The 1045329-nt window shown below is 40.0% G+C and overlaps 2 protein-coding genes, 1 long non-coding RNA gene, 1 other non-coding gene and 2 pseudogenes across 16 annotated transcripts; 2 read left to right on the forward strand and 4 right to left on the reverse strand.

Moving 5' to 3' along the window:
• Positions 1–2277: 2277 nt before the first annotated feature.
• Positions 2278–113382, reverse strand: LRGUK (leucine rich repeats and guanylate kinase domain containing). Of its 6 annotated transcripts, none has more exons than XM_038556462.1 (21): positions 113071–113382; positions 105100–105207; positions 102602–102683; positions 98908–99008; positions 95568–95649; positions 85867–85991; positions 81755–81898; positions 76315–76395; positions 74660–74746; positions 72965–73071; positions 68943–69062; positions 62117–62213; positions 58091–58204; positions 55530–55731; positions 54798–54893; positions 48370–48765; positions 35838–35977; positions 18801–18889; positions 16744–16866; positions 11762–11913; positions 2278–6653 (listed from the first exon to the last, which is right to left on the reverse strand). In XM_038556462.1, exons 1-21 carry the CDS (start codon positions 113365–113367, stop codon positions 6523–6525), a joined length of 2874 nt encoding a protein of 957 aa, XP_038412390.1. In that variant the 5' UTR covers positions 113368–113382; the 3' UTR covers positions 2278–6522. The 6 variants fall into 6 exon arrangements, with proteins under 6 accessions (XP_038412390.1, XP_038412389.1, XP_038412391.1 ...); XM_038556461.1 differs by having other exon boundaries at positions 48370–48768; XM_038556463.1 differs by lacking the exon at positions 105100–105207 and having other exon boundaries at positions 48370–48768.
• Positions 113383–124880: 11498 nt separating this feature from the next.
• LOC100687273 lies at positions 124881–139701 on the reverse strand (annotated as a pseudogene).
• Positions 139702–146376: 6675 nt separating this feature from the next.
• EXOC4 (exocyst complex component 4) lies at positions 146377–890488 on the reverse strand. Of its 8 annotated transcripts, none has more exons than XM_038556467.1 (18): positions 890371–890456; positions 867872–868061; positions 856739–856933; positions 838634–838818; positions 827642–827751; positions 811301–811544; positions 791998–792172; positions 693045–693190; positions 688087–688175; positions 559787–559883; positions 363766–363985; positions 299291–299427; positions 281766–281921; positions 256204–256382; positions 214125–214266; positions 203324–203502; positions 201268–201427; positions 146377–147918 (listed from the first exon to the last, which is right to left on the reverse strand). In XM_038556467.1, the coding sequence occupies exons 1-18, from the start codon at positions 890454–890456 to the stop codon at positions 147681–147683; spliced, it is 2928 nt and encodes a 975-aa protein (XP_038412395.1). In that variant the 3' UTR covers positions 146377–147680. The 8 variants fall into 8 exon arrangements, with proteins under 8 accessions (XP_038412395.1, XP_038412396.1, XP_038412397.1 ...); XM_038556468.1 differs by lacking the exon at positions 146377–147918 and adding an exon at positions 176847–177432 and having other exon boundaries at positions 890371–890488; XM_038556469.1 differs by lacking the exon at positions 146377–147918 and adding an exon at positions 197573–197689 and having other exon boundaries at positions 890371–890488.
• LOC119876968 lies at positions 201768–227464 on the forward strand. Its single transcript, XR_005369285.1, has 3 exons — positions 201768–201839; positions 205792–205825; positions 227139–227464. It is a non-coding gene; the product is annotated as an uncharacterized LOC119876968 (long non-coding RNA).
• TRNAQ-CUG lies at positions 377330–377402 on the reverse strand. The gene has a single exon. It is a non-coding gene; the product is annotated as a tRNA-Gln (tRNA).
• On the forward strand, positions 489023–489434 carry LOC102153093 (annotated as a pseudogene).
• Positions 890489–1045329: the final 154841 nt, after the last annotated feature.

Below are 1045329 nucleotides of genomic sequence, written 5' to 3' on the forward strand. Positions count from 1 at the left end.
TTTTGGGGGGCCCCTGGGTGGCTCAGTGGTTGAGCATCTGCCTTTGGCTCAGGGTGTGATCCCAGGGTCTTGGAATGGAGTCTGCACCAGGCTCCGCAGGGAGCCTGTTTCTCCCTCTGCCTATGTCTCCACCTTTTCTCTGTGTCTCTCATGAATAAATAATAAAATATTTTTAAATGTCATTTTTTATGTTATTATCTGGATGGAAATCCTGAAATAATCTATACATATATTGTTAGAATAAGTACCCATGATTTCTATATACCAGTCACTGAAAATATAATCAGAGAATATTCCATTTACAATAACCAAAAAAAAAGGTACCTAGGAATAAATCTCAATCTCACTAATGATACATATGTTCTTTATGGAGAAAATTATATGACTTACAAGAAATTAAAGAAAAACCCACACAAATGCAACATGTTTATGCAACTGAAATATCCAATATTATAAAGGAGCAAACCTCCTTAAGAGAATTTTAAAGAATATGGAAGTACACAACTTGTCCTATCATGTTTAAGTCTTACTACAAATATATAGTAAATAAAATAGTGAGTTAGATTAGAGGGCCCAGAAAGAAACATTTATGAAAATTTATGAAAGAAATGTATTTACAGATTAGAGAGAAAGAAAAAAAAAGGATGGAACAATTGGGGGAAAAAAATTCAATCCTACCTCATGTCGTACACAAAAATCCATTCCAGGGAAAGTATAGACCTAACTGGAAAAGCAAAATTAGAACACAAAAGAAATTTAGAAGAGTATCTAGGAGATTATATTTATGACTACAAGATGGGGGAAGGAATCCACAAGACGTATAAATAAAAGGCACCAACCATAAAAAAAAACACTGACAAATTTAGCCACATCAAAAACTTTAATTCATTCAAAGATATCATTTTTAAAAAGTGAAAAGACAAGACACAGCCTTGGAAAAGATCTGCAATACACATAGTTAACAAAGAATTAATAACCAGAATTCTGAAATAAATAAATAAATCCTACAAATTGATAAGAAAAATACAGTCATCCAAAATAAAACCAGGCAAAACATATGGATAGGCAATTCACAGAAGAGGAGCCATAAGTGGTCAGTAAACTTACAAAAAATGTTCAATGTTACTAATAATTGGAGAAATTCAAATTAAATACAAAAGTGAGTTTATATTAACAGCCATTGGATTAACAGTTAAAAAGATTATCAATTCCAATCCCCCAATGCAGGAAAATGGGAATGCTCTTAGATGCTGGTGAAGGCATAGTAGAGTAATTAATGTGGGAATATCTGGTAAAATTAAAAATTTGCATGCCGTAGCATAGCAATTCAACTCCTAGACAAGAATGCTTTTTGTTTTGTTTTGTTTTAATGTTTTCAGCTGCATCCTTTGTAATAGGATAAAAAAAAGCAAATTTGGCATGCATCAACAGGGAAGTGGATAAACTATGGTAATGGTACTACTGTGGGATATTATGGAACAATGAAAAAATTAAAATGAAAACAACATGATTTACATGGATGAATTCCGCACACATAAGATGGAGAACAAAGTTAATCTCTGTATATATACAGTATACCCTGAAGTTTAAAATCATGGTGAACAAAAACATACATTGTTTAGGATAGATACATATACATACAAAAGTCTTTATCAAGTTGAGGAAAGCCTCTTCTGTTCCTAGATTATTATCATGGGAAGGTGTTGGACTTTGTCAAATACTTTTTCTGCATCAATCGATGTGATGATCAATGTTTCTTGTTTGGCCTGCTGTTGGAGTGGATTACTTTGGCTGCTTTCAACTACTGAACCGAGCTTGAGTTCCTGGGATAAACCCCACTTGGTCAGGTTGTGTAATTCTTTTTATGTATTGCTGAATTTTATTTGTTAATATTTTGTCAAGGATTTTTGCATCTATTCATAAGTGATATTAGTTTGCAGTTTTCTTTCTTTTACTGGCTGTCTGACTTGGTATCAGTCAGGGTAATATTAGCTTCATAAAATAAGTTGGAAGCCTTCCTTTTCTTTCTCTTTTCTGGAAGAGACTCTATAGAACTGGTATGAATTCTTCTGTAAAATCCTGGTGGGATTCTTCAGTGAAAGCAATCTAGGCCTAGAGATTTCTTTTTCAAACTTCAATTATTATTTTGATTCAATTTAATTCTTCAATTTCTTTTAGATATTTATGGGGTTATTCAAATAATTTGTCCCATAGTGCATGAGCTGTGTTTTATTTTGAGGAATTGGTCCATTTCATGTAGGTTGTCAAATTTGTGTCTGTAGAGTTGTTTGTAGTATTCTCTTACTGCCTTTTGAGGTCTGAAAAGTCTGTGGTCTCATCCCATTTCACACCCAATATTGATAATTTATGTCTTCTCTTTTTTCTTTCTCAGTTTTTCAAGAGAGGGGTTGGCAATTTTACTGATCTTCAAAGAACCAGCTTTTGTGTTTTGTAAATTTTTCTCTATTGTTTTTGTTTTCATTTTCAATGATTTCTGCTCTTACCTTCATTATTTCCTCCTGCTTACTTTGGGTTTATTTTGCTCTTTTCCTAGATTCCTGAGGTAGGAGCTTCTTGATTTAAAAATCCTCTGCTTTTCTAATGTATGCATTTAGTGTTATACATTTCCCTTTCAGCACCAGCTTAGCTGCATCACACAAATTTTGATACGGTGTTTTCTCATTTTCATTTAGTTTGATGTATTTTTATATTTCCTTGAGAGTTTCTCATAGACCCATGGGTTATATAGGAGTGTGCCATTTGTTTCCAGATGTTTGTAATTTTTCTCTTATCTTCCTGTTATTCTAGTTTGATTCTGTTGTGGTCAGACGCTGCATGATTTCAATTCTTTAAATTTGTTGAGGTTTCTCTCATTGTTATATAATATACCTCTGTCTTTTGTCAAAAATTTTGCACTGAAGCCTACTTTATCTGATACTAATATCATCACTCTTACTTCCTTTTGATTAATCTTTGCATGATATATACAAAAACGTTTCTATCCTTTTACTTTCAACCACCCTATCTTGTTAAATTTCAAGTGAGTTTCTTATAGATAGTATCTAATTGGGTCAGGTTTTAAAATCTATTCTGCCAACCTCTGCCTTTAATTGGTGTGTTTAGACCATTTAGTCCAACGTTTTTGTTATATAAGGCCTTAAGGCTGCTTTTGTTTTTTTGTTTTGTTCTCTGTTCTCAATTTTCTTTTTCCTGCCTTCTCATGTGCCACTGAAATGTTTTTAAAATTCCATTTTTATTTATCTACCTATTTATTCAAATGCTTCTTGAATGTACCTCACAAAGTAGCTTTGTTAGTGGTGTTCTAGGTATTACATTATTCATGTGACTTATCACAGTCTACCACTGTTAACATTTTAACAGTTCAAGAGAAATGTAAGTTTACCTCACTCTAAGTCCCTTTACTCTTGCTTATAATATACTTTCCTTAATTATCCATACCTTCTACATATATTGAGAATCACATTAGATGTCATCATTTTTCCCCAACTGTCAAACCAAATTTAGAAAACTCAAGATGAGAAGGTACTTCTAGTGTATTTACCCATGTTTTTACTTTATTGTTCCTTTTTTCCTTCTTGTTTCCAAATTTCCTTCTTTTATCATTTTGATTCTGTTTTAAGAATTTTCTCTAGCCATTCCTTTAGGATATAGATCTGCTGGCAGCATGGTTTCTTCGTTTTCCTTTCACTTGAGAATGTCTTGATTTCTCCTTCATTCCTGAAGGGTATTTTCATTGAATACAGAATTCTAGAATAACAGGCTTTTTTTCTTTTAACACTAGAAAATGTTGATCTACTTCCATGGTTTCTGGTGGTACCATGATTTCTGATGAGAAATCCACTCTCATAATTATTTCCCTATAATTAAGATACATTCTCTCTCATTGCTTTAAGATATTTTTCTTTGTTTTTAGTTTTCAAAAGTTTGATTATGAAGTGTCTTGTTGCAAATTTATCTGTGTTCATCCTGTCTGGGTTTCATCATCTTCTTGAATTTGTAGATTTTTGGCTTTTGCTGAATTTTTGGTCATTATTTGTTTGAATACTTTTTCAGCCCCATACTCTTTTTTGCTCTCCTGGATTGCTAATGACATAAGCATTAGATCTTTTCATATAGTCCCACATGTTCCTGAAGCTGATTTTCTCTTTCAGTCTATTTTCTTTCTCTTGTTCAGACTGGGTAATTTTAATTACTCTATCTTCAAGTTCACCGACTTTCCCCTCCTCTGTCCTATTTTACTGCTGAGTCCATCCAATGAGCTACTGTCTTGTTCAGATATAAAATTTTCATTTTTTTCTTCTTTATGTCTTCCATTTACTTGCTAAGATTTTCTTTCTTTCTTTTTTTTTTTTTGGCTGAGATTGTCTGCCTTTTTCATTTTTTTTTCAGTCATGTTTATAATTGCTTCTTGAAGCAGTTACATGATAGCTATTTCAAAATCTGTCCAATCATTCCAATATCTGTTTCACCTTGGCATTGGCATATGTTATCTTTCTCATTAAATTTGAAGTTTTTCTGATTCTTGATGAGTTTTATTTTTCTTGTATTTTAACTATATCTTGGACATTTTGGATATTATGTTACGAGAATCTGGATCTTATTAAAATTTTCTGTTCCCCACATGGCCTCCACTGACACTGCAAGAAGATAGGTCAGTGGTGAAAGTCCTGGATCTCCACAAGACCTTCTCCAACACTACCCTGATGGGAAGGGAAAGGAGTGCCTCAGTACTATCGAGTAGGGAATGGAAGTCCAGGTCCCTACAAGCCTTCAATGATACTGTGTATGTAGGGGGCGGTTTCACTGATATTGGGTAGCGTTGCAGCTCCTGGCTCTCCACAAGAACTTCTCTGACACTATCCCAGAAGGGAGAACGACAGGAACCTCCTTATAGCCAGAAAAGCCTCTGTTGACAGGGTAGGGCCACAGTTTTATCCATAGTGTTTGACTAAAGTAGGCTGTTACTGTCTAAAAGTTTTCTGTCTTACAAAGCTATCCCTTTCCGAGTCCTTTAGCCAAAGAGAGCAGCTTTTTGCTGTAGCTTTTGTGGTCTCTAGCATTAATGTTTTGGGGTTGTAGTTTCTCTGGCCCCCAGTTCGGGATATTTGAGCCAAAAAAGATACCCAGGGAACTCATTGCTCTGCTGTTACTTGGGTCCCAAGGTCCCCAGCTAGCCTGCCTTCTTCCTTCCACCTCTCAATCTTCTTATGTTTGTTTTAGATACAATTTCTAGGATTTGACTGTACTTAGTGGAAGAAATAGGGAAAAGTGCATCTCCTCCATGTTGTCTGAAGTTGGAACTATTACTTGTATATCTTCTAGTGTTTCTGAAACGTTTCATAATAACTTCTTAAAAGATTAGATTATGCTAGTGAGTGTTAAAGTGTATTTCACTCCCTGCCTCTTCACTGCTTTAGAGAGGACTAACTCCCTTTTCTCGCTCAGCTTTGTCCTTTCCTTCAAGTGCCCCCTTCCATCCCTCCCACCAACCCCAAGAAAAGAACTTTAAGTAGCTTCTGTTGATAATAGGGCTGGGTGGCAGACAGAAGCCAACAGCAAATCATGTTACATTCAAATTTAAGCATGGGAAAAAGGGTTATTAAAGGGGGGTTTAATATTTTTAAAAGGGAAGTCATTAGAGGGTTTTGATATTTTAAATATTTAACAATTAGTACAGTTCTATATGAAGGCTCCTGTTCCCATGAATCATCATGCCCAGAAGATTCAGAGATGAGACCATCTACCAATCCAAAGAGATGTGTTGTTTCAATGTTTTTTTAAGAACCAGGATAGTCTTACTGGCCCATATCGGCCAAATACCAGCCTTATCTATAACTACCCAATGTTTTCTTCTGCCAACAATAGGTAGTGAAGCTATAAAGATGAAGAAAGTTGTTTAGAAATATTTCTAATGACAAGCAGTACATAATCAGAGTCAGGAAATGGTGAACTAAAAGAAATAGCTGATAATTCTTATTCCTTCATATCGCTCAACAAGTCAAGAACAATGAAAAAATACATTAATTCCCTTTGAGAGATGCAGTCAATATTCTGTTGGTCATGAGTTAAATGGAACTCTACAATCCTTTCATTATCAGAAGACCAAATATTTCAATCCCCTAGAGTACACACTAATGTTATAAATGGACACACTGGAATTTCCAAAGCAGAATCCCAGTTGGATATATCCAAAAATCACTATGCACACAGCAATGCAGAGATCTTGGGAGAGTTTGCCATCTGATATTTCAAGAGCAGGAAGCAGCTGGAAAAATCATTAAGAACTACAAAAAAAATTACATTTCTAAAAACTAAGAATAATTTGCATTTTAAAAAGACACTTCGAGAATCACAAAAGAAATTGAGAGAATTAAGGCATAGAGAATGTTCTTTTGTAGGTAGTTGATTGAGTGGAAAACAAGACCTAGGGCCAGATAAGACAAAGGGATTCACATGGTCAGAACAAGTTTTGTGTGTTAAGACCAAATGTCAACTACTGGTTTACTTGTGGCCCTGAGGGATCGGAGGGAGGGTGAGTTTGGTGTTGAAACCTGGGTGGCTGATGACCGAGATGGTGTGTCTTCTGTGTTGGACAGTCCCTTTGTCACATGGATGTGACAGTTTACATAGCTCTGTAAAACATTAAGAAGAAAAAGACAGTACATAGAGTTAACATCTTGGTACACAAGAGATTTGTTTACAAAGAAAATAATTGCAATGTTGTAAGCCAGAATATTGTTTAGAATTAATCTATAACAAACTAAAGGAAACAAAAGACAACCAAAGAAGAAAAATAGGGGAAGAGTTTCAGAATACATCAAGTGCAGGGTTGGATGAGCCTTAGGTTGTATAGACTTGCCCAATGATCAGAAGATTGCAAACCCAAGTAATTCCCATGCTACTTTTCTATTCTGTTTATATCTTCTGTACAATGCCTGGCACCATATTCCTTTACAATCATCCCTACCCACTAGATTTAGCGCACACACACACACACACACACACACACACACACGTACCCATATATATCCTAAAGTACTTCCTAGAAAAGCCTCATCCACTGTGTTCTAAGGTTGCTCTGTTTGCCAAGGATGAAGATACCAAGAATGGACCGTGGAGCTAGGCTCTATTGGGAACTGTGGGAAGCGTAATAAACTTGAAAGATAGAGACTAAAGATAAAGCACAGTGGCCACAGAGGAAGCTGAATTCTCCCTGGAGAGAAGCAGTGTAGTAGGGATTGAGAAAGTGAGGCAGAGGATTCTATAGAGAGTGAGAAAAATGGAGTGACCTATACCATAAGATTAAGCAGATTCCACCCATTGGGAAAACAAAAGCCATCCAAATCACTGAAGGGAAGATGGACCTTTCTAAGGTATATTCAGAACAAGAAAGGCACACTCCCTGAAATGATATTATGTTAACAAAAGGAGGGAGAGAGAGGGAGGGAGGGAGGGAGGAATAGAGAGAGAGAGAGAAAGAGAGAGAGAGAGAGAGAGAAGAAAAGGAAAAGTTTCTTCTTGTTTGCTGCTGCAGTTTCTTTTTTCTTCCCTTGACCATGGAGATGTTTTTTTAAATTGGAAGGGTAACAAAAACATTTTAAGACAAGTAAAGTCCTGAAGAAGAGAGAATATAGTAGAAGTAGGCTCCCCTAAATCAGTTAAAGTTTCCACGCCCAGGTTAAGTTGTATCCCAGGGTGCTGGAATCACTATAGCAGTGCTTTCACAGTTTGGTCTTGGAGAATTCATTGACAATAAGAGAAGTACTGGAGACAAATAATATTGCTATTTTTAACATGGGAACAAGGATTTACAAACCAGTACACTTGACTTAAATCTTAGCAAATTCAAGTTTGTGAAAGAAATATTTATAAAACACCATACTGAATGATAAATGTTAGAAGGGGTTTACAAAGAAAAATCATCGCAAATTAACTTAATTTCCTTTTACTTAGGCAGAGGTCAACAAATTTATAGCCCATAGGCCAAATCTGGTCTGCAATATGTTTCAGTAAATAAAATTATTGGAACCCAGGCTATGAACATTAATTTACATATTGTCTATTGTTGCTGTCATACCACAATGGGAGAGTTGGATCATTGCAAAAGGATCTGGCCCTTTACAGAAAACTTTCTGACCTCTGAGTTAGAAAACACCACTGATGTAGTTTTGTCTTGATTTCTGCAAAGCACGTATAAAGGTTTCTTACATGAAGACATTAGAGAGATGTGAGTAGGAATCACATCGGAAGTAGACTGTCCCTGGAAGTGAGTCTCCAAAGACATTACTCCTGGCCAAGTCCTGGATCCTATTGTTGACAGTGACTATGACAAAGGCAAAGCTAGCGGGCTTGCTGGTTTTATAGAAACTTATAAAATTGTCAATCTGGAAGACAGATCAACACCCAAAATGATCTCATTGAACTAGAAAGTGGGGCTGAAACCAAAATAATAAAAAGACAAAAATAAAAGTTGCAAGAATGAAAAAGTCAAGTGCATATATGTTAGATGACAGAAACCTGGTTTAGCTGTTCATGTGAAAAAGACTGGAGTGCTAGCCTGACCCAGAGCCAGTCGTGTGATGAATTGCTAAGAAAACCACCCCTGAGAGACACAGGTAAGGTGGTGGACTAGGGAGCTCCAGGCCCGTGTTCCCCTAGGAAACACTGAACAGGGAGTCCAACTGGAACAACTTCGTAGGAGTGCTGCAAGTCAGTGAAAGAGCTGTAGCAACCAAGCGAATGTCCAATCGAGAAAAAGCCCCATTAGGGATGCCTGGATGGCTCAGTTGGTTAGGTGTCTGCCTTGGACTCAGGTCATGACCCCAGGGTCCTGGGATTGAGCCCCACTTTGGGCTCCCTGCTCCAGGGGGAGCCTGCTGCTCCCTCTCCCTTGGCCTACTGCTCCTCCTGCTTGTGTTCTCTCTCTTTGTCTGTCAAATAAATAATCTTAAAAAAATAAAAATAAAAACAGTAGGAAATTTCAAGTTTTTTCCCCCCCACTCACCTTTGCCAACCAGAGACAGTTGAACAATGTTCTAACCTGCCTGGGGGCTGCCTGATTGGTCTCTGTGTCACCAAACTCAGATGGCCAGAGGTGGCACAGCTGGGATCCCCCACAGGTGACACTGCAGGAAGCAGGGGGCAGGGCTAGTGAAAATCCAGATCCATGCACACCCAAGGCAAGAAATTACTGATTGAAGAGTACAAAAGAATGTCTTCATAAGACCCCAAGAGACAGGTAGCTGGGGTAAGACTATTAGGGAAATGAAGATTTTATTTTATTTTTTATACATTTTATTTATTTATTCATGAGAGACACAGAGAGAAGGCAGAGACACAGGCAGAGGGAGAAGCAGACTCCATGCAGGAAGCCAGATGTGGGACTCGATCCGGGGACTCCAGGATCACGCTCCAGGCCAAAGGCAGATGCCCAACCCCTGAGCCACCCAGGCGACCCGGAAATGAAGATTTTAAAAAGCAGCTGTGTATTCTGGGGAACTGGAAAAAAGCAGACACACAGGTCCAGGAAAAGAACTGCCCAGAAAAGGACCAGAAAGACCTTAGGCCTTCACACAGGACTGATCCTGGGCTCAGGACAAGCCCTGCATCCAGTACGGTGTGCACACTTGGAGAGGGGGCTGCTTTTTCAAATGCACCATTTTCAACAAAACATCACGTGACACATAAAGAAACAGGAAAACATGGCCCATTCAAAGGAACAAAATAAATCTTCAGAAACCACCCCTGCAGAAAACTACTGTCATCTTCTGCTTATGTGGGTACAAACGTGTAGCCATAATATCTAGTAGGTATCTAGCGCTTGACTTCTTTCTTACACCATAGCCCATCCTGTTGGCTCTGTATTATTATACCATATTTTATGTTACAATATAAATATATATTACATATACAGATATGTTATAATATACATATATGTTATAGTAATATACAGTGATATTGCTGTATTATGATAGGACAGATATTATTCTCAAGGCTCAGACATTATCTGATTTGCCCAACACTATGTAGCCAGACACAGTAGAAATGGAGGTAGAACCAGGCCTTCTGATTTTTTTTTAAGATCTTATTTATTTATTTGACACAGAGAGAGAAAGAGAGAGAGAGCACAAGCAGTGGGAGCAGCAGGCAGAGGGAGAGGGAGAAGCAGACTCCCTACTGAGCAGGGAGCCTGATGTAGGGCTTGATCCCAGGACCCTGGGATCATGACTTGAGCCAAAGGCATACACTTAACCAACTGAGCCACCCAGGGGCCCCCAGGTCTTCTGATTTCTAATCCAGTGTTGTCTTCACTTCCCCTCTGGTCAGATTGTTTGGAACATAGTTTTTGCGTGGATCTGGATTTTTACTAGCCCTGCCCCCTGCTTCCTGCAGTGTCACCTGTGTGGGATCCCAGCTGTGCCACCTCTGGCCATCTGAGTTTGGTGACACAGAGACCAATCAGGCAGCCCGTAAGTATCTCATTTAAGGGCAGGGACAAGAGGCTAGAAAATAAGATGGGAAAGGTCTGGGAACACTATTCTATGGGTCAGCAGAACCACGATGGGCCTTGGTGACATATTTGGTCCAGGGCTCCTGGAGTTTTGCCCTCAGGCCCCAGAGTGGCAGGTCACAGTCTTTAAGGGGTTCCTAGAACACTTCCCACAACCTGTGAGATGACAATAAAGTGTCTCCTTCAGAATCGGGGATGACTTCCTGGGACTATGGTCTTAGGACTCTCATCCTTATGGTTTGTGTCTACCCTCACAAGTAAAATGCTTGAGAAGACCTTATCTCAGCCAGCTGTCCTAACCAAAGTGCAGCTGCACAGAGGGTCCTCCACCCTTGAGTTGGTTAGAAGCTGCCTGCTGTAGGAACCCTGCCTCTGGACATCCTTTTGTCCCAGGCAAACTAACAAGTCTTTATTCTCTTTCTGGCTCCTCTGGTCACCTGAGCAAGCAGGAGCTCCTCACGTCTCTTCGGGACCCAGGCAGACCTTTACCACCTCTCCAGGCTACAAATGGTGGCTCTCTACCAGCCTGCAGGTCCTACAGAATCCGCTAATTTACTCATTGCTCTCTCTGTTGCTCACAGAGCCCCACCTTCTATCCCAACACTGGTTACTTTCTCTCTCACCTCACCTCTACCCCTTCGGTCTCTTCAACATTGGTCAAGGTCTTTACTCGCTGTCATTTGTGAACACCAAATGCCCATCTTGTTGGTACTGGACACATGCATTCACATGTGTGTTGAGGACCAAGAGGCATGAAGGGGGTGAAGGGGGTGACGTGGGTAGGCTGGGCCAGATCCTTTAAATATAAACCCAACGGGATTCTGACAGAATCCAAGAGCAGAGTCCCAGAGCAGGAGACAGGCCAGCAATCTGAAACTTTCCAGATTCTCTTCACCATCACTGAATGGAGCCTAAGTCATCAAAGACCTCCTGCAGCAAGCACAGGCCCGTGATCCCAGAAGACCCCTGCGGGCCGACCGGCTGGGTGGGCTGAATAGTGGCCCATTCTAAGTGGCCTAAGTAAGTGGCCCTACACACATTCCCGACCTTTCTGAACCTTGTTTCTCATCTCTAAACACTTTTGGGAGACCAAAAAAGAACCCCACCTTACCTCAGAGGAGAGATTCTGACTGAAAGCGCTCATTTAATTCAAACAATCAGGAACCAGTGGGAAAGAGAATTATAATATTAATACTTTTATATGAGAACCGTATGTAAAATGATTCATACCTGTTAGGGTCTGCTCAGCCTCACTCTCACTCACTCCTGAGCCTGGGTGGGAATAAATACTGCCCTCCGGAGGCTGAAAAGACATTTCTTTTGACCATGGATAAGAATGAAATATTGTAGAAAAGCTCTTGACGATGCAGGGATCCTTGCCACTGAAAAATGAAAAGAGAATGATACCTTTGAGATGAAAAGCTACCAGGGGGCATCCAATCTACGCCTAGGACTTCTCGGGTCACCTTTACGGAGCCATGTTAGTGTCTGTGTACGTCTCTGTTGTATTTGCACCGGGCATATTAAAAGCTGTACATATTAGCATAAAGCTCTCCTCTAATCGACAAATCCTAACTGAACACCTCCTAAGAGCAAAGCGTCGTGATGGATGCCCGAGTATCTACCAAGGGGGCAAGGCACAGATACTAATTCCTGGGACTTTAGAATCAAGTGCAGTTTACATATTGCAGCTCCTGGCTATTTCAAAGACGGAGGTTATAAGAGTGAATTAAGGGGCCTGATCTGGGAATACCTAATGCTAGCTTTGCAGACTAGTGATCTTGTTCCCCTTTTTAGGATAAGGTTGGGGTGCGATTAGGGTGCCTGACATCCCTGTGTTTGGGCCAGTCCACTTCTGGCCACAGGTTACTCTGCTCTGGGGTTCACCTGTTCCTTGGCTTCCTCCCAGGGAGGCAGCTCCACAGATGGGAGGAGAGAGGCGCATCCTGCAGAGCACTGTGAAGTAATGGAGCTTTGTGGCTTTAGTTCACAGTGAGATTAAACATTATTTCTTAATTTTTAAGTTTATCCATGTGTTAATTGGCTTTTCTCCTGTTGTTTGTAAACTGCCTTTCCTCACTTATCTTTGGAGGATGTGTCTTTCTGTTTGCTGTATCAATTTGTGTGAATTCTTTATATATTGAGTGTTAACTCTTTTGTTATTTTTTAAATCGCTTGCTGTTTTTCCTTTTACATTTGTTTTGGACCTAGAGAAACTTAAAATGTTTATGTATGTAGTCAAAATGTACTCACCTTCCCCTTTATGATTCTTATTTCTCTGAAAACATGTTAACATTTCAAGCAACTTACTACAGCTGACCCTTGCATAATGTGAGGGTTAGGGGTGCTGACCCTCCCTGCAGTCCAAAATCCACATGTGACCTTTGACTTCACAAAAACTTAACTACTCACAGCTTATTGTTGACGGGAAACCTTACCGATAACATCAACAGTTGATTAATACATATCTTGTATGTTATATGTATTACCTACTGTATTCTTACTCTTACAATAAAGGAACATAGGGTAAAGGTTATTAACAAAATCATAAGGAAGAGAAAATATATTTATAGTACAGTAGTACACTGTATTATAAATAATCCATATATACATGAACCCGTGCAGTTCCAACCTGTGTCGTTCAAGGGTCAACTGTATATATGTACAATTAAAACTAAGTTATATTATATATAAGGGCTTAAAATAAAAAGCAGAAGTCCAAGCACTACCTCTCCCAACACCACTTTTACTCTCCTGAGAGCCAATCATTTTTAACCATGTCTGTTTTCAGATATTCTGACAATAATCTTATTTTGTAAATAATACATGACTGACTTGTATTGATTTATCAATTGTAAATTTATCTTCAGTAGATGTAGGTTTCTGCTATAATCAGAAAGGATTCAGCTCACTTAGTAACACACCCCCTGATTTCCTTCTCCTCCAAGAGCTCTTTTGCTATTTTCCATTCTTCCATCTGCTAGATCTACATCTTCATGGATCATATTTCCAACCTCCATTTCTTGTTTCATCAACAACAGATGATTATATTGACCTTCTATCTCTACCTCCTCAGCTTTGTCATTTGAGTTCTACTTTTCCCTGCCAATGTTGATTATAGTACGTTTTGTCATCATAGTTTTGTCTTTTCATGATTTAGCCACAGATTAATTTTAAGTGTTGAAAATTAACAGGTGATTATTTACTGCAGAGCCGCAACTATGCTTTCTTCTCTGTAGTTCCAATGTGATGACTACTATCTCAGCAAAGAAGGACATTCTAGGATCAAATGTCAAATTCAGGTTGACCTCCACTTGTTCATACTCCACATTTAACTTAAGTTCATATCTGACAGTAGCAAAGGCTGATGCAAATTGTGTCTATTCAGGATAAGGCTTGTCATTTAATGAGAGTGTCTCTGTCTACCAGGATGATATTATGACTGTAGCAGAGATGAAAAGGGTAGAAGTAAGTTTTAATGAGGTGTCCCCAGGAGTTCAAGGCCCTATTACCAGGAAACACAGTCCCATTAGCTATCTGGGCTTGTCCTTGACCCAGAAGGAAATGTAGTGGGTGATGTAGGCATACTGAGGGGACATGTCCAATGTGAGGACACTCCTGCGGTCTGTATTATGTTTGATTAGCAAGCAGGGGCTGCAGTGCTTGGGTAGTAGTCCGTGACTGGAATCCAAAATCAGCTCTCCTGGAAAGCTCCCACACTGGGCATGGACACCTGCCTTCTGCTCAACCTATCAACTATAGCTAGGGCTAGATGGCGCCAACATTCCCAGGCAGAGGTGGTCCAGGATGGAGCAATCTCTCTGCAGCTAGGGTTCTGCTCAGAAGTTTTGAGTACTCGGAAAAAAAAAAAAAAGAAGAAGTTTTGAGTACTTATAGGGGAGCCTGGGTGGCTCCACGGACTAAGCATCTGACTTTGGTTCAGGTAGTGATCCCAGGGTCCAGGGAGCCCCGTGTCAGGATCCCTGCTCAGTGGGGCATCTGCTTGTCCCTCTCCATCTCCCTCTGCTCCTCCTCTTGCTTGTGCTCTCTCTCTCTCTAAATGAATAAATAAAATCTTTGAAGAAAGGAAAAGAAAGAAAAATGTCACTGAATTTTTAATACATATGATATTAGTTTATTAGGGCTGGTGTAACAAAGTACTGTGAACTCAGTGACTGAAATTTAATGTCTCACAGCCCTAGAATCTAAAAGTCTGATATCAAGGTGTTGGTAGGGTGGGTTCCTTCTGAGACTGTGTTGGAGAATCTATTCTAGGCCTCTCCTCTAGCTTCTGGTGGTTAGCTGACAGTTTGGTATTCCTTGGCTTCTACATCACCCCAAGCCCTCTTCTGATGTGTGTGTGTGTCTGTGTTCAAATTTCCCCTTTTTAGCGCACACTAATCATATTGGCTTAGAGGTCTACCTTACTACCTTACTCCAATATGATCTTATATTAACTAATTACATCTGCAACAACCTTATTTCCAAATAAGGTCACACTCTGAGGGGATAGGACTCCAGCATGTGAATTTGGTGGGGGTAGGGTGGTAGGACACAACTCAACTCATAACACATGTTTTGGTCTCTTATTTTGGGAAAGAGTAGGTCTTCATTTAAAACGCACACCAAAAAAAGGGAGGGGGCATCACAAAGCAAAGTCTGTCTTTCAACAACTTCTTTTCCTATCAAAGAAAGTATTAAATGAAAATGCTTTGAAAGACAGATGTAAAGAAGTAGTGGAGTTGAAAGGCATATGTATATTACACCAGTGAATGGTCAGACTTGACGGTAGGTCTGACCCACCCTTTTCACCATGAGAAGAGATGATCTATGAGCCCAGTGCAGCGTGTTAAGCATTCCTTTTCTCTCCCTGTTATAGTCTGAATGTGTCCATCCCTCTTCCTTCAATTGATATTGAAGACTGCCAAACCCACACAACCCTTTCTATTTTTTTTTAAAGAAAGTATGTTTTTTTTTTGAATTTTTATTTATTTATGATAGTCACAGAGAGAGAGAGAGAGAGAGAGAGAGAGAGAGAGAGAGAGAGAGAGAGAGAGAGAGGCAGAGACACAGGCAGAGGGAGAAGCAGGCTCCATGCACCGGGAGCCCAACGTGGGATTCGATCCGGGGTCTCCAGGATCGCGCCCTGGGCCAAAGGCAGGCGCTAAACCACTGCACCACCCAGGGATCCCTACACAACCCTTCCTAAAGAATTCTCTACTTGGTTCTCTGTCACTGGTCAGGCCACAGATAATCAGATAAATAATGGGTGCTTGATATAGGTGCAACCAATCCATAGACCAGCCTATTTCCTTATGAGTATTCTGGCCACAAATCTCTATTCAAGAGTGCCGCCCCTACTGGATGGTGATTGACACAGCTATCCAGATGTTTTCTTGGGAAGTTTGGATTCAAGACCTATGAAAAGATGGTCAATTGCAGAAGTAGATACAGCTAAAGCAGAAACAGAATATAGTAGAATGCTGCAAAGGCCAAGCACTAAAATCAGTGGTGGAGTGTCAGCTGTGGTCTATATGAGGTCTTCAACTCAACACATACTCAGCTTTTGTTTTTGTTTTTGTTTTTGTTTTTCATACTCAGCTTTTGTAACACATGTTGAAATATTAAGCACAGGAAACCTGAAATGCCTTTTTTTATATATTAAACAATGGCTAGCAATCATTTAAAAACACAGCACTATACTAATCAGAGATGTTGACTGCAAATTACAAATACCAACTCTGGCTAATTTTAATATTTAAAAGCAAATTATTGAAAAGCTATTGACAGACTAACGGAAAACTGAAGAATCAGACCTAAAAACTGGTCAGGAATCCAGGTAAGCTAGGTGACAAGAACACAGCCAAGTCTCAATATGGGAAGAGATTGGTAGATCATCGCCGCTTGTATTCCACAATGGATTCTTGACCTTCCACTACCAGTGTCTTGAAAGACCTCTAACTGCCCCTGCATCTTTGTGTCACTCCCTCAAGATTCAAAAATCCCAGAGAGAAGCTTTTAATTGTATGAATTCAAGACATGTGCCCATGTCCTCCCTACAGGGCCAGGACCTACTCTCCTTTCAAATTCCATGGTAGAAGGTGGGGCCCTGCTTCCCAGTTTTAGGATTTTTCTGAAGCTTAGGAAGGAGTGTCATAACCTTAACTAATTAACAGAAAATAACTGATTTTATCCAATAAAACTCAACTCACCTCTTCTCAGAATATGGTCCAATGAGAGTTTTAAAATAATCTTCACTAAGCTCAAAACTTTTCTGTAGTTCTAAAGATGTAAAATAATGTAGACCATTGATAATAGGGGCTGGCACTGGACCCCTGAAATCAGAAAAAATCCGAGGAATGTTGTAATGATACCAAGCATATACACATGTAATACCTGACCGATAAATCACATAAATGCAAAAGCTAATAAAATCTATTCGGAATAATGTAATATATCCACTCAAACATTTGCTCCAGAGCTTGTCTTAAAACACTAGCATTATTACATTCTAATTTGTAGATTAAGTGAATTTGTATTGTTTCGAATCTTCCTTTTTTTTAAATTTTTTTTTTATTGGAGTTCAATTTGCCAAGTGTATGGCATAACACCCAGTGCTCATCCCACCAAGTGTCCCCCTCAGTGCCCGTCACCCAGTCGTATCTTCCTTATCCATTAAGTCACTAATATAGGCAAATTATCTTCTTACCGATTGGTATGTATTCTATTATAAACCCTAGTCCATTTGTTATGTGAGGTCCAGCAATGTATCAACGGCTATAAAAACTGAAATAGATATTTTCGAAGTTTGTATCTAATCCAGTGCTTTGAAATGATACCAGAATAAAATATTTCTAAAAATTCTAGTATTATACTCTCAACTGAATTCTAGTGTAAAATATTCTTTTTTAATCTCTACTAGCCTGTTTCCCCAGAGTGGTTTGGAAGAATCATTAACTGTTTTTAGAGAAAAAATCCTGTTGTTATTCACCTCAGACTTGCAAAGTAGCCCAATTGCATATAAATGCATGCAAATTCCAAGCATCTATGTGTCCTAGTATGACCCATTTGGAGCTTATATTTAAAACTGCTTCGTTTCTCTGTCCCCAGTGTTTTAATAAGCATGGCCCTGCTGCTGGTTGGAGGTCACACAGACCCCAGCTCTGCTGCTCTGGAAAACACTGCCTATCTCCTGGTCATTACCCTCCTGGTCCTTCAAAACTCCGTGTATACCACACAACCTATCTTTTGAATCAGACTATCCAAAGATAGCCTATCAATATAGAGAGAATTCATCACACTTTTTGGATGTGTAACAAATAGACAAAACTTGGTTTCATTTATATTGGTTGAAGATTTTCAAGAGACAGCTTAAAATTATACAAAATACAGAGAACTGAAATTGAAAAAAATTTTAAATGGCTTCTTTATTCTGCTTCCTTGAATCACTGCATGCTAAAAAGCTTTTTTAAAATGCTATAATTAAGGTCTTGTCATGTTCTTACTAACTTTCTGAAAACAAGGCCTTCATGTTATTCTCAAATTTTCTAAAATGGGACACAGGAAAGAGAATTCATAATATCAAAGCCTGTAACATAAATGAGAAAATGCAAACATTCTATAGCCATCCTGTGACCTAGTTATTTATTTTGAGTAAATATTAAGGCCTAACTGATATGTAATAATTAACAGTACAGTAATTATTGTAGCCACTAACATCATGAAACCTTTGCTATCTAGAAGGGACTAAGTAGAACTTTTCATATTAAGAACTGAGAATTCATAGATTAATAAAGATACAAGCATTCTCACCCTCATAGAATTTACAGTTTAATATGGAAAGGAGGTGTTAAACAAATGACTTCACAAATAATTAATTACTATTGTGTTTAGAGTCATGACAGCCAAGAGCAAGATATTCAACAGGATATAATTAACCTTCAGTCATGAACAGCCTTGGTGAAGGCTGATTTTTATATATATAAAGTATATATTCAAATTCCGCCAGAAATACTATTCTTTGTAGTCTTCAAAGAATGCCAAAAAAGCCATCAGTTTCTAATAGCTATGAACATATTACGTCTTTTTAAAATATATATAAATGAAAGGAAAATACAACTTCTAGAACTGGGTTTACTACTGAATCACTGGATCTACTTTAGTACAAAGGCCTGTTTACCTTGATGATTTAGGAATCATCTGATATCTTTGGATACTAGAGAATCGATCTAAAAATGCCCAGATCTAAATAAATGTGATAAATTGCTACCTTTGAAATAGGAGGGTATGGTGAGGAGGTATCTTTCCCATCAGGGCCTGCCGGGCTGTCTCATATTGTCTCTCCAGAGAATCTCTTTCCTAGGCAAGAAATATGATCAGAAAATTATACTGATATCAAAAATATGTCATGCGGTGAAAGTAGCTATAATCATTAACTTCTTACTAGAGATTGCCAAATATGTGGAAAGAAAAAGGGCCTAAAAAACCACTGGTATTGGTTTAGTGGAAAGAAAAAAAACTTGATAAATGAAATCTTTTTATGAAGGCCACAATTTAATATATCAACTTTATTTGACATCTAAATAATAATGTGGTGATTCCTTATTAATGTTTATATATTTTTTCTTTCCAATGGGATTATCTCTCAAGGATATATATTACTATCTCTTTAGTCTTCCCAGATCTTCACACGCAGACTACTTCGACTTCGCATTCGACTTCGCACGCAGTAGTCAACTGATTGACGATATCCAACAATGTTTCAGTATGACCCTGAAATATCTCCTACATTTCACCAGCACATCACCATCACTATATACTTAGTAAACATTTGATGGGGATACACAGACATAAAAGACACAATTGCTGCCTTCAAAAGGTTTATAATCTGGTGGCAAAAGGGACTTTAAAAAGATGGAGGAAAAAAACGAGATAGTACATGCTGTTTTATAAACAGTACAATGTGTGTCTATACACAGATTATATAATGGAGTGTGATCTGTTCAGTAACTATCCAAGTGCTGGATTTCCTCATTTTAAGCAAAGCTGACATATAAAATCCTTAATTTACAGAAAAGATAAATCAGCAAGTGCTTATTTGTCCTACATAATAGACTCATTTAAAACGGGATTTATAATAACAGTTATTTAAACAGCAATCTTTGCTTACGGTAACTGAATCTGAACTAAACTTGCTCTGACTTTAATGTCACCACCAGGCTCCTCTATAAGTTGATATTTGTTAAAATTACATAAGAGATGACAACAAATAGGTATGCCAGTGAAAGAATCCACGCCAAAGCTATGGTTGCAAGCCCACAATTTACAGCTAACCACTTGTTTTAGCCTTGGGGCTAGCATAGTTACAAGTGGTTCCATGTTTTGGGGGAGGTTTTCAAGAATCATTTTTTAAGGGTTAAGTTGATGTGCTTCTAAAAACATTTTTGTGTTACAGAAACTAATCTGCAGGAGTGGCTCTGCTCTGTGGTGATGCCAAGGTTGATGCAGTGAGCTCCTCTGGGAAACAAGTTGCATCCCCAAGACCAGAAGTCCCTTTGGTCACTCCTATGTTCCCCTGCACACAGCACAACACACTTGAGCACACAGTGGGAGTTCAATATATATCTTTAATGTACAACAGTATAAATCTGGGGAAGTAGTATAAAGTGTGAATAATGTCTACCATTCTTTATGATCTGGAATAGAATTTGCTGCACACAGTTGCTAGCTTTTGGGTCAAGCTAGGGTCAAGCTTTTGAAATTTTTAGACACCATGACACATGAGAGCTAACATGTAAACTCACCGAACACAGGCTCTCAGTTGTCTATTTGGTCACCAAGACCATTTAATTGTTTCCCTGACCATTAGCTGTGATTCTAAGTAGGATAAGGAGAAAATATCTGTCAGGCTGGAGGGATGGGGTCTGTCATGGGACAAGAAAGGAAGAAAGAAATTCTACTTAAATTTCACCATTTTAAACTATCTGTTTACATAACTCCATAAATACACCTAAATTTGTTCATATTACTACAAAAGTACTATATATTGATAAATTCTGCTGTCCTATCCACTCTCAGGTTAATTTGTCATTATTCTTCCTCAAATACCCTATCACAGTACATATATTTTCTATTGTGATTTTACTTTACACCATCTTAATTTTTTTTCCATATTGATCTTTCAATTATATCATGGCTGGGAAGATGAAAATAATAGTGGAATCATAGTCTGGATCTTTCAGAATTCCCACACAAAAATAATTAGAACAAGCAAAGAGCAAAAGAAAAAAACATATCAAAACACTTACAAGAAGACTAGGTGAAGAAATATCCCCTTCAAACTCCAAAATACAGGTGATAATAGTGACACCACCACATGGCACCAGTGTCTATTCAAGAGAAAGCCAAAGGGAGCAACAGAGGGCTAAAACACCTGTGAACAGGAGTACCTCAAAATGGTTAAAAAGTATTCACTGGTAAGAAAAGCAGCACAACTGGGCACCACAGCTGGAATACAGGGGGGCTTGTTCCCACCCTGACAGTGGCTTAGCATAAGGGGTCCCCCGTAAGTTCTAGAGGAACTGGGTCAACCGTGACTTCTTGAAACTGACACACTGTGGCTTTCTCCTGACATGGCCTCACTCTAAAGAAAAGATGATGGGAGTGAAATAAAAATCAACTAGGACAGAGGTCAATAGAGATGAAGAGAAAGTCTAGACCAAAGTGGTGGAGGGGAATCAGAGCCACGAAACCCCTAACAGAAAATTGCTGCATATTTTTACACAATTTGAAAGAATGATGCTTCCTTTTAGAAGTTTGATAAAACCAATTTCACATAAAAATGAGAAATTTCCTAGTAAAATCCCAGAGCTAATATTTTTAAAAAGAGAAAAAGGAGATTAACACCTCTACATACAATGAAAGTATGCTCATAAAACAGATAAAATTTGTAATCTACAATTTCAAAATTAACTAAAAGGCATTAAGGAAATTGAATAAAACATTAAGGAACAAATAAATTATTATATGTTATTTTATGTTATTAAGGGAGAGAGCACATGGGCTGGGTGAGGGGCAGAGGGAGAGGAAGAGAATCTTAAGCAGGCTCCACACCCAGCACAGAGCCCTATACAGGGTTCAATCTCATGATCCTGAGATCATGACCTGAGCTGTAATCAAGAGTCAGGTATTTAACCAACTGAGCCACTCAGGTGCCCTAATAAATTGAAATTTTAAAAACTCCTAAGTGAGGTGAAGGAACTCAGGAAAGAATTAGAAATATAAGGGAAAAAATAGTCACTTCAGAAATGAAAACTGAACCAGAAGGGATAGAAGAGTTAATAAAAACAACAACAAATAATGCCCAGAGGAAGAGAAAGTGAAGGAGGAAATTTTAACTCAAAAAGAAATAAAGAAAGAAGTAACAAGATTCAAGGGAAAATGACAAATATTTAAGAAAGACAAAGAAGATCCAACATGCAAATAGTAAAGAGTCCTTGATAAAGAAGCCCGAACAAACAGGACGAGTGGCAAAATCTACAATTTGAGCCTTGAGTATCCCTGTCACCAGCAGGCAAAAACTCAGGAAATGCTGCCCCCAGAGCCCTTCCTGTATCTAGCAGACAATGTGCCTAGACACCAAAACTACTAGACATTGGCCGGAAGCCTAATGATGAGTATGCAGGTACTTGAGAACTAAGACAAAATGAGAGTTAAAAGAGAGCAAGCAGAAGACCATGTGCTGAGAGTATAGCCATATAACACAACCACAAATAATCGGGTCTGAGGTGGGTGGAGAACATGCACAAACCAGATTTTTAACTGTCTTTGGTCTTTGTATGGGGCTCTAGTCATATTGGTATCACTATTCTGAGGCTTTTCTATATGTCTCAGAAAAGGATAAACATGTGAGAAATTTAGTGACATTATAGTTCTATCATCTCCCATGTCTCTCAGAATCATCAGGATGCTCAGTGTGAAGGAAAGATATGTAATAGAGAAGATGAGTAAAAATCCTCAAGTATTCAATCTAAATTGGAAATATTAACTTGAACTCATGAAATATTTTATCTATCTACAGAAAAGGCCTGAACAATGACTACCCCAATAGTGATGAGCACTCCTAGCAACCACATGCCCTTGTACTACCATCTCCCACTTAAAGAAAGCAGGGATTCTTGGAGAAAAGATGTGTTGCAGATCTGGGGCAGGTAATGCACAAAAGAACATGAAAGATCTTGTCCTAACAGAGAGCAAGATGGGAAGAGAGCAAATAGACATGGGTCATGATAAAGGACAGAGGAACCAACCTGAACAAGGTCTCCCTGGCCGACAGTAGGATAATTCTAGTTTCAATAAGGATACAAAGTGCAGTGGGTAGATACCATTCAATATGTACAATCAAGAACATAATGATCATAAATGATATTTAAAAATTAATTGGTCACCTTCAGAGAATAAGAGGAATCCATTATTTTGTAAAAAAAACACTTAGCTGATCCTTTTTTTTTTTTTTTTAAGATTTTATATATTTATTCATGAGAGACAGAGAGAGGGTGGGGCAGAGACACAGGCAGAGGGAGAAGCAGGCTCCATGCAGGCAGCCCAACGTGGGACTCGATCCTGGGTCTCCAGGATCAGGTCCTGGGCTGAAGGCAGAGCTAAACCACTGAGCCACCCGAGCTGCCCTAGACAGCTGATCCTATATGATCTGTGCCACTTGGTAACCAGGTGGTTCGAGGAGCATCTCTTTGTAGTATTATTCCAGCTAATAAATCTGGTGAATGCCATGCCCTGAAAAATGCATCTGAGCAGAAGCAAGCACTTTTCTTTTGGAGTCAAAATAGACACTGCTAATCAGTATGATCTTGGGCAAGCTCCCTAAGCCAAGCTTCCTCACAGTATTGAAAGGAAGTGGTGCTTAGTAGATATAGGGACCCACTATTTTGTCACCGCAGATCCACCTTTCCACTGGCCTTCACACATTCAGGTACTTCATGGGATTGGACTAATCTAATTTGCCACACACATAAATTTGCTAAATTGGCTTTGAATGAATCGGTCATTCAGCAATTGTTGTGGAGATTCAGCTTTCAGTAAACTGGCCTCCTCCAGGAGTGAGGGTATCCCCTAAGGAGATCAGAAGACCTGACTGAAGAAATAGATACCAGTGAAGTTCAAGTGAAGGTTCAAAATCAAGCTTCTGAGCACTGGGTGTTATTCTATGTGTTGGCAAATTGAACACCAATAAAAAATAAATTTATAATAAAAACAAAAAAAAAATCAAGCTTCTTCTGGAAGGCAAAAATCTAGTCACAGTTCCAGAGCAGGAAATCTTCACTAAGCTATCATAGCCTTCACGTATGCCTTCCAGGAGGCCAACCCTGCAAATGGGGGCTGCCATCAGTAAGGGAAACTAAATGGCTGACAAAACTTGTGAACTCCAAGTTCTGTAATCAATAGTATATGTGTCGTGTAAATAAAAACTTTCACTGGATAGTGTTTGCTATATATTTTTTGCAGTGGTAAGAAAAGAGCTCTGCATTTTTTTAACTCAAACCTTAAAAGAAAATTGCATTTAAGAAGTAAGGCTGATCAAAATTATATTTACAGTTCTCCAGGAATTTTTCAGAGATGCTCAAATTAATATGCTCTGGGAGTCACTCAGAAAAGTAAGTACATTTGAGAAGAAAGGAAGAGGAATGAATGAGAGGAAAGGAAGGGAAGAGAGGGAAGGATTTGGGGAAGGAAAGGGGAGGGAAGGGGAGCCTTCTGAGAGCAAAAGCTCCCCCAGGATTGCTAAACTAGCAATGACAGAATGAACTCATCTTCCAGAAAACTGTCACACAGACTATGGACACTACTTTCACACACGGCCATACTTACCTTAGCTCATTGTTTCTGTCTCCCCAGATTTACATCCAGGGGGATAGGTAGCTAAGTCTCAGCACTTCACAAGCTCTCACCCTAATGTGGTCTACTGGCATGGTCTGGATTCCTCACTCTCTTTCAATCCTTCATAATGATCAGTTGGACCTCTGTCTGGTTTTGGTTTCAGCATCACTCCTGGACTAAACCCTTATAGAATGCCTTTGATTTTTCAAGCTGCAGGAAATGCTACCAACCCCAGAGAGGTTGAGTAACTCATTGAGGTCTGTCCTGCCAATGAACAAATGGTACTTACCCCACTATACCAGGTATCCTCCTAAACCCCCAAAGGCCAACATACCTTGTGTCCTTTTCAACATTTACCACCTTCTTCCTGCTCCCGAGATAAGCACTCTCTTGACTTTTATGGTAACCACTTCTCTTCTATACTTTTTCATGTAAACATGGATCCCTAGGTACTATGGTTTAGTATTGCTGATTTTTAAATTATATATTAATAGAATCATATAATGTGCATTAAAGAGGCCACATGATGGGATGAGCACTGGGTGTTTTACACAGCTGATAAATTACTGAGAACTATATCTGAGGGCACCCAGGTGGCTCAGTGAGTTAAGCATCTGCCTTTGACTCGGGTCATGATCCAGAGGTCCTGGGATCAAGCCCCGCATCAGGCTCCCAGGTCAGTGGGGAGTCTGCTTCTCCCTGAGAGTCTGCCCCTCTCTCTGATCATGGTCTCTCTCAAATAAATAAAATCTTAAAAAAAAAAAAAGAACTACAGCTGAAACTAATGATGTACTATATGTTGGCTAATTGAATTTAAATTTTAAAATATTATATAATGTGTATTCTAGTTTATGTGCTGTTGAAGTGAGCACATATAATGTGTATTCTTTAGAGTCAAGAATATTTTAACAGGATGTTTGAGAGATACAACCATTGAGTGAAGTCTGTTCCTTTCCATTACTGTACTTCATTCATTCATTCACTACATGAATATTCAAAATTTTACTTGGCCAATCTACTGCTAGTGGACGCTTGAGTTTCTTGTTTAGGACTAATAATATATACAAGGCTACTACCAACAATATTGCACATATCTTTTGGTGCACATGGCTACATATTTCCATTGGAATCCCACTGCTGAGGCATAGGGTATATGTATGCTCGACTTTAGTGGATGATGCCCACCTATTTTCTAAAGTGTACAAACTGAACCTCCTACCAGTGGTCTTCTAAGAATTTCAACTATTCCACATCTTAACATCTCATAATTTGAGCTTCTAGTGTATAAATAGTAGTATTTCACTGTGGCTATAATTTCCATTTCCTGATAATGAGGTTGAGTATATCTCCACATGATTATTGGCCATCTAGATATTATCCTTTGTAAAAAGGTTCTTCCATAAGTTATTTTTTCCTGATATTATCCTTTGTAAAGAAGTTTTTCTGTTATTTTTCTAATAGTTTATAAAAGTTCTTTATATATTCTAAATAACAACATTTTTTTAGTTATATTTATTGCAGATATCACCCCCCTCTTTCTGGTTTGTTTTTTTTCCTCTTTAATACTGTTTTTTTTTAATTGACATAAATTGCTAATTTTAATGTTCCTCAATGTTTGAAACTTCTCCTTTGTAATTTGTGTTTTTTGTATTGTATTTAAGGAATCTGTACCTGCCTCAAAGTCATAAAAACCTTACATTATCTTCTAGAAGTATTACTGCTTTGTCTTTCACATTTATACAGATAATCCACCTTAAATTTTGTAATCGCACCTTGACATATATGTATAGTTAGAAACTATGCACAAGGAAAGGGTGGAATGTTTGAATAGGGGGTAAGACAGAAAGACTCATGAGCACATGGAGTTTGGGGTGAATTTGAGCAGAGAGGAAGAACATCATCTTCAACATCTGTGGGAAGGAGTTTCAGAGAAACAGAACCCCAAAAAGCCTAGACAATGGGAATTTCCACCTATTACTATTAAATGGTGTTTCTAAAAGTGAATATGAATATATTAAATCTACAGTGAAGACACCGAAAGAGCACAAAATGTTAACACTAAATGTTTGGGGGGATACAATTTAATACAGGTTTTTGACAGAGGAAGTTGCAATTACTTTCTTCAGCCCACTAAAAGTTCTCAAAAATACATGGAAATTTATGTCAGGGAAAGTAAAATGAGAAAAATAACATCTCCCAAGGGTTGCAGTGAAAGGTACATGAGATAAATTTACACGAAAGCCCTTTCCAAATTACAAATGTGTGTAAAGGCTATTTATGTTCTCTAGCATTAACAAGGTAACATCTCTCTACAGCTTCTGCTGCCGTGTTGCTCATTTTGCATTGTTAACAGCTACGCAAAAGGTTAAGAACCTAAAATCTAATAACTACTTAGAATTTAAAAATAGTGTTGAGTTCATCATCTTTGAAGGAAAATGAGGCATTAAAAATAACCTTAAGTGCATTCACCCCTTATATACAACAGCAGCAATTTAGTATTTTGCACATATTTCTGTCTAATGTAGCTGTTGTTTGTTGAGGGATTTGATCTGCTTCTCTATGAAACTATCGTCCCGTTGTATCTCCACTAGCACTGATGGGCAAAGATACCAGGACGTCAAGGCTGCACCGAGTTTGAGCATTGTTACTATCATGGATCAGGTACTGCTAACCCTCCCACCGGGGACACAGGCAATGGTCTACATCAGGCTATGGATGCCCTGGGCTGTGGGGCTGAACAGTTCCTCAGGGAGGTGACCACAGATAAGCGGTGACCCGGGTCAAAGTTCACGAGACTACTTTGATCACAAATGGTAATACCTGTGCCCCTTTCCCATCTACCACCAAGTTGGCTCCTTCTACTATCACATTGCCTTATCATACCCTTCCCTCTCTAGTTTCTCCAAAGTGTTTGTTAGTTTTATACTGAAATGTTGGTCATGAATTGTACACATTGTGCGTGTATGTGGTTTTTTTTTTCCCATCTGTTCCTCTCATCCCCTGTTCTCTTAACTTCTACCTGAATGCCCTTAACCAGACAAAAGCTGTCTTTTATTAAACCTGAAGTTTTTCTTTTTCTTTTTTTTTTTTAATATTTTATTTATTCATGGGAGACAGAGAGAGGCAGTGCCATCGGCAGAGGGAGAAGCAGGCTTCCAAGGGGAGCCTGATGCGGGCCTTGATCTCAGGATACCGGGATCATGACCTGAGCCAAAGGGAGAGGCTCAGTTGCCAAGCCACTCTGGTGCCCCAAGCCTGAAGTTTTTCTAATTTGAAGAAGATTTGTCATGTTTAAATAAATCACGAAACCCAACTAACTGGCAGAGCAGTGTGGCAAGTCAATGGTGTGTATTTCTCATTAGTGTTTGTGAGGCTGTGTGGCAGGACAGCAGAACTGGGATGCAAGGGGTTCTGGTTGTTAGGACACAGACTTCATGGTAAAGGAATAAATGTGGCTGAGGATTTGTTCTGGAGCTTACACTGTGGATATGCTATATCCTGGGGACATAAAGAAGAACCTATATTTGCAAGTCTAAGCCCCAACAAGCATAAGGCCATACTATCTAAGGACAGGATGACAAGTATAGAGAGAAAGGCGTAAATTGACCCAAAAAGATCTGGATTTTCCAGCATAGAAAGAAAGAGGCTGAGAGGCTCCTCATGGAGAAGGAGCCCCTTCAGGGTCAGTACTAGGCAAAGGTACTGGTAGCAGAGGATATGGAGAGTGCCAGCGCCCCCGGCTAAGAATGAAACTAGGTGAATGCACTAGTCTCTTAGACTAGGGACATCTCCATGGTAACCATGGTGGTCTGGAGGCCACGACCTCTTCCCCAATTTTCCAGGATGGTATAAAACTTGGGTTCTTGAACTTGATCCAAAAGATGGGAGTGATCCCAATTCCTTTTTTAAAAAATATATATTTTTTATTGGAGTTCGATATGCCAACATATACCATAACACCCAGTGCTCATCCCGCCAAGTGCCCCCCTCAGTGCCCATCACCCAGTCACCCCAATCCCCCCGGCTCACCTCCCTTTCCACTCCGCTTGTTCGTTTCCCAGGGTTAGGAGTCTCTCATGTTCCATCACCCTCAGTGATATTTCCACTCATCTTCTCTCCTTTCCCCTTTATTCCCTTTCACTATTTTTTATATTCCCCAGATGAATGAGTCCATATAATGTTTGTCCTTCTCCGATTGACTTACTTAACTCAGCATAATACCCTCCAGGTCCATCCACGTTGAAGCAAATGGTGGGTATTTGTCATTTCTAATGGCTGAGGAATATTCCATTGTATACATAGACCACATCTTCTTATCCATTCATCTTTTGATGGACACCGAGGCTCCTTCCACAGTTTGGCTATCGTGGACATTGCTGCTATGAACATTGGGGTGCAGGTGTCCCGGCGTTTCACTGCATCTGTATCTTTGGGGTAAATCCCCAGCAGTGCAATTGCTGGGTCGTAGGGCAGGTCTATTTTTAACTCTTTGAGGAACCTCCACACAGTTTTCCAGAGTGGCTGCACCAGTTCACATTCCCCCCAACAGTGCAAGAGGGTTCCCTTTTCTCCGCATCCTCTCCAACATTTGTTGTTTCCTGCCTTGTTAATTTTCCCCATTCTCACTGGTGTGAGGTGGTATCTCATTGTGGTTTTGATTTGTATTTCCCTGAGGGCCATTGATGCAGAGCATTTTCTCATGTGCATGTTGGCCATGTCTATGTCTTCCTCTGTGAGATTTCTGTTCATGTCTTTTGCCCATATCATTAGATTGTTTATTTGCTGTTGAGTTTAATAAATTCTTTATAGATCTTGGATACTAGCCCTTTATCTGACAGGTCATTTGCAGCTATCTTCTACCATCTGTAGGTTATCTTTTAGTTTTGTTGACTGTTTATTTTGCTGTGCAGAAGCTTTTAATCTTAAGTCCCAATAATTCGTTTTTGCTTTTGTTTCCCTCGCCTTCATAGATGTATCATGCAACAAGTTGCTGTGGCCAAGTTCAAAAAGGGTGTTGTCTGTGTTCTCCTCTAGGATTTTGATGGATTCTTGTCTCACATTTAGATCTTTCAGCCATTTTGAGTTTATCTTTGTGTATGCTGTAAGAGAGTGGTCGAGTTTCATTCTTCTGCATGTGGATGTCCAATTTTCCCAGCACCATTTATTGAAGAAACTGTCCTTCTTCCAGTGGATAGTCTTTCCTCCTTTGTCGAAGATTAGTTGACCATAGAGTTGAGGGCCCATTTCTGGATTCTCTATTCTGTTATATTGATCTATGTGTCTGTTTTTATGCCAGGACCACACTATCTTGATGATGAAAGCTTTGTAGTACAGCCTGAAATCCGGCATTGTGATGCCCCCGGCTCTGGTTTTCTTCTTCAATATTCCCCTGGCTATTTGGGGTCTTTTCTGATTCCACACAAATCTTAAGCTGATTTTTTCCAACTCTCTGAAGAAAGTCCATGGTATTTTGATAGGGATTGCATTAAATGTGTAAATTTCCCTGGGTAGCATTGACATTTTCACAATATTAATTCTTCCAATCCATGAGCATGGAATATTTTTCCATCTCTTTGTGTCTTCCTCAATTTCTTTCAGAAATGGTCTGTAGTTTTAAGGGTATAGATCCATTACCTCTTTGGTTAGGTTTAACTTATCCTTTTGGGTGCAATTGTAAATGGGATTGACTCCTTCATCTCTCTTTCTTCAGTTTCATTGTTAGTGTATAGAAATGCCACTGATTTCTGGGCATTGATTTTGTATCCTACCACACTGCCGAATTGCTGTATGGGTTCTAGCAATCCTGGGGTGGAGTCTTTTGGGTTTTCTATGTAGAGTATCATGTCATCGGCAAAGTGGGAGAGTTTGACTTCTTCTTTGCCAATTTGAATGCCTTTAATGTCTTTCTGTTGTCTGATTGCTGAGGCTAGGACTTCCAGTACTATGTTGAATAGCAGTGGGGAGAGTGGACATCCCTGTCTTGTTCCTGACCTTAGGGGAAAGGCTCCCAGTGTTTCCCCATTGAGAAGGATATTTGCTGTGGGTTTTTCATAGATGGCTTTTAAGGTGCTGAAGAATATTCCCTCTATCCCCACACTCTGAAGAGTTTTGACCAGGAATGGATGCTGTATTTTGTCAAATGCTTTCTCTGCATCTATTGAGAGCATCATATGGTTCTTGTTTTTCTCTTATTGATATGACCTATCACATTGATTGCTTTACGAGTGCTGAACCAGCCTTCCATCCCAGGGATAAATCCCACTTGGTCATGGTAAATAATCTTCCTAATGTATTGTTGGATCCTATTGGCTAGTATCTTGTTGAGAATTTTTGCATCTGTGTTCATCAGGGATATTGGTCTATAATTCTCCTTTTTGGTGGGGTCTTTGTCTGGTTTTGGAATTAAGGTGATGCTGGCCTCATAGAATGAGTTTGGAAGTATTCCATCCCTTTTTATCTTTTGGAACAGCTTTAGTAAAATAGATATTGTTTCTTCTTTAAACATTTAATAGAATTCTCCTGGGAAGCCATCTGGCCCTGGACTTTTTGTGTCTTGGGAGTTTTTGATGACTGCTTCAATTTCCTCCCTGGTTATTGGCCTGCTCAGGTTTTCTATTTCTCCTGTTCCAGTTTTGGTAGTTTGTGGCTTTCCAGGAATGCATCCATTTCTTCTAGATTGCCTAATTTATTAGTGTATAGCTGCTCATAATATGTTTTTAAAATCGTTTGTATTTCCTTGGTATTGGTGGTGATCTCTCCTTTTTCATTCATGATTTGATTAATTAGAGTCTTTTCTCCTTTGTTTTTAAAAAGGCTGGCTAATGGTTTATCTATCTTATTAATTCTTTCAAAGAACCAACTCCTGGTTTTGTTGATCTGTTCCACAGTTCTTCTGGTCTCTATTTCATCGAGTTCTGCTCGAATCTTTATTAACTCTCTTTTTCTGCTTGGAGTAGGTTTTATTTGCTCTTCTTTCTCCAGTTCCTTTAGGTACAAGGATAGCTTGTGTATTTGCGATTTTCCAATTTTTTGAGAGATGCTTGTATTGTGATGTATCTCCCTCTCAGGACTGCTTTTGCTGTATCCCAAAGATTTTGAACGGTTGGATCTTCATTCTCATTAGTTTCCATGAATCCTTTTAATTCTTCTCTAATTTCCTGGTTGACTCTTTCATCTTTTAGCAGGATGCTCTTGAACCTCCACGTGTTTGAATTCCTTCCAAATTTCTTCTTGTGATTGAGTTCAAGTTTCAAAGCATTATGGTCTGAGAATATGCAGGGGACGATTCCAATCATTTGGTCTCGGTTCAGACCTGATTTGTGACCCAGTATGTGGTCTATTCTGGAGAAAGTTCCATGTGCGCTTGAGAAGAATGTGTATTCAGTTGCAGTTTGGATGTAAAGTTCTGTAGATATCTGTGAAATCCATCTGGTCCAGTGTATCATTTAAAGCTCTTGTTCCTTTGGAGATATTGTGCTAAGAAGATGTGTCATTTGCAGAAAGTGCCATGTTGAAGTCTCCTACTATTAGTGTATTATTATCTAAGGATGTCTTTGGTTATTGATATATTTGGCAGTTCCCACATTAAGGGCATAAGTATTCATGATTGTTAGGTCCTCTTGTTGGATAGATCCTTTAAGTATGATATAGTGTCCCTCTACATCTCTTACTACAGTCTTTGGGATAAACTTTAATTTATCTTATAGGAGAATGGCTACCCCTGCTTTCTTTTGAGGACCATTTGAATGGTAAATGGTTCTCTAAACTTTCATTTTCAGGCTCTAGGTGTCCTTAGGTCTAAGATGAGTCTCTTGTAGACAGCAAATAGATGGGTCCTGCTTTTTTATCCAGTCTGAAACCCTGCATCTTTTGATGGAATCATTAAGCCCATTCACGTTCAGAGTTACTATTGAAAGATATGAATTTAGTGTCATCATGATACCTATTCAGTCCCTGTTTTTTGTGGATTATTTCTTTGGACTACCTCTTTCTTTTACAGAGTCCCCCTTAAAATTTATTGCAGAGCTGGTTTGGTGGTCACATATTCTTTCAGTTTCTGCCTATCTTGGAAGCTCTTTATCTCTCCTTCTTTTCTGAATGACAGCCTTGCTGGATAGAGTATTCTTGGCTGCATGTTCTTCTCATTTAGGACCCTGAATATATCCTGCCAGCCCTTTCTCTCCTGCCAGGTCTCTGTGGAGAGGTCTGCTGTTAATCTAATACTTCTCCCAATAAAGGTTAAGGATGTCTTGTCTCTTGATGCTTTAAGGATTTTATCTTTGGAATTTGCAAGTTTCACTATTAGATGTTGGGTGTTGAACGATTTTTATTAATTTTAGAGGGGGATCTATCTCCTGGATCTGAATGCCTGTTTCCCTTTCCAAATTAGGGAAATTCTCAGGTATGATTTGTTCAAATATGCTTTCTGGTCCTCTGTCCCTTTTGGCGCCCTCTGAACCACAATTAAACCTATATTTTTCCTTCTGAGGCTGTCATGTATTTCCCTTAACCTTTCATCATGGTCTTTTTTCTCTTTTTTCCTCAGCTTCCCTCCTTGACATCAACTTGTCTTTTATGTCACTCACTCTTTCTTCCACGTCATTAACCTTCATCGTTAGGACCTCTAGTTTGGATCGCATGTCATTTAATTGATTTTTATTTTCGACCTGATTAGATCTAAATTCTGCAGTCATGAAGTCTCTTGAATCCTTTATGCTTTTTTCCAGAGCCACCAGTAGCTTATAATTGTGCTTCTGTGTTGGCTTTCTGACATCAAATTGTAATCCAAATTCTGTAACTCTGTGACAGAGAGGACTGTTTCTAATTCTTTCTTTTGTGATGAGTTCTTCTTTCTAGTCATTTTGCTCAGTGCAGTAGGGCTAGAAACGAGTTGTACTGGAAAAAGGAAGAAAAAAAAAGAAGAAAAACAACAGCAACAACAACAACAAAAAAAACAAGGAGAGATATCCTCTGGTTCTATATACTGTAAATCCCTTGACTTCCCCTGGAACCGTCCAGCGCAGCTCAGCCAAGAACTTGCTCTTCCCCTCCCTTTCAGCTGGTCTTCTGGGGGAGAGGCCTGCTGTGCTGATTCTCAGGTCTGAGCACCTGGGGGAGCTGCCGGTCCCCTGCCTGGTGCACAGGTCAGTGGGAGCTGTTTATCCTGTGAGGCCCCTGTTCCCTGGCAGCCCCTCCCCTCCCAGGCACAGGGTGACACCAGGAGGAAGTACAACCCCACTGGCAGTGGCCAGCTCTCCAGCCCTGGAGTCAGCTCCCGCAGTAACCACGGAGCTCTCCGTCTGCAGGGCCTGGAGGCTCTGGGCGGGCCGCTGATCTGCTCAGCTCGGGGCAGGAGCGTCCTTGCTGTCCTGGGCCCTCCCAGCCTCTGCCTGTCCCGGGGGGCGGCCAGATCCTGGGCTGTGGCCCCCGGCGCCCTGGGCTCCTGGCCGCGGCTCCCAAAGGCAGCAGGTGCAGCCCTCTGCGCCTGGAGCTGCCGCCTGAGTTGCTCCCGAGGCCCCGCCAGGGAGCTCGGCTGGCGGTGTGTGGGGCACTCTCCCCCGGGGCGCACCTCCTCTATTAGTGACCCTAGGAACCTGGAGGCTTCCACTGCCCCTCCTGCGCTTCTGCCCAGTTTCCCTGTGAGCGCCTTTCCATCCGGGAAGAATCCGGAGCAGATTTTTAAAGTTCCTGCTTCTCTGGGGCTGGTCTTTCCTGTCCTGAGGCTCCTGCTGCCCACCTTTAGCCTGGCTCCTCGCGGGGCTCTTCATCCCTTGATTCTTTTTTATTTTTTCCACCTTTCTACTTGTTAGAAGCAAAAATCCTTCTCTCTGTAGCGTTCTAGCTGTTCTCTCTTTAAATCTCAGGTCGGATGCATAGGTTTTCAGGATTATATGAAAGTTATCTAGGTAAGTTGGTGGGGACAGGTGACTTGGGGACCCTACTCTTCCACCATCTTGCCCCGCCCCCATCCCAATTCCTAATGACTGACTTCCCATGGATCCTGGTGGATCCAAGTCCAGAATTAATTTATTTTGGATGAATCAATATGATGTTACCTGCACCTAAGTATTGTGGCACAAATTCATATTATTTACATGTTTAGGGTGCACCCACCCACTGCTCCTCTTAAGAAGCCCTAATCTGTACCTGTGCTCTTTGCCCTTCCACAGGTGACTGGACAAGCAGTCTCATGTGGACTCTGTAGAATGGCTTGAAAAGCCCAGCTGGGACAACTGGGTTCTCTGGGCCTCCCACAATATGAATGATGGAAAGAAGTGGTCAGGAATTGTAAGCATAGAGCCAAGAGGCCATGGAGAGCTGGGGCCAGCGTGAATGAGAGGGAGTTCAAGCTACAAGGGAGAGGAGCCGGCCTGAGTGGAGGAGGCTGGCCAGGAGGGAGGGTGCAACAGAACATTCTAGAAACAGGAGCAGAGATGACAGGCACTTTCTGCCTCTGGAAGGCAGAGAAACCCTAGCACCTTACTGGTTAATCCTAGAGCTGGTCCTGTGAGGTCTGTACTTCAGCCCTGTTCATGATGCACTGGGAACCCACTCGTTACATTTTTTTATTTGGAGCTACCTCTTACTCAGGCTGGCTTGAACGGGCATCTGTTCCTTGCCCCTTGAATACTGACATCCTATGACTTCCTCCAAGCAGACTGCAAAGTGAGGCCTGGATATACCACAACCTGAGACTTTTCATCTGAAGTAACCAGTCTGATTCTTTCCACCACAGCCTATATGACGTGACTAATGGCCCACAACAGCCTAGCCATAAGGAAACACAAACTACGAGCTGATCACTGAAAGGCAAGTCCCATCGAATCTGGAGCAACTGCAGTTGCCGTGAGTTAGGCCTTTTCACATTCCCAGATCATCCTATGAAACCATCACAAAGGGAAAATGAACACGCCCTAATCTGCATGCAGTGATGCATGCAGTCAGCACTGTAGTCAGCACTCATGCACATACGGTTTTTCTGATTTTTCTGAGCGGCCCAAGAACTGAATTGGGACAAAATTGTATGATTGGCTTAAATGCTGCAAAATCATTAAAAAGGGGCCTCTGAGTGAACTTGCTTTGAAGGCTCAGCGCAAGAACACTCAAAATTTTACCCCAACAAGAAAACAAGTTTTCTGTTGGAATACATATTTTATCACATTAATTCTATCAAAGAAGTGCTTTTCTATTCTTGCTAAATAAAAGGGCTGTCAGAGTTTTGACAAAGGGTAGGGAAAGGGACCCACAAAAGCTACACTGAATACTCTTTGTAGAACCCATGTCTATCCCTACAGGTATAGAAAGAGGCAAAAAATTTGTCTTCAGCTGATACCAGAGTTGAGTTTTGGCGAAAGTTAGTCTGAAAATACCAAATCCCCTTTTGGGCTGACCTACCCCTCCCACTCCTCCTTACCACTGGGGTTTTTTTGGCTGCAAGTTTGGCCCATAATTTCACAAAGTAGTTTCTGTCTGTAGACTCCAGCAAATCACACAAAGTCCAAGTGGTGAGCTTCCTAGAAGGCTCTTCAGATTTCAGCTGAGGTATCTTAATATCTGGTAGGGAAGAAACCAAAGTTTACAGGTAAAAGGCATGAAAAGGGGTAAGGAAAACTTTGTGAAGTGAGGGAAATGCTTTGTATCTGGACTGTCCCAAACACAGCAAAATGAATAAAGTGTGTGCATTTCAACTTGAGAGTAAGATAATTAAAATATGTCTTAGGAAACAAGGTAATAATTATTATTGATTATAGGAAAGTCAGGCCATAGCACCTAGTAGAAATGTTCTGGGAGTACACTTGGTGCTCATCAGTATAGCCTTAGAAAGGGAACCGAAGTAAACCTTGGCACACACAGTACATAACTGAAAAGCCACACTGATAATCAAATTCCATTTGATAAAACTCCCCTAAAAGGCTAGAAAGAAAATAAAATATGCAACGCAGAGAAGAAACTTAAAAAAATAATGGAAAGGATGATGAGGTCACTGTTTAACAGAATTTATTCATAAATAATGCTGAAAGTTTCCTTTAAAACATTAGACTGTCCAGAGACCTGGAATATAAAGAATAAAAGTTTCTATTACTGCTCACCCATAGGGAGCCCTGGTGTAAGTGCTTTTGGATATATAGGAGTGTCAACATTTTTAGGAATATTGTTTTAAAGATGCTAAATTTCAAAAATTTTTAAATGCTAAAATAAATTATTTCCACATGTCCCACCAATCAATATGGCTGACTGAGCAGACATGGTAAGTTCCCTCCACCCAAAGACAAGAAAACACTTGGTAATATAGGACAGAAATTTATTTTGCATCATACGTAGCAAAGCTGAGAAACTAAGAAAAGAAAAATTTCCAGGTGCTGGAAGTGAAGGTTCCAAGTCGGAAGAGTGGGAACTGATACCAAGAAGTCAGAGTGCTTCTGGGGCTGAGGCTTCCGTACGGAGAGAGGGCAGCGCCTGGGTTCTTGATGCAGAAGACCTGGGCTCCTTGATGAGGTGAGGAGCTGCGGGGGTGGGGGGGGGGGTCTGGAAATCTCAGCACTCAGACCCAGGACTGTGCCTGGACCACAGAGACAGGACGAGGGCAGAGACACTTGTGGGAAGTCAGGCCTCAGATGCTGTGTTGTGTGTTGGTATGGAACCTCAACTCCAACCCCGCCTGCCTGCAACACCCCACTGCATGGCAATCCTAGGCCAGTAAGGTAAGGAAAGTGCTGTTGTAGACAACTCAAAGTATTTAATCATGTTGGGAAGTCTAAAGCTCCACAACCCAGCACCTGCCTTGAGAGAAAGAAAGAGAATCAGAAGATGCAGCAAATGAGGGAATCCATATCCAAGGAATTCCAGGCAATAGTCCAAACTAAGGAACACTGAAGTAGCTACGGTTATAACAACAGTCCTAGTGATAACAAGGGATGATCTTGTGTGGAGACCTTCTCTGTTAAATCTTCCTGATGGAAAAGCCATTCGATCCATATTTGTTGAGTACCTCCTGTGAGTCAGCCAGTGAGCTGGACGTTGGGGACACAGCAGCAGATTAAAAAGTCCTGAGCTGTGGGAATTACATTCTAATGTTGGGGAGAGACAACACTCAGATGATGGCAAGTGGCAGTAAGTACAACGAAGCAACGGGAAGCCAGATAAGGGGACAGAGTGAGAGAGGGTGTGATGGTCAGAGAAGTCCTCTCTAAGGGGGTGACATCTGGACAGACATCTAAAACCACAAGAGAAGCATTTAAATATCTGGGACAAAGGCATTATTGTGCAGAAAGAGGGGCTTCATATAAGGACCCAGGAACATACCTAACATAACTGAATTACCTAAAGAATTGACATGGCTGATGCAAGGGGTGGAATGAGATGGAGAGGATAGATCCTGTGCTCATTTAAAAGAGAGAGAGAAACAGAACACCTGTCCTCTTGATGGGACTCTAAGAACCAAGAGCATTGGGAAAAAGACCAGATGAGAAAAGTTAAGATAAAACAGTAAAGAAATAGAAGCTATATTTATTGAGAGAATTTCCACAAAATTTCCAATATTATATATAAATACAAAAGCATACTCAAAGTACAGTATATGTGTCAGGGTTCCTTCTTCTACCTTTCTGAGATATAAGCAATCTTAGGTCTTATGTCATGGTGTGAACAATTCCAGTTCAATCTGATGATACAAGGGGACTATAATTCGAACAATTTAATGTCTTTATGATTTCTCAAAAATATGATATTTTGGGTAAAGATAATGTGTTTCCATTACTATTAAATTACCTTGCAATGCCACTACTTCAATGACTTGGACTCCTATAATGAGGATTTCATACAGTTCTTAAGACAGTTTCTAATGTCTTAATATATCAATAGACAAAGTATTTTGCTTCTCAATTAAAAATATATAATTATCATCGTTATAATACCCTGCAACAAAAGTTTCTTAATATAATCTTATTCAAAGTATCTAAATTAAAGTCAACCTTAAGGCAACATTAAAATATATGTATAAATCACAGTCCACAAAAACAACAAAGTTCTTCAGTATAAAGGGCTGGTTAAATTTATTTAAACACCTACCATGAAGCACAAATGAATTTAATTATGCATGACAGATTTTAAAATTATTTTATAGATTAGTATCATTATTAAATGCCAGAAAATATAAATGAATTACCTGGATCAAGTGGAAGTACATCTCAAATTAATTCTAAGTAGCTTAGACCTTTTTTTATTTAGACTCCTATCCCTTTGCAGTCAAGAGAGTTAAAATAATTCACATAAAACATTTTAAAAGCAGCAGCAGAGAATCCAACCTAAATAACAAATGCAGTAGGAGCCAGGTACCCAAGAATAAAACATTTTGAGTATATATTTAATATCATACCATCACACAGACTAAACGAGGCCTTTTCCTACATAAAGAGAGGAAACACAAAATGTTGATCTGACATTACTGGCACACAGCCACATGGCCATGTCAATAACTTGTAATAAAATTAGAATTTGGGAATCAGACTGAATATTTTGAGAAACAAAACCCCTACTTTAATAACCAATTTTTCTACATTAATAAGCCTATTTATATAGCAAAGCAACTAAGTCATTTTCCTGTTCAAAAATATGAGACTAAAAAAAAATGAGACTGAACACTTGTAAATATATACAGTTTTTGACATTTAAAGCCCTGGGGGAAAATGAAGAATTTGTCGCTCTTTGAAAAAAAACTAGAATTTGTCTCTTTTTCAAGACAATCAAAAATGTATGACTTGGAAACAGGTTTTAATTTTCAACAGAAGTTCTCAGATAACCGATGGTTTCAGAATCATTCATTTCCCCCACCCCCACTCAAATGGGGTTTAAAAAACAACACATGTTTATTCAGGTAACTGTTTTTGTTTTTTAACTGGCAAGAATAAGTTATCCCTCAATGATTAAATACATACGTAATATATAGGTACTTGTAAAATCACTATAAAGGAGTCTCAATACTGAAATTGTAACTATAAAAAAGGCCCAAACCAAATTAATGCACAACAATCTGTGATACACTGTTTATTTTTAATGAGATTTACATAATTTTAATGGAAAATTAAAGGAAAACTCAGTTAATTTGGAAGTATTATCACAAAACTAAAGGTTCTGAAAAAAGCTATATTTTTCTAGGGCAGAATTAAATCTCAAAAGTCTTATCTGTGCTTCCAAGGAAGGAATAAAAGCAAAAAACACACAATCGCATAGTATCCATAATTTTCCATAGTAAAATAAGCTTTTATATGTGGAAAGCTATCAAGTCCAAGGAAATAGAGTAATAATGTTCATATATATATATATATATATGATGAATACATTGATTAAACTGTTCAAGCAGTAAAGTGCTCTATTCTTGAGTTTCCAGTCAAAGAAATAATCAGCTACTTAGAGAACAGATTCTATTATGAGGACAAAGAATGTGAATGTGTATTCTCACACAGAATGAGGTACAAAAGAGAAATATTTCTTTCCATTGAACTTCACACTGAAATCTGCTTGGTACAGCTGAACAAACGGGCTCAATACTTGGGCCCTGTATTTAGAATGTCCTAATTAGAACATATATAAGAGGGGTGCCTGGCTGGCTCAGCCAGTGGAGGAGGCGACTCTAGATCTCAGGGTTGTGAGTTCCAGCCCAATGCTGGGTATAGAGCTTACTTACAAATAAAAACATAAACTTAAAAATAAAATCAAATAAAACATATACCACTAGAACCCTGAATCTCTGGGGTTTTTTTTAAGTGGATGAATTTATGACGAAGTAGTTAATTGATGCTTTGAAGGAGTTAAGACATAGGACAGGCAAATTTCAAAACTGGAACCTTGACACATAGGATCTGCATACATATAGCATTTGGGCAAGAGGAAGGAGGAGGAGGAGGAAATCGCAAAGAAACCTTCGGGAAGCCTGCATAGACAGGAAAACCTTCTTCTTTAAATATGTTTTATAATGAGGCTGGTGATGAGACTTCCACCCAACCCTAAACTCTCACCTCTGGCAAGCGTGAGGTGCTCCCTAAACACTTGTCCTTCAAGAACAGCCTTTTCAAAGATGTTATTTCATTGGTCAATTCCTCTAGGAAAGACTTTTTTTTGGGGGGGGGGGGGTGTCTTTCTTCACTTTCCTTTCCTTTGTGAAAACCGAGGGTCTTTAGATTAGGTAAGCTTGTAATGTCAGTCTTGGTCTTATCTCACCACAAAAGGAAAACAGAATGCCCACTATCTGGTAATTGAGTTCCCAGTTAAATCACTTGATAGTATTTATTATCTAACCAATCTGAAACATAGGATAGAAATGGTTTTATCAACAAGGAACTAAGAATACTAGATAGCATTTATTGAGCATGTACTATGTGCCAGGTGCCATGACAAGCCTTTTGTGTGTGGATCTGCAAGTAGAATTCATTATGACCCTAGAGCTGATGTTTCCCCAACTCACTTCTCCAAGCTGCGATGCTGCACGTGAATGCCCGCAAAACAATCTCTTGATCTCAGCAACATTTTGCTCAACTTCAATTTCTTTCCAATATTATTCTAATTCTGCCTAAGCTCCTTAATTTGACCAAGGTTGTTGAAGTTTTTAAAAGGATTGTCAGAGAAGACCATCCTGTTTGCCAAATATTTCTAATTTGAAGCGTTAAATCCCATTAATGATAAAATGCTATTTTTAAGATTTTTTTGCTTCCATGTTCAGACTAACACTCATATACACACTATGTGCTAGACACTGCCCTTCAATTTATTAACTCATTTACTTCTCACAATAATCTTGAGGTAGGAACTGTTATTGTTTCTACATGAGAACCCTGTAACTTGTCCAAGGTCACACAGCTAGACTACTAGTGCTGGAATTCCCAATGGTTATTTTGACCATTGGTGTTATTTTAAATAATTTCTAAGGTTACAAACTTAAAAAAAAAAAAAAAAAGGCCCCCAGCTTTTGCTAATCTTGCCCTCACTCTTGCCTGCAACTTGAAGATGAAAGATTTGGTGGTCTAACATTATTTATCGATCAATACAAAGAAACAGCTCGGCTCTTCTTATCCTCTTCTCTGAATGCCTGGTCAAGAAAGTGATTTCTAGAAGTAGGTCTTTCTAACTGAACTAAGTAATTAATTAAATTCATTTATGAACACATTGTCCTAGATACTATATAAATAGTGCAATTATCTAAAGTAGAATTTGGAGGATCTTTTACGTCAACAAGATGATTTCAGGGTTGTCATGGAGCAAAAGGAAAGGCAGTCAGCTAAGTACTTAGTGCTGAAAACACGACTGATCAAGATATTTTTTGAAGATTTTTTTTTTTTTTTTAGCTTTACATAAGAACTTATTTGTATGCATATGATTTGGACATATCTTCTCTGGAGCCCTTGAATTGACAGTGAGCGTAACTGCCAATACATTGCATCCTTGCTATTGTCCCAGAAAAGAATTCAGCATAAGTCATATCAACCCATCCCGTCTCATGTGAAGCAACTAGAGCAGGGAAGCATCTTGTCAATAGGCCTCTAGGAACAGCACCATACCAAAGCTCCAGAGAGCCCAGGCAGGGTTTTTCTTAAAGATTTATTTATTTATGATAGACATGGGGGGGGGGGTGGAGAGAGAGAGACAGACACAGGCAGAGACAGAAGCAGGCTCCATGCAGGGAGCACGACGCGGAACTCGATCCTGGGACTCCAGGATCACGCCCTGGGCCAAAGGCAGGCACTAAACTGCTGAGCCACCCAGGGATCCCCTCAGGTAGGGTTTTTCAAACTGCGGGTTGCAAACTAAATTGTGGAATCCATTTAGTAGGTTATGACCAGCATTTTTTAAAATAAGGATTAAGCAGAACAGAAAACATCAGGCTGTATCATCACTGCAGTGAGTTTGTTTCATACTTGTGTCTCCTGTGGGTGTCTGTGTGTAGGTCATGATTTTGTAAAATATATTTCTAGTTACAGGTTTGGGGTCTGAAAGCTTGGAAGCTACTGTTCTGAGTCCTAACTGGGTGTGATTTTCTAGTACTAAGCTCTATTTTCAATAAACTACAGTTCTGGATTCTTCATACCCAGCCAGGAGAGTCAGTTGTCACAAATGGAGGATAAAAGGAACCTTAAGTTTTATCCAGTCCAACTAATCACCCACCATATGGAGGCTTCCTGTAAGATTCCCTACACAGAGCCTCTAAGTTCTCAAGAAAGCCTGTTTGTTCCTCTGTACAGGACTTCTAACTTTTAGAAAGTTCCTCATTATGCCAAATTGAAATAGAACATAAGGTTGCTCTTTCACAACACAGATTTTCATATGTGTGAATGTGGTTCCACGTAACCTTTTCTGAATAAACACAGGTTCACTGTAGAAAATTTGGAAAATACTAAAAAGCATAAATGAGAAAATAAAAATGATCCATAATCCAACCACCCAGAACTAACAACTGAAATAATGGGCTATATACACCTCCTAAACCTACTTTCTCCCTAATTGTAACAAATATTTTCCTCTTCTCTATATTCTTCTACAAAATGATTATAATGGCAACATCACATCCTACATATAGCTATACCATAACTTTTTTTCCATAACTTATTATTATAATCCCATTGGGTGGCTGTATTATTTCCAGATTTTATTATAAAGGCATTAATAGGAACATCCTTCTAAATCAATCACTTCCTTGTGATAAGCCTTAGAGTTACTAAATTAAAGATGGGCAAAATTTAAAGGCTCTGACAGATACTGTCAAACTGTCCCCTCAAAACTTGTGCCAACTTACTTTCTCAATGGTGACACAGAAAGTGTGCTTACCCTTAACCTCACCAAAAATAGACATTAATCTACTTTCCATCTTTGCCAGTTTGGTACCCCCTAAATCTAATCTATTTTAATTTACAGAGGTAGTGAAAGGTTTTTTAACATCTATTTTGGCCATTTTTCTCTCCTCATTTGTGAATAACCTGACCATGTCCTTTGTCCAATTCTCTTTTGAGGCTTGAAAATAACTGATGTTGCTCCTTAAATATCTGAAGAAGGTTCTTATTTCTGTTTACTTCAAGACTAGGTGCCAGATTCCTTTAAAAAGCTAAAGGATCATATTAGCTAATGGACTAAAGTCTGAAATGTTTTTTGCTTTCCCATAAGATCACTTTGCTGAGGAATACAGCAAATGGAAGTCATATGAACTCTGTCAACATAGATGGAAAATGATAATTCTCATACAACTAAAAAGCACAAGTTTCCATTATATGAGAACATCATAATAGCAGTAAAATCCTCCCACCACAGAATGGTCAATGATCGTCACTACTCCCTTCTTTGGACTACAAACAAAATGCTGCCCAGCTGCACTGAACCCAGGACATTTTATGTCCTATCAAAACACAAACCTTATGCCATCATGAACCCCTGGGAAGGGAGCCAGGGCTTCAGCTAAGTAAGACAAAGGGAAATTTGGCTTTTCACTTCCGTTTAGAACCCTAATAAAAAAAAGCAACAGCAATGGCTTAAGGAGCCTCAGGACCCATTGCTCAAGGAGGAAACCCAAGTATTTTTTTTTTTTTTTGAAAGTTCTCACCTGCGGTCATTGTGCCTCTGAAATGCTCCATTCACAGAGGGGCAGTTATCCTTATTTTCTCCCTTTCCCATCTGTCCTTCCCCCTGCCCCCCCCACATCCAATCCAGATACCTCCTGAATCTGTCCATTCCTGCCACAGTGTCTCATTTCAGGCCCTTACCATCTTTTTAGGACTATTGCAACAGCTTCCCAGCCATCCTTCTGACCCCCTATATGGACTACCTTAAATTTATCCTCCATACCAACTCTAGACATGTATCTCTAAGATAAAAATTTAACTCTTCAACAGCTTTCCATTGTTAGAAAATCAAGTTTCGAAATTCATTATTAGCATAGCACAAGCTGCCCTTTGGATCTAGAGATACCTACAGCTCTCCTAACATTTGGATCCTTAGGGAAAAAATCCTGTGCCTGCTCTTACTGCCATGCTTAGGCCTACACTGTTCCCTCTTCTGCGAAACCTTCACTCTCTCCCGTCATTCTAATTTTGGGACCCTGAGAACTCGGCTGAAAGAGGACCTCCTCTTGGAAGCATTGGCTGATCCAATTCTGCCATCCCAGGCTGGATTTGGTGTCCTTCCTTGGTATCCTGATGATATTCCAGAAAAGTTACTAAGTGGGTTTGCCTATTTGACATTGAACCTAACCCTGTGTGCTATGGGGCTTCCAGCTGCTCCAATCACATGGTGGTGTAATGAACTCTCTTGTCTATCTCTCTCAGTAAAAGAGCTCCTTGAAGTGTACTCATCATCTTGCTATGTACATCTAACGACTAGCACAGTGTCTGGCATATAGGAGATGCTCGATCAATGCTGGTTGGATGACTGAACTCAACAGAAGTTATATATTTTAAAAAAAAAATCACCTTATCACTATGATCTTTGACAAACCAGATAATTCAAAGGGTAATTATTAGTATAACACAGGCTCTTCATTTTACAAAAGGATTGCATCTTGGATTTATAAAATGTCAATTTCCTGACCTTGAAATAATATTTGCCATACATTTAATTTTGTCAACACGTACCTTTTGTATATGGTAAGATCCATTTATATAGGCACTGAGTCCTCAAATTTTTGGTATTTTTTTAAATACAGGATGCCAAACACAGCTTCAGATGCTGCTTTTTACACAGCAAGCACTCAACAAATACCTGGTAACTTTTTAAGAGTCAAATCTTGGGTTGGCTGCTTTGCTCACAATTAGCTGCCTTCTGGGAATGTAGCCTCCATATACTTGAGGAGGCGGCCCAATGGTTAATGTGTATGTGACCCCATCTCTGGCCTGAGTAGATTAGTTTAAGAGTGAGCACCTTGACCTAATCAATACCTTTCCCTGAAATTTTTTTTTTTTTTTAACTTTAGGATTAAGGAACATGTAAATTAATCCCTTTCTGGTGGTGGGAGCTGCCAGATGTAAAACCAGATATAAAACTTGAGAGATATTAGTAGCCATATTTGCTGCCATGGGTAGAAACTTGTATATAATCCACCTAAATCAAAGAGAAAGAGCCATCATGGAGAAAGAAAAACAATGAGAGTCCAGTTGATGACAGAAAATACTGGAGATGATGAGTGTCTGCATTATGTTCAGTAACTGGTCTCCAATCTGAGGCTGTGCTGCAACTGTGCCCTCCCCAGAGTTTGGTGGTGTGAGATATTCCACTCCTTTCTTGTAGATTCCCGTAAACTGGCCCAGGTTAGACATCTGTCACTTGCCAGCAAGAGAATCCTGATGGTATGGATCTATAAAGGAAAACTGACTCCCCTGGACCCTTTCCCCAACAACTCTTTCAACTGATTCAACCAGGTGGTTTGGCATAACAAAGGCATGGGCATGAGGTTCCTATTCAGGGACGGAAGGAAGGTATTCATTTTGAAATACATTTCAAGCAAAAGTTGCAGGTAACATGTGCCGACGCAAATCTACAAATTGGAAGCATGCTTCAGTCACCGTGTCCTGTGTGCAAACAACTGGGTCCTCTGCCCACAAATGAACCGTGGGGCGGGAATCTTTATGGGGGTGACCAAGGCCCAGAAACTGCTAAGGCTTCCTTTTCTTAGGGTTCTCCTTCTGGCTCCCTCAATGCAAGTGGCATGCGAGAATTTTCTCATTTAGAAGTGAACCTTCCTAATGAGTTAAGCAAAAACGATGGCAACATGACATAGCTTCAGCCAGAGTTCGAATGCATACAAGTCTAGACACACAGGCTCCCTGCTGACACCAGTCTTTAAGGCCGTCTCTGGAGCTGGCCGCAGGGGCACTGCGTGTGGTGTAGCCCACTCTAGGGGCTGCTCCTCTAGGCCACAGCGCCAAGCCACGACAGAGGCACTGAGGTGCACAGGCTGGCTGCCTTCTAAGGATCCAATGGCTGGACAGGGCTGTTGTCCACCTGCCTAGGTTTTCTGGGGGGCAGAAGGGAAGCTGCTATATATATATAGACTCCTAGTGCCCTGGCCATAGCTTTCCTTGCCGTGACAGCGCTGCCTCCAATGGGGCACAGCCGTTAAAGACCCAGGGGCTCCAGGATGGCTTAAACCTTGGTGCTCTGACTGCCCCGAGCTCGCCGTCTTCCTTTCCAGTCGGCCTGCTCCTCAGCAGACACCTGAGTGTGGGGCGTGGTGACAGAGCTCTTGTCCTTTGCTGTTCCCCCATGTTTCCAGTCGTGTTTGTCTTTGGCAGGCTGCCTGGAAGCACTGTCCCTTCGGACAGAGCTCTCTGTGGTCTGGCGGGTCCCTCTGTGGGCTGGTGTCTGTCTGACAGGCGGCTGGGTGGAGGCCTGCTCTGGGGAATCCGAAGCAGTCTGCCCCTTCTGAAACCTTCCCCTTCTATGAGCCTCTTCTTTCCTGCTCGGATGCTCCCTGGGAGCAGAATCGTCTGGTTTTGACTCTGCAGAGGACACCTCACTCTGGAGAGGTCTCCTGGGCAGGCGCTGACCCTCCTGAGTTGGTTGGTCACCACTGAGGGTAGCTTTATCTTCCTGAGGCACTCCTCCAGAAGTCTCTCTCTTCAAGGGTGGTCCTGTTCGGGTCACGGCTACCTTCTGAACCAGGTCATCTGGGGGGAGGTTGGCACGGGCCTCTTTTCTGGAATAAGGTACCTTCTCCCGTTTCTCTACTTGTAATAGGGGATCCTCAGGCAATGGTTCGGCCTGGGGGAGTTCAAAGATTTCTGGCATTTGGACTTTTCTTCTCTGGCTCCCCTGAGGGCTCCGAGGCAGGCTGGGGTGAGGGTGGTCGGGTACCTTTGGGGAAGTCAGCTTCCTCTGGGATTCTGGCTGCGAGGCTGTCTGACGGCCTCTAGGCAGTGCCTTTTTCAGATGCCCTGGCCTTTCAGTGGTCTCTCTTTGAATAGGGAGTTTTTTTTCCCTAGCTCCTGTCTGCTGCGCTGGCTCCCAGTTTTGGGGTAAAGCCTGCACATCTGAAATCTTCTTGCTGGAGGAGTGGCCTGCTTTGGGCGCTTGCCTTTCCTTTGCGGGCCTTGAATAATGGTGAGCCCTGGGGTTCTGGGGCAGCTGCTGTTCTGAGAAGGGGGTGGGAATCTGTGGAAGCCTAACCACCTGAGCCTCCTCTTCCCAGGGCAGATCAGGGGCAGCCTGTGGTGTGTGCTCCTGGACAGGGGTGCTGATAAGAGGGAGTTTCACCTCCCTGACCTTTCCTTCCTGGACTTGTTGAGTGCTGTGGTCCAGATGGGGGCTCTGATTTTGTGGTGGTTTGGACTGGGGAGGGCTGATGGGAGGAAATTTACTGGAGTCTCCTTCCTGAGCTGGTGGAGGCCTGGGGGAGGGAATCATGGTTTGATCTGAGGCTGTTCCTAAAGCTTCCTCCCTGCTGGGTGAGAGGAGTTTGGGTGTGGGCCTCCGACTCTGGAGTGGAGCAAGGACCTGCGGCTGAGGCAACCTGGTGGGAGCCAGCCAGCTTCTGGGAAGCAAGGTCATTGGGTTGTCCCTGTGCTGGGTCTGTTTGAGGTCTGCTGAATCCTGAGGATGTGGCAATTCTGGGTAAGGAGTGCTAACCCGGACATATTCTGCTTTTGGGGTTCCCTCCGCTAGAGGCTGTTGAGAATCTTCTGGAGATGTTCCTGCTGTTTTGGCCCCATTCGGGTAGGAAGGGTCTCTTGGAGGCTCATAACGGGTACTGTTGGGTGGCAGAGCTACTGATTCAGTTTCCTTATCCTGGGTTCTCCGGAGGCTGGGGGAGGTTGGGCCAGACCCCTGTAGGGCTTCAGATGGCAGAGGGTCAGTGGAGGTTACCTTGGCCTCCCCTGATTCCTCATCTTGGTCCGGCTGAGGGCTGTGAGCTGGAGGTGGGTCAGGGTGCTGAGAAGGCTCTTGGGAAGGAGTGATGGAAGGCTGCCCTATCTTACCTGCTTTCGCCTCAGATGTCATGGACTCATTTTCAGGGACATTTGTCGTTAGTATTTCTGAAGAAAGATCTGATTGTTGAACATCCTCTTCCTTCTGGTTTGGGGATAAGTCCTGAGCCTGCTGGGAAACACCAAGTGCTGATGAGCTGGGCTGTGGAGGAGGCTCAGCACTGACATGGCTACTGGGAGAACATTCTTCTTGATGGGTTGCTCCCTGAGTCAGCTCTTGGTTCTGGAAGGGGGCTAGGTTCTGGTTTTCAGGGACCTGTGCTTGAATCTGCATTCCAGAGAGACGTTCTGTTATCTGGCCATCTGCTTGCAGTTTTGCCAAGCGCCTTGGGGATGGGACCAGGTGTGCTGGCACCCCGGAGGTGGTCTTCTTGCTAGAAGGAGCTCCTGCTTTAATATAGAAAGAAGTTAGCTAAAAACATCTTAACACACACTATGTAACTAAGGAACTGTAGAAATGACAAAAAAAAATACCTTTTCCTTTTCTGATGCACATAGGCCCTTGAAAAGAATAAAATTACACAGAGAGAAGAACTATAACCATCTCTTCCCCTTGGGGATCCTAGGTGTCTAGAATTCTCTTATTTCATAGAACTTAGAACAATTTTAGCCAACTGAAATCATGAGCTTTGGTAAATAAAAATAGATAGGCTTATTCACAGAACCAAAATTTTATGTCCAGGTCTGCGAGTGGCAAGAATTTTTAAGCAAATGAGATTTAAGATTTCCACAGCTTAGAAGTCAGTGCTGCTTTTGATGGTAGAAACTAGAGGGTATACATCTAAGCTAGGGCAAGTCCCATTTATTTCCTTGTTTAATAGCAGTCCCCTTCAAGAAACTGGAACCAGGAAGGTACAGGAAACTCAACAGGCAGTAAGTCAGTACTGAATGGAAGGAGGCAAAGAATGGATCCCACAGAAGCATGCAGTGCCATGGCTTAGAGGAGCCGCTCCTGAGGATCTGCCCTCCCAGCTGCTGCCCTACCCACCCCCAGGGCCAGTCTTTTCCCTCCAAGTCTACCTGGGTTTCAGCAATGGCTCTCAGAGGCCACTAGCACATTAATGTCGTGGGGCGGGGAAGGGGACGTTTCCTTCGATCACCATGGGAGCAAGTTCTCAGTGTGATTCTGGTCTCATGGACCAACCATGGACACAATCAGCTCAGCAGGCACTTGTTTATGACAGAAGCCCATATATATATTCTGGTGGCCCATATAACATCTTAACCCAGTCTTCAGGACATGGCTCTGAAATGCTGTGGTCAGAGAGGGCATAGCAGTGTGGAACAGCCTCGAAGAAAATAGTCTCAGCTCACTTTGAGGTGACCTGATGCTCAGAGACTGTTAGCTGAGTCAGACCTCTCAGATGACCCCAGGGTAGTCCAACCCCAGAAGCAAACCAGGCTCCTGACTACTGTCCCTTCTCCCTCACAAAGCAGGATGAGCACGGACTATTCTGCGTCTTCACTGAACCTCCTGGTCTGGGCCTCCAGTTGAACCAGATGTCTCTGGGGATGGTGTTGGGGAAAAGCAGAGATAAGGAAAAGCTGGCCTCTTGGTGAGGTTTCTGAGGGGATGGCTCTGCTTATCATTCCTATAGCCCTAGTTCATGACCGCTATAGATTAAATACGAATTTAGTCAAGCAACAAGTTTAAATTAAAATATAAGAACAGTAAAAATGAAAAATTAAAATTAAAAAAAAAAAAAAAAGAACAGTAAAAATGTCTAGAATAGGCCAATTCATAGAGACAGAAAGTGGATGAGTAGTTACTGGGGACTGAAGAGGAGTTACTGCCTAATGGGAATCGAGTTTCAGTGAGGCAGGGCTGATAACTTTTGGAAACAGGTAGTAGTGATGGTTACACAACATTGTGAATGTAGCGAATGCCATTACATTGTACACTTAAAATAGCTAAGATGGCTAATTCTGTGTGTGGTTTTTTTTAATCACAAAAAAGGGAATTTAAAAAACAGAAGGGCATAAGAACAGTGAGACCCAATCCTGAAGGCTCTTCCTAGTTGTTGAACCCCCTGGTTTCCTAGGATCAGACATACAAGGATGTTTTCCCCACTTTTACAATTCAACAATTCACATCATTTGGCAAATGATATACTGCCCTTTATTAGAGATAAAGGCACCGTTTGGGGACCAATAAATTGCTCAGTTTCCCTCCCCTCCACCCCCCGCCCCCGCCACCATTTGACTCATCACCATCATCATTTTCCTTTCCCATCAGTCAGAATTCTAAATAATGATTCACAAATATAATTTTGTTCTATGATCTCTATAGCAGGGACTCAGGGTGGTAGTTGGATCAGCTTTTTAAAAACTTATTGGGAGCACCAAATAAGTATTCCGGAAATAGGTTGTACACAGACACATGGAGGATAAAAACCATCCCTTACACGGAGTTGTGAATAGAGTGAGTTTTTTCTTATTTTACAAAAGCTGTATTGTTTACTCAGGGTTTTTTTGTTTTGTTTTGTTTTTTTAGTTTTCAGGCTTTAGAAATGAATATTATCTGCATTGCTATAGGGAAAAAATAAGATCATCTGTACCATGGTTGATAAACATTTTTAATTAATGGTACATCTTAGTACCTCAAGGTTTTATAATCACTCTGTAATTCAAGTTACTATTTTGTATGTGCATTTAACGTAAAGTCACTTAGTCTCTTCTCTGGTAAAGGTTCCCATTTCTGGGTCTAGGCTGATGGGGTTGCTACACTTATAACCTATAGATTTCAAGGTTACTTTGTTCTACTTTCATCATTAAGAGTAGAAATTAAAATTGCATTCTTAGTTACAAATTGGCAACATAAAATTACTAAAGATAAAGCTATGTATTATCACTTCAAATATCTAGGAATACTTTTCAGTTGGCATTGATACAGGATTCCTGCTTGCATTAAAACAATGCCACTGGCCACCAGATTTCTGTTTGTACTGGAGCCTACCTTATAGGCAGTCTAATTAACTGGGGGGAAAAAACCTCAGCAAATTCTAATTCCAGAATGGTCCATAATATTATATGTAGTTGGCTTTGCTTTTTAGAAATGGAAGTTCAAAGTGGTTTCTCTAATCAAATCAATGATTATTGGTAAAATTTAGGATACAAGACTAAGGCTTCCTAATTCCGGTCCAATTTTCTAATTGCTTACACTGCCTTTCATAGAATCTTATAAATTTTTAATTTCTTACCTTTGATAGTTCAGTTATATATTAAAAATATTCCACTATGCTAAAATTATTAATCTAGGGGTCCCATTTATATTTATGTAAGTAATGGAAGTCTTCACGTAAACAGATCAATACTTAAAATCAGAGTGGAAGCAAAAATATAAGAGCCAGCCAGGCCTGGTGCGGTGACCCCACTGGGGCTCTGGTCCCTTCTGGGGGAATCATGATGCTCATTTTGAGGTGACTATGGTTGGGCCCTGCTCTCCTGTGAACATCTGACCTGCCCTCCTTGGCGTATACTTTACAGCCCTGAAACTCCAAGAGGCCACTGGCTCTACTCTTAAGCCACCAGAGATCCTTTAAAAGCTTTATTAGTAAGGACTATGGTCATTAGAATTTTTAAATACTCACTTGAATAATGTCTGGCCTCCACAAAGCCACTTTAGGTGCAAGTTTATCCTTAAACGATCAACCAAAAACAGTAACGTCCTTCATGGATTAACACTATTTAAATAAAATGAGGTATTTGGCTTCTTAAGAAAACACATTATCTTCCAAAACACTAAACCTGCCAGGAAAATGGGGGTCTACTGAGGCCAGTGAATTGATGTATTAATTATAAACCCTCCCATCTACTTCTTAAAGCTGAGGCTCATATTAATCAATAACCAGATGGCCCCATTTCAGTTATTAAACATATCTGAGAGGGATAACATTTTAACAAATTCTATAATTCATACTTTCCACGAAATCAGACAGGCCTAACCTAATTGGTCCAAATAAATGAAGTTTTATTACACCCTTTAAAACAGGAGTCTCTTTTCCTATGCACACATTATCTGGTCTATTAACCCGCTAAATGGCAACTACACCCAATAGTCAGCATCCTGGTGGTTTCAGGATACAGAAGGCTGGAGCCCTGCTGGCTGTACAGGCTGAGTCCTGCTCAAGTGCTGCAGCTCAGAGGTGCCCTCGGTGCTATGGACTGACAAACATGCTTCTCCCCAAGACTCAGAACTGCTCAGGCTCAGGGGACTGGCTGTGCTCATCGAAATCCACAAGGGGCTGATTTAAAAGCCAGAACATCAACTTATTAATTTACAACGGGAGATGGGCCTGGCTCAGGGAGCAAGGCAGGGTGCTCTCACGTAGGAGACTGCCCCCAACGGGACAGGTCCACCCTGGGGACCAAATTAAAGATCAGAAGTTGCTGGGTTAGCGAAGTTGGAGAGCAAAGTGAGTCAGATTTCCTCAAGAGAAACTTCCATCTAGCTACCAAAGCCTTGTAGATACATGGTGCACCCTGCCGGGCACGGCTTTCTAAAGAGCTGATGCCTGATGCGGAGGATTGGAGCAGTGCTGGAGAAACACGTGGGCACGCTCCTAACTGAATGCCCTCCTTCGGTAGACCAGGCACGGTCCTCCACTCCTCTACGAATGCCTATTTTGTACACAGGGCACACTTTCCTCCAGGGACTCTCCAGCCAGCAAGTCACACCCTGGCCCCCTATCTCCTAGACAACATACAGAGGACAGCCTCGCTCTGTTATCTGTTGTTACAGGTTCACACTGACCTCCTTCCAGAATTCCAAGGGTACCTGACCTGAAAAAAAAAAAAATGTGTAAAATTGCAAAAGATTGGACTCTAGCAAAATCATGGCCTGGCCTGCTTCCACCTGGTGGAGATACAACCTGGCCAGCAAATTCCAATTCGGCCAAGTGTCACAAAGGCTAAAGCACAGGAGCACACAGCAAGCCAGGGTCTCACGTTAACATTTTACAATGTGTGATTCGTGAATGCAGTTCAGCCCACTGGGGAGGACCTTCTCTCTCTTTATCAGGGTGGTAAAAACGCACGTAACAAAGTTGCCCATCTTCACCACTTTAAAGTGTACCGTTCAGTAGTGTTACGTATATTCACACAGTTGTGCAACCAATCCCGTGAACTCTTTCCATCTTGTAATTGTGAAACTATAGTTGTGAAGCAACAGCACTCTGTCCCTCTGCTTCCCCAGCCCCTGGCAACCATTCCATTTTTCTGTCCTTATGGATTTGACTACTCGAGGTACCTCCTAAAAGTGGCATCAGACTATATTTGTGTTTTTGTGACCAGCTTATTTCACTGTGCAGAATGTTCTCAAGGGTCATCCACACTGTAGCCTGTGTTCAGAATCCCTTTCCTTTTTAGGACTGAAAAATATTCCATTGTATTTATAAAGCACATTTAGTTTATTCATTTGTCTGTCAATGAACATTTGGTAGCCTCTCAGCTACTGTGAACAATGCTGCACTCACTGGTGTGCAAGTTTCTGTGGAAGTCCCTGCTTTCAGTTCTTGTAGGTATATACTCTGATGAGGAATTGCTAGATCACACAATAATTCTATTTTTAATTTTGGGGGGAACCATTAGATTATTTTCCACCAGAGCTATACCATTTTGCCTTCCCAATTTCTCCACATCCTTGCCAATGCTTCTTTTCTCTTGTTTTTTTTTTTTTTTTTTTTTTTCATAGCAGCCATCTCCATGGGCATGCAGTGGATTAGAGAGAAACTTCAATCCATCTCAAAACATTCATGTACCAAATTTCTAAGTTAGGGTTTTAGAATTCCTAGGTTCCAAGGAGATGGCATAGACACTGCTCTATGGCCTGTGCTATTTGCTGCACATGCTCCATGAGGCATTAACTCTCCATTATTGGAGGGCATTGCCACCACTCCATCTAGCAAGACAGTCATTTGAAGCTCAGAACAGTGAAGCAGCTTGCCTAAGGGAGCAGGAGGGCCACAGCCAGGCTCACATCCTCTGACTGCACTCTTCTACTATAACCTCTAGTAGTACAACATTTTGAGGACAGTAGCAACGCAAAGGAGAAAAAAAGCCTATTGGGTTGAAACAACACTAATACCAACCACCCAGCAGAACACCACCTCAGCTCCCCATCAGAGCCAGACTTCTGGAAGGCTGAGTTCTGAACTGGAAGGCTGACCCTTATTTACCATAAACCTTCAAGGAGGTACTGGCCATGTGTCCCTGAAGGACAGTCCTCTAAGTTCCACTATGGCCACCACGACAAGGAGAGAGACAGATCCAGAGGGCTGATTTGCACAGCTTTTGTGGGAACAATCACGCCAGGAAGTAGAGGGGTTAGTGAGTTAGAACCAGTGTGAGGCTGGGGGATGAGTAACCCAGATAGCAATTCACAGATTTGGTTTCCTGACACGAAAGGAATGCGGTAGTACCTGCAGTTGGAGCCAAATTCTTCGATGTTTCCTCAGATAATCCAAGGTATTCTCTGATGAGTTGACTCAGCTTTTGGTAGGCAACTTCCAGATCATCTACAGTAGGTGAGAGAAGGTACTTTAAGGCAACAGAATCACATTAAAATATAGTCAATTTGCAACTATTGGTGGTAACGAGTTTTTAAGCCACATCTAATTTTGTGACTATTGTGGTAGGTAGGCAGAATTCTAAGACCCTAGTGACACTTCACCCTCATATCACTGCCTCCCTTCAGTGCTGGCAGAACCTGTGAATGTGAGGGGCTACTACTCCTATGATTATGTCAGGTTAAAGGGCAAAACGGATTTTTGAAATGTAATGAAGGTTACTCATCAGTTGAGTTTGGGCCAGTCAGAAGGAGGACCACCCAGGTGGGTCAACACTTAACCACATGAGCCCTATAAAGAGAGAGTTTTCTGGTAGCAGATGAGGAATGCAGAGACTTGGAGCACAAGGAGAATCTGATGTGCTGTCGGCGGCTTGAAGACAGAGGGGCCCCAGGAACAGGACCTGGGAGCCGTCTCAAGGATGGAGGGCAACCCCTGGCAGACAGCCAACAAAAGAAGCAGGAACCCCAGTTCTACAACCATAAGAAACTGCAGTCAGCCAACAGTTAAGAATGTACGTTAGACTAGATTTTTCCCCTAGTGACCTTATATTTCAAAAATAAAACTTTGCTGAAAGTTACTGACCTGCATTGATGATTGCATCAAAATATCCTGGAAATTTCTGATTGATTTTAATATAAAGGTCCACTCTGGAGACAGCAAATTCAATCTCTACACGACTGAATAATCCTTTTCTCCGCAAATATCCCTCATATTTTTCCTTGTCCGTGGGTACCACCAGGATATATCGAGGTTCAAAATAGGAACATTTCAAACTTCTTACACCCTATTTGTTTAAAGAAAAGATAATAGATTGGAAACAGATACAATTTAGAAATCATGTTGCAGACACCTGACAACACAGGTATAATAAGTAGTCTTGTATTAGAAGATTTATTTGTATAATAAGCTATTATTTCCCTCTAAATATCTCAAGGTTGGATCATTTCCCTTTGTCAAATATTGTTATTGGAAATAAAAGAACTACCTGGATGTCATCTAACTAATCACTCTAATAAACATGACAGTTAAAAAAGAAAATTGCTAAGGGTGCCTGGGCAGCTCAATCAGTTAGGTGTCTGACTCTTGATTTGGTTCAGGTTATGATCTCAGGGTCATGAGATTAAGCCCTGTGTTGAGCTTCAAGCTGGGCTTGGGGGGCCTGCTTGAGATTCTCTTATCTCCCTCTGCCCCTCCCCCAATTCATGCTCTATAAAAATAAGTAAATAAATAAAATTTTACAAAATTGCTAGATACAAACAGGTACACTCATTGTAGTGTTGCATCTTTAGTACTGCAAAGTAATCTTTTTTTTCCAGATTTCATTTTTAAGTAATCTCTAAACCCAACGTAGGGCTTGAATTCACAACTCCTAAGATCAGGAGTCTTACACTTTACAGACTGAGAGAGCCAGGTGCCCCGATGAAAAGTAATTTCAAGTCTGCATTTCAAAGAGCACCCTTGGAAGCTCCAGGAGATAAAGATATTACTACAGATAAAAGGTTCTCCCTGTTGCCCCTTTGTCATCTCCCCGGGACCCTTCCTATTCCTAAACCAGCAACCTGGTTGGGCTGGTTCCTACTATATCTCCCATCTTCTACCCAGAACAAGGGACACCCAAGCTCCTGCTGCCAGGAGCTCACAGGGTTGAGTGGGTGGTCTGTGGATCGGAAGGGCTGAGCCATGACCCGACCTCGTTTCTCCAGCTACTGTAGGCTAGAACAAAGCCTGCGAGCTCCCCAATCACCAGTTTCCTCATGGGTGAAATGCAAGAGCCCTTCCAAATGAACTCTAAAGTTCCTTCCACCTTGATTCCATCATCAGGAGTTTAACTCAATGGTTAAAATCTGTGTTTTAAACATTTGGGGTGCAGAGGGGAGAGGCTCTTTTAAAAAAAAATAATTTCTAAAAGTGCCAATGACTAGAGCCATTTGGAAAAATGCTTTCGCTTGAGAGAATCAGGGACATAAAACCTGGTTTATAGGTTGGAAACAAGTAGAAGAAAGTTCTCTGAGAGGAGAAAGGAAGCAGGAGCCAGCACTCAGAGAACCAGTGGACTGGAGAAAGGTAAGCATACGCAGCTGGAGAGTTTCTTGTCTGAGGAAGATAGTTTTGGGAAAAGGCCTCGGTTATTTTTGTTTGTTTTTTGCTTATTAGCATAGAAACACAGACAATCTCTTTGAATACGTAAAAGCAATCAATTGTGGAAAGATGAGAGCTGCAGGATTTTGAAGTTAGAAAAACTAAAGAACTGGAAGAAACATGACCAGTTTCATGGAAGGGAGGCAACACACCAATCCATGTGGTCAAAAAGGAATCACAGTCTCCTGCTCTGCCCAGTTAGAAAAGAAACGGGTTTTAAAGAAGTTTCAGAGTCGATAGTAAAGGAATATCAGACCAGCCCCAGATTTGGGTTTCTCTAAGTCTGATCCAACGGAATCGTTTTTCAAACTTCTGACTACAAAACTGTTAGACCGCGCAGCAAAACTACCTTAAAAAGACAATCCGTTGTCTTTAGAGATTTCATGTACTTAGTAAAGCTATGAATTTTTAAAATAAATAAGTGGGATGGTCATGGTTTTACTTTGGATCTGGACTTGAGAGTAACTTCTATATATTCTGATTACTGAAGACCACTGGGGAAGATAAGATATGGGGACAGAGAGGAAATCTCCTGAAATCGGCAAGTCTACACTGCTCAGAGCAGGAAAGGACTGCAGCCGGTGAGCCAAGCAGAGTCAATGACAGCACAGCCCCCTTGTCTCCCATGAAGAATCAGAGAACACCACCGACTGCACAGAGCTACCAGGCCAGCCCTGCAGAGAAGGATCTTTACCCGTGTCACTTTATAATAAACAGAGACCAGGCCCAAAAAGCAAAGGGATAATTTGGTGAGGAAATTAACTTAGAAAATAAGTCCTGAGTGGCATTTTTATTCACAGGATACACGCCATGCCTTGTGTCATGCATGAGTCTTGTCATTTAATTGTTCATGTCTGGCCTCCCCCATAGGAAGTATAAGCTCCCGCTGTGCCTGGCAGTGTGGTACCTGCACATCGTAGCCCCCTCCTCCACCCCAAATATAGATATACAGACTCATGTTCACACACATTAAAAATAAACCAATGGAATGGAAAAACACTTACTTCTATTTCCATGTGAATACAGCTTGCTAAACCATCTCTTGCGATACCTTCAATGGTGTCCCTATTTAACCCGTAGTTGTGACGACCATAAGTGAATGTTAGAATGAACTTCCCCTGTAATTTGAGAAGTACAGATTTTCATATCACAGCTGCCACAGTGAAATTTAATATAAAGTTATATGATGTCTTACTTTCACGTACGTGCCTCCATGAAACTTACATATGTGAGCAATTGCATAATAGGGTGGACAGTGGGGTTACGAGACTTACTATCAAAATACAGTAGAGAAATCTGTTCAGAATTCTCAGGTGGCAAAAAAAAAAAAAATTAGTTTTTAGAGATGCCCTAATTGGCTGACAAAACACGTGGGGAGAGTGAAGGTACTGAAGCTCGCGGTAGAATGGGTCATTCTGCTTACCCACCTGCTTCCTTGCCAACCCCACACCATAAACTGCATCACTGAGAAACATAACAGATAGCTCGCCCTTTACCTCAGCCACGTGGGCTATGCTGGCATAGCAGGTACCCCAGGAAAAAGCTCCCATTCCCAAAAGCCCTGCATTCCCAGATAAGCCAGGAGGCCATGAATTACACGGACATCCTAAAACGTTTCTATCCTGAGATAAGCCATGAAAAACAGACCCAATTCTGTTTTTTTCCCCCTTATGAAACAGAGCTTTTTATTGAAACTGTGCCAAATGTTTCTCAACAAAATTGGTGTGTTCCCTGTCGTCATTAGAGGTATAAATGCTGCCTTCAATCTACATTCTGGAAGCCCAGTTCCTCCCAAAGCTGTTTTCCCTTTCAAAATAGTCCAAGTAAAATTGTGCCTCTCAAACTGTCTAGGTGTTCTCTTTGGAGGTATTTGTTAAACCACTAGGTCTAGTCTAAATTGGAAAGCTGGGGATCCCTGGGTGACTCAGCGGTTTAGCGCCTGCCTTTGGCCCAGGGCGTGATCCTGGAGACCCGGGATCGAGTCCAACGTCGGGCTCCCGGCATGGAGCCTGCGCTTCCCTCTGCCTGTGTCTCTGCCTCCCTCTCTCTATGTCTATCATAAATAAAATCTTTAAAAAAAACTGGAAAGCTGATGACAAAAGGAGGAATAAAAAAATATGGAAGATCTTGGTGACTGCGGCCCCTCATGTACGGGATTTTAAAAGAAATGATGACCACTTGCAAGGCTGAATCCCACTGATTGAATCCCATCAAATGATGCCATCATCACTAAGGATAGTAGCAGTTGGGAGCCCTTTATACTACATGCGGCTCCTGGCTTCAGATGTCCTGGACACTTGCAGGTGGGGGACAGGCTATCTGTCAAGGTGGTATTGCAAGCCCGAGACACAGCATCTCTTGGGGGAGGGGGGTCTCTAGTGAATGTGTCTGCTATGAACGAGGAGGAAAATCCACACACCTCATAATCCAAAGAAGTTTATATTGTGTATTCTAAAAGTTAAAAGCCCAACAGTAAATATCCTTAATGTTTTATTCCCTCAATGTCATACCTTTTTTGTTCTTTGGAGCAAACACTAGGACATCTTTTCTTTTTACAGATATATTGCATCTAGATAGATACTGAATCTCCCATCAGGTATGTATTTATCTTGTTTACTGTGATTCATCCTGTTTTCGAAAGTTTTTTTTTTTTTTTAAAAAGGTAGGGAGGAGCAGAGGGAGAGGGAGAGAATCTTAAGAATCAACACAGGGTTCGATCTCACAATCAATCCTGAGATCATGACTTGAGCCAAAATCAAGAGTCCAATGCTTAACTGACTGAGCCACCCTCGCGCCCCTCATGTGCACTCCTAAATCACATTTCAGACATAGGAGTTTCTTGTGTGTACAAGGGCCTCCCTCTGTGGATCCCAAAAATATTTTCTGGAAGAATGCAGAGTTGGGAGGACTCTGGCAGTGTACTTTTATATATAAAACAGGCCCTGCTAAATTTTTTTAAAGAATTGAAATTAAGTGTTCCTCCATCTTCTGGCTGGTGATTCTCCTCTCATACCTTCCTGCTTGCAGATTTCTTAATAAACAGCAATAATCACATTTCTGAAGCCTCCAGATCTGTGATCTTATTTTGACAAGAGAGGAAGAATATCTGCAGAGAAATGACTGCATTTATGCCCTGAAAAAAGGTTCACGTATCAGTAAGCATGTGGTAGGTGACAATCCACGTGTTGGTGATGAAGGGATGGAGGAGTGCCTGGGTCTGACTGTCCCCCAGAGATGTCTGGGGCTGCGCCACGCCAAGGTTGTCTGTCAAGGGGTGAGGCAGGCTATCTGGGTGGGTGTTCTGGGGAGAGAGGCTGTGTGCACAGCAGGCTGAGTGCACTGGTGTGACTGGTGAAGCTGACAAGGTGTCCTGAGTTTGTAACCTCTAGGTTTGCCTCTTCATGAATCAGTCACAAGCTCAATCTAAAGAAAAGGAGCTCAGAAGCAAAATTCAAGTTGAAGAAAATGACATTATATTGAAGTAATATATGTTAACAGAAGCAGTAAAAAACGAGTACTGCTCAACCACATAAGGATTTTGTAGAAATAGAGAGAGTCAAACTGTAAAACCAAATATGGTATATAAGTACAGCTATTTTGTAGACTAGGAATTGAACCAACTTTGTTACGACCAGTATGATAAGGTATGGAACGTCAGGGGAGCATATGGGGTACTGAGAACAGATGAAATGAACCAAGAAAAAGAAGTCTAAGGCTCTAACAAGAGAAATTAACATGAATTTCAGGAACTAGCTGTCTTTCAAACCAAAGAGTCCTGAAGGAATCCTTCTTACTAATATCCAGATAACGCTTTCTATCTCTATTAAGGCTTTTAAAAATATAAAATCCCAAAGTACTCTTGACACACTATAGTGAGCTACCAAAATACAGCCCTAGGAGAGAAGATTATAAAGAATCTCCGAGATGTTCTTTTGAGAAGATTGGAGGGGAACAGCCTAGGGGTTACAGGACTTTCTCACTTGAGTTTTTCTGTGAATTCAAGAGAAAGCATGCACTATGTGTAAAGTTGGCCATTTGAAATTAAAGTCCTAGAAACTGCAGATCCCATGCTTAACTGTACCATAGTTTTGTGCACTGAAGTATAATGTGAGAGGTTAAGGCTGTCTATGTGTCCAAGACGGGCCAAGTGACTAGGACACACCATGATAAAAGGGTGCTTAGGGCCACAACAGTTAGAAAGCACCAGTGATAAGGCACCGGGGTGGCTCCATCAGTTAAGCAGCCAGCTCTTGGTTTCAGCTCAGGTCATGATCTCAGGGTCCTGGGATCGAGCCCTGCTTCAGGCTTGCGCTCAGCATACAGTCTGCTTGTCCCTTGCCCTCTGCTCCTCTCCCTGCTCCTTCTCTCTCATAAATAAATAAAATCCTACAAGAAGAAGAAAGAAGAAAGAAGAAGAAGAGGAAGAGGTAGAAGAAGAAGAAGAAAGAAGAAGAAGAAAGAAGAAGAAGAAGAAGAAGAAGAAGAAGAAGAAGAAGAAGAAGAAGAAGAAGAAGAAGAAGAAGAAGAAGAAGAAGAAGAAGAAGAAAGAAGAAGAAGAAAGAAGAAGAAGGAAGAGGAAGAAGGAGGAAGGAGGAAGAAGGAAGGAGGAAGAAGGAAGGAGGAAGAAGGAAGAGGAAGAAGAAGAAGAAGAAAGCATCATTAATAGCAAACAGGACAGAAAACTCCAACATTAAGGGATGCTCAATTCACAAGCTTCACACATCAGATCAAGTCTGATTAATAACAGCAGCAGGTGATAAACACAGACCATGAGAACTCTTCATAATGCTCTTACTTCTAGTTTTTTAAAGCGTCTACTCATTCAGCTTTATTGAAAATTTACAATATTCTTTCCAAGATCGTAAAATACCGCAGCCTGTCAACAAGGATGTATATATGGTTTATGAAAAAAACCAAGAACACTTCTCTCATAACAAACGGAAATATTTCTCTCTTTTTATCACTAGCTGCTAACATTGCTACCGGAGGACACGTATTTCTTGTGCAATACCAATAAAGAACGTTCTTACCATGTTTAGCATTTCATCAAAAACTTCCTGAGAGATAAAGTGATAATCGACTCGATCCCCTTCTCCAAAGTAAGGTGGTCTTGTGGTGTGACAGGCCCTGAAAACAGAGTAGATAACTGGGCTACTGCCAGCAGCTTGACATTCAAAACAGAAAAGTTTTTTGGTAGAAGTATGTTTTAAAAAGTCGAAATTGACCCACGAATCATGAATGGTGAAGCAACGTAGTTGTGAAAGCACTGTGGTTTTGAAGTGCTAGACTCCATCCAGCTGCTATACTCTAGGGATGATACAAATGCCGGACTATCCAGTCTTGACTCATTATGGTTGATCACCTCTGAACCACATCCTCTGCTGTCACGCACCACCACTTGGGTTCCTCACTCATGCAATCCTACCCGACAGTCTTGGTGTCCTCTCTGCTCTGCGGGCACTTCTCCACGGCCTTCCTCATCCCTCACCTGGCCAGCCCACCTGTCTCCAAGGACTCGTGGTAAGTGCCCTCTCCCCCACCTGCCCCTGCCCCAAAGCCTTTCTTGACACGCTATGGCTGGTCATGCTCCTCCTCTTTACATGTCCACACGTGGTGCCTGCCACCCCGATTGCATCCCAGTTCCTTGGGAGGCCTGGGAACGGAAGCCACAAATGGAGCTCTCAGCTCAACCAGAGAGGCCCGTGCTGATCACGGTCTGTGACGCATCCCCTCCCTGTCCCCGGACCCCCCACTTCCTCTCTGTCGCCAAAACTGCCTTCCTTTATCCACATATGTGCTTTTTCCCTGTCTTTCCCCAGCAGGATGTCTGACTCATGAGGGGAGGACTTGATCTTGTTCATCTTACTTGCTACTGCTTCCCCCACACCTGGCCCATAGCAGGCAGTCGCTAGTTATCTGTAACATGAACGAGTGAATGAAACTCGGGAGGTGGGTAACAGGCATGATGAACTCCATTTGGCAGAGAACAACCGAAATGGCTAGTCTAAGGCCACAGAGCAGGCCAGTGTGGGTCTCAGAGCTAGATAATGGGGTCCCCGACTAGCCCACACTCCTGATTTCATACCATTCTGCCTCCCTGGTGTTAAGTTCTGGGAATGCAAACTGATCTTTATATTATCCTGTGATTTTATTTTATTTTTAAAGATTTTATTTATTTGAGAGCGAGCACACGCAGAGGGAGAGGGAGAAGCAGGCTCCCCACTAAGCAGGGAGCCCGACGCAGGGCCCAACCCCAGGACTCTGGGATCATAACCCAAGCCGAAGGCAGATGCTTAACCGACTGACCCACTCAGGCGTCCCAGTATCATCCTCTGGTTTTAAAGGACATAGAGAAGAGCTAGATATTTGACATGTTGTTTCATTACTGTTTCCATTTTACAGATGATGAAATTGAGGCAACAACAATTAAGTAAGGTGACTAAGCAGCAAGGCCAGGATGACTCTGTGTCCATCCCTTTTACTATCATGCTAAAAGCATAAGTCACAACCTCAAAAGCCTCTTTGTTACCAAGTCAGAGTCCAGTTCTTACAATTTATACTGCTGTTCCCCTTCCGTTATGAACAAGAATTAACTAGACTAGTAAATTTTAAGGTCTTAACATTGTATTTAAATTATAGACCCAGGAAAGAGAGTATATCCTAAGAAAAGACTGTCAAAACACCGTGACATTTGTGTCATTGTGTGAATACACTGGCATTTCTACACACACCTTGGCAGGGCCCTGGGACCCTCTGTCTTCTGGTATCCCTGACAGTTGGGAGAGATAAATCAGTGACTTGGCACCCTGTGCTGTCCACCCTTATCATAGCCTTGAAGTGCTGTTTTGGATTTGCATTTTCCAACAAAGGAATTGAGCGGCAGGAATTTTTTCAGAATTTCTAAAAGGAAGACAAAGCAAAGAAATAATCGGAAGCTTCTAGGCAGGTAAATAAAGAGATGGCTTTACTGATGTGGAGAATGCGGATGACAGAGCCTGTATCCACTGCAGAACCTTCCATTAAGAAGGACCTACGATGACCTGTGGGTTTTTGAATCCTGTCATCCAATTTTCACATGTAGAAATATTCCCTGTGAAGCGTGCTGCCCCAGTGCGAACATCTTGAAAAGGAAATACTACCTAACAGAAGCAGTGTTTTACTCAACTTAGAGGGAAAAAATGGTGCCAAATTTTAGACAAAGACATTCGTTTGGGCCATCACCTTCAGTTTCCTTTTTCTCCCTGGTCTCAATACGATTCCATTTGTACTTCAGATTTCCATGAGTTTATTATTCACTAATTAATTTGCTAGTTAAGTCATGGTGAATTAGTTAAGTCAGGGTTTGCAGTGGGAGCCACGCCAAAAGAGCTTTAATGTCAGAGCACAACGCTGGTCCTGAGGAGAGGTCTAAAAGTGAGTTTAGACATTCGCAAGGCCTGCTCATGGGTCAGGGGTCATGGTTCTAAAGAACCAACCCTGTGGAGAAGAGGAGATGATCAGAGGCAAAGGAACCCACAAGGTCAGACCAAATCATGAAATGGAAAACTATCCGGGAAAACATAATAGGAAGAAAAGATGTCTGGGACGAGCTAGCCGTTGGATGAGTAGAAATTTCTTCCATTTGATTCAGAAGCATTTAGTTTTACAGTCTCAGCTCTGGACCAGGTTGCCTCAGGAAACAACAAACTTCTTGTTACTGCAGACATTTAGGCAGAGGTTTGGCTGCAAGAACATCTAAATTCAAGCACATGCTATCACACGGTACTGTGGGTATGTGAACTCTTCCAAGTTCAAAGGCTCTCCACAGAAGCTCGGATCTTCTAGGACATTCAGTAGGAAAATTAAATTGGTCCTAACCTTCAATGCAAATTATATGTCAACTAACTGCTAGGCATTTAAAAGAGATCGTCAACACCTAAGAATTCCAGCACTGGTCTTCCAGGAGGAAGGTGCCTGTTGTTCTCTCCGCCTAGAAGGTGCTCCTGCTTGAGTTCTGCATCCCACTTGCTGTCCACTTCTCCTCTCCTGGAGGCTCTTCACTTCCCTCCTCCTGACACCCATCAAACTAGCCTATTAGCCAGCGTTTACCTGCCTGCACCCCACCTCAGCTCTCAGAATGGGACCCACATCTGCTTGTTCTCCAGTTTACCGCTGGAACAGGACCCAGGACCGGTGCTCCATAAACACTGATTAGGTGAATAAATGAATCATTCTGCTGGCTTGTCACATCTGTATAAACAGACACTGGATTAGACTGTGTTAAGGTAGCTGGAGCTCATACCTCATTTAGCTAAACAGCTATGGTCTTTTACTTTACTACCATACCAAGAGTAAAGAGATTTGGTAGTCAACATCATGAAAAAAGTTATAAAAATAGGGACTGCTGTAAAATAGAGATGGAAGAAAGAAGAATAAAGTTTTTCTTTCATAACTATTCGGATCGCTTTCAAGGCCTCAAATCTGGAAGATGAACAGGTGTTCTGGCCCTGTTGTATGTTTCTCTCAGTATTCATTACTCTTCCGGGGAGCCACTGATTTGTGTGGTCATATTAAGGTTGGAAATAGATTTTGAAGGCAGTAAATTCATATCTCCATGTATGACTAATACAGGTAAAGAAAGAACCACCAACCTATTTCTAAAACCAAGAACAAAAAATCAAAATCTAAAACGAGAACAAAAATCTCTCAGCCATTCCAAGACCTGTCACACCACTGTGTCATGCTTTTAATGGATATACAACTCAGTGTGCGGGAATTTCATGGAATGTCTCAGTCGTGGGTCAATGTATTTAAAAAGGAAGACAGAGGGGCGCCTGGGTGGCTCAGTCAGTTAAGTGGTTAACCTTCAGCTCAGGTCATGATCCCAGGGTCCTGGGATCAAGTCCCACATCATGGTCCTTGCTCAGTGGAGAGTCTGCTTCATCCTCTCCCTCTGTACCTCTCCCAGCTCATTCTCAAATAAATAAATAAATAAATAAATAAATAAATGAATGAATGAATAAATAAATAAATAAATAAATAACATCTTTTAAAAAGTGTTTAAAAAGACAGAATACCAGAAGATGGAAAAGATTCAGGCAAATGGCAGAGAAAGTACCTTTGCAAATACTTGTGTGTTTCATGATGAAACTGTTTTCATGCCTTTTTCCCCATTTAATTTTAAAAAACAAAAAAAATTATGTTGGATAAAGAATTTTAAAAATCTAAATGAGAGCAATGACTTGCCTCTGAGGATGTGCTTTGGTTTTATCATTTGTTTTAATTAGAAAGTTGCTGTTGACAAAGTAGTACTATATTACTTCCTCCACGGATGGAATTACTAGCTACCTAATACCTTCTTTTTAATCCAATGCTATGACCTTTGATCCATGCCTTGATGGAATTTTTAGATGTGCCACTGAGCCAGCCCTGATCTTGGCCTTTGTGAGGATGCAGGTAATGCGGGACCAGGCTTCTGAGCCTATGAGGGAGGCGGGTGAGTGTGTACTTGGTAGCAAGGTAGTTAGGAGAATCTTTCCACACTCGCCAGTAATTCCATCCAGAGGAGAAAGATGGCAGCAGTAGTAGTAACATTGTAGGCATGAAGTTAGTTTTAAGATTTTGTTTTACTATCTTGTTCATGACATTAACTGAAGGTCTGAGGTCCCCACTAGATTATAAATTTCATGAAGGTTGGGCAGCCCAGGTGGCTCAGTGGTTTACCGCTGCCTTCAGCCCAGGGCCTGATCCTGGGGACCCAGGATCAAGTCCCACGTCGGGCTCCCTGCATGGAGCCTGCTTCTCCCTCTGCCTGTGTCTCTGCCTCTCTGCCTCTGCCGCTCTCTCTCTCTCTCATAAATAAATAAAATCTTAAAATAGGGATCCCTGGGTGGCGCAGCGGTTTGGCGCCTGCCTTTGGCCCAGGGCACGATCCTGGGGACCTGGGATGGAATCCCATGTCGGGCTCCCGGTGCATGGAGCCTGCTTCTCCCTCTGCCTATGTCTCTGCCTCTCTCTCTCACTGTGTGCCTATCATAAATCAAAAATAAATAAATAAATAAAATAAAAATTTAAAATCTTAAAATAAATAAAATAAATTTCATGAAGGCAAGGAATTATCAATCTTGTTCCCGCTATATCTTTGGGGCTTAGCACATGGGAGGAACTCAATAAATGTTTATTGAAAGAATTGGTAAATGAATGAATTCATCCATCTCTCCATATTTCCACCCGTGGCAGTTGGGGAAAACCACCTATGCTTCTTATCACAGTAATTTCCCAAGGAATGCTGCATACCATACCCTTTATTCATTCATCCTGTTCACTCACTCCATCTGTCACTTGGTTAACAGGTATTTCTCATGTAGGTATAAAGTGCCTGGTCATCTGCTGAACACTGAGAAGTGAACAGTGGGCAAAGCTGACATTGCTACATCCCTTCCTTGGGCTTACAGATGAATAGGGAAAATTAGTATTAAATAAACCAAGCACAAGCATGGTAGATAAACATTCTAATGGGGGGAAGACAGGATAATAAAATTGATAATTGGAAGGCCCACCCAGGTGAGAACAGAGAAGATGATTGGATCACAATCTTGGTGATGAGTTAATAAACACCTCCAAGAGCACATCTGACCCAGCATGCCTCCATAACATGTAGCACAAACACATACGAAGGACCTGGCTCCCAACCTTTACAAATTAATTGAAAGGAATTCTGATCACAGAGAGCCTTGGTTCCCGGCATTCTGGTTAGCTAAAAGGTTCCAGGTTCACATACTGACACAGTAGCCAGGACACACCTTTCTGCCCTATGTTGACCTTCCGTTCATTGTGTTTCACTTATCTTTTAAAACAGGTTCAGCACCCCTATACAGGTATAATGGCACTCTAGACTTTTTTTATTCCAATGCTAAGTTTTAATTTATTTTTGTTACTCCAGGGTACTTAAAATATATTAGGGAATAAATCATTCTATATAGTCGAATCCTAGAGTTGTTCAAATGAGAGATGTAATTTTAGATATCTAAATAAATGGACCTGTTTAAAAATAGTATTTACATTGTTTGAACACATATAGCTTAAGGGGAGGAAAGGCATTAGAAAATAATTTGCATTTATTTTTCTTGCTGTCCAAAATATCTTCATAGTCACCTCCTCCGGTCACCAACTAACATTAGTAATATAGAAATAATTGCTTTGCCATAGGTAAAAACTAAGAGGAAACCAGTGTAAAAGACCATAGTGGTGACTCTAAATATGACTCCCAGAAACCTTTAAGAAGTCTGTAAATCCAGCTGAAGATTTTTTTTTTGATTGGTCCCAATTTTTTTGATATTCTCCTCTATTTTAAACTGGACCATCAGCAAAACCTTTGCTCCAGAAAACTGGAATGTACTGAATGCTAACCCGAGGGAAAGGAAAGGAAAGGAATGGAAAAACATTTGCTGTCATTTCTTTCCTTTCTCCTGAAATACGTCTCAAAAGAGGATGCCCCGCATGGAGATGAGGAAGCAGAGCTGCAGTCAGTGTGAGTTCCAGCAAAGGTGAGAAGAGGCGGCCACAGGGACACTGAACAGCCCACCCCACATCACAGCACCCATCCATGCGGTCACATCCCATGTCCCAATGCCACCATGCTTCACGAAAAACACTTGGATTTTTCAAAACTTGGAGAGTGATTTCAGCTGTCAGTGAATTAAGGCAAACATTTGGAGGATGACAGCACAACAAAATGCAGTGTCTATCACAGTGCAATAAACAGCAGAGAAGCTGAAGAGCTTTCTCTGTACATTTCTGAGCTTGCTTAAAATTAAGAGCCAAAAGGAGCAATAGTGCCAACATTTTACAGACTTACTGGCCAACACACAAACTTACCCATATCTGAAGTATGTGCTAAACTGTCTGCAGAGGCGGTGAGCAAGTTCTCGTTTGCCACAGGCTTCAGGCCCAGCTAGCACCAACATGGGGTAAGGGGCATCCAGACGAGGAAGCGTGCTGGAACACAGAGCAGCCAGTGACGGGCCGGCTGTGGTCTCTCTCTCACACATATACACACACACACACACACACACAGGGCACCGGGTGTACATCATGGTCACACATAAGTCAGTGACGGAGCACCTGCTACATGCAGGTGTTGGAATCTGTGCAAGGGGAAGTAATGGGACAGCAGAAGAGCTGAGGGGTATGCACTGGAAAGCTAGTACATGAACAAAAATCTGTACATCAATATTCATAATAGCTGGATTTGTAATAGCCCCCAAATGGAACTGGCTCAGAAGTCTTTCAAGAGATGAATGGTTACACTAATGGTGGTATATCTGTACAAGGAATACTACTCAGCAATAAAAAGGAATGTGAACTACCGATATATCCAACAACTTGGATGAATCTCCAGGGAATAAGGCTAAGTCAAAAAAAAAAAAAAAAAGCCAATGATTCCATTTGTATAATATTCTTGAAATGACAACATTATAGAGACGGAGAACAGACCACTGGTTGCCAGCGTTTAGGGGAGTTGAAGAGGAAAGAGGTGGCTGTGGCTCTAAAGGGGAAGCGCAGGGATCCTTGTGACAAAATTCTTCTGTAGTGGTGCTTGTATGATCTACACATAATAAAATTGTATAGAACTTAAGTGCACACACGAGTACATGCAAAACTGGTGAAATCTGACCAGGTAGGTGGATTGTATCAATGTCAATTTCCTGGATTTGATATTCTATTATAATTAGGCAAGACATGGACCATCTAAAACTTCTCTGTATAATCTCTTACAACTGCATGTGAATCTATGATTATCTCAAAGTAAATTTTTTTAATGATTAAAAAAGAAAAAAAATTAAAAGTGACAAATACTGAATATAGGCAAAGGAGATCTTCCTGAAAAAGGAAACCAAAGCAAAGGAACAGAACAAATATTACACTGTAATTCAAGAATTTTCCTGAAATAAAAAAAATAGAACCATACGTTGAAAGAGTAAACAGCATACTTGAGCATATTAGCCCAGAATGACTAATATTAAGACACAGTCTAGTAAAATGACCAGACTCTAAAGAAAAAAAAAAAACTGTTCAGCTAGAAAAAGACTTATAAGGGAAAGAAAATTGTCTATCAGGTTTTGATAGATGTTTTGCACACCTCCCCCCCCAAAAAAAAGAGTAGCATCTTTTATATGATCAAGGAAAAAGTGTGAGCCATGGATTTTAAATATAGCAAAAGTGACTTTCAAGTATAAAGGACAGAGAATATTGTCAACGTGCAAGAAAGAGTTCAAGGGGTATCGATCCTCTAGCCCATTCTAAGGAGTCTACTGGAGACCAAGCTTCACACCCACTTAACTCAAGAGACATTAATATAAGGGCTATTGGTGAGCCACAAATATGCAGTTATCCATAGAACTATGACCAAATGACAGCAAAGGTGGAAGTACAGTGTGTGATGGATATACGTTCTGACAATAGAAATATGGTGCACTATTTTTAAAGTGGGTGATTGACACCTCCATAAAATACATACAATAGGCAGATTCACAGGGATAAAAAGTAGATGCGAGGTCTCTAGGGATTGGGAGTAGCAGGCAGTGGGCCGTTGCAGTTGGGGAAGGGGGGATGAAAAATTCTAGAAACAGGTGGTGGTGATGGTGGCACAACAGTGTGAATATAATTAACACCACTCAACTGTACACTCTGAAATGGTTAAAATGGCAAATTTTATGTTATACGTACACTTAACCACAATAAAAAATGGGGAGAGGTGATGGGAAGAACATAGGCAAAATATGATTTCACTGTTTTCAGGAATCATGTTGGTGGGGGTATTAGCACTGATACCATTGTGCTACAATACGGGATTTTAAAAAAATAATTATGGGATATTCTAAATTCATCTTCTTCTGTGTCTTCAATGTGGGAAGGAGGATACAGAAGTAATAGAAGGATTAGTAAAAGCTCCACTATCATCTTTAAATTGAACAGTAAATATCAATATGAATTCAGGAGATATTTTATCATCTATCTACAAATAGATGCAGATAGATCTATCTAGATATAGGCTAGATATAAGCATATTGAATAGATGTATATAGAGATAAATAGGATAGATGGAATAGGCCAATGGGTGGATAGAAGGGTGGGTGCGTGGATGGATGGATGACAGGAAGGAAATACATTCCTAGCTGTGTCTACTAAAAAGCCTAACAACAATGACCAACTAGGTAGCAATGATTCCCTCTAGCACATATTGTGACTAGGAGATACCTCTTCTCACTAAAACAAACCAGGGCTTCTAGGAGAAGTGGTTGATTCCAGAGTTTGGACAGGGCTTGTCCAAGATAAGCCTAGAGAACCTTGCCATACAAGAGAGCAAGAAAGCAATCAATGACTGCGGTACAATTTTAGTACTGTAGCCTCACCCAGTTGCGCCAGGGGAAGGGACAGTGACTCCCCAATTACGCAGCATAAAAGTCTCAAGGTCAAGAGTTAGGGTTTCCTACTGGCCCAGACCAGGAAGAACAATAGCAGGCCTGCCCCTGTCTCTGTGAATTTCTCCCAGGCACCTCTCCATTCTTTTTTTTTTTTTTAATTTTATTTTTATTATTTTTTATTTATGATAGGCACACAGTGAGAGAGAGAGAGAGGCAGAGACATAGGCAGAGGGAGAAGCAGGCTCCATGCACCGGGAGCCCGATGTGGGATTTGATCCCGGGTCTCCAGGATCACGCCCTGGGCCAAAGGCAGGCGCTAAACTGCTGCGCCACCCAGGGATCCCACCTCTCCATTCTGAAGCATCTGGAGCTCCTTGGCCATTTTGCTTTTGTCTACTCGATAGCTACACATGAAGAAATACGTGTTTTTCAGACAATGCTGTAAATTTCTTTGATACATATTTTTATATAAATGTACCCTAAAGTAAGAAACAACTAGCAATCTCATAAACTTGGAAAGAAATACGATGAGGACATAATGGCCTTCTTTTAAATCAAACGTGCTTTTCCAGATGTATGCAAATAAATGATAAATCATTTCACCTCAAGGGCTGCCATAAATATATAAAACTGTCAATGTCTGTATTATTAAATTACATGTAAAAAATCATGTCCTGGATGCAAAATAAAACATATACTCTCTATGGGAAACCAACCATGTGAAGTACAGAAGCAAATATCACATAAAGAAGAGGAGCCATTTATAACGAAGAGATTTTACAAGTATTTTTAAAATGCCTTTGGGTATTGATAGAATTTCTGCAATATACTTATAGCATAAATGGCCATCTGCTCCAACAGATTGTTTAAAAAGAAACAGAGAAACTATGGTAAATCTGTCCTTGAACTTTGAGGTGAGAGACTCTGTTCACGTACTCAACTAAGCTGGGTGACTCACAGGCTCAGTGCAATCAGCATAAAGACTATTTCATGTCTTCCTTGGGCTAGTTGGGCTTCCTTCCGTGGACTCTCTCATGATCTGCATTCGTGGATGCTCTTTGGCAGGGCTATCTAGCACTCACTCCTAGCTAAGGAAAAATTTACAGCGGACAGAAATCATCACAGTTCTCTGCTAATGAGGCAGAGGTCTGTGGTTCTGTCTTACAGCAGGAAAGTTGACCTATTTTTAAATGTTCTGTTTCACTGTCCTATGTCACAGGCTAGCTACCATTCAAGGGGCTGGATGAAAAAGGGAAGATGAATCCACTCACCTCAATGCCTGGGAAAACACCAGTGATGAACCCCAAGCTCAAGCATGTGATGATAATCGCTAAAAGTGAGATAGCCGAATAAAAACCCTTCCCCCAGAGAAGGCAAGAGAGGGGTGAGTCACAGAGCAGAGGCTAGGGAAGATGAGGAAGTTGTCCTGGGCCTGCCCTCCTGAGTTCTACCCTGGGGATCCCTCACGAATACCTGTCAAAGATCCTCTGTGGCTGCATCACACTGTTGACGACATGGGTCAGGTGATCCTGGGCTGCGACCACTTCTGGGGGAGGGTCGTATCTATTCACTGCTGCGACCTTTTCCAGAATTAGAAATACAAGAGGGAAAACATGGTTCATTTCTTAAGAGAAGGCAAGTCTTAGGTTTTCTGTCGTGAAACTTTCTGGACGTGCAACCAGGTCTGGAAAGTAATTTAACACACACTCACAGACCTTTTGTACTCAGTCTTCATGTCTACTCTAACTTTCCTAAAACCCAAATAATGATTATTATCTGAAAATATGAAAAAAATTATCTGAAAATGTGGAGCTGGAGTCTTTGGGTCCCCTACTTCTTTATGCTCCCTGGTTTGGGAGGAAAGAAGCAAAAACAAAACCTCTCAAGCCCAAGATTACTTATAATATAGTAAACATTCCCACTTTTGGTACAAGAGGAAGGGATAAAATACATAGTTCCAGATTCTGGGTCATTGATATGGAGGGATATGTTCCTCATCCCATCTCACCAGGAACTCTCCCAATGATATCAGATGCTATCCAAACCTCCTCCTTTTTCAGCAGAGTTTCCTGTGTTCAAAGAGAGGAGTCTTTCCCCCATCATGTACACTTCTCTATCCACATGTCCTTGTCACCCCTCTACATACGTTATCTTTGTGTATCACACCTTTACTCAATGTGGGATTTTTATTTTTTTAAGATTTTATTTATTTATTCATGAGAGACACAGAGTGAGAGGCAGAGACATAGGCAGAGGGAGAAGCAGGCTCCCTGCAAGTCCCTGCAGGACTCAATCCCAAGACCCGGGATCATGTCCTGAGCCGAAGGCAGATGCTCAACCATTGAGCCACCCAGGCGTCCCTAGTGCAGGCTTTTGAATTGCATTCCCTGTGCAAAATGCTAAAGATAAAGAGAAATAGAGAAATCTAGCAAGTGCCTCTGAGTTGGAGAGTAATAACCCTCTAGCATCTGCAACTATTTTTAACTGCAATTTCAGACAGGCATGTGTGAAATGGAATATCCGCCCCTCTACGTGCTTATCCCTATTTTCATGCTCATCTCAAATTTGCATTTAGTGTATGAAATCCCTCGTTAGTGGAGATTCCAGCTGTCACCAGTCACTAAACGCAAGAGAAAGCACCGCCAAAGGTACAGTGGCAGAGGGGAAGATGCTAGCACTTAAGGTCCAGTTACTCTGGAATGATGTGTCGGGGGGGGGGGGGGGGGGGCATGACTTTAAAGAGCACAATTAAGGATTTAAAATAGAGATAATTATTTGAGTGCCTTCTGATTATATGTACAGTGACATGATAATAAATGTCATTATTAAGTGAATATTTAGAGCAACACATAGAGAATCACACTCCCTCCAAAGATGACAGTCATCCAAGCTAAAAGACTGCCATCGTGCTGCTGCCTGCACACACGGAGTGCAGCTTCTGTCCCCGTGGCCGGTCTGTTCACTGCACAAGGGCAGTGCCTTTGCCACGTGGGTGCTGATGCTCGGCTTCTCAGGGGGTTAAACCACAGACTTAGTTAGGGAACACTCCCTAAACAAATAGTTCATTCACATATTGTCACGTGTGCCACTTATGGGGTACATTGGTCCTGCAGCAGAGCCTTTGAGCATATTAGTTCGCAAACACATGGAATAACACAATTTACATACCTTTTCTTCCACTTTGATTTTCTTCTGATCTAATTCTGTTAATCGTAGGAGCATAAAAATCACGAAGAACCAATATTCAGCTTTTTCCTATTTAAAATATCAAGAGGAATATTCAATTGCCTTCCTTTCCCACAGGAACAAGCACCAGCATGCCACTCTCACGGGCAGGTGTTTCGGCTTCTACCCTGTTCACTCACGGACACACCCTCAAGGTGTCTACAGCTTCACACTTACCAGTCCCCTTATATAAACTCAAATGCAGGCTGTGCCTTGTAGCTTCCAAAGCTCTTCAAACATGGGATCCTGTTAATCTCCTTGTGACATAAGCAGGACAGGTATGATTATCTCCATTTCTAAAGAGCAACTAAGCCTCAGAGTGGTGAAGCATTTCCCCTAAGATTCCACGGCCAGGGATTCAAATCCTATTTTCTAACTCCAACGAGTTTCATTATTGCAAATAATGAATATTATAACTACTCTGTCATTTGTTTGGTATTATTTTGTATTAGTTTGAATTAACTTGTACCGTTTTGAATATCTTACACTAATAAATAACATTCATTTATAGAACAAATTCTCATTACTCCCAACCATCTGCTATGTCAGGATTATCTGGCTTTTAGAAATATAATTAAAGTGTTGTATTAAGAAGCTACATCTTTAAGAGAAAGGTATTAGTGGGTGATGCATTTCATAGATAAGTGCACATGAAATGAAAATACAAAGGTATCTATTTTTGTCCTTCCATGTGCGAGTTGGGGTTGTTTATAATGCGTGTGAAAGGGTTTTTGTGGTGTTTATGCACATGCACAAGCTCTCAAACTGGGGATCGATGGCCATTTTGTAAGCCCTGCTCCTTTCTTTACCAGAGATGCCTTTAAGTTGCCTGCCACTGTTTTTATACCAAGGATTGGACTTATTTTTTAATCTGATTTCTCATTTTTGCTTTTTTTTTTTTTTTTTTTTTTGGCTTGCCCAGTCCTGTTCATCAAGGTACACACACAAAAGAGAGGTATTCAGGAGATATATTTAAATTCAAAGGTCTCTGGAAAGGTAAGTGAAGGGTATAGGTATAGGTAGCAAAGTGGAATGAAGGACAAATGGAAAAATAGGCAGAGACAGAGGCCAGAAGAAGGGTCTATCAACTGCGGGGAAAAGAGAGGCTTGAAAAATGGAGATTTTTGAACACCAGAGGTGAAAACTCCTTGGGAAATACAGTATTTTCTTTCTATAATCATTTTCCAACACCGCAATTTCACAACTAGATCCAGACAAATTACTTTAGATATCTGATCTTAGACTTTCTCTCCCCTATTACGAAACAGGAACCAGAGTCTGTCTACATTGCCAGCATCGTGCATTCTAGAAGGTAAAAGGCCATTCATTGCTCCAGCGTCAGCAGCTCTGCCGTGAGGTCTTTACCACCATCCAGGATGGGGCAGAGATGAGCACACCCTCCAGGGAACCCCAGGCTCCTCTCTCATTTGTGGCTCTGCACAGCTGCTACTTTGCCTAAACCTCCTAATTGTTTCCTCAGAGATGGAGAATGAAGGTAAACACAATTTATTCACATTCCTGATGCTCCTTATCCAAAGTACTTCCTGAACAAGAATTCCAAGGAGGTCCTCACCCCTCTCCCCACATAAATCTCTCACCTGAATTGGATTTCTTAGAAAATTGAGAACCCGAAGGAGAGGTAGATTTTCAATGTATTCTATTTCACCCAGCTCAGCAATCTGTTTAATCAAAGAAACAAAATATTGTCAATAAACTGTACAACAAAAAATATAAAACACTGTAAGAGGAGTGAGGATGGATCTTCTAACTTCAACTTATTTTAGAAGTTGCTGTGTTGAATATCTAGCCTCCTAAGGAGTATTCCCAATGCAGAACAAGGGAATTGCCACATGCTCCCTCACTAAATGTGAACACACATGGCCACATTTTCTTTTTTCCTCTCTGGCTAAAGAACAGTGAGCTGTTCCTCAGCCCAGCCATCCTTATTTTAAGGCAGAAGTAACTTTGTATGCAGAATCAGAGAAACAGTACAAAAAAATGCACCTGAGGACTCCCTGGTTCTCCTCCCCTCTAATCCTTCCTACCCCTGCTGCTCCCCAGTCTCCCTCCCCTACCCCAACGCTGCCTCAGCTGGCCTGGCTATCTGTGGCTGGTGAAGATTTCTTACTACATGTAGCTCTACTGTTTTTTCAATAGGAGACAATTATTTTAAGGAAAGATAAAAACAGAAATTATACAACACATTTCTTGATACGGGTATCCGACTTAACATTTTTGTTTAAACTCCCACTTATGTTTTATACTCTTCTCTGTGTAGGTTATGTTTCACAACTTTAAAAAGTGAGGGGACAAGAGGTTGCTTGGCAGCTCCTTAATTTGCCCAAGGATAGAGCTTGGGTTGCAGAATGAATTTCCCACTAAAGACAAACCGTTTTACTTAAATTTCCTGTCATTAGCATAACTACAATTTTATTTCAAATGTGGATATTGGACTTTCACAAAAAAAAATCAATAATCACTTTTTCACTATATTTCTCAAGTCATTCCTGTGTGCATTGTGAAAGCACTCCAAAGGCAGTCACTGACAACTCCTGAGTTATCCAAACACAAAGTACAGCTAAATTAAACTACTCCTAGAGCTAAATCAGAAGAACATATGCACTATGTTCAAGGGATGCCATTTTCAAAGACATAATATAAAAGGTAAACTCTGAGTCACCACATCAAACTGCATTAGTTCTATATGTTTATTAATAAGCATTAATCTACCTATAGCAATGCTGTTCTATCAGATACAGCACTTTTAACACAATGACTAGATCCATTTGAATGGCAATTTGGTCTTCCACAAGATAAAAGGATTCTTTAAAAAAAACATTACATCATCCAGGAAGATGCAAAAGTAAACTTGGTTCACACTTCTTGGTCAGAACTTTTGAACAACAGATCGATTTTCCTCTAGCACACAGCTCTTGTGCTTGGACTCAACACAAATGTGAGGAGGTGTATTTTCCTGAAGTGAGCATGTCTTACTGAGTCCTGGAGAGATCATTGTTTCTAAATTCCTAAAACTCCCATCATTATGTGATTAGAGTCATAGTACAGTTCCATAATAGGAACACTATGCCTTCAGGTGACATCTCTGGTAACTGACAATGGGAAGATGTTGAAATGTCGCAGATAACATGAATAGCATAATCGTGGGTGACAAAATCATGACTAAAATGTCAGCTGGGGTCATCTGGTCTTTTGAGAGTCAAATGAGAGGGATCCAACTCCCCCCCACCCTCCCAGTCCTTCCAGAGGTAGTAGAGGTTGTTAAGGGCAGAGCAAAGCAAGTATGGGGTAGCCCCGCTTCAACATCCCATGCCTGAATAATTAGCCGTGTTCAGCAGATACTGGCTGTCCTGCCTGTGCCCTCCTCCCCCTCAACCCCCCCAAAGACCTCACTCCACAGCAGACTCACCCTCATGTCTTCTTCTCAAATGCGAAGACCCAAGGTTGTGTGCATCACAGACCATTACAGTAGGTGTAGAGGTACAGCACCCCCAAATGGCTTAAAGTGAAACATGGCCAGAAAGGTTCTACTCTTTTTTTTAAGATTTTATTTATTTATTCATGAAAAACAGAGAGAGAGGCAGAGACACAGGTAGAGGGAGAAACAGGCTCCTCGCAGTAAAGCCCAATGCAGGACTTGATCCTAAGACCGGATCCCGCCCTGAGCCAAAGGCAGACGCTCAACTGCTGAGCCACCCAAGAGCCCCAAAAGGTTCGATTCTTAAAGGAACTTCAGCCGTCTGCCGCGGAGAATGTCACACCGGCACAGCTGATCCCCAGATTCCAGAGATGCCCCTCTTCCCAAACCTCCTCTGCCCTGTGGGTTACTCCTAACCCCTAGCAGCCTGTCTACTCCAAATCCCTGGGGAGAGCAGTTTAGCTGACTCTCATTTTGCCATTTCCTCCTAGGCTATGCTCTCCAAGCCCCAGCATCCATACCTAAAGCAGCCTGTGAAGGCTTTTTCTTTGACTAATTGATGGACTTTGATTTGTGAAATAATGATGCTAAAAGAAGTAAAACACCCTTCTCTAAGTAACTCTCCAATGAAAGTCTTGCTTCTGAAGAAAGGACTGAGGTTATAATAGAGTTACTATTTGGAGGATAAGTTTTAAATGCTCGAAATGACATCAACTCTAACAAGAACTATAAAGAGTGCTGGGCCCCCCCAAATCACCAGCTGATGGTCAACATTCGCAAAGGAACTTAAGAGAGATGTTGGAACAATCGTGTGAGGGTACAGACATGTGGCAGCAGCAAAAACCAAGTAAATAATACTGATGAAAGTGCTACTGATAAAACATCAAATTAATCGTAGGAGCAAACAGCTACATTATATTTCTGTTGCATAATAAATTTTCCATCCCTGACATGGTATTCTCAGGAGTACTGAAGAAATCCCTGAGGAAATCTTTGGAAGGCACAAAGAATATTTCAAAGTACTGTTGGTTACTCCCCAACCTGCCCAGTGGGAAGCCTGGGAATTATGTTATTGTTACGGACTCAGCTGTTCCCAAAGGATTCCCTACTCTGGGACACATGGCCACTTTTTCTTCAACAGAGTCTAACATTTGAAAATTATAAATCTTCTTTACTCACTGAATGATACCCCCTACCTTTCCCCCCACCCTTAAATGTTTTCAAATGTAACTTGCAATGTCTCTTGAAATGGAAGAGAACAATATATGTATTCACAAGGTCTTTCTAGAGCAGCGCTATCCAATATGGTAGTTACTAGCCACACATGGCTACCTAACACCTGGAGTATAACTAGGAGGACCTGAAATGTACATATATACAAGATATACACCACAAATGTCAAAAACTTAATATGGGAAAGAGGTTATAAAGCGCCTCCATCAATGATTTTAGTAGATTACATGTTGACATGATCATATTTTAGATGTATCGGGCTAAATTACTTCTGTTTCTTTTTACTTTTTTATTGTGGCTACTAGGAAATTTAAAATTGCATATGTGGCTGACATTTACAGCTTGCATTATATTTCTATCAGAAAGCACTCTTCTGGAACACTACGCTGTCTGCTTTTCTGAAGGAGGGGTCATTAGCATTTCTTTACTGTATTATCCTTCAGTGTTGAGAACACTGAGTCTAGAGGCAAACCATTCTATATTTGCATCCTGGCTGTGCTGTTTGCTAGATGCAGAACTCTGGGCATGTTACCTAACCTCTCTGTGCCCCAGTTTCTTCATCTGTAAAATATGACAATAATAGGGTATACCTACATGAATATTAAATGAGATGATAGATGTGAAGTGCTTAGAACAATGCCTGTGCACAAGTACTCAACAAATATCTCTAGATGGTCTTATGACTCTAATTATTACTATTATTACCATTAAGCATTATTCCTGTCCCTGAATTCTGAGATGCATTCACTTGGGATTCAATCTATGCATTCCATCTTTTCAACATTCCCTGGATATATATGAGAACCATTTTCAGGGAAATTTCATGAAAACAGTACAAAACAGGGATTGTACTGATGTCATAAGACATATGGCACAGTGAACAAAAGTTAAATGAACTTTAGAAGTTGACAAAATATACAAATCCAGTAAAAATAAAGATGAATGGTTTTGTCTGTGATTAAACATCTACTTTTCCCAGACCTCAAGATGGCCTTTGATTGACGTTTAGACTAAAGGTGACACAAGTTCATTGGAGAAAGAGTCATCAGACATGACTGACAAGTAACCATCACACCTGAACAGAGACACGTCTCCACAGCATCACATCTCACTCCAGCTAAGATCAAGGTCTCTTCCAGGGCCAAAGTTTGCATTTTCAAGAAGAAATAGTCAACTTCCTTATGAAGTCTTTTCAAAAAATGTGATAAAGTACTCAGTAAGAATAAAATTGTTTTGGGATCCCCGGGTGGCTCAGCGGTTTAGCGCCTGCCTTTAGCCCAGGGCACGATCCTGGAGTCCCGGGATTGAGTCCCACATCGGGTTCCCAGCACGGAGCCTGCTTCTCCCTCCTCCTGTGTCTCTGCCTCTCTCTCTCTCTCTCTCTCTCTCTCTCTCTCTATCATGAATAAATAAATAAATCTTGAAAAATTAAAAAAAAGAATAAAATTGTTTCATAGGCATTATTTCTTAAGTAGTCAGATATACCATGATTATGAGCACAAATGCCTCACTGAAAATAAAGTATAATTAAGAGTGAATGCCAACTTATATAATTTGTGAAACAAAGGGTATATTAATCCAGCCGTGGAAATCTGAGTCAGTCCAATTCCCAAGTCCTACAGATTAGGAACATACATTATTGTTACTGATAGAATATAGAAATTCACTCCCCATGCCTTTTCTCTTTAAATGACAGGCATGGGCAACGCCAGCCTGAGGCTTTTCCCATGTCTCTAATCTCTCTGCTCTGACATTTCAAGACATTCCCGATATCACCTGTCTACAAAAAATTTTAGATGAACACATCACTTCTGAAAGTCATGTCTGCTTGGTTGCAGTTTAAACCCGTAAAACAATTAATTAGGAATCACCAGATTTTCAAAAATTAAGAATGGTGTTTATTACAAGCAAATGAATGAAATACTCCTCCTTCAACTACTGCTTCAGGAGATCTTCTAGAATAACATTTGTAAAGTACATCAAGACTGTTATCAAAAGTTTGTCTGTGTTATTGCACCTGACTTCAGGATACAAAAATTTTTTTTGCCCCGTAGTGCCTTTCCTCCTGGAATTGTAAGTTGAACACAATGCCAGTATCTGTTTCCACTGTGAAGTGGACATTGTTACAGAGAACACACCAGAGCCTTTCTCACTGTTAACCAAATAATGCGTGAACATATGATCTGTGTTGAAATCCCTGTAGTTTTACCTGTCGATACTGTCTGTCCTGTTGGAGAATACATTCTGGATGTTTGAAAAGAAATAGAATAACATTTCTAAGCCAGTATTACAAGTGACAGCCCTTGAGAACCAATAATGGGTCCTCTCATGTAGACACTGAAACCAGGACAGATAAAGTGAGATATTACCTTATTATCCTCCAGGTTGATCACTTCCAGGAAGTCATGGTTCTCTAAGCCCTGGAGGCTACTGATCTGATTATGGGACAGATCCACGATCTGCAGGGCTTTTAGGTCCTCCAAACCTGTGATCTTCTCAATCTGGTTATTGCTCTAAAATAGGTAAAATACATCATGTCTTAAAAGCTTCTGGTAGGAAAAAGTGTAAGGCCAAGCTTTCATTCTGGATGCTGCCCAAATCTCCTAAAATCAGCAAGCCATTCTTGTGTCCCTGCTCCTACTCATTTCCACACTTAACCTCCGTAAACACTTACACATACGCCACAGAAAGAAATCCCAGTTTTAATGCTGGAAGATTCAGAATATAATATTTTCATATAAGTTAATGCAAGACAAATGTTCAAATAAGTAGGACAGACAAAAGCTAGGTAGTGTAAGCTTTTAACATTGTTTACCTAAAGCCTGATGATGGCATAACTCCATGTTTATCTTTAGAAACAAAATTTAATGCAACTCTTTCATCACCATCATGTTAAACCACTGGAATAGTATGATTCCCACATACCCTTGGTTTTCAGAAATATTCTAAACATAATCACTTCGTATCCTGAGGGCTGTGGTAGTCCAATTCATGGCTTGAGCAGGTCCCTCTTCTGGAACCTAGGACAGACCTACAACTTGCCTTAAGCAAAAGAATATGGCAGAAACGTGCCAGTTCCAAGTTTAAGAATTTAGAAGGCCTGGCAGCTTCTCCTCTTATGTCCTGGAGCCCAGAGCTACCATGTAAGGACTCTAGCTACTCTGTTGGGAGAGGATTTGTGAGAGATCATGTGAAGAAGAAGAGGTCACATGGAGAGGGGCCCTGACACTAGAAAGAGTGGAAAAATCCAGCCATTCAGCCTCCCCACTGAGTGCAGCCCCCAGCCAATCTGCGAGCCAAATGAGGCAAGAGCAGCAGAAGAACCATCCTGCTGAACCCAGCCCAGATTGCAGAACTGCTACCTAATAAAATGGTTAGCAAGTAAACTTTCTCCATGCCTCTACGCTTTGGGTGGCTTGTCATTAGACCATAGGTAACTAAACCAGGTTCCTCAATAATTCACACATAAGCATCTTCTCAGACAAGAAGCATAAAGCGAAGATCCAGAGATCCTCTTTCCCAACCCCCATGGACTCAAAACAACAAATTATAGTGGCAACAATGTTCTGCATTTTCTTGGGCATCTTCCAACATACAATTCCTTGGATTCCTTAGCCTTGAAGTGTAAGAGCATGCCACAGTAAAATTATACCTTTAGTTTAAGTTGGGAATCATAAATACAATTTTGAGGTTTTAATTAATGACATAAAATGCCCATCTTTAAACTTTTAATACTTTTAATAAGCCCATAACTGAAAAATTAAATTATAGCATTCTCTTCCATCTACAATATTTTTCCTGATATATGTTTCCTGGTACATTTTAATAGCAAGAGCTCATTTTCATCCTATCTTTCATAAGATTTCACTTCAATAATGAGCAAGATTTGTAGTCATTAGTTTAATTCTGTAGCACTTTAAAATACATTAATAGAATGTTGATAATCTACAAAGCTGGGTGATAATACATGGAGACTCGTTAAACTATTCCCTTTTTAAAAATATATGTTTGAACAACTCCATAATCAGAAGGGAAAAATACTCATAACCCCCATTTGCCTAAGTCAAATTTCCTACTATTCAGAGTTCAAAAAAGTTCTAGAAAGTGCAACAGAAAAGAAAAAACTAAAGTTAACATAATATCCATACTAATTTAACTTATTGAAATAAGATCTCAATATCCTATTTAAAATATGCCCACATATAAAATTTATATACAATACAGTTCTTCCCAAAGGACTTTGAAGTGCTAGAACTGTGGAAGGTAGACTATAATAAATCTTTACAGTGTCTCTGATGGCTTTCAAAGTGGTAGATGCATAAGAGTAGAGTGAGGCATAGAAACGTTTAATTAGCTAGCCTACGGTCATAAAGGAAAGCAGAATGGAGAAATATTCCAAATCGCAGAATTTGAGTTGAAAGTCATCTAGTCAAACCCTTTATCCAATGCTAAAAAAAGGATATATTACCCCTCAAAGTGGACATCCAGCTTCAGCATGAAGAGTTCTTTTTGCTTCTTTCTCCTTTTTGTAAAATCGTGATTAGCAGGGAAAAGGGGGCCTTTAGAGAGAAGCTACTTTCTTAAACATATGAAACGGGAAATACTCATCTCCCCAGTATGGAAAGGGAGAAATAAATGGATCTTACTAAAACAAAATGAATTGTAAAGGGTGGAATGCATTGTCCTTACTTGCTCAAAGAAGTGGTTGAGAGAACAGCTCATGAATGAGCCACATCCTCCCCCTCACATTTATTGTAAAAGCTGATGGTAGAGAATTAACTGATTTGTAGAACGAATTGTTCTTTTTTCTCTAAAACAAAAAATGTGAAATGAACTATTTGCAGTAGCAAAGCAGTTGGTTTTCTAATTCCACAAATTCAAACATAAAAGCATTAACTCTTGAAACAAATGTGTATCTTTTTACCTTATATGTTTCATTAACATTTGAAAAAGAAACTCTTACTATTCTAGAAAATTTTAAGGGAAATGAATGATGGCATGGTCTGATATTTTCTGATTCATCTTGGGTGATGGGGCAGGGACTGGGAACAATCCCCCTAATCTATTTGTAGAAAAAAAAAGTCTTTTATGCTTGTTCTAAAAGCCACCTGAGATGGAACTGCCAATATGGATAATTTGTTTAGTTATTGAAACAAACTCTTAGTATAAAAGTGCAATGTGTTCCTCTTAATCATGAGTTCAATTTTTCTCCCTACTAAGCACACCCCCATATCTCTTCCCACATACCATGCTCCACTTAAAGTTAATGGGAATGCCAATACAAAGAGAGATGTAAAGAGAAGGGTAAGGTCCTAACGAGGTATAAACTGAGTAGTACATACTGCCGATACTCCTTTAAATTACTGTAATTTTTAAAATATGACTTTTATACTTTTCAAATTTGCCAACCAACTTATCAAATTCATTTTCTTTTATGCCTTGTTAACCTGCCTCGGTGGGCAGAAAACATGAAACCTCAGGAAAACTATTAGACCTTTCCACACCTCCGGTCTGTCCTCAGTACTGGAAATAGTACTCTGCCCTCACCTAACTCGCTGTAAGGGCTGAAGTCTCTTGAAAAGGCACATCAAGTTCCAAGCTCAGGGAAAGAGAAATTAATACTAGCCAACCTTCAGCTATCTGCCATTACATAAGGTGGAAAGAGTATATTGTAAATGTCATAAATCTGCAGATAACCCAATGTGTCATTTCAAATTGCAGTTCAACACTCTCCTATGGGATAGTTCACATAAGAAATTAATAAGCTACCAGCCTCATGGCTTGAAATCCTCCCTGCCTACCTTGTGACAGATATAATAAGAAATAGCAAAGTCATCCACGGGTAAGATGTAGGAGAGAAGAAGAAAAGAAGAAGAATCCTGAATAATCTACAAACTGTATTATCAGCTCCCAAATCAGTGAGTTATACTGTTATTTCAAAAGCACTGTATATATCTTTGGAACTATTATAATTCTGCCGATTTTTTAATAAATTACCTGTATTTTTATTCATAGTCACAGAGCACATCATACAGCTTAAGAAGAGTCCTTTCTCTATGGGAAAAATTTTAATAATTTCAAGTTTCTGATTGGAATTGTCCCTTTATTCTCAGCATCAATTCTGGTTTTCTAGAATGGGAAACTAGCATATATGAATATAAAAGCGCTGTGAAAATTCAGTGCCCAGAGAACATCTTGTGGTTCGAGAATAAAGAGTTAACAGCAATAAATATTATCTTTTAAAAAATTGAATTTAGACGCCAAATTAGAAAATCATTTATTACTGCATGAAATATATTGATCCAACATACACACACACACACACACACACACACGGCTTGAGAGCAAACAAAATGTGAGATGGTAACTTTCATGAAGGAATCAGCACTCTTCATGAACTTGAAAAAAATCCTAATTACCATTTACTTGCTAAAACATTAACTAGTACTTTCTATCAAAAATAACTTTTGGTTAGACTCACCAGACAAAGAATTTTGATGGGTAGTATGCCTAAGCCGTTAATCGTCGTGATCCTGTTCTTGGCCAGACTCAGGTGTGTCAGGCCACTACACAGTTCTAGCCCACTGATCTCCTCTATTTCATTGTCTGTGCACCAGGACTATGTTTAAGGAAAATGTCATTAGAAACATTTTGAAGAAAAAAAAAAATCAGTATCAGACAATCATTAGAAAAATCAGACAACAGCATTAATAAAGCAGTAATACATGCCCAACACAGGATAAACACTAGATCTTGAAATGCAATTTTTCATTATAGAAGTTAATACTGGCACTGCTTAATATTTTTTTAAAGACACAGCTTTTGAGTATGCTCAGTGTCATTTGCATTGATGTGTGACTCATTTAATCAGTGAGGAAAAACATTTCAGGGTGCCTCGAAGCTGCCTCCTTGGCAGTATTTTTCCTTGGTTCCTTAACGATCTCCATGAGAAACTCATACATTTTCCCACAAGCAGGACTTCTGAATACAGGGTCACCGTGCAGGAAATGGCACCAAATTTTATCATTGTCATAACCAGGGGAACAGCTTGGGAGATGTCATCTGTGTCAAATGGGTGGTAGAGAACCAATACCCTGATAGAGGGAGGAATGGCCTGTTCTGTCTATATTGGCTTCTCTTCTCCCTTTAAAATAAATGAGACCTAAACTCTGTCTTCATTTCCTTGTGCTGAATTTCTAGTCATTTTAAATTTTAACTTCTGTGTTCCAACTTTATAGTCATCTAAAATTGCAGTTCCCAACATTACCAATTCCATTCCCCTCTCTCTGGTCTCCATTTCTTTGGCAAACTTCAGGGTTTAATATCATTTGCCCACCACAGTGCAGTTTCCCCTCCCAAGTAGATGAAGACACCACAGTTCTCTCGGGCCACTTGTAATCTTCAGGGCACCCAATCAAACAGCAAGGTTGACTTTTTTTTTTTTGCGGGGGGGGGGGGTGCGGTTCTAAAACACTAATTATTCCCTTCCTTTCGGTTCACTCTGCTGCCAATTTAATTCAGCTTTAGTATCAATGGGTACCTCTAACATCCATTTCTTCCTGCCTCAAATCATCTAACACACTGTAGTCAGGTTATTTTTTTCAAAATATTGATAGGACATCATGTTTCAATCAAAAAATTCTCACAGGACGAATTCCAAATTCTTCACTGACTTGAAGCAAAGCCTGTTTCTCTAGTTTCGTCTCCATTATAACCCAGTGAGAATTCCCCAATTCCTCCAGGTCAGTCTTCTCAGCAGTTCTGGAATGTACCCACAACTTGCTTACTTAGCAGTATATCATTTTTTCCTATTGTTTTCCTACCTTTCCTAAACCCTGCTCATTCTCCAGGACTTAATTTCAAATTCCACTTCTTTAACATACATTAAACCAACTTAAGTATTCTTTTTGAAAGATAACCTCATACTTTTATTTCTGTTGCTCTTCATCATGTAAGGATGTACAAATGATAGGCTGGGAGAACATATTTGCAACATACATGGTAGATGAAGGATTATTATCTAGAACACATAAAAAACAATTATCTAATTGAGAGAAAAGATAAAGGCAGAACTATCCAATAGAAAATGAGAAAAAAAAAATAGATGGAGAAAATTCCCCAAAGAGCAAATCCAAGTGGTTAATGAACATATGAAAGGACTCTGCTTCACCTATAATCAGGAGAATGCAAATCAAGACGCCACTCTTCATCTATCAGTTTAACATTGTGAAGGTTCTGAAGAAGAAATTGTTTCATATTACTGAGGCTTCATTATGTTGGAGTCACTTTGGAAGCAACTTGACAGTGCTGTGATTGTGAATTTGTCACAGCAACTTCATTTTTTTTTTAAGATTTTTTATTTATTTATTCATGAGAGACACACAAAGAGAGAGAGAGGCAGAGACGCAGGCAGAGGGAGAAGCAGGCTCCATGCAGGGAGCCCAATGTAGGACTCAATCCCAGGTCTCCAGGATCACGCCCTGGGCTGAAGGCGGCGCTAAATCGCTGAGCCACCCGGGCTGCCCAGCAACTTCAATTCTTTTTTTTTTTTTTTTTTAATTTATTTTTTATTGGTGTTCAATTTACTAACATACAGAATAACCCCCAGTGCCCGTCACCCATTCCACTCTGGACTGACCATTTCTTCCTCGAAGCCTTTTCTGGTCAACTTCCAACCCCCTACCTATCTCCTTCCATTAATCATAGAACCAAAGAACTTTTTTAAAGGGGAAAGGAAAGATCATCATGTATCACAAAAACATGTATTATGCCTCATAATTCTTTGTAGTTCTCCTAACTCTACTAATTACTCATTATGTGACTTCACTTCTCTCTGCTCAGATTTCTCATCGGTAAAGAAGTGAGAATAACAACAAGCTGCCATGAAAACCAAAGTTTGATTATAGAAAAAAAATCATCAGAATGAAGTTCACAAACCATAAAGTACCTCACAATTATAAGGCAAGTATCATTATAAGCACATTATAAGCACATGAGGGCAAGGAATCACATCTTCCACTTGTTGGCCAACAGCACAAAAATGGAAGATCAAAGGCCAGCATCTATTTCGAAAAGATGTAGGCCAGAGAAAGAGGTAAATTAGGAAACTAGAAGCAATGAGGGGGAAATATTGCCGAATGAAACAGAAATTCCTAATTTTTCTTCACTGGTTCCAGATTTGAACCTCGGGCTGAAGTATAGTTTCATTTGTCATCAAATATGCATTTTCAAATCTACTTTCATAAAGCTTTCTACCAGAATAGCTCTATAAAGAAACATCTATGCTCACAGACACCATCCTCTTTCTGCTTCTGTTTCCTTTGGCCTGTTTAAATAATCATTCTAGGATGAGAATGAAGACCAGATACTTGCAGATACGGATTGTAACAAAGGATGCGAAATGTGGGAAACAGAGATTAAACTCTCACACCACTACATCTGAAATAAAACGTCCTTAGAGTAGTGATATTTGGCAAGAAAAATTAGGGAAGGAAAACTTCACATGGCTCTCTGTCTCAATTTAGCAGAGGAAGCAATAGTCTTTAGGTCCTATGTCAGGGCAGTAGTGTCCTGGTAGTTCTGCTCCAAGCAAAATGAAGATACTCTACGGGGAAGAGTAAAATAAGTGCCTGTGAGGAGCAGAGTCAGGAAGCATTCCCATGGGAAGGAGGCAAGGGTCAGAAAATAAGATAGGAATCTTGAAACTATCAAGAAATAGTGGGAATTGAAAAGGAAAGTTTGTTTATTGTGTATACCATAATTTTTCAAGATATCAGAGGCTAACCCCAGTTCTCTTAGTACATCCAGCTTATTAATTAGCTTTGACTAATACAGCAAGTCCTGTTTTATGAAATTAGCACTGCAAGGGCCCAAAGAAGGAAGAACACAGATTCCTCACTGCAGTGGTAGTCCTGGCTTTTGCAGCTACCTCTGCTGTCACTCACAGCATTGGGGCAAAAGCCTGAGGAACTGACTGTGCACCTGTTGCGAAATAAGTTCATTTCAGAAAAATTGTCTATTTTCCAACTCTTCACTCCCCTTTAAATTTCAAGGAATTTCAACCACTATTAATTAATCAGGTTCTTGAATGAAGGGTACTCTCACAGTGGCCGAAATGTTTGTCCCTCTCCCCCGGCCCACCTCCATTCCCCCCCAGACACATCATCTGTGACCACCAGCAGTGATGATGGTCAATATGCAAGACTGGTCCATACAGAGCCCTGAGTTCGCAGCCCACTTTCAGTTATACCTTTGTCTCCCTAATCCCTCATTTTATTATTTCAAGAACCTGCACAATATGTTACTAGTCCTTCCTCTGAACATTCTTCTTTTGTATTCTTTCATATAGGTCTGGGGACATTCCAGTAAGAACAACTAGAATCCGATAAGTCACCAAGCCATTACAATGAATTAGTGTATTACTGGGTTAACCCTCTTAGGTATGTTTTGATTTTCAATGGCCACTAATCAGAAGAAAGAGACTCAAAGAACTCAAAATCATCATACTGCCTTCCAGTTCTAAAGTCTTTCATTTCTGTGAATAAATCTTTTAGAGTGGGATTTTAGATGCTCAGAAACTGAGTGAAGGAACCCAAAGGCACATAAGCATAACTTTACAGTGAGGGAAAAGCCCCACAATATATTTTTACATTTTGGTGATGCTGTCAGCTGTTTGCAGAGCTTGACATGAATTATTCACTAGTTCAGTATTCGGTCTTATTCATTTGTCTACAAACATAAAGTATGGTTTGGGTGTATAGAAAAACAGTTACTGAGAAATACACAGGAAATCCATCACCATTTTCTTAGTAGAGAGAACCCCAATGATAGCTTTAATCAAAACCAATCCTGAAAGATCTGTATCACCTTACCAGTGAAAAATGTTCTTCACTATAGTAGTGAATCTCTGAGAAATGAAACACACATACGCTTTAAATGGCTAGGTGATGAAAGGAGTAATTCCTCAGTGAATTGCAGCACGGGGAGAACAATGGAATTTAGAGGACTAATCTCAGTTCAACCACTGACCAAATGATCTTGGACAAGTCACTGAGCCTCGCTGAGTCTTAGGCTCTTCCTTCCATAAAAGAATAGTTATTAGTAGTCGATAATCTCTAAAGTCCAATCTGGATTTTAAAAGCCTCTGAATCACTTTTTAAAAACCCCATGATTTTATAATCATGAAACAAGTTCCAATGAGCAATCTGTCACTATTTATAGGTAAACAATACACAGCATCCCTTCTTAAGAAATACATTTACTTATCCTTGACAAAGTTCACCAGCTTGTGATTTAGGATGATTATCAGTTATCCATATATGGAATGACAAAATAGCATAAGATAAACCAAAAAGTTGATTATCTTACAGTAACCAATCCACGTCAAGGCACTGATATAATCTATAATCACAATGTCAAGCATTTTCAGGTGGATTGACTTATTTTTATTTTAAATAAGTGCCTTTGATATTAATAATTACAACTTTATTTAACTATATTTTAAATAAAAGTGCACTTGTTCCCCTCAAATAGAAAAGACATGTTACACCCACTAAAAGAGCTTGAACAAATATAAAAAGCATAAAAAAGGTAACAACCAAACTCCTAAAAAGGCCACACAGAACGACATCAGATCAGGAAAGCATGTCCTGCAAGGTACAACATGGCAGGTTGGCCAGCATAAAACAGAATCTTCAGGTACACACCTCACACCAGCAATATCATCATCACCTGGGAACTTGTTAAAAATGTGAACTCTCAGGTACCTCCCCAGACCTACTCCACCAGAAGTTCTGAGGGCGGAAGCCGCCAAGAGGGGTTTTAACAAAGCCCTGCAGGGGATTCTGACACAGCTCGAGTCTGAAGCTTGGTAAAGAACTGTTTTTAAAGAAATTAATAATTTTCAGATTTAGAACGTTTTCAATGAATGCAGGGACAGCATTTGCCCATACGTGGCCTGCTTGTATTTTTTTTTTTTTAATCTAATGAACACTCTTGAAATGACCCCCACCTCCAGCCCAAGCAGTAGAACATGAGCAGTAACTTACATCTACCTCTGCACGTCTCTCCTGTGCATCCCAATGCCTCTCTCTGGGAGATCACCACTATGGTGAATTGTCTACTTCCTCTACCCTTTTCCCTTTGGCTTTATACCAAAATTACATTTAATTTTATGAAGATGCATCCCTACTGCTGCATGGAGAGATCTTTCATCCATTTTCACCACTTATGCTATTATAGCATAATTTGTGCTTTCTCTTATCAATGAGCACATGGACTATTTCAATATTTTTACTACGACAAGCAGTGTTCCTATGAGCATTCTTATACAAGCCTCCAGATACACGTATGCTAAACTTCCCATATGAAGGAATGAAAGTGCTAGGGCCACAGGAAATTTGGATGTTCAACCTTGCAAGAGTATAAAGTTGCTCTCCAAAGTGGTTGAACTGATTTCATGCACGAAGGAAGAAAAAAGGAGATCCTCTTGACCTACATATTCTTCAACACTTGGCATTTTTAGATTTCTTGTATTTTGTCAATTGAATAGATATAATATAGGATCTCATGTGGTCTGGGGTGTTTCTCTGAATACAAATGAGGCTGACATCTAGTCATACGTACATTAGCCTTATCAGACTCATTTTCTATAAAACTCTTTTTATACATCTTCTCCCATCTTCCTGAGAACATGGGATATACTTCTCTTTAGTGAGGTCTTTAATGCTCTTTGATAAAGTTTTATTAGATTTCTCTCATAGGCCTTATTCATGATTAATAAGATTTTTATTGCTCTTATAAATGGGGTCTCTGTTTTAAGTGGTGCTAATTGCTTGTGATGTAGAAAAACGCAATAGATTTCTGTTTATTGAAGTCATATCCAACTACTTTGTTGAACTCTCAAAACTATTTCTAGTAGTTTATTGCAACTTATTTTTGATATCCTCTATGGACAATCATATTGTTTGCAAAAAATGACTTTTGTCGGGGGATCTCTGGGTGGCTCAGCGGTTTGGCGCCTGCCTTCAGCCCAGGGCATGATCTTGGAGTCCTGGGATCGAGTCCCGCATCAGGCTTCCTGTGTGGAGCCTGCTTCTCCCTCTGCCTCTCTGCCTCTCTATCTCTCATGAGTACATAAATAAAATCTTTTTTTTAAAAAAATGACTTTTATCTTCTCTTTCCATCTTCATTCTTTCAATTTTTTTTTTCTCTTGCTTTATAGTGCTAAAACTTCCAAAACAATGATGGATACAAGAGGCAATTGTAGAGATCTCAATCTTGTTCCCAATTTTAAAGAACGCTTAGAGCATGTCCCCAATTAGGATAAAGTCTGCTTCAAATATTTTTATAGACATTATCAAGTTGCAGAAATCCCCTATTACTAGCTTATTAATGTTATTATAAATTAGATTTTATTTTTATCTATTGAGTTTCTAGACCTACAGCTCATATATTTCTCTTAATCTGTTAACATAATGACATGGATTGGCTCCCTAATATTAAACTATCCTTACATTCATGAGGTAGGCAAACTTGGTCATGGGGTATTTTTTTTTAAACACTCTCAGATTCCATTTGCCAATATTTGTTTAGGATTTTTATACCTAGATCACGAGTGAAAGGAGTGTTATTTTCTCTTATTGTTCCTTGTCTGCTTTTCGATAGCAATGTAATCTTATTGGAATGGATAGTGAATATGCCTTCTACTCCTAATCTTTGAAAGAATTTGTTCATTACTGGAAGATCTGTTATTGGATATGGTGGGTTTTTTTTTTTTTATATGAGGATCTTAATTTAATTGACTTTAATTTATATGAACTGTTTTTATAATTACAGGACTACTCAGGGTTTCAATTTCCAAGTTAGCATTTTGGTGTATATTTCTCTAGGAATTTATCCATTTCATCTAAGTTTTCAAATGTACTGGCATAAAAAAAAGTTGTTTAAAAATTCTATTACAAAGCTTTGCAGTCTTTTCAAAAATCTAATCTAATAACATAATTATACACAATATGTATGACACGCTTGAACAGAACAAAAGAAGCATATTCAGTACTGTTTAAAAACCAGCCTACTATCTTCTCAAAATGGTAAGCTAAGAAGTTTATTTCATTAATAGTTTATGAAGGGTAGCTTGTTTGGGCAACTTTCATTTGCATTTTAAAAAACACGGGCGAGGAACAATGCCATGTTACATTTTAATTATGTGTCCATGTTCCCAATTTCAACTGGTTCTGATGTAATAATCATAGCTTTTTATACTTTGGAGATAAGATTGAGTTGCTACACCTAAAGTCAGGTTAAAAAAAACAACTACCACCACCACCTAATTCTTTTCTTCATGATATCTGACATTTACAGAGTCATAGCAGATCTTTACATGGGAAAATAAATTCACACAGAAATTAAGTCTTCCATAAAGAAATGCTCTAAACTGCACCCTCTGTTTTGAGTCCAAAATACTGTTGAGTGGTTGTCTCTGGCAGTTCCATGCTGCATATACAAGAATAGTTTTCAGGACCCCTGGGTGGCTCAAGTGGTTCAGCATCTGCCTTCAGCTCGGGTCATGATCCCAGGGTCCTGGGATCGAATCCTGCATCAGGCTCCACACAGGGAGCCTGCTTTTCCCTCTGCTTCTGCCTCTATCTCTGCCTCTGTGTCTCTCATGAATAAATAAAATCTTAAAGAAAAAAAAAAAGTTTTCTGGAAGACAGAGCCTAGACTGCCACTAGGGTACACTCCCTCCTTCAGGGTACACTCTGAAGATTAGATAGAGCTCTGGACACTCTCTCCCTTCTGGCTAGTAGTTTTGGGGGCAGCTGACTTCTTGGCCAGTGCCTCTCAAGCTTTAACCTGTACTCCTCTTTCATCACCTGGGGTCTTGTTAGAAATGCAGGTTTCCATTTCAAAGGTCTGAGGTAGTGTCCCAGAGCCGCGTTTCTAAGAAGTTCCAGGCAATGTTGATATTGATGCCATTAATCTTCCCTGTGGCCTGAGTGGATTTCTGAGCCAGGTGGCTTCTGGGCGGTCAGCCTCTACCTCCTTGCAAATTCAGTATGTAGGACTGTCAAGCATAAGTGAAAGTTCAGTGGACAAGTGTTGCTAATGAGAACTACTTTCAGTTTGCAGTCGAAACACGTTCATTTTGACCATTTTCTCATTAGCCTACATTTAGGAGAACTTGCTCGCTTCAAGGGCACCCTCTAAATGTGCACTAACTGTAAATTTTCACACACAGGTCCTAAAGAGCGTGGCACTAGGTTCTAAGTTTTCCATCATACGTGAAAAAAGGTTTTTTCCAATAAAATAGGTCTTCAAGAAAATATACCTTCTGTTCTCCCCACATCTCAGCCTCATTACAAAAGTGTTCTAACTGCTGCCCCGTCCCTGGAGTGAGGCACCCAAGAGCAATCAATGCATTCCCCACTATGCCCCGAAAAAAAAAAAAATCCTCAGGTGTGTAGAAAGATACTGAGAAAGAGAAGACGCTGCTCCCTCATCACCCAGAAAACATCAGTCTCTGGTGTAAAGAGAGTCAAGCTCATTAAAGTCACAGATCCCCAATTAACCCTTTCAGCTCTCGAAGCTGGAGTGTGCCTACTTCAAAGTAGAAGCTCTGTTTGCATGGGAGCCTGACTCATGCAATGGATATGTTCCTAAAGATGGTTGTTCATCATAAGTTGTTGGTTTTGCTTTTTTCAAAAAACAATGAAAATATATCTTAAAGACACCAAAGAAGCTTGCTCTTTAAAGCAAACTTACTGTAAGTTCTTTTGTAAAATTAAAAAAAAAATTACTTCTCTTTCTTTTGGTCATATCTGGATTTCCAGATACTGAATTTATATAAAATAGAACACAAGTTTACATAAATTTGAAGAAAACCGTCAATTAACACAGAACGTATCTGGTTCCGGAGTTAAAAAGAAGCCTATATTCATCAGAAGAATGACTGTCTAATGTAGCTTTTCAGGTGTAAGATACTCTTGGCAAGCTCTGACGTACAATCTTACTCCTTGATAAATAAAATATCTTTCTTCATTTTGTGAAGAGCAGTTCTTAATCATTCAAATGAGTCACATATCTCCAGTAAATTGCTTATCTGGTACCACTCCATATCATCCAAGCACACATTTATTAATGGGCCTATTATCCAAATTTCCCCTTTAATCATTCAAAGGATACTGTCCAAAATTAGTTTAGTGAGAGCCTGGTATGCCGACAAATCACGCATTTCAGAAATTTGATTGTAGGAAAAATCCACCTTCTGGTGAGAAAAAGAGAACAAGATGTCAAAGTTTATTTTTTGTTCACTTAACGACAGTAATTCATCGCACAAGGAGGTCTTTCTGGATGTGCGGTTAGAATTCATGACTGAAAATATGCCAAGGCTAACACAGCTATCCATATCTGTTTGATTTCTGCCTGGACCCTTGTGTGTTCAGTCTGAGGGGTACCAGGGAGGAGACTCCTGCCCTGCAGCTGCTGCGAACATCCCCACCACCTAGGCTTTCCATGCTGCCCCTCTCTCCATTTCCAGCAACCACTTCAGACCTTCTTCTCCTTCCTTCAGGATTTACCTCAATTCGGCTCTTACCACCACTTCTTTCATTTCCTCTCCTGCCCGGTAAGTGCATTCACCTAGTTTACGCGCCCGGTCTTTTCTCTGCCTTTTCTACTCTCTCTCAATATATTCTCCTGTGTCACCTTCCAAGTGCCAGAAAAATCTTTCCTATTCATCCCTCAAGCTACATCTCAACCACTTAACACCCTTTCTCAAGATGGGCTATATTAGGAAAGCATTTTCAGCAACATCAGTTGTTCCCATTCAAAAATAGGAGACGAAAGAAAACGTGAAATAACTTTGTTTAAATATTCACCCATGAGCAAAAGATGAACAAAAAGGATTTAAAAAAACTTTTTTTAAAAACTGCATTGATAACTCACCTAGGCACATGTAATAATTTTTTGGAAAACTATCAAATAATTATCTAATGAGCACTAGTCTAATTTTCTTGTGCCCTTTAAAAGAGTGATTTCACTCCCAGAAATGTACTGAGAATATTTTATCAATGTATTACATACTAAAAACTCTAAATACCAAATACTAAAAAACATGTTGGAAACTCAAGTGGCAAGAGAAGAAAACGGATTAAGGCGGTCACAATACAGCAACAGGACCACAATATCAGTAAAATACATGTGTGTGAACCCCATGAAGAGATAGTCAAGTGCAAACAAAATATCATGAGTATAAAAGGACCAAACAGTTGGAATACAAAATTTGATGCAGTATATAAACTGCAGCTGTGTCAAATGCAGACCACGGCTGAAACAAGAAGTCAGCTTAGCATGATGGAATAAAGTATTATATTTGCTTTTGTCTTCTACGTGATAATGATGGACTAGCAGTAAACATAATGATCTAGGTGTAACTATAATTGACACTTTTTCATCAACACTTCTCGTGCTTGCGCCTCTCGTGTCTGCTCCTGTCCAACTGTACCCTCCCCTGGGCACCTGTGATACCAGCTTTGTTGAGAGGCCCCAAAGTGTTCTGACCGAGCTCTGACTCCCCCCGAGGGTTCCACTGGCCCTGAAGTCTTGCAGGAAGTCCCATCCATCAAATGAACCTGCTGAACCTGCTGTACCTATTAAGAGCAAGAGTATTCTGGGAAATAGAATGTGTGAGAACAAGCCCCTGTGCTTTAGGAAATGTACACCTTCTGTGGCTGGTGGCACCAAGCTCAAAGAGGAGTGACCAGGAAGCAGAGCTTTTCAAGAGGGTGGGATGCCTGGTTTACTGGGAAGAGACACAGGCTCTGGGTGGCCGACTTTGGGTTCCATCTCAGCCCTGCTGCCTTTTTGCAAAGATGAAATACGTTATTTTCCCTTCCTGTACCCTGGAGTCCTCATGTGTGAAATGAGACCATCCCAGCTGCCTCCCAACTTTAATGGGAGGATGAAATAAGACAACACACTGAATACACAGGTAGCCTGGGTCACCACTCCCAGGCTCACGCAGAGCTCACACAAGCTTGGAACACATCAGCAGGGTGGTCTGGCACTTTGCAGGGACTTCTCTACAGTCCCCGATATATTTGCTCTTAACTTGCTGGCAGCTCAGAACCTTAAAGACAGGGCACCTGGTAAGTTTTTGTGCATTGGGGAAGTCTTCTTGGGGGAGCAGGACGGGAGGGTGAATGGAAGAAATTCCAAGGAAGTTTTTCCCAAGGAAGGGGTCACACAGTTGCCAGAACTCATTTCCCTGGGGCTCAGGACAAAGCAGAAGGGGATGGCAACTTGGGGAGAAATGAAACAGCTATGCAAATACAATTCCTGATAACCTGGAGACCAGGTGGCCCCACACACAGTACAAATAGGCACCTCATGTGGCTTATTTGGACAAAGGAATGTCACCTTGGCAATAACTATAATTTCAAAGAGGGTGAAAAAAAGCACTACTGATAAAAATGGGGTGAACAGAAGAAAAATTAGCATTTTGCTGGCAGTATGGCTGATGTCAGATTCTTGATTTCAAAGAAACTCTCATATATGTGCAAGCCCCAGTAGAATACTTGGGATCTAAGTTAATTTAGTTTGTAAATAAAACAAAATAGATAATCAAAAGCAATAAGTGACCTCCAATCCTAAAAATATTTAATAAAATACATTAGTCCACTAAAACACTAATCCCAAGCTCATAGCAATGTCTTCCAAATTTGTCAGCACATTAGAGCCACTTGGGGGTCTTTTAAAAATTCCATGCCCAGGCCTCACCTTGGACCACTGAATCAGACTCTCGGCAGTGAGATTCAGACATGAGTAGTTTTTAAAAGTCCCCAGGTGATTGCAATGTGCAGAAGAGACTGGGAACCACGAGCCTATAACCTCTCTGCTTCAGTGTGGCCCATGGACCACCAGTAGTGGCATCACCTGGGAGGCTGTTAGAAACCAGTCTCAGGCCTGACTTCAGACCTGCTGGGTCAGAATCCCTAGTTTCACAAGAACCCCAGGTGATCTGTATCCACATTAAATAAAGCATGAGACACAATCTAGAGCCAGCTGCCCCATCAACTACTGTTCAGAGTTTAATCCTGTGTTTCAGAGAAGCAAGATCTGAAATCATTGTTGGAAAAAGAAAAGGTTTATTTATCCAAATAAAAGGGCAAAATTTGAGTGCCCAAAGAAATCTTTACACATTTTCCAGGTATACAATTGTTGTACTATACAAAAAATATACAAATAATGACTAGTAGTTAGCTGTGGGAGAGAGACAGAAGTTAGTTCTTTAGCCTGAACACTATGTTTAGCAAAGCCTCCTACAAAGATTATCTGCAGATGGACCATCTCTCTTTTTCATAAATAAGTGATACCCAAACCCCTTTATATTTCATTCCAGACATTTATACTATTTACGCCTATATCTTAGGCTGCCCAAATTCTCAATCTGAGCGTTGTTCTGCTTGTTAACATACTTTGCAGGCCAGTTCACATGAGTAACAGATGTATTGATCAAGTCTACCTTGAGATTCTTGGGTGGCTTGAAATTGAAGAACGTCGTCAGCTTATTGTGCGAAGCATTAAGTTCTAGAAGGTAAGGCATATAACTCACACAAGACAAATCTGGAGGGAAGAGAAATACAAAATAAGGTAAGCCAACATCATCAAAATTAGACTAGGTCATTAGAAACAGCTTACGTTACATCAGGGCATTGTCTCAGTACACCAGTTGCAAGCACTTCTGAATTATTCGAAGCAAGTGAAATGAAAAAAAATGAGAATGCATGAAACACACTGAGTGTAGAAAAACTCCCCATAAGCTCCTAATCTGACCTTCTTCCCCAGGACCTCCCTTCTTCTCCCAACTCTTCAAGTGACTGGTGTTTCCTCCAGGTCCCAGCTCCCTCTCCCATGAGCTACCAGCTCGAATGCATCAGAAAGAACCAGCCTTGGAGGAAGGGACGAGAAACGAAAGCCATCGATGATGCCCTTGATAATTAGCCCTTGAGTGACTGAAGTTTGTTATAAATTAAACGTTGCCTCAGTTGCACTTGATCCTAAATCTCATTAATCATTTGAAGTGATTTAAATTATTGCTATTATTTTCCTTTGGCTCTGGGCTGGTTCCAAAGTATGGCTAAGTTTTGCACTTTACCCCAAGCAAATATTCTGAACCTGGAGTATGAAGTGAAAAGTGACGGGACTCTAATGACAGTATGGATAAAACAAAAAAATGGTGTAGTACTGTGTTGCCTTTCTCTGCCCCTTTACGGCAGAGGCATAGGGGCAGCAGGATCAATTAGACTCCGGGAGAATCACCGGAAGACGATTTACGGCCCTGTTTCTAGCAGGAACTCCTGCCTCCACCTGCAAACAGTAATAATAATAATAATAATAATCATACTGTCTCCCTCCCTTTCCATTCCAGGTCATGGAACCAGCTATTACGGCCCCCCAGAGGAAGGCTAGTGGGAGAAGGGAGCCACCACAGCCAAAGAACCAAGGGGACCACTTAAACCTGTCGCCAGGTAGCAGATGCACCCCAGCCTCGGAGAAGGGAGCCAGGCCAGCATCTGGGCTCCTGTCCTGGCACCATGAGCCACCCCCCTCAGCCCAGCTCCTGCCCCTACATCTTTCTTTCTCAAGATTACACCAAATTCTACATCATTTCTCTGGTCTAGATCACGCCCTTCTTTAGCTTGTCTTTATAGAATTGTTCTAGGACAGACAATACGCTGGGACAGGAACGCTTTGGTGGGAATTAATGAGCGAATCAAGGAAGACTGCCCAGAAAAGGAAACCTAAGGAGAAACTGTCATTACAGTCTTGCCTATTCATCCTTTCTGAGCTCAGCTCTATGTCTCTATCAGTCAGTCAACTCTATTAACATCCACTGACCCCCATACCTCCTCGGAGCTCACCTTTCTGTGGGCAGGTAAGTGCTGGACCATGGAGCTGTCTTGAAGCAGAAGCAGCTGCTAGCAGGGACATAGAGCTAAGGAAATGGCAAGTACAGCCCAACTTTGTAGATGACCAATCCTTTCAACTCACTGGGACAGCACAAAATGCATGGTCTAGGGTGCTGGGCTTCCACCTCCTGCAGGCCCTTGATCCCTACTTGGTGCAGTGACCTCCGTGTCCACCAGATGGCAGGAGCTCCTTGCGACTACAAGGGTGGTTCTCAAAGTGTGGTCCAGGATAGGGAACATCTGCTTCCCAGGGAAACTAATTAGAAATGCGAATTCTCTGGTCCCACCCCAGAGCTACAGAATCAGAACCTGAGAGTGGGGCAAGCCAGCTGTGTTTTCACAGGACCCCTAAGTGATTCCGATGCAAGTTGAAATCTGGTCAACATCAGAACATTAATGAAGTTGTTCTCATGAAAAGAAAAATAACTGTGCCTTACACCCAGTAGGTTCTCAAGCACTCAATGAGCTAAGAAAATGAGCCCTAAAAAGATTAAAGATGACAGATCTGAGGAAGAAAGCTCCATTCGCAACTGTGGAGTTCCAGCTCAAGTTAGCAGGGCGTGAAGCCACCACCTCTCTTTGCTCTTCTCCAGTACTAAGCATTGTTGCAGCCTCCCATCTCATTGCAATTCCTTTTCCCAGGAAGGAAACCAACTTGGGAGTGGTGAGGTGCAGGGCAGCTCCTGCCAGTAACACTACAACACTCTTTCTGATGACGGGATATTTGAGATTTGCTTTAAAATAACCCTGGTGTGTGGGTGGTGGTGCCGGGGTGACTCATTTGTTTAAGTGTCTGCCTTCAGCTTGAGTCATGATCCCAGGGAGCTCGGATTGAGCCCCCAGTCAGGCTCTCTGCTTAGCAAGGAGTCTACTTCTCCCTCTGCCTCTGTCACCTCCCACTCCTGCTAGTGCTCCCTCCCCCCACCTCTCTCTCTCTCTCTCTCTCAAATAAATAAATCTTTAAAATAACCCTGGAGGAGACAGAACATAAAGACTCCTAACTCTGGGAAATGAACTAGGGGTGATGGAAGGGGAGGAGGGCGGGGGGTGGGGGTGAATGGGTGACGGGCACTGAGGGGGGCACTTGACGGGATGAGCACTGGGTGGTATTCTGTATGTTGGTAAATTGAACACCAATAAAAAATAAATTTATTATTAAAAAAATAAAATAAAATAAAATAACCCTGGAGAAGGTGGCCAGGGAGTATAGGTGAAACCAGATGGGCTATGGGCTGATAAATATTGAACCTGAATCTTCATTACACTAGTTTCTCATGCATATGTTTGTTATTTTCCATTTTAAAAAAATGTATAAAACTAGAAAAAAATAACTCACAAACAGTAGCATTAGAGGAATAAACTATGTTGGAATATTTCTTGGTCACTGAGAAACAAACCTGGTTTTTAATTATTGCTCCTAGGAGGGGAAGAAATCAAAAACAAGCCAGAGAAAACCATCTCAGCAACATTTAACCATCATAAAAAAAAGACTAAAGAACCGAGTGGAAAGAGGATCAGATCAGCAAAGAAAGCAGGTTGGAAATAACAACTGCTGACTTACCTCCAAGTCTAAAGAAAAGAAATTGGACACCTTAACTTCAAATAAGATCAGAAAATTAGGAACAGGAACCAAGTTTCGAAGAAAATGTGACTAATTTCATTAAATGTGAGCAAGATGTCACAACAGATAAGCTGCAGAGAACTACAAATGGTGGAGTTCAAAGAATCACTACATGTATAGAGACAGTGAAAGAGAGGAAAAAACAAATGCGTGAATCCCTGGCGCTCAAGGAAGAAGCAGCCGGCCAGAATTAAAATGTAAACGCAAAATAAAGAATCCATTAAAGGAAAAAGTGGGGGCGGGGACAGGTCTAATTCATCTGTACTGAATAAACTAATAGCGGGAAAGACAGGGGGAATCATCAAATATTCAGGAAGAATTAAAGAAGTAATGAGCCATCTCTTACAAGGAAAAAACAAAGCAAACATTTCACGGGATACTCTTCATCACTGAGTACATTTTAACCATAGTGTAATGTTGCGTGTTTGCTGACCGGTATCTCTCCCTTTACTCATCACTTGTGGTGACATTTTTTTTTGTACATGCAAAATAGAGCATCAATATGTAAACGGATCTGCAATAGCACTTATATCAAGTTTTGTAGTATTAATATATTACATACTGCAAAGCTCAAATTTCAAAAGAACTGAATGATCCATCAATCTACTAGAATGAAAATTACATACCTTCAATTTTATTGACTGAAAGATCCAACTTCTGTAGGTGAACATATTCACAGAGAATGCTAATGTCAATTAAGTCACAATTCTGAGAAAATAAAAGGCAAAAAGATTTAATGTTGCTTTAACAGGTTAGTACTCAGCTGTCTCCGGACACCTACAAATAATAGTGGACAGAAAGAAATCCAGAATTTCTGGAGATGTAGTAAGGATAGTATAGTATACTTATAGTATACCATACTTACAATAAAAACATAGTAGTTATAGCAAAAGTATACTTACTTACAATAAAAGTTGAATAGTTAAGTGAGAGAATTAGATCTGAAGCCTACTACTAACAGGATCTCAAAGCAGACGACAAACCCATCTTAAAAGTGCATTTGTCTGAAGAAGAAAATTAGCTTGGAAAATTAGTAATATTAGCAAGAACAAATACAACATAAAAAGGCAAATTAAACCAGTGTCTTGTAGACCTTTAGAGCGGAGTTTTATTATTAAAGAGAAAAAAGAAAAACTCCACATAATAGCAGTGAGGCCAAAGCCTTTCTCTAATAGAAAAGGCAGATGCCTAGAATTTAAATGAAACGCTAAAGAGATCTCACCCGTCATCAGATCATTAATGACACTGTCACCTACACTTTCACACAGTCCTATTCAAAGCTCCTTCACAGTGATCTCATCTGATCAAATAAAACTGAGATGTGTAGGGCAGACTGTTCCCAATTTGGAGATGAGGAATATGAGGGACAGAGAAGGATGTAAATGATCTAAAATCACACAGCAAATTAGCAAGAGACAAGCAGATCCAAGTCTCCTGAATCCTTCTCCAAGATTCTTTCTATGAAATCTTGCCTCTAGAGAACTTTAGGATGCGTTGGAGGGGAATTTGGTCCCTTGGGACAGATTCTTATCACTGGTTTATGTTGCAATGTCAGAATCAGAAAAAGCCAGCCAAAGAAGTACCATGATAAGCAAGTTCTCAAATATAATGATAAAAATGTTTAATGAAGGCCACAAGAATAGCGTGATAAATATGAAAGAATATCTATCACATACAAGGCATTGTGCATGATGAGAAATACAACATAATGATGGGGGAGAGCTGTACTATGCCCTTAAGAAACTAATGATTTTGGTAGGAAAGAGGGTATGTACTTAAGTAATAAAAGGTAAAAAAAAATAACATGTAACATAAAAGAGTGAAAAAAAAAAATCACCAAACCAGGCAAACCCTAAGAAAGTCTATTCAGTAATACAGGTTATAAAGGCAAAGTAATTCAACATGTAAGAGCTCAAATGCAGGGAGGTCAGGGGCAAAGTAAGTTAAACGTCAGTACACCTAGCTGAAATAAGATTTAAAGGATTTTTTTTTTTTTTGGCAGATCAATTTAAGGCATAGCACTACATACGTAAGTAGAATATTGATTGAAGTGGACTTGTGTGGGGATGTACTAGATGCTGGAATTATCTACCATTCCAATGCCTAACATAGGGCAATGCACACAGGATGCTCCCGAAATTTACTGCTTAAATGGCTGAGTCAGCCATAAAATGTTAAAAAGTGACAATGGGAAAAGATTACAGCCTTAATAATGCTGTCCTCGAAGGATATGCCATGAAACCAGAACAGGTGAAAAGAGCTTAACATTTCTTGGATAGTTGACTAGTTCAAATCCAAGATGGAACAAGATTATGAGTTGTATATGCTTTGCTTCCTGTGAATTATATATAAACTTTAGTCAAATTACAGTACACAAGCAAAATTTCAGTGTGTTCTTACCTATGTATCTGCATTTACTGTGTGGATCTCCAAGGAATATTTAATACTTTACAATATAAGGAAGCAAAAAAGAGTTAAATTATTTTTCTCAGACTATAGAGAAACAAAAGGAAGAAAGAATCTGAAATACAATGAGTACTTTGCTCTTACAGCTCCTCTTAGGATAAAAGCAAAGCCAAGATTATGTGTTAGTATTGATATATTGAAAATTGATGAATAACAGCATGTTTTTTCTTTAATAATGGGTATCTTTTGGAAAGTGAACAACGGCCCAAAGCTACTTATTTCTTGACATACTTGGTGGAGGTGGAGGGGGAGGGGAGTCAATACCAATGTACTTTTTTCCCTTGGATTTAGATATTAACTTTAGTCCTGGCACTGATCAGAGAGAAAATTCTTAAAGAATTCTTAAAGACTCTGGGTTTCACAGAGTCAAATTCAACTTCTGGAAAGAAAGCATTGATTACTATAATATAGACTACTTAAGATGAAAGAAACAGACTGAAGGGAATGAAAACAAAGGAATTCGGAGGCTGATGACTGGCCTGTCCAGGTCTCTTTGATGCCTCGCATTATGTAAATAACTCTCATCACCAGTCTCCATCGAATGAAAGACTCTGAGATCTGGGGCCACCACAAAAGTAGGAATACCAGAAAAAATAGATATGGTCCAACCAGCATCAAGATGGAGCTAGTCAGCTCATGGTGATCTTGTCATACTCACTGATAAAACTAGATTGAGGTAGACCTGCTCAGTACCAGAGCCTGAGCGCCCCAACTGGTGAAGGGCATTGGCCACGACCTCCTCTCTCAGGACCCCATCAAATTCCTCCTGCAAAAAAAAAAAAAAGAAAAAGGAAAAACAACAGAGAGGTGGACAAAGGACTTCTATTAGAAGAAAAACAGTCCAGGGGTGCCTGGGTGGCTCAGTTGGTTAAGTGTTGACTCTTGATTTTGGCTACGGTCATGATCTCGGGATTGTGAGCTCAAGCCCCACATCAGGATCCACACTCAGCAGGGAGGGAGTCTCCTTGAGATTCTCTCTCCCTCTTTCTGCCCCTCCCTCTACTCATGCTCACATGCACATGCTCTCTCTCAAATAATTAAATAAATCTCTTTTAAAAAATAACAGTCTACCTCACAGCACTAACTTACATACTCGGGGGCTGAGCCCTTCAGAATTTTTCAGCCCTAAGGAAAATACTGTGTTGAGGACCCAAACATAGGACATATAATGAAATATCCATCAATTCAGTGTTTTTATTGCCACTGAATTTTCAGGTGGTCACTTGTATCAGCTATTCAAAGTGAAGCCAACACAATGGTAACGGAAGCATCACCATTAGTGGTGATAGCTACAGTGACTGAGTGCGTCTCTGTCCTAAGCACTGAGAGCTCTCAATGATCAACTCACTGAATCCTCCTGACAATCCTGAGGTAGGTACTGTCCGTTACATTTTACAGATGAAGAAACTAGGCTTACAGGGGTTAACTCTCCTGAAACCACATAGCCACTATATGACAGAGCCAGAATACAAACTTCAATCTGTCTGACTCTAGGGAAATTCTAACCACTCTTAGACTACAGGCCTCCACCCCAAAGGATGCTTATATCCAAATTAAGGCAATTCCTTTGCTACATGTGGTATTCTTGTGGGGGGGGGGGGTAGGAGGGGGGGCAGGTTCTCAGTTTGCTTTGTGTTGACTAATTCTACTGGATTCCTACAATTTACAAGATTTATTAAAAGGGCCATAGTCACTGCCATAAGGAGGTTGGCCCTTGGTCTGTAGGGCACCCTGAGCCAGGAATGAGTCAACATGCCCTTTCCCCAGAAATAACCAACAGAAGAGACAGCAGGTAGGTAGGTCGGTGTTATGTCTGCATTGCCTTTAACTCTAGAATGACCAACACATTACCAAAAACATCGGCTGAGGACACAAAATCCAGTAGTCCCAGCAGTCCCACCAATGTAACTAACCATGACTAACATGTGGACAATGATGGCAAAATATTCTTTCCAGTTCTTTATTAATTCAGGAGCTAACAATGCTGCTCAGGCTGCTGGTACTGAGGCTGTACGTATATAGGTTCATGCTACTAGAAAGAGTTTCTCTGTGCTATGCCTCCTGCCCCTGCCTCAGCCTCTCATCATTTCTACCAGCCCAGGGAAGCAAATCTCACTCATATGGAGATAGTCCACAGGCTGTGGGGCTGCACAGACCTGTTTTTTTTTCCCCACACACACACCTGGTTTGAACCCTAGATCTACCATTTTGAGTTAACGACTTTGGGGAAATAAAGTTTTCTCTGAGCCTCATATTCCTCATCTGTAAATAGGAAATATTCTTATTATTATCTTATTAATATTATCTTCTCTTAATGATCTAAGGAGAATGAAAACAAAAGGTATATTAAAGTTCTTAGTGCCTTGTCTAAAACTATAGCAAGCGTAAAGCCAATAAATGACAGTTGTTTCCACTAATTGATGAAGTTGGAAATTCCACACCTTAAGGTTTCATTCTTCCATACACGACAACCTATTTACAAATGGAGGAAAGACACTCACTTTATTTAAGTGCCAACTTCTTGTATAAGGCCTGGGAAGGATCAGAGGTGAGAATGTCTCCTTCCCTCCAAAACTTTCCATCTAAACCTCTGAAGTTCACTTCACCCACCCCCTCTATTTCCTGGATATGAGAAGATGTTGCACCCCTGACCAATAGTAGGTAAATGTCGGTGTTTCAGCATAGCCACTGATACAGAGACAGGCCACGCCAGTCAGCACTTTCCCAGATCCCCAAGGTAAGCCTCCCCATGATGACCCCCTCTCATCTCCGCTGAAGTTCTAGCCACTTATCAGTATCATGCTTTTCCCTTCTGATCTTCGGTCATTTTCAAACCTTTACAAGCCCTACTTGATCTTAGTGGCTTCAGAGCCTAAGGATGGCCAGTCAATTCCCCTACCACTCCCAGCCACATGAACATAGACACGTTTCTTTCTCAACTCCAGACACTTGAAGTTAATCTCTACTCAGCTTCAGCCCCTGGCTCCCATGGCCTTGCCCTGGACCGAGTCATCATGCTCAACTGTTCCACCTTAGAAACCTCAGAACCTAGTATTCTCTGTGATCCTACAACCTTTCCAACCACTGTCGACCTTATTCTGTGATGACAACAAAATCCCCAGTCTATTCATCCTTCCCTTTCTCAGAGTCTGTCTCCTCCCACTTCCTTCCCTACTTGGGATCCCCTGAGCCATTTTAATGTCTACTTCATCCCCTGACTCAAACGACCAACAGACACCCAAACCTGAATAGGGTTCACCAACAACCACTGCGCTGAGGCAGGGATTGTGTCATGCTAACCATTCATTTGGGATAAAAATCTTTATAGCATGCCAGGCACATGCCAGCCAGTATGTGAGGGCTCGGTGGACAGAATCATGAATAAGACATGGTACCTGTCCTTAAAAGATTTACAATTCAATCTGGGAGACAGACAAGTACACAAGCAATTTCAGTAGTTTGATAAATATTGTAAAACAAGTAGCAGGGTGCTTTGACTATAAGCAGGGCATCCATTTTATGCCAGTTCTAGAGGGGATTAGGAGGTTAGCAAAGGCTTGCTGGGGGGGGAAAGAAACCAAGCTGAAACCCAAGTAACTGCATTACTCTGGCAAAGGAGAAGGGCAGGAAAAGAGGACCAAGAAGCACACTGCAGGCAAAAGGGCAACGTGTACAAAATTCCAAAGGCAAAGGTGAGCATAGCCCACCGGGGAAAGCAGAGTTATAACTGCTGAAGCATAAAGTCAGAGAGGGGATCCGAAGCCTGGTGTGTGATTGGTGCTCAAACACGGCTGAAAGAGTTCAAACTGCTCCTGCCCTTGAGCTACTGATGGGCTGGGGGAGGCCCCACCACCACCCATGCTAGTACCTTTCCAGAGTCAACTCTGAACTGGGCCTGGTGGTATTCCAGGGCCTTGTTCTGTACTGCCTTTCAGTGCCCCCCTCTTGGCTACCACATCCTCATCGTCTCCTCCAGCCTCCAACTCCTTCATCCTCACTCTCAGCAGATGCTTTGCTCCTGCACTTCCGAGGCAAAGCAGAAGCCATCAGACATTCACCTTTCTCAGCCTTCTGCACCTGTCCGTCCTCATTGCCCTTCAATCGGGTCTCCGAGGCGGACTGCTTCTTTTCCACACTCAGGGCCCCTGCTCGGGGACCATCCCTCCTGCCCTCTTCGCCTGGGATTTCAACCAGTCCCTCCCCGCCGTCATCCTGCACCCTGCCAGTGCCCCAGCTGTGCGGGGCCATGGGTCTCTTCATTTCCTCAGTCCCACGTGTTCCTTTAGCTACAGCTAGTTGCCCTGGAGAACCAAGCTACTGCAGAGTTGCTTTTCCATCCTTTAGTGCCCCCTTGCTCACCTCCCATCCACTCTTCAGCCGCTTCAGTTAGGCTCCTGCCTTGCCACTTCACAAAACCGCACGGGCCAAGGTCTCCAATCACCCTCACACAGGCAAAGTGAATGAGCACTTTGTAGGCCCCTTCCCACTTAACCCACTGGCAGCACTACTCATTTCCACATTCTTTTTTAATAAATTTATTTTTTATTGGTGTTCAATTTACCAACATACAGAATAACACCCAGTGCTCATCCCGTCAAGTGCCCCCCTCAATGCCCGTCACCCATTCACCCCCACCCCCCACCCTCCTCCCCTTCCACCACCCCTAGTTCGTTTCCCAGAGTTAGGAGTCTTTATGTTCTGTCTCCCTTTCTGATATTTGCCACACATTTCTTCTCCCTTCCCTTATATTCCCTTTCACTATTATCTTTATTCCCCAAATGAATGAGAACATATGTTTGTTCTTCTCCGATTGACTTACTTCACTCAGCATAATACCCTCCTTTGAACTCAGCCACAGTAACTTCTTGCAAGATACATCCACGAAGGCAAAAGAAACAAAAGCAAAAATGAACTATTGGGACTTCATCAAGATAAGAAGCTTTTGCACAGCAAAGTATACGGTCAACAAAACTCAAAGACAACCTACAGGATGGGAGAAGATATTTGCAAATGACGCATCAGATAAAGGGCTAGTTTCCAAGATCTATAAAGAACTTATTAAACTCAACAGCAAAGAAACAAACAATCCAATCATGAAATGGGCAAAAGTCATTTCCACATTCTTGAGACGCCTCTTTGCCTTGGCTTCCCATCACACAGCCCTCCTTTCTTCGCCCTCCTCTTACCGTTCCTTTCCATTCTATGCTCACTCTCGTTCCTCTTCATCTGCTGTACCCCCTGGGTTCTTACCTTGGCCCCCCCTCTTCTCTTCCTGGATGATCCCAGGTCTCCTGCCCTGACTACCTTTAGCCCCCCCCAACCCCCCGCCCGATTTCCAGAGTCATGTGACTCCTGTATCTGACCCTTTCCTGAGCAGCCACATGTGTTTTCTATTGTGGTGAATGGCCTTAATATGCCCCTAAGCCATGCCACAGACCTAGCAGTCATCCCAGACTTCCAATGTTTAATTAGTAAGTGTCCCACCTTAAATATCTTAAATGTCTTTGTCTTTCTTTCCATTCCCACTTCCACTGCCTTAATCCAGACTCATCTCTCCTCCACAAACATTGCTAGATAGTCTTCTCATTGATCTGTCTCCAGCCTTACCATCCTCTAATCCAACTCCAGTTGGCCACCAAGGCAGTTTCCCACTGCTTAGAGACCCAAGTCCACAGTCTGTAAAACAGCGTAAAACCTTCCACAATCTGACCCCCACCTCAGCTGCTTTTTTTGCTCTCACCTATATGTCATCAGTAGGAACAGCTGCTGTATGCCTGCACACACACCCCCTCTCCACTCAGACAAGGGTCTGCTTCCCTTGAAATCTTCCATGATCCCTGCAATCCAGCTGTCATCTGCACACACCTGTGTGTATAATGCTTTAGATGCTGAACAGCTGTGGTTTACTCACATCCTCATCTGACCTTGAATGCAGGGAACATCTATAACCACAATGACGTACTCATCTTCTGCCATTACTATTATGCATTGCCTCTATAACTTTTAGGAACCTACTCTGTATCAGACACAATATCAAGAACTTTAAGACTTTCTTATCCAATTTGACGTTTATAACTATCCCACGAGTAGGCATTATAACCCAAATTAAGTTACTGGCAAAGTAGTTTCCTGCACCAGACACATGTCATTGGCCCAGACGCTTCTGCTGTATGTAGTCAGTGGTTCCTACATAGCAATCAGCCAATGAATGTTTGTCCAAAGTCAGCTACATTAATCAAGTCACTTAATGAGCTACTTAGCAGATAAAAAACATGTGTTATTACTGCTTGTATTAGTAAGAGTAAAAACAATATATTATGCTGTGTTTTATATACAGGTTCTCATCTAATTCTCACAACTCTCCTATGAGATAGGTATCATTAGAATTCTCAGATGAGACACAGAAGTGAAAGAACTTGTTCAAAATCTCAAAACTAAAGACAATACTAATGGAAGACCAGCTGTACTACCTTCCCTAAGTTTCTCAGGAGCTTCTGAAACTAATTACATTATAGGCACTCAATAACCACTGTTATGTTAACCATCATAGCATGAGAAGCCTTCACCAGGCTAGGAGATGGACAATAAATCTCTGGACATGAAAGTCTAAAACTTTCCTATTAAAAGTTTTCAGCTTATTCAGCATATTAAAACCACTTAGATACCACAAAAAGCTAAAATAGGATGTAAAAACACAAAATAAATATTTAGAATGTAAGTGGAAGAAAAAATAAACTTTTCCACACATAGCCTACAACCAGTTCAAGCCAACTCCCCCAATGGTTTGTTAATGGTTTACTGAAGACAGATTAATACCAACACTAATGAAGCCCATAGCCCAAGAGCATGTGTTAATTAGAATAATAAAGTAAACCGGTGCTTCATCTGTGAATTCCTTTGGGGCGGAAGCTGGTAGAAACCATACAAACATCTCAAAGTTGTAAAAACACTGCTATGGTTTTGTATTTGTCACTGTTAAGGGTAGCGAAGTAAACCAACAAACCACAAACAACATAATAATTTTCTATCGTCCACTTTAAGAAAAACGAATGTGTAAGTAGCCCACATAGAAGGAAGTAGAAAATAAAGTCAAGATAGGAGCTAAGGGTGGAAAAATGGGCCAGGGGTGCCTGGGTGGCTCAGTGGTTGAGCATCTGCCTTCCGCTCAGGGCTGATCCTCACATGGAGCCTGCTTCTCCCTCTGCCTATGTCTCTGCCTCTCTCTGGGTCTCTCATGAATAAATAAATAAATTTTTTTAAATGGGACAAATATTGAAAGTGGACAAAAGAAGAGAACCTAAGGGGAAAAAAGAGTGTAGGTGGTTAATGGGGTGAATACGAAGAAAGAGGACAAATGAGGGGACGGAGTTTGTGAAAGAGAAAAGGAATAAGAAAAACAAACAAAAAAAAGTTTGGCCTCAAAGAGAAGAGAGGACTAGGAAAATGCTCCGAGATGTAGAGCGGGGAAGCCAGAATATCACAGAAAGGGGGGTGGGAGGCGTACCAGAAACATTCTATTTCTCGGTATTCTATCTACTTGAGAAAAGAGTTGGCAGCACTTTATACTACGAAGGAAGAGGAAAGGGGACAGAAACCCTAAAGAAAAACTATATTGATTCGGAGTTTCCTGGCAGCCAAGTCAGAGGAAAACCTGACAGTTTAGTGAAAGGAAGCAAATCAATTTATGTTTTTGAAGAAAAGCAAACAATATATTAGAAGCCAAGGGAAGCAAGTGGTAAGTGGTGGAAAGGGACCAGAAAAAAAGCCTTCTCCAAACCAAAAAACAAACAGACCAGGCAGTGGTGTACAAAAGTAAGAGGCTCAAGATGAGTGTAGGAAAGAAGCAGAAGTGGGTGATGTTTAGAAGAGGTGCTGCAGAAAAGAGAATTTATACTTGATGTGAAGGCAAAGCCACACCTCAGGCAATACAGGTGGGGAAGTAAGAAACCTTCCCCTGCGCAAACAGCCCCACAGTGAGGGGCTGCAGGGGTGAGGCATCGCACACCCCGCGGAAGGAAGACCTTAGACTTGTTAGTCACTTGGTCAGCCTTCATCGGATTATCTCCGGAGAGTCATCGCCACCACCACCCCCAGGAAGGAGGAAGAAGGGGCCCGACGGGGGAGTACTTGGCAGTCGCGCAGAAGCACGGCTGTGGAAAGCCAAGGAGGACAAACGTTATATGGCCTCATTCACTTGGGGAATATAAAAAATAGTGAAAGGGAATAAAGGGGAAAGGAGAGAAGATGAGTGGGAAATATCAGAGAGGGAGACAGAACATAAAGACTCCTGACTCTGGGAAACGAACTAGGGTTGATGGAAGGGGAGGAGGGCGGGGGTGGGGGTGACTGGGTGACGGGCACTGGGGCGGCACTTGACGGGGTGAGCGCTGGGGGTTATGCTATATGTTGGCAAATCGAACTCCGATTAAAAAACAAAGAAAGAAAGAAAAAAAGCAAGCCAAGGCTCTGACTCCCCGTAGGAAGCGGTGGAAACTTTCAGAGGGACGCTCTGTAGCTGGACCGCCAGGCGCCAGGGTGCAGGGACCAACGAGGGGACTACGAGGGCCCGGCCCGAGGGCTGCGGCGGGGCGCGCGGGGGGCGAGCGCACGGGGCCGGGGCAAGGCACACCTCCAAATTCAGCATCTCGGACTCTGAGGACTCCTCGGACTCCGCCTCGCCCTCGCAGTCGTCCCCGTATTCCTCTCCGCCCGCGTCCGACTCCCGAGAGCGGTGAATGAGCTGCTGGAGCAGGTAGGAGGAGGCTTTGTGGAGAGTACCTTCCGGCCTCTGCCCCATGGGAAAGGAAGACCTGCAAGACTGACGCTCTTTTTCTGAGCGCAGCAGCGTGGACCGGCCTCCGGCTCGTGCGCGGCTCTGCAGAGAGGAAGGCCTCGGCCCCGGGGGATCGCTCCCGGCGGCCGCCATCTTGTTTGTCGCGGTTGCCTAGGAGACGCCGCAAGGGCTTGTGGGCCGCAGCCCCGCCCCGCCCGCGGCCCGGTGACTGTCCGCGGGGCCGCTGGCTCCGGACCTTTTCTTCCTCTCCGACCCTACTCGTCGGGCTGCCTCCCCGCGCCCCGTTTTAGTTGGTGGCATCGCTGCTCCCGCCGCGAGCCCCCCCGCGAGCCCCCCGCGAGCCCCCCGTCCCCTGCTGCCCTCGCGGGGGCGCCGCGGGCTGGGGCTGGCGAGGGTCGCGCGTCTCTGGTGCCGACACTTCAAAGCGGGGCGGGCGGGCGGCCGCGCCCTGTTAGGAGACCGCGTGGTGCCTAAGTGGAAGGGAGGGCACGGCCCCGTCCTTGTTATTTAATTGTGGACAATAAAGAGAGGCTACCGGACGGGGACACTTCCCCCCTGAAGTGATAAGCCATGTCCTTGGGGAGAAAAACAGGCCGTGGTCCGACAATCCAAACCGAGAAAAAACGATCGTGCAATTGACACTGCACCTGAGAGCCTCCGAAAAGCTATTAGCACCCCATAAGTAATTGTACTAGTCAAGTGACCTGCATTGGTAATTATGTTTATCTTGTTGCATAGGTTCTCTGTGCAGTTTCATAAAATACTCTTGCAAGATGACAAAGCATGATTTTACGCTGGGGTGATTTTATGTGACCCAAATCCCATAGCCTTGAGCTCCACAAAGTAGGCTATGGGAAAAGCAGAATGAAAGTTATAGCAACTATCACTGCCATAGTGACGACAATAGAGATCCCTGCAGGGAAGTCGCCCTCGTCCTCCTGCCCTTACAGGGCCTTTTCTCCATGCTTCAGTGATAGCAGTTGCAAATACGAAATGATCCTGTCAATGGCTGTCAGGGGAGAAGAAGAAAGAACCCTCATGGACACCATCCATTGACTATTATCTTTTTCAGGGCTTGAGGGACCGTTAAAACTGACATAAAGCTTTCAGCATTACCTTCCTTCATTATCTTGCTAGTCATAAATGTAAAGGCCACAATGAAAATACCTCTTTTTGCTTGGCTCATCTTGCTACTTGCTTATGTCTTTTTCCAGGAGGTAGAGACTCCTCCAAGGGGTTTTTCCTCATCGTCACCCCCAAAGGATCTGGCTCTCGCTAACTGACATAGGGAAGAAGGGGGCACAAAGTATAAAAATGGAAACCCGGTGTGGTTTTGGTTTCTTAAAATAATCAGTGTTTCTAGCAAAGCAGGTTTGCCAATGTCAATCTATTGAAGACAGTGTCTTAAGACAAAGTTAGGACCTGTCAGTAATTTTCAAAAAGTTAAAAGCATGATTCTCATATAAAAATGGAATAAAACACTGGAATAAAACAAAAATTAATAAAACATTAATCAACTCATTAATTAATGAGAGAACCAGTAAGATGTTAATGGGGTATTTATAGTCTAAAGAAAGGCATTGGGAAATAAGTTCACTCAGTTAAAGGAAAAAAAACTGGTTAAAACCCTACAGGACATTAAATGAACTATAGCCTCTAGAGTTATGTATTTCTTTTTTATTTTAAGATTTATTTATTTATTAGAAAGAGCACATGTGGCAGAGGTGGAGGGAAAGGGAGACAAGAATACTGCCTGCTGAGAGTGGAGCCAGACACAGGCTCAGTCTCACCACCCTGAGACCATGGCCTGAGCCGAAATCCAGTCTGATGCTTAACCGACCGAGCCATCCGGGTGCCACTGGACCTATGTATTTCTAAATGCTTTCTTTTCACCTTCACAATTGCCCTTTGTCTAACCCCATTTGACAGATGAGGTCACTGAGGCCTAGAGAAGTTAAATAACTGGCCCAAATTCAAAGGGTGATGCTGAAATCCAAACCCAGAGTGACCAGTTCCAGTCTGCCTTCAACTACTGTTTCTGCAGATGGAAAATGTGAGTCAAGATAAAGCTGTACACGAGGTCCCAGGAAAGAAAAACATTTATCAGTTCATATTAAGTATAAATAAGGGAATTCACTCAGAGAATGACCCTTTCATATTAGAATCATAGCATGTCAGAACTAGAAAGAACTTAAAAGCTTATCTTAGCGAATTTTCCCTTTTACAGGAGAAGAAACTGATGGTCCACCAGAGACAATCACTTCCCCCAGATCACCCAATTTGTTAGCGGCTGAGCAGGGATTAAGTTTCAGCCTCTCCCTGCTCAGTCTTTGCTCTTGCTACTTCACCAAAATATTATTTACCCTTACTCTTGACTTTTTGTGTGGAACAGGGGTCTCCCCCAATCTGGAGCCAGCATGCTAATGTAATTGACCATGGAAAGAAAATGGTTAAGCATCTCCCTTCAGCTCAGGTCATGATCTCCAGGTCTCTAGGATCCAGCCCTATATCCGGCTCCAGCTCAGTGGGGAGTCTGCCTCTCCCTTTGCCTCTTATCCTCTCCCTGCTTGTGCTTTGCTTCCCCAACCCCAATCTTAAATGCATAAATAGAAAATCTTTAAAAAAAAAAAAAAAAAAGGCAGGGACCAACCCTGTATTTCTCATAATTGGGGAGAGTACCTTCCTAGGAGTGTAGGATTCTCTGGGCAAAGCAAAGAATGTGTGCCTCCATCCCCTTCATGTACCTATATCCCAATTGTGTGCAAGGAAAAATAGTGGGACAGTGCTTCTTAGGTATGTTGAAACGGCAGCACCTTGAATTTGTGATATTTTTTAATGGAATATTTAAATTTTTACAAAATATGAAATGGGAGAACAGATAGGCCATAGAAGGCACCATAATAACAATGAAAACATAACCACTACTAGTGTTTATGGGTACTTACTAATGTGCCAGGCACCCTTATAAGTGATTTACATATATCAATTAATTTCATCCCTCTAAGCACCCTACAAAATAGAGATTAAAATTATCCTCATATTACAGGTGAGTAATATAGGCATAGAGAGGTTATAACCCACTAAACGTACTTTGTCACATAGTGGCAAAGCTGAGACTCTGAGAGAGCTTGGTTTCCCAGCCCACATCCTTGATCAAATCACTGTACTTCATGGGACGCCTGGCTGGCTCAGTGGGGAGAGCATGTGACTCTTGATCTCAGTGTTGGGAATTCAAGCCCCATGTTGGGTGTAGAGATTACTCAAAGAAATAAATTTTAAAAAGAAAACAAAACACTGTACTTCCACTCAACTACTTTAGTAAAAGTTCATGAGGAGGGATGGTACGGACTGGACTGATTTTTTATTCCCCTCCTCCCCTCAAGTTCATATGTTGAAATGTAATCCCCAGTGTTGATGGTATAAGGAGGTGGGACCTCTCAGAACTGATTAGGTCCTAAGGCTGGAGTTCTCAGGAATGGGATTACAAGAAGCCAGAGAGCTAGCTCCCTCTTTCTGCCGAGTGAGGATACAGGGGAGGGGGAGAGTTTGCGAGCTGGCAGGTCTTCACCAGAACCTGAACCTGGCGCCATGATCTTGTACTTCCAGCCGCCTCCAGAACTAGGAGAAGTAAATTTCTCTTGTCTGTAAATCACCTGGTTTACAGTACTCTGTTATAGCAGCCCAAACTAAGACAGTGGAGACCCTTAAAGTTGAGATAATTTAATGCATTAACATTGTACCTTTTTTGTTTTGTTAGCCCTTTCTATGAAGAAGAGATGATTCTTCATAAGGAAGTTCATTATCTAATAACAGGCTAGTGGGACTATAGACCTTAAGCAAATAATTATAAAATTAAACATTTAATTTCAATGGCCATAAAGGCTAAAGAGGGAAAATACAGGAGTCATGAGAACCTAACCTGGGGCCTTGACACAATATTGTGTGGAAGGATCCTTCACAATGTTAAGACAGACACTTTGAGCCTCACAATTAGGTTGGGGAAAAATAGTACAAAAATGAGGGACTTCATTTGTTATCTTTGCAGAAATGAACTACATCCAGATTATGGTGGTAGAAATTCATTGGGCTGGTAGGACCTGATAAAATCTAGGCAGGACTTGACTGAGTCAAATAATATGTGTTCCAAGTAGATATCAAAGGGGTTTGGGGGGGTGCCCCCCAAATAGGTACTCCCTATCAAATACTGCCATGGAGACCAAAAATAAAGACTACAGTCTAGGAGGAGGCGATCTCAAAAGCTCCCAGGCAGAGGCAGAAAAATCAAGCCAATGAAAAAATGTTTGAAAAGGAACTGCAAGCATCAGGTCATGAGTAAAATCTGAACAGAGGACCCAGGAAAGGATCATTTCTAGTTCTAATTCATATCTGAATTTCTAGTTCAGATAACCTTTGAAGACAGAACGGTGGATTTCATCAGGATGGTCACGATCACTTAAGATCAAAATGAGTAAAATGTTAAAATGATGACCAAAGGGACAGTATGCAATCTTTTGGAAGAAGCCATGAGGACTTGAGAATGTTATACTAGGACATTCAAAAGAAGATCAAAGAAGACCAAGAGGTTGGGACACCTGGGTGGCTCAGCCACTTGAGTGTTGAGCGTCTGCCCTTGGCTCAGGGTGTGATCCTGGGGTTCTGGGATCGAGTCCTACATCGGACTCCCTGTGGGGAGCCTGCTTCTCCCTCTGCTTATGTCTCTGCATCTCTCTCTGGGTCTCTCATGAATAAATAATTTTTTAAAAAAAGAGTGTCCAGGAGGAATTCAGAAAGAAATGTCAGGGGGAGTAGAAAGGAAAGAGGGTTTGAGGGACATCTCAATGGCAGTGAATAATCAAAGAGAAGGAAGAGCAAAGAAGACAGGTAATGAACTGTATGAGAAACCCCACCACAAGCCCTATACTTCAAAAATCACAATATTCTTCATGTAGTGAAGAACCAGCTTGAAAGAGTGGTGCTCTATGGAAGAGCAGGCTCTGGGGGAGAGCACAGGAAACAGCCAGGTAACCAATACCACTGATCTCACAACCCGTGTAAGAGGGGCCTGTCTCAGGCACTAAGTACAGGAAAGGTAACTCTTGATCTCTTTCGTCAAGGGATTTGCATGATAGTTGGGCAACAGGATAGAGAGATTTTAAAAAGGAATTAAAAGTACAGTCCCTGGAGCGTATTATGCTGAGTGAACTAAGTCAATCAGAAAAGGACAAACATAATATGGTCTCATTCATTTGGGGAATATAAAAATTAGTGAAACGGAATAAAGGCAACAGCTCTACCTGCCCATGAGTCCTGTCCCCATGCTTTAATAAAACCACCATTTTGCACCAAAAACAAACGAACAAACAAGGGAATAAAGGGAAAGGAGAGAAAATGAGTGAAAATATCAGTGAGGGTGACAGAACATGAGAGACACCTAACTCTGGGAAATGAACGAGGGGTAGTGAATGGGGAGGTGAGCAGGGGGTTGGGGTGACTGGATGATGGGCACTGAGGGGGGCATTTGGTGGGATGAGCACTGGGTGTTATGCTATATGTTGGCAAATGGAACTCCAATAAAAAATTTAAAAAACATAAACTTATGACAGTAAACAAACAAACAAACAAACAAAAGTACAGTCCCACCTGACAGATGTGGAGGTAATGTTTTGGGTCCTCAGGAAGGGACCCAGTTGGAGGCAGGTAAAGGTCACTCCTTCCCTTTGCCACTGTGGGCAGAGGCTCACTCCTCCCGGCCATCAAGCAGTCCAGTCCATGGGAGGTGTAGGTTGAGATAAACTCTGTGTCCCCAGAGAGGGCTGCTCAGAAGCGTCACCGATGACTTAGGAGGTGAAATGAGGCCTTCAAGGATGAAAGAGACACGGGAAGAGGAGAGTGGGGAGTCGAGCAATGGGAAGTAGCCTCAACTGAGGCAAGGAGGCTGGCCTGGATGTGTTTCAGGAAGAGGCTCTGAGAAGTAATGGATATGGAAATAAAACCTGCTCACCGAAAGTGGGGAGGAAGGGAGGGGGCCACCTTCCTTGAAGAAGAGGGTGTGCATGAAGGAGCCGGTGAAAGGCCCTCGTGTCAAAATATCTCAGAATCTAGGGGATGACAGTAAAGAAAAAGAGGAGAAGAGATGGGCCTCGTAGGAGAGGCTGACAGCCGGGAGGAGAAGGCAGGAGCCTAAAAGTCTTGGTTTCACACCCACATTCAAAGGCCATTACCCGCAGATGCTGCTTTCCCACAGAGTGACCACGGGCGCTGTTGGTCCTGCGTTCGGTCTGTTTTGGGCACTGTACACGATTAACGTCAGCGCCTTGGGGCCAAACTTCCTCCATTACCCGTCTCCACAGAGGGTCTCCCACTCTCCACCTCGCTTCCTTGCAAATGTGCCTTGCACCTAAGCTTTATAAAAAGTGCTTTATAAACATGTATTGACTACTCAAAAGCTTAGCTTTGTGGTGATTATACCGCAGGCCGCTGCTGCTTCATTCCTCCTGGGTGGAATGACATCTGCGCAGATGAGTGTTCAGAATTAAATTAGCAGGATGCCTGTCCCAGAAAAGAGTACCTGGACTCCAAGGCTGCCAAAGAAATCAAAAGACACAAACCAGAATTCCCGGATTCAAAGGATCTAATAAGGGAGTCCTTTAGAGTTAGACCTGGGATCTAACCCAGGCCAGACCTAATGCCTACCTCCCAAGGTTACAGGGAGAATTAAATTAGGGGAATGTGAAATTGAGGGCTTCCGTGTGGTAGATGGCAAATACAGCCTTGGATCCTTCTTGTTCCCCCTCACCCCTTGCAATGGGACCTTAGCCCCTCCCATTAAGAGGCAGAGCCTAATTCTCCACTCTGAGTCTGGGTTTGGCCAGGAGACTTGCTTTGGCCCACAGAACAGTAGCAAATGTGACAACAGCAGAGACCCAAAAGTGCTTGGGTGTTGGGCTATTTTTTCTTGCTGCTCCTAGGAACGCCGTAATCATCCTGGAAAGAAGCCAGGACCAGCCTGCGGGATGATGAGAGGTGGGTCTAGTTCCCTGGGGCTTTGGCCAGCTGCCTCCCATTCCCAGAGAGGTCAGTAAAGCCAGCCTAGCTCATCCAACACCAGTCAACCTGCCAACTAACTCAAGATTTCTGAGGAAACCCAGCAAAAACCAGGTGAGCACACACCAGACCAGAAGAACTGTTCAGTCAACCCAAAGAATCATGAGCTAAATAAATGGTTGTTTTAAGCCACTAAGATCTGGGATGGTCTGAAGGGCAGCACAAGTGAATTTCTACAAATAGTGCCTGGGTTGCTACAGTCCCACCGAACTGGTTAGTAACACATTGACGTTAGCATCTTTATCTTCTGACTTTCATTCAAGTGATTATTTTCATATTGGCCTTTGCCACTGTCAGTATTAGCTTCCACCATAAATCAATCTTTGCTGCTATCAAGGCCAAAAAAAATAAGCTCCAAACCTTTCCAATAATGCAGACATATTAGGGTTTTCCAAAGAAATAGAACCAATAGGAGATCTATATGAAATAAGAAATTGACTCACATGATTATGGAGGCTAGAAATCCCAAGATCTGAAGTTGGCAAGCTGGAGTCCTGAGGGAGCCAATGGTATAAATTTCAGGCCAAGAGGAGAGGAAGACAGATGTCTCAGCTCAACAGTCAGACAAGCAGAGTTCCCTCTTTCTCGGTCTTCTTATTCTATTCTTCAATTTTGATTGTAGGAGACCCCCCCCCCTTTATTAGGGAGGGCAGCTGGCTTTACTCGGTCTTCTATTGATTCAAATGTTAATCGTACTCAGAAACACTCACAAATAAATGCATCCACAATAACGTTTGACCAAATGTTTGGGCACCTCGTGGCCCGTCAGGTTGGCACATAAAATTAACCATCACAGGAGGTAACACTTATGAGTGGTTTTTAAGTAAGGGACAGAAACAAAGTCCTCTGGGATCTGTGAAAGGAAAAGAACAAATCTCCCACCTTTTCCCATCATTGTACCAGTGGCCCTGTCCTGCCAAGTGAGCTTCGTGGATGCCCTGAACATGATCCTCCATTTCGTGCACCACTGCCTGGTGGAGCATGCTTGAGTTCCTTAGGTCTGTGACGATGCAAGCCACTAAGAGTATTAAGAAGTCCAGGGCGTATGTAGAAATAATAGTAAGAATAATGATGATAAAAAATGAAAAAGCCACACTTACATGAGAAATACAAGTAGACAAGAGGTAGCTCTAGAATTCTATTCCTTTCAAATGAAACATTACATATTCCAAAATGGAGAAAGGATGATAAAGAGAGAAATCATACCTGGAGTCATGTCACAGGGCCTTTTCGGACCCATGGGACGCTGGCCACCTACATATCTGGAGAACAAAAATCAGTAACCATCAGAAGACTAGGACGGAATCCTGACCTTTGGCCTCTCTGCCCTTAGATACCCAGGTGAGCAAATCTGTGTTTGGATTATTTATCTGCTTTGTCAACAGTCTTGCAGATACAAAAAGCTCTGAATATGCATAAGTATTTTCATTATAAATAAATAGAGGCTTAGGGTATTTTCCAAAGTTCATTAATTATTGAGGTCCCCTCAAGCAGCTCTTGCTCTGTCATGTTATGATTTTTGTTCCTGACCAAATCAAGTTACTAAAGAGTCCATCTTGATTGTGAATTCATTCAGGAAGTGATTTATGGCTTTTATAAAATTCTTTGACATAAAAATAATGTTGGAAAAACTTGATTTTTTAACAATTTAGGTGCTGGGTTCTCCATACTACATTTTTTATTTTTAAAAAATGTGGCAAAGTACACATAAAATTCATCATTATAACCATTTATATGTGTATATACAGTTTAGTGACATTAGGTATATTCACAGTCACCACCATCCATCCTCAGAACTCTTTTTACCTTGCAAAACTGACTCTGTATCCATCAAACAATAACTCCCCATTTTCCCTTCACCCCAGCCCCTGGAAATTACCATTTTATCTTCTGTCTCTATGACTTTGACTGGTCCAAGTACTTCATATAAGTAGAATAATAGAATATATGACTTTTGGTGACCAGTTTATCTTAGTTAGCATAATGTCCTTGAAGTTTATCCATGTTGTAGCTTGTGTAAAATTTTTCTTAAGTCTGAATAACATTCCATGTACATGCCACATTGTGCTTATCCATTTATCTGTCAGTGGACTTTTGGGCTGCTTCCATCTTTTGGCTATTATGAATAATGCTGCTCTGAACATGGATGTGTGTAGACTCTGCTTTCATTTCTTTTGCATATACACTTAGAAGTGGAATTACTGGATCAGATGATAATTTTTTTTTTAATTTTTAAGGGTTTTATTTTATAGAGAGAGTGAAAGAGAGAAGGAACAAAGGGAGTGGCAGAGGGAGAGGGAGAAGCAGACTTCCTGCTGGGCAGGGAGCCCAACATGGGGCTCCATCCTGGGACTCCAGCATCATGACCTGAGCCAAAGGCAGGTGCTTAACCAATTGAGCCACCCAGGCACCCTTCTATTTTTAAATTTTTAATGAACTGCCATACTGTTTTCCATAGCAGCTGCATCATTTTACCTTCCTACTAACAGTGCACAAGGGCGCCAATTTCTCCACATCCTTACTAATTCTTGCTACTTTTGGGGTTTTGTTTGTTTTGCTTTGGTTTTGGAGAGTAGTCATCCCAATAGGTGTGAACTTGTATCTCCTTGTGGTTTGGGTTTGCATTTCTCTAATGATTAGTGATGTTGAGCATCTTTTCATGTGTTTATTGGCCACTTGTAGATCTTCTTTGAGCAATATCTATCAGTCCTTTCCCTATTTTTAAATCGAGTTGCTTGGGTTTTGTTGTTGAGTTGTAGAAGTTCTTTATATATTCTGGATACTAATCTTTCACCAGATATATGATCTGCAAATATTTTACTCATTCCATGGGTTGCATTTTCACTCTGTTGATTGTGTTCTTTGATGTTTTAAATTTTTATTTAGTCCAATTTATCTATTTGTACTTTTGTTGCCTATGCCTTTGGTACCACATCTGAGAAATGACTGTCATAGCAAATGTCTTGAAGTTTTTCTCCTATGTTTTCTTCTGACAGGTTTATAGCTTTTCCTCTTATGTTTAGGTCTTTGATCCATTTTGAGTTAACTTCTCTATATGGTGTAAGGCAAGGTCCAACTTTATTCTTTTGCTTATGGACATCCAGTTTCCTCAACATTATTTGTTGAAAATATACTACTACTTTTTTTTAACATTTAAAATTATCAAAAGAAACAAGGATTGTCTCTTTAGGCAGAGAGTATTACCACTGTACAAGATGGGACTAATTATAGGGCAGGCACTACCAACCACATGACCAATAATACTAATTTAATAATTTATAAGGCATAGGCACTGGGTAGTCTCCATTTTTCCCCTGCCCCCTCCGTTCCCTTCAAGTCTCCATAGCCCTGGAGGGGTTGATCCCTTCAGAGGACATCATCTGGCTTCCTTGCCTTGCCTTTTGTCTTTTAATTGGTTTTGGCCAATGGGGGGACAGGTGAGAGAATAGTCAGAGTTTCCTCTATACCCCCTCATGCCTCTGTAACTATTGCTCCTTGTCTGGAGGCCCCGTTTCATAACTTCAGGTCTTTTCAGGCTCTGGAATATTGTTTGCTTCTTTTGATCCTTCAATTCCTGCTTCAGCTAGGCCCTGGGTATCTCAACATCCTTTGGTGATTTCCTTAACTCCACTCACACCTCTGTAAAAAGTCTCTTTATTAATTCTCTTCAGAACCCTAACCAAGTGGACCTAATATTTCCTGCTGAGTCCCTCACTGATATGAATGATAAGTGAATATGAAGACAGAAGACAGCCTTTTTTTTTTTTTTGAGACCATGTATGTACACAGAGGGAAGGGGGCAGAAGGAGGAAAGTCTTAAGCAGAGCCTGAGCCTGCACTAGGTGCAGAGCCTGACCGGGGCTTGATCTCAAGATCCTAAGATCATGACCTGAGATGAAACCAATAGTCGGTCACTCAAACAACTGTGCCACCCAGGCACTCCAAAGATAGCCTTTCTTAAGTAACTAGTGAAGCTACTTAGTCTAGTGAGATATTCACCATGGTATTTACATCCTGTTTAGAAGTTGCAGGTTGAGGGAGGGGTGGGTTTTTTTGAGGAATTTTTCCTTTTTTTTTTTGGATGCCAAGGAATTAGGAAAGAAGGGAAGGGAGATTCTGAAGCTTTCTTTTTTGTTTTTAAAGCCAAGATTTCAGGGATCCCTGGGTGGCTCAGCGGTTTAGCACCTACTTTTGGACCAGGGCGTGATCCTGGAGTCCCAGGATCACGTCCCACATCAGGTTCCCTGCATGGAGCCTGCTTCTCTCTCTGCCTGTGTCCCGCCACCCCCCAGCCCCCGTGTGTCTCTCATGAATAAATAAATAAATCATAAATAAATAAATAAAGCCAAGATTTCAAAGGGAAAACAATTTTAAAAACTAACACCCCTGCCGAGTACTAAAGATAGCTATTATAAGCAGACTAGTAGGATTTTTATTTTATTTTATTTTATTTTATTTTATTTTATTTTATTTATTTTATTATTTTATTTTATTTATTTTAGTTAGAATCAGATGTTTATTTAAAAATCTGATCCACTAACTTAGCGTTTTCCACCAACTCAGGTTGTGGAAACCTTCACAGGGTTCACAATCTTTTGCTTAGGCAGCAGCCATTGCTGTCTTTTTAGACGCTTGCTTAGCCTTTTTTGCTTCCTTGGCAGCCCTGATGGCCTGTTCTCATTGCGCCTTCCTAACTTCAGGTTTCTGATTCCTCTTGGCCATTATATCGGCACGAGATGGCCCAGGGATGGCCCTCTGGACTTTGCACGGCGGGTTCTTTTCTTTTGAATTTCTTCCGACTGTCCCTTTCTGTGCTTTCTCTGTAGAGGACAGTCCAGTTTATCTGCCGAGGGTTCCTCTTGGAAAGGAAGGCCGACTCGCATTTTGTGTTAAGAAACTGGAAAAAAAAAAAAAGAAAGAAACTGGAAAACCTTCCTGTCCGTCCTGGCGTAGGGCCTGCCGTGTCCGGGGTAAATCTTGCACCCACTGAAACTGCACAGCTCGACCTTCGTGGCTGCGGCGGCCGGGAAGAAGGAAAGATGGTGAAGAGGACGGATTTTATACTACTAGCAAATTAGAGCAGCCAAAAGGGTTCCTCCAGTCTCCTCAAACCCAGTCAGATAAACGTTGTTTATGTACCACTCAGCCATGAAGATGCATTTACTATTTGGGCATAAGAGGTAAACCCAGGGCTGGATTACAGTAAACAGTAATTTCTATCAAAAGTTAATGAGAGAGCTGGCTTGAATCTGGAAGTACCCAAGTATCCTATTTCTTTTCATCTTGATCCTTTAGTCACATCTTAAAGGAATTACCTCCCGCCTCGGCTCATTTCTCTTCTATGCATTTGAACCTAACTAAAGGGCAAACTCAATCCACACCCAGACCTGCCTCGCTAATCTGTGTCTGGAAGGGACATCTGTCATGTAGCTGGACATGAATTGAATCATTCTGTAAACTACACCCAGAATGTTGTACCCTAGGGGTGAATCCTGGGAAACCTCCTGGCTACCCCCATTGCTGATTCAATCCATAAGAAAATGCTTCTGTGCTTATAAATATCCCCAACCACCTCCTGGCAGCAAGTTTCAGAATAGCAGGCTTATATTGCAGAAGGAAATAATCTAGTGCTCTACTTGTGGTGGGATATTGTGTAAACCCAACCTCTTCTGATGATGACAGTCATCATAATTCATAAGGTTACATGGCTAATTCCTAATCCTCTGCCATCTCAAAAATTACCCTTAACATTTAAAAGAAGTAAATGAATATGGATCACAGTTAAAAATATAGAGAGATCTTCTCCATGTCCAATTGGCTCATACTTATTCCCGGACTAGGAGGCCGGGACAGAGAGGTTCCGAATTTGATTCACATCTCCCCATTCAACCATTTCTCAAAGAAACTGCAAGTCTTCTTAGATAAATCCTAAACAATATTTTATATTTTCATTATGCTTGTTTTTAAAAATGAAAGTAAAAAGACAAAGTATTTTTCACCCTGGCAATAAACCTGCACAGGCAGAGAATTAGATGTCAGAATCTTTAGTGGCAGCCACATTATTTAGCTGATGAATTAATAGGAATTTGTGGAAGAGGAGGCAGGATTTAAAGTCGAAGCTGAATAACAATTAGGTCTTAGTGTCATTAAAATTCTACTTTCAGCTGCTACTAATTTTCTTTCTGACCACAAAAGACATTAGTTTTTCTGAGTAAGGAGGAAAAAGATCTATATTGTTTTACAACACTACCCACTGAAGAGGCTGCCATTTAAACCGGATAGACAGAAATAGATGAACAGAAGGGGGGAAGATTGGGGGAAAAAAGAATGCACTGGGGTGCATGTGAGGATCTTGAAGGCATGAACAAATTCAGTGGTAGGAAAACAGACAAGGAAATGTAAGAAGAAATAGCAGAGGCCAGCATCTGAATATCAGATGTCCATTATTTAGAGGAAGATCAGGTGTTTTGAAAGGGAAAGTTGGGGGTGTCACGCAAGACCAAAGACAAGTCAACGTAACTCCAAATGACAGTACAGTTTTTGGTTTTAAGACTTTAGCAAATTTTCATCATTGAGATACTAGTTGGTATTTGGAACTCACTTGGGGGGCAGTACTTAGATTCACAGCACTGATTATGTTTTACCACCCTCTCCCACCCCAAACAAATGTTAGTCTACTACCAGCATCACCAGGAGTACCCACCCACTTGATTCCTGGTTAGAAATAATTAATGTGGAACCTGAATGCATATCACCATGAAGCAGGTCCATTTGTGTATTGAGAGCTAAAGAGCACCAGCCTTTTACTTATATGGTAAACTATAGAATCTGAGCTGTGGACTGTTGAGACTATGATTCTGAGCCCAATCATTCAAAAATGGAATCATAAAAGGTGAGGAAACATTACAGCATGAGGAATATGTGGAAATCCAAAACAAGATTGCCAAACCTCAAGACTGGAAAGCAAATCTGATAAACACATAGCCTCTGGAGAAGAGCAGCACATTAAAAAAAAAAAAAAAAAAAAAAAAAAAAAAAAAAAAGCTGGTTTCTTAAATTTTGAGCTATTCTTACAGAGGAACAAGAATTCCATCTCAAGGAGCAGCAATTAAAAAGAGCTGCCAAGAGAGGTTGAGATAAGAAAGGAATGACACAGCAGGAAGATGGCAGCCCTTATAAACTGAAATGTGGGTCAGAGCCTCAGCCCTTCTTAGCCTTCCTAATGGTTCCTCCGAGGGCAGTTCTGTTAACTTCATAGCCATCCCTTAAAGATGAAAATGAACATCCCAATGACCTCATCACAGCACTAAAAGGGGTCACATTTTAGTTAGAAAATGGCAGTCTCTCTTTACAATTTACATACTAAACAGAAGCTTCTAGATTCCCGGAATTTCCCTTAGGGAGACAAAATAAATAAGGAAAGGCGCCTGTGATAACCCAGGGTCTAGTTGGAGAAGCTGAACTAAGTACAGATGATTCATAAAGATGGGTGGCTTTTGTAATACAATGTGAGAGATGCTAATGATGGAACAAGGACCAAGTGGTAAGGGAAGGCAGGAGGCTGTGGCTAACAGAGCCCATTAGGAACCCATCCTTTCTCCCCATCATGGACTAGGGTGCAAGTGCAATATCGAGTCCTAGTGAGGAGAGAAGGGGCATGCCAATGTTTTCTCTTTTGTTTGGATCCTTTAATTTGCTAGACTGGCTCTCGGTGCCTCCCATCCTCAATATTTATGAAAAAATACCTTATTGTACTTATTTTCTCAGAAGACTCTGTGGAATTGTAAAGCATTTCATAGGTTTCCCCTGAAAACAAATCTAGGATGTCAACTCCCCAGCAACTGAGTAAGCAGCTGGCCTACCCAGCATTGCTATCATTTCTAATACAGATGTAGAGATTTCATGAGAAAGGTACCTGGTAAATGGCAGGCACTATTCTAGGGTTTTTTTTTTTTTTAATACTTTCTTAATATTCACAACAGTAGGAACTATTATCCCATTTTGCAAACCAGAAGACAAGAGTTAGGGGGTTAGGTGACTTGACTTGCCTAAGAGTACATGAGCCAATAGGTAAGTAGCCCAGCAAAAAATATAAACCCAGGTCTTCTTGATGTGGGAAACAGGCAAAAGAATAATTAAATTTCCTTACAACTTGCAGCCCATTCATAAGCCCTTACAACAGGCAGAGTGACATCCCTCTTGGAACTCCCCTGCCTTGGTGTTAATACTTCGCTAAGGGCCAAAGGCAATTTTAGCCCAATCTGCAGGATCCTGTGAATCTACTTCAACATATAAAGATTCCTTTGGAAACTTCCTTTATCTCTACCCATCCCACCCCCTCCTAGATACAGGTTGGCAATCATCCCCCAAGCATATGTCCCACAATATACATCTGAAGGGTCTCATGACTGAGTTTTTACTTAACACTAATAAATGACCTTTTTCTAACAATAGCTAGTCCCCTGGAAACCTTGTTTCCAGAATACCTGGGAGATTTACACTATTCCTAGCCCCCTCCCAACTTGAAAGTATATAATGGGCCACTCCTCAAGACCCCAGTGAAGCTCTTTCTGCCCACAGGTCCTGCCCCGTGCTTCTAAAACACCACCTTTTTGACTAAAGACGTCTCAAGAATTCCTTTTTGGCCGTTGGCTCTGAACCCTCACGACTTTCCTACATCAAGCTGATCCCAGAGCCTATTTGCATTTTCTTTCTTTCTTTTTTTTTTTAAAGATTTTATTTATTTATTCATAGACACACAGAAAGAGAGAGAGGCAGAGACACAGGCAGAGGGAGAAGCAGGCTCCACGCAGGGAGCCGGATGTGGGACTCGATCCCGGGTCTCCAGGATCATGCCCCAGGCTGCAGGCGGCGCCAAACCGCTGCGCCACTGGGGCTGCCCCTATTTGCTCTTTCTACTGCATTCTGCGCATCCCACAGAAACCTGAAATATAGCCCAGTACGAAAGAAATCTCTTAGAAGAAAAAAGCTGAGGCTTCACTAGTTTAACAAGTAGAGTTAAAACACTGGGTCATGAAAATACTCAAGCTGGAGCACATCACTAACATCTTTAGACCTAACATCTACTACCCCCCAACCTCCACTCCATTCCTCCATCCTCACAGCCCTTGGACCTCCTCAGGAAGTCTACCTACAAGCAGACTGGTGCTCTTCCTGAGGCCTGGCCCCATCCGGAGAAGGCCTTGTTGATTGATTGCTTTCAATCAAGCAGAGTGCCCCATTCCTTGCGATTGGCATAGTGTGTTCGCAGGAAGCTCATCTGGCCAATGGTATGTCTCCACTGAAGGAGTTGCTGGGAGTGTGTTCCCACTTAGGAAAAAACCCCACAGTTTCAGAGGCAGAGATGGTCTCTTCTTGCATGGTTTGGGGACACTCCCACATAAGCCTCTTGGAACTGGGTCAGCATAAAATCGTCAGCCTTTGTAGTCAGTGGGATGGGGTCAGAGGGAGCCTGGTTTCTGAAAAATAGCTGCCTTCTGCCTAGCTCAGGGGCCATCTTGGGTCTTTCATCACTTGCCTTGGGAACCATTCTTGGATGTTTCCAATGGTTAACTGGTTATTTGAGTTAGTTTGCCTTTTTTGGGTAGAATCTGGAGCAGTTAATCACCTCATATTAATTGCTTTTGTAATTTATAGAGTCTTCTCTGTGAAATGCAGAGCAATTTCACAGAAACCATAGGAAACTTCTTTCCCCTCATTCCCTTATAAGATCAAACAGGTATCTGTCAACAAAGGGCAGTCTTCCCTGTCAGAGCTCTTTAATGTGATAATGAGATAATGCAGGTCTCTGATTTCTCCTGGGCTTCTCAAGGGTCTGCAGACTTGCACCCCCGCCTGCACCTCTTCTCCCACTTCATCGCCTCAGCAGCCACCTCCCACCTCTCTCTTAAATGCAAATGAATTTCTCCACACCCTCCCTGTTCTTTACACTCTTAACCCTTTCTACCTTATAACTGCATGCTTACAGGGCACCCCGGATCTTTATCCTTACATTCAGTTCAACAAATGCTTATGGAGTGCCTCTGGGAGCGAAGCGCTGTGATAAACCAAGCGCCAGAAAGACCTGAGTGAAGTCCCTGCTCTCAGTTAGTGGGGAGAGCCAAGGCTGAGGAAAGTAAGCACAAAGTACAAAGCGGCTCCCCTGTGTGACCGGCTGATGCAGAAAGGGCAGGTGGAACGGGGTGTAAGCAGACGCAGACGGGAGGGACCGGGCAAAAGAAGGCTGGTCAGCCTCTCCAGCCCCACATCCAGTTTGCAGATCAAGCTATGGGACTGATTACAGAGGAAAGATGCTTCCAGGGCATCTTCCACTTCAGCCTTTCTGTGATCTTTCTTGCTCTGCCCATTAACCCTTTCTGTGCATCTCTGCCTTTTCTCTCAAATGAGGAGCTCTCTTCAACTACTTTAAACGACATACTATTCTGATTACCATTACCTGCAGCTCCCCTTGTCCCTAAGTTGGCTATTTCCTGGGACCTTCTAAGGCTGAGCAGTGAGGCCGAGTCAGCTCCAAGATGTCAAGAAAGGCCTCGTTGTTCAGCCCGTGGGGACAAGAGTTCAGTAGGAGAGATGGCCAAGGCTTTCCAGGGTAGCAGGTAGCTGGCTTAACCTCCTTCTATGGATAATATTCCCTGCCCAGCTTCACTGCTGTGCTCAGAGGGACAGGATGAGGGGAGGTTGGTAGGGTGGGTTCAATGACCCACATGCCTTGATCAGGATGGGAGAGTCTTGGCACATCACACGGGCTGCATCTGGGCAACACGTTCACTGCTAAAGCCAAGGAAATCCACTAAGTACCACTATTTATAGGGTTGGCCTCTGTTCTTGTGTTGCTCAGAACTAAAGGGACATTAATACTGAAAATGAAGGCTTCTTACTGGTCGCACGTAACTAGCTGTTACTGGCAGCACATATGTGAGAGGGTACAGAGCTTCTTTTATCTCCAGTTTTCTCACTGAAGGCTAGGAGTAATGAACACACTGCCTGGGTTCCATGTGAGAATTTCACAGACTAATGTAGATGTAGCCCCTTACGCAGTATGCTGCATAGAGGCAGCCCTTCGTGGAGGTAGTTCTCATCCATCCCCACCATGTCCCTTTCCTAAACGTTTCCTTGAGATTCTACTTGGGCCTTAGTACAAAATAATATTTGGAAACTGAGTCCTGTGGCCAACCTTTAAACAACAGAAAGTGCCATATAATTTTGAAGATATTTCTAGCAAATTCATGGGCCTCAAATTTCCAAGTAAGGAAAAATCATCTCTTTTGAAAATGATGTTGGAACCCCTCAGCTGATGTGGATGACTAGCTTAGCAAGGGCGAAGTCCCCCAGGTTCAGGTCACAGTGCGACCCTGTGGCCACATGTGGCTGCAGAACCCTTGAAACGCGCCTGGTGTAAACTGAGATGTACTGAGAGCATAAACAGACGTTGGATTTTGAATCCTTCATACCACAAAATCCCTAAAATGCCTCAAAAAATTAGATACTAATTGTATGCTGACAAGGTAATATTTTGGACATCACGGGTTAAATATTTTATCAAAATAGATTTGATTACAATGAACTTCACCTGTTTCTTTTTACCTTTTTTTTAAAAAGATTTTATTTATTTATTCATGAGAGAGAGAGGCAGAGACACAGGCAGAGGGAGAAGCAGGCCCCATGCAGGGAGCTTAATATGGGACTCGATCCTGGGACCCCAGGATAACACCTTGGGCTGAAGGCAGGTGCCAAACCACTGAGCCAGCTGGGAATCCCTTTACTTTTTTTTTTTTTTTTTCATGTAGCTGTTAGCAGTTATGTAATTGGGGCTCACATTCTGTGTTTACTGGATGGTGATGAGGTAGTAAGTAGTTTTGGCGACAAGCCACCGTGTGAGGTCTTCATCACTTTTACTTGGCTGAATAAGTCTTGGTGATGAGATTGTAGGGGATATTGTGGTGAGGCCTAAGAAATGTATTTATTTATTGATTTATTGATTTATTTATTTTTGTTTATTTATTTTTTGCCACACATGACTTTATTTGAGAAGCCCCGGGCACAGCTCAGACACGCCAAGAACACAGAGGGGAAAGCAGAGCATCGGGGGCAGCTCCAGCGCACTCCCCGCCCCGTCCAAGTCCTTTAAGAGCGCGGAGAGCTGCAGCTCAGGCTCCATGGGCCCTGCCCCTGCTCCCTGCGCTGGAGAACAGGTTTGGGCCTGCCAAAGAGCCCCCTCCAGCTGGGCCCCTAGGCTAGTCACAGACATCTCGGCAGTGAGGGGGCGGGCCCCACTTGTACCTGGCTTAATAACTTCTCAAGCGTAGAAAGAGTTAAGCATGGTCAGTACTGTACTAGCTCTTCACTGCTGAACTTCACCACAGCTTGAAAAGGAAGTACTTTCTCTCATTCTGTTGCAAAAAGCATCCAAGGTCTTCTTTCCAGATGCTGCTGCTTTTGTCTGTCTCTCCCGATGCATCAATTAAGAACACTTTGATGACCAGAGCTTCCTCCGTCAGAGAGCTCAGTGCTCACCAGCTAATTAACTCTCCAAAGAAAGCTGAGCGCTTTGCTTTCTTGCTCCCTCGGTGTCTCCACTTCCATTTCCTGCGAAGCAGGGAGACCACTCTTCTGGGGCTGCAGGGCCTCGGGCTTGCCTTTGTGCTTTTGTTTTTCCAGGTGGGAGAGACTTTCCCTGACAGTATATTTATTTCATTACCTCATCCACCCACCCGGAGACATGACTTGGCTAAAAGCATTGTTCAAGCTGTTTTGCCACTAACCGTATCTTTTCTTGGTTAATAGTACTTAAAACAACAACAACACCCCCCCCCCCAAAAAAAAACCAAACAACCACATTCGAATAGATTAGAACCATCTTTTATTTTATTTTATTTTATTTTTATTTCTTTATTTGAGGGAGTGAGAGAAAGAGAACAAGTGGGAGGAGGGAGAGAAGGAGAGGGAGAAGTGGACTCCCTGCCGACTCAATCCCAGGACCCTGGGATCATGGAGCTGAAGGCAGATGCTTACCCAACTGAACCACCCAGGTGCCCTAGAACAACTTAACTGTATTGCCACACTGGCTTTTTCCTTTCCCCATTTCATTTCCTGGACACCAGAACTGCTTTTACAGTTGGCTTCAAATTTTCAGTTCCCACGTCAAGGTGAATGATTTCATATTTTCTCTCAAGTTCATTCTCTTCTAAGTTCAACTGCCTGCTGGACTTCTCTACTTAGGCACCCCACGGATGACCCTTGGAGTCGATGTGTACAAAGGAACTCCTCAACTCCCTCCACCTGGGCCTCCCCTCCTTACCACACCTGTCAGTGGCACCACGGTCTTCTCAGCCACCAGGCTCAAGACAGTGACAACATGCGTGTGTAGCTCACTTCCTCTCTCCGCCTTCAACTTCACTCACCAACATTTGTCAGGTCGGCCTACAGTTTTATCTCTTGTCTTCATCCCCTCCTTGTTCTGTTGCCAACTTCCTGGCTTCTTCCTCAGCTGCCTGCAGCAGCTCGATGGATCCAAGCACAGCTTCCCATAGACACTCTGACCGAGTCACTTCCCAGAATATAACCAGGTTCCCCTGTCCTACACACCGAAGTCAGATACCTCAAAACACTTCCAGTTAGAGTGGATGTAGGTGATCACAAAACAACCAAGAAGCAACCTCCCCCAGATTAAAAAAAAAAAAAAAATTCCCGCCATTCAGAGCTCTGTATTGTCTGTCCCCTAAATACCTTCCCATGTCTCCTCTTCAGACTCTTGGTTCCATCAAAACTGAACCACTGAATGCTCCTGAGATGTGAGCCCAGTTCTTAAGAAGCTGGCGCCCTTCCATTCGCCCAACCCTCTCTCTTCCCTTGCCTAAAAATATAGTCCTACAGATCCCTCTTAGTTTGCTAGGGCTGCCACAACAAAGCGCCACACACTGAGGGCTTTGAACATCAGTGTATCGCCTTACAGTCCTGGAGGCCAGTGAGAAACCAAGGTGTCGGCAGGACCGCGCTCCCCCTAAAGGCTCTAGGGAAGGATCTGCTTCAGGCCTCTCTGATAGCTACTAGTAGTTCCTTGGCTTGTGGCAGCATAATTCCAGTCTTCATATGGAATCTACGAGTGTGTGTGTGTGTGTGTGTGTGTGTCTAAATTTCCCTTTTTTATAAGGACATCATCCACACTGATTAGGGCTCACCCTACTCCCATCTGACTTTATCTGATCTAATCACATCTACAATGACCCTCTTTCCAAATAAGGTCACATTCTGTGGTAGGAGGGCTAGGACTTCAACAACTGAATTCTGAGGGAACACAGTTCAACCCATAGCACCATCCTTATAGCCAAGCATGAATGTCACCTCCTTCTGGAAACATCCCAGACCCAGTCTCCTTCTCCCCACCCTAACCATGATAAAGCCACTACCCCTCCTTTACCACCTCTGGCCTAAGCAAATCCTTCGAGCTTTTCTGTGTTTTATGACCCAAGCACCAGCTTTGCATCTGGTTTGGGCATTGAGTTGTCACCAGGCTGCTTTTTGAAAGGAACGTTGACCCCGCCTACAGCAACTCTAACTTGTACACCCATCCCTCATCTGGGAAGATGGGGGACGAAAAGCATAAATGCTTCAGTAGGCTCTCCTTGACCCCGGGAACCTGCTGTGTGGGATGAGGGGATGTCCCTGTGGCAATTCCGTGCCAGGACAGTTGCCCCCGGAACAGGTGCTGGAGTTCTGAAGACACCTCTGTGGACTCCTTCACCTCCAACTGCTCGAGGCTGTGCCTCCAATTGCTGCCACCGAAAGAAGTGAGGGTGCCTTAAGCCATCCCTACCCCTGCTCTCCCTTCCAGAGCAGTTAATCTGCTATTTAAGATGCACATCTCGATTTCTTGTCGCAGCCTGCTCAGCCACATTTGGAGGTTTTGATTAGGAGATAGCACCCTGTGTGTAAGAATTGGGTCAGGTCACACCATTTAATAAAGCTATCATGACTGATGGGAGCGTTACACACAAAAGGGAACAGGAGTCATTCAGCTGTACTCCTTGTGGCATGAAATCATGCAGCCTCCACTTGGGTAGGGACCTTTTTGATGTCACAGGGTGAGGGATTAAGTCATAATTATGTAGATCTAAATTACCTTCCAGCAAACCCACTGGCGGTTCTTCATTAACATCGCAGCAGGCTTTAATTCCAGCGTAAGACTGATCACCCTTCAGCTGCCCGACATCCAGCCTGCAGAATATGTTTGGCATTAAGCAGGGACTTTGGTGAAAAGAACATCAGGTGCCATTTCTCTACTTTGTCTCAGACTTGATTTTGATTAATAAGTGCCTGTCCTCCTTCCATGATGTTCCTTGGATGCGTACTTGCCGGTTCCACACGGGTGACTTCACTACTCAAAGCTCGAGGCACTGAAATCTGAGAGCCTCGTAGTGGTTAGGGACCTTGGATATCACTGATCACCTGACTTTTCACCAGAAGGCAGCACAACTCCAAGTCAGATTTCTTCCAACACCTTTTACCACTAAGGTGTCCCACGGATACAAACAGGAACTTTTTCCAGACCCACACTGGATTTAGAGACACGACATCTTAGTGTCTTTTCCAGAAGCATTGAGATAATGAGGAGGAGAGAGGCTTGGGAATAAAAGGAAGCTGCTAGGAACTTGGATGCTTCCAGCCACATCAGGTTGTGGAGGTAGATCCCTGGTCAACATGCAGGATGCCTTACAATTGGTGAGCTGGCTCGTCTTGGGTCTCCCAGAAACTTGTCTCAGTAAGGATGTGCCACAACCATCTCCTCCATCTTCCACTGGGGCAAACCAGGGGAGCTGCCTCCTAATGTCAGGTGAGATAAAATAGCCTTGCTTTAGGAGACTGCAAGACAGTTCCTGCAAGCAGCAGCGAGATCTACTTCTCTCCATTAAGGAGGGAGATAGGCTTTCTCATACTCATCTTCTGGGACTTTCCCCTCCCCATCTGTAGAAGGGAATGTTCTTCAGTTAAATCAGGAAACATTTAGCCTCTGACAAGAGCTAGAGAACATGACATAGAGAACATAGAGAACATGACAGGGTTGGGAGGGATAATCCACGCCAGTGATTCTCCAACCTAGAATTAGCTAGCAGGCTAGAAAAAAAAAAAAGGAAGATGCGGCCAGATCTCACAAGAGGGGTAGGTCTCACAAGACGTCAACATCTCCAGTGATGGGGAATGGGACTTTTTTTTTTTTTTCTTAAACTGCCACGAAGCTTAATTTTCATTCCAGCAACTCTCCTAATTCTTCTGTGTGGTTTCTGGCCTCTGTTATTTTTATCTTAGCTTGTTTATGGATGTGTCATAATTCTAGACTATTTCAACTTCTTTTTGGAAAACAGATGGTCATGGTAGTAGTGGGTGTCAAATATAAGTAAATTTGAGAACAGAGGTCATCTGAAATTATCTTGTACCCACTAGAGAAGGAAACCGCACTCATCATCTAGGATAAATGGCCAATTGATCTCCGGTTGAAAAATTTAAATGACAGCAGCGGACCACTTTAAAATGTGACTTATTCTACTCTAGGCTGCTCTCATTGTATAAAGTTCCTCCTCGCATTGAAGCAAAATTAGCTCCTGGTAACATTTTTGTATTGATCTGAATTCTTTCCTTTGATTATTTTAAAGGATTCTGCTTCCCAGCATTTATTAGTTACTATTGCCACATAACAAATTATCCCCAAACTTAACTGCTTAAGCAACAGACACAGATGGTGGGAGACACACAGTTTCTAAGGCTCAGAAATCCAAGGGCAAATTACCTGGATGATTCAGCTCCGGGGCTCTCATGAGGCTATGACCGAGATGTCAGTGGTGGAGCTACCGTCATCTGAAGGCTTGGCTCGAGCTGGAGGACTGGCTTCCCAGGTGACCCAACCACATGGTTGTTGGTGACACGTCTCAGTTCCTTGCCATATGGCTCTCTCCATAGGGCTGCTCAAGCATCCTCATGACAAAGCAGCTGGCTTCCCCCAGAGCACGTAATCCAAGAGAGCAAGGAGTAGCATCAATGTTTCGTACCTAATAGGGTGACCACCATCACTTCTGCCATAGGCTACTTGGTTGAATTCAGTTGCTAACTGCAGCCCAACTCAAGAGATGGAAAATTAAGCTCCACCTCTTTAAAACAAGTAATCTCTATTTGGTATTTCTCTATTTGGTGAAACAGTATTCTTATGCTTCCATTTAATTCTTTAGATAGGGCTTCCTTTAGTTCTTTAAACATATTTATAATAGCTGGTTGAAAGTCTGTATAACAGTTGGCCCAACATGGAGGCTTCCTCAGGGACAATTTGTATTGACTATTTCCTTTGCTGGGTATGGGCCATCTTTTCCTGTTTCTTTGTGTGTCTCATAATTTTTTTTGTTGAAAATTAGACATTAAAAAATGTTGAGATATGTTACATACCAAACATGATAATCACACTTTAAACCGTATAACACAATGGATTTTAGTATATTCACAAGGTTGTATGACCATCACCACTATCTGATCCCAGAACATTCTCATCACCCCAAAGAGGAATTCCACACTTATTGAAAACTGGCCATTTGAAATCATATAATGTGGCAGTTCTGTAAATCAGATACCTTTCTCCACCAGGATTATTGTTGCTGTTTTTGTTTTGTTTGTTTTAGAGAGAGAAAGAGAGAACACATGTGAGCCCAGGGGTTGGGGGAGAGAGAGGGAGAGAGAGACTCTTAAGCAGGCTCTGTGCCCGGTGCAGAACCCTACTCGGGCCCTCATTACCCTGAGATCATGACCTGAGCCGAAATCAAGAGTTAGACACTCAACTGACTGAGCCACCCAGGTGCCCCAATGTTGCTATTTTGTTATTGTTTGTTTAGTAATTTTCTTGGACAAATTGTGTTGATATGTGTTCCCTGTCATGTTGACCACTAGAGTCTGTATTCAGTTAACTTAATGGTTAGATAATGACTGAAGAGAAATTTCCATAAAAGCCTTGAACCAATTAGTTTCCAGCCTTTCCCAAGAGACGGTGTGTGTGTGTGTGTGTGTGTGTGTGTGTGTGTGTGCAGATGAGCTGGGGCACACTTCCAATGCTGCTGATGTATACAAGTTCCTGCTTGTTTAGGTTCTCAAAACCAGCCAGTGGTGAGAAGTTGCAACATTAGGTCCCTCTTACGCCTTTCCTGAGGGTGCTCACAGCCCTGCACAGGTGTGTGGCCTTCCAGATCCTGTGATAATGTTGGAGCTTTGCAGAGCCCCCTCTGAACACCTGATTTCTGAGATCTTCCTCTTAAATTTTTGGCCAGGCTCTTGTTGGCCCTAACTGGTATCCAACCTCAGGCAGTCACAATGCTAAACAATTGCTATGTACTGTTTTTGACAAATGCCCCAGGGATTAGGTTCCCTCACCCCTCCCCACCCGCAGTGAGCTCTGAAATGGGTCAAATAATGACAATGTCCTATGCATAGGGCTTTCCATGGAGCTGTAAGGCATGTAAAGTAGTGACAACTCTATGTGAAGGGGCTGTTTGATGGATTCCAAACCCAATCCACCCCTTCGATGGTTGATTCTCACAGCTGCCATGATTCTGAAGCTGCTGGTTTTCATGACTGCTGAGCCAGCATGAGGGGATAGTACAAGTAAAAAAATGCAACATTTGCTATTCTTATGGAGACTTAGCAGTTTTTCTAGAATAAGTGCTTCTTGGGTTGTGGGAAGCCTTTGGTTAATTTCCAGCATTTGGAAAAGTTGATTTTGACCATTTTTACAAGTAGTCTTATGCTTTACAAAAGAACAGATTTTCAGAAATTCTTACCCCACCACTGGAAGACTCCCAAGTCCACCTCTTGGAGGGAAGAGTACCAGGGAATTTGTGGACATATTTTAAAACACCACACAGCATCTGTAGAACTCAAATCCAGAGTCTTACCTGCCAACCTGGCACAGAGGGGCCATTAGCAGTTATGAGATGTGGCAGAAGAATTAAAGGATGGCAAAGCCTGTCTTTTCCATGAATATGTTTTTTTAAGAGCTGAACCAGATGCTTTCCCAGGGTAGCTTATCCTCTCTTTGACCTCTCAGAAAACCTGTTCCCTCTGTACCTACCTGCCAGCCTTGAAAGGTGGGGAGTTATCTACGTTCAAAGAAGCTTGCTGGAGGCTCTCCTGATATAAAGATAATCCAATGGCAGCCCAGGTATCAACCTGTGATAAGACAATCTGCCAGCCTTTTGGGACTTTCTCTTGGATCAGCTTTCCTGGTGACGTCACTCATCGTGACTTCTTGCCTGGATGGTACCCTACCAAATTGGCAGCTGAATTCTCACTTTTGGCAGTTTTTATGTAGTCCATGGTATCTTGATAAGCAATTTTACTACTGTCTTTTATGCTGTCTTTAACACTGGTAAGAGTCAAATCTCTCTGCTATTGGACAAATAAGGATGTACCCAGGGCTTCCATCGCAGTATTTTCGAATTGTAACTTAGGTCTGTGCACTTGGCTCATAAGTAACTGCCTTCTTCACAGTGGCCATGTGTACATGGTGTTCAGTGTAGTAACTATTCAGCAGGAACTCCACCCCATTGGCTGAGTCATATTTCTAGAAATGAACAGCTGAGAGACTAGGCTGTTTCTCCCTCTTTCACAGTGAAGGGCCTTCCCAGGAGAGCCAGGAGAGCAGTCCGCCAGAGCCAGACAGCCTTGGTTTCCATCACATCTTGGTATCAGGGTGACCTCACAGGGGTTCTCTTTTGCTTGTTATAATAAGCCTACTTTTCTGCGGAGAAAGAGGCTGAGAGATTTTCACGTTGCAATACACTTACAGGAAGCAACTGGCCCACATAGTAGAAGGACAGAAATAGAGTAACTAGAACATATGTCCTAGACCTTGCCCTCTTGGCGATTGTGAATTAAGAAGTGTGACAGATTAAAGATGGGTGAAAATTCTTTGATATTCCTCTTACTGAGAAATGGGTTCTATTACTGGCCTATTACCACTATCACCAGTGGTGCCTATTAAGATAAAAGACAGTAGTAAATTTAATAATTTAATAAGTAAGTAAGTAAATAAATAGGATGAAATTATTAGCATCAAAGTCCCTGGGGCACCTGGTTGAGCCTTAGGCTCAGGTCATGATCTCAGGGTCCTGGGAGCCAGTCCCTGCATCCAGCTCCCTGCTCAGCAGGGAGTCTCCTCTCTCTCTCTCTCTCCCTCTGAAACCTCCCCATCACTCATTCTCTCTCTCTTGCTCAAGTAAATAAACTCTTAAAAAAAAATAAAAAGTAAACTGAAAAAAAAAAAGGCCTTTGCTCCTTCTGCTCCCCTCTTGGTCAGCCTCTTTGTAGTGCCTATTAGGCAGGCAAGGTTTGGCTACAGGAACAAACAAGCCCTGAATTTCAATGGCTTACAACAAAAATTCGTGTCATTCTCACATCACACGTCCACATGGCACGTCAGCTGGTGTCCTTCTCCTGGGACCCAAGTACCCTGAAGGGCCACTGTCTGAGGCTGGAATGTTACTGGATGTTGTGGCGGGTGGGAGCTCTGGAGGGCTGCACGCAGTAATGGGATGTTTTGGGAAATGTCACACTTCTACCCACAACTCACTGGCCGCCTAATCACATCGTTCCACCCAAACACAAAGGAGGCAGGAAACATGATCCTGCTATATTCCTGGAGGAGGAGAGCATGAAGTCAGGTGTGTTGCCCTGTTCTTTCCATGTGCACACATCACGTCTTTGCAGGTGGGCCCCATCACTCTACTTGGTGGCTTCGCAGTGTGGGGCACATGGGGGCTTCCCAGATGCAGCGTCCCTGGGATTGGCGGTGAAGAGCTCTGGATCCTGGTCCCGCCTCAGTCACCAAGTGTCCCCACTCTCCCGTTGGAGCTTCTTGCTTGACCCTTCAGAAAAGTGAAATGGTGAGGACAAAACGCTCTCTGAAGTTTGATCCAGCTCTTAGGAATCCTCAACAGGTGTGTTACTGAGAGACTGATGCCATTTCCACCCCAAATTCGAATAAAAGGAGCATCCCCTCCCTCGGCCACCTTAACGGTAAGATTATCTGGGGACTGGCTCCTGAAGCCCAGGCTCCCTTTACCCCCCAGGTGTGTGGTTAATAAACATCCTGTTTCAGGGCAGAAGAGAAGAGGGGCTCCTGGGTGGCTCAGTGGTTGAGCATCTGCCTTTGGCTCAGGGTGAGATCCCGGGGTCCTGAGATTGAGTCCTGCACTGGACTCATTGTGGGAGCCCGCTTTTCCCTCTGTGTCTCTCTCTTGTGAATAAAATAAAATCTTTAAAAAAAGAAGAAGAAGAAAGGGAGTGGATGGGAGAGAGCATTCGGGACACTCTCTTAAGCAGGCTACTGACTTGAAAGGTCCAGGCCCTGCCCGTGGTGGGCAGGAAAACAGACTGTGGATCTGAAGCCAAGCGGGGAGAACCGTCCCACCTGCAGTGTTACCTCCAGTGCTGGGAGGGGGCAGGTTGTGGATTCCGTGCAGCTCGGACCCGCACGGCTCACTGTGGCCCCAGCCGGCAGGACCTTGGGTGGGGGTTACTGCGGGGTGTGCCTGCGGAGACTGGGCACAGGGGCCTGAAGGTGAGCACGCACACAGATGATGATCCTGCCTTCACCCCCATTCTCCTGATGTGCTCCCCCTGCAGGGGCACGCTGACACAACCCAAAGGAAGGGAAGCCTCATCCCTACCCTCCCTCCGGGAAACCGCAAAGTTACCGCAGTTAAGGCTTTTTTTTTTCAGTTAAGGTTTTTGCTGAGAGTGGTTAAGTGGGAGCTCAGAGCTAGATTTTATGTATTTATTTATAAGATGTTTTATTTATTTATTCATGAGACACACACAGAGAGAGGCAGAGACACAGGCAGAGAGAGAAGCAGGCTCCATGCAGGGAGCCCCATGCGGGACTCGATCCCAGGACCTGGGATCATGCCCTGAGCCAAAGGCAGACACTAAACTGTTGAGCCACTCAAGCACTAGATTTGATTTAGAGGGAAAAAAAGACATTTTTCTCACCTCAGATTCCTAGATCAGCTTACGAACTTATTTTAGGGATGCCCGCCCTATCTGACATCACTCTGCAGAGGCAGGAAGGGGCACTGCACACTCAAACCCCAGGCAGAAGGCCAATGGCTCTGTGAAGGCCTGGTCCCTAAAAGGCACGGGAGCTTCAGAGTTTGATGAGATGCACACAATACACTGGCAGGCAGTGAGTGTGAATCCGCTAACAGCTCAAAGGGAAGCCGACTCTGGAGGGCAACTGTCCTGGGCTGGGGACAGGCTCAACAAAAGGACAGGCTCCTGACCACTGCTGTCTGGTGGCTTCAGGCTTCCAAGCACAACAAAGCAGCATCCCGGGCCCCGCCCCGCAGATCCCAGGCCTTTCTGACACTGAGTCCCCACAAAGGGGCAGCCCACTTACGCCACATCCACAGAGCAGGTTTTCTAGATCTTGGGTTAACAGCTCCTCAAAGAAACAGATAAGATATTATTATTAGAATCTGAGTATTTATGATGCTTATGTAATATTATATGCCAGGCACTGAACACCTCTCTTACTTTATACAGCAACCCTGTGGGATAGGAGTTATGGTTATCATCATTATTATTAGCCCATTTCACAGATGAGGAAGCTGAAACTTAGGGCATTTAATAGCTTATACAACAGCAAACCACTGATATGTAAGGCTGGGGTGACATTCTGAGCCAAGGTACACAGAGGATTCTTTTTATTTTTTTAAGATTTTATTTAAATTCAAGTTAGTTAACAGATAGTGTATTATTGGTTCTAGGGGTAGAATTTAGTGATTCATCAGTTGCATATACACCCAGTGCTCCTCACACCAAGTGCCCTCCTTAATGCCCAGCTCCCAGTTACTCCATCCCCCCACTCAAGGCACAGAGGATTTAAAAACCTGAGCATTTAGTCCCCTGCCTCAGGGCTCCAGCCTTTGGTCCAGGTATGTATGGGTCATCTTCAGCCTCCAGCTGGCTGGGCCCAGCCCCTGGGCCGAGGGTTCTTGTGTCCAAGAATCTTGCAGGTATATCGGTGTATTGGCCACAGGGACCTGAGGAGCAGCAATGGACAGTGGGAAGGACAGTCTTAGATTCAGTCTGGGAATGGTTCCCTCTGGGGGCTGTAGGAGAGGATGTGGAATGTCACTTGGAGCTCTAATGAAACATGTGAGGGTCTCCCCTTTGCCCCAAGGAATGAGAAGAGGAGTGCCAAGCGCGCACTCTGGCATGGGCACTGTCTGCACCGTGTCTCACTGTGAGCCTTGGTTCCTTCTGCAAAGTAGGGATGATAAGAGTAACAGTCTCATAGGATTTTTTTTGAGGGTTAAATGGAATGATGTGGTAAAGCATTTAGCATAGCATCTGACACATATGAGGGGTTCAGTAAGTGATACCTAAAATAACATAATAGCAATCATAAAAATAATTGCAAAAAAAAAAAACAGGTGCTGTTTTCCCGATCGCTCAACAGTAAATAACCTTGTGAAAGAAAGCTTGGCCTGGTAGGTAAGTAAGTTTGGGATGGACAGATTGCCAGTTTTTCTCCACTGACACTATGTATTGCAAAGTCATCAGGCATCTGAGGCCACATTTCTAAAAGGGATTGAATATAACAGGAGCTGCGCTCACCTGACAGCTTCTAACCTCATTTTTTTTTCATTTGCAAGAAAAATATATATATATATTGCATGAAAATATATACAGAAGCTGTATATACATTTTAAAAAAACATAGGCAACCTTAACAGGTCACCGCATCCCCAGGCTCCCAGGGGTTCCTGCTCCAGGTGTGCCAATGTCCCGGCAATATTTTCAATTACACACCCAAGCCTTTGGCGGGGATCTTGGAGCAACCCCTCACACTGGGCACATTTCCTCAACCTCACACCTAGCCCCATTAGCAGAGTCTTCTCAAGTGTTCGCCTCTGCGTTCACTTTTAAAGCAATCTCCAGCTTGGTGGCAGTGGCTTGTGCATCTCATTACGCTCCTGATAATTAGCTGTATCTCATTACAGCCCAGCCCCCATTGGAGAAGGATCAGTTGTTTTCAGGTGGAAACCGGTGGTGGGCCTCTTACGGCACCTCTTCAAAATTCCAGGCCGGCTCTGCCTCCGCCAAATTAGGACAAGCCCTTCCAGCTGCATACACTTCATTACAGCGTCCATTTCAGAAAAAGACTCTGCTGCATTTCACATCTGGTCACATGCTTATTAATGATGTACTTCTTATAACAACTATGCCTAATTAGGACAGAGCCGAGACCTTTGCTGAGCCAAGTCTCTGTTTTCTTCTTGATACCTCATTACCCTCCTTCCAAATTACGCCCAATTTGTTTTCCATCCCTGCCCCATTAAGACAATTGCTCTCAGGTGTGTGTATTTCGGCACAAACCTCTGCTTTTTCAGGCACAATCTTGCTGATTGGGACACTCCTTGTTTTCACATGCTATCCTGCTCAGGGGACAGCTACTTTGCGGGCTTCTCACTATGTTTGCCTCCAGTGGAGTCAAGCCCAGCTACAGCTTTGTCCAGGCCTCTACTAACCTTTCTGTGCCCCGGTGCTAGGAGGCAGCCAACAGCTATGCTCTGGGGTAAGAATCCAGAACACGATGACCTCAGGACATTCATGGAACCTGTGAGGCTGGCATCCATGTGTTCCATCAACAAATAGTAAAGGGTCAATGAACTTCCAGGCTCTGGCTAGCCAAGAGGGGCACACAGTCCCGAGCTTCCAGAGGGCAAGGCTCAGAAGAAAGCAGCAGAGGGTCAGACTAAAGATGTCAGTCTTCAATCCTAGGAGATGTCTTGCTAAATGAAAGGGTGGTCTTGGTGGATTGAGTGGCAAATATAAACTCTGGGGAGGGCAAGATCAGAGTAGAAGTTGTGTCACCTGAGCCCTGTAACAGGCCATTACATCTCTTGACTGAATGAATGCAGTGACGCTAAGATCTTCATGGATAGGACTTGACTGGAAGATCATTGGGTTTGGTGGCCAATTCCACTTGGCTATATTTGAGAGTTTCACCCCAAGCTATTGGAAACATAAATTAATGATGGTCAGGCTGAGGAAATATTCAGGCAAGAATGAGGTTCTGGTCAGGGGCTGGGGCTTCTGTGAAGGAAGTTCCTCCATCTGCATCCATTCGACCATCCATTACTGAACAGGACACTGGTTGTCCCCGACCTGTTAAAAAATGAGTGATGTGCCATCCTACAGAGAAATCTATGCCTTGAATGTCTTGGAAAAAGAGGCACAGATCACTTTTTGTCTGTACAAAACTCACATTTTTCAATCCTCTCATTATTGTAGCCGAAGCTGGGATGCTACTTTTCTAAATGCTCCCCCGCAGCAGCCCATCTGCCACTTCTGCTGGTTCTCAGTGTTTTGGCATTCTCCTCACTCCAAACCCATGTCCCTTTCCACATCCAATAAAACCTGTCTTAAGCACTCACCAATTCCACCCCTGGTTCTTCTGGCATCCATGTGACCACCCCAGGGTTCTTTACCTGGCGTGGAAGGAAGGAGGAGGAAAGGTACAGGAGCTACGTTGAGAAGCCATGGCCACTAAGAGGAGGCCTCCAAACCAAAGGGGTCGGCTCTAAGTTCCCTCATCCCTCTTCTCCCACCCCCATTTCTTGGGTAGACAACTTTCCCATAATGTTGTTAGTTCCATGGTTCTCTCCTACATGGATTCAACTTCTTTCTGACCAGGCCTCTGAAGCGCACAGATTTACAGTATTCCTTCCAGAACTGTCTGGAAAACCATCTTCCAGCTGACTGCTGAACTCCCACTGTCGGTCCTGATTTCTAACTCAGCCGTGAGTGTACATCTGTTAGGGTTGTGGTTAGAGGCCAGTGGCCATAGTGTCTTCAAGGTAGATAAAGCGGTGCCCTCCCTCACTGTCTAGACTCTGCCCCTAGGCTTAGCAGTATTTGGCCCATATTAGGCCCTCAGGGAATGTTTATTGAATAAAGAATACAAGAAAAACAACACACAACATTTCAGCTTCTCAAAACATTCTTTAATTTTCTGCTTTTGCCACCAAGACCAGAGCTATACCAACAGGTGCACAATTTTGGACCATCACGATGTGAGGCATGGCCGTGTATGATCAAAGTCCTTCCTACTGTCCTCTCCATGTGTTTCCAAGGTGTGTCCCGGTCAGTGCATTGCTTTCTCCTGTGACATATCAACCATGGGTAGCAGGAGTGCTTGGAGACTTGGGGGCAGTGGCGGGGTCCAGCGTGCCAGGAGAGGTGAGCACCCAAACTACCCAGGAACACAGACTCAGCTGGTGGGTTGAGGTTGAATATCACGCTGTCCCACCTTCCATGCACTCAGCTGGGACCGGGGCTACTTTCTATGGTGAGAAAGACCCAGGGGCTGACACCCAGAGCAAGTAAGCATCTAAGAATCACTCACACCCAAACAATGTTTAACTGAGAATGAAAGCTCTCCACCTATTATTTTCTCTTGGAAAGTAGAGGCTAAAAAAAAAAAAAAAAAAAAAAAAAAATCAAGAAGAGGGTGGATTGCCTTTCATTCTTCCATTTCTGTGATTCAATGGCGCTTTGTTTTGATGCAGCGAAGTAAAGACGAAAAGGCAATACATCGACTATAACCTGTGTATAAGCTACTGCATACAAAACTCTCCCAGGGACTGAGATAAAAGCACTTTTCCCCCAAGCTCAGAAGACATCCTGTTTTGGTTAGGGAAACCTGTTGCAACCTACAGCCAGCTGAGAAGCCACTGATTTGACCTTGGCAAGAGACACAGAAAGCAATGCACATCCGCTCATCTCACCGAATTGTAAACTGACAGGGTCGAGAGAGTAAAAATCTCCTGTTTGCATAAGAGGACCCTACGAAGTGTTCTAGGAGGGGACTACAATTTAGGGAATGGTCTGCTTTCCAACGATTGCTGGGCAGTAGTAATTTGTGCATTCATTTTTTTCAGAGTCCAATCTGATACAACCTTCCTCCCATCCCACCCAGGGAACTCAACCCTTTGGAGCCAACTGCGCTCGAGCAGATGTTAAATCAAAACATTCTGTACTGCGGACTCCCTTTAGAGATTATATGAAAAGCCCAAATGAAAGAGACCCCCCCCAAAAAAAAATGAAAGAAAAGAAAAAAAGAGAAAATCCTCATGCTTTCTCTCCACTAAAGCATCAGGGTAGAGAAAAGCAAGTCTGCTCCAAATATACCAAATAACATGGCAGAGAAAGCAGGAGGTATGACTAAGTAAACAAACTTGGTGGCTCCCCCCCACCTCCCACCCCCACCCCCAGCAGTGCGCTTGATTAAACCGTGGTTATTTTCTTATCCTTGGTGGCTTGCTTGATGGCAGCCTGCTCGCAGATGATCTCCTTGAGCCGCTGCAGCCTCATGTTCTGGGTGGTCTGGTCTCCCACCCCGGTCTGACTGCGGTGCAGCAAGGTCAGGGCGTGGATGTATTCTAGCTCCGTGTACTTCACGCCCTGGTCCACCACCAGGTTCAGGAGCTCGTCGGCTGTGTTGTACAGCATCTCATAATACTGCCTGAGGAAGCAAGAGGGGACACTGTTCACCATCTCCACTGTCAGCCGTTTAGATGGTTTTAGGTGGAATGAATAACCTGGTGATAAATCCTTATTCAGTAAGCATCTATTGATCGCCAGACTTGTTCTGGGCCCTACAAATATAATGGGGAGCAAGACAAGAACCATCTCTATTTTCTTGGAGCTCACTGGAGCTTGCTTCATGAGAATAGGTCTAAATGGAGACTCAGGAGACCTCAAATCTTTCAGGATCTCAGTTTGAGATTTGCCCTAAGGTTACATTTACCTAGGAAGATCCAAAGAAAAAGAAGTAGGAACAGAGCCAAGAGGGAGGGAAATAATCATCTGGCAGGCACCGTGAAAGCTGTTTTTGTCTTATTCAGTCCCTCTTTGGTTCCACTTATTCATTGGAGGCTCTTTGAAATGTCTGGTTTTCTCCTCCAAAGGTGGGATAATAATAGTACCTATCTCCTAGGGTTATGGGAAGAATTAATTCATCCACATAAGCACTTGGAATAGGGCCTGACAAACATACATGCTCCATAAATATTAGCTGTTATTATCAGAAATAATAATAATGTAATGATAGTAATGGAAGTATACAATGATGAGCAAGACATGGCCTCTCTCCTCAAATAGCTCCGAGACAAGTTGGAAAGATAATGAAAAGTAGGGAAATAATGGTTGCATTTTTATTGACAAAGTTCATTTCCATGTATTGTGTCATGTAACCCTCACTATACCTAGGGAGCTATTATTCACTTTTTTCAGATAAGGAAACTGAAGCATAGCCAAGTTACAGGATTTGTCCAGTGTCCCAAAGAAATGAGGGGCTGTGGCAGGATATGCACCCAAGTTTCTGACTCTCGGTCCAATGCTCCTTCTTCATGGAAACAGACAAAAACATGTTCCAAGTGACATGAGGAAGGATAAATATTATAGATTTATAGCAGAGGAAGGAGAAATCCCACCATTCTGAGGGAAGGGTGTAGAATCAAGGAAGGCTTCGTATGGGGTATGATATTGTCAGGCAGGTCTTCCAGGCAGGGAATTCTAGATTAAGGGAAAAGAGAGGAGCAGAAGTGAGACTCCTTCTGGGAAGAGGAATCTGGTTAGCCTGGGCAGTGTGGCTGAACAGCAGAGTTGTGGGGAAAGGTAGCTGAAGCCAGAAGGTGGGCTGTTTGACATCAGGCTAGTTAAATTAATAAAGAACTTTGACTTCATCAAGTCAGTAGAGGACCTCTCTCCTTCACCTCCCAAGGTTCTTTTTTTTTTTTTTAATTTTCTTTTCTTTTTTTTTTTAATTTTTATTTATTTATGATAGTCACACACACAGAGAGAGAGAGAGAGGCAGAGACACAGGCAGAGAGAGAAGCAGGCTCCATGCACCGGGAGCCCGACGTGGGATTCGATCCCGGGTCTCCAGGATCGCGCCCTGGGCCAAAGGCAGGCGCCAAACCGCTGTGCCACCCAGGGATCCCACCTCCCAAGGTTCTATCGAGAGCACAAACACCATGCAAGTTGTGCTTCTGGAAGGTTAAGGTGACAGGTACATACAATGGTTTGGGAGGGGATAAGCTATAATGCTAGCAAAAAGTTGTGGACTTGAGATCCATTCGGCTGCAAGGCCATTGGCCTAGGTGGAGAGAAGAGAAGTACCAGTAAAAGAAACATGCATTACACTGAGTCTTCAGTGCAGAGAGATGGGGAAGGCAGGAGTCAAGAAAGGAGAATACAGCCACTTGCCCTTCTTGAAACCAACATTATGCCACCACTATCCCTTCACTGAGTCTACACTGAGGCTCAGACTTGCACATTTACTACAAATTACCCAAGAGGTAAAGTTCAGGGCAGGCTCTGGGCCCCACGATGTCATCACAGTTGGTTAGACAAAGAACAGAGAAGCCTTTCCAGACACAGTTTACTTCCTTCTCTCTTCTGGGCAGGAAAGGCAGCTTTGCCTCAGTGAAGGGAGGCAGACCAAGGCAAAAGGCCCAAAGCAACTCCAGAAATGAAGGGATCTTGCAGATCTATCAGGATCATTGGACTTGAGTCTTGAATTTGTTTCTTGTTCATCAGGAATATCTTGAAGAAAAGAATACCCTCTGGGAGAAGTAAGCTATCCTTATACTGAGGAATATATTCTGGGAGCTCATAATTTCAAGGATATTTTATATCAATTGTTGCTACAATGGGAATATGCTCAGGGAGGGTGTTGGTGTCTTTTCACATGGCTAGCTCCTTTTCCTGCTCTGCTAAATCTCCTTTTCTAATTAACATACCCTTTAAAAAAATACACTTTCACAAATATTTCCTAAATAGAGGCAGGAATAATAAGTGCTCATCTTCTGTGGGCAAGTTTATGAGTGACTGCAGGCAGCAAATGGCTCAATATTCTTGTGCAGAGGGTCCTCGTGGGGTTACTTTTCTGTAAATGAGTGTTCACTTTAACCTGGAACCACATGTTTAGAAATCACTGGTCAAGGTAACCTTGAATGTAGACAGAGGTACTTCTAATAGAAGAGGCAAATTAACTCCAACTTGCAGGCTTTTGGGAGGCCAGTATCAGATATGGTCAGGAACCTTGCTGAAGCTTCACATTCAGCTTAAAACCCATGAGAACTACCTATACTACACGATAAATCTGTTGTAACTTAAAAATACAATTTGCAAGAAAAACTTGATGATGTAGGGAAATGCATCATATTTATCCTATGGCTTCGCATGTCTCTTGACATACTGTGGCTTCCTGAGAACAGCCCCTGTTTTGAGAAATGAGGCCCTGCATCATCTAATTTGCGTTCCCTCTGATGCACAGGGGAGGGAGAGGGCTGCCGTTTGGGAAATGACCTAAGAACACATTTTAAAACTTGGTCAAGAAGAACACATGTTTGAATCTAGACTTCTCAAGTGGAATGATAGAGAGGTTGGGGCTTATGATTCTTTCAAACCTAGAAGGTACATGACGGCTGCGGTTCTTGACTGGTGGTTCTCCAACTAGAAAGTGCTTGGGGGGCTTATGAAAAGTGCAGATTCCTCAGGATTCACCTCAGCTATTGTGATTCCCAAAGGTCCAGAACCAGCTGGGACTCTGACCCAGAGTCTCTCTGGTGTGGGAAGAGTTACAGAACCATTCCCATCTCCTTGAGCCAAGGTCCTAAACACATTAGGGAGGGAGACAGAAGCAGTAAGTGGGTGGTGATGCTTTTCACTGAGATTAAACCAAAAGAATTGGGTTTCTTTGTATTATGCTATTGATATTTTCATCATTTATCTTAAGAAGTAACATTGAGCCCATTTAGCCACATGAAATTGGATTTCTTTTGAAAAATCTGATGAATTGTTTCCAGGGATACTGGCTGGTTTTCAACAGGGACCACTGTTCCATGCTGGGAGCAAACAAGAAAACAAAGATGCCTGGATTTCTAGTCCTAGATCCTCCAGTGTGATAAGTGATAAAGGGCGCACCTCTTAAGTCCTTAACGTTTCAATATCCTCTGTGCAATGAAGACCCTTATAAATCCCAGAATGACACTCTGAAGTGGACTCAGAGACGGAAAGAGTCCTCAAGAGCCTCGGATGAACAGTGTCCCAGAATTGCAAAGCTGAGTTATTAAACAAAATCGACAGGTAACTGATGGTGTATTTTCTGTAGTTAGGGGAAAAAATTACCCATAACCACAATGATATATTAGGTCATAAGGAAACATAAATATTTAAAGATGGAATGAAATTCATTCATCTTGCAGAATAGTACCCAGCAGCAAAGACTACTCTAAATCAGCCTAGCAACAGTTGTAACTAGAGGTAGAGAAAGGGTGCTACAAGGTGCCCCAAGGAGAAAATACGAAAATACCCCAAACTACAATTAGAATGGGCTTCTATGATAAACACAGACACGCTGAAATGAAATCATGTAACCCAATTGGAATAAATAATTTACCAGCACTTATTGAGGCTCCAGGAAAATGAAAGCTTGATCTTTATCATCAAGCATTACAATAGCAGCCATGGCTTCCAGGCATCACGTTTTGTATTAGATAGCATTTAGCTGCTGGGATGGGATCAGTGAACACACATTTGATTTAGGCCTTTTGTGGCTCATGACTTGTACAGCAAGCCCCTAACGTGCGGGGACCAATTGCCAGACGTGGACCAAATACCTATTCTGGAAACCAGAGTTCCAGAAGGTCGCCCTGATGGGTGGAGCATTCCACAAGGAGGTGGTTTCCTCCCGTGGTTTCTCTCTCTTTGCTGTGTACCTCTGGGCAGCAGTTCCCAAAGTGGCCTGCGTGGAGAGGGAGGCAGGTGGGGACAGAACAGTGGGGTGATGTCACACAGACTGGTCTCCCGCACCCAGTCCAGAATATGACAGCATCCATACTCTGTTCTGGTGTGAGATGGATTATTTTCTCATGCCTTCTTCATGCTTCCCTTTTCAATGGTCTGTTCTTCCCTTGCTTTTTTCCTTCTTACCTTTATTTTAATGGTACCAAACCACAACTCTTGGTCCCCATTGATTGTGTTGGCAAATATTTACCCAAGTGAGGTCATGTAGGGCATGTTGCTTAATTGGGCAGATCTTTTAAAAGTTTTTTTTTTTTCTTTTAAAAGTTTTAAAACGAAGTTTGTTATATCTTTCTCTGATTGGGAAATTAATATACATGTCATATAGACTATATGGACTAAACACAAAGATTAAGCAGAAAAGAAAGATTACTCCAATAATTCCATGATAAAGACAAACTGCATTTTCACATTTCCTTCTAGTTTTTGTTTTGCATATGTAATGTTCTACCAATTTCTCTATTACAGTTGAAATATTTAGGTTGACAGACTATTGAACACTTTGTTTTCAATTTTAAACATTTTTTTTTCCCCTGAGGATAGATTTCTTTTTTTTTTCTCTTTCTTTTTTTTATTTTTTTTATTTTTTTTATTTTTTTATTTATGATAGTCACAGAGAGAGAGAGAGAGAGGCAGAGACACAGGCAGAGGGAGAAGCAGGCTCCATGCACCGGGAGCCCGATGTGGGATTCGATCCCGGGTCTCCAGGATCGCGCCCTGGGCCAAAGGCAGGCGCCAAACCGCTGCGCCACCCACGGATCCCTGAGGATAGATTTCTAAAGCAGATTTAGTCAAAGTATAATGTTTAGGACTTTGGCAATGCTGCTATCTAAAAAAGCTGCATCAATTTATCTTCCTACCAACAACATATGACAGCACCTACCTCATGTTTTTTTTTAACATACATGAAGCTTAAACATTTTTTTACCTACTTATTGGTTTTTAATGTACATAGGTCTATACATACATATAAGTAAGTTGTTGATACTTTTGTATATTTTGAGTATGCATCTTATTTAAGAGCTCTTCAGAAATTTCCATAAGCAACAAACCAGGACCATCCTAGTCTCTCATCCCTGGTTCTACCTCCTACTCTGCCATACTCATCGTAAACGTTATCACTGCGTCTCTGAAAGCTATTGCAAATAGTTTCAGCTCTCTTCTCTGTAAATTGAGGAAAGAAAGCCCCAATAAAACCAGCTATTCCCACACAGCAACTGTCATTCTTGGACCCGCAGGCAGTCCAGAAAGTCTGGGGGTGGAGGTAGAAAGAAGGTGCTAACTGGGGGCTGTCCACAGTCCCTGGGGAAGGCTTTGCCATCTGCCTCCCTTTACAGAGTGGGGTCCACAGTCCTAAATCCCTGAACAAAAACTGTATTTTCCATGGCTACATAGCTATATCTCATGCTGGATGTTAGAATCTGTCTTGATTGAGATGCTATTAATAATAATGTCTAAATTTTAGGTACCCTGGCAATTCACCCCTTTGAAGTAGCTACTGTAATCATCCACACTGCACAGATGAGCAAGCTGAACTATCTGGCTAAGGCCTCAAAATCAAGGACTTTGAACCCTGTACTCACTCCAAAGCCACATAATACAGAATGGAGGCTGTAAAAAGCCAAAGTACTAATTGCAAAGAAAAATTGTGTAGCAAATTTTAGTCATGACTCAGGTAATATGGACAAAATAAAATTCACTAATTCAACTCTCTGCCTTCCATTTTAACGGCACAAGCCAGTATTTCGGCAACTCAAAATTCATTTACACACTTTGTAGTTATATTTGAACAACACTGGATTTAATCTCGGAATTCAGCACTCTAAAACAAATAATGAAGTCACGTTGTCAAGTCAGCATTCAAAAGTTACAGAAGAGTTTTGGCTTTTTCATTTTGTCACCTATTTCTCACTTTTTTTCCAAAAGTTGGCTGCCCTTCTGATGGATTATTCCTTGAGGAAGAGGGATAATTAAGTAATGTCATTGTGAAGCCTTTCTCGTCTAGTCCTTCCTGAGATAATGACAGTAATAACGTCAACAAGAGAATTAGGCTCTGAAGTGGACTTCTTAAATTTAAGTTTTGAAGGACGAAAATTTTACCTGAATATAACTTAGTATTGACAGTAGCCCTCCCCACATTCTTTTTAGCCAACAGTTGCAGCATTTTGAGAACTTTAAAAAAAAAAAAAAAACAACCCAGTAATAGATGGGTCACTAAACTGCTGGGTAAAACATTCAATTCCGGTTTTCTCTTTTCACTCAATAGCATACATGGTAATAAAAAGGGAAATGGAAAAAGAGAAAAGAAAGGAACTGAATAATCTATAAACTAGATAATCATCCCATAAATAATTAAGAGGTAGTTACAGGAGAAAGACTTAGAGAAGTAAATATTCAAGAGATCAAGTAAGCTCAGATTCTGGTTAAGTCTTTCACTCTCCACTAACCAGTTGTGTGACCTTGGGCAAAGGCTGTTGGTTCTTTGGACTTCTGCTCCTATACAGAAAACAAAGAGGTTAGAGCAGATGCAATTTAAGCATTTCTGAATTTTAAAACCTTTAGAGCATCCTCTGCTTGCTCCTTTAAAACTATGGGTTTCCATCAGAATTAGCTGCTGGTTTCTCCTGAACCCTGGTAGGTGAGATGCAGCCGTGATTGATTTGGAAATGTTCTGAACAAGTGTAAACTTAGCTCAGATGTGTACTTTCCAGACCAATAATAAAATGGATGGCAATCCTGTGTGTCAGAAGAATAAATTAGTTTATTAAAAAATATAACATAATCGCTCTCATTTATCTTCCCCTTCAAAGAGCTTAGAGTTCATTATATAGACATGATTGAAAATTCTAATTGGAAATAGTGAAAGTTATTTCCATTTCAGGAATGAGGAAACTCAGGGAGAGAAGAGCTAAATACTTTTCGGGGAGTTAGTGGCATAATCAGATTTATGTTCCACAGGGGTAGTTTTTAACATTCCTTGCAACAGATTGTGTGCAGGTTTTTGTTCTGAGCAGGGCATTCCAGAAGAGAAAGTATGGTCTTTAGAAAAGACAGTGTAGAAATTCCCTCAGTTGGTGGCAGTAGGAAATCATTCAAGAGGTAGTGAGAGCCTGAGATCCGCTGCGCAGGCTTGATGGGTCGTCTCCCTACATTTTCTCCATAGAGAGTGGCACACACACCACTGCCTTCATCAACAGCACTAGCTTAAACCCCAGGTACCTGTTGGCCTCGTTCTGATAATCAGCACACTACAGTAGTACAGGGGGGTGTCTCTCCCAAGGAGAGATTAAAAGCTAAAGTTGGCTGTGTTCGTCTTTCTCAGGTCTGTATCCTGATATTTTTGATGGCAGCTGCCAGAGCCTTGCTTTATTTCTCTCCAAAAAACACAACCACTCCAAACAAAGGGATTCCTCGGCGATCATCACTTTTGAGAGGATGACCCTCTCCCAGGCTCACTGAAGGCCCTGAAATGGGAAGAAAATTTCTTCCTGGCCCCTTAACTAGAAATTCTGCTCCCCACCTTCATAACACCTTCTAAATTTGTACTATCTGTGGCTGAAATTTCCTCCGCAACAACTTAAGGATTCATATGTCACTCCCTGCTCCATCAGATAATTTTTTAAATTAAGTTTTCTGCAGCAGAACTAGAGGAAGATCTGCATTTTAAATTTAGTACAATTAAAACTGTGTCTCTTTGGTCTGGCACTGCCTTCGGTCAAACCCCATTTGTATGAATAATTATTCAGTCCATTAAGAAGTCTGTTCAACTCCTTCTCCCATTTTGAAGGTTTTAATAAATATTGATCAGGCACATTTCTGTTTGCACTTGCCAAAGCAATTCTGATGGATTCATCTTCTGATGTTATCAAATAATGAAATATGAAAGAGTGAATAGAATTACCCTCTTGTTCTGTGATTTTTTATTTAGGTCCTTCATTTTACTTTCATAATTGTGTTTGTCTCATACTCCTGTAAATGCTCTTTTGATTATCAAAAGGTGAATCCAGGTTAAGGAGAGTTAGGCTGTGCTGAATATCACTTCAGAGAGTTTTTTTTTTCTTCAATGAAAAACAAAAGATTTATCGAATATCATAGGTTGAAGGAAGGAGATAGTATCATGTACTTTGGTGGTCTCAAAGCCACGTATTGTTTGCCAATTAGCACAAGGCCCTCACACTGTATATTATCTATATTTCCCAGATTAGCAATCTGGGAAAGGGCTGCTGTCATATGCAGAACAAAAATGAATCAGAGGCCCTATGGCTTTTTTAGTTTTATGCATTTATCACCTTTTCAATAAATAATGCAAAGGATTTCTTCAAAAGAAAAGGTAGTATCCTTATCGCTAGTACTTAGGAAGCTCTAATAACATCTTAAAAGTTAATACAGTAATGCCCCCTTATTCACAGTCTCGCTATCTGCGGTTTCAGTTACCCATGGTCAACCTTGGCCCAGGAGCAGATAACTCTCCTCTTGACATATCATTAATAGCAGCCTCATGCTACGTCACGTGCCTACATCGTTCACCCCACTTCATCTCATCACACAGGCATTTCATCATCTCACATCATCACAGGAAGGATGAGGACAAGATACCCTGAGAGAGACCACATAACTTTCATTACAGTGGCTTGTTATAATTGTTCTATTTATTGTCAGTTACTCTTATGGATCTCTTACTGGGCCTAATTTACAAATTAGGCTTTGCCTTAGGTATTATGTATAGGCGAAGGATAGTATATATTGGGTTGAGCACTACCCATGGTTTCAGGCATCCATGGTGGGGTCCTGGAAGTTATTCCTTGGACATAAGTGCATGTGTGTGTGTGTGGGGGGGTGTGTGTGTGCTACTATATAGCAGAGAAACATACAGAGGTATAGTCCTTGCCTTCAGGAAGCTTCTTTTATCTACTCTTTAAAAAATACAATCCAGAGCCAGATCAAAGGAATCTAAGACACTAGGTAAATACTCTGACATAAGGCAACTCTGGGTTTGCCAGCCAGCCTGCCCATTTTGCTCCTCTCTCTCGGTACGTGGGAAAGAAGAAAAGAGTTGGAGGGTGCTAGACAAGGGACAGAAGCCAAGGATTCTGCTCCAGTTAGTTATGAAATGGAGAAGTGAAGGAGGAACTGGTATTGGGTTTCCATATGGAGATCCTTCTCTAGCTCTAAGTGTTTGCGGGGAGAAAGGTCAGTGAGGACAGGCATGGACTACATGGCTTTGATGGAAGAAATTGCCATTAGAATATTAAGCCAGTGAAGCCCAGTAGCTGCCAGTTCATTCTGTTCTTTAGCCATTGACTCTGCCCCTAGTTAGCTACCTCACAGGTGCAGGGTGTTTAGACAAGGTCTGGGTGAGGCTGATGGAAAGCTTGCTGCAAGCCATTATCGCTGCCTGGAGTCTAGATGCAAGAACAGCTATTCAGCCAACAGTTGGCTAAATTACTCGAACCCTAATGATTTTTGGTCCTACTTAGGGATGTAGCACACTTCTCCATATTGCTTCAGGGGATTTCTCTACTCTGCTGAGACAAAACCAAAACAAAATAGCACCCCCCTCCCCATCTTTTAGGACCAAAGGGCCAGAAAAAAAAGGAGGGGGGGTTGGCAGAGGAACAAAAAAAATCAGCAGGTTATTTGAAAAGCATGAGCATATGCAAATCAGCAGGTCCCAATGGCAAATACTCCAGGGCATATTTACTAAACCCTCAGGTTATTTACAGAAGCGAGAAATCCTAAATAAACCAAAGCTACAAAATGGGCCACCTGAGATTCAAGGACATGTGACTCAGAACTGATGTCAATTAGAAAAATGATAGACTAAATCAGAAAGAACTAATGGAAATATGTACAATATCCAGCAGGGTTTAATTAAGAACCCAAATACTCTGACAAATGTGATGGATAGCTTTGGGTAGCAATGTGAGGTTGGTGGATGAAGAGACCACTGTGGCCGATCTATATTTGGATGTCAGTGAACCATTTTATACAGTGCCTCTAAAAAAATATAACCTGCAAAATGAATTTATTTTGAATGGCTACCCCTGATAGAACACAGGCTGAAAAACAAAGGGTAATGATAAAGGCAAATCAACAAATTCCGAGAGAAAGCATCTAGTGAATGCTGAGGACACGGCTTATAACTGATCTCACTTAATACCTTAATTAATGTGCAAGCACACATAGAGTGGCGCAAAGGGCAAACGTTGTGAAGTGGGGAAGGGCCGGGAACAGCAACAAAGAAAGAGAAATAATGTAAAGGACTCAGAGTTATGGGCAGAAAACAATGAAATGAGATACGTGTTGGAAAAACCCAAGTGGATTTCTCTGGAAGAAATTCTACCCTTCTGTATTTCATCGTAGCAAGAAACCTTAGATCGACACTGGTGAAAATGGTCCATGAGGGTGTGTACAGTGGGGTTGGGGTAGGGCAGGGGCTAAGGGCATGGAAGCAGAGAATGTTCTTACTACATGTAAAAAAATATATATATATTAGTTATAGGGCAAGGAGGTGATGGTAAATCCTCCTTTGCTGTGCCTCATAGTTCTATATTGCTTTACACCCTAAGCCAGTTGAAAGAAAATCAGAAAAGAGCATCAAATGTGATTAAAGGGACAGAAGGCTGGAGAAAAATAGAGGATTAAGAAGAAATTCAGTCCGGTGTTGGCTCCCATGTCAGCTTACCAATGAGTGAGGTTTTCTCTGACCACCTTCTAGAAAATGGTACCTGCCCCACTCATCAAAGCTTTGTTCTTTTAACTGAGCTTCACTTCTGTTTAGCGTTGATCTTCATCTAGACATAAATATATAGTAAAACTGTTTTCTGGGGACAGTTGTATCTTCATATTATACAGATCTTAAAAATGTATGTACACATAAAGTTAGAGACACCACATGTTATACTGGTTAAGATCACGGATTCAGGAGCCAGGGTTCGAATCCTAGTTCTGTCTCTCACTATTTGTATGCTCTTAGGTGATTTGCTAATCTCTCCGTGACTTACTTTCTTCATCTGAGAAAGGAAACAGTGATATGGAGTTGTACAAGGACCAAACAACGAAGAACAGCGGCTGTGATGGACTAAGTGTTGGTTAAGAATTTACTACATAAATGTCTGCCACCCCGTCTTGGAACACAGGGGCTGTGACAGGGTTGGATCTGTCTCACTCCTTGTTAGCCCCTGGCCTGAGAACAAGACATCTAGTGGGTGCAGAACCAATGAAAAGGAAGAATGAACGACAGAGCCAACAGTCTGTAACCTCCTTAAGTGATAGAGGACAGAGGGAAAAAGCAGTCTGTGAATCCCCAACACCGAGGGGGTATAACTATGAATAAAACAGGTGCTCCAGGTAAAAGGCAGAGGGGTCTTCCCCCCAGCTCTGGGAGGGAGGAGATGTGGAGCACCTCCCTGAGGGACAACAGGTTGCAAGTAAAAAAGGGGAGGCCAGAGGGGAGAGGCCCATTTCTGGTTAATGACAGGCCATCCTCCATCTTTTCTGTCATCCTCTGGTGCAATAATTAGGCACGAGCCCCACAACTTTTATCTGCCGCATGTGCCCTTGGACATTTCTTGGTCTCCCTGAACTTCAGGTTCTGCATTTATACACGGGGCAGATAATGTAACATTACAGGTGAAGGTGAGGATTACGTCAAATGACGTGGTAGGACACCTGCTGCGTGAAAATAGGTAGCTGTAATAGCTACCTGCCTGAATACCTACTACTTGCTCTGGACCGGCCCTGTCCAGGTTATGTCTTCAGACCTTCAGGATTGTACGAGGTACCATATTCGTCTCACTGAAATGGTTTTTTGCTAATCCGCTCCTTGTGCCTCAGAAGAAGGATTTCTTTTCTTTCTTTTTCTAAGATTAACCATATGCCTTTGATCCCAACGCCATTAGGACCTTGCTAGGATTCTGTTTTATTTTGAACTCCTGTCTCTAGTATCTACCCCCTTCCCTTCTTCATGTCTGTGTTCAAGCATCCTCATGTTTCTCCTATTTTGAAAAAACAAACACAACAACAACAACAAACCAACAAATCCAAACAACAAACCCCAAGGCTTTCATGTAATCCTCTGTCCACTCTCTCATCTTGTTTGTTTTTTTGTTTTTTTTTTTTTCTCCTTTTCACTGCTAAGTTTCTGGAACAAATCATTTGTATTCACTATCTCTCTTTTTAAAAACCTCCATTTTGTCTGAAACGACATTTTAAAAAGTCACCAATGACATCTTGGTCGGTAAACACAAAGGCTTTTACTTAGTCCTGTTTCCCTTGATTGTTTTCCATTCTGAACTCAATTCTCTTTGGACCAAGTTACTAGGTCCCTTTCCAGCTCCCTCAGACTCTTCCATTTCTTTCTTGGCTCCTCGTCTGTCTGCTACAGGCATTGCTCACAGGCAGGCCTTCTCTCTGCTTCCAAAAGTCTTATCTGTGCATGAGATGTTCTTTCTCAAGATCTGGTCTCTCGACAGGTCAAAGCTTCATTTTCATGGGTTTCCAGACATTTGTACTTGATGCCCTTATCAGGTGCCTAACTTCCAAAGTTTACAAAGCCTCAAAATATCCTTGTCACTTTTTTTTCCTTAAAGATTTCATTTACTTATTCATGAGAGATGCAGAGAGAGAGGCAGAGACACAGGCAGAGATAGAAGCAGGCTCCTCGCAGGGAGCCTGATACAGGACTCCATCCCAGGGCCCCAGGATCATGCCCTGAGCCAAAGGCAGATGCTCAATCACTGGGCCACCCAGGCATCCCTGTCCTTGTCACTTTTGACTCTTGTCTGATCATCACCAGGCCTGTCAGTGTAACATCTTTTATGTTCCCTGCTTATTTCCAAGTCTCATTACTGCAGATCTGAGTCTCTTCCCAATAGGTTATGACAACTAATCTCCTACTGGAATCTCTCATACCCACTCACTCCTCCCAGACTAATCTTTTCTGGTTCCAACCAGATCAGTTTACTATTCTGTATTTTAAGACAAACAAACAACCCCAAACAGAAAAACTTGCGTGTTCCCTGGTGTCAATAGGATCAAGTCTCCAAACTTGTAACACTGACATCCAAGGTGGCCCCTATTCCACCTTTTCTCCCATTTTCCCTCTGCATCAACTTTCTAGTTAAGCCAAGCTGAGCTAACCAATGTCCCTAGAAGATACTTTCTACTTTTTGGCACTGAACTTGTATCAGAACCTAAGTAACCCTCAGGATTGATGAAATCTCTATCCTGAACAACCTCTTCCTTCTTGGTTACTGCATGGGTCACCCACTCAATATATGACATTCAGACCAGTCTCTACTTTGGAAAGAGGTTATTAAGGTTCTTTACAAACTGGTGATACAATAATAATAATAAAAAAAAAACAAAACTAGGATCTAACAGGAGGATAGTACCTACCACATAGAGTGTTAGGAGGATTTATTGAGCTAATAATACCTGTGAAGGGCTTAAAACAGTGCCTGTACCTAATATACAGGCGTTTGTTAAATAAGCAAAATAAAAGGTAAAAAAAGCATATAGTGCGAAGTCTTTTTTCCACTCCTGTCTCCAGCCATCCACCCCGTTTGCTTTCCCAGAGACAATCACTGTTACTAGTTTCCTGGGCATCCTTCCAAATACATTTTAGACATACACACGCATAGTTTTGTGTGTGCATGTTCATGAGTGTGTGTGTGCACGCACGTGCACATATATTTCAAGAGAAATGGTGTTTACATGCTCTTCTGCACTTGGCTTTTCCCACTTAACGATATATCTTGGAGATGGTTCCACTTCAGTACCTATCGACCTGCCTCATTCTTCTTAATGGCTGCAGAGGATTCAATTGTTCGGATGTACTATAATATGTATTTACTATCTTCTCCCAGGATGCAGGCTTCCTGATGACAAAGACTATGTCTTAAGATTCTCTGTAGCTTCCTTAGTGCTTATATGGTGCCTTTCAAAACCATTCTTTTTATTTGCTCAACAAACATATAAGCATCAATTACGCATGAGGCAGTATATAATAGGATCTGGGCCTGCAGAAGGGAGTGAGACTGTGCTCCCTAGAGAGGACAGTAGCTGTGTGATTACAGCAGTGTGACAGTGGCTGTAGTAAAGGTACACACGAGCCTCCCTAAGGTCACAGATGGGGGGAGCTGTGCACTTCTTAGAGCAGCCGATGAAGACTGGAGGCGACAGTGGCGCTGAGGCAATGGAACGTGAGGGCTGGGCAGGAAAGTAGGAAGAACAGGGTACCCCACGATCATCTATTATTACCAGGATTTTAAAAATTTATTCACTTAAAAGAGTTATTTATTTGAGAGAGAGCACGTGTACACATGTGTAGGGCCAGGGGCTGAAGGAGAGAGCCCTGAAGCAGGCTCCCCGCTGACTGTGGAGTCCCATGTGGGGCTCGATCCCAGGACCCATGAGTTCTCTACTTGAGCTGAAACCAGGAGTCAGCTTAACCAACTGAGCCAGCCAGGTGCCCCTATTAGTAGGATTTAATAAAAAATGGCATTTTAATACTCCTCAAGTAGAAAGGTTAATTATTTCAGAACAAAAATTACTTTCTCTTTGATGAGAGATGCACAAACTCACTACAGTATCATTATTTTTCTCATTGTTCTAAAGATGAGGACAGTTTGCTTCCATTTTCACCCTGGGGGAACCAGCGCTGGGGCTGACTGGACGGCATCTGAAGACAGAGGGTTTGAGAAACAAGTCAGAGGAGATGACAACCAGGTTTTAGAAAGACCTCTCTGGCTGCAAGGCATAGGCTGGCCACTCTGAGAAGCAAGGGAGCCTTCCAACAGTTCGAATGAACCCAGCTTTTCCCTGGTCTGCTCAATTTCTCCTGGTCAGACCGTGTCAGTCTTCTGGGTGACCTTGCCACGTCCCCAAGCGTGTAGCTGGACAACATCAACCTCAAAGAGAGAAACGGATGCCAACACCTCAGCAGAAAAACACACGCTGCTGTCAGGTCTCATGCCTTCCCTTCAGGTCAACACTGGCATGGACCTACTATGACACACTCAGCTGGACTTGACGGAGAAGAGGCAGAGAGGGAAAGGCAGGTGGCAGCAGGAACAGGATGCCAGGAGGGACACCTTTCACCATAAGGTACCTGCTATCCCTATTCCTCTACCAGGCTGTTGGAAGACGAGGCAGGGAGGACTAAGATGTCTATCATCATATATAAAATTAGGAGTATGACCATCATCTTAATCTCCTGACAACCAGACACAATGGGCTTGATGACCTTAGCCTCGCAGAGAAAGACAGAATCTGAGAAAGAGGTCACAAGTCTTCAGGGACAGACACTGGATTCCAAGGCTGGTCGGTGGGAGTCTCTCCTGCAGCTCTGGGGGTTCTGGGAGCACTGGTACCTGAGGGCTTCATATTGCATGGTAAGATTTTACACCAGATTCTCCGTTTACAATCGGGGTGTGAGTCTGGGGAGGATGTCTGGAGGGAGAGGGGGTATAATAGTATATAATTAACCACAGGGAAATTCATTCTCAGAGTCTGTGGAGAAAATCTGGCATTGAGGGGCAGAAAGAGCAATTTTTTTAGACTGGCCCTTTCCATATAAAAAGACTAATGCGAAACTGTTCAACAATGCAGTTCCTCTAAGTCTATAAATAAAGAAAAGGGTGTTTGATGGGGAAAATATATATAGCATTTGCATTCTTTTTGCAGGAAGAAAAAAGTATCAGATTTGAAAAACCTCCCAGAAAGGGCATCTTAGGAGAGGAAGGTCTTTGAGTGTGGTTAATACCTCTATTTAAATGCTAATGCTAACCTATAGCTCCGGACCACACAAAAACTAAAGTTTTTCAAAGACAGTAAAGTGAATTTAAAATGAAAACTTAATTTCCTGAATAAAAGTTTTTTTACTTCCGCAGAGAAGCCAATAACGTGGAATTGCACAAGAGTAAGACCCTGCTGGTCAGGGTATAAGCCAGGTGGCAACAGGGCGCGCCAGGGTAGGGGCAGGGACAGAGGGGCTGCCTCTGTCACAAATTGGGTTTCCACTCGCTTGAAAGACTGCCCTTAGGAGTTCAGGGTTCACCACGATTGTCCCTGATGGAGGGCGCTGCCTTTCCCCTCTGCCCTGCACCTGCCCATGCGGAGGGAGTGCTGGTGTCTGCAAGGAGGGCTGGCGCCCCAGACAAGGAGGAAGCAGCACAAGGCCACGGGTGGAGGGTGGTCCATGGGGCCCAGCCAAGCCAGTGGGACACAGACTGCACAGCTCAGGGCTGCTGGGAGGTTCAGAGCTGCTTTATTTCCCATGGAACCAACAGTAAGGAAGGAACGCAGTGACCAAGGCCCAGAGGTGGCAGGCACACATCTGTTCTGCCCTCCGCCTTCGAGGCCACATGCTACGTGTGCACGCAGGGACAGCAGCCCGACTACTCAGACGAAGTACCTGGGGGTGGGGGTAATGACCAGGAAGGGGGTGCACAAGGAGGCTTCTGGGCCGATTCTAACGGTCTGCATTTTTATCTGGGTGACGGTCATATGGTTGTGGCCAGGCTGTACAGTTACGGCTTGTCGCTTACTGTCTTCATGTTACATCTCAATGAAAGCATAGTCCCTTCTTCCCCCAGCCAGCTAAAACACATAAAAGAGGAGAGCAGGTGATAAGCCAGGTGTTGGGGGGGAGGGTACCTGGGTACGTACTTTTAACTCAGCCTTGCATCCTAACACGATGACCGGTGCTGATTTTATGAACTCTGAAAACATTACATGAGCTAGAAGAAGCTAGGACCACATGTTATATGATTCTGTTTAAATGGTGTATCCAGATTAGGTAAATCCACTGAGACAGGAAGCAGATGAGTGGCTGCCAGGGCTGGGAGTCAGGAAACGAGGGCGAGGAGTGCTGCTAATGGATACACGGCTTCCTTTTGGGTGATGAAAATGCTCTCAAATCATCTAGTGATGACGGCTGCACAACCCTAGACTCCACAGAAAAAAACCCATGAACCGCACACTGTAAAAGGGTTAATGTTTATGGCATGTAAATTACATCTCCAGCTGTTATAAAAATGCTAATTTTATGAACTGCAACCGGGGCTTCTTTAACTATACAGACGATGTACACCCACAGCCAGTGGTGTTGTGAGGATCGACCCATTAATCAAGACATTTGCTGCAGTTCAATGTTCGCCCAGGACATTTGCAGAAAAGATTCTGTCAGCTGACAGATAGAGAAACATTTTCACCAGCTCTCATTTCCACCAAGCTCCCCTGAAATGTACTGAAGCCATTTCTCAGGGCTTCGTACTTTTTGCTGTGACCCCCCCCCCCCCCCAAACAACATCTTCACACTGAATATCTTTGAACTCCCTCTATTCGTGCATGCCACTCTCAAGAAAAATTTATGACAACTAATAATGAATAACGACTCCTAGAAAAATAGGTTAGAACTGGGAACAATTTTATGCACATGATTATGGACATAAGAGAACTATAACTGAGCTGAAGGTTCACAATTGATTATATTAATGCTTTATTAAGGGGAACAATTATTATTTACTTATTTAATGCTATGGGCCAGATGCTTTCTCAGTCTACTGGATTTCATCCTCATGGCCAGAGCTCACAAAGGCCTAAGGTCACCTGGCTGGTTCACAACAGCCTGACTGAATTCTGCCTGCATGATAATATACGACCTTGGCTTACCTCCCCCAGATCATTCCAGAAAACTCTGAAATGGGACATGAAGTAACAGTTTACACCCAGGAGCAAGACTGGGGAGACAGAAATGTTCATTCATAATGAAAGCCCCACTGAGGTCACATTTGTGACAGCCCTGTGTAAACTGTAAAGCGCTACGTGAATACCTGTATGTGGCAAAACATATTATCTAGTATTTTCGCTTGGATATTGGATGGGGAAAAACTTGAAGCTGAGGTGCAGACAACTCCTCACTGTGTGACTGCTGTGCTGACTTATGCTTAGTTAAAGCAGAATAGGAGACTTCTTGCAATGATCTGCTCTACACGGCTGCCCTTCAGGTCTGTATTCATGGTAATGAGTGACTTTTCAAGGTTGAGTTGAGGCGGCAGGAGAGAGGAAGGTGCAGGGCAGGATGGCCTGTGATCCCAGCGGGTACAGGTTTTGTAAGAAAAAAATATGCTGATCCTCAAAAGGGGGAAGTGGCAAGTTATTCAAAAGACAGCAAAAATAGTGCAGAAACCTGAACCCAGTGTTCCACAAATACTGATGGGGGCTGCAGGAAAGAGCGAAGGGCCGTATTCTACTCCTTTCACATCTGCTACGTTCAGAATCAGTGTCTCCTAACTCCAGTGCTTTCGAAAATGGAATGAACTTCCGCATGTGGCTCTGTCAGCAAGCAGGATGAGGCCAACGGGTTCTTCTCCTGTGGCCCCTGGAAAATGCTGCTCTGCGTGATACCAGGATCAGCAGAGGAAACTCAAAGAGAGAAAGATGGCCCAGGGGATGACCTGGGGTTACCCATGAGTCAGGAGAGTTCTGAGCAAGCCCACTCTGCCCAGACCTCAAGTTGCTGATCTAGTCAGTAGACCATGCTCCAGCACTATGAGGCCAGTGCTGCTCAGCAAGGTTATCCTAAATACTGTGCCTCAAATTAGCATTACTGCATCAACTGCAGACACTAAGCAGGAAAAAAGAATGGGGAAGAAACCAGTAAGCCTTGGGTCTGTCCCTTCTACAGTGAGACTGTTTGGGCCAGTTTCCTGCCTCCTCTCTCACTTCCTTCTCAACAGTCTGAATTTGGGGGCCTAAAGCACCTGGGTGGCTCAGTGGTTGAGCATCTGCCTTCATCTCAGGGCATGACTCCAGGGGTCCTGGGATCGAGTCCCGCATCAGCACACCCCCCTCCCCCGTGGGGGAGCCTGCTTCTCCCTCTGCTTATGTCTCTGCCGCTCTCTGTGTGTCTCTCATAAACAAATAAAATCTTTTAAAAAAATAAAAAAATAAATTTGGGGGCCCAGGGAAGAATACACCTGCGCCCCCAAACTTCCTACCTGTTATAGTTCAAAACCCAAGGATCCGACAGAATGAGGCCATGCTGGGAGATGTTACCTGCTACTTACAGGCCACAATGGAACTGCTATGCCTGGAGGACCCTGATGTACCCAACCAGGCAGGTGGTGGTGTCCCTCCCAATGCAGGCTTATACTTCTGCTTTACTGGGGAGCATTTCTAGTGTTTTTGAAGAGAAACATTTCAAGTGAGGTGGTGAAACAAACACTGGTTTGTGACCTAAATGTTTTTTGCAAATGTTTTCTCAGGCTAGGGGTGCGCGTGTTTACAAACCATTTGGGGAGCACACCTGAAGTGATGTTTCAGAAATAACTTGCTTGGGGGGGAAATCGCAATGCTATCAAGTGCAGCCAGGATGTCATCAAGAAAATGCCCTGTGTCCCTTTATATTCCATGTGACAGTGTAGACATGTGGTGACATCTCACGTGCATCTATTGCAGTTCTTGCCCTGTCACTCACTAGCTAACCAGTGATCGTGACCACAGCCCTTAATTCCACGGTACCTCAGTTTCCACATCTGGAAGCATACATGGGTTAGACCATCTGAACACCATCCCAGCCCATGAAGGAGACTGAAGTGATTATTTCCATTTTCCAAGAAAAGACACTGACGCTTTGGAGAGATGAGCCCTCATGTCAAATAGCTCATCAGTGGGAGAGCTTCCCATCCACAAAGCCCTAACTTTTCTATCACACCACACAGGCTCGTGACCATTTTTCTGGCTTCCTGGGTGCCTCTGTGCCAAACCATGGTGTACCTGGTCATAGATGGCCCACATTTGTTATTTGTCCTCTCACTTTCATTTCTTCCCCACCATGTATTTGTGTCACTCAGTCTGTGCTGGAGAAAAAAATGCTTTTGACAAGAGCATTGAGCGCCCTGGGAATGCAGTCGATGCAGCTTTATTTCAGCACGTATTCAGTTGAAAGTAATAGTGGCTCCATTGTAGTAAAAGAGCTTTATTGTGCTTTGTAATGAAGACACAAAGCACTTAGTTGAAATCACAGTCTTTTAAACTCATCTGCTTGATGCTCTACCATAGACATGCAGACACAAGGGAATTCAAAGGGAATTCTACAAAATGATTCCCTCAAAGTAGCCATAGCTCTGAGTGGGAACCTCGGCTTTGCCCAGGCACTACCTCTCGGGTCAGTTTCTCATCTTTTCTCTTTTCCTCACTATGTTTACGGCAGGCATTCTCTGATCCCTCTGGATGCTTATTCTACTTGTGAGGACTGACGGACTTCCCCCCAGAGCTCCATTACACATTACATGATCTCAATCAGGGTTTACAAATCTTGTCCTACCTACCTCTATGCCCGCGCGCGCACACACACACACACACACACACACATACACACACGTGCACACCAGCATACAAGGCTGCTCGCTCAGTGGGAGGAAAGGGAAATGAGGATTTTCAAGCCTTTAAATAAAGATTATAACTGTTGTTGGGCTGTACAAAGATACAGAGTAATTAAAAAGCTCTTCAAAGAATGGAGTAAGTACATTAAATCCAGTTAAATAATTTTTCAGAAACACTGCAAGATACACTTCTTGCTGTTTCATTCTCTTACAATGAACTGAAGGAAGAATATCTCATTCTCCAAATGGAACTTTATGGAGTTTCAGTAAGCCCCCTCAGCACTTATCTGAATCTTTAATTAGTTCTATAATATACTGATGATATCAAGCCTAATTAAATTTATATAGATAAGGCGCAATGAAATTCTAACCAAGTGAGCTGGAAAGCATATATTAAATAGTAAATTTAATGGTTCAAGCTGATAACTACAATTTTCTATCAAAAAATTAAATTCAATTTACATGTTGTATTCAAATTGATTTTGAGTGTGCAAATTATTGGAAAAATCTCTTGACTATATCAGTAAAATTGCTAATCCAGTCTGTTTAAATATCAGTTATTAATGTCTGCATTTGCAAATAAGCCACACACATTTGCATTTTTACTGCACATAGTAAAAAATTATCTAAACCTTATGCCATTTTATTAAGAATACTAAGTGATTTTTCTTTTAGCTTCATACATAAATTAAAGAGCCAAAGAAATGACTATTGGGTCTAAAGAAGAGAGAGTCAGCAATTCAATACGTAGCAAAGTAGAGATGATACATATATTTTGCTGACTAAAGCAGTTTATGTTACTCTTTGGGAACAGCAATTATGATGGGGAAACCCTTTCTTATTTAGAATCAACTGGAATGGAACCATACACAAGTATCTGATACCATAATCACAGAGAGAGGTGGACATACACACATTCGGTGGTGTTTGCCATCAGTTTTGGGAGAAGGGAAACACATGGTTGTGTTTATCAGAGAGAAAGGTACACACCAGATGATCACACTTCAGCCAAGAAATATGCTTGGGAAGCAATATTAAATATTCACTTGATTAGTCAAAGACAAGGCCCAACTATCATGCAAGACGATCAATAATAGTGCCATTCTTGGTTTTTAGGGGTGACTGGCTACCATTTAGAATCATCGGCATTAAATATGCATCTTTTTCTTTGCTGACATACAAGAACATTGAAGATGTTATGAATACTATTAATTGAGCTTCAGTGACCTCAGTATTAGCTGCATATTTGTAAAACTTTGTGCATTGATTACTTGGGACCAGCCATTATCTGCTTTCCCTAAAACATACCCTTATTACTCTTGAATTCCACTGGTTAGAAAGCCATCTTTGAAATGAACAAGTATTTTTTAAATATCTATTATATGTCATGTGCTTGCATTATGGAAGATACAAATATATGGCAATAAGTCAGAGAACAGAAAAATGAGCGTCAAGCAGAGTAGTCGAGCATTCTAGGAAAGGGGTGGTAGTGCGATGCATTTTGGAGAGTGGGAAGTTTAAGTAAGAACAGTCAGAACAAAGGCATGGAGTCACATGTAAGAAGCACTGTGAGATCAGTGGGAATAGAAGTTTCTGGAATAAACAATGAGAAGAAGCTGGCCAGTTCAGAAAGGACAGTTAATTGGATCATTTTTATCCAAGCGTATAGAGTTTGGGCTGGATAATCTACAAAAAAGTTGCTCTAAGGATTGAGCAACAAATTAATTTAAGAGAAACAGTATCACAAAGGATGGCTGATACTGGAAAGGTATAAATACCAGCTGAAGGATTGTTGCTTTATTCCAAATGTGGGAGGGCAGTGATGGTGGAAACAGTACGACATGAGAGGAACCTAGAACCTTCTGGAGGAAGGAAGAGTCAATAAGTCTTTGTGTTTAACTGGATACAAGTGGTTGACAAGACTGATGAATGAGGGTGTCAGAAACTTCTGTAACATAAAATCTACAGTTAAGAAACTAAGGTTCAGATTTGGCAGACCTTGAGTCTGTTTTATGGAGAACCAAACTCAGGGTGAATGAACCTGTTAGTCTGTTACTAATATTTGAAAACTTGGAGGAAGAGTTGCTTGGACTTGATAAAGATTATAAAAGGGAGTTGGGAGCCAGTGATTTTCCAGATTTCCCTCCTGAATGGAGAATGCTCTTAGGTTTAGAAGTGGAAACTTGTTTTATGAGAGAATAAGGTGGACTCTTTCCAAATGTAAACTTTTCTACAAAGTGAAAGCCTGTGTATTATGACATTGTCCTCCCCATTCCCCCACCCCCATGGCTGTTCGTTCTGTTGGGGAAGCCCGGCCCAACCAGTCTGAAGAGCTGGGGACTGGTGGTCAGTTCTGAACGGGGAACTAGAATGGAGGGCCGCAAAGAGGGAATCACTCAGGCCTGGCAAGATTATTATCATTTCGGCATCAGTGTGATTGCCTATTCTCATCGTTAGCTTTTGTGAATGTACCAAGGGCAAGAGGGCTAATACAGAGGGTCAAAGAAAAGAGACAGGGACCCTCACAGCACCTTTTGCAAATTGAGTAAAACCATGACTGCCTTGCCAGCAAAAAATGAAATCGACATAAACATAGATTTCGCATAAACAATTTTAGGGTTTATGGATCGACCGGACCCCCCTGAAGCTCCATTATGCACTCCGTGTTAGGAATACATGGTTTAGACTCTAAATATCACACACCGACACTGCCCACCCCCCAATATACATATAAGTATCTGTGTCTTTGTATAGAGAGACTCATCTTTTCTACATGAACACATACCACACTTACAGGTGTGTGCGTGCACATCTACCTACTAATAAAGCTGCACATAGCTCTCTTTCACCCACTTGTGATTCTGATTAGTCAGGATCTCTCTTCAGATCAGACAGAAAGCAGGAGAGTGGGGCAATTTAAGGTGGGCAGGTCTTTCCACGTTGCAGGCAGGAAATGAAAGAAGTAACCTCCGTATCACCAGAAGTAGGAACTCAGGTTCTGAGATTTACTGGTACAGACACACACACATGCATATCTGTACACAGGCCCTTTGAGCGCTTTGAGACTGCTGGGGTCAGCAGATGTTCACCTTCATTCCCAGGGCCCTCACCCAGAGCCAGTCAAATCTGAGGAGGGAGCTGGTTCAAACTTATAGCCCAGGGAGCTTCCAAGAGCCCCTCATTATTCCTGAAGCTAAGGTACAGAGATGGGAAGCGTCCCATGGTGTGCCTGCCCCATGTGGTCCAGACCTCCCACTACCACCTGAAAAGATGAGGATAGGGGGCCACGGAGGACAGCCATGGGGCATAAGGTAAGAAACAGGGGAAAAAGTCTAAGAGCGGTGTGAATATACTAAAAGGAAGAGATAGGGAGAACTAAGGAATCAGAAAGAAGTAGAAGAGGATAAAATAACATTTTGCAGGTGATTTCTCAAAAGAGATGAATTTACCCACCCAATTCAGCTCAGCCTTCTAAGATAATCTAGAAGACACATAAGACAAATGAGAGAGGCCAACAACTCCTAAACAGCTGACTACATGCAGTGGCTCTCAAAGAGCATAAATATAAGTATAGATGCCTAGAGTATCGACACAGCAGTTGGGAAAAATATTTTTATTCTGGCAACATGTTATATGCCCTGGAATTAATAAAGGCTTGAGTCTTTTTATGTGTTCCCTCGACCACCATGGGGGAGTCTCAGGCTTCTCCATCTGGGGCTGCATGTTGAAACCCGAAATCTGATGTGCAAAAGTGCAGCAATGCCCATCCGCCTGGTGCAGGTGCCTCTCAGCTGGATGAGTTCAGACAGGGCCCGGCTGCCAGCTAAGCCCATTCTTACACAATCAACACGCGATTCTTGAGCCTCTTGCCTCCCAGACCTTGCCTCAGAAAGATGTGATGTCTACCCCACTGCACGGTCCGCAGAGGGTGAAAGAGGCCGATACTGCACCAGATTTTGTTCCTGTGTTGACTTTTTAAAAAGGAAACAGTAGAAAAACAAGCTACTATATTGGTGCCCTGTGCTTCAGAGTGCTAGGCATTTGGAAAAGATCTCCCTACAGAGGGTTCAGAGTCAGGATGCTAAACAGTGAGATGCTGAGGACGACGATGCTATAACTGGAATACCGGCATGAAAAATATGTGCTTTTTCAAGAACTTCTGGGCCACAGTTGGGGGACTATAATAAGTCGGAAAAAGTCACGGGAAGTCTTTAGTTCGTCGTGTCATGGCATTCCGGAAGCTCAACGAACTGTTTGAACCTCAGAGCAACCGCTCTGAGGCCATTCAGAGAAGAAATGCAGGGAGGAAGCTGGCATGACGATGTCTCCACTCGGGACTAAGCCCATGAGGAGGAACGGGGACAACTCACTTCTGAATCGTGCCTAAAACACTCTTGGCAAAGGGTATGAAGCCATGGATGCTGCAGCCATGGGAAGACTTCTATCTCGCTGTCTTGGTGAAGGATGGGAAGGGTGCAAAGTCTAACACCGGGCCCTGGTCTTGATTGATGGGGGTTGGAACTAATTGAGATGATACATTTGAACTTCTCTGAGTCTGTCTTGCTAAGGAAATTCAATTATTATTGAATTAAAATCCTATAACATATTTTATCCATCATCTCATGCTTTTTGATTATCTGAGCCTGATTTCTTTTTATAGTTCAAAGTGTTTCAGTGAAGAAATGAAGTGACCGTGGTCTCCTTCTGTGAAGGATCCATTCTACTGAAATCCCCTTTCAATGGAGCTCCCTAGGATTCAGCTCAGGGCACTGTGGGGGCGGCTCTGCAGTCTTTGACTGAGAAAACTTGGTCAAAAGCATGGATATCTTCACCCTTTGGTCTTTACCCTTGCTGCTTTTCATCTCTCCTCTTGTCACTATATTCATGCTTCAAATGAGAATCAAATTCTTCTGCCTTGCCTAATTTGACTCACTTTTTCCATAACACTAGGTGACTATCAAACACATAAAACTCGGGGAACCAAGTGCTACATATCCCTCTTGCATGTTACTATAGGAAGAGTCAGCAATTACCCATCCTCCTTGTATTTATACTACTTGCAGTTTTGTTTAAGCCTTGAAACCACCCTACAGTGTAAGCAAACCACTTCCATTTTCAGAGCTAACTACAGCATTGCAAGGTCTGGAAACTACTGCAGGTTATGCAGCTTCTAGTAAGTGGTAGGGCTGGGATCGAAACCTGGGCTTTGCATTTTGTTTCCACTTTGCCAAGTTGCAAAACATGGAAGTTTTGAGAAGAGGCACAAGATCCTTCTCTCTCTATAGAATCTGTATGCTGTTGTAAAACTATAGATTACCTAAAGGCATGAAGGATCTTTTAGGACCTGTAAATTTTACAAAGCTATTTAATCAAAGAAAAACTCGACTTAGCAGCTCTGAGGATCTTGATTTGATACATAGGTCAGAAAGAAGGGATCTGTATTTCTAGATCTCAGGGGAGGATTACTGAACAAGGCTACCAGACAGTCACGGTGGTCTTTCTCCCTCTGAATTATGTCTGTAATTGAACTACAGAGACAACAACTTTTCCTTGGTGGGTCTACTGCTATGAAATCTTATCAAGTAAGAGAGAGATGAGGTACCAGTTGTCACGCCTAAGTCTTAGGTTCATGCTGGAATACAAGTTGCTATTTCCAGGGACTTTCCAACCAAGTGAAGTCAGCTGAAGAGCTGTTAAGGCAGCAGTCCATTTCTATTGCTAATCATTGGTTTAGAGGAGGGTGTGTGATATAGTTTGGGCCCCCCCCCCAAAAAAAAAAACATGAGAGGAGGTCTACAGCAATGTTTCCTTGAGACAAAACCAAAGCACAAGGAGAGAAACTGTCTTTTCCCGCTGGATGTTTTTGTGATGCTTGTCAGTGTAGGAAGCAGCCTGGGACCACTGAGGGGACTGTGGGGCATGAAGCCAATAGACTTTGAGGAAGGAACAGCAGAGAGCGGGCAAGATAAAATGCATATATACAATGGAGTATTATTCAGCCACAAAAAGGAATGAAGTCCCACCATTTGCAATGACATGGATGGAGCTAGAGAGGTTAATGCTAAGTGAAATATGTCAGCCAAAGATGAATACCATATGATTTCACTCACATGTGGAATTTAAGAAACAAAGCAAATGAACAAAGAGAAAAAAAAAGTTGGAGACAAACCAAGAAACAGACTCTTAGCTACAGAGAACAAATTGATGGTTCCCAGAGGGGTGGGGGATAGGGGGATGTGTGACATAGGTGATGGGGATTAAGGAGGGCATTAATCATGATGAGCACTGAGTCATGAAACGCTGCTCTCTATAATTTAAGTAATTAACTACCTAGACCACTATATTGACTTCCACTAATCTCTTGCTTGCCCTCGCTTTTTAAGAGGAAGCCATTAATGACCCCTCCTTTTTTTTTTTTTTAATGACCCTTTTGTAAACTTTTCTTACTCCCTCTCTGGTCCACAAGCCACCTTCTATTGGGCCCCTTTTCCTTCCACTGGCTTCCATTTTCTCTCTCAGCTACATTTTAGTTTTGCCTGGGCTGTCCTACAAACACAACTGGGTCCCTCCTGCTTTGCTGCATGACGAATGGTGAAAACAGCATTTACACCAGTGTGCATACCATGCTGCTCCACGCCAGACCTGGTACTGTGTGAGGAGTACATTTCCTTCAGTCATAAGCACTGAGCCTCCTCAAGAGCAGGCTTCTGGAAGTCTGCTTTGATTTCGGACCGTGAATCTCTTGTAGTTTCCCCTCCCCCTACAAATTTCAGATTGGTTTTTCTTTTTTTCTTGCATCCTTTAGATTTATCATAGCTTAAGGTTTTATTTTATTTATTTATTTATTTATTTATTTATTTATTTATTTAATTTTTAATTCTTATTCATACTATCCATCTTCTTGAGGCTTTCCCTTCCCAGAGCCCTTTTCCAGAGGGTATTGTATCCCATCACCACAAACTGGACTGGTTCTTCTCCATGCCAGCTTCAGGGCTGCCCTTTCACTGAGTGGGATCAGATGTTTTTTAGACATAATGTTTTCTAATTTTTTGGTTTATTTACTTGTTTTGCTTGAATACATCCTCAGTTCCCCAGGAAGAAGAGCATGAGAAGTAAACTTTCTGAATCCTTATAATTCTAAAAATGTCTTCATCTTGCCCTCAGTATGGCTGATACACCCCCTGGACATACGTTTCTAGGTTGAAATCGTACTTCCTCGGAGCTGGGAAGCAGGTATCACTTCATTACTTCCTAGTACTAAGTGCTATTGATCACAAGCCTGACGCCACTGACTTGTTTCTCTACCTCTCTCACTGAAGCTAAAAGCTAAAAGAACTTTACTTTGGGCATTCTGATAATTCACAAGGCTGTCTTTAGGTCAGGCTTTTTTTTTCATGCACTGCACTGGGCTCCCAGTAGACTCTTCTACTGTGAAGACATGTGCCCTTAGTTTTAGAAAAGTGTTTCTACCAATTTGGCAGTCCTTTCCCTTGCCTTTCATTTTCTCGTCTCTTTTCCTATGACTCCAATTAGTCGGATGCTAGCCCTTTAAAGACAGGTTGGCTTGTGTTCCTAAAAAGCCTCTCCTCTTGGTGGGAGTGAGTGTGAAGTAGGTAATGCTGAAAGTGCTAACAGGTAAGTTTGTTTCTCTTTAGGATTAGCAGGTGGGGTGCCAACTGTCAGGTGGGAAGCCTCTTTCTCTGATGACACTTGAAGTGGGTTTGTTCTGAAGCTGCAACAGCCATACCAGATGCCCCAGCTGTCCCTAAATATTTCTGAAGGTGGCTCTTTCAGGAAAAAAATTCCAGATGCTGGCATTTTGAAAGGCTAAATAAAACAGTGCTGTTATGACATTTTCACATTAATAAAATTGTCATTAACCCCTCTTTTCTGTTTCTCTTGGCATTCCGATTTTTGACTGTTGATTATAAACCTGCAACTTCTCCAAAGCACTCATTGCACATTCTAGCCAGAGGTTTTCCCCACCAGTTTATCCATTAACTGTATCCCATCTTCTTTCCAGCTTCCAGATGTCTGCTGGCTACTTTTGTTCCCCTCCTATTCTTTCTCAGCTATGGATTTATTTCTCTCTGGAAATACAGTTGTGAGGCCTGCCATCGCGAGTCCTATATATTATTTAAACCTCACAAGCTTTGAAAAATATTGGACATGATGCAAAATGTTTTAACATAACTTTTAACGCATGGCACGGAAATTTGGTGTATGGTCAGGGAGAGCATAGTATTGCTGATTGTGAGCACCTAAGCAGGCACAGGGCAAGGAGCAAGTGGACTAAGCTGTCCATTGTGCTTGGAGAAGTTTCAAATTATCATCAACTCCAGAGACGAGTAAAGAAGAGAGATGCTGGGCTCTAACTTGTTGACCCTTAAAGATGTAGGGCTCTTGGAGTCCCCAGGTCCAGTCTCATTGAGAGGCCCAGCTGCTTCTGCAGGTAGCAAGGTGACTATCACCCTCCCTTCACCAGCAAAGCCACCCAGCTCAGGGCTGGGCTGGTCCCAGCTGGTGTCATCGCTATGAGGGTGGTAATGAGCAGTGGCAGTAAAGGGTGTCAGATGGCTCAGAGCCTGGGGTGGTGAGCAGCTTCTGCACCTTGATGTGGCATGGAGAGGTGCCAATCAGTCCCATTAGCAGCAGGAAGACAGTGGCAGAGGCAACAGCTTGTTTGTGATGGTGATGACAGCAGCAATAGTGACGACAGGCTGGCAGCTGCCACCGATACCAGAGTGGCAGCCACTGGACAATGACAGCAGCTACAACTGCAGGAGAAAATGGTGATAGGCTTAGGGCAACACACATCTACCACGTTAATATAATATATTGAAAATCACTCAGAATACTGCTTTCTGAGTAACGTGGTTGTAAGAAAAGACCTCGTGCTCCTTAAAGACGCCTATGACAAGGTGGCCTCCTTCGAGCACCAAGGTCAGAGAACCTTCTAAAGAGACTTTGTCACCATCTCTGTATCACTGATTCTGCATTTCAGCTTGCAAGGGGGGTTCATTTGTTTCTAAAAAGGCTAGTATTTCTAGAAGGGCTGTACTTTTTGTTGTCATCAGGTGGCAATAACGAGTCATCATTTATAATCCCAGAAGGTGTGGATTACTGGGGAGATCAGACACTTAGAATTTTAAATCAGGACTTTGTAACTAAAATCACTGTCTACTTATTAAAACAAGCCAAACTGAGAAATTTGGGAGCAAGTGAAAACTCGGAAGAGGAAAAAAAAATCTTTCTTGCAAATACAAAACAATAGAATTCCTTACATTTCTTTAGCTATTCTTGACTTGATATATCTATAATGGAGTCTTAGATTCTTTCTCTTTCATTAGATGCATCTACTTTAACTTTGGGATTTTCTTGAGCAGCCTTCTGCAGCATGGCTCCTTTCCTGTAATAAGAAAGTCTTCCTCCAGCTGGGATGGAAGTGTTTGTCAGATTTCCAACTAGTAATACCCATCACTAGCCTCCCACGTGCAATTTTCTCTTTGTCTAGCTGGAAGTTCTGTCGTCCTAATTAGCTCCACAATCAACTCCTAATAATGATTTTTAAAAATCATCAGGAGCACTAAAAGTGTCCCCTTACGTCCAGAGGCAGTGTCTGTCCTCAACCACAGACAGTGATTCCCTTTTGGGGGCAGGAGAAGGAGAAGAGGGAAGGAGGGAGAGAGGGAGAATGAGAGAGGGGATAGAGGGCAGAGAGGGAGAGAGACAAGCTCCCTATCATTCTTTACCACTATTCTCAGTTTTAGGTCTTATTCGGTTTTTAAAAACAGCTTTATTGGGGTATAATTCACATACCATATAATTCACCTACTTCAAGTGTACAATTCAATGGCTTTTATCATCTTTATAGATAATGCGCAACCATCACCATAGCCGAATTTAGAACACTTTCATCACCTCAAAAAGAAACCCTGTACCTTTTGGCTACCACGCCCCCATCCCCCCTGCTTGCCACCCAGCCCTGGGCAACTACTAACCTACTTTCTGTTTCTATGGATTTCTCTATTCTGGACTTTTATATGAATGGAATTATATAGTATATGATCTTTTGTGACTGTCTTTTTCCACTGAGCATAATGTTTGCAAGATTCACTCATGCACTGCAATCTTTTTTAGCCAAATAATAATCCATTGTGTGGATATACCACATTTGTTTATCCCTTCATCCCGTGATGGACATATGGATTGCTTCCACCTTTTGGTTATTATCCATAATAATGCTATTTATGTACAGGTTTCTGCATGGACATGTTTTCATTTCTTTTGGGTATAGAACCAGGAGTGAATCTTATGAGGTTTTAATGTCCTTTCATATCTTAATCCTCTCCGTTTTGTTATCCCACTGTATTGTTCTCATTACTGAGCCCACCCTGCTACGTCATGTACAGGCACAAACTGGATCTTCATCTTTGAAGTTCCAGTAATGGTAGCTGTCAAGTATGTTCAGTAAATGTGATGTATGAATGGATGACCCCTTGCCAGTCTGTCATAACCACTTAGAGCAACCGATTTCTTTAGGAAATGCTTTAGATATTGAAATTGTTTAAATTATATGCTTTTGTGCTTAAATGTGGCTCTACTCATTAAGGAAATCAGTGTAAGAAGCTCCCAATGGTACATGGTTCCAAAGATGTGTAAGAGCCTAAAAAAAGGCTGTTTTAAAAGGTCCACCAAGGTGCTAATGTGAAATGGAAGCTTAATGGATACAAAGGAAATATCAAGCCACATATTTGGGATGAGACTGTTATTCCTGACATAAGAAAATATGTTCTTACCATTGGAGGATCATGCCTTGGTCTAGACAAGGAACACCCATTGGATGATCATGCCTTGGTCTAGACAAGGAACACCCATTGGATGATCATGCTTTGGTCTAGACAAAGATTACCCACTGGATGATCATGCCTTGGTCTAGACAGGTCTTCTGCTTCCTATGATCAAACTAAGAAAACCATCCAAGTAGGCGGCCTGTACTGGGGTTTGGCTTCCTCCTGCTCCCTCCTGATGGCTTAGAAAAACCACTTTGGGGTTTAGGAATCCTCTCATGTCTACTCACTATTTAGTATAGTATTTATATTTATGGCAAGGTAGCTGAGAATGTTCTCTCAAGGCAGATGGCAGGTGTCTAAATCTGAATAGATTCCTTTCAGGGAGGAAGTAAGAATCTGTTTTTTTGTGAGTGACCCCAACACTAAACTTTTGCTCCCTTCAAGCTGGTCACAGGTATACAGATTCTCCCTGTCTACCCAGCACTTTAAGGGTGTTTCTCTAAGTCATCGTCATGAACTTGGGCTCAGGAAAAGAACTCGTATGAACATTTTTCTGCGGGAAAATGTTAATCGGAAGCAGCAGATTAGTACCAGAGTTAGCACTCAACAAGGCAGTGTCAACATTCCGACTCCAATCCTGGGCAATTGCACTGTGTCTACTGGTACGAGAGTCCAGCCACCCACCACATTGGTGCTGCCCTAAGAAATCCCGGTTCTCCTACTAAGGATCTGACTTCCTGCGCCTTTGCAACAGGAGAAGTCTCCCCCTCCAGTCTCTCCCTCTCACATAATCACAGCTCTTATATTTTGTTTTGACTTAGAGTTTAGTAGAATTCAGATAGTAATTGTGTTATCATTTCTACTTTAATTTGCTTAAGAAAAAAAAGATTCAAATTGATGTGGGCAGAGCAGATATTTATAGCTAAAAGAGAACATGGCAATACCAATATCAAAAGCTAATAAAACTAATAGTCTTCCTATATTTACTTAATAAGGTTAGGAGTATGTGCAGATAGTGAACAGAAGGCATAATTATTATCACACAGTAATTTCTGTTTATAAAGAAGTGTCTAGCAGCAATATTCTTCTAGTCTTGGAGAAGGCAAACATGGAGGCCGGGGTTAACAAGACACCCCTAGAGTTGTGAAAGAAACTGGGGGGAGAGGTTTAAACCAGTCGAAGGAGATGATGTTCCTTTTCCTGAGATTGCCTGCCACTGCCCTAGGACAGCACTGTGTGTCGGGGAGGGGCGGGGCAGGGGTTTGGGGAGATGTGAACCCTGTGAAAGACGACATCAGCCTATGGGAGGTACTGAGTCTTGGGGAGGGGGAGGGGGAGTCCTGACCAAGGAGACGGAAAATCTGAGTTCTAGTCCTACCAGGATCATTCCTTGGCCAGTGACTCCAATCTCCCGAGCCAGTTTCCAGCCTGCTGAAGGGGACAAATGACACCATCTCAAAGTCCTAGATAATGAAGACTTTCAAGGTTTCTGCAAAGACTATATGATGTAAGTAATCTGAGAGCCAATGGAAAGACTCCTCTGAATCAAATTTTTAACTCAATTCTGCCTTCTGCTTTCTCCTTTTGCCAGTCTCAAGGAGACTATAGTAAGTTTTTGCTCTTTCTCTCCTCATACTGCCTCCCATCCCCACTCACTGGGTTTCAGGGAGGGCATGAGGAGGGAGCTGGCCTTGTTTTCTTTTCCTCCTCAGTGTGCCAGAGAGGGGTTCAACTAATTCACATTGGTGGAAACCTCCAGCTTCACAGGAGGATCATAAATACAGAAATGCAGATTACTATTATTTCTGATAATTCAGCACCTACTGTTAATCAAAGTGACAGAGGGCAAGTGAATATATATATTTTTAAGTCTTCTCTTGAGATTCCTAACTCTGGGAAATGAACAAGGGGTGGTGGAAAGGGAGGTGGGCAGGGGGTGGGGGTGACTGGGTGACGGGCACTGAGGGGGGCACTGGACGGGATGAGCACTGGGGGTTATGCTATATGTTGTCAAATTGAACTCCAATAAAAATAAATAAATAAATAAATAAATAAATAAATAAATAAATAAATATCTTCTCTTTTAACCCTTTGATTACAGTCACCTTGGAACTTTATTTTTGTAGGAGCCCCTCTAACCCTTGAGATATCCGTTCATCATATTCAGGGTTACAAAACAATTCTTCCTTGGATCCAACTAAATTGGAAACTACAAGCTACTGTAGTAACCGAGCTCATGATTTCTTAAAGGTACAGTTTAAGGAGGGCAGCTGCACCCAAAAATTAGACTTTGGGAAGTTCTCTCTCTTTAATTGCTTTTGGTTCTGGACAAAGTGACCTTTTCTCTGTCTGTAATATCCTTCTCCTCTAAATTTATCTCATCTCTTTCAAAGTACAGCTCAAAACTGCATTTTTTCTCTATTCCAATCCACTCTGAATAGTGTCCTACAGCACTTCCATCTAGCTCTTTCCATAAAATGATTTTTAAGTGTCTCTCTCCTTTTGGAACATAATAAACTTGGTACTTTACTGCCTCTGCCACTGATTTATTATATTTTATTCATTCAGCACACTGTTATTGGGTGTAGGTGTTACATTGCGTTTTTGTTTTTCCAGGCTCCATCCCACTTCTTTTGGTAACGGAAGCTTTCCTTTTTTCTGGAACACTTGCTATGAGGTCAGGACCCATCAACTCTTCACAACAGGTGAGGATACATGATGTGGACTGTTCAATCAGAACGCCCCTTCTCCCTGGCTATAGCAATTGGCTCAGAGATGGAGAGGGCCATCAGAGTCTCTCCATGAGATTTGCTGTATAAATTTTGGAAAGGAGGTTTCTTTCCCTAAGATTTCCTGCTACAAGTATGATGTTAGCTTGAGGCTACTATTTTTGCCACATGGGGAGATAAGCTATATAATAATAAAGCCAAGCAAGAGCTTGAGAAGAAAGAAAAAAAAGCAGGAGCTTGATTGGAAAGAAAAAAAAAAAAAAAAAGGCTGAGTCCTGTTCATATGGTTTGAATCCTTGGATAAAACTATGTCTCAAATCAGTCATCCCTTGGAATATCCCAGTGTCATGATTCAATAAATTCTCTTTTTTGGCATAAGGTCATTTGGATTTGGTTTCTGTTCCTTGCAACTGAAATAATCCTGACAAATACCTTGGATGCCTACTGTACCAGGCATGGAGCATCTAATCTGCAGCCTCAAGTTCAGATATAGTGGTAGCTAAATCCCAAAGATAACCCCTAATGAACCATGCTTCCATTATTCATGCCTTTATGTAGTCCTCTCCTACACTAAATGTGGGCTAGCCCAGTGACTTGCTTTAACTAACAGAATGTGGTAGAAATGATACTGTGCCAGTCCTGTGTCCAAGCCTTTAGAAAGGCCTGGCAGCTTCTACTTGCATGCATTTGGGAGCCCTAAGTCATCATGTACAATGTATGACTATCCTGATGGAGAAACCACATGCAAGAGTTGTGTGGAAGGTAGAATCTCTGAGACTAAAGGAAGAGAGAAAGAGAGGAACCTAGCCATCTGAACAACCCAGCTGAACCGAGGCTTCCAGCTGTCCCCACTGGTCACCTAAGACAAGACATCTTGGATGTTTCAGGTCCAGCTGCCATCATATTATGGCCACGTGAGACACCACCAGACAATCCAGCAGACTCGTATGGGTGAGCTCCAGTCAATCTGCTAAATCAATAGAACTAATGTCATGGTTGCTGTATTGGTACTAAATTTGGGGATGATTCATTAAACAGCAATAGATACTGGAAACATATGCACAGAACTGATAATTATGTTTTCACAGCTATGGGAGCCAAGCCTCAAGGCATGCAAACCAGGTGATTTTCCTTTCTCCTTAAAATATTAAAATTTCTTTTTTTTTTAATCTTTTTTTTTTTAAAAAGATTTTATTTATTTATTCATGACAGACACAGAGAGAGAGGCAGAGACACAGGCAGAGGGAGAAGCGGGCTCCATGCCGGGAGCCTGACATGGGACTCGATCCCGGGACTCCAGGATCAAGCCCTGGGCCAAAGGCAGGCGCCAAACCGCTGAGCCACCCAGGGATCCCAAAATATTAAAATTTCTTGATGGATATTTAGGTATACTATAGAATTAGCTGAGATAAAGAGATACGACATAACTTTATATAAAAACTTCAATATTGATAAGTAATAATCAAATTAAAGTTGAAATGAAAACTTTAATAGTAATGAGTAATAATGTAAAACCAAGCTTTGTTGAGGACGGAAAGAATTAAAGGCTAAAACTTACTCAATTCACTAGGTTTTACCATGTATGTATATAATAATCAAGGTTGTAAGTTGCAGAGAAGGACTTATTGAAGGGACACTGGGTAATTCATAGGGGAGCCAGGAGGACAGGAGAATCAGACTGGAGAAGTGAGCAGGAATAAACAAAGGCAGCAGTTGACATCATGACACCAGAATCACCCTAGAATCACTCTGCACAGACAGCCTCATGAAGACACCACCACTGCTGCTAAACACAGAACACCATGTTTTGCTCGCTGGCTATGCCATGGCCACTCTGTTGCCACTACCCCAGGTAACTGGAAGGTGCCACCGCTGCTGATGCCACCTCCTATGATTCTCCATTACCCCTGAACTCGGAGTCCCTAGCTCCTTGATTAATCTGGAGGAGGTGCATCTGATTGGCCTGCTATAGGCTGGGTCCCCATATAGGAAGTAAGCCCCGACATTGTGTTATTATGATGGTGGATGGGCTCTGTCTCCCTCCAAGGCCATGTTGTGGGGGAATTCTCTACACACCGAAGGAGATTTGGAAGCTAAGTGGTCAAACAATGACAAATGTCAATCATAAATCACTCCTTTTATTTTTCTTTTAAAATGACTAGGTTTGGGGTGCTTGAGTATGGCTTAGTCCGTTGGGCATCTGACTCTTGATTTCAGCTTGGGTCGTGAGATTGAGCCCTGAGTTGGGCTCTGTGCCTGCTTGGAATTCTCATGTCTCTCTCTCCCTGTGCTCCTCCCCTCCCACTTTTGCTCTCTCTCGCTAAATAAATAAGTAAAATATTTAAAATGACTGGGTTTTCTATTCATACAAAAACACCTATCTTCTTGCTTTCCCCTGCTTTCTGAATATTTAAAATTCACTAAAAAACCACAGTAGTATCTTAAACGCTCTTTAAGGGCAATTTCATTTCATTAGTCATTGTATTACCACCATATGTAGGTGTTCTGATACTTGGGGAATTAGGGTTTATGCTTGGCAGTGACCGCCCTCTCCCTGTGCTGTCTGGTCCAGCCTTCCTCCCTGACCTGGACACTCTCTAAGACCTCTGTGTAAAAGCTCCCAGGGGCCCTACACCCCTTCCTGCTTCGGTTGAGCCTAACAATAACTGTGATCATTCCTAGACAGGCATTAGATGCTGTGCCAAAATCTTTTCTGATAATCTTTTTGGCCTCCTTTTGTTTATTCCTGCAGACCTACAAAACATCTTTCAATTTCTTGCAGGGAAGATAAAAAATTGTTACCCCTCCTTGAAGCCCTTTTAACAAGGAACACCCTATCATCACCATTTAATAGAGTCTATAAAAATCACTGAGGCTGTGGTATATCTTCTTGAAATACTAATGCATTACATTGTCATGAGCTGTATAGAACAATAGCTAAAATGCAGATAGATCTGGCTTTGAATCATAGTTCTGTCAGTTGCTAGTTGTGTAGACCCTGGGTTACTTAATCTTTCAGACTCAATTTTCCCGTTTGTAGAATGAAAATGCTAATACCTAAGCACACTAGGTTATTATAAGGATTAAATAAGATAATGTGTGTACATCACATACGTAGAGTGCCTTGCACAAAGTATGTGCTCAATACATAGCGGTTATTGGTAATAATGTTAACAACAGTAGAATAAAAAAAAATTAAAGCTATTTATTGTTACTACCTTGTCTTACCTCTATGTGGAAAACTGAAACACTATGACAGAATTACAGCGGTATAAAAACTCCACTGTGCAGGATGGGAAGAAAATAAGGGGTTATAGTTGTAATCAGAGATTCTGACTTAAATTGAGATATCATATTGCCATCAGTTTTTAAAAGAAAGAGTAAACATAATGACATAATGCTAAAACTATACTAAATGCAGTAGTGTTGTTTGATGATGGATGGGATCTTCCAGTCTCAGGGGCAAACATCACGAACACCAATTATCACTGCAGTGAAAAAGCTCAGAAGTCCCCAGTTAGTATGATTTTCCATACAGAAGAATTATCTAATAGACAACCAATTAATAAATGAGATAAATAATAAGACACTCCACTCTTACTGCCCTTCTATTTGATTCTAAATATAAATGACAGATTGAAGAGAGAGATTAATATTGGAAAGGGAAAAACTTACTGTTCTAAGTAAGGGACAGCTTGATCCAGGAGATTAAGCAAGCCTTTGAAGTTAGGATTTATGACAGCTCACTGATCAGGAATGGACAAGACATTAGAACACAAAATCTTAATATTCATATTATAGGAGTTAAAAGGAAATATGAGCATGTATAGTTCACATTTTTAGGGGTGAGCCAGCTTTGGGGCTAACGGCAAGATACCTACCTGTAATAATATATCATGCTGGCTAGCATAGGGTCCTCACTACTCCATCTGCTTGGGTAAGGATCTCTTTTAAGATAGCTGTCAAAAGGATATTTCTCTCTTATTCTGCAGGTGAGCTAACAAAGGGGTCAGTATCATCCAAGCAGATCCATGCAGGTCCTAATGAAAAAAAAAAAAAAAAAAAAAAAAGGACCCCAGGAAAGGAGCTGCAGATTTGATTGGAAATTTTTCTTCCTTCCTTTCTTTCTTTTAATTTAAAAAAGGGAAAAGTGCTATTAGAGGCTCTTTGGCTTCGGGGCCCGTAATTTAAACATATGCTATTGGTGAGAAGAAACCTCAGAATGCCTGAGAGCACATTCTTTCCTTCTGCACCACAAACAGTAAATATTTAAGGCTCATTAGAGAAACTGGCAAATAGCTAATAGCCAATAGCTACAAAACTTAACTAAGGCAATCAGCTCCCTGGCAGACATATGCTTCCCTTGTTCAAATGTTAGTTATGTGTCATTATCATTTCAATACTTTCATCCCCGGAGAACTAGGAAACCAAGAAAAGAAAAAGGCAAAATTTCTGAAAACTGAAAAATAAAAATGCTCCTATGCTATATAATTAAAGTTAACAAAAGAAACAGACCCACTGCCACGTACATGGAGCAGAGAGAAGCTGAAACTTCAGATGACTGATTTATCACAGCAAGTAATTACTTTCTGTTTTTCACAAACATTTGAAACCTATTATTACTTTCACAGCAGCACACATCAACAGAAGACTGTCACCTAAGGGAGAAATGGGGGAACTGGGCTGTAATTAATTTCTGGCCGAACCTATCCACGAAGACTTTAATGTTGTCAATAAAGTGCTCCAGCCACTAAAAGCCCCCAACTTCTCCCCTCCCTCTTTGGTGGTCCTCAGCGCCCCCAAAATGTTCATCAGAATCTTTGTGGAAGAGAATGCTGCAAGGAGAAGGAGATGGGGTGCAACTGCCTGTGGCAGAGGGGAGGTCATGGCTCTACTCCTTCCCCTGACCCAGGTATTGAGAGAGAGAGAGAGAAAGATGGGTTGGTTGGTCACTCATGAGCTGGCCTCTCTTACCCCCCCAATTTGTTCTTGCTCCTCATTAGGCTCCATCTGCAATTGACCAAAATAGGAGGTGGGCAGTTCTTTGGCAGAATTTAAACATGTAGATGCCAGGCAGTGGAAATCATTACGGCAGCAACCGAAGCCTAGATCTTTAAAGGTTAGAACACAAAGATTAAGAGTGCCTCCAGGAAAAAGTGAAATGGCTGATCTGAATAAAACCTTTCCATCAACCGGAAAACCACAGCGCGGCAAAGGAGATGAAGAGCTACAGCAGATGTGACATTTATATTTTTGAGCACCTACATGTTTATTTTTTGAATTACCATTCAGAGCCTTATAGGACCTTTATAGGTCAGGCAAAAGCAGTAGCCAGCTTCTGTCTGTCTTACCCTCCAGGAGGTGTGGTGTGCAAATGCCACAACAGCAAGCTTGACTGGAAGAAACTGGCCTCTGCAACTCATGCCTTCATTCATTCATATACACAAATGCGTTCATTTGTCCGTTCAGTCACCAAATATTAAAAGTGCAGGTACTGTGTATCTCAGAAATCTTTATGGTACCTTTATGGAATTAGATTGAAGTTTATTTGTTACCTTTCAAAAACCTTCCTGTAATAGTCTTATCTGAGAGCTGGTAGTCAAGGTGGCGCTCTGGACCTCTGAGCCCCATCTCTAGCTCTACCTCGTGCAAACTCTGGGTGAGTCATATCTACAGTTGATCTTCTACTTGGAGCCTTATTTTTATTTTTTATTTATTTAGTTATTTATTTTTAAGATTTATTTACTTGATGTACCGAGAGAGAAAGAGAGCGCACAAGCAAGGAGAGCTGCAGGCAGAGGGAGAGGGGGAAAGAGACTCCCCGCCAAGCAGGGAGCCCAGGATCATGACCTAAGCCAAAGGCAGATGCTCAACTGGCTGAGCCACCCAGGTGTTTCCAGAGCCTTATTTTTAGACAAGGAAACTTCAGCTAAGAGAGCTGAAGGGACTTGCCCAAGTTTATACCATAATCATGGACTGAATCTGTTTATTGGCCACTTTCTAGATCAGTCAAGTACTGGTTAGTTCATCCCAAAACTTCCAAGAACACAGCTTGACCCTGCCTCAAAACAGTCCTCACTGTTGTTGTCACAGTCCTCATCGTTGTCATCATCATCATTATGGTGACTGCCCTGAGGGGTGATGTTAATGACTCCACTAAATCCAGAACAGGGCTTTCAGGCAGGTTTTACTTTCACTGCCTAGAGTGGGAGGAAGAAGGATTATGGGGACTAAAGGAGAATAAGGGGCTGAGAGAGAAACAGCCTAATGTGAGACTCAAAGGACATGAGGGTAGGCCAGTATTTCTCTAAGAGCGTCCAAGAACCATCTGCATCAGGCTCGTCTGGGCACTTGTTTGTTTTTTTCATTTTTAAAAAAGATTTTATTTATTCATGAGAGACACAGAGGGAGAGACAGAGACATAGGCAGAGGGAGAAGCAGGCTCCACGCAGGGAGCCCGACCTGGGATTCCATCCCAGGACCCCAGGATCAAACCCTGAGTCAAAGGCAGACGCCCAACCACTAAGCCACCCAAGTGTCTCCTGGGCACTTGTAAAGTAAGCTTAGATTCTTGCTCCCTACCTGCCCCCCACCCACCTTCTAGATCTGAATTTTTAGGGATGGAGTCAAAGAATTCCATTTTTTTAAAAAGTCCCATATCAAATTCTTATACCATCTAGCCTTTGAGAACCACTTGGTTACTGTGCTTGGTGTTTTAAGAATACACATGTATGTGCCTGGGATCAATGATAGAGTTTACCTGTGATATGATCATGTGCTAGTTCTAATTTATGGTATGGTTCTCAGAGAGTATTCTTTTTCTTTTTCTTTTTTTTTTTTTTTTTTTTTTAAGATTTACTTATTTGAGAGAGAGAGAAAGAGATTGCAAGCACATGTGTGGGGAGAGAGGGAAAGATCTCAAGAGGACTGCCCGCTGAGCAAGGAACATGATGGGATGTGGGGCTCCATCTCACGACCCGGAGATTGTGACCTGAGCTGAAATCAAGAGTCAGATGCTTAACAACCAACTGAGCCCCCCAGGCGCCCCACAAGAGAGTGTTTTTGAATGTCAAATGTTATTGCTCCAGGACAATTGCTTGGAAGAGGTACAGAAGACCAACAATGCAGGGTACTACCGAGTACCGGATGGCTGGGCAAAACCAGCCCTACCTCACACATTCCAGGGCAGGAGGGGTCTGCAGAGCCCTCTGCAGTGACACTGCTAATGAAAGCTAATTAAAAGTGCCAGAGATCAGAGCTTGATGGAAATCAAGTGGGAAAGACAACCAGAAAAAATAAAGGAAAAAAGAAAAAACATTTGAGAGCTAGGAGGCTAATTGTAAAAGGAGATAATATTTTAATTAAAGCAAACAGAGACCCAATATTTACCAAATGAGAACCCTGATTCCATATGGCTAAGAACATACATGGGCTTTGGTGTTGGACTGACCTAAGTTTGAATCCTAACTCTTATCATTATTATGTAAACTGAGAATTTGCTTAGCCTCTTTAAGCCTTAGTTTTTTCATCTAGAAAATGAGGTCATAATAGTTACATAGAGAGTTTCAGGGAGGATTTAGTGAACCAGCAGAGGTAAAGCACTTCTTATGGTTCATGTCATGTACTGAGTTTAATTATATAATAGTAATAATAATGGGTCTTAAAACAGCACTGCAAGAAAGTAATTTAGGCCTCTGGGTAGTTTACAGTAAAGGTGGTTGTTTTCTAGAAGCTATCCTTGTTTCATTGAAAATGGTGTGAAGTCTAAAGTCTGTAAGGCTAGGCACATGTTTACTTCTTGGTAACTGTTCCTATATTTAGCTAAGGATGCTCTCTGAAACGTATGTGTAAATTCATATGTATCAAACACTTTGAAACGCAAATCATATTCACAAACATCTTAGATTGCTGTTACAGAGCAGCAGAGGGGAAAAAAAAACCCACCCAGAAACCAAAAACAAAACACAATTACGGTAACTAGTCATAAGAATTGTCTAATGGGAAAGGTGCGGGGGAAGAAGTCTGGCCTTGGTATGGTTTGTATGGGGTCATAGCTTGGCTTTTATAGCTATAGCAAATGTGCCTGTTTCCTACATTTAAGCACCAAAATTAAACAGCATATCTTCATTTACAAAACAAGAAAGGTCAGCTTCCAGCTTCCAGTTATTCAGTAAGAATTCTAATAAAGTCAGTAAATGATCATTCTTGGGCTTGAGTCAAGAACAAGCTTCATATCTTTTCAGTACATGTCTTTTTAGCACAATCATTTCCTGGCAGAAAAATGGCCTCGTTGGGTGAATTAATTTAATTTCCTAACCATGACAACTACAAAGGTAGTGCAGGGTATATAAATAGCACAACTGGATGAGAGATTTTGGGCAAGTCACTTCAGATTTCCATTCCCTGGGATCTTTATTGGAAATAATACTGCCTGTCATCTATGCTAATCTCTGAATCATTCCAATTCCAGCACATGTGCTACAAAGGGAGGACTACAACTATCTGCTAATAATCTTGAGGAACCCTAAATTATATATAGACATTATATATGTACAGGGTATGGTGACATTAATTGAGCATAATCAAAAGAACTCTCACTTAAAACCTCGTACATAAGATATGACCAATCAAACATCAATACGGGCAGGCATTATTTTTGAGAGCTTTATAAATACTCATTTTGGGGGGTAGTCTCTGGGGGATAAAGAGTCCTCATTAAACAATTAATTAGAGATCAGTTAATTGCTAGAAGGTATGGAACCTACTATAAGTGTAATAAACACAAAAAAAGTAGATCAAGTAGAAAGAAGGATAGTCAGAAATAGTGTAGCAAAGTCAAATGAAGGTTTAATTTGGGAGATGTAATATTATTTAAATCTACTTATACAAATTTTAAAGAAAATTTTTTTAGGCAACAAGCCATACAAATTTTTGTTTTATTATTACATTTTATTAATGAGTATATTTCCTTCTCCCAGGGAGCAAAAGCTATTTATTCCATCATATTTCCCAATTTACTCTGGCCCCTAGGAAAGTCAGGGCTAGCTTTGTACCACTGTTAAATTCCAGAAATATAACAGAATTTTTAGGGGGCACTACTATTAAAAGATTTTTGGTAGCAGACCGATCTCTCCTATAAAATTAATCAAAAATCCCCACGATAAAAAATCTTGAGTCAAAAATCTGGAGTTTTACAGGTAGAGGTTTGAAAAGGGATAGGTTATCCCAGAATTGGAGAAGTGGATAAGACCAAGGACAGACTAAAGATGGGAAAAAACATTAGCAGAGAAAAGACCGTGAAAAATATATGCATATGTATCTGTTCAGAAACAGAATTGCTCTCTGGCAATCAAATAGCATTTTATCTAATAGGTAAGGGCATTTCATATTTTCAGCCAGGCCACCCCCAAAGCCTCCTTCAGAGGCAGTATCCACTGCTGATTCATGTGAATGATGGGGATTTAGGGAACCACAGATACGCATCCGTCTGGATGTCTGTGGGTGTTTCCAGTAGATGGCAGCATGTCATTGCTAATTCCTGTCAGCCTATACCCTGGTCAGTCCAAAGGGGAAAACCCACACCTTTGCTGCAGAAAACCAAAGAGCTGTTCCTTGTCCAAGAGGTTTGTGGGAAGAAGTCAGCCTCAACAGCGGCCTGGGAAGGAATTCAATATTCTCGGCCATGCCAGGGATCATTCTGGGCCTTAGACACAACACAAGGTCAAGGATAAAGCACGGGGTTGAATTGATACACGTTCAGTTTCTAGGCTGGCTTTGTCATTCACTCTGTCACCTAAATAGTTTGCCTCAGAGAGGAGTTGGAGAGGTTCAAATGGGAAGATGCTTTAATTTACTGGGAAGATCAATTTATGGGGAAAGGACCATTTCTGGGCAGGCAGCACGTTCATGGCCTGTCCTTTTCTGCTTTTGTGCTGCAACACCATCCCCTTCCTGTCCTCTTCAGAGGCTCCTTTTCCTTCTCATGTCCTAACACGTTGGTGTTCCCCAGGGCATGGTCCTCCGTTTACAGTGCTCATTTCCTCGGTGGTTTCACACCATAATCTGAGGCTGATGACTTCCCACATCTGTTTATTCAATACAGCTCCTTCCACCCCCAGCTTCTAGCTCAAGTGTCTAGTTGCATGTGAGACATCGTCATAGGCAGCCGACATTTGTCACGTCCACTGGTGACCTCCATCAAACCTCTCTCTCCCTCCTCCTGGAGGCTGATTTTTTTTTAAAAATACCTTATTGGCTTTATTCAATGATTTCTGCATTGGGCAACCGCCCATCTAGCAGATAGAAAGGTACTCCTAGGACCCACTTAGCTACCTATGTCAGAAGGTACCTTGATTCCTTTTTCTTTATTCTCATGGTTCCATCACTGTCTAAATCCTACCAATTTTAGCTTCCACCCACTTCTCAACTGTGTCCTCCATCTCCCTCCAGACCGACCTCGTTCAGGCCCTACTCTCTTGCCAATACCTTCCACTTGGTTTGCGGGGCCTGCAGTTTTATCGTCCTCCTCTCCACTTCCTCCCCTAGCGGCTCAAGGAATCTACTTAGAATACAGGCCTGACCGTCTCGCTCTTCCCCTGAATCCATTTACCCTACAGGATCGAGTCTGAACACCTTAACATCCCCCCCTCCCTGCCAAGAATTTATGGAATGCCTACTACAGGCCAGGTCCAGGGCTAGAGAAGTGAACAAGAGTCCTTGTCTTAGGCAGCTCACATTCTACTTTCCACAAACAGGTAAGGAGCGAACGAACAAGTAAATGGAGAATAGGTAAGATGGTGATATGCGCTAAGAAAAGAATGCATCGGGGTAAGTAAGGAAAACAGGGCGTCCAGGGGGGGAGAGGGAGACATGTTTTCAAACTTTCGAGAGGAGGCCTGTGAGGAGGGGGCAAGTGCGGTGAGCTCACCGGAGGCTAGCTCTGCTCTCCTCTTGCCTCATCCTCTACTACTTCCTTCCTCAAGCATCTGCTCCACTCGCCCTGAACTGCCTTTTCTGTTCAAAATGGCTCTCCCTTCCCCGCTGGATAACTCTGCTTAAGATTAATATCAAGCATCACCTCCTCCAAAAACTCTGCCTTGATCTTCTACCTCCCTGATAGATTGGGGAAACTCAAAAAGTTAGATATTTCCAACAACTCTCCCTCCTCCACCTCACCCAATCAATGTAAGCAGAAAACATGGGCTACTCATTTCCTGTGATGGGAAGCTTTAAGCTTTAAAGTTCAACCTCTTTTTTCTTTTAAGATTTTATTTATTCATGAAAGACAGAGATAGAGATAGAGATAGAGAGAGAGAGAGAGAGAGAGGCACAGGCAGCACAGGGAGAAGCAGGCTCCATGCAGGGAGCCCAATGCAGGACTCGATCCCGGAACTCCAGGATCACACCCTGGGCCAAAGGCAGGCACTAAACCGCTGAGCCACCCACGGATCCCTCAAACCTTTTTTTAAAACAAAACAAAAAAAAACAGCTTTATTGAGATACAATTCACTCACTGAAAGTGTACATTTTATACATCCTTTGTGTACTCATAGGGTTCTGCAACCATGAGCACCATCTATTTTCGGACATTTTCATTACTCCAAAGGAAACCCATGTTCCCATTTTCTCCCAACCCTCCAGCTCTAAGTAGCCACCACTCTATTGTCTGTCTCTCTATAACTTCTTTCATTTAATGCAATGTTCTCAAGGTTCATCCATTTGTTATTATGTATCAGTACTTTTCTTGTGATAGCTGGAAAATACCCATTGTGTGGGTTTATCACATTTTATCTAGTGCTTGATGGGTATCTGGGTTGCTTCCACTTTTTGGCCGTCACGACAATTTGCGTACAGATTGTTTTGTAGATGCATGTTTTCATTTCTCTTGAGTAACACCTAGAAGAGGCACTGTCGGGTCATATGGCAAGTCTATGGTAAGTTTTACGTTTTGAAGATCTGATGAATGTCTTCCAAAGCTGCTATGCCTTTTTACATTCCTACCAGCAATGTATGAGGATTCGAGTTTCTCCACATCCACTCCAATACTTGCTGGGGTTGGATTGTCTGTCTTTTTGATTGGTGGGTGTAAAGTGATTACCTCATTGTGGCTTTGACTTGCATTTCCCTAATAACATCTTTTCATGTGTATATCAAGCATCTTTTCATATGTGTATGAGCCTTCTCTATATCTTCTTTGGAGAAATGGCTACACAAATCCTTTGCATATTTTTTAGTAGTTTTTCCCAATAGTTTTAGACTTACAGAAGAATCGAGAAGATAACACAAAGATTTCCCATATAACTTACACCCAGTCTCCCTATTATTAACATCTTATATTAGTATATTTATCACAACTAATGAATCAATATTGATTCTTAACTGAAGTCCACAGTTGATTGACATTTTCTTAGTTTTTACATAATGTTCTTTTTCTGTTCCAGGATCCCATCCAGGACACTGCATTACATGTAGCTGTCATGCCTTCTTAATTAATTAATTAATTAATTAATTAATTAATTATTTGTAAGAGAGCATGAGCAGGGGGAGGGGCAGAGAGAGAGGAACAAGCAGACTCCCCAATGAGCAGGGAGCCTGATATTGGGCTCAATCCTAGGACCCAAAGGTCATGACCTGAGCTGAAGGCAGATGCTTAACCAACTGAGCCATTCAGGCATCCTGTCATGCCTTCTTAGTCTTCTTTTGGCTATAAACATTTTTCTCAGATTGCCCTTGTTTTTCATGACCTTGACAGTTTCAAGCAGTATTGGCCAGATATTTCTATGAATTCTGGATACAAGTCCCTTATCAGATATATGATATGCAAATATTTTCTCTCATTCTTTCAGTTGTCTCTTTATTTTCTTGATTCAATCTCTTATTGAGCTAAGCAAATACGGTGTGTTGTACTTCTCCATATAAATCTGTGTCCTGAGGAGGCATTTCAGGCAAGGTTGATTTCTTCTTTGGTTCAGATTCCAAATGGTTGCTTCTTTACCAGTGATTTTTCTGTTGGCTTCTGTGATGATGTTCCTCTGTATGTGTATTATACACAGGGGATATAGGGCTTCGCTGGTTAAGTAAGTTTATATAGAACAACTCCAAAGGTAAACGAGCGTTGTTGGAAGGGAGTCTAGGGCTGTAGAAGGGAGATGTGGGGCATGTAGGAGCAGAGACTGACCTCCATTAAAAATAAAACCACTCAGTGTCCTAAGAGAGATCACAGCTCCTCTTCATTGTGGGAAACATATAATGAATATATATGCTAGGAGGAGCAGGGCTTTCTTAGTGACTAATATTAAAGAGAAGTTTCTAATTTGGTCTTCTATACATCAGCCCAGAAATACTCTAATTGCATTTTTGTTTGCCATAAATGCATCAGAACCTACCACAGAAGTGAGGAGGGAGAAGCCTGTTCCCAGAGCTTGTTTCTGTAGTAGGCGTAGAGAAGCTTGAGTGCAAACCAAAGCATTTCACTCCTCTTATCAGGGCCCAATTCTCTGTCCTAAGCTAATTTAACCTACTGGCACCACTTGACACAGAAGAAGACACTCTCCTCTTAACACATTTTCTTCTGGGACACAGACCTCTCTCCTGCTATCTTCCTGTCCCTTCTCAGGTTCCCTGGCTGGTCTGTCTTAAGCACTCCAACGTCTCCATGGTGGACTGCCTACCCAAGGCCCAGTTCTTGGATGGCCTTTTTTCTCTGCTTGTGTTCTCAATACGATCTCATCTCTCATTCCATCTAACGGCTTTAAATCCCATCTATATGCTGATGATTCCCAAACCCCTATTTCCAGCCCAGACATCTTTCCCAAATTCAGATTTGTATATTCAGCTCTCCATGATTTCTATTCGGTTGTCTGATGTGCATTTTAAACTCAGTATTTCCAAAGCCAAACTCTTGATAGCCCCTTCCTAGCTGTCCTGTTCCCACCTCCCAAACTTAGCCTGTCTTTCCCGTTGTCTGGCTCATCTTCTGTTCAGTAAATCAAAACTCCATCCTTTGAATTGCTCAGAACAAAAACCGTGCAGCCACTGGCTGACTTCCAATCCCTCAGCAAATCTTGTCAGCTCAACTTTTAAACTATATCCTAATCTGACCACTTCTCATCTTCTGCACTGCCACCATCTTGGTTTGATTCACCACCATCTTTCACCCAGGTTATTGCAGTAGTTTCCTGACAGCTCCTTCTGCTTTTGCCCTTGTCTGCAACCTCCCCTCCCGAAATGTCTATTTACAACACAGCAGCCAGGAGGGTTTCTTTCACAGGGTAAGTTACATTATGGTGGTCTTCTGTTCCAAACCATCTGATAGCTTCCTACCTTACTCGAAGTGAAAGCCAATGTTATTGCAACAGTCTTCAAGATCTCAGCTTCTTAGAATAAACCTGTGACGCGATCTCTGACTTTTTCCTTTGCTCATTCACTTCAGCCATACATTCTGGCCTTTCTGCTATTCTTTAAATGCCAAGCATACTTCTCCCTTTGGTTCTTTCCTCCTACATGTCTTTTCCTCATATGCTCTTCCCCGAGATAATCACATGGCTTTGCTCCCAGTTTTCCTTTAGGTCTTTCCTCAAATGTTACACATCATTAAGGGCTTCTGTGACCACTCTAAAATTGTGGGTTACCTTTATTAGACCCTGGAATACTCTCTTCCCCCTTTCCATGCCTCATTTTTCACCATAGCATATATCATCATCTGAGATACTTTACATTTTGCTTATTTATTAGTCTTAATTGCCTGAATTACAATAATGTAAATTCAGTGCCCAGCCAGACTTCTCCTGTGACACAGTGCCTGGACTCCTGGGTTCTTTCAGAGACTCAGTTCTGGAGAAGTGCATGGCAGCTCAGGATAAGATGATTTCTGATGAAAGGAACTAAAAAGGCACACTCATAAATCCCTTCCATTTTCTAGTTAATCTGCAGTCATTTTTCCAGGACAAAGTATTGTCTTGAGTCTGAAAACGCACTCTGGGGTCAAAAGGGTTAAAACCACAGCAGAGATCATTATCATAGGGGACAGGGTTTCTCTGTAATTCTGGTGATTATACAGGTTCTGCTGATCCTTTGCTTACCCGGGATTTATCCTCCTACTGGAGAGAGAGTAAAGGTGTGTAGAAAAAGGGATGGACAGCAGTGCTACAAGTAGAAGAATCAACAGAAATGGAATCACTCCAGATTCCTCTTTATTACATAAAGGGTGTTTGAATTTTCCACTGGCCAGGGAGGCTCTGGAGGTGAAAAACCACAAGAGCCTTGCAACTTTTTAAGTAAGTTTTATGACACATGGCAACTAGTGATTAATTACTGTGTTTGAAGATAACATTCCTATAGAGATTTGCTGGAAATACAGATGCTGTCCATGCTTGATTAGACACTGCTTACGGAACGCTGAGGCTCGCTGCTGCAGTCTGTTATTTCTGGCTATTTTGGTATAGCTGTTATATTTATTTTACACAGCTTCAAATTCAGTGGAATTGATGGAACCCATTTCACGAAACCCGTCCCTACCAAAAACAGGAACAGAAAAAAAATAAGGCTATAAAGTGTGTCTATGTGTGTTTGTATGTAGGGGAGTAACAGCAAATGAGGGAGAAAGAGACAATGAATGGCAGGGATATATGGTTCCTTTCGTCAAGTGCTTTCTGCTCTAGAAGGATGCTGTTCTTTAGAGGCGTGTAAGAAAACTGACCCGTGTAAGCTAATTAAAGAACTTTTCAGGGCATTAAAGACAGACTAAACTTTGTCATTATCCAAGCCTTTCACCAACAGCAAAAGAAGCCTTGGTTGGATACCTATCCACTCCTCCAGTATACACGATGAGCACCTACTCTGACCCAGGCACTAAGTAAACAGACAGAAAGAGTTTTGGTCTCTTGGGACATACAAATCTAATAAGGAGAGGTCTTCTCAGGGGCATCTGGGTGGCGCAGTTGGTTAAGTACCTGACTCTCGGTTTCTGCTAAGGTCATGATCTCAGGGTTGTGAGATCGAGCCCCATGTCAGGCTGCCCACTCAGTGGGGAGCCTGCTTGGGATTCTCTCTCCCTCTGTCCTTCTGTGTCACATGCTCTCTCTCTCAAATAAATATATAAATCTTAAAAAAAAAAAAAAAAGGAGAGGTCTTCTGAACCAAGATTGGACGGATAGCATCATCCAATGCTACATATTTATGCTGCCTATATTTCCTTTCATAATCCATTAAGAGTAAAGAGCAATAGTTGTAGTACCTCTCCAAAGGGGTCACATTTCAGCCCATACCCACTTCCTTGGACATCATTCACAAATCCAACTATAAGAGGCACGGCTCAGTTGCCATTCAATTCCTGAAGAAACACTGCTGGCACACAGCCCGCTGATGCCAACCTCAAGACCGCCCAGTCAGTATTTCATTATTCAGATGCTGTTTTTTTTAGTACATGTTCAGGCCCCATACTGTCTGCCAAAAACCGTTAATTTACTTATTTCAGCTAAATAAAAAAAATCATTTAAAAAAGGATGATTGAATTTAAGAATTATATTCCTCAGAGAATTAGTAATGCTCTTCTGTATCCCTCGGGCCTCCATGTTCTTAACTTCCCCTTGTCAATGTTATTATGAATAGACTAATTCAATAATGAGATCATTCCCCATAAGAGCAACCAAATAAATGCAGTATTCAGTCACACCTGGTTTCCTTAATCTGTGCAAAGAAGGCCTTCTACCAAATTTAGCCTAAAGTAGGGAATTTAATGAACACACCCACCCATATACCCACACAAAGGAAGAACAAGACCGGGAAGAAGGACAGAGAAGCAGAGGAACAGGGTAGCCATGGAACAAATGGAGGGCTAGATTGGAGAAGAAAAGTTAAAAAAGGAAGATCTATGGTTATCTTCTTTCAAAACAAAGACCCTAGCATATAGATCTTGATAACTGTCAAAGTAATGCAATATTTCATCATTTCCTGAAATGTCTTAAAATGGTTTCAAATTTTCTGGAACTTCTTGAGGAATCAAAAAATCGAATGGAATGATATGAGAGTACAAATGTTGGGCAGGAGAATTCTAGACTATTGAAAACGAATGACTTCCTAGCCATTAAGGGGTTTACAAAATAATTCACCAAGGTACAAACAGGAATAAAGCACTAGGATACCATAATCATCATCGATCCTCTTCAAAACTGTTTTTGCTTTCCTCAAAGTACCAAAGGTCTGATGATTTAAGTAAAGTATAAATAGTGTTGAGACCACATGAAGAGAGGATAAAACAACCTCTCAAATTGGAAAAGTGTATTATAAAGAAGCATTAAAAATTGAGATCAGCAAACCCCGGACAGGGAAAGTAAGAGTGCTGTTTGAAAGAAGAGCCTTCAAGGACATGAAGGGTGAGCATGGTTCACGATGAGTAACCACTGTCCCCACAATGAAAACAAGAAGAGAAGAAGGGTTTCAAATGGGAAAGAGAAAAGAGATGAGGAAAAGACTCCTATAAACATACATTTTACACATGTTATTTATGAGGGAAAAAATCCTAATGTTTACAAGTGTGCAAATGATTAAATAATGGCTAATTTATATCGTGGAATATTTGTTCAGGTATCAAAAGTAATACAGTGGACCCTTGAACCACGTGGCAAGGTAGGGGTAGGGGTGATTCTCATGAATCATAAATCTGTGTATAACTTTTGACTCTCCCAAAACTTAACTACTAATAGCCTACTGTTGACCAGATAGATGCCTTACCAATAACATAGACCATTGATTTCTAAAGAATTTATTTATTTATTTGAGAGAGAGAGAGAGAGAGAGAAAGAGATGATATGAGAGATGAGAAAGAGAGAGAACATGAGTAGAGGCAGAGGAAGAAGCTGGCTCCCTGCTAAGCAGGGAGCCTGATGCGGGACTCGATTCCAGGACCCCGAGACCATGACTTGACCAGACAGAAGCTTGACCAACTGAGCCATCCAGGTGCCCCATGAACAGTGTTAACCCATATTTTGTATGTTATATGTATTATATACTGTATTCTCACAACAAAGTAAGCTAGAGGAAAGAAAATGTTATTAAGAAGATAAGGAAGAGAAAATACATTAATAGTAATGTACAAAAAAAATCTGCATATAAGTGGACCTGCACAGTTCAAACCCATGTTGTTCAAGGATCAACTGTACTTTCAAGACTATTAGTGGCTTTGGGAAAAATAATGTTTTCAAAGAATATTACTGATATGGGAAAATACAATTAAACAAATATAAAATTACATTAACATAGTTTCAATTTTGTACAAAGAGAAATTATATGCATGCATAGTATGATAATTCACCTGTATCCATGGCACAGGCACAGAGCCAGGAGAAATTGTACCGACTGTCACAGTCTCTAGATGAAAGGCTTATAAGTAACATTTATTTATTTATTTTTTTGTATTTTATGTTACATATCTTAGGCAATGAGCAAATATTGCTTTTATAAGAAAGTACTGAAGTTTTGTAGTAAGAGGAACTTAGGTTAGAGAACAGGAAAACCTCTGCCCCAGGGAGGTTAAACATCCAATAGAATTGTACAGAGGGACGCCTGGGTGGCTCAGTGGCTGAGCATCTGCCTTTGGCTCAGGTTGTGATCCCGGGGTGCTGGGATCAGGTCCCACATCGGGCTCTCTGCCTAGGTCTCTACCTCTCTCTCTGTGTCTCTTGTGAGTAAATAAAATCTTTAAAAAAATTTAAAATTCAAAAAATTAAAATAAAAATAATTGTATAAAATTACCTTCTTTAAGACTCAAGAACATCTCACTGGTTCATTTTTTTTTTAAACTAACTTTATAAGTACCAAGAATCTATTTTTCCAAGTAATTTTTTTTAAAGATTTTATTTATTTATTCATAGAGACACACACAAAGAGAGGGGCAGAGGCACAGGCAGAGGGAGAAGCAGGCTCCATGCAGGGAGCCCGACATGGGACTCGATCCAGGGTCCCTAGGATCAAACCCCGGGCTGCAGGCGGCGCTAAACCGCTGTGCCACCGGGGCTGCCCTTTCCAAGTAATTTTTATAGGCAATGGGATCTTGGCTTTGGTATGAGGGACTGAGCCCAATCTTTCCTCCTACCTTGCAAAGTCCAGGTCGGCCTCCCGCGACATGGTGATGTTGGTCAGATTCTGCTGAAGGACAAAGATGTTCCTACACATCTTCTTGATGCCGGACTCACTGATGCGCCTGAAGTACTGGGCACCATTAATGAGGATGCAGGAGATCAGGTGACCCAGGCCTGAAGGGCCAGCGCAGATCAGTGGGGGGAAAAGAGGAGACGGTTAGTACCACCTTGCATGAGCTTATACACCAATCTGGAAGAGTTTCTCTCTTCAAATTCTCCACAAACTTAAATGACCAAAGGATATCTATCCCTGAGGATTGTTGCACCACTGATCTTACAATAGTTTCAGAGTATACAATGTCCTAGTAGTCACAAATGGAGAGGCTCGATGCAACATAACCACTGCTCCAGCCCTGCCATATTATACCTCAAGCTACCAGGCCAAGGGCTTAGAAAATATGCCAGGTTGTTATAAACAACCAAAGATCATGGAAACTCTTCTTTTTTCTGTAAGGAGGTTCTGGAAGCAGAGAAGAACATGTGAAAATACAACGATCCATTTGGTTTTCCCTTCCTCCCACAAAATGTAAGTACATGTATATAATAAATTATAATAATAATAATTAAAAATAAAACCCAGTAGAAGTTGTCTGCTTTAAATGATCACTATGCACTAGCAACTTCAAATAATATCTGTGATAAAATACTCCTTTCCGCCACGCCAAGGAAGCCTGAGACTCTGTTACCCCCATTCCACACTCCTTGGCAAATTCTGTATTATGCCTTTGAATTTAGAAAGTAGTATCACAGATAAATACCTAGAGGTTTTTACACAGAAAGTCTTCAATGCATTATTTCCTCCCCTCTCTTCTAAGTCAGAGTGTTACACCCGTATTTCAAGAAGAGAATTGCTACTCATCAGAATGAGAGGTTAAGAAATGTCTGGGCAAATGAGAAGGTAAGTCTAGGAACTGTGAATGTTGATACTACAGGGCTTGGAAGAGCCACAGTCAAGAGCAAGGAGGCAACTGTAGTGAGCGAGGAGTGACTTCTCAGGGGGGCAACAGAGCTGCCAGCTCCAGAGGACTGCTTCCAGATTCTCAGTGCCATGGAGAGAATAGCTTACCTTTTAATCACGAATTCTTTTTGGCTGAAGTCTTTTAGGGATAGTTCCTTTCAGAATGCATCTTTATGGCATCATTTAGTGGGAAAATAGGATTTCTTATTTTTTTGGTCTGCATTTTGGGGGACATAACTGATTCTTAAAGCAAGCAATTGCCAAGCATTTCTTTCTTACCCCCAGGTTCTGTAATCTTTTGCACAAAGAAACTTCTTAATTGTTTTTAAATAACATTGGCTTAATTCTGAGAGACACCATAGGTACCTTTGGCACCCAGGCCTACATATAAACAAACCAGAAGAAGAAGGAAGGGAATATAGTTTGAAGTCCTTAAAGTCCTTCCCATGGGAGGAATTCGGCATGAAAAATGATTTGGCTGGCATCACATATTTCAAAATGTTGAAGCTGAATGCCATTACATGGAACTTGCTTTCATACTCTTCCTTGCCTGCCTGCCCCAAGGCATTTATGGATATAGACTTCCTAAAATCTCTGCTGATCAGAGGTTTCTGTTCTTTTCAGACAATAGCATGTTCTTTGAGAGAAAACTTTCATTTCTGCTGATAATTTTAGTCAATGAGAGCTTTTTTAGAATCTTCTCATTTTATGTGTGCTTCGTTTTCTTTTATGAGCTCCTCCTGAACTAACTCATGGTCCACTCTATGTATTTACACAACTCTCACGAGTGGTATGTCAGGGAGGCAGCCAGGCTGCCATCTGCCTTATGTTGGATTAAATCTTCCCAACCAGGAGCAGATGGCAGCCATATTGTTGTCTACCTAGCTATACAGAGAGAGACTAGATATTGCAGCTTTAATTCAAAAAGGAAAAACCAAACCAAACCCAAACCCAAACAACTACAAGTTTTGAACTTCAATAGTATAGAAAAAACAAAAAGACCTTCACCCTTCCTTCCTCCTCAAATCCTAGGGACAGAGGCAGGGTCTGACCTTCAAATATATATTGGAACTTGTGCTGCTGAAGGCTGGCACTCATGGCCTCTTCAATGGCACTGATGTCTTTGTTGAGCTTGACCACCAGAGGGTCATAATCCATACTTTCCACATTAGCAACGATGGCATAGTTCCCCTCCTTTGCAAGGGGGATGAGATAGTGGAAACAGTGAACCCTAAAAAAGGCAAAGATGGAGAGAGCAGTTAGCAATATATTTTCCTGATGAAAACAATAATTTTTTGGGACAGAATACTCAAATATTTAAGGCAGCAGTGGCCCTGTAAATATTTATGCACTCCTCTGCTTGTTCACTAGAAAGCCATCTAACGAGTAAGTGAGTGATCTGGAGCCAGTCAGTTTCTGTGATCCTCACTTGCTTATTAATCCAAACATTGGGCTGAGCAGTCAATGAGCTCTAAAACTCCTTTCAAAGACTGGGATTTATGCATAATGTGAAAAGCATTCTATCTTTTAAAAGATATTGCTGTAGCAAAACTGAGAGGCACAGGTCACAGAGCTCTAAAGAGTTGGCCTTGGAATGATACTACTTTGGTTTCAATTCCCAATTCCAACATTTACTAGCTGTGTGACTTCAGGCGCATCACTTCCTTTATGTCTTGGTTTCCTTATCTGTGCACCTGGGATGACAACAACACTTACCTCATAAGGTGCTCTGAGGAGCTACTGAGTACCAAGCATATGGCATAGGCCTGGCATAGAGCAAGTGCACTGGAAGTGTTGGCTATCATCACTCTTATTACAATTAGCCTGTTACTTAAGCAAAACACTAAAATAAATTTACTTATCTATTTAAGAATAAAATTGTGTTCGCACTTGGGAACGTGAGACATGATTTGTGCCCTAAAAGACTCCACAGCCTCCTGGGGCAGACCAAAACATCCCAACCAAATAGGGGCACTTGGGTGGCTCAGTAGTTGAGCATCTGCCTTTGGCTCAGGCTGTGATCCTGGGGTCCTGGGACTGAGTGCCACATCAGGCTCCCCACAGGGAGCCTGCTTCTCCCTCTTCCTATGTCTCTGCCTTTCTCCGTATCTCTCATGAATAAATTAATACAATCTTTAAAAAAGAAAACCCAACCAAACAGCAACAAAAAACAACCCAATACAAAAACCCCAAAGAAGGCCTCTTCTTTTCAGAAGTGTCTCAATCTGAAGCACATGTGTCAGTGTGCCATGGACATCTGCCATGGGGTGTCAGGAAGGGTTTGCAACAGGAGGTGATACCTAAGTAAACAAGATGATCTGAATGAGCTTGAGGAAGGAGGGCACTCCTATGTTGGCATGGCCTGAGTCATTCTTTTTTTTTTTTTTTTAAGATTTTATTTATTTATTCATGAGAGACACACAGAGAGGCAGGGAAGAGACACAGGCAGAGGGAGAGGCAGGCTCCATGCAGGGAGCCCGATGTGGGACTCGATCCCGTGTCTCCAGGATCACACCCCAGGCTGCAGGCGGCGCCAAGCCGCTGTGCCACTGGGGCTGCCCAGCCTGAGTCATTCTGACATGCACATTTCCTAGATTCTCTTTGGTAGTTATTGGTAACTGCCAAGAAGTCTGAGATGGGTAAGGACTGGCTACTCTGTGACTTTTGTGTTAAGCAGTAACAAAAGCAAGTTTCAGTCCAAATAATTCTACCTCACAGGCTTTTTTAAAAAAAAAAAAAAAGAAAAGAAAAGAAAAAGAAAAGAAAACAAAATCCTCCATCCATTGGCAGGCATAGTTCAGACTGTGCTCTAAGCCCAGTGAAGTCCGAATTATTGTTTTGGGTGCGCTGTTTGATCGTGCCATGGGAGGCTTACTAGAGGTAGACGTGAACACCTTCAGAGTGAAAACGCTGTTACCCTCATGGTCTGCATCAGGTGACAGGAAATGTTCCAGACAAATGACTGCAAAAGCTTTGGGCATTATTCCTAATGATGGAGCTTCAGGCTTGACTGTCATCTTTCCTTTTTTTAAGTAAGGTTTATTGAGAAATAATTTGTAAACAGTAAAACTCACCCTTTTCAGTGTCTAGTTCTATGAGCTTTGACAAATGCACACAGTTGTAACATCACAACTATAATCAAGTTACAGAACGATATCATCATGCCCAGAATTCCCTTGAGCCCCTCTGCCATCAAGCGCTACCCAGACCCTAAGGACCTGTCCACCACTGATCTCTTTACGCTCCCTAGAGTTTTGTCTTGTCCGGAGTGCCATATAAATGGAATCATATAGTATGTAGCTTTGGGAGTTCTGCTTCTTTCTCTCTGCTTAAAGCATTTGTGATTTGTTCATGTTGTGTTTGTTCCTTGTTACTGATGAGCACATTCCCACTGCAGGGAAATACTACAGTTTACCTAGTTACCAGTTGATATCTGGGGTGTTTCTCGTTTTGGGTGATTATAAATAAAGCTGCTTTGTGTACAGGTTTCTGTGTAAATATAAATTTTCATTTGTCATAGGTAAATGCTGGAAGTGAAACTGCTGGGTCATGTAGTAAGTATTATTTTAACTTTATAAGAAACAGCCAAATTGTTTTCCAAAGGAGCTATGCCATTTTCCTTTCCTACCAGCAATGATGCACCAGAGCTTATGGATTTTTTTTTAAAGGTTGTGTTTATTCATTTTTAGAGACAGAAAGAGCAAGGGGAGGGCAGAGGGGGAGGGAGAGGGACAAGCAGACTCCAAGCTGAGTGTGGAGCCCCACGCAGGGCTCGAGCTCATGATCCTGAGATCACGGAACCAAAGCCAAGAGTTAGATACTTAACTGACTGAGCCACACAGGTGCCCCAAAACTGTAAGACATTTTAAGCACACATTGTGATTTGATTTGATAGACATACATCTTGTTGAAGGATTCCCCCAATCTAGTTAATTAATATGTCTGTCACATATTTATCCTTAAAAAAAAAAAGAGAACATTTAAGTTCTACACTTTTAACATCTTAGCAAATTTCAATTATATGATATTGTGTTATCAACTAAAGTCACCATGTTTTACATTAGATTCTGAGGCCTTATTCAAATCTTATACTAAAAGTTTGTACTTTTACCAACCTCTGTTTCTCCAACCCCCAGCCACTACTTTTCTGCTCTATGTTTCTATGATTTTGACTTCTTTTTTTGATTCTGCATATAAGTGATATCATGCAGTATTTGTTTTTCTTTGTTAGAAATTTCACTTCAGCTAAAGCCTTTGGGTGTTTGTTGGGTTAAAAAAATTATTTTTACTTATTCTAACAGGTATGTAGTTGTATCTCACTGTGGTTTCAATTTTCATTTTCTTGATGACTACTGATGGTGGGCATATATTCATGTGCTTATCCACCATCCATATACTTTTGGGTTCATAATTCTTGCCCAATATCTTTTTTTTAAAGATTTTATTTATTCATGAGAGACACACTGAGAGAGGCAGAGACAGAGGCAGAGGGAGAAGCAGGCTCCCCTTAGGGAGCCCAATGCAGGACTCGATTCCAGGACCCCAGGATTATGCCCTGAGCTGAAGGCAGATGCTCAACCACTGAGCCACCCAGGTGCACCTTGCCCAATATTTTTTTGGTTGTTTGTTTTCTTCAGTTTTGAGAGTTCTTTATATATTCTGGATACAAGTCCCTTATTAGATATGCATTTTGGGAACATTTTCTCCCACTCCTTGGCTTGCCTTTTCATCTTAGCAATGTCTTTTAAAGAATGGTTTTTAATTTTGATGAACTTCATAATTTTTTTCTTTTATGGATGGTGTTTTTGGGTCATACATAAGTCATCTTGGCCCAAATAAACTCACAAAAATTTTTTGTCCTAAGTTTTCTCTTAGAAGTTTTATGGTTTTAGGTTATTTATTTATTTATTTATTTATTTATTTATTTATTTTTAAAGATTTATCTATTTATGATAGACAGAGAGAGAGAGGCAGAGACACAGGAGGAGGGAGAAGCAGGCCCATGCCGGGAGCCTGACGTGGGACTCGATCCCGGGACTCCAGGATCGTGCCCTGGACCAAAGGCAGACGCTAAACCGCTGAGCCACCCAGGGATCCCCAGGTTTTATATTTAGATCAATGATCCACTTTTAAAAATCTTTTAGAATTTAATTTATTTATTTGAGAGAGCGTCCACAAGCAGGTAGTGGGGAGAGGTAAAGGGAGAGGGAGAAGCAGACTCCTCCTGAGCAGAGAGCCCAACGTGAGCCTCAATTCAGTACCCTGAGATCATGATCAGAGTTGAAGGCAGATGCTTAACTGACTGAGCCACCCAGGTGCCCTGATCCATTTTGAGCTGTATTGTATAGGATGTGCTATATTCTTACAACTTGCTTATGCAGGGGAATCTTAAGATCTTGACTACCAGCTCATTTTCATTATGGGTGATCATCTAACAGCTGCATCAATTAATGACTAATTTCCTTTCTCCAAAAAAAATTCATACTGGCATTCCTGTGCTAATTGGCAAGGTGTATAGTGTTAATCCAGACACCAGTAACTGCGCTGGTTGCAGCCCCCTCTGAAATGTGACCTTTCTGATATTGTGAAAGCTGACCAATCCTGGAGTGGGATTCACGACTAGGGAGACTGATTGCTACTGCGGTTGAAATTTAAACTGAGTAGCTCTTAGCCGAAAATAAAATCAAGCCATCAGTGCTAAAGTATTTTTATAGTAAATTACAGATGACATAACTCCAGATAATGGGAAAACCATGTACAAAAGCATGAGGCCTTTGAATGGCATGAACGAAGGCCAGTTTTCGGGAACGACAAGGGGTTCCTTTTAGTACACACAGATCACATGTGAAGACGGAGGCACGAGGTGAGCTTGGGGAGATGGGTAGGGGCCAGGTGACTATCAGCTTTGGGGGCCATCTATGGACTGTGGACTTTATTTGAGAAGCCATAGGGAGCCTTAGGAGGATTTTAAGAGGTGAAATGATATAATCAGATATGAGCTCTGGCAAGATCACTTGAGCACAGTGTACAGGGTAGAATGATGGTGAAGAAGGGAAGCCGCTGACAGTACAGAGACGACTTTGGACATTCTCAGGAATTGGAGGTGAGAGCTTATGAGATCCTGAAGTGAGTGGTGCCAGAGAGAAATAAGACTGCTTGGAGGTACCCTCTTCCTCTCCCAAAATGGCAAGAGATGAAAAAGAAACTAAACTAGTCACTGGCAAATGTCAAATTCAAAAAGTGTTTTCTTTTCTTCGGGTTCTGGCATGTTGTTGCTGACCTTAACACGACTTTGGCATTAAGGATCTCTGCAAATATTGCTGATTACACAGCAGGATGGGTGATTTTCAGAAAGTGCATGCACACTTTGGATCCCAACAGTGGCAGGCGGCTGCTGTTGAGCCCACTTAGAGCCCTCCTGATGGTGAGAAAAATCAGCTGATAAAGGCGACATTCCTGGCATCTTGGGCTCAAATGGCAACTTAATTTTCCTCTCCTAAAGTTCAAATAGGAAGAAAAAAAAAAAAAAAAACCTCAACAATTTTTAATGGTCGCACCATGTCTTTCATCTTTTGGGGGTGTTGTTTGCCTTATGCTTCAAACTGCAGAAAGGGGTGCTTGTTGGTTAAATGTGACCTACAGTGACACAGGTAAAACGTCCAATGCTCTTTGGATTGGTCCTTCAACAGAGAACCTACTGGATTTGAGAACACTTTCTGGTTTGAACTTTAACGATGCTACAGAAAAATATGGGCTATGGATATAAAGATATTTTGGTGAATAAGACAAATTTTCGGCATTTGAAGTTGTTTGGACTTCTTGCCAGCATTTCCCACTATTTTTTTCCCCATTAATTTCTTTGTCTATTCTATCTGTTCTCTCCTATTCCAGTGGCTTCTGGGGTAAAAGTACCAGACACCGTACTAACCAGCCACTTCTTCATTGCAGCAGCTCCTGAATGACAGGGCCTAAGTCCTAATTCTCTTTTATGGCAGGATGGGAACAAAACAACTACTAGGAGATTATAGTGACAAGGAAGATGCTGGCCACGCAGCCTCCATACTTCTGAGATACATGTAGCAGATGACTGGGTGAAAACTGAGTCTCCAAATCAATTCATTTTCTTTTTTTTTTTTTTAATTCATTTTCTTTAAAGAACAACAGGTTTTGTTTGGACAAAAAGCGCTTACTTTGGGTTTCATTTCAAACCAGCTAATTCTCAAGAAGCATTCAAGTTTTTATCGGGCACCTATTATGTAGCAGGACTGATCCAGGGTCTGGGGCCATAAGAATAAAAGTGGTACACCTGATTCCTGCCTTCCAGGGGACAACAGTCTCTTCCACTGTAAACCACTGGGATAGCGAAGGTGCTTGGCACTCTCCTTATTTTAGCGTTACCATAGTACAATGTACTGACCTGCCAGTGAAATGCCTTACTCGTTTTATCGTATTATTAACTGTATAAACACACATGCACACAAACGCTTGTTACTGAGACAAGGAAAGAATGAAGTATGTCAATACTTATTACCTGAACCATCCATGGGGGTCTCTGCCTAGTTTTATCTACCATACTTTATTTAAAAAGAATTTTTAAGGTTTCCCATTGCTCTGTTTTTTAAAAAAATTATTTACATTCAATTAAAAAACATATACTGTATTATTGGTTTCAGAGGTAGAGGTTAGTGATTCATCATTTTTTAATAAATTTTTTATTTATTTATTCATGAGAGACACAGGCAGAGGGAGAAAGCAGGCTCCATACGGGGAGCCCGATGTGGGACTCGATCCCAGAACCCTGGGATCACACCCTGAACCGAAGGCAGATGCTCAACCGCTGAGCCACTCAGGCGTCCCTGATTCATCAGTCTTATATAACACCCAGTGCTCACTGTATCTCCACATACTTTAAAAGGAACAAAGACAATGAGCAGCATATTCATAAGAAAGCAACCTGAATGTTGAAACCATGTTATATGAGAAGGTGAGGGAATTTAATTTAGAAACAATAAACATGTTTAGTGCTTTTCGTAAAAGTCAAGGGAAGAAAATTCTGTGTCAGGGACTGTAAAACTCGGTGCTTTTTGTTATTCATTCTTACAATGACCTTTATCTGTTTTTAAATGATTGCTGAAAGAGATATAGCAATGGGTGTTATCGTACTGAATGGTTTCTTGTAAAGTTAATAAATAATGACCAAAGTGTGTGCAGCATTAAGAATAGTACTGTCATGACGTACAAATATTAAAAGGGCAGAATACAGGTTAAGGATCTAAAAGACTTACTCTGACGTGTTGAAAATCTCCCACTCGGAATGAACTACACTCCAAGAGGCTAATTCTGGATGTGGAACACATTATGTTCCCAACACAATCAATAGCATGAATTCTAGGAGTTGTGATAGTAATTAATTCTATGTTCCCTTGCTTTTCTGTGCAACCCAAGTAATGGAGGCATCAGAATGTTCCTGATTTTTGTTTTTGTTTCTGCCTATTGCATGTATCTATTCATAGAAATCACCTGATTTATTTTACTGTCAGCTTGTAAATAAATATAAAACAAATCTAAAAATTACTGTGAAACAAGTCAGAAAACATAGTGGAAGAGCCTTTCTTTTTGGACAGCTGCATGTGAGAAATATCAGAAATGATGCTGTGTAATAAAACACTTCAAATCTGCAATGCTGCTTCCCTGACTCCGCTCATAAAGTGCTCACAAGCAATTAAGAAGTAACTCACTGGACAAGATAATGAAGAATGAAAAAAGCACGCGGCATACAAAAGAAACGACACCCACAAAACATGATCAATTATGCTTTGCCTGAGCACACCTGAAAGACATCCAAGTTCTAACTGGAGTCCAGACACATGAACTAAAATCCTATTTACGTTTTTAAAACCTTAATCTAGTAAAGACTCCAAATGAAAGAACAAAATGCTACATGAACTTTAATAATGTCTCATGGTAATACAGATGTATTACTATACAGTTTCCGATCTAGAATTTTCTGATCCTCCAGTTGCAAACGTCTGTATCCGCCAGCTGTCTATTTGACGTTGTTACGTAGAGGTCTAGTAAGCATCTCACACTGAACATCTCCAAGATGGAAGTCTTGATGTCCACCACCATGCCCCCATTCCTCTCCTCCCTCAGACTTTCTCACCCCAGTTAACAGCCCTGGTACTGGTACCCACATAGTTACCCTGGCCCCAAAGCTGGTGTGGTTTGCCTTGGGTCCTTTCTTTCACTGCCACTGGCCCCTGCACCGAATCCAACTGATTGACACATCTCATCAGCTCTACCTTCGAAATATATCTCAAATCAACCCTTCTCACACCTCTACGTCTGCCACCCTGGTGCTCAGACCTGGTTTCAACAGTCACTATGCTTCCATTCATATTTCTTCCTACAATCCCTTTTCCAAACAAAAGCTAAAGTGCCCTTTAAAAAATGAAAAGTAAATGAATGAATGAATGAATGAATCTCTCTCCCTTGCTTAAAATCTTTCTATGTCTTCTCCAGGAACGTGGGTATTGGGGGGAGGGGAGGGGAGGGGAGGGGAGTGAGGGGGAGGGAGGGGAGGGGAGTGGAGGGGAGGGGAGGGGAGGGGAGGGAGGAGGGGAGGGGAGGGGAGGGGAGGGTAGGAGAGGGAGGGGAGGATCGGAGGGAGGAGTTTGGAGGAAGACGGGAGGGTGGTTGGGGGGAGGGAGGGAGGGAGGGAGTGGAGGGAGTAGGAAGGATGAGGGAGGTGTCGGTAGGAAGGAAGGCAGGATGACGGATGGAGGAAGGACGTAAGGCATGAAGGAGTACGGGAGTGAGTTGCTTTATGGTTCTTTCTTTCTTTCTTATTTCGTTTCTGTCTTTCTTTCTTCCTTCCTCCTTCCTTCCTTCCTTCCTTCCTTCCTTATCTTTCTTTTCTTTTCTTTCTTTATGTTCTTTCTTTCTTTCTTTCTTTCTTTCTTCTTTTCTTTCCTTCTTTCTTTTTCTTTCTTTCTTTTTCATGAAAGATACAGAGAGAAAGGCAGAGACGTAGGCAGAGGGAGTAGCAGGCTCCAGGCAGGGAGCCTGATATGGGACTCGATCCTGAGACCGCCGATCACGCCCTGAGCCAGGGGCAGGTGCTCAACCGCTGAGCCACCCAGGCATCCCTGAAATCTCAACTTTCCTTGGTCTGAGGGTCACTCTAATCGGCCAGGCTTCATGACCACACATGGCCAGGCCCTAGCCTGCCTCTTTATGTAACCTTCCACTCCTCTTCACGTCCTTATTCACAGGGCTAGAGTGACACTCCTCTCCATTCCTCAACCCTACCAAGCTCGATTGTCTTGGGACCGTGGGGCGTTGCCCTCTCTGTCAGAAATTCTTTGTACAGATGGTTCCTTCCTGTTACCGTGTCATATTTCCTTTGGCCATACTACTTGAAAGCCAAAAAAGCCAATACCCCTTCGTAGTCGACCCCAGCTACTCTCTCCAATGTCCAGAATGACAGGACTAACCACGTGTGGCTGTGAAGCACTTGAAATGTGACCAGTCTGAATTTCAATGTGCTGTAAGTGTAAAATATGCAGATTTGAAAGGCTTAGTACAGAAAAAAAATGCAGCTCATCAATAATTTTTACATGAGTTACATGCTGAAATGATAATATTTTGGATATACTGGGTTAGGAAAAATATAATTTATTATATTATCTACTTTTTCAAATGACTATTAGAAAATTTTAATTATGTGGTTTGAACATATAGCTCACTTTTATAGTTCTATTGGATAGCACTGCTTGATTTCATTATGCTATTTTATTTTGTTAGTTGTAGTTATGTGAAATTATCTTTTTTGTTCATTCATTGCCTGTTTCCCCTCCTTAGAATGTAGCTCCATAAGAGCAGGGCCCTTGAGTGATTTTTTCATTGCTGTATCCCAATTCCTAGAACACTGCCTAGAACAGAGAGGGCACTCAGTAAATGTCTATTGAATGAACAAATGATTGAAAACTTCCCAGTCTTTTCTTCCTACCATTTCCATAGATGTGATAAGAGAGGCCACCAAAGCATTAGCTTGTTCCACACTGCAGGGGAAAAAACAAGAGTCCAAGAATACAGAGTCTTTGAAACTATTGTCCTGAATTATTATTTAATGTAATTTCTTTTTGGGTTGTAAGTTCTTGAAGGAAGGGATCATAGCTCTTGCATCTGTATACTCCTTCACTAATCAGCAGAGTACATTAGTAAAAATATCAGTGACAATAAAATCACCATAATCATAAAGTTACCATATTTTGAGCATTTATTTTGTGGCAAGCATTGTACTAATTATTATTTCATTTACAAAGTCTGTAAGTTAGGAATTACTGTTTTACTTTTACAATAAGAAAACAAGGTTACTGGGGTGCCTGAGTGGCTCAGTCAGCTAAGCGTCTGCCTTTGGCTCAGGTTATGATCCCGGGCCCTGGGATTGAGTCCCATGTCGGGCTCTCTGCTTAGCGGGGAGCCTGCTCCTGCCACTCCCCTCTGCTTATGCTCTTTTTCTCTCTCTCAAATGAATAAATGAAATCTTAAAAAAAAAAAAAAAGAAAGCAGGATTAGTAAAGGTGATTAACTGACTTAAGATGGCTTAGTAGCTGGTAGAGACATTCAAATCCAGATCATTCTGATGTCACAGGCCAGGCAAACTCTGTATCACCATATTTCCGATACAGCACATGATTCCAAACTTTCATGGTGATTAACACTAAAAATCACAGTCAGTAAAAAAAAGGGCATCAATGATAAGTTATGGTGACACTTTCTAGGAAAAAGCAAGTGATATATGACCCATGATACATTTAAACTGCAGTCTTGTGCTTGGCTGTGTCATACCTGACTTCCAGATGTAGGACCAGCAAGCAGCGGTCAGCCATATCCTGGAAGGATTTGGCAAGTTCACTCAGAGTCTGCATGATCTGCTCTGACACTGGAGGAAGATCCATGTTCATATGGCTCTCTTGAGCAGGAGACAACACTGAAAGAAGGAGAAGAAAATATCAGTCACTGCACCAGATACCTATAGATCTGCTTGAAATGACATCTTACTCTGTTGCTCATCATGTTTTTGCCAATTTGGCTAATGCTGGTGTTGGCAGCATTAGATGTCCAAGACACAATAGACTATTTCTGTACTTGATTCAACACTGATTGCCTTCAATCAATGCATAGGTTAATAGAACAGCATCTCAGAGATGGAAAGTGGCCTTAGTAGTCATCTGGCCCAACCACGTGGTCTAGGCTTGTGTCACTTGTACAACTTCAAGTGGCTGCTATGCTTCTGGTTGCATATTCACACAAATGTTTGTGAAAGAGAACTTGATAATTTTTAAGGCAGCCTACTCCATCTCTGAAAGACGTGGCCATCTACATTTAGCCGTATCTGTTGCCATTAATTTCTAATCATTGGCTCTGATTCTAGCAACTTCACATTCATTCTCACATGTGTTAGCACTTCAGGTATTAAAGATACCATGTCTTTTGGCTTCCTTGAAGTCTTGCTTTTCCCAAGCTAGTTATCCCCGGTTTTTCAGCTATTCTTCATATAGTCAGAGTGAATTATTTTACAATTCTCATAATTTGCCAACAAAAATATTCCAATTGTTCTAGATCTCCCTTGAAATGTAGCTCTCAGGACCAAACATAATAAATAATACAGAGTAGGTGTGTCCTGTCTGGACAGAATTATCAGCTCCCTTGTTCTAGATGCTATGCTGCTTGCACAGAAGCCTGAAATCTTGGGGTGGGGTGGAGTAGGAAGTGTGCCATATTCTACTTTAACTCATAGAGAGATTATAGTCAGCTAAAAGCCCCAAAAGGTCTTTTTGGAAAATTTGATAAAACTACTTTCTGTATCTCCATCAAGTAATTGATAAAATATTTAAGGCACTTAGACTTCTTCAGGAAGATACTGAACAGCAAAAGTGTGAACTATATTTATGTCTAGGCCTCTGTTGCATATCCAGTTCCCCATAATTTCTCAAAGATCACCAACAATTAGTTTGGCAATTTCATTCAAAAGTTCTTTTGCTACTCTACAGTTTCCAAAACTGGCTTTGAATCCTGTCTTCACTACCTACTTACATGACCAAGAGTGAAATACTTAAATTATGTCTTAGTTTCTCACTGTAAAACAGAGTACTATTACCTACAACATGTGGTTTTGAGGAGCATTAAATGGGTTAATGTGGCTAAAACACACAGAAAAATAGCATATCAACCTCATTTAATATTAATACAAATAACAAGCAATTATTATTATTCTTTGGTGTGTGATTTGTCCAGGTTATGAGTTTTAAGCTTAATTATAGTGACAAGGTACTTAAAAGATAATTCCATCTTGAAATTCCATTATCAGTATTTTTTGCTTTTCCACCTGAGAATTCTTCTGTCAGAGGATGCAGTATCTTTTGGAGGGAGGGCACTTAGGGGATATGAGATCTGGAAAAGCATCACTAACTCGGGAGGAGGTCACCATACAGGGCAGAGAGTCACGTGTGGCTGTGGCAGGTTCTATAGCCACAGGCCTTTCAGAGCTGCATCTGTTTCTGGACTTTGCTAAGCCCAGAGAACAGCCCAGAAAGACAGTCCTAGCCTCATAAGGCCAAGTTTCTCCTCTGGAAAACCAGACTTTAATAAATTAAGATATTATGGCAAAGATTAAATGAAAACCAAACGAATTCGGGCCAAGGGAACTGATCCGTAAGAAAGAATAAAATGTAATGACGTAGATTTAAGATTACCACCAGCTTTGGCATTATTCAGGATGCTCAGTAACCTGCCCCTCTCTCTAAGGGTAACATTGCCCAAGTTGGACGACTGCAAGGCAAGATCACTGCCTTCATAATGTTTTCATTTGGCAGGCTGGATGAAAGCAACTTTTTTTTTTTTTTAAAGATTTTATTTATTTATTCATGAGAATACACAGAGAGGAGAGAGAGAGAGGGAGAGGCAGAGACACAGGCAGAGGGAGAAGCAAGCAGGCTCCACGCAGGGAGCCCGATGTGGGACCCCCGATCCTGGGACTCCAGGATCACGCCCTGGGCTGAAGGCGGAGCTAAACCAGAGCCACGGGGGCTGCCCGAAGGCAACTCTTAAGTACAACCATTCTAATACTTGAAAGCATGTTAGGGCTTTTGAGTCCCTGGACTCTGCTGTTGAATGACCCTAACTGGGGTTTGAGAGCTCTTTATGTGCCAATGATAAGGGGCAGAAATCAGAGCCCGAAGAGATCAGGCTCATGGCTTCAGGTCAAAAGTTATACTAATCTCCTAAACTCTATCAAAGACATTCTGGACAAATTCCACCATGAAAGTTAAAAAAAAAAAAATCCAAGCAGTTAATTAATGGAAGACAAACAGTCAAGGTAAAACTTGGAATGAGTGAGGCAAAAGTAGCTTAGAAAAGCAACACATTGTATATTTTGCTCGACTGCAATCTACCACAAAAACATTTTAGTAAAGCACTATGAAAAATCATGCCCAGAGTTCTACGGAGAAGCCGGCCTGTTAATTCCTAAGGGCTTATTGAGATTTACAAAGTTTTCTTAACAAGAAGGAGTATACTGAGCAAAAACATGGTAAGCATGGCAAACAAATACAACACAAAACAGTGAACTCTCTCCTAAATGTCAAATGAAAATCTACCAAAAAAGAACTGCTGACAGAATTGGCTTGGGATGCAGTGGAGGTAGGAGGTTACTGGACACACACATGCACACACACCCTGTTAGAGGCTCCGCGGTTGTATACTTCAGGGATTGCGCCTTCATATCCGCAAAGCCCACTTCCAATGGACTTTAAAAATAATTAGCACTTGATCATTTTATTAAGAGACACACTTCGAGTTATTTTGCTAATACTAGGGGATGGGTCACATCAGATCATTCATAATATCCTGTTGCTCTTAGAACCACTGCATAGGGATCCCTGGGTGGCGCAGTGGTTTGGCGCCTGCCTTTGGCCCAGGGCGCGATCCTGGAGACCCGGGATCGAATCCCACGTCGGGCTCCCGGTGCATGGAGCCTGCTTCTCCCTCTGCCTGTGTTCTCTGCCTCTCTCTCTCTCTCTCTCTCTCTGTGTGTGTGTGTGACTATCATAAAAACAAAACAAACAACAACAACAAAAAAACCACTGCATAAAAGCAGGTGTTTTTGAGACTCTAGTTGTGTCACTGTAACGGTGGCTTTCTGTACTGACTGGTCAGTGAGGATGCTGAAGCTTGCTCTCCAGGGCAGACACTGCTTGTTAGGTGAACCCACACTTACTTCCAATTCTTCCTTGCTCACTCTGGCACAGACTCCAGAAAGCTAAATGTTTGTATTTCCAGCCTTGCTTGTAGCTAGAGAACCCCACGTTTCACCATCTGCCCAGTGACCTTTTAAGTAGATTCTTCGGCAGCAACTTGATCTAACTCTGGCTAATTTGGCAACTCATCTTTTGACAGGGAAACGAAAGTATGCATTGTTGCCACTGAAATTTTCTGGATTTGAATCTTGAAAATGCCTTCAGTGCCCCTTGGCTATCCTTCGCTAGTGCTTCTCTAGCTCCTTTTCCTTTTCAGCTGTACTTCCTACTCTCTTGTCCCTCCTCTCTTAAGGACCTCAGATTCTCATTAAGGCTTCAAAGGACTTGTCAACACTTGCTTTCTCTGTGGTCTTGCCTTCTATTTACTCTCCCACACGCCATAATCCTTCTGCCTTCACGTCCTGATTACATCATTATTCTGATCATCACCCATGATATACTAACCGCCAAATCCATTGGGTGCATTACAGTAGTACTAATCTCAGAAAGGCTCTGTGCTATGTTCAACGTGACTGGCCATTTCCCTCTTAAAATTCTGTTTTCTTTCGGCTTAGATGGCAACTTACTCCTCTGGGTGTCCTTCTACCTCTCTGCCATTGTCTTCATCATTTCCTTCCCTGGATCCTCTTCCTTTAGCCCACCCCAAAGTGCCGGTGTTTCCAGGATTATTTCCTCTACCGGTTTCCCTTATTTGTCATTCTATATGCTCTCTCTGAGTGAGCTCATCCATTTTCATGGGTTTTGCTATTATCCGGGGACTTAGGACTCCTAAACTTCATTTGATCAACTGTGTGCAAGCTAGCCTTACCTGTACACCCCACAGGCATCTCCAATGCAGTGTGTTCACAACTAAACCCATTATCTATCTTCAGCATCTGTTCTTTATCCCGAATTCCCTGTGCGTCAGTGGTGTAGCAATCTAGGAATCTCAGCTGCAGACTTGAGAGTAATTTCTGAGCCTCTCCTCTCCCTCACTCTCCTCAGCAAAGACTAATTTCTGCCAATTTCATTTCCTAAATGCCTCCTAATATGTTTTATCTTTTCTGTATCCGCTGCGACTTTCTTGGTTTGGCCCTACTCTCTTCCATGAACTACTGCAAGAATAAGCCTCCTGTCTTGCCCCTACCTTAATTCAATCCTCCATACTTAGCTCATTAAATGAGTTAGAGAAGGAGAGTAATTTTTCTAGAACACAGATGAGACTTTGTTAATTTTTTGTAATAATAACATCAGTGTTTCCTGCTGCTTATATGCTGAAGTCCAAGGTCCTTACCAAGGCCTGATTGCTCCTTCGCAAAACCATGATTTTTGGTTTCTAACACTTCGGTTTTCTCTGTTTTTCACCATTTTCTCTTTCCTTTCTGACCTCGGCCCCTTGCCTTCCTGGCCCTTTAATCTGACACCTTTTTAAAGCAGGTTCCCTAAACATATCCTGCTCTTTCAGAATTCTATACCTTGGATGGTTCTTAATACTCTTTCTACACTGTTTATACTTTCTGATTCAGAAACCATTGTCTGATTCTCCAGCCAGGGTCATTGACTCCTCTGGGGTTTTCTGTTTTGTTTTGCTTTTCCACATAATTCTCAGTAGTTACCATATTCCATTGACATTATCTGTTTATCAGTATGTCTTCCTACAGAGCACAGATTATCTATATATCTATCTATATCTGTTGGAGGCATTACAGGAGCTCAATCAATTTTTTTTTTTTAATGAACAGAACAAATGATTTAATTGACCAACATGACAGGACAAATCATTCACATAGTAACAGATTGGTGAAAATCAGGGAAGAGAAGGCACAACTTGTCATCTAACAATTGTTAACTCTTTCCTCAGTTTCTTGAGCATATTCTGGGGACAGAGTGGAGATATGGAAGTAGTTCACGGTAGCTGGTTTCTTGGGCTATTCAGGTATCCTGCAGAAGTACAGTCTAAAAGGAATTCTGGTCAATCCCTACAGCCCAAGCACTTTCCTTATAAATTGTGTTGCCTTAAGAAGTCACTTTAATTTCATGAGTCCAGCTTGTGGCAGCCAAGCCTTGAGGGTCCTCTCTTTTTACTGACACAAAATCCCTGGCATATCAAATAACCAGTAACTTTCAAGGAAAGCCAACATACTGTCATGGAGAAGCAATCAGCCTAGGACATTAGGGTGTCTCAAGTGGTTCCACATCCTAATATTAACCAGACTGAAATGTGTTTAAGTCTTAAAATTAGTCAAAATTGGACTCATTCAGACCCAGAAGAGCATCTGTTTTCAAGGGTGCAGCTGCCACACTTTCAATGGTAACTTACTGTGACTTTTTTAATTGATTCATCTGAGGATGTCCTTGTGCATCTGCAATATTATCTAAAATTGTTACAATATCAGCTTAGACTGACTGGTATCAGCTGTCATCAACATGATGCATTGAGAAGAGGAAGCTGGTTATCATGGAAGAAAAAGAAAGGTTAACTCTGTGAATTCAAATTTCTTCGAAGATGGAAAGAAGACAATGAAGAAAGATCCCATGAGATTTTTCTCACTTGAAAATTTTAGAAAAAATTTTGGTACAACCATTGTTGCTGACTCTTCTTGCTATCTGTACAGAGAAATGACAGACACCACATGATGATGTCTGCTTGAACCTGGAATAAATTTATCTAATTTCCAATCTTCAGTTTTCCTATATAGAAAATTGTGGTAATAGCATCCTTCTAACTCCCAGAGCAGTGTGTTAGTAGGTTCTGTAAATAATTCTGAGATTCTTTGACGTTGTTACCTGGCTGACATTTTTAAAAAATAAAAATAGGAATGCTGACTAGGCCTATGACATTAATAACTCAAGGGGCTTGGAGAGTCAAAGGGGGGGTCTCCACCTAACTCTTCCCTCTCCTTACATGCCCGAGGGATGTGCTACTATCAAGCCCAACACTGAGGATTTAAGGGTGTCAAACACTCTAATGCTGCGGTTCCAAGTTGGAACTTTGACGCCAGCTAGCTCTGTCCTTGGTCTTCTCAATGTCTCTGTTCCGCCATCCCTACCTTTTATTAATGCCCTTGAATTTTTTGCAAACCTATACAAGCTAACCACCCCGGCCCCAGTACTTTGTACACAGTAGTCACTTTATAAGTGTCCATTAAAAAAATCACTTATCTGTTTATGAAACTGGTTTCTGGAAGCAGAGGTTATCTTCATATGCTCAAGGCTCTACTGTCTTTCTAGCATCAAATTTGATTTTTTTAAGAAGAATTTTATTTGATTGACAGAGGGAGAGAGAGAGAGCATGCTCGCACGTGCATGCACAAGTAGGCAGACTGGCAGGCAGAAGGAGAGGGAGAGGCAGACTCCCCTGCTGAATGGGGAGCCCAACGTGGGTCTTGATCCCAGGGCCCTGGGATCATTACCTGAGCCAAAGGCAGATGCTTAACTGACTGAGCCACCCAGGTTCCCCGAATTTGAATTTTCTTAAGACAGAGATGTCCTTTCCTTCTGATCTAAGTCAATTACTCCAAACTAATGTTTTATGGTGACTCTTTTTGATCATTCTTTCTTTTACCGGAGACATATTTTTTAACCCCTCACTATTCTCTGCCAGCAGTCCTACCTTTCGGCACTGTTAGCAAGTCATTTATTTTGTCACTCCTTCCCATCTGCCAAACAATCCTGAATCTAGTGAAGTTCTGTTGCTACATTTCTATATAAGGACTGGCCTCATACATGAAACATGCTTGGTAGGTTCTGTTCATTTTGCTTTCTATTTCAGAAGCAGTGGTTCTTCTGTCCTTAAATGTTACCTAGTTCTTTTCAGTCCAGATTTCCCTAGAAATTTTTGGTTTGAACTAGTAAAATCAATTGATTTTGAAAACCAGAATGCTGACTCAGATTGTTCTTTGACCTACAGAATTACAATGGCAAAGAATGCGGGCATATGGGGGACATTATTCAGATGAGACCTTGTACAGGCATAGGTATAGCCAGCTCTGGAAACAGAGCCTACTCTATGAGGTCTAACACCCAACCAGTGCATCCTTTTATAGCTGTTAGCCGTGTGGCAAGAATGCCAAGCCTTCTCACCGCTGCTTCTGGAAGGAAGCTAGCTCTCTTTTGTCTACTTTTACAGGAAGAAGGACAAATGGAAGAGATTTTTTTTTTTTTAATGGGGTGGTTAAAAATGGAAGAAATACATTACCAGGAAGGACAAAAGAAATTAAAAATGGAATAACTGGAGTACAAAGTGAACGTGTCTTATTTATGTTTGCTTTTTTAGGGCCTAATTACTAATTGATAATATATTTATGTCAAAAAAAAAAAAAAATGTTCCCAGTGGGTATAGGAGGCAAAGACCTACTTTCTTTTCTGTGCTGCCATTTGTTTCTGCACCGGAAGCCCGATGTGGGATTCGATCCCGGGTCTCCAGGATCGCGCCCTGGGCCAAAGGCAGGCGCCAAACCACTGCGCCACCCAGGGATCCCCTGCCATTTGTTTCTTAAATGAGCACGTGTTATACCTTTTCCCTTGTCAGTCATGGACTTATGGGCAACATAACTTTGAGTTCTTTGGAACATCTCCTTCTCACCTGTCTCTCTCCCCCCCCCCAAATGTCCTAAATGTCTAATGTGTCTTATAAGACACATTATCACCCTAGCTGCAGGTGGTAATGCTTTGGGAAGAAAAGTATGCTTGTCCCACTCACTGTCCAGCCCAATGACACAGATGTTCAATAACATTAAGAATGTGTTATTTATTATATGGCAATAAATAAATAAAGACCAAAGATTAAACTTTTATAAAGAACTCAGTTTTAAGGATGCTGCTTAAGAGTGATTTTCATTGCTGTGAACGCAGGCTCTTTCCTGCTGCTTCCCAGAGGAATAGAATTTATCCTCTCACTTTTTATTACCTTTAGAGCACAGTTCTTAACAACTGTCAGCCTCCTGTTCCTCAGATGTCTTCTCAGAGAGTTGTTGTGAGGACCAAATGGGGAGCATAGCCTCTCTCACAGTGCCTGCCACAAAGCTAGGGCCATCCTTTGAACTCCAGTAACACGAGGCCTCCTTCTTCCTTTTCCAGTCTTAGCACAGCTCACCTCATGCTGCAGAGAATCCCTGGTAGCTTGTGAGATCCGTGAGAACAAAAGCCATAACTTACTCTTCCAGGCATCTCTCCCAGCCTAGCTCTTCCTTACATTCAGAGGTAATGCCTGTTGCATTTAATCTGCAGGTTTGGGACAAATCACAGAATTTTGTGTCTTTTTCTTTTCATTTTATCACCACAGTGCCTTTAACCTAATGTCTTCCAAATAGCTTATTAGCTTGGAACATTATTCTGTTGCAGGGTAAGAAACTGAACGCCCAGAAAGGCAATGAGTGAAACGGAAGAATTATTCCAAATATTGACCCATACAGGGAAAACAAGGGAGATCCGTGTAAGGCTCATTGTCAAGGGCAAAACAAAAATAAGAACCAAGATAAAAAAAAAAAAAAAGGACAGTTGTTCCCTTAGGCTACCACAGGATAAGAGGCCAATTCTAAGCCAACAGGATAAACTACACACTGCAGTTTTGTCGAGGGAAGATCACATCCAGTTACTCACGAAATAGTGCTTGATGGTAACAAGCCTGAGCAAGCCCCAGGTCCTCCAAGGCTGTTAGCTGTAGATTTGACTTCCAGACAATGCAAACCAGCACAGACACCCTGGTTTTTACACCTTTTGAGTGACAGTCCAGACCTTAGTCCCCTTTGGTCCTGGGGGGAAGTATTAAGATTGATTTTTCCTTTATTCCAAATAATCCTCCCCGAGGCCTGGTAAAAACCTAATCATCTACTAAAAAGGCGTATGGTGTGGCCAATTCAGCTCCTGCCAGATATGAAAGAGAAATGGAGGAAAAGCTAATGAACAGCTCCTGTCCTTGTGCTGAAAGGCACTATTGTGGGACTCTATTAGATTTCCGTAGACTTTGTAAGCCTTTTGTGTTTCTGTAAAACCCTGCATCAAAAAGCATCTTAAGGTGTTAACAAATACTTAGCCAGATATTTTACGTGAATAAGCGACACAGATTTAAGTTTCAAGAGAATTTAAGAGGCGAAAATATTATGTGGCAAAGAGATGACATTTATTCATGTGTCAACAGGATCCCTCCAGCTTCAGCATTTGTAAATCTTCCAAAGAGCCTTTGGGATGGCTCGTTCACTGTGTAAATTAGAAACATTAGGTCTATTTACAAATGGTGAATCTGAACCAAACAGAAATAAAGCACCCTTCCCAACAGGACATACAAGTGCCCCACAAACAAACAAGTGGCCCACATGGAGGCAGAGCTGAAGGAGTTAACCTGCAAGACTTCTATGGAGTCTCTCTTGCGTGTGACTTTTGTTTCATGACTTTCCTCTCCGGGCAGCTGCATCATTCATAAATTTGGACTTGACCTGACCTAGAGTAGGCACAACTCTCACTTTTATCTCTATATCACTTAGAAAGGGAGGATCATCATACCTACCTCACAGGAGTCTGATGATTCAGTGAGAAATAACACAAAGGCTTAGAACTTGTTTAACACACAAGTTCTTACCACAAGGCATTCCAACAACTACTACTACTATTATGTATTCAATAATAATGTACTGAATGAATAAATAGCAAAACCCCAGGATCCCTCTCCTCAATCTACAGCTTTAAGTAAGTTTTGGAACAATGAGACTAGCTTTAGACAGTGAACGTGTTTTGCAGAACAAAACAGGTAGAATCCTAGAAGCACTGGCCACTCTGCTCCTACCGCTCTGATGACAAGACATAGATGGTGGACTTCTTCTCTGACCCTGCCACCAAGCACACAGACCATCACCAAGACCGGCTGTGTAGCTGGTGACGGCTCCCTCTGAAGCAGGTTAGAAATAAGAAATACAGAGAGAATCAACCTGCTTACACACAGCGCGGGATTTGCAGGTGTAAATCTTGCCAGGAGAAATTTGTACTTGGCGAGGACAAGTGTGGCCACTTCTCCAGCATGCAGTAAAGAGAACAGTTAACTCAGTACCTCCCTTTTCTTTCGCTCAGGTCAGATACTGCCTCTTCAGGCTAAATGGATGAGCTAGTGCCACACACATATGGACTAATGCCTTGTGAAGGTTAATAATATACAGCCGTACTTCTGTCTTTATACGTTAGTAACACATGAATGCTGTTCTCATACTCATTCTAGCTTTGCCATAAATCCCTAGAATAATTAACCATGCATCCAGAATCAACTGTTCTAAATATCAAAAGTTTCATAATCTGTTTTTATGTCATTTAAGGGTAAGCTAGGTAGAGAAGCAGTCATTTACCTACCAAGAGAAGCAGTCATTTACCTACCAAGTGATCGTATAATTGGAGGATACATATTACCTCACTTGAAATCTAAGTAACTTTCTTGCTCTAAGTGAAAGGACATGGGTGTTCTCACAGTAACTATGAATCCCATTTTTCTACTGTTATAGAACAACATTTCTCTTGGATTGAACAAGTGCAGGCTCAGAAAATGGTGGTTAAATTCTGATTTGACCACGTAATAACTGAATAACCTTGGGCAAAACTGCAAGGACCTTGAACTGGAGTGATAAGAGCTTTAGCCTCAGAGGGTCATTGTAGGCTCTGTATAGGGAACAACAAAAAGTGTCTAGAATAACACAAGGCACATAGTAAGTGCTCAGTAAATCTCAGTTACTATTGCTGGACCCTTGCTGGGAACCCCAGAAGACGAGAACTCCTACACTCATCTTCATACTCATTAAAACATCTTGCAACACCAGAGAGCTGTGGGCTTAGTTGTTCAGGCATCTAACAGATGGAAAGAAACCAATGTAGTAAGACATTTACATGTGTAAACTCCTGATGTTCTGCCCTTAAAATAAGGGATCACAGAAGGAAGAGAACATTACAGAATTCTGGCAATGTTCAAAGCAGGGGACGGAAATGGGAAAAGGAGGGACTCTAAGTGACAGGCTTAAATTTCACCTTCTCGGGACAGCCCGGGTGGCTCAGTGGTTTAGCACCGCCTTCAGCCCAGGGCATGATCCTGAAGCCCCAGGATCGAGTCCCATGTCCTGCTCCCTGCATGGAGCCTGCTTCTCTCTCTGCCTGTCTGTGTCTCTTATGAATAAATAAATAAAATATTAAAAAAAATAAATTTTACCTTCTCATCTACAAAGCTAGGAGAATGACAGTCTTCAGCTTTGTCAATTCAATAAAAGAGGTGGCATTTCTGGCAGGCACAAGGAAGTGGAGTTTGGTGGGAAAGCAAGGAATGGCACTCAGAAGCAGCTCGAGAGGAGATACAGTAGTGTTCCTCACATTATTTTGAGGGAAGGATGACGGGGATCTTCCTTTTCAAGGAAAGGATCTGTAGGGCGTGGCTCTGGAGCAAAGTGAACTCAGGTATTATCTTAGGAGTTCAGAGGATGGCCAACAAAGCTTGGATATTGTGTTTTTGAAAGATCAGGTCTCCGCCTTACTCACACAGGGCTTGGAAGGTCAAATCTGTATTCTGCATCAGCATTTCCATCAGGGTCACAGATGATTCCTCGACCCGGGACAAAGCCATGATAAGGAGGCGGGGAGAAGACACGCAGATGGGCGTGTATCCATGTGGTAGCAGGCAGCGACTGGGGAGCCGTACAGCCAGGTGGGCAGCGATCAGGGAGCCATACAGCCAGGCGGATAGTGATCGAGGAGTCGTACAGCCACGGGGGCAGCAATGATTGGGGATCTGTAGAGCCACAGGGGCAGTGATCGGGGATCTATTTGTACAGCCACACGGCCAGTGATCCATACAGCAAACGGGGCAGCAGTGATCGGGGAGCCTAGAGCCTTAACATATGACCTGGAATGGTCAAAACTGCTATTTTCACCAAAAGAGCCAGAAGCTGTTATAAATTATTTCAATAAGAACATAAAGACCCTGACAGTTCAGCTCTCCTATCGAGGCTTAAAGCAGATGAACCAGGCTCCTTTTGGAAAGATGTATTTTATATTTACTACCATGGGGAGAACTGTCGTTTCATTTTTCCTGGGGAATATGTTCCCCTCGATATTACCCTGGATCACATTTATTGTAGAAAATGAGATGAGGAAACACGTGTGCTCTGGTCCATTGTCAACTCGGCCTCAGCCCCAGCCCTTTCCTGGAAGCTTAGGAACTGTATTTTCCAACTCCTTGCCAACAGGGTTTTGGGTTTAGAACCTGCCAGCAAGAGGCATTCCCAAAAGATGTGGAAGGCAGAGAGGGGGACAGCGTGATCCTCCTCATGCAGTGGCAGAATGATGCTCAGACAGATGGCAAGTAAGAGAATTGCAGCTGCTTCCAGGGGAGCTCCCGGGACAGCTGCTTCTTACAGCTGTGGAAGAAAGTTCTGGTGTCTTCTATGTTCCCATTTCCGACAAGCCGGCAGCAACTCTCCTTGCTCTTTACTACCTTCCAACTGTTTCCTAAGCTTTTCAAGCCACTTTACAAACACCTATTTCCTTGTATTAAATCCCCTCTTGCTTGAAATACCTAAAATGGTTTCTGTTTTCCCAACAGAGTCCAGATGAAGAAACACAACCTTCTACTTACGAGATATTCCTGAGGGCATCTGGAGCCGGATGGAGTGCGAGGAAGAGTCCCTAAGAATCCCTCGGCTCCCCTTTCATGGAAGCTTGTACCCTCTAAGGCCGGGATGTTCAGAACTGGCTCAGTAGAGCCACGAGTCTCCCCATCTCCAGTCTCTCAGTTTCCCCCAGCTCCCTTAATCGGAAAAGCTCCACTTTTTTTGTTACCTATTAAAATTTGGCTGTAAAAATCTGCTGGAATGGTCATTCATAAACCATTGCCCTTGAAGAGGAAGGAATCTGGTCACAAGCAAACCATTTCCCATTGCACTCCAGCCTCCAGATACTAGCCAAAGTAGGGATAAAAGCCAAATGTCTAAATTACAGCATAGCTCCTAAAGACTGAGGATGAATGGCAAGAATGTCTATATAAATCTTTACTTGGAAACAAGTGACCAGCTTTCTCTTTATTTTAGCCACATGAATTCAAATATCTTTTTTTTTAATGTGTTTACTGAGTACTGACCAATTTGTAAATTGCTCTCATTTTGAGGAATACATGCCAAGACTCCCTAGCAAAGCAGATTCAACCTTTCCTTTGGACAATGTTTCACGGAACCAATGAACTGTCCAATTTTCCAGGAAAGCCTACTATGGGCTTCTCTGCTATTTCCCAACGAGATCCCAGGTTAAAGATATAGACTTTCACAAATCTGACTTCTTAGTGAGGTCATTCAATTTGGAACTGCTTTTAACAATTACATAAAAAGACTTTAGCTTAACACTGGATGTTTTTTTTTTTTTTTTGAGAGAGAGAGAGAGAGAGAGAGAGAGAGAGAGAAAGAGGGTGTGCATGCACATGTGTGTGCACATAGGGGAGGGGAGGGGGCAGAGGGAGATAGGGAGAATCTTAAGCAGGCTCCACATCCAGCATGGAGCCTGACTTGGGGCTCTATCTCACCACCCTGAGATTGTGACCTGAGCCCAAATCAAGAGTCCAATGCTTAACCAGTTGCGCCACCCAGGCATCCCAATACTGAATTTGTCTTCCAAATCAACTCCACGTGTGTGAGCACACTAAGCATGTAACAATCTCTGGGCTCCACGATTTGGATCACTGGCCCTTTCAAGTCATGAAATTTATAAGGAACCACCTAATAATCCCTTTGTTCTTAGGCTCAGCCATCACGACATTCAGTTTTAAAAAGCGGGTAACTCATCAATTTTCACATCTTTCTCTGCTGGACTAAATAGAATTTTCTTTTTAAAGATTTTATTTATTTATTTATGACAGACATAGAGAGAGAGGGAGAGGCAGAGACATAGGGAGAGGGTGAAGCAGGCTCCCCACGAGGAGCCTGATGCGTAACTCAATCCCAGGACCCTGGGATCACATTCTGTGCCCAAGGCAGGTGCGCAACCACTGAGTCACCAAGGTGCCCCAAATTTTATTTTCAGGGAAACAATTAAGATGACATTGGTAAATGTTGGTTTGATAAGACACAAGAGGTAAACTGAAAATACATTCACATTCATTTGGAAATTAAACATCCACATTGAGATTACAGCAAAACTTGGGTCTCCATCTACTAATTTTATGGATGTATGCATAGTGCCCCTGTTTCATCCACTATACATCCTGATCAGTGTCGTTGGGCACCAAGGACACTATTCTTTTCCTCTTATGAACCCACAGTGGCTCCTGCCTCTCCCCACATTCCTTTCTGGGTGCTAATAATCATGCTGGTGCTTGGGATCATGGCCAAACTTTCATCCAAAGTTTCTCTAGAAACTGAAGAATCTCTTCAGCTTTCACTGTTTTGAGAAAGGAATGTATGCTGTGATGTGGTGTTAAGTCATCTTTCACATGTTCTACATTTTCTCAAATTCAGCATATTTCCTGAATACCCTAAGATAATCTATTTGAATTCTACTTGAAAAAAGCCACAGGCCATCTGATGCTTTCCTCACACTTGTTTCTTACTATGACTTGTCTTCTATCCTTTCATCTGAAAAACACTCTCTAACTAAAACAGAAACAGAAGAAGAGTAGAGTGGTCCTTCCTTCTTTATCATTCTGCCAATTGTGAGCCCATTTACTTTTCTTTCTGTGTCTAAATATGGCTAAATTGTATTGTCTTCAGTATCTCTCACGACCATTGAGATTCTGGGCATTTGCTGCCCTGACACTTTACCTAAGGCTCACCTTACACTTTCTGTGCTGAGGATGCACTCATTCTTTCATTCTTGGGTCCTTCCACGTGTGCTCACAAGAGAGCTCTTTGGATGAGAGACCGCAGTGTGGTGATTACAAGTCCAGACTGGAAGCAAACTGGGTTAAGTTCAAATTCTGCCTCCACCACTGACTACTAAGTAGCTCTGTGTCCTTGGGTAAGTTATTTTACTCCTCTGTGCCTCAGTCTCCCAGTAAACAAAAATAGAGATAATCATGGCATCTAATTCATGGGGAGATTGCTAAGATGAAATGAGAGGGAGGGTGTGTATTTATTTAATAATATGCCTTAGCATAGAGTGTGTCTTATATTATTTCTTGTTGAAATTATTTAGCCTTTTATGGATGCATATTTTATGTTGTATCCTCTCCCCAAAATATGAACTATATTCTCTTTGATAGGTTCAACCATGGGATCGGATCACAGCAATAGTTTTTCTAAATGTCTCAAAATTTAACTTTCTGAAAATGATACATCCTGCCATGCCTGGTGTTTACTTTGCTGTGTAAACTCCAATATGATATGGTAACATTATCCAAAGGCCATTATGATTTTCGCTTTCCCCCTGAATTCTTCCCTTTGGTCAGAATTAAGTATAGAATATTGAGTCTCAGCATTTTTTTCCCCTCTTGGGAAGAAAAGTCATTCAAAAAACAACTCAAGAACTTAAATCTCATCCTATTTCAGCTGAATTAGACTTCTGGAAACTATCTGAAACCTCCTGTCACTGCCACCACCATGTCCGTTTAGTCATTATATCAAGAAAGCATCGGGATCCCTGGGTGGCGCAGCGGTTTGGTGCCTGTCTTTGGCCCAGGGCGCGATCCTGGAGACCCGGGATCGAATCCCACGTCGGGCTCCCGGCATGGAGCCTGCTTCTCCCTCTGCCTGTGTCTCTGCCCCTCTCTCTCTCTCTGTGTGACTATCATAAATAAATAAAAATTTATAAAAAAAAGAAAAAAAAAGAAAGCATCATTCAGGGCCTATATTTCACTGAGAGGTCGGTAGTGTGCTTTCATAATAGTATCAATTGCTTCTATTGAACTCACAATAAACATACAGGAATGGCAATAGAGTTTTAATTTCCTTCAGTGCTACAAACGTTCCGTTTTGCACGATTCCATCATTTTAGGTGAAAGCACTGTATATACAACAAAGATGTTGGTAAGTAATTGCAAAATCAGTAGTAAAGTCAATTCTCAACAAAACTTGTACAGGATCCTGTATTTTATTTAGTTTTTCAGGATCCCGTATTTTAATTTCAGTTATTGGCATCATACTCTTTCTACATTAAACCCTCACAAGAACTATTACTAAGTCGAGTTACTTTAGAGGCATTCAAGTGCTTACTGCCTAGGGTGGGCATTACCTCTGGATCCTTCTTGCTTATTTATCTTGTACTTATTATAACAGGTTTATAATTCCATATGCTAACCCATAAGCAGAATTCCTATTTCACTCCATCCCCCAACTTGGGACAAATGCAGAGTAGGAAATAAATGACATTCGAATGAGTCCATTTTGCTACTTCTAGACTAATATCTAAGGTTAGATTTGTATATTAGAGATCAAATACTACTAATTGCCTCTATATTGAAAGTAATTGCTATGAACCAGTCGATTGAGTCTATCTCCCAAGAAGGAAATTTTTACAATTCCGTTCAACTACACAATTTGGAGAGTTTCCTTTATTTGCCTGTATTTATGTTTGAGCTGTACTACACATCTGTGATGTGCAGGTACCGTTTCATTTTATTGAGTGTCACTTCAGCATATGGCTCTACTGGCAGAGCTAATTCTTTATCGCAGCACAGGGCTTGGCACAGTCACAGTCCACCAGGTGCCCAGACAAGGACTCTGGAAAGGCCTTGGATGTCTGTATCCTGTACTTCCTATATTGAACTAGCAATGACTGTCTACGGATCATTCTACCTTAATATCCCTGAATCCACCCCCACTCTCTCCACCTTGTGCAGCCCTCTATTATTCATCACCCACGTTAGTGTAGCAGGTTTCTAACTAATCTCTTTGCCTCAAGAATTATTCCTCTCCAATTTATCCTCTTATGATCTTGCTGAAGAAATCACTCCAAAACACTATTTGATCACGTTTCTCTTATGTCTAAAAATCTTTTGATAGTTTAGCCTTACCTTTCACGGAACATCTCCACTGGTCCTTGTCCATAACTCTAGCTTCATTGCTTGCTGCTCCCCAAAGTGAACCTTAGGTTCCAGCCCACTGAACACATGAATTACCCTGAACTCCCCTTCTTTTCTTCTTCTTCATAGGCTTTTCTTCTCCTCTCTCCTTCCCTTTTTGTTTTTTCATCCATAAAGTGCCCTTCTATCCTCTCTTTGCCTGGTGAATTACTATTCTTTCAGAGCCAGATCAGCTGCCCCCTTCTCCAGAAAGGCTTCTCTGATACTTGTATTCTCCTTAAAACATGCTTCCTGTATCCTCACTGTATGTTATGGTTCCTCCATAGTCACCCAATCACAAAAATATGGTGTAATTACTTTCAGGCCTAGCTTTTCCATGACCTATCAACATCCTGCAGGCAAAAGGTGGGTCTTGTTTACTCATGTCCCTAAGGCCTAGCATATAGCTGGTACTTGTGTCATCCATTAAGCCGAGTTGATCCACAAATATTTACTGAATAAGTATCTTCTCTGATGGTCCCCTGAGACAGCGCTTCACTGGTCTAGTTTAATTTCTCTTGGATAAATTCAACAGAACACATGATTTATGAATTCCTCTCTATGCCTATAACCAGGGTGGCTCTCCAGCTGATTGACCATGTGTCTTTTTGTCTCTTCAGTAGCGGATGTCTACTAGAGAAGGTGGATGGAGAGAGAAGCAGCTGGCCAAGCTGGAGAATAAAACAGGACAGTCAGAGGACAAAGGCAAAGACAGAGAGGATACCCAAATTGACTTTCCTCATACCACTTTCAGCATTTCCTTATCCTCTGCAACACAAAGAATCCATAACACAGGAAAGCACCCCCAAAATTCCTTAATACAGTGAAAATCTCTAGGTTTCTGCATTTGCAGTGTTCGTCTGAGTTGTTTTATTTAAACACAAAGACATGAAAATAATGCTCCCTCTGCACATCCTACCACAGTATGCTTTCCAAGATGCTTTGAACTTACTGAAGCAATTCTGGTATTCCAAAGTTTGTTAAAATGTCATATCTGTTTTTATTAGCTAAGGAAGTAACTTAAATGATGAGGAAGAGAAGGAAAGGACTTTCTAATCCAGGAACTAGGAAAGCATGCTCAAGAATCGCCAAAAACAGATTTTTAGGAAAAAACAAATAAATCGCCTCACATGAACAGCTGGTAAAAACTGCCATATGAGAAAGTAGAAATCACCATTAGAGTGGACAGATGAATCATCTACAGTGAAGAGAGCTGCAAGAAAATAAAACTCAGAATATGAGAAGGAAAAAGTCAGAGAAGTCAAGGAACATTTCCTCTCAGGTTAATGAAAAGTCATGTGGCTCCCAGGTCAATGTCCCGGCTCTGCCACTGGCCAAACCTAGATCATACTTCCATGCTTCAGTTTTTCCATCTGTAAAATGGGAATAAAGAAGCCAGCTTTATTATTATTATTATTTATTTCATAGATTATCTGTTTATTTATTTAGAGAAGTCTGGACCATGGCTGTGGGGATTAACACCTACAGTAGGAGTCCTAGATGTATCGTGCTAGAGGGTTTCTGCCGGGGACGCAACAGGAAGTGGGGAAGGGAAGTAAACACAAAATGGAAAGAATGACTTCTTGGGTAACTCTGGCATGCTCATTTTGGTCAAGAGAGGAGGGATTAAAAAAAAAAATGAGGAGGGATACCCGACGAAGCTCGGAAGGGCATGTCAACTCATCTGAGATGCACTGGGATAAGCAGGCCTGACTACATCTCCCCATCAGCTCAGTAAACACTGATGATGAAGAGACTGCAGACTGCCACTGGTGATAAAGAGCCAGCTAAACACTCTATTAGTTTTTCATTTCGTGAATTAATGTCCTTCATGGAGTGTGTACACTAACCAGTAATGAATTGGCTCCTTAGAATGCCTGGGGTACTCCTCTCTGCCTCTGGAAGAAGGCATAAATTTCACATGGAAATCAGCACTTTTAAGGGGGCAATAACTCCTTTAAAAGAAGTTTGTTTTCAATTAGTTTCTACACACACCCTGCTTTAAGAAAATCTGCCTCTTTTTAACCAATCTTCCATCCTTCCCCATAAAGATGAAAGAAAAAAGAGGCAAAAACAGTCTTCCATAAGATTTTATAGATAAATGGATCACTCTGATTTATCTAAGAGCCCACATAAAAGCCAGGAATATTTAAGAAAACCAACCACTCTGAAGCCCTATTAGTCTTCCATAACAATAAAGAAAAATCAATCTCCTACTAGTCAACTCTTGCACATTAAGCCTGATGATTAGGTTTCTTCCATTCACCAAAGCCCTGTGAACCTTATCTACCCCTGCAGAATTAGAAAGTCAGGCCCGGGCCTCTGAGACACATAATCGTATTTCATTTCCCTGGGTTGAAAACCACTATAGTTCACTAAGGACTAAGCAGTGAGGGCTGGAGGGTCTCTTTTCAGTCTTCGATCAGCCTCTCTGTGAGTTCGACTAGAAGGCACTTCTTTAAAAAAGACAGATCTGGGGAAGGCCCTTGGAACCCTCTGGTGGCGGGTGTGTGCTCTGTGGGTGACCATCCTGATCCGGTAAAGCCAATACTCCCACAACAAATCTGAGTAAAAGTCTGAGAGAAAAGTATAGTTGTTTCTTCAACTGAGCTGGCTTTCTTTTTAATATAAAAAGTTAATTTCAGGGAGATTGCACACTGACATAAACAACTAGATGAAGAGCCAGGAGGTCTGAGTTCCATGACGGGTTCTTCAGCTGATTTTCCAAAGAGGGCTTTGCATTTATTTTCTTCTCTGAGATTTATATATACTGCTTGTTTTCCTAGGAACTTCAAGTTCCTTGTCGTATATTACCTTATTACTAGTCTTACAGATTTTAATTAAAAAGATGTATTACATACATAATAAAAACCTCCTAAAATATATACTGCTAAACTCACATTCGTAACATTCATCCCTTGAAAGTCGAACCTACTGCTTTGTGCTTTTCTCTGTAATCTTCAATATTTCCTAGATAACTGTGTTCAAGCAGAAATCCCTGCATCGATTAGACCGGGCATCTGTATTCATGTCCTATATAGATAATGGCCCCAAATAACCTTGTATCTTCTTCTTTTTTTTTTTTTTAAGACTTTATTTATTAATTCACGAGAGACACAGAGGCAGAGTCACAGGCAGAGGGAGAAGCAGACTCCCTGAGGGGAGCCCGATGCGGGACTCGATCCCAGGACCCCGGGATCACTCCCTGAGCCAAAGGCAGACACTCAACCACTAAGTCACCCAGGCGTCCCCTACCTTGTATCTTCTGTTCATCAGTGAACTGACTTGCCTAATCCATTCCTCGCAGAGGGCAGTTTGAATGAGTAAAGTGACAGAATGAATGAAGGACACAAAACATTTCTGGCTTGGTGTCAATGTCATCCTCCTCCTTCCCTTCAGAGAGTTCTCATCTTTCTTTTTTGATGATGCTTTAGTATCATGGATTCCTCTCTAATAATTTAAGTATAAAACCAGTCTTTTCCTCAAATCCTTGACCGTAATCATCCCATAGTTTGGTGCCCAAAACGTTTATTATTCATCCTTTTTTTCTTCCCTTCACCCCACGCCTTACTTATCAGACAACCCTCCTGAGCTCTGGCATTTCTTTTGCCCCTGGACTGTCTCTAACCTGAAAAGAAGTTCCTAAAGGCTCAAAATTCCTGTGTTCTCCTATGGAACATATTTTGTAGTTTACTGTATCGCAACAGTGCTTAAGTGAGGCTGATGGTTTTTCTTGTGGCCCAATTAGCATTGACAAAACACTTAGACCATACTCTAAGATGTCCTCTCAAACTAAAAGGCATTCACAGAGTTGGTTTTTTAAAAAAAAATTTCTGAGCTTTTCAAAGTCCTGAGCCTTTTAAATATGGGAGTCAGTCCCTCACACACACACACACACACACAAACACACACACACACACACACACACAAATGGGAGCCCGTGCCAACCGTTCTGCGATAGCTGAGGCACAGTGAGCACAACTGCAGGGGGTGGCTAGCAGGGGCCACAGGCTGCTGTGTGTCTCCCCCCGGGAGCCCTCCTTGTTTTTCTAATGCCTGCCACCCTAAGCATCTCAAAACCATCCCTACATGGACAGCATGTGAAAACATATTGAAATCCTCCTCAGATCACAATACATCTGTTCTAAGAGACTGGATGAGAGATGCCAGGGGAACATTAACTCAGAATTTCCTAACTCAAGTGCAATTAAAATCTCAGCCACAGTGAAGAATTAATGTAGCCCTTTGCATTTTAAATACATATTTTAATTAAATGACACCCATCTGCAGAATATGAGACTGCATTTTTATTGAGGATTTCAAATGATATAATCTGTTCCTATGAAGCATAAATGGCTTGGTTCATGTTTCCAGAAACCTCAGAAGAATTATATAGATCTGGCATAAGCACATGTGGTGACACTCAATTTTGCTTAAATTTAAATCTGTTTAACTTGCATGATAAGTGTTGTTTGTGTGGTAAGATTCAGATTGTGTATAAAAGTGACAGAAAAATAAGCGCACAGCCTTTTAACGTCTTGGATCGTTTGTGTGGCACGTCTGTTCCAGGGACCACCGGAGTCAGGGACAGTGCAGCCCGGACCCTGGTTGGACCTGTGCAGCCACCCTGACAAGCTTTTAACTCATTTCGCCTAAAGAGAAGCTTCCTCTAAGGTGAAAGATGCTAATGGGCCTAAGGACTGGAAAACAGCTACCTGGGAGCCCCGCAATTCAGATGTGAGACAGAAATGATGCTGGGTCAGTGTCAACTTCTAGGAAGGCAAACTAGCTGTTTCATGAGTATTTCTACATTAAGTATGTTCTTTAAGAGAAAGTCCTTGAGAGGCCAGGATGGAAGCAGATTCTGGGTCTGTTGCGGCACCCCTCTGATGTGTGTCCCTGGAGTCAGGCATTTGGCTCTTAGTCTTCTGGTCCACAAACTGGTTGGTGTTGAGTCAACCAGTCAACCTGCCAGCTATTGCTGCAGGTGAGAGTCAGGGCTGGGACTCACACCGTCCTAGGCTCAGGTCCTGGCTTTGCCACTGACTACCTGCAGGAGTTTACAGAAGGTGCTCGATCTTTTGAACCTGACTTTTGTCAACTAGAAATTGAGTTCATGATGCTTATGGTATTAGCTTCCTAGTGCTGCACTGACAAAGTACTACAGATGCAGTAGTTTAAAACAATGCAAATTTACTATCTTCGAGTTTTGGAGATTAGAAGCCAGGCATGGGTCTCACAGGGTTAAAACTGAGGTGTCAGAGGCTGTGGGGTGAATTCATTTCCTGGTCAGTGCTAGCTCCTAGAGGCTGTCCACCTTCTGTGGCTTGTGGCCTCTTCTTCCATCTTTATGCCAGCAATGGAGGGGTGAGTCCTCTCACAGGGCCTCACTCTGACTGCTCGTCTCCTCTTCCACTTTTAAGGACCCTGTGTGACACTGGGCCCATCTGGATTATCCGGGATAATTTCCCTACGGCAAATTGAGTTGAGTAGCAAGTTTAATTCCCTTTTGCTGAACATACTTGTAGGTTCTAGGGATTGACACGTCAGCATCTTTTGGGGGCCACATCCTGCCTACCACACTTGCCCTCACAGCATTATAAGAATTAGAGATAATGTTCTAAAACTCCTTGTATAGTGTCATGTGTATAGTAAGTTCTCAGTAAATGGCAGTGTTCATTACTGGGCTGACTAGTGACTAAGGTCCTGTCAATCTTGGAATTTCTGTTATCTTTTCAGACAGTGAAATATTTTGCTAACAGCTTTATGCTTTGCTCATGAAGAAGTAGGTTCCACGTTCTGATCATACATCTATAAACATTTTTGTCTTTTAATGTCCAGAATATTATAACAGCATAGTATCTGACTTTCTAGTTAATCTGTTGGTAGAAATTTAAGGCAAGTTAAAACTTCTAGTGTGATTATTATACTCCTAGGGGGATTTGCCTCAAAAACTCTGTCTGATAGCTTGTGGAAATATCTTAAGACTGAATTGCTTATATCATTACTTATGGGGGTATAATGTCGTATCTTCAAATAATAAACACATTTGAATTATTTTACCAGTTTTTCTCATGTGTATGCTCATGCATGCACATATAATAAAAGGTTTACCATTTCATTATATCTAAGACTTAATAAATTATCACCATTGTACTATTTCATATGGAACTAGCTGAGAAATAGAATCCAGTTTCATCTACTCTGTATTAGGCATCCTGTTGGTTGTAGCTGATAGTTCTTAAGAAACCAGAAAACATCTTGATTGAGACAGTGTGTCCATAAGCAAGGCAAAATATAGGGAGGCCACCTGAGATCTAATTAAATATTAGATAGTATCTCATCCAAACACAAGCAAATAAGTTATTCTGGTATGATTTGGGTTTGGTGGTCCATACTAGCAATGAGGGCAGACACCAGTTACTCTTGTCATCAGTTTCACAGGAGAAACTGTGAAAGTCCAGATTCCAACTGACGTTTGGAAAGGCCATTTTTCTCTAATTCCTGGATCTCAAGAAGACTGGAACTTTGGGGACAAAGGGCTCTTCCTTGACTGGGTCTATCTCACGTTTTCATACAGGCCTACAAATTATTCATTACAATTGATCATAAACTTAAAAGTGAAGACTTTTAAGGGAGGACTTCTACTCCTGTAATCACTTTTTAGTTCACTTTTTATTTTTTTTTTTCTTTTTTTTTTTTTTTTTTTTTTTTTAGTTAGTTCACTTTTTAAAAGATTATTTACTTACTTGTTTAAGAGAGAGAGCGTGTACACAAGCTGGTGGAGGGGCAGAGGGAGGGAGAGGGAGAAGCAGACTCCCCACCGAGAAGGGAGTCTGATGCGGGCCTCGATCCCAGGGTCCTGGTATCATGACCTGAGCTGAGGGCAGACACTTAACTGACTGCCCCTAGTTTACTTTTTAATTGTAATCGAAGCTAGAGATGCCCATAAAGAGTAAATTTTATAAGCTTTTTCATGAGGCAACCACTTTCAACTCTTTTAGTTCATTTCCTCTTCTAGAGGAGGAGTTCTTACTCCTCTAGAGTTAAGAAACCTGTTCACTTTGCTGCTCCTTGATTTTCCACTTCTTGGTGTTCGTTGCCCTCCCACTAGCAAGATGAGGGCTTTGCTCCCTCCACATATGCACACCCCTCCCACGGCTTTCTTGCTATCATTGTGTTTTAACTTTGGCAAGATCCGTATGTCATGGTTACGTTATTCTAAGTGCCACTGACATCTAAGGCTGTGAAGTGTTCCCTAGTTTTCCCTCCTTGTGCCACAGGGTTGTTTCCTCTGGTGCTAATAATGGCCTTGTTACTTACTCGTTTGCTTAGTTTTTTATGTCCTCAGGGATCATTCAACCCTGAACACTTCCCTCATCAAACAATTTCTTCCCTCCACAAATCCAAACACACTGGGCGTTCTATCAACACCATCTTCCTGAGCAGACTCTCCTGAGACCCTCTGGATGTCTCTTCTCTGGGCCAGTTACTCCCTATGCCTGTGGCATACTGCCCTCCTCGGCATCTCCTGTCATTACCATTTTGGGCTTCTTTCTCCCTGTTACAATCTCCATTTCTTCTCACCACGCCTTCCTATTTTTATGTAAACTCTTAAAGTTTGGAAGATTCTGAAGAAGGCTGAATGGAAAATATGTTTTTTTTTTTTTTTGAGATCTTAGATATGCCTGAAATATTTTTGCTCTTCTCTCACAGTGAACTGACAGTTTGGTTAAGTATAGGATTCTGGGTTGGAAATGATTTTTCTTAGAGCCTAAAAGATATTTTTCTATTGTCTTCTGGCTTCCAGTGTTGCTTCTGAGGAGCTATTGCTTTTCTGCTTCTTCATTATTTTTTATAACTGTCCTTTTTTTTTCCTGTACAGTGTAGGGTTTTCTCGTTATTCTGAAGCTTCTGAAATTTTGTGATGACTGCTTTGGTAGGAGGAATCTAGCTTTGTTTTCATCCAATTTGAAAATCAATGAAGGTTTTTGTTTGTTTGTTTTTGCTTTTGTTTTGTTTTGTTTGCTTTAGGAGGTTTTCTTCATTTTTCTTTGATGTTTCTCTTTATTTCTCTCCTCTTTCTGTGGCCCTATTATTCAGTTGGACATAATGGACGTTCCTTCTGGTTAAGGACTGTAATTTTCACTTACTTTTATTTCATGAGTTCTTTTGTGTTCTCTGAATGTCCCTTTCATATAGAATACTACTTTTGTCATGGATGCAGTATCTTCTCTTCCTTCTTCTTCCAGGATACTAACTGTAGGGGTGTTTTCAAGTGCTTTTTTCCTTTGGACAATCCTTGTTTCCTCTAAGTTATGTAATCTGGTTTCCTCAAATGTCTACTGTAACTGGCTATCTGATCATATTTAAGTGGGACTGACCAGAGTTTTGTTAACTGTAGAGATGGAACTTGTAAACTGCAGCCATCATGGTAGGTGATCTTGTTGGTCTGCTTCATTGAGGAACTACAGATGTCAGGGTCTTTGGTTTCTTTTTTTTCTTGCACTGCTCAGATTCTTCAAAGACTTTCCAGTCTCTTGTTTGAAGTTATATACCTGGCTGCCAGCTATTGGGGAAAAAAGGTGTGTCTTAACAGTCAGTAATGTGAACTGTGCGTTAGCTGCCCTAATTTCAGATGGTAGCCTCACATTCAACTATGACTTATGTCCCTCAGTCCAAGGAATCTCTATTTTACCATTTTTGGAAAACAAACCTCCAACACTCTGTTATGATTTGATAGGAGCAGTTGCCACACCTATGTGAAATAGGGATGGGAGTCTGAGAGTGAATAATCTCACAAACAGCTTTCAACAAGTCATTCCCTCTTTCAGAGGTAGTTAGCTATACCAATTATTATTATTTTTTAAGGTAAGTTGTATAACTTTTTGGTGTACTCACTACTTGTTCAGAAATTAGCTTTCTTGAGTTTTCTGTTCTGTTGTCTTTGTTACTGTGGACTTAGACCTTTAAAATTCTCCTTTGCTTTGTTTCAGTGGGGTTAATGGAGGAAGTACAGATAATTGTGCATGTTCATCCATCACCTTTTTTAAAAATTATTTAAGGTTTATACTAAGTGACAGCTATTAACTTTATCATTATATTACCATGTAGTTGGATCTGGGATGTATTTTACTCTAAATGGCTTTCTTCCTCTTCCCCCAATCTATAGATCCATCACATTTGCTGAATATCCCTCCTAAATTCTATGCCAGTGTGTTCTCCGTGGCAAACTACATGCCTGGGTATATCAAAGCAATATTTTATGTAGGAAATAGGTAAGGCTTCAGGCATTGCAATTGATCAGTTATCCTTCCTAACTCAATGTCTTCAGAAGAAATTGTTAGAACAACATAAAAGATGGAGGTGGCAGTTTTTATTGATTCTTCACAGCTTCTAATTCCATGGACATAAACAATTCAGAGCTAAGTCTATGAGTTGAGTTCAACACCAATTTCCAGTTACTGGTATCAAGTTTAGAAGGTGCTCTGGTTAGAGTAGAAGGTGGAAAGCTGAGAATTCTGCTGGCTCAGGATCCCTCTAAACTGTCTGGAAACCACTGCTCTGTGGCAAAAATTGAGGAGCCTATATCAACAATTTATTAGTCTGTTGGGGTGGACCAAGAATAGTTTCTTGAGGAGGATTTTGACTTGGCCTATAGCTTTTCCTTTAGCCCAACTCCAGACAAGTTTTCTTTGTTGGCTTTTATAAATGTTTACTGGGTCTATACCACAATATTGCCCTAGTGAGAAAGCCTATTCTTGTTTATACTACAGCATTAACTACAGGCATATCACATTATTTTAGATGTACTCTCATGGTAAGTGAACATTAGAAATAAAAACTAGGGACCTATTGGGATTGTAAGGGTAGTCGGTAGAGAGGAAAGTTCTTAGACTGCTAACACAGGGGTTTGTCTTCTTGGGAGTCTTCCAGATAGAAATATATATTTTGCACTGGAATAATAGTATTAATGGAGGTTAAGGTCAATCTGCTTGTCCATTTATGCTAACTAAAACAATCCACATTTCTTGCAGCTTCTTCTATGTACCGGTATCATATTAGTTGGTACAAACAGGAAAGAGACCAAGTTCATACTTTCAAAATGCTTATAGTCTGGCTGGCAAGGCAGAGATAGAAATAGATAAATGGCACAATACAGTGTATAAAATGCTAGAAATAGTGGTATTACAGAGCTTGGACTTAATTTAGTCTGAAAGGGTCCAAAAAAGTTTGTTGGAAGTGTGATGCTTAAGCTGAATTTTAAAGGAGGCATGGGTGAAGGAGAATGGGAAAAAAGGTAGGAGAGTGAGTGTTAGGGTCAGAGGAGAGAGCTTGAATAAAGATAAGGGGCCAAGAAGTGGCATGACAGGAAAACTAAGAACAGTTCAGTGTCCATAAAATCAGAGCTAGAGATTTTGAAGAAACCATCTAGGTCATGTTAAGGATCTTGGACCTTGCCCATGGGATGATAAGAAGCCACTGCAGCAAGCTGTGTGGTCAGACTGGCATTTAGATAGATCACTCCTATATAGCAGTTGTATCATAGGAGGAGAAGAATGGAAGCAGGCCAACTGGTAGCAGGCTACTGAGATGATGCTGGTGAGCAACAATGAAGGTGTAAAGTAGAGCAATGACAGTGTAGGGATGAAGAAGAAATGACAGATGTCGAAATATTCAGGAAGTAAAAATCAGCAGATTTTCATAGCAACTATCAAAAATAGGCAATATTATTGTATCTGATTTAGAGATGATCAAGTTGAAAACTCAAAGAAATTAAAAATCATGTTGCATATTCCATAACCAGAAATAACAATGTTTCTATGGAGGAAATTTATTCAGAGTTTTAAAAAAGAGCTCCTGGATCGCAACACATTCATCAGTTGGTGAGTGAATGTTTGTGACAAAACAGGTACTGAAGGAAAGATAAAGGGAAGACAAGTCAAAGTTGAAGGTCAGAAGGAACATTTTCAGTAAAATCCACATATAGCAAGGGATAAAATAGGTATGTAATTAAATATATTTCTTTAAAGAAGGACATTAGAGGCTAAAAATACTGTGAAAATCCAAAGGTAATTGTACTGTTTAATCTTAGGAGAAGTTCTTTTTTTTTTTTAGGAGAAGTTCTTAATGGAGATAAATAGATGGCTGGAAGGGAACCTTCCTATGCTCTGTAAGATAATTGTTACTATCAGTGCTTGAAACGAGAGGAAGAAAGAATGGGAGTGAAAGTACCTGCAGATGTAAGAAAGGGGGCTGGGTCATTTGTAGACACAGATTTACCAGCTGGTTCAGCAAACAGAGATGTCGCAGATTTCAGGCTCTCCCTGCAAGCGCTTTGCTAATTTAATTTAATTTGATGAAATATTTACTGAGTACCCGCTATGCTCAAGGAGTTACGCCTGAACTGGTTCTATTATTGATACTGATAATTGTATTGGCCTTGTCAACATCTGTACCAGCATGAAGAACTCACTGGGTCCTGCGCAGCACACCCAGGTTGGCTGTGGTTTCTACCCAGTGCTTTGGTTTACAATCAGAGCCGATGTGGAGCATTGATGAGGGAAAGCAGGCTTAGTGCGGGCTGATTTGGCAGTGGTGGCTGGGTTGTTAACTAATTCACATAACTAATTCAGTGTGGAAAGTAGGAAATTAAGTGAATTGCAACATGGGTAATTGACCCCTAATGAATTCAAGCTAAATAGCTATTTTCACTACTCTTGTTTCTCTGTATATTACTAGGATGTATTTTTCAACCGTTTAGATGTTTCAAATGGCTCTGCTGAAGCTAATAGAAGCTCTGTGATAATGAAGACTTTTTGCTGTTTCATGGTGTATGTGAAACCTTAAGTGATCCTTGGTAAAAGCCTGGTATATAAAGAAATCAGAGAATAATCAATTAACCGAGTAGTGGATGCAGAAAATACCACATTAGCGTATTAGCACTTAAGAATCTTCATAAATCAAAAGACCAAAATGGCTTGAATGCCTCAGACTCTTGTAGACCAAGTCATACCTGGCTATCAGAATCTTACTGAAGACTAAAGGCTATAATTAATAAAAATTGAGTACTTTAAAGTATGGGAGATATTTCAAATTAATACATATATATTTATTTTTATTTACTTTTCTTTTTTATATTTATTTATTTTTAAAATTCCTCTCTTTATGGCATTAATGAAGTGTCAGTATCCTGTACATCTTCCTAGGGATATTCAGGCCTACTCAGATATTGAACAATTTATAGTATTTCTTTCCTTTCCTTTCTTCTTTTCTTTAGGGGGTGAGGGAGGGGTGTTGTAGGGAGGTGCGCGGTATGAGGGCGTTAGGGTGGGGTATAGCTTTATGTAGTGAGCTGGAGTTAGGGTATGCTTTGTTCTTTTTTTTGATTTGGTTTTTTCCTTCCTTCCTTCCTTCCTTCCTTCCTTCCTTCCTTCCTTCCTTCCTTCCTTCCTTCCTTTCTCTTTCTTTCTTTTTCTTTCTTTCAATATTTTATTTATTTATTCATGAGAGACACACAGAGAGGCAGAGACACAGGCAGAGGGAGAAGCAATCTCCATGCAGGGAGTACCTGATGTGGTACTCGATCCCGGGACACCTGAGATCACATCCTGTGCCAAAGGCAGGCACTCAACCACCGAGCCACCCATGTCCCCCTAGTTTTTCTGCTTTAAAAAAAATAGTTTATAAGACGTCTAACTGAAAAAAAAAATTCATATGAACAATCAACTCAATGAGGCATGTCATGAGTTAATCCCCAGTAAGAAAGAGAATGCAGGTGAACACAGATAGGAGCCCTTGATGCCAAAAGGGCTCTGGGTTTGAATGGTCTGTCATCTTTTGTTAGTTTTTACTGAAACCACCATGCAGCAGCTTCTTCATTTCTCTGTCTCCTGACACACTCAAGTACACGTTCACAGAGAAAGTCAATTAATGAGAGCTGAAGTTTAACCTAAGTTTCACTCACTGTGAGCCTGAATAAACACCCCCTTTTGCCCTATGCCTGAGTTCCATGGCCATGTGGCTTTTGGGAGGCTGTGAAATATAAGTGCTCCAAGTATCATTTCAAAATGCAATGCACCAAAGATCGCTTGACAGTGAAATTAAATTCAAGCAGAACGGCCCAGCTAACAACAGGTTGGACAGGAGAAGGGGAAACCAGCTGGACACAGACCTGGGCATTTGTCCTGGAGTACCGCCATGGGCAAGTGTTGGCAGCTGAATGAAAGAGTCAGAAAGAAAATACCCTCAGGATAACTAAGAAGCTCTGAAGATGAGAAGCAGCAGAAGGGGGGAAAAAAAAACCCCAAAAAACCAATAAACCCACCACTGATCCAGAGAGGACTGTTTGCTAGGCACCGTGTCCGGTGTTGTGCATCCATTAATTGACCTGATCCTATGAAAAATTCATAATACAGACAATGCCATGGATGATATTAAAAGTGCCTTGTCCAAGGTTAAGCTCATGCTTGTCTGTTGAGTTATGCTGGTGCTGAGGAACAGAAATGAGAAGATGTAGGTCTTGCCTCAATATTCCATAGGTAGGGCTGGGTCAAGAGAGAGAAAATCCGGGCACAGCGTTGAAGAGCAGCACCACTCCCATTTGTGGGTGGAGTTTCCGGCCACTGGTGGTGCGTGTGGCAGCCATCTGTCCGCCAATGACCCATGCTCTGCGTCCTGGAGCGAGGCAGAGACAGCAGCATATGCAACAGTCTTTTGTGGGGGCGTTTTTCTAGCACACTTCCAGGATTTCTGTGAAAAGCCCTAAGGCTGCTGGCTTGAGAAATGTGGTAATTGGACTGTGGTACCATTAAACAAATAACACGAAGGAGTTCTCCTCACACCCCCTCTTGTAGAAGCAGAAAAGACAAGTTCTGAACACTTCTCTCTCTGGGTAAAGTCTGAGCAAATATTTTTCTCCATGAAGCTGACCCCTAAAGGATGGCCTTCATAGTTCCTGTATGAAGAGAGATTCTGATGCTATTTCTGTTTTGATGCTTGCAAAAGTAATCCAAAATTCTTACCGAAATATTCATTTCGGTAAGAATTTCTCTCTGTACTTTATCAGTAGCCTGATAGCACTATTTGAAGACTGTACGGTGAAAAAAGTCTTGTCACAGCTCTTGAGTGAAATTCTACACTGCCCTAAAAATTGCACAAGAGGCTCTCTTGGAAGAGAGGTAGACCTACAGAGTTTCCTACAGAGTGACCTACAGGTCACTAGACCTACAGTTTCCAACAAAGGACAAGAACCTGCGACCCCTTTACTCTGACTCTTTGTTCAGCCTGCTTCACCTAAATCTCCCAGAGATTCCTCACTGTGAAGAGAATACACTTAATCTTCGTCAGAAAATAGCCCTCTTATAGGACAGGGTCCAAGAGAGACCCAGAGTAAAAGGTAGACACATCTAAGACTATGTGTTACAAATCAGTTGCAAAGCTTGGGAAAAGTATATGCTTTTTTAAAAAACAATTCACTAAGAACCACAAAGAACTGAATTTTTTCAGACTTAGAATGTTAAGATTCTCAATAATGAGCCATAAAGAGAAAGCGATATTGTTTGAATTTGTATTTCTCCCCCAGGTATTAGGCTAATGACTTTATCATTTTCCTTCCATGAAGTTTCTCTTATAAAGACAATCTTTATATACAGAGACCCACTTACTTACCCTATCACCACCTTTACTGAAATGAGAGGTGGAGGTTCTATAATATAATAATTCTGATAATACCTTGGCTTGTCTCCTAACAACATCAAGCTTCGTAATACCTCATCTTTGCCATACGCTGTGTGTTTTAGAAGAATGAGGCTCTGAAGAGATACAGAATACACACATACTGGAAAATAAAAAGCATAAAAAAGGAGGAAACCCTCAACTGTAATTAAAATGCAGTAGTCCTCCATGACATGTCCCAATGCTAGTTAATACAGACATTTCCAATAACTTTAATCTTTAAGTGGTGATTGTCCAAAAAAAAAAAAAAAGAAAGAAAGAAAGAAAGAAATCAAGTTTGCGTTTCTTAAAAGACAGAGGGAAGAAAATGACTTGTCATATCTGACTGGTTCAGAAATATAAAATCCAATTCTGAAGAAGTAGAGATAAGAAGAGTGCAGTGGAAGTGCCATCAGCTTAGCAAACACTAAATAATGAACAATGCGGAGACTGTCCAGCATGATAAAATACTCTATTAGAGGGACTGTTTTTAAATGAGTGATAATTGTGGCACATCCGCAGTGAAAGGTTATTGAATTTTTATCTGTAGCAAGAAGCTTTTGACAGACTTGCTGAAAAGTCACCTACAAATAGTACCTTCTTTAGATGAATTTGACCAAAGGGGTTTTCCAGCATGTGACATCTTTCTGACATTTACAGGATTTTTGCTTCCTTGAAGAATCTGATCAGATATTCTTGGTTTCTAGAAAGACACTTAGGTTTTTCATCAGCCTTAGAGACAAGTCCTCATTATTCTTCCTTTCATAAAAATTGGATTAAGTTGTTAGTTAAGGACTGTAGTCAAATCCACCCAGGATTCAATGACCAGAGCTCAAAGATGTTAGTATACAGAATTAACTGCTGTTGGTAAACAACACTGTGCCTTGGAGACCTACACCTAATATGTACCTATATCTCCCATGAAGGAGAAGATCTTTTACATTTTTATTGTATGATTTATAACACTAGATATAAATTTATAGTACTCAACTTAGGACAATAAAGTAAAAGAGAACCTTTGCCTAAGTATACGACTACAAAATTTGGTTCCAAAATAGATCCTTGTTGTAGACGGGAGCAGGGAGGGGGTATAGCTTTTAAGTTTCAGCTTCTTAAAAAGGGTGGAATGCCAAGATCACTTACCCTCATGCCGTTGTTGTTGTTATTATTATTATTATTATTATTATTATTATTATTATTTAAGTAGGCTCCAGACCCAGTGTGGAGCCCAATGTGGGTCTTGAACTCATGACCTTGAAATCAAGACCAGAGCTGAGATCAACAAGAGTCGAATGCTCAAACCACTGAGCCACCCAGGCACCCTGACCCCTGATCACTTGATGCCATTCATGCCAGGGACGCAACATCACATTCACCTTGCTGTAATTCGGCAGACAGCTGAAGACGAGCATTACCCTTGTGGGGAAACAGAGGCACACTGGTTTGGTGTTCTGAGGCATACCGGCAACAGGTGCTTGTGTTGTTTTGCTAGATAGTGCGGTCTGCATTCTGACAAACAGATTTTAGTCTAGATTTCGTCACTCTCCCGTTTGACCTTGAGTAAATGGTCAAATTTCTGTTTCCTGATCATGCTTTGTAAAACTGAGACAATAAAGACTGGCCTGACAACTACAGCTTGAGGCAGGGATAAGGGATTAAGAATTAATGATCACAAAGGACCTTGAAAGTATGAAATGCAATCTAAATGCTGAGTCCATTATCGTCACTATGACGCCCCTTTGGGACCACTGCATGCACACATGATTCACACGTAGTGCCCCACTGCTACGCTTTACTGGGGCTGGCAGCCTGGAAAGGGTGCTTATGCACTATTGATTAATAAGTAAGCCGTCTGTGGAAGCATATCCAGTTTACATTTAGAACATTTTTCTAAATTCAATCTCCACAGATGGTGATTTCTTCCATTAAATTTGGGCTAGCCTCCATCCCCTTCATTTTTTCCCTGTCAGGATTCGTCTCTCCCACCTGCTGCGCTTTGTGGCATACCTACAGTTGGGTTCAAGGGTGAAGAAATGAAAAGACACACTCTTTGGCTAGTGAAGAGTTCATTAAGTCATGGTTAGTGGGCTTATCTCAAATTTTAAAGCACCCAACTATCTCAGGGCTTCTCTAGATAAGAGCTGAGATTTAACAGTGCAATCAGCGCTGTCAGGCACAATCTCTCCCTCTCGATTTTCCTTATAAGAGGCTTTTGTATTTGGCAGCCAAATCAGTCCCCTTCGATTTTTGCTCAAGTCTTGCTGCCCTAATAGCCATACCTCCTCACCTCAGCTTGGTGTCAACTCAGGTAATCCTGCATTGGTATTATTCTCCTCAGTCTGACTCCTCAGCATGGCATGTTAGAGCCCTCTCTTGTTGTTGTTGTTTTAAAGATTTGATTTACTTATTCATGAGAGACAGAGAGCGAGAGAGGCAGAGACACAGGCAGAGGGAGACGCAGGTTCCATGCAGGGAGCCTGACGTGGGACTTGATCCCAGGTCTCTAGGATCACACCCTGGGCTAAAGGAGGCGCTAAACCGCTGAGCCACCCGGGCTGCCCCCTCTCTTGTTTTCCAACCTCTTCCAGCCTCCCCCATTTCCCAGAGATTTTCAATTTTATTTCTTCTTCTGGTTGCCATTTTTTGGTTTTGTTTGAAGATATAATTGTTCGGCTGGAAGCTCCCAGCCACCATCCTTAAGTATCCATGATATTACCATATTTTAATAAAATATTTCCCTTATGGATACAAATGTTGGCATTTTCAAAGGAACAGCCACATAATTCGTTATGGACAGACACTTAGAGCTCCCTAATTACACTGAAATGCCCATAGCACTAGCCTTCTGTCGCTTCACAATCAATAGTCACCTCTTTGCTGAGGGAGGTGGGGTACTGCTTTCTAATCAGTTCTCAGGACAGGACAATGAACCCTACAGATGACCAGCTGATTGACAAGAAGGGAATTGTTTTTGGTTCTGTCTTTACATAATAACTGAGTCCTCTTTTCATAGTTTTGAAGAACAAAAAGGGTATCTTTTTGAGATTCAACTTTGGCTTCTCAGATGGGCGCTTGTAGACAGAGGTGACTTTTACATTGCAGGTCTATTCTCAGAGACATTCCCATGACCTCTGAAACACTGGGGAACTCTGTGGGGGGAGAGCCAGGATTTACCAGAAATGATTCAGGAGCACAGATGTTGGAGTTTTAAAAGCAACCACAAGACTTGAGATCAAAGAGAAGCCTTGAAAGGGGCGGGGAGGAAGGTCAAGGCTCAGCACTGAGGGAGGGGAGCAATGAGTGAGAGCTCTAGTGAGAAAGTTGAAATTAGGAACCCCGGGAACCCCATACTGAGTCCCTATACCATGTAGCACCCACTGCTAAGAACTCCCAAGTTCATCATCCCATTTAATGGTTTTAGGAACCCAATGACTTTGTATCATTGTTTCTATTTAACAGGTAAAGAAACTTATTTCACTCAGGAAGGCTAAATCATTTCCCTATAGTGATTCAGTACCTTGCCTCACATGTCCCCAAGTGCACCTGACTTTAAAGTCATGTATGTGTGACATGCTTTCTTGCCCAGGACAAGTATGGGAAAGAGTCCATGAATTAAAAGAACATCACAGATAGTCAAGAAGAGGCAAAAATAGCCCCAGTTTAGGAGGGCACTCAATGAGAGGAAAGGGAAAAAACAGAGTAGATGTGTTTAAGAAGAGGACTGATCATTGTGTACCAGTATGTAAAATGCGCTAGAAGTAAAGCAATATGGGTCAGCCTGAAGCTGGGATGATAATCAGCAGTAATGGTGCATAGTGCATCAATGTGGAGAAAGAGCTAGAGGGTTCCAGATGGTCTTCCTTAGGAAATGAGAGAACCACCAGCATCTCCACTGTTAGTAACAACAGAGTTTCAAAAGAGTCCTAGGAATCAGGTGAATACCCTAAGCAAAGGGACTTTCCATGCAAATTCCTTCTTAAGATGAATTTCAATCAGTTTATAAATAATGCAGTACAATTAAGACAGAAAATGAACAAAATGGAATCATCATAGCATTATCATTTGGTGTTTTTTACTCCTACAAAACATATGATTAGTTGTGAAATTGGGTACAACATGGATACATACTTGGGCATTATTTTAAAAAGTGATAAAAGCTCATACAAATGTATGCAAAAATAGTGATAAATTTGAGAAATGTTCTATTACAACTATGATGAAATTCAAAAGGGACATGTGCAATAATTCTGTAAATTTAAGGAATAGAAATTCTGGTTTTACACTAGCAATGATGATCAGAAACAATCACAGGTTAAATGTTGGCATTAAAGTCCTCGCACCAAAAAAATATGATGACCCCTCCTGGGTGGCTTAATAGCAATATGGCATGAATGGCCCTACTAGCACTGTCAGTACTTAATCTTGGTCCTGGGCAAGAAAGTGATGTAGTGGAGAAAAAATTAAACTGGGAATTTGAAGGCTTGCTTCCATTCCAGTTCAGGCATCGACATACAGAATGACCATTATGAAGCTTTAATTTCCTCATGTGCAAAATAAATGAGTTGGACCAAACGATTTCTAAGATCCCTAGCACTAATCCCACTTTAAGAAAGAAGTATAATTTGTGCATGGATATTCATCACAGCATTATTCATAATAGCCAAGAGGTGGAAGCCACCCAAATATCCACTGATAGATGAATGGATTAAAAAAAAAGGTGGTATATACATACAATGCAATATTATTCAGCCATAAAAAAAGCAGGAAATTCTGTCACATGGGCCACACTACAACATGGATGAATCTTGAAGACATTACACTAAGTGAAATAAGCAAGTCACTAGTAGATAAATACTGTATGATTCCACATATATAAGGGGGTATCTAAGGCTAAACTGATAGAAACAGGAAGTAGAATGTGGTTACCCAGAACTGGGAAGGAGGGGGAAATGGAGAATGGTTCAATGGGTCTAGAGTTCCACTGTGCAAGATGAAAAAGTTCTAGAGATCTGCACAATAATATATTCAATACTGCTGCACTGTATACTTAAAAATGGTTAAGAAGGGGGCACCTGGGTGGCTCAGTTGGTTAAGCGTACGACTCTCGGTTTTGGCTCAAGTCACGACCTCTCTTTCTCTCTCTCTCTCACTCTCTCTCTTTCAAATACATACATACATACATACATACTTAAAAATGGTTACAATGGCATATTTAATATTACGTGGTTTTTTTTACAATAAAAAAAGTGGATAAAAAATTGTAAAACTAACACTGTGATTCCCAAACCAATTCTAGGAACCAAAATTATGACATCTACTCACCCTGGAGGTTAAAGGGCTATTTTAACCCTCTGGTTTCTCAGACTGGAAAAGACTAGGGTATGATGTTTTATTGCTTATCATCTGTGCACATGGGCTCAGCAAGAACTTCAGTCACGGGAACCACAAGCAGAGGCGGATAGCTTGGGTCAAAGGAACCTATAGAAGTGCCCCACTTTCACAAACAGCCAAGCTCACCATCCAAGAGAGTGTGCGTGGACCTGCTCTGGGCTCCAAATTCTGCCACATTTGGTTGCCCTTAATTCAGAGACTGAGACTGTCAGGCCAGAAGTCTTTACTATCTAGAGATGGGCAGGTAGGGGTTGTGGAAGTATTTCAGATACATCTAGTATTTTATGGAGAAAATATTCAACAGTTAATTTCTGAAGAACAGGACAGAAGAAAGGGGGGTAGACTGAAGGAAGGCATTTTAGGGGGGAAAAAAAAAAGAAAGAAAAAATGACCTCCCAGATAGTTAGGTTACTTAAAGAGCAGAATATGTAATTAAGGAAGTTTTAGAATCTCTAATCCTGGAGTGGTTTTTTGTTGTTATTTGTTTGTTTGTTTTTTTACAGAAACCAAGACAGAGAGGAGGCCCCCTGAGGACGCAATGTAGACAAAATAAGCCCTTGAGCCCCTCAGGTTCTCTGGAGTCTATTTTTAAAAGCCACACATCTCTAAAACAAAAGAATACAATATAAAGGAAAATCATTAATGTTCAAATTGAATACACTCCAACGATTTTTATGTAGGTCACACTTGCTGAGAATTTTCTTAACCATAACAGTTAATCTCAGAGTCTTTGTTTAGGATCCTTACACACAGCAGAGAGTACAAAGGACAGATGTTATCTGGAGTCTGTACTACAAGGCTGAAACTGTGATCAATGGGGGAAAACTGTGTATAAACCTAGACCCTGAATGCCCAATGCGAAACATGATCCTGTTCGACTTCTCTGTGCTGAAAACATGTCCTGAACCTCAAGGGATTCTAGAAGAGAGAGCAGGAGACAGAGTTGCAGGTGGGGAGAAAAGCAGAGTCAGAAAACAAGGCTTAAACAAAGAGAATCAGAGAAACCCATGAGAGACTGTTGAGCTGGGTCAATCCATGACTTTTCTGGAACTGTTTCTGGAGCTCTTGGCAAAAATGCTCTTTTTGTCTGGGATCAAATAATCCTGGGGTTGCTGGTGGTCAACGATGTTGCCATATAGAAAGTGCTTGCCTGGGATCCCTGGGTGGACGCAGCGGTTTGGCGCCTGCCTTTGGCCCAGGGCGCGATCCTGGAGACCTGAGATCGAATCCCGCGTCGCGCTCCCAGTGCATGGAGCCTGCTTCTCCCTCTGCCTGTGTCTCTGCCTCTCTTTCTCATTCTGTGTGACTATCATAAATAAATAAAAAATTAAAAAAAAAAAGAAAAAAAGAAAGTGCTTGCCTGAGATGGAAAGCAACAAAGAGAAACTACCAAGAGACAGAGGAAAGGAGAAAGAAGGGTGGGGTGGGGGGCAGAGAGAAAGAGAATGAGAGCGTGCAGGAGAGCATGCACAGGTGTGTGAGCATGTCTGTGACATGAGGCTATCTTGTCAACCTGGATCCGGCCACACCTGAAGTCTTTGATTTACTAGTTTTATGAGTCAATGCATTATTTTTCCTTCAATTAGTCTGTTTCTTTCAATGGAAAGAATCCTAAGAAGTAAGTATGAGGAAGATAAGAGTGGTGGGGGATACCAGGAGAAGGAACCAAGGAATGTTCTAGGACAAAAGTTAGAGCGGTGCCTTTGATGTAGTCAGAACCTATCTGAGGTGAGGAGAGCCTTTCAAGTGTGAAGAGACAGAGTGACATTTAAGCAAACACTAAAAGAGACAGAAAAATTATCTTTGAAGAAATGTCAGCTTTCACCTCTTGGACAAATGGACAACCACGTCCTGGCACTAAAATGCAGTACTCTCTTCTGTATGATGTGAGATGTTTCGGGTGGACAACAGTCCTGCTGTAGTATCTGGAGAGATACTCTACTATGAAAATAATTTTCTGAAAAATTCTTCCACTCCATCAACATCAATAGCTTCTTCATTATACCAAAGCCTGGTGTTCACCAAATAGTTAACAGAATATGGAGCCAGAAACCAACCTGAAATCTTCTTTTCTGGATTTCTTCCCATCGGGCTGAGTACCCACGACTGCTAGATAAAAGGCTGGCATTTTCTTCACGTTATCTAGCTTCTAGATTTGGAAACACTTTTGTTGAGGCAATCATTTGGTTCACTTTTCATAAAGAATAATAAAGACCTATCCCTTCTTCCCTTTCTAGAGTCACACTGAACATGGAGCAATCAAAGTAACCCATTATCAGAGAATTCCCTGCTTTGCTCAAATCATAAACATCAATGGGCATCTCTCCTGGGAATTCAAAGAACAGACGAGTGTGGGTGAGCCAGGCTTGTTGTTAGCAGAATAAACCAGGTTCGCTAAATGCTTTGTTTTAGCAAAGACAACATAAGTAGTGATTACAGCTCACTTGGGTTTTATAATGATCATCAAAATGCTGACAGTCACTTAAATCACTCACTGGGTGGAATAATCACCCTGAAAGGAACTGAGAGAGTACAGCTTGTATTATAAAATGGAAGTGAACACAGGCGACAAAGTATTAATGGGTGTGGTAGACGAGGTCTTTGTCAGAATAACAGATGATTAAAGACAAGAATTAGACATCACGTGAACTGGTAACTCTCAGTGACATGAACACAACAGGTAAATCGTGCAATTACAAAGTGGAGCATAACTTAGAGAACATCCTTCTCCTTTTGAAAACAGCCAATGCCAGGCTAGCTGTGTGAATCACTCAGGGGCTTGCTGTGAGGTTATGGACTATTTTGCCTTGCAAAAACCCTTTTAAGATGGACAGAGTAGAAATCTAGAATGCTGAGCCACTGGAAATAAGGATTGCTTATTAACACTGCTGGCCCACCAAACAAGAGGGCCTCTTCCAGACATCACTGGTAAACGGACTAAACTGACCCCTAGCAGCCCTACAATTGTCAAGGTCAAAGGAAACCAGGAAAGAAGTATGTGTTCCCTTTTCAGAACTCTTTGGCAATTAGCAAAAGGGAAATTAGCTCTGACTTTTATTTTTGGTGGAGCGGGGTGGGGCTGGGAGATAAACTGGATGGTTGAGCTTACCGCTTCTGACGGGTTGCCTGATGCAGGATAAGAAAGTCGAGGGCCTTTAAAGAATACCTCCTTTCGCAGATCTGCTCAGACCCAACCCTGTGCCCAAACTGTCCCATTCTTACAGATGCCGAGAATACATACGTGTCATTGTAGCCACAGGTAAAAAGTAATGTTAAATAATAAGCACGAAAATAAAAGTATAAATCAAAAGTAGTATTTCAAGATTTCTAGAATCAGAGCATATAATCTCGCTCATGCTTCCTCCATTCTCCCCACCCACCACTGAGCTCCAGGATAGCTAAGCTATATCACCAGCATGAGGCTCGTGAAGCAGTGGGTGTTCAAGGGAATCCGAGACTCCAGGAGCCCGTATTTCAGGGGACAATTTACCCCCGTGAGCTTCATCCACACCTCTTCCACCTTGAGGCTGGAAACCCTGCTTAACCATATCACGACTTTTCAGAAGACAATGACAATAAATAACTTACTCTGAGGTTCGCGATCCAAACAATGCTGGCCTTTTCCTTCTAATTATGGCCTAACAGCTAACTCTAATATTAAGTTTAAAGCTGATTTTGATTCTTTCATGTTACTGCTATTATTTTACTTTTTCTTGTTGTTTATTTATGCATTTGAATCTGTCAGCACCTTTATTCCTTCTTCCTATTGTTTTTTTTCTTTGCTTCTTTTTTTTATCTTTGCTTCTATTTTAATGACCTAACACATACTTCTGAACCAATGCTTTGAAATGTGCCCTAAAGTATTTATCTTATAGCTAGTGCATAAAGTGGCCATGCCCTAAGTTTGCAAATTATTTTTCTCAGAGTCATTGGTCCTCAATTGGAAAAAAGTTCCCTGGTTTTAATTCATATCCTAGCTCTTTCTTGCCTTGAATTCTGTAAGTCATCTTCAGCCATCCCTTTTCGGGAATCACTGTTTTTCTCATGGTCTCTATTTCCTGGATCCTTCGTTACTTCTATCATTCTCTTGTTAGACACTTTTCATTAGCTTTATAGTGGCTAAAATGTAAACATCAGCTGCGTACTCAGCTCTGAGACTCAGTTTATACCCTTGAGAAGTTGTAAGGAGGACAAAGGTAACGCTCTCTGTTCTTGAGACACAGTGGTGTGTTCTCACATGATTTACTGTTTTGAAGGTTTAACATGAAGCTGTGTGAACGTGAACCTTCTTTGGCCTTCCACACCCTACACAGGGAAGCTGAGATTACTTCTTATAGCAGAATCACAAAATATGAGAGGTGCTTCCCAAGTAGAATTCTTGCACAGATCTAGCACAGGATCTTCTGACAACCTGGATGTTTCCTCATATGGGACAGGTATATGCGCCCACCTTTCAAATGTGACTACTCAGTCTAGTTCCTCTGCTGTCCCCACAACCGCCGCCGTAACAGATACTTACTCTGAGATGTAGAAAGATTGGAGAAGGCTGACTTTGTCCGACCTGCTAGCCACTCCAGGCTTTCGTGCATGTTGGCCAATGCTTTGAGGTCACTGACATCACGGAGGATGTCTTGTGGAGGGATTAATTTGTCACCCAGGTTCCCGATAAGAACTTCTGACTCCTTGCCGAAGGCTGCCCTGAGAAACAAATCAGAAACATAATTCACATTCAGCATGGAAAAGAGAGGGGTGGGCAAAACTTTTTTTTAGGCACGTCTAGCACAGTGGTTGTTATTTGTCAGTGTTTCATAGCATGCCATCTTTCCTAGGTTTAATGTTGTGAGAAAGCTATCATTTACTTGCTTAAAATCACTTCAGTAGGAGAAAGATTGATCTTTTTTTTTTTTTTAAGATTTTATTTACTCATGAGAGAGAGAGAGAGAGAGAGAGAGGCAGAGACAGAAGCAGGCTCCCTGTAGGGAGCCCGATGTCGGACTCAATCCTGGGACTCCAGGATCATGCCCTGGGCCAGAGGCAGGCGCTCAATTGCTGAGCCACCCAGGTGTCCCAGAAAAAGATCGTTCTTAGAAGAATGGGGTTGCCCTGATGCTCATACCTTCAATAGGAACCAGCACAGGCCTCACCTAGACAGTGATGGTCCCTGGGGATGGCTTTGGTGCTTGCTCTCCTGTGGGCTTTTTCTTGCCTCTTCTGCTATGGACGTTGACCAATACAGCATAGGGCATTAAAAACATACATGATTTGAAGGTTATTATAATAAAACTACCAGGTTAATCAGCTAGAAAATGTTTTAAAATGTTCAAAAGCAAAGAAGGTCCAGCCTCTTTAAGAGAGATTAGAGTTGAGATGGATGACAGGCCTCATTCGCTCACTATTTACTGGTTGTAAAAGGGATCCAAAGCAAATAAACTCCAGGGCACCAAGGTATGTACTATTCGAAAAGAGAGACCAATTAAAAATCAGTGCTGGATCCTTTTACTGACTAGAAAAATACAGTCAGGTGGCCTTCACACAAAGCCCAGCATGTTCATAATGTTTCTGGGAGGGGGAGACTGAAAAGTTGAGTCCTGTGAGGTCACAGAAGGAGGGAGTCAGAAGGGCCCTTGGAGACAATCCGGTGCTGCTGCCACCGCCTGGATGCAGGAGTGGAGGCTCGGATGGGAATTCACTGTGTCCACGTGACATACAAGTGGCAGAGCCGGGGCTCTAATTTCCCCAGCACCCGTTCTTTCATGAAGACAGAGGGCTGAAATGACAGATGACGGAGGATGCTAGGGAGAGAAATCCTGTCTTTTATGGAAAGTTCCACGTAGGTGGGGAAGCAGAGCCGCCGCTGGTGAAGGTTGCAACAGGCACCTAGAGAGTTTTCTGTCAGTCCCAAGGCTTTCTAAAACCTCCAACACCTTAAGCAAGCCGAAGCAAAGGCTTTATTTAAGTAGAAGAAACCAAATTAAGTTTCAAGCCAGCCGGGATGAGAAACAGCTGACATGGAGCCAGAACGATGCTTAATTGACGCATCGGCAGGTAGTGCCCGGCGCTGTAGCAGACGCTCCACGTTCAGAGAAACAACTGCTGTGAATTAAAAGCTGGTTAAAGAATGTTTATGCTACCAGTAGTGACTCACCATTAGGCTTCTTACATCAACAGAGGGTTATATATATGTTTTTTAAAGTAAAAGTCGTAATTGATCGACTGAGTTGGATAAGCTGAGGTCACGGAGGCAATGGAAATCCAGGACGGGAACCAGGAGTGTGTACCCACTTTACTTAGGGGACTTGTAAAAGGTCTTGGGGTGGGACCCACGTGGTCTGCATCTCTAACTAGTTTCAGGCTATTGTCTGGGAAGCATGCTTTCTTTGAGTCCTAAGAGTTAGAGCACAGGCTTCAAAGTCACACAAACCTGGCACCGAATCCCGACTCTGCCGTCTACTGTTGTGATGTTGGGTTCACTTCTCTGAGCATCGTTAGCTAGGGGTGATGGTGCTGACCTCAGATGAAGTCATGCAGAAATAGGAGGGGGACTTTATAGACCTTTACTGGGAAAATTTCAGTAATTCCAAAAGTAGAGAGAAGGGTACAACGATCCCCCGCGGGGGAGTCTTCTTTCATCTATCCTGATCCACTTCCCAACCCCCTTGGAGGATTTTGAAACAATCATTCTGGTGATGTGAAGTGCATGACCCAGTGCATGGAACTTGGTGAAAGCTAACAGGCTGTAGCTATTACTGTTCTACGGTCTGTTGAGATGGCTGGTTTATTTGATGTCGACCCAGGGTAATGCTATGATGAATGAATTGAAATAGATGAGTCATCAGAAGTAAGTAAATTAGGGCTAGTTTTACAAATGGAACCTTGTAACATCACAGTAAATGTCACTGTGTCTGACTCCACTCTTCCCAGAATCTTCAAGAGGTCAATCACTGATACAAACCACTAGTCACCTGGCCAGTATCCATTACCCCATTGCCTTCTTAGAGGATGCTGGGATTATGGGGGTCATCAGTCCTGTGTTCAACCTCAAAACAAAAGCAAACAAAAAAACCCCACTCAGTTTCATAGCCCTTTTTGCAAATGTGGTGGTCAATGAGACATAAACTGAAATCAGCGGCTTTTTTTTTTTTTTAAGATTTTTATTTAATTTCACAGACAGGAGGGAGAGGAAGGGAAGAGGAGAGAGGGAGAGTGTGCGCTCACTCAAGAGCATGAGCATGAGGGGGAGGGAGGGGCAGAGGGAGGAAGGGAGCCCATCCCAGGACCCTGGGATCGTGACCTGAGTGGAAGGCCAACGCTTCACAGACTGAGCCACCCAGGCGCCCCAGTTAATGGGCTTCCAAGAAAGCTCCTTTAAGCAGTCTTAGCTGGCAGGGGCCTCTCTTGCCCTCTCCCTTTCTGGAATGCAGTCACAGAAGCTGCAGTAGTGCTTTCCAAACATCAAGTGACCTTGAGCATGAAAATAATGCTGAGAATAATTGAGCCAAAGAGAGGAGGACATGGGTGCATTAGGCCACCATGGAGCTGCAGTGCAGCCCCAGACAGTGCACTTCTGGGCTTTGTGTTACAGGAGGGATGATGAAACTCTATTTGTTTCACTGCTCCCAGCCCCTAAATGCAATTCCTAACTGACACGATTATCTAATTAGCATAAATGATGTCACCCTCAGAAACTTTCTCTGCATTCAGACATCCCTAAAAATCAAGTTACTGGGAAACACAAACAATGCGTCCTCCTCCCTGATCTGAGCCCAGCAGACAGAGTGTCTCCTCTGTGGCTGTCACTCAGGCAAGTTGTAAATATTTAGTTTTCTTAATCTGTCCTTATCTATCAACTCTCCCAGCCCCTTAATCATCTTTGATAGATATAACACAAAAAATGCTTCTGAGCTGGGTGGTTAAAAAGCAACAGGGGAGGCTAACGGCTTTGAAAAACAAGCTCGGAGGCATTTTTATGCATGTAGGTGTAACCCTGGGTGGGATGTGACAATCAAGACAAATGTATTTATGTAGGAGTCTAATCTGTTCGTGTGGGGATCTTTGGGCCTTGGGCATGTCTGCCGCGCGCTTCCAGCACTGGATGCCTATACCATTTCCCTTTGGCTCACTCACATTTGCTTAACCTCCTCCGACGGGAGAGCAACAGACTGAGAAAAATACAAACCACCTCATGTTGAATACATAGCAGACATCTCATTTGACAGGAATCCATAATCACCGCCTAACGACGCACAGAAACCATGATGCAGGGAATCGATGATTGACAGCTATAACCATTTCACACACAAAATCATTCCTTCGAGGATTTGTGTGTGTCAAAGAGTGTGGTGGATGGTTTTTATGTGGTACAGTAACCTTAAGGGGATGGCTTTTGCTGCTCAACTAGAGATCTTTTTCTAAACCCTTTAATTCCTTAAATAAATTATGGTATATCCATACTATGGAAAACTATGCAGTCATTAGAAATTATAGAGTAAAAACACTGGATATCGTAGAAAAATGTTTGCTAAATGGCTTATTGGTAGCCACGATCCCCTGCTGAGTAAAATAAGCTGTTCTCAAGCTGTACATACTGTGGATATTAAAAAAATTAAATGATTATATGTCTGTATGAACTAAAAAAGACTGGAGAGCTACGTACCAAAATGTTAACTGTGTAGTTGGGTCATACTTTGTGCTTCCCTGTGTTCTGCATATTTTCTCTAAATAGCATGTGGACCCTATAACTAAAAACAAAACTTGGAAACCCTACCACAAATGAGGGAACTTTTGAAGGGACACAATCAAGAATTTTAGCAGGGAGAGGCACCTGGGTGGCTCAGTGGTTGAACCTCTGGCCCAGGGAGTGATCCTGAGGTCCCGGGATCGAGTCTTGCATCAGGTTCCCTGCATGGAGCCTGCTTCTCCCTCTGCCTGTGTCTCTGCCTCTCTCTCTCTCTCTCTCTCTGTGTCTCATTAATAAATAAATAAAATCTTTAAAAAAACAAAAGAATTTTAGCAGGGAAAATTAGAGGACGTGGATATTATGGTGACTTAGCCAAACTGGGAGGCAGAGAGTGGCTGGCTGGCCTGAGAGCTGGTTTGGACAGAGGATGCAGGCTTCCTCAAGAGGCGTCTGAGGGTCCACTATGGAGGGTCCTGTTGCCAGGACGACTGCTACCCAGCTTCTGGACCAATACTGTTTCCTCTTTATAGATCTCAACTTTTACGAACTCTTCATCTTTGGCTGAGCCCACTAATGAAGGAAGACGTGACATGTGTTTGAGGGAAACAGGCAGCAGAACAATCACTGTCTTGAGAAGGTGGAGTAACAGAAATTCAGAAGTAACAGGCACTCGTTCATGGCCCACAGGGAACAGGAATCAGAGCTCAGAGCTTGTGCATTCTGGGGACGGAGCCCCTGTGAGGAGCCAGGCTCATCAGCAGTAGGCCGACATACTCACGTAGGTGCCTATGAAGCTACAGTAGTGTCAAACCTGTGAAGCTTCATTTTAGCACACAATTATAATCTTTAAAGAGCTTGATCTGACAGGAATTCATTTAAGAGATTTTTGTCAAGAGTGTAAAACCTGTTTAATTTAATTTTACCCCACAATTATAATCTTTAAGTAGGTCTATCTGACAAGAATTCATTTAAGAGAATTTTACCAAAGATGCTGAAAATTGTCTCCATTTGGTCTTTAAATAGTTCTGTTAGTGGCTGAAATTTTAGAAAGGCCCCTGCACCCCCCAAAAAGAATTCTGCATTTTCAGCAGACTGAATGCACTGATGAAAGAAACATCACAAATAGCTTCAAAATGATTGATCTGCAGATCTGGGCCTTATTTGGTCACGTGACACGGACACTCAGACTCACTGCTTGCTCTCCCTGCCAATTCCCCCACAACGCCCAGTCTTCCATCGTGGCTTCCTACTGCTGATCCCTGCTATGTGAGAATTGCCTACCAGCCCTGGGGGCAGAGCCTCTCCACTCTCTTTCGTCTCTGATCCAGGTCAAGCAAGGAAGAAGAGCAAGAACTGGCTCACAGAGCCAAACAGACTCAGACATCTTATCCAGGCTGTAGCAGCCACTTGAAGGATGGAACTGCTTTCCCTGCCTGAAACATGCCTACTAGCCCCACTGTTAGACATCCTCAAGGTCTTACTCATGCTCATGATATCCTACTCCACAATGTTTTTGGCCAAGAAACTTATTTTACTGCAAAAGAAGTATAAGGCAGGGCTGATGTTCCTGGAATTTCCTTCTTGTTGCATACCCCCCCCCCCCCCAAAGGAGCTGGCCTGACAGAGGTCAAAGGGCAGGATTCAGCTAGGGGTCAAAAGGAACAAAAGCAGGAAAGGTCCCTCCTCTCGTGATTAGAAACACTTATGGAAGGACGCCTGGGTGGCTCAGTGGTTGAGCATCTACCTTTGGCTCAGGGCATGACCCTGGGATTCTGAGATTGAGTCCTATATCAGGGTCCCTGCAGGGAGCCTTCTTCTCCCTCTGCCTAGGTCTCTGCATCTCTCTCTGGGTCTCTCATGAATAAATAAAATCTTTAAAAAAGAAAAGAAAAAAGAAAAGAAAAGAGAAGAGAAGAGAAGAGAAGAGGAAAAGAAAAGAAAAGAAAGAAGAAAAGAAAAGAAAAGAAAAGAAAAGAAAAGAAAAGAAAAGAAAAGAAAAGAAAAGAAAAGAAAAGAAAAGAAAAAGAAACACCGAGGTTCTCCTCTTGCTCTCTCCCCCAATTTTGGGGTAGGTGGGTTTTCAGGTATTCAGGAAGGACTGTTTTCCAGAAGACAGAACCACGACTGCGTTAAAACTGGTAGCAGAGACCGTCTTCTGGGCTCTCACCACTGAACCAACAGCAGAGGGAGCTTACTGTGACGCCAGTGGGGAAGTGTGTAGCTTCTGCACTGCAATGGCAGGCAGGCCGACGTCAGATTCCCTGGGACCCATCTTCGTGTTTCCGTGTCCATAGTGAAATTGAGGGAAAACCCAGGCCAACCTAATAAAGACAGGACTGCTAAGAAGTCAGCCCTTTCAGGAACAAAGGCTCATTAGTTCAAGACATACGGTGGGGGTGAGCTCTGATGAGCTGAGGTGTGGGCAGAGGGCAAGAGCACTGTGGGATGGGTGGGTACAGGAAGGAAGGAAGAAGTAGCACCTGCTGCCTGTGAGCGTATCTACTCGTATACCAATCAATGGTTTCTTTTTGTTTTCCACTTTCCCTACTACTTTTTATCTGTAGTAAAATATATGTAACATAAAACTGACCATTTTAGCCATTTTTAAATATACGGTTCCGTGACATTAAGTATATTCATGATATATGACCACCATCACTATCCTTTTCCAGAGCTTTTCCATCATCCCAAATGAAACTCTATGCCCATTAAACCAACTTTCCATTCTGTCTTTCCCCCTGCAAACTATTATTCTAGTTTGTGTTTAGGAATTTGCCTATTCTAGACATTTCAGTGAAGTGGAATCATACAATATGTGTCCTGCATCAGGCTCATTAGCATGTTTTCAAGGTTCACCCATGGTGTAATATCAGAGTCTCATTCCTTTTTTAAGGTGGAATTATATTTCAGTGTTATGTACATACCACATACTGTTTATCCATTAATTGGCTGATGGGCATTTAGGCTGTTTCTACCTTTCGGCTGTTGTCAATAATACTTCCACGCATGTAGGTAGGTGTACAAGTATCTACGTCTCTGTTTTCAATTCTTTTGGGTACAGAGAAGTGGAATTGCTGCGTAATATGGTAACTCTTTTGTTTAGCTTTCTAAGGAATTCCCAAACTGTTTTCCACTGTGACTATACCATTTTACATTCCTACCAGCAATGCACAGGGGTTCCATTTATTCTATATCTTTGCTAAAGTTTGGTATTTTCTGGTTTTAAAATTTTTAATTGATTTTTTAATAACAGCCACCCTAATGGGTTTGAGGTGATATCTACCTCATTATCTTATATGAGGAGCTTGTAGTGATCAACTTGCCAATTTTTGTTTTCTCCTTTTTTTTTTTTTTTTTTTAAAGGGAAGGAGAGAGAGGTGCGAGGAGAGGCAGGAGGAAAGGGAGAGAGATCTTAAGCAGTCTCAATACCTAGTGTGGAGCCCAATGTGGGGCTTGATTTCACAACCCTGAGATCACAACCTGAGCCAAAATCAAGAATTGGATGCTTAAACCAACTGAGCCACCCGAACTTTCCAATTTTATTCAGAGGTCACCAGATATGAGGCGCCACATCTGATTTGACCATGGAGGACACTGGAAATTTTAGGCTTGAGATGAATACCATGAGTGATGAGCAAAACTCTCCCTTACTGGGAAGAGGGGGAGGGAATGCCTTTATATGATGAATAGCACCTGGTATTAAGCAGAAGTAGGACGTTCTAAAATATAGGCATATGGGTGAGAATGGAATCAGAGTAACAAAAAGGATAAGATGCTAAAAGTCCTAGGCCTGGCTGCCCTAAGACCTATTCCTCATTTTTCCCTTGCTCTGATCTCTACCTAGGGGGGCAGGGAGGGAAGGGGAACTGACCCCTACAGGCTGTTTTCTAGGTTCCCAGTTGGGTACTAATGAAGGCAGGCCCTGGGTGGGGGACACTGAAAGGCAACGGGAAAGGAAAAGGCAGGGCATTTACCCCCTGCCCTCTCTGCCTTCCGGGTGATGTCTCTAGCAACAGATGCATCTCCTTCTTGGCTCCAGGACCTACCATGCTGTGTTCTAATAAATTCCTCTGTCCTTTGGCAGTCCAGCTAAAGGGAGGTAATGGCTTCTTGCTGTTGCTAATCTATGGGTTATCTTAATGTTTTTGTTTGATACATCTTCATTAAAATGTATAACCAATTCCCTGCATTAAATTCTCTCGGAGGTAAACAGCTGACGTCATTTCTATTTTCCACGTTAGCCTTGACTTACATGTTAGACCTAATGATGACATCTGGCCATATTCAATGCTGTTGGGGATTGAGTCAATTATTTGGCATGGGAATTAATTAGCTCTGCTGGATAGGCAGAGAAAGTGAGACATGTTAGGGTGACCTGTAGAGATCACTTAGCCAGTATCTGTCAGAGCCTAAACTGACGAAGGTTATAAAAAGGTCTGGTCACCTACCTAGATTCCTAATAATACTCACTGATTCTATCGAGATGTGACTATGACACATCCATTTATCATGTCTGCTTTTTACAACTGCTCAATCTTCAACCCTTTCAAAACTTAATTTGTCTGTGTCAAAAATAATGGGGGCAATACCATTCTGATGGGTCCTTTAATCAGGTTTTCAAAAACTGTTTTTCTAAAATGATCTTGGGTAAACCCTCATAAATAAGAATAAAATAGCCCAGTTATCTTGATTACAATATTATTTCTTTCTTCCTAGAAACTGCTAAAACTCATCACTAAGTCTATCCTTCACTGGTTTTCATGCATGTGCATTTCATCGCACACTCTTATGTGAATAGCTATTTTTCACGTTTAATAAGCAATTGGTCCTCTATAGAAATTTATCTCCATCAATAATCACAATCAAGGATATTTCATTTGCTTTCTTTGCCCACTGTCCCTCCACGATGCAAAACCTTGCAGTGCTCTGGCTTGGCTAGATGACACTGAACAGACTGCAATTCTGTGCAGAAACAGCCTGGAATGAGTCAGGGTGTTCCCTGCGATCAAGGTGAATATATAAAATATCAGCAACTTCTCTACTTCTGGGTCCTGCTTGGGGCTTAGAACAATATTAATTTATTGTTATTTTTTTCCTAGTTGCTATGAAATTGTAGTTACTGGGTTTCTACTCACAGATGACAGCCAGAAAAATTAATCGTGACCATCATGGGGGTGGCAGGTTTGACCACTGGCTCTTTCTCTTGCTTTATAAAATTGGCTTGCTTACTGCGACAGGTACAAAACACTGGACTCAAGGATTTATGATATTCTGGCACCAAGAGGGATGTTGGTATTTAGTCTTCACTCTGGCTATATATTAAAAGCTGAACTAGAAAAGCATAAACAAAATTCCCCATGCCAAACTCCATCTGCAAAAATTCTGATTTAATTGGTCATGGGTGGGGCTTAGGCATGGGCATTTTTAAAAATAATGGCTTTATCGGGATCTATTTCTTATGTCATAAAATTTACCCATTGAATATGAGCAGTTCAATAGTTTTCTGTATAATCACAGTTAAGTGATCATACAATTTAGAACATTTTCATTACCTCAAAAAATAAACCCTGTACCATTAGACTTCATCCTTATCCCCAACTCCGACCTCCAGCCCTAAGTAAGTGCTAATCTACTTTCTGCCTCTACAGATTTCTCTAATTTGGACATTCATCTATGATTCCTCCTCATATAAATGGAGTCACACGATATGTGATCTTTTGTGATAGGTTTCTTTTACTTAACATCCTTGCTTTCAAGGTTCATCCATGTTCAAGCCTATATTATTACCAAATACTGTTCCATTGTATGGATAACCACATTTTGTTTACCCATTCATCAGTTGATGAACATTGGTTTCCATTTCTAGGCTATTGTGAGTATCCCTGCTATGAGCTCTTACGTATAAATCTTTGTGTGGGTACGTGTTTTCATTTCTCTTGGGAATATATACCTACAAGTACAATTGGTGGGTGACAGGGTAACTATCCTTAACCTTTCAAGGAATTGCCATATTGTTTTCTAAAACTACTGGACCACTTTCCACTAGCATATATGGGTTTCAATTTCTCCACATCCTTGCCAACTCGTGCTATTATCTTTTTTAAAATTACAGTCATCTTAGTAGGCATGAAGAAGTATGTATCACCTTTTTTTTGAAGAGCATGTATGCATAGGCAGTAAGGGAAGGGCAGAGGGAGAGGAGAGAAAGAATCTTAAGTAGGTTCCATGCCCAGCATGGAGCCAGATGTGGGGCTTGATCTCACGACCCATGAAATCTGAGCCAAAATCAAGAGTCAGACACTTAACTGACTGAGCTACCCAGGTGCCCCAAAGAAATATGTATCTCCTTGTGGTTCTGATTTGCATTTCCTTGATGGCTAATGATATTGAGCACCTTTTCATGTGTTTATTGACCACTTTATGTCTTCTTTAGAGAAATGTCATTTCTGATCCTTTGTTCATTTTTTAATTGGGTTATTTGTCTTTTGGTTATTGAGTCATCCATTCTTTACCAGATATATGTTAGAGATCCATGCCATTACCCAGTCTGTGTCCTAGATCCACTAAAGCCACTAGAATGATTTCCTAGTGCACTAATATGCCACAACCCAGAGTTTGGAAAATATGGTGTTAAAGTCTGCCTGGCTCTGTGAATGTGTTCCTTGACTGGGCCTCCCAAAGACGGGGAACACTGATGAAGCATTTTACAGAAAATCTAAAGCACACAGAGGAAGATGTACTCAATTCTCACACTGTAGCAAAGGTGGGAACAGAGCCAGTTTCTGTTCTTAGTTTACTAATCAGGGCCACAGCCGCCACCGTCCCTCACAAGTTACAATAGCTTTAGGGTTTTACTTTGCCTGGGGATTCTATAGCTTTAGGGTTTCACTTTGCCTGGGGATTCTATAGCCTGAAGGCATAAGAAAACTGCTTCTTATCAAGGAATTAGGCTTTCTTGAGCAGTCCACTCAGGTAGTGCTAAACGGGGAGTGGGGGCGTGGGGGGGGGGGCATACACACACCTGTCAAATATCAGAGTAGAGTCCCTTAATAACAACAGGCACTTTCCTGCTTTTTAAATCCAAGTCTCATCACAGAAGTCCTTAAAAGTGGAAAATGTTCCCTGGCTGTGGTCAGGGAGAGAGATGTGATAATGGAAGGTCAGAGGGATGCTATGTTGCTACCTTTGAAGATGGAGGAAGGAGACCAAGAAATGAGGACAGGCTCTAAAAGCTGGAAAAGGTGGGGTGCCTGAGTGGCTCAGTGGTTCAGCATCTGCCTTTGGCTCAGGTCGTGATCCCAGAGTCCTGGGATCAAATCCTGTATTGGGCTCCCCATGGGGAGCCTGCTTCTCCATATGCCTGTGTCTCTACCTCTCTCTTTGTGTCTCTCATGAATAAATAAAATCTAAAAAGAAAAAAGGTTGGAAAAGGCCAGGAGGTGGATTTTCCCTTAAAACTTCCAGAAAGGAGCATGGCCCTGCCGACACCTTGATTGTAGCACATATAGACACATGTTAGGCTTATAACCTAGAGAACTGTAAGAAAATGAGTCTGTGTTGTTTTAAGATGCTAGGTCTATGGTAATCTGTTATGGCAGCAACAAAAAATGATTATATCTCTAATGATGTGTGTGGATAGGAGAATGCCCTTGATCTTGGGAGATACATGCTCACGTGTTTAAGAGTGAAAGGTCACAATGTCGGTGCCTACTTTTGATGGTTTGGCAAGAGACAAGTACGTGCATTTATTTGGTGGGAACAGAGTGGGTATGGCAAGATGTTAATGGCCAGGAAATCTAAGTCAAGGTAAACATGCATTCACTGGACTGTTATTTCAACTTTTTTGTGAATTTATCATTAAAAAAAAAAAGTTTAAGTTCAGGAAAAAAAGAAAAAAAAGAAGCGAGGAATAGATGGATAATTGTTGTGCTTTTCAAAATCACTGCCCAAAACCGTTCCTAGGACAGCAGTGTCCCAGGAATCACTTCCTCACTGGATCCCTCGACAGGGCTTCTTAAATTTCTTCCCAGAGCACTGACTTTCTGAGAAATAAGGTTTCGTACCAAGTAGAACATCACATGTATGATGAGACTTTAATGCACCAAATTAAAAACTTGAACAATATTCTGAAAGCAATCAGACATCTCACAACCTGTCTTTGCTATTCTCATTTTATACTTTTTAAATCCAGAAAGAGAAAATTCAGAATGACAGCCAGTTGTGTTCTGATATGTTTAATCCACACAGGCCTCAATGCATAATTTCTTCTGCCAGTCCATCTTTCTGTCCTTATATAAGAATTCTGGAATAGTTGACATAATGTATTCTTATGGGTGAGCACTGTTCACCCATAAGAAAAACTCTTGTGCTCACATAATTTCCCTCTTGAAGAAGAGGGTTTAGAGCCACCAAGGTGATGGCAGGGCAAAGGCATCCTTCTGCTGAAGGCAGTTTACCTCTGTGCAGGTTCCCTAAGAGATACACAAAAGGATCACCTTTTGCATCATGAAGCCCATGGAGGCTGGGATGGTCGCAAAACACGAGGGTTCAAATAGTGAGTCAACAATTAGAGGCCAAGATTCTAATCACAGGTCAATGTAAGTGACTGGGTGAGAAGTCCAAGTGCATGATGGGAGATTCACTATGGAAAAACACAACACAACACGACAAACCTCTGTTTCTATTTGATTGAGAACTGCATAAATCGTACGAGAAATGATTCTTTAAATTTTTTCTGTAATTATAGTTTTGTCATTTTTCTTTTCCAGCAGCATCTTCTTTTGTCTGTATTACTAACAATATAATCTATACATTGAACAGTTAGCTTTTTGATTTCTGGCTAATTTCCAATCACTAATGTAAAATTACAGCTCAGACTGTGAGTAAACAGATAAGTATTTTCACCCTGCTATGGACTGAAATGTATTCCCCAGTCCTGAAATTCATGGGGTGAGTCCCTAAACCCCAAAGTGATGGTATTTAGAGATGGGATCTTTGGGAGGTAATTAAGTTATGGAAGTGGAGCCCTCATGATGGCTTAATACCCTTATATGATTAGACATGAGAGAGATCTCTCTTTCTCTCTCTGACATGTGAGGATATAGCAAGAAAATGGGCCTTTGTAAGCCAGGAAGAGAGCTCTTATTAGGAACCAAATTGGCTGACACCTTGATCTTGGACTTCCTACCTTCTAGGACTGTGAGAAATAAATTTCTGTTGTCTAAGGTACCCAGTCTATGGTGTTTTATTATGGCAGCCTGAGCTGACTAATACATACCCTATATTCTAAGACTCCTTCTATTCTATTCTTTCTCTTCTATCACTCCATTACTGTATATTAAGTAGTAGGTGAGTACAGATATACATTCATGCAACAAGCATTTACTGAGCAACGCTTGTGTGAATCATGCTAGGTCTGGCATTCAATACCCAAATTCTAGATCAATGATATTAGACTCAAGTACTCTGGTCATTAACACTATGCCTTTGATATCAAGTGTCAAATCCTAATTTGACTAGGAACTGGATTTCAAAAGTCTTTCAGGCACTCTGTGCTTTTGGGGCAACGTTGTTCTGGAAAACAACAGTCATTGAAGACTAAATTTTCTTGTAAGATCAACTTAATAATTAAAGGTTGGGATCTGGGGACATAAAATAAATGATGAATGTTTGCAAAAAATATGCCATAAATGTAAAACATACTAAAACCAGAACTCTGGGGCAGCCCGGGTGGCTCAGTGGTTTAGCGCCGCCTTCAGCCCAGGGCCTTATCCTGGAGACCTGGGATCGAGTCCCACGTCGGGCTCCCTGCATGGAGCCTGCTTCTCCCTCTGCCTGTCTCTCTGCCTCTCTCTCCCTCTCTGTGTCTCTCATGAATAAATAAATAAAATCTTTAAAAAATAATAAAACCAGAACTCTGAGTAGTAGCTAAAAATAGTACAAAATGGACAGAATACACTAGGTATATTGATTACAAAAGGTCTCCAGCTACTCTAAAATGTAAATACACAACATAAATATACAACCCTACTGGACATGAAACATGACCTAATGTAATGTATACACACACACACTCCAGCCTATAAATTCTAGAAATAAAGATTGTCATTTACAGAGGAGGGACAGAGGTGCAGAGGAGCGAGGGAAGCTGGCTAAAGACACAGATTTAGGGGCAGGGTGAAGCAGAAGCCTAAAGCTCAGTCTCAGGGTTTGCTCTTCATTTTGTACCACCTTTTTGGAACCAAGTAGAGGAGTACACTGATGTACTAGTGGGCAAGGAGAGTGAAGAATTCCATGGATATTGATACTGGGTTGGGGCCCAGGGTGGCTCAGTCTGTTAAGCATCTGACTCTTGGTTTTGGCTCAGGTTGTGATCTCAGGGTCATGGGACAGAGCTCCGTGTTGGGTTCTAAGCTCAGCAGACAGTCTGCTTGAGATTCTTTCTTTCTCTTTCTCTCTCCTCCTGCCCCTCCTCTGCTCTCACACATGCCTGTGGTATCTCTCTCTCTCTCTCTCTCTCTCTCTCTCTCGAATAAACAAATCTTAAAAAAAAATAAATTGATACTAGGTTAAAACAAGCAAAAAGCTAATTGTGAACAGCACATTATTTTCAGGCTGATGGCACCTGCTCAGAGTTCTGATTTAAAATCCACATAGGGCAGCCTGGGTGGCTCAGTGGTTTAGCACCTGCCTTCAGCCCAAGGTGTGGTCCTGGAGTCCTGTGATCAAGTCACATGGGGCTCCCTGCATGGAGTCTGCTCTCCCTCTGCCTGTGTCTCTGCCTCTGTCTCTGTGTGTCTCTCTTGAATAAATAAATAAAATCTTAAAAGAAATATCCATATGGAATAAAATTGCACTAAAATGCTCTGATAGTGTGGAACATGCTTACTTTAGCCAAGCGACTCAAATAAGCCTGGCTACTAAGTTTTCTTTGTAGGATGTTGTCAAGCAACACTGGATATAAACAATAAGGGCCAAGCCTTTTCTGCATGTGCTAGGATTTCTGAGGTATGCAGGGTTTTTTTTTTTTTTTTGCCATAAGCCACTGTGAGTTATGCATTTATACAAATAGCAATAGTTTTCTATAAAGAACATTTATTAAGCTTCAATACAGGCTATCAAATGAAGGATTAAGCAACCAATAATTTGAACATATACTTTGGTTTTTCAACTACCAAGAATGATTGTAGATTTAAAAGTCAAAATTCATGTATCATTGAGCCTCCTCACCTGAGTGTTCCAGCTCATTGATCATTCTGGTTATTTATCAAATTATCATACAATTTCCTTCTGAATAATCTAAATCTACTCAGAGCAGAGACACTAAATAACTAATCTCAAAGGGGATCCTGGGTGGCTCAGTGTTTAGTGCCTGCTTTCAGCCCAGGGCGTGATCCTGGATGAGTCCCATGTCAGGCTCCCTGCAAGGAGCCTGCTTCTCCCTCTGCCAGTGTCTCTGCCTCTCTCTCTATGACTCTCATGAACAAAGAAATAAAATCTTTTAAACAAAAACCAACTAATCTCAAGCAAAGGCAATGACTCCCAAGCTAAGCAACTAAATGTCCTGTCTTCAAAGCAGCTTTCTTAGAAGAGAGAAGGGGAAGGAGCTGAGGAATGGATGGGATCCAGGGGTTATAGGAGGAAGACAAAGACAGAGATGGAGACTTCCGGGGAAAAGCGAGACTATACGGAGAAGAGTAAATGCTTTGTGTGAAAATGGCTTAAGATTTTTTTTTTCAGGGATAAAAAAATGTTAGAAAGACAGGGTATTTGTAGAGAAATAGTGAATTGGCAGTGAACAGTAACAGGGTTTGAGGATTTGGGGAATTTTTTTAGGCAAACAAAATTAAAACCTAAGTAAGACTTACTCATGGTTAAACAACTTCTAAGGCTAAGCAGTGATCCCCTGTCCCATCCCTACCCATCCTTAGTCTTGTACTCCTGAAAAAAGCACCTACAGCTTACAAAAACAAACGATTGCTGTTCCTAATTCTCCCAATGGTTACATCCACCTCTCTATAGAATCTGTGGAAATTGCTACTCATTGACGTTTTAATTTTAGACATTTTGATTGTGACCATCCTTGTTCCTTCTTCCCAATTATACCCAATTCCCCTTCCTAATGTAGTCATATTATTATTCTTAGTTTATCTACTGGTCTCCTATATTTTTATACATGTCTTTACCTGTAGCAGGACTCCCCACACTATACACTGCTTATTTAACTACCCTCTCCGCCCAGAGATTATGAGTTCCTAAGGCAGGAGGGCAGCAGGGAGGGGTGCAGAGCAGGAGAGTTTTGTGGGGGGAAATGCTGGAGGAGCTGATACCTGAGCTGTATGTTCCAAGCACATGAGAACAGGGGTACAGGAGGCAGGGGTGGGATGAGAAAAGGGTATTCCAGGCAGAGGAATAGGCATGGCAAACACACAGAGAGGAAGGAAAGAGTATGGCAGATGGAGAGCCTGAAAAATTCAACAGACACCGGTGAGAAGGTGAGCGCCTCTCCATCCCCTGGCAGGGACGTCAGCCTGCAGCAGGCAGCAGCCATCAGCAGGGACAGAGAGCAGCCCTGAGCAGGGACAGAGCTGGGAAAAGGCAACAGCAGGCACGGGCCTTTTCAGTTGTGGTTTTGGACTATCTCCTTGCTGGCTGGGTCTTAGGAACACATGTTCCCGCTCCTACCCATTCGAGGTACCAGGTATCCCTCCCACCACAATGTCATGGAACATCATTCTCAGCCTCTTTCTGAAGGGCTGGGTGGGACTAAGTTGGGGAGATTATTATCTTGTCTTTTATTAAGATTCCAAATGAGAGAAAGAGGAATGGTGTTAAATGAAGTAAAATCTAAACTAAAAAAGTTAGATAATCCCATGATCTGAAAATCTACAAAAAACACAATGTAGAAAATACTCTATTAGGGACTTTTTAATAATACTAATAAATAATTATAATCCTCAAGTAACTGTCTAAATAGATGAGCATTTATGCAATATATTGGGGAGATTTAAAGTTTTTTTCCATTTGCTGCTAATCTTATGCTAACAAGAGTGATATCATTTTAATATAATAACATAGTGCCTAATGCAATCGTCTTGAACATTAATTGATATGTTTTGTAGCTGAGTCTCCAGTCTCCTGTCTTTTTTGTTTAATTTTCATTTTTTAAAAATTTTTATTTATGATAGTCACAGAGAGAGAGAGAGAGGCAGAGACACAGGCAGAGGGAGAAGCAGGCTCCATGCACCGGGAGCCGGACGTGGGATTCGATCCCTGGGAAGGCGCCAAATCGCTGCGCCACCCAGGGATCCAGATTGAAGCCTGGTTCTCATCTAGTCTTGCCTGCCACTGCCCTACATCCATCTATGACCTTCATCTTGTTGCATTGATGGAAAAAAACATTTTAGCAAAGCATTTCTACTCTTGTACTTACTTAATATATTCATATTTTCTGATTCATCTTTCCTATTATATTTTTAAAGTCATATTAAGTCTGTAGAAATAGTGGGATATATGTCTCCATTCTAATGAACATTTTGTTCAAGCTAGTTGATTTTTCCTGGATTGAATCTTTTACTCATTCCTTCAAATTCATCTAAAGATTCTTCAATAGCTGTAGTTATTGGGAACCTTTTTTTTTTTTTTTTTTTTTTTTAAGTAGGCTCCACACCCAGTGCGGAGCCCAGTGACAGGCTTGAACTCAAGACCCTGAGATCAAGTCCTAAGCCGAGGTCAAGAGCCAGATACTTAATAACTGAGCCACCCAGGCCCCCCCCATTAATAGGAACCTTTTAATAGTTGTTGCTTATATTGTTTTGAGACTTTTTAAGTTTTTAAGTGGAATTTTTATGAAAATTATTTCTGCTGTACTTTATTCATACCATGTTTCATTTAAACATATTCCTAAGCCTACTCAATTTCTGCCTGTCTATTCTGAGCTGGTTGAAGAAACCAAATAGGTATAAAGACCTACCAAAGGCAAAACCAAAATAAAACAGACTAATTAATTGCTGTGCCGAGGACTAGAACCTGGGCCTCTGGGCTTCCAAAAGTTAAAAACTTCTACATGTGCAACTTTTAGAGAGGCCACTGAAGGCATTTTCTTCCAGTTAAGACACCGGCTCACCACTCTTTACATTTTATTCTTTTCATTTGAAGAGTGTGTGATTCTTCCTATTTTTAAATTCAGTTTCATTCATCCAACATTTACTGAGGATCTAAGATGTACTATTAGGGTTTCATAGAAGGAAGATGAATGTGCAAACCTTTCTGCTTTCATTCTCTTTTTTTCATTAACCATTTAACATAGAACTCATACCAAATAAAATCTCAGGAATGGCCTTGCTCTTTGAAAATAAGATTTTTGCTGTTCTTTAATCACACTGAGTTCCTAATTTCATAAGACAACAAAATGCAGCCTTAATAAACACAGCACTCACTTGATTCTCCAGATAAAATGAAAAGTTATCTTCTAAAAAACTCAGTAACTAAAAATAGCTAAAATATCCTTACTCTCTCTTCCCTATTCATGTCTGCATTACACTCCATCTGAAACCTACACAATTTCTTTTATATCATTTTTATATTTCCATCCTCTTTGTGTCATCTTTCTTTCTTCAACAGCGATTCTTTTTCTTTGATAGCCAAACATAAAACTCAGAGAATTCGTAACAATGTAATATAATGAATACTAATACTTTCAAGCTGAATTTAGAATTTATCACCTATATGATAAGTGATTAGAAAAGCAGCCAAGATTATAATGATCAATAAAAATGAAGGAATAACTCAAAAGTCCAAAACTGTAAATTTCTGATCTATTTTTAGGCTGGTGGATCCTGGTGGGGTAGTTCTTAGAGATAGACCACCTGGGGTCAAATTTTAGCTGTCACTTAGTAACTCTGTGAATCTGGGGAAATTACTTAATTTTGTCACCCCTCTGTTTTCTCATCTGCTGAATGGGAAAAATGCACCTGAAAACTCATAATGTTGCTGTACAGTGCCAGACACCGTCAGCTCTGATTGTTGTAACTGTTGTAATAGATTGTATGATTTTTTTATCATTCATCTTTCTGCCTGCTATACTTCGACTAATTTGAAGGCTTTATATATTCTTTGACTTCTATCACATGAAAACTCTGGTCCTGGTCTCACCAATCATATCCCTCTACTTGAGAATTTTCAAACCTGGCTCTAGAGAAAGGATTCCTATTTTTTGAAATCCTCGGTCACTGACTGAAATGGGGATCACAGATTTTTGGGGATGGTCTTTCGAATACAGATGGCCTTGCAACTCCTAGACAATCCCTCCCCACCCTGTTACTTGTCCCAACACCTTACCTCTTCTGTTAATTACATCTCCAGAAAGTGGGACTACTTTTATCAGTGGATATTCATTGATCTCAAAAGAATAAATATATACATATATATGACAGGTGCAAAGACAATGGGCTAGAGAGCCTGCTTTCAGCTTCTTGGGGAACCAAACGATATTTGCTATTTTCCCTTTTTCTATTAAAGCCCTGGCTTGACCTATTTTTTTTCCCCCTCTATTCAAAGTTAAGCTTGGAAACAACACATTTTATTTTTTGGTTAAAAAACAAGAATAGAAAAGGGCCTCATTTAGTAATGAAGGGAACATAACCTTTATTCAATGCAAAGGGCACTGGATTCTATATTCATCCCTGCGCCAATAGCCCTCTGAGCTTTAAAAACTAATTATAGTAGGGGAGTGTGATTTTTCAGCTCTTTGGCTCCTGCCATGCTCCATGGAACTCTAACGTGCTCAATAAAGGCTCTGTCAACTCTACCACCTTGGAATATCAATAAAGGGTGTTCTCTCCTACTCATCTTTGCTTTCAATGTCTAATCAGGATAGAGAATGTGAAAGATTAAGAGGAAAGAATCACAACCCAAACAAAACAGACTAAAAAAATTATTTTTCTATTCTTAAAGTAAATATAATTTGTTTTCTTTTTTGTTTTGTTTTCAATCTTTTTTTTTTTTTTTTTTACATTTTAAATTCAATTTGCCAACAATAATTTGTTTTCAAATTGTGTCTACATGCAGAGGCATGGATAAATCCCTTGGGCATAATGTTCAGCAAAATAAACCTAATTCTATGATTAATCATATAAGATTTGGGCACATTCAAATCTGATATATGGTGATAAAAGTCAGAATAGTGGTTACCTTGAGGGCAGGTGTCCAAGTGCTGGGGGGATTCTGTATTTTGATCTGGGAGGTGATTCCATGGGCATAATCATACATAACATTTGACAGAGTTATATACCTAAGGTTACACTTGCCCTCATGTATACTCTAATTCACCAAACATTTTTAAAAACATATAAAAAGTTGTTTTGCCTTCAAATTTAAGATAGAAGGTGATACTACTCAGTGAGCAAAGCAGGAATAAGAAAGGGCCCTCATCCACCTTTACTGTATCAGAAGCATGAGGTGGTACATGGACATGTAGCTCTTTGGATCAACATTCTCTTTTTTGGCATAGGGCTAGCAGCCCATCCTTTTGAGCTACTGGAGATACTAATAAAACTAACTGAAAATCTCTTTGCAAGCATAGAAGACAATTAAGGAGCTAAATAATAATAAACCGAGGAAACAGGAAGATTTACATTCATTTAACATAACCTGAAAAGTTGGAAAAAGTAATTAATCCTCTAGAAATTGGTTCTAATAAAACTATTCAGGTTACAGATATGATTTAGTGGACATACTTAAAGAGAAGGTGTGGAAATATGCTTATCCAGATCTCTTAAAAATCTGGCAGCAGGAAAACGTGATGGTAATACTAAGAATGAATGGAGTCCATGGCCTGACTTCTGTCCTAAGGTCAGTTTGATTATTTTTACTTGAGGCTACAATTAATCAATGTCTCAATCATTCTTTATCTCCCTTGATAGATAAAAATCCTGAGGCTACTCTCTGCTATTATTCCCATGGCAATGTGATCTAAATTTAGGGGAACTGTAGAGAATAGGGATAGGAAATAAATATATAAGAGTTTATAATTTATTTCAGATGCTAGGGAAAAATATATTCGGCACAAAAAAGGTTCTTGAGAAAAATATCTCTATGATTTTGGTATAAGTAAGGATTTCTAAAATATCTATCCATCTATCTCTAACAAAGAAGTTGCATCCTGATACATAAAGAATGCCTACAATTCAGTAGGGAAAAGACAGACAATGTAATTGAAAATTTGGCAACAGATATGACCAAATATATTATAAGACAGCATATTCAAGTGGTCAGTAAATATGTAAAAGTACATTAACAGGTGCTCAACTTCATTGGTCATGAGAGAAATGCATATTAAGCCACAGTGAGAGACCTCTACAAACCTACCAGGTGGCTAAAATTAAAAAAAAAAAAAAAAAAAAAAAAGGGAAATATTAAGTAGAGGTGAGATATTGAGCAACTGGAACTCTCATACACTACTATGGGTGTAAAATCTTACCACCACTTTGGAAAACTGTTTGGCAGGTATGTACCCAAACTGAACATATGCATATCCTATGACTCAGCAATTCTACTCATAGAATATAACCAATAGAAATATATACATATGGCTACCGGAATACATGCAGTACAATATGCACAGCAGCACTATTTGCAATAGTTCCATCCTAGAAGTTACCCAGGTTCCTATCAGCAGTAGAATAATATATATACATTCATTAATTCTACTGCTGATAGGAATACATATATATATACACACACACACACACATACACATACACACAATTAAAAAAAAAACTTGTGCATTCAAACAATGTAATACACTACATACTATAGAGTAATAAGGACCTATACCCAACAATATGGAAGAAGCTCACCAACATAAGACAAGTGAAACCAGTCATAAAAGAATACATAAGTGCATGACTCAATTTATATAAAATCCAAAAACAGATTCAATTAATCTATGTGTTTAGAAGTCAGATAAGGGTAACTTGGAGACGCAAGTAGTGACTAGCAGGAAGCACGAAAAGGCTCCTTGTTGCTATGCTTTGTTTCTTGATCTGGGTATAGGTTATACAATAACAAAAGCAGGGAAATTTACCAAGCTGTGCCTTTGATATGTGCTCATATATAATATAAATTCAATAAAAAATAAACTATAGGTAAAGTAAACAGAGAAATGGAAACTCTAAGAAGGAATCACAAGGAAATGCTGGATATCAAACACACCACAATGGAAATGAAGAGTACCTTTGATGGGCTTATCAATACACTGAGCATAACCAAGGAAAGAATCAGTGAGCTGGAAGAAATGTCAACAGAAACTTTCAAGATTGAAATCCAAAGAGAAAAAAGAATGAAAGGACAGGACAGAATGTCTAAGAACTGTGGAACAATTAAGAAAGGTATAATATGTGGACAGAGAAAAAGGAACAGAAAAAATATTTGAAGAAATAATGACTGTGGATTTCCCCAAACCACTGGCAGACATCAAATCACAGACATAGAAAGCTCAGAGAATGCCAAGCATGAAACACACACACACACACACACACACACACACACACGCGCACACACTCACCCCTAAGCATATGATATTCAAATGGCACAAAATCAAAAACAAAGAATAAAATCCTCAAAGAAGCCCGAGGTCAAAAAAATTACCTTATCTACTGAAGAACCAAGATAAAAGCTGCATTAGACTTCTCTTCAAAAACCATGGAAGCAGGAATAATGAAGTGAAATATTTACAGTGTTAAAAGAAAAAAAAAATCACCAACCTAGAATTTTGTACCCTGCAAAATTATTTTTCAAAAATGAAGGAGAAGTAAAGACTTTTTTTGTCAAACAAAAATTGAGGGAATCTGGGAGCTTCCCTCTACTTGCTAGGTGGGGTGCCACTCAAATTATGAATCACGTAATAAAACCAATTAAAAAAATTGGGGGAATTTGTCACTAGTGGACCTGGCTTACAGAAAATGTTAAAAGAAGTTCCTCAGGGCAAAGGAGTATTATTTAGTTCAGAAACTTTGATCTACACTAGGTAAGGAAGAGTATTAGAGAAGGAATAAATGAAGGAAAATAGAACTTATTTCTCTTATTCTTACTTGATCCATCAGATAACAATTTGTTCAAAAGAATAATAGCAACAATGTACACAATGATTATAGTCTGTGGATGAATGAAATAAAGAATGACAGCAATGTTATAAGGGATAGAAGGGAGGAATCAGGGATACTTTGTTATAAGGTACTTGCATTATCTGTTTTAGTAGTCAGGTGTTATTTGAAAGTAGACTTGAATTAGTTATAAATGTATATAGCAAACTAGAGAAACCACTAAAAAATGGTAAAAGTGTAATTTATATGCTAAGAGAGAGGAAAAAGTGGAATCACATAAAATAATTAAAATCAGAAAGTAGATGAAGGAAAAAGTGCAGGACGCTGGATTTCATTGAAATGTAAAACTTCTGTTTGACAGAAGAAGCTGTGAAGAGAATAACAAGATAAGGCACAGACTGGAAGAAAATCTTTGTAAAACACATATCAGATAAAGGACAGTATCCAAAACATACAAAGAACTCTTCAAACTCAACAATAAGGAAATACAACCCAATTTAAAAATGAGCCGTATCTCAACAAAAATATATATACAAATACCAAATAAGCATATGAAAAGATGTTCAAAATCATATGTCATTCGGGAAATACAAGTTAAAACAATGAATCGAAGACTCACATCTGCACAAAAACCTGTACATGAGTGATTATAGCTCCTTTGTTTATAATTGCCAAAACTTGGAAGCAGTCAAAATGTCCTTCAACTGCTAAAGGGACAAAGTATAGTACATCCATACAATGTAATATTACTCAGGGATTAAAAAAATAGGCCACAAAAAGACATGGAGGAATCTTAAATTCATATTGCTAAGCACAAGAGGCCAATCTGAAAAGACTACACTTGATTCCAACTCTATTATATTCTGGAAAAGGCAAAACTATGGAGATGGTAAAAAAAAAAAAAATCAGCAGTTGGCAGGGCTTGTGGAAAGGAAGGCAGGAATAGCATGAGGAATAGGACAGTGCAACTATGATTCTGAGTGATACTAATGGTAGATATACCCATTTTATATTTGTCAAGACCCATAAAATGTACAACACAAAGAGCAAACCCTAATGTAAATTACAGACTTTAGTTGATAATAATGTATCAGCATTAGCTCATGAATTGTAACACATGTACCATTTTACATTAATGTAAGATGTTAAAAACAGAGGAAATTGAAGGTGGTGGGGAAGGGTGTAGAAGGGAACACTATACCCTTTGCTCAATACTTTTTGTAAACTGAAACTGCTTCCCCCTCAAATGAAGTCTATTAATCTAAAAAGTGAACCCTCAATCTACTTAAATTACAGGTGTGAAGTTTTGGGTCTTGTGATTTTGAGAAGGTTTTAAATGGCTTATAACAAATTTTCATAATAAAAGGTTGATAAATGTGTGGCACTATTATTCATGTATGAATACAGTTAACTTAGCAATAAAAACCTGCTAATCTATAGTTGCAATCCACATTCTGAGAAAAAGATGAGCCCGCGGTTCTATGATGAATTAAAAGTAAAATATTAGCCATTACTTCCCTTTATTCCTTTTCTGGTCTTTGCTCTTTTAAAGTGCTTTTATTTTATTTTTACTATTTATTTATTCACTTGGATAGGCAAAAACAATAAGAATAAACCTAATTTTAATGTGACAAAGTAATACTTCAATTTTTTTTTCACTTTACATAGCTCTAAAGTGACAGAGGTGGAAATATTTCACTGTGGCAAGCCAGTCATGCGGCCACACCGTCAGGGTTAATAAATAATTTAAATTGCACAAAAGTAAATGTGGAGTGATAAAGCTGAGGCCTTACTTTTCTCAAAATAAAGAGGAAATAATTAGAGATAACATAATGTATATGAATAAACAAGAAGTTCATTTATATATGCAGAAAGTTCTATGAACTGAAGAGCATGCGAAGAACAATTTTAACATACTCTGTATGGGCAAGAACTTTACATCGTTAACTCACATCACCAAGGTATGGCACATAAGGTCAATACAGCTTTGATGAATAAATAAATGCATCAATGAGTAAATTACAAGCTTCCCCTTAGAGGGAAAAATGACCTACAAATTAAAAGATATTTTAACTTGATTCAACAATTCTCCAAATTTGATTCACATCAATCCCTTCTAAAATTTTGAGTACAAGGCATATTTACATAGGCAATGAGGTATGTTAGGACAGAAACAGACTTTACTAAGTTCAGTTCATTGCCACTTGATATTTAGAATTGCCCCAAACTTCAAGAAAGAATTAGCTAAACTGATGTTTTTGCTCCCAGTGCTTAATACAACATAGAAAATAAATCTTTTACCTTATGAAATCTTCTTCCTCTTCTCTCTTTGGCCTCAGCTGTTTGGGTTGAGCCATGTTAATCCAGTTTGGTAGAGATTTCAAGAGTCTGCTGATATCGTCATCTTTTGCCCAAGATGCACTGATGACAAGTTTCTCCTCTGACTGGACAATGCCCCTGAACACAATCAGTGGAAAAGAGACACTTGAGTACATTGCCTGGTATGCAGTTAGTACTTTTCATCTACCTTTGCTGTAGGAAAAAAAGAAGAAGAAGAAGAAGAAGAAGAAGAAAAAGATACCACAGCCATCTCTCTTATTAACATAGTCCATTATCTGAGTTGGAGTCATGACATCCATTAACAGGTCACATTACTGGGAAACCATCTCTAAATTTCATTTTTATTGTCTTCACTGTTGAGTAATGGGGAAAGGTAAGGATAATACTGATTTACTGCCCTTATCATAGTTAGTCCCTAAGTATAAATAAAAACATATGGTAAGTTTTGGGGGAGATCTTTCAAGACAGATGCTGAACAAATAAGAAGTGGGGTAACCACATAGAATTAAAGAATGTTATTAAGTCAGGATCCCTGGGTGGCTCAGTGGATGAGTGTCTGCCTTTGGCTCAGGGTGTGATCCTGGGGTCCTGGGATCCAGTCCCACATTAGGATCCCCACAGGGAGTCTGTTTCTCCCTCTGCCTATGTCTCTGCCTCTCTCTCTGGGTCTCTCATGAATAAATAAAATCTTAAAAAAAAAAAAAAAAAGAATGTTATTAAGTAACAACATAAATGGTATGGGAAAGGTGACCATGTGTTATAATAAAAGGTTGTTCTCTGACTTCTTGGTTTAAACCACCAATTAGTTCTACTTGAAGGTACTTTTTGAACTGTGGACACTCCTCTATTCAAAGTAAATCTGCCATCATAGAGGAACCTTTTGCCCCTGATGTCAGGCAGAAAAAGTCTTTGATTATTGCTCTCTCCAGAGGGCTTTGACTATCGACCTAGAGTGACAGGCTTCAAGTCCTTTAATAGAGCCCATAGGTTAGTTATTAACACTGCACTTACCAGAAAATCCTTGTAAATTCATCTTAAATGTTCAATTTCCACTTAATTAAAAAACTTCTTCTGTTCAACATTTGTCACTATAACTAATTTCAATGGTCTAAAGATCATCAGCAACTCGAGATAACAGGAATGACATTTATTTACAAAGGGAGTGCTAATTAGCTGGCTACCCCTCTGAAGTTGACCCAGACTCCAGGAGATTTCCCCCTCTCGCAGGCAGAAATTTATGTTGGTGTAAGAATCATAAGTGGGGGGACATTATGCACTTCTTAATATATAATATATGTATGGTGTGCGTGCATGATCAAGCCTCCTTAACCAACAGACAACTCAATGTTTGCCAACAAAAGAAGCTGGAAGCCTAAAAACTTTGCCTCAAGGCAATCTCACTCAAGGTAATAAGATTTCATGTTGTAGGGAGCAGTATTACTCTGGTTCTCTGAAAATAAGCTAGAATAACTAAAAGAACCACAGCTGGGGGCGCCTGGGTGGCTCAGTGGTTGAGCATCTGCCTTTGGCTCAGGTCATGATCCTGGGGTCCCAGGATCGAATCCCGCATCAGGCTCCCTGTGGCGCGCCTCCTCTCCCTCTGCCTGTGTCTGCCTCTCTCTCTCTGGGTGTCTCATGAATAAATAAAATCTTAAAGAAAAAAAAAAAAAAAAGAACCACAGCTGATTCCTAGAATTCTTCTACTCACTATAAGCAAAAGTTTTCTAACAGTAACTATGGTCAGCAATACAGAAATAGATCACAGGACCTTTCCTTTTACACGTTTGGCGGGGGTAGGGTTGCTGGGCACTGTCTCTCATTTATGACGCTGCGTGCCAGGATGGGCCCTCAATGTTCTTTGGTGTTCCTTTTACCTGTCTCTGGTCAGCTTCCCCTACCATTATTCCCTCAGTGCTATTTTTTTTAAGCCTTTGCCCTTTATCTCCTCATTGTTTATCCCCTACATTCTTCCTGACACAGAATCTGACACAGAAAGGAGGATTCTTAATGACATACTCTCAAACATTTCACCTCTATCCCCCACAGAAATATCTTCAAATCTGTTTCTTCCTCATTTACTTCCAGTTAATCCCTTTATCTAGGCTCTTGGGGATCCTCCCTACTGTCCCCCAAATCCCCTTTTCCTTTTCCCTATCTAGGATCTCTCTCAATATATTTCCCAACCCCCTATTCTTTTTTTTTTTTTTTAAAGAATGAATGAATCAGCCTCTTCCTTCATCTAGCATTTCTCAGTGAAGCTCCTCCCTACCTGTCACAGACACTGTCACTCCAATGAGTGGCCTTCACTCACTGATTGCTCTTCCTTATCTCTCACTCATTGTTTTCAATTTATGAATTCTCTTTCTCCAGGGTCTACTCTGGGATTTAACCCACCTAATACTTTTTGAAATGTTTTCAATTATTGTATTTTTCCTTTCCAGATTTTTCTCTTTAGTTTTTTTTAAGAAATCCACTGCCCTCCCTCCTCCAAAATGATCTGCCCTTGTATTAATGGATTCTATTCTTTATTTTTTTGAGTATTTTATTTTATTTTTTAAGATTTTATTTATTTATTCATGAGAGACACACAGAGAGAGGCAGTGACAGGCAGAGAGAGCAGGCTCCCTATGGAGAGCCCGAGGTGGGACTCAATCCCAGGATCCCGGGCTCATGACCTGAGCCAAAGGTAGACTCTTAACCACTAGGCCACAGGTGCCCTATTTTTGAGTATTTTAAAAAGCAGCAATTTTAAAGTTCTTACACATGGCTTTACATCTTTTGGTAGTTCTTTGGATGTCAAATGTCCTGTGAATTGCATTTTCCTTCTTTTCTCATGTGATCAGCTATTGGCCTGCAAGCTCCACCTCAGTGGGAATCTCACATTTGCTCTGAGTTTTAGAGATGTCACTATTAGGCGATTTGCATTTGCCTCTTCTGGATCCTACAGGTTTCACTAGTTCCAAGTAAGGTTTTAAGATCCCCCCCCCCTTTTTTTAACTTAAAACATTCTCTCCCAACATGGGAAGGGCAAATTGAGGTCCTTACTTGCACCTGTGTAATTCTGATTTCTTCTAGAGGCCACTTTTCTACTCTCCAAGTTGGGTGGCTCATTCTCAAGTCTAGAGTTTTCCTGGTTCCACCCACAGGAAAAATCCTTTGCATAATTTCTGCACAGATAAAACTCCCTGCCATGCAGGTGTTAAGATGCCAGCCACTACTTGGGTCTGAATTCAGCTATGATCTGAATGTCTGTGTCTGTTGAAAACTCACATGTTGGAACCCTACTACTGATGTTACAGTGTTAAGAAGTGAGGCCTTTAGGAAGAGACTAGGTCACAAGGGTAGAGCCCTCATGAGTGGGATTAGTGCCCTTATAAAGAAATCCCACAGAGCTCCCTAGCCTCTTTTACCATGTGATAAAGCAATGAGATGTCTCTGACCTAGAAGAGAGCCACACCTGACCCTTCTGGCCCACTAGTCTTGAACTTCCACCCTCCCAAACTGTGAGATATAAATTACTGTTTTTCAGAAGACATCCTATCTGTACCATTTTGTTACAGCAGCCCAAACAAAGACAACTGCTCTATGAAGTCCTGATACTTTTGTGGGCCACTCAACTTCAATATCTGCTTACTGCTATGGCTTTTAGATCCTCTTTTATTTGGGGCATATGGAGAATTGCTTTTCTTCCTTTCGAAATTGGCTACATATTTTAAAATTTTTTTGAAGTTTTAGATATATATATTTAAGACTTTGAGATAGAGAGCATGAGTGTGTTGGGGGGTGCGTGGGGGGGTGGAGCAGTGGGAGAAGGAGAAGACTTTCGGCCAAGCAGGGAGCTCAACGCCAGGCTGATCCCAGGACTCCAAGATCATGACCTGAGGCAAAGGCAGATGCTTAACCAACTGAGCCACCCAGGTGCCCTTAAAGTAATATATTTTTAACTGGACTTTATGTGTTAGGAGTAGGAAAAGAGTTTCCTAAATCAATCAACTCCACATTTTTTACTGAAGTCAAAATTCAGTCTTAAATAAATTGCAATCAGGGTTTTAGAAGCACCATTCCTGTGAAACTGCTCCACTGACCCATGGGTATTTGTTATTCTTCACACTCTTTGATTATTCTAAAGCACCTAATACTGTTGATTATTCCCTCTCTCAAATATTAGTTCTTGGGTTTCCACTTCACCATTTGTTTTTGGTTTTACTCCTGTTACCCTAACATCTTTCTTAGACAAACTGATGGCTCATTTCCTCTGTCCATTCTCTAATTATCCACCTTTCCCTCTCCCAGTAAACATCTAGCATTCCCATTTTGGTCAACAGTCCAACCATCCATCCTGTTACTCAAGTTAAGAACACAGAGTCATCCTATTAACCCACAGTCAACATCCTGTCAATTCCTCCTCCTCCAGTATTTTACAAATCTGTCATTTTCCTATTTAGGTCTACTGCCATTAACCTTTATTTAGACCCTCACTATTTTTTAACTTGGATTTCGCAGTAACTGGGCATCTTGCTTGGAACTTCTATACCATCAGTCCAATTTACCACCTTAGTTGGAAGAGTTATTTTCCTAAAACTGTTCAAATACAGTCATGTTGTTCTCCTTAGAAATCTATTGATTCCCAATTCTAAGACCAAGTCCAAACTTAGCAAGGTATGAATGAACATCCACGTTTTCAGCATCTCCCGCTATTGCTTTCCTCCTCTATGTTCACTATTCCCTGCCAAATCCCCACCTGTGTTGGCTAAACACCGTTTTATAATGAGTAATCTAGAGTTTTTTCAATGGCGGGGGAAAGCACTGTTTCTTTCTTCTCTGTATTATCTGTGCCTGGAAAGTCTTTTCCTCATCTTCCTTGTTTGATTCTATTGGTTAAGCTTTACTTTGATTCCTCCTTTGGGATAGCCGAGTCTTCTCTTCTGTGTCTCATTACCCTTATGTCAGAGATTTCCTTGATTATATGTTGGGGTTGTATATGGAGCTTTTAAAAAACTAGATGCTGAGTCCACACCCAAGACTAAGTAAATCAATCACTGAGGGTGGAAACCAGGCATCAGAATTCTCACAAGTTTCCTATGTGATTCCACTGTGCATTCCAAGGTAAGAACCACCACCTTACATACACCTCTGTGCCCCCTGGTCCTACTGCACTTCTTTACAAGTTGGGATCCCATATTGAACAGTGAGTTCTCTGAGGTACAGTGAATTTTTCTTTGGTTTTTGTGTCCCCAGTGTCTAGTACAATACCTGGTACTTGGAAAATATAGAGGAACTAAATTGGAGCTAAAAATAAGCTCTCTTCAGTTTTAGGAGTCTAGGTAACTTATTAAACTAAAACCATCTTAGTGGTTTAGTGGTTTTCTTTTACTTGTTTTCTATACTAAATGATTTAGGTGAACTATCAAGTTATTTGATATTTTAATCAACTTAGAGATCACTCTGCCAGACTCTCACATACCTCTCTGAATTCAATACAAATCAGAATCATGAATACAAGTGGGTTTCCCTCTAAAAAATTCAACATGAAAAGAGTTCTGATTCACAAAACAAATTATGGAGTGATTATTGACACAACTTCCCTCTTCTACGCCACTTGTTTCTTGGTGGCATGTTCTTACAAAGCCTCCTCAAAGTCTCAGGTTCTCTGTGAAGAATTTGTTAACTATGTCAGTCTACAATAATCTCTCCCTTTGGAGAGCAAATGAACAAAAACCCTCTTTTTGTAGTGATCACCTATACTTTGCAATTAGAATTTTGTCCTATACACACTGGGTTTGGTAAACTATCACCCCTGAGTCAAGTCTGCCCTGTCAGCTGAGTTGGTATGTCCTATATAAGCTATGAACATGGCTGACATTTTAAAATGCTTTTTTAAAAAAGTCAAAAGAAGAATATTTTGTGAGATGTGATAATTATATACAATTTAAATTTTAGTATCCGTATCTAGAAAGAACTCTGGCTGGGTGGTTCAGTTCCTTTTAGACCCTTTTAGACCCTTTCACTACAGGTGAAATTCTGCTCCAAAGAGTTACAACCTGACTTAGTTTTCCAGCATCTAAATCTTTGAGCCCATGAATGCTGCTCTAGGGTTCAGGAAATAGGTTGGATGTATAGATGTGAGATGGTATGGTACATTTGGGGAATCTAAAATTTTTCATTTTAGCACTAGGTGCGATGAAACAAAATAGCTTAGGGAAATACTACTTTAAAAGGCTCCACATTGTTCACTTACATATATTTTTTAACAACTGGCTTAATTCAATAATCAATATTTGGTTACTGGCTTCACAAATATTCACAGATCCTATTTTATTAAAAAACAGTGAACTAAGATACTACCCATACCCTGCCCTCAACAAATTATTAATTCACACTGGAATGAAGATCAATCCTAAATGCCATTCCAAGTATGCTAATTTCAAATACTGGCATTGATTAGCAATGTACAATTACCCTAAAGGGAATCTTTCATTCAAATGGCAAAGTTTCCGTCCTAACCAATTGCATTTATTAGTTTATCATTTTGTGATAAGCTAGATTGTGTGGGCTATAAAATTCTAGGACATATCCAAATAGCCTCAAAAAAAGAAGAGCTAAATTTCCAACAATTATTCCACAAGAGGAGCAGGGTTAATCACCACTACCAGAACCATAATCTACTAATTAATTCACAGCTCAATGGGCCACAGACAGAGCCATCTGTGTAACTATTTGTACCTGTTCCCACGAGGAAGAGAAAAATAGGTATACCTCTTGGAACAGGGTGATAAGGATGCCATGAGAAGGGCCTACCCTCTAGGACACAGTTGAGTGAATTTCATTCAGAAAACATCTGCTGGTGTTGACTGGCTCTGATGTGCATTGCTTCCTCTCTGGAGCAGTTGAGGATTGTAAGTGTGCCTCATCCCTGGACACAGCTGGGGTATGGAGTTTTTCATTAGGTAAATAACCAGGGGCAGGTGGGACTAATTGGATTCAACTGTTTGGTGACAGCCAGGGCATGATGTTTACCTTCCCAGGCTGAATCTTCCAGATACTTAAAAAACTAGGAGCCAAGCTAGACAGATGAATTCTGGACAAGGATGGTTCAAATTAAGCTGCTGTAGTGGATGTTGTACTATGAATGATTTGGACTTGCAGCAGGCCAAACTGTAGGGCAGTGTCCACTGACATGGGGATAATGACAATGGGAGAGTCGCAGAAGTAAGAGGTAATGCTACACCACTCACCGTAACAAATCAAACACAAAAACAAAACCCCAAAATCCTTTAAGATAAGATAGAGCAGTATAAGCAGGAAAAGAGCAGAGAAATACTAGGCTATTTTTGTATCACACTCAATGCTGGTCAGAGGGCCTCATGATGGTATGGATTTCTACTGAAGAATGACAACTTTAGAAACATCTGATTACTCTGGGCATGGCTCAAGGGAAACAATTTAAGAGGACCAGTGGGAAATGATTTGAAATTTGAGAGTTTATAGAAAGTAACTCTTGGACATAATTTAATAACCTTTAAATAGACAAGTTCTCATTTGAAGGGTTGTAACTGATACTTAAAACAAAACAAAACGAAACAAAAAAACCCAAGAAGAATTATATTGTAACGGAGGATCAGGAATTAATATGAAATTTGTCTTAGAAAAAAAAAAAGAAAAAAAAAAGAAATTTGTCTTAGCTGTCAATGTTTAGATTTTTATCATAAGCAAATTTAAGACTTTTATGGAAAGACAACAGACCAGGTTAACTGCCTGTTTCAACCCTAACTGCATGTCTTCTTACAACATTTAGAATAAACTCAAATTCTCTGGCCTTGAGATCCTTTGGTCAGTGGTCCTTAATTCTGATGCACATTCAAACATTGGGAAGCATTTTAAAAATTTATCAATTACACATTCTAAAGTGGGGCTCAGCATGGCTAACTTTAAGCTCTCATATGATTCTAATCTGTAGCCAGGAATAAGCCAAATGATCTGACTACTGCACCTGTCCAACCTTACTCAATATTCACTTCTCCCTTCTTCTTTCTCCCTCTCTTCCAGTTACACTACATAAAGCACTTAAGCTTTGAGCCTTTTGCCATCTTCATACTTCTCCCTCCTTTGCCTGGAATGCTCTTCCCTGTATCACCATGTGGTTCCTTCTCAACCTTCAGAATTCAGCTCAAACAACAGATCCTCTCTGAGTTCTTCCCTCTCCGCTTGCATCTTTCTTTCTTTTTTAAAAAATCACATCATCCTTATTTCTGAGAAATTTATTATTACTTGATTATATTCTGTGTTCTTCAGTAGAGTGTAAAATCCATGAAGGCAGGACCCTGCCTAGTTTATTCGCTTCTATGCTCTTAGATCTAGAATAATGCTGGCTTCAGAAGTGCTTCATAAATAACTGTGGAATAAATAAAGTAACGGGTCAATGAGCGATAGTAGTGAAGCACAAAGCACCAGGGAAATAACAGATGTTATACAGAAATGTTTCTTTTGCCATCTTATTAGTGAATGACATTATCAATGAATTAATTTAAAAATAAACAATAAACACCAGCAGCAGTAACCATCACCTGACAGCATTTACTATGGACTAGGCACTGTTCTCAACATTGTACACGTATTAACTCTTGCAATCCTGCTAATAATCCTGTGTGCTAGGCACGGTGATTCTTCCCATCTTATAGATGAGATACTAAGGCCTGCTTAGGATCAAGTGGCCTGAGGAGGACAGAGCCGGAAGTGAGCCTATACCAACTGCTCTGGAGTCTGTGCTCCTATTAGAATGTCTCTGAACCATTTGCAACATTTCTCAGGTTCCCTGTTTCCTCTTTAATTCCACTGCCTCTTCTCTGGGCTTTAGAGCTAGACACACCTGGCTTAGAGCGTACCTACAACCCGCCCTGTGCCCTGTGCCCTTATCCAGGTTCTGGATCTTTCTGAACCTCCATTTTCTTATTGGTGAGGTCACAGGAAGTCTTGTCTTCAGACTTCAAGATGGTCGTGGCTGACAGGATGAATTAATGACTGACAGTGCTTTGCACAGTGGCTGAGTGCTTTCCAGTCCAGGCTGTTAGTACTTTGTCACAAGCTACCGCAAGAGACTCTTATCTGATCGTGGTTGGCTAAGTTGCATGGGAGAAATGAAGACTGGCTGCTTGCTATGGAATCTGAGGGACACCTGGCTGCGTGGGCAGCATCTCCAAAGGCAGAGGGAAGTTACTCATTTGATCAGTAAACATGTGGCAAAGGTCTCTGTACACACATTGTGCTAAAAGTTGGATATAACTATGTGTGAGAAGACCTATGAATTTCCTCCTAGATTTTCAAAGTTTAGATCAGCAACACCCACAAGAATCACTTTTGGGACACTTTAAACTACTCTTGCCCAGGCCCAAATGCTCAGGGGGCCGATATGGGAAATCCAGTATGGATGCTTTGAAGTCTCCCCAAATAAGTCCAATGTGAATCCACAGTTGAAAAACAATGTCTTTAAGAGAGAAAGCCATGTAAACCACTAACTGATCAGATAGTTCGTACATATGAAAAAAAATTTAAATTGTGATATGATGGGATGACAGAATAGAGTTATGCAAAATAAATTACGGGAGCAAATAAAAGCTCTCATTCACTAAGTGCTCTCATGAACCAGACAATGTACATATTTTATAAGTGTTCTTTTGTATCTTGTCAATATTTAATAAAAATGAATGTATCAGTGCCATGTAAGCCAAGGGGGTAACAGATAGAACATAGTTCAAAAGGCAACCAGAAGCCAAGCTGGCATGGAGCTTACAGAGTTTCTGTGGCCTTTTTCTGATTTTTTTTTTTAAGATTTTATTTATTTATTTATTTATTTATTTATTTATTTATTTATTTGAGAGAGATCATGCACACATGAGTGGGGAGAGGGGTAGAGGGTGAGAGAACCTCAAGCAGACTCTGCACTGAGCACAGAGTCCGAAGGGGTGGGAGAGAGGGAGGACTCCGAGATCACGACCTGAGCTGAAACCAAGAGTTGGATGCTCAACCAAATGCACCATCAAGGTGTCCCTTCTTGGCTCTTCCGAGATTCAAAGTTAGTTTAGGGGCACCCGGGTAGCGCAGCTGGTTGACTGTCTGACTCTTGGTTTGACTCAGGTTGTGATCTCAGGGTCCTGGGATCCAGCCCTGTGTCAGGTTCCATACTGAATGGGGAGTCTGCTTAAGATTCTCTCTCTCCTGGGGATTCCCGGAGGTTTAGCACCTGCCTTTTCAGCCCAGGGCGTGATCCTGGAGACCTGGGATCGAGTCCCACATCAGGCTCCCTGCATGGAGCCTGCTTCTCCCTCCTCTTGTGTCTCTGCCTCTCTCTCTCTGTGTCTCTCATGAATAAATAAATAAAATCTTTAAAAAAAAAAAAACAAAAAAGATTCTCTCCCTCCTCCCTCTGCCTTTTCCGCCACTTGCTCTTTCTCAAATAAATAAATCTAAAAAAAAAAGTTAGTTTAGGTTTTAGGTTTTCCAACTTTTCCTCTTTAATTCCATTGCCTATTTGGGCTTTAGAGCCAGACAGACTTAGCTTCTGGCACATGCACTTTAGCTGGGTTATGAACTTGGCAAGGAAAGCTTGACCAGGCTCTCATTCCTGCAGGACCCTAGCCCCTGGCTACACAGGAAACCTTAGGGTTTCAAGACCCATCACAGGCCCTGGTCCCTTGTTTCTGCTATTTAACACAATGGGTCCAGGATCATGGAGAAGGTAGGTCATCCTTCCTACCAAAACCTATGATAGTATTACTTAATATAGGAAATTTTCAGAACTCCTTTTTCTGCCCATTCCTACCAATTTTGATTTCTCAGCCTCTCCCCAACACATCACATCCACCCATGCCCCGCCCCCCTCCCCCCCCTCCCCCATTGCTTGCTCATCCTGTTCAGTCCATTAGGAATTTCCTTATTCATTCAGCAAACATACTGAGGGCCAACGAGTTGCCCAGCCTGGGGCCAGACCTGGTTTCTGCCACCAGGGATTGCAAGTGTATCTCCACATCATTCTTTCTTCCTGCTTTGGCATGAGTTTTCAGTCCTCTGTAAACCCTGAGGGTGGTTATATTTTCTCTAATAAAAACATGCTTGTGTTTTCTATCAGTTGAGCCGCAAAGACTAGAAGATGTTTTATTTGTATTTTCCACCAGGCCCACCCAATGCAGAAAGGTCAATAATAATAATAATAATAATAATAATAATAATAATAAACTGATGCTGAATTGGAACAGGCAGAAACTTTTAAAAAAACTGATTTCCAATCTTTTAATAACTATTTGGGGGCACCTAAGCTGCTGGTAGTACCCCAGGACAAAGAGGGGGAGCAGGAGGCGAGAAGCACTCAGAGTGGAAGTAGCAGACTAATGGACCGAGTGTCTGATTGCTAATGCAGCGCCAGGGAGAATCCACAGCTGAGTTTTCCTCTGAGCCCCAAGGGGTGTGACTAATTAAGGAAAAGACTTCTAGTCCTCATTACCCTTTTAGGAAACCTCTCTTTATCCAAAGCATGTAACATGACATCATTGGACGGCACGGTCTTTCTCTCCAGCGTGAGGTGCTCACAGAAAGGGGAGATGTTGCTGACCTTCCCTCAGATCTCTCGACTCCCAGGGGATGCTCAGGGTCTCATGGTAAACTTAGAAAACAAGCCAGCTCTCAGCAGAGGGCATTGTGGGCTTGTGGATTCGATCACTGCAGTAAGAGATATCTGCTGAGAAAGAATCTGATCGCGATGTTTCCCTGCTCCCTTCCTCCTTCCCCAGTGTTATATCATTTTGGATCATTTGAATTGTATATGGCTTTCTATTTAAGTCAGTCATTTGCTGGCAGCAGAACTAGAACATTTCCTGTTTTTCCTCTCACTGTAATCAGGATTTGGCTGTCCAAATTAGGACTGCCCTAATTACTCCTCAGCAGGTGCCAATCCGGGGGAGGGCACTAAATGGGAAGAGAGGAAGTGAGGACGCTTTGCCATCTTCAGAGTCATACAATAAGAAAACACTTTCTCTCTGGCTGGAAAAACTGGATTAAGTAATAAGCAACAGGCACCATGGGGTTATATATGGATGGGTATGTGTGTGTGTGTGTGTGTGCGCGCACACATGCGCGGGAAGGAGAGTATGTGTTGTTTTATAGCAGCCATATAAACGATTTTCTATTTTTTCCCTTTCAAAACTTCACAGAATTACTTTCCCCATCCGTGAGATAATTCATCCCTGGCCTATAATTCAGCAACTGTGGTGGATCACTACAGATATTACTTTGTGTCTCAAATGAAATGATCTGATAATGGGCACCAGTCAGTGGACACCATTCCAGACAATTTGGCCAGGAGGGATACCACAGTGGTACAGACTCCTGGGGGAAGAACTCAGGATACTCTTGATGCCAAACCAAAAGCAACAGCCATGTTCCAAGGGAAAGTAATATAGTGGGAATACAGTTGTACTGTCTGGACCAAATGGCAAAACACGAAAGACAAAGAAATAATTCAGTCCCTAGAAGAAGGACAGCCCACAGCAAACAAAACTATCCAGGTTCCTGTCCAAAGCCTGTTACTCCACTTGTGGTGTTACACCCCGCTCCAACTCACTGGCCAAAACCAGAATTTTAGCCATTTGCCCCTCTCCTTCCTACGTCAAGCATCTTCCCTTTCTCTTAAATGATGCTCTTCAAATACAAACGTGCCATCTCTTCTTTTTAAAATGAACGAACTAGGGGTGGTAGAAGGGGAGGAGGGCGGGGGGTGGGAGTGAATGGGTGACGGGCACTGGGGGTTATTCTGTATGTTAGTAAATTGAACACCAATAAAAAATAAAATAAAATAAAAATAAATAAATAAAATGAGCTGTCAAATGACAAAACACCCTTCGTGTGACCTCAACTCTCCAGCTAGCACCACCTCATCTCTCTGTTCCCCTTGGCAGCAAAACTCTCTGTAGGGGTTTCACCTATACTTACAGGTCCCCCCACTCTCAGGTTCCTTCTTAAGCCCAGGCCCATCAGGGTTTTGCTCTTACTGGGCTGCAGAAGCCACTGCCGTCACTCCGTCACTGCTTGGTCCGTGTGCGGACCCAACACCGATCGCCCCTCCACCCCCTACTTGGTTTCAGGGACCCCACGCTCTACATTTGCCTCCTCCTTCACTAACTGCTGCTTCTCAGTGGCCTTTGCTGGTTTCTTCTCTTGCAAACTTCTTCAAGTCCCCAGTCTCTTCTCTGCCATGTTTACCCTTACCCCTGGGGGGGGGGGGGGGAGGTGTCATCTTGTCCATGGTTTTAAATACCATCTATATATAGTGTTTCTATGTCGATGGCCAGACCCCTCTCCATTGGGTGCCTGTTCCCTCTCTCCATGGGGATGCCTCAGAGACACCCCAAATTTAAATCCTTCATCTCAATTGTTGGCAGCTCCATCTCTTCATCATTCAAATAATAAAAAAAAAAATCCTAGGCATCATGGACACCTTTCTTTCTCTCCCACTCTCTAACTAATCAGGTAGGGAATTCTGCAGGCTGGCCCTTCCAAATATATCCAGAATTCACCAGTCCTCGCCATCTCTGCTGCTTACCACCCAGTATGAGCAGTGTTCATCTCCTACCCGGATTGCCACAACAGCCCTCACCTGTACTCCCTGCTTCCACCCTCATTCCCTTCCAGCTCACTCTCAATGCTGGTGTCTTACAATGCGAGTCACATCATGCTGCCCCTACGCACAATTCCTGCAGTGCCTCCCCATTTCCCTCAGAGTAGAGGTCAGCGTCCCTACAGTGGCGTACAAGGCCCCGCATGGTCTGGCCCTCTGTTCATTTTTGGGCATCCTCCCAACACCCTCTTTGCTTACTTTACCCCAACCACACTGGCCCCCCTGCTGAGGCTCCTGAAAAGTGTGATGCCGAGTCCTGACTTAGGGCCTTTGCCTTTTGCCAGGGCACTCTTTCCAGATATTTTAGCTCCCAAAATTTCTTTGAGTCTCTTCTCAAACCTCAACTTGAGTGGGCCCTCTGGAGCACCCTATTTAAAATGGCAGGCTCCTTCTCCTACACTCCAGTGTCTATTTGTCCTATTCCATTCCCCCTCTGCACTCCCTCACCCAGGACTCACTATTTTAAAATTCTTGGTATTTATGCATTCTATTTATTGTCTGTCTCCTCTCTTCCACCTTCAACAGAACATAAACCCCCATAAGAGCAGTATCTTAGGGATCCCTGGGTGGCACAGCGGTTTAGCGCCTGCCTTTGGCCCAGGGCGCGATCCTGGAGACCCGGGATTGAATCCCACGTCGGGCTCCTGGTGCATGGAGCCTGCTTCTCTCTCTGCCTGTGTCTCTGCCTCTCTCTCTCTCTCTCTGTGTGACTATCATAAATAAATAAAAATTTTTAAAAAAGAGCAGTATCTTATCTTTTGGTTCATTGCCGTATCTATAAACTCTTACGTAAATACTCAATAAATATTTGTTGAATGAATGAAATTCTAGAAAACAATATATTGTTTTAAGGATGGAGTAACCAACTGTGTCAACAGTTACTGCAATTGAATAATATTCTGACAGGTTTAATACTTTTAGGAAAGGACCTTGGGCACAGAAAGAATTCAAAGCAGAGAATCACAGAACCATTCATGATAATCTTAGAGGTATCCTGGCAAACAGTGAAAAATGAGAGCAAGGATGTTCATGGAAGAAAAGAAAGTCAATGCCAAAAATGGGGTGAGTTTGGAGCTCTAGGCAAAATTCTAGGACAGATTATTAAACATGGTTTGTGAACAATTAGGAAGTGGTCCTCACGGAGAGCCAGAAAGACCTCACGATGCACAAGTCACATGCCTTTGTTCCTATCCTAACTTGGGAGGAGCTCAGTGACTTGATGGAAGAAATGGTAAATTTGGCTCAAGGTCAAGAGTCTGGCTTTCAAAGGGTAATTGGTAAGTTGTCCGAGATAAGAGTTCTTACCAAAGGTTCAGCAGAGTCAGGAGCAGGGGATCTTGAAAATGGAAGGATACCTAGTACCGTGGAAATGAGAGGACATGTACCTGTACATGCTCGTCCTGGGGTGGCCTGAGGGAGGGGGAGTTGGCATTATAAAGATTAGGACTAGCAGGACACCAGCAAGAAATCTAACATGTCTCCTATGGGGGCAGATGATAAAATACAGGAGGTGCTATCATCAACAGTGGTGAGGGTGATCTTTGTCATCAGAATCGCAGATAATCATTTTGGGGAGAAGCTTACTATTGTGCTAAAAACAATTCTGAAAGACTAATATTTTCAAAATAACCCTATGACAGAAGATCTATTATTATCCCTTTTTGCAGATGAGAAAATTAAGGCACGAGAAGGTTGAGTAACTGTTCAAGGTCATAAAACCAATAGGTAGCAAAGGTAGGCTTCAGAGGTACTGCTCTTGAGGTACCTTCTGGATTCTCATTTAGAAAACCCCCACGAACTCCTCAAATACTCAGTAATATACACATGAGAGTCTCAAAGGAGGTCTTGAGAGGTATGGCCCCCCAAATTCTCAACATAGCCCTGTCCTGTTGAACATTTCTTTTCAAATGACATACATAAAGAAATGAAAAGATTGCTTATAAAATCAAGAATGACAAGGACTTTGGGGAAGAGCTAAGATTTTTCTGATGACAGAATGAGAATTCAAAAATATTTCAAAAGACTGAAATGATCAGCTAAAAATAACATTAATGGGTAAATGTGAGATCTGGAATTCAAGTTAAAAAAAATTCTCTACAAATAAGCATAGGAAAAGATAAGGCTAATTTCAACTGGTACTTCTTCGTATATCTCCTTACATCCCTACAGCCAACCAGTGGCCACGTCCTACATATTTGTCTCCTAGTGTCTCTGGGTCTGTCCCTTCCCCACTGGCCTCTCCTTCAATTCAGGAAATTGCTGCCTCTCCCCCACTGCCCCCTTTGTCTTTCGAGTCCATCTCACACAAAGCTCAGGTGTGGGCCTGGTACTCCCCATTCATGCACCCTCGGTGGGTTCCCACTACCTAATCTGACAAGGCCAAGTATCTCGAGCCTGGCATTCAAAATCCTCCATTTTGGCTCAGCCTTCCTTTCCCAAACCCAAACATCCATCATTTATTTTCTTTTCCTACCCCTCCCACCTTGACGCTGCTCTGGTTCCTTCCTTCAGCTCCTGTAGCCTGAATCCTGCCTCAGTCCTCACAAGGCCTACTTCCTACCCTTCACCGAGTCGCTCCTGTGCTTAAGTTGTTTCTCCCCCGCACAGCGTGTCTACGTGTCTTATCATATTTTCTTTCACAAGTTAACACTGTGGACATACATGTCTTTGTCTCTGATTTCCCTTTCTATCCTCTACCAAGAAGGCAAACTCATTGACAGTATCCTCTGTGACTGACTGACTTTTTATCCACACACACTCACAGTTGTCTTGGATCTGGGAAATGCTCAATAAATCCCCGACAAACGCACTCATAGAATATAACAAGCAGCACCGTGTCTAGCACTGGGTCCTACACAAGGAAAGTAATAGTTTTGCTGAACTACAAGGCCACTATGCTGGTGTTTCTACTGCGTCCCTGCAATGTCCTTCCTTCTGTCCGCCTCCCTACATCCCATCTGTTGTTATAACACCCAGCACACATCTCACCTGTGAATTCTGACTCCAGGCTCCCCTTCTGGTTTTCTCTCATCTTTCATTCCTTCTGCTCTTTTGTCCCATATCGTACAGTACATGTCCTGATGATGGACTGTGCTTTCCTACCTCTCCTTAATTACATACATTGCATAAAATTTAGTATTTTATCATATATTCTTTTCTTCCCTAATTGTATCAGGTCTTGTCAACCAGACCATAATTTGTTCCTATTATTAGCTTCTTACCAGGAGTGCTACAATCTTTTCCACAGCTCAGTGAGATTTCTGAGCCCAGAGAAAAGAAATTAGAGGGAAAACTAAAGGTTTTCAAGCTCATAACAATGGTTTTTCATTTCTGCTGATGCTGGAAACAGGTGTAGCTGTCCTGTCACGACAGTAGGAAGGTTATGGATTAATAAGCATCAGGATAAATACATTTTAAGAACTAAAAAGAAATCTTATTCTAGATTATTAAGGGATACGAAGAGTTTGAAAGTGGCTTACTTTAAAGATCTTTTAGGATTACAAGGTGGACTAATCATGATCTGGCATTTCCTCGAAGTAAGACAAATCTCACAATTTTAGATTTTCATGAAAATCAAGGCTGACACCTTGTCTATGCCACACAATAGCAGTCCTGAGGGGCTCTGTCCCTCGGTCCCTCACATTCCCTCCATAGGTTCACACCTATTACACACGTATTCAGGAGACTATTTAGGTGGCAGGTGCTCTCATCAGGCCCCTTGACTAAAGCAAAACTGGTCCTTTTCTAAAATGGTGGAAAAGGTAGGCTCTGAAAGCAGGATCGCCAAGCAGGGCAGCTGTCAGGTTCCCAACCCAAGCTGTACCTGCAGGCGGTGGTGCAGGTGTCCTTGTACTCCTGGAGCTTCACACACACCATGTTGAGGAACTGATCCGAATATGCACTCAGGTCATGCATCAAGTTCATGAGGTCTTGCACTGTCTTCTCCACAATGATCGTGCTCTGCAAGAGGACACAGAAATTCATGCGTTGTGTTTTTGTTTGTTTGTTTTAATTCAAGTCATGTGTAGGACAAGGAAGGACAACTGAAAGGACGCGATCATTTAAGATGTGAGCTTTCCTGGGAGGATGCAACACTTTCAAACATTGATTAAAAACAGCCAAGTAAGTATCTTACATAATGCTGGTCTTCCAAAGACCTGAGAAAGTACTCTCTGCAGAAGGACATGGGACAGGGATTTGCAGACTGGCTCCACAGAATTATCAGCATCCACAACATCGGGCTACAGCTTTTAAGGAAGATAATGTACATTCAGTTGGAGACTGCTTTATCGTCTCTGGGGCTCTACCTTGAGGTTAGGGACCTACAAAAGGCAGCACAAAGAAAAGGTACCCTGTGATCTGTTTTAAAAGTTTCAAAACTATCAACCTATTCTGAACAACAGCTAACATTTGTATTGAGCCTTACAGCTTGTGGAATGTTTTCACATACACAGCAGATGCTATCTTATTTGAGACTCACATTAATCATGGTAATCATGAACGCTTACTGTTTCTTGCAAGTGCCAAGTCCAGGGCTAGGCACTCTACATACTTCAGCTCATCTAATCCTCTCAGTGTGCCTACCAGGTGAATCCCCCAGTCACCCCCAGTTTAAAGATGAAGAAATGGGTTGAGGAGAGCAAGGGAGCCGAGTAAGGGCTGCAGGCTTCACTCTTTTAACTACAGCACTCTGCCTCGGAGCTAGCCCAGAGTTCCTCTGCCGGTAGGCCCCATCATTTTCTCCTTAGATCAGAGCAGTTCCTGTTGTTGCTGCCGCCACAGAAGCTCTGTCCACAGAGACTCAGACATATTTTAAAAACGGAATTAGAGAAACATCCTGGGGAAACAATAATAAGCCCATCTTGCAGCTAGAGACTGACAGTTCTGTGCAGCAGATCAGGGTTCTATCTATGGAGAGGCATACTCAATCAACTCTAAATCTTGGATTAAGAAAAGACTGAGTTGTTTAAACCATGAGTTCCTGTCTCTTTTAAAAGGAGCAGAATTACACTGGAGTAAATATTAATCACACGCCCAGCATCTTGGGAATCTTTGATCAATAACTGCTTTGTCGAAGATATATTTATTTACATAGAATTACATAAGCTGTGTAGACTTGTCCATAAAATTAAAAATTAAAAATATATTTTTTTCTACTCTGACAGTGACCTGGGGGGAAAAAAACCAAAGGCCTTTTATTCTGCTTAAATGCAGACTATGGGGGTACAGGATCTTGCTTAATTGTTTTTCTTCTAAAAAGAAAAACAGGGACACCTGGGTGGCTCAGCAGTTGACCGTCTGCCTTTGGCTCAGGTCATGATCCTGGGGTTCTGGGATTGAGTCCTGAATCAGGTTCCCTGCGAGGAGCCTGCTTCTCCCTCTGCCTGTGTCTCTGTGTCTCTTATGAATAAATAAATACAATCTTAAAAAAAGAAAAAGGATAAAAGTGTACAGCTTTTCTCAACACAATGGAGGATCAGGTGAGTCAGGAGTTCATGCATGGGTGCTTATTCAAGATGATCTGGCTGTGGAGGTTTTTATCTTCCTTCCTGTTCTCCCACCACCTGCCCTGTCCCAAAGTAAAATAATCAAACGGTGAAAAGGAAGGAACAGTTATACTCCATAAGGTAAACCTCACAGGAAACCAAATTACAGTCTCTATGGAATCCCAAGTTCAACCTCCTTTTCTGTATCGATTTTAAGAATAAAGCACTGCAGCTTCCCCTAATCCATAATCCCGCTCCTCTGTATTTGTGTGTGAGTGACAGGAATTGATTCTGCTCAGCTCCATGTCCCCACGCAGCTCGGAAGAATCTAAAATCCTCATCCTGATTCAGAACACAGGATATCCTGTAACATGCAGACGGCAATTAATACGGGAGAGTGGAGTTCAGCCACCGTAACAAAGCCCCCCTTAAAGTCTAAGACACTGTAGGGAAGAGGAGCACAGGGAGATTGCTTAGGTTTATGGAGAGAAAGGGCCTGGTTCTTTCTATTGATTAATTACCTCTAGGCAGGTTTGGGTAACCTCTTCCTTTCTTATGACTCCATGTAGTCTTCTAATAACCAAGGATAATTTGGTGGCTCCTCCACTGGCCTTCATCACTCTGGGATTCAATTGGTGTGCTGGTGCTTTGACACAGAGTCAAAGATGTCTAAAGGGTCTCGGGTGTGTTTGCTCTTCCTGGTTATATTATCAACTTCTCAAAAGCAAGACTGACATTCCTCATTTCCTTTGTCCATCCCCCAACCTTACCCTCCCCCACTGGTTTATGACATCTCAGGACCTTCAGGACAGTGCTCTGACTGAAAGAAACAATACTAATAATGTCAGCACACACAGATAAACCTCTCCGAATGCCACATATGTGAGGGATGCTAGACATGGGCATCTCTGCATTCTGCAATCTCGCTGGGTGGGTACAGTGTGGTCTGTATTTATTCCTGTGACAGTCGGAGAAGAAGGGGAAAATATAAGCACATGGGAACATTCCCCAGAGATAAAGGTTTTGGGGTAAATAGGAAGTACCTACAGGGAATGATTAGAATGCCATAGTTTAATTCTAATGATCGTGCTCAACAAAAAGCCTATGTGATGCTATATGATTACATACAATTTTCCAGCTATTTGGTTGGTTTACCTTGTCATGGAAGCACTCTGGATAATCAATCACTACATTCTCTTCAAGGAAAATGACACTGTAGTTTGCCAAATGATGGGTATTTTTACAGGGGAAAAAAGTTCTCATTTTTCAAGAATTTATTACAATTTCCAATTCAGTGGCTCTGACAGATAAATGTTAAAAATATCAAACTTCTAACAAGGTCAATTCTGTTTTTATTTATTTGATCTCTTTGGCATCTCAAATGATGTATTGACTTGTTATTAATTTTGGGATTTGCCAATGTTGAATATAATGACTTTATAATAAGTAAAACCCTGATTACATTCATTATAATTTCTACTAAACATATCACAAATGATTGATATTTGTTTAGAAACAACTCAATTCTCATTTCTTGCAACTTATTACCAGGTAATAAAGTCTGGGCATGACATGAAAAATGAGAAAAGGAAAAAAAATATCCCAAGATAGCAGATGTAATAAAAAAGCCATTGCTATGAAAAATAACTAAAGTTTCTTATACACCAGAGGACTAACATAGAAAGAGGGTGAATAAGGACCAGCTCTTGGGTTCTGCACTTTAAAAGAATTTAATGAATGAATGAAGATGATTGGACCTTTAAGACCTTGTCCATTGTATGCCAAAATGGGGCTCTGCAGCATGATACTAATACGAATGTTACAGAAAATTGACTCTAAGTTCAAGTAATTTGGAAAATGTGGAGTTAAAGAAAATTGAAGTGGCTTCTTCACTGGAGGATTTTGGAAACTTTTACTATGCTAATGTTGCCGCAAATCTTAGAGAGACAAATGTGGTTTCAATCTTCCCCTAATTATTTAAGTAAAGCAAACATTTTCCATAGCACAGCACAGATCTGTTCACATTTTCTAGAATGATGTTTCGGGTATATGGTTTAGAAATAAGTCTCCCCAGTTCTCTGGTCATACTGATGACCAGTGACATGCTTGAAGACTCATACAGAGTCCAGCTGAGAACGAGGTGAGAAACTGAGCCTCTTCCTCCTCAGTCCATGCTCCTTTCTACATGTCCAGCCTTTTAAGCTCTGGCCCCTGTCCGCCTCTCTAGCCTTCTCTCCAGCTCCACTGAGCATGCTATCCATGTGTTCCAACCACACTAAACTATGAATTATTCCTTGACTGCATCAAGCTACTTCCTGTCTCTGTGTCTTTGAGCTTCCTAATCTCTGCGCCTGGAATGCCCATCCTAGCACATGTCTGTCATCCTTAAAAAGTCAGCTCAAAGGCTACCTGCTCTGACTTAAATGCCCCTCCTCTGTCCTACTAGAACACCCCAGGCACAATTTAGCCCAAGCCCTAAATGCAGTGAGGCACCCACTGGTTCACTTGACTGTCTGCTAGACTATCGATTCCTTTGATCAGTGACATACCTTCATATCTCTACTAGCAAAGTATCTGGCATATTGTAGGTGTTCAACAAATGTTTATTCATGAAAATGCATAGCACATTCAGAACAGTGAAAAGATAGATTTATAGTAGAATTATGATGCAAAATAGTGATCCAAAAGCCTGACATGTGAGGAATCAGTCCACGGCCTCTTTATTACTATATAACTGTATCTTAACCCCCACAGTCCTAACAACTAAACATTAACTGTGAATAAAGATTTTTAATTTTTCTACAAAAACATTATGAATTTCATCTGACTGTATTATCTTCTGTAATGGTAACCCATTATACACACACAACCAAATGTGCTAATTTTAAAGTTTTAAGAAATACAAATAAATTCACAGTTCAGGAAAAACAAAAACAAAAAACTTCAGTTTGGAGAATGCAGTTTCTGTTATGTGTGTTCTTTTTGTCCCTGGTGCAGGGATGGTTCAGAGATGCCACAAAGAACCTAAGGTCCTTGAGAACTACTTTAGAAAGCATTTGAGAGAAAACAGTAAATTCACACGCACCCTCACACTACCACACACACACCAGCAATTGTGGAGGGAGGGGGCTTCACAAACATGAGATAATGCTTCTGTTTCTTGGGACATAATCCACCTCTAGGTCAGTAAAGCTCGTCATACCATATTGTCCTTCCAATTATTATCAGCTCCATGTTACAGCTCCCTGTAAACAATAATAGCTATAGTAATGACAGTAATGCTAGAAGCCAAAAGGAAGTCTGCTTTTCATTTTTTAATCTATATTTTGACTTGTATGATATTTTACATATTCTGAATGGGACTCTCCTTTTTTTTTTTTTAAAGATTTTATTTATTTATTCACGAGAGACACACAGAGAGAGAGGCAGAGACACAGGCAGAGAGAGAAGCAGGGTCCATGCAGGGAGTCCATTGTGGGACTGGATCCCACGACTCCAGTATCACATGCCAGGCCAAAGGCTGGAGCTCAATGGCTGAGCCACCCAGACGTCCCTGGGCCTATTCTTTAATAAGTTATCTGGTAAAAATCTATGCATCCAGGGAGCTGGTACCTGAGAAAATGCCATTCTACTCTCTTTGCCATCATCCGCTGCCTCAGCAGCAGCAGAAGGATCTGTTAGAAACTTGTCTTCTACAGAAATGAGTGCTTTTGTCCATCAAAAGACATGAACATAAGGACTCATGGCAGTTTTATTTATAATAGCAAAAAAAGGGGGGGACATTTGTCATGTGCATCAGTTGAAAAGGCAGATATTGTGTGGTATATTCACACAATGGAATGCTACAGAGCGATCAAAAAGGATGGGCCACAATTACCAGTGACAACATGGATGGACCTCACAGGCCACGCACTATGTAAAGCATTCAAACACAAAAGAGACAACTGCATGATTGTTATTACTGTAGTTCAAAAACAAGCAGAGATCGTCTCTGTTGGGAGAAGTCGGAATAGTGGCTGCCCTTGGAGGGGGTGGGTCCTGACTGAGAAGGTGAGAACCTTCCAGGTGTTGGAAGCATCTTGATTGGGCAGCTGTTCCATGAATAAACACATACATAAAAATTCTTCACCCTTACAATTCGAGCACTTAACATTTTATGAGTTTCATGGCAAAAAACATTTAAGGTGGTATCTGATTATGTCTCTCACCAACTTAAGGCTCTCGCATGCATGAGGCCTCACATTCTTCAGACAACCTGCAAGGCCCCTCATGACAGGGCTTTTGTCTACTCCTCAGTTTCATGGGCTACCATTTCCTCTTGTCTCTCTGAGATCCGGCTCCATGGGGCTTCTTCAGTTCTTCATTTCCATTTTAGAGACCGGCACTTGCCTGCAAAGTTCTGTCCCCTGTCTTCCTTTCTTAGAGTACTTTTCCTTCTCTTTCAGATCTCAGCTAAAACCACCTCTCTAAAAAAAAACAAAACAAAACAAAACAAAAAAAAAACAAAAACCAACCAACCAAACAAAAACCCAGAACTCTTCCCAACCCCCATTAGGTCTTCCTGTTAAAAAAAACCTAGAATATCTCTTCCCTGCCTCTTTAGTTCTATTTCTCTGGAGAACTGAGATGAATATACCTTTGCTAGGGTAGGAGGAGATCCTGACTGGGAGGGACATCCAGTTGGTGGTTACGTATGTGCATGTTAGATGTCAATTATAAATAATTCTGTCCAACCATTATACAAATGAATAGGTACCCCTTCAACAACCTGTCTCAGAGTACCATCTTTAAGTGCGTATTCTCTTACAGTGGTTTTCATTCACAGCTTATGTTTAAAATATGAAGATGTAGCAATGTTATTGGTGATACCCCAACAGACCACCAGATGATAACTGTTGGGAAGGATCAGAAGTTGTCTGGGGATAGGGCAAGGAATTTAACTAATTAAAGAGATACATATTTGTTAGTAAATATTTTCTGTTAGCCAAATATTGGGCTAACTGCAGGAAAAAAAAGCCATATAAGACAAGGTTCCCGAACTACAGAGATCTTAAATCTTAGTAGGAGGAGACCAAGGTGTTCACAAAGACAATAAAGTCTCAATATACAGATGCCCAGGTGCTATCCTGGGCATCTGTATATTGTACAGCAGAGGCAGAGAAAAGGAAAGTTAAGTGCACTGGGATGGGGGTTGGGGAGTGGTGGGAAAGAGGAAGTTATCATTGAATTGATTACTGAAAGATCAATAGTGACTTAGAGATTGACAAAAATGGGGGGAAAGTACTTCAGGTAGACAGAGCGGCATGAATGTGAAATAGTATGGGATTCAGGGAACTATAAGTGGTTCTTCATGGCTATGGTGAAGGGTGTGTGTGTGTGTGTGTGTGTGTGTGTGTAGATTGGGAAGGCTGTGACCAAAGTCAGAGCTAGGTCCTTGTATAACAAATATATACTTAGTACCTAAATATTTTGAATATTCCTCTTTTACTCTCTCCAGCAAGAGAATACAACAAATCAATCCTGTCTGATATCACCAATCATTAGATGATCCACTCCAAGTGTAGGAAGATAATTTCAAAGGTTCTACTCTTGGGAAAAGATAAACTTATATAACCAACAGGGAAATACATTCTGAAGCTCCTTTTGGTAAGCTGAAGAGAATTATTGTTTATAAATAATAAATAAATAATAAAAAATAAAAAATTTTTTTCTTTGTTTAGACAAAGAAAATAGGAAGTCAAATTTTGGGCAACCAGCAATACTCTCCCTCTTTATTTATTTATTTATTTTTAAAAAAGATTTATTATTTATTTATTCATGAGAGACACACACAAACAGAGAGAGAGAGAGAGAGGCAGAGACACAGGCAGAGGGAGAAGCAGGCTCCATGCAGGGAGCCTGATGTGGGACTTGATCCCGGGTCTCCAGGATCACATCCTGGGCTGAAGGCGGCGCTAAACCGTTGAGCCACCCGGACTCTCTCTCTTTAGAATTCATGTAAGTTATTATAAAATTTATCTGCCAGTTAATAACTTAGAAAGTGTATACAATGTAAACTTCTAATAATATTTTCTTAACATTTTGGCTAGAAGATCACTTATGGTTGAATAAAATCTGTGCCTAACATATCTTATAAGCACAGCTGGCTCTTTATGAAGTTTATTTAGGGGCTTGTGATTTCATATTCAAAACAAAACAATGTAGCAGGAAAGGGGAAAGAAATATGCAGAGGTTGAGCTTAATTAGACTGTGAGATCCCAGGGGGGCTATCTTTGTTTTCTTACATGCTTCAAATCAATATGACTATGCCCAGGTTATCGATTCCCCTTGATATGTAATGGAACTCAGGGAGTGGAAATATATCAACGAAGAGGTGAACATTGGCACCTATAAGAGATATCCTCAACTCCAGCTCCCCAACACACACATGTGCACACTTCACAAGCACCTTAAGGTTGCTATTCAGCTGAATACACAGTACTACACAAGACACAGAAGTAGAACAACACGAGAAGCTCTAGTATTTCTTTTGTGCTGAGCCATGCTCTTGATATAAAGCATGGTTTGTTTGTTTGTTTGTTTGTTTGTTTGTTTGTTTGTTTGTTTTCCAGGGGGAGCTGGTGATCTAGTTGGGATCATTTAGAATAAGAAATAAGTGATATAGGGGCACCTCGGTGGCTCAGTGGTTGAGCATCTGCCTTCGGCTCAGGGCATGATTCTGGGATCCTGGGATCGAGTCCTGCATTGGACTCCCTGCATGGAGCCTGCTTCTCCCTCTGCCTGTGTCTCTGCCTCTCTCTCTCTCTCTCTCTCTCTCTCTGTGAAGAATAAATGAATAAATAAATAAAATCTTTTTTTTTTTTTTTTTTTTTTTTTTTTTTTAAAGAAAGAAGTGATATTCCAGGAGAAGATGCCAGATGCCAGTTAAGTGCACTGACACTGTAGGGGCATAACAGTGAAAAGGTGGGATATGGAGGGTGAGTGAGGTTCAGGATACAGGAGGAGGAAGAAGCAAGGCATTTCAGACCAGGGAAAAGCTGGTCTTGTGTCGCAAACAGGACACAAGTGTGGCTGGAGGGGGAGATTCCTGTTGAGGAACGTGAGGGTCAAGGGTTGACTGGCCTGGGGAGCCCACCTGTGGAAGGCCTGAATGGCAGGCTGGGGTTTCCTCTTGTGGAGACAGAAGCAGGGCAGTGCATGAGGTGGGGTGGGGGGTGGGGCTTAGAATCCCAATATTTCTAGAGCTGAAAGCAACCCTTTTGTTATCTACAGTCCAATTCTCTGGCTTTACAAAAGAAAACCAAAACAAATATTAAAGGGCCTGTCAAAGGTATACAGCTAGCTTGCTTATGACACTTCAAAATTCAGAATCCAGGTCTCTGAATATCCTCTGGCCAAAGCTGATGATTAGACCATTGAATGGAGTAAATTATTGTAGTTGATGATTTTTATTGAAAAACATGAAAAATCAATGTGGAGAGAAAGTCAGAAAAAAACTCGTTTGTCACCATTTGAGGTGACTACTGAATCAAGCTCTTGTTTGAAAATTGATAAAGAGAAAGAATTATGCATTTACGGTCTTTCCAGTAGGAACGAGATCTATTTCAGGGTTACCAGACAGGAAAAAGCTCTACTTTAATGAAGAATGCCAACTGGGCAATATAGAGGAAATAACAAATAGAAAATCATTTTGTTGCCTTTAATAACACAATTGATTTGGGTAAGGATTATCAATTGGTATTAAAACAAATAGATGAAAGTTGACAGGGAAAATGATTCGTTTTGTAGTGGCAAAGATACACCACACAGATTACTTTCTGGTCACCCAAGGAGAACCATAACTGCGCTACAGAGGGACCAGATGGCCACAACTCTCATCTGGGGGTCAACCTTCATGTCGCTAACGTTAGGAAGCCAGCTCTCATAGGTCTGCGGATGCGATGGAATGTGATATCTAACATCATCTATCAAATCTTCTTACTAAAACCTTTAACCTCAATCTAATCACTCTTTTCTAACATCGAGGGAGAGGAAATAGGATGCTATCAGATGAATAAAGAAGATGGGATATTGTAGAGCACATGTGGCTGGGTCTGTTCAACACATTGGTGTTGGACAAAAAACAATCACTGTTCTAGATTAAAAGAGACTTAAGCCGCATCACAATTACAGCCCTAGATGGAATCCTACTTTGGACAAACTAGTTGTAAAGAACATTTTGGCAAAATGTAGGAAATTTCAAATTTCTAGATATTAGAAGATATTAAGAACTTCCTGCTCGTGCTCATACCCGTGATGACGTGACTGTGATAATGAAGAAAATAAAGTATTCTGGTGCAAAACAGCTTGAAGCCTTGCTTCGAACATAAGAAAACCAGATAAAACATGTGAAGCACTAGTTCTCAGATGCTACAGAAGGAAAGTCAATGAGGTGAGCCCCGCAAATGCTCCAGCTGGAGTTTCCATCCACAGTGCAAGAAACAGGGGACCCGCACAGAGCCTGGGAGTCGTTCTGAGTGGAGGAGACAGCACCTTGAGCTTTGGAAGGTGAAGGCAAGTAGGGCTTTGTGGGGTGAAATACTGCAGGGGAGGGAGCTGTACTGAAAGCAAGGGAGAGGGAAAGATCAAGATCTTTCTGGAGGTCTTTATAAGAGTCCCCTCAAATCTTTGGCTGAGCACTGATCTGTGCTTGTGGGACAGACATTACTAATGCTGGTGAAAGAACCAGACCTCACACGGCCAGGAATGGTTCCCATTAGCCAGGGTGGAAGAGCCACTTCATAGATAGGGCATCTGGTAGAATTCTCACAAATGTATGGCACCTCGGGTGGTGGGGTCAATTAGCCTCTGTCGAAAGGTTGCCCTGGACATGTCTGACAAAGCCTAGAAGCAAACCTCGAAGCGATCAATGTAATTCTATCACTAACATGTGCCTTAAAACAAAGTTCAAGAATGTTTAAAGCACCACAACAAAATCCAGCACCCAACAATGTAAAAAAAAAACAAACAAAATCACCATGTCCAGCATTCAACAAAAGGTTACCTGGCATGCAAGGACACGGAAAAATACAGAAGGAAAAGGAAAATCAGTTAAGAAAAAACATTCCCAGAAACGCTGCAGATAATAGAATTAATAGACAAGGAGGTTAGAACAACCATGATAAATATGCTCCTATGCTCAAAAACATAAAGCAAAACGTGAACGTGACAAGAGAAATGGAAGACATAGCAATAGAAACTATCCAAAATAAAACACAGAGAAAAAAACAACAGTGATGCAACAGAGCCCGTGAAATGTCCATGGGACGGTATCAAGCAACCTAATACAAGTAACTAAAGTTGCCAAAGGAGATGGAGGACGGAAAAAATATAATGGCTAAAACCTTTCCACTTTTGATGAAAATTATTTGCCCACAGATCCAAGCAGCTCAGCAAACCTCAAACAGAAGATGACAAGGACTATAGTAAGACACATTATCACAAATTGTTGAAAACCAGTGAGATTAATAGAAAAATTATAAAAATATCAAGAAAGAAGGAAATGAAGTCTGAAATGAAAAATGAAGAATTCAGGCCTTTTGGTTCCAATTTTAAGGTTCTCTTTAGCGCCCCTCACTCAGCCTGGCCCTGGGGATGCTGGTGTGAGATGGATATGGAGTAGACTGGATGAGACACGTGGGTATCACAGCACGGAGGCTGCCGGTAGTAGTGGAGGGTGGCTTGGCCAGTGGTGATAGGTGGAGAAGAGGATCCAAGAAAGAAAAGAAGAAGAGGGATGAAGACAAAAAAAGTGAGGAAAACAAAAGCCAAGAAAGAAGAGCTTCAAGGAAGAGGGGTAGTGTAAGGGCATCTGATCTTTATGAACAAACTGACTGCTCACAAAATCCCCCAGAGGTGACGGGAAATCCTCTAGTGTTAGACTGACTCCAGGTAACAGTGTGCCCTAGAGTTTCATTTCTCAGTTGTGTATTTCTAAATATTGTCTTTCTGCTTAAAGTTTAGGCCCATTCCATGCTCTACTGTCTAGTTATATACACACTTTAAAAAAAATCCTTCATTCTTTTCCTTAACCCAACCGATGCAAATTGTTTAAAAAAAAAAAAAAAAAAGGTAGGTAATTTATACAGAGAAAAAAAAATGATAACAAGAGGCAGCCTAAAAGTAAAAAGGTATGAAAAAGAACAAATATAGATGAATTTACAGGACACATCTATTCAAAGGTAACCAAATTTTAGCCCCTAGTTGACCTGATTGATGAAGGTAAAATACTCAAGGACCCTTGTTTCCTTTCTCTTATTTTGGATATGGCTGTAAATATAAATAGCATTTATATAATATAAATGTGACTGTGAGAACAAGCTACCTACCTGTCTATCCATCTGTCAATCTATCCAGTATTTACTGAACACCTACTAGGTGCCAAGGCACTACCACTATGCCACATTCTAGGAACACAGCAATTAAAAAGAAGTGTGCCATATACAGGTCTAAGAGCTTCATAGGCATTATCTCATTTGACTCCTTACAGATTCTATTCAACTATCTATAAGATGGGTATTATCACCCCCATTTTATAGTTGAAAAAACTGAAGTACTAAGAGATCGGAGCCATCCAAGGACATGCAACTAGAAGACTGTAGCTTCAGCCAGGAGGTGAACTCAGGCAGCCTGAACATTGGCTGCTCCCAGTAAAAGCAGAAACAGTGAGTGATGAATTAATTTTCTCAGGCAGTCTACACCAGCCAGGTGCAGCCTGGTCCAGGGGAATAAGGACAGACTATGGAAGAACGTCATCGTGACCTTCAGATGACAGTTTCCGGGATGCAGCTGGTGAAACCAGAACCAGATTTCTAGGAAGCTGCGAACGCAGCAGGTGGTGAGGGGACAGAGACACTGATTTGAGACATCTGTCAGTGAAGGGAAGGTGTGAAGTAACCCAGCAAGTAGACAGGAGAGTCAGGATGGGAAATGAAGACTGAACCCTCCTGCTGGTCATGAGGCTGCTCTGTATGACCAGCCTTCTGCAGACACAGGCCACTCCAAAGCCAGCTGTACAGCAAGAGACTCTTCAGTGACAGTTCTGAGGCAGCAAGGGCTCTAGGCTCTTATCTCTTCATAACTTGCCTGATACCTGGACTATGGAGCTAATATCACCATACAAGCTCAGGCCAATCAACCAAAGTTATCTTTCTGAAATTATGTTCCTGCATGATTTTCCATGCCCTGCTGACAACATCACCATAGCAATTTCTAACACCCTTCTTCCTGAGAACTCAGAGTGCTTTGCAAATATCTCAATCAATATCCCAACAGATTGCGAGAAAGTAGAGCAGTCATTATCATCCCTATTTTTTTTTTAGTAAGTCTAACACTTAAGGCAGCTTCAAGGAACAAGTATAACACTTAGAAAGATGTTTTTAAAGAACTCCAGAACATCAAGCTGCCACCAAAGGTGGTCTTAAGTGTTTGCATTTCTTTCTAGTTCTCAAAATCTCATTCCTCTCGGACTAGTTTCTGTCGTGTCACAAAGCATCTGTACTCACAGAAACCCTTCTCTTGATGTAGTAGTAGTATTCAAGAGGTTTATGTGATTATTTGGTCCTTTTGCAGATTTAGCCACTCCATTTAGTGCAGCAAACAGGCAAACCTGGAGATTAACAGAGCAGGACCTTTGCATTTCTTCTTTTTGCTGGTAAAGGCAAGGTCTTTGTAGCAGGAGGCTCAGTGACCCCCAGTGGGGCACATGATTCATTAGGGAAGAGTTCCAAATATATAAATCAACGTGTCAGAGGAGAAAGTCTGGCCGGACCCAGTGGGAGATGTATACCACACACAGTTGTCCCGCTCTGTGCTGGCTCACCTGTCTTTGGTGGCTCATTCCATATTACAATCAATTATGCTGTCAAGTTTCCCTGCACATTGTTTCAGCCTCAGTTACTCACGTACCTCAGAGGTGAGATCTGCAGCCCTCTTAGGAGAAGTATGAGCAGGGAGCTTGGCTTCCAGGAAAATAGAACATATGGAACTGTTTGGGGAAGACAGCATTCGAGCAAGCGTGCAAGCAGGCACCCACAAGGGACAATTTGTTCAAGGGTAGAGATACAACTCAGATATGCCTCACACTAGGAGAGACAATAAAATTTGTGAAGAACTATTGCATTTTTAAAAGTAGGTCTTGTTTCTGACAAAACTGGCTGTTGCAGACCCAGCATTACAACCCATTAACTAGGAATAAAGGTAACTGCTCCATATGATCTCTGCCTGCTGCACAAAACACTATGTGTCACGGGGCAAAAGTCAAATGACTAGTACCCAAGAGTCCTGGACTCTGAATATGGTTTTAACACTAACTTTGAGATATCGAACAAGTTATTCTCCCTTTTTTCACTTGCAAGGACTGTAATACTCTTTGTGAACCATGTGACATCTCCAGCCTGCCCATACACTTGGCCTTTACTTCATTTTCCAGTTTGGAGAGGAGTCATTTGCATTTATCCTTCCTAGATTTTCATTATCAAAACACATTTATTTATGAAGAGAGAGACCTACAAGAGATTAGAAATTACTACAATAGATCCTGATGAACTCAACTCAACAGCAGCCTGCCCAAGTTCATGTGAAAGGAACCATAACAGAACCACCCACATGAGAAAGGGGAACCCTCTTGCACTGTTGGTGGGAATGTGAACTGGTGCAGCCACTCTGGAAAACCGTGTGGAGGTTCCTCAAAGAGTTAAAAATAGACCTGCCCTACGACCCAGCCATTGTGCTGCCGAGGATTTACCCCAAAGATACACATGCAATGAAATGCCGGGACACCTGCACCCCGATGTTTATAGCAGCAATGTCCACAATAGCCAAACTGTGGAAGGAGCCTCGGTGTCCATGGAAAGATGAATGGATAAAGAAGATGTGGTTTATGTATACAATGGAATATTCCTCAGCCATTAGAAATGACAAATACCCACTATTTGCTTCGAAGTGGATGGAACTGGAGGGTATTATGCTGAGTGAAATAAGTCAATCGGAGAAGGACAAACATTATATGGTCTCATTCATTTGGGGAATATAAAAAATAGTGAAAGGGAATAAAGGGGAAAGGAGAAAAAATAAGTGGGAAATATCAGAAAGGGAGACAGAACATGGAAGACTCCTAACTCTGGGAAACGAACTAGGGGTGGTGGAAGGGGAGGTGGGCAGGGAGTGGGGGGGGGGGTGACTGGGTGACGGGCACTGAGGTGGGCACTTGATGGGATGAGCACTGGGTGTTATTCTATATGCTGACAAATCGAACACCAATAAAAAATAAACTTATATATAAAAAAAAAGAACCACCCACATGGTGCCCAGGGAAGCAGCTTTGCTCCTGAATCTGGTTAGTGGTTAAAAATCAGAATATTGAAGCTTTGATGTGTTTCCTTCTAAGACAAATCTTTTCACGCAACAAACACCCACGCCACTGGAAAGGATACAGCCAACACATGTAGAATAATTTCCAGACTTTAGGATTTCACCAACCAGGAAAAATAAATGAACCAACACAGATCCAACTTTGTATTTTGCCAAGTGATGATGCTTAAAATAAGACAAAACAAAAACAGATCACTTACAATACCACTGTTTTTATCAAAGTATGATGAGAGCATGGATATTTTAACAACAAGAAAATGGAAGAAAATATCAGAAGAAAAAGTCATCCTCAAGAAAGTCAACTGGGAAAGACACACACACACACACACACACACACACACACACGCTCCACTCCACTGACCTTAGTCTTCCCATTTTTTGTGCATCCCATGTTAGAATGGCTGGCTCAGGTTGGCCTGGACTGGGACTACTGTGCTGGAGAGGGGTTAGGTGTCACTAGCAGAGTACCTGCTTTCCAGATCACTATGCCTAATGAGACACAAGTGCCAAAGGACAATGTCCAATTGTTGTGATGGTGTTCAACCTTAGGGTGGGGGGGTGGGGGTGCAGGGTTTTGATTTTAAGTGAGAAGTCCTCATTCTACCAAACCGGGGCTTCCCATTTATTCTAGAGTCTCTTATTAGACCAGGAAGGAGGACATGAGACAGGCTCACATGTTTTTAAAAGCAGGAGAAATTGAGTACACAAAGATTCAGCTGTCACAATGTTATCTTTGGATTTTAAGTATAAATTTGTTTAAAACATAAAATTAATACAAAACTCTCAAGTATGAAATAGAATAATAAAATTGTTCAAAGTCTCTTCCTGTGGGTAACTTAGAAGGCACTTTAAGAGCAGGCAGATACAATTTGGAAAAGAAAACTCTAATGATTCATAAAATTACCACAGTTCCCATGTAACTGAAAACAATAGAGCCTACTGCAAACTAGAGACAGAGCATTCAATTCATTTTAATGGCTTCTCATTTTTTTTTCCTTCAAACTCTCTGCTCCTTTTATCACTATGATTTTTTTTTAAATGAAAAGTAGAATGTCCCCACTGCCCATTTTCTTCTCGTATTGTTTCCCCTTTGTTCTAAAAATGAGGGTAAAATTAAGTGCTTAGATCACTAGAGATTTCCAGATGGTCAGACAAATGAATCCTGAGGCTCCTGGGCTTGCGTTTTTCATAGACACGGATAGACATCCCTCACTCGGTCTCCATGGCTCTTGCTCAATACAAATCTGATTTAGCCGAAGTACCTTCAGTGTGTGACAACCACATTTCTGCCTAGAATAAGGATCCAAATTGGCTTAATTGCTTCAATCAAAATGGAATTTTCTCTGTATTTCTAAAGTATTCCTTTATTTTCCTGGTATATCTTATTTGCAATAAAATAGAAAAAGCTTCTGTTACATGTATTCGAATCTTCGCAGATTATTCCAGAATGTGACCATATTTCTTATATTATCTCCCTTCCTGCACTCGGTCTTCCTCTGGTTTATTTTGTTAACCCTTTCCCTGGTTGCCTAGAGCTACTGTTGCTGTGTCATCACCCCGAGGCCAGGCCTCCTATTCCTTATGTTCCTGCATTTCTTTTGCTCTTCTAGAAGGGAGCACTTCAACTCTCTACCACACAATAAGTCTGCAGGTCGGAGCTGGATAACAGCTAGAAGTGTAGATTTTATTAAGTAAGTATGCATATGTTGTCTACTGTCTGCCACACATTATTCCAGGTGCTTTCAAATTGTTAACTCATTTATTTATGAGGTAGATACAGTGATCTCTACTTGACAGATGATAAAACTGAGGCATGCAAAGCTCAATAACAAGCCTGAGGTAACACAGTATAGTGAATGGTGCAGTCTGAGGAGAAGCCAGTCGGTCTGGCTCCAGAGTCCTTGCTTTTAAGAAGAATAAGGAGAAGGAAAAAGGAGAAGGGAGAGGGGAAGGAGCAAACAGAGGGACAAAGAGAGAACTAATAACTGATTCACTGAGGATGAGAATGATGGAGGGAAGGGCAACCTAGGAGTAGCCATGGTTCTACTGTAAACATAGGGGTCTGGCGTTCATGAAGGCTCTGGGCAAAGAAACGTAAAGCAGGCATGGCCACACTGGACGAAGAGTTTTGTCACCTTGAAGATCAATGTGGCTGAAGATCATTAGTGACTATAATATTGGCAGCAGAAGAGGATACCATGACTGGCAATGTGTTGGGAAATGTCTCACCACTAACTCTCCAGGGAGATGAGGGAGTCCCGATTTCTAGTCTTCGCTGGTTTCCATGTGTGCACGCTCCCACCATGGCCAATTTCACTCCTAATGTGATGTCACTGAACTTAGAGCTGGAAGAGATGCCCAGGAGCACCCATGATAATACAGTATTTCTGGCATTACCTTGACAGATGCAAAAACCCACAAGCACCGATAACAGTAAAATGTGGTAAAATAATCAAGAAGTGACGAGCTTGTGTATTTATTCCCTTTGTTTTTAGTACTTTAGAACTTACTTTTTAATAATGGCTGTGCTTAATCCTGGCTCACAAAATTCTGAAAAATTTCCCAACCAGCTCTCCGTTGCCTGTATGAGCCACCAGCCACAAACCACTGAGTGTGACTAACTGAACACATCTACTTTCAGATAAATGGATGGACAGGGGTCTGAAGATTTGAACCTCATAGATTCACCACAATGAGGAGATAAATGCAGGAAGAGAGAGACAAACAAAAGTGACAACGCTTATAAAAAGCCAGAATATCCACTTTAATCTGATGAATGAAGAAAGAGGTCAAGCGTGAAAAAGGGAATTTGAGAAGGTCAGTTCAGAGAAGGCCCGAGTCTGTGTTCTCTAAGATGCTAGAGACCATGAGTGGCGAACCAAAGAACCGTGCAGAATCCTCCCACCCACCCTCCTGCTCCCAAAGTGAGGTCTTGCATCTTTGTTTTCTGCTCTATGCAGACTCTTTATTTCTGGATGTGGACAGAGTTCAAGCTGGAGCCAGAGGACATTTCGTGAATGGGTGAGCTTTAGGTGAACATTAATGATAAACTGTGCAAAAAGAACATAAGATCAGGAATTTAACAAATACTGTTTGTAGTACACACATCTAGATATGGCACAGAGAAAAATGTGCCAGGAAAGGTGTGAAACAGAGAAAAGAAAAGATCAACTATCACAGGGAACTGGCAATCTTTGGAGGAAGCCAGTTTATTTCATTCAGCAAGGTTTCCCCTGAGTCAAGTGCAGTCATATTCAGTGAATGTATTTTTCACTAAACGAATTTCCATTATATCTGTTCCATGAGGTAACTGTCTTTGAGATTCTTGTCACTTGAACATAAAGGGACACTGTGTGTCTATGACTGAAAACTATTTTTTATGGAAAACTTTCTTTTTCTTGGTTGCTCAAGATTCTAGCAGTATGTGAGAATTCGTGAGCTCAACGAAGTAATGCACATTGAAACTTAATGATCTCCAGCTCTTCATATAACCTTACGAGGTGCAGCGTGACACAGAATTCTTATGTGTACGGGACTTACCGAATACTTGTTGAATTCAAAGATTAGTGCAAGATTCATCTCATTACTCCAAACTGCCAAATACTGGGCTATTTTGCTAATTGACACCTTAACATATAATTATAACTGGCAACCCTACATAGCAAAGTACCTTAGGTCAAAAAATCAGCTAGCTTCCAGATCCCAAGTGGCAGAGAGCAGATTGAACTGGAACTTAGCTAATGTGGTAGTAGTTCTCACTTTTATAATTTCAAAGAGGAAACACAGCTGCAAGCCTCAGGATGGCTTTGGTAAAGCCAATACTAAGGCTAAGGTCCTTTGGGTTTTATCAAATACTGTGTTTCGGTTCCCCAGGTCCCCCCTTACTTGAGCGGTAAGGATTTCCTGCCATAAAATGCTGGTTGATGTAGTACAACTTGGATAAAGAAAAGTATAATGTCTAGTGAATAAGCTTTCTCATCTTTTTTTCCAGAACATTCACTAAGTGAATATTCTTGAGTATCTACCACAAGGCCAAGACTGTGCTAAGGAGATGTGAAAATAGAAGTGGGGGGCGGGGGGGCACCTAAGCTCCATCAAATACCTTCTGTTTGCCAGGGATTATGCTGAGCAGTGCCACACTTGTCATCACATAACTCATTTTATAGAGAAGATAAGGAGCTTCAGAAAGGCTAAAGTCCCTGTCCAAGATAACACGGTAGGTTGTGGGGTCTGGAGCTTCCCTCAGACTGATCCTGCTCCAAACCGGTGCTCTTTCCACTATTCCCTTTGGCAACTTAAATTCCCAAATTCTCAGGCTAGGCCTGGCGTTAGGAGCCTACAGTGTAGTTTCAGTCTTCTTGGAGAGGATATAAGAGATCTACACAAAGAAATCCAGCTTCCTACATGAGTTATATAGTGCTTTTCATCGTGGCCTGAGATGTTCTCAAAGGTTCTACAGACAAGCTACAATCTGAGTTGGGCCTTCAGGGAAGGTGGGTAGAAAAGATGGGCCTTAGTGGCATGAGGAGGTAAAAAAGAAAGGGGGCAAGTATTCCACACTCCTCCAGTTACCTGACAGGAGAGGCAGGGCAGGGCCTCCTGAGTAAAGACACAGGGAGCAGGGTGTGACTGATGTACCCAGGGGAGAATTCACTTCTGGGTAAGAAAAACAGATTTAGCAAACATGTCTATTCTCTCTTGCTCCTCAAATCTCTGAAGTGACAGTAAAAAGATTATTTTTGTCCAAGACATAAACCTCTAAGGAGTAAGAAGAACAGGAGGGGAGAAAATAGAAGTAATACAACTCTGGAAGCTAGAAAACCCACTGGATTGGCAAATGCCTCTAATAGACACAAGAAAGTGCAATCCTATGTCAGAAAGTGGAAAGATGAGAAGCAAACTAATCTCTTCTATGAATTCCCGACAGCCCTACGTACATCTAGATGCAGGGGCAAAAGGGAAAAAGCAGTTACTATAAGGATTAGTTGAAAGTCTACTTCGGAAATTGTCAGTTTCTCAGATCTTTCCCCCCAGTGGAAAGCAGCGTGGTCTCTCCTCTACCCTGGTAAAAATCTGAAGGTTATTCTCTGAAAGAGTAAAAGAGGATCTCTGGACTAGGAGACAGGATAAATAATTAAGAACGAGGGGAAAAAACAACGGAGAATTAAATGAATTTATGCATATCAGAGGCCAAGAACCCCAACCCTCTCTCCCATCCTCTTCCCATTTGGTTTCCTGGAGGCTGGTGGAGAGGCCTTCAATCTCCAGAGAGCAGACCAGAAAAGACTTCTCTGTGGACTCTGGTTCAAGAATGATCTAAAGGTACTGTCACTGGAGGTTTCCCAAACAAATGGCCCAATCTAATCTTAATGGTGCTATGACCCCAGCCCAAGCCAGGAAATGAGATCAGAAAAATAAATAAAAGCTAAAGAGCTCTTGCCCTTAATATCGGAGAAAGAAGATCTCTTAGAACCAAGCTCCATCTAGAATTATTACAAACGACAGTGTAAAGCATTGTAATTTACCTATAGGAGCAAATTCTTATTTTTTACCTTCTGTGTTCCTGGCAATTATTTGATTATCAAATTGATGAAATAACCTCAAATTCATGCTGGTTTAAATGAGAAGGCCATTAGCACACATGTTTTAAAGACCCCTTGGAATCATACAGTGAGACAACTCACGGAGTGCAGTGCCTGCATTATCATTGCCCTTTAATTAAGTTAATCAATACACATTTGCCCAGGGTTCTAGTGAGAGGACCTGGTCTCTTTCAAAATGCACACCTATCTCTGTGGCTTCTAAAAATTAGTCTTTGGGAGGTTTAAGTAAGTGATTAGAGTTTTCCACTATTACCCTACAGGTCATACCATGTATCACATTTAAGTGGATGTGGCAGGATAATTTTCAGAGACACTAAATTGTGGTCTCCCAACAGTAACTGCAGGGGGGCAGGTGGAAGAGGGGGAGATGACTCAAAGAGATTCTTCTCCTTCTCTGCTCCCAGTTGCAACAAAAGAACCAAATCTTTGGTTCCCTGGGAAAGGATTAAGAGCTTCCTTTTGCTTCAGGGAACTCCCCAAAAGAAAATCTACCAGCCAGGTCTCTGGAAAGAAGAAGCTGGACCCCCTGAGGGAGAAGGAGCAGGAGGTCTGCATGCTTCAAAAGGATTATGGCAGTGATGGTGAGGATAGCAACACCAAGCCTCTCCTGAGAGCTGACTACCGTGTTAGGAAGTGTACGTAGGAAAATGCCAATTAGAAATTTACACATTGATTTACTTAATCCTTGTGACAGTAATCTTCATGACAGCCCTGTGAAGAAGGGACTATTACTGCTATTTTGTTTCAGAGATAGAGAGGCAGAGATAGAGAGAGAAAGAGAGAGAACAGGAGCAAACATGAGAGGAGGGGCAAAAAGAGAATCCTAAGCAGATACCCCCCTCCCCTGATCCCTGCCCCACTGTGAGCTTGGAGCCCGACGTGGGGCTTGATCTCAGGACCCAGCAATCATGACCTGAGCTGAAATCAAGAGTCAGACATTTAACGACTGAACCACCCAGGTGCCCCTGTTATTGCCATTTTACATGCATAACAATCCTTCAACTATGCACTTTCATTTTTCAGACCAGGATTCCTCAAATAAAATCCTAATTCTTAAAAAAATAAAAAATAGAGGAGGAGGGGCAAGATTGCGGAAGAGTAGGGTCCCCAAGTCACCTGTTCCCACCAAATTACCTAGATAACCTTCAAATCATCCTGAAAACCTACGAATTCAGCCTGAGATTTAAAGAGAAAACAGCTGGAATGCTACAGTGAGAAGAGTTCGTGCTTCTATCTCGGTAGGAAGAGGGGGCAGGGGAAGAAAGAAAGAAACAAAAGGCCTCCAAGGGGGAGGGGCCCCGTGAGGAGCCGGGCTGAGGCCGGGGCGAGTGTCCCCAGGACAGGAGAGCCCCGTCCCGGAGGAGCAGGAGCTGCACCGACCTTCCCGGGCGGAAAGGGGCTCGCAGGGAGGTGGAGCAGGACCCAGGAGGGCGGGGATGCCCTTGGGCTCCCGGGGACACTAACAGACACCTGCGCCCCGGGAGAGTGCGCCGAGCTCCCTAAGGGCTGCAGCGCGCACTGCAGGACCCGGAGCAGCTCGGGGGGCTCGGGGGCGGCTCCGCGGAGGGGGCTGCGGGGCGGGAGCAGCTCGGGGGCTCGGGGGCGGCTCCGCGGAGGGGGCTGAGGGGCGGGAGCAGCTCGGGGGGCTCGGGGGCGGCTCCGCGGAGGGGGCTGCGGGGCGGGAGCAGAATCCAACAGCGCAGGCCGGGAGCACAGGGCGCCGGGACACAGCCCAGGATCCGGCCTCCCCTGGGACAGGCAGAGACCGGGAGGGCCCTGGACAGCAAGGACGCCCGGCCCCAGAGCCTCCAGGCCCTGCAGACCGAGAGCTCCGGAGTTACTGCAGGGGCTGACTCCAGGGCTCCAGAGCTGGCCCCCGCCACTGCGGTTGTTCCTCCTGGGGCCTCACAGGGTAAACAACCCCCACTGAGCCCTGCACCAGGCTGGGGGCAGAACAGCTCCCCCAAGTGCTAACACCTGAAAATCAGCACAACAGGCCCCTCCCCCAGAAGACCAGCTAGATGGACAAGTTCCAGGGGAAGTCAAGGGACTTAAAGTATACAGAATCAGAAGATACTCCCTTGTGTTTTTTTTGTTTGTTTTGTTTTGTTTTGCTTTTTGATTTGTTTCCTTCCCCCACTCTTTTTTTCCTTTCTTTTTCTTTCTTTTTCTTCTCTTTTTTCTTTTTTTTCTTCCTTTTTTCTTTTTTCTCTTTTCTTTCCTTCTTTCTCTCCTCTCTTTTTCTCCTTTTCCCAATACAACTTGCTTTTTGGCCACTCTGCACTAAGCAAAATGACTAGAAGGAAAACCTCACCTCAAAAGAAAGAATCAGAAACAGTCCTCTCTCCCACAGAGTTACAAAATCTGGATTACAATTCAATGTCAGAAAGCCAATTCAGAAGCACTATTATACAGCTACTGGTGGCTCTAGAAAAAAGCATAAAGGACTCAAGAGACTTCATGACTGCAGAATTTAGAGCTAATCAGGCAGAAATTAAAAATCAATTGAATGAGATGCAATCCAAACTAGAGGTCCTAACAACGAGGGTTAACGAGGTGGAAGAACCAGTGAATGACATAGAAGACAGGTTGATGGCAAAGAGGGAAACTGAGGAAAAAAGAGACAAACAATTAAAAGACCATGAAGATAGATTAAGGGAATAAATGACAGCCTGAGGAAGAAAAACCTGCATTTAATTGGGATTCCCGAGGGCGCCGAAAGGGACAGAGGGCCAGAATATGTATTTGAGCAAATCCTAGCTGAAACTTTCCTAATCTGGGAAGGGAAACAGGCATTCAGATCCAGGGAATAGAGAGATCCCTCCCTAAAATCAATAAAAACCGTTCAACACCTCGACATTTAATAGTTAAGCTTGCAAATTCCAAAGATAAAGAGAAGATCCTTAAAGCAGCAAGAGACAAGAAATCCCTGACTTTTATGGGAAGGAGTATGAGGGTAACAGCAGACCTCTCCACAGAGACCTGGCAGGCCAGAAAGGGCTGGCAGGATATATTCTGGGTCCTAAATGAGAAGAACATGCAACCAAGAATACTTTATCCAGTAAGGCTCTCATTTAAAATGGAAGGAGAGATAAAGAGCTTCCAAGACAGGCAGGAACTGAAAGAATATGTGACCTCCAAACCAGCTCTGCAAGAAATTTTAAGGGTGACTCTTAAAATTCCTCTTAAGAAGAAGTTCAGTGGAACAATCCACAAAAACAAGGACTGAATAGATATCATGGTGACACTAAACTCATATCTCTCAATAGTAACTCTGAACATGAACGGGCTTAATGACCCCATAAAAAGGCGCAGGGTTTCAGACTGGATAAAAAAGCAGGAACCCATCTATTTGCTGTCTACAAGAGACTCATTTTAGACAGAAGGACACCTACAGCCTGAAAATAAAAGGTTGAAGAACCATTTACCATTCTAATGGTCCTCAAAAGAAAGCAGGGGTAACCATCCTTATATCAGATAAACTAAAATTTACCCCGAAGACTGTAGTGAGAGATGAAGAGGGACACTATATCATACTTAAAGGATCTATCCAACAAGAGGACTTAATAATCCTCAATATATATGCCCCGAATGTGGGAGCTGCCAAATATATCAATCAATTAATAACCAAAGTGAAGAAATACTTAGATAATAATACACTTATACTTGGTGACTTCAATCTAGCTCTTTCTATACTCGATAGGTCTTCTAAGCACAACATCTCCAAAGAAACGAGAGCTTTAAATGATACACTGGACCAGATGGATTTCACAGATATCTACAGAACTTTACATCCAAATGCAACTGAATACACATTCTTCTCAAGCGCACATGGAACTTTCTCCAGAATAGACCACATACTGGGTCACAAATCGGGTCTGAACCGATACCAAAAGGTTGGGATCGTTCCCTGCATATTCTCAGACCATAATGCCTTGAAATTAGAACTAAATCACAACAAGAAGTTTGGAAGGACATCAAACACGTGGAGGTTAAGGACCATCCTGCTAAAAGATGAAAGGGTCAACCAGTAAATTAAGGAAGAATTAAAAAGATTCATGGAAATTAATGAGAATGAAGATACAACCGTTCAAAATCTTTGGGATGCAGCAAAAGCAGTCCTAAGGGGGAAATACATCGCAATACAAGCATCCATTCAAAAACTGGAAAGAACTCAAATACAAAAGCTAACCTTACACATAAAGGAGCTAGAGAAAAAACAGCAAATAGATCCTACACCCAAGAGAAGAAGGGAGTTAATAAAGATTCGAGCAGAACTCAACGAAATCGAGACCAGAAGAACTGTGGAACAGATCAACAAAACCAGGAGTTGGTTCTTTGAAAGAATTAATAAGATAGATAAACCATTAGCCAGCCTTATTAAAAAGGAGAGAGAGAAGACTCAAATTAATAAAATCATGAATGAGAAAGGAGAGATCACTACCAACACACCAAGGAAATACAAACGATTTTAAAAACATATTATGAACAGCTATACGCCAAAAATTAGGCAATCTAGAAGAAATGGACGCATTCCTGGAAAGCCACAAACTACCAAAACTGGAACTGGAAGAAAGAGAAAACCTGAACAGGCCAATAACCAGGGAGGAAATTGAAGCAGTCATCAAAAACCTCCCAAGACACAAGAGTCCAGGGCCAGATGGCTTCCCAGGGGAATTCTATCAAACGTTTAAAGAAGAAACCATACCTATTCTACTAAAGCTGTTTGGAAAGATAGAAAGAGATGGAGTACTTCCAAATTCGTTCTATGAGGCCAGCATCAACTTAATTCCAAAACCAGACAAAGACCCAACCAAAAAGGAGAATTACAGACCAATATCCCTGAAGAACATGGATGCAAAAATTCTCAACAAGATACTAGCCAATAGGATCCAACAGTACATTAAGAAAATTATTCACCACGACCAAGTAGGATTTATCCCCGGGACACAAGACTGGTTCAACACTCGTAAAACAATCAATGTGATTCATCATATCAACAAGAGATAGGATCCTCTCATTAGATGCAGAGAAAGCATTTGACAAAATACAGCATCCATTCCTGATCAAAACTCTTCAGAGTGTAGGGATAGAGGGAATATTCCTCAACATCTTAAAAGCCATCTACGAAAAGCCCACAGCAAATATCATTCTCAATGGGGAAGCACTGGGAGCCTTTCCCCTAAGATCAGGAACAAGACAGGGATGTCCACTCTCACCACTGCTATTCAACATAGTACTGGAAGTCCTAGCCTCAGCAATCAGACAACAAAAAGACATTAAAGGCATTCAAATTGGCAAAGAAGTCGTCAAACTCTCCCTCTTCGCCAATGACATGATACTCTACATAGAAAACCCAAAAGTCTCCACCCCAAGACTGCTAGAACTCATACAGCAATTTGGTAGCGTGGCAGGATACAAAATCAATGCCCAGAAATCAGTGGCATTTCTATACACTAATAATGAGACTGAAGAAAGAGAAATTAAGGAGTCAATCCCATTTACAATTGCACCCAAAAGCATAAGATACCTAGGAATAAACCTAACCAAAGAGGTAAAGTATCTATACCCTAAAAACTACAGAACACTTCTGAAAGAAATTGAGGAAGACACAAAGAGATGGAAAAATATTCCATGCTCATGGATTGGCAGAATTAATATTGTGAAAATGTCAATGTTACCAAGGGCAATGTACACGTTTAATGCAATCCCTATCAAAATACCATGGACTTTCTTCAGAGAGTTAGAACAAATTATTTTAAGATTTGTGTGGAATCAGAAAAGACCCCGAATAGCCAGGGGAATTTTAAAAAAGAAAACCATATCTGGGGGCATCACAATGACAGAGTTCAGGTTGTACTACAAAGCTGTGGTCATCAAGACAGTGTGGTACTGGCACAAAAACAGACACATCGATCAATGGAACAGAATAGAGAACCCAGAAGTGGACCCTCAACTTTATGGTCAACTAATATTCGATAAAGGAGGAAAGACTATCCATTGGAAGAAAGACAGTCTCTTCAATAAATGGTGCTGGGAAAATTGGACATCCACATGCAGAAGAATGAAACTGGACCACTCTCTTGCACCATACACAAAGATAAACTCAAAATGGATGAAATATCTAAATGTGAGACAAGATTCCATCAAAATCCTAGAGGAGAACACAGGCAACACCCTTTTTGAACTCGGCCACAGTAACTTCTTGCAAGATACATCCACGAAGGCAAAAGAAACAAAAGCAAAAATGAACTATTGGGACTTCATCAAGATAAGAAGCTTTTGCACAGCAAAGAATACAGTCAGCAAAACTAAAAGACAACCTACAGAATGGGAGAAGATATTTGCAAATGACATATCAGATAAAGGGCTAGTTTCCAAGATCTATAAAGAACTTCTTAAACTCAACACCAAAGAAACAAACAATCCAATCATGAAATGGGCAAAAGACATGAAGAGAAATCTCACAGAGGAAGACATAGACATGGCCAACAAGCACATGAGAAAATGCTCTGCATCACTTGCCATCAGGGAAATACGAATCAAAACCACAATGAGATACCACCTCACACCAGTGAGAATGGGGAAAATTAACAAGGCAGGAAACCACAAATGTTGGAGAGGATGCGGAGAAAAGGGAACCCTCTTACACTGTTGGTGGGAATGTGACCTGGTGCAGCCACTCTGGAAAACTGTGTGGAGGTTCCTCAAATAGTTAAAAATAGACCTGCCCTACGACCCAGCAATTGCACTGCTGGGGATTTACCCCAGGGATACAGATGCAATGAAACGCCGGGACACCTGCACCCCGATGTTTCTAGCAGCAATGTCCACAATAGCCAAACTGTGGAAGGAGCCTCGGTGTCTATCGAAAGATGAATGGATGAAGAAGATGTGGTCTATGTATACAATGGAATATTCCTCAGCCATTAGAAATGACAAATACCCACCATTTGCTTCAACGTGGATGGAACTGGAGGGTATTATGCTGAGTGAAGTAAGTCAATCGGAGAAGGACAAACATTATATGTTCTCATTCACTTGGGGAATATAAATAATAGTGAAAGGGAATATAAGGGAAGGGAGAAGAAATGTGTGGGAAATGTCAGAAAGGGAGACAGAACATAAAGACTCCTAACTCTGGGAAACGAACTAGCGGTGGTGGAAGGGGAGGAGGGTGGAGGGTGGGGGTGAATGGGTGACGGGCACTGGGGGGGGGGGGCACTTGACAGGATGAGCACTGGATGTTATTCTGTATGTTGGTAAATTGAACACCAATAAAAAACAAATTTATTAAAAAAATAAAATTAAAAATAAAAAAATAAAATAAAATATAAAAATAAATAAAAATAAATAAAATCCCAATCCTAATAGGTAGTTGACTTATTTCAAAACAATATTTAATAAAATTCCAGTACAACCAAACATGTTATATAATTTCTTACACTCTCATCTCTGGTGATTTTTCTAAAACATATTCAAATATGGAAAATCATAAAAGAAAGACACAAACATTCACCTAACCATAAATTCACTCAAAATAGTTCACATACTTAAATGTAAATTCAAAGCTATAAAAATCCTATTAAAAACACAGGGGAAAATCTACTTAAATTTTGGTTTGTGATTTAGATACATCAAAAGCTTAAATCCTGATAGAAATAAAAATGTGGAGTTCATGAGATTTTGCCACTTACAATAACACGGATGAACCTAAAGGTTATTATGCTAAATTAAGTCAGAGAAAGACAAATACCATAAGATTTCACTCATACATGGAATCTAAAAAGTAAAATACACAAAAAGCAGAAATAGACCCATAAACACAGACAACTGGTGGTTGCCACAGGGGAGAGAAGTTGGAAGATGGGCAAAATGGGTGAAGGGGAGGTAATATACAGGCTTGCAGTTATGGAATGGAGAAGTCATGGGGATAAAAGGCAAAGCATAGGGAATATGGTCAAGGATACCGTAATAGCACCATATGGTGACAGAGAAGAGCTACATTTGTGGGGAGCACAGCATGACGTGTAGACGTGTCAAATTACTGTGTTGTACACATGAAAGTAACGTAACCCTATGGCAACTATGCTCCAACTAAATGTTAGTGAGTAAATAAGTAAGTGCACACTTCCCTGTCTATTGGAGTGGAATCCATACATCTTACTGTAACATCATAACAACTCATTACAAATGAATGATTCACCATTATTAACAATAACCTTTCTGCTTAGCAACAAGCCATTGCCCTTAAAGGCTATCACGGCAGGTAGAGGAGTTTGCATCCCACTTAAATGGCTCCAAACCAGCATGTCATTTACTATTTTATAGTTTTTCTTTTTTATAGATCTTTTTTATTTGAGAAAGAGTCAGGAAAGAGAGAAAGAGAAAGAAAGAGAGGGAGAGAACATGAGCAGGGGAGGGGGAGAGGGAGAAGCAGACTTCCCCCTCAGCAAGGAGCCAGATGTAGGACTTGATCCCAGGACCCTGGGATCATGACCTGAGCCAAAGGCAGACGCTTAACCAACTAAGCCACCCAGGCATCCCTATACAGTTTTTCTTAGAGATTAGCAGCTATTAAACCTCAATGCTTTGAATAAAAAGTAGCAGTAGACTCTTACTGTTGTCAGTTTCTGCAGTTGCCAATTTGCTGCTTAAAATATTGTAAACAACAAAATCAGATACACTTTTCTAGAATAGGCTTTGTTAAGGGTCTGTGGGTAAAGCAATATGGACTCTGGGACCTAGGTTTATCAGGACCACTATTTATAAAACTCAGATGGTTTCAATTTTGCTTGAACTAATTAACTTTTGGCACTTATTTTCTAAATCATGTACTGAGAGGCAGTAAAATCAAAGGACACGTCTATCCTCTCCAACAACCAGGTATGCAAAAGCCAGGTTCATCTCACTATGAATATTTTGATGAAGGAGAGAGGATTCGTGATATAGATGTTTTTTCATATCCTTGTGTTAAAATTTAAATTTCTTGAAAGCAAAGCTCAGTCTTACTCATTTCTTTGTATCTCAGAGCACCTAGAATTGTGCCCTATATATAGTTACCTATCGATGACTATTTCTTGAAATAACCATTGCCTTATGAAAGAGGTGACAGTTGGAGCTAGTAATATTTAGATATTTGAAGATGGGTGGAAAGACATCTCAGTAGAGAAAAGTGAAGGAATAAGAACATAGAAAAATGCTCTCAGCATGTCAAGGGAACAGGGAATAGCTGAGCTTAGCTGAGGTGCCTGAATTATTTCTAGTAATACATAGAGAAAAAAACATGTGCATGAGGACACCACATATGGCTTGCATATAATGCATTTAGGTAGATGATGAGATCATATGGATGCAGAGGCTCTTTTAAAAGTTTAAAGTGCTTGGATATTAGTACTCTTTAAGACCTAAAAAAAATTTTTTTGAGAGAGAAAGAACGTGTGTGCGAAGAGTGGGGAGGGAAGTGGTGGGGAGAAGGAGAGAGAGAGAATCTTAAGCAGGCTCCATGCCCAGCAAGGAACCTGATGCAGGACTTGACCTCATGACCCTGAGATTATGATTTGAGCAGAAATCAAGAGTCTGATGCTCGATGGATTAGAGCCATCCAGGTGCGCCCCTCAGGACCTAAAGAATTTAAATTTCATGCCTAAAACTTGGAAATAAAGAGGAAAAAGAGAAACAACATCCATTAAGCACTTATGTGCCTTGGCTGTATTCTAGATACTTTACTATTTGATCTTCAGTTCACCAACATTTCTCTGAAATATTTTCCTTAGTATGAAACCAAATTATTACACATTAAGATATTTGCTCAAAGTCACACGGCTGCTTTATGGGGTGTGTGTGTTGGGGGTGGAGGTGGGGGTGGAGTTTTGCTCTTCATTTGTTTTGCACGATTTCCTCTTCCGTTTCACAAATGGCCAAGCACCTCCCCAGAGATCATGGTAAGTGGCACTTTTGAGGAATGAGGAATTGCTGGCTTCTTTCCTTTCTTCCTCAGAACATGCAGTTTGATGGTGTCTCCTGCTCTGTTAGCTCGACTGCAGTGTGCAGAAGCACTGTGGAGAATGAGGCTTGGCGAGGGGACGTGAGCTGGCCACCGTGAGCCAGTCTGCGTGACCAGCTGTTCCCCGGCGCGCGATGCTGAGGCCTATTTCTGACTCACACACTTTACAGCTTAGAGTTGGGCTCCTCTCAAGGACATATGGGTACTGGCCTGCAGGCTTTGGAATTTTTCAAAGGGGAAAACGTATCCACGGAGGGGCTGGCCTTCAGAATGGTATCTAAAAAAGCCAGCAGAGTAGGTTGGCCTACATGAAACCATCAATCTCTGACCTCTAAAAACGAGCCATTTTAGAACTTCATGGAAGCATTCAAGACCTGTCGTAAGGAATTTCTGGCCCACTTGTGGCTCTGCTTTCTAGATGATAACTACAAAATTTGGTGCAAATTTCCTGTATCTTTAAAAAGCTTTAGCATACAAGACAATGACAATGACACTCCAGCGCGCTCAGGGCAATATTCACCCTGGGCTTTATTTTATCTTCAGAATCTGGTACACTGGGCACACACAAAACCCCCTTGCTTTCTCAACTCTTAAAGCTCAGAGACAAACCTCATATGTTAGGTCATTTGTTCTGTCTCTAGAAGGATTTTGTGACTTCGCTTTCTCAAAAAAAGCAACCAAACTGTCCTAACTGATCAAGGATGACATGAAAGCAGCTCTCTGGTCCTTGTCTTCAATCTGATTTCCTTCCAACGCTAATGACTGTGAGCCACTACCCTGTGAAGAAACCCATTTAGGTTTCCTAACGCCAGCTGCAAGGAGGAAATTAGGGTAACGCAGTTTCAGCGTGGGCACCCGGATCCGAGAGCCACTCATCCATTAACCAAACAGCAGCACTTGCACACCCAGCGGGAATCAGGAGCTCCCTGCTGAGAAACAGAAATTAACTTTGCGAGGAGATAATTTGTCTTTAGATGGTTGTCATATTCCGAAAAGCTCTCTCAGGATGAGGTGGTGGGAAGAGAGGAAGAGAAGCTCCCGGACAATATTGCCAAATATAAAACAAAAGCTTCTTGGGGAGCCAGGTGGCCCTGAAGATTGATGTTCTGCTGCACTGCCTCTGGGACACGTGCGTGAAATGTAGCAGGAGCTGTGGGGCCACCGGCTTCCAATGGCTGCTTGGGAAAACAAAGACTGCACAAACAACAGTTGTAGACTTAGCTCAATCACAAAGGATCCATGGGACAGGTGGACTGAGGTATCTGGAAAGCCAGTTGGTGCCGATGGGTGGGGTTTGGAAGGTTTTGGGGAGAAGAGTCCAGTGGCCAGAGAGGGTACCAAAGAAGGCAGCACAGGGACCTGCTGGAGTGGAAGGCTGTCACGGAACAAGCAATTAGAACTTGAAATGCACCCTGGGACTGGGCAGCAAGCTGCAACAGGATGCCATTTGCTCTTCTGGACAGATGAAGCAGAAGAGATGCCTAAGAAGGTGACACCGTTTTGATTTTTCTGAAAATAGTTTAATACTACAGGGTCTGGATTAACTGCCATGGGGGCAGAAGCACAGGAAGACTCTGGGGTTTGTGAACCGAACAGAACACCATTTAATTTCAGAATCAACGTTTCCTGAGCACCTGCAAAATGCCAAATCAAGGAGTTTCCAAGATGTTTTCTGCAAGGCACTGGGAGTGTCTTCATCAGAGCCATCTGGCAAATAAAAGATGTCTGTTTGGTCTTAGGGGATTAGAAGGCAAGCATCCAGGTAGATCAAGTGATGGTATTCCTTTTAAAAATGTTCTACTTCTCATTGCATTTCTGGCTTTAGATTAAGAACCTACTGAGCAAGGAACTTGAATCAAGAGGCCTGCAAGGCAGGAGGAAAGCAGCATTGTGGGTTTTGTACAAGCTACCTGAACTGCCCTCCCAGTTCCAACTGATGATCATCTTTACAAATGAAAATGACACCTATGGGGTACTACAGTATAATAGGAATGGCAGATTAAAAAAAATCATGTATGTATTTATTCAACAGCCTAGTGTCAGATACTCCACTAGGAGATAGACATGCAGTGAGAATATACAGCCTTTCTATCCTCAAGTAACTCACTCACTTGTGGGTGACAGAGAAGAAAATAAGCAATCACTAAAGAGGTGGTGTCACACGTTAGTAAGTGGCAGTGCCAGCAATAAGGCCTGGGCAGTGTGTCCCAGGTGCTGAACCGACCCCAGTCATTACAGACCACACACACATTTTCCCACTTACAACAGCACAGAACCTGCATTCATAACGTATTCTTTTATGCATTACTTATATAAACCCCATACTGGCGCTGTAAGGGTCAAATTAGTATTACAGTTGATCCTTCCTTAAACAGCATGGGTTTCAATGGTGTGGATCCACTTACGTGAATTTTTAAGAATACAGTACCGTGCACCATAAATGTACTTTTCCTCTTCCATATGATTTTCTTAATATTTTCTTTTCTCTAGCTTCCTTATTGTAAGAATACATTATAAGATATATAGTACACATGAAATACGTTAATCAGCTGCTTATGTTACAGGTAAGCCTTCTGGTCAACACTGGTTATGTTTTGGGAGAGTCAAAATTTTATGTGGATTTGCTGCGCATCGGGTAGGTTAGTGCCCATAACCTCCAAGGGAAGTCGGCTTCCTGTGGAAGGCCATGCAGCTAGTGACTAGCAGGGCTTGGATCCATCCCCACGTCTAATTTCAAAGGCCTTGCTTTTTGTTGCTGTTAGGATTTCATTTATTTATTTCTTTGGGAGAGAGAGGGTGGGAACACACACAGGGGGAAGAACAGAGGAACAGGTACATGCAGACTCTGTGCTGAGTGTGGAGCACGAGGTGGGGCTCAATCTTATGACCCTGAGATCATGACCTGAGCCGAAATCAAGACTCAGATGCTTAACTGATGGAACTGAAATCAAGACTCAGATGCTTAACCCAGGGCCCCCAAAGGCCATGCTTTTTTAACTATTCAGGTTCAGCTTCTTAAAATCAATATTCACAAAGGGTTTCACATAAGAGCACTTTGCTCTTATGTGTTCCAGGCCATTTTATCTTCCAGACAAGGCTGTAAGGTAAATATCTCAGGTTACAGGTAAGGAAATTGAGGCTCAGTGATGTTAAGGGATAGTATCCATCTACATGGCTGAAAAGTGGTAAAGGTAAAGGTTTACAACAAAGTGCCATATTCTAAATCAAAGCTTGTTCCACAGGAGTGTACATGTATAATGATCGTCACCAATACTCTCGAGCATGGAGGAGAATGCAGGGTTAACTAGCTTGACTTGCAGATGAAACAGAAGCTGACTTGATGCCTACTTTCCTATCACTAGTTGTGTCTACCCTCTCCTCAAAGAAAAAGGTAGATGTTAATCATTCTATGTTGCGTACTACTATTACATCACCATTTGGGCACTTGACACAGAATTAATTTGGAGATCTGAAGGTTATAGGCTCAACTATGCCTCTCAAGGCCCTATATTCAAAGCCACCTATCTCCAAATGCAATTGTGCTGGTATCTTGAGAACAGAGATAAAGGAGCAATCCTGCCCGTCCGGCAAGTGGAAGACATATGGACAAGGGTGTTCTATCTTCTTTCACATCTTATTGTAAAGGAGAAATCTTTCTACTGTAGCACAGAACAACAATTGATAGTCACAGGTGAAACTAAGTTGGTGTTCTGCTTCAGATTACTCGATCATTCCAGGAAGGCTGGTGGTTTGAGAGGGGTTGACAAAGGAGTAGAAGATGGCAAAATTACTCTCTATGAATAATGCCTGGGCAAAGCTGTACTCGAGAAGCAATTGTCCAGTTCTTTTGGGGGCGAAAAATAGCTGATTTGTCAGTACTCTAGGAATAGGAGGGGAGACATCTATAATACCATGGTCAGCTGGAGGGGAGCACTGTTATCTACTTCCTGCAAATACGAAAGGCATGAAGCCATTAGTGACTCACAAGAAATAGGGGTCATATGGAGACACATGTCTCCAGCTGATGGTCTAGATCACAGGGCTCCTTCTTTCTTTAATTAATGCCAAAAGACAAGTTCTTTTTTTTTTTTTAATTGGTTTCTAGGGAGTAAAGGAAAGAGATAATGGGGAGGATTCTCCCCAAAAAAAGTGGCTGAGAGGGAGTATTTGTAGATAGAGATGGGGTGAGATTAAGAGACTCCAAAGTTTAAAGTGCTTCAGGGCCCCACACAGTCTCTCAATTTTGCTGATGGCTGCACTTGTGTTTTAAAAATAAAATATCTGCTGAGTGGATTAAAAGAGTGAATTGAATTCCCGAGGCTCCGATTACCTTTTCCTTTGCCAGTTTTTATCAGCAACGATCAGTAAGACTGTCAGACCTGATGTAAACTTCTTCCCTCTTGCCCCTTTCTAGCTTCAGAGCATATGAAGTACAGGATTAATTTTCTTTCTTTTTTGAACAGTTGAGCCCAGGAGGAGATGTGCTGGAAAAACACCCAGGAACCAGGATATCAATAAGAGAGGGCATGCACGTCTGAGAGGATGTTGTCTTCAGAGCCTTCGGGGCACTTCCCTCCCTCCATCTCCAGGGCTGCCCACAAGCCCCACGTCTCACAGCTCCACCCAGGCTCACCATGAGAAATAGGAAGCCAGACAGTCAGTGTCTGGAGAGGCAAGTGTAAAATGACACTGGTAGTCTGTCATCATCATGAGTCCTCTCCCCAGAGCCAAATGGGATGGACTGTTTCACACACTCCTCTCCCAGGAGCACTGCCTCTCTCCCATGAGACTGCTGCCTACAGCTCCGGGGGAGGGCTGTCTTCTGTAAGTGGCCCATCTTGTGGGTTCAATATTCTACCTCCAGAAGGCAAACGTAAATACACTGTACCCACCAGGGCTGTGAACTGCCAGGACCTGCTAATGAGCGCCCCTGTGCTCACAGATGGGCCAGGGAAAGCACACCCTGGAGGGGAGCTCTCTAGGGAGAGAAAGAGCAGAGCCTTGAGGAGGAAACTGTACATTTGGCTGTACAGACGCTCTTTGGCCAACATCGACCACAGGATTCTTTGGAGGTTAAACCCAACCTGAAGCAGGAAGGGTCTCTAGAACAGGATCTCTGTGCCCCCAGAGACAAATATGATCATGAGCACATGGTAAGGGCTCAATAAACACTTGGTAAACTGGAATAAATTGGTTCAAGATGTCTTGAGTGGCAGCATTTGGGAATGGTTTGCTGGGCCTCCAGGGTGTCTAAGTCTCATCCTAAGCAACTCAGATGTTAAGGCAAAGGAAGATTTTCTTTGCCCGTAAAACAGACGTGATGATTACCAAAACAACAGATGAGACCTCGCCAATAACAAGGTTAAGAAGGAGTGGATGGCAACAGAACCTGGCCAGCTCTAGGAAGCAAGTGCTCCTGCCAGTGACAAAGTGCATAGTTAGCTTTGTGTCACGCTAAAGAATGGCACTCTTTCCAAGAAGCCTGAACCCACCTTGACTGCCTAACACACAGCCGAACTGCGCTTAACCTCAGGCTAGAGTCGTTTCTTGGATTATGAACATTAGGAGCAAAAAGACAGTTAAATTGACTAAATCTAGCTTCTAGGAACTTGGCCCATTTCAGATCTCCTAGACCTACGAGGGATACTTCAGAGCCAAGATACCTGTCTTGTATTTATTTATTGTTATGTTTTTGTGCTTTTAACAAATTATTAACCCCTAGGTCACTATGGTAGGGCTCAATAAATATAAACACATTTTGTGTGAATTCGTGTGAAGCAAGGATGTTAAGTGATGGGAGATGTTGCTACTTCTTTCTCTTAGAGACAATGTTTTTATCAAAGATAACTCTGTGAGTTCTGCTTACTCTCTCATCTCCATCCTGACTGAAGTCAGGAAAATGCTGTGATTATTTTTTAATATGGGAGAGAATGCATTTTAGAAAGAATTAATTAAATTTCAGTCATCTTTTGGGTTATGAGCATTTAAAAAAGCAAATGTGATCTAAGAGCTACCCTGCATTCAGGTATGTTAAATTCTCTTTTCTGACAGAGTCATCTATATGCCTTCATTTATCTTGAGGGCTATCCTTACAGTGAAAATATGGGGTGGACGACAGCTCATGGACTCAGGTACTAGTAGCCAGTTGAAAGGGTTGTTTACTGGAGTCTTTAAACCTGAAGGGACATTCACAACAGACTACGGTATTCGGAAATAACCTGTAAAACAATTTCATTGACAATTCTGAATAAAGACATGTAAGTTTTATTACATTTTAAAAACCCGGAAAACTGAGACAACTGCTATTAGTACTGATAATAAAGTCAGGGTTTCATGTTATCCTGATAAGCAGGAAACCAAAGTTATGGAATTTAAGAGTGACGAATGTGTTCTTCTTCAATTCCAAACTACTGGCTTTGGTTAAGAGCATTTAAAAAAAAAAAAAAAAAGGCTGGGGAATTTTGTTTTATCAAAAATCAAAAGGATTTAGAATTTGATCAGGTTTAGAAAAATAACAGCAATAGCCAAAAATTCTGGTCTGAATTAACAGCAGTAGAATATCCTATCAAGTGTAGATCCCTTGTACCCTCAATGAAGATCAAATAAACTGGAATTATCCCTTAGAAGTTCTTTTCACCCTCTGCTTCTCTTGGTATGCTATGCTCCACATGCAGACCTTCTTCCCTGTGATACCACTACCCACAGACGCTCTCTCTTGGTTCCACTCTATCCTTCAAGAACAGTTCAAGCATCACCTCCTCAGAGTCCTTCTCTCATCACTAACCTAAAACAAGCCACTTGCTTTCTAAACACTTTCTGGCACAAAAGGCATTCCTGCTTCATAGCCTTCATAACATTTTTGACTACCTGAGATCATCTTCTTTATTTATTAATTTTCTGGTTTCTTTTTTTCTGCTGCTAGACCATAAGTTCCATGAAAACTCTGACCCTGCTTCATGTTGTTGGCCGTATTCCCACTGTCTAGGATGGTGCCCAAAGTATATTAGGGGCTCCACAAGTATTTGTTGAATGAAAAGTTAAACATTTGTGTTTGGCAGACCGCAGCTGACTGTAGTCAGTTTTAGGTATTTCATTTGGAGAAGGACAATATAAATTATCCAGAGGAGAGTAATTAGGATGAGAAACTTCCTCATATGAGGAAGAGATGAATAAACTGGTAATGTTCCATTTAAAGAAGAGAAGGAATAAAAAAAGAAAAAAGAAAGAAGAGAAGGTTACCGGGAAACATGATAATTACCTTGAAGACATGGAAGCAAACTTGTTTTGCTAATATTCCAGGTGGCAAAACTAGAAGTAATGGCTAAGGTACAAAGAAACAGATTTTGGGTTCAATCATAAGGAAGAACTTTGTTTAAGAAGGGAAAAAAAAAAAAAAAAGGGACAGGAGTCTAGCAGTAGAGTGGACTGCCTTGGGAGTGCCAAGTTTCCTGCTAAGGTAGGTATTCAGCAAAGGCTGGATAACCATCTGGTGGAGGTGATGCACAATGGATTCTGACAGGTGGGGGGAGTGGGGAGGTAACCTAGGTAGCCTTTAATTCAATTCTAAACATTACATGATTCTGTATATCTGTTCATATACGAGTGTGAGAGTTCTCAAACATCAGGTCCTTGAGATACAAAATCTGGGAACAAATTCATTGGGAAGCAGTGTATACTGTGTCCACTTCTGGAATGTGCTACTGCAAAAAATACGTGTTTAATGTTCAAGTAACTTTTTCCCAGACCCATTTTTACCTTCAAACTGGCTCTTACACAGTACCATTAACCTCCTACTGAGCTGGGTCCTGTGGAACGCACTTTGGGAAACATTAGCCTATACCACGGGAAGAATATTCTTTTTTCTTAAAATGTCTTAAGTGCAAAGATGCTATAATTTCTAATTCTGGCCAGTGACAAAGCTACAGGATGAAAGTATGGGACTTATGCAGGACCCAGAAAAAAATTGAACAATTTTTGCAATTTTACAAAGACAAGTAATCTGCATATTACAGGAATTGGCAGTGTTTTGTTGGTTTAGAAGAACACAAACAGATCAAAGAAATTGACATTCTATTGAAAAATAGTTCCTAAACATATTTATATTATGAGTTGTTTCTTTGAACACTATGCCCATGAGTAACTCACATATCCTTAGTTGCAAGATATTGAAAACATTAATATTTCATATGCTAAAGTGCTGAGAGATAAACATTCATAGAAAGTATATTGTCAAAGCTGACCAAAACCAAGAAAATAAAATGTAGTCTTTAGGGAAAGAAACTCTCATCTTTTGTTTCTTGGTGTATTAATTTGGAGAGAATGCAAAAGGCTGAAATGATTCAGGCGGTCACCAAATACTTGAATATCTCCTATGTGCTAGGCATTAGAGATACAAGAGTGAGTAAATCAATACATTGTGCATGCTTTCAGGAGGCTCATTATTTAGGAAAGGAGGCAAACAATTAAACTAACCATTATAATATATTGTAATAAGACTAGTGATGTGCTGGGGCTGGCCCCTATTAGCTCATAAGAGTGAACTGTTCCATTTTTAAGACTTGGTGAACCACTGGCATTATTAAGTGCACATATATTATTATTATTATCTGTGCTCTTGAAGTTATTTGAGTCTACTGTATCTGTATGGTGAGAATTCTATAGAATGCTGTGATACCACGCACCTCTTCTCAGCACTCAACACCATGTTGGTAGATTAAAATTGTCCGTGGTAGGAGTAGTTATACCACAGAGATTCCCAAACACTACAAACCAGCACTTCATTTATTGACCTCTTCCCTCTGCTGTTTATCCCCAGAGCACAGGTTGTTGAACATTTACCAGAATACCACTGGATTAAAAACTTTCAAGTCCCTAAGCTTCAGGTAAAAACGATGAGACATTCACTGAAAGGTTAAAACTACCAAACAAAAATTTTTTTAACAAATTAATTTTTTATTGGTGTTCAATTTAACAACATACAGAATAACACCCAGTGCTCATCCCGTCAAGTGTCCCCCTCAGTGCCCGTCACCCATTCACCCCCACCCCCCTGCCCTCCTCCCCTCCCACCACCCCTAGTTTGTTTCCCAGAGTTAGGAGTCTTTATGTTCTGTCTCCCTTTCTGATATTTCCCACACATTTCTTCTCCCTTCCCTTATATTCCCTTTCACTATTATTTATATTCCCCAAATGAATGAGAACATACACTGCCAAACAAAATTTTTGTACCCAGGTATTCTTGGCTTTTTAAAAGGCTCTCCCATATCAAAAATATATATTTACTTCTCCCTAAATATATTTTCATTCAAAAATATGGGCAGCCCGGGTGGTTCAGTGCTTTAGCGCCGCCTTCGGCCCAGGGCCTGATCCTGGAGACCCGGGACCAAGTCCCACATCGGGCTCCCCACATGGAGCCTGCTTCTCCCTGTGGAACACACATTCCCTATGTCTCTGACTCTCTCTCTCTCTCTGTGTCTCTCATGAATAAATAACATCTTAAAAAAAAAAGAAAAAACAAAAATATGTATTAAAAATATCATATGTAAGACATTAAGAGGTTAAGAAAATGCCATGTATGCTTTTTTTAAAAAAAAGATGTTATTTATTTATTCATGAGAGACCCAGAGAGAGAGGCAGAGACACAGGCAGAGGGAGAAGCAGGCTCCCTGCAGGATCCTGATGTGGGACTCGACTCCAGGACCCAGTGATCACAACCTAAGCCAAAGTCATATGCTCAGCCACTGAGCCACCCAGGTGCCCACCATGTATGCTTTTGAAGACAGTGATCAGACTAATTAGAAACTATGTTATACGGAATGCATCATTCTACATAAGTTACAATTATCTTCAAGGGCTGTCCCTTATGAAACATGTCTACAAGCCAGCCTCACCGGTGTTAAAAAATATGGAAACCAGGAACATTTCAGCATGATGTCCCTTGAGAATATCAAACCCTTCCTCTCAGGTTTAAAATTTTCACTTGAGAACATCTGGATGGAAATTAGACTCTCCATAATACTGATCCCACCAGTGACTGCCAGGCTTGCTGGAAAAGGTATCACACCACATGAGTATCATCTCCCTTCTCCTGCATCACTTTCCTGAAGCTGTGTACTCTGGCAAAAAGGGCCATTTCTGATTTCTTCTCTTTGCTATGTGATATGTTGTTAGGATTTCAAATTAGAATCATATGCGTATGAACCTTCCAGGAACAGCCTATCTCCCAGGCGTGGGGCTCTCTGAGTTCCAAGACACTCTGATATCGTTGTGGGAAATTAGAAGTGAATTCTGTTTACAGAGTACTTCATAGTAAGTCTTATTCACCTATATTCTCCTGTTTAACTTTCTATGGGAGGCATGACAAGTGCTATTGCTATAAATTTTATGAATAAATACATAAGTGATGAGACCCATTTAAGACCACATTGTGATGATATGGGTTTTAAAGTCCATGTGAAAATCCAGCGGTCTTATTACCACTATACCATTGGTAATACCACTATACAGTAAATATATTTTTTGATATTCCAGGTGTCAGTGGTCTCAACTATGGTCTGTGGACCAGATCTGCCTGCTACCTGTTTTTGTAAATAAAGTTTATTGGAAGAGTCGTGCGTGTTGATTTATGTACCTTCCCATTACAAAGGTGGAGCTGAATAGTTGCAAAAGAGATCATGTGACCTGCAAAGGCTAAAAATATTTACCATCTGGTCCTTTACAGGGGAAGTTTGCTGACCCCGCACCACAGTTGAGTGATCCTAAATTTCTATCACCAACAGCAGGGACTCTTTCAGTTTAATACAAGTGGAGCAATCTACAGATCCTGGGTACTGAGAAGGGGTTCACTAGGCCCCGACTACCCACATCAAACCACACCTCAGCTCAGGGTGGGCACGAGGCTGTGCTTATAAGGTATTTGACTAACGTTGGGTTGACAGCCTATGATTTCTCTTACCTGCATACTGAGGTTTATGAGAAGCTGCAGGAAACAAACTAAGCAGAAAACCAGAACTGAAGACTTTAAAGATGAAATGAAAGCCTAAGGTAATGAAGCAAGCAGCTGACAAAGCTGGAAATGGATTTTATGAAATTCCAGGCTCAGCTTGCTTCTCATACTGTCCTTCCTCCAATTTTCTTTCACCTTATCCCCTATTTCTTTGCTTGATTGAAGCCCAACTAAGGAGATATAAAATAAGTGTCATGTCTTACTATTTTTTGCTATAAATTCAAAATCTCCCCAGTGTGCGCATGCACATGTGTGTGCACATGTGTGCATGTGTGCATGCCTGCACAAGCCTGTGTGTACGTGGGAGGGAGTGAGGAGTTGAGAGGAGTCATCATAGAATTCATTGCAAAGTCTCTTGGTTTATTATGATGAACAAACACCTGCATTTTATGTTCTTTTAAATCCTCTAAGACTGACAAGTTTAGCCAGTCAACCAGAGACACTTCATTTCCCCCCGAAAAACAAGAGTGCGCCATCAGCACTCTGACACCACTGTGGCAGAGACCAGATTGTTGTGACTTGTGTTGATGACATGATTCTAAAATGAAGCTTTAATCTGTTAAAGTAAGGAGAGCCTCCTTTAACTCACTGCATGGCAACAAGAAGTGGAGCGTTTTGTTTCAACCTAGCTTCCAACTGGTATTGAGACAGATGTGACTCGCTAGGCGAGAGGGAAATGGCATGGCTGGGGCATGTGGTAGGAGTTGCATGCTAGAGAGCTGCCATACATGAAGTGCTTCTGTCAGGGAGAAAGCCCACCAAGCCCCACGAAAGGGTTTTTGGACTTTTTGGGAGAATCAGATTCCAGATGGTTCCGGAGAAGTCTAACCCCCAGAAGTCCCAGTCCGTACAGTGGGCAGAGGGCTCTGTTACTAACCCTGCTGTCTCCGCTAGTTGGCCACACTCAACACATTTCAACTGAATGGAACATTCCATCACCCCTCCTAAGATGGCCCAGGACACAAGATGTACCTGGATGCTGCAACTGCACTCCTGCACTAGGAAAAAAAACATAAAGCATGTGCCTACCTAGTCAGAGTGAGCCTCCATATCATCCTTCCAGATAGATAACAGTTTATTCATATACTCAATTTCATATAAAGAGAAAACATGTAGCATTATAAACCAAAGTTCCCATGATAAAGAGGCTTCTCATACATACCAATCTTAATTTCAACACCTAAGTTTTCACTTTCAGGTTTGAGTTAAAGAAAGGCCCTTTTATATAAAAAACAAAGCCAAAAAAATCCATACGAGAAAGATCAAAATCACAACCAAAGTAGAAAATTTAGTGTGGTTTTAATGTAAAACGCAGATATTTTCAAGAGGTAGTGTAGATCTTCTTTTTAGTCAGGAACAGCCTTATGAAGGAGATTTTCGGTTTGGTTATAAAAATGGGGTGGAATCTGAGGGAAAGGACAAAGCAATGTTGTTTCTTGTAGGGAAGCATGGCAGAGAGGTAAGGCCAAGGACAGGGAAAGAGGAGTGAGCAGGAAGGACCGCTTATGTCAAACTGGTAAGAATAAAATGTGTAGTGGAGTAGACACTCAGTGAAACTAACTTGGGTAAAAAAATAAAACAGGTAATGTATAGTCTGAGGTGATTGCTGGAATTAATGAGTGGGAAGGTGGGCAACTGAGCAATTTTCTTGATAGGATTATGGGGGAAGTGGTGGTGACTTATATTCAACTGAAGAAGTAGGTATGACTAATAACCTCTAGGTAGAGAAAGAATGAATCTGACAGGAGCAAGAGCTACAGAAGAAAAGGCCTCACCCGGTATGGATACACCATTCCTCGTCTCAACAAATGCCATCTTTCTAGTCGACAAATTAAAATTTTGGGTCCATCATAGATGCTGGCTTTTCCTACTCAACTGAAGCTGTAGTCATGGGATTCTATGGCCTGATCCCTTTCATGGCCACTCTTCCATTTCCCATCACCCATTTCAGTTTTCATCTTAAAAAAAAATCTCTTTTATTGTGAAATATAACCCATATATTTTACAGTAACATCTATATGAAAAGGTTTATGACAATGTACACTCGTGTTAGTCATGAAGCAAACGCCCAATGGAACCACCAACATGGTAAAGAAATACAACTCACTGTTATTCCAAGTACTCTTCGCCCTGGAGGAAGCCTTCCCTCTTCTCATCTGTGGTAACTTTTAAAAGAATCCTTTTTCTGCTCTTTGTGTATCATTTTACCACTTGGATATGTGTCCCTCAACTACCCAGTATAATTTTGCTTCTTATGAATGGAATCATATTTTACATATTCTTTTGTGTCCTGTTTTTGAATGTTATTTTGTTAGATTCATCCAGACCACGTACAATGTGCGGGTCATTCATTTCCACTGCTGTATGGAATCCCATCCTATGTACGCAGATGATGTTCCTTAATGTTCTATGCTATTTCATGCCTCTATACTGTGTTCATGTCTTTTCTTCTGAATATGCCTCACCCTTTTGGACTCAGCTGAAGTATCCATCCTTTGTTAAATCTTTCTTGAATGACCACTCCCCGCTCCTGAACTCCCAAAGTGCCAAGTACAAATGGGGACAGATCACGGCAGGCCTAACACCGGTTTGCTAATATGTCTGCCAATCTCTTGTCAACAATAACCTTGACAGCAGGCCTCAGGTCTTTTTCATCTCTGTAGCTCCGTGTCTTATACCATGCTGTGTTTTGAGTACACACAGTGTACATGCTGGCTAAATACATGCAAGGAGACTTAGATAACTTTCAGGTTTAATGCTTAAGCCCTCAAAGAAATAAAGTACATATGACCTATATAAACAGATTTAAAAGTGGAAACTGCCATGCTGGCCTGAGGTTCGGAAGTTTGGATTTCAATTTTCCCATATAGTACTTGTCGCTGTAAGATTTGGATACTGGCACAAGTGCTCCATGGCTGATACTCTAAAGCTTAATACTCTTAAATGCTGGCCCTGTTTGGTCTTTATTCTTTGTTGATTACTGACTCATATGCCCATTTCTCAGCTACCGGCAGAGGCAAATACTAAACAACCTTGCCAAGGAAAATAGGGTGAAAATGATTTTATTAAGAGTGTACATTCTTCACCGGAGCACAATCTTCAAAGCAATATGCTGCACTGTCATTATCTCATTACAGTAATTTCAACACTTGCTCCTGTTAACTTATTAAAAAACATTTTAAATCATTCTCTTCATTGCAGGCACAACAAACTATCTCATTACCCAAATATGGATCGGTGCCAAATGATATGGCAAGGGATGTGATAAAAGAAGTGCACACACACAGGAAAAGAGTCAGGGTTCGTAGAGAGACGTGCCTAGAACAATATATAACTGTAAACCACTGCTTGCCAAACAGGAAGTGGGTTTTCAAATTGTTGTCACATTATGCCACAACAGCACTAAAGCATGAAGCTTCTCACCTTCTTTCAAGTCCTCTAGAAAGAAATGATTATCTTGTTTTTTGGCCTAAGCATTTTTTTTTTTTTGCATACTATCTTGGTAGAGCAATTTTAACTTCTACCCAATTCATATATGTGCCTAACACTGTAGAACAATCTCTTGTAAACATTTGGATGAAAACCCTAAACTTTTTTTTAAGTTTAAAAAAATACATGTAGCATTTCAAAGACACTGCCTAAAGCAGGTCTTGGCAAACTATGGCCTGCAAGCCACATCCAGCTGCTGCATGTTTTTTTTGGTAAGTAAAGTTTAATTGGAACACTGCCATGCTCGTTCATTGACACATTGTCCATGGTTGTTTTTATAGTACAATGGCCCAACTGTTCAAACAGAGACCATATGGCTCGCATAGCCTCATGGAAATATTTGCTCTCTGGCCCTTTACAGAAAAAAGCCTCTTGGTCCATGGTGTACAGCCTTCTAGTCCAAGTATGGCTCACAGACCAGCAGCTTCAGCATTAGTTGAGGTCTGGTTTAAAAGGTAGAAACTCAAGACATCACCAGACTGACCGAATCAGAATATGCATTTTAAAAGGACCCTCTCTGGTGATTAACGTGAATTTTAAAATTTTAGAAGCACTGGTCTAAGGAACACAGTATAGATAAATAAAATGAAGATAAATAAAATGGTACAAAAGAGGAGGGCCTATCTAGACTGACAATATTTTATTACTGGACCAGAGAGGAGAGGATTGCTTGCAAAGATTTTCACAAAGATGAAGAGGGGGAAAAAAAGAGGGAGACTGAAAATTAGGGACAGCATTAAGATTGTATATGAAGGGGAGAGATTTCTAGCATCCATTTACACCTCTACAGAGGATGGGACATGCACAAACTGCTTTACCTCAGATGGCTAGAGGGTTTTTTCTGCTTTGTTAAAAGAACCATTAACTGGCGAAAGTAGGGCGAGGCTGGGTATCACTCTCCCCAGTGCAAAAACAAGTAAATAAGAAACAAATTTGCCAATTTCAACCAAGTCCATTTGGTTGTCATATTCATTTCCTTTTTAAATACTCCATTTTCCCTGTGTAACAGGAAAATTGTTTCTCCAATAAGGCAAATGGGTTATGATTTGCTCCCTGAAATAAACATGTTGTAAAACCCACTTTAAATCTCTATTTTATTATGTGTTATTTGTGTTCCATTTGTAACAGGCTATATGCTGTCATTTTGGGTTTGCTTTATCTGACAGTGTAAGGATTGGACAGAGACGAATACCATTTCCGCTCAGAGCTACAAAGCCTGATCTATCATTACGTTTATATATCATATCTTTACGTTTTCTAAGTTCCTGGGTTGGCAAGTTTCACTATCTCCAAACTAGGTACCCCTCAAAAGAAAAATAACAATATTTAAAGAAATACAAGAACCATTTTGTGACCTTCCTTCCAACCAACGGATGTCACAATTCAGCCTTGCAAAAAACACACATTAGAATCCAAATTCTCACTAGAAAAATGGCTTCAGGAGATGGAAAAGGGATGTCAGGCAGTAATTGGAGAGGAAAAGTTATTGCTCCTTTGATAACAACTTGCAGTTGCTTAGAGATTGCCACCTTCTGCTCCCAAACACACCCGGCTACAGGCAAGCTGGACTTCCCAGTAGAAATATATTAAAAAAAAATGTAATCCTTTGTTTAAGAACTTTCAGGCTGGACCATCTCTGATTTCAGAGGTGACAACCTGACTTCTGTCACAGGAAATTTATACTTTTGACCACCCTCCCACACTTCGAATTAGATCGGACAAACAGGGAAGGGGGCTGACACTTGATGGTCTTCTTTCAGAACATTAGGGACTATGACAGCTGGAAGGACCTCCTGAAGAGGACCAGGATCCTCTGTTTGGAGATGAGAAGCGCAGGCCTGGAGAGGCAAGTGCCCTGTCCAAAGCTGTGTCACAAGTGGGTAGGCAGATCACCAAGATATGTGATGCTGGAGGCCACTTTTTTTTTCTTTTAAATTTTGCGCTTAATGCTCAGTCCAGTGCCTGGTACACAGGAGGCATTCAGAACTTGTTTATTCAGCTGCATAGAGATGCCTAAATTCCAGCTCAAAGTCTCTTCCATTGTACCATGCTTGTTCATGTTTAACAATGGATTAATCTCTCTTTTATCTTCCAAAAGAATCAGAAGTCATATTTCAAATTATGCTTTTACACAGGTATAATTAAATCTTTAAAAGGTGGGATGGCAAAGAAATTAGAGGTTAGAGCATAGCAGACATTTTACAACCTGCAGATGCCAACAGCAGGCAGCCTACCCTACTCCGCCCCCCTTCCCCCACAGTATAACGGCAATTATATTCCAGGGTGAATAATATAATTATCTAAATGAAACCAGGAAGAGAGAGAAAAAAAAAGGATGCAACATAAATGGATTAGCTGCTCAAGGACTTATGGTTGGGGGAGGGAGGAGGATGGATCTAGGCTGACAATTTCATAAAGTAGCCATCAATTATTTAAATCACTGTGACTTTTCAGACAGTATTCTGGACAGCACGGGAAAAAACATTCTAAAATTTTGAAAACCATAAATTAGGAGAGAGATGCTTGTTATTTGGTTTTGGAGTGAAACGTGCTCTGCCTGTAAAGAAAGGAGCAAAATGTAAAAGCAAAGTCTCCCTCAACAGGAAGGGGGGCAAGATGTTACTTTTCTGGAAGTTCAGCAGAACAAAATAGTTTCCTTCTAGTACAAGCGGCAGTGCTGCTGAAATCCAATGTAAATAAGTCGCTCATCACAAGAGAGGAGCAGGTTTTAAACAATATGGCAGGTAGAACACAGAGAGAACCAGGTCAGCATAAGAGGGGCCCGGATTATACTACTGGAGGTGTCATTCATCAGATACGTCATGTTAGACAAGACACTTAACTCGCTAAGCTTGACTTCAGTCACAGAGCTGGATTAAAATTTTAGCTCTAGAATTTCTAGAGCTCTTTGGGAGCCTAGTCTTTCTGTGATAGAAAATACCAACATTTGCTGGGGAAAATGTCTACTATACTACGCACACTCTTTTTCTAAGCAGAGTGAGGACGTACACAGAATATTTGTCTCATGTATGAGAAGTCTGGTTACAACATTCCTTGTCTGGGAAGTTTTATGTCTATTATATAAGTAAAGCAGCATGTGCCTGTATGTTCAGGACCCAAAAGGAGTAAGGAGATAGAACTAAAATAAACCTAAAATGTGTGCCATTACTTGAAGCATTTGCATTTGCTAAGCTAGCTCTACACAACAATTGATTATTTCTAGCCAGGTACAAGGCCTGCAGTTGGGTTAGTACTCAGGAGGTCAATCTGGTCAGTAGTTTCATGAGCCAATTAGCTTGGTTTTCCCTAGATATAGTTAGTTGGGAAAAAGTAGAAATAGCTTTCGATCCACTCACTTATGATTTTCTCTGTAAAACTACTCCATAAAAAAGCAGACATTATAAATATATAACTAGTCACATAAATATTTAACTAATGCATTTTAGACAACTATATGAACTACAGCAAGATTTTTTAAAAATATAGTTACCCAGGGATTAATTAAAAATACTCACCAACTAAACTGTAACATTTTAAATTACAACTTAGCTCTGAATTCTTTTGTTTTTCACTTAAAGAAAAATCTTTAATTTTCTCTTATTTATGTTCCGTACATCAAAAAGTTTCTGATCACTGGCAGCTTACAAATTTCTTGTCATGCTGGGTGTTGGAGAAAGTCCTCTCTGCACTTAAAATTTGGTCCCTCTATCTATACTCCTTCCCTCTCTTTTAATTCCTCTGAAAACAAAGAGGACTTTGCTAACCAGATCAAGCCTCTGAGCTCATGCCATATTTTACTAATATCAGGTCATCCTGTACATTCAAGGATGTACATGGACCACCTCTTGTCCATTCCACCTCCCAGGCTGTAAAGACATTTTTCTTCTCAATCTGTCTACTTCACCACTGACTGGTGAATACAAATCAGGCTCCAATTGGCCCAAGTGATCCTGCCATCCAACATTCAAAGGGTGCAAAGCAGAAAACAAGAGGTCCCTTAACAGACCCCTGGCATCTCTTCCTGAATGTTTAACACAAAAGCTCTTCTTGAAAGATACAAGCTTAGTCCTTGATAAAGCAAGGATTCATTCCCATGTGGCTAGTTCCTTTGGGTTTAGCTCCTTCTATAAGAAATTCCTGGAGGAGGAACCCCAAATCCCAGAATAAATTTACTCATTGTTAGCACTGAATGACTTGGTAAAACAATTTTATTTCTTCTTTTGGCCTATGAATTCCAATTTTCTAGGGAGCGAAAAATCTCTAGTCTTTTTTTTCCCCTTCTAATAGGCAAGAGCTGTTTTTTCACCTTTACATGGATTCTTTCCTATTATTTGAGCTGGAAGATGACAAATGATAAGTTCTGAGGGTGTCTGTCACCAGTGAATTCCTAGGACTCTCTTAGCAGACAGAAAATGTTTGTACCACTGGACTCAAGGTCTTTACTGTGGCTGTAGCAGCAGGGCTTCAGAAAGCTGGTTTTATTGGGTGGGGTAGGGTGGGGGTGAGGGGTTGGAGGGAGTGTTTTTCCTGGAAAGGAATGTTAAGTATTCTTTAAAAAATAGAACCTAAGAGTAAGTTTTAAAATAGTACTTAAGAGTAAATTTAAGTATGTCTACTTTTGCCTTTTTCTTATATTCAAGGTTACTTATCATGCTCACACTTCCAATACAGCACTTATTACCCTGATGTATTTGTTTATTTATAAGTCTGTCCTCACCACTGTCATCACCCCATTCATCCTCACAACTTCTAGAAACAACTAAAAACAATATCCAACTAATTTGAAAACTTATGCTCACACCAAAACCTACAGGTGGATGTCTACAGCAGTTTCATCACCATCCTAAATGGAAGCAACCAAGATGTGAATGGATAAATAAACTAGTATATTCATTCCACATGCCACACCTATAATCCGTACCATGGAATACTGTTCAGAAAAAAAAAAAAAAAAAAAAAAAAGCTGTCAAACCATGAAAAGCCATGAATGAATTCTATGCACATTGCTGACTAAAGAATCCAGTCTGAGAAAAGCTAACTACTGCATGATTCCAATTATATGAATTCTGGAAAAGGCAAAACTGTAGTGACCATAAAAAGATTAGTGACTGCCAGAGATGTGGGGAAAGGTGAGATGGGTTGAAAAGACGAAGTACAGAGATTTTTTGGGGAAGGGAGAGGGGTGGTAAAAGCCATTTTGTATGATGCTATAATGGCAGATATATGACATTATATAGTTGTCGAAACCCATAAAACTTTAAGGCACGGAGAATCAATCTTAACATATGCAAATTAAAAAAAAATCATTTAGAAGGTTAAGAGATCCCAGGATGGAGCACAGCATGTGATGAAACCATCTAACTGTATTACAAGTACATAAAACAATTTTGAAAGGAGTAGGAGAAAAAGGTGCTGGCCCAAGCAATTTAGAAATTAGTACACAGAATTAAAGACCAAAGAAATTGTACAGAAGAACTATGCACTAGTTGATAAAGTGGCTTCCCACATGGGCAGGCATTAATAATTCTGATACTGCTATATACACAGTTGCAGGGCTAAACAGCCAAGCAAATAGTGGATAGTGGGAGCCAGGTTTTTCACTTTTGGAGAAGGAGGTTACAAATAAATAAAGGAAGAAGAGGAAGTTAGAATGACCCATATAGTAACTCATTAGAGTTGGGAGATATTAGTATGAAATTTTTAGCTTAATATGTAAATACACATAGGGGCGCCTGGGTGGCTCAGTAGGCTAAGCGTCCAACTCTTGGTTTTGGCTTAGGTTGTGAACTCTGAGTTGTGGGATCAAGCCCTGCTCTGCGCTCAGAGGGAAGTCAGCTTGAGATTCTTTCTCCCTCTCCCACTGCCCTTCCCCACTCCCCCTCTCTTTAAAGTAAATAAATAAATCCGTAGAAATATGGATGGGTAGGAGTACATACAAGGGTTAGTATAAATGCATATATTTCTTTTTTCTACCAATTTAGAGGACCTAGAAGTAATGACGCTCAAGTAGCAACAATCATACCAAGTCCCCAGATTTTGATTGCCAATACTATTCTCCACTAACAGGAACTGAGGCTCCTTGGGAAAATTGCTGCTTCTAGGACTGAGGTAGAAAATATACAGATGGACCTTGGAGTACCTTGTAGTGTCAGAAAACAAGGAATGCCAAAAAAAAAAAAAAAAAAAAAAGACAAAGACAGGGACACAGGTGCCAACTGAAAGAACTTTCAACGGCCAAAGCTGGAATAATCTGAGCAAGAAAAATAAAGTAGTATTGCATGATAAACCCGCTGTCTCCAACAAAAATCCATGAGTCCATACTGACACAAATAAGTGATCAAATAAATATAAAAATAAGAGAGAAGAGATAAATGCAGAAGTATTCCAAATAATTTATGCAAGTACTCTACCCTCAAGGAAGTGGAGCATAACTCCCTCCACCCTGAGTGTGTGGGCTGCACAGTGACTTCCCTCCAGAATAAACTATGGAAAGGAGGTAGAAAAAGTAACTTTCTAGTGGATAAACCTGACAACCACTGCCTCAGCCAGGTGCTCTGTGGTCTTCCTCCCCAAACATACCATCTCGTCAAATCATAGAAAAACCTTCAGACAACCCCGCATTGCTGGACTTTTTACAACACACTTACCCACTGTCAAGGCCATTAGAAAAAAGCTAAGTTTGGGAAATTGCTACAACCAAGAGGAACCTAAGAAGTTAAGATGGCTAAACGTAATGTGGTGTCCTGGACGGGATCCTGGAACAGAAGAAAGAATTCAGGTAAAAACCAAGGCAATCTGAGTAATTATGGACATTAATATGAATGTATCAATATTGGTCGCTTAAATGTAACAAATGCACTTAGGCTATTAGAAGATGCTAAAACAGAGGAAACAAGGTATAGAGTGTAGGACAACTCTTTGTACTAGCTCTGCAACTTTCTGTAAACCTCAAACCTTTTGAAATGAAAAGCTTATTAAAAAAAAAAAACACAAGTATTTAACACTACCTTCCTTGGCAAACAACACATGCTTGCTTCTACAGTGTGTCCCTACCAGTGTAAGCCAGAGGCCACCTTTTAACGTTAGTTTTTGGTGATTTCCATTTTGTTCATTCACCAAATGAACACCTACTATGTGTCAGAGATTCCTTTTGGCTAGAAAGCAAAACTCTCGAGAGGATGGAAGAAAAGGATACTTCTTGATTCTGAGAGGCAAGAAATGAATGGACAGGTCAGCCCTCTCTATACAAGCAGGCTGTTCATTTGGGTAAAAGCCTTGAGAGCCATGGGCAAACACAGCATGCAAGGTCACCGGAGCACTTCTGTGAGCACCTGATAGGCAGCCTTGACCTTGGAGTGACCACGGGGAGAACAAATTAAAACATGCTTTGGAGAATAAAAAGGGAGAAGCAATTAAGCTCCTGTGGCTGAAATGGGGCAAGGAGAAGTCGGACGTGTCCAACGAAGAGAGGTACAGAAAGCCTTTCATTTAAGTGCAGTGTCTGAATTTGACTTTGTAGCGATTTGCAAGTGAATATACTCAGGGTATCCTGGGCTCCAAAGATAGGACCATCCATCATGGGAATAGCTGTAACTATGGAGGGAAGAGATGCAGATAAAAATGAGGAAGAAAAAGAAAGGGAAACCAGAAGCCTAGATGGATTTTTTTTTCCTTCTCAAAAGACTATTTCCAATGTGCACAATCCAAAAAGGACATCATGAAACAGATAACCTGTTAATGAGCTAGCTGCATGTTGCCTTTTCCCCAAAAGTGGGACTTTAACTGACAGAGCTCCTGTGTGTCTAAAAAGCTAATAAACGAAAAATATACAGCTTAATTTTTAAACACATAGGAACACGCTGCAACCAAAGGCTGCTCCTGTGGACAGAGGCAATGAAGAACCCCATCCAGTCACAGTCTATGAGGGCTCCAAGAAAATCCTAAGTACAATGCTTGTCCCAGAAAGTCAGCCCGCTTGGCCAATTATGACGAGCAATCAAAAAGAATGGCTTCAAATGCTGAGCTGAGCAAAATGTGGGGGTAGCCAGGAGGTCACTACCCGAAGCTTTGGTCTGGAGAGCAACACTCACAGGAAACTCTCTGTCTTCCCTTCTGAGCTGGGCTCCAGGATCCCCACCTCGGATGGCCTCTCTGAGCCCATCTGAGAACTGCTGAAACCTACTCTCCCTTATAAGCTCATCCATCTGTCAGGCAAGATCCAATCTGACAAGAGCCAACGAGCCCCTTCACTAGAACCTTTCAGGACTGTACCTCTTCCTACTCTAAAAGTAAACTCTCCTGCTCAGAGTTGAAGGCCTCCTTACGAGTTTTATGCCCCCTGTTGCCCTGATTTCTCACTCCCCATTCATCCGTTCGCTCAAGCGGTCTCGCTTCACCATCTCACGGATGTGCCATTTGGGGCTCCCTTATGCCTACATTCTTGGTTTGGGTTACTTTCTCCTCTGCTGCCTCCATTTCTACATGGCCTGTGGTGCCCTGTTCAGGCTCTACAGCTTGTCTACAGTCTCTCAAATTCTCTGGCTCTCAGTGTTATCAACGCCCAGACTGCAAACCCTCTGGAGCACTGCGTTCAGCACTAGTTACCAGCTCTCCTCCACTGCTGCCAGGTCAGGAGGCAGGAGCAATTTGGGTTCCCTAACTAAGCTAGAAGCTCCTGTGAAATGGGATCCCCACGCTGCCTTTTCTAGCAGTGGCATCAGGCAGATGTTTAACCAAGATTTATCACTTAATGTTATCTGGAATTTCAACAGTAGAAATTACTCAACTGCATGTGCTCTATCACTCGTCATGGTCCATGTGTCAGATTTTTTTTTGCCAGCCCATCTTACAGTGTCCAAAGGAACATATAAATACCTGCAAGTTTATGGGTAGGACAGGATCCTTGAAAAGCCAAAGCAAGAAGAACGGCTTTATTTGAACAGTTACTCTTGAAGGGCCAATTAGCCTTCAGACTAAGATAACTCTGCTTTCTTCCTCCTCATTTTCTCCCTAGAACATCTTCAAGTCGGAGCTGCAACATCAGGCAGGGCAAAAATTACTTACGGTGAGAACCTCACCAATTCCCCAAGAGCAGCCGTTCCCCATTTACACTCGTCTGGCTCCTACCAGCAATCTGGCCAGATCAGCAATCCCACTGCTCCCAGGAATGATAACTCTCATCTGCTTGGGCTGTTGCGCCAGCCTTTTCTCTCTTGGTATCTTTTGATGGGATGTTCTTCCTCTCCTCTAGCATTTAAGGAAAAGAAATAAATCTGAAGATGCCTTTGTTAGCAAGTAAAGTCAAACATACATTGGGCAAAGGCAGCTCTCCGCGGATCTGAGCGACAGAGTGTTAATGTAGTTTGGTCCCTGTCAGCAGACCTGTCATAAGCCATTGCCTTCCCTTGGGCTCATCCACCAGGAGGGGGCTGAGGCAGGATCAAGGCAGACAGCAGCCCATCAATGTCGCAAATACCCCAAATGCACCTTGTTTCGTAGAGCAATCCAAGTGACATCTGAGAGGCCATTCCGTGGGCCTAGCCTGACTTCGAAAATACATTCAGAGTTACCGTTTAAAACCCAGGGCTTATCCCTATATTGATGTCACTCTAAAATGGCCTCGTGCTCAGAGAAGTTTCTTAGTACCAAGCAAAGCTGGTAAATAAGTGTCACTAACTATAATTACTTTCTCATTCAGCAGTCTCTTGTGACTTCTCCAACGGCACAGATAAAGCCTTCCAGCTTGTTTTTTTTTTTTTCACACTGACCTCATAACCCAGATACACGATATTCTTGAAAAGTTGCATCTAAATTAAAAGCTGTTCCAAACACACTATGAGGGATGATGGATTGTTGAAGAAAAACATTTGTAACTATAACTGACTTGAAAAAACAAACTTTGAAATCATTAATAATTCTTATGCCAAGCATAGGGCTGGTTGCAAAGATTTTCTACACACATACAAATAAAAATCTTCATTTTCAGCCCCTCTGGCCACGACATGTGTGTGTGCCTGTTCTCTCTATTTTCCCCTCTCTCCTTGCTTTGCAGAAAGCTATTCATAGAGGTCTAGTGAAGGAGGAGCTTTCTAAGATAGCCATCTCATTCACAGATAAGGCAATAAAGATATTTGTAAAAATTCAAGTTGACCATATGACATACCTGTTGTCTGCATATAAGAATCACCTCTTGTTTGCTCACTTCACTCTTTTCCATCAATAGTTATGAGGACAAATTGCCTTGTGGTAGCATATCAATAAAAGCAATACTTATAGATTAATCACAAGCATCGGCTGGTCCATTTCCTATTCCATGACACTATTGCAAGGAAGCCTTTAGGTATGGAGAACTGTTAGAATTTGAACAGAGAAATGACTTTCCCACTTAATTTACTTCTATGTTCAGATTTTTCTAAGGTATTAAAAACCTGTGAATGACACCATGGTAAAGTACTTAGGAATGACTGGGAATTCACTTCTGGGATGGGTGAAGAATTAAAATGACCAGGTTTTGTTATGCTATGAAATAAATGCGGCATAAAGTGTTAACTGTAGAATCTGGATGGTTGAGTATGTGGTTTGGTTTTTTTTTTTTCCCCCACCTTTTTAGGAATTTAAAATATTCATGGTAAACTGGAAAAACTATTGCCAGGTTCTTATAATTGGTTGTCTAACCATGTATAAAACACGCTGTTGATAAAAACTTGTGAGGCTTTTCTTCTCACAGGAAACATTTTTCATTCCTATAGGTTTTTTCTTAACATCATTCCCTTTCATGCTGACAGACTTTTCTGAATGCAATGATCAGTATGTGTGTAGACCAATAATGGTTAAGTTATGAAGCAACAACTCAATATGTAAAGCAGTTCCCAGAGCCCTGCCGAATACATGAGCCCATGTGGACTTCCCACCTTAGTATTATGAGGCGGCTTGAGCATCACTCCCATTTTATAGATGAGGGAAGGGAGGGGTGCCAGGGAAGAGAAGTGGCTTGGCTTGTTCAAGGTCACTGAGCTGACAAGGAGACTAGATCCACATTTTAGATGCTTTTCCCACATGCCATGATAAAATTTACATGAGTTATTTTCCCAAATGACTAAGAAGCATCACAACAAAAATTCCACAGAAATAGCATATATTAAACTAGTAATAGAATTGATACTACAAAAATAACACAAAGACAATCTGAAGATACAAATGAATATTGTAAGATCACTTAAGTCCCCATTAGTAATGAAAGCTTTAATTTGCTCAGCTCTCTCTCCGAAGTGAACAGGTGAATGTTGAAAGCCACAGAGACAACATAAACAACCAAAGACAAGAATAAAGGCATCTTTTACTCCATCTTCCTGCCTAAAGCCTGAAGTGGCTACTAACCAGTGCTTGGTTATTTGAGGCCCCCACTTGTCATAAAGGGACCAAATAATATTGCTAGTGAATAAACTGTTAAGAGTAAAATCTGAAGAAAATCAAAACTACAAACTGCGGTAAATTAGTTATTTCTTTCAGTCTAGACAGACACTGACAAATCAGATCAGACCCGAAGGCAGTTTGCGTCTAAGGCTTATTTTAGCACAGTGGGACCATTAGCACCACCCCTCAGAGTGTACAGGGGGGAAAATCAATTGATCAGCTCTCTTTTCAACTTAATGATTTTCATGATGACTTCCAGCAGACCTTAAATGGGACTAATCTATTTACACTAATAAAAGCTGAAGCTTTTCTGTACCAGAGAGTGGATGGCAACCGGGATGCAAATACTACTCAGAAGCAACATTCTTCATATTAACATAATTCAATATGATGAAGAAACTATGCTCTTACTTCTGGCTACACTTCCTTGGGAAACTAGCAAGAGGTTACTGGCAGTACCCTGGCTTTGGGCATCAGCAGAATTCTCTCTAGCGAATCATTATACTATAGGCAGCTGTGTCTACCATCCTTTGGTGAGACTCACTTGGAGCTCCAGCAATCACTCGGACGACCACCAACTTTCTTTTGGAACCTTATTGACACCAGAATCTGGACCATCCTGCTCCCTTGCCTGAATAGCAGTACCTCTACACTGCTTCCTATCAGGTTTTCAAGGAAAATGCAGCAAATTAAATACACTGCATTCTGTATAATTTGCTTCCAATGATCAGCTATAGTGGGTTGAACAGTGTCCCTCCCCCCAATTCTATACACAACCTCAGACTGTGATGTTACTTGAAAATAGGCTCTTTGCAGATGTAATTACAGTAAAGACGGAGGTGGGATCAGGCTGGATTAGGGTGGGCCGAAATCCGGTGGGACTTCTAAGATCCAGAAAAGGCCATATAGAGACACAGGGAAGAAGATCATAGCAAGGTACAGGCAGAGATCAGAGTTATGCTGCCAGGAGCCAAGAAATGCCAGGACCACCAGAAGCTGCAAGAGGCAAGGGAGGGTCCTCCTCTAGACCCTCCAGAGGAAATGTGGCCCCTGGCTTCCAGAACTGTGACCAAATATGTTTCTGTTGTTTAAAGCCACCAAGTTGTGGTCATTTGTTATGGTTGTCGCCCTAGGAAATGGAGACCCTCACCTTAATGATCATACACACTGCACGCTACTGCTGCTGCTGACAGACCCCAGGGAAAAGAGAAAGAGGTCAAATAGTATCACCACTTGTTGTCACACTAGGGTGGGGGGAGGCAGGGAAACAGAGGTTACTAGGTGGGGGCTGGAGCCCAAAGGACAGGAGCAGGTCAACACAAATTAGTCACAAGAGGAAATGCAGGGGTTCTGACATCAAGGCTGCTGGCAGGCATGAAGCATCAGCAGAAGTCCAAAGTCTGTAAAGGCAAGAGTGAAGGGGCAAGCGGGTGACACGTGCCCTAGCAGTCAATGCTCAAATCCACACACGCGTGACAGGGGAGGGAAGAAGATGCATTTTACAAACATTACTCCATCTAATCATTAGGAATAATTCCTGTGTTCCTGGGACACCTATTTTATTACTCTTGTTTTACAGGGGAGGAAAAATGGGTACAGAAAATTAACAGTTTGGTCTTGGCCACCAAGTTACCACTGAAATGGCTGTGATGTAAATCCATTGGTATCTAATTCCAAGGCTTATGTATCAAAGTTGGTTCAAAGTATCAAAAATACCTGTGTGCCATAAGCCTGACTGAATTACATAAAGTCTCAACTGTACTTTTCATACACTTCCTCTCAGGGCAATGACTGATTCGATGGAGTAGAAAGATCCAGACCAGTGGCACTAATTCTGGACGCATGCTGGGATCGCCGGAGCATCTTACAAAACACTGATGCCCAGGTCGCATTCCTGATCAACTGCATTGAACCTCTGGGATGGGATCCGGGCAGCTGCTGTTTTCAGAAAGCCCCTGGGTGGTTCTGATGGGTACCGCTGCTGAGAACCACTGGCGTATGCACACAGGTCAGAGTGGGCATGCAGCGGGCTGGGGGGGACGGCTGTGTTGTTAGCTGGCAGCTCTCGCTGCTTCACATCTCACAAGCATTCTGACAAATACCAGGGCAGTGACGCAAATGAAAAAGTGCTTTAAAATCTTTCAAGAATGCCTCCGTTGCTACTTGCACAGCTTATGCTTTTTTTCTTCAATGATGTGGGAATTCGAGCCTAAGCATGAAGAAAGCTGCCTCTTCCTCTCATCCCTGCATGAGCCAGAAAATGCAGGCTCATCCTGTGTTTGGAAAGAATTCTGTAAAATTCAGCAATGTGCTAGACTAGGAAGCAGCTTCTGCTGCCACTGCAAATATTGTTTTTACAATTTCTGGGCTCATATGAAACAAAGCTGGATAGGTTTTTGTTTTTTTTTTTTTTTAAGGTGACTACTCTTGTTCACTGCAATGCTAAGAGCCCACAGCGTTAGATCCCATTTACTAACCTCCAGCTGGGTATAGTGGTGGTGCACTATATTGCAATACTCTTAAAACTTTGATCTCTATCAAAATTACTGGAGTGGGGGGCGGGCAGGAGCTGTTTAGAACAAAGGATTCTTGTAGGAGCTTGCATTTCTCACCTGCTCGGGTGATGCTGACACTAACTTGCGGACCTTGCTTTGGGTTGCACTGGTACAAAGTAGTGCTTCACAAACTCTGAATGTGCATGGAGATCACACACTGATACAGCATAAATGCAGGTCCTGACTCAGAGGTCTGGTGTTCTCTTCCACAGGCCACTCTCCATGTACCAAGGATATAGCATAGTCCATTGGGGGTGGGGGAGAAAACTTCACTCGTCCCTCTGTTCACACGGCTGGATGCCCATTCAGCAGTTTGACAGGTAAAAGACAAAACCCTTGAGATTAGTCTCCTAACGCCTTTTTTTGGATGGAGAAACAAAAAAGAAGTGAATTAAATGACATCCTCCCAAAACCCAGTGGCTGTTTCCTCATGTCTGGGCATGGAAACTTTGTAGACTCCTATAGGTGTCTAAAGTACTGAAAGGCTATCCACGCAAACTGACTTTTTCCAAGCTCCATGTCCAGAATGCCAGATGCTCATTTCTCTCCTCCTAAGAGATTTCTTTAATTTGAATCAGCATGCTTTGCCTTGCAACAGGTGGAAGCCATTTTGAAAAAATAAAGAAAGAAAGAAGAAAACAGGGATTGCACCAGAGGAATCAGGCAATAAGGCCATGAGGTATGTTCAATCCTGCGTTCATGTAGATACAGCACCAAGGAGTGAGAACTGTAACATTTTAATTCAAGCATTATCAGCAATCTTAAACCTACAACCATGGATCCTGGATTGGGGGGGGCGGGGAACATGCACACATGTATCCATGTACTAAGGAAGCCATTATTAATTCATTCACTTTCAGTCATTTAGACATTCATCCATTTATTAAATATTAAGTATCTCCTCCATAGTAGACACTGTTCTAGGAGCTGAGGATTTAGGAGAGAACCCCCTGTGAAAAATATTCAAGCTATTCCATCTATTGGAAGTGTTTTGGGCACCAAGATGGGAGATGATTGGTTCTGTGTTCTACCTCTTTCTCTCTGAGGCAACATAAAGGAGTAAGAAATTTAGGGCAGTGTGTCCCTAACTATGGTGAGAGCCCAGCCCAGGCCTGTCCATCCCTCCTATGTGTTGTAGATTGATACTTTTATAAAATACAACAGAAATTGATTAATAAATAAATTTTTAAACCACAAAGATTTACAAAGCACAAATCCTTCTTTTTTGATTATTAGTTTCAATAGGCAATGTCAAATTCCTTTAAAAGGAGGGAGGGCGTCTAAACGCTTACTCTCAAATTCTGTACATCTCACAGCAGACTGGTAACAAATAGCTTGCAGACAGGCATACTCCTCAGGCTACATTTTGAGTAGAAGTCATTTAGACACTGGACTCCAGGGGTAGGTTGCCTGGGTTTGAATTATAGTTCCAGTACTTGCTAGCTATGTGACTGTGGGCAAGTTATTTAATTTCACTATTTCTCAGTTTCCTCCCTGTAATAGGAACGCCACCCTCATTAAGCTGTTGCCAATACATGTAAAACACAAATCAGCACATATAAAATAATCAGAATTGTGTCTGGCTCATATTAAATACTATTAAAAATGTTAGCTGCTATCATTACTACTACCTACTACTATGAATACAATTGATACTATAATTACTATCAATCCTATGCTATTGTTTTGGGCCAATACTCGCACAGTTGTTTCACCTATTAAGATGGTGTTTGTCATCTCCTCCTTCCAATGTACTTCCTTCCTTCCCTTCTATGAATTCTGTGTCTAGACAGTGAAATTATGGATTCAAAAACACGTTATCACCCATGGAAATGCCCCTTATAACAGATTGTCTCTACTGCCCGATGCCATTTCAGGGAGGTAAGGACAAAGCATTCTGGGGTTCTCTGCATCTGCACATCATCAAACAAATGAAAGCAGCACTGAGACAGTTGTCCTTCTACTCCCCCCTGGAGAATTCAGTTGTGCTGATGCTATGTGACACTGGGTGCTGCCTCAGGGCAAAGCTACAACCCTTTCTTCTCTGACCAAATGACAGTCCAGCAGAGGGAATGGTTTCAAAGGACATTTTTATACTTCAAGTAACTATTTAACCCACTTGCATCTTTTACACATATATGTATTTCTCTAAACTCCCTTCTTAGCAGTTGTTTTGGACCCTCAGCAAAAATTTTTGAGAATTATTTATTTTCTCTTCAGATTACTCACCTACAATTAGCCTAATAAAAATGTTAAGGTGATGAAAAGAAAGTGTTAGGGTGACATTAAAGAAACACTGAAACTTGACCATGAAAAATTATGTTTGAAAACAATTTATGATGATTATAAAGCCAGAGAATGTCTCAAGATGTGAAGGGAAAATAACCATCTCATTTATTTTTTTACATCTCATTATTCTGAGAATATTAAACAAATGTATTGATATGGTCTAAAATTTGCATTCTCAGAAAATAAAATTTTTATGAAGGAAGGGCAACAAAATAAATAAGAAAGCAGGTGTTTTTGGTTGTGACAACAAATTTGGAGATGAAAAAGTTGAAGGACCTTAGTTTAAAGATTTAGTCACATAGAATTCTATCTTGACTCAGATAAAGACAGAGCAGGTGAACTTGGAGTTCTCATCTAGCCTCAGAATGGAGTAATCAGTTTAAAAAACAAGCTGGTGATGAGGCTGGAAGAAATTTAATAAGACAGCAGTAGGCTGCCCCGAGATGTCATTTAGCTGGCAAGGTGTGGCCCTGACATGGCCCAGATTATAGTCAACTAGTTATGAGTTTTAATGTGTTTTGCTTCTCAAGCTGAAAATCATCATGTAAAATACACCAGCATCTTTAGTATGCAGATATGCTCTATAGTACACCGTTGCCTTTGTTTTCTTTGGAATTCACTAAGCATATTACACATATTCACTAAGCATATTAAAGTTGCTCTGTAATGCTAGCAGGGAGCATGACACAGCAGGGACATAAATACTGGAAGGTTTTCTGAATGAGAGGAAGTTAATTATATGGTCTGACAAAAGCTAGATACAAACAAGGTTTTGTCATTTTCTATTTCTCATCTTCCCACACCGACTCTGTGGTTATTTCAGACTCTCAAAACTTACCCACTGTGTCTACCCATCCATCCATCTATCCATTTGTTTAATAAATTATTTATCAAACTACCTTTTTGCTACCTGGTACTGCACTATGCTTTTGCAACTTACATTCTACTGGGAAAAGACAGAAAGCTAGAGAATTGATGAACTAATAAGTATGGTAATTGTGTTTAAGATGAAAATAGAACTAAAGAGTTAAAATAGTGACTAACTGGAGAGATTCCTTTGGGATCTTGAGAAAAAAGAGAATTCCATGCAGATGATTCAGATGAGGAAACATTAACAAAGAGGTGGAATTACAGAGGTATGGACAGTACTGAAAGAAGCAACAAGGGATGGGGAGGTGCCCAGGGACTAGTCATAGCAGAAAGCTGTCATCAAAGGGCAAGGGGCAGAAATGACATTACCAGAATCCAGTAGGAGCTGGGGCTAGGGAGCAGGTCTCACCTGGCAGGACTTCTGGCTCTAGAGGGATGCACCCAGAGCCAGGCCAACAATCCAAAGTGGAGAGGAAGGAGATAAGAAACAGCCCTAATCTCTCTTCTCTCACCTCTTCTAATTTGCTTCTAAGGCTTCCCATTGGCAGAACCAGATAGTAAATCACCTGGAAAGGGAGCTTTGATGATACAGTCCAGGGACTTCAGCTTCAGTGTTGGGACTAGACTGGGGGTTGGAGGGAGGGAAGAGTGTAGAACAATCAGAGAAGGGGATGTACTTAGGTAGGACAATCAGGAAAAGCTGCCCTGTGGAGGTGACATCTCAACAGGAACTCTGAGATAAAGTCCCAGCCATGCAAAGAGCCCGTGGAAGGGTAATTCATGGGAGGGACAAGTAAACCCATGGCTTGGCCATTCTCGCTTCCTTGCATCCCATACTCTATAGATCCTGCACAGGGAACAGATCTCACACAGGCCCAGACGATCCAAATGAATGCTTTCCCAGGTATGATGCTCTTATTATGCAAGCTCTGGGAGAAGCCTCTATTCTGGTCTCTCAATACCACAGAAGAGTATGCTCCTAAAAAAATATGCTCATGGATGCCTGGGTGGCACAGCAGTTGAGTGTCTGCCTTTAGCTCAGAGTGTGATCCCAGGTTCCTGGGATTGAGTCCCACATCAGGCTTCCCGCAGGGAGCCTGCTCTTCCCTCTGCCTGTGTCTCTACCTCTCTCTGTGTGTCTCTCATGAATAAATAAATCTTAAAAAAAAAAATAGAATGCTCATAACTAGAACACTTGCCTAAGAAAGTAGTCTAGCATTGGTATTAACTCTAATGCACAAAGAAGGAAAAACCAAGGAACACACATAAAAAGGCAGTAAGTGCAAGCCACTAAAGTAACTATAACTCCTTTCGGTTTACATAAGTTTTCTTCGAAGAGCTCAGGTCTTCCACACTTGAGATATCCTTATCTTGTGCAACTTATATAAAAATATGCTATTGTACCCATCATTTTCTCAAATGAAGAAATACTATAAAGATACAAAAACAGTGTAATAATAGTTAATGTACATATGTGTAATAATAGTTAATGTACATATATAATTTAAATTCATGCTAATGTTCCTTTGGTTTTATACTTACATCTAAGACATTGGCTAAAATGGATATAAAATAAATTTACCTCAAGCCTATAAATCCAAATAACTACTAACAAATTACTTAATTTCTGTTGCCTAGAAACCATTTCCTTATACAGTCAAAGTAAAATCTTTAATATTAACAAGACCTTGAATTAAATGATCTGACTTTTAAAGGCCAGTTTGCTGGTGGGTTCAAATTTGCTCACAGCTAGCGTACTTCTTTATGGTAAGTCTGCCGTAAAATGGCACAAGGGTTTCCTTGTTGGTAGTTGAGGTTTGGCACAGTAATCTTCTTCCCTGAAGTCCTTCCTACTCCTGGTACATACACCAGGGGAAAAGGAACTCCTTTCAGGACGAGTTCCAGGCAAATAACGAGGAGGTGCCTGCATGTTAATAGACTCACCATCTTCCCTATGCAAAGCCAATCACCTTTCCTTAAAGATCTGAAGGAATTTCCATTATCTCTACATTAGTTCTAAATTTCCCTAGTGCCGGTTTAATTTATTTCTCTTGTTTTGTCTCTGGTGAATATAGAAACAGATGGTAATTTTTCTTCTCTTCTTTTTCTAATTTGTGCTTCTTGCCAAGTCCATGAAAACTGCTGATAAAAATAATACAAAGTATATTATTACCTGCAGAAGAGGCCGCTGCACCCCCATCACCTTCATGGTGTCTGCATTAGCTAGGATCTTCAAGGGGTCAGATGTTTTGGTGACTCCTTCAATCTCCTTGTTGATTTCTGCCAAGACTTGATTGAGGAAGATGTTCTTGATGTACACAGTGAGAAAGTCTCGAAGAGGGCACTGTTTGGCTGGGCCAAGTCCCAGGGCATGCTCAATCTCCTGGATAAATCTGGAGGACAGCAGAAGAAAATGGTTGTCAAATACACCAGAAAAATAGTCCTGAAAATATCACAAAACACATATGGGTATTTCTAGGCTTTGGCCTCTTGTTCTATGAAGAGGTGAGGGGAAATTCGCAGCATTCTTAACAAGAACAGGTCATCACTTTATCATTTGTCTACTATTTGCTTTAATTTTTCTAAGTTATTTCACTAAATGAATAAAAATAGGACAAAATAGAAAATACCACTTCTACACTAAGGGGAAAAAAGGGAGACATCAAAAGATATTTGTATTAATTCAAGAAGGAAATAAGAATATAAGAAACAAAGGAAGGTATGATGAACAGAAAACAAATTATAATGCAAATTTAAAAGCACACCCACAAATACTGCATATTTCACTGAGGCCTTAATAATTGTAGTCAGAAATGTTTTTAAAAAAGGTAGATTTGCATTTCCCTGATGATTAGTGATGTCAAGTTATCTTTTCACATGGCTGTTGGTCATCTGTATGTTTTTGTAATGTTTATTCAGGTCCTCTGCCCATTTGATACGATTGTTTTTTTGGTGCTGGGTTGTTTAAGTTCTTTATATACTTTGGATACTGTCCCTGTATTGGATATGTCATTTGCAAACACCTTCTCCCATTCAGTAGGTTGTTTGTTGTTGTTTTCCTAATAGTTTCCTTTGTTCTGCAGAAGCTTCTTATTTTGATATACTCCCAATAGTTTATTTTTGCTTTTGTTCCCTTGCCGCAGGAAGCATATCTAGAAAAATGTTGCTACAGCTGATGTCAAAGAAATTACTGCCTGTGCTTTCTTTTAGGATTTTATGGTTTCAGGTCTCCTGTTTAGGTCTTTAATTCATTTTGAGTTTATTTTTGTGTATGGTGTTAGAAAATAGGCCAGTTTCATTCTTTTACATGAAACCACAATGAGATATCACCTCACACCTGTTAGAATGACTAAAATTAAGAAAAAAAGAAACAAATGTTGTCAAGGATGTGAGGAAAAATGAACACTTGTGCACTAGTGGTGGGAATGTAAATTGTACAGCTACTCTGGACAACAGTGTGCACTTTCCTCACAAAATTCAAAATAGAAATACCATATAATCAATCACCCCCCTCCCCCCTGGTATTTACCCAAGGAAAATGAAAACACTAACTCAGAAAGATATATGCACCCCTATGTTTACTGCAGCATTCTTATAATAGTCAAGACATGGAAGCAACCTAAGTGTCCATCAATAGATGAAAGGGTAAAGAAAATGTGGCACATAGATACAATGGAATTTCTATAACAGATTTTATTTACTTCTTGAAGACAGAGGCAGAATGAGCAGAGGGGGATAAGCAGAGGGAGAGGAAGAAGAAGGCTTCCTGCTGAGCAGGCTCGATCCCAGGACCCCAGGATCATGACCTGAGCTGAAGGCAGATGCTTAACTGACTGAACCACCCAGGTGCCCCTATATATACAATGGAGTATTACATAGCCATTATAGATGAATGAGATCGTGCCATAGGAGGCAACATGCATGGACCTAGAAAGTGAAATAAGTCAGACTGAGAAAGACAAATACCATATGATCCACTCATAAATGTAATCTAAAAAATATGAATGAATAAACAGCAGAATCAGAACTATAAATACAGAGGACAGACTGATGGTTGCTGCGAGGGGGACATTTGGGGGAGTAAGTAAGTGAAGGGGAGAGGCAAATACAGGCTTCCAGTGATGGAATGAGCAAGTCACATAAGGAATACAGTCAGTGATAGTGTAATAATGATGTAATGGAACAGGTGGCAGCTACACTTGTGGTGAGTGCCGTTATAATGTATAAACTTGTCAAATCACTAAGTTGTACACCTGAACCTAATGTAACATCATGTGTTGACTATATTCAAAATAAAAAGAAAAAGGGCAGGGGGAGAGAGAGAATAAATGATACTCTTTTAATTCATGATGACTGTACGTGGGGAGGGAAGGAATGGAAAGAGGAAGGGAGGTAGGGACAAAGGAGAACTTCAACCTTATTTGTCATGATCTGTTTCCTTTACTGAGAACACTTAAAGCATAGACAGCAGAATGTGAGTAACTTTCCACGCTCACAGGTGAGTATGTACATATTTGTTACGTTATTCTATGCACTTTTTTTTATTCTGGAAGTTCCTGCTTTGCATGGTTTGGATATGCACAAATTTAAGTCCCCCCAAAACAAGATTTAAGTTCCAGTTACTTGTATACTAACTGTGTCTAATGGCGTAAAATGAAAACTCTGCTGCTACCTCCTCAATCCAGAAATCCCTATGTAAATAACTGATGTTCACCATGCTCAATGGATCAATCATGTCACTTCTTTCCAAGTCTCTCAGTGGTTGATAATGGCCTATTTGTTATTCAGGTCATGTTCAGGCAGCAAAGTGTGTAGTTGTGTTGTCTTCTTGTCTCCTAGTGAAAAACCCATGAGGCATTTTATAAAAATGGATAATTAAAAGAGGGAATTGGCCAAAAAAAGGATAGAACTACAGCAAAAACAAACAGTGACAATACTCGGGGTGAAATTGAATGGAATGTAAGTGGATTTACAGAAGAAACAGCTGGGAATGTTGACACTGCCCCTGTTTCAGGGGCAAACACAACCTGAGGGAAGGTGAACTTATTCACCTCACCAAGCAAAGTCTTTGTGATGAAAGGGATGAAGGCATTGCAGAGGAAGTGAGGTGGCCCAAACTGCACACGTCTTGAAGATATTTCATGAAACTGAAAAGCAAAGAATAAAGTGCTGGCAGATTCAGACTTAACCCAAGTAAGACATTCCACCAACACCTAGAAAAGATGCTCAGTGTATCATAAAGTACACAATGAAAAGAAGGCGCAAGCACTGTTCAAACTACTTTAAGACTTTAACAAAACATTTCTTAATGTTTCTAATGTCAGAGAGTGCTAAACATGTATTGGTTTTCTTATTTTTTTCTTTTTTGGATACATTTATAACTGACAGCAAGGGAGTTTTTCATGTTTTGGCAAAAACTTGCTCAAGTCGAGAAACAACTGTGATTTTCCCCATTAATTAAGATTGCTTTGCATGGTGATTTTTTACAGCTCCACAATGCTATGCAAACAAGGACTGTGTTATATTTTAGATTTTCTTCGAAAAAAATGTAGAAGGGAAATCAAATCAAATCGAATCAAGTAAAGACAAAAACTGAATGATTAACTGGAAAGATATATTTGCAACTTCTATCACAGATGAGTTAGAAAAAAAACCAAACAATTTAGTAGAAAAAATGATCAAAGGACATGAAAAGAAAATCTACAGTAAAAGGAAAACAATGGCCATTAAGCATGAGAAAAAAAATCTTAATTTTGTTCATAATGAACACAATGAAAAGTAAACTACACTGAGATGCCTTTTTTTTTTTTTACATTCATGCATTGACCAAATTCCAAAAGTCTGAAAACATACTCTTTTGGCATAAGTGTGGGAAGAGGCATTCTCATGCATTTTTGATGGGAATGAAAAGCAGTACAACTCTTCTGAAGGGCAAGTTGGCATCATCATTCAAAATTACAAATGCATTTTCTTTTGACCCAGAAATCCCACTTGTGGGAAATACTTCTGACAGCTATAAGTAAATATGATTACATAGAGCAGTGCAGCATTGTTTTCACAGCAAAAGACAAAACAACTAAAAAAAATTCATCATTTACGGATGAATCAAATAAACAAATAAACGTGTATCTACACATTCGAATACTGTGCATAACCTCAACCCCACAATGTGGACGCTCTCAATACACTAACGTGTAAGGATCTCCAAGATAAATTGTTCAGTGAGAAATGCAAGCTGCAGATCAATATTTAGTAGTACTCATTACACTGACCTTTCTGTAAAAATTATATATCCTCATTTGTTTGTTTTCTTATAAAGACACCGTAGGAAGACTCACAAAATAACTAACCAAAGGAAGTACCTGTAGGAGGAAGGGATGGAGTGGGGTCTGGAAGTGAAGCGGAAATCAGACTCTTCCATTATAACTTTTAATAATCATTTGACTTTTTTAAAAGATCATATTGGCCTTATTTAAGAATTTATGAATCAGCATCCTAGCTAGCAAACAGAAAAGAGATCTTGTAACCATTGAATTTTTAAAGACTGAATGTATCAGCTACTCAAAATTAAATTAGAAAATATTAAAAAATTACCTACACATACGAAAGAATGTGTTTCATAAAATGCTTTTTAATTGGACCACATTTAAAGTTTGGTGCATAATGTTCTTTAAGTGTAGCTGTTTGACCTAATAAAGAGTTTCCTTTACTCAATAAATAAATATGATGGTTAATCTTGCGTATTACCAGCTTAACATTCCATTAACCTTTGGGTCTAGGGGGGTATGTGTGTATGCGTGTGTGCACGCGTGCACATGGCAGGGTAGAAGGAAGGGAGGGCTTATACATATAGGATTATCACAATGATAAAGTAAGCCAAAGAATGTAGGAAAGAAAACAGACAGTGAAAAGCCACGAGAAACACTAATGAGGCTTCTTTTTTTTTTTTAAGATTTATTTATTTATTTATGATAGAGAGAGAGAGAGAAAGAGAGAGAGAGAGAGAGAGAGAGAGAGAGGCAGAGACACAGGCAGAGGGAGAAGCAGGCTCCATGCAGGAAGCCTGATGCGGGACTCAATCCCGGGACTCCAGGATCACGCCCTGGGCTGAAGGCAGGTGCTCAACCGCTGAGCCACCCAGGCCTCCCGAAAACCACTGTTTTTAATTTGCTTATGAGTAACCACGCCAAAGACCTTTTCATTTCATAATTTTCTAATATTATGGGACTCAATCATCAGAATCCCTCCTTATGCTTTTCAATGGGACTTAGAAAAAAGAGTCTTCTGAGAAATACTTCCTACATTTTCAAAACCTTTATCATTTGTTAGAAACAAATTCTTACCAGTTAACCTGCTCCTAAACAGTGGCAGAAGGCTCTAAATTACCCACATTTTCTTCTTTCCTAGTTCTTTATTTGCCTTTGGGGTCCTCCAAATATGAAACAGCTCTGAGCAGCACTGATGGAGGGGCAGGGCTCCCATTGCTTTCAGCCGAATGATTTCTTTCCAACATGAATCTCTAAATCCCTACAGCAGGCACATCAGTCTAGAAGGACACATCCAGGTTGATGCTGTCATCTCTTCCTCAAGGGGACCCATTCAACATGTGTCCAAATCAGCTTCCAGGGTGGTACGGGCCCTCACCGTGCAGAAAGCATGAAACGTGTACAAGAGAATGAAAAAAGAAAAAACGCAGCTGTCTGATCAGTCCGTTTTTACTCTCATCAAACAGAGGAAGCAAATACATGAAATGGGCAAACTGCCCTTTCCTGGGCAGGAAGGACACAGGAGAGAAAGTCTCCTATGCAGCCAGAAGGGAAAGGAGACTCAGGGTCGCTGGCAAGAGGAGGGAACCAGAGGGGCCCCAACAGAACACTGAGAACAGGTTTCCCTGAGGCTGAATCCCCAACATACACTGCAGGGAACGTTATTTAACCTCTCTGGATCAAAGAAAATTGTTCTGCTGATTCAAGGAGGAACATGAAAGTTAAGCACCCAGTATAGAAGGTAGCGCCTAGTAACTGATGGTTAACTGGTCACTACTATTTTTGTGGCTACCATCAGTACATGGACCCTGATAAGATGGGCACAAGGAGGCAAGAGCAATATATTTTCTAATTTTTTTTTAACCTTGCCCCTTCACCTTCCCATGCCTGCCCATAATTGGCAATTTGGACCACAAAATAAATACTTTGACTATTTTAGGAACAGACTGATGTGGGAATGACCAAAGCCCCATGTGGCCAGAGGTCAAGTATAAATTGTTCCTCCTGTATCCTCAGAGCCTAGTGGTACTTACTCTATGGCTAGCACATAATAGGCTCTCAGAAGAAATTTGGTGAAGAGAGTACTGAATACAACAAGCATTTCCTTTAACTTCAACCTGGAGTTCCTGAAACGAAGGTGCAACCTCTGTGACAATGACTTCCTCCCAAGAATCTGGACTAGAAGTCCAAATAAAATATTAAAACAAGGAAGAAAAGTCTCCACCCCCCAGGTGTTAACAGTTGCCTCTTACTGAAGGAAGGTTCTCAAGTTCTTCACCACATTCCCAGCATTGTTTCTTTTACTTTCTACAATACAGTTATTGACACAACTTTACATTCTGCTCTTTTGCAGAGTATTATAAACTCATTCCATCACACTAATGAATACAACATTATTAAACCAAACATCTATTAGGGAATGTGAATGTGAACCCTCTGGTTTTATTATAGATAATCCTACAGTGAACATCTTCATTCTGCTTTTTTTTTTTTTTAAGATTTTATTTATTTTATCATGAGAGACACACAGAGAGAGAGGCAGGAGACACAGGCAGAGAGAGAAGCAGGCTCCATGCAGGAAGCTCCACGTGGGACTCGATCCTTGGACTCCAGGATCACGCCCTGGGCTGAAGGCAGGCGCTAAAGCACTGAGCTACCCAGGGATCCCCATTTTAGTTTTGTTGAATTACCACCACAAGTTATTGGGAGAAGCTCCTTATCATTTTTCATGGGCAACTCGACATTTTATTTTCCCCCAGATTCTCCACAATGTATTGCATGGCTCCTTTTACCTAGTAAGTACTTTAAAATTGGTCTGTTGAATGGGAGACAGGAGAGAGAGTCAAGGGTGTAGAGGCAAATCATCAAAAAGCTCAGTTTTTCCAACAATGCTCCTAATCAGTTCTATGGAAGTAAAAAAGCACTGAATTGTTAACAGCAAAAAGAATCTCATTAGGAAAGAAAACACTTCACTTCAAAGTTAAGATGGAACACAGATGGAACCCTGTCAAAAGGGTATTATCTAATCTGGTGAAGTGCTTTCACACTAGGGACTCCCATCCTGTAAATGATGAGAAGGCAAACACAAAGCCCAGGTACATCTATGTACATGGAAAGGAGGAGAAGGAGACTAAAAAAAAGGTAGCTACAGAATGCCACATGCAGAGCATCTAGTAATAGGATTTTGAGGAACCTTATTCAGATCAGCCTCCTAAACCGAAGGCTGTAAAGTAGGATAAATCAAAAAACAAATGCAAGTAGGCAACAGATTCTAATGGCACTTGAATGTCTTTAAGTACGGATCTCATTTCCAAAATTCTAATATTGCCACTTGTAAATATTTAAACAAAGTTTCAAAACACTGTCAACTAGGGGGCCTCCTGAAATATGGCCATAGGCAGTACCTATATTTTAAACTTGCTCTTTCTTATAGCAACTGTGTGCATACATGAGCACATACTACCTATACATGAAGTAGTATTCTCAAAATTTTTATCTTGGTTTGATTTCTGTCCAGGGAAATCATAAACTAATTAAAATCTCACTCAAGCTTCCCAAGCTCCATGGTTGATCCAGCCTCCCTGCCACAAATTGTTTCATTGCAAAGCTCCATTTCTTCCATTTTATCTCAGCCCGGAATTATGGCTGCTACCAGCTGGAAATACTGTTGAATATGGAAGGCCTATATTATATCTTAGAAGTTGCAATGGGAGTAATGATATTTATTCATTTGAATAAAAGTAGTTACTCAGAGTAAATATGTATTCCTAACATTCACGCTCTAATGAGTTTTTAAAGTTTTACGGCCAATATTATTAGCAATGGGACAAGCTGATATGTACCTCCTAATAAGATAGAGAATGGTACAGCATCACTTCTCTGATATTGTCAAAAACGTATAACTTAAACACAGTCATGAGGAAACATCATTTTTCCATAAAACCAAAACACAAAATCAGACATACAGATTTCAGAAAATTCATATTTGCCTGGCTTTTGGGGCACAAGAAATTCAGTCATGTTTCTCCCATGAACAGTATGTCAGCTTATTGCTAATCACAATATAATGTATACATTTATATATAAATAAATATAATACATAATACATTTATATATAATGTATACAGTTAATGTATACATTTGTGTATAATCTATATCATACAATATATTAATTCTTTTCACTTTGATATATGATCACATATGGTTTTGGTATTTTAGGCTGCATAATGCACATAAAATATTCGTCTGAAAGGCTGAAGATTTTTCTCATGATCCCATGTATTGGAACCAGCAGAAATATGTAGAGGGATTTATCCCTCTGACCATCTCAATCTCTCCGCATTATCATAATGTTCTACTAATGTACCTTCCAATATAAACGCTCTGCAGAGATGTACCATGCTTACCTTCACCAAGAAGCTCTGAATCTCTTTCACTACAAAATAGCTTTAAAGCCATTTAAAAAAAATCTGAACCATCTTCTTCATTTTAGTCCAAAGTTTCTATGTGAAAAGTTGCATGATATTTACAGGCCTGAAGAAGGTCTGCTTAGGTGATCAAGCATACTTAACCATGCTCACCGTGTGGTACTCTACTGTCACATTTAATATTTGCACATTTAATAATACCACATGACACAGATATTTATAAATGTGTACATTAAAAACTTAGCAATCAATAGTGATGCACGGTTCATGAGAGAGACATGGAATGAGATGCTTGTGCTTTTAAAAGCCAGGATTCTGAATCTGAATTTCTGAAATCTGTACCTTTGATTTTGTGCTTTGGTTTTCCAGCACAAATGCAAACAATAGCAGTAACAACAACCCTATAGCATGGATAACACAGGCATTTGAAAGACAACATAAAATTATGGTCCCCCCCCCCAATCCACAAAATAGAAATAATCTTCAGACACACAGAGAACGGAACATTGAACACAAATGCAGAACTTCCCTGCAGAAATATGGGCCCATGGAAAATGATGCCAAGGAGTAGTGATAACAGAGTCCTGCGTGCTGATGACACTTCTCCACACTGGCTTCTAAGAGAAATAGTAGATTTTTATGAGAGCACAGTATACTCAAAATCCCTGCCATGCTTGATTTGTATGCAAGATAGCAATCAATAACCCATAATAAAATCCATTCCTAGGCATGAGCCTATCCTTGTACAAAGAACTGTAACCAGTTAGGGATCCCTGGATGGCTCAGCGGTTTAGTGCCTGCCTTCGGCATGGTCCTGGAGTCCTGGGATCGAGTCCCACGTCAGGCTCCCTGCGTGGAGCCTGCTTCTCCCTCTGCCTGTGTCTCTGCATCTCTCTCTGTGTCTCTCATGAATAAGTAAATAAACCCTTTAAAAAAAAAAAAAACTGTAACCAGTTAGATGGAGTACTAAGGTAAATGGGCCTTCAGAATCAAACCCGAGTTGAAGCCACGCAAAAGGCCAGAAACTGCTCAGTAGGCACAGAGTCGGCCTGGCAAGCATGGCTCCTTTAAGACAGATTCCTCTAGGCATTCACTTATTCTCAGATGTGACATTTAAGGCATAGAGCAAACTAAAACAACTTGAGGAAAAGAAAGAAAGAGAGAGAGAAAGAAAAAGGAAGAAAGAATGAAAGAAAGAAAAAGGAAAGAAAGAAAGAAAGAAAGAAAGAAAGAAAGAAAGAAAGAAAGAAAAAGAGAAAGAAAGGGGAAGAAAGGGAGAAAGCAAAAAGCAAGCTCACAGGAATTGATTGGAGATACAGTCAACTTACTTGGATTATCTGACTCAAAAAAAGATCATTTAGAAATGATTTACAAGGGACTCACTCAGAAATAGCAGCAACAGACATATTTCAGACCATAAATCAGTGGAACATGAAAACTGAAGAAAAATCCATAAAGGTTAATGCACTTTGGAGTGCATTTGCCTCTTAATTCATAGGAGTAAGTCATCGGCACATCGGGAAGAGGCTCCCCCAACACTGTGTAATTGTTCATGCTGAGTGTAACTACTATCTGTGCCTTTTGTATATAAAGATTTTCTGGGTAAAAGTGCAAAATAAGCTCATCATTGCTGAGCCCAATCATGTCCTCAGCCCATACCCCTAGGAGACAATTTGCTGAACTAATGAAATAAAAAGGGATTTGGGTGCTCTTATTTGTAATGAGTAAAATTCATGCCTAGCACTAGAGGGAAAAAAAGAGGTAAAAATCATTAAGTAAAGGGAGAAAAGAATATTATCTACAAAATTTGAACTCTGCAAGCTTGTAAACAAATATAACTTAAAAAAAAATCTTACCACGAGTATACTGCAAGTGATTTGTACCTGCATTTAAGTGTTCCCTCCAGACTGAAAAGCACTTTAGGTAAAATGAAGTAAGCTTCTTTAAAATGACAGCTGTTTAAATTTTTTAAGCATATAATTTGAAAATTGAAGCAATCCAAACTCTAACCCTTAATATCAAGCAATCTTCTTTTTTAATGAAAAAAAAAAGGCAAATAAATAAATAAGGGCCACTGATTTAAAACTCCAAGGCAAAATGATAACCCTGCTTTTCCAATAGACCTGGAATTCTTTTTTTTTTTTTAATTCCTTCCACTTATTTATAGTTAAGAAACCTCTCTCTCTCTCTCTCTCTCTCTCTCTCTTTTTATTTTTTACAAAAGATAAGGCTGTTTGAAAAATTTTCAAGAAAAATAGCAACTTATTACAAAATGTCTACCATGTCATCTGGGAGCTTACATTGTAATGTTTAAACATTTTATATTTTAGGGGTTCTGCGTCAGTTTGGCCTTAGATATTCTAATGCAAGACACAGGGAGCTGGCCAATCTTCTACCTGTTGCTGTCAGGAGCAGCTCTATTAAGAATTGCTTACATCTGGGCAGCCCGGGTGGCTCAGCCCAGGGTGTGATCCTGAAGACCCGGGATCGAGTCCCACATCAGGTTCCCTGCATGGAGCCTGCTTCTCCCTCTGTGTCTCTGCCTCTCTCTCTCTGTGTCTCTCATGAATAAATAAATAAATTTTTTAAAAAATTCAGCTCTTACCATGTCCTGATTGAAGAGCTTTATATGGATTCTTTTATGTAATTCTCACAATAACTCGATGAGGTCTGCACTATTGCTGTCTGCATTTTATGTACAATGAAACCGAGCAAGTGAAAAAATATTATTAGTTGATAGTTACATTGTGCTTATAATATGCCCAAAATGTTTGAAGCAACCACCCCATGCTTTGCTTCACTTTTTCCTTAAAACACACCAAAGAATACTTTTATAAATGCTATTTGGAAGAAGAAATGAAGGCATAGAAAGATTAAGTACCTTTCCAAGGTACTTACAGCTACTAAGCAATGGAGCAAAGATTTGAACTTGGGTGGTTTGGCTAGACTTCACCACCACTCTAGACAGTGGACTCTTCTAACAGTGCTGCCTCCCAAATGTTCACCCTTAGGGGTAGGACTCGGAAGGGGGCTGGTAGGAGGAGGACAATCAACATTAGTCCATGTGAAAAGCCCTAGAGTTTGCTGACACAGTGGAAGCTTGCATGGAATGAGAGAACTTTCACATTGCTAAATACAAATATCTGGATATACATACCGGAGACTGCATTATTTCTCTCAGGATACAGTAAGTTTTATTTCCAGCCCTGACTTCTTCCCCTAAGACCCTGATCTGTATTTGTAATCTGTTAGCTATTTCAACTGGATGTCCTTTTGACAATTCAAATTATCTCAAAAATGGAAGTCTTCATAGCTGCCCTCCCACTATTATTACTTCATTTCTCTCCCTCTACGTTCTCTATTTTTGTACCATCCTTGTTCCAGTTACCAGGGCTCAAACACAATCATTTTTCACTTCTTCCTCTCTTATCTTCAGCCTTGCTGCTCATGAAAGTAGCTTCCAGACTTAGAGGCATTCTCTTCATGCGTCCTCTTAGTTCATGCATTTATTCATGGGTTCATTTCTTCATTCATTTAAGCAAGCACTTGTGGAGTGCCTACCTTATGCCATGTACTGGTCCAGGTTCTGGAGCATCCATGGTGAGAGAATCATGCCCCAGGGACTATCACTGACAGCTATGATAGGAATGGCGCCACTTCAACTCGCTTCGTGCCAGTGCCTGGACGGACATTCCCGTTTCCATTTGTTAACATCCAGCACCATAATCCAGGCTTTTATTAAATCAGATGACGTAGGGGTGCCTGAGTGACTCAGTGGTTGGGCATCTGCCTTTGGCTCAGGGTATGATCCTGGGGTCCTGGGGTTGAGTCCTGTATTGGGCTCCCTGTGAGGAGCCTGCTTCTATCTCTGCCTATGTCTCTGCCTCTCTCTGTGTGTCTCTCATGAATAAATACATAAAATCTTAAAACAAAAATCAGATGATGTAGATGGATGGACAGAACTTAATATAAGGTGATATCTTTTCCAGGCCTTCCTAAAACAATTTCCCAGTTGCCGTTTCTCCTAATTCTTATGTTACACCTATATAGTAGGGGGGTTTTACCCTTATTTTACAAATGGGGAAAGTGAAGCTCAAAATGGTCAACTAATTCAGACCCCAAGGCATTACCGAGCAAAGAATTGGCATAACAAAGTTTGGACCAGGTCTCCTGAATTCTAAAGCCTGAGCTTAAAAAAAAAAAAATTACTGGAATTGATTTTCTTAATCTTTTGTGAGAACAACAGTAGTATATGAGCATTGCAGATAATTATGGGGAAAAAAGAGAATAAGCAAAAACAAGAAAATAAAAAGTTCATATTTCCACCATTCAAAAAAAAAAAAAAGCAAACAAAACCATATAACAACTTTAGTCTCTTCCTCCTCCAATTTCTCTAATGTATAGTTGTTATATTAGTCTCACCAAGGCACAGATTAAGTAATTGCAGCTTCCTCAGGGCATCCTATGTGCTCTTGCCTCCAGGTCTTTGCACCTGCCAGTGCACCTGCTAGGATACTCCCCTCCAGACCCTTTCCCCAGCAGTCCCTGGTCCTTCAGCCACTAGCTTACATACAACTTCTTCCAGGAGGCCTTGTCCTGTGAGTCTAGGTGGAATGCTCTTTGCACTTTGCGCCCATAATACTGTGGAGTCCACAGAATATTCCTGTTGACGTGTCTGTATTCCCTGCTAGTTTCTAGACATCTTGAGGATAGGGAATGTGTCTTTTTTATTGTAGTCAGCGTTTGGTACCCAGCAGGTATCAAGAGATAAGTCTAGTATATTCTCACTGCTACTCACCAACAAATTTGGCTTTCTGTGTACTCCTTGCATTAAAAAAAAAAAAAAATCCCATGCCTTTTCTCATCATGTCTATATGGTCTACTTCTAGTGTATCCATTTTCCAAACTGTGGTATATAAGCTAGAGTAGAGGCTTGAGAAGCTCCCATTTTCACTACAGCCTTCCTTCAAGGGCCAATTCAAAGCTCGTTCACTCATAAAGTTTTCCTGAATCTCTTTATTTATTATTTTTGTAATAATAATTACGCCCAGTGTGGGGCTTGAACTCACAATCCTGAGATTCAGAGTCACATGCTCTACCAACTGAACCAACCAGGTCCTCCCCAGCCTCTGATCTCTTTCAGCTACTTTACCAATTTGAAATAGTTTACTTCATTCCATACCGCTAGTGCCTTTCTCCCTATTTATTTTCTCTCTCCTATTAGAATTAAGCTCCTTCAGAGTACAAATGTGCTTTAGGACATCTTTGAATCATACGTGAACCACTTAACACTGTCAAGTACTGTGGACACAGTTAATGTTTTAAGAAATGGTAATATTATGTTTCTATTACTACTTACTTAGGCTTGTCTTGAAAGGCTAATGCTTTTTTCCCCCCCACTAAGATTTTATTTATTTTGAGAGAGAGAGAGAGAGAGAGAGAGCACACGTGCACGTGAGAGCGCGAGCAAGTAGGGGGAGGGGCAGAGGGCAAGGAAGAGAGACATTCTCAAGCAAGACTCAACGCTGAGCCTGGAATCCAAAGCAGGGCTGGATTCCACGACTCTGACATCAAGACCTTAGCTGAAATCAAGAGTCTGATCCTTAACCAACTGAGCCACCCAGGTGTCCCTAAAGGCCAGTGCTTCTTAAAAGGATTACAGTGCATAGATTATTATAAGGTTATGTGTTGGGGAATAAATATGGCTGGCCAAAAAAAGGTGAAAAAAAAAACCCCAAAAGAATAGAGACAAAGTGAAAGAAAAAAAAAAAAGATTGTGAAGATAAATGATGTACACATCATGTTAAACTGTCATTTTTAAAGGCATTTTAAGGCAAACCGTTGGCAAATCAACACCTGCTCACAGTCCTGGTAACATGGAATTTAGTGTATCTGGCCTAATTTAGCGCATACTGCTTGGACATAAATGACCAAAGTCAGAGACTGAAATTTCATGTGTCAAAAACACAAAATGTGAGCCTGCTGGGATACAATTACACTCTAAGTTTGCTAGGAGAGACAGGCTGGCCACTTGGTTCTCTCCTTCACTGTTTCTGAAAAGGATGATTTCATTACATTTAATAAATGAATGCTTTGGAAAACTCAGTTTGAATTATCTCTAATGAGCCTATTTGGCAGCTAAGCTTGTTCCTGAACTTAGCTTATGATGATTTCTTATCCCACTCTTGTGTTTATTATCACTTGATTAACTGCCACCCTGAATGCAAAGTGCTCTAAGAAAATGTACCTGGAAAATAGAGAATGATCCCCTAGTCAACGATTTGGATATCCATGAGTTATAGACACCTCTTGTTCCCTAAGCTTTTTTACTTTTATCTGCTTTGTTCATGTATTTGATTATTTCAAATATGGTCTTCTCATTGGTTCCTTTCTCTGCATCCACACTTTCCCAGACCGGCATCTATAATGATCTTGCAACAGTATAGAAATTATTATCCATAATGGCTCAAAGTCTTCCTCAAATTTACCTCCTACAGAGATCTTTCCTATTTGGAAGAGGTCTTCTGCTTTCTGGAGTCTCCTCTTGGCCATCTATTGTCCTATCACACTCATGAGGGGGTTTCAACATCACACAATGGGTTGTTAACACTGATTGCTTTTAAGCCATCTCAGCTGACATTCTATTATGGTCCTACTTTCCTTTCTAGGGCCTCAGACTCATGTCCTTCTTTATAGTTAATTTCATAAATAGGTCCACTTACAAGATAGGATTTAAAGACTATAATTCCTACCACTCTGTTTCATTCAAGTTTTTATATCCTCTGCAAGGCTAAATCAGTATTAAAAATTCTGCTAACAGGGCAGCCTGGGTGGCTCAGCGGTTTAGCACCGCCTTCAGCCCAGGGCCTGATCCTGGAGACTCGGGATCACGTCCCACGTCGGGCTCCCTGCATGGAGTCTGCTTCTCCCTCTGCCTGTGTCTCTGCCTCTGTCTCTCATGAATAAATAAATAAAATCTTTAAAAAAAAAATTCTGCTAACAAATCCGAGCAGCAGAAAAGTATATAGATAATTACATTTGTACATGGAATAATACAGAAAAAAATAGTCTCCTGTCTAGCTGATTACCTGTAGGGAAATATCCATCAATCACACAGGCATTCAAATGATGAATACACAACAATTCCAAAGAAAAACTAGACCTTATTGAAGAATTTTGATTACAACATGACTGATATTCCTCTGGATTCTGTTGACGACAAATACCTAAAACACAAAGAAGACCAAACAAACAACTGTCCACCAGTCAGTGTCTGCAGTCCAGTTACTCTGCTCAGTGAGTTTACACTCTTGCTGACTGTTGCTACTAATTAATTATAGCTGAATATGCACAAGATAGGAAAAGCCTATGGAAGTACTTCAAACATAAAAAAAGAAAAATCCAATGCAATCCTGGTTTCACCTGAGAAGTGTTTCCTATTTTCAAAACAATGGGTAAAAAAAGGTAAGGAATATATGCTCCATCACAGCACACATCGGAAGTACATCTTAAGGAAAAAACACTATTTCAAAAAACTATTTGGTCTTGTAAAACCTACGAAAAAATGTCTCGCTCATCAGACTGATGGCTAGTTTTTTCTGACAGTTTATTTTCAATATGGTAGTATACATAAAATTGTCCATTTTTATGAGGTCAACAATGAAAAGTTATGGCCACAGGCATGAGAGCCACAGGCACAAGAGTTAGTTTTGTATTTAGCAACTATATATTCAGGTTGTTACTATGTACCTTCATACTTATTAATATCTTTAAATGTTTTTATATCATTTTCCCCATATGCATATTTTGTTTGATTACACCTCTTGCACAGGAGGTATTTGTTGATAAAATCCTTAAAAAAGTGTGTGTGTGGGGGGGGGATGACACTTGGGTGGCTCAGCGGTTGAGCATTTGCCTTTGGCTCAGGTTGTGATACTGGGGTCCCAGGACTGAGTCCAACATTGGGGTCCCCTTGAGGAGCCTGCTTCTCCCTCTGCCTATGTCTCTGCCTCTTTCTGTGTCTCTCATGAATAAATAAATAAAATCTAAAAAAAAAAAAAAAAGAAAGAAATTCAGAAGAAAGCAAAATAAATGGTCACAGATACAATGATCACAGAAAATTTCCCAATGTGCTCATTTCCAAAGATGGAAAGGCCTATTTTTCATAACTAAGTTTTAGATATTTTGGTTAAAAAACATCGGGAAAGTCCAATGCATATGACCGTGTTGGAAAAATGAGGAGGCAAAAATGCATGCATGAAAAACAGTGACATGACATCCCCTCCTTACTGGTGCATCTGCTTCTACAAGAAGGATCACAGGGTGTGTTAAGACATGACACCAATGTCACACAGGCCTAGGCAGCTGAGAGGGATCTGGAATTTTCTAAGACTCAAGCAGAACATTGGGCCAAGCACAAAATCCACCTCTTTTGCCTCTAGTTCGACATTCTACTCTTCAATGACAAAAGTGAAAGAATAATTAGACTATGTGGGTTTCTCTTTAACCTGGTTGGCCATTTCTTCTAACAGCACAATTACCCTGCTAATGAGATTACACTTGGTTTAACTAGAGGATTATTTCACAGCAAAACCCTGCTGACTCCTGTTCCCAGAGGCCCCATTTTCCTATAGATGCGCCCATCTAAATTCGTTTGTCTTCATGAAAGCCAGACGTAAAAGCTAGGCCTGCACAGTTGTGAAAACACAAGGGCTTTTGTTTATATTGAAAAAAAGCCTCATTTAGTTCATCTGAATCTCTCTAATACCCAGTGAAATATTTATTAATGAGTATCAGCACTGCAAACCAGAAAGTCTTATTTGCATTAATTTAAACCATAAATAGTTGAAGGTAGATTTCATTCCTGAAGTCATGGATTCAGGAAAAAAAAAAAACCTGAATTGTGGGTTGAATTAAAGGAGACCATTAGCAAAGTAAAATGTATGAGACATTGAGGGTGGTAGATATTTTTCCCACCCTTGGGCTACATGGATCATTTCTCAATATATAATTTATTACCCTGCTTCTAGTCACTTCAGTGGAGGTGACAGGATGGGGCAGTGATTTTTTTTTTCTAATTTCTGTCTGTTAGGGTTGTAGAGAATATATCTGTGCTAATCATCAGGTTGGACCAAAAATTAGTTGAGTACATCTGGGTATCCATTCATTCACTCACCCAACAAACCTTTAGTGTGCTAACTGTACGTCAGGCACCACTAGATGATAAGACTAAAAAACAGACAAAACATACTGCTTGCTCTTAAAGGGTACTTGGGCTAAAGTAATGCTGGATCCAAACCACAATCCACACTCTCTTAGTTAGTGGTCATGAAATAACATTAGAAAATTGCAATCAGCATCGAGAGACAGGGAGGTAGACAGGGACCGAATAGGATAGAACTATCAGATGTATTGCATATATTAGTGGCAAAGATTTATTTGTGTAATTGTTATATGTATGTATATGTATGTGTGTGTGTATATATACATGTATATATATGTCTGTGTGTATGTATGTATCTATTTGATTTTTAAAAAATATATACATGCAGAATGTGCTAGATCATGGTATCAAATATAATTTTTACTGAGAAAAGAATATGCAAGTGACGGATCCTAAAAGAAAAGAATTAAACTCTAGACAGGCTGACAGCACTAATGGGATAGACTGTTTGGTAATTTGTTTACAAACCTTATCCGGCGACATGACTTCAATTCTTTGAGGGTAGGATACTGGTCAGCTGTGTCAGTGTCTCCCCGCCACCCCATTCCTAGCATGGTACACTGGTGGAAGTGCAATGTAAGTCTCCTTGCATAAAGTGGGAAATTGAGGCAGCTTTGAAATTGGTCATAATGTAAACCAGCTACCTGAGGGCTATGTTTCACTGAGCACATGTGAGAAAAATATATATCCACTTCCTGCTGGCCAGTGTTTATGGTCCTTTTTTTTTTTTTTTTTTTTTATTTATTTATTTTTTATTGGTGTTCAATTTACTAACATACAGAATAACACCCAGTGCCCGTCACCCATTCACTCCCACCCCCCGCCCTCCTCCCCTTCTACCACCCCTAGTTCGTTTCCCAGAGTTAGCAGTCTTTACGTTCTGTTTATGGTCCTTTTATACTTTCATCTTCTCTATCCATGACAATTCGAGCTAACTTCACTTGTGCAAGCTCTAAGCAACGCAAATTCCAAGTCTCTACCTTTAAGAAGTATGGAGAAACTACAATGAATATTGCTGCTAAGACAAATCGTGCCTCTTATTGGCTGGGTATACGCTGGTGTAGGGGGAGGGAAGTAGGCCTGCTGATTATTCATAAAGAACGAATATAACACACTCAAGCAACAAGAGAACATCAGCATGAGGAGGCGCTAGTAAATAATGCCTAGCTCACAGCTAACAAGAAGAAAATCACTGCCAAATACAGTCCATGCTTCTCATCTCAGTGCTCCCTTTGGAAACAAGCACAGGAGTAAACAGCATGGTTAAGAAAGTGATAATGCATGAAAAGTCACCCTGGCCCCACATGCCAAGTCCTCCTCCTCTTCCCTCACTGTGTGACGGTATCTGGTGCATATCTGCCACGCAGGTCGTGGCTCTTGGCCAATTGTCAGGCAGCAATTCTTGTTTTCATCTGAAGAAAGATGGGCTTGATCAACTTTGACCACAAGGCCAAGCCATGCTATTTCCCAAGGTAATTTATGTAAGTTTCACTACTGGAAAGGAACAAAAGCCTATGATGCTCTTAGAATTTGTGTATCTTGCTCTCTGACTACTCATGCTTGCCACTTCATAGTGCTGTTATCAGGGAACAGAAGACACCTGCCTGTTAGGTCTCTACTCTGGGAAAGTTTAATCAGATGTCAATATTGTTCAGTTATTTGGGTCACCTTAAATCTGGAAAGCAAGGATCAGAGGATGTTGGTGAAATGTTTTCATGAACAAACTTGTTTTGAGTATTGTTCCAGGTCTGTCAGAACTTTGGAAACAAAAGATAGAAACCTGTACCATCAGCGGATTGAAAAATTCAGGGCAGGAATATTATTTCATACTATGATTACTACTTAATACTGTCTTATGAGGAAAATAAAAGGGATGTTATTAAAACAGATCAACACAACTTTTATTCTTGGAGTGGTGACTTTTTTGTTCATGGCATCAAAAAGACAATCAAAGGGATTCTTTCAGGTCTTGTGAGGCAGCAGGAAGAGTCCCCTCCTCTTGGGTCAATTCCCTAGGAGGAGGGGCTGTCATGAAAATGCAGAAGGAATGGTAATCACTGGAAACTGGGTCATGGAAGGATATATTTATGTTCAGATGTCCAAGCTATGTATCTAAATTCGATTTTAAGAGAACCCCAAAGGGACAAAAACAAAATAACAATGATCATAATGTGGCAAATTTGTCTTCAGAATGAGTCCCTTTCATATCCATTACTTAATTTAATGCCACCACCATCTTCCTAGTGCTGCACTGGGACTGTTACCTGGGGAGGTAATGTGTTTGTAAATTTAGAGAGGGCGGAAAGAATATAGGATGCATGGACGGATGATAAAGCACATTGCAAAAAGCTATAGCTAGCCAATTCACCAATCGATTTCTTGATACTTAATCTGTTCCTTTGGATGTGCATTATTCCCTTTAAATTACTTTAATGAGATCAAGAGAGGTGAAAAGTCAATAGAATCATCTCCAAATAATCCCATCTCTATGACTGGTCTAAACCCTCTTCTAGATTAATCTGTCTCTGGACTGGTCTTTTCCATTCCCACCTGTCACTTCACCACCAGATTCATCTACAGCAAACATCTCTTCTGGAGTGATAATTCCATTTCTCAAAAACCTACAATGGCTTCTAATTTCATCACATGAATCTAAAATTCCCTTTCCCATGATTTGGCCCCATTACTTTTCCATACCTCTGAAGGATGCTCATTTGGCTTCTTGTATCATAAGAATGCAAAATTATTCCTGCCCTGGACCATTCCGTTCGGTTTTTCCACTTTTTCAGAACATACCTCATTTCGGCGAAGTTTCAGAACGCCCATATTTTATATATGTATATATGAAATCAGTGATTCATGGGCTGAGAGAGAGAGGGCAACATAAATACAGCAAGGCATCCAGCCTGCCGTTCTACTTGACGAGAATGTGTCCCATGGTAAGCAGGCCAGGGAGAGAGATGCAGATCCAAGTCCCTCCATCAGACTCACCTCCTGGCTACCCTTTGTGGTGTCAGCATCTGGTTACTCTGAGTGGGACTATGTAACCCGGTACTTTAAAATATGTATTTAGTGCAATATAATGCCTATTATTCACAGGGCAAATACTTCTTTTAAAATATACCTAGGGAGGAAAACTTGAGGGAAAATGTAGCTGCACTGTATTCACCACAATGAGAGAAGGTGGCTCACTTCCCACTTGCTAAGTGATTTTCACAGGTAGTCCCAATGATACTCAGTTTTCACCTTAGGTACAGGAGTAGGTTCTAACACCCATACATGATCAGAACTCTATAATACAGCCTACTGAAATTCCACCTGTCTTTGAAAAGCTTGGCTTCCAGCCTCTTGTCCCTAGCCCACTTTAGCCTCCCTACCTTTCCTCGCTTTCATAGTCCACGGAACACAATTATGTGTTTCTACCTTCTCTTTCACTGTCCTCTGTTATTTCTCATGGTATCATTTCTGCCAACCAAATTTTCATTTCTCTGAGTACAGAGCCTGTGCCTTTTTTTCTTTTTAAGATTTTATTTACTTATTCATTAGAGACACAGACAGAGAGAGAGAGAGAGGAGAGAGAGAGAGAGAGGCAGAGACAGGCAGAGGGAAAAGCAGGACCCATGCAGGGAGCCAATGTGGGACTTGATCCCAGGTCTCCAGGATCAGGCCCTGGGCTGAAGGCGGCGCTAAACCACCAAGCCACCCGGGCTGCCCGAACCTGTGCTTTTATTATGATTTTTCTATTTCCCATGGTTCCTAGCACAATGGGCCACTCAAATTTTAAGAGCTCCTCAACGTGATCTTCTGGACAATGTGGCATATGGAAGAGGAGACACGGTCTCTCTCAGGTTAGAAAGTCCTGGGTTGGAATCTCCGGGATCTCAGATACTGAACTATAGGATTTTGCTGACCCCCAGGCCTGTAATCTCCAAAACAGGGCTAATACTTCCCTTCGAGGGTTACTGTAAGGTTGGCAGTGATGTTGGTCCTACACTAATGCCTTCTATTCACCTGATGTCTATAAGCCAAGTGCCAGGAATATGGTAGCACTCATTATGTGGTAGTGACACTCCTAACAAGCAATTCATTTGTTCACTTATTTGCAAATGGGCCAACCAAATAAATGACAGAGTGTCCGTATAATAATTGTTCTGTCACAGCCAAGTCTCTTTCAGTAGGAAATCCATTGGAAATTTTCACACCCCACTTTACAACAATGGAGGTCTGCAGAGCTCACCTGGAGCTTATTAGCAATATCTTAGGTCTGCGTATCATTCGGAATTTCCAACAGCCATTCAAACGCATTGTTGGACTTTCCCAACTGGCAAATAAGAAATGCTGGGGACCATTCTCAGGCAAAGGAACCTGGTGATGCTGACAGAAATACATCAATTGTGCCCTGGGTCTCTGGGTGTGCCAGTGCCCCGGCCTGGGCTGCTCTTGCTCCAGTCATGCAACTCATCCTATCCCTTCCACCAGGTCTCTGCACACATGTATGCGATCCCATCCATCTTCCGAAGATGTTTGAGGAGGCCCTGACAATGAAAATAGCTCTCCAATCATTATCTCCTTTCATTGCTTCTTCCTCTTTGTAGAACTTATAACCTAGCGCCATATTTACTAGCTTGTTTTCCACATTTAAGCCCATGAGGGCCAGGCCATAAGCTGGCTCACAGCTGTACACCTAGAACTCACAAAAGTGCCTAACATGTGGCAGGGGCTCTAGAGATACTTGTTGAATAAACGTGAACTTGGTGGATCCCTGTCAGCTTCTCTCTGTGGACTCCAAGGATTGGAAACTCCAGGAGGTTACAATCTTCACTGAACCAATTAGTAATAAATGGAAGTAATGTCTGTCTTTACAACTTTTACCCCATCGCCTTCATCCCAGGTCACATTTAACCCATTCAAGGCACCCCCTGACTTCCAGGGATGCCAAGCAGTGACACTGGAATTAGTGAAAGGAAAAAAAAAAAAGTGCTTATGCAACACAGCCTCAGACCTTGTCCCATTCCTTTGATGCCTCATTAAGACTATCATTTAATGATCGCACCTGAAAAATAAGAAACAGGTATGAGTCTAATGATATTACTTGGGTAGAATAGCTTAAATTATTTTTTGAATTATCACCAGTAGCACATTCTTGCCTGTTCAAATCCTGCAGCTCTCAATCTGGCCCCCTGTAAAAAGTAACATATGCTCATAATAAATCTTTAAAATGGCTCTATTAATAGAGTGGCTGCAGTGACAGTTTTATAAATGGGCCCCATCTTTATGCAAACTGTGTTTTATTAGATTGCATTATAATGATTTGTAATAAGAATACAGAGATGGATTCCGAGAGAAGTAACTCCAAACGTTCCTAAGCCGGTCAGGGGTTTCAGAGCCCATGAATTCTGTGTGGCAGACTGTGCATTCCGGGAACAACAGACATCATCAGATTAGTTTTTGCTACAGTTGTACGCTTCTCCGCCTGCTTTTTCCAATCAGATAATAACAGTCTAATAACTGGCTTTGTGTCTGTCAATCCAATTACTTCCTATTTGGGATGTGCTGACACTCCATTAAATCGGCAGACAGATGGCAGAGTCTTTCATTACCCTCCGACTGAATAATTAGCTTCCTGGGCACATAACTAAAGAAGGAGTCCATCTATAAAGTCAGGTGTCTTCCAAATAGAACCAAAGACACAGATCACTAAAAATAATCTTGTTAGCCTAATGTTATGTCAATGCCATGCTTGTAATAGGCAAAGCCATCTAGTTATCCTTCCGTCAACTCAGAAGCCTTTCCAGGCAGTCTTATTCAGGAGGAGTGGCCCTCGGGCTTCATTTGCACAGGTCCTCTCCCCCATAAATCTGATTGGTAGCTGCTCCAGGAAAAACACAATCTGGGAACCAAATCATGTCTCCTTGGGGAAGTGAAACTGTTCTTTCATCTGACCTGACCTCACTGAGAAATTAAAGGCACACAACACTCACAAAAATAAACTGCCTGTAGAGAAGGTTACATAGCATTTAACCAGAAACTTGTAAGACTAGAGGACTAGATGCCTACAATAAATTAAAACACAATCATAAGAATCTTAATGAAGTTATCTTACAACTGTACTGTTAAGGAAAGAGAATTTAAGAGACGGCACCATCGTGTCTTCCGTATTTCCTGCTCTATTTACCATGATGATGTGCCTTTAACAGGTGTTCCATTGACTCTCTGCGCATCAACTTGGAAATGCTTTTACAGAAGTTTTTAATATCATGATGCCAATTGTTAAAGGAAGAAACTGTGATATAGTTGGTGAAATCTGTGCCCCCAAGTGTAATGAGAGTTTACTTCTAAGAAACCACATGGGTGACAAGAGATCCTTTTCTATTTCTCTGCCCCACTTGAGCAGCTTTGTCATAAATGTCTCAACATCATGGCTCAACTGTAGTAAGAGATTTGGCATTTCATGCTTTCAATCAGCTAGAATCTCAGATGAAAAGGTTAATTAATATGGAGACAGCATGGAGCCACAAAACGAATATGGCCTGAGAAGGCAAAGACCTAGATTCCAACCTGGCTGCCCGTGGGCCTCAGTTTACTAACTAGATGGACTTCACAGATTGTTTGGTTACAGCCCTCACATTTCATGATTTACTATGGGGTGCTGGCATAAAAAACAAAATGAAACAAAACAAATGGGGCCCATTAACCATTGTTCTCTCTTTTCTAAGTGTCTTTGTTCCTTATTTATTGAGGGTACAAGTTATAATTCAACCCTAGTTATATGTGAACTTGGTTGTTTAAAACTTGATTCTTTTGACTGCACAGTCTCTTGATTCAACAATTAAAGCACTCGCAGGGAGTAGCTGCTTTGAAAACCAGAGTGATTAACTGGGAGATGCTCAGTCAATGGAGCCAGAGAATGCTGCTCCAGGTGAAGAACAAGTGATCAGTGGCAGTGGTCTGGGGCACATTCAGGCTTATTACCCACCGCCTGGACAGCTTCCAAGGAAACTGATATAATAATGAAGGGAACTCTTGGGCCAAAAGAATGGAAACTTGAATGACTCTCAGGTGCGATGAGAAGAGATGGGGTAGCCCAGTAACTGAAGTTCAAAATCGGAAAAACTTGATTTAATTTTGAGATTTTACAATCACTAAAAATTAAGGAAGAATTCCAAAGCAGAAGAGGTAGGCTCTATTACCAGGCTTGCTAAGGAGACCAGGCAGTAGCTGTGCCACTAGCACAGATGACAAGGTGCTAGGCTGCCAGTGGCTTTTTGACTTAAAATGGGAGGAAGACACACAGTCCATGACTTGTCTGGATGGCAAGATGAAAATACTGCTCTAATTACTGACGTCATCTGAACGTGCATGATGTTGGATTTCTACAGACTCATTATTCCAACAAAGAGCCCACACATTAGAGGCCCTCAAGAATAAGTCAAAGTCAATTACAGACACTGGAAAACAGAAAGAAAAAAAAAAAAAAACCACTCAGTAGCCAAGGGTGGGCCAGATAACGAGAAGAAACTGGTTTCCCATGCTCAAGGACCTCAAATCTAATTTCTCAACCAGTCTCCTGCTAGATCAGGAGAGCCAAGAGAGGCAACTATGTATAAAATGCAAAGGGGAGATTTTCACAGTAGTTAGGAGGGCTGAGCTGTACAAATCCTCTTGCAGTTGGGTGTTTGCAACTCCCCGTTCAAGAGTTATCTAACGTACCTGAGAAATCCAGGGATGATCACTCGAGTACTACTGCCTCTGTTAGAGTCTCTTTAAATCACTAGAATTAAAATAATCAATGAAGATGGTGAAAGGGGGGAGCAGGCTTCCCCCTCAAGCTCCTCTTTAAGGATTTCCAAGCCCCTCTTTCATGAAACACCTTCATTTGTCAATTGAACGTGTTGTGGTTGCTTTCCTAGTTATTGAAGTATTTTCACAGGTCAAGAAGATTAAGGGTGGGATAAGTTGGGGGGGGGGGAATGCCTCCAAAAAGGAAAATGAATGTCCACCTTCTCCTTTCTTACACTGGCACTGCTGATGCTCCAAAGTCAACAAGAACACACAAAATCCATTCACACCACCTGAAGTTGAGTTCCTTATGGTACCTCCTCTTGAAGAACTAAAAATGCATACTATTTGTAGACACTTTTTTTCAGGACATCAAAATTGTCTCAGTTTTTACAGTTCCATTTCCATTTCGGAATAAAAATGCATATTCTACAATAGCTCCATTTACGGCTTCATCATAGCACACTAATTTAGAATTTTGTTCCTGTGAACAATTTTCTTCTACAGCATTTTTTTATCATTTTCCATATTTTTAAAAAATGAAAATGCCTTAGTTGTAAATAATCACTTTCAATGGACAATGCGGAAAGTATCTTTTGGGGGGTTTTTAAACGACGAAATATTATGGGCTGTTTAATTCTGATCTGAGTGGAAGCAAATGTGAAAGTGCTCAAGAGAACATCCCAAACCATAAGAGAAACAAAAGGAACAGCAACGCAGTCCCTAAACCAGTGTCCTCATCCTGGGCTCCATGAATCACTCAATTCTATGCGTACACCTCCATGGGTCTGCGCATCCCAGGATTTCTCACGGTCCCCGGGTGTCATCGGATCCTCAAAGGTAGTGATACACCCTCCACCCCCACAAAATACCCTAAACCACACAAATTTCCCTAAATAACATCTGCACGTGAAAAAACAATGTGCACTTCAGTTTCTGTGCATCATACATAATAAAAGTAAGGAGGCAACTATAGAGGCTAAGTTTTATGTGGAGCCACAGATGTTTGATTTTTAAAGCTCAGAATAAAGCTCTTTATTTCACAAAGATTAAAAATATACAGAAACATGATCTGTTTTAGATAATAAAGTTTGTAGTAGGAACACCGAACCAATAGCTCTAGATCCTAATCCATATCCTGCCACTGCCCTGTTGCTCAGGCTGGAGCAAGCTAATTAACTTCTCTGGCCCCTAGTTCAGAACTGTTGAAAGCAGTTTACACATCTAGAACTTACTTTACTAATTTGCTCTCACTGAGATTTTGTTTTGAAATGTTTTTACTAACCCGACTACATTTCTTAAAGAATCAATTTCTCCTTTTAAAAATCAGTTCAAGTTTATGTAACTGCCAAGAGAACATCTAGTCATTTCTTCTTCCTATTTGTCCAACTAGCAAACCAATAAATATTAAGTCCCTAGCCATTTGTGAGGCTATATCCAGGGAGCCAAAAAGCATGACTGAATTAGGCAGACCCAGCCCGACAGTGGGTTCTATATCTTGACCTGATAGAACTCCAGCCAGAATACAAATAAACCTATTTGTAATTTTGTGACCAGATCATATGTGCATCCATACTCTCCAGTCTACCAAAAACTAATTGTGAAGCTTATCACCAACTTCACAAATTCTAGGAAGTGGGAATCCTGGACTATCAGCTGCTAAATGAGATCAGCTGTTATATTTCTTCTAGTTCGAAAACAGGATCTCACCTCTCCAAGTGGAGAAGACGGATCCACAGTTCAATACAAGTCCCTGATACCCAGCCCTAATAAAAATACTTCAATGATTACAACACTCCCACAACTCCCCAATCTACATAAATGTCTTCTTTCACTAAAACCTAATTATGTCTATAACTAAAGTAGATATTTATACTGATAATTCAATTTCTGTAATGTACCTCTTCCTCCATGCTTCAGAGAGTTGAGTTTAAATGCCTTTTTTGATTACTAATTATTTTCTAAGTGAGTTTAATGCTTGTGAAAGCTATTGGGACCATACGCCTGAGGATGAATGTTCTGTCTGACAAGCAGGTTCCACAAAGCCCTCAGTGGTGTACGACGTGAACCTCTACCCGCAAATCTCACTCTAGAAAGGCTTGTTCTGTGAAGCTGAAGAATGTTTCAGTTGTGAGATCTTCCCTTCTGCTACTGGCAAGTTGTAAATGTTAAAGAAAAGGATAACCTAGCTGCAGTAATAGCAGATGCATTATATGAAGAACGTGCCTAACCATTTATTTCAGGTGGAATGTGTGTTGCCACTTGTGAAATAAAAATTATGTGGAATAGGGCTAATATGTGAACTTGTGATGAAAGCGAATAGCTTCCGTGTATTTTCTACCAGTCATGTTTAAGTTCTTTTGCTTTGGTGCAATTTGAAGTTTTGCAGTTATCCCCCTCATAGTTCCAGGAAATTGAGTCATGGTTTTGAATCATTTGCCTCAGCCCACTCAGTGCTTAGCAACATGTAAGTGCCCCCAGTGGGGTGGGCAAAGACTCATTAGCAGCTTAAAGCTTTAGGACTATTAAGCAGTCGCAGGTAAAGACATCTCTCAGATTTTTCCAGTGAAAATCAATTCATCAAATTCCTTTCCTTGTCTACATTCTATTGCATGCTCTGCTGCTCCTAAAAAAGCTGGTCTCTCTTCCAGCTGGGGTGATTGCAGTTCACTCAGCAACCACTGATTCATTGACCATACTGTGGACTGTAAAGTAGGCTGACTGTCATTTCCACTGGGAAGATCAGGTTGTGTTGGTTATGTGCTCATTATTTACCAGGCTGGAGGCAGCTTCTTACTCCCTTAGGAGTTGCCTAACATCAGTGGCGTCAGGTTTGTTACATGAGAATCATATATTTCTTCTAATTATGTGGTCAAGGGGCTGGCGATCTTGCTCTCCAGGAAAAAAATGGCAAGTCCTTGGACATTTTACACTAGGTGATCAATACAATGGCTACACCTAAGAGGAAGAGTTAGGAACTAAATCAGTATAATATGGCTGGGATGGTTAAAATACACAACGAACACACAGTCATTCACTATGTTAAACAACAGTGTGTTCTTAGAGAATGAAATGTAAAGGACAAAGTCTTTTTCTGTCATCCCTCACCATCGACAACGCAGTAACATTTTGCCTTTGAAATAAAGAAGACTTAGACTGATTAGCAAACCTGCAATTGTTATAATGGTACCACAGTCTTATAAGCAGCCCAAATAACTAAGGTATGGAGTTTCACAATTTGACCAAAGCTATATATCTAGGTCAGCACTAGGCCTAGAACCTACGACTTACAAATTCCATTTTGATCTTATTTCCAGTACACTTCATTGTTTTATCATCAAATGGTAATCTTATATCGTTAGTGTAGTAGACTATAAAATTACATTAGAAAGCTTCCTGGAAGTTACCAATTGAATAAGTTAAGTGCGGCCAAAGGAAGTAAGTGCCAGTGTGTGTGTGTGGGGGGGTGGGGGAGGGTGGTGGTGAAGAGGCACAGAACTGAATAAAGGGGCAGCAAAATACAAGGTAGCACAAAATGGAGAGTTCCTGTATAGCCTTGAGTCAGAGGAAAATTCTTAAGTTTTCCAGAACTTTTCGGATACAGAATTTCCTTCCTTCCTTCCTTCCTCCCTTCTTATATTCTAGCTTCATTAAGATATGATTCACATACAATTCACCCATCGAAAGTGATTTTTAGTGCAGTCACTGAGTTGTGTAGCCATCACCATGATCCACTTTAGGACATTTTCATCACCCCTCAAAAGAAACTTTATACCCATTAGCAGTGACTCCATTTCCCCCACAACTCCATCCCACCTTTGACCCTAGGGCACCAATAATCTATTTGCTACTTCTACACATTTGTCAGTTCTGATCTTTTTCATATAGATGGAATCATATAATAGGTGGCCTTCGTGACTGGCTTCTTTCATTCAGTGTAACATGTTCAGGGTTCATCATGTTATGGCATGTACGTGTGCTTTGTCCCCTTTTATGGAAGAGTAACAAGTCACTGCATGGATTTACCACATTTTATTTATCCATTCATCAGCTGGCAGATGACCTTTCCTTTTGAAATGCTAAAATCCCTCCTCAGGTCTCTTCCTTAACTTACAATCCACTGCTATTACTACTTTTATTTTTCATTCACAATCACTGATAGAGTAGTGTTTTTTTTCCTCTGAGGAAACCAACATCATCCAAATATGAATGGAAAACCAGCTTAAAGATAACTGAAAGGTCATGGATTAGTAGGAATGATAATCACATTCATGTAAACCGTTAGTGAATACTAAAAGAAAGCAGCGTGGATCTTAGGAACCAGGTGATGTGTTACATAGGAAGACACAGGCTACAACAGCATCACCACAGTGTAGTGACTCAGCAGAGATGGTGGCTTTCCTTGTGCCTTCCTTGTGACTTCTCAGTACTTCACTAGAATAAGGCAATGCCACTGCCAGAGTTAACCACCTGCCAGTTCCATGTCTTACACATCTCTGAACCTCCCCAAAAGCCTAGAATAGCAGGTGGCTGAACTACAGTTAACACATACTTATTAAATAATCATATATTCCAGCTTCAGGGTTCCCTGTCCTCGCACTGGGATCTCACAGCAGACTTTGTAAGGGACCAGCAATTTGAGGTCATTGCTGAGTATGAATATATTTAATTTTTGGAATTGTACTTAAAATGAGTGAATTGGTTAATACTGAATAAACATCTTAACACAACTGCTAATCAGTTTACAGGAATTTGTTGAGGATCCACTGCGTGGAAGGCCCTGCTCTAGACACTGGTGACCTAACAGACAAAGCTGCTTAAAATGTGGCTTATGTTCTAGTTAGGGGAGACGGACATGAAACAGACATGTATCCAGCAGTGACAGATGCTATGAAGCAAAATAAGGGAGACTGGGAAATGGCAAGTGCAGAATGGTTGGTCTTCAGAAGGAAAAGAAAAAGCCAGGAAAAAGCCTCTGGAGAAGGTGACATTTGACCAAAGACCAGAATAAAGTCAAGAGTGATATGGATTTTTGGAGCAACAGTGTTCCAACATGGGGGAACAGCAACTGTGAAGTTCCTGAGGAAGAATAAAATTTTAGCATTCAAAAAACTTCCATGAAGCTAGTGTGGGTGAAGCAGGAGGGTGGGGAGAGCAATGAGAGACAACACCTGATAAATCACTAGGGGGCGGGGTGGGGAGCAGGTCATGAAAATTTTATATACCATGGTAAAGAATCTGAATTTACCCTGATTGTCATGATCTACTCTGTGTTTTAATGGAATCACTTGGACTGCCATGTGGACAACAGAGTAAATGACTAAAGCAGTAAGAGCTTCAGAGAAAAGTCTACATCAACAGTGCCAATGAGAGATTATGGTGGCCTGGGCCAGGGCGGGAGCAGTGTGGACGGTGCCAAGTAGTTAGATTCTCTATACAAGTCTGAAGGAGGCACACACAAGATTTGTCAAAGACCTATCATGTGCACGGTATAAAAAAAAGAGGTGGCAAGCATGACATGGAGAGTTTTGGTCTGAGCAAACAGATGCATTGACTGAGATGAACAAGACAACAGGAAGAACAGGTTTTAAAAGAAATCAAGAGTTTTCTTTTGGACAAATTTAGAGGAAGACGCTAATTAGACAGCTAAATGGAGAGATCAACTGAGCAGTTGGATAGATGAGTCTAGAGCTGAGAGGAGAGATTGGCAGTACAGATAAAAATTTTGAAAATATTAGTGCACAGTTGGTACTTCAAAGTCATAAGATCAGGAAGTGCATCTCCTAGAAAAGAAGAGGGGTCTAAAGATTGAATCCTAAATCTCTTAATTTAGAAATAGAAAAGACAAGGAGATGCCAGCAAAGGAGAAGCCACAGCAGCAGGGTGAATCAACCAAGAACTTAGTAATTCTAGTGTTCTGAATATATATGAACTTTATTCCCTTTCCTCTTGGCAATTCCCTAGAAAATATCGCGTAATGGTTAAGAAGATGAGCGTTAGGAAGGAGTATCTAGGTTATGTTCCTACTACCTGCCTGGAACAAGGTGTTAACCTCCATGAGCCTGTCGGTTTATCTATAAAACAATACCACTTTCATGTGGAGAGATTAAATGACACAACCCATAGAAAGTGCTGCTCAATGTGGTATATGACAGAAAATGCTCAATAAATGTTACTTATCATCACGGTTATTCAGGAATCCTTCCTCTTTTCTGTCTAAAGTACTTTCTGTCTATACTGGATCATTTAGGATTATTTACAACCCTGAAGTATAATAGTAACTACGTCCGTATTTGTATCTTATGTTATCAACTCGAGTGGAATTTCTTCTCTGTCTGCCTGATGTGTAGAAGGGGAAATTTAAATTTAACTTAATAGGTTGCATACTGTATGTTCCCTGAAGATGCAGAAGCCCAAGTGTTCTGAGAGCCAGGACAATGACTTTATCACTGCTGGAGCTCAGGCAGCCTTCTGTTGGATTTTTGGGAGGCAGGGAAAGGAAGTGGCAAACTGCTGAATAAAGGTCAGCAAAATATAAAATAACACAGAGTGTAGACCTTCTATGTGGTCTTAAGCCTTTTCTAGACCTAGGGTTCCAAACTTCTCAGGTACTAAATACACTTTGAAAACTTTCACTGCATTTCTAGAATGTGCTCATCTAGAAAGCTTTCTGATATCTTTTTGATGAACTAAAAGGAAGCCCCTGGGACCTTACCAACATGGACACTTTTTGGATGGCCTACCCAGTCTCCTCAGAAAGAATCCATAAAGAAAGAAGGGTTTTTTGGCTGCATGGCCCTGTCTTTGCACTACTTGGCCAAAGTGGGAGCCCTGGTCATGTAATAGGAGCATTACAGAATATTCACAGATTCTTCCTGCTGACGTTCCCAGAGCTGCCCTGGTTTCGTTCCTTCCAAAGGTCTGGATTCTTGAGACACTCTATTATCTTTCCAAATTTTCCTTTTGTGTGTATGTGTGTACTGGTTTCTTTTACTTACAGAAAACCCCAAACCAACCAACCAAAAAAAAACTTCTTCACTGATTTATCTAGCATATTGGACAGAATCTGAGCTTTGAAGCAGACTTTTTTTTTTTTTAAGTGTTTCTAAAATAAAACCAAGAACACAGAACACAGGCCTGTTTTTTTCCTCTGTCTCTTCCTCGGCCTCTTGGTTTGGTGCCTGGAGAAACTGGCATTCTCAGGTGCTGGGCATGGGAGGAGCCAGCTAGTTTTGAGAAAGTAAATACACGCCTAGGGAAGAAGGAAGGAAATAAATGGGGTAGCTTTTGCTCAAGTCACCTGGGTTCCTCCCTCTGCTACCATTCTACCCTACTATTACTCAGTAAACAAGAGACCAAAGTCCTCAACCATGATACAATGTCCTAAACCAGATACACAGGGGAAGGAATAAAATCTAGTGGGAAAATATCATTTCTGTAGAAGGGCCGAAGAAAACAGTTTATGAAAAAGCTAAGACTTGATCAAGTGCTGGCATTGTTTTTTGTATCTCACAACAGATCACCAGAAAAAAGTATGAGCTGGTTTTAAGTCACAACACTCTGACACCCAGTGCATAAATATTTTCCACACCCACAACCAATTCTCCGAAACTCTCATCACCAATGAGATGTCCAATGACTCGATTCAGTTCTGATACTAACTATCTGGAGGGTTAGCATGAGACACTACAAGTCAAAGACTGCGGCCCACAAGACTGCCTCCACTTCAAACACCAGCCATGAGCCCTGGGGCTCTCTGACATCTGACTGACTAGCTATAAATCAGGGTTCCCACAACTTCATCCTCAGGTTTGATCATCTGCTAGGATAAGCTCACAAAACTCAGGGAAAATAGTTAGCTTAAGATCACCAGCTTGTTATAAAGAAACAAAGAAACAGCCAAATGAAGGGTACATCGAGTGAGGGCCAGAAAGGTCCCAGGCACAGGAGCTTCTGTTCCAGTGGAGTCCAGGTAATCACTTTTCTGACAGGTGGATGCCTTCGCCAATCTGGAGAGGCTCTTGGATCCTGCTGTGCAGGGGGTTTTATGGAAGTCTCATTATGTAGGCATGACTGATTATATCACTGGCCATGGGTGATTGATTAAATTCATTTCCAGTGTCTCTCCCCTCCTAGGAGTCTGGGGGGTGGGGGGCCGGTAGTGAAAGTTCCAATCTCTACTCCTGCCTTGGTCTTTCTGGTGACCAGCCCCCACCCTGAAGCTACCCAGGGGTACCCAGTCACTAGTCATCTCATTAGTCACTCTATCACTCCACAGGTTCCAAGTGTTTTAGGAGCTGTGTGGCAGGAAACAGGGACAAAGGTCCAAATAAATATTTCCTATTGTACTGCAACAAGTAATAATACTTTAATTCTAAAAATTGTGTTCTTACCCAAGGAGGCACAGACATCACAGTCTTAAGGTATCACTTCCATAGTGGTGGTACTTTGGGGCTGGTCAATAAAGGTTCTTTCCATGGATCCCCTTTTGTTATAAGCAGCGAGATGGCAGACGGCTAACTAGGTCTGGAAATAGGGTAACTGGTGATTTAATTTAGAGAAGTTAGTTGCTCCTGTGGGAACTAAACTCATGGCATTGGGCTCAGTGAATCTGTGCTCCAATTAACAACGATACACTATTCCAGGGTCATGGAGTAGCTGCTAGCTGCCTGGGTTAGCACAGTGGTTCAGAGGAAAAACCAGCAGCTCAGCAGTTAACCGCATTTGGGAAAGAAAAAAAGAAACATTTAAAAAAAAATGCCTTCTTTTTTTAAAAGTTAGCCTGATTGCAGCTGTGATTCTTGAACAGCTTGTTCTGAACCACATGGCCTTACCAGCCTCCCAATCTTCCCACTATGTTCCATGCTCAACTGGCTTTCAACAGCTTTCCCGAAGCAACTCTTCAGCATACTAAACTTGGGATTCTTTAACACCAAGTAACACTTTTCTCTCTTTAATGGGATAATTTAGCCTTCTGACTTTCACAGCAGATGCATTTAAGACTTAGTGATGTCATTTAATTACAGACTCTGAAGAAATCTGAAAGCATCATTATAACTAGCCTGTGCTGTCAGCCCTCTGATGGAGCCCACCAGCAATGCCATGTACAAGAACAGATTCCAGGCAGGAAGAATGAAGAGAGAAAGGCACACAGGTCAAGGCCTGTGCTCCATCACCTGAATATTGATGTCCAACCTTCTCCATCTATCATCCACTTAAATGCAGATAAAACCCAGAAAGGCAAAGACCGAGGATCCAAATTAGCAGGCAAATGAATGATCAGGTCAATATACCTACAGAACAATCATTAAGGTGTATTTTCTCAGTTAGAGTGATCAAATTAAGATATCAAAGGTACATTTTTCTGTCCTCTTAATGGCCTGTTGAAGTCTTAACCACTGGAGTTCAATAGCTACTATGTGCCATTACAAGCACTTGCACATGACCTCTTTGCCTAGTCAGGGAAAGATGATGAAGATTAAGAGAAAAAAATATGGGTATAGGAGAGCTTACGTGTTAATCAAACAAGAAAGTGCTTTAAGGAAAAAGATTAAAAGGCATAATTTAAAATTTTATTGATTTGAATTATTAACATAATAATTATTAATATTACCATTGAAAATGGAAAGATAGATAAAATGAATGTTTTAAGCTGATGATTACTATTCTTTAAGAACCGAAGAATGGGGGTGTGAAGAATTTATCACATTTGTAAGTTGTGCCGAAAAAGCAATTCAAAACAATGAAAAAACAAATATGCATTTCATCTACTGTGTAAAAAATGTTCTCTTAGTACTCACTGCCATCAACTATGGGTCAGAACAATTAAATTGTATAGAAGAGTTTAGCAAAATGTGAAAGCATCCACAATCACAGATCTGTACTACCTCCTATTACTGAGAACATGTATTACTGGTACATCCTAAGCAAAAGAACTAAGTTATTTTTGTTTGTCAAAATCTGAACTTCCTCCCTTGCAAATAATTGACAGTTTTTAGAACTGCCTATAAGCAATGATCCCATCCACTAACTTTCCACACAGTTCAATGAATGCATACTTTATTAACCTACTTAAATGCAAGAGTTCAAGAGCACAAACATGGATGAGTAATTTGGTGTGGTGAATGAGATGAACATTCTGGCCTTCTGCCACTAGGAATCATATAAAATTCACTGTTCGTAAAAGCAGCTATGTCCCAGGGGACCTGCAAGTAGGATGGCAGCTGGGGCCACGGCTTGATATGATGTCACACATAGCAGTGCTTCACCTGCAAGCATCAAAGGCCACCTGGGTATATAATCATGATCCACTCTTCCAACAATCAACCATAGACAAGCCCTGGTCTCTAGATATTTCCAGCCAGAGCTGGTCTTGGTAGCCTATACAGCCATGGAGACCGAAGGATGCCATGAAAACATGGATTCTCTAAGTCCCCTACCGCTGGGAAGTAGTAAAGTTTTACAAGGGATACAATGGCTCATATCCATAGTAGAGGACATGAGTTTCAGAAGGTTCTTTACAAAGTCATTTATTGAATACTATGAACCACATGAATTACTATGTATACTTTATTACTAACCTTCATCATCCTCCCATGAGATACATGTCCCTATTTTAAAGATGAAGCACAGATGTATAGAACTTGTCCACTGTCACGAGGGAGATAAAAATGGCATAGCTGTGCTTCTAATTCTATGTATACCTTCACTTGAGTCTTTCCACTCTGTCACCTTGCCTTACAATGGCTTGAGCCAGTGACCAGGGAAGATCAACCAACATGTAGCCTTAAAAGCAGAAGTCATGTCTGTGGAGACTTACCTTTTTGCAGACTTACCTCTACAAAACACTGCCATTCTTTGACATCATGCCCCTTTCCCTACCTGCACAGTATGACTATGGTTATGTACCCGGGTAGTGGCAACATTTAATGTAAGGGTAGTCATTCCTGGTATTCATTTAACCAGATTTTATCCACAAAAGAAAGTGTTTCAAGAGACCCATTAAAAGTGTGATTTGCCCCAGACTTCACTTCTGGTATAGATGATGCCATGAAGATGGTTCCCACGTTAGGATCATTTTTCTGCCCTGATTCGAGACTTATCCTTTGACAGCTTTCAGCCTGCCTGATCTGAGTCTCATCTGTTCAAGTAGATTATTGCAAAAGAGACTCCTTGCCTAGTGAGATCAATATGCAGGGAGCATCAGATAATTTCTAATTGAATTTTGCATCACTTTGATTAATGTTAATGCCCTCAAGGCCCCAAGGATGGGTGCATTCTTGTGATTTGAAATAATCCAACAATTTTATAAAACCAAGAAGGGATATTTGCTTACTTGTAAGCCCAGAGGCCCAGGTATCTATCTAGTTTGTATCCCAGAATGATTTCATGTCCTCAGAGGTTACATTTATTTTAATAAACCTAGGTATGTATAAATATAACATTTTCTAATGCAGCATTTTGACAAATGAGTAGCAATGTCTGCACTGATGACCTTCTCTGAGCTAAGGAAGCTAACATGTTCTCAACAAAGGCTTAAAATACACTGAACATAAACAATATTGTAACCCTTGGCAGCTCCTTGATACTGACACAACTTGGTTGAATTCCTCCCCAAAGACAAATTAGTAGAAAGACTCATACACATTAGGATCACAAAGAAATGATTTTTTGAAAAAATGAGAAGCCATAAGGGAATGATTAAAATTAGAAGAAGTACATTCCGACATGACAAAAGTTTTTTTTGTGTGTTGTCACTCTTGCAGTGGCACGTCTGGAAGAATATTATTTGTGTTCTGTAGCTGGCTAAACTAAAAATAAGTTAGACTATTTCCCCAAAGGAATAATAGCTGTGAATCAGTCAAGAACACAATTGGGAGCTGAGGGCCTGGCCCCTACCTCTCCTCTGATCACAGTGAGTTAGTGTGGAGCCCTTATGGGAGAAGGTGCAAAAGGCCCAACACAAGGCACGTTCTCTGGAAACGTCTCAAGCTCTCCCACACACTTCACGTACAGGGATGGCTGGGCTTCAATTACCTGGGAAAACCTCATACATTGGTTTTTAGGATCAGTGGATCTTAGAATTAGAAAGGGTCTCTGTATTCACCGACATTCCACCTCTTGAATTTTGCAGATAAAGAAACAAACCCAGAAAGACTAAGTTAAGATGCTGAAGAAAACACAATTAGTAAGTGGCAGACCCAGGCATCAAAACTCAGGTCTACCAACTCCTAACCCACTGTTCTGTTATCATCACTGCTGTGTGGACAAATCATCTTTAGGCTTCAGAACCGACAGAAAGCCAGTTTATTTTTACAGTGAATCCAGGAACCCCCAAAAGTCTAGTTTAATCGAATTTGATGACCTCTGTAGGCTACCAACAAATGATCCAGATCACCTAAAACAGCCTTCTCCACAGCCTGTTTTGAATTTTACATTTAGAGAGGTTTTTTCTTTTTGTTTTTTCTTTTTCTTCTTTAGAGTTTCTATTTCCCCTAGGAAAACATTCTAGCTAACATTTGTCATTTGCTCTTGAACCAAACAAAGTGTTGGAAGGAACATAGGAAGAATATTCCATTTTCATCAGTGTTGCTAATGCACTGGCCAGCATCTCATTCTCCCAAAGATTAATAGAAAACCATGTGGAGTCACCATGAAGCAGGCCTATTATAACCAGAGCAACTTCTAGCAGATCAAGTCATCACTCTGCATTTTAGGGGGCAAATTTTAGTAATTCTTAGTTTCAAAAAACACCAACATGCTAACAGGGACTATGGCGGCCATAGAAGTTCTCCATTTAGATCTCCCTTTAAAAGCCCGTGCTGTGGGGAACTAAGGTGATTGCCAGTCTAGAGGCACCACACCTTTGAAACTCCTCAGCGGTCATTCGGGCCACACTTTGTGGGGTTGCTCTAGCCAACAACAGAACATGGCAGGCATACTTTAACTGGGCCACTGCGGTCCAGTATGGGATTCATTATAACACTCTGATGCTCCAAAATGAAAAAAAGACACTGTTCCTTGAGAATTATTCACAACAATTCTGGTAGATTCCTGGTAAATCTGGGACAGTTGCTAGGGCCAAGCAAGATGTTGTCTCTATTAACATAAAAGGGCAGTTTAAAAATATATATACATAGGAAAAAAACCTGTTTAATGACAAGCTCTTAAAACCAGTTTTTGAGCTCCCAAACCCATTACATCCCTGAGGCTGCTAAATCATTAATGCTTCCCTTTCCTACATTTACACAGTATAGGTTTTTTTTTTTTTTTTAGATTCTTAAAAAGCAATTATAGGAAGGAGAAATTATTTCAAATACGAAGAAAATGAAGAATTTGGGAGGGAAGGCTGTTAACTGTGAATGTTAAGGCAGTTAGGGTACTGCTTGATGACTAGAAATAAGAACATTGCTAGTTTGCTAGTACTGCTAGTAATTGCTAGTAAAAAAAGATCAGTGACCATTAGTTCTGTGCTAATATCGCTTGTCAGAAGAAAAGCTATACCTTCGGCACCCAATGCCTGGTCTTCCAACCTGCCAGGACACATTGCTCTGCTCCCCGGTAAATCATCAGATAAATCCTCTGACCTGGACATCAAGAAATAACTAACTGGGGATCCCTGGGTGGCACAGCGGTTTGGCGCCTGCCTTTGGCCCAGGGCGCGATCCTGGAGACCCTGGATCGAATCCCACATCGGGCTCCTGGTGCATGGAGTCTGCTTCTCCCTCTGCCTATGTCTCTGTCTCTGTCTCTCTCTCTCTCTCTCTCTCTCTGTGTGACTATCATAAATAAATAAAAAATTAAAAAAAAAAAAAAAAGAAATAACTAACTGAAATTTCTCCAATGATCCAAAGGCCTACTGAGTTCTGAAACATTTCAAGGAACATAGTTGCTAAGTTATTTGTTCCTTCTCTTTTCCCCCTCACTCTTTGCTTTATGTAGTATCATAAATCCATGCTTCCCATCTAGCAATACAGCAAAAATAAGAGTTAGTAGTACTGAGAAAGCCATTAAAAAAAAAAACCCTCATTTTTATAGACAGGGAAATAAAATGCACAGTATTTAAACCTCTTACTTATACAATGAAGATGGCAAGTAGATAGAATTTTACTTATTTAAAAGCAAACCTTGTGGCCTACCCAAACAAAATTATCTTTCTAATGCAACTTTGCAATGGAAATTTCAACTCCAAAGGTAATTTTGCCTCCAAGTACTTGCTGATATATGAATTACATTTACAAAGATGAATCAATAGAATTTGTTTGATAGCTTCATCATCCCCCTCCATCATATCAAATCTTCTAAGGCAGCAGGAAAGATCATAAGGATGTTTGAATTGCCTACTTGAAGATACAGAGGAGGCCAAATCCTATCATACCTATTACAGAATACAGCCTGACCATGAAAGCTTAATTAACACTGTAACAATTTACTTAAAAGTCTCTGACACAGCCCAAGTGAGGCGAAATCAGAAGGGAAATGCTGTTAGCATTTTAGAAGAATTAAACTGAAAGAAAAAAAAATGACACGGCAGGGGCCACATTACAAACTAATAAGGGATTTGATAAGGCAATTATTGCTTGGGCAATGTTTCTGCTATGTGATGGAATTAAGGGAACACAGCTCTGAAACTCTGGTTAGATTATAACTTTCCAAATGAATAATGGTGGGAAGACAGTAAGAGGTCCACAACCTTCTGACTTTCTCCAAACTCTAAAAATAGTGAAGTTGTAAATGAGATAATATCTCAGACCAAGTCCTTTTTAAAGTTAATAAGGGAATCGTGAGGAGCTTGTTTTACGTGTTTTTTTTTTCCCTCATTAATTACCCCTCTTAAGTCAGAAACAAGAGATAGAACAGGATAAAAGGCAGCTTGGGTTAGAACTCTTATTCTCCACACTTACTACCCTTTGTCTTAATCACAGTAGAGTACCTACAATTCTCATCAACGCCTACAACTCTCATCAGTCAAGAATACTTTTATAAGTCTTTCAGGGATACTTCTATTTCTTTTTAAATGAAGGATAACAAAGGGTAATGTTAGTAGATACCTAGGCTGCAAAAGTGTGGAAGAGGTGGAGTTCCAGGGAGAAGAGAAAATCACTTGGTTAAGGTATGGCACTACGACAACCTTTATGATGAACCAAGATAACAGAAGGTGTTACATATGACATGTACTAGTCACATGCTAGAGACTAAGAACTTCACATATATTAGCGTGCTTAATCCTTATAATAACCCTTTCAAGTAGGTACTGTTATTGTCATCCTCCTATACCAGATGAGGAAACTGAAGACAGGTTTAGTGACTTTCTCAAGATCATACAACTAAAAAATAACTAGACCAGCATGTGAACCTAGACAGGATGGTTTCCAAAGTGCACTCTCAACCACATGCCATCTCTCATCTACACTGCTCAAGTGCTTCTTACTGTAATTCCAAAGCAGGCCATCCCTGCTCAACAATACCACCTTGATCTTTAGAATGACATTTACTAAGAATGTAAAAGCATTTTTCAGCTCTAGAGTAGCAACTTCTCACATGACCCTCTATAGAAGGTATTTTTACTATATCCTGGGGTTCAAAAAGAGATCCTCAGGTTGTATGACTCAGACCTAAATATAGAATCCAGTAGTGAGGTTCTCTGATAATACCTTCTGCAGATATATCTGTGAAAGCAAAGTCAATTGACAAAAAACCCCAACTACGTATGTATTCTCAACAGAACAAGCAGAGGCCTAGAAGAAAGAACAAAGTGTGTGTGGTTTTTAATCTTAGGAGAAATTCTGATAAATACTAAGTTCAAAGAATTCTCCTTGATAGGGAACAAGAATCATTTAAAATCCTAGTAAAAACATTTGAAGTCTATAATTTTAGCAGACTAAATATAAAGAAATCAATAAGAAAATATAATTATAAAATAATGTCTCAAAATTAAATTAATTATCTTGGCCCTTAAGTGGTCCTATATTGACAATAAAATTAGAGCTTGTATTCTTTTTTGTTTTCAATATAGTTCCTTTCCAGAAGGCTAAAAGGGCCGTCTTGTTTTTTTTTTTTTTTTAAAGATTTTATTTGTTTATTCATGAGAGACAGAGAGAGAGAGGCAGAGACACAGGCAGAGGGAGAAGCAGGCTCCATGCAGGGAGCCCGACATGGGATTCAATCCTGGGACTCCAGGACCATGCCCTGGGCCAAACTGCTGAGCCATCCAGGGATCCCCCAAGGGCCATCTTGTTAAAGACAACTTTGTTTCATATTTTTATTTATTTTTTAAATATTTTATTTATTTATTCATGAGATACACAGAGAGAGAGAGGCAGAGACATAGGCAGAGGGAGAAGCAGGCTTCCTGTGGGGAATCTGATGTGGGACTCGATCCCAGGCCTGAGCCAAAGGCTGAAGCTCAACCATTGAGCCACCCAGGTGCCCCTGTTTTATATTTTTAGTAAGGTAGTGAACTAAACATAAGTACTCTGACATTAAAAGCAATTAAGAGGACATCAGTAAAGCAGGGAACAAGTTTGTGGCCTGTAACTTGCAATAAAGAAATAGAGAAAATCATACTTTAAGAACACCCATCTGAAGACCCAAAGCAATCGGTTTCTGAACTTAATCCAAATTATCTGCCATGTGAACAGGCTTCTTCTGGGCCAAATGTTATTGCTTGAACATTTGATAACTCTTAAAAAATATTTCAAGGATTTAAGAAGATACAAATCAAATGTGATTTATATTTGTCATAATTTATGCATGATCTTAAAAATTAGAGACCAGGATAAATGAGTCCTGTCCACATTCACAATGGAACTCAACTCCTCTTTCATATTTTCTAGCCCATTATTCGCAAAGAGGTCAATGAGCCTTCTCTGGCGGTCCCTTTTTTCCACATAAAGACATTGGGCTTGGGGTAGCACATGCCTACGTGTCTGCAACAAGAGACAAGATATTCAATGAATTCCTGAGAGATGAGGGAATAAATTCATATAGGACTAAAACTGGTACAAATCAAGTCAGTGCAGTTAGCATTGGAAAAGAAGAGTACCCTGTAAGAAGGATACTGCACCGTTGCAGTATCCTTTGCTCAAAATCTTTATTGAGCAATGATGTAAAGACATCACCATTCGCATTCCTTGCACTAGAGAGTGAAATTAGAAAACATACTGTAGAATCAGTAAACGGTCAGAGAACCAAAGAAACCAAAAGCTCAATTTCTTCAAGTGACTAATCTATTCCTTAAAATCATACTTGCAGTTTGAAATATCTACTTCTTGAGCTTTATAGCCTGGCCAGAATTAAATCTCTACTTTATTTCACCTTATTTCTTTAAGAGTGCTTTTTAAAAAATTTTGAGAGAAAGAGAGAGTGCACGTGTGTGCACACAAGTGCAGCAGAAGGGGCAGAGGGAGAGGCAGAGAATCTTATGCTGATTCCGTGCTGAGCAAAGAGCCCCATGTGGGGCTTAATCTCACGACCCTGGGATGATGACCTGAGCTGAAATCAAGGGTTGGACACTAAATTGACTGAGCTACCTAGGCATCCCAAGAGTGCTTTTTATCCACAGAATACCCATAAATGTCTTAAAAACAACTAAAGTCCATGGAGACTAGAAGCAAGGAGAAGATGTATTTCCTTCAAGGGAACTGATGATGTGGTTTTCTTCTAGCATTAAGTCTAATTTTATACTTCCTAGGAATCCTTTCTCTGAAGTGCCAGGAATGCCAAACTTGAGTTGCTCTTTTAGCAAAGACACTTCAACATCCCAAATGTCCACAGCAGTGACTTACCTGTACTGAGGGTCCTATACAAAAACTACTATCTCCCATGTCTACAGACTTAGGACACTCAACAGAAAAATAAATGAACAAGTTTGTGGAATGACAGGTGCCTCATAGGAGATATGGACAGGGAAAAAGATCTCATATTTTCTTGGCTGTTCTGATGCCTTAACTGTGTTATAGTCCTCCCTGCTGTATTAGATCCACAGAAAAGTATGGGGAGAATATGTCTCAGATAACATTAGTGTAGCTGTGCATATATTCATCCAGGTGCATCTGCTGAATGTTTCATAGAGAAAATTAGTCTTCCTGTCCAACTTTATTAAAGATGATAAACAAAGACAGGAGTGCCAGGACAGTGCTACAGTGTGTGCACAGATTAAGAAAGCCATGTGTGTGCAGATCACATTGTGGGTCTGTCTACTTGACTACATCACTGAATGGCCTGAGGTCATTTTGCCATGGTGTAGGCTAAGAAAGCCATGTGTGTGCAGATCACATTGTGGGTCTGTCTACTTGACTACATCACGAGTGGCTTGAGGTCATTTTGCCATGGTGTAGGCTAAGAATGATCAATGTATACTCTTCCAATTTACATGAAAGCTTCACACAAGGAGGTTGCAGAGAAAATTGATTTCTCTTCCTTTTCCCCCAAAGGTAGGCATATTGCAGATTAAAGAGACAAACTCTGGCACATGGCACTACATAGTAAAGGGTTGAGAAGAAAAATGGAATTCCTCACTTGGGACATGACAAACTAAGGGAAAGAACCATGTAAGAGATTGTCTACCTTGTTCAAAAATTGCCACAATTACAACTCTATGAAGAGTTAAATCCTCTTAAGACCTGCAGATCTGGAGCCCTGACATGAAGGCAATGAGCCACTTTATTCCATGTGTCTGAGTCACCATTGGAGGTGAAAGACTTCAGTTTGGTTAACTATATTTTCATCATTATGCATTATTTATTCAGTTAATGGGGGAGGGGCCAGTTGAGTGGAGTATTAGAATCTTCAGGGAAAAATTATTACAAACTTTGAATTGACATTGTGAGGCAGCCATAAGCCTCAGTCATTCTTGAAATTGGTCCCGGGAAGAGCTTCATACAGCCCATTTAACGCACCTAAAAACATCCAATTCAGTAAACCCAATGGAAATATGAACTCAGGACTAATGTCTGTAAGTTAAGGACCATATACTATAATATGCACAAATAGAGCAAGAAGTTAGGCTTGAACTAAGGGGATTTATAAAATTTCTTTTTTATAAGAAATCAAGTTTAAATGCCTTCAAGTTACTAGGCTTAATATCCATGGACAATGTGCCACTGACATCAGTAATGACCTGAGTTAAACAGCAAAGATAAAGAATAATAGTAATAAGCTCAACTGGAGCTAACATTCACTGAACGCTTACTATGTGCTTGCTGCACTCTGTCTAAGCTAACTGTATGTATGTATTTTCATTATCTTTGTCTTCTTTTTTCAATGTCTTTATTCGATGTCATTCAACTTCCTACTGGAACATCTTGAAACCTTTACAAACTTTAGGAGTCCACAGCTGGTAGGGAGGCTGTGTTCATTTAGAAAGCAAGTGAACCATTACAGTAACAATATGGAATGGACTAAGCATACGCTTTCTGCTCATGCCTGAGAATAAGTTAAGGTTATCAGTCTGGATCTTCAGGGATGCTGATGGCCTGCACTCCTGTACCCTTTCCAACTCTGCCCTGGGGCTGGTTAGCTCACTGGATAGAGAATCCTACAATGAAGTCCAGAATATGACTCAATCAGCTTTCTGATACCAGTTTATTTCGCACAAAGAATAAATCGCTCAGCATCACACATAGTAACCTTAATCCCAGCTACGTGTTTTGAAAATATATCTTTAATTGTAAGAGGGCGGGGCTTCATATAAACTTAGCCCTATTATTAGGATGATGGGTGAGGAGAGCTTAAAAATCACCACAACGGGGGAGCCCAGGTGGCTCAGCAGTTTAGCTCCACCTTCAGCCCAGGGCATGATCCTGGAGACCTGGGATCAAGTCCCACGACAGGTTCCCTGCATGGAGCCTGCTTCTCCATCTGCCTGTGTCTCTGCCTCTCTTTCTCTCTGTCTCTCAGGAGTAAATAAATAAAAATCTTAAAACAAAACAAAACACCACAACCACAACACAAAACAAATCTTAGACATGTTCCCTACTGGTAGTTCACAGCATACCTATGTTCACAGACACCAGCTATCTATGTGAGTCCATCCAGGTTGGAAGGGCTGAAGATGCTGTGGTGGTGGAGGTGGGGTGTGGGGGAGCAAATAGCAGGGGCAGTAGCTTTGTGTGTGTCTGAGTACAGAAGAGCAAGGAAAGCCAGTACCCCCAAGAATTTATCTGATTAGCTTGCTGCTGACATTTCCACTTTTTTTTTTAAATTTTTATTTATTTATGATAGTCACAGAGAGAGAGAGAGAGAGGCAGAGACACAGGCAGAGGGAGAAGCAGGCTCCATGCACCGGGAGCCCGACGTGGGACTTGATCCCGGGTCTCCAGGATCGCACCCTGGGCCAAAGGCAGGCGCCAAACCGCTGCGCCACCCAGGGATCCCACATTTCCACTTTCAAAATGTAAAAGTTAATTAGAACCCACAAGAAAGTATCCAGAGATTTTAGCTACTGTGGAAGGTTTGTATTTTGGGATATGATCTGCTCTGGTAAGTAGCATCTCCTAGGCAGTCAGCTAGGGAACTCAAAAAGCAAAAAACAAAGAAAATCTAGCGATCGTATCAAGGCTCCGCTCCAAACCTACTTATTGCATTAGATTTCCTGGGGGGGGTGGGGTTAGGGAGAGGGACTATATGCTGACAGGAGGATAGAAGTAGGACAGGAACAGGAATCTATACTTTTAAGAAAATCTCTAGCGAGTTTCCACTTTGCTATGCTTGGAAACCATCACCGTAGAGACATTATTATGAGGACTTGGGAGCTGAGAAAGATTGGATTTCTCCACATGACTTGCCATGGTTCTAAACAGGAAACAGAAGCTGAGTGGATCACCTGTTAAAGAGTTTAGTTTTCAACCAGAAAGCTCCAGTGAGCTTTCTTATGCCCTTCATTGAGTGTTGATGAGGGCTAGGTATGCACTGGGCAAAGATGCCATGTGATAAAAGCAAACAGAGGGCAGGGGTCCTGGGTGATGCAGTCGGTTGAGTGACCAACTCTTGGTTTCAGCTCACGTCAAGATCTCAGGTTCATGGGATCGAGCCTAGCATGGGGCTCCAGGCTGGGCGGGGACTCAATGATTCGGATTCTTTGTTTCCCTCTCCCTCTGCCCCTCCCATGCATGTTCTCTCCCTCTCCCTAAAATAAATAAATCTAAAAAAACAAAACAAAACCCAAGCAGAGGGCAACAGAAGACTGCCCAGAGTTCTACAGATGACTATGGAGTAGCTTCTCCATTTACACTCACTGCAACCCTACAAGGAAAGTATTATTTCTATGCCCATTTTACGGATGGGAAAACTCAAGGATGGAAAAGTCTTAATGATTTGCACAAAGCCACTCAGACAATAAAGTGGGAAGCAAGGATCTAGAGGGAAAGGAGGCAAAGCCCAAAGTCAGGACAAGGGGCTCTAGCTCAGCCTTAATCTAGCACTCTGGTCCTCAAATGTCTTTGCACATATCGGGCGCCTGGGTGGCTCAGTGGTTGAGCCTTTGCCTTCTGCTCAGGTCGTGATCCCAGGGTCCTGGGATCGAGTTCTGCATTGAGCTCCCCACAGGGAGCCTGCTTTTCCCTCTGCCTGTGTCTCTGCTTCATTCTTTCACATGAATAAAGAAATAAAATCTTCCAAAAAAAAGTCTTTGCACATAAAGGGATTGAATTAGACCACTCATAATTTTAATAATTTTAACAATTTATGATTGTAAGCTATCACAAGGAGGGTTTCTGCTTAGTTCCCTTCATGTTACACTTTACTGCCATGTGATAATGATGTTCACCAAAAGGGGGCATTGAAATTTTAGGTTAGATGCTACTGCAAGAGTTATCCAAATTTAAGGTTTGTATGTATGAGAATAAATAATTTTAATCAATGCACTGCAGTTTCTGCTTTAGGAAAAATTGTAGTGGGAGTAGAGTTGGGGGTTTGAGTTCAACAGCGTGAAGGATTGTGTTCAAATGCATAAGGTGCAATGGTAAGTGGCATCTTCCATGAGACCAGGTGTTAGAGGCTGCTGTGTAAGATGTTCCGAAATATTGCCAGGGCTGCAGTAACAACTCTGTCTGGGAAATGCATGCCCGGCATAGCTGGGATGCAGAGCACATACCAAGTAGGAAACATAAATGTGCAGAACGGCTGCATAATTGTTGAACTCGTGCCTCATATATTCATAGTTAATTTTGGCAAACGATTTCAGTTACGGGAAAGGGGAAGATGGGGAGGGGGTGACTTCTCCTGTCCTTCAACTTCCCAGAAATGTATTAGAAATGACAGCCTATGATTGCTGCAGACAGTATCTAATTAACTGTCATTATAAAACACATGTCAGAGCCTGGGGCCTATGAGGGATCTGATGTCTAATTTCTCTCCAGAATAATAAGAGTCTCCTTTGAAACAAGCTGGTGAATGAATTTTGTTGTCTTATTAATCAACTGATTTCAATCTGACCCCCTATTTCCCCTCCCATACCTTACTCTTTCCTGTCACAGCCCCCTCCCCTAACTACTTTGGGACTTGTATCTTAGACAAGTGATGGATTGAAAACAGCGTCCTGTCATCTTCTGCTGAGGCAATCTCAATAAAGAGCTACTGTAGAAATATGATATGGAAATGGGAGCTGTTTGTAAAACCTATTAACTCAATAATGAAACAATTATTCCTAAACAACCATGAAAATTACTTACAAGCCTTATTTTCTCTCATTTTGCCCTACCATGGATTGCAATTCTATTTCCATTCCTATTAATTAGAACAAAGAATTTAATCCTTTTCTCCTTCTATTATGCAAAAACAAGCATGGTTATTAGGGAGCTATCTAGTTTCCAATTAATTTTATTTAGCGATGAGTTGCAGAGACAGAATCATTACTGATGTCTCCTAACTAGGGAGTTAAGACGAAATGCGGCCTGAGTCAACACAGAAAGTAAGTAATTTCCCTCAGTTCCCTTTCCAATCACAGGATTACTCATCAGCTTCCCCCCAAACAGATCCATGACAGTTTGCAACTATGCAAGAAACATTTGCAAATGAGGCTGAACGAAGCAAGAAAAAGAGACTGTCAGTTGACTGAAGTTGTGTTAGGATGCTGCATATAATACATCCATGTAACTCCCACTCAGCCTCTCCAGGAGTGGTCTAATGCACATCCACGTAGGGTTTTCTGGGACTGGAGGCCACATTCTGTACTCGGTTAAGTCTGTGTTACTGATAATGACTAAAGCCATGTTTTTCAACCCAGGCATCATAACCAATACAGGATGTACTGACATACAATGGAATAGGACAGAACAGAAAATATCAGATATTACAACATACGGTATACTATATACAGGTATACTGTATGTTGTAATATCTGCTTCTATACGTCTCTACATACTTGCACACTGTGGGTCACAGCAACATTTCTGAAAATCCTTGGTCTAAGACGAAGGAATGGTCAACAAATATTCATTAAACACACATATGACCCCAAAGCAAACAGAATTAGCATACTGCTTGTCAGCTACTTAATGTACCTCACACTCTACCCATTAGACCTCCTGCCATCTTTCCTCTGTGAGAAGTAATAAGACAGTGTGAGAATGATCCTACTGCCAAAGGTCTAAAGAGAACCCTATGACTGACTGGTAAAGTCAGCTGCAACCTCTGCTGAAGAATTAGCTGAGATCTGGGATGCTGGTAAATGTTGAAAAAAGCTCCATTATGTGCATTATGGAAATGTAAAATAAGTCATAATATTTTATCTAAGTGATCAGGGCAGATAATTACATTCAATTTTTAGAATAGTATGATCTTGACTCCACAGTCAGAAGTAGTCATTAATTATGACATATTCAAGAGCCAATAAAATCCAGTAATCTGTGCATACATGAAATGATATTTACATCTGCCCATGAGAGTACTGATAAACAATTATCACATTGAAAATCACATTCTGGGTTTTCCTACATTAGCTCTGCTTGGAATACCTTGTCCAGTTTTATGCGGCCCAGGCTTTAGACAGTAAAACTGGCCCACAGGTTTAAGTAAGCTGATGGACTTTGTGAACTCGGTAGCCATACACAGGGTCAGCTCAGGACAAAACTGTTCATTTGTCTATACATTTATTTATGGATCCAGCTAGTATTTACCGAATGATAACTACATATCAGGCATAGTGCTATTACTGGGGAGATGTACATAAAAGCATGTTTTTCTTCCCCAAAACTGTACCATTTAGTAAGAGGAAAACACACGAGTGCATTAAACTAGAGATTGGGTGACAAATATATTTAGCATCCAGTGGGAAGGGAAGGAAGGAGAAACCAGTTCTCAGGAAAGGCTCATCAGGGGAGAGCAGATACTGAAGCTGGACAATGGCCGGAGGAGGAGAGGACATGAAACATTTGGGGATGAGACAGGGACAGATGCAAAGCAGAGCAAAATGAAAGAAGAACCTGCAGATGCAGGGCCAGATCTTCATGAAGAGTTCAGACTACAGACCCAGGAAGGGAGGAAGGGCTGTAGGTTAAGGTTAACAACGTAATTGGCCAGGTGTTTTACAAACACCACTCTGAGGAGAAAGGCGATACTCAAGAAGTCCATTTATAAGTTACTGACTCTAAATCACTCAATTTAGGGGTTTATCTCCTCAAAATTACACAATCTAGCTTTCTCAACACTTAATTATTTAATACCCTCATGCTGCTTCATCCTAAGCGCCTTAGCTTCCCACCTAGACTTCATTCTTTTAAAAGTGCCTTTTTAAAAGGAAAAAAAAGTGTGCCTCAAGATCTCCCCTCATTCCCTTTATGCTGGGGTAAAATATATTTGATTGGGGAATATTTATTTCCAACGTCCACTACACTTTTATATAATTGAAGCACTATATAAGATATCCATAAGTAAGATGCCTACTTTGTAGATGAAAGAAATTTAAATTTGGTGCATGGGTGGTATTTCTCATCCCTGACACCCAGCCTAAATGTCAACCACTCCAGGCAGTATACCCTCAATCTCTTGGCTTAGAAGCATTTCTATCCCTCTTTGAACTGCCACAGCATTTTATTTAAACTTCTTAATGTATGTGTTACAGCTCCTTTCATTCCCATGTCTCTTCTACAGTGTTATTAGATCCTCAAGGAAGCACTAACAGAGAATAGGCTTTTGAGGAAGGCAAATCTTAGTAGGAACTTCAATTCAGCCCTAGGTAGCTATGTAAACTTGGGTAAGTAACTTCTCTGAGCCTCAAATTCCTCACCTATAGAATATATGTAACTACCAACCACCTTTCAAGGTTGTTTGGAAGGTTAACTGAAGTACCTGGGACAGTGCTTGGTACACAGTTTGGGCTTAGAAATTGCTACTTTGGTCTCTTCTTCTCCTGACAAAGGATCACACATATCTTTATCTCTTAGAATTGCCTACAGAGAAGGGAAACACATCGAAGATATGCAACAGATAATTGATGGTTGAGTAGATAAATGAGTGAAAACAATAAATCCCCAGGAGCAGAGTTCAGTTCCAGTAGTAGACTCAAGGGAGAAAGACTTTTGGACATGGAAGTGTCCATGGAACCCCTCACATGAAGTCATGAAGACGACAGTCTCATGACTTTAAGGAAATCCTCCTGTTATTTATACAAAGAGTCAGTCATGTAATTTTGTAGATTTCTTGGGAGCAGTAAAATATGTTGCTGATTAGATGTAGAGTCACTCTGAATTATTACGGTACAACTGCCTCCTGGAGTTGATTTATGAATTCTAGGCATTTCATTGGTCCCACCCCAACTACCACTGTGGTTCTGAAAGCTGCCAAAAGCAACTTTTATACCTTTGGCTGAGACTTGGTTCTTTAGAGTCAGGCAGTTTCCCACAGGGGCCAGGCATGATGCTTTTATACATAAAAGGTGCTAATCATTTAGGATTTTCATCAGTAATTAATCAAAATAAGACCTCTTGTTTACAAGTTGCTAGAGAAGATACATTTGGGCTGTCTTCTTTAGCAATACAGACATGCCATAGGACAGAATTTTCTATTAGGATACAACAAAGAAAAATTTTAAAAGAACTGCTTCCCATAATACCTTCTAAATATAATGATATACTATTCCATAAAAGGCAGAGTAAAATATGTCAATGGAAAGAAGACAAGCATTATTTTTGAGATATGAAGTTACTGGGCTCCTGTGTTCTTCTACAGTTTGGAAGTTTCATTCAAGATCCTCCTCCTACCATCAAGCTTCCATGCCTCCCCTAAAAATACTAAAGTTGCAATTGATATATTTTATCACCAAATTGCTTGAATCATAGTTAAATTCTTAAAACATGTATAATTTTACAAAGAGAACTTTTAAAAATGAAAGTTCTTGGGGTGTCTGGGTGGCTCTGGTATCAGCTCAGGTTTTGATCTCAGGGTCATGAGTTCAAGTCCCAAACTAGGCTCCATGCTGGGCGCAGAGCCTACTTTACTTTAAAAAAAAAAAAAAAAAAAAGTTCTAACTGCGGCTTTACTTACAGATTATTTTTGCTTTTAGCCCTAGTCCTAGATTAGAATCCCCCTTAAAACTCATCCTGAATTCATTTCTTCAAATCAAATTCATGTGGAAGCTTATCAATGGCAGCAAAACTTATTTCATGGCAGCTTAAAATAAAAATCTGTTCAATTATTCTCAAGTTGTGCTGGAAAAACATTCCATGGCTATTCTTTAATTCATGCTGTTGGAGACAATGTCCAATAGGCTTTAGCTGGTAGGGTTCTCTCCTTTGTTTACGCAGGATAGAGCAGACTTACAGGCTACAGATATGCTGAGAATAGTTTAAATTGCCTTTAACATGTTACCCCAATCAGCCATTGCCTTTACAAATTATTTTGGAAAAAAGAGCTCTCTCTCTCTCTCTTGTCCACTCTGAGTCTTTTTTTTTTAGAGGAGTCTATACTAGTGGTGGGTACTACCTCAGCTACCTGAATGGCTCTCACAGAACATGCTTGCCTGAACATGACAGGCGACCTCTTGGTATGCTCTTCCTCTCTCGGTCTCTACATTATCTGATCCTAGCACCAGCATTCGCCCCCTCACGCGAGAGGGAAACACATGGACAAGAATGTTCCATTCCTTGTACACTTCCTTTTTTTTTTCTCCACTGACCGCTCCTTTTTGATCACTTCAGCTGTATTTTTTCCATCTAACCTGAAATGCCAGTCACCTACTTGTATTTTTTTTACTTCGTATGCCCACATTCAAGATTACTATGGTAGTAGCTTCAAGTCATCTTATACACCAATGATTAAAAATTCATGACCAGTGTTTCAGACACAAAAATTCAACTACATGCCGTGTATCACCACAAGCATGACATAGAGGAAGCTCTGGTTCAAAATGTACAGCTTGACCACTAGCCCCTTTCTCGATCCAAACCCTTGCTCTCCCCACTGTATTCCATATACTCTGGCTAATGGCATTCCTATTTGCTCAGTTTAAGTGTCATGGCCTCTGATATGATATTTTCTTTTCTGTGTTCCTGTAACTTGCTCTTTATTATTTTTCCATAGCACGTGTTACAATATTTTGAGATGATCCATTTACAGATCTGACTTCTTTACTGGTCCGTGGCTCCCTAAGAAAAGGGGCCTTGCCTTTGTCCTATTGTACACAGTTCAGTGCCTGGTAAATGGAAGTCACTCAAAAAGTGTTTGTTGGATTCAACTGAACATCTGCCATAAGTTCTGGCATCAAATTTTAGGGAATTCATTAGTGTTAACATGTAGCTAATAGACATTACCTTCCTGTGAGCCTAGTACAAATTTCCAATGGTAACAAGGAATCCTCAAAAAAACACTGCAGTATCTCCATTTTGCCAATTACAGTTCACTAGCCAACCTCAGTAGTAGTTTAAACTGGATGCTTTATATACGTCATTTGATTTTTCTTTGGTAGCCCTATAGGCAGACATACATGTCTGATAGCCCCATTCTATAATTAAAGATCCCATTTCTCAGGTAATTGGCAATTTAACTGAAAAGGCATGTTTTAAACCCATTTCTGTCTGGAGCCAAAGCTCTTGAGATGAGAAAAGAAAATTTCTGATGTGAATTAGGGAGAGTAAACGAAGAATAAATCTCCCCCAAATTTAAGTTGATATTTTAAAGAAAGAAATTAATTTTAAACTAAATGAAGGTTAAAGAGAAGAATCACGAACAGATGCAAGTATACATGCAAATGAAAGGGGACAGTTATATAAATAAAAGTTCCCAGCTCATCAAAGGGTTAAGTGGGAAAAATTTTTAAAAATATCTAGTGTCTTAGACGTGGCCAACATACACATGAGAAAATGCTCTGCATCACTTGCCATCATGGAAATACAAATCAAAACCACGATGAGATACCACCTCACACCAGTGAGAATGGGGAAAATTAACAAGGCAGGAAACCACAAATGTTGGAGAGGATGCGGAGAAAAGGGAACCCTCTTACACTGTTGGGGGGAATGTGAACTGGGGCAGCCACTCTGGAAAACTGTGTGGAGGTTCCTCAAAGAGTTAAAAATAGACCTGCCCTATGACCCAGCAATTGCACTGCTGGGGATTTACCCCAAAGATTCAGATGCAATGAAACGCCGGGACACCTGCACCCCGATGTTTCTAGCAGCAATGTCCACAATAGCCAAACTGTGGAAGGAGCCTCGGTGTCCATCGAAAGATGAATGGATAATGAAGATGTGGTTTATGTATACAATGGAATATTACTCAGCCATTAGAAACGACAAATACCCACCATTTGCTTCAACATGGATGGAACTGGAGGGTATTATGCTGAGTGAAGTAAGTCAATCGGAGAAGGACAAACATTATATGTTCTCATTCATTTGGGGAATATAAATAATAGTGAAAGGGAATATAAAGGAAGGGAGAAGAAATGTGTGGGAAATATCAGAAAGGGAGACAGAACATGAGAGACTCTTAACTCTGGGAAACCAACTAGGGGTGGTGGAAGGGGAGGAGGGCGGGGAGTGGGGTGAGTGGGTGACGGGCACTGAGGGGGACACTTGACGGGAATGAGCACTGGGTGTTATTCTGTATGTTGGTAAATTGAACACCAATAAAAAATTATTTTATTAAAAAAATATCTAGTGTCTGACAAAGAGTGGGAGGAAGGGGAAACCTACAGAGGAAGGGGGAAATGTTTGAAACAAAGAAGGTGAAAAGAAGGAAAGAAAAAAAACAACTCTGTTGGATCTTATTTTCACTCTAATGATAAGATCTGCAAGCTTGAGAAAACCTCTAAATATATTAGGTATCACGAGTGATTATAATCAAGTTATCTGGGCATTTGACATTAAACAAATGCTTCAGAGAAGATGTTAGAAGGTAAACTGCACTTTTTGGACCTTTAAGAATCACTGTCAAGTACTAATTCTCTCCCTCTCTCTTCTAGAATAGGTGATACAGAGTTTCAGAATGACAGAGAAGGTTTTCCTTAATAGGTAAAAATAATCCTTTGTGTGGATAGCATCAGTTGGTGGTTAGGTATAATGTTGACCATTAGATTCCATACTTCATGATTCCCAGGTATAGTTTGGAATGAAAATAACTGTTAAATTTTAGCCAGTCCAAATTTCATTGAGTTAGATAAATATTTTCCAACTACCATTCTAATAAAATGTCACTATTATTATTTTAGAAAGGATATTACATTGGAGTTTAATTTAAATAGCAAGTGAGTTGCTTTCCTTTAAAGAATTACACTGTTTCCTGTGTTAAGCAAATAATAATTAACACAAGTACATACAGTTATAATTAGCAGGGAATTTAATTAAACAAATATGCCAACATAACCAGATGCATGACAAAGTAATTGTAATATGCTTTGCCAATGTATTCTTTCCCACTTCACAGTTCTTACATAGTAATTATAAAGCTATCTCTCTTTTTTATAAGCGCAGAAGTTCTAAATACGAGCCTCCTAAAAGCAAGTAATAGAAAGCAAATAGGAGAAATCTTACTGAAAAGGAAGCATCGATAATGCAATTATTTCACTCACAACTCCTAGTAAAAGCCCAATTGAATTTGATTCTTTAACTCTGCCTGAAATTCATCAGATTTCATTCTACTTCAGTTTTATAGGGTTGCATCCCTAAGCTAGAGAGAATATATATATATAGTTTTCTTTTAAAGCCTGAATGCCACTTTGCATCCCAAAGGAGTCTCAAAGAGAATAGGGAAATAAATTACAAAAGGAAGAGGAACTATAATTCACAGGTAAAGCTTAAGTATATATACTTATTTAACACTGAGGAAATAATGATAGGTTAATCTGATAGTTTCCTTTTTTTTTTTTTTTCCCGATAGTTTCCTTATAGGAAAGATTATAATACAGAGGAAGGTGAATAATGCAATCAAAAGAAAAATTGTATTAGGTTATTTCTAGAAAAGCTCCAAGGACAAACTTTATTACAATGCTATACTATACAGAGCTTAAAATACATTCCTTATTTTTTATTTTTAAGTAATCTCTACACCCAACATGAGGCTCGAACTTCCAACCCTGAGATCAAGAGTTGCATGCTCCACCAACTGAGCCAGCCAGGTGCTCCAAAATACAGTCTCTTCTTCTATTTGTCCTATACTTACAAATAACATAATGCTTTTAGTGATTAAGAAAGAAATGACCTACTCATGGTTTAAAAAAAAAAAAAAAAGCACATCTACAGACATACATACAACTTCTAATTCCCGAGTCTACCATAGCTAGAAGTACGCCATTAACCTTGGGTTTTCAAAATGAGAATCAGCCATTTTTAAATCCTATCTGCACTGCAAAACTATTCAACTTTCAACTGTTTACCTAGCACAGGTTACATGTAAATCAGTGATAAATTCAATCAAAAGGCAGGTGGGTTTTGACTCTAGCTGCTAGAGATCATTTCCATTTAAATATTAAGACCTGAAAAAAATAAGTATTAAGATCTGAAATCAAAGGAAAAAACCAGTGATTCTGATTAGATACAACACCCAGTCAAATGAAAGTATGAACTCTCCTGAAGCAACATAGGATATGCTCATTATAGGAAACTAAAACAAAAGCTTATGTTCACAAATAATATAAAGATAGCAGACAACAGCCTAAAAGTTCCACCTACCTTTGTTAGGACTTCATAGGTTATCAAAAGTTTCCACACATTTTAGCTTATCTGATGGTCACAACTATAGATCTTTAGTGATTATCTGTATTTAAGTATGCAGGAATTGAGACCTGGAGAGGATAAATGTCCTACCCAAGACCACCTACCTAATAATGGTATAACCAGGATCAAAACCAGGTCTTTGAATTATGAATTTACTCTCTTTCCTACCACCTTGTAGATGTCACACAAAGAAGAAAGGTCTATATGCATGTATAATAAATCTCAACATTCTTCAGATTAGCAAAAGCTTGATCAATATTAAGCAACTCCTTAGCTAATAGAAAGTAACCTACCAAGCTACTCAATACACTTGAAACTTCTTTCATTATTTCAAATATTCCCCAAAAGAACACTGAATGTCAACTATACATATCTGAGATACAAAGTTACTTTCCTGACTGTGTCACAGGAAATCAGTCCTCTAAGACTAGGAAGCTTTTGAACTGAGAGCCTCAAATGAAACAAATTCCCGTGGCATGTCTGCCTCGGTAAAATGCCAAACTGCCAAACTCTTGGGCCAAATCTCCTTAGCCCAGAGCGTGTTGGAGCTCTCCGAAGAGGGGGGTCAATGGATTTGTCCCCAACTTAGAGACACCATGATGAAATAGCCAAGAATCTTCTTGCATCAGAAGAGAAAAGGGGGCTTCATATCTTCACTGCACAAATTAACTTCTTAAATCACCTCTTCTCTTTTTTAATGGCAGGAGTATTGGAGGATCAGAAGTATAATGCTTTCTTCAATTGTGACCTTCTGGAGAAGTCTTTGAGAAAGGATGCCAATCTTAGGTAAAAAACACCCTGACATCTACTTAACGTTTGAAAACTATGTAGAAAATGTGGGATGCAGAAAGATAAGCAGAAGTGAAAGTTGGGAGGTAAAAGAAAATAAACATTTATTAAGTTGAATCATCTGTTTGTTTGGCACTCTGCTCATTCATGTAGCCACAATCCCTCATTTAATCTTCACATGTAACCTATAAGGAAACCAGTGCGCTCATCGTTATACATAAGAGATGTGGGCAAAAGTCACAAGGTTAAGAAATCCTACTGAAGGTATGGGGTGCCTAGGTGGCTCAGTCAGTGAAGCACCTGACTGAGGCTCTGGTAGTGTTCCAGAGTCCTGGGATTAAGCTCTCCCCCACCCACATCGCATCCATCTCCCTGCTAGTGGGGAGCCTGCTTCTCCCTCTCCCTCTGCCTGCTGCTCCCCCCACCCTACTTGTGTCTGCTCTCTGTCAAGTCAATAAATAAAATCTTTTCTAAAAAAAAAAAAATCCTACTGATTTACAGTTATGTTTCTTAGTATTTTTACTTTTTTATGGCTACAAAAATCAAAAGAAAACTATGAAACTTTGAAGTCCTTCTGAGAGGTCCCATAGTTGGTAAATCCTGGGACTGTGAGGGTCACTAAAAGCAGAAATGTCTGCCATCAATCTGTCAAACTGATTTCAGAGAACTCTATTTCCTCCACAATCCTTTCCCCAAGATTTATTCCTAATAAAAGGATTCTAATTTCCCTCTCTTAAGTGTTTGGTGTTGCAATGGTGTTTTTTTTTCTTTATCGTTGTTATTTTGCTGAACACTCAGATAACTCTTCCTTTTTGGAATACATTAAAATGCAAGCTGCCCTGTATAAAAGCAACAGCAGCTGCTCCCATTTATTAAGCACTATTCTAAAACTTGTATGTTGACGCATTTAATCCTTCCAACAACCCCACGACGTCATCTTACAGATGAGCAAACGGGCAGCAAGAGGTTAAGGAATATGCCTACCGTCCCTAGTAAGTTAAGGGAGCCAGCAGTCTAATTCCCTCTCTTTTAGGATTCCAAAACTGTGCTCTCTACTCCTTAATTCATTTAATACACCAACCAACCTAAGTGAACATTTTGCTTGTTGCCAGGTCCTGTGCTGGGTAAAGGGATGCAGAGACGAAAGGCAAGGTATCGAGTCCTTAGGGCAGACACATAATAAGACAATGAACAAACCATACTCCAAACTTTCACGTGCTAGAGATGGATGACTTACAAAGAGACAACCATTTATACTTGGTGCTCAGTCCTGTTTTAAAATAAACCTAGTTACCACTCGTAAGTTTCTGTGTAGTCCCCAGACTAGCAGCACCAACTCCACCTGGAAACTTGTTAGACATGCAGGTGTCCATGGTTCTACGTGTCCTTTGGCTTGGAAGATAACCTGACTTTATAAATTGATGTCCAGAAAGCAATTTTTAAAAATGTCCTCCCACATTATAAAAGCAATACATGTTACTCACATAACAATGAAAAGTGGAAAAATGAAATGGAAATAACCATTGTCAATGTTCTGATGCATTTTCTTATTAGAGAAAACATAGTTAACATCACATTGTATATACCATCTGGATACTACTTCATTCCCTTCTTATATCCTAGACACTTTTCCATATCATTAAAAACACTTGGTAAATATCATTTTAGTTATTATATAACAGAACAGCATATGATGAAGCACAATACCATTCCCCTATTGCTAGTTTGTTTCTAATTTCCTGCTGTTAAAAACAAGCTGCCACTAACATATCTGTGCAAAAATATTTAGTCACATATAAGTGCACTACCTGGATATAAATATCTATAAGTGAAAACACTATTTAAATATTTCCATACTTAGCAGTTGTATTGTTAAATGATTCTTCTGGCAGAATGTAAGACTATTCATTGGTTTACCATTTGACAAAGGTAAGGAAATGGCTTAAAGTTCAGTTTTTTTTCCTAATAATGTTTAATATTCACCAGCCATTTATGACATTTTTTTGCACAGATAGGCTCTCATTTGTTGATTTTAAGCCTTATGAAGTTGCCCTTCTACAGGTAATGTTGAAAGTCTTCAATTTCATATTGTTCAAATCCAATAGGTTAACTTTCAGGATTTGAAATTTTATCACTTAAATTGAAAATCTTATCACTGTTAATGAGGGCACAGGACATATATACATGAAAACAAGAAAAAAAAATCTTCTCGATGATTTTGGTATCATCTTGGGTCCCTCTCAGAGCTCTGCCTCCTTCTACAACCGAGTATCCATTGGGATTATAAAATTTATAATTTATAAAATTTATAATACCACCTTAATGTCTTCCCTTAACAGCATGCTAGTTTCTAGAGTAAAAGGAAGGGGGGAGGGAGGGCTATCAAATCACTGGAAATCTGTCTGTCCCCTTCCAATCTCAGAATCTGGTGTTGTCCAGAACAAGTCTCCCTTCATCTTACCCTATCTATCTGATGCTACCTCATACATGCGCTCTTTCTTTCCTGTTCCAAAGATGTAGACAGAGAAGTCCAGGCATGAGAGAGATGAACTCAAGGAGACAGTGAAGAGGATTCACATCTCTTCATGTGCCTTTTGCTCATTGCTTTTTTTTTTTCTTTTGAGAGAGATAGAGAAGGGAAGCAGGGAGGGGCAGAGGGAGGAGAGAGAATCTTAAGCAGGCTCCAATTATCTTATATACCAAGTGTTCCCAATATGGGGCTCAGTCTCATAACCCTGAGATCATGACCTGAGCCGAAATCAAGAGTCGAATGCTTAACGGTTGGAGGCCTCTGGTGTCCCTTTTGCTCACTGCCTCTTGGTAAGCCACTTCAGTTAAGTTTCATGTGAGGAGAGAGAAGAAAAACTTAACAGGAACCTAAACTGTCCACTGGGGTCAGTCTCTTCATCAGAGGTAAAAATCACTGTGCTCAGGGAGAAGTGTCTGCTTCTTGATTAGTAGTGCTAGTACATTATAAAGGGAGGTAGTTAGAAGTGAACCAAGTCCTACAGAGAATACACTTAGCAGCTATTATCTCAATCAACAAAGTTGATATCACAAGAAAAAGAAGTCAAATACCAGTCAAGCAATAGGGTAGGGTGGGAAGAGCAGTCCTCTTCATCTTTTCGGCAATCTAGGGTCTAGCCCTCACTCTTTCACTGAGACTAGGTATGGTATGGGACTTTTGCTGAGTTGAGAGCCAATATGTATGTATCAGTTCACACTTCCATTAAAAAGCAAGTAAACAAAAAGATAGTTTAGAAGTACTCTAAAGTCTCTTTCCAGTCCTCAATTACCATGAAGACATTGACAATTGGATAATACTACAGCCAGCCTCTTTTTCTCTCAACTCTGGCAATAGTACATTTTGTCAAGGGAGTTTCATAGCAAATCTTTCAAAGTAGGCCCTTAAACACCCTTAAACTCTCATATATGCTAGAAAATACAAGAGGTTTTTTTTTTTTTATGAGTTTCATGAGTCTATTTCACATGCTTTAGAAGAAATAGTATTATCCAAGCTAATTAATTCATTTCATCTGTGTGGCTCTATGCACTTGTTGGGATTTTTCCAAAAATGCTCCTTGGGGTATCTTCTGCTTACATTGTTTTTTTCAAAATTTCAGAGGTAAACATCAACAGAAAATGCTAATCTTCCTTTAAGACTTCTTAATTAGGGGAGGCTGAAGCCCCAGTAGATTTATTGTTAATAAAACTAAAAGACAACCTACAGAATGGGAGACGATATTTGCAAATGACGTATCAGATAAAGGGCTAGTATCCAAGATCTATAAAGAACTTAGGAAACTCAACAGCAAAGAAACAAACAATCCAATCATGAAATGGGCAAAAAACATGAACAGAAATTTCACAGAGGAAGACATAGACATGGCCAACAAGCACATGAGAAAATGCTCCGCATCACAGGCCATCAAGGAAATACAAATTAAAACCACAATGAGATACCACCTCACACCACCAATGGGAAAATTAACAAGGCAGGAACAACAAATGTTGGAGAGGATGTGGAGAAAGGGGAACCCTCCTGCACTGTTGGTGGGAATGCGAACTGGTGCAGCCACTCTGGAAAACTGTGTGGAGGCTCCTCAAAGGGTTAAAAATAGAATCTGCCCTACTACCCAGCAATTGCACTGCTGGGTATTTACCCCAAAAATACAGATGCCATGAAATGGCAGGACACCTGCACCCCAATGTTTATAGCAGCAATGTCCATAATAGCAAATCATGAAGAAGCCTCGGTGTCCATCGAAAGATGAATGGATAAAGAAGATGTGGTCTATGTATACAATGGAATATTCCTCAGCCATTAGAAACAACAAATACCCACCATTTGCTTCGGCGTGGATGGAACTGAAGGGTATTCTGCTGAGTGAAGTAAGTCAATCGGAGAAGGACAAGCATTATATGGTCTCTCATTTGGGGAATATAAAAAATAGTGAAAGGGAATAAAGGGGAAAGGAGAAAAAATGAGTGGGAAAAATCAGAGGGAGACAGAACATAAGAGACAGCCAACACTGGGAAACGAACAAGGGGTGGTGGAAAGGGAATGGGCGGGGGGTTGGGGTGACTGGGTGACAGGCACTGAGGGGGCACTTGATGGGATGAGCACTGGGTGTTATGCTATATGTTGGCAAATTGAACTCCAATAAAAAAAAGTATATATAAAAAGATTTGTTGTTAATACTAAATTCTTAATTTATTGGTTTGGTTTTGCTCTCTCTCTGATCATTGATAGGCTAACACATGCAAATTTTGGTGTGGGGTTGTGAATTGGCTGTCTTGTTTTCACCATCAAATTGTAAAGGCAGGTAATTACAGGTCAAAAAATGATAATGGAAAATCCAAGAAATGACACATACATGTTTATTCTGTTATAATTCTCCTGTATCAACTATTGCTTGCAAATAAGGAGACCATTTCCAAGGCCATGTAAATATTTTTTTGTTACAGAGAACTTTCTGATGTCTAGAAAAAAGACTTCTTTTAAATTAGCCTAATAAGACATTAGACATGCTATGTTAATTCTAACTTCTTTCTTTCAGAGAGAAGATTCTGTGGTAGAGCAGAGATGATAGAGGAATGAAAGCCAGGAGACCTAGGTACCTGGCTTTGTTACCAGTCAAGGTCTTTCCTAAATGAGGCCTTGGGTGGCACAAGGTCCAACTGGCTGGGCGGAAGGGAAGGTCACTGGGAGAGCAAAGACAAAGCACAGGTGTGGGTATAACATCAGGTAGAGAGGCCAGGGGAGTGGAGACTCATCCTGGAAGACACTGGATTCTGAGATTCAAGGGGACAGGTTTCCAATGATTGGATAGCCCTCCCTCCGGTCTTCACCCTCACTCTAGGAACTGACATCCTGCTACGGGAAAATATTACAACAGTGTATGCCCTTCCTTATGCTATCTCGTCACTAAAGCAGTCTTTTGAAAAAATTTGTTAAGAGTATTACACATCCTTAAACATAGTTACCGTTCAAAAACACAACACCAAAATGCTACTCTCTTCACTAAAAAACACCAGCCAAGAAACAGCAAGGCTTCCTGAATGCCTCTGTTATAGCAATGTGACTCAATACCATTTGCTGTGCCCGTGGGGTCCCAAAGAGTCTCACTACATGGAACTGAACATCACAACAGGATGAGTAAAAACAGAGGTTATTTCCTGGTGATTTTTCCTCTAAGGGATTTGATTTGTCCTCCTGTTTCCATCTTTGGTCAGACTGGTGCTGACTTGGAGGCAATGATTAATTTTAACCTGTACTCTGCTTCTCATTTTTTCTCTATTTCTTGTGTCTTCTTTTCTTACGGTAGAAGCTACCTCTAGACCAAACTGGAAAGCAGGTGAAGTATACCACCACCCTCGCACTTTACTTTTCTTCTACGGGACTCCTTCTTGAACTCTGGCCACATACCCAACCCCCCACCCCAACATTCAAGGACTGCCACCCTTTCTTTCTCCTCACTCCTTTCTCTCCTTGTCCATCAGGACTCTGACTCAGCAAGGTGCTTCTCTCAGCGTTCTGGCATGGAGAAGAGAGGTCGATAACAAAGTGACTATAGGCCGTACATATCTGCTAACTTTATGTGTGGTACTATACAGTGGTGGTAACAGGAGAATAAAGACAATAGTGAATCTCCCTTTACATTTGAACTTTTTTCCAGTTACTTCACTGATGAGTTTATTTAATGTAAAGTCAGTGTCACTATTAATTATCAGTAATCTCTTGGACTTTGATAAATATTTTATCATGGTAATATAGCGAAGAATTAAAACAAGAAGATCTGAATTATTATCTTGCTTTTTAAAACATAATTCCCATTGTTTTTATGTCACTTCATCTGTCTCATTTTTCTATCTGGAAATTAGCAATAATATAGAATGCCAGGTAGTATGTTTCCTTTTGGAAAGGACTCTGAAGACGAAAAAAAAAAACAAAAACAAAAAACAAAAAGAGAAAGCCTGATGGCCAGGATATTCTCAATATTATTATTAACCTGTGTGTTCTTAATAACCATTAATCTGAGAATAATCTGTTTACCTTTTACAAGGTAAAACACACAATGCCACTTTAGATCCATGCCTGGGATATAGTAAATATGCACTGAAGCTTAGATATTATTTTATTACATCATCAATTTGTTATTACTAGTCATCATCATTGATTAGCTTCTCTCAGATCCATGAGAATTTTAAAAGATGATTGATTGCTCAGAGAAATAATAGCTTAATCTAATATTCCAAGAAAAAAAAAGAATCATGTGTTCATATAAATTTGGTAGGTACTGGGATAAATAAAAGTAAATGATTTTTTTTTCCTCTTATGGGACTTTTTAGAATCTTTACTATCTTAAGGAGTAATTACTAAAAAAGGGAATTAGTTGTAGTATTTTCCAATTTTATTCTTATTTACTTGTTGGAACTATTCCCCCTGGCTAGAACATTGCTTAATATTTTGCAAAATAGAATTCTACAAACCAATTCAGGACAAAGTGGCTTAACCTAGTCGATTTTAATGGTATAGTTTCAGGCACTGTTTTAAGCTGGAGGGAGAGAATCTTTGGCATAGGGATCGATCCCTGAATCTCACAGGATTTCACCATATTGAAACCACCTTGCCTATCCAGTTGCCCCTGGCCCTTCCCCATATTCTTCTCCAGCTTCCAGAAATGCCTCAGAAATTCAACATTTCTTCCTTAAGTACTTCAAACTGCCAAAGCATGTTAATTCTTGATTTTTCCTTAAGAACAACAGGATCTTTGTACTCTCTATAATCTAAATATTCAAAAGGTCCAATGAATTGCAGAAAAAATACTATATATTTTAGTTATCTTATTAAACTTCAAAGTAAGAATCCTTTGGGTAGCCAGGCAGGAATAACTAGTGCTACTTTATACATACACACACCTGACACACAGACACCCACACACACTTTCAATGTAACTGTATACCGTATTTCAGTTCTACTTATTAAAAATCTATTATACATACACAAAATAGGGGTGAAAAAGAAGCATATGTGTTCTTCTCCAATGATCTCACTGCATTTGTATATATTTCACTACGAAAACTCTCTTATCCTAAGTGTACCTGCTGGTCTGCATGTCTGTCTCCCCTAGACAGTAGGATATGCCTGTTGGGGACAGAATCCTGGTCTTTTCATCTGGCATGGTGCCTGAGAAATCACAGGCACCCAATAAATGTCCATTTAATTCAATGAATAAATTATGCATCGATTTAATTGTTTTATACTAGCTTCTTGACTGTCCTCCTGGGTCAGTCAGATGCATTTTAAAGATGTTTCCTAAATAGTCCATCAGTTGAGAATTTCCTGACTGAACAGAGAATAAAAGCATTCATAAAAGTAATCCTTCCTTAACCTCTCCAGATAAGAAAGCAGGAGCTGGATCCAGTAGACCTGAGGTCCAATCCCTGTTTCACAACTTATTTGCTGTGTCAACTCATGCAAGCTGTTTATATATATATTTTTAAGACTCTGTCTCCTTGTCCGTTTGAAAATGGGGATGATAATAGTACTATATTAGTCAGGGTTCTCTGGAGAAACAGAACCAATAGGATGTGATAACTCTGAGAAGAATCCATTATCTTGTTAGCGCAGTAAGAAGAAGTCACTCTTAGTGATGACTTCACAGTCTCTCAGGAAAAGAGCTGTCTGCCAATATTCTTCTCTCCTATCTCAGCTAGGGCATTTCCAAAGCTGAAGCATCCTCTTGATACTCCTTTACACATCTAAATCACAAAGCAAACAGCAGTTACATCTTAACAAATGAGATGCTTTGTATTTCTTTCTAAATTTTTTTTCCTCCTCTTTTCTTTAACTCAGCAGAAAAATCTTGAGCAATTTAACTAGAGCCATAAAATGTGACTTATGTTCAATGGCTTACATTCAACATTACATCATTTCCCCATTATAGTCACATTTTAAAGTATGAGCCACTACCTTCATATGTAGGAAGAGGGTCATGGGAGAAAGTGTTCTCATCTGTATAAAGGCAGGATATGGGTATCTGCTTATCCACTTACAAACAGAAAACAAAATCTCAACCAACCAATTGCACAGACAGGTTTAGCAATAACGTACAATGAAGCTAGGGAACATATTTAGTCCCTTAATACCTATTTTAAGAAGGATTTACTTATTATACATATATTATATACGTACATATATAGAGAGAGACAGTGTGTGTATGTGTGTGTGTGCGCGCACATGCACATGTGCACGCACAGGCTGAGGGGGCAGGGGCAGGGGAGAAAATCCCAAGTAGATTCCTTGCTGAGCATGGAGCCTGATGCAGGACTTGATCCCATGCCCTGACCCCAAAGTTTGTGACCTGAGTTGAAACCAAGAGTCAGCACTCAACTGACTGAGCCACCAGGAGCCCCTTAAATACATATTTTTAAAGCACAGCCAAACAATCGTGATTGTGCCCATTTCCCTCCTTTCCTCCTGGAAGCACGAGTCTAGCACTTCCATGGAGCTCCAAGAGTCATGATCTTTGACTACAGTCATTGACTGTTCTAAATCAAATAATCACACCCAAATACTTAAAGTTCATTAAACCTAACTTTACAGTGTGTGTGGTACATGCCTTTTTAGAATTTCTTCCCATTTTCTTCTTTCTTGGTTGCACAAATTAGAGAAAAAAGGAATATCATTTTTCCCACCTTTTCAAAAAGGAAATACTTTCTGAATCCTCTGTCATTTCCATAATCTTTCTTTCCAGTGCTTAGAGCAAAAGATTCTTGGTCCCCAGATGGTCTTGCGTGAAACATTTTTTGTGTTTGTGCATAGTGGTATTTTTAAGTGGAGAGGGTCCAAAGCTTTTGCCACATTCTCAATGGGGTGTAGGAGAAAAAAAAAAGGCAAAGAACTACCAATGCCATCAAGGTTTACTACATTAAAGCAGAGTCTCAGATTGGCTACACTGTAGAAGGACTTTAGAATCTTATAGATAATAAAGCTCAATACTTTCATTCTATAGGTGGAACAATGGAAGTTCAGAAAGGTCCAGTGAACTTGAAAAAACTTTTTTTTTCCAAAAAGTGACATTATCAACACAAAAACAAAGTGTTAGTGGAGGTTTCCTTAGCTATTTAAACATCCCCAGCCTTTCCCTTAATTTGTGACACAGGTACTTAAAGAACACAAACAAGAAGGGTGAGCAAGATCGTAATTTGGGGTGATTTATTGCCTGTAATGGGGTAATACTGTTTTTATAATGAAAATGATAATTATGGAAATTATATGGAAATATGAAAAAATATGATGTGTAAGAGGAAAAGCAGAATACAAATTAGTACATGTGGTATTGTATGAATATATATGCAGGAAGAAAATGACTGGAGGCTATGAACTAAAAAAGAGAGGCTGTTATGTTGTAACAGAATGATAGTTTTTTTCTTCATCCACTGATTTCACTGGCATCGACACTGTTTTCTCGATGATTTCATGGGGAAGGGAGGTGCCATGCAGACTCTGGAGAAATAAGCTTGGAGGACGAAGAGGCACCATAGGGAAGGGAAGGGAAGATACTTACAGCAAATGTTCCACCTTGAGTCTCGACATGAAGAAATTACAGACGGGGACATCTGAGGGAGGACCCAAGTTCAGCGCTTGTGGACACTCAGTTGTGAGGGGAAGAGAGAAGGCATAGACTGCGCCTGTTAGCACAGAACCTAACCCATCCTAAGCATTCAGCAAATGGAATTTAGTGTTGTTCTTACTATACTGTAACACCTTTAAAAAAATTCTACACCGGGGCAGCCCCGGTGGCGCAGTGGTTTAGCGCCGCCTACAGCCCGGAGTGTGATCCTGGAGACCGGGGATCGAGTCCCACGTCGGGCTCCCGGCATGGAGCCTGCTTCTCCCTCTGCCTGTGTCTCTGCCTCTCTCTCTCTCTGAATAAATAAATAAGTAAATAAAATATTAAAAAAAATTCTACACAAAAGGCTACTGATTGCTTCCTATGCCCCTCCAATGTTGTGAGGAACATTCTACAGCACCTAGTGGGCTGGTGGTAACAAAGCTGGAAATGGAGGATTTGTTAGCACCTGTTTTCTGGTGGTCTTTGGTCTGATTCTCAGCTGTGGAATTATATTTGAAGTAGGCTATGTTTCTTGAGGAAGGCGTATGGGAGAAATGCAGGGTTGGCCTTTCTGCCAAGATTTTCTTTTTCTATAGGAAAGTAATCATTATCAATAAACATTTACTAATCACCAACTAAAACACTCTGTTTATAAATCTCAGGGAGAATGTGAACTGTTCTTCTCTGTTATTCGCAAGGACATGAGTGAAGAGAACAAGAAATCAATTTGGTTTCTCTAAGCAGCTTTGGACCTGATCTTAGAAACAACATTTAGTAGTCCCTTTGAGGTCTAAGAAAGAGAGGAAAGTAGTCAAATTTAATATTTATTAACTTGTAATTCATTACTAATTAGGCATAGGATGTCTTATATTTATTGGCATTAAAGTAAAATTCAGTTGGATTTTAGAGTGTTACTATGTATCTTTCATAGTACATGGCCTCATGTAACCAATCAATACTGTACAGTCATGACGGTTGGACAATTTACAGCCGTGAAGAACTACAGTAGTTTGGAGTAGTATCACTCGATCCTCCTTCCTCTGACTGTTCCTTAAGTGAGAGTGTCCTCTAAGGTATCACCCTTACTGAATAAACTCCCTAGCCCATTTCAATTATCGTCATGGCTTCAACTACCACCCAAATACCATCAACCCCTTATATTTACCCCCGAACCACATGACCCACATGAGCTCCTGAGAGGTATTCCTAACCCATGCATTCCTCCTCGTCAGGACCAAATGCCCTAAGTTCAAACCTAAACTTACCATCTTTGCCCTGAAGCCTGCTCCTGCTCTCCCAGTCTCGATTTCAGAGGAAGGCCCTGTCACACACCCAGCTAACTGTCCAGGGCAGACCCAGAGGGGCTGTCCTGGCCTCCTGCCTCTCCTTCACCTCCAGCAGACTATCCAAGACCTGTCAATTCTGCTGACGAGACCCCTCCACTCCAGACTTATCAAACAATCTTAGTTCAAGACCTCATCATTTCTCAGCCCAAATGTCATAATAAACTGTTCTCACTGCCTCTGATTTTGCCCAGTTCAAATTATTCTCTACACCATTGACACACTCCTGTGGGAATTGGTGCCATGGGGATTTAGTGAGTTAGTGTATGTGAAGGGCATAGACACTATCTGGCACATTGTTGTTAGGAATGCTATCATTTCCTCCCCCTTCCTCCACCCTCTTGTTTACATTCCAGCCATCCTTTGACTTTAATTCCTTCAGTGGTTCCCAATTCAGAAAGTCTGAACTGACCAGCCCTCCATATAACGGGCCCCCAGGCTCCAGCCATAGCCGGTCTCTCCAGCCTCATGTTCATCACCCCTCCACGTACTCAGCACTCAAGGTTCAGAGTGACTCCTAGTTCTGCAAGCGTGTGAGCATCCTTCCAACATTATGATACTTGCATGTTCAGGTTCTCAGGTTAGGATGTGATTCCTTCCTGGTTCACCTGAAGAAATCTTTGCCATACTCTAAGATTTACCATGAATAATTGCTATGGTGTGAATGCTGTGGTGCCCCGCCCCCCATTCGTATATTGAAATCCCAGTCCCCAAAGGTGATGGTATTAGTAGGTGGGGCCTTTGGGGGGGGGGTGATCAGGTCATGAAAGTGAAGCTATCAAAAGTGGGCTTAGTGCTCTTGTGAAAAAGATCCCACAGAGTTCTTTCACCCCTCTCCCCCTTGGGGGCTGAGGATACAGCAAGAAGTCCACAACCCAGAAAAGAGCGCTCACCCACACATGCTGGCACCCTGATCTAGGGTCTCTGCCCTCCAGAACTGTGAGAAATCAATTTCTGCTTTTTATAAGCTGCCCAGTCTGATATTTTCTTATTGCAACTTGAATGGACTAAGAGAATATGTGCAGTGGTCATAGAGGCTTTCTGGACCTCCCATGTAGAGGCCCTTTAATTCCTCCCACGCATCTCTGCAGCACTAATGACATCTCACTGTACCCTTGAGACAGTAACATCTCATTTCTAGATCTTTTGGTCATTGTTTAGGTGGAATCTAAGATTATCCCTGAATGTTCATTAGTATGTTTCCTTACTTAAAAACATCAAGTATCTTCCATGTATCATATTCTTGGGTGTGCCGGTGATAAAACAGTATTCTCTAGCCTGTGCTTCAATGAGATCAGTTAAGATGGGAGATTTTTAAAAATAAATACGTCATACAATGAAGACTACAGAATTGGTCTTGGGAGAGAATAGTTATTTCAGCTTCTTGGTGTCCACATTTCTAACAGATGAAAGACTGCTATATTTATAAATTTAGTCTGAAAAGATTCAGAACACACAAATAAAGCACATTCTAAAGAGATGAAGCTCTTTGATCTATGAAAGAGAGGGTCAACACAGTGGAGGAAAACATCAAGAGTATTCCACAGGATAAAAGGAATGGTGTCGGGGTAGCAGGAGAGACCACATCACAGAGAAAGGAAGCAGGCTTCTCCTAGGCATGGTAACATGAACAAAGCAGGGCCAGATGCAGGCAGTGATGTGGGAGAGTGTCTGACAGAGCCAGCAGAGAGTTCAAAGGTTGAGACAAATTGGAAAACTCAGACTCTGGTGAAAGACTTGCAAAATTTGCTAAGGGCGGCAAAGCATGGTCTATTGTAGCTCATCTTCCATGATGATATCCCATTGACTTAACATTTATCTGTTGAGCAAAGCTGTCCATGACTCCTCTCATCTCCTTCTCCCTGCTAGAAACCAATCAAATGAAAGTTTGATGGCTACAGACGGAATGTCTCTGTCCCCCTAAAATTCATATATTAAAACCTAATTCCCAATGTGATGGTATTTGGAAGTGGGCTTTGGGGAGGTGATTAGGTCATAAGGGACAGCCCTTATGAATGGATTAGTGCTCTCATAAAAGAAGCCCCAGGAAGCTACCTTCTGTCATGTGAAGATTTAATAAGAAAGCCATCTATGAACCAGGAAGGAGGATCTCACCAGGCACTGAATCTGCTGATGCTTTGATCTTGGAATTCCCAGCCTCCAGAACTGTGAGAAATAAATGTCTGTTGTTTCAGCCATTTAATCTACAATATTTTGTTATAGCAGCCCAAGTGAACTAAAATAGCTTCTCCTTGTTTCTACCTACTAATGCTCCTATGGCATTCTGGACTCACTCTTCTTTGCTCTTAAACAGTGATCATACTTGTTACTACTTGTCTTAATGTCCACTTTTCTCACTATACTGCAGGCATCATAAGAGCACAGACCACCATGTCCATCCATCTTGAAGCCAGACTATTGGCACAGACCTGGACACAGAGTAAGAGCTCCACACATATTAAGAGCTCCACACATATTCTGAATGAAAGAATAAAAGGCATACACTAACAAATGAACAAATGAGAAAACAAACATCCCAGCAGGATGGGTGCCATTAGTCCCATTCTGTGATGAGAATATCCCCACTCTGCAAAGGTAGCTGACTGGACCAAACTCTCAGAGACAGTGAGCAGCAAAGCCAGTCATGAACCCAGAACTACTCAGACCCTACCACCCATGCTCTTTCCTCTTAATTCCATAGCTTCCCTTTGATCGTAATGCAAAAAAAGAGAAAACAGTGGGAAAAATGAAATGCCTAAGTATTGTAGAGATACAAGTGAGTTCCCAGGAAAAGGAAGACTAACTGGAAAAAGAGATTTTAGATGCTGGTCCTAAAGTAAAATAAATCAGACATCTATAATAGAGTAGCTCTTCCAAATGAAAGGAATGGTATCTAAGAGGGTAGTTTCAGGGGCTCCTGCAACAAACTAAAATAGAAAATTAGATGTATTTCACACTTATGTTTTAAGACAACATGCAAAAACCGGTATGACAAAAAGAGCTGTCCATGAAACTGTGGTTCTGAGGGAAACTAAGAACAAAGCCTAACAAGCACTCAAATCAAGATGCTGCTATATATGGAGTTTACTCACTTATGTTACCCACCTAACTTTTCCTTTCCTGCCTCAATTCAGCTCATGAAAACCAATTATACTTGAATGAAATGGAAACCAAGCAGTTTCTCAGAAGATGCAACACCCTCTTACATGCTGACAAATCAAATTTGGGGGAGGCAAGGCAGTAAGGAAATTTCAAACTATTTTAGGCAGTGTGTTTTCTTGGGTCTTTCCCTTACTAACCCTTCCCACCCCAGATATTTGACTAATTGGAACTCTAGATTTCAAGCTGAAGTCTTGAGCTATAATTTGTTACATCTGCTTTAAAATGTGACTGGAATCTCAAATGATTTAATTGTAACATTTGGGACTGGTGAACACTAGTGTAATTACAAATAACTACCAGAGAAATGCTAATAAATGTCATTTTGTTGGAAAAGGAGAAAGACAGGATCCAACTATATGCAAGCAATTAAAGGTGCTTTTGTGACCATCAAATACCCTGGCCTTCCAAATATTTGATGTTCTTCAATGAAACAAGAAACCCAAGAGATTTGGGGATCCCTGGATGGCTCAGCAGTTTAGTGCCTGCCTTCGACCCAGGGTGTGGTCCTGGAGTCCCAGGATCGAGTCCCACGTCAGGCTCTCTGCATGAAGCCTGCTTCTCCCTCTGCCTGTGTCTCTGCCTTTCTCCCTCTCTGTCTCTCATGAATAAATAAATAAAATCTTAAAAAAAAAAACAAAAAGAAACCCAAGAGATTCAATAAACTAAACCAGTCAGGAGATAAATTCCTTTCTCTGTGACGGTCCTCCTCCATGCTAATCCACATGTGTGGGTATAAAATACAAATGGCTTCTCCAAGGAGATTGATTCTTGCATTTCAAAGATCTTCGCATTTCCCAAAAATTGGTTTTCTTAAGTTTTTCCATTGAAAAGACCCAGTCCATAATTTCCTCACACATCAGCTACTCATCTCTCATGTCCCATACTCTTACTTTAAAACTGGGTTCTCCAGGTTTTTGTTTTTGTTTTTAACAACAGAAATTTATTTTTCCTTAGTTCTGGAGACTAGAAGATCCAAGATCAAGGTCCATCAGGGTGTATTCCTAGTGAGTCCATCAGGATGTATTCTTAGTGAGAGCTCTCTTCCTGGCTTGCAGATGGCTGCCTTCTCCCTGTGTCCTCACACACAGTAGAGAGATGGGGAGGTGGAGAAGCATAGAGAGAGAGAGGAAGAGAGAGTACTCTGCTCTCTCTTCCTTTTCTTTTTAAAGATTTATTTATTTATTCATGAGAGACACAGAGAGAGAGGGAGAGACACAGGCAGAGGGAGAAGCAGGCTCCCTGCAGGGAGCCCAACGTGTGACTCGATCTTGGGTCTCTAGGATCACACCCTGGGCTGAAGGCAGCGCTAAACCGCTGAGCCACCCGGGCTGCCCCTGGGTTCCCCAGTTTTTTCTGCTTTCTATATATATTCATTCCCAAAGAAACCAGTGATCTACCAATGGTGCTCTGAATCTCCATCCAGGGAAGCACATATAAAGCCAAAATGGCCTAAAACTTCCTGAGAAACTGGTGCTCAAAGGACACATTGAAAAAAGTGTTTTAAGCCAAAGATTCTTAAGATTTTGATTGACTGAGAGAGAGAGGGAAAGAGAGCATGAGCTCTGAGAGGGGCAGCGGGAGAGGGAGAGACAGAATCCTCAAGCAGACTCCCTTATGAGCATGGAGTCCAATGTGTGGCTTGATCCCAGGATACCAAGATCATGACTTGAGCCAAAATCAAGAGTTGGACACTTAACTGACTGAGCCACCCAGGAACCCCAAGCCAACGATTCTTAAATATATTGGCATCTAAATATACTTGAAATACAAATTTCCATTAACACTGATAATGATGGCTCACTATTAAGAGCATATAGAATCCATACTCTTATGGACAATGGGAGGCAGATGAAGCACAGAAACACAAGCCTATGTGATTGGAATCCCCATATAATTGTAATGTATACCTCCTTTCTCTGAAGATGAGTAGAAAAATCCCAGCTTTAGGCCTTGTAGAGCTTTCCTTCACTTCAGATATATTTCAGAGATCCCATTTTGGTCTCAGAGGCCTACCTGTTTGGTTCTGACGGCAACAAAATCCAGTGGCCGAGAAAAAGACAACTAACCTTTAGGAAGGCTAATAAAAGAGGGCAAAAGTATTCCACAAGTGGCTAGAATTCTTTGTCTTTTACTGAACCTCAAGGTGGTATAAAAAGGGGAGCAAATTAGTGAGGAAAAAGGATTACATTGATTTGATGTTAAAATACTAGTTCACCCTGGATCCTGCTCAGTGCTTAAACTAAGGAATTTGAGACATAATACTATCCCTTTGAAGTGTGATCAGATCAGAACTACTTATGGCATAGATTGAACAAAACTCAAAACAATTAATTCACATTTTTAGAATTCTTCAATCTTATTAATACATAAAGCCTTTGAATTTAGGCTCCCATCTATCAGGATCCAGAGACAGGGATAAAATTATAAAGTAGGTCATCTGGGGGAAATCTCTGTCCTTTTCATCACCCCTTCAGACTTTACTGAGGTCTATCAGCTAGGGCAGGGATTCCTAAACAAAAGAAGAGCATGACACTAGAGTCTTCTGATTTTAATTCCCAAGTAATGAAGATCCCTCAAATTACTACCACAATGAATCATCTTTACTGATTTATAAGGATATAAGTATTTCATATTGATGAGAAGAGAGATCATACCTAAAGTCAGCTGTCCTGGTCAGGTTGTCCTTTAGCTTTCCAGCAAAAGCTATTGGATCTTAATACCCTTGTGCAGAAAATGGCTAACAGAGCAAGCCCAAAGCTGCTATCTTAGGAAGGGCCTGCCAACAGAGCTGGCCATTGGTTAGCTCGTTTTAGGAAAGTGTTTTCACCTTTCTCTAAGTGATAAAGGTGGTTTACTAGGCCTGCATTGTTTGTACAGTAAACAATGTGGTTTATGCTCAACACTTGGCTTTCCTTCTTGGAGTCTGAAATTTTTGTATGTGTAAGGCAGAGGATGCCTATGTGACCAAATGCCCCATCTCTGACTTTGGGTGCTGAATCTCTCAGACATATTGCTACTTTTTTGTTGCGGGGAGAAGGGTGTGCTCTGTGTGACCTCTTCCATCCCTCATAGAAGGGAGAGAGCATAGGGAATGAATTCCTAGAGACCTCACCTGTGTTTTTTTTCTCTTATCAGCTAAATGTATACCTTAGTTACTATATCACTATAATAAATCTTAGCCATGGGTACAACTATGTGCTGAGTCCTTCTAGTGATCTCCAAACATAGGAGTGACCTGGGGGACCCCTCAATGAAACTATGAAATGACTTCCCAGCCTAGGCCTTTCCATTAGGAACTTCCCAATCAAGTGATTTCTCTCATCACAGGTGCTCATTCATTGGTAGGCTTCACATTCTGTCTCTTGAAGCTTGTCCTAGTTTATAAATAAAGTGTATTCATGAAGAAGAGTTACTGCAGACCTCTAGGATAGATCTGAGGTCTTCCTACAAAACTATGTAATTTTCAAACAAGTAAACTTCTGTAGAAAATATCCTCAGGTTGATTGACTAATCCAAAGTATTATTTTGGGCAGTAGACATCTAAGGCCAGGTAGAAAGAGTTCAAGAACTAATTAGTATAAAGTATTTTGTCTATTTCCTTGTTTTTAAAATATTTTGTATAAAGTAACCCCTATACCCAAGGGTGGGCCCTGAACTCAAGACCCTGAGATCAAGAGTGGCATGTTCTACGGACTGAGCTAGCCAGGTGCCCCCTAGTAAGAAGTATTTTGGAGTAACACAAAGCTTTGTAGTGACTCAACTCATACTACACCAGCAGTGCCCAGATTTGCAAATAATGGGGTTGGTTTAGCACAAAAAGAAGGTTTAAGGGAAATACCCCTAGGAAGAGAAAAGTTACTGGTCTCCTAGCCTCTGAGTATAGATTTCCCTTTCCCTTTCCCTTTCCCTTTCCCTTTCCCTTTCCCTTTCCCTCCCTTCTCTTCTCTTCTCTTCTCTTCTCTTCTCTTCTCTTCTCTTCTCTTTTCTTCTTTCTTTCTTTCTTTCTTTCTTTCTTCTTTCTTTCTTTCTTTCTTTCTTTCTTTCTTTCTTTCTTTCTTTCTTTCTTTCTTTCTTTCTTTCTTTCTAAGCATTTATTTATTTATTCATGAGAGACACACAGGGAGAGGCAGAGACACAGGAAGAGGGAGAAGCAGGCTCCACGCAGGGAGCCTGATGTGGGACTCAGTCCTGGGACCCCAGGATCACAACCTGAGCCGAAGGCAGACACTCAACCACTGAGCCACCCAGGTGTCCCTAGATTCTTCTTTTTCAATATGAGAACAGGAAGCAAAAAGTTAATGAGTGATTCTAAATCTAAAACACTAAAATTTCGGGCAGCCCGGGTGGCCCAGCGCCATCTTCGGTCCAGGGCCTGATCCTGGAGTCCTGGGATCGAGTCCCACGTTGAGCTCCCTGCATGGAGCCCGCTTCTCCCTCTGTCTGTGTCTCTGCCTCTCTCTCTCTGTGTCCTTCATGAATAAATAAATAAAATCTTTAAAAAAATTTTTTTTAAATAAATAAAAGACTAAAATTTCAATCAAAATATAGATGTTACAATTATGAGGTGATGGCTGATAGGCAAGAAAATAATAAATATTCTCCCTTGTTGCTGGTTTTTCTTGCTGAGTCATACAGATTTTATTTTAGACACTGCCTCAGAAGAGAAATAGTTATGTCGCATTGTGGATGGGGAGGAGTCAGAGAGGCTAACTTAGGCTGCATGATTAGTGAGGGAACAAATAGCTCAAATCACCTTTATTTTTGAGCAGAGCAATTTAATACACAAAGGTCGAAAGACATCATTACCATTTTACCAACAGACATTTTATTGTATATGAATTTCGAAACCAATTCACAAATTATTAAACATATTAAATATCTTGCCTTTCATCTTCAAACTATAGAAAATTTTACACTGACAATCAGAATAGACCAGGGGAAATTCTTTAAAGAAAAGCTGGATTAAATGATCTTTGAAAGAAATATGTAAGGAGGGCATAAGGAAAACATGAAGAATTTGCCACTGAAATTTGCAATTGAAACATGAGGCTTTTGCATTTTCCTGGGACAAACATCATCTCTTTTATATCAGTATATTATGCATGGTGGTCTTCCAGGGAAGGGAGGAAAAACAGCATCAAGATAAAGTGAAGCAAGTCAACAGATTACTACCATTTAGAAATGAGGAGGCTCTCTTTGCAACTTTTTATATCTCAGATTATCCTCAATCAATGTCCTGGTTTAGGATAAAAGTCAGCAGGAGTGGGACACCTGGGTGGCTCAGTGGTTGAGGGTCTGCCTTTGGCTGAGGTGGTGATCCTGGGATCAAGTCCTGCATTGGGCTCACCGCAAGGAGCCTGCGTCTCCCTTTGACTATGTCTCTGCCTCTCTGAGTCTCTCAGGAATAAATAAATAAAATCTTAAAAAAAAAAAAAAAAAAGCAGATGTTACTTACCATTTATTCTTTCTACTTGGTATATAGTCTTTATTCTGTATAGCTGTTTTTATTCTAGACTGGGCTACTTTCTATAGTAAATGCTCCGGGTGTTCATTCCAACGCATTCCAATATTATATAAACATAAAAAATAATAGGTCTTAATATACGGCAATAACAAGATTTCAGAAAACGGAAGCACTAGCAAGTTGGAATTGGCCTGACTTAAGGACTCAATGAAAAGAAGTCTCAGACCTTCTGAGTGACAAAATGCTATAGCATGATTCACTCCACACATCTAGTTTATGTCACCGCTAGCATGGATCTAAAGCTGTAGATGCTTTTCTAAGTGCCACTTGAAACAACATACCTTTTGCCTTGACATCCCTGAGTCCTAATTCCCCTGGTGTGGCTGTATTAGGGTAACCTTCTTCTGAACCTCAGACTCTCTCAACTTCTCTCCTTCTCTTCAGCCCTTGGCTTTGGCGCTCTCCAAAGTGCTTCAGTGAGCTTCTCTTTAGAAAAGAGAAAGTTCTGGGCTGACTTATAAGAACCATGACAGATGTGATGCTGTCAGTCTAGCAGTTGAATGAGGAATTGTGGGAAGGATGGGCTGCATCTCTGCAACTTTGAAATTTTTTAGCAACAGATGAAAAGGTTTCTGCATTCTGTTTGAATTCTTTCTGTATGAACCTGTGTGTGCAGTTACAGTCCTCTTTTGCTGAAATTTCTTTTTCAAAAATGAACACTGACTTATAGAGCTACCAGAGAACTTTATGAATCTCAACACTGAATGTAAGGCCTACACTTTTACTGTAAAGGAAAATATCTGGCACAGAAGCAAGGACCTCCCCTCACTACCACATGTGCAAGTAATGCAGTCTTAGGCAGAGATGCACATGGTTCAGTGGGGCAAAAATATTCTCGCCAGTGATCCTGACATTGAGAAAATGAACGCTGAATATACCACTGGAGGGATCCACGCCTAAATTAGTCTGGGTACAATATTTTGAATTTAAAAACTGGAATATTTCTTCATTTACAGTAAGTCTCTACAGTAATACTTAACTAGTAGAACAACTGAAGCTCTCTATGTAACTCGGAACTGGCAATTATCCTAACTATAAAAGAAGAGCTTTAGTATGTTTAAAACAAAACAGTGCAAAATCAACACATGTAGGATTTTTCTAGGTGGATTAAAAGCTAAAGAAAAAAACCCCAAAATAAATAAAGACTGTGAGTTGGGGGGGTGCCTGGGTGGCTTGGCAGTTGAGTGTTTGCCTTTGGCTCAGGGTGTGATCCTGGGGTCTCAAGATCGAGTCCCACATTGGGCTCCTCGCACGGAGCCTGCTTCTCCCTCAGCCTGTGTCTCTGCCTTTCTCTCTGTGTGTCTCTCATGAATAAATAAATGAAATCTTAAAAAAAAAATGACTGAGAGTTGGAACGGCCACTGCAAGAAAAACAAGGCAACATGTAATGTGAGAAACATTTTATTAGTATTTGCTACCTTACCATGGATTGTAGAGCAATGGGATACCTTTAGGAAGGCTGAGATAATGTTTTTTTTTTTAATTTTTTATTTATTTATGATAGTCACACAGAGAGAGGGAGAGAGAGAGAGGCAGAGACACAGGCAGAGGGAGAAGCAGGCTCCATGCACCGGGAGCCCGAAGTGGGATTCGATCCCGGGTCTCCAGGATCGCGCCCTGGGCCAAAGGCAGGCGCTAAACCGCTGCGCCACCCAGGGATCCCAGAGATAATGTTTTTAAAATAGCTTTTCCCAAACTATTATAACAGAAAATTCCTATTAGCATAATTGAAAAACATGGAACAGTAATAAATAAATACATTCATTCAACAAACATTTATTGAAGGGATACCCTGTGGTAGGTACTTGACACAAGATATACAATGGTTAAAAAAACCACCATAAAAAAAAAAAAAAAACCACCATGTGTTCTTTCTCAGAAAACTTCCATTCTAGAGGGAGAGACAATCAAAAATCCAGTAAACAGATCAATAAAACAACTGTGTACTGTGGTAAGTACCTCAAATTTACCACCCAAAAAAACCCCTAAAAACCAATAACTAAGAATTAATAGGAAGCAATGGTTCTAAAACAAACCACAGTGAGTAGTTTGATCTATTTATCACAGTCCTTTTAAGAATACTTAAGTGCTTGTTTTTATAGCTGTAATCCTATGTCATCTTATACATAGTATCTTTCATTTAAAGCTCTCTCCTGAACATTTTCTATGTTGTAATACATAACTAACGAATATCAGTGTAATAACAGTTTTCATTGTTAAATATGCTAACCCTAACAGCACTGTGTGTAAGACACTTGCTATGTCAGCTCATTTAATCTTCGCACCAAGCCTGTAAGATAGGTACTTCTATTATCCTCATTTTATAGATTATAAAAAAAAATCTATAAGTTTAAGGAAAAAGTTTAAGTAACTTATTGAAGATTAAGTAGTTAATTTAAAGCATTGCTAAGATTCAAACCAGGTGGTTGGACTTGCATTGAAGCTCTTGTCACAAAACTATTTTAATGGTTGCATAATATTTCATTACTCTTACCTGGTACTTGGTACACAAACTTTTTATAGGATAAAAATGAAAACAAAGACAAAACATATGGAGTGACATGGAAGCAACAAAAACATTTTTTTTTTTTTAAAGCAGAGAAGCAGGAAAAAAAAAAAGCTTCCTTTGCAATTTCTAAATAAAATGGGTTTAGGGAGAAGAGGAAAAATGAGCTTTCATAAATTATCCCCTTGGCAAATTTCTAAACATATCTAATCCAGAAGTGATTATGCATTTAGAATAACTTTTTTTAAGTAAAGGAACAAATGCTTATTATGTACTATTTTCACCATGAAAGCATCAGTTACAACCTTCCAAACATTTAGGATCATGGGCAATGAGCGGCGAAGAAATTGAACCACCAGATGTGTCCAGGCTTGGCTGTGTCTGCGATGTGCTGGCCTCAGCTGATCTAAAGGGTACATGGAATCTTCTGAGGGCCTTGACACAATCTCACAAAAAATGCCAGACTCAAATCACCAATCAGAAGTGGTTTTACTTGCTGGAAGTTCTACATATAGAAGGGATTCCCATGTGCAAGCCAAACCATTGGGGGAATAACAGAAAACCGTTTGTAACATTTAACAATAAAGAACCTAACTCTCATCTAAAACTCTAGTTCCATCTGTGCCTCTTCATCTCACTTCCCAATGCCTTTGGGTGTGTGTTTTATTCAGTACTTCCCAGCTCCACACCCTAGCATCACTATCATCAGTTAGATTTGAGTTCATGGAGTAAAGACCAGGCTACAAACATCTCCTATTCCCCTAGAAAGTCTTTTTATTAAGCTTCAAGTAAAGATTAAAATGAAATAAAAGAGTTAAGAGCTTGTGCTTTGAAATCAGACTGTCCTGGAATCAAATCTTAGTCCCATCAGTCATTTCTGTTCTACAAACTTGGAGGGTGGGGGCAGAGAGTTTACTATTTCCTGTATCTAGGTCATCTTCCATAATGCTTCATACATAGAAGGTGTTCAATAAACAACAGCTTCATATTATATTCCAACATATCTAAATTTTCTGTGTATATTTAACAAGATCTAATTCTTCTCTAATTTTTTTTCCCTCTAGGAAATATGTACCTGGCAGATGTTTAACAGCTACATATCAGCAGTGAATGAAATGATGTTGGTACATAATTTGGTTGTAAAGTTTATAAAGTGCTTGGAGCTGACAGAAATAGTGCAAACTAAGACTGTAAATGGACATAAAACATGAAATATCTCTCTCACCAACCTAGCTTTTCTCCCTAGATTTATCTCTCCCAAACTAGGGAGTCCTCTGTTGGTTTTTTCTTCCCTTCCCCTAAGAGGAAGACATACCAACCTCGTTTGTAGCAAGCAGCAACAGGATGACTGATTTATTTAGGACTCCAGCACCAGGGCACAGAAATGTCAAAGTGCCTCAAAACCAAAGACGAGGCTACGAGGCTAGTTCACTTATGGAGGCCCAACAGGTGGACAGTAATCCTTGTCAATTATGGCCACTAAGAACGAGGCTCAAAGTATGGTCCACACCGGCAGCCATGAAATTCTGAGTTATTTCATGGTTTATTGCAAGGATGACATCTAATTTCCAAAAAGATCCTGTGTCTGGGGAAAGATTCACCCTCTGTCTTCCTCTGGAGCTTTGGTACATGACATGTCACAGAGCTTTTGAGTGGGCTTCTGCTGGTGGTGCAAAAACAGGGCATAGACCAGGTACCAACAATGGCCCAGCTGCTAAGGGGGACACTGAAATCAATGCCTATTCTTCCCATGCCATCGTGCAAAGCCCCTTTGACTGCTCTAAAACAAACACAGCTTAATTTTATTTCCTGCCTGGCTTTGTATAATTTTGACATGTCCTCAGTCAAACACGACCCACTCCTTCAATCAGGCCTATTTTTCTGGAGATGAGAAAACAAGAGGAAGCTAAAGTAATTATTGAAAACTCATAAGCAGCAGCTTTAGCCTAATTACCTTGACTTTCCTTTTTAATTTTTCCATCGATTGTCTCTTGTTAATATACAAGTATTGACAGAGCTGGTGGAGCCTGGTGCTCCTCTGATAAGAACAGATGCTGTTGGGAAGCGCAGTGTAATTAGGAGACCCAATATTCTGCTCATCCTTTTCAGAAGCACACACGTACAGCACAGACTTTGGTTTGAGACCCTCTTAGGAATCACCAGCAGCATCACAAGGCAAGAATCTTTGTGAAAGGCCTTTGCTGTGTGCGATGCCTTTGCCACCAGGGGGCAGCTGGATAAAGAAAAACAACCTTTTTCTTTGTTTCCTCTTTTGATGTTAAAATATGTTTCTCCTATTTTCAGCACAGAATCTGTTAAAAGTCCCAGGTCAACCACTCCCGGGGGATGAGCAACCCAGGAAATCAAGGTGACATCTTTTTGAGCCACGTATTGCCTTTTAAATGTTGTTGTATTTAAAGTTTCAATTTGAAAGTAACTAAGCAATATTGGGTGAATGGCCCTGAATACTAATTCATCATTGACAAATGCTCTTAACAGTTCCTGATTCCTTTGTCAGGTAGAAAAGTGAAGTTTGCTTGCTGTAAAATATAAAACTCGTTTAAAAAAATAATTACTTCTAGGGGACTTTCAATTTTTCAATTTCTTATATATCTACATTTTCTAAACATTAATAATAGTTATAGGTTGAGAGTCTTAAATTGCTATCAAGGTGCACCTCACTGTAAGCAGACGCAATTTAGTAGTGTTCTGTGGAAATCAGTTTTCTAGGAGCCAAGAAAACCTTGGCAAACCTGGGTGTCATGCTGCCTTCTGTTTTATGTTATCTTTTAGAGCAACTCTAAGAGAAAATCAAGCAGGAGCAGTTACCAAGGCTAAACGTAATCACAAATACCTGAAAGTAGGAGTTCTCAAAGAATAAACTCTGGTTGCAAATCCTATTACATATTCCAGAAAGAAAGAAGCATTCTTAAGGACTGGCAATAGTCATAAAAAACGAGTTGGTGGTGCAAACCCCAAGAAGAACAGAGGATAGGATAGGAGAAGGAAGCCAATGGATATGAAGGGGAAAAAAATGAATGCAAGAATCATTAGGCAATAGAAGAGGTCAAAGACTAGTATTTAGCAGAAATGGTACACCGAGCGATGGAAGCAAAAGTAGCAGAAATAGTTTATTTTTTTTTTTTTTTTTAATTTTTATTTATTTATTTTTTATTTTTTTTATTTATTTATGATAGTCACAGAGAGAGAGAGAGAGAGAAGCAGAGACATAGGCAGAGGGAGAAGCAGGCTCCATGCACCGAGAGCCCGACGTGGGATTCGATCCCGGGTCTCCAGGATCGCGCCCTGGGCCAAAGGCAGGCGCTAAACCGCTGCGCCACCCAGGGATCCCCGCAGAAATAGTTTAGAACCTATATAATGTATTATAATGACAACAAAGGTAAATCAACTAAAAAGTCACAAGTCTGCAGGCTTTGGGGAGCAGCTGGTGAAAGGGCAAATGGATTTCTGTTAAAATAACTTTATCAGTCCCTGAGGGCATCATTGTAATCAGCTAGTAACAGACATAAATATATCATCAATCCAGATCAGCAAATGGCAAACAATTCATTGTAAGGTACAGAGAAATAGTCATACTATAATCTATACAAAAGGGCATAACTATACAAGTACATAATCTGTGTTTAAAAAGACAAAGATGGGAAGAGAGATAGAGACACCCGCTGAGAAGCAACTATAGGAGACAAAGGGAAAGGGAGTCAAAAAAGAAAAAGATAGGTTAATCTTCCAGAAATTGAACATCTTACCGACACCCTAGGGGTGACACAATGAGAAGACCTAAGGATCTGTTGTCATATAACATGGATTGAAATCCTAGCTCTGCTATTACTATGTATGTAACTGTTGCAACCTGGATTATTTCAGCTATAAATAATAGAAAACTGACTAAAGGTCATAAAAGATTTCACTGTAAGAAACAGAAACCACTGGAATTATTTTTAGCAAAAAGAGACTTAACGTGAGAGATTTGGTGTTTACCGTATCATATTAAAAGCTGATGGTGACGTAGTCTATGTATACAATGGAATATTACTCAGCCATCAGAAGAGACGAATACCCACCATTTGCTTCAGTGTGGATGGACCTGGAGGGTATTATGCTGAGTGAAATAAGTCAGTTGGAGAAGGACAATCATCCTATGATTTCACTCATATGGGGAATATAAGAAATAGTGAAAGGGACCATAAGGGAAAGGAGGGGAACTGAGTGGGAAAAATTAGAGAGGGAGACAAACCATGAGAGACTCCTAACTCTGGGAAACAAAGGGTTGTGGAATGGGAGGAGGGTGAGGGAATGGGGTCACTGGGTAATGGGCACTGAGGAGGGCACTTGATGGGATGAGCACTGGGTGTTATGCTATATGTTGGCGAATTGAATTTAAATTTAAAAAATGCAATAAATAAATAATTAATTTTTAAAAAGGAGAAAAGAAAAAGGAAATAAAAAGCTAATGGAGCTGGTCAGAGTTACGTTTCTAGGAATTATTCCAAAATAACACTAAAGAACTGACTTACCGGAGGAACCATGACACCTGTCGCTAACAGGAAAAGTGAGGGATTTGGCTACAATGACCTCTGGGTAGTCCTGAAACTAGTCAATGACTTTTAATATTGTTATAAAAATACCAACACTTCCATACTGGCTCCCAGAAAACAGCCTTCACCTTAGTTCCCCCTTACAAATATCACACAAATGAATCTTGTAGGAAGAACCTAATTTATTAGCTAAATTCTGCTGCAAGGGACACCAGGATATGTGGTCAGGGAAGGCAATGAGCTTCGGATGTTATCTGAGTGCCAAACCACGAGATTCACAAGTAGCTTAAACAACCATGATAGACAGTAGCATCCATGACAAGAAATCTAAAGGCAAGGCGGTTTCAGAACTGGTTAATTTAGTGACATTTCCATATCATCTAGGACTCAGGGTGTCTCCATTTTTCTCTTGTGTTATCATCAGAAGGTTGTCCATTTTTGTTTGCAAAACGGCTGCCACAGCACCAGGTAACTCAAGGACCTTTGACACTGTTGACAGAAACAAAAAGTCCTATTCCTTTGCATTATCTTTCAGTCAGAGAAAACCTTACCCCAAAAGCAGACCTTCTCCAGACCAGAATTTTATTATTTGTGGCCTAGATCATCCTTGGCAAAAGAAACAGCACTAGCATGACTAGTCTACACTAATCATGCTGTGCCCTATGGGCAGGAGAAAGGATCCTTCCCAGAGCACATTGCCATGGAGAGAGTGTCACTAGAATAAAACTACTATTTGACAGCTAGGAAGATGAGGAGGTGGGTACAGGGTGGTAGGAAATAAACAGACTAATAAGCAGGTTGCTTGAAACCCACTCTCAGTTCTTACTCAATTCTAACATGAGGATGGTAACATCTCCCTACTCAGCTAACAGGGGCATCATGCGTGGTAACCTATGCCTGTGATCTCACTGGACCATCATTCCTGGAAGATCATGTGAAGTGACATATAAAGACTTGGGCAAACAATGTGAGAGATGATCATTATTACTGTAAGGGGGAATGAGGAAGGAAACTTCAGTTCTCACAAAGTACCACCCTCTCTAAATAGTGTTAATTGAAAGGGCAAATAATTGTCTTAAGAGAAAGCAATTTGCTGAGATGTGTGTTTCTGAAGCGTTTTATATTGTCATTATGGACAAGAAGGCTAGAATCTATCCAAAGAAAGATGACAAATAATCCATGAAGCTTCCCAACACTTGGAATGTCTCCAGGGAACTTTTTTGTTGTTTGTAACAGACACTATCTTGAGCAGTGTCACTGCTGATGAAACAACTGCATTTATGATGCATGTTAATCACCACTCCAGCAGGGTTTACTATTAATGCACCTGCTAATACCCATGCAGGATCTTACATGTAAAATGTGCAGATAATTGCAAATTTCACAGCCCTGGGTTTTCAAAGCATCCTATGCTTACCTGTTGCTTTCATGGCATAAGCTAATGCATATCAATTCCTCCTGCCAAGTTCAAACTTTTTTTGTACACTCAGTGGAATTCCATTTCATATAGGTATGTGAAAGCAAGGATGACTGCCTATTAATATGCCTGTAGCATCTTTCTGCTTGCCAAAGTTAATTCACTGAATCAAATTACATTATAATACGAAATGTTATTATAGAATTGATCTCATAAATTGCTATTGAAACTGTTCAAAGGAATTTTCCCTAATATTCTCATTTATTTACTCTCAATTTCACCACATTAGAATCCTATACCTTCAAATACATTGAGCCATTATATAGGACTCTCAGCTCCACAGTAACATTAGTGATGCAATTATACAAAATGCCTATACTTGGAATTGTCATCCAGATATTATGAAAAGGTTGGGAAAAGCTTCAACTTGGAGAATAGTACCCTTTTAAAATGATAAAGAGTTATACAGAAGGCTAAGTTGTTATTAGGGTAGCTTTGTAATGTGTGCACTTGGCCAAGCTAAACTACATTTCCTTAACTTGTCTTTCTTGGGTGTTTCCAGTTACGATGGGCTACAAAAGACTTTCTTGCTTGGAGATTTGAAGGATGGAAGTGAACCAGTAACCGCTGTGTTCTACAGATTCAAGAGGTTAGGGTCTTAATATTGTTGCTGGTTCAACTCCTTGGCCTGGGTCTGCTCTATATTCCCCTGATCCTTCTGCAGCTTCTTAGACTCCTATACCAGGCATGTTTTAGCTCAGTGATGAGGGGGCCAACTCCTTCTGTAGGGCACTCATATCATCAGGATTGGAGACAGTGAGAAGTGATGCAAATTCCAGCCATTCTCATGGGTTCTAGCTCGTGCTTGCTCATCCTCACTTGCTATCCCTCCCTCAGGTCTATGTGAGCTGTGAAGAAGACATGTTTTTAGATTATATACGCACAAACCTTCACATGCTTCTGCTTTTCTTATTGAACACCAGATTTTTTAAGACTTATTTATTTATTTATTTATTTATTTATTTATTTGAGAGAGAGAGAGCATGGTGGTGGAGGGGTGCACAGAGGGAGAGAGAGAATCCCAAGCAGACCTCCTGCTGAGCACAGAGCACAGGGCTTGATCCTACGACTCCAAGATCATGATCTGAGCTGAAATGAAGAGTTGGACACTCAACTGACTGAGCCACCCAAGGAGCCCCTGAATACTAGTTTTTAATACCATAATTAATTTGTTGGAATATTATTCCATGGCATACTGCCCATAAAAATCTTTATTTCTTTTTAAGATTTTTATTTATGAGAGACAGAGACAGAGACAGATACAGAGAGAGAAGCAGGCTCCATGCAGCGAGCTGAATGTGGGACTCGATCCCCAGTATCCAGGATCATGCCCTGGGCTGAAGGCAGTGCTAAACCACTGACTCACCAGGCTGCCAAAAATCTTTATTTTTAAGAGAAAAGACTAAAAGGAAGTTTTTAAAGTTCCTACAGTCCAGTAATTGACAGATGTGTGAATCAAGAAATAGCCTCTTTAAAGAGGCAGAAGGATTCCTACACACTTAAGAGAGATTTCTATTTGAAAAGGTTCAAAACTAAGTTTTAGCATTAAAAGCTAAACTTCAATTATCTGCTAAATTCTGCTTTCAAAACTTATTCTCCAGTCATTTTAGAAAACTTTGCCATTGCTGTAGTTGAAATTTTGACTTTTCAAAACACACGTATTAGAGAAAATTATAAAATGAAAGTAACCAAGAGAATATTAAAAATGCAGATCTCTATATACAGGGATGGTAATCACTGCAACTATTGGGGAAAAGGTTAAGAACAGGAGTCTTCTAAAAATATTAATTATTTTTATGGTAAATACAGATGTATATAGTTCTGCAATAAAAGTACACTGAAAGCGGGGTGCCTGGGTGGCGCAGTTAGTCGAGCATCTGACTCTTGATTTCAACTCAGATCATGATTTCAGGGTGGTGAGACTGAACCCCATGATGGGTTCTACGCTCAGTCTGCTTGAGAATCTCTCCCCCTCTCTCTCTCCCTCCCTGACTCACACTCTTTCTCAGTTAAATAAATCTTAAAAAGAAAGAAAGAAAGAGAAAGAAAGAAAGAAAGAAAGAAAGAAAGAAAGAAAGAAAGAAAGAAAGAAAGAAAGAAAGAGTCAGTCCAGGGAAAATATGAGCTTGTTTTTATGAGTTTTAGATGTAACGTTTTACCTCAGTAACATACAGGGAAGACTGAATATCTCTCTTGTACTAATGAGGAAACTAAGATGAGACAGAAATAACTTTCCTAGGATTACCTAACAGGAAAGTGGTAGGACAAGCCATTGGACTCACTCTTGTATTCCTACTCTCATGCTCCAACTTTTAAAATTTATACAAGATGTTTAGAAACTGAAATACTGCTTATTATATTCAATTACCCAATATATAATGCCTCTGTCTTATCTCAGTGCCCCCACTCATATTTCCTAACCAAATAATCCAGGTATAAACCGGTTTTCTTAGATCGGAATGCAAGATACACCTGAGGTCACGTCTGTAACTTCTTCATGATGTTTCTAGATACTTCAGAATAATAGTCATGGTTTTTGTGAATCAATGGTTTATGGTATTTAAATGCCAACTGGTATAAGCCTCTTAATGCCATATACCTTATCTTTTATTCCCTAGCATTGTTTCAACTGTATACAATTCTTTACAAATGGAAAAAACTCAATAAAGTCCTATTAATTTTAATAGTCAATTGGCTTTTTAATCTGGCAACATGAAGCTGAAAACAGATACACAACCAGATTTTTTTCACTGAAAAGATCTACAAAAATGATATGTAGACTCATTCACCAAATGGCTTAACTCTACAACAAAGGGAGGGTCTATCCTGAAGCGTAAAGGCCATTTCAGAACAAATCTGAGAAAGTATTATAAACAAGGGAGCCTGAGTGGCTCAGTCAATTAATCATTCAACTCTTGGTCTCAGCTAAGGTCTTGATCTCAGGGTCATGAGCTCAAGCCCTGCACTGGGCTCCACACTGGGCATGAAGCCTATTCAAAAAAAAAGAAAAAAAAAGTATTTTAAACAATAGGTAGAAGATGTATAGAACTTGTTATTCAAGGAAGCAATGCAGATTAAAAATAATAAAGACTGTAAGAGAGCTCTGATAAATTAAAAGTACACATTAATTGTAAAAAAAAGATAAGGTAGGTTGATGTCATGAAGTTCAATGCTGTCCTTTCACAAAATGTCTTTTGCTGCCCTGTTAGAAGAAGAATAGTCCTACACTATGGTGGGTATTCTTAAAAGGCTGTAGAGGGAGGAATATTAGATTTCAGGCCATCACACATAATTTGCATTTATATTACACTTTATAGTTTAGATTGCACTTTCGGATCTCAGGCTTTGTTTCAGTCTCCATTTGGGCCAGCTAGCATCATTCTCTTCCACAGCAACTTTCAAAACAAGCAATCTATTTTATTTTTATTTAGTTTTTAAAGATTTTATTTATTTACAAGAGAGAGAGAGAGAGAAAAGACACAGGCAGAGGGAGAAGCAGGCTCCATGCAGGGAGCCCAATATGGGACTCAATTCCGGGCCTCCAGGATCACGCCCCACGCTGAAGGCGGCGCTAAACCGTTGAGCCACCCGGGCTGCCCTAAGCAATCTATTTTATTAGAAGTTCTACACATATAAAGGAAAACTAGAGCACATTTATTTTCAGTTACTGGGGAAGAATTAAGGAGTGGAAGTAACAACACAATTTGGAGTTGGAAGGGAGCTTACAGACATGCTAGTTGATATGGTAGCCCATCTGCAGCATCCTTGGACACAGCAGTAGCAATATCTTCACATCAGAAGAAGCTAATTGTTAAGACAGTTTCTAATGATCACTATTTGCAAAAAGACTTTATGTTAACTCACTATAACATACACCTGAGACTAATAGGATATTATATGTCAATAATACTTCAAAAAAAAAAAAGATAACTTCCTAATTAAAAAAAAAAAAGAATTTAAGTCAGGTTCTTTGAAAATGTTCTCAAAACACCAAAAATACATTTCCAAAATTATCTATGCAAACAGGTCATGATGACTGAAACAGCTCAGCTTTTGCAGACATGCAGAGTCTGCTAGTTAATCTCTAAAGAAGGCTTTGTGGCAGGAAGCTCAAATAGCAAGAAGTTATCAGTTTGTCATTCCATTATCCACACCTTCAAGTATAAAACTCATTCTGCTAAAAGAATTCTTGTCTTTTAAAATGTTGCACTAAGCGCTATGTTGCTTCCCGGCAATGCTAACCACAAAGGTAATGATGCTGTACATTTAATTTTTCCAGCCTTCGTGTGTCTGCCAGCATTATAAATGAGTCATTAACAGTCTCAAATAGATTGACATTGTTGTTTGCTACTGCTGAGAAATCTCATTTCTTTCAAGACAGCAGGAGACAATTTGGTTTTAATAATTGAGGGGCACCAGAAAGCATACAAAGTTAAAAGTTAAAAGAATCTGAAAGAATACTGGTCTAACTTTCTAGGATATTTATTTTGTCACTGAACTCAAAAGCAAAATGGTATATTTCATGAGAAGGTCCAGGAAGGGAAGACAGAGTAGCCCACAGGAAACATGAGAGTTGTCTAAGGAAAGAGTGAAAAACCTCATCTTTACCTTGCATACTGGAAGGAAAGCACAATTTATCAGACAGGTCCTAATGTCCCATGCATCACAATCAGCCACAAGCCGGCCTTCTAATGTACAAACACCCTTGTCTAATGATATCCAAGCAACCAGAAACCTGAAGCTACTTCGCTCCACATGGACTTTTGAAGTCCAGCTGCATGAGAAGGATCTACACAGCCTAGAACTTTTATGCCAAAAATTACTTTCTCAGGGATTCAGAAAGAAGACGAAAGAAGAAAAGAAGAAAGAAGAAGGAGGAGGAGGAGGGGGGGGGGAGGAGGGGGAGGGGGAGGGGGAGGAAGAGGAAGAAGAGGAGGTGGAGGAGGAGGAGGAGGAAAAAGCAGCAGCAGCAGCAGCTTCATAGAATAGAACATTTATACAAGAAAAGGAATGTCAGGGAAAAAAAGTTTAGAGGTGAGGGAACAGCTAATAGCCCACTTTAGCCGAAGCATAGATTCTTATGGAAGGGTAAGGGGGATAAATTAAAAATGCTGGCAGGGACCTACTGTCAGGTGCCTAGAATTTCATGATAATTGTATTCAATTCAAGTCAATAAGGACCCACAGAAGATTTGAAAGAGCAGAGAAAATAATGGAACTGTGATGAAAAATTAATGTAACAGCACTGTATAGGACACAGTAAAGACCACCAAGTGGCTAGTGGCTACTGTCATTGTTCACATGCAGCTAGAGGAAGATTAATGACTGTGGAAAGATTAGAATAGCAAGCTAAGGAGCAATTCCTAGAATGGAATCTAAAGGATTTAAATAATAACTAGTAGTGACAAACAGGAAGATAAAATTGAAGATAAATATGATGCTTATGGCACAGGCGGCTGAAAAAACAGAAGCTAGGAAAAAAAGAAAAAAGAAAAAGAAATTCCAGCAAGATAGTAAGTTCTTCTTTGGACATAAGGATCAATGGTATATGGAGGTAAAGATGTCCAGAAGGCAGTTTATTATGAGAATTCTGGATTTTGGTACAAGAGTACAGGGTGATATTACATAAATATAAAGATAAGGCAAAGACATAAGACCAGTAACCTAGATTATATCAACCAGAAAACCTACCTAAGTTAATAATTTGGGCAGAAGCAATATTTTAGAAACAGGAAGGAGGAAGTAGAGGCAAAACAGGACAGACAAAATGAGCAGTCAGAAAGGCAGGAGACAAATGGAGTGTCACTGTTCCAACCATGAATTTATGAGCTGAAAGAAAAGGTTTTCACCTATTTTGAAAGAACCAGTAAGTCAAGGAGGATACTTACTTTGGAGAAAACCTATTGGATTTAACAATTAGAAGGTTATTACGATCATCATTTGGAACAGTGGTCCTCAACCCCAATAGCGCATCGGAATCTTCTGGGAAGAATTTTTTAACTATCAATGGAGATACTTATCACTGACCAATTAAATCAGACTTTGTCCTAGTGGCACCCAGCCATATGTAGTTTTTGAAAGCTGCCAGATGACAGAATGCAGGCAGAGTTGAGAACCACTGTCATAGACAGAATGATGGAAGCAACACTATAAACAAAGAAGAAGGAAGAAGAGGAAGAAGGAGGAGGTTAGTGTTAGTGGGTGGTGGAGAAGAGGAACACAGTCTACTCCATGGATACATTTGGTATAAAAAAGAGGTCAGTATCTTGAGTAGATCTCTGGTCAGAAGGAGGTTTCCCAAAGGACAAGAAGAGAATGAGCATGTTTGTAGGTAGAAAGAAATGAGATTTAAAAAAAAAAAAAAAAAGAAAGAAATGAGATGTGGAGAAAGTAAGTATCTTCCAGGAATGAAGAGATGACTGAGGGTTAGAAGGGAGTAATGGAACAAGATTCTGGAAAATTTGGGAGAGGATACAATCAAAGGCACCAAAGAGGAGCTGAGCTTGATATGGTTGAAGAGGATTTGCTCTTTAGGAGAAGAACACAGGAAGAGAAACTTTTGAGGTAGAGTCTCACGGGGGTACACTAAGGGAATCCTCTTTAGATGATCTCACTAGGCAAATAAATAAATGAAGATTTGGGCTTGCAAGAAATGGAGAAGGACTTCACATCTGAAAAGGTAGACAATCTAGGATCCCATTTAACTGGGACAAGTAAATGATCTTGTGTAACTCATCAGACTTCTCAGGAGAAAAGACTGGAAAGATGACTACAGTAGCAAAGAGGACTCAGAGAAACTTTCAAATTGTCTGGTGGAGGTTTGTTTATAAATGATACGGCTGAAGATCAGAAGTCAGGTAACACCAGAAGGATCCACACAGCCTGGAGCTTTTGTGGCATAGGCCTTCCTTCCAAGGGATTCAGAAGAAATTACCAAGACTGCCTGAACCCATTTCAACTCATATCTGTGTTATGTCTGAAGAAAGGTAAGTTCTGATAGAAGTCTTAAGTTAGGAATGGTTTTAAAACTGTACTAAAATTTACTTTAAGCTTCAAGAAGTACTGACAATGAACTGTGAGTCATAATCTGCCAAGTCGCTACAATTTCACCAAGTTGCATGAAATCAATAGAGGAAAAATTAGGATGTCAAGAAATTCTTGGATTTATGGAAAATGTAACAGAAACTAGGAAAAAAAAAACTCTAAATAAAACTTTTCCAGTAAATGGAATGTAACAGAAACAATCAGAAATTGCTTTAAAGTTTCAACCTCATACCCATGTTGCAAAAAAAAAAAAAAAAAAAAGTGAATTATCATGAGTAAGTGAACTTTGAAGATTGCATTTACATTCTGCTGGGTCCTGTTTAAAAAAAAATGGAAAACCAATTTATGACCCATCACCATCTCCCTGCTTAATGTAATAATGACTGCACAGGCTTAAGAGGTTTAATTTTAAATTCTTTCTAGTACTTGGGATGTTCTCATCAATAAGTTTTTAAGTGTCACCAACTCTTACCCTGGGCTGCTAAGAGATGCTGTCCCAGGAATACTATGAAGCTCTCCTGTGGATAACAAACAACCTACCTGTACAAATTTGATCTGCCAAAGGCGCTATTGTCTAGTGCTCGGTAAATGGTTTGTATAAAAATCCATATATTGAGTTGAGCAAAAATGAAATAAAGTCTGAGCAGTGACAGAATATCAATTACAGAGTTGGTAAAATAGCCCCTTTAAAAAGTTGTTAACTTCGGCACTTTTGTAATTCTAAGAATTTTATTTAAATATCATATTACTCTGTCAAAAAACCACATTTTGAGAAATAGCACAAACTGGGTGAAGAGGAGAAAAAGTAATTCTTTTAGGTGATCCATCTTCTTGGGACTTCATTAAAAATAAGATTTGCATTTTAAATTGCATCTGCAAGACATGTTTGGAAGAGAGGTCAAACAACAATACTTCTCTTATTTATCTAAATAACAACAGCTTACGTCTCTGTTATCTGCATAGTATCCTGAAGAATTAGAAGTGAAGGGCAGTCTCAAAAGATCACTCCAACATATCTACAAAGATGTGGTGGGTTCCAAACACTGAAAAGGACTTCATCACAGACGTAAAAATTAAAGTCAAGGGGCACCTGATCTGGCTCAGTGGGAGAAGCATTAGACTCTTGATCTCAAGGTCATGAGTTCAAGCCCCACATGGGGTGTAGAGATTACTTAAATAAAACTTTAAAAAATTTTGAAATTTAGGAATAGTAATAACTAAAGAAGGACAGGTTTGTCAAACATAATGATAAAACTTCAGTGTGGGATGTTTAGATTTGGCAAGGAAAGGCAGTAAGAGGAAAAACAACCCAGATGCATGGCTTAGTAACATACAAATTAACATTTCAAATGAATTCTGATTTTCAAAATACGTTGGCATAAGTAACTCCTTGGTTCCTTACAACATCCCCATGAGCACTTTTAAAATACCCATTCTAGAGCTAAAGCGACTGAGGTGCAGGGAAATTAAGTAACTAGCCCAGAAGCAACCGTCTAGATTCAATGTTGGGGCCAGGATTCCAAGTAAGGTCTCATCATGACAAATGCCATGCTAGCCCACTGTACTGGTGAGTGAGTGAGTAAGTGACTGTTTTATTTGACTGCACAAATTACTATGTCTCTCTTCATCTTCTCTCTCTGCTGTTTTGCAAATTAAGTGGACCCAGCAGTGAGTATGATTTTCCCCCCATCTTTTCTCAGCAGTAAGCAGAGTGTCTTCAGTTAGCACCTACTACTTTACCAAGAGCCCAAGGATAAAGGGCATTCTTTGATCCATGTTCCACATAAAAGAAGTCAAAAGCAGTAAGAAGGGCAATGGGGTGTCATTGCGTAATGGATAGGATTTCATTTTGGGAAGAGGAACAAGTTCTGGAGACGGGTGATGGTTGCATAACACAGTGAATAGACTTAATATCCCGGAACTGTACACTTAAGAATGGTTAAAATGGCCAATCTGATGTAAGATGCATTTTATCACAATAATAGAAAGCAATACACTTTTTTTTTTTTTTTAAATCACACTAAAACTTCAAAATTTTGCTGCGAGAAAGACAAATTACCACAGGGTAAAATCTACTGTTTTTGATTATCTATGTTAAATACTCTGCTGTTCTATTTAAATGTGACCCATATTTTAAGTAAAATCTAAAGTAGAAAGAAAAAAACCTAAATCCCATTTTCCATTTGAACAACTAGATTCACTTTGTAATGATTATCAAGTGAGTCTTGTAAAGTCAAATGAAATCTAAGAGAGAAGAGTAGAATATTTAATCTTACTAAAAGCTTATGTCTCTTATAGCATTAAACGTGAAATGACTGAAGCTCCCCAAAATAGCATATATCTATTAATGTGAGTTAATCCATACAAAACAGAAAAAATAAAGCTCATAATTCTAAATTGTTTAATATTCAATACTGGTATTTTTCAACACTTTCTGAAAATGCTCTGGATTGTCAGCTCCATGAGCATAAAGACTTGTCTTATTCTTTGCTGTATGTTCAGAATTTAACAAAGAACAGAAGGAGGGGAGGGAAAGCAGAGAGGGGAGAAAAGGAAGACAAATGGCTTTATAAACACGTCCAAACAAGCATCCAGAAAACTTGGGATCTGCCAAATCTGAAATAGTTGGTAGTTGAACAAGCTGACTTGATTATATCAAAAAGCTATTTTCCTAGAGCCATGCTCAGTAGATATGGCAGCACCATTAATAATATTTTGCCAATCTATCATCTGTTTGAAAGGAATAATGGGAATTTAGAACATTTCAGTAAAGGTTCATCATAGGCAATTAATCCTACGACTCTATACTTGCAGATCCTGCTGACTAACCTCTAGGATTTCCCCTGTAAGGTCAGGTAGAAATTTCCCCTGTTGTCCAGGTAGAGAATATAATTTCAAATCCATTTAACAAAATTCCCATTATTGTCACTGATAATTATTGCCTTTTTTCCAATCATCTCATTTGTACTCCAAAGGTCAGAAAGAAGGTCAGTGAAAAGCTCAGCTGCCTTTGAAATCTATAGAGTGATTTCTTTCTTCCTTTTTTGTTTTTAAAATCTTCCTTGCTTTGTGGTTGTTAGAAATAGCAGCAGTAGTAGAATAACAGAAAATCAAAGCCATGCTATTACATGGGCAAAATATACGTCATTTATTTCTTTCTATTCCTTTTAGCTAAATCTAAGAAAAGCAATCACAGTTGCCAATGATTATTCATCTGAATGCTACAGTATTTAATTTCTAGAGGTCAATTACTTTCTGTCTTGCTCTGGGAGGTTTCCAGATTAAGATTTAATTAGTCTTATTCCTCTAACCAAGAGACTAAGCTATTTTAGACCTAGAAAAGGAAGTTTACTTAGTGTTCTGTGGTAAGGGGAGAATCTAGCTCCTGAATTCATGGGAGTGTTTAGAAAAGAAGAATAATAAATTTGATCTTAACTATTTCAATTCTTAAAAAAAATACTTTAAAAATATGACTATAAGCTTAGGAAAACTTATGAAATCTAATATTACATAAAAACGCTTAACTGAAAATAAGATAACATCAGGAAAGCTTGAGAAAAATCTTACATGCCCCAAGGACCCAAGAAGATCTCCTGCTGGTAAGCACTCTCTTCCAGTTATGCCAAATATTATTTTAATAGGAAGCACAGTGAGTCCTTTCCATTACCCTAGTGAACTGATAGTACTGCCTCCCTCTACTAAGTAAGGATTTATCTGGCATATCTTTTATGTATTTCTCCCTTCCCCCATTCCTGCAAATTGTAGTCTGCAAGATTTGTACTGTAGGCCAACATGAGTCCAAGTCCATTGATTGGTGATGAATAAGCGAGTAGTACTGCTATACAACTATTGTACAAACGCTAGTGCAATTATGGTCTTATCAAAAATATAAGATTTTTTTTAATGGCGTAAGTATATTTTTACTCAACAGAGATTAACCAAGTCAACTGTTGATCATTCCCACATTTCTTCTTGCAGTGTGCCCACATTTATATTTAGCAAATAAGGGATTTTGTGGGGTTTTTTGTATTTGTTGTCTTTAACTTTTCTGGAAACTAATTCTAAAGAAAAACAAAGGAAGAAAATTCATCTATCACCATTATCTCAGAATCTACAGGGTTTATGCAACAGAACCATGTTCTTGTCATCCATAAAGTAAAAGGACTATTTTGTGAAAGAAGGATCAGACTAATTCCTTAAAAACCCAAAGGCAAGAGCTAGAGTGGACAGGTAAAAGGCTGCAAGGGACAGAGCGTTTTTGCACCAGAAGAAGGTTTTCTGATGGGCAATTTCACTGAACAATGAAATGAGTTTCCTCAAAAGGTGGAGAGTTTTGTAAGGTCTAAATATTGGAATGGATAAAATTCAAGATATAAATAACTATAGAAAAGATCATACGTTGGATTGGAGGATGGTAGGATTAGAAAACCCTAAATGTGCTTAGTAAAATGATCCATACATGGGAGCCATTTTTCTCTTGTTGTTTGCTAACAAATAAGTGGGTTAAGAGCCCAAGAAGACTTTACGGAATAGAAAAAGTTTACATCATGTTATAGGGGAACATTATGTAGATTACAAATAGCTAGAAGGCAATGAGGTAGTAATTGTTACTTGTCTTAACAACAAGACAAATTACCAGCATAGACCACCATTTTCCAAAGGAAGGACAGAAAATCCAGCCTAAATCTGACAAGGGAAGGTACTCTTCGGTTGATTCAATATAGTCAAAAGGGTTTGAGACATTTTCTAACTCCCAATGTTATCTACAGTACTGAAATGAAAGGCTGTCTTCAGTAAATACTACGCGACAACATCAGTGGAAGTCTCGGTAAAAATTTCCCCAGTACACCCTGTCACAGAACCAGGGCTTTCAAGACAACTCTGTAGCAAATAGTTATTTTCAGGAAAGAACAGCTATGCTTCTTGCTACTGAAAATCCCCAAAGTCTCTAAGGAGAGGTCTGGCTCTCCATGTAACTCTCCCTTCCTCCACCTGATGCACCACCATAAATTTTTAATATGTTTTAAGGTCTAATGAAAAAGTTATAAATATTGACTTTAGCTGCAGCTCCTTCTCACCCAGAGATGCTCAGCTGATTAACAAGAAAAGTGGCATTTTGGGGCAAAGGAAGAATCGGGGAGTCATGTGCTTTTATCAAGTTAATAAACTGTCAAGTGGCAATTATTTAAAAGAACTTCAACAAAGATCATAAAATGAAAAAAAAGAAAGAAATTCACCTATAATTAACTTCAGGCATAAAAGTTAATGCTTAATCTTTCTAATGTAAATAATTTAAGAGGAGGTATGTGTGAGAGAAAGTGATAAACACTTTATGAGATAAAAACAACAATCTCTTTATGACTTTTCTTTGCACAAACTTGTTCAATAAATTATTTACATTGAAAAGATGCTGCTTTGATCTGACATACAGTAAATTCAAAAAATGCATACAATAAATATGACTATCTCAACTAATTGCCCCCAAACCTTTTTTTTTTTTTTTTTGTCCCCAAACCTTATTTGTCTTAATTTACAGGTAAAGAAAAGGAGCCTCCAGGGCTTTAAGTTACTTAGTGAAGTCACAAGCCAGTAATGGCAGAGCTGGCATTTAAAAACAGTAAAGACAGGTTTGTTTTATACCATCCTCCATGCTTATAATCACTCCACTCTAGGGCCATCCTCCTTCTTACAGGGAGTCCAAAATATCATGAGGGAATTAAAATGAACAACGGAATCAGATGTAGAGCTGGGGGGGCGGGGGGAGTTATAGAATCATGACAAGAATTTAAAAATGGGTGACAAGGAGAGATGGTGGGAGAGGGAAGTGAGGAAGTATTATCAGAGAAGAGAGCATCTGAATTGGCCCCTAATAGACTGTTAAGATATAAATAGGTAAGGATGGACAGAATGGCATTTCAAATATCAATGGATTGGGATCCCTGGGTGGCGCAGCGGTTTGGCGCCTGCCTTTGGCCCAGGGCGCGATCCTGGAGACCTGGGATCGAATCCCACGTCGGGCTCCCAGTGCATGGAGCCTGCTTCTCCCTCTGCCTATGTCTCTGCCTCTCTCTCTCTCTCTCTCTCTCTCTCTCTGACTATCATAAATAAATTAAAAAAAAAAAAAGAAATAAAATATCAATGGATTTGAAGAGGATGAGTGAATAAAAACATGTCAAATTGCCGGGCTTATTGGAGACTTGTGAAGACGTGCTGCGGTTGGGCTCATAGCCCTAAGACAATGTCAAGTCTTGGTCAAGGACCTGGACTTTATTTTGTAGGCAAAGGAGATTCATTAAAAGCTTCTGAACAGGGAATTTAGATGTTACGTCTCAACAGAAGTCCGAATAGAGTAGTGGGTGCCCAGTGATTCACTGACTCCACTATATACATACACATGCCCACTATGTTTCAGGAGCATTTGGTAAGTACTGATGAATGTCTCTGACACACTTCCATTTGGTTGCTATAACATCACTTTCCGGGTGGCTCTGGATCTTTCCTTACATTCTCCTTGGTTGTGTGGTTTCCTTACCCATTTTACCTCTACACACTAGAGGATGCCAGGGGTTAGCACTCAGACCTTTCCTCTTCCCCAGCAGACTCTCACTCTAGGAGATCTTATTCATCTCGTGGGTTTAATGCCATACATTTCAATGACTATCAACTGCATCTCTGTAACAGTCTAGACTTCTCTCAACTCTAGGTCCCCCCTGGATGCCAACTGGACAGATGAAACTTAACAAGGCCAAAATCAAACTGGGTCTCTCCTTCCAGGCTCTTATCAGGTCTTCTCCATCTTAGTAGCTGGCAACTCTATTTTACAAATGGAGAGGACAAGCCCCTGCAAGGCACTGCTTTAGTCTTCTCTTTCACATTCCATATGCAAGCTCCTGTCAACATGACCTTTAAAGCACCTCCTGGTCCAAGTCACAGACCCCCGTCATCCACATCAGAGGTCAAATCTGACCAACCAATAAAGAATTTTTGAAACACGACCATTTTATTTTATTTTTTTTAAGATTTTATTTATTTATTCATGAGAGAGACAGACAGACAGACAGACAGAGAGAGGCAGAGACACAGACAGAGGAGAAGCAGGCTCCATGCAGGAAGCCCGATGTGGGACTTGATCACGGGACCCCAGGATCACGCCCTGGGCCAAAGGCAAGTGCCAAACTGCTGAGCCACCCAGGGATCCCCAACATGACCATTTTAGTTCATCTACATATTGTCTGTCCTGCTTTCATGCTACAATGGCACTCTTGAGTAGTGGTAAGGAACACCATGTGACCTGTAAAGCCTAAACTTTTACTATCTGGCACATTACAAAAAAAAAAAAATGCTAACTCTCAGTTTGGATTATTACACTCAATTTCAAAGTCTTCTCCTTGCTTCTATCCCTCTACCTCCCTACATAACATTCCCCACAGAACGTAACATTCCCTACTATTTCTGTCCAATATGCTAGTCACTGGGCACATGCTGCTATTCAAATTATAATCCTATTAAATAAAAAAAAAATCAGTTCCTTAGGTGCATTAGCCCCAGTTCAAGTGTGCAGCAGCCACAAGTGGTCAGTGGCTACCTTACTGGACACTGCAGGTTTTAGAACATTTCCAACATCACATAAAGTTCTGTTGCTCAGCACTGCTTTAAAATCTACGATCATCTCCCTCCACTTCTTGAAAACTTCCATTAACTTTCTTTTTTATTCAACATCAGTGTCTTTGCTAAGGCCTATTATATGACCATCTCTTATCCCCAGTCCCCCATAAACTTCTCTGGCCTCATTGCCTTTCACCTCTCATTATTTGTTGTGTTCTAATCTTATGGGTCCTCCCACAGAGCCCTCAGAACAGTAAGCGAACACTCCAAATACTAAGGGTTTCAGGCACTGCACTTGCTATTCCTTCTACCTAAACATCTGTCTCCAGATATCTGTATGAATCATTTCCTTACTTCCTTTGGTCTCTGCTCAGATAACAACTTCATAGAGAACACTTTCCTCCCTGGCTCATCATTCACTTTACCTGTCTTCTTGGTACTTGTCACCAACTGAACTATTATTGCATCTATATTTTATTATTCACTAATAAAATAGATATGACATTCTTAATATTTGTGTTTTCCCACCAGAGTATAAGCTCCAAGAAGCAGGAATTTTGTCGGCTTTGTTCTCTGACATACCTCCAGAACTTTACATCAGGTACACAGTAGGACCTCAATAAATATTTGCTGAATGAATGAATAAGAATACCTTGCAGAAGAGGCTCCAGAAGGATTAAGATGGAGGAGGTTCTGTTTTAAAGTCTGCCTTGCTAACCTATCTTCCAGATGTGGGTTTAAAATTTTGTCTTTTACTCCTACCAAAGCCCAGTCTGACTGAGATCTTCCAGTTGACTTTGGAGTAACTGATACAGCAAAAGTTTCTCAACAGATCCAGTTGAGTCCTTTTGCGTCTCACCTTATTCAACAAGATAGGGTATAAGACTGGAAATCTCAGCTTGGAGAATCCAGCCCAAACCTATATTTACCAGCCCAAGGGCAAATTTGCATTGCCAGATCTGCCGGCCTGGGGTTATTCATTAATCTTGATAATGGGATTCTGGAGTCACATAATTTAGAGTGACATGACTAGCAATCACATGTAAGATTTTTTGTTTGAGGCACCTAGATGGCTCAGTTGGCTCTGCCTTCCACTCAGGTCATGATCCCAGGGTCCTGGATCGAGTCCCATGTTGGGCTTCCTGGTCAGCAGGGAATCTGCTTTTCCCTCTGCCCCTCCCTGACGCTTGTGCTCTCTCTCTCTCTTTTGCTCTCTCTAAAAAATAAATAAAACATATATTTTTTACAGATTTTTTGTTTTATATAACTCAGGGCTTCACTTTAAATTTTGAGAAGTCATTATGGAAAAAAGTTAAACTTCCTTAGTAACTCAGGATATTACTCATGATCAGGTCAAGAGGTATTGTCATACTGCTGCCCCAAGAGAGACAATATTTATCTCTGAAACAGTGCTCGGTTTCTCCACACCAAAGACTCCACTGAGGATTTAATGAAGGAAAAACAACGGAGGTAAAAGGGTTAACACAACAGCTCAAGGTTGGAGGAGGCTCCAGGAGGTCAGCTGGTGCCAGCTGCAGCCAGACAGACTTTCATACAGATCACCTGACCTCTCCTCTGCCCTTCTAAACACTTTTTATTTTTCCAAACCAGCTCCTAATGGGCAACAGAGGAATAGCACAAATATATGCACCCATCTGACAACTTTCATTTGGCAAATTTGTAATGTATGAATTCCAAAGCAGGTAAATAATTACTAATGTAAGTGGAGAAGTAACATTTAACTTATAAATAATACCCATAAAGAAAGGAATTTTTGTCCTCTGAGGTATACGAATAAGAGCAAATCCATGAGATGATCACTGACCTAGGAAAAGGTTAAGGGCAGCTTAAATAATAAATGCAGAAGTAGAATTCAGATTGACATAAATTTATTTTTCTTGCTATTGCAACCATATGGCAATAATCCAATCTGAGAAGCTAAATTTATGTGGTAAGGACATAACTCAAAGCTGGCTTGTTTAAAAATTCAACAATTTAGGGCAGTTTGGAGTAGTGATATTATACACCACTTTGCATTTTGAACGGCAGGGAAATTTTATATTGATTTTCATGGAGGATGCTTAAATGAACACTAGTAAAAATTAATGGATTATTCTCCCTTTCCCGATGACCTTTAAAATGCCCAGAATTCAAGCTGAAGTACCTAACAGTTATCACTCCTGCTTTACTGCACCACTTATATAATACCAAAGGCCTAAAGTTTCTATAATCTTTCCAAATTGGCTACTGATAGAGCCACGTAATTGCCCAAAGCAGAGTTTAACAATAGCCAGTTTGCCTTTCCTTGTGAAAAGGATACATTTCTTCTTTAACATTTCTCAGTCTGCGGAATCTGGATTTTTTTTTTCTACAGAAGAAAAAAATCTTTAAAGAAATCTTTAACTTTCAAAATCAAAGTGCCTTATCAATAGATTTCCAATGTTTCACTGCAATGAAACAATAGTTTTAAGATACATCCCAAATGTGTGGTATAGGTAAGGTCTGTTTAGCAAGAATTTTTTTTTCCGGAGAGAGAGAGAGAGAGAGGGAGGGAGGGAGAGAGAGAGAGAGAGAGAGAGAGAGAGAGAGAGAGACTGTGGGCTAGCATGAGTCAGGGGTCACGGTAGAGGGAGAGGGAGAGAGAGATTCTCAAGCAAGGCCCCAACTCACAACCCTGAGATCACGGCATGAGCCGAGATCACGAGTTGGATGCTTAACTGATGCAACCACCTAGGCAGCCTTGTTTAGCAAGAAATTTTAAAGTTACATTTTCTATCTTGAGGTCTGACCCCTTCTTGCTATCAGAAGGCAGGCATGCCAGTCCTTACATGCAGTTGCCAAGAGCCTCAGTGTCTAACTTTATCTTTGTACCCTCCTTCAAAATCAGGAAGTTCAAAGTCAGCTCTGTCAAGAGTTGTGATGGGTTTGAGTTTTGCCCTACTTGTAAGCTAACAAGTTAGTCTGCCACAGTTTTAAGAATGCTGGCAGGGAAAACAAAAACAAAAACAAAACAAAAAACCCAAACCAAAAAACAACCAGCCCTCTGGATCAGAGACAAACGACATTTTACCACGTGCAGCAACAGCAGCAGCCAGAGCACCATCATTTCCTTGCTCTGGTTCCTTGTGCCTACTTCCCACAGAGCCCCATGATGAGGGTCAGGTAATGAATGACAGAGTGGGTCCAGGACAAGAGGGGACTCCTGGGGTCAGGAAACCTAATCCTTTATTATGAGCGGTAAGCAAACCTGCCCAGTCTTTGCTCTCTATCACAAGACATCATTTTTATGATACTGAATGGCAAATAAACTTATCCTTGGTTCTAGAGAGACTTTTTCTTGGTTCAGCTGTTCGCGGAACAACCACCATTGAGAGGACTATCCACAACAAAAGTCCACCGTGTCCTGCTTTTCTGTTCACAAGACACAAAGAAACCCAAGAAAGCCATGGAAAATTGTCTCCCAACAAACGTCTTCTGACCATGTATGTAGCTGCCCAGGGGTTACATGTGAAACAGACACTTGACTCACTAGGAGGTCACGAAAAGACCTGGTGTTTCTGGTTGATTGCAAAGTCTAAAACTGCATCTTATACTCAGCATTGTGTTACATCTGCATTTTTATTTCCCTGAATCTTATAGTGACCTATGTCTACTGTGATAAAATCCAGTCTGTGACATGGTAACAATATTAGGAATAGGAACGATACCTCTTGACTGCCAAACATATATATATATATATAAATATGTATATATTTATATATATATATATATATTTTTTTTTTTTTTTTGCCACATCACACTGCCTCCATATGAAATGAGATTCTCTATATTATTAATGGTTCCAATTATCAGTTTTGACTCCTGGTTCTTTCCCTAAGGGTACTCTATGAACCCCAAATAGGTAACACTCAGAATGTATATGCTTGATGATGTTTCAAAGTAATTTTCTTTATAATAAGCTCCTAAGAGTATGGAAGATACTAAACTGCAAGGTGATGCCACACTGATAAATGGACAAAATGTGTTTTCCTTAATCTTAATGAAAAAAAAAAAAAAAAAAGGAAATGAAAAGCCACATTTTCTCATCTTCACCCAAAACCAAGGACAGTCCATTAATTTAGTAACAAAAAGAAGGTGGTCTTTGAATTTCAAGTTCTCCATTTCTCCCTTAATTGGATGTAGATAATAAATGTAATGACAAGTCTACCAGAGGCAAAAGGAATAGAGCAAAATGACATTGTAACATGAAACTTGGTTCCATGTTTACTATAGAAAAACTGAAGGGTCCTATTTAATACTAAGAAGTTCTATTTTAGCTCCAAGTTATTTCTCCCTGAAATTATCAGATAAATTTAAAACCCTGAGGAACACTCCTCTATTTTGGAGGTGGCTCATTTCAAATGGCAGTCAAGTCAATCTCAAATTATCTATCCCCTTGCTGGAATGTTAATTTTTCCACATCTCCAAGTGGTCTATGTTCTGCTTATCTACCATGGAAACATTACTGTTTGCTAAACACCACAGCTGGGCTGCCATAAGTATCAGCAAGTTAAAACAAAATATTGTGCTGTCCCTCTTAAAAGTTATGGGTTTTTTCTTCTCTACTTTAACTGAGCAACTGAGGAACTGAGGAACTGAGGAAGGACAAATCTACTACATTGTCAGAAATTTCTAGAAATTGTACAGCCTGAGATATCCAAGTAACTATTTCTTTTTGTTTTACATGAATAAGAAAATACCTTCAAAATCAGATTCTAAGGTTGACTGGTTTGCTTGTGAAAGTTGTGAAAATGAAACCTCACTTGAAATGAAGCTTTGAGGGGCACTCTCACACGCTACCACTTGATTTCACTGTAGGCTTCAATAGGCATACACTTCCCTTGCATTCTCCAATGAGAGAAACCTTACATTACTACCCCAGCAAGAGAAAGAAAGATTTCCTCCAATTCAGCCAATGAGAAGCCATCCATTCCTGGCCTCCTCCAGTGGACTCTTTGTCAGGGCAACCCCTTCCCACCTGTCCCCTTTCCTTTATGTAAGCTCCTCTCCTTTGTTCTCCAGACTTGTCTATGGCTGTCACAGTTTGCTTATCTCTAATTGTAATTCCTCTCCTATTCCTGAATAAACTGAGTTTGCTGGTAAATTAACTCACTTTAATTTTCAAGGTTCCCAAAAATGGTGTTTCCTTATTGGTGGTTGTGCCTTGAATTTTCACAGGCAACACTCATGAAATAAAAACCCTCAGATTTAATTATAATTCAGAAATATTTTTTATTATGTTTTAACTATTATTTAGTAGAAAATAGTGCTATACACATTTTTACAGATAAGGAAACTAAAGCTAAGGGATCTTAGCCTCTCCCAAGGCTGAGAACAGTCCTTTACCAGTAATGTACTCTCTTAAAATCCCTTGTTTAACCTTATTTCAGGGATAGATTCACTTAGTCAAGAAATACTGAAAGACTACTCTAGGCATTAAGCAAGGAACTAAGGATACACTGAGTAAAGAGGCACAATCTTTGCCCTGAGAGGCCACAGTCCAGTGGAGGTAATGGTGGGAGATACATCAGACAACCATATATAACCAAGTATAATCCAGTGGGGAAAAGGCCATTCATTTTGGATTGCTTCGGAACCCATCAACTCATTCATCCATCTATCATTTCTTGATTAGTCTCTATCATGCTAGGCAGGGTTGAAAAACAAAATGCTAAACAAGATATTTCAAACTTTTTAAAAACTCTGACTTCATTCATTCATTCATTCGAAATAGTGCATGCACAAGCAGGGGGTAGAGGGACAGACAGAGAGAGAGAGGGAGAGAGAGAGGGAGGAGCTCCCTGAAGTAGGCTCCATCTCATGACCCTGAGATCATGAACTGAGCCAAAATCAAGAGTCAGATGAATGCTTAGCCAATGGAGCCACTCAGGCTCATATTTTATTAAATATAAAAATGTTTATTTCTTGAAAAGGGATAGCACTATTTCTAAATTTCTGTCAATTCAATTTAATGAGAAATCACCAAAATCCACTTTAGAGAAATGCCATATACATACATATATGTAATATACATATAATATATATAATACATATATTATATATATAGTTTTACCTACCTTATTAGCCTACCTTATTAAAAATAATTTTTAACTGTTTTTACAATGCAGCCTCAAGCTGTGCATACAACGAAGAGTAACAGCAGATGGACAAAGGTCTGAAAGCATACTGCAGCTAAGATTATAACTAACTAGATGAGGGCTAATGGTAAACTGAATGGAAGTCAAAGTTCAAGCAACTCAAATCCACAGCTTCCTGGAAAATAAATTATTTTTAGCCTACAAGGTCTTCCTGCTTTCAGTTTCTTTACCTTTTAATATACCTGGAATGCCTACTACCACATTATTTTTCAGAAAAATTCCTCTATCTGTCATATTTTGCCAAGAAAATCTTCAATGGCTCCAAACTGACTGAAGGATGACTCTTTAGTCTTATATTAAGGGCCCACCACAAATCCAGTCCTATTTTCCCCAAAATGAGTCCTTACCCTGAACAAACTGGTCCACTCACTGTCCCTAGAACACACCTGCTCTCACACAAACATTCTCACTATTCCCTTTCCTGAAGAATCATTATCATTCCTTTATGGCTAATGTTCACTGAATATTTACTAGGTGTCGCCATCTGTTTTATTTAAATCCTCACTACAGGGCAGCCCAGGTGGCTCAGCGGTTTAGCGCCAACTTCAGCCCAGGGCATGATCTTGGAGACCCGGGATCGAGTCCCATGTTGGGCTCCCTGCATGGAGCCTGTTTCTCCCTCTGCCTGTGTCTCTGCCTCTCTCTCTCTCTCTCTCTCTCTCTCTCCCTCTGTCTCTCTCTGTCTCTGCCTCTCTCTCTCTGTGTGTCTCTCATGAATAAATTTTTAAAAATCTAAAAATAAATAAATAAATAAATAAATAATAATAAATGAAATCCTCACTACAATCCTACGAAGAATCAGTTATTATTATTCTAATTTCACATTTCAGAATACTGAGGCTTAGAGAGGTGTAAAGTCTACAGTCACAGAGCCAGTTAAGTGGGCAAGCAAGAATTTGAATTAAAGGTCTCTAATTCCAGGGCCCAAACTCTTGAACACTAGTGCAATAAGCAGGATTATCTGTTTATTGTTGTGAAGCCAGTCTTTGAGATCTGGATGGAATCGAATGGACAAAACCATCATCTATGGTGTCTTTTGGCATACACCTTATCCACTCTTTCAAGGTTGAGCTAAAAATCCCATTTTTTCTATGAAAAAGTTTCTGATTCTCCTTATTGAAGTGGGATCCTTGAGCCTCTAAACCATAGCATCTGAACAAAGCACATCTTTGATATATATCACCATTAGTTAAGGCATCTTGTCTACCAATATGCATGTAGATTCCATTGAAATTTTAATCTTCCCAAACGTGGGGGAGAAACCCTATATATTTAGCACCTTTAACAGACTGAGGGGCAACCCTGAACACACAGCATTTGATATATATTTGTTGGCTGTATGTGTATAAGAATGTATGCATATATTGTTCCTCAGAGGGCCACATTTCATCCACCATCACATATATATCAGCACCCAGTATATGCTAAGCCCTGTGTTGGGCCCTGGGTTTACAATAACACTGTTCTGATACAAGGAGCTCCTAACATAACAAAAAAATGGATTTATAAGTGGTATATTATAATAAAATCATACAGAACTACAGAAGGGAATGGGGAGAAGACCATGGAGAGCTTCCCAGATGGTGTGGGGAGAAGGGGGGGTTCCCATGGACAGAATACTCACAGTCTTCTTGGGCCTTGATGAATGAACCAGACTAAAAGAGAGAAAACTTCTACAACTGAATGAGAGAAATACAACAACTCTTTAGTTATTAAATGAATAGTGCTAATTTAAAAGGAGATGATTCCTATCACTTGTAAAATTATAAAGCTCACTTAATTTTCAGTTCTTTTACCAGTATCGACCTTGAGTTACACAGAAAGGGGCAATTTTACTGATTTCATTCTCTGGCATTAGCCACCTGAAAGGGTAAGAAAGAGTAGTGAACCTTTCAGAAATTCTAACAATTCATCTCGTCTGGGCCTCTTTTTCTTGTTTTTTTTTTCCACCTTTTTTCTTTTCTTCTTTTCTTTTCTTTCTTCCTTTCTTTCTTTTTTTTAACAGCCAAATCTAAATCTCTGGAAAGTATCAAATAGAATAATTTGCTATCAAGCCTAAAACAAGTCACCCAACTTAAAATGAACTAAAAAATAATTTATTGTTTCTTTATTTATATCTGAGTCTAAGGAACACAGAGGTTGTGTGAAATATTGGCAAATGAAGAAATCTACTTTTAAATAACATTTTCTAGAACTAATATTTTTTCAAAAACTAATTACACAGAAATATTCTAGGAGAAAGCTTCAATCAGGGATATTTTAATATTTTACAGCGGGAGATCAGATCTATATTAAAAATAATTTTAAGTCTTCCAGTCTAACAGGCAAGGCCAGATGTGCAAAACTGTATACTTCTACAGTGATCAGGGAGGATTTCTCTCACAGATCCTTCCAAAGATGTGCTCTCTTCTCTCAAAATTCTCTAAGACCACGTTTATAAATAGGTTGTGTTCACACAAGAGCTGCTCCCATGCACAGGTGTTCCAATTCTCTAACAAGCCCTTGCAACCACTTGTTCAATTCCTTCTTTCTGCCATATTGAGAGTAGAGTGCAGTGCCAAGTTTTTCATGGCTCTGTCTCCAGCACTTAGTAGTGCTCTGCCAACAGGAAGATTTCAATAACTATTTGCTGAATGAATGAATGAATGAATGAATGGAATGCTTGTAGAAAGGGATATTTAATAACTATCAATGTTAGGACAAACCTCTCAAGGTAGTATTCTAACACATAGTCTTTGAGAACTTACCATGTTTTTAAGAAAAAAAAATCTTGATTGGGATTTGGTATGCTTTCTATGTAACTCAAGGCAAAGCTAAATGCTTTAATGACTGTGCATCACCTAGAAATGGTGCTTCCAATTTCAACAGAAATAATATGGCTATTTGACATTAACTGTCCTATGAAGAAATATGCTTTCTAGACTAAGAGTTGCTATGAGAAGTTACCTGTCATGTGTCTGTACCACAAATACCCAATCTGCCCCAAATAAAATAATTAAAGGCTCTGGCACCCTAAGACCCTCCCTTTTGCATCCTGCCCCAATGACCCTAATAGTGAAAAGAAGACAGGCAAGCAAGCAATGTCTGGTAAAACAACACACAAGATGCAAAAGTAAGAAGAATCTTTGAATTCATCACAGTTAATTAGGTCAGAAAGTCCCTAAGAAGCAACATAGGAATTAAAAGAAAAATATAGAAGAGCAGGAATAGGTCAAAGAAAAGATTAAGTCCCCAAATGCACCTAAACTATGGGGGCCTTTATGTTTAAGTCTAACTTTTCCTTTTAATCCTTAACCTGGGATCTCTTTCATTTGTTGAATCTCAATCTTACCACTCCACTTACCCCACTCCCCCTCAATCACTGGAAAACATTAAAGATTTTCATGGCTACTTTAGGGTCAGCAGGGAAAGGAGTCACAGACCAGATCCATTTTTGTAATCTACACTCAGGTGAAGAAAGACCATTTCCAATTGGGTGCATTCAGGGGTGGCAGCAAGAAACAGGAGGACAATTTAGGCCCCTGAAGTCCCCAAACACCTGGCTTGGCATTCCAAAGCCAAGAATGCTCAGTGTGAAGTTATCCATAATTGCTATCCTCTGCCTTCTAGCTTTCCTCTATTTACACAACCTGGCAAGAAACTGTTGCTCTTTTGTGAATATTATGATGATTTTGAGAGAAGACAACACAAACATGGAGAAAACACATTAATGCAATCAGGTTTATACCAAAAAAACTGGAGATCCACAGACACAATCTACTCCATGACAAGGAAGAGAAAACCGAGGCCCAGACACGGGATGTCTTTCTCTATAACTCCTACAGTGACAGAGTAGAAGTTAACATCCAGTACTATTCTTTGTAGTCCAGTAGTATTTTTACATTCTGACAGCAAATATGATATGAATGGTAAAGAGAGTGAGAGTTCCATTCCAAAGATGAGGAACTCTAATCCTTAGACAAGTCACTTCACCACTAACTAGATCCTTCGTTTCCACTCTGTTAAGATGGCAATGGTGTTTGCTAACTTACAGGATGGTTTTCTAAAGTGATACCATATACATGAATGTACAATAGACTATGGAATACAACCATTCGAGGTGATCTATCCACCAGTATGCTTTCAGCAGCACCAGTAAGACAGTCTATTTTCTCATACAGTAAGTCCCAAAGGTGGCAAGGGCTGCAGGCACAGTAAAATCAAGGCTCTTGTTCCAGTTGTCTGTGATTCTCTTGGCTCTTCACTCCTCCACAGTCAGCTTGTCCTCAGGTTATCTTCCTTTAAACCTGCCAAGCACAGAAAACCTTTCCTCCAATTCTGGAATAAAAATCCTTTCAGTTTGATTGGGCCAGAAAATAATTTGGACTTCCACCTTCTTCTTTAGTAGCTGAGTTTCCTAAGAACACCTAAAGGAGCACAGCATTAGAAGTATTCAAGGGCTAGTATAACGGCCCTGACTATAGGCAAGCAGAGCCCAAGCCAGCAGAGTCTGTGTTCCTCAAATTGCAGGGGGTCTTATCAATATCCAGTTGAGTCTATTTTCCCTATAAACACCCTTGAATCACTGAATACCATGTGCTTCTTTGAGCCACTCAAAAGTGATCACGTGTATCTTATCTGTGGATTTCAGTTTGTGCCTCCTTCTTCAAAAATCCATGAAACTCTCTACTTTGAGTTTCACTAAATCCATTTCTCTCTCATTTCAGCCTGAACATTGCAATCCAGCTCTACAGGTAGCAAATTGAAATGTTTAGTGGCCCATTGCAGACAGATTGAATCTGAAAAGAATACGGCAATAAGAAAGAAGCAAGGCATCAATATCATATAGTAAAGCTCTTGCCAACGACAGTGATGATGTAGGTGAACGACTGAGCATTTGTTAAATTTCTCCCATTGTGAAAGCAACCTATTATTTTCCTGGTTGTGCAATGAAATGCCTCAATCACCGAAAGAACAAGTCAGTAAAAAATGACACAGCTTATTTTCTACCACTGTTGTTCTCTGGGTATGGCATGGCACCCACTGGATTCCACTTTACGAATAGTGTGCTTATTAATGTATCCCTGTCTGCTGTTCATTCTGTAAAATGTTTGATATGCTGGTGGTGATGCCTTTTCCTTTTTTCTTTCTTCTTCTTCTTTGCTTTTTGTTGTTGAGAAAATTAAGCCTGACATTGTTTAATTTTAAGGCTAACATGACACAGTTACCTGATTTAGGACTACTTATACAAAAGAAAATACAAAGCATGTGGCAATAGCATCAAAGCAAAACCAAGAAAAAAAAAAAAGAGAAATGAATAGCAGTTGCCTTCTTTGTCTGCACAGTAAAAATAGTTGAAGGTAAACAACAGGTCTGAGAGTAGCATTTCATATCTGCAAATACCGATTTATGTCCCAACTGGTTTCCATGTCCCCATTGTCTCAGCACTGAGAAATCCCTCATATACAACATGAGTCACAGCAGCTACACTGACTCAAGGCTGTGAACAAGAGGAAAGACACAGGTAGGCACCTGCAAGATCAGATGCAGAGGTGATGAGCCTATTCCCAAGGTCTATACCTACCTGAGATATGAGCCACCTATGTGTTTTCTGCTGCTCTTCTTCCCAAGCGCCAGGGACTGAATGCTATGTCCCCCTAAAACTCATGGTGACAACCCAATGTGATGTTGTTTAGAGGTTGGGACCTCAGGAAATTACTAGGTCTTGATGGTAGAGCCCTAGTGAATGAGTGCCATCATGAGTCATGAGAGAGATGATCTCTTTTGGCAATGTGAAGATACAGCAAGAGAGAGGGCACCTGCAAACAGGAAACAGGTCCTCACCAGCCACAGATCCGCTGGTGCCTTGATCTCAGACTTCTAGTCTCCAGAACTGTGAGAAGTAAATTGCTGTTATCTGCTACCCAGTCTATGGTATTTTCGTTACTGCGTCCTCAACTGACTAAAATACCACACACTGTATCCTCCGTGCCTCACTACTCCTCCATGCATTGTTTTATTAAATTCACAAGGTCTTCCATGGCTGATATAAATGTGTCAACATTCATAGGCAAAGTACTAGGAATCTAAAAGTAAATGTTCCTATTCACCTGCCATATGGTGCTAAGAAAACAATGGTGACCAATTTAAGTACAGCATGATAAGATGTTTGTATCAGTAAAAACAACAATCCTAGTAACAGTCCTTAATACAAAAAAAAAAAAAAAAAAAAACAGTCCTTAATACATGTAGCATTTACCATGGGCTAGGTACTGGCCTAAGTGCTTCACTCACAGATTCTATGAAGTGAGTTCTATTGCTATCCCCATTTTACAGATGAGAAAATAGAGAGACATAAGTCCCGCGCCCAAGGTTTCACAGCTAGGTAGACAGTGGCACCAAGGCCATGAGGCTATAAGAGCCACAGATTCTCCACCATGACACTAGGATTTCACATCTCTCTGCAAAGGGAACAGAAAATGAATGATGGTAGTGATGACTCCACCGCAGGAAATCTTAAAAACAATGCTAAGTTCACCTAGGCAATGAAGAGATGTCACCTCCCAGCAACTAGTCTGGGATTTGGCCAAACACATACTAAACATGATTATGGCCCCTTCCCTGGGGCCGGACAAAGTCAAAACCTTAGTGTGATAAGAAACAAGAGGATGATACCACTTGGCAGGTGCCAACTCTAACCTGCTAGGACAGAGCACAGCGACAAGCTGCTGCTGATCATCAGTTTGCAAGATGTTTCACTGTAGCTGATCAGGATGTGGGAAATTGTCTTGCCTCCTTTTTATCTATTTTTTTTCTCCCTTGATGTCACCTTCCGAATTCTGTCCCTTCACAAAATCTATGTGTTTCTCTGGCACCACCGCCAAAAGTCAACCTTGGCAGACAGTGCCTGATTATAATTGGTTGTCCTTTGCTATTACACAGACTACACTATTAAAGAGGCAATTGCTTATCAGAATCACATTCTGAAGATAAGCGCCCATTAAGAGTCTTCCTGTTGTTACTGAGGGGAAGTAGTCATTTGTGCTACCAATTCAGACTAAACATATCACATGTAATTTCCTTTGAAGACATAGCTAAGCCCTGTACTACAAAATAACTGCTTGGAAAAAAAGCAAGGGAGTGATGAGCAAACCTAAGGGCTCTAATATTACTAATGCTGACATTTGGCAAAGTATCCTCATAAAAAGGGTGAATTGGGAGATGGTATAGTAGTGGAACTATGGGGTAAACGGGTCAGACAGAACAAGGTTTAGTTACCATTCCTGATGCTTACTGGCTGTGTAATATTAGGCAACCTCCTGAGACTCAATTTCTTCATCTTTAAATTGGAAATATGATAATGGCAGAGGCTGTCGTCGGACTTTTGAAAGAGTATCAAACCCAGCATGATGCCTGCAATGAAATAGAAACTTCTCTCCCACCAGAATTTAAGCTTCTTTCTTGTCTTTGTTCTCTAGAAGTTAATAAATGCTCAATAAATATTCAATCAGTAAATGAATAAAAACACTGGTTGCCTTTTTCCATGAAACAGTGTCAATTAAAGTCAGGTCCTCTTTTTTCGTTATCTTTTATTAGGGCTCAAGTAAGCTACCTAATCCTTTCAGTCAATATGTCCCTACCTAGCCAACCAGAATATTTGTTCTTTGCCAAACTCAGTATCAACAACTCAATTATTTATTTATTTTTTAAATGATTTTATTTATTTATTCATGAGACACACACACACAGAGGGAGAGGCAGAGAAACAGGCAGAGGGAGAAGCAGGCTCCACACAGGGAGCCTGACGTGGGACTCGATCCCGTGTCTCCAGGATCATGCCCTGGGCTGAAGGCGGCACTAAACCGCTGAGCCACCCAGGGATTCCCTCAACAACTCAATTAGAGCTTGTGATGATACAAGCCTCAAAATCATCATTTGTTTTAGTTTCCAAGTCACTTACGAAGAACTCCTTTTCCTGTACTGACCATATATTCTACTTTTTTGTGTTCTTTTTCATGTGATTCTTATAAATCAGAAGATTCTGCTGCATTCTGACAGAAGAACTAAGGGGTCTCTAAGTCAGAAGCAGGATTTACCATGCCGACAGCTGGGTGGCCTTATCCCCAAACTTCTCTGAGTCTGAGGGTTTTCATTAGGTTCTATCTTGAGTATTTCAAAAAAGCACTTTATAAATAATATGAACTATAAAGCACCATGCAAATTTCAAGTATCATTTATATTATTCCATTATCTAAGTAATTATCCACTGTCCCTTAAGATAGCCAGAATTTCAGAATTTCAAAATGTCAAGTCCTTATACCTGCCAGAAATAAAAATGGTAACATTAGCTTTCAGGAATAAGCATTTCAGAGTTGAGGGGGAAAAAAATGAACAGATTTCTATAATGTACTTTAAAATAGAAGGCTGTTAATCAAATTAATTGGTATTTCACGGTCAACTTTATTTTGTTTCCTTTTAACAATGGAGTTTTTGGGGGGTCATTTTATTAACTAAACAGTGGTGTAAGTTATCATTTGATCAGTAAAAGCTTCAACGTAAATCCTTCAAAGCACCTGATAATTCATTATATGCTAAATGAGTCTCTTGGCTTCAATTTTATGTTGGTTTAAAAAAGAAACAGGTAGAAGGAGGCCAGTGAGTATGTACCCACAAAATAGTGTAAGAACACACTTGAGCTAGGAAAGCAGTGATGGACTTGGCGTTTGTGTCCCTGAGAATTCATAGGTTGAAGCTCTAACCTCCAGTGTACTGGTATTTGGAGGTGGGGATCCTTGGGTGGTAATTAGTTTAGATAAGGTCATGGAGGTGGAGTCTCCTGAGGGACTTAGGGCTCTTTTATGAAGAGAGACAGACATCAGTGCTTCCTCTCTCTACCCTTTGATGGCAAGAAGGTGGCCATCCGTAGGTGAAGAACAGGGAACTCACCAGAACCTGAGGAGACTGGCACCATGGTGACCTTGGACTGCCAGTCTCCACAAGGTGAGAAATAAATTAGCTGATGGGATGCCTGGGTGGCTCAGCGGTTAAAGCATCTGCCTTTGGCTCAGGTTGTGATCCTAGAGTTGCGGGATCCAGTCCCACATGGGGCTCCCTGCAGGGAGCCTGCTTCTCCCTCTGCCTGTGTCTCTACCTCTCCCTCTCTCTGTGTCTCTCATGAATAAATAAATAAAATTTTTAAGAAAGAGAGAGAGAGAGATAGAGAAAGGAAGGAAGGAAGGAAGGAAGGAAGGAAGGAAGGAAGGAAGGAAGGAAGGAAGGAAGAAAGAAAGAAAGAAAGAAAGAAAGAAAGAAAGAAAGAAAGAAAGAAAGAAAGAAAGAAAGAAAGAAAGAAAGAAAATTTGCTGCTTATGTAGCCCATTCTAGGGACTAGGACACGCCCTTCACATTCATATTAATCGGGCCTGAGCATCTGTAGTTGCAGAAACTTCCATTTGCAATCTCTTCAGAGAAGCAAACTACTCAAGTAAGGGCACCTCCCCTCAGAGCAGCTCTGGTCCCTGCCCCCCACAATAGGAATGTTAATGTAGGCTTCCCATCTCTGCAGGTCTCCAGAAGTGTGAAGCCTGCAGGCTTTTCTTTCCCCAATCAGAGAAGGAATCAGCAAGGACTGGAAATTTCTGTGGTCCTTATCCTATTCTGAATTTGAAAAAATGTTGTTTCTGTCAGCAAACAAGAAGAAATAATTCAGGCAACTCTCTTGGCATACAGTCTTTGTGTCCACGTATAATTAGAAAGCTGTCTTTTCTTTGCTTTTTTTTTCCCTCCCTACCGTGTGTGTGTGTGTGTGTGTGTGTGTGTGTGTGTGTGTGTAGCAGTGATTACTGGAGAAACTGTTGAATGATCTGATTTCATCCTAACGTCATTATTCTTGAAGTCACCAACCTCCTTGCTGCTCACACTGCATGTACACATTGATGACAACCCCGTGCTGTCCAATACAGTAGCCACAAGCCACAGGCAGTTGTTAGCACTTCCCAGGTGGCCAAACTGAGATGTGTTCTAAGTATAAAATACACATTGGGTTTCTAGTATTAAGTATAAAAATCAGAATGTAAAATATCTTACAATTTTTATATTAATTACAAGTTGGGAGTTGTGTAAAATTAATAAAAGGAAATCTCATTTAGAATGGAGGCCAGCAGGGGGTGCACTCATGCCCTAGCATTTATTACTCAGGGACCCAACAGGAAGAGAAGCACCTTGGGCAAAGAAATTTCTTAACTCTCTCAGCAGGAAGAAGACAGGCTTTCCTCTTCCCTAGGAACAACCTAGCCAATGAGAGACAATCACAACTCAGCCAACAAACAACTATACTTGGAACTCCCAGTTTACTTCAATAAGCTTTTTGTTTATAACAGCCTTACCGAAGCCCGTCTCCTACCCTATTTTCTCTACAAAAGAGTATACTTCTCCTTTTTTGTCTAGAATTGCCTATGGTTTGTCACAGCTTGCTTGTCCCTGACTGCAACTCTCTGCTATTCCCAAATACACCCATTTTTTGCTGGTAAAATAACTGGCAGTTTTATTTTTTAAGATGAACAAAATGGTATTTTGGATGTAGTGGATGAAATAAAATATACTATTAAATTTATTTCAAACTTAATCTTTTTTTATGTGACTCCTATGTCTTTGGGGGAGTGTTGATCTGTACACTCATTAGTCAATAAAAAGCTATGTCCAATGTTGACCTAGGAGCTTGTACATGTGTATAAATATAAATACAAACATACCCATGTGTGTGTCTATCACCACTGCAGTAAGCATTTGTTTTGTTTTTGCTTTTAAAGATTTTATTTATTTATTCATGAGAGACACAGAGAGAGAGGCAGAGACACAGGCAGAGGGAGAAGCAGGGTCCACGCAGGGAGCCCCACGTGGGACTGGATCCCGGATCTCCAGGATCACGCCCTGGGCTAAACCACTGAGGCACCAGGGCTGCCCTGCAGTAGGCATTTGTAACTGATAAAACTACATTTGTAAATTCTTTTTTTTTTTTTTAAGACTTTTTTTTTTAGGGGAGAGAGAGAGAGAGAGAGAGAGGCAGAGACACAGGCAGAGGGAGAAGCAGGCTCCATGCAGGAGGCCCAATTCAGGACTCGATCCCGGGTCTCCAGGATCAGGCCCTGGGTTGAAGGCAGCGCTAAACCGCTGAGCCACCAGGGCTGCCCCATTTGTAAATTCTATCTATCTATCTATCTATCTATCTATCTATCTATCTATCTATTTATTTATGATAGTCACAGAGAGAGAGAGAGAGGCAGAGACACAGGCAGAGGGAGAAGCAGGCTCCATGCACCGGGAGCCCAATGTGGGATTCGATCCCGGGTCTCCAGGATCACGCCCTGGGCCAAAGGCAGGCGCTAAACCGCTGCGCCACCCAGGGATCCCCCCATTTGTAAATTCTTAATAAAGCAGAAGGAAGGTACCATGCTGGAAATAGTTTAACTACATTTGTTCATCATAATAATTGAATTATATTAAGGCAAATGGAACTAATAAAAAGGTATACACATGTATAATTTTTCACACACACAAATCTGCATGCATACATACACATGGTGGTCATACAAATGATAATTCAAACTAGTTGGGAGGGAAGTCCATTCACACATTAGCAGAAAGGCCAGGTGAATACTACATGTTTATTTTTAAAAAAGCTTTCATCATTTCTAAAGTCCTATAAATGCAGCGGAGCTTCTAGCTAAGTGCTATCTAGTAGAAAATATAATACACAAATAAATCACATGTGTAATTGGCATAGCAAAGCCCTGGTGGAAACAAGTTCTTCAATGGTACCTAAAAATTTGATTGTTAGCTTTTGATCTGGTTTATCTTGTTTAATTGTGTTAATGTTCAAGTTCATTAAAAATTTTTAGGTAGTATGCTTTAACCTATCTCCAATTCAGATTATCCTGTCACAGACTGTGAATTATGCAATCCTATTATATTCTGCACTGATCTTTTTGAGGGTGTTTAAGAGCTATTCAAATAATGAAAGACTTCTAAAGTCTAGGGATACATTTTAATTACTCAGAAAAATTCAATTTGGAAAATTATGACTTTCTAGGTGTTTTTAACCCTTTCGTGGAATATCACATGCAGGTTTAGATGCTGTTTATTTTCATTGACATACATCTCCACATTTGTATTCTCAAATTGTCTTCTTATCTGGTCCTTTCTGTTTTTTTCCCTCCAACCAGGTAAGAATATGCTATAATTGCTCTTTTTAATAAATAGATGATAAGGTCAGCATCCCAATAAGAGTCTTTCCAAAATACTTGCCAACGGATGTTAAGATATGTGCCTCAGAGCTGCTGCCACTGTTAAAAATATTCTACTTCAGAAACTGCCTTTAAAAAATGAAACAGTGATATATCTTTGATTATTAAAGATTTTCTTGGACCATTTAACATCATTTAAACCTCAGTCTAATGAATGAAGAAGTAAACAAATTAGGTAATAATTTGATTTTACAAAAGTATATGTGTGTATATACATACACATAAAATACATTTAAGTATATATATAAATATAGAGTAATATATAAAGCAATTATACTTAATTTTTGGGTCCCTAAATTTGCTCTAAGGTAATTCCAAAGAAGATTTAAAAAAAAAAACCACTGTTCGGAAGAGAAGGAAAAATAAAGTAAGATAAAAACAGAGGGAGGCAAACCACAAGACTCTTAACTATAGGAAGCAAACTGAGGGCTGCTGGAGGGAAGGGGTGGGAGTGACAGGGTAACTGGGTGATGGGCATTAAAGAGGGCATTTGATGGAATGAGCACTGGGTATTATAGAAAACTAATGAATCACAAAATTCTACCCCTGAAACTAATACTACACTATGTGTTAACTAAATTGAATTTAAATTAAAAATAAAATAAAAACCCAAAACTCAAGCCCAAGGGGAGGGGGGACTATTTGGAGCACTGGTGGCATTTTTTATATCAAAAAAATTTAAAGCATTTTTACAGATAAATTCAACTAGATGATCAAATCTGTAATATTTACTGAAAGAAAAAAAATTAGTCCTTCTATGATAATTCTAATACATCAACTAAAAAATCAGTTGCAAAGACATGTTTACTTTTACTTTCTTCTACATTCCTAGCTTAGAATCATAGAACTATAGTCATAGTCAACTTCATTTTAAGTAAATGTAGAGAGAGCTATCCAAAGTCATCAAGCTAGAAAATGGTGGAGTCTCCCATCAGGTGTTAGGCTCCTACCATGCTAATCCCCCTTCCTTTTAAAATTAAAATAGGCCTGGTATTCTCATTCTCAAATTCACTGTGTTTATTTTGTATGGATGTTCTTTTCCAGACTACATTTAACCAAATTAAGCTACTTAGTCTCTTGAGGAAACTATAAAAACTCAATTGTCCCTTCCACCATCACGAATTCCACGTTGTGATGGCAGTAATACTCCCTTCTACTGATTATCCTGGACACTAATGGGTTCTTTCTGTTTACAACTAGTACTGTGGATTCTCTCTCTAAATCCAGTCTATTTGCTTTCAGAGGTGTCCTTCTGAAATTACAACTTCCTCTAACTACCCTCTTGTAATTAAACTTCAATTCATATGAAGCCTAGGATCTGAAATTGATCAAGTTAAATTCTCTGAAAACAGATCCTACTATGTTAGTACTTAACAGCAGAAAAGAATTCCGTTTCTTTCCCTTTATTAACTAACAAATAAATTATAACAGAAGACTGGTCCCTGCAATGTTCCTTGGACCCCGCTGGATAACTAAGTCTCCATATAAAAAACAATCACCAAGCCAACTGGACTTCAGGCAATAAAATATAAATTGAGTAATATAAGTGAATGGGTATTGTATTGTCCATTGTTATTTGTTACAACATTATCTGACATACACATCTTGACTAGGACCAATTAGTGAAACAATGGACTACAGCTCAAAATCGGGAATTCCAAGGTTGAGTATTTGACCATGTGTCTCCCCAGATATCCTCTTTATCAATGAATAAATGGAAACAATTTCCTGCACTTTTGGAATTTGTCAAAACTCATAGAGTGAATCAGAGAGACAAACGCAGGAAAAGAGTCCACAACCAATATCTTTATTTTGTTCACACACAAAGTCAAGATGACTTTGGTATAAAGAACTTGAATCAACATCATACAGAATTCATTTAGTACAGCTTCTCTAAATTGTATCTTTTTTTTTTTAAAAAAAAAAAAAGAAGTCTCCCTAAGAGAAGAGTAAATTTAAAAAGTGGGTTGACACCTAACTTTGGAAAATACTGCATGCTGTATCAATCTTTCTGGCACTCTGCACTTCAGCACATTACAGTTCAGAAAAATCCTGCAGTAAAAAGAAAAACCCTATTAAATTTTACTTAACCAAGGGTTTTATTTCCCCCCTCCCACCAAATGCTATCTTTTTCCCTTACTGGCCATAACTGCAGTTACATTTCCTGGGGCCCTAGTGCCTTGTGCAACAGAGTTTGGCAAATGCTGGTTTATTGAAAAGTATATAGGATTGAAAGACAAATGAACATAGTGTCAGACTAAATTTAGGGAACCTTCTATATGACGTTAGCAACCTTTTTAGCTACACTGGGCCTCAGTTTTCCTAAAAATAGAGTCATAGTATGTATCTCACAACTAGTAATGCAAAATCAATTGCTCTAGTACATTTTCCACTGCAACGGCAAAGAAAAAACTTTCTTTATTAAGCCAAAATCAAACATTTAGAGGATGTGCAACATTTTAGACTGTGCCAGAGCTCCTAGAGACCGTCCTATGAAGGAGCTCCCCTTAGTAGAGAAGACACACACTTGGATAAATCACTATAGGAAATAATTCAGCCTATTCATTGATTCAGCATAGAAATGGTCAGACAAATCAAATTCTACAGAGAAGACCTGAGGGATGATCATCACTTTGCCTGAGGGGCTAAGGTGAAGGGTGCCCCAAAGACACAGAAGAGTTTGAGTATGAAACTTTCCACAGGCTAAGTAAGTGTAATATATCCCTATGTAAATATAGTTCACAATAGCCTCTTTAAGGTGTGTGTGGTGTAATTTCACCCTTGCATACATTTATAAAAGGTGAATGTTGATACTAATTAGCAGTAACAATACTTTTCAAAAGGAAGCTCAAGGGGAATGACTGGATGGCTCAGTGGTTGAGCATCTGCCTTTGGCTCAGGTCATCATCCCAGGATCCTGGGACTGAGTCCCCATTAGGCCTCCCCACAGGGAGTCTGCTTCTCCCTCTGCCTGTGTCTCTGCCTCTCTGTTTCTTTCATAAGTAAATAAATAAAATCTTAAAAAAAAAAAAAGCAACTTCAAGGTTTGTTGCAAGGTTAGAAATTCTATAAGCGTGGCATCAAACGGGTAAAGCAATTGCCTGCTCTTAATGACCAATTTATTATCGAGACCCTATTTTTATTTTCCATTTTATAGACACACGACACCCACAAATAAATTAACCACCAGCCTCCAAACTTTAATGTCCTATGTGAAATCTAAATATATGGCCTCAAAAAACAGCAAGAGAGAAAAATAATAGTCAATGTACTTGAAGGAAATAAGAAAGCCAGACATGAGATCCTGGTACAGAGTAACATGCCTGCTAAACGTTAATAGCTATTTTCAGAAGCTTAAGAGATATATAATGTATAGTGCTAAAAAATACAGTTGTACAATATACTCATGCATCTTCCTTAAGATTAACAGTCTCAACTCAAAAAATGAAATCACTACTTAAAACTATACGCAATGAATTAAAAAAAAAAAAAAAGCCTAAGGCTTCTTTACATGGAAAGGCACTGATCCACAGAGTACAGGGAAAAAATAAAATCAAAGTTTTCTTTGTTCTTAAAACTGAACACATATGTGGTTATTAAGCACAGCACATTTTTAAAACAACGGGTTTCTATTTCTACAGTACACTGGGATAAATTAGGGGAAAAAATGTGGGCTCCTGAGTTACACAGCTGCAGGTTTTCGACCATACTGTAGCACTAACTAGATGTGTGACCTCATGTAAGATTTTATAACCTCCAATGTTTTATGGAAAAAGAAAATGAGAATGAATAATAGTATTTACCCCACAGAACTGTAAAAGTCAAATAAAACAATCTATGTTAAAGTGCCTTCTTCTTCTTTGAGCATTAAAATAAGCCATCATCTCCCTTTTTCACTTCTGGTTTGCTTTAAAAAAAAAAAAAAAAAAGATTTCATTTATTTATTTATTTGAGACAGCAAGCAAAAGAGCACCTTGCTCTAGCTTGAGGCAGGGAAGGAGCAGAAGGCCTGGGACAGACAGACCCTCCAATGAGCACAGAGCTGGATGCTGGAGGCAGTCTTGGGATCTGAGATCATGACCTCAGCTGAAAACGAGAGTCAGACTTTTAACTGCCTGTGCCACTGGTGCCCCTTGCCAGTTTGCTTCTCTGAAAGAGAACAAAGATAATGAAAAACAGAAGCAAAGACTATGACAAAAGATAAGTAAGAAGACTAACTACTCTAGGTAAAGACCATCTCTTTATCTATCATTCAGCCCTAAGGGAACATCAGAACTGCCCTGGGGGCTTTCAAACTCTAGCTTGCCAGGTCCCAGGCTTTAACCTATAGCGTGTGAATGACCAGGTATGGGACCCAGAAATATGGTCTGTTCTTAAGATTCCCTAGGTTCTGATTCTGATGCAGCCAATTCCAGACTAGTGCTTAGAATAAATTTCCTCAAGCAGTAAACACACAAAGTTGGTGCTTAATAAATCTTTATTAAATGAATACATTGTGTGTGACTGACCGAGCCATTTGTGGCATCCTTTATTATTTTTTTAAAGATTTTATTTATTTATTTATGAGAGAGAGAGAGAGAGAGAGAGAGAGAGAGAGAGAAAGAGGCAGAGACACAGGCAGAGGGAGAAGCAGGCTCCATGCAGGCAGCCCAACGCGGGATCCTGGGTCTCCAGGATCACATCCTGGGCCAAAGGCGGCGCTAAACCGCTGAGCTACCCGGGTTGCCCAAATACTATTGGGCCAGAGAGAGGCAAGGTTGGGTGTGAAAAAGACACAATTCTATTCCTTCTGGTTGCAAGAGAGAAGTGAAAATAATATTCAAACTCTTGAAATAAGCCATGCGTTTCTCACCTTCTGAGCATTTATGGTGGTTCTCAAAATAGAACGCAAATCAGGATCATCTGTAAGGATCTGCAAAAATGCAAACTGCTGGGCCTGACCTTTAGTGTTTCTGATCCCATAGGTCTGGGCAGGACAGAGTTTGCATTTCTAACAACCTCCTAGGGGATGAGATGATGGTGGTGCAGAGGTCACCCTGTGAAAACCCTTTACCTTTGCTTTATGGCCTTGAACAACCCTACACAATCTGGTCACACCCACTGAAACTTTCCTCAAAAATCATCTTTTCGCTAAAGCCTTCTCTGAGACCCTCTCTGTGCTTTCCTATCCTACTTCTCCCTTCTTCTAACACAACCCCCGTTCTATTTATTTATTTATTTATTTAGTTAGTTAGTTAGTTAGTTAGTTAGTTATTTTTAAGATTTCATTTATTTATTCATGAGAGACAGAGAGAGAGATGCAGAGACACAGGTAGAGGGAGAAGCAGGCTCCACGCAGGGAGCCCGATGTGGGACTTGACCCCAGGACTCCAGGACCCCGCCCTGGGCCAAAGGCAGGCACTAAACCACTGAGCCACCCAGGGATCCCCAACCTCCCCCTTTTAGTAACCCTTCGTTTTTAGGGGCTACCGACACTGAGTTGAGCATGGCTGTCTCTCTTTTTATCCTCAGTGTGTGGACACAGACAGCATGACACACATTTTTACTGATTTAAATGCATCTGACTGTCATGACAGCAAGCTCTGGCCTCTGATGCCTGGCTTTGAAGCACGACTCAATGACTTCCTCACCATGTAATGAGGGGCATGCTACTTAAAGTCTCTGAACCTCAATTTCCCCCTCCAAAACAACAAAGATATCAACAGGGCACATCACATGGGGTTGTTTTTGCAAAGTAAAACTTGTGCTTTGAAGGTGGTTAGCATGGGGTCCGACACGTGGCAAATGCTTAACACAAGATTAATTCGGTGGCAATGTTATTAAGAAATACTGATTTCTAAAAGAGGGATAAGTTGCTGCCGGAAAACTCTTGAAAAAAACAGATCTTTACAGCTTCCTTTTGCTCTTTCCGCATATCCCCCCAGGCCCTCTGTCTTCTCTGAACAGGGAGCAGCTCTCCCGCCAGGGCCCCTTGTCCCCTGAAATGTAGGCCTGTGCAAAGTTAGTCTCCACCCCCTTCTTGGTCAGGAGCACCTCTCAGCTGCTGAGCCCATCACTGTCTGCAGTAGTGCTAAAACCACCCGAGATGACAGATCAGAGCCTCAGCATCTTGGCAGCGCTTGATCTCACTTATTCCTACACACAATGTCCATCCCAGTGCCATTTCAAGGGACAGTGACACAGCAGCCAAGTTCACTGGGGCTGGGGTTGCCACGGTAAGGGTGGCTGGCTCTGGGGCTGGAATTGGGACTGTGTTTGGGAGCCTCATCATTGGTTAGGCTGGCAAAGCCTCTCAGAAGCAACTGTTCTCCTACTCCATTCTGGGCCTTGCCCACCTGAAGGCCAAGGGCCTCTTTTGTCTGATGGTGGCCTTTCTCTTCCTCTTCGCCTTGTGACAGAGCCATGTCCACTTTCCATAGGTCTTCCTCTCATGTCTCATCTGCCCTATAATCTCCCCAGGCAGCCCGGGGAAAGTGGTTGGCTCAGGGTTTGACAGAGGAAGACAAATAAATACTATGTTAGTAAGAAAACAAAAAAAGAGGATCTTTAATAAAGTTTTGCTGTGAGGGCAGCCCTGGTGGCGCAGCAGTTTAGCGCCTGCAGCCCGGGGTATGATCCTGGGGACCTGGGATCGAGTCCCACGTCGGGCTTCCTGCATGGAGCCTGCTTCTCCCTCTGCCCATGTCTCTGCCTCTCTCTCGCTCTCTCTGAATGAATAAATAAATAAATCTTTAAAAAAATTTAAAAAAATAAAGTTTTGCTGTGAAATGAATTTTAAAAAGTGATTTTTCTCTTCTTTAAGAAAACTGGAAGTAAAAGTCTTTATTACTTCATAGCTCTCAAGACTGGACTGGTGTGTGAGGACTTGGCCACAGGACTGCTCAGTCTCCCTTACCGTAGTGTGCTAGAGTCACGAGATGGGAACGGAGCTAGGTGAACAGTCAGGAAGGGAGCTCAACATGGTCAGGGAAGGATTTTCAGTATGGTCACAAACACTCACCTCATTATTAGAATTCTCTACCAAGATATAGCTGGAGGTGTGGGCTGTTTTACTTAGAGACCAAAAGGGAGTTTCAAAACTGGATTTCTTAACCATTTGACCTACAGCAATACATGTGGGGATGAGAAAGACTGGAATGCATATGGAAGAAACTATGAAGATGGATGGCAATAAAGAGCAATGTAACAAGAACAGTAATAAAAAGTATTATGACAAAAATATGTAAGCAAAGAGGGTTTTTCCACAATTTCAGACTGTACACAGAATATTGCAAATGCCCAACTGGTAAAGGAGATATCATTATTCAATTCCAGAAGAACTGGCATTCCTTGGTTTCCAAGTACTCAGAGTATAATATAAATGTCAAAACTTTCACCCAGGAAACAATGAACCATCTTCTGACGAAGAAAAATGGGCCTGGACCATGGGGCTATGTCTTCTGAAATGTTTAAAATGACAGACAATTTAAATTACGTTTGAAGGTTTTATTTTTCTAAGGCAGACACACGACATTTTTACTGATACTGAAAGATAATTTACTTGTTTAAAAAAATATATATTTAGGCCATATTCTTCTAGTTCCAGAGCTTCCCATACTGCTTATAGCACAGAATACTAATGACTAATAAAATTGGGCACCATTTCTTATCTGTCCCAAAGGAACAATAATCATCACTATACTGTCATTTCAAATGTAAAGTAAAATCACTAATCCACTGGGACTCAAAGTAGAAAGCTGCAAGGTATTGTTTTATTGCTGCCACTTTTTTCAAGACCTATTTTCATTTTGTGGAAGACTTCATTCTAGTTAATTAAAGGTTATGTTGATCAAAGGAAAAATGCATGTAGATATATACACACCATATATAATGCCTGTTCTATATATTTGTGTGCCTATGCAAAGAGTTCTATTTTCAGCTGGCTTCCCAAAAAGGCCAGCTCTTTCAGAGTTAATCATGCTAATAAAATTTACTACCTTCTTGGCTTTGGTGAAGATCCCTATAAAATTACACAATGACCTCAGGACATTTCTATTTGCATTATAGGGTGTCTGCATCATGATGCTGACTTTGAGTTCAATGGTATGTAAAGTGATGCTAAATAATACTACTATAGACCAACTATTTTAAGAGTGCTTCAAGGCAAATATATCCTCTAAGCCTACTTTAAAAATAAATTTTACATATGTCTGTACGCACACACAGTTTCCTAGATCCATACACTAGTATGTTAAGATTTAACATAAATACTTATGTTAAATAAATATCCTTATCCAATAGGTTTTTTTTTTTTCCTCTTTAAGGCACATTTCCTGGCAACTGATTAATAACCAGGTAAGCTAAAATAATGAACAAGTCCTTGAATTTATTTTAAGGCCAGACTGAAGAATTCAACTAGCCTGCAGAAAAGTAACTGGGTCATGAAGTATGGAGGACAAAGGAGCTAAGAGACACTAGAGAGGGGCAAATTCCATCATCCAAATTCAGACTCAAAATATATGCAACACGGATGTCTGGGTGGCTCAGTGGTTGAGCATCTGCCTTTGGCTCATGGCATGATCCTGGGTCAGGCAATCAAGTCCCGCATGGGGTTCCTTGTGGGGAGCCTGTTTCTCCCTCTGCCTATGTCTCTGCCTCTCTTTCTCTCTCTCTGTGTCTCTCATAAATAAAGAAATAAAATCTTAAAAAAAAATATATATATATATATTTATACACACACACATATATGAAGAAATAAAATATTTAAAAAAAAATACACACACACACACACACACACACACACACACACACACATATATATGAAACAATAAGGATGCTGGAGAAAGCCAAACATTAAACTTAGTACCAAATACTAAACTTAGTACCAATTCTTTGCCTACAGATTTATCAAAACTGTGCTAGCCCTGTCAAGTCTCAGTTTGTGCTAGCTGGTTAGACGGAAATCCTACTCTGCTGGTTGTACATAGCTGGGCATAAAGAGGAGACACAGTGACCTCCACTATCACTGAGTACAGCTACTCCACATATGGTCCCTGTGGATGAGGTCAGACTAGAGACCTTGTTCTACAGCATGATTCCATCCTACCCACTGGAGCTAAGTGGATCAAGGGTAGGTGTCTTACCCAATGACAGCCAATTCAAAGGCAGGCTAGAAGCCAAGATTATATTCTTACTCAGAAAAAGCTAAAAATTAAAATGAGGTGAAGAAAAAAGCAAATGAAACATTATGATGTATAAATCCAATTTTTAAAAGGACTCAAATTGTGAGAACAAAAAACTGTAAGGAGGGCAAAGCAGGCATGGAGGTTAGCTGAATCATTTACTAGAAGATGAATATTTGTGGGCCAGTTATCACTCACCACATTCTGTTTCCTCCTAACTCAGCTTTATATTGTGTACTACCAATTCTGCGATTCTCTTGCATTTTTTAAATAACTCCCAGCTACATCACACACATGCTGTAACGCTCGCAATAATCTAAATGAGTCTCTATTAGCAAAGGAAAGATCCAACTAAAAGACTGAGCAAAAGTTTTGCCAAGGGATTTGAAAATCAAGTTAAATCTCCAAGGAAGCTGTTATCTGTGTAACTCATTCTTCTCCATTTGACCAAACTGCCATTCGAAAGAATAAAAATGGCCGTAATGGCCTCACGACCACCATTCTTAACAATTTAATGATTGAAAATGACTTCACTTCCCATCTGTCTTTCTCTAGTCTTGCCCCACCCCATATGCATCCCATCTCATTCCCCTTCATACTTACTTATAAAGACTTCATTTATAGTTGACAAATCACAGTGATTGCCAGGTGTTTGAGAAATGAAAAACAGTCATCTTCATCAAAAGATGACAGATATGCATTAGAACAGAAGATTTTTAAGAATATAAGGATTTTTCAGTGGCATCACTGATGACATAGAAGTTCAAATTCCACTTTGTTCATTATCAAACAACATATGCCATTCATAAACAATCCCTAGACTTCAAACATAAGGGTCTATATCTCCTATTTTACTTCCTCCTCTCCATCCACTTCATCAATTCCCCCCTTGCCAAGGTTCAAAAATCTCCCAATCTGGTAGAACTGATTTCACGCCAGATCTGCTTTGATCTTTCTCCTATGTGTTTGACTATTCACTTAACCCCAAAAGGGGTAAATAGGATTCAATTAATCTCTATCCTCCAAATCTTTTCAGATTAAGTATGTATTTCCTTCAAGGAGAAGTCATACAGCTTCCTATTCATCCTATTCATTGAATCTTCCTATTCCTGTTCAAAATTATATTATGAAATACTCAAATGTTTAAGTACAAAGAATAACGAGCATTCATGCAGCAACTATCCAGTTAAAAAAATAAAACATTAGAGTTAAAGCCTTGAGTGCAGTCCTCTCCAATCACATTCTTTTTCTACTAGAGTGACTTTTAATGTTTATCATTCTGAACTAGGTCTTTATCTTTTATACATGTAAGGACTACTACAGGATACATAAAGACATATGTACAGTTTCTCTTATTTTTAAACTTTGTATGAATGCCATCATACTACATTTTTTTTCAAACATACTGTTTGGGAGATTGATTCATGTTGAGGTACACAGTTCCTATTCAATTATTTTTTACTGTTGGATAGTCTGGGTAGCTTTTCATTGTTGTAATGTATCACACTGTATTTATCAATCCTTCTGTTGATTAACAGAACATTTCCAGCTTCTAACTGTACTTAACAGTGCAAGTTGTACTTCATTGCTAATTCATCTATCTCTTTTCCTCTCTGCTTGCTTTTTGTATTAGCTTTGACTTTGGTCTTCTTTTTTTTTTAATTTTATTTATTTATTCATTCATTCATGAGAGAGAGAGAGAGAGAGAGAGAGAGAGAGGCAGAGGGAGAAGTAGGCTTCATGCAGGGAGCCCGACATGGGACTCGATCCAGGGTCTCCAGGATCATGCCCTGGGCCGAAGGTGGCGCTAAATCGCTGAGCCACCTGGGATGCCCTGACTTCAGTCTTCTATAGTTGTATTTTGCTGCATTACAATATGGGTCTCTTATCTTCCCTGCTTGGAATTCGTTATGCTTGTGGGATGCAAGGATTCATGACATTTATCAATTTTGGAAATTTCTCAATTTCTATGTCCTTAGATATTGTCTCTTCCCCCATTCTTTCCATTATCTTCTTTTGAAATTTCATTTATGTGTATGTGGTAACCTTTTGTGTTATCTCCAAAACTTATTGATAACTGCCATTCTGTGGGTTAAGAATTCTTTCTTTCTTATGTCAGAAAGAGAGAGCATGCATGAGCAGGAGGGGCAAAGAGAGGGAGATAGACTCTCAAGTAGACTCCTTGCTGAGCACAGAGCTAGGCCTGAGGCTCAATCTCATGACCCTGGGACCACGAACTCAGCCAAAACTAAGAGTTGGACATTTAACTGACTGTGCCAGGCTGGCATTCCTATGGGTCAAGAATTCTAATAGGGCAGAGTAGGGATGGACTGTTCCATAATGTCTGGGACCTCAGATGGGAACACAAAACAAGTAGGAGTGACCTGAAGATCTGGGACTGGACCCTCAGTCTGGTTCGGTATTTCTGAAAACATTGTAGCCTCGTAGTAATTGGATTTCTTTAATGTCACCTCAGGGTTCCCAGAACAATCAGCCCAGCAAAAAAGGTAGAAGCCGTATAGCCTTTTACGACTTAGCCTCAGAAATTACATAATGTTATTTATACCATATACTTGGATCAGTCACAAAACTGCCCGGTTTCAACCGCGTGGACTCTATCTCAAGATAGGAAGAGCATCAGAGAACTGGTGGTCCTTTGTCAAAGTGGCCCTGCAACCTACATATTTTAACTTCTCTTTCACACTTTCTATATTTTTTGTCTTTATGCAGTGTATTTTAATTATTTCTTCATATTTGTTTAGTAGTTTGCTAATTCTCCTGTGTCTAATCTGAAGTTTAAACCATGACCTAATTTTTAATGCAAAGATTAAAATTTTCACCCCTAGAAGTCTTTTTTTTTAATCAAGACTGCCTCAACATATTTTTGATAGCATCTCATTCTTTTACGTTTTTGATGCAAATTTCATTTTTTAAATGTTTGAAACATGCCCATTTCATAATCTGTAACTAGCAACCCCATTTCTCAAATTATTGGGAATGAACTCAACTGCGTTTTGTTTCTGCTTGACTCCAGCTCATGGTTACATATCCCCCTGTGCATTCTGTAATTTCAGGTTGTGAACTCATGTGTTAGGCAATTTTATCCATAGGAAGAACCAAGGCCTAAATTTATGGCATATTCTTCTAGAGAAGAATTGTTTGCTTTGCCAGGACAAATTTCCTTGTCATCTATCCTTGCTGATAAGTGCATTTGATTTCTATTCTACTCTTTTACTACAGTTAACAACCCTTCAAAAAGTCTATACTTCACAGGGTGGTTTTAATTCTAAAATCCCCCTCTTGTACAGGCCCAAGGTCCTGTCTCCAGTAGTGATGCAGCTGTTAAAACCCAAACCTCTTGGTTACTGAAACTGACAAATGCCCCTGAGCAGCTGCGGTATCAGTATCCACTTACTGCTCTGGTTTTTCGTTTTCTCTTTATTTTCATCCCCAGGAGACCTCTTACTAACAAGGTCAGCAATACATTTAAAAGGAAGTTTATTACATTACATCCAGCATTTCTAACTACTTTGTACTGGGAAAATTTCCAGGTTTTTTAGCTCTCAAACTTGCCAGAAATCCAAGGCCCTTCCTTTTATTTTTATGTGGCCATTTCTAATATTTCTTCTTCCCCATTTCCTTTAACCCAAGCCCCACAAATGTCTTATATCATGCAAAGTCATTTCTACTTCATCAAATGCAATCCTTAAAAAGTTGATGTGGTAATGTGGTATTTTTCCAATTACCAATTCTTAAAAGTTGAAATCAACTATTAATGTGGTAATTTTGTACTAAAATTCTTCGTTTTTCTAAGTATATCAAGTTTATAATAGTACAGTGAAACCATTACTTCTTCATCTTTTGAAAAGTTATGAGTGCAGTAAAACCCAAAGAATAAAGTTTTCTGTCATTTTAAGCACATTTTCAATTAATTAATTCTAATTTAGCAAATTATCATGAAGGATTAATGCTTTATCTTTCCTTTGTAAAACACTACATCGTAGTTTACTTGCAGTCTTGCAAAGTCAGAAGGATGATAGGACATCTAGAGGCATCTTTTCTGAACTATGACCAGTCTCACACAGGTTCATCATATGTGTGCTAAGTAGCATCTGTTAAAGATTGTTAAAGCAGAGGTGTTGCAACTAATTGGATTAACCACACTTGTTATATTGGCAGAATTATACATCTTTAAAATAACAAATGTGCTTTTGTGACTTTCTAAGCTGATCTAGGACAGCTTACTAAACACATATAAAGAAACCTGGGAGCACACTGTGATCATCAGCTTAACACGCCATGTTTTATTTAAAAAAAGGTGGGGGGCGGCCTGGGTGGCTCGGCGGTTTGGCACCGCCTTCGGCCCAGGGTGTGATCCTGGAGACCTGGGATCGAGTCCCACGTAGGGCTCCCTGCGTGGAGCCTGCTTCTCCCTCTGCCTGCGTCTCTGCCTCTCTCTCTGTCTCTGTGTCTCTCATAAATAAAGAAAATCTTAAAAAAAAAAAAGTGGGTTGAATTTCTGTTTTTCAGGTGTTTTATATCTTTATAATTTGGTTGTATAGATTTATAGGTAAAATATTCACCAGCTTTTCATATTTTGGTACTAATATATATTACCCTGATTTTCTTTTCTCATATGAGTGATGTGTCATAAAAGGGACAGCTATTTTAACAAAAGTCACAAAATTGCTTTTCTTGATTCAAGAATGCCTAAGATTCTCATGAGTGCCCCCAAAACTCGGCAAGAGAGACAGTGTGCTGTGCAGAGACCATAAAGCTGTACTAGAGGCAGGGCTTTCAAATGAGGATACTACTGGAAATTATTCTTACCTTAAACAATATTTAATGATCAGTGAAAGAATAATTATCACCATGTGGGTATGTTTGATTCAAAAGCTACAGATATTAGTTCTAATGGCTCAGATGAGCAAATTATAAGCTATTCAGTCTTGTATTGCCGGCCATTTGACAGTTTAATATATATGTTAGATACTGAGCCCTCAGAGATGAGCCAACTATGGGACCCAGGAAATTTAACAAAAATCCTCTACCCCTGGACAAGCAGAGCAGAACTAACTCCATTTTGTGCCACACCCGCCACCTCCTGTATGACCCCCACGGGACCTGCTTATTGCTTAAGGCGCTGCCCCACCCTCGTCAAGCCGCTGGGCACCCCCTTACCGGAAATCGGCTCATAACAATGTAACCCCGCCTTGTGCCCGCCAGAACTGCGCGCCAATTCCGACCAGAGTGATAGGCCAGTTCAAATGGTCACTATGGGGTAAATTGTGATTCAACTGGCCACCTGCGTGTGGCCCGACATGACTGTGCAACTTTCTATATGTGTTGCAATCCCATTGGCCACTGGCCCCTATAAAGCTGCTACGCCTCTTAGCCTCGGGGTCCAAGTCCCTGCTCCGCTGTGTCGGGTGCACTTGGACCCAAGCTCGAGCTTGTAAATAAACCCTCATGTGTTTGCATCGGTGTCGGCTCCTCGGTGGTTTCTCGGATTCGCGATCTTGGGCACAACACCAACAGTGCATATTGAAATCGGCACATTGTGAGTTAAATTAACAAGTCAGATGTAGAATAAGCTGCAAACTGGATACTGATCAATTATGCCCCAAGCAGAGCAATCAAGGAGTGCTATCTTTGAAAGTAAGCCTGTTGACCTGAAAGAATGAGAAACAACACTCACAGTGATTTTACTCCTTCTAATCTGTCTGCTAACACTAACAAAATGTGTCAGCTGGAATGAGCCATGTAATATCAACACACAGGGAAGGAGAAGCATGGCCCCACAAAGAAAGACCGGAGTAAAAGGAGAAGAGAGATGATATTCAAGAGTCACAGTGCTCGGAAAATCAAGGTGGAAGGGCAGTCTTTTAATCAGGTCCTCACACGAGGCCCCCCCTTTCCTAGAATGACAAAGTCTTTGAAAGATCAGGACACCAACTTGTTTAAGGAAAAGCATTTCATGGTGTCTGGCAGAGAAGGGAAATCCATACGTCCCTCTGCCACGTGTGGACCAACTCACGTTGGTCCTTCCAAAACACAGATTTGGTGCTGGAGAACAGAATATGCTCTGGGACCCAGCAGGTGTAGCTTTGAGTCATTCTGACCCAGAGCCTCAGCCCCTATGAGGTGGTAAAAGGGTCTGATGGTAAACACTACTTAGCATCTGGTACGGAACTAGCAGGCAATGAAATCATAATGCGTGCACAAGAAAGGTGGCCTATGAAATTGCTCAGGGTATGCTTCTCTTCCATAAAGTGGGGTGTTTTTTCAGTAAATGTTATGGTATGAACCTGCTATACGAATTCTCAGGAATGGGGCAAAATGGTTGGTTGGTGGTTTGTTACCATTTGGGCTTTACCTCTGTCTCAAGTTTCTCACCTTAAAAGGAGAGTAATAACCACAACTATCGCATAGGTTACAAGTTTTGAGTGTAAGGATTAAATAAACTAACGTATGTAAAGTGTTATAAAACTGTGCTAAATTCATAATGTTCCATAACTATTCTAGTAGCATGGCTGTTATCATGCTTAACAGGCTCACTGTCTTCCTGACTTCTGTATCATTTGTCCAATTTGCAGATATTTATGTTTTTCATGAGCTTTCATTTCAGCCATTTTGATATAACATTCTTCCTCCAGAGTAAATGAAAAGTATTTGTTCTATATTTTTAAATTTTTATTTCTTTAAGATTTATTTATTCACTTATTAGAGAAAGAGAGAGAGAGAGAAGAGGGACAGAGGGAGAAAAAATCTTAAGCAGACTCTGCACTGAGCATAGAACCTGAAGAAGGGCTCCATCTCAGGTCCCTGAGATCATAACCTGATCCAAAACCAAGAGTCGGACACTTAACCGACTGCACCACCCGGGAGCCCCACCGTGTGAATATTTTCAAATGAACATCAAATAAAGGGAAAGTGTTAAGAGCTGATCTGCTAAAAGGAAAAACAGCCCAATGAAAATGTGTAATGAATTTGTGCTAAAGTGGTAAGAGATATTAAGTCAAAATTTCATAGCAAAATTTCATTAATCAAATTTTTAATTACATAGATTATATAGATTCTCTTCACTAAACACAATGGATGTATTTTTTAATGGATGTATTTTGAATGAAGTTATACACCTGTATGATTCTTCACAAGTACTAAATATCTTTCTTTTATTTTTAACAATTTATCTTGAAGAAGTTGTACACTTACAGAAGAGTTGCAAGGAGAGTTCTGTATACCTTTCAACCCACTCTCCCTTATTTAACCATGGTGTCATTGGTAAAACTAAGTTAACATTGGTACAATACTCCACTACAGACTATATTCTGATTTCCCAAGTTTTTCCACTAATGTCCTTTCTCTGTTTCAGTATCTAATCCTTGATGCCACAATGAATTTAGATGTCATGTCTTAGTCTCCTTCAGTCTATGTCAGTCTTCTGACAATTCCTCAGTCTTTGTCTTTCATGACTTCAAAACTTCTCAAGAGTACTCACCAGTTATTTTGTTCCTTTGATGTTTTCTCAGGGCTTAGACTGTGGTTATGGATTTTTGGGGAGGAATACCACAGATGTGAAGTGCCTTTCTCATCTTATCACATCAGGGGATATATAACATCAATAGGTCTTATTACTGGTGATGTAAACTTTGATCACATGCAAGGTGGTGTCTATCAGGTTTCTCCACTGTAAAGTTACTCTTTTTGCCTTTCCAGAAGTTTGTCATAATGTCCAGCCCATACTCTAGGGCGGGGGAATCAGGTTTTGGAGGGAGAGGCATCAAGGCAGCTGTGGATTTATGTTAAAATCTCCAGGATAATTAATAAACACTTTGGGAGAGATACTTTGAAGTTTATACTAATATCCTGGTTCTGTAATTGAGATGTTTTCAAAAGCCATTTTTTACTTATACCATTTCCTTTGACCTACCTAAAAATCCTTTACTTAGTGAATAAATAAACTGAAAATGACGGACACAGCTCACTATAATTAAAGTCTAAAGCAGACTCCCAACTTCATGCTATAATCATAAATCCACATGGCAGTGCTAATTTTGATGCTCAAACCAGCACTGAACGATTTTACTGTCCAAACAGCAATGGGGCATAAATAGGCATGCATACTCATTAGGATTAACTCACCCTACTAAAGACAAAATTCGAGTAACAGAAAATAAGGAAGAGGGGTAAGCCAGGAGACAATCAAGTGTATGATGCTTGAGCTCCGTATGCACATCATTGCCACTCCCCCTCTAAACCAAGGGTATTATTTAATGATCTCAGAATGTCTATTTGGCTCTTTTCCCATAAAATAAACTGGACTCTGGACTACCTAATCATTTCTTTATTGATGTCTGAAACCCAATGGGAACTATAGTTTAGGCATAAGTCTAAAATACAGTTTAGGGGAATCCCTGGGTGGCTCAGTGGTTTAGCACCTGCCTTCGGCCCAGGGCGTAATCCTGGGGTCCCGGAATCGAGTCCCACATTGGGCTCCTTGCATGGAGCCTGTTTCTCCCTCTGCCTGTGTCTTTGCCTCTCTCTCTCTGTCTTTCATGAATAAATAAATAAAATCTTTAAAATATAAAATAATAAAATAAAATAAAATAAAATAGTTTGAGGGGTGCCTGGGTGGCTCAATTAACCATCTGCCTTCAGCTCAGGTCATGATCCCAGGGTCCTGGGATTGAGCCACATGTGGGTCTTTCTGCTCTGTGGTGAGCCTGCTTCTTCCTTTCCCTCTGCCTGCTGCACTGGTTACCTGTGTTCTCTCTCTAATAAATAAAATCTTAAAAATATATATATAGTTGAGATAAACCTAGTTTCTAACTTTAAATCATACTTCATTCTTTGTTAAAAATTTCAGTGATTATTTTTAGCTAATACCAGTTATATCTGAAAGTTCAAACATTGAAATTAAAAAAAAAAAAAGCCTAGATGGAGTATTTTGGGGATCCCTGGGTGGCGCAGCGGTTTGGCGCCTGCCTTTGGCCCAGGGCGCGACCCTGGAGACCCGGGATCGAATCCCACGTCGGGCTCCCGGTGCATGGAGCCTGCTTCTCCCTCTGCCTGTGTCTCTGCCTCTCTCTCTCTCTCTCTCTCTCTCTGTGTGTGTGTGTGACTATCATAAATAAATAAATAAAAATATTAAAAAAAAATAGATGGAGTATTTTGTATGCTTGCAGATAATACTTATAAAGCACTTCCACATACATTTCCTCGTACAATCCTTTGAAGACATTATCAGATAAACAGAAAAAAATGACCTTATTTCTATTTTACAGATGAGACTTCTAAGGTTTTAAGTAGTTTACCTATGATCAACTACCTAATAACTGGTAGGGTCAGGACTGGAAACTAGAAAATACACTATGCTGTATACCTATATTTGACCTAAACTGGTGGATATTTACTCTTTTTTATTTATATCTGAATTTGCCTGAGCATACTTGGGATATATCAGATCATTTCTTTCCAAAAAAATGCATTCTTGGATACTACATTGGAGCTACTGGCACTTTTTCAAATCACATTTTTTTCACAGCACAGAACATATGCTCATCTGATGAAAATATTAAAAATACAGAAAAAGTTAAAAACTAGAAAGGAAAAACTAAAACTCAGGGACAACTATGTTCATTATCTGTTATACTACCTCCCAGAGGTATCTGACACAGGATCACAGTATGTCTACAATTTCATATTGACTTGAAACACATACTTCTCTCTACTAACAGAAGCTCTCCAGGCACAAAATTTTAAACATACCATTAATAATAACAGCAAACAGCTCTATGATGTTTGATGCCAGTCACTATTCTAAGTACTTCACACATATGAATTCATTTAGTCTTCATCTTTGGACTATGAGGTGGGTACTATTATCTCTATTTTTCAGAGGAAGAAACTGACCTCACGGCCATATAATGGTACACCATCTGAAAATACCGTAATTTACTTAGCCTTCCCACTATTTCTTGATTATGAGACTGTTTACAATTTCTAAAGCTGTAATTGCCATGGGTAATGCTAAGTTCTAAGTCTACATGTATTTTTAACATAAATGTGTATTCATTTGGCTAAAACTGTGGATTAGGTAATGTAAGAGGTGAAACACAGTCTTTATTAGCCATTGTTGGAGTTAAGTAGTACCAAAAGGTGACAGAAAGCAAGGCTGACTTTCTATTTTCAAATGTCTTGAATGGTCTATAACACTGACTGCTAAGTCTCATGGCTAGGAACTCGGTGAATCATATTTTTGCCTGAGGAACAGTCATTATAGGTAACGTCACCTTCCCCCTTTGACCATAATACTTAGTGGTATGGCTTAGGTCAAGGATATTGTGACGGGGCAAAGGAAAAATACTCATGTATGGTCAGTCAATCAACAGCCAGCTGGATCAGAAAACATTACCTGGGTTAACAATTTTGGTCTGGCAGACCATACTGCCTTTCAATTTTAAAACAAAATAAAAACAGGATCCCTGGGTGGCGCAGCGGTTTGGCGCCTGCCTTTGGCCCAGGGCGCGATCCTGGAGACCCGGGATCGAATCCCACATCGGGCTCCCTGCATGGAGCCTGCTTCTCCCTCTGCCTATGTCTCTGCCTCTCTCTCTCTCTCTGTGACTATCATGAATAAATAAATAAAATCTTTAAAAAAAATAAAAAATAAAATAAATAAAACAAAATAAAAACATTCCAAAAGTCCTTCCAAAATGTTTCTCTAGACTGCAATGGGAAGACTGAGGTCCAAAACTGAATGTGAGTGGAGGCCCAGGGACTGGGAATACTTGCTTCCATACTACTTCACTGGAATTGTTTGTAAAATAAGTAGGTATCCTGTTTTGTTATAAATACAGACTTTTCTCACTACGAATATGGAGCAAAGGCTTCTTTTTAAATTAAAAAACAGGAGATCCCTGGGTGGCTCAACAGGTTTAGCACCTGCCTTTGGCTCAGGTCGTGATCCTGGAGTCCCAGCATCAAGTCCTGCATTGGACTCCCTGCATGGAGCCTGCTTCTCCTCTGCCTGTGTCTTTGCGTGTCTCTGCATGTCTGTGTGTGTCTCTGCGTGTGTGTGTGTGTCTTTCTCTCTGTGTGTCTTTCATGAATAAATAAATAAAATCTTTAAAAAAAAATTCTCCTTCGAAGCAAGCTTCCATCATTCAAAAAGGTATCTGAGGTGAAATGCCCTTCACCTGCTTTATTTACATGAGATACACAACAGAGACTTTATGCTCTCTACCATCTAATTTCTCTAAGCTACAGCCATTGATTCTTTGTAAGTTTATTTATTCAAAACAACAGCACAAACAATTCTTTTTTCTTGGGTCAGCAGCTTACTGAATTAACATCAATCATCAAAGGAGACGGGGCTGAAAGGAAGATGGAAGCCCATTTTCTCAGAGATTGATTCTTTTTAAGCCAAAACACACAGGCATAAGCAGGAGGCTATTTACCACCCAAGAGGTTCAACCTGAAAGTCACAGCCAAAAACGGAGTACTCACAGTACAGATCGGTTCCCTTGAAATCTTAAAGAAGTTGGGTTTTGTTTTATTTTGTTTTCCTCAACACTTAAATTTATTTTTTGATGGCCTAGAGAGTTTGATTACTTCACTATATAAAGCCCACCTGAATAGCTTAAAAAAAGGGGAGGGCAGATTCCAAAGGGGAGAGAAGTAGATCAATGTTGGTGTTTATTATAATGATTTTCTAATGGCTTTCTCTACTCTCTTTACTTACTTTGATGTATTTAAAGTGGGAAAAGTTCATCAAAGACCTCTGTGATTAGAGTCTTAAATGTATTTAAACAACTACTTTTGGCATGTTTGAAAGGTGATTTGCTTCATAGGTCCTAGCAAAATTATTCTTTGAAAACCCTGATCTGCTTCTTGCTCAGAATTCAGCTCAATTATTTTTCCTTGCAAGGTGGGGGTGGAGGGTTCTTGCCTGAAAATGAAGTCAGAAGGGTCAGTATTCCCGAGACTGCTCTAATAACTGCAAAAAGTAATTGGTTTATATCCATTATACATCCTGTCGTGTCAGGGTAATGTGTTTCCTTCCTATAGCTTTTCTGGAGATTTACGTAAGGTGAGGAATGCATTACACCCAGCATATATAAACTACTACACTCTAGTTCAGTAGAATGTGCTATATTCTTTATTTCAGATATTTTTAAATGTTCGCGATGTTGTTAAATCAACTTTAGGAGAAAATGTTAGATGTTCATTTTAGGGGACAAGTAAATAGAGGAAGACCAAAAAGAAAACAAAAACAACAACAACAACAAAAAAAAAAAACAACAGAAAAAAAAGTCCCATAACCCTGAGTTGGCTGGCAGGACGACAGGTGTTATTGCTTTTTTCTCTCAAATTGAGACAAAATTTATTTAAGACTTTGATATCAAAGCCATCAATCACCCTCTTGTCTGAGAAGGAAGCAAGAATATCCACTTGTTCCCAAGATGTAAAACAAAAATTTTTAGCCTCTAATTCACAGGGATTGCTGAGGAATAAAGGTTGTTCTTTAAAAGGAAGAAATAAATCATTAAATAAAATCAATAAAAACCATGAGACTTTCACCTTAAAAAAAACCACCCACTACTTAACAATGAGATATTGTGATCTGTTAACTATTCTAAACTTTCATTTCTATTTTCTTCCATACCTAGATCACATGCAAATTAGCAAACTAATGTTGTCTGCTGTATCTTACCACCTCTGGCCATTTCTGAGTAACCTTCTAGATCCAACATTCCACAGAATGTTGTGCACTGAGAAAATACAAAATCTAGGAGAAAAAAAAAAGGCCTATCATAAATAATGACTGGCCATGTCAACAATTATAAAGCATTATAGTTCATACAATGTTTCTACCATTCCATGAAGAGAAGATTGGATTCAAGCAAAACTGAGGAAAAAATAAAAACACAAAACAACTCCCCAAGGCCAGCTCTTGGGCACAATGCAACGGCTTCAGTGGGACCTCCTAACATATCAGGTGCAAAGTTCTGCTCTGAGTGGCTCTGTGATGGACATCCTCAGTGAGAACACAACTCAGAGCCTTCAGAGCACCGACAGAGGGATGATAATTGACCATTACCAGTTAGGAAATGGAGAAATTAAAGACAATACTATCAATAAAAATGCTTTGAAAGAAGGTAAGTTAAAAAGCATGATTTGGAATAAAGGTGGCAAAAGGTAAAATGAAAAAAAAAGGTCTTTGTAAAATTCTGAAAATAAAATTTCCTCAAATTTTTGAAATGGTGCATTCATGTTGATTTCTCTCCAAATGAACAATTTACGGAAGAGAAGCATCAGACTTACAGGATAACAGGTGAAAATACGTCCTGCTTTTCCAACTTTGGGGGTGTTGACGAAAACACTCCAAGGCAAGGGCCTAAATGATTAGAATATGATGAGCCTGAACTAAACAGAAGTCCTGAGACCAGTTTGAACAGATAAAGAATAACGAAAGAAATATAAAAATAAAATACCTAATTGAAAGAAGTGACTGCCTGAGAGCTACCAGGCAGGAAGAAAGAGCACAGCAGTCATTAGAGCTGGTGTGGTGACACAAATGTGGGAATTTAAATGGGGGAATAAAAGGAGGAGGACACCAGGTGTGTGATTAAATTTGTGACCTCCAAAAAAATAAATAAATAAAATAGTTTCAAAATAAACATAACCTTGAGAAATCAGTTACTTTAATAAAGGGGTCAGCATGAGGGAAACAGTTGGGAGCAAATTGCATTAAATTATTTCCCTTTGAGTGAACACACAGTGTAATAAGCTGTGAAGAGCGTAATTCTGTACTTACATTGTGTTTTGCAAGCAAAGTGGGAAATTGAGAATTACTGAACCTTGCTGAAGTTCTTATCCAAATGAGTGTTTCAATTAGTTAACTAAGATTTCCCTATGCTTTAGAACTGGAGTTAGTTTACAAAATAAAGCAGTGTATCTATGGTGCTGCAAAATGGCCCTGCAAATTTGTTATATGTGCGATTAAATCTAACCAAAGAAAGCTTCTAAAAAAAAAAAAACAAAAAACAAAAAAACAAAGAAAGCTTCTTGTATTTATAACACACAGCATTATTTAGATAAGATCTTTTATATATGTGTGTGTGTATATATATATATACTAAAATATATTTATATCATTTTCATACCATACAGTTCATCTTTTTTAAAAGGTTACTCTGAACCTGGAGAAAGTAGAACCTATTGAAAACAGTCAATGAAAGTTTAAGAGTACAATTACAGTGATGCCTCAATACTGCTGAACACATTACGGGACTTGAAATAAACATTCTAATCGACTAAGTGATGCAGGCTCTGTAAAACACACCTATGGACCAGTGAAGGAAACTTAAACAAAATGTCTAAAATATTTTAGTAATCAACAACAACAAACCAGAGCATTCTATTCTGTTGCTATTTAGCAGGGAAGGGAAGGATTTAAGAGAGACTGCTTTTCTGGGTTGCTTTGCAGTGGGAAAAAACAAAGGAGCTTTCATTTACCTTTTTAATTGTCAAGGTGTTGAAGACAGTTCTTTGCACATAGTGAACATTTTAAAAATTATCTGCTAAATTAGAGACTGAAGGAAGCTGGAATCCAGGAAGAAAGCAAAAGCCAAAGTTAAAAAAAAAAAAAAAAAACTAAACAGGAAAACAAACTTGAAAATACAAACCTAGAATTCCAGATTGAAGCTTTGGAATTTTATTATGGTTAACTCCAATGATGTTCATTGTTTTTGTTTGTTTTTAATGCCTGCAGTTCATTTAACAAATGAGAAATTCTGTTACATATCCCTTGTGGGGAGACCAGGATGGCTCTGACAAAGATGGAAGTGTCTAAATATGAAATCATGAATCAGATCAAGCACAGTAAATCACCTGGAGAGGGTCATTTGACCTGAGGATTTGGTAGAAGGTTTGTGCAATGGTAAAAACAAGGGGATTCGTCATTGGTTCCTAGAAACAGTAATATGTCTTAACCGTAACAAAGATGTCAACAAGAATATTTTCATTCTTTTTTCTAGAACTTAAAAATGAGAGACAAGAGAAACAGTGAGTTATCAAACCAGTTAGTTTCCCGCACAGGAAACAGGGAGGTTAAAGAAGGCAGAATAATATTCTACAAGGATCACACAGATTTCATCAGTATAAACGAGTATGTCAGAATAAGGGAGGCAAGAATGTGGAGGCTTGGAGATTGATCACCTCGTTCTCATTTTTTCTCCACACCCCACCCCCGTCTCAATCACACACACACACACACACTGTATTTGTGTATCCCCAAAATGATAACTGTATATGACTTTTTGAAAAGTTTTCTGTAATATATGTGATAAAGAACTTCCTACTGAAAATAAAGTCTTTTCACTAACGAAAATTATCAGGAAAATAGTTCAGGAGTATACATATTTGGCTCTTCCACAGAGTATCCTATTAATTAATATATTTACTTAATGAAACAGAGAAAAGAGTGCCCTGGGGGGAAAAAGGAGAGGGTGGTGGCTAATAAAATCCTTTACAGGAAATTTATGAATCCCAGAAAGCATAGTGCTCTCCTTTCTCCTTTACATAGTCAGAGCTCATCTTGAATATTACATTCACTCCTGGTTCCTACATATGAAAAGGACAATACAAGAGAAGAACCAAAGAAAAGCAATCAAACTACTCAGAAAACACTGTTGACGAACAAGGGTCACTTGGTCTGCACAAAAGGCAAATGTTACTAATTTACTCAATGGCTGTCATAAAGGGATTTATTTATTTTTTAAAATGTTTTATTTATTTATTTATTCATGAGAGAAACAGAAAGAGAGAGAGAGAGGCAAAGACACAGCCAGAGGCAGAAGCAGGCTCCATGCAGGGAACCTGACATGGGACTTGATCCTGGGACTCCAAGGATCACGCCTTGGGCTGAAGGCAGGCGCCAAACCGCTGAGCCACCCAGGGATCCCCTCATGAAGGGATTCAGTTCTACTTTACAGTGTTCTCCAAAATCAGCACACACAGTCTTTTACTCATTTAGAAAATAAAAAATAAAAACTTTTTAAAAAAATACTTATTTTTAAAGATTTATTTGTTTATTTATGATAGGCAGAGAGAGAGAGAGAGAGAGAGAGGCAGAGACACAGGAGGAGGAAGAAGTAGGCTCCATGCTGGGAGCCCAAAACGGGTCTCTATCCTGGGACTCCAGGATTGCGCCCTGGGCCAAAGGCAGGCGCTAAACCACTGAGCCACCCAGGGATCCCCAAGTGAACGTGTTCTAAATGTACCATGCTGTTCTAGATAAGGTGGCATATACAAAGGTAATCAGACAAGAATCCTGTTCTTATAGACTATGTAGTCTAGAAAGGAATTTAAGATATCAAGTTAGAGACTGAGTGCCACCTAGCATGTGGAACAGAGCATGGTCTCTAATGAGCACTCAGTAAACGTCTGTCTGAATGAGTGAATGACTGCAATGCTTCACCCCACTGATCCTGCAACTCTCTGCCTGCCTGAGTTACATCAGCTGATATGGCTGCCTCAAGCTGTTCATCAAAGCTGTGGGCTCAAAAAGTAGTCAACCTTCCCAAATAGAGATGAGCCTTTTTTTTTTTTTTTTTTAAGACACTTATTTGAGATAGAGAGTGAGACAGCACAACCAGGAGAGGCAAGAAGGGGGAATATCAAGCAGACTCCATACTGAGTGTGAGCCAGATGTAGGGCTCAATCCATGACCCTGGGATCACCACCGAAGTGGAAGCCAAGAGTCAGACGCTTACCCGACTGCACTACCAAGGTGCCCCGAGACAAGCTATTCTTTATTCATGATGCAAATATGGATAATACACAAGGCAGAAATGATCATCTGCCAGAGTAGAGACCCAAAAAGTGCTAAGTGAATTTAGAGTCTGAAGAAATTAAAAGTAAAAATTATAAGAAGATAGATTTCATCTCAGTCTAATAATTAAAGGCATCCAACCAAGAAACAAGTACTAAACTCCCAGCTCCCCAAATCAAAATTGTGCCTCTGAAGCCTCTCACCAGAGGATTACTTTACACTGTTCCTGACTCTATCATCTGGATATACAGTCTGGGGCTATTCAGGAATACAGGGCCATCAGGAATACAGTTTGCTCTAAACCATAGTCTGCAAAGTAGATGATTTGTCCACAGCAAAAGCAGATAACTAGTAAATTAGCCTTCAAAACCTTTCAGACTAAAGCCAACTCTTACCTGATCAAGAACCACAGCTTTACAAGCAGCCTATATAGAGTATTTCTGTAATATATTCCTTGGTTTATATGAATAAACTGGGTTTTTCTGAGGTGGTATCACATATTCCTAAATAGAATGATGAAGACAAAAAGTCCTCAGAGTTGGTCACTATTACATACACACATATACTGGCCTAGTTGTTACTAAATAAATCTTATCTACAGAAACATTGGGTTGTATGAACAGATCAATAGTTCTCTTGAGTATCATATGATAAACAATGAAATTATGACTTTAGCAAATGCCTTTGAGTGAAATGAGAAAATCCTTGGATACTTATTTTTTTTAAATGTTAAATTTATAGTTGATGCCTCCATTTGATGATGATTATGCTTATCATTTGCTGGTAGCAAAACACAATCACCAAATCATCATCTAGGACTCTATTACCATAAAAGTAAACCTCAGTATATCCTCCTATCATGTATCTATTTCTAAAAAACAAAAAACAAAAACAAAAAAATTCTCTTGATTTTAAAGACTGAAAGATAAAAATGCAATATAAAAGAAACACTAAGTATTTTGTGTTTATTGAGGTACATCAAACTCTACTTTGCAATGCCTAACTTCATTCAGCACTCTTCCTTTAAAGATGTGTGAGTGATTTGATTTCAAAGAAAAGCCCTAGCAATGCATCATGTGGCAAGGCCCAGGGAGAATCAAAATGGAGGCACAATGTAACTGGTAGTAAATGCCGCAAGCTAACAGTACAATGAGAGCCTTGATTGTATAAGCATTTTCATGAACTTGTAATTTAAAGCAGAACTATCACACTGGCAACCTATAAACCAAAACCAGAGTGCTGACATATGTGATAGGAGACCATGTTATTTAATTTTAAAAAATTAGATGACAATCAAATGCATGAGGATTTTACACAGTAATCAAAGGCATCTGACTTTTTGCTTGTTTTTCAAATTTAGACAATCTGGCACCACTGGGATTATCTTCTAAATGACAGTGATTAGCTAAACCTGACATAGGTTAGCCCCTCCAGTTTGGCTAAGTCTCCATTTATGCCAAAGTCACTCATTTAGGTTATCAGTCAAGCTCCTCCAGGCATGTACATTCATGATGTGACCTTTTACTTCAGGGAACAAATGTCTAATGAAAGAAAATAAAAGCAAAGATAATACAAAGATAACCTGAATAATCTCAATATAATCAAGTACACATACACAGAATTTTAAACATTCATGAAAGTTAATCTTTCTAAAAAAATTTTTAAAGATTTTATGTATTTACTCATGAGAGACACAGAGAGAGAGACAGAGAGAGGCAGAGACATAGGCAGAGAGAGAAGCAGGCTCCATGCAGGGAGCTCAATGTGAAACTTGATCCTGGGACTGGAGGATCACTCACTGGCCAAAGACAAACCCTCAACGGCTGAGCCACCCAGGTGTCCCTCTTTCTGGATTTCAATTATGAAACAGAATGGCCCTACTGACCAATGACCACAGTGAGATATTTCATCTATTCATTTCATTGTAGATATTTCATTTATGGACAGCTGACAGGTCATCTTGAAAAGCTCCAAAATGATAAACTGATAATGAAGGAACCTTGAAACAGTGTCTCCCTCTGCACACTCCCCACCTCCACCACTGAAAAATCCAAAGATTTTCCATGGGTGAAGACGGTAGAAAATACTAACCAAACATGTATTTACCACAAGAAATCAGGTGTTGTATAGTTTTAAGAACCCCTTACTTTGAATTGCTAATTCGGAGTTGATATAATCTTCCAAAATGTTGCTAATATGACTGAGTCTTTTCCTTCCCCCAGCCTCATTACATTCAGACACTGGTACTAAGCCTAATGTTAAGCATTGTAATTCTGCCTTTATTAGATTCAGGTATATAAATGGCATCCCAGTGAGCATGGTGAATTTTGATCATTATTTCTCCACTCAAGTTGTGTTCATCTTCCTGCTGAGAGGATGATCACGGAGTTTTACCACAAGCCCAAGGGACCCATTATTTATTATATTACATTTTATGGTGTGGAGTAAATAAATAGCATTAAAGTGCTAAATTCATTCACAGAGATGAACTGTATTCATAAACTGGAGAAATTCTTTAAATCAAGACTATATTGCTAATGGGCTCTTCATAAAAATGCAGAAAACATTCATTGTAATATGGCAGCAATAAAAGGAGGCAGCTGGGTTAACATGCAAAAATATTAGAAGGCCAACATTTTTGGCAAGGCACACAAATGGCATATAACCAAATCATGAGGTTAAACACATAAACCTCACTCACTAATCTGTCATTTTCATGTAAGTGGACTGTAAAATTCACACCTTAAATATAATTATTGTAACAGCAAAATTCAAAATAAACTAAGTGTATTAATGTGTGAAGAATTCAGCCACCCCAAGCCCTCTTAAGGTATGCCTTAATTAACTGTGCATTTTGTCTTAATCAGCTTGTCTTACATTAAAAGGCCATTCAGTCGGGAAGGTGTGTACATCTGTCTTTTGTATTATGTATAATCCACTCCCATTTCCATCTCTAATTTCTAGGGTCTCCCACAATTGTTTTTGGTATGGCTTTTGACTATAAAAGATTTGCCAGCCACCAATCCTAAGGGGTTTTCTTTGCCGATCCGTCATTTAAGGCCTACAATCCTGCATTTTTTCCTTGGCAGATATAAACTCAGTAGTGCTAGAGAATGACACAAATTCCTTGCGGCCCTTGGACTTCACTACAGAAAGTCACTGTGGGTCTCAAGCATCTGGCCCCATACTACCCTAGCATCTGTTCCTCCTTATAGTGTGCTGTGCCAACACTACCCACCTGACTATTTTTAACAATAGGAATGATAATGAATTTTCTGTGTCAATTACAACATTCACTGAGTATTTTAAGGTGGTACAATACAGAAATAAAGAAAAAGGAAAATGAGTATTAACAAAGTATCATGGTAATTATTTTAAATCACACTTAAGAGGATAAACATAGAAACTATAATCAACCTATAAAAGGGGGCAGGGAGAAAGGCATGCCTGTTGTGTCTTTGTTTTTGAGACTGCTCTCTCAGCTAATCAGTGATCATTAGAAGCACTGTATCACATACAGAATGCACGCTAAGGCAGAGCCAGGTGAACAGAAAGAATCAGAAGCCTGGGGGACAAGGAAGAAATTCCAAATGAAGGCATATGAGGGGACAGCAACACAAGACAACAATGTGTGCGGTTAGACTAAGTAACAATCTGAGTCCCCGGCACACATAAGAACAATGAATGGAACTTTTCAAAATTGGAATAAATGAAGAAGAGAACAAGGAAAAAAAATACAAAGGAGAATTGGCAAAAGAGACAAAGTTGACAGTCAACACAGAATCCAGAAGAACTAACAGGGAATCTGGCAAAAATGAAAAAAGAAAAAAAATTAGATCTAGGTATCACATTAACCAACTTAAAAAGCCATTACCAGTGTTTCAGCGACTTGGGGTAAAATTATTTGCTTCTTCCCAGCCATCCCGAGCAACTACTTCATTTGATCCTGTGGCTGTGCTAACAGGCCAAGTGCACAGCTTCCAATTTCCCTACCAGGGATTCCCTTTAAAAAGGAGTCCTTTAAGGAATCACCACCTGAAAGGCAGAGTAAGGAAGAGGGAAAGTCTAGGGCAGATAATCATTCTTTCACTTCACCTCTGAGATAAGAAATGCTGACGCTGTCTCCATACCAGCTTCTCCAAAATCATGTCCTGTGAGGACTAGTGAGGGCGTGTGTGATGGTGGTAGGTACTGGTGGATCGGGAGTAATAAGCACAGTTTGGGATTTCCAGAAGGTACTTCTGAAATTTCAGTGACATTAAACACAGGAGCAAGTTCCTGAAAATGAGTTTGTAAAAGCTGACTGGGTGATCCAGTCATTTGTTCCACATTCTTCATTTTCCAAATACTTATAAAGCAACAACCAGTTGCTAGGCTGGAGGGCAGCCATCTTTAAAGAGGTAAGTCCTTCAGTGATTCACTGTATAGCGAGGCTGATGGATAGCCTAGCAGCATCTGACAGTCTCTCCTGACATCTCTCCTAAAAACTCGCTCTATCCTTGGTTTCCTAAAAACTGCCTTCTCTTGGTCTTTTGCTTCCTCACTGTTCCTTTTTGAACATCTCTTGCCCAGAGCTCTGCATCCTCCTAACCTGCACATTGGATGTCCTGGGCCTCAGAAGGCTTTTCTTTACCTGTGCTCTCTCTCAAGTGGAGTTTATCCTGTTGTAGGGCCTTTCACAGCACTGGGATGTTGGTGACTTTCAAATTTATATCTATGGTCTTCCATGCTGACCAGTACAGTAGCTCTGAACACATGTGACAGTTTTAATTAAACTCATTAAAATTAAGAAAAATAAGAAATCAGTCCCTGAGTGCACTAGTCACATCTGAAGTGCTTAATAGCCACATGGCTATCATACTGGATAGTGAAGTTCTAAAACATGGAAAAGTTCCACTGGACAATGTTGCTTTAGTTCTCACTCCCAAACTATAGAGTCTTGCATTTAACTAGCTACTCAATGTATAAACTTGGCTAATCTAACAGGCATCTCAAATTTCCATTTCTAAAACCGGACTCAGCATCTTACTTTCTGACTAGCTCTTCCTGTAGTCTTCATCCTCTTTGGAAATCTCATCCTCATTCTTGTTACTCAGGCCAAAAACCTCTGAGATCTGCTTGACTCCTCTTTTACTCACACCTCTATTCAACCACTGGCCAGTCTTCCCAGTATACCCCGACTGTGACCCCCTCACCTCTGCTGTGGCCAACCTAGCTCAGGTCATCATTCCTAACCCAAATTATTGCAATGGCTTTCTCTACTCTCTGCTACTACTTTTGTCCCCCCTGTAATATATTCTTCATATGGCAGCCAAAGCAATCCTTAAAAAAGTTGTATCAGATTACGACATTCCTTTTACCAAAACTCTCCAATAGTTTCCCACCTCACTCAGGATAAAATCTCAAATGCTTACCTCCATCTAAAAGATAATGGGGGGATCCCTGGGTGGCGCAGCGGTTTGGCGCCTGCCTTTGGCCCAGGGCGCGATCCTGGAGACCCGGGATCGAATCCCACATCGGGCTCCCAGTGCATGGAGCCTGCTTCTCCCTCTGCCTATGTCTCTGCCTCTCTCTCTCTCTCTGTGACTATCATAAATAAATTAAAAATTAAAAAAATTAAAAATTAAAAAAAATAAAAGATAATGGGGATTAAGGAGTGTACTTGGGATGAACACTGGGTACTGTATGGAAGTGCTGAATCACTATGCTGTATACCTGAAACTAATATTACACTATATGTTAACTGGAAATTAAATAAAAACATAAAAACTCTTTCTGCTGCCTAGAATGCTTCTCTCCGAGGTAAATCATGGTTTGCTCCCTAATTTCATTCAAGTCTTTGCTTGAACACTTTCTCTGAGCACCCAATATAAAACAGCATCTTACCCAGTTCCTTCCTACCCTGCTTTTATTTTTTCTCATAGTATTTACCATATCTCAGGTATTTTATTGTCTGAATCCCCACTAGAAAATAAAATCCATAGAATATAAAATCTCCCATTAGAATATAAAATACTTTGGGTTTTTTTTTTCATTGCTTGACACATAATAGAAGCTAAATAAATATTTGCTAAATATAAATAAAAAATTGTATCATTGTGGTAAATGCCTAATAAAAGAATGTATAAGAATGTTCTCCAGATCCAGCAACTCAGTCAACCAGGTGGGATAATCCACAAATATAGAGACTCAGGTACCAATGAACATCAGGAGAGCTTCTCACTAATAATAACAAGTGACAGCTAGGGAGAAAGAGGCAGAATTTGGGAATCTAGGAAGGAAAGAAGCAAGTTCTGAGAGCTCCAACTCCTGACATAGAAGCAAGTCTTTCAGGCTGTCCCCATCACTGAGCAGCTCAACAAACATCTTCCAATCAAACTGGGCTGCTGTTTCTCTGTCTGCTTACTAGCAATATGCCAAAAGCACACAGTCAGAAATGAAATCAATTAAAATGAACCAGACATTCACTGGGCATGGGCCTTTCCCCTGTGTCATCTGAGTTGACACCAAGAAAACTACCAGCTAGTTATTATTTGCTCCATTTTACCAGTGAGGAAATAAGTTCAGAGGATTCAAGAACATGCTCAAGGTCACAAATCTGGCCAGGCTAGAATTTTAACCTAAGCATGACTCCAAAGACTCTGAAGCCGATGGTAACACAGTAAGCTATACAGGTATTGAGTACGGCATCCAACTTAGTGATGTAGACCCCGACCTTTGAATCGATTAAGACATCATGGCAAAACACCCACTCACGTGAGTTACTTGCGTCAATGCTCGTCACGGAAACCAACTGTGAATTTGTACTACCAAAAGCTGAGACAATGAATTTCCGGAAAATCTATCAAAATTTCATCAGAAACCTCAGTCTTAAAAATAAAATGACTTCCTAACTGTGCACTCCCCTCATCTCATAGCTACAAAACCAAATTAGGCAAAGGAAATAACTGTATGAAAATAAAATGTTTTGATATAAAAATATAAGAGAAACAAAAATCCTTTGGAGTCCTTTTAGATGTTCCTCAGAAACGAGGTTCTCTCTGAATAACCTTTGAGAAGCTTTAAGTGAACCAAAAAGCCTCTCTTCTCAGAATATTCTGAAGGGTTTTGTGTCAGTCTGTCTACCCTGCCCCTCTTTCCAACCATCCTCTCTTACTCTCAAACATACACAATTACATTTTACTGTACCTAGAAGGTTCAGGGTAAAGGAACATAGCAGCTTCTTGTACGATCAGGCTATTTAACAAACATGGTTCTTCACTGTGATGTATGAATATCTCCTAAAATCCAATTTTTCATAGAAAGCTTTCCCAGGATTTGTCACCGTAGCACAAATTCTGGATTCATCGGGCAAGCACTAGAGATTCCCTTCAATCAGACACCCCCACATGCATACAGATGCCCCAGCTTAGTCATGATGAGGTTAGCACTGGTTTTCTCTCCCCCCACTTCACAATGACTCTCCTGGCACTGATGCAAGAATCCAGCTCTGCACTCAGGCAGCCTCATTACCTACATGCCTGAGCTGGGAGGCCAGAGGTCTCCTCTTTTTTTACCACTGCTAGAAGCATCCTAGTCCATCTCCTTGCACCACTGCAGGTTCTGCAAGCACCAAAAACAATTTGTTTTGCTCATCTCTCCCTCCAGACATGGCCTCCTTGAGGAAGGGAGCATCTGTTTTGATATACTGATAGTGCCAACGAAGAAGAGAAAGATGAATGCCATCTTATCAAGAGAAAGGGAATTCACCCAATATGCTTCAGTAACTAGCAAGGAAAAGAAGATGGAGTAGGGTAAAAAGAGAGAGGCAAAAAGGGGAGAACAATTCGGTTGTGCCTACGGAGAAGGATCCCATATACTCCCCTCCACGCCCAGACCCTTGTTACCATGCTTTCCCTTCCCAGAACTACCATCTCATTCCAGCCACATCTTGCTTCTCACACCAGTGACCCCTGGAAACTCTGCCCCTCACCACCTACCTCTCTCAAGTAAGAAACCTCTGCTCTGGTCTTTGGTAATCACAAGTAGGGCATGTAGAGGGTAACATGCTTAGTCTCTAAACAAAGAAGACTGGACTGGATGATTTCTAAGGCCCTTTTTATTTACCACGTCCCAAATTGCATATGAGCTTCTGACCCTGCTGCCAGGTTTCAGGAGGAAGAGATGTGTTCCCAGAATCTCAAGCCAATTCTAAATCCATTCCCACGACGCATGCTCATACATTAGTTAAATTTGAGAAAGCTACAGTAAGATACTAGAGCTATGTTGTGGATAACACTGTTTGGCAGAGGTTTGCACTAAATGAGATTATTTCTCTGAGAAAATGCATTGAGTTCCAAACAACTAATAAATGAACCACACACATGCACTATAATCTATTCACAAGTATGAAACTATCCTGTTATGATGCTACTGGATACCCTGTTGCAGAAAAGCTTCAGAAAACAGGCAGTTTGGCAAATGACCGTGAACATGACTGAAAGATGCCCATGGACTATTATACAATGCATGTATACATTTTTATTTGACTTAAATGCATTTCTGGAACACATTCATGAGAAAAGCAAGGCCTTCTTATAACTTATTTTCCATTCATAAATTTAATGGCTTTTATTCCCCTGCCTAGATTTATTGCACTTTCTTTGACATAAAAAAAAAAAAAAAAAAAAAAAAAAAAAACACCACCACAACAACAACTTACCATTCAAAATATAACCTACACAGGGCTTCTGTAGTGCATCAGATTTTAACAGTGAATCATTATACTCATTTGTGGAGCATGGAGGAGGGAAACTCCCTGGTGCCTAAGACACAGGGTTATTTAGGTAAAAAACCCAAACATTATAATGGAATAGATAGCAGGTAAGCAAACACAAAGTAAACAAGGAATAGATATTTTGTGGGAAAAGGGCAAAAAGGATTTCTTCAGTTTATCTGATTATAAACTGCTACTATTTATATAGCAGTTTGTACTAAATACACTGGTTCTTAGAAGTTCCAAGTATTTGAGGTAGAAAGCTTCTAATCAGATATCATCTGAGACAAAGTATGGTGTCATGGAAGAGTCAGGAGACTTGGATTATCTTAGGCTCTGCTTCTACTTCTATTATCCTAGGTAAGTCACAAAGCTTATCTATACCTCTCAAGTTGAATATAGGGGCTAGACTAGGTGATTGCTCATCTTTTCATAGTCTCATTAATACAAATCTATAGGTTGAGCATAAGTTTGAGTGATGGGTTTCTCTTTCATAGGTTGCTACTCAGTTGTGGGGAAAAGCCAGCTTCAGATAATGATGAGATTAAATCCTTAATGGCTGTCCTGGCAAAGCTGGGTTGTCTGCCCATGATCATCATTTCTTCCAAGTGTGTTCTCAAGAACACTAACTCCAAAATCTACTTCTTGAATAACACGTTCATCGTTCAAGTAACCTTAAAAAAAGTTACATACACTATTTGCCTCTGGAAAGTCACAGTGAACCTTGTGTATCAGAGGCTCTGAGAAGTTCTGCAATAAACAGTTGCTTATTTTAATATCAGGCAAACAAAAAAATGTATGACAGTTTTTGTGGTACTAAAAAGAATTTACTAAAATAGAGTTTCTTGGGAATGAGAACTGTATCTTAATTCACCTCTGGCTATGGCCCCAAGCACAGTATCTGAGATATAACAGTATTCACATTTTTTGAATAACTGGGTGACTGAACCTGGAAAAGCCTAGAACCTGGAAGAAAGGCTGATGTTCTTCTAACAGCTCAGGAAGCTCAAGTGAACAGTAAAATGTATTAGGAAAATGCAAATGTAAAAGTAAAGCATACAATAACAAAACAATAGCTTTCCAAGATGCCAAAAGAGTAAATTCAAGCCAGTACCTTCCATGGAATATTTTCCTTGAGAAGCAAGGAGGAAAACTAGAAACAAAATATACTTTGTGGGGCTTATGAAAATATTATGTTCCACAGAAGCTCAATCAACATTAGCTGATGTTTCCCAGCAGTGTCCAAAACTTATTTATTTATCCACTCAGATTCTCAATGCCTCAATTTCCCTGCCTATAAAACAAACAAATATTTACTGTAAAATAAAAGAGCAATCCATACTCTCTGAGGAGCTGGGAGGCTTACTTTCTGTTACAAGAGCATTTGGAAAAAGGCAGATGATAGATGGAGTATCAATCATCATCATCATCACAACTGCTATTGCAGTGATGAGGTTAGAAAGGCAGCAGGCCAGAACACCTGGGTGGCTCAGTGGTTGAATGTCTGCCTTCAGTCAGGGGCATGATCCTGGAGACCCGGGATCGAGTCCCACATCAGGCTTCCCACATGGAGCCCGCTTCTCCCTCCCCCTGTGTCTGCCTCTCTCTCTCTCTCTCTCTCTCTGTCTCTCATGAATAAATAAATAAAATCTTAAAAAAAAAGAAACTTATATTTAAAAAAGAAGAAGAAGAAGAAAGGAAGAAAGAAAAGAAGAAAAGAAAGGCAGCAGGCCAACTCTCCCGGCTCCTGTGTTCTCTGTCACGGGAGATGTGTCCCTTTTATACCACCACACACTGCGCAGTTTCTTAGGGTATGGAAGAAAAGATGAGAATTGATTGCTAAAGCAATAAAAGTGAAGATAGCTAAGGTCCAGTGACCTGCATTAATAAAGATTTCCTCTTATAAACTATGGTAAATATTTCTGCCCACAAAGTATTTACAAATTAAATTATTTACTAGGAAGAGCCAAGATAGAATAGAATAGTTAAGAACAAAACAAAACACAATATGGTACAGGTCGGGGCTTTGAAGAGTTGGGAGAGGGAAAAAAAAAAATGTTTGATTAGCATCTTGGCTGTATACCACAGGTTCCTAATCCATCAGTTTGTAAATTACTTGAGCACAGGGGCTGTGGCAATCACTCTTACATCCCTCGTGACTGGAATAGTGTCTGGAATACATTACACAGTAAGGAGAGGTTGAAGGAATGGATGCAGGAACACTCATACCTCAGTGTTTCATCAAGTAATAATGAAAACATAACCGGCTACGTAAAGGCTGATGCTAATGGTTCAGTCATTTGTAAAAGGCTATAAAAGAAAATTTTAAATGTTTTTACCCTCACAGCATAAGCTTTAGAAATAGGAAAAGAGGGGAGAAAAACACCCCCCAGCATCTGTACACTCTACGTAATGTCCACCCGCTTAATGTATGACACAGCTATCAATCTGTACACCAGTCACTCCAATCCATTCTGGAGAAAAATCATTGCTTCCACCATAATACACTAAAACAAATTTATAAATGTTAATAAAATTTTTAAAAGGTCAGGTCACAACTTCCTGTAACACATGTTAGGGGGAACCTAAAACATCTCAGTATCAGGTCATTGGCAGGACAGCTATGACATTAAAGAATGGAGAAAATGGAATTTTTTCTCTTTTAAAATTAGTTAGCCAGCACATCCGTCTGTTTCCCCCTGGCTGTCTGGTATGCAGCAAGCACTGTAACAGGGGAAATTTATTGAAACAAACCATTAAATCAATATGGCAGAGCACTCCACTTTATAAGGGGCTATAAAAGTCATGCATGTGGGAAAGCTGAAGGAAACAAACTGACACTGAAAATAAGAACAAAAATATTTTTAAAAAAGTAAATTGACGCCTAGAATTTATAAATTTAATAGATCAGGGGGCAAAATCAGGGTCCTGAAATGTGCCTTATGATCCTTTCTTCCTAGGCTAAAATTAGAGCTAGCTCTCTTATTCAAGAAACTAGCATGAAAATGACAAACAAAAGTGAGGGTTCTGGCTGAATTATCAGAAATTACTTTGGAAGAAGGTAATAAAACTGGATTTACAGAAAAGAGTCATACCACGGTTTTATTTAGTAACAAATGGAGATGCTATTCTTTTGTAGATCATCCATGGAGATTCAGAGGGCAGGGAAATACATTGTCAAATAATCCTGCTGTAGAGTAAAATGTGTCCTGAATATCTGAGAAGCAAACGGTGAAAATACAGTACGTGTAGGTCATACTGACATTGTGATTAAAAATAATACACATACATATATGAAATATATATATAAGAGATACATTTATAATGTAAAACCTGGGGTTTCCAAGAGTTGGCCATACATACATATATAACCCAATTATAAATTTAAAGAATATACTAGCAAGATTGCTTTTGGAATACTTAGAAACCCCTTAGTCCTACAATTGAAAGGAGTCATAGGGATCCCTGGGTGGCGCAGCGGTTTGGCACCTGCCTTTGGCCCAGGGCGCGATCCTGGAGACCCGGGATCGAATCCCACATCAGGCTCCCAGTGCATGGAGCCTGCTTCTCCCTCTGCCTGTGTCTCTGCCTCTCTCTCTCTCTCTGTAACTATCATGAATAAATAAAAATTAAAAAAAAAATTTAAAAAAAAAAAAGAAAGGAGTCATAGAGATCAACTGGTCTAATCTCCACAATGGCATCATTAACTTAAATGTTTACAGTAGTTATAAAACATATTTATACATAGGTATTTGATCCTTGAAATAGTCACATGCAATACAAGAAGTTAACTGATTGACCCAAAACTACTCAGCTGACCATGTGAAAGTCAAAAGGGTTCAGAAGGATGTCTAAGGTCAACAAGCTCTTTGCTTAAATTCAGAATGGGAAAGGAATCCACAGAAAATAAAATCAATCACTATAATAAAGGCATAAGAGCCTATAAGTAAAAATAACAAGCAACTAAAAAAATCACTTTTACAACCTGCATGACAACGTATATGCCACAGAAAAGGAAACAAATGAACCACACCAGCTTGCTACTGAAGATAAAGAGCGCTGCATTTCTATTTAATACAGCAGAGTCCCCATCACTGTACAATGACAACAGCGTAAGCATCTTCTACAGTCAAAATGCATGTGCTTCCAAAAAGGAAAAAGGAAAAACAAAAATACCATAAAAACCACCTCGAGCCTGGCCTGCAGGCTGTTTCTTTGCATTTTTGTATGTGATTCGATTTTGGGTTTTTTTCATTACTATTATCAAAAAGAAGGAAAAATCCCCACCTTGCATGGCAGCAGAGCCTCCAGAGACCCATTTTGTCACAGGCCATTAGTGTTCATCATTACACAGCTTAATGCAGTTGTCTGTTCCCTTTAGTGAACTCTGCATAGATTTATCTTCAGCTAATGCAGCAGAGGCTAAGGGAAACTACAAAGGTCTCTGAGTTTGTTTGCCTTTATGGGATAGCATTTTGAAATTGTTCTGGGCCAAAGGACTCTACAGAGTTGGAGAAGGTAATATGTGCTTCTTCCCTCTACACTGGCTGTCTAACGGGCAATGTTTACTCACCGGAAAAAAGATCTGGGCACTCAGAGGCACCTCTGTTCAGAGGCAGAGTACTCTTCTCTTGGCACTGTTGCTCAGAAATCAAGAAAAAATTTGTATTCACACACACACACACACACACACACACACACACACACAAACACACGTATGTGCATACCCTGAACTCCGTAACTGTATTTGAGGCTCTGAAACTTTATTCATTCATTCAACAAACATGAATTGAGGGCTTACTCTGTTGAACACTGTTCTAAGTGACAGGGAAACAACAGGGAACCAAGCAGACAAAATCCCTACCCTGATGCAACTTGTGTTCTCAGTGGGGAATGTGGGAGAGTGGGGGAGACAGTCTAGAAAGACAGGTACAAGGTTAAGTAGGCAAATGGTGACAATGGAAATGCGGTGAGGGGCAGACAACTTACAATTCTAAATTGGACAGCCAATAAAATCCTTAAAAAGCAAAAACAAAAATGACTGGGTAACTCAGTGGTTGAGTGTCTGCCTTTGGCTCAGGTCATGATCGTGGGGTCCTGGGATTGAGTCCCACATTAGGTTCCCCACAGGAAGCCTGCTTCTCCCTCTGCCTATGTCTCTGCCTCTCTGTGTTTCTCATGAATAAGTAAATAAAATCTTTAAAATAGATAGATAGATAGATAGATAGATAGATAGATAGATAGATAGATAGATAGATAGACAGATAGGACAGCCATGGAAAGTCTCACTAGGACGGTACAGTTCGAGAACAGCCTTGAAGGTATTAAGGTAGTGACTCACAGGCTATCTGATGGGAGAACAGCAGCCTTGTTCAAAGGCTTGAGGAGAAGTTAAAGGAGAATAGCGTGGTTGGAGCAAAGTGATCTATGGAGAGGCCTGCAGACAACGCACTCCACAACACCCGGTAGGGGCAGATCATGCAGGGTCTTTGAAGCCACCGAAAAGAATTGTGGCTTGTCCTCTGCATGAATTGTTATCGCAGAATTCTGGACCCCCAAGTTTAGATGGCATAACTTATATTTAAACAGAATTGCTAGGGCTAAAAGGGAAGAGAACCTGACAGTCAGGAGCGGAATTCCAACAACCAGGCCAGAGGTGACAGTGGCACAGACAAGGATTTTAATTATGAAGGTGGTAGCAATGGTTATAGATTCTGGGGACTATTTTTGGAAAAGTCCAAAGGATGTGCTGAGAGATTATTTCTGGGGGGTGTGAGAAGAAGAGCAGGCTCCTAGGCTTTGGGTCTGAGTAATTGGCTCCTACTGCATTCTACTCAAAAGTGCCATTTCCTACCCAAGGGCAGTAGTTGGTGAACAGATGGTACAGAATACTGCGATCTTGTTTTGGGACATTTTAAATTGGAGACTCCTATGTGACATAGAAGCCGAAGTATGGGGCAGCCTGGGTGGCCCAGTGGTTTAGCGCCACCTTCAGTCCAGGGCGTGATCCTGGAGACCCGGGTTCGAGTCCCACATCAGGCTCCCTGCATGGAGCCTGCTTCTCCCTCTGCCTGTGTCTCTGCCTCTCTCTCTCTCTCTCTCTCTCTCTCTCTGTCATGAATAAATAAATAAAATCTTTAAAAAAAAAAAAAAGAAGAAGAAGAAGAAGAAGAAGCCGAAGTTTGAGGTAAGCCAAGAAACAGAGGCTTTCCGGCTGTCCAGGCTAGAGATGCGAATCTGGGAGTCACGGGCTCAAGATTGGTTTGAAAGTCCTAAGATTGGCTGAGATCACCAGGAAAGTGAGAGTGGCCGAGAACAGAACCCCGGGTGCTCCAGGCTGAGAGGTCAGGGAGGTGAGGGGGACACTCACGAGGAGGGAAGCGAGCAGAAGCTGGGAGGAAGAGGTGGACAGAAGCTGCACCCAATACTGTAGTTTTAATGGTGTGTCGAAAGAGCCAGTGACAAGAACAGGGATGCTCAGTGCTGACCAGCAGGAAGAGCAGAGACCAGGAGACAATGTACAGGAAGAGAAAATGGGGGTTCTATCTGTTCTCTGCCATTCCTTCCTTTGTTTCAACTTTTCCATTGAAGGAAAAACAAGAAGAAATTAGCCTTATCCCTTATGCATGCTGTATTTATGAAAACTGACCATGCCTGTAATATATTTGGAGATCTTAGTAAAAAGCACAGGGAATCTCTCTCCCACCAGAGCCCAGGAAGACCCCAATCACATCACCTGCTGCCATTGGCCTACTGCTGCTCTGACTGCATCTTTTCCAGGCAAGACCAAGACATTCTGACCTGCTGCTGCTGTTCTCAGTATGCAAGACGCTCTGCTTCTTCACCCCCTTTGTTTTCTATATGGGTTTACTGATATATTTTGAAGGCAAAAGAACTGGGACAGAAAGGGAGTGCCATATAGTTCTCATTTGTTAAACACTCTGCAGAAAACTCTTATCTTCAATTAAGTAGTGCTCTTGAACATGACATCCAAGGATCATGATTGAGTAAACAAGTCCAAAGCTGCAAAAATGAGCAACATATTAAGGTATGATTAAATACTGCACTCAAAATTGCTCTACTAGAAGCTCCCAGAGACACATAATCGCTCTAATAATTTCTCTTCTTGATTTTTCTGCAGCTTTTAATAATTCTCTCCTTCTATAAAGCCTCTTGCATCATTTCCATAACTGGCTTTACTTCTGTGTCCTCTGCTGTCTCATCACTTCCCTCGTCCTCTTTATAGGGAGTGTTCCAAGATTAAACTGACCTCGGCTTTCAACTCAATTCAAGGCTTAAAAATCCCCTCTATGCACAAACTACAGGGATTAAGAGCTTGGATTTAAACATCATCAAGATTTGCACTGAAACCTCACTGTAACAATTACTAGTTGTGTGACCTATGGCAAACCATAAAAATCTTTCCTGTGCCAGTTTCCTCATCTGTAAAATGTGGATATGCAAACTACCTGCTTTATGGTGCTCTGTGAAGGTTTAATGAACTAATCCACATAAGGCTCAACATCAAGACTGCCACATATTAAGCATGCAAAAAATGTTGAATATTATGATGATTCTCAAATATAAATTCCTAGCTCCAGCTTCTCTTTATTTCAAGTGCACTTTCTACTGCCTACTTAGAATTAGTCATTTGAATCCCTCAAACTCTCTGTGAACCAAAGACAAAATAATTTAGGATATGTAGATTAAAGAAAATCTACTGTTGTATCATTAGTAAGTTAATTACAGCAAATCATTCAATAAATGTTAGCCTAAAGAGAGCGATGAATAAAATGGCATTTCAGTATTGGAAACCTAACTTGAAATAAAGACAGTGTCTAGAAAGTATTTAGCCTATGCCTCCTACAATGCTGTTCTGTTGCATCTTCTTTGCTGCATCAGCTCAAGTTTCATTGTCACAATTTTTACTAATAAAATATGTTTATTTAATCAATCATCCTCTCCCAAGACTAAAGTTACAGGTCTAGAAAACATCTTAGGGAACTTTAGAATACCATGATTCTGAGGCATTTTCCTCTTAAAACAAAACAAAAACAAAAACACAACCTTCTACTGTTAATGTATGCTCAATAACAAATCATTTCCATTTAAATCTTTTTTCCTGGGGTTCCTGGGTGGGTCAGTCAAGTGGCCAACTCTTGATTTTGGCTCAGGTCAAGATCTCAGGGTCATGGAATCAAGGCCCGCATCAGGCTCTGCACTCAGCAGGGAGTCTGTTTGGGATTCTCTCTCTTCCTCTCCCTCTGCCCCTACCCACTTGTTCATTCTCTCTCTCTCAAATAAATAAATAAATAAATAAATAAATAAATAAAATCTTTTAAAAATATTTTATCTTATTATCCTAAGAGTCGTTAGGTAGTACTAAGAGAGGACACTGCACACCCACCCACAGTTGTCCTGTTGTCACCTGGGAAAAGCACTCCAAACTCCTGCTGGATACATAGCTCACTGCTTATTTTTAACAGGAGACTCTATTTGTTGTCACACCTAAATTGGCCAATAATCTTTTCTGAAATATAGATTCTCACTGCCATCAAACTTCTTTTATTTCACAAATATATAGCCCCTTATCATAAACACTTGATAAAATATAACCGCAGGGCCAGTAAAACGTGTATTTTACCGTTTCTGAATGCACTTCCTATATACTTTATAGCTATAGACTTTTTACTTTTGCCCAGGAGGGGATGGGATGTCACTAGAGCTCAGGGTTTACAGGTGGTCACTAAAATGCACAGAATACCTCCTATATTGCTCCATGACCACACACAGTAAGATGTATATATGGTTCATGGTGATTTTGTGTTTCTTTCCCTCCAATGGCAGTTTTGTTTTTTTATTTAGGTAGACTTGACAGGGATCCCTGGGTGGCGCAGCGGTTTGGCGCCTGCCTTTGGCCCAGGGCGCGATCCTGGAGACCCGGGATCGAATCCCACGTCGGGCTCCCGGTGCACGGAGCCTGCTTCTCCCTCTGCCTGTGTCTCTGAGCCTCTCTCTCTCTCTCTGTGACTATCATGAATAAATAGGTAGACTTGACATACAATATTGTATTAGTTTCAGATGTACAACATCGTGATTTCACAATTATACACATTTATGCAGTGCTCACCACAGTAAGTGCAGTCACCACCTGTCACCACACAAAGTTAGTATCATTGACTATATTCTCTATGCTATACTTTTCATCCCCATGACTTATTTTATAACCGGATGCTTGCAACTCTCAAAGTGGGAAATGCCAGCACCTTACTCTTAGAATACAGAGCTGTTCTGCTTGTGTGAGGCAAGAGGGGCTGGGGAGAGTATTCAAGTACAGTGTGCTTACCCTCATCACCCCTCTCTTTCAGCTATCCCAACTGCCTATCCCTTTCCCTGAAAATGCCCTGGCTGGTTTGAATGGTGTGCTGGCTGGCAAACTTAAAGACAGACAATAGGAGTTCAAATTTTAAATTCACCATATGGTACTGTGTTCAATGACCTTGAGCAAAGCATTTTCTTTCTTTCTTGATTCCTGATTTTTAAGTTAAGTGATAGTTCTGAAAATTAAGGCAAGACATGAAAAGCTGGTGGTATACAACAAGTACTAATAAATAGCAGTTCCCAAGCACAGCCCAGTGCATCTACCCTTTTCATTAAACCCTGCACTCCATTTTACTGAAGTGTTTGTTGGGTATCCCCATTTTACTGAAGTGTTTGTTGGGTATACCCCATGGAATTGGTAAGTGGCATTGGGTGTCTCCATGAAGTCATCAGAAAGAAAAAAGTTAAGAGAAGAATGGAGGGGGAGGAAAACACAAAATTGCACTCAAAGGTTTAATATTCTTCAGATTGGAGGCTTTTAAAAATTTGCAGGGTTGCACCAGGTACATTCAGTGGGGAACATATGTTTTTCCATGGCTTATAGAGATCAACATAAAACAAAACCAATAGGCATTCAAGTGCTCCCAGCCTGTTATCAAGAGGTCTTTCACATAATGCAGCAGAAATGCTACCTCAGGGGGACAGGCATCTTTACCAGTATTCTTTCTCCTCTTCCATTTATTCTTTTAAAAAATTACTGCAGTCAACACAGGCAAGCAGCTGTCTCTCTACATCTCAGCATTACCTAGCTCCCAGCAGTAGTTTTCACATACTCACCTCTGCTTGGAAAATACTCAATAAAGAAATGAGTGGAAACAAATTAGTCATTCTGCAGTCTATTGATTAAGCCCCATTAAATCAGGGTCACATTGGGTGCGCTTTGGGGGGAGAGAAGCAATCAAATTGAGGGCTGCAAAAAAAATTAATGAAAACACACTCAGAAGTTTCAGTCCTTTTTACCTTGTTATTAACATTCAGGCTGTGAGTCCTGAACATACGGCCCAAGGGCCCTAATGAACCCCTACGACCAGGAAAGGGGAAGTGTGTTATTAAGGAATTACACTGAAGGTTGGTGCTCGCTTCTGCTTCTTGAATTTTACTGAAATGCATGCTGGTAAAAGAAGACGCCTAGAGTGGAACGTGGTTCAGGCACATCCTACTTCTCTCTGGAAAAATCCATGTCCTTGAAGGGCTGCTAAAAAAGTAAATTGCTGTTTCTCCATCTGGAAGAAAGCGAGGAGGATTTTTCAGGAGGATTTTTCTGGATCCCAAGCCACAGAAAGCTTATGTAATAGCAAGAACAGGAATGTGGCCGCTGGCCTTTTCTGAAGCGTAGCACCACATGAGAAGTCAGTGAGACCACGTGATCCCAACAGGCTGCCATGTTTAGGAATCACCTGGAGAATTTGTTTAAAATGCTGATTCCATATGCTGTGCCCAGAGTTCTGAATCAGCAGGTCCAAAGTAAAGAGTAAGGATCCACATTTTTAAAAAGTTCCTTTGCTGATTTTGATACAGGTTGTTCTTGGAACACATTTTTACAAACACTGTAAAAGTGTAATATAGAACCAAAATAAGTAATAATTTTGACTGGTGGCGGGCAGGAGGGATAGGGGGAAGGACAAAGAGATTCAAGTAACAAAACCAGTCTTCTCTCCTTGGAAGCAGGCTAGATGACAAGCCCCTTTGAGCATCCTCAGTACAAATTCACTTTGGGAATAAATGAGTCAGTGTTCTTGAGTTGTATAAGAGTTACCATTAATTGAGTACCTATGTAATCCTCAATGATTCTATGAAATGGATACTACTACTATAGCCTCATGAGAAAATTAAAGAAACCAAGATGAAACAACCTGCCCAATGTAACACAATCAAAGAATTGTGGAGCTAAGTCTACCTTACACAATAGTCCTATCCACTATGGGTAGATAATGGCAAATGACTGGAAGGCATTTCTCCTAAGAGGAGACACCACAGCTACCTCTGTCCTGGAGAAACTAGCCCAAATAATGGCATTTTCTCCTATTTATCTTAACCACAAAAACCATTTCCCTGAATTCCAGATCTCTTTACCTGGACACAGGACAGATTAATTTTTACCCTGCTAGAGTTCTGTAAGACTCTTGAAATATACTGGGAGGGGAGAGGCCCATCAACACTTGGTTGTACTTTCAAGGAAGAGCAAGGGCTTAATGACCAAACAAGTTCATACCAACACAATCTGGTGCTGGTAATACAGAATCACTGACCTTGACAGTCAAGGTCTTAGACTCACATTAAGTATTCATGGATGTATGTTGGGACGGGGGGATCTCTCTGTCTCTCTCCCTTCTTCTCTTCCTCCCTATCCCTTACTGCCTTTGCGTATGACATATTCTCTGATAGGAAAGTTCCCCCTAATCTTGAGCATAACTCATCCTGCAGGTCTTAGTGGAGACATTGCTTATGTTATTATAAGGACATCAGTGACCCTTACAGGCTGTCTCTACTGTATTCTCTCACTCTTTGTGGCACTTAACTGCTTTCTTTGGGAATGCTAATCCAACTCCCACACCCCCACCCACCCTAGCCTCTAAACACACAAGGGCTGGGAGTGTTATTCATGTCTGTTTTACTCCCTATTGCCTTGTATAGGACCAAACACAAGTCTCCCTGTAGCAATAAGAAGTGGCTAAAAGCAATGACTTGATTTCTTTTGAAAGCACAGACCAATGCAAACCATTAAAAGAATAATAAAATAAGACCCACATCTCTTGGCTCCAAATTTTTCCATGTCACCTCAGTAACTGATTCAATTATCTTCCAAAACTGATTCCACAATCAACCAAGCAGGATCCACACTGATTTGTAAAATAGTATTGCAACTCTGGTTAGATGAGAAACTGAAAAAATACACCTTTCCAAAATAATATGCTCAGTAAATTGAAGATCATTTCTACTTAAACTACGATTTATAACTAAAAGTATAATAATTCTTTTTAGCGAAAGTATATTTTCAAATTTGGAACATCACTGAAATTTAATTCTGTCAAAGCAGTTGGGATAGATTAACAGAATTTCCAATGATGTTTAAGATCCATGCTAAAGATTATGTTCTTACTTAATAAAACTCTATTCTCAGTAACAAAATCCTAAGAACTTAATAGCTATAATGTTGGTCTCTTGGGGCATCTGGGTGGCTCAGATGGTTAAGCGCCTGCTTTTGACTTGGGTCATGATCTCCAGGTCCTGGGACTGAGCCCCACATTGGGCTCCCTGCTCAGTGGGGTGTCTGTTTCTCTCTTTCCCTCTGCCCTTCCCACCCTGTGTGCGTGCTCTCTCTCTTTCTCTTTCTCTCTCTCTCTCAAAGGAATAAGTAAAAAATCTTAAAAAAAAAATGGAGGGTCTCTTTTTGGTGGTGAATGTTAATTACGAACAAAAATAGACTAATATTGATTTTCTTGTACTGGACTTAAGTTAAAAAGTGAGAAGTTATCAGCAACAATCATCATGCAGGTGGCATGACTTTTTTCTTTTTGTTTTTATTTTTTAAATCATGCTTCAGTTCCCAAAGAAATACTATTTGATCTTACTACACTGAGATCACACACACACACACACACACACACACACACACACACACACAAAACCCCACAAATACTATCTGCCACTTCTGATGACCTCTCTGCCTGTCTTCTTATCTTCACAGGACATGTTAGATTAGATGAATGTGGATTTTTCCTAAGTGTCATTTATTCTTTGAAATGCTCTTCTGAATTCTTTTCACATCAAAACCCAAATCAGATATTCTTCTCTGCCCCCAGGAATTAATTCTTAGACCTGAATGTCAAAAATAAAATACAGGCAGGTGCGCCTAGGTGATTCAGTCGGTTGAGTGTCTGCCTTCGGCTCAGGTCATGATCCCGGGGCTCTGGGATAGAGCACCGCATCAGGCTCCCTGCTCAGTGGGGAGCCTACTTCCCGTGGCCCCCACCCACCCACTGCCTACAACTCACCCTGCTTGTGTTCCTTCTGTCAAATAAATAAAATCTTTAAAAAAAATACAGACAAATATCATACAAAATATTAAAAGAAGTCACTATAAACCTGTACTATATCATTGCACAGAACTGCAGTTGATGTTAATTTACTGGACCACATCCTATATCGAGAGTCAGGCTAGGCTCAATTCGTTCTAATCACTGCAACCCTTATTATTTGGGGGGTTGTTTCTGCTAAAGATGGAAACATTTTCATGCAAGTAGCTGCCTACCTCTTTATTCTGCTAGGGTTCACCACAGCACTCACTTGATTTGTTTAATGTAAATGTGTCTGTGATGGGTAATTTTATCTATATTCTGCTACAACTTCACTTACAGCATTATTCTAATTAATGGGTCATTCATCATTTTACTAGAGCTGTTTTATATCGGAGGAGGTTACTGTTACCTTCATAGTAGTTTCAGAATTTGAAAATCATTCTCACTTCTTCAGTCACATACTTTGGATATTGTTACAAGACAAAATTCATTTTCCATTTCTTCCTATCACTGGCAGAAGAGAAATGACAGTTTTGCCATTAAAGCTTATAATTTAGGGATCCCTGGGTGGCTCAGCAGTTTAGTGCCTGCCTTCAGCCCAGGGCATGATCTCAGAGACCTGGGATTGAGTCCTGTGTCAGGTACTCTGCATGGAGCCAGCTTCTCTCTGCCTGTGTCTCTGCCTCTCTCTCCCTGTGTCTCTCATAAATAAAATTTAAATTAAAAAAAAAGCTTAAAATTTAGCCCTTAAGAACTTATTAAGTGTAAGCAATCTTTCCCGAAGTCCCCCCATACTACAAACACTATGGTGGAGGCAATATATCCCGTTACTTTACTGTGAATGAGCCCTGAGAAATGGGAAAAAGAAAGACAGACTACTGCTTAGGCCAGGACTGAGGAAAGAGGGCAGGGACAGATATTACACACACACACACATGCCTCCCCCCAAATGCTAAGCCCCCAAATGCTAAGGCCTCTTCGATCGTCTAAAAATGGCAATCCATTTAACTATCAATTTTCAATTTCTATGACAACCTCTACAAACATCAATTATTGAGACGTTGCTGTTTCAAGTACAAGTTTAAGTAATCTATGTACATTGGCTCATCTTCTAACAATCCCAACAAAGTCCATGGTATTATTCTTATATTACAGATGAAGAAATTGAGACTTCTGGAAGTTCAGTGACTAAAATGGGAATGGAGTCTAGACTGGTTTGACTCCAACACCTGAATGTCGATTGCATTTCTTCAGGGCTAAACAACTTCTCTCAAAGCTCTCAGCAACCTAATGAACTTAAGACACTGCTTTAAATTCCTACTAAGGCATATTCTTTCATGCAGAATTGATTTTTATAAACCCTTATTCACATATGCATAGAATCAGTCCTGGAATGACATGGATGGCCCAGTGCACTAGCTGATTTCTTATTAAGGAAAAACTCCATATATTAGAAACCCTGTTTTATGAGTCCCAAAGGGGGAAAAATACATAAAATCTAGGAGGAAACTCATTTCTTCCCATGACTGCCTGTATCTTTCCTGACAAGGTTTCTTTGTTATAATTAGACTTCCTCATCTCCTATTCCTCCAGCCCCGGATTCTCTGCTGTCCTGGACACTCTCACACCATGCAATTATAAGAACAAAGTGCTATGGACAGAGAACACATCATTTTCACATATTTCTACTGTTTCCACTTCAATTTCTGCTGTGCAGTTCAGAAACAAAAGTTGTTTGAAAAGTGATAACGAGAATGCTCATAAAGTCAGGCTTCCTCTTTCTTATCTGTCCAGAGAGAAGAAAATGGAGTTTTACAGGGAAGAAAATGCAGGCTATACAGGGAAAAGTATTTGCTAAGCTTTGGAAGAGTTTACAAGAAGAGGATGTTTGCAGAGCTGAAGACCCAGAGAAAATAAAAAGATTAGAGAAGGTATTTACCCTGTTAACCTGCCAGAAAGTCAATGTTCTAAAAGGTAAACGTACTGCTACTGAAGGGGTTCAGAACAAGTCTTGTGCTCCAAAATGCACCATTTGGGCATGTGGACTATTTTGAGCTGAAGGCAGTCAACACCCAACAGATTCAAGAAAAACTTTTATCCCTCCCTTAATCTATTTAATTAAAAAAAAATTTAGATAGGAGGCTTTGACCAGAAACAGAGCTAATTACCAAAAGCTCACTTTTTACCTATCTATATAGCATGACAAACATCTAATTACCAAACATCTGCTCTTATCAACCTGTGAATCATCCCCTCCTTCCCCTTTGAAACTCCTAACCCCTTCCTGAGCTCAGAATGGCATATAAGCCTCAACTGCCCAGCTTTCCCTTGGGTCTCATATTCATGTAGGGTCCCATATGTATGTAATTCATATTTTTCTCCAGTAATAGGTCTTATGTTAATTTAATAGACCAGCTAAGTAGTCTGGAAGGGAAGAAGGAGATTTTTTTTCCTCTTCAATATCATGTGTGTGAGGAAAGGCAAAATAGTGCAAAATAGTACAGTACAGTTTTGTATACCCTTTAAAAAATTACTCTGAGATACTCTTTTATAAATAAAAAGGTGTCTTGATACAGTAAGTATTTTCAGCTGTAATCGGCAAACACATTGAGAACTATTTCACAATAGTAAAGTGCAAAGGTTTGCCTTGACCTTTAGGGGGGAAAAAAACTTCTGAAAGTGGAATTATGGTTTTGGATTCCAAGCCAAATCAATGTAACAGAAAACAATATCTATGTACAAATATAAAAATTATTAAGACTAATAATGTTCTCCTTCCCCTCTGAAGTTTCATTGGAATGCACCCTCAGGCCCATCAAAATCTACAGGAAAAAGCTATACATGGAAGCAAATATATAAGTTTAAGGTCTCAAAATCCTTGAAGGACACATTCTCACTTAGCGAGTGCTAATGTTGCTCTCTTCCTACAATTTTCCCTAATTAGAAAACAGTAAAGTATTGCCATTGCCATTGTTATTTGTAGTTTTGAATTCCTATAATTTCTGGTTCTAGAGATTTTTACTGTTTCTCTTCTTTTCTACCAGGAAAAGGCAGTGTTAACATTTATGTCCAAAAAGGGTCTACTTTAATAGTGTCTGGCCTATAAATTTTTAGAATATTGCTACAAAAGCATTAAAGCTATTTTCATTTTTATATCTCTATGTAAAAAAGGAGCATTGTGAACAAGAGTTTTGAGAATGGAAAAAAGTCAAAATTCCACAATAAAACAGTAAAAACAGCCAATTGTTTTGAGGCTGACAAAACAAGGTGGCCACACAAGGCCCTTGACCTTGGGGCTGCTATCCATCCTCAGCTGCCCTGCTGTATCCAATTCTCTCTTACTAGGTTGGTCTTTTCTGTGAACCTAGACTCATTCTTTCCCCCACTGTTCTTCTTTTTGGATCCATGTCACTCTTTTCTTTCTCCTTTACTTGGTTTCCTTTCGCCATTCACCACTCCTTCCTTTTGCTCCATTCTGTCTGTTAAAGTGGCTTAAATGGAACTGAAATGTTTTAAACATTTTTATGCTTAATAAATAAAGCACTAAAATCTCTATGTTAAATTAAATATCTTATATTTCTCTAAAAACAAAAAAGAAAAGAGAAGGAAAACTTTTTACCAGTATGTGGCCTTCAATTTATTTTTGGATAATTAAGAGGAAAAATGCTCTACCCCAACTCCTACTTACCTTCATTGAAAAGACTATACTTCTGGGGCAACTGGGTAGTTCAGCAGCTGAGCATCACCCTTTGGCTCAGGGCATGATCCTGGGTCTGGGGATTGAGTCCCACGTCAGGCTCCCTGTGAGGAGCCTGCTTCTCCCTCTGCCTGTTTCTTTGTCTCTCTGTGTGTCTCTCATGAATAAATAAATAAAATCTTAAAAAAAGAAAAGAAAGAAAAGAAAAGAAAAGAAAACGAAAAGAAAGAAAAGAAAAGAAAAGAAAGAAAAGAAAAGAAAAGAAAAGAAAAAAGAAAAGGAAAGGAAAGGAAAGGAAAGGACAAGGACAAGACAAGACAAGACAAGACAAGACAGGACTTCTAAGGCTATTTGTGATAGTAATCATAATTCACATTTTTTCACAGATCAATTTTTAAAAAATACATCCTTATATCATAAGTACTTCCATGTTGGTAGCTTTTCATCTATAGTGAGAATATTTACTGTAGGTATCACAGGAAAAATGGCAGTTATAAGCTATCAACATCATAGCCAAATTACCTGGAAAAGAAAACCAACCAGCTTTTCTGTTTATCTCTAAGCTAATAATGAGAATCAATCTACCTGCCTCCTAGAATTCTGGAGTTACACAGTGAGGCCCTTGTGTGCAATTCTGATATCAGAAAGAAGTCCTCAGAGTAAATATTTAAAATCATCCTATTCAATGAACAAGCAATCTGTATCTTCATATTATGGTTTAATGCTATGAGGCTAATTCATACCAGAAGTGATCCAAAGCCTATTTCTACGAGAGTCAACAATCCTTTTCTTATGATAATGCAATAATTTTTCAGACTAATGACTCATGATGTTTTTCTGAAAATGTTCAATTCAAAATAAATATAGAATCTGTAGTGCTAAAAGATTATAGGTGTGGTTTTTTTTTTCATTTTGTTTTGATTTTTAATTTTTGGAAGATGTATCATCCTTTTCCTCTAGATTTATTCAAGTTTGAATGAAAAGTTCCTGCTTCAGTTCAGAGCTTTGATCTTGGCTATGATGTCTTCCTTGGCCTAGACTCTAATGAGACTAAGTCTATGCATGCTGTCAATCTTCTACATCAAATGCTGGGAGTGAGGAGAAAGCAACTTTTTATTACAGAATTCTGAGGTCCCTCTTTGGGGAGAAAAAGGAAGAAATGTATAATACTTCTTTCAGTTTTTCTTCTTTCTCACAGGGGGAGAATACATACTTTGGACATATTCAAAGAACGTTTTACAGTTACAATAATATAATCAGTAAAGAAATTCCTTTCTCCCTTTTTTTCTTCCTTTAGGGACCTATAAGAAATGTCTACTACAGAAATGAAACTGATTAATCTCAATACTAAGAAATTTTTATTTATAAGCTAAGATGAACTTTTTTGTAATATAGGATAAAATAACCAGGAAAATAAGAATGTATCTGCTGGCTTTTCTCTCTCTTTGAATTTCTTCCCCTACAGTTATTTTACAGATTAGAGTTAATCCCCCCAAACAGCGAATATCCAGCAGGGTAGGTTACTGATTATATCTTACGATAAGAATACTACTCCCAATTTGGGCTTCAACACTTTGAGAAGAAGTGTCAGAATTCTTAGTATAAAGTCTTAACATATGGTTCATTTCCCTGTTCTAGGGCATAATTACTATAGTAAAGGACCTTGAAATGGCCACTCCATTAGTTTTAAGTGGTACTAATTAGGATTTATAATTTAGATTCTATGTAATACACAGAATCAAACACTGACTGTGTGAAGTTTTGGCTCTTCCTATAAGAAAACACCAATTTGAAAATTAAAAATAAGATTAGGTAGTCCTAAAGGGCACAATTTTCATTCTAGAAAGGAAATAAGCAACCTCAGGTTCCTGCCAGTGGGAGGAACAACTGGGTTTAAAGCCCCATTTCACAAATTAAATTCTGGCTGCATTTTTTAACACCAAGACTTTTTTTTTCCTTCACAGTGCCAAAAGTACATTCCAGAGCCAATGTTCTCAAGTGAAAACATACAGTATTTAGACAAGCAGTAATTCGCTAGTAATGTTTCCACATAATCATTTCACGCACGACTGCTAATCATGCCATGTGAGAGAAACCTCTAAACAAGGGGACGTATATATGGCCATAAAATTAAATTATCAAACTGATAAAGGAAAAATGGTCAAATAAAACACTGTTCTAAGCTCATTCAGAGTATTAATAAATTCTGTTTTGGACAGCTTTAGATATTTATGAAAGGGTACAAATCTAGAACATAACCTAGTCTTAGAAATATAAACACTTTTTTTCTCTTATTACTGAAATACATAACTAAGGAAGTGGTTCCCCAAGTAGTGATGTAATATTTAATAGGTCCCCATTCTGTCACTTATCATGACTTCCAAGGACTAAGCTCTTTAAGAATTTTTGAGATTCATTCCAACAGTGCTACCACCAGCCACACTCTCCCTCTTAGTACCTTCACAAGTTACTGATGGGCAGCAAGAGAGAGACCTCTGAACTACACCAGAGCTTCCAAGTGCATTCTCTTGCCTAGAAGCAAGGCACGACATTCAACTCAATTCCATTTTTCTCCTCTTGCTCAAAAGGAATGACAGAGACGGTAGTGATTGAAAGCATTAGTGGGTTTACACAGAGGAAAGCCAAGAGAAACACTTGGTACAGGCAGATCATGTCTTCCCTTCTTCAGAAACACAAATGAGCATGGAAGAAGTCAAAGTTATATATAATCTTTAGTGGTAAAAAAGTAGTAATGCTTCACACATGCAGGGTCTGGCAGAATATGGTACGGAGGCAGCTCATGAAAAGCTTAGCTATCAAATTAATTCCAGTTGGCTGGGATATAAACCCTGTCATATATATTGAGAACTAGATGAAACATAACTAACTGTAATGATAAAGAGCGATGAAAGTGCTGCTGGAAAAATAATCACAAAGCTTCAGGTTTGTTTAATGATTTTGTCAATATGTGGAAAAGAGGAATTCCATGGAACCAGAAGAAATCTCAGGGGGATTCTGCAAACATTAGGAAGAAATTATGCGGAGGGTTTGCAATGCTAGTACTTTAAAAAGGGAAGGGTGGATTTTCTTTTATAATAATAAGCTCAAAAAATGCTAACCTAAACTTCAAAGCTTAAAATGATTTTTCCTTCATGAGTTGTAGGCTGAGAGCACACTACAAAAAAAAGTCTACTAAAGATTCACTGTAATCCATGGTAGAGAAGAAATCATTTCTCTTTCTTCCTAATATTTAAGGTACTTGATGGAAACGCACAGGTATTAAGAGAAATGAGCTAAAAAAAAAACCAAACTGTAAACATGTCCATTGTTTTCCTTTTATAAATTGCTCCTGGCATGGTTTCCCTACAACATCAGTTTTTAACTGCTCCTCAAACAAAATATTTAATCAGCGGTCTCACATTGTTTTTACAAAGCATAACCACTAAAAGAACAAATAAGTGAATTTTAAAAATTAATGAAGCTTCTGAATCAAACTGCTAATCATTTACTCAGTCTACCCAAATAAATACATAGATATGTCCATTCTTCTTCACAAAAGATTAAGGTTTAACAAATGGCCCAGGTTCCGTTAGAATGGTTTTCCTTCTCCTTTTTGGGGCCTCTACTATATCATTCTGGTCTAAATAAAAGACAAGGAATATATCATATACAGGAAGATATGTGTTTAAGGCCAATTCATAAATGCCATAAAGACTAAACATTTGAAAACATTCTACTTACATTATCTCATTGAAAAAAAAGGACCCGCAATGGCAGAAGTCATTTGAGAAATAAAGTAAAACCACAAAATATAGTGAAATGCAGTTTTTCAGATGATAATGCCAAGAGAGGACGTTTATAAAGACATTCCTGCAGGTAACATCATTCTTAAAAGTTTTTGTTTTACATCACACCAAGACCCAAAGCTAATATAAGAATCACAGTGTTCTATTTTAGAAAGTCAAGAGCCATCTCTTTCTTGAAATGGAGACATTTCTTATCTGTGTAGAGAAATTTACCTTTAAATAAATTAAATTACATTTTGGATGTATTTTGAAAATTTACCTTGGGTAAATTTATATAATAAAAGTCCTTACGTTATACAAGTATGACTAAATTAACCAGTTAAATTCATAAAGTTTTCTTCTAAATCAGACCAACTATTTTTAGATAATTATCTTTTAGAAGTAAGACGAAGAGAAGAGAACAGTGATTATGGTTAGACCACCATGAGAAAGCACTTTGAGGTTTTCATCTTGACCTGGCCTGTGATGTCTCTGGGACCCAGAACTGGTCAGATTGTCTTTCATCTAAAATTTTTTAAAGAGAAAAATGATTTATTCTAATCCAGCAGAGGAATGATGTTTATGAACTGCTTTTGGAGTGTCCTACTGAAATGCTATTCCTGACTCCAACAGCCCCGTTAGAGAGACACCATGAAAGAGACCTGGAATTTGAGAAAGAACCTTGTATTTTCAGGGTTTGAATGGAAAGTAGAAGGTAAGAGTGAAGGCTCTGGAGTATTTCTGCCTGGGCTCGAATCCCAGCCCCTCCATTTACAATAGTGTGGTCTTAGTCAATCCACTTCAACTCTCTATGCCTCAGTGAGGTTCCTCAGCTATAGGATGGGGAAAATAATAATACCTCCCACATAAAGTTGCAGCGAAGACTGAATTAGATAGTGGATGCTAAGCATTAAAAAACATAACTGGGTATATTGCTAGTAGGGTTCAGAAATTTTAGTTTTATTATGATTTACTTGAGTTGACAGAGACTTTTACAACATATAAACAGACTGTAAAAGTGAGACTCAGAAGGTACACTTAATACAATTCTATCCTGCATTAGCCCAACATTCCTGGGATTCAGGATGTTGCAAAACTATTACTTCTGCTCGTGTATATAATCGAAAACACAAGAATTCAAGGTGTATGCTCATTACAGTTTCTCCGTACAAACAGGAAACAATATTAATGTTGTAGAAATTCACCACTTGCATGGCATCAAACTTGGGTACCAAATTGGATGTGAGCAATGCAGGCGCCATCTCTAGGACTGCCTCCGAAACCTAGCTCCTTAAGGCTCTGGTGATCATTTTCCTGGAGTTTGCTGCAATAATGAGTCTAGACAGCCTGGATCCATTAAAGATCATGCCTGCTGTCTTTATGCATTCCCTCCAGTAATTCAATCATGTCTATTTGGGAGAGACTCTGAGTTTTCTTAGGGACATTCAAATACCCAGTTTCTTGAGGTACGCTAATATTTAAATTAAGGAGGGGATTTCTGATTGCATTAGAAATGCATCCATCTTCCCCTTCTTGTCTTTGCAGAGGGCATGCCACAGGCTTTGTCACAACCAAATGCAAATTTCTCCTAGGCTGGAAGTGCAAATTTTATTTTGAAGAGCAACATGCTTCATGCTCTGTAGTTATTCATCATCCACCAAATAAAATAATATCTGAAATATGTGTAGCACACAAATGTTTTTTTCCCTCAACTCCCAGGAAAATACACATGTGGATGTATCCCAAGAGTGGGCTTTCTGTAGAAGCGCTAAAGCCAATGACAAAATTCCTCTAACATTTACATCTGTAATGATTTTTCTTCTAGAGAGAAGAGGAAATATGGGGAAATTAGATTTTTGACAGCCTTTGTGATGTTTAGAAAGGTAGAAACATGTTTGCAAACTTCAAACCTGAGCGACTTGTTTTAGCGCCTTTTCTGACAAGGCAACATTAAGCAAATGTCTCACAGAGGAGGTTCCTCTGGTGTGTGTGTCTGGGCTCAAGGAGGAGAGGAGAGGTAGGGTTTCATGTGCTGTCATGGGAAATTAACAGTCTACCTTAAGGTGGTTTACAGACTATCATTTTTAATCAGACACAGGCAGCCCATCTGCTAACATAAGCATTCAAGAGAGCAAAATAAGCCACTTTCTAGTAAGAATCACATCCACTTAAGCAACTGTACCATAAAACATATTTGGAGATTTATCTTCATCATTTATTGCTTTGGGATACCAAAAGTAATCCGGAGAAGGAAGACTATGTACAAATCTGTTTAGGCAGCAATGACCCTGAGGCACACGGGGAGCATAAAACCAGAACCATGTATTGTGTATGGTCACCAAACAACTGGGGATCTATCCTCATTATCACGGTTCTGATGGGGAGAACTGTAAGACACCGCTGTCCATGAAAAGTTTACAGTATTCTCCTGGACATTTATAAGAACTCTCCACAGGGGCACCTAGGTGGTTCAGTGGTTGAGTGTCTGCTTTTGGCTCAGATCGTGGTCCCGGGGTCCTGGGATCCAGTCCCACATCAGGCTCCCTATGTGGAGCCTGCTTCTCCCTCTGCCTGTGTCTCTGCCTCTCTCTGTGTCTCAAGAATAAATAAAATATTTTTTTCTAAAAAAAGTTTACAGTATTAATTTACTCACCTAACATTTACGGAGAACCTAGTGTATGCTAGACATCAGCAAAGTTCTGGCTATGCAAATCCAATCAAAAAATGATCACTAACATCTTATGAGGAAGAAACATGAGAATCGAGAATAGCCCTCTTTAAATCAGCAAGGGTACAGAGGAAAGGGGTAAGAGAAAGGGTACAGAGAAGGGGTAAGAGACATGTCTGACAGGTATCCCAAAAAGATGCTGCTGAGGGATGAGTAGTAGAAAGTCACTAGGTAAAGGAAAAGGAAAGGCCACCAGGTAGAGAGAAAACATAGGCAAAGGAAGACAGGTGGGACAGAGAATTAAGGTTTGCACAACTTCAAAGAGCTTAGGATGGCAAAAAGAGACTATAGGAAGTATGTAAGAAAATGAAGGAAATGAGTTTTAAAAGACAGTTCTCCTATCCTGTTTTTCTCACCCACTTACTGACCAGAAAGAATCTGAGGGCCTAGATGTGGGAAGAGCCACAAAATGAAGGTGACCTGGACCCCCTCATCACCTTGTAGTACATCCCATGAAGAACCTTGGGCAGGCTCTCTTCATGCCTGGGTTCCAATCCAACATTGTGTAGAATGCAAGGATTTAGAGTCAGAAGCCATAGGTGTATGTCCTGCCTCCAATACCATGTTGCCTCGAAGAAGGAACTGAATGTTTGAGCCTTCAAACTATTTTTCAGGGCTGTGATGCTGACGGAATAAGACAATGTACTTGGAAGTTGCTATTTTAATGTTAGCTAGTTAATGCTATTATATAATTGATGTAACTCAAGTAAATGCATAGTCATAGTAATAAAGTTATTATTTATGTTCTAGTAGATCATGGCTTTACATGCTGGCCTCTCCCTTTAGACCTTTATAATTATAAAATAAATATGGTGTCATTCCAATAAGTTCAGAAAATATAGGAAAGGATAACAAAGAAGATAATCCCACATTTATTTCTATGTAAATGCATACTCATAAACAAAGATATATATGTATATATTTTGATCAAAATGTGGTCACGCTATACTTCTGTTTTGCAACCAGCTCTTTACTCTTTAACGTATCTTTCTATGCTTTTTTTTTAAATTACTATTTATTCATGAGAGATGGGGGGAGGAGGGCAGAGACAGGCAGAGGGAGAAGCAGGCTCCCTGCAGGGAGCCCGACATGGGACTCAATTCCAGGACTCCAGGATCATGCCCTGGGTGGAAGGCAGGTGCTACACCGCAGAACCACCCAGAGATCCCTGTGTCCTTCTATATTAATAAAAATACACCGACTATACAATTTGCAGTGGCTGGACAATATTATATGCACAGAACATAATTTATGCAACCAATATCCCTAGACAGCCCAATAGATGAATATAGATCTTAGCTAAACATTCCCTGTGATCTGTTCTCTTCAGGTTTTTAATCCTTCTCTTCACCCCATTCTCCCACCCACATACCTCTGTTATCCTTTTGCTTTGTTTCTTCGCCAACAGTTGTATTTGATCTTGAGGATTTTCTGACAGTCCTCAATTCTGCATCATCTGACTCAATATCATGCTAAGTTTCACTTTGTTGTACAATTGTTCAGTGACTTAACCTATAAATTCTCATCTTCACTACAAAGGCCGTTAGCACATCTGGCTCACACCTTTCATCCAGGAATCCCATACTTGTCCTTCACAAATACTGTTTCCTCACACCCATCTCCAACTTCCAAGTAAATACCTTGAGTTTGAACATAATCCAATTTGCTTCTCATCCCTAATCTTCTACCTTCTTGCAAGTCATCACTATTAATTGTGGATGTTTTCTCCTAATAGGGACATTATTTTCCTATTATAAGATTTTCACTGAGGGTATATTTTTAAATTTTTATTTATATTTATATTATATATATTATATTACATATTATATATATATATATATATATATATATATATATATATATATATATATCTTTATTTAGAGCATGAGTGGAGGGAGGAACAGAGGGGGAGCAGACTCCCTGCTGAGCTCCATGTAGGGCTTGATTTCTTGGCCCCAAGATCATAACCTGAGCTGGAATCAAGAGTCAGTTGCCAAGGGGATCCCTGGGTGGCTCAGCTGTTTAGAGCCTGCCTTTGGCCCAGGGCACAATCCTGGAGACCCGGGATCAAGTCCCGCGCCGCACTCCCGGCATGGAGCCTGCTTATCCCTCTGCCTGTGTCTCTGTCTCTCTCTGCCTCTCTATCATAAATAAATAAGTAAATAAGTTAGTAAATAAATAAATCTTAAAAAAATAAAAAAAAATTTAAAAAAGAGTTAGTTGCCTAACCAACTGAGTCATTCTGGTGCCCGAAGCATTTGACATTCTTATCGACAATGCACAGGGCCCACCTTCTCCACATCCTCACCATTGCTTGTTATTTTCTTTTTTTTTTTTGGCCATCCTAACAGGTGTGAGGTGTTGTTTCATTGTGGCTTTCATTTACCTCTCCCTGTCCCATTTACCTATCCCTGATGCTGTTTTTTTTTTTTTTGAAATGTAATTTTTAGAAAATTCCAGTATAGCGACCATGCAGTGTTATATTAGTTTCAGGTGTACAAAAATATATATATATTATTTATTTGGGGGTGGGTAGTAGAGGGAGAGGGACAAGCAGACTCTGTGCTGAGAGTGGAGCCTGACATGGGACTTGATCTTAAAATCCCGGTATCTCGACCTGAGCTAAAATCAAGAGTCCAACATTCAACCGACTGAGCCACCCAGGTGCCCCTCTTTTCATGTGAGACATAATTACAAAGTAGAAATGATGAGAAGAGTGACTCTGGATGTGTAGGGGCAGGGGGAATAAAGGCTTCCTAGGTGGACTCCTGAACTTCTGTGGTCTGGATCACTGGAGAGCTCGTGGCATCATCTCTCAGGACAGGGCACAGAGGAGGTGAAGAGGCAGATGCAGAGCAGGACACCAGGATGCAGGTATGTGCAGAGGAGTAGACGCTGAGAATGGAAGATTTAGGCAATGAGACTATTAGTTCAGTTTTAAAACTGACCCTGCATCCTGGACCTTTTGAGAGAGTTCTAGTTTGGAGATAATATAAAGTTATAGCTGAAACTACTGAATGGGTAGAGATAATGGCAGAGTAAGCAGAAAACAGTCAAAGAAAGACTCTGACAAGGACTTGTATTGAGGGAGAAGGCAGAGAGAACAGAACCTTAACAGGCCTGAGAATTAATGGTCTCAAGGAAAACGAGAGGCCAGAGATGGTGATGACAGAGAAGGGAGGGGAAAGTCCAAATATAAAAGCATGATCAGCTGCCTAGAAGGCTGACGGAACTAGATAACCTAAGATGAAAAATACCCTTCATATTTGACAATTAGATCAGAGTTGACTGGTCAGTAGGATACAGAGTGAAGGGGAGGAGAGGGAAATGAAGAGCAAGAATATACCTCAGCAGATTAGTAGGAAGGAAAAGAGGAATTGAAGTGGTAGGTAGGGACGGAGGGGTGGAGGGCAAATATGCAAGTTTAAGAAAAGGGATTTTATAAAGGGCAGAGATTGAGCACATCTGTGGGTCCCAGGGAAAGAATCAACAGATCAGAAAAGACTGAAGATCCAGGAGAGACCAGATTGAACAAAAAAGAACAAGATCGCAGAGGGGATGGAGTGGAATAGGACTGATTAGAGGAGGAACAACCTCTGAAAACAAGAACACACAGAGAGATGTGCTTCTCCAACAAATGAGTTTCTGAAGGTACATGAGGGAAATTGAGGAAATTTAATACTGGTGGAAAAGTGGGATATTTTTGGTCATGGATTTTTTTTCTTTTTTCTCATATTGCCACAATATCTAATTAGGAACAAAAACTCCATAAAGACAAGGACAATGTGTGGCACATGGTAAGCACCTGAATATTTGTTTAAAAAAATGAATAAATGGATGAAAAATAACTAACAGAAAAACATGGCCAAATTGAAGAATTTTTCCTCAAAATTCAGAGGTTTTTTTTTTTGTTTTTTTTTTTGTTTTTTTTTTAAGTACACTCAACTCCTACTGACTGACTGTAGGAGTTGCATCTTGAAAAATCAACGTCAATCAAAAGCATGTAAAAAAAAGAAATTGTAATGAAGTAAGGCAGAAGGACTTCCAACTTTCAATGAAAGATGTTGGTTCTCTTTACCCTTCAGGGAAATCCTCATTTCAATTTTCTTGAAAGCTTCAAAATAAGAAAAAATTGGAGATTCACTCAGTTGCATTTCTGAGCACTGTTGCACCTTTATCAAACCTGCTCAGCATTTGTAATTTCATTTCAAAGAACGGATATAGTGGTCTCTTTTTATACAACTTTCTTTGCTTTTCTTATTTCCACTCCTATATATTTTTTTAAGATTTTATTTATTTATTCATGAGAGACACACAGAGAGAGGCAGAGACACAGGCAGAGGGAGGAGCAGGCTCCCCACGGGGTGCCCAGTGTGGGACTTGATCCCAGGACCCCAGCATTACAACCTGCGCCAGAGGCAGACACTCAACCACTGAGCCACCCAAGTGCACCTCCACTTCTATACTTAAAATTTTCTTTCACCATATTGCACATAAATTTTTGCAAAAAGCGAAAGTAAAATATGCAAACAAGATATTGATGGCTTTGCTGGTGCTAACACCCTGCTGGTCTGTGGCTGGCATGGCATTACTGCCAACAGGGGGTTGCAGTAACCACCAGAAAAGGTTGCAGTTATATATAGGAAAACCCAGAACACAAAGTGGCTATGACACATGTGACCACAGAGAATATAAATATTCCATAACCACGGCTGACATGAAGGCAGTGAATGAATATAATTTAACAACAGGTCGAAGATAGTATAAAGAGTTAAAAATACAAATGTTTTAATTTGCAAGGATGAAAATGCAAGATTCTAAAGACTTACTGAAAGAATAATGTCCATCAAGTTTATCTTGTGCTTTTAAAACTGGCCCACCCACTTACCTATAATACATCTGCTCATTTACTCAAAACATTTTTTCTCCCTTCTTATTATGGATCAGAACCACATGATTTACAACCAATACCTGCTAACTAAAATTACTAGTGCCTCCAATCTAGCCCATGACTACTCACTGCTTCTTGTGATACTCCCACATCCCACTGGTTCTTGGTTAATCCTTCATATCACACTTCTCCCTTCCTACTGGCTGAATTTGTTATTTCTAAACACTAGCCTACATATTAATGTTGGCCTAAGAAGGTTGATTTAAGTCGCCAGTTATCATTCTTTGAAAAGGATGGTTCTTAATTTCAGGGTACTATCTTTTTTCTTTGGGGTGGGGGGGGGAGGCGGGTAGACTCCACACCCAGAATGTAGCCCAGCTTGGGGCTGTAGCTCATGACCCTGAGATCAGGACCTGAGCTGAGATCAAAAGTTGGATGTTTAGCCAACTGAGCCATCCAGGTGCCCCAAGGTAGTTTTACTTTTCCTGGTGTTCTAATTCATTCTCTTTAACAAAACTGGCAACCTATGATAGTTGTCAATTATTTTTTCATTGATTTGAAAATCTCAAAGTCTAAGAAATACCAAGTTAATTAATTTTAGCTGCCCCAGCTTTTACTTCCAAGGCTGTAGGACATTCTATATTCATCATCTAGATAATCTGACTCTGGGCACCCTGGCTCACTGCCTGGCTGGACCACAGAAGAGCCCCCCAGGATCTCTTACTTGCCTGAGAGATTCCTTGGTCCCCCAAGATAGGAAATCAAAAGAGTTCTTAAAAAGTTGTTTTGAAGAAATTTAAATTATAAGCAGTATTTAAGATCCTAATGAGTTTTCATTTATTCTAAAATAATGATTGAATACTGTGTTCTTACAACAGCAGATTTCAGTGGTATATTGATACAAGGGATAATATAAAAGAACCAACTAGTGGTTGTTACTACCCGTGTAGGTGACTAGCACAGACATAATGTTTCCCAAAAGCCACCAGACACCAAAGAGGACATATTGTATGATTCCATTTATATGAAGTTCAAGCATAGGCAAAACCAATCTATGAACAATGACAGAAATTCTACTGATGGTACTTTCTCACCTATTCATGATGTGGTGGCTCACAGGATTAGGCTTTGGAGAGTGCACCTTGATTTTAAAAATAGTAACCACAAAATAATTACTGTTCTTCCACAACTGCAAAAAACTACTTGAGGACACTGAAAACTCCAGTACCTATTCCATTGCAAAATAGAAAGATCCAGCACTTCCAAGTTCAAAACCATCGGTCTTGCCAAAAACTGAAATTAAGGTCATTAAAAACCAGAACTTCTCTTCTGATATTTGCACTTGTATTCCTTGTATCTGGCTGTTCTTGCTTCTTTCGCTTGAATCAAAGACCTTTACTTTCTCATTTATGAAATAACAAAGCTTCAAGATAATATTGTTGCTTAGTAGTTTGAGGTTTCTTTTTGTTTGTTTTTAACTACAAAAAGAAGAAAAAAGGGATTTTTTTCCCCATGAAATGGAAAATATTTCACTTGTGATACTATGTATTTTAAAAACCATAGTAGGGGAGCACGTGGGTGGCTCAGTGGTTGAGCATCTGCCTTTGGCTCAGGGCGTGATTCCAGGGTCCTGGGATCGATACCGCATTGGGCTCTCCCTGCAGGGAGCCTGCTTCTCCCTTTGCCTATGTCTCTGCTTCTCTCTCTGCATCTCTCATGAATAAATTAAATCCTTTTAAAAATTAAATAAATAAATAACCATAGTAGGCAATATTAATGATTAAATGTTCAAATGACAATTACTAAAAAGTAAAAAAGATAAAAATGACCAAGAAGATCCCTTGGTGTGTATACAGAAGCCTTTCAAACAAAGTAAACAAAAAAAAAAAAAAAAAAAAGAAAAGAAAAGAAAAAACAAAGCAAAATAAAGCAGAAATAAGATAACAAATCAGTGTGTGTGTGTGTGTGTGTGTGTGTGTGTGTGTGAAAGGGAGTTTTCTGAGTGGCAAGCAAGGGGAACAGCAAAATAAATTTTCCAAATCATATAGAAAAACAATGTATAGCCAACACCTATAGGAACAGAAGTTATATTTAAGAGACCAGGTTCTTCCTGTAGGTATTCATACATTATTTTTGATACCAAATTACATTATCAATTTAGGTTTCAAAATCAGATGTAAATGGGCCTGTGGCTGGACATAAGCTATTTCAATGAATGCTGAATAGGCATATTTTGGCTATTGCAGTCCAAGACAAATACATGTTCAGAATACATAAAACACAGTACACAAATTATATAAATACTACCCACTGGAAAAAAAATCTTCTCTACTGTCTTTCATATATAAGCTAATGTTAATTAATAATTATACAATTTAACTCATAGGAAAAAACTGAACCCAAAACATCAGCAAATATTTAGGCCAAAATCAGTGGCAGACATGACTTTAGGTTTATTTGAAAATATAGTTTCAGTCCCAGATTAGCTCACAGCAGAGGAAAGCCAGCTTTCTTTTTGCCTTACACATCACTAAGAGTTAACTTATATTCACATGAACAATTACTGGCACAGGGAAAAAAATAAAAAAATACAAATAAAAAAATACAAATAAAAAAAAAAAGAGAGAGATAAAAAGGACTGAAGAGAGAAGGAACTCTCTAGTTAGTAAGGGTGGAGTTCCTCTAACAAGTGCTCTACATAAAGCCACAACAGAATTCCCCTCTTTCCCTGTGTTAGAAAAAAAGAAAGTCAAAGCTAAAAAGATGCAGAAGTCTATTAGAAGTCTTTGGCTTACCGGCTTACCCAATGACCACCATCAGCATTAAACTGAAGCATGAAAAAGTAACCCAAATGAGCAAGACTGGAAGAAACCCATTCATACCGAGCTCTGACGCTGCACAGTATATTAGAAATCACAGTATATTTAATCATAGATCTAAAGAGGGTAGACTCGACAACTCAGTGTGTAGTTAACTGCATTTCCAAGAAGGATGCTGCCTTCAAAAGGAAGCTTTCCCCCTTTGCCTAATTCATTAGAAAATTCTCGTTTCACAGAGTAGAATCTCTTTAACATTCAACCAACCAACTAGTTCTAATCCAGATTTGTGAAACAAGAAACAAAATTATTTTATCTTTTCAGTGATAGACATTTACATATTTGAAAAGAGGTGTCAAATATTGTTTTTCTTCTGTTTTTCACTGAACTTGCCACTTTTTTCTCATAGGTAACAGCCTGTCATTTCCTCCTAAGTGGACTGCCTATGCCTGCTTCTCTTAGTGTTGTCATTGAAACATGCTTGATATTTGGGTTGGAGCTTTGATCATCCCTCCAATGCAGTTGGTAACACAAAATTTCCAGTTAATCACAATCACTGTTCAGCCCTATACCATATATAACACAGTTTGAAAATACAAAAAAGAAAAGCTCTGAAAAATAAATTTTAATCTCTGAAAGTTAATTTGAGGATTAAAACCATTTAATATTTGTCACATACGTTCAAAAGCAGTTTCCCAGATGTGGGGTTTGAAATCTAAATGTGCCACTATGCAGTCCTTCACAGACCTTCACGGGTCAGACAGTCTGAAAACATCGCACTATTTTTCATAATTCTGAGGACAAGGGGGAAAAAAGGTATGTTTCATAAAAATGCAATAGGGTAGCCACATTTCCTCCCATGCATGAATAATGTATGATCCACAATGTTATTTGCTAGACTGTCTAATCACTAGCATCTTTCAAAATGCCTATATAAGCTTTAGCTCATTAAGAACAAACATGTATCTGTATAAAAATATCACATACCTGTGAACACTCAGAATAATATTCTGCCAAATATCAATACACACATCAAACTGACACGGGTATCCTACTTTTGAGCATTTCTCAAAAATAAAAATGTTGGGAAAAGAAATACAGAATAATTATTTCAGCTTGTGACACTCATGCTTACTCTAAATAATCAAGCTTAAATCTCTCTTTCAAAACATACCACACACACACACACATATATATATACACATATGTATGTATGTGTGTGTGTGTGTCTATATATATAAATATATGCATATATATATTTATATATATATAAAATCAAGGAATGATCCAGGGACTATTGCACACTTTCTAAATAAAAGTGGGAAAAAAAAAGTGGCAGAAATAAGAGGCTAAATAAAAAAGCTTTTAAAGCAAGGCTTCTTCTATTAGAAGCAGTTTTATTATTTTGAAAGGGGCTTCTATGATTCATGAAAGAGTGATAAAGCAAAAGTACTTCATACAACTATAAGCTTTCAATGTAGTAATAAGAGAAAGACAAGGTGAAAGGACAAAGTATCTAGGTTTCCCATAAATAACTGCTAAAAACAAAGTATGAAGCTAAGGTACAAGAGTAGTTCTTTAGGATCAATGCTGTAAGAAGAAAGGAAATAAAAAGTTCGCCTTTATATTTCTGTATTTCATCCTCTAACAAATACTTTTTAGTAACAACAGAAGTAAAAAGAAATCAAAATATAAACAAAAACCAAAATAAAATCCCCCACACCCACTATTATACCACTTCTAGGTATGAAAGACTGCCTATTTCAATATCATTACTAAAATGAATTTCCTTTATATTTTTATTGGTATCTGATGAAAAGAAAAAAAAAAACATTCATTTAAATCAGCAGACATTTGCTAAGCATCCTTCTAAGTGACTCATTAATTCTTTAAACAGATATTTGTTGTATGCACCATTCATATAGAAGGTACATTTGAACTGCTATCTTCCCTTCATTGTGGAAGTAATGTTAGAAAAGGAGGTGAGAAAAAAAAAAAGGAGGTGACCATGAAGGGCAGAAATCAAGGTGTTACAGAATGCAGATTTGGAGTTCTGAAGACCTAAAATGGTCTTACCAACTTCATTCACTTATGAGCAACAGTTAGTGCCAAAAAGTAGAAAAGATCTTATGTGCTAGGCCAGGTTTAGATTAATATGTACAAAATTCATAAGGAGTTTACTGAACGCCCTGAGTTATTTTCTGTAAGAAAAAGATGAGGTTTGTTGGCAAAGTTTATCACAAAAACCCCACAGGCCTTCTGCAAAGTGGCCCACCAAACCATACTACTTCTTTAGAAGGAAACAATCTAGATGTTCAACCACAACTGCTCTGTAGAAACTCTCAGCTATCCAGAACGTCACACGGAATAAATCCATAATGACATGTTGATAACCTTATGGCATAGTTAACACTTGATCTGTGTCTCTGTATAGTATTATCAAAGTGGACTACATGTTAAAGATTTCTTTTCCAAAAAAAAAAAAAAAAAAAAGATTTCTTTTCCATTTCAGGAGACACAAGTGTCAGGAGGGACAGAGATTTTCACTATACCAAACAGAGTTGTGCTAATGACTTCACCCTTGAAAACAGGGCTTCCCAAGTACCCCACATCCAGTAAGATGGTTTCTGAAAATGGCCTTTGCTGGTAGTCTTTCAGGCTCTCTCTAAGCCTTTAGAACCTTTGGAAGTTTAAGTTTCAGATCTAGTCCCAAAAGCTTCTTATAAATCCAAATATAATGCCCTCTTTGTCATCTGGGCAAAAAAAAAGAGAAGTTTCTCTACCTTGACTATCCTGAGTACAGAGCTTCTTGCTTATCTGCCCCATGGCGCGCTGAGCGCCAGCAACACACACCCTTCAAGTCCATCCCATCACTGATCCTGCAACATCTCATCTTCTTTTCCATATGCCATTCCCTCTGCCCAGGTCATTCGTCCCCAGATATTCACACAGCATCCTCCAGCACTTTGTTTTCCACTCTAACCAAGTATTATCTTCTCAGAAAGGTCTACCGACTGCACTGTAACTAAAATAATGGCCTTGCCTCCACCAGCAACTATGCAAATTCCTAACTTTTGTCCATTGTTCTTCCTAAAACTGTCACTACCTACTACTGTTGTCTGTGTGTACTGGTTGACTTTTTTACCGTCTGGTTTTTTTCCTCCAGACTAAATTCCCCAAGGGTAGATAAAGACTTAGATGGAGGGGAGTCGACACCAAGTAAGTGCTCAATAAATTTTATTAAATGGATGAGCAAATGGATTTTTATTACGCTTAATTATAACAATGAATTTGATATGCCTCTGATATACCAGTATTGTCAATGTGAGAAGTACAATAATTAATAAAACAAAAATATAAAATGCAAGTGTTAATCACAATTTGTCATTTACTTTGGACTATCATTTTTAGAAACATAACCTACTACATTCATGGCCTAATCAATTTTGGTGCCTTTCATTGTTTGAGGTTTGATTTTGACCACTTCCTAACCTCCTAACTTCAAGCCCTGCTTAACAATTACAGTGATTTCACAGCCAGGTCCTGACGACCCCTTAGCCAATTCCCTATACCGCTGCTAAATGGCAGATACTACATCTGACAAGATTAACTTTTAGAAGCTACTCTTCTCTGTAATCAGAGACAAACACAATTACATATTACGATTACTTCTAATTATTCTAAGCAGTTCTACTGCTGTTTGCCTTAAGAAAGGCACACAGCCAACTGCAGAAATTCTGACCATCACCATAGTCAAGTTGCCAATAAGTTTTATCTCCCTAACTAATCTAAATGCCAACCTACTCCTTACTGACCAATGAATATTTCATTTTCTGTTCTACTCTGAAAGCCTTTAATTGCTGTCTGATTTTAATGAAGTGCGGCTGATAATAAATAGTGAAAAATGCTCAAAGACCAGATATTCAATATTTGAGTTGTGTTCAACGGAGGAAGCATCAGTGTAACATTTTTGCAACTTTAAATACCATCATCATCTACTATGTCTCCAGCCTCTTACCTCCATCAAGTCATCCTGACTGCAAACATCTGTTCTTCAATTGTCTCATAAGAAATGTACTTCATATATACAAAGTGATCATTACCCTAAAGAGCCAAATGTCTTTTAAAAGCTAGTTGAAGCAAAATAAGCAAAAGAAACATACTGTCATTTGGACTTTTACATTTTAAAATATCAGGTCTTTGGAGTCCTTAAATATTACTAAAGCATTTCCCAGTCATACAATCACAAACTGGAAAGGCAGAAAGCAAAATCCAGACCTACCGATTCTATTATTTTATAGGTAGGGAAAACTAAGACACACAGGGATTTGGCCAATACCAAAAACTAAAATGTGGTCACCCATACCCACTCCCCCAGCCTACATTCAGTGGTCTCTCTCTATATATCATGAAATACACAAATCCACTTCCCATCTAAACAATGGCTGGCTCCAGTGCTAAAAGAATGAATAAATAGGGGATCCCTGGGTGGCGCAGCAGTTTAGCGCCTGCCTTTGGCCCAGGGCGCGATCCTGGAGACCCGGGATCGAATCCCACGTCGGGCTCCCGGTGCATGGAGCCTGCTTCTCCCTCTGCCTGTGTCTCTGCCTCTCTCTCTCTCACTGTGTGCCTATCATAAATAAATAAAAAATTTCAAAAAAATTAAAAAAAAAGAATGAATAAATAAATCACTTAATATATTAATTTCCCGAGTTTGTTCTAATTGCAAAATTTAATGTACATTTTCAGCAACAGCTAATTAAGGTTAAATGAGGTCATAAAAGTGGGACCGTAATCCAGTAAAGCTGGTGTCCCTATAAGAAGAGGAAGCAGCTCCATCAGGACACAGTGAGAAGACTTGCTTGGATTAAGATGTCTGTATTCCTGGCCTTCCTAGCTCTCAAGACTAGGGATTTTTGGGGATTTCTGGGTGGCTTAGTGGTTGAGCGTCTGCCTTTGACTCAGATCCCGGGGTCCTGGGATCAAGTCCCACATTGGGCTCCCTGTATGCAGCCTGCTTCTCCCTCTGCCTATATCTCTGCCTCTCTCTCTGTGTCTTTAATTAAAAAAAAAAAAAAAAAAGACTAGGAATTTTTGTTTCTCAGTGATGGGCTGCATGAAATCCCACTACTTCTCTTTGATGATTCTATGTTTGAAACCAAAAGCCTCCAGTTTTAAGATGGTTGAGTGCAACAGAGTCAAATACATAAACTTTGTTTTCTTTCTTTAAGATTATTTATTTATTTATTCATGAGAGACAGAGAGAGAGAGACGCAGAGACAAAAGCAAAGGAAGAAGCAGGCTCCATACAGGGAGCCGGACACGGGACTCGATCCCAGGACTCCAGGATCATGCCCTGGGCCGAAGGCAGGCGCTAAACTGCAGAGCCACCCAGGGATCCCCAATAAACTTTGTTTTCAATAGCAACACTCCCGACCAATTTGCCTTATTGGCCCAGAATGGATGCAATCACAAATGCACGGAATGAATGAATGAATGAATGAATGAATGAATAAATAAATAAATAAATGATTTAAAAAGCTTGAGAATGTCTTCGAAATACTTTAGTTATATGCTGAATTTAGATTTGTAAAGGAATAATTTTTGTTGCCACTCAGATTTTGCTATTTGAAGGAACTGCAGTAATAATCTAAGGAACCATATATTCTCTGTGGGGGGTCTTTTAGAGAATAAGTAATAGTGATAAATGAAAAAACAAAGGGAGAAATAAATTCTCCCACCCTCCCCGCAAAATCCCACAAATAGCAGCCACAAGGTAATTTCAGATTTCCAGAAATGGCTACATTACTCATTAATTACAACTAAAAACTGCTACTCTGTCAAACTGTGATTGATACCTCAACAAAATGCATTTTGTTGATAAAGTTTACCATGATTTAACCATTTAAAAATAATTTGTGTAAAAAAAGAAATCCAAATGCATGTCTCATCTAGACAAAAGAAAGTCTGTCATTCAAATATCACCATTCTCATATTTTGTTTCTCAAATTGAAGGCCTATAAAATAATTTATTAGATGACTCCATCCATTCCTCTTGACTGTTTCCAGAAAAAGCTAAAAGGCAGCAACTATGTCAGTGAGGGGGAGAACAAGTTACTAGGCCTATCTATTTTGGTGAAAGTATCAGAATCTACCTACATATAAGGAGAAACCTCTTCATTTCAATATGTTTTGTTCATTTAGAACCAGTGGTAGCAAAATTGATTAGATAAACTCTTACCATCAAGACCTTAAATTAAGGCTCTAGTTTTACACAACATCTTTTGAGGTTAAGCGTTAGAGCAAGCAAGATAATACTAGAGACTTCCTTTTTCTAAAACATCATTCTCTGAGACAATTTTTTGATTTCTTACCCAGAAAGAGAAAATAGTAAGGAAAAGCATTAAATAAACAAGTCAAGGGACCAGCAGAGTTAACAGGTAGCAAACAGACTAAGTCCATACACTTGTCTCTGACACCCTGTGAGATTTCTTACTGAAGAAACTGCAGTCCTTAGGAGAAAAGTATGAAAATAAACTTGCAAGGTTGCCAGATCTAGGACCTTGTACAATGATTTTATGGGAGGGCAGTAAAAATGATGGCTAAGAATAAATAAAACAACATAACAGGAATCTACTGTGCAGTGTTCTTGAACAGGGTGGTTCTGAGTTTTCAGGACGGCAAACTTTCATTCAGCTAAAAGAATGTACTGCCAATGAAATAGAAATGATGAAAAGAACATCTTTAATAAATGAAGTATACACAAGCCATCTGCAGCGTTTCAGGAAGACAGAAGAATCCAAGTACCACCAGACATAAAGGAAAAGTACTGAAGGGAAATAAATGCCCTACACGCTTGAAAAGGTTTCTACCTTCTAACGAAAAAGATCTCCATTCACTGAGTGAGATAGTGTAAGAAAACAATGACAGTGTTTAAATGGGTGATCAAAGCCAACTTGTGGTAAGCTCCTTCTGAACTAGAGTCTGGGGAATTAGGAGGGGGAACCGATGAGTCCTCGTGTCCGAAAAGAAGCACACGAGCAAGCGAAGTGCTAGGTGAAAGGCTATGTGATTGCTCACTACTGTCTGTGTGCAGGATGGCTCAGCCGTCCACCTACTAGGTGCAAAAGATCCCACTCAGCTCCATCCTCACCAGTCAGTGGTGAGGGCATCTGTTTTTGCTGCCTATGCAGCTACCAAGGGAGTACCTTTAGGCAAGGATTTGATGTCATTTTTTCATTTCCCCAGGACCTGGCATAGAATCAGAGTCCAGTAAATAATCAGTGAGTAAAACTGAACAGAGGAACCTGGATCTGAACCTAATTTGTTGCAATTTTCACTTAAAATTTCAAATCCTGTGCTTTACTTCCCCATCTTTCCATTCTTCCATGCTAACTCTCCCACTAGATTATACTATCTTCTACACAATAATATGCTAAGTCACCTTCACTTTGAGCTAGCACAGAAATAAAATGAGTGGCATACCAAAGGATGGAAAATATATGCACAGATACTGTATTTAAATAATCCCATAAAAATAAGAGTGATTATTTCTAAAGAAGAGTCCATACTAGACTTAGAGAAGTGAAAACATGCATCCTAAGTGTCCGATACCCATTTGTTGATCACAAATAAGTGAATGACTACAGGAGAAATGTGGAAATTTAAAGAGTAAAAATGAAATGCACTAGTATGATAACGCACACTGACTCTCCTCATTACCAAAACTTCCAAACTTTAGAAGAAATAATAAATCCGATAATCACCAAATGCTGAAGTGTAAAAATCAGAATAAGAAAAAAAAAACTATAATATCTTAATCATCTGAAACTCCATTAAGCCCATTATGGAGATTCAGCTGAGACTTCATAATGGGCTTGAGAAGCAAGGCTATAATTTGAGCCAAAGGCTAAAGTCTATATAATGATCACCTGCTTAGCAAGGAATTAACTTACCTTGCAGACCACATAATATTCTTATGATTTCCATGAAGAGTTACACAGTGAATGAATGTAAACCGTATCATGCAACAAAACTTTCACCTGTACTAATCAGTAATAACATTCTGAATGAAAGTAGAGACAAACCAAGTTGAGTAAAACTAATAGTATTATCAAGCCTTAAAACAACTCTCTTGTAAAGTAGGATAAATGCTAAAAAATAATTGTTAAGAACTGCAATATGGGCAGCCCCAGTGGCACAGCGGTTTGGCACTGCCTGCAGCCTGGGATGTGGTCCTGGGGACCTGATCCAGTCCCACGTCAGGCTCCCTGAGTGGAGCCTGCTTCTCCCTCTGCCTGTGTCTCTGCCTCTCTCTCTCTCTCTGTCTCTCATGAATAAATAAATAAAATCTTTAAAAAAAAAAAACTGCAATACATTGAACTCTATCCGTACTTAAGCAAATAATGCATTTTATTAACTGTAAATTAAGGATAGTTTATCTTCTTCCTCATTCTCCTAACTTCACATTTAGAAAAGGCAAAAAAAAAAGAAAAAAAAGTTTAAAGGGAAAAAATCTTTTTTTTTTTTTTTTAAGATTTATTTATTTATTCACGAGAGACAGAGACATAGGCAGAGGGAGAAACAGTCTCCATGCAGGGAGCCCAATGTGGGACTCGATCCCAGAACTCCAGGATCACGCCCTGGGCCAAGGCAGATGCTCCACTGCTGAGCCATCCAGGCATCACGGGAAAAAATCTCTTGTAAAGTGGTGACTGACATTACAGCCAAAAAAACATCCAAAGGTCTTCTTTGATGCTTTGGAACAAATGTAAGCATAAGGATTACATTTATCCATGCCATAGTGTAATTCAGCAGTAAATTATGGCGTTAAATCCAGGTTAGGAGATGCCTATAATGATTAAAGTATTTTCCCATTTTCCTAACAATTAGCAACTCTAAGCAGAAATCAATTTAATTGAAAATGAGAGTGAATACTAAACCAATTACCAAAGTCAGGTGTAATAAAGATGAGCACTGTTACTTAATCTAGAAATTCTAGATGTTGTAATTTATGCATTTATATAGAAAAACAACTGAATTTATAGAGGAATAATCCTAATTCTCTTAATTACATGATTCTTAAATTCCATGATATACTTCCTGCAAATGTTTGCTAAAACAGATTTTTCAAAAAATTAATAATTCTTTAAAAATCTCTTGTCATTGCATGAAAGGATTTTTTGTTGTTATTTAATTTACATATTTGTGTTTCTGCATTTAAAACTAATTGGGTGAAATGTTCCAATACAATTTTTAAAACTGGTTGCCTAAGTAAGAGATCTGAATTGAACTAGTTCTAATGGATTTTAATTTAGTAAGTCTTTGTTAATGAGAAGGTAGGATAATTCCCATATTAAACTGCCTATGTTTCAGAAAAAGCATATAAAATATTTATCTGGACAATTCAGGAGCACTTGCTTGACTGTTATTTCAAATGCCTCAAATATTATAGAAGTCATGTGAGAAAGTGTAATGTGATTATCTGAGGCACCTAACTTTTACTGAACCCAAGAGTTTCTGATTCATTGTATGAAAAAAAGCAAAAATATACACTGGTTTATTACAGAGAAAAACATACGATTAATATTATATTGGATATCTATGTTCAAAGAGTACCCTATTTTACTGGTGGTCAACAACACCATAAAATTCACCATCTTAATCTTTTTTAGGTATACAGCACAGTAATGTTAACTATACACACATGGTTGAGTAATCAGGTCTCTAGAAATTTTTCATCTTGCAAATCCAAAACTTCAGATCCACTGAATAATAATTCCCTTTTCCTCTCTTCCCCAAAAGTTCCTTTTTAAAAGTACTTAAGACTTAGAAGCTTTTAAAAAGGAAGTATCACAGATTTTTATTTAATAATCATCATTCCACAATAAACTGAGTGATATAAAAGATCTCATTCTAGTCAGCATTGAGTTGTCCTTTATATATAAAATCCTATATATGGCTGCTAGAATGTCTTTCAGTTTTAGAAGTCATATTGTTCAAAGACTTGCCAATCCTCAAAGGATATCTGAGTCATTAATATAAATTAGTGAGACAGATCATGGGTTAGCCATTTTTTCCTGAAAAGGGCCAAAGTGTAAATATTGCAGGCTTTGTAGGCCATATGGTTCCTCTTGCAAATATTCAACTCTGCAACACTGTAGCACAGAGCAGCTATAGATAACACATAAATAAATGAGCATGACAGTGTCAATAAAAATTTATTGAAAAAAAAAAGGAAGAAAAACACATGACAGACTGGATTTCTCCTATGGGCCATAAGTTGCTACTCCCTGAAATAAAGAAGGGAATAGAGAGACAATGACAAGAGAAGGAGAGGGGCAGAGACAGGGAATAGGAAACAAAGAAAATTAAAAGAAAGTATTTATGGAGCATTACTACAGAAAACAAATAGGTACTAAACAATATATTAAAAAACATGTTCCAAAAAAAATAAAAAAATAAAAATAAAAAAAATAAAATAAAAATAAAAAACATGTTCCATTTTCTAGGGCTTTACGATCCAAGTTTGTCTATAAAACAAATACTATCAACTCCACTGTTTTGTTTGTTTGTTTGCTTATGGCTTGTTTCATCGTTGACCTACTGGCATTCAGTACATTAGCATAAACAATGAAAATACTGACTTTCGTAAGTACATAGGATTTGACTTACCTTAGCAATGGATGGAATATGACAGTAATATTTCTGGCTCCAGGTTTGCAGACAAATTTGGTTCCTCCACCTTCAATTAAGTTGTCATCAGGACCGCCTTTCAGGAAAAAGAAGAAAATTTAGCTTACTAGGACTTTTACAAAAAAATAAATCAAGGCTATTGAAATGAATGTTATACTATCATAAGAAGGACCAACTTTGAAAACAGTTGTCTTCAAATCTATAAAATTATTTTGAAAGACTGCATCCAGTCTCTTCATTGCGTAAACTATAGAGCAGCATTTTCACTCTGGATTGAGAACATGGAAGCTCAGTAAAAACAAATGGAGTTTTTAAAGAAATATTGTAGGGTAAAACCTAGTTAAACGGTTAGATCTGCAATGACCAGTGTCTATCTTAGTACAGCACGTGAAACTTTCCCAAAGAGAAAGTACCACTCAAGGTTGTCCGGGGCTATAAAGGTTGGAGCAGAGATCCATATAAACCTAACTGATCACACTTCATCAAATCTGAGACCCCACAAATTTTAAGATATGCTACTATAACACTCAATGTTTTAAAAATTCTGCAAATGAAACTATACAATGCTTCTTTATTACTTAGAAGAGTTTTTTTCTCATTGAAAAGCTCCTTATGGTTGAAATACATATAAGTAGGTTATATAATTTCTAAGTAAATATTTAAGATTAAGGCTTTTAAAATAAATAGGTGTTTACCATAAATCTCTTGCATTTAATACAGAAATGTAAGAAAAATAAATTAAGGTGTTCTTACAACTACGTAATTTTCAGAATGCAGCTTTTCTTAATGACTCAGAGTTGCTAATACGCTTGTTTTATAAATGCTGTCACTAAGTGGGTTTCCTAAAGGAGTGAATCCAGTATTTTATTCCAGCTGCTAATACTAATTTTGCAAGGTTTAATGTTGATATGTACTTGATGTTATCAGAAGGTTTAAAGAGAAGGTCTATATCAGCTAAAACTCATACTCTTTCCTCAAACAGTCCTTAAGAGATCATCAATTGAAACATTGAAGGCTCACGGTATGAAGAATATCCGTTCAGTTTACACATACTGAGGCAAAAACAACTCATTCTGACTGTCTTCTGGTCTACAGCCACTATGATGCCATTGACCTAAGATATCATCCTAATTTCAGAGGGTCATGAAAAAATGTGTATCTTAGGATGTTGGGAGAAATGCTCCCCCTTCCACACACTACTCATGTTACCTACCAGTGAATGAAAATTTGTAATCCCCGCCTCCCTCTTTTATCCATTCTAGGGGAAGTGAAGTAACTCCCTTGGTGAAATTGAGAAGACAAAGCTGAGCATGCATGTCTCAGCAACCTCTTTATTGCACTTTAGAAACCAGAATGTCTGTAGGTGGTTAAGTGTTGTCTCACAAAGTTGAAAAATAAAGGTCTTGCTTCGTCAGAGAAGGATGAAGTGGTGAGCAAATGTTTCTAACTTTGATGTTCAGTTAGCAAACTCATTTGGTTCTCAAAGTAGACTACACCTTCCAGTCTAGCGTCTGTCAGTATAAAGGTTGGTATTTCATCTTCCATCTACCTTATGTTATTTCTTAATACTTTCCGAAATCTGATAAAAAGATAGATGCCATTTTGTAGGCTTCCCTTCAAAATCCTAAAAATCTACACTTAAAATTTCTTTTTTCTGGGATCCCTGGGTGGCGCAGCGGTTTAGCGCCTGCCTTTGGCCCAGGGCGCGATCCTGGAGACCCAGGATCGAATCCCACGTCGGGCTCCCGGTGCATGGAGCCTGCTTCTCCCTCTGCCTATGTCTCTGCCTCTCTCTCTCTCTCTCTCTCTCTCTGTGTGTGACTATCATAAATTTAAAAAAAAAATTTTTTTTTCTTTTTTTCTAAGTTAAATATTTTCTTTCTAATTAGAGTTCTTTGCATGATACCAAGCACAACTAAATCTCATTTGGGTTTATTATCTATCTTAATGGTCTCTGAGGTAACTTGGAGATTGACTGATAAAAACATGTAAAGCCTCAGAAATCCATACCCCTGGATCATCAAGACTTCCCAGAAGCATCAGAATGTAGGCAAGTCCCATTTGGATTAGTTGTTTCCACCAACTAATCACAGCACAGCTTTTCTTAAGGAAAACAGAAAATATAATGGTATGTACAGCTCCTGATTCAAAACCATGAGCTATTTTTTCTCATTTGAAAAAAGAAATCCATCTTGTTTTACTATATTTGCACCAGAGATATCAGTGTTCTGCTAAGGCAGTGATTTTGCAAAAGGAGAACATCAAGACTATCATAAACACTACTCCTTTGACAAAACCCTCCTCTAAAGGTCACATGGTATGGTTACAAACACAAAGAACAGAATAAATATATCTTATCAATACTTCTCAAAGATCATCAGATGAAGTCAGTATTGAATTATCCAAAAACGTGTATATGTGTAGCAAATAAACAGGTTATATTCTGCACTCCAGGCACAACATAAATAACTTCCCATGAAGTAAATCTACACAACAATATAATGCATTCATTTACTGAATATAACTGAATATATAAGCATTTCTTTTAAAGACAAATGTGAGTTAGACTACAATGATCTCCAATGATTTCTAAAAATTTTTAGGTTTTATGATCTTAGGTACTCAATACTTATATAGAGACCAGATTAACCTAGCTCCAGGAGAACTAGTACCCTCATGCAACACCAAATGCACTAAATGTGCATGCACTGCCATGTCCTGGTCCACACCAGGCTTTCATTTAGTGGCCTGTGCCCCCTCCTACCATTCCTTTAGGCACCAAATCCAGCCTTCAACTATCGGATGGCCCTCTCCCAATTGTCCACAATTCCATTAGCAATGACTTTACATAAAATAACCTATATAACCTTAACACAGGTCACCTGTATTGTCATTTGTTTTCTAATGCTTACATAACATTTTCCTGACTGGAATGGAACTTCCTGGAAAGTAGTTATAAAAGCATACATCTGCTGAATGAAGAAAGAGACCCACCTTACCAGAATGTTATTGGACTTAGATGAAAAAGTATGTGTGCAAATCCTTTGTAAACTGTCAAAAACCTAACATAAGCAAGCCTATGTCCCCAGAGTATTACAGGGAACAGGTGTGCTTAATAAACATTTGTTGATGACAATCAGAGAACACAGATGATAAAAGATATAATACCAAAAATAAGGCCCACAGGCCACTAGAAATGTCAGTGAGAGGAAGATTTGGCTGTGAAAATGAAGGATGATGGCTAGCATTCAGCTGTAAACTAAAGTAATAGTTGCAATTGTTCCCTGTTAGCTGCAGAAAGATCATTACTGCTTTACAGAATAGAGTTAACTAAATAAAAAGTAAACTTTGGGCAGGACTAACTCAACCCCCAGCCAAAATTCCACCTACAGGAACTTCATCTATGCTTCCAGGCCCACTGCAAACCCTATCTATCCTGCATTTGATGTGATTTCCTCTTTCCTACAAGCCCAAACCCAACCTACTAAATTACCAAAAACAACACCAACCCAGTAAAAACATTCTTGAAAATACACAGGTAAAGAACCAGAAGTAAAGACTGTGGCCCAAGATCATATGGTCTGAGTGTCTAATCCTCTGAGATGTAGTCTAGCATTTCAATATTCTGAGTGAGAAACAAAACTGGCCTCTCTTTGCATGCCTTCCCGTAATCAGGTAATCTGGAAGTTGCTGTCATCAACGTTCTAAGGGAACATATTCAATCCCGAGAAAAGCACAAAAGGGCCAGAGCACCTCCTTCCCCTTCATTCATTATGCTTACAGTCTAATCCCAGCTGTCAGAGGCCAGGGTAATAGGCACCAGAGAAAATGCTGAATGATGATGGATGGTTGCAAAGAAAAGGAAACTGACAGTAGTATTACAAGTAGAATATATCTTGTGCAGAAAGGAGAGGAAATGCTCTACTCATATTTCAGTTTCAAACAATGAGGACAATGGTATGACAGGCTCTTGCAGACAACTGGCAGGAGGCACCAAGGCCACCCAGTGACTGCTGGCATGACAGTGTCTTAGGGCTCGCAGTCAAGGCCTTTCTTTTAGAATTCATTTACACAGAAGTAATTAGCTCCTAGGCTTATTTATTCCTTGATTCTTCCCACCTGGAATTTGAAGTCATTTATAATGAATATAGTCATTTTAATAAAACAGAAAAAGAAAACCCCAGCCTAAGAAATGGAAACAAATGTCCTCACTGACAGGATTATGGTACAGTGGGAAAACTCACTAAGATCCGTGTCACATCCCAGATGTGCTACTTAATACTCTAAGCGCGACAGAATTATTTAAATTTTCTGAGCCTTAGCTTTCCATTTATAAAATACATATTGAAATTAACTGTTTCAAAGACTTGTGGTGATAACGCACTCCTGGGGATTCAGTATGGTTTTGACACCTAGTATATCTCAAATAAATGGTCTACTTTTCTCATTAGAATTACCAAGCAGTTATGGATCTAGTTGATCACATACACACATACACACAAAACATCCCTGGAACATAAACTAAAAAATAAAAGATCCAATTTTAAAAAATATTATTCTTCCTACTTTAGGCAGCACTGTATGAGTCAATAGCATTAAAAGGACCAATTAGAATTATGTCTGTCTTACTTGGGGAGGGCATTGTTAATGCAGTGAAAGATTAGAAAATTGCTGAGAACACTTACGGCATGACAGAATAAAATTTATCTTTCTCTGCTCTTAATTTTTCAGTTAAAAATAACCAATATTGGGATGTCTGGGTGGCTCAGCAGTTGAGCATCTATCTTTGGCTCAGGGCATGATCCTGGAATCCCGGGATTGAGTCCCACCTCAGGCTCCCTGCATGGAGTCTGCTTCTCCCTTTGCTTGTGTCTTTGCCTCTCCGTGTCTCTCATGAATAAATAAATAAAATCTTTAAAAAAAAACAATGTTGAACATATAGATACAAAGATTATGGACTATCTGTGCCAAGTGCTTAGAGGAAACCAGTGGAGTCTGATGGTCAATTGAGTTGAGCCATAGAAAGCAGCCTTATCCGACATGTTTAATATGGCCTGGATTTCAAGTTGGCCTTTTCCACACTGAAAAAGAACCACAGTGAAGAGGAGTTCTTTTTCTTTTTTACAGCAAATACTTTGCTTCATAAACTTTCAAAAGATTATGAAAATGCATTCTGATTGCAACAATATACGGGGTCTTTAATTGGCTCTAAGAGCCTGCTAAATGGTCTAAGAATTCCCTGAATTCATAGCAGTCCCTTAGTTCTTTTAGATTAAGTTCTTTGCCAAGTACCCATTCAAAAGCACAGACTAGGGGTGCCTGGGTGCCTCAGTCGTTTGGGTGTCTGCCTTTGGCTCAGGTCATGATCTGGAGTCCTGGGTCCTGGAATCAAGCCCCACATGGGGCTCCTTGCTCAGCATGGAGTCTGCTTCTCCCTCTCCCTCTGCCCCTCCCCACTGTGTTTTCTCTCTCTCTCTCTCTCTCTCTCTCTCTCTCACTCTCTTTCTCTCATACATATACACACACACACACACTCCCTCTCTCTCTCTCTCTCTCAAGTAAATAAATAAAATCTTAAAAAAAAATCAACAGACTCAAAAGCACAGAATATCATTAGGACTTCATGCTGTCACTGCTGCTGCTGCCACCAATGCCCAACTTGTGACTAGGGACTATCTATGATCTTGGGGTCTGGTACTAGATTAGGAAGAAAAGAGAAGTACAATACTTATTCTTACCCTTGAATAACTTACTATTACAGTCAAGTCAAGCAAATCAGTATTGCTGGTAACATTCTACTGCTCATGGTAAATTATTGTCAGACCTGAGAAGGAAATCTTGGCAATAAATACCTTGAAGGAAAGAATCATCTTTTGGACTCAATTTGAACCAAGTCTATAATTATTAACAACAGTACAATTTTGTTCAAGGATGGATCTCCTATGCTTAGAATGGTTTCTGGGACATGATAAGCAGTAAGTATTTATGGAATGAATATATGAATAAAAAAACAAACAAAAAAATTATAATGTCTCTTTTAGATCAAGTGAATTCTAAGTATGAACCACCTAGGAACAAACAGCAGTTGTGTTTTGCATAAAGTATGCTAAGTAAGTAATGCATGTTTCAGCAAAATGCTGAAAAATTATAATAAGATATTATTTGTAGAAAACAATCTCTCAAGTAGAAACAAATTAGTTATCCCCACCATTAGAGGAGTAAATGCCTTGTCTGTAATTCTCTGCTCAATTATATTTTGTTCCTGGGTAGCTCTAACGTTGTGCTGTGTAGATAATTAAAACAGGTGTCAAGTATTACACAGAGTATGCAGGAAGAAGGTCAAGAGCTGGAAAGGGGATTCACGCTTATTAAACATTCACCAGGAAACAGGTACTGTGCTGGACCCATAACATAAAATATCTCACTTAATCCTAGTAATAGCCTATAATATTATTACCCAACACAGAGATGAAGAAATGGAGGCTCATGGGGGTGAGGGAAGAAGTACAGAGTCTTGCTCAAAATCAAAATCACACATGGTAGGTTCAGTATTTAAACTATTTTTTCCCAACTATATGTACACTACAATGCACTTAATATCACTTCATGCTCTGAGAAACTCATGAGTTGAAAAAAATAATACACATGATGGGTGAGATAGGAAAATTCTGAAACAGGGAGCAGTAAACCCTGATTTTATGGTGGTTTGACACATAAAATGTATTTTCTATGGAATCTACACTAAATACAACTGTTGGGTTATCCAAATCAATGCACAAGAAGCCTTTTTGATCAAAAATGTGAGTGAAGCCTGACAAAAACATTTTGTAGATAAAACCTACATAAACAATGGTTTGGTAGATAAAACCATATAAACAATGATTCTAGGGGAGGGGGGAACGACACTTAATGGTCCAACTGAGGCCAGAAAGAACACTTTCCTCTCTAAATATAGTCCCAGCAGCAAGGACCAGAATGAACTTTACATTTCCCCATCTCTCCTGACTAGCTAGTACAGAGTATAATGACCCCTTCAACTCCAAACTACTGGTTAGGGTTCTTTGGAGACCCAGAAACAGGCAGGTAGGTAGACAAGAAAGGGTCCAGCCCTTCAGGGAGGAAACTTTGGGGAGTTTACCTGTATCCATACCCAAAATACTGATAGAAGCCATTTTTTTTTCTGCTTCCCCTTTTAAAAAAAAAATTCCATAGCTCTCCCTTGCTTTGTTTTTTTACTGTAACATCTGATGAAGGATTTCTTGATAATCCTTCCCTACTGTTGAGTGCACAGGTGAGGTGAAATTACTGCAATTTGTAGCAGCACCATATTATTATGGAATATTCTAGAGCAGAAATAAGAGTAGAGAAGAGAAACTCTGAGAGTTAGAGTTGAGGATTTACCAGCTGGTTATAGCAAAAGAACAAAGGGAAAAGGAGTCAAAGGTTCTGACAAAAAAGAAAGTCAGATGATTGACCACACATGGGTCAAGGCTTGGTAAGAAATAAATGAGACTTGGAAAAGACTAGATTGATGATAAGCAATGCAAGCTGACACATGGGGTTTTCTCTCAGATCAGAATCTTTATGGGGGAAGTCAGAGTGAGAGAAGATTGAAGAGGAATGGAGGTTGGTAGTTAGGGACAGGCTAAAATTGTATCTTTTCTCGCTTTCCTTGTGATCATCCCAGGAAGCCCTCCCCTGAGTTAAAAATGAAGTGGGCAGGAGCAGTAGGTTTGATGTTTGCTGGTAAGGAATCAGAGAGCAGCAAAGTTTGGAGGTGGGGTAAGAATGAGAAATGAAAGAAATAAAGGAAAGTCCAAGGACCTCAGCTCCTTTTGGCCTGTCTCTAGTGTCACTGGCAGGTATAAAACATAATGCACAGAAAGAGGTCTAAACTAGAGACTGCCTAATGATTGGTTATTATGAGACAAACAGTCCATGTTGTGAAGTATAAGGAGCAGTACAGCAGATGAATGTCCAAGATCTTATATCTGTTGGAATTTCAGTGTGAGCAGACTGCTAGGAAGCAAATCCCTCACCTGAGTTTTGCTTCAAGTAAGACCTTCTCTCCCAGATGTTTGGTTAAAGACCATGAAATAGGGATCCCTGGGTGGCGCAGCGGTATAGCGCCTGCCTTTGGCCCAGGGCGCGATCCTGGAGACCCGGGATCGAATCCCATGTCGGGCATGGAGCCTGCTTCTCCCTCTGCCTGTGTCTCTGCCTCTCTCTCTCTGTGTGACTATCATAAATAAATAAAAATTAAAAAAAAAATAAAGACCATGAAATAATTATTTTTTGGTCACATAACAGTGTTGTTTTTATCATGAAATAATTATTATAAAGAAGTAAAAGTTATGGGCAGCCCCGGTGGCTCAGCGGTTTAGCGCCTGCCTTTGGCCTGGGATGTGATCCTGGAGTTCCAGGATCGGGTCCCGCGTCCGGTTCCCTTCATGGAGCCTGCTTCTCCCTCTGGCTGTGTCTCTGCCTCTCTCTCTCTCTGTATCTCAAGAATAAATAAATAAAATCTTAAAAAAAAAAAAGAGAAATAAAAGTTACATTCTTTTGTTGTTCAAAAATTGAATACATTCTAGCTCCCAAATAACAAATGAATTTTATATTAATTCTTTGAGGGTGGTGTCTTGTATTACAAAACAAGAAAAAAAAACCTTAATTATCTTCTTTTTTTTTTTTAAAGATTTGTTTATTTATTTATGATAGACATAGAGAGAGAGAGAGAGAGAGAGAGAGAGAGGCAGAGACACAGGAGGAGGGAGAAGCAGGCTCCATGCAGGGAGCCCGACGTGGGACTCGATCCCGGGACCCCAGGATCCCGCCCTGGGCCAAAGGCAGGCGCTAAACCGCTGAGCCACCCAGGGATCCCCCCTTAATTATCTTCCTAACAATAAATTCAATGATGTTTTGCAAGATAGAGTGACGAGGAACCAAACAAACAAACAAAAAAGCCCAACAAATTTTAAGGTTAATAATAGCTCACTCTAAGCCATCAGTAAAACATGTTCACCTGGAGCTCTTCCATGAGCATAAGTCAAAGGCAGCTCTATTAGTAACAGTACTGACTGTTTCTCTAATGGAGTCTGAAATGGCATGCTCTACAAAGAGCACAATGTAAGATATGAACCAATTACCAAAGGATCCACAGTCACTGCATGCATATTTTTAAATGGTTGATCAATAAGGCATAAGGGAACTTTGACCATTTCTAAGAAGCATTCCTATCTTAGTGACATTATCCTCCAACTCACTTTAAGGCTACATAAGGAGACTGCACTGATTCTTTCTTCTTCCACTGTTTGACTGATTCCCTAGTTTTAATTATCTTGAATCTACTAAATAGATTTTAGTGGCTAGTCGGCTATATCTAGCTCAAGGGTTCTGGTGTGTGTAAGGTGGAGTCACCTCCCTTATCATGTGTGTGATTTCTTTCACTGAGCGCGTTCTCAAGCTCATAAATGTCATGGCATTTATCAGTACTTTATTTCTTTTTAAGGCTGATTAATATTATTAATATTCCAATGTATGTATACACCACAGTTATACATTGTATATGTATAACTCCAATGTATGTATATACACCACAGTTATACCAACTGATGCATGTTTGGGTATTTTCACTTTGGGCTATTATGAACAATGCTACTGCAAACACCCATGCATAAGTTCTGCATGGACATATGTTTCCAATTCTCTTCAATATATACGTAGAATTTGAATTGCTGGATCATATAGTAACTCTATGTTTAACATTTTGAGGACCTGGCAGGCTGTTTTCCAGTCTATTCTAATGTTTACTATTGTTATTATCTTTAATAAACTAATTATTTAGAAGAAAACTGGTAGCCGGGGGGTGCAGGGGGGTGTTAATGTGTGATGAGCAGCACACAGAGGAAGTATGAGTAGTCTGTTCTCCAAAAAAACCTTTCCCACCAGCCAGAGATCTCTCCCTGCCTCTTCTAGAGGTGGCCCTGTCTGTCTTGAAAGATCACCGAGGAAGCATTACTAGTGTAACAAGTGATGGCAGGACAGAAGCCTCTGGAAATTGGTACAACTGGGAAACGCTCTGTGCTATCTGTACTGTTTCAACTAAGTGTCTGTGCTGGTTCATCAACCATGATTAAAATGAGTATTCTCTCCTCACTCATGTTTCAGATTGCCGAAGATTTTACTGTTTGCTCAGTAGTTCTTGTGAAAATAAAGCCAAGAGTGATATGAAGGATTACAGAATGCAGTGACTTTCTCTAATCAGATGAGCCCATCTCAGTGCTGACCTAACATGTATGTTTGACTAGTCAGGAGTCTTCCGATGATGTCTTGCCGGCTGAGTGGTGGATTTAAGGTGCAGATAAGCATCAAGCTGAAAACAGACTGAGCCCATCAATCTTATTTTGGCTGTTAAATGGTCTATGATGGAGCCCAGGCCACTGGAAATGACGAATGCATACATGTACTGGTTCATATAGAAGAAATGGTGTCGTTAAATGCTGTCATTGTCTCCATCCTCAGAGATGTGCTTAAACCTAAGGATGCTAAATCTAAGGTAGAAAGAAATTATTTTGGAGGGCTTGTTGTGACAGGCAGAAAGTATAATAACCCCAAATGGCCATAAGAAATAAGACAGATAAAGGTCTCCTTAAAGACAAATTTTGAGTCAAAATACAAGTTGCAAAACACGGTAGCATTTAGCTTACTGACAAAGGTAATGAGTGCTGGCATCCAAACAGAAACAGCATTATTTCATCGCTTCATTGGAAGCATCTGGATGACTAAGGCACAGGTGGCTTTAAATAACTTTACCACCAAACCCATAGCCACTCTTCAGGTTTAATCAGCAACAGTCAACTTTCCAGCCACTCTAGGCGACAACTCTTGGAATATTCTCATAGAATTAAAATTGGGTCTTCCAAGCCAGCTAAGCATGAGCCATGACAGGATCAACACACAAAATCACAGCTGGCAGGGGATTTTTTTTTTCTGCTTCTATATAAATAGAGCATAACATAGGATTGTGCATACCCTATGTTCAGCAAAAAACTGAATTAAAAAATAGCATTTTAATCTATCCAGACAGTCCTTCCCTGAAGCTCTCCAATGTCCAATACATTGTTTCTTGACCCAAACCAAACCAAAAACGTAGTGAATTTTTCCAGTCTTATTTCCTCCACATTTATCTGGCATGCTTATACCTTGCACTTCTCAAATTTTTTTTTCTATTTCATCAGTCATGATTGTTAAAAAGCAAATAACCTTCAAAGTTAACATTATATATACTACTTAACCCTATGATTCCAGTTCTTGGCATTTCCCACCCATCCCCAATAAGAAACACAATCATGAGTGACCTTAAGATTCAGCAACAAGAATGTTTACCATAGAACAGTGTCTTAAACTTTTAAAAAGTCACTTAAAATGCAAAAGAACAGAGAATTGATTATAAAGCTAAACACATATCAACATATACGTGATACAAACATGTATGTAGGTATGCATGTATGATTGGAATATGATACAGCCATTAAAAATATATAGACATTGCAATATGGCAAGAAAAAGACTTAATAGGCAGGAGTCATTATGGCAAAGAGTTATTAATTAATATTATTAGATAAGCCAATAGTATGTGTCTCATAACTGCAATACGGAATGTCTTTGCTGATTTGATTCTTTTGTCTTCTACCCCTGCTGAAGTTTGTTCCTGATCCTTTCTTCTGTATGTGTCCTTTATCATATGTATCTGTGTATGTACTTGTGGGTATATGTACATTATATAAATTTATATTCCTTATAAATTTATCTGTAACAATTCTTGAAGACTGGTTTAAAGCAACATAGGTATCATCAGAAAACATTTGCAATAGCTTCTGCTAGAGAACACCTAAGAGAACTACCAACCTGGAACCCATTTTAAACTAAAATTTCCCTTTAAAAATTTCTCACATGAACCAGAGGATGTTTATTTCAGCAACAAACCTGGTTTTTCTAGGGATTTTTCCTGCCTTCAGCCTATGCCAAGGTGACCAATTTTCTTTCAGTCCCTTACAGGAGGTGGGAAGATTATGGGGAAAGGGACTGTATTTCTAGATGATCTATGTACTCTATATGGATTTGGGGGTAACTTTCTATTAGACTCCCAGGTTGTGTAGATTCTGGGCTTTGTTCCTATACTGCACCTTACAAGTTCATTTGAGTTTGGCAAGTATCTTCAAGGTAAAAACTGGCTTGGAAGTACATTCCTCCATATCCCTCTGCAGTCTTTTTTTTTTTTTTTTTCTTCCAGTAATTCTTTCTTTTCAGCTCATCATTGCAATTTAATACATTTTTAAGTATTTCAAAAAAAAAAAAAGTATTTCACCCAACACTTTAAATGTTTTCATGGGAAGATCAACAAAGATTCCAGTTCATACTGCTAAGAAAGAGAAGTCTCCACACAAAGTACTCTTTACGGAACAGTCTAAAAACGATTTCCCCTCTGAATTCAATTATTCCAGTGAAAGCATCTTTAGATTGTATTCAGATATCCCTAATACTGTTTATTGTTTGTTTTTAATCAATTCTCATACTTATCCTAAGATAATCATTAGAAATACAAAAAAATAAACAGAATAAAAATCACATAGCATTTGCCTTAAATGTTATCAGTTCACTTGATATAGCAAAATAAACGATCTACAATGTAAAATGTAATTTGATACAGATTATAATCAAATGTTAAGAAATGAAGTTTTCTTTCTAACTCTGATATCAAGTCATTTTGTTGCAACAGGAAAGTTGCTTAACCTCTCTGAGACTTCTACTCTATTCTTACCAATAATATAAAGAGCCAGATAGTGTATTCTTGAGAAGCCTTTCCATCTATGAACTTTTATTTCCTAGATCATAAGATGTCCTTTGGAATATATTCTACTCATTGGTTTTATTTACATTTTTTGATACTGTAGAACATAATATAGTAGCACTTTTATCAAGTAGAACTTTATGCCAATTATTATAATCATTGAGGTACCATATGCAATAATTCTAATGGGATTTTAAATGGGAATGAACTGTATTTTTGCTTTGGGATATTAGTTATGCTTCAGGAAAAAATAATTAGTATCATTTGGGGCTGACATTTTTACACCATCTAATTATGATTATCGATGCTCTCTTTCTTTTATGGGAAGCATCTCAGATCCTGCCTTGATTATCACAAGAATTCCCTAATGCTGAGAAGTAAAATGGGCAAAATTCATGGCATGCTTGCAATTTTAACCTAAAATGTTTCTGATTCACCCCAAACCAGGTATCAGAATTTTATACAAATCACTATAATCAATGGTTTTCAAAATAGCAATTCTGACAGAAATATATTTAATAGGAAAACACTTTAATTCAATCTAATAATTATCGAACCGAATCTAATAATTCGGCATCTTGGTGCTTTGAGTGGACTCATGATGATATAAGCCTAACAGACATAGTCCACGACCTCAAGAAGTTTGTTTTGATTGCAGTATAAAAAAGCACAAACCAGAAGTTAGAGACAAAGATATTATAAAATAGAGCAAAAGAATTAAAATACATCATTCCAAAAAGATAAAAGTACTACTCTTCAGTTTGAAAAACAACTTACATAAGCATAATACTACTCACAGAAGACATGTGAAGTTACAGTTGTTTGGCATGTGAAGTTACAGTTGTTTGGTAAAGAAAATAGGACATTGATCCTCTATCAAGTAGCCTGATTTTAATAATATAAGAAAACAGACTGACAAAAGTAACCTGTAATAAAGAATGCCTAATACAGGCATAATTGGTATTACTGATATCAGATCAATACTCCACTGGGCTGAGAAAAAACAGTGATTCAATCACATAACAAAGGATCTACTTATCAACATCTTCTAAATACATCATATAAAATTCTTGCTACAACTTTCTTCCTGGAAGAGTACATTTCTTTTGTATTTCTTCAAGGATCTGTGAACTTGCTTTTAAAGCATTGTTTTTCAAAAGACTAAAATATAAATAAGGCTTTTATTAAAATAAAATGCACAAAAGAATGACTTGCCAATTTAGCTGAAGAAGGACCAGAGAAAGGCAGAGGTTACTCACTAAAAGGCTCTGAAGATATAGACAGTGCAACTTAGACCTATAAAGTAATGGTCGATGGACACAGCCTCAGTGTAAACATTTTTTTAAATCTAAACAATCAATCACCACTCCAGCGATAGAGAACTAAGGGGGGACAGAACAAAAAGTCAAGAGGCAGGTTAAATTCAAATACATTCAACAAATATTCATTAGGTGCCAACCATGCACCTAATGCATAGGTTACTGCATGAGGTCGTGGCAGTAGTAAGAGCAACATCAACCTTTGATTGCTCATGTCTGCAACTCTAGACTCAACATCACTCTTCTCTTGTTCATGCCTCTTATCACATCCACCAGCAAATCCTATCAGTTCAACTTTCAAAACCCAGAGTCCAAGTATTTCTCAGGACCCTAACTGCAAACTACTTTCTAAGCCACCTCTCCTCATCATTTCTGGTCTAACTGGTCTCCTTGCCACCTTTCAGGGGATTCTCAAGATAGAAGACAGAGAAATCCTGCTAAAATACAAGTAAGAATGATCCAGTTACTCCTCTATCTAGAATGCTCTGCTTCTTACCTCATTTGGAGGAAAATCAAAGCTCCTTGCAATGACCTAGAACAGCCCATTCAATCCTATCCTATAAATTTCTGAGTTCATCTTCTACTTCTCCTTCCCTGTCTCACTCTGTCCAGTTACATGAGCTTGTGCGCTCTTCTGTGAACACACCATACATGCGCCTGTTTTGGAGGGCCTCTATTCCTCCTATTCCCTCCACTTGTCAATATTCTTTCCCCAGTCTATGTGGCTTCCTCCCTTATCTCCTTCAAGTTCTCACTCAACTTGCGTCCTTCCCCTGGCATGCCAAACAAGAGTACAATAAGATAGAAATAAAATCATTTAAATAATAAATTTAGTCAGTAGCAACTATATATTTCTATATACTGGCAACTCTAAGTCTATAAAAAACTAAGTTTCTGAAGTCTGGCCAGGATGATATAATTCTAAAGAAGACATTACACAGAGATTATGTACTGAAACAACATGCATACCCACAAAACACTGAAACCACATGTATATATAAATGAGCCAGCTTTTTGCTCCTACCACTGTATTCTGGGTGTCTTCCCAAGTCATTAAATATTCTGTAAGAATATAATTATTAAAGATTGCATAATACTGTAGCAACCCATCAAAGATTCACCATTCAACAATATTAGCAAGGCTGCTGCATGCCAGGCAGTAGGGGAAAAGTAGTCAAAAGGACACAACCCATGCCCATCCAGAGTGGACCACATTTTATTGAAATAAGATATGAAGCTATCACAGAAATACATAATGACAAACTGTCTTCTGTGTTTGGAGTTTGGAACAGACTGGCAGGAGAGACCATGATACCTCTGTAAATATTTAACAATAATCTCTATAGTATCTACTAGGGACTAATTTACTCCAAAGACAGAAAACTTCTCTGAGGGAATGATACTAACACAGAGCCTGAAGGATAAGAAGGAAGTGGTCTGTCAAGAGTAGAGGCAGGAATGTTCTAGGCAAATGGAAGAGCACGTGTGAAGATCCTGAGGTAGTAAAGAGCGAGGCACATTGGAGGCACCAAAAAAAGGTCAGCGTTGGAAGGCTAGTGAGGAAGAAGAGTCAACTGGCAGGGGGATTAGGCAAAGTCAGGTCACAAAGGGTCTGGGAGGTCATGCTGGGGGAAATAGACTTTTTTTTAATCCTAAATATAACAGGAAGCTTTTAAATATCTGGGGCAGGGGAGTGATAGGATTTAATGCAAATATATGAAGATCATGTTTTAAAGACCCAGAGTGATCTCTAACACAACACTTTCCTTCCTTTTTATGCCAACATAAAGTCTTGCTTCAAAATGCCTCATGTGTCTTCTCCAAAGCAGTCTCTGGACTGCCTCCTTCAATTCTCTTTGCCAAGCAGCTTACAGAGTCCACAGCTTCTAGGACCACTATCAACCAGGCTAAAAGGGTAGTGCAACCCCTGGCCACTATGCCCAAAGCCTATCCATATCACTCATTCCTAGGTCATTGACCAATCAATCTCCTTGGATAGTAACTAACCACTCCTAGCCCATCATCATCATTCATTCTGAATTTCCTTGCTCCTTCCTGATTCAGATCCTACTTGTCTCCAATCTCCAAAACCCCTCACTATTTATTATCCCCTGGCTTTCTGCCACGAACATCATTTGTCCACCTGCCTCTAAACTACTGGTTACTTCCTCTCGCATAGGCAGGAGAACTGAAAATCTAGACTGTCTAGTATCCCAAAGCAGCTTCCAGACCACTGTACCTCCAGCACTTGAATAATAATATATATATATTTTAAGTTCTGATGCTTTGGGGCCCATCCCATTGTGCTGTGTCATCCTATCTTTTGCTACCACTTACTAACTTTGGCACCTGATTCACACAATCCAGTATCTAGCATGATGACCTCAACATTCATGCTTATGGCCCAAACATAGAAGCCTCTAAGGGCTTTGACATTCTCATTACCAATGACCTCCTTCATTCTACCTTACCCCTGTGGTTAACACAGATATAAACTAACCAGTATACAGTCTCTAGCCATCAGTCTTCTAAGCATTTCAAACAGAGTTCCCTTAATCTAAAGCTAATATCTAAGAGTCCTAGAATACTTTTAAACTTATTACATGAATGAAAATTCAGCCCCACTCAAAAAACCAAAGGGAATTGATAGCATAGCACATATGAAACTCTGACATAAATTCAATATTATTTAATGAGGCATGACCATAAACTAGTAAAACTAATTCCTTACACCAAATTTGTTTTATCAAGATTTATTATTCTATTGTTTATGAGACTAAGTTCTAAATTTTTATTTTTGTAAAGATTTTATTTATTAAAAAAAGATTTTATTTATTCGTGAGAGAGACAGAGAGAGAGAGAGAGAGAGTGAGAGAGTGAGAGAGAGAGGCAGACACAGAGGAAGAAGCAGACTCCACGCAGGGAGACCGACATGGGACTCGATCCTGGGACTCCAGGATCACGCCCTGGGCTGAAGGCAGGTGCTAAACCGCTGAGCCACCCGGGCTGCCCAAAGTTCTAAATTTTAAAACTTAAAAAGAATGAAAAAATGTATTAAGAGGCTATTAAGATACATACCATATGTGTTTGAAAGACAGAGATCTGCTTAGCTCTAAAATCTGTTTAAGATGTTTATTACATATTCATATAACACAGTCAGTTGATTCAACCTAAAGAAAGGTATCTTTGTCCAATGACATCTCAATAAAAGCCTTATCTCTCCAGAAAGGAAATATTAAAGTCAAATCATTTCTTTATTGAAGATTCTACCTCCAAATAATTTTCTGATGAATAATCTTCAGAGATGCAGATAATACAGCAATGGTTCTTCACCTCTGGAGAGGTCACAAAAGCCTTCAGAACCTGATCTAAACTATGGATCTTCTCAGAAAAATGTACCTATGCATGAAGACAAAATTTTACAAATAATTCCAGGAGTATACAGACAGCCTTCAGATGGGCAACTCCAGGTTTAACAGAATTACTAGAGTTTCTAAAGTCAGAAAGATCTGGATTCAAAGTCCAACTCCACTGCTTCTGTGTCTCTCCCTGGCCAAGGCATTTAGAATTTTCCAACCTCTATTTACTTGTCCATAAAAAGAATACTACTCTTCTGTGCCCTAAAAAATTGTAAGCAAATGAAAGTATGTGTGTGAAAGTTTTCATAAATTTTTTGTGAAGCACAATATAAATGATTATTATAACATGGAAACGGCTGTGTTTTGTTAATCCCCACAAGAAAGAAGCTCTAACAGTCAAATCCTCAGAGGACAGTAGAGTCAAGTCATCGTTTCATTCTCAGGCATAAAAATCAACAGGGTGGAAGCAATGAGAAATGTTTAGGTTGGAGAGATAGGAGTGTGGGGAGGAATAGGATTATTGTCTTCAGATATGTAAAGTGCAACATTATAAAAAGGAGTTAAGTTGCATTTTGTGGTATTAGGATGAACAGGTTGGGACTTTCAAAAAGGCAGATTTGGCTTTATAAAAGGGCATATTTACCAGGGATTGGAAGAACATGAAAAAGCAACAACTATTTTAGGAGATCATTTCTTCCTTGTAAGTGAAAGTCTTTGTTTTTTCGTAAGACAAGATGGTTACCCATTTGTTGTGGTACCTTAGAAAAGGTTTAAAGCAATGACTGAAAAGAAGCAATCCCAACAGTGAGATTCTGGCATTTCACAAAAAATGTCCCAGGATTAAACCCATAAATATAATTAAGTCAAAGACCATCACCAAGGATTTTGCAACAGTCAACTTCCCTCAGGAATTCACTATTATATTCTGTCACAGTTATGTAGGATCATAAAAAAGGAATTAAACTTATAACGTCTAGTTATATCTAGTTATGTTACTCGTACAAGAATAAAAGGGAATACTATACACGTTGAAGAGCAAATGATCACAAAGCAACGTGAACACTGTCTTTTTTTTCTTTTTTTCTTTTTAAGGCTAAGAGTACAGAACAATAAAGCATCATTTGGCTCTCATTGTACAGGTAAAGTTTTTTTTTTAAGATTTTATTTATTTATTCATGAGAGACACAGAGAGAGAGAGGGAAAGAGAGGGAGAGACACAGGCAGAGGGAGAAGCAGGCTCCATGCAGGGAGCCCGAAGTGGGACTCAATTCCAGGTCTCCAGAATCAGGCCCTGGACTGAAGGTGGCGCTAAACCGCTGAGCCACCAGGGCTGCCCACAGGTAAAGTTTTCAATGGATTATATCCAGTGCTGTGCTGGTAAATATTTAATCACCAGTTTCGGGAGGGGAACAGAAAGCCCTGATTTCTGTGAGGTAACTACTCCCATCAAGGCCAATTTTAACCTACCAACATGGTATCACTGAACACAGAGTAGGCTGGAAAAGTTCAGGGTCGAGATTTCCAGCAAGCCACTGTGAGAAGTGTACAACTATCCTTATGATTCTTACCATATAATTTTACTGCGACCCTACTGCCTCCCCACAAAACAAAACAAAACAAAACAAAACAAAAGGTAAAATAACGATATCTCTTCTTTACATATAGGATTTTCCCATTTTGGTTATAACTATGTTTTATACATATAAATTTGTATTTATGTTTCAGTGTGAGAGCTGCAGTTTATAGGAAAATATTACCCCATTAATATTTCTCCTCAGCTGACTTCTATATACCCCCTGTGCTTATCACATGGAAGGAGAACAGAGTAATTGCTACAGTCCTATTATGAGTTAGTAATATCAGAAAATTTTTAGCTTCCAACTCATGGTAGGCACAGTACACGTGTAACTGGAATGTGCTAGATTCAAAAAAGCCAAAAATAATAATTTAGCATAGATATCCAAATCAAAATCTTGAATTGCAAGTTTAAGTTCAACTATAAGCTCAATTTAAGTACATAAAATAATATGAAGGGTTCCGTATTTTTATATTGGACTTCATATAACAATGAGGTAATCAAAGAAATTGTTAACCTAGGTATCTTTTAGGAATATAAGAGAAGATGTTCACTAGATTCATCCTCTTGATTTTTCCAAGAGAAAATAAATTTCCATTCCTGTTCTCCATTCATCCAAACGAAAAATAGTCCCAAATTCAGATTAAATTGTTCTATATTAAAGATCTAGGGCAGCCCCGGTGGCGCAGCGGTTTGGCGCCGCCTGCAGCCCGGGGTGTGATCCTGGAGACCCGGGATCGAGTCCCACATCGGGCTTCCTGCATGGAGCCTGCTTCTCCCTCTGCCTGTGTCTCTGCCTCTCTCTCGCTCTCTCTGAATGAATAAATAAATAAAACTTTTAAAAAATAAAAAAAATAAAAAATAAATAAAGATCTAGAATGTAGCTTAATACAAAATCCAAGGAAAATTCTGCTATAAAACTTTGGACGTCCTCAAGTTGAAGCATATTCTATTAACAATGATTTATTAAAAAAAAAATCAAAGAAAAATTTTCTTCCTCCACTTATAACTACAAAAAGTCAATAAAAGATTTAAAATTACTTAATGATATCAATTTTTGCTTGCTTTTTCTCCCCCACATCTTCACAGCCATGCCTGTTTTACTTCCCAAAATCTATTATTGTACCTGAGATGTATTCAGTTTTCTACAATGGTCCACCTTATATCTGTCTGTGAACAAGAAATGATCATATAGCATACATTCCAAGCTTAAAGCAGGCTCACAAGCGCTAATGCAAATTTGTCCATTATAATAATTTGCATTTCTACTGTTAAGTGCTTCTGATGAGAAGCCTATAAAGTGATTATAGTCTTCTGATCTTCTTAAAGCACAATAGAGAAGGAAATATTAGAGTGATCACAGAATGCTTGTGGTAATACAATTTCTGATCTCTTTCATGTACAACTCTACAGAGATCTTGAAGGCTCTTCTTGGCACACTATAATTATTTATTTACTCAATTTCTGAGCCTGATACCATGCTATGGATTTCAATATTGTCATGCAGATGATGCTTAGGTACAATGTCCTTCTAATGCTGCCTTATCTGTTTTTACTCCCAATATTATCTTGTCTAAGATCCAACACCATATGCATTGAAATAAGTTGTTCTTCAATGTTTCAAAACCTGATTTATTAGTTGTTCACATTCCATCTGCCTCTGAAAACTGCCATGTTTTACTTCCACTGGCTGCACAAAAGGTTGAGGCTCGATTTTCCTTCACTTTTTCATCTGATCAGCATATCTGATACGTGTGTTAAGTTCTCCGTTCAACTATATAAACCACTTAAAATTCATGTTTGTTTGTTTGTTTGTTTGTTTTTAAGATCAGGTCAGTACAGCAGGAACTTGACCAATGAATTTGTCATCTTCCATATTTACTAATGTTTCAGAAACCTGGCTTCAAAAACCTGTCCTTGCTATTGTAAAACGCAATGAGGCTGGGCTGAAACAAAGGCTTGCCCAAACTGGGAAAAACTATAATTAGCAAACATATATGGATGATCTACAGCTAGGAAAAAGACAAAACATTCCTAGGGTCTCAAAATAACTACAATAAGGAATAATAACAGATGGGATTATCTGAGGGGGTGAGACTTCTTAAGGAGAAGAGAAAATGGTCTGGAGGAGGCAAGGGAGACATCTATCACGTGTGTCTGTAGGAGGCAGAGAGAGCCACTATTTACAACAGCAGCAGGGGAAGCAGGCTCTTGAAGTGCTAATAGGTTTTAGTTCTAATTGCTCTTGGAACAAGGTTAAAGGAACATTCAATAAAGATGTTTGGGAGATAAGAGATCTATAATGATGAGGCAGGTAAATTCAGACAGAGGACCCGGTGGGAAATGGAGATGTAGCAGGCAGTATCGGGGACCAGGGGCCTCACAGTGTCGGCTAAGTGGGGAACTGTGGGTTCTGTATGGTAACTAATGTGGCTGAGATACAAGGCATGAGGATACAGAACAGACTGCAGATATGAGCCTGTAAGACTTATGGGGGAATGAGGGCCATGAAATTGCTTAAGAATATATGTAGTTCAAGAACCCTCATGCTCACTTTGGATGGTGACTTGGAAGCTACCCTCTTAAAATGGTCTTAATGAACAATGCTCACACTCATCCTTCCCACTGGACTTAGCATCAACTGACAAAACCAACCAACAGTTTCTCTCTCTCTGTTTAAAAAAAAAAAAAAAAAAAAAAAAAAAGATTTTATTTACTTATTTATGAGACACACACAGAGAGAGAGGCAGAGACACAGGCAGAGGGAGAAGCAGGCTCCATGCAGGGAGCCCAACGTGGGACTCGATCCCGGGTCTCCAGGATCAGGTCCTGGGCCGAAAGGCAGCACTAAACCGCTGAGCTACCTGGGCTGCCCAAATAGTTCCTCTCTTAAGACATTTTCTTCACTTAGCTTCCAGAACCCTATAACCTCTTGATTCTCCACCTTGCTCCCTAGTCAGTCCTTCTCCATTTTCTTATTGATTCCTCCTCACCTTCCTGACCTTTTATCATTAAGTATCCCCATGCTCAACACTCAAACCCTTTCTTTGTTCTAGACACAAGCCACAGGAGATTCTAGTTAAATATTATCTACCTATGAATGATGACTCAGGTTTACATCTCCAAGCTAGAGCTCTCTCCTGAACTCTAGACTTGGATGTCCAGCTGACTACTCAGTATTTCCACTGAAACTCCAATAGGCATGACTCTAATTTAATATGTTCAATAACACACTCTGTTCTACCTCCCATTCCCTACTTGCTCCTCCCATAGTCTTCCTTGTATCAGTAAAAAGAGACAAAGTACTGACTCTTATTACACTATGGATGAACCTAGAAAACATGATGCTAAGTAACTGAAACCAGACCCAAAAGGTCACAGATAAGTTCATTTATATGAAATGTCCAGAATAGGCAAATCAATAGACTGAAAATAGATTAGTGGTTGCCAGGGGCTGGGGAAGGAGGAATGAGAGTGGCTGTCAGACACAGATTTCTTTTGGGGGTGATAAAAATCTTCTGGAATTAGATAGGGGTGATTGTCATATAACTCCGTGAACACACTTAAAATCAATGAACTGTACACTATATGGTGAACATTGTGGTATGTGAATTTTATCCCAATCACATTTAAAATTAAAATAATAAAAGATCATAAAACTTTGTTTGCCCTTGTATCTCAAACATCTTTAACAACATCTGACAACAGTGGCTACCCAAAACCTATTTGCAGGGATCCCTGGGTGGTGCAGCGGTTTGGCGCCTGCCTTTGGCCCAGGGCGTGATCCTGGAGACCCGGGATCGAATCCCACATCGGGCTCCCGGTGCATGGAGCCTGCTTCTCCCTCTGCCTATGTCTCTGCCTCTCTCTCTCTCTCTCTGTGACTATCATAAATTAAAAAATAAATAAATAAATAAATAAATAAATAAAAAACCTATTTGCTGAACAACCGATAAATTAGCCTCCAAAGTTCATACATACATACACACATGCCTACTACTGTGTATATATTCTATGGTTCCCACTTCTTCATATATCATTACCTAATGACGGATGAAAGAGGAGGAGAGATAAGACCAAAAGTCCATTATTCTATCTTTTAATTAGCCCTAAAAATTAAAATAAATAGGAAAAAAAGCTGAATAAGAAGTACCAAGTGTGTTCAGAACTCTCTGTGGAGATAAGTCGAAGTATTTGCATAACACTGCACTTAAGCTATAAAACGAAATTTGTAATTTAAATTGTGGTAGAGCACAAAGGGTAAATTCTAAATAAACCCATAAATAGGTATTATAAAGCATTTCTGTACGGTACAGTGGCAGAAAATAAAAAGTCTAAGATACAGTGCCCTACCCTCAAGGAATTTATAACCTACATGAGTAGAAAATAAATACCCAAGACCTAAAATTTCCAAAAATTAAAAGATGAGTAAGTATGGGCTACACATAGTGACATCCTTCCCCCAAAAGTACATACAGAGTGGACGAGGGAAAAGAGTAACTATGTAAGAGGAATAACTGGACAAACCCGAGCTCAGCCAGATGATCAAGATTACTATCAACAGAAATAAATCATCTTGAGAACATGTGTCTTTGATATGAAGTGTTGTGAACTATATTTGCCCTCTGTGGTCTTCCTCTTCAAAAATACCTAACTCCAGGCTAATTATAAGAGACACTAACTACCAACTACAGAACATTCTACAAAATTCCTAAGTGGTACTCTTGAAATTTTTCAGGGTCATCATATAAATTCTAACTAAGAATATCCTAAGGAGATACCACTGCTAAATATAATAATGAAGTCTCCTGAATACAATCATAGAAAGGAAAAAGGTAAAACTAAGAAAATCGGGCGGGGGAGGGGAACCATAGCTAATAATAGCATATCACATTGATTCATTAATTTTAATAAGTCATACTGATATGAGACTGTAATAAGACAGGAAACTAGATCTGAACTAATGTGAAATCCTGCACTATCTTTGCAAATTTAGAAATCCAAATCTATTTTAAAATAAAAAATGTATTGGGACCCCTGGGTGCTTGCTTTCAGTCCAGGGAGTGATCCTGGAGTCCTGGATGAGTCCCACCTCGGGCTTCCTGCATGGAGCCTGCTTCTCTCTCTGCCTGTATCTCTGTCTCTCTGTGTCTCTCATGAACAAATAAATAAAATATTTTTTTAAGTATTAAGCCACCTGTTTATTTAAAAAAAAAAAATAGACCAGCAAGTAAAAGAATATGTATGTATGTATGATTTTAACTTGGTAGCACCTGAAAAAAAAATCTATCTAATATTCTTAATATTTTTAATCTGGCAGTTTTTCTTTCTATGTGGAAGAGAACTTTTCATTAACTGGGGTGGAGGTAGATATTCAACAACTGTTTTCGTTTAGATGACCCTAACTTCACAGTGTATCTTAAAACCTACAGAACCATAAACCTTTCACATACACACACACACTTTGTTTTCAACACCATAAAAAAGCAGCTGATTTTTCCCTCCTCATTGGCAGGCAAAGAAATCCCTCCTCAAAGCACAGGTTTCCCAAGTGTGTTGCTGCCTGGGGTGCTCATGCCAAGGCAAGAACACACACTATCAAGAAGAAAGGCCCAGCTGAAGCTGAAATATCCAGTTGCCTAGATTTCACCCTGCCTCACCATATTCCTCAGCCTGTTCATCCATAATCTCTTTTGGATGGATTTCTCTTCTTTCTCATCATGGTAGTGTTGCTTTGTCTGAAATCCATTCACAAATGAATTGGACGTTGAAATATTCCCATTCTACTTCTGCAGTCACATCAGAAACCCTAGACCCCATGTTAATTTTGTTACTGCTTTTAGTTCTCACATTTCAATGGAAAAATCACCCTTCCCTCGAGAACGCCACTGCAATTGGCAAGAAGTACAAGGGGCTGCCACACAACTCAATCGCCAATAACAAGCGGGGAAACTCAATCCTCAGCAGACATTAGTAATCATGGGAGAACAGCCAGTACTTTAATCACAATTCTTTCGAAAACAGCCAGGGATTTCGAAATGTTGTTATTCTAGGATATGACCCTAATACAGTGCTTAATCAAAGCCACTGCCAGTACAAGAATAACCTGCAGACTTTAATAAAAACCAATTTCATAAAAGTCAGTGTGTCAGCATCATGCTGGACCCAATTTAGGAAAAGTCTAAAAAGTTTACATACATACACATTCTATAGATAAAGTTGGATACCATACAGCCGTTCTCTATTCAGAAGCATGTGTTTATACAAACACATACACATGCACGCAACATTCACACAGATGCTGCCATTTAGACATGTGGTCACACAATTGTGGTCAACAAAAGTCCTAGAAAATGTGAACCTGTCTAACTGGTGACCAGCTGGGTGGGCAGGTGCAGGATCTGGATTGGATTGCTCCTGTATCCCAGAGAGGATCTGGAGGTTTTCTTCAAAATAGAAATTTGGGATGAAGTGTTTTTGGTGCCAAGCCTCTTCTAGCAATAGACACAAGTCCCAGATGTTCAGGAAGCCATGAAGCTTAACTCTGCCATCGGTTCTATGTTTGGACCATGTCCTGGCGAAATGGCAAAGGCCATGGTCATACCTTAAGATTAAGCAGCTGCCACAACTGTTCGTGTAGCTGAAGAAGGCACAGTCAAGCTGTTCCCTGTCCTCAAGTAGAAGGAAAGAAAAGCAGAAAACTGCTAGGCCAACATCTCTGCTATACTCTCATTTACAGAGCTTTTCTCTCCTAAATAGGAGAACTGAGGAAAGTGACAGGGGGCAGAGGGGCACGGAGACCGAGGCCATTTTAAAATGTTTTATATATTTATAAAGATGACTTCCATCAGGGAATATATATAATATGTAATGGTGGGATAAACAATTCAGAATGATTTACAGCCTATGAGAATTGAAGGGGATGAGTTCGCTCTTATTTCTTTAAAAATATATATGACCGTATATATGTGTGTACATATATACACATACATATATAGACACATACATACATAACTCCAAACATTTCAACAGACTGCTTTTTGGCCCCAAATATTTCCACCAGATCTTTCTGCTTATAAAAGAAATTCCTCTGAATATAAATAATGTGACTATAAATAAATAATAGTCATGAGTGAATATCCCAGTCCAATGACCCCAATAAACATCAAATAACTAAAAAGCCAATCAGTTTTTTTATCCTGTAAAACACCACCTCAATCACACAGAGGTCTACGCAAAGAAAAAGAGAGAGAAAAGAATATGCCAAATAAACTATTTCTTAATTGTTGTTTTAAAGTAGCATATAAACAAGTGAGACAGTGGGAAAGGGAGTCTGCATCTGTCACATTTCCATGCACTGCTGCCAGGACAATCTTTAAGAGATTATCCCCAGGATAGGTGAGTCACGGCAAACCTCCTTTCAAATGTCTATCGACAATATTTAATTGTGTGCTTTCCTGGCATAATTTGTATGCAGTTGATGCTTCTATAGAAGCTAATAAAGAGGCTATTTCTCAAATAGCCTATCTGACTAGACAAAGGTGTAAAATATTAAGAAAATAAGCCAACAATGCTTTAAGCTAGAACTCTTCACTGGTTAGAAACACAGATGCATATCTGTCCCACAATAGTCTGTAGGGGAACAAAGGGAGAAGATAGCAAAGTCGTAAAGTCTCGTATTTCTTCTGAATAAGACAATTTTGTTGTTTTTGATTCTAGAATTATGAGTTCTTTGAACATGAGAGAGATCCATATATATAAGTGAAAATGCTAAAATACTTTCTAAATGATTTTCTAATTGTCTGCCTTTTTGGAAACTGCACAACACTGATTCTCTCCATTAGTGCAAATATTAGGGGGTGCTCCACACCTAGCTAAGCTGGCAAGGGGGAAACTATGCAACCCTCCTTTCACTGAAGAAGAAAACAGGTCTACATCAATAATAACACCTTATGATAGATAATACAGCTACTGAACATCCAAATTGCTTTTGCAATTATACTCTCATCTGAGCCTCCCAGTACTGACGTAAATAAATAAGTGCTACTAAAACAACTGAGGAGGAAAAAAAATCAAGATATCAAAAGGTAAGCACCTAAGAGCTAGACAGTGGGTTAGTACTTCAAAACAAATGAAAATGTTAAGGCAATGCGAGGAGCATTCAAATATCTCAAAAGTCAAAGGATTTGTCTAGCGTCCCACTACTTGCTTTATAATTAACTTCCAGTGTGATATTTAGGGGAAATAATGCCAAGTTGGACATGAATCTGTACTTTGTAGAACAAGAATCTTACCACTTCCCTCCAACTATCTCATCATTGATACTATAATAAATGAAATGATAAAAGGCAGGCTTTGGACACAAAACATTCCAACAACTTCAAGAAAAAGACTTACTCTGTGCTCACCAATCTCAGAAACAACCAATGTTCAGGATGAGTTTGAGCAGATGTGGAAGTTAATGCCAGAAAGGCTAATTTGGTATCTGGCACCAAAGCCACAACAATATACCATATACAGTGAAGTACAGCACAAGAGGATTACACAGCATGGTCATCTTCTGTCAAACAGCCATTAGACAGCAAGTCTTACCTGAGGTAAGGGAAGGCTAAAGGGACCTGAGGTAAGGGAAGGCCAAAGGGGAGCATCAGAAAGGGGCAGGACAATGTCGAGGAACAAGACTGGAACAAGAAAAGAAAGAACATAGTAGAACAGAGGTGAAGAGAACAGAATATAGTAGCATCCAGCAAGAACAACTGACAGAAAGATAAAACACAGCTCTCTCTACTCATCATGGAATTTCTGCTTCCTCCAAAAGCAGGAAATGTTAGCAAACCTCTTCATTTGCACATGGGGTCATGTCCTCAATTGAGAGGTAAGGCTTTCCAACGATGCTGACCAATGGAAATATGTGAGACACATGTCATTTAGAATTTTCCAGTAGCCACATTAAAGAAGTAAAAGAAAACTGGTATATTAATTTCATTACTATTTTAACTTAACCCCTAAACATCCAAAATATTTAAATGCGTAAACACATTTAAAAATGGATGTAAAAAATAAAAAAATAAAAATAAAAATAAAATAAATAAATAAAAATGGATGTATCTTTTACCTTTTTTTATATTGCCTTTGAAATCCAGTTTGCATTTTATACTTAGAGCACAACTCAATCCAGATGTTAAATTTTCACCAAAAAAACCTGACCTGTATTAGGCTTCATAAAATTTCCAACTGGAAAAGTAGATTTCACACACTCACTCTGTTCCAGATAGAATTAAAAGTTTTCAGTAACTGAATTGGTCCAGTTTTTATTTAAATTAATTAAAATTAAATAAAATTTAAAATTTTGCTCTTCAGTTGCATTAGCCACATTTCAAGAGCTCAAGAGCCTTATGTAACTTATGCTACTATGCTGGACAGCACAACCATATACATTAAGTTCTATAGTCTCCAGAACATCAGGTATCATTTTGCCCGTATTGGCACAGCTTTCCAAAGGACAAATGGAGGTGAACAAAGCCCAAATACTAAATAATGGATCATCTGTTCACTAACAGCTTAGACTAGAAGGGTGTGGCAAAGACTTAGTTGTAGCCAATAATCGCTCTGCCATACTAATAGCTCTACTGATTTTTAATTGAGCATCTTGAAATTCAGACTATTTCCGGCCCTCTCTCATAGTAAGGTGTGGCTCTATGACAAAGTTTGGCCAATGGGAAATAAGCAGAAGTGTTGTGTTGTAGCTTCTTAGAATACCCTTAAAAAACAGCTAGAACAAGCCCTTTGTCCCTTTTCTATTTTGTCTCTTTTTCATTCAGTGTTTGCAATGGCCGCCATCTTGGACTATGGTTCTGCCATAGAATGAGTTGGAAATCATTCCAGGACCATGAATTGAAGGAACTCAATCATTCAAAGAGTCTGTGGAACAAGACCATCATACATACCTGTACTACCTAATTCTGACTTCTAAGTAAGGGAGGAAAATATCTACTTTGTAGAAAAACAACAATCTTGTAGAAGCCATTGTTACTTTAGGTCTTCACGACTTACAACAGAACCTAAGCCACATTGACAGAGTGGGTATTCTAGTGGACATCAATTCACTGAACTTGGTCTGTATGATGTGACTGGTTAAAAGGATTTTCCACATATGTTGAAGAAGATAAAACTGATAATCTGGCTGGCTCCAAATTCACATCCCCATCCCCTCCCCCTCAGTTTCTGCCTTTCAAAAGAATTCTGATTTTTTTTTCCTGGACAGCAGCACACTATATGGAAGGCTGACCCCAGTGCCCTTAAGGGTCTGGACTAGATTTAGACAAGGGTCTGTAATTCAGGCCAGTGAGATATGGCATCTTCTGAGAAAGGCCCTCTTGCTTTATACCGGAAATTCAAAGAAGAGGTGGGCCTTTGTTGCCTCCAGAATTCTTATGTGGATGTGACAGCCATGAAAGCTAAAGTTCTTGGGTGACTGGCACCATCTTGGTGCCAATGTGAAGATGAAGTCCACGCTTGGAAAAGGGAAACTCCATGAGAAGAGCAGAGAAACAAAGCAGGAGGCCCTCTGTACTACCCTACTGCAGCAGATTCTTTCTGAGCTGACTCGGAAGCCAATTTATTAAGGGGAAGAAGTGTCATGTCATTCTATTACTAATAGTCAAAGGCATATAAAATAACAATTTCTCCACAAAAAGCATCTCATTTTTTCCAAGCTCCAAAACAAGCAAAAAACATGAAATTATAAACAACAACAAAAAAAATACACCACTGAGTTAGGGGAACAAAGGTATCGATGATGAAGGATGGAATTTAATAGCAGGAAAATCTGATTTTAAATAGTTCTCCTATTCATTTTGCAGATATGAACAATAGAATGTATATTTTCCCTATCTTTAAAAAAAAAAGGTAAAAAAATAGAAAAAATACAACAAAGTTAATGTTATCTATTTTTGTCTTTTCTCCCAAACAAGGCAGCACATTAGGAAATTAAAAACAGACAGCCAGAAATCTCACAAAACTTTTCATATATCCATGGTACAATTTCTCTTTGCAATGTAAAATAAAAGAGCCAAAGAGCATTTCTGCTATTGCAGTTAAAGGACAAGAAAGAGATCCAGATTAGGTCAAGGATAAGAATGCCCAACATGGGATCCCTGGGTGGCGCAGCGGTTTAGCGCCTGCCTTTGGCCCAGGGCGCGATCCTGGAGACCCAGGATCGAATCCCACGTCAGGCTCCCGGTGCATGAAGCCTGCTTCTCCCTCTGCCTGTGTCTCTGCCTCTCTCTCTCACTGTGTGCCTATCATAAATAAATAAAATTAAAAAAAAAAAATAAATAAAAAAAAAAAAAAAAAAAAAAAAAAAGAATGCCCAACAAATGGAGTAGCTACACTGTGGGATAAGGAAAAGACACAGCCCAGGGGTATGGGGGGAAAATGGACAACACATGGAGAAAACTAGGGGGTGAGAGCAAAGCTGGGGCAAGGCAAAGGATGGAGTGGAAGAAGTGGCCAGGGCCACTTGGAAGCCAGCTGTCATTAGCTACGACAAAGACAGAAATGCCAGAATCTGGGTTTTGACTCCTTAGGAGCCACAGAAGACAGAGGTCTGATGGGAAGGAATATGGGCAATCCCCAAATGCAGGACTCTCCATCAATTCCTTAGAAAAAAATCCAAGAGTTGAGAAGTTTGGTGAGAAAACACAGGAAGTGGGAGATGCAGGAGGAATTAATTGTTGGTGTTAGGCATGCTTTAAGAGTAGAAAGACCAAAGTTCAAAAAACAAGGTTCAGGGGTACCTGGGAGGCTCAGTGGTTGAGTGTCTTCCTTTGGCTCAGGTCGTGATCCCGGGGTCCTGGGATCGAGTCTCACATTGGGGTCCCTGCGGGGAGACTGCTTCTCCCTCTGCCTGTGTCTCTGCCTCTCTCTGTTTGTCTCCCATGAATAAGTAAATAAAATCTTTAAAACAAAAAAAAAAAAGTTCAGGGCAGCCCTGGTGGCGCAGCAGTTTAGCATAGCCTGCAGCCCGGGGCGTGATCCTGGAGACCCTGGATCGAGTCCCATGTCAGGCTCTCTGCATGGAGCCTGCTTCTCCTTCTGCCTGTGTCTCTGCCTCTCATCCTTTCTCTGTGTCTCTATGAATAAATAAATAAAATCTTTAAAAAAAAAAAAAAAGTTCAGTATTTGCTAGAAGAAATAGAGAAATGTCTTCAAATGGAAAACTTTTCTCATTCTTTTCCTACACTATCACTTATAACCAGCTTTTATCTTCTTCCCCTTTAGATTTTTACCATCTGTCTCACTTATCTACAAAGCCTCACACACTTTTCCCCTTTTGGTCTAAGGAAAGCAGCCTTTAACCTGAATCAAACTGGTTCCCCTTTAAGGTTTCTGGCAACTGTTAGATTCTAAAATCCCTGTCTGAGTTTAGAAAGGGATAGTATTTCCTCCATGACACCAAGAATAGTCAATAGAAATACCTCTGGTTTGAGGATAGTCTCTTCATTACTATGCCCCAATTTTACTCATTGGGAGAATATTACTTATTTTTATCTAACATACCACTAGGCGTCACAGGATTTTTTTTTTGGAATGCATTTTAAAATATTATTAAGTTTTACTATGTCTTTATATAACCACATAAAATGTGCATTCTGATAGGAAATTAGAATGCATTTATTCTTGCTTTAATATTTAATAATTAATTTTAATATTTAGTAATTGGAAGGTTTCTTTTTGTTTGCTTAATAAATTATTTTGTATATTGTTTTTAAGATACATATTTTACTACATTTGCTCAAATATGCTTGCTCATCTATTATAGAAACACACTGTTACAAGCATTTTGGAAAAGTGAGGTGGAGGAGTTGTGACAACTGAATGTAACAACAACGACGACAAAGGACTATCCTTTAAAGCTAATCCTTCAATATGTGGAAAATACAGAACTGAAAAATCTAAAACCAGGAGGGATCTTCATAATTCAAGAGCTTCTATCCATAAAGATATACTATGATTATTGACTGTACAGATATGACAACTGGACTTCATCAGCTATTCTCAACCCAGAATCCCAAAGACAAACTGACTGCCACCCCCCGCTTTTTTTTCTGACTGCCCTTTTAAATTATATACACATTGCTAATTCGAGGAGCAAGAGGGCCTATGGCTTAAAGATTTCTAGCTGGATTATCTCCAGGTCTGAAGGTTATGCCTGCTAGGTAAGGATTAACAAAGTTAATTTCAGATAGTGAACTGGAGATAACAAGACTAATGAAGAAATGTCAGACTCTACAACCAGAGCAATAAAGCAGCATCCCCAATCTTGTCTAGACAAATCTCTCTTTGCCAGGATGTTATTCATTCTGTTTCACTTGTAAAAACAAAACAGCACCACAATATGTACCCAACCACAGATGTGGTGACTCTTCACGGTATTCTCTCCTCTGTTTCTTATCAAATGAAGCCTGAAAAGAATTAGTAACACCAAAATAGAAGAGTCTTCTGACTTTTTTGAAAATTTAAGCCCTTTGATTAATATCTATCAAAACTTAAGCCCTTTGAATCTATCAATTTGGTTGTGGATGGATCTTTTAAGGGCTCTCCAGCTAATCCCAGGTGTGACCATTCCCGTGTGCAATATAGTAGTCAAAAGGAATCCTTTCCAAAGGCTTCTAAGGTTGCAAGGAACTCAAATCCAGACTTTGCCATACTTTTGTCTGGCAAAGAATAATCACAGATTGGTGAATTTTAGAGTTCTGAATGGGAAAAATTACAAAAACTGGTCAGTCTCAACAGAGTCAAATTACATTCTCAGGAACGTGGCGCACAGCACTGGCCCACGTCTGCATATCTGTATCTACCTCGCTGCCACTGCATGAGGCAAAAACAAACCAATTCTCAAACCTACATTCCATTCAATCTCCCAAACCAAGTGTTACCTTTTGTAATCCAGTGAGCTGCCCATTCTATCCAGGAGGGTGCAAATCTAAAAGAAATCATTTCTGCAGACTAAGTGTTTAATAAGCCCCTTAGCAAATTCACATCAGCAACTGAGTTCCAGAATGTGTATTTTTTAACCAAATATATACAGTGTTAAAAAGAAGAAAAATAGGCAGTGTTGCTAGGAAATAAGATGATTCTATCTATCTATCTATCTATCTATCTATCTATCTATCTATCTATCTATCTCCCTCTCTATATATCTATATACAGAATGTATCCATTAATGATGTACCCATAAATTAAAATTGAATTACATCAAAACAGCTGAAAAGGGAGCAAAAAGTACTACACCTTCATTACTTTTTTTTTATTGGACATTTATATAAAATAGAAGATAGGGATCCCTGGGTGGCGCAGTGGTTTGGCGCCTGCCTTTGGCCCAGGGCGCGATCCTGGAGACTCGGGATCGAATCCCATGTCGGGCTCCCGCTGCATGGAGCCTGCTTCTCCCTCTGCCTGTGTCTCTGCCTCTCTCTCTCTCCATGTCTATCATAAATAAATAAATCTTTAAAAAAAAAAAAAAAAAGAAGATAATGGCAAAAAGTCAACCTTTGTTACTATTTTATTTAATGGCTAATAAATTATTATCCTCCCCAACAGACAACAATAAATACACCAAAAATACTAAAACAAATGGCAAATCATTTGCTTTTAGGATGTTATTTAATATTTTCAAAGGGTGAAGTGGGGAGGGCCACGTGAAGAAGGAAACAGAAAAGGAAATCATTCATTTTGTGTACATGGTATTTAATTTCTTTTCTGGATAGAGTGGAGGATCTGGGTCTCATGAATCTAAATGTTGCCACATGGCTCAGTTCCTAATAATTGGTCTATTACACTATAGTTGGATTTATTTGAACAATTAAATGACTTGTCCAAAACAGAAGGCATTCCTGCCTTCCAGTTAGATAAAATATACAAATACCCTGAGGGGTTGAATATGGGGCAGGAATATAAAGAAGTGTGTCTAACAATGGTAAAAATGTCAGGAAACAGAAAATGTCAAACCCCCAAGGGAAAAACAAACTCAAACTTTGGTTAGAGTTCAGGTACCACTTTTTTGTGTGATGAAATTATAGTCTACAGTCTCCCCTAAGGGAACAAAATGCTCGAACTAATCAAAGTGTAGTGTTTGCTGGGTTTTCTTTTTTCAAAGTTCAAAACAGAAGCAATAGCAACAACCTAGCTTTCATGTCATTCTTGGCAGGAAATTTACCTCTTCTCGGGATAACTTTTCTTTGGAAAAAAACGGAACCAGAAATAAGAGTTGCACATTCTGAGTTCCTCTCTCTGATTCCAATTTCCTGCCTGGTATGCTGGAAGCTCAAGCAATCCGGAGGACAAATTTAACGGTTAGTTACATATTCAAGCCATCGTGTGATTTTGCTGATGGGTTCAAACAATGATGTGTAAAACTTGGGCATCTTACTTGGTGATTTCTGTTCCATCTGAAAGGCAAATGTCTTTGTAAAAGACAAAAGGATCTGAATAAAATTGGCCGCGGGCTCCCCATCCTTCCAAGGCCAGTCAAATTCAGTTTGTGTGTGAGCACTGGAGTTGCACTTAGTTCTGAGCTTCGAGGCCCAGTTGTCACTATGAAATTCAAAGGCACCGCCATCTTCATTCAGTCTCCAAAGAACAATTAACAACTCCTACTGGAGGCAACTGGTCTGTATTCTTCTGGTTTTGAATTTGCAATCATCAATCATAAGTGCCTGGCCCCAATAAAAATTAGAAGAAACAAGTATTAGATACTTAACTTTCCTGGAATTCCACCAACCTCTTCTCAGCTATGAGGGCCTGGCCTTTTCTACTATTTCCAGTTATATTTTGATATTCTATCCATTCCTTGTCAGGATGATGTATTTCCACTGTGGCGTTAAGTGGGGTGAGGAAAACAAAAAGCTGATACAAATCATCCCTCAGCATGAGGAGCCCATAATGGAGCTAAGGTCAAAGCTGAACATACTCACATCTAGACAACAGCATGTCACGGACTAAGTACTAAGAGTTTGTCACGTGTGTTTCACAATTCCTAACGAAGAAAACTCAGAGAGGCGTTCTCCATCTACCCCATTTGAAAATGTCAACCTTACCTCATGCCTCCTTTCCTGCTATAATTTTCTTCCTTAGCCCTTATCATTATTACAACATTATTTAAGATTTTTTATCCTGCCTATCATCCTATCTCTTCTATGTTCCATGATGGCAGGGATTTTTGTCCATTTTGTTCAGTGCTACATTCCTGCTGCTCAGAGCACTGTCAGGGCAGCTATTCATTGAATGAATGAATGAATGAATGAATGAAATGAGTAGGACACCTCAAAGGGACAGGGACCAGAAATATTAACTACCATGGTTCAATTTCACTTTTCTCTAAATTAATTTATCTATCCATGAGCCTCTTTCACAAATAAGGGATCTGAAATTGAGTCAAGTTGTTCAAAGTGACACAGATAATAGGTAGCTGATGAGGATTTGCACAAAACTGTTTATACAGCACCACACTGCCTCCTATTCAAAGAGGAAATGAGACCTGAATCTTTCATTTGGATCTGTGAGGAAGAGTGAAGGTAATGGAAACGGCCTAAGAAAACACAGACATGAAAACTTGCAAAGATCAAATACAGCAGAATGGCAAACCTCTAACATTTATGTGGAGATTTATGTAAAGAAAAAGAAATTAGACGTAGACTCTGGAGGGCCTTGGTTGCCAGGACCTGTACTTTTACAAAGGAACACTTTCAAAGTTTTTTTTTTTTTCTTCTACAGTAGAAGTTTTCTTCGTCATTAGAGAGCTTCTATAGAATTCTTGTATATTAAGTCAATAAAAAGTCTGAGAGAAACTTCTGAAGAGGATAGGTTAATAGAAGATGACAACAGACTAAAACCAAAGGCCTAAAAATAATAGCACAAGTGGAAAAGATAAGAAATGACAGGTTTGAAACATCCTGTAAAAGAAAAATATGAAAGAAGTTGGTGACAAATTAGGGAAAGGTAATGGCCAGAGAGGACTTGAAGTTTTGGACTCTAAGTACATTGTGAATGCTGCTATCTTGAGAGAACAGGGAAATTTAAGAAGAATGGGGTATTTAAGGGGAGATGATGGCTATGACTGTAGGTCAATGTGCTCTACTCCATACCCCCACCCCGGCCCTTTACGTGGGAGGCCCTGAGATTCTGTTCTCCAATTCTCTGCTCCTCTGCTGCCTCCCTGAAAGACTGAAGGCACCATTATGGTATCAACTCCCACCTGAATGCTAATAAAACCCTGCTAAGAGCGCCCTGACCTCTCTCCCAAACTCCAGATTTCACCTGAATATCTCAGACATTTCAATTTCAACAATCCAAACGCCTCATCTCTACAACTTGGGCTTCTTCCACCAAAAATGGACCCTCTAACCACCCAAGTCCCCGTGCCAGTAGTCATCTCAACACTCCTTCCTGGCCTTCCTACCTTTTTCTTCCCCCACCCGATTAATCAGTCAGAGGGAGCGAAGGAGTTTCAATTTTACTTTACTTCTTCCTGCACTGCTTGAATCTCTACATAACTTAAAATCTATAAACAGAAAATAAGCAGTGTTGGTGGGGCTGTGGAGAAATTGGAACCCATGAGCACTACCAGTAGGAATGAAAAATGGAAAACAGTATGGCAATTCCATTAAAAACAAAACAAAACAAAACAAGAATTACCATATGATACAGTAATTCCACTTCTGGGTTTAAAAGGAAATCAAAGCAGGATCTCCAAGAGATAACTACATATCCATATTCATAGGAGCAGTATGTACAACATCCATATATTATTACTTATATAGCCAAAAGCAGAAGGCAACTCCAATGTCCATCAGATGAATGGATGAACAAAATACAGTATTGCACACAATGTAATATCATGAAGCCTTAAAAAAGAAGAAAGTTCTTTCTCTCCCTCTCAAAAAACAAGGCGTGGGGGAGCACCTGGGTGGCTCAATTGGAGAAGTGTCCGACTCTTGATTTGGGCTCATCAGGTCATAATCAGGGTTGTAAGATCGAGCCCCATGTCAGGCTTTGCAGTGGGTGTGGAGTCTGCTTAAGATTCTCTCACTCCCTCTCACTCCCTCTACCTCCACTCCTCCTCACCCCCCATCCTTCCCCCAAAGGAAGAGAGTTCTGATGCCTGCTACAACAGGAACAAACCCTGGGGGAATTATGTCAAGTGAAATATACCAGTCACAAAAAGACAAATGATTTCAGTTACAGGAGGTAACTAGACTAGTCAAATCATAGAGAAAGAAACTAGAGTGGTGATTGCCGGGGACGAGAGGCGGGGTAAATGGGGTGCTATTGTTTAATAGGTATGGCATTTCAGTTTGGGAGGATGAAAGATTTCTGGGGATGGATGGTGCTGAATGCTGCACATTGATTAAGGTGGTAAATCTTATGTGTGTGTTACCACAATTAAAAATAACCAAAAATTTAAAAGTCAATGAAGCAACTAAAAAACCCCTAACTAGGGCAGCCCCAGTGGCCCAGCGGTTTAGCACTGCCTTCAGCCCAGGGTGTGATCCTGGAGACCCGGGATCAAGTACCACACCGAGCTCCTTGCATGGAGCCTGCTTCTACCTCTGCCTGTGTCTCTGCCTCTCTCTCTCTCCTCTCTGTGTATTCTCATGAATGAATAAATAAATAAAATCTCAAAAAAAAAAAAAAAAAAAAAGAACCCCTAACTACCTAATAAAGGTAAACAGTGTTTTCAAACAAACCAACAAGTGTATGCGGGCAACAAAAGATAATCATACCACGTCTGTACCCATTTCTTATCAAAAGAAATGATGCACTGCAAGGATAAACAAATCGTTTACTTCTGTCAGATACTACATTTTCATTTCCAAGACAAAAAGCCAATAGATTATACTTTATGTTAAAGTATTCCTTCACTGCTCATCAACTGTAAATGAAACTCTTTATGGATGACTAGAGACCTAAAACACAAGTATCAGTATACCATTAATATTTTAATTAAACCATGAATATTCACAGGCATTTATTTCTTTAAAGAACAAGGTAAGATAACTGAATTATTCTAATATGCAAATTTCAGCCCTGACAAGACATCTTCCCTTCATCTACATTACAAAAACCAATGCATTTTGGGCCCATTCATTATTTACATAATCCCAGAGTTTTTCAGGTTAACAAGAGCTACTGAGCAACAGTAACATTTTCTCAGATAGGGGCAGAGAACTGTGGTGTTCCAAAGTCATTTTGCCCCAGCCATCAGAGAGAGTTGTATTTTATCTTCTCATGATTCCAAACTAATTTCAAAACCACCCCCAACACCTGTTCTTCTCTGCAAGCCCAAGAGAACTAGGAAAATGCAATGCTATTAGAGATTTGTTTCTCAAAAAAAAAAAAAAGAGAGAGAGAGAGATTTGTTTCTCTGCTTTTTCTTTTTTTTTTTTTTTTCTTTTTTTTTTCCTCTGCTTTTTCTTTCAATGTCCCGGGACACTCTACCTCTTAACACTGCAAAAAATTTTAAGAACTTTGATAGCTTTGCCAACTGTTTATAAAACTAATTGTGCATTCCTTCAATTTCCAATTATAAATAAATTTATGCAAGTTGACTGACAGTCCCCCAAAGTGAAGCAGCACTTTTTGATGCAATGGCACAAATAACCTATTGAGTCAAGAAGCTATGCACAATACGTCACTACATTAGATTATATTTTAAATCATGTTAGTACTGCAGGTGAGTCATGGTGGTAGGAGATATAAGAGTTAAAGATTCTATGAGAAATGCTAATTCTCATTGATTTTGAGATACAAAAATATATCCTAAGTTAAAGGCCTTGTAACTTGAAAACAAGAAGGCTGAAACTTTAATTGCTTAATAAACAGTCAGCAATCTGGGAACCACACTCAAGCTTCTGTAGCATCAAGTAAGGTAAAAAGATTCCTTTCCATGGACTAAGGATGGACAAGAGGCAAGTGTCCTCAGCAGGAACAAGGAGATGTAGGTTCTCTCTCTGGACTCTGTGACTTAATTTGTTGTGCAATCTCTGTTCAGACAACTGTTCTGGGGCCACAGTTATCCCTTCTATAAAACACACTATACATTTCCCAAGAGATTTTCTCACTTTATAATAATCATTGGAATCAAGGTGGGAGCAGTTATTTTAGGACGAATTATTACCAGGAAGAGAATGGAAAATGTCTACGATGGTGGTCCAGGAATTTATAAGGTGGCAGTTTCATAGCTCAAAATTTTTTCACGGAGAAAAAATACTATTAAATTGAAGGGGAAAGAAGACATGTGCAGGTTTGTTACTTCATCATATATTTGCTAGCTTCCTAAATGAAGTCTGACTATTGCAGTAATGTAAATATTTGAAGGCAAGTGGAGGTTACATATTTTGCTTTTCTAATCCAAAATATTATCCCAATTTTAACAAAGGTGCATCCCAGCTCCACCATTTGCATAATTCATTCTTTTTTATTATATGTATCTTTAAACTACATTGGAAAGGAGACTGCCAAGTCCAGCTCCTGTGCCTACAGGTAGGAACATCTTCTTCCACTTATCAAGAAATGAAAATATATATTCAAACTGAGCATATGCTCTTCTCTCTCCCTCATGCAGCACTCACATGCATACAATGAATAACAGAATTAGAAAAAAAAACCATACAAATTAATTTAAACTTAGCATCTTTTTATAAGCAGAGGAATAAATAACCATAATCACCATCACAGGAATTAGGTATTATAAGATTGGTATAAAATTCCAATGCTTTCACAAATGCTAAATTAATAATTATCAAAATCATGGATATTGGGAGCCCAGTGGTTCAGCGGTTTAGCGCTGCCTTCAGCCCAGTGTGTGATCCTGGAGACCTGGAATCAAGTCCCATGTCAGGTTCCTGCATGGAGCCTGCTTCTCCCTCTGCCTGTGTCTCTGTCTCTCTATCTCTCTGTGTCTCTCATGAATAAATAAATAAAATCTTTTAAAAAAATCGTGGATATTTTAAAGGTCATTCTATAATCTGTCATCACTGAAGTTAAACAGATAAATTAATTTCCCCTATATCTCAAGGACTTCTATCAAAACTTGCTGCATTATACAAGGGTTACAAGGGTGCAAAGGCCCCATGGTTATCTCTACAACAGCACACACTGTAGCCCAATACCTTGTCTCTGAGAGAAACAAATGGTACCTTGAGATCCCATTTCTCACTTCTGGATTATTTTTCTACTGAGACTGCATGAGATCACCTCTAGCATTATCTGGATGGTGACTGTTACCCTCTTAAGAAACCATCTTTATAGATCTGGGATTATTGGGGTCCCCTCCTTTGCTCATTTTGACTTTGCTGGCTGCTACTAAATTGGCCAATGTGAGAGAATGTTTTAAATAATTCAAGCTCAACTAACAGATGCCCCCTATAAATGGGTTAAATAAGTTTTTTAAACATTCATAGTAATATACTACATAATGGTAATTTGACTGTGACGGAGACTGTGGATTAAAATGAAAGAGACAAGCCAACCAATCACTTTTCTTAAGGTGTGATCTGCCAATTATCTCAACCAACACAGATCCTAATATTATCATTCTAGGCCATATGTGTAATTCTCAGGCAAAAAATAAATCTTTTAACAAGTCTGTAAGAGCTGTTGGCACCCATTCATGCCAGCCTGCACTAACATCTTGAGAATTTTGTCTATTCCAAAAAAATATATAATGAGAAGGGAGTGGAAGAGGTGGGAGAGAACCTACCATAAACGTGATTTAGTTATAGGTTCAAAAAAGATGTAAAGTGCCAAGCAATTCTTTTTAAATCTGCTGATAGATAATAACAAAAATGCTGGCAGTGCTCACCACTCGTGAGCTGAAGAAGTATGTGGAGGTCCAGAACACTTTCAATATTCACTGTGCCCATCTGTCAGCAACACAGTCACCGAACAGAACGAGCAATTACCAAAGCCCTTTTCAGATATAATCTGTCAACCACATCTAGTTCTCCTGCCAAAAGAAATCAGAACTGAGGAATGCAAAAACAGACTGGCCTTATGGGACCAAGAAGAGGTTCATTTAAGATGAACCTGGAGGTGAAGAAAGGAAACAGGAAAATTAGAGGACTGTTAAGAGCACTCACTAGAATATATTTGAATTGAACACTGGGCATCAAAGAAGCATGAAAGGAGAGAGGCACTGCTATGATAGAAGCCCATTTTGCTCTACTGCACTTACTATAACTTTAAATTCAAGAAATTGTCTACTCATTCCCAGAACTGGTTCTTTCCAGACAGTGAACATACTGGACTGACCCCTCTACAGCCATCTCCTTCCCAGACTCTACCACCAAAACAGAATTTTTAAACAGAGGAAACTGTTTCAATTCTTCAAAAATGTATTAAATCTTCTCAACATCTTTTTTTTTAATATTTATTTATTTATGATAGTCACACACACAGAGAGAGAGAGGCAGAGACACAGGCAGAGGGAGAAGCAGGCTCCATGCACCGGGAGCCCGATGTGGGATTCGATCCCGGGTCTCCAGGATCACGCCCTGGGCCAAAGGCAGGCGCTAAACCGCTGCGCCACCCAGGGAATCCCAAATCTTCTCAACATCTAAAGCAGTACTGCAGGTGCTATGGCTCTGCAATTTTCTTTTAAAGTGGGGAGAGCTCTTCCAAAGTTAATGCTGCACTACAACCAGCAGTTCCCCTACTTTGTGATCATGTCCAGAGCTTACACGAAACTAACGTGCCCTGAAGAGTACAGTGTACAGAAAGGATCAGAATTAAGAGAGAAAACATGAGGTGTATATAACTTGGTGTAAGGGGATTAAGACTTGAACACGGTGGTAGCAGTGAGATTAGGAGCTACAGGAGGTAAATCTAAAAGAGGAAATGACAAAATGTGAAAGGTCTAGGGGATGAAAGAAATGTGGTACCTCCAAAAGCACATGTGATGGATACATACTGACTTCCTTTAGGGGGGAGAATCATTTTTAGCTGAGAATTAAGCACATCTCTTTCAACAGATCTGCATAATCACATATAATTATTTAATTATTGGCGAGCATGTCACTGATAGAGATAATATAAGAGTATGCTTAGTTTCATGAATAGTATCTATTTCAAGAATAGTATCATCTGGGGATCCCTGGGTGGCTCAGCGGTTTAGCACCTGCTTTTGGCCCAAGGCGCGATCCTGGAGTCCCAGGATAGAGTCCCACGTCGGGCCTCCGGCTTGGAGCCTACTTCTCCCTCCTCCTGTGTCTCTGCCTCTGTCTCTCTCTCTCTCTCTGTGTGTCTGTCATAAATAAATAAATAAATCTTTTTAAAAAAAGAATAGTATCATCTTTAGTACAATATTCCTTCCAAAAGGTTGAAAGTTTGGCTCTAACAGATTTATCATCACTACTGAAGATAAAGGACAATAATTTAACTCTTAAGAGGTTCCAAATCTTCACCAAATAGCATCTCTGCAGGTGACATCTTTCCAGATGCATTTGGGTACAAAGGGCAGAGGCAAAGCTATAATGAAAAAAAGATGAAGAAAAGGAGAGCAGCCAGCATGAGATCAAAGTACAACAATATTAACAGGAGTGAGGATATTTACATTTCAGAGAAGCAATGGCTGTGCTGACCATGAACTTCATCTTTCATCCACGTGAAGAACACACACTGCAGGATAGAGGCAGTATCCAGGTGGCAGATCAGCGGCCCTTTAGAAAAACTGACTGATGGATGTACACACAGAGGCCTGACCTTAACTGTTCTTTAGAAAAAATGTCTACCATACTTGGTACTAAAATTGGGTCAATCAGCAAATATTTTTATTCAGTGTCTATTAAGTGAGAGATACAACAAGGTAATTTTAAAGATAACCACTCTCAAGAAGCTTACAATCTGGTATAAAAGCTTAGAATCTAGATTCATTCTAAGCCCTCCCTAAATACTTAAAGAAGTGTATATGTGTTGGTAACGGTAAATGATACATATTTATATAGATTTTACATACATGTATGTTATATGTATAACTATATATATGACTACATGGAATTATATATGTATACACACACACACACCTTGGTTCCACGCAAGAGCCAGAGCTCTCTACTCATTCCTGTCAGATGTTGATTATAAATTACAATGTAATTACCCAAACTATTAGTAAGAATCCAACTTAGTAGAAATCTTACCTACTAACCAACGATATTGAGATGGACTTAAAGAGCACAAAATGTTTTACATATACTAAATAATAACGGGAAATAATTATAACCAAAAGTACTTTGAATCTTTACAAGGCTGAAGAATCTCTCTGCACAGCAGAAATATCTTTGCTTTGTGCTTAACATAGAACATGCAACCCTTACAGCTTGCATTAAAATCCCAGGTTGGAAATTAAAAGCTCTAAGTCCATGAACTTCTGCAGGACTATATACTTTGGGGTGCATTACCACAAGCTTCCTAGGTCCTGGATTCCTCCCCAGTGTCGGAGTTGCCGCTTGGGACTCCATAGCTGGACCCAAGTAGAAGAGGAGAGGTGAAGACCTGCCAGAGGTTGAGGAGATTAAGGTACTATCTGTACTATCACTGAATCTGGTCCTTCCTCATTCTTAGAAGTGACTGATCTCTCTGGATTGGTGCCCAGAATACCTGGGCTCCTACTTGTCTACATGAATAACTCATTAATTCCTCTCCCTAGTTTTGTCACTCTGTAAAAATGGGGTTCCTTTCAGCTCTAATATTCTTTGTGAAGTGAGATGTATCATATGCATCACAGACTAACTAGTATTGGCTTTTTTTTTTTTAATTAATCAGAAACATCAAAGTCAACCTGTCAAGATCTGACTGTTCATGTATCATCACAGCTATATAGGACCACACTCTTTTGTTTGTTTGTTTGTTTGTTTTCAATTTTTTTTTTAAGATTTTATTTATTTATTCATAGAGACACAGACTGAGAGAGAGAGAGGCAGAGACACAGGCAGAGGGAGAAGCAGGCTCCATTCAGGGAGCCTGACGTGGGACTTGATCCCAGGTCTCCAGGATCACACCCCGGGCTGCAGGCGGCGCTAAACCGCTATGCCACAGGGGCTGCCCGACCACACTCTTTTGTTCCAGAATTGGTATAGTTTCAGATTATCTATCTATATATATATATAGTAAGTGCTTTATCATATGGTCATATCCTCAAATGTTATCTTAGAATCTGGCTAGAGCTTCCTGGTAAGTGGAAGATATCTAATTGAAAAATTCAAAAATAGATTCTTTCCCAGTTTCCTCCTTCCCTCCAGCACTCTGAGGCTTCTGTGCTGCTCCTGTTTCAGGCTACCCAAAGTCACTGATCCACAGTAGACCCCTCTGTCTTTTTACCTCAACATCTCCGTCACTACTTGCCCATCTTATAAATCAAGCTGCTCAATCCTATCATATCTTAAAAAAAAAAAGAAAAAAAAAAAAAGCAGCCTTCCTTTGTTCTCTCCTTTTTACACCAAAATTCTAGAAGTTGTTGTCCACAGTCACCATTCCCAGCTCCTCAGCTCCCATTCATTCCCTAAACAGATTTCTGCTCTCAGCAGTTACCTACAGAGCTCACCCCAAGAGCATCAGGAACATATTTCCAGCCCTTTCCTGCTAGAAAAAAACACAAATCAAAACAAAACAAAAAAAAAAAACACCCTAAAACCAGAAACAAAACAAAACAAAAAAAAGAACAAATTCCCCCATTTTCATAATGGGGAAATGAGTTTATTAAACTGTAAAGTTTCTAGTAGTTATGAGTAGGAGACTGAGTCATAAGCCTTAAGTCATTATAGATCACCTTCAAATACCAGTATTCTTAGATTACTAATCAGCAATCAAGATCCTGCTCTTCTAGAGAGACAACATTTAGAGATGTCCCAAAAGCTTCCAGAATCCCAGAATCCCAGGAGCTCTTCAAATCAGTAACCTATCTTCCCTAAAATTTATTATTTTATTTTGCTAATGTGATTTTGTTATAGCAGAAGGAATTCCTTTTATGTATCTTTTTGATTGTACTTCCTGTATTCTTCCATTACCTTTCAAATGCTAGAAATCTTTCATATACACAATCAAATTTTGCTTGTGTTGTTCAAAGTAAAATGATTATCCAAGCAATTGATTGTTCATTATTCTTGATTTATTGCTATTTTATAATGCGTAAGCTTTTTAAAGATTTTTCCTAAGCTTATTGATTTTTCAAGTTCCAGTTTTCTTTTCCAGGCAGGTTCACGTTTTAGACTGCTCAAGTATTCAGTACTATGATTCTGATGTACTATTTACACTGCTACAAATTTGGAGAAATTTAGACAGCATTCTAAACAAGAGTTTAACCTGGAATGATGCAGAAACAAAAGAAAATAGATTGGAATGTTGCGTTAAAGTACCTCCAAGCACAAACAAGTAAGACCGTTCAAATAACTGCCGGGTTTCTTTAACGTCTGCTGACACTTAAATTCTTCCTTTGTAAACAATACTGCCTTTTCCTTTCTTTTTTCTTTAAAGACTTTTTTTTTTATTCATTTATGAAAGACAGAGAGAGAGAGAGACAGGCAGAGGCACAGGCAGAGGGAGAAGAAGGCTCCATGCAGGAGCCTGATGCGGGACTCAATCCTGGGACTCCAGGATAACACCCTGGGCCAAAGGCAGGCGCTAAACCGCTGAGCCATCCAGGGATCCCCAATACTGCCTTTTCCATTGGATTCTCTCACCATCTTCCAGTTGATTTCCACCTGCTGACTCAGGAAAACATGAAATCTCTACATCTGCTTTCTCAGTGAATTCTAATTTTCATTAATCTTCCTTTTAGAGGATTCATTTTTATTAATAATTTCCACTCTCGGGGATCCCTGGGTGGCGCAGCGGTTTGGTGCCTGCCTTTGGCCCAGGGCGCCATCCTGGAGTCCCGGGATCGAGTCCCCCGTCAGGCTCCCGGCATGGAGCCTGCTTCTCCCTCTACCTGTGTCTCTGCCTCTCTCTCTATCATAAATAAATTTTTTAAAAATCTTTAAAAAAAAATAATTTCCACTCTCACTAGTTCCCTTCTGTCTGATGATATTTGGTCCACATGGGCCACCAAAGTGGCTTATTTAGGTCAACCACTCTGACTCACACTTGTCTGTCCTGTGAACTACTCTGTGACTGAGAGCCACACAAGCAATCATGGAATCATCACTTTAATATTATTCCTTGTTTATGGATTTAAGTTATATGTTTCACAAACCTATAAAGTTACATAAAGGCAGAGTTCTTAAGCAATTCTAAAGTCCAGTGGCAAAAAAGGAAAGACCACCCAGGATGCACAATAGGACAATGATTGGAAAGCATGGAAATACCAATACTTAAATTAGCATCTCTAGTCAGTTTCAAAATAAACTGTTGCTTACACCATTAGTTATCATAGTCTTATTTATTTTAAATGCCTATATAAAGGTGGCAAAACTTAATGCCTTAGCATAGTAAGTGTGTGTGTACCTATATACATATATACACATACATGTGAAATATAATCCACATATACTTTGGGGGGGGTTCTCCAGTATTGGGTCTTTTTCACTGTTTACTCTCTTAAAACATTGGGCTAATGCACATTTAACTGTAAAATTATGTATCTCTATTCTGCTTTAAAAACAATTCACTTTCATTTCCAATGGAAAATAACTACCTGCTGGTACCTGACACCAAATTTCATTTACTATTCTGTAAGTTATGCATTCCATCTTATATTCAAAACTTAGGCTGTTCTTTTTTGTTTTTTAATTTTTTTTCTGTCTCTGATCATTTCTGTCCTTTAGACTGTTCTAGCAGCTCTGCTGTCTACTTCATTCAGACTCTGCAGAGTGAATAAAAGTCTCTGCTTACTTTCAACTGTACCAAGTATTATACATTTCCCCACATGATTAAGCTTCTTTTCCTTTATCACCTCCCAATTTATTCTGCCACCTTTCTAGTTACCTGAGCTCTTTTTAATTAATATTTGGGCCTTAAAAAAAAAACCTTAATTATTATTAGTTCTTTCTCAAAGGAGTTCCAAAATCATAAAGTTGCTATGTTACTATTCTTATACTATTATCTTCTCCTCCATCTTGAAAACTGGCTCTCAAATTTGTTTCCCCAGTTCTTTTTTTTCCTAGCTACAAAATATATCACTAGGGATGGCAGGCTTATAACTGAGTATCATATCATCAGTTAATCTATTCATACCACACATTCAACATCCTCATAACTCAGACTGTAACTGTTGTAAATCAATCTTTCAATCAGCATCTTATAAAACAAAAATTTTTTTTAATTTTTTATTTATTTATGATAGTCACAGAGAGAGAGAGAGAGGCAGAGACACAGGCAGAGGGAGAAGCAGGCTCCATGCACCGGGAGCCTGACGTGGGATTCGATCCCGGGTCTCCAGGATCGTGCACCCTGGGCCAAAGGCAGGCGCTACACCACTGCGCCACCCAGGGATCCCTAAAACAAAATTTTTTAAGACATTAATTGGTTCGAAAATTATTATGGGTCTGCATATTTCTTTACTATGAGTCCTGTCCTGTCTCACATACAGAAAGAATCAACCACTCTTTTTGCATTCCCAAACACCTCTACCATTGTACTTATTATGCTTGTGTTATTATTTGTATAATTTGTTTTGGAAATCCACCCGTTTCTTTCTTTTAATTTTTTTAAAGATTTTATTTATTTATTCATGAGAGACAGAGAGAGACAGAGAGAGAAAGAGAGAGAGAGGCAGAGGCACAGGCAGAGGGAGAAGCAGGCTCCATGCTGGGAGCCTGACATGGGACTCGATCCCAGGTCTCCAGGATCACATCCTGGACCGAAGGCAACACTAAACCTCTGAGCCACCCAGGCTGCCCCATGGACCAAAGTTTCTTTTCTTTTCTTTTCTTTTTTTTATTTAAAAGATTTTATTTATTTTTTCATGAGAGAGAGGCAGAGACACAGGCAGAGGGAGAAGCAGGCTTCATGCAGGGAGCCCAATGCGGGACTCGATCCCAGGACTCCAGGATCATGCCCTGGGCCGAAGGCGGCACTAAACTGCTGAGCCACCCAGGCGTCCCATCCACCAAAGTTTCTTGCACATAAATGATACTCAATAAAAATCAGTTGAATCAGTGAGGTCACAAACAAAGCAAATCAAAGCAGAAGTCAAAAGATTTCCTCACACTTTATATTTGGATAATTTCCAAATGGACTAAAAATTTTAATGTAAGAAAATTAAAGTATAAAGGTAATGGAAGAAATAATGAGAAAATTCCTCATATTATAACCTCAGCCAGTGTAAGTCTTTTATAACTATGCCACAAGGAATCCATACAAGAAAAGCTTATTATACTTAAAGTAGAAATCAAACATTTCTGATAGCAAAAACTATGGTAAGGAAAGTCAAAAGATAAACAGGAAAAAAAAATGAAAATTCGTATCTCAAAGTGCTCAATTACCTGTTAAAGAATTCCTACAAACCAACAAAAAAGAGGAAAAAATGACCCAATTCAAAATTACTCAAAATAATATAAATAGGTCACCAAAAAGGAAATAAAGTTGTTAAGTATATAATAAAAGTTGAATCCCAAAAGAAAAACACAAATTCAAACTAAAACAAAACACTGGTTTTTGTTACACATCTGAATGGCAATGAGTCAACAGCCAGGTAATATAATGTGTTGATAAGAATGCAAAGAATCAGTTTTAAACATAGTTTGGTGAAAGTATAAACTGGCACTACCACTATAGTGGGCAGTATAGCAGTGTCATCAAAATCACAAATGTCTGTAGACTCTACCTCCAGGAATTTATCTTTCATATCTATTAATATACATGCCAGGGCAGCCCTGGTGGCTCAGCAGTTTAGCGCTACTGGTAGTAGACCCAGTACTGAGTTTAAATATGCATCTTTAATCAATGCATATTGATCATGCATCATGAATAAATTATATTTCCTGATTTTAAAAACCCACAAAGTTTAAATATGTATCTTTAATCAATGCATACTGATCATGCATCATGAATTAATGAATTAATGATGTTTCTTGGTTAAAAAAAACAAACAAACTTAATTTAGAGGATTTATTTACAATGGGTTAAGAATTTACTCACCAGAGAGAAAATTTGAGTTTTATTAAATCCTAATCCTACGGAAACACTTAATACACACTAAGCCTTTATGGGTATATACTCGTATCTACTATGTTCCCAACCACCTTAGAAGGTGGGTACCATTATTATTTCCACTATACAGATGAAAACACTGAGGCTTGGCTGAGTTAAATACCATCCAACTCTAAAACTCATGAAATAACCACTCTCTTACACTGCCTCTTGTGTGCCTCCAGTTTCTGGTTTCCAAGTTACAGAAAGACTACAGATAAAAGTACAGATGAGTTTCAAGTCTGGCCCTTGGCCCTCTCACTCCAAACCCAAAATATCATTCCTGGCATTAGAAGACTATAAATCTAAAATTCATGAAAATGTGGCTAAATTAAAATCATGTTTAAAAAAAAAAAAAAACGAAATCTATTACCTTCACACTTCGTTTAGGCCAATGCATTTACATACTTTCATGAGTCACAGTGAACTCATGTACTTTCAAAAAATTGTATTGCATACCTATAACCTCCCACTGAACTGTCCCTATTAGCCTGGTATCTCTGACATCCTTTGAACTTGCAGAGAACTTGATCTACAACTTGTGCTACAGTTATTTGAAAACAAAGGTTATCACAGTCCTTAGTTCCAAGTAGCTGCCAATACTGAGAGGTTCTCAAAGTGTGGCCCTGAAATGCCAGCACAAGCAGCTACTCAGAATGAACTGACAGGCAAATACCCAGGCCCACCCAAACTGGAGTTGCCAGGTTCAGCAAAAACAAAGCAAAAAGCAGGATGCCTGGTTAAGCTGAAATTTCAGATAAACAATGGACTTCTTTTATGGGGTAAATACAGTATCCCTCCTTGTCTAAGGTTTCATTTTGCCTAGTTTAGTCACCACAGTCAACTGTGGCCCAAAAATATTAAATGGAAAATTCCAAAAATAAACAATTCCTCTATTTTAAATTGTTCTGAGCAGCCTGATAAAACCTCACGTGATCCCGCTCCATCCAGCCCCAGATGTTAATCATCCCTTTGTCCAGCATATCTGTACTACATATGTTGCCAGCCTGTCAACCATGTATCATCAGTATGTATGCGCAGGAAAAAAACACCAGACCTAGGGTTCCATATTATCCACAGTCTCAGCCACCCAATGGGGTCTTAGATTAGGTGCGGGTAACAACCGTATGTTCCAAATTCTGCATGAGACATCATACTTTAGAAATTAGTTGCTTTTTATCTGCAAGTTAAATTTAACTATGTCACTCTACACCAGAATCAAAAGCCAGTCAAAAACCCTTAAGGTGCATCCCAGCAATCAGCTGTAACAGGTCCTTTAACAGGTCAAGGTTGTGTGATGCATGCTTAAAGTTTGAGAACCCCTGGCTTAGACTCAGCTCCCTCCCTCAGCCTCCCAGCCTTCTAACCTAGTCTGTGTTAAGTTAAATCCTCTGAGTAACACTGTAATAGCCAACATATGTATTGAACATTCTCTATGGAGACGCCTGAGTGGCTCAGTGATTGGGCAACTGCCTTCAGCTCAGGGTGTGATCCTGGGATCCGGGATAGAGTCTCACATCGGGCTCCTTGTGGGGAGCCTGCTTCTCCCTCTGCCTGTGTCTCTGCCTCTGTGTGTGTATGTCTCTCATGAATAAATTTTAAGAAAAGGAAAGAGAAAGGAAAGGAAAGGAAAGGAAAGGAAAGGAAAGGAAAGGAAAGGAAGAAGGAAAGGACAGGAAATGCCAAGTAACGGCAAGTAAATGAACTCACCACGCTCCCTTAACTTCACAGTCCGCTGACCGCACCCCCTTCCCTTCGCCTTCCCCCGCCCCCCCTCCCGCCCCGTCCCCCCCGCCTCCCCGCCCCTCCCGCACCTCCCACTCCCCCTCCCACCCGACCACGCACCCCCTCCCCACGCCCTGCACTACCCCTCAAGATCAAGACCCCCTCCCTTCCCCCAGAAAGAAAAAAGAAAAGAAAAAGAACACTCTCTATGTGCCAGGCACCTTTTGAAGTACTCTCCATGGATTTTCTCTATGAATCACATAAACAACTCTACCAAGGAAACAATTATTATTAACTATTATTATTTCATAGATAAAAAAAACTCAGAATAAAAAAGGTTAAGTCCAGGATCCAGCATGCTGGACTACCAACCTGCAAGGCATGCTCCATCCTTGGGATTAGCTTCCCTTTGACTCCTAATTAGCTATGATTCCCAATCCATTTTGCTATGGTAATGAATGGGCAGTCTTTACCAATGCCACTGAGATTCTAATTCAAACTAAAAAGGGGACCCAAAACCACTAATCACCAAGTTAGAGGTTTCTAATGCAATTGCCTGGTCACCAGCTTAGAACCCTGGGTTATCTATCTATAGTTGGAGGGGTAAAGCTTGAGTCTACCTTAAACTCCTTCAATGCTACAAATTCAGTCAGCTGGACATGGTCTTAGCTCGACCTGCAGTTCTAGAACAATCTGTAGCTATGCCTGAGATTAGGACATAATCAATTTATATTGGTTTCCTTTCTGTCCTCATATGTCAAAGGCCTTACATATTATAAACCTTTAAAAAAAATACTAAGCAACTAGTGAAAATCTTAGCCTGTATCCTACTGGTCAGTCACCTAAATTTCAGCATTTTGACTGGTCCTAATCTTCAAAATTGATCATTAGAAGTTGGTTTAGTAAGGCAAGCTAAAAGTATGACATAAAGTAACTAAACCATATAATTTAGCTTCTTAATTGGAGAAAGAGGGCAAAAAGGTAAGAACTTGATTTGATCTGCAACTGAGTAGGCAAAACATGAGAATTCATATCAAGCAAATCATCTTTCCATAAAGCTCAACATGACTCATACCCATGTCAACAAAAATAAATTCTCAAGACCTTCATATTTTTCTCTAGAGTAACTCCATTCTACAAAATCATGCCCAAGTGGGTAACTCAGCAAGAAAACTCAGATGGACAAAGTAGCTGGTGTCAGAGAGTGGTCTCAACGTGTAATGAATTCAATTCCTGGCAATTGTGCCTAAACAAATTGCTATCATCATCCAATTTTACATTCATGTTGAAAGTGCAGGCAAGTATATTTGAATCACTGTTTTACGGCCCTATTTTGCAAGCTTTTCACCTAGTATTGGGCTTGTCTCATTTGTTCCAACTCATGCAACTTAGTTTTACCAAATCCATTTCCATGAAAACATAGACAGGAACCATGTATCAGACACTTCCCACTCCAACCACACAGAACTGGGCTACAGCTGGTACAGATTCAATTCAACCAGTAACAGGTGTTTGGAGGAAATGCTCTAACAGAGAAGTGCACTTGTCTTTAGGTTCTTAAAAATAAATGGAGCATCTTCATTTTTCTATACAAGCGAACCCATCTGACCCAGGCAACAGGAGATAAGAGGAAATCAAGTGACCTATAACGACAGGGAAGTAATGGAGAAATAAAGCTGGAAACCTCCCAGCTAACAGCAGCTGCAGGGCAATGAAACTTCCATGCTTACAGATGTTCCTGAGAGAGCTAATTTGCCCAATTTTGATTAACTTTTTAAAAATGTACACTTCTTCAGACTTCAGAAAAAAGCCCATTTAATTCTGGAAACTTTAGTAACTAAGAAACATGGTGACCCTTTCTTCTAACACCTCAGTCCCTTTCAATTTTGCAGGCCAATAGAAATAGCCATTAAAAATGACCACTCATGGCAGTGTGTGACAACCCACCAGTACAAATCAAACAAATGATATTTAACACTCAACCTCCCAAAAGCTGATCACAAATAGTCCTCCTTGGCCATATATAGCCATCTGAATTGTTCTGTTTTGTTTTTTTTTCCTTTTTCAAGTGGCACTGAAATGACCAGAAAAACTTCATCTTCTTTTCATGACTTTGAGTCACCAGCCTATCCCTGCAGACCAGTACATTCCTGATGAGTCTTTCTATTATTAAAATTAATGAGTACTCTGTTTGGCCACAGGGAGGCTAGCAACAGAGAAATTTGATGACTAACTCAGGAATTAAAATTAAAAGCTCTTATTAAGAGGCACAAGGATTACGAAGGACATATTAAGATCCTTTTATTTTAGATTTCAGAAGTAACAAGGCCCCAGTATGATACATGAGCCCCATAATGCATTAGTTGTATCATTAGACACTACAATGATTCAGTGCCCTCAATCTTTCTTTCAATTTGTTGCCTTGGTACAAAACAAGAATATTTCAGCTCTGCTTATCTGAAACTAATTGCAATTTTCCAGCTCTTCACACACTTGTGAGAACAGCTATGGTTAGGCTAAAGCTAATATTTTTCCTAGGTAGGAAAGAACTCTATTTGTCAGGGGTATGCCATGACCACGGAAGCGGTAAGACCTAATAACAATGACAAGTCTGGAAGTGCCAGAGAATGAGATTTCAGAGAACCACAAGAACCAGAAACACAGGGCTGCAATTTCAGGAGGTGGAGGAACGTAGTAAAGCAGAACCCAAGAGTCAGAGAAGCACCAGGAGTCTAATGCAGAGGTCAGGCATGGCCTTGTGAAATCTGGCTCACTGTCTTTTCCTTTTTTTTTTAAGATTTTATTTATTTATTCATGAGAGACACAGAGAGGGAGAGAGAGAGAGAGGCAGAGACACAGGCAGAGGGAAAAGCAGGCTCCATGCAGGAAGCCTGATGCGGGATTCGATTCTCGGACTCCAGGATCAGGCCCTGGGCTGAAGGCAAGCGCTAAACCACTGAGCCACCCAGGGATCCCCTGTCTTTTCTATCATGGTAACAGAGACCAACCCCTGGGCCTGCATGGCCTGGACCAGGCAAGCAGAACTGAGAACAAGAGCACCCTTCCCAGAAGTTCAACTATTCTTTAACAGTAAAAAGCAAATGAACAAACCCAAACAGAGTCACCACTCCAACTAATGAGGAATGGCTAAGGCAATCCAGTCTTAATGAGTCAAAGAATGGCATTTAAAGCTGATGACAACCAAGTGTACATTATTTCTAGGGTTTCTAGGACTCTGTTCTGCATTGTACAGGTGGTAGCCAAGTAGAGAGAATGGCTTCTTAGAAACACTGGAGGGGGGAAAAATTGAGGACTTAATTAAGACGTATTGGGACATACCGGCTTAAGAAGATATAGAGGAACCTAATCACCTTTGGCACAGAACTGGATTTGTAACTGTTTAAAATATTTCCAGTGGTGATTTTTACCTTACGTGCAAAGACAGGTAGTATTGACTGGCTATCCACAACTGATCCAATCTCACTCACCATGATGAGACTAAAATGCCAAATATTGGCTTTGATCAACCTTATCTGCCAGAGTAGTGGTCAAGTGATCAGACATAAGCCAAGGTAGTCTGAAAAAGCTTTTCTTTTTCTGGCAACACGGGGATAAACTGACACATCCCATCCCTTACTCTCTTGTCTCAAACATGAATATAATGACTGCACTGGAGTAGCCATCTTATGACTACCACAGAAAAGCCAAAAGAACTATACAGACTAAGCTCTGACTCCACTGAGTCATTGAACCAACTGCCTATCTTCAGACTTTTTCAGTAAATAATAATAAACTCCTACTATCACTGGGTTTCCTGTTACTTACAATTGAATGCATTCCCAACCGATACAAGTACCATTTTGTTGTATCCTAAAATTCAACCCATCATGTACCTCAAAGTAATGTGTTATCTCTGAGTGGCAGGATTACAGGAAATTTTTTCTTCTTTTACTCACACGTGTTCTCTAAATTATTATTATTATTCCATAAAGTTTTATTTGGCTAAAGAGAAATCACAAATGAATACTCATTTGACACTAATATGGCCATTTAAGATAGTTTAACATAAAAGATACATCGAAAAAAATGGAAAGTTATATACCGTGATTCTAGAAGGTAAGCTCAGAGAAAGAAGCCCATTCTCAGCTTATAAATCTATAAATTCAATATATTCTCATCCCCCCCAAAAAATGTGTAACAGAACTTGACATGCTACTTGTAAAATTCATCTGGAAGAGCAAATACCAGCCAGTAATATTAAAAAAATAATTAGAAAGTACTTGTCCTACTAGTTTCTGAAGACAAGAGCATTGAACTGGGACAGAGGTAAATAGCTAAATTATAACTTCTAGAGAGCCCAGAACCATACCCATGTATGTAAGGTAGTAAGGTAGGTGGGCATCTAAGAAGTATTAGCCTTTTACTGGTCACTGCACTTTTATCCATGTGGTTCTGGTTGGGGCTGCCTATGTTCTTACATGACTTCATTTCTAGGACACAGTCAAGGGCAGATGACTCAAACTGAAAATTTTAGACCAAAGAGCAAGACTCAGTCTCTTTCTGGTAGATGAAAAGCTCAGGAGCCATTTATACAGAGATAGTCTATAGTAAGAAGAATGAAGCTAATATGGTACAGATAAGATGATGAGAAATGGAGACAAAGAGAAAGAGAATGAAAACTTGATGGTATCCGAGTCCCTGGACAAAGTTGTTATCTCAGGGAAGGTTTAAGAAATGCTAAAGACAGAGAAGCTGTAGAGGAAGAAAAAGACAAGATTAATGGCACAAAATCTTAAACTTTTGCATAATGATAGATACTACAAATAAGGTTTAAAAAAAAAGAGCAACAAACTGGGAGAAAATAATTTTTCCATATTTAACAATAAAGCATTTCCAGAAATCAGTAAGAAGTAGAGAAAATGGTCAAAGGATGAGAAATTTGACAATTTGGAAAGAAGAAAATAGAAATACATATGAAATGCAATCGAAAGTTGGGGGTAAGTGGTCGAACTGCTTGAAATCCGATAAGCAATTTACATAATTACTGTGTAGTATCATAGATTTCTCTTCATATGCCCTCCCGTCTTAAAATAGTAATGAGCACTAATGTGGTCAGTCTTATGGTATCCAAGGAGGCTTCTCTTAGAGGCCACCAGTTATTATTCTCCATCTGGGCAACTGAGAGCTTAATAGATGATTTGAAGAAGTATCAGCAGCGTTAACTCTGAAACATCTTAAATGATCAGGATTCCATTAAATGCAATTTACATCTTTTCTCTCTTTAGTGAATACTTCTATGTGTATGGAGACTTTCAGAAAAACAGAAAATATTAATTCCTCTAAAAAAACTGAAAAAGGAAGAGGAAAGAGATTTAAAGAATATGTATAAACATTTGTTTGTAGTTTCTGAAATTATTGTTCTAACATTAAAAGCAGGGAGGTGTTAGCTTAAATACATTTTTCCCATTAAAATAGTTAATGTCTACACATCCATCCAAAAATGCCTGAGGTATTTTATGAACTTAAAACAATTAGTCATATATTTAACTGAAGAAATTGATTATGAAGTTATAGCTAATAAATGAATATAAAATAAAATATGTAATAACTCTTAATTTCAAGTTATACCTGAACAAGCCACAATTTTAACACTGTTATTAGGTTTCCCTTTTACAAATTTCCTGGGAATCACATTTATAACAGATTCCAGGACAAAAATGTTTTTACTAAAAAAAGAAAGAAGAGAACCAAAATGTCTGCTAACATTTCCTTTCAGGAAGCGTCTCACTGTGGGTGTTTTAACAGGCATATTCTGGCTTTGATCAAGGAATAAAAAGCAGATGAATTAACAAACATATGACACAGGTCAGAAACAACGCATGAGGGGAAAGCAGTTATCATACTAATTCTCCATGCTTGTGCTCTTTTAAGTACAATGAAAAATGGACTGCTGGATTTGGGCAGTTAGTATCAGGAGAATTTTCTTTACTATTTAGAGCTCCGTAAGACTCATGCATGTTTTATGCACCACACACCTGTATCTCAACATCCCGACAGGTTCTAAGGGTATGAATCTAGTAACTATGTATTCAAAATTAAATTCTAATTTTTTCAAAGCTCATGAAAAATGAAGGCTTTGATTTTAAAACTAAATCATTAACACTAGGCTCATGAAATCCATTGGTCATTTATAGAATGCATGTGGCATGTATCAATTAACTGGTAGAGAATCAATATGCAACTTCAGATTTTTGTTTGTTTTCTTGAGAAGGAAGAGAGGAGGCCAGGTGGTATTTAAGAATATGATACCTACAACAGTCTAATAAGCAAAATGGGTTGAATAAAAGCTGTATTATTTATGTTGAAGGGATGGACATCTCCTGGTCAAATACCCCAGTTAACTGCTCTAGGTCAGCTGCTGCTTTCTGAAGAGCTCAATGACCAACATGATGCTGACATGAGAGGCACACAAGTCTCCAAAGAAAGCCCACCCTCTACCTAACAACGCAATTTCTCTCTCTGACTTAACTTCACTCACGCTCACTCACTGCTGAAACACAGGGGAGCAGAAAGGGTCAATGAAAAACCTGGGGAGGAAACCCAATTCAGTCTTTGGATATGGGAAAGGTGCCCTTGCTTGCTTGACTTCTCATTTCACTTCTGCTTCACTTCAGATTACCTGGAAACAAAGTCCTTAGCCCTCTGCTCTTTTTTTTTTTTTTTTTTTTTTTTTTAGCCCTCTGCTCTTGAATCCACCATTTCAGCATTTCATTCATCATTTCCACCAATTCCCACCAAAACCACTCCATTAGTGTCATTTTTTAAAGGATTTTATTTATTTATTCGAAAGAGAGAGAGAGAGCATGAGAGAAGAGAGGGAGAAGCAGACTCCCCACTGGGCAGGGAAGCCCCATGTGAGGTGGGGGGAGAAGGGGTGTGCTCAATCCCAGAACCCCAAGACCATGACCTGAGCCGAAGGCAGACTAGCTTAACCCATTGAGCTGCCCAGGTGCCCCTCCATTAATGTCTTCTTTTCCTCATATCCAAGAATTCCCAGAATTCTTTCCAAAGTGGTTAATTCTCTTAAGACTCCTTCTGTAGGTCTCAGGCATCTAGGCAGAAATGCTTATCTGAAACACCAAAATTCATCCCTATCCTGGAGCTTTTTATTTTTTTAAAAATCTGATGCAGTATATTCTATTAAATGTGAAGTGGGGAACCTGACTATTTTTTCTCTCTGGCCAGTGTGGGGGTCGTGAATCTGGCAGTGATGCAGGAACTGAAGATGGAGGGGAACACGAAGTTACTGGACACTAAAATCAAGCTCATCCTAACAAAATGAGGTGGGTAAAGTAGGGCAAGAAATCTCCTCTCAAAATATGAAGAATTAACTCTAGATTCCTATGGAAATTCTATTTAGGATAAGAATCAGCAACAGGAAACAGCCAGAAGGGACTATTTGTACTGAAATACAAGCCATTAACTTGATCCCAGCTAACAGCAAATGACTGCCGTGGCAACTGCTGGTTGCAGATAATTAGTTTAGAACCTATTTTAACATGAATATTTTATCATGCAGCACAAAAACTCGTTATGGAGAAGAATTAGAGAGCCAGGACGTCTGAAGGCTCTGGAGAGGTGATCTGTCAGCCCCCAATAAAGAGCCTTCTAGGAGAAAGCAGGTTTAGTGATTCAGCAAGACTGGATTTCATTAAAATTACGGCAATCCATTAGGAGCATATCTGGTGACACAGAGTACAGGCACCAGGCTACACCGCAACAATGTCACTATGGGCAGCAGTTTACAGGGAATCAGTGGAAAAATCACCCCAAGTGGTCACAATTTTCTTGGGGATGCACACATCCTGTTTCTGTCACAAACAACCTAACACGCCTGGTCAACTCTACTGTAAAAGCATAACTACCCTATGTGCTCATGTATAAAAGGTGAAACATTCAAAATTTTGTAAATTAAAAAAAAAAACTGCATTTTTGCCTGCTATGGAGAAGTGTCATGCTGTTATTGTCACTTTGAAAACAGTTGCGTATTGCGTGTATGTTATCACAGCTAGCAGCCATCAGTGACAGTCTAATGTGTGTTATCTATTTATTCTCAGAATTACCCTATGAGGTAGGTACCACCCTTGTCTTATTTTGTAGATGACCAAAACAGCTAAGCGATGCTAAAGGCAATTGTCTAAACTCATGCAGCTCAAGGAGCAAAGACAAAATTTAAGTGTAAATCCTGAGGTCTGATTCTGGAGTCTGGGTTCTTTCTACATGTATTTGAAGGAACCCGAGGGCTTCTGAATATAAACCTGGTTCATAGAAAAACAAAGTTACTGCCTTTAAATTTTATTTAAAAAATAAAATTAAAATAGGAGCGTTTAGGTTTTACTTTAAGAAAAAAAAAAAGCTACTATTGTAAAGAAATAAATGTACCTAAAAAAATTATTATAGGTTATCTTTGAGGATGAGACATGAAAAGTCTTACCTGGGAAAAGAGTTAATACATAGCTTATGTACTATATTCTCAACGACTACATACCCAGTGACCAGCAAAGAAAAAAGGTATTTTAATTATTGCTTCTTTTTCAATCTATCTAGATGCCTTATGCTCTACACAGAATAGCCAAATCTCCACAGCTCCCTAGCCTGATGGGGCACTCAGTAAATATCTGTTCACTGTTATTTAGATAAATAACTTGCCTAGGCCATTCTGTGTTATAGGAATTAATCCAGACCCCAGGGGCATTACAGGCTACATTCATTTTTCCAATAACTTCTAATCTACTGCTTTCCCAAATATTTTCCATCCATAGCAATGTCTTGGAGGTTTCTACATATTTTCTGACACACTGCTACACTGAAAGGGAACTAGAAGATGAAGAATCTTCTGCTTGTTAACCTATCTTTTTTTAATTGAAGTATAATTAACATACAGTGTTACATTACTTCCAGGTGTAAAATACAATGATTCCACAATTCTATACATTTTTCAGTGTTCATCAAGATAAGTGTACTCTTAATCCTCCTTTATTCACCCCTCTCCACCACCACATCCCCTCTGGCAACCACCAGTTTGTCCAGTTAATCCACCTTTTGATTCCACAAACATTTACTGCATGTAAGTTGGAAGGCACAGGGTGATTTTTTTTTTAAAGATTTTATTTCTTTATTCATGAGAGACACGGAGACAAAGAGAGAGAGAGAGAGAGAGAGAGGCAGAGACACAGGTAGAGGGAGAAGCAGGCTCCATGCAGGGAGCCTGACGTGGGACTCGATCCTGGGTCTCCAGGATCACACCCTGGGCTGAAGGCGGCGCTAAACCGCTAAGCCACTGGGGCTGCCCATGCACAGGGTGATTAACAGAAAAAAATTAGTAAGCTAGGATTCTTGCCCATAAGGATCTCACAGTCAAATTTGGAAGACAAATGTATAAATAAAAAAAATTGTAAGGGAATGTGATGGTTGTCAATACATGAGGAACTACTGAAACAGGAAAGAGAAGACATTAAAGTCTAAGAGGGCAGGCAGGGCTCTACTGATGAAAAGTGATACAAAGAATGCTAGCCTGTAGCATGACAGGCAGGCCTGGGACAGAGCAGGCTCATGTAGAGTAATGAAGAAAAAAATGACAATGGAGACCAAGCCTAAAACCTGAAATGCACTCTGAGAGTAATAAAATTACCATGGATCAGAATCCTAGAGAAAAGTCTATTTGGCTGTATTATGAAGCACAGAACAGACAGAGGGGCAGAGACACCACCCTGGCGCTGGAAGAAGGTTGAAGGACAGAAGCAATGAGCTTCTCACCCTAGATCAATTTATTTTGAAATATACCAAAATGATAATAATTCTATTTTCAGTGTAGCTAGCTTAGAAACTTAGAATTTAAACGTATTTCAAGGGCAACCCTGTCCAGACCCCTCTCACTTTTAAGAGCTTTCTCTGTTTCTCTGCTTAATAAACCTCCATTGCTTTGCTTATCTACCTACCTACCTACCTATCTACTTACATAAAATAAATATTTCAAGATTCTTTTTACTCAAGACTTATTAGCAATAAAGACTTTACTGAAAGCTAAAGTTTAAAGTTTGATTAACAGTAATATAGTCTATTATGTTTACAGCTTTCAGGAAAAGGCCTGGGTTGCATTCCTATAGATATTAACACTAACATGGGATAAAGCATGACTTAAGCTGATACTCAGATATATAAATTTATAAAACAGATAAACAAGTGTTCCAATACACAACTGAATTTTCACTTTCAAGACAGCTTACCTCTCAACACATTTGCCAAGGAATTTACATTCTAAGATTTAAAATTTGTATTATATATATTTAATAAAATATTTAAAGATCCACATAAAAATCTACTTATTAGGTAAAACAAAGCTTAAGCACCATAGAATAGACATGAGTGGGGGCAGAAGGTGGTGGTGGTGACATGCTACATTTGAGTTAAAAATCTACCAGAGGGAAAAAAAAAACAAAACAAACAAAACACCTACCAGAGGCAGCCTGGGTGGCTCAGTGGTTTAGCACTGCCTTCAGCCCAGGGCCTGATCTTGGAGACCTAGGATCGAGTCCCACATCGGGCTTCCTGCGTAGAGCCTGCTTCTCCCTCTGCCTGTGTCTCTGCCTGTGTCTCTGCCTCTCTCTCTCTCTCTGCCTCTCTCTCTCTCTGCCTCATTCTCTCTCTCTCTTTCTCTCTGTGTCTTTCATGAATAAATAAGTAAAATCTTTATATATATATAAAAAAAAAAATCTACCAGAGCTTTAAATTTCCCAGCAGCAAAACAAACCCTGCGATCACCTCTCACCACATTGGGAACATAGAAAATCAAACTGGGCCCTAATGACTTCCCCAGGCTGTCACTTCTTATTGCTGGTTCCCATGACCTACTCCATTTCTATAAAAGAAAATTTGAGTCTGGTAAAGTAAGGAAGATACTTAAGGGCAGAAAATCGTATTTGAGATGGACTTTGCAAGATAGATTGTATTCAGTGGATACAAATTAAGTTTGTTTTTTTTTTTTACAAATTAAGTTTAGAAGGGACAAAGGGAAAAAAAAAAAAAAAAAGAAGGGACAAAGGATTCTAGGGAGAACTCATAGCACATGTAAAGCCCCCAGAGGTGGCAAGGATTAAGAGCCAGAATAATAAACAGTTCAGGGAGTGGATTGAGAGGAAGAAGTTTAAGACATAATGAAGTCTTGAGAAGGAAAGCAACATATTTGGAATATTATTTGAACACTACTCAATATATTCCATAAAAAACAGAGATAAGGGGATCCCTGGGTGGCTCAGTGGTTTAGCACCTGCTAAGGGCATGGCCCAGGGCGTGGTCCTGGAGTCCCGGGATCAAGTCTCTCGGGCTCCCTGCATGGGGCCTGCTTCTCCCTCTGCCTGTGTTTCTGCCTCTCTCTCTCTCTCTCTCTCTGGGTCTTTCATGAATAAATAAATAAAATCTTAAAAAAAAAAAAACAGAGATAAGGAATTTCTTTAGAAGACAGATGTAATCCACATGTGAGGTAGCAAAAGGCCTGAATTAATTGGGGTAGTAGCAATGAGAAAAAAATAAATTAGACACACTGTGATTTAATAATATCTTTTAAATGTACATCATTTTTATAAAACATTTCATATCTATTATCATATTTGATTCTCATAATAATCCTGTAAAGTAGGGCATATAATACTGGCCCTACCTGAACAATGAAGAATCAGTGCCTGAGACCTGCCCAAAGCCACCAGCCCACTAGTAAATGGCAAGGGTAGTATCAAAGCTCAGTGCACATCAACTCAAGGATCCTTCAACTGTACAAAAATAGCAAACAGATCAGACATGAGGAAGGGTGGTTCTCTTCCTTCCTTTGCTATCTCAAACACATCTTGTTCAAAGATTTATTAATTTTTGAAAAAGGGAAATATGACATAATATGTGCCTTGATTTCATAAATGCTTAAATATGGAAAAATATGTTTTATTATCAAGAAAATATGGTGTTTAGCACTTTGCACCAGACACTGCCAGCTGCTATAAATACCATGGTGGATACATTTATGTGGTCTGAGTGGGCTGTGTTGATTAGATGCATACGATCGGTTCCATCACTAGTCCCAACTGGAGATATTCCTACCTCCAAGCCCATTCCTAGTCACTACTGAGTATCAGCAATAACTATTCAATTTGCCATATGCTCCTGGGGGTGGCTGTGATAGAAAAGAGTAATTCCTAGTGTATCTTGGCTTTTGAAATAACTTCAAATATCAATAATTATGCCTCAATTTCCCAAACACCTGGGTATCAATAAAATACACCCAGTTAAAAGTCTCAGATGTGTCCTAAACTATACAAAAGAAGTACCTTTTTTGTTTTTACATGACAACAGTAACACAGACATCTTCAATGATTTCTGCCCTATTAAAACACCTGCTTTGAAGAGAAGCTAAAACATTTCAGATGCAATGTAAAATAATGCCAGCTGACATATAAACCAATAACTCTGTCTGGAGCTTAGAGGAGCATTTTTATGAGGTCTGAAAACCAGGTTCAATGGAGTAATTTTTTTTTTTCTGAAATCAAAGATTCTTAATGATATAAAACAACTGCAATATCATGAAGTCAGAATGCAACTAGTTTTATTACTTTTTACATTCAATCAAAATGCCAAATGCCATTCACAATACCATTATTCCTGAACCGTGAAAACATGCTTAAATTCATTATTATGTTTAAAGATGTCTAAAATGATCCAACTCTATCTTCTCATAAAGACTCAATAAAATAAAAAAATTAATATCCCTCCCCACTCCACAAGTCAGAAATGGATACACTGCTTCCCCGCTGTTAATGAGATAATAGAAACACTACTGCTATAGCACTAATGCACTCCCTTAATGAATTATTCTTTTTTCTTGGTAATTATTATAATAATAATAACTCATCCCCAACTTCAGCATTTTAACACGAGCATATTATTTCCATCTCCATATTTAGTTTGCTTACCTCTTGGAAAAATTTAAATGAATGAAAATCAGCTAGATTACAGGTGGTAAGGACCCCAAAAGAAACACCATATGGAGATCCATATGCTTTGGCACTTTATCAGCATGTGACAAAATCCTGGACTATATCTTCAGAATAACTGACATCCTCTCTGTATCAATTCTCTGTACTGGTGCTCTAGAACATTCACATTTTCAACCTTATGCTAACATATCCTATGTCTAACTACTAAATACAGTAAATCAAAATGCACAGCAGTTACTTTCCTCCTTCCAAAAAAGTAAACAGAGCAATTTCAAAACAACTAAAATTACAAAAACAGTATCTCCCTATACTCTAGCCCAGAAAAAAAAAAAAAAAATCGCAAGATGAAACTTTCTTTCTGAAGAAAAACCTGGATTTAAAAAAAATCAAATGTCAAAGCAGTGAGTAGCTACAGCAGTGCAGTTTATGGCAGCTGTGTATCAGAAAGAAAGCATGCAGAATGGAAGCATCTCTAATAAGGGTCACACAGCAACTGGAACCATGCTTGGCATCACACTTTTCATTATAAGATCATCAGAAACCACCTATCTGAGGGGTAATTTATCAGTCATGGTTCAACCAGAGAAACAGTACCCCGTAGGAGATAATGGTGAAGAGACTAGACGGAAGTCATTGGAGGCTGCCTGGCAACTCTGAAACCCACGGGGCAGTCTCGCAAAGAAGGCCAGGTGCTACCTCTCAGGCTCGAACTGAAGTTGCTGTCCACAGACAGAATTTCTTCTTCAAACAAGTGGCATCTCTGCTTTTAAGGCCTTTGGCTGGTGTAATCAGGCCCACCCATAGTAGGGATCTCCCCACACTTCAAGTCAGCTGATTTGGACTTTAATCACAGCCCCAAAATAACCTTCATAGCATCAGTTAGATGAGTGTTTTATTGAATTAACTAAGAACTATAGCCTAATCAGGTTGGCACCTCAAAAAGACCATCACAGGTGATAATTCTGAAGCTAGCACCATTCTCTCATTTGTAGGGTTAAGGAGAGTGGACAACCTTCATGCAGTTCTATCTCAACTAAATTTGAATGCTTTCTGCTTTTTTAATCCATTAAAAATTGATCCTACAATATAAAAGGCCTTGTATTAATGATGCTGCTGGTACTAATAATGGGCGAGGCCATTACTGTTTAACAAAGCTGATGTCATTAAATACTAGAACTTTCTCAGAGATAGGGGTTTTACAGTCTTAATCAAGAAGCTCTGATTTTTTAAAAACCTTTATTATTTAAATTCACGCAGGAAAAATAACTATTATTGTAAATGACAACCAGAACTGTATAACAAAAGAAGTCTAAACAGAGTGTGGTTCTGAATACAGTACATTCTGCTATGGAAGGGTTGGGCTGTAGTAGATATCTTTCTCTAAAGAGTATACCCACTGTGTATCTGACATTCTGCTTGATACTGGCATCAGAGTAGTACACAAGGGAGATGTGGTACCTGCCCTCAAAGAGTTTATTTGGCCAATGGAACTCATTTACTACGTATCTTCTCTTCCCTACCAATGTAGGTTTAATACCTTAATGAAAGTGACCCTGAGTTTCATAACAAAAACCATGGCTTCCATTCAAATACAGAGCTTCTTACAACATACTCCACAAAAATTTTGATTTGTAAGAAAAAAATCAGTTGAGAAACAAAATTCATTGGTTTCTTACCTCTTATGGTTAATGTAAAGTACTAGGCATATATATACACATTTCAAATATAAACCTGTCAGGGAAGAGAAATGACAGAGAGAAACGGGTTTTAATAAACAATGTACGGTATGATAGTTTCAAAGTCCCACCAGTGGGCAGAAGAGGTTAGACTATTATGTAATGGAAATGGCAGAATGAAAATTGCGCTCCAGTATTCCACCTGCCAAAGCTTCTTGTGTTGTCCTAGGTTAAAATAAATGAATAAATAGAAGTAGAGTAATATTCTTGGACATGTTGTGCCCAAGATTGCGAATCCGAGAAACCACCAAGGAGCCGACACCGATGCAAACACATGAGGGTTTATTTACAAGCTCGAGTTTGGGTCCAAAAGTATACCCGACACAGTGGAGCAGGGGCTTGGACCCCGAGACTAAGAGGCTTAGCAACATTATAGGGGCCAGTGGCCAATGGGATACGCAGAAAGTTGCACAGTCATGCTGGTCCACTCGCAGGTGGCCGATTGAGTTGCATTTTACCCTAAAGTATCCATTTGAACTGGCCTATCACTGAGCTGGATTTCCGGTTAGGGTATGCCCTGGATTTGACTAGGGTGGGGCAGTGCCCTAAGCAATAAGCAGGTCAACCTATCACTGAGCCAATTTCCAATTAAGGTGTGCCCTGGTCCTGACTAGGGTGGGGCAGTGCCCTAAGCAGGTCGGCACAAGGCGGGTACAGCACAAAATGGAGTCAGTCCTGCTCTGCTTGGCCAGGGGTAGGGGATTTTTGTTAAATTTTCTAGGTCCCACAGACAGATTAAAGCACAACACAAAAGGAGACTCGTAAGTGACTAAATGTCAACACAGAAAATGTTCTTAGTATCAAACAAAGGTTCTGTTCTTTGCTCATCTTTGGTCAGTCTTTTTTACTTTTTGACAACATAGGTGAAAAATAGAGCAAAAGTCCTATCAAGTTCATGCATGAGACTGGGAAGACAATACACACAATTAGGATTCCAGGAGATCATGACAATCTAGAGCTATCAATGCATCCAAGCAATGATGAAAGAAAAATTTAAAAGAATAAAGATTAAGTTCTACATTAAAGCAGAAAAATCAGCCATGTAAGAATACAAAAGTATCTAGAAAAGGCAAAGTTAAAACAACAGGAAAGGTGCCAGAGGCTGGGGGTAAGGAAAGAGAATAACTATAAAGGGGCACAAGGGAACTTTTGGGGGTGAAGAAAATGTTCTAGCTATCAGCTGTGGTGATGGTTACATGACTGTATACATTTGTCAAAACTCATCAAACTCTGCACCTGAAAGAGTGAATTTCGCAAAAAATAAAAATTAAAAAAAAATTAAAAAAAAGAGTGAATTTCGCTTTATGTGAATGAAATCTCAATAAACTTGATCTTAAAATTAAAGTGGACAAATCTGCTTTAAAATGACACGAATAAAGAACCCTAAAAAGTCAGGATCAATCAATAAAGTGTGTTAGATTAATTAAGAGATGTACAGTTTCTAGAGCAAGAAAAGTAAATCAGCCAGTTCTCCTCCAGACAGGTCAAATCATGTCTGTAATGAGCATTCATTTTCTAAGAGTGATTTGAACCAAGTGAAATGATCAAGAATATCCATTGGAATGTCAAGAGTACTGGAAACCCAGAAATATAAACTAGAACCAAGGGTTTTCATCTGGAAAAGAAGAGGCTCGGTGGGAACATGCTGGCCCCCTCATGAATCTCCAGGGTGGTCATGGGAGACTGAGATGAGCCTGTTCTCTGAAGCTAGTTGGGGCCCAACTAGGACCAGTGTGCTTAAGCAAAGATGTAGACTGGAAAACCAACAGAAGTAATGCAGAGTAAATTCAACTATTAGGAGAATAGTCAAACTAGGCAGCTTTTTAAATCCTTTAGCATCAAAAACAGTTCTAGTGAGTCATGTAAAGAATGTGAACTGGGAAACTGTAGCAAATATGGAAAGACAAGAAAACTATTTGGATATAAAATCTAAATGTTTTCATGAACATAAGAACATGAAGGTATCAGAGAAAGGAAAGTTGAATCAAGTTACGATATTCAATAGGAAAGAACAAAGAACCTAATGGCCCTCTGATATCAAGGGCTGTTCTAGGTATTTCATACAGGTTTAATCCTCAGAATGAAGCACTGATGTGGGCACTGTTACAAAATCATCTTTAGAAAAGAGGACATAAAAAAAAAAAAAAAAGAGAGGACACTGAAGCTCAGAGAGGTCTGACAATTAGTTCAACTTCTAAAAACTGGGGGAGTTAGGATTCTTACTTGGATGTGACTCAAAAGCCCATACAGTGTCCACTGAACGCCAATGTGATTCCTAGTGGTAGGATTTAGTTATCTGGAAAATTACGTTTTGAGAGATACTTCATTCCTTAATGATACTAACAAATGAAGCATTACTATACTTTTTCTCCATAAAGCAAGAGTCTTGAACCTAACATGTTGGAGGGATAAAATATCTCCTTCAGGAGTATTTGGCTGAGAAAATGACAACCAAGCAAGAAAAAAAAATTGTTTAATCATTTTATCCCTTGCAAATTTTCAACCACCAAGCATATCCAAAGATCCCCCAGCTTTCAAAAAAACCAAACAAATGGAATTAGCAAAATAATCAGAACAAAAGGTGAAGACTTAACCTCCTACTCATTCAAGCCTTCTCTCTCTATTATTTGTAGATTTCCTTCCTTCTTTTTTCCTGGTCAGCAGGCTTCACAGAGATACAGCAACTGAGGCCTGGGGACCAGGAAAAAAGATGGAAGGAAATCTACAAAAGGAAGATAACAATGTTTTCTCCTCAGCCAATCAATCCAACACATCAATATCCTGTTGCTTTAGAAACAACACATAAAAGGTTACTACTTTAATTCCCTTGATTTGGTTAAACCTCAAATTTGACAAAATACCATCTAACAAACTTATTAGCATGGTCTTGGAGAACAAGAATAGAGAAAAGGGGAAAACATAACAGTGCTGAGGTTCTGAAATTTCATTTAAGATGCAGAAGAAAAAGGCATTAGACACTGTGAGGTGACCTAATTTAATTTGTTCTAGGAGTTGATAAAAATGGGTTCTGAAGTCCTTGATCCTGACTGACAAAGAAAAGACAATTTCAAAACAAAGATATCAGAACCACATGGAGAAGTAAGGTAAATCAGTTTCCTACTGGGAAAACAAATGAATGGCTGTAAGTTACTATAAAAGTCACTTTACCAGCAGGAATTGTACTAGATTTCAATTTAACTTGATCTTTAAATGATTAGAGGACTAGAAGGAAGACAGATAAAACATTAGTCCTCCACACGCTGAGATGATCAAGATTTAAAAATTTATTTTAGATCTGAAAAAAAAATCAAAGCACGATACCTGGTACAAATTCATCTTAAACATGTATTTTTCAGTCTATCTGAGTATAATTTTCAAGTTAGGTTGCAAGCAGAGTTGATGGAGAATCTTTTGTTCTCTTCAGGAAATATATGCTGAGATCTTAACACTTCCACTTTCCCAAAGCACCATTATTTGGTGCTAAAAGCTCAGCAAGAAATACATGTATATAATGATAATCAAAATGTAGCCCCTAGCCTTTACTATTTAACTTCGCTGAAAAAGGTGTAATTCAAAATTTTCTAAGTAATGCTATTTCTTGGAGAAATAAGATAAACTTAATTTCATTTCTAGGCTAACTAAAGACTGAGGGCCCATTTATCATTTTTAAAACCTAGCCAGCAGATAAGATGAGTTTCTGTCACTCACGGCACTGTCAAGATGACTCAATATGATTGCAAAGTCGATTTTTATGGCCATATTTGAACAAATAATAAATGTTCCCATGGAGGCTTCAGTTTGAAGATCTCTAAGAATTTGACTGATATGTAGGATAAACGACGAGCGCACTTCCACCAGGAGGTTCATTTTATAATCTCATAGTACTATTCTCTAAAGAAAATCTAGGAGGAGCCACTAAAATTATTAAAGCCTGTATAGAAATAAAGGTTAAAGGAACTGCGATTATTGTAGCTGAAGAAAAGACAGCATAAGGATAACCTAATAATAGTTATTAAATATATGAAAACTTATTGTCTGAAAGATGGGTCAAGCTGAGCAACTCAAGCAAAAACAGAATTAAAGAATCAGGTAAAATGAAGAAAGGAACTTATCCACGGTATAATCATTATATATATATATATATATATATATATATATATAAATTATATTTATTTATTCATGAGTGACACAGAGAGAGAGAGAGAGACAGAGACACAGGCAGAGGGAGAAGCAGGCTCCATGCAGGGAGCCTGATGTGGGATTCAATCCCGGGACTCCAGGATCTCACCCTGAGCTGAAGGCAGGTGCTAAACCACTGAGCCACCCAGGGATCCCCTAGATATATATTTTTTTAAATATTTATTTATCTAAGAGAGGGAGAATGCACACATACACAAATGGGGAAGGGACAGAGGGAGAGAACCTCACAGCAAGCTCTCACTGAGGGGGAGCCCCATATGGGACTCGATCTCACAACCCTGAGATCATGACCTGAGTTGAAACCAAGAGTCAGGGCAGCCCCAGTGGCTCAGCAATTTAGCCACACCTTCGGCCTGGGGCGTGATCCTGGAGGCCTGGGACCAAGTCCCACATCTTGCTCCCTTCATGGAGCCTGCTTCTCCCTCTGCATGTGTCTCTGCCTCTCTGTGTGTCTCTCACGGATAAATAAATAAAATCTTAAAAAAAAAAAAAAAAAAAAGAAAAGAACCAAGAGTCAGACATTAATGCACTAAGCCACCCACCCGGTGCCCCTAAATATTGAGAGTACAAAAATACTCCTCTGAAACTCAACACTAGGAAATATCAACTGAACAACATACTGAAACTCCTAAGAAATAATGAAATAAATATAAATAGTAAATTAAATAGAAACATACAAATCTGTCTTAGGGAAAAATCTTAGGCTATAAAGAGATTATATTGGGATACTCAATCTACATGCAAAAGGAGTTTGGGAGAGTTCTAAAAAACCTGATTGCCTTCTTAAATCATTACGGAAGGGAACTAAATATCAAAAACCACACTGCAAAGCCAACAAAGAGTTTAGGGACAAATCTAAAAAGGTAAAGTTTCCAAAAACGCACAATCTATTACACTTCTGATCTAATGAAAATGAGCAAAAAGGGATCCCTGGATGGCGCAGCGGTTTGGCACCTGCCTTTGGCCCGGGGTGTGATCCTGGAGACCCAGGATCGAATCCCACATCGGGCTCCCGGTGCATGGAGCCTGCTTCTCCTTCTGCCTGTGTCTCTGCCTCTCTCTCTCTCTCTCTCTCTCTGTGTGTGTGACTATGATAAATAAATAAAAATAAAAAAAATAAGAAATAAAATTTTAAAAATGAGCAAAAAATTATTTGACAACTGTGGTCATCTGATAGCTCTCAAGTTGACGTATCTCCAGTCTAAATACACTTATTAATATTTTTAATCTCTAATTTTAATTCTGAATCCATCAGTTCGAAAAGAACAACACACATTTTCCTTAATACAAAGAAAAATAAAACTGGTACTGATAGGAAAATATAAAGTTAATGCCATTCACTAAATCAGTTTGAAACCATTTCAAACCACCTTTGTGAATACCTTTCAGTAGGCATTCTCTCACTCTAGTCAAGAAGACAAAAGATAACAAGTGTAAGCAAGTATGTGGAAATGAGAGAACACTTGTAAACCACTGGTGGTAATGTAGATTAGTATAGATACTATATAAAACAATATAGAGGTTCCTCAAAAAATTAAAAATAGAATTGTCATATGATCCAAAAATTCCACTTCTAGGTATATATCTAAAGAAAATGAAAACAGGATATCCAAGAGATACCTGTATTCCCATGTTTATTATAGCATTATTCATAATAGCTGAAATATGGGAACACCTGTGTGTCCACCAATGGATGAATGGATAATGATGTGGTGTGTGTGTGTGTGTGTGTGTATAGTGTATATATAGTGTATATATAGTGTGTGTACACACACACACACAATGAAATGTTATTCAACCGGGAGAGTGAAGGCCATTCTGCCGTTTGTGACAACACAACTGGACAGTAAGGGCATTATGCTAAGTGAGATAGTCAGAAAAAACAAATACTATATAATATCATTTATATGTAGAATCTGAAAAGGCTGAACTTGTGATTAGAAATGATGGTCATCAAGGGCTGAGGAGATGGGAAAATTGGAACAAGGGTACAAACTTGCCCACCAGTAGATAACTCCTGGAGACCTTATGCACAGCATGGTGGTCACAATCAACAATACTGTATTATAGACTTCAGAGGTGATAAAAGACTAGATATTAGTTATTTTCACCACAATAAATGAAATTATAATTATGTGATAGCGGTATTAGCTAATACCATGATGGCAATCACATGACAATATATAAATATATCAAATCAACATGTTATATAGACTTTAAACTTACTGTTGTATGTTAACTATATTACAAAAAGGAAAAAAGTGGGCATTTTCTGAGTGACATATGATTTCAAAATAATTTTTAAAGTAAGTTTATAAAATGGAGTTATACTGTATACTTAAAAAAAAAAAGATAGGATCAAGAATCAAAAGTACACAACCACCAGAAGAGAGAATTAAGCCTCTGCCTTCATCACTGGTAAGGTAACTCCTCACATAATGCAAATATAGTGCCATGACAAAACTTCTTTTCCCTCATATTACTGTCTAGTTTGTTTATCACACTGCTCAAATATCCACCAAGTAAAGACCACAGAGAAGTCCACAGATAAGATTTTTCTTTAAAATACAAATATTCCTGTGTTGATGATTCACACCTAAAAGCACCATGCATTGTTATTCCCAAGTGTTAATGGCCAACATCCTTCAAAAGTATTCAGGGAGATGCCACCCAGAAGTGCCTAAGAATGGAGTAGGTAACATTCAAACACAGAAAATTAATCCAGGTGTCCTCTGGCATAGATTTTCAGAGATGGCATACCTAACATGTGCTTCCTGGGTAGTGTTCAAATTCTCAAATTGTTTGAAAGAAATGGGGAGGGTCATTTCCAATAAAAAAATAAAAGTAAATAAAGATGATGATTAGCCTAATTAAACTTAATTATTTCATAGAGACATAAAAAATTCACAAGATGGACCACGAATTTCTGTATTGTTACCTATCGCAATGTGAAATCTCTCATGGTCCTAATTGGTTTTTTTTTTTTGGTTTTTTTTTTAAGATTTATTTATTTATTTATGAGAAACACACACACAGTGAGAGGCAGAGACACAGGCAGAGAGAGAAGCAGGCTCCATGCAGGGAGCCTGACGTGGGACTGGATCCCCGGTCTCCAGGATCACACCCTAGGCTGCAGGGGGCACTAAACCGCTGCGCCACCAGGGCTGCCCTCATGGTCCTAATTGTATTAAAAATACAATTGTGGGCAGCCCGGGTGACTCAGCGGTTTAGCGCTGCCTTAAGCCCAGGGCATGATCCTGGAGACCCAGGATCGAGTCCCACATCAGGCTCCCTGCGTGGAGCTTGCTTCTCCCTCTGCCTGTGTCTCTACTTCTCTGTCTCTCTCTCTCTACTCTCTGTGTCTCTCATGAATAAATAAATAAAATCTTTAAAAAAAAATACAATTGTTAGTAGTGTCAGAAAAAGAAAAATAACCGCAATCAGTGCTTTGATTCATTACGTAAAAATACCCCACACATCAAGGGATTCCGAATTTCAAAACAAAATAGGTTTTTAAGAAGTTTTTTGATGGGAAGTGAACAGTGAATAACTCAAAGTATTTCTGCAAGAAAGCCCTTCTCTGCTTTACCGAAGGAAGCTATTAGCTGTGCAAGTGAAACTGGAAAAGTCTATCAGGTCAATACATTGTTCCATAACATACAAATTGATAACTGCTGGCAGGAATCCTTCAGAATAAGAGACCCACAGCTTTTGAAACAAGGAAGAAATGGCAATTCACCAGAAATACACACACACACACACACACACACACACACACACACACACACAATGAGCTATGCATTAGCAAATGAAAGCCACAGATTTGGAAATTATGTGTGTAAATTTGAAAGTAAATATAAAGGCAACTTAGCAATTTAGCAATTGGTTATAAAAATGAAGCCATGCATGGAAAGCTTATTAATGTTCTTTTAACAGTTTTCTGAGGTCATAGGAACTATGATGGGGGTAGTCAGTTGGGGTTATACTGGGTTTTAATATTCTTTCCATTCCTGGCACCAAGTAGCATATATTCCCAAGAAATTTCCATTAGGGGCTCACTGACAAATGGGGCAGAAACAGTATTCTTGGGCTGGAGTTTGAAGAAAAAGAAATCCAGCCGCAACATTTAGATGGTATGTGGTTTACCACAGATTACATAATGACAAAAAGTGGCCATCAGGAATAAAATTGCAGCTCCTGTAAGCAATTGCATTAGTAAGGCAGGTGGTACATAAGTGATAACAAGGAATGGCAACAGTTATAACAAAAAATGCCTCATATTTATCTAATGCCTTCCTTTGAAAGTACTCAAAAGTACCAACAGGAAATAGCTAACCATTCCTCCCAGGTTTTGGAGGTTGCTAGTGGTGATTTTTTTCACGTATCTGAATTACAGAATGCTTATCAAAGCATCATAAAGCAAGAAGGGATTCTGAGAGAGAATATCTACAGTGAACCCATTACCTTCTGGAGCAGATGTGCCCCTACAGCAGGCCTTACAATTTTCTGGGAGAAAAATCTACAAATTCTCAGATTGAGGGATTCCTAAATTTCATGGAGCAACGAACTTCTTCCAGAAGGACAACTAAAAATTCAGGAGATATCCTTGATGGAACTAGGGAAAGTTTTCATGCTTATGAAAACATATTATAATTTCCTCTCCTCTATTTGAAAACTGTGAAGTCGTCACAGAAAAAAAGAAAAAAAACTCCAAATTATTAAATCATTACAACCTACACAGATATTAGTTAGCTTTGAGAAGGAACCTATGCCTGAGACAAATGGCTTTTCTTGTTCCTGATTGACAGGTACTAAAAATAGCCTGTCTTCACTTACATCATCAAGAAATGAAGGCAACTGAGATCCAGAACTCTGTGAAGTCAGTCTTGCCAAAGAAAGCTGGTTCCTGAGTTCATAATTTGAGTTCATTTTAAAGTTCACACGTTGGCAATCATGCAAAATGGAAAAATACAGTCCAAGAGGTATAGTGAAGGACAAATGAGATACAGGAGAGAGAGCTATTTGCATCAGATTGTAGTTTACGACAATAAAGAAAAAAAAAATCATACTTAATCAAAGCATCACAGTGCTTGAAGTAGAACAGAAGGAAGAATGACACTCTCCCCATCTCTGGGCAGGGGTAGGATATGCTGCCACCATCTTCTGTCCCACCCTTTGTAATTCTAAGATGATGAAGTGTGTTTCAGTGTAAATCTAAAATTGTTCTTTCTAGATGTAACAGAGTGAAACGGAGTCTTATGCATAGCACAGGTACAAGGTACCAGGGTAAAAGATAAAGACAATTAAGTACACGTTTCTGAAATAGAGGACAACAGAGCAGTATCAGTTTTAAAATCTGCAGCATAAAGAAAAGTAAAAGAGGGACACCTGGATGGCTCAGTGGTTTAGTGTCTACCTTCAGCTCAGGGCATGATTCCAGGATCCAGGGATCGAGTTCCACATTGGGCTCCCCACAGGGATCCTGCTTCTCCCTCCACCTGTGTCTCTCATGAATAAATAAAATCTTAAAAAAAAAAAAAGAATAATAAAAGAAAGAAAGAAAGCCATAGACATGCAGCAATTACACCGAAACAGGTATGCCAATGTGACCCTTTCCTCATACACGCATTATATACCCCTAACGAGGTTTTATGCTCCTTGAGAGCATGGACATAATTTTAAATATATTTATTATAAATTCAATCCTAGAAGAAAAAGGAAAAGGACAACAGGTAAAAGATTTTAAAGAAGGAGAAGGAGAAGGAGATCTTTGTTAAGCTATGGATGAAAACTGTTTAACAGCAAATGAAGGTTACCAACCCTACTCCAGCTGAACATTCTGATAAAAATGGTGGTACTCCCATCAAGGATGGACCATCCATTCTGGAAAAGCAGCAACAGGAATTCTGAGAATTCACAGTCTGTGGTAAAAAAAAAAAATGCCCTGACTTTCCAGCTCATGTACCACAGTACAAAAGGAAGTGAATTTGGATTAGAAAAATCTCGATTTTAAATTTAAAAAAAAAAAAAAAAAAAAAAGGGATCCCTGGGTGGCGCAGCGGTTTGGCGCCTGCCTTTGGCCCAGGGCGCGATCCTGGAGACCCAGGATCGAATCCCACATCAGGCTCCCGGTGCATGGGGCCTGCTTCTCCCTCTGCCTATGTCTCTGCCTCTCTCTCTCTCTGACTATCATAAATTTAAAAAAAAAAAAAAAAAAGAAAAATCTCGATTTGAGGCTTAGGTCTGCCACTTACTAGTTACCCAAATTCTGCAACCAGTTATCTCTTTTATTAAAATAAAAATACTCTTACATAGCTCTCAATCACAATAAATAATGTGAAGAAAGCGGGGGGACTTGTAGTTGCTGCTACCCAAAAAAGGAAGCATTTATAAAAGAAAACAAAAGGGGGCAGCCCTGGTGGCTCAGTGGGTCTAGCGCCGCCTCCAGCCCAGGGCGTGATCCTGAAGACCCGAGATCGAGGCCCACATCAGGCTCCCTGCATGGAGCCTGCTTCTCCCTCTGCCTGTGTCTCTGCCTCTCTCTCTCTATATATATATGAATAAATAAATAAAATGTTTAAAAAAAAAAAGAAAAGAAAAGAAAATGAACTAAAAGTATGGGCTATTGTGATCAATACATAAAACTGTTTACAAGTGCATCTTCAATAGAGTTCATAATTACCCCTGACTACTGATACATCTTAAATGTGGACTATATTTCCACAGATGCTTTGATAGAAATAAACTGAAGAGTGCTATACCACCATTATTTTGGTGGAAGACAATCTTAAAATTCACATGTTGGACTACTTTCAGAGGAATGTGGAGAAAAATCCAACATGGTGTTCTGCTAGATTTGCCTGCTAAGTGTGCAGCCCATGACCATGGTAGCTGATTCACGCAGGAACAAAGAATTTGACTGATAGAGACTTTCTTCTTGGCCAAATGAATAAAATAGTGTATAGGTGATACTCCATTTCCATAGGTGGCATAGACTTAAAAAGATAAAGTGCGGTCCAATAAGTAAATAGGTGGCAACATAAATGGTATAAAAGAAAAGCATTTGATTTCCTGACGCTTTCAGGATATAGCACATTTCACATAAACCAACAAGGCAGCCACTGCTAATATTTGCCCTCATATATCCAGTCCCTCCTTCCCAGCATATGGATGACTGAAACACATCACTTTCCTGAGTGTTCCTTACAGCTAGTTCTGGCCAATGAAATATAAGAGGAATGTGGGCAGCTGCCAGAGAGAGGAGCACATGCCACTCTGCCCGTCTACTTGCTGCTGACTGCTATGTACATAATATGGCAACAGTTCAAGGATCCTTCTTGGACAAAGAGATCTTAGGAATGGAGCACACACGTGACAAAACATTAAGAAGAAAGAGACCCGGTCCCTGAGGACATCATGGATCAAGGCCACATAAAAGAACTTGACTACCAGACTTTAATGTGGGAAAATAACAAAATTCCATCTTGTTTCACCACCACTGAGTCTCTGTTGTTTACAACTACACCTACCCCACAGCCAAGTTCAAGATGTTTAATAGTAACTCTCGCAACCTGATCGGGAGAGTTTGAAAATGAATCGACAAGAGGAAAGAAACCACCTCAGATAAAACAGGCAACAGGGGAGACAACAGGTGTGACTGGGCAAAGTAGAATGAGGAAGATTGGACCCAGGAATATTTTTGCTGAAAAGTGAAGTCTGGTTAGAAACAACATTGATGAGACTATTTGTCTAATTGCTAATGACCACAGCATGGTCAAAGTAATCTTCCAAGTAGGTAAGTGTGATCTCTTAAGAATCACTAAAACTTTGGGGTTGTGAACAGAATGAGAAAGACAAAGTGAGTGGGAGAGATAGAAGGAGGGAAACCTAGTTAATCTAAGTAGCGAATACAGTAGCCATTTCTTTTTTCGTTGCCCTACTTAATCCTCATAGTAACCCAACGAATCCCTACTATTACAGATCAGGGTAATGTGGCTGGAAACTGCTCAGTAACTCAACCCATAAGGGGAGGAGCAAGAATCCTAATTCAGGGCTTTGTCTCAAAAGCCCATACTCTTCCCATTACAGGATGCTGCTGCCTCAAAGGAAAACTTCCCAGGCTCTAAATAGAAGCAAAGTAAAACATCCAGTCTGGCATAACAGACAAGAGTAATAAATGTGATAGCACTCTATTAATCTGAGCCATCAGAAAAGAAAGAGATAATGCGATAGTAAAAGAACTCTGGGAAGAAAATAAGTATGTTCATTCAGTTTAGAACAGCAGCATACTGTATGCTGGAAATACTTGACCAGGTACCCACTAGTCTTAGAAGAAAGGAAATGACAACAGGCTTCAAAGATATAATTCCAGGGCGAGAGTCGACAAAAGAATATAAAAATCAATAAGGCAAATGTTTTAATCAGATAAAAGAATTAATACTACCTTTTTTAAAAAAAAAGATTTTATTTACTTATTCCTGAGAGACACAGAGAGAGGCAGAGACCCAGGCAGAGGGAGAAGCAGGCCCCATGCAGGGAGCCCAATGTGGGACTCGATCCCGGGTCTCCAGGACCACATCCTGGGCCAAAGGCGGTGCTAAACTGCTGAACCACCCAGGGATCCCCCAGAATTGATACTACCTTAAAACCAGGCACAAAACTGGTTTCCATAAAATAGTACCAAAGTCCTGATCCCCATGCTGTCCTCATTAGTTTGAATGCAAATCCTATAATCCTCCCAGAAAATGTTGGTGTAGACTTTGGTAACATCCTTGCTTTCCCCAGTGTTCAGTTATCCTAAGTGAAGTTAGGATTCCCAATGGCTATGGTCATTCAGATATGACTATAAGCATCAAGGCAGGAGGAGTTTTTAAAAAACAGAAACCCCTGTCATCATTTTCTGGCATCATATTAACAAATCACAGAAGCAAGACAGCTGCTATGTGGTAAAAGGCAAAATCACCAGACCTGGAGTCAGAAAGACTTGTATGCAAGGCCCAGCTTTTATGTATGGATAGTGTGACTCTAGATGAGTCTCTTACCTACTCAGAACTTCATCAGCAAGATCAGAATGATACTCAGCTCCCCAAAATAAAAATGCCATATCAAAGGTCAGGTACACTAAGACACTGGGTTTTACAGTGAACACTCAAAGTACAGTATTTGAGTTTAACTGATGCACCAAAAAGTTGTTTGTGAAAAATAAAATGTACTTGTTTCATGCGCTTGAGCAGAGATATTACATAATATGACCTCATTTCATCTCCAGATAAGGACAACCACGTCTTTGTCACTATTGTGCCTCACTAGCCCGAGAACCCAAATGTGCGTTAACACATCTGCAGAAGCATCACTGAGAAATAAGCGACCACGTGGGGTAATGTCAGCTCTGAATGTGAAATCTATCCCATGTGCCCCATAGTCTTTCAGTTTCTGTGCCCAAAGATAGTGTATTTTCAATCAAGCAGTTCTTCACCTGGGTACAAGTGACTCAATGTGACCAAGGACGAAGATGCTGTTTATGTCTTGAAATCACAAGAAAAGCCATCTTCAAAATCTATCCTTTCCTTCCTTTGTTTGAGTCAACCAGACTGACTTTGAACACTCATGTTACACTATTCCATGTATGTGTACGTAAACATATATACATGTTAATGTAATTCAATAGTACTAGTTTAAACTGAAGAGAAAACATTTCTCAGCCCTTGATTAAGGCCTGCATTAAACCATCAGACCCCATCACAAGCCTTGCTGATGAGTAGCTATTTGGACACACACAGAGCTGTGATTTCCATCCACTTTACTAATCAGCAAGTTCAGATTTGCTGCTAATGTGACATTGATGAACAGGAATGATGCTAATGTGACAGTGATGAGCAGAAATGACAGCTCAGGGTTGATTAAAATTAGCTGAGGTTCTTCAGCCCAGGACCAAAATGGAAGGGCTCTGAAAACAACTACAGCCAAATAGGCATCTCTAAAAGAGAAAGGAAACACCAAAAACATGTGTTTACTGATTACACATAAATTTGAGCAAATATACACCACAATGTGACACCCTTTAAAATGCAGGTGATCATTATTCAAATCCTGCACTAAATCAAAAATGGCAAATAAACGTGAATACACAGAAGCCAAGTGCCAAGCAAAACGCAATGTCAAAAGGTAGAGGATATGATTTGATGATGAAAACACTGGGCATGCTGGAATCACAAAGCAAGTGCTTATCCAAGCTGAAATAAAATTCTCCGATCTACGATCATGTAGGAAAAGCGTTCTCATCTGCCATGTGGACGTCTTGCATTTGTCACTATGAGAGACTGGAGTTAGAGATATTACCCCCAGGCTTCAGTACTCTCACCTCACCCTTTTATCTCCTCTTTCCTCTCCATCTACTCCCACGCTATCGTGACCAAGTTGGTATATTAATACGTGGGGAAACAAAAGAATCACTGAATCAGGTTGGTTAAGAGTTGAAATGTACTCCTGCCAAAACAAAAGAAGCTAGTAACATAGGTCTCCATTTCTAACATAGTGTTCTTACTCTGTCCACCAACGTTTCTAGCAGCATAATCCAGTTTTGAAAAACCAAAAACCAGGGGCACCTGGGTGGCTCTGTGGTTGAGCATCTGCCTTTGGCTCAGGTTGTGATCCTGGGGTCCTGGATCGAGTTCCGCAACAGGCTCCCTACAGAGAGCCTGCTTCTCCCTCTGCCTATGTCTCTGCCTCTCTCGGTGTGTCTCTCATGAATAAATAAATAAATAACTTTCAAAAATTAAACAGAAACAAAATCTACACAGAAACGGCATAGTTGGCCATGCCATCAGCCATGCCACTGCCATAGCTTGTCAAGAAGCTGACCATACACAATACAGAGGGTACCGGCTACCTTCAGGACCAGGGAAAATAGAATATAGATGTGTTTGGTTTGTTTGTTGTTTTGTGTGTGTTTTTTTTTTCATAAGTAAAAGTCCATTCATACATGCTGCCACTGTTAAATTCTAAATAAAGTAACAGATTCTCATGTTGACAGTACTGAATTTAATTCTCAAAGACAGATTTACTCAAAACATCAGCTGTACCAGTGAATTATTTTAAAAGAGTTGGTATCCAAATGCTACAGTGTCCTGCCACAGGTTCTCATACTAGCACTGAATATCAGGATTTTAATATATTCATATACATGAGGTACTAGAAGAAGTAAGTACATTATGTGCCAAAAATATTGGTCATGGAATTCTAGCAAATTTTAATTCAGGTTCTATATAATGCCAATATTGCTATCAACTGAAATATTCTACTGGTAAACACTAAACAGAAATAGTTAAGTGGCCTTCTAAGAATCTAAAAATCTATAGATAGACCAGGCACATTTTACAAGCTTTACTGAAAGGAGGAAACAAAGGAGATCAAAGAATAAGATACACTGCTCAGAGCTTCTGTAATCAGATATTGAAAGTCAATCAACACAGGCAAATCTTCAATTACTGTATTCCCAGTGGCAATCATTGACAGGGCTGTTTCTGGGTCATACTCCATCCATGTAATTTTCACCCTGAAATCTCAGAAAACAGACTATTTTCAAAGAGAATCTCTTGTTCCGAACTCTAACATCTATAGTAAGCTAACTCTCTTTTTAGTAAATAATCTTTCCTCATGCATAATTGTCTAAATTATCCTTTATTAGAATTCCTTCGCAAAAGTAAATTTACTGAAATTATCTGAATTACCTTATTGCTTCTAAATAATTATAGGAGCCTCTAAACAAATTTATATGGGAGTAAATAATTCATTTTGTGTGTGTGTATGTGCTCAAGTTCAAAATCTAATAACATGGTTTCCAAACTTAAGAACAAATGCAGCCAATTTAGGACTTGGCCACACCAAACTTTTAGTCGCTTCTAAAAGAAAAAGGTAGTAGGGGATCCCTGGGTGGCTCAGCGGTTTAGCGCCTGCCTGCCTTTGGCCCAGTGTGCAGTCCTGGGGTCCCGGGATCGAGTTCTGCGTCGGGCTCCCGGCATGGAGCCTGCTTCTCCCTCTGCCTGTGTCTCTGCCTCTCTCTCTATCTATCGTGAATAAATAAATTTTAAAAAAAGAAAAAAAAAGGTAGCAAAAGCAGGGTTTCTTGTAGGTCAATGGTTGCTTTTAGCATTGCCCTTTGTGACATTAACTTACCACCACAGCACCACATATGAAAAGCACTCAGGTAAATAAATTACTTAAGTATCACCTCTTGGTTACTCTGCCCCTCTCTGATTACACAGAGGGAGGATGCAATTGATAATCATCTCCTAAGGGATTATTCACTTAAGCAATTTATTCTACTCTTCTCATTCTGAGCTCATCCCTTGCATCTGTCTAAAATACTTAATTTGGATCAGCCATATGCTGATGATGAACATGGTTAATGAGTCAAGTTCAGGCTAATGGAGAAAGAAAAAGTTCAATTTTTGGAAAGAAGTAGGCTCCCCAAAATTATAAACAGTGCATACTAGGTACCTGTAGTTCCACTAGGCCTCTATATTCAAAAACTGATTTCTAAAAACTATCCAATAGAAAATTAATTTTAAAAAAATCACATTATTTTTGGACAGATCCACTGCAAAGAAGCAGTACAACAGCATTCTCAACTGCACGAAGGATTTATGTTCCTAAGGACTACTAGAATGTTCACATAAAAATAATTTTTCATGTGTTTTTTTTTCTTATTGTGTTTGATAGACCTGCTCCCAAGCCTTCCCTGGGTCTCCATGGAGTGGCGGTGCCCCAGGCCCTGACTGTACATAGCCAAGTCTTTCTTGGTTTTATCACAGTGTTCCTTCTTCTCCCTCCAATTTTTCATTTACTTGTCAACATTTTACAAATGAATATAAATTCAGTTAATGAAGCAGGAGTTAGAAGCCAAGTGGACTACAGTCTAAGTCTAAAATGCTAAACATGAAATAGCTAATTATATCAAGACTATTTTAAAAAGCATGGATACTTTCCAACATGGATGGTTAGATTCCATACAACACTGAAGGCAGCTTCTGTGGGTCGGGAGTTAACCTAGGGAAGACCACATTCATTTATCTACAGTCAACAAAATAAAGATGCCTTCTCAAACAAGGAAAGTATCAGCTATACTTTAAAAGCTATGAATAATATTGGGTACTATACTACTAATTTTAATTACAATCTTTTCCTCACTAGAAATGTTACTTGTTCTTTTCCTACAGTGCTGTTTTGCTACAGAAAATATGTACATTAAGAAGTATGTGGATTTATACATATACCAAGAGATGTCTATTACTCCATCCATGTTTAATATTCAATCTGTACTAGGTCCTGCCTCCCCTGAATCTTGTCATGATGTCTCACAGAGCTTTAACCAGGGAAAAGAAGGGTTAGGGTAAGCCCCTCCACCATACTCAAGGTTATGCAATTAATATGCCAAAGCACCTGACATCATGTTCATTCTTCACATATGACTTAGAATGGAAAGTAAACTGACACATCCTTCACTTCCTTTTACCTTTGACAAAGCTGCCTAAGTACAAAACCCCTAGCCTTTCTCTGTCACCGTTTCTGACTTCTTTCAATTCTCAAAACCCCCAGCTCCTTCCATTTATACCCAGGCTAGAGTGACTTAGAATCAGGAGACCAACTTTCTTGGATTAATCAAAAGTATACAGAATAAATTTACCCATACTTTAACTCTTCTTTATGAAATTTGTTTGAGGAGCGATAAATGTACATCTGCTTTTTTTTTTTTTTTAAGAATCATTTATTTATTCATGAGAGACACAGAGAGAGAGAGAGAAAGGCAGAGGCACAGGCAGAAGGAGAAGCAGGCTCCATGCAGGGAGCCCGATGTGGGACTCGATCTCAGGACTCCAGGATCGTGCTCCAGGCCAAAGGCAGGTGCTAAACCACTGAGCCATCTAGGGATCCCATGTATCTCTATTTAAAAGATATTTTTATTTAGCTGATGGGAAAGGAAAAGGCCAGGTGTTCAAATAATTTAGGTCTTTTCTAGGCTACAGTATCACACCATTCTTGTGTTTTAACTGCCACTTCTTGGCAGTGTAGCATAGAGATTGAGTGTGAGCTCTGAAATCTGATAGCAGCTCTTGCCTGAACTTATTCTTGCAGGCTGTGTGAGCTTGGGCATATTACTCAACTCTGGATGCTATTTTCCACATGTATTCCTACACTTCCTAGAGAGTTAAATGAAATAATGCATATATGTGGTTAACACATTGTTCTCTCCCAATAAATGTTAGTGAGGAGATTGAAATGTTTCTCTCTCCAATTACAAAGGAGACTCCAGACTGCTATTCTTGATCATCCCCGCTTATTTCATTTGCAAAGACGGAGTAATTCGCCAAATTGAAAAATGATGACCTAAATTTGCCTCTGAAATCTCCAGATAAAAGTGGTATTTTAAACACGATTTCTCTAATTGTCTTTTTGTTCTGAATAATCATGCCTCATAAGCAATGATTGCCACATGAAAAATGAACATGGACATGTAACTCATCAAAAGGTAACACAATAGGGATTAGAATCTGAAAGACACAGGTTGGAATCCCTGCTCCACAATCTACTGTGTTATTTGTTCTTTCTGATGTTCAGTGCCCCATCTACTAAATGGGATAATACTTACACGCCGCAGATTTATTACCACCATCAAATGAATATGAGTGAAACACCTGGCATAAATAAGGACTCAAATATAAGCTCCTTTCCTCAGTAAACATGATAAACTTAAATTAAACCCCTTCCCCAGCAAAGTTGCTTCTTATTCCAGAAGCAAGGGAACAGAGATACCTGGAAGATAGGGATTGACTTGTGGAAATCTGTTCTTAATACTGTTCTAGTTATATAAACAAGTGATATGTACAAATTACACTGGGGCTTTACTTTTTGAAATAAAAAGCATACCATACACCATAAACATAATAAGAAGGAGAAGAGGATAACAGGGGAACAGCTGGTATAAACTGTGCACCTCATTCAAAGAGGCAATGGGGCCAATAGAGTTTTTCAATAAAAGCAAAGAGAACACTAGGTGGTAACGAAATAGATACTTCAGATCTTGGAAAGCAAAACATGTTCACTACTCTTTGGGATGCCAGGGGAGGCTTGGATAACATCTCCTGTCTTAATGAGCTATCCTCCATTCCCAGCTGTTCAGAACAATGACAGAGTTCAGTACAGCAGAGAATCCACATACAAAAACTCCTACAGCCAGAGGTGCAGGGCAAATGCTAAATCATACATCTGTTGGTGTTTGGATGTATAAATGAACAGAGATTTAAAACAAACAAAAAAGGGATCCCTGGGTGGCGCAGCGGTTTGGCGCCTGCCTTTGGCCCAGGGCACGATCCTGGAGACCCGGGATCGAATCCCATATCAGGCTCCCGGTGCATGGAGCCTGCTTCTCCCTCTGCCTGTGTGTCTCTCTCTCTCTCTCTCTCTCTCTGGGACTATCATGAGTAAATAAATAAAAATTAAAAAAAAAAAATTTTAAAACAAACAAAAACCTACCTTGCACATCCAGGATCTTTCATATCCAGACGAGATCGGGCACGTTCAGGGTGATATGGCCATAGGATCTTTCTTATCCAATAACTGTCAAACCTATGTATATTTTCTAATCCCTTTTCCTTTTGTTCAAACAAATGTTTTGGCTTTGAACACTTTTTTATAAAAATTAATCCTCTTCATTTTTTAGACTAGTTTTAGGTTTACAGAAAATTGAATAGTGCAGAGAGTACCCGTATGTGCTCTCATTCTGAGCACTTTTAGGGGTCCCCACTCATTTAAAATATTGAACAGTAAACAGAATTTGAATAAGCCAATAAATTCAGTGACCAAAGAAGAGAATTTTAAATCTGAGTCCCTATTTAGGTTTGCATAAACCAAATGACAGTAACAACAATCTGAATATGATACAATGATCAGCCACCAAAAAAAATCTCAACCAAACAAAAATGTGTAGCTGGTGGTTATCCAGGGTATCACTAAAGTCAAACTCAAACTCATAGTAACTGATGAAACATTAAAGTATGTTTGTAACAATCAGAATTCACACAGCCTATTAATGGCATTAAGCTCCATATCTGCTAAGACCAAAAGAAAACATTTCATAATGGATCAATCTCCAATCTAAAGAACTATGACTGTTCCTGAGATCAAGGCTCACAGCCCTGTGTTCATTAGACAGCCTCTTTTAACTATGGAATCGTGCCCTTTTGTTTTTAGTAAGATGAGGTAATCTAGTGGGTCATGAAGACACATTAAGCAAAAGATTAACAGGTAAGTCATCACTGCTGCTAGGAAATATTAATAATAATTAAGTGGATCATACAGTGCAGAGGTTCTCAAGGTGTGATACCTTACCTGTTAGAAATGCAAATTCTTATGTCCCAGTCCTGGCCTAAGAATGCATCAGAAATTGAGGGGGGAAAAGAAAGAAAGGAAAGAAAGAAAGGAAAGAAGAGAGAGAGGAAGAAAGAGAGGAAGAAAGAGAGGAAGAAAGAGAGGAAGAAAGAAAGAAAGAAAGAAAGAAAGAAAGAAAGAAAGAAAGAAAGAAAGAAAGAAAGAAAAGAAAGAAAAGAAAGAAAGAAAGAAAGAAAGAAAGAAAGAAGAAAGAAAGAAGAAAGAAAGAAATTAATTAATTAATTGAGGGGGGAGGGAGTGGTACCAGTCTGTATTTTAAGAAGCCCTGCAGATGATTCTGATGCAAATCAAGTTCAACAATGGTTGAACATATTCAGGGATGCCTGACCATGAAAAATAAGTGGAAATAACAGTAAATATGTCCCAAACCATTCTTTTTTTTTTTTTTTTTTTTTGCTAAAAATAGGAAAGAATTTTGATTATTTTTAGAACAATGCTGCATTTCATTTGGGGATTTTGAAAACTGTTTTGTAGGGTTTCCTACAGTGGTCTACTGAATAAAATACTTTTCAACTGTTGCTATTTTTCTCAACTGGGTGCAATTCACATTTCTCATTGCATCACAAAATGAACTGAACCCTTTTGTTTCATCCATATACAATTTTCCCCTTCTCTACAATTTGAAAGCAATTCTAACCTGGATTTTTGACTACATTTTTTTTTCTTTAGTTTTACAGTGACTCTCCAGCTTTCCCAAACTACACTCCACCACACTGCCTACATCTCATTCCTCTGCCTAAGTCTCAGGGTATAATACAACAGACACACCCAGGAATACCCTAGGTTCAGACAAATCAGGCAAAGGTCTCTGTAGCTCAAGCCCTTTACCAACATAAAAACAAACAAACAAAAAAAACCCACAACTACAGTATGACTTAAATACATAGACATTTATGAATATATATGTATATTTCAAACCAACTACAGATGCAAGAAAAATCCAACTAACAGAAGTGGTATCATGCGTAATGTCCCTATAATTTTGCTACCTTTTCTACTGTCACCTAAATCTATTTCCCACTAAGAATCTGCAGTGAAATTAGTTATATTCTATGTGCCAATCCTCTCTGATGTGCCAAAAGAAGTGAAATGATTTTGTGAATTGATTTGCAAAACTAGATAGTCATGACTTATTTGTTTGCTGCAGGAAGCTTTATCCTGGGAAAATTCTCTCCTGAGAAACAGAATACAGGATCAATGGGAAAACTTTTATAGAATCTTAAGATCATGTATTTAAAAAAAAAGAATTCTCCTCAAATCAATTTGGTCTTTCTTCTTAGACCATTGAATAACTGGTTTACTTCAAAGTCCTGATCCTATATCATATATTCCTAACCAGACATCAGCTTGGATAAAGGAGGAGTGGTCAACATTTATAAATGGGATTAACTTATTTTAGCAAATTGGAAAGAAAAGGCTTGGATATTTCTGTCAAACTGATTTATGCTTTGGTCTACACCATCCCAAAGAAAAAAGAATTTCTCAACAGCTTGGGTAACAATATTGTATTGGCCTCTCAAGTAAAGAAAGAGCCAATTATTGGGGAAAGGAAAATAATGCAACAAACATACGTCTCTCCTGGCAGAAGACACTAAAGACACTGAAGCCTTAGCAGCATTATAGGACTCATCTGCTAAGGTTTAAGAAAGTTGGTCCTTCAGGAACAAAGGCAAATAACTTTCTTTCTAACTCAGGAATATTAGCGTAGGAAAAACACTGATAGGAAAGCAGGAATCCCTTTAGGAAAAGGCTTCTTAATCTGGGATCCATGGATAGAATTCAAGGAGTACATGACCTGGGATGGGAAAAAATTTATCTTTATACTACTACTGCTAATGGAAATTGAGCATTCCCTTCCATTAAGATCACAGGCAACAACAATAGCATTAACATACCTGCAACTTTGTCACCAACAGAAATCAACAATATTTTCATGTCCTATTACAGTTGTTTCAAGTGTCTCAAAATTGTGCTCAGAACTGCTTTGAAAATATAGTATCATCAGACTTGCCACTAAATCTTGTTACTTATAACTGTATTTCAATATAGTTGGTTCCTTTTTTACACCTGTGTATTTTTAATCCATTTAACATTATTCTGAGAAGTCAACGTGTTCATGATTCAAAAACTGTTAAGAACCCTACTTTAGAAAGAAAGAAGTAGAATGGAGAAAAGGAAATACTCCCAAACAGTCCCAGAATCTAGCATAGACCTCATTGTAAAGCATTTTCTACAAAAAATATAAGCACATTGTTCTCTTCTGAAATCCACAAACATATCAAGAAGTAACACCAGCTTACTATTCTTACTTGGAAACTACAATAAAACCTTTAGAAGGTTCAGATGTCTTATTTGGTCTCAACAGGAATAATTTTCAGCCATCAGTTTGACCTTGGAAAGATTAACGGAACAACAGTGAGTATTCTGGGAAAAGGAAAAGGCAGCTCAGAGATAATTTAGTAAACACATCGTCAGGAGCCACATTTTCCTCAGTCCAAAATACTAACTAAGGTACCACTGAAAGGACACTATGAGGCACACCAAGAACCAACAGCCCTTGCAAGCATCAAAGCAGCAACTAGCAAATAACCTGTGGTGGATAATTCAAATGGCTAAATGTCACACTTACAAGATGGAATAGGTCAAGAGCTCTCTGTAAAGAAAAGATTTCAAATGCCCTGACAACAGAATACCTTTGTGAAATTCCAGACAGGAGATGGAAACAATAACAAACCAATATCTGTAATTATCAGAAAGGCTTTGATGGTTCAATCTCTGTACATAGTGGGTATTCCTGAAATAATTGTTTATAAGTCAGATACTTTCAATGTGCTAAGAAAGAATGCATTATTGAAAGGACTCTTACAGTAAGGTTTGAGTTGTCTGGATCATGCTTTGAAAAAACATGTCCATAAACTATGATCTCAACATTACACAGATGTACCCAAACTAATTAAATATATATAAATCCTCATGGAATTTAATACGTAGTGTCTGCTTCAACAGAGGTATCTACTACCTAACTAGTCATCTGACATTTATGCTATGAGACTCTAAACTTACACTTTTCTTTCAGGCATGATCTTTTTATATCCTAAGCTATCACAAAAGTGGATAGTCTCAAGCAATCAATACATGAGAAGCTGTGCCATCGTATAGTTATTAGCTGGAAATGTAACTAAGGGTAAATAACAATTACCACTATAATGCCACTCTAGATACATTCCTTTGTGGTATCAGGGAAAAGCAAACACAAAGTGGAGAGTAAAACACTAGTAGGCTATTTGATTTGATTCAGGAGGGAAATGTTGCAGTGCCCTTCAGATGGGACAGTTTCTGAAAAGAGTTCGAAACAAAACAGTTGGCCATGGCTTTCAGATGGCCGTGTCACAGACCCTTGGGCAGATAGGCTTCAATTTCATTCTCGTCGCCCCTACAATGAAACAATTTAAAATCATGTGTGTACAAGGATCTTACAAAGGGATATTTCTGAGACAGATTTCATGCATTTAAAATGCTCTGCAGCTGAAAAGAAACACTTTTTCCTTCTCTGAACAAAGAATTTTCTATTTTCCATAAAACTGTGCTATAAGCCATCTCAATTCTTTAAAACTCTGAACACACAATTATGATTCAGTTGAAAACAAAGATAGTGCCTCTATAATTGTGCCCAATGAGCCCAAAATATTAAACTTTTATTTTCAAGTATGGCTTTCATCACTCCCTTCTCTAATGTGGTATATATGATAATATATTATTTGTTATTCAGAAGAGGAAGAGTTCCATACAAAATGAGTGACTTCAATTGCCTTATAAATAAAACATGGATAAATGTCTTAGCAAAATAAATTAAAGGAGCATTTGTATTTGATCACTTCATCACATTACTGTCTTTATCTACAAGCAAAAGAAGCTGTTGTTGCCTATTTCCTGAAATTCATTACGTGTAAAGTCCATAATGGAGAAAAATTGCCACTAAGTTATGGCTGAAACTAAACAAATCATACATATTATGCACTTCAGAGACTCAAAACACATTAACGGCACAAAACTCAGAAAAGATAATGGTGGCCCACACCTGTAGTTTAGGAGTTTGCATGTTTGTTTTGGAAGGGCTTTTGCTAGCTTGGTGATTTTTAAAAATTAACACATTACTCAAGGTTGATATTAAACTCTATTGTCGCTTTTTAAAATTTACTAAAATGGATGAAGAGGACAAACATTAGTCTTGATGAAATATCTTTGCTGATTTTGATTTAATGAATCGAAGATAAACTACTTAAATCCATTTTTAAGGAAAGCTGAATCCATACCATTGTTTCCATATTCTTAAAGTTGCAAATACATATGAAACAAAGTATTTATTACTGTGGGGGTATAGTTCTAGGTTATCTTTCATTTTTCTCCCATTATTAATTAAAATGCATTGGGGTGGATACAAATTTCAAAACCTATAGAAATAAGGCAACATATTATTATTTAACAGAAAGTATTTTTAAACAGAGATGGCTAAAATTATTTTCAGTGAGAAAATCATGGAAGGAAAAAACCTTTTTTCTCACAGGTTATGGCAGAGTGATTTACAAACCTAAAATCTTAATTACAGCCATCATTTAAGATTAGGTAAAATGAAAATCATCCAATTTCTAAGGATTTCAACTTTTCAAGAAGTGTTTCCCATAGTGTAAACAACTCTAGAAGAATATTAAAGTAACGATGGTAAGGATATTCAACGCAGTAAAAGTTAAAACCTGATACATACAAATGTCACTCTGCAAATTTATAAACACTGTCGTTTCCACTAGCCAACATTAAATTGGCTCAGGTACCATCCAAATCATGTAATTTGAATATAAAACTCCAAAGGGTCAATATTCCACGTAACATCCTCTTATTTTTCTTTACATCCCCAACAGTAGTCATTCTGCATGGGAAGCTTACTTCTCATCATGCTGGCATTATCTGAAACACATACTTCATTGATTCTTAGGGCCAAGGGGCAAGAGGCATAAATGGAACTTAGAAACTTCCCTTTCTCATTGAGCTTGTTGTGGTGAGGCAAAGAGGGCATGTCACAGGAAAAGAGGAAGGTGAGAGAGAGAGAGAGAGAGAAGGAGAGAGAGAGAGAGAGAGAGAGAGAAAGGTAAAGAAAGGAGATGAGTGAAATAAGACCAGAGGCATGAAGGTAGGGTTTTAGGAACTAAAAGAGAGAAAAATTAGCAAGGGCAGCAAAAGACCATTTATATAAACTAATAACCTACAATATGACTCTAACAGCCATTCTATTTTTTTGTTGGAATATATATTTCATCTTTTCAAATATTTTACACCATAAGTCTATATTTATATAATAATTTGAGCATTTTTCTGCCCTTTACTCAAATCGGTATCATCAACTGAAATCCATTTGTAAGCATTTCACACCGCAGTAAAGCAAGGGTCTTAAATCTAATTCCATCATACTCAGACATTATGGAGTTTCTTCTATGGGCTAGATTTTGTGCTTGTCCCAAAAAAAATGCAAAAATGATACAGTACTCCCACTGAGACAGGCAGAAAAAGAATACTTTTTTAAAAAACCACTGGAGTCAGTACATTAAGGAGACATGCACAGGTTTTATGGTGCACCCAAAAGAAACTTCTAAAAAAAGGTGGTTTGCCAGAGGGAAGGGGACCCAGGGGACAGGTAAAATGGCTGAAGAGGAGTGGGAGATACAGGCTTCCAGGTATGGAATGAATAAGTCATGGGATAAAAGGTGCAGTCTAGGGAAAATAGTCAATGGTATTTAATAGTGTTGTATGGTGATAGATGGCAGCTACACTTGTGGGGAGCAAAGTGTAAATGCAGAGTTTTAAGTCACTATGTAGTATACTCAAATATGTTTGTCAACTATACTTCAATTTTTATTTATTTCTTTCAATGAATTTTTTTTATTGAAGTTCGATTTGCCAACATATACTTCAATTTTTATTTTATTTTAAACTTTGGTACTTTTAAAATGTTCCCCAGGTGATTCCTTTTTTTTTTTTTTTTTTAAGATTTTGTTTATTTATTCATGAGACACACAGAGAGAGAAAGAGACACAGGCAGAGGGAGAAGCAAGCTCCATGCAAGGAGCCCGATATGGGACTTGATCCCTGATCCCAGGATCAGGCCCTGAACCAAGGGCAGACACTCAACCGCTGAGCCACCCAGGCATCCCTATACTTCAATTTTTAAAAAAGAGGCTTGTATCTGCTAAGGACCTCAGTCTTTCTGCCATATTTGCTGCAATATGATTCAATTTATTTTTTACTTTTTAATTTTATGTTTTGATTATAAAGTTTTTATATTTTTTTAAAGATTTGTTTATTTATTTATTCATAGAGACACAGAGAGAGAGAGAGGCAGAGACACAGGCAGAGGGAGAAGCAGGCTCCATGCAGGAAGCCTGACACGGGACTCGATCCGGGGTCTCCAGGATCATGCCCTGGGCTGCAGGCGGAACTAAACTGCTGCGTCACCGGGGCTGCCCTGAAGTTTTTATATTTTTATGTAGCAATATTAAATTATCCTTTCCTTCAGTTTTTTAAAGTCTTTGCATATGCAAACACTTAATATTTACTTTTACTTTCTAATTTTTTATGTTTTGCTACTACTCTTCCAACCATCTGTAATCAGTTTTGTCTGATATTTCACAAATTAGATTTTTTCTAAATTATTCTAATACTGTTCAATGACCATATATCCATTCTATACTGGGTTATCATACACAGTAAGTTTTTATTTTTTTTAAAGATTTTATTTATTTATTCATGAGAGACACAGAGAGAGAGAGAAGCAGAGACACAGGCAGAGGGAGAAGCAGGCTCCATGCAGGGAGCCTGACACGGGACTCGATCCCAGGTCTCCAGGATCACGCCCTGGTCGGAGGAGCAAGTGCCAAACCGCTGAGCCAACCATGTGTCCCCACAGTAAGTTTTTAAAGAAAATAAGCAGTCTATTCATTCTCATGGTCTAGTGGTCTGTTTTCGATTAGAACTTCACCTTAAGGGCAGTCCAGGTGGCTCAGTGGTTTAGCACCGCCTTCAGCCCAGAGCGTGATCCTGGAGACCCGGGATCGAGCCCCATGTCAGACTCCCTGCATGGAGCCTGCTTCTCCCTCTGCCTGTGTCTCTGCCGCTCTCTCCTCTCTGTGTTTCTCATGAATAAATAAATAAATAAATCTTAAAAAAAAAAAAAAAAGAACTTCACCTTAAAACTGCTTCCTCATGCCGCAGATTGGCTAACATGACTTCCTATGCCTAACCTCTCTCAACTACCCACAATTCACATTTGGATATTACTCAGTTTGTAGTCAACTTCTTTTTTTTTTTTTTTTTTTTTTTTTTTTAATTTATTTATTTACGATAGTCACACTCAGAGAGAGAGAGAGAGGCAGAGACACAGGCAGAGAGAGAAGCAGGCTCCATGCACCGGGAGCCTGACGTGGGATTCGATCCCGGGTCTCCAGGATCGCGCCCTGGGCCAAAGGCAGGCGCTAAACCGCTGCGCCACCCAGGGATCCTGTAGTCAACTTCTATCCAACTTTTTTTGGTTGTTTATTTTCTATGAAGAAGTCTATATGGATTCCCCTCTGGCTTGGCTTTTCTGTCTTCTGATTATTTTTTCAAAAACTTCTCTCACAGTTCCAAAGGTAAACACAAGTCTGTTTTTATGTATTTATTTACATATTTGTACTATATAATTTTCAAAAATATTGTAACTATTTCTTATTAATTTAAATGTTTATGAGGGTATTAATATCTAATATTTCCTAAAATGTTGATGAAATACGCACTTACCCAGCCCCACGCCGGGTGTAGAGAGTACTTAAGAAATATGCACTTACCTACAATTTCTTTATTGTGAAGCATTTGGGTAGTTGTCACTATTTCACTGCTGTAGTGTGTAAATATATCTATATACACACATTGTATATATATACAATATATATACATAAATATATATATTTATATATGTATATAAAATATATATACATATATTTTAAAGATTTTTATTTATTTATTCGTGACACAGAGAGAGAGAGAAAGAGAGAGAGAGAGAGAGAGAGGCAGAGGGAGAAGCAGGCTTCTGTGCAGGGAGCCCGATGTGGGACTCGATCCCGGGTCTCCAGGATCACACCCTGGGCTGAAGGCGGTGCTAAACCACTGAGCCACCAAGGCTACCCTATATAAATTTTTTTAATAAAATAATGAAGCAGGAGAGCCAGGTCCTTGTCTCATGAAGTCGAAGAATGAATCTCATGGACAAAGGAGAGTGAAAAAAGTGATAGAAGTTTATTAAGCAAGGATACAGAAAAAGCTCTCAGGAGTGACAGGGGTCCTGACAGGGTTGCCAATGGGGGTTGTAGGGTTGGTTGTTTATTGAAAGTCAACCAGGGAACCTAAATCCTTTTAACATATTTATGATAACACCCCTGAGTAAGGACTAGTGTTAACATCTTTAATGGTCCATTTTCCCTTTTAGAGTCCCGTAATTCCCTGTTGGTCACAAGGAGCTGTATAATATGACTCTACCTCTGACACCTAGGACAGAATGGTCTGGTTTGTTTATCTCTGGTTTCCTTTCATCTCCACATTTTTGGGATTTTTGCGAGCCTAATTCCGTGGCCCCCTGTCTATCTCTTCTTACCTACCCTCCCTGTCCCTTACTCAATAATACATAACATAAAATTTGCCATTTAACAATTCTTTTTTATTTATTTAAAGTAGGCTCCACAGCCACCATAGAGCCTAACATGGGGCTTAAAACTAGGATCATGAGATCAAGACCTGAGCCTGTAGTTCATGAGCTCAAGAGTCGGAGACTTAAGCCACTGAGCCCCACAGTCAACCCTAACAATTTTTAAGTGTACAGTTTAGTGACATTAAAGTACATTCACACTTGTTATGCAACTGCTACCACCATCCACCTCCAGAACTTTGTCATCTCAATGTATGGAACTCCTGTAACTGTGTGAAGCTCTCATTTCGTCATTCTTATCAAATATCAATCTCTTTATGGTTATAGCGTATCTCGTATTCCTTAGTTCGTAAGAAGGATACGTATGTAAGGATATGTGACTAGATATATGCATTTGGGGTAGAAAGAACAGACCTACGTGGATATCTGTGCAAATTGTAGTTAGTGAATGACCCATGTCATAAATGGGCAGGTTCACACATTAGGAGAACAAAGGGTAAACAACTCACCTTGAAGATAATAACCTGAAGCAAAAATATCTTAAATGATTATTTTCTACTGTGAATGGTTCAAATTCTGTAAAAAAATAAACACATAGTTCGGCAATAAAACATAGTTCCCATATCTTCCAATCTTTCAACTTCCTGGTACATACATAAGCAAAATGAAGCTTGTGTCCACACAGAATCTTACACATGAATGTTTATGCCCTATTCATAGCCACCAAAAAGTGAAAATAACACCAATGTGGAAATAACCCCAAAAGTGAAAATAACCCAAATGTCCACCAACTAGTGAGTGGATAAATAAAATGGCTACATAATGGAATATTGTTCAGCAAGGTAAAGACACGAAGGAGCAATACTTGCTTTAATATGGATGAACCATGTGGATGAATAGAAGTAGGAAAAAAAGTCACAAAATGCGACATATTATATGATTCCATTTATATAAAATGTCCTGAAAAGAAAAATCTATAAAGAAGGAAAGTAGATTAGTAACTGCTGAGATCAGGGGAAAATGGGAGGAAATGAGGAATATTGTACAGGACTTCTCTTGGGGGTGATGAAAATGTCCTAATATAGATTGTGGTGATGGTTATACAACTCTGAATATCCTAAAAACCAATACACTATATAGATTAAATGGATGAATTGTATGGTTATGTGAATTTCAATAAAGCTAGATTTACTTTTTTAACTTTAAGTAAAAAAAAAAAAAAAAAAAGCAATAAACAACACTGCCCCAAATTTTCTAGTGTTCATACAATTGCAGAGATAGTCATATGACCCAAACCAGAGACTGTATTTCCAACAATGATGCATCAAATTCCTTCCAGTTTTCTAAGGGCACCTGGGTAGCTCAGTCAATTAAGTGTCTGACTCTTGGTTTTGGCTCAGGCCATGATCTCATGGTACAACAGACTCCACACTCAACAGAGAGTCTGCTTGGGATTCTCTCCCTCTGCCCCTCATGTGCATGGTCCCCACCTCCCTCTCAAATAAATAAATGTTTTTAAAATGTTCCTTCTAGTACTTTTAAAGCACTGCCATTGAGCCACAATACAATTCAAAGATGTAGTGATGAGAGATCAATTAACATCAAAGACACGTTTTCTATTCAGATTGATGAAATCACAGTTACTGACAACAGGGCTCTTCAAGGGCATGTTTTCATTACCTTTCACTACCATGTTTTCATTACCTTATAAATTGTAAGAAGACATGGTGTTGGCAAGTTCTTTAAGAAAGTGACTGTACTGGAACATTTGCTTTTGCTACAGTAAAAAACTGAGTTGATGACAAATAAATGTCATTGGAAACTTCAGTGTCCATGTTACTGGTGGATTGACCTTCAAGGTCATTAGATGGAAACATTTATATCCCACGTGAAGAAAGTACGCTCTGTAGTTCTTATAATACACTGTACTGTGCATCAATATTAACTAGTTGCAAAAAAAAAAATTAGTTCACTTCTTTATTACTCTCACAGTATAATAATTCAAATTAACAATAGTATAAAGTCATATCACCAAAAAATAAGCAACTAATAATCAAAGTCGACTACCTTGTAAAGACATGTACAATAAAACAATATGTTCTAAAAATTTTCTTTTGACATATTGTAAGAACAAGGGTTTAATACCTGGCTTATCAACCTGAACCTATGATAAATAATACGTAATAAACTGGTAGTGGCAACAAAAAGTTCAGACTATCCTTCTTCATCTAATGCATGAGAGAAAAATTTTCTTATATGCAGAGAATTTAGTGTAACAAACCAAATAGTGGATCAAAAATAATCCATATCTCCATAGAACCCCAATTTTCTCATTTAAGTGCCTAGTACCAAGCACCCTTAAGTCTAAGCTCTGAGAGTTTCACTGTTATTTAACCAAATCAAAAACTCTAACATATTTTTGGTTACACGCTTTTGTATTTTCATTATTCTCCTTTTAACGACTTTGATGCTTCTTGCTGCTTCTATGAACGGTCTCTAAATCTGGATTAGATAGCTTCTCATCAATAATTTACATACTGAAGATGTTATCTGACGCTGTACAGAGTACCTCTTTGTCAAATTTTCTGGAACATTCATTCCAGAGGTAGATTTATTAGAAATTACCCAGAGGAATTTCTATTTGTCATAAATATAGAGATGTTCCTAAGAGTTGAATATTAGAGCAAAATTAATCAAACTGAGTTGCTTAATAGTAACAAAATGTTATCACTATCATTAATACATGAAAATCACCCAGAACAATGTCTGGATAGAACACTCAAAAAATGTTAGGTATCACACTACATACATTAACAAGCATGATGTAGGGCCCTGAACCAGCCACAATTGTGCTAGAAAAATACCACTCAGTGGAACAACCAATTTTGTCCTCTGCCCAATTACCTTCCAGCAATTTGGACAGCAGACACAGCACACATACATTCAGCAATTTCCTGACTCTAGATAATAATAAAGAATTGAAAACAAAAAAGGCCTCTCAGGGGACAAGATGGATGTCAAAAATTTCATAAGCCTTACTACCCACCTCAGGTCTATTTACTTTTACTTTACACGGAGCAACACATTCTTATATCCAATTTCTATGTCTAAAAGACAGAATGAAAACAAGATTACTAGAAGAAAGCTAAAAGCACAAGAAAATGCCTGAAAATAAGGAAACAAAGACATAAGAAATAAATAAAAAGTAAAAAGTAGAACCCAGAGAGCAAAAAGGATGCTAGATGATCTGAATCATGGACAAATGGACCTAAACTTTAGTATAGTGTACTGTTTCAAGTTCATAACAATGACTCCCAAGTTATCAATGAAAAGTTGTATTCTGTTTAAAATATTCTTTTTAAGAGAATAAGGAATATGTAAAATATCTCTAAGTTTTTTTTTCAAAAAATGGGTAAACCTTTAAAAAATAAAAATAGGGCAGCCCGGGTGGCTCAGCAGTTTAGCACCGCCTTCAGTCCAGGGTGTGATCCTGGAGACCTGGGATCAAGTCCCATGTTGGGCTTCCTGCATGGAGTCTGCTTTTCCCTCTGCCTGTCTCTGCCGCTCGCTCTCTCTCTCTGTGTCTCTCGTGAATAAATAAATAAAATCTTTTAAAAAAATTTTTTAAAAATAACATCAGACATAGGGCTAAAATTTTCAGATACTTTATCTTCAATTCTAGGTGTTTCCCTAAATAAAATACATATTTGCACACTGCCATTTAGAACTATAAAATATAAAATATAAAAACTCTATGAACCAAAACATCACCACTTGTGCATTACCAGAGTATCATAACACAGTCACTACAGCTTCTGCTGTGATCTGTACCACTTTGTTCATAACGAACCTAACAAAGTATCATGACAATACTAATTAGTCATTTGCAAACCTGGGGGCCCCATTATCACCACCCACTGTGCATTATTGAAAATCACTGTAACGGTGTGATTTGTATTTAATGCACACTCTTAAAACACTTTTATTGCTTGTATGTCTCCAGCGTTTCGATTTCTCAGTAAACGATCTCTTAGAATATTTCATTTCATCCCCACAGAACTCCACAGAAGACTGTATCATCACCTTTTAGAGACAAGGAAATCACATTGTTCAGAGATGAACAGTTAGGTAATTTACCTTGGGTAACTAGACTCCAGGCATAGGAACTAAGGCTCAAAGCCAGGTGTGTCAGAGCCTTGGGGAGGAATGTTCACAGCAGCATTATTCCAAACAGACAAAAAACAAAAAACAAAAACAAAAAAACTATGAAAACCATCCAAATGACTGTCAAGCCAAATGAATAGAGAAGCAAAAGGTGGTACTTAGATATAATGGAATGCTTCTCATCAATAAAAAGTACTGATATATACAACACGAATGAACCTCACAATACAGATACAGCAGACCATGTAACTGTAGGATTCTATTTATATGAAATGTCCCAAAAGGCTAATGTATAAAGACAGAAAGTAGATCGGTGATGGTCTGAGGCTGGGGCGGGAACTCACTGTGAATGGCTCAAGGGATCACACTGGGCTGTCAAATTCGTGCTAAAACTGGATTGTAGTAATGTTCAAACAACTCGGGAAAATTCACTAAAAATCACTGAATTGTACCCTTAAAATGGGTGAAGTGTGTTATTTTAATGATGCCTCAATAGGGTGGTCAAAAGTAAAACAGATGTATTTGACTCCAAACCATGCTATTTCACAAGGAAAGAAAGAATAAAAGGTATAGGATGAAATGGATGAAGCCCTAAGTGTGGAATCATTTTTCTAAGGTTTATTTGGGGTTGGGAGGCAGTGGATAAGTGCAAGCAAGAAGGGCCCGGTGAGAGAAAAGCTCAAGTAGACTCCACAACAAGCAGGCAGCCCAATGCTAAGCTTGATCTCAGGACCCTGACATCACAACCTGAGTCACAAACAAGAGTTGGATGCTTAACCCATTGCGCCACCCAGGTGCCCCATGTGTCGGATAATTTTTAATGAAATTACAGGGGCAGTAATGAACATCTCAAAGATTTGGAAGATATGTCCTTCTTTAAAAAAAGAAAATATAATCTTCAATATTAACAATTTAAAGGTCTGCTTATAGGTAACAGAAACCATACACAAACTGCATTTAAGACAAAGGCTTATTTCTCTCTCCAATCTGCAAATACACAGGCCAGGGCTGGAATGCTGACTCCGCATTCATCAGGGACTGGGGCTCCTCCTTGCTCTACAACATTACTGTTTGGCTTCCAATCTGAAGACAGCCTCACAGCCACAGTTGGCTGTTGAAATGTCAGCCATCACACCCAAATTCCAGGCCAAGAGAAGGAGGACAAGAGAGCTATAAAAGGTCACCTTCCAGCTGAGTCAGGCCTTGAAAGAATTTTCTCAAAGCCCTATCTCCAGCCACTTCAGGTCACCTTTAACTGCTAAGGACACTGGAACATTTATTCACTTAAAGCTGGGAACAGGGCAGCCCCGGGTGGCTCAGCGGCTTAGCGCCGCCTTCAGCCCAGGGCGTGATCCTGGAGAACGGGGATCGAGTCCCATGTCAGGCTCTCTGCATGGAGCCTGCTTCTCTCTGCGTGTGTGTGTGTGTGTGTGTGTGTGTGTGTGTGTGTGTCTTTCATGAATAAATAAATAAAATATTTTTAAAAAAGCTGGGAACATCACCACCTAGATATAATCAGAGGTGAAATAAAAAAGAAAAGTGGCTCAGTGGTTGAGGCTGAGCATCTGCCTTTGGCTCAAATCGTGATCCTGGAGTCCTGGGATAGAGCGTTGCATTGGGCTCCCCGCAGGAAGCCTGCATCTCCCTCTACCTATGTTTCCGCTTCTCTTTCTGTGTCTCTCATGAATAAATTTTTAAAATCTTAAAAAAAAAAAATAAGTCTCAAGTTTCTATTGGGATACCAATTTGGAAACTAGTCCTTCATCCTTCTAACATCCTAAACATTCTTCTCTCCAGTCTGTAACTGATGCATAAAAAACAAATGAAGGAGACTTGAACGAACACACCCAATTACAGAGGCTGGCAATTGTTAATTTGTTACTATAGCTACAGGTTTTATGTCATTTTATAGGAATGTGTCTTTTCAAATTGCTCTAAGCCCAGGGGAAAAGGTATGAGGTTGATGATCTCTTAATGCACATGCATAATTCTATTAGGTTTGATCTCCAAGGGAAATAAGGTAATTCCTAAGTGCTATAGTGTAAAAGAGGCAACAGACACAGCTGGTCAGACACAACAGGACTATCCTGACCCAGCATCACCATTCTTCATTTTATTGCACCATTTAGAGCAGTGGTTCTCAAAGTGTGTTCCTGGATCAGCAGTATCAAGCATCATGTAAAAAACACATCAGAAATGCAAATTCTCAGACCCGACCCTAGACCTAGTAAGTCAGAAACTCAGGAAATGGAGTCCAGTCATCTATGTTTTCACAATACCCTCCAAGTATTCTCATGTGCTCTGAGGTTAGAAAACAATGTCTTGGGATATACATCATATTTCACATCTTCCACTGAAAAGGTTTTCAAGGACAAATAAGAAATGTCATTATACATTCAACTATGTGATTTACAGTCATAAATTAAAATAACTGTATATTTGTTAATTTTTTTATTTTTACAGGAGAGGACTTATAATGCCCTAATTTATAATTTATACCTCATCACTGACTGCTGGTAATGGAAAAAAAAAGTCAGCTAGTCATGCTAAAATTCTTCCAGCCATACTCAGCTATGGTCCTCAGTCAGGAAGTAATAATTTGTAGAGGTCTTGAGGAATAGAACACAAAAAGAATACCACACTTTCTATAGAAATACCACATGGTGGACCATGTATTGCTAGACAAGGTAACTATGCCCTGTATGCATGACAAATGCGCTTTATCTTGACAGCACATCTCAACAGACCGAGATGCTAATTTCTGGGTCTGCAGTGGTGCAACCGTCAGCAAGTTACTAAACCCCTGTTTCTCCTTCCTAAAAATTACAGCAGATACCTGTTCACAATCTATCCGGAAGAGATACTAAGATGATTATAGTATATAAAGCAGACTATTTTTAGAAGAAAAATTACAGTCAAGTTTCTACTTAGTAACTAAAGATTTAAAACATTAATTTAAAGATAATAAAATTTTGGAATTTTATGTTGATAGGAAAATTTTTAGACTGCTAAGTAAAACTAATTAACCATAGAAGCATAAATTAATTTCTAAGCTATCTACTCTGTTCCACTGATCTATGTGTCTGTTTCTGTGCCACTTCCGTACTATTTTGATACTACAGCTTGGTGGTACATCTTGAAATCTGGAATTGTAAAGCCTCCAGCTTTGTTGTTCTTTCTCAAGATTGCTTTGGCTATATCCAGGGATTTCTGTGATTGCATACAAATTTTACTATTATTTCTTCTAGCTCAGTGAAAAATGTTACTGGTATTTTGATAGGAATTGCATTGAATCTGTTGATTGCTTTGGGTAATATGGACATTTTAATAATATTAATTCTCCTAATCCATGAGCATGGGATTTCTTTGTGTCATCTTCAAATTCTTAATGTTTTGGGACACCTGGGTGGCTCAGTGGTTGAGTGTCTGCCTTCAGCTCAGGGCATAATCCTGGAGTCCTGGGATTGAGTCCCATTCCCTGCATGGAGCCTGCTTCTCCCTCTGCCTGTGTCTCTCTGCCTCTCTCTGTGTGTCTCTCATGAATAAATAAATAAAATCTTTAAAAAAAATTCTTAATGTTTTATAGCTTTCAAAATACAGGTCTTTTATCTCCTTGGTTAAGTTTACTCCTAGGTATTGTATTGTTTATAGTACAATTGTAAATGAAATTGTTTCTTAATTTTTCTTACTGCTACTTCATTACCAAAGAAGAAAAGAATATATAATGGGCAAAAGACCATTTCTTCAATGGAACCCACTGGACAGCTACATGCAAACAAATGAAAATAGACCTCTTCCTTACACCATACACAAAAATAAACTCAAAAAGAATTAAAGACCTAAATGCAAAACCTGAAATTATAAAACTCCTAGAAGAGAATATAGGCAGTAATTTCTTTGACATTGGCCAGAGCAACATTTTTCTAGAAATATCTCTTAAGGCAAGACAAATAAGAGCAAAAAATAAGCTACTAAGACTACATCTAAATAAAAAGCTGCCACACAATGAAGAAAACCACCAAAAAAAGGCAACCTATCAAATGGAAGGAAATATTTGTAAATGATATATCCAATAAGGAGTTAATATTCAAAATATTTAAAGAACTTATGCAACTCAACACCAAAAAAAGCAAGCAATCAGATTGAAAAATGGGCAGAGAACCTGAATAGACACGGTCCAAAAAACACATATAGATGGCCAATAAACACATGGAAGATGCTCAATATCACTCATCACCAGGGAAATGCAAATAAAAACCACAGTAAGATATTGCTTTTCACCTGCCAGAATGGCTAAAATTAAAAAGACAAGAAATATAACAAGTGGTAGTGAGGACATGGAGAAAAAGAAATCCTCGTACATTGCTAATGGGAATGAAAAATTGGTATAGCCATGATAGAAAACAATATGGAGGTTCCTCAAAAAATTAAAAATGCAAACAGACTACTAAGGAAGCTGACTTGCTCTTTGGACTAACTGAGGATATTAATTTTTCCCTAATTTTTAAGGTGAGAAACAAAATTTGTAAGAACTCTGAGAGGCTGGAGGATATTACCCAAGGAAAACTGCAATTTCTACTTAAGAAACTTTAAAATGTCTATCCATCCATCTGAAAGAAATCATACCAAAAACACTGCTAGTTTAATGGCTTTAAAATTACTTTTAGAAAAATATTATCCCACATCCCACTCAAATTAAATCTGATCAAAGGGTCAGACTGGGAAGGGGAAAAAAGTAATAATATATTTACATCAAGAACATATAAGAATATCTAAAAATCATTAAAAAGACCAACAAAAATACACAACCCCATAAAAAGTAGCAAAGGGGTAAATGATTAAATGGTTTTAGACTGTCATTCAATGAAAAAACTACAAAGGTCAAATAAATGCAAAAAAGATGCTAAACTGGCTAAATCAGGTATGCACTCAAAAAAATTTTTCTTTCTGAGAGAGAGAGAAAGAGCACACATGTGCACAAGTAGTATGGGGGAGGGACAGAGGGAAAGAGAAGAGAGAATCTTGAGGAGGCTCCATGCCCAGCACGGCAGGCACCCCACTTGGAGCTCCACCTCAGGACCCTGAGATCATGATGTGAGTCAAAATCAGTTGGACACTTTAACTGACTGAGTAACCCAGGCACCCCTCCGCTCGAAGTTCTTTAAAAAATGGATAATATCCAACAGTGTCAAGGATATAAAGAAATGGATGCTTTCACAGATTTTTGGAAAGAGTGTAAAACGGTAAAAAAATTTTGAAATGTAATTTGATAATCTAGTTAAATTCAAATTTTTGTATTCCAGTTTTGAACACGCTTATCCTCTTAACCAAGAATTCCTCTTCTAGACACTTATTTTAAGGGAGTATTCACAAATGTTCATGAAAATGTTCAGGGCAACATTTTTGAAAGAGCGACATTTGGAAAATGTGTGTATGTGAAATCATGTATAAGTGCATAGAACAGGAACTGGAAGGATGCACACCAGATTCCTTACAATGGATAGTCTGGGCAGAGGAACAAAAAAAGAGTGAGAAGTTGAAAAATTTTATTTAACTTTCAAAAAATTCATCAAACATGAACAATAATTTCATGTATAAAAGTAAAAAAAAATAGGATTATGCAGAACACTTGAAAGAAAAAATCCTATACATTTATATACTGACAGTGATCATAGTGTAACATGTAGAGTTGTCCAATCACTATGTTGTACACTTGTAACTATTGTAACATTGTGTGCCACCCTACTTCAATTAAAAAAAAAATTTTTATGTAAAGCCCATCATATCAAGCAGAACAATAAACTTCAGCCTCCCTGATTGAAGCTTCCAGAGGAGGACTAGGAATCTTGACTGGTCCATTTCTTTAACCTTTTTAGGGCTGTAAGAATTCTAGAGGATAAGTTCAGTTTTCAAACCACCAGATAATATGAACTCAGAAGATGCTTCCTAGTCCCACAGGAGAATATAATGTTTTTGATGCATTTAGTATCACTGAAATCCATCCAAATTTCAGTCACATACATGAGAGTACATCTGGATTTTAGACCACTGCCATGGAGTTTGACCTTCAACTTAATCAATCATACATCAATATTAAGAAATGTATCTTCCTAGCCATTTATATATTCTAGGACAAGCCGTCAGCCAACTCCCAAACATAATACAACTACCAAATAAGCCATCTGCTATGGAAAAAAAGAGTAATTTTGAAAATATTTCTTCAGCATGTCTTCCATTTTAAAGAAACTCTAGTTGAGGAAGACAATTTCAAAGTATCTGTACATTCACTGAACACACAAGAAAGGGATTGTTCATTCATCCTGTACTAAATGCCTCTTAGGGACAATGCACAATGAGAAAGCAGGAGATCTCAGCAGTGGTTAATGGCAATTACGTTGAACACAACCACAAAATCATAGTAATTTAAGACTCCCAGAGAGAAATGTGGTTAGTCATCCAAGCAACTACTCATTTATAACTTTTTTTAATGTTATTTAAGAGAAACCAGCTATATAACATCAAGATTTTGTCCTTATACCATCAAGCTTTTGTTATTATACTATCAAGCAATTAGAAAGAAATCTGAAAACATTCATGTGATTTGCAATACTACTTAATGCTTAAAGGAATCAGAGGAAGTCTGGAGTCCTCTCAAGAACCTGAGAGGTCTTGCAGTCACCTGGGCCTCAAAGAAGGTTTATATAAGAGATGGAGAGAAATTCTCGGTGTTTTATTTAAAAAATTTTCATGGCTCTAGTTCATTTCATGTCATCAGAACAAGTTATTTCCATTGGGGCAAGATGCCATTAGCTAGTCACACATTGTTTTTCACTGACCATTTTCATCAACCATTTCACTGGCCATTTTGCACAAAAGCTGCAGAAGTCCTACAATTCTAACTCAGGAACTTGTATGTAGTCAAGAGCAAATTATTACACCACTTAAAAAAATCTTGGTTGGTGATGTTTGCGAAAGATAGCTTTAATATTTTTAGATATGCTTTAGATATACTGGGCTCACAAAGGTATAGTTATCAAAAGCAAACATCTGATAATACTTCTTGGGAACTACTGAGGTTTTTAAAAAGCTGAAGGTAGAAGACTTTCACACTTAAACATCTTAACTTCCACTTGCCTGCCCTCTCCCTAACTCACTGAAGATACTCAAGTTTTGTGAGGATTGAGGTGGTCAACCAAGGCTTAGTCTTAAGCTTCTCTCGGCATTTATCTTGACTTTAAAAGCTCAATGATCCCAGGGTTTCTATCCACCACACAGATGATGCATGGATTTCAACTCCTGACCTGAATCTCTCCCAAGTCCGGGCTTGAGACTCCAAGGTGTCAACCTTTCATTCCACTGGTCTCTACTGATCATTGCTCATAAAAGTCAGATTTCTTAAATTACATTGATCAAGATCCTAAAAAGGGGGGGGGGGGGGCTCCTTTGTTCCTATACTATTTCATCTAGAATAAGACATCCTTATCAAATCAAGTATTTTAATGAGAAATGGGATTAAAGAATAGAAGGCTTCAGGCATTCAATAACAATGTAATTTTCCAAGTACAAAATTCAATAAGAATTAAATATTTACCTGTATACTTAATAGTTAAATATCTGTATCTACACAGAAAGATATAATCATATAAACACACGAGTCAACCACAATCAAAGATTGACTATGTTCTACTTAAAAGTAAAAGCTATCTTTTCCAAACATTGCCAGCAAAGATTTTTCAATCTTAGCCTATGCCCAAGTCCATCATCCACCATGATATAAACTGAGCACACAGCAAAGCAAACAAAGCAGAAATGTTGCCAGTAGAACAGCTGACACGCTTACCCCACCACTGGGAATTTCAGATTGGAATAAAGTTATTAACAATTGTGAGCCTCTTAAAGCAAATCAAGTTCCTTAATTAATTATTTGATGAATTGAACTATATATCAAACTGTAGTTTTTAAAAACCTAACATTAAAGGAAGGGGAAAAAAAAACCCTAGAATATGCTTGGTTTTTCCACTCCACTAAACAATAATCCTTGCTTTCCTTTAAAGATTCATATTTAATTAGAATGCTTCTGATTAATTTTCCCAGTTTTGATAAATTCAATTATTTCTGTCTTTGACACTGAAATAAATATTTGAATATAAGTATGTCCATGCTTACTACAAAAGGGTATCATTTCATGTGCTTTTGTTGGAGTGGTTTTATTGTTTTCTTCTATAAATAGTAATGCTTTCACAGTTAGGAACTGTATTTATATACATATTTGTGAATCTATGTTTACATGTAATAACAGTACTCTGCTATTATCACTATTGCTAATAATAGCAATATTACTATTATTGATATTATTTTCTATTTCGAAAACTAGGCACCTTCTTTCCCTTTCTGCAACAAACCTAAATACAATGCTGGAGTTAGACTCCTGAAGGCCGTCCATGCACCATCCTTGTGCCCGCCCCCCCCCCCCCATGCATTATGAATCCTTAATTCATCAGCTTCAGCTTCCTATGTTGTATATCTGAAAATGTAGAAACATTTTCCAACAAAGAAAACACCTATAAACATAACCCTATAAATGCTTTTAGCAGATATATTTTGGATACCCAACAAGCATATAATCGTCAACATCTAAAAACATGAAGGCTAGCATTTGAGGTTGATGGCTACCAATCTAACAGGATCAACTCTCCAGCCCCTGATTGGCAGTTTTTCCTCCTCCTTGCCCCAAGATGAAACTGCAGCCAATTTTCGTCCAGCCAGTGATAGAAACTTCACCAACAAAGGAAAGGAGATTAAGCAAAACTGACAAATAAAGCTAAGAATCCACAGTGGGACTGCAAGAATGATCAACGAGATCAATGACTCTTGTTCCTAAATCAGAGATACTTTCAAGACAAAAATGCAAAGACAGAAATCACTGATTATATAGAGTCACCATAGGTCTCTTCCATTCATGCTTAGCATAGTCCAAAAACTGCTTATAAATCTGTTCCTTAAAATAACTCCCAAGATTCCAACAAAAGTTCCTACCCTTTAGATAAATAGAGGAGATCCAGGCTGGCAGAGCATTAGAAAAGCCAGATTCACAATCCCACTGCCACTGTAGGCCTAGGTAGAGTCATCACCTGCATTCCATCTTAGTACTGGATGCAAACAATTTCCCTGCTGTCAATACACAGGCAGTCCATAAATGTCCATATTGGCAGCTTTAGAGGTGCAGAGCACCATTGTGAGTGCAAAATAACAGGGCAGTGAAGAGCATGCCCAGAGTACTAACAAGAGAACTCCAAAGTACTAACAAGGTCCCTTTACCTAAAAATCTTAGAATCTAATCGGTAAAGAAAAAAAAAAAGATAAAATCTCACCCTAGCGGAATGAGCCAACATGAAAGATACATGCTTCTCTCTTTCCCAATCCAAATTAGATGTCTAAATTAAAAAAAGAAGGGATGAAAAATATTTTCCAGAACAAATGAATTTTCATTATGTTGCATTTCCTTAGGGAGCACCAATTATGCTGATGCCAGAATACACTGCTTTAAAGGAGGTCTGGGGTTCATTGCTTCTTATCTCAGGCACCTAAGCTTGACAAAGGTCACTTATCATTAAGTGGTAATCTATGTCTTGAGATAACTTACTACCTAGATTATGTCCAATTGATTTAATATAATTAAAAACACCCCCCAATAAAGCAACAGAATAAATAGACTCCCAAAATAGCAAACCACCATTTAGGAAAAAAAAAAAAAGGTTCCTTTGCCAATGAAAGAAATGTTGGCTTCTCTCCAAAGCATATAAACACTTTAAATATTTGTTCGGCAATTGAATACATAAACAAAATTTATTGGAGAAAAATTGAATAATAAGTAATAATGCAGGAACAAAAAAAATCACCATGCTTCTAAAACATATTCCAAGCAAACATTTACAACAGATACTTTGCATAGCAAATAAGGCCACTAAAGAATCAGGCATTTCAGATTCTTGCATTTTCAGACTTCTTGTTTTCTCTTCTCTGAATTTCCTACTGCCTTAATGGCAATCTCAGAATTAAAATCAAAAGATAAATTTTCTTTTTTACATATAAATTTCACACTCCCCCACCCCCGGTTCTCTGTCAAGTGTCTGACCCTGGTTTGATAATCTCATTTCCTGAGAATCAAAAAGCTGGAAATTTAAGCTTCCTAGAGTGTTAATTGCAGCCCTGCTCCATTGCTAATCAAAAAATTGGATGTTTTGCATGAAAATGCTTCTCTAATTAATTCTCAGTCATAAATCGCCCTGGTTTTAATAACCCCTCCTTGATTGGATAGCCTTTGAAGAGACAGTGCAGCTAATCCGCTAAACTAGAAAAAACACACGCAGAGGAAATAATAAGTGGGCTTACAAGGTATGAACTAGATGATTGCATTAATACTGTCAAACTAAAAAAAGTGAGTCTCCTTTCTGGGCTTTTCATGCCTCACCCTGCACCCCAGTAAAATAAACCATGAAACTAGGAATCATGAACAAAGTCAACTGTCACAGAGGCCATGCATCAAAAGTCAAATCTTTTCACCCTCCTTCCATAAAACAGCTATTCCTATCATTTTTTTTTTTTAAAAAGGCTTCCCTTGGCATTTTTCCCCCTAAAAACTGGAGATCCAACAATGTCCACTTGTCACATTGTCTATTTTAATAAGACAGGGTTTCTGCTTCCCTCCTTCCCTCTGCTCTTGACTGACAATATATTATCATACATATCTCTAAGAGGTGCTGAACTGGATTTTCATTATCCAAAATGTCAAGATTCGTTTTTGTCATCACAGAACACAGCTGGTCTACACCAGCAGCCCTTTGATTAATTCAAATGGAACAAGTCACCTATACATAACTTCATTTTCCCCAGACTGGGTCTTGCATTCTGCAATTTTAATTTACAGCTTGTCAGTATGAGATACCATTTGCTGCCATGGTGGCACTCAAAGAAAAAAAGCAAGTCCTTAATTAGCAGCACTTTGCATTAATACTGTGATTACTAATAAGGCAACACTTGGGGATTTTTAGCTTCAGAGCAAGACTTATTTAGAATTTACTTACTACTGTTTAATAATATTGTACACACTTTCAGAAGATCCTAAAATAGGATCTGCAATTCCACTCCTAAGTATTCCCAAGAGAATTGAAAATTTATGTGCCATACCAAGACTTACTGGTATACGAATGTTTAGAGCAGCATTATTCACAATAACCAAAACCTGGAAATGACCCAAACATACATCAACAGCCGGAAGGATAAACAATGTGGTATATTATATTTGTACAGTAGTATATCCATACAACACAGTCCCAATGAACAATAAAAAAGGAACAGATTACTGATAGATGCAGTAATATGGGTAGATGTCAAACTCATTATTTCATTATTTCATCTCATTTCCTGAGAATCAAAGAAGCCACGTCACAAAACTGTATACTGCAGGAGTCTATTTATATAAAATTTAGAGATTGCAAGCTAAACTGTTGGGACAAATCATTTCAGTAGCTAACTAAGTCTGAGAATAGAGAAATCATCCAAAAAAGGGCAGAAGGAAACTCTCCTTCTGAACCTGGGTGATGAAAATGCTCAGTATCGTGACAGGTAAACACACCTATCAAAACCCAACAAACGTTCATTTCAAATGAATATGGCTTATTGTACATAAATTATCTCAATAAAAGAGGAAAAATGCACAAGCTATTTCAAATGCATGTTATTTTGCAAACCCTATATAATAAATTCTGCAATATCAATTGTTCAGCTCTATCATTTATCAGTTGTGGGCCTTTGGTCAAGTTACTTAACCTCTATGAGCCATAGTTTTCTTAGCCATAAAAAATTACAAAATAAGGCCTCCTTCACAAAATGATTACAAGAGTCAAGTGATAATTTATATGTACTCCAAAAAAAATGACATCTCAGTAACTTTCTTCTCTCAAATATTAGTTTCCCTCTACCGCCTTCCTAACTTTTTCCTTCCTTCTTCAAATATTGCTAGCATATTAGAAGAAGTTCTAAACTTAAAAAGACCTAACTTCTATCTAGTTCACCATTTGGTTAATGTGCAATATTGAACTTCTTTTCATTTGTAAAAAGTATTAATATTGATTGGGTGCTTACCAAAGATGCCAGACACTGTACAAGGAACTTGAGATGTAAGGTAAGCTCAACTGACACGATCCCTGCCAGCCTGGAATTTAGGATAAATATTGAACACCCATTTTGCACAAACAATAAGGAAATATTGAGTAATTATAAGCATGCCATGTGCTAGAAATCAGGGAGCTAACCTAATAGTCGGGCAGGGTGGGGAGGGATTTAAAAAAACAAAACAAAAAAAGTTTCCTCAAGGAAGTAATAGTTAAGAGAATAAAAGAAGACACTCCATGTAAAATTTTTTAGAATGCTGATTGACAAATGGTAAGTACTTAATAAGCATTATTTAAAAATCATACAAAGCAGAGAAGTACTTAAAGTTGACAACTAGTTATCAAGAAGAAAGAGAAGATGAGGTAAGCCAATTCCAGATAGAGAGAGCAGCACATAAGGAGGCCTGAATGAGCATGGCATGACCTGAGAAGCCCAATGTGACTGTGGTCCAAAAGGAGGCCACAAAGAGTCTATGTGCAAGTGGTGCCCAAATGAGGTACAACATTATTAGGCATATTAAGGACATGGCGCTTGGTACTAAGAGATATTTTTTTAAAAAAATCACTGACTACTTTTAAATCACTCTGGTTCCAGCATAATGAATAGTTTGGAAGGATTCAAGGTAGAGGCAGGACCAAAAGATGGTTAGAACCTGGGTGGAGGCAAGTCACCTTTAAAAAATAAATAGTGGGTGGGTTTGTAACAGCAGATGGGTTAGGAAGCAAGATCAGTAGGATTCTTGGAATAAATTAATTGGGTACAGCAAAGGAGGAAGACAAGGGTGGCTTCCAGGTTTAGCAACTGATAAGTCAATAATGCCATCTAATGAAATCAAATACACTGAAAGAAGAGCGAGTTCTGGCGTGGTGGAGAGAGTGGAGATTGTGTGTTTGATTTGGACATGTTCAGGGTCAGGTGCTCAAGAGACAACCCAGAGAGGTAAGAGAATCTGTACTGCTTTGCCTCAGAAAGCTATCATGATGGCAATGGTTTTGTATTGGTGTATATATAAGTTATTATAAATATTTTTAAACTGATATTTCCTACTGTAAAGTCTACAGAAATACAGAAAACTATTAGACCTTCATCCTTTCTCAAAGTCCATCTTGGCTTCCACATCAAAATCACAGAGAACTTGAAAGGAAGGAAGGAAGACTGACAGCTAGAATAAATTTGGTCTTCTCCTTGCTTAAAGTAAGAATTATTCTAGCAAGTTCTACCTGTTAGTTTGAGAGTCTCAGAGGGAAAATCATGGAGTATCAAGACTGGGTCATATATTAGTATGTTATTGACATGTAACAAGTTAACACCTTTAGCAGCTTAAAATGATACAAATTTACCTCACAATTTCTGTGTGTCAGACGTCCAGGCATGGGATCACTGCTTCCTAAGCCCAGGGTCTCACTAAAATCTAAAATCAAAGTGTCAACCAGGGCTGCAACCTTATCCCAAGCTCAAATTCCTCTTCCTAGCTCATTCAGGCTGTTGCCAGAATTCAGTTCCTTTGGTTGTAGGACTGAGGTCCTTGTTTCCTGGCTGGCTGTTGGACAGGAGTTCCTCTTGGCTTCCAGAAACCACCCTCAGGTACCTACCACATAGTACACTCTTCTCTCAAGAATTATTTCCTAGAGGCCAGCATCTGCTATTGCATCTTGTCCCTCTTAAGGACTCACATCTCTATGTCAGGCCCACCAAGGATAATCTCCCTTTTGAATAACTTAAAGACCATCATTAGGGACTTTAATCACATCTGGAAAATCCCATGACAGTTGCCATATAATGTAACCTAATCATGGCAGTGATACTCCATCATATTCACACACAGGAGGAGGAATTATAAAGGTTGTGGGTGATTGGGATCACTTTAGAGTTCTGCCTACCACCAGCAGGAATATCAGTAAAATACATATAATAAAGACATAATTCAAAATAGAAAGCCATTGACCAAAAAATAGCAAAGAGGAAAGAGAGGAGATACCTTTATATACCACCTCAAAAGTTCTAACAAATTAATAAGTGATTTCTTACAAGAAAGTCCACCTAAGAATTCTGGGTAATAATGCATATACACAATCAGACCTTCCTAGGAAGAACACAAACAATAAGGTCATTCCTCTATAAAAAGCTATACTATAAATCAGTGAATTAGGATATAGCCTGTAAACTAAATAATTGTATCCAGAAACTCCTGTCAGACTGAGGGGAGGAGAAAGGCAGCACAATTAGGGAAAGCTCAGAGATTCTTTTTAAAAATAAAAACAATAGGGATGCCTGGGTTGCTTAGTGGTTAAGCATCTGTCTTAGGCTCAGGTCATGATCCCGGGGTCCTTGGCTCAAGTCCCATAACAGGCTCCCACGGGGAGCCTGATTCTCCCTCTGCCTATGTCTCTGCCTCTCTCTGTGTGTCTCTCATGAATAAATAAAATCTTTTTTAAAAAATATGAAAACAATAGGGGCGTCTGGTGGTGCAGTTGGTTAAGCATCTGACTCTTGGTTTTGGCTTGGGTTGTGATCTCAGGGTTGTGAGATGGATCCCCACATTAGGGTCTGTGCTCAGTGCAGAGTCTACTTGAGATTCTCTCTACCTCTCAGCCTTTTTTTTTTTTTTTTAAATTTTTATTTATTTATGATAGTCACACACAGAGAGAGAAAAGAGAGAGAGAGAGGCAGAGGGAGAAGCAGGCCCCATGCACCGGGAGCCCGACGTGGGATTCGATCCCAGATATCCAGGATCGCGCCCTGGGCCAAAGGCAGGCGCCAAACCACTGCGCCACCCAGGGATCCCCCTCTCAGCCTTTTGTTTGTGTTCTGTCTCTTTCTCTCTCTCTCTAAGTTAAACAAATCTTAAAAAAACAAACAAAAAACCATAAGGTAGACTACACATCCACCAGAATGGCAAAAACTAAGAGGCTGATAAAATCACATTTTAATGAGAATGTAGAACTGAAATTCTCAAGCAATTTCTTATTAATTTCTATAATTGAAGAATGCCTATTAGTATCTTCTAAAGCTAAACATATAACTATCTCATGATCCAGCAATTCCACTCCTAGGTATATCCCTAAAAGAAATGAGTGTTTATGTACAAAATTGTTTGCAGCAGATTTGTCACAGCCTCAAAGTAGAAATGATTAATATCTATTAACAGGAGAATGAATAAACTGTCCCATGTCATACGACAAAATATATAGCAAGAAAAACAAACTGATATGTACAATAACATGAATGAATCTCATGGGCATCATGTTGAGCAAAAACAGTTAGATACACAAGATGTTATATGATTCTATTTATACAGATTTAAAGAATAGGCAAAACTAAGTGACAGTATTATGAATCAGAAGAGCGGTTACCTTGAGGAAGTGGTACTGACCAGGAAGTGGCAGGAGAAAGCCTTCGAGGGGCTAGTTACATGGGGGTGTGTGTAAATATATATATTCAAAAAAAATTAGCTCTATATTTAAGGTAAGTGAACTTTATATACTTTATCATAGGTATATCCTACTTCAAGAAAAGAGAAATAATAAAATAGAATAATAAAATTAGGTAGGAAAAAGGAAGAGCATAAAGGATTCAGTTCATAAGTAAAGACAATTTCTGTTTATATGTTATATATTCTAAACGTAATTGAGACAGCTACAAATTTCAAAGTGTCAACAAACAATTATGACTAAAATCTCAACAAATACCATCTAAAACTGAGCGAATTATTCTCCTTGGTCATTATATTTGCCCAAAAATGTCCTAGAAGTGAAGGTATAAAAAGAACCATACTATCACTTAGGTAACAAAGGATTTCAATTTCTCAGGAAATAAGTCCAAATTCTATATGTCTTGAGGAAACTATAACCATTGAGTTCATCAAAATAAACAGTTTAAAATAATCAGAGACAACCATGAATTTAGATGCTAAATAACTCTTATGGCACAAGATCTTCTCGAGAAATTTTTAAAAAATGATTCAGTAAGGAATTCAAGGGGTCAGGATCATGGATTCCCAGTAAGAGTCACAGAATCTAGAAAGAGGAGGTAATCATGGATGAGTGGTGTGTCCCATCAACAGCCTCGCTTTTATCCATCCACCTCCTGCAACCACGCTGTGGGGAACAATGTTCATAAACAATTCACCGCTCACCTTCCCAGCCAAGTCAAAAATGTCCCTTGCAGATTAGCTGCCCTCTTTTTTAACTAGTTTGTCACACACGTTTTATTGTTTTTAAGAATTTATGTTGTTTTCAAAAGATCATTTCCCTTTATGATACTAAACTCTGATCTCTGCTAGTTCTAGGATTCTTTAGGTTAAGAGTTGTTAGCCCTCAGACTCCAATCTTTAGGAAGAGACCAAGTGCTAAGAACCAAGAACCTAGAGCTTTGGACTAAGGGTTGCAGAAATCATTTAACTTCTCTCTATAACTGAGAAAACCAGTTAAGTGACTTGCACAAAATTACAAAGCAAGCTGTTAAGCAAGATGAATTGTAGCTTGATTTCAGTAATAAAAATACAGGTCCATCTAGAAATTAAAAATAAAGAATTCATATTCTTCAGAGAGTTTAAGATGAGCATTCAAATTAATAGATCAACCAAAGCCTAAAAAGGAGAAAGTGGTATTTGCAATTTAAGAGGAGGAGGAGGAGAAGAAGGAAGAGGAAAAGGAGGAGGAAGGAAGGAAGACAACCCTGATTCCAACACCAGACTTTGGAAAAGGAATGGTGATAGGTAATCAAACACTGCTGAATGCCTTAAATATGAGGGAGTCGATGATAGATGAGACTAGATGTGGTTACATTAGACTGGATAGATTTAAACAAAACTAAAAGAGAAATATGAAAATATATGTTAAAAAAAAAAAAAAGGCGGGATCTTCACTCCTAACACTCCATAAAAACTACCCTCTTCTTGCATTTCCTATCTTAACAAATAACATCATTACCTACCCAAGTCACCAGATTGGAAAACAGAATCGGCCAAAATGCTTATCTTTCTTCAAACTCCACACAGAAGGAGTCATCATGCCCACCGCATTCTTCCTTGAAATTGGCTTTTGGACCTACTCCCCTTCTCCACACTCTCTGCTGTTATCTCCTAAAAGACTGGCATGCTCTATAAGCTCTCACCTGAAATAACAATACAAGTTACCTTACTATACTCAATTCATCCTCCACAGGGCCCCCGGAATACTTTTTTTCTAGAATGCATATTTGATTATGTCACTCTTCTACTTTAAACCCTTGGTGGGCTCCTTATCACCCAGAGGATAAAAACTATTGCTTCTTGCTGTTATACCAGGTCCTCTTAGACCTGCTTGCCTGCCTCCCTTTTCCAAACCCCATCTCTCCCAACATTCTCTGCTTCAAGCCCTAAATACCTACTATCCCATGAAGCTCTCATACATGGGGGTGTTGTTTCCATCTTCTCCCTATTCTCAGGGAGTGCCCTTCCCCAGGGGAAGTCTGGTTAACTCTCCTTTCCAATTACAGTACAAAGATTCCTCCTTTGTACACCATCTATGACTCCCCCTGGCAACGTTCAGTGTTTTCTCTTTCATACTTCCTATGGTACTTATAGTATTCATTAAAACTGTATCTGTTTCCAAGTCTTGTCTTCCATGGCACCTAGAATTCTCCTATATGCAGATGTTCCAGAAGCAGGCCTAGAGTACAGGTAGTTTAGACATGTTGACTATACATTGTCACCTCTGATACATCAACTGATACAACAACCCTAAGAAATAGGCAAGGTAAGTGTTGGTAACTTCATGATACAGATGAGCCACCCAGGGCTCCGAAAGGTAACGTGACTTGCCTGGTAAAAGCAAGATGAGTAATAGATACTCCTTCCACTAAACCACCATGCTCCCCAAGCTACTCAGAGCACAAACAGCTGCACCAATATTCCACATATGAACATCACTAACCAACTGAACAGGGATATGTAAATTAGTTAACTGGTGCTGAAATCAGACGTTAATGTGCAAACAAACAGGGACTTATTTGAGCTAAGTGGGCATGAATATGCAAATGAACTGGCTGCAATTCAGTAGATGTCATCACAATTCTAGGAATGAACATCCTATATTATGACTATTACAATATTCATGTAGCATTCATACATACTATCATATATTACTGTAATATGGGCTTTTTGAGTTTAAAATTGTGGTGAAGCCAAAAGTAACTTGATGCATATTTTCATCCACACAATTACAAGCGGGAAATCAGATGTGAGCACACAGAACACTGCAATCTCCATATATAACCAAGCTGCCATTCTCAGTCCAAGATGAACAAGGTACTCTGGAATTAGGTTAGGCTGGTCCCTCATAATCCAGCCCCTGCCAAGATCTCCAGCCAAATCTACCTTGCACAGTCTAAGACACTACAATACTTGCATTTACAACAGTTGTTTTTCCTACAGAAGTTTTAATAAAGGGGCATAACTATAGCATTTGAAAACCCCTCAGAAAATCCAATACATGGTTATGCTCAGTTTTTACTCAGGTATAATATGACTTTAATTTCCTATCATCACCAATTCTATCAATTCTTATCACCTATCATCACCAGTTCTATCATTTCTTAACCTCTTAATTGTTATTACCAACAATGACCCAAGCCACTCTCAACAGCTTTGGTGTCCCTTCTATTATCTCTGGTTCCTGAAAGTAACAAATTATAATCAGTAAAGTCTGCACACAGAAACTGATTTCCTGGGGCACCCAGGTAGCTTAGTGGTAGATGGTCTGCCTTTGGCTCAGGCTCCTGTGATCAAGTCCCACATCGGGCTCCCTGCAAGGAGCCTGCTTCTCCCTCTGCCTAGGTCTCTGCCTCTCTCTCTGTTTCTCTCATGAATAAATAAATAAAATCTTTTTTAAAAAGAAGGAAGGGAGGGAAGGAGGGAGAAAGGAAGGAAGGAAAAGATTTCCTTAATAGAAAAAGTTAGGGGTGCCTGGGTGGCACAGTCAGTGTGCATCGGACTCTTGGCTTTGGCTCAGGTCATTATTTCAGGATCCTGGGATGGAGCCCAGTGTCAGGTTCCATGCTCAGTACAGTCTGCTTGAGACTCTCTCTCCTTTCCCTCTGCCCCTGCAATGCATTCCCTCTAAAATAAATACATCTTAAAAAAAAAAAAAAAAAAAAAAAAAAGCCTGTATCCTTCTAACTCATGTCATGAAACGAGAAAAGCCTACATGCGCACACTTCCATACATACATTCATCTCTGCCATGTCCACTGCCTGAAATGCCCACACCTTCTTTATCTGCAAAGCCTCTCTTCATCTTTTATGAGTAGCTAGAAACTTACTTAGGAAAGCATTCCTGCCATCCCAGCACTGTATACACACCTCAGTTACAGATCTACACAATTCCATCATACTGCGGGTCACAGTGCCGTGATCACATAGTTTGCATGTTGAATTCATCAGGATATAAGCAAGGCTGCAAGTAGCAGAGAACTAAAATACCACTGACTTAAACAAGACGGTTTATTCCTCCCTCATTGAGAAGTTTGGGATGGCACAGTGGCTCTAGTCATGAGAAGTCCGATGGCTGCACAGTATCCAACTCAAGCTGCTTTTATCTACCGCCTCATCCGCAAAGCCTGACAGCTCCCCACGTCATTCATGCTGTGTGTGAGAACACACTCACACATAACACTGGGCTGGGAGAAAAGGGACAGCCAGTTCCTTTCCTTTAAATATAAGACCTGAAGTTCTACACATGACTTTCACGCACATTTTACTGGCTCGAATTAAATGGTTGCTGCATGGAAAGCTGAGAAATGTTTGTATTTTGGATGGCCATGTGTCTGGCTAAAAATTAGGGGCTGTATTCACATGGAGGAGAGAGAACAAATGCCAGGGAACAAGTGCTGGTTTCTGGGACATGGTCATGGCCCCTTTCTGCTCTTTTGCTCTTCCAAGGCAAAATTTAGTTCTGTTCATTATTGTATCCTCAAGGCCCTGTCCAGGACAAGTAAATGTAATAAGTCTCTACACATTCAATAAATACACTGAAAGTCCTAGAAAACACAGGACACAAAGGAGAATAGCTGCTGACCTCACCAGACACTGGCTTCTGACGTGGTGGACAAGGCTGAGGGAGAAAAGGGGGCAGGGAAGTTGGCAGGGAGCACTTATACTCCTGAAGTATTTTAGGGTTGGTCTGAATTCAGAAGTAACTCACACCCATGTGACCTGGCAATGCTGGATCTGGCATTGCAATGGAATGGTGCAGGCCAAGAACTAATAAAAGACTTTCCTGCAGGAGCATTACATTACATATATGGCTAGGTCTCAGGAGACTTAAGAGGCCTTTTAAAAATTGTTATATTTGTACTTTTTATGAAATGTATAATATATGAATGTATAGGACATTTAGTACAGTTTTAAAACTACAACAGCATCTCCATCACTTAGCTTAAGCAATAGAACAGTATTATTCTTTGAAGCTCCATGTGCTTCTCTCTGATTATACCCTCTTCTATCCTTTCCCAAGCTGATCTCTTTCCTGAGTTTTATGTCCATGCTCCCTACCTTACCTTCTTCACATTTCATCACATTAAGATATATGCCTAATGATATTTCGATTCTGCTTTTGACCTTCATACAGATGGAATTCGACTATCTATAATCATCTATGATTGATTTTGAGAGCCAAGTTAATGTACAGTACAATTCATTCATTTTTGTTGCTATATAGTATTCTACTGCATGTCTATGCCACGATTTAGAAATCTATTCTCCTGTCTATGGCATTTGAGTTGTTTCCAGGTTTTTGTTATTCAAACAATTCTACTACGAACTCAAGCATCAATAGGTTTTGCCTTTCACATTTCAGTTCTCAATGCACCCAAAATTTATTTTCCTAAATGATACAAGTTTCAAATTCAACATCTTTTTTTTGTTTGTTTATGGTTAATCAATTGTCTGACCACCCATTATTGACTCGTCTGTCCCATTCCTACAAATCTATAATGTCATCTATCTCCTTATCAATTTTCCTCTGGATACAGCTCTGCTTCTGGGAGTCTTCAGTTTTATAATGGCGCCTCAGGTGATCCATAGACGAGAAGAGCAGATGGAGGGGGGTCTGGGCACATGGGGCTCTGAGTCCCAGACCCCACTTAATTAAACCATCTCCACCTCAGTCTGCTTTCTATACTCAACTCTGAAATAAAACATACAGAAAACAGGTTCTAGGACTAAAATAATAAGTCTGAAAAGTACTAGGTTATGAATTCCAAAGCACTTCCTACCATCAAAGTCTACTGTTTTATTTTCTAGGCCTCATACTATATGCACATGTATGTCAATTTTTTCTGAATTTTGATAACAGAGCACTTCACATAAGGTCATCTCTAACTATTAATGTTCCTAGGAGGACTCAATCTTCATTCTGAAAATGTAAAACTATCTTATGAATTCTGTTTTATTGGGACAATGATCAAGTTGCTCTTTGGCATTCTCATCTCATTACTTTCCCCACGACAGACTATAAATGTTCCTGGTTTTCTCTATTTTCTAAAATACCTCAAGTCAGAATTAATTGCACCATATAAACTACTAAAGTTGGCAATAATATAATTTCCTGCAGTCCTAAGGAAAAATCTAAGGAAATAAGCAAAGCTGTTATATTAATTTAAAAAATTAATGTAGGCCAAATGATAAAAAAAAAACATGACAGGAAACAACTTTAAAATTTTCCGATACATGTTACAAATTTGTTATTCCTTCATATTTTCTCTTTATATATAAAGAGAAATGCATATGTGTCACTTTTTAACCTCAAATATACACCTCACTTACCAGTATTCAGTCTTTTCCCATATCTATATGGATGAATGAATAAATGGGTAGCAAAAAGGTTTCTTAAAAATAAGGTTTTATGTCATCAACTAGTTCTGCATGATGACCAAGGATCATTTCTCAAGAGTGAGGTTCCCAGGCTCTACTAAGGCTTTGTGATGGCTGTTTTGCACTCTCAAGGTCCACTGTCCCATGACCTCCGGCCCCTCCACATGGCTCAGATATCAATGGTTTGTCCAATGGGTACAGAGGACTATCTATGAACTAGAATTCCTCAGAAAATAAACTCACATCATAAATTAAATCCAAAAGCAAAGAACTTTTTTTTTTAAGATTTTATTTATTAATTTGAGAGAGACAGACAGAGGGCATGAGAGTGAGCCAGAGCATGAGCAGCAAGGAGGGGCAGGAGAGGGAAAAGCAGACTCTGTGCTGAGCAGGGAGTCTGATGCAGGGCTTGATCCCAGGACCCAGTGATCATGACTTTAGCTGAAGGCAGATGGCTTAATTGACTAAGTCACCCAGGCATCCCTGGCATCCTTTAAGAAAGAACATTCTTAAAATAAATATCTACATTGCAAAGGTTATGGCAAAGAGGTGATACATTTGGTAATAATCTCAGCATAAGAATACTTCTATTTCCTAAATAATCTGAACTAATGCATTAGTCTATTCATGACCTGAGGAAAATATACCTATTACTACCTCTTAGGAACATATAAAGAAATTAGCATTTATAAAAATTCTATTATAATTTCATTATAAGACAAATCTTCCATATGAGGAAGTTAAGAACAGTCTTTTTAAAAAATCAAGAATATAAATATATAAAAGGAAAGGGAATCAATTTTTATACACTATTTTAGAACCTAAAACAGAAAAGATAACTACTAAAAGATCAAGGTTATTTTGAAATAATTATATGCAATTTTAAGAAGAAAAAATGTATTTTTTCACATCCCCTGCATATTGCTACATAGTTATTAGCAAAGTCATTACCCAAAATTTAAGACTACAAAGAATTTTCTAATCATATTTCAAGATATAAAGCTTTACAAGTGCTTCTTATATTTAAGGCTATGGAACGAACGTGTGGTATGAGTGTAAAATTGCTATATCTCACTCCAGCCAAAATATCCCTGAAAATGTGTGCATAAATGAAATCTTGCTTTAAATGCTCCATTATAGAATAGCTTGCTATTTGAGAGACTCCTATTATAAATCCTTTTGTAAAAAAGGAAAATCAACTCATGGCTAATGTATTTCAAATATCACTCTACCTTAAGGCGAGGTACTTCCAAACAGATTAATTACATACGATATTATTAAGTATTCACAACCCCCCAGTCACCAACAACCCATTAGAGAGAAAAACTCAGAAAATTCAGGTCAGGTCAGTATAGAAGCCCAGTTTTCCCTGATGCCAATACTCCCTTATTTACCATGTAAAGCAAATCCTCTTAGAGAAGTCAATTCTCAAGTGGTTGGAGCCTTAGAGAATATTTTAATGTCAGGGCTATAGAAATGCTACTCATTAGACTAATGGGAATAAAAATAGCACTCTAAAGGTAATATTATTGAGTACAAACAGAAGTACTAAGTAGCCCCAAGACAGAAAAGAAACTGTAATCAAAACTGACTACACATTTCTACTTGGATCAATGACAATTAATATACTCTACACATTCGTGAGTTTTATTAACCTAAAAACGAATGAAGATGACAAATCGCAGGACTCCTAACTCTGTTTATTAAACCTCCCACTAGGTTTTCTCAAATAAGTAGGACTCTACCTACAAATACGGAGACAAGGGGGAGAGAGGCCTCCTCTCCTCCATCCTATTCGTTTTTGAGTGTTTACTTCAAGCCAAGCATTGTCCCAGGCATTGGAATGCACTAATGAATGAGACTTGCATTTTGGAATTCAGAGGCAATTGTAGAATATCACCAAGTGAGAAAGACATGCAGAAATTAAGAATTAGGTGGGAAAAGAACACGTGATAAAGTATGATAGGATGGTGATGAGGAGTGGGCAGGATGCTGGAAGAGGTCAGGAAACAGTAATTCAGGAGACCTCTGTCTGGAAGTCATCTGCATGGAGGCACTAAGCCAAACTCAGTATGGGCTGAGACATCAGGGGACAGTCTCCAGAGTGAGCACAAGACCGGTCCCACAACCAACCCTGAGACCCTCCAATACGTGCAGGTAAAACGACACATGGCTGGCTGAAACATCAAGTAAGGTAAATACAGGGAAGCAAACACTCGATCTGCCAAGATGAGGGGTGGTGGGGAGGTCACTGGTGACCTTGAGAGCAGCCAACTCAGGGGAGCACTCAGGCTGGAGCAGCAGAGAAAACAAGAGATAAAGAAGTGGGTGCAGCTCTCCCAATTCCAGAGAGAAATTTAACTTAAATTTCTTTAAGCGCCATTTTAATTTAAATCAATTACTGCTATTCTAATTTTTCTGGAGTTTTAAAATTGAATTTTATAGTCTCAATATCCCCCTAAGGTAGTCAAAATTGCTAAAAGCTCCATTTTGCAAATGAGAAAACTGAGGCACAGTGGGATTGATTAACCTAAGAGCTTATTTTGGTCACGAGCAGCAGTTTTTGATTTTTTTTTTTAAATCCTCACGAGATAATATGTTCATCAGTTATCTTATTCTCCCGAAGAGTCTGAGAAGCTATATTCAAGCTAAATGTTCATTACTATGACTGTCTCTCTAATCTGTAACTTGGCTATCTAAGCAGCACAATGAAGTAGTGGCGAGAAACAGGAAGTCTCTGATTAATGGAGACACACAAGTTAGATTTCCACCTGTTATCTTGTACACTTTGAAACAACACTCCCACCTCTTCGGCCCAACTGCCAACAGCAGACAATATAATGAACCATCTGTACCAGAACAGAGCCAACTGAGATGGGTTGATGATACCAAAGAAATCACATTCCCCTTTGTGTTGTTGGGTTGAGTAACATTTTTTTTTTTTTTTTTAAAGATTTATTTATTTATCATAGACAGAGAGAGAGAGAGAGGCAGAGACACAGGAGGAGGGAGAAGCAGGCTCCATGCCGGGAGCCTGATGTGGGACTCGATCCCGGGACTCCAGGATCGCGCCCCGGGCCAAAGGCAGGCGCTAAACCGCTGGGCCACCCAGGGATCCCCCTGAGTAACATTTTTAATTGCATGATAAATTGAAAATGTTGGCAAAAACTTAACTTTTATAAAATTTAGGCTTTGTAATGTTAGTTTGATGGTCTTTCTGGTGGATGTTCTTTGCCGCAGAAGGAAATGTTGACCCTCTGAACCAAACCACTGGGAAGCAAAGCCTGCAGCTACGTGGTGATGAAAGAAGAGACAAAAATCTTCCGCAGGTCTCTTAGGATTTGACTGAACTTTTCAATTATACCTTTTCAAGGATAAACTCAAATGCAGATCTCACTGTGGTCCTTGGACAAGTAGGATTAATAGAATAACTGAAAAGGGCAGGCCTTTTCTTAATGGAAAATAGGTGTGATTTTCCCCTTTTCCTGCTGAAACGTTAAAGCATTCATCAGAGACACTTTTGCTCCTCAATGAAACACCACCAAACTTTTACAAAAACTCATCGGCTGAACTATTCTCTCACCATGCCTGTGATCTGTCAGCTCAGCTAAATTAAATTATATTTTAATGATTATTATGAACACAATATGTTTGCTGACCACTTTCTTCTCTGCAACCGGAGATAAATTCTCCTATTTTGCTGAACACTGGTAAGTAAAATATACTATTGCATATGGTTCCATATTTCAATTAACTTTCTGAAAAAATGAGAAAGTTCCTAGTTAGATTAGAGAGATTCTTCAATTACCCACCCTCATGGAATAAACTTCCTCTATAACGTAGCTGGATTTAAAAATGTTTTTCAATTATATACAGCAGTACTGTCCTAGGCCAGACAACTCAGTGGTAACATTTCTACTAAATGAAGCTACGTATGACTGCAGGACAAAAACAGATCTACACACAACATCTACTTCTCCCTAAACTTAAAAACTAATAGAACCAGTGAAGCTGATACTAGTTCTCAGTGGCCCCACCTCCCTTTGGGGCCCTTCTTAACTCTCCATCCCACGATGGACATCAGCTGTCCTCATTTGTTCTGTTGCTGAGTGAGCCAGTATTATTGAATATTTACCATACCAGGTACTGTGCTAAGGATAGGAAATAAAATTGTATTTCTCTCATGAACTTATAGTTTTGTGGCAGACTCAAACAAGTGAGCATTAATCCATAAAACAGTGTGAAAAGTGCTCAGAAAGGGAATGTTAAGGATATGGTAGGAGGACACAGTGGGGGTGGGGGTGGGGGGGTACATAATCTGAGAAGAAGGGGGGTGGTGGACAGTCATCAGAGTAAGTGACAACTAAACTGAAGTTGGAAAGTGGGAAAATTAGAGAGGGAGACAAACCATGAGAGACTCCTAACTCTGGGAAACCAAGGGTTGCAGAATGGGAGGTGGATGGGTGGATGGGGTAACTGGGTGATGGACACTGAGGACCCTTGATGGAATGAGCACTGGGTGTTATACTATATGTTGGCAAATTGAATAAAAAAAATTTTTAATAGTTAAAAAAAAAAAAAAGGAAAGCAGAGTAGGATTTAGCCAAAGAGAATGAGTATAAAAACTGAAGTGATGGGACCAGCAACAACAACAGGGCTGGAGGAAGAAGATACATTTCTGACATGGTCAGCACTTCTCTAAACACTGCCCATAGCTTAACTCAACATAGCTCCTGAGGTGGGTACTGTTATCTCTGTTCCCATTTCGGGGCAAGGAAACAGAGGCACAGAGGTTAGGAAACTAGTAAATGGGGAGAGCTAGGTTGTAAGTGTAGGCAATCTGAGCCCAGAACTCTCCCCTCTTCATTGCGTTTCCCCACTGCCTCGCCATCTGGTGGACCACTGGGGCGGGGGGGGGGGGGGGGGGGGGGGGGGGGGGAAGCCACCCTGCACAGCTGAGAACGCAGAGCACTCGCTATCCTCACTAACAAAAAAGAAGAAAAGAGTCTACCATCAGTCATCCGTCTTGGTTGACTAATTATGCTTGAATCTGAATGAATGACAGGTTGCACTGCTGTCCCATTAATTATGTCATCTACCTTTTCATCTCTAAGTGTCAAACACAAGGCTTCCTTGTGGGGATGTTGATACAAAGGGAGGCTGTGTGTGGGTAGGGACAGGGGGTATGCTGGAAGTCTCTGCTCTACACTCAACTTTGCTGGGAGCCGAAAACTGCTTTAAAAAATTAAGTTTATTAATGAATAAAAAGTGAAAGGATCTAAAACAGAAAGAAAAAAGAAAGGCTTGCTTTGTCCCCATGAAAGGAATTTCACATACTACAAAGTGGAGAGAAATGATTGGAGATAAATTTAAAGTTTCTTTAAGTCAACTCTGCAATTAAAATAAGGACACTGAGTACAGAAGGTGGCTCTGGCTCTAAACGCTCAGCGACAGTCCCTGTGTGGCAGTTTAGTCATGATCAGTCCTACAGGATCATGTGTTCTGTTACCATCATTTCCAGAAAAGCTTCTGGGTCTGGCCTCTCCTCCCGGGATGAATCTATCCGCTAGAGCCTGGGTCACATTCTGCCTTCACTCCCTGACTTATTTCTATCCTAACTACCCTTTGCACCCATGCACCTCAGGACTCCAAGATGCATACTTCATGTTTCCAACAATGCCGAGCAACACTATTATTAAATAAAATGTTGGCAGGCTAATTTCCTTTTCCTGACATCCTCAAACATATTTCTAGGCTTTTAGTTCTGGTGACTAACCATATACGTGAGCTGTGGAATTATTACTGTGGTATGGGCATGGGACAGCACAGTAGCACCTTTGGAAAAATGTATAGGCATTTAGATTAATAGTGAAGGCAGAGGTAGAAATGGCTAGGTGGTGGCCCTTAAATCCAGAAAAGCTGGTAACTTCATAATAATAGTTTGATGTAGAAACATGATGAATCTTAAAAACTAAATATTTAATTGTGTAGGCCATTCACTGTAAAATATTTCGAGTGCCTCTACTGCATCCCCAAACATGGAAGGGTTCCTTGGCATCCTTCATGCAGGAAGCCCATAGTTTTAAAATACTTTAAATCATCACTCCCTTCTCTCAACGGCTCGAGCATTTTCATGCATACCATCTACTTAGCTGTTAGCACTGACTTCCCGATACTATTACTGATACTCATGCCTTACTCTCATAGCTGGATCTTAAGGCTTTATCTTTTCTTTTCTTCTACTAACCTCCATCCCCTCCGGTGCCTAGGATGACAGACACTTAGCAGGACTTCATAAATCTTTCTTAATTGATTGCATTTACCATGATTAGCATCCTTCTTGTCACAGATGGAAATGTTATCGGATTTTTAATTTAATTAAATTCGCTTACAATTTATTTTCTCAAGTATTTGCTTCTACAGATTACAACTCTTTAGTAACCATGTGTGAATATCAAATATCCTGTATATCAAAGCCAGCTTGATTACAACATCCTACCTAGAGACATCGTTCCTCCTTTTAAATAATGACAGAGGCTGTATTTACCCTTTCCCCAATCCTAGGTACTCTTGCTATATTCCAGAAGGCATGGAAAGCAGTAACTAAGTCTAACAGTGACAGCCACAGAAAACGAGCATTCTCCTAGACTGTGACTGGACTCGTGTGCCATGATTAAGCACGAAGCGACTATCTTTTTACGTTGAGTTCTCTCTTGAATGGTAGCAGGTCTACAAATCCTGCGGTCATAGCAATGGTTATAGCTGCTTGGCAGCAGACATTGGTACGTAAGAGAAGAAACAGATTATCAAGTCTTTAAATCTTTGCTATGTTGAAAGAATCCTGTGAATGAAAGCCACAAATTCATAGGTGCCAAACACTTCAGATCTTCTTCCAGAAACTAATTTTTCCAGAGAAGTTCAATCACCTACCTTGAAGTTCTCCACTGCGACTGTAGAGCTCTCGTCTCTGCTCTCGCAAATAGGCACTCATGCTGATGGCATGGGAGGAGGATTCGAACCTGTAACGAAATACAGGGTAAACAAAGAGGCAGTAACCAAATAGGCAGTGTCCAGCCATGGATTCCAAAAAACTATTCTACTATAGTCTGTGTGGTGCAGCCCAGGGTTCCACGACCCAAACATTCTGGCTACTCTGTGACAGGGCCAAAGCAGGCTGCCACAGACCTTGGTTTATGAACAACATTCCTGGCTAACGCTCCTCCACAATGGCATTTGGATCATTTGCTCCTTCTTCATTTCAGCTGATATAACTCTCATCTGTCACACTTTCTTCTTTGCCAGGATTCCTATGCACACGCAATAAGGGATTCCCATAAAGTCATCCTAATTGTGCTACTACCCAGCTCACAAGGCACAAAAGACTGCCAGCTGCCTCCATGGAAATACTGGCTGCACAGAGCAGACATCTTGCTTCTCAAACTCCCTTGGTTAGAGAATCAGTACAAAAGGCATGCTAGCAATGCAAGCAAGGCCTCTGCAGTCTCTCCTTAAGAGTCCTCAGAACCAATAGAGTTTCTAAATGGTTTCTGATCTGCCCACCTACAACATGAAATACTCTCAAAACTATCAGGCGACAAAGTGTGTGTTCACACCACCCCAGGAATCACTTCAGAGGTCAGCAACATGGAGGAAAGGCACGTGACACAGAACAGGTTTCTAAAGGCAAAACAATGACTCAAGAATGAAAAAAACAAAAGAAAAAAATCAGTCTTAAGAGAAACTTAAGGGGCATTCAGCTTCTCTGAATGATGACCCCTGACTGTTTAAGGGGGAGAAAACAGGTAGATTGAAGACTGTGTCAAAAGTAAACCCTTTGACGCGTTAAGAAATTTCATTTCAGAGCTGTATTTTCAAAGACAGAGGAACAGGCTGACAGGAGGAATCCTCCAAAGAATGATTGCCACTAAGTGGTAAACAGCAACATCATGGAAGAGCAACAGTAATAATGGCATAGGTTTCTGGCAACAAAAAAGGAATGCCACCACTCTCTTAATTATGCCTTCTTTATCCATTCTTTGACAAGGAAGATGAATGTCTGTCCGAGGGAAACACTTGGGTTGCTTGATCCTCTCTCTGCACCCTGCCAAGAACTGAGAGAGCCCCCACAGCCAGGAGGAAGGCGAAGTGTGTAGTCCTTCAAAAGTGCCACCTGCCAGTCAAGTACAGGAAAGAAGCCGCTGACCTCCAAAAAGCATGCTGACAGCTATTGATCAGAAATGGCAAGGGAAAAAGAAATAAACTCTTGAGCAAAGAATAGAGAGGCACACATTAGACAATACGAGAGAACTTAAAACACACTTAATTAGCCTTGCTAGGGGCAATTAAGAAGAGTAATAAAGTCCTTCACGGATGTCATAAAAACAGATTATAGCTCACTCAAATCTTAATCCTTTATGACCTGATGTATTTTTGCTACTCAGGAACCCTCTGTATGTTTGCCACAACTCGTAGATTGCTATAATTTTATGGTAAAAGAGGCACTAGAGATGATACTGTCTCACCTCCTTATTTTATAGCCAAAGGACAGAGGCTCACTACAACAGGAGACCTGGCTCGCATGGTTCATTAACAGTAGAACCAAGACTAGAAGCAGGCAAATCTGTAAGAGTAGTCTAATTCTGTGTGGGTGGTGAGTTTTTATTACTATGCAATACTGACAAATGTTTAACAATTACTTAAGTTCATTTATTCAGTCCTAATCATTTATATGTTTTTCAATACCACAATTTCAGGACTGGCTAAATGTGTTAAAATGTCTATGTGGTCTGAGGCTGAAAGTTAAGGGTGATGGTTGAGAGCATGAAATCTCAACACCCTGAAACCTGCTTTCTGCGATACACCTAGATTTACAACAGTGAGTTGAGGTAGGAAGAGAGAGAGAGAAAGAGAAAGCATGCCACACAGCAAGCGGAAAGCAGAGGCCTAAGGATTAGGCAGCATCTGAGGCCATCCTAGTTGATCCCTTTCTTCCTTCCACTATCTTCCCTGTTTGCTGGCAGAGCCCTCATTCCATGGGGCATTCGGCTTCTCTGCTCCCTCTTCAAACAGCTGTGTGCTCAGGAAAAGTGGTTCCTCTCCAGCCCGAGACTACCAGCAGAGATGATCCCTGACTGTTTGAGACAATCACCGTGGTCTGCCAGGACTACTGGCAGGGACTACTTTAGGAATGGACGTTAAGACCCAATCCTAAAACCTGATGCAAACTTGCAGAGGGGCTCTGTCACTGACGGAAAAGATGAATAAATAGGTAACAATTATTAATTTTAGAAAGATCTGAAATGGAACAGCCACTTTGTAAGAGAGTGTGGCAGTGTCTCACAAAGCTAAACATAATCTTACCATAGGATCCAGGAATCATTCATTCTCTTAAGTATTTACCCAAATGAACAGAAACCTTACATTTACACAAACACCTGCACGTTTAGTGCAGCTTTATTCACAATGGCCAGAAATTGGAAGCAACCAAGATGTCTTTCAACGGCTGAATGGAAAAAACCAAGGTACATATACACAATGGAATATTATTTAGCAATACAAAGAGATGAGCTATCAAGCCACAAAAAGACATGAGGAATCTTAAATGCATATTGCTAAGTGAAAGAAGCTTGTCTGAAAAGAAGCTACATACTGTATGATTCCAACCATAAGACGTTCTAGAAAAGATAAACTATAGAGAGTGATTATCAGGAGTTCAGGGGGTAGAGAAAAGAGGGAAGAATAGGTGGAAAACAGGATGTTAGGGGCAGCAAAAATATTCTGTATGATAACGTGATAGGGCATATATGACATTGTGCATTTATCAAGACCCAAAGAATGTACCACACACGGAGTGAACCCTGAGGTAAACAATGGACTTTAGTTAATAATGATGTATCAGTATCAGTCCATCAGTTCTAACAAACGTACCACATGACAAGGAATACAAGATGTTAACATAAGTGGAAATTCTGAGGAAGAAGGACATAAGGGGACTCTGGCCTGTCTCCTTGATTTTTCTGTAAACTGAAAAGTGGCATAAAAAAATAGTCTATTAGGGACACCTGGGCGGCTCAGTGACCAAACATCTGCTTTCAGCTCAGGGTGTGATCCTAGGGTCCTGGGATCAAGTCCTACACCGGGCTCCCAACATGGAGCCTGCTTCTCCCTCTGCCTATATGTCTCCCTCTCTCTCTGTGTGTGTCTTTCATGAATAAATAAATAAATCTTCAAAAAAATAGTCTATTAATTTCAAGAAAACGAAAGTTGCAGGAAGAATCATACCCCTTCCTCAGCATCACCATTATCCTAGAGTGGGACCAAATGGCAGGGAAATGAAAGGGTTGGGTCCCTGAGGATCCCACACTGTTGAATTATGGACTCTTCCACGTTCCTCCTTCCCATGTGAGGTAAGAACCTTCCCCTGTGTGGTGTCCTGTGTTACCTGTAGACGAAAGCATCTTAACTAACAGTGCGTCTATCCTCTGCACAAAATGGTAAGACATAAGAAAGCATTCAATGCACAGAAGGCATTTTATTACAATGCAGGCACATTCACTCCCCTCTTCTTTACACCACAAGATGAATGCACTGCTGAAATTTTCCATAACGATTAAGAACTCTATGAATCTATGATAGAAACAAATCTCAAAGGTGAATCAATAAAAGACACTGGAGCTTCAACTATTCAAAAATAATGAATTCAAAATACAGAAATAATACTTCTGTAGTCCCTTTCTATGCTTAGATTTACAGGTACAACTTCTTAACCCGTTATTTCCCAACTCCTCAGAAGAACACACAGACCTGCCAAGATTGAAATCCTGCTTCTACCAATTCCTAGCTATGTGAATTTACCTAAACTGCTTAACCTCACTCATATCTCAAGTTTTTATGTGCAAAAAAAGGATTAAGAATAAAACCCCAACCCAGGGTATCCCTGGGTGGCTCAGCAGTTTGGCGCCTGCCTTTGGCCCAGGGCGCGATCCTGGAGACCCAGGATCGAATCCCACATCGGGCTCCCGGTGCATGGAGCCTGCTTCTCCCTCTGCCTGTGTCTCTGCCTCTCTCTCTCCCTCTCTGTGACTATCATAAATAAATAAAAATTAAAAAAAAAAAAAAACCCAACCCATAATATTGTAAAGAGTAAAAGAGATAATCCATGAAAATGGCATCATGTTTTCGCTAGTACTTAGCAAGGATTCGGTGTTAGCCACTACTCCTGCTGCCGAAATTTGACATAATCTGAATTAAATTATGTTTGGGATTATTTTGAGATACTCATTTCCCACAGTATCTTACTATGCTTTTACCACAGTAAGCACTCAAGTGGTAGCTATTGCTGTTGTTACAATTAATGTAAATAATATCAACTATTAGCTGTTACCAAATGACATACACTAAGAACATGGACTGGTGGCATCAACTAGGATAGTAATTAGAAAAAAAGAATTCCTGGACTGTTCCTGTATTAAACCAAATAAAATCCAATGCTACTTAGCTAAGGAGATTTGTGTAAACTTTAAAGTTATTTTTTGGCACTTCGTTTTTGTTTTTTTTTTTCCCAAAAGCTGACATATTTCATTTCATATAAAAGTCCCCAGAAACAACTGGCAAGATTCATTCCCTTCATTTTATATAAAATGCCACAAAATAAATTCCAAAAATTTTTATTAGAAATCCTAGATAGTCCACTAACCATATTCCAAAATAGCCATTTTCCCTTATAAAACAAATGTATATAAAATTTTAAAAATGTATTTACTTCCTATAAATTATTTCAAATTAGCTTTAACTGGGTGATGTACTGGCTGCCAATAAAATAGAAAGCCATCCTACTTGGATCAAACACTTCTTGACACCTGCTATCTTACCAGTGGGGAGATACTTACTTAAAAAGAGAATTTTTTGGCCTTTGAGGTTTCTTCTTGGCAAAAAAGGCTGCAAAATCTCGTCCAGTGCTGGCATAACTTAGTTGAGCTGATGGTTCAGAGGCCGTACGAGTATTTTTCATATCCAAGTACTCAGTCAACAGCATCTGTACAATCAGATAAGCAGTTTAATACACACATTTATGATGTGCTACTAAGAAAAGCAATTTAAAGTGATGAAACCTAATTTTAAAAACTCATCCTTGACATTCAGAAGTATATTAACCTCGCTATTTATATTTCTAGTTGCAGATCTGAGAAAAGATTCATTAGAGCCAGAAAGTCATCTATTTGCTATCTATACCTAAAACTGAGAGTAGGATGTGTTGGGCATTTGAATATGGGGATAATGGGGGACATTTTTAGTAACGGTCCGCTATGTGCCAGGTACTGTGCCAAGTGAGTTAATCAATATTTATAATCCTCGTAATTACAAAGGCCATAATATTTACTGAGGGCTTATTATGTTATAGGCAAGAGGCTAAATTAGATGTATTTATTTATTTAAAGCACAACATTTGATCAAGTGAATTCTCAGATTGCAGATAAGGAAGTGGCTTAAGGGTTGCAGAATGAACCCTGGGGACTCACTCTGGAGCCCATGTCATACCCCTCACTCTATAGCAAAGGGGATTAAGTAACTCTAACAAACTTGCTAAAGGAGGCGAAGAGGTGCTTACCTACACATAATTTCTAGGGCCACTACTCATCTTGATAGCTTCAAAGCAAGCTTTTTAAAATCACTACAGCCAATGGGTAATGCTTACAAAATCACCCCACTTTACAGTCTCAGAGGGTGGGGCTTGGTCTAGAATCAGTTGTTGTTTTTTTTTCCCTTAAGATTTATTTATTTTATTTATTTATTTATTTATTTATTTATTTATTTATTTATTTATCTATTCATTCATTCATTCATTCATTCATTTTATTTACTTAGGCAGAGAGACAAAGAGCAAGCATGGGAGCAGGGGTTGGGGCAGAGGGAGAGGGAGAGAATCTCAGGCAGACTCTCAGCTGAATGTGAAACCCAACGCAGGGCTTGATCTCATGACCCTGAGATCACGACCTAAGCCAAATCAAAAGTCAGATGCTTAACTGACTGAGCTACCCAGGTGCCCCCAGCTGTTGAATTTCTAAGACAACTGCTCTAAAAAGTTCCTACTGTTGTGAAAGAAAGTAGCAGATCTGCAAGAGAAATCACCATGGTTCCTAAGAATATCTAACATGGGATTAAAGTATATCAATTCATTTTTGTAATCACTTGCCACATTTAAATTTTTAAGATAACCAAGTGTTATAGCACATGTAAGCAAGCAATTCTACCCATGACTGAAATAAAAGCTTTGTAGAGACTCAGGTTCCAATAAGTATTCCTTCCTGTCCTCAAGGTATGTAATTCATTCATTCGCTAATTTATTCAATAAAGATTTGAGGACCATACTAAACGTTATCATCAGAAAGCATTTATGAAGCACTCTGTGAGCATGATGTTATCCCAATTAAAGACAATTATGTCTGTTATGAGCACCATATGCATTACTAAATATTTATCAAACATCAGACATCTTTGGGGATCCCTGGGTGGCGCAGCGGTTTGGCGCCTGCCTTTGGCCCAGGGCGCGATCCTGGAGACCCGGGATCAAATTCCACGTCAGGCTCCCGGTGCATGGAGCCTGCTTCTCCCTCTGCCTGTGTCTCGCCTCTCTCTCTCTCTCTCTCTCTCTCTCTCTCTCTGTGACTATCATAAATAAATAAAAATTAAAAAAAATCAGACATCTTTACAAAATGATCTTTTTTTAAAAAAAAAGATTTTATTTATTTATTCATGAGAGACAGAGAGAAAGAGAGAGAGAGAAAGAGGGAGGGAGGGAGGGAGAGAGAGAGAGAGAGAGAGAGAGAGAGGCAGAGACATAGGCAGATGGAGAAGCAGGCTCCATGCAGGGAGCCCGACATGGGACTTGATCCCATGTCTCCAGCATCACATCCTGGGCCGAAGGCAGCACTAAACTGCTGAGCCACCGGGGCTGCCCTTGAAAATGATCTTAACTCGATCCTCCAATCTATGAAAATAGAGTTACTACCTATATGTTAGAGATGAAGAAACAGAGATTTAGAGGCATTAAGAAACTAGCCTGTATGCATGGGATTAATGGGAAATCTCTGTATCTTCCTCCCTCAATTTTGCTGTGAAACTATGTGGTCTTATGAAAAAAAGAAGAAAAAAAGGTCTTATAATTACAGAACAAAAGATCAGGCCTGATGTAGAGGACTCCAGAGCCTGGCTCATTCCACAACAATCTACTCTTACTGAAAGCATAAAAACTGCCAACAAGAATGGCGATGGGAAGCAGTAAATAGACTTATTTAATTTTCTGTACAAAGGAGATTTCACTGGGAAACTATAAAACATGTTAACAGATCGGTCAGTTTTTTTATATGTTTACGAGGCTACTAGAATATTATGCAGCACAGTTATAAGGTAATATATTGACAAATACCATCTCTGTTAATAAATCATCCAAACTGCCCAAGAGTCAAGGAGAATATTAAATTGGGTCTTGACTTTAGTAACAATTCAACTGAAGGACTTGATGACTTTGTAGATTTGGCACTCAATTACTTGGCAGATCTGGCACTGATGCTAATAAGGTTTGTGGGAATTTGTGATCAAAAGAAGGCTACAAACCAGAACAGAATTTTAAATTGATATGACACAGCAAGACACCTGCAAAGGTACTTATTTCACTCAAGTGTTGGTTTTAACACCAATCACTATGCCAGAAATATACCAAAGCATGAAGATACACCAAACCAGTAATTCTTTTGAGGTACTTCTTGTCCTAGAACTCAACAGTTGGCCTTGTACAATAAAATACTGACTGACCAGGGCCTACCTGATGAGCATCCTTCAAACTCAGGAATTTTCAACATCATTGTTCTTTTTCTCCATGTCAGTAAAGTCCTCTTAAATATCACCACTCACTTTATGATCTATACCTTTTACTTTGTTATCTATTCTTATACACTGGCTTCTCCCCTTATTTCGACAAACACATACTATTTCTACCTTCTTTTTTTTTTTTTTTTTTTTAAGATTTCATTTATTTGTTCATGATAGACATAGAGAGAGAGAGGCAGAGACACAGGCGGAAGGAGAAGCAGGCTCCATGATGGGAGCCTGACACGGAACTCGATCCCGGGACTCCAGGATCACGCCCTGGGCCAAAGGCAGGTGCTGAACTGCTGAGCCACCCAAGGATCCCCTATTTCAACATTCTTAATTTTTTTTTTTATGTATTTATGATAGTCACAGAGAGAGAGGGGGGCGCAGAGACACAGGCAGAGGGAGAAGCAGGCTCCATGCACCGGGAGCCCGATGTGGGATTCGATCCCGGGTCTCCAGGATCGCGCCCTGGGCCAAAGGCAGGCGCCAAACCGCTGCGCCACCCAGGGATCCCTATTTCAACATTCTTAAACAAAATCTTGCTTTGGTCCTGATTCTCTATAATCTTTTCTTTCCCTTTTGTCCTTAGGTTCCAAACTCACAAAGCAGCCATCACACGTATTTCTGCTACCATGATATAGTTTAGTTCCAATCTCTCTCCCATGCTCCAGTCCCACCTATGTGACGGCACACTTGACATACTCAGACATTTCTCTGCTAAAAATCAACCCTAAACTCTAAGACCTAAATCCTTTTCCCATAAAATGGTTAATTCCTTCTGTCTTCTTTCTGTGCATAGTTTCTTATTCTCACTGGCCTCTAGGTTTAAAATTTCAGAACGGTTTTTGGGTACATTCTCTCACCTTTGTACCCAGGCTGGAGTAAGTGCCCTGGGGCATTTGGAATGCTTTCTCAACTCCCTAGTAGTTTGCCCCTCCGCATCCATCTGACAGCTATCAACTCAGTTCAACTCATGCAGTTTCTCTTATTGTCTGCCCCTCCTCTCTTCTCCTTCTGGGCCCTCCCATACACCACGCAAACAGAGTAGCTTTCCTAAAACACCGTTGTCAACATCATCTTAAGGCTAGTTATTTTGTCATCTACAGCGATCTGACCTCAGTATCTACTCCCAATCATAGCTTAGTCTCCTCAATATGAGCCCAGCACTCAATCAGAATCAACTACTTAACTCTCCCCTCAATATACACACATGCCTGGGCCCTCTCATTTTTGGAATGCCTAACTTAGACTACCCTCTTTCCTCGATACCCTTCCCAAAAACAGATTCAACGTCTTCTCTCCAATGACTCCTTGCCAGGACACTCTAGATCAGCTGTCCCCTTTCTGGGCTCCAACAGTACCCATTTGACACCTCATTCAATAAGTGTTCATCAAAAACTTTGTGATACTATGACTTATCATTTAAGAAAAAGACACCTGACTACCCCAACTTTTATAGTTTTTTATTTCCAGCACAGGGCCATGAAACATGCCAGAAAATCATACACACACACACACACACACACACACACACACACACAAACTGTTCAGAGTGAATTTTACAAAATGTAGTAAGAAACCTTGATGCATGTTTTTAATACACATTATTAGAAACAGTCTCCAAAACAGAATGGAGCCCTGTAAATAACTCAATACAAAAATCTACAAGTAAAATTAAAAAGGGATAGATATAAGGGCAGCTCGGGTGGCTCAGCAGTTTAGTGCCACCTTCGGCCCAGGGACTGATCCTGGAGACCCAGGATCGAGTCCCACATCAGGCTCCCTGCATGGAGCCTGCTTCTCCCTCTGCCTGTGTCTCTGCCTCTGTGTGTGTGTGTGTGTGTGTGTGTCTCATAAACAAATAAAATCGTCAAAAAAAAAAGGGATAGATATGATTTTAGCTACAGGCTTTGCCATGTTTGTTTCTTTCACTGATTTTACCTCTTTTCCCTAATATCATTTACCACCAGCTGGAAAATACTGTATTAAAACAGGTAAAGTTTTATTTTGATACCAAATTGGAAAAAAGTGCTTTTTAAATATCTCAAAGAATGAAAAAAGCTCCTTTTTCTAAGATGCTTTAAATTTATTTGAATTAGACTACATCTTCTACTACCAAATCTTGATACAAACATCAGACACTGTTATTAAAATACAACCATGTAATTTTTTGGCTATTCCACATCATTGTGGATAATGTACTGCATCTTCTAAATTGTACATAAACATCCTAAACCATTACCTTTGAGTTCAAATTTACATTTTTATTAAAGGAAATAAGCTACACAGGTTGTTTTTTGCTTGGGGAAAATCACCCCAAGACTGGAGTTCTGGATTGAAGAGACCTTACATATGATAGCAAACATATCCTGCCCATAGAAAATTTACAGAAGGTTATCCCATGTTCTTGCTGACTCTAAATTCCTTCGTATCTTTTTTCTTTTTAGGTACAGAGAATTGCTATTTCTTATTGATCAAGTATTCCAAAAATAAAAGTCAAAGTTGATGGGTATTTTTTTTAGTTGAACTTCAAAGGCACTAATTTGTAAAACCAAAGACAAGAATTATAAAAACATGGCTGCATAGCACCAGAACATCTATACACCCCAGTGGTACCAGAGGATCTTTATGTCCCAGTGATACTATGATCCACTATATATTTTGAGTACTTGGTATGTTGGATGGTTCTGTGGTAGAAGCCAAGAAATATAATGTTTAAGGAACATATAAATTGAGGTGGTCAGGCATCTCTTCTGCTATAATATTTGATTAGCAGTTGCTAAGATGTTAGTCAGAAAACTCACACAAAGCAGGGCCAAGATTTTGAAATTTAGAACCTGCCTAGAATTGGCAACATCATTCTGAATGAATCCCTCATTTACCATTCAACCCTCTTTATTTAAAATATTGCTGTGGCTGCTTATGTCATACACTCAGAGTTTCCTAAAAATATATATGGAATTTACCAGCTTACAGTGAACATATCTCCTGTCTTCAGCTTCTATATTAATCTAAGTAGAAATATCCAGATCCTTCTAGGTACTTAATATGGTGAATCCCTTTCAATAGCTTCCCAGCTTATAAAATCCTTATTTCATTTAAAAATTGTTCCCCAACTATGCAGTGGACTCTGGTAGCCATACCTATAACCCTAGAACTCCACCCTCTCGGTCAGAGCCTATACCACCACGGAGACGGCCAACCCCCAATTAGGCCATCAGGTACTCTTTCCCAGGATGCGTTAGTGGGATACAGTCTCTGCCGATCAATGGCGGTGAAGAGATGTAAGTTCTTTAGGGCAACCATCTTGTACCATGTGGATGAAAAACCAAAGAAAGCTAATCTGCAGAGAGAGAATTTTAAAAATGAACTAGATGACCAGATAGAAACAGGAGACCCACGGGAGAGAGATTTAAAGGTTGCAACGTAAGATTCCCATAATTTACAGGTCTCAAGTCCAGTTGCTAATAATCTCTTAAAATTTCGACTCTTTGGTTCCACAATATATCCTTTTGGCTTTTAATATATTTTCCTCATTTTTTTCTTATGATAGCTTAAATCGGTTTTTGTTTCTTCATCAAGATACCTATGGATAAATAAATATACACTAAATGCATCTAGTGACATTTATATCACAAATACTGTATTTTGCACAGCACTGATATCTCATGATCATAAGAGTAGCAGTTTATACAGATTTCAATCTGTACAACTAAGAAACAAAATTCTCCTCACTACTAACTTCAAATGTTCCATGACTTCACAGCAAGGCCATACTGTACTGTCCCATGTGATGAATCTGAAAATTAGATTGCTTATGACAGGAGCAATAGTAAGGTGAAAAAAAAAATCACTATGAGCTCCCAGCATGAATGAAGACTCTACTTCTCCTGAGCAATATCTTGAATGTGACTATATTAAATATCATAATTTTTAATTATTTACTTTTCAAATAGTAAATAATTAGAATAGAAATAGAAATAGAAATAGAAATAGAAATAATAGAAATAGAAATAGAAATAGAAAATCCAGGAGTTTTCATTCCAGGTACAGCTAAGTAGCTTCCATTGGATTAACCCTTATACTGATAATATTTATAAAAGCTAAAAATTCAGACTAAAAAAAAAATTTGAAGGCTATTGGAGAGAAACCAAATTAGGCAGAAACTGGTAGAGAAGATCCCTGAAAGAAGCAAAGCACACTATTTGAGGCCCTCTGGCTTCTTCCAAGAGGGAACTTCCTACTTTCCATGGAACAAGGGTAGAACCCAAGCAGAAATTATAGTCTTAGTGGATGGACGAGAAAAGGCTAGGTCCAGGGATACCAGAACATCCAAAATCTGAGAAGAGAAATCCAAAGAAGGGAGAGGAGCAAGATCAGTGTAATATGCCCTTCAAACTATTACCTTGATTCCAGAAAATATTAAAAGCAGAAAACGAAGTAATATTTTCAAGATTAAGATCATTTAAAATTACTAAAAACTACCAGATCTCCCCCATGTAAGTGCTAATGAATGAAATGTTCATGACAAAAAGAAAACAGAAAAAATTATTTTTTCAATGTAGCACTTTCATTTCCCCATTGTATAAGGACTAAAATATTCTGCAGTAAGGAAACTAAAAGAAAAAATAAACAGTCGTTTTGAAAATGGAATGGCTGCCTGCTTAATTATACTCATTATCAACGGCAACTGTGTAATTAAAACAGCTATTAGTATGATCTTGTGAATAGTTCTTTAGTATTTAAAGTAAAACAAACCAAAAAATTCAATGAGCACACATGTATTTTCTGGTCTTGTACCAAGTATCTGATTAGGAAAACCTAGATCATGTTTAGCTCCCCACCAACCCCAACAGATGTGTTCTTAACAAAAAAAAAAAAAAAAAAAAAAACCCAGTTAATAGCTTCCAAAAAAGTTTTCATTATTTAATTAAACATATTTATTTAAAACCTAAAATATGCAAAGTATTGTGCTGGATATAAAAACAAGACTCAAAAACAAATCCTTCCTTACCACCAAAAGGAATGAATTTTACTATACATGTAAGTACAAATTTTAAAGTGTTAAGATTTTTTTTTAAAGAATTAAAAGCCAAATCAATCAATCAATTCCTTCCCCTCAAATGCTTATCTAGTGATAGACACACATATGAATGACTACAATAGAAGGGAAAGTGGTAAGCATCAGGACTAAGAAGGCACTATGAGCACTTATCAAAGGACCAAACTAATCCTAACTGTAACAGTGAAACAAGGTTTCAAGATCGTGGGACATGTAAGACATAAATATAATCTTAAAATGTGTAAAAGGCTGAAAGCCACAAGAGAAGAAGGAACAGATGAAATTGAGAAATGGTGCTAGGGAAATTCAGAGTATCTTCAGTAAAGAGCAAATAGTCCAGGTAAGAGCAAAATGAAGACTGAGAGTAGACCTAGAAAGTTGGTAAATGGACAAACATCCTAGGACCTTTTAACATCAGGCTCACATATGATAGAAGCGAATACAAGACACAGACAGAAGGTTTTGAATTGTTAAGTAAAGTGGTGATACAGAAATTAATCTAGCAGCATATGAAATAAAAAATTAGAAGGGAGTGGGATTGGGGGCAAAATGAATGATTAAGAAAATAACACAGAAAGAGAAAATCCACCAAAATAGTTTTTAAAAAGAAAAAGAAAAGAAAAAAGCAAAAGCAAAAGCAAAAGCAAGAGAGGGGACCTTCGGTAGTGTAGTCAGTTAAGCATCTGACTCTTCCTTTCCGCTCAGGTCATGATCTCAGGGTACTTAGATCAAGCCCAAGTCTGCTGAAGTTTCTCTCTCCCTCTCCCTCTGCCTCTCCCTCTGCTTGCTCTCTCTTTCCAACAAATAGACCTTTAAAAAAAAAAAGAAAAAAGAGGCTACCTGAAGTAGTGCGACTGAGATTGTACAATTAAGAATACCTCTGAGAGTCAATGCAGAGGGGGAAAAATGAACAAAATTTAAGGGCAGCCCAGGTGGCTCAGCGGTTTGGCACCACCTTCGGCCCAGGGCGTGATCCTGGAGACCCGGAATCAAGTCCCACGTTGGGCTCCCTGCATGGAGCCTGCCCTCTGCCTGTGTCTCTGCGCCTCTCTCTTTCTCTCTTGCTCCGTCTCTCATGAATAAATAAATAAAATCTTTAAAAAAAGCTTTTAACCAGTTATTCGGCAAAGGAAAGAGGGGGAGAAATAAAGATTGCTCATCTGAGGAAGGAAAATCCTATGGTTCAATGAATAATAACTAGGAATTCAGGAAGAGTCTGTTTCATATAGACAATAAATTTGGTTTGAAATATACTCCCTTGTGAAGCATAGGATTATTCACATTCATGTGTACCCTCAAATGCATAATTATGAAAGGGGAAATAATGTTGATGAAATTTCTGTGATTTACACATTAATTAACTTGCATTAGGACTATTAAGTATATTTCTATATGGTCTCTGTAGGACACTTTGAAGGACATGTACCCTTGAATATTTGTAATGCAATTTTATTCCACAGTATTTTGTTGAGGTATAGTATCTGTACCATGAAATTCACCCATTGTAGTGGGGGTTTATTGACTTTTAAGTAAATGTATACAGTGTAATCAGCATCACAATCATTCTAGAACCTTCTGACACCTCAAATTCCCCTTATGATGTTAACTGCAGCCTTTACATTGAGCTTTTTGTCAGGTTGAGAAAGTTCCTTTCTAGGCCTTGTTGGCCAAAGGTTTTTGTTTTTTAATCATCATTGGGTGTCAAGTGCTTTCCTGTGTCTACTGGGATGATTAAGACGCTCTGACCCCTTACTCTATTAATAATTGTATATTACACTGATTTTTTAAATAAATTCCACTTAATCACGGTGCCTAGTACAGTTTTATGTTGACAGATCCAATATATTAGTATTTTCTTCTAGAATTTTGCATCTATGGTTCACGAGGGATACTGCTCCATACTCTCCTGTGAGACCTTTCCCTTTTTATCAGGCTAATACTAGCCTGATACTAGAATGATACTAGCTGATACTAGCCTCACAGAATGTGTTGGAAAATGTTCCTTCATATCTCTAGGTTCTAAATGAGTTTGCAGAGGATTGGTATTATTTCTTCTTTAAATGTTTGACAGCACATGGGTGTGGCTTTTGTATCTGCAGGAAACGTGTTTTTCCTTTAACTCCCACACCCCTTCACCCATTTGCCCAGCCCCCCAGCCCTGCTCCCTTTGACAACCATCACTTTGTTCTCACCAATGGATGTTTCTGTTTTTGGTTTTTAGGAAAATTTTTAATTACTAATTTGTTAGAGGACAATTCAGATTTCCTACTTCTTGAATCAGTTTTGGTATTTTGTGTCATTCTAAGATTTCTCCATTTCATTTAAGTTGTCTAAATTGTTGGCATAAAGTTGTTCATAATATTCCCATATAAATTTTTTAAATTTCTTCAAGGTGTGTGGTAATGCCTCTTCTTTCAGCCCTAATTTTGGTATCTTTTTAAATCTTGCTGTTTAATTCATCAGTCTAGCTAAAGATTTATCAGTTTTGATCTTTTCAAAGAATCCACTTTCAAGTTTCATTACTTTTTTTCAATTCTTCTTCTGATTTTTATTTCATTGATGTTCCTTTTAAACTTTATCATTTCCTACCTCTGCTTGCTTTGGGTTCTTTTTCTTTTTCTTTTTATTCTTTTTTGGCTCCTAGGGTGCAAAGTGACATGGTTGATTCTAGGTCTTTTTCCTTTCACCCCTGGTGTATTTGGAGGTTAACTTTTATTTCCAAATATTAGAGAAGATTCCAATTTTCCTCCTGTTGTTTAATGCTGTTGTGGCCAGAGAACATCTTACTTCATGATCCAATCTGTGGCCAAACACGTCACTGTGCAGTAATCTCTGTCCCTGTGGTGCGGAGCAGTTTACTTTATATGTCAGTTTCCTGTAAAACACTTAATCCTGTTGTTCACGTCTTATGCTGTCTGTCCAGCTGTTCTATTAGTTTCTGAAAAAAAGCACTAAAATCTCTGACTTTAAAAGCCACTGATTTTTCCACTTCTTTAAACTTTGTTGGTTCTTCCTCCTTATATTTTAGACCCTATATTATTTTGATGGTTATTTTTAACTCACTCATAGAAAACAGAAGACAAAAGAAACTATGCTGGGGTAGGACACGAATGTGGTCTCAACACCCCAAAGTACGTTTCTATCTCAATACATTCTCTGCCCACTTCATTCAAACATATTTTAAAGTTCATTCTACTTCTATCACTTTTTCCCAAACTTGACTACCAAGCTCAATGATGTTCTTAACACCATTACAAAGTGAAACTTCAGATTCTGGTTCAGCCTTACTCTGTATGAAGACAGGGATGTTTCATCACACTATGTTAATGACTACCTTTTATCATTATAGGGCCTTTCTCAGTCTCCTCAATTTCAAAGATGTTTCAATTCAACAGTCTTGCTCCTTTACCATCTCCATGATCAGTCTCCAACTCTAAACCCTCCACTCTGACCACAATACTGTATTTTCTCCCAACTAATACATACCGTTTTCTTCTTAGTTTAGGCTCAAATTTGGGAAAGACTGGTCTGCAAGTTAGAATAACCTCAAGAACTACTTTAAGATAAAGATTAATGTGCCCCACCTTAGAAATGCAAAACAAGAGGGTGATATGAAAATGCAGGAAATTTATGTTTGAAATTGGCTCTAGGGATGCCTTGGTGGCTCAGCAGTTGATTGTCTGCCTTTGGCTCAGGGCATGATCCCAGAGTCCAGGAATCAAGTCCCGCATCGGGCTTCCTGTGTGAAACCTGCTTCTGTCTCTCTGCCTCTCTCTCTCTCTGTATCTCGCATGAATAAATAAATAAAATCTTTAAAAAAAAAAAAAAAAACGAAAAGAAAAGAAATCGGCTCTACAACTCACTAGCTATAGGACCTTCACAGGTTACTTCATCTCACTAAGCCTTGTTTCCCTCATCTGTGAACTAATAACACAATCTACATCCTAGAATTAATGAGAATGAAAAAGAAAAAAACACATAAAATACTTAGCACATAACAGGCCGTAATTATCTCTGGGGATGAGGCTCAGAAGATGTGCTGTTGTCTTTTTTTTTTTAAGATTTTATTTATTTATTCATGAGATACACACGAGAGAGAGAGAAAAAGAGGGAGGCAGAGACACAGGCAGAGGGAGAAGCAGGCTCCATGCAGGGAGCCGGACGTGGGACTTGATCCTGAGACTCCAGGGCCACGCCCTGGGCCGAAGGCAGATGCCAAATCACTGAGCCATCCAGGGATTCCCCCTCTTGTCTTTTTTTTTTTTAATTAATTTATTTATTTATTTATGATAGTCACACAGAGAGAGAGAAAGAGAGGCAGAGACATAGGCAGAGGGAGAAGCAGGCTCCATGCATCGGAAGCCCGACGTGGGATTCGATCCTGGGTCTCCAGGATCACGCCCTGGGCCAAAGGCAGGCGCCAAAACACTGCGCCACCCAGGGATCCCCCCCTCTTGTCTTTTTAATGCATCCCAAGAGCCATGTAACTAAGACATTATCTCCCTCTGCCTTAGAACCTTGGTTTTCTCAACTGTAAAACAGAAGTAATAGTATCACCTGCCCCAAGGAACTATCATCAGGATTAAATGAGTTAATGCTATCAATCACTTAGAACATCACCTGGAGCACATCAAACACTTTATCTGCACTATTAAATAAAACAAAATTATCTCTACATCCTCATCATCTTCCCACTGCTATCTTCTCTTTTCTCCTCCCCCCGCTCTCTATAATAAAACCTCACTGGCTAAGTCTAGGTTTCTGCTAATATTCATTCTCTAAACTTATGGAACACTCTCTGTGATTTCAGTGAGTCCCACTACCAAGCTGTCCAATCCAACTGTTGGAATGCTGAATATCCTTGCTCTTGGTTCTTGTTCTCTTCCATTTTAGTTACTTCTACATTTCAGATGATTCTAATATCTCCCTCCACCAGCATACTTTCTCCCAAGTTCCAGAGATGCACTGCCATTGCTTGCAAGAGTGTCGGTCTGGTTTCCTCACCCTTTTTATAATTAGGAGATGAAAACAGCACAGCAGACATGAACAGATTGCCGAGGCATGGGGTCAGCAAACATCCTGACCAAAAACAGGCTTTATCACCACCATTCTTCAAAAAGCGGGTGGGAGGAAAGAAAGAAAAGCTCCTTTAGTTCCCTTCTTGGTTAATACCATTATCACTTTACTAATCTCCCAGCATCAAAACCTATACTCTGCTCTGACTCCTCTCAGGCTGGCTGCCCAAATCACCTGCCAAGTCCTACAGATTTTATACTATGCATCTCATGTCCATTTCCTCTTCTAAATATTTTCATCCCTACGCTCATCATTTTAAATCTGGTCCTCATTATCTTTTTCATCAAGTATTACAGTAGTCTCCCAAATGGTCATTCTGCCTCAAAGGCCTCATGACCATCTATCCTACAGCAAATGCAGAGCCCAATGCCATCATTCTTCTTCACAAACCCTTCAATAGCTTCCCCCTTGCCTGTAAAATAGATCCTATCAAGAAAGTGAATTTAAGTACAGCCTGATTTATTTTATTTATTATTTTTTACCTTGATGTATTTTAATGAACTACAGGTGCTCTATTCGGATATACTCAGAGAGGATGTCAACCCCAGATATAAGGAAGAAGAGGTAGGTAAACATCTCTGAAGTTTTATCTTCTCGTGGAGGAGTAATCTCCACTCTCTTCTTTCAAAGTTCCTTCTTCAGTGGTCTTTTAATGTCACTTACCCTTAGTCTTAAGATGACAGCTACCTGCCTCTATCTTCACTTTAGAGGTACGTGTGTGAAACATGCTGGTGGGTAGGACAGACCTTTCTGCCTGGAGGTCAATAACCCAGAGGCAAACTGACATTCAAATTGAGACTATCAGACAACCAGTGAGCTCATCTCCAAAATATACTGGCTCTTTTTCTGTTTTTCATATACTCACCATACTTGTTTTAAGATCAACACTGGACAATGATAATTTATATCCCACAGAGGGAAACATATGTGAAAACCATAAATGTTTCTGATGATCTAGCTCCTATTTTACCATTATATATGTATATGTGTGTGTGTGTGTGTGTATTCATATTGACACATATATTTAAATATTCTGAGAAAATAAACATGAGAGGGCATGCTGTATGGACCTGTCATAGGTCTCCTGGTAACCTTCTGAGAGGTTACCATCTATCTTGACTGTTAACTAGGATATCACTCTCATTAAAGCCCATGCAGCTGTCTGTATCACTCAAGGATTTTATCTTATAGCTATTTGCCTTCTCTCCTGCCTCCTAGTTCAGGCCATGCCTTTCCTTTGTATCTCTGTTAACATCTAGCAGAGTGTCTTGAAAAAGTAGGTACTCTCTAGTAGGTCACCTAAATTCAAAGTAAGATGCTCTAAAGGGCAGCTATATATTGATGTTTTACATTCGCAGATGAGCTCCTTGGAGTAGAACTACAGCACCCATGGTGAAACTTCAGGCTTTTTGAGGTACGTTAATTGACTCACATCACAGGAATACCATTTATTAAATTTCTGCTCCAATGAGATAAGTGCTACCCTAATGACCTGAAAGAGTTAAGCATCTTGGAAAAGACCCAAATTGCTCTCTGGAGATAGTTTATTCAATTAAGTGGCTCCGACTTAGAATTTTCAATTAGCAGTTCAGTTACTACAGGCTCCTTCATATTGGCTATCTGTAATCTGTGAACACTGACACACCTATAAGAAACAATGTCTCCTTATAGTTCATTCAAAATCAAATCTTTAGGAATAACAAGTGCAGATTCAGACTCCATTAACATTTATTTTTTGCCTACTGAGTGCGAGAAACTGTGCTAAGTACCTTCTCATGAGGATCTGAGGGGAATATTCTAAAGCGTGGGGTATAACGGGGCTTGGAGGAAATGAGTATACAAAGCACGAGGATATGAAGACAAATAAAACGGTTCCTTCTTTAAATAATCTACATAGATCTCAACTGAAGGCTTTCATCTAAGGCTTTCAGAATCTGGTTTCAGGCTATCTAATCACATCTTACACTCTTCTTATGAATCACGTATATGGTAAATTCAATAAGGTTCTCAATGTTGTGAATACGTGCATATTATCCTTATCTCGAATGATCTTCCCAAATGCCTAATGCTCACCTTCCTTCAAGAACCAGTTCAGCTTCTATCAAACACACAAAGCCTTCTCTGACCAATCTCTCTTACATCATCCTTTACATTGCTGCAGTATCCACAGATGGCTACTTGGACTTGGTAATCATATACTGCTGCTTACTGAACTTGTCCAGAATTTATCTCTTAAACTCCCAATGTGATTTGATGAGAAGGCACTTTGTCTAATATTCCCTTGTATTATCATAAATTCACATAACAATGAAATGCCTTGACTAAAACCCTCCATAGCCAAGGAACAACTTAATATCACTCATTTCTAGATTTTGTTAACTCCTGTATCTTTAAGATTCTGGGGCACCTGGGTAGCTCAGTGGTTGAGCGTCTGCCTTTGGCTCAGGTTGTGATCCTTGGGTCCTGGGACTGAGTCCTGCATCAGTGTCCACAGGGAACCTGCTTCTCCCTCTGCCTCTTTGTCTGTGTCTCTCATGAATAAATAAATAAAATATTAAAAAAAAAAAGATTTTGTCTCTGATAGAAGCAAAAATCTTCTATCCGAAGGTGATGAAATACATAGATATCCCTTTAGGCAAAACACTAACCTGATGACATGTACCTGTCAACAGCTTGGTTAAACAAAAAAATACTACCACTTTATCCGTTTTGTTTTGAGGAGGAAAAAAATTGCCACATCTGTAACAAAATCTGTAATTTTTATACATTATTTCTACTGAAAATGTTCTATGTTAATACAAAACATGGGATTAAATGACTTCATTTTTCTACTCTACTTGAGGTTAGCACCTAATCTGAAAGGTTAACCAAATTAATTACAATGCTGGTTTAAGCTTATCGTAAATATAAAAAGTCAAGGGTTCAAAAATAGAGACCTACTTTATTGATATTTATGGCATTAACTTTAATTCTTTTAGACTGAATTTCTTATTTAAGTTTACTTTTTCCCAAGGAGTTGTTCTATTTTCATCTTTTATTTGAAAGTAAAATACACTCATGAAAGTTTCAAACTATACAGAAACATGTAAAGATTCCAGTCTTCTTTAACAGTACTGTTATATGCAATATATTTCATTGATTTACCTTTGGTGATAGTTCATTTCATTATTTTCTCTTGTCTTTCCTCTCAATGATAACAAGCACAGTATTCTGCACAAACAAAAGACCTAAGAAATACATCGTGTCCATCCACAGAACCCAATTCTATCAGCAAGTGAAATAAAACTTGCCAGATTGGCAGCATATGGTCCAATAAGATCCTTTTGGCTCTCAATTAGTTAGCCCCTATTTTCCATATCACAGCACATCTCGATTTGTAAACTATACTACACCTGCGTGCTCCAACACATTTAACTCCTCTTTTCTGCCCCTAGGATCTAAGGGCCATGTCTGAACAGCTGATACCAAAGAGTTTAGAAGATGAGTTGCATACCACAATCATTTCTCTCTGTAAAATCTACATCTGTTCATTTTATCTCTCAGAAAGATGACCACACCCAGCAGAGGGATGCAATAAAATGCAGAGCAGTAGGATGGTTAACCTGACTCCTTACCACTTGGGAGTGAATGTTTGCAAATATGACTTGGGAACATCAGAGGGAGGGAGAAATTGAGCCTAACCTTCCTGGTTATGAAAACTGCCACAGCTCCACCTAACAATTTTTGGCCCTATTCTCACTGGGTAACGAGCTTATATCATAAAAGCAAGTCATCGAAAAGAAAAAGACAGCATGCTGTTTAAATACCAACCATGTTAACTCGGAAGCAATACAGTACAATTCATGTACCTCGTGTTCTCTGCTAATTGCTTAAGACATCCTGCCATGGAGGAGACAGCAACAGTAGCCAGGACCTAGTCTTCTTTAAATGCCAGCTCTTAATAACAAACTCCAAAAAGGTCTTAATTGCATTTACCAGGAGCTCATGAACTTTAAAAGTTGTTAATCAGATTTCCATGTAAATGGAATGACGATTAAAGGTTAAGTGTAGGTTTCTGAAATTTCAGAAGTTGAGAATATATTGCCCTTCATAGGGAAAAAAAACTATCAGCCTTGACAGGAACCAAACATCTTAATTAAACATGCAGAAGTACCATGCTTATTTTTATGTGAAGTTCTATTTTCAAATGTCAAAGTTAATCATGCACTCGACTAAAAATGTGCACTATTCACTCTGCCAGAGAAGAAATACCTTAGTATTCTTTTCTGAGACAACATCTGCAGGTCTCTAAAACTCCAAAAACTTCCCTCATGTCCCCTCAGACCTGATCCCTGCCTACACGAAACCCTGAGTTTCACAGTGAACTGCCTTCCACACAGAGATCTTAATTGCTCTCCATCTGAGGAGTAATCTAAAGCCACACGTTTTCAATCAAGTCAGCTTCATATTTATGTGGCTCAGGAGAAACACGAGATGCTTCCTCCATAAATTTGCTGCACCTGTGTCCCTGGAGGGACATGTTGACAAATGAACATGACATCTCCTCAAACTCCAAGAAAAATTTATGGTTCTTGGAAAGAATATATTTGATCAATTATAGTGTCATCACAGTTGAAAGCAAAACCATGTCTTTGGAGTGCACTTCACAAAATTTGTCAGGGCTTGTGTTCTGTGATAGGATAAATGACAGATCCCAAACCCTCGAGTCAGGTCTTCCTGCTCTAATACTCAATCTCAGATTCTCCAGCTCAAGAGGAGCTAGGCATAACCACCACTGAGTGTGATAATGACTAAGATGAAGAGCTGTGTCGTGCCCTCGACAAAATATCTGCAGGGCTCAAAACTGGAAAATATTTGTAGTGTAATATCTAGCTATCAAAAATAAATAATTATTCTTTAAGCTAGGTATCTACTTACGGAAGAAAAAAAAAAATCCCTTCTGCAGCCCTACTTTTTCTGCTTTTGTCCTTGATTATACTTCTAATTCTCCCTTCTTATATTCCTTCTAAAAGAGCAGATTTCAGTGTTTGCTCAATACGAGGTACCTACAGGACACTTTAATAGAAAAGCATGGGTTCTTAGCATTACTGCCAGAACTGTAGCTACAACTTCTGTGAGAATTATTTCTAGCAATTGTTGCTAGCATGATCAAATTTGGCCACAGAGCAAACACAAGCTCTTGTGTTTTAAAGAAATCTAGACGTGAAAAAGTAATACAATATCATCATTAGCTAATTTAAGGTGAAAAAAGAGGCAGGGAAGAATTTTTCAATGGTTCTTTTTGGAAAATGCTTCTGCTGAACTATGAGGTCCTCTGAAGGGCATGCGTGCCTCTCAAAGGCTGACACAACAATGGCATCTACCAATTTTAAGCTACAAGGGGGCTCCTTCTTCCTGAGGATAGAGTTTCAATTTTACATTTGATTCAAATCCACCAAGTGTCAGTAAGGCTTTTAATAAGCATTCCGATTGAGAAAATGATCCCACTCAGTATGGCAAGCTCTAAACTGCTGGAAGATAGATGTGCTGAGAAACCACACTTGCTTCTTACTAGTGGCCCTTTACAACCAAGAGCATATGGCAAGGCAGTGGATCAGGAGTTAGAAGATTATGAGACAGCATGTTCTTTCTGTGAGACAGACTTTCTCAATAGAAAAGTGTTTCATTCTCCTGTTTCCTCAAAGAAGCTTACTGGGTGAGTATGTGTATGTGTGTGCCATTTGTGTGTGTGTGTGTGTGTGTGTGTGCATATACAATCAATGCCAACTGAATAAATGGCTTTTATGCACATGAAACCCATAAGCTTGTCCTCACTAGAACCCTGTTCTCCTAAAGCACCCAAAAAGATAATCAGGACAGGGCTTTAATAAGGACAGAACACAAAATTCTTAGGAACTGGTCTTTAAAAACAACCTCTTATCAACCATTACCACCACAGTATCCACCACAGGGTTCTAATGAGATTGACCTACCCAATGTCTCACAAAAGTAAACACCCTCATTCCATTATCTGTGTCTTTATTCAGAGTTTTACTAATTTGAAAAACTGTCTCATTTCATTCTGCTACAAATTCAATCACCTCCCAAGAGCCAGCACAAGTGTCAGCTTTACATTATAGTTTCTATTCATTTATCAAGCATTTATTGAACACTAGACACTGTGTTAGGTCCTACACATACAGAGATGCAGGAGACCTTGTTCTCCCTAAAGGAGGTCTAAGGATTGCTCAATGGTCTTCCATTCCTTTGAACCACATCATTTAGTTTCTCTTCTAGCTGATACAAATAATGCTGCAAATAAAATTAACTTTTTTTTTTAAATTAACTTTTAAAACATTACAAACATCACAACAAAGGTGTACATTCAAAAGTAGCACTCATACAGATATTTTAGCTATGGACATGGCTCTTTATCTTGGTTCTCCAGATCCGCTGGCCTATTTCTATCATTTCCTTTACTGGTTTAAACAGTATTTATAAGTGCTTTCTGTATGGCAGGCATCAACCTAATACCTTAATTTGTCACTGAGATGCTATGTGGAATGACCCAGTTCTCCAAATCACATCGAGTGTCCTTTACCCTCAGCACTATGAAAATGGTGATGGCTGGAGCCCAATAGAAGGCCCTGAGAAGCTGGGAAGGCTACCCAGGCTAAATCTACCATCAGGTACAAGGTTATCTGCACCATTCTGAGCAGCTTGCAGAGCTCAATCCATCATGTCTCCTGACTTTTCTCATATGTGAGACATGGATTAGATAATCTAGAATCTAGTTTTCTCTTATCACCCAATCTATCAGAGTAGCCCCATCTGAAGTTTCTCTCCCTCCTCAAGGTGTTCATATGATCAAATCAATGTAAACTAAGACGGTGTGCTCCATAAAAGCCAACAGAGCTTATCATTCCTGATAGTGATGTACTTTCATGCAGAGACGATAACAATAATTAGTGCCCATTTTGTTAGCCTTGGTACAGCTATTCTTTCTTCTGGACCCACAATGCCACTACCTAAACATTTTCTAGCCACACATTGACCCCTCAGAATCTGGTGACCCATAGGAATACAGTGATTCTAGGATTCGGTTACAGTAACTTGCAAGCAGAAATTAGAATCTTAATGACAATGTATACACTGGGATACAGTTGCTTTCATTTCCTTTGCACTTACTTTCAACTGGAAAACATGTATTTACCTTTAAATAATAGCTTCCATGGATAAAGAATACACCTAGATTGAATGTAGAATGTAGCATAGCAACCAAAGACATTTCAGTTTAGTGCAACATGGAAGGAAACAGCTACCATAAATAATTTCTTGTATATTCTCAGAGAGTGAAGCTATTATAGTCAATAATCCTTAAATTAATAAGTAACATAGTTAAATAACAAAATTAATATTTTGTTATTTAAATACAAATTTATGATTTGGGACAAGATGGACAGGGGAATGTTACATGGAATTCTGGTTCTTTTGCTGCCTGAAACATTGCTAGGACCATAGATAGATCATTCCATTTTTAAGTCAAAACATCAGGAAGTTAAAAAAAATAGCAGGAAGTTAAAACCCATAAATCTACAGAATGCCAATTATGCATATTATATATATGTGGTTTTTAAAGTTGCAGTCAGCATTTTTCCATCCACATAATCACTAGCTGAGTCTTCTCCATCGATATGGTTTCATATATATATATCTACTCTGAAACAGCTTTCAAAGAAACCTAGACTTCTCATAATAAAAAGGTTATACAGGGCAGCCCAGGTGGCTCTGCGGTTTAGCGCCACCTTCAGCCCAGGGCCTGATCCTACAGACCCGGGATTGCGTCCCATGCCAGGCTCCCTGCATGGAGCCTGCTTCTCACTCTGCCACATGCGTCTCTGCCTCTCTCTCCCTGTGTCTCTCATGAATAAATTAATAAAATCTTAAAAAAAAAAAAAAGGTTCTACAGGTAACAACTTCAGAAAGTAAAGACTATCAGGGTGCCTGGGTGGCTCAGTCAGTTAAGCTTCTGCCTTCGGCTCAGGTCATGATCCTGAGGTGCTGGGATTGAGTTCCCCCAATTGGGCTCCCTGCTCAGTGGGGAATCTGCTTCTCCCTCTCCCTCTGTGTGCTCGCTCTCTCTCTCTCAAATAAATCTTTTTAAAAAATAGAAAATAAAGACTTAATTGTTTCTCGTGTGTCAGTTATGATACTTCAAAAAAAAATCAATGGACCCTAGATGATGGTATTCTTGAGCTTCGTCACAAATGGGTTGAAAGTTGACAAGATAATCGTTTTATTAAATAATCATCATATATTGCCACCTTAGAAATATCTTCCATTTCTAGTGGAGAAAAAGTTCTGTTTTGTGACCTCCAGCCTAACGATGAACCAAAGTAAATCCTCTTAAGGAATGAAAGTAGTGCTGGATAAATAGTTAAAATATAGTATAAAATATATATAAAATATAATACAAAACATAAAAGCGGAGTTATTCTAGTATGGCAAAAATTTCCTTCTAGAAATGAATTCAAGAAAACATCTCCTAATCTATTAGAAACTGAATATTGAGAATGTTTTTAGTCCAGTTATGTGTGAATAGGGGTAAAAATGTAATAGCACCTGTCTCTAGTTTTCTTTAAGATTGACATTTAAAAGCGGCCTGAACCACACAATTTAGAACTTAATCATATATTGTCTTGAAATGTCAGCACTGTAAAAAATAATATTAGTTTGATCTCTACTAGGAGGCAATCTAAGAACAAGCACCATCTTATACTTTTTTTTATATCCTGCATTATAGAGGTTGCTCAATTCCAATGACATGAATAAGGCACTTTTTATGTAAAAAGAGTATCAGCCTGCTTTCAAAATAAAGTTGTGCATTTAACATAGAACATGTAACTCTTAATCATGTGTGAGTTACACGTTACCAAGAAAACTTCCTAAAGCAAGGAATACCTTGTTTGCTAAAACAGATTAATTAACTGAGAGGATGCCTTTAGTAAAGAATACTCTCTTTAATACATGTTTAGACGTTTATTAACTTACATGTTTATATGATTAATTTCCCTTAGAAAAATCTTATTAAAATAAATACAACAGAAAAAAATTAAGAGATTCTCTGGATGCTTTATAAGTAGCTCAAAAGTTAATCACTAATTTTGGAGAAATGACTTTTTAATTAATGGAAAATGTGATGTTTGAAATTTTCAATACAGACTTTCAACTTTAAGAGTATTAAAAATCTGTATGGTATTACCTAAGAGATAATACCTCTGAGAAAAGGAAATGATTTCATTTGAGGATACCCTGACAGCAATAGAAAGCAAATACAATCTCCAACAGAAGTAAGCATTAGTGTTCCACGCTATCAATTATCACCAAGAATTTTCACTATGGAACTTTCAATTACATTCCACAGAATCTGGTCAACCGAAGTTATTATTATCTTATTATCACTGAGCCTTATTGTAGGAAGAACTATATTTCTGCTTTCATATAAAATGTTTCTAGAACTCTGCTGTATTATTTACAATTCACAGTGATTTTTATATTCTCACAGCCTACTACAGATTTTTCTTAGTGATTTATGTTAGGCTCTTTTAAAGCCTTGTTCCTATTTAGGGTTTACTCTCCTCCCAGAAAAGGTAACAAGCCATTCCATGTATGTGTGTCATGAAAAACTTAGACTGGCAGAGGGTGGACAAACATAGACTCTATATATTGGAAATGAGACTGATGAACAGCTGCGATGCCCTTATAAGATACTTTTCACATGGAAGAAAAATATATGTGAACTGCAGAATTCAACCAACCCCCAAAGACAGAATTTTAAAGGGACATATATTTCAAATGTCCATATATTGCTCATTTGCTCAGAGTAAACACAAAGGCGAGGAGTTCACACATGTAACAGTTTGCTGGCTATTCTGTCATTACTGCTAAGAACATGTTTCCACGGTGTACATTTGTTAAACTGTCAGCTGCTGTCAATAACCCATGATGGTGGAGAGTCAAAACCACGTAGTTAAAAATAACTTTCAGAAGAAGGAAAAAAAAAAACTATTGTCTACACCCACGAGCCCTAGCCATTTTGGACGTGTGAGACACGCAGAGAGCTGGAGGCTGGGTAAGGTACAGAGGTGGTGGCGGTTGCTATGGCTGTCAAGATGTCCCTTGATGCTACTGTACATTCTATGCCTGTGCTGTGGTTCTGTCCTGCCTCTTTGGTCACCCGTAAAGACACAACATTTACTGCTTCTTATCGCTGTAAATCGCCCTTTCTTTCTTCGAACCCAGGGTACATACTTCCTCACATTTTACCATATCTAAAATAGTTGTGACTCATCTAAAGATAATTATTGGGGGTCCTGGAATTGAGTTCCACATTGGGCTCCCCACAGGGAGCCTACTTCTCCCTCTGCCTATGTCTCTACCTCTCTCTCTGTGTCTCTCATGAATAAGTGAATAACATCTTCAAAATCAATCAATAATAAAAATAATTATCAACAGTTGCTTTATACAACAGATGTACGCATTTTATTTTTCCTTTTTCTTTCTAATCTTATATTTCTTAGTATCTTAGTATTAAGGACTCTGCTGTAAGGTCTATTTCTAATGGAAGCTGTATCTTCTTCCCTCCTCTCTGCTCCCCCCCACCCCCTTTTTTTTTTGTCTCCGGTTGTTCTTCAGGTAATTCTTTCATGGGGCACCCTGGGTTGGTCAACAAATCACTGGACTAATTATCAGAACCTCACCTCTTCTCAGTAGGAGAACGACTTAAAAGCAACACAGCAATGTGAATATAATTAACACTACAGAATTGTACACTTTACAATGGTTAAGATGGTACATTTTTTGCCATGTGTCTTTTTAACCATTACAATAAAAAAAAAAAAAAAAACAAAGCAAAAGCAAGGCACCAAGGTCTCTCTGGAATCATCCTGTTGTACAGTTAGGTCTTCTCAACTCAAAACCGTTGACCTCTTTTCATTGCATCATTTAGCTTTGGGCAAAGCACATCTACCCTTGTGACACACTGTTAACTGGCATCATGCTGGAGCCCCTACTGAAGAAACATCAGTATTGGGGGTCCGTTCCATCCCTAACATAGCAGTTCAAAGCCCTCAATAAAATCCTGTAATTCCTTCTGTCTCAAGGTTTTTAAATAAAATACATCTGGGGATGAGGGAGAGTATGCAAATCAGAAAAAAAATTTTTCAATACTATGAGTCTATCAAAAGAAGAAAGAAAAATACATCTGGTCAAGAATGCAAGAAAGAAAATTAATATGTAAAATGTTAGCAAATTACCTGAGTTAATAAACATTTCTATTAATCTGTGTTGAACACATATATTTATAGTCTCATTTGAAGGTAATGAAAATAAAATTACAAGACAATCTTGACCTAAGGTGCAAGTCAATATGAAACCTGTAAGTACAAATGAGAAACAAACATCAGATTTTCAAGTTAAAATGTTGAGTTGGTATCAGACTCTAGTACTCCACACAGTATCCCCTTTATGCCCACTAAAATCTCCAAAAGTGCAAAAGAAGACCAAAAGAAAAAAAAACAACTCATGATGCTAAAGCCCTGGCCCACACACAACAATTGCCAAATTTTTAAAAGAACTTGAACTAAACGCAAGGCTGATAGAATGGGGTTAAAACTTCTACCTTTTTGGTTTACACTTAATGGTTTAACTGCTGCAGGCTTAGAAATAAAGTTAGCCTGCTTGCCCGGAAGTAGGTACAGTACTCTCCAAAGCACACAAAATTGAGCAACATTAGCTATGACACAGATGCTGACTTGAGGCAGCTAGCCCTCCTGCCATCATCTCACACAAGCACTTCTTGTCTTACATACATTAGAAATAGCACTTCACCGGAAACAATTTGCTAGCAAGTAAGAGAGGCCTAGCATGGGGCTCTGCCAAATAAAATCCTCTATGTAAAAGACTATAGATGAGGAAAATGCATTTGTTTATTTTAATATGCCATTTCTTCTCTATGTAGCAGGGAGTCAAGCAGAAATGAAGGTTGAAGATGCCATCTCAAGGAAATAGATTTGCATCATATGAAAACCAGGAACTAAGCTGGCAGATGTACATATGACACTGATTTTAGCAGTGAAACCCAGAGAATAATTTCAATAGAACCCAAATGTTTCAGTAATAAGCTGAAAAGCAGTCTTCATATTCCAACAGTCAGCAAACACTGAGTCTAGGGAGGATTTTTCTCTCATTAGAGAATGAGTAAATGGGAAAAAGAAAAAGTGAGCAAAGAGGAATTTCAAGAAACTACAAACGAGAAAATTCAATAAATTCTGGCATCTTCGGTAGCATACAAGAAGAACACATGGCCTCTTGTAACAATAAAAGAAATCTGTGAAAACAGGCTGAAAGGAAAAGACCAGGATAAGATAAAAAAACAGACAAAGGAAAGATAAGAAGGATTGCAAGGAAAGTAGAAATGCTGCAATAAAAGAGAAACCTACATGAAGAACAACAGGTTAATCATTTATATTCCATAAAGTTAAGTCAGAGGTGCAAAAAACAAATTTGAGAAGTATTCCCAGATGTAGATGGAAATAACATGATTGAAAAGACTGAGAAGAGGGATCCCTGGGTGGCGCAGTGGTTTGGCGCCTGCCTTTGGCCCAGGGTGCGATCCTGGAGACCCGGGATCGAATCCCACTTCGGGCTCCCAGTGCATGGAGCCTGCTTCTCCCTCTGCCTGTGTCTCTGCCTCTCTCTCTCTATCTCTCTCTCTGTGTGACTACCATAAATAAATAAAAATTTAAAAAAAAAAAAAAAAAAGAAAAGACTAAGAAGAGATGATGGCTATCAAGGTTTCAGAACAAGGATTCAACTTAAGAATTTTAGACATAAGACTTTTAAAAAAAATTATGTTTTATATGTACACACACACACACACCATGAAGTATATTTTCTCACACTGGGGGAAAATATCATGTATAAAACAAAAGAATCTACCACATTTTCGGAGGTGGGGCGGGGGTAACAATGAAATGACCCTCATCCAGTTTGATCTCATTTGGGATATAATTGTAAAAAAAAAGGCAGAATAAAGAATTTCTAAAAAGAACAAAAATGAGAATAGCCTTATACTATATGATAGAAGACTATGGAACACTGTCTATAGATTTTTAAGAGAAAAGAGAGTACCAAAAAAATTGATATATGTATATATCTATATACATATCTATATATGTATCATATATATGTGTGTATGCCTCTGTGTGTGTGATATGTATATACATATATATATATGTATATATATATCACTTGAGAGACATCAGAGAATAAGGAACCAGTGTTCTTGGGAGTATATTGGTTTCTCGGGGCTCTGCTAATGAAGTACCATAAACAGCGTGGCTTAAAAACAACAGAAATTATTCTCACAGATCTGAAGAAATCAAGTATCAAAGTGCTGGCAAGACCATAGCTCTGAGTCACCTCCTAGTTTCTGGGGGTGACTTGTAGATACGTCACTTCAATCTCTGCCTCCAAGATCACATGGCATCCTCCCTTTTTTCTCTGTACCCAAATTTTCCTCTTAAAAGGATATTAATCTTCATATTAGGGCCCACTCTGATACAGTATAACTGCATTTTAACCAGATTACATCTGTGAAGATCTTATTTCCAAATAAGGTCACATTCACAGGTACCAGCAGCAGACTTGAAGCTATCTTTTTGGGGTACACAATTCTACCCACTGTATTGTGGAGGGAGGGGGGTTCAGGTACTCTAGGCTACTAAAAATGAGTAGAAATTAGGACTGAAAACAAGGAAGTCATGACACAAGGACTGGTGGGTTTTCCCAGGCTTAACGTTAATCACAGAACTGGACTGAATGTACTGAACCACACTGAGCATCGTGGGCACAGAACACTCCCCCAGTTTGTGCCTTCCCTCTTCTGCCCTTCACCTAGAATCACTTATTTTGACTCACATTCAAAATATTTCAATTAGACACTTGAAACAATAGCAGTTTTACTCTTTCTACCACTAATAATGGCTCAACTATGTTAAGCACATTTGGGACAATATTCCAGGAGAATTACTAAATAGAAAGCATATTGTTCTTTCTAAAAAAGAATTGCTACACAGAGCAATGTAAGTAATGGTCTTTTTTTTTTTTTTTTTTTACCTAGAAACTTGAGAAATAATTTCACATCTTTGAAACTCATACTGAATTACTTGAATCCTCAGATTTTTTTTTAATGAACTCTTCTCTCCCCTAGGTCCTATGACTACAACTGTATTATATACCCTTAAAAATAATTAGCATGTGAACTCAACTGTGCTTTTAAAAAATCAAAAGTAAATAAATATAAATGAAAGTTAAAAATTGTCCCTGGGATATAGAATTCTGGGTGATTTTTAAACTTTATACTTTATATACATTCTCTTTCTAAACATGTCTATAATGAACACACAACTACATCTATAAGCAGAGTAAAAGGACTTATTTATTTATTTATTTTAATAAATTTATTTTTTATTGGTGTTCAATTTACCAACATACAGAATAACACCCAGTGCTCATCCCGTCAAGTGCCCCCCTCAGTGCCCGTCACCCAGTCACCCCCACCCCCCGCCTTCCCCCCCCTCCACCACCCCTAGTTCGTTTCCCAGAGTTAGGAGTCTTTATGTTCTGTCTCCCTTTCTGACATTTCCCATACATTTCTTCTCCCTTCCCTTATATTCCCTTTCACTATTATTTATATTCCCCAAATGAATGAGAACATACAATGTTTGAAAAGGACTTATTTAAATAAGCACAAAGAATTTTACATTCCCAATATGATGACAATTTTATGATTTTTACTGAAACCAAAAGTTAGAGAAGGAAATTCACTAAAATGTAAACAACATTTATTTCTAGATGCTGGGAACATGGAAAAATTAACTTTTTCCGTATTTCCCAAATTTCCTGTAATGAGTATGTCTTATTCGTATAACAGGAAACAATAATATAAGAAGAAAGTGGGGGAGGAGACTTGCCTGGTGGACTCTGCAGGAAGAAGAGACTAAATCCACTTTCCTTTCCCATCTGTAAGATCTCTATACTCTGGTTGAGGGAAAGCAAGTACAAGTCTCTGATGGCCTAAAACAGTGTGTAATAGCAAGGAATCAATGTTGATATTTTCATGCCTCAATATGCTTTAGAAAATTATATATCATCTAGAACATAATAGTGTAGAGCCAAAATACATCTGAATATAAAAAATAATGAAATGCTTAGTTGACTTGGCCAGACTCAGTTAAAAATGGGAACAGAAGCTGCCAAAGCAAACCAAAAACTCTTTTTCTCCTGTAGTCCTGGACTCATGATTAAAAATCCAACATTAAATCTGCCAAAATGTTCCTGGGACTCCAGAAAGCTAAATAAATTTATGTAAACATAAAGGCATTCTCAGGAGGACAGGTGGAAAGCATCATAAACATGTAACTGTAGGAAATTATATGGGGCGCCTGAGTGGTGCAGTGGGCTAAGTGTCCAAGTCTTGATTTTGGCTCAGGTCCTGGTTTCATGAGTTGTGGGTAGGATGGAGCCCCATGTCGGGTTCTATGCTCAGCATGGAGTCTGCTTGAGTTTCTCTTTCCCTCTCCCTCTGCCACTCCCCCTCCACCAATTCTCTGCCTCTCAAATAAATAAATAGGAAGGAAGTTAGTTACATAGTAATACTATTGAGTCTGGGTTCTAGGGTGATTTCCATTGCCAGAACCTGAGGTTTACGCCTTCACAGTTCATCACTCTTTATACTCAAAACAGTCCCAAATCAAGAATATCATCACTGCTTATCTAGGAAAAAATAGGGGTGGTCCTTATTCCTCTCAGCTTCTACTGGGTTCAGAGATCTAGTGCATGGCTTCTGAAATCATCTGTGAGGATCGATCAGTTTTGATACTATTGTAAAACACAAACAGTATAACTTTAAAAACACTAAGATAAAAATCAAAGATCCCAGTTCATTTATATTGTTCAGACATAAAATCACTCTGCCCAACCACTAAGAGTTTCTAAATGCTTAATCTCATTTCTATACTTATTTTGTCAAGGATAAGGAACACAATGCTGTCAGTCTAGGACCATGGCTTGAGTAGCACTAGTCTGGTCAAGCGAGAACCAAGCAGGTATGCACTAGCTAACAGTGAACAAACTGGAGAGGAAGCCACCTGCATTTTACAGATAAACCTGAATTAAAGGCTGAGAGTAACCATTCAAAATACCACCAAAGCACTAGAGAGAATTTGACAGCATAAAAGAATAGCACAAATACAAAAGCGTATCTCCGATCCTAAAAACTGGACAAAGTCCCCTTTTAAAGAAGAAAACCGTGTTACTGAGGGGGTTTGGTTGCCATTTTATTGGGCTGAGGGCAGAAAAGGGTTGGTCCAGCTTTGCTATCTCCCGTACAGGCATAGAGAATGCTGATGCCAGAAAAAGAATGTGTGATGCATTCACACAACCAAAGAGGGAAAGCTGATACAGTGAGAGGAAGGGGCTGTGCCTGAGATTTTACTGGTAAAGAAGAGAGGCCTTCCTTACCAATGTCATTAGAAAGCCATTGCCTGGAGAGTGTAAAAATAGGTATCGCTGTCCAGGCCTCTAGGGCAAGGCCTGAGCACAGTGAGTTGGTTTCCGTCCCCACAACGCTTCTATGCAACCCAGGCTGAGAAGCACAGATGTAGCGGACAGAGCCCCAGCACTGGAATTAAACCCTTGGGTTCTGAGACGGCCCCTAACAGTTTTTGGCTGTGTTGCCCTGTACAGGTCCCCCTATAGTCCGGGGACTTACTCCGCACAATTGCAAGGGCAAGGGTACACATGACACTTTCCTACCTCATGGGGGTTTTGGGAGCTCGGATGTGTGTTAACTGTAAAGCACTCTACACGTGTTGCAGCAATCCTTTTGAAATACAATATTTACTAAGAGAGGGATTTCAGGGACTCTTAATCAATCTGAAGATCAGAAACCTATGACTGCATATGCACACTTGAGTAGATTCTATAATGAGTTTAAGAAAATTTCAAATTGTCAGAATGTAAGTTGGAAACTTTGAGAAATGCTGCCTTTTAGAATCAAGTGTATGGCAGGAGAAACCTGGGTATCAGTATACATGATTCAGAAATGTAAAAGAAAATATGTATATGTACACAGGAAATCATATCCATGTCCTCAAAGTTGTGCCTAGTTTTTAAAAGTTTCTTCTATTTAAAATAAGATGTTTATATGCACTTAATCTCTAGGCAAATAGACATGATTAAAAAATCTCCAAAACATGTGAGCTCAAGATTCCAGCCAGTCCTGTGACTTTAAAATACAATCTATCTGCTAAGACCTCTCAATCTATCAGCCCAGACCTCTCCTGTGAACACCCAGAGCATACAGCTCCATATCTAATGTCTGACAACTGCCACAACTTAATACGGCCAAATAAAGCCCCACTTCTCTTCCTTTCCCCGATCTTAATGTGGCTCTTTCACATCATTGAGGACTCAACTTAAATGTCATCTCCTCAATGAGGGCTTGCGACCACCCTGGCCTGAAGAGAACACCTCCAGAATAAATCATACCCTGCAATGTTTCATAAGAACTCATCAGGAAGAAAATTATCACATGGATGTATGAATTTACTATCTCCATCTCCAGGATTCTGTTATTCACTGCTGTAGCCCCAACAGGTAAAACTGTATCTGGTACAGAATCAGTCCTCAATAAATACTACTCTCCAACTAACCTTGTTTGTGTCCAAATAGAGGCATTTAGTCTCCAGGCACTTGCCACTTACTGCTTTGATCCTTTCTTTTTTGGTCCATTATGCTAAATCTCATCCAGAATTTCCCTTGTACCTTTGGAGGAAAAATTCCTTTGGTCATCAGCTTGACTATAATTTGGCTTTTCCCAAAGACAACACTCAGATTGAACCATTGGCCAACCACAGTCAATGAGTAAGATTACACTCCACTCTGATGCAGATCTGGTTCTCAGTCTCTTTTTGACCAGGACACCAGTACACTCAAGTGTCCTGGGAACAAGAGGATAGGAAGTGATCGGAATTCCCAGAACCACATAGTTTCTGAGGTCTATCATTTGTCCCGGGTCCTGGCAAAATGATCAAAATAAAAGAAATACTCCATCACAAGCATCCTGTATCCTCACAGCTGCAAATACTTCTTGTACAGTTCGACCTTTCTGTGCACAGAAGCTAACACCTCACTTAACTACCACCTTCCACTTCGAGGGGCCATTTCTTAGCTGACCTTTCTGGGCATGTAACTCAGAGAGACAAGGATGAAGCCCCAGGGCCCACAGTAGTATGCTTGGTTCTGGCCCCTCATTCCAGCCAGGAGGTGGGAGAACTCATACCACCCACCAACACCCCCAGGGAGCTAGCCAATAGACATGCAACTGAGTCTGCTGAGCAGCAGAGACAAACACTCATCCAGGGTATCTGCTGCATTCTGCACCTAGAACCATAGCAAGGGTCATTGAGAAGTTTTTTTTTTTTTAAAGATTTTAAAATTTATTTATTCATGAGAGACACACAGAGAGAGAGGCAGAGACACAGGCAGAGGGAGAAGCAGGCTCCATGCCGGGAGTCTGATGTGGGACTCGATCCCGGGACTCCAGGATCATGCCCTGGACCGAAGGCAGGTGCTAAACCGCTAAGCCACCCAGGGATCCCCGGAAAGTTTTTGATATTTGTGTTTACACCACCAAAATCAAGACAAGATTCATGTGCAACTATTATGCACTTCACAGACCAAATCCTTATCTACAGGCTTTTCTGATTCCATCCAAGCCTGACAAGTTACTCTCTGTTCAGGAAAGGAGAGTCGAGCCCACATTCAGCATGGGCCTCTCCCACTAGAATTCCCTGCAAGCTCATCCTTCTGTATCGACCACTACTTGCATTTCCTACACCATGTCTAGCCTGGACAAATGCATAAGCCCTAGAAGATTTTCTGAGGATGACAGCCTTGGCACCGCCCCCACAAAGAAATGAATGGCTTTCCCACAAAAAAAAAAAAAAAAAAAAAAAAAAAAAGAAATGAATGGCTTTCAAACTCCATGCCTCTTTCCACAGCAGCTATAGCTCTTTGCTCTACCACTTGCACAACGGCCCTCCCCTTATCCCTACAGACATGCACTTCCTATTTTAGATTACATCATTATTACACTCCTCTCTGATCAATGGTGCTCGCCCTTATTTTTCACTGGTCAACTTTATCCACCTTCACTACCAGCTTCCTATTGGACTGCCATCATGTCAAACTCGGATGGATTTAAAATCATTTATCTTCTCTTTATTACAAACAGTACCGCCATTCTTTTAGTTACACAAAGCTTGGTCAGCTTAGATTTATTCCTTTCCTCAATATCCAGCCAATCTTCAAGTCCCTCAAATTCCTGTATTTGTATTTACAGGAATGTAAATACTGAATGTATTTATTCCCACGCCCTCTATATTTCACTTCATTCACTAATCCTTCCTCATAAACCTCTCCTAGGTTCTCTCCTTTAGCTTTATAAATAGGTTCCAATCCCATCTTTCTAAAACTCCCCTGTGTCCCCCCACCATCATCACTAAACTGAGGAAATCCCTATTTCCATAGCATTTCAGCACTGTTCCAGCACTTAGCATAACATGTTGTCACAATTTATGTGACTGGCTGCCCACTAGTGAGGGCTCTTTAACACAGAGGTTGCAGGTTTTCAACTTCAAATCTCCACAGTATAACAAATTTCAATAAATGTTTACTAAGTGAATAAATTCTCCTTATAAATCCTCTCTAATAACTGTCTCTTTCTACTCTCATGGTCCTTACAAAAGGGTCTTTTTAATTGGCCTTGACTCTTTATCTCCTCCAGTTCATCATGAAAACTACAGCCAACACATCCTTCCTAAGACAGTAATTTCATAACATCAATTCCAGAGTTTAAAAAAAAAAAAATACCCAAGACACACACACAAAAACCAAGACAACAAAAAGTCTCCAAAGGTTCCTACTGCTTATGGCAGGCCTGGTCAGCAGGCGTTGATCCAAAAGTAATAGATCCAAAAGACCCATGTGGGCAGAATCTCTCACAGCTTTCTAACATGGCTCATAGGAGAAGAACTCAGCCAGCAGAGCTGCACTCACCTCCACTCTGCTCCAGGCTTCTCATCTCAGACATACCCATTAGTAAGCACCCTGTGTTTGCACACATGCACACACATATCCAAACATAGTCTCAGTGGTTTTAGTCAGAATTAGCCCCACTGTACCATTCACAAGCCCCATCCCTTACAGGATGGACTAGAGCTTTATAGGGAATGATAAGCATCTCTTTAAGATGTTAGAAATGCTTGGTCCATAAAACATAAAACTGAACTTCTTTCGCTGGGACTTCTAGGGCCAGCCCCAACCTACCTGGCCGAAGTTCTCACTCATGCATGTCTTAGATGTACAGCTTCTGTGTCAGCTCCTGCAATATGGTTCCTCCCCTGACACGCTGCTCATCCTCTCCTGTCTCTACCTTTTCTGGCACTGCTGCCCCTCTGTAGTACCACTTCCATCCTGAAGCGTTTTCCAACCACTCCATAATTTCTCCTTACCTTTAACTCCTCTGGTACTTGGAGTCCATATCACTGGTTTGGCACTTACCACTCTAAGCTGTTAAAGTTACAACTTTTGAAATCGAAGATCTTAACCAAAATCTCCCAGTAGTATAATAAATTATATATAAACATATATGTTTTATATATATATAAAACACCTCCAGTCAAACCATGAACACTGATGACCAAATGCAGCATAAGAAGTTAATCCTAGAGCCAAACGTGCCTGAAAGGAAGAGGGACTTGAATGGGCAGCCAGGAGTAGAGATAAAGGTGGGAAGAATAACAAAGTGAGAGCCTTCATAAAGGTACAGAGTTGATTCTGGTACTTTTCTCTGCATCCCTTAATATGTCACTCAGGAACAGTAAGACTTGGTAAAAGCATGACAAGAAAATAAGATAGCCCTTGTAGTTTCCAGGAACTACAATTACTTTTTTTTTTTAAGTTTAAAAGGTAGTTGGTGTTACCCATGCAAGAACTGGCTTGGGAATAGTTAAAGTGTGGTGCTTGGGGCGGGGGGTATAAGAGAGGGTTGCCAGCAAGTGATTATTCAATTGAATCACTAAATTTTTTTTAATGCTTTTAAATGAACAGATTTAATTATTAAGAAAAAAATAAATAAAGAGGTTGCAACTCATGAGAGCATTGTGCTAACCCAAGTTTGGTTTCTTTGAGCTGTCTGAACTGAGTGATAGATGCAAGTTTCCCACTGACTTACAGTCACTCTGATTATTTTATTATTAGAAATCTCTATATATTCCACAAATTGACAGTGAGGCAGATCCAGTGGAAACACAGAAGGGTCACCTGAGCTAGGACACTAACCGTCTCCCACTACATCTTTGTTTTTGTGTTACAAACTTTATGTCTCTTAACAAATTGCAATTCTTTTACAAGTGCCAGACCAGAGGTATACCTTCTTAGGTCCCAGATAATCATATGTCAGCATCATTACTGTCATAAACACATATGCACACACATATGCACATTTAGAAGTCAAAACAATTGAGGAATCCAACTCTCCTGAAACAATTATCCTTTTATGTTCCATAAGCTTGTCAAGAAAAATACTGAAGAACTGGCCCAGTGTTACATGTAAATAATAGGAAATCAAAAAAGTTTTCAGATGAGGAAGATACGAAGTAAACAATTCAATATACCATAAACATAAAAGGTCAGGGACAAAGTCACTTTTGCTCATGATGACAATTCTGAGGCCCAGCACAGTGCCTTGCAGATAGCGGGCATTTCATAAATTAATTTGCAAATGAATGTTCTGAGATGAAAATCTGGCTGTTGTATTTAAGGTAAAGGAAGCAGCTAAGAATCACCAGTAAGCCAGTGGATCACTTCATCAAAACCTCTTGGGTGCTTCCTAAAAATGCAGATATCTAGGCTCTTCACAGGCCAAATGTATTAGAATTTCTGGGCTTAGGATCCAAGAATCTCGATTTTCAACAAGCATTCCGTGGTGATTCTCCTGGCCATCAAAGCCTGAGACCCCAGGTGTATGAGAAAACAATGACCTGTACTAGAAGCAAGGGAAGGAAGGAACTTCACAGAAATCAAAATTTAGAGGTTTTTTTGTTTTTTGTTTTTTGTTTTTTGTTTTTAAATTCATGATGGGGGGGGGGGGGGGCAGAGAGAGAAGCAGGTTCCATGCTGGGAGCCTGACGCAGGACTCGATCCTGGGACTCCAGGACCGCGCCCTGGGCCAAAGGCAGGCACCAAACCGCTGAGCCACCCAGGGATCCCCTGAATCAAAATTTAAATCTAAAGAACACAGGGAATTATAGAAGATACAGAACCTGGGCTATGTGGGGGTGGGGTAGGGGTGGGAGGACACAAGGAAAAGTTGGTTATAAACTAATGCTAAGAGCCATTTAAATATAAATGTACAAACATTAAAGAATCAGCTTTGAGGAGCCCTGGGATGAAGGATTAATTCCATTAGTGTGCAAGAGGCCAGGAGTACCATAAGAGACATCATTAAGGATAATTAAATAATTAACACACATAGGACTAAAATTCCTCTTGGGGAAAATGATAATGAACAAGAAACACCTAACATAGTTTCACAAATGACTCTTCAAATATCCAAGAGACAAAGACAGATCTGAACTAAATATGGAGGAAAGTGTAAAGTATCTTGTTACAGTCAGCTAAAACTTATAAAAGAGAGTCAGAGGCAGCAAATTAATTCATGCTACTCAAATAAGTCACTCATGAGAAGATGAGCTTTTAAAATTACCAAGGGGAGGAAAGATGGAGAAAAGAAAAATGCTGCTAAAAATGGAGTGGGGGATGGAATTAATGAAGACTGAACCGGCCCAGAAACTGAACTAATTCCTTTTAATATGTCTTTGACAAGAAAAATGAAGAAGACATATTTGTATAATTAGAGAGAATGAAGATTTTGCAGAAATAGCGGCTGACAAAAAGCAGATGGGGAAACACTTGACAAAAACTGAACTCAGACCAATCAGCAGGCCTGGATGATGGGAGCTAAGCCTCCTAAGGGAATTCACTCACATCCTTGAGGAGTCATTTACAATCATTACAGAGATCACAGAAAGAAAAAAAAAGGGGGGGAAACAGAAGATTTGAAGGGAAAAAAATTAGACAACAAAATATCCTATGAATCTTAAAATGGTTACAAAGAAAGATTATGGAAAATGTTAGTGGTAAAAACCAGTGACACCTTCTCCCATGCAGACTGTGGGCTCCACAAGGCCAGAGACATTCTTCACTGTGTGACACTAGCACCAGGTTTACAGCAACCAGCAAATGATCACCAGGTGCATATAAAGGCAATAAGCTAGAAAGTGAATGGTACCAAACTTTTCCCTTTCTTCTAAGTAGAAAACTGCACCATAGAGGGGGTTATAGCCCGTTTTTTCCTCTCGTGTAGGAAATAATATAGTAGGAAAAGGTAGACTGCATGAACATCTGGTAGCCAATTAAATCATAAACCATAATCAGAATAAAACTATAAACACTCTAGGAATACAAATAGAGTAAATTTGAGAAACTATAAAATAAAAGCAAACGAAATACAATATACACTATAAATCTGAGCAAATATTCTCAGTACTTTCTTTATAAAGAAACCATCTAAAATATTTGGAGAATATACTAACCTTAAAGAGAAGTCAGAAGTAAACAGAAATTCTAAAATCTACATTTACTATGATCATTATAATTCAATGAATCATGAAAGTATCTCACACACACATTCCAACAACACCCAAGCAACATCAAACACCCAAATATTTTTTTGTCAATTAATTTATCCTCAATTCATAAACAGGAAAGACAGGCAAATTTATATAAAGGCATATGCTTTCAGGAGGTTGACACTAAGCTAATGGGGAAAGATCTCAAACAGTTGTGAACAGAAACAAAAAGACTAACTGCTACCTTCCCCACCAGCTAAATAAAAAAAAAAAAAAAAAAAGAGGGGAGACTCCATCTTTGGGCATCTCTATCTGTAGCACAGAATGCATTCCATGCCATATTAATAACTACACACTGATTAAGACAAATTGAAAGCCACTGAGCTTATATACAGAAAAGGTATACAACACTTTAGAAGGCTGTTTACATCCCAGGTCAGTCCTACTTTTCTGATCAGGTCCTATACGAACTTAGTAAAAAAGGATTAAGCTAATAGACTACTCCTCAAGATATGAGTGATGTTAGGCTTTTGTTTTTGACCACATTACCTTCTCTCAGAAAAAAGGAAATGAAGGGGAATAGGAAAGGGTATTGGCCCTGATTACTAAGAAAGGGAGTTTCATCACCAATGAGTCTTTATGCCAGATGAAGAACAAAGAAGAAAACAGATCCAAAAGTACTATCATTTATATGGATAACAACAGCTCTGGCCTACAGAGGATAAAGAGTCAAATCCAAGACCTCATTCAGAGGGCCAAGCTCCGGGTGTCTGGATGAGCAGGCACAGACATTCCAACTGAGAGAGGAAGTGGGAGAAAATGAAGGCCAGACTATTCTAGGTTTGACCCATGTACATCCAATTTGTTTGGATGCCAAGAAAAAAAAAAATCTTTCAAAAACAATCAAGCTAATGCAGAGCACTGATCTCTTGAAATGAGCGACAAGAATAAATTCTATCTCCTTAAACAAAGCAGAACAAAACACATGCCAAAAAAGTGCTGCTTAAGAAAATTCAAACACCCTTATTCTACCCTGAGAAATAAAAGATTGACAAGAACAAACTACGAGATTGTTTCTATACGTTCACTGTTGTGAATAATGCTGAAACCAAAGTGTCCATCAACAAATGAATGGACACAGCAAATATCATTCTCAATGGGGAAACACTGGGAGCCTTTCCCCTAAGATCAGAAACAAGACAGGGATGTCCACTCTCACCACAGCTATTCAACAGAGTACTAGAAGTCCCAGCCTCAGCAATCAGGCAACAAAAAGAAATAAAAGGCATTCAAATTGGCAAAGATGAAGTCAAACTCTCCCCCTTCGCAGATGACATGATACTCTACATAGAAAACCCAAAAGCCTCCACCCCAAGATTGCTAGAACTCATATAGCAATTTGGCAGCGTGGTAGGATACAAAATCAATGCCCAGAAGTCAATGGCATTTCTATACACTAACAATGAGGCTGAAGAAAGAGAAATTAAGGAGTCGATCCCATTTACAGTTGCACCCAAAAGCATAAGATACCTAGGAATAAACCTAACCAAAGAGGTAAAGGATCTATACCCTAAAAACTACAGAACACTTCTGAAAATTGAGGAAGACACAAAGAGATGGAAAAATATTCCATGCTCATGGATTGGCAGAATTAATATTGTGAAAATGTCAATGTTACCCAGGGCAATTTACACATTTCATGCAATCTCTATCAAAATACCATGGACTTTCTTCAGAGAGTTGGAACAAATTATCTTAAGATTTGTGTGGAATCAGAAAAGACCCCGAATAGCCAGGGGATTATTAAAAAAGAAAACCATATCTGGGGGCATCACAATGCCAGATTTCAGGTTGTACTACAAAGCTGTGGTCATCAAGACAGTGTGGTACTGGCACAAAAACAGACACATCGATCAATGGAACAGAATAGAGAACCCAGAAGTGGACCCTCAACTTTATGGTCAACTAATATTCGATAAAGGAGAAAAGACTATCCATTGGAAGAAAGACAGTCTCTTCAATAAATGGTGCTGGGAAAATTGGACATCCACATGCAGAAGAATGAAACTAGACCACTCTCTTGCACCATACACAAAGATAATATGTTCTCATTCATTATATGTTCTCATTCATTATATGTTCTCATTCATTATATGTTCTCATTCATTTGGGGAATATAAATAATAGTGAAAGGGAATATAAGGGAAGAGAGAAGAAATGTGTGGGAAATATCAGAAAGGGAGACAGAACGTAAAGACTCCTAACTCTGGGAAACGAACTGGGGGTGGTGGAAGGGGAGGAGGGCGGGGGGTGGGAGTGAATGGGTGACGGCACTGGGGGTTATTCTGTATGTTAGTAAATTGAACACCAATAAAAAATAAATTAAAAATATATATATACCAAAAAAAAAAAAAAAAGAAACTAGACCACTCTCTTTCACCATACACAAAGATAAACTCAAAATGGATGAAAGATCTAAATGTGAGACAAGATTCCATCAAAATCCTAGAGGAGATTACAAGCAACAGCCTTTTTGAACTCGACCACAGTAACTTCTTGCAAGATACATCCATGAAGGCAAGAGAAACAAAAGCAAAAGTGAACTATTGGGACTTCATCAAGATAAGAAGCTTTTGCACAGCAAAAGAAACAGTCAACAAAACCAAAAGCCAACCTACAGAATGGGAGAAGATATTTGTAAATGACCTATCAGATAAAGGGCTAGTATCCAAGATCTATAAAGAACTTATTAAACTCAACAGCAAAGAAACAAACAATTCAATCATGAAATGGGCAAAAGACATGAAGAGAAATCTCACACAGGAAGACATAGACATGGCCAACATGCACATGAGAAAATGCTCTGCATCACTTGCCATCAGGGAAATACTAATCAAAACCACAATGAGATACCACCTCACACTAGTGAGAATGGGGAAAATTAACAAGGCAGGAAACCACAAATGTTGGAGAGGATGCAGAGAAAAGGGAACCCTCTTACATTGTTGGTGGGAATGTGAACTGGTGCAGCCACTCTGGAAAACTGTGTGGAGGTTCCTCAAAGAGTTAAAAATAGACCTGCCCTACGACCCAGCAATGGCACTGTTGGGGATTTACCTCAAAGATACAGATGCAATGAAACGCCGGGACACCTGCACCCCGATGTTTCTAGCAGCAATGTCCACAATAGCCAAACTGTGGAAGGAGCCTCGGTGTCCATCGAAAGATGAATGGATAAAGAAGATGTGGTTTATGTATACAATGGAATATTCCTCAGCCATTAGAAACGACAAATACCCACCATTTGCTCAAAGTGGATGGAACTGGAGGGTATTATGCTGAGTGAAGTAAGTCAATCGGGGAAGGACAAACATTGTATGGTCTCATTCATTTGGGGAATATAAAAAATAGTGAAAGGGAATAAAAAGGGAAAGGGAAAAAATGAGTGGGAAATATCACAGAGGGAGACGGAACATGAGAGACTCCTAACTCTGGGAAACAAACAAGGGGTGGTGGAAAGGAAGGTAGGCGGGGGGTGGGGGTGGCTGGGTGGTGGGCACTGAGGGGAGCACTTGATGGGATGAGCACTGGGTGTTATGCTACATGTTGGCAAATTGAACTCCAATTAAAAAAATAATTAAAAAAATCAAATGGACAATAAAGACATGGGATGTGTAAATACACACACACACACACACACACACACACACACACACACACCACAGTAGAATAATATTCAGCCATAAGGAAAAGGAAATCCTGCCATTTGCAACACCTGAATGGACTCTGAGGGCATTATGTTAAGTAAATACATGGAATCTTATATGTGCTATCTTTAAAGAAAAAAAAACAGTCAAACTCATAAAAAGGTGTGTACAAAAGTGGTTGCAAAAGGCCAGAGGGGATGAAGGAAATAAGAAGAGGTTGATAAAAGGGACCGAACTTCTAGCCATAGACTAAGTCAAAAGATCTAATATTAAAAAATAAATAAATAATAGCAAAGGGGGGGGAAATCTAACCATGGACTTGACTCAAAGGAAAAAAAAAAAATTTAAGCGCTTCAGTGTCAAAGGAAGCAAGTTTATTTTTTCACTTAATTCATTCAACATAATCCAGGTAAGACAAGAAGCAATGGCAGAAACTTTTATTTATAGAGATACTTCTGGAAATTATCAAATTTCTAAAATTTTGGAAGCATTTTTTCCAAAAATGGATATGCACAGAACATCTAAAACTTGAGTGACAGAAACACAGATGCATGTGACTAGGAGAGAACATTCTACAATAAATGTGTTTTTAGTGTCATTTGATCACCATTGTTGGCACAGTAATCCCTAATTTATCTGGTAATGTGGACCACTCAGAACTTAACAGGAAAGAGAGACATCGCTATAGGCAAAATTTACTTATGTTACAAAATCCATGCTTAGGAGCTCAAACACTTGATGCCAGTGAGTGTTCTCTTGATTATGTATTCTACATGCAATTCTGGCGACCTTGGTTCCTGTCTTCCAGGCTTATGCCATGGTAGTTAGGCAGCTTAGAAGGCAAGAGGAGCTTGTCTGAAACAGACATAATAAATGTCTAGATAGGATTACCTACCACCACATGGCAAGGGAAGAAAAGATAGATGGCCTGAAAAGTAGACAAATGAGACAGAAAGAAATGTAAGTCTGGGGCTGGTTTGAAATGCAGGCAATACTATGCAGGCCCCTGGAGGTGACGGGGACCTCTGACATGCCACAACACACTCAATAAAGGGTACTGTGCAGAGTGCAAACAAAGCATCAGTAACCAGGCTCAAAATGATGTCCCTTCAAATCATCAAGATAAGTCTCAACGTGCTCAGGATTTTGTGACAGAGAGACGTGAAAGACTTCAGCACACGTAATCCCAAAATATGCCCTTTCGGCATATTTTGAGTTAAAGCCACTTGAAAAACAGCAAATACAAGAAAAACATTCTGACCTTCCTTCTTTTTATTAAGAGCAAGAGATGAAATTCCTATATAAAGGATGTCCTCTCTAGACCAGAAGGAAAGGAACATTCTTTTTTCTTTTTTAGATTTATTTATTTACTTATGAGAGAGAGAGAGAGAGAGAGAGAGCGTGGAGAGACACAGGAGGAGGGAGAAGCAGACTCCATGCCCGGAGCCTGACACAGGACTCGGTCCCGGGACTCCAGGATCTCGCCCTGGGCCAAAGGCAGGCGCTAAACCCCTGAGCCACCCAGGAATCCCCAGAAAGGAACATTCTTATCATCAAAGAGAAGCTGGGAGTGAAAGAACTGTATATAAATAGGTCTTAATACAATCATTCTCATTTACCTTTAGCCTCCTCACATAGCTCAGTCACCTGTTCACGGTTGCCTTTTTGTTCAACCTAATACAACAAAGCAAGTAGGTTTTGCCATGTCTTTGAGCCTTTCTTTATGAAGGAACCTGCGTCACATAAAACTTACATGAAATAAACTTATATGCCTTTCTCTTCTTAGTCATCTTTGCCAATTTTCAAACCCAACCAGCGACCGTAAGAAGGAAAACTTTTTCCACTCGTACAGATCTAATGAGAAATATAGTTTATCAACTTTTCTACTTAAAATTGTTAGGATACAACCTTTGATACTGAAAGGAATGAGGTTTTACTTTCTAAAATATTAAGCTGCATTGAAAATCAGATTTCTTGACAGTGTGAAAGAAATTAGACATTACCAATCTTCTTTCTAGAGAAAATATGATACAATAGTTAAGAGTTTACTTACAATAAAGCAATCAGTCTCCATCAGAACTAAGATTACCATTTAAGAAAAAAAGCAGTAAGAATAAAGCTTTAATTACAAAAACAAAGAGCCATATGGATTTGGCTATTATGACAGTACAATCCTGAGGTCTATGAAATGCAACTCATTTCAGTCCTGGCACTTATAAACCTTTAAAAATGGTTAAATAAGCTCAAAGTATCTTTGAAGCATCAATGGTGTACTGGGTTTCTGATGATTTCTGCCATGAATTAAAAGTTAATAGATGTTGCAGGCAGTTTTTCTGCATTCCTTAATCGGCAAACCCCCCAAACTCTAAGAAATAAAAGCAGCCGCCCCTACTATAGCTTTGCAGTCTCGAGGGACAGCAAAATGACATGGTGGGGGAGCTTTGAAGTTTGTTAATAATAGAAAGAGAAATATACCATGAATGCCAGAGGGGGGAGCTCAGAGCAAAGGGAAAAATCATGTTTATAATGGGCAAGAGAAATTCTGAAAACCTTCTGAGCTTTCACACAATATCCTTTTTTCTCTTTTTTCAGTGTTCTCTTTTGAACGATGGTTCCAATACCCTTTGAAATAAACAATCCCCCCCCCATCCCCTACCACCATTTTTTTCCTAGATTGAAGGAAAAATAAATAAAAGTACTGCCGACTGTAACCAGCTTAAACAATGGGCAGGTGTCTGAAACCTCTGCTTGGGAAGTCTCTGGCACACAGCCTCCCCTCCTCTAATCAGTTTTGTCTGCAAATGAACCTACACAGAAGGATTGGCATCTAATGATGCTGGAGGCGCAGTGAAGGAATTAGCCCAAGACAATCATTATTTTAAAGAGGTGTTTGGCTTCCTCCACATTCCTTTGTATGTTTACTTCTAAAGACAAAATGGAATTTTAATAGGCTCTTTCCATAATTAAAGAGACTATCTTTGTGTATTCACTGCCCTTTTCACCACTTAGGAAATGCAATGACTTTACCTAAGAAAGGCCATTATCTTCTCCTAGAAACAACTTCCAAGAACAGACTGGTTTGCAGAGATAGCCAAGGTCAACCAAGCACCCTTCTTCCAGCTCTGAATTCTTAGCACTCCTTTTAACTGGGCTCTCAATCCTGAACAATTCTGTCAGTGACCTGAGACACAAAATTGGCATTAAAATAGGTATAATCAAACAATAAAGTTTTTGATTCTATAGGGAAAGGTAAGGCTCCCAAATCTGTACATAAAGGAAATCTTTATTTAAAAAACAGTATCCAGGGATCCCTGGATGGCTCAGCGGTTTGGCACCTGCCTTCGGCCCACAGCATGATCCTGGAGTCTCAGGATTGAGTCCCACATGGGGCTCCCTGCATGGAGCCTGCTTCTCCCTCTGCCTGTGTCTCTGCCCCTCTCTGGGTCTCTCATGAATAAATAAGTAAAATCTTAGAAAAGAAAGAAAAAAAGAAAAGAAAAGAAAGAAAGAAAAGAAAAGAAAAGAAAAGAAAAGAAAAGAAAAGAAAGAAAAGAAAAGAAAAGAAAAGAAGAAAAGAAAAGAAAAGAAAAGAAAAGAAAAGAAAAGAAAAAGAAAAAGAAAAAGAAAAAGAAAAAAGAAAAGAAAAAAACAGTATCTCTTTGTATCTATTAGCTACTGCCACAATAATACTGAGGAATAAACCACATTAAAAACTCAATAATGTTCAACAATGAGCATTTTTTTTCTTGGACACATATATGCTGGTTATCCAAATGCACAAGCGCATTTCAAGCCTTTGCTAGTGGCATTATCTGCTAATGTCATTGGTCATGATAGGTGACCTGTCCGAGCCTAGTATCAATGGAAGGAGGAAGTACACTCTCACAGAGACACGGGTCAGGGGTTGGGGATGACTATTTGCTCAACAATCTACCACATCCTCAGATACAGGCTGCTAGAGTTTTTTGTTGTTGTTTATCCATGCCTGGCATCCTGCTGTTAATGGAATACAAAGGTCTCCTCACTACATCATCTTAGTGAAAGAGATCTAGCTTTATAACCATGCCATTTAGAAGAATACTAGAAAATAAGAACAGAGGGGGGAAAAACCTTTGGAATTGGATTATATTGTACTTCTGAGTATAAATGGACATAATTAGGCATTTTATGAGCACCTCAGTAATCTATTGCCTAATGAATTGTCTACCTTACATCAGCATCAACAATCTTTTATACAGTATTAGCTTTACATAGAAATAGCCTTTTTAGGCAGCAAACTTAAAAAGAACAGAGAGGATCAAAAAGATCACACCAAGGTTTCCAAGTTGGGTAATGCAACCAATAGTGATGGCATTGACAGAAATTGGAAAAGAGTGGAAAGCACTTAACGGACTTACAGAAATTACTAACAAATCTTTACAGTAAATAGCATTATAAGATAATTTTAAAAGGCTCTGATTATCCATATACAGTTTAAGAGTTACCTTGTCAATCACATAAACAGTTAAATCCTACTGGGAACAAAATGTGGGATGGAGGCAGATGTGTGTATGTGTTGAATGTACATATGTATGCACACATGCACAGATACATAACAAAACTTGATTAGGACAGGCCAATGAAACCCAGGTTCAGATTCCACTGACAATTTACTGAATGCCTACTATGCATCCCATACAGTATCCCACAAGAGCCACACTGTGAGGAATTACTATTATCTATGTTTTATAAATGAGTAAAGTGAGCCTTGAAGGTCTGTGATTTAAACAAGATTACTCAGGGCACCTGCATGGCTCAGTCAGTTCAGTGTCTGCCTTCAGTTTAGGTCATGATCCCAGGATCCAGGGATTGAACCTGAGCCCTGTGTCGGGCTCCCTGCTCAACAACAGGAAGTCTGCTTCTCTCTCTCCCTCTGCCGCTCCCCACACTCATGCTTTCTTTCTCTCATTCTCATTCTTTCTCAAACAAATAATCTTTAAATTTAAAAAAATGAAATAAACAAGGTTACTCAACAAGTTAGTCCCAGAGCCTGATAAAAATCTGGGACTAAATCTTCTAAATAAAAGCTTGCCTTCCCTCCTCTATCAACCCAGGCTAATCCCCCCAAATGCCTTTATTTCTTACCTTAGCCAAAAGGCAGATTCTTTTATATTTTTCCAATCTCAATTCCAAACATTACATGAATGAAGTAAACCAGAAACACAATTATTACCTTAACAGATGTATAACGCTCCCTAGGAGATGTCCTACAGATATCAACAAATACAACCAGAGTTCAGGAATCTGTTAAAGCTCTTACTCTAATACCGGATATCAATCAGCTGGTGATAAGTTACAAAAAAGAGGAAAATCTTGATACTTTCAAGCAACATCTTCATATTCTGCTTCCTGGAATAAGTTTTAACTGAAGTAATTGAACTGTTTCCTATAAAGCCTTATAAAATAGACTTTGTCAAAAGAAAGTGAAATATATACTCTTTATATTCAAAGGTTCTAGATTTCTACCTACAGTCTATAGTTTTTACACAGTGATTCTCAACTTCATTAAGGGTCCAGTCTATAAACCTATCCTTCATGGCACACAACTCCACTTAACATGCAAATGTGGTTCCAAGAACATTGCCTCAGATACAGGGTAATCTATGCTTACTTACACTATGCTACATTTAATTTATACATATATTACTCTGGAAGAGCAGAGTAAGGAGGAAAGACTGATAAAATGGATTCCTCCATCCACAAGGGTGATTAGGAAAGAAAGAATACTAGTAAATAGACAGAAAACCTCCATTAACTGGTCTCACTTTCAGATAATTAGTTGTGAATCTTTTAAGGCAAGTGACTCACAAGGGAGGGTACAAATTTATTGTCTTCTACAATCTAATAATCTTGGCAGCTATGAAAGTTATCTATTTATTGATGGGCAACTGTAATTTATCTTCCCTAGGTAAAATGCAGTTATTTAAATGTTTTTCTCCTTTCATGAATGCTGGCCTCAGCAGTAAACATGTAAATGACTTCACAAGAACAAAAACACTCATTAAATGTCAATAAAGCCCAAAGTAAAGCTATAAACTGTCAGAAAATGTTGTAAGAGGTCAGTGAGGTCAGAGTTGCACCACCAAGCTCAGGAGGAGTGAATTCAAGATAACTATGATGATAAGAGCCGGGCAGGGAAATCAGGACCAGGATTCCAGCAGTTGCTCTGCCATTAAGTCTCTGTGTAACCTTTAGAAAGTCACCTGATTTCTTTGGGCATAATTTTTGTTATTAAAAAAAGAGAGGAGCTGGATTATATTCATTTATTCAGAAACTTATTTATTTACTGAGCACCTACTATTTCATAGCACTGATCTAGGTGGGTCCATTAGAAACCCTTCAGCTCTAAAATCATATGACCATTCAAAGCTTCAGGTCATAATTCATTTGTATACATGAATTTCTGAAAGGCAGGAAACAAATGGTAAATTTTTAACAGTATGTCAGTTAAATTTCAAATAATATGCCCAATATTGTGGAAATATAAAATGGTGCAGCCAATTTGGCAGATTGGCAGTTCCTCAAAAAGTTACCACATGACCTCAAAATTCCATTCCTAGGTATACTCAAATTTTAAAGACATCTTCACACAAAAACTTACACATGAATGTTCACAGTATTCATAATAGCCAAAAGTGAAAATAATCCAGAGATCCATCAAGTTACCAATGTATAAAGCAAATGTCTGCATGAAGAAATATTATCAGATAATAAAAAGGAATGGTGTACTGGTACAATGTATAAAATGGATGAACCTTAAAGACATGATACTATGTAAAAGAAGCTAGTTAAAAGAGATTATATATTGTACAATTCCACTTACATGAAATGCTCCAAATAGGTTAATCCATAGAGAGAAAGTAAACAGATAGTTGCCAAAAGGCTGAGGAGGAGGAAGAATGGGAGGGAACTGCTAATGATGAGTTACTGCCAATGACCAGTTTCCTTTTTGGGGTGATGAACATGTTCTGGGATTAGATAGTGATGAGGGATATACAACCTTGTGAATATAATACAAAAAACTATTCAATGGAACACTTCAAAATGATGAATTTTATGGTATGTGGATTGTAGCTCAATTTTCTTAATCTTGAAAAATAAAACAATTACGGAAAATATTGGTCCCAATATGTAATAAAATCAAAGTGGTGTACTGAAATACAAAGTAGATGATTTGCTAGTGAAATATTTACAATATTAGATTGTAAAGATTAAGATTTCAAAGTAAGTTTTACAGTTGGCTCATTATTTTAGGTCCATGGCAAACACTGTTAAAGTCAATTAAAAGATATGAAAAGCCATGTTTCTATCAGTTCTCTCCCTAATATTCTAAGACTTCATTGTTCCAGTACGCTTGCACCTAAATCAATATACTCCCTATTTCTCCTTCCTCATTGTTCTTCTAACCCATATTATTAATTACTTCAATCCCTATTCTCAAATCATATCTCCCTGGTTAATACTTTCCCTGCCTCTCTAGCCTTTCTAAGCCATCAATATTTGTACCATCCCCCTTTAATCAGTTTTAACTTAGTAACAAATTAGTATTCTTAGATATATACATTCATGAGGTATTTTTTGATTAGTGCAAAAGAGCAAGAGATTAAACACAAGAGTGCAAAAAAGTGATGATACTCACTGTAAACAATTTTACCAAAATAAACCTTAAGTTAATATACATATTAACTCAAATATGATATAACCCAAATCAGAACTAAATATACACAAGAAACACCAGTAAATGCGGTGGAATAAACAAGTGGAGTAACAAAAAGATACACTGATAGAGAACGCAGCTAAAGAAACCTGGAAATTGTTAGAGAAGTCACAAGCCGTGATAATTAGATCCGCCTACTGACCTGTAAATTCCTGTAAATTCTACAGCAGCAAATTCCGAACATAAAGTTTGTACATACTTAGCCAAACCCATAGAAGCTCCAGGGATTTTTACAAGAACTCTATGAGGGCCTGCATAATAAACATAATAAAATAGGAGCACAAAGTGATCTCCATCTGTTCTGAGATTGTTGCTTCCTCCTGGTTATTCTACAGCATGTGCTCCAGTTTATGGCACATGTTTTTGACCGTCGAATGACAAATGGCATTTAGGCGTCAAGGATGAACAAAGTCAAGGGTGAAAGAAGCGTTTGTAATCCTCTGAGAAGCCCAAGAGGGAAAGAACTCCTTAGAGCTCATTCTGGTTGGGGCTGACCAGAAACTTACTCATGGTAGAGAAATTTACATTCTACTACACAACACTACAGACAGGATAGCTGTTTCTCACATCAGACCAACTGAGTAATATTGGAAAATTTTAAATCAGGACATTCTCTATGCTGAGGTTTAATAATCCGTAGACATATAAATCACTGTCAAGTATGATCCAGCAATTCTGAGAGCTGAATTTTAAGCTTCCATTAGGCTGGAGCACTTTTACCATGATCCTATCAGTCATAAGTTGAGAAGTTAAATAGCCTATTTCTCAAACTCTTGAAAGCATCACAGACTGAAAGCAAATAATTTGCAAACACAAGATAGTTATGTCTCTCATCCTTTTCTGTAATGAAAAAAAAATTGATTTTATCCTCAAAATCTACCAATTGATTTTTCTCCTCCCTTTAATCAGGATTATTAAAAAGTAGTATAATTGCAGTATGTAGGAATTTCCATCTGAAAGGGGGAACAGCAGAACTGTGGATCCCCAAGATGTGTGTATACTACCCTCACTCCCACACTCCAGAAACACAGTAAGAAAATTTCTGGCCATCAGCCTTCTGATTTTTAATCTCTACCATGGCAATCCATGGAAGGGGTATCAAAGGCAAGATGTTAATTTACAGAGCTCAGTGGTTCAACCTTTCCTATGCGACCCCCATGCTCTCTAGCACCCCAATGCACATGAAACCACTAGATGGCAAAATTAGGTTGGAGAGTAATAGATACAAACTAATCCAAGATACAAAATGCTGTTTTTCTTTTGGAGTTGATGTTAAAATTCCTCCTCTACCAAAAATTAAAGCAAAAGTCTATTCTGATTCTTCTTCCTGTTTTGTGAACAAATGATTAATGACAGAGCTTGGCATGCCTTAAGATAATAGTTTCCAAATTATGTCAGAGTTGTTGATGAAAACATACCAAGGGGTGAGCAAAATGTCTAAGATTTAGCATATAGAGAGCAAACAAAACGGTAACCTAGTGGAGGTGTATATCACCCTTTTTGAGAAGAGCATTCAGTGTATTAGCTTGGCCTGGAAAGTTGGACTGAAAAACAATTAATCCTTACCCTACCCAAAATGATGCCTAGCTTATGAAGCATCTCCTATATAATCCATGTTAATGACCCACACGAATTGATAATTTTGAAATAAAAGAACTCATCTAATCATTCCCAATGTACCTCAAAGAACATACACATTCAGAAAGATGGAAAGTGTTAGCAGGACGCAGAGGCTTCTTTAGAGTCATCTTTTCAAAATGAACCCAATCACTCATTAGCAGAAAAGGCAGAGATCCACACCATGGACCACACTGTCAACATAAACTGTTCAATTCCCTGTGTTGCCTTAAAAGAGGAAATATCTGAAGTTCACAAGGAAGTTGACATCAAAAGGTGTTCATGAAAACAATCAAGAGAAAATCAATCTGGGCTGAACTACTCAAATGATAATATTCAATAAGAGCTTCTGTATGACATAATGATACTGATGATGGCATTTGTTTAAGGCAAAAAAAAAAAAAAAAAAAAAAGCCCCACATGCAATTAACAATTCTTGGGCAGCCCCGGTGGCCCAGCGAGGGCTACTTTCAGCCCGGGGTGTGATCTTGGAGACCCGGGATCGAGTCCCACATCAGGCTCCCTGCATGGAGCCTGCTTCTCCCTCTGCCTGTGTCTCTGCTTCTCTCTCTGTGTATGTCATGAATAAATAAATAAAATCTTTAAAAAAAAAAAAAAAAAAACAATTCTTTCTTCACCATGTATACACAAATACTGTCTTTAGAGCTGCCCTTGGCAAAGCAAGGATAGCAAGACAAAGCAACAGTTTTCACAATTTCAATAAAGTATTTCTGAAACAAAGGCAAAGGAACCAAGTATTTATCATTTTCCACAGGAAAATTAGCAGAAAATTGAGTCATGTAAATAAACTCACCATAAACATCCAACAGATACTATTATTATCCCACACTTCATGAGCAACAGTTATTTGCATGTAATTAATTTGCTTATTTCTGGTGCCTCAGACAATATAATATGTTTATCAGCTTGGTTTCTCAACAATAAGTGTTTAACTCTTCCTTTTATATTTATAAGAAAATATTTATCTTGCTCTTTCCTTGACAGATTCAGAACCATCTGCAGGCATAACACAAAGAGCTGCTTCAGAGGCGATTGTAGACATAACCCCAACTGGGGCATGACGTCACCAACTTTAGGGTGAACAGAGAATTAGCTGAGGTTGAATTCGGCAGCAGCACCTCTTCTATCCAGGCAAGTGTGTTGACCAGCAATACAATCTGTACCAAAGGTATCGTTGCCAGAGACAGAGAAAACCTGTCATGGGTGGAGTGGAGGCTACCAAGCACTAAACCCAATTTCTAAGTCCCATGCCCCCTTGAAAGGGCAATCCCGTGCCAACATCCCCCCCGCCACTCCCCCCCACGGTCTCCTGCAGCTTTGGTGGCTGTGCAGCTCACTGTCTCAGAGCCCCGCTCTACAGATCTGTAACTGCAATTCAGGGAGCACACCCTCACCCCCAGAGAGCACCCGGACAATAGCTTGTCCCTCTCCTGAACTCTGGCCTTAGGAAAAGAGCATGGTTTCCTCCACCACAGTTGCTGTCACCATTGACTTAGTTTGTGGCTGTGAGGATTCCCCCAATCTTGTCTACCCACTGGCCAATCTAGACGAAGCTTTGTCTGCAGAGAATGTTGGTTAAAGATGAAAGTCATGGGTTAAAGATGAAAATGTCCCCCATATTGAGCCCTCTCACTTACCCTTCTTTTCTTGATATTTAGTTAGCTTCTGACAGAATAGAAGAAATAGTCAACTGATCACATGTTTTATGGATTTACCAAGCATATTCATAGCACTTAATCTCATATCAAATACACAATATCCTAAAAGACCAAAACTGATGCTATATATACATTTTTCTGGCATACTTTTGTATGAGTGATACTTGTAGAATACAGGGGTATGTGAATAAAATAACAAATATGCACTCATTTATTCAATAATTAGCGAGTGCTCCCTAAGTCCAAGAACACTGCCAAATACAGGGTACACAGCGACAAGGAGGTAATTACATGGTTCTCATTTTACATGAGCTTAAAATGTAACAGCGAAGAACCTGACAAACGTGTAACATACACACACACACACACACACACACACACACACGGTTCCTAAATGAGCAAAGTGATAAGAAGATGAGATAAAGAATGCTATGGGAAAACATGACCCTAAAGAAGGCAAGAAGAAAGGTGGGATATCTAAGCCTGAAACTCATGATGTACTGTATGTTGGCTAATTTAATTTAAATTAAAAAAAAAAAAGAATATCCAAGCCAGTATTAATTTTACTTTTGGTTTCACACCTCTGTATTATGAAGTCACCAGAACAATTCTAGAATCAATCTCTAGGATTTCTCACTTCAAAGAAAATTATTTAGCTCATCCTTAGGTTACTCCATTAATTCTATCACTTACCCTAATGGTATTTTCAAAATAAGACTAATTAGTTCCTTTCTTCTTTAAAAATAAATAAAAGCCTTTCCCACAATTTCTTTAGTAAGATAAAGCTTCACATACATCTGTAAAATTCTAACTACAGATGTTTTTCTATTATTAAAAATAATGAGTGATCCCTGGATGGCTCAGAGGTTAAGCATCTGCCTTCAGCCCAGGGCATGGTCCTGGAGTCCTGGGATCAAGTCTGACATCAGGCTCCCTGCATGGAGCCTGCTTCTCTCTCTGCCTGTGTCTCTGCCTCTCTCTCTCTCTCTCTCTCTCTCTCTCTCTCTGTCTCTCATGAATAAATAAATAAAATCTTTAAAAAGAAAAATTCTAAAAAGAATGAGATTCCTAGGATTTTTTTTTAATTTATTTATTTATGATAGTCACAGAGAGAGAGAGAGAGGCAGAGACACAGGCAGAGGGAGAAGCAGGTTCCATGCATCAGGAGAGCAAACAGCTTCCCTGAGCAAATTTTTTAAAAAGCATTTCAGATCAGAGCTTCTGTTTTGTCTCGTTTCCAGTTTTGCCTACATCACTGTAATTTCCTCCACCTATTTTGATCAAGAAAGGTTTATGGGGCCATTCCGCCTGGCCTGCTTGTAGTATTCAGAGGCAAGAGGCAAAAATGATAGGTTCAAAAGCATCAGTCGGGACCTTAGCACCAAGTCAGTGACAAAAGGGCTGCGGGGTCAGGGCAAAATTTTTAAATGGCTTTAAAAGTAATGCTATTGAGCAAAAGATAAAGATTACTTCATAGGAGCTGCACATAGTACTTACTTTTTTTCTTCTGCCTAATATTATAAGTGGTCATTTACATGTCCATCTCCTTTAGTAAATAAAAATTGCCTGAGGGCAAGGATATTTCTTGATTTCATATTTCTAAAATATCTTGAAAAAAAAATCAATGAGGAATATAATTGGCCTTTAGAAACAAATTATGTAGGAAAGAAAAAGAAGTGGTTAGGGGATTAAAAAGAAATTTTAAGTACCATACCCATTGGCCTTCACTTCAGCCCTCTAGTTGAAAGTAAAGAAAATTTAAAATAGCTTAAATAAAAAATGGAATTTATTATATGAGTTTAGAGGTCTATTATACAACTCAAAGGCAAAAATGTAGCCAGAATCAAGAAAAGCAAGCGGGAAATGGAAAATAGACAAGATCCCTCAGAGTGAGTCCTCTCTTTCCATTATTCTGATTCTTTCTGCAGGTCTAATTTCCCTCTACCCTCCATGACAAGCTTTCTCATTTACTCCACATAACAGAAGAGAGCTGAACTAAAGCTTCCTTGACTTCTAGTCTCCTCATATTAGATCAGCAAGGCCTGAACTGTCTCTTTTTTTAAGATTTTATTTATTTATTTATTTATTTATTTATTTATTTATTTATTTATTTATTTATGAGAGCAAGAGAGCACGCGCATGTGCATATATGCATGCATGCATGAGCAGGAGGAGAATTAGAGGGAGAGGGAGAGAGAGAATCTTAAGCTGTCTCCTCACCGAGCACAAAGTCCCATGTGGGGCTCAATCTCACAACCCTGAGATCATGAACCAAGTCAAAATCAAGAGTCGGATGCTCAACCAACTGAGCCATCCAAGCACCCCGTGAACTGTCATCTTTTGGTTTCAAATTCAAATTCCAAGATAGGGAATCTGTGTGGCCCTGTTTGGTTCAGTCTTCGATTCCTGCTCTGACAGACTATGGCCCAATAGGCACGATCAAGGCACAATCATGACTTTTAGGTGCCCGTTTCTATTGGAAGAGAGTAGCACTATGCATGCTACAACATGTACATGTAGTAGTAGTAGTAGTAGTATCAGGCATGTACAACAAAAGAAGTCCACTGCAACCATTATATAAGGCTTTACAGTTTGCCAACAACTTACACATTCATTAATTCACTCAATTCACACTACAGCCCTGTAAGAAAGGAATGCTAGCACTCACAAGAAAATAGGAGCTGAGGATACAGTCCAAGGACCTCCCCAGAGTTTCTCTGCAACCAGGACAGGGATGAAAATCCACACGCAGTACTTCCCACCAAATCCCACGACCAAATGGAACAGTGAAAGGGAAAAGAACACTTTATCAAAAAGTCAAAGTTAGGAACTCACAAACTGGGAGAAGCATCCAATAGCATCACAAAAGTAGAAAACACAACACTTAATGGAAGGTGGGCAGCGGGGTTGTTAGTGCGGACAATAGAAGAAGATGCAACAAATTCTCTGAGGTGAATAAGCCTTCACATACAAATTGAAACCACCTTGTTATTTTCTTGAAATCATTTCTCCCCTCTATCCTCTGCTCCTCCTTGTACCTCCCTTTAACTCTACCCAAACACCCTGCTACTTGAAATAACACTGATATTCAGAGGAGTTGGCTGTACTACATTCCTTGAATTCACTCATACCAGAAAGATCATATTGAACCACTTAATCACTTCTAAACACAGCCAACGATGACCTTTCCTAACAATGAAAATATCAGTTGTCCTTACAACTTACAATATTTTCCCATAAATGACCATTTCTTTTCTTTTTTAATTTAAATTCTAAAAGCTTATCATGTATGAGGGCTTTATCTAATCCTATATCCTACATAAGAGTTGCTATAAAGCAGCTGGCCAGTCAATTACAAGGGCCCCTCAGTCCCATCGTGTATTTACCAGTACCACCATGCTCAAATCACCTATAGCTGACAATATTCATAATAATCCAAAAAGTAGCTATAGGTAATGGTATACATAATGATCCTAAACAGGTTAAAAATATATATAGAATCCAGGGAGTGACACTACAGCAGATCCTCAGGAGGTAGGTCATGCCTTTAATAAAAGTTTTTACCAGAGATTTTGTTAGGGTCCCTTGAGGACTGCAGCCCCTACTCTCGTCCCAAGAGAATCAATATACTGACCAATTTTTTCTCATCAGCATACCCCCAACCTATGCACATTTCAGACATTCTTCTTAGTAATTCCTAACACATTGTTTTCTATGAACACTGTGACTTAAATTGCACAGTATCTTAGCAATATGACATGGAACCAACACACAACCTCAACAAGCCAAAGACCTACCTGGCCAACCTTATGACACAAGCTATTTTTCCTTTCCTTTCACATACAGATGAAGCAAGAGATACTACAGTAATCAATGCTAAATTTCTGGGCACTAATAGGCCATATCCAAAACAAGGGAGGAGGTGAGTTTGGAATCCTATAGGATCACAGCCTATAGCTTATCTATGTTAAGCAGTGAACCAAGAAAAAAAACCAATACATGAATTGTGTACTAATTAGTTGTCCCTTATCCTAGACTTGGTGACTTTGATAACACTTGCTTCATGAGATGAGTGAAACTGATAAAACTATGTTCTTTCTATGACTAAAAGGAAATAAAAGGGGGGGGGAGAAAAGTTAGAAAACAATTATTTAGAAATTGTTTCACAAACTAGGGGTGGTGGAAGGGGAGGTTGGTGGGGGGTGGGAGTGACTGGGTGACGGGCACTGAGGGGGGCACTTGATGGGATGAGCACTGGGTGTTATTCTATATGTTGGCAAATTGAACACCAATAAAAAAATTTTTTAAAAATGTTTCTCAGTAAGAACAGAAAAAACACTTAGTTATTAATTATATGGCTTTAGAGGCACCTAGGTGGCTCAGTCAGTTAATTGTCCGACTCTTGATTTTGGCTCAGGTCATGATCCCAGGGTTGTGAGATCAAGCCCCACACGGGGCATCACACTGGGTGTGGAACCTGCTTAAGATTCTTTCCCCCTCTACCTCTAACCATCATCCTCTACTGCCTCCATTAACAAAACAACAACAACAAAAAAACAATATGTTCTTAACTCAAAATCAGAACTTCATCTATCAATTGACGCCAGTAATAAGAAAACTGTGCAGGGAACACCTCAGTGGCTCAGCAGTTGAGCGCCTGCCTCTGGTCAGGGTGTGATCCTGGATTCCCGGGTTCAGGTTGCACATCGGGCTCCCTGCATGGAGCCTGCTTCTCCCTCTGCCTAGGTCTCTGCCTCTCTCTGTGTGTCTCTCATGAACAAATAAATAAAATCTTAAAAAAAAAAAAAGTGCAAAAACTGTAAGTGTATTAAAAAGTTCATGTTTCACATGCACAATCCCATTTAAAAAGTCTAAGTTTTTATTTCAGAGAAATTAATCAGTCATTCACTCTAAAATGAAATTTTCAATGAAGGTAAAACCACATGGAGTCCAAGGTACTGATGAGATGGAGTAGTTGAGAATCCCTGCAAGCAATGGCAGACAGGACTGATGAGATCATGTTGTTCATGTCAAGAGGGAAGAGGCGGCAAAAAGGAGGTAACTATGGCCCGGGTAGTCCCACTTGTCTTCGATCTTTGGCTCTTTGCTGTCTATAAATGATGTCCAATCTAGCTTGGACTCAACAGTCATTATATTTTTTCTGCTCTTAACTAGAAACTACATTTTCTTACTCCGTCAACCTTGTGATCATAAAACCTTTTAACACCCTAAGTGTTAAAAAGGTTTTTAGTTGACATGCAGTCAGACCTTCCATCTTCACATCCCAGCCCCTCTTTGAATCCTTCCCCTGCCCAGAGGGAGACTCCCTATCTCTGAAAACACTGTATTCCAATATTATAAAGCTCTAATATTGGTAAGTTCCTTCACTGAGCAGAAATATGTCTTACTTCCAGTTACTTAGCCTGAGTTCTGTCCTCTCATAAAGTAGAATTAAAAGAATTACTTACTCATATGGGAACTGTTCAAACATTTAAAAGAAAATTGCCATGTCTCTACCAAATCTTTCCTTTGCAGCCCTATGAATCCCTTTCTTTCTAATGCACATTCTGTGTGCCTTTCTACAATCCCAGTTTCCAAAGCATAAAAATCACATATTCACATAGACCTCATCATTCCCACTATCTAAATTCAAGTGAACTCTCAGTGTTGCCAGACAGTGCATTCAGTCATCTGCCTTTTACTTCTTCACTCATACAGAAATATCATCAATGCTCTTCATTCTCTGTAATAAACCTACACTGCCACCTCCAACACCGCAGGACCTTCTCCACACACAGGGCACTAGCCACATATCCCATCATCCTTCTCTACTCCAACACTGGCTTACCCTGCCTCCCTCCATTCCTCCTTTTTTTATTTATTTTTATTTTTTTTTATTTATGATAGTCACACAGAGAGAGAGAGAGGCAGACATAGGCAGGGAGGAGAAGCAGGCTCCATGCACCGGGAGCCCGACGTGGGACTCGATCCTGGGTCTCCAGGATCGCGCCCTGGGCCAAAGGCAGGCGCTAAACCGCTGCGCCACCCAGGGATCCCCCTCCATTCCTCCTTTACAAAATCTAGCCCTGCCATCCTTTCTGTGTCTTCTGGAATTGTTTTCCTCAATTATATCCTCTCAAATATCTGGGAAGGGAGGGGCTCTAAGGGAATACACCAACATTTACTGACTCTGAGTAGGGTATTTTGCACACACTTTGTACACACTGATATCATTCAATCGTTCCAACTTATTTTCAAATTTTTTTTAAAAACCTTATTCATTTATTCATGAGAGACACAGAGAGAGAGAGAGAGAGAGAGAGAGAGAGAGGCAGAGACACAGGCAGAGGGAGAAGCAGGCTCCATGCAAGGAGCCCAACGTGGGACTCGATACTGGGTCTCCAGGATCATGCCCTGAGCCGACGGCGGTACTAAATCGCTAAGCCACCCGGGCTGCCCAATCATTCCAACTTTTTGACGGCTTTCCCACAAGGTCTCTCCGTGCTGAATAAAGTTGTTCTTTTTAAAATTAAGATATATTATTTATCCACCTACTATATGCAAAGTACTGTGCTTGGCAGTGGAAAAGATGAATAAATCACCCATTACTCCTTCGTTCAAAGGATCTTACGAGCTGGAAAGTGAAATAGCCATATATGCAAATAATATAATGTTTTTAACAAGGGAAGAAGGAGAGAAGATATGAATAAAGAAGTAAGTCACTCTCGTGTTTCTAAATCTGAACACTGTTGCTGTGGTGCCACTTAGAAATTCCAAACTGCTCATGATGATGGTCAAGTACAATACCAAGTTCAATGAGCAAGGCTGTATCAACAGCTTTGATCCATCTTTCCTTTTAAGCTATTGCCCTATTTCCTTTCTTCAATTCACTGACCTTTTAAATGTGCATTACTCTGATTTTCTCACACACCATATACTGCTTGCCTCCAATTAAATCTGAACCTCATTTCTAAAAAATCACAACTCTATCCTTGGAGAATATTAATGAGCTGATTACTAAATTAAAAACTTTTGCTTTTTATTTAACAAGACCACATTCTCTCTCTCTCTCTCTCTGCAACACGTGACAATGATGACAACACTAACTTGTATTTGTACTAAGAAATGATTCAATTTGCACCTGTGAGCCAAAGTTATTTCTCACATCTCACCAAAATGGAAGCATGCACCAAAGCATTTCTGACATTTTTTTTCTTAATCCTCCTACAAAAAATTTTCTACTCTCACCACATCAACAATCTTTTTTTTTTTTTTTTTTAGGTAGCTGCCTCTCTCTCTCTCTCTCTCTCTCTCTCTCTCTCACAATTTCTCTCTATACACACACACGCACACACACATACAAGAATACAGATTTTTTATACGCATACACACACAAAAGTAGAAAACAACGTAAAAGACAATTATGTATCCACCACCATGATTTAACAAATGCTAGTATTTTGCCTTACCTATGTCATGCCTTTATTTTTTAAGAAGTAAAATGATACAAATACAGCTAAAGACCCACTCTCTCATCTCTTCCCATTTTAATACTTTAATCATACATATATGAGAAACAGTACATACTATTGTTCTATATGCTTTAAATACATATTTTTATTCATACACACACACAAACTTATGAAAAAATGACCAACGTCACTAGTCTTCAGGGAAACTCAAATCAAAACCACAATGAGATAACCACTTCACACCCACTATAATGTTTAAAATAAAAAAGATAGTCAAGGAAGAACTAAAACCACCATATGCTGCTGGTGATATTGTAAAAGGACACAGCTACTTTAGAAACAGTTGGGTGGTTCCAACATTGTTGGATTCTATATACATAGTTATCATATAATCCAGCAATTCCACTCTAATGTATACACCCAAGAAAAATGAAAACACATGTGCACACAAAAACTTGTACACAAATGTTCATTTTCACATTATGCAGAAAGTGGAAATAACCCAAATGTCTACCAATTGATGGATGAACAAATAAAACATGGTATATCCACACAATGGAAATTTATCTGGCAATAATAAATGAAGGACTTACACATGCTACATCATGTGTCAACACTGACAACATGATCTACCTGAAAGCAACCAGTCACAAAGGAACACATATGGTATAATTTCATTACAGAAAATGTCCAGAATAGCCAATATAGGAAGACAAAAAGTAGATTAATGGTTGCCCAGGGCTGAAGAGGTTGAGAGACTTGGGGATCGGGTACAGCAGCGAAGAGTTTCTTCTGGGAATAATGAAAATGTTCTAAAACTGACTGAGGTGATAGATGCACAACTTTCAATATTCTGAAATCCACTGAATTATATACTTTGAATAGGTGAACTGTGTGATATGTGAATTATATCTCAATAAAGCTGGATTTTTTCATACATATAATACATGGTACACATTATAACTATATTATATTACATATATCTTATTATATTACATATATATTACAAGCTCTTTTACAGCTTATTAACTCAGTACTATGTTTCTGAGATTCATCCATGTGGGTAACTATTTTAACTGCTCCAGCGCATGCGGGGGCGGGGTGGGGGGGACCACACTGCATTTATCAGCACCCCTACTTTTTTTTTTTTCTATTTGAAGTAGTGTAAGCAAGAACATCCTTGTTCATGTTCCTTTTATATGTGTGACAATTCTCTAGGCTAACACCTAAAACGAGAATGGCTGATTTGCAGAATGTGCACATCTTCAACTGCACCAGATATTTCCAGATTGCCTGCTAAAAATATTAGAGAATTCACTCCCATCAGTTATATGCAAGAGTTTCTGTTTCTTCTCATCCTTGCCAACACTTGGTGTTAGCAAGGTGATTAGGTTTTTGCCAATCAATAGGTGTAAAATGGAATCTCACTGGGGTTTTACTTTTCATTTCGCTGATGACTAGTGATGCTGAGCATCTTTCATCATAATTGGCCATTCAGTCTTCTTCCTCTGTGAAATGCCTCATCATATCCTTTGACTGTTTTCTACGGAGTAGTTTGTTTTTTTTCTTACTGATTTGTATGACTTCTTCTGAACTCCGGATACTTACCTTTAATCATTTAGAAAAGTTGCAAGTATGTGCTCCCAGTCTGTGATCTGCCTTTTCAATTTCTTTTTAATGCCTTTTGTTATATTGAAGATTTTTATGTTAATGTATTCCAAAATGTCAGTCTTTTCTTCTAGGACTTATAATTTTTATGTCTTAAGGAATTCTTCCCTATCACAATGTCATGGAAAATTTCATTGTGTGTTCTCTTATGAAAGTTTTGGAGTTTTGCTTTCCACACTTAGACCTATAACTCATTTGGAACTTAGTTTTTTGTGTGGTGTTAAGTGTAGATTTGATTTTATTTTTTTCAGATAGAGAGCTCTATGTCCATTTATTATTATTTATCAAATCTATCCTTACCCCACTGATCAATAATTCCTATATTACTTCAAACCTGTATTAGCTATTTTATAATCACCAAGATAATTAATTCAAGCTAGAATCAAAACTGGATGCATGAATTATCTGGTAAAACGTTAAGAAAGAAGGATAAACAAATGGTCTCTAAGTATCACTCTATAGGTTGCTTATTATAAAGGGGACCTGTTTCCTTACAATGAAAAGAGTTAGAGGAAATATTTTAATCGAGTGATCAAACCCAGCATCACCAATAACAGAACAAAGCAATATGTATTTCCTAACAGAATGGAAAGCACATAATACCTCCTATGTAGTATTAGTGTCAAACTTTGCCAAACTGAATCTAATAAGGAGGAACGAATTAGACAAATTCAGATGTAGGAGATCCTTACAAGACAACTGGTCTGGACTCTTCCAACTTATCAGAAACAAAAAAAGTGAAAGAAATTTAAGATTCCAGATTAAGAAAATTAAATAGGCAGGACAAACAAAAATATAACATAAAATCCTTACATAGATCCTAAGTTACTCTTAAAAGACTGAGTGTAAAAAGTATTTTTGAATAATAGGAAAAACAGGAATAGGGACTACATAGTAAATAATATGTATCAATATCATGTGTAATAACAGTACTGAATTTAGCCATCTAAAAGAATACTCTAATTGTAAGAAGATATGGGCTAAAACATTTAATCATTAATTATTAATAATAATTAATTATTAATGTTTATTATACTATTCCTTCAGTACATTTCAGAGTTTAAATTTTTCAAAAAGAAAAAGCTGGGGGTAAAAGTTATACTGCCTCTCATAACATCTATTTTGGCCTACTACTGCCTTTTGCAATTTTATCTTTTTTTTTTTTAAGATTTTATTTATTTATGAGAGACACACAGAGAGAGAGAAAGAGACAGTCAGAGAGACAGGCAGAGGAAGAAGCAGGCTCCATGCAGGGAGCCTGACGTGGGACTCGATCCCAGGTCTCGAAGGATCACGCCCTGGGCCGAAGGCAGGCGCCAAACCACTGAGCCACCCAGGCTGCCCCTGAAATTTTTTCTTTGACGACCACTGTCATTTTGATATTGACCTAAAATAAGTATCTTTTTCCCAATATAGCTTCCCTTTCTAACTTTCCAATTTCTTTTTTTTTAAGATTTTATTTATTTATTCATTAGAGAGAGAGAGAGAGAGAGAGAGAGGCAGAGACACAGGCAGAGGTAGAAGCAGGCTCCATGCAGGGAGCCCAATGCAGGACTCGATCCTGGGACTCCAGGATCATGCCCTGGGCCGAAGGCAGGTGCTAAACCACCAAGCCACCCAGGGATCCCTCTAACTTTCCAATTTCTATCAAGTTGCTTTGGTATCACCTTCTCTATTAGACTCAAAATTTTGTGCTCAACTTGTAGGGTAATACAAGGTTATTAATAAAAACTATAATAATTATTTATTGAGACCAATTTGCCTGAGATTAAAATTTAAAAATTCTTTTACCTAAATAGACCAGTAAGTAGAGAAATAAGGCATAACTCTGAAGAACTAACCTGATAAATCTATAACAGACAAGGTAAATCAAAGGAGGATTTCAAAGAATGCTGATCCAAAGACATTTCTTCATCACAGAGATTAAACACAGGCTTGTTCCAACACCAGACCTCTTAGAACAAGAAGCCAATCAACTGACAAGACATCTTGGGAGTCACAGAATAGAGCTGATAAGGTATCAGGATCTTCTATTAACCCACAGTTCTGGGATGTATCATCAATATGCAAAGCAAACTTCCAAACCTGCCAAAGGAAGTGCACCCAGCCATCTCTGCAGGCATCCAACCATCTGTGCATGTATCCAGCACTGTGCGGTATTCCTGGATCCTGTGAACCCTCAGGGCTGTAAGTTTGCCTTGACTTCGTGAGAATTTGACCACTGCTGGCCCAATGCAGAATCTTTCATCAACCTACTTCTAATGAGCATTTATTGAGTGCCCATTATATGCCATAAGCACTATTCCAGGTGCCAAGAAATCAAAGATGAAATCACCACAGGTGCTGGGCCCAGGGAGGTCACAATGAAAATGGCTATATAAACATGAAAGTCCCTCCACATGCTAAGTCGGAGGAATAAACGTATATACTATGCAGATCAGGCAGCTAATAATTCTTTTTAAGGGGCAGCCCCAGTGGCTCAGTGGTTTAGTGCTGCCTGCAGCCCAGGGTGTGATCCTGGAGACCCTGGATTGAGTCCCACGTCAGGCTCCCTGCATGAAGCCTGCTTCTCCCTCTGCCTGTGTCTCTGCCTCTCTCTCTCTCCTCTCTGTGTATTCTCATGAATAAATAAATAAATAAAATATATAAAAATAATAATAATTCTTTTTAAGGATCAGGTTATCTGAACAGGAACACAGAAGGCTGACTAGAAATTCACTAGGCAGACCACAGAGGCAAGGCACACAAGCAGGAGGAAATAGCATGTCCACAAGCAAAGAAGCCTGAAGAGCATGAAATTTTCTGGCCTTCCACATGCACTGCGGGAACACAAAGGTTAGGAGATGAGAGGAGAGCATCACATCATGATAGAGGAAAAATTCTTAGCTGCTACACTAAGAAGTGTGTAAAAAGGCAAAACTGAAAGGGTTTAAGCAAGAGACACAATGTGACAGTAGAGGTGCAGAAGGTGTGTGTGTGTGCACACACGTGTGGTCAGTAATGACACTGTGATTAATAAACGTATTTAAAGGAAACAGCACTTACTAAACAAACACTATGAACCTGACATTATCTCATTTAATCCCCTCAACAGCCTTTTTTTTTTTTTTTTTTTTTTTTTTTAGATTTTTATTTATTTATTCGTGAGAGACAGAGAGAGAGAGAGAGAGGCAGAGACACAGGCAGAGGGAGAAACAGGCTCCATGCAGGGAGCCTGATGTGGGATTCGATCCCGGGTCTCCAGGATCAGGCCCTGGGCTGAAGCAGTGCTAAACTGCTGAGCCACCCGGGTTGCCCCCCTCAACAGCCCTCTGATATACATATTAATTCCCTCATTTTTACAGACCAGAAATATAAGGCAAAAAGAGGCTAAGTATTTCCCAAGGCCACACAGCTGGTAGATGGCAAAGTGCCATTTCTCTCTCCTATTTCATTAGTACCTATGGACTCTTGCTTCATTCACTCTCTCATAATGATTATTCCAGACTCCCCTCTGCGTGATCCATATGGATGCCAGATTAAGCATCCTAATACACTGCTTTAGCATGTTACTTCTCTGCTCAAAAAAATCTCAATGGCCCCTTATTACCTATAGGTAAATATCTAAATTCCATAATTTAGTCTCTATCTTCCACAATCCCAAACTGGAGTCCTCAGAAAATAGCCTCTGAGACAGAGTTTAGCATGCAGGATGTTTATTTAAGAGTGTTTTTGGGATCAACACCCACAGCTTCTTTTCAGAAGAGAAGCAGGATGGAGAGAAATTTCAAGCCACAATAAAGACCCAACAAGAGCATCAGCTGACGCTATGGGGAGCATGGAGCTAGAATGGCCCATTGGAGCTGTGTGAGATGGCCTCACTTTCATGCTCCTTCATTGATCGACATGAATAAACCCAAGATTTGACACCTTGGGTAGTCTATAAAAGACTGACAGCCCAGAGTCCTGGCTACCAAAATCTCTGATCCAACAGACAATGTAAATATGGATGGTCTCCTATTTAAAATTCTTGGAAGATTCCACTGCCTTTCCAACAAAGTCTAAACTCCTTAAGCGTGGCCCACAACTACCCACGAGATTGATAAAAAGCCACTTGCAAGGCACCTAGGTGGCTCAGCCGGTTACACATCTGACTCTTGGTTTTGGCCCAGGTCATGGTCTCAGGGTTGTGGGAACCAACAACCAACCAACCAACCCCATGTCGGTTCTGGGCTCAGCATGGAGCTGGCTTGAGATTCTCTCCCTTTCCCTTTCCCCTTCTGCCCCTCTCCCCACTCACATGTGCACAGATGCACTCTCTCTAAAATAAATAAATAAAATTAAAAAAAAAACAAAAAACACTAGGTCATGCACAATATCCCAGAGCCAGCCAAGATGACTAAACTGAAATCAAGCAGCAATCTGACATCAAAGTTACTTCTAATGTCTAAGATCTCACCAATACAATGTCAATACAAGGGTATGGAAGGGGATTCAAGCTAGGGAGAACTGAAGAAAGACCATCTACAGCAACATTTTCTTAAGGGCAGTTTTACCATTTTACTAAGTCCCCATAAAACATGACTATTAAATGAACGAAGAATGCTTCCCTAATAACTCCTTTAGATTTAAGCACTGAACAAAATAACAAGGAATTTGGCTCTGAAATAACCAAATTACCAGTTTCAACATGACCTCCATCGAAGCCTATAAATCAGAAGAAAATTCAACGAGCTGTACAAAAGGAAAATCACTGGACTCAACAGAAGGAATCATTATAACACGAGCCTTCGGTAGATGGAGCTCTCCCCTCTGAATTGGTGCTGAGCCACATGGAGCAGGGAAATCTGAAGAGCTAGAAATACAGTCATTCAGAAAAAGGTTCTGAACATTTGCAGTGATTAAAATGCCAATCACCGTTCTCCTAAGAGCACTGGCATTAACCCTGGTATACCAGCCACATTTCAACTCTGAGTAATGTTATTATTAAACATGAACTGAGCACCAACAATGACTACAGCACCTGTAAGAAAGAGACTGAGCACTTGCCTAGTAGTTTGCCATCAACCAGTGTTTTGAGAAAGCCAGTAGGATGACTATAAACCACTCCTGGATTTTATTTTCTTGGTGAGAGGTGGGGGAAGGAGGGGGTGAGGAAATGAGCCTCAAAGTTTATCTCTTCCCTTAAATTTTAATATGATTCGATGGTTTATTTATGGGAAAATGTTCTTTATGATTGCTACTTCTTTCTCATGCTTGCTGCGGTCACATGAATTAGGCTTATGACTAGGCTCTGTTTCAATTAACTCAGGATATTTGATTCTACATGTTCACTTGGCATTAACACACAATTGTGAGGTTGCAGAACTGGGCTACCCTTAGATGCTAAAAAATTACATATCTGGATGTCATTACTACAAATAAAGATGAAAATACTAAATATCCATATATCTAATCCTCCAAATGCCCCACCACAACATGATACTTTTTATCAGCTCATTATGCCAGCCCACCAAATACTGCCCCAAAAAAAGCTGAATTCTGTATGAAACAGCCCAAGTGTCCATCAATAGATGAATGGATAAAGAACATGTGAGATACACACACACACACACACACACACACACACACACGGGACTATTATTCAGCCATAAAAAATGAATGAAATGTTCCCATTTGCAACAATATGTATGGATCTAGAGAGTATTATGCTAAGTGAAATAAGCCAGTTAGAGAAAGACAAATACTACATGATTTCAGTCATATGTGGAACTTAAGAAACAAAGGGAAAATAGACACACAAACCAAAAAACAGACTCTTAACTATAGTGAGAACAAACTGATGGTTACCAGAGGCAGGGTGGAGGGGAAGCATGGGTGAAATAGGTGAATGGGATTAAGAGTACACTTATCTTGAGGACCACTGGTAATACACAGAATTCTTGAATCACTATATTGTATACCTGAAATTAATACACCACCATATGTTAACTATACTGGATTTAAAATTGTTACAGACTTTCTTTTTAAAAAGCTGAATTCTGAAGTACTCAACAGGTATCAATCGGGAAATTCCATATACTCTAGAAATTCTTAACAAGGCTTAAAGTTAGACTGTCCACTCCAGAGCAGAACTAACCTTGACCCAGCGTTCAAGTAACAACTGCCAAAAAGCAATATAATCTTATAAACTAGTTCACTAAAGGACAGGTTATTATTAGTTCATGATCCACCTAAATTAGTGTCCTACGTCCTCTTTTCAAATACATTTAGAAGTAAACTACACTAGAGAGGAACAAAACACTTGAAATTCAACATCAAGGGGATAAAAATTGCTTTGTTATGATGATTCATCCCATGACTTTTAAAAAGACATGACTTTTAAAAAGACAGGTGAGAACATACATTCAAATAATTCAGTATAAATGACACTGCATGAGTTCCAAATAAACTATCATGTTCCACTTGACATTGGGACACAGCTTTCCCTGAGATGGCCTACTTTTGTGACCTTGAGGATAAGTCTCTCATAATCTGATCATAATTTGTACCTAGAGATGCCTTCCCTGGGCTATTTGATTTTGGGGTTTTTATTCAAACAACTTTCTTGAGAATGTCAATATGTATTTAGATGGAAAGTAAAGACCAAGAAATTATTCTACTTTTGTGATGCTGAGTCCTGAAAATATTAAATCTACAGATACAAAAATCTGTGATAAGATCTAGTTAGAATTCTGCAAGTGTAAGAATGTGCTAAATGTACTTGGCAGAGGTCAGGAAAAGCACAGAAAAAGGGAAATGTCTTTATAATACATAAATGACTAAGAATATTTTTATGTAATAAGAATCCTCTAGTTCTAATGACATTTCAGAGCCTACTAAGGACAATGCTATGGTAGGTAAAGAGATTCATTGAGAACCTAGGATCTATAGATGGTAGGAAGATGCTTGAACATCCTTCTATTTGGTTAATACTTCTATAATCAATTATCTAGGCCCTCTCCTTTGTAACCAAAAATGACTCTACAGATATAAGATAGGAGGCAATTTCACTGTTTTTCTTTTTTTTTTCTTTTACAAAAGTGGATGAGTTGACACAATCTTTGCCAAGCTCCTTTTGATATAAAAGATGAATATCTTTAAGATAGCTGACCCTAACAATCATTTTTATATATTTTATAATTTATAAAATATAGTCAAAAATAGAAAAGCAAATGACCCAAAGATCACTATTATCAGTAATTTCAGTCCTTTAAGATCATAGTTGCATTCTAAACTTTAGTAAGGTAAGAGATGGTGACACAATTTAAATGGTTTAGGTCTACTGACACTAATGTAGACTTCAAACCAACCTTAGTATCATCTTTTGAAGATTTTAAATGTATTTACTCAAACAGAATGTATGAAAAAAGACAGTAGACAAATGCCCACATGTGCACATTGTGAATGCATGCACAGCGACACACAGACAAGACATTCCTCAGTCTTAATGTTCTTTTGATTATCCTACACAAAACTAATTTCTCTAATAGAATGCTTTTTTTCTCAAATACAGTGCTTTCTTTTCTCCCACCTCTGCTATCCTGTAAGATAGATAAGTCCTGGTAAGGAGACTCTGAGCTACCTTGAAACACACGCCTGACACGTCATTATGATCCCTATGGGTTAACTGTGTGGTGCTCATGGACATAAGGCCATTTCAAAAGTACATTCACTGCGTATTGGCTCAGCAGGCTGGGCTGTCAGGAAGCAGGGAGGGAAAATGAAAATGCAGCAAGGCCCAGATAAAATATAATTTCATTTATTAGCCTAGAAAAGAGATTCCCTGCAAACCTACATGCCTAGTTCCTTATGTCTTTATTTGTTAAACAAAGCTAATAATTTGGAATATTCTCTTAAGAATATCATCCACATAAGCTAATTAATAATAATTGAAAATAAGAAAAATGCACAATTCTTTTAAAAGTTTAGCTGACTGCAGGTTTCCCTGCAAGTAAGGTCCAGTGATTTCTAGTTCATTCAACCTTCCTCCCTAGCCCAGTAAGCTGATTAACTAACCCAGAGCTACAAAGACCAAAGTACTTTCAACAGGCTAAATGTAACATTCTTCAGAATACCAGATCCCTGGGGTAATTAAAATATATAGAAAAGAAAGAAGGAATTAATTGAATGATCACAGGTTGCCATATGTCTGAATAAGACTAGTTGTTAGTATGTTCCACAGTAAGAAAAGTTGAGTAGGGGTCAGGACAAAGATAGAAGAAAGTCATGCACACTGCTTTGAGCTAGTGATCTCTGAAGGTAATAACAGAAATCCTCACAGAAACAAAAGCAAATCAACTCTTCTGGCCTTTTCTGGAAATATTTGGAACATCAACAAAGAAATTTAGCCACCAGTACATTCTGCTTCTCATAGCTGGTGATACTCCACATGATTGCTTTGAGAAGATCAGGGTGGAGGAGGGAAAGCACTGTGCTTGGCTGCAACGTGTAGCACAGACATTACACATGCATCTCTCCTCTCACTTAGGCAGTATGCAGGTTTTGTAAGAGGAATGAATTGGGAGAGTAAACCCAATACAGCCAAAATTCTAGTATTTTTAGACTATCAAAATGGTAGCTTTGTAGTAGGAAAACCAAAGTCAATGAAGTGGCAATAAAGCCTGATCATTCTGTTACTGTATTTTAACTAAACATGTATAAATCTGCTAGTTTATTGTATAATCCCTCATGAGCAAGGCACCGACTATGAGTAAAAATGATGATGATTTATCTATATACTAACCCACAGAGGGGTTTACCTGATTTTGATTACACTTTTTATGCAGTCATTCCAGATAGCTCCAGCAAGAGAAAAGTTTATACAAGATGGTCATAACACAGGCCACCTATGGTCTTATAAAGTGTTAAATATGAGAACATGCAAAAGCAAATGAGAAGAATCATGGATACCTGTTCAGTTATCTTCTCCTAGCCCCAGTCCCAGAATCCATGGCTAGTGTCAGTACTCTATGAAAATACATAGAAGTCATGTATGATGGACTGAAAAGAATGTAAGCAGCAATCTAATAACCCATTGGAATATAGAGACACTGGTGTCAGACTAATTAAGATTCAAATCTGAGCAATCACATCATGAGACACTGACAGAGCACTGCAAGGTAGGGGAAATAAGATTATCACCAAACTCAGGACAAAAGAAATCCTCAGAGTAGCAGCCAACTCCACCCCAACCACCATCATGACTAGCAGCATCTATGTAATCGCCACCCCCTCAATCCTCATGACCAACGCCACCACTTCCACTACCATCACCACCACTGTCATCACCTACATCAGCGTCACCAATACCATTTCTCTCACAACCTTCATCATCATCATCACCATTTTACTGGTTTGGGGGTCACATTTGGATTTAACTTCTAGTTGACTTCAAATAAATTATTTGATAATTTTTAGCCTTAGGTTTCTCCTCTGAGCAAATGAAAATAAGGAATGGTCTTGGTTTGGCATAATTATTGAGAGGACAAAAAAAAATAAATGAAACCAAGCAGACATTTGTAAATCTAGGTATTCAATACAGACCACTTTTAACCCAAATTCTATTCTCTGTGCTTGCTCTAGTTTCATTTTAAAAAGCATCTTTGCATCAACCAAGGAAAAATGCTCCATAGTTTGGTGATTTTGGCACTATCAACATTCTATTTAAAATGATCTAACTCTAGTAATTTGAAACAATCCTTTTCAGTTAGCTGGAGACTTCATCTTACAAACGTCTTGTTGCAGGCCGCTATTCTTTCATAGCTTAGTTTCTATATTTTATATTTTAATATAGTAGATATTCCTTTCCTTTAATATTAAGGCACAGTGATTTCAACCTTTATAGTCAATTGCAGACTTGATTACTTGAATTGTTTTTGTTGTTATGAATCTGTTAAAGAGAAAATCATTCTGGGGCCCCTGGGTGGCTCAGTTAAGCATCTCACTCCTAACTTCAGCTCAGGTCATGATCTCAGGGTTTGAGATCAAGCCCCACATCAGGTTCCATGCTCAGCGGGGAGTCTGCTTGAGATTCCCTCCCTCTCCCTCTGTCCCCTCCCCCTACCACCACCACACACACACAATCTTTCTCAAAAAAAAAAAAAAAAGAGAGGGAGAGAGAGAAAATCATTCTGATGCCTGTTAAAATGATAAGGAAGACTTCATCCAAGACTACTGCAATAGGGGAGAGAGAGAGCTCAACTCTACATCAGAGACAGCTGTGAATTTATAGATGACAAGCTGACTGAGGGAGACAGTAGACCAAAAAGTACTAGAAGGCAAACACCAAGAATAAGAGAATTCTTGCTAAACACAGGTCAAGGACTTAGATATCAAGGATGAGGATGAGGAATTTGGATCAGTTATCAAGAGTGATCAAAAGTGATCAAAAGTCAAGGGTTAGGAGATTCTCCCTAAACTGACAGGATTACTGTTAAAACTGAACCCAGTAAGAAGGAACGCAGAAGCCCAAGGCCAAGGCCTAGTCAAGAGGATGGCTAGAAGAACCTTACTGAAGTTTACTCATGGATAGGGTCTTTGTCAAATCCAAGAGTAATCAACCCCTAAATAAGGGCAAACAGTACCCATCCTATTAAGACCATGAGGTTCACTGCATATATATTCTGGGACATTTACACTATCAATAGTAGACCACTTCCTATCACTCTCTGTCCAAGTTCAGGGTTATAATACCACTTTTTATTCATTAAGCATAGTATATTTAATAAACCACACTTACATTCATTTTTATCAACTGATATTGGCAATAAAAATGACTATTGCCTAAATACTTCCTGTATAAAGCAGATATATCTATAAGAACTACATTTTACTTATATGCTAGCATCCCAAAAATATATTCTTTATCTAAAGTTCCTTCTAGCCATAAGAACTTCATGTTTTATATTTTATCAATATAGCAAAGAAATTACAAGAGGCGAACGCAGTCAAAAGAAATTTCAGGGCAGCCTGGGTGGCTCAGGGGTTTAGCGCCGCCTTCTGCCCAGGGCGTGATCCTGGGGTCCCGGGATCAAGTCCCACGTCGGGCTCCCTGAGTGGAGCCTGCTTCTCCCTCTGCCTGTGTCTCTGCCTCCCTCTCTCTCTCTCTGTCTCTCATGAATAAATGAATATTTTTTTTAAAAAAAGAAATTTCAAAAAATACTATCCTTTACATTTAAATTAAAAATACAATCTTAGAAAACCATTAACAGTGAAACTCTGATTGTAATGCTTTAAAGTAACAGAGATTCAACAGGTAATATAGTGGACACAAGTTTGGTTGTATTAATCCACAATGCTCAAGAATTGCTAAGCACCGGAACACACGCAGTAATTTTTTTTAAGTATTTTTCAAATCATGATCTTGAAAATTTTTTGAGGTTCTGTGAAGTATTCCACAGTAGCCCATGAAGAAGAGAATGGTTTAGAAAATAGTATGGCATTTGGAATCAGAGCCTATCCTGAATTTCAGTTTACTTTCTCCTGGGCTGCCATGTGACTTTGTGTAAATTATTCTCTTAGTTTCTTCATCTGTCATGTAGGAATAAAAGGAGATGAGGCACATGAAAGAGCTTTGCAAGCAGTAAATCACTATGTAAATACTAACTACACTGTAAATACCAAAGCAGAGTCACGCTTGAGATGTTTTTGTAAATTATGGACATATTTTATCTCTAAGATCATATATATCTTGTAGGCAACTCCAGCATCTTGCCCATAGTGGACTCAAATATTTGCTAAGCGTGGCAGATGGACAGGTAGATGGGTGGATAGAATTTCATTCTCTTGCTAGCCCTAAATTATAATCCCATTACCATTTTCTGGTGGTACATTTGCCCTGGAAAACAAACAAAAAGCACATTCGGAAAACAAGAAGTTATAATATCAATATTTGTTGGTAATGCTTACATTATTTGACCACAATCTGAATAAAGAAACCACACAAAAGGGAAAAATAACAAAATAACCTTATTTTTAAATAATTTCCACAACGTCTTTATCTCTACTTAAATATTTATTATTGGTCTTATGATGATTATTCCAGATCTTTTCCTTCCTCATTCATATTTAATATGGATCTTTACCTATATACCAATATAAAATCACAAATTTTGTCTTATTGAAGTTTGCTCTACATACATCATTAAAACTTTACTACTAAATCAATGTGGTATGATTTTAATATAAGGCTTCCATAGCCTCAAAAGTATTGTAAATTCTGCCTCAGGCAAAAGAGAGATAATACTTAACAACATTTTCTTCATTGAGTATCTTATTCAATAAATATGTCTACGTATCAGGCACTAAGAATACAGCTGTGAGTCTTTTTCACAAATGGTACAGGAGAACCTGGATATCCACATGCAAAAACATAAATTTGGACCCTTACCTAACATCATATATAAAAATAAAAATACATTAAATGTCTAAATATATGACCTAAATATGTAAAACCCTTAGAAGAAAACACAGGGCAAGAGTTTCATGCCACTGAATTTAGCAGTAATGTCCTGAGCATGACACCAAAAGCCAAAGGCAGCCAAAGAGTAGGTAGATAAATTGACTTCTTGAAAATTTTAAAATTATATGCATCAAAAGACAGTATCAACAGAGTAAAAAGTCAACCCACAGAACAGGAGAAAATATCTGCAAATCATGTATTGGTAACGGGTTTAAATCCTGAATATAAAGTACTAAAACTTAACAAAAAAAAAAACTACCTGATTCAAAAATGGGCAATGGACTTAATAGACATTTCTCTAAAGAAAATCTATAAATAGCCAAGAAGCACATAAGAAGATGCTCAACAACAACAACAACAACAACAACAACAAAAAGATGCTCAACATCACTAATCATTAGGGAAATGCAAATCAAAACTATAATGAGATACCATCTCATGGTCAGTAAAATGACTACTATAAAAAAAAAACAAATTCATTCATTCATTTGGGGAATATAAATAATAGTGAAAGGGAATAGAAGGGAAGGCAGAAGAAATGGGTAGGAAATATCAGAAAGGGAGACAGAACAATGAAGACTCGTAACTGGGAAATGAACTAGGGGTGGTGGAAGGGGAGGAGGGTGGGGGGTGGGGGTGAATGGGTGACGGGCACTGAGGGGGGTACTTGACGGGATGAGCACTGGGTGTTATTCTGGATGTTGGCAAATTGAACACCAATAAAAAATAAATTTATTATTAAAAAAACAAAAAGCAAACAAACAGTAACAACAAATAACAAGTGTTGGTAACGATGTGGAGCAATTGAAACCCTTGCACACTGTTTTTAAGAATGTACAGTGGCACAGCTGTTAACAAAAAATTGGAAATAAAATTATTGGGACGCCTAGGTGGCACAGCAGTTGGGCGCCTGCTTTCGGCTTGGGTCATGATCCCAGGGTCTGGGATCGAGTCTCGCATCGGGCTCCCTGCAAAGAGCCTGCTTCTCCCTCTGCCTATGTTTCTGCCTCTCTCTCTCAGTCTGTGTCTCTCATGAATAAATACATAAATCTTAAAAAATAAAATAAAATAAAAATAAGATAAAATAAAATAACCACATGATTCAACAATTCCACTCCTGGGTATTTACTCAGAAGAAATGAGAGCAGAGTGATGAAGAAATATTTGTGTACTTGAGTTCCTAACAGTATTATTCATAACAGCTAAAACACAGAAGTAACCCCAGTGTCCACTGACAAATCACAGACAACATGTGATGTATACACATGATGGAATATTATATAATATTTTAAGATGATAAATGTTAGGTGTATTTTACCACAATTTTAAAAATAGGGGGAAGGAGGAATACAGCTGTGCACAGGACCCAGTCACTGCCCTGAGAAAGTTCCCAGCTGAGCTGAGAACAGGAAATACAGGACACAAACTTCTAGGGCAGCAAAGTACAGTGGGCGTTAGGGAAATTCCACATGGAGGTGCCTAATCCTCCTTGGCGGTTCAGTAACTGACTTCCAGAAAACCTGACATCAAAGTTCAGAAAGAAGTGAATGATAAATGAGAGTTATCCAGGGAAGGAAAGGTGAGAAAAGGTATCTTAGACAAAGGGTACAATAAGTGTAAAAAAAAAGTTTGGAGGCAAGGAAGAATAGGACCACACCAAGGAACAACTGACCCTTGAACATGGTTTTGAATGTGTGGATTTTCTTTCCCCCAATAATCACAGGACAGTACTATAAATGTATTTTCCTTATGATTTTCTTAATATTTTCTTTTCTCTATCTTACTTTATTGGAAGAATACAGTATATATGTAACATACAAAATATGTATTAACTGGATGTTTAAAGCTGTCAGTAAGGCTTCTAGTCAACACTAGGCTATTAGTAGCAATATTCTGAGGGAATCTAAAGTTTTACACAGCCTTCAGACTACACGTCAACCCCTCTCACCCCCACATCATTCAAGAGTCACCTGTAAAGTGAGATGTAAAATTGCCAAGGCCAGACTCAAGAAAGGTCTTATAGGGATGTCTGGGTGGCTCAGCAGTTGAGCATCTGCCTTTGGCTCTGAGCATGATCCCGGGTCCAGGGATCAAGTCCCGCATCAGGCTCCCTGTGAGGGACCTGCTTCTCCTTCTGTCTGTGTCGATGCCTCTCTGTCTTTCTCATGAATAAATAAATAAAATCTTTAAAAGAAGAAAAAGAAAAGAAAAGGAAAGGCCTTATATGCCACGTCAAGTTTGGACGTAACCTTCAGAGTTTAAATATTAAGGAGGATTCATCATTTACAAAGATGATTGGCTGCAATGTGAAGAGTAATAAGAACTGGGTTAGAAGTTCAGTTAACAAGTAATACAATGACCTGGGAGGAGAGAAGGATGCCCTTAACTATAGAGCTGTAGCCTTGGGGTTGAGGGATGGGAATAAGAAGACTTTAGAGATGGAGAGGGTGGAACGGTTAGACTTTGGTACGTTATGGGGATGGTTTTGACTTGGAGCATCTGCAAGCGTGTAACATTCCAAAGTCACAAAGGTGGAAAACAGCTGGCTTAACACTCAGCATGGAGTTAAACAGAAAGGCAGGACCAATAAATAATGCTAGCGTCATTCTAGCAGCCAAACGTAGGCCAAATTCTCTTCTGCTAACGACGACAACCCACCAAGAAGTTCAGAACTTGCTTTCTGGGTCAAATGTGTTGCTCAGCCAGGAATTTTTCCACAAATAAGGTAGACTCATAGCAATTAGGGGGAAAGGCTACTAAAGGACAAGAGGAGAGATTATAGCACTTTAAATACCCCAAACATCTCCCAACCTCTCAAGGTGAGAAATGCTAACATTTCTCACCTATGGGTGTGTGTATGGGTGTGTGTGTGTGTGTGTGTGTGTGTGTGTGTGTTCTGGCCTACAATCAAGACACTTCTCCCCTTGTTCCAGTAAATATTAGTCTTGCTATTCCAAGTGTGGTCCAAGTGGTTTTGGCATCACCTGAGAGATTGCCGGAAATACAATCTAGCCCTGCCCACAACTACTGAATCAAAGTCTGCATGTTAAGAACAAGTGATTCATATTCGTGCTGAAGTTTGAGAAGCACTGAATCAGGGGACCAGTCCACAACTCACCTCCCTAAAACTCAAATGAACGTGCCAGCATTGCTGTCCCCATAGCTGTTTGAAGCGGTAACTCAACAACAGCCTTCAAATTCTGCAACATACACAGCATTACACACTGGTACTTACTGTCAATTAGCACAAATCAAAAAGTAAAGTACTTTAAGTATTTCCTGCATTCAGTACACCACAATGCTTAGGGGAAACTAATATAATTATGACTTGTTCTTATTTAAATACTTTCCAGAGAAAAAATTCATTTCCACTTATTTAGTAGAGCAATACATAACTCACATATCTATAAGTCATCCTGGATTTTCTGGTTTCCCAAGGGGCTTTGCAAAGACCTTAATTATAGACTAGTCGGGGAGAACTATTTCATTAGCTAATTTTCTGCGCCCACCTCCTTTTGTCAGGTGAAAATGTGTAACCACGGTGCTTAGTGAAGGCACAGTTAATGTGTTTTGGATAGTGATTTGCCTTAAAAGGGGTAATTAGTATTCTAGTTTGAAAATAAACACCACATCTATTAAAAGTACTGCATTCAGGAATAGATTAAAAAGTTGAAAAAGCTAAACTTATGTCAAAATTTGGACCAAAAAAAAAAAAAAAAGGCAAATGTCGTTGTATATGTTATTTAATACGTTTGGTTATTTTAAAAAATCTTCAATGGAAAGACTTGCTAATTTATCCTCTAATTATTAAGGAATGTAAAACTGTCCGTGTTACAAAAGACCAAATTTTAGGACAATTAAATTGTCCTAAAATCACTGGGACATTAATGGACTGAATATTACAGAAGACAGTTCCCTAAATTTAGATTAGTATTAATACGAAAGCCACTAAAAGAGGCTCAATCTTTTCAGAATGCCCAATAAAGAGACGTGTGCATGATAGCATCAAGGAACCGTACTGTAACAAGTGGGGACAGTAATCAGGGTTCTTAGGCACACCCAGAATAATATGAAAAATCATGGCAAGTCTTCCAGGTGGCAGAAAAAAACACTTAAAAGACATTTTTATAACTTCACTTCTTCCAGCACTTGTTTTTTAGTTTCAGAACCTGACGTCAACTACGACCCTATGGCTACATAGCTCCGAGGTCCTGCATCTTTTCACTTTCCCTGTCCTGTTGTCACCAGATGCATACGCTTCACTCCCTGCAGCTGTTCTTTCTTTTTCTCTATCACAATTTATTTTCCAAAGTACCCACTCATCTACCAATCTATATATGCCACCCGTCTCAATATTCATCCTTCCATTATCTAGTTTATTAACCTACCATGTACAAAACAGGAGAACAAGACTTCTCAGAAGGGTGATAGAAGGAAAGGAGGGCCCAAGACAAACTTTAGATAGTTGTTATGGCCAACAGCACTAAACTGGGACAAAATGGTCAAAAGTAATTCCTCAAAGAAATCTGACTTTGGTTGCTAAAATGATGGAATGAGAAAGAAAAAAATGATAAACCCTAAATTAGATTCAATGACCTGACATTAACACAATGCTGTAAAAAAGAAAAGCAAAAATTCCTAAGAAGAACATGGAGGAAAGAGCACTGTAACACACCATCATCAGTCACAGGGTGACTCCTGCATAACTGGTTATCTACAAATATTAGGAAGTCACTTATTAAATGGTTGCCCCCAAACTAACAAGTGCGCATCAAACCTGGTATAGAGATATGTCCACAGTAGGGGATTAATAAATATCTACCAGCTAACTACTCTCATCATCACCTGTTAACTGTTCAATTGGATTATATGCAAAATATGAAGAAAATCTTAAGTCTCTATTGTCTAGATCGAGGGTCTTCAAGTAGCTGGATTTACATATTTTAGGAGCCAGCCTAATCGAGGTCTCATCATCTCAAATCAGATTGACCACAGTGGCCTTCTAACCAGTTTTCCTGCCTCCAGTCTCTTCAGTTCTCTCCAGGCTACTTGGATGTCTTTATGCCACCAGCCTCTGCATCCACAGCCCCAGCTGACTTGAGTATAAACCAAAAGGTAAATAGAAGCACTGAGCACCATGCCTAAACATAGTATGCATTAAGTGTCAATTTACTATGAGACCTTAGTGGGCATTCAAAAGCCTCAAAACTCTGGCCTCTACATACTTCACAAATTTGAATGACGACTAGGCCTTTACAGGGCTTCTCTCCTCCAAAGTGGGACACTACCTATCACCATAACATGCCACATGCTAAACACCTCCATTTCTCCCTCCTGGGACTATATGCTGCTCCTACTCTCTTTTCACCTTCTCCTAACGCAATCCTACTCTTCTCGCGCAAGCTCTCTATCCACCACCAGGGGCACCCAGCTCTATTCTCAAGTCCACATGAAGCTCTCCTACAAAGGTCCCAACGTCACTCCTGTGAGGTCCAACGCTGCATTTTGCCTACAGCACCTGTGAGGTGTGCATCTCTTTCTGTGAATATGAGGTACTACTATAAACTGGTGAGATAAAATTTCTGAAATGCATAAAGACAACTTTTTCATAACTGAAACATCTCAGCATGAAATGCATTATGCCCATAATTCCAGCTATAGAGATTTATCTCTCGTCTGTAAGACAGAATCTTGTCTTCAAGTAAACTTAATGAACAAGTGAAGGGAGAGCTTCAGAGATCTTGCTAGTGTGTTATTTCTTGACCTGAGTGTCGATTTCTTGGGTATGTTTAGTTTGTTAAAATGTGTGAAAAATACACTCTTATGGTGTGTACACATTCTTGTCTGTATAAGCAAGGCAAGATAAACACACAGAAGAAACGTGGAGAAGGGGAGAGGAAGGGAAGAGAAAAACCTAAGATCCACAATCTTACAAAGGAAAACTTCATTCTCACGTATTAGCCTGGCAGCCATCATGGTAGTTCCAGGCACCTACTTACCTTTCAGAGTATTAAAAATGTTTCCCTTTAGAGGCTCAAACGCTATTAATCACTTTTACCCTTTTAACAAGGTATAGTTTGGCTGAAATAAAAATAATAACTATAAAATATCAACATTTCACAGGATAATACCAACATAATTTACAAAAATGCCAGGAGGAACAGCTAATTTACATGAATAAAGCACTCTGGAAGTGCAAATGGTATACAAATTCTAAACGATGATGATAATGATGGTTGAGTTATCAATATTTTAACCTTTATAAATGTAATTAAAAAATAAGCACTTAAATACCACTTTACATTCTCTAATCAGTTTAGAGGTACTAATTAAGCCACAGGTCATCCTCAGAAATATATGTAAATAATTCCATTTAGAGAAAATGGAAGCCAGGTCACCAACTTAGGCTCACATTGAAAGAACTAAAGATATCCAGTTCTCTTTGGTGTTCACAACTTCAACTGAGAATGTGAAACATACTGACATAAATCAAGGAGGACAAGAAAAACTCAATGCTCTTGTTCTGTTTTTGGCCTCTGCTGTAAACTTTGCTTAAAGAAATATACACTCGCTGGGGGATGTCTGGGAGAGAATTTAAGTAAAATGATGCCCCACCCTGCCATGGCTACACCAGAAGCTCAATACAACCAAACAAAGCAAATGAAGAGAGCAAGTGGGAAATACAGAAAAGAGTTTATAAGCGAGTGTACAAAGCCACTAAGGTCCTGGATTGAAAGGAACTGCTTTAACTAGGAAAATGCTGAATCAGTCCTATTTCATCACAGAGCCACGTATGCACCCTTCTCCTTATCCCTACATTGGAATCTACTGAAAATGGCATGCAAGTTTAAGTATGAACTCAAGTGAGGAGACATGAAAATATGAAATTAATCTTAACCTCCGAGGTTGTAGCCCATTATGGCCTCCTGTGATATTTAGGTCCCTCTGCTGGAAGATTCTCAAGATTCTGTGTAGTTCTGGCCAAGAGGGTCTGCCTAATAGTCTCTACACATTTTTTTTTCCGATGTCAACAAGCATATGAAGCTTAATATATGAGCAAGATATCATAAAAAAGGGGGAGCAAAGCCACAAAAGCTTATATAAATTTTAAAAAACCAACGGAGACAATACATCACAGTGGTTAAGTGTCTAACTGGAATTAGACAAAGCGGAGTGTGATTCTCGACCTCACCACTTAATAGTGGGGCAAGTCACCAGACTTCTATTTAAGAAGTTTGATTTGTCACCTAAAGCTACAAATAATGGCATTATCAATGTGGGGATTAAATGGAATAATGTGGGCAGCCCAGGTGGCTCAGCAGTTTGGCGCCGCCTTCAGCTCGGGGTGTGATCCTGGAGACCTGGGATCGAGTCCCACATCGGGCTCCCTGTGTGGAGCCTGCTTCTCCCTCTGACTATGTCTCTCTGCCTCTCTCTCTTTTTCTCATGAATAAATAATCTTTTTTAAAAAATAAAAAAATAAATGGAATAATGTATGTGAAGTATTAAGCACAGTGACATGTGGTAAATGCTCAGTAAATGTCAGCTGTAATTTTTAGATGTTTTAATTATTAATGGAGAGACCAGAGAGAACAAGAGAATGGTGTATCTGCATTAGGAGAATGGCAAATACAACTGCTCAGAGGTAACAGGAGGAATTATGAATACTGAAAGATAAATGGAGTAACAGAGGGCAGGCTTGACAATAATAGGAAAAGATAGCAAGATAAGAACCAAAATATTAATTCTTTACAAAATTATTGAGTGCCTGCTCTGAGATGTTATAGTATTAGTTTACAGATAAAAAAAAAAAAAAAGAAGTCATCCTCAATGCAAACAGATCAAGAGCTATTAATTCAGCTGCTGAGCCTGTAACTTTAGGTGACAGGTAGGGGGGGAAAAAAAAACAAATAACAGCAGAGAATATGTACAGGGTTAGATAAAATGGCAAACCTGGCTCTGTTTGTGATAGATCCTGGCTGGTTCAAAGGCCGTTATGAATCAAGGCTTGAGATGGATAAAGCCTTGATGGTTGTGACAAACAGCAAAGCTGCAAGTCAAAGAAATACTTTATTTTTTTAAGATTTCATTTATTTATTCATGAGGGACACAGTGAGAGAGAGGCAGAGACACAGGCAGAGGGAGAAGCAGGCTCCATGCAGGAAGCTCGACAAGGGACTCGATCCCAGGTCTCCAGGATCACACCCCGGGCTGAAGGCAGCGCTAAACCGCTGAGCCACCAGGGCTGCCCCTCAAAGAAATGTATTTGCAAATAGACTCCCAGATAAAATGCACATGAAAGTGAACTTCCGCATCTTGATTAGTTTGTATTTTTTTTGCCCTTGGAAAGATTGGTAACAAAGTTTCAGTCCTGCAACACTCATATCAATGGAAGCAAACTACAGCTCTTCCATTGAATAGGGATGATAACCTTGAAAAATAAATCACTCCACTATGCTAATTTTCCCAGTCTAAAGTGAAAGCCTTGCTGTAAAAGACATGGTATACTATCCAGGGAAGTCAGCCCTCCAAGGAATCAAGACTCCCCAGAGAAAGCATGTTGTTCAGTAAGAGATTAGGGTAACTCCATGAATATAAGAAAATAAAGGCAGAGATATGCTAGAACAGAGTTCTAAGTTTACACCCTGGGCTGCTCTCAGCACCCAACTTGTTATGGAACCTCCTGGGAGCCTCCTTAACATTAGTTGTGAAAAGTCACTATAGGGGCTCCTGGGTGACTCAGTCGATTAAGCATCCAACTCTGGATTCGATCCAGGGTCATTCAGATGAAGCCCCATAGGCTCATCACAGAGTCTACTTGTCCCTCTCCCTCTGCTCCTCCCCATCGCACATGTGTTCTTGCTCTCTCACTCTCTCTAAAATAAATATATAAGATCTTTGTGGGGGAAAAATTACTACAATAGTCACTTAAATCATTCTTTTTAGAATCTCCCTATTCAAAAGTGGTAAAGACGATAAATGTTGACATCAGACTAGGACTCAAAGCCTGGCTCTATTGCTTACCATCATGAGGACACAGTCCTCATGTGAGCATGGAAATAATACCTCCAAGCTCTCTGGAATGTTATGACAATTGAAAAAAAGAATACATTTAAGGCTTGGCCTGAGTCACAGTCATTAGCTTAAATGAGTATGAGAGCTGCAGTTTCTTTTTTTTTTTTTTTTAAGATTTTATTTATTTACTCATGAGAGACAGAGAGAAGAGAGAGAGAGAGAGAGAGAGAGAGAGAGAGGCAGAGACACAGGCAGAGGGAGAAGCAGGTTCCATGCAGGGAACCTGGGACTCCAGGATCACGCCCTGAGCCAAAGGCAGATGCTTTAACCACTGAGCCACCCAGGTGTCCTGAGTGCTGCAGTTTCTTAAAGAAACACCAGTATTTCCTTTTTACATCCTACTGTCTAATTCCATGGTTCTCCTGCACATCAGAATAACCAGGTGGGCTTGTTAAAACACAGATCACAAACCCCATCCTCCCAGAATTTCTCAGTGTGTCTGAGCCAGAGCTCTAGAATCTGTACTTCTAACTAGGTTGGCAAGTGATGCTGTTGATGCTGGTCTGGGGACCACACTGTAACCACTGGTCCATCTAACATCATTCCTAATGCCCCTGTCCACTGTGAGAACTTTTCATGCTAAAGACAAAGAAACTGACCTCTTCCAGAAGGAGTCAGAAAAGGCTAACATCAAAAAAAAAAAAAAAATTGTTGGCCATGTACCTATGCAATAATGAAATGACAGCATTGGCTGAGCTAACCAGCCCCTAAAGAGAAAGTTAGGGGTGCCCCCCATAATCCCTGGCACTCTTTTTTATAATATATTAGCCCAGGTTTATCCTGTACAAATACCAAGCAATTCATGTCTGGTTAAATCCCCACAGACATGCAGGCAGAATGCACAGATGGCTTTTTCCTTTCTAAATACTGTATGTATAATTTTTTTCTTTCCTTTCACTTGAGCAGTAAAACTCACTGCCTTCAGACTCTCATGGGGCCTAAATATGAATAATCTCAGTGCATTCAGAAGCACCACAGTTCTGGGGTCCTGTACACTTGCTCTTCCGATACCATGAACTGCTCATACCTGGCTGGAACCCAGCTGGTCATGAATGGAGATAGAGGAGATAGAAAAAAAACTCAAGAGCATTATAGATCTAGAAGATGAGGGTTCTCTCAAGCTCTTCTGGTTGCCTCCAGGTTTTGATTTTCCAGAAAAAAGCTCTACTCTCCAAGGTGTACACATTTGTACCCCTCTAGTCCTCTGATTAATGACCTCAGAAGATGAACAACTGCTCACACATACTAGAATGGAGCTTCTACGTAAGTAGAGGAAAATTAAAAGACTATTTTCTATTAAAAATTCAAACTTTCTTTGAACATTTTAAGTGCCCCTACTTTGCTTTAGGAATTTTACCTTTATCCTTCCACAAGTAAATGGATTTATCATCATCTCCAACTGCTACCAGGCTAAAAAAAAAAAAGCAAAAGTACTGCTATCTGACCAGCAACAATATAAAGACTTGGTGACCATGGCAAATTATACTAATTACCACAGACTAGCTGGACATCTTCAAATTGAGGCTCTCTGAAGTAATTTACTATGATAAACTGACTGAATTACAGCAATTTTAATTTCATATTCTTGTAGTCCCTTCCTCCCCCCCTTTCCCCGGTAACTTTGTCTTTAAAAAGGCCATTTTGAGGCACTTTGGGTAGGATCTTTTTTTATGCTAGATTTGTAGCATTCTCATGAAGCTTGAAATTAAAATTTCTTTTTCCTACCAATTTAGTCCCTTCCCACTTGGCAAACATCTTTTTTGATTCTTGCATCTCTAATGGAGCTGAAAATTAATACTTTTTTGCTTAATTCTCTATTTATGCAAAAGAATCATCAGTGATGTTTCAGTATGGTTCTTTCTGCATAGTAGGGACTTGTAATAAAAACCTTACATTTCTATAGCACCTCATCTCTGAGAAGACCATAGAACACTTCAAAAACTACTCAGAGGGAACATCTCCACACCACTCACTTACAGCTGCCCCTCAGGTGAAATGCATGCTCTGACTAAATGGCATTTACTCAGAAGAATTACATAATACAAGCCTAATGATTCTAAAAAAAAAACTTAACACTTAAAGAAGGTAATTACACACAAAAGTGTCACTGAAAGAAGTGAATGTGATTTACAGCAAGTGTAGTTCAATTATAGCAAGGTATGCAGGAAAACTTTAATAAGGATAAAAAATGGAAATAAAAAAATTAAAATGTAAAATCTTTCCCCCCAAAGAACTAAGGACAGTTTCGGATAGTCTCATTTTGACTTAACCTATTATCAAATTTGTCACCATTCTTCCAAATGTGTTGTCACACTCATACTAAAAATGAGTGAGCCCGGGTTAGCTAGGAACGATGCTTGTGATCATCTCCATTATTAACAGTTTTTCTTGCCAACATTATTCACGCCCCTTATCTGGAAGCCTGAGTTAATCTGCCTGGCCAAGAGAAAGCCTGGAAATGATTTAACTACCATCCAGTTTAAGAGAAAGGTGATGAAATGGTCTCCTGGGAACATATCAGATCTTCAGTTTTATGATTCCTCTGCTACATGATTTTTAAATCTACCAAGTTCATCCCATTTACAAGGCATTTAAAATTCAATCTTAAATCAATCAATATCTATTAGGTATCAACCACTCATTCATTCATTAAAGAAATATTAGGGACATACTGCACCTAAGAAGCTGTGCCAAATTCTGGGGGGGGGGGGGGGGGGGGGGGACAACGATTAATAAACAATGTCCCTTCTCTCCAAAGAGTTGAAAAGGAATTAAAAACTGCAAATGCAAAAGCACAGCAAGAAATTTAAAGACATATAAGAAATGGTCCTCCAGAGGACTTCTAACTGCCTGAGAAGGAAAGATGTGGATTCGATGGAGGAAAAAAAATAACTATGAGATATGGTAAATGAATAGTAAAAACAAGAAGTGCAATAAGCTCTGGAAAGGAAATCACAGGTAGCTTCATGAATAAGATAGAGCACAACAGAGCATGAATAAGATAGAGCAGATAGAGTACTCAGGCAGGGGGGCAAAGATGGTGGGAAAGATGTACAGTATAAAGGAAAATACTGGTGTGAGAAAGAACAGAGTCCAAATTCAAGGACAGAGACACTAATTTAATCAGAGTATTTCTATAGGAAAGGGGTAAAACTAAGTATGGAAGAGTAGGCTCATCCCAATTGTTGGAGGCATCTGAATGCCAAGCTAAGAAAATAATCTCATTCAGCAAACCAGATTTTTACAGGAAGGAGACCATTTGTAATGACCTAATATTTAGTTTGCACTTTCAATTTACTTCTTTGATTATGCAACTATGCTGTTCCAGACAAAGCCTGGTACATCCATCAACACCACAGCACGGGGAGTCAAGCTGTTCTTCACGAGTCCTTTCCCATGCAAGAACTTAAAATAATCACATTTCTACGGGACGCAGGAAGAATCTGTGGCCATCTAGCCTGCTAATATCCTTTTTCTTTGTGGTAAAATCCTAGGGGAACCGGTGGGAGCAGAGTTGAACTGGCATTGCTGCCTACCACTCTTCTATTCCCAAAGCACCCCAGTGAAGCCAGCTGACAACCCTAATAGATAATTAGTATCTGTGAAGAATACTGTGATACTATCACACCAGCCCACTCACCAAGTTTATCTGCCTTCAGTGAGGGATCCCAGTGACCCTACACCTGTGCTACATCCCAAACAGAGGAGTAGTTCCAAAAAGCCAGGTGAACCTCGGGGCAGTGAATCTCCAAGGTACCCTATGTCAAAGAGCGGAACATCTAAAATGCACCTGGGTACAGAAAAACAAGAGATGGTATTTCTAATCACAGTGGGTGAACAGATCATCAGCAAGGACCCAGGATCAGAGAAGAAATGAGGAAGCCTGCAGGGATATTCAGTCTATTTCCCTGGTGATACACATTCAATTCTGTCAGGATCAAATGCCCGAGGAAATCCAGCCCCATTTTCCTAGGGGACTATCCTGTAGCCCAATAGTTCTCCCCGTGGAAGGATTTCCTGACGTTCAGTTTACAGTTTGCGTTTCTTATTTCTTTCTGCCATGCTCACCTCCACTGTGGTGGAAAGTAAATAATCCCTTTATTTCTTATTTGAATCTTTAAAGACAGTGAAGTCTCACCTTCACCGTCCCCAAGTTTACCTTCTGCATTTCTATTTCCAATCAGAAGCACCTGAGCTACATGATCAGTTATTATTTTGTCATTCCTCTTCCCAGAATAGCAGGCACAGCCACCTTTACCACTCCTTTGATAAATGCACAAGTGACAATAAACAAGGACTTAATTTTGCTTTGCAGCTATGTGTGAAATAGCTTGAGTCACCCTGCAATGTGCTCTGTACTGAAGCTGCGCCAACTCCTGAGGACTCTAACTTTGCTGCGAGTGACTAACTTAAGAATGACGGTATCTCTTCAGGAGCATCCGATCCCCAAAAAAGGTTAATGTCTATTTGCTTCTGTGCTCATTCCTAAACGTGCCAGTTCTTCCAATCAGCATTGGAGCTTGCCTCCTCCCAAGTCCTCAGTCGCTACAGATGCTCGACCCATTTGTCGAGTGCCCGGGTGCAGGAGTGTCCAACATGGCATCGGGGATGCTGTCCCACCCAAGCCAGAGAAACGGGATGACGAGCCCCGGCTCACCAAAAATACTGCTGGCCTTTCTCATTGCCATATCACGTTGCTAACACATATCTAACATGCTGTCATTCATCACCCCCGTGAGACTGGCTACTTCGTGCTGAGCTCTCGTCACCTGCTGCACAGTGTTTGGTGGCAGCCCGTCTTCCTGAGACAGAATCACAATCAAAGTGGTGAACTGTGTTATGTACTGTTCACTTTGTATTGTTAAAAACCTTTGATACTTCTAGGTAGCTGAACCAAAAAGGTTCATACCCCTTACCAGCAGGACAGCTCTTTGGCAAAAGCAACGAATACTGCCAGGAAGCCCAGCACTACTTTAAAAAAAAAAAAAAAAAAAAAAAAAAGGAGCTTCGAAGCCTTTAAAAATTTGATATATAATCTTATTTGGGATTAAAAAATGTAAGTGATTTTTAAGGAAATTCCCCTGTGAAGGGCCCATTATCTTTTTCAGGGCCTCCCTGTCTTGCCAACAGAGATTTGACAGCAAATATTGACTCCATCCATCCCTCTAGAGCTAGGCAATGCATGCATAAAAGATAGATGGGTGAATATGATGCTCTTAAAGGGTTTAGAACAGACCTCTGAATAACGCATTTTCTTAAGAGACTTTAAGTTAGAAAGGACTTCTTTAGGGCAATATGTCATTGTTGTGCCTTCCCATCAACCACATTCCCTGGATTTCTGATGGATGGAAGACAGAAGACATGGGAGAGAATACAGAGAAACGCTTGGTGCCCAAACCTCACTACCCAGTCCTCGGTCATTGTCAGCAAGGCTGCCAAATACAGGCATCTCGAGGGAAAGAAATATCAAGTCACCTCAACTCCAAAGTCTTTCCCTTATAGCTGGCCAAAGATACTTGTGGCCCTGCTCACTCTGCTGCTTCACATCCCTCTAGGCTCACCTCTGGACCTGTGAACACAAGCCCTTACCCCCTCTCCAAGCTGTGTGTCCACTCCCGTGAGGGACTCGCCAGCTCCTGAGAGCCAGCCCCCCTGGCCTGAACAGCAGGCCGTCATCCTGTCACCCGCACGCAATGAAAACATATGTAAGCGAAAGGGAACGTGTGGCATCACTGAAAGAAATGCCAGTGTCTAGTGATCGTGTGATATGCCCCCTGTGGCAACTGCAGAATGCTAAGTAAGCCCATGAACTGCACACGCAACTCCTCACTTCACTTCTACATATGAGTTTCCGGGCTCATCTACTTTTCAGCTTTAGCTGTTATCCTCAGGCTGAGAGATGAGCCCTACACTTCTACTTCCTGCCCTCATATCTCCCCTGGCTTCCCGTACTCACTCTCTAGTTACCTAGAGTAACATAATTCCAAAGGGATACTCTGACAATACCTCACAGGTAACAGGCACAAAAGCACCATCTTCCCGATCCTAATCCCCAACCACCCAGGTCAGAGTCGACGTTAGAAGGTTTTGGAAAATTCACTCTTCCTTCAAAATCTCTCTAATCTCGGGACACCTGGGTGGCTCGGCGGTTAAGCACCTGACTTCAGCTCAGGGCGTGATCCTGGGATCAAGTCCCACATCGGGCTCCCTGCAAGGAGCCTGCTTCTCCCTCTGCCTATGTCTCTGCCTTTCTCTGTGTGTCTCTCATGAATAAATAAATAAAATATTTTTTAAAAACAAACAAACAAAATCTCTTTAATCTCTGTCCTCTTGCTTTTCAGCAGCCCTGCCCTCACCTGGCCTTTCCCTCCTACACTGATTAAGCCTGACTTCTAACCAGGATCTCTCTATCCATTTCCTTCTCCACCAACCCATTTTGTGCACTGCTTCCAGATAAATCAACCTAAAAATATTAATTTCACCATTTTATTTTTCTATCAGAAAAGCATAATCTCTACCACCAGCTAGGAAGTAATTATGCTTCCCCAAAATTAACCTAAATCTGATGAAGCTTCTAGACCCAAGTTACAAGACAATAAAAAATCACAAGTGATACCATGGAAAAGTTATCAACAGAAGCTAGAATGTGGAAAATTCTATAGGGCAATGATCTAGTTTCTTCAATAAATAAATTTCAAGGGGTAAAAATAAAAATGAGAGATTTAACTTATAGATGGAGTTTTAAGAAACTTACCAATCACACTGCAATATTTAACCTTATTTGGATTCTGATTCAAACAAACTACAAAGAATATAGAATTATAGCATTTGAGACAGCCGAAACATGAATAGTGACTGGATATTTTGGTTGTAAGAAAATTATGTTTTTAGGTATTGTTATTTTTTTTAAAGGAGTTTTTATCTTTCAGAATTCACATTCCAACATAGATGAAACAGAGTCATCTCTAGGAGTTTTCTGAAAATAATAAAAGACAGGGAAATGAGCAGTGGTAGAAATAAAATAATATTGGGGTGCCTGGTCAGCTCGGTCAGTTAAGCGTCTGACTCGATTTCAGCTCAGATTATGATCCTGGGGTTGTGAGATCCAGTTGCAGGTCAGGCTTGTGCTCAGCAGGGGGTCTGCTTGAGATTCTCGCTCTCCTTCTCCCTCTGCCTCTCCCCTCATCGTACTTGTCTGCTTTCAAATAAAGCTTTAAAAAATAATGTTAAAACAATATTACCATGAACTGATGAACTCCTGACATGGGTCAAATTAGATGATGGGGGTTCATTGCACATTTCTATGTATTTCTGAACATGGTTGAAATTTTCCACAATAACAAAACAAAAAACCAGAATAGCAGCTCACTGCCAAAATGAACAAGTCCAAACTGCCCAATCTCTTATTTAATCTCCCTGTCACCCAAAATTATTCAATCTAGCTTTGGTAACACTTTCCAAATAATCAACTAACCACCAAAACCTTTAATTCTCCCCAGGTCTCTAACATACTAGTTGCATTATGCATTCAACCCTAACCAAAATGAAATGGGCCAAGTCTCACCTTGACCATGAACTCCACTACCTGAACCCATTCTGACCTCCTCCTTCTCTGGTCTTCTCTAGCACTGGTGTTCACAAAGAAAATTTTCTCATGGGGTCATGAACTGCTCTGTAATTGTCCTTGATCAATGTTTCTGTCTTAACTCCCTGCAAGGTTATACTTTCTTAAATTCCTTCTAATGAATATGTTTAAAAATAAAGAAATATCTTTTTCCCCCTCAGTTAAAAAACAAAGTTTTTCCATTAACATAAATTTAGAAAATTCATACAAGTAAAAAATGGGAGGAGGGAGAGGCTACATAGAAAATCCCCATTTTTATTAAAGACAGGAATAAACATTCCAATAAAATTACTTCTGATCCAAAAAACAGTCTTGGATGAAATCATGTATTTGTCCAATTGTCAACTGTTCAAATCAAAAATAGGAATTACCTGCTAGCTGTCCTTGAGCTGCTAACTCTAAATAAAGTTGTCCAAAATCTGTGAATGGAGATCAGTGGCAGCACATTCATGCAGTTTTTCTTTTCCCTTTCAAGTGTGTGTGTGTGTACTAAAGCATTTTCCACCATCTTTATGGAGTTTCAGCATCTTATCATTTGCTACCTGTCATGGAATGCAGACATTCCTAAACAGGGGACAGTGACCTTTTGAATTTAAAATAAATTCACTTTTTGTAAACCTCTCTTACTCCTTAAGATTGTCTTTAACAGCTTTGGTTTTAATGTGACCAAACCTCTGACACTTGGTAATCCTGGCTTTCAACTTGGAGCATGCATTAGAATCAACTGGAATCCTACCGAAAACAGGCTCTCCAGAGGTGGGGTGCAAAGGGAATCACCACTTACTATACAGCCTCCTGGTCTCTAGCAAGGACCCCACCCTCGGCCCAGGTGTGCCACACCTTCACAAGCACACCGTCTTCATAGGGACCCTTACAGCATCAGTAGCAGCAGAAGCCTGATGGGCACATGACTTGTAATGCTCCATCCTCTAAAATCTCAGACAAAACCAGATAGAGAAATAAGCTTTGGGAGTAGTAGGCTGCCATTTCTACCACTGTTTCCTCCAGATCAAGATCTAATCTGACCCAGGCAGACTCTGCCTGGGTAAAAGGAATTTAAGGAGAGCAGATTTCCCCCCAGATCTACCTTATTTTGAAGTATTTGCTGCTGAGCTACTATTTTAGAGTTTGACCCAATGTACTAAGATGTCCATGACATTTGCCTCAGGTTTCCCTGGGCATTAGGCACCTTAACACTTGCCACATTTGTACCAGGAGCCAGAGTGATATCCTTGGCTACCCATCAGTTCTGGCTTTAAGCATTAGTAGTAGTGAACATGAAACAATACAGGGTAAGCCCTGATACTATGGAAACTGGCTCCAATTTAGAGTAAGATTTCTAATGTAACTGTCTAAAGTAAACTCAGTTTTGTTCATCAAGCAGCATACTACCCATTGACAAGATACAATAAAAATTCCAGGAGCAAGCACCTTTCTGGAGATGCAATGGCATGGCTGATGATGATTTTAATACGCCACCCACAATAGAGACTATCAAAAAGTTTTAAAGCCTGAGAAACGAAGAAAAACTTTCTGCAAGGATAATCTGACAAGTTATCTGGCTTGGAATATTGGGGGGAAAAAACTGGTTTTACTTCAAGATCTGGAATCCTCAGCTAACAAAATATCAAATGAAACCAAACCTAAGAACAACCTAGTTTCAGACCTGGATTCAAAATAGAAATTGCATTTGTCTCCTTGAAAAACTCCTCCAGGTCATGCATGGATCAGTACCAATAAGATTTGTGGATTTTCTTACCTAACAGCAAACTTCAAAGTTCTCTCAGCATGAGGTCAATTTTATCACTATTTAAATATTTATGTGGCAGTTAACAAAAGTAAAATGATTTTACATTATGCCTGTGTTGATCTCAAGAAAAAGAGATCAAGGCACTAAAAAGTGAAGTAACTTCTTCCAGGTGCCACTGTCAGTGGTAAACACTGTAATTAGAGCGCACTGCCTCCACCTATAGGACACAAACGCAACTACAGAGTGCACGAAGGGGTTAGCGTTTCAGCCAATAACAGCTAAAGGGGCAGTTTGTTTTGCAAGAAGATATGAAAGAGGAGATTATTTTTTTATTTTTTATTTTTTTAAGAATCCTAACACCTGTTCAAAATGATTCTCTTATTTCCTGTTGGGCAGAATTCCACAAGAAAGAGAATATTTTGTTTCTAGTGCACCTCAGTCTTATGCACTTTAAAATGTGCAGCCAACAGTATGACAGGCATGTCACCAAGTAGGTGACATTTTGGAAGGTGCTGCTGCTGCTCAGAAGGGCAAAAACATGTATTTCTATTATCACGGTTTCAAAAAGAGTGTAAAACTGAAAAAGGGAGTGCAGCGGTGTGTGGTCATGGGGCTGACACCAGGAAAAAACTCTGACACCCTGTTACTAGCATGACTGCAGCCTTGTCTCCTCACAAAGCTGTCTCCAGACACAAACACGCTGAGACAAACAAGCCTTTCAACTGCAGGACGGATTCTGTCTGCCAGGGAGAGCCCAGGTTCCAGTGGAGAGAAGCTGCTGAAGTCTTTAGAAGATCAAAAATTATTTTCTTTTCCAAGATTTAATAAACAAAAGAGCATTTCTGTTTTTCTTTTTTATTTATTTATTTTTGCATTTCAGTTTTTCAGCAAGAAACATCTTCCATTCAAAGAAACACTGAAATTCAAATTCTACATATGGAGATCCATTCACGTTGTACACCATCACCTCCACTCAAGCTGGCTCATGCTTAACTTCAGGCATCTCCTGTTCTTCTCCCTTATTTCATTCTCCAGAATGGATTTTAACCCACAGAGCAAGCCACCAACAAGTATGTGAAAACTAAACTGGCCTAAACATAAAACTCTACATGGAATTTAACCAAGGGTCTTTTTTTAAACCGTTCATGTCAGTTTAGGAAAAAAAGCACTCTCCCGTGTTACTACTCCTACCAAATCTCTAACAGTGAATTTAGTGGAGAAACATACATGCCTTGCAGACTCCTCCTCACTTCACCAGTGAGCTCTCCATCTTGGGTTCATCTTTATTTCCTAATACCTCGTATGCAGCTAGGGCCAACAACTTAATAGTAAACCGTAGTTAAAATATCTGTCACAATGGAAAGCAGATTCCTGAGTTGACTGCATGATGTCATAGATTTTCCAAGACTCCCAAAAGATTTACAAATCCTTCTCGCCTTTGTAATTGTTTACCATGCCCCATGAAAGCCTGTCTTGTTTATTTCACTATTAGACAATTACTCAATACCATCCACAGACTCTCCCTGCATTAGTCTCTAACCACTCTGCTCAGTCTTTTTCAGTGCCAGCACACCAATCCTACTTTATCTCATCATACCTCTGATCAAAATCCCCAGTAGTCCAATATTACTGAAAACAAAGGTCCCCAAACTTCAGCACGCATAGAAATCACCTGAAGCACCTGTTGAAACACAGACCATATGGATGTATCCCTAGAGTTTACAATTTGGTTAAGTATATGGGAGAGATAAAAATCCACACTTTTAATATGTTCTCAGGTAACACTGGCCCCAAGTGATGGTTTCTAATTTGAGGATCCTAAATGAATACAACAAAAGCACCTTAGGAACTAAAACCAAAACAAACAAAAAAAACCCTGAAACTACAGACAGAATCCAGTCCTTAACCACAGGGGTTCTCATTCAGGACGTCTAGAATGGCGCTAGGAATTAATCCCTGGGTAAAATCAAATGCATACCCAGCTTCAGAAACCATCAGTCTGAACATCGGTCACAAACGCCTTACATGGCATCAAAGGCTCTCCACGAGCTGTGACCAAACCTACCGAAGCCAAACCATCACTTCAACATGTTTCGGCACAATTATATGACACACTGTGCCAACTGTCTTCTTATATTTAGTGACATTAGTTTATCTGTGCACCTGCCACTGCGTACTCAGTTTACGGATGGGTATAGAGTCTAATATTACTTAGTAATCTGTGACGGAAAGAACTGTTTGAAGCAACTAGAAAATACAGAGAAATAAAAACAGTGTAAAAGGTGCAGAATACATCTCATTGTCTAGTAACAATTCAAACTATTTAGATGAACTTCTTATGCAAAAATGCTTCATTCTCAAATCTGTGGGTTAATAAAGATGAGTAGAATGGACAGTTAAGAAGCAATGAGAGATTAATTCACATCATGACTAAGGTCATTATTCCAACAACATGTCTCAGAAAACAAAAGAGGGGGGCAGCAAAGTAGGTAAGAGGAAGAGAAAAATGGACTCAAAGAAGCAAAGAACATGGTGAGACCTTGATCTCCAACCAACTAGACACAATAAATGAAATGAAAATGATATTTCTATATTATACACCTTACCTTGTATTATTAGGTCAGATTCAGTTTTATATTCTTTAACTGTCAAATAGCTTCCACCAATGATACATGAACACACTAACATCAAACAATAACAGTATTCCAAGCGCACAATTTGAGCACTATCAGTTTGCTGAGACCTGTAACACACAACTGAGACCTCTCTCCTGTCCTCAACACATCTTGGGGATGAAAGCAGTGGGAATAGCAAGCAACTGCTAATGGACACACAAAGTTTCTCTTTAGAGTGTTGAAAATATTCTAATATTACATCGTGGTGATGGTTGTACAACTCCATTAATTTACCAAAAAAACACTGAAATCTATACTTCAAAGGCACGAATCTTATGCCATGTAGATTATATCTCAAAAGAGCTGTTTAAACAACTCATATTGTAATATGAAGGGTAAGATCCCCAAATCACTTATTTGAAACCATACATGTGAAAGGTACAAGTCAGTTAACAATAAAGCCACAAACACACATTTTAAATCATGTTTACATGTCAGGATGTTCACGTCTCATCGAATTTAAAGTTCGTTAGTATATTATAAACATTTTCAATATGAGTTAGTGGGTTTTATTTTCAAAAGTGTGGGAACTGTATATGTTGGACAAATTTAAAGTAAGTAGAGCTAAGTAAGGCATATCTAACTTTGTTCATTATCATAATTAATTCTTCATTATAATATTATAAATATGATAATATTACAAATAGACTTAAAAGTTGTTTTCAACTTACAACATTAGTCTAAGTCGGTCAAATATCAGAGATCAGAAGAACTTGTAAAGTATTTAAGAACTTTGCAAAACTAGGTTTAGATATTCCATAAATACTTTCTAGGACTTGATATAGTCAATTATGAAATGCTGTTCAGTACTATAATACAAATAATTCCATATGTTAATACTTCATATTCTAATAGTGTCCAACATGTTTGCATAATACAAATTGCTAATATTTTATGGTATCTTTCTATTCATATATTTTTAGTCTATCTGTATCTATCTACCTACCTACCTAATTTACTTGAGACAGAGAGTATACAAGTAGGGACAGGGGGAAGGGTAGAGAGAGGGAGAGAATCTCAAGCAGGCTCCATGCCCAGTGGAGAGCCCAACATGGGGCTTGATCTAACAACCCTGAGATCATGCCTGAGCCAAAATCAAGAGTCTGACACTTAACCAACTGAGCCAACCAGGCACCCCAATCTGTATCTTAATATATAAAGAGCATCTCTGGCAGGAAACCACAAATGTTGGAGAGGATGTGGAGAAAAGGGAACCCTCTTACACTGTTGGTGGGAATGGGAACTGGTGCAGCCACTCTGGAAAACTGTGTGGAGGTTCCTCAAAGAGTTAAAAATAGACCTGCCCTACAACCAAGCAATTGCACTGTTGGGGATTTACCCCAAAGATTCAGATGCAATGAAACGCCTGGGCACCTGTACCCCGATGTTTCTAGCAGCAATGTCCACAATACCCAAACTGTGGAAGGAGCCTCGGTGTCCATCGAAAGATGAATGGATAAAGAAGATGTGGTTTATGTATACAATGGAATATTCCTCAGCCATTAGAAACGACAAATACCCACCATTTGCTTCAACATGGATGGAACTGGAGGGTATTATGTTGAGTGAAGTAAGTCAATCGGAGAAGGACAAACAGTGTATGTTCTCATTCATTTGGGGAATATAAATAATAGTGAAAGGGAATATAAGGGAAGGGAGAAGAAATGTGTGGGAAATATCAGAAAGGGAGACAGACCATAAAGACTGCTAACTCTGGGAAACGAACTAGGGGTGGTGGAAGGGGAGGAGGGCGGGGGGTGGGGGTGAGTGGGTGACGGGCACTGAGGGGGACACTTGATGGGATGAGCACTGGGTGTTATTCTGTATGTTGGTAAATTGAACACCAATAAAAATTAATTTATTTAAAAAAAAAAAAAAAAAGAGCATCTCTTAAACCCCAGTGACAAACTCAACAAGACAGGGGTATATTCTTCAAAATACCACTGAGAAGTTAGTGGACATTATAATTATTGGTTCCTTTTAAGCACTGTGTCTTTTTCCCTCTGGCTATCTTTAAGAAGTTTTTCTTCAGTTTTTCAGCAACCTGATGATGATGTGTCTATGTATTGGTTTTCTTTGTGTTAATGTTGCTTAGGATTTGTTGATCTTCTTGGACCTGTGGGTTTCTGTTTTTCAAAAAATTCAGAAACTTTTGGTTTTGATTTCTTCTGATAATTTTTTGCCCAAGTAACTCTCTCCCTTCTCTCCCATACCTGCAACGACAAAATGTTAAATTGCAGGATACTGCTGCATTATAGACAATATGGCTTTGTTCATTTTTCTTTGCAGTCAAGCTTTCTCCCTGTGCTTCATTTTGCATCGTTCTGATTGACTCATCTTCAAGTTCTCTGATCTTTTCTTCCATAGCAGGTAATCTGAAGCTAATGCCACCTGGTGAATTTTTCATTTCAGATACTAATTTTTATCAATTTTCTTAAATCTCAAAGTTGCAGTTTTCTGTTTTTTCACAAACATAACTGTATGCTTGACACTGTGGATGGTTCACTACTGAAAATGTGGATTATCTTACTTTAGAGTGAGTTTTGCTCTGGTAGGCAGCTTATGTACAGGCGGACCAGGCTGATGCTGTAGAGACCCGGTTATGCAAGATCTAGAGTAACCCCTACCCTACAGCCAGAAGAGTCCTCTTCCTACAACATAACCTATCTGAGGCCACATCTGAAAGTACAGGGTACTCAGCAAGTTCACCTTACTCTGGCCACTCCAACTGACTTCCAAGCATCTGGCAACATCTGGAACTGCTGTTCAACATAGTCAGTCCCACAGTGGCTGTTTTCTGCCAAGCCTTGCAGTGTATCTGCATAACTTTATATTTGACCAAAGGCTCCAAGGCATTCTTTTTCAGATTGATGAGGCACCTCCTCTGTGCAATTCCCTCTTCTCCACCTCCACCATCCTAACCCACAGATTCCAGCTGCCTCCATATCCTCAGACTCTCATCATCTCTGCTTCCACTGCTTAGGGAGCCTGCTGCTATTTGCCTAGATTTCATTTCCCTGTGCCATGGTGTGGCAGGTGTCTCCGAGGAGGAAGCTGGAATGAATGCACTCTCAGCTCTCAACTGAATGTGCTGACTGCCTGAATCTAAACGGTTTTAGATTGCTTACAACAGGAGGTAACTTCATCATGGCTAGAACCAAAAGTCCCTCATTCTATTTTTGAAATGGCTCAGGAATCCCTAGGTGGCTCAGCGGTTGAGTGCCTGCCTTTGGCCCAGGGCGTGATCCTGGAGTCCCATGATCAAGTCTCACATCAGGCTCCCTGCATGGAGCCTGCTTCTCCCTCTGCCTGTGTCTCTGCCTCTCTCTCTCTGTGTTTCTCACGAATAAATAAAATCTTTAAAAAAAGATGTTAAAAAAAAAAAAAAAGAAATGGCTTTAAAATCTATTATCTTACTTCATCCTTAAAACAAACATGGGACGTCTTGGTGGGAAAAGTACATATTTTCATGATATATCAAGATATAAAACATTAAAGAACCAGTTTTTACACAATAAGGATATTTTTATTCAAAATACAAATATTCATCAAGCACCTATTATGGACACACAGCAATAGACAAAGTGGTAAAAGGAACTCAGGGAATGTAGATGCAACCTACATTCTTTTCAATGAGTCATCAATAAAACACCTAGATTGCACCAAAAAAGAAAAAAAAAAAAAAAGCTTAATGAATAAGTAACCAAGAATCTACCATTCACTCCAATAGGAGCATACCTATACTCTTGAAAATGACTACAATTTACATTCATGATTTATTTTTTCCTACAAATACTATTTGCCATGCAAGTAATTTTATTCCTACACAGTTATATTTTTCAATTTCCTACATATACTTAATTTTTTTTCATATTAGTAGGTACTATCTAACCAAGTCACTTCTATTTAGCTGGGCCAAATTTGCTTCCACTAACTGTTAAGCATATTTCCAATCCTCATCTGGCCAAATCAAATATATTTTCCTAGCACATGGAGAGAAAATATAATAGAATTTCTAAATACCATCTCTGCAGCACCATACCAAACAGTAATATCATTTCTCTGATCTCCAACAAATCAAAGTGATAGATTTATACTTTACAGTTATTTTCATCTCTCAAAACAAGCTCTTGACCTGTCATTTACCCCAATATATGCAAGAGATGACTGTAGGAAAATGGTCATAAAACTAAGCTACATATGTTTATAAAATACTGTTTAAAAACATCTTAATATTGATTACCTTAATGTATTACCATTTCCAGTGAAGCCAAGTACATTATAACAGAAAGCCAAACACTGTACATCCTTGATTGCTACCTATTGAGAATCTCCTAATTTTAAAGCCTGCTAAAAAAAAGTTAAAGGGTCTTTTGAAGATGATAGAAGTTGATGACATCGGCAGCCTCACCTTTAAATAGCAACACTGCTTTCTCACTGTTTATGAGTAAGGGAACATTTTTGGTGGCAGTTTTTCATTCCAATCTGTTATTTCAAACTAAGATGGCACCTTCTGTAAAGGTACCTTACCTGCAGAACATCTTGGATCTTCACCCACACATCCGCCATATCATACAGCTTGACATCTTCCTGCTGAGTCAATGGAGCCACCACAGTGTCTTGCAGATACCCCAGGACCACAGAGTGTGCAGTGGCTACAGCGTTAAACTTGTCAAACAGCAACTCCAGCAGTTCTAGAAGTAACCTGATGAAAAATCAGATAACATTTACATCCATACATGCACACATGCGAAGAGGGCTTTACACTGGCCCTCACAGAAACCAGCAACTGCAGAAACAGCACATCAGATTTCCACAGACTGATTTCCAACAGTTTTATGATCGAAGCAACTTGTGAAATCTAAGTCTTAGTCTCCTCTACTATAAAAGATGATGTAAGAACTTAAAAACCAGTTGTAATGTCTCTAAATCATCAGTAGCTGCTCATGTTTCCTTTTTATCATATTTCATTGATCACCACACTACTACTTTGTATTCATATACAGTTTCTCTGAGAAATTCAGGCAGTTTTTCAGACAACAGTTCTGATGCTACACAGAACATGCTATTTCCCAGCAATAAATTGGGCACTTTGGTAAGGATACTAATCCTTTTAGTCATGAAGGCTGTGCCTACCATTCAGATGTATGGACTAAGTTGTGTGAAAAAAAAAATACACACCTGCCAAGCAATCAACTTTCACCACAGGGTGCTGCTCAGGCATCTGCATTATCTCATCTTTCATAGTGAGAGATGCTGGACACATATTATTACATCAATTTTATATACTCAAGGACACAAAATGAGGTTGCAAGGCAGCTGAGCCTAGAACAAAAGTTGATTTCCATGTTGGTGCATTTAGCCACGTATCTCTTGCTATAGTTCTAGAATGTAGATGTGTATTTAGAGATAGCTCGAAGCTTTATGTCAGGAATACCAAGTAATTCTTCTATCACTGAGCCTTACAGCTTCACTGATCACCTCAGCTTGAATCATTCTTTCCTCCCTTGAACTTGTATTTTATCCCACTTGTAATTATATGTGACTTAATAAGTGTGGGTCACAGGTATTTATATAGAGACATTTTACCTTCTTTCTTCATTATTAGTCTTTTGGTGTGGGAAACGGCTTTATACATCCATGTATACTTAGGAGCATTTAAAACTGTGATAAGCAAGTATTTCCTGAGTTTAATGTATACCATGAACAAGTCTGGAAAATTCTGGAATGTGACCTTTATTGTATATTGTGGGCTCTCAGTTCAGAGTTCCTAAGGAGACTTACAAACCAACCTGAAAAGTAGAAAAGGAAAGCAAAAGAGCTTGTCAGCAATGTCAATTAACAAAATTTTATTACCATAAATAAGAGGTTATAACTACAATTTCATCAAAATGTATAGCCTATTATCTATTCCTATGGCTACTTTATTACCCAATTACTATAATTAATGTGCCAGTATGGCAGCCAATAACTATCTTATGATAAAACCCTAATGTCTGTTTGACATTTTAATTTAGATGAGACAGAATCAATAAAAATTTATGTAGTACTCTCAGTTTAGAACACACATAATCCAGAAATTAAACATTGTATTTGTAAATAGGAGCCATTCTAACGTTTGGAATGATGGTTTTTGGTTTTTTTGTTTTTTGTTTTTTACTCTTTTAAAGGTCAAATCATATTTATACTCACATATACCTGAAATAATTCTTTCTCATCTGTGTTGCTGGAGGAATTCTCAAATATTAGCAAAAGGTACAAAGGAAGATGTGTCTAACCTAACAGCCAAAGTAGTTTATTTAGCATAGGGAAATGATCTGTATAAAACTGGTATCTGGCATCATACAGAGCAAATTCCTGATTAAGTGAAGGTCCTACTTTTCAAATAATGATTTAAGTATGTAAGCCTTACAGATCCCAAGTATCAGTCACAGTCACAGTGCATTTTTCAATGATAGAAAGCAAAATAAGAGTAGGAACATATATCAACTTTAAACACAAGTAAATTCATTTGGTGTTTGGTACTCAATAGGAAAATCTCATTTTCTGTCATGATGGCAATTACATTGCCAAATGTCCTTACTTGACAAAATTAAAAATAACCTTATGCTATTCCTAACAGTTCTTAAAACTGAGGTGCACTGCTCAGACATCCAGAAGCCTGAGGCGCACTGCAGTCCAACTTCCCTCAATGGCATGAAGTTCCAGGTACCGGTCTACAAACCAACAATGAAGCAGAAAACACTGGAAAAGTAGTGGCTGCTCTGAATGGAAGGGTGCTGCTGTCTGGTCACCTCCAGTGCCACCAAGCACCATGACTTTACACCTTGACTAGCACTCAAGCACAAGAGCAATTCAGCAACTCAGGACAGTGCTCTATTTATTAAGAGATGCAGCAGGGGACTGAGGTTTCAGATGAGATTTGTGGTATCTATTAATATCATGGAAACAGCAAATCGTTTGATAAAATGCTAACACAGTGCCAGTTTCTCTCAGTCCTGGTCGATCAAGGCCAAGGTAGACCTGTCGTAGTATGACCATCGTAGCCATAAGACAGGGAAGAAAGAAGGGAGGAGACAGGCCAGAAGGAGAGAGAGTCTACTTGCAGCTCTACCTGCATTTGAAATGTCAACCCATTTCAAAGAGAGGGACATTCGCTCCTGCTTTACACAGCACAAGCAGGGCAATATTAATAAAACCCACAGTTCTTATAGCACAATTAAAGAATTTTATGCCACAGTTAATACCAACAAGAAAGTGAAAAGACAACCCACAAAATGGGTGAAAATATTTGAAAATCATTGATCTGATGAAAGATTTGTATCTAGCTTATCTAAAGATTTCTTATAACTCATAATAAAAAAGATGAATAACCAAACTCTAAAATGGATAAAGGTTTTGATTATATTTCTCCAAAGAAGATATCTGAATATCTTTGCCAATAGGCAAATAAAAGACATCCAACCTCACTGACTATCAGAGAAATTCAAGTCAAAACCACAAGATACCATTTCAGCCCATTGGGATAGCTATATCCAAATAGGCAAGTGATAAAAAGTGTTGTTGAGGATGTAGAGAGAAAATGGAACTCTCAATACAGTACTGGTGGGAACGTAAAATGGTACAGCTGCTCTGGAAACCAGTCTGGCAGTTCCCCAAAACATGAAACATACAGTTCAGGAATTCCTAGGTATATCCACAAGAGAAATGAAAACATACACATGCATGGTGCATGGAAACCTGTACACAGATGCTCACAGCAGCATTATTCCTAGGAGTAAAATATTCTAATAGTAAAGTTGTAAAAATGGACATAATCCAAATGTCCATCAACTCATACTCATAAATGGACCAAAAAATATTGTATATTTTGTATAACACATTATTTTTTGGCTATCAAAAGGAATGAAGTGCTGGAACACATGACCACATGGGTGAATCTTGAAAATGTGCCAAGTAAGAAAGTCACAGAAGACTACATATTTTATGATCCTATTTATATAAAGTGCCCAGAATAGGCAAATTAGAGAGAAAGAAAATATATTCATAGCTACTTAGTGGTAGAACTGACTACTAATGCATATGGGGTTTATTTTGTTTGGGTGGAGGGACTAGACTGTTCTGGAACTGGACAGTGGTGGTTGCATAACCTGTGCATACACTAAAAGCCAGAGTTGGACACTTAGAATGGATGAACTGTGTTGTATGTGAATTATATCTCAATCTGCCTATTTTATTTTTTTAAAAAGGTTTTATTTATTTATTCATGAGAGACACAGAGAGAGGCAGAGACACAACACAGGCAGAGGGAGAAGAAGGCTCCATGCAGGGAGCCCAACATGGGACCCAATTCCGGAACCCCAGGATCACACCCTGGGCTGAAGGTGGCTAAACCGCTCAGCTAAACCACTGAGCCATGGGCTGCCCCAATCTGTCTATTTTAAAAAGAAACCCATCAGCTATGGCATTGAGTTAGGACAGCAGGGCCCAACATCTCCCCTGTGTGAAAAGAAACTATATAAAACGTGAAAAAGGAAACTGATGTCTCAAAAAGCAAAGTATTATGAAAGCAGATTCCTTTGGACTCTTACTACAGGAGGACATTAGCTTTTCTCTTTTGGTTTAATTGCTGTAAAGTTTGTTCTTCTCACTAACATAAGTAACCTGTAAGAAATCAAAAGATTCAAGTTATTTCCCAGCATCGATAATTCCTGAATTTTTTAATGAAAGAAATCTAGATTCTCCAAAGTATTAATTAATACCTACTCTAGAGTTCTCAGTGAACTGCTGGAAGAAGCACAGCAGAACATGGATCAGACCAGGGAGAGGGAAGAGAGTTCTACGCCCCCTCCCCCTTCTGGGTTTCTAGCTTAAGCAACTCTGAAGATGATGGTTATCTTTCCCAAGAGTGAGAGCATTCAAGTCAAGATAGAGATTTGGAAGGAGAGATGTTGGGTTTAGATCTGGTTATGTTCAAGGTGTTACGTATTTAAGCACTTGGATATGCAAATCTGGAGCTCAGGGGAGAGACCGACACTGGAAATTTTTTAAAGTGATAAATATTTGAGAGGATGAGATCACTTGGGGGTAATATGCAGTTAGTAAGGCAAGCAAGGTCCACGGCCAATACTTCCCAAAATAGTAGCATTGAAAAGATGGTTAGGAAGTAGCTAGGGAGGAAGGATGAAGCCAGGAAAGAAAATTGGGGAAGATAAAGGAGAAGAGGATATCCACTGTCAAGGCTACACTGAGGTCAGAGAAGGTAAAGACAGAGAATCATACAACTCACAGGTCCCATGACCTTGACAAGAGGATTGCAGAGGGGCGCTGGAAGCTGACCCCCACAGCAGTGGGATGAGGAGTGAATGGCTAATAAGGAAAAAGAAACCAAAGTCAAAACACATGCTCTGCAAACACCATTCCTCACCAGCATATGCAGTCCTTAAAAAAGAAAACGTAAAACGACTCTCTCCTGAAGCATCAAAGGATAAGAGAGATCGGGAATCACTCACAGAAATAGGACATAAATCCACACTAGTCTGGCCCAATTTAAAGCCACCAAAAGCAACTGAAACAGGATGAATATTCATAGCCACTCTCCAACTGCCCACACAGCTCTAGATGCAGGAAACAAGTGTTTGCCTTCAGCTGCAGACACGCTCGGGGTCACCCAAACACACAAAACCCCGCTAAAATTATCCCCCCGCTCCCACCACCCAGTTTAAATAAATAAAAGAAAGAAAATATCCCACTGTGGTTGGCTCAGTTGCTTACATCATTTCAGGCTCAAGGTCTTCACCACTGATCTAGAAGACAAGAGCAGCAGAATCGTGACAAGAAAAGGCTTCTCACACGAGGAAGCCTTAAGAACCTCAGAGACTAAAATTTCAACTATTGCCATTTCCACCCTTCGGGGAAAAAGCACACAGATTCTCTCACCCGCACCATAGAGGTTACTTCTATAGCCACAAAATATTATGTACTAACAGCAATACAACGTCAAAGTTGGCACAAAGGGAAGTACTAGCCCTGGGATAGCAAGACAGTCTAAATGGCATGGCCGTGATGCCAGCTCTCTGCTGCGTGCCCCCGGGGCCCCGAAGACATCACGAGGACGTTCCAGATCATAGGTTCCTCAAACACAAACTTCTGTCACAATGTCCTGATCACAGGTGGTGAGAATCACATGCAAAAATGGATGTAAAAGTATACAAGAAAAGCAAACCTGAAACAACAGTGAATTGTTTTCTGTACCTGTAAGAGTTACCATCTGAAAGGGTGTGTGGGAAAGTCACAGGAGATGCTCCAGATGTCTCCATGGCTCAGCCCCATCTGTCATTCTTACAGTTTGGTTAGTAAAGCCCCTCCGTTGGTCAGATACACCAGCATCATTTCTGGAAAACTCCCACTTTAATTTAGTTGGATTTGGGGTCTGTCACTGCTAACTGATGGAGGCCTAACTGACAGAGTAAGAGCCAATTCCTTCATTCCTCTGGGATTCTACACTCCCTCCAAAAAAAACCCAGAAGCTCACTGTGGCCCCTTTGAGTGGTGATAAGCATGCATGGCCTCCTGGGCCAGAAAGTAAGGACAGGGTGTGTGGTTTATGCTTCCTTGTAACCGCATGTCTCCCCCAACACAAGGCCCAATGCCTAGAATGGAGGAAACTGTCAAATTCTGTGTGTGCCTGAGTTCATAAGACAATGAATGAGCAATGCAGGGTGACTGCAATATTAGGAGAAGTCTAGGATCAGAGACACTGACCTGGGGTCCTCAGCACGAGGCTGGTGGCTCAAGCTGTCAGAATGAAGGAGAGGGCTCTAAAATGGTAGGGCTGACATAGGAGGAGGAAGAGGACATGGACTCCAACAAAGACCACTGCACCAAGAGCAGCCACACTGAGTACAAGCCAGGCCCTGTGTGAGGTGCTTTACTTGGATTATCTCATTTAAATCTTTGAGGAAGGTATGGCTTTTAACCCCATATCATAGACAAGGAAACTACAACTATAATGTAGATAAGGTTCAAACAAAGGCCCCAATTTTAAAGGATGTTCCCTTTAAGGGGTATTAGGAAAAAAGGAAGTCGTTTTTATAAAAAGAGGCTGGGAGGAGCCTGGGTGGCTCATGTGATTAAGCTTCTAACTCTTGGTTTCAGCTCAGGTGAAGATCTCAGGGTAGGGAGGTTGAGCTCTGTGCTTGGCAGGAAGCCTGCCTCAGAGTCTCCTTCTCCCTCTGCCCCTCCCCCTGCTCTCATGTGCTCCTCTTTCTCAAATAAATAAATAAATCTTTAGAAAAAAGGAAAAGTTAAAGGAAAAGAAAGGGAAAAGAAAAAGGTAGGTAGGTAGGAGGAAGGGAGACCAAAGACATATCAGTGTAGTCCAATGCCATGGAAACCAAGGCTGGAAATATTTTCAATAGAACTTTCTATACTGACTCTACCTTCACACTGTAAACGAGTTTTTACCCCTGGTATTCTACTAAAACAACTCTTGCAAAAGTCTCCAACAGTCATCTTCTTCCATCTAGAAGACACTCTTTGGCCCTTATTTAAATAAGTACAGGCACTTGTTTCTACTGACTACTCAATCCTCCTTGGAACACTGCCACTGGTCCCACTGGTCCACAACCCTAAACTCTTCAGCTTTCCTTCTACCTCTCTGGTGGCTCCTCAGGAACCTCTTCCTCAGCCCGTTCCTGGAATGCTGTGAATTCTCTTCCCAATCGTCATACTCTCTCTGGTGAGCTCACTCAGCAGTCTTCAACATTCCACCCACGAATGACTCCTACATGTATTCTCTGGCCGGACCACTCTCCTGAGCTCTGGACCTCAAACCTCACAGGACTTAAACAGAACTCATCCTATCACTCCCCAAACCTACTCCTCCATGGTCCCTACAGCAGTGAATGGTACCACTTGTCCCAGCAAATCACCTCCACCTCCCTTCCCTACTCAAGTCCAATCAATCAGTCACCATGTTCCTCTACTTCTACCTCTTTACTATCTTGCAGATGGACTGCTTCCCCCCATTGCCTGGTTACTCTGCTAATTCAGGCCATATCACCCACTAAAACAGCCCTCCACTGGTGTGCTTTCCTCCAGTCCTTGCCTCTACCTCTCTAGACCATATATTCATTAAGGGTAAGGAACTGTGTCCAACTTATCACTCTATTCCAGTATTTGTCATAATGTTCAGCATATGATGATAGCCAATAAATACTAGTTGACAGAATGAAAAAATGAGCCACCTGGGTAGCTCAATGGTTCAGCATCTGCCTTTGGCTCAGGTCATGATGCCAAGGTCCTGGGATCGAGTCCTGCATCAGGCTCCCCTTGAAGAGCCTGCCTCTCCCTCTGCCTATGTCTCTGCCTCTCTCTCTCATAAATAAATAAAATCTTTAAAAAAAAGAAAAAAAGAAAAGAAAAAGAAAAATTGAGCTCCAGCAGATGGGAGAGATATAAGCCTGGTTATTGATAATAAGGTGAAAAAATCTGTTATATATTATAATCTCCTGGTTTTAGAAGCCCATAATAAAAACATATTTCACAGATAACTATCCTCTCAAACACATAACCTTATCAACCTTAACATGAAAATCAAAAGTATAGTTCAAGCTGAAAGATACAAGCACTTAGAGCTAACTTTAATAATACTGTAGTAAAATCTACTTGGTGTGGAAAAAAGAAAAAAACAACCACGGAAAGGTCAAATTGAAGAATTTGTTCTTTAAACATACATCCAATTACCTAGCAAGTTTTGAAAACAGCCCTTGTATAAGTTAAATGTTACTTATTTTCCAGATCTTCTACTAACTTCCCACTTGCAGCTCCCCAATCTGTCTCATCTTCAAGAAACAGAAGAAGAAAATGTTGAGGAACAGGTACAAGGTTGGACAAGGAGTGTATATGGTATAAAGTTGTATCATCAAGCTGTGAAAAATGTTCAATATTTAAGGTGAGATATGACTATCTGAATCTAAATTTAACATCCAGGGAACCCTGAATTAGTCATTTGGCTGGAAAACCCAGGTTTGCAGCCAAGAAACTGCCTTAGTTGGTCACGAGGCAAAGACACACACACAAAGTAGAAAATCAGTTCCGTTTTACTACTTATCTGCTGAGACTTTAATATCAGGGTTCTCCATTTCTCCACTGACAGATAATGGCAAAAACCACAGACTATGCTCTAAGAGATAAGAAAACACTGAACTATGAGCTTGGGTCTTACATGAAAAATTAAAGGAAATCAATCATCAATTATTTCCTATCAAAGTGGTCTTAGCTTTACATGTCTCTACCTTACATACATGGTTTCATATTAAGCCTGGCTGAGCTAGTATTTTTCATTTCAAACAGGACAGAGATCCCATTTAATCTTCAGGGTTATCTAACACCTACTTTTCAAGGGGGCAGAGATAAGTTTTGCCACTTATTAATAACAATCTTCATGTAAAAAGAAGTTACTATTTGAGGAATGCTGACTAATTCTCCATCTGCATGATGAAAAGAACAGGAAAAAACTATTAGCAATGTAGAAAGAAACAGAGCAAAAATAAAAGCTCACTGAAACGGGCGCTGGGTAACTTTCTTTCTGTGTCACTTCCCAACTTGCCAAGTCAGCCTCTCATGCTCAGTTCCTGAATGCTGGGTAGATGACCCAGTGAGTTTTTAATTCTAATGGATGGCAAACTAGTGACTAAAATTAGAAAACAGACCCAGGCCTTCTTCCTTTTAAAGTATTTGAATATATTTTTTTTAAATATTTTATTTATTTATTCATGATAGTCACACAGAGAGAGAGAGAGGCAGAGACACAGGCAGAGGGAGAAGCAGGCTCCATGCAGGGAGCCTGATGTGGGATTCGATCCCGGGTCTCCAGGATCGCGCCCCGGGCCAAAGGCAGGCGCCAAACCGCTGCGCCACCCAGGGATCCCCCCTTTTAAAGTATTAGTATCATTCTTTCAAATGTCTTTCCCAGGATAACCTGGGAAGGTGCTGGGAATACTAGAAGCCACATGCAGAAGAGTGAAGCCGGATCACGATCTCACACCATAGACAAAAGTCAACTCTAAATGGGTAAAGGACTCGAATGTAGACCTGAAACCACAAAACTCTTAGAAGAAAACAGAGGTAAGATCCTCGATATCAGACTTGGCAATAATTTTTTGGAGTTGACACCAAAAGCAAAGGCAGCAAAAGCAAAACCAACAAGTGAGGCTGCATCAAATTAAAAAGCTTCAGCACAGCAAAGGAAACCATCAATAAAATGAGAAGCAACCCACAAAATGGAACAAAATGTTTGTAAATGACAGGGGTGCCCGGGTGGCTCAGTCAGTTAAGTATCTGACTTCAGCTCAGGTCCTGATCTTGGGGTCCTGGGATCAAGCCCCATGTCAGGATCCCCAGTCAGCGTCCCCCTCTCCCTTTGCCTCTACACCTTTCTACTCGCTCATGCACTTGGGCATTCTGTCTCAAACAAAATCTTAAAAAAATATATGTATTTGTAAATGATACATCTGATAAAGAGTTAATATGTAAAATATATAAAGAACTCACACAATTCAGGAATAACAAAAAGGCACATACACACAATCTAATTTAAAAACTAGGCAGAGAACTAAAGAAGACATTTTTCCAAAGAAGATATACAAATGGCCAAAAGGTACAGAAAATGGTGCTCAGCATCACTCATTATCAGGGAAATGGAAATCAAAACCAAAATGAGATACAACCTCACACCTGTTAGAGCGCCTATCACCAAATGACAAAAAACAAGTGTTGGCAAGGACATGGAGAGAAGGGAATCCTTGTGCTCTGGTTGGTTGGCAATGTTAACTGGTACAGCCCCTATGAAAAATAGTGGGGGGGGGGGGTCCCTCAATAAATTAAAAATGCAACTACCATATGATCTAGCAATCCCACATCTGGGTATATATTCCAAAATAAATGAAAAAGGACCTCAAAAAGATTCTGAGCTCTCATGTTCATTGCTCGTAAGAGCTAAAATAGGAAAACAAGTGCCCATCAGTGGAAGAATGGATAAAGAAAATGTGGTACATATGCACGTGTATATATACACATGTACACACACACACACACACACACACACACACACACACACGTATATCAACGTACCATGGAATACGATTTAGCCACAAGAAAGAGGGACATCTTGTCATTTGTGACAACACGGATGAAACCTAAGGGTATCAGGGTAGGTGAAATAAGTCAAGCAAATACTGTATGTTCTCACACACATGGAATCTAAAAAAGCCAAACTCAAAGAAACAGACTAGAATGGTGGTTGCCAGGGGCTGGAGGTGGAGAAAATGCAGAGCTGGTCAAACTAAACAAACTTTCAGTTATAAGACAAATAAGCCTGGGTAATGTTCAGCGTGATAATACCATATTATAGACTTGAAGGTAGCTAAGAGTAGATCTTAAGTTCTCACCACAACAAAAATTAATGGTAATTAATTGATGTGGTGCAGTTATTAGCTAATGCTACAGACAGTAATCATTTTGCAATATATGAGAGCATCCAATCAACATGTTCTACACCTTAAACTTGTGTAATGCTATATGTCAATTATACCTCACCAAAGCTAGGGGGGGAAATGCCTCTTCCCCATCTCAAAATAATATTTCATCATAGTGGAACATTAGAAAAATTATCCATAAATCCACTTCTCAGAGATAACTAAAGATGTTAGATATGTATTTTTAGTACAAGAATGTGTTGGGTCTCTAGGGAAACTGCTTAGGTATCTAAGTCATCAGTTTAATTCTCAGGTGAGCTAATTAAGATTTATTTACTCTGTGGCTGCTGATCACATTTCTTAACATGTCCAGCTATCTCTGAGAGGCCTGTCATTGATCACAATGTGGGGAGTCTAAGTAAAAGAATGGATATGTCAGTGCAAATACTGTCCTTCTCCAGTGGAAAAACAAAACCAGGCCCAGGCCCAGACCAGGAGTTAGGAGTGTCATTTTTACGTAAGACAGAAGGCAAAGATACATGATGGAAAGAGACTACTTCTACTCTTGATTCCACCACCACCAAGCGTTGTGAACTGTCAAATTATCTTGGCTTTCACATTTCCCTGAGTACATCTGGGGTTTATAATAATGCCCGTACCTGTGACGAGGCCAAAAGTGAGGCTCCCTCAGGTGAGGTACCAGATGACAAACTGCTTTGCAAAGCCTAAATGCTACAAAAGTAGAAAACTCTGTGATGTCTGTATTCACAAACATTGACATGCATGAGAATTACCTAAGGAATTGACTCCTGTAGGCCCTGCACCCAGAGATTCCAATTTAATCACCCCTCCATTTCTAACTTTCAAACGGCTGATCTTTAGACCCGGCTACTGTAAGTATGCAGATATTTTTTTAAAACTCACTTCCTCTTATTATAAAATTACCTTCTTAGCATCTTTTTCTTACTCATTCATTAAACTTCTTGGGCATTTACTATGTGCCCAACCCTCGATCAGGCTGCAAACACAAAGTTAAGCCCCCTTTTACATACTCACAGTCCAGTCTGATTAGAGAGTGTGATAATGGAATGGGAGAGGAGTTAGAAGAGCCTCTATGGTATGAAATACAGTCTAAGACACACATGACGATGCTTTAATCCCATCTAACACAACCCTAAACATCAGCAGGGGAAGCTTGTCATTTGACACAAGTTTGTTATTTGTGTGTTTGTACAATAAAACTAATGTCAGTTTGAATGTAGAATACTTTCTAGGTCTAACACCAAGATTTGCACAGAAAAAAAACACCTAAGATAGCTCCCACTATCTGCCAAATTGAGAAGGGAACCCGATGCAGCATGAAGGCTCACACTTGAATGTTATCAATAACCTATGAAACAGATTTTATCCGCCATTCCTTTAACTCGTATGATCTATGATCTCTAATTCAAACCTCCGATACCATGCAAAATAAAAGAATTCAAAAGCAGGTTTTGTTGTGTGAGTGCTGTGTTTTTAACTCTGACAAATATAAGTGAAGATTTATACACTGTATATTTAGACCTGTCCTGTTTAGCCAAACACCCTTTCTCTGAAGACTCTAACCTTAGAACAATACAGAATCAGAAAGACAGCTGTCCAATTTCACGTTTACAAGAGAGTAAAGAACATTACTAACATTACTACTTCACTGGATGTGTTATGAAGCTCTTGCCAATTAATTTATTGATTCTTACTAGGACATCCATAGATTTGGAACCTGTACTACCTTCCATGGTAATAAATTTTATGTTTTAGTTAACAACTGGTATATTAAATCCCACATGTGAAGAATCAACTCCTTTCATTTGTTCTAAAAATACTACAATAAAGCTGCAGGGGATATGTTCTAGTTGAAAGTAGTGGAATTTCTTCTGTATGTCGTTGGTTCATCCTATTCGTACCCTTCAGTATTTAACAGTTGAGTGTATTTAAAGCATGTTCTCACTGATATGTGTAATCAAAAGTAGAGATTTAATCAAATGATATCATAATCACTGAAGTTAAATTTACTTGCTTCCCACTTGCTTTGATTTGAATTAACTACTCATCTAAATTACATCAAGGCCCTCCCTGATTCCAAGCATGTCCAGGTGCTACATGCAGTGCTTGGGAATGGCTACAAGAAGCCACAAGGACAACTGCTTGACCTTGCTTCAAAGCTGCTCCTAAGTGACTTTTTGGTCAAATAAAACAACCAATCTCACAAAATCCTACATTTCAGAGACTTAGGAGAAGGAAAACTAATAGAAAAAGAAAAAAATGAAAGGAAATGCTACTTATTTGAAAAAGACACACATCCCTGAGTCCAGCCACAGGTCTTTAAAAAAAAAAAAAGGGAAGTGTTTCATTTATTTGTCTTTTCATAAACACTGCATTTGTACTACAAAACTAATCTTGGGGACTGAGCCTTTAGACTGACTCATAGAACCACTTTGTAAGAATGCCCTATTTTATCAATATGCCCTATTCCAAGTTCTGGACTCTGAGTTTTAAAAATATCCTTAAAGCTTATTTTTTTCAACTTTTATAGCAGTAATTCAATGATTTCTGCAAACCTACCAGCCTTCGCTGACTGACAAACCAGGAAAAAAAAAGTTTTATGAAATGAGACAAATACCAACCTTGAAAAAAAAATAACTATAAAGTAAATGATTCAGCATTAGAATGATTCAGCAAGCATTCAGCTAACACTGACAATAAACTATGAGGTAGATACATAGGAGGCAGAAATGAAAGGGGCATACAGCCCGCTGTAATACAGTTCAGTGCTACATCTGTTTAAAAGTGGTATGGCCACTCCTTGAGATTCTAGATATATCAAAGACATAAATATTAAAAATGAGACTATATAAATCCTTGAAAAAAGTTGAGAAATTTTATTTACAGTCTAAGAGTAGAAAAGACCTAAGTATGACACAAAACTCAGAAGCTATGAAAGAAAGCTTGATAAATATAGCTTCATAACAACAAAAACTATAATCAAAATATATGCCAGACATCATAAACAAAGTCTCCCATCCAAGTACTAACCAGGCCCAACCCTGCTTAGCTTCTGAAGATCAGACGAGATCGAGAGCAAAGTATTTAGGATAGTAGGATCATAGATCATAAACAAAGTCAAAAGAGAAAAAATGAGAGGAAATTATTAAATAAATCCCAAGGAATTAATTTTCTTAATAAAGAGTTCCTATAAAGCAATTTTAAAAACCCCAAATATACCAGGAAAGTAGATAGTTCACTGAAAAGGAAATAAACATTATTTGAACCCTGTATTATTGAAAATTTCGAATTTTAAAAAGGACAAGAATAGGATAATAAACCATACCTATTACCCTGCTTCAGTATAATTTATGGCTAATATTATTTTATCTATATCTCTACCCACTCTCAATCCAGATTATTTTGAAGTTATACCCAGGAATCATAACAAATTATGTTCTTACACAAAAGCTTAACCTTACTCATATTAACGAAAGAAAAAAATGCAAATCAAAACCACCATGGTAATACCATTCTCAGCTATTAGATTGGCAAAGATAAAAATGTTTGCTAATACAATCTGTTGGCAAGGGAACATAGAAGCCCTCAAACATTAGTGATGACATGAAAACTTGGTACTAGAAAAAGCACAATGGGCAATACTTATCAAAATCTTATCAAGCACAGAGGTCAGCACAAACTGTAAATGGTCTATTGAGAACCTAGAAGCTTTCCTCTTGCAGTTAGCTTGACTAACTGCATGGCAAGAAGTGCAACTGGTAGGTGTTATCAGATGAACAGAGATTGATAACAACTATTATAAAATGTAGCAGCTGCCTCACTTTATAAAAACACTAACACAGGAAACACATCAATGCTCACTTACCCAGGCCCAATCAAGTGTCAGTGATTGATTATATGCTCTCATGGCACACTTTGTTTTTCCTCTATAGTACTTAACACAATTTGTAGTAATATACATATTGAAAAGTTCTTTGATCAATGCCTGTCTTCCCCTCTAGACTTTAAACTCTATAAGGAGAGGAACTATGTCTTATTTGTGTTTCAGCCCAGTGTCTGGTCCATGGTAGATATTCAGTGTATGTGGAATCCATTCTTCCATTCAACAAATATTCACTAGCGGTCAGGTGGGCAGTATGCCACATTCTGGAGATAGGGTGCCAAGCAAGGCAAAATCATTCTCTCTCAGGGCTTCTGTTCTAGGAGCAGTTAGAGGATAACCAAACATACACAGACACAGATCATAGAAGGTAATCTAATGGTCATGATCCTGTTGGTCTCCAAACAGGTATATTTTTCCATACTGATACCCCCAACTGGCATTTAATTTTCAATGATTTCTTCTGTTTGAAATAACTTCAGTACTTTAATTCTTAAACAATGAATCTACTTTTCACCAGAACTTAGTAACAGTTACAAAATAAAGAAAGAAAAATTTACATTATCCAAACACAACTACATTTAACATCAAAGCATATTTCTCTCCTTTGTTTCCCACAAATCTTTAATATCCCAGTGAGCACAGAACATGTAATGTTCCCTGCTTCTTAGATCAGACATTTAATCTCCCTTCATTCCTAACAAAGATGAAGGAACATGGCAAAATGATCTCTTTCCAAAAGGAAAAGAGGTTTCCATAGCAGCCATGGCTTCATCGCATTCAATCTGGTCTGCCCTCTCCAAGACCTGCAGTTCTACCAAAGCAGAGTGGCTCTCTAGCACCTCCTCTTGCAATGATTTGCTACCTCCACATTTAAACAGGCCCATTTTCAAATAGATGGAAGAGGTGCCTCACACATGCCAATCACTATCTTTTCTCCCATTGCTCTCTCTTCCATATTTTTGACATTGCACCTTGAAAGGATTTTCTTTCTTTTGCCTCTTCCTCATGCTTTTCCTATTTGTTGATTATTACAGAACTTCTTCTTCCAGCTTCTTGGACACAAAAATGGTATGAAATGCTCATGAGCTAGATTTTGGGAAAGAATCAGTAATTAGGCAGCAGCAGATGAAGAAATTGGTAATGAGCTGCCCAGACTGCAGACCACATTAGCCATCTGAAATTGAAGACACTGCCTGTCTTTCTGAGGAAATTATGGGTAGCAGGAGGTTCTGGGAGATTAGCAAAGCACATGCTGCTCTAATGTTTATACCGAGTTGGCAACAATAATTGAATATTTTTAATAGTAAGCAGAGGTTTATAGACACTTCATAGATTATGAATGAACAGCAAGACTATCTCTCCTATAAATAGACAACTGATAGTTGGGAGAGAGGTGGGAGGAGATAAAAAAAAATAAGTGGGTCACCAAAGTGATTTTTAAAAACTGGCTACAGAAGTATTCTGGCTCTGCAGGAAGTGAAGTATGACAATTCACTAGCCTGGTTCCTTCTTTTCTAGCAAAATAGCACACCACATTAATTCTCTTTACATAAAGACAAATGAAACAGTCCTGCAATGCATCACAACCAGAATATATTTAATAAGATGATGCTGAACAATGAAACTTTTAAGGAAAGTTACAGTACTGGTATCTTGCCTCAGAGCAGTATTTATATGCTAATGATTTAGAAGAGGTTATTTCACTGGGGGGGTGAGGGAAAGAAGGTGCATTTGGGGTGGAAAAAAGAATTTATGGTTCTTTTTGCCTACACTCCAACTTTAAGAAAAACAGATTCTTGTACTTTATCATAAGATTCCATGAATGATAAATAATATAAAGTATTGTGACTTGACTTCTTTCTAAAATAAATGCCAGTAACATATCCCAGTACAGTTTGATGAACACAAAATACTATATAAGCTTCAAGGGATAATCTGACAATATCCCTTCTAAAATTTTCAGCCTCTAGAAGCAACAATGCCAATCACTCTTGAATGACACTTCCAAGGTCATTAATTTGTGAGTTTTAAAGCATTTTAAAGCTTTCAAGCACAGAGCCACCACAGCCTAGTTCAAAATTATCAGTCATTTGGAATCCCAGCTCAAGACTTTAATCTTTGATCTTCAAGAAGAGTGGTTCACTCTAAGTATTTGCTTTCTCTGGTCTATTTTATCTCATAATAGTCTGGGCCCAATTTTTCAGATTCATACATGTTATAAAATGGGATCATGCCATACACCTGAAACCAAGACAAACAGTTTGTTCACTTGCCAATATGCAACACATCCTGCCTACAAAAGCTCTACCTACCAACAACAACAAAAAGGCTTAAAGGAGGGTTTGGGGGGGAACCCTTCTACTAACTCATTCCTCATAGAGAAACATTTATTATTTCCTCGGGCACTATGCTGAATTTCTACTTCTACAGCTGTAATTTCCACTTGTGAATTGTGGAAGGGGCTTAGGGAATGGAAGAGGAAGGGGTCAAGATTCTATGAAAGACACATTGCTTTTAAGGGTACTGTAATGAGATTTGCAGAAAAGTTATTGATCCGTGCCCTTTCGTTTTATTTCCAATATACACTACAGTCATGTTATTTCCCTATGAAAGTTCAGTGTATTCATCTAGGGACTTGCAGCAACAGGGCAAATAGCAAGCCAGAATTTTGGAGTATTCATTAGTAAGGAGGCAAAAGGTCTTCACGGAAATGCAGGCACCAGGCAAAGAAAGAAGAAAAGCAAAGTTCAATTTAGAACCATTCCCCAGCCTCTCTAGATGACAATGTAAGTGATCAAAGAACATGGAAGTTCAAGAAGGAAGCAAAAATAAAAAAATAAAAAGTGTGTATTCATATATACTTATGCATGTAATCGTTCTTCCTGGCGCTACTTTACTAAATTCTAATCACATGACCTCATCTAGTGCAAGCAACCCTCTAAGACATGGGTTATCTTCTTCAGATTACAGCGCTGGCATTCAAAATCAGGTCTGCTTGACTCCAAAACATCAAAATACATTCTTTGAAATGGTCTATGGCAGGAGATGGGTGGAAGATGGTTTCTTCACCAACAGCATTTTTTTTAAGACTTATTTATTTGAGAGAGAGAGAGAGAGAGAGAGGAGGGGGAGAGGGAGAGAACCCTCAAGCAGAATCCCCAATGAGTGTGGTCTGATGTGGGGCTCAATCCTATGACCCATGAGATCATGACCTGAGTCTGATGCGGGGCTCGATCCCATGACCCATGAGATCATGACCTGAGTGGAAACCAAGAGCCACCCACGTGTTCCCATATCAATTGCATTTTTTAAAGAAGTTTTTAAGGGAATTTATTTTTGACGGGTTTTTTTTTTTTTGACGAGTTTTAAAGTATAATCAAAATCAATGTTATTTAGATATATCAAAATACAGAAAATGTAAATAGAACACATTAATTTTCCCAAAATATTTGAAGTCTGGGGAATTCTAAGCAAGCTATGATTTCTCCTTAAATTTATTATTTGCTCTTTAAAAAAATATTTCTTTAAGTCCTAAGTACAAACAGTAGAGTTTCCTTAACAACAGGTCCATGAGATTATTATCCCTTCTATATACTATCTGGCACCTCCCAGGAACTTACATTCTTGGAGCAACTGAGAAGACCTTCTCCACTTTGCCCTTTGTCCTCACACAAAGTTGTAGTTTCCAGTGGTTTCTCCCTACCTCACACTGTAACAAATTCCTGCCCTGGTATACATGGAGGGGGACAGAAGCAGAGAAGAGGAGCAGGGAACAGAATCTGTGTAGAGTATATCTTGGATTTTCTCCATGTTTGGAGACATGATCTCTCAGTGTATGAGTCAAGACAGAGTTAGGACTATAGAACAATTTTAGGTTCCCCTTATGAAACAAGAATTATGAAATCCAAATCCTATTAGCTATCTTAAATAGATAGAGGAACTCCTGAAACGACCTATCTTTTTGGTAAATATCACCACACATTAAAGAAGCAAGCACAGGACAGAGAAAGACTATATACTGCATTCAACTCCAAGGCCAGTCACTTTTTCTGTCACCTTGAACTAATTATTAGTTTCTGAGCCCCAGTTTCCTGGACTGTAAAATGTAGATACTAGATAAGTAGCTCATAAAGTTGTAGTGAGAATTAAATGAGATAATATATGCAAATGACTTGAGTACTGCTTAGTATTTAATATTCAATCAATACATTTTTCATTTTTTTCATTTGAGTATGAACAATACGCTTTAAAGCTTCTCAACTACATCAAAAACCAGCTGAATGATGCCTATTCAGCCATTTTCATCAATCTGAGTTTGTATCAGCTCTAGCAGCTCAAGTTGAAGAAATAACATCAACAAAAGTTGTTCACCTAACCCCTATCCTAAAAAATGTAGAGTTCTCAAAACAACACATCACATGCCAGTTACCTTGGCTGGTTCTCCACAGTGAGGCTCTCTCCCCTCTGATAGCCACTGTCTGCCACCTGGGTGGTAGACCTCTTCACAATCTGCTGCAACTCCTGCTCCAAGCGCTCTTTGATCGCCTTCACTGTCTCTGGAATCTTCTTCAGTTTGGCCAGTCCTTTGATGAGAATGCCCATAAAAAGGGTGCTATTCTCCTCTGGATCCAATTCCAAATCCTCCTTAATGTCCTGCAGGTTTATCTCCCTTGCTGTAAGAAAAAGAAAAAAGTTCCATTACAAGATTCAAAAACAGAACAAGTTGAATAAATGAGATCACAGCTTTGATTACGTCTTAAAGGAGCGAGAGATTTTTTAATTAAATTTTTAATTAAATTATATTCACATAGTAACAAAGAATCACAAAATAAGTTATATTCCGTGAATCATACCCATCAGTTATAATAAGAGGTGGAAGCCATTAAAAACAAGCAAATGTCCACAGAAAGTTTCCCACAGACTGCCACTTCTACAATGAGCCAGTCAGTTCATGACATTTATTAAGCATTTGCTGCTTATAAAATGCCATACTTGAGTGCTACAGAAGAATTCTAAAGAGCCTGACCACAGTCTCAAAACTCTTATTTGGTAGTTAGAAAAGAAAGTAACTTGATAAAAAGAGGTAAGTTAAATAAGGTAAATCAGTTAAAACAAATGACTAAAGATATAGAAAAATGAAGAATGATATGTGCAAGTGAGACAATACTCTGAGGGAAAGAGTAATGAAGAGTTTTCATAAATACAAAAGAACCACCTTCTATTTTTCTTTAAACATAGATCTACTATAATACTGTCTACAGAAAACAGGCCTTGCTAATTCATGTTAGTTTCCTGAGAAATAATTTTATGTGTCAAAAGTCTCTGCAGGGGATCCCTGGGTGGCGCAGTGGTTTGGCGCCTGCCTTTGGCCCAGGGCGCGATCCTGGAGACCCGGGATCGAATCCCACGTCGGGCTCCCGGTGCATGGAGCCTGCTTCTCCCTCTGCCTATGTCTCTGCCTCTCTCTCTCTCTCTCTGGGTGACTATCATAAATAAATAAAAATTTAAAAAAAAAAGTATCTGCAGATCTGTTAACTATAGCTTTCATCAAAACCACCTGGTTTGGAAATGAAAGAGGACAGCCTAGCACAGTGGTTCCCACCGCCCAGTGAGGAGCTGGGGAAAAGGAGGGATAGGGATCTGAGATCTCTGCTATCTATTGACCACCACATGCCTTCCCCTCAGACTAATGCACACACACAGAGATATGTACCCCAAAATACTCAAAATAATTCTCTCATTTTAAAAATGATTAAGAAAGAATAAAGCAAAAGTGAGTAAAAGCTGGAAAATGAATCCTACATAGTTAAAGCCTTCCCCATCTTCCCTCTTCTCTATTCTTCAAAATAACTGGCAGGTTTTTAAAATATGTGATATCCTGAAAGAGAATGCATACCATTCTACTTAGTAGACTCAAGCTCAGTGATACTATGAGTTCACTCCAGGGTTTTCAGCACCACTCCAATCTATTTATTAGGGAAGAATTAAAGTATCTCATGATGGAGTAAATCCTTGTAACCACTGCATAAAGTCTCCCAAACCCCTACTTCACATGATATGCAGGCCATTCTCCTCATACCCTTTTCTTTTTGTTCCCAACTCATAAAATGTACTTAAATCTGAGCCCAAAGAAGTTAAGGACATGCAGGACATAATTACTTCAATGAGCTCGATCTTCACTGAAAAAGTCCCCTACGTACTTATCCATGAGGCAGAAAACCATGTGGAGACACAGAAGCATATCAAGAATGACCAAATTCCTAGGATTTTCTTTGCAACACAGAGGACATTTGATGATGTGGTATTTAATTTAATACATTTTAATACTAATCAAGTGGGAGTAGAAGCAAGGTGGCTTAAGCCTCTGAAGATGACAATTCTGATGGCAAATAAAAAAAAAAAAGGTTTTGATATTTCCAAATGTGACATTCCAAGAATAGACATTTTAGTTACTGGTTTTGTTTTTATACATTAAGAACTAGATACTTCAGACCACAGAATTCCTGCATCCTGCAAAACCAATCCCAGCAGTGAGAAGAGAGAAATACTTAGCAGCCAAGGAGCCTCTAAATTCAGCATGTTAGAGAGGGAAAATGAAGCACAACTATAAGCAGAGCTTCAGGCAGGGAAAAAAGTAATAGAAATTTAGCTGAGAGAAAATCATCTTCACGAAAGAGCACATATGAATCACCAACAGACACAAACCAAGGGCCACCTGCATGTTGCAACCACCTGCTACAGGAGCTATTGGTGATGAAATAAATGTAGTTTAAATCAATGAGGCCCTAAGATGGTGTGGCATATAGCTACTTACATGTGTACTAATATGATAGATGAGCTATTAAAAAAAATAACAAGCAAAGTATGAGTAATAAAATGCCACAGCCCCAAATGGCACATTTGTTTAGAACCTTATCTTTCTGTTTGTCTCCTGAAATCACCTAGAGCATAAACACTGAACAGATCCAATATTAATTGATTTATATTATCTATTTCACTTACACCAGCTGAAAATTAAAAGGCAATTTAAAAGGATAATATGATCAACCACGAAGACTAGCCCAATAATCACAAAAACCCTATGAGGTCAGATAGAATTATTGGTGCTTTATGGAAAAAGTCTTGTACAAAAAGAATGCAGCTGCTATTCAAGGGTCTCACACCACAACTAGAACAAAACATACATACTTCCCAATGACGAAACACCAAATCCTTCCCTTGTATCTATAGTGATATAATATGTACTCACTGTGTAGGTTTTAGAACACTTTATAATTAGAAATACTGTACTCTCTTACCCAGTTCTCTCTGACCTTTTTTGCTCTGAAGAGGCTTATCAAGCAAGGATTTCTTGAACCTGGTTTTGAAGACCCTCACTGGCAGGACTGTGCTAAATATTGACTTTCTTGTTCTTATTCATTACTACTACTAAAATCCTACTGGCTCCAATTGTTCCTTATTATACGCATAGACAGACAGGGAAGGAAGCAGAGAGAGATGGATGTGTAGATATACATGCCTAAGTAGATATAAATCGTGTCTGTGGTTTCAGGCTAAGTATGGATTCATGAAGGTTTAACAAGACACTTTGGGACTCATGAAATGATTAACTAGATGGTATCTCCAGTCTTTTCAAGCTCCAAAATTCCATGATTCTACTACCTTAGAACAAACCTATACATCCTCTGGTTCCATGGCCTATAGGTAATTATGTGCACCTAGATTACAGATAGCCCATTTAAAAAAATGACAGATGAAGTGAATAATCCATTTAATCAGCTAAGTGTTCTATAAAAGAAAACTATTTGTTTCCCACTGAGTACAGGAAGCAACGGAGACTAGTCCATAACTGCTTTCTTTTCTTGGTACATCTGGTAAGAAAATATTAGTAACACATGCCATGGTTATATACATACCACAGGTCATCAAATTTGCACAAGAACCCTGGTGATACATTTTAACTTTGTACTGAATAAGCTTTACTATTTAACTTAACATTTATGCATGTTCATGAAATTTTAAGAGACAATGGTAGTGTTTCCCACAGAAACTCCTGGTAAACATCATGCTTTATACTATGCATGGAAACTAAAGTAGGTAAATATGATGTATATGATTTGGACCTATATATATGACTTCATTTACATGCTGTATTCAAGAACATTATGTCTATATAACAGGAGAACTGTGTCATGTTGAACAGAATCCAATATGGTAAGGAGACTTCAAAAAAATTACCAAACCTAATTAGCCCAATAAAGTATCAAGAGAATTACATATCCACAGTGCTGCCCCCAAAGATGGGAATCCGTCCTCAGAAGAGTGATGATACTGTCAAGTAGAAAATAAGAAGTTACCACTTAATAATTCTGTGTTTCTGGCCAAAATGGCACTGTAAATTCTCAAGATAACCCAATCTCAAAACACAGTTATACACAAAATATGAACTAAGAAGTTATAAAGAAATAGTCTGGTTCAAAATGGAGAGTAACACTTCTGTAGACTAGGAATAGAAAAAATAAGTGAGGCCAGAGTCTGTGTCCAACAACCTCTGTGTGGAGAAGCAGGCAAGCAAGGTCTGGCCCATGGGTGTTACAGAGAGGTCACCTGCACCACTGGCCAGATGAGCTGATAAAATCCTCGGTCAAGGGCTATGAGCACAGGACCAAATCAAGCTCTAGACCAACGAGGTAGGCTTCTGGCCCTATCAAAATCCTTATCTTCATGTCCCAGTGGAGATAATTGGTCAACTCTATATTTTAAATACCATTCGTTTCACCGATGAAAAATTACTTCTAACATCTTTTATTCTAATTAATGCACCCACTGGTACAGATGGAGACAGCAGCATCTGATGCACTGGTTGCCCCTGGAGTATAGAATCTTGATTAGGGTCTTTCAAATGTTAACTAACTACCCCTGAAGTGTGGATTCCTTGATTAGGGTACTTCAAAAATGTTAACTAAGCACCCTTAAGGTGCAGATTAAATTACTTTAAAGGAAACTACAGACAATATAACACCCCACTCCTGAAAGGAGGCTGCCAAAAGCTACTGCCAAATGCTACTTGGAGCTATCATTTACATGAAGCTAGGGGTTTTTTTCCTTCCTCAGCATAGTAACAGTTTCAACTCAGAGGTACAGATGAACCCCACATTGCAGTGAGATAGATTTGAAAGCACAATGAATATGCACTGGTCCTTCCATAAGAGAAAGTGGGTCATGGGGAAAATGATGGTATGTTTCAGGGGGAAGATGGAGTGCAAGGTAGACTAATACGATAAAAACAAACAAAACTGACACATGTTCAGTTTCCCTTGGGACAACACTTGACATAAGTTCTCTCTTTTGGAGCCAGAAGGATGCATCTTTAAAGGTCAAGGAGTAGCCACCAGCAGAGAAGTGGTTACTAAAAATTTTAAGAGGGATACAGAATAAGAGAAGACCCATGGAACCCATAAAGAAATCGACAGTTTATATCAATATTCAATAATATGTTAGGCCTTGTAAGTTCAATTGCTCAAAGAGACAGTACGATCCTATAAAAAGAGCAAGAGCTGAGCATCATACAACTTTAAATTTGATTATCAACTCTACTACATTCTCATTGTGTAAATCTCTCACAAGTCATTAAATCTTGCTGGACCTCAATTTTTCCATCTGTAAAATGGAAATAATATTATCTACACAACTGTGTATATTAAATGAGGTAATGTGACATCAAAGCCCAAAAACAAATACCCAAGAAAGTAAAAAAAAAAAAAAAAAAAAAAAAGTACTTTTAGGACTTCTAGCTTTAGGAACTCCTGGATTGCTGGAGACAATAGTAGTTGCTTAGGTGCCCATTTCTCCTTATTTCCTCCAAAACAACATAGAACAACCAGAAAAACAAACAAAACTCCTAGAAATCATACCCTCAGGATAGCCTGAAAGACAGAAATTGCCCAAAATTCACAACTGTAAGTAAAAATTAAAAGAACACCAAATACCAGCACACAATCTCTCAGGTTCCTGTCCCACCCCTACTCTGACACAAGGCTTTGTTACAAGCAATAACAGGCTATTGAAGAAACTATGAAAAGACATGGGGGTTGGTGACTGATCCAAAACTATCTCTAAAAAAGACTACGTCCGCCCTAAAGTTCAAAATACTCAAAAAGTATCCAAAAAAAGATGAGATCATGGACTATAGAGAAGAGAGTTTAAAATCAGACAAATTGCAGTATTTGAGACCTCCAGCTTCTATGGGAGAAATAAGACAAAAGAAAGAGAGAAAGACCCTTTAGCTATTGGATGGTGAAGGGAGAAAGAAGCATTAAGGGAAAATTCAGGATCCCACAAGAGTCAAAATTCTGAGAACAACCTTCTCTTACCATCAAATCAATTAGTACACTCAAGGATTAGGATTTTGCTATGCTGACAGAAGAGGGAGCCAATGAGTTAGGAATTCTATAAAATACCCCAAATCCATAAAAGAAAAAAAATGAACAAATTTGCATAAAGGTATACAGAAACATCCAACACACATTAACACAAGAAAACTCCCTGCAACCACCAAGAAGCACAAGGAAATTAGATGACAACACTCCAGATGGTAGCAATATATTCAAACAAGAATTTGGGGATACAAAAAGCCACATTAAGTCAGAAATCCTAAAGCTAAGAACAGACACAGACCAATAAAAGAAAGGTATAATAAGAAAATGGACTAAACTCAGGAGAGATATGGAAGAAAAAGGCTATTATTTCAGATAGGAAGAATAAATTATAAAGTGTCCAAGAGAAAACAGACTCAAATGAGTATCTCATTAAGGGTACTAAGGAAATTCAAGGAACCAACAGAGAATAAAAGGGATATAAAGAAAGAAATACAAAGACCGAAGAGAAAGTAGTAGAAATGAAAGACAGGCAAAGAAAAAAGTAACATATTAGAAGAAAAACAAATAACAGAACAGACTACTTAAAAATTATAAAGCAAAAAAAAAAATATATTGAATCTACAATATGAAAGAGCCCATTGGGCATCTGGGAAAATTAACCACAAAAAAAAAAAAAAAAAAAAATCCAGGGTATATATCCCACTAAAACTGTTAAATTCCTAAGTTAAAAAGTCCTCAAGGTCTACAGGATCACAACTTACAAGGGCAAACAATGCAAACTGGTGCTGCTACTCTGGAGAGCAGTATGGAGGTTCCTCGAAAATTTAAAAATAGAGGTAACCCATGACCCAGCAATTGCACTACTAGGTATTTATCCAAAGGATATAGAAATAGTGATTTGAAGAGGCACACACATCCAATGTTTATAGCAAAAATGCCCACAACTGCCAAACCATGGGAAAAGCCCAGATGTTCATCAGCAGATGAATGGATAAAAAAAACACAGGATATATATATATAGATATATATAGATATAAATAGATAGATGATATAAAATGGAATATTATTCAGCCATCAAAAAGAATGAATCTTGCCATTTGCAATGACATGAATAGAACTAGAGGGCATTATGCTAAGTGAAACAAGTCAGTTAGAAAAAGACAAATTCCCTATGATTTCACTCATACGTGGAATTTATGAAACCAAACAGATGAACATAGAAGAAACGAAGGAAAAATAAGATGAAATCAGAGAGAGAGAAACAAACCATAAGAGACTCTTAACTATAGGAAACAAACTGTAGGCTGTGAGAGGGGAAATGGGTGGTGAGTGGGCTAAAGGGGTGATGTGCATTAAGGAGGGCATTTGATGTAATGAGCACTGGGTGTTATATGAAATGAGACAATATTTTTTAAATGATAATGTAAACATTAAATACCAATGACTATGGGGCACATTTAAAGTGATGAGAAAAAAATCCTGAAATTGAACACTTTTATCCATAAAAATGAAAGAATTAAAATACATAACCTCAAATGTCTAGATCAGGAGAAAAAATAAACAAGAAAGCACAAAAAAGAAAATAAAGATAAAAGCAGAAAATGAGGTAGAGAACAGAAAAATTGCCCTAATCAATAATTAAAATACTGGTTATTTCTTAAAAATTAAAAACAGAAACAAAAAACAAAACAAAAAACAAAAAAAACCTAAGATAATAGCTAAACCACCAGCTACTGTGATCAAGAAAAGAGAGTTAGTGCAAATAAAAAGAAAAAAAGGGGAAATTGTAAAATCATTAGAAAATACTTCATAGATTTCTGTATAAATAAAATTGAAAAACTAAACAAAATCAATAATTTCCTAGGAAAACACAGATTATTAAAACTGATCCCAATAGAGATCCTAGAATGCTTAAAGAGAACAATTTATGGAAAAAAATAGAGAATATTAATAAAGAGGAAAAATATTTTAAAATATCAGATCCAAATGTTTTCACAGGGAAATTCCCTAACCTTCAAACATCAGAGAATCAGAGAATGTTCCATCAATTGTTCTAGAGCACTGAGAATGAAGACAAACTTCCCAACTCCTTTTATGAAGCAAATTATTATACTGAGGCCTTAATCTGATGTGACTTAGACTGTAGGCTAGTATCATTTATAAACATCGATGCAAAAATTCTAAGTAAAATATTAGCAAACAGAATTCACCACCACATTGAGAAAGTAACACACCATCATCAAGAGACATTTATTCTAGGGAGTGAAAAATCAGTTCAATATTGGGAAGTCTATTAACATAACACAGTAAGAGAATTAAAGATAAAATAGGAAAAAAGTGGATAAATGACAATTCACAAAAAAATTAAAATGGGCTTTAAAAATAAGGAAAATTGTTCAAACTGACTAATAAGAGAAATGCAAATTAAACAATATTGTGATACCATGTGATATGCTCTCAAATGGGCATAAATGAAAAAGTATACCACCACATTATTTGGGAAGGCTGTGGGGAAAACAAGCAGTCTCACATACTCATGGTACAATGCAAACTGTTACAGCTCTTCTAGAGAATTTGGCAATACCAAAAAAAAAAAATAATAATACATATGGCCTTCTCTTTTGATTGTGCTATCCCTCTTCTAGCTGCTTACCCTAAGGATACACCTTCAAAAACAATGAGAATACATATGCACAATGTTATTCATCACATCACTACTTATAAAGACAAAATACTATAAACCCATATACCCACACATGAGAGTGATTGAACTATGATAAATCAACATAATGGAGAACTATTCAAGCATTAAAAATAATAATAATAAAACAATCTATATAAACTGAAGTGGAGTGATTTCCAGGACAAGTGAAAACAGGAAAATATAAGAGAGTATCTAACGTAAAATTCCCCTTCGTGGAAAAGAGGTATAAAATAGACACACAGATACTTATTTTTTAAAAAGAAATGCAGGAAGAATAAACCAGAAACTAATGAAATTGATTAACTATATGGGGTGGGTGGAAAAGCAGAAAAATGATTAGCATCCACTTAACTCTCTTACACAGTAATAGAGAAAAGAAATGGCCTAATAAAAACCTGGCAAACAACAATTTACAAGAAACCCAAATGGCTCATATACATGGAAAAATTCTCTACACCACTAGAAACCTCAGAGATGCAAACTAAAATAACAAACTAAAAAAATACAAACACGAAGCCTGTCGGATTTGTGAAAATCCATTTGCAAAAATTAAAAGTCTAACAACGCCAAATTTAAGGGCAATAAATGGAGAAACAAAAGCTCATGCACAGTTGAGAGAAATCTACATTGGTACAATCACTTTTAAAAAGCTATCTGGCATGGGCATCTGGGTGGCTCAGTCAGTTCATCATCTGACTCTTGATTTTGGCTGAAGTTAGGGTTATGAGTCCCCAGTTGATGGATTCCACTTAAGATTCTCTACCCCTCCCCCAACTCTCTCGCTAAAAAAACAAATAAATAAAAAATAAGCAAAGATAGCTAGCTAGCTAGTTTGGCAAGTGAAGTTCAAAATGCCCATTCCTATACATACAGAACATACACGGTACCCCAAGAGTAAGGCTTCCTCACTTTGGGGCATCATGGCACATATGGAAAATAATAGTACTTATCCAGCACAACTAGGATAAATGGAGGTGGCTGCATGTTGCTAAGGAGAACTTGCCTAGAGATTTCAACTGGCCCAAGATCCAAATGGCTATACCAAAGGCTGAAGGGTTCAGTATCTCAGATTTATCTACAACCCATTCCCAAGAGATCAGTGGCAGGGAAACTGTCCTACAGAAGTATGTACAAAAATACTCACTGCTATAAGGTTCCTAATAATGAAAAATTGCAAACTTGTAACTTGTCTACCTATAGAATGGATAAATTGCGATTGCATAATAAAACACTATAAGTAGTTAAAACAAATAAACTAGAGCTACATTGTAACATAAGAAAATGCAGATTACAATGTTGAGTTTAAGGGTGGCTCAGCAGTTGAGCCTCTACTTCGGCTCAGGGCATGATCTCTGTCCTGGGGATTGAGTCCCACACTCGGCTCCCTGCGAGGAACCTGCTTCTCCCTCTGTGTCTCTGCCTCTCTCTCTGTGTCTCTCATGAATAAATAAATAAATCTTTAAAAATAAATAAATAAAAATAAAACCTAAGCAGTAGAATGATACATATGATATAATTAACTACTTATATTATATCATTAAAATCAAGTAAATATTGGGCAGCCCCGGTGGCTCAGCAGTTTAGTGCCGCCTTCGGCCCAGGGTGGGGTTCTGGAGACCCAGGATCGGGTCCCACATCAGGTTCCCTCTGTGGAGCCTGCTTCTCCCTCTGCCTGTGTCTCCGCCTCTCTCTCTATATATGTCTCTCATGTATAAATAAATAAAATCTTTGAAAAAAAAAATAAAAGATTTAAAATCATGTAAATATGTAAACTAGGCTACACAATTTATTTAAACTCTAAAATAATATACTTTATATATATAAACATACACATTATAACATTTACATACAAATACATATATGAATATATAAAGTATGTGATGTTTCTATATTTACAAATATACAACATATATATACACACACACAGTACAAGTATGAAAACATACTGGGGAAAGATAGGAACATTTTCAAAATAGTAGTGACCTTTAGGGTAAAAGAGAAAGGAAAGGAATTGAGGAAAATAATTAATACATGCATTGGGGGCTTCAATTATACCTGCAAATTTTTTTTTAAAGAATCTAAATCAGGGATCCCTGGGTGGCGCAGCGGTTTGGCGCCTGCCTTTGGCCTAGGGCGCGATCCTGGAGACCCGGGATCGATTCCCACGTCGGGCTCCCGGTGCATGAAGCCTGCTTCTCTCTGCCTGTGTCTCTGCCTCTCTTTCTCTCTCTGTGACTATCGTAAATAAATAAAAATTTAAAAAAATATTTAAAAAAAAAAAAAAAAAAAGAATCTAAATCAAAGGGCAGCCCAGGTGGCTCAGTGGTTTAGCACCGCCTTCAGTCCAGGGCCTGATCCTGGGGACCTGGGATCGAGTCCCATGTCAGGTTCCCTGCATGGAGCCTGCTTCTCCCTCTGCCTGTGTCTCTGCCTCTCTCTCTCTCTGTCTCTCATGAATATATAAAATCTTAAAAAAAAAAAAAAAAAAAGAGAGCCAAATATGGAAAAATATTAAGATTTATTAATTGGTAGTTAATACATGATGATGGCTACATTCACATCCAATGTGTGAATATAATATTCATAGTTAATAAATAGATGTATTTTAATTAACAAACTCTGGCCTTGCTTTATTTTTACATTTACAGGTATCTGAACTATTAATTCTATTTTGCCTCCTTTGTATATAGTCCTCAGCTCTACTTATGATTAATCATAGAAATCAACCAAGATATTTAATAGCAAATGAAGGATACTTTAGGAACAACTGATTTAAAATTCCAAGGGAGGTCCCAACCTCAGGACAGAAGTAACTTACAAGGCATCATATTGTTTTAGAGAACTTTCACTATTCTAGACATGTGAGTTACAAGAAGAAAAAATTCATCTCCTTTTACGTTAGGATTCATAGCTCTCACTCCATGTAGAGAGAATTTATATATCAAATCCTAAATTTTTTAGAAAAATACTAAGTCCCAGAACAAGACTTTATTAAAAGAAAATGTACATTAAAAAAGCAGCAAAAGAAAAAAATCATTTAATTTGTGCTCTCTTTAGGTTTTATTGCTTAACCTATGCTAGTACCAAAAAGAAAGGAAGTAAGAAGTCCAGTTTCATTATAGTTATAGTCACAGCAATCCCAGCAGGAGCATGCATAAAATGAATAAAGAAGCCACAAATGAAATGCCTGTGTACCCCAGGAGTAATTGCTCAGTCAAAATGTTCCAAAGGCAGTTTGCCAAATAAAAGGACACACTGGGAATCCAAAAGCTTAAACCAACATTTTACTACAATTATTGGCTTTTTTCCACACTTCTCCCATCCTTTTACCTAAGTTATAGTTGAATTACTACATCTAAATTAGATATTAGTTTCCTGTACATTACAAAATACTGTGACTGATGAGAAATAGGAGAAAGGCTTGCAAAATACATCTCTTACTTATTTAGAGTGAGAACAGCATGAGGCCAGCTTCCAACAATTACCATCTGGTGAACCTGGACCAATCACTCAACCTCTGTGGATGGAATATATATATAAAGTGAGTTTTAAAAATAATACCTGATTAACTAGAGTGTATAAGCAAGCTTTCATATATTTACTACACCAGTTGCTTATGCATACTTGTGCCTATTTTTAATATATTACATTTGCATATTTTTTGCTTATTAGCAGCTTCTTTTATTGATTTATAGGGGTTCTTTATATATTCTGGATGCTTAACCTCTGTTGGATAAATGCCAATCTTTCCATGTATATGGACTGACTCTTCTGTAAATTGTCCATCATTTGTACAGTTCTTTAAAATGGCATTTCTTCTCTTCACTAATGTTCAGGAAAGCTAATCATTTTTCTCTTAGTGGGTTTCTTGCTTCTGCCAATCTGTGCCTTGATTTTACATTTTGTAATTAATATTTTTAATTGGATGATGCATACACATCCACAGTTCTCTACTTTTATAACTTAAGTATTTAACAGACTGAAATATGATAGCTATAAAAATAATCATCATAATGACAACAGTACCTGCCATAACTACCTCATAGGACCACTGCCATCAGTTGAATGATGGAATATGTTTTGCAAACTATAACATGTAACTATATACTATAATAGAAACTATAATAGAAAATCTCACAGAAAAGTCACTCACAACTCTACCTGTAAAGATGTTTGAAAAATGACTCCTTTGCAAACAATCAAAATTCTTGTTTAATAATAATCTGAAAGTCCTCAGGAATCACCTCCAACCTTAATTTATGGCACCCCAATGACAGATCTGTTCTATCCAGGGATTCCCTATTGGAACCTCCTCTATAAAAATGTCAGTTCTAATGGATTACATCCTCCATCCTACTATTTCACAAGATGAGAGGGGAGTTTTAAAAGCCTATGTTAAATTCCCTTCTGAAAATGACTATTACATATAAGGCTGACTTGCAAGGCACATCACAAATACACTCTTAGGACTTACTGTCCATTAAGAATAAGAAAATATCTGCCCTTTATAGTGTATTTATTTCATCAGCCTCACACTTGTATGTGTACTTAGTAACATTTTATGCAGTTCTCTACATAATTTACATCTTCTTCATTTATACAAGCCCCTTTAATCACGTGACCCAGATTAACATAGTCCTTACAACTGGAACTGCAAGGATTTAAAAAGATTTCACATACAATTTCAAGAAGGTCAAAATTTTACATATTGGCTCCTCAAGATAAAGCAAGTCAGAAAATAACCAGTACAGAATGGGATATTCCAAAAGATATCCATGTTCTAATCCCCAGAATCTGTGAATAGGTCCCATGGCAATGGAGACTTCACAGATGTGATTAAGGTTAAAGACCTTGAGCTGGGCAAAGTGTCCTGAATTATCCAGGTGGAATCAATCTAATCACAGGAGTCCTTAAAAGAGGGAGGAGGCAGCAGAAGGGTGGGTCAGAGATGTGACACATTGTCCCCAGTTTTGAAGACAGAGGAAAAGGGCAACAAGTCTTGTGGCAGCTTCTAGGAGCTGGAAAAGGCAAGGAAACAGACTCTCCTGTAGAGCCTCCAGAAGGAACACAGCCATGCCAACACCTTGATTTAAGCCCAGTGAAACCCACACTGGACTTCTAACCTACGAATCTCTAAGATGATAAATTTATGTTGTCGTAATTTGTCGTGGCAACCAGAAAAACCTAATACTCAGAGCATATCTAGCTTTTTTGAAGGAAAACAAACTGGTTAGAAGAGCATATTCTGGGAGGACCCAGCTCCTTACTGGAAATCACAGCCCTACTGGCTTGCCAACTGTGTCAATTTAAACCAATTATTAACACCCCAGGCCCCGGTTTTCTCATCTGTTAGAATGGAGCTGTTAGAATAGTATCTACCTACAAAGATTGTTAAAGGACTGACCTCATTCATGCAAGGAACTTAAAATGTTGTTTTACATAGAGTAGGGCACTACACTCATCTTTAAGTACTCCTAGTACGCATTTCAATTGGTAATATCTCAACCACCTGCTCTTTTGTTCACCCACAGAAAAACCAGAAGATCAACAGTCTTAAACAGTCAAAGAAAGGAGCCTTTCTAAAGAGAAAGGTTTGTGGCATATGTACAAGCAGTCCCCATAATGGTCCCAGCTCTGCTGACCCACAATGCAGCTCTTCAGGAGTCATCCCACTAATGATGGAACAGACTGCTAGAGAGCAAGTCTCACCGTGAACTCCGCTAAGTGAGAAACGCTAACTACAGGGCCTGACAGAAAAGTGCCCATCAAAGCGTAGGCTGTCTTGTTAAAAATAATAGACGTAGCAAAATTAGTTTCTACTGAAATTTGCCATAATTAGCATTTTGTCAACTTACTTGGTACTTCAGTGCTTTTCATTTGCAGAATGCCTACCCTATCATTTCTTCATAACCAGTTCAAATTTTTATTTCATTTGGCCATCGACTTGGCAACATTTATTTAAATTGATATAACCAGACTAAGCAATGATGGTTCACACTATAAAAATACGAAGATATAACAACTGATAATTTTTCCTCAAGGAAGAGGTAAATTACAAATCAAAAGTGTAAATATATATGGGTTTCACAATTCCATTTTCTACAAAGCTTGAAGCAGTGCCAAAACTCAAAGAATAGCAACACTATGTCAGCAAGAGGGAGAAAACAAAACTTTCCAGCTCCAGGGAGAGGCTTGAGTACAAACCTTGTAAAGTGTCATAATAAATAAATGTAAGTATTCTGAGGGATTTAAAAAAAAAATCAGTAAGCAGACTAACAGTAAAATTATAAAACAACTTCTACACTTTTCCTACAGTAAAAGCAATAAATTTCAAGATTCCCAGCCTAAATAACCCTAAAACTTAATAAAATGATATTTTAAAAGGTAATTAAATACGCCCCAGCAACAACAATATACAGTTAGGCTCTCAAAAGAAACACTCTCAATTAGTTGCACAAAATGTATTGATTGACTCCAAAATGATTTTTCTACCTTTCTACCTTTTCATTATTTCAAGCTCTACAGGACTACAGAACTAGAAAGAACTATAAGAGCTAATTTATACCTGCAAAGCCAACAATAATCAACATTACTCATTCTTTAGAAGGTATTGAGGACTTTAGCTATGACATGAAAGCACCTGTGGGATATCTCACAAAAAAATCCCATCTCCTTCTCCTCAACCCAGAACTGCAACAGTTGAAGGTTCTTCGCAGAGGCCCAGAGACAATATGGGCCAAGCTCAGCTGAACCCTCCAACAGGGCAGGTCTGAGCCATTCCAGAAATCCGCTAAATCAAATCCCCTAAATTCAAAGCATATCCTCCTTCTCCAACTTTAAATACAGGCCAAAATGGCTCTTATTCAACAGAATAGTGTGTAGCCCAAGAAGAAACATGGCTAGTTTGTGGATATAACCTCAAAGTACATTATGCATGTGTGCACGCACCTAGTGCACCCATATGCATTCACATATTGATGTGGGCAAGGCACTGTAAGATAACAAGGTATCAGGATAAAAGACACAGGATACAGAACACACACACAGAAGCTCTCAAGGACCAGAAAGAAATGTAAGGAGCAGTAGCTGGGTGACAGCTGACAGAAATAACAGAGGTATAGGGAAAAAACAAAACAAAAGCAACTCCGTGCATAAAAAGCATTCAAATTCCACTACAGGGGATCCCTGGGTGGCTCAGTGGTTTAGCGCCTGCCTTTGGCCCAGAGCGCGATCCTGGAGTCCCGGGAGTCCCGGGATCGAGTCCACATCGGGCTCCCTGCATGGAGCCTGCTTCTCCCTCCTCCTGTGTCTCTGCCTCTCTCTCTCTATGTCTATAATAAATAAATAAATCAATCAATCAATCTTTAAACAAAACAAATTCCACTACCAAAAAAAATACAGTGCTAGTCAAATAAAGCATAAGGGCATCTGGATTCAGGAGACAGGCCAGATTCCGAGGCCAGTTTTCAAAGCTGATAATGCAACAGGCCCAACCAATCATCTCCTATCTTATTCTGAGGGTGGCAAAGAGCTCATCAGAGGCTCTAAGACACTAACCCAGGACCTCCTGGCCCTGATCCCCACCCTTCCCCCACCCCCCCACCCCGGGCCACCAGAGTTCCCCAGGTCTTTGCCTAGGAACTGCAGCATTATGAAAAGGTGAGTGGCTAAAGAATTAAACACTTACCACTTGAGCTTCCAGGAGTAGAATACTGAGAGGTATCAAGGAATTTTCGAGGAGTAGGAAGGTTTGTAACATCAATCAGAGGAACAGGAGAAGCATCTTTTATAAGGGAGCTGAAAGGGAAAGGGAGATGGTTGCTACTTTCTCTCTAAAACCAACTGAAGTCCCACTCCATACTCAACCCTTCTCATTTTCATTTTGTCACAAGCCCTCTGTACACTTTGACTTCTAGTGTCTGTCAAGTTATGTCCAGTAGTGATTGTTACAGAGAGGGGTATAAAGATGTATCCTAAGGGTTTCAAGTATTCAAGTTTTTGTCTTTTTATTGCAATGCTAGGTCTAAAAACGTCAGCATGATCATCTGGATAACTACCTTATCACCAAATTATGCTATGAAATTTCAACACCCTCCTTTGTTCCTATATTAAAATTAAATTTACAGCAAAAAAGATCAAATGTCACCATATCATGATAACTGAATGAAGGTTTAAGCAGTTAGGCCTTGTCTAAAACACTTCTGTTTTTCAAGCTGGAGTTTTTGATATATTTTCTGGGAGTTCGCTAAACTTAGTTTTCTTTAAGAGGTTCATAAATTTCATAAAGTTGAGAATCACAACAATAAAAGATGATTTAAGGAACTCAAAACAGGTTAATTCAGTACTTGATTACTCATTTCACCTTTCCCAAAAAGGCCTAGTACCTCATCTTAATGATTAACTTTAGCATCTCCAGAATAAACACATTAATTTTAAATGACAAGAAGACTATAAAAAACAATTAATTTTCACGTTAATTCGCATTTATAGCCATCTGCTAAGTGAAACAAGTAGGCAATTCCAAGGCAAGTAAAAACTGTGCTCTACTCTCAAGAAACTGAATCATCTACAGGGTACCTGGCTGGCTCAATGGGAAGAACATGTGACTCCTGATCCTGGGTCATGAGTTCGAGCCTCACTTTGGGTGTAGAGATGGCTAAAAAAATTAATAAACGAAAGAAAGAAAGAAAGAAAGAAAGAAAGAAAGAAAGAAAGAAAGAAAGAAAGAAAGAAAGAAAGAAGGAAGAGAGGAAGGAGAGGAAGAGAGGAAGGAAGGAAGGAGGAGGGAGGAGGAGGAGGAGGAAGGAAGAAAGAAAGAAGTTGAATCATCTAATCACATTGTATCTACAACAGAAAAGCTTCTCTAAGTGCCAAGGGTAGACAGGTCAAAGCAGTAGTTCTCACCTCTTTCCAGTCCCATCAAATCAGCAGCAGCAGTGGCGAACTACAGAAGTGATTCTCACAGTGGGTTGTAAAGGGAGAATGGGCAAAGTGGGGGGCACAGGGACAAGACTCCACCTTAAGGAATGATTTCTCCAAATGGGAAAGACACTCACCGTTCGAAAATCTGCACCCACACATCCCATGGTGATCTATCCCCATCTCCCTCCCATCACTCCTTTAGGATCCAAAGTGCTAGGTATGTGTGTATTTTTAATCTAATAAACGTATGCATGTTCTTTCAGAAAACTGATTAACAGACTTCATGTTAAAGAGCAAACATCATCATTTAAAGTTTTTTTTTTTTTTAATCAAGTGCTAATAATATCTGAGTTACTGACCCAGGCCTTGAGGTTAACAGATAGTTATCAAGTTTCCCATTCCCTCTTACTACAAGGAAGAAGGAATCATTATTCAGACAAGTCTTCAGGGCTCAGTGCTGAGGATTCAAGGACAACTACTATACGAGCAAAACCAAACTTAGCCCTATTTCCAACTGTTGGAATCACTCGTAGACTCATGGGAAACCTCAAGTATAAGATATAAAAGTAACAAAAGTAACACCTGGAATTTTTTTTTTAATTTTTTATTTATTTATGATAGTCATAGAGAGAGAGAGAGGCAGAAACACAGGCAGAGGGAGAAGCAGGCTCCATGCACCGGGAGCTCGATGTGGGACTCGATCCCGGGTCTCCAGGATCGCGCCCTGGGCCAAAGGCAGGCGCCAAACCGCTGCGCCACCCAGGGATCCCTAACACCTGGAATTAAACTGACATAGTTCTCATAAACCTTCTCCTCCAATATAAGACTGGTTAGTTCCTATTTACCTAAATCTTAAGAAACAGAGCCTTCAAATCCACTGATTCACCACAATAGTTTGTCTACTTATAAAATCAGTTAGATCATAGATTTATCTAGTCATCTTTTGCCTACTGACCACTGCTCTCATCTCCATTTTTCCCTCAACTACCTCACCTCATCCTCTGCCCTGCATTTTACTCAGAACTGCAAAACTAGGTTCACACACCTCTCTAGCCAGGATACACAAACTCAGAGACAGAGGATAACAACTGATGTTTATAGTGCTGCTACTCAGTATTAAGAAAAAGTTCATTTCAATTCTAAATGATAGGAAAAATATATAATACATTTCATAAATATTTCCATAACAAGAATGGAAAAGTTATTTTTAAAGAATTGGTAAATAAAGGTATCAATTAAAAGGAAAGTTCAAAAAAAATAAATAAAAATAAAAAAAATAAATAAAAAAAAATAAAAGGAAAGTTCAGGTGTATGGCTGCAATACTGCCTGCCATGCCTATAGATGAAGTAGTACAGTTAGTACATATTTGTGTGCAGTGATATGTGTATTTTTATGAATATAATACACACTTCTATAAACACAGATGTGCACAAGCTTCACTTTAGATTAAAACCTACAATTATTTTCTCAATTTTAACCTAAAAATATGTTTCAATTAAATACAGGGTGATAAATGTCTTGCCATTTTAACTTTGAAAAACATAACTTACTGATTTTATTATCAGAGCCAGAAGGGCCCTTAAACTCCATCAATAAACTTTTAGAAAGTCAATTTACTGCGAAACTATTTTCATAGACTCATCTCTCTAAAATTTTCCCCTGGGCTTCAATTTTCTCTTTTGTGAACACTAACCCAAAGGCAAGTAACTCTGGAAATTACTTTTGGTTTTTCTCTTATTCCTTTATGAAAGGACTTAGTCTCAAGAATTCAAGAGGAAGTGGGCACACCCACTCATTTAGTTACTACAGACATGAAGCTCAAGAGGAAGGTAGGCGCTATTACAGAAGACAATATTTAAAGAGTGTGCACCTCCATTTCTATTTCTGAAGAAATAAAGCTGAGCAACTAGGAGTACTTCCAAAGGATTCTGAGTGTCTCTGAGGAAGTATTTTTGAAAGCAAAAAATAAAATCAAAATTAGACTATTCTTCTCAAGTTCATAATTAATTTGAGTGCTCTGAACTGCTTTATTTTGAAAGACACACTGGTACAAGTTATTTTTCTCTTTAAACATATATGATTATGAATTTTTATTTTAAATCCATTTAGAGTCATTCACAGCTAAGTTGTAAAAGACAGCTGACGTACATAAAATCCTTTCCAGCATAAGATAGTGCCCCCAAATTACTAATTGCTTATTGTGATTAAATGTTTGCTATTTACTAACCACAGGGTGGCAGACAGGAAAACTATAAAGCAAATTATGCCAGAAACAATCCCTACGACCATAACCCTAAGGACTTCTTGGTCATTAACTATCCATCTAGTAAGGATCTACTTCTATGTGTTTGACTTCAACAGCCATGAAAAGTTTGGGTTTTGTCGGGGTTTTTTATGAAGGGTTAGAAGTACTAGCAGCTTATTAAACATTTACTTTTTAATTAGAACTCATTTCTGTTCCTTCACTTAATAATATGTCCAAAATTCACAGGGCAGCTCCCTTGGCCGATTTTATTGTCAAACTAAAACTTGACAGAAGTGAGTTGAACTTTAAGTTGTAAATCTAGTAATGAATAGATTCACCTCTATAACCCCAACAGCTGGCACAGTACCTGGCAAAGAGCAATTGTTCGTAAAAGTTTGCTAAATCAAACTGAGCTAAGAAATAGCTGTCAAAGATAATATGCCCTTAGTAAGAAAATTTAACTGAATAATGAAACAGGAATGGCTGGATAAGTAATTCTCTGTAGTTCTGAGATCAGCCTGAACATACAGAAAGAATAATGAATGATTCAGAGGGTATAAAAGTCAAAAACAGTCATGGTCTCAAATGACAGATCAAGAGCAAAGACATGTAATACGAAATAAAGTGAAACTAAAATCTAGGCAAAGAGGGAAAAAGAAGAGAAAAAGAACTGAAAGATAAAAAGAAAACTGACACGAAAAAACTTTAGAAGACAAAATAGGAATAAATAACATAATGGAGTCAAGCACGCTCTTTACATCCCCACAGACAAATATGGACTCCAAAATCTACAGGGCTGAAATTTTCTCCTCCATGAGCCAGAAAGCATCCAAGGAAACAAGGTCAAATCAAGGATAAACCCAGGATGCATGAAATAAAAGGATTAACTTAAAATAATTTTTATTGATTCTATCAGCCTATAAAGGCATTTTAAGTTTTTAAAAATATATATTAAGAAAATAAAAATAATCTAATATGTAGTGCCTTCCAACACATTTAACAGAAAAGAGTCTGTCTGCCCGTCCATCCCTGCCCCCTCTATACATACACATGCTCATACACACAAAATGAGCACACTTTCTTTTTCAACATTATTTGGATCATCCTCTATAGAATTTTAAATCCTAGGTATGTATGTATGTATGTATATATGTATGTATGTATTTGAGAGAGAGGTATGTATTTATTTATTTGAGAGAGAGACAAATAGTGATACAGATAGTGAGAAAAAGCAGAGTAGGAAGGAGAGGGAGAAGCAAATTCCCCGCTGAGCAGGGAGCCAGGCTCCTGGCTTGGTCCCAGGACCCTGAGATCATGACCTGAGCAGAAGGCAGATGCTTACCCAACTGAACCACCCAGGCACCCCTAAATCCTTTGTTTTCATTTCAGCAGTAAACATTTTGCCATTTCACTAAAAATATTCTAAGTGTCTGGGTGGCACACTCAGACCAACTCTTGGTTTCCACTCAGGTCATGATGTCAGGGTTGTGAGATCGAGCCCCGCATCTGGCTCTAAGCTCAGCACAGAGACTGCCAAGGCTTTCTCTCCATCTCTCTTTCTGTCCCTCCCACCTCCCCTTCTCCCTAAAATAAATAATTAAATATTTTATTAAAAATATAAGATAAAAATAATCTCCAAAAGCATCATCAATAATTGTATTACTATTAAAGTAATAACACATGCTCATGATGAATCCATTCTCAGTTGTGAGGGTATGACAAGTACTTACAAGTAATTCCTTATAGCAGTGTCAGCATTATCTTTCCTGGAATTTCCTAGAAACACACATTCATGTCTGCATATAAAGGATACATATTTAAATACATATCCTCTCAATTCTTATACAAATAGGTTCATCCTATACATATGATTTTTCAATTGGCTTTTTTTGGACCCAAGAATATATCTTAGAAATCTTTTCCTATCAGCTCAAAGAGATGTCTCATTCATTTAAGAATTACATGGCATGGATATGCCACATAATTCATTTAACTATATGCCTCTTGATAAACATCTAAGTTGTGTATTTGTTGTTCTTATCAACAACATTCCAATGAATATCCTATTACATATATTTTTATGATATGCTATTATATTTGTAGGATATGGGCCTACAAAGCCTCTTCCACATACTTTCTCTTAACTTTTTCTAACGCTAGTAAAATTTTATCATATGATTTTTAAATTGAGTTAGGATTTTTTGTATGTAATAACAGGTTAACATCTACATTTACTTTCTTTAGCCAAATGTCTAAACAACAATTTCTAGATAGCTTTCATTCCTTCCACTTACTTGGATTATTGTTAAAAAATATTAAAGTCCCATATATCCTGCATTTGTTTCTAAATTCTTTTTGCTGTACCTATCTGATTTTCCTTTTTTTCCCAATCCAATTTTCTTTGCATACCTGTACTATTTTGATTAGTTTAAAATATATTTTAGTATTATATAAGAAAGGTCTTATCTCCCTTTAATTTTTTTTTAATAATTCTTACTCATCTATTCTTCTATGTGAACTATAGATCTGACAATTTCAAAAAACCCAACTGGGCTTTAACTAGAACTGATATCTTTGAGTTAAGAACATGGAAGGTGGGGATCCCTGGGTGGCGTAGCGGTTTGGCGCCTGCCTTTGGCCCAGGGCGCTATCCCGGAGACCGGGGATCGAATCCCACATCGGGCTCCCGGTGCATGGAGCCTGCTTCTCCCTCTGCCTGTGTCTCTGCCTCTCTCTCTCTCTCTGTGTAACTATCATAAATAAATAAAAATTAAAAAAAAAAAAAAAAAAGAACATGGAAGGTGGGATCCCTGGGTGGCGCAGCGGTTTGGCACCTGCCTTTGGCCCAGGGCGCGATCCTGGAGACCCGGGATCGAATCCCACATCGGGCTCCCTGGGCATGGAGCCTGCTTCTCCCTCTGCCTATGTCTCTGCCTCTCTCTATTTCTCTCTCTGTGACTATCATAAATAAAAATAAAAAAATAAAAATAAAAATAAAAAAAAAGAACATGGAAGGTCTCCTCATTAATGTAGGTCTTGTTTCATATCCTCCAAATACCATTTTTATTATTTTTCCATCGTGTTCTCTCTTATTATATCTACTAGTTGTCTGTTTCTACTTCAAAAATATCTGTTCTTGGGGCACCTGGGTAGTTCAGTCGGTTAAACGTTTGCCTTCAGCTCAGGTCATGATCTCAGGGTCCTGGGATGGAGCCCCACATTGGGCTCCCTGCTCAATGGGCAGCCTGCTTCTCCCTCTGCCTCAGCCCCTCCCCCACTCATGCTTTATCTCTCAAATAAATAAAAACCATTTTTTAAAATGTGTTCTTTATACATAGGTACCTTCATGTGATTTTTTTGTTCTCTCCCACAGTAGAAATTTGTTGTTGAGTGTTTGTGTCTGTCTTTGGATACCAACAATTGGAACAGTTTTTGTGTTTGGAAAGACCTTCCACTGTCTGGGTCAAAGCAAAGAAGAAGGGACACCCAGGTGGCTCAGCAGTTTAGCACCTGCCTTAGGCCTAGGGCGTGATCCTGGAGTCCTGGAATCGAGTCCCACATCGGGCTCCCTGAATAAGCCTGCTTCTTTCTCTGCCTATGTCTCTGCCTCTCTCTCTGTGCCTCTCATAAATAAGTAAAATCTTTAAAAAAAAAAAGGCAAAGAAGCGAGCCCAACTTCCTACTGTAAAAGTTAAAGGAGGCCAGACATGTCTCAGATGCTTCCACCAAGGACTCTGAATCTTGAGGGAATAAGGACAGATGCAAAGACATTTAGAGGTCACTGGCCTGAAAGTGAAAAATCCAGCAACCACAGGCATGGTGACAGAAGGACAACAACCCTACCAGACCCTTCCCTAAGGCTTGTCGATGATGTGTGCTCCGCTGCTTCAGCTCCTCTGGTCCCTCCTGACTTTAGAGCCTGATTTTACAGTCTTCCTTCCCTTAAATTCTATGACCTACCTTACCACTTCCCACTTAATTCCTTTCCTTATTTATCAGGATTGACTTTTGCTACTTGCAAGCTAAAACACTGGCTAATAGATAATCCTTTGTACTAGATAATATTTTATTTGCTTCTCTTCTAATGATTTGCAACATAGAAATCTTTAAATATATGTATCTAGCTTAATAAACACGAAATTAAACATTTTTCCCATTATTCAAATCCAGAACTTCTGATTCATCTTATACAAAAATTAGCATTCCTTTTTATGTCCTGCCTGTCCAAAGTTCTCAGTCTCAAACTTAATATGGAGATATAAATCCCCTTTATTATGGAGTATCCTTTGACCACATAGACCTTTTTCAAAAATAGCTTCAGCTTTATTTTTGATCTTGCCAAAATACATCAGTTATTTAAATGCCAATTTACATATTTAATGCCGTGTGGTCCTTACAGTAGTTTCAAACTACCTACAACTTTATTGTTCTCAAGTTGCTGATTGTGGTTTGTATCATATTTGAGTATTTTTCAAATACTCAAAAAAACCCTACTTCTTTCTGATGTTAATTTGTATCTGAGGATGTCTGTCTGCTACCCATGTTTATCAGTGTCCATTTGGCTGGGTATATAGAAACCTTTGGTCCCAACTCTTTTCCATTCAACACTCTATAGACTCTGTTCCACGATCTTCTGGCATTTCATGTTCAGCAAATCCTGGTGATCCTGGGTTTTGCTCCTATTTATCAGGCCTAGGTTTAACTGTATAAAATTGAAGACTCAAAAGAGCAGTGGCCTGAGTACCTGAGTATAATAAAAATTTTCCTTCCTCTCATCCATTTAGGGATATACAGGAGGAGCCACGCCATCAAAGAGTTTAGGATACACCTTCCATACTCAAGATCACCTAGTATTTAAGATGGTTTGATGGTACCAATCCATGTCCCTGACAGGAATTAAAAGAAGAAAGTGAAGGGTAAAAGAGCAAGCATACCAGTTTGGCTGGCACCTTTAAAGAATTTTCCTATGAGCCCAGATTCAAAAGCTTGCAAGCAAAAGTCTCACCTTAGGCTATGCAGGAGGATGAGTAATATAGCCTGTTAGTTGCTAAGAACAAAATAAGGGTTGTCATTAAAAATGTAGAAGGAACAACCAGGCATCAGGTGGTCAAATAACCATCTCTGTCACAGGAGATAATTTTTCTTCCTAGTCCTTACAGAAATTTTTCAAAATTCATAAAGATTTCCTGATCCCATCTAAGAATAAGTCTTTTCATTAATTTTAACTTAAATACTTTTGATTTTCAGAACAAGGTCTTTTGGATTGGGGTTTGTGTTGCTTTTTTTTTTTTTATTTTTAAAGTAGGCTTCTTTATTTACACTGTAATTATTGTCTCTATTTCTCTCTGTATTCATTTGCTAGGGCTGCCATAATAAGGTACCCCAGACTGAGTGGCTTAAACAACATAAATTTACTTTCTCACAGTTCTGGAGACCAGAAGTCAAGATAAAGTGTTGAAAACACTGGTTTCTTCTGAGGACTCTCTCCTTATGTTGCACTACATCTTCACAAGATCTTCCCTCTGGGCGAGTCTATATCCAAATTTCCTCTTAGACAGACACTGGAGTAGGGTCCACTCCAATGACCCCATCTTAACTTCTTTCCTCTTAAAAGACTCTATTTCCAAACCTAGTCACAGTCTGAGGTACTAGCAGTTAGAACTTTCATACCCCAATTTTAGGGAGGCAAAATTCAGCCGCAAACACTATCATGTTATTGTTGTTCTCCAGAATAACTAAAATCACTGTTCTCCAACTTTCACATCTACTATCTTTCTATCACCTTCTGTTTTTCCTCTTCATGATGAGGAAATTTTTCCTTCCCTATCACCGATACAACTCTTTAATGGTTTAAGCAAAGATTGAATTTCTCTACTTTATTTCATTGATTCTTATATTTTGCTCATGTTTTCATTAGTTCTTTTTGCATCTCTACCAATTCCATTATTACAGCTCTCCCTTAACTTTTCATAGAAACCATATGCTTATGCATACAACCACAAGATCTCAGTTATGTTCAACAATTCAGCATGTATTTTGGTGGTTGGCTGATCCAGGCCAGGAGGCTAAACTGATCTTAGTTCAGTTCCAGGGGGTTCTCATCCTCCTCTGGACCTAACACCATCTGGCCAATGGCAAAGGCACAAGAGGGCATGCTCTCTGCCACAGGCATATTTTGGGCCTCTCCTTGTTCACATGTTAACAAGTAAGCAAAAGCAAGCTTCCCTTCCCTCTCCCTAAAAAACCCCAAAACAAATCAAAGATCAGGAAGTATTCTCCTCCCACTACAGCGGAAGAAAGAGTAATCATTCTGAATAATCTATTATATCATCTTGCATCTTCTGAAGAACTCAAGCATCTTAAATTTTCCTGTTTTGATTTATAAAATTGTTTTTTCAAATAAATGCTCTTTTCTGAGACTTCAAGGTAATGCTTATTTTTCCCTTATGTTATAGAGTATCTTCATAGGACCCAGAGTAGTTTTGATTGTTTTTTTTTTAATCCCTACATGGGAATAAATCTATTCAGACCTGCTATTTACCACCACACACTATGGAAGGAATTTCCTTAGCACTGGCCCAACACTACTCTACGCTAAGGAACTGACATACTATCCAGATCCAGTGTTGAAGTTAAGTCTCCAGTACCTAACCCTCAGCTCAATTTGTGTGCCCGGCAGAAGATTTTCTAGTGCCCATCTGTAGAAATGAGATAGAAACTTCTCTTTCTGTCAGGGTCTCGGACTAAATTGAAGCATCACATACAAAGTTGGCAATTTTTGTCTGAACAGGATAGGATTTCAAAGACTTCATTCCCAGCATGCATTGCTTCCATTGCTCCTTTTGGCCACAGCTGGATGAAAAAATATGAGCACGTGCATTTCGGCAGATACTGCTAAACTGCCCTCTGAAAAGATCTTACAGCTATTTTAAAGGAATGTTGGAAAGACATGCACAGCTATCTGATACATGTTAGTAATGTCAGTATTCTACTGTCTTAACTGTCTTTAAGATCTTGTCTTACTCCCTACCAGGTCTAGACTAACCTAACGAATTTCTTGAGTCCACACGCCAGTTCTTAAGTATAGGTCTATGCTAAGATCGGCCCAGGGATAAAAGAAAAGTGTTCTCTTTGAAGCTCGCCCGAACTATTCCAGAAATAAGATTGTCTAAAGATGAACACAACCCCAAGTAATAATCTTTTAACTTCAGTTCATGCACTTGTTTCTACATTACACTGACTGTACTACACAATTTAAGGATCTTTTTTCTCTTCCTTCTGAGATACACCAGAGCATCTCTGATCCAGTATAAAGGCCCCACAGCAAATGTTTCTTATCTTTACATTAAAGGATCATAATAAACGCAATGAAGGAATGAAGATGGGGGAGAGGAAGAGGAGAAGAGGGAGAGATGTGGAGGAGGAGGAGGAGACAATAGGACTGTGGGAAACAAATAACATTCCTTCAAATTCACCACAAGACACGGTAGCCAAGAGCCTCTTTAACCAACCTCACTCTCCCTTTCTCCTTGTTACGCTGCACAACTCGGCTAGTGGATTTGATGTACAGGTGCCGGTGCAATTCATCTATGAGAACCAAATGGAGGTTCATCTTCTTGCTATGAAGCTCCAACCTAAGGTCACTCAATCCCTCCACCTGGAGCAGGGGGCCCTCCAAGGACTCGACTGCTGACACCTGAAGGGGAGGGAAAAAAATGATTAAGTAGGACAACTATATAACCTCGCAATATTAGAAAAATGAGACTTTTTATTTGACACTTTCTTTTATGAGACTATGAGACTTTATTTTGTAAAACAAGATGACCACATTTTTAAAAGATATGGTAAAAAAAGAGAGTTTACCAGAACCTTATTAACATACATCACACTTTGAAGAGTATCAGGTGGAGAGGCCTAGTTCTGCCTTTGAAGGGTCTAACATCTAAGTGAAATAACAAAGAACATAATAAACATGAAGACATCTAAAGTGCTGCAAAGCTGTACATGTTATTTATTCCCACATGCATTGCCTGTTACCAGACACAAGTTAAATGACCTTCCCAATTAAATTATACCATTCATATTCTCACAAGAAGTCCACTTACTAATGATTTAAATAAACTTTTAATCAAATTTAGCTTTTTAAGACTAAGACTAAATAAAAGGACACTACATACATTTTTAAATAATTCTCAAGGTGATCATGAGTCAGAGTTTGGTCAACCTAAATTTGTATGTGTGTCTACCTATAGTGAGATATGTATGTCTCTTGCTTTTTCTCATACACACATACACACAGGGCAACACCCATTTTACATGAATACTACAAGGAGAAAACAGCAGTCATCACCTCTCTCCTTGGCCTGATCCATTTCAATAGAAAAAAATGGGAAATGAGTGGTAAATAGGAGATAAACTACGGAGAGGGAAATACTCCTGGTATTAAGTATGATTTGGGAGATCTTAAGACAAAAAAAGACTGGATAAATAAAAATGGCATGGGAAGGCCTACAACAAATGAATAAAAGGAATTCAGAGAGCCTGGAACAACCCACTTTGAAACCAAAGCAGTTAACTGCAAAGGAAAAACAAAACAAAACAAAACTATGTTAATTACATGATCCCATTTATTCATATATGTAAGATTATGTTTTTCTTTAAAGAAATATATATATACACACGCACATATATTTTAAAGATTTTATTTATTTATACACACAGAGAGAGAGAGAGAGAGAGGCAGAGGCACAGGCAGAAGGAGAAGCCGTCTCCATGCAGGGAGCACGATGTGGGACTCGATCTTGGGTCTCCAGGATCACGCCCCAGGCCGAAGGCGGCGCTAAACCCCTGAGCCACTGGGGCTGCCCCAGATATATATATTTTTAAATATATATATATACATATATATATTTTTTTTTTTAAGTAGATTCCACATCCAGTGTGGAGCCCAACATGGGGCTTGAACTCACAACCCTGAGGTCAACACCTGAGCTGAGATGAAGAGTCAGATGCTAAACTGACTGACCCACCCAGGCACCCCAAAATCTAGATTTTCTTAAAAGAAAGTAACAAAGTAAAGAGTATACTCTAGGTACTATTCCTTAGGAGAAAAATAAAAGCAAGAAAGAAATACAAAGGATGCAATAATAATAGTAATAGTAGCAGTAGTAGTAATAGAAAAGAGAGGACACAAGCTGAACTCAGAGGGAAAAGAGCCCCATGAAGCTTCGCAAAGGGATTCCTATGCTATGACCATTCCCTGCTTAGGTTATACTTGTAAATATTCCTAAAAGGTACAAATAAAGGCAGTAACTAATAATACTTCAGGGTAAAAATAATAAATATAATTAGGGATATAAACATGCTCCTAAAAAGTATGGCATTTATATAAAAGTAATAGATAATAAAAGCCATGAAACATACCAATGTTCTGAAGCGTTGATCACAGCCCTACACCAATATACACAGTCATTTGGGAGCAGGTGGACAGCAAATACAGAAAGGCTGGGAGCCACCAAATACAAACTGGCCTGAGATGGGGAGGAAAATGCAATGGCTTACCCACAAAACACATCACTTGTTACATGATGTGCTATAATAAAATGTCAGTAGCAAGTAAGTTTCCCTAAGTTAACCAAGAAAGAATCAAAGCATGAAAAAGTGACAAGCTCTGGGCCAGCCCTGCCCCCTTGCAGCCTGCATTTTCATGCTGACTTGCAACTGCCCCTGGGACAAGGGCCCCTGGGCCTCATGTGAGCTGCCAATGATTCCAAATGGAAAAGCAGCGTCACAAAATGACCACCGTGTCCCCGAGGAGGAAAAACAACAACAAATTCATTTACACTTATGCTCTAAAATGGATTTTAACTCGGGTCTCTAACAGAAAAAAGGGGATGCATTAACCTTTAGTGACATCGAGTTCCAGAAAATGAAAAATAATTTGGTAAGCCACTGGCCCATCATGGAGCCTTATCCCTTAAGGTAATTAAATCCAGCTGAGATATTTAAGCTGAAAAACCACCCACTGCACATCCGTACTCAATTTGTTTGTAGGAATTTGCATGAAGATTTTTTAACCCAAACAGTTCATGTTCCAAATATAAAATTATAGCATAATGTCAACTTTCAAAGCCACTTAAATTTTTTTTTAAATATTGGTAAACCACTTACCACAGTGCCTGGCACATAATGAGTGCTCAATGACATTAGATTTTTACCAGAATCTATTTATTCTGTGGATAAAGAAACCTCAAAAGGTGTTACTAACATTGCTAATGCTGTATCTTCAGTAAAGTGTTGTTTGTTCATAGTACCATTATAAACCTTTGAATGACAATCTTTCTGAATATGTTTTCCTGACCCAAAATCAAAGTATAATTAATATATATATCTGAGTAGTCTTAGAATTTCAAAGGCTTGAAAACCTTACCACAGAGAAGATAGCATAGTCTTATATTTATCTGAAAATACAGTGTTCTAATTTTCTGGCCCTCACTTATTGAAAGCTATAATTATGAAAGCAGGCAAGGTGACTGTCCTTCCCTATTCTAATCTTACTAAGTGGTACTAAAACTAAGTTTAAGAAAATAGTTGTTAGAAGAAGGCATACAAATGGCCAACAGACACATGAAAAAATGCTCAACACCACTCAGCCTCAGGGAAACAAAAATCAAAACCACAATGAGATACCACCTCACACCAGTCAGAAAGGCTCAAATTAACAACTCAGGAAATAACAGATGTTGGTGAGAATGGAGAATGGAGAAAGGGGAACCCTCCTCCCCTGTTAGTGGGAATGCAAGCTGGTGCAGAGGTGCTAGAAAACAGTATGGAGGAGGTTCCTCAGAAAGTTAAAAATAAGAGCTAACGCATGACCTGGCAACTGCACTACTTGGTATTTATCCAAAGGATACAAAAACAGTGATTCAAAGGGGTACCTGCACCCCAATGTTTATAGAAGCAATGTCCACAATAGCCAAACTATGGGAAAAGCCCAGATGTCCATCAACAGATGAATACATAAAGGTGTGGTATAGATATACATTGGAATATTAGTCATCAAAAAGAATGAACTCTTGCCATTTGTAATGATATGGATGGAACTAGAAGGTATTATGCTAAGTGAAATAAGTCAGAGAAAAATTAATACCATATAATTGCACTCACGTCAAATTTAAGAAACAAAACAGATGAACACAGGGAAAAGGAAGGAAAAATAAGATAAAAACAGAGAGGGAAAAAAAAAAAAAAACAGAGAGGGAAGCTGGGGCACCTGAGTGGCTCAGTTGGTTAAGCATCTGCCTTTGGCTCAAGTTGTGATCTCAGGGTCCTAGGACCGAGCCCCACATCGAGCCCCCTGCTCAGTGGGGAGCCTGCTTCTCTCTCTCCTACCCACTCTTGCTCTCTGTCGCTATCTCTGTCTCTCTCTCTCTCTCTCTCAAATAAATACATAAAATCTTAAAAAAAAAAAAAACCGAGAGAGGAAAACCATAAGACACTCTTAACTACAGGAAACACACTGAGGGTGGTTGGAGGGGAGAGGGTGGGAGGATGGGGTAATGGGGGATGCAAGGCATTAAGGAGGGCACGTGATGTAATGAGCACTGGGTGTCATATGCAACTGATGAATCACTAAATCCTACCCCTGAAACTAGTAATACACTATGTTAACTAAATTGAATTTAAATAATTTTTAAGTGGTACCAACATGTTACAACATGGACAGAACTTTAAAATATTATGCGAAGTGAAATACACCAGACACAAAGGATAAACATTATATGATTCCGCTTATATGATGTGCCTAGAACAGGCAAATTCAGAGAGACAGGAAGTAGAATCATGGTTTCTGGAATATGGAGGGAGGGAGTAAAAGGAGGGTTATTGTTTATTAGGTACAGAGTTGCAGTTTGGAAAGACGAAAAAGTTCAGGAGATGTATGATAGTGACGGTGGCACAACATAAATGTAGTTAATACCACTGCATGTTTAAAGAATGTTTAAAGTGGGGTTCCTAGCTGGCTCAGTCAGTGAAGCACACCACTCTTGATATTGGGGTTGTGAGTTCCAGCCCCACACTGGCCATGGAGATGACTTGGAAAAAATAAAATAAAATCTTTAAAAAAATAAAACAGTTGTCAGTGCAACACTTTTATCTCTAGGACATCAGTTTATAGAAACCTGTCACTTACATGGTTTCAAGCAGCTTATACCATAAAGCTTACACATAAGGAAAACTTGGTGAGGCAGAAAACAAACCAACCAACCACCAGTGATGGTCACATTGTTGGGGGAGGGGAGAGGACCTGGTTTCCAGGCATTTACTAACATTTACGCTTTATTAGAAATCATTAAATATCCTTGGAGCATCTGGCTGGCTCGGTCAGTAGCACATACAACTCTTGATCTCAGAGTTCTAAGTTCAAGCCCCATGTTGCGTATAGAGATTACTTAAAGTCTTAAAAAAAAATCATTAAATACCCACCTACATTTAGATATATATAACTAATGGTAAAAGTGCAACTGAAGAGTTGTGTTTTTTTAATGGGGTCATTTTATGAATCATTTCACTGTTTCCCAAATTTAACGTCTACAGAGTACTTCTTAAATACCACTGATGAAACATTAACAAGAATTCAAGAGATGCAGTTGCAGTAGACAGCAACAAAATGATCTCAGAGGGGAGTTGCTATGAGAAATTATTAAAATTGGGTTTTTAAGTGCACATACTGCATCAAATATATATTGTTACAGAATAAGACATACCAGATGAAAAATCAATACAAAACATACAGTACAGAGGTTCACTGGTAAATGCTGTCTATACCTCTATCACAGATGGAGTAACAAACACTCATGCCCCGAATGATCTCTAGTATGACAGTCTAGAATTTACAGATAGTCCACACCGTCTTTTTAAGGTAGATTAGTATATAATGAGCCAATTAAATGATCTGGAAGTTTTCCTATACATATTTTCTTTTTTTTTTTAAGTATTTTATTTATTTATTCATGAGAGACACAGAGAGAGGCAGACACACGGGCAGAGGGAGAAGCAGGTTCCCTGTGGGGAGCCTGACACAGGACTTGATTCTAGGATCACGACCTGAGCCAAAGGCAGATGCTGAACCACTGAGCCACCGAGGTCCCCTCCTATACATATTTTCAAAAATAAAATTAGGGGATTGGGGGAGATACTACAAGCAGGGAATGTTTTCATACAACTCTTATTACTACCCAATTGAACATTAGTATTCTACTCACCACAACTGGAAACTGCCTAGATAACAGAACTCTGTTCTGGATTTGAAAAACATTTCCTTTAGGATTATGAAAATAAGCGAGTATTTACAAAATGTTTTAACACGGGATACTGAACAGGGAAGCATGTTTTCCTACTAGAAACCTATCCACTGAAGAAAACAAATATCCCAAAAATGTTTCATAACTAAGTATGTGAAAGGTACAGTTAAAATGCACATAATTGGGGATCCCTGGGTGGCGCAGCGGTTTGGCGCCTGCCTTTGGCCCAGGGCACGGTCCTGGAGACCCGGGATCGAATCCCATGTCGGGCTCCCGGTGCATGGAGCCTGCTTCTCCCTCTGCCTGTGTCTCTGCCTCTCTCTCTCTCTCTCTGTGACTATCATAAATAAATAAATTTAAAAAAAAAAATGCACATAATTGGGCAGCCTGAGAGGCTCAGCGGTTTAGTGCCACCTTCAGCCCAGGGCCTGATCGAGATCCCATGTCGGGCTCCCTGCATGGAACCTGCTTCTCCCTCTGCCTGTGTCTCAGCCTCTCTCTGTGTCATTCATGAATAAATAAAATCAAATAAATAAATAAATAAATAAATAAATAAATAAATAAATAAATAAATAAATAAATAATCAACAATTGTCTGGTACTTCAAAAAAGTTTAAATTGAGAAAGAAGTTTACAACAAAGGCCATCTTTATAATTATGAACTATAGTGCTCTTAAATTTTCTTTCCCAAATGTCTATTTCTCAATTTTATTCTAATTTAAAGTAGGAAATTATTATTTTATCATTAAGTGTTTGTCTTCTGCTAATCTCACTCAAGTTGATTAAGTAAAATGATCTAGTTTTGTGCTTTACCATAAACCAATGGACATGTTTTGGAGGAACACCCAAGTGGGCCATTCTGGACAGCTGTTTCATTGAAGAGATACTGAAAAAGAAACTACTGATCTATTATTATTATTATTATTATTATTATTATTATTATTATTATTATTATTTTAGTTGGGGGAGGGGAGAGACACAATGGTAACTGACATTAGTAACTGTTTCTAACTAAACTGTTAGCTAAGATAAATGCTTATTTTGGCAATCATGTTCCCCTAAAGAAAGCAAATGTATTGCCACTGTGAGATCCAAAACAAGTATTTCCTTCAGGACTCCGATAATTACATGGTTCCAAAATGTTTTATCACTTTTCCATAGGTCTTTATGTTTCCCTTAAGGAAGCATTTTTCTAGTGAGACCACATAACCATTCTGAAAATGTTGCCTTGGCTCAACTTACAGATGCTATAAAAAGGTATGAAATTAAGCTATTCCAGAGAATGGATACCTTCTCCCTTCCCATATGTACGTAAGAAGACACAAGTTAAACTTCTGGAACAGTCTCAACTAAGAATACCAGAAATCTCTGGCTATGAACACAAGAGCAGCAGGCCTCAGAATCTGACATTTACCTAGTACCCAGGCCTGCAGCTAGTTGCCACCAGGGCCCCCTGAAGTGCTAGAAGGCAAACTCACGTGGCTTCAGCCTGCCCCTCAAGACAGCCCTCCACCCAAAAGTCTCTACAGTCAGGCTCAGGGAGTCCTAGATGGACACAGGAAGTCTCCCTCTGAAGGCAGAACAAGCCATACCCATCTTTACACAAGCAGTGAAGATGTTTATCACCAAGAATCCCAGATCAGTCACTTACCAAACATTTCCATTTTGCTACACCACAGTGCCCAAAGCAGAAATCTGGCTATTAGACAGGAACATTTAAAAAAATCAAAGACCGAAAAACCAACAACTAACACTCCCAAAAACAAAAATACAGTATCTTTCATGCCTTAGTTTGAAATTTGAACCATAGGAACCTATTCTTATAAGTCAAAAATGACCCAATACTGGCTGTTTCATATGGTTTAATCTAATAGTTTTAGGTGGTCTAAAAGCTTTGATGCATCAAGAACATCACAGCATTATTGGTAGAACACTGTGGCCTTTATAAGAAAATCCTGTGTATTTAACTGCATCACAGATCTAGAAAAAATTTAATGAGTTATTTTATATGACATAAAACCACAAACATGTGACCCCAAAGAATTTAGTGGATCAAAATCCTGTTGAATATAAACTTAAAGCAACTGCTCAACCTGTGTTTATGACATGACACCAGCCAGCAAAGGGGACATATGTAGAGGGACAGCTTAGACTGCTCTTGGTACAAAACAGCTGGGGGAGGGGGAGGAGAGGGAATGGGGAGGCAGAGTGTGAGCCATACAAAGCAGAATGAGGAAATCTACTCAAGGCCCAGGGCTAGAGTGGAGGCTTAGAAGAGTCTTCCCGCACCTCTAGGAGAAACAGAATGCCTGATCCCAGCTTTTCTGGAGAAAATCTGGTTCCCCATGGTTCTGTTTTGCCACTGACCGCAGGCCCCCAGGCTACTGACAGCTTGGACCTGAAGACAGACTTCCCAGGAAAATGGCATCATGGGGCAAGGCCTGGAGTGGGAACACTTTTCCACCCTAACTCCTCCTCAGCCTGCAGCCAATCCACAGTGAGCAAACCAGGCAATCAAAAATGCCCACTCTTAAAGTCCGTTTGCTAACAGAATATTGATCAGCCCCATTCAGGTGCCCCTTCTCCCTCTGGAAACCCAATACCTATAATGCAGACTCAGCATGCTCTCGCCATTAAAAACAGGATGCTGTCTACTTCCATTCTCCTTTCATTACTGCCAGGGTTATTACATGTTTTTATTTAATAAAACTTCATCAGTTCAAATGAAGGGTTGTTATTAGTTGTGCTAACAGCCAAATGATAATGCTCCAGAGAGATATCAGTGCTTGTTGGTACATTAGCAAAGAGAGGAGAAGGGCTGAGGTCAAGCACGTGTCAACGTAAATGAGGCGATATTAGGTAGTAAAGGCTTAATGCAATAGACTGCCCGGGAAGTAATGGAATTTACAGGATAAAGCAAATGAGATGAAGTTATTGATAAGTGAATAAACGGAGGAGGGCCCACAAGATAAAGTGCTGTCAAAGAAAAGCCCTTTATCTTGTGAATTTCTTCTTTAAAGTATCTTCAAATCTATCTTAGAAAACAAAACTCAGGGATCCCTGGGTGGTGCAGCGGTTTAGCGCCTGCCTTTGGCCCAGGGCGCGATCCTGGAGACCCGGGATTGAATCCCACGTCGGGCTCCCGGTACATGGAGCCTGCTTCTCCCTCTGTCTCTCTCTCTCTCTCTCTCTCTCTCTGTGTGACTATCATATAAAAAAAAAAAAAAAAAAGAAAAAGAAAGAAAGAAAAAGAAAACAAAACTCATGAGAGATCAAAAGCGACTTCGAGTTTCGTAAAAGAAGAACCCACCACTGCTGTGAAACACAGGCTTGCTTGCAAAAACATACCATTTGACTAAGCTAGTCGTAAGTCTCCTTTGGGGCTTCTGTCTCTTTTTGGTTTGGGTTTTTTCCTAAACATCAGGGCATTATGCCACAAATAATTCCCATAATGTATGCAAAAATCTTTGGGGTTTTTTTCTCTTACAAAGTAGGGGTGACCAGGTCTGTGATATACCATCAGTCCAAGCCTCACAGAATGACAGTATCTGAGAAATGAAATGCTGTATTTTCCATTATAAGAGATCCTCAAAGGCTGTGAGTACTGGGGTCCCACTCCAATTTCACAGATTTTTTTTTTAAGGCCCAAAAATGTGTTTCTTAACTTTTTGCTTTCAAATTATAAAAAATACATGATCAAGAAAACCTGAAAACCACAAAATCACAAAGGAAAAAGACAGGACACCTGGGTGGCTCAGCAGTTGAGTATCTGCCTTTGGCTCAGAGCGTGATCCCAGGGTCCTGGGATCAAGTCCCACATTGGGCTCCCTGCATGGAGCCTGCTTCTCCCTCTGCCTATGTCTCTGCCTCTCTCTGTGTCTCTCATGAATCAATAAATAAAATCTTTTAAAAAATAAAAAAAGGAAAAAGATGGTCCACATTTTCACTAATCAGGTAAAATACATTTTAACCTGATTCCTTCCAACTGTTCTACCACATAAAGTTTTTTAAAATTATTGTTTTTTTTAAATATGCTTTTTCCATTTGGCCATATATTGGAAACATCTGCCCATTACCCAATATATTTTTATTGTGCATACGACTCCATAAAATGAATATTCCACATATGACTTAAACCATTTCCCCATACTAAGTAATTGTTATTCTTTTATTTTTACATATCTTCCTATGATAAAAAAAAAATATATATATATATATGGATAAGTATCACATAATTAAAATTCTTAACTCCTTCCTTATTCTAGAAGTAGAATTCCAAGTTCAAAGTTATGCACGTATTTAGGGCTTCTAATACATAATGCTAAAATTAAGAGGCTTATTTGTTCTAAATGGACTTATAACGGATCAGTTCACAATTACTTCCTGATGAAATTAAACTATACCTCACACCTTAAAAGACAGTTAAGAATTTTAATTGCTTATCACACATACACACACACACAAATACACAAATCCTTCATTGTTCCTAATCTTATGGTCCCTCCAATTCTCAATTCCCAACAATGTTCCATAAAAACAGCATTAAATCCTAGGTTTCTACTCCAAAATACAAGAGAAGAGGTCACTAGGAAAGATACTCTCATTTGACAGGTGTTCTAAAATCACTTACTTCCTTATTTGTTATCATGTTACTTGTTACTCTGGGACAGGAAACAGTTACAGCCTTGGCAAAGAAGGTCTATGAGAGTCACAGCAGACCCACACTTGAATCAAGACAATTTCGCCCACTCTCTAAAAACCCCCAAATCCATTAGAAATGCTCAGCACCTACACAGCTCTTTACTAACAGCAACTATTAAAATCCCACAAAGGAATGTGAGAGGAATATGGCTTTTTGCATTTTCAGGGCTAGCAACGACAAGTAATTAGTACTCAGATGAATCGCAGAGAAAAGACTCCAACAAGCTCCTCCTATCTGGTCAAGCCAAGTAAAAGCTACTGATCTGCCTTCTCAGACCACTGTCAGGTTGACACAGAGGGCTCCCATCAACAACATGAATCGTCACCTGCAGCAATTTATACATACAAAGGGTCCCCATCTGGCCACAGGTTGACCCATCAGAAACCTGTTCAAGCAAGTCCACATGTGAGGCTGAAACCCACAGTATGAGAGAGGAGGTCAGCAAAGGGCTTGTGTGTTATTCTTGGCTGAGTCTATTCCTCCTACAGACTAAAGTGTATAAATGTACATGTACACACAGATAATCTGATTTAAATGACATGTATGCATTAATGATGGTAGCTCCAGGAGAGAAAGGCTGCTCAGTATAAATGAGTCCCAGATGACTACTTTTCCTCCTACCTAGCACTATGTGATAGTAATGATGATGCTTACTTACACTTCTTAAGATTTGTATATTGCCTTATGTTTTACAAAGCACTGTAAACCTACAAAATTTCATTTTTATTCTTACAGCCATTCTGTAAACTAGACAGAGGATCCACAGAAGTAGTATCAACAGAAGAGGATACTACAAAACAGGCAGAGACAGTGATTTGTCTAAGCTCACACAACCTGTGAGATGTTGAGTCAGGACTAGAATTAAGAACATCTGGCTTCTAAATCCATTTTGTTTGCACTACACCATAATGTACCTAACTACCACTTGTCAATAAGTCCATTTATGCCCTCATTTCAACCCATGAAATTCCAGTGAGAAGTCAGATAAGAAACCACAGTAAGAATGCAGGAATTAGAGCACCAGGAGAACAGTCCTGAAGAACTCGAGTCAGCCCGAGCCTGGAAAGCATCTCATTCAACCATTCAACAGCACTGCTACTGACCAAATCATCAGGCTATGATACCAGAGTAAAAGCCACATACTCGTCAGCTCTATCCAAAATCTGCAAGAGAGGATGGCAAGAAAGCAACTTCAAACTACAACATTTCTATATAAATGTATCAATCACTGTGTGATCTGTCTTATGCAAATATGAGGTTTCTAACTCCTTAGAGCTGGTGTTAAATTAAGTCAAGGACAATTAGTTTTACTCTGTTGCACTGCATAGTAGGCTATACTCTAAATCTATGGCTCCGAATTTATCCATACATTGGAACCACCTGGAGAACTTCAAGTCAGTGTCCTAAGGCCAGAGATTTCAATGTCATCAGTGTAGGGTGTGACCTGGGCTTTATAATTCCTGAATGAGTCCCTGATGCGCAGTTTGGGAATCACCGCGCTAAAGCCTAGCAAGCCAGCTGAAAATAGCTGAACCTTATGAGGTTTAGTGCAATCTAACCAAATTTCTATTTAATAAAACAGGCAAAGACGAGCAGATAAAAAGAGCAAAAAGGGAAGGAAAGCTAATACTATACCTGGTGCCTATCAGTGTGGCTTTTAGAAACCCCAGCCTTCAAAAACAAATATATATAAAAAGGGCATTGAGCACCACCAAAAACAGTTTGTGTTTTTACTCTCTAGGAGAAAAATGAAGCTGCCACACTAAGCCTACTCATTCAGTTTTAGACAAACACCAAGGGTTCTTATTTCATGACCTTGTTTTCAGCTCTTCCTAAACCTTTTTGAAAAGTTTGGATGTAGGGCAGCCCCGGTGGCCCAGCAGTTAAGCGCCACCTTCAGCTGGGAGTGTGATCCTGGAGACCCGGGATCGAGTTCCGCATCGGGCTCCCTTCATGGTGCCTGCTTCTCCCTCTTCCTGTGTCTCTGCCTCTCTCTCTCCATGTCTGTCATGAATAAATAAATAAAATCTTAAAAAAAAAAAAAAGTTTGGATGTAGGTGTCTGAGGGAATGAAGAGCTTCTCAAATACAGCTTGAAGCAGCTACAGAGGACCAGCTTATTTAAATAGCAAACCATACTACCCCACCTCAGCCCAAATATCCCTGGTCCCCATTTCTTGCCATGCTCATCATGACACAAGACACTACTTGTTCATTCATCTTTCCTTATTAGCATGTAGGCTCCTTTAAGGTTAAGGCCACACCGAGATACATATATCAACAACGCATGTGATTAACAATGTCATCATCCCATTTTTTATAAATCTATCAAAACATGTGCCCGATTCTTTCCTGTTATTAGTATAGAATATTGGCATTGGTCTTTCAAATCAATATTCTACACTAGAAACAGATGGGTTTAATGGTGGCTATTTCATTATTGATCACAGATATATTTTTTATCACGTGTAGAAAAATCTATATGGAATATTGAAACATTTTTGCAGTCACTTACCACTTTCAAGTTAAGTCCAATAAGTTCACTAGAATGTTCCAGCTCTTGCTATTTATAGAGCTTTCACTTCAATACCATTTCCATAGTAATAATGAGAAAAAACAGTCCTGTGAGATCTTAGAAACTCTCAGACCAGATGAAAAGGATGTGCACTTTGGCCCCCTTTTTCTTTCTTGTACATTAATCATTTGATAGTGGATGCATGATCACCCCTGCCCTGCCCATAGTCTGAGGAAAAAATTCGTCTATTTGCTAATGACACAGTTTTAATGGCAGCAAAAGGAACAATCTCACTGCTCCACTGGTCCTGCCACCTAAGCCCTGCCAGAAAGAATAGCTTAACCTCAACTACTTTAGAACACTAAAATCAACATTATTGATAAGGACCCTCCAATAGTGAACTGGCTTATATCTAATTACAATACTAGCAGAAAAATAGATTTAGTTCCCTAAGAGTAGATTTTGCAACTGATCCCAGATAGTTTACCAACTAATTGCATTGCTTATAATTAGACAGTAGGTACCCTATGAACATACAGTAGGTCAGAAAGGTGATGGAGGCAGAATCTGAAATGTTGTCCATGTCCAATCTGAAACATACAGCAAAGAACTTTGGGGTCCTGATCACCCTTTTGAGCAAGTGTTAGATCAGACTAGGCTTGTTTGGGGGGAACAATTTTATCTCTGCCTGCAGGACCTCCTTTGTATAAAGTGTGGGGTAGTCTTTCATTTGGATAGATGTCCATTTGAGGCAAAAAGGAATCAATAATGCTTAACCTAGCCAGCTCTACTTCAACTCTATCAGCTCAAAACAAGTCCATCTCTGACCAGCTTCTGAAATTATAACATGGGAGCAATCACCATATCCTTCTCATAGCAACAGTTAAGTCATTATAAACACATTTCTAAGCACTTACTGTGTATACTGTGTGTACACTACATAAATAGCTTAGCATCTCACTTAATTCCCTTCAACAACCCTTGGGAATGTATGTAATTCTCCACTCCAACTTTCAGCAAAGTCAAATTCAATAATCAGCCCCATGTCATCCAGCTAGTGAAAGTCAGAGTGGGATTTAAGCACGAGTCCATGTGACCCACACTAAGACCCATGCTGACATGCACAACCTTGATCGTTATCTAACAAATACAAAGGATCTTGTGAGCTGAAAACACTACAAATATACTTTTATTATAGGAGCTTAGAAAACTGCAATTAAGAAGCTGCTTTACTCCCTCTATGCCATATGTGGCCACATTTTCCCAGTGTAAGTGATGTCATTCCACCATACCATTCTCTCAAAGCACTCTGGGATTCTCTGGGAAGAATGCAACTACATAAATAATACTTATTATTATAATAATCTTTATCTCACTATATAGCTATGACTTTTTAAAAATAAATAAATGATTAAGAGACATTCAAAATCCCTACAGTCTCAGAAAGACTTAGAAGTGAAAAAATTTAGCGACTGGCCCCGTGACTGTCAGCCTAAAGTGCTTCACAACTGCTTGCACCTACTTAGTTTCCACTGATTGAACAGTTATGAATGGACTTCTATGGGTTGATAAATCAGAACTTATGTAAGTGGTTTTCAAAGCTCATCTGTGCAGCTTTAGTCTGATGCAGAATGCCACATAAATTTTCCTTTTAAAAAGTTCATAAAAATATTAACTATCATAAAATACCTTCCTGGTTAGCTCATGCCACTGGGAAGAAGCTGCTATTCTTATATTAACAATTCTTCCCCGAATTAATCAGTCATTGTACATTAGAACCAGCAGCTGGAGTGTTTTGGGTGATAATGAAACCTGTAACAAGGCATCTTCAGCCGTCTTTTCAAGACAATAAGGGAATTAAAATTTCAATTTAAATGCAGAGGTTTGAAACACGCTTCACTGGCAAAATTACTTCAATTAATGTGAGTGGAATACAAAGGACAGACTGCAGAAATGTGATGCAGCAACCAGAAATTATGTCATTAATGTGCTTGCATCAACCCAGCACAATGACTGCAAAGGTCTAATTTAAACCATACATATCACAAAGCTACAGGCTACAATATTAATCAAGTCTCTGATTGCAATGTGATGGATACAGGCTTCTTGTTGGACCACTTTTAGCTTTTCATAAGCTAACAACAGCTGTTTACCTTGAAGAAGGAAACAAAAGGCCATGCCTATTTGCAGACATTCCGTGTCATGACAATTTAATTATTTTATGCAATACTCAGGTTACATATCAAAAGAAATAAGTAATCCCATCTAGAAGCCAAGTCTATAGCTATCAGACCAGCGTGAGGGTGACGCAGGAATTGTAGGAGCTGACAAGAGCCACGGGTCACCACTGATTTATTTACTCTGGATTTATGAACCTGAGTAGGGATTAAATTACTAGCCATCTGCACCTGCCTTACATGGAAATGCAAAAATCTTTTGATAAACAAATCCAAGGAAATCAGAGAGTTTTGAAAGACTCAGGTTTTTGTTTTTACTTTCCTCTGATGTCTTTCAGCAAAGATTTTTCATTTGGACCCTTGAGATGCTTTAAGTAGATTTTACTTCTAATAGCACATAACCATGGGGAAAGGAAATGTGATTACTTTTTCATAGGAAGTCCAATGAAAGAGCAATTGTAGACCTTACGATTCGCTCATATACAAAAGGCCAAACTGGAGGAAGTTTCCAACATTTTAAGCACACCTTAAATCCTATCTTCATGCAATTATTGCATATTAGGATATGCCAATTCCTCAGATCATGCAAAGCAACTTGCTCATCTGGAAAATGGGGAGCACATCAGAAACCTCTTTCTCAAAAGGTTACTGCAAGAATTAAATATGTTAGCAAATGTAACAGACTTAGTAACAGAACATAATGAAAACGCAATACATATTAGCTATTATTATAATTACTGTTTGTTCATTTAAATATTGCAAAAAGGAAAGGTTGGAAACTAGAGAAACTTGCCATAAAAACAAACACTGAAACCAGAGAAAAATCAGACCAGAGCCCCTAGAAAGGAAATATCCTATTCTGTTTAGTGTTATTAAGACTTTCCCATGGCTACCCATTTGGCTAATGACCCTGACTAGATGAGGCACACTATGCTAAGTATGGGGCAGACAAAAATAAATAAGATCTAGCCCTTGCCCTCAATGACCTACCATACAAACAACAGTAGCTGTATTATAAGTACACATAGCTTATGGAAACAAACAAACAAACAAATTTAAAAAGCATCTACTCAGGGTAATTTATTAAGACAATAAAAAAATACTTTTTTTTTTTTTTTTTTTTTTGAGAAAAGAAAAGCATTTAATCACCTGGGACATTCAGAGAGCTAATGAAATTTGAGCCAAGCCTTCAAAAATAAATCATCATTTTCCAGGCAGACAGGGTTGGGATTAGGTTCAGGGAAATATGATCAATTCAACAACATCTATCACATCCCTACATCAGCAACAAATAACTAGAAGTTATTATTAATAAAGAGCCACCTGCTTTAAAAAACATGACAGCCAGAAATAAAACATATTTAATACCTCTAAGCAATACATTACTAAGCATTATTACATAGAACATAAATGAAGACATCAATAAATGAGACCAAGACCCGTTCACTGAAAGACTCAATATTACAAAAATGAAATTCTTATATTGAATCAATCTCCTGACACTTTTTGAGGAATGTGACAAGCAGATACCAAAATTCACATGGAAGAGTAATGGGCCAAGAATAGCACAGGTAATTCTGAAAAGCAAGGTGAGGGAATGTCTCCATCTGCTATTATCAAGATATATCATAAAATAATAGAAATTAATACAGCACAGTTTTGGTGCAGATATAGACAAGACCAACTGAACAAAACAAAGAGCTCAGGAACAGACCCATGCATACATGAAAACTTGGTATGTGATCAACATAGCATTAGAAGTCAGGAGGAGATAAATTCAGCAAATGGTCTGAGCCATGTGGCTATTTATATAGAAGATAAAATTAGATTCCTAGTTCATACCATATATGGAAACAGATTCCAAACGATTAAAGAACACATAGATTTTCTGTATGACACTGGGATAGAAAAAAAATTTCCTGAAATAAAAACTGGATTTGGTGTGCCTGGATGGCTCAGTCAGTTAAGCATCCAACTCCATTTTGGCTTAGGTCATGATCTCAGGGTTGTGGGATCGAGCCCCCAGATGGACTCTGCACTGGGCGTGGAGTTTGTTTAAGATTCTCTCTCTCTCTACCCCACACCCCCCACACCACTCATGCTCACTTATTCTCAAAAAAAATTTAAAAACTGAAAATAAAATGGTTACTGCGAAAAAAAATTGGAGAAAGGAAAAACAAAGAAATTTTATGACATTAAATTTTAATACTTCTTTGTAACAAAAGGCTTCATAAACAAAGTAAGAAGATATATTACCAACTAGGAGAAGATTTTTCAAATACATCTGACAAAAGATTAGGATCCAGAATATACAAACAACAACAAATAGGGAAAAAAAGGAACTTCCAGGAAAGGTAGCTCATATACTCACTTCTTTCTAGAGGTAACTGCTCTTCCTTCCCACCCCACTCCCCAGACCCCCACACCCCACATACACATAATTTTAGTTAGAAATGACAATCATAGTACTCAAGTTGGCACAAATCTAGACCTTACCCCCTTATTTTTTAATTAAAAATTTTTCCTCTGAAAGCTGTAAATATGTAGGCCACAGCCCACACCTCTTCTTCTCTCCCAGACACCCAAACCCAAAATCTGTGTCTCTCATGAATAAATAAAATCTTTAAAACAAAAACAAAAAAAAACCACCTCTCTTTACCATGCCAACATAATTTAGGTACTGGTTTCTTATCATTACATGACTTGCCATTCTTCCGAAGGCAGATAATACATGAAAAATCGCCTACCATTTCAAACACTGGAATTGGGAAGAGAACCAGTCAGGCTTCACCTGCAAAGGCTTGTGAATCCCGAGAGGACAGTTTATAATGTGCTACATGAAAGACAGCATTCAGGGAACAAGAGTAGGGCCTTTCCCATCCTAGCAGAAAGAACCATTAGCGCCGCAGGCTCTTTTCTCACCAGCATGTCGGTGGCACTGAGATAGTGCTTGCTGACCATGCACTGTTCCAGTTTTTGAGGCACTTGCTTGATGTTCTCAATTTCATCCAGCAGATTCAGGACATGCTTATGCTCAATTCCTTCAATCCACAACTTCCGAAGCTCATCCCTTTTGCAGTGCAACAGCATCTTGCATGAAAGCAGATTCTCTTTCACCTACAATGAAACAGATTCGACCTGATGTCAGTCCAAAGTCTTGCCATCCTAAACTTATCATCTAATTAGTAGTCTTCATTAGTGTCACTAGAAGTAAACAGTTCCTAATTCCCCCTTCACTCACTTCTCATAGTGAGTCGGCTTGCAAAATTCTTTTTTTTTTTTTTAATTTTTATTTATTTATGAGTCATAGAGAGAGAGAGAGAGGCAGAGACATAGGCAGAGGGAGAAGCAGGCTCCATGCACCGGGAGCCTGACGTGGGATTCGATCCCGGGTCTCCAGGATCACGCCCTGGGCCAAAGGCAGGCGCCAAACCGCTGCGCCACCCAGGGATCCCGGCTTGCAAAATTCTAATCCTGGTTCTGACACGGACTCACTTGGATAGGTCTGTCTCCACCTCAGTGTACATCTACACCTCAGTGTATATGTGCTCTCCCTTGAAATGAGAAAACTACTCCCAACCTACCTTTGGGTGAATCTAAAAAAGTTACTTAGGACATAGAGCACTCTGAAAATATGTTAAAGTATCTACCCACTGATGTTAAAATATCTAAAAGAAAATCCCTCATAGAGTCCATACTATTAATCCTTCCCTGTTCTCTGCATGTTTCCCATTCAGCTGATAGGTCACTTGGACCATCCTACATCTATAACTTGGTTGAAGTTTAGAGCCAAGGAACTGTGCATTCATATCAACTAACATGAAAATAAGCCCATGTTCCAGAAAAGGGCACACATCCAGAGATAATCTCAAAATAAAAGGAATTAGGACATACCAAGGATTTTTAGATATTAAATAAGACAATCTCAAACATTCTCATAGTTTAGTGACCAGTACGGCACAGCCCGACAAAAAGAGGAGGAACAGGCAGGGGTACTCACAATGTACATGGTGAGCACATTTTCATATTCATAATTAAGACTTTCCAATTTTTGTGACATGAAATAAAAAGAATCATGACCTTTCACAATTCACAGAGCTACTTTCATATACTTTTGGCATTCCTTACATGTATTTTTATTTAAATTAGAATTTAGTATTTGTTTACAGTTTTGTTTTATTAATTTTTTTAGAGTTGGGGAGGGGGTGTGGGGAGGAGAAGGAGAGCAAGAATCTCCAAGCCCAGCACAGAGCACAACAGGGGATTCATTACCCTGAAATCCTGACATGAGCCAAACTGAGCCACCCAGGCACAACTCCCCCACCACCTTTTTTCTTTCTTAAGAGAAAGAAAGAGTAGTTGTTTTGTTTTTTGTTTTAGGTAAAATTTATGAATACATGTCAGATGTACTATTTATTAGATGTACTATTTATTAGATGTATTTTAGCAAATCCAAGACACCTGTATAATTCAAACCATCAACTATAGGTCATTTATATCACCCTAGAAAGCTTACCACATTTTTGATCATTGAAAATCCATCTTCAACAAGATTTGCTGAGGAGGTGCACGCACTCATGAACATTATACTTCTGGTGATTATAAAACTACATCTCAACATTTTTCTAACACACATGGAAAATATGAAGATAGAATGCTAAGATCAGAATGTTTTTTGAGAAAGCATCTAATCTATAACTTTAGGACAATACCTAATCCTAATTCTAAGAAACTCCAATGTAAAAAGAATCCTAAATAAGGAGATTTTGTAATCTCTCTCAATAAGCACAGAATGATCATTAGCTTTCAGGGGAGACATAGACCCCTTTGAAAATCTACTGAAGATGGTCCTAATTGCCTCCACTCCTTCCTGCAGTCCCAAAGTGATTTAAAAAAAAAAAATCTGCTATGCATAAAACACCTAGGAAAGAGAACAGAGAGGAGGGAATGGCACTTTTGAATTTGGCAAGAAGTTGGAACATGGGTAATTTAGCAGAGGAGAGCAATCTGAAAACCTCAGCATGGAGTGGGGTACCTCCATTGACAAAGAGGTACCAAGAACATGGAGAGTGGGAAAACAGGGCTAACACCTTCCATATTTTGAGCCCTGGATCCTCATCACACCACCCAGATAGAAAAATCCTCCCCCCACCCCCTGCCCTGCCTCAACTATTGGCCACATAGAATGTGTATGACCTGGAGATCACAAAAGATCTGGGATGAGGGGAGGGTGTGAGGCACTGGACAACAAATCAAAAATGAGACCCAAGTGGGCCTATGGAACAGTAAATTCCTCAGCCCCCTCCAGAGCCTCGGCCTCCTGCTAGGGTTGCTTCTAAATACACTCAGCTTGATTTCTAGCTCCAACACAGGAAGCATAGGGCTTTCCCTGGGAAAGGTGACCAGGCAAATAGACCTAGAGTTAGTGACATCTAAAGTTTCACGAAGGAGACTGCTAGGTCCCTGCCACTCATCAGTAGATGAGGCCCATAACATGCTCTGAGCTTCCAATCAGCTCTGTATTGCCTCACTCTTCTACCAGACAGCCAAAGAAAGCCTGGAATATGCAAAGTCAGGCACCAAAACAAACAAAAAGAAAAAAGAGTTGGGGGGCAGAGGGGGGCAGGACAAAAACTATGCAGGAAACAGAAATTTTTAAAACTACAATGAATATCCCTTAGGAAAAATAGGAGGAGGCACTAACATTGATGAAACAAGAATAGGATGCTATAAAAAAAAAATGGAGAATCAAAACAACGCTTGGAAATTAAAACATGATAGAAAAAAATCCAATATAAAGGTTAGAGGGTACCCTTGAGAAAATCTCCAGAGAATAAAAAAAAAAAAAAAACAAGAGATAAAAGATAAAAAGAAAATGAGGGGGATTGATCCAAGAAGTTCACTATCTGCCAAATAGAGGAGTTCTAGGGGAGGGAAAATGAGACAAATGAAGTGGGGAAAAATATCAACAAAATAATAAAAGAAAATGTCCCAGGAGACATGTGTTTTTAGATTGAAAAAGCACACCAAGTGTTCAAGAAAATGGAGTGAGGAAAGACACAAGCCAGGGCACATTATCCTGACACGTAAGGACACAAGGGATAAAGAGACAATCTTAAAAGCTTTCACGGGAGTTGGGGGGGGGGGGGGGGAGGTGCAGGGAGGAACAGAATCCATACAAAGAACTGTGAATCAGAATGCATCAGGCTTTTCCCAATAGGAGCACTAAAAGCTACAAGACAAAAGAATAATATAGCTTCAAAATCCTAAGAGAGAATCCTTTCCCCAAAAAACTATCAATCAAGTGTGAGGGAAGAATAAAGACATCTTCAGACATACAAGCTCTCAAAAAAATAAATAAATAAGCCTTCTATGCACCATATCTCAGCAAGCTAGTGAAGAACGTGCTCCATCAACACAAGAGAAAATCAGAAGACAGAAAACACAAGATCCAGGAAAGGGGAAAACCAAGGCAGAAAACTTCTGCCTTTCTGCGGAAGAAAGGCAACAGGAATATTCAATCATTAATCGCATGGAAAACAGCAACAACAAAATTGCTCAAGCGCACACAGTATGCTGGATGGTTGAGAGGTAAATATTTATGTAGTTTTAATAAAATAAGCACCATCTATTTAACCAAAAACTAGGATACAAGCAGAGAGAGAGAGAGAATGAGGGAGGAAGATGGGGTGAGATACGGGAAAGAATGACAGAGGGACCTATATCCTCATCTTCCATAGCTTCAAGCTCATATACCATGTCTAAAATAGAAAAATCAAGAATAGTGTAAGCATTTTACTATGAGTAAAAGTCAGTGCCTTTAAAGTTTTGCAATTTAGACTAGGGAAAGATGAGATCAGGAAGTAGTGGTTTTTATTATCACTTATGGTTTTGACTTTTTAAATTTTTAATTGGAAGTATAATTGACACATAGTATTGGTTTCAAGTATACGGCACTGATAGAAAAGTCATATAGATTATAAAATGCTCACCATGATTAAGTGTAGTTATCACTGTCACCATACAAACTTAATTACAATATTACTGACCATATTCCCCATGTTCTACTCTTCATCCCTACAACTTATTTTGTAAGTGTGTATCTCTTAATGCCCTTTATCGGACTTTTTAAACATATTTCTCAAGGATATTCCTAGATCCTCTTGGGAACTCTTGGTCTCTGGGCTAGAACTCCAGCTATTATATCCATTCTCTCTCAAATCTTAGTTAAAATCTGTTAGAATTTGATTTCTAATGTTCTACTCTTCTCACCTTGGTTCTGTAATTCTCAGATTTTTCTTTTGATTCACGGTTACTATGGAAATTGTTAAAAAATAAATGCTGTGTCACGCAACACCCAGCTAGGCTCTCAATCAAAAGAAGGGGGGATGAACTTACTGAGTGTCAGGAAAGCTTGGCAAACTCCTTTTGATTGGAAAAAGAAAGGCAATTATGCCATTTCACACTAGGATATATACAATGTAGTCAGCTCACTTCTCATTTTTGCTTACTGCATGGAGGCAAACTGAAAAGGAAGATAGAATTTGTGTCCGTGTTGAGGGGTGGGGAAGATGATACTAGGCTGTGTGGAAAATGAACATCACCAAAATTATTCCCTGAACTAAGTTATTAGTCAAAGCTGCAGACATAAGGAGCTACAAGAACTTTTAATATTAGATTGCCCTGAGGCTTCGGCTCTTTGATGAGAAAGTCAGTTATGAAGAAATGTTATTTTAAAACTTGGGTGGTGGGGGAAGGGGAATACTACTCAGCAATAAAAGAGAAGAAATCTAAAGAATCTCAGAAATATTTTGCTGAACAAATGAAGCCAGATACAAAGAAGTACAGACTGAAGTTCTGGAACATACAAAAATAAAAAATAATCAATAGTGAGGGGGTTCAAATCAGTAGTCGTTTAGAGCAGGACATGGAGAGGGGTAGGGGACAAGAAGGGGAACATGGAATTTTGACTCCAAGGAAGGAGGGAACTCTCTGGGGTGGATGGGAATACTTTAAAGGATGTGTACATTTGCCAAAACTCATTGAACCGTACCCTAAAATGCTGCATTTTACTGAATGTAAATTATAGTTCAATAAATGCTTTTTATGCAGGGAAGAGAGAAACAGCATGATATCCATCAATAAATAGCAATAACTAAAATGTGAGAATGGGACCAAGTTATACCTAAACTGTTATTTCTCGATGTGGTGACAGTATTTTAATTCTATTCTACTGAATTTATCAGGATCATTAAGATTGAAAACTAATGTTACTGTTTCTTCCTGAAATAAATCTACAGAGTCAAACAATTCAAGTCAAGACATTGAAACCCAAGTACAGAAGTCCTTCTTCAAACTCAAGTTTCCTTTGCTTCTTTAGACTTTGAGTAACTTCACAGTTGCTCCTGATCACCTGTTTATAGCCACAACAAGAATTTGTTTCAATATACAAGAACCTCCAGCCACTCTAGTTAGAGCGTATCAGAAAAAGAGAAAATAAGGGGTGCCTGGGTGGCTCAGCGGGTTAAGCGTCTGCCTTCAGCTCAACTCATGATCTTAGGGTCCCAAGATCGAGCCCCGAGTCGGGCTCCCTCCCAGAGTCTGCTTCTTCCTCTCCCTCTGCCCCTCCCCCTGCTTGTGCACTCTCACGCACGCTCTCTCTCTCTTAAATAAATAAAATCTTTAAAAAATCTTAAAAAAGAGAGAAAGAGAAAATTAGGATAACAAGCCCCACAAGGGTTATTGTGAATGAGTAGGTGAGAAGATACAGAAAGCAGAGAAACAGCCTGCAGCCCTGCCCTGGGGAAGATAAAGAGAAGAAAACTACTTAGGGCCTCTGAGTAACAACGTGGGTGCATCTGTGAAAAGAGGAACAGAGATATATATATAAGAGGCTGATGGATACAGGCCTCATGTCATCAAATTCAATGCTTTTCTGATTTTGGTCAAGGATAATGGGAGGAGGGAATGCCTTTGGGTGTGCATATTATCTGTAATACAGCACAACAAATATGCAAGTGCTCCACTGAAACTGCAGGCTAGAAATATTCTATAAAGTTCCCCATAAGCAAAAGATGGCAAATGAAAAATAATGTAACAGTTGATGTTACTCTTAATTCTCAAAGTACAAAACTTATTTTCTCCTCTGTAGTTAAAAATCTACATATAAACAGGTTCATGGATATTCTCCTACCATGTGTCCAACCCAATTTTTTCCATTGTGTTACAGAAAGTGCCTGGAAGCAGTGACGTGCAGAAACACTACTCACTGTTCTGTTTTAAAGCCCCAGAGGGCACTTGGGTGGCTCAGTGGTTGAGCGTCTACCTTTGACTCAGGTTGTGATCCTGGGTCCTGCGATCAAGTTCTGCATCAGGCTCCTTGCAGGAAGCCTGTTTCCCCCTCTGCATCTCTCATGAATAAATAAATAAAATCTTTAAATAAAAAATAAACTCCTTTAGAACTACAGATCACTTTTAAATTACCCCAAACTTGTATGCTTTTGTTCCTTCCGGTGTTTTTGTTTCTTTGTTTTCTTTAGCTGCCATTCTAAGGTCTTAAATTCTCTGAGAGTCTCCACTGAACCTTTCCAAGGGCAATACTTTAAATTGCAGAGACTGGATCTTGTACACAAATACAGATAGTGTTAAACTTAATGGAAACATTACCTCATAGTTCTTGTGACAGCATTCATGCACTCCACTGCCTAGACTTTAAATTATGCCATCTCATTATTGCCCACTGTTTAGCATGTCCCTTTCTAGGCTTTTCTTCCTTTATCATAGAAGCAGCCAGGATTTTTCCATCTTACCTATGAGCTGTAAATAATTTCCTACCACAACAATGTGACTTTTTTTTTTTGTATGAAGGTTACTCTTTGTTCTCATTCTGCCTCTCAAGGTATGCTTTCATATAAAAGCCACAAAATGATTTTAAATGTTAAGTAATGAATGTTGCACTACTCAATGATTAAGCCCTTAACAACTTCATTTGAATAATCACATATAGTTATTTCTAATTACAGGCAAGAAAAATGAGTTAAAAGCTTGATCTAGTACCAACAGGGCAGCTGAAATTGGGGTGATATGTAAAGTGTGCACATTCACAAAAGAGGCAAGTATCTATCTTCTCTTCAGCCTACCAGCTCCTGTGATAAACATTAGACAGATATTTAGTATCTTTAAAGAAATCTGACGTCCTGTCATCCACCCTCTAAAGCACAGAGCAAACACTCAAATTCAAAGACCAACAAGTATCACCTATGCTGCTCAAGTCCCCAGGTGTGCCCATTCATAGGCATCTATTTTGGCTGCTACTGTAATAGTCATTATTATGAGACACTGTCAGAACCTATGGATTCTGAGGTTTTCTAGTACAGTGACCTGTCATTTTGACTGCTATCAATATGTATTCAACAGTACAGGATAGCCTAAGTAATTTTGATTATCCACATTACTTGACCTGATCAATCATACATACTCTTTATTTACATGTTTTTTTTTTTTTTTTTTTGAACTTAGAAAAAAATTACCAGTAGACTTGACTCTCTGGGAAAAAAGTCAACTCTATCTGCCATCTCATTATCCACAAAGACTTAGATTCTGCCAATATAAAGCCATATATGAAACTATTATCATAATGGGAAATATCAGCAGTTCTGTGTTCTCAAGCTTTCAAAGCATGAATATGAACACCTTTATCTGCCTTAGTCCTCACTAAAATCTACTCTGTATAGCAGCTAGCGTAGCCTTTTAAAAATGTTGTATCATGCCATTCTCACATTTAAAAAGCTTCTTACAGTGGATTCTCACCATACTCAAGAGTTATGAACCAAGTCCTTATAGTCACCAAAACCCCACATGACCTGACGTACTCTCTACACCTCACCAGTATCTCTCCAGCCACTCACCTCTCTCTCCATCCCATTTTGCTCCAGCACCATTGGCGTCCTGGCTGCTTCCCCCAAATCCCTATTATGTCCTTGCTTCAGGACCTTTCTGCTCCAGCCATTCCTTCTTCCCAAGGTGCTTCTCCTGACTCGCCCTTACTGCCTTCCGGTGTTGGCTCAAGTGTAACCCCAGTCAAGCCTTCCCTCACTGATGCATTTAAACAGCAACTCAAATCCTCCCTTCCTTGCTTTTGGTTTTCAAAGTACCGCCTGTCTTACCCCATTGTACCATATTTTACTAATTTATAGTGTGTTTCCCTCAACTAGAATGTCAACCGGGATGTAAAGTCCAGGAGGCCAGGAATTTGTCTTATTCACTTCTATACCCCAGAGCCTAGAGCAATGCTCAGCACCAAACAGACACACTTCACACAGAGACTAAATACATGTCGTTAAATATCACCTACTTTGTTTTCCTGTCTCCTCCCACGGTATGTGAGTTCCATAAGGACAGGGATAGATGTCTGCCATGGGTATAACCCCAGCAATTAGAACAGAACACGGCACACAATTAGGACTCCACAGATATTTGTTGAATGAATCATCACTACGTTCTTTTGGCAAGAGCAGAAAGAAAGTTTCAACTCACATCTGCACATTCTCATCTTGCTGGATATGAAATAAAATAATGTAGCCTCAAGATGATTCTATCATCCCCATTTTTACTTTAAAAAGATACATAAACTAAACACACCTATATTTTGTATATAATCCAAAGCACAATTAAAATCCAAAAATGGGGACGCCTGGGTGGCTCAGTGGTTTGGCGTCTGCCTTTGGCTCAGGGCATGATCTCGCAGTCCCTGGATCAAAACCCACAGGCTCCCTGCATGGAAAATGCTTCTCGCTCTGTCTCTGCCTCTCTCTCTCTCTCTCTCTCTCTCTCTGTCTCTCACGAATAAATAAATAAAATCTTCTTTAAAAAAAAAAATCCAAAAACGACAGGGAAAGATCAGTAAAAAAACATCAGTGTTTCCTTGGTGATAAGAAATAAACTTTCACAGTACAAAACTGTCAAAATATACAACAAAAACAAACTCACTTTCATTCCCCCGCCAACATTTTTTTCTCCCATTTATTAATTATTAGAGCCTTTTATGAAAGGAGCTCTGGCCCTTTCTCTTCCCAATATTGAGCTAATTCATAATAGAATTATGTGACATTTACTTTACTGTAAATATCTGATGTACTTTTCTGTCTGATGTAATAAACACAAAGTTTTCTTTCTGTTTTCTTTTGCTCAAAATTCCAGCGTACTTAAAAATGAGGGGAGTGAACAGACTGTAGTAAGCCAAAAATGAAATAATCAAGAGGAGACTCTTTTTCAATACCAGCCAACACTGTCTGGGCAAAGAGGCTATTGACTCCAAGCGATAGGGAGTCAAGGCAGAAACCACTACAGCTTTCCCCTGACATTAGGACAAAGTCCTTTCAGCCAAGCAGACTAATCAGAAAACAGGAATACCAAACCTTCACCCTTACTGTGATTAACCAGGGTAAAGCCAGAAGGTTTTACTGACTCCTCTTGAGCTTTAGTATATTCAGTCAAAATGGACTACAGCTTACTTTAAACTGATCTATAGTGTTACCTCATTTCACAGATAAATCCACAGGACGAACTCACCATTTATAAAGGCTAAGAATTACCACATTCCTTTTGAAAATGCCCAGTTAATTTTACAATGTAAAGAGGTCATCAAATTCCTTCAAAAAAGGTTAAGAGCTTGCTGATTCTCAAATGGTATTCTTAGAGGCTGGAACTCACATATCAACAGCATTTTTAGAAGAATAACTTATATATCGGCTTAGAAAATCACAATAAGATCCAGAAGACAGACCAGAGCATATGTAAGCAGTTACTGCCAGGCAGGTGCAGGGAATTCCCCAACCAACCAACAGCACAGACGGCGCATTTCGAATGGTTCACGCAGCCCTGTGGCCACGGTGCTGCTGGAGGTGCAGCTGCAGAGCTTTAAGGAGGGGACCAGGCATGAGGCTCTGCATCTCCGACCCCAACAGCACACAAGGGGCAAGTATTATGTCGGGGTTCCACAAGATAGCTCATTTTAAGATGGCAGACTACTGCCTAAAAGGTATCTGAAAACCAGCAGCAAGGACCTTAGAGTTATGGAGATCAACATTCAAATCCTACATCTGCTGAGGGAGAAATGGTCACGCCTAGCCAAGATGCAGTGCTAAGTGGTGGCAATTACTGTTAGCAGAGTGGTACTAAAAGGGATTAAAGGAGTGATCCTCAAAACACACAGCCAGGGACCACAGGACTGTGCTTTGAAGGTCAGTTCATCCCTTGGCAAAAATAAAAATACACCTTATGAGCCCACTTTGTCCTTTAGACAGTAAAGACATGGTAGCCAGGAACCAAGAGCTTTTCAAGGATCTGCTACATAAGGAGGTGGGCAGGGATAGAAAGGTGTTAAGAAACAGAAAGATGGAGAGGAAGAAAGAAAGAATGAACAAGAAATTGCTGCAAAATACAAGGAAAATGACAAAACAGAAGTTACTACATGCTTATTACAACTAAGGAAGGATTTTCAAGAATTTCAGTAACATAAATACATGTCTCAATCACTTGTAAGTTAGGTTTTCTTGTCCAAATCACAGCTAGAATGTCTAATGACTACACAGAAGTCACAACCAACTTCAAATGAGGGGACATAAAGCTGAAACTTCAAAAAAATGTTTCAACTGCTACAGCAATACACACATGCACACACATACACAATATGGAACAGGAACATATTAAATACACTGAATACACAGAAATGGGAGCCTCTAATAGTAAGAGGCTCTAGAGTCTTAGAACAGCTCCCCTTTCCAGTGTCCTCATGTTGGGAAAGGTCCCCAGGTCCTTTCCCATTGCAACAAGTAGCAGCAGAAGCCAAGGATAAGTCACAGGAGGAGGCGAGTCTCGGATGCCCTCCGTGATCCTCCTGAGCCAGGCTTTCCAGACACTTGCAAAATTCCCAGAAAGTGTCATTATACGTCACTCACTAATAAGGCCAGTCACCACTATCGTAGCACCTATACACGCTACAAGCCTGGGGCCTGACGGTAGGTACAACAATCACAAGAGGAAAAGAAGGCCCACCTGCTTGATTTTATTTCGAGAGTTGGTGATGCGCTCGGTGATGCTCTGGTACGTGCGAATGGCTGTCGTCAACTCTGTGTAGTGCTGCACGATCAACTCATCCAGGTCACGGTCACACTTCTCATAGGCTTCTTCAAGGCGCCCTTTCTCATTTTCTCGGTCTTCCACATCATCACTGGTAGACAGAGTTCTGGTGAGATAGAGACTGCATCAAGCTCAATGAAATTTAAAAGCAAAAAAGTAAAAGGAATTAAAACACAAGCACACACACCTCACAGATTCAGTAGGAAATGAAACAAGTCACTCAGAAAATACAAAACCACCTTCCTAGTAAATTCCAAGAGCTCATCTAAGTGGATTTGTTGGCTGCCCATCCAAAGAGCCCTGCCATCCAGCTTACCTTGACGTACCGATTTTAATCAGAGAGCAGGCGCCACTACTCTGCCAGAGTCAGGACAGATCCCAAATTGCCTAAGTGAATCCCAGTCTCCATTATCGGTGACAAGTCTGGCCAATGAGACCTAAGGACTTCTAGGAGTAATTTTCTTGCAAAATTAACAGGAAGCAAGACCCTTCTCCTGACACTGGATATTGTTAAACAAAGCCAAGATACTCAAATATTTCACCCATCTTCTAATCATGGAAGGGAAAATCAAGAGAAATGCCAGACTACTGCACTGATATCATTGGGCACGAAAGCAGCCGACCCTAGGGCTGCTTTCCCTCAGGACTTCTCGTTAGGGGACACAGGAAGTATCCACTGTGTAAGTCACCCTCAACCAGTCTTTTATATAAAGCTAAAAGTACACTACCCGATAAAATTACTTATACACTGAGGAACTACATTCCAAATAGCTCATTTAAATGAACTAAATTTGGTACAGAGCCCCCAGTGGCCTGGAAATAAGGTCACATCAGTACTAAAATATGTTACAACAGCAATAATATAAGCTATACTATAAAACAATCCCTACTTTTACCATTCTTCCAACAGCATTAACAAGATTGATATGAGTCAACAACAACCAGGGAATGAGATAGATACACTTATTAAAAATCTTTCAATAACTTAGTTTGATACATGGGCCACAGATCTTTGCTTCTTTTATTATCTTTTTTGGGTAATTTCTTTCTTTTTTTTTTTTTTTTTTTTTTTTAGTGTTATAATCAGTAATAAAGAAACCTTTTTCTCTTATCTCTTGGCTGCGGTAATTTAGAGTTTCATTAAATTCCCTCAGATTTGTCAGCTTATATACATTCAGCATAGCTTATTTCATTTATCTTTAATTTAGGGAGGGGGTAGTTTAGTCTTTTGATGATGGATGCAATCAATTATAAGTCCATCATTAAAACTGCTTTCAGAGATGGTCTATCAGTGAATCAATCACATATCTACTTCCATATATTCACAAGCAAAATACCATACAATGGTTTTTCTCCCACTGTCATTTAGAGCAAGAGATCTTAATTCATGAGCCACATAATATATAAACCTTCCTTCTCAATTTAAAGGGAGATTCAGCAGGCCAGTCTTTGAAATCAATCTAACCTCTAAGAAGAATTTTGTAAATCTGTTACGGATGCCAAGAGACCAGTTCTGGCAGGAAGTGGTAGGAAAGGGGATGGAGGAGACAAGACAAGAAATATAATGAAGGAAAATGCAAAGCCTCTAAGGGTTGTGGGGTGCACTCAGGAAAGCAAACCACTAGGAACCCCAAGACTTGGAAGTAGGCCTTTATCATGCCAGATCCTGTGTCTTCCTCTGTCAACTGGCGATCCTACATCAGACTACCTAGCTCCAAAATTACTTTCAGGTAGAGAATAGTGCACAAATATTTGGCTAATAAAATAAATCAGAATGGATAACCTAGGAGAAATATGGTTTCAAAGACAGAGCTACCAATATCACTTGCAATATTTGGGTACAGGGAGCTAAGTGTGCCTTCCTATTGTTTCTATGCTACATAACTTTGCTCTTTAAATCTGAAACCTTCCAGGCTGTTAATCTAAAGAAAAGCACAATCAGAAAATGCCTTCGATTTATCAACTGTCCCAAAGGGAAGAGTTCCTTGGTATTTACCTCTGATTTCCCTTCTAACAGCAAGCAGCCACGGATTTGTCAAAGCTACACTGGATCAGTTTGCCCATCTTTACAATGCTTTGATTTCCTCTCCACCCCCATTTGTGGAAGGAAACATGCCAAACATCTCACATTGTTTACATTAACTAGGAGAATTACCATTAAAGAAAATGTCAGGCCCAGAGAGGACACCTTCTCGGGCATCAGCTGTCACTGTAACACATTACCACCGCATTAGGAGTTATTTACGAAATACAAAGGGCTACTAAAATGAAGATTAGAAAGTAAATTGGGTCTACAGGGGTTTTAGCTCCTATTTTCATTTTTAGGGAAAATATTTGTATAAGGAAAGAGCCTGTGCCAGGTTTGAGCTCCTTTAATTTCATTCTCTTAATGTAAACTGGGCTGAATGATGGTTTGCCTTTAGTTGGAAATAGAGAATAAAACCACCAAATTTTTGTTATTAGAGGAAAGAAAGGCAATAAGGTTAATAATAACAATAATAATAGCCACAGATGCTGCCAGCAGCCAGCAGCGCTGTGCACTTATAGAACGTATGCTGAATCCTCCTGACAGCCCTTAGGAGTGGTATTATTCTCCTCCCTTAATGTTCTGAATCCTGGCTCCACCACTTAGTACCTGTATGAACTTGGTCATGGCATCTCATTTTGCTCATCTGCAAAATGCAGAGACTAAAGAGATGGTCCTTACAGAGCCACTGGTGAGAATTGAGGGAGATCCAACAAGGCCTGGGGGATCATTAGCACATAACAAATGGCGATGGAGGTGGCTGGCTATCATTATCACCAGTAGTAGCAATAAGAGCAGCAAGGGCAATAGCAGTGTTCCACGATGTCATGCAAAGGACATCCTTTGGAGACAAAGGTTCAAATTCTATCACTCCCAAAACACTAGAGCATTTGGTGCTGGGCATGAGATTTAACCTCTCTGGCTCACTTACTCCTCTGTAATATCAAGAACTGCAGAGAGTCTGAGATTTTATCCTACTCACAAGCTAACAAGTTATCCTGACTGAGTTTCACAGATGCTGCTAGAAGACACAAAACAAAGGACTTTTACTCACAGCACAGCATGTAGCAGGAGCACCAACGTATCTGCAGCAGGCCCTCACCCGGCCTCATAGCAACTGGACCCAACTTTGTGCCTGTACATGCTGTGAGTGACTAGAGAGGAACCTGAATGTAGGAAACTGCATCTATTATACTGGTCAGTACACATGCCTGCCGTTCTTCTACACGGAGAGAATATATCTATCTTCCAAGCATCCAAACACACATCCTTGGCAAGCCAATCTGAAACAAAGGGCATGCAGTGCTTTGCTTATAGGGACTTCAGAAACAACCCTCCCGAGGAGAATGGCCCCCCAAAATAATGAACTGGAATCCCCGGGGTTCCTTCAGAGACTGCATGGTGTCAAGCAATAGTAGACACTATCTCCAACCTCTGTTTTCTTTTCTGCAAAATAAGACCAGAAACATGCAATATCTCCTACAATAAGTATCTGCACAATGAATGAACGATACCCCATGAAAGCAGACTAGAAGTCTAGGGAGAAAGTTTTCATGCCTGCTGCCGAAAGGCAGCAAATTTCAATATGGAACTATCTTATGTTAAGCCAGTCACTTGACCTGAACTGAGGGCAGGATAGAAAAAAACATGAGTTCACCTTGCCAGCCAGGTCAGGAACCTCTCCCCAGCCTTCTAATAAACCTCTGGGAGATGGAAAGCTCACTAGTTCACAAAGCCATTCACTGCAATTCTGAACAGCTCTCCTTGTTACAAAGCCTTTCATGAAAATAAAATCAGGCTCTTTAACATTTCTACCCATTGATCCAAGTTCCACCTTTTTTCAGTTACATAGGTCTATTCCCTCTTCCGTACAATTTCTCTTTCAACAGTAAAGGGCTCTCAGTACTTCCTTCTCAGGTTAAACATCTAACTGCTTCAACCATTTCTCCCACAACATGCCTTCCATGCGGCCCACCATCCTCGTGGACTTCCTCTGAAGTCCTGTCCAAAACAGCTAACACTCACACAGAACTTACTGTATGTCAGATGTTAGTCTAAGGGGTTTATGTACAATAATTCATTTATTCCTGACCTCCATTAGAGGTAGGTACCATTATCACCCCCCTTTTCACAGACAGGAAGCAGAGTTGTGTATTGGAGGCATAGAACTTTTTAGTAGCAGAGCCAGGCCTCCAATCTGAGCAGCCTGGCCCTTAAAAGCTTCCCCATCCTGCTTCTCAAGATGTAGTACAAGGACTCAACACAACATACTCCTAATACAGTCTGGACAGTCCAAACAGGAAGAAGTTTTAATATCCTATATAACATAGGCACTATATTTTTTTATAATTGGCCTAAAACCACATCACATTTTTTTGTAAATATTGAGTCCATAATTCTGACAGTTATGACAGATGAGTGCCAGCTCTCACTCATCTACTTGGGAAATGTTCAAACTAAATACAGAAATGTACATGCATCCTTGTGTCTTACATTTGAGAAAGGGAAGATGAAAGTGAAGCACAGAGTATCAGTTAGTGTCCATCATATGCCAGAGAATGTGCTAGCTATTTTGTACACATGATCTAAGATAATACTCAAAAAGTCTGGCAAGATGGTATCACCACCCTTCTAACGGGTGAGGAATCAGAGGAATAAAGAGGTAAGGAAACTTGCACCCACACACACAGCTAACATGGGAACTGGACTTGAAGCTAAGTACACCTGACTTCAAAGCCCATGCCTTCTCCACTATGCATGTTAGAAACTCCTACCTCTTGTGCCTTCAGCTCCTTCATGCTCACATGTGAAGAGAAGAGTAGATGGCTAGAGATGTAGACAGTACTAAAAAAGCTAAGTCCTCTAACAGTCTTGAGTCTGGACAAGAAGCATGAGCTTGAAGACATGAGCAGAGGAGAAAGATTTGAAGTTGCCACCCCAAGATGCATTCGTTATTGAATCACTTATATATTTCCCCCAATTCCTACCTGAAAACCATTAAGATTTACAAACTATTGTCAAGTTCACAGAAAAACATAAAAGCATACACTAAATTCTAGTTAAGCTAGACACAGAGACATTTCTGGATCACCAAGATTTTTTCACTAAGACAGCTCTGGCATTCTGCATGATGAATTACATCGCTAACCAAGGAATTTATTTACCCAATGGGCTGAAAGGACTATGGTACACATGCTACCTCTAACAGCACCTAGTAGGAACACATGCTCTACGATTCTAGTGAACTCATAGCCATCAGCGCCAGGCGAGCCTTACAAACAAGTATTTAACCCAACATATGTAACTGCAGATCTAAAACTGAATTTGTCAGTTTCCTTTTTTTATACCAGCTTCTGTATTTCAGTCTAGCCAGTCAAGTGTTTTGAAATGAAAATAACTGGTCACCATCACTGACTCCTTCTATGGAGCAATTTTGCCTTCACCGTGGACTTAATAGAGTCATGGAGTCCAGACAGAGAAAGCACACAAAAGTCGATAGTACTCTTAAAAAAGTAAGATCAAATAAAAGAAAAAGCACACCTATGAAAATAAGGTTAGTCACCCAAAGGTAACCCATCACTCGAGAAATAACAACCTTCAGTCAAAGACAAAATGAAAGGATGCAAAGAGAACACAAATCTAAAACCGCCAATTTGGTATATATCGTAACTTTCTTACTCCTCTCACCATACACCTCAACCCTGAGGCATTTGCGACTTCCAAGCTCTTTAACCTTGGGCCAGTCACTTAGCTTCTGTGTCTGTTTCTTTCCTTGCCAAACAGAGGACAGTAAGTGCCTGCCTCACCAGGTGGTTGTGATTGGCAAAGTACCTGAATGTGCTTCTTAAAATATAAAGTGCCCCTGATGTGTGTGGGCTGATACATTGTTAGGAACCAAATAAATCATCTGTGAATCACAACACTGTTAGCCCAAGCCTTCCCTATTCGAAAGTTCCTGAAGGTATTTATTCACAAACTGAGGTCAGACCTTTTCTTTATATTCTTACAGTGCCTGGTACATTAAAAGTGCTTAGGGAAGCTAAATAATGAGCAGCAGCAAGATGCAGGCTCTGAAGAGGTCACAAAGGACAGTTCCTGCCTTAAGAAACAATTGCTACTAAATTATCTCACACAAAGAAATGCCTGTCCAAAAACCTCTAGGAAAGAACAAACAATAGTTACCTCAACCCTATTCAGTTCATTTAGTCATTCAACAAAGTTATTAAACACCTTGCACTTGGCAGACAAGTTCTAAGCAGCTAGACATAGAGCTGGGAATAAAAGCAATCCCTCCCTCAGAAAGCTTACATCTAGTGAGGAAGCAGGAAATGCAAGAGAAATCTACAACACATGCAGGCCAGGAAGAAACAAGTATGGAAAAGACAGAGGCCAGGCTGGAGAAGGGGAAGTATTTAACACAAGGAAGCCAGAGAAAACCTCCCTGATAAAGACAGCATTTGAACAAAGCTTTCTAGGAAATGAGGGGGAGAGAGGTGGCACTGTCTGGACAAGCAGATTTCGGAAAGAACAGAAGATGCACAGGCTCTGAAGCAGGGTATGTTTGGCCTGTTGAAGGTACAAGGAATGGCAAAGAAGTCAATGTGGCTTCAGAGAAGCAAAGAAGGGGACAGTGATAGATCAGGTAGGAAGCTGGAAGCCAAATCAGGTACAGCTTTCTGGACTTTTACTTTAAAAGCATTCTTTGATGCCACCGGGGGGTTAGCACCCAGATAAAGAGTAACAACTTTCGGGGTGCCTGGAGGGCTCAGTGGGGAAAGGAGGCAACTCTTGATTTTGGGATAGTGAGTTTGACCCCACGATGGGTGTAGAGAAATAAAAGAAAAATAAATAGGGGTGCCTGGGTGTCTTAGTGAATCAAGCATCTGCCTTCATTCAGCTCAGGTCATGATCTCAGGGTCCTGGGATAGAGCCCTTCATGGGTCTGTCTGCTCAGTGGGGAGTCTGCTTCTCCTTCTCCCTCTGCCTGCCACTCTGCCTACTTGTGCATGCTCTCTCACTCTGTCCAATCAATAAGTTAAAAATCTTAAAAAAGAAAAGAATGACAGCTCTCAACCAGTTTTTAATAATGAATACTGAATGGCAAATACTCAACAATATTTCAAGTTTCATTTTACATCTATCCAACCTCTTTCCAAAAAAGATCAGAGATCATTTGTACAAGAATATAGATACTACAAATGAGAAAGTGAAACTAGTTAAGGTGATATGGGATAAAATGATGCCATACAAATGTAGAACGCAGGTATGCAGGGCATGTGGAAAAACACAGTTGACAAGAAATAAGCCCTCAATCTAACTCTGAGGTTCCTAGTCATGCAAAAAGGGAAATGTAGCCAATTAAATCACTCTCATTATCAACAAGATGGATTCCAGTTCCTTCACTGAGGAAGCAAACTTTAAGCTACTCCTAAACTCTAAAAGAAATCTTTAACTTAAAACAATAAGGAAGACAATATGCAATATAGTAAACGAGGTCCTCAACCACCCTCTGAAACAATAAATTTTGCATATTCATTTCTTGTAAGTTCCTTCCGGAAGACAACTTTAAAACGCAACTCAGACTGAGAGATTGTGACTCTAAACATAGTCCAAGCATGAAGCTTTTCCAATGATCCATTTTCATCTCAGGATGGAATCTGAGGAATTTATAGGATGAAATGAATCAAATCATGTTTCATTAACTTCTTCCTCTCAGCAAGTCCTTTGATAGTTTAAGCTGACCAGAGAGCGAGCAGTCCTTTGAAGAGCATCAATAGTACAAGTATTTGGTATCAGAGGGTTAGCAGGGGACTGTTAAATACTATAAGCCAGAAAAGCATGTAGAAAGGTTGGCAACCAATTGTGAAAAATTAACAACCAGCCCAGGGCTCTAGCCTGAGCCTCAAGATCACCCATAATAATGATAGACTGTCACCCTGGAAGGATTTGGGGGGTATTTTAACAAAGTGATAACTCTCCAGAATACCACCTGTTATAGACACATCCTCCTACCACTACCAAATTTATATAGAAGTACTAACCCCCAATGTGACTCTTTGGAGATTAGGGTCTCAAAGGAAGGTTATATGGGTGATGCCTCAATGACATAGAATTGGTGTCCTCATAAGCAGAGAAAGAGACACAAAACAGCCCTCTCTCTTTATATACTCACAGAAGAAAAGCCATTTGAGGACACAGCAAGAAGGTGGCCATCGACAAGCCAAGAAGAGAGGCCTTCCCAGAAACCAACCTGACTGGTACCTTGATCTTCGACCTCGACTCCAGAACTGTGAGAAAATAGATTTCTGTTTAAGCCACCCAGTCTGTGGTGTTCTGTTACAGCAGCTAGAGCCGACTTATACACCACCCCATAAAACACAAGCAGTATTATTTTGCTTGGCTAAAATCTCAAGGCAGATGTTACTGGTCATGCCCCTTAGCCGATAGCAACCCAGATTCTCAACAAAACCTCAAGAATTAACTGCTTAATACAGCTTCAGATAACTAATTAACCTGCTATAAGAAATATTTAATGTAACACACCTGAATTTTGGTGACACCTGCAGAACAATTAGCATTAAGTCATGCTATCTGAAAACAGTTAATACTCTTAATTGTCTACTAAGAGCATTCCTTGCTGGTATCCAGTGACCCCTCTTCCAGGAATAATAAAGACTAACAAAACAATTAGTGTAAATCCCTTCAAACAATTCAGAAAAACTAATTACAAGTAAGGTCCCACATATCCAAAAATCACTTATCAGGAAGCTACAGCTATTCAAAGCACAATCTACACTAGGAATCAAATCTCAGTGACACCCTTTCTAGGAAATACTTAGAATAGGCCTCTTACAGAATCCAGAGGTCCTCCAGCCCCTGCACTTTTTTCAGGTACCTGAACACCTCAACCAGTACCACCTTCTGTGTTAGGGCAAATCTAATGAATTTGTTTAGTCACATAATGGAAAGAGCACCAGACAAAGGGTCCTCTTTATTTACAAAACCTTCTAATATGTTATCAGAAGGCAAAAATTGAGTATTTTTAAACCCAAATACACAAGGGTTAGTTTCAGACCCTCATTCCAAATAGGGAAAAAAAACAAAAACAAAAACCTATTAGCTTAGTGAGCTCTCCAGAACATTCATTTTTGTTACTGACCCCATTACAGAAACAAAAAGTCTAGAGCAGACAAGATTCTTGAATACGTGAACCCCATTTTCTTTAACAAACTGTTCCTAGTTTAGACTAGGTCTGCTTAGCATTTATTTCAAAGCATAAGAGTAAGATTTTTCCTTTCATTTAAAGCATGAAACAGCTAACCTAAATGCCTGACATGGGCACCTGGGTGGTTCAGTGGTTGAGCATCTGCCTTTGGCTCGGGTCATGATCCCGGGGTCCTGGGATCAAGTCCTGCATCAGGCTTCTCACAGGGAGCCTGCTTCTCCCTCTGCCTATGTCTCTGCCCCTCTCTCTGTGTCTCTCATGAATAAATAAATCTTTTTTTAAAAAAAGAAAAGAAATAAATGCAGGACAGTAACATGTCAGCACAGGAACTAAAGACAGTTCTAGGGGCACCTGGGTGGCTCAGTCAGGAATCTGCCTTCATTTCAGGTCATGATCCCAGGGTCCTGGGATGGAGCCCCATGTCAAGTTCCCTGCTCAGCGGGGAGTCTCCCCCACACACACACCCCTCATGTGCACATGCGCATACACAGGCTCTCACTCAAATAAACAATTTTTTTTTAAAAAAAGACACTTCTAGGTATGAGTAGAGAATAAATTCAAACAAAAGGGGAGGAAAAGATATCACCAAGAATATAAATACTAAGAAATTGAGAAGGTCTTCAAAGCCTATTCTACTAAGCAGAGCACTTTGTATATGATGATTCATCTACAATACTTCCAATGAATTAAAAAAATATGAGAACCTCATAATTCTGAGTTTGCGTGGAAAAAAATCACATTAAATGTTTGAGATGTGTATCGCTATATAATCACATAAGATATGGCTTCACTCAAAGCATAACCAAATCTACATTACACTTTTTAATCCGATTTTATTATATTCAATTATACACTGCAACTGCTTGTTTCTTAATTATGTCTTATTAGATCCCACAAAATACAAGATAATCCCATCCCAATTGATAGCAATTCATGATGACAAGTCCCTCTGAAAAACTTTTCTGATGCATAAAAACAACATCCCTTAATTCACTACAAAGATTCATTTAATATCAAGTGACAGTAAACAATTTCTGCTTTAAAGTCAATTGAAAATTCACTGGTGTCTTGCTTCAGACAGTACTTAGGGCTAATTACTCAACCCAATACATGCAGTTTTTCAGTATTTCAATTAACTAAATCATACAAAATACTTCTGGGGACCAAAAGCTCTAAGTCTTACAATCAACAGAGAAGGCCATTATCTGAAATTAAGTAAAATCAGCCTCACTACAGCATAAAACTGAGTCTGGGATTGACAGAGTCAATTTAAAAATCTACCCCCTACCTTTACTTAAGGGAGGTTACCTCTTTTCCCACTACCATTTGGAGCTCCACATCCCCCTTAAAGCCTTCTCCACAGGGAGCTTATTTTTCATCTCCAGGGAATGTTATAGTTACTACAACACTATTATGGCATTTGGTCTTTTTTTTTTTTTTTAAGATTTTATTTATTTATTCATGAGAGACAGAGAGAAAGAGAGGCAGAGACACAGGCAGAGGGAGAAGCAGGCTCCATGCAGGGAGCATGATGTGTGACTAGATCCTGGGTCTCCAGGATCACACCCTGGGCTGAAGGCGGCACTAAACCGCTGAGCCACCCGGGCTGCCTGGCATTTGGTCATTTTAAAGGCGTAGACTACTTCCTAATATGGAGCTTCCAGTGAGTTCCTCAGAAATCCTATTTTAGAGGACAACAGTAGGTGTTGCATGGTATTAGGCTATCTTGGAAATTCTGAACTACACAAATTGAAACAAGTTTCTTAACTGCAGACATCCAGGAGACTTTAATACATTTGTGTGCCAGGTGCTCTAGGAGGGAGGGCAGAAGCTGGGTGGGCAAGACATGAAGATTATGTAGTAATTCTCTACCCTCTCCCCAGTCCATAAACACACACATACATTTTCAAGGAAATTTTTAAACACATACAAAAACAGACTCCTCAAATAACCCAGCTTCAAAAAATATCAACACATCCCAATCTTGTTTCATCTATACCCTAACTTCAACCCTCAACCCGTTGTTTTGAAGCAAATTCTAGACATATTTCTATCAGTATATAGTTCACCATATATCTCAAAATAGTCTTATTTCCAGTATAATCTAAATAGCATTATTTTGGTTCCAGGTGTCCAATATAGTGATTCAACAATTCTATACATGACTCAGTGTTCATCACAATTACATGTACTCTTAATCCCCTTCACCATTTTCACCCATCCCCACCCACCCACCCCTCTTGGCTCTGGCAACCACCTGTTTCTTCTCTATAGTTAAAAGTCCGTTTTGTTGTCTTTTTCTTTATTCATTTGTTTTGTTACTTAAATTGTAAAAAATAGCCAGGATACCACTGTCTCAGCTTTAAAAAGTTAATGCTAATTGGTTTATTTCCCCAACTAAAATATGTCCAAATGACTACTCAAATACCCTGGTAATTCTGTTAAACTGCTCCAAAGTATTCTGCTCAGGTAGGTCAGCTGGTGAATGAGAGTCTGCATTTTTTTTTTTTTTTTTTTTAAGATTCTACATTTCCTGCAAGCTCTCAAGTGGTATTTTGGGTATAGAATGATGTTTCCCATAATATTTAGCACAATGACAGGCACCAAATTTTAAATGGAAAACACTTTTTGCATTATACACCACTTTATTTTTTTGCTAGGGCTTTATAAAAATCTTTGAAACAATAAAAGATCTCCTAAGAAACTTAAAATATTAAGTTTTCCTACCACGTCAAACGGTACACGAGAACTTTCCTGTTAAATGGCGAGTTCCCATTGTTTTTCTTTCTTTTTTTTATTTAAAGATTTTATTTATTTATTCATGATAGACAGAGAGAGAGAGAGAGAGAGTCAGAGACACAGGCAGAGGGAGAAGCAGGCTTCATGCCGGGAGCCTGACGTGGGACTCGATCCCAGGACTCCAGGATCACACCCTGGGGCGACGGCAGGCGCTGAATCGCTGAGCCACCCAGGGATGCCCCCCCCCTCCATTGTTTTTCAAGGCAAAATTCCCAAACATATAAAGGACTGGCTACTAAAAAGACCAGAACTCATTTCATGGCTTGGAAGCAGTTAAAAACGTAAGGCCCAGCAGAGTACAAGACCAGAGGGAGCAGAGCTCACAATTGCAAACTGAAAAAAAGCAAGCACAGACTGGAAACCTCCAAGTGCAGGCAAAAACAAAATGCAAAACAAAACCACCAACAACAAAAACAATCTACGTGCTGTGCCACCCAAAGAAAACCAATTACCAGCTATATGAGAGCTGAGGCTACAGTGAACAATACTATCACAGGAGAACGAACTTTTTTTTTTAAATAAATACATAAACAGACGCAAAATAGTTCCAAAGTATTTCTAGGACTTCTGAAAGGAAAGTCCCCGGAAAAATACTATCTGAAGTGGAAGTTATTTAACTGTTTAATTAAATATTCTGCAAAATACTGCAAAATCAGAAAGGCCATTAGGACCAAGATACCTAGTTCACTCTCATGCCAGAACTTTATACACATCTGATTACTTTATTCTTCCTCTCTGTGAATATGCAACTGATGAAATCTGACCAATGAAAATTAATCTTTAAAGATATTTTTCAAAATATGAAGCACTGACAGACTTCTGCTTCTGACCTAGGTGAAATAACTAGGACTAGATTTACCCCTAGCATCTGAAAGTAACAACCACCAAAGACAACGATTTCAAAACCTTCAACATTAAGTCAGTTAGAGTTTGCAGGGCAGGTGGAGAAGAAAAAGTACAGCCCACTCTGGAGATCTGTTAGAAGGGCTCCCTTAAAGCTTCAGCTCCCTATCATCAGCCCATGCCAGAGAGAAAACCATTCAAGGTCAGGAAAAGAACCACCAATGAGGAGTGGGCATGATTATCTGAAATCACACACAGCCAGAGGAGAAAAATCTCCTGATTCACAGAGCACTTGGGTGGAGTACACAAAAGGATTTTGCCATAGTAGTGAGACAAAACTAGCCCTAGACCAAATGATGCTGTGCCCCCATAAGCAAAATTTAAAATAAGACCTGAGAGAACCATGATTTCCAAGTTACTTAACCAAATCCTAGAACAAAATTCAGGCACATTTACAGGAAAACAAAGAAATGCACTATCAGTACCCAAGAAGGTAAAAATCACAATATCTAGTATCCAAAATGTATGTAAGCCATGTAAAAAAGGAGGAGCAGATATTAATCAACTAAAACTAACCCAAAAATGTCATGAGGCAAAATTAGTAAACACAAACATTAAAATTATTATAATACGGGGATCCCTGGGTGGCGCAGTGGTTTGGCGCCTGCCTTTGGCCCAGGGCGCGATCCTGGAGACCCAGGATCGAATCCCACGTCAGGCTCCCGGTGCATGGAGCCTGCTTCTCCCTCTGCCTATGTCTCTGCCTCTCTCTCTCTCTCTCTCTGTGACTATCATAAATAAATAAATAAAATTAAAAAAATTATTATAATACTTGTATTTCATTGTTTAAGAAGCTACAGAAAAGACTGAATGTGCAGAGAGAGCTATTAAAGATTTTTTCTTAAAAGACCCAGGTCAAACTTCTAGAGCTCGAAACCACAATCTAAATTACACTACATAGGATTAACAACAGATTGGAGATTGCAGAAAAGATTAATGAATTTGAAGACACAGTAATAATAGACCAGAGGGGAAAACACTAGCATTCAATGAGGTTTGGGACTCGAAGTGCCTAAAATACTTAAATCTGACCAACAATATGTAAGACTTACACATTGAAACCTATTAAAAAATTGCTAAGAGAAATTATAAAAAAAATTAAAAAATTAAAAAAATTTAAAAAATTAAAAAAAAAAATAAAAATAAAAAAATAAAAAATAAAAAATTGCTAAGAGAAATTAAAGAATTAAATGAAGACATACACCTGTTCAGGGATAAAAAGACTCAATATGACCAAGATGTCAATTCTCCCATATTAATCTGTATACTCAACGCAATCTCAACCAAACTCCCAGCAGGTTTTATTGTAGAAATTAACTAGCTAATTCAAAAATTGTTATGAGAAAAAAATAAAAGATAAATAAAATTGATGTGGAAATGGGCAGCGCGGGTGGCTCAGCAGTTTAGCATCGCCCTCAGCCCTGGGTCTGATCCTGGAGACCTAGGATCGAGTCCCACAACAGGCTCCCTGCATGGAGCCTGCTTCTCCCTCTGCCTGTGTCTCTGCCTCTCTCTCTCTCTCTCTCTCTCTCTCTCTGTCTCTCATGAATAAATAAAATCTTTAAAATAAGTAAATAAAATAAATGAATGGTGTTGGAACAACAGGAAACTCTTGCATTAAAAAAATGAACTGGAAAAAAAAGGACAGGGATGCTGTGTTTGTCTTACACAGGTAAGTGGTTACAAAGGTAAAAATTCATCAAGCCATATACTTAATATATGTGCACTTTACTATATGCATGTATACCTTAAAAAAGGAGACAAGTCAGCATATAAGCTAGCGACAGAGGGACGCCAGGCTGGCTCAGTCAGAGAGCATGTAACTCTTGATCTTGGGATTGTGAGTTCGACCCCCACATTGAATGTAGAGATACTTAAAAATGAGTTAGCATATAGAGTAAGATCCTATATTTATTTTTTAAATAATATTTGTTTGAAATTTAAAAATTTCTATCCATCCAACATTTCCACATACACACACACACACCGCAATGTCTAGAATTAGGTTCATCTAATATCAATGACAGTAACTTACAAAGCATAAAGTATAGAATAATTTTCATCTCCACATCTTCCTGAATTTCCATTGTTTGAATTCTTTATGGTGAATGTGTATTGTTTTTATAACAATACAGTTATGTTTCTAAAACTAGAAGCAAAGTTATTAATAGTGTTTTAATTCTGAGTAAAGAGAATATGAGAATTTATTTTCTTCTCTGTAATTTTCTATATTTTTCAATTCCCCTACTTAAAAAATATTTATATAAATCCAAAGACTATATATATAGCAACATGAAAAAATTTCGTTATGCTAAAAAAGTGTTAAGTTTGTTTTAATTACAACCTTTAAATTTCTGTATGTACCTAGACAAGATCCACACAAAAACCTTACAAAGGAAAATAGATAATATTTGGGAAAGGAGATTGTTGGACTTCTTTTTTATGACTTTTTCTTTTACAAGTTTTTCTGATACAGAAAGGGGAAGTTGCAAATACAAGTGTGCACAGGAAGAGAACAAAATGCATGGAATGTTGCTGAAGATCCCACATATATCCAACAATACAGAAGAGAGAACCATCTTTTCCATAAATGATGCTGGAACAACTGAACGCCCACCTACAGAAATAAAAAAAAAAAGGAATCTAGACACAGATCTTATAGCCTTTGTAAAAATTAATTCAAACTGGACAGTGATCCTAAGTACAACACAAAATATGAAACTCCAAGCACTTAACATTGGAGAGAATTTAGATGATCTTGGGCAGGGTACAGACTTCTTAGATTACAACGCGAAAGACATGACTAAAGACAGAAATCACTGATGAGCTGGACTTCATTAACATTAGAAACTCCTGCTCTGGGAAAGACTCTGTCAAGAGAATGAGAAGACAAGCCACAAACTGGGAGTAAATATTTGCAAAGTGCATATATCCACATACATCTGGATACTCACTGCAATTTATTTTTAACAGAAGATCAAAAAAAAAAAGAAAAGAAAAGAAGAAATTAAGTGTTTGTTATAAAAGGTGTGGGAGGAAAAAAAAAAAGGTGTGGGAGAGGGACCACCAATTAAATAGATTATGGTGTAACCATATGACAGAATACCACATAGCCATTTAAAAGACAGATGGATCAGTATGTGCGGTTAGAAAAGATCTCCAAAATAAAGAAAAGCAAAGTAACAGCTAAAACCATAGATCGGATGACCCCATTTGTTTAAAGAATATAGAATATATAATCTTAATGAATATTCCTTAAGTGTATATAAATTCATAAGCATCATATATTAAGTATTAAAGAATATTCTTGTTTAAAAATTATCATTCACACTTACTTATAAATATAGGTTTCTATTTCTCTCAAGGAACGAAAGGACACTTAACAGAGGTATTTCAGGAAGGAGATAAATAGGGTGAAAACTCTTCATTTTTTATTTTGTTCCTCTGGAAATATTTGAATTTTCTAAATATGTAACTAAATTTTTAAAAATATATATGTGATTTTTTTTAAAAAAATCACATATATACAATTTTTCAATGGCAAAAAGGCCTATGTAGGCAAAGACATCATAGGCCTTTCAATTTGCTGGTTCATAAACTTTCTGTCTTTAACTTAATAAACATTTTATATTTTATGGCTGTTTATATTTTATGTTTTACATGCACACATAAGCATACATATATTTAAATCTAGCTTCTGTGGCTGACTCAAATTATCAATAATTACCATCTTAATTTAGCTACACAAGGTCTCTTGGTTACAAAGTGAACATTCTGACAACTGGAATCAAACATTCAAGCCAAACAAGGAAGGATATTTGTAACAGAAAATTAACATCATATCATGGTTGCTATCTAGTGAGCATTACAATCAAACTTCTAACCAGAGAAGCAGCAGATCCTGAAAAGGAAGAAATGAATATTCGTGTGCGTTCTCCATGCCAAACCATATTAGCCCCTTTATACACTCTTTAATTTTCCCCAAAACCATAGATCATATTATTATCCCATTTAACAAATGAGGAACTAGACACAGTGGTCTCAAGTAACCGGTCCAAGGTAACTCTAACATGGGTAATACAATCCAGTGAGTGTCTACTAACTATACCCAACTCCCACCAAGCACTGTGACTACACCTATCTACTCTAAGTAGTGGCTTGAAAAAACCTGACCCTATCACCCAACATTAAACCTATCCACCTCAGAGCCTTCAGGAAATCTCAATGCTAAAAATTACACATGAGGTTAGAAGCTAAGACATGTGTTCCCAAGATCTTAATTCATGTTTAGCAGGGAAAAAAAGGGAGGGGGGATTATTTTGCCCCTTCTATCCACATATGCTGTCAGAAGTCCCAGGACTTGGAGGAAAAAAAAGTGTTTAGTGTCCAGACAGCCTCGCAGTAATTTTCAAACAGCACCTGCATTCCTTGTGCCAAGATGCCTCAGGGTACAAAGAGAGCTAGCTGGAAACCCGAAACACCATAATGAGACAGGCTCAGATGGTCTCAGATAAAGAGAAGAGGTAGTCCTGGAAACAACACTGACCACCCAACACAACTTCAGGGACTCTGCTCCAAACACAGTGACCACGTTCCTTTCTGCCACAAACTGTGTCATGGAACTCAAAGCTGTTTGTTCAAAGCCCTGATCAAAGCCTGGACCCCTTCAACAAAGCTCGCTTTGAATTAAATATGGGGCTGACCAAAACACTCTCTGTGGAGGAAGGGAATTTAACAGGTGTCTACAATAAAGGATTTTTCTAAGTTTTTGAAATTCCAACTTCTGTGAAGACATGAAAGTTGATGAAAACGTGAGCCTTCAACTGCCTTCAGACCTCCTTGACATCTGTAACCAGAGTCTGTCTACAAAAGCTCTGCTCTGAGGTTTCAATAAGGTCACCTCAAGTCACCGCCAAAGTTTGTCTTACCAATTAAATGGTCTATTAAAGGCTAACTTATAAAGAGAAGAGAGTCAACATTTAATTGGAAAGCAAATCACCTAACAGTAAGTGGTAGACACATTTCCCAATTAAAAATCTGACAAGAACACACAAAAATAAAACAGCATCTCCAAAATGCCATCTTGCTTATTCCCCATTTAGAAGGGCTGCCTGCTCCGATTTCACACCAAACTAAAGGTTAGGAAGGGGGAAAAAAAATCAATAGGAAGGTGGGAAAATGCTGTGTGCGGGCACATGTGTTAAAACTGTCCAAATTTACATCAGCAGGTGATCACAACTCTGTCCACCCAATTAGTTCCATTTTAAAGGGCCAGTGGCAAGACTTGAAACCAAAAGCTGCAGTTAGCAGTGGCCTCCGACAGACTGGGTCCCAAGCGCTGTCCCTCTCCTCATCAAAGCCCCACTTCCCAGCCTGAAGACCTCTTCTGCAATACCCGGGGAGCCCACCCTTTGAAACATCTGATTGTCCTAAAATATTTTTACTCAATAATTTTTAAACGGTTAAGAACTTCATTTATGAGTCTCAAGATACGTAAATACCCATTGACCAAATATTACATTTTCACAACTATACTATCCTTCTTGAAATTCTTTTTTTTTAAAAGATTTTATTTTTTATTTATTCAGAGAGACAGAGAGGCAGAGTCACAGGCAGAGGGAGAAGCAGGCTCCATGCAGGGAGCCTGATGTGGGACTCAATCCCAGGTCTCCAGGATTACACCATGGGCTGCAGGCGGCGCTAAACCGCTGCGCCACCGGGGCTGCCCTCTTTTGATTTTTAAATGCTTTAAAGTGATGGACAATCACACTAGCAAAATACTTATTATTTAACTATTTGGTGGAACAGCTAGAACTAGTGATGAGATCTGGCTGGTCCCCAAGTCTATACCTACTGTGTCCTTTGAACCCTTATCCACCTGTTGTTTTCTTATCCAGTGTTAAAAGACAACTAACAATAAATACTGCTTCAAGTCCTAGAAATAGCTTTAAATATATGTGTGTTATGCCACTACATGATGAGGTATAGAAACAACTTTTTCTTTTTTTTTTTAAAGATTTTATTTATTTATTCATGATAGACAGAGAGAGAAAGAGAGAGAAGCAGGCTCCATGCAGGGAGCCCGATGTGGGACTTGATCCCTGGACTCCAGGATCACCCCCTGGGCCAAAGGCAGGCGCTAAACCACTGAGCCACCCAGGGATTCCCTAGAAATGACTTTTTCTAAAAAAATATTTATTTGAGAGAGAGAGAGAGCACATGCGCACGTGCATGCATGTGCACACCAGTGGAGGGGTGGAGCATAAGGGAGAAGAAGTAGGGAATCTCAAGTAGACTGCCCACTGAGCACATATCCTCAACCTTGAGATCACAACCTGAGCCATAACCAAGAATTGGACACTTGGCCAACTGAGCCACTCACGTATACCTAGAAATGGCTTTTTTAACGTATCTGAGCAGAAGAACCAAAGGGGAATTTTTAATATTCACTATTCAAAAAAGAAAACAACAGCTCAGTGATATAAAAAGATAAAGCTAAGCTAATCAAACTTTTCAAAGGGCCATCGCTGACAAGTCATTTATTTGGTGACAAACGACAGGTCCAAGGAAACATAAAGGAGAACTGGCATGTATCAGATATATCTTCAAGGAGGCTCAGATGTTACAAATATGAGCCTAAAATGGGTTCAGGAAAGCTTTGGTCTTTGAGAATATGAAGAGGTCAAGGAGAAGAGAAGGTAATCCAAATTTTACAGGAATTAAGAATTATGAATACAATGTTGCAAGGATAGCACAAGGAATACAGACTGAACAGATAAACAAAGCAGCAACTTCAGAGTGACAGACCAATTTACCAACAAGAAATATACATTTTCCATTCTTTTTTCCTCAGTTTTAGAGGATGCAACAGACATATAACACCACAGGTATTTAAGGTATACAACACGGTTTAATAAACCATATATTGCAAAATAATTACAATAAAGTTAGATGCATCCACCTCACAGTAACATTTTTTCTTGTAACGAGAACCTTTAAGATCTACTCTCTTGGCAACTCCATTCCCCATTCTATTCTCCCCTGAAGTACCCTCCCCTGCTTCTCCCCACCCAAACATCAAAATAATACTACCAGCCTCGTCTCATTAACAGCCACTGTTTGTGAAATTTAAACCACTGCATATGTTCAAGAGCACATCAGGGAGGAAACAACAAGGAAAGAGAGCTAGCAACGCTCTCAGGTGAACCCCACAATTTTCCTGTGACTCAAAGAAATATTGATATATAACACTCAAAAACCAACAACAACCAGTCTTAAATAAGGTCATATGTAACCACGAACTCTAATCCTTACTAAAGTTGCCCAGGATGTTAGATCTGGACACTCCATTATAGTGTGCTAGTTAACAGATGTAATAAGGTGTTATTCAAATGATCTGTGGTGGTCGAGGATAGGAAAGAAAAATGAAAAAGATTAATACACAACAGAATTCAGCCTAAAAAATGTGTAGGCCTAAATCATGGTGATAATGTGAAGGTAAGAGAGATGGGCATAAGAGATGAATGAATAACCACAAAATCATATTCCACACTTTCCAGCAAGAGAGGCCCCCTGAGAACAAAGGAACAGTCAACCAAGGGCAAATTTGAATCAGCATCAGTAAAAGAAAAAAACTTTAGTTTGGTTTTTATGCTTTCTTCAAATGTAGGGCATTTAGAATAACTATAATTGGCATTTAAGAAAACTGATACACGGCAGAAAAGAAATGGGCAAAGCCTACAGAATCCTAAGTGCACAGTTGAAACGGTACATTGACATCCAGCTGTTATGTTCCCCTGTTAAACCCCCTACTCCACTCACCACTCCTCCTGGATTCCCAGTATTTTGTTTGTCTCTGTTTCTAGTCTCATGTCATAGTTTTGACTTCCATCTTTTAGCCCTCAAGTAAGTGAATTCTACTCTCATGGGTAACATCATGTCTGATTTGTTGTTGCGAAACTCAGGGCATTCACTTATTTGTTCAACAAAAATTTATTATGTATGAAGCCCCAGGCACCATACGACACACTGGCACTAAATACATAGTTTAAATGAATGTTGACTGTAATGCAGAAAAAACAAAAAGTTCCAAAAAGAATCCAAATAAATTCATGTACTATGATTTCACGGAGGATTAAGATGGGACCCTAACAATATTCCAGTTGTAGTATCGTGAACCATCTACCTCACCTATGGTGTCATAGCAAGAATGTGAGTCCACAATAGACCAGCCTTCCCTTTCCAAGGCCTACCAAGTTCATTAGGCATTTCCATACAGAGAATTATCATCTTAATTCTTTAAAAAGAACAAACCAACCCCAAAACACCTAGTAATAATGATTTCATCATCTTAAATTAGAGGCCCCCAAATAACACCATTAATAGGTGGGTCTTTATCAGTCCACGAGTGGTAGGCTTTTAAAACTCGGGCTGTTCATACCTTCAAACCCTTCGTAACTGCCAGGCACCGCGAGGCTGGGTTTGAAAAAGCTCATCAGGACAGTGGAGGAGCCCTCCTAGAAGTCAGCTAGAAGTCTAGCATGAGGGGGTGGGGGTGAAGAGGAGGGGGTTTTGCTTCATGAAAAGTCATCTGAGTTGAAATCCAAATGTCAACGATGTAAACACGTGTCATAATACATTTTATTCAGGTGGTTGTAATCACTGCCTGGATCATCCTTATCCTTCATGGTGTTTGAAAGGCCTCTCCCATCCTTAATTTGGCTCCCATTTTGAAAAAAGGAGCCCCTAGAGAGGTCCACCGCTCCCATCCCCACCCCCACCGTACATGTTCTGGGAAAATAACGGGCATGGAAGGCAATTAGAAACTTGTTTCGTCTTGAAGGAACAGCCCGGGCCAGGGAGGCGGAACCAAAATCGAAAAGGGATGCACGCCTGCCGCCCCGCAGCCCTTCCGCGAGCTCGCTGCGGGCTCTGCGGCTGGAGGCTGTGGCCATTCACAGGTGGTTGGAGGCGTCCCAAGAGTGAGAACACAGTCAGCGACTCGTGACGGGAGTCCCCGGACTCCAGGGCCTCGCCCCCAGGAATCCAGGAAACTGGGCGCCCTCCCCGGGAGCGCTGCAGGCAACCCCGGGGTACACGGTGTGCGACTCGGGGCACCCCCGGCTTTCTCCACCAAGCCCCGAACGGCGTGCTTCTGCGGCCCCGGGACCCCAGCGGAAGCCTCAGGGCCTCAAGAAACGACGGCGAGGCGGGGCTCCGCCCTCCAGCCCAACCCCAGAGAGAAAGGGGGAACTGTGGGGCCCTGGGGAGGGGCTGGGGGGAGGCGGGGGCGGGGGAGGGGCGGGGAGGGGAGGGGGAGGCGGGGCGGGGGGGAGGGGGGGGGAGGGGGAGGGGTCGGCAGGGTGGAACCCAGCTGCCCCTTCTCCCTTCCAAAGCGGAGGTCGAGCCGCTGCCCGCCGCCCCCGGCCCCTGACCCTGCCTCCTGCCTCCTGCCTCCCTCACCTGATCACAGAGATGAGCAGCCCCGAGGGGTCTTTGCTTTTGCTGACTGTGCCTCTGTATTTCCCACCAGCCGCTTCTGCCGCCATCTTGGTACCGGGCGGAGGCGGAGGCGGAGGCCCCGCGGGCCCGCCGGGGAGCGAGCGGACGCTCTGGGAGGGACGCGCTGGCGAGCCCGCCAATGGAGGAGGAGAAGCCCCTGGACGCGGACCTGAGCCGCCCAATCGCTGCGGTGGGGAGGCGGGACTGAGGCGGCAGGGGCCGGGCCGCTCGCGCCCTGAGCACTCTGGGAACTGGAGTTTTCGCCTGTGGCTCCGGGGCGCGCAGGAAATCGGAACCGGAGCCGCTCGAGGAAGTCTCTTGGGGACTGTCCGTCTGGTTTGTATTTATTAGGATCTAGTGCGGTGTTTTTTGTTTTGGGGGGAGTTTTTTTCCCAGTTTCGTTGTTTTTAGAATGTTACCAGATTTTTAATCGAGCTGTCTTACAACGCCAAAACGTGTGTAGACGGGTGTGTACGCTTACACGGGGCGGGGGGGCCGCGAGCAAGATTCTGCGTTAAACGCAAGTGGTTTAAAAAAAATTGACACTTCGTCGGGGTTTCATACATAGCAAAGCGGTCAAAAAGATCTTGCGATCTCTTGGAAGTCAGCCCTTGACACACGCAAAAAAAAATTTTTTTTGATAAATAAAAACGGTTCAATAAACTGCAAAAATAAGGCACAGAAATGCTTTTCTTTAGAGATAAAAGCTTATTCTCTAAAACTAAACGTTACTACATTCATTAGCTTTATGTGTGAATTCAGCTACCTTCCAGCGTAACTGTATTTCCAGACGATCCTAAAAATACGTACTTGCAAGAGCACACAAACAAGATATTGACAAAAAGACGAAAAAAACAAACAAAAAGGACCAAATTGCAGATTTTTTTCTTCCCAAGCTAAATAAAATATACATAGTAATAATGTACTTGTGCTTTGCTAATATTTTTACTGGTGGGCTTTTATATTTCTTTCATTTGACTCTTGGTTCAGTCATTAATTCAGAAGATGAAATTTTAAAAAACAAAGGTTACTCTGTGTATGAAACGCATACATCAAGGAACAGGAAGAAAAATAAATATGAAACGAGAGAAGGATACTGCTTAGTAGCTGAAGAGATTTTAAAGACTTCAGAGATGAAGAGAAAGCAAATTCAGAGGCTCTGGGTCGTGGAGCAACAACAGAACACATCAACCACTTCTATCAAAACAGCATACAAGTATTAAATAAATTGTAGACTACCCATATGAGGATATAACATATACTCATTGGAAATCATAATTTTAATGGCTCTTAATGAAAGTGAGATTTTCATGCTATAAGTACACAAAGCAGGTTAAATAAGTTAGAGAGAGAGAAGTAATTGGCCCTAGTGGCTAAGAATGCAAGCAATAGGAAAAAAAACCATGATCTTTGCAGTGATACAGAAAAAGCTTTTGACAAAATCCAATATGTTTATAACAATGAAACACTCAGAAAACTAGAAATGGAACTTCTTCAACGTGATAAAGAATATTTGTTAAAAACACACCGGTGACATCATATTCAATGGTGAAAAACTGAAAGCTTTCCAGCTGTAATCAGGCACAAGACAAGGATACCCACTTTCACCACTTCTATTCAACATGGTAGTGGAAATTCTAGCCAGAGCAATTAGGCAGAAAAAGAATAAAAAGCATCTAAACTGGAAAGGAAAAAGTGAAAGTATCTCTGTTTGTAGACAATATGATTTTACATATGGAAATCCTGAAGAATTTCTTTTCGTGATTAGAGCCAATAGATTAACCCAGCAGAGAGAGTTGCAGGATGCAGTATCAAGACAAATCAGTAGCAACAAACTATCAAAAGAAACAAAATGGGGCATCTGAGTGACTCAGTTAAGCATCTACCTTTGGCTCAGGTCATGATCCCAGGGTCCTGGGATCGAGCCCTGCATCGGGGTCCCTAGGGAGTCTGCTTCTCTCTCTCTCTCTCTCTCTCTCTCTCTCTCTCTCTCTCCTTCTGCCCTTCTCTCTGCTCATTTATTCTCTCTCTCCCAAAAAATAAATAAAATATTTTTAAAAAGAAATTCAACAAAACGATTCCATTTACAATAGCATCAAAAAGAATAAAGTACTTAGGAATAAATTTAACCAAGGAAGTGAAAGACTTCTACACTAAAAGCTACAAAGCATTGTATATAATAAGTTAAAGAACTAAACAAACAAAAAAAAAAACTAAACAAATGGAAAGTCATCCTGTGTCCATGAATTAAAAGACAATATGATTAAGATATCAATGCTCCCTAAAGCTATCTACAAACTCAATGCAATTCCTATAAAAATTCCAGTGGCCTTTTCTCCCAAATTGGAAAAACTTTTCCTAAAATTCGCATGGAGGGCATCCCCGGTGGCGCAGCGGTTCAGCGCCACCTGCAGCCCGGGGTGTGATCCTGGAGACCCAGGATCGAGTCCCACATCGGGCTCCCTGCATGGAGCCTACTTCTCCCTCTGCCTGTGTCTCTGCCTCTCTCTTTGCTCTCTCTGAATGAATAAATAAATAAATCTTTAAAAAAATAAAAAATAAAAAAAATAAAATTCGCAAGGAATTGCGAAGAGCCCCAAATACCCAAAGCAATCTTTAAAAATAAATTTGGAGAACTGAGTCTTCCTAATTTCAAAAGATACTAAAAAACTAATCTAAAGTGTGGCATTTACACAAACACATAGATAAATAGAATATTATGGAAAGTCCAAAATGAACTCATATATCCATGATCAATTGATTTTCTACAAGGGTCCCAATATCATTCAACAGAAAAAGAAAAGTCTCTTCAACAATGATTCAGGGGAAACTGGATATAAACATGCAAAAGAATGAAGTTGGATCCTATCTTAGTCCACTCAAGCCGCTATAACGTAATACCACAGACTGAGTAGCTTATAAACAACAGTAATTTATTTCTTGAAGTTCTGGAGGCTTGGAGTCCAAGACTAAGACACCAGCATACTCACATTCCAGTAAAGACCCTGTTCCTGCTTCATGGCCAGCGCCTTCACACTGCACCCTCAGTGGTGGAAGGGACTAGAGACTTCTGTGAAGTATCTTTTATAAGAACACTAATCCCTAATCACTTCCAAAAGATCCTATCTCCTAATACTATCGCCTTTAGGGATTAGGATTCAACAAATGAATTTGCAGGTCAGAGAGAATACATTCAGATCCCACAGCATATAACAAATTTAACTCAAAATGGATCAAAGACCTAGACAGAGAAAATTCTTAGAAGAAAAAAATGGGGTAAATCACTATGACCTTAGGTTTGGCAGTGGATTCTCCTATATCACACCAAATCGTGAGCAGCAAAAGGAAAAAATAGATGACTTGGATTTCACCAAAATTAGAAGCGTTTGTGCATCAAAGGACACAATCAAGAAAGTAAAAAGAGACCCCACAGGGTGTGAGAAAATATACACAAATCGTATTATCCGATACGAGTCTTATATCCAGCATATGGAAAGAATTCTTACAACTCAACCACAAAAGACAAAAACTTCAATTAAAACTGGGCAATGGGGATCCCTGGGTGGCGCAGCGGTTTAGCGCCTGCCTTTGGCCCAGGGCGCGATCCTGGAGACCCGGGATCGAGTCTCACGTCGGGCTCCCGGTGCATGGAGCCTGCTTCTCCCTCTGCCTGTGTCTCTGCCTCTCTCTCTCACTGTGTGCCTATCATAAAAAAAATAAAAAATAAAAAATAAATAAAACTGGGCAATGGACTTGAATAGACCTTCTTCCAAGGGAAATATACAAATGGCCAACAAACACATGAAAAGATGCTACATAACATTAGCCATCAGGGAAATACAAATTAAAATCACGTGAGATACCACTTCACACCCACTAGCATGGCTATAATTTTAAATAACAGGAAAAAAATGTTGGCAAGAGTGTGAAGAAACTGGAACCCTTGTACATCTGCTGGTAAATAGTGCAGCCAATGTGGAAAACAGTTTGGTGGTTCCTCAAAAGTTAAAATTACCCCATGACCAGCAAATTGACCTATAGGTATACATCCAAGAGAATTGAAAACAAGTGCTCAAAAAAATCTAGTACACAAATGTTCATAGCAGCACTGTTCACAATGGCCAAAAGGTAGAAACAACCCAAATATCTATTAAGAGAAGAATGTGGTATAGTATATGGTTTATGATTGAGATATAAACAAAATGTGACATATCCGTACAAGTGAATGAAATACTGACACACGCTACAAAATTGATGAACGTTGAAAACATTATAAGTGAAAGAAGCGAGACACAAAAGGCTGCATGATGTATGATTCTATTTATATGAAATATCCAAAATAGGCAATTTCACACAGGCAGAAAGCAAATGTCAGGGCCAAGGGCAGGATACCCCAATGGGCCACTTGGGCATAAATATTATTTTGAGTTAAAAGGCAATCAAATCCCTGAAGATTCAGGAAAATCTCTTTACCTCCCCCTCAACTGCCTAAAAAGAATTTAAATAGAGGATCTGCTCCAGGTCCGTAGATAACCATATTGCAATCTGAACTAAGTATTAGGTATGGTAGATGGGAAGGAACCCAGCAAGGCCTGTTGGATCAAAGTCTTCCATGTGCTATCGTTTCTGAGTGCCCAAGAAAACATTTGTTTATCAAATACAGTCTTGTTCATCTTCCTATAAATTACATTCCTTCCCTTGGAAGCTCCAGACCCCATCCCCTCCTCCTTAGTTCAGGATGACATATATACCTCATTCTACCTGACTGCCTTTGGAATCTCATGTTTGTGTGGATTCCCCATACACACGACACTAAATTTTAGTTTCTCCCGTTAACCTGTGTTATGTCAATTTGATTTTTAGTCCAGCTAGAAGGACCTTGAAGGGCAGAGGAAATTCTTCTTCCCCAACATAGATTAGTGATTCCCTGGGACTCGGGGGAGGTGGGAATGAAGAATGACTGCTTTGTAGACACAGGATTTCCTTTTGGGACGATGGGAATGTTCTGGAACTGGATAGTGATGATTGTTCCACAATTTAATGAATGTATTAAAAGCCACTGACAGATATACTTTAAAATGGTTAAAATAATAAATGTTATGTGTGTTTGACCACAATAAAAAAATAAAAATAAAAATGTAGGTTGTGCAGTAGGACTACCTAGACTCAATCCCAGCTCTTCACTTACTGGCTAGTTACTTAACCTTTCTTTGCCTCAGTTTCCTTACTTGTAAAGCAGGTGACATAAGGAAGTCCCTTAGAGAGAGGAATAGTGAGACTGTGTGAGATATGCGTGTTCAGCATTTGGCAAATATCAGCAATTACTACTAAAGTAAGATACTAGTTTTATTCAAATATATCTGTGTTATCATGAAGTCGTTTTGAGGAGCAAGAATACAGCTATTTTTTTCCATTTTTTAACACTTTTCTGTGTTTTCCAAATTTTCTATGAATAGGTTGCCTTTCCAAACAGAAATGAACAAAAGACCTTTTTTAAAAAGCAAGAATTGGATAAGCACCAAAATAATGGCTACTTTTATCACCAACTGGAAAAGCAATTATGTGATCATGAATACACAAACCCCAGTTAAACCTTAATTCAATGAACTGCTTTAGCTTCTCTATTCCACTTCCTTTATATCCCACTTCCAGAGATCTTACCCATTGCACCTTTCACACTGCCTCTGTTCTAGGTGACCTAAACTAAGCCCAAACTTGCACTAAACTATGAACAATGAAAAAAAAAATCAAGGGAATGCTTTAGTGGGTCTGCCTATTTGTCACCTTTAGCCTTCAACCGCAGACTCCCCAACTCACCAGGCTACTTGGAACCAGATGAAATGTACGAAGATCTAAGGGACTGATTACAGACTTTGCTGTTTCTTTCTTTCTTTCTTTTTTTTTTTTTTTTTGACTTTGCTGTTTCTATAGGAGGGCTAACCTGCTGTACAAGAAAGTAAATGAAAAGGAAATGACTATAAATCACAGCATCTACTCAATGCCCAAAGAATAAAAGCATACGGGCTGCAGATGTTTCAATGGGATATAAGCAAGGAGAGCTAGAATGGCTATAGAAGTCTTCATGGAATAGGTGGGTTATAATTAAGCCAGACCTCCCCCGCCAAAAAATAAATAAAAATAAATAAAGAGAATAGAAACTAAAATACTAGAAGAGGAAGGAAAGAACCTTCTAGACAGGTGGAGGTGCAAAGTATAAAGATGCATCCTGTGTTAAAATAAAAATTTGAATAGAATAAGGGATTCATGGAAAAGAAATGGTGTCTTAGGGGAAGAGATACATGGAGATCCATTCAGAAAAGACCTTGAACCCCATGGCCAGGCATTGGATATGTTTATGCAGTGAGGGTGAAAAGCAGTGTATGTTCAGGTCTTGTTTTATGTTGTCTATTATATTGTAAACCGGGCAGACTGTTTCTTATTATTACATTTGTAAATATACCCAGAGGCTCTTAAAACCATGGGAACATCCAATTAAATTAAAATGCTTTGACCTCTTTGGATGAGAGGCTCTATATAAATCCAAGGTATTGATATTCTTATTATTGCGGATAAATGAAATGTGTGAGTAAGGCTACCTCCGCAGCAGATTAATAAAAGAATGCCAGGTCGGGGTGTCTGCAGGACGCCCAGCACAGACCAGTAGTTTAAAAAAGAGTGTCTCATAACACCAGCCATGTGGGCAGAACTCTGGAAAGAGAGCTATTTTACGTCCTCTTCAACGTTTCCTGCTTACAAGAGTCAGTTCATCTAAGATATAAAAAATGTGCATTAGGAATGGCTGAGGAAATCAAGGCACAGCCTGTAGATTAAAACCAAAGGAAAAAAGTTAATGATGCTTTCATCATGGAAAAAACAATGGTTTTATTCAAGATCTCAACTTACCAACTTTTCCAATTACTTCATTTTACATAAATCTTATGAAAATACTAGTTTGAGATACACACACTGTCTTCTATTGGAAGGAAACGTTGTAAGTAGATCACGATAGGCTGTACAATGTCCCACCTATTGATTTTGTTTGCCATGTTCTTGGTGCCTGGTGCAGCCTATGTTGTCTGACTGCAGAAGTGTGGTTTAATCTTCACATTGCATTTGAGTTTCTGAGCATTTTAGGAGGCTGGCCTGGAATAGTATTTTCAATAATAAAGTACAATTTTGTTATACGGAGAGTGTCCTTTGTTTCAGTGGGACACAAACCTGACTGCTGGTCGCTAAGCCAGCAACTGTACCCCAGCTTCTCTCCCAGATTCCAACATCCAAGTGTGTAAAATGTTCCAGGAACCATGCATAGTCAAATACCCTCTGGGACCTTCCACCCAGATTTGCAACTAGACCTCCAACTGAACCCACCTCTCCTACCCCCTTTTGTCCCTACTTGCTTCTTCCCATGTGTTTCCTGTTTCAACAAATGGCTCAAAAATCTGTTGGGTGAAAAGACAACCTATGTAAAGGGACAAAGTATTTGCAAATGATATAGCTGATAAGAGTCTAGTATCCAGAAAATAAAGAACTCTTATAATTCAGGGATAAAAAGACAAATAATCCAATCTTTTAAATGAGCAAAGGATCCAAATAGACATTTCTCCAAAGGAGATATACAAACAGCCAACAAGCACATGAAAAGCTGCTAAACATCATTGGTCATTAAGGAGACACAAACCCAAATCACAGATACTACTTTGCACCCACTAGAATGGTTATAGTCTTTTGAAAAGGAAAATAACAACTGTTGGCAAGTATATGGAGAAATGGAAACCTATGCATCACCTGTGAGAATATAAAATGGTGCAGCTGCATTGGAAAATAGTTTGGTGGTTCCTCAAAAGGTTAAACCTAAAATTACCATATGACCCAGCAATTCTCAGTGTGGGTATATGCACAAAAGAATTGAAAATAGGTTTTCAAATAAAAATTTGTATGCAAATGTTTATAACAGTACTATTCATAATATCCAAAGGTGAAAAGAACACTAAGGCTCACCAAAGGATAGGGGGAGAAACAAAATGTGGTATATCCATACATTGGATTATTATTCAGCCATAAAAAGGAACACAGCATTGATCAATATTACAACATGGACGAATCTCCAAAACGCTATGCTGAGTGAAAGAAGCCAGACACAAAAGGTCCCACATGTGTGATTCCTTTTCTATGAAATATCCAGAAAAGATAAATCCAAAGAGAGAGAAAATAGATTAGTGGTTATAAGAGGCTTCGGGGAAGTGAACATAGAGAGTGACATCTTTATGGGTACAGGATTTCCTTTGGAGGTGATGGAAATGTCCTGGACCTGGATCATATTGCAGACCATTGCAAATATGGTAAATGCCACTGAATTGTACACTATTACATATATATTGGCTATATATATATATACACACACATATATATCACAATATATAAATTATATATAAATTTATATGTTTTGTCATTTTATAATAATATAAAGTTTTAACATATAATGAAAGAGAGAAAAAGGAAGTGAGAGACTAAGCAAATTCTATCAATTTGACCTACACGATGGTCCTTAATTCCATCCCCTTCTTGGCATCCCCTTCCCAGTGCCTTAATCAGGACTTCATCCACTCTCCTTTAAAACTCTCATTAGTGTCCCATGTGTGACTCCTTTCTCTGACATTGCCCTTGTTCTGATCCACCCATCACACTAGTAGAAATCTGCCAGTTCAAATATGTTGTACATGGTGTTTGTGGCCTTGGCCGACTTGGAGCTGTTCTGTAAGGTTTGCTTATCAGAGAATGATTTAGGGATCCAACTTCACAGCGCTTTGTGCATTCTAGATGTTCAAAGCTTTTTCTTATGCATCATGTCTGATCTATCACTGTATTAGTGGAAACTGAGACTTTACATACTTTTTATGTGTTGTAATATTTCTTCACATGAATCTCTCCTATACCCTACCCCAATATGAGGAATCTGATCTTTTTACTCCTGCATTAGGAACCTCCAAGGACTCTCATTGCCCATAGCACTTTTACAAACTGTTTACTTGAGAACCAGCTCCAAAAGATCTTTCCAGCTCCCTTATTGATTACGCCCCATTATATCTTACTCTCTAGCCATGTCCCAAATATGCCAGGTATTCTTATATTTTCCTTTATTCTACATGCTTTTGCTCAGTCTACAATGTCTCTGAGCCCCAGATCCCCTATCTGTGAAAACATGACTACCTAGCTTCAGACTTGTCAAGAAACTCGGAGATAATAAGATATGTATGTAGGAAACTCAACATATGGTTACTTTTAAGAAAAAAAAAAAATCTTTTCCATTTACCTGGTTAAAATTCTGCTTCCCTTTAAAGCCAAAGGTCAGTAATTCACCTAAGCACTCACGTGCCACACACACATGCACACACCACAACTCTCTTAATTCTCTGTTAGCAGCAGTTACAGTAAAATAATATGGTTGTTATAGAGGCTGTGTTGTTTTCCTTTAGCCTTGTTCATTTGTAAATTTGAGTGCAAAAACAGTGTTGTGTTCATTTTCATACCCCTATTGCCTTCCACAGAGCAGAGTCTTAGTATTTGTTGAATGGAAATATCCTCTATACTCCTTTAATATATAATGGGTTAAGACCAAATCTTCCAAAAATACTTTAAAGAAAGTTAACCAGAGAGGCTAGTAAACATCACCACAGTCATCACACTGATAAGCGATTTAAACACAATATTTCCTTCAACAATTTTTAAAAGATTTTATTTATTTATTCATGAGAGAGACAGAGACATAGGCAGAGGGAGAGGCAGGCTCCCCACAGGGAGCCCAAGGTGGGACTTAGTCCCAGAACCCCCAGCCAAAAGGAGATGCTCAACCACTGAGCCACGCAGGTATCCCTCCTTCAGCAATTTAAAAAAAGATTTCACTGTTTAGTTGAATTAATTAAAATTTAAGTTGCCTTTGGGGAACAATCACAAAAATAGAAATCATTTTTTGATAGATTTATAGATTATAATCTCATTTTATTATATATAAAATCATGAGGAATGTTAAAATAGAATCAGCGACATCATTTCCTATCTGTAATTTTTCATACTGTCTGGATCAAAATCCTGTAATGTGCTGTCTCCACTTTGCACATACATAAGTGAAACAGTAGACAATACAAAGATACATATATTTGTTTTGTAAAAGTGCTTGTAGGTGTTTACTATGGAATGAAACAAATATTCAAAATGCAAAAGCTTCTGAATTTTTGTTTAAATAATTATTTGATAATATTTTTGTTCTTAGTTGGCTCATTGATGGTTAAAATAAACAAAAGATACTTGTACCAGAAAATTAAGTAATGAAGTTGTCTATTCCAAGATTTCAAGGATTAATGACTCCAGAAGTTCAATCACCCTGAAGTCACACCTCCATTGCAATGGGATCAACAGCAAGACTATCATTTATCTTCAGCTGTTCTAAGAGAATCTTTAACCATCTACTGAGAAAAATTTGTTATGACAATGCCCTAGGATATCTGGAGACTGACTGGGAAGGCATTGCAGGGGAACTGATTCACAAATAGGATCAATTATTCTGCATAGATTGAACATCTATTGAACAGAGTTGTCAAGTTGAATTGGCTCAGCTGAGGGATGAAAAACAGCTACCTACTGGGTAACTTGATTAGCTCTCCAAAACTAACTTTCCTCTGTTAGTCCTCTTTCATAAAAACCCTTGTGAAAAAAGCCATTGTATGTGTGGAGGGAGTGAGAACATAATAAGACTTATTTACATCATATAGATATATATTTTTTCCCCAACAGATATAGGAGTACATGTGTACAAAGAAAAATGCAAAAGATACTCATAGCTGCATGATTCATAATAACCCAAAATTGGGCAATACAAGGAAACACCCAATAGTGGAATGTAGAATCAGTGCAATAGTTATACAACAGGATACTCCAGAGCAGTGAAAAAGAAGCCAATTTCAACGACATACAACATGAATGAATCTCAAAAACATAATGTGGAATAAGCAAAGACAGACACAAAATAATACATACTGTATAGTTTCACCCATACAAAGTTCAAAAACAGGCAAAATAAACATAAACAGTCACCTTCTAGGTAAAAGGCACAGGGTAGCAACTAGAGGAGAGAGGTGCTGTAGTGTTCTGTTTCTTGATAAGGTGGCGATTACATAAATATTGAACTTCATTTCTATTTTATTTCTCATATTCTATTTTATTAACTTTAGTGATAACAATGTATTATTAAAGGAGCTGTTTGCTTTTCTGAATGTGACCACATATACTGAACTTCTAACTATATTTACATATGTTTTATATGCTTGTGAGAGTATAAGAAGCTGATAATATAACCATCTGGGTTGGGGCACCTGGGTGGCACAGTCAATTAAGCATCCAACTCTTGGTTTCAGCTCAGGTCATGATCTCAGGGTCATGAGATGAAGCCCCCACTACCGGTTCTGCGCTCAGCATGGAGTCTGCTTGGGTTTCTCTCTGTCTCTCCCTCTGCCCCTCCTCCACCTCAAAATAAATAAATAAATCTTAAAAAAAAAATACATGACATCATCTGGGTTGCCTCTTGGGAGGGAACTGGGTAGCTGGAGGGTAGGGATGTATTTTAAAGTGTTTAACCTACATTAATGTATTATCTCTTCAAACAATAATAATTTAGATAAATTATTCCAAGCTTTATCCTATATACAGACTTCTGGCAGAATTTAATTGTTCTGAGATTCTGGCTTTTACTTCCTTTGGTTTACATATGTCACCAATACCTTGCGCTGCAGAGTTCACACTGGTGTCCTGCTAAGGTGATAACAGTCCCTTGACTATTAGTATCTATTTGAGAAATACAGTGGCATTTTGTTCTTCCCATTTCCTATTCTTCCTATCCTCCAGCATCCTATGTCCACGTTCCATTTTAGCCTCCAAGACTCTTTCCTAAGATTTCTTTTTTTATTTATTTATTTTTTTATTTATTTATGATAGTCACAGAGAGAGAGAGAGAGAGAGAGAGAGAGAGGCAGAGACTCAGGCAGAGGGAGAAGCAGGCTCCATGCACCGGGAGCCCGATGTGGGATTCGATCCCGGGTCTCCAGGATCGCGCCCTGGGCCAAAGGCAGGCGCCAAACCGCTGCGCCACCCAGGGATCCCTCTTTCCTAAGATTTCATTGGCAATTCTGATGCAAGTTTTCAGGATTCCTGCACACCGTTCATTCACTTTTATACATTCTTAAACTTTTCAAAGTTTAATTAAATAATTGCTCAAAATCTCATCAAATTCTTTAATTATGTAAATAATTGCTCAGAAGCACCACTTTTATAAACACTTGTGTGCACTAAGTAAACGCAAAATAGATGACATTTGTTTAACTTTACAGGTTTGTGAAATTTTCACACTTAATTTCAAAAATATTAAGTAAATAAATGCTCAGCCATGCACACAATTCTTAAGAAACAGTCATTACCACCTGCTACCTGTTCAGTGCCAACATTTGTAAATTAATAAAATATGGTTTTCACCTGAGCACCAAATGTTGCATTCTTTGGCTGGAGTGATCATGTAGAAAATGTGCTCTTCTTCGGGGAAATATAAACAAGATTTTTTTTTTAATTTTTTAAAAATTTTTATTTATTTATGATAGTCACACACAGAGAGAGAGAGAAGCAGAGGCATAGGCAGAGGGAGAAGCAGGCTCCATGCACCGGGAGCCCAACGTGGGACTCGATCCCAGGTCTCCAGGATCACGCCCCGGGCCAAAGGCAGGCGCTAAACCGCTGCACCACCCAGGGATCCCTAAACAAGATTTTTATATATAATACATGCACATGCGTGTAATGAAAAGCAAAGTGCAGAGAATTATGGGAAAGGGCAACAAGGGGACCTACCACCTTAAATAGTAAAAATTGCTAAATCCTAAGCCTACTGAGTGGACTTGACAAAATAGCAGACGTTCTAAAATAATTTTTAACAATAATCTCAGTTAACAGATGGGAAAACTAAAATAGACACAGTGATTTGGAATGTGTCTATTCAAGGCTTTCATTCTTCTAATCCAGGAGAGATATTTTTAAAATTAAGAATGTTATGACACACGGACTGATCAAGTAGAACAGATGTCTCAGCCGTGGTCCTGGAGGTCATCTGTGGTGCCAGGAATTAAGACTTTAGTTGCTGCCGTCTGAGAGGTGTGAGGAAGGGAGGACGTCACGTGGACTCCCGGCAATGGCTACTCCCCAACAATACAAATAACATAACATTGTGTATGCTGGTGCTCATCAGAAGACCAGCCCTGTTCTAATCCCAGGAACAATCCTGATCTTTCCAATAACAAATGCCATATATATATATATATATATATATATATATATATATATATATATAGTAGGCTAGGTTCTAGAGTTTCTAAAAATGTTATTCCCAGTTCCTCTATAATCTTTCTAGGTAGAAATAATTTTTTAAAAAGATTTATTTTTTATTTGACAGAGAGAGAGCACACACAGGAGGAGCAGCAGGCAGAGGCAGATGGAGAAGCAGGCTCCCTGCTGAGCAGGAAGCAGACAGGACTCAGTCCCAGAACCCCCGGATCGTGACCTGAGCACGAAGGCAGACACTTAACCAACTAAACCACCTAGGCGTCCCTCTAGTTAGAAATAATTATTCCAGATTCTATCAAGAGGAACCATGAGATAGACAAATGATTTTCAATTTCCACATTCATTCAAAGTGACTTTTTTGGATATAAGAACAAAATGCAATCCATGAACCTTAATGGGATCCGAGATTTTCAAAAAGCAGTAAACCAATTATAGCAGACGTTCTTGAGATGGTTGTTGAATTTTAAATACAGACTGTATATTATCCTTTTTTCTTAGGTGTTGTGATAGTATTATGTGTATATAGGAAAATGTTCTTGTTTTTAGGAAATGTGTTTTGAAATATTTATGGATGAAAAAATCATGGTTTCTGTGCTGTATCTCCAAATGGTTTAGAAAAAAATATTTATGAGTGTAAATAGATAAAGCAAATGTGGCCAGATGTTAGCAATTGGTAAGAATACAGTTTTTCATTCAACTTCTCGGTAGGTTTGAATGTTTTAAAAATACAATATTGAGGCATAAAAGGAAAAGTATAAAATGTGTATATGGCCAAGGCATATTTGTTGGGTACTTAATACATACACAGCAATGAATCAGACATGGACGAACAGAAGAAAATGTGAAAATAGTGCTCACCTTGTAGTAACACACCAGCAGTTTGGGAAATAACACAAACAGGTTGGTGCCTACGATCTGATGTTACTATATGGTTTTAGAAACAAAGTGTTTCAAGAATAACTCCTTTGGGAAAAAAAAAAAAAAAGAATAACACCTTTGGTCAATGGTGTGGGAAGAGGATGTTTAATGGTGTTATTTAGAAAGTACCATGGTGTAGCTCAGAGAAGGATCTTCAGCTGCCAAACAGGAAGTGATACTTCCTGGCAAAGGGGGATGCACCAGTTCTATGATCCATCACCACCAGACAGGGAACACAGAATGTGCCAAAGCAAAAGCAGAGGCCAAAGAGACTCAAGTGTGTGCTGCACTCTGAGTGGAATAAGAGATGCTTTAGCACCATGCACCCATTTTTGTTAACAAGGCAGTCATGCAAGCAGCAAGTAATTTGTATAATACGTGGCAGAGATGCAAACCTTCCGTAGAAAATATGGAATAAGGATCAGCCCTTAGAGGTGATGCTGTGACAACATGGAACACATAAAAGGGGGGCACCTGGGTGGACAAGTAAGTTAAGCATCTGTCTGCCTTCAGTTCAGGTCATGATCTCAGGATCCTGGGATCGAGCCCAGCATCCGGATCCCTGTTCAGTGGGGAGCCTGCTTCTTTCCCTCATTCTCCCTCTGTTCTCTCTCTCTCAAATAAATAAATAAAATCTCAAAAAGAAAAAAGAAAGAACACGTAAAAGAGGGCACAAACGAAACCAGACCAGAGCCATTCTCTTCAACACTTCGGTTAATCATTTTTGCCAAAGTGTTAGAAGCTATGCTTTAGAGCATATTTAATGTAGGTGCCTAGAGAAAAATAAGCAATTTTCCTTCCAGAGAGTGTGCTCAGCCTTTCTCAACAAATCTTTTCTGCCACTTTCATCAAGTTCAAAGACAAGAAATTTGTCTAAGTATTCCTATATTCAGATACCTGGACCCAACAAACCCCATACCATTCAGTCTGGATCCCCCGTCCTATATAGGCTGAAGCTAAGTGGCCTTCTGCACAATCTGATTTCCACAGTTTTATTTCTGTCCAGTATGTTACACTAACATGGAGGGTGCCAAGAGTAGAGGTCTTAGAAGATTGGGAGCTGGGAATCGGAGTAGGAGAAACAAAACAGAGAGGAGCAAACATGAGCAGGAAACCCAGAAGGTAATGTGAGATTATGCAGGAAGGAAGGGTTTGCTGAATAAGGATTAGGAGTCACACAGGAATGAGTGACTGTGGGAAGTAAATCCCCTCAACGCACACGCTCACATCTTCACAGACATGCATGCACACTCACACACACATGGTTTTCAAAAACTCTGCAGGCTGTGAACATTTGCCTCTCCCCGGAAGATCAGAATTGTTCTTCCTACAATAGGAAGTGCTCCCAGGCTGAACTCCCCTTCACAGCCATCAATCCCACCTCCTCTATCCTTTTCTATCACTAAAATATAAAAAACATAAGCATCAGCCTGCAGCGAATTCTAAAAGGCCTTTGGCATATCACATTGGTTTTGCATCAAATTTATTGCTGAATTTCACTGGCTTCTGATCTGGTTTATTGCTGATTTTAATCTTGTTTGCTTTAGGCTTCTGAGTCCCACTGCAAAATGCCTAATACACTCTTTGTAGCTAGACACTGTATAAATAAAATGTATTATATTCCCATTATAACCACACTAGATCATCCACATTATGTAGCACCCATAGGTGGCCTACATTTTTAATTATTTCCCCCCCAAAACTCTAAATTACTACAATGAATTTAGAAACGCCTCTACTTCTCATCAGAGCAAGTAATTGAATACTCCATTATGATAATAAACCATTTTTCGTTGTAAGTGCTCATTCCCAGAGGGCTTTGCTGTGTGCAGTAAGGCTGCAGGCAGGGGCTCTGGAAGGACAATGTGTACTCAGATAACAATGTTTGTTATTTTGCCTTAGATCTTAAACCACATTCACTCTAACAAACTGTCCCAGTATCCTGTTGCAAAATGTATCAGGGGAGCTCCACTTTCTGGGTAGAAAAGCAATTCCTGGCACAAGGAGGCCACCCTTCTCATGGGAAATGTTATGGCTTGTTTTTAGGTACAAAGAGGGGAAGGCCAAGCGGCCTTCCTGCAGGTATGTTTCTCAAGGGCCTCCAGCTGAAAATAATTGCTATGCTAAGGTAGCATTTTTTTGGGGTGGTGTGTCCTGAACTCCTCCAGTTGGATGAGTGGATAGCCAACACCATGATGACTTTAGAGAGCTGAAAAGGAACTTTGTGGAACAGATTGATCTCCCCTATCAAGCCACAGGGGTGAAAAAAATCACTTATCAGTCCTTGGCTTCACATCAGAAACTCTTGAAAATAACAATAAAAAAAAAAAATAATGATGAAGGGGCAGAGGATGATTAGCATTTGGTCAGCTCTTCTTTCAAAAGCCCACAAGGATTCCTGATTCCCTGGCAACACATTCCTCCCCTTGCTGTTACAGCCCTCTGCTAAATGGCCCCAGACTGCTTTTCCCACCTGAACTCTTGATGACTTCCACATTCATCTTAGCTCTGCTCATGGAGCTGCTGCAAAAGTTTATTCTAGCTAGAAATAATTCATCTCAAGGCATCTTGTCTAGGGCGGGGCAGGGTGGGGCTCTTTACCTAATCTGGGTGTGGGAACCTTTGACAGCAAATGCTACTAAAGCCAGTTGACTTCCTCTGTCTATCCCTGGCAATACCTAAAGGGTTTTCAAAACAGAAGGTGGGATCCCTGGGTGGCGCAGCGGTTTGGCGCCTGCCTTTGGCCCAGGGCGCGATCCTGGAGACCCGGGATTGAGTCCCACGTCGGGCTCCCGGTGCATGGAGCCTGCTTCTCCCTCTGCCTGTGTCTCTGCCTCTCTCTCTGTGTATGACTATCATAAATAAAAAAACAAACAAACAAACAGAAGGGTTAACTGTCCGCATGACAGTGGGAGATTTATATACAATAATAACTAACAGTTGATCTTCAGCATAAACCCAGTTATAATTGATATACAATGTCCTTCTTTTGCACTTCCTATCCTTTTACACTAAAGGGCAATGTGTGCTGAATACTCAGCACAAAGGGAAGAAAGAACCTGTTCCCTGGTGGGTGGGGGGTGGAAGGGGAGGCTTCTGAGGGGGTGCCCCAAGGCAAACACAGAGCTTCTTTCTGAATCTGGTCCTTTGCACCATGCAGCCATTGTTGTGAAAGCACACGAGTGACCGGCAAATAATCGGTAGAACATTTGGCAGATAATCCTGTCTTCCACAGAAAATCATACAGATTCAAGACTTAAAGACAATTCTTCCACAGGAAAATGCAAAGGGGCAGGAGGGACCTTCTGCAATGCTAGTTCTGTTATTTCTTGATCCGGGTGATAGCTACCTAGTGGTGCTCATTTTGTGGAAATTCATGCAGCTGCATACTTATGAGTTGTGTACTTTTCTATATGTGAGTTATACTTCAATTAAAAAGCTCATTAAAGTATTAAAGAAAATTGAATATATTAACTGTATGCAGTAGTTGAAATTTTAAAGGAATTTTAATTAACTATGTAAATGGCTAAGTATTAATCAGCCAGTTAAAAATTTATCGTTCAGAATTTGCTAATTCTATAAAAATAGAAGATTTATAAACCGAATTTTAAAACTCAGGGAAAGTATCATTCATCCATAAAAAGATAAATGCTACAATGTGGATGAACCTCCAAAACACGCTGAGAGAAGCCAGACACAAGGTCGCAGGTTGTAGGATTCCATTTACATAAAAGGTCCAGAATAGAGAAATCCACAGAGAGAATGCAGACTGGTGGTTGCCAGGGTCTGGGGGTGGGGAAATGAGAAAAGACTGCTTAATAGTAATCTGAGTAATCTGAACTTAATTAGATTAGGTTTGCCAGATTTAACAAATAAAAATACAGGACATTCCAATTAAATTTGAATTGCAGATAAAGAACACATTTTTATTTGTTTGTTTGTTTGTTTTTAAGAACACATTTTTTAAAGTCTAAGTATATGCCATACATTGTTTGGCATATACTTAGACTTAAAAAAAATTATTATTTCACCTGAAATCCAATTTAACTGAGTATCCTGTATTTTATTTATTTTTAAGATTTTGTTTATTTATTTGAGAGAGAGAGAGAGAGAGAGAGAGAACAAGCAGGGTGAGGGGCAGAGGGAAAAGCAAACTCCCCACTGAGGAGAGAGTCCAATGAGGGCTCCATCCCAGGACCTTGGGATCATGACCTGAGCCAAAGGCAGATATTTAACCAACTGAGCCACCCAGGTGCCCCAGCATCCTGTATTATCTGGCAATCCTAAATTAGGGGTATGTGTGTATTAAGGAGGAAGAGACACCGAGGCTCAGGGAAAAGTTGGTGCTTGTCCAGTTTGCCCAGTCTTACATGGTGAAACAGAGTCTCTGTTCATTTTGCCCCAAGGTCCTGTAAAAAAAGGTGAAACTGTGGCCTAAAAAATGTGCACTTTTCTTGATTCCTGTCTTGCCTGATCCTGCTGTCCTGCCTCTGTCTTTTCTGTTTTATGGCCAAACAGATTTCTAATTAACCTCTTCTGTCCCTTATATCAGCAATCATCCTCATGGTTTGTATCTCCAATGAACCTGTCCCTTTCTCCCTGTTTTCTTATCCTGACCCCAAGGTTTAATTCTATTTAAGAGTCTTCTCAAAACAAGTCGAAGGTAAATGAGGACTGTCAACTTCCCTCAACCTGGACTGGGCATGGGTAGGGAGGCAGCAAAACACAAAGCAAAGGAGAAGAAAAAAACCCATCTTTCCCCCTTTTGGCTCTGCAGCCTGGAATGTGGGACTGGCTGTGTCCATGTATATTTACCTTAGAAACAAGCTTTGTGTAAATGGGGTGAGCCACTTGACCTCAGGTTTTTCCACCATAAACACAACCTCAGCCAAAGACGGCAGGTAGGAGAAAAGGGTGTGAGAGTACTTTAGAAAATGCTGGGAAAGTTATTTTATTTATCTTAATTTATTTGAGAGTTATGGGAGCTTTTTCAGTACGTGTTATCTCCTCCTGGGATAGATACCACATCTAAAACAGGCCTCAATCCCTTTTAAAAGAAACATTGTCAATATAGTCCCTCCACCTGTACCCTAATCCCAACAGCGCTTCAGAGGTGTTATGAACAGGGATAAAGAAGCTTACCTGAGGCAGGCCAAGTGCCACCTCCATCATAAATCACCAGCACCTGACAGTTGCCCTGGGTTAAGCCCCTGGGTTGGTTGGAGAGAGCCAGTGATGGTCAGAGAGAAGCAGGCTCTTTAAAGCCACACTGGAGACTCTTAAGGAATGTCAATGCTTCAGATGCCTGAAAGGAAACATTCTGGAGCTAAACACCAGGAAACATCTATCAAAAACACAAAGGAAGTGACAAATTACTGTATAATATGCAGGAAAATATACATTTGAATGATCATCTCTTAAGACTTTTTTGGGAGGGGGAGAATAACACATTTATAGATGTTATGGAGGAGGAGGGGTGACTGCTTTATTCTTCTATTAAATCTTCCCAGAAGAGGAAACTTTAGAGACTCAAAAGATGCTTGCAAATCATACAGTTGCTCTCTTTATCTATTCTCTGACTTTTGCTCTCCACAGACATCACAACCCTGATATCACATCCATCACCCATGTTGGGTCTCGGCTGCAAGGTTTTGGTTTTGTTGTTTCTTAAACATTCTTCTTGTGGTCTCATCTTTGCAGCTCCACAGAGAATGGCTAAGTGTTTTCTAGCCATTGTATTCTTATATCCCTTGCATTTAATGTAGTGCTGTAAATCCAGGTTGCAGGGATTCCCTTCCTCTCACAAAAGGGGATGTGCCTCTCAAGAGTCCCTGTTGGAGGCCTTACATGGCTATTCAACACCATTTGTCAGCCTTTTTGCCAGCAAAGAACTAGAACCATGGGTCTCTAAAGGGAGAAGGCAAGGGAGACATATGATATTCCAGGGATTGGGTAAAATGGTCCATTGGTATATGAGGGAAAATAACAAAACATTTATTTATTTCTCTCTCTCAAAAAAGAAAGAAAGAAGAAAGAAAGAAAGAAAGAAAGAAAGAAAGAAAGAAAGAAAGAAAGAAAGAAAGAGAAAAAGGAGGAGCGTTGTGGCTGAGCGTCTACCTTCAGCTCAGGTCGTGACCCTGGGGTCCTGGGATTGAGTCCCACATCAGGCTCCTCCCTCCATGGAGCCTGCTTCTCCCTCTGCCTGTGTCTCTCATGAATAAAATCTTAAAAAAAAAAAAAAAGGAAAGGAAAGGAAGGGAGTAAACTTTAAAACTTATTCTATAGATTGACCCTGCCATCCTCACTTGGTCCATTCAGGCATTTGTCACCAGTGATCTGCCAAGTGAGCTGGCAAGAGTGGGGATTCTACAGTGAGTTGCGATCGACTATGAGCCCCATGTTCATGCACTGTATTTGACGCGATTGCGAAATGGTGTAATTTGCATGCATACAGTTACATGATCTTACAGATTATCTTGTGTGAGTTTCATCCACTAAATGAAGAAATAGCTTTAAAATATTCCTACAGAGGACAGCCCCAGTGGCGCAGCGGTTTAGCGCCGCCTTCAGCCCAGGGTGTGATCCTGGAGACCTGGTATCGAGTCCCACATCGAGCTCCCTGCATGGAGCCTGCTTCTCTTCTGCCTATGTCTCTGCCTCTCTCTCTCTCGCTCTGTGTCTCTCATGAATAAATAAAATAAAATCTTTAAAAAACAAAATAAAATATTCCTACAGAGACACCATAAATTGAATTGAATTTTAATAATGCCAGCGCAAAGGACAACAAGAAATTGGCAAAGCTGACATATGGCCTTCTCCTAGCATACCCTCTATGTCTACAACCTTGCAGGTGAAAACTGTGATGATCTAACAGGGCCAATGCATTTGCTAAGTAAGTTTGTTTCCATTGAAAATAGAATGTTTTATATCAAATAAATGGAATAAAATCTATTTTTTTTTAAAGATTTTTATTTATTTATGGGATAGAGGGACAGAGAGAGGCAGAGACACAGGCAGAGAAGCAGGCTCCATGCAGGGAGCCTGATGTGGGACTCGAATCCGGGTCTCCAGGATCAGGCCCTGAGCTGAAGGCGGCGCCAAACCGCTGAGCCACCCGGGCTGCCCAAAATCTATTTTTAAATGCTGTTTAATTTCCCTTAATTTTATAACATATTAGTGGAGTAGGGCATGCTATTTTTTATTATAAACTCAAAGAAACGCTCCTCTTGGCATACACAACCACAGAAGCTTGGCAACCACCAGATGAAAGTCAGTGGTGTGCTGGAACTGGCTTATATGGGCTCATAAGAGCTGACTGTTAAAATGATAGGAATTTCTCAAGCCATACATTAAACATTGATATTATTAAAAATTAGTTTTATAAACTTACAAGTATATAAATTTTGTTAAAAACAAAGGTAGTAATTATTTGAACTTTTCATTTCCTAATTATTTTACTGTCTGTTCTTGAGGTTATTGACATCTATTTTATCTGTGTGGTGGTGTATCAGTTACCTATTGCCGCATAACAAATTACCCCCAAATTGAGCAGCTCAAAATAGCAATATGTATTAGCTCACGAAGGTTCTAAATCAAGAATCTGAGAGCAGCTTAGCTGGGTAGTTCTGGCTCAGGGTTTCTCATGAGACTGCAGTCAAGATGTCTCGAGGCTTGCCCGAGGCGGGAGGGTTTGCTTCCAAACAAATGTTAACCAACATGGGCCATTGGCTGGAGGCCTAAGTCCCTTCCTGCATGGCGTCTCTATCAGGCTGCTTACAGCATGGCAGTTAGCCCCTAAGTGAATGATGAGACAAAGAAAGAGAAAGAGAGAGAGAGAGAGAGAGCACAAAGCTGTAATGTTTTTTATAGTTGGGAGTAACTTACCATCACTTCGGCTGCATTGTATTGGTTACACAAACCAATGCTGGAACGATGTGGGAATAAATACTAGGTGTGAATACCAAGAGGCTAATCTTACAGGCTGGCTAGCACAGGTGGAAATATGATATAATGATGTGCTACTGTGTATGTTTTTCTAACTCTGCATTCAGTGACATCACAGATTGTTTGACATTGACTGTGGTTGAAGTATTTATACCACAATAATCAACACATCTACATGTCAAGTGGTTTTGTTGTGGCTTCTTTATGGGTTATTTTGTTTGGTTGGTTTGCAAGGAGATCCAGTTAAATGCTTACCAACACATTCCTGATTAGAACACACACTGTGCTATCCATGCTAAGTTTGGCGAGTAGTGGGGGAGGGGACAGGTAACACATAGGTAGGAGTATGTGGCATGGAGAATTATCTGGAAGTTATCTGGGACCATATGATGGTTAAAGAACCAGGGTAGAGGTAGCAATCCAAGATGGAGGTGGCAGGAGGTGGGATCAAGTGAGGGGCTGGTCTCTCAGTGGTTTGGAAGGAGGGCAGAGTGGCCTGCAGGTCACTGTGTGCTCATTATAAATGTCTAGGACAAGGAAAGACTAGACAAATACTTACAAAATATGATGTGGTGTGCATCCAAGATTTCTACTCCCTAGGGGGTGACAGACTGCATCTGAATTTTTACCTTTAGCTCATATCAATGTCCTAATCTGAGACTAAAACAGTAGTCACTGAAAAAGCAAGAATTTGAAGCAATGGTTAAAGAAACCAGCAGAGAAGCATGGTAGAAGAATAAGAATCAATGGGGATGGTCTTCTGGATAATAAAACTCTCTTGATCAAGAGTGAGGAAGGTAATGATATTAGTCATGAGAGTTGAATCTGTCTTATGAGAAGAGATTTCAATCTCTATTCATACTAGATCATGAATGTAGGCTTGTTTCATCATCAATTTAACCATTCAAAATTTGATTCAATAAGTACTTCTTTTTTTTTTTTTTTTTTTTAATTTATGATAGTCACACAGAGAGAGAAAGAGAGGCAGAGACACAGGCAGAGGGAGAAGCAGGCTCCATGCACCGGGAGCCCGAAGTGGGCTTCGATCCCAGGTCTCCATGGATCGTGCCCTGGGCCAAAGGCAGGAGCCAAACCGCTGCGCCACCCAGGGATCCCTCAATAAGTACTTCTTTAAGGCCTACTGTGCACCACAGGATGGGCTGAGGTCTTGGAAACAGAGGTTGGGTTCCTAGGTAAGAGAACTATATTCAAGTATCTACTCTAGATGATATTACAGACTTTGGTCTGGTTTAAACACTTTAAGGGACCTCCAATTCTTTTTCTAATAAAAAATAAGGATTTTGGAATTTAAGATTTGTGTTTTTTTTAACTGCAGTAAAATAGACATAACATAAAATGTATCACTTTAGTAATTTTTTAAGAGTTTACAATGAGGTGCCATTAAGTACATTCATGATGTACAACCATTGCCACTATTTTCAGGAGTTTTTCATCATCTCAGACAGAAATTTGCACCCATTAAACAATAACTCCCCAAGGGATGTTGGAACTTTTAGTATTTTTTTAAAAACTTTTTTTGTTTAAGATTTTATTTATTTATTAATGAGAGACATAGAGAGAGAGAGGCAGAGACACAGGCAAAGGGAGAAGCAGTCTCCCTGCAATAGTCTGATGTGGAACTCGTCCCAGGATCCCAGGATCCCAGGATCCCAACCTGAGTTAAAGGCAGACACTCAACCACTGAGCCACCCAGGCACCCCTGAACTTTCAGTATTTTGATTACTTTTTTTTTCTTTTTCTTAACACCATCCAAGTCTGGACATTATGCATTAAATATGAAAGCATAAAAGCAATAGCCAGTGTTAGTGAGCATGACATGGATTGAAATGTTTTAAACCCAAATAAAACAAGGCTTTTACCTACATCATATAGCTGCTGATAAACTAAAACTGAAAATTTGAAGATCAATGAAAAAACGGGTTAGTTGAATAATTACAGAACTGGAGAACAAATGAATGTAACTGGCCCAGACCAATGCCTTCAAATACACATTTAATGAGGGAATTATGTGGACTGAAATAAGAATCATAACTGTATGTTTTATAACCTGGCCTTTAAACTATGATTGGAACTCTGAATTATTCTACTTAGGCTTGCATATCTCTCACCAGATAATATTTTATGTATATATAAAAACATTATAAGTATATAAACAAAATATGCTAAGTATATATTTTTATTAATTTTTTTGAGAGAGTGTGAAGGGGAAAGGACAGAGGGAGAGAGAGAATCTTAAGCAGGCCCCATGCCCAGAGAGGAATCCAACATAGGGTCTTGATCTCATGACCTGAGCCAAAATCAGGTGTCAGATGATTAACTAGCTGAACCACCCAGGCACCCCTATTTTTAAAATTAACTTAATAATGTATGTTTTATATATATATATTTAATAGAAATATTCTAGAGAATCCAGTAGTCTGCTTCTCCATCCCACCCCCACTCTAGACTTGACAGCTAGACCTATTTTATGTTCAATCTTAGGAACCATTCCATGGGAAGAAGGTTTGGATAACAGGTGTGCAGGTTAGGAGAATGGGAAAAAATACACCTCAATTCGGTATTCTTTAGTTTTGAATTTTGCCAGAAGCAGTGCTTGAGACAAGTATTCAAGCGCAAGTAGTTTCATCTGGAGGGGCAGGGAAGAAGCTCCATAAGGGAGTGGGGAAGTGAGACAGGGATGGGAAGGCAGCCAATAAGATGTGCATTATCAAGCTAACTTCCACCTGAGTGACTGTCGCTTAATCCCGTAAGAAGCTCTGGTAAATGTTACAGAACACACACCTGCATCATTCAAGCCAAGGGTTGAAGGAACTGGGTATTGGAGAAGAAAAAGAATTTTCCCTGTACCATTCTGAGTTCTAAGCTGAGACCCCTGTAATAAAAAACAGATTAACAAGAAAAAAATCTAACAGAAGTTCATTAATATGTATACCTCATATAGGGATGAAAGATACCCAGGGAAAAATGTATAACTCTCTGAGATGACTTAGAATTCAGGCTTAAATACCTTGCTAATAGGATCAGGGGAGGATTGATGATTTTTAGAAAAGATGAATGGGCCCTTAGAAGAAAATATGGAAGATATGATAGTTTATACAAAATTTGTCTGCTATGGTGTTGACTTCTGGTCTCCTCTCCTGTGATAAGAGTCAATCTTCCTTGGTTGATGAAACTCCTGGGGAGGAGATTTATGACAATTAAGTTCCTTTTGGAGGGTGGGTCTTTAGACAGATAAAGGGAGTTCACAGAAAGCTCTCCTTGCATTTGCTGTTTCTTAAGTGCTTGCAGCTCAAAACAATCAATATATCAAAATGGTGTATTTTGGGGTGGCATGTCCTGAATGTCCAATTTGGGGGTGGTAGACTCTTCTATTCTCTAATATTTAGACACAAATCCCAGTAGTCATTCATCCCAATGATGAATAAAAAAAATATAGCACAAAATGAAAGGCTGCATTTGAATTCATATAAGAAGTTGGAGAGGGAGGCCGAAGACTGCAGGAACTTGAAACATGATGAGCAGTTAAAATTTTATTCTTGGTACCAAGAATTTTGTTCAAGAATTTACTCTTGAGTGATTGGAAAGTATTTTCATTCAGCATGGTGATGAAAGCATTTCAGCATGGGAGTGTTATCTGGCTGAGTTTTTTGTTAAGATTACTCTGGCTGCTCTGAGAAAAATAAATTGTAGGACAGCAAGAGTTGAAACAGAGAAACCAATCAGAAGCTGATGGGTGGATGGATTGATTATCGGAAGTGATTTTAAGTTACTCATTGAGGCAAGAGCTGATGGGGGCTCAGGTTAGGGTGAGGGCAACAGGGATCGAGAGTCGTGGAGTGAGTGAGTCAAAATACATTTCGCGGGTAGAATTAACGGCACTGCAAGTAAAGAGTGAGAGAAAGAGGAAAGGAAATGGTGGCTCTCAGGTTTTCGACTTGAACAACTGGGCGGCTGCCAGTGCTTTGCTAATTCTGGAAAGGCTGGGGAGGCGCACGTTTGGCGGTAGAAATCAGGAATTCTGTTTTGAATGTGTTATGCTTGAGATGTCAGTTAGATGCACAAAGGAAGCTGTTAAGTAGGCAGTTGGAGCTACAAGTCTAGATTTTAAAGAATTCTGGCTTGAGATATAAATGTAGGTCTTAATAACATCAACTTAGGTGGCAAACAGAGATAACTTTTAAAGCCAGGAGACCAAACTTCCAGTTTTGAAATAGCTACAGAAGGCATTTCTGCCTGTGTCAGATTATCTTCTGTCTGTCCCTCCAGACCTATCCTCCTCCTGTTTCCACCCTGCCTCCTGCCTCCTGCCTCCTGCCTCGAGGGGACTGATAAGCACATAGGGAGGCACCCATGGTCCCCCTTGCCCTGACTCAAGGTTGAGGGCCGCCAATGGTGGGGGTGGGGGGTCACCCTCTCTCTACCCCCAGGAGATGAGGAGAAAAGATGATGAAGTTCCTTGGTTGCCTCCTTCAAGGGTCATCTCAACCACAGGCCACTGCTATCCTCTCAGGATGGCTTCCTTCACTTAACTCTCTCTTTTGGATTCTGGTTTCCTCTCCCTGTTTTCCCCCCTCAGGCTGGGGCAGCAGGTGGCACTCTCCTATCCTCTGTTGCTCCCCTCCATCCAGCTCATACCTTTGCAAATAGTCAAGATTTCTTTTCTGGAGAAGTTAAACCAGAGAGAGTCCAGATTGGAGCAGAAAGTAGAAGCTCTAGGAGGAATATTTCCAAGAAATAAAAATTAGAATGGATCCACTTCCTGACAAGTTTGACTATAAAGAAAATTCTTTGCAGTGGCATTTTACATTTCTCTGTGATTATACAGGAAAGCTTAACTATTCATTCAATGAATATTAAGCAAATGAAAAAATGAGCATATTTTTAACTCCAGGTAAAACAAAAATTTGCACAAGAAAATAATCGTAATTATGGCACATCAGTTGGCTCAGCAGTGAACGGTATTTATATATTCATTATACTGAAAACAGATTTAACAGGTTATTATATTGGGAAGAAGGGGAAGTACCCATTAACTTAAAATGCACATACCTTATGGCCCAGGAATTCCCCCGAAAATAATTTGTGCTGTGCATTTGCACATACTCAAGGATATCAATGACAGTGTTGTTTAAAACAGCAAAAGGTTGAAAACAACCTGAATGACAACAATAGCATTAAATCAATAGTATTCCAAAAATAGAATAATATTCAACCATCCAGAAGAATAAGGCAGTACCATATATACTGACACTGAAAAAAAACCTCCAAGGTATATTGTGAAGTGATATAAGCAAGATTCAGAGTATTACACAAACTTTATGTGAAGGTGTGTTTGTACACATCTAGTACACCTCTAGAAAGAAATACAAGACACCAGGATCATTGATTGCCTCTCTGAAGGGAAGGGAACCAGGTGGTCAGGGCTTGGTATGGGAAGGGGGTGGTTTGAGATAGGGAAAGACAGTGATGTTTTGTTATAAAAGCCCCTGGTGGGGCTCCTGGGTGACTCAGTTGGTTAAGTATCTGACTTCAGCACAGGTCGTGATCTCAGGGTCCTGGGATCTAGTCTGGCATCAGGCTCCCTGCTGAGTGGGGAGTTTGCTTGTCCCCCCACCCCCCGCCATCCCACCCTACTCCCCCACATGTGCTCTCTCTGTCCCTCAGATAAATAAACAAAATATTTTTTAAAAAGGCCCCTGGCACTGTGTGATTTTTTTTTTTAAAGTATGCATATAAAAGAGCAGAAACAGGGATGCCTAGATGGCTCATTTGGTTGGGCGTCTGCCTTCAGCTCAGGTCATGATCCCAGAGTCCTGAGATTGAGCCCCACATCAGGCTCCTTGCTGACGAGCAAGCCCACTTCTCCCTTTCCTTCTACCGCTCCTCCCTACTTGTGCTCTCTCACTCATTCTCTATCAAATGAATAAATAAAATCTTTTTTTAAAAACTGAAATTAAAATAAAAAAGCAGAATCAGAACCATAGATACAGAGAACAAAATGATGGATGCCAGAGGGAACAGGGGTGTAGGGGTGGGCAAAATGGGCGAATGGGAGTGGGAGGTACAGATTTCTAGTTATGGAATGACTAAGTCATGGGAATGAAAGTAAAACACGGGGAATATAGTCAATGGTATCGTAATAGTGTAGGGTGACAGGGCAGCTACGCTTGTGAGCACAGCATAAAGTATAGAGTTGTTAAATCACCTGAAACTGATGCTAACATTGTGAGTTATCTTTATTTCAATAAAGAAGACATTACAAAAATTACTTATTTTTCAAATATCACTTTAAGAAAATGAACTCAGAAACAAAAGATTGGTGGCTGTTAGAGGTAGGATGGGGTAGGGGTGGGCAAAAGGTACAAACCTCTAGTTATAAGATAAATAAGTCCTTAGGATGTAATGTACAGCGTGGTGACTCTACATACAATGACGTTGTATGTTTGAAAGCTGCTAAGAGGGGGATCCCTGGGCTCAGTGGTTTGGCGCCTGCCTTCAGCCCAGGACATGATCCTGGAGTCCCGGGATAGAGTCCCGCACCAGGTTCCCTGCATGGAGCCTGCTTCTCCCTCTGCCTGTGTCTCTGCTTCTCTCTCTCTCTGTGTCTCTCATGAATAAATAAATAAAATCTTAAAAAAAAAAAAGAAAGAAAGCTGCTAAGAGAGTAGATCTAAAAGTTCTCCATATAAGAAAAAAAATTTAATATGTGAGGTGATGGATATTAACTTATTGTGCTGATCATTTTGCAATATATGCACATACCAAATCATTATGTTGAGCACCTAAAACTAATATAATGTTATATGTCAATTATATCTCAATTTCAAAAAAAGAAGCCAAAAAGTTAAGAATTAAAATAATTAGAAGTATGCATATGTACAGATCCCCCCCAAATGAATACTCAAGGCTCTTCAGCAGTCATATGTTTTTTTGTTTCTTTGTTTTAAGATTTATTTATTTTAGAGAAAGAGTGTGAGCAGCAAGAGGGGCAGAGGGAGAGAAGTAGACTCCCTGTTGAGTGCGGAGCCCTACGCTGACCTAGATCCCACCACTCAGAGATCAGGACCCGAGCCAAAATCAAGAGTCGGATGCTTGACCTACTGAGCCACCCAAAGCACTCCTGGCAGTCATGTTTTTTAAATGCTGATTTCAAATCCAGTCAAATTTCTGAACTTCCTTTATCAACCCTAGTAGTTTTAATTAATTATATTGAACATTCGAATTAAACAGTAATTTGTAACAAATAAAGGCAGCTATCTTACTTTCCCCCAATATTTGTGACTTATTTCTTTGTCTTCAGGCTTGAAGCTCTAGTACAATGTAGAACAGCTGACTTGACCTAGATACCCTTTATCAGGTTAAAAGTTTTAGTTTTGTAATGTTAATCAGAAATAGGAATTGAATTTGAGGAGATTTTTTTTAAAAGATTTTATTTATTTATTCATAGAGACAGAGAGAGAGGCAGAGACACAGGTAGAGGGAGAAGCAGGCCCCATGCAGGAAGCTCCATGTGGGACTCGATCCCGGGACTCCAGGATCACGCCCTGGGCTGCAGGCAGCGCTAAACCTCTGCGCCACCAGGGCTGCCCTGAGGAGATTTTTAAAGCATATACTGATGTTGACCTCCCTATTTGTTAATTTAGAAAATTCCATGAAAAAATATTTTCTACATTGTAGTATCCTTAAATTCATGGGATTAAATGACACTTGGATATGATGTGGGTTTGTGAGACTATATACTTATAGATCATTATTTTATAATTATTTAGTATGTTTATTTGTATTTATAGTCATTTATAGTCATTATAAAATGGTTCTACCCATTACCATATACCAAGTTGGGATGCCTTCCATCTTATTCTATTCCTGAAATAATTCATGTAAGAATTATTTGTTTCTTGAAAGTTTGATAGTACCTGTCTATAAATTTTCTGGGACAGAACCTTTAAGGGATAGATCTTTAATTACCTATTTGATTACTTCCATAGTTATTGAATAATTCAGTTTTCTACCTCTTACTTCTCCTTAAGGTAATATGAAGATTTATATTTTTCTGGAATATCATCTACTTAATCTATACTTTCAAACATAATGCTATAAAATATATATAATCTTGTGTAATTTAAAAAAACTACTGCTGGACCTTTAGTCTACTTGCTTTCTTTTATCTAAGCTTCATTATTTTTATATTTTCTCATTTATCTTTATAAGACTTGCCAAACTGTTTATTTTGCTATTCTTTTATAAATAATTCATTCTTGTTTATATTGATCTAGTCTACTATATTTAAATTCTGTTTCATTAATCATTTTTATTTTTGTAACACTTCTTTTTTACTCTCTTGTGCTTTTCAAAAGTTCTTGTAATGAATGACTAGTTCACTTTTTAAAAATCTTATTTTCTAATAAATACATTTAAGGGTATAAGTTTTCTTGGGCACAACCCACAGATTTTGATATGTGGGGCCTCTATGGCCATTCATCTCTCAATAATTTGTAATTTCAGTATTGATACGTTATTTGTAAACCAAGAATTATTAGAAGTGTGTTTTAAATACCTAAGTTATATTTTAGGGGGACTTGATTTTCTTTTTTTTTTTTTAATTTTTATTTATTTATGATAGTCACACAGAGAGAGAGAGAGGCAGAGACATAGGCAGAGGGAGAAGCAGGCTCCATGCACCGAGAGCCCGACGTGGGATTCGGTCCCGGGTCTCCAGGATCCCGCCCTGGGCCAAAGGCAGGCGCCAAACCGCTGCGCCACCCAGGGATCCCTTGAATTTCTTTTTTGATACAAGAAAAGGCACAACAATGTGAATATACTTAATACTACTGAACTGTACACTTAAAAATAGTTAAGATGGTAAATTTTATGGTATGTGTATTTTATCACAATTTTAAAAAAATTTAACACAAAAAATAAAAAAGAGAAAGAGAGAGAGAGAGACAAGTGGATTTCTGAGTAGGTTCAGTGTAGTCACAAGACAGAGGCAGAGGAAGCAGAGAGATGGCAGCTTCAGAAGGCCTTGGCCCACCCATCCTTGTGGAACTTGAAGATGGAGAAAGGGGCCCTGAACTGAGAATGCAGCAGCTTGTAGAAGCTAGAAAAGGCAAGAAAACAGATTATCCTCTAGAGCTTCCAGCAAGTTCTGCCAATACGTGATTTTAACAGTTCATTTAGCCTGAAGTTCATATAAGATATTGCATTATTAGCCCCTTTCTATATTTGATATAAAGCTCATCTAAGCATAGTGATCTGTATGGCCTGGCATATAAGCCATAGTGGCGAGATCTTCCTATAAAATACTCAAAGCCTCTTGTCTTCTTGCCATCCTTTTGCGCAGCCATAGTGCAGACAGCACCATCTGAGTTTCTCAGGGAGAAAATGGAGGAGACAAAAGAAAGGCTCCTAGACCTCGGGGATCTCAACAGTGGGCAAGGGAGTAGAATTTACTAGGTCAGGGCTATCTCCATCATCCTAACTGAGCTCTCTCCAGAATCCACTCTACCCAACCAGGATCGGAACACTAAGTCCCTGGCAACCAGTCCCAGTGAGGCCCAAAGAGTAAAAGCTTGGGAAATATTAACCTAGAACACTATTAAAACTTTCAGCTGCAGGGATTAGAAAGGTGGTGGAGAGAAAGGCCACAGCCTACCAGACTCTTTGCCCTCTCAAGGGCTTAAGGGAATTTCATTCCTGGAAATGTGTACAGAGCCTTTGCCACTGTGTCCCATGTGTGTTCAACTTGCTTATCCTTTGAACTTTAGATTGCATTAGAAGAGCTAACATTTGCTTTTGTAGAAGGAGGCTGAGCCTCTTCTCTACCCTTGTCCCTGGCCATTTGAGAAAGGTCTGAGACAGAATGATTCCTTTAATAAATGGATACAGAACTGCAGCTTGCCAACAATATTTTCATCATCTTTTCTTTTACTATTTTTTAAAGACTTTTATTTATTTATTAATGAGAGAGACAGAGAGAGAGAAAGAGAGGCAGAGACACAGGCAGGGGGAGAAGCAGAGGGAGAAGCAGGCTCCACACAGGGAGCCTGACATGGGACTCAATCCCAGGTCTCCAGGATCACGCCCTAGGCTGAAGGTGGCATTAAACTGCTGAGCCACCCGGGCTGCCCTTCTTTTACTATTTTTAAAACAAAATTCAAAGTGTCTTTCAGATTTGGTACAACCTCTCTGACTTGTGATTTCCTAAGTTCATGGACTCAGCACAGGATTTTCTGGCCTACAAGGTGGGGAAACTGAGCGGGGGAGTTGGGGAGTGATGGAGTCCAAGTTACTCAAGATTGGAAAGGGGATTTGAAAACCCATGATAGCATCATGAGTTGATGAGAAACTCAATGAGAGAGTTTCCAATTTTGTCTCTCCTTCCCCTCAATGATTCCTCAGAATCTTAGAATAATTATCTCTTAGGCTTCGACTATATCTCTGCTTCAACTACAAGGCAGAAAATGAAGGTGAAGATGAACTCCCCACATTTAAAGATGAAGCAATACTGTCTCTCCTACCCTGCCTCCCCAAATCATCCAAATAATTTCTGCAGTCTTTGAGGCCTGAAAAAAAAACCTTAAAATCTGCTTTAAAAGGTTTCCATTTTTTGGTGTTAAAACACTATTCCAAATGTGAGTTCTGCAGGCAAAAATATTTGCACACAATAATTTTTATTAGGATTTTTACAACGTATAATCTTTACAAATGACTTTCTTCTGCAATCTTCCTCAGAAAGTAGTTTACTTAAGAAGGCAGTTTATGAAACTTGTAAGTTGTTAAAAAGTTACTAAGGAAAATCATTTATGTGCAAAATAAAATATTGATCAAATGGTTATAACTTGAAGTGAGCTCTCACATAAAAGAAAAATAAAACGCAAAGATGTAAAGGCACTCAAGTGAAGAGAGATCTAGAAATAGAATTAATTACCAAGAGGTTTTTTTTGAAAGGCTGAAATACCTTACCTGGTCATAATCTCCTCCCTTTCCTGCTCCATGCAAAGAATCGATAAAAAGATCTAAAACTTAGAAGGAACTACTTCAGCAAAAGCTGTTAGAAAGTGGAGTCACTGAAATGCCTCTTTAAGCTAAAGCAATGGCCAAGAATTGATGGAACTATGAAAACAACATTTCACCTTGAGGCAGTAAGTCTATAGAGCCATGAACACGAGCCATCTGATGCATTATATGACTTAAAAACAGGGATTAAAGAGAAATTTTAAAAAGATATTTTAAAATCAAGTCTTGGGATAAGAAACTATGCTGTGAATGCTAATGTTTAGAATTCATAAGAAATGAACTGAGTTTTACGTTATAACAGGGATTTTTCCCAAATATTGCCCATAGTTGAGTGTATCTGAAGCAAAGGGCTCTAGAGATGGAATGGAAGTTTCACTGATGTACGAGCCTTTTCCGTTCTACCTGAACATGCCAGGAGACTACATTCCCCTTCCCAATTTACGGTTGGGTGTGGCCTCTCGATTGAGTCGGGCCCTGGACTTATTGTGGCACTGCAGTAAACACTCCCACATCCTCCATCTACTCACATTCTCAGTTTTCCTTTAGTCCCTGGCTGGAGGCTGCTTTTTCACACAGAGGACTCGAAGTCCCTGGAAGATGACAGACCCATGAAATGTAAGGAGTCGGAGTCCCTGAATCTCTGCCTGGAAAGCTGCCAATCCATTTGGATTGGGCTCTGAGCAAGCAATGAGCCTTTTCTGGTGTTAACCATCTGAGGCTTGAAGGTTATTTTTTACTATAGATAAGCTACCTTAATTAATACAATGCTTATTAAAATTACAGATTTCGGGCAGCCGGGGTAGCTTAGGGGTTTAGCACTGCCTTCAGCCCAGGACTTGATCCTGGAGACACCGGATTGAGTCCCACGTCGGGCTCCCTGCGTGGAGCCTGCTTCTCCCTCTGCCTGTGTCTCTGCCTCTCTCTCTCTTTGTCTCTCATGAAAAAATAAATAAAATCTTTTTAAAAAATAATAAATAAATAATAAAATTACAGATTCCTTGTTCCATTCCAAGACATATTGAATCAGAAATTCCTGGAACAGGATCCAGGACCCTGGAATTCTTAAGTTTTCCAAGTAATTGTATACACATTGAAGTTTGAGAAGCACTGCTTTAGACTTTGATTCCTTTAAAAGTTATCCATATATATATATTAAAATATACATTTTCTTATTTATGTATGTATTCATTCATGAGAGATACACAGAGAGAGAGGCAGAGACACAGGCAGAGGGGAGAAGCAGGCTCCATGCAGGGAGCCTGATGTGGGATTTGATCCCGGGTCTCCAGGATCACACTCTGGGCCAAAGGTGGCGCCAAACCACTGAGTCACCCGTGCTGCCCTATATTTTCTTTCTTAAAGTTGTCAAGTTGTACTATGCAAAAGAGTTTTAAATTTGTTCATATACAGAAATGTTTTCGAAACTGTTAGAAACTATTGATCTTGTTAAGTGCCACACACATAGTCTAAATCATATAGATCAAAGTGTTCAATATAGATTCAACAAATATTTATTAAGTACTCATTATGTGCCAGGAACTGTACTGGATGGTAGAGATACATGATCAACAAAATAGTCACATCCCCTGCTCCAGCAGAGCCTCCTAGTGCTACAGATAACTATTAATACATTGTGATAAGTGGAAATACCTGGTGCTCTGAGACCATAGGAAAAACATTTAACCCAGATGTGGTGGATTCAGAAAAGACATCTCAACCTAAGCATAAAGGATGAATAGAAATTAGCCTGATGAGAGGGAGGAAGTAGACATTTTTCCAAATAGGCAAACTAAATAGCATGCACTAAGATGAAAAAGTGGGAGAAAGCATGTGACACGGTGTAAAAGATGGGCATGAAGAGATGTGAGGCTAGGGAACTAAGTATGAGCTGGGTCAGAAGGCAGCAGAAATCAATTTCAGGAACTTGGACATCATCTTGAGGGGAGTGAGGTGCCATTGAAGGGCTTTAAAGAGAAACGCACTTGGGGATTCCTGGGTGGCTCAGCGGTTTAGCGCCTGCCTTTGGGCCCAGGGTATGATCCTGGAGTCCCAGGATTGAGTCCCAGTCGGGCTCCCTGCATGGAGCCTGTTTCTCCCTCTGCCTATCTCTCTCTCTCTGTGTCTCTCATGAATAAATAAATAAATAAAAAGCTTTAAAAAATGCACTTTATTAGATTTGCTTATTAAATGATTGCAGTTGTATTGTTCAGAATGGATTGGATGGGCCAAGACTGGAGGAATCCAGTTAATAGACTGGTCTGTATGTGTTACCGAATTCCAAGTAATAAGCTAACTAATTAATTTATTCATTCAACTAATATTTATTGATTCCCCATCCAAGGGGTTTGGGGTACAGTGGTGACAAGGCAGATATGATCTATCTTTATGAACTTTAAAGCTGAGAGAGAGAGGCTCAATATGTGATAAAATGATGATAGTGGCCCAGAGTAGCCATGGTAAGGGTGGAAGAAATACTGGTAATTGAGGAAATGTAGGAGTGAAGGGAAGAGAAGCCCAAGATAATGCTCTGGTTTCTGGCATGGTGAATGGTACCACCAGTCATGGAAATAAAGAAGACAAGTGTAAGACTAGGTTTAAAGGAGAGAATGGGTTTAATTTTGGACTTAGACACTACCTGATTTCAACACTTGTAAAGATATGGATCGAGACAGTGTGGTATTGGCATAAAGATAGATAAATAGATCAATGACAGATTAGAGAGTTCAGAAATAGATGCATACATATACTGTCAATTGATTTTCAACAAAAACATGAAAGCAATCCAACGGGTAAAGCTAGTTTTTTAAACAAATAATTTTATAACAGTTGAACAACTATATGCAAAAATAATCCTTTGGTCTATAACTTATACCATATAAAAATAAACTCAGAATGAATTTTAGAGCAAACTGTAGCTTCCAAAACTAAAGCTTCTAGAAGAAAATATTGGTGGCCTTAGATAAAGATTTCTTAGATGTGGTACCAAAAATACAAACCATAAAAGAAAAAAATGGATATGTTGGATTTCATCAAAATTAAAAACTTTGAAAGAGAGAACTTCATCAGGAGAATGAAAAACCACAGACTGGGAGAAAATATTTGAGAATTATGTATCTATTAAAGAACTTAGATCCAGAATATATGAAGAATTCTCAAAGTTCAACAATAAGAAACAATTATATTTAAAAATGGGTAAAAGATTTATTAAGTCACTTTACCAAAAAAGATAAATAGATGACAATCACAAGAAAAAATGTTCAACATCCTTAGTCATTAGAGAAATACAAATTAAAACTATAACCAAGTGCCACTGCACACCTTTGGAATGGCTAAAATTTAAAGAAAAATGAACATATATGTCTGTACAAATCTGCTATGATTTATTTGTAATAGCCCTAAACTTGAATCAACCCAAATGTTCAGCAACAGGTGAGTGAATAAACAAATTTTAGTATAGCTAATACAAGGGAATACTACACAGCAACCAAAGGAATTAACTCTTGATATGTGCAATAATATAGATTATTCTCAAAATTACAGAGATAATTGAATAAAGTCATGAAAAAGGATACATGCCGCACAAGTTTATTGAAAATTCTAGAAAAATCCAAATGAATCTATAGTGACAAAAAGCCGATCAGTACTTGTCTAGGGACTGACAGGGAGTGGGGGTGTGAAGGGAGTGGAGAGATGGATGATAAGTGAATTCAAGGAAACCTTTGTGGTGATGGATGTATTCATTATCTTGACTGTGGTGGTAGTTTCAAGGAGATATATATATATATATATATATATATATATATATATATATATATATATATATCCCTCTTTTTAAAATATATTCCAGGGCATGATCCTCTGAGGTCCTGGGATTGAGTCCCACATCAGGCTCCCTGAATGGAGCCTGCTTCTCCCTCTGCCTATGTCTCTGCCTCTTTCTTTCTGTGTCTCTCATGAATAAATAAAATCTTTAAAAAGGGGGGGAAATATATATATATATTTATTTATATTTATATTTATACCCTAGGAGTATAATTTTCTACAGAAGTACTGAATCATCTAAACTAGCCAAACCCTATTTTATATATATATATATTTTTTTCAAGAGTATATATATGTGTAAAAGTTTTAAAGGTTTTTAAATTGTATACTTTAGATATGTGTAGTTTCTTGTCTATCAATTATACCTCAATAAAACTGCTAAAGTACTTTAAAAAAAAAAAACCAACTGTGTAAGTGGGCTTCATCCAGTCTGTTAAAGGCCTAATAGGATAAAAGGCTAAGAAAGAATTTTCTCTTTGCCTGTCTTCAGCTTGGGACATCAATCTTCTCTGCCTTCAGACTTGGACTCACACTGTAACTCACATCATTGGCTTTCCTGGGTCTCTAGCTTGGGACTACAGCTCTTAGACTTTTCAGCTTCCATAAGTGCAAGAGTAAATTCCTTAAGTAAATGTGTACATATATGTACATGCACCTACATATATATGTAAATATATACATAGAGAATTAGATGTGATATAGAGTTCTATAAATTTATATGGTTATCTAAATATCATATTCATATATTTTTATGTTACCTGTTAGATTACATGATTTTATATAGATTACAGAATAGAGAATAGGAGATGTGTATACATCTCCCATTATATAGGTATATAGACATTTCCCATTAGTTCTGTTTCCCTGCAGAACGTAGACTGATACAGAAGCAGAAAATGTGGACAGTTAGATCCATCAAGGAGTTCTCTACAGCCAGGTAGTAGAATTAGACAGACAACAAGACAAGTGTTGAGAAATGGTAAAGCTGGGAAGATGGAAGAAAGGAGCAGCTTTCTGCTGGGGAAATAGCAGGGCCTGGGGAGTGGACACATCAAAGAGTAAACTAATAGATACGGAGAGGATAACAAGTGAAGGAAACAGTCATCAAGATGAGAACTTTAACTGAAAACATTTAGAAACAGCCTTCTAGACAATGGCAAGATCCAGGGATGCAGAAGTAGATGGCTGAGAAAAAGAGAAAGTGATGTTTATCCACATTGTGTGAAACAAGGACATGATTGACTAGGGAGTTGAGTCATCCCTGTGTTCTTGGTGAGAGGAAGATTTAAAAGAATTCAGGCTGGCTGATAGCATCTCCTACTTGCAGGTTTGGCTAGTTTAGATGAGTTAGTACTTCTGTAGAAAATTATACTCCTAAGGAACCTGGGTGGCTCAGTGGTTGAGCATCTGCCTTTGGCTCAGATTGTGGTCCTGGGTTTGAGTCCCACATTGGCCTCCCTGCAGGGAGCCTGCTTCTCCCTCTGTCTCTGTCTCTGTCTCTCTCTCTCTCTCTCTCTGTGTGTCTCTCATGAGTAAATAAATAAAATCTTAAAAAAAAAGAAAATTATACTTCTAAACACATACAATGATCATGGAAAATATCACGCATGCCTGAAGTATTTTGATCAGAAAAACTGTCTTTAGGGACACCTGGGTGGTTCAGCGGTTGAACATCTGCCTTCGGCCCAGGGCATGTTCCTGGAGTCAGGGGATTGGAGTCCTGCATCAGGCTCCCTGCATGGAGCCTGCTTCTCCCTCTGCCTGTGTCTCTGCCTCTCTCTTTCTGTGTCTCTCATGAATAAATAAATAAAATCTTAAAAAAAAAGAAAAAGAAAAACTGTCTTTAATGTTCTAGATGATCAAGCCCTTTCTTCTCCTTTCATGGTGTTTTCAGCCTTGTAAGCTATAGGACTTAGAAAAATCTTATTAAAAAAGTTTCTTTCCTGTGATTGATCTTTCCTAATCCCTCACCTGGCAGCTCTGCTTTAGCACAGTGACTTGAGTTAGTTATGATTGGATGGGCCTTATGAAATGAGGGCATTGGATTAGATCAGTGAGAGATTCTGGACCTTTTGTTGTTGTTGTTGACCCCTTTGGAATTTGATGAAAATATGAGTTATTTTTCCAGGAGAATGAACGTTGCACATATCCACACAATTCTGCATTCAATTTAAAGGCAGCTCATAGCTTGTCACTTACTATAACCTGAATTTGATTACCATGGGTATCTTTTCAATTCTGCAATATCATGACTACAGTTATACCACAAAATCAGTTGGCCTGTTGGCAAAAAAAAAAAAATTGTTTTGAATTTTATTACAATCCTTTCCCCTAAAGTTGTCCCTGAGATCCCTTTCTGTAATTGGTGAGGTCTAAAGCTACTATCTACATTTCTCTCTGATTGTGGCCTGACATTTCTCTCCTGGTATGACCCTTCCCTGTCAGAGCACCTGAGAGTCATGTTATTCACCCCAACAGATTTTGTTTAAAAAGGATCAGTCTCTTCTCCTGAAACAGCTGTGCCTGACATCCTGTTTGTTGACTGGCAACAGCCCAATCCTACAGCTGAAGTGGCGGAAAGGACATCAGAGACTCTTATTGTCTTGCCAATTCACTCTGAATGGGGAATACAAGGTGGAGAGACGAGTTTGGCACAGAAAGCAGTGAAGGGAACTGATGGGCTGATGACAGGGTCTCTACTGCACATATTTGTGCTTGTGGTCCCAGGAGTGTTTAGAAATGGCAAACCTAGGAATAGACCATGGAGAGAAATGAGGAAAAGAGGGAGCAAAAAAGTCCTTCCCAAGCAAGCAAGCAAGCAGCAAACATACACTGTTAAAAAAAATCTTGTCTGGTGATAGACTTAATTTTGTATTCTTCTTAAATTAAAATCAGTCACCATCATGGTAGCTTTCTCTTTCTGTTAAAAGGTCACTAACAGTTTGTCTAAGACAGCATTAGGAGATCTGTCTGCTTAGTAGCCAGAGTAAATGCAAATTCTAATCCATTTTAGAGAATGGGCTCTGTAGATGACATTATTTCTTCTTGCTCTTCCTCTTAGGCAGAAAGTTACCTTTGTTCTGTTTCTCTCTATATATTCCTTTTCTTCTTCTGTGGCAATTCATTTTCATTCTCTATCAAATTCCAAGAATGGTGATATGAAAAGTATGTACCGTTTATTTGCTTAGTACTTTGATTTTATTGAAGGATTTGAAATTATTCACAGTAAAGACTAAAATACTAGAAACTACTAAATGACTAAGAACCAGAAAGATAAGAACAAGAAACCAGCAAAAGAGTAAGAGCCAAGCAATCAATAGATGAGGAGTAGCTGTGCATAAAAAAAAAAAAAAAACCCTCAAGCTAAGCAAAACTACTTTAGTCAACCCCCAAATATAGATCTTGAGTTCCCTGGGAGCCAAGGTAAAAAATAGAGTGATGGAGTAGCCTTCATTAGCTATTAAATTAAATATACCAGCTTAAAACATTTTTTTCCTATCATTAAATCCTCAAGTAAATTTACTTGTGCAGATATTCAACTAATATGGTGGATTTAAATACCTTCAATTGTATTTGAGATACAGGGACATTTTTATATGGAAAGTTCTCAAATATATTCCTGATAAGTGTCAAGGGGAGGATATTAAGTCATACACTTGTTAAAGTTTTCTCAGAGGTAGCTTAAAGAAGTCTATCATCAAAGTGTTATTTGCTAGTTTTTGACTTGGCATGAAGATAAAACTTAGACTAGAAGAGAATTTAGGCTAAAGGAATACATCTTTAGCTATTCTTTTTAGAAAATTCTTTTCAATTATCAGTTGTCTCAGGTGGGTAATTAACAGAGAGTGAATGGCAGGTAATTTGAGACCTAAAGCATAGATCTTCCACACTTCTGATGGAAGAAGACTCATGTGCTATAGGCATTTGGTGTGCAGAGCTGAGATTTTATTATGAAACTAAGATGCTTGATTTGTATTCTTCCTAGGTGGAATTTATACCCTGGGTAGTTTTCAGATGCATATGCAAGCAGTGCCAAGATTTTTTTTAGGAAACAGTTTTGGATAACTAAAATATCTCTTGATAACCAAATTAAATAACAAAGTTGTTTAGTCTGAAAACTGGAGCACATCTACCCATGGTAACTATTTAGAATTTGGCACAATTTTAGGCTCTTTTTAAAATAGTCAATGGAATTACTTGCTTTAGGATGATTGCTAAAGAGAATAAAACTATGTCAACATCAAAGAAGAGCATGCATACATTCCTGTTTGCAATGGGAAGACAGAGTGCCTCCAGCTCATCCAAAAGTTGTACCAATATGCTGGTATGTGTTCCACGGAATGGGAAAGGAGTTAGACAGTTGCAACTAAGAGTACAAAAGACCTCTCATTTCTGCTTCTCAGGATTCACCTAAAGTCACTGTTGAAATTAGACCAAGTGGAATCAGATTTACACTATTCATTTCAGTAAGGACAAAAGGGGACATAGTGCAAGCTATAAAAAACATAAGACTCATAGTGTAAGCCTGGTTGTTAAAGCAAGAGGAAATTTGCATTACAGTTTTCCATATTGTTAAAAAAAGAGATTTCTATTAGATTCAAAGTCCACTCAAGTATCTTGTCCTATGATTTAGCTTTAGAAAACAAAGAATTCCTTTGCCCTGTATTCAGATTTTTTTTCTCCCTCTTGGAATGTGATTATCTTACAAATTAGTAAATAGCCAGACAGAATGGAGATGCTGAGAAGAATTTAATAATGACAGACACTTCTTTGAGTTTAGGATTTGGAAAACTAGTCCAACCAATGTTGGCAGCGTGTAGTGAACAGAGGAGAATCATCAATAGAACCAGAGGTCCAAATAAACAATAAACACAACAAAATGTCTCGATTGAAAACTAGACTTTAAGTTAAATTCAGTTACAAGAGACAAAGATGGTTACTATAGAATAATAAAGGGATCAACTCAACAAGATGATATCGCAATGGTAAATATATATGTGCCCAACACCAGAGAACCTGAATGCAGTGAGTAAATGTAAACAGATCTGAAGGGAGGAATAGACAATAATACAATAATCTCAGAGGACCTCAGTACCTCAATTTCAACAATGGAAAGATCATCCAGGTAGAGAGTCAATGAAGAATCATTCAACTAGGGATGCCTGGGTGGCTCAGCAGTTTAGCGCCTGCCTTCAGTCCAGAGCGTGATCCCGGAGACCAAGGATCGAGCCCCACATCAGGCTCCCTGCATGGAGCCTGCTTCTCCCTCTGCCTATATCTCTGCCTCTCTCTCTGTCTCTCATGAATAAATAAATAAAATATTAAAAAAGAAAAAAAAAAGAAACATTCAACTTGAACTATGCCTTAGACCAAATAGAACTAACAGATATATCCAGAACATTCCACTCAGGAGCAGCAGAATACACATTCTTCTCGAGTGCAAATGTAAGAAAGCAAATGTAAGAAGGGTGAAACCATATCCAATATGTTTTCAAACCACCAAGGTTTGAAACTAGAAATCAGTAATAGGAGGAAAACTGGAAATTTCACAAATGTATGGAAACTAAACAGTATGCTCCTGAACAACCAATGGATCAAAGAAGGAGGCAAAAGCAAAACCAAAAAATATCTTGACACAAATAAAAACGGAAACACAGCATATCAAAATTTATGAGATGCAGCAAAAACAGTTCTAAGAAGGAAGTTTATTGTGTCAAGCTTCTACATTAAGAAAAAAGAAAGATTTCAAATACACAACCTAACTTTACACCTCACGGAACTGGAAAAAGAAGGACAAACTAAGCCCAAAGAAAAGATCAATGAAACAAATTGCTTGTTTTTGAAAAATAAACACAATTGAAAGTGTTACCTAGACTTGCCAAAAAAAAAAAAAAAAAGATTAAAAAAAGGATAGTTCAACATCCACAAATCAATAAATATGATATTCCACAGTCACAGAACAAAACCTAAAAAAATCATATGCTCATCTCAATAGATACAGAAAAAGCATTTGACAAAATCCAACATTCTTTCATGATAAAAACTCTCAAGACACTGGATATAGAAGAAATGTACCTCAACATCATCCTTAATCGGGAAAGGTTAAAGACTTTCCTTATAATAGGGGCACCTGGGTGGCTCAGTTGGTTAAGCATCTGCCTTCAGCTTGGGTCATGATCTCAGGGTCCTGGGATTGAGCTCCTCATTGAGCTCCCTGCTCAGCAAGGAGTCTGCTTCTCCCTCTCCCCATTCATGCTCTCTCTCTGTCTCTTTCAAATAAATCTTAAAAAACAAAACAAAACAAAACAAAACAAAACACCACTTTCCTTATAATAGAAATAAGATAGGGGAGCCTACTCTCACCAGTCCTATTCAACTTTGTACTGGAAGTCCTAGCCAAGGCATTTAGCTGAGAAAAAGAAATAAAAGACATATAAATTGGAAAGGAAGAAATAAAATTCTCTCTAACTGATGATATGATCTTATATGTAGAAAACCCTATAGATTCCACCAAAAAAGTTTTAGAACTAATTAATGAATTTAGAAAGTTGCAGAATATAAAATTGACACATAAAAGTCAATGGCATTTCAATATACTAACAATGAACTCTCTGAAAATTAGGTTTAAAAATTTCATTTACAGGGGCAGCTTGGGTGGCAGACTTCTGGTTTTAGCTCAGGTTGTGATCTCAGGGTCATCTCAGGTCATAAACTCAGGGTCATGAGACTGAGCTCTGCATCCATATCCAGCTCCAAAATCTTCTTGGATTCTCATTTCCTGTCCCTCTGCTCCTATCCACCCTCTGCTCCCTCTCTAACAACAACAACAACAAAAACAAAAAACAAAAAACCTTTAAAAAATCCCATTTACAATAGCATCAAAAATAATAAAATACTAAGGAATAAATTTAACTGAGGTGAAAAATCTGTATGCTGAAAACTGTGAGACATTGATGAAAGAATTTTTTAAAAATATTTATTTATTTATTTATTTATTTATTTATTTACTTATTTATTTATTTATTTATTTATGATAGAAAGAGGCAGAGGGAGAAGCAGGCTCCATGCCGGGACCCCAATGCGGGACTTGATCCCGGGACTCCAGGATTGCGCCCTGGGCCAAAGGCAGGTGCCAAACCACTAAGCCACCCAGGGATCCCCCTGATGAAAGAAATTGAAGAATAAATAAATGGAAAGGCATCCCAAGTTCATGGATGAAAAGGATTAGTATTCTTAAAATGTCTGTACTGCCCAAAGCCATCTATGGATTCAAACCAATCCCTATCAAAATTCTAATGGCATTCCTCACAGAAATAGAAAGAACAATCCAAACATTTACAGGGAACTGCAGAAGTACCCCAACAGCCAAAGCAATGCTGACAAAGAACGGAGCTGGAGGCATCACAATTCCTGATTTCTAACTTTATGACACAAATCTAGCAATAAAAAAGTATGATATTGGCATAAAAACAGATACATAAACCAATGAAACAGAAACAAGAATCCAGGGGCACCTGGGTGGTTCACTCGGTTAAGCATCTCCCTTCAGCTCAGGTCATGATCCCAGGGTCCTGGGATCGAATCATGCATCAGGCTCCCTGCTCAGCAGGAAGTCTGCTTCTCCCTCTCCCTCTGCCCTTCCCTCAGCTCATGCTCTGTCTCACTCTCTTGCTCTCTCTCTAAAATAAATAAAATCTTGAAAAAAAATGAATCAAGAGTCCAGAAATTAATCCATGCATATATGATCAACTAATATTTAGCAAGGAGTCAAGAAAAATTCAATGGGGGAAATGATAGTCTCTTCAATAAATTATGCCAGGGAAGAATGAAAAATGAAGAATGAAATTGATCTCCTATGTTATACCACTCACAAAACTAACTTGAGATGAATTAAAGATTTAAATGTAAAACCTAAAGCTGTGAAACTTCTAGAAGAAAACATAGGGGGAAAAAAAGCTCCTTCACATTGATCTTGGCAACCATTTTGTGGGTATGACGCCAAAAGCTCAAACAACAAAAGCAAAAATGCACAAGTGGGACTACATCAAACTAAAAGCTCTGCACGGCAAAAGAAACAATTAACAAAATAAAAAGGCAACCTATGGAATGGGAGAAAATGTTTGCAAGCCATCTATCTGATAAGGGATTAATATACAAATATATAAGGAACACGTACAACTCAACAGCAAAAAAATAAAAAACCCTAACAACCCAGTCTGATTTTAAAATGAGTAAAGAACATAAATAGGTATTTTTCCCAAAGAAGACATACAGATGGCAAACAGACACATGAAAAGATGCTTAAATCAGTCATCATCAGGAAATCACAAATCAAAACCATAATGAGATATCACGTCACACCTGTTAGAATGACTATTATCAAAATGACAAGAGATAACAAGTATTGTCAAGGATGGAGAAAAGGGAACCCTTGTGCACTGTTGGTGGGAACGTAAATTGGTACAGTCCCAAAATAAAACAGGAAAGTCCTTAAAAAAATTAAAAACAGAGTTACTGTATGATTCACCAAGCCCACTTCTGGGTATATGTGGGCGGTAAGTAACAGCACTATCTTGAAGCAGTGGCTGCGTGTTTAATGCACCATTATTCACAATAACCAAGACATGGAAGCAATCTGTGTCATCAGTAGGTGAAAAAGGAAAATGTGAGAAAGTGTATATAATATAATTCAGCCGTAGAAAAGGAAACCCTACCTTTTGTGACAGCATGGATGGAGCTTGAGGTTATTATGCTAAATGAAACCACTCAGGCAGGGAAAGACATACTGTATGACCTTAATTTATGATCTTACTCCCCCCCCCCCTTTTTTTAGGTATATGGATTCGAAAAAAGCTGAACTCAAAGAAATTCAGAGTAGAGTGGTGGTTGTCAGGAGCTGGGGGTGAGGGAAATGGGGAGATGTTGGTCAGAGGGCACAAACTTCCAGCTACAAGATGATGCACTTCTGAAGATCTCACATACAGCATAGTGACTATAATTAACAATACTTTATTACATACTTGAATGCTGTTCAGAGAGTAGATCTTACAAGATGTCACCTGACTGGCTCACATGTGAGCATGTGATTCTTGATCTCAAGGTTGTTGAGTTCGAGCCCCATGATTGGGTGCAGAGATGACTTAAAATTAAAATCTTCAAGAAAGAGGGATCCCTGGGTGGCGCAGCGGTTTGGCGCCTGCCTTTGGCCCAGGGCGCGATCCTGGAGACCCGGGATCAAATCCCACGTCGGGCTCCCAGTGCATGGAGCCTGCTTCTCCCTCTGCCTGTGTCTCTGCCTCTCTCTCTCTCACTGTGTGCCTATCATAAATAAATTTAAAAAAAAAAAATTTAAAAAAAAAAAAAAAAAAAAAAAAAAAAAATAAAATCTTCAAGAAAGAGATTTACGCACACACACAGCAAGTAATTATGTGAGGGGATGAAGGTGTTACCTAACCTTATTACGGTAATCATTTCATAATATGTATGGTTTTGGAGTCTGAACTCCAGAACTGTAAGATAATAAATTGATGTGGTTCCAAGTCACCAAGGCTGTGGCCATTTGTTACAGCAGCAACAGAATACCAATCCCGTGGGCAACATGGCTGAAATGTATCGTTGTCATCACGTGTTGACATAAAAGGCCATCTTAGGCTTGGCAGGCACTGTAGTGGGACAGTTGGGGGAGTGGATTTGGTGTGGTCTCGGCTCCTGCCAGGCAGAGCCAATTCTCCACTCTCACTCATTAGCTATTAGCATTCAGAAGTGAGGGGCAGTAGGGCCACTTGGAGAAAATGTATTAGACTCTTTCCCCTTCCCCTGAGTATGAAAGACAAGGATACAGGTGGCGGACGATTCCTCCAGCCTAAGGCTGGACTGAGGAACGGGACACGTGGGTCCCTGGAGAAGGTACACCACAAAAGAGGAGGAAATGGAAGCTGGAGGCCCCGACCCAGCACGAGTGGTTTGGCTGTCAAGGAAAGTGTTGGCTTGAAGCAGAGCCCATGGAGCAAACCTTCTCCTCACCCGGCCTTCCCAGCACTCGGGGACCTCTGTGGTGGAAATGGCTATAAATTCTCAAAGCTGTGCCCCTCTGAGACCCAGGGCTGCCTCTCCTCGCTTTCCTCATGCGGCCTGGCGGCAGGGGGCAGGGAGGGAAACTCCAGGCCGCAGGGGCCCACTCTTGTCGTTGTTGTCGACTGGTTGGGCGGCCTCAAGGATAAATGAATCCTCCCTCTCCTGGCTGCCAGCAGCAGGCGAGCCCTGAGGGGGCCTCCCTGGAGAAACCGGGGGGTTCTCAAGGAGGTCTGGGAAAAGCGACTCAGAGGTCTGGTGATTTGAGGTCTTAAAGAGAATTCAAGCATCTTACATCTTGTCCTAAGCTTGTGGGTCTGGGCCATGCAGGTTTGCTGAGGTGGCTCTTTAGTCCTCCATTTGAACTTAGAACCAAGAAATGACCACGTGTACGTGACATGCTGGGCCTGGTGTGCCTACCAGGTGGGGATGACCTGGTGTCCATCAACAGCGATGCTTAAAATGACAACGTTTCCTAGAGAGGCTGCTTCTGTCTTACTAAGGAAGATTCACTTGAGCAGACCACCTGTACATGGAAGAGAGGGAGGCCCTGTGGAAGGGTACATGAGGAAGAGTAGCAAGGCTGCTGGCAGATAGGGCTTGTCTCTGAGAAAGGACAGAGAAACAAATCAGCCCTAAAAGGGAAAGGGAGGAGGGTTTCGGGTAGGGCCTCAGGGACTCTCCTGCAAGCTGGGAGGCTGGCTCTGTGCAGGGGCTGTCGCCACCACACCCAATGCCCACTCCCCAGGGATTCAGCCCTTAGTGTCCACTGAGCATTGGGAGTATCAGGGTGGCCTCCAGGGTGAAATCCTGGGCTTTCTGCCAACGGTCACCTGGGAGAGTTTTATTGTCAGGCAAATAATGGGGAAAGCAAAAGAACTATGACCAGAATTGCACCTTGAGTTTATGGGGCAAAGGGTCATACAATTGACAGAAATGATGCTCTGTTTCCTGAAGCATTTGGCCTTCAGGGAGACCATCTCACCGTTTCCCTCCTGCTCAGACATTGCATGCCCTTGTTGTCTAAAACTACAAACAGGGGGGTCTTAGCAGAAGAGGCTGGGAAATACTCGCATCACCCCTTGTCTGCATCCTTTGCAAACGGTTCTCTAGACAAGCATCGCTGGCTTTGTCTGACACTTGCCAGATTCCTGCATAAATAACCAGTACCTGCATCTCTAGCAGCTGGGAAATAAATAAGATTTAATAGGTTCAGACTGATAAGGTGGTCCAATCTGGCTGACTGTGTTTTGAAACAAGATTAGATACCCTTATAGGAGCTGTGAACGTGTAAATATGTGCTAAACGTAGTGCTGAAAGCCTGGTAGACACAGCTCTGGGCTTCACAGAGGTGTGAGGGGGAAAAGAAGTTTCCTCGGTGCGCAGCTGTAGAACATGTTAACACCCCCTGTCTCTGTGGATCATTCTGTTAGCTCTCAAGCCTCTCCATGTTCTTCCTTAATATTCCATTTTATTCAGAGAAAATGATGTGTGGTCATTTGTGTGTGTGTGTGTGTGTGTGTGTGTGTGTGTGTGTGTGTGGTCATTTTTAAGAGGGAGCTATCACTGGGAGAGATCAGGTTGGAAAAATTCACTGCTCCAAGCTGTTGGCACTCTGATTAGGGAGCCAAAATGTATGCAGATGAAGACAAAGATGCACTTCGAGGTGGAGGGAGCACTTAGAGCAGGTTGGTAAAGAGACTTGAAAAACATTTTCTCATAAGGGAATGACCACTGCAGAGCCTCCATGCCGTTGACGGACGTGCAGGGTGGCGGGGTGAGAAATCTCTTCCCAGCAGCACGGAGTCCAATCCAGGACTCCGTGTCCAGTTAAGGAAGGTCTGGAACACTGATGGGCATGAAATGAAGTGAATGAAGTAGAACAGGTGGAAGGAGAGGGAGCGTAAGGGAATTGGTGATAGAAAAGGCCGACAGGATGAGTAGATCTTCTGTTGAAATGTCTTGCAGCTGCTCACTGATACAATTAACAGTTCAAAGCAGCCCTGGATCTCAACTGTCAGTCCCAGAGGGGGTGCTTTACCTGATCCCAATCGCCTGGCGAGGTGGGTGCTTTCCAGGTACAGGAGAATGAGTGGCTTGCAGCAGGGACACATGAATCCAAAATTTCGGGAAGCTTCCCCGCACTCCAAAGCTCTCTGGTGGCCCTAGATTTATAGAACCATGGCTAGGCTCATCCTGTGGCCTGATGGTGGAGGCAGAGCCACGGACACTGGACCATACATACCTAGTTGAGGCCACTTAGAACTCAGGTGGTCAAGCCACGTGTTCCAGGAGTGAAGCCAGAGGTGTCTATCAGCAATGGAGCCTTCAGAAACGACATAAGACACTAACAGTGGGTTGGGTAGAGAATATGGACGAGCTTGTCTTGGTGCTGGTGACAAATGTGAGATAGGGAAATAATTCTTTGTACAAGTGTAATGTAGTGCCACTGACCCCAGACCCTTCAGATTTTAGTTTCCTTAAAATTCTAGATTCCAAATCAGTGAGAGCTGGATGCTATATTTGGTTGGTTGATGGGCTGAGACCCATCAATTTCAATATCCCTAGATTACAGCAAAATCATTTAGAGGCCCCTCTGACTGATGGGCTATTCTTTTTCCCTTCCATCATCACAGCATGTCGACTGTGTGTTTGCCATAATTAACTAACTTAACGTTAATAGCAAACTTCAATGATGTATATCGGCCCTCAAATTCACTAACATCTTAGGAGGACAAAAAAAGACTAATTTTTTTTCTTACTTAGCACAATCCCCTGGGGAAATCAGAAGCTGAGGAAATTTCCAGCGATGAAATTAAAAACTATTCCCTCAGTGGATTAAGTCAAATAATAGGGAATAAGAGTGGCTGTAAGTTAACTGTAGAGGACTTTGGAGCATCATTTCAGAGTTGGGCAGTGCTGGAACACAATAGGCCTTCAATAAATGTTGAAAGATTTTAAAAGAGATGGGAGAGATTGAACAAATGAGAGATGGATTGAAGGAGGTGGGAGAGAAAGCTTGCTAACTCAAGTTTAGTTCTGATTTTTGAGGAAGCCAATGAAAAAATATATAAATAGATCTGCTGGAGAAGTATTTAATTGCTTCCCAAAACTTTTGACATGTCAACAGTTACACTGACACATAACTTACAATCAAGAGGATGCTATAAAAATATTATAGAGTGGGAGGAGTCTCTACTATTGCTTGCAGTTATGATACTGAGCATCCTCTGGAATTGAAATGAGTAAGGTGTGTCTGAATCAGGTAAAGATAATACCAATAATGGGGCACCTGAGTGGCACAGTCAGTTGAATATTGGACTCTTGGTTTCAGCTCAGGTCAGGATCTCAGGGATTGTGAGATCTGGCCCCACATTGGGGTTGCTTGGGGTTGCTTGAGACTCTTTCTTCCTTTCCTTCTGCCCCCCCTAAAATAAATAAATCTTAAAAAAAAAAAAAAAGATGACACCAACAAGGAAAGGTGTCCTCTTGAAACTTTTGGGTCAAAATGAAAAAACAATGGTACCCAATATTCTCAATCTCTTAAAAATATTACATATACACATAAATTTTAATTAAAAGATTCAGATGCGGAAGTGAGCACTCACTTGAGACCCTTTATAGTGATTAAATTAAAGCTGTCTATAACACTAGAGAAACCGTCTTTACAATTTGGAAGCTGAACATTAGCACAATGTTGACAGGCGATTTGTCCTAGTCCATAGTATTTTAGTTTGGGACTCAGGGTTAGGATCATATCCACCTTCATCAGTCTGCCAGAAATTCTAAGTCAAGGATGTGACCTTAATCCATAGATATTAATAAAAAAACCCAATTAAATACCAAAGGACTAATGATGACAATCTCAAGTCCCTCTTTTGAACTCATTTGAAGACCACAAAATACATAAAAATGGAAATTGGACCAAAGGAAGAGAAAGGTGGGAAGAAGGAAATCATGAGAAAGGACGTGAGAAGCAATCAAAAGTAAAAGAAATCCCAAGAAAAGTCCCAAAGTCTTATGTCCAGAGCCATTTGCCTCTACTCCCTCCGCTGCTCTTTCTGAGCCACGTTTTTCTTTTTTCTTTCCTTCTCCTTCTCCTCCTCCTCCTCCTCCTCCTCCTCCTCCTCCTCCTCCTCCTCCTCCTCCTCCTTCTTCTTCTTCTTCTTCTTCTTCTTCTTCTTCTTCTTCTTCCACATTTTCCACATAAAACAAACTCCGGCCTCCATGTTGTAGAGACCTGAATATTCCAACTGAGCAGGGAGTGAACACCAGGCTCACTGAACTCAACCTGCTTCCCATACCAATAAGGTACCAGCAGGGGCTTCCAGTTTTCTTTCTCAGCTCCACTTCTCTTGCCAGTTCTAGGGTATATATTGTTAGACCCATTATCTCTCCTTCTATTCTGTACCAGCCAAAGTTCTTTCTCTCTCTTCTCTTTCTTAATTTTTAAGGGTTTATAGTCTATCATGCCTTCTCCTGTTTGTTGTGCATTATAATTTGAGTGTAAGGCAATAAATCAAGATTTTGTTGCTATTGTCATAAGTGACAGAAGACTAACTCCTGACTTCAGCACAAAAACAAATGAATAGGTTCTCATGATGGAAAAATCTAGAACTTCAGGTATTACTGGGTTCACGTCAAATATTAGAACTCAGTTTTCTTCTTTCTTATCTTTACTAACATCAAAGAGATGGTCCCCATATGGGAGTTCCCAGCAGCGTCAAGCCTCTATCATCCTTATATTAATATCTAGTAATATCCTCAAGAGCTTATCTTTTCCTATAATTTCAGTGAAAGGCATGGGTTGCATTGCATCACCTAGCTTGGATTGCATACCCATCATTGAACTGATCGATGTAGTCAGCAAAATGCATTATGCTGACTTGCCACGCTGGGGTCCCATGCGGACTTCCGGACCTGTGGGCACCATCAATTCTACAGAACGACACACACAGGAAGGGTGTTATGACCAGAGGAATTGCAAAAGCAATCAATGTCCACCACATACCCTTTCTTCTCTTTTTCTTTTCCTGAAAACTTAAGAAGGTCCTTTTGTTTGGTTTTTCGGGAACCACTTCTCCCAGCTTCAGTTCCAATCAGAAAATGAATTTCTCAGTTAGTTATCAACCTAAACGGTGTGCTTCACATTCTCTGCCCTCCTTTCCCTTCCCTCAGAGCTTTCAATCTAAGTGAAAATATTCCCCTCAGCATTTGCTGCCTACTTTCAAGGCTCTTCTAGCTGACTTGCCTCTGCTCAGGTAATTTCTCTTTTCTGATTACTTCTGCTTTTCTCCAGATCGTGTTCCCTCATCCTACACCACTCTGTGGCTTGCTTCCCTTACCTGTTTCTACTAGCATCTTTGAGTTTCCAGGCCCAAAGCCCTTTAGCCTGCCAAACAATGCTGACCCTAACAAATAGTAACACAATTATTTGTCAAACTATTCACCAAAGAGAGGTAGTTTTTAAAAGCTCCACAGAAAATTGGGGGAATGGTGGGTAATTTATGATAATGAGCAATGGTAAGGATAGCAAAATTATTTATCGCACATGAGTAAATGTAAGGAATGATTTCACTTTGCATTCCATTTCAGGGGCTAGTAATTTTATAGTATGACAAGTATCCTAGGAAGTTACAGAGAAAACCCTGAATTTATAGATTGGGCTTTCTTTCCCTCACAAGATGTATAATCCTACATTGTAAACTTCAATGTCTTCAGGAGCCTGGTGGGTTTGACATAAATGGGAACAGAACTGGGTCTCAGGCAGCAGAGAGTGAAGGGTAGAGCTGTGGTGAACTGGAGCATGTATGGAGGACCCTTTGAATGGTCATGTGTAGTTCTTAAGAGCACACATTCAGGTACCAGACAGTCTGAGTTCAAATCCTGGTTCTACCGTCTCTTACCTGTGTGATCATGGCCTAAATATTTGACCTCTTGGTGCCTCCGTTTCCCATCTGTAAAATGGGTAAATCATTGGGGTGCCTGGGTGACTCAGTCAGTTAAGCACCTGCCTTCGACTCAGGTTGTGATCTCAGGGTCCTGGGGTAGAGCCCTGTGTCAGGCTCTGTGCTCAGCAGGGAGTCTGCTTGTCCCTCTCCCTCTGTCCCTCCCCCAACTAGTGCTTTCTCTCTTTCTCTCAAATAAATACATAAAATCTTTTTAAAAAATGAGCAAATCCCTGATCCTGCCTTGTAGGATCGTTGTAATTACCGAGTTAATATATATAAAGCATGGGTAGTTGTTCCTAGCACATAATAAGCATTATGTAAATGTTGACAATTATTATTTTCAAATCCAACCACCCATTATTTCCATACGGGAATGTTCTCTATCTTGTGAGATCTTCTGATATTTCAAGACAAGCTGGAAATACAGTTGACCATGGTTAAATTCCCTATGTAAGTTGGATCTACTTGAAAAAATATTTCAAAATACCAGAAGGCTGTGTTGGTTAAGAATGCATTCAGTTGCAAGTTACTGAAAACCCAGCTTATAATGGTTTAATCAAACAGCTGTATTTTTTTCCACATAAAAAGATGTCTGATGCAATCCCTTTGGAAAACGATTTAACAGTGCATATGCTATGACCCAGCAACTCCACTCTTGGGTGTATACTCACCAGAAATGAGTACATGTGTTTATCATCAGACTGCTTATGGATGTTCATTGATAATAACCCAAAACTGGAGAGTATACAAATGCTCCTCAACAGTAGAATGGATAAATAAATTGTGGTGTATACACACATGAGATACCGTACAGTAATGAAAACCAATGAACCACAACACATACTAATAAGGAAGAGTCTCATAAATATAATATTGAGTGGATGAAATCAAACATAAGATGATACACACCGTACAATTCCAATTATATAAAGTACAAAATCAGGCCAAAGTAATCGATGGAATTAGAAGCAGGAAGAGAGTTGTCTTTGTGGAGGTAAAGGGTGAAAGGTTACATGGGGGTGATCTGAGTTCCGCAGTTTGAGAGGTTTTGTTGAGCTCTGCTTTTATGGTTGGTGTCTTTTTTATACGTATATTACAATGCCATAAAAACACTTTAAAAGAAGAAGAAGAAACATAGAGGTGAGTGGTTGCTGGTATTGATTCCAGGACCTAGGCCTTTATTTGTGCTCTACATTCTTAGCCTGTTGGCCTTATTCCTTAAGCCTATTGGCTTATGCGACACTGCACTTTGTGTCTTATGTTTACCTTCATGGCCTGAGAAAGAGACCATGACCCTTTTTTTAATCAGGAAATCAAAAATTATTTCCCAGAAGCCCCCCTCCTCCCCGCCCCAGCCCAAAAGCCATTCACTTCCATCACAAAGGCCAAAATTGGGCTCTGTGGTCACTCCCGGTTGAAAGAGAGACCCTCTCTCCCATAGTGAAAGGTGCCAAGGAAGAAGACATTTGGGAAAGACGTTTTTGCAATCAATCAACAGTAATTGCCATACAGGCCAAAGAAGATACATTTGTAAGTTGGATGTCATGGTTGCTACTTTTCTGGATCCCCAAGGAAGAGTGTTTTCCTGTGTGTGTGTTCCTGGGTATAATTTATCATATTGAATTTAAGAGATATTTTTGAGATAAACACGACTAATCACTGACTGATTTGGGGCCTACCCCAAAATGATAAGTTAGAGAGGAGATTGGGCATGAGGATGATCCAGAGTGATAGGATCCCTTTGACACATGAATTGTGAGACTTTTTTTTGACTCCGTAACGACAAACTGTAGACTCGCTCTTCTACAAATATCTGTACTAGTCAGATTTCAGACTAGGAGGGCTAATTTGGTGCATAAGTAAAAGCAGGTTTATTCTTAATTTGAACACTGTCTGAACACGCCTTCCAAGAATCCTGAGCCCTTGGGAATAGCTAATGAATGTTTTTGTCTCTATGAATTTACCTCTTCTCGATATTTCATGTAAGAAGAATCAAACAATATTTGCCCTTTTGTGTCCAGCTTATTTCACTGAGCATAATGTTTTCAAGGTTCGTCCATGTTTTGGCATGTGTCAGGACTTGGTTTCTTTTCATGGTTGAATGATACTACATTGTATGGATGTACCACACGGTGTTTATCCTTTGACCCATCACTGAACATCTGGGTTACTTCTACCTTTTGACTATCATAAATAATGCGGCAGTGAACATTGGTGTGTAAGTATCTGTTTGAGTCCCTGTTTTCAATTCTTTTGGCTATATACCTAGAAGAATTGCTGGGTCATACAGTAATTCTGTGCTTGGCTTTTCAAAGAACCGCCAAACTATTTTCCACAGCTGCTGCACCACTTGACATTCCCATCAGCAACGTAATGAGGGTTCCAATTTCTCCAAGGATATGTTCTTTAACTGAATTTCTCCACTAATGGACACATTCCACATCTGTGCGCCCTCGTTTCACATTTCATGTTTCTGGGAAAGAGAGTGCCATTGGCTCAGCTTGGGTTGGATCAGGGGCTTGCCCCCAGATCTGCTGGCAATGCAAGGAGGGAGAGGGATCATGTGATAGAGATGCAGTCAAGTGCTCGGGGGAGATGGGATTGTGTGAGCTGAGCAGTCAGCCCAGGATGTTTGTATACTTGGGTTCCTTTTTTCTAGGATGGGTATAATACTACTCAATACAATGCACCTGTGTGGATTGACTAAGGTCATGCATAGAAAGTTTTTAGTAATTGCCCAACACTTAATAAATACAGGTTAGTAGCAATAGTAGCAGCCGTGGTCTGAGAGTGAGAAAAGGGATGCTTAGTAGGCAAGCATAGCTATCCTTGGTCAAGTGTCAAGTATACCTAGCTTTCCCATTACAAAGGAAACCCGCTCTTGTAGATTTATAAGCCTTGAGTTTATCCAAAGCAATTTTTTGAGCCTATTTCTATTTTCAGTCTATCGCCTTCAGCGGCAGCATGTTTCATTTCTTTACTACCTGCTTTGTTCAGGAGTAATTTGTTGTATTTGTCCCAAAGCCCCTCCTCCTTTTGAGCTCCTGAAACAGCCCCCAGGACTCTCACCACAAGGACCTGTTCACATTTCTGACTTCAAGTGAACAGGGGCGTTTGTACAGGTGCCGGGCTTTCTTCTGAGTTGCCTTCCAAATCACGTATTTTCTTTGCATATCTTCACAGACAAGCTTACAGCCTTTTTAGCTTTATTGAAGTGTCAGAGTGAAATCACTTCTTTACAGCGTTCACGCGAGTTGCTGCCTATGAGAAGGACAAAGCTGAGTAGCTGCTTTGTGACCCGCTAGGTGCCACCAGCAGCTCTAGGCCTTGTCACCCAGCACAGGCCATCCAAACTCGTGCCGCAATAAAAGGGCAAATTATCTTACCTGCCTTTGGAGTTACACAAGCGAAGATTCATGAATGCAAGAGTCTACTGATTCAGAAGTTAGTGAACACATGCATTTTTTTAGCTTCCTTTTCCTTTTATGATTAGAGGTGCAATTAGGGGCATCTAAAAAGAGAGTTTTCTCTATATAAAACCACAAAGAGCTGACTGTTGCTCTTCCTTGGGCCCCACCAACGGAGTTAATCACATTAATCCAAGCTCTGAGAAATGCTACTGCGATGTGATCCATATGAGACAACTGTGTCTCTTCCCCATACACAGTCACTCCCAATTATCTGCACAAATGCAGGGGTGCGGTGGTGCAGATAATTCAAAACAGCAAACAATCCAAATGCCATTTCTGCTTGGCTTGAGAATACATTATGCAAATTTTGACAGCAAATTTACCTTCTGTATTACATTTTGCTCGGACTTATATTAAAAAATTATTTGCATTCTCTATGAGTGTGTGTGGGGAGGTGAGGGAGGGGGAATAGAAATGGCATTCCCAGGGTTCAAGGGAATCCTAAAACTTGGCATTGAAAGAAGCCTTAGAAATCATAGTGCAAATACTCGTTTTTTTTTTAGAGAAAGCAGCTGAGGCCCAGAGTGCTAATGTAACCTACGTCAGATCCCAAAGTTGACCGGTGGCAGAGCAGGCTCAGGAGGTAGCTCTCTGGCTTTTTTCATTCCAAGGGGAGAAACACACGGCGTTAAATCAGAAGCCCGACTGGAGTGCTCCAGCTTTTTCAGGACAAACCCAAATACGTAAACCCATCTTGCTAATGCTTCCCAAAGGTGAAGCTATCTGCTCTCTTGCTCCTGGAGGAACAAAACTTCCAGAACAAGGCTGGATCAGGAGGTTCTGCGTCCGTGTGGACTAGACAGTTGCTGTTTCCCCAAGGCAGCTAGCTGATAGCCCTGGAGTGCTCTGAGCCTTCTTATCACAGCCTGTCAGGGTTTGAACTGCTTGGCATCAGCTAAGAGCTCTCAAGGAGAGTCTGCTGAGTTCTGTGTGTGTCGGGAGCAGGGAATTGCGGAGAGGCCGCAAACCCTGGAATCAGTGGATTGGGCCTTGGAGAGTTGTTGGGAGGGAGAGTGTGTATAAACACGGTGCCTGGCTTCAGGACTCCAGCAACGTGTGCCGGCCTGAAGGGTAAGTTGGGACCCGGCCACCAGTGACTTAAGTTGACCTTGAAATAACAGCTAAAGAGCAAACATGCAACAGATAGGCCAGCCTTCCCCTCTGGCTAACTTTCCTAAGAAGTATAGCATTGAGGTTCAAAATCATCCAGCCAGCGAACATCAGCTTGGGTGCCTGTGGGGAGTGGGACACCTACAGGGGGACAGTAATGAGCTCTGCTGGGGTTGCCCCACTCCACATCAACTTTCAATCCCACTAGCAGGTATGCCAAGGGGCAATAGCAGGTAAAGGCTCTTTGTCACTTGGAGCCAGCTGGCAGTAGTTCCCTGAACTTTCCTGTGGAAGCAGGTGTTCTCAGGGCCTTGAGTCCTCCTGGAGCCATTCAGCAAAAGGTGCTAGAGCACCTGGAGGTGCCCAAAGGCTGACTCAGCATTGGAGGCTGGCTTCAGATGAGAATGGAACCCAAAGCTTGAGGAGATGCTCTTTGCAGGGAAACAGGCAGGTTCACTTTGAGCTTTCAGTCTGGCAAGTCTGACATATCGCTGCCACTTGCATGTCCTGCACACCCTTATTTTCTGCCGAGAATGAAGACAAACATAAAGTTTGAGTGCAGAATAATGAAGCTACTTAACAGGTTAAAGTCTTCCCTTTTAATCAGAGATGGGTTTTATTAATGCTTATTCGTTCTTTTTAGGCAAAGCCTTTTTCTCTGCTCATAGCAACATCTGCTTGGAGCTGCTAGGGCTATCAATAATAATGATGTTATAATACAGTTACCCACAATAATACATCATAACAATACAACTTTAGTTTATGGAAGATTAACATTGATAGAATAGTTTGTACAGAATTTCCCATTTAATTCCCACAATAGCCATGTAAAGTAGATAAGAGCATTTTATTATCTCTAGGGCTTCAGGGAGCACAGTAGGATAGAAACTTGAACCCAGGTCTTACAGTTTTCTTTTTGCAGGTTCTGTGGCTCTCCCTCCAGATTTCTGGGAGGAAAAATAAGATGGCGTATGATAAGGCAAAGTGAGAGCTATAAGCTGGACCCCAGTGCTCAGAGGAATGCTCTGTGCAGTGGGCAGAGCAATGCTGCACTGAACACAGTGCTCAAGATTATACCTGACATTTGGGTTGGGAACGTTCCATTACTAGCTCATAGAGGACATGCAATAGGCAGTTGCCTACAGAGGGTAATTTGAAGATAATTAGAAAGAATTGGAAATACAAATTCTTAGGCCCTTTCCAGATCTACTGAATTAGAAACTCCAAAGGTAGACACAGCAATCAGTATTTTAGTAGGCCCTTCAGGTAGCTCTGATGCTCACTTATGTTCAAGAACCACTGGCTGAGACCAAGGGTCAGCAAATTTTTATTTATCTGTGTGTCTGTAAAGGACCAGATAATAAATATTTCAGGCTTTGACAGCTACACAATCTCGGTTGAGATTATTCAACTCTGCCATTGTTGTGAAAACAGCTCTAAAGAATATGTAAATAAATGGATGAGGTTGTGTTCAATCAGAGCTCACTTGGTTAATGACATTAATGCATACCAATGTAAGTCTATCTATAGAATAAATTCCTGTAAGTAAAATTGCTTTTTCAAAGTATAACACACTATTTTATGAAACTTTAAGAAGTCTTCCTTATTTTTATTTTCGGAGGACTCATCTCTAGCCTAAGATACCTAGCTTTTCAGTATTACAAAGACACCTAAGTGGGTTGTTTCTCCTTTTTTTTTAATGAATTATATTCTTTTTAATATTTTATCAGTATATATTTTTATATCTATATATGTTATGTATTTTTATATCAGTATATATTTTAATATCAGTATTTATATCAGTGTCAATACATACTGATATATTTATCAGTATATATTCTTTTTTTATGTTTTATCAGTTAGCTTTGCTGCCTAACCAACTAACTCAAGCCGAGTGACTTAAAACAGCAACGATTTGTTATTGTTCCTGATTCTACAGTTCAGCTGGATGATTCAGCTCGCTTGGGCCAGGCTTGGCTGATCTTGACTGGGCTTGCTCATGTGTCTGTGGTCAGCCAATGGATTAGCTGGAGGCTTACTCAACTAAGATGGCCTCGCTCACACATCAGACGGTTAGCAAGTGATGGTGATGATGACTCAGACACATATCTCTTATGGGACCAAGCCCAGGCTTATTTATGTGGTAGCTGGGCAGCGCTCTAAGAGATGTAGTGAAAGGCCACAAGAATTGAGGCCCATGCTCAGAACTGGTTCAAAGTCACCTCCACCATGATCTGTTCCTAATACAATTTACAAGGTCAGCCCAAATTCAAATGGGGGAGACCTAGACAAGTCCTCTTGATGGGAGGAGCTGCAAAGGCACATAGCAAAGTAATGTGGATTCAGGGAGGAGAATAATTGTGACTACTTTTGCAACCTACCACAGAGATGCTTTTAATTATCATATCTGGCTTTTAGAAAGTTCTGAAAAAAACTGCATTGATCATCAAGCAAGCATAGAGTCCTGCATAACATTTTGAGCCTCTCTATCCCTGCTGATCCCTCTGGGAAAGAATTATGTTGACCCTTAGGCTTTATGGGACCCTAATTACCTACCTAGTGCTGTGAGGAAAGGCTCAATGAGGTGGGATTATTTTAGTCTCATCCAATGATCTGTGAGGCTAGAACTATTTTGGAATCATTGTCCATTCACCTATTCCCTGTCCCTCTCTGTCCCTCTTGCTGAGATCTAATGAATGTACATACAATAAAATTCACCCTTTTTAATGCAGTTCTGTGAGTTTTGACAAATGCGTATTGTTCAACCCACAGCACAATGAAGATACAGACCTATCCCATCACTTCAAAAAATCCACACCTCCTCTCCCTCCCCTTATCAGCACCTGTAGAGTCAACCCTATACTCTACTCCCAGCTCTGGCAATCTCTGATCTATTTCTTATCTCTATAGTTTTACCTTTTCCAGAATGTCATAGCAATAGAATCCTACATTATGTGGTTCTGGTTTCTTTCCCTTAGCATAATTCCTTTAAGATTTATCCATTTTGTAGCATGGAGTTTGTTCTCTTGTACTGCTGAATACTATTCTGTGTTGTTTTTTTTTTAATACTCTTCTGGAAATTAATTTAAGCCAAGTTCAGAGGTAGGCTCTATTCATGCAAACATGTTCTTTTCTACTCCAAAATGTATAGAATTAGCATAAAAGCAGGAAAGAAGAAGCCCATGCAGGGGAAGAAAAGCCTTTATTTAGCCCTTGACATGCTAGTTACTTTTCATACTTTTCTCCTTTGAGTGATTTCTCTCCTTTGAAGTTTTTAGTAAGTGCTTTTTGAAGTTAGGAGTAATTTTAAAGATCACCTACTATGACCCCATTATTATTTAAAAGTAAATGTTTACTTTTTATCAGGTTATCACAGGCAGATAATTTTTAAAAACTGAGGAGCACTGAAAGACATAACTAAAAGTCACAGTCCCAGGCCCCACCATTTCCTGGTTCCCCACAGGCCACTCGTTTCCAATCCTTTTGTTTCTTCCTTCCAGTTTTTACCTTCGCATCTCTAGGTCATGAGCTCATAGCGATGTTTGAGCTACTCTTCTGGTGTTTTCTATTAACTGTTACATCAGATGAAGATTCAGGTTTGTTATGCACTCTTTCCTCTCCTTCCAGACTCATAATGTACTCATATCACAGTTGAAGGTTAAACTGACATTTGTTCTTACATGACATTATTTTGGCTGTGTAAACTTTGTCCACTGGTGTACCTTTCTTGGACTTTTTCCTTTGGTGTTAATGACTGCTTAATATTTTTCATTTCCTCTTTTCTTTGTAAATATTTACTTTTTCATACAACCTCCCAATACAATTTTCGAAGGTGACACATTCATCAGATGATCAATCAGTTCCTTCTTTTCCCTGAAACCTTCCATTTCCTTGCTCCAGTGTTGACTGGTTGCTCTCTGGGCTTGGTGCTCTCATTCTAAGAATTCTCTTTATCTTTCTCTCTTGTGTTGGGTCTCCAATGACCTGTTTCACATCTTTTCTTGTGTCTGTTTTAATCCTTTTTGTGGAATGCACTCTTCCTCTAGTAGTTTCTAAAGAATGATTAATGAGAGGTAAAGATTTTAAGTCCTTTTCTACCTGAAGATGTCTTTATTTTACCCCCACAGTTGATAGTTTGGCTGGATATAGATAGAATATAATTTTCCTTCAACATTTTAAGGATATTTTCCCACTATTTTCTAATTTCCAATAATGCTTCTGAGAAATCCAATGCTGTTCTGATTCTTGATCTTTTGTATATGATTTTTAACAAAACCTCTAAAAGGCTTAGGCTCTTTATTACTGATGTATTGAAATTTTACAATGATATACTTTGGTGTGGATCTTTTTCATCCTTTGTAGTGAAATTCTGGAGGCTCTTTCAATCTGGAGATCCATGTCCTACAATTTTCTTGTATCATTTCTTTGATAATTCCCTCCCTATGCCTTCCTTTGTTCTCTCTTTCTGGTATGTCCATTAATCAGATGTTAGGGTCTCTTGGTTTGAGCCTCTAATTTTCTCATTGTTTCTCCTATGATTGAGCTCCTTGTCTTTTTCTTATACGCTCTGACACATTTCTTAAACTCTTTTTTTCTACCTATTATTGGAAAAAACATTAAAAATGTTTTGCTGTAATAGTTTTAAGTTTCGAGAGCTCCTTTTCTCTGATCATTCTCTTTATAGTTCCTTTCCCCCACCATGGATTTATTATTTTCATTATTTCTAAGAATATAAATTATATATATTTTTGGAAATAATTTTTTGCTACTTACATTGTCTCTGTTTCTTTGTCATTCCTTTCCACTGTGTCTGTATGTTTTAGTATCTTTCATATTGGAAGATTTTCTCAAATGTCAAGAGATCCTTGTGTGTCAGTTCATATTTTAGAAGGAGCTATTAAAGAGTTGATTGGAAATTCCATCTGTAGAGCTGAACTTGTTGGCTTCGTTGTAAATTAGTGGAGTAGTAAGCTGATTGATTTTTATTGGTGGAATTAATCTGTATTTCTAGGTATTTTCTTTGGGACGTTCAGTAATTCCAGAGAAGAATTCCACAATTTATTTTACATTCTTTGGGTAGAGGGTAGTAGGGAAAGGGGAAGGCCATGGCAGTAAATCTGGTTGCCAGTGTTTTGGCAGCTAAGCATTGCAGAGGAGGTGGGGTCTTGCTGTTCATTTTACACATAATTTACTTTTTTTAATCTAGTGCTTATTCCCTGCCTTCCACTGGGCTGGTGACCCTGAGTTTGAAGCCACTATGCTTTAATTCCCACTCAGTCCTCAGAATGAGAGAAATACACACATGGCTGCTTAGGATGGGGTGAGGTTCTGAGGGGCTCTCTCGGTTCCTTATATAAATTGATTTTAAACAATCTCCCCATGTTTAGCCACTTTCCATGCATTGTATGGTATTAAGTGTCCTAAGAATCCTATCATTAACCAACTATACAGGCTTTCTCTGTGCTGCTACCTCATTTAAACTCTTGCATTTGTTTTCATATGTTATAGTTTGAGGTTATAAATATTTCCTAATTTCATGCATTATGGAATTTGTGTTTTGTTTCTCATATTCCTAGTTGGTTTGGGGTTATTCCTTAGAAGAAAAAGGCTCAGGAAAAGACCACACTGCTATCTTAAATTGGAAATCTCTAATAGCACATTTTAATTTTGATGCATAATCTCAAATTGCCCTCCACAGAGTTTGCACCAATTTATTTTATTTATTTATTTATTTATTTATTTATTTATTTATTTATTAATTTATTTATTTAATGATAGTCACACACACAGAGAGAGAGAGAGAGAGGCAGAGACACAGGCAGAGGGAGAAGCAGGCTCCATGCACCGGGAGCCCGACGTGGGATTCGATCCTGAGTCTCCAGGACCACGCCCTGGGCCAAAGGCAGGCACTAAACTGCTGCGCCACCCAGGGATCCCTGCACCAATTTATATACAACAATATAAAAGTGTCTCTTTCCTGTATCATCACCATCTTAATACATTAAATTTTTTTTAAAAAGATTTTATTTATTTATTTTTTTTATTTTTGTAGAGAGAGAGTGAGAGCAGGGTGAGAGGCAGAGCCACCCAAATGCCCCAATATATTAACTTTTTAATCTTTGTCACTCTTTATGAAAAATGGAGATGGCATAATTTTTACTATATCTTTCATAAAGGGCAATAAGACCTCATTTGTTCTAAATTTAATCATTCAGTAAGTACATGTCCTTGCATATAGGTGTTTGTAGATAAATTACTATAAATTCCTCTTTGGAAACTATCTCAAAGCATTCACTGTTCTGACAGTAGATTGTCAGGAGAATTGTGTTTATATATGAGAAATTGCACATGAGTTGGCTTGTTTGTACATAATAAAGGGCCTGGGGAAGGGGAATCTGAAGAACTCTGGACCCTGCCACATTATTCCCTAGTTCACTTTCTTAGAGTTCACTCCAGGGATACAAATGCAGGTGATGAAAAGGGATGGGGACCCTTATCCTACATTATGCTTTCTTCTCAGGTTCCTGATTTCTGATCTCTTAGTATTACATACTGTGTGTCCTCTGTGCTGTTCAAGGTGGTCGATAATCTCTGACAGTGAACATTTCATAAACTGCACAATAGCCCCACCATTAGATACCAGGCTAGAGGGAAACATTTGGTCCAGAAGTGAATCCAAATCTCTAGCCTGCCATCACTGAGGGTTGTGGAAGAGTTTAGCAGAGAAAGATCTGATAATGAAATTATCTCTCCTCATGTTTAAGAAATGGAAAGGGATTGGATTTTCCATTTGATGGTCAATTCTCCTCCACCAGGGTCCTTGTCTATCTGGAAAGATAAAAGACACTATTGGAAGGTGTATAAGAGAGAGTTGTGACATTTTAACTTAGTCTACAAAATTGTAAAAATATTTTGCCATTATTTGGAAGAACTGCTTCTTTGCCCTTTATTAACCTTTTATGGCAATTAAAAATTATTTATTTATTCATGAGAGAGAGAGAGAGAGAGAGAGAGAGGCAGAGACATAGGCAGAGGGAGAAGCAGGCTCCCCGTGTGGAGCCTGACATGGGACTCAATCCCAGGACTCCAGGATCATGACCAGAGCCAAAGGCAGATGCTCAACCACTGAGCCACCCAGGTGCCTCTTTTTATGGCAATTTTTATACCTAATTTCCAATCCCTAGCTTGTATCCGTGGCTAGGTTGGGTAAGTAATCTCAGTTTGGGGAGAGGTTAAGGGAATAAACAAAGAGGGATTCCTATTTAGTGTGGCATATTAGCTACACAAACACCCTGGCACCATCTCTTACTTTTTTTTTTTTTTTCTTGAGCCTTAATGACTATACCTTGTCTTCCAAGGGATTTAAATCTCTCCTCAGAGATTTAAATGGGTTTTTAATGTTCTGAAGAATTTATAAAACAAATAAAAAGGCTGATTTCATTTAAAGGTGACTTATGGCTATGAATCTACTTCACTACATTTCATTATAAAAAGGAAGAATGGAAGTAAACCTCTTAATTCCTTGACATTAGAGGAGAAAACACAACTACACACTTTGCCAGACTTTTCTAGGTGGAATATAGACAGAGATCTATGCCTTACATTTCAGCAAAGTTTCTAAGCAAAAATTTTAGCTTCTCAAATGAATGCCTAACACCTGTTTGTCTCCAATGCCATACTATATTTCTATTTTATTTAAGAGACACCCAGCAATTCCATCAATAAGGTTTTTTTTGTTGTCACTTGACAAGGGAACAATATGCTGACAGACTAAGCTCACAATAGCTTATATCAATCAAGCACTTTGGGAAATCAGAAATGACAATGAAGCCCACTGCATTAAATAACCCATGGTGCTGGGAATTAATCAGAAATCTGGTGTTGTTGAAAATAAATGAGTTTTTAATAAATTAGATTTGAGAATTACTTACAAGCTGTGGATTATAGGTCTGTGCCGAGGCAGCTTCTGATTCATTGGGAAACCTGCAGGGGGTAACCGCTGCTATAGTAGACACGAAAATACACTCATCCCCCTGGAGAAAAGTAAAAGGAGGTTGGTCGCCCAAAGATGCGCCAACTTCTCCGCTCTGGCCCATTCCCGCACTGGCCAGGCCAGATCTTTACTTGAAGCCCCTGTGTTCTCTGTGTTCACATTGATACTCAACAAAGAAACATTTTTCCTACTTAGCACTCTTTTTTTAAAAATTTTTAAAATTTTTTATTTATTTATGATAGTCACAGAGAGAGAGAGAGGTAGAGACATAGGCAGAGGGAGAAGCAGGCTCCATGCACCGGGAGCCCGACGTGGGATTCGATCCCGGGTCTCCAGGATCGCACCCTGGGCCAAAGGCAGGCACCAAACCACTGCGCCACCCAGGGATCCCCCTACTTATCACTCTTACATGAAACATCTGCTTATCATCTTAGATTTAAATTACCTGGAGTTTTATAGTAAATTATTTCAAATATGATGACACTCCATTTCATAATTAAATTAGTCAATTTGGTTTAGGAGACATTCAGCTAATGATCTGCACTAGGCAGCAAGATCTGGCCCACCATACCCTAACAATCAGTTAGATTTAACTCAAGACAATACAGCAATTAGCTATGGAGTGCCTACTATGTGCGTGATCCTATGCCATGTATTAAGAATATAAAATTGCCAAAGGACTCTCAAGGATCTTAGAATCTTATGAGGAAGTTGAATATGAATACAAAGCAAGGTGTTCTAAGTGCTCAGCTGAAGTTACAGATTCCCGTAGAGTGATAAAGGAGGAACAGGAAATTCTAGGTTGAGTTGTTTGAGAGGACCTCACAGGTATATGGGCATTTGGAGTGGATGCTGGATAACTAGTCTAATTACAGCAGGTGAGAGAAGGGTTAAGGCAGTCCAAGCAGGTGGAACAGTATGAGCAAACACTAAGATGGAATCTAGCAAGTGCAGGATAAATACAATTAACAATATTGTATTATAAACTTGAAACTTGCTAAGAGCATGAATCTTAAGTGTTTTCACCACACAAACACACACACACACACACACAAAAGGAAAGGAAAGAAAATGGTAAACATGTGATGGATATGTTAATTAGCTTGATTGTATTTATTATTTCACAATGTGTGCGTGTATCAAAACACCAAGGCATACACCTTAAATATATAAAATTTTTATTTGTCAATTATACCTCAATAAAGATGAGAGGGAAAAGAAAGTGCAGATTATATTTGAAAATTGTAATTCATTTGTTCATCCAACAAGCATTGAATGCTGACTCTAGCTTAGCCTCTTTATGATGAAGCTGAAGTATAAGGTTAAGGAAGGACTGTAGCAGGATATAAGGCAAGGCGATGTTTGGGAATAGAGACTGAAGGATCAAGAGTTCATGTAAAACATTTATTTTTATTTTGTTTAATGTCGTTTTCATACATGCGGTTATACTGAGCCTATTTTTCTGTCACTTAATTTTTTTCCCTTAATAAGTCCTGGAGATACTCCCATGTCCATATCTGTAAGACCATTTCATTCTTTTTTTAATTTATGTACCTGATATAAAAAATGAACTATAATTTATCTAACTATTTTCCCTAACTATTTGGGAAAATAGTTAGATAATATTTAGATGAATGAATTTAGATAATATTTAGATGATGAATATTTAGATTGAGGAAAACTATTAAACATTTTCTTTAATTAAAAGAAGCCAGCCGAGGGCCATTACTATGTTGTAGAACTTTTTAAAAGGAAGGTATATTAGTGCCAAGGCTGGATCATAGCAATCGATCAATTAGTCAATATTTATAGAGGATTCTATCAGAGTCATGCCAGAAAAAAAGAGAGTGCATTCACACTGGGTACCTGAGAAGAGTTTACTAAAGTTTTATGAAGTCTGATAAAGTAAAAATGTTTAGTAAAGGCAGTATTTACTAAAGTATAGGCAGGGTTTAGGGAAACTCACAAGGGATGATGTTATACCCCACAGTCGAAAATCAGGAAGCTCTCATCACCTCTAGGCTAGACGAGTAGGGAGGAGGAGAGGTTCCTGGATACTCTACAGAGAAGGGCAGCCAACTCCTCATGACCAGGCAAACAGGAATCCATGGGGATATACATCGTGACCTCATTCTCTTCCTGACTCTTACCTTTCATCTGGGTATTCCAGTGGCCAAACCATTTAGCAGCCAGAGAGCAAGATGATGCAGTCCACACAGGTCAGCCCTCTGGGTCATGAAGCAGGACAGAGAAGGATGGAGAGAGAATCTGGAGGTATACCTAGAAAGTCTCTAGTAGAAAGATCAATTAAGAGTTATCAACATTTTCATATTAAAAATTATACAAAGGGGCACCTGGGGGGTGTAGTTGTTAAGCATCCAACTCTTGGTTTTGGCTCAGGTCATGATCTTAGGATCATGAAATCAAGCCCCTTGTCAGGCTCTGCGCTCAGCTCAGTGTCGGCTTGAGTTTCTCTCTCCCTTTCCCTCTGCCCCTCCTACCCCCACTCTCCCTCTCAAACAAATAAGTCTTTTTAAAAATATATTTTTAAAGATTTTATTTATTAATTAGAGAGAGAGAGCACAAGTAGGCAGAGTGGCAGGCAGAGAGAGAGAGAGAGAGAGAGAGAGAGAGGCAGGCTCCCCGATGAGCAGAGAGAGAGTCCAGTGCCAGACTCAATCCCAGGCCCCTGGGATCATGACCTAAGCCAAAGGCAGATGCTTAACTGATTGAGCCACGTAGGCGCCCCTCTTTTTTAAAAAAAATTATACTAAAAGATGGGGAGTTTTCATTGAGTGTTTTGGGATTAGTACTTGTCAGGAAAAATTAAATATTATTGAGTGTCAGAAATAGAACATCTAGGGCATTCTACAATATCCCTGATTAGTATTCCACAAAAACAGAACTTCCGAATTTTTATTCTTGACTTTCTTCTGAGTTCCAGACTCCTCAAATTTCAATTGATTGCTGGGCCGACTTCCTTCCTTCCTTCCTTCCTTCCTTCCTTCCTTCCTTCCTTCCTTCCTTCCTTCCTTCCTTCCTTCCTTCCTTCCTTTTTTATCTCTGTAGGAAGTCTGATTGTACTTTATTTTTTGTTTCAAATTTTTATTTAAATTCTAGTTAGTTAACACAGGGAATAATATTGGTTTCAGGAGTAGAATTTAGTGACTTATTACCTACCTACAACACCCAGTGCTCATCACAGTGCCTTCCTTAATCCCCACCACCCATCTAGCCCATCCCCTACCCACCTCTCCCAAGCAACCCTCAGTTTGTTCTCTATAGTTAAGAATCCCTTGCGGCACCTGGGTAGTTCAGTCTGTTGAGAGTCCAACTCTTTATCTTATCTTGGGTCTTGATCTCAGGGTTGTGAGTTCAAGTCCTGCACTGGGCTTTGTGTTGGGCATGCAGCCTTCTTCAGAAAAAAAAATAGAAAAGAAAAAGTCTTTAATGGTTTACTTCCTTCTCTTTTTTCCCCCTTCTCCTATGTTCATCTGTTTTGTTTCCTAAATTTCACATATGAGTGAGATCATATGATACTTGTCTTTCTCTAACTTGTTTCACTTATGCTCTAGCTCCATCCACATTGTTGCAAATGGCAAGATTTCATTCTTTTTGGTGGCTGAATAGTATTCTATTGAGTTATATACACCTTCTTTATCCATTCATCAATTAATGGACATTAGGGCTTTTTCCATAATATAGCTATTGTGGATAATGCTGTTATAAACATCCGGATGCATATGTCTCTTTGAATCAGTGTTTTTGTATCCTTTGGGTAAATACCCAGTGGCACAATTGCTGGGTCATAGGGTAGCTCTATTTTTAGCTTTTTTGAGGAACCTCCACACTGTTTTCCAGACTGGCTGCACCAGCTTGCATTCCCACTAACAGTGCAAGAGGGTTGCCCTTTTCCTACATCCTTGCCAATACCTATTGTTCCCTGTGTTGTTAATTTTAGCCATTCTGATAGGTGTGCGGTGGTATCTCATTGTAGTTTTGATTTGTATTTCCCTGATGATGGGTGATATTGAGCATCTTTTCATGCGTCTGTCAGCCATCTGGATGTCTTCTTTGGGAAAATGTCTATTCATGTCTTCTGCCCACTTCTTTTTTTTTTTTTAAGATTTTGTTTATTTATTTACTTATTCATGAGAGACACAGAGAGAAAGAGAGGCAGAGACACAAGCAGAGAGAGAAGCAGGCTCCACACAAGGAGCCCGACGTGGGACTCGATCCCGGGTCTCCAGGATCAGGCCCTGGGCTGAAGGCGGCGCTAAACCACTGAGCCACCCGGGCTGCCCTCTGCCCACTTCTTAACTGTATTATTTGTGTGTTGGTTGTTGAGTTTGATAAGTTCTTTATAAAGTTTGGATACTAACCCTTTATCAGATATGTCATTCACAAATATTTTCTCACCAGGCATCATTTCTATGTCAAACTTAATATGCTTCATTCCTACCAATTCAGACCTGTCCTTGACTGTGGCCTACCTGGACTACTCTCTCTTTCCCTGCCCCTGAATTTCTCAATTTCTAGTACCTAAAAATATATATATTAGATACATATGTAACTAAGTTTTTTCCTCCACTACATTGTTAGATTGCTGAACTCAAGACAAGGATGTGGCTCCTTTTTTACCCTCCACATGTCCTTGGAGAGCTTGTCTACCTGTATCTTGGAGAGAAATGGGAACTTTCTCTTACAAAACAAATCTCTTCCATAGAACTCACCTTAATTTGGATTACCTTAGTGGTTCCCAACCCATTAGATTTTTTAAAGCCATTTCTTCACTATATTGTAAGTTATTTGAGGGCAGGGACCACATTTATTTGTGTTGGTATGCCTCCTGATGTCCCATTTTTTCCTGGAAAGAACTTAACACTCAGTAGGAAACCAATGGCTACTGTTGATATTTTTGCTCTCAACTCTTAATTGTGTCTGGAGTAAACCATGTCTCAGCTTGGGCCCATCTAAGTTTACCAGGCAAACTACAACATGAGAACTAAGTTTGGAGCTGTAATATTCAAGATGGATTCCTGTTGTGTCAGGGCTCCCCACTGAGAAAATTGTTTTCAGTTCAGCCTGTTTTTAACTGCTCTGTCAGGTGACATGAATATGCAAGGAGAAAAAAGGCCACCGACAGATCACAGGGTGGCTTGGTGATTAGGCATTAACAGACAATCAAGTTTGGACAGACCAAGTCTTTAAATGCCGCAGGTATCAAGAAAATGTGCTAAATCGTTCTGCTTTCATTGAAATGGCTGTTAGACAAGACTGAAAAATACTTGATTATAACTATCCCTTTGTGGGTCTTTTCCACATTCATTTGAAAGAGGTATGGCAGCTCGTAAAGAACAGCAACTTCCTTGCAAGCCAGAGGGCTTAATGAAGAATTAAAGATATTGCAACCTTGTAGCTGAAATAATAGAAAGAAAATTGAATTATTCTTCCCATATTAAATGCATATATTTCTGAGTGTTTCTGCCAAAATGCCTTTGCTAACCCGCGGAGTGAAATACACTTTGTTTTCACATGGGTGCATTAAAAAAGCTGGGGCTCTACTACAACTGCTTAGAAGGGAACAAAAAAAACATCAGGATGAAAAAGCACACTCGACGTATGGTTATATCAGCTCTAAATTGCATCACAGCTGCTTCTGGTACCATTAGACGGAACACTGGGCAATTTATAGAAGTCATTTTTAACAATTTGATTGTTGGTATATATCTGCTGAATTGATTGGTTGCGGAGACAGATCTTTATTTTTGTAATAGCAATAACATCCTTTGCAGATTACTGCTCAATTTATTCCTGATGCTAACATTACCAACCAGCATCTATCAATTTATATTGGAAAAATATGTTCTTATTTCTTAATTATCTGTTTAATTGTAGGGAGACTAGAGTCCCATGATGGCCCTGATCTGCCAGCACTGGGGAGCCTGCCAGAGTCAATGAGAGTCTCTCGGTTTGGCTTCTAGAGAGCTCTGTGCAACCTCATGGTATTAACAACATTTACCCCCATGAATAATAAGGCTCTCGTGCCCTGAATCACAGCCGGCAGCACAGCTTGCTTCTCTGCACCCCAACTGAAGTCTTTGCAAGCCAGCAAATGGCTTCTCTATTGACCCACTTTCCTGCTGCTCTAATCTTGCCAGCTCTCCTCCTGTCAGGAGTCCTGGAGATCACATCCTCCAGGGGTGTTACTTGGGCCTCTCTGGAGAGTGACTGATGGGAAGGCAGGACAGCCCAAGTTTTGTGGCAGCTCCCTGGACTAAATTACGGGCCTCACTTTTGACCAACAGAATTCAGATTGGTCAAAATGGAAATTGAACACATGCTGCTGGTTTCCTCTTCACCCCAGCCACCATTCCCACTAAATATAAACATATTTCTGTGTAATAAATGTATGTTAGAAAGCAACTGCTATAGTTAATCATATTTATATTTGCCCGCTCTTTTATTTTGACGTTTCCTTTATTTTTTGTTTATTATTTTTATTACAGTAACCTCGATGTAACCAAAAATTTACCATTTCAGCCATGTTAAGTGTGTCATTCAGTGGCATTAAGTACCTTCACATTACTCTGTAATCATCACCACCATCCACCTCCAAAATGGATAATATTTCTCCATCCCCTGCTTCTGGACCCCAGCCCTTGACAAATCCCAATCTACTTTCTGTCTATAAATTTGATTACTCTAGGTGCCCTGTATAAGTGGAATCCTATCTACTTTCTAGTGTTTGGCTTCTTTTATTTAGCATAATATCATCAAAGTTCACTCATGTAGGAATATATCAGAATTTCTCTCGTTTTTAGGGTTGAATAATATTCCATTGTGTGGATAAATCATATTTTGTTTATTTTTTCATATCCATCAATGGACATTTGGGTTGTTTCTGCCCTTGGGCTATTGTGATTTATTTTTTTTATTATTTTTTTTTTGTATAGTGGCGTGATTTGATTTCTTTATCTTTTGTGTACTTACCTTAGTTTTATTTTCCTTTTTTAAAAGTTTTTTTCTTTTTGGTCACCATGAAGTTTACATAGAACATCTTGCAGTTACAGCATTCTATTTTAAGTTGGTTACTGTGAATAATGCTACCATGAACATGCGTGTACACAAATCTGCTTGAGTCCCTGCTTTTAATTCCTTTAGTCTTTGCTTCTTTTTTAGAAGTACTGCTCATCTTCTTCACAATATGACCACATCCCCCTCATCTCCTTGTGACTCATAGTTCCTGCCAAAGCCTTTCATGGTTGCTATCTGAAGGTCACCTCTTCACATTTTCTGTACCCCCTGCATCCTCTTCTTCAGCCTACAGGCTGTGATTTATTCCCAAACCTCCTTTCCACCATCAGGCTGCTATGGAAGAGGCAGAAGCTGAGGGCTCGACTCTCGAAGAGGAATGAATACTGCCATCTCTTCTCACTGCTGCCCACTGGCCAGGGTGGGTCCCAGTCCCAAGCCTTCCACAGCCAGAAGGAGTAATTCCTGATTTCTACCCGGTAGCCTATGTGAATGCACCAAAATCATTCCTGATTTTGAGACCCTGGCAGGAGAGAAAGGCTGAGCGTAAGCCCCATGGTGAAAGACCAAAAACCAGAACCGTGAAGATGGCCTCAGCAACTTTGAACTCCAACAACACTATGGCAGGAAGAGGAGAGGCAATACTTGTCCCAAGTGGGATCCAAGATCAAGTAAAGACCGTCCTCAGTCCTATAAGGAGGAAAATTTGGTTAGGGCCAGCAGCCCTCTCGGGGGTTATAATCACTCTTTTCTAAATCACTTTGATGTTTTATTGTTCTTTTCATCACAGTCATCATTATTTTAGATCACTATCATTTCTTGCATGCTTACTACCTACAAAGCACATAGTTAAAAACTTACTTGAATTTTTTCTCTTCATATATTTTTAAACTCACTGTGACTTGGAGGCAGAATCCTCTGGAGCTAGACTTCCAAGTTCTAACCCCACTACCTAATGGCTTGACCTCTCTATCCCTTACTGTCCTCATGCAAGAGGGGACAAGAGCAGTCTGTGTCTTGAAGAGTTGTCAGGATTGAATGAGGTCACCGGTGAAGAGCATTAGAATCATACCTAGCGCAGGGCTTGCCTGAATTAGTTCTTCTTTCTCCATCTTAAAGACGAAGAAACTAAGGCAGAGCAGGTTAAGAAAGTTGCCTGAGGCCACGCATTCGGGATCTATTGACTCGCAGTATTTCTCAGCTTTGTAGATGCTTACTCTGTTGTCCTCGGAGGAGGAAATAGAAAAAGCTGTATTTCAGTCTTTTATATACATTACAAATGTGTACCCACCCCAAGATATATTTTGTGTTAACCGGCCTACCTCTACTTCAAGTTGCGAAGAGAAGATAATACAGAGTTAAATAAAATTCCTGCCTCTAATTTTTACTGACCTAAGGCAAGTAGATATCTAAAAGGCTGATATATTGATATCTCCCATGTACAAACACACACAGAGCGTGGAGATTCCTTATCTCACCCTCTGCTAAATATCTATTCTCAACATTCCCAGTCACTGGAAAGCAGACTATTAATCCTTTCTCCTATCTCACCACCCTCATCACTCTCCACAAATTGGTACACGAAAGATAGTGAGTGGAGATGGCAATTCACAGAGCCGGAAATGAACTCCACAGGTATTCTTTCTGCAGAAAGCTGCCCATTCCCCAAGAGGAAGGACCAGATGAGTCCTGCTCAAGTGCATTTCAAAGTCATCCCAGTGAAATTCTTTTAAAATCTGGATTGTTTCAACATCACCTTTAATAGACTTAACATTTAATTCTCTTGGACTTGACCCACATCAGAAACAGTTTGACCTTATTCTCCCTGCCATCAAACCTCATTCTGTGGTTGATACCAATTGGCTATTTACAAGTGGGCCTGGTCCATCTGACCACAGGAAGGCAATAGGATGCATGTCTGAATGTGGACAGTTTTTGTGTTTTTTTAAAGATATGTATAAGAGAGAGAGCGGTGGGGAGGGACAGGGTCGAGGCTGAGAGAGTCTCAAGCAGGCTCCATGCTGAGCACGGAGCCCATGGGGGGGCGGGGCTCAACCTCAAGACCCTGAGATCATGACCTGAGCCCTCAGCTGAAGCTAAGAGTTAGAGGCTTAACCGACTGTACCACTCAAGTGTCCCTGAACACAGTTTTAAAATGAAACATAATTTTGCCTCAGCTGTGATGAGTCCCGGGACACAGTGGTGAACTCATCTTTGAGAGGCGATGCCAGGTAATATGGACATGATAGAATGTGGGTGCACTCTTAAGAGTTGGTTAACAAAAGACTGGTGGGCACATGTCTAGATTAATGGAAACTTTTCTAGCAGAAAACAGGTGTTAGACTACAGAGTGAAGGGTAAAGTTTCTTTTAATGTCCACATTTTCTGATTCTATAGAAAAGAAGTGGAATGTGTGTACTGGGGAAAAGATTATGCCTAGGTCAGGGGTTGGTAAACATTTTCTGTAAAGGGAAAAGTAGTAAATAGTTTAGGTTTGCAGACCATGAGGTCTCTGTCACAGGCCCTGCTATTGTAGCGGGAAAGCAGCCACAGACAAGATGTAAGTGAATAGTCATGACTGTGTTCTAATAAAAGTCTGTTTGCAAAAACAGGTTGTGGGCTGACTCAGTCTGTGGGCCATATTTGGTCAGTCCCCGTACTGGGTTCTATGCTAGGCACTTTTACACATCAACTCAGTTGCTCAGACCAGTGAATGTAAGATATAGTCCAGTTATGCTAATGTAGTTAAGTTATATGAACAAAAGTAAAGAGAGGTTTTTCTCATGCATCAAGTAAGAAATAGTAAATAAGTTGGCCTCAGACTTCCACAAGAGCATCCAATGCTAGAAGAAAGTAAATGAGAAATATCCTTAGAGTTCTGAGACAAAGAAACTGGGACCTATGAACATTACATGACCCAAAGAGTGTTCATGTAAAAAGCCACAGCAGATTCTTTCACATATGAAATAATACAGACCCATGATCATTTCTGGGTCAAATAACACAGACCCATGAGCATTTCTGGAAAAACTGCAGATAACAAAATTCTACATTGAGGTTAAATCAAAATAAAGAACTCAAGAATGGACATTCCATGATCAAAGGATTGGCAGAAAGCATTAAATACCTTGGAATAGAGGGCCAAATCTAGAGCCCAAACCAGATCTTAAGGAACTATGGGAATTATGTGTACAGAAATTAAAAGGAAAGCCATAAATGTGGACAATATGAAACCAACTATACAGCAAACAGAGATCAGGAGGTGGGCAAAGGGAGTTGGGAGGAATTGAGAGAGTACTGACATCTGAAAGAGAACTATGTGATGTCTCCCTCCGCCGAATAGTTTTCACATTCTCATCTTAACTTTGAAGAGTTCTTTTAGAAAATTGTTTCTATGGCAGGTGAAAGAAATAGTCATTTGGAAGATCCATGGTTCTTCTGTTTCACGTCCATCAGAACAAAGCAAAATTAAGTTTAATTATTGTAACTTAAAGTAGCATGTATAGTGTGAGCTCATTTTAAAAAATGTATTTCCATCTATTTCTAGTTCCACATTTGCATTTTATTTTATTTTTAATTTTTTTTCACGTTTGCATTTTAAAAAGGTATCTTGAGTAACAAAAAGGTTTTTGTTGTGTTATTCCAAATAAAGAATAGAATTTTGGGATAGAAGGATTTAAGCTGTTTCTAAATCTCTATTTTTTTTATTTTACATTTCCATTAATTAAATTTACAACCTGAGCAAGTAAAATAATTTTTTTTCAATAAAATGATGGAGTGGTTTTCATGAAGAAAAGAATGAAAAAGAAAAGAGAATCAAACATGTTAGCAGTAGTTAACTTTTGGTAAGGCTACAAAAAAATGGAATATTTCATTTTGTTCACTTACATATTAAAACAATAAAAATTACATGAATTTGTAAAAACATAAGATATATTGTCATAGGAGCCATAGAAAGAGCATTTTCAAGGAAAGAATGGTCAACAAAGCTTATTCTAAAAAGAAGTTAGGTAAGATTAAGAAAATATTACCAATAGAAAAGTCACAGTTGACCTTAATGAAAACAATTTCAAGGGAATGATAGAAGCAGAAGCCCGAGAAGTAAGTAATTGTAGAGGGAGTGGGAAGTGAAGAAGTGGAGATTCTGAGTTTAGGTAATTTGTCCCAAAATAAGTCATTCTTCCTCAAGACACCTCTTAGGATAGATGATATTTCCTCTATTCTTATAAGGAAATTGAGGTTTGTGCTCCTTAGCCAAGGTCACATGGCTGGTAATTTCTGAGCCAGTGTCCCAACCCAAATCTGTCTGATTCTGGGCCTATTCTCTTTCACTGTACCATGATTTGTATGAAGTTGTGGTTGAAACTTTTGGTTGGAGGATGTAACTATCCTGGTCATACTGAATGCACTAGGGTGGACACTCAGTGGTCATTACTGACTAGACTGGAATAGACCCAAACACAGCCTAAACCTTCCAGGAATTTTTATTAGAACTACAAGATGCAGTTCTTTTTTTTTTTTTTTTTTTTTTTTTTGCCATTTGAACTAAGGACAACTAAAATGGGTCAAGATAGCTATATTTGTCCTCATGCACATAAAGAGGCAGATAAAGTTGATCAAGAGGGACCACAAGATGGAAGAAGGCAGAGATGGAGATGGAGAAGGGGGTGGGGGGAAAGCAGGGAAAGGGAAAGTGAGAGGCTATGTGGTTCTAGAAAAGGAAAGGGACCCAATGAAGTAGAGAGAAGTTGCTTGGACTCATCTGGCTTCCCAGTGCTGGATCTGGCAAAGTCCAGCTGTACTTTTTTGATTGAGCTTGTTGTTTCTGTTACTGCCAACCCATTAATCTTGACTAAGGCAGGAAGATCAGAATTTAGTCACATCAGAGGAAGACTGATGGGGGTGAGGCGTGACCTGACTTCGCTGAAGGGCGACCTGACATCACCATTGCTCTGGGCCTGCTACTCACCAGTGGATCATTGTTTAGACTGCTTATCCCTCAGAGCGTTCCAATTCTACTGAATATAAAGAAGTTTCCTGAAGAATATATCCCTGACCCGTCTTCCCAGATGCTTTCCTCCCTCTCTGACTGGGCCAAGAGAAGCTCAGAATATGAAACTTTTACAAGAGGATGTAACAGGAACCGTTGTAACCTAAAGGCCAGTTATGAGCTCTTGAAGCCACCCTGAAGTTGCATTGAATCCTCCTTTCTTGAGAGGAACAGGGAGGACTCCCAGCCTGCTGTAAGAGCTTGAGCCATACTCCTGTGCTTGTCCATCTTAGAGGGCTGTGGTGTTCCCAAGTTCCCTTGTTGCCCTTAGCGGGGTTTGGAGAATATAAGGTTTCCCATGATGGCCAGGCCCCAGTCCTCCAGGGCTCGCTGAAGCTCTCAACACCTTAGAAAATACAGCACCATAGAATTCTGGTGTCAAATCCTCACTTATAGTAAAGAGGCAGCATTAGAGCAACTCATGAAATTCATTCATTCATTCATTCATTCATCGTTCTCCTGTCTCATGTACTTCATCAATGGGTTTAATGGGTGATAATAATAAGATCCTAAGTTGAAACTGCTGTAAGTCGTTTGGCATTATTCTGATTCAAGGTGATAGCTGTTGGCCCAGTGGTTGTTTGCTATGGATCCACCAGCATCAATACTTGGAGGTGATCTCCGCCCAAGGCACAACCCATTCCACAGTAGATTGGAGGCACCGTCCTCTTTCTACACGCCTGGAATAGCTTCATTTGTCAGCTCCTCTCTTGTAAGGACCTGGTGGTTGTGGAGTTTTTCCAGCATGAAAATGATCATTCAGTGTAGTAGATGAACTTCAGCTCTTAGACGGAGTGTGAGGCAGCTGCTCCTCCTTGATGCACTCTATGTCTTCCACTATCGCTTGCTGCGCATGAGATCGCGGCCTCTGAATCACGAGCATCTAATGTCCAAGCCAGTGTGTGTGACTTGGCTGATGCGGACTCGAATGCTGCGACACCTTACAAAGTGCTTCCTGCCACCCCAGGTTGTATTCCCCTCCATCACAGCCAAGGTTGACGGGATGCAGCATAACAGGATGTGGCAAAGCCAGGGGATGTATAAAGCAATGGTACGTGCCCTGCCTGCAGAGCAGTGTGTTCTCAGTGGGAGCAGCACAGCGCAACCCAAAGCCCTGCTCTCATCCGACCCTGCATCTGTCTCTGGACTGGAGGAAGCTGCCTCGCTGAGGCTCTTAACACCTTAGGAACTACTGTTCAGTTCTAAGTGCATTTTTCCCAATTCTATCAGCAATAGATTTCAAAGAATCAGCCGGAAGCCAACCTAAAGCCACCTCAGGGGAGATGGGGCCTGGAATTGCATATGTGTGGTTAGAAATCAGGCGTGTGTGAAATCTTGGCATTTGCCTTGACTTCTGAAGGCTGTGAGGAGGGCGACTTCCCCATGCAGCTCCTGCTTGTGTTTGCCAGATTTGCATTTCGATCTGAATAGGATCAAGTCAGTGATACCAAAGAGTCTACGCAAGACCACTGTTAGCCTAGAAAGTTGTCTTTTTGTAAATTAGAAAAAGGCACAGCTTTTTCTCCCTGGTATCTGCAAGACTGCTCGTTCTGACGATAGCTGCTCACTCTCCAGAGCCACCCCCGCACTTTGTCACTTGAAAGGATCTCTTACCTGTCTCTTCCTTGCTCCAGTTACCCTTGTTTCTTGTCCATTGGCATTGATTTTTGAACATGTCTATCTCCATGCAGAACCCTTTTCAGAAAAAAACTTACTTACACAGACAGGGAAGGACATGTTTAAAATTCCAAGCTATTCCAGAACATCTGCTCCCTGAGTGCAGGACCAAAGCACACCAAATATATGCCCACAACAGTGAAGACGATGTTGTGGGTTCTCCCTGAATACGAGATACTGAATCATGATTAATAAATGAGGTGTTGGAGCTTATACAAAATAGGCTTTCCTAATCATAAAAATGCTGTTAATTAAAGAAAAATTAAAACATACAAAAAAGTATAAAGTAAAAAATTAAAATCACCTATAGTCCTACCCCTCAGACATAATACTATCAATGTTTTGGTACATTTTCTTCCAATTTTTGTTATAGGCAAGCTCAAGCATTGAAAAAAACCTCTTGAGATTATATATATATACACACACATATATATAAAATATATATTACCATGTACAATGTTATACATAATAATTACAAAATATGCAACATGTTATTACATACAAATATAGTATATATAATTTTGTGTCTTTCCTTTTTCCCCTTTAATATAGTATTATTAACATTTCCCCGTGATTTACTTTGGATAAATTACTAGCATGGAATTACTAACTCAGATGGACATTTGTAAATCATGCGATGTATATATATGGTCACATCACAAGGATGTTGTCTGGCTTTGAAATCTTAGCAACTTCACAGGCCAGTGAAGAACAGACCCTCATCTTTCCCTGAGAAGGACTCAGGTTCATTACTGGAACTAATCCACACAGCTGAGGTTGAGGGTGCTACTTCCACTTCATTCACCAAGTCATTGGAACAATAAATATTTCCACCCCCAAGCTTCGCTTTCTGCCTCTATAACAGGAACTTGAAAATTACCTCTAGGATTCCTGAGGTCTTGTTGAGAGGATCACAAGACAGTCAGGATGGGTTCCCAGACTTCCTCACATATAGCGCTCACCATTCCTGGCTTTTCCCAGAAGCAGGGTGATTTTTTTTTTTTTTTTTTTACATATGTTGGGTTCTTCCAGAGACTGGGGAAGGGGTTCTCAGGTGAGTAGAGGGTTGGGAGTGGAAACGAAGGATGACACACGCAGGGGAAATGTTACAGAAGCCTCCTGCTCTGCTCCACTTGCTAGATTCTTCCTTATTTCCCAAAGAATTTCTCAGGAGACTTTGAAAATAAAATGTAAACTTGTCCTCTGAATCTGTCCAATGTGGTAGCCACCAGCCACATGTGGCTATTTACATTCAAATGAATGAAATGAATTAAAGTGGAATCCAACTAAAAATTTAGTTCCTCAACCTCACTAGCTGCACAGTTCCAGTGCTCAACAGCACATGTGTCAATAGAGAGCATTTCCACGATCTCAGAAAGCTCTGTGGAGAGTGCTGCTCTCAACTATTCCTAGTGTGAGGAGAATAAATGCTTACCCCTGGGATTCTGAAGCCTTCGCCAGAACTTTCTCAGGGAAGACATTTCTTTGAAGACTCTTGTTGTCTTTGAAAAGCTCATGCAAAATTTTTCATTTCTAAAATATAATGCATACACGTTTGCTTTAATGTAAAAACATGATTTTAAATACTGAACATTAAATAAAAAGGACAAACCAAAAAGGCGTTAGATTTCTCCTGCACTTCTTCAGATCACAGTTGGAGGAACGTACCTTTGGGGCATAGGGGGTATTGCTCTCTGCTGCCTGTCACCAGTGCAACCCTCTCACAGATCGCCCCACACACCCACTGCTTCCCCTGTAACGCACAGGGAACATTCAGGATCATTTCAGAAGGATCCCCCCCCCCTTTTTTTTTTTGACTTTCCCATTTTTTAACTATGCTGTAACAACCTGGCTGGCTGAGTAGGTACAGACCGAACTTGACCAGATGGCAGATTCCTTGTCTGATCACTGAGGTCCTAGCATCCTGTCTGAGGATGCTGTTCTCGGGGAGATCACTTCAAGCTCAGTGCTGAGCTTTGGTCGCCTTAAGCCAGACGTTTTCAAAATCACTTGGAGAGGTTATTAAACATGTAAATTCCCTGATAAACAAGAGACTTGAGGGGCAGCCCCGGTGGTGCAGTGGTTTAGCGCCGCCTGCAGCCTGGGGTGTGATCCTGGAGAGGGGGTATCGAGGCCCATGTCGGGCTTCCTGTAGGGAGCCTGCTTCTCCCTCTGCCTGTGTCTCTGCCTCTCTCTCTCTCTCTCTGAATAAATAAATAAATAAATAAATAAATCTTAAAAAAAAATAAAGAAAGAAAAATCAAGAGACTTGAATAATTATATTACAGGTGATCCCCTGAGGAATAATACTGAGCACCTACTGTGTCGGAGATAGTAGCAGGCAATGGAAATATAAGGCAAATAATCATTAATTTCTAGAATCCTAAGATTAGAAGCAACCTCCAAAGCATATACAATCCACACCTAAGACTCAAGTGGTTTCGGTTATAGTCTGTAGTCTGGCCCTGCTTCCATCCAGTGTATGAGATTGAGGGTTCTCTGTTAATGATTAGGCTGGTATTTTTTTCAAAAGTAGAGCTTTCATTTAGTGAAAGTTGCTTAATTATTTCCAACAAAGAAGATATCCAGAATGATATGAAGAAAAATGGAAATTTGTACAGAACATGGAGAGGGGCTGGTTTGGGATTTATGGCTTCTTTGCTGTTCGCAAGGCTTCCAGGGAATTAGATTGAATGTCTGCATTGTCTCCTGCTCTAGAACACAAAATGTTAAAATGTGTGCTCAGTTTAGCTCCTCATTCTGTAGCTGAGGCTTTATTTCTTCCTAGTGCTCAGGAGAGATGAAAACAGCGAATTCTATCCTTGGGGGATAATGTTGAAAATCTCTATTACTGGATTATGCAGATTTATGACCCCAGCTAACTCTCTGTTCTCTCACCTTCCCCATAGGTGTTGTTTTCCAACTCAATCACTCTTGCTGGTTTCTGGAGCTTCTCCAACTGATCCATGCCCATTCTAGGGTAAATGTGATGACAAAATAAGGTCTTAACCAGTGCTAGGGGGTTGGATTCCAACAAAACTGCACCAAGGCCAGTTTCAATTCCAATTTCTACTGGCCCATTGGTTTTTCTCTAACCTGGGGCCTAACACCTGTTGTGTATGTGTGTGTTGCTTTGTTTTGCTTTGTTTTGTTTCACCCCTGATCAGCCCCTACTGTTAAGATTCCGCATTCGACTGTTGCAGATATATCATATATAGGAATTGTTATTGCAAATATTTGTTTCAATTAATTAGCAATGGCCTTGTGATGAAGCCTGACTGCATTTTTCTATTGTAACCATGTGGTAGCTCTAGCCCCTGGGCGATGCACAGCCCAGCAGCAATCCTTAACGATCCTCTTAATTACACAGTTGGGGTAACCATTCTGTCTAAAAAATCTGCTTTGTAATTACAAAATCACCAGCCCAGCCAGCCGTGTTGACCCATCAATCGCCTGCATTCCGCTGTGTCCTTAAAATGTGTGCTGTCTTCTCTCCAAATGACAGGGAGTCTTCAGAAACTGGTGAGTGCGGGGTGCAGCTGCTCCTGTAATAAATGTTTCTGCCTCCTGCCCAGGGCTGCTCCACTGCTGGGCCTCTCCCTTTACCTCCTGCCATCTTTTCCTCTACCAAAGCCACAAAAACACAGGGAATTCATTTCTTTTTTCAAATTCGACTACAAAAAGCTAGTTGCAGTCAGTTAGCATAAGCCTGAAAAAGTTAACGTTGGTCCCTTGGGTTCACTGGCTTGGTTCCTTGCATTCAAAAGCTGTTGTTGAAATTGCTACTTAACTTGCTCCCATTTGCTAACCAGGCTTGTAACCTCAGCTCCCAAAACAGTGTGTGTCCCTGTGTTATTGTGTCTTACACTGAATCACAATGACCTGTGGGCACATCGGTCTCCTTCAACTACAAGGAGTTCTGGGACACTAACATTGAGCACAGTGACTGGAGCATAGCATGGGCTCAGTGCATCTTTGTGGTTGAGTGTTGGCAATGAAAATGCTGGCAGGTTCTTAAGTTCTCTGCTGTGTCACATCTCTTCATTTCGAAGCCTCCTGCTGGTAAATTTGTCCTGACCTCGGTATACGTGAGGAAATCTTGGAGCCTGGGTAACATACATGTTGTCTATAACCAGTGGCTGGCTAGTGGAGTTCCTTTTTGATATCAGGGAAGTACTGTTTCGCTGTGGGATAAGAATTCCTGGTGTCCTGGGTATTCTCCACATGCTCTTCCCTTATTTCATCCAGGGAATCACAGCCTCTCCTTATACTGAGAAAATGCTGGAGCTCCGGGAATCTTTTGGGAACTGGTGGCACCTAGACTCATGGGCATGGTAGATGATCTGTGCTCCAGTCACTGCCTGTTCTTCTGGAAACCCTGCCTTCTGAAGCAGTAGAGACTGGCTAAGCGCTTGTCTTCATGTTGAGAGTGACATGATTTGAATTAAAAGGGAAGGTTTGGAACAATAGGAATGCTCATTCATTGCTGGTGGGAATGCAAAATGGTAGTCACTCTAGAAGATAGCTTGGCAGTTTCTTGCAAAGCCAAACAAAATCTTTCCATGTGATCCAGGAATCATGCTCCTGGATATTTACCCAATTGACTTGAAAGTTATGTTCACACGAAAACCTGCACATAAATGATTATAGCACCTTTTCTAAAAAAAAAAAGATTTTATTTTTAAGTAATCTTTACACCTAACATGAGGCTCAGACTTACAACCCCAAGATCAATAGTTGCATGCTCTACCCACTGAGCCAACCAGGTGCCCTTGTGCAGAGCACCTTTATTCATAATTGCCAAATGTTAAAAGGCACTGAGATGTCCCTCAATAGGTGGGTGGATCAACAAACTATGGTACATCCCTACCATGGAATATTATTCAGTGATAAAAAGAAATCAGCTATTAAGCCACAAAAATACATGAAGGAACTTTAAAGCTTCTGAGTGAAAGAAGTCGATCTAAAAGGCCACATATTGTATGATTTCAGTTATATGACATTCTGAAAAAGGCCAAACTATATAGCCAATAAAATGATCTGTTGTTTCTAGGGGTTCAGTTGGAGGAGGAGAGGGATGAATGGGTAAAGGACAGGGGATTTTTCTAAGTCAGTAACATTATTCTGTATGATCCTGTAACTGATACATGTCATTATACACTTCTCAGAATCGAACCCAAAGGACCTGACAATACAAAGAATGAATCTTAACATACTTAAACTTAAAAAAAATTATTTAGGAGGTTGAAGGGTCCCAGGAAGGAATGCAGGCTATGATTAGAGGATCTAAATGTATGAAACACTCTCCCTGAAGACAGCAGGGGAAAAGATGCTGACCTAAGTAATTTTGGAAATTAGTCGAGTCTGTAAGACTGAAGATGAAAGACGCTGCACATCATCACTGTATTTATCAAGTTGTTAGCCACAGGGCTATAGGTTAACAACAGTTCTGCTACTGCTATTTGTTTACATTGGAAGCGAACATTTGTGGGTATTGGAATTAGGTAAATGAATGGCAAATGGTGCAAATTTCTCAGTGATGGAGTGGAAATTACACACCAGTTAGGGGAGAAACCTAGATCCGTGTTGCAATGGGTTAGACTTGGAGACATTAGTGTGAATTCATGTTTAGCCTAGTGTAGATACAGATGGTTTCATGTAGAAATATGTATTTTTGTATATGTTCATGTATGTGCACATGTGCATATGTGTATATGTATGTGTGTATACGCGTGTATACACACACATATGTACACACCCATGTATTTTTGTTCTGTTAGCTGAGAGGGTCTAAGAGAAACACCAGCCCAGCAGCAATGAGCACGCTTAATACCCACATCTTCGTTTCTAATATCATTCTCCAAAGAAAGGAACCTGAGCCCCTTGAAGAAGTGGCAGATTTTAAAACTAGGGCCAATGTGGCAAAATAAGAAATATGTATTTGGTCTCTTTCCCAATTCTAGGCGTAGAACTCCTAAAACCCTGGGAATTCCTGAGTGAGAGAGTGAGAGGCACAACTTTTATTCTTCATGATAAGCCCCTTTCAACTGTACCTGAGTTTATGCTAAATGAAGTGACTCTTGGAGGAGGGGTTGCCAGAGGAATGAATCCTGTGATTAGAGGGTTGGAACTGTCAGCCCTACTTCTACTTCCAGAGAAGGGAAAAGGGCAAGAGACTGAGTTAATCACCAGTGACCAATGATATAATCAATTATGCTTATGTGATGGAATCTTCATAAGAACCCTAAATGAGGCAGTTCAGGGAGAGTCTGGGTTGTTGAACATATCCAAGGTGCTAGGGGGATGGTGTGCCCGCAGACGGCATGGAAACTCCACAGGCCTTCCTCCTTCCTTGCCCTATGCATCTCTTCCATTTGGATGTTCATGAGTTGTATCCTTTATAATAAACCAGTAACAGTAAATGCAGTGTTTCTCTAACTTCTGTGAGCCATCATAGCAAATTATTGAACCTGAGGAAGCTGTTGTGGGACCCTTCAATTCATAGCCAAGTCAGACAGAATTGTGGATGCCCCAGGCCCCACTGCTCATGATTGGCACCTGAAGTCAGGGGCAATCTTGTGAGACCGAGCCCGTAAGCCTTGGGGTCTGTGCTAACTCCAGGTATTTAGTATCACGATCGCTTAATGGAAGGGAGAGGTCCACACAGTTGGCATCAGAAGTGTTCTGTGGGCGGAGGAGATAGTTTTTCTTTTAGCAAGAAATGCACGGAATAAGCCTTCAGCATCTCGTAGGGCCAGAGACCCTAAGAAAGCAGACACACAAAAATGAAAACAAACAAACAAATTGTTGGGGAGGTGTCAGTCGAGTACAGAAGCCAACTGAAAAGCTCCCAATGGCCAAAGCTGGGATAGTTTGAACAATGAGATAAAGTAGTGTTGGATCATAACCAAAAGCAGAAAATAAATGCCCATGAGTCCAGGTTGGTATAATGGATGATTGAATAAAATAATAAATCCTGGAGAAAAGAGGAATCTACCATGCAGAATTCCAAATAATTTATGTAGATACTCCACCTTCAGGGAGGGGAAGCATAATTCCACAATCCTTGGGTGTCACACCTAGTGAATTCTTTCTGGAGTACATTACGGAGAAGGGGAAAAATAACTGTGTCGTGCAGAAAGCTAACAAACACTTCCTCAGCCTGGTGATCAAGGTCAACATCAATAGTTATAAATCATGTTGAAAGTATGTACCCTTGATGTGACACGATAAAAATGGTACTTTACCCCTGTGGTTTCCCTTCCAGTAATCCATAACCCAGTCTTATCATGAGAAAACATCAGACAAGTTCCAATAGAGTAGGATCCTACAAAACACCTGACCGGTACTCCTCAAAACTGTCAAGGGCATCAAAAACAAAGAAAGTCTGAGAAATTGTCACAGCTCAAATGAACCTAAGGAAACATGGTGACTAAATGTAATATGGTATCCTGGATGGGATTTGGGGACAGCGGGGGCATTTAAAAAAAAATCCACGGAGGAGATCTGAAAAAAAAAAGCAATGGATTTTAGGTAATAGTAATGCATAAATATTGGTCCATTGACTATAACAGATGTGCGATGCCAATTTAAGATGCTAATCATAGGGGAACCCGGATGTAAGTTATATGGAAATTCTTTGTATTATCTCTTAGACTTTTCTAGAACTTGAAAACTGTTCTAAAACATTGATAATTAAAAAGGAGGGACAAGTGTCGCCTGGGTGGCTCAGTGGTTGAGTGTCTGCTTTTGGCTCAGGTCATGACCCCCGGGTCCTGGGATCGAGTCCTGCATCAGGGTCCCCATAGGGAGGCTGCTTCTCCCTCTGCCTGTGTCTCTGCCTCTCTCTGTCTCTGTGTCTCTCTCATGAATAAATAAATAAAATCTTTTTTAAAAATTAATAAAAATTAAAAGAGGGGACACGTTCTATGGTCATCAGGGCTGCCACCTGGTCCCTTTCCCTCCTGCCTCCATGTTCTGGAAGATTCGCAGCTCTTCTGCTTTGTGCTCCTTCACCTTCGGCTAGGATGGCAGGGCAGTGGGAGCTACACCATTTCTCCCTTTGCCCCCACTGTGCCTCTCGAAGCTGTCCGCTTGAATTGCACCAACTGGGCCCCCTTGCCCTCTGACTTGCGGGTTCTACAAAAGGAAGGCACCAGTAGGAGATCAGAAAGTGGAAGGAGAGAGAAGCTGGGATATTTATTCCCGTGGTCCCACTGTGTGGCCATGAGCTGGCAGTTACTGTGTCACACTATCTGAGGCCAGGACTCGGCTGGGTGGCCCTCTCAACACGTCTCTCTGTTTCCCTAACCACTCCCTCCTCTTGCTCCTTCGGATCTAGGCTCCTAGGCTCGTTACAGGTGCTGCTACCTAGATATTTTACCAGCAGTCATCGGTTTCTCTTAACCCTGCCCACAGGGTTGTAAATAGCCCCTTCATTAAACTCATCCTTTTTTCCCCAGTTGCATGTGCCACCTGGATCCTGCCCTGATCCTACTGACATTCGGGGCTTCACTTAGGAGCTTGATCCACCCCCCTGGCACCCCTCCCCCTGCCAACCTATAACCCACTTGCTTCTGGAGGTCAGCAAGACAAACTTGCCTCCCACTGGGGCCGTTGCCACAGGCGTCCCTGATGTCTTGCTATAAGAACTGCTAGTGGCATCAAAAGTGAGGTCATTAATAAAACTAAAGAAACATGCAATAATGTCATTTTTACAATCTTTTGTCCTCGTTATAAAAGTAATATACTTCTTTGGTGTTGAATTTTTTATGTGTGTATTCATATATTAATATTGTAATTAAAAGGCTATAAAAAGATAAAAATAAGATATATGCTTATTATTAACAATTTGAAAAATATTTTAAAATTTTAAAGGAGCAAATAAAAATGGCCTGCAATGTCAGGACAAGAAAACGGTCTGTCAAGAGAACCTGAGACTCCTCTAGTAAAATAGTGGTGCCATCACTTTTAGCTGCAGCCTTGTACAAGTCACTGAGGTCCTCTGGGTCTCATTTGTCACAGCTCTAGAGAAAGGACACTAATACTTTCCTAAGAGTGTCATGGCAAGAATTGGCCATAATACAAGCGTGGCCTTTTGTACAGGGTCTTGTGCGAGTTTGTGTGTGTGGAGACAAGAGCTGGGTTGGACCGTCTGCTGGTCACAAGCTGTTTGGCTCAGGGAAGTTGGCAAACTTCTCTGAGTCTGTAAAACGGGGAGGCAGAAATGAGAACTATGTGGTGTTAGGGTGATTCATGACAAAACAGCTTTCTCTGGACAGTGAAGAGCCCGCGGAGAACACCTTGCATTGCAGCTTCTATTTTCATCTCCCTTCGACCCCTCATCTTTAGACCTTCATCATCATCAACCACCACTGCCATTATTTTAGGAAAAGAAATCAGTCCCCACCTGACCCACCAGGTCTGGTCTTACAGAGAAGGTGTTTATTTTATTTATTTATTTTTTAAAAAATAGAAAATAGGTGTTTTTAATTTTTTTAAGATTTATTTATTTATTCATAAGAGATACAGAGAGAGGCAGAGACACAGGCAGAGGGAGAAGCAGGCTCCCTGCAGGGGATCCTGATGTAGGACTCGATCCTGGGACTCCAGGATCATGCCCTGAGCCAAAGGCAGATGCTCAACCGCTGAGCCACTCAGGTGTCCCAAGAAGGTGTTTGCATCTTCGGGGGTGGAGAACAAATTGGGCCCGTTCACTATTCCCAGAGGCAGGCCTTCAGAGATGTCTTTTAGTTCCAGCCTGTTGACATGCAATAAGGTTAATGCAGAAGCTCATTGGTCAAGGGCTTTGGGAGGTCCTGCTTCCCAGGGGCATGGGGGCCTGGGTCCTCCCCACCTCTACATTCCCAGATTGGTCAAACCTGGTAAGAACAAACAGTAGCAATAACCTTAAATTGGAGAAGAATACAATAATAAGTAATGTGGTTTTCTATGGGCCAGGCTCTGTTCTAGATGCTTTGCAAATATTAAATTTGTCATAAACATACTCATTAACAAGTATAATCCTTTGATTATACAGAGGCCTAGTAGTGTTGGACTTGGTTTAAAGGAGCAGGTACACCTGTTCTGTCTCACTCTCCCCTCTCTGTTCTAGGGGACAGTGCGACGATGGTGTCAGTGCATCTAACTATATGCCACTCATTTGTTCATTCTTTCTACGAAGGTTTACTGCTCAACCTGCTAAGTCAAGGAGACAGCTCATGCTGCCCTTCTGGAGCCTATATCCCAGTGAGAAAAGACAGACAATGAAAAATGAGTTATAAATAATTATTCTAGGGAACCCAGAGTTTCAGGATGAGTAGGTCCATCAGATAATCTTCCTAAAGCAGGTTTTGATAGATGAGAGGATGGCCAAACCTGAGCACATGGTTTTGGGAAATAGGGTTATATGGGGACACGTCAATGAGAGGAAGACCCGGATGGGGTGATCAGAGGTCTGGGCTGCTCCCCACATCACATCTTTATGGGTTCCAGCCTGGAAACTGCAGGAGCTCTGGCATCTCTAGCTAACCAGGCCATTCCCAGCCTCCTCACATTGCTGTGGAAGTGCCCGGATGTGGCACGTGCCCCTACAATCTCCAAGAAATGAGGGTAGTGCTGAGTCCAGCAGCCAGCCAGGCGGCTTGGAAATCACTTATCTCTTTATCTCCTGCGGGGGTGGGGGAGAGGTAGGGGGTTGTTTCAATAAAGGCAGAGAGGAAGCCCGGATGATAAATTTTCTTAGGAAAATCATATTAAAGTTCAATTTGTTAAATCAGCCTGCTGATCTTATCAGCGGTGGGCACTCCTGGCCGCAGAACCAGGAGGTGATGAATTCTGTAGGCTGGGCAGATGGTTATCCTCACCGAGGCCGAAATCAGTGGAGAAGTCATCTAAGGGATGTTCCCGGGACTTATAGGACACCGGTCTGGTAATGTTGCTTGATCAGATTGCATTCATTATTTCCCCCTGCTGTGCGTGTTATTTCAATAACAAAGCTTTCAATGTTGTTGGAATTTTCCTCTTCTGGTGAGAGCAGCATCAACACCTGTTACCTAGGTTCTCGTTTTCAACAACAAAATTCAGACTCTTGGCTGTGCCAAAACGCTTCCTGGAAATTTTTGGGAACGAGGCTGGAAAAGGAGGTTTTATGCTGCTGGCAAGGAACACAAACCCATGTTATGGAAGTACTTCTCGGAGAGCCTTTAGTGCTGGGAAAGCATCCTGGCAGCTGAGGGGCAATTGGAGAAGCAACCACCTTGGGGGAGGCTTTCTGGGCAGAGGGGGTAAGGGGTTAAGCCAGCAAATGCCTTAGGAGATGGCCCAGAGCCTGGCATTTACCCCATTTCTCCAGGCACCCAACAGGCGCCGAGCACGTTCTGTGTGCCAAGACCTGTGTGAGGCACAGATCAGCTGCCTGAGCAAGTCCTCCCCTCGCTCAAAGGGCTTGGGATCCAGGGCAGGGCGGGCCGTCTCAGCCCCTGCTCAGTTTTGCTGCAGTCCACAGGCTAAGAAGGGTCTTTATATATTTTTAAAAGATTTATTATTTTATTTTATTATTTATTCATGAGAGACCCAGAGAAGCAGAGACACAGGCAGAGGGAGAAGCAGGCTCCATGCAGGGAGCCCGATGCGGACCTCCATCCTGAGTCTCCGGGATCATGCCCTGAGCCGAAGGCAGATGCTCAACCACTGAGCCACTCCAGGGATCCCCCTCTTTTTTTTTTTTTCAATGGTTGCAGGTGGAGAGGCAGGAAATATTTCATGACAGGTGAAAATGATAAGAAACACAACCTACAGGGTCCATAAATAAAGTTTTATTGGAACACGGCCAAGCTCATACATCTGTATTATGGTCTATGGTAGGCGACTCACTACAGTAGCAGAGCCAAGTACCTGGGACAGAGACCTCATGGCCCGCGAAGCCCAAAATGTTTATTACCCAGCCCTTCATGTATTTATTTATTTGTTTATTTATTTATTTAGGCCCTCTTTTTTTATTTTTTTTAAGATTTTATTTGTTTATTCATGAGAAATCCAGAGACAGAGGCAGAGGGAGAAGCAGGCTCCCCGCAGGAACCCTGATACGAGACTCGATCCCAAGCCCCCGGGATCATGACCTGAGCTGAAGGCAGATGCTCAACCGCTGAGCCACCCAGGCGCCCCTATTCTGGCCCTTCAGAGTTTGCTGACCATGATCGGGGTGCAGGCTGCCTCCTGGCATGATAAGACTTACAGGATGGTAAGTCCACTAGGGGCTATTTACCTTTAGGACCAAGACTCCGCTCGTATCAGTTCTGCGTGACAGGTGTGTCCACACAGCTAAGCAGAGAGTAGAATGAAGCACGATCCATTTGGTCGGCATGCTACCTCCTACTGCTGACTACTCAGGTGTCCCAGCTGGCATCACAGCTCCTGCCGGACCAAGTGTACCCTGGGCTGGAAAGAACACAGTTCTGGAAGTCTGGAAGGCCTGGCCTCCCTGGATGAGTCGGGGTACTCCAGAAAAGCACACTCAGAAATCACTGTCAGCCTAGTATCTGGGCACCCTGCCACCCAGTCAAGTTGACATGGAAAATTAACCTTCGCAGTCCTGACAGACCCTGGTCAGAGATGTATCTTGTCAGACTAGGAAGAAACTGCCCTTTCTAACTCATACATTAGTGGTGAGATGAAACTTGGTTCAAGCTTCACAAAAGAGCAGAGGGCCATATAGATGGGACATTATTCCTATTATTTCTATCAGAGGCTCCTTCTGATTTTTTCTAGAATGCTAGAAGACTTGTCAGAGAGTATTAGTTGCCCACCAGCAGCTTGCTAAGAGCCCGACCTGTGTACAGTGAGCACTTCGCAGTGGGAGTTTGCCTCTGTGGGTTAGATGGGTTTGTGTGGCCCCAGGATGTGTCTTCTTACCCACTGGCATTTTCTCACTTCTTGGTTCATCAGTCCGCTTCGGAGCACTGGGGAACTGTAAGCATCCATGAAAAAAAACTATATAGGAGGCTCGTGTTTCTGAGAGAAGCAGATAATCCTGTGACGAGGACTTTTTTTTAATTAAAAAAATAAAAAATAAAAATGGAGCTGTGGGACCTTCCTGAGCTCCCAGCCTGGTCTGTTTCCTGATAAAAGGAGGGTGTTTGGGTGGCAGATGGTAACCTCTTCACATCTTGCTTTCTTGGGACCATTGGAAAGACACTTTTCCTATTTCAAAAAGTGGATCTTTGGTTGTATTTGCTGCTTGTGCGGTATCTGAGGAGAACAAAATATCCTGCTGCTTTTAAATATATGCAAAGTATCTCACCCTGCTAGAAGACAGTGTTCATCAAAGGGAGAAATAAGCAGGGAAAGAAGAGGGAGGAAAAGGAGGGAGGTGGGGAGAGAGAAAGAGAAGTGAGCCATCTCAGGATGCCATCCATACTCTGGGCTGTCAAAGAAGAGGCAGCGCACAGAGAAATGATAGCAACAGGGGATCATCAACATCTGGAATTCACTGCTCATCACCGCTTGGTTCAGTCTAGGTGGAAATGTTATGATAAAAATATCTTCTGCTTAAATCCGTTCATTTTCACAACAGCTGAGAGAGGCACCGACTATAACCAATTCTATTCTACAGATATGGGAAGTGAGCACCTAGTGTCCTATGACATCGGGGAAAGTCAGAGAGAATCCAGAAACATCCATTCCCTGGGAACCTCTTTGGCTTAATGCAGTCTGAGTCCCCAGGATCCCATTCTGCCCTTCCTTCACTAGTTCATCCCTCCACCTCTCATCTTATTTCCTTCTTCAAGGTAATTACGAGCAGTAGCTCTGAGATCCTGCCATTTGAAGAAAGAAATTAAAAAAAAAAAAAAGGAATTCTCAAACTCTGGAGTCAATCCCTTTAAGGTTCCTTCTGGTTTTAAACACTGAGAGGCAGAAACATTCCCTATTCTTAAAGAGAAGCAGAGATCAAAGATAGGAGTTAAACCCACAGTTACAGATCTGTCATTTCAAAGATTTTTCCCACCATTGTTGTATTTGGAATTTTCTCAAGTCAATTGCCTCACATGGCTTTCATGATTCCTGTTCTGAGGATTTGACAATTCAACAGTATGTTTCCCTCAACACAGAAGTCAGCTTGATACTCTTGTTTCTCCTTTAATAGATAAAGGCCCTATGATAGAGAAATGGCAAATGGCTTTTCTTGTGGTCTTATCAAAGTTAATAGAAGAGTCAGCACTTGAACGTATAGCCCTGACACTCCTACTTAGGCCTACTAACTAATACACACAGTCTAGTCCTGGGCTGACTGGATGGTAAGAAGGGAAGGAGTAACAATAAACTGGGACAACAGGGATGCCCGGGTGGCTCAGTGGTTCAGCGTCTGGCTTGGCTCAGGGCGTGATCCCGGGGTCCTGGGATTGAGTCACAGGGAGCCTGCTTCTCCCTCTGCCTGTGTCTCTGCCTCTCTCTGTGTGTCTCATTTATAAATAGATAAAATATTTAAAAAATAAACTGGAACAACATATTCACTGGGGGATCTGGGTGGCATATCACAGCATCCATCAGCAATCTTAAGACAGACACTGATAATTCAAGAGAGAAAGAAAGAAAGAAGAAAGAAAGAAAGAAAGAAAGAAAGAAAGAAAGAAAGAAAGAAAGAAAGAAAAGAAAAGAAAAGAAAAGAAAAGAAAAGAAAAGAAAAGAAAAGAAATTAGATGAAGAAAGAGAACCCAATAGTCAACTGCCTCTAGCCCCTCATGAGTCCTCTGGCAGGAAGCTTGTTACACTCATCCAGCAGGTCTGGAGGATGCAAGACATTAAGCAGAATGATGGAAGCTCAATTCTTGCTGTTCGTGACTGCACGACCCCTACCTCTGATACAGAGGGGGGGGTCCACTAGCAACAGGGAGCCCAGACATGGCTTCAAGTGTTGGTTTCATAAAGAAAGGACTGGGGTCATAGTAAGATGTTGTCCTCTCTGTCTCTAAGGACTCTTTGCTTGCAGAGCTCAGATTGGTTTAACCCCAAGCTGTCCTGGAGTGCAATAAGCAGCAAAGGGCAAATTCAACACAACTTCAATTAAGTCCTAAGAGCTGAGTTCTGCCAGGGCAACCCTCTCCTATGGATTCAACCAGGAGCTCCTGAGTTAGCTGTTCTGAGGGCCTTCCACTCCCAGCAATTAGAGCCTGGATCCCCTCAGCAATGTAACAGATGCTCATAAAACAGAAATGACCCTAAAAATGAGGCTCAGATTCACAGAGGAAGTCTTACCACTCTGGGGAGGGGGTGATTGGGTATCCTTTTCCAGGTCTGCACCCCAACATTTGAAACTAGGTCTACATGAGGAGACCTGGAGACAGGAATGAAGCTCTGGTCTCTCAGAGCTCCAAGTAGGATGGTCATGCTGAAGAAAATCCAAACTGAATCAAGTCTAGGGGTCTGAGCTGCCTTTTTCAGTGATGCCTTTCGAGTTGTAAACACCTAGGGAGCTGAGTATACAGTTGGAACTGAGCCCATCGATAAGCCTGATCTGTCAGGATTATCTTGACTTCAGAAGGTAAGTTCCTATATGTAACCAGGCACAAAACTTGCCCACTCATTCTTTCAACAGACATTTTTGTGGACATGCTCTGGGCTAGCCATTGCATTAGAGACTGCAGATACAGGGACACCTGGGTGGCTCAGTGGTTGAGCATCTGCCTTTGGCTCAGGCCATGATCCCTGGGGCCCGGGATGGAGTGCCACATCAGGCTCCCCACGCCCCCCACAGGGAGCCTGCTTCTCCCTCTGCCTGTCTCTCTCTCTCTCTCTCTCTGTGTGTGTTTCTCATGAATAAACAAATAAAATCTTAAAAAAAAAAAAAAAGAAAAGAAACTGCAGATACAGAATGGTCAATAGGTAGACCTTTTCCTTAAGGAAATCATAGTGGGATTTACAGTGGTGTTTCCTAGAATCATTATGGTAATCACAGTGTTGGGTGGGGCAAAGCTAGGGTAGAGGAGGAAGGATAATTAGGGACTAGTCTCAAGCCCAAATGACCTTGACTATTGACATGAACTCTAGGGTTTCTGCTGAGGCAGGAGGTCTGCTCTGAACCTCAGACTTTTTTACTAGCACCTTGATATCCTATCTGGCATTTGTAAAAGAAACTCCTACCTCATGTTGGGCTCTAACAAGGATGAATTTCTCTCCATTTTTCTACCTTCAAGCATTTCAGCACCATAGAAATTTCTGCTGACATGCCTTCCGCAGTGGGCTGGACCTCTACATATTTATGCCATCCCAGACTGAGCCTGAATTTGCTGTAGACCTGGGACTTGGGCATTGCCTCCCTTCTTCTTTTCTTGCTTCCATTCTTCTTTTCTTTTTGGGACTGAGACCACAAGCTACCATCCCATGAGGACCACCCAGAAAGCAAAATTAATACCTCAACGCCAGCCCTACTTATTTGTAGCTTCTTCCTTTTCATCTTGGCTTACAGCTGAGAACCCAGCATGCCTTCAGGACAGACCCCGATTATTATGATATGGTCCAGATGAAATCTTTCTCCAGGAAGAACTCATTCTCCATGTCATCTGTACCACGCCCCTTCCTGTGTGCTGCCATTGCGGATTCCTTTGTGTGTGCTGAGGAGGATGACAGCCTGAAATCATGCTGCTGCTTTTGGACATTGGGTAGGAGGATGATTCCAAACCCATGTGTGAAATCGAGTTGACCCCTGATGATCAGCCCTGAAGGGCCTCCTCTGATCCCCTCCTGCAGATTAGTTTGGATAAGCTTCAATGCAAGAGTTAAACTGGTGCTTTGGAACAACAGGTCTGGATTCCAACGCCAGCTCTGCTTTCCTCTGTGACTTTGGACATGTTACTTAAGCTCTCTAAGCCTCAGTTTCTCTATCTGCAAAGCAGTGCTAATACCCTCTCATGGAGGATGATCAGAGGATTTAGAAGAGATGGTATGTGAAAGCATTGGCTCAGTGTTCAGGAAGAGTTCAAAACATGGCAGCTATTATTACTTTCTTTTGTGATGGTTACTTCTTTGGCTCTCCCTAAATGAAATCTTTTAGTTTTTTTTTAGTTTTATTTATTTATTCATGAGATACACACAGAGAGAGGCAGAGACATAGGTAGAGGGAGAAGCAGGCTCCTAGGACCCCGAGATCATGACCTGAGCCAAAGGCAGACGCTCAACCACTGAGCTACCCAGATGCCCCCTAAATGAAATCTTAAGGAGACTCAATCCTATATTTGCCATGATAATGCTAAAACATGACTCAGGAAAACCCAGAAGAAGAGCACAGGAAATTACAGGTGAAACTAAAGAGCAACCTGAGAAAGAGAGAGGAAGCAAGGCTCAAGGTCATGTCCTATCCCTGAAACAAAATGTGCTTTTTGCTTTTTTTTTCTTATGTTCATTTCTAGGATCTTTATGGGTATTTTCAATATACACAGACAGAGAGCATATTCTAATCAACCATCCATGTACTCATCCTCCAGCCTCAGTGATTATTTGCCAACCACATGAAACTTGCTTTCAGTGCCTCAATTTCTTCCATATATAGTAATGAATGACCAATGCCTATTTCCCTCTTTGCTAACAGGAATGAATTGGGATGATCATGAGGACCTTTGCCATTCTTCCACTCCCAAAATACTTTCCAGAAATCCATGAAACACACCAAGTCATCATTTCAATTGTGGTAGACTTCCGAACATGTTGAAATTTTCCAATCTGGCATCCCTATCCCCAAACTTGCCCACAAATCCAAGATGTAACTTTATATTATGTAAAGGCACAAAGCTTGCTTTCCCCCCTAACTTCTGTCATATTATTCAGTATGAAACAATTGAGATTAAAGTGACAAATTAACTGTTAACTGCTAAATATTTAATGTCAAGAAAAGCTGTTAAAAAACCATAAAAATTCAGGCAATAAATCTAAATAGTATAGAGAGGAAATGTTGTATTAACTTAGATTTTGCAGCACCTTAATATTGACTTATATTTTAGATGCTTGCCAATTGGAGAACCCACACACATTTACTGCATAAATTTATGAACATGTTCCGGTCATCTCATCCATTTTCTCTGTATTGTTTTCTCTTGGCATTCATAGCAACTTCAGTTTGTCACTGCAGAAGGATAAGGGGATTTTACATTTTTTTCTTCTGGCTTTGGATCTTGCTTAAATTCATGGCTACCTCACTTTTCCCCCATCATCCTGGAGAAATCAGGATGATTTTTATTTAAAAATGAAAGTGATAGGAATCAAGGCAGGGAGGTAGAACCCAAGGGTGGGAAGCTCTCACTTTCAACCTCCCAATAAGTCACACTCAGAATCCATATTGCTAGTCTTCATGTATTCTACCAAGGTCGCCAATACTTGCCACAAAACAACTATCCAGAGTACAGAGGGAATTAAGTAATAATGAAGTGAAAATGCCTATGAGTGATAGAATGTTCTTTGGTTTAAAGTGGTAATAAATGAATGTGAATCAAATGAAAGTTTCTGGATCCTTGCTTATGTTTTCTTCCCTACCTAGACCACTTAATTCCCTTCTTCGTTGCCTATCTACAGGGATGCCATGTACAGCTACATAGGTTGTGCACTGTGTATCTCCAGGGGCTCCATTCACAAAGACCTCTGCTCTGTACTCTTGACCATCCTGCTTCACCTCTGGGAAGCTTTCCTGACCCCCTCAGTCCTCAGGCTTCTCTCCCTTCAGTGGACACTCAAAGAGACTACCTACCAGAGGTACCTCAGACAGATGACTCTGGCCCTGATCTCATGAGAGGACCATGTGCCCCCCTCCCAAAATAAGAATTCTCACCAGGGGAACTCTGAAGACCTAAACTGGGTGGTCAAGAATGAACCAAAAAGGGAGCTTTAACCTCACAAGGAAAACCCAGTCACCTCAATGACATTAAGCTGCCCACAGAAAACCATAGCAAGTGTTCTTGGGCCAAGGAGACCTCAACCATTGCCACAGGGAAACCAAAATGGGTGTTCAGATGCAACCAGCCATTTCATCTGAAAGGAAATCATGATGGTCGAGCCTGAGGTCAAGCTGAGTATTTCAGAATACCTCTGCCCGAATTCCCTACCTAGGTGCTGGGACAGAGCTGGACACATGCATTTCTAGCCTCCGGTTCCACCCTCTGAGCCATCAGAAACTGGGCTTAATTGAGCTGCAACTCAGTCTCACTTTGCTTTAAATAAGAGCCTGGACTTTTTGTATTAACATCATTCAAACTCCCAGGCCAACTCCTACTGCAGACCATGCCCTACCAATTGGCCAGGTCCTCTGAGCCTGGCCAGTGCACCTCCCCATCGCTGCTTCCCTTCCACTATCTAGGGCCATTAGGCAGCCCAGGATAAGGAAGCGGTACTGATAATTTGATATTCGTTCCACGTTACCTGTGATACGTGTTGAACATAATACTCTATCACTTCAGCCTGGATGAGGACACAGGACAGGTTGCATTAGTCTTTCCATCCCCAGGGACCAGCATAGTGATGAACACACAGTGGGTATTCAAGAAGTGTTTGCTAATAGTGCCATGCATGTAAAGTGAACAGTTTTAAATTTCCTAAGGTAATAAAAGGATCATAGGTCTTGTATCATCTATTTTTTATTGTCTTGTGTTGACATGCCTCCGGTTAGTAACCCAAACCTGTTTCCATGGTGAACGTGGCAGGAATATGTGATTATAAGTCTGCTACATTCTCTTCCTTTTGTAAAAGCTATGTGACCATCAGGACTATGGTTTTATCTCCCTTCATAAGTTATTTCTAAATATTATCTTGTACCTGACCTGTTATTGCCAATGGCCTCCTAGAGTTGGCTTCTCTTACCATAGTGGACTGTTTTGTGGAGAGTTCTTATAAATGTTCCAGGAGAACCAGGACAGGGAATTCCTTAAGGTCAGAATGAGGAAAAGAGAGGTAACATTTCTGTGGGGGCTGTCTGATGTCAAGATATACGTATATCACTTCATTTAATCCTCTCAGCCCCATTTCACAAATGAGAAAAACTAAGTCTCAGAGAGGTAAGTAACTACATAAGATAGGGTGGGTCTTAAAAGAAGGACTTGACTCCGCTCCAGGTATGTCGGACTCCAGAGTCTATCTATGCTCCTTTTACTACATGTGCTTCAGAACAAGTTGGGCTGGGAAGGTAACTCAATAATGAAGCTATCAAAGGTCAAAGAAATAGATAAGAAAAAGACACCCTATACAGATGAATCATGTGGTGATAAAGAAAGACAAAGGGAGATAACAGACCTGTAATATCTGACATTGGTTTTTATCCAGAAGCAGGGCAAGGATCATATCTGTCCTGGTTACCATTGTCTACCTTTCGCTTAGCACATACCTGGCTCCTAATTTGTGCTTTATTTATTTTTTTAGATTGATTGATTGAATGATTTTGAGAGAGAAAGTGAGCGGGGGAGAGGATAGGGGCAGAGGGAGACAATCTTTCCATTCAGACCCCCACTGAGCAAGGAATCCGACTCCTGGCTCCATACCACAACCCATGAGATCATGACCTGAGCCAAAACCAAGAGTCAGATGCTTAACTGACTGCACCACCCAGGTGCCCCAGTTTGTGCTTTAATTTGTCAAGTTTCTAATCTCTGACATGAGGCTTTGCTCATTTTGCAGTTAAATCTCAGCAAGAATAATCACATGCACCTTCATTGGCTTTAGCCACTATGCTTTATAGACTGTCTCATGAATATACAATCAGGGGTGCCTCATAGCTTACCCTAACTCTTTCCTAGGAGGCACTTGAGTAAAGTGGTTTTGAGTTGTTTGACTCAGGTAATCAGGGAGCATCTAGTATGATAGTCAGTAGCTCATGTGGCTATTTAATTTCAAATTAAGTTAAATTAAAAATGTAGTTCCTACATTGCCCTAACCACATTTCGAGCCTTGGTAGCCGCATGTAGCTAGTGGCTACCACGTTGGGCAGTGCAGATAGATCACATCCTCATCATCACAGAAAGTTCTATTAGACAGCACTGGATTAGATCACAGCCCTTGGTGCCAGACAGACTAAGGCTGAATCCTGGTTGCACGATCTAACTGTCTAACCATGGGCAAATAATTAATTGGCACCTGTAATGAAAATGATACTAGCACCTGTCTTAGCCTAAGTGTCCCAGAAAACAGAATCTAAAACAGAGGCCTGGGGCAGCCCCGGTGGCACAGTGGTTTGGCGCCGCCTGCAGCCTGGAGTGTGATCCTGGAGACCCGGGATCGAGTCCCACGTCGGGCTCCCTGCGTGGAGCCTGCTTCTCCCTCTGCCTGTGTCTCTGCCTCTCTCTCTGTGTGTCTGTGAATAAATAAATAAAATCTTTAAAAAAATAAAAATAAAACAGAGGCCTATGTACAAATCCTTTATTGGGGAGTGTCACTGCAGAGAACAGCAGTCAAGGATGGGATGAGGCAAGAACGAAGGAGAGCCTGTACATGGTTTATGTTTGAGTGGACATCGTCTATAAGCAACTAACTACTGAATCTTCAAGACTATCTGCAAAGCTATATAAAGTATGACTCAGATTCGATTTTCTGGGGGAATAGAAAGGGATGGGAAATGTCCATCTATGGGTTCTTATCCCTTTTGCTTCCTTCCTGGAGTGGGGGGTAGTGTGATTCAGATATTCATCTCTAAACAGTCTAAGTGTTGGTTGCCCTGCCCTTGCCAGATAATGATGACTCCAATTCCCATTCACCAGTCACTAACAGATGCTCACGTTGAGTCCCCTGGGTTCTAGATAAGTCCCCCGCCTACTTGAGTTGTAGTTCCTTGTACTAATCAGGTCAATTACCCTTGCTGCTATAACTGTTCCCTTCCTAATGGTCTTGTACTTCAGCATGAGGATCCCTAAATGCTCAGGTGGTAGTGGCAGCTTCAAGTCCAGTAACTAAGTCCCCTGGCACAATTCCTCCGTGTACTCTAGATTTTGGGGAGATAACACTATATATTTTCATTGGACTCAGTCCATGTATTATATCCTGCAGGGGAAAAAAAAAAAAACCAGCAGGGTGCTACTCCTGAGATGGAGCCTTTTTGGGGATGGCTCTCAGGAAAGCATTCTCTTAGGCTGGTTGCTTCTGAATAACAGGGTATGTGGCCAGAGGATCCTGTCGTCATGTGTCCACTGTTGCTCTCTGTTGGCCATAAAAACAACACTTTCTTCCAAGGTAATTTCATGCTATATACAATACTTACAGATGAGGCATTCTGTAGCTCAATAATAGTGGCTCTGGTTGGGGGCACCATGGGCTAAAAAGGCAAACACATACCTGGAGTAAATATCAGTTCTGATAAAGGCAAGTTTCTGCTCCCTCTGGGGTGGAAGAATCTGATAGAATCAACTTGCCTCCAATTGTCTGGCTGGTATCCTTGCTATATCAAGGGTTGCTATATCAAGGGCTCAAGGTCAGTCTTTGATGCTGGTTGGCTGAACATTCAGAAATGACATTAGCCTTGGCGAGAGGGGACCTATGCTGTTGGACCCACGCATAGTCTCCATGGCTGCCACCATAGTCATTCTGGTTTTAGATCCATTGTGCCACCACTGGAGTGCCTAATGAGAGAGGCTGGCTAACTTTCAGAGGATGCATTATCCTGTCCACCCACCTGACTATTTAGAGCCTCCTCTGTAGAGGAGGTATCAAGTATCCGCTGTTGGGCATCAATGTGAGACTCAAAGATCTGCCTGCTTTTTTCTTATTCCCACAGGTCCATGTGGCTGCACCAGCCACATGTCTTTCCCCCAGATTGATCTGTATCTTCCAACCTTGTTCCTTTCAAGTCCCTGGCCCACCAGCCAAAGCATTCACCACAGTCCAGACATCTGTGTTCATCCCTACCTCAGGCTACTTCTCCTTTCACAGAAAATGGAACAATTAAGTACACTGCTTCTCACTGCTCCATCTACTCGGAAAATTTCCCTTTAACACTGGACTTATATAAAAAACAATTTTGGCCAGCACCAATATATAATACCAACCCATCTAGGAATCATATGCAAATTCTTTCTCCTTCTATTAGTTGCCTGTAGGGACACCCTCCTCTCATTCCATAAAGCCATTTTTGCAAGTTGAGGACAGATGCTGGTGCAACAAAGGTAGGTGACTTGGGGACTGGGTCAGTCGATCTTACAATTTGCTTATGCATTCTGGACCTGCTCTGATGGGATCCCAAAGTACTGTTTGGTATGCGTAGTGAACTACCGCTGTGCCCAACTGACTTTATGTTTTGGTAGTTCTGGTAATAGTGAGCTTAGGACGGTCAGTTTGGGTTTCATAGAACTTTTGACATTCTAGGTATTAGAGACCTCTCTACTAGAGCCCAGGATATACCAAAAACTATTTCTTAAAAAAAAAAAAAAAAAGAATTGTCTGATTCAGAAAGGTACGGTCAGCTCCAGGAACCTGCTATAATATTCACATTAGGGCTTGCCAGAAACTTCACACAGTATTATTACCCATAAGGGATCTCTCTAGCACTGTCAGATCTGCTGGGTCATGTGGTCCAAGCAACAAGGCAGTTTGACCTAAAGCCTGGATCTGTTGCTGAATTGTTTTTGTGTTCTGGATCCCACTTGAAAATGGAAGCCTTTCTAGTCACCTGATAAACTGGTTAGAACAGTATTTTCAAGTAAGTGCAAGATGCTTCCAAAATTCAAAAGGCGGGGAGGAGCAAGATGGCGGAGGAGTAGGGTCCCCAAATCACCTGTCTCCACCAAACTACCTAGAAAACCTTCAAATTATCCTGAAAATCTATGAATTCGGCCTGAGATTTAAAGAGAGACCAGCTGGAATGCTACAGTGAGAAGAGCTCGCGCTTCTATCAAGGTAGGAAGACGGGGAAAAAGAAAGAAAGACACAAAGGCCTCCAAGGGGGAGGGGCCCCGCGAGGAGCCGGGCTGAGGCCGGGGCGAGTGTCCCCAGGACAGGAGAGCCCCGTCCCGGAGGAGCAGGAGCTGCACCGACCTTCCCGGGCGGAAAGTCCTTGCAGGGGGTTGGAGCAGGACCCAGGAGGGCGGGGATGCCCTCGGGCTCCCGGGGACACTAACAGCAACTGCGCGCCCAGGAGAGTGCGCCGAGCTCCCTAAGGGCTGCAGCGCGCACTGCGGGACCGGCGGGACCCGGAGCAGCTGAAGGGGCTCGGGCGGCGGCTCCGCGGAGGGGGCTGCGCGGCCCCGGGAGCAGCTCGGAGGGGCTCGGGCAGAGGAAGAGGCTCCGTGCGGAGGGGGCTGCGCGGTTCCAGGAGCAGCTCGGAGGGGCTCGGGCGGCGGCTCCGCGGAGGGGGCTGCGGGGCGGGAGCGCGAATCCACCAGCGCAGGCTCCGGAGCACAGGGCGCCGGGACACAGCCCAGGATCCCGCCTCCCCCGGGACAGGCAGAGGCCGGGAGGGCCCAGGACAGCGAGGACGCTCCTGCCCCAGCTGAGCACATCAGCGGCCCCGCCCGGAGCCTCCAGGCCCTGCAGACGGAGAACTCTGTAGTTCCTGCCGGAGCTGAATCCAGGTTTCCAGAGCTGCCCCGACACTGGGGCTGTTCCTCCTGCGGCCTCACGGGGTAAACAACCCCCACTGAGCCCTGCACCAGGCAGGGGCACAGCAGCTCCCCCAACTGCTAACACCTGAAAATCAGCACAACAGGCCCCTCCCCCAGAAGATCAGCTAGACGGACAACTTCCAGGAGAAGCCAAGGGACTTAAAGTACACAGAATCAGAAGATACTCCCCGGTGGTTCTTTGTTTGTTTGTTTGTTTTTGTTTTTGTTTTTGTTTTGTTTTGCTTTTTGATTTGTTTCCTTCCCCCACCCCCTTTTTTTCTCCTTTCTTTTTCTTTCTCTTTTTCTTCTTTTTTTTTTTTTTCGTTTTTTTTTTTCTTTTTCTTCCCTTTTTTTTCTCTTTCTCTTTTCTTTCCTTCTTTCTCTCCTCTCTTTTTCTCTTTTTCCCAATACAACTTGCTTTTGGCCACTCTGCACTGAGCAAAATGACTAGAAGGAAAACCTCACCTCAAAAGAAAGAATCAGAAACAGTCCTCTCTCCTACAGAGTTACAAAATCTGGATTACAATTCAATGTCAGAAAGCCAATTCAGAAGCACTATTATACAGCTACTGGCGGCTCTAGAAAAAAGTATAAAGGACTCAAGAGACTTCATGACTGCAGAATTTAGAGCTAATCAGGCAGAAATTAAAAATCAATTGAATGAGATGCAATCCAAACTAGAAGTCCTAACGACGAGGGTTAACGAGGTGGAAGAACGAGTGAGTGACCTAGAAGACAAGTTGATAGCAAAGAGGGAAACTGAGGAAAAAAGAGACAAACAATTAAAAGACCATGAAGATAGATTAAGGGAAATAAACGACAGCCTGAGGAAGAAAAACCTACGTTTAATTGGGGTTCCCGAGGGCGCCGAAAGGGACAGAGGGCCAGAATATGTATTTGAACAAATTCTAGCTGAAAACTTTCCTAATCTGGGAAGGGAAACAGGCATTCAGATCCAGGAAATAGAGAGATCCCCCCCTAAAATCAATAAAAACCGTTCAACACCTCGACATTTAATTGTGAAGCTTGCAAATTCCAAAGATAAAGAGAAGATCCTTAAAGCAGCAAGAGACAAGAAATCCCTGACTTTTATGGGGAGGAGTATTAGGGTAACAGCAGACCTCTCCACAGAGACCTGGCAGGCCAGAAAGGGCTGGCAGGATATATTCAGGGTCCTAAATGAGAAGAACATGCAACCAAGAATACTTTATCCAGCAAGGCTCTCATTCAAAATGGAAGGAGAGATAAAGAGCTTCCAAGACAGGCAGCAACTAAAAGAATATGTGACCTCCAAACCAGCTCTGCAAGAAATTTTAAGGGGGCCTCTTAAAATTCCCCTTTAAGAAGAAGTTCAGTGGAACAGTCCACAAAAACAAAGACTGAATAGATATCATGATGACACTAAACTCATATCTCTCAATAGTAACTCTGAATGTGAACGGGCTTAATGACCCCATCAAAAGGCGCAGGGTTTCAGACTGGATAAAAAAGCAGGACCCATCTATTTGCTGTCTACAAGAGACTCATTTTAGACAGAAGGACACCTACAGCCTGAAAATAAAAGGTTGGAGAACCATTTACCATTCGAATGGTCCTCAAAAGAAAGCAGGGGTAGCCATCCTTATATCAGATAAACTAAAATTTACCCCAAAGACTGTAGTGAGAGATGAAGAGGGACACTATATCATACTTAAAGGATCTATTCAACAAGAGGACTTAACAATCCTCAATATATATGCTCCAAATGTGGGAGCTGCCAAATATATAAATCAATTATTAACCAAAGTGAAGAAATACTTAGATAATAATACACTTATACTTGGTGACTTCAATCTAGCTCTTTCTATACTCGATAGGTCTTCTAAGCAAAACATCTCCAAAGAAACGAGAGCTTTAAATGATACACTGGACCAGATGGATTTCACAGATATCTACAGAACTTTACATCCAAACTCAACTGAATACACATTCTTCTCAAGCGCACATGGAACTTTCTCCAGAATAGACCACATATTGGGTCACAAATCGGGTCTGAACCGATACCAAAAGATTGGGATTGTCCCCTGCATATTCTCGGACCATAATGCCTTGAAATTAGAACTAAATCACAACAAGAAGTTTGGAAGGACCTCAAACACATGGAGGTTAAGGACCATCCTGCTAAAAGATAAAAGGGTCAACCAGGAAATTAAGGAAGAATTAAAAAGATTCATGGAAACTAATGAGAATGAAGATACAACCATTCAAAATCTTTGGGATGCAGCAAAAGCAGTCCTAAGGGGGAAATACATCGCAATACAAGCATCCATTCAAAAACTGGAAAGAACTCAAATACAAAAGCTAACCTTACACATAAAGGAGCTAGAGAAAAAACAGCAAATAGATCCTACACCCAAGAGAAGAAGGGAGTTAATAAAGATTCGAGCAGAACTCAACGAAATCGAGACCAGAAGAACTGTGGAACAGATCAACAGAACCAGGAGTTGGTTCTTTGAAAGAATTAATAAGATAGATAAACCATTAGCCAGCCTTATTAAAAAGAAGAGAGAGAAGACTCAAATTAATAAAATCATGAATGAGAAAGGAGAGATCACTACCAACACCAAGGAAATACAAACGATTTTAAAAACATATTATGAACAGCTATACGCCAATAAATTAGGCAATCTAGAAGAAATGGACGCATTCCTGGAAAGCCACAAACTACCAAAACTGGAACAGGAAGAAATACAAAACCTGAACAGGCCAATAACCAGGGAGGAAATTGAAGCAGTCATCAAAAACCTCCCAAGACACAAGAGTCCAGGGCCAGATGGCTTCCCAGGAGAATTTTATCAAACGTTTAAAGAAGAAATCATACCTATTCTCCTAAAGCTGTTTGGAAAGATAGAAAGAGATGGAGTACTTCCAAATTCGTTCTATGAAGCCAGCATCACCTTAATTCCAAAGCCAGACAAAGACCCCGCCAAAAAGGAGAATTACAGACCAATATCCCTGATGAACATGGATGCAAAAATTCTCAACAAGATACTGGCCAATAGGATCCAACAGTACATTAAGAAAATTATTCACCATGACCAAATAGGATTTATCCCTGGGACACAAGGCTGGTTCAACACCCGTAAAACAATCAATGTGATTCATCATATCAGCAAGAGAAAAACCAAGAACCATATGATCCTCTCATTGGATGCAGAGAAAGCATTTGACAAAATACAGCATCCATTCCTGATCAAAACTCTTCAGAGTGTAGGGATAGAGGGAACATTCCTCAACATCTTAAAAGCCATCTATGAAAAGCCCACAGCAAATATCATTCTCAATGGGGAAGCACTGGGAGCCTTTCCCCTAAGATCAGGAACAAGACAGGGATGTCCACTCTCACCACTGCTATTCAACATAGTCCTGGAAGTCCTAGCCTCAGCAATCAGACAACAAAAAGACATTAAAGGCATTCAAATTGGCAAAGAAGAAGTCAAACTCTCCCTCTTCGCCGATGACATGATACTCTACATAGAAAACCCAAAAGTCTCCACCCCAAGATTGCTAGAACTCATACAGCAATTCGGTAGCGTGGCAGGATACAAAATCAATGCCCAGAAGTCAGTGGCATTTCTATACACTAACAATGAGACTGAAGAAAGAGAAATTAAGGAGTCAATCCCATTTACAATTGCACCCAAAAGCATAAGATACCTAGGAATAAACCTCACCAAAGATGTAAAGGATCTATACCCTCAAAACTATAGAACACTTCTGAAAGAAATTGAGGAAGACACAAAGAGATGGAAAAATATTCCATGCTCATGGATTGGCAGAATTAATATTGTGAAAATGTCAATGTTACCAAGGGCAATGTACACGTTTAATGCAATCCCTATCAAAATACCATGGACTTTCTTCAGAGAGTTAGAACAAATTATTTTAAGATTTGTGTGGAATCAGAAAAGACCCCGAATAGCCAGGGGAATTTTAAAAAAGAAAACCATATCTGGGGGCATCACAATGCCAGATTTCAGGTTGTACTACAAAGCTGTGGTCATCAAGACAGTGTGGTACTGGCACAAAAACAGACACATAGATCAGTGGAACAGAATAGAGAATCCAGAAGTGGACCCTGAACTTTATGGGCAACTAATATTCGATAAAGGAGGAAAGACTATCCATTGGAAGAAAGACAGTCTCTTCAATAAATGGTACCGGGAAAATTGGACATCCACATGCAGAAGAATGAAACTAGACCACGCTCTTTCACCATACACAAAGATAAACTCAAAATGGATGAAAGATCTAAATGTGAGACAAGATTCCATCAAAATCCTAGAGAAGAACACAGGCAACACCCTTTTTGAACTCGGCCATAGTAACTTCTTGCAAGATACATCCACGAAGGCAAAAGAAACAAAAGCAAAAATGAACTATTGGGACTTCATCAAGATAAGAAGCTTTTGCACAGCAAAGGATACAGTCAACAAAACTCAAAGACAACCTACAGAATGGGAGAAGATATTTGCAAATGACATATCAGATAAAGGGCTAGTTTCCAAGATCTATAAAGAACTTCTTAAACTCAACACCAAAGAAACAAACAATCCAATCATGAAATGGGCAAAAGACATGAACAGAAATCTCACAGAGGAAGACATAGACATGGCCAACATGCATATGAGAAAATGCTCTGCATCACTTGCCATCAGGGAAATACAAATCAAAACTACAATGAGATACCACCTCACACCAGTGAGAATGGGGAAAATTAACAAGGCAGGAAACAACAAATGTTGGAGAGGATGCGGAGAAAAGGGAACCCTCTTACACTGTTGGTGGGAATGTGAACTGGTGCAGCCACTCTGGAAAACTGTGTGGAGGTTCCTCAAAGAGTTAAAAATATACCTGCCCTACGACCCAGCAATTGCACTGTTGGGGATTTACCCCAAAGATACAAATGCAATGAAACGCCGGGACACCTGCACCCCGATGTTTCTAGCAGCAATGGCCACTATAGCCAAACTGTGGAAGGAGCCTCGGTGTCCAACGAAAGATGAATGGATAAAGAAGATGTGGTTTATGTATACAATGGAATATTACTCAGCTATTAGAAATGACAAATACCCACCATTTGCTTCAACGTGGATGGAACTGGAGGGTATTATGCTGAGTGAAGTAAGTCAGTCGGAGAAGGACAAACATTATATGTTCTCATTCATTTGGGGAATATAAATAATAGTGAAAGGGAAAATAAGGGAAGGGAGAAGAAATGTGTGGGAAATATCAGAAAGGGAGACAGAACGTAAAGACTGCTAACTCTGGGAAACGAACTAGGGGTGGTAGAAGGGGAGGAGGGCGGGGGGTGGGAGTGAATGGGTGACGGGCACTGGGTGTTATTCTGTATGTTAGTAAATTGAACACCAATAAAAAAAAAAAAAAGAAATAGAAAAAAAAATTCAAAAGGCTTATGAAATAATGTCATCACCACTACATATCTACAGGAAACATAGAGGAACATGCCAAAGGACACCACAGGGATGCCATTAGCAAAATCCAATCTGCAGGAAAAACAACTCAGTTCCTTTAACAAATAAACTGCAAGAAAAAAATCCCAGAGAGATAGAAAGGGAGCTGGTAAATTAGAAGCAACTTTAAAAACATATCAGCCAGGGCACCTGGGTGGCTCAGTTGGTTAAGTGTCTGACACTTGACTTTGGATCAGGTCATGATCCTGGGGTCATGGAATCAAGCCATGTTGGTCTCTGCACCCAGCAGAGTCTGTTTGAGATTCTCTCCCTCTGCCCCTTTCTCTGCCAGTTGCACACACATGCTCTCTCTCTAAAATAAATGAATAAATCTTACTTGGAGAAATGTCTGTTCATCTCTTCTGCCCATTTCTTGACTGGATTGTTTGTTTTTAGGGTGTTGTGTTTAGTGAGTTCTTTATAGATCTTGGATACTAGCTGTTTATCTGACAAGACATTTGCAAATATCTTCTCCCATTCTGTAGGTTGTCTTCTGGTTTTGTGAACGGTCTCCTTTGCTGTGCAAAAGCTTTTTATCTTGATGAAGTCCCAATAGTTCATTTTTGCTTTTGTTTCCCTTTCCTCTGGAGACATGTCTAGCAAGGAGTTGCTGTGGCCAAGGTTGAAGAGGTTACTGCCTATGTACATGAAAAAAATGCTCCACATCACTCATCATCAGGGAAATACAAATCAAAACCACAATGAGATACCACCTCACACCAGTGAGAATGGCTAAAAATAACAAATCAGGAAACAACAAATTTTAGTGAGGATGAAGAGAAAAGGGAACCCTTTTGCACTGTTGGTGGGAATGTGAACTGGTGCAGCCACTCTAGAAAACTGTGTGGAGGTTCCTCAAAGAGTTAAAAATAGAACTACCCTACAACCCAGCAATTGGACTGCTGGGGATTTACCCAAAGTATATGAACATAGTGATCCAAAGAGACACCTGCACCCCAAAGTTCATAGCAGCAATGTCCACAATAGCCAAACCATGGAAAGAGCTCAGATGTCCATTGACAGATGAATGGATAAAGAAGATGTGGTCTATATGTACAATGAAATATTACTCAGCCATCAAAAAATTGAAATCTTACCATTTGCAATGGTGGGTACAGAACTAAAGGGAGTTATGCTAAGTGAAATAAGTCAATCAGAGAAAGACAATTATATGATCTCATTCGTATGTGAAATTTAAGAAACAAAATAGAGGATCATAGGGGAAGAGAGGGAAAAGTAAGACAAAATCTGAGATGGAGACAAACCATAAGAGACTTTTAGCTATAGAAAACAAACTAAGGGGCAGCCTGGGTGGCTCAGCGGTTTAGTGCTGCCTTCAGCCTGGGCGAGATCCTGGAGACTGGGGATCGAGTCCCACGTCGGACTTCTTGTGTGGAGCCTGCTTCTCCCTCTGCCTGTGTCTCTGCCTCTCTCTTTCTCTCTCTGTGTCACTCATGAATAAATAAATAAAATCTTAAAAAAAAAAAAAAGAAAACATACTAAGGGTTGCTGGAGGGATAGTGGGTAAAGGAATGGGGTAACTGGGTGATGGGCATTAAGAAGTGCATGTGATGTAATAAGCACTGGGTGTTATAAGCAACTGGTGAATAACTGAACCCTCCTCTGAAACTAATGACATGCTATATGTTAATTAATTGAATTTAAATAAAATAAAAATTTAAAAGATAAAATTAATAAATATTTTTAAAATAAATAAAATAAAAATATATCAACCAATAGCAATGTGTAGGTTTTCTTTGCATTTTTATCCAAACAACCAACTTTAAAAATGTGAAACAACTGGAAATTTTGAAAATGAATATTTGATGATATTAGGCTATCATGAAGAATTCTTAGTTGTGAAAATAATATTGTAATTATGTTAAAAAGGAGTCTTATTCTTCTAGGAGTATGTATGGAATACTCATGAGTGAAAAGGTATGATCTCTGGGATTTGTTTCAAAATAATATGAGAGGGGGAAGTGAATGAAGTTATAGATGAAACAAAATTAGGTATGAATTGATCAATGTTGAAGTTAGGTGAAGGATACATGGTGATTTATTATATCATTTAGCCTGGTTTTATATATGTTTGAAAATTTCTATGATAAAAGTTAAATTTTTTAAGTTTAAAAATGTTAAGTTACTAGCAAATAATCACACTAGAAATGCTTGCAATTTGAGTCTGTAGAAATTATCTCCACAAACTGGCTCACTTGCAAGAGCATCCAGGATACTTGCCATCCCATTCTCCTTAGATCCCATTAGCAAGATGTCAGTGCTCTGGGGGAATGTTGCGACCATCAAGTCCCTACAGACTAGATGGGGGCAGAGAACAGGAAGTTAACATAGCCCTGGGGCAAGACAGGGAATGCACTTCCGTCCTTCTCTTGTAAAATCAAACTGGTTCTGATCCTCCAGCACTGATCTGGATGGGGGAAAGAAGACACCTGCCAGATTAATAGCCACATATGAAGAACTAAAGGTTGTGGTTTGCTTTAGTAAAGATACAACAGCTGGAATGGCAGCTGCTCATTGGGCTACCACTTGATTAAGGTTTATGGTTATCATCCATCATGATCTACCTTGGATTTTTGTTTTTGTTTTTCAACATCCAGATCAATGAATTAAGTGGACATATTAGGGAACCCCTACCCCCTGCATCTTTTAAACATCTGATTGTAGCACTAATCTTTACAACTTCTGAGCTGTACAATTGCTTTCCTATATTGGTCAGAAAGGTGAGGGAGGGGAGAAATGAAACTGTTCTTTCTATCACAGAGGTGTTTATTCTAGAGCTCAGAAAACTAAGAAGAGGATTCTTGTAACTTTTGAGTATATCCATCCCAGCGACATACTTGGGCTTTCTCAGAGCAACCCATGCTGAGCATGAGCATAGCAGCTCTGGGGCAGGAAGCCAGGGACATGGGTCATGGAATCATGACCTGAGCTGAAGGCAGACGTTTAACCGACTGAGCCACTCAGGTGCCCTGATTCAGATAATAAAAAGTAGCACACGAGAAGTGCCCTATACTGTCAGATCCATGCAGAAGGATTATCCAGAGGATTACATAAGACAGCCATATAATGTTTCATTGTGTATTACATACTTAAGTACTAAAAATTTCTTAGCTACTGTGTCATTACTGTCATCATCGTTATTATTATTTCCCTGAGGAGTAGACCTTTTATTTAGGGAAAGAGCAAGGTGCAGAAAGCTTAGGTTATTATACCACACCACCTCCCAATATCTCTGGGATCTTCTTAAGGAATTCATCTACTTGCTGGGCCCCATAAAGCGTGAAAACATAATTAAAACTATAATAGCAATTGCTATTTTACCTCTTCCACCAAAATCTTTTTGATAATAATGAGTTATATATATTTTTTCAGTTACCTTCCCTCCCATTATTAATTAATGTTTTACTGAGTAGCTGTGCTGGATACTTCCCATTGCTTGAATTCTCTTTTCAGAGGCCTGTTGTGATTTCATTATGGCACCGGAATTCTGAGCTATCCTTATTCTGAATCTTGCTGACTATATTATCAAGTTCACAAAGCTTGCTTTCGTGAAGTGCAATATCCTACTAAGTTTCAAAATAGTCCAGAGCAAAAAAATGAGAAGAATCAAAAATAATCAATTCAAAAGAAACGAATAAATGGAAATCAATATATATATGTGTGTGTATATATATATATATATATATATATATATATATAATAGAGAGGAACAATAAAAAAGATGAGGTGGTAGTTATAAATCTAAATAAATCAGTAATTGCTTAATAAAAATGAACCAATACTTTAGGTAAAACAAAGATTTTTCAGGGTAGATTTAAAAGACATGTTATTTACAAAGCATATTATTTACTAAAAAAAAAACATCTAAAACATGAGACTATAGAAAGATTAGGAGTAAAGGATAGAACTTCTGATTCCAGCCAAGATGGAATAACAGAGATCAAATTTACTCTCCCACCTGAAAAACAAAAGCAGACAAGATATTTGAAACAATGTTTTTCAAGATGCTGCAACTTGGCAAGAATGGTGATCATTAGAAGATGGCGAGTCACAGCATTGCCCCAGCTTAATGTCTTCAGAGTTTCTAGGTCAGGGGTAGGAAAGGAGAACCCGCTCAGGGTTGGTGAACGCCCTGAAATGAGGAAACAGAGGTAAGAGTCCAAGGTGACACAGGTGGCCAGATCTTGCAGGAGAGTGCTGGAAAGAGCTGAAAAGATAGACAAGTCTGAAGATCTGCAGAGGGTCCTTGAGGATTCAACAGAGTACTGATCAGTGCATGCATGTGAGGAAACTATCTGAGACGGGAGCGGTGGGGGGAACCATTTGAAGGCTTTCACACAGGGTTGGGAACAGCACCTGTTCCTATCAGTCAGACTAGAAACCTAATTTACAGATAACTGGATCTTTTTTAAAGGGTCTTGCCTCAGTAACGAGTAATAATTAGTCCTGGATTAAATACTGTTCTGGTCCTAACCAACAAAAGAAAGAGCAGAAAGGATCAAATGATTTCCAAGTAACCTAACTATAGCCTAGAATAGAGATAAAAAACTACGTATAGGAATACAAAACTGTTCAGCACCCAGCAAAGTAATATTCACAATGATTGGCATCCAATTAAGTAGTATCAGATCTGGAAAGAAGCAGGACAATATGACCCAGAAATGGAGCAAAATCTGTTAGTTGAAATTGACTAAGAAATGACAGATATTAGAATTAACAAAGATATTAAGATTGTATTTTCATTTATTTAAAACGTATATAGAGGGGCGGCTGGGTGCTTTGTTGTGCCCAAGATTGCGAATCCGAGAAACCACCAAGGAGCAGACACCGATGCAAGTACACGAGGGTTTATTAACAAGCTCGAGCTTGGGTCCAAGTACACCCGACCCAGTGGACCAGGGACTTGGACCCCGAGGTGGGATCCAGCTGAGTTTTATGGGCTGGTCTCAGGGACCTCCAGAAGGGGGGGAGGAATTTCTCAAGTTCTGTTTACATTCTGATATGGGGCTTTCACGGGCATTAAGCTCTGCTCTCATTCTAATATGGGGCTTAACTGAAGTAAGGTAAAGTTCAGCTCTTATTCACAGGGGCCTGGGATGGCTGTACTTGGGCTAACACTGAACTTAAGGTGAAATGGCCTTAATTTTCTCGGTCTCCACATTTCCCCCTCTCAGAGGAACCTAAGGAAGGACCCAATCATGGGTCCAGGTTGGTCTCAGAGTGAGCCAGGGAGAATGATTAAACCAGGATTCGAACCAGCCTTGTTGCTGTTCTCATTCCTGTTTACGTCCCAGTGAAGAAGCAACATCCTATGTTTAAGGCAGCACATACCCGCCCCTTGTTGTAAGAAGACTAAGTCTAATCCCCTTCTATTTTGAAGGACAACCTCGGACTAGGGAGTCTTGGAAGTGGGAAATAAGTGAGAACGGCACAGTCTTAGCTTTAGGGGATTGTCCTTGTCCGGTTGCCTTTTCCATTCTGGAACAAAGTCCTTGAGAGTGGCATGTGGGTCAGCTGGCCAGACATGGGTGTAGTGGACCCAGGGAGTAATCCGTCGACCTTGAGAGCGGTGGGAGTGGTCAGGATCATGGTGTAAGGTCCCTTCCACTGAGGTTGAAGTGTTTGGTGTTGGTATCTCCACACGTACACCCAGTCACCCGGCCGATATCGTTGGGGGCCCAGAGGTGGCCCAGTCTCGTAGAGGGCCCTCAGTTTAGGCCACACCTGCTCATGGGTTCATTGTAACATTTGGAAGGAGAAAAGGAGTTGGTGACCATCAAATTCAGCAAGCACCTCAGGTTTTAAATTGGGGATAACAGGTGGAGGAAGACCGAACATGATCTCGTAGGGAGTCAGTCCCATCTTATACGGGGAGTTCCTCACCCTATATAGGGCGAAGGGGAGGAGAGTCACCCAGTCCCCGCCAGTCTCCAGGGCTGATTTAGTTAAGGTCTCCTTTAATGTTCTGTTCATCCTCTCTACCTGTCCTGAGCTCTGGGGCCTATATGCACCATGTAATTTCCAATCTGCCCCAAGTACTAGTGCCACTCCCCATGTTACCTTAGAGACGAATCCTGGGCTGTTGTCTGATCCAATCTTAACAGGAAAACCATACCTCGGTGAGATGTCTTCCAGCAGTTTCTTGGTCACGGTCTGTGCCGTTTCATGTTTGGTGGGAAATGCCTCTGTGCATCCTGAAAAAGTATCTACAAACACCAGTAAATACCTGTATCCGTATTTTCCAGGTTTTACCTCAGTGAAGTCCACTTCCCAGTAGGCTCCTGGGCGGTCCCCTCGGAGCCGGGTGCCTGGGTTAGATCCACAGGCGGTGGCATTAGTTAACTGGCATGTGTGGCAGCTTGCCACGATCTGCTCGATCTTTCCTCCATAGTCTTTAATAGTGATTTTCCATCTTCCTTGTTCCCGTGTGAGGACTCCGATGCATTCTGGATAGGCCTCGCCGTCCTAGTTCCTCTGGCAGGAGGATGCTGGAGTCTGCGGCCCTCCACCAGCCACGCAAGCACTGGGTCATAGGCAAGCGTTTGATCCAGCGTAAGTCAGCATCAGTATATTTGGGGGTGTCCGGCAGGGTCGGTGCCCCCGGATCAGGTCTCCGTGGTTACGGCTGCCCCTGCGTATCTGATTCCTTCTTGGACGAGACAGCTGCCCTCCGTGTACCAGGTGGCGACCGCGTTCCGCAGTGGCTGGTCCTGGAGATCAGCTCGGATTCTGTCACCTGTGCCAAAATTTCTTGACAGTCTGGGTTAGGGAGTACGTGCTACAAGAGGCATGGGGTATTGGCAGACCCTGACAGGGTCTGCCCCCGGCTTCAGTTCTATGCATATGGCCGGTCAGTGCCAGGCCAGCCCAATTCCCCCTAGTTTCTGCCCACGCTTGGGGAAATTCCTGCAGCCAATGGTCCACGTCAGTCATTGGGGCCGAGGGTGTTCGATGGAGACGATATTCGTCTTCTAAACTCAGGATAAGCACCTGACTCAGGTGCCCCTCTTAAAAGGATTTTAGAATTTTTGCCCCTTCAGGGTGGAAGCGAATTTGTGCCCCCATCTTGGTGAGCAAATCCTGACCTAACAACGGGTAGGAGCACTCAGGGATGACCTGACCATGAAGGAGTGGGATACCCGGCCCATGCCGAGATCCCCAGTTCTTTGGGTAGTCCATGAGTACTGTTTGGTGCCTGTGGCCCCTTGTACCCATGAAGTCTTGTTTGCCAATTTCCCTTGGGGTTGTAATAAAACCAAATGTACCCCAGTGTCCACTAGGAATTCAACGGGTTGCCCCTCCACTCTAAGAGTTACCCTGGGCTTGGGGAGGGGTGCCGAACCCCGACTCCCCTAGTCATCCAGGTCCTCCATCTCCAAGATCTTGGCAGGGGCCTTAGATCTTTTGTTAGGGCAGTCTCTCACCCAGGGGCCCTCTTCTTTGCAAAAAGCACATTGGTTTTTGTTCAGTTTAGGACACTCCCGACGGGGACCAGGGCCGTCCTCCTAACCTGTCCCTGAAGCCAGCTTCTTGAGGTGCCTCCGTCTTTCCTGTGGGTCATCCATGGATGTGGCCAGCAGGATCTTGGCCAGGTTTCGGGTCTGCCGGTCCCTTAGTTTGTTTTGTTGTTCTTCCGGACTTTCTCTATTATTAGAGACTCGTTCTGCTACTATCACTAAGTCCTGCAAGCTCTTCTCTCCCAGTCTCTCTACTCTTTGCAATTTCTTTTTGATGTCTGGAGCTGCCTGGTTAACAAAAGCCATGATAATTGCGGCCTTTGTTTCCGGGTCTTCTGGATTCATAGGGGTGTACTGCCTAAAAGCTCCATGATTCTCTCTGACAAGGCCCCCGGACTCTCATCCTTACCCTGCCTCACACCATAGACCCGGCCAGATCGGTAGGCTTGCACGCGGCAGCCTGGAGACCTGCCATTAGAGTCTGGCGGTGGACCCCGAGTCCCTCCTTACCTCCCAGGTGGGGCGGGATAAGGGGAAGGCAGCGGCGGCCAGTCTCGTTGGGGGCCCCATGGCGCGGAGGGGAAGGGCGGTGGAGCCGCCGGCCCTGCATTAGGCGGTGGAGCTGCCCGGTGGGTCCCTCTGCGCGTCCCCCCTGCTGGCCCCCGCACAGGGACTCCCTCGTCTGGGGGGGCGCCCCTTCTGCAGCCCCCGGTGCCTCCAGTGGACGGGCCGAAGGGGGGAGGGGGCGCCTGGTAGGGCGGCGGGAGGATCAGGTCCTCGGGGAGGAATCCTGCAAGGCCGGATAAAGGGGCACTTTTGGTCTCCTTCTTGGCTTTCCGCAGGCCTAGAAACTTGGCAGGTCCTGCTTTGGGGGGTAAAAATGGCTTTAGCCAAGGAGGGGGATTCTCCATCATGTCCTGCCAGGCCAGGATGTAGGGCACCTGGTCAGGGTGGCCGACGGGTTTGTCCTTGAACATCACGGCCTTACCTTAAGATAGTAGGTAGGTGGAAAGTTCCTTCTTGGGCCGTCCCGCGGCGAAGGTTGGCCGTCCGGACAGGCAGTAAGTTTGAAATCTCCGTCCCCTTATGTAAGTTATGACAGTTAACAAAGACACAGTAACACAGACAAACACTCCGGTGCAGCCGCAGAGACAAAACAGAAAGTAACCCGAAGGGCTGGCAGTCAGCCCTCCTTACAGGTGAGGACCCCGTCCCCCTTACAGACGAGGACCCCGTCCCCCTTACAGACGAGGACCCCGTCCCCCATACAGACGAGGACCCCATCCCCCATACAGACGAGGACCCCTCCCCCTTACAGACGAGGACCCCCTCCCCCATACAGACGAGGACCCCTCCCCCATACAGACGAGGACCCCTCCCCCATACAGACGAGGACCCCTCCCCCTTACAGACGAGGACCCCCTCCCCCATACAGACGAGGACCCCTCCCCCTTACAGACGAGGACCCCCTCCCCCATACAGACGAGGACCCCTCCCCCATACAGACGAGGACCCCTCCCCCATACAGTCGAGGACCCCTCCCCCTTACAGACGAGGACCGCGTCCCCCATACAGACGAGGACCCCTCCCCCATACAGTCGAGGACCCCTCCCCCTTACAGACGAGGACCCCGTCCCCCTTACAGACGAGGACCCCTCCCCCATACAGACGAGGACCCCTCCCCCTTACAGACGAGGACCCCGTCCCCCTTACAGACGAGGACCGCGTCCCCCATACAGACGAGGACCCCTCCCCCATACAGACGAAGACCCCGTCCGCCTTACAGACGAGGACCCCGTCCCCCATACAGACGAGGACCCCTCCCCCATACAGACGAGGACCCCTCCCCCATACAGACGAGGACCCCGTCCCCCTTACAGACGAGGACCCCGTCCGCCTTACAGACGAGGACCCCGTCCCCCATACAGACGAGGACCCCTCCCCCATACAGACGAGGACCCCGTCCCCCTTACAGACGAGGACCCCGTCCGCCTTACAGACGAGGACCGCGTCCCCCATACAGACGAGGACCCCGTCCTCCAGGCAGGGGCAAGGGACGTCTCCTCAAGACCCCGGGTCGACGGCCCGCCAGCACGTCCACCTAAGCCAACGCCATCCAATACAGGTTGGAATTCCTACAGGTAAAAATATAGTATAGAGCTCTCAGAAAATATGGGCGCAAAAGGTGGAAAAGGTTGAGTGCACTCAGCAGACGTGAAACCCTCCTGATATATAGGGTCCTGGGGGTCTCTCGGATCCGGACGAGTCCCCAAATGTTGTGCCCAAGATTGCGAATCCGAGAAACCACCGAGGAGCCGACACCGATGCAAGTACATGAGGGTTTATTAACAAGCTGGAGCTTGGGTCCAAGTCCCTGCTCTGCTGTGTCGGGTGTGCTTGGACCCAAGCTGGAGGACATGATCTCAGAGTCATGAGGGTGAGTGCCAAGTCTGGTTCCATGCTGAGTGCGGAGCCTGCTTTTCTCTCTCTCTCCAGGATGCCTTTTGGCTCAGCTGTTGAGCATCTGCCTTCAGCCCAGGGCGTGATCCTGGAGTCCCAGGATCAAGTCCCACATCGGGCTCCCTGCAGGGAGCCGGCTTCTCCCTCTGCCTGTGTCTCTGCCTCTCTCTCTCTCTCTCGGAATAAATAAATAAAACATTAAAAAAAAAAAAGATTCCCTCTCTCCCTCTTCTTCTGCCCCTCCTCCCTTGCTCATGTGTGTGTGTATGTGTGTCTGTGTCCGATGCACACACACTCTCCTAAAAAAAAAAACAAAAATCAAATAGAACTTCTGGATATGAAAATTACAATGTTTGAGATGAAAAATACGCTGGATGGGTTAGCAGCAGATTAGACATTGCAGAAGAAAAGATTTGTGAACTTGAATACTAATAACAAGCAGCGCTATTCAAAATGAAACACAGAGAAAAAAATTTTTTTTCAGAAAAAAAATTTTTAATGAAAAGAGCTTCTGTGACCCGTGAGACAACTTCAAGCAGAAATAAGAAATAAGAAAAATTAAGAAGGGATCCCTGCGTGGCGCAGCGGTTTAGCACCTGCCTTTGGCCCAGGGCGCGATCCTGGAGACCCGGATCGAGTCCCATGTCGGGCTCCCGTTGCATGGAGCCTACTTCTCCCTCTGCCTGCGTCTCTGCCTCTCTCTCTCTCTCTCTGTGTGACTATCATAAATAAATAAAAATTTTTAAAAAAGATTAAAAAAAATTAAGAAATAAGAAGGAAAGATCTATTGACATATGCATGAATGAATTTAAAAATAAATATGTGGGAGAAGTCATTAAAAAAAAGAGTACATAAGAAATGATTCCATTTATATAAAATTCTAGAGAAAGCAGACTAATTTATAGTAAAGAAAAAAGGTCAGTCATTGCCTAGGGATTGTTAGGAAAGGCTACAAGGAGAATCAAGGGGAAAGGGAAAAGGGCAAATTGGAACTTTTGAAGATAGTGGGTACATCCATTGTGATTCTCAGAGATACCAGGCAAATACTAACTGAAAGAAATCTGCTTTATCCATGCTAATATTGGGTGAAATAAATGCTGAATACACAAAATTACTGTTAGAGATAAAGATGATCACTTCTTAATGATATGATTACAATTGCCAAAAAGATATAGTAAACTTTAACTTAATATGTACTTAATATCATCTCAAAATATATTAACCAAAAATGGACAAAACTGAAATGTCCACAATTTTACCAAGAGATTTGAACACCCTCTCTCAGAAATTCACTTAAAAAGCAGACAAAAATCAGTAAGGATATGAACGATTAGAATAATTAACAATTTAACAGTCTTTGCCTAATAGCACCCAGTAGCACAGCACCCAGCATCTTCAGTATGCTGACACTTTTCAAGGACCCGTGGATAATTTACAAAAACTGACCATGTGCTAGGACAGAAAAGAAATCTCCGCATATTTCAGAGTATTGATTCATATAGAACAGTGTTGCAAGTTGCCTTCTCCAGAAGTATGTCCAACTCCTATCAGTGATTGGTTGAAGTCTGCTCCCTGGATTTGGGAGAGGCAGAGAAAGCTCTTCAGGCAAAGTCAGGCAGGACAGGCAGTGCGAAGTTGGATCAGAGATGAAGCTGAAGAGGTAAGGGCAAGGGGATAACCACATCTGCCACACCACAGAAGGGAGGTGAGATGGGGCGTGGGGGGATGAAAAACACATGGACGACCCTTTCCAAAGATATCCCAACTCTTAGCCTCTATTCCCCTTAATAAATTTGCCTTCTCTTACCTTGCCTAGAGCTGGGTGATGAGCCAGTGCTGCTGGCTGGAATGTTTTCACCACCCCTTTTGGCGTGTCCACTATCTACCTGGTCTAGCAGTGCAGTGTAGAATGTCAAGGTATTTTGCACCTATAATCATGAGCTGGGGAGCCTGAGCCCAAATTCTGAGCCAGGAAGAGTCCTATTTTTATATCCTATGATAAATCCTTACAATTCTTTGCCCTTCCCTGTTTCCTCCTGAGGCAATGGGCAAATCTCTACTCCTTGAAACCCAGAATCCAATGAAAACATCTATAGGTTGGCAAATAGGGAGGGGAATTATAGGACAAATTATAGGACTGGGAGGGGAATAGGAGTTTCAAAATCTTTGGAAAGTAATGGAGCATTAGTGATATTTGAAGCATATGGCACAAGTTCTTTTGTTATTTCTCAAAGGGCGGAAGAAATTTGAGTGAGAAAGGAAGTCTTCTAAATGCTGGAGTTGATTGTAGTCTGTATCCTGTAATATATCCATCTGTGCAGCAGCTCTCTTGCCCCTGGAAGCTTGCGTCCTACGCACAGTCCTCCCACTTCCCCAGTCAACAGTTTAGAGAAACTTTTCATCTCAAGCCCAAAACCAAAAAGTTGGAGAGATCATTTTCACAATCTGTTCAAACATCAACAGACCAGAACAACTTAATCCTCCAGAACTGCTGGGCAAAAACAATGCTGCCACCTCCAACTGAGAGCTCACATCACTTCTATCTAAAGAAAGGTCTCCCTGTCCTAGCTCTTGGGGTTGGGTAGTTGATTCTTTCTCTGCAATTTGTTTCTCAGATACATCACTCTATTCCCAATTCCTGCTTCCTTTGGTAAGGGTTCCATATGGCTTATCTGAACCGTAGTCCCCTGGAAGATTTTCTTGCCTCCCACCACTATCTCACCAACACTATGTACCCCGTGTTATCTGTAGTCAGGATAAGCCATTTAAAATACCACTTTCGTTACTTCACTGTCTTATTTGGTATCTCACTCTGGTGCTTTTTTTTTTTTTTTTTAAATCTAATGCCCATCCTGGCTTTCAAAAGGCAGCTCTTTTTTATCTGTCTGGAATAACCTGTCCCTGATTTTTTTTTTCTGTCCCTGATTTTTAATGTGTATCCTGTGCTCTCCATTATCTGGTCTATTGCCCCAACTCATGATGCTTTTTCTTGCTCTCACATGCACATGCTCTCACTATTTCCTTCCTATACACCACGAACATCTAAACATGACTAAATGAGATGATATGTTTAGAAGAATCTACCACTCTACCTGACGTAATCAATCTCCACAAGTTGCTCCCCTCCACACAAAGGGCACTGATTTCTACTTAGGGCACCCCAGGCAGTGTGAAGTCCTCCACCTCAGAGGGATGAGGCAGAAAGGGGAATTGGTTCCTAACTTTAATGAATAGGGGGGCCTCCAAACCAATCAGTCTAAGAGCCCTCACTCCTGTTACTCTTTCATTCCATTGTAATTTTCTTCATTGGCTTTTCATCGTTTGAAATGACCCATTCATGGACTTGTTGACAGTCTCTGCTTCTCCCCTAGGTTGTGGTCCCCACCAGAACAATGCCCTGTCTATCCTCATCCCCCACTTCATCCCCAGCACCTGTGTCTGGCACATAGCAGGTGCTCAAGAAATAGCGGTTGAGGGGCACCTGGGTGGCTCGGTTGGTCAAGCACCTGATGCTTGGTTTTGACTCAGGTCTTGATCTCTGAAGGGGGAGATGAGCTCCCTTGAGGGCTCCCCGCAGAATAAGGAGTCTGCTTCCCCTCTCCCTTTCCCTCTGCCCATCCCCCCTGCTCATGCATGCTCTCTCTCTCTCTCTGAAATAAATAAATCTTAAAAAAAAAAAAAGGAAATAATAGGTGAATGAATGAATGGATGGATGGATGAGTCTATTTCATGAAGCCTTCTCTAATAGGTTGGCTAGCACTGATTACTCACTTTCCTGACTGATAACTTAGTACCTCAGATTTGACCCTTGATTAGATCAAGTATGGCTGCTCACTGAACTTGTCTGCACTTACTTTTCTCTACACGCAATGTGGGGGCTCAAACCCACAACCTGGAGATCAAGAGTCATGTGTTCCACCAAAAGAGCCAGCCAGGCCCACTGGATATACTTTTTGTTACTTCTTGTTGGTAGGAATTTAAGCTTGGTGCTTTAGATCACTGATTTTGGAACAAGATAGAACTATATTTTAATTCCATTTTTTAGCTGAATGATTTTGAATAAATTCCTCAACCTTTCTGAACTGGAACAAGGTAAAAACAATACTTTTCTCAGATGACTGGTAGAAGGAATCAATGAGAAACTGCATGTAAGGAGTTGGTAGACAGCTTTGGACATAGTGAACACTCATTAAATGCCAGATACTTTTAATTTTAAAAAATCTATGCAGAATATATAATGTATATTATAATGTAATACATTTTTAAAAGATTTTATTTATTTATTCATGAGAGACACACACAGAGAGAGGGGCAGAGACACAGGCAGAAGGAGAAGCAGGCTCCACGCAGGGAGCCCGATGTGGGACTCGACCCCAGGTCTCCAGGATCAGACCCTGGGCTGAAGGCGGCGCTAAACTGCTGAGCCACCCCGGCTGCCCTATAATGTAAATATTTTTAAATATGTATTTTTTAAAAGAAGAATATAACGACCGTGTGCCCACTACTCAGAATCAACAACTAGTATTTCATCATCTTTGCAGATTTTTTAGAACACATTATAAACACCGATAAGTCCTTGGGACTAAATGCTATTATGGCTATGATTATGGTTATCATTTCCACCCAGAAATGCTCCTTGAGGATAATAATCATGTCATATATCTTTTCCATTCCAACTCCTTTAGAACAAATGCTGGTATAGGTACTCTAGGAATACTCATTGAATTAAATTGAGATGAGAGTTTATTCACACTGTAGAAATCTGATTTAAAGAGGATAAGAGGCTTCATGATTGTCAGATCAAGGAAAATCTTCAGTGTTTCTAGATTATGTATAAAAGATTTTATTAGGTTTATCAACCTTGTGACAAAACTGAAGATAAATTCTCTCCCTGTAAGATCTCAGAGAAACACTGCAATTTAAAAAGGAACCAAACAGGGGGATGGGACTCACATTCCACTCCACCTAGAAAGCCTTTGAAAGCAGCATCCAGCTAGCTAATAGGAGTCAGAAAGGCTTCCAGCAGGGAAGAGATGATTAAGAAGACACTGGTCTGTTCAAGGCAGTTTCCTTTTGTGAACCAAATGAGAGGTAGCAGGTTTCTAGGTGCTTGGCAGCGCCAAGCCTGGCTGGCAGCACTGAACAAAACCAACACCAGAGCAGGAGTCTGAAGATGCATCCAGGTCTAAGTCAAGCTGTCACCAATTCACTCCATAACACGTTCCTTGGTCCGCTTTGAGCTCGGGCTTCTCGCGTTCCTAACGAATTGGTAGGAGCAGTTGAGCTCTTGGGTCCCTGTAAAAGTTCTAAATATTGTGATATTCTCAGTCCCATCTGTTCCTGAATGAGTCTGGCTCCTGCAAGGTTTAATGTCGTATTAGTTATCTATTTCCATGTAACAAATACCCTAAAACTTTGTAGTTTAAAACAACAAACGTTTATTGTCTCAGCTTCCGAGTTCCAGGATCCCAGGATGACTCCACTGGGTGCCTGGCAGAGGCTGCAGTTAGTTCAAGGCTGGACAGAGGGGTAGTCTGTGTCCAAGTTCATTCACGGGCCCCTTGGCAGGTCTCAGGTCCTCGCTGGCTGGTGGCAGAGACATCAGGTTTTTGCCATGTGGGCTTCTACATAGAGCTATTCAAAACATGGCCACTGGTTATTCTCCGAGAGAAAGGGAGAGAGAGAAAGAGGGAAGGAGGGAGAAGGGAGAGAAGAAGGAGAGGTAGGGAGAAGAGAGAACAAAGACAGGGTGTGCCCAGGATGCAAGCCAAGGGCTTTTTCCTAAAATCTCAGAAGTAACATCCTTCACTTCTACCCTATTCTCATTAGAAGTGAGTGAATGAGTTCAGTGTATGCTCAACTGGAGGAGCTTAGCAAGGGCATGTAAGCCAGAGGGTGGGGATCCTTGGGGCCGTCTCAGGGGATGCCCACCACAGAAGTAGAAATGGAAGCACAATTACATGGAGATACAGGACCAGGTGGACTTTACCTGCTGGGGCCAGTGATGGAGACACAGGTAGGATGACCAATTCATCCAGCTTGCTTGACACTCTTGTTTTTAGCAGTGCTGATCCTGCGTCCCAGGAAACCCCTCGGTTCCTGGCTGGTGGGGACACTGGGTCATCCTGTGGGCATTCTGGCAAGTGCTCGCTCTCCATTCCAGGATGTGCTCCGCCAGTATGGAGGAACTGCTCTCTCTCTCGCAGTGTTTCTGCACAGATGGAGCCAATATTACTCCTGGGACAGGGTCTACGCTGAAACGGGCCATGTGTGACTTGCCACAATCGGAGGGATGTTCCTAACTTGGCAGCGTGTGCCTTCCCTGGGAAGACCTTCTTACCGAGTGGTATATAGTTTATTGTGTCATGCAGGGCATTGTTGCTAATGCCACTTTGGCTGGCACTGGGGCTGGTGGATATTGGCATGTTACCCTGCAGCAAGGGCACCATGCCATCGTGACAGATGGATTCGTGTGCTGGCATGTTGTGGAATCAACAGGTCCAACGAGTGCAGAAGTGACAGGCTAGAAAGGCATTTCAGAAAGTCGAACTCAGATGCAGCCCTAGGAGGCTTTAAGGATATTGTCAAGGCAGTGCTAGGAGATGAGTTTCCTGAAAATGAAATGAAGCAGACCAATGTCCTTTGAAAAGCTTTGCAAAAGAATTTGTCATCAAAGGAAAGTTCCACCCATCAGTTTTTTTCTCTCTTGGTGGCAATGAATGCCCATACAGAAGATCATCTCCTTCCCACTAACACAACGAATCAGAGCAAAACAGAGACAGAAAAGGGGAAGAGAGCCTCTGAATCTAACTGAGCTTTCAATTCCCCCTCCGCTTTGCCTATTTAGTTGTGCCTATATGGCTAGACCAGGTGACGAGTTAATAGAAAAATCCTATGGTAAAATCTCCTCTAAGAAACCTTTTGCTAAAAATAATAACTTATCTCATACATTATTACAATTTTTTGCCTGAGAGTCATCCTCATTCCACTAGAATGTAATTCAATTTACCGTTGTAACTATTACTGCCTGCATTTTCCTTAGAAACCTTGGGAAATATACTCTCTGTGAAGAGAAATAATAGCAGGCATAGAAAAGGAATGATTTTTAGTTTCAATGCAATGTTTTTCTTAGCAATAAGAAAGGTGGGATAAAGGGCTCATCAGGCAAGCAGTGCCCTAGACTGACATGGATATGTTAATAGTTCCGGTGGCTCTGATATTGGGATTCTCTGAATATCTATCTGTATCAGACTTTCTTTGGGCCGCTGTGGGGAAAGGAGACAGAGATTGCAAATAGAAATCACTAGAAGTTGGAAGACTGGGAGGGGTATCACAGAATCTCAGCCATGGGGGATGCAATTTCTCAGGGTCTATTACTTGTTCTCTCTAAGGCTTTCTTATCTACAATCCTACCTTACAGAGGAGATAGGGAAGGTGTCATGAGCCCCACTTTATCCATGAGGAAAGGGACGAAGAGAATGAGCTCCAACCAGATATGTGAAGCCCTGAGATCCTGAAGTCCTCACTAGAACATGACCCAATGAGAGCTGAACCATGTACCATTCGGTGCCTGAATTCTCATAACTCAACACTTGACACTCATTAAACAACCTTCTTCATTTTATAGTGTAACAAAGGAAAAGATGCCATTTTCCTTTTTTAAAAAATAGGTTTTAATGTTATTTTAGACAAAATGCATACAACAGAAAAAGCATTTGATTTCAGGTCAGAAAACTTAGGTGTGGGTCTAAAGCCACCATTCAATCATTATTGGGCTTTCTTTCCTTGAGGTATAATGGACATACAACTTTAAATTAGTTTCAGACGTTCAACATAATTATTCAGTATTGACATATATCACAAGACGATCCCCTCAATACGTCTAGTTAAGATCTGTCACCACACACTGGTCCAATTTTTTTCTTATGATGAGAAATTTTTTTGTATGTGTATATATATATATAAAGTATAAATTTTATATGTAAATTTTATATTATGTTATATTAAAGTTTAATAAATAAATTTAAAATTAATATAAAATGTACATATAAATTATATATATTTTTATTTTATTAAGGTTTTTAAAAAATTCCAGTTAACATACAGTGTCCTATTAGTTTCAGGTACATGATATAGCAATTCAATAATTCTATACATTACTCAGTGCTCATCATGATAAGTGTACTGTTTAATCCTCATCATCTATTTCCCACATCCCTCCACCCCCTCTGGTAACCAACAGTTTGTTCTCTATAGTTAAGAGTCTGTTTTTTGGTGGGTCTTTCTCTCTTTTTTCCTTTGCTCATTTGTTTTCTTTCTTAAATTCCACATATGAGTGAAATCATATGGTGTTTGTCTTTCTCTGGCTGATTTATTTGACTTAGCATAAAACTCTCTAGATCCATCCACATTGTTGCAAATGGCAAGATATTCTTTTTTTCATGTCCGAATAATATTCCATTGTATTTACATACCATATTTTCTTTATCCATTCATCTATTGATGGACACTTGGGCTTCTTCCATAACTTGGCTCTTATAGATAACGCTGCAATAAACATAGGGGTGTATGTATCCCTCTCAATTAGTGTTTTCATATTCTTTGGGTAAATATCCAGTAGTGCAAATGGGTCGTAGGATAGTTCTTTTTTTAAAAAAAACTTTCTGAGGAATCTCCATACTGTTTTCCAGAGTGGCTGCACCAGCATGCATTCTCATCAGCAGTGCATGAGGATCCCTTTCTTATGATGAGAACTTTTGAGATCTATTCTCTTAGGAACCTTCAAATATGCAATGCAGTAGTGTTACCTATCGTCACTATGTTGTATATCACAATTGCAGGACTTACTTATTTAACAGCTGGAATTTTATAGCCTCTGACCTCCCCCCAAAATGTCATTCTAAATACCTTTCTTTTTAAAGAAAGTTGAGTGCCAAGGAAGTTTTTGGTAAGGATGCAAAGTTAGGAGGCTGCGAGTTCCTCTAAATTGTTCCATGGGATATAGAAAGCTGGGAGAAGGGAATGCTGAGCTCCAAATAGCTGGAGAATCTGTTCAACGTTCTAAGGAATTTAGAGGAATCTTTATAAAACTTTGTTGACTGAACTGTTCTATAGATCTTTCCTCTGTCTTATCACAAAATCTGTCATGACTTATGCAACTTGCTGGTGCTCTTGGAGTTTGAGTTATTATAGATGTGTTTGTTTGTTGCACTCTTTGGGGAGGTGGGGATGGTGCAGTAAGGTGCTGAGGTGACAAGATCAACCTAGGCCACCGTTGTCCACCCTAAAGCAGCTCAGGAGTTTGAGACATTAGACATGGTCAGAGGTGATGCCACAGAGTCACTCAGGAAATAAGGGCTATATTTATTTATTTCACAGATCAGGAGGGGTGAAGAAGACCCCTGGATGGTCTAGCTCAGGAGCAGGAATAAATAGGACAGCATTCTGAAGGTTTGTCCTAGGAACATCTTCCCTTGATTGACCCTAGATAGGGAAGAGCAGGACAACATACCGAGAACAGAGAATAGCATATCAAGAGCCCTTCCAATCCAGGCTACTTTTTCCTATTTTTTCTTCTATTTGCATAAAGGGAAATAAGGAAACTTACCTCTACTCAGTCAATTATTTGTTTGGCCACCTCTGGCCTAGAATCTATGAACTAATGCTTTCACCACCAAAGCTTAAAAACAGCAGATGGTATTAACCTCTACTTTAAAACCAAGCAAGTCAAACATATTACCAACAGAAGATTGAAATAAGAGTCTCTGCACCAGTCTCTTACTGAGAAAATGAGCTGTTGTAGTGGCTGGCAATTAATCAATTTATTTTATGTGGGATTCAGAGGCACCTATGCTTTCCATAGGCTGGTAGCACATTGAATGTTTTCTGAACAGACAAGCAGTCCTTTGCCACAGCCGAGCTGGACTTAAGGAGGATGTCCAGAAAAGAAAACATGTTGTCGGCATTGGGGTGGGTCCCATCACTGTCCCTCTCCCCAGAGCCTGATGCTAGCTCTGAGTAGTGGAGAAAAACTGAGCTCCCAATTGCCAAGGAAACATCTGTGTGTACTGCAGCAAAAACCCTGTACTCATTCCCTCAGCTTTTTGACTCATTGCAGGAATCTCATTATGGACTCATTTCATCTCTCCGGGGAGCAAGCTGATGGAAGACACTGTTAAAATTGTATTTCAGTGTCTTGAACCTATTTAAAGCAGACTGCTGGGAGGTTATTATCCTTCCTGTCGTTAAAAGTGGAAACAAGGCTAACAATAATAATATTTTTATTGAGCACTCAAACCACAAATATTTATTGAATAAGTATTGTGTCTACCTAGCACCGTATCAGGCACTACTAGAGCTTCAAAGCAGCTTGGTATCTCACCCCTGTTTCAGGAAATTTATAACATAGTTGGAAGACAAGCTCTATAAAACATTTTCAGTATGGTTGGGCTGTGGAGTGGAGAGATTCAACCCACAGACACAGAAGATCTGGATTCTAGCTTTGGTCTAACCAATTATTTATTGTGTGGCTTGGAGGGAGCTCTGTGGGCCTCAGTGTTCTTACTGCTAGACTGAGAGGTTTATCCTACATTATGTATTTGCCAAATATTTATTAAACATGTAGGTGTCAGGCATCATACTGGGGTTACAGAAACAAAATAATCCACATTTTAATGCGAGCTGCGGATAAATCAATAAAAGATTGCAATATTCTTTTCAAGGTAATACAACAGAGATGCATTTGTTATGTGTTTTACACATTCATGTAGCACCTACTGTGCGCTATGTCCTTTTTAGGTGCTTTGGGAAACATCAGTGAACAAAATGGAGAAATGTTTCCTACCGTCAGGGGGTTTATATTCTAGCAGGGAGGAGATGGAAAATAAATAATAGCAAGTAAAAATAAGTAATTGTCCACCCAAAGGTGGTAAGTATGAGGAAGACAAAATAAAAGTAGGCTTGGTGGGATCAGGATTGAGCGGAGGATGTGTCCTGGAGAGCTGAGAAGGTGATTTTTTTTTTTTGAGAAAAGAGTTGGAAAGGAAGAAGTTAATCATGCAAATAGCTGGGGAAAGAGTGCTCTAGGCAGAGGGCCCAGCACAGGTGGTATTCGAGAGGTGGTGAGGAGGCTGCATGGGCTGTACATGGGCTGCATGGGAGCAGAGCAGAGTCCTCGAGGTCAGAGAGATGGAGGAGGGTGAGTGGGGGGAGACCATGTTGGATCCTTTGAGATCCTGGAAGGATATTGACTCTTAACTCTTCATGAAGGGGGAGCTTCTGGAGGGTTCAGAGCAGAGAAGGATAGTCTTTTAACTTACAGATTGAATGGCAGCAGAACCTGACAATGCTACAACCCCAAGGAGCTGGGACCATAGCTCAAGCGCTGTGGGAGTCTTGTAAGCACTGCAGTGACATTTCCCTACTTGAACTTTATTTTAACGATTTTATTTATTTATTCATGAGAGACACACAGAGAGAGCATGAGAGGCAGAGACATAGGTAAAGGGAGGAGAAGCAGGCTCCATGCAGGGAGCTCGATGCGGGACTCGATCCCAGAACCCTGGGATCATGCCCTGGGCTGAAAGCAGACGCTCAACCACTGAGCCACCCAGGCGTCCCTCTACTTGAATTTTAGAGGGTTATCTCTGGGAGCTGTGTAGAGGGTGGGCTGGAACCTGAAGCCTGGAGGGATAAAAAGAAGCCTCTTGCCCCCACCCCGGCCCCACCAGCTTTATTGAGATATAACTGACATATAACTCTGCATATAAGTTTGAGGTATACCACTCACTGACCCGATATACTTGTATATTGCAAAATGATTACCACTGCAGCGCAGCTAACACCATCGTGTCACGATTACCATTTTTTTTTGTAGTGAGAACATTTAAGATGTACTTTCTTAGCAAAGTTCAAGTATACATTACAGTATTATTAACTCTAATCACCATGCTGTCCATTAAATCCTCAGAACTTAGAAGTCTTGTAACTGGAAGTTTGGACTCTTTGACTAACATCCCCTCATCTTGCCCCGCTCCCTCCACCTCCCGCCCCCCAACGCCAGCCCTGGTAACCAGCACTCTCTTTTTAAAAGAAGCCTCTTTGAGTGCTTCAGGAGAGAAGCAAGGAAGGCAGAAACAAAGTACTAGAAATGGAGAAAGAAAACCAAATCGGAATATTTTTAGGGCAACAGAATCACAAACACTTTATGACCAATTGAGTTTAGAGAGAAAGAGCAAGGATGGCCACCAGATTCCGGCCTGGGGAACTGGACAGATGGCTGTATCAGTCTCTGGGAGCACATGTACACAGTTCAGGCTCTCCCAGGGCCAGGTGGAGTGGGACAAGGCCTCAGTTTCAGACTTGCTGAAAGTGCCGGGAGCATGGCCACAGTGATGGAGATGTTCAGTCGGTAGTCGTGATAGACATTACCAATACTTGTCACCATCAGCCTCTGCTCTCCATCCAGGCTTCACAGCCCCCTCATGGCAGGGCAGGCCCAAGGGATTTATTCTGTCTGAAAGCAAGGGGTGCCATTTCTGGGCTCTATTTGCAGATTCATTCAACAGTTCTTCATTGGGCACCTGCTATGTGCCAGCTAGTGTGCTTGCAGCAGTGAACAAAACAGACTAAGTGCTTGTATATACTAGGGTGCATTGGGGAGTTGAACTGACAAGACATTTCTTTCACCACATGTTATTTCTGAACCTGGGATGTGCCATATAATTGATGGTATGTCATGTTTAATTGGCAACACTTTTTCTTCTTGGATGATATTTTCCCCATTTCCATGGCTATTTCTCAGCTCAGAATCCCTAAGCTGCTTTTAGCAAAGGAACGTTATCCCTTGTCTCAAAATTAGAGTGTGACTTAAACATTGAGATCTAAGCGTCTGTGGACGCTGCCGAGGCCCCACCAGGCTAGCAGGCCTTCCCCAGTGGCCCTAAGGGCTAAGCTGATGACTTATGCCTATGCTCTAGGTTGACTAAACATCTTCATTCTGAGATGCCAAAAAGTGACATCCCACCTAAGGTCAGCCATGACCTGACTGATACAGTCCTGCCTCAAGGTGGGACAGCTCTGTAGAACTTATGAACCCGAGCTTTCCATGGATCCACCAAGGTGAGACTTTTAGCTAAGGCCACATCCTTGCCCGGCTCCTTCCTCCTCCCTGTCCTGATGCTCTTGTATAATCACAGAGCTTTCCTCAAGAGCCCAACAAGTCCCAGGCACCCAAGTCCCTATCAAACTCTGCTTTTGGGCAACGCAACTTAAGATGCATAGTGGTTTGTTATTAGTTAGTTTATATTTTAATCAAAGAAATATGTGATATGGTTAAAAGTAAAAAGTATGAAAAGGCTTTTACTGGTAAGCAGCAGTCCCCTGACTGACCCTCCTCCAACTCAGTCAAGGAAGTAGTCACTCTTGATTCTTCTAATTCTCTTAGTATTTATCTCAACATTTTAAGAATGTGCATATCCTGTTCCTGTTTTAAATATTATTTATTGACTTCCTGCAGTGATAGAGGAGAACTCAGCTCGTTTATACTCCCTCTGCTCTCCCATGCTCCTTGACACTTTGTCATAGTATATCAGAATTTTGGGCTAAATCAATAGCCATTTTTTTATATTATTTGTGACTATGATGACCTCTACCCATATTTCATCACATTTAAGATGTCATCAATTGTAAGACATACTATTATTTGATATACTACCAAGAAGAAAAAGTGTTGCCAATTAAACATGACATACCATCAATTATATGGCACATCCCAGGTTCAGAAATAACATGTGGTGAAAGAAATGTCTTGTCAGTTCAACTCCCCAATGCACCCTAGTATATACAAGCACTTAGTCTGTTTTGTTCACTGCTGCAAGCACACTAGCTGGCACATAGCAGGTGCCCAATGAAGAACTGTTGAATGAATCTGCAAATAGAGCCCAGAAATGGCACTCCTTGCTTTCAGACAGAATAAATCCCTTGGGCCTGCCCTGCCATGAGGGGGCTGTGAAGCCTGGATGGAGAGCAGAGGCTGATGGTGACAAGTACTGGTAATGTCTATCACAACTACTGACTGAACAGACTCCATCCTTACTTTTTCCTATATATCCTATAAGGTCCAGACTCAAGATAGAGGTAGGTTTGGAGCTTTCTGACCAGTTCAATGGTCAAGGATCTAAGGTTCTTTGGGTTGCAAAGGACAGAAAGTCACTCCCAACTAACCTAAGAGAAAACAAGGCCCTTGCATCTAGAGCTCCACATATCTCTCCCTCTCTCAGACGGGCTCTTTGCCTGTGATGCTGCTTCCAAGGTCCCAGGGCCCAAGACTCCCACCCTGCTAGTTCAGCAATCTCCATGGAAAGAGGGTTCCTACCGCTCTGGCAGAAAACGACCAGGGGGGCTGCTGATGGACCTCTGGAGATGTGTCCTTAAACCAGTTGCTGCAGGCCTGTGGTGGGGAGAGGCGGGGCAAGGGGCGAAGGACTCTGGGTTGAGGGGCAGGTGCAGGGCAGCCCATCCCAACCCCAGAGAAGTGGTCTCCCCCGGAAGAGAAGATGTCTACAGCAGAAGGAGCCGAAGGGATGTCAGGTGGACAAAAACCCAGGACCGTCCACTACCACCCCTGTTCTTAGCTTTCCTCATTCTCCTGGTGGCCAGACCCTTAATTCTCAGAGGGGAGGAGATTCCACTCCCTTCTTCGCTCTCTTCACTCTAGTTTGGGTGAAATATCAACTGTCCTAACCTTAGCTACCATCTTTAAGAAGCCCAGGGACCGATGTAAAATAATATTTGTGACTCCACTTAGTTCATCTCGATTCTGCTTTATGCGCAGGAAGTCGAGGGAGACGACAGGGCTCGTGTGCAAAGTCTGAAGAGAAGGGAAGTTTTTCTTGACCCAGTGGTAAGACGATAAATTCCGTAGCTATGAGGTCTGGAATCAGGTTGTTATGACTTTTCCAGTCTTCAAGTAGTGTGCTCTGCCAACCTGGTTATTCACACGCCTTCCGAGGAGCCCAGAGGCTTTCAAGAAATAGAGGATGCCATTTCATAAAAGAACACACAGTTCACTTCTTCCACGATGGGTGATATTTTCCCCATTTCCATGGCTATTTCTCAGCTCAGAATCCCTAAGCTGCTTTTAGCAAAGGAACGTTATCCCTTGTCTCAAAATTAGAGTGTGACTTAAACATTGAACTGGTCAGAAAGCTCCAAACCTACCTCTATCTTGAGTCTGGACCTTATAGGATATATAGGAAAAAGTAAAGATGGAGTCTTTAATAAAGTCCTGAAAATTACACCTTGGGGCAATAGTTAATATCGAAAAATCAAAATGATAGGGAAATACCAAAAAATGTGAGATGACAGTTTGTAGCTGAGGAAGGTGGGAAGCCAACCAGGGAGATGAACCATAGGAATAGCAGTGTGGGCCTCTGGACTGCCTGCCTTGGAATCACCGGGGAAATATATTAAAAAGGCAGATGCTGGGGTCCCACCCCAAAAGCTAATGTGAATCACAGTATCTGGGGATGCGGCCAGGTATTTACTCACACAAACTTAAGAAGCATCCCAGGTGATTCTGGTGCACATCAATGCGTAGAGCCGCCACCCCAACCAGAAAGCCACCAGAGGTAGAACTCTGTCTTTGGCACCAATAGTCCCCAACACTTTATTTTTAAAGCTGCTCTGGAGAGCTAAGCTTTTGCAAGGACAGATAAAGGAATTAGCGATGCAATTGCACTGTTATTCTTCATGGTACAATCACTTTGTAGAAAGAGGCCAAGAAATGCTCAGCATGAGTTAGGTGTTTTTGAAGAGAATGTACTATTTGACCAGGAAACCCCTACCTCATGTTTCAAAGGATGAAAGCAGTGAAAGGATTGAGGGGACTCCAGGACCTATTTCCTTGAAAAGTATGTTTTAAAAGTATCACTGGAGGATTTCGAACCTTCTGCTAGCCAGGATCACAAGATTTGTGTATAAACCGTGTTAAAGCTATTACAGCATCGCTTTGACTCAGAGTCGTGCCAAATCACAGACATGTTCACATGGAAGATGCTACCTGTTGCCCCCGGGGTTATGCTGCCGCAGAAGTGAGCTCCCCGCAAGGAGGCCAGGGGCCAACGCCAGAGGGATGCCCTCCGATCTGAGTCTCTGTTGGCTGTTCTAGAGTGAAGTGCACTTTGCATTTCGTGCAAGTTTGTCACTTCTCATTCAGCCTCATATCCTTTTGCATCCGGAACCCTTTTGGGATCGATTCCAGAGCTAGTATGAGAAGACAACTCCCGGTCAACTTGTTGTTGTTGTTGTTGTTTAAAGATTTTATTTGTTCATTCATGGGAGACCCAGAGAGAGACGCAGAGACACAGGCAGAAGGAGAAGCAGGCTCCCTGCAGGGAGCCCAATGCAGGACTGGATCCCAGGACGCTGGGATCATGACCTGAGCTGAAGGCAGAGGCTCAAGCACTGAGCCACCCAGGTGTCTCCTCTGGTCAACCTTTTATTTCTGGTGCTGCTCCTTCTGCCTCACCCGGGAGCTTGGCTTCTGCAAGTGGAACAATTTTCACCCGCGAGGGCCACAAGCTGCATGTCCTCTGGAGTGGGCCAGGCACGGCTGAGCTAAGACACAGCACTTTCACGCCTAAAAGCGTGTCTTCCATACTGTCGGCAGCTCACTGGACTAAGGAGAAAACATTCTGGTACAAGAGGAAGTTGAGTGGGATGGCAGTGAATAGACAAGACATCGTGTGCTTTGCCTTTGTTTAGTTAGTAAATTAAATCTGTGAATGGATGCCTTTTATTCTGATGCCACATTTGGTCCACCAAGTTAGCAGTAGCTACTTGTAGTTACTGGCTTCTGCTGTTTTTGGAACCAAACCATCAGCTCCATCTCCGTTCCCCTTCCAGGTCCCCTGCTACTCCTCTGGAGTGGCTGTTCCCTGGCTGGCTGGCCGTCCAGATCATGCCTGTAGCTTTCAGAGAGACCTGGTACTTCTCAGCAATCCTATGGAAATATTATGCCCCCATTTTTGGGTATACAACTGAGGATTCATACCCACTGATGATCGTGTGGTTTAAAGGTTTTATTCTTTAAAAAAAAAAAGAAAAAAGAAGAGGCTTCATCCTCATGTTCGAATGAAAGCAATATCATTTGGGTATGGTGCTTTCTTGAAATCTCAGAAAGATGCTAGTCCTGCTTTGATTTCATATTTACCAATCATCCAGGACCCCGTGGGCCATAAGCGTCCAGATGCTTGACACCCAGACCTACCCTGTGTGGGAGACGGAACTACTCATCACTGTCCCTCTCTCCCAAGTCTACAAAGGGGCCAAGCATCCCGGAAACAGACCAGGCACATGGCAGGACATGCCCTTTTATCTTTTCACCTTGAAGTCAAAAAGGAAGTCTCTTACTTCTTTACTGGTTGGCTTATTTGTTTTAGACTTTTAGAAATTACAAAACATGGTTATATTCTTTTCAAATAATATTACAATATGTACAGTGGAAAAGCTAAAGTCGCCCATTCATTATCTTTCATTCTATTCTCCTCCTCAAAAAGAACCAACCTGATAAGTTTATTGTTCTGGACATTGGTTTCTGTTTTTCCAGACATTTAGAGCATATATAATTATATATTTACATATATATTTATTGATATCTGTGCTTCTTACAAAGCTTCTCGAGTTGGGGAAAGCACTGTTATTTTCTAATTCTTTCTAAACTTCTGATGACAGATGAACAAGTATAAAAGTTTGTGAAAAAAAGTGGGTAACTCTAAGTGCAAATTGTGCAGGACTTTCTAGAAAGGTTGCTGGGTGGTCACTAACCAAAAGCTTAATACCTGACACGTGAGAATATGTACATGGTTATCCAAAAATAATCCTTTTCAAGAATATTAGATGGATCCTTCTAAAATTCTTCATAAACCATCACAGTGTTTCAACTATTCCTGGTAAAGAGGAACAAATATGTAGAAAGATACTAAATTGTCATTAACACTGTCTTATTAGTTGGGACAAGAGGCGGCAAGAGAACATGTTTATTTCGATCCTGTTCTTTCAGGGAAAGTACTTTTTCTCCCTACAATATATATCAAAATATGACTTTTCACCTTGTTCTTTATATGTTTTGAACCATCCAAATATTACAGTGACCAAATATTGCCTTTTCATTGTGTCATGAGAGAAGGATCAAAGTATAAATTGCCTGCGGGGGCCCGAAAAGCCCACGTAACCCTAAGTTCATCTGGAGCCTGTACAGCCCCCAGGCCTAAGGATTGCTCTGAATTCCCAACTCTGTCACCTCAGGGGGTCCCCAGCCTCCTGCCGCCATTTCTTCCAGGCTGACCCCGACCTCGGGCTTTCTCTGCCTCATCTCAGCCCCCATGCAAACTCCAGCATCATTGCAACTTTCCACAGCAACATAGTGTTTAGTGGGTTTGAGGGGGCTTTTCTGAAGCTGTATGATGCACAGAGAAGGGTCAGGTGGCTTTCTTCCATCCCTGACGACACTCTCTCCACCCAGGTCCCAACTCATATCTCTCTCCTTTCACTTCTCTCTCCCCTCTCCATTAGGGAGCAAAAAATTGCCTGTCCTTGTCTTATGCAAAATATGTTTGCAGCCTTCTCTGGAGCCTTGACATCAGCCGATGCTTGCCACTTCCATGTGGCGGAAGTTTTCCAACAAAAGAGGTTTTTCCCTTCCCAATAAATTTGCTACCAGCAGCTAAGACCATATATTTTCTTTCATTTTGTTAAATATAGATAGACTGCCAAATCCTAGGTTATGATCAAAAGATTGGATAATAATTTCAAACTTCTATCCCTCTAAGAACTTTTGTTTTGACCAGAACCCCAGAGCGATACCCTCTCTTTACCCGTATTCACTCCAGATGGCTGTCTGGTACCATCCCGGCAGTTACTGAAGGGTGAGCTACTGGAGACACCTGGTGCTGGATGGGAGGAGTCTCTGGGGACTTGGGAAGAGCAGGGAATGTCCCTGTGACCTAGGAAGCCAGCCCATCTAAAAAGTCCATTCTTGAGGTATCACCACCCGACAAGAAACATTTTTTGGGCATAGCATGCCTGATTCTGTCACAAGCAAGCCTGACCATGAGGGTCAGTCAGTGGTCAGGCACTGGGGCTGTCATCACACACAAAGTGCTGAGGGCAGGTGTATTAGGGCACTAGGACAGAATGCAGACCGAAACTCCACTCCTGAGGGAGGCCAGGTTACTCGGCAAGGTAAGTGGTTAGATGTGAGGGGAATGGAAGTCCAGCCTTTCATACTAAGCCAGATCAAGGAAGCAGTAACAGTCACACGGGGGCCACCCAAGGCTTGGGACTGGCTTGGGGACCCAAGGCTTGGGACTGGCCTGGATGAGACTAAGGCTAGTAGTCTTTCCAGGCCCTGGATTCCAGATGTAGAAAAGTAATTGTTCCAACAATTGTTGCAACAAAACTACTCTATAACTCAATGGCTCAGAACGATACAATGCTCATTTTGCTTATGGATCTGATTTGGGCAGAGCTCAGCAGGGAGAGCTCATCTCTGCTCACTCAGCAGAAGCTGGGATCATCTGAGGCCTCACTCGCCTGCTCTCTCACACCTCTGGCAGTGATGCTAGCCACAGGTAGTCACCTTAGCTGCTACCATCAGCTGCAACGCACGGCCTCTCCATGTGACCTGCGTTTCCACTTGGTGTGGTGGCTGGGTTGCATGGGTTGGCATCTTGAGGAAGAGAGAGCCAAGCAGAGGCTATATTGCTTTGGATGAGCTAGCCTCAGAAGTCATATAGCGCCCCTTCCACCTCATTCTATTCGTTGAGGTTGTCACAAAGTCCCAACCAGGGTCAAGGGGAGAAGTAGAGTCTATACCCCCTACTTCTAAACAGGGAGTGACAGAGCCCCAGAAAAAAAGAGCACTTGGGACTGGAAATATTGGAAACATCACTGTGGCTATTTTGGGGAAGTTCAATCTGTCATAGTCCTACCACGAAATCAGGGCTGTGACATTGCTACACATCCTCTCCCAGGCAGATGTGCTATATATAGTCCTGGGGCACACTTCAGCCTGAGAGGAGGTGGGGCCTACAGGTGGCAGAGGGTGAGGCCTGGGTCTGAGGACCCCATCCTAGCTCTGAAAGACTGGGGAAGGGGGAGCAGAGACATGAACTGGAGGAGGATGGGGAGAGTTGACAAGCATTCTTCCCTCTGCCGTTCAGAGCTACTTTAACCATTAACATTCTGGTAGAAGGCTGGCATCTCTTGCAGGGATTTTGCTTATAATTGAATCACTCTCTCAGAACACACAGGCTGTGGAATCATGGAGATGGTACCAATATGAGATGGATAAGGTTCATCACAGCTCCAGATTAACTATAAATTCCTAATGTGTTTAGGTAAGACACATCTCTACCTCTCAGCAGACAAAAAGGCAAAGACAATGATCCGTGAACGAAAGAAACAGAGATGCTGCCCAAGTGAAATGAGCCTTTATATGTCACCTTCCTTACCTTGTGTTTTTGTAGCTGTACCTTCAGACTTCCAGATTGCTGCCTGAGGTTTACTGATGGTTTCTTTCAGGGATCATTAAAAGTGATTTGTGGGCTGGCAAGGCTTGTATTTTCTGTGCTCGGGATTCAGTTTACAGCATGTAACTTGGGAAGGGGTATCTGGAGGACTGCTTTCCCAGCCAGGAAATCTCCTGCTCCAGGAAGTCAAAGAGGGCTTCAACAGTCCATTGGTGGTCGATGATGCAGGGCTTGAGCCAGAGGAAGCAGCTCCCGGGGACTCGGGGTGAGGCAGGGGCGAAGGCACAGGGGGCTGCCGCTTCTCTTCCCTCCTGTCATGCTGCCCCGGTGAATGGGGCCTTGGGAACACAGAGCTTCCAGCAGCTTACATCTGGGGCCCTTGAGAACACAGCTAATGCCCCGTGCAGGAGAGCTCTGCCTCACATGACTAGGCTGCTCAAGAAGCCTTTTGCAAATTTCCCTTTGCTTGCTTCTCAGTGGTCCTCCTGGTCCCCAATTTCTTTTTGGCATGGGTGGGGTGGGGGCTCTATTTACAAGTGAACAGCATCTTTGGACTTTGCAGAAGCATGCACTAAGGAAGTTACCGTGAATGAGGATGTGCGTGTCAGGCATCAAGATGTTCCTTCTTAAGACATTACCCCTTCTCTGGGCCAGCACTTCGTTCTGGGATGTACACATCTAGCTTGCCCACCCTGGGAAAACAGGCTTTCCCACAGACATTCTCCAAGGGCAGAGCCAGGATGCCCACCTGCCCAGCTGTTTTCTCCTTCTCCCCATGCCCCATAATGTTAGTCAGCAAAAATGCTTTGCATAGCACCTACTTAGTCTGCAGACTGTCACTAGTCCTAGCGTTTGTGCACAAGACTTGATATTCGCTAACAAGAAATAAATCCCATTGCACTGTGTGGAAGGGTCCCGGGTCAAGGTCACACCCAGAGAAAGGGTCCAGTGACAAAAAAAGAAAGCAGATCTAATCCATACTGGTCTGAGGGTCAGTTTTCTGTGTCAACATGGTTGGCCTCTAAGTTGGCCAGTTACTCAATGACAGACTAACCGAGATGTTGCTTGGGAGGTATTTTTGTAGATGCGACTAACACCTCAAATCAGTTGACTAGGGGCGCCTGGGTGGCTCAGTCAGTTAAGTGTCTGCCTTTGGCTCAGGTCATGATCCCAGAGTCCTGGGATGAAGCTCCATGTCCATCCGGACTCTCTGCTCAGCAGGTAGCCTGCTTCTCCCTCTCCCTCTGCTTCTGTCTGCCACTCCTCCTGCTTGTGCCCTCTCTCTGTCAAATAAATAAATAATATCTTAAAAAAATAAAATCAGTTGACTAAATAAATGATATTATCCTCGATGATGTGGGTGATAATTTCAACCAAATGGTTGAAAGGCCTTAATTGTAAAACTGAGGTTTTCCCAAGGAGGGAGAAATTCTGCTCAAGACCACAGCATCAGCTTCTGCATCAGGGTGTTCAGCTAGCCGGCTTGCCCTACAGATTTCAGGCTTGCCAGCCCCAAGTAAGCCAATTCCTTGAAATATTTATACCTATGAATCATCTATCAGTCATCTATTAATATCATCTATCTCATTTATCTATCATCATCATCTTCTTCTTCTTCTGTCTATCAAATCTCCTACTATTTCTGTTTCCCTTGAGAACCCTGATTGATACAACTGGCATTTACTGAAAGACAACAAATTGGAGCCAATTCTTTGTCCACAGAAACAGGTGTTGAATTTTCCTGTCTCCCTTGTTCCTGGATCTGAAATCCCTGATATCCTCATGTTCTGCAGCTACCTCCCAGCACCATCCTCCTGCCTCTGCCCCCACCATAGCCTCATCTGCCCAAGGGTGGAGATAGAGAAAAATGAAAAGGGAACTGCCAACTGGACGAGCCACATGTGTATCTTAAGGGGCAAGAGTGAGGCTGCCTTAGCCATTCTTTATTCTATTAAACATTTCCAAACCACTTTTAAATTTAAGTAACTAAAAAACTCTCCTGAAATCTTCATAATGACATATGGAGCTATTTTTATGTTACTCATATAAGTTAGATTAAGTAGATGTTATCCCTTTTAAAAGAAAAGAAAACAAAAATTTAGAGAAATTAAAAGTTAGGTCCAGATCCCACTCTACATATTGATTTACTGATCACAAAGTTGGTGTTAGAACCTAAGAATTCTGACTCCACTGCATAACGATGCCAGGGATTTATAAACGATATGCGTTTGCTTCACATTAATGAGCCGTTTAATTAACACACATCAAAGACTAGGGACTCCAGATGGGCTGAATAAAAAGTTAAGTGGGACACAATCCCCACTTTTGGGTACAAGGGAGGAGAAGGGTGCTGTGATACAGATGGGTGCCCCTGGTTTCTCACCACACTCAGGATAAGGGCAGTTTGTGCAGGGGCCTTCCTTGGATGAGATCTCCTGCCTACCTTCCTAGCCTTCCTTGTGGAATGTGATTGGCACAGCCTGACCCAGATCTAGTGGCTGTGATGTGTCAGGAATCCCATATATGAACTCCTACCCTCTAATGCAAGGTCTGCAATGCAGAGTGGCCAGAGGTAGTATGTTCCTACAGAAGCACACACAGGATGTCTCTGCGGTCAGGAGAATTGCTCTGTGTGTCCCCAAGGGGGAGGAAACCAGCCTTGGAAGGAAGTGCAAGGCTACCTCAGGGTGGACTAGGAAAGAGAACTTCCAAACTGCTTTGAACATCAGGGACTCTCCCCACCCAGAACCGTGCTGTCCTTGCTTCTCTCCCTATTAGTTTTGTAATTAATCAAAAGATAATTAAAAGCAGAGAAAATGGTTTTCAAAAGAAATGAGGAGGGGATAAAAAGCAGGATTCTATAAGGCAAAAAATAGTTTGAAGAAAGAAATGAGACTCAAATGTGATAACAGCAATTATTAAAAAGTTGGGAACACATTTGAGAGATGGACAATTAAAAATAGATACAAAACAATTTAAAGTTAAAAAATCATAATTAATAGCATTAAACAAAATCAGGATTAACATTATAAGGCAAGATTATCATTAATTATACTTTTTAAAGATTAACAAGCAGAGATAAATAGCATTAAGTTAAAAACAATAATTAGTTAAAATAACATTTTAGAAATGATGGGTGTACCAATAGGAAAATGGACTAAGGACATGAATTCACACATGAAAGAATCCAAATGACAATATGCATATGCAAAAACGTTCAACCTCACTAGTCACAAAATAAATGTAAATTAAAACCATGAGCTATTGATTTTTTTTTTATTTATCAAGTTGGTAACGGCTTGAAAAAAAAGATGCTATTCAGTGTAGTCAAGGATACAGAAAACAACCACTTGATGGCTGACAGGTGGAACTGTGAATTGTTTCAGATACAGAGGTTGGCAAGACACACAAGAACTCTGAAAATATACATACTTTTTTCCTTTCAATTTTTTATTGTGGTAAAATACATGTAAACTTTATCTTAATCATTTTTAAGTGTACAGTCCAGTGGCTGTAATTAGAGACATTCATATCATTGTATAACCATCACCTCTATCCATCTCCAGAACTCTTAATCCTGTAAAACTGAAACTCCATATCCATTAAATAATAACTCACGACTTCCTCCCCAACTGCTGTTCCACTTCTTGTCTCTGTGGGTTTGACTATTCTGGAAACCTCCTATAAGTGGAATCATAGTTATTTGTTTCAATATACATACTCTTTTGCCAATGTTTCAATATGCTAGGGTTTCATCCTAGAGAGATAATCACAAATCTCACAATGAGCTATAAGAATCTTTGTCAAGACATTGTTAACACTTTTTTAAAATTAGCAAGGGGTGGGAGGGTTCCTGGGTGGCTTAGTTCGTCGAGTATCTGACTCTTGATTTTGGCTCAAGTCATGATCTCATGAATCATGAGATTGAGCCCCATGTTGGGCTCTGTGCACAGTGGGGAGTCTGCTTGGGATTCTCTCCCTCTGCGCTCCCCCGTCCCTGCCCCTCTGGAGCTCTCTCCCTTCCTCCTTCTCTCTCTCTCTTTCTCTAAAGTACATAAAATAAATAAATCTTTAAAATTACGGAGGGAAAGTCCCTTTGGCCTGAGAGTAGGAAATTTGATAAATAAAGATGTATTACAAAAAGAAATACTACACAATCACTAAAAACATTGTAATAAAAGAATATTTAATGACATGCAAATGAGGTTCTCAATATATTAAGAATAACTGCAGCATGCTAAAAGAGCAGTGCCTACTATATGATCCCGCTGGTTCTGGAGAAAAAAATGTGCATGTATTTTTTACTGTAGTAGCACTAGTAATTTATGGGTAATGGGCATTTGTCAGTGATTTAATTTCCAATTCATTGTTTATCTACTTTACTACAGTAAAATCATGTTATTTTTTTTAAAATTTTTATTTATTTATGATAGTCACACAGAGAGAGAGAGAGAGAGAGAGAGAGAGAGAGAGAGGCAGAGACACAGGCAGAGGGAGAAGCAGGCTCCATGCACCGGGAGCCTGACGTGGGATTCGATCCCGGGTCTCCAGGATCGTGCCCTGAGCCAAAGGCAGGCACTAAACCGCTGCGCCACCCAGGGATCCCAAAATCATGTTATTTTTAATAAGTAAAAGTAACTCAAGGAAGATTGAGGAAAATAAGATAAGAGGTTAAAAGTAAGAATTCTAAATTAAGAATTTAAAAATAGAGTCTAAGTAATCTAAATATCTGAAACATATCAACAAAGTACAATATTAAGGGCTTGGAATTATAATTAATAAGATATTTTAAATCAGGCAGAATAAAATTAACTGCACCAGAATAACAGGAAGTCACCATTTACTGAACTCTCAGTGGCACTGTTTGTGTGAGGTGCTTTAAATATATTTAAATACATTAAAAGGGGGTAATAGGGTAAAACATTCCTTTATTTAAATGAATCAACAGATAATAGAAGAACAAAATAGAGACATCTGAGAAGGGCAAGCTTCAGTCCTTCGGGCAGAATCTGGCTGGGACATCCTTTCCTCCTTGAGAAGCTCCTTCCTTACAACCTAGTCTTGGGAGCAAAATGACTCTTCCTTTCTGCGAGGCAGCAGGTGTCAAAAAACAATACATTCAGATGGTTTCTCAGGTTCCAACCTCCTCTACATAGTTTCTGTCCCTGGTCAGGGCTCCAAGAGATCCACCCAATCCTTGATCCAGTCCCCATCTTCTATCCTAGTGACCAAAAGGACCAAGCAACTCTGTGCCACCCTGAAACTTGGGGGAATTAATGTAACTTGATACGCAGAACATCTTTGGTAATTTATGGATTGGTGTGGTTTTTGTGGTAACTTATAGAAGACAAGGCTCAGATTTGCTCACTCACATAATTTAAAAGTCTAGGAAGACCTCTGGCTTCAGGTAAGACCTCTGGTTTCAGGTAGGACTCTGGCTCTGTTCTTTCTGGGTTAACTCCATTTTAGGGCAGCTCTCTTTTGGGATCAACAAGGGACACACTCGTTCCCATACAGTGGCATTCCAGTAGCTTCCCTAGAAGGACATTTTTTCCTCCTAGAATCACCAGAGGATCTGCTGACAGGCTTAAGCCAGTGAGGAGCTTTATTCCCACCCCTCCCTGGAGCTGAGGGTGGACATTCTCATTCAAAACTGATGGCTGGGAATGGAAATGAGGGTGTTCATGAAGAGAAAACCAGCCTCTTAATGGCAAGAGAGAAGAGAGGCAAATGTCAGGGAAGAACCACTAAATGTCCATCCCAGCAATTCTTGGATTTTAGGAATATGGGGATGATTTTATTGTGTAGGTGATTTTGAACTGGCGTTTTAAGGAAGCTTATGATCTGGAGAGTCTTTCTAGATTGAATTCACAGTATGCTGCGTGGTCCAGTGTTCCAAAAAGTACTGGACTACTTAGAAATGGGGCAAAGTTGAGTGAGACGGTAACCACAGGAAGATGGAGAGAATGGCCAGGATCAATCCTGCCTGACTGGTAACCAAGAGACAGAGTGCAGACACATTTTATTTAGAAGTACTTACTCTGGTTCTACGATCCTGGATGCAGCACAACCAACCCATGTGGATTGCACCCCAAGTGCATTTCAATAGCTTGATGTATAACAACCAACTTGAGGAAAAAATAAAAGAGCTCTGATTTGTAGTGTTTGCCTTCCATTGTGCAAATACTTCGAAATACTCCCACCCCAGTCAAAATCAAGCTACTGAGGTATTATCGCTAAATATAGAGTTAGGATATCCCTGAATGTAGAATAGCTCTCATGAGTCAGCGGGATCTCACTCCAGCACATCACTGCTTTAAATTCCTCTATTTGGGACTGCCTGGGACATATCTGTTCTACTGTGTTTCCTCTTTTTTCCCGCATTATCCCCATTTCCCCCCCTGATTTTCTCAGTTTCACTGTTGAAGACTATAATAGATTCTGAATGCTCTTGTTAATTATGAAGCATTCTGGATCTCCGCTTTCCTATAAAGGATTCACTCATCCCCTAAGACATATTCTATCAAACAAATCTTTCTCTCTCTAAATTTACTTTCAAAAATTTACTTACGTCTTACATGAGTCTAGTGCAAAAATCGTAAGCATCCATCTCAGTGAATTTTTAGAAATCTAGACACCCACTCTGCACACTATAAAACATTTCCAGCCCTGTCCCAGTCAACCCCACTCAAAAAGGTAACACACACTCTGCTATCTATCACCGTAGATCAATCTTGCCTATTCTTGAACCACCATGTGAGTGGCCTCAGGCAGTACATACTCTTCTGCCTCTGGCTTCTTTTGCTCAGTATCATGTCGATGATATTCAGCAATGTTGTTGAATGTAGCAACAATTTATTCTTCTTCAAGGTAGTATAGCATTCCATTGTGCAAATACACTGCAATTTATTTCTCCATTCTCAAGTTGATGGACATTTGGGGCTCTTGTGAATAAAGCTGCAGTGAATATTTCTGTAGGTGTCTTGTGGTAAGCGTTCATTTCCGTTGCATATATTCACAGGAGTGGAAATGCTGGGTCATTAGCTAGTGAATGATTAGCAAATGAAATGATGAAGCCTCCCATATTCCCATGGGGAAAGTATACTGGTTCATGCCAGGCCCAAGCCGCTTCTGCGCTGGATGAGCTGTTGCCACCTCAGAGTTGTGCACTGGCCTTCCCTACTTCTGCTTGATAATCGCATGTGCCATGGTTCCAGTGTCCACTGCAATATCTCAGATGGGGCTTCAGAGCTCTGGCATATGGGGCTCACAAGGGCAGTTTCTCATGATAGAGCAGCATGAGGTGCTGGTAAAGTACATGATTAAATTACTGGAGATCAGGGTGCCCGGGTGGCTGAGTGGGTTAAGCGTCTGCCTTCGGTTCAGGTCGTGATCTCAGGGTCCTGGGGTCAGGGTCCCTGCTCATGGGAGAGTCTGCTTCTCCTTCTGACACTCCCCCTCCACTTGTTCTCTCTCTCTCTCTCTCTTAGCTACAGTCTTTTAAAACAATTAAAAAAAAACCCAAATTATAAAATATTGAAAAAAAATAAAATCCTGGAGATCTGGGATTTCCCCAGGCTCTGATGAAATGAGCTGTGTGGTACTGGGCAACTCACAGCCTTTCTGGTTGTCAGATCCTTCATCTATGAAATGAAGAGAAGATTAAATAGTTGCCAAGGTCACCTCCACATGGCAGTCCCATGATTCCTAATAAGAGTTGTATCATCCAGATTCTTGTACTAGAATGAGGGTTGGGATACACTAGGGCTTTGGAACATGTGAGTTAAAGAGCATTTCAGGGGGGTTGAGACGTGCACAAAGTGGCCTCCTTGGTGTTTCTGTGAGCTGGAGCTAAAGTGGAACCAAACAGGGCAACACATTTAGGTGACGACCAGTTATGTGGAATGCATACTTTGGGACACTTCTATACTATTAGCATCAATAAACAGGCATTTCTCTGCCTGTTCAACACTGTAGAAGAAGTGCTCATGTAACCTTGATGCATTTGAAGCATTTGTTATTTGGAAGTAAAGAGGCTAACAGCCTGTGTGTCAGAAATCTCTCAAGATCCATGACAGGTAGATATTGTTAAAGGGTTAGGAGAATGTCCCTGTGCTCTCAAATAAAAATGGTTTGAAAATTCATCAAGGCCAGAGGAGCCATTCAGGAGAGATGACAGATGGAATGTTTGTGCCTGTTTGAGGATCAGAGGAGAAATAAGCCTCTTCTGACCTGGGCTCTATTTGTCAGAGATGATCACTCCAATCAGACACAGAGGAAATCCAAGGACCCTGAGACCCTTGCAGGACTTGAGGGTGGCTGAGACAGGACAGGCTGGGTGGGCCTCTCATTCTCTGGGCAGACTTTCTGCTAGACTCTGGTTTCCCTCCTTCTATGCCCTGATACCAACCCTCTGTATTTCAGCCACTACATTTTGATGAATGTAGGATGAGGAGGAAAGAAATGAGGTGTCAGGGGGAAAAAACATAAAAATAAAAAAATACATCAGAAGAATGTCTAGCAAATGGCCTTTTAGAAACCGGCTATACATTTGCTGAGGCTTTACTCTACGATAATCTTTATGCTAGAGGTACCAGGAAATCTTCTTGGTGAATTGCCAAGTTATGACCCATGTGTAAAATCTATTTTAGCTAGGTGGTGTTAAGCGATGCTTGTTAAGTAGAATGGTCACCAGAGTCCATCCTGTGATGACAATGGAGCACAGGGTATGCAATTTATTGTGAATGAGAAATTAGTAGCAAAGGCGACTATTAAGTGGAAGTCAAAGATAGATGGAGCAGTGTCTGAGACATGGGAGCACACTGCCTCATGATTTTACGAGATGCGTGGGCAGTGTAGGGGGCAGTTTTCCATGAATGGTGTTGGGATACATCGTGCTATTTGTGCGTTGCTGTGGACACAGAGAGAGATTGTCATACTGAACTTGTGAATGAATGCCTTGTAATTATTGCTGACTTATCTCATGCTATTTTGGGTTTCTAATCTATTCGAATATGCTGCCCAAAATTCTTATACTCAAAATATGTCACATAAGTACACTCGTGAGTGCACACACACACACACACACAACTACCATTTTAGGGCTTCATTGTTTGTTTTTTAAAGATTTTGTTTCTTTATTCATGAGAGAGAATAAGAGAGAGAGAGAGGCAGAGACACAGGCAGAGGGAGAAGCAGGCTCCATGCAGGGAGCCGGATGTGGGACTCAATCCTGGGACTCCAGGATCATGTCTTGGGCTGAAGGCAGGCGCTAAACCGCTAAGCCACCCAGGGATCCTAGATTTTATTTATTTATTCATGAGAGACACAGAGACAGGCAGAGGCATATGCAGAGGGAGAAGGAGGCTTCCTGCAGGGTGAGCCTGATACAGAACTCGATCCCAGGATCCTGGGATCATGACCTGAGCCAAAGGCAGACGCTCAACCGCTGAGCCACCCAGGCATCCCAGCTTCATTGTTTTTATATGATTCTCTAGACAATGATTGGCAGGGAAAGCTTTAAGGCTGATGTCCTGCTCTGGCTTGTTGAATACTTCTTAGTCCATCTTTTCAGACTGTTTTTAAATTGATTGTCTGCACCACATAAGAAGCACTTTTCAGGGATTTTAATTGGTTTGCTATAACTATGGCAACTATATGTCCTAGATTTTCTAGGATGATCCTGATTTCAAGGACTGATTTAATTGTCTCTATAAGTACACAAATAATAGTCAGAGCATGTGCTCCAATTTTTAGCTCGGAAAACATGATCATTGTATCTACCTTCTTTCTCAGCACAGGTCATAGCATCTGAGTGCTGGCCTGTGCAGCTGAAATGCTACTCAGAAATGCTGGGGAAAGGCTATGAGGAAAGCAGAGTCATTAGCGTTTCTGGTTGGGGACCAAGAACAGGTCTCTCTCCTTCCCAAGACCCCATCAAGCCAGATCACGTTCTTTCTCTTTTTACCTTCCTTTGCACACGCTTCTTTCTACACCCCCAAGCAGTGTATCAGGGACAGTCAAGCGATGTGTGAAGGCAAGTGGTAGAGGAGGTATCACCAGGATTTTGCTGCTGTGGCTTTTCGTTTAAAGTTGGAATTGAAAAATCAGAGTGTGTAGTGCAAACCTTCTTCCTAACTCAAGACTACTGGAGTTTTGTTTGAGTGATTTGGGAGTCTAGGTGTATTTTTGCTCCCCTCCACCCCCGCCAACACCACCCAGGTGATAGGGGAATTATAGATGATTGGAATCTTGACAGCAAAAGCATTTGTTTCTTTGTTTGCTTTCTTTATTTGCAGCATTAATTCCAAATGTTTGACCTGGTGGGAAAGTAAGAGGCTGCTCAGGATGAAGGAGTTGGAAGGTGATATTGCTTGATGGCCAAGCGAATAGTTATGAAGAATTAAAGTACTGTTCAGTTTTCTGCTCTGCATCAGTATAAATGGTTGCTGGGCTCATGTGTGAAGACTGAAGAAAATATTTCTTTTTTTTAAAATTTTATTTATTTATTCATGAGAATACACACACAGAGAGAGAGGCAGAGACACAGGCAGAGGGAGAAGCAGGCTCCATGCAGGGAGCCCGACATGGGACTCGATCCAGGGTCTCCAGGATCACACCCTGGGCTGCAGGCGGCACTAAACTGCTGAGCCACCGGGGCTGCCCTGAAGAAAATATTTCATTGTAATATTGTTATAGATGTTTAGGTAGGCCTTGTGTGATAGTAAGGATTCTTTGGTAAGGCTGTCTGTTCCCCAGAACCTAAGAAACATGGAGTAGCTGGCCTTTAGGAAGACTAGGGGCCTTGAAAGATTCAGCCCCTGTAAAACTCACAATTTGAAGGCCTTTCTGAACCTAGGGAACTCTGGAAGCTTCTGGAGTTGTGGGTCTCCCCCCCTCATGCTATTTGTAGGACTAAGCTTTTTCTGGAAGGTCTCATTTATTCTAGTCCCTCTTTTGATTGGCTTGTTTTTCAGTACCTTGAAGCTTCTCCGTTTCTTTTTTTTACCCTTCCTTTTTCTTTAAAAAGCCTATTTTAGACTTTATTGAATGATAAATACATTTCTATCATCTTTGATAGCTATAAATTCTTTTTTTACAGTATAGTTCAAATTTTATTACATTTATATCTTCAGACAGAAATAAATAACAATTTTTTACAGTAGTTATCGCTAATGTGGAATTGTGCATTTAAAAAAAAATTTACTGTTAATATCTTCCTTTTTTTACCTTTTTTCTTTTTATAATTTTTAGTAAGTAAAAAAGAAAAATGAAAATATAGCCTTTAGGAGATTAGATACATTTAAACACTCCAGAACCCACACCCCAAAGTTGAAAACACATATTTTACCTACTCTAAAAGTTTGTGTTCTGCCGGTCATTCTTTACTTAAGTTAAAAATGATAAATAATTTAAATTACTAGTAAATGGCAAACAAAATTGCACAGGAGACAGTTTCTTATGTTTGGGTTTCATTGGGTCTAAGTTTAAGAGGTTGTATTTATTCCTTTTTATTTATTTAAAATTAAGATACAGTGCAATATTGGTTTCAGGAGTAGAATCCAGTGATTCATTACTTACATGCAACACCCAGTGCTCATCACAAGTGCCCTCTGAATACCCATCCTCCATCTAGCCCATCCCCCATCCCCTCTCTCCCTCCATCACCTCTTGGTTTGTTCTATGTCTTCAAGAGTCTCTTTTGGCTTGTTTCCCTCTCTCCTTTTTTTTTCTTTTCCCCCTTCCATATGTTCATCTGTTTTGTTTCTTAAATTCCATATGAGTGAGATCATTTATTTGTCTTTCTCTGACTTACTTCACTTAGTATAATACACTATAGCTCCATCCATGTTGTTGCAAATGGCAAGACTTCATTGTTTTTGATGGCTGAGTAATATTCCATTGTCTACGTGTACCACATCTTCTCTATCCATTTCCCAGTTGATGGACATTTGGGCTCTCTTTCTGTATTTTGGTTATCGTATAATGCTGCTGTAAACATTGGGATTCAAGAACCCCTTCAAATCTGTATTTTTATATCCTTTGGGTAAATACCTCATAATACAATTGCTGGGGTGTAGGGTAGCTGTGTTTTTAACCCTATGTTTTTGAGGAAACTCCATACTGTTCTCCATAGTGGCTGCACCTGTTTGCATTCCCACCAACAGTGCAAGAGGGTTCCCCTTTCTCTGCATCCTTGCCAAGACCTGCTGTTTCTTGTGTTGTTAATTAGGTAGCTATACATTCTTTACTGATATGCAGCTTACATATTTTAAAGTTCATCCATTTGGAGTACACAGTTCAATGAGAGTATATGTAAAGAGTTCTGCAAACATCACCATCACCTAATTTTAGAACATTTTTATCACCTGCCCCTAAAGAAACCTTGTTCCAACCAGAAGTCACTTTCCTTACCCCCTCGTTGTCCCTGGCAAGCCTAATCCGCTTTTTTTTTTTTTCCCATATAAATTTGCTTGTTCTGGATATTTCATTGAAATGGAGTAATACAAGAAGTGGTCTTCTATGTCTGAGTTCTTTCACTTGGCGTAATGTTCTTGAGGTTCATCCATATTATAACATGTATCAGTATTTCATTCCTTTTTATTGTTGAATAATATTCCATTGCCTGGATATGCTACCTTTTGTTTATCCATTTGTAAGTTCATGAGTATTTGAGTTGTTTTTGCTGCTTATATTATAAATGAAATTGTCTTCTTAATTTCATTCTGGGTGTGTTAATTGCTATTATATAGAAATACAATTGATTTTAGTAAGTTGATCTTGTATCCTGCAACCTTGCTGGATTTTTAAAATTAGCTCTAATCATTTTTTAGTGGATTTCTTGGGATTTTTGTATTTATAAGGTCGTGCCATCCAAGAATATAGTTTTCCTTTTTGTCCAATCCAGATACCTTATATTCTTACAGTTTCTGCTCCGACCTCTCTTTAGTTTACCATGATGACATCTCTGACTCAGTATCAAAACTTCTCTCTTTGCTATCTTTTTGTATGCTCTGAATTTTCAAGTTTAAATTTGAGAGAGCAATAGAGAGATAGAGAAAAGGTGTATAGAATCTGAGTGGCTCAAGTGTTAGCTATTATTTTTGGTTAGGTAAAACTTTGCATTCTAGTTCATAGGTCTCTGGCTAATTGATAATGCTTTTGGATTAGATGATCACCAATAAGCTGTGGCCAGAGAAAAAGGGAGACCACAAGTCCTAGGTAGCTCAAGACATTTTCTTTAGAAGGGACTGTAGGCATGCTTGGCCTTGAAATTGATACAGGTAGGTCACTATTGTTATAGTAGGCATTTTTCCAAGAAAAAGATGTATTTTTTTTTTTCAATTCAAGGTTTTTGTTTTGTTTTGTTTTTGGTTTTCTTTCTTTCTCCTCTTTCTTTCTTTCTTTCTTTCTCTTTCTTTCTTTCTTTCTTTCTTTCTTTCTTCTTTTCGGTAATGTTGTTTGGAATGGATTATTAATTCTAAAGGTTTTTTTTTTAGGATTTTATTTATTTATTCATGAGAGACACACAGAGAGAGGCAGAGACACAGGCAGAAGGAGAAGCAGGCTCCATGCAGGGAGCCGCATGTGGAACTCGATCCCGGGACTCCTGAGTTCACGCCCTGAGCCAAAGGCAGACAGATGCTCAACTGCTGAGCTATCCAGGCATTCCATCATAACTGTATTCAATATAATTAGTGATTCCTTCATATCTCTACTTTCTCCTTAAACTCTTGTAATTAGTTATTTTGGTAATAATTAATTGAGCATCTGTTTTATGTAGAACCTCCAGTTTGCTCTATGTATTGGGGTAATAAGCGAGGAGGGTACATATAGGGAGGGAATGTGCCCAAGAAAGACATAATCTTTGGGATTTTTAGTTCCCTGTAAAAGAAAGGTTTAAATATATTATACAATTTGAGAATAAGAACAAAATAACATAATACAATTTGGAAACATATATATTAAAAATAACAAAATTATGAATGGAATAAATTCATTACTCTACTGCTGACCAGGGACACAGAGATGAAAGACACAGTGTTGGCTCTAAAGATTCCTCCAGTAATGAATAGCCGGTTTAAGGGGTGACTGGGTGGCTCCGTTCGAGGAACATGCGGCCCTTGATTTAGGGGTCATGAGTTCCAACCCCATGCTTGCTGTCGAGATTATTTAAATAAAACTTAAAAAAAAATCATTACAAGTTTTCTGAATGCCTTTGTAATAGGAGGATGCCATGCTGTGTCGTGGTTGGTTGCTTTTAATGTTGACAGGGATTCAAGAATGGCACCATCATTAGCCTCATTTCTAAATCTGCCTCTGTAAGACTATAGTCATTTGACTGGAGTTACAGGTCACAGGGTACGTAGCAGATATCGATTTGATTTTTTTTTTAATAGGCTCCATGCCTAGCATGTAGCCCAAGGTCGGACTCAAACTCAGTATCTCGAGCTCAAGAGCCAGATCCTTCACGGACCAAGCCACTGGGGTACCCCGGTAAGAATTCTAAATGTGTGTATGTCACTTAAAAGTTATTTACTGGTCTTGCAGAGGCGAAGTTCTGAACTAGAAACCTTCCAGAATAAATGATCTCAGCTTCGTCTGCTGTGGTTCTGATTCCTCCCCCAACGCCCGCCGCTCGTGGTAGCGGCTGCGCTTTCCTCCGCCTCGTCGCATCCCGGCCTAAGCAGTTGCGGCAACGGACGGGGAAGGAGGCGCGGGGGCGCTTTGCGGTCTGTGTCCGCGCCTGCGGACCTGAACGCCACAGTAGTTAGAACTTCATCTCACGAAAGTCAACAGAACGGTGCGTGGTACACGGTCCTCCTGAGTACGGCCACAGGGCGAGTTTCTGGATTTTTATTGTTTTTGTGGCTCAGGCTAAAATGAATGTTACATTTTGCCTCATGTTTCTAGTGTTAGGAATCTA

The sequence above is a fragment of the Canis lupus genome, chromosome 14 (assembly GCF_011100685.1).
Source record: "Canis lupus familiaris isolate Mischka breed German Shepherd chromosome 14, alternate assembly UU_Cfam_GSD_1.0, whole genome shotgun sequence".
Lineage (NCBI taxonomy): Eukaryota > Metazoa > Chordata > Mammalia > Carnivora > Canidae > Canis > Canis lupus.

Excerpts from the sequence above, each read along its gene's own strand:
- LRGUK (XM_038556461.1), bottom strand. The coding sequence starts at position 113,367 with ATGGCGGCCGCCGGGAGCGATCCCCCGGGGCCGAGGCCTTCCTCTCTG. Across the intron at positions 62,214-68,942 it reads AGCACATACTTCAGATATGG|GGCCTGTCACACCACAAGAC; the intron begins GTAAGTTTGTGT and ends CTCTGTTTTCAG. Across the intron at positions 11,914-16,743 it reads GGACCATATTCTGAGAAGAG|TGGCAAGGATCCCTGCATCG; the intron begins GTGAGTTGAGTT and ends TTCATTTTTCAG.
- EXOC4 (XM_038556467.1), bottom strand. The coding sequence starts at position 890,456 with ATGGCGGCAGAAGCGGCTGGTGGGAAATACAGAGGCACAGTCAGCAAA. Across the intron at positions 811,545-827,641 it reads TACTCCTGGAAGCTCAAGTG|CAAGGGAGATAAACCTGCAG; the intron begins GTAAGTGTTTAA and ends TTTTTCTTACAG. Across the intron at positions 693,191-791,997 it reads AGATCCAAGATGTTCTGCAG|ATGCTGTTGACTGAGTACTT; the intron begins GTAAGGTACCTT and ends CTGATTGTACAG.